Source organism: Heterocephalus glaber, unplaced genomic scaffold (genome assembly GCF_053883595.1).
Source record: "Heterocephalus glaber isolate CG9 unplaced genomic scaffold, H.glaber_assembly_v1.0 deba00001790, whole genome shotgun sequence".
Classification (NCBI taxonomy): Eukaryota; Metazoa; Chordata; class Mammalia; order Rodentia; family Bathyergidae; genus Heterocephalus; species Heterocephalus glaber.
The window spans coordinates 1,598,798-2,752,230 of NW_028258473.1; the positions used below are offsets into that span (position 1 = coordinate 1,598,798).

Below are 1,153,433 nucleotides of genomic sequence, written 5' to 3' on the forward strand. Positions count from 1 at the left end.
ATTTGTTATTATACGATTTCTTGATGATAGCCATTCTTTCTAGAGTAAAATGGAACCTCAATTTTGTTTTAATTTAATTTCTCTAATGGCCAGAGATGTTGGACATGTTTTCATGTACCTATTGACATTTGGATTTCTTCTTCTGAGAAGTGTATTCATTTCAATTACCCATTTTTTATTGGGTTTTTTATTTCAGGGGGTCTAATTATTTTGAGTTCTTTATATATTCTAGATATCAATCCTCTATCCAAAAAGTAGTTGTCATTCCTTATACTAGCTTTGGATTTGGATTGTTCTTTTTTTCTAGGCCCTTGAGGTGTATCATTAGGTTATTTATTTGAACTCACTCTGTTTTTCTGATGTGGGCATTCACAGCAATAAATTTTCCTCTTAGGACTGCTTTCATTGGTCCCATAGGTTCTGGTATGTTGGACTGGTATTATGGTTTGATTTTAGGAACTGCCTAATTTCTTCCTTGATTTATTCTGTGATCCATTGATTATTCAGTGGTGTATTGTTTAATTTTCATATGCTTGCATAATTTCCATGGTTTATTTTGCCATTGATTTCTAGTTTCATTGCACTATTGCCTGATAGTATGAATAGGATAATTTCAATTCTTTTGCATTAGTGAAGCATGCTTTTTTTGCTAGTATGTGGTCCATTTTGGAGAATGTTCCATGTGCTGCTGAGAAGAATATGTATGCTGTTGTTGTTGGGTGGAACACTCTGTAGATACCTATTAAGTCCATTTGTTCAAAGGTTTTATTCAACTCTGATATTTGCTTGTTGATTTTTTGTTTAGTTGATTTGTCTGTTTGTGACAGTGAGTTATTGAGTTCTCTCACTATTATTGTGTTGATGTTTATCTGATTTTTTTTATGTCCAGTAGTGTTTGTTTTATGAAATTGGCTGTGCCAGTGTTCAGTGCATATGTGTTTATATTGGTTATCTCTTTCTGTTGAGTTGTTCCCTTAGCCACTATGTAGTAATCTTCTTTGCATCTTCAGATCAGTTTTGGCCTGAAGTCCACTTTGTCTAAATAGAAGATAGCTACTTCTGCTTTTTTTCTGGGTTTCTGTTGCATGGAATATTGTTCTCCATCTTTCTATTTTTAGCCATAGATTACTTTTTGGATTAAATGTGTTTCTTGTATACAGCATAGCATTGGACTTTGTTTCTTGATACATTCTGCCAGTCTATGTCTTTTGATTGGAGAATTGAGACCATTCACATTGAGAGTTATTGAATTATTTCTATCATTGCATTATTTTCCTGCTGCTGATTTCCTTTCTTCCCTTCTGCAATAACTAGTCACTTAACCTAACAGTCCTTTTGGCACTGTTAGCTTCATTATCTCTTTCTAGGATATTCTTTTAAAATTTTTTGGAGTTCTGGTTTGATGGTCATGAATTTCATAAGGTGCTCTTTGTGATAGAAAAGACCTTAATTTTCCATCAATTTTGGAAGATAGTTTTGCAGAATATATCGATCTGGGTTGGAAGTTATCTTCTTTTATAGCTTGAAACACTTCATTCCAAGCTTTTCTGGCCTTCAAAGTTTTTGTTGAGAAGTCTGCTATAATTCTAATGGGTTTACCTTTATAGGTGATTTGTTGCTTTTCTCTAACAGCTTTTAAAATTCTGTCCTTGTGTTGGACTTCTAGGATTTTGACTATGATGTATCTTAGAGAGGTACTTTTTGAAATATGGCTGTATGGGGTTCTGTATGCTTCACTTATCAGCATGTTAAATTCTTTTCCCACATTTAGTAAGTTTTCTGCTATTATTTCTAGAAACAGGTTTTTTATGCCATTTGTCTGATCTTCTGATTTTTCACTAATTCCTATTAATCTTATATTAGTTTTGTGTCATATAACAGTTGTTGTATCCATTTTTCATGTTCTCTGTTGTTTTTAAGATATCTCTGAATAACTGGCCACCAACATCAGCATCATCATCTACTTGTGACTCTCTGTCCTTGCATTGGTCACTTTTGCTGCTCATGTTTTCAATACAATTTTTAATCTCTTGGATTTCAGTTCTGCACATTTTATCTAGTTTTTTGCTGAACTGGTCATTCATGTTTTGTATAATTTGATTTAGCTCAACTAGCTTTGTATTAGTGTCTTCTGTAAATTTAAAAATCATTTTGTTTATTGTGTCCATTATCTGTTTAGCATATCTTCTTTGAGCTCATTGAGCACCTTATTGGTCTGGTTTTTTTTAATCTCCTCTGTTATCTTTACAAATAAGTTGGCTGTGTGGCATTTGATTTTATCACCCTTAATGCCCCTTGGCACAGCTTTGGGGGAGTTGAGAGTTTTGGGATACATTTTGTTGTCTTGTCTTCTCATGTTTCTATTGTTTTTGTGGAGCGAGGGGTGAGGGGGACACTGCAGTTTGCAAGTCGACTATAGTGGAAAGACTTTGTTGTTAGTATGGAGACTTCTTAATCAGTCTGCTTTTCAGTGATACATACTCTAGCATGGCAAAGTCCTTTGCCTCTATGCCAAGATCCAACTACCTCTGTTAATTTAGGAGTAGAGCCTGAAGTGTAATTGACCCAGCATCAAATTATTCAGGAGTGGGCCACAGTATTGTGACTGACACAAAGGCAATCAAGATATTGGCATACAGAGAAAACCAATTACACATATTCCTCATTTAATGACTGAGTTCCATTCCTATGACTAGGTCGTTAAATGAATTGGTCGCTTAATGAGGAATTGTGTATAGTACGTACATTACAATATTCAGAACAAAGGAATGATCAAAGGAAATTTCAACTTGATGACTTTGCTTTCATTTGCATAACTTTTACTGTTCCAAGCTGTTCCAAGGGGCATTAAGGGTGAGAAAATCAAATGCCACTCAGCCAACTTATTTGAAAGGATAACAGAGGAGATTTTTCAAAAACAGACCAATAAGGTGCTCAATGAGCTCAAAGAAGATATACTAAACACACAATGGACACAATAAACAAAATGATCAGTAAATTTACAGAAGATACTAATAAAAAGTACAGTAATGTATAACAGAACATAAAATTACAGTACTGTTCTATATAGTAAAATCAGCAAAAATGACAGCACTGTATAAACAAGGCATAGTGTACAAAAAAGACACCAAGGCTTTATAAATAAGATGTACAGAACTGTATAAAAAAGACAGATCATAACTAGAAGTGGCAGGCTGTAAGTCTGAACCGCATGCTTTGGTCATAAGTCTGAACAGTTGTTAAGGAGGTAGGTTTTTAAACAAAGAATATCTGTAATAGTGACAACTATGCCACCCTGGAAATAGCAAAAAAAATCAGAAATAATAATAATAACATGAAAGACAAATTAGATATTTACATATCCTAAAATATCAGTAATATACCACCCTTAACTACAGAAAAGAGATTGATAATTATAATATGAACACTAAGACAAACCAAATACTGACAAACAGCAAATATCTACTAATAATAGAAAAAGTATTAACCATAATAATGTAGATTTAGAGTCACGCGGAAGATGCTGAATCACCCCGCTGCAGACAGGCAGGTCTGCCCATGCCCTACTGAGGTCCTAAGTCGCACGGAACACGCCAAATCAGCCTGCTGCAGACAGGCAAGTCTGTGCATGCCCTACCGAGGTCCCGAGTTGAGCGGCAGACGCCAAATCACCCTGCTGCAGACAGGCAGCCACCTGGTTCCACACTACAAAGATGCAGAGGAAACCAGACCACCAGACCAAGGTACTAAGTCCCGCTGCTCCCTGCCCAGAGGTAGGGGCTTCTGAGCTGCCGTCCCACTGCACCTGGTCCAGAGGAAGGGGCTTCCTGGTCACCATCCCTCCCGCTGCTCCCAGCCCAGAGGAAAGGGCTTTTGGGCCACCTTCTGTCCCACTGCTCCTGGGCCAGAGGAAGGGGATTCTGGGCCACCATCCCTCCCACCACTCCTGGACCAGGGGTAGGGACTTCTGAGCCACCATCCCACTGCTCCTGGTCCAGAGGAAGGGGCTTCTGGCTGACCATCCCTCCCGCTACTCCCAGCCCACAGGAAAGGACTTTTGGGTCACCATCCCTACTGCTGCCTCCGGCCCCTGTCCCACCTCTCCCAGCTAAGAGGAGGTAATCCATGCAGGGATTAACAGCCCCCCGCCGCAGTCGAAATGAGAAAACATGTAAATAAGTCTCAAAACCAGACTTCCAGATCACCTACAGCAACCCCAAAGGGAAATGAGATGGAACATTCTAATACTCAACCACCTGGACCCACTGAACTGGCAACAAAAGGGGATCTGGAAAAAATGAAATCAGAAATAATTTCTCAGATAACAGGAGAAATTATACACCTAGTGCAAGACATGATTAATAAATCTAGAGAGGAGCTCAGGAACATGATGGAATCCCAACATGAGAAACAAATGGAATCCATAAAACAGATGCAAATAGATTTACAGGACATGAAAAACTCCATTGAAAGTCTACACAGCAGAATGAGCCAATGTGAGGACAGAATTTCAGATATAGAAGATAAGATTGCAATTAGTGACCAGGAAAAGAAAAATTGCTTCAAAATTATAGGAGAACATGAGAAATCAATCCAGCAGCTGCTAGATGATGCAAAGAAGAATAACATAAGACTGATTGGGCTCAATGAAGAAACAGGAGAGAGTGGAGATGACATAAAAAATCTCTTCACAGAAATAATGGCAGAAAACTTCCCAAGCAGGGGAAAAGAGCTTGACATACAGATAAGTGAGGCATATAGGACTCCAAATAGCCTTGATCAAAAAAATCTACACATAGGCATATAATTGTTAAGATTCCAGAAACTCAACAGAAGAACAAAGTTCTACAAGCAGTTAAGAGAAAAGAAACAAATCACATACAAAGGAAAGCCCATCAGAATCACAGCAGACTTCTCAACACAAACCATCAAGGCAAGAAGAGTTTGGAGTGACATATTCCAAGCCCAAAAAGAAAACAGCCTCCAACGCAGATTGATGTACCCTGCAAAACTATCTTTCAAAATGGATGGAGAAATAAGATACTTTCAGGACAAAGAGCACCTTAGGAACTTCATGAATACCAAACCAGCACTCCAAAGAATTTTACACAATAGCCTAGGAACAGACATTGAGGATCACAACCCCAGAAAGCAGAGCAGAATGAACCCATCTGGCATGACAAGAAATTAAATGTGAAGGAGGAGAACCCAACAAAAAGAAAAAGTCATGGCAATGACAAGTCAATATGTTTCAGTTATAACCATCAACTTTAGTGGTCTCAATTCACCAATCAAAAGAAATAGACTGGCAGAATGGGTCAAGAAGCAAAATCCAACAATATTCTGCATACAAGAAACACACTTCATTCAAATGGAAACTCATAGACTGAAAATTAAAGGGTGGGAAACAATACTCCATGCGACAGGAACCCCCAAAAAAGCAGGAGTAGCTATCCTCTTTGCAGATCAAGTAGATTTCAAACCAACACTGATTAAGAGAGATGAAGAAGGACACTACATCCTTGTAAAGGGAAGAATCCAAGAGGAAGAGATGACAATCATAAATATCTATGCACCAAACACTAGTGCACCCAACTATATAAAACAAATACTAACAGAAATGAAAAGTCATATATGCACTAATACAAATGTAGTGGGGGACCACAACACCCCACTGTCACAAATAGATAGATCAACTAGACTAAAAATAAGTAAAGAGATACTAGAACTCAATCGAACTCTTGAACAAAGGAACTTAACAGATGTTTAGAGAGTGTTCCACCCCACAAAATCAGAATACACATTCTTCTCAGCTGCACATGGGTCATTCTCAAAAATAGATCACATACACACACATAGAACATGTTTAAGTAAGTGCAAAGAATTGAAGTTATCCCCTGTATATTATAGGACCATAGTGCCATGAAATTGGAGATTCATAGCAAAAGAAACCACAAAAATTTCACAAACACATGAAAATTGAACAACACACTACTGAATAACCAATGGGTCACAGAGGAAATTAAAGAAGAAATCAGACAGTTCCTTCAATTAAATGACAATGACAATACAACATATCGGAATCTATGGGACACAATGAAAGCAGGCTTACAAGGGAAATTCATAACAGTGAATATGCATATTAGGAAAACAGAATGAGCCCAATTAAACAACCTGATGCTGAACCTGAAGCTTCTAGAAAAAGAAGAGCAGGAGAACCCCAAAGCTCATACAAGGGAGGAAATTATAAAGATCAGAGGAGAAATCAATGCAATGGAGACTAAGAGAACAATACAAAAAATCAGTCTAGCCAAGAGTTGGTTCTTCCAAAGAATCAACAAAATTGACAAACTTTTAGCCAACCTTGTCAGAAAAAGGAAAGAAAAGGCCCAAATCCATGCAATTAGGAATGAAAAGGGTGAAATTACAACAGACCCAGCAGAAATCCAGAGGATCATCAATACCTACTTCCAGAACCTATACACCAAAAAAGATGGACAACACAGAAGAAATGGACAGATTCCTAGATACATATGAATTACCAAAGTTGAACGAAGAAGACCTAAAAATTCTGAACAACCCAATATCAACCAATGGAATTGAAAATGTAATTAAAAACTTATCAACTAAGAAAAGCTCAGGCACTGATGGCTTCACTGCTGAATTCTACAAGACATTTAGAGAGGAACTGTTGCCACTCCTGTTTAAACTCTTCAATGAAATTGAAAGGGAAGCAATACTCCCAAATTCATTCCTGGAAGCAAGCATCATCCTTGATCCCCAATGCAGAGAAAGACCCAACCAAAAAAGAGAACTATAGGCCAATCTCACTAATGAACATAGATGCAAAAATCCTTAATAAGATACTGGCAAACAGAATGCAGAAGATCATCAAGAAGATCATACACCCTGATCAAGTGGGATTCATCCCAAGGATGCAAGGATGGTTCAATATATGCAAATCAATCAATGTAATACACTATATCAATAGAGCCAAGGACAAAAACCATATGATTATCTCCATAGATGCAGAAAAAGCATTTGACAAAATCCAACATGCATTTATCATAAAAACCTTACAAAAATTGGAATAGATGGTCTCTACCTCAAACTGATAGAAGCCATCTATGAAAAACCAACAGCCCATATCATACTAATTGGTCAAAAACTGAAATCCTTCACACTCAAATCAGGAACAAGACAAGGATGTCCACTATCACCACTCTTGTTCAATATAGTTCTGGAAACATTAGCCACAGCAATTAGACAAGAGAAAGAAATAAAAGGAATAAAGATAGGAAATGAAGAAGTCAAATTGTCATTATTTGCAGATGACATGATACTCTATATAGAAGATCCCAAGAACTCCACCAAAAGTCTTCCAGACTTAATAACCAAATTCAGTCAAGTAGCTGGTTACAAGGTCAACACACAAAAATCAATAGATTTCCTCTACACCAATGACAGACTCACTGAGAGAGAAATAGGGCAAATAACTCCTTTCACAATAGCATCCAAAAACCTGAACTACCTAGGAATCATCCTAATGAAAGAAATCAAAGACCTCTTCTCTGAAAACTATGGCACTCTGAAAAGAGAGATTGAAGATGATATCAGAAAATGGACAGACATCCCCTGCTCCTGGGTAGGAAGGATTAATAGAGTGAAAATGGCCATACTTCCAAAACTGCTATATAGATTTAATGCAATTCCAATTGAGATCCCAGCAGCATACTTCATGGACCTTGAGAAAACAATCCAAAAATTCATTTGGAGCAAGAAGAGACCCAGAATAGCAAAAGCAATTCTAGGTAACAGAGACATGGCAGGGGGTATCACAATCCCCAACCTGCAATTATACTACAAAGCTACTGTGATAAAAACAGCATGGTACTGGCAAAGAAACACACTTGAGGACCAGTGGAACAGATTAGAAGATGCAGAAACAACGCCAGACACACTCAACCATCTCATCTTCGACAAAGGAGCCAAACACTCTCACTGAAGGAAAGATAGCCTCTTTAATAAATGGTGCTGGAAAAATTGGGCTTCAACTTGCCAAAGATTAAAACTAGACCTGTATCTCTCACCATGCACTAAACTAAAATCAAAATGGATTAAAGATCTAAATATTAAAATAGAAACTCTGAACCAGTTGGAACAGAGGTTAGGTAGAACTCTTGAAGACATTGGTGTAGGAAAAGATTTTATGAACAAAACCTCCATTGCCTGTGAACTAGTACAAACAATCAACAAGTGGGATCTCTTCTTATTAAAAGGCTTCTGCACAGCCAGAGAAACCACCAGCAGTGTGAAGAGACAACCCACAATGTGGGAAAAAATCTTCACCTGCTCTTCCTCAGACAGAGGTCTACTATCTCGAATCTATGAAGACCTTAAAAAGATCAGACCTCCCAAATTTGAAGACCCAATGTGAAAATGAGCATCTGAATTGAACAGACATTTCTCAGACAAAGAAGTAGAGAGCAAATAAATACATGAAAATATGTTCAACATCACTGGTCATTGGAGAGATGCAAATGAAAACAACACTGAGATTCCACTTCACTCCAGAAAGAATGGCTGCTATCATGAAATCCACCAATAACAAATGCTGGCGGGGCTGTGGCGAAAGAGGAACCCTTCTCCACTGTTGGTGGGAGTGTAGACTGGCGCAACCACTGTGGAAATCAGTATGGAGATACCTCAAAGAACTAGGACTGGAAGTCCCATTTGACCTCGCTATTCCCCTGCTGGGGATCTTCCCCAAAGAATTAAAAGAATCATACCACAGTGATATATGTGTGCCCATGTTCATAGCAGCACAGTTTGTAGTAGCTAAAACTCGGAAGCAGCCTAAATGCCCATCAACTGGAGACTGGATAAAGAAAATGTGGGTTTTTTTATAAAATGGAATACTACTCAGCCATAAAAAATGAGAATTTAGAGATATTTATAGCTAAGTGGATGCACATTGAGGTGATACTCTTAAGTGAAATAAATAGGGCACACAGGAATAAATACCAAATAGTTTCTCTGGTGTGAGAAACTGAAAGTGTAAATAAGGACTAAATGTATAATAGGTCATGTGAAATAGGAAGAAAAGGGGCAAAGGAGAAGGAAGTGGGAGAGCTGGGGGAAAGGATAGAAGGGAGTGGGATTAATATGAGAAAACGGAAAAATAGGAACAAAATCTTTGTAAATAGGGAGGGCTGGAGGGGTTGAAGGGAGGGCTGGGCAAGGGTGAAAAATAAGAACCAAGAGAGACTATGTAAAGGTACAAATTTCCAATGATGAATGTCATTATATTGTATATCTAAAATGTACCAATGATTAGGATGAATAATTGATAATGTAAAATAGGAAGAAAAGGTCCAAAGGGGTAGGGGTATTGGGAGGGGCAGGGGAAAAAAAGAAGGGAAAGGAAAAATGCTGAGAAATGGAAAAAATGGAAATAAAGTCTTTGTAAATAGGAAAGGGAGGAGGGCGTGAAGGGAAGGCTAGGAATGGGGAAAAATAAGAACCAAGATGCATTATGTGAAAGTACAATTCCCGATGAGAAATGCAATTGTGTTGTATACCTACAATGTACCAATAAAAGAATTTAATAAAAAAATATATAAATAATGTAGATTTAATTAACTATATGAAAATTAGAAAAGCTTAATGGTTATACTACTAAAGATAGGGATATGGGAAACCAGAGAATGAAAAAAGTAAAGTTTGAAAAATTAATCAATGGAAGATGAGAAGGAAGAGAGAAAAGTGAGCAAAAGGATTATATTAAGAAGCAAAAGAAACTTAATACAATGAGATAAAAGTAATGAAAAGAATAAACAAGAAGGAAACAAAGGAAAAAATTAAAAAGAGAAAGAAAAAGCCCAAGTCCCCCAAAATCAATGACAGAAAAAGGAAAAAAAGAGTCAAAAAATTCCTCTGTATTTTTTAATGAGTGGTTTCCTCCTGGGATCTGCAATCTTGGAATCCAGCAAGTCACCATATTTTCTGCCTAGCTCTACAGCCTGTGGGTTTGTAAGGTAACACTTCACCCTGCTCCACCGTCACCTCTGTTCATACTTCCCAGTGTTTGACAACCATCCAAGCCAAGACATGTCCTTGCTTATGTTTGTAGATAGGGAAAACAACCAGACCACTGGTATCTGCTGGATGTAGGCAGCAGAGAGGTGTTTCAAAGCAGGCTGCTAGATTTAATGCCAGTACTTCCATATCCAGCCATTTTTGAAAGCCAAACATGCCAGGCCTGGCTTTTCATTATGGGAGGTGGTGCCCCATTTCCTTCCCAGTCTGTGCTTGAATTTCTTAGGGAGTCTATGTCTAGCCCACTCCCTGTCCACAACTATATCTTATGGCTGTCTGTCAACCAATTACTGAGGTAATGTAACACTGGAGAATCTGAAGTGAAGTTGTTTTGTGGTTCAGTTTTAAACAATTAACCCCTTCTCAGAATGGCTCCCAGTTAAACCCTCTTCAATAATGGCGGGTACACTGGATTTCTCCTTCAACTCTAGCCTGTTGTGAGGGAGTCATTTTCATAGTAAAACCTCATGCTATTTTTGTAGTTTACAATAGCTGCAGACTATTTTGGGGGCTTAGCACTCCTGGCCTGGTCTGTTATTTCTCCCTGGAGCTGCTGACTCTCTGGGGCTTACCTTCTCTCCCAGGGTGTTGGCCTCATCCACAACCAGGTAGGTTTGTTGGTCAGTGACTCTGCTGCCCTGTGATAAAGGAAAACAAAATGCAGAGTGAGCTTGGAGTTGCCAGGTGGCCACAGCCAGGATATGAAATTTATGGGTGCAAAGTTGGCTGGGGGTAAGTACTTGGCCATTTTCTGTCTGTAGGTGTGCACAGGTCCCATGTCCCCTTTGTCACTTTCTTGTCACTGGGACAAAATATTCAATACGCACAACTTAAAGAGAGGTTTATTTTGGCTCACAGTTTCAGAGGTCTCAGTTCATACATGGTTGGCCAGCTCTAAAAATGAAATGGCACAATGGAAGAGCCTAGTGTGGAGAAAAGTTGTGCATCATGATGGCCAGGAAGCAGAGAGCAAAAAGAGGACCCAGGGAGAGAGATATACCCTTCAGGTCACACCCTCAGTGGCCTGCCTCTTCCATCCAGACCAACCTCCTAAGAGCACATTTAGCTCTGAACTCTTTAGTGGACAATCCACTGATAAATATAGTACTCCCGTGATCCAATCACTTCTAAATGCCCCACCTCTGAATACATGAGGCCTTTGGGGAACATTCTAGACCTAAACCACAAACATTTGACAAAGCAAATCTGAATGATAGGACCTGGCAGGCACTATGGAAGAGACTGTGTTATACTTACAGTAATGCAGGTAGAACAGGCTCTCTAGAGAGCTGAGGTGACAGCCTGAAGTGGAGACACCTAGCGGAGCAGTGGAGGTCTTCGGTTTCCTACAGTGCCTTGTGGGAGGACACAGTAATTGACAAAATGTTTACTCATTGGTGATGCTAAGCACTTGGTATAGTTTGGAGATTGTAGATTCCCCAAAAGCCCATATATTAAAGGCTTAGTGCCCAGTCTATGATGCTATTGGGAGGTAGAGAACTTTAGGAGTTAGAGGCTAGTGGTGCTCAGCTATTAGAGGAAAGAGAATGGCTGGGTACCAAGCAAGGATAAGTGAAGACTTCCCACAGGGCCAAATCTAGTCCAGAAGTATCTGCCTCCTTGTGTTTGACACTACTCGGCTTGCACAGCTTAACTCAGACCCAGTGCCAAGGAGGCTTCTCAAGAGATTCAAATGCAGCCAAGCAACCCCTGAGTTGGAAGTATGACTTCTTGATGACTTAGGTGGGAAAAGCTATTAATGGGCTTCTGTGCCTCCAATTTCTATCTATCACTGATTCATTGAGCTGAAGGATGTAATATGCCTGGGATATGTAAAAGGAGAAAAATCAAAATAAGAATAATAATGATTTGGATGGTGAAATAAAACTAATAACAATAGAAAAATAAGAAGAAAGTAGAATGATGAATTATACTAAAACACAATCGTGGCCAACATGCGTTGTTCACCATATGTCAGACACAACTCTAAAATTGTTCATGGACTACCTTATCTAATCCTCACAACAAACATGCGAGGTATGAGAGAAAAGGAACCTGAGGAGGTTCAGAAGTATTTGCCTGAGGTCAAATGGTTGATAAGTGGTACAACCAGCTAACCCTGGCAGGCTGGCTCCATAAGCAGCCCTCATGCTCAGTTCCCTTCTCCAAGGAAGCTTGAGGGCAGGAAAATAAAAAACAGTCTTGGGCTGGGGATTTAGCTCAGTGGTTCTGCCACCTGCTTTACAAGCGCAAGGTCCCAAGTTCGATCCCCCCATATCAAAAAAAAAAAAAAAAGTCCCCATTTGTGTTTCTTTTGAGAAGTGTTTTTTTGGATCATTTGCCCATTTTTATGGTTGGATTACTTTGTTTTTATTGTTATTTTTAAAGTTCCATATATATTATGGATATTAATCTTTGTCAGATGAATAGCTGGCAAGTATTTTCTCCTATTCAGTAGGCTGGCTCTTCATTTGGGTACTGCTTCTTTTACTATGCAGATATCACCCTAGTTAGAATGGCTATTATCAAAACAACAAAAAATAACAAAGGCTAGTGAGTATGCAGAGAAGAAAAGAATGCTTCTAAGCTGTTACTAGGAATGTAAATTAATACATCATTATAAAGAACAGCATAGAGATCCCTCACAAAACTACTATATGATTCAGCAATACCACTCCTGGGCATATACCCAAAAGAAATGAAATCACTATGTTGAAGGGACATATGGCCTTCCATATTTATTGCAGTGCTATTCACAATAGCCAGGATTTGGAAACAACCTAAGTGTTCATGGACAGATGAATAGATAAAGAAAATGTAGTACATACATACAATAGGAGAATTAAATCCTATAATTTGCAGCAAAATGGGTGGAATTGGAGGACATTATGTTAAGTGAAAAAGGCCAGAAAGGATCTGAGTATAGTGGCATGCACCTGTAATCCCAGCACTTGGGAGGCTGAATCAAGAGGATAATGAGTTCAAGGCAAACCTAGGCTACACAGGGAGGCAGTTTCTATAAAACAAACAAAAATCCAGAAATTGAAAAACAAATACCACCTTTTCTATCTCGTGTGTAGAAGTTTTTTTTAAGTCAACCTCAATGTAGAATAGTGATTACTAAAGGTGGGTAAGGGGTATGGATAAAGGGAGGCTGGATTTGATCAATGTACACTGTATGCATATATTGAAATACCACACTCAACCCCTTAACATATACACTCAACACATGTTAATAAAAAAATCCCCAATTATATCTGCTAACCTATCAATGGAATGGCTGTTAATGAAAGCTTCTCCAACATTGGGAATGCATTGGTCAATTGGTCATTATTCATACTTCCCCCACCCCAGACTACTGAGTGGTCTTGGATAGCCAGGCCTAGGGCCTCAGCCTGTAGCCAAGGCTAGAGCTTTCCTCTATAGAAGCCACACTGGCCCTTCTCAAGACTGCAGTAATTGCCATCAGCTTGTTGGCACCAGACCATGACCACTAAGCCCAGTGCTCTTGTGCTAGTGTCCTGGTCCCCAAGTCAACAAAGTGGTAAACTCTGACTCCAGGAGAGCAGAAAGAAAACTGTCTGGGAAGTCAGGAGAAAGAGGAGCATAGGGCCCAGTCCTGTCTAAAGCAGTGATGAGACATGGGATTTGGAGCCAAGCACTTCTTGATTTCCCCACTTATGCATTGCATTTTTGCAGTAAACAAATATTTATCATCATATGTCAGACACTTTTCTAACCACTGGGGATACAATAGTAAATAAGACAGGCACAGGCCCTGACCTCCTGAAGCTTACATTCTAGTGGGGAAGACTAAAAACAAACTAATAAATAAATATGTGATAAAGATAAAAGGCCAGGTAATGACAGGGGTAATGTAAAATCCAGCAGGGTAAGAAGATGACAAAGATGAGGTGGTGCTATACAGTGAGGGTGGTCAGGAAAGTAGAGTCTGGGGACCTGGGATAATGGCTCCTACCTCAAAGAACTGTTGTTGAAGCCCAGAATATAAATGATGAATGACTGTGAAAGTTGTAAAATTGCCCAGGTGGGAAGAGTGATTCCTAGTCTTATTCTTAGTTCCAGCAGGGTCCTGGCTTGGCATATCTATTTTTATTTCAACAGAGACCCCTTTCTCCCAACCCCTACCTCATGAATGCTTCCCCCCACACCGGCCCCCAGACCTGGCATGGGTTCTTCCCAATGTCCCAGAAGTTTTCCTTTATACAGAGGACATTTCTTCCCAAGGAAGAAAGCAGGGCAGATACAGAAGCTTGGATATGTGCTGCCCATGGTCAGGGGAGGTGGCACTTCTGGGGCCCTATAGTTTCTACCCAAAAAGGCCAGCAAGCCAGGGTGTGAGCAAGGAAGAGGACAGTGCGGTGATGGGGGGACTGCCCTTACACAGATGGTACAAAGTCTGGGAGGAGAGTAGGAGATGTGATTAGAGGCAACCAGAGGTGCTCATGAGCCTCCCTTGCGTAATACTGCCTCTGAAGAGGCAGGAGCCACATAGCCGGGAGGGACCCTAGCAATGACCTAAGCCATCAATTCCTAAACCAAGGATTGCAGCAAAATCCCCCAGGGAGTTGTCTCCAAGGACATAACTGCCTATCCCACTTCCTGGAAGTTCTACCTTAGTAGATTTGCAGTGGGGCTCATGGGACTTGCATGTCTTGAAAGAAGCTCTCCAGATTCTGCTAATAAGTGGTTCTGGCTATTAACCATTGCTCAGGCTTAATTGCCTTTGTAACAGATAGGAAAACTGAGGACCAGATGTTAACAAATGTCTAATTAAATTGACACAATAGGTCAAAGCACCAGAGCTAGAGGTAGAGCTCAAGTCTCTCTGTTCCAGCCCAGGCTTCCTTCAACAGTACTTCTCTGTCTCCTCACCCTCCAGCCCACATTTCACCAGCCCCACTGAAAATCCTGGGTTCTGGCAAATCGTACCAAGTCCTGGGTACAGGATATGTGGTGGGGCAGCTCCTGTAATGGGCAATGGGAAGTCCTCTCGCTAGCCACTAGGAACACAAGCTCAAGTTTGTCTTTGTCCTTCCTCTCTTTGATCCCTCTCTGGTAGTGACCCCTGGTGGCAATGACAGACAATGGGTGGAGAGGCTAGGTTTTCAGAAGTTCCTGAAATTCTCAGAGTGAGCCCCTCAACTTTCACATGGGAGTGAAATGGGCCACCTTCAGAAAGTCAGACAGATAGCAGTATTTGGAGTATCAGCCATTGTAGGTTACCTGAGATGAATAAGACACAGTCTTGACCTCAGAGAGCTTGCAATCTAGTCTCAGAGACAGAACAGATGTTTATACTATTAGAAGAGAAGGAGCTCTAGGCTGAGAGACAGGTGGTATACCTTGTATTCGTGGTACAACTCTTTATAGCTGGGTGTTCTTCGGTAAACCTCTGCATCATTCTATACTTCGGATTCCTCTTCTGAAAAATTTGGATAAAATTTTCTGTCCTACCTACTTCCTGGAGTTATTGTAAGATTAAATAATAGGAAAGATGTGAAAGTTCGTGGGACTCTGTAAAGTGGGACAAAAATGTCTAAGCAGCTAAGTTGTCCATAGAGGGACGTTAACTGCAACAAGGAAAGTGTTGTGCTTTTCAACACACTGACACCTTCTTCATAAGAATGAAAGGAACTCTTAGAAGAAAGAAATCATGTCATTTGTAGGAAAATGGATGAAATTTGAGACCATAGTGTTAACTGAAATAAGTCAAAATAGAGTTAAATATCACATGGTTTCTCTTACATGAGAAACTAAAAGCAGAGAGGTTGGAAGAAAGACGGTAGGAAACAAAAAGACAGACCTGTTGAAGATTGGGACGTGAACCTGGGGGAAGGGAGAAGTGCAGTAGGAGGGGACCAGGTATAGAAAATTATCAAGATGTGCTATATCTATGCAATAACAATTCCCCAAAACAAATGTAACTCTTACATATTACAAACATACACTGTGTTAGTCAGTTTTCCCATCACTGGGACAAAATACCTGACACCAGCAACTTAAAAGAGAAGTATGATTGGCTCACAGTTTCAGTGGGTTCAGTCCATGGTTGACTGCATCCAAGGCAGAAACAGCATGGTGGAAGGGCCTGGTGGGGAAAGCTGTTCACCTCATAGCAGGCAAGAAGCAAATAGGGAAGGGACGGGGAGAGAGGGGGAGAGAGGGAGAGAGAGAGAAGAGGGGAGCTAGGAACAAGAATACAATACACTCTTCCAGGTCATGCCTCCAGTGACCCACCTCTTCTCACAAGATCTCACCTTCTAACAACACATTCAGCTACAGATCTCATCAATGGATGAATCCACTAAGTATGGTGCCCCAGTAATCCAATCACCTTCCAGAAGACTCACCTCTGAGTACATGAGATCTTTGGGGACATTTTAGATCAAAACTATAACATACACTAAATAACAGAACTCTTTATGAAAGCAGCTTGGTGTGAACATCAACCTCTACTTAGTCAAACATTTAACTCAAATTCAAATTCACATATGATGTTTTAAATATACAAATACCAATGTATAATTCAGTACTTTCTCACTAGTTTTCAATTCTTCTTAATCATGATGATTAAACAAGTGAATGCATGTGAAACATTTTTTGAAAATTAGAAAATAACATGAAAATGTTTATCATGATAAAGCATAGATTCCATTCCATTTCCTTCTAGAATCACCTAATTTGGAGATACGTACTCAAGTAGCACCTCATTATCTGGATATTGAGTTCATTTGGCACCAAAGATGAGAACATTTTGCTCAGTGTTGGCCTGGACTTGGTTCTTTGCATCCAATTGAAGGTCACAGAGGAAGACAAGCTACAGTAGGTGGGCCATAGTGATGATAGGGACTCACTGATTTTCTACATGCTGAGAGGCCTTTAAGAGGATAAGAATATGATCTGGAAGCTTAAAAACTAAACCAGTCACTCCCTTCCCCAACATTTGGAATATAGAAATAAGAAGGCACAGCATTGAGGACAGGGCCAGCAAGCTTTGAAGACACCATATGTTTCTCTATGCCCTGGTCTATATGCAGATTTGACTCCATCGGGGAAAGTGGAAGGAGACACTTGAGATTTTAGGAGCTCAGAAATTTCATGGACTCCTCACTAATACAGTACTATATGTCATCCTCAATTGTTTTGTCCACTCAAAATTCTTTCCTCTTTAGAAAATGGCACTCCCCTTTCTAAAAATAGAAATCTCCACCCTCCATTTGTTTAATTAATATGTCATATTCTTAGAGCTGATGCTACTACTGCCTCCTAAAGCATACTTCCTTACCATCACCCAGAGATGGATCTAGGGCTAGATGGCTTGCCTAAGTCTAGATCACTGAGGCCATACTCTTCAGTTTTTCTGATTGGAGTTTGGAGAAAGAATTCACTCTGGTTATATGAGGCACATAGACCATTATAGCATGGGAAGAGAACCAGTCTGCAGGAGAAGAAACTGTAGATGACATGCAGAGAGCAGCTGATAAGAAAGACACAGCTAGACTCAAGCCCAGCAGTGTGCAAGATCTTGGTGCCAGTTGTTCCTGAGGTCCAGTTATACCTTTGTCACTCCTGAGGTTTGCCCATTGAATCCCACATTATACTTTTTTTGCTTAAGCTAGTTTTGTTTTGCAATATTTTGTCATCCAACTACCATTTGAATGTTGAAGCTCTTCTAAAGGCCCATGTGTTAAAGGCTTGGACCTAAGGGTGGTGCTATAGGGAAGCAGTGAAATTTTTGAGAGGTGAGACCTTGTGGAAGTTCCTCAAGTCATTGAAGGTATTCCCCTAAAGGGAACTATGAGAATCTGATCTCTTCCTCTCTCTACTCCTTGGTTCATGATATAAGCAGTTTTGCTCCACCACATGTTCCCTCTATGATGTGGTGCCTCACCACATGTCTTAATTACTTTCTCATTGCTGAGACAAAATACCTGACAACCACAAGTTAAAGGAAGAAAGATTTATTTTGGCTCACAGTCTGTAGACATTTCAGTCTATAGCTATTCCAAGGGAGAGTTGCATGGTAGATGGGCATGGCAGAGGAGAAAGAGTCCATGGCAGGACAGGCATGAAGCAGCAAGCACTCAAGGCAGGATATATGCGTGTGTGTGTGTGTGTGTGTGTGTGTGTGTGTGAGAGAGAGAGATGCTGGGAGGTGAAACCTGGTGGGAGGAGGTGGGTCACTGTGGGCGTGGCCTGGAATGGTATGGTGACTCACCTCCTCCCACCAGGCTTCACCTCCCAGCATCACACCCAGCTATAAACCCATCAGTGGTCTAATATTCCAGTTTCACACACTCATGATCCAGTCACTCCCAAAAGCCCTACCTATGAGCACATGAGGCTTTGAGGGGACATCTAGATATAAACCATAACACTATAACACCACAAGTCCAAGCCAATGGGGCCAATCAGTTATAAACTGGAACTTCCAAAACTATGAGTCTAAATAAACCTTTTCTCTTTATAAGTTAGTTATGTCAGGTATTTTGGTATAGTGATAGCAATTCCTAAAAAAAATCATAAAAAATTTCCATCCTTGACTTTTCACCCCCAAATCTTTTATTACCAACACTGTCAAAGTGCCCCTAGAGAGAATACAATGCAACTCACTTTTTAGTCATTTTCTTATTTGACATGTTTGCTAACTTTGATAATTGATCACTTTCTCTTCCTTGAAACACTTCTCTTACTTTGATGACTATTTACATTCCTTATTCTCTTGCCTCTGGTTCATCCCTTCCTCCTGTCCTTCACAGAAACATGCTTCCCTGCCAATTCCTTAATTACTGCTTTTCTCTAAAGTTCTTGCCTAGTGAGATAGTTAATTGATTGTGTCAACTTGAGTAAGAAATACCCAACTAAATTGGCTCAGCATAGTTTTGGGTGTGGAAGATCCACCCTAGGGAAGACTGTCACCAGAATGGTATAAAAGGGAAATGAAGAAGGAAGGATTGCTTCTGTTTCTTTGGAGGAGCTCCAGACTTCGCCTTCACCTTGGACATTGCCATCAGCCTTCCAGCACAGACCCTTAAGCCTCCTGATATGGACTCACATGAGACATTACAGGGAGCTCCAGGCCTTTGACTGGATCCTTCAGATTTCCAGTGTACAGACAGACCTTTTGCACTCTTCCACATCTGTCTCTGTGGGTGGCCATTTTAAAATAATCTTGCAAATTCTTATATATTTGTATATCTTGCATTAAAGCTGTTTCTCTAGTAAACACTGACTGATACACCTAGGCTCATTCCACTCTTCCTGAATGATCTCATTCATTTTCAAGGTTCAACCACCACTTATGGGCTGATGACTCCCAACCTTTGCTCTCAGCTCATACCTCTCCTCCATCCCAAACCCATTGTTATGATTTACATTTAAAAATGTCTCCAAAAGTCTCATGTGTTTGGAGGGTGATTTGATCATGGCAGCATTATGTGCTAAATGTAGCTAAATGTGCTCTGCAAAGGTGAGGTCTGCTTGGTTGTGGGTCACTGGCAAAGTGTATTCTTAGCTCCCATTCCTCTCTTCTCTCTTTGCTTCCTGGCTGCCATGAAGTGAGCAATTAATTTTCTGCTCAGGCCCTTCTCCCATGTCATTTATACATTTGGGCCAGCTGACCATGGACTGAAAATGTGAGCCAAAATAAACCTCTCCTTTAAGTTGTGTGTGTTGGGTATTTGTCCCAGTGACAAGAAAGCGACTAAGCCGCCCATGTATCCAATTGCCTCCTCAACATCTCTGCCTGAATGTCTCATAGCCTCCTTAAAGGCAACATACCCAACATTGGGCTCATCATTTTGCCCTTTCCTGTATTCCTCACTTTAACAAGTAGCACCCATACATACTCACTAACCTAAGGCAGAAGAGAAGGCTAGGAATCCTCCACTCTTCCCCTGTTCTATTCCAGTGTCCTAGCACTATGTTCCATCAATTCTACCTGCTGAATCTCTCTTGCTTTGTTGATTTTTCAATCTACTCAGTATAAATGCTAAGACAGATAACTGTAGCAAATTAGACATTAGGAATGGTCAAAAAGTGCCCCTTCATACGGAAAGATGTGAAATCAAAACTCTAGAGACTACAGGATCTCTGAAATAAAGGGTCTATCAAGCCATTGCAGATGTTAGCCAGAAAATGCAGGTCCTGGGACATGTTCCCACAATCCCAGCAGCAGGGCTAGAGAGTGCGTGGAAAAATGTCCACTGGACTTGAAGCTAAGAACATTTTTATTATGGAAATTTGAAGATGGAAAACATTGAGCCTACATTGAGTATAGATAAGAGGGCTGGTACAATGTAAAACTGGAAAAGCTTTAGGACAAGAGGATAGTCTGTAAGAGGTAATTGTTTCTACTGGATTGGTTGGGTCATAGTGGGAAATGATGGCATCCAAGGTTATGATGGGATTAGAGTCAAGGTTTAACATACATTGAGGAATGTGACGCAGGCTTGTGTTGCTTTTGGCCCGTAGCTGTTAACTGATTAACCTTCTCCACTTCTTCCTTGCTCCAACCCTTGTCATCAAATTTAGGACATCTCTGGGAGTTTATCACAGAATTATAACAAATGGTTTGTAATTATCAGAGTTATTATCACGACTGGTCTAGCAAATCCACCCACATATCTAACTCTTGAACCTGCTTAGCATCTCCATCCCTAACATATTTGCCCTCTGTCAGATCTCAGCTTCTACTGGGGAATATTTAAATGTTACTGAAGAGCCTTAATGCTCTGGAAAATAGAAAATTCTTAACCAGGCTTGAAATGGCCTTTCAGACCTGACTTCTTCAGGCTTTTTTTTATATCCCTTCCTGGTGGTAGAGCTTCCCATTATAAAGGTTAGAAATACCATAGACTTACCTTCCTATCCCTCACTGAATTTAGAGCATGGACAAAGGACTCAAGGGGCAGTCTAGTGGGGCCTTTCAGGAAATGATTTTTCTGTCTACTATAAGGACACACTTGGAAGGAAGGGGTCCTCTTATTCTTCCTGTATGTGGCTGTGCCTGTATATGACACAATAACAATTTTGCAATTAAGAAGAGTGGTATTGTTGACAAATCAAGGATGATAGAGCAGAAGGACAAGAAAGCTCTGGGTCCTTGGTGACATCATTGAGCCACTTAACCTGCCTGGGAATCACCTTCCTTTGAACTTCTTGTCATGCATGAAAGTAAGCCAATTATTATTCATAATACTTTTAGTTGGGTATCCACCCACCTGCGGTCAAAAGCATCCTAACCAGCAGACACCATATTCTATCATTTATTGCTTTTTGGCACACTAGTCCATGCCTTTGTGCATGGTGGTGCCTCTGCCTACAATGCATTCTCCACAATATTGACATGACAAACACTCTTACATTAAGTCCCATCTTTAGTATCACCTTCTTCCTTGCGAAGCCTTTCTAAACCATCATCCTATATCTAGAAATGGTGAACATCCCTCTTTTATGAACCAATTTCATCTTGTTCCTATTTTATTGTAAAGTAAACACTGAGTTGTAAATTACACTGAATTGTAATTTATGGGTCTGTCTCTTCCACTAGAAGTGAGCCCTTTAAGGGATGAGGCTATACATATGTGTGTGTGTGTGTATATATATATATATATATATATATATATATATATATATGATTTATTCTTGGGTGAATGTACTCATCACAAGGTTTTGCACAGAGTAGAGACCTAGTAAATGATTGCTGAGTAGATGGATGGTTAAATAGATTAGTGTAGAATGAACAAATCAAGCCAATTCTTGCAGTGTCCTGCTTCAGGCTCATGCTAGCTGGATCTCTCAAAGATCAGGGAAAGGTCCTGAGTGCAGTGCTGTGCACCTGTAATTCCAGCTACTGGAGAGGCTGAGGTAGGAGGATCACAAATTTGAAGCCAGCCTTGGCAACATATAAAGACCCTGTCTCAAAATAAAATTTTTAAAAGGTCTGGGGATAGAGCTCAGTGGTAGAGTGCTTGCCTAATATGCTGAAAGCCCTGGCTTCCATCCCTAGTACCACAAAAAAATCTATATCTATTGATTAATACATAGATATATAGCTATAGATATGAGCATAAGGGAGGACTCTGCATAGTTATGACCCTTACAGGACCTCAGTCCATTCATGATGTAGTTCTGTCACAACTTTCCTGGTCAGAATAATTCCCTGTCCCCTTTTGCAGGTCCTACCCCAGACATTTGAATAAGAAGATCCTCAGGCAATCCCTATAGCGTGGTAGTCCATCTCTCCATGGCAGAAGCTTTATAGTTGTTCAAGTACAGACAACTGGAGCTTTTCCTCCTCACCAAGACCTCATGGAAAACCATTCCAGTTTGTCATCATCACAAACTTAGATGTCTTTTCACTTTGCCTGTTCAGGGTGTTCTTCATGGCTCACATATGACTGTGGTTTGCCATCCTCCAAACTAGCTCTATAGCTTGGTCACTACAGAGCACCCAGGACCACACATACTCAGTGACTGCTCTTCACTTGTTTCTTAACTAGCAATCCTGGAAGGCATACAGATGAATGGGGCTTGACTCAGAGGGATTTGGGAAGGAGGAAAGATCCTCCAAGTTTCTCTAAGAGAACTGGAATTCTAGAAACCCTGAATAATAAAAACTGCTATGGAGTGATATGCAAAATATTTCACAACTACTGTAGCTGAAGGTCTTGTTAATCAGAATGGAGCTCACGCCAGTGTGTACCTCCTGAATATCGTACTTGACTATAAGGGATATGTGTAGAACAAGCACTTTCACTCTCACTTGACCATCATCCCACAAAGCATGCTTTGATCATAAGTAAAGTAAGGCTCAGAGAGATTATGTGACTTTTCCAAACCATAACAGCTGGGAGTGATGGAGGCAGAATTTGAATCCATCTCTCTGCCTTCTCCATTCTGCAGTCCCCTACTATGCTGTAGTTCCTCTTTTCTTTGTTTGGACATGAACCCATCCCATTCTTCCGAAGTACTCACTCAGCTTCAAGGCCTGGATGTCCAGCATAAGGCTAATATGAGGTGCCGGAGCAGAGAGGTGGACAGGAAACGTCTCCTCATCTCAGGCTCCAAAAGGAAGAGCTAGAGGAGAGAGATCTTTAGGGTGCTGGAGGCCAGTGCCTTCATTTTGTAACAAAGAAACTATAATCTCAAGAGAGGAGACAGGCTGAACATCAACTGCAGAACCAGAAAAGACACTAAAGACTGTTTAGTTTAACATCTCCCCATCACTCCCATTTGGCAGATAGGTGAATGGTGGCCCAGAGGGAAGTAATTTGGCCAACAGAGCTGGTTAATGGCAGAGTTAGCACTCAACTCCAGCTCGCCTTATGGATTCAAAACATGGTTTGTTCTGCCATTCCACTCTGGTGTCTCAGATATTACTTTTGCAAAAACAAAACAGGAGGTGCCATCTATAGTTTAAAGTATTCTTTCTCATTGCTGAGCACTATTTGGCAAGAAAGGTGGCTAAAATCTCTTGTAACAAAAAGAAAACAAAAGAAAAAAAAACACTTCACAGAGGCTTAAACTTTCTAACCCTTTGGAATTTTAAATACATTTGAGCCTATTTCATTTTTACTCCTCATCTGAAATTTTTGAAAAGGACATTTCACACTGCAGTAAATTCTTTCACACTTCCAGCCACCTTGTATAACAATCAGACCATTCCATTTTGCTTACCCATAAAGGAATGCTGACTTTTCGATTACTTGCAACTTTCTTGCATGATTTGTTTTCCATTCTACCTTTTCTATCCTGCTTTCAGCCCCAGAGTAAGTCAGACCCAGAGCTCTTCACAGGGAGGAAGGAAGGAAGGAAGGAAGGAAGGAAGGAAGGAAGGAAGGAAGGAAGAGGAGGCCAGCCTAGAGTCATCTCCACCAAGCCAAGCCCTCCCCCACTCTATCACAAAGGACAGAATTCCCTTATGGAGGGAGCAGCAGTGGTTTTCAGGCAGCTCAAGCAAACTGTGCAGGCACCTTCTCTCTCTGGCTCCAAGCTTGGCATCAACTTTAGGTGGCCTTGGTAGTACTAGCCTAGTTCTGCCATTCATATTCATGGCTCTGTGCTTCACTTTCCTCTAGTATAAAATAATGGAGTTGCTATGCTGAAATGTGGCTGTTATGTATGTGCAAAGCTCTGTGTGAGGTGAGTAACAAAAAGAAGTCACATTTTCATAAGATGTGCCACACTTCCTGGTGCATATGTATGTCTGCTTGCTAGAAAGTAGGATGAAAATAGATAAATCTCATGCACTGCTCCTCGCTGACACAAAAACAAGAGCAGAGCCCTGAGGTCTCGCCTTAATAGGCACTGCAGATCTTCCCAGGGACCTACTTTCATCAGCACTCCAGCAGGGTGCATTTATGTGTGAAGTGATGAAGGAGTGAGGGAGAGTCTGGTCTTGAATCCCAGGACTCATTCTTAAGCAAACGTGTCCTGGGGAAATGGAGAGGGCCTTGGCCTTCTCTATGCTAAGAGAACAAGAGACTTGCCTAAGTTTTTTAGACCTCTCTCCAGGCTTCTTGTTCCAAAATACCCTATCAGATGTCCCCTTTCCCCAAGTTAGACAGAGTGGAAAGAACACATCAGGTTGGGTTTCTCATCATAGATTAGTCATGGAGGTTGAACACACTGAAATGATAAGGCCTTCTGAGATCCCTGGATGAGACTCTGCATCTATGTGAACACTGAATGAAGTTCAGAGAGGGCAAGATTCTCTTCCAGGTCACACAGCATCTCTGTGGAAGAAGCAGGGTAGAAGCCAGTGTTACAGATGCTGGCCTCTGACCCAGAAGCCACTCTCCTGAGGGTCTGTTGATCCGGGAACATCAGGTCCTGCCCACTGTGGAAGCTTTGCTGCCCCTCCCTCCCTGTCTTCCTGGACTTGCTCCTGCTGCCCACCTGCCTGGGATGGGCATTCGCTGAGGCTGCCATTACCCCAGTACCACCCCAGTGTAAGAGCTCCAGAAAAGCAGAGACCTCTCTTTGGGGTCAGTTGCCAACTTCCCACACCTACACCCTGCCAGCACCTGGCACAAACCCATGCCACCTGACCGGTTGATGCTCCTGTGGGAGGTCTCAGCCCTGGCTGAGGGTCAGATCAGAGCTCTTATTTAGTGAGCGTGCCTGTGTTTTGACGGTTATGGTGGTGGTGGTGCTGTGTGTGTGTGTGTATGTGTAGGTGTGGGGGTTCTCTGAGAGGGGACAGGGATTCGAGGCCATGTAGAGCCCAGACCCCTGTCCAGTAGCCCCAGGCCTCAACACGCACCCCATGCCACTGTGATGTCCTCCTGGGGCAGCAGAGGAGGTGGTTGACCAGGAACTGGGCTCAGTGGGCCTGCACTGAGATGGCCAAGCCCTCAGGACCCATAGTCCCAGAGCCGGGCTTGGCAGCCTCAGGGCAGACAGCACCTGTGAAAGCCGTGGCCCTCCCCAAGCAGTGCTCCAACTGACTGGGCACCAGGTCTGGTTGCAGTGTGAGGTCAGGCCTCAGTGGGCTGGTGGGAGAGTGGGTGGGGGAAGGAAGAGCCCCCTTCTCCTTCCCCCTTCATCTCCTCCTCACCCTCTGGGTTCTGTCTTGGGAGCTGCAGGTCTGGAGGGACACACGGAAGGGCCACAGGCAAGGGGACAGGGGGCCCAGGACTGTTCAGGGTTTCTGGGTGCCCCCAGCCCTAGGGTGGGTACAGGGCAGTGCTGGGGCAGAGACCCCATTCCACCTTAGGAACCAGCTTGGCCTCAGCCCCTCCCTTCCCAGCCTTTTTCTTCAGCCCCTTGCCCTTCTTTTCTCTTCCCTTCTCTGCTTTTCCTGCTCTTTCAGTCCTCAGAGGACGCTCACAGCACCCCAGTTCGCTCCTCTGCACAAACCCTAGCCCCTCAGGGGCACAGAGAAGCTCAGAGGGCAGAGAATGTTCTGGAAACAAGAGGACCTAGAAACCTGGAGCCCAGCTCCTCTTTTTCTAATTGAGGAAACAGAGTTCACCACAGGCATGAATGAAGCCAATGTTTCTTCTTTTTATTGGTATGTATTAGTAGTACAGAATAATAAAGTTCATGATGGCATATTGATACATATATAACATATTTTGATTATTTTCATCCCCACTACTTTCCTCTACCTTTCTTTGCCCATCCCCTAATTTCCTTCCTGCCACTAGAAGACTAACTTCTAGTTAAGGAAAGAACTTTTTTAGGGTTTGTTTGGTTTTTTTTTTTTTGATTTTTTTTTTTGGTACCAGGGACCAAACTCGGAACCTTGCTCTTGCGAGGCAGGGGGCGGCACCACTGAGCTAAATCCCTGGCCCTTTTTTAGGGTCTTTGAAACAGGGTCTCCATCTCTTTCAGGCTGGCCTTGAACTCCCTATATAGCCCAGGCTGGCCTCAAACCCACAGCAATCCTTCTGCTTCAGCCTCCCAAGTGCTGGGATTACAGGCATGCACCACCACACCTGGCAGGAAAGGACTATCTTGAAGTTGATTTAGTAAATGTCATTTTCCTGAAAGATTGAGTATAAATAAATATACTTTATATACCTGTATGTATTAATAGTACTTATATTTTTTTATCATGTTTTCAGTGTTGACATAAATATTATACCATTGTCCATATTCTCCCACAATTTGTTTTGTTCATGTTATATTTGCCAAAGCCAATATTAGATCAAGTTTTTAAAATTGTAAAAACATCTTATGTGTACAGTTCTTGAACAAGGATTCTTGGAATCCAATGGTAAGAAGCTCTGCTCACAGCTGTTCTAGCACAATTTATAAAGAACAAAGGAGGGAATATTTTGATCTTTTTTCCTCACTGGCTGTCATATTATTAATGGTTTTTTTTGGCAAGTAGAGCCATCTAAGCTGATATGTCTGTAGGTGGTTGTCAGCACTGAATGACAACCTTCTGCTGACCTTTTGTGTTTTGATTGAGTAGAGCTAGCACTTTGGGAGAATCAGGGTGACTTAAGTTTTGGCTATGTAGTTATGGGCCATTGACCTTGGGTACAACTAAACGATGGCTTCCATTTCTATTTTTCTTTAACATGTTCGCCTAATTTATCCAACTTCATAAATCTAGTTCACTAATTTAAATTGATGCATGCTCTATTGTATAAGTACATTGCAACTTATTATTTTCCCCATTGATAGATATTTTGTTTAATATTTTGCAGTTATAAATAATGTTGCACATGTCTCCTTATACATACAAGTGCCTCTCACAGTAAACTTAAGCGTTGATTCACTGGGTCTTAGAGTATGTGCATCTTCAACTTCACTAAATATTTCCAAGTTGCTCTCCAAAATGGTTGTACTAATTTCTATTAACAGTGGATGAGAATTTCTACTTCACCATATACCATGACATTATCACATAATTTTAAACAACTTTTACCATAATGCATATACATAATTTTATAATAATTAGTTTGAATGGTCTGGTAATGAACATCATAAATTTTCTGTCCTATCTCTTCCAACTCCTATTCTAGCTTCTAAAATTAATAACCTTTTCATTTCTTTAAGCTGTTTTGTCTGAACATTGCTATTTATGTTGTTATCCATTTTAAACATTGTAAATTTAACTCCTGTCATGACAGGTGATAATTCCTTTTGCAATTTTTATTTTTTATTTGTATATATTTGCAATACATAATGATTACATTGCTCGTGAAGAGTTGGTACAAGTACATAATACATCTTAATTCTTTTTTCATCCTCTTCCTCTCCCTTCCCTCCCAATACTTTTATTTGTTTACACCTGTCCCCACCTTTCTTTCTCATCCCTAGCTGCTGAGACAATTCCCATTCTCAGCTGCTATGAGTGGCACCTGCTAACCCTCACAGCTGCCCTTTCTTTAGGAATTGCCCTCAGAGAAAAACTGAGCAACCTTAGAGGTCCAGACCTTCCTGACCTTGCCTCCTGTCCTAGACTCAAGGCAGAAATGTGATGGAATTCATGTTCAAGAGTTGCTATGGGATCCTGCTGAAGCAAGTCTCCAGTAGAGCTCACATTCTTACTTATCTCCTTCTCCTGTCTTCACCCCCTTCCCATATTCCCTTTCTCCTGAGAATGCTCATTCAGTAAACCCCATGCAAGCAAGTCCCTGTGTCTGGTTCTGCTGCTTGCAGTTCTATATCAAGGGCCAGGCACTGAGCATGGATTGCCTCCAGTGCAAACAACAAGAGTGTGCAATGTCTAAACAGAATTTAAAAAGTGGAGTTAGCATTGGGGATGTAGCTCAGTGGTAGAGCACTTGCCTAGCATGTGCAGAGTCCTGGCTGCCATCCCCAGTACCACAGGAAAAAAAAGAATGATTGCACTGACAAAACGTCAGAGTGCATTTTATTATTACCATATGTCAATGATTCTGAATAATGTCAATAAAAATGTAACAACTCCTTGAGTGGAAAATCCCCTGTTATTTTAAGACTAAGACTATATGTTAAACAACTGCTGTAACCACTGGTGGGTTTTATTAATATATGTATGTGTAGAAATGGTACTTTTTTTCTTACTTATGCTTAATAAACATTATGTAATACATGGAAGCTAATTTTGAGAGTTCTCATTTACATAGCTTGTTTTGAGTGTGAGTCTGTAATGAGTTAGAATCATCTAGAACTCTCTAAGCTCTCTTCTGCCCAATTGCGCTTCCTAGCTCCTGCATTTTATTCCTGACTTCATAGAGAATATGTTTGAAATGAATATTGGCATTACTGTATTAATGAAAGTTCAACAAAATAAAAGTGTTTTCTCCATTTCCTTTCCAGCTATTATTTGCACAATTATTAGTGAAATTAATTAATTAATAGTGAAATTAAAAGTTATTCTCCCAGCCAGGGATAGTGGAACATGCTTTTTTTTTTGGTACCAGGGATTGAACTCAGGTCCTTGTGCTTGCTAGGCAGGCAGCAGAACCACTAAGCTAAATCCCCAGCCCCAGGAACATGCTTTTAATCCCAGCCACTTGGGAGGCTGAAACAAGAGGTCACAAGTTCAAGGCCAGTGGGCCACTTTGAGACTTAGCAAGACCCTATTTTAAAAAACAAAAATTAAAAGGGCTGAGAATGTAGCCAAGTGGTAGACCACTTGCCTAGCATGTGCAAGGCTCTGGGTTCAATCCCCAGTGCTCTCCCCAAAAGATTGTCCCTTATCCTTTCCTTCACATTTCCTCTTCACTTACTCAGGATTTTACCAGAAAGTATGATGTTAGCCTCATGATTTTCATGAATGCTTTTCTGAGTGTAAAAGTTAGCTTCTATTCCTAGTTTGTAGAGGAGTTGTTATCATGAAAGGATGTTGGATTTAATCAAATGCTTTTTTGGTGTCTACTGAGATGATTTTTGTCTTTTGTTCTATTAATATGGTGGATTGCCTTGATTCATGCTCCTATATTGAATCTGCTTTACATTCCTGGGATAAATTTCACTTGGTCATTCTATTTAATTTTTTGTATTCTTCTAATACAAATTGGCATGTCTTTCAGCATGCTGTTGTGTTCAATTTGCTGATTTTTTTGAGGATTTTTCCATTAGTGCTTATGAAGAATATTGGTCTATGGTTTCCTTTTCTGGTGATGTCTTTATCTGACTTTGTTATAAGGATAACACTGGTCTCACATGATGAGTTAGGAATTTTCTTCCTTTTTTCTGCTTTTGAAATAGTTTCAAAAGAATTGCTGTTAATTCCCTAATGTTTGGTAGAATCTATGAATTTGAATCCATCTGCTCTTGGGCTTATTTTTTTTTTGTATATCCTTTTATTGGTACATTTTAGGTGTACAATATAATGACATTCATCATTGGAGATATGCACCTTTACATACTCTCTTGGTTCTTATCTTTTCCCCCTTCCCCTGCCCTCCCTTCAACCCCTCCATCCCTCCCTATTTACAAAGACTTTGTTTCCATTTTTTCATTTTCTCATATTAATTCCATTCCCTTCTTTCCTTTCCCCTACCCCTCCCACTTCCCCCTCCCCTTTGCCCCTTTTCTTCCTATTTCACATTATCTATTTGAAAAATGTATAAATGATTTGAATAGACATTTCCCAAAAGAAGAAAAAATGGCCAACAAATATGTTAAAAATTCTCAGTATTGTTAGCCATCAGGGAATTGCAAATCAAAATGATATCATCTTGTCCCACTCAGAATTTTTTGTTTTTTCTTTTTTTTGAGACAGGGTCTTGCTATGTAGTTCTGGCTGGCCTTGAACTCACTATGTATCATAGGCAGGCCTTGCAGTCACAGTGATCCTTCTGCTTCAGCTCCTGAGTGCTGGGATCACAGTATACAGGCATGCACCACCACACCCAGTTAGAATGGTTATTTAAAATTAAACAAACAAATAAATAAAATGCTGGAGAAGATGTGGAGAAAGATGAACCCTTATACGCTGTAGGGGAAATGTAAATTAGATAGCAGTTGTTCCTCAAACAATCAAAAATAGAACTACTATATGATCCAGCAATTTCACTCCTGAGTATGTAGCCAACAATTATCACAAATAATGCTATTTGCCATGCAAGATTTGTTTTGTTTTGTGTTTTGAGATGGGGTCCCATTATTTTGTTCAGGCTGGCCTTGAACTCACTATATAGCCCAGGCTGGCATCAAACTCATGGTGATCCTCCTGCCTCAGGTTCCTGAGTGCTGGGATTGTAGGTCTGCACCACCACATGAGGCAGAAAGAGCATTTTTGTAGGCTCTCAATTCTCTGGCTTTAAAGTAATACATGTCACTTTAATTCATAAGTCTTTGCCATAAAACAGTCAATCAGTCCCATTCAGTCCTTCTAAGGCCACCCATTCAAGCATCAGTAATTAGTAAATTAATTCCACTTTCCTAATCCCAGAACTACCTCTAGGTGCTAAAACAACTCATAATCTTAGGGGTGAGCTCCTACCTCACCTCAAAAAGTAAACTGTCCTAACTTTCTCTTTCATTTTATATGATGGAAAATCTTAAGCATATATAAACATACAGTAGTGAAATGAACTTCAATGTAGCCATTATCCAGAGCTAACAATGATCAACTCATGCCTAACGTTTATTCTATGCCCCATCCTCAATGCTGGACTGCAGAAGGAGATTCTAAACATCATAGAATTTTACCCATGCTTATGTTAGAGATTTAAAATGACAATACCATTATCACATCTTAAGATGGTCAATATTTTTAATGTTATCAAATATCTTGCTAGTATTCAAATTTTTCAACTGTCTCAATATTGTTTTTTCAGTTTGTTTGAAACAGGATGAAAATGAAGCCCATCCAATGCATTAATTAATATGTATCCTAAGTCTTTTTCAATCCATAGGTGTTCCCCTGTCTCTCTCTTCCATTTCTTTGAAGTTTATTTGTTGAAGAAACTGAATCATTGGTCCAGTAGAGTTTTCCGTACACTGGATTTCATTTGCTGCCTCTCCTGTGGTGTCATTTTAAATATTTTTCTGACTCTGTATTTCTTATAGATTGGTAGCTGATCTAAAATGTTTATTAAATTCCAGCTTTATTTTATTTATTTATTGGTACCGGGGATTGAACTCAGGACCTTGTGCTTGCAACACAGGTGCCGGAACCACTGAGTTAAATCCCTGGCATAGCTTTATTTTTTAAATCAAGAATGCTTCATTGGTAACATAAGATTCTTTTCTTTTTTTTTTTTGTACAGGTGATCGAATACAGGACTTTGCACTTGCCAGGCAGGCATGGTGCTACTGAGCTACATCCCCAGCCCAACATAAGATTCTTTAAGGAGAGGTACAGTGTCTAGTGCCTTGTTTGTTTTTTATTTGTTTGTTTGTTTGTTTGGTACCGGGATCGAACTCGGATCCTTGTGCTTGCACAGCAGGTGGCAAAAACACTGAGCTAAATCCTTGGCCCAGGTGGCTTGTTTTGTGATGTTACCAATTAATAATGCTTAATGTCTGAATACATTAATTTATTAAGGTTCCATTAGAAATTATAATACTATGACATTATCATTATTTTTTCGTATCTTAGCTGGAATAAGAAACTTTCCCACATTTACTATTTGGTCGCCCTTTTGATAATTAACAAAAGCAAAACAACACATGAATCTTTCCCTTTAGTTTTCAGTTTTCAAAATGATAAGTTACTTTCATTTGCATTCTCTAATGATGATCTCATGTATTTAAACATATTTTAAGCCACTGTCCTTTTAAATCCCTCCTTTGTTTATGCTGCCTCCATTACACCTGTGTATACATTGCCCCTCTCTTCCAAGTGAGATAGCTCATTCTGACATTGTAGTTGGCCTGGCCAGTGCCCCATGAGGCTGCCTAGCCAGACAGTGATCTCTTCCTATTTTGTCTCTCTCTTTTTTTCTTCCACCCCTAACTTCTATCTCTCCTTTTAAATATGACTCACAGTCATCAGCCTCTAAAAAGCATGACAGCACAAGACTGAGGACAGGAGCTTCTGCTTTTCTTCAATTAGAAAAGACCAAAACTTCTATGACTCACGGTCATCAACCTCAATCCCTGTTGTTTATTGTCAAAAAGCATAGTAATATCAGAGTTTCCTTGGGGTTTGAAAATTGTATAAGCCCTAGGCATCCATCAAAAGAGGCTGAAACACAGGGATGAAATTATGGCTAAAGATCAACTAGAAGAAATAGGCGATTATTTATTGAAGTACTGTTTCCCAAGAAAGATTCTCAGCACTTTGGGTACATTATCTCATTAATTCCTCACATCAACTCTCAAAAGTAGAGATTATAATTCACATTTTATAAACGAAGAAACTTAAACTCAGAGTTCCCCATAGCTATGTAAGAGCAAAATTGGAGAATAATAATCATTGAAACAAGCAAACAACAACAAAAGGAATCAAAGGTAGAAAATGAAAGAATCAACAGGTTTGATTGCATTCTCCCAACAAATAAAGTCTTGAAGATATGAGTGTCAGCATATACTGTGAAATAGGAGAACTTTAGCTAGGATCTCCTCAGCCTGAGACTCAAATTCTTAATCTAGGAGTTGGAGCCAGTTGCTAACCTGTGTTCCTATCCAGTCCTATTATGGCATTCATCAGTGAACATCTAGGTGTCTGTGAACTGTTTTACTCCATTCCTGCAGCACATAAGAGGAAAGCAGCACCAAACATCAAGACTTCCCCACATATCCATGGATTTCAAAGAGTGTGGAGTTTTCTACTATATCTGAGAGCAAACTTCCTCCAGGCTATAGGTTAGCCACATGTTACCTGATAATAAGCTCAGAGTAAGTCCAGTGAAGGCATTTTCCAAAGTGCCCAAGGGAACTGCAGCAAAAGCAGACAGCCACACATTTAGTTTAAAACAGTCCATGTCATTGCGAAGGAAAGCAACTCTGAGATGTAAGATAAGGACAAAAATGAAAACATTTAGAAGTTGGAAGGGTCAAAAATTGAATGGTTGGCCGGAGCCGGAACCTGTCGCGCGGATGCCAGCAGCCCTGCCCCACCACGCCACGCGGGCCACGCCCCCCCCCCACACACACACTCCGAGCGCGGGCTGCGGTATCTGAGTCCGCACAGCAGAGGCGCCAGGGGGAATATAAAGGCTATGGTTATGAGCCCCAGAAGACACAGCAGAAGTGAATAACAGAGAGGGCCTCTCTGAGGCTCCTCGATGAAAATTGAAGCCCACTGGAAAAGTGAAGAAAATCTCTTCAATAAAAGCACACTGGACCATCGTAGTTGGTAAGTTGGTGGGATCAGCACCTCCCATAGAAACATGGACTAGCGACCGAGAACGCGGCGGTCACACCAGGTTGTACTCCTTCAGGTTGAGCTGCAGGATGGTGTCCTTGACGGCAGCAAACGCGAAGTGGATGTTCTCCGTGTCGGTGGCGCACGTGAAGTGCGAGTAGATGATCTTGCTGTCGGGGTTCAGATCCACGAACATCTTCAGGATGAACTAGCGGGCAGCCTGCGCGTCCCACGGCGGCCCTCAGGGGAGGGGCGCTCATGACCCTGCCCGAGCCCTGCCCCGTAAGCCCCGCCCCAGAGGCTCCGCCCCCAGAGCCCTTGGCAGCTCTGTGGCTGGAAGCCTGGTCACCCTGGCACAAGCTCTCCATTGCCTCTCCTCTCCGCCCCTCTGGACCTGCCTGGCTGCAACCACCCAACTCCAGTCCCCTCTTTTCCGGCCTCATCGCACCTGGTTACTTCTCACCCTCCCCTAACCCAGGACACCCAGAGGGCGCCCATCAGCGGCAGCCCCTACCCCACTGCTCCGGAGAACCCTAGCAGGCCCAGGGCTGCACATTCACCATCGAATACGGGGAAGTAGTCCACCAGGTGCCGAGCAGAGGATCTTGTCCTTCAGCAGGTCCTTCTTGTTGAGGAAGACGATGACGGAGGAGTTCTGGAACCAGGGGTAGGTGATGATGGTCCGGAACAGCACCTTGCTCTCCTCCATGCGGTTCTGCCGGAGGCACAGGTTTTGGCGAGGGCAGAGTGACGCCACCCCGCCCACACACATCCCGGCCTGAGCCCACCTCCTTATCTGACTCCACCAGGACCTGGTTGTACTCGCTGAGGGCCACCAGAAACATGAATGTCACATTCTCAAAACAGTCTGTCTACTTCCGGCACTCAGACCTCTGCCTGCCCATGTCCACCATCCTGGAAGGGGTGTGGTGTCAGTCCTGAGGCTCTGCCCCAGCCACACCTGCTAGGGTGCCCCCCAACTTGCCCACTCAGCCAGGCGTGGCCAGGGTCCTCCAGCACCAGGAGCCAGCGTGCTGGAGCCACACAAGATTCCCCATGGGCCCAGGTCGACCAAGACGGTGGTCCCGCAGCCATGGGAACTCCCGCACACCCCTGCCCCCATTGGCTCTAAATCCTGGCCAGGTGATCTGTAACGCCCGCTGCCACATGGATAGCCCACATGTGAAGTCCCACCGCTTCCCCAGTGGTCTGTATCCACAGTGAGTTGACCTCACGCAGCCGCAGGCACAGAGGCCAACTGTTTCTGGCCCTGTTTCAAGGCCTGGAGAGCCCGGCCTTGGGGCAGCAGATTCCCAGTGGACTGGGACAGGAGGAGCCCAGGAGCACCGAGGGGACCTGAGGCCAGAATGACTTCCAGCGTTGGGGTTCCGAGTGCAAGTATCTGTCGCGGTGCCTGTTTATACACAGGACTGGAAAAGGGATGCTGGCTCTGACGCTGCCGGTAGGGACCCAGGTGAACTGTGGGGTCCCAGCACAGGGAGGGGGATCGTCCCTGCAGCTGCAGAGGACACAAGCAGCCATCCCAGTGCTGGACAAGAAGGCATGCTAAGTGGGCAAAACCAGCAAGTGGCTCTGAAAGGGACCAGGAGCAGTGGGAGGGTGACTCCCAAGACAACTCAGGGGACACAGAGTGATCCTCGGGGACATTCTCTTCCCAACTGTGGGCTGATTCCTGTGCAAGGAGACACCCCGAGAGATGGGATGTGCCAGGTAACCCTGGAGGGACAGGAGGGTGATGACAGGGGCCAACCGGTGGACCAGGTGCCATGGCAATGGACTGGCAGACAGGCCTTCCAGGACTGGGGTCCTTCTAAGAGGAGAGGTCTGGATGCACATGCATACACAGGGAGCACGCGTGTGACAATGGAGAGTTGGGCTGAGCTTCTAGAAGTCAAGGACACTGAGGACCAGTCCACCACCGGATGCTGGTAGGGACTGGGGCGGAGCTGGCCCTGTCCTGCCTGACCTCAGACTCCTGACCCAGGGCCAGTAGGAACCCTGTGTTCCTGGCCCCATGCACAGCGGCCGTGTGGGGGTCCCCACCCTCATGGAGGCTGCTCTGCCCTCCTCCAAGCACCTGAAGGTGATGTTCTCCAGGTCGAAGGGATACTCCATGATGCCCGTGGTGGGCACACAGACTCAAAGCACGTTCTGCTGCGTGGGCAGGTAGCCCGAGGTGGCAATGTGGTCCATGTCAGTCAGGTAGCTGCAAGACAACAGGTGAAGTCACCAAGGTGCCAAGCACCTCCCGCCACAGGCCAGGGGCCCAGGAGTCCCAATTCCCTGGGATGAGGCAGAGGAAGGTGGGTGGCTGGGGCGGCCCACCCCATTCATTCCACTGCCCCCCCCCGCCGAGTCCTTCTGCCACTGCAAGCCATACACTGCCCCCACAGCCCTGGGGCTGGCAGCTTGGTCAAGCAGGGAAGGAAGGCCAGTGGCCTCTCAGAGCCTCAGGGTCAGTGGTGGGCTGTGGGGACCTGAAGGGACAGGGCTACCACACTCACTGCTTGGTGGAGTCGGAGAGCTGGTACTGGATGCCAGGGTCTTTCCACAGCGTCTTGATGGCATTGATGTACTGGTGCTCAAATGTTATCACCTTCTCCACATCCCCCTCCCGGATGAGCAGCGCATTGACCTGCAGGGGAGGGGAGGCCACAAACTCGTAGGGGGTCCAGCCACACCGCCAGCCACCAGACCTCGCCGGGCCTCGTCAGAGATGGAACTCGGCATAGAGTCACGAGAACACCGGGGAGACAGGAAGGGGTTGGCCCAAACACTGCTGGACATGGGGAGCAATGGGTGGGCAGCCAGCACCATGACCTCCATTCCTCTCGGGGTGCCAGGACACCGGGCCCCAAGTCCCCAGTTGACAGGTGGGGAAACTGAGTCACGCAGCGTGTAAGCTGGCCCTGATTACTGCACTCCAGGGCCTGTATTCTGCCCAGCGTGCCTCCTCCTCTGCCAAACTAGCAACGGCTACACATCACACCAGGCAGAGGCCCTCCTTGCAAGGTACCGTCACAACCAAGCCCAGCCCTCCACCTTTCAGAGAAGGGGGATGAACAGGGAGACGGGCATGCACACGTGCTCACACGCACGCTCACATGCACGTGCTATCCAGGGCAGATGACACTGGAGAGACGTTGAGCCTGCTCCAAGGCAGTGCCGACACAGCCTGGGCAGAACCCAAAGGAAAGAAAGGGAACCCGGTCACTGCGCCCTGACACCCAGCAGGCTCCCTCAGCTTCCGTGCCATGCAGCCTGGCACCTGGCCCCTTCCCTGCGACTGCTGTCAGCTGCCCCTCAGAGGGCGGGGCTAGCACACAGGGCACCAGGACACACAGGCACCCTCTCTGGAAGATCCACTGACCCCTCGCTGCTGGAGCGAGGTCAGTTTCTTCTGAAAAAGGGCCAAATGCCAATCTCCAGCCTTGTGTCCAGCCACACGCTCCCTCTCCAGGACCCAGCTCTGCAGGCCCACCGAAGCTGCCTGCCCAGGCTGTAAGCAGCGCTGGTGCCAATGACCTGTATTCACCACCGGCGCCATCGCCCACATCTGTCCACAGCACTCTGGGAGACCAAGGCCAAGGATCCCAAGTTCCAGTCCACCCTGGGCGACTTAGTGAGACCCTGTCTCAAAAAATAAAAAACTAAAAGGGCTGGGGATGGAGCTCAGTGAGAAGACCCTGGTTCAGTCCCCAGTATGGCAAAACCAAAACACTGCTCACAAACAGGCCTCCACCGGACTTCTTGCCGACATGGGTGGAGAGCACAGCCCAGATGGGACCTGGCTTCTCAGATGGATGTAGCTGGGACGTTGCAGGGAGACCAGGGCAGGGGTGGCCCAAGACGCAGGGGGCAAGAGACACTCAGAGGCCCACACCGGGGACAGCCGGGCCCCCAACCTGGCACTGGGACTCTGCAGGGTCCCAGTAACCTGGAATTGGGACAAAGGGAGGAAGATTCGAATCACAGACATGTCAGAAATCTGCCTGCTGGGCTTTGACTTAAACTAAATGGAGTAATTTGAACCACATTTGGATGAATGTGGACTCCCATACCAAACGTCAGTCCCAGCCAAGTTTCCAGGGTTGAGTCCTAAGCCCCTGAAGAAAGACCAACTAAAGCAAGTCAACTTTCCCATCTACAAGGGCTGGGGCCACAGCAAGTAGCACCAAGAGCCCAGCTCATGGGCACAGGAAATGGTGCTGCAGCCACAGTGACAGTCCAGTGGCTCCTTCCAAGGCTCTGCCAAGTCTCACTCCTAGCTCTATACCCAACAGGTCCACTTGGACACTTACAGCCACACTCACAGCAGCTCAACTCATAGCAGCCAGAAGTAGAAACAGCCCATGTCCCTTCAACTGGTGAACGGATGCACACACCAAAGTTGTCTCCAAACTGGAGCATCATTCAGCCAAGACAGGAGCGAGGCAGTGACACCCTCCACAGTGTGGAGGGACCCATGCTCAGTGAGAGACACCAGACACAGAGGACACAACGTGCACTCCATGAACAGGAAATGCCCAGGACAGGCTACTCCAAAGACAGGAAGTGAACTCGGGGGTGCTGGGACTGGGGAGGGGACAAGTGACAGCTCATGGGGACAGATGGGGATTCCTCCAGTGGTGATAAAATGTTCTGGAACTAGACAGTGAAAAAAAAAAAAAAAGAAAGAAACCCAGACTCACTTAGGGAGGAGGACAGTTGGAACCTGCAATAGACCCTTGCCAAAGTTTAATCCTGCAGGTCAGGGACCTCAAATTGGACCTTGCAGCCAGAAATCAGCCTGAATCTCAGTAGACTACAGCTGGCTTGCTAAGACTAATCGACTTAGACCCGCACACTGCTGCCCAGGTTGTCGACCAGAACAGCAGAGATATATCCTGAGGGAGAACTTTTTTTTGGTTTTGTTTTGTTTTTATATATCTCATACCCTGAGGGAGGCCCTTTTATATATTTTTTTTCTTTTCTTTTTATCTCTCTCTCTCCCTCCTGGCTCTATATTTCTCTCCCTCTTTGTTCCTGTCCCTGTCTCATTTTGAATTATTTCTCTCTCTCTGTCCTCTCGACTGTCACTATTATAGGAAGGTGAATATAATTCCTAGCTTCCCTATTGTTGTCAGTTTGTTCTGTAATTGTCTTTGTTCTTTTACTGTCTTTTCCTCCTGTCTTCAACAAATTTCCACAATTTTTGTTATCTAACCATGTCTTCTAGCCTCACCTCTAACCTTTCCCTCTCCCTCTATCTCTATATCCCTCCATCCCCAACCCCTTCTAAATCCTTATGTCTAAAGGAGAATTTGCCATATTGAAGGGTTTACTTACTACAAACATATTTTGGGTTGGCCCTAGATTTTCATCTAGCTCACATGGTTAAAGGTGACAAAATAACTGCTACCACGAGTTGTCATTTTTTTTTTTGCTTAAATTATTTCATTGGTACATTTTAGGTATACAATACATTCAAATTTAACATTGGGTGCTTGTACCTGTACATGATGTATCTTGGTTCTTATTTTTTCCCCATTACCTGTGCGCCCTTCAACCCTCTACCATTCCCTATTTAAGTAGACTTTGTTTCCATTTCTTTTCTCATACTTTTTCCTTTCCATTCTTTCCTTTCCCCATCTCCTCCCACCAGCACTACCCTCTGGACCTTTTCCTATTTCAAAGTATCAATTATTAGCTATTAATCCTTTTAATCCTTATTTACACTCTCAGTTTCTCACACTAGAGAAACTATTCAGTATTTACACATGTGTGTCCTATTTATTTCACTTAAGAGTATGGCCTCAATATGCATCCATTTAGCGATAAATAACTCTAGTTTGTCATTCTTTATGGCTGAGTACTACTCCATTTTATTAAAAAACCACATCTTCTTTATCCAGTTTCCAGATGATGGGCACTTGGGCTGTTTCCAAGCTTTAGCTAGTACAAACTGTGCCACTATAAACATGGGTGCACATATACCTCTGTGGTATGATTCTTTTAATTCATTTGGGAAAATACCCAGCAGAGGAATAGCTGGGTCAAATGGGACCTCCAGTCCTAGTTCTTTGAAGTATCTCCACATTGATTCCCATAGTGGCCACACCAGTCTGCACTCCCACCAACAATGGAGAAGGGTTCCTCTCTCTCCACACCCCCGCCAGCATTTGTTATTGGTTGATTTCTTGGGAGCAGCCACTCGTTCTGGGGTGAGGTGGAATCTCGGTGTTGTTTTCATCTGCATCTCTTGAATGACCAGTGATGTTGAACATTTTTTTATATGTTTATTTGTGGCTTTTACTTCTTTGTCTGAGAAATGTCAGTTCATTTCAGATGTCCATTTTTGAATTGGGTCTTTGAATTTTGGGGGGTCTGATTTTTTTCAGTTCCTTATATATTCTAGATAGTAGCCCTTTGTCTGAGTTACAAATGTTAAAATTTTTTTCTCACATTGTAGGTTGTCTGTTAGCTCTTTTGGTGGTTTCTCTTGCAGTGCAGAAGCTTTTTAATATGAAATCCCAGTTGTTGATTCTTTCTGCTAGTTCCCGTGCTATTGAGGTTTTGTTCATAAAGACTTTTCCTATGCCAATATCTTCAAGAATTCTACCTAACTGATCTTCCAGCAAGTTTAGTGCTTCTGTCTTAATATTTAGATCTTTAATCCACTTAGATCTTAGTTTAGTGTGGGTGATAGATATGGGTCTAGTTTTAAACTTTGGCAGGTTGAAATACAGTTTTTCCAACACCATTTATTAAATAAGCTATCTTTCCTCCAATGAGGGTGGTTGGCTCCTTTGTCAAAGATGAGGTGGCTGAGTATGTCTGAAGTTGTTTCTGCATCTTTGAATCTATTTCACTGATCCTCAGGTCTGTTTCTTTGCCAGTACCATGGTGTTTTTATCACAGTAGCTTTGTAGTATAGCTTCAAGTTGAGGATTATGATACCCCCAGCCATGTCTCTGCTGTCCAGAATTGCTTTTGCTATTCTAGGCCTCTTCTGATTCCAAATAAATTTTTGGACTGTTTTCTCTAATTCTGTGAAGTATATTGTTGGAATTTCAATTGGCATTGCATTAAATCTGTATAGTAGTTTTGGAAGTATGGCCATTTTCACTACATTGGTTCTTCCTACCCAGGAACAAGGGATGACTTTCCATTTTCTCATATCCTCCTCGATCTCCTTTTTCAGGGTGCTGTAGTTTTCAGTGTAGAGGTCTGTTGCTTCCTTTGTTAGATTGATTCCTAGATGTTTCATTTTTTTGCATGCTATTGTAAAAGGAATTGTTTCCCTAATTTCTCTCTCAAGGAGTCTGCTATTTGTGTATAAGAAGGCTATTGTTTTTTGAGTGTTGACCTTATATCCAGCTACTCTACTGAATCTGTCAAGTAAGTTTAGAAGTCTTTTGGTAGAGTTTTTTGAGTCTTCTATGTAAAGTATCATATCATCAGCAAATAATGACAGTTTAACTTCTTCCTTTCCTATCTTTATTCTTTTATTTCTTTCTCTCGTCTAATTGCTGTGGCTAATGTTTCCAGAACTATATTGAACAGGAGTGGTGATAATGGGCATCCTTGTCTTGTTCCTGATTTTAGCGTGAAAGTTTTCAGTTTTTGACCATTTAGTATGATGTTGGCTGTTAGTTTTTCATAAATAGCCTTAATCAGGTTGAGATAAAGACCTTCTATTCCAAATTTCTGTAGGGTTTTTTTTTTATCATGAATGGGTGTTGGATTTTGTCAAATGCCTTTTCTGCATCTATTGAGGTGATCATATGGTTTTTGTCCTTGACTCTGTTAATATAGTGTATTACATTTTTTGATTTATGAATATTGAACCATCCTTGCATCCCTAGGATAAATCTGACTTGGTCAGGGTGTATGATCTTCTTGATGACCCTCTGTATTCTGTTTGCCAATATCTTGTTGAGGATTTTTGCATCTATGTTCATTAGGGAGATTGGTCTGTAGTTCTCTTTTTGGGTTGGGTCTTTCCCGGTTTTGGAATCAAAGTAACATTTGCTTCCAGGAATGAATTTGGAAGCCTTGCTTCCCTTTCAATTTCCTTGATGAGTTTAAAGAGTAATGGCGTTAGTTTGTCTTTAAATGTCTTGTAGAATTCAGCAGTGAAGACATCAGGACCTGGGATTTTCTTTGCTGGCAAATATTTTATTACATTTTCAATTTCGCTCATTATAATTGGGGTGTTTAGAATTTCTATGTCTTCATCATTTAACTTTGGCAATTCATATATATCTAGGAATCTGTCCATTTCTTCTGTGTTTTCCATTTTATTAGAGTACAGGTTCTCAAAGTAGGTATTGATAATCCTCTGGATTTCTGCTGAGTCTGTTCTGACTTCCCCTTTTTCATTCTTAATTGCATGGATTTGAGCCTTTTCTTTCCTTTTTTTGATAAGGTTGGCTAAAGGTTTATCGATTTTATTTATTCTTTCAAAAAACCAACTCTTTGATTCATTAATTTTTTTGTATTGTTCTCTTAGTCTCCATTGCATTGATTTCTGCTCTGATCTTTATAATTTCCTCTCTTGTGCGAGCTTTGGGTTTGTTATTCTCTTCTTTTTCTATGAGTTTGAGGTTCTGCATTAGGTTATTTATCTGAGTTCAGTTTTCCTAATATGGGCATTCACTGCTATGAATTTCCCAGTTAGAACTGCTTTCATTGTGTCTCATATATTCCTGTATGTTGTACTGGCATTATCATTTACTTGTAGAAACTGTCTAATTTCTTCTTTAATTGCCTCGGTCACCCATTGGTTGTTCAGGAGGGTGTTATTCAATTTCCAGGTGTTTGTGGGAGTTTTGCAGTTTCTCATGTTATTGATCTCCAATTTTATTGCACTATGGTCTGATAATATACAGGGGGTAACTTCAGTTCTCTTACATTGACTTAGACATGTCCTATGAGCTAGCATGTGGTCTATTTTGGAGAATGACCTGTGTGCAGCTGAAAAGAGCATATATTCTGATTTTGTGGGGTGGAACACTCTGTAAATATCTATTAAGTCCATTGGTTCAATAGCTTGGTTCAGTTCTTGAATTTCGTTGTTAATTTTTTGTCTAGATGATCTGTCTATTTGTGATAGTGGAGTATTGAAGTCCCCCACTATAATTGTATTAGTGCTTATTTGATTTTTCGTGTCCATTAATATTTGTTTTGTATAGTTGAGGGTATTCGTATTTGGTGCATATATATTTAGGATTGTCATCTCTTCCTCTTGGATTGTTCCCTTCACAAGGATGTAGTGACCATCTTTGTCTCTCTTAATGAGTTTTGGTTTGAAATCTACTTTGTCTGCAAATAAGATTGCTACCCCTGCTTTTTTCTGGGTTCCTGTCACATGGAGAGCCGTTTTCCATCCTTTTACTTTCAGTCTATGAATTTCTTTTTGAGTTAAGTGTGTTTCTTGTATACAGCATATTGCTGGATTTTGCTTCTTAATCCATTCTGTCAGTCTACTTCTTTTGACTGGTGAACTGAGGCCATTAATATTGATAGTTATAATTGAGAGATTTTGACTCATCCTTGTCATGATGTTTTACTATTGTTGGCTCTTATTTTTTTTTCCCCCATTCCCTTTAGTTTCTTCCCTTGCCTGGTGGCTTCCCTCTGTTGAGCCTCATGGAGTTGTGACCTTCGTTGCCTTTTTCTAGGATATTGCTTAGAATTGTTTGGAGTGCTGGTTTGGTGTTCATGAAATTTCTCAGGTGTTCTTTGTCATGGAACTATCTAATTTCCCCATCAATTTTTTTTTTGGTACCAGGGATCAAACTCAGGTCCTTGCACTTGTGAGACAGGCAGCAGAACCACTGAGCTAAATCTCCAGCCCCTTCCCCATGAATTTTTAAAGATAATTTTGCAGGATACAATAGTGTAAGTTGGAATTTATTTTCTTTTAGGGCTCGAAATACTTGACTCCAGGCTCTCCTTGAGTTGAGGGTTTATGTTGAGAAGTCTGCTGTGATTCTGATGGGCTTTCCTTTATAGGTGATTTGTTTCTTTTCTCTAACTGCTTGTAGGCTTTTGTTCTTCTGTTGGGTTTCTGGGATCTTGACTATTATATGTCTAGGTGTAGATTTTTCTTGATCAAGGCTAGGTGGAGTTCTATATGCCTCACTTATCTGTATGTCCAATTCTCTACCTCTGTCTGGGAAATTTTCTACTATTACTTCTGTGAACAGTTTTTTATGTCAATTGTACTTTCTCCTGTTTTTTTTTGGACTCCTATCAGTCTTATGTTATCCTTCTTTGCATCATCTAGCAGCTGTTGAATTGATTTCTCATGGTCCCTTACTATTTTTAAGAAATCTCTGTTTTCATGGTCCTTCACTGTAATCCTGTCTTCTATATCTGATATTCTATCTTCAGATTCTCTTAATCTGCTCTGCATGCTTTCAGTGGAGTTTTTAATTTCCTGAATATCTGTTTGAATCTGTTTCATGGATTCCACTTCTTTCTTATGTTGGGCAATCATGATTTCCATTTCTTTCTTATGCTGGGCATTCCTGGCTTCCAGCATGTTTCTGAGCTCATCTATTTTTTTTTTATCTATTTCTGTTCTAGAGCCTCTAATCATGTCTTTCACTCTGCTCATCATCTCTGTAGTTATCTGGGAGATTATTTCTGCTTTGAATTTTTCTAGAACCTCATTCATCTGTTTTGTTACTTCCTGTGCTATCAGTTCAGGGTGTTCAGGTGGTTGATTATCAAACTTTTCCACCTCATTTCCCCCAGAAATTGCCTTTTGGGCAGTGGAAGTCTGAGTTTGTGACTTGCTTAAATGTCTTCTCATTTTTGTTTTTGGTACTGTCCTTGGTTTAGTTCCTGGGTTGATATTTTGAAGTTGCTTATTGTAAGTATCTTTGTTGATGTATTTAGAATACTTATGGAATGATTGCTTCTCAGAGGTGTCTTCCAGATATAGGTGGTCTTTAGGTTTTGAGTCTGGGCTCTGAGACTCTCTCATTTTCATTATATCAGGAAGGACAACTGATTAGATCAATCACAACACCTTAGCCCAAGTGATACAATCATCAACACCATAGTATCAAATACATAATTAGAGAATGACAATTTGTGGTAGTTATTAATCTATCACCTTTAAAAATGAAGGCCCTCCTTCAGGGTATGTCTCTGCTGTCGCAATAGACAACATAGGGAGCAGTGTGCAGTTATAAGTCAATGAGTCTCAGTAAGCCAGTCCCACACGCATGAGATTCAGGCAGATTTCTGGCTGCAAGTCCCTAGTTGAGCTCCCTGTCCTCCTGCAGGGTTGCACTCTGCAAGGTTCTATTGCAGGTTTCAGCTGCCTTTCCCCTGAAAATAGTCCAGGTTCTGATGGGAGCTGATGATCCCTCCAACTTACCAAGCACAGTGGTCTGGTGTGCCTTTATTGTGGAGATTCTCTTCACTTTTCCAGTGGGCTTGTTTTCATCAGGGAGCCTGAGAGAGGCCCTCTCTCTGTTGTTCACCTCTGAAGCTCAGGACAATGGCTTTTATGTCCCCTTGTGCCTCTGCAGTGTGGAGCCAAGTAGCTGCACAGCCAGAAGGCCAGAGGCGGGGGGGGGGGGGCCTGTTGTTGGAGGCACCTTCATTGCCAAGCTAGCAGCTGGTTGACATGCCCAGGGGGTCCTCCTCCCCTGTCTTGGTTGCAAGCTGGTGGAGCAAGCTGGAGGAAGCAGTTTCCAGTCAGGCTGCAACCGCTCAGCCCCACTCTGCCCTGCTCAGCCCTGGCCAGCCAAGCTGGTGGCTGTTGGGCATGCCCAGGTGGGGGGCCCTCCTCACCCTCTCTTGGTCACAAGCTGGTGGAGCAAGCTGGCAGAAGCAGGTTCCAGTCAGGCTGCAACCCCTCGGCCCCACTCTGCCCTACTCAGTCCCGCTCGGCCAAGCTGGTGGCTGGTCCAAGTTGTCATTTTCTAAGCTGTGTTTGATGCTATTGTTGATGCTGATTTTGTCAATTGGGCTAAGGTGTTGTGATTGATCTAATCAGTTGTCCCCCCTGGTATACTGAAAAGGAGATTGCCTAAGAGTCATTAGAGAGTCAAAGCCTAAAAGTCCAGATATACCTGGAAGATATTTCTGAGAAGCAATCACTCCATAGGTGCTCTAAACACAACTAATAAAGATAATCACAATAAGAAATATTGAAGTATCAACCCAGGAATTAATGCAAAAAACAGCAACAACAGCAGAAATAAAAATGAGAAGACACCTTGGCAGGACACAAACCCAGACTTCCAGCTCACCAAAAGCAAATTCTGGAGGAAACGAGGTGGAAAAATATGATAATCAACCACCTACACACTCTGAAATGATAGCACATGAAGTAACAAAACAGATGAATGAGCCTCTAGAAAAATTCAAAACAGAAATAATTTCCCAGATAACTACAGAGATGGTGACAAGAGTGAAAGACATGATTGGAGACTCTAGAACAGAAACAGATAAAAAAAAAAATACATGAGCTCAGGACCATGCTGGAAGCTGTGAATGCCCAGCATAAGAAAGAAATGGAAATCAGGAACACCCAACATAGGAAAGAAATGGAATCCATGAGACAGATTCAAACAGATACAGGAGATTAAAAAGTCCATTGAGCCAGCACCCAGGAGGAGGCTGCCCAGCCACCATTCCACCACTCCCAGGGCAGAGGAAGAGAGCCAATCCCAGGGCCCAAGAGGTGTAGGGAACAGGGAAAGGGGACATTACTAGAACCTCTGCAGTAAGTCCTAGTCTCCTGAGAGCCACAGCAGCACAAGGCAAATTACAGGAAAGGTAGAAAAATGAGACTGAGAAGAAGCTGAGCTTTGGGTCTGATCAGTGCTGCTCTGGGCAGCAAAGACAAAAGCCCTCAGTTTACCACACCTTTTATTCAGTACATCAGGAGAAACAAATGTAACAAATGACTTGCAGAGTTCAGTACATCTGCGTAAACAAGATGTAACAATCCAAGAACAATGAGGTACTGAGTAGATGTTTGTTCCTCCCAGGATGTTTTCAGCTCCCAGGTTGTTTCTTGTCCTGGAGAATCACAGCATCACTGGATCACTGAGGTCTCAGTTGTGACCAGAGGCCAAAATGGAATTATGTCTCAGAATTCCATAGCTGGGCTGTAGGCAGGAGAACTAGGCTAACCAAATGATTTTACCCTAAAATTATGTAGCATTGCTCCCGACATATCTCCCTTTCTTTTTGTTTTATGTGAAGGTGTTTTCAGGAAAAGTGAGCACACCCAACAATGGCTTGTCCCTATATATTGTGAGGATCTATCGTGTGTTTGACTGGATTAGCTGTCTATAATAAGCATAATTTCTCTTAATTGGGGTTGTAAAAGGATTAAAAATCTAATAATTTTTTTTTAAACATTGCTGGCTAAAAAACTTAAAACTTTTGTTGAACTCAAATAACTATTGTCTTTAGTTATACTTTTCTACTGGGTGTTTAAGACGAAGTTACAGTGAGACCTACATTAAATAAAATCAACCTCTTGCTATCTAACAAGGTCAATTGAGTCTCCTCGGGCACTGTCTTGGAACCATGCATAGAGCCTCTTAGTTCCTCTGTCAGTGCCAGCCATCAGGATATGTCATGCCCTTGCTTGACCATGTTGCTTCCTGTGAAAGCATGGGAGATTTTTTCCTCCAGGTGACATTCCTTTGGCACACTTTTTGTTGTATCTTTACTGTTTTGGTGTTCAGCAATCTCCCTGCTCAGATGGTGGGGGTGACTCACCAAAAATGCAGGATCTTGTAGATGGTTCCCTCATGACCTGGATCTTTTTGCTATTGTTGTTGACCTTGGAGGGCCAGGGCCAAAATATTGGCTGCCTTCTTAGCCCAGATACCTCTTCAGTTTTGGTCTCTAAACTTTGGTTATTGAATACCCAGAAGAGAAGATCACTAACATTAGCATTGTAAGAGGACTAGTGAACTCAACTATTATAATTTTACCTGGATATTAAGCATTTTTGAATAAAAATATAGTTAAACTGTTATTATTGCCAATTATGGTTGTTCTTGCGGTTGGATCCCTAAGTAGCTCTCTTTTTATAGGATGTCATCTAAGGAAAATATATCCGCCTACAAATGTGCTTATTATCATAGGTGCTGGAGCGTAAGAGAAGGGCAAATATCTGAATCAAAAGGTTATTACTATAAACTATATATTGAAAGACCCATACAATTAGCATGAATACATTTTGTACACCAGAAAAGGAGCAGTAATAAATATCACAATTACATAAAACCTTATGTTCTTCAATGTAGTTTGGTACCAAAAGCATCCAATAACAGTCTTTTGCTTATGTCACAGAAATTAATCTTTTGAAGATGACCAATGTAGACATATCACAATAACTTTTAGAACTTTAACCAATATAAACATTTTATAATAACATATTTAGAACTTAAACTTCAATGATAACCAATGTAATCAATTTATACTAACATAGATAATATTTATTGTGGTGTGTCCCCCATAAGATTATGAAAATTACTAGGGTGGTCCCTTTAGTGAATTAAGACCAGAATAATTATTTTCTGGGCAGCTGCTTCTTTAGCCACCAAAGGGAGTACCCACGGTCCCTATGTACTTTGACAAATAAATCTCAATGGCACTTTGATCAGTCAGCAACCTGGGGGAAGATGGGTATGCCTCTAATTTAATAACATTTATCTGTAAGCCAATCCAATAATAGGTGAATATCTTTTAAGGGAAAAAAATTTTTTTTCAAAAGGTCAAAAGGAAAAGGGGGAAAAAATTTGAGCTCAACTGTACAAATGGACAGACAACAGACAAACATATAAGACAATTTATAAAATTAGAGTGTACTCAAATATATTTGGCCAAATTGAATTATAATATACCTTTTATGATTTTTAGGTTTATAATTGTATATAAGACTGGTCAAAAACTTTTGTAATCAATTAACCGAGATCTCTTGAGATTAGAATCAGAAGGAATGCAAGCACTGTTATACCTGTAAATGTAAAAAGAACATTTTCAAATTGTGCCCCCCCTTTTTTCAATCTATATTTATTCTTCCTCTGGGGACATCATCTCAATTCTGGACCCCACTGTGGATTTGTTGGTCATTGCTGGTGAGGTGGGTCACACAGGTGTAGCAGGCTCATTGCTCTCAGCTGGGGTGCTATCACCCATTCTCCAAGATGTTGGTGGTTCCACCAGTGTAACCCATGGTCTCACATTCTGGGAGGGCAGCCACAAGGTTTTATCATTATCTGTTAGGACACAGGCAAAACCTCTCCCCCAAGTTATTAAGGCAGAGGGGCCATTCCACTTACCTGTTTGGACATCTTTCCAAAGGACTTGTAGTTTCTGAGTCTTAGCCCTGGCATCTGCATGCCAATGGAGCATAGCAGGTGGTTGGGTGAAGTCTGCTACAGGATTTTAAAAATTAAGTACAAAAACAGCTAGATCTAAACAGGCTTGTGGAGGCAGCTGATTTCCTTGTGATTGTTTAAGCAATTGATGTTTGAGGGTGGCATGGGTCCTTTCTACTATGGCTTGTCCTTGTGGATTATACAGGATACCAGTACTATGCTTAACATGCCAAATAAGAAAGAATTTTTGGATAAATTTATTAACATATGATGGACCATTGTCAGTTTTAATATTTTTGGTCACTCCCATGGCAGCAAAGGCAGACAAGCAGTGTTGTTGAACATGGTGCCCTTTCTCACCGGAGTGACACGTGGCATGTATCATGTGTGACAATGTATCTATAGAGACATGTACAAATCGAGACTTTCCAAAAGAGGGGACATGCGTCACATCCATTTGCCAAATCATATTAGTGGCTAGGCCTCAAGGATTAGTTCCCTCAGGGGGAATGGGCTGTGGAATCTGCTGGCAACTAGGATAAGCCATAACTATCTGTCGTGCCTGAGCTCGAGATAACTGAAAATCATGTTGTAGTGCCTTGGAGTTCTGATGGAAATAACTATGTGATTCCTTAGCCTGGTCAAAAGCAGCAAGGTACCCTATAAGCTGACCTGCTTGTGCATTGCCATAAGAAAGTGGTCCAGGAAGATTGGTATGTGATCAAATATGTCTAATATAAAAGGGAGCAGTTCTTTGATGTGTAGACTTTTGTAATCTTAAAAACAAGTTTAATAATTTAGGTTCTAAGGTAGAGCAGACCATAGCTTCCTTCCAGTCTTTGAGTCAAACAAACTGCATAAAAGGAATCACTCAAAATATTAAGCGTTTGGGAGGGAAAGTTTTTGATCACATATAAAATGGCTAACAACTCTGACTTCTGAGCAGAGAGACCAGGTGTAGGCAACACATAACTAAAGGAAGAGCTCCAAATTTCTGCTTGGCCCTCAGAGGAGCCATTGGTGAAATAGTTTGAGGCACCTTGCAGTGACTGAAATTGAGTAATCTTGGGAAGAATAAACTCATGTCATGAAAAAAGCTGAAACAGAGGATCACTAGAGTAGTGATTATCTATCTGTCCAGTGAAATCTGCAAAGGCTCCCTGCCAATATAAAGCAGTTTGTAGCAGCATCTGTATTTGATCCTTATCAATTGGGATAATGATGAAATGAGGGTCAGCACCAAATAATTGTCGGGTATGATTACATCCCAAGGAAACTATTTTTGCAATTTGCTCTAGATATAATTGTAGAGATTTCACTGACGGGTTAGATAAAAATAACCATTCCATGGGAAAGAACTGTTTTGCATACCATTGCCCTATTAAGCCTGTAGGTGAGTGGGGGGTGTTAACCACAAACAAATGAACCGGATAATTAGAGTTTACATGAAAAACCTGACAGTTATGTATGCTTTGTTCTATTAATTATAACTCCTTTTGTGCCTCTGGAGTTAATTTTTGGGGGGAATTAAGATCAGAATCTCCCTGTAATATTTCATATAAATTCTGCAATTGAAAAGTTGCTATCTTATTTTAGGCCTAATCCAATTAATATTACCTAATAATTTTTGAAAGTCATTTAATGTTTTTAATTTGCCTGTCCTAAATTGTATTTTTTTGTGGCTTAACCAATTGCTCTGCTAACAAGGTACCCCGGTAAATGTAAGGCTCAGATAATTGAACCTTTTCAGGTGCTATGCACAATCCAAAACACACTAAATCCTTCTTTGCAACAGCAAAGGCTTGTAAAAGTAGCTGTTGTGTATTCACAGAGATTAATATGTCATCCATATAATGTGTTAAATATAGAGTGGGAAATAATTTACGAGTAGCTTGAAGAGCCTGTGCTACAAAAAGCTGACACAATGTGGGGCTGTTAGCCATTCCTTGAGGCAAAACAGTCCACTGAAAGCACTTCATCGGTTCTTTAAAATTTGTACTAGGTACCAAAAAGGCAAATCCAGGTCGGTCACTTGGCCACAAAGGAATGTTAAAGAAGCAGTCTTTTAAATCTATAATTATAAGTGGTGACTTCTGGGGGATTGCCACTGGGTTTGGTAAGCCAGGTTGCAGTGCTCCCATTGGAATGAGGCTTGCATTAACTGCACGTAAGTCCTGAAGCAAACGACATTTGCCTGACCTTTTAGGAATAACAAAGGTAGGTGTGTTTCAAGAGCTCACAGATGGTTCTAAATGCCCCTTGTTAACTTGTTCTAATATGAGTTGTTGTAGAATGGTTAGTTTCTCCTGTGGTAGGGGCCATTGATTAACCCAAATGGGATCATTTGATTTCCATTGTAAAGGCAAAGCTGCCTTGGGCAGAGAAACTTCTTTAATAGCCCCAATTAAAAATTTCGATCATATCCAATTCCAAAGCGATTATTTTTTTGTTTCTGTTCTATAGTCTGTGTTGTTCCCTGAAGTTGCTTGTCTAATCCATTTCCCGGTTCATATCCCATTTTAGATATCATCTGTTGGCCCAGTGAAGTTTCAGGGGGCAAAGTAGTCACTATGACTCTCCATTTTTCCAATAAATCTCTGTCCCATAAATTTACAGGTATAGGAGCTATGTAAGGACAAATATGTCCCAATTGACCATCAGGCCCTTCATAAGACAGGCGAATGGAGCTTTGCAAAACTTGTTGGGGGTCACCAAGGCCTACCAGAGATGTTTTAGTTGGGTTTTCCCCCCAAGATGATGGCCAAAAACATGTGTCAATCATGGACACATCTGCGCCTGTGTCTATCAATCCTGTAAAGAATTTTTCATTTAATTTAATTTTGTACATGGCCCAGTTTTTGGAAATCTCTTGGGTGGAATTAATCTGTTCTTGAGGAATTTCTAGCTGAGGATACTCTCAGGAATTTTTAAAGCTAACATTATTTAATTTTGGTTTAGGCAAAAGCTACAATTGTGTAATATAATCTCCTTGTTCTATTACCCAGAGTCCTGTGGAGCTAACAGGAACACACAATTCAGAGGTACAATCAGAATCAACAATAGCTGGAATAACAGTAATGCCTTTCAAAGTTAGAATTTTCCAAGTATGAAACCAATGGTTCCGGGGGGTGGGGGTCCATGAATTCCTGTGGGGACAGATACCGGAGTCTCACCTCCCAGCAGGTGAACTCTGTGAGCAGCAAGAAGATCTATTCCTGAGCTCCCCAGTGTTCCCCTGATTAGGGAAGAAATGTCCCTCCGGACACCCATGCCATCTGATTTTGTACTGGTGCACGGGTCTGAACTGGGTACTGCTGACTCAGGGGGACTGGAGCCCCCTGGCCCTGATCCCCTATTGTTTCCCAAGCCCAAGGAAGGGCTCTATTTCCATTTCCCAGCAGCAGTGCACCATCCCTATCATATTTGGAGCAGCAATCTTTAGCCCATTGAATGCCTTTTCGGCATCAAGGGAAAAGGTCAGGCGGTAACTTATTTTTTCCAGATGCCTGACTTGGTGGCTCTGGGTGAGCTTGTAAAGCCACTTTCATTTTGCAGTTTTTCCTGAGATGCTCCGTTTTTCCACAATTAAAACATTTTAAACCGCTGTGTGTACCATGTAAATGTTGGGAGATGGCTTGAGCCATCAGAGCTGAATTGTATGAAGGAGACCCAATATTCTGGCATGTCTTAATATATGCTGCAAGATCTTTAGAGGAACGAACAGGATTTATTGCCTGTTTGCAATCCATATTAGCATTTTCATAGGCTAGCTGTAAAATCAGGATGTCTGCTGCCTGGGAATTAGACATCTGTCTCCTAATAGTTTGTTGTAATCTTGCTACAAATGCTGTGTAAATTTCCAACGGCCCTTGTATGATTTGAGTAAAAGATTTCATCAGTGCATCATCAACTGGCACAGAAGCCCAAGCCCTCTGCAGGAGGTCCTCTAGCTGGTGGAAGAGTAACACTGGGCAACAGGCCTGCCTGCTTAAATCCGAAAAGTCACCTGTGACTGATAACATGTCAAAAGTAACTTCTCTTAACTAAGCATCTCCCTAGGCATTTTTATGAGCCTGTTCCCTGATTAAAGAATGCAGTTCCACCTCAAAGTGGAGATACTGGGCAGGGGATAGGCACGTTTTCACAAGGTGAAAAACATCATGAGGAACCAGAGAATAAGTCTGAAGTACATTGTCCAACAAACCCACTGTATAGGGGCTTTGGACTCCATTAGTTAGCACACTCTGCCTGAGGTCCTTTAGGATGTTAAAATCAAATGAGGCATGAACATACATGTCCACCTCTGAGTTGTCAGGATCAGGCAAAACTGAGATAGGAAAGCACAAAGGGTCTCCCGCCGCCTTGCTCGATGTCACAGCCTTTTGCAGGGTATGGCAATAGGGAGTGGCCCCAGAAGTGGGCTTCACAAGAGGGGCAGCTAGACCTTTGTGAGATGGCTGAGGGGCTAGAGAATTAGGGTCTTCCTCAGCACACTGTGGTGGTGTAGCAGAAGCCACAGTGAGATGAAAGCAAAGCAGAGAAGAAGCCGAACAAGGGGAAGCCTGGACAGAAGGGTTGGTGGGGGGAGGGGTAGCCGAGGTTTCCTGAACTGACTGAGAGAAGTTGAGAGCAGAGTGGACTAAGGCCCAGGTGGGGAGAGTTCAGGAGGAGAGCCAATCACCCTTCAAAGGGCCTCACCGAGAATGGTACCTACATGTTCCCATGGTATTAAGTTAGTTGTCTCTTCCTAGGGAAAAGATGGGACGTACATTTGTATGTCTTTTAACAAATCTATCACAGCATCCTTAGGTACTGGGTACATAGCTTGCTTTAACAGCAACTTCAGTAATTTGGCAAAGTTACGCTGCTCTGATGACAGAGACTGACCCATAGTTGTAACTCAGCAAAGATAGAAAATTACCCCCAGCTGGACACACTTACCACCAGTGTCCCTCGTCCAGGTCTGGAAATCATCCTGGGAGATCCATGTGCTGTCTCTCTTACTCCGAGTTTGTCTCACAGGTGAGTTGATCCCTGGATCCGATTCACATCCAAGCTGGGCTCCAAATGTAGGGAACAGGGAAAGGGGACATTATGAGAACCTCTGGAGTAAGTCCTAGTCTCCTGTAAGCCATGGAAGCACAAGGCAAATTACAGGAAAAGTAGAAAAATGAGACTGAGAAAGAAGCTGAGCTTTGGGACTGATCAGTGCTGCAATGGGCAGCAAAGACGAAAGCCCCCGGTTTACCACACCTTTTATTCAGTACATCAGGAGAAACAAATATAACAAATGACTTGCAGAGAGTTCAGTACATTCACGTAAACAAGATGTAACAATCCAAGAACAATGAGGAACTGAGTAGATACTTGTTCACCCAGGATGTTTTCAGCTCCAAGAATGTTTCTTGTCCTGGAGAATCACAGCATCACCAGATGACTGAGGTCTCAGTTGTGACTGGAGGCCAAAATGGAATTATGTCTCAGAATTCCATAGCTGGGCTGTAGGCAGGAGAACTAGGTTAACCAAATGATTTTACCCTAAAATTATGTAGCATTGCTCCTGACAAAGAGGAGGCTCCTGAGCCAACATTCCACCACTCCCAGGGCAGAGGAGGGGAGCCAATCACAGTGCACAGGAGGAGGGTCCACAGCTGTCATTCCATGAGTCCCAGGGCAGAGGAAGTGAGCCGGGTGAGTGCCAGCAGCACCCCCCTCCCCGGAAATGAGAAGACACGTGAACAAGCCTCAAAAACAGATTTCCAGATCACCTACAGCAATCGCAAAGGGAAATTAGATGGAACAATCTAATACTCAGCCACCTGAACTCCATGAACTGGCAACAAAAGAGGATGCAGAAAAAATGAAATCAGAAATAATTTCTCACATAACAGCAGAGATTGTGCCCATACTGCAAGACATGATTAATAAATCTAGAGAGGACACAGAGAAAAAAATACAGGAGCTGAGGAACATGATGGAATCCCAACATAGGGAACAAATGGAATCCATAAAAGAGATGCAAACAGATTTCCAGGAGATTAAAAACTCCATTGAAAGTCTATGAAGCAGAATGAGCCAATGTGAGGACAGAATTTCAGATATAGAAGATAAGATTGCAATTAGTGACCAGGAAAAGAAAAATTGCTTTAAAATTGTAAGGGAACACAAGAAAGCAATCCAGCAGCTGCTAGATGATGCAAAGAAGAATAACAAAACTGATTGGAGTCAATGAAGAAACAGGAGACAGTGCAGATGACATTAAAAAACTGTTCACAGAAGTGATGGCAGAAAACTTCCAAAGGAGGGGAAAAGAACTTGACATACAGATAAGTGAAGCATATAGGACTCCAACTAGCCTTGTTCAAAAAAATCTACACATAGGAATATAATAGTCAGGATTCTAGAAACCCAACAGAAGAACAAAATTCTATAAGCAATGAGAGAAAAGAAACAAATCACATACAAAGGAAAGCCCATCAGAATCACAGCAGACTTCTCAATGCAAACCCTCAAGGCAAGAAGAGCTTGGAGTGATGTATTTCAAGCCCTAAAGGAAAACAGCCTCCAACCCAGATGGATGTACTCTGCAAAACTATCTTTCAAAATGGATGGAGAAATAAGATACTTTCATGATAAAGAGCACCTGAGGAACTTCACGAATACCAAACCAGCACTCCAAAAAATTTTACACAATATCCTAGGAAAAGACAATGAGGATCACAACCCCATGAAGCACAGCATAATGAATCGATTGGGTGTGACAAGTGAAATGCAAAGGGGCAGTATCCAAAGAAAAGAAAATCTCATGACAAGGCTTTTAAACTTTTAACTTCATCTCCCTAATGAGTGTATAATTCAATCTTGTCATTGTACTGATTAGTATTTTTCTGATTCTATTGTTGCACATCTTTCCTTGTGCTGTACTGGCTATTTATCATCTTGTGGCTACTTTTTAATTGGTTTGTCTATTAATGAGCAGTAAGAGTTCTTTATATATTCTGGTCATAGGTTATATGCATTGTAAATATGGTCTGTTTAAGGAATACTGTTCATTTTAATGATGTCATTTAAAGTTTTAAATTTTGATGGAATCTCATTTATCAATATTTTTTCTTTTATATATCATGTTTTTTGTATCCAAGGAAGATCTTTTCTACCCTAAATTCATAAATATTTTCCTTTATAATTTCTTCTTAAAGTTTTTTTTAATTAAATTCTATTGTTGGTAGATTTTAGGTACATTTTAGGTAATTTCTCATTGAGAATTGTACCTTTACATAATGCATCTTGGTTCTTATTTTTTCCCCAATTCCTAGCCCTCGCTTCACACCCTCCACCCTTCCCTATTTACAAAGACTTTATTTCCATTTTTTAAATTTCTCAGCATTTTTCCTTTCCCTTCTTTTCTTTCCCCTGCCCCTCCCACTACCCCTACCCTTTTGGACCTTTTCTTCCTATTTTGCATTATCAATTACTCATTCTAATCATTGGTACATTTTAGGTATACAATATAATGACATACATCATTGGAAATTTGCACCTTTACATAATCTCTCTTGGTTCTTATTATTCACCCATGCCTAGCCCTCCCTTCAACCCGTCCATTCCTCCCTATTTACAAAGATTTTGTTCCTATTTTTCCATTTTCTCATATTATATCCCATTCCCTTCTATCCTTTCCCCAGCCCTCCCACTTCCTTCCCCTTTGCCGCTTTTCTTCCTATATCACATTACCTATTACGTATTTCAGTCCTTATTTACACTTTCAGTTTCTCAGACCAGAGAAACTATTTGGTATTTATACATGTGTGTCCTATTTATTTGACTTAAGAGTATTGCCTCAAGGTGCATCCACTTAGCTATAAATGTCTCTAATTTCTCACTTTTTATGGTTGAGTAGTACTCCATTTGATTAAAAACCCCACATTTTCTTTATCCTCTCTCCAGTTGATGGGCATTTGGGCTGCATCTGAATTTTAGCTATTACAAACTGTGCTGCTATGAACATGGGTGCACATATATCACTGTGGTATGATTCTTTCAATTCTTTGGGGAAGATCCCCAGCAGTGGAATAGGGGGGTCAAATGGGACTTCCAGTAATAGTTCTTTGAGGTACCTCCATGCTGATTTCCACAGTGGTTGCACCAGTCTACACTCCCACCAGCAGTGGAGCAGGGTTCCTCTTTCCCCACAGCCCCACCAGCATTTGTTATTGGTGGATTTCATGATAGCAGCCATTCTTTCTGGAGTGAAGTGGAATCTCAGCATTGTTTTCATTTGCATCTCTCGAATGACCAGTGATGTTGAACATTTTTTCATGTATTTATTTACTATTTCTACTTCTTTGTATGAGAAATGTCTGTTCATTTCAGATGCCCATTTTCACATTGGGTCTTTAAATTTGGGAGGTCTGATCTTTTTAAGTTCTTTATAGATTTGAAATAGTAGAGCTTTGTCCGAGGAAGGGCAGGTGAAGATATTTTCCCACATTGTGGGTTATCTCTTCACACTGCTGGTGGTTTCTCTTGCTGTGCAGAAGCCTTTTAATAAGAAGAGATCCCATTTGTTGATTGTTTGTGCTAGTTCATGGGCAACTGAGGTTTTCTTCATAAAATCTTTTCCTACACTGATGTCTTCAAGGGTTCTACCCAACCTCTGTTCCAACTGGTTCAGAGTTTCTATTTTAATATTTAGATCTTTAATCCATTTTGATTTTAGTTTAGTGCATGGTGAGAGATACAGGTCTAGTTTTAATCTTTGGCAAGTTGAAGCCCAATTTTTCCAGCACCATTTATTAAAGAGGCTATCTTTCCTCCAGTGAGAGTGTTTGGCTCCTTTGTCGAAGATGAGATGGCTGAGTGTGTCTGGCGTTGTTTCTGCATGTTCTAATCTGTTCCACTGGTCCTCAAGTGTGTTTCTTTGCCAGTACCATGCTGTTTTTAACACAGTAGCTTTGTAGTATAGTTGCAGGTTGGGGATTGTGATACCCCCTGCCATGTCTCTGTTACCTAGAATTGCTTTGGCTATTCCGGGTCTCTTCTTGTTCCAAATGAATTTTTGGATTGTTTTCTCAAGGTCCATGAAGTATGCTGCTGGGATCTCAATTGGAATTGCATTAAATCTATATAGCAGTTTTGGAAGTATGGCCATTTTCACTACATTAATCCTTCCTACCCAGGAGCAGGGGATGTTTGTCCATTTTCTGATATCATCTTCAATCTCTCTTTTCAGAGTGCCATAGCTTTCAGAGAAGAGGTCTTTGACTTCTTTCATTAGGATGATTGCTAGGTAGTTCAGTTTTTTGGATGCTATTGTGAAAGGAATTATTTGCCCTATTTCTCTCTCAATGAGTCTGTCATTGGTGTAGAGAAAAGCTATTGATTTTTATGTGTTGACCTTTTAACCAGCTACTTGACTGAATTTGGTTATTAAGTCTGGAAGACTTTTGATGGAGTTCTTGGGGTCTTCTATATAGAGTATCATGTCATTTGCAAATAATGACAATTTGACTTCTTCATTACCTATCTTTATTCATTTTATTTCTTTCTGTTGTCTAATTGCCGTGGCTAATGTTTCCAGAACTATATTGAACAAGAGTGGTGATAGTGGACATCCTTGTCTTGTTCCTGATTTGAGTGTGAAGGATTTCAGTTTTTGACCAATTAGTATGATATTGGCTGTTGGTTTTTCATAGATGGCTTCTATCAGTTTGAGGTAGAGACCATCTATTCCAAGTTTTTGGAGGGTTTTTATGATAAATGCATGTTGGATTTTGTCAAATGCTTTTTCTGCATCTATGGAGATAATCATATGGTTTTTGTCTTTGGCTCTATTGATATAGTGTATTACATTAATTGATTTGCATATATTGAACCATCCCTGCATCCCTGGGATGAATCCCACTTGATCAGGGTGTATGATCTTCTTGATGATCTTCTGCATTCTGTTTGCCAGTATCTTATTAAGGATTTTTGCATCTATATTGACTAGTGAGATTGGCCTATAGTTCTCTTTTTCAGTTGGGTCTTTCCCTGCTTTGGGAATCAAGGTGATGCTTGCTTCAAGGAATGAATTTGTGAGTATTGCTTCCCTTTCAATTTCATTGAAGAGTATAAACAGGAGTGGCAGTAGTTCCTCTCTAAATGTCTTGTAGAATTCACCAGTGAAGCCATTAGGGCCCGGGCTTTTCTTAGGTGATAAGTTTTTAATTACATTTTCAATTTCATTGGTTGATATTGGGTTGTTCAGAATTTTTAGGTCTTCTTTGTTCAACTTTGGTAATTCATATGTATCTAGGAATCTGTCCATTTCTTCTGTGTTGTCCATCTTATTGGCGTATAGGTTCTGGAAGTAGGTATTGATGATCCTCTGGATTTCTGCTGGGTCTGTTGTAATTTCACCCTTTTCATTCCTAATTGCATGGAGTTGGGCCTTTTATTTTCTTTTTTCTGACAAGTTTGGCTAAGGGTTTGTCAATTTTGTTGATTCTTTCAAAGAACCAACTCTTGGCTTCATTGATTTTTTGTATTGTTCTCTTAGTCTCCATTGCATTGCTTTCTCCTCTGATCTTTATAATTTCCTCCCTTGTATGAGCTCTGAGGTTCTCCTGCTCTTCTTTTTCTAGAAGCTTGAGGTCCAGCATCAGGTTGTTTAATTGGGCTCATTCTGTTTTCCTAATATGCATATTCACTGCTATGAATTTCCCTCATAAGACTGCTTTCATTGTGTCCCATGGATTCCGATATGTTGTATTGTCATTGTCATTTAGTTGAAGGAACTGTCTGATTTCTTCTTTAATTTCCTCTGTGACCCATTGGTTATTCAGAAGTGTGTTGTTCAATTTCCATGTGTTTATGAAATTTTTCGAGTTTCTTTTGCTATGGATCTCCAATTTCATGGCACTATGGTCCTACAATATACAGGGGATAACTTCAATTCCTTTGCACTTACTTAAACATGTTCTATGTGTGAGTATGTGGTCTGTTTTGGAGAATGACCCATGTGCAGCTGAGAAGAATGTGTATTCTGATTTTGTGGGGTGGAAGACTCTGTAAACATCTGTTAAATTCATTTGTTCAAGAGTTCGATTGAGTTCTAGTATCTCATTACTTATTTTTTGTCTAGTTGATCTATCTATTTGTGACAGTGGGGTATTGAAGTCCCCCACTACAATTGTATTAGTGCATATATGACTTTTCATGTCCATTAGTATTTGTTTTATATAGTTGGGTGCACTAGTGTCTGGTGCATAGATATTTATGATTGTCATCTGTTCCTCTTGGATTGTTCCCTTTACAAGGACGTAGTGTCCTTCTTCATCTCTCTTAATCAGTGTTGGTTTGAAATCTACTTGATCTGCCAAGAGGATAGCTACTCCTCCTTTTTTTTGGGTTTCTGTTACATGGAGAATTGTTTTCCACCCTTTAACTTTCAGTCTATGAGTTTCCATTTGATTTAAGTGTGTTTCTTGTATGCAGCATATTGTTGGATTTTGCTTCTTGACCCATTCTGCCAGTCTATTTCTTTTGATTGGTGAATTGAGAACATTAACGTTGATGGTTATAACTGAAATGTATTGACTTGTTATTGCCATGACTTTTTCTTTTTGTTGGGTTCTCCCCCTTTATATTTAATTTCTTGTCATGGCAGATGGGTTCATTCTGCTTTGTTTCCTGGGATTTTGATCCTCAATGTCTGTTCCTAGGCTATTGTGTAAAATTCTTTGGAGGGCTGGTTTGGTATTCACGAAGTTCCTAAGGTGCTCTTTGTCATGAAAGTATCTTATTTCTCCATCCATTTTGAAAGATAGTTTTGCAGGGTACATCAATCTGGGTTGAAGGCTGTTTTCTTTTAGGGCTGAAATATGTCACTCCAAGCTCTTCTTGCCTTGATGGTTTGTGTTGAGAAGTCTACTGTGATTCTGATAGGCTTTCCTTTGTATGTGATTTGTTTCTTTTCTCTTAACTGCTTGTAGAACTTTGTTCTTCTGTTGAGTTTCTGGAATCTTAACAATTATATGCCTATGTGTAGATTTTTTTTGATCAAGGCTATTTGGAGTCCTATATGCCTCACTTATCTGTATGTCAAGCTCTTTTCCCCTGCTTGGGAAGTTTTCTGCCATTACTTCAGTGAAGAGATATTTTTATGTCATCTGCACTGTCTCCTGTTTCTTGATTGACTCCAATCAGTCTTATGTTATCCTTCTTTGCATCATCTAGCAGCTGCTGGTTTGATTTCTCATGTCCCCTTATAATTTTGAAGCAATTTTTCTTTTCCTGGTCATTAATTGCAATCTTATCTTCTATATCTGAAATTCTCTCCTCACATTGGCTCCTTCTGCTGTGTAGACATTCAATGGAGTTTTTCATCTCCTGGAAATCTATTTGCATCTGTTTTATGGATTCCATTTGTTTCCTATGTTGGGATTCCATCATGTTCCTCAAATCCTCTCTAGATTTATTAATCATGTCTTGCACTAAGGGCACAATTTCTCCTGTTATGTGAGAAATTATTTCTGATTTCATTTTTTCCAGATCCCCTTTTGTTGCCAGTTCAGTGGGTCCAGGTGGTTGAGTATCAGAGTGTTCCCTCTCATTTCCCTTTGAGTTTGCTGTAGGTGATCTGGAAGTCTGGTTTTGAGACTTTTTAACGTGTTTTCTTATTTCAACTGGAGGGGGTGGGTCTGTGGGCGCCTGCACAGATTTCCTCCTCTGAGCTGGGAGAGATGGGTCAAGAGCCGGGAATAGCCGTAGGGATGGTGGCCCAAAAACCTTTTCCTGTGGGCTGGGAGCAGCGGGAGGGATGGTGGCCAGGAAACCCCTTCCTCTGGTCCAGAAGCAGTGGGACAGTGGCTCAGAAGTGCCTACCTCTGGGCCAGGAGCAGCAGGACTCTGTACAGTGGTCTGGTGGTCCGGTGTCCTCTGCGTCTTTGTAGTGTGGAACCAGGTGGCTGTACAGAGGAGCGAGGGTGGGGTGTCCTGTGGATTTTTGCTGGGCACGGGCTGATTAGGCATGTTCCACACAACTCGGGACCTCTGTAGAGCATGCGCAGACCTGCCTGTCTGCAGCAGGCTGACTCGGCGTGTTCTGCATGACTCCCGACCTCCTCTTCTTTAAGTTTTATAATTTTAGTCTTTCATAATTAGGTTCATAGATTCTTTTATGTTATTTTTACATATGGAAATAAAGGGTTGAGGTTAATTTTTTATATACAGATATGAAGTGTTCTAGTCCCTTTTGCTGAAAACACTATCTTTTCCTCTGCTCTTGAATTGAGTTTAGATTCTAAAAAATGTTAATATTAAATAATCTTTCAAAACACAGTGGACCATATATGTGTGGTTCTATTTCCATATTCTCTGTTTTTTTCCATTGATCTATATGTCTTTCCTTATACCAACACTGTCTTGATTACTGTAGCTTTAGAGGAAGTCTTAAAATTAGGTACTAAACATCTTCCAACACTGTTTTTTTCTTTTTCTTTTTACTTTTCTAGGTCCTTTGTACTCCTACATAACTTTTAAATTTCAATATCCTATTCTTCATTTATAGCAAGTATACATAGATCTGAATTTTTATATATACCTTGTGTTTTCTAGTCCTGCTAAATTCCAATACAAGTTCTAGGGGCTCCTAGACATTACTTAGTATTTTCTCTGTAGATGATCATTTCATCTACATATAAAGATTTTGCTTCTACCTTGCCAATCCTATCCTAATTGTGTCATTTTGTTGCCAGACTATTTTGGTTTAGGCCTATGTCTCAAATTTTAATGGACAGATGAAGAGTAGTCATATCTGCCCTTGTTCCCCACCTTAGGGAGAAAGCATTTTATTTTCTCCATTCATATAAGGCGTTTTTGCTGGAAGTATGGAGTACATGTCTTTGATCTGTTGAGAAGGTTTTGTTCTACTTCTAGTCTCCTGATAGCTTTTACCATGAACAGCTGTAGAATTTAGTCCAATACTTTTTCTCCAACTAGTGACAGGATCATATGGCTTTTTCCTTTCCTCTGATAAAATGATGACTTTTGGGTGTGGATCTTCCAATGCTGAACCAACACTGTCATCTCTATAACAAAACCACTTTCTACATACTGCCAGATCTGACTTCTAATAGTTTGATTTGTTAAACAAATTTCTATCTATGTACATACTTTTTTTCTATTTTCTTTATCCAATTTTAGGATTAGCACAATGTTGAATTCCTAAAATGAGGGGAGAAGTGTTCCTTCTTTTTTCTGCTTTAAATGTTTGATATAATTTATCAGTTAAAATGTATATGAGCCTGTTGTTGTCATATAGGTAGGTTTTCAAGCTAGGAATATACTTTCTTTAATAGGTGCTATTCAAATTTTATATTTACCCCAGAGGTAGTTTCATTAAATTGTCTTCCAAGGTACTTCTTAAAAGCTGTCAAATTTATTTGAAAAAAGATTCCTGTAATAGGCTTTCTATATCCTTTTAAATTCTGTAATATCTGTAAAAAAAACCTCCATTGAAAGTATTCACAGCACATTCACTCACACATTGAGTGAATGTAAAGCTAGAATGTCAGATATAGAAGACAGGATTGTGATTAAGGACCATGAAAACAGAGATCCCTTCAAAATAGCAAGGGACCACGAGAAATCAATCCAGCAGCTACTAGATGATGCAAAGAAGAATAACATAAGACTGATAGGAGTCTGTGAAAAAGCAGGGGAAAGTACAAATGACATAAAAATACTGTTTACAGAAGTAATAGAAAACTTCCCAGACAGAGATAGAGAATTGGACCTAGAGATAAGTGAGGCATGTAAAACTCCAACTAGCCACAATCAAAAAAATAAAATCTACACCTAGACATATAATAGTCAAGATCCTAGAAACCCAACAAAAGAACAAAATACTATAGGCAGTTAGAGAAAAGAAACAAATAACCCACAAAGGAATGCCCATCAGAGTCATGGCAGGCTTCTGAACAGAAACCTTCAAGTCAAGGAGAGCCTGGAGTGAAGCACTTCAAGCCTGAAAAGAAAATAACTTCCAACCTAGACTGTTGTATCCTCCAAAATTATCTTTCAAAATCGATGGGAAAATTAGATACTTTCATGACAAAAACACCTGAGAAATTGCATGAACACCAAACCAGCACTCCAAACAATTCTAAAGAATAAACTAGAAAAAGACAATGAAGACAATGAAGGTCCCAACTCCACGAGGCCCACCAGGCAAGGCAAGAAACTAAAGGGAAAGGGGGAAAAATAAAAATAAAAGAGCTAACAATAGTAAAACATCATGACAATGATGAGTCAATATTTATCAATTATAACCATCAATGTTAATGGTCTCAATTCACTAATCAAAAGGAATAGACTGGCAGAATGGATTAAGAAACAAAATCCAACTATATGCTGTATGCAAGAAACACACCTACTTCAAGAAGAAATTCATCAACTGAAAGTAAAAGGATGAAAAATAGTTCTCCATGTGACAGGAACCCAGAAAAAAGCAGGGGTAGCAATCTTATTTGCAGACAAAGTAGATTTCAACCCAAAACTAATTAATACAGACAAAGATGGTCACTGCACCCTTGTGAAGGTAACAATGCAAGAGGAAGAGATGACAATCATAAACATATGTACACCAAATATGATTGCCCCAACTATAAAAAACAAATGTTAGTGGACATGAAAAATCAAATAAGCACTAATACAATTGTAGTGGGAGACCTCAATACCCCAGTGTCACAAATAGACACATCATCTAGACAAAAAATTAACAACGAAATTCTAGAACTGCACCAAGTGTTTGAACAAATAGACTTAATAGATATCTATCCCACAAAATCTGAATATGCATTCTTTTTGGCTGCACATGGGTCATTCTCCAAAATAGACCACATGCTATGTCATAGGACATTTTTAAGTAAATGCAAAAGAATTGAAGTTACCCCCTGTATATTATCAGACCATAGTGCAATAAAATTGGAAATCAATAGCATAAGAAACTGCAAACCCCCCACAAACACATGGAAGTTGAATAACACTCTCCTGAACAAAAAATGTGTCACAGAGGAAATTAAAGGAGAAATTAGGCAGTTTGTACAAGTAAATGAAAATGCCAGCACAATGTACAGGAATCTAGGAGACACAATGAAAGCATTTCTATGAGGGAGATACATAGCAGTGAATGCCCATATTAGGAAAACAGAGAGAGCTCAAATAAACCACCTTATGCTGAACCTCAAGCTCCTAGAAAATGAAGAGCATAACAAACCCAAAGCATGTACAAGAAATGAAATTATAAAGATCAGAGCAGAAATCAATGCAATGGAGACTAAGTTAACAATACAAAAAATCAATGAATCAAAGAGTTGGTGTTTCAAAAGAACAAATAAAATCAATAAACCCTTAGCCAACCTTATCAAAATAAAGAAAGAAAAGGCTCAAATCCATGCAATTAAGAACAAAAATGGTGAAGTCACAACAGATCCAGCAGAAATCCAGAAGATCATCAATACCTACTTGGAGAACCTGTACTCTAATGAAATGGAAAACACAGAAGAAATGGACAGATTCCTAGATACATATGAATTGACTAAGTTAAACGAAGAAGATATAAAAATTCTAAGCACCCCAACTGCAATCAGTGAAATTGAAAGCATAATTAAAAATTTACCAACAAAATAATCCCAGGTCCTGATGGCTTCACTGCTGAATTCCAGAAGACATTTAGAGAAGAACTATTGCCATTACTCTTTAAACTCTTCAATGAAATTGAAAGAAAAGTAATACTTCCAAATTCATTCATGGAAGGAAGTGTTATTTTGATTCCAAAACCAGGGAAAGACCCAACCCAAAAACAGAATTACAGGCCAATCTCCGTAATGAACATAGATGCAAAAATCCTCAACAAGATGCTGTCAAACAGAATACAGAGGAAGATCATACACCATGACCAAGTTGGATTTATCCCAGGGATGCAAGGATGATTCAACATATGTAAATCAATAAATGTAATACATTATATTAACAGAGCCAAGGACAAAAAACATTTGATCATCTCAATATATGCTTAAAAAGCATTCGACAAAATCCAACACCCATTCATGATAAAAAAAAAACCCTACATAAAATTGGAATAGAAGGTCTTTATCTCAACCTGACTAAGGCTATCTTTGAAAAACCAACAGGCAACATCATACTGAATGGTCAAAAACTGAAATCCTTCACACTAAAATCAGGAACAAGACAAGGATGCCCACTATCACCGCTCCTGTTCAATATAGATCTGGAAACATTAGCCACAGCTATTAGAAAGAAAAAGAAATAAAAGGAATAAAGTTAGGAAAGGAAGAAGTTAAATTGTCATTATTTGCTGACAATATGATACTCTACATAGAAGACCAAAAAAACTCTGCCAAAAGACTTCTAGATTTCGTTGGCAGATTCAGTAGTGTAGCTAGATACAAGGTCAACACTCAGAAATCAATAGCCTTCTTGTACATCAATAACAGACTCACTGAGAGAGAGATTAGGAAAACAATTCCTTTTGCAATAGCATCCAAAAAATGAAATATCTAGGAATCAACCTAACAAAGGAAACAAAAGACCTCTACACTGAAAACTACAGCACTCTGAAAAAAGAGATTGAAGAGGATATAAGAAAATGGAAGGACATTCCTTGTTCCTGGGTAGGAAGAACCAATATAGTGAAAATGGCCATACTTCCAAAACTGCTATATAGATTTAATGCAATGCCAATTGAAATCCCAACAATATATTTCACAGAGCTAGAGGAAACAATCTAAAAATTCATTTGGAGCCAGAAGAGACCTAGAATAGCAAAAGCAATTCTAGGCAACAGAGACACGGCACTGGGTATCACAGTCCCCAACCTGAAACTATACTATGAAGCTATTGTGATAAAAACAGCATGGTACTGGCAAAGAAACAGACCAGAGGATCAGGGGATTAGACTAGAAGAGACAGAAACACCTCCAGACATACTCAGCTACCTCATCTTTTACAAAGGAGCCAACCATCCTCACTGGAGGAAAGATAAACTCTTTAATAAATGGTGTTGGAAAAACTGGGATTTCGACCTGCTGAAGATTAAAATGAGACCCATATCTATCACTGTTCACTAAACTAAGGTCAAAGTGGATTAAAGATCTAAATATTAAAACAGAAACACTAAACTTGCTGGAAGATAAGTTAGTTAGAACTCTTGAAGACATTGGCATAGGAAAAGACTTCATAAACAAAACCTCAGTAGCAAGGGAACTAGCACAAAGAATCAATAACTGGTATCTCATCTTATTAAAAAGCTTCTGCACTGCAGAAGAAACCATCAGCAGAGCTAAAAGACAACCTACAATGTGGGAAAAAATTTTTATCAGCTGTACCTCAGACAAAGGACTACTATCTAGAATATATAGGGCCTGGGATTTATCTCAGTGGTTTCGCCACCTGCTGCAAAAGTGCAAGGACCCGAGTTCAATCCCCGGTACCAAAAAAAAAAAAAATAGAATATATAAAGAACTGAAAAAATCAGACCCCCCCAAATTTAAATACCCAATTCAAGAATGGGCATCTGAGATGAACTGACATTTCTCAGACAAAGAAGTAAAAGCAGCAAATAAACATATGAAAAAATGCTCAGCTTCACTGGTCATTCAAAAGATGCAGATGATAACAACACTGAGATTCCACCTCACCCCAAAAAGAATGGCTGCTATCAAGAAATCAACCAATAACAAATGTTGGCACAGTTGTGGGGAGAAAGGAACACTTCCCCATTGTTGGTGGAAGTGCAGACTGGTGCAACCACTGTGGAAATCAGTGTGGCGATACCTCAAAGTAGGACTAGAGGTCCCATTTGACCCAGCTATTCCCCTGCTGGGTATCTTCCCAAAAGAATTAAAAGAGTCATACCACAGCGATATATGTGCATCCATGTTTACAGCGGCACAGTTTGTAATAGCTAAAGCTTGGACACAGCCCAAGTGCCCATCAACTGGAAACTGGATAAAGAAGATGTAGCTTTTTAATAAAATGGAGTTCTATTCAGCCATAAAGAACAAGAAAGGAGAGACATTTATAGATAAATGGATGCACATTGAAGCCATACTCTTAAATGAAATGAATAGGACACACATGTGTAAATACCAAATAGTTTCTCTGATGTGAGAAACTGAAAGTGTAAATAAGGATTAAAATGAATAATTGCTAATGGGAAATAGGAAGAAAAGGTTCAAAGGGGTAAGGGAAGTGGAAGGGGAAGGGGAAAGGAAAGAATGTAAAGGGAAAATTATGAGAACAGGAAAAATGGAAACAAAGTCTTTGTAAATAGAGAAGGGTGGAGGGGGTAAAGGGAGGGCAGGGAATGAGGAAAACAATAAGAACCAAGATATATCATGTAAAGGTACAACTTCCCAATGGTAAATGTAAATGTATACCTAAAATGTACCAATGAAAGAATTTAAGAAAAAAAACTGGATGGTGTCAAGTACAGTCATGTGTCATATAAAGATATTTCAGTGAAGAACAAAGTACACAGTCCCACAAGATTAGAATAAAGCCAAATAGAATACCAAAAAAATTCCACCAAGTGACTTCTAGAATTAATAACCAAATTCAATACCATAGCAGGATACAAAATCAACACACAAAAATCAATAGCATCCTGTACACCAATAGTGAACTAACCAAGAAAAAAATTAGGAAAGCAATATCATTCACTACAGCATCAATAAAAAATTAAATACTTAGAAATTAATAAAAATTAAAAGAAATTAAAATTAGATACTTAGAAATTAATAAAACTGATGAAGTGAAAGATCTCTATAACCAAAACTACAGTATTCTGACAAAGAATGTCAAAGAGGATATCAAAAAATGGAAAGATAGATACACAGAACCAACACTGTCAAAATGACCGTACTTCCAAAACTGATATACAGATTTAATGCAATCTCAATCAAAATGCCAATGGTATTCCTCACAGTACTAGAGAAAACAATTCTAAAATTCATATGAGACCCACAATAGCAAAAACAATCCTGGGCTATAAGAGAAGAGCAGGAGGCATCACAATCCTGGGCTGGAAGTTATACTACAAAGCTACAGTGGTAAAAATAGCATAGTATTGGCATGATAACAGACATATGGATCAATGGAACTGATGATGCAGAAACAACCCTGGGAATATTCAGCAATCTGATCCCTGACAAAGGGGGCAAAAACATACACTAGAGGAAAGATAGCCTCTTTAATAAATGGTGCTGGGAAAACTGGCTACCCACAAGCAGATTGAATCTAGACTCATATCTCTCATCAAGTACTAAACTAAAATTAAAATGGAGCAAAGATATAAATATTAAAATAGAATCACTTAATCTGCTGGAAGTTAAAATAGGTAAAAGTCTTAAAGATATAGGCATAGGCAAGGACTTTCTGAACAGAATCCTGGTTGTACAGGAAAAAATACCAAGAATGAACAAATACGATCATATCAAGTTAAAAATCTTCTGCACAGCAAAGGAAAAAATAAAGTGAAGAGACAACCTACAGAATGGGAAAATTTTTCCAGCTATTCTATGGACAGAGAACTAATATCTAGAGTATATAAAGAATTCAAAAAAATGTGACCCCCCCTCAAAAATAAAACAATGCACCCAAAAATGCACAACTGAAATGAATAGACACTTCTCAGAAATTGAAATGGCCAATAAATACATCAAAAAATGTTCAACATGTCTAATCATTAGAGAAATGCAAATTAAGACAACGTTGAGGTTCCAAATTTTTCCAAAAGAATGACTATCAGAGAGAAATCAAATAACAGCAAATGTTGAAGAGGTTGTGAGGAAAAAAATATCTCTTCTATATTGTTGCTGGGAATGTCAACTAGTACAATTACTATGGAAATCAGTACAGAGCTTCCTCAAAAAACTAAAATAAGAAATTCCATTTGACCCAGCTTTTTCCCTGCTAAGCATCTTCCCAAAAGAGTTAAAGACATCATACTACAGTGATACAAGAATACATGTACTAATTTAAAAAAATTAAAGGCGAGAAGAAAAATATTTCTAAACAGCTTTTAAAAACTAAAAATAGAAATTCCTTTTGACCCAGTTATTCTTCTTCTAGATATCCTCCCAAAAGAGTTAAAGACCTCAAAGATAGACAAGACAGCAGAGCAGTGAGTGCTCGTAGCTGTGCTTCTCCAGGACAAAGTGTCTGGAGTCTAGGGGATAGTGGCTTGGAGAGACATCAAAGTGAGAGGAAGATACATGGGAACCATGAGGAAACTAGCAGGAGAAGAAAATACGATTGAGTGATACAAAAGAATTGACTCATGCCAGAGAAGAGAAACCAAGGTGTGGTGGGTGGCAGGTGGCTAACTTCAGCCCAGAGGCGAAGTGAAACTAATAACTTCCCTGCTCACTAAGAACTGCATTGGGACCAGGAAAATATTATGCAGTTGGAGACAGCGAGAAGAACATGAGACCTTGCCTCCAGAGTGGCCCTCCAGAATCAACAGTTGGTGAGTGACTGCAGTACAAGCACCTGAGGACATAAGCACATGGATCAGGAGCTGGTGGGGACACCATTGGGAGGAAGAGCTAGGTGTTTGAACCTCAGTCCCAGGACAGACCCTTGGTTACTTCACAGTGCCAAGTTCCAAGAGTGGATGAGGGAAGGATAGTCACAGGAGACTGCTGGCAGTTAGAGAGCAGACTGGGGGGAGTTCCACTGAGAGGCAGGAACTGGTAATCCCAGACTCAGTTCCTGCAGTCAGAATCGAGTTTCAGCCTGAGCAACGAAAGATTGGAGGCTCACACTGGTGTTGTGTTCCCACTGCTAAAGGGAGACCCAAAACAGGGTCACAAGGTATGTTATTTCTCAACTAGCCCCAAAATATACCACTGTAACAGATTAACTTATTACTGCTCTAGCTGATTTGATTGCCTAGGAATAATCCTGACTCAGTGGACAATTTAGCACCTGCCGAATCCACCATCACACCCAAGGAGAGGGATAGCAAGAGTTCCTACTCCAAGGACTTGGAATGGATCAAACTCTGCAAGAATGCCTGCAACCTGACAGAAAGAGGTCCTGAGTCTGAGTTAGATTCAGTATTGCAGTGGAAGGGCCAGAGGAGTTATTTGGGTGTGAAAACACAGACTCTGGCAAAGAAGCTACCTGGGAATCACATTGGCAAAGTCTCATTGGAGCTTCTGTCCTGCTGCTCCTGGCCCAGAGGAAGGGGCTTCCAGGCCGCTGACCAGGCCGCTGACTATCCCGCCTCTCCTGGCCCAGAGGTAGGGGCTTCTGAGCCACTGTCCCACTGCTCCTGGCCCAGAGGAAGGGGTTTCCCGTCCACCATCTGTCCTGCCACTCCCAGCCCAGAGGAAAAGGCTTTTGGGCTGCAGTCTGTCCTGCCACTCCTGACCCAGAGGTAGGGGCTTCTGAGGCAACATCCCACTGCTCCTGGTCCAGAGGGAGGGGCTTCTGGGCCACCATCCAGCCCGGCACTCCTGGCCCAGAGGAAGGGGCTTCTGGGCCAACATCCAGCCCACCACTCCTGGCCCAGAGGAAGGGGCTTATGGGCCACCATGCCTCCTGCCACACCCGGCCCCTATCCAACCTCTCCCAGCTCACAGGAGGTGAGCCGTGCTCGCGCCAATGGTACGCCCCCCCCCCAGTTGAAATGAGAACACCTGTAAATAAGTTTCAAAACTAGACTTCCAGATCACCTACAGCAACCCCAAAGGGAAATGAGACGGAACACTCTGATAACCACCTGGACCCACTGAACTGGCAACAAAAGGGGATCTGGAAAAAATGAAATCAGAAATAATTTCTCACATAACAGGAGAAATTGTGCTCCTACTGCAAAACATGATTAATAAATCTAGAGAAGAGCTGAGGAACATGATGGAATCCCAACACAGGAAACAAATGGAATCCATAAAACAGATGCAAAAAGATTTCCAGGAGATGAAAAACTCCATTGAAAGTCTACACAGCAGAATGAGCCAATGTGAGGACAGAATTTCAGATATAGAAGATAAGATTGCAATTAATGACCAGGAAAAGAAAAATTGCTTCAAAATTATAAGGGAACATGAGAAATCAATCCAGCAGCTGCTAGATGATGCAAAAAAGAATAACATAAGACTGATTGGAGTCAATCAAGAAACAGGAGACAGTGCAGACGACATAAAAAAAACTGTTCACAGAAGTAATGGCAGAAAACGTCCCAAGTAGGGGAAAAGAGCTTGACATACACATAAGTGAGGCATATAGGACACCAAATAGCCTTGATCAAAAAAAATCTATACATAGGCATATAATTGTTAAGATTCCAGAAACTCAACAGAAGAACAAAGTTCTACAAGCAGTTAACAGAAAAGAAACAAATCACATACAAAGGAAAGCCCATCAGAATCACAGCAGACTTCTTAACACAAACCATCAAGGCAAGAAGAGCTTGGAGTGACATATTTCAGCCCTAAAAGAAAACAGCCTCCAACCCAGATTGATGTACCCTGCAAAACTATCTTTCAAAATGGATGGAGAAATAAGATACTTTCATGACAAAGAGCACCTTAGGAACTTTGTGAAGACCAAACCAGCCCTCCAAAGAATTTTACACAATAGCCTAGGAACAGACATTGAGGATCACAACCCCAGGAAGCAAAGCAGAATGAACCCATCTGGCATGACAAGAAATTAAATGTAAAGGGGGAGAACCCAACAAAAAGAAAAAGTCATGGCAATAACAAGTCAATACATTTCAGTTATAACCATCAACGTTAATGTTCTCAATTCACCAATCAAAAGAAATAGACTGGCAGAATGGGTCAAGAAGCAAAATCCAACAATATGTTGCATACAAGAAACACACTTCATTCAAAAGGAAACTCATAGACTGAAAGGTAAAGGGTGCAAAACAATACTCCATGTGACAGGAACCCCCCAAAAAGCAGGAATAGCTATCCTCTTTGCAGATCAAGTACATTTCAAACCAACACTGATTAAGAGAGATGAAGAAGGACACTACATCCTTGTAAAGGGAAGAATCCAAGAGGAAGAGATGACAATCATAAATATCTATGCACCAAACACTAGTGCACCCAACTATATAAAACAAATACTAACGGACATGAAAAGTCATATATGCACTAATGCAGTTGTAGTGGGGGACCTCAACACCCCACTGTCACAAATAGATCAACTAGACTAAAAATAAGTAATGAAATACTAGAACTCAATCGAACTTTTGAACAAATGAACATAACAGATGTTTACAGAGTCTTTCACCCCACAAAATCAGAATACACATTCTTCTAAGCTGCACATGGGGCATTCTCAAAAATAGACCACATACTCACACATAGAACATGTTTAAGTAAGTGCAAAGGAATTGAAGTTATCCCCTGTATATTATCAGACCATAGTGCCATGAAATTGGAGATCCAGAGCAAAAGAAACTCGAAAAATTTCATAAACACATGGAAATTGAACAACACACTTCTGAATAACCAATGGGTCACAGAGGAAATTAAAGAAGAAATCAGACAGTTCCTTCAATTAAATGACAATGACAATACAACATATCGGAATCCATGGGACACAATGAAAGCAGTCTTATGAGGGAAATTCATAGCAGTGAATATGCATATTAGGAAAACAGAATGAGCCCAATTAAACAACCTGATGCTGAACCTCAAGCTTCTAGAAAAAGAAGAGCAGGAGAACCTCAGAGTTCATACAAGGGAGGAAATTATAAAGATCAGAGGAGAAATCAATGCAATGGAGACTAAGAGAACAATACAAAAAATCAATGAAGCCAAGAGTTGGTTCTTCGAAAGGATCAACAAAATTGACAAACCTTTAGTCAACCTTGTCAGAAAAAGGAAAGAAAAGGCCCAACTCCATGCAATTAGGAATGAAAAGGGTGAAATTACAACAGACCCAGCAGAAATCCAGAGGATCATCAATACCTACTTCCAGAACCTATAAGCCAATAAGATGGACAACACAGAAGAAATGGACAGATTCCTAGATACATATGAATTACCAAAGTTGAACGAAGAAAACCTAAAAATTCTGAACAACCCAATATCAACCAATGAAATTGAAAACGTAATTAAAAACTTATCACCTAAGAAAAGCCCAGGCACTGAGGGCTTCACTGCTGAATTCTACAAGACATTTAGAGAGGAACTGTTGCCACTCCTGTTTAAACTCTTCACTGAAATTGAAAGGGAAGCAATACTCGCAAATTCATTCCTTGAAGCAAGCATCACCTTGATCCCCAAAGCAGAGAAAGACCCAACTGAAAAAGAGAACTATAGGCCAATCTCACTAGTGAATATAGATGCAAAAATCCTTAATACGATACTGGTAAACAGAATGCAGAAGATCATCAAGAAGATCATACACCCTGATCAAGTGGGATTCATCCCAGGGATGCAGGGATGGTTCAATATATGCAAATCAATTAATGTAATACACTATATCAATAGAGCCAAAGACAAAAACTATATGATTATCTCCATAGATGCAGAAAAAGCATTTGACAAAATCCAACATGCATTTATCATAAAAACCCTACAAAAACTTGGAATAGATGGTCTCTACCTCAAACTGATAGAAGCCATCTATGAAAAACCAACAACCAATATCATACTAATTGGTCAAAAACTGAAATCCTTCACACTCAAATCAGGAACAAGACAAGGATGTCCACTATCACCACTCTTGTTCAATATAGTTCTGGAAACATTAGCCACGGCAATTAGACAACAGAAAGAAATAAAATGAATAAAGATAGGTAATGAAGAAGTCAAATTGTCATTATTTGCAAATGACATGATACTCTATATAGAAGACCCCAAGAACTCCACCAAAAGCCTTCCAGACTTAATAACCAAATTCAGTCAAGTAGCTGGTTAAAAGGTCAACACATAAAAATCAATAGCTTTGCTCTACACCAATGACAGACTCACTGAGAGAGAAATAGGGCAAATAATTCCTTTCATAATAGCATCCAAAAAACTGAACTACCTAGGAATCATCCTAATGAAAGAAGTCAAAGACCTCTTCTCTGAAAGCTATGGCACTCTGAAAAGAGAGATTGAAGATGATATCAGAAAATGGACAGACATCCCCTGCTCCTGGGTAGGAAGGATTAATATAGTGAAAATGGCCATACTTCCAAAACTGCTATATAGATTTAATGCAATTCCAATTGAGATCCCAGCAGCATACTTCATGGACCTTGAGAAAACAATCCAAAAATTCATTTGGAGCAAGAAGAAACCCGGAATAGCAACAGCAATTCTAGGTAACAGAGACATGGCAGGGGGTATCACAATCCTCAGCCTGCAACTATACCACAAAGCTACTGTGTTAAAAACAGCATGGTACTGGCAAAGAAACACACTTGAGGACCAGTGGAACAGATTAGAACATGCAGAAACAACGCCAGACACACTCAGCCATCTCATCTTCGACAAAGGAGCCAAACACTCTCACTGGAGGAAAGATAGCCTCTTTAATAAATGGTGCTGGAAAAATTGGGCTTCAACTTGCCAAAGATTAAAACTAGACCTGTATCTCTCACCATGCACTAAACTAAAATCAAAATGGATTAAAGATCTAAATATTAAAATAGAAACTCTGAACCAGTTGGAACAGAGGTTGGGTAGAACCCTTGAAGACATCAGTGTAGGAAAAGATTTTATGAAGAAAACCTCAGTTGCCCATGAACTAGCACAAACAATCAACAAATGGGATCTCTTCTTATTAAAAGGCTTCTGCACAGCAAGAGAAACCACCAGCAGTGTGAAGAGATAACCCACAGTGTGGGAAAAAATCTTCATCTGCTCTTCCTCAGACAAAGGTCTACTATCTCAAATCTATAAAGAACTTAAAAAGATCAGACCTCCCAAATTTAAAGACCCAATGTGAAAATGGGCATCTGAAATGAACAGACATTTCTCAGACAAAGAAGTAGAAAAAGCAAATAAATACATGAAAAAATGTTCAACACTACCAGTCATTCGAGTGATGCAAATGAAAACAACCCTGAGATTCCACTTCACTCCAGAAAGAATGACTGCTATCATGAAATCCACCAATAACAACTGCTGGTGGGGCTGTGCAGAAAGAGGAACCCTGCTCCACTGCTGGTGGGAGTGTAGACTGGTGCAACCACTGTGGAAATCAGTATGGAGTTACCTCAAAGAACTAGGACTGGAAGTCCCATTTGACCCTGCTATTCCACTGCTGGGGATCTTCCCCAAAGAATTAAATGAATCATACCACAGTAATATATGCATGCCCATGTTCATAGGAGTGCAGTTTGTAATAGCTAAAACTTGGAAACAGCCCAAATGCCCATCAACTGGAGACTGGATCAAGAAAATGTGGTTTTTTTATAAAATGGAGTACTACTCAGCCATAAAAAATGAGAAATTAGAGACATTTATAGCTAAGTGGATGCACATTGAAGCAATACTCTTAAGTGAAATAAATAGGACACAGATGTGTAAATACTGAATAGTTTCTCTGGTGTGAGAAACTGAAAGTGTAAATAAGGACTAAATGTATAATAGGTATTGTGAAATAGGAAGAAAAGGGGCAAAGGGGAAGGAAGTGGGAGGGCTAGGGGAAAGGATAGAAGGGAATGGTCTTAATATGAGAAAATGAAAAAATAGGAACAAAATCTTTAAATAGGGCAGACTGGAGGGGTTGAAGGGAGGGCTGGGCAAGGGTGAAAAATAAGAACCAAGAGAGACTATGTAAAGGTACAAATTTCCAATGATGAATGTCATTATATTGTATACCTAAAATGTACCAATGATTAGAATGAATAATCGATAATGTAAAATAGGAATAAAATGTCCAAAGGGGTAGGGGTAGTGGGAGGGGCAGGGGAAAGGAAAGAAGGGAAAGGAAAAATGCTGAGAAATGGAAAAAATGGAAATAAAGTCTTTGTAAATAGGGAAGGGAGGGCTAGGAATGGGGAAAAAATAACCCCGATGCCTCATGTAAAGGTACAATTCCCAATGAGAAATGTAAATGTGTTGTATACCCACAATGTACCAATAAAAGAATTTAGGAAAAAAAGTCTCATTGGAATATGTAATCTGTGTTCCCATTGGAAATCTTATTAGTTTAAATATTTGTTTCCTGAGTTATTACGCAATGTGGGATTATGTTTTTTTATGGTTTCATGTGTATATTAGGTTGTTATTCTTGTATATTTGTTCTGTCATTGACTCTGATGTGTCTAGGTTCTCTCCCTCATCTCAGCTCTTTATCTAATTTCTTCACCTCAAACACCTGAAATAATATCATTACCATATATATGTATTCTTTTTCTAAACACATAAACTCCTCCCAACCACGTTTTTAAATTCACCATACTGAGCCCCCCTCTTGGTAACTCCTATTTTCACTAGTATATTTCCTTGATCCTCCCCATCCCCATCCTAAACCTTTGGATTTTCCATGTCTTACCTAGATTATTGTCCTCCCTATAAGCAAGTTCTAATAACCACATAGCTTTCCTCAATCACAAAATGAACCCCTTTCTCCCATATCTCACCCTTGCCCCCCCAAATATCTTCTGAAAGCTCTCTATACTAAACCGTCAACTCAACTAAAAGTATGCCAATAAAATTAGACTCCACATCAATCTTCTCTTCTCATCTACCACTAATCTCCCTTTCAAACCTCCCCCTTAGTGCCTAATACTACTCATCCAAACACCCCACATTCTCCCCACCATACCTATCTCACTGCAGAACAACCACAAATAATAAACAGATGAAGTATGCATAGATAATAGATAAAGGGGGAAAGAGTAACTGCAAGGACTATCATATAGAAGTGTTGTGAATTGAATCTGTTGATGCTGTTATAAATAGAAGCAATTCTTTTGGCAAAACATAGAGACAGAGTCAAAATCACTTAAACAACCGAAGGACTAAATACTAGTACTGGATATACAAAGCTGAAAATTATCCACCAGTAGGCAACATCCTACTAAAAAGCTCCATAAAAACCACAAGGTCTCCTCACTTTTCTAGTCTCCAACCTGCAGTAACACTCTCCAGAAAAAGGAAGGAGAAAAAAGAATGGGGGCACATATAGTTTTAATAGATACAAGTAGGAGAATGAGGAAACAAGGAAATAGAAGATCTCTAAACCTCCCCAACTCCCCCAGTGCAGAACAAGGGGTCACAAATGGAGATGAAAACAAATACCAGGTAGCAGAAATCTATCAAAGTTCATAGAAGGGATGAAGAAAATAGATGAGTTCAAAGAGGAAATGAACCAAAATTTCACAGCAACTACATTCAGTATGCCTATAGTGAATTTCAAAGAAATAGGGGAAAAACTAGATGAGCTAACCAAAACAGTTCAAAATATGAATGACAGATTCAACAAGGATATGGCATCCTTGAAAAGATGTCAGACAGAAATACCTGAAATAAAAAATGGTATAGAATTAATATGCTGCAGAAATGACCAATATGAAGTCAGAGTATCTGATATTGACAAAATAGTGAATTATGATAAAGAGCTCAAAGAAACCAAAAAGAAAATAAGAGAACAAGAGAGGAATATCCAGCAGCTACTAGATGACATCAAGAAGACCAATCTAAGGCTAATCGGAGTTAGAGAAAATGTAGACGATAGCACAGATGGATTCACTAACATGCTTACAGAAATCAGGGAAGAAAATTTCCCAAATATAAGAAAAATGTTTAAAATACAAGTAATCAGGGCCAGGGATTTAGCTCAGTGGTTCCGCTGCCTGCCTTGCAAGCGCAAGGACCCGAGTTCGATCCCCAGTACCAAAAAAAAGAGACAACTATAAAATACAAGTAAGCAACACTTATAGAACACTAAACAATTATGATGAAAGGAGAAGTTAACCAAAGCATATCCACATTAAATTCACAGGTATCCAGAACCACCTCCCCCCCAGAATTTTAAAGGCAGCCAGAGAAAAACAAAAGATAACCTACAAAGATAAACCAATTAGAATCACAGCAAACTTCTCAGCACAAACCCTGAAGGCCAGAAGAGCTTGTGCATTTGTGTATTTTAAGCCATAACAGCAAATAACATCTAATACAGATTAACTTACACAACAAAACTATCCTTCAAATTAGATAGAGAAATAAAATATTTCCATGAAAAAGACTAGCTCACCAGATGTATGAGTGCTAAACCAACTCTACAGAAAATACTGAAGAATATTCTCAAAGGAATAATGAATTGGACACAGCTAAAACACAGTGGGGTCAATGGATGAATAGCAAAAAACACTATGAAAAAAAAAACAAGTGATACACCAATAGATAAAGAAGGCAAAGATAGTAAATATCCAACACATCTCAGTAATATCTCTCAATATTAATGACCTCAACTCTCCAATCAAAAGACACAGACTAGTAGACTGAATCAAAAACAGAATCAACACTCTGTTCCATTCAAGAAACTCATCTAATCCAAAAAGATAGACTAAAAATTAAAGGATGGAAAACAACATTTCATGCACCAGAATCCCCAAAACAAACAAGGGTAACTATTCTAATATTAAACATGGTAAACTTCAAGTTAAAACTGGTAATAAGAGGCAAAGAAGGTCACCAAATACTAGGTAGAGGAACAATCCAGCAAGAGAACACTGATAAACATATATGTACAGAATATTGAAGCACCTATCTTCATAAAACAAAAAATGTTGAAATTAAAAGATCAAATAAGCACCAACACAACCATAGTAGGGGATTTTAACACCCTACTTTCTCAGAGACAGATCAACTAAACAAACAAAGAAAAAAATAAAGAAATTTTAGAGCTGAATCACACCTCTGAACATATGGACTTAACAGATATATACAGAGTATTCCACCCCTCTACAACAGAGTATATATTCTTTTCGGCAGCACATATTACTTTTCCAAAATAGATCACATACTAGTCCACAAACCCTGCTTAAGTAAATATAAGAATAGAAATCATCCCATGCACACTATCAGACTATTTTACAATGAAAATAGAAATGAATGACAGAAGACATTTCAGAAAAGGCAAAGGCTCCTGGAAAATTAACAACATGCTCCTAAACAACAAATGGGTCACAAAAGAAATCAAAGAAGAAATTTTAAAAGTTTCTGGAAGTTAATGACAAGTACTGTACAACTCATTGAAATCTCTTGGAGAAAACAGTCTTAAGAGGAAAATTTGTCACAATCAATGCTCACATTAGGTAAACAGAGCAATTCCAAATAAATAACTTTATGACAAATCTTAAGATACTTGAGAAACAACAACAAACCAGCCCCAAACTGAAATTAAGGAGGGAAATTATAAAGATGAGAGTGGAAATCAAAGAAATTGAGACTAAAAAAATCAATGAGTCGAAGAGCTGGTTCTTTGAAGGAATGAAAAAAAGGATAAGCCCTTAGCAAAACTCACCACGAAAAAGAGAGAAAAGACTCACATCAATGCAAATAGAAAGGAAAAAGGTGAAATTGCAGCAGACACTGTCAAAATCCAGAAGATAGTAACTACTTCAACAAATTATATTCCAACAAATTAGCAAGTGTTGAAGAAATGAGATTCCTAGACACATACAAACTACCAAAACTAATCCAAGAAGATAGAAATATGCATAACAACCCAATAACAAGCAATGAAATTGGCATAGTAATAAAGAATCTACCAACTAAAAGAGGGCTATGACCTGATCGATTCACTGATGAATTCTACAAAACTTTTAAGGATATTATATCACCAATTCTCCTCAGACTGTTCAAAGAAATTGAAGAAGTGCTCCCAAATTCATTTATGGAAACCAGTATCACTCTGATCCCCAAACCAGAAAATGAACAAACTAAAAAAGAGAACTAAGGCCAATCTCCTTTATGACCATAGATATAAAGTCCTCAACAAGATATTAGCAAATAAAATGCAGCACATTATCAAAAAAATGATACATGATGATCAAGTAGATTTCATCCCACAGATGCAAGGATGGTTCAGCATATATAAGTCAATAAATGTAATACATCACATATACAGAAGCAAGGTCAAAAACTATATGATCATACCAATAGATGCACAAATAGCTTTTGACAAAACCCAACACCTTTCATGATTAAAACCCTGAAGAAAACAGGTATAGAAGGACAACACCTGAATATGATAAAGGCTGTTTATTAAAAAGAAATAGCCAATAGCATACTAAGTCATGGGAAATGAAAAGCATTCCCAATCAAATGAGAACAAGACAAAAATGTCCACTATCACCTCTTCTATTCAACATAGCACTTGAAACATTAGCCAGAGCAATTAGGCAAGAGAAAGAAATAAAGGGATACATATAGAAAAAGAACTCAAATTAGCATTATTTGCAGATGACATACTCTACATAGAAGACCCAAAGAATTCCACCAAAAAACTCTCAGATTTAATAACCAACTTCAGCAAAGTATCAGGATTCAAGATCAGTACACAAAAATAATTAGCATTTGTGTTTACTAAGAATGAATGACATGAGAAGGAAATTATACCATTCATAGTAGCTTCAAGTAAAATGAAATATCTAGGAATTAACCTAACAAAGGAAGTGAAAGACTTGTACAAAGAAAACTACATTACTCTGAAGGAGATTGAAGATGACATCAGAAAATGGAAAGATGTCCCTTGCTCCTGGATAGGCAAAAACAATATTGCCAAAATGGCCATAATTCTAAAACTGTTACACCAATTCAATGCAGTGCCAATCAAAATACCAACAGCATACTTTACAGATAAACAATCCTAAAATACATATGGAACCAGAAGAGACCCAGAATAGCAAAAGTAATTTTGGGCAATAAGAGCAAAGCAGGCAGTATAGCAATACCTGACTTCAAGCTATACTACAAAGCAATGATAAAAATGGCATGGTACTGGAACAAAAACAGAGAAGTAGATCAATGGAACAGAAATGAGGATACAGAAGCCTCCCCAGACATATCAACTATTTGGTCTATGACAAAAGATCCAAAAGCAAATATTGGAGGAAAGACTGTTCAACAAGTGGTGTTGGGAAAACTGTTTGTAGAAGAATGAAATTGGATCTTTATCTTTCACCATATAATAAATTAAAATCAAAGTGAAATAGAGAAAATAAGCAAAGGTCACTCAAATTCATTCATTCCTCCACCCTAATGCTTTTGCTGGGCAGGCTAGGGCTGGAGTTGGTTCGGCTACATGGAAGTGTAGAAAGCACTGTAAGAAGTGCTTGAGAGGAGAGTTGGGCTTTTAGAACACCCTCTAGCCATATACCTTCTGCTGGAGTCTATTTGATGGACCTGGACATCCAGAGAGTCCCCTGTAACCATACACTTTGACTTTCAATTCCCAAAGGTGTGTGATGTGCACACACCTAGTAAGGAAGGAGTGGTTATTTTAATTAATTTCCTCATCACTAAGACACAATACCTACCTGCAACTTAAAGAAGGAGAGGTTTATTTGGGTTCACAGTTTTAGAAATTTCAGTCAATGGCCCACTGGCTCCATGCCAGGATAGCATGGGAGAAGGGCCTGGGCAGGAGAGAACTGTTCATGTCCTGGCAGCCAGGAAGTGGAGAGCATCAAGGGAATATCAGGGTGTGGGGGGGAGATATGCCCTTTAAAGCCACACCTGTAGTGACCCACCTCCTTCAACCAAGCTCCACATACATCTCAAGATCACATTTAGCTATAAATTCATCCATGAATTAATCCACTGATGGTTATCATATCCCTAATCCAATCACCTCCCCAAAGCCCAACTTATGATCACATGAGACTTTGGGGAGGACATCTAGATATAAATCACAGCACTCTGCCCCTGGACCCCAAAAGATTCATGTGTATCACTTTATTAAAAATGCGTTTAGTCCATCTCTAAGAGTTGCCAAAATCCTAACACTTGCAGCATTTTTTAAAAAGCCCAAGTCCAGAGCCTCCTCTGAGACTTAAGGCAAACTGTTAGCTGTGAGCTCCTGTGAATATCAAAAAGAAGTTAAATACTGGGGACATACAATGGCATAAGGTAAACATTTCCACCACAAAAGGAAGAGCTAGGGTTATAGAAAGGAATGGGACTAAGGCAAGACTAAAACCTAGCAGGGCAAATATTAAATCTCATAGTTCTATGTCCAACAGTTAGGACAACTTGTGGCAAGATGTGAAATCCAAAGGGGTTGGGTGGCCCCTCCCTTATAGCATTGCAGGTGGTTGCAGCTCTCATGGCTTCTCTCTTAGGCTGCCTTTGCTCACTCTTCATGACTTTCCTCAGACATCCAATGTTCCTGGCTTCTCTAACTTTCTGGGGTCTCCACTATCCAATGCTACATCTGTTCACAACTGCTTCTGTTCACAAACAATTTGGTTTGCAAACAGAAGCATTCATCAAAATTTTGGGTCCATTCATAAGCTCCACATGGAGTGACAAACACAACCATGGCCGTCTTCCCCACATGAATACAAATGCAGTCATCTTCCCTAGAATTGTGGAATGAATTAAGTTTGTGAACTGAGGTACCGCTGTACTTATTGCTTCACTTTTGCAGCTTCATGTACTGCCCTCTCAAGGACATACTACCTGGCCTCTTAGGCCTTTTGAAATATTGGTGGAAGCCTTCTTGACCCCATAACTCTTGTTTTTATATGCCTATAAAACCAGAACCATATGGATGATGCCATGGTCTGCCACAAGCTGGAGTAGTAGCCAGGCCTCCTTGAATCATGGCCACACCTGCATGTGAGTGCTTCCATGACGGAGCACTGTGAACTGAGTCCTGGGGAATCAATGTCCTAGGTTACTGTTCTCCTTCCTGAGCAGAATGCCCTGGGGCTCTTTTCTCAAAGAAAAGTCTTTCACTTTTGCAATTTTGAGCCTGCAAAGGGTGGGGCCTTGCTGGGTCCTCAGATGCCCTCAAGCCATCTTTCCTACTATCCTACTGTAAAGTACTTGGTTTCTTTTTAATGCTAATCTTTTCAGCAATTAAGATCTCCTCTTCTCCATCTTTGCAGATATTTCTTTCTGGCAAATCTGAAAACTTTTTAAATCAGCCCTTACTTCTGTTCTTGATTTTCAATGTAGAGTTGGCTAAAAGCTCCCAAAAGTACCATGCTACAACCTTAATGTTGGAATGCTTTGAAATTTCTTCTACCAAATTGATTGGTCAGTAATTAACCCTTAATCTCAAGCTCCTGCAAAGACTCAAGACACAAAGCAAAACGTAGACAAATTTTCTACCAAAACGTAATACACATGGCCTGGACTCCAACTCCCAATGAAGTCCTTATTCTCAACTGAGTCTCCCAAGCCTGATCTTTTCTTTTTGCCTTTTTATCAGCATTCTGGTCTTTTGAGCTCTGATGAGAATCTCTCATGAAGCTTGGCTTGCAGTATTCTAAGGAGTCTCTAGCTGCCTTTATAGCTACCTTTTCAAACTCCTCCATCCAACCTGTTCCAAAGGCTTCTGAACCACATGGTTAGGTAGCATCACAGCAATGACCCCACCTCTGGAACCAAAATCTATCTTAGTTACTTTCCTTGTCACTGAGACACATTATCCAATACATGCAGCTTAAAGGAGAGGTTTATTTTGCCTCATAGTTTGTAGAGGTCTCACTGGCTCTGACACAGGAAGGTAGGGAATGGCAAAGCTGTCTAGGGGAGTAGGTGGTAATCTGTTAACTGCAAAATCCCAGAGCACATACACAAAACAATTCTTGGGATCCCATATGTGGACTTCTCATGTGAACCCTAGCAGGTTTTTGATAGGATAACTGTGTATGTGATGTAATCATGGGAAATATGAAAGGAGAAAAGGACACAGATGCCATGAAGAGCTTGCTAACATGCCACCTTACATTAGCCCACCTCATATTTTCATTTTTTGTTTTTTTATTTTTACTTTTCCTCCCTTTTTACTCAGCCCAAACATGCTCTGCAGAGCCAGTTTCCCCCTCCATTACCCTTCATTTTTAATTTTCCCAACCAGTTTTATTTTTCTTACCTCTAATAAGTGTGAAACTTTGCCACTGTTTTTGCTTGTTTTGTTCAATTCTTTGTTCTAGATGGAAAAAACCTAGAAACCACCTCCAGAAGGAGATATCAGCACCCACAAACCTGGTAACAGCTCCAAAGCAGGACAGCTTGACAGAAGGGACTGGGTAGAGAAGAGCTGCTCATAGCACAGCAACTGAGAGAAGTAGAGAGCATCAAAGGAGGGGCAAGAAAGGGAGATACATCCTTCCAGGACATTCCCCCAATGACCTAACTCTAATGATCACACTCTACATCCCAAGATCCCAGTTAGCTATAAATTCATTAGTGGACTAATCCACTGATGATTATTATGACCCCATCACCCAATCACCTCCTAAAAGTCCCACTTATGAGTTCATGAAACTTTTGGAGGGGGCATTGAGATATAAACTATAACACTGGTGAAAGACTGAAGACATCAACCATTATTCCAACATTCAACAAATATTGAATATTTTTTGTATGTCAACCATGGCTCCAGGTATTAGCAATATAATAACTAATAAAACAGATGGTACCTCTACCCCCAGGAGCTTAAGTTATATTAGAAATAAGTACAATAAATAAAAAGACATAAATACAAAAAGTGATACAATGGTGTGTCTGTGAGTAACAATAAAAGAATGCAAGGGGATTTAGACTGATGGCACAGCAGCTACTTCAGACTGCGTGGTCAAAGAAGACCTCTAAAGAGGTGATATTTGATAAGAGACCAAAATTAAGTAAATCCATGTGAACATTTTGGGAAAGATTGTTCCACACAGAAGAAATAATAGCAAGTACAAAGGCTCTGAGATAAGGATGAACTTGGTATTTTCAAGGAAAGCTAAGCAAAACTGATTGACCGAGGGAGATAAGCTTACAGAATTAGGCAGAGACCATGTCATGAGGGCCTTGTGGACCATGGTAGAACTTGGTTTTTATTTTAAATGCAAGTTTAAGACACCAGCACATACAGAGTTTTATAATGACATAATAAGCCTGAAAAAAAGTAAAAGACCATTCTGACTGCTATATGAAAGATTATTATGAGGTCTAAGAGTAAAACCAGGGATCTCAGCTGAGAAACTACTGCAATTATCTGGTATGAGATGATAGTGACCTGGGCTAGTATAACAGTAGAAGATGATGAGAGATGTTTAATTCTGGATATATTCTGAAGTAGAGCTGATAGGTATTACTTATGAATTGGATTGGAGTTTGAGGAAAAGAGAATTTAAATATGTCTGTGGTCTGAGAAACTGGTTAACTAGCAGTGTTATGGATCATTAAGATGGTCTGAGAAAAGAGCAAGTTTAAGTTAGGATAAATAGGGACATTTTTGAAGACAGTTTGAGATGCTTAATAAATATCCAGGTGGAAATCTCAAGCATATGGTTAGATATACAAGTATGGATCTTATAGATCTAGAGATACAAATTTGGAGTTTTCAGTGAAAAGCTGTTATTAAACTCATGAGATTGAGTGAGATCATCCAGGGAGTAAATGTAGAGAGAAGTCTGAGGCCTGAAACTTGAGCCACTTCAACATTTTAAGATCAAGAATAGAAGTAAGAGCAGTCAAAGGACTGACTGAGAAAGAGTGTGCAGCGAGAAGGGAAAGTGTTTCAAGGGGAGTCAGAGTCAAATGAAGTGTGCCAAATGTCTGTAAATCCACTGAATTTAGCAACATGGTGGTCTTGGGAACCTTAAAAAAACTTAAAAGAAAAGTGTTGAAGAAAGAATGAGATATGAGAATATATAGCCAGAAGAGGCAGGCAATCTTTGGTAGGGCTTCACTAATAGAAGACAATAGAGAACTGGGGATTCCCTGGCAGTGGACATGATGTATAAAGAAGTATATTGGTGAGCTGCTGGGACTGATCCAGCAGACAGGAAAACCTTTACAATTGCAAGAGAAATAAAAAATTTCCATATAGGAGCAAAGTACTTAAACTGGCAGCTGAGTATGAGGGCCACTACATGAGTGGAGGGATGGGACTGTGATAGGGACATAGTCAGCTCATCTTCAGATCAAGAAGAAAGCTAGAGAGGATGAAGACAGATAATGGGTACAGTAACAGATTTGGTTGTAGAAACATGAGCCACTTCTCTTCTGATTGCTTCTCTTTGGCCCCAAAGCCAAGAACTGAGGTTATGCCTCAGAACAGGGAGAGGGAAAGGTAGATTAGGAGGTGCACAGAGCCAAGCAAAGATAATGGTCCAAGTGATAATGGAAGGCTTGGACCTCTTGCTTGTGGTAACTTGGATGAACAGGAGTATAAGGCATGAGAACTAATTGGCTCTGTCTTTTGAAAATAAGATGGTTCTGATCATTTTAGCCTTCTTCCTATTCCTCAACCATACCAGTCTTATTTCTACCTCAAGCTGTATGCTACTTGTCCTCTTTGAGGAGACTTTCCCTATGGCTTGACCCTCACTGCATTTAAGTCTTCACTCAAATGTCAGTATCAGAGAAATCCTCTCTGACCATTCTATCTAAAGTAACAAACCCTCTTGTCATTCTCCTTACCCAGACTCTGATTTTAAGAAAGAGCTTTCTTGAGGTATAATTGATACACAAAGAATTATGCATATTTTCCAAAGCATGGTGGTACACATACAATCTCAGCAGTCTGGGAGGCTAAGACCAGAGAACTGCGACTTTGGGGCCAGCCTAGACAACTTCATGAGACCTGTATCAAAATTTAAAATAAATAAATAAAATTGAGGCAACCCATTTGGGACCCCACCTGTCTCCCAGGAGCTATTCTTATTCCTAATTCTTATTCTCCATTCTTGTTCCCCAGTAAATTTCCCTACTCTTAACTTCTGTTGTTCCTTAGACAAACGTGGCATATCTGACATCTACCATGATGGGACTAATATCTGTTCCCCCTATATCATCCCTTCTGTCTCTTAGACAGAAGCCATCTTTCTCTCAATCCTTCCTAAATATGATATTCATACACAACGAAGTACTACTCTGCTCTAAAAAAGGATAAATTTGAGTCATTTGTAGAAAATTGGAGGCACTGTGAAACCATACTATTAAGTGAAATACTATAAATCAGACATGAGCTTAAGTATCACATAGTTTCTCTTTTATGAGAAACCCAAAGTATAAAAAATTTAAAGAGCAAGGTAAAGATAGATAATAGGAAACAGAGAGCTAGATTTTTTGCAAATGGAAAACGTACCAAGAAATAGATGGAGATGAGAGGAAGAGAAGAAGTAAAAGGAATTAAGATGTGTTTGTTATGTACAGGTACCAATTTCCCACAATGAATGTAATCATTATTTACTGTAAACATGTACTAATAAAATTTTTTTAAATAAAAAAATTCTTCCTACTCTTAACCTCTGTTGTTCTTAGAATTCATTCTTCGAGTTTACAGAACACAAACTTGGCATTTCAGATGTCTAGCAGGTTGGGAGTTATAATATTTCCTTTACACTATTTGGATTATTTGGAGGTCCCATATCATACACCCTATAGCAATACCAGTCCTGGGTCTATTCCTAAAGGCACTGAAGACAGCTCTCAGCCAGAAGGAGGTTTCTGGGTAGGCGTGCTGTAGCTCCCAGCATGGAGGAGACCTCCAGGTCGGTGTGCCACAGCTCCCAGCCAGGAGGAGGATTCCAGATAGGTGTGCCACAGCTCCCAGCATGGAGGAGGCTTCTGGGTAGGTGTGCCACAGCTCCCAGCACAGAGGAGGTGAGCTGCACAGGTGCCGGAAACACCCCCTCCCTCTGTCAAAATGAGAAGACATGTAAACAAGCCTCAGAACCAGACTTCCAGATCACCTACAGCAACCCAAAAGGGAAACAAGATGGAACACTCTGATACTCAACCACCTGGGCTCCCTGAACAAACAACGAAAGAGGATCTGGAAAAAATGAAATCAGAAATAATTTCTGACATAACAGTAAAGATTGTACCCATAGTGCAAGACATGATTAATAAATCTAGAGAGGATACAGATAAAAAAAAATAGAGAAGCTGAGGAACATGATGGAATGCCAACATAGGAAACAAATTAAATCCATAAAACAGAAGCAAAGAGATTTCCAGGACATTAAAACTCCATTGAAAGTCTATGCAGCAGAATGAGCCAATGTGAGGACAGAATTTCAGATATAGAAGATAAGATTGCAGTTAGTGACCAGGAAAAGAAAAAATTCTTTAAAATTGTAAGGGACCACAAGAAAGCAATCCAGCAGCTGCTAGACAATGCAAAGAAGAATAACATAAGACTGATTGGAGTCAGTGAAGAAACAGGAGAGAGTGCAGATGACATTAAAAAACTGTTCACAGAAGTGATGGCAGAAAACTTCCCAAGGAGGGGAAAAGAACTTGACATACAGAGAAGTGAGGCATACAGGACTCCAACTAGCCTTGTTCAAAAAAAAACTACACATAGGCATATAATAGTTAGGATTCCAGAAACCCAACACAAGAACAAAATTCTACAAGCAGTGAGAGAAAAGAAACAAATCACATACAAAGGAAAGCCCATCAGAATCACAGCAGACTTCTCAATGCAAACCCTCAAGGCAAGAAGAGCTTGGAGTGATGTGTTTCAGGCCCTAAAGGAAAACAGCCTCCAACCCAGATTGATGTACCCTGCAAAACTATCTTTCAAAATTGATGGAGAAATAAGATACTTTCATGATAAAGAGCACCTGAGGAACTTCATGAATACCAAACCAGCACTCCAAAAAGTTTTAGACAAAATCCTAGGAAAAGACAACGAGGGTCACAACCCCAGGAAGCCCAGAAGAATGAATCCACCAGGCACAACAAGAAATTAAAACCAAAGGGGGAGGGTCGGGGATTTAGCTCAGTGGTTCTGGTGCCCGCCTCGCAAGCACAAGGTCCTGAGTTCGATCCCCTGTACAAAAAAAAAAAAAAAGCAAAGGGGGAGAATCAAACCAAAAGAAAAAGTTATGACAATGATAACTCAATATGTATCAGTCATAACCATCAATGTATCAATGTTAATGGTCTCAACTCACCAATCAAAAGAAATAGACTGGCAGAATGGGTCAAGAAGCAAGATCTAACAGTATGCTACATACAAGAAACACACTTAATTCAAAAAGAAACGCATAGACTGAAAGTTAAAGGGTGAAAAACAATATTGCATGTAACAAGAACCCAAAAAAAAGCAGGAGTAGCTATCCTCTTTGCAGATCAAGGGGATTTCAAACCAACACTGATTAAGAGAGACAAAGAAGGACACTACATCCTTGTAAAGGGAACAATCCAAGAGGGAGAGATGACAATCATTAATATATATGCACCAAACACTAGTGCACCCAACTATATAAAATAAATACTAACGGACATGAAAAACCATATAAGCACTAATACAATAGTAGTGGGGGACCTCAATACCCCATTGTCACAAATATATAGATCAACTAGAGAAAAAACAAGCAATGAAATACTAGAACACTAAAGGCACTGAAGCCAGTATGCTAGAGGGATACCCACATACCCACATTTACTACAGCACAATTCACAGTAGCCAAGACATGGAGCCAGCCAAGGTACCCATGGACAGTTACAGTTTTAGCAGATACAAAAAACCACAGCACTCAGCAAAGACAGGCCACTTCTTAGGGGGCTGAAGACCAGGTATATGTCCTGCCCTCTCCACCTAGATATGGGCTGTGTGGTGTCCTCACACACAGAACGCAGAATGGATTTTATAGAAAGGAGAAAAGACCACAAAGCACAGCACATTGTCTTCCCGGTGCCAAGTGACCCAACAGCACCCACACAGCTGCCCTGACTGCTCCATAGACCCGGGCCACAAATATTTGCTCTGACCCCTGTTCCTGCCAGACCCCTTCCCGATCCCCAACAAAAAAATCCTTGCATGTTCTTTGTTCACCACTGACAGGTTGCTCGCTCTCAGTTGCCTGCACCCAGGTGAATAAAGCCTGTGCCTCCTTGCTTTCCAATAAATAAATAAAATTTAAAGGGCTAGGGGTGTAGCTTAGTGGTAGAGTGTCTCTGAGTTCAATTTCCAGTACTCCAAAAAAACCCCACAAAGAATTGCACACATTTAATACGTATAATTTTATTAGTTTGCATACCTGCACGCATTCATTATGCCATCACCACAAAGTAATAAACATATTTAATACCTCCAAAAGTTTCCGTATGTTCTTTTGTTTTATTTTATTGTGTATGTGTGTGTGTGGTAAGAATACTTGACATAAGATCTACTTTTAATAAATTTTACATTATACAATGCCACATAATAACTTTATTTTTTGAGTTGTAAAAATAAACTTTTTTTTAAAAGCTAATATGTGCATTACAGGAGTAAAAACACAAGAAACAAAGAACAGAATTATTTGAAGTCATAAGCTGCTTAGTTGGATGTGTCCATATAACATTAGGTACTATGTTGTATCCACATGTATAGAACTTATTTATTTATAGTAACTGAAACTTTTTACCCAGTGAGCACCAACTCCCCAGTTATCCCTCTACAGAACATTAATCCACCCTACTCCACCGACTCCTGGCAACCATCCTTCTAGTCTCTGTTTCTATGCGTTGACTATTATAGATAGGTACCTCATGTAAATGTAGTCGTGCAGTATTTGCCTTTCTGTGTCTGACTTATTTCACTTAAGATAATATTTTTGCTTATGCTCATCAGACAATGTGCTTATTTAATTACATGTTTATTATATCCATTCCATCATCTAAGCATTGGCTACATGAAAGAGGGATTTTGTTTTGCTCACTGCTATATCTCAAATGCCTAGCCTAACACCTGCCACATATTTGTTGCCCAATAAACATTTGTTGAATGAATAAATTAACAATCAGTTCTTATTATTACATTCCCTTTTTATTTTGTCTCTTGGCAGTTTTTAGTGGTGACATGGGTGGTGTTATGACAGCAGGGATCGAAGTACCTGTCAGGAACTGGAGGAGCCCTTACATCCTGCTGTGATGGTGTTCAGGCAGATGTGAGTAATTCATGATTTCAGAGATCTGAATTGGGCCAGAAACAGGTTCTCTAGTTTGCATCAGGGCTGCTCTGGGGAAGGTGACATCAAACATGGGACAGAAGGAAAACCATATCCAGTCCCCATATGGACAGCAACATTTCCCATCTCCTGTCCCAGTGAGAAAAATTCATTGGTAGATATACATCCTGCAGAGTATCAGCATGGTTGTTCTTGAGTTCTTGAAGGAATTGACCGGGGAATACTGGGTGGTGCAGGCAAGTGGCAGAGACAGTGCCTTTTGTTACTGAAATTGTTAGGGGTACTGGGTAGAGATATATAAAATGTCAAACTTGGCTATCAATGATGACAGAGGCCTCATCCCAACAGACAGAATTCAGGGGCTACTATTTGAGGGCCTTGTTCAACACATTTCTGAAAGAGATAAGCAATAGACAGGTAAAATAGTAAATGAAACCTTAGAAGATCACAAGATGGGGCTTCTTGATTTAACAGAGTGATGCTGTACAAGTCAAGTAATTGGTGCATCTCCTGCAAGCATCAAAAGGAGGGACAGCAGATAATGGAGCTGAAATCAGGGGAACAGAACTGGGATATTTTAGTCACAGCATATGCCTCACACAGGTGTGATGGTATAGCCCTAGGAAGGGAGGAATAAAATTATGAGACAAAGTTTCAGGTTATTGTCCCCAAGATGTTCCCATTCTCTCCATGGTCCTACATAGTTTTTTAGTCCCTCAGAACAGTGGGGAAGATACAGCCCCATCAAAAGCCTGAATAAGCAGGTGGGTTGTCGGGATCTCTTCCTGAAACAGCATGAAGCCTAGAAAGAACATGTGGATGCTGGAGATCCCTGCAGTTAGATTCCAGTTTCCAGTCCAGTATATGATGCAGCCCTGAGGTGGGGGGGGGGGGAAGCCCTAAAAGACAGAGCCAAGAAAGAAAGAAATCAAGGAGCCAGGATGACAAATGCCGGTGCAAAGGCACTGATCAGTCCAAGCCACTGACTTTTATTGGTAATCAATTGGGGTAAAGGCAAGCTACGTGCAAGGGCAGAACTACATGTGAATTCTATGGAAATTAATGTAAACAAGGCTCATAAAGGACAAGGCAAAGCATTCTTGTATTAGGAGCAGAATAGAAAAAAATATATGGTTGTAATTAGAACATTGTCTTTATAGTAAGAAGGTTTTAATTGTGGGAATGGAATTTGGGTGCAAGTTACTCTGACCTGGGCACATAGGCTTTGACTGGACTCACCTCTATAAACAAGCCAGTTGTGGGGTTAACTCTTTAGAGCTTGCTTTGGGCATAATCAATATTATGGTCTCCCCCACCTGGGTTCATAATGCCCCTGCCAGGGACCCCTGAAGGCTGTACTGGTACAGCTCCGCTCCTGAGAAGCCAAGGTGATCCTAATGGTCTGCCAGACCTGACTGTCATGGGAACTTGAGCTATTGCTCTCTCCTGATAATGTCTGGCAGCTCAACATGTGATAGAAGATTCAAAATATCACCAAATTAAGAGTATGCTAAGGTGGAGGACAGGATCTGATTCCCCTTAGTTTTGGCTTGGTAACAAGATTACTCAAACCAGGGGTTCATTGGAAGCCAGATTTTGAGTGAAACAGAATATCCTAGAGATAGAAACGAAAAACATTCTTTAGTCCAGGAAGTTGCAGCAAACACTGGCAACAAGACCCTAGAACTTATTTGGAGTATTGAACAGGCCAGAGGACATGTATTAATCAGAGTAACACTAGCTACTCTATGGAACAACTCCATCCCAGTGATTTAGTACAATAGAAGTTTATTTCTCCCTCAATCAGTTGTAGAGTCTATGAGTCTCCAAATGGCAGCTCAAGGATCCACCTAGTTCCACCTTGTGGCTCTGCTATCTTGTGCCTAGAATGACATCTTAGTGTTCCAACAGCAGATGGAGGCATTAAGCTGTGGAGAATCACATACCCATTACTCAACCACATTTATTGTTTTAGCAAAAACTGGTCAAATGGCCATTTGCAGAGGTAGGATAGGGCTGGGGAATGGTAATCACTGGCTGAAAAACCTCTTCTAAGCCACAAGTTTACACCATGGAAAGAAAAGAAGAACCTCCAGGGGCCATGTCTGCTTTTAGACACATGCCACCAACATGTACAATTGTGCTTCTACTTAGTCCCTCTAGCCTTGTGAGCTCATTATCAGCCTTGGGAGTGATTCATTTAGGGCCTAAATCATGCAATACACTGGGGCCCACACACACCCAATAGTCACCATTTTAGTCAGGCTTCCACATGAAAGAGGGATATGGAGGGGCTTGGAAACTTCTAGAATGTTCCCTGCTTGATGTCATCATTCTAAGACATCATTCTAAGGGCTTGTTCTGGTTAATCCACCCTTCCCTTAGTAAGGGTAGAAAACAGTTATTTTGCTGCCCTTTGACCAGGGCAGCAGAAGTTTGGCCATCCCTTCCTGGGTTCCCACCACCCCCACACATGTAAAATTGCCAAAAAAGCAAACTGAATTTTTGCAGAATAGAGCAGCCAGCCAGCCTGCCTACAGAGAAGTCTTGTCTTTCAAATCTTCCACTCATCCCTCCGCTCTGAGAACTGCGAGACCTGGTGCCCATGAAGCCTTTCAACTGTATGAGGAAGCCTGCTTCACCTAAAACCCCATAATGATCCCCACCTCTATATCCCTGTAGAAGCAGCAGAGGCACAGCAAGGTTGGAGGGAAAGAGACAGAATCTGCCAGTGGAGGTGCAGCAGGGTAACAGGAGCTCCCCTACCACCATCTTAACCAGGGATAAGAACTCCAATACTGTAGATAATTCTGCAGCTGTATAGAAGGCACCCCTAGAAATAAAGGACTCATGGCCTGACATTCACTTCCTGCTTCTCTATATTCCTAACAAACTCTCTTAATCTCCTACCACCTCAACTTAGACCCTGTATTCATTATCAATTGCTAGGCAAAAAATTACCAAATTACACCCTCAAAAAAAAAATAGTGCCTTAAAAACAACAAACATACTATATACTACCTCATAGTTTCTCTGGGGGAGACATTCAGGAGCAGCTTAGGGGGGAGGTTGTGTTGAAGGATTTTTGTGTAGATGTAGTCAGGATATTGGCAGAGACTGCAGTCATCTAAAGGCCCTCAAGGGCCAGGGATATGCTTTCATGATGTCTTGGTAACAAGGCTTTTGGCAAGGGACCTCATTTCCTCACCATGTAGGCCTCTCTGTGGGTTACTCAAATGCCATCACACTACGGCAAATTACTTGCCCCAGAGTGAGAGCACTGATGCGGGGGGGGGGGGGGGCAGAGCAAGGCGAGTTGCCTTTTTTATGGCCTGGTCTCTGAAACCTGCTTTATTCCATTCATTAGATCACTGATGAATCACAAGTTGCAAGTCACTGATGACGTGATCACAAATCACTGATAAATATCTTTCACCTACTCATTATAAGCAAGACATTACAAGCAGCTCACCCTCAAGAAGAAGAGGAGTAGAATTTGTGTGACATATATCAAAACTACTACAGTTTTCCATCTATAAATTACTGATATTCCTCCCATGTGCAAAACACAATCACCCTTCCCAAGGCTCCCAAAAGTCTCTTCTCATCACAGTATTGGCTCAAAATGCAGATTCTCATCACTACATCAGGTACAGTTACACGTAAGCCTCCTTCTATGTAGCTCTTCTTTTTTTCTTGTTCCTTGGGATCGAACTCTGGGCCTTCTCACTAAGCTACATCCCCAGTCCTTTGTTCAAATGAGACAGAGTCTCACTAAGTCACTAAGTTGCCCAGGCTGGGCTTGAATTTGTGACCCTCCTGCCCTAATCTCCCAGAGAGCTGGGATTATAGGTGTTTGCAATCACACCAACAAGCAGTTATTTAAGTAAAATAGTAATTTTAAGTAGTTCTTGAAGTAAAGCTCCCTGAACACAGTTCTCAACCTTAGGATAAGCTATCAGTCTGTACCCCAAGCCCAACATGCAATGGTGGGAAAGTGTAGAATAACCTCTATAGATGTTACTGCAAAAATGGGAGAAGAGAGAGCACAAAGGAGTCACTGTTTCATGAACAATTCTGAAACCTGCACAGGAAAATGTTGAAAGTTTCTTGATTAGGACACAGTCCTACTCCTTCCTGGGAATAACTCTCCATGGCCCTTGGCTCTGCCCTCAGATGCTTGGTTCCACCTTCTGGGACATCTCTCCTTTCAGTTTGCATCTGCAGCTGCAAGAGTGTTTGTTTGTTTGTTTGTTTGTTTGAGCTTTCTCCCTGCCTGTAAAGTTTTGAGGGCCCAAGTTCCCTCCTCATCTTGTAAAGTCTCCTTCCCTTTCAGTACAAGCTGGAAGTGCTCCTGGAGATGTAATTATTTTTAAAACTTTGTAAATACTCTGTGAATTTTATTAAGGTTTACTCCATGACGCCAAAACTTCATCCAAAAAGATTGTTGAGCTAAGCCCTTCCTCACATCAGGCTTGTACAGAAACTACTGAGAGCTAAATGCTCTTAAGCCTCTTAAAAGCCCCATTACTTGACTCAATAGCTCTCAGAGGCATGACTTTGGGTCTTGTCTGCTTCTTTTTTTTTTTTTTGGTACTGGGGATCGAACTTGGGTCCTTGTGCTTGCGCAGCAGGCGGCGAAACCACTGAGCTAAATCCCCGGTGCTTTGACTTTGGGTCTTAACAAAGGACTGTACAGCCATACCTTCAGCTTTTAGACCACGCTTTCCAAAGAGTACCTTGGATTTTATCTTGGTTCTAAAGACATTTCTTAATTTTAGCGCTATTAACCATTTGGAGGATCTAGAGATTTTCAAAACCAGCACATTCAGGCTCTTTCAGTTTTAACAGTTTTTCCTTTAGCTTATCTCTGTCCTTTCACATTTTACTATAAGCAGCAAGAAGAAACCAGACAGCATCTTCAATGCTTTAGCTGGAAGTTTCTTTAGTTATATTATCCAATTCACTGGATACCTTTACTTTCCAAATAATTTAGGTGACAGTGTTGCTAAACATTGTGCCACTACATAATATAATATTCCTTCCTTTTTCAATACAATAGTCCTCCTTATAGTTAAGCCTTCACTGGAAGGCTCCTCAAAGCTCAGACTTCTACTAACAGTCTGTCCAAGAAATTTTAGCCTTTCAGGAATACTTTCTTCAAAGTCTTTCTTCCAGCTTTGCAAACTTGCCTAATTCCAAAGCCATTCTCATGTTTTTAGACATTTATTTTGATAGCATCCCACTTCCAGGTGCCAAAATCTGTATTACTTATCTATTGTTTCATTAGAAATTATTCCAAAACCTAATGGCTTAAAACAACAAACATTTATTTGTTTGGGTTTTTTGCAATGCTGGGGCTTGAACTCAGGGCCTGGCACATAGTTTCTGTTGGTCAGGGATTTGGGAGTGGCTCATCTGGAAATTTTGACTCAGGGTCTATCACTGGTTGCATTTAGGATACAAGTAAATCTGTCCTCATCTGAAGGTTTGAATGGTGATGGAAGATCTGCTTCTAGACTGGTTCACTTACATGGCTGTTGGCAAGAGGACTCAGTTCCTCACCACAGAAGCCTCTCTTTAGGCTATTGGAGTGCCCTCACAATATGGCAACTAACTTGTACCAGCATGACTCATCTGTTAAGAGAAAGCTCAGAAGAAGCTATACTGCCTCTTAAAACTTAGTCTCAAACTACACCCTGTCATTTTTACTTTATTCTGTTTGTTAGGAGCAAGTCTTAAGAGGAAGGGGAATCAGGTTCCACCTTTTGAAGGGAGGAGCATCAAAGACTTTGTGGAGGTATTTTTAAATCATTATATTATTATTTTTCTTCCAGAATGCCATGGCTGAGCAGACAGGTAGAGTTCTCTAACCTGAGTGGGAAAAAAGGAAATTGGAGAATGAAGTAGCTTGACAGATATTCCATGATAGTTTTGAAGAATTGGCAGAGCTTTCTCCCTAGGTATGGCTAGAGAGAGTGAGAATATAGCCAAGGATACAGAACTCAGGCAATCCTACTCTTCTAAGTATGATGCTGTGCAATAGCATCTGTTTTCTCACCCAGAAAATAACTCAGTTTTACTATATTTGTACTATGTGTCAGTCACCATACTAAGTGCTTTACATGTATCAGCTTAGTTAACACTCTCAAGCTAGGCATGATGGTGCACACCTATGATCCCAGCACTTGAGAGGCTGAGGCAGGATGATTGTGTGAGCTTGAAGCCAGCTTGGGCTACATAGTGAGTTCAAGGTCAGCCTGAACTACATAGCGAGACCCTGTCTCAAAAAAAAAAAAAAAATACTGCTGTTAGTTAACACTCTCTAAACCCTTCATTACATCCTGTTCTCAGGTATGGAAATCTATGGCTCAGACAAAGGAAGAGGAAAATAACATAGTAATAGAGCTATGGCAGAAAATCCAGCATTCAAACCCAGGTTTGTCTAACACTAGACTTTTAAACAACAATGAATGAAAGTTTCCATCTTACATATCCAAGAGAAGTTTGAGTAAAGATATAGAATATTTGTGCTCCTCCTGACTTGCTGTAGTATTGAAAGTGTATCTTAAGAAAATATGGTTTTGAAAGAGCAAGAAATACAGGATAGAGTGTAGCTCAGTGGTATAGCACTTGTTACAGTGGTACAGCTTCCATGAGCAGAGTTTCATCTCCAGCACCACAAAAATAAATAAATAAATAAATAAATAAGCAAGCAAAATTACCATTTTGAGCATTTGCTATTTTTATTTTTAATTTATATTACTACATGTTTACAGTATATGTTGATTATATTCATTTTGAGGACTAGGTACATATATGTAACACGTCTTTTTTATTCTATTAAGTTTATTGGTACATTTTAGGTATACAATACAGTTACATTCATCATTGGGATCTTGTACCTTTACATGATGTATCTTGGTTCTTATTTTTTCTCCATTCCCCTGCCCTCCCTTAACCCCCTCCACCCTTCCTATTTGTGAAGACTTTTTTCCATTTTTTTCTTTTCTCATATTTTTTTCTTTTCCCTTCTTTCCTTTCCCCTACCGCTCCCAATTCCCCTACTCCTTTAGACCATTTCTTCCTATTTCACAATATCAATTATACATTTTGATCCTTATTTACACTTTTAGTTTTTCACACCAGAGAAACTATTCAATATTTACATGTGTGTCCTATTGATTTCACTTAAGAGTATGGCCTCAATCTGCATCCACTTAGCTATAAAGGTCTCCAGTTTCTCCTTTTTTATGGCTGAGAGTACTACATTCTATTAAAAAACAATCTTCTTTATCCAGTCTCCAGTTGATGGGCAATTGGGCTGTTTCTAAGTTTTAGCTATTACAAACTATAAACATGGGTGAGCATGTCTCACTGTGGTATAATTCTTTTAATTCTTTTGGGAAGATACCCAGTAGAGGAATAGCTGGGTTAAATGAGACTTCTAATCCTAGTTGTTTGAGGTATCTCCATATTGATTTCTACAGTGGTTGCACCAGTCTGCACTCCCACCAACAATGAAGAAGGGTTCCTTTCTCCTCACAACCCCACCAGCATTTGTTATTGGTTGATTTCTTTTTTTTTCTTTTGGTACCGGGGATTGAACTCCCGTCCTCTCGCTTGTGAGGCAAGCAGAAGAATCACTGAGCTAAATCCCCAGCCCTGGTTGATTTCTTGATAGCAACCATTCTTTCTGGGGTGAGGTGGAACCTCAGTGTTGTTTTCATCTGCATTTCTCGAATGACTAGTGATGTCGAATGTTTTTTCATATATTTATTTGCTGCTTTTACTTATTTGTCTGAGAAATGACTGTTCATTTCAGATGCCCATTTTTGAATTGGGTCTTTATATTTGGGGGGTCTGATTTTTTTGAGTTCTTTATATATTCTAGATAGTAGACCTTTGTCTGAGGAACAGCTGGTAAAAATTTTTTCCCACATTGTAGGTTGTCTCTTAGCTCTGTTGGTGTGCACATAACACATCTTAACTGTTTTTATGACCTCTTTCTGTCTCTTCTCTCTCAACTTCATTTTCTTTCCATACCCTCTCTACCCTGTCTCTCCATCTCTTTACTTTTGGCCTATTATCTATCTTTTATTCTTTTCTCGATTTATATTTTGTTATCATATAAGAGAAACCATTTAGGCCTATGTGTCTGATTTATTTCACTTAAAATTATGGTTTCAAGGTACATCCACTTTCCTAAAATTAAGTTTAGCATTCTTTATGGCAGAGTAGTACTCCATGGTTTATAAATGCCACATTTTCTTTAGCCATTCAACTCTTAATGGACATATAGGCTGCTTCCAAGATTTTGCTATTGTGAATTATGCTGCTATAAATATTTGTATGCATGTATCATTGCAATACGATGTTTTCAACTCTTTTGGGAAGACACCTAGGAAGGTAAGAGCCAGGTCAAATGGAATTTCTTGTTTTACATTTTTGAGAACTCTCCATACTGATTTCCATGATGGTGCTACTAGTTTACATTCCAACCAACAATGAAGAAGGATTCCCTTTTCCCCCTGCAACCCTGCCAGATTTTATTGTTTTCTGATGTCTTTATGATAGCCATTCTTTCTGGAGTTAAGTGAGAATCTCAATGTTATTTTTAATTTGCATTTCTCTAGTGGCCAGAAATGTTGAACATTTTAAATGTATTTATTGACCATTTGTATTTTTCTCTTTTGGAAGTGTCTGTTCATTTCAGTTGCTCATATTTTTATTAGGTCTTTCAGTTTTTGGAGTACAATTTTTATTTTAAAGTAATTCAAGTATATATTAATAAGAAAATATAAAAACAGCTCTATGAAAAATAATTTTTCATAACAAAAATAATTAGAGAATAACAATCATAAATACACTATGTATCATGATCTTAAAAGAATAGTCTTATTTGTTTGGTTGTTCATGTATTCTAGATATCAGTCCTTTGAGGAATAGCCAGAAAATTTTTTTTCCATTCTGTATGTTGTGTCTTAACTCTATTGTTTGTTTCCATTGCTGTGCAGAAGCTTTTTACTTTGATGTGATCTAATTTGTTGATTCTTGGTGTTATCTCTTGTACAATTGGACTTCTTTTCAGAGAGTCTTTGCATAAGTGTTCAAGAGTTTTACCTATTTTATCTTCCAGCAGATCAAGTGTTTCTGTTTTAATATTTAGATCTTTGATCTGCTTTTATTTTATTTTAGTACATTGTGAGAGATGTGCATCTAGATTCAATCTTCTGCATGTAGATAGGGAGTTTTCCCCAAACCATTTATTAAAGAGGCTATTTTCTTCCAGTGTATTTTTTGGCCCTTTTGTCAAAGATCAGGGAGCTAAATGTGGTTTGAGTTGTTTCTGCATCCTTTATTCTGTTCCATTGATCCACATGTCTCTTTTTGTGCCAATAACATGTTTTTATCACCATAGCTTTGTAGTATAACCTGAAGTCCAGACGTGATCTCTCCTGCCTTGCTCTTATTCCCCAGAATTTATTTTGATATTCTAGGCATCTTCTAATTTAACATGAATTTTAAGATTATTTTCTCTAGTTCTATGAGCAATGCTATTGATGTTTTGACCGAGATTGCATTAAATCTGTATATCAGAAAGAAACAAAATATGAGAAAAGAAGGAAAATCAGAAACAAAGTTTTTTGTAAATAGGGAGGGGTGGAGGAGTGGAAGAGAGGGAAGGGGACTGGGGGAAAAGCAAGAACCAAGGTATACCATGTATAGGTACAAATTCCTAATGATGAATGTGATCATAATGTATACCTGAAATGTATCAATAAACTTAATGAATAAAAAAATGGAAAAAGAAAAAAATAAATATATCTGAATATTGGTTTGGGAAGTATGACAATTTTGACTATATCAGTTCTGCCTATCTGGGAACAGCGAATGTATTTCTGTTTCTGATGTCATCTTCAATCTCCTTTCTCAGAGTGCTATAGTTTTAGCTGTCGAGGACTTTCACCTCCTTGATTAGGTTAATTCCTAACTATTTAATTTTTCTTGATGCTATAGTAAAAGATATTGCTTCCCTAATTTCTTATTCAGTATATGTATCACTGGTATACAGAAATGCTATTGATTTTAGTGTATTGAATTTCTATCCTGATATGCTGCTGGATTTGGTTATTAATTTTAGGACTCTTTGGTGGATTTTTTTCCATTTTTTTTATGTAGAGGATCATGTCCGCTACAAATAATGGTAATTTGGCTTCTTAAGTTCCTATACATAACTTTTTATTACTTTCTCTTGACTGATTATTCTGGCTAATGTTTCAAGAACTATATTTAACAGTAGTGGTAATAACGGACATCCTTGCCTTGTTTCTGTTTTTAGAGGAAAAGCTTTCAGCTTTTTCCCATTTAATATGATGTTAGCCATTGGCTGGGCATAAATGAATTTATAAGATTGAGAAAAGGTTCTTTTGTCTGTATTCTCTACAGGATTTCTATCATGAAAGAATGCTGTATTTTGTCAAATGATTTTTCTGCATCAATTGAGATAATCACGTGATTTTTGTTAGTGCTTTTGTTTATATGCTTTACTACATTCATTCATTTGTGAGTATTTAACCATCCCTATATCCCTGGGATGAATCTACTTAATCATGATGTATGATCTCTTTTTTATTAATTATATTGGTACATTTAAGGTATATAATATAATGACATTCATCATTGGAAATTTGCACCTTTACATAATCCATCTTGGTTCTTATTTTTTCCCTATTCCCCCGCCCTCCCTTCAACCCCTCCATCCCTCCCTATCTACAAAGACTTTGCTTCCATTTTTTCTTTTTCTCATATTAACTCCATTCCCTTCTTTCTTCTCCCCTGCCCCTCCCATTTCCCCTTCCCCTTTACATCTTTTTTTCCTATTTCACATTATCTATTATACCTTTTAGTCCTTATTTACACTTTCAGTTTCTCACACTAGAGAAATGATTCAGTATTTACACATGTGTGTCCTATTTATTTCACTTAAGAGTATTGCCTCAATGTGCATCCATTTAGCAATAAATGTCTCTAATTTCTCATTTTTTATGGATGAGTAGTACTCCATTTTATAAAAAAAAAAAAAAAAAAAAAAAAAAAAGCCCACATTTTCCGTATCCAGTTTCCAGTTGATGGGTAATTGGGTAGTTTCCAAGTTTTAGCTATCATGAATTGTGCTGCTATGAACACGGGTGCACATATATCACTGTGGTATGATTCTTTTAGTTCTTTGGGGAAGATCCCCAGCAGGGAAATAGCTGGGTCAAATGGGATTCCCAGCCCTAGTTCTTTGAGGTATCTCCATACTGATTTCCACAGTGGTTGCAACAGTCTACACTCCCACCAGCAGTGGAATAGGGTTCCTCTTTTCCCACAGCCCTGCCAGCATTTGTTATTGGTTGAATTCATGATGGAAGCCATTCTTTCTGGAGTGAGGTGGAATCTCAGCATTGTTTTCATTTGCATCTCTTGAATGACCAGAGATATTGAACATTTTTTCATGTTTATTTGATATTTCTACTTCTTTCTTTGAGAAATGTCTGTTCATTTCAGATGCCCATTTTTGAATTGGGACTTTAAATTTGTGAGGCCTGATTTTTTTTTTTTGAGTTCTTTATATATTCTAGATAGTAGACCTTTGCCTGAAGGACAGCTGGTGAAAATTTTTGCCCACATTGTGGGTTGTCTCTTCACACTGTTCGTGATTTCTCTTGCAGTGCAGAAGCTTTTTAGTAAGAAAAGTTCCCATTTGTTGATTGTTTGTGCTAGTTCATGGGCAACTGAGGTTTTGTCCATAAAATCTTTTCCTACACCAATATCTTCAAGAGTTCTTCCTAACCTCTCTTCCAGCCTGTTTAGTTTTAGTTCAATTCTGTTATAATATTTAGATGTTTAATTCATTTTGATTTTAGTTTAGTGCATGATGAGAAATATAGCTCTAGTTTTAATCTATGGCAAGTTTAAACCCAGTTTTTCCAGCACCGTTTATTAAAGAGGCTATCTTTCCTCCAGTGGGAGTGTTTGGCTTCTTTGCCAAATATGAGGTGACTGAGTGTCTGGGGTTTGTTCTGCATCTTCTAATCTATTCCACTGGTCCTCAGGTCTGTTTCTTTGCCAGTACCATGCTGTTTTTATCACAGTAGTTTTGTAGTATAGTTTCAAGTTGGGGATTGTGATACCCCCTAACTTGTCTTGATTGCCTAGTATTGCTTTTGTTATTCTAGGTCTCTTCTTGTTCCAAATGAATTTTTGGATTGTTTTCTCAAGGTCTGTGTAGTATGCTGCTGGGATTTCAATTGGGATTGTATTGAATCTATATAGCAGTTTTGGAAGTATAGCCATTTTCACTATGTTGATTCTTCCTACCCAGGAGAAAGGGATGTCTTTCCATTTTCTGATATCCTCTTCAATCTCTTTTTTCAGAGTGCTATAGTTTTCAGAGGTCTTTGATTTCTTTTGTTAGATTGATTCCTAGGTATTTCAATTTTTTTGCATGCTATTGTGAAAGGAATTGATTGCCCCATTTCTCTTTCAGTGAGTTTGTTGCTCGGTTAGAGGAAAGCTATTGATTTTTGTGAGTTGACCTTGTATCCAGCTACTTTACTGAATTTGGTTATTAAATCTAGAAGACTTTTGGTGGAGTTCTTAGACTCTTCCATATAGAGTATCATGTCATCTGCAAATAATGACAATTTGACGTCTTCATTTCCTATCTTTATTCCTTTTATTTCTTTCTCTTGTCTAATGGCTGTGGCTAATGTTTCCAAAACTATATTGAACAAGAGTGGTGATAGTGGACATCCTTGTCTTGTTCTTGATTTTAGTGTGAAGGATTTCAGTTTTTGACCATTTAGTCTGACATTGGCTCTTGGTTTTTCATAGATGGCTTTTATCAGATTGAGGTAGAGACAGTCTATTCCAATTTATGTAGGGTTTTATCATAAATGCATGTTAGATTTTGTCAAATGCTTTTTCTTCATCTATTGAAGTGATCATATGGTTTTTGTCCTTGGCTCTATTGATATAGTGTATTACATTGATTGATTTTCGTATATTGTACCATCCCTGCATCCCTGGGATGAATCCCACTTGATCAGGGTGTATGATCTTCTTGATGATCTTCTGCATTCTATTTGCCAGTATCTTATTAAGGATTTTTCATCTGTGTTCATTAGCAAGATTGGCCTATAGTTCTCTTTTTTGGTTGGGTCTTTCTCTGCTTTGGGGATCAAGGTGATGCTTGCTTCTAGGAATGAATTCAGGAGTATCACTTCCCTTTCAATTTCATTGAAGAATTTAAACAGTAGTGGCAGCAGATCCTCTCTAAATGTCTTGTAGAATTCAGCAGTGAAGCCATCAGGACCCGGGCTTTTCTTAGTTGGTAAGTTTTTTTTTTTGTATTAAATTCTTTTATTGGTACATTGCAGGTATACAACACAATTACATTTCTCATTGGGAATTGTACTTTTACATAATGCATCTTGGTTCTTATTTTTTCCCTATTCCTAGCCCTCCCTTCACCCCCTCCACCCTTCCCTATTTACAAAGACTTTATTTCCATTTTTTCCATTTCTCAGCATTTTTCCTTTCCCTTCTTTTCTTTCCCCTGCCCCTCCCACTACCCCTACCCCTTTGGATCTTTTTTTCCTATTTTACATTATCAATTATTCATTCTAATCATTGGTACATTTTAGGTATACAATATAATGACATTCATCATTGGAAATTTGCACCTTTACATAGTCTCTCTTGGTTCTTATTTTTCACCCTTGCCCAGCCCTCCCTTTAACCCCTCCAGTCCTCCCTATTTACAAAGATTTTGTTCCTATTTTTCCATTTTCTCATGTTAATCCCATTCCCTTCTATCCTTTCCCCTAGCCCTCCCACTTCCTTCCCCTTTGCCCCTTTTCTTCCTATTTCACATTACCTATTATACATTTAGTCCTTATTTACACTTTCAGTTTCTCACACCAGAGAAACTATTAGGTATTTACACATCTGTGTCCTATTTATTTCACTTAAGAGTATTGCCTCAATGAGTTGGTAAGTTTTTAATTATCTTTTCAATTTCATTGGTTGATATTGGGTCTTTTAGAATTTTTAGGTCATCTTCGTTCAACTTTGGTAATTCACACGTATCTAGGAATCTGTCCATTTCTTCTGTGTTTTCCATCTTATTGGCATATAGGTTCTTTTTTTTTTTTTTGGTGTATAGGCTCTTGAAGTAGATATTGATGATCCTCTGGATTTCTGCTGGGTCCATTGTAATTTCACACTTTTCATTCCTATTTGCATGGATTTGGGCCTTTTTCTTTACTTTTTCTGATAGGGTTGGCTAAGGGTTTGTCAATTTTGTTTACTCTTTCGAAGAACCAACTCTTGGCTTCATTGATTTTTTTGTATTGTTCTCTTAGTTCCCATCGCATTGATTTCTGCCCTGATCTTTATAATTTCCTCCCTTCTATGGGCTTTGGATTTGTCCTGCTCTTCTTTTTCTACAAGCTTGAGGTGCTCACTTTGGCAGCACATATACTAAAAGTAGAAGCTTGAGGTTCAGCATCAGGTTATGTAATTGAGCTCACTTTGCTTTCCTAATGTGAGTATTCACTGCTATGAATTTCCCTCATAAGACTGCTTTCATTATGTCCCATAAATTCTGATATGTTGTATTGGCATTGGCATTTAGTTGTAGGAACTGCCTGATTTCTCCTTTAATTTCCTCTGTGACCCATTGGTTATTCAGAAGTGTGTTGTGCAGTTTCCACACGTTTATGAAATTTTTTGAGTTTCTTTTGTTATGGATCTCCAATATCATCACACTATGGTCTGATAATATACAGGGGATAACTTCAATCCCTTTGCACTTACTTAAACATGTTCTATGAGTGAGTATGTGGTCTATTTTGGAGAATGACCCATGTGCAGCTGAGAAGAATGTGTATTCTGATTTTGTGGGGTGGAACACTGTGTAAACATCTGTAAAGTTCATTTGTTCAAGAGTTTGATTGAGTTCTAGTATTTCATTGTTTATTTTTTATCTAGTTGATCTATCTATTTGTGACAGTGGGGTATTAAGGTCCCCCAGTACTGTTGTATTAGTGCTTGTATGATTTTTCATGTCCATTAGTATTTGTTTCATATAGTTAGGCACACTAGTGTTTGGTGCATATATATTAATGATTGTCATCTCTTCCTCTTGGATTGTTCCCTTTACAAGGATGTAGTGTCCTTCTTTGTCTCTATCAATCAGTGTTGGTTTGAAATCCCCTTGATCTGCAAAGAGAACAGCTATTCCTGCTCTTTTTCATGTTCCTGTCACATGGAGTATTGTTTTCCACTCTTTAACTTTCAGTCTTTGAGTTTCTTTTTGAATTGTGTTTCTTGTATGCAACATATTGTTGGATCTTGCTTCTTGACCCATTCTGCCAGTCTATATTTTGATTGGTGAATTGAGATCATTAACATTGATGGTTATAAGTGATATGTATTGACTTATCCTTTCATGAGTTTTTCTTTTTGTTGGATTCTCCCCATTGCATTTAATTTGTCACACCCAATGGATTCATTCTGCTGGGCTTCCTGGGGTTGTGATCCTCATTGTCTTTTCCTAGGATATTGTCTAAAATTTTTTGGAGTGCTGCCTTGGTATTCATGAAGTTCCTAAGGTGCTTCTTATCATGAAAGTATCTTATTTCTCCATCAATTTTGAAAGATAGCTTTGCAGGGTACATCAATCTGGGTTGGAGGCTGTTTTCCTTTAGGGCTTGATTTTTTTTTTTTTTTTTTTTTGTACTGAGGCTCGAACTTGGGTCCTTGCACTTGCAAAGCAGACAGTGGAACCACTGAGCTAAATGCCCGGCCCTTTAGGGCTTGAAATACATTGCTCCACACTCTTCTTGCCTTGAGGGTTTTGCTGTGATTCTGAAGGGCTTCCCTTTATATGTGATTTGTTTCTTTTCTCTCACTGCTTGTAGAAGTTTGTTCTTCTGTTGGGTTTCTGGAATCTTAACTATTATATGCCTATGTGTAGATTTTTTTTTTGATCAAGGCTAGTTGGAATCCTATATGCCTCACTTATCTGTATGTCAAGTTCTTTTCCCCTGCTTGGGATGTTTTCTGCCATCACTTCTGTTAACAGTTTTTTAATGTCATCTGCACTCTCTCCTGTTTCTTTCTTGATTCCAATCACTCTGATGTTCTTCTTTGCATCATCTAGCAGCTGCTGATTGATTTATCATGGCCCCTTACTATTGTAAAGCAATTTTTCTTTTCCTCATCACTAGTTGCAATCCTGTCTTCTATACCTGAAATTCTGTCCTCACATTGGTTCATTCTGCTGCATAAACTTTCAGTGGAGCTTTTAATCTCTTGGAAATCTGTTTGCATCTGTTTTATGTATTCCATTTGTTTCCTATGTTGGGATTCCATCATTTTCCTCAGCTTCTCTATTTTTTTCAATCTATGTCCACTCCAGATTTATTAATCATGTCTTGTACTATGGCCAAAATCTCTGCTGTTATCTGAGAAATTATTTCCGATTTCATTTTTTCCAGGTCCTCTTTCATTAGCAGTTCAGGGAGTCCAGGTGGTTGAGTATCAGATTGTTCCATCTTGTTGAACTTTTTGGTTCCCTTATGTGATCTGGAAGCCTGATTTTGGGACTTATTTGTGTGTCTTCTCATTTCAACAGATGCAGCCTGCTGTGCCCTTTTTGAGGTGACTTTTTGCTCACCCAGTGGTCTTGAATTCTCAGCAAGCCACTGAACAGCCTTTACTCTGCTGCTCACCAGTACACCAATTCCTGGGTTCAGAGTGGTGGCCATTTGGATTCCTGAGCTGACCTGTTGTCTGGGCGGGCTTCTGGCTGGGGCCTGTGCACACTTGGGGTGGTATCTAGGTGTGCCTCTCGCTGGTGCCCCTATTTAGCTATTGTCTGGGAGGGCCTTTGGTTGGGGCTGTGCACCCCAGTTTCTGCTGTCCTCACAAGCTTTGGCTATGGTCTCCTCACACTTATTAATGGTATCGGTTTGAGCCTCTGGGTATTGCTTGTGTGCCTGTACAGCTCTTCTCCAGGCAGGTCCCTGGCTGTGGCCGATGGTATGGCAAGCCTCTGGCTGGAGCCCCTGTGCCTGTGTCTGAGCCTCTGGGGGTGGGGCGGAGCCCTGGCTGGCATCCACCGGCAGCCATGCTGGTCTGGACCAGACAGCTGCTCCCCGTGTTCTGCCAGCACTTAGAGATGGAATCGCGGGCATCAGGTGGGAGCCCTCGTGCCTGTGCAGCTCCTCTCTGGCCAGACTCCTGGCCTGGGGGGGTGTGCCTGAGCTTCTGGTGTTGGGGGGGATCCCCCAGCGGCTGGGATCCACCTGCAGCTGCACTGGTCTGAGCCACACAGCTGCTCCCTGGGATCTGCATGCACTCACCGATGGAATGGTGGGCCCAAGGAAGGAGCTGATGTATGCTCTTTTTGATGATTTGTTGCATCCTGTTGGCCAGTAACTTGTTGAAGATTTTCGCATCAATGTTCCTTAAATAAATTAGCATATAGTTTTCTTTTGTTTTTTTGTTTTTTTGGTGCCGGGGATCAAACTCAGGTCCTTGCTCTTGCGCAGCAAGTGGCAAAACCACTGAGCTAAATCCCCTGTCCTAGTTTTCTTTTTTGATTGGGGCCTTTTCTGGTTTTGGAATGAGAGTATTGCTAGCTTCCAGGAACGAGTGCAGTAGTTCATTTCTTTTTGTTTCATCAAAAAGTTTGAGGAGTATTGGCATTAGATCTTCCCTAAAGTTCTTGTAGAATTTAGGAGTAAACCACCAGAACCTGGGATTTTCTTAATTGGCAAATTTTCATCTTCAGTCCCATTGCTCGATATTGGATTAGTTAAGGTTTTTATGTCTTCTTGATTCAACTTTGGTAGTTCATAAGTATCTGGGGATCTATTAATTTTTTCTGAATTCTCCATTATTCTTAGAGTACAGGTTCTCAAAGTAGTTACTAATAATCTTCTATATTTTGATAGTGCATTATGATTTTACCTTTTTCATTTCTAATTCCATTGATTTGGGTCTTTCCTTTCTTGGTGATATTGGCTAGAGGTTGTCTATTTTGTTTATTCTATTTAAAAAATCAGCTCTTTGATTCATTGATTCTTCATATTCCTCTTTTCATCTCAGTTTTATTAATTTTTGCAGTGATCTTTATAATTTCCTTCCTTGTACTAGCTTTGGAATTGGGTTGTTCTTGTTTTTCTAGGACCTTGACATGCATCATTGTTATTTATTTGGGCTTGCTCTGTTTCTGTGATGCAGCCATTCACAGCTATAAATTTCCCTCTTATGACTATTTTTTTTATATTTAAATGTGTGTGTTTATTTCATTTAACATTATGTTCTCACAGCACATTCTTTTACCTACAAATATCTATTCTTCTTTATGCCAGAGTAGTACTCCATTGCCTTCAATTCTTGATTAGCATAACCATGACAAACTGGCTTAGAATATAAAAGCTTTTGCCCTTGTCCGTCAAAGAGCCATTCAATGATTTTCCTCTCTGTCTTGTTTAGTAAGTAAATAAATCCAGCAAATAAAACTTTCCATCACTGTGGTGGTCATCACCTTTCCTTTAACAATCCTGAAAATTCCACTAAGTTTGCCTTGGAGATTCTTCTGTCTGAAGCAGAAGACGACTGATATGGAGAGTGAGTGTTCAGGGGGCCCTGAGTCCATGGTCAAGAGTTATGCTGCTCTTTGTGGGAGTTTCCATAGCAAAAGACCTTTCTTGCTTGCTGAGTGATAATCTGAGTCCTGATCCGTAGTTTGCAGTGCACAGCACACAGTATGAGACATTTTTTGTTATACTGAGGGTCATTGGTTGAGTTTTCAACCTTGATTTGTAATCTGTATCAACTGTGCACTGAAGGAAATGTTTGTTACTGAGCCTGAGAACAAGCATCTGATCCAAACTCTGTCTGCAGAGACCCGGACCTGAATTTCCACCTGTTCTCTTCACTGCCTGTGTCTTATGCAAACACTTGTCAGTCATAGAGAACAGTGCTGGTCAGAAATACTGGACGACTGGGTTTCTACATGCAAATGAATGAAGTTGGGCTCCTACTTCACACCACATATAAAACTGAAGTAAAAATGGATTCAAGACCTAAAGAGATGAGCTAAAACTATACAGCTCCTAGAAGAACATGTAGACTTAGGTTGTCATGAACTTGGATTAGGCAGTGTTTTCTTAGAAATGACACCCAAAGCACAAGCACAAAAAGTAAAAGTAGATAAATGGGGCTTCACCAAAACTGAAAGTTTTGTGCTTCAAAGGACATCATCCAGAAAGTGAAAAGAAAACCACAGAATAAGGGTAAATATTTACAAATTCAACATCAATTCCATAATAAAAAGACCAATAACAAAATTAAAAAGTAAGTAAAGGATTAGAGTAGTCATTTCTTCCTGGAAAATACACAAGTGGGTCCACAAGCACCAAACTCATCATCATTAGCCCTGGAGGACATGCAAGTCAAAATGACAATGAGGCCACACTTCCCATCCAGCAGGATGTCTAGGATCAAAAACATAAATAATAACAAGTGTCAGAAAGGATGTGAAGGAATTACAACCCCACACATTAATGATAAGAATGTAAAATAATATGGCTACCTTGCAGAACAATCTGGAAATGCCTCCAGTGGTTACCATATGCCCTGTAATCCTGCTCCTCCAAGGATACTCAAGAAAAATGAAAACATGCCTATGCCAAAGCTTGTACAGGAATAGTCCCAGAATTATTATTCATAGCCCAAAAAATGGAAACAACCCAAAATCTGCCAACTGATGAGTAGGCAAATAAAATGTGGTAAACATTTTCTTACACTATTACTTGTCAAAAAGAATAAATGAAACACCAATACACACTGTAACATCAGTGAACCTTGAAAAGTATATGCTTAGTGAAAGAAACCACCATAAAAGATCATATATTATATGATTTTAGTTATGAAGTATCCAGAATCAGCAAATCTTAAGAGAGAAAGCACAACAGCTATTGCCTAGGCTAGAGGAAGGGCATGAATACTGGCTAAAAGCTACAGTTTCTCTTTAGGGCAGTACAGATGTGCTACCATGGGTTATAGTAATAGCTACACAACTCTAGGAGTATGTACTAAAAGCCCTTTGTGTACTTTGATAGGTAGATTTCTACCATATAAATTATATCTTAATAAAACTAATTTTTTTAAAAAGAGTCAGATGTAGACAGGGAAGTAAACTACCAAAGAGCTCTAACTGACTTGGTCACGATGGTGCTGAGTCCCCACATTGCTAAATCAGTCAGAAGAAATTGGGATCATTGGGAAATTGAAATGGACCTGCAAAATGTAGCAGGGTATTGTCAGAGAAGCCTTTAGGAGAAAGTGTATGGAAAAAAAAGAAAGCCAGAGCCTCCAGTTTAGACAGCCCACCCCAAAACTTAACTACATTAGATACCTGAGCATTCTATTTCTCAGTCTACTGAGAATCAAGTTTTAAATGGGGAGGAATTGAGGCAGATACTGAACACTAGGAGACTTGGGAAACATGTATCCCGTGCCAAAAACAAAACTATTTTGAGAATAAAAGGTAAAGTTTATTTCCAAAAGTTGCCAGGGAGCCAGACATCAGAGCATTTACTTATCAATGAAGTACAAACATTTAAAACAACAACATTGACAAATCTTTGCATTATCACCCAAGTCACCACACTTAGGGTAGTCTGCTGTGGTGGAAAACCAGTCATTTTCCAGTTATTATCTCAATAGCCAGACTAACGACAATTGTATCTTTGACATAATTATCATCTTCATGAAAGTCCTGATCACTTTGTGGGACATGCTCAATATTTTACTTATGTTGGGGACTAGAATAAGATGTGAAGGCCCCGCTTTTGGTGGTTTATCTAAGTGTGACATCTGTGGGATTTTTCCCAACAGTCATAGGTCCTGTTGGAAGCAGGGCAAAATGTCAGGTTTGTGCTTTCAAGTACTGTCTTGCAAGCAAAATTCTGGCTGTAAGCAAAAGAGCTCCCACTGACATAATCTCAAAGGGCTTCAGAGTGCTCAGTTATGTCCTCTGTTCCCTCCTTCAGAAAAAGAGAAATCATCTATTGTATTAGTTTTCTACTGATGCCTAACAAATTACCACTGTCAACCTAAATAACAGAGAAAGATTCTCCAAAGATTAAGAATTTATTGGTAAGCCAGGGATTTAGCTCAGTGGTTCCACCACCTGCCTCAAGCACAAGGTTCCAAGTTCGATCCCTGATACCAAAAAAAAAAAAGTTTATTGGTGAGTAGCATTGCAAGAGAATATGCATGTGTATTTAAGGAAGTTGAGGCAAAGGAGAGTTTTTAAAGGCAAAATGAGGATTGTATACATTTTTAGAGCCAATTATCCTTAGCAAGGATAAAAATAGCAAGAGTGGCATCAGTCCAAAGTTTGACAAGCAGTTGCCTAACAGGGTCCCCGGAGAGGTGTTTTTTTTGTTGTTTTGGGTTTTTTCCCATTAAGTTTATTGGTACATTTTAGGTATAAAATACAGTTACATTCATCATTGGGATCTTGTACCATTACATGAGTATCTTGCTTCTTTTTTTTTTCCCCTTCCCTTGCCCTCCCTTCACCATCTCCACCCTTCCCTATTTGCAAAGACTTTGTTTCCATTTTTTCCTTTTCTCATATTTTTTCTTTTCTCTTTTTTCCTTTCCCCTACCCCTCCCACTTCCCCTGCTCCTTTAGACCTTTTCTTCCTGTTACATAATATCAATTATACATTTTTAAATTACAATATTAAGATCTAGGCAACATTAACACAGATTTTACAGAATTTAAAAGGATATAGAAAGCATATTACAAAAATCTTTTTTGAAATAAATTTGACAACTTGTAAGAAGTACCTTGGAAGACAAATTAATGAAACTAACTCTGGAGGAAATATAAAATTTGAATAGCACCTATTAAAGAAAGTATATTCCTAGCTTGAAAACCTACCTATATGACAACAGCAGGCTCATATACATTTGAAAGTTGAATATTTATTTAAAAATAAATCTCAAAAATATCTATTTACAGTACAGTAAGAGGGGCATGTGCAAACAACAGAAAGGGAAAGGTCAGTCCTGCTGTAGGAAGTCCACATGTCAGTGTGCCAGCGTGAAGTTCACAAACACCATGGGCTGACAGCTGTGGTGGCAACACGGTGACATTCAGCTAATACTGAACTCACTTCACCTCTGACACCTGGAAAGGCAGGATGCAGGGGGTCTGGCTGGGGATCCTTGCATTTGGGAACAGGATGGCCAAAGGGTGAGCTGTCAGGAGAGGCCCAGTGTGGCAGGAGGGCTCATTTCACAAGCCAACAGGCCTCTAGCTCGCCGCTGCAGGTGGGCATCTGGAGGTGACCTGAAGGGCCTTCCCCATCCATGTTGGCTTCACAGTGGGAGGGGTGGGCACGGCATGAATCCCAGACACAAATACTCCTTAGAAGAAACAACAAAACCAAACCAAACCAAAAACCAACTGAACAGGGAGTGGAGAGATTAGCAAAACTGAATCTGAGCGGAAGCGCCACCCTCTCCTTGTCAGATGACGAAGCAGCCATCGATTGCAATATGAGTTGCTAAGTGAACTCCCACATGGGTGCAGCAAGCCAGATCCCCGCCACCTACATGGTCAAGTTCAGGCCCCTGCTTCCACCGGATGCATTAACACTTCCTCACCAGGGAACCAGGAGGTCAGTGGGGTAGCCCTTGTAGTGGGAAGGTGCTAGATGGGGTCTATCTGTACACGAGGTGGGAGAACTGGATGGACTTGTAGTTCAGCTGGTTGTTGGGCATGAACTTGTGCAGCTCGCTCTTCTTGCAGCAGGGGTCGTAGTGGTAGGCGCTGAGGCAGGCGTCGCAGGAAACTTTTGAACACTGGGTGCAGGTGTTGGCAGCCCCTGGGCGGTTGCAGAAGCCGCAGCGGGAGGTGGCTGCGGTGGAGGGCTTGGACTTAGAGTGGAGGGGCGGCAGGCGGTCAAGGGCCTGAGCCTGGCTCTAGTGCTTTTCCCATAGCGGGGCCCCATGGGCCAGGCTGTCAAGGGCAGCAGCCTTGATGGGGAAGTTGCTGGACTTGGGCGCCGAGGGACAGGCGAGCAGGCTGTCGCAGGGCTGGCAGAGGGGAGCGTTGCAGGCCAGACCACAGTTTGGGCACTTGGAGAGAGCAGACTCTTTGGCCGGGGGTGAACGTTTATAGTAGAGGGGGTGGGCGTTGTTTCTGACCAGCCACACATCTGGCCTAAGAGCGTCCTGCCTGCAGTATGCGGCCCTGGCGTCCGGGTAGGTGTACAGGTCCACATCATCCTGAGCAGAGAATTATGTGCTGCGCAGCAGGCCGAGCCCATTGTTTGGCGAGGAGGGAGGAAGGTCATCTGGGCTGCCATGGGGAAGCTGGACATGGTCAGGAAGGAGGGGGACGGGCGGATGATCTCGTCCTTCAGGTCATCCCCCAAGTCTGTGGCCACGGGCTCCTTCCGCAGGCTCAACAAGGCCTTCAGGGGGGGCTTCCTGCTCTCCCAGTAGCTGTCGTACGTGTCCACTGACCTGGAGGGCTTGGTCACATGGGGCTTGTAGTAGTCCTTGGCCGCCCACTCACTGGCCGACTTCGGGAGCGCCACTCGGGCCATGGAAGTGGTCAGGTGCTCCCTGCCCTCAGCCCACCGCCTCAGGGCATCGGAGCAGCCACCTACGTCCTCTGCGCTGCTCTTGCGCTCGCTCACGACATCCAGCTCAGAGTAGCCCTTGTCCTTCACCTGCGAGTAGATCCCCAGCATCTGCTCACACTCTACCTTGGCCAAAAAGAGCTCAAAGGCTTCACCTGGAGGCTCTCCACGAGCTCCTTGAGCTTGTACATAGTCCCCAGCTCAGGTGTGTAGCCCATGTAGCTCAGGATAGCGCGGATGTCCTCCTCCAGTAATGTCGACTTGACATAGTAAACGAAAGGGCCTGTGTAGGTCTTGATGCTTCGGAATTCCTTCTTCCACGGGTAGAGGAAGAGGTTGATGCTCACAGTCTCGAGCACGCTGAAGGCGCAGTGCAAAGCCCGCAGGCTCGAGGAGCGCAGTGAGCACAGGGAGCTCTCCACCACCTCATAGAACTGGATCAACCGGAATCGATAAAAGGGATCCACCTTGTGCAGGCTGAGCAGGGTCGAGGCTGCCACCCGGAGGTACTCATTGCTGCCAGGCTGCTGCTTGCTGGGGGTGGTGTCCACTTTGCCCTCATGGAACTGCACGTACAACCGAAATAAGTCATCCTTATATTTTGTATCCATTGAACGGGGCTTCCCCATCTGATCCGGGAGGCTACCTTAGCTCCTCCATGGCTTCTGGACTGCAGGCAGGGACATCTCTAAAAGCCCTGACATACTGCCTGCTGGACCAACGGAGCGCTCCCTGACTGCCGCCGAGGGCGCCCCGACTAGGGACGCAAACAGGAGGCGCGGCCACTGCCCAAGCCGTGCCCTGCTGGGCTCTCAGCTCTCCAGCCGGCAGCGGGGTACAGAGACCAGTACCCGGGGGCCCACGGCAAGCCCAGGCTCATATACATTTGAACTGATAAATTATATCAAACATTTAAAGCAGAAAAAAGAAGGAACACTTCTCCCCTCATTTTAGGAACTCAACATTGTGCTAATCCTAAAACTGGATAAAGATAATAGAAGAAAAAAGTATGAACATAGATAGAAATTTCTTTAACAAAACAAACTATTAGAAGTCAGATCTGGCAGGATGTAGAAAGTGGTTTTGTTATAAGGATGGCAGTGTTAGTTCAGCATTGGAAGATCCACCCCCAAAAGTCATCAGTTTGACAGAGGAAAGGAAAAAGTCATATGATCCTGTCACTAGTTGGAGAAAAAGTATTGGACCAAATTCTACAGATGTTCATGGTAAAAGCTATCAGGAGACTAGAAGTAGAACAGAACCTTCTCAACAGATTAAAGACATGTACTCCATACTTCCAGCAAAAACGCCTTATATGAATGGAGAAGATACAATGCTTTCTCCTAAAGGTGGGGAACAAGGGCAGATATGCTTACTCTTCATCTGTCCATTAAACTTTGAAATCTAGGTGCCACCAAAATAATCTGGCAATAAAATGACACAATTAGCATAGGATTGGCAAGGTAGAAGCAAAATCTTTATATGTAGATGAAATGATCCTCTACAGAGAAAATAATAAGAAATCTCTAGGAGCCCCTAGAACTTGTACTTGAATTTAGCAGGATTAGAAAACACAAGGTACATATAAAAATTCAGGTCTGTGTATACTTGCTATAAATGAAGAATAGGATATTGAAATTTAAAAGTTATGTAGGAGTACAAAGGACCTAGAAAAGTTAAAAAAATAAAAATAAAAAAACAAAAAGAGTGTTGGAAGATGTTTAGTACCTAATTTTAAGACTTCTTCTAAAGCTACAGTAATCAAGGCGGTGTTGGTGTAAGGAAAGACATATAGATCATTTGAATAAAACAGAGAATCTAGAAATAGAACCACACATATATGGCCCACTGAGTTTTGAAAGATTATTTAACATTAGCATTCTATAGAATATAAACTCAATTCAAGAACCAAGGAAGAGATAGTGTTTTCAGCAAATGGCACTAGAACACCTGGTATCCGTATATAAAAATTTGACCTCAACCCTTTTTTTCCATACATGAAAATAACTTGAAGTGATCTATGAACCTAAATATGAAAGCCTAAAAGTATAAAACTTTAAGAAGAAATTATAAGGAAAAATGTTTATGAATTCAGGGTAGGCAAGAACTACCTAGGATACAAAAGACATGCTGTATAAAAGAAAAAAATTGATAAATGAGATTCCATCAAAATTTAGAACTTTAAATGACATCATTAAAATGAAAAGTAGTCCTTAAACAGACCATTTTTACAATGCATATAACCTATGAGCAGAACATATAAAGAATTCTTAGAGCTCATTAATAGACAACCCAATTAAAAAGTAGATATAAGAAGCCAGTATAGCACAAGGAAAGGTGTGCAACTCTAGAATCAGAAAAATACTAATCAGTACAATAATAAGATTGAATTATACACTCATTATGGAGATGAAGTTAAAAGTTTTAAAAGCCTTGTCATGACTTTTTCTTTTTGTTGGATTCTCCCCCTTTGCATTTAATTTGTCACACCCAATGGATTCATTGTGCTGGGCTTGCTTGGGTTGTGATCCTCATTGTCTTTTCCTAGGATATGGCCTAAAATTTTTTGGAGTGCCAGTTTGATATTCATAAAGTTCCTGAGGTGCTCTTTGTCATGAAAGTATCTTATTTCTCCATCAATTTTGAAAGATAGTTTTGCAGGGTACATCAATCTGGGTTGGAGGCTGTTTTCCTTTAGGGCTTGAAATACATCACTCCAAGCTCTTCTTGCCTTGAGGGTTTGCATTGAGAAGTCTGCTGTGATTCTGATGGGCTTTCCTTTGTATGTGATTTGTTTCTTTTCTCTCACTGCTTGTAGAATTTTGTTCTTCTGTTGGATTTCTGGAATCCTAACTATTATATGCCTATATGTAGATATTTTTTGATCAAGGCTAGTTGGAGTCCTATATGCCTCACTTATCTGTATGTCAAGTTCTTTTCCCCTGCTTGGGAAGTTTTCTGCCATCACTTCTGTGAACAGTTTTTTTATGTCATCTGCACTCTCTCCTCTTTCTTCATTGACTCCAATCAGTCTTATGTTATTCTTCTTTGCATCTTCTAGCAGCTGCTGGGTTAATTTCTCATGTTCCTTTACAATTTTAAGGCAATTTTTCTTTTCCTGGTCACTAATTGCAATCTTTTCTTCTAGATCTGAAATTCTATCCTCACATTGGTTCATTCTGCTGTGCAGACTTTCAATGGAGTTTTTAATGTCCTGGAAATCTGTTTGCATCTGTTTTATAGATTCCATTTGTTTCCTATGTTAGGATTCCATCATGTTCCTCAGATCCTCTATTTTTTTATCTGTGTCCTCTCTAGATTTATTAATCCTGTCTTGCACCATGAGCACAATCTTTGCTGTTATCTGAGTAATTATTTCTGATTTCATTTTTCCCAGATCCTCCTTTGTTGCCAGTTCAGAGAGTCCAGGTAGTTGAGTATCAGATTGTTCCATCTCATTTCCCTTTGGGGTTGCTGTAGGTGATCCAGAAGTCTGTTTTTGAGGCTTGTTTACATGTCTTCTCATTTCCACAGGGGGGAGGGGTGCTTCCGGCACCCATGCGGCTCACTTTCTCTGCCCTAGGAGCTTGGGATGGTAGCGGGGGAGCTTCCTTCTAGGTGCTGGGACTGGCTGAGCTTCTCTGCCCTAGGAGCTTGGGATGGTGGTGTGGGAGCTTCCTTATGGGTGCTGGGACTGGCTCAGCTTCTGTGCCCTAGGAGTGTGGGATGGCTGCAGGGGAGCTTCCTTCTGGGTGCTGGGACTGGCTCAGCTTCTCTGCCCTAGGAGCATGGGATGGTGGTGGGGGAGCTGATGACTGTTTTTATTGTGTCCCATAGGTGCTGCTAAGTTGCACTATCATTATCATTTGATTCTAGTTAATAATTTCTTGAATTGGGCCAGGGATTTAGCTCAGTGGTTTCACCACTTGCTGCACAAGCGCAAGGACCCGAGTTCGATCCCCAGTACCAAAATAATAATAATAATAATAATAATAATAATAATAATTTCTTCCTCAATTTATTCGGTGACCCATTGATTATTCAAGAGGCTATTGTTTACTTTCCATGTGTTTGCATAATTTCTATTGTTTCTTTTGTCATTGATTTCTAGTTTTCTTACACTATGATCTGATAATATCTATGAGATAACATCAATTCTTTTCCATTTATCTAAGAAAGATTTATGGGCTAGCACATTATTTATTTTGGAGAAAATTCCATGTGCATTAACAAGAATGTGGTTTTGGCTGGAACACTATAGATATCTATTAAGTTCATTTGTTCAAAGGTTTGGTTCAAGTCTGATATTTCTTTGTTGATATTTTTCTCTTAGATGATCTGTCTATTTGTGACAGTGGAGCTTGCAGCCCCTTATTATAATTCTGTTGGTGTTTATCTGATTTTTATGTACAGTAGTGTTTGTTTCATGAAGTTGGGTCCACTAGTGTATGGTGCATATATGTTTATATTTGTTATCTCTTCCTGTTGAATTGTTCCCTTAACCAATATGTAATGACCTTTTTCACTTCTGATAAGTTTTGGCTTGAAATTCACTTTCTCTGAAATTAGGTAGCTACACCTGCTTTTTTCTGTGAGCACCATTGTTTGGCATAATGTTTTTCAGCCATTGATTTATAATTTGTGCATTTTTTGGATTAAATGTCTCTGTGTATAGTGCATATCATTGGGTTTTATTTCTTGATTCATTCTGTCAATCTGTGTTTTGATTGGGGAATTGGGACCATTCACATTGAGAGTTATAACTAAATGTTGTTGACTTACTGCAGCACTTGATCTTAGCCAAAAGGCCAAGAAGAGATGTTGTTGACTTACTGCTGTCATTGAATTATTGTTCTGTTGCTGATTTCCTTCCCTCACCCTTTCTGCTTAACTGCTTGCCCTGACTAGTATAATCGTTGCATTAGATTTTTGCTATTGTTGGTTTCATTGTCTCTTTCTAGGATATCCTTGAGAATTTTTTGTAGTGCTGGCTTGGTGGTCATGAATTTCTTGAGATTCTCTTTGACATAGAAATACCTTATTTCAAAAAAAAAAAAAAAGAAAGAAAAGAAATACCTTATTTCTCCATCAAATTTGAAAGAAAGTTTTGTAGAATATATAAGTCTAGATTTGAAGTTGTTATCTTTGGGAGCTTGAAACACTTCACCCTAAGCTCTCCTGGTCTTTAAAGTTTGTGTCGAAAAGTGTGCTGTATTTCTATTGGGATTACATTTATAATTGATTTGTTGGTTTTCTCTAACAGCTTTTAAGAGTCTATCCCCAGGTTGGCCTTCTTATATTTTGACTATGATATAACAAGCAGAGGTTCTCTTTTGATCATGGCTATTTGGGGTTCTATATGCCTCAGTTATCTGTATTTTAATTTTTCCCAATATTTGGAAATTTTCTGCTATTATTTCTATAAATAGGTTTTTTATACTATTTGTGAGCACTTGATATTTTCTACATGCTTAACTCATGCAAACTCATTTGATCTTCTCAAAATATGTGTGAAATAAGAATAATGAACCCATTTTACAGAAGAGAAAATACTTTTTACATATAAAGAAACACACAAAGAGGTGAAGTGATGTGCCCAAAATGGCACAAATAGACTTCTGGGAAGATAGCAGAGTGATAAGCAGTAGTGGGTCATCCTCTCTGAGGTTCAGAATCCAGACACTGGAATATAACAACATGGAGAAGAAAAGGAGGAAGGTGTATCCCTGGGGCCTAGGAAGGATCTGAAGGGAGAATTGGAGCCCACAGGGAAAGTGAAGAGAAAGACCTCAACACCGGAAATGGAGGTGGCAAACTGCACTTTCTCCCTGACTCCTGGCTCACATCATGAAGAGAGGAGGCTTGAATCCACAGAGACATGGTGGGGGTAGGTGACTCTAGAGGCCTCCATGGAGAAAGACACCAGTAAAATAGAGCAGTGGATGCTGTGAACTACAACAGCTGGTCAGTGACACCAGACCATGCGTCCCCTGGAGAGAGTGCTTGGCTAGACATTATTTTAGGGAGAGGCTAACTAAATATGGGACTTGGAGCAGCCATGAGTTGGCTCTCTCAGGGGCCCCAGGGACTTGGTGAAGCACAACCATGGGAGATATCCAGGGTCAGGGAACCTCAGCCAGGCTGGCAAGATACACCCAAAGTGTTGTAGGCTGGATGATTCAGGGTCCAACCCCACAACCAGAGGCCAGGATCAGCTTGAACTTCTGTGAATTTGAAAGCATCATGATTGACACCCCACCTGATATCTACTTCAGGCTCCTGGGATCATTCACCATGGATCTGGACTCTGCCTGCCTCCTTTGCCTACCAGTGACAGCAGAGAAAAACCCTGAATTGGACACTACAACAATATTGTAGACACCAAAATATCACTACAGACCTGAAATCACAGATAAATCTCTTTTTTTCTCTTTGCTTTTTTTTTTCTTGTTTGTTTTTATCTTTCATGGGTGTGAACATTGTTTTTCGGGATTTTTTGTTTTGTTTTGTTCTGTTTTTGTTTTTGATGTTTCTTTCTTTGCATCCCATCTTCTTCACTAATTTCCCAAATCTTAGGTAATCTTCCTTTGTCCTGAAGCCTTACTTCTAATCTCTTCCTGTTTTTTTTCCTTTTATCCCTTTAAATTTTCTACCCTGAAGGTAAAATTTTTCTATTGAGGGGATATTTACTGTATATAATTTTCTGACTTGTTTTAGATTTTGTTGTATACCTATAAATCATGTACCTAAAGTTTAAGGTGGGAAACCAACAGTTACAATAGTTTGTCATTTTCTAGATGGTGCTTGATCCTACTGATACTACTGACTGTATTACTTTAGCCAACGTGACATAGTTATTGTGATCAGTTGTTTTTCCTTATATGCCAATACTGAGACTGTCATAAACAATACCATAGATCAATACCAAAGAACTAGGAGCTAAGCCAAATAAGCAGAAACATCCCATCCCTAATAAACTAAAGAGGCAGGATCTTGGGAGAGACTCAAAAGCCAAAAGTCCTAGAAGACATCTCTGAAAAATAATCATTTCCTAAGGAGTTCTTGATACTAGTAACAAAGCTACCATAAGCAATCTACAAGCATCAAGGCAGAAAACAAATTTTTAAAAATAGAAAATGACACAGAAGCAAGATGCAAACTTAGACTTCCAGGTTTCCCAAGGCAAATCAAGGGGGCAGTGAGGTGGAGCAATACAAAAGCCACCCACCCCAATTCTCTGAAATGTTGAGAGTGGAAGTAACAAAGTAGACAAATGAGGCTATAGAGAAAATCAAATTAGAAATAATTTCTCAAATAACTACAGATATGGTGACCATTTGGAAGGACACAATTAGTGAATCTAGAGTAGATACAAAAATAAAAGAGGAGCTTAGAATAATGATGGAAACTATAAACATCCAACATAGGCAAAAATGCAATACAAGAAACAGGTTAAAACAAATATCCAGGAGATAAAATTCTATTGAAAGTATACACAGCAGAATGAACCAATGTGAGGGCAGAAAATCAGATCTACAAAACAAGATTGTGGTTACTGATCATGAAAAGAAAGATTGCTTAAAAATAGCAAGGGACCACAAAAAATCAAACCAACAGCTTCTAGATGATGCAAAAAAGAATAACAAAATTGAACAGAGTCAATGAAAAAGCAAGAGATAATGCACAGGACATTAAAAAAAACCTGGCCACAGAAGTAAAGATAGAAAACTTCCCAGGCATGGAAAAAATTTGACATACAGGTAAGTGAGGCACATAGAACTCTTTCCTATGTTGGGCATTCATGGTTTCTGTCATTTCTCTATGTTCCTCTAGTTTTTATCTCTATCCACTCTAGATTCACTAACTGTGTCCTTCATTATGGTCACCAGCTCGGTAGTCATCTGAGAAATTATTTCTGATTTGATTTTTTTCTAGAACCTCATTCAACTTCTTTGTTACTTCCCCTGTTACCACTACAGAGAGTCCAGGTGGTCGACTTTTGAATTGTTCCACCTCATTGCCCCTTGGGTTTGCCTTTGGCAAGCTAGAAGTCTGAGGTTGCATCTTACTTCCATGTCTTCTCATTTTTTATGTAAGGTTAATTCCTAGGTTGATGCATATAAATTGCTTATGACAGGTAGCTTTTATTGCTAGTATTGAGAATCCTTAGGAAATGACTACTTTTCTCAGATGACTTCCAGTTCTAGCTGGCTCTTCATTTTTGAGTCTGTTGCAAGATCCCACCTCTTCAATTTATTGGGATTGAGAAATTGCTGCCTATTTGGCCAGGCCCCTGGTTCTTTGGCACTGTCCTATAATATTGTTTATGACACTCAGGCAATCTCATTCTTGGCATACTAAGAAGAAAATCTGATTAGAACAAGTATGTTACCTTAGCTAAAGTAGTATAATCCACGATAACAACAGCATCAAACACAGGCTAGAAAATGACAAACTCATTTCTATCAGTTTGCCACCTTTAACCATATAAACTAATTTATGTTTATATAACAAAATCTAAAACAAATGAGAAAATTGTATACAGTAAATGTGCCCTCAAAATGGTGATTTTACCCTCAGGGGAGAAATTTTAAAAGAGGTTGGGGGAAATGTGGGGGGGCTTGCCCCCCCCTCCACTAGAACTCTTGAGTGCCTTTTACGGGCATGTCTGGGCCTGCTGCAAGCCTACCCGGCAACAAGGAAGTAGCCCCAGTACCCTCCCCTTGCTCCTCCCCTCTAGCCCTACGGTATATATGCTGTAGCAGCTTCCGCAATAAACGAGACTTGATCAGAAACCTGTCTTGTCTCCATCTCTCATGTCTCTTGTCCCTTGTCATTCTCACTCCCCCTCTAGGGTCTCCGTTGACTTACCCGCGGGCCGGGACAAGTGGCGCCCAATGTGGGGCCCGAGAACGGGGGATCCAGTGAAGAACGCTGCTCGGGGGCCCAATAAAATAGAAGAGACAAACAAAATAGAAAAAAGAGGATTGCGTTTGACATGAACCTGCCGTCTTTCCTGCACCTCGGTGAGTTGAGCAGCGATTATGGGACAGGAGATTAGCCAACATGAGTTGTTTGTAGAAGGTCTTAAAAAAACTTTACAGGCACGAGGGGTAAAGGTTACAGTCAAACAGTTGTTAAAATATTTTGATTATATTAGAGATCTCTGCCCTTGGTTTCCCGCCGAGGGTACCATCGATGAGAGGAGATGGAAAAGAGTAGGGGAGGCCCTTAAAGATTATTATGCTACTTGTGGACCAGGAAAGGTCCCGATTACTGCATTTTCTTATTGGAATCTTATTGATGAAATTATCTCCCAAAAAACCAAAGATCCGGTGGTGGCTCAAGCCATCCAGGTCGGGGAGACAGCTCTCCGATCAGAGGAAGGGTCGGTCACTCTCCCTCGGAGTGAAGAGTGTGTAAATACCCCCCGAGATGCCAAGATGGCACCGAGGCCCGAGCCCCTGCGGGATGGGACTTCCTCAAAGAATGAGGAAGAAGACTTGATGTCTTTTGATAGTGACGATGAGTCAGACAAAAATAATGCAACTGATGAGGGTTTACAGGCGGGCTCTGCCCCATCCAAGCCTTTTAAGGAAAAGCTTCAGCGCTCCTCAGCTTCCGCCTCCGCCCTTTCAGCCCCTGCCTCTAACCCTGCCCCGCCAGTGAAAGAGGAACCGACCTTGTACCCTTCCCTCCGCCACCTCAGACACCCCCCCCCCTTGCCACAGAACAATCCAGGGGAGGCTGACTGGGCCAATCTTGAGGAGGAGGCAGCCAGATATCATAATCCTGACTGGCCGCCCGTAGTCCAATGTCTGCCTCCTTATGTTCTGGTACCCAACACTCCCAATGCGCCTGCTTTGGCATGCCCTGCTGTTGATCCCCAAAAGGAACTCCGGGACAAGATAGAATTTCTAAAAGAACAAATAAGATTAGAAAAGGAACACCAGGAACTTATTACCCAGCTCGAGGGCTTAAGAACAGGCAAAACCCATGAAAATGTCCATAGAGAGGACAAACCTAAGCCACGACCCCCCGTTAGAGGGGCGGCCCCTAGGGTGCCATCCAGGTCAGGAGTATCCCTAGAACTTGAAAATGTGGAAGCCTTTCCCGTAACTGAAACTACTGATGCCCAGGGACAGGCATGGAGACACCACAGTGGTTTCGATTTTAAGGTCATTAAAAACTTAAAATGACTGCAGCTCGATACGGGGCCACTGCACCTTACACAATGGCAATTTTAGAATCGGTGGCAGAAAATTGGCTCACCCCAATCGATTGGCAGACTCTGGCCCATGCCACCCTTACAGGAGGTGACTATTTACTATGGAAATCTGAATATGTGGAAAATTGCCGAGATACTGCTAGACGCAATGCTCAGGCGGGTAATGGTTGGATACTTGATATGCTTCTGGGGAATGGAGCCTATGCCGCCTGCGATCAACAGATGCAATTTGATGCGCGGTTGTATGCCCAGATTCAGACCGCGGCCACTAGAGCCTGGAGAAAGCTCCCTTCTAAAGGAGATGTGAGTGCTTCTCTCACCAATATCCGACAGGGGCCTGATGAGCCCTTCACGGATTTTGTTCACCGCCTGCTCACAGCAGCGGGTCGGATTTTTGGGAGCACAGAAACGGGGACAGATTTTGTTAAACAGCTTGCTTTTGAAAATGCCAATGCTGCTTGCCAGGCCGCCATCCGCCCTTATAAAAAGAAAACTGATCTCTCAGGTTACATTCGCCTTTGCTCAGAAATTGGGACCACCTACCAACAGGGGCTTGCTATGGCTGCCGCCATGCAGGGTTACACGGTCAGACAGTTTTTGTCGCTCCGCCCGGGTAACAAGTGTTTCTGGTGCGGGGCAACGGGTCACTTTGCCAAGGAATGTCAGGCCCCTAGGGCGTCAGCCCCTAGGGCCACACCTCCAGGGCCTTGCCCTCGATGCAATAAAGGGAGACATTGGGCGAATGAGTGCAGGTCCAAGACGGATGCTCAGGGTCAGCCCCTCCTGCTTGCCCATAACCTGGACCAGGGAAACGGGAGAGGGGGCCAGCCCCGGGCCCCCAGACCCAAACAAATTTACGGGGCACTCAACTTTGCTCCAGCAAACAACAATCCATTTCAGACCTCTTCAGAGCAACAACGGGAAGTGCTGGACTGGACCTCAGTTCCACCGCCCACACAGTATTGACTCCAGAAATGGGGCTACAGGCCCTCCCGACAGGGGTCTTTGGACCCCTGCCTAAGGAGACCTTTGGGCTTGTAATAGGCAGAAGCAGCAGCACTATGGATGGGCTGCTGATCTACCCTGGGGTGATTGATAGTGATTACTCCAGAGAGATTAAAGTTATGGTTTCTTCCCCCAAAGCCATTAACACCATTCAGTCAGGCCAAAGATTTGCTCAATTGTTGCTCCTTCCCCTTCTCCCTACCTCTAATAAGGCTCTTAACAATGTCAGAGGCAGCCAGGGATTCGGCTCATCCGATGTCTACTGGTCAGAAATACTCTCAGCCCAGAAGCCTCTCATGACCTTATGGTTAGGTGGGAAACAGTTTTCTGGATTGGTAGACACTGGTGCTGATGTAACCATCATCAAAGGAGAAGATTGGCCTCAGGCGTGGCCATTAAAAGACACCCTCACCCACCTCAAGGGTATAGGTCAGAGTCAAAACCCTAAACAAAGTGCCAAAGATCTGACCTGGAAAGACCAAGATGGCAATCAGGGCACCATTCAACCTTATATCATCTCAGGGTTACCCATTAATCTATGGGAGAGAGACCTATTATCACAAATGGGGATGATTATCTCTAGCCCTAATGAAGTCGTCACTATGCAGATGTTTAAAAATGGGTACATTCCAGGAAAAGGGCTAGGTAAAAACTCTGCAGGTATTATACAGCTCATTGAGCTGGTCCTTTGACCCCCCCGAGCAGGGTTAGGCCATTTTCCATAGGGGTCATTGACACTCCTGCAGACCATGCTGAAAAGATCACCTGGCTCTCAGATGATCCGGTATGGGTCGATCAATGGCCCCTTTCCAAAGATAAGTTATTAGCGGCTCAGCAGCTGGTGCAGGAAGAGCTTCATGCTGGCCATATCATCCCCAGCAATTCCCCATGGAATACTCCCATCTTTGTCATTAAGAAGCATTAGAGCAGTCAATAAGACCATGGTATTTATGGGACCTTTACAACCCGGTCTTCCCTCACCAGTAGCCATCCCCCTTGGATATTATAAGGTTGTCATTGATTTAAAAGACTGTTTTTTTCACCATTCCCTTACACCCTGCTGATCAAAAACGCTTCGCATTTAGCCTTCCGGTGACCAGTTTCTGTGCTCCAATGCAACGCTTCCAATGGCGGGTGCTCCCTCAAGGCATGGCAAATAGCCCCACGCTCTGCCAGTCCTTTGTAGCTTCAGCTATTCAGGCCGTACGTGAATCTTGGGCCCAAATGTATGTTATACACTATATGGATGATATTCTGCTTGCTGGGCAACATAGCAATGAGGTTTTAACCTGTTATGCCGAGCTCCGCCGAGCCCTTGAGGCTCGTGGCCTCCAGGTTGCCCCCGATAAGGTACAGTTAAAGGACCCTTATACCTTTTTAGGCTTCCAAATGGCCGGACCCCACATTTCACCCCAAAGACTTACCCTTCGCCTTGATACCCTAAAAACTCTTCATGATTTTCAAAAATTGCTTGGAGATATAAATTGGCTTATGCCCTATCTTAAATTAGCTAAAGAAGAACTAAGGCCCCTTTATGATATCCTACAAGGGGATAGTCACCCCGCCTCACCTCGGGAGCTCACCCCCGCCAGTCGTGAGGCCATCACCTTGGTAGAGCAAGCAATTCGTCAAACTGTTACCTTTATGGATTATGGCTTACCGCTACAATATATTATCTGCAAGACCGTGCTTTCCCCCACTGCTGTTTTTTGGCAGACCGCACCCCTCATGTGGGTGCACCTTCCCGTTTTGCCCAAATGGATCATCACCCCCTATTATAAGGCTGTTTCTGACCTTATTGCCCGGGGCAGACACCTTGGAAAGTGCCATTTTGGGAAGGAGCCTGACATTATCCTCCAACCTTACAGTAAAGAACAAATTGACTGGCTTATGCAAGTTACTGACTTTTGGCCAATTGCCCTCGCCTTTTATGCAGGCCTTATAGATAATCATTATCCTCCAGATAAACTTATTGATTTTGCCAATAGACATGATTTTATTTTTCCAAAGGTCACCTTGCCTACTCCATTAACTGAGGCCCTGTTGATCTTCACAGATGGTTCCTCCACAGGGATGGCTGCCTATGTGTGGGACACTAACACTGTCCAATTCCAGACCAGTTGTTCCTCTGCCCAAATGACTGAGTTACATGCGGTCGCAGTGGTTTTTTCGGCCTTCCCTGAAGAGGCCTTTAATCTTTTTACAGACAGTGCTTACATTGCCCAATCGGTACCTCTGTTAGAAACATGTGGACAGATAAAAAACGTTTCCCGGACAGGTAACTTTTTTATCCAATTACAAGGTCTAATTAGAAAAAGATCTAAGCCCTTTTTTATTGGACATCTTCGTGCCCACTCTAACCTACCTGGGCCGCTTACAGAGGGTAGTCGACTAGCAGACCTGGCCACAAGACCTCAGGCTTCTGCCTACTCACTAAATACTGATGCCCCCATTCAGATTGACCAGGCACAGAAGGCACACCAGTTACATCATCTTAGTGCCCACACACTTCGCCTCATGTATAAACTTACTAGGGAACAAGCTAGACAAATTGTTAAAACCTGTCCTACGTGCACCCTCCATCTTCCCACACCTCATCTGGGAGTTAATCCTCGTGGCTTAATTCCAAATGCCCTATGGCAAATGGACGTCACACATTACCCTGAATTTGGAAATCTTAAATATATACATGTCAACATTGATACATATAGTGGATTTATATTTGCCACCCTACAATCCGGGGAGGCTACTAAACATGTAATTGCCCACCTTCTAGTTGCCTTCTCAGTACTTGGATGTCCACAACAAATTAAAACAGACAATGGTCCAGGCTATACCAGCTCTGGCTTCTCGAAGTTTTGCAAACAATTAGATATAACACACATAACGGGAATCCCATATAATCCACAAGGACAAGGCATTATAGAACGAGCCAACCTCACACTCAAAATTACATTAGATAAAATAAAAAGGGGGGAATGGTACCCTATCAAGGGGTCACCCAGAAACCTAATATCACATGCACTATTTATTCTTAACTTTTTAAATTTGGATGCTAAGGGATTATCCGCATCTAACCGTTTCTGGCAACCAGAGACGCAAAAACAATTTGCCTCTGTGATGTGGAGAGACCCCCTGGACCACTCATGGCATGGGCCTGACCCCATACTCATCTGGGGCCGAGGGTCAGTGTGTGTTTACTCCAAGGAAATGAAGTCAGCCAGGTGGCTTCCAGAACGCTTAGTGAAACAAGTTGATAAGCGTATTGATGACACCAATGACCTAATATTGTCCAATTTCAACCAGTTAACAATGGCGCCTACAATTATAATCTAATAATCATAAAGAGAATAGTATAATTCAATTTGGCCAGATATATTTGAGTGCACCCTAATTTTATAAACTGTCTCATATGTTTGTCTGTTGTCTGTTGTTTGTGTTCGTACAGTTGAGCTCAATATTTCTTTTCCTTCCTTTTCAAAAGATATTTGCCTATCGTTAAATTGGCTTACAGATAAATGTTATTAAATTAAAGGCATGCCTTCCTTCCCAGGTTGCTAATTGATCAAAGTGCCACTGAGATTTATTTTATAAAAGTAATGTGTATTGTCACCTACATGCAATAATCAAATTGCAATAAACAGTTGTAAAATAAAAAGATATATATATTCTTAATTGCTTGTCAAAATGATTAGAGACTATGGGGATTCCCTTTGATGAATATAGAAGTGGCTACCCAGAAAATGATTATTCTGGTCTTAATTCATTAAAGGGACCCCCTAGTAAATTTTATATTATAATCTTATGGGAGACACATCACAACGAATATTGTCTAAATATGTTATAAATTGATTACATTGGTTATCCTTGATATTTAAGCACTGAATATGTTATTACAAAATATTTACATTGGTTAAGTTCTAAATATGTTATTGTAATATGTCCACATTGGTCATCTTCAAAAGCTTAATCAGGTTAGCCTAATTCTCTTATCTACAGCCCAGCCTTGCTTACATCGCAGGACAAAATTTTGCTTACAGGTTAAAAAGATGACATCCCTGATTCTGTTACATGGCCTGTTGCTGCTCCTGGCACCAACAGCAGAAAGCGAATTCCAACCAGTTGATTAATGATGTTCAAGCTCTCTCCAACACTCTTACAGGTTTATAAGATCAGATTGATTCTTTGGCTGAGGTGGTCCTTCAAAATAGAAGGGGCCTGGACCTCCTCACGGTGGAACAAGGGGGGATTTGCATAGCCCTAAAAGAACATTGCTGTTTCTATGCCAATAAATCTGGGATCGTCAGGGGAAAAATTCACGAACTTCAGGAAGATCTAAACAGACGACGACAAGAATTCGCTCAAAATCCCCTCTGGACTGGCCTCAATGGTTTCCTCCCTTATCTTCTCCCTTTACTGGGACCCTTATTGGGCCTACTTCTGCTCATTTCTTTGGGGCCCGTAATATACAACAAAATCATGGCCTTTCTTAGAGCCCAGGTAGAGGCAATAAAAACAGCGCCCATACAGGTCCACTATTATAGATTGGCAATGGCTGACCAGAACGAATGCCGGACCATTGATTAGGTCCTTGCCGTGGCAAAGTGTTCTCACCCCACCTGGTGAGTGGGCTGGCAAGCCAATGACGGGCAACTGAGCAAACGTGCCACGCAATGAGAGAGCCCTCGTGCGCCGCCTAAGACAGGTGCCAGAGCCTTGATTCTCTGGTTAACTGATGACGGGTAAGGTGCACGGTGCAGACACGTATGTCGCTCTGACCCAAGACAGGCTCAGCCCCCACAGGCTTGGCTCTCCTGACGCCTTTCTACTGTAGTTATAATTTTAAAGGGAGGACCTGTGGGGGGCCTTGCCCCCCCCCACTAGAACTCTTGAGTGCCTTTTACAGGCATGTCTGGGCCTGCTGCAAGTCTACCCTGCAACAAGGAAGTAGCCCCAGTACCCTCCCCTCTAGCCCTACAGTATATATGCTGTAGCAGCTTCTGCAATAAACGAGACTTGATCAGAAACCTGTCTTGTCTCCATCTCTCATGTCTCTTGTCCCTTGTCATTCTCACTCCCCCTCTAGGGTCTCCGTTGACTTACCCGCAGGCCGGGACAGGGAAAAATAGAGAAATGGAAGTAGATAACAAGATTAGAAGCAAGGCTGGAGGACAAAGTAAGATTAAGCAAACTTTGGGAAACTAGTGAAGAAGACAAGAGGGAAAGAGAGAAGGAAGAAATAAAAAGAAGAATAAAAGAAAATAACAATAAAAACTGCAAACAATATTCACACTCATATAAAAACAAGATCAAGAAAAGTGAATAAAAAGTAAAAAAGAAGAAAAAATGTTCACTTTGGGGCGTTTCTCTGCTGTTACTGGTAGACAGAATGGGCAAACAGAGCCCAGATGCATGGTAATAACTCCCAGCAAGCCAACAGTAGATTTATGGTGGGGTAGTAGATAATTTCAGCAAGCATGCACCTTTAGTTCCACCAAAGTTCAGGTTGGTTTCTGGTTGTGAGGCTGGAACTGAGTTGTTCAGCCTGCAAAACTCTGTGTGCCTCCTGCCAACTTGACCACAGCACCCTGCTGGCTTCAACTTGATTCTCTGACCTCCTGCTGACTTGAACTCAGCTCTACCTTACCCTGACACTGGTAGCGCTAGGTGGAGCTAAACTGAAGCTACTCTGAGTTACAAGATCAGTTGGCCCTTCTCCAGAATAGAAACTGACCAATATCCCTCTATTGGGGACATGTGAGCCGGGATAATTCACCAGCCACTGCAGTCTGCTGCCCCTCCATTCCACTGGTGCATTTCTCCATAGAGGTCTCTGGGGTCTGCAGTCACCATGTGTCTGCAGGTTCAAGCTGCCCCTCCTGAGCAGTGAGCCAGGGCTCAGGGAGAAAGTGCTGCTTGCCACCTCCTTCTGCATTGAGGTCTCTTTCTTTCCTCACTCTCCCTGTGAGCTTTAATTCTTGCTTCAGATCCTTTCTAGGTCTTAAGGACCCACTTCCCTCCTTATTCTCTTCCTCGGGTTGCTATTTTCAAGCCTCTAGACACCAATCATAGAGAGCCTATTTCTCTGGTGTTCACCACACCACTATCCTTAATCATATCAAGACTCTTAGATTTAATAATCAAATTCACTAATGTAGCAGGATACAAAGTCAACACTCAAAAATCAAAAAACTGAGATTATATATCACTCCAGAAAGAATGGCTACCATCAAGAAATCAACCAATAGCAAATGCTCATGAGGCTTTGAGAAAAAAGGAACTCTTGTCTACTGGTGATGGAATGTAAATTGGTACAATCAATATAGAAATCAGTGTGGAGAGTCCTCAAAACTTAAAACTACAGATTCCATTTGACCCAGATATTCTTTTTCTTGGGGTCTTCCTGAAAGACTTAAAAGCATAGTATCACAGCAATATATGCACTCCCATGTGCACAGCAGCCCAATTTGTAATAGCTAAATTTTGGGAAAAGCCCAAATGCCCATCAACAGATGAATGGATATAGAAAATGTGGTTTTTACATACAATGGAGTACTACTGTGTCATCAAGGATAAACTTGAAACATTTTTAGATAAATGGATGCACCTTGAGACCATACTTTTAAGTAAAATAAATCAGACACACATGTTTAAATATCATATTGTTTGTCTTCTGTGAGAAGCTGAAAGTGTAAATAAGGACAAAATGGATGATAGATATTGGGAACTAGGAAGAAAATGTTCAAACGCAATGGGGAACAAAGGAGGGGGGAGACTGAAGGGATGGAAGGGAAAAGGAAAAAAAGAAGGGAAAAAGTGGAAACAAGGCTTTTGTAAATAAGAAAGGAAGAAGGGTTAAAGGGAGGGGAAGGGAATGGGGGGGGAAAGAAAAATAAAGTTATACTATGTACAGGTATATATTCCCTATGATGAATGTGATCATTATGTACATTAAAAGTGTGTCATCACTGGCCATTCGAGAGATGCAAATGAAAACAACACTGAGATTCTACCTCGTGCCAGAAAGAATGGCTGCCATCATGAAATCAACTGATAACAAATGCTAGTGGTGCTGTGGAGAAAGAGGAACACTGCTCCACTTCTGGTGGGAGTGTAGACTGGTGCAACCACTGTGGGAATCAGTATGGAGATACCTCAAGAATGACGATTGGAAGTCCCACTTGACTCAGCTATTCCCCTGCTGTGTATCTTCCCCAAAGAATTAAAAGAATCATACCACAGTGATATATGTGCACCCATGTTCATAGCACCACAATTTGTAATAGCTAAAACTTGGAAGCAGCCCAATTGCCCATCAACTGGAAAGCAGATAAAGAAAATGTGGGTTTTTAATAAAATGGAGTACTACTCATCCATAAAAAAATGAGAAAATAGAGACATTTATAGTTAAATGGATGCACATTGAGGTGATACTCTTAAGTGAAATAAACAGGACACACATGTAAATACTGAATAGTTTCTCTAGTGTGAGAAACTGAAAGTGTAAATAAGGACTAAAAGGTATAATAGATAATGTGAAATAGGAAAAAAAGGAGCAAAGGGGAAGGGGAAGTGGGAGGGGTAAAGGAAAGGAAAGAAGGGAATGGAATTAATATGAGTAAATGAAAACATGGAAACAAAGTCTTTGTAAATAGGGAGGGATGGAGGGGTTGAAGAGAGGGCATGAGAATGGGAAAAAAAATAAAAACCAAGAGAAATTATGTAAAAGTACAAATTTCCAATGATGAATGTCATTATATTGTATACTTAAAATGTGCAAATAAAATCAATTTTTAAATGTACCAATAAAATTGATTAAAAAGACAGATCAGTGACCTTAGAGAGACACTAATTAAAAGCTAGCAGAGGTAAACAAAATGATACCAATCATGAATGACCAGTTTAGCAAAGGACTAAAGTCCATGAAAAATACAAAACAGATTTCCAGGAAATTAAAAGTTTTATTCAAAGTATAGGCAGTAGTAGTGACAAGTATGAGGGCAAAGTGTCTGAATTAGAAGATAAGGCTGTACAAGTTACCATATACTCAGAGAGGACTTCAACATCCCACTATCATCAGATCAGTCAGAAAATTAACAAAGAAATATTACAGTTGAACTACACTTTTGAACACATAGAATTAATAGATATCTGTTCCACCTAACAACAGAAAAATCATTGTTCTCAGCAGCATATGAAACTTTCTTCAAAATAGATCACATACTAGCCCATAAAGCATGCTACAGTAAGTACAAAAGAAATGAAATTATCCATAATAGCAGATGATAGTAAAATGAAAATGGAAATCAATGTGAAAGAAATCACAGATTTTATGCAAATACATGAAGTTTAAACAATACACTCTTGACTAATCAGTGAGTCACAGAAGAAATTAATGAAGAAATTAGTCAGTTGCTAAAAAGGAAGAGTGCATTTACTTTCATAAAATAAAAAATTGAGTCAAGAAATATATGAAAACAATTTGTGCAAGCTTTTAGTTGGTATCATTGAGAAATAAAAATTGTATATAAGAAAAATATTTAGACCATTCCTAGAATTAAATCATAATGTCAGTACAACATACCAGAACCTATGGGACACAATGAAAGCAGCTGTGACTGTCAACATTAGACAAACAGAGTTAACCCAAATAAACAACCTAATGATAAACCTCATGGTCCAAGAAAAACAAGAACAATTCAAATCCAAAGCTAGTAAAAGGAAGGAAATTACAAAAATCACAGCAGAAATTAATGAAATTGAGATTAACAAATACAAAGAATCAATGAATCAAAAAACTGGTCCTTCAGAATAAAGATAGGAAAGGAAGACGTTAAACTGTCATTATTTGCTGACAATATGATACTCTACATAGAAGACCCAAAAAACTCTGCCAAAAGACTTCTAGACTTAATTGACAGATTCAGTAGAGTACCTGGATAGAGGGTCAACACTCAAAAATCAATAGTCTTCTTGTACACAAATAACAGACTCACTGAAAGAGAAATTAGGGAAACAATACCTTTCATAATAGCATCCCCAAAAATGAAATATTTAGGAATCAATCTAATGAAAGATGCAAAAGATCTCTACACTGACAACTAGAGCACTCTGAAAAAAGAGATTGAAGAGGATATAATAAAATGGAAAGACATTCCCTGCTCCTGAGCAGGAAGAACCAATATGGTGAAAATGGCCATACTTTCAAAATTGCTATACAGGTTAAATGCAATCCTGATTGAAATCCCAACAGCTTACTTCACAGAACTAGAAAAAAAATCCAAAAGTTCATCTAGGACCAGAAGAGACCTAGAATAGCAAAAGCAATTCTAGGCAACAGAGTCATGGCAGGGGGTATTGCAATTCCTGACTTCAAACTGTACTACAAAGCCACTGTGATAGAAACAGCATGGTACTGGCAAAGAAATAGACCCAAAGATCAATGGAATAGATTAGAAGATGCAGAAACAACTCCAGACACACTCAGCTACCTCATCTTTGACAAAGGTGCCAACCATCCCCACTGGAGGAAAGACAGCCTCTTTAATAAATGGTGTTGGCTCAGCTACCTCATCTTTGACAAAGGAGCCAAACTCCCTCGCTGGAGGAAAGATAGCCTCTTTAATAAATGGTGCTGGAGAAATTGGGCTTCAACTTGCCAAAGACTAAACTAGACCTATATCTCTCGCCATGCACTAAACTAAAATCAAAATGGATTAAAGACCTAAATATTAAAACAGAAACGCTGAACCAGCTGGAACAGAGGTTAGGAAGAACTCTTGAAGACACTGGGGTAGGAAAAGACTTTATGAACAAAACCTCAGTTGCCCGTGAACTAGCACATACAATCAACAAGTGGGATCTCTTCTTACTAAAAAGCTTCTGCACATCAAGAGAAACCACCAGCAGTGTGAAGAGACAATCCACAATGTGGGAAAAAATCTTCACCTGCTTTTCCTCAAAGGCCTACTATCTTGAATCTATAAAGAACTTAAAAAGATCAGACCTCCCAAATTTAAAGACCCAATCCAAAAATATGCATCTGAAATGAACAGACATTTCTCAGACAAAGAAGTAGAAATGGCAAATAAACATATGAAAAAATGTTCAACATCACTGGTCATTCGAGAGATGCAAATGAAAACAATGCTGAGATTCCACTTCACTCCAGAAAGAATGGCTGCTCTCATGAAATTAACCAATAACAAATGCTGGTGGGGCTGTGGGGAAAGAGGAACAGTGCTCCACCGTTGGTGGGAGTGTAGACTGGTGCAACCACTGTGGAAATCAGTATGGAGATATCTGAAAGAACTAGGACTGGAAGTCACATTTGACCCAGCTATTCCCCTGCTTGGTATCTTTCCCAAAGAATTAAAAGAATCATACCACAGTGATATATGTACACCCATGTTGATAGCAGCACAGTTTGTAATAGCTAAAACTTGAAAACAGCCCAAATGACCAACTGGAGGCTGGATCAAGAAAATGTGGTTTTTTTATAAAATGGAGTACTACTCAACCATAAAAAATGAGAAATTAGAGATATTTATAGTTAAATGGATGCACATTGAGGCAATACTCTTAAGTGAAATAAATAGGACACACATGTGTAAATACCAAAAAGTTTCTCTAGTGTGAGAAACTGAAAGTGTAAATAAGGACTAAAAGGTATAATAAATAATGTGAAATAGGAAGAAAAGGAGCAAAGGGGAAGGGGAAGTGGGAGGGGTAGGGGAAAGGAAAGAAGGGAATGGAATTAATATGAGAAAATAAAAGTTATCAAAGTCTTTGTAAATAGGGAGGGATGGAGGGGTTGAAGGGAGGTCAGGGGAAGGGGGAAAAATAAGAACCAAGAGAGTATGTAAAGGTGCATATCTCCAATGATGAATGTCATTATATTGTACACCTAAAATGTACCTATAAAAGGATATACAAAAATAAATAAATAAAAATAAATGGTGTTGGAAAAACTGGATTTCAACTTGCCAAAGATCAAATCTAGACCCTATCTTTCACCATGCACTAAACTAAAATTGAAGTGGATTAAAGATCTAAATATTAAAACAGAAACACTAAACTTGCTGGAAGACAAGTTAAGTAGAACTCTCAAAGACTTTGGCATAGGAAAGGACTTTATGAACAAATCCTCAATAGCACGGGAACTAGCACAAAGAATTAACAACTGGGATCTCATCTTATTAAAAAGCTTCTGCACTGCAAAAGAAACCACCAACAGAGCTAAGGGACAACCTACAATGTGGAAAAAATATTTTACCAGCTGTTCCTCAGACAAAGGTCTATTATCTAGAATATAAAGAAATCAAAAACATCATAGCCCCCAAATATAAAGACCCAATTCAAAAATGGGTATCTGAAATGAACAGACAAAGAAGTAAAAGGAGCAAATAAACATATGAAAAAATGTTCAACATCACTGGTCATTCAAGAGATGCAGATGAAAACAACACTGAGATTCCACTTCACCTCAGAAAGAATGGCTGCTATCATGAAATCAACCAATAACAAATGCTGCTGGGGTTGTGGGAAGAAAGGAACTCTTCTTCATTGTTGGTGGGAGTGCAGACTGATGCAACCACTGCAGAAATCAATATGGAGATACCTCAAACAGCTAGGATTGGAAGTCCCATTTGACCCAGCTATTTCTCTACTGGGTATCTTCCCAAAAGAATTAAAAGAATCATACCACAGTGATATATGTGCACCCATGTTTATAGCTACACAGTTTGTAATAGCTAAAACTTGGAAACAGCTCAATTGCCCATCAACTGGAGACTGGATAAAGAAGATGTGGGGTTTTTTTTAAATGGAGTACTACTCAGCCATAAAGAATGAGAAACTGGAGACATTTATAGCTAAGTGGATGCACATTGAGGTCGTACTCTTTTTTTAAAAATTGATTTTATTGGTACATTTTAAGTATACAATATAAGGACATTCATCATTAGAAATTTGTACCTTTACATAATCTCTCTTGGTTCTTATTTTTCCCCATTCCCCTGCCCTCCCTTCAACCCCTCCATTCCTCCTTATTTACAAAGACCTTGTTTCCATTTTTTCATTTTCTCATATTAATTCCATTCCCCTCTTTCCTTTCCCCTACCCCTTCCACTTCCCCTTCCCCTTTGCACTTTTTCTTTCTATTTCACATTATCTATTATAACTTTTAGTACTTATTTATACTTTCAGTATCTCACACTAGAGAAACTGTTTGGTATTTACACATGTGTGTCCTATTTATTTCATTTAAAGTGTGTAAAAAACTAAAAGTGTAAATAAGAATCAACATGAATAATTGATGTTGGGTGTTTATCTGTTGTCCACCAGCCTTGGTTCTACTACATATCCCTTCATTTATCTCTCTGTTTTGGCCCCTATCTCTCTTAAACTCCTCCCTCAGAGGATAAAATGACTCCACTAAGGGAAAACTCATTGCATACAAGCTCCTGGTTTATGTTGGATTATGTTATATAACTGTAGATTTTTGCTTCTATGGTTAAAGGTACCAAATTAATAGTTACCACGTTTTGTCAGTTTCTAGGCTGTTCTTGATGCTATTAATATTGCTAATTGTACTACCTTAGCCAGGATGTCCTACCTGTTGTAATCAGTTGTTCTCCCCTGTATGACAATACTGCGATTTTCTGGGGCCATAATCATCATTATAGTCCAGTACCAAAGGAGCAAGTGCTGTGTCAAATAAATGGCAACTTCTGATCATTAATAAATTGGCTAGGTAGGATCTTGGGACAGACACAAAGACCAAGAACCACCTATGCCCAGAAGACATCTGTGAGAAATAGACATTTCATAGGGAAGCCTCCATACTAATGATAAAGCCATATGCCATAGGAAATTTACAAGTATCAACACAGAAAACAAAATAAAATTTAAAAATAGAAAATGACAAGACACAGAAGTAAAGCGCAATCCCAGGCCTCCAGCCTATCTAGGACAAGTCCAGGAGACAATGAGATAGAGGAAATCAGAAGTCACTCAGTTGAATTTTCTGACATGATAGAAGCAGAAGTAAGAAAACAGATGCATGAGGCTATAGAAAAAACAATCTCCCAGGTAAAAAAGAAACGATGATCAAAATGAAAGACATGCTCAATGAATCTAGAGTAGACACTGATAAAAAAAAATAGAGGCACTTAGGAAAATGATGGAAAAAACTAATGCCCAATATAGGAGAGAATTGGAATTCATAAAACAGATTCAAACAGACATCCAGGAGATTAAAAGTTCCATGGAAAGTATACACAATAGATTTAATGAAGGTGAGTACAAAATTTCTGAACTAGAAAACAGTATTGCAGTTAATAACTATAAAATGACAGATATCTTAAAAATGGCAAAGGACTATGAGAAATCAATCCAACAATTGCAAGATGATGCAAAGAAGAACAATATAAGATTGATCAGGGTCAATGAGAAATTTGGAGATAGTACAAATGCCATAAAAAGCCTGTTCAAAGAAGTAGTGGCATAAAACTTCCCAAATATGGAAAAAGAATTTGACACACAAATAAATGAAGCACATAGAACTCCAATTAGCTATGACCAAAATAAATCTACACCAATGCATACAATTACCAAGATCCCAGACATTCACCACAAGAAAAGAATATTAAAAGCTGTTAGAGAAAAGAAACAAATCATCTATAAAGGCAAGCCCATCAGATTGACAGCAGACTTCTCAATGCAAACCTTTAAGTCAAGGAGAGCTTGGAGTGAAGTATTTCAAGTTCTCAAAGAAAATAACCTCCAACCCAGGTTGATATACCCTGCAAACTATCTTTCAAATTCAAAGGAGAAATAAGATACTTCCATGACAAGAACAACTGAAGAAATTCATGACCACAAAACTAGCTCTACAAAATGCCCTGAAGGATATTTTTGAAAGAGATAATGAAGAACACAATTCCAAGAACACCAATAGAACCCTGCAAAGGCAGGGCAAGCAATTAAACAGAGGGAAAAGACAAGGAACCAACAGGAAGAAAATAATATGACAAGAATAAGCCAATACATTTCAGTTATAACCATCAAGGTAAATGGTCTGAACTCACCAATCAAAAGAAACACACTGGCAGAATGGATCAAGAAACAAGATCCAACAATTTGCTGCATACAGGAAACACATTTAACTCAAACAGAAATTCATAGACTGAAAGTCAAAGGATGGAAAACACTACTCCATGCGATAGGAACCAAGAAAAAAGCAGAAGTAGCTATTCTATTTGCAGCCAAAGTGGATTTCATGCCAAGACTGATTAAGAGAGACAAAGAAGATTACTCCATCCTTGTGAAGGGGACAATCCAAAAGGAAGAGATAATAGTCATAAATATATATGCACCAAATACAAGTGCATTCAACTATGTAAAACAAATATTGGACAGAAAAAAATCAAATAAGCACTAACACAACTGTAATGCAGGTCCTCAATACCCCCCTGTAACAAATAGACAGATCAACTAGACAAAAAAAATCAACAGAAAAAATCAGAACTGAACCAAACCTGTGAACAAATAGAATTAGTGGATGTCTCCAGAGTGTTCCACCCCACAATATCAGAATATAAATTCTTCTCAGCTGCACATGGGACATTCTCCAAAATAGACCACATATTAGCCCATACAACATGCTTAAGTAAATGCAAAGGAATTAAAATTATCCCATGCATATTATCTGACCATAGTGCAATGAAATTGAAAATAAATGGCAAAACCCATAAAAACTACATAAACACATGGAAATTAACACCCTGCTGAAGAACCAATGGATCACAGATGAAATTAAAGAAGAAATTAAACAGTATATACAATTAAATGATAATGCCGATATGGCATACTAGAACTTATGTGATGCATTGAATGCAGTCATAAAAGGAAAATTTATAGCGGTAAATTCTCACATCAGGAGAACAGAATAAGCTCAAATAAGCAACCTAATGTTGAACCTCAAACATCTAGAAATAGAAGAATAAGTCAAGCCCAAAGCTCGTATGAGGGAGGAAATTATAAAAATCAGAGCACAAATTAATGCAATTGTGATTAAAAAAACAATACAAAAAGTCAATGTATCGAACAGTGGGTTCTTTGAAAGATTAAAAAAATTGATAAACTCTTAGCCAACCTTATCAAAAAAAGGAGAGAAAAGACTCAAATTCATGTAATTAGGAATGAAAAGGGTAAAATTACAATGGATCCTGTAGAAATCCAGAAGATCATCAATACCTACTTCAAGAACCTGTACTCCAATAAGATGGAAAACACAAAAGAAAGGGACACATTCCTAGATACATATGAATTACTAAAACTGAATTAAGAGATATAAAAATCCTAAATAACCCAATATCACTCAATTAAATTAAAAACTTACCAACAAAGAAAGTACAGGTCCCTACAGTTTCACAAGAAATTCAGAGAAAATCTAATGCCACTATTCTTTAAATTCTTCAATGAAATTGAAAGGGAAGCAATATTCCCAAAATTATTCCTAGAAGTAATTATTATCCTCATACCAAAACCAGAGAAAGATGCAACCAAAAAGGAGAACTACAGGCCAATCTCCCTAATTAATATTGATACAAAAATTCTCAATAACATTCTAGCAAATAGAATGCAGCAAATCATCAAGATTATGCACCAAGTAAGATTCATCCCAGGGATGCAGGAATGGTTCAACATACACAAATCAATAAATGTAATAAACCATATCAACAGAACCAAGAGCAAAAACCACAGGATCATTTCAATAGACACAGAAAAAGTATTTGAGAAAATCCAACACCAATTCATGATAAAAACTCTACATAAAATTGGAATAGAAGGGGCCAGGGATGTAGCTCAGTGGTTCCAGTGCCTACCTCACAAGCACAAGGTCTGGAGTTTGATCCCCAGTACAAAAAAAAAAATTGGAATAGAAGGTCTTTATCTCAATCTGATAAAAGCCATCTATGACAAACCAACAGCCAACATCATACTAAATGGTCAAAAATTGAAAGTTTTCACTTTAATATCAGGAACAAAACAAGAATGTCCATTATCACCACTCTTATGCAATATAGTTCTGGAAACATTAGCCAGATCAATTAGATGAGAGAAAGAAATAAAGTGAATAAAGATAGGAAAGGAGGAAGTTAAATTATCATTATTTGTGGATGACATGATATTTTACATAGAAGACTCCAAAAACTCCACCAGAAGACTTCTAGATTTAATAACCAAATTCAGTGGTGTAGCTGGATACAAAGTGAACACTCAAAAATCAATAGCATTCCTGTATGCAAATAACAAACTCATTGAGAGAGAAATTAGTGAAACAATATCTTTCACAATAGCATCAAAAAAAAAGAAATACTTAGGAATCAATCTCACAAAAGGAAGTAAAAGACTTTTACATTGAAAATTACAGTACTCTAAAAAAGGAGAGCAAAGAGGATATCAGAAAATGGAAAGATATATCCCTTGCTTTTGGGTAGGAAGAACCAACATAGTAAAAATGTCCATACTCCCAATATTGTTACACAGATTTAATGAAATCCCAATCAAAATACCACTAGCATATCTCATGGAACTAGATAAATCATTCCTAAAATTCATTTGGAATCAGAAGAGACCTAGAATAGCAAAAACAATTCTAGCAACAAATGCAAGGCAGGAAGTATCACAATCCCTGACTTGAAATTATACTGCAGAGATACTGTGATAAAAACAGCATGATACCAGCAAAAACACAGACCTGAGGATCAGTGGAATACCTTAGAAGAGGCAGAAACAACCCCAAACACACTCAGCCACCTTATCTTTGACTGTTGAGAGCCATTCTATGTAATTCTGGGGGAAAATCAGTTCATAATTTATTATTAGGGCTGTTTAAGGCCCAATACCAACTTGTCTGTGAGCCAGCTATGGTATGCAGAAACATAACTTCATGTACCTCCAGTCACAAGATGAGGCCTTAATGGTCCCATGATGCTCTGATGCTCAAAGGCAAGATTACATCAGCTAAAGACATCCTGGCTCTTTGAGAACCAAGTAGTAATTTTAAAAAGAGAGAGAAAGTTTTCACCCCCCAAAAAAACAAATTCCTTATTAGCCTGCTATCTCATCCCACCTACTGTTGTAAGAATGCTTTGCCATTCTCACCATCCTAGTCAACATAAGACCCTTATCAACATAAGATTACCACCACCCTCTGAGTCACCCAATACTCCCTCCAATTATTGTGTGTATCCAATAAGTAATGGGTAGCTCAGAGTGTCTTTCCCTTTGTCCATTCTGGAACTGATCTCTCAGCCCTCTGTGTATTTTGAAATTATGTCTCCATTGTCTTTCTTTCTTTAGCCTTCACACCACCCTCTCTAGGCAGATCGGAGGATTGATCAGCCTCTGATAGTTGACAAAGGGGCCAAACACATTCACTGTAAGAAAGATAGCCTCTTTAATAAATGGTGCTAGGAAAACTGGCTTTCTACATGACTAAAGCTAGACCCATGTCTCTCACCATGCACTAAACTAAAATCAAAATGGATCAAAAATCTAAATATTAAAACAGAAACACTAAATTTGCTGGAAGAGAGAATAGCTAGAACGCTTAAGGAAATAGTAAGCAAAGACTTCAGGAACAAAATCCAGACTGCATGGGAAATAATACAAAGAATGAACAACTCGGACCTCATCTTATTAAAAAGCTTTTGCACAGCAAAAGAAATCATCAACAGAGTGAAAAGACAGAGTGCGAAAAAAATTTAGTCAGTGGTTCCTCAGATAAAGGACTAATATCTAGAAAGTATAAAGAATTGAAAAAGTGAGTACTCCTGCCCCATTTTAAAGACCCAATCCAAAAATGTGCATCTGAGATGAATATACACTTCTCAGATGAAGAAGTAAAAATGGCAAATAAATACATGAAAAAAATGTTCAACATCACTGGTCATTTGAGAGATGCAAATGAAAACAACCCTGAGATTCCATCTCATTCCAGAAAGAGTGGCTGTTATCAAGAAATCAAACAACAACAAATGCTAGTGGGGCTGTGGGGAAAAAGGAACTCTTCTCTACTGTTGGTGGGAGTGTAGACTGGTGCAACTGCTGTGGAAATCTGTGTGGAGATTTCTCAAAACACTAGGAGCTGGGGAGTTAGCTCAGTGGTTCTGGCACATGCCTTGCAAGCACAAGGTCCCAAGTTCAATCCCTGGTACCAAAAAAAAAAAAGAAAAAGAAAACTTGAACTCAAAACACTAGGATTAGTGGTCTCATTTGACCCAGCTATTCCTTTTGGGTATCTTCCCAAAAGAATTAAAAGCATCATACTGCACCGATGTATGCATACCCATGTTTACAGTAGCACAGTTTGTAATAGCTAAATCTTGGAAATGACCCAAATGCCCACCAACTGATGAATGGATAAAAAAAAGATGTGCTTTTTTAATATAATGGAATACTATTCAGCTGTAAAGAAGGATAAACTGGAGACATTTCTAGGTAAATGGATACAGCTTGAAACCATACTCGAGTGAAATAAATTGAACACATATGTGTAAATATCACATTGTCTCTCTGGTATGAGAAACTGAAAGTATAAATAAGAACCAAAAAGTAAAATAAATACTGTGAAATAGGAAGAAGTTGTTCAAAATTAAACTGAGTGTGAGATACTTTGTCAATAATTGCAATGTTTCATGCAGAAAAAGGTATAGTATTAGAGCCGGGGATTTAGCTTGGCACTGTGCCTGACTGGCAAGCACAAGGTCCTGATTTTGATCCCTGGTAACAAAAAACAAAAAAGGTATAGTATTATTAGGAAATGAGTTGAGAGATAGATTACCAAATGAAAATATATTATTTAAATATCATGATACACAGCGTATTTACCATTGTTATTCTCTATTTTTGTTATGAATTTTTTTCTTTTTCTTTCGCCCATTGTTTATTGGTACATTTTAGGTATAAAATACAATTACATACATCATTGGGATCTTGCACCATTACATGAGTATCTTGGTTCTTATTTTTTTCCCATTCCCCTGCCATCCTTCACCTCCTCCATCCACCCTTCCCTATTTGCAAAGACTTTGTTTCCATTTTTTTCCATTTCTCATATTTTTTCTTTTCCCTTCTTTCTTTTCCCCTACCCTTCCCACTTCCCCTGCTCCTTTAGACCTTTACTTCCTATTACATAATATCAATTATACATTTCTAAAATTACAATATCAAGATCTAGGAGACACTACCACAGATTTTTAAAGAATTTAAAAGGATATAGAAAGCATATTACAAAAAATCTGATTTGAAATAGATTTGACAACTTCTAAAAAGTGCCTTGGAAGACAAATTAATGAAACTAACTCTGGAGGAAATATAAAATTTGAATAGCACCTATTAAAGAAAGTATATTCCTAGCTTGAAAACCTACCTATATGACAACAGCAGGCTCATATACATTTTAACTGATAAATTATATCAAACATTTAAAGCAGAAAAAAAAGGAACACTTCTCTGCTCATTTGAGGAAATCAACATTGTACTAATCCTAAAACTGGAAAAAGATAATAGAAGAAAAAAGTATGAACATTGATAGAAATTTATTTAACAAAACAAACTATTAGAAGTCAGATCTGGCAGCATGTAGAAAGTGGTTTTATTATAAGGATGGCAGTGTTGGTTCAGCATTGGAAGATCCACTCCCAAAAGTCATCATTTTAACAAAGGAAAGGAAAAAGCCATATGATCCTGTCACTAGTTGGAGAAAAACTATTGGACTAAATCCTACAGCTGTTCATGGTAAAAGCTATCAGGAGACTAGAAGTAGAACAGAACCTTCTCAACAGATTAAAGACATGTACTCCATACTTCCAGCAAAAATGCCTTATATGAATGGAGAAGATACAATGCTTTCTCCTTTAGGTGGGGAACAAGGGCAGATATGTCTACTCTACATCTGTCTATTAAACTTTGAGACATAGTCCTAAACCAAAATAGTATGGCAATATAATGACACAATTAGGATAGGATTGGCAAGGTAGAAGCAAACTCTTTATATGTAGATGAAATAATCATCTACAGAGAAAATATTATGAAATCTCTAGGAGCCCCTAGAACATATTTGAATTTAGCAGGATTAGAAAACACAAGGTATATATAAAAATTCAGGTGCATGTATACTTGCTATAAATGAAGAATTGGATATTGAAATTTAAATGTTATGTAGGAGTACAAAGGACCTAGAAAAGTAAGAAGAAGAAAAAAACAGTGTTGGAAGATGTTTAGTACCTAATTTTAAGACTTCCTCTAAAGCTACAGTAATCAAGGCAGTGTTGGTGTAAGGAAAGACATAGATCATTGGAATAAAAGAGAATCTAGAAATAGGACCACACATATATGGCCCACTGAGTTTTGAAAGATTATTTAACATTAGCATTTTATAGAATATAAACTCAATTCAAGAGCCAAGGAAAAGATGTGTTTTCAGCAAATGGCACTAGAACACCTGGTATGCGTATATAAAAAATTAACCTCAACCCATTATTTCCATATGTAAAAATAGCTTGAAAGGATCTATGAACCTAAATAGGAAAGACCAAAACTATAAAACTTTAAGAAGAAATTATAGGGGAAAATGTTTGTGAATTTAGGGAAGGCAAGAACTTCCTAGGATACAAAAACATGATGTATAAAAGAAAAAATTGATAAATGAGATTCCATCAAAATTTAGAACTTTAAATAACATCATAAAAATGAACAATATTCCTTAAACAGACCATATTTACAATGCATATAACCTATGACCAGAATATATAAAGAACTCTTACTGCTCATTAATAGACAAACCAATTAAAAAGTAGCCACAAGATGATAAATAGCCAGTACAGCACAAGGAAAGGTGTGCAACAGAATCAGAAAAATACTAATCAGTACAATAACAAGATTGAACTATACACTCATTAGGGAGATGAAGTTAAAAGTTTTAAAAGCCTTGTCATGACTTTTTCTTTTTGTTGGATTATCCCGCTTTGTGTTTAATTTATCATGCCCAATGGATTCATTCTGCGGGGCTTCCTGGGGTTGTGATCCTCAGTGTCTTTTCTTAGCATATTGTCTAAAATGTCTTGGAGTGCTGTTTTGGTATTCGTGAAGTTCCTAAGGGGCTCTTTGTCATGAAAGTATCTTATTTCTCCATCAATTTTGAAAGATAGTTTTGCAGGATACATCAATCTGGGTTGGAGGCTGTTTTCCTTTAGGATTTGAAATACATCACTCCAAGCTCTTCTTGCCTTGAGGGTTTGCATTGAGAAGTCTGCTGTGATTCTGATGGGCTTTCCTTTGTATGTGATTTGTTTCTTTTCTCTCACTGCTTGTAGAATTTTGTTCTTCTGTTAGGTTTCTGGAATCCTAACAAGTATATGCCTATGTGTAGATTTTTTTTTTTTATCAAGGCTCATTGGAGTCCTATATGCCTCATTTACCTGAATGTCAAGTTCTTTTCCCCTGCTTGGGAAGTATTCTGCCATCACTTCTGTGAACAGTTTTTTTTATGTCATCTGCACTGTCTCCTCTTTCTTCATTGACTCCAATCAGTCTTATGTTATTCTTCTTTGCATCGTCTTGCAGCTGCTGAATTGCTTTCTTATGGTCCCTTACAATTTTAAAGTAATTTTTCTTTTCCTCCTCACTAATTGCAATCTTATCTTCTATATCTGAAATTCTGTCCTCACATTGGTTCATTCTGCTGTGTAGACTTTCAGTGGAGTTTTTAATCTCCTGGAAATCTGTTTGTATCTGTTTTATGGATTGCATTTGTTTCCTATGTTGGGATTCCATCGTGTTCCTCAGATCCTCTATTTTTTTCTCTGTGTCCTCTCTAGATTTATTAATCATGTCTTGCACTATGGGCCAAATCTCTGCTGTTATGCGAGAAATTATTTCTGATTTTATTTTTTCCAGATCCTCTTTTGTTGCCAGTTCAGGGAGTCCAGGTGGCTGAGTATCAGATTGTTCCATCTCATTTCCCTTTGGGGTTGCTGTAGGTGATCTGGAAGTCTGCTTTTGAGGCTTGTTTACATGTCTTCTCATTTCCACCGGGGGGGGTGCTGCTGGTGCCCACGCAGCTCACCTCCTCTGCCCCAGGAGCAGTGGAATGACGGCAGGGGAGCCTCCTCCTGGGCACTGAGATTGGCTCACCTCCTCTGCCCTAGGAGCACTGGAATGGTGGTGAGGCAACCTCCTTCTGGGCGCTGGGATTGGCTCACCTCCTCTGCCCCAGGAGTGGTGAAATCTGTTATGAAGAATTATTTTTTCATAGAATGGCATTTACATTTTCTTTATTAATATCTACTTTTATTACATTAAAATAAAAATTTTAAAAAAGAAATCAAATACTATCACTCCTTGTTTAATGACCAAATTCCATTCTTGCCACTAGGTAGTTAAATGAATTGGTGCTAAATGAGGAAGTGTATATGGTATGTACATTACAATACTCAGAACAAACTAATGGTCAAAGGAAACTCCAACTTGATGAGTTTGCTTTTATTGCATAACTCTTACATGCAGTAGTATAATGTAAAACAAAACATAAAATTGTACTATATTGTACATTATACCCAGCAAAAAATTACAGTACTCTATAAACAAAGTGTACTATATGCATTGAGAAACTATAAACAAGATGAACAAAACTGCATCAAAAACAAGAGATGGGTTGTAAGTCAAAGTGGCAGGTCATAAGTCCTAACAGTGTGCCTCAGTTATAAGTATCTGGAGAGAAGCTCAGCCGGTCCCAGCACCCAGAAGGAAGATCCCCGCCTCCATCGCAGGCTCCCAGGGCAGAGAAGCTCAGCGGGTCCCAGTACCTGGAAGGAAGCTCCCCTGCCACCATCCCAGAATCTGAGGGCAGAGAAGCTCAGCTGGTCCCAGCACCTGGAAGGAAGCTCCCCCACCACCATCCCAGGCTCCTAGGACAGAGAAGCTCAGCCAGTTGCAGCACACAGAAGGAAGCTCCCGCCTCCATCCCAGGCTCCTAAGGCAGAGAAGGTGAGCCGCGTGGGCGTCAGAAGCACCGCCCCCCCCATGGAAATGAGAAAACACGTAAAAAAGCTTCAAAAACAGAGTTCCAAATCACCTAGAGCAACCCCAAAGGGAAACGAGATGGAACAATCTGATACTCAACCACCTGGACTCTCTGAACTGCCAACAAAAGAGGATCTGGGAAAAATGAAATCAGAAATAATTACTCAGATAACAGCAAAGATTGTGCTCATGGTGCAAGACAGGATTAATAAATCTAGAGAGGACACAGATAAAAAAAAATAGAGGATCTGAGGAACATGATGGAATCCCAACATAGGAAACAAATGGAATCCATAAAACAGATGCAAACAGATTTCCAGGAGATTAAAAACTCCACTGAAAGTCTCCACACCAGAATGAACCAATGTGAGGATAGAATTTCAGATATAGAAGATAAGATTGCAATTAGTGACCAGGAAAAGAAAAATTACTTTAAAATTGTAAGGGACCATAAGAAAGCAATCCAGCAGCTGCTAGACGATGCAAAGAAGAGTAACATAAGACTGATTGGAGTCAATGAAGAAAAAGGGAACAGTGCAGATAACATAAAAAAAACTGTTCACAGAAGTGATGGCAGAATACTTCCCAAGCAGGGGAAAAGAACTTGACATACAGATAAGTGAAGCATATAGGATTCCAGCTAGCTTTAATTAAAAAAATCTACACATAGGCATATAATAGTTAGGATTCTAGAAACCTAACAGAAGAACAAAATTCTACAAGCAGTGAGAGAAAAGAAACAAATCACATACAAAGGAAAGCCCATCAGAATCACAGCAGACTTCTCAATGCAAACCCTCAAGGCAAGAAGAGCTTGGAGTGATGTATTTCAAACCCTAAAGGAAAACAGCCTCCAACCCAGATTGATGTATCCTGCAAAACTATCTTTCAAAATTGATGGAGAAATAAGATACTTTCATGATAAAGAGCACCTCAGGAACTTCATGAATACCAAACAGGCACTACAAAAAATTTGAGACAATAACCTAGGAAAAGACAATGAGGATCACAACCCAAGCAAGCCCAGCAGAATGAATACATTGGGTGTGACAAATTAAATGCAAAGGGGGAGAATCCAACAAAAAGAAAAAGTCATGACAAGGCTTTTAAAACTTAATTTCATCTCCATAATGAGTGTATAATTCAATCTTGTTATTGTACTGATTAGTATTTTTCTGATTCTAGAGTTGCACACCATTCCTTGTGCTATACTGGCTATTTATCATCTTCTTATGTCTACATTTTAATTGGGTTGTCTATTAATGAGCTCTAAGAATTCTTTATATATTCTGGTCATAGGTTATATGCATTGTAAATATGGTCTGTTTAAGGACTACTTTTCATTTTAATGATGTCATTTAAAGTTCTGAATTTTGATGGAATCTCATTTATCAATTTTTTTCTTTTATACATCCTGTTTTTTGTATCCTAGGTAGTTCTTGCCTACCCTGAATTCATAAATATTTTCCGTTATAATTTCTTCTTAAAGTTTTATACTTTTAGGCTTTCTTATTTAGGTTCATAGATCACTTCAAGTTATTTTCATGTATGGAAAAAAGGGTTGAGGTTAATTTTTTATATACAGATACCAGGTGTTCTAGTGCCATTTGCTGAAAACACTATCTCTTCCTTGGCTCTTGAATTGAGTTTATATTCTATAGAATGCTAATGTTAAATAATCTTTCAAAACTCAGTGGGCCATATATGTGTGGTTCTATTTCTAGATTCTCTGTTTTATTCAAATGATCTATATGTCTTTCCTTACACCAACACTGCCTTGATTACTGTGGCTTTAGAAGAAGTCTTAAAATTAGGCACTAAACATCTTCCAACACTGTTTTTGTTTTTAACTTTTGTAGGCCCTTTGTACTCCTATATAACTTTTAAATTTGAGTATCCAATTCTTCATTTATAGCAAGTATACACAGACCTGAATTTTTATATATACCTTGTGTTTTTTAATCCTGCTAAATTCAAGTACAAGTTCTAGGGGCTCCTAGAGATTTCTTAGTATTTTCTATGTAGATGATCATTTCATCTACATATAAAGATTTTGCTTCTGCCATGCCAATCCTATCCTAGCTGTGTCATTTTACTGCCAGACTATTTTGGTGGGGCCTAGGTTTCAAAGTTTCTTGGGTTTTTTTTTAGGTTTCAAAGTTTAATGGACAGATAAATAGCAAGCATATCCGCCCTTGTTCCCCACCTTAAGGAGAAAGCATTGTATTTTCTCCATTTATATAAGGCGTTCTCGCTGGAAGTATGGAGTACATTTCTTTAATCTGTTGAGAAGTTTCTGTTCTGCTTCTAGTCTCCTGATAGCTTTTACCATGAATAGCTGTAGAATTTAGTCCAGTACTTTTTCTCCAACTAGTGACAGGATCATATGGCTTTTTCCTTTCCTTTGTTAAAATGATGACTTTTGGGGGTGGATCTTCCAATGCTGAACCAACACTGCCATCCCTATAACAAAACCACTTTCTACATCCTGCCAGATCTGACTTCCAATAGTTTGTTTTGTTAAAGAAATTTCTATCAAGAGATTGAAGATGATATCAGAAAATGGTCAGACATCCCCTGCTCATGGGTAGGAAGGATTAATATAGTGAAAATGGACATACTTCCAAAACTGCTATATAGATTTAATGCAATTCCAATTGAGATCCCAGCAGCACAATTCATAGACCTCGAGAAAGCAATCCAAAAATTCATTTGGAACAAGAAGAGACCCAGAATTGCAAAAGCAATTCTAGGTAACAGAGACATGGCAGGGGGTATCACAATCCTCAACCTGCAACTATACTACAAAGCTACTGTGATAAAAACAGCATGGTACTGACAAAGAAACAGACCTGAGGACCAATGGAACAGATTAGAAGATGCAGAAACAATGCCAGACACACTCAGACATCTCATCTTCGATAAAGGAGCCAAATACCCTCCCTGGAGGAAAGATAGCCTCTTTAATAAATGGTGCTGGAAAAATTGGGCTTCAACTTGCTAAAGATTAAAACTAGACCTATATCTCTCACCATGCACTAAACTAAAATCAAAATGGATTAAAGATCTAAATATTAAAATCGAAACTCTGAACCAGTTGGAACAGAGGTTAGGTAGAACCCTTGAAGACATCAGTGTAGGAAAAGATTTTATGAACAAAACCTCAGTTGCCCATGAACTAGCACAAACAATCAACAAATGGGACCTCTTCTTGTTCAAAGGCTTCTGCACAGCAAGAGAAACCACCAGCAGTGTGAAGAGACAACCCACAATGTGGGAAAAAATCTTCACCTGCTCTTCCTCAGACAAAGGTTTACTATCTCAAATCTATAAAGAACTTAAAAAGATCAGACCTCCAAAATTTAAAGACCCAATCCAAAAAAGGGCATCTGAAATGAACCGAGATTTCTCAGACAAAGTAGAAATAGTAAATAAATACATGAAAAAATGTTCAACATCACTGGTCATTCGAGAGATGCAAATGCAAACAACACTGAGATTCCACTTCACTCCTAAGGAATGGCTGCTATTATGAAATCAACCAATAACAAATGCTGGCGGGGCTGTGGGGAAAGAGGAACCCTGCTCCACTGCTGGTGAGAGTGCAGACTGGTGCAACCACTGTGGAAATCAGTATGGAGATACCTCAAAGAACTAGGACTGGAAATCCCATTTGACCCTGCTATTCCACTGCTGGAGATCTTCCCCAAAGAATTAAATGAATCATACCACAGTGATATATGTGCACCCATGTTCATAGCAGTGCAGTTTGTAGTAGCTAAAACTTGGAAACAGCCCAAATGCCCATCAACTGGAGACTGGATAAAGAAAATGTGGTTTTTTTATAAAATGGAGTACTACTCAGCCATAAAAAGTGAGAAATTAGAGACACTTATAGCTAAGTGGATGCACATTGAGGCGATACTCTTAAGTGAAATAAATAGGACACACATGTGGAAATACTGAATAGTTTCTCTGGTGTGAGAAACTGAAAGTGTAAATAAGGACTAAATGTATAATAGGTAATGTGAAATAGGAAGAAAAGGGGCAAAGGGGAAGGAAGTGGGAGGGCTAGGGGAGAGGATAGAAGGGAATGGGATTAATGTGAGAAAATGGAAAAATAGGATCAAAATCTTTGTAAATAGGGAGGACTGGAGGGGTTAAAGGGAGGGCTGGGCAAGGGTGAAAAATAAGAACCAAGAGAGACTATGTAAAGGTGCAAATTTCCAATGATGAATGTCATTATATTGTATACCTAAAGTGTACCAATGATTAGAATGAATAATTGATAATGTAAAATAGGAAGAAAAGGTCCAAGTGGGTAGGGGTAGTGGGAGGGGCAGGGGAAAGGAAAGAAGCGAAAGGAAAAATGCTGAGAAATGGAAAAAATGGAAATAAAGTCTTTGTAAATAGGGAAGGGTGGAGGGTGTAAAGGGAGGGCTAGGAATGGGGAAAAAATAAGAACCAAGATGCATTATGTAAAGGTACAATTCCCAATGAGAAATGTAATTGTGTTTTATACCTACAATGTATCAATAAAAGAATTTAATACAAAAAAAATTTCTATCTATGTTCATACTTTTTTTCTTCTATTATCTTTATCCAGTTTTAGGATTAGCACAATGTTGATTTCCTAAAATGGCGGGAGAAGTGTTGCTTCTTTTTTATGCTTTAATTGTTTGATATAATTTATCAGTTAAAATGTTTATGAGCCTGCTCTTGTCATATAGGTAGGTTTTCAAGCTAGGAATATACTTTCTTTAATAGGTGCTATTCAAATTTTATATTTCCTCCAGAGTTAGTTTCATTAATTTGTCTTCCAATGTACTTCTTATAAGCTGTTAAATTTATTTCAAAACAGATTTTTGTAGTATGCTTTCTATATCCTTTTAAATTCTGTAAAATCTGTGTTAATGTCTCCTAGATCTTAATATTGTAATTTAAAAAATGTATAACTGATATTGTGTAACAGGAAGAAAAGGTCTAAAAGAGCAGGGGAATTGGGAGAGGTAGGAGAAGGGAAAAATGGAAAGGAAAAAATATGAGAAGAGGAAAAAAAATGGAAACATAGTCTTTGCAAATAGGGAAGGGTGGAGGGGGTGAAGGGAGGGCAATGGAAAGAGAAAAAAAATAAGAAACAAGAGACTCATGTAATAGTACAAGATCCCAATGATGAATGTAACTGTATTTTATACTGAAAGTGTACCAATAAACTTAATGAGGAAAAACAAAAAGGAGTATCTGTAACAAATACTGACAAGTCTGTGGGGGCAAAGGAATACTTCTACATTGTTGGTGGGAATGTAATATAGTACAACCACTATGGAAATCAGCATGGAGATTCCTCAAAAAAAAACTAAAATGGAAATTTCATTGTACCCAACTATTCCTCTTCTAGGTATATTTCCAAAAGAGTTAAAGACATCATATTATAGTGATACATTCATACCCATTTATAGCAGCACAATTCATAACAGCTAAATCTTAGAAGAGGCCTATATGAAGCCAGGTGTGGTAGTGCACACCTGTAATCCTAGCACTCAGGAGGGTGAGGCAGGAGGATTGCCATGAGCTCGAGGCCAGCCTGGGCTACATAGTGAGTTTGAGGCCAGCCTGAACTACATAGTGAGACACTGTCTAAAAAAAAAAGAGTAGAGGAGGCCTATATGTCCTTCAACCAATGAATGAATACAGAAAATGTTGTATTTATTCATAATGGAGTACTACTCTGCTGTAAAGAAGGATAAACACGAGTTATTTGTAAGATAATGGATGCACCTTGATAACATAATGTTAAATGAAGTTTAGATATTGCATGGTTTCTCCAATATGCGAAATCCAAAATATATATAAATTAAGGAGCAAAATAAACGGTTGATAATAGGAATTAGGGAGATAGGGTTTTTTTGCAAACAGGAAGGGAGCCAAGCAATGTAGAGAGGGGAAGGAATGGGATTTTAAAAGAAAAAAGTAAAAGTTGAATGGAATTTGTCCCAAACATGAATTCCATAACACTGAAACAGTAGGGAGAAATCTGTTTATGAAATGACTGAAAAGATTTCTCCATAACTCTAAAAACTGAATTTAAAGCCTGAAAGGGCCCACAGAGTACCCACTGTGATGCATGGAGATAGACTCTTGCCTAGGAACACCATCAGGAAATTTCAGAACCTCTGGAATTGAAACAGGAGCTTATAAACCTGACATTCTACAACTAAGTTATATACTATGAGAAAAAATTAGGAAATTTAAAATATGTAATGTCTCAAATGCTCAAATGTGCACTCCTTTTCTCAGGAAGCTATAGGCAAATGGGTTTCATTGTAACCAAGGAGCAATTCTGCAAGATAAATATATGTGGATCAATATCCTGGATAAAGGATATTCTGTAAGATAAATAAAAACAGGGAATAATGGGGGAAAAGACAATTGGGCACTTAGATATAGATGGCAACAAGTCCAGATCAGAACTGCCAGAAGTTTCCAGGTGATACTATTTTAAAATTAACTGATAAGTGAACACATTGAGAGGAGATTTGGAAAACTGAAGGAGAGGTAGAGATTACATCAGTAGTCTGCACATTGAATTGCAATCAATTGATCAAAGCAATACAAAAGGTATTTATTTTTTAGGGAATAAAAACAAGTTGCCATAGGTAAAATTAATTATATTCTACTCTATGGACTAGCTATAAAGCATATTTAGATAGCCATAATAATGTAAATACCAGATAGGGATTAAATTAAAATTTCAATAAAAGTATACTGGGAATATGAGAGAAAGGAAAATATAGGGGGTAGTGGTGTTGATTGTTGTGCTACAGGAATGATTCATAATGGTACAAGAATAGTTAAATCCTCAGCTTCTATACTCAGAAGTTTACACATAATGCATAAAAATTTAAAATTTTGGAATAGCAATTTAAAATTTTTATTCTGAGTGAGATATGAAAGTAAATACTAAAATAATTGGAGAGTGAGAAGTAGTTGTTTTTGGAGTAGGAGAAATAGAAAAGTTGCTGGGGATTGCTATTTTTCTTAACCAACTAATGCTTACTTGATTAAAGAAAAATGTTAATAAAATGTCTTACACTTGAAATGCTTCTTTATTCTTCACTAGCCTTTAAACTTCATTTTTTAAATATCTAAAACTATTTTATTTTAATATATTTTTATTAGTGCTTATTAATTTAACAAAATTTAGAGTTTTAATGTGATGTTTTCATACATGTATATAACATACCTTCATCATATCCATCCCCCTATTACCTTTCTTATACCCCAATCTTTATGAAAGAGTTCTTAATTGATCATTTGACAGCATAAGTGTGCCACTACAATCAAGTTTCCAGGCTCTATTCCATAAGATATTCAGTGACCTCAAAGAGGATGTAATTAAACAGACATGGGATCTAATCGATAAATTGTTCCTTGAGCTTAAAAAGACACAAAAAGTTGATCGAATTTAACAAGATTATATAATTATGAATGACCAATTTAGTAAAGAATTACAAATCATGAAAAAGAAATCAAGCAGATTTCCAGGATATGTTAAATTCTACTGGGGCCAGGGATTTAGTTCAGTGGCACCCTGCCTGCCTCACAAGCACAAGGTTCCGAGTTCAATCCCTGGTACCAAATAAAAATTAAATAAATAAATTCTATTGAAAGAATGGACAGCAAAAACAACCAATATGAAGAGAAAGTATCAGAACTAGAAGATTAAGTTGATGTAGTAGATCATGTACTCAGTGATACCCTAAAAACAAGATATCATGGAAACTAGAACCAATAGCTGCTAAATGACTAAAAATAATCTAACATAAGAATTATAGGAGTCAAAGAATGATTATAAGATGACACAAAAAGTACAAGTAATTTATTCACTGAAATCATAGCAGAAAATTTTCCAAATCTAGGGAAAGAATTCAATTTCCAGGTAAACAACTCATATAAACCTTAAATAGCCATGAACAGAAAAGAAGTTGTCCACAATACAGCATAGCCAAAATCCTAGAAATTAAGCACAATGAATGACCACTAAAAGCTGTTAGAGAAAAACATGAAATAACTTGCAAAGGCAAATCTATCAGAATAAGACCAGTTTTCTCAACAGAAACCTTAAAGTCCAAGAGACCTTTAAGTGAAGCTCTTCAGGCCATACAAGAAAACAACTTTCAATGCAGATTAATATATCCTGCAAAACTGTCTTTCAAACTTGATAGAGAAATAAAGATTTTTCCATAGTAAAGAACACCTAAAGAAATTCATGACCACAGCATCAGCTCCTTTATAAATTTTTATTTAAATCAAATTTAACTGACATACAAAAACATAAAAAATGTACATATGAATGACATAAGATGATGTATCAATACACATATACATTATGTAAAGTTTAAATTAGGTTAAACATATCTATCACCTCAAACATTTGTCATTTTATTATGGTGAAATTCTTCAAAACTCTTTTAGTTCTTGAAATGCACAGTACATTGTCTCTAAAGTCATCGTACTATACGATAACACACCATAATTTGCTTCGAACTGTAACTGAGTTACCCATCTCTCCCTAACTCCAGCTTTCTCTAGTCTCTGGTAACTACCATTCTACTCTCAACTTCTATGAGATCAACTTCTTAGATTTTCTCAGATAAGTGCAGTACTTTTCTTTCTGTGCCCAGCTTATTTCACTTAATTTAATGATCACCCATTCTATCTATTTTGTTGCAAAGGATTTCCTTTTTCTTTATGGCTGAACAATAATCCATTGTATATATGTACCACATTTTCATCATTCATCAGTTGATGGATGTAGGTTGTTTCCATGTGAATACTGTTGCAATAAACACGGGAGCTGACATCTTTTAAAGATGCTGATTTCATTTCCTTAGATGTATATCCAGGAATGGGATTGCTGAGTCAGGTGGCAGTTCCATAATTTAATATTTTCAAGGAACTTCTGTACTATTGCCCCGTGTGAACCTACAACTTCAAGAAGATTATCAAATGCCCTCGGGATAACCACAAAGAAATCCATGCCCAAACTCATAATACTCAAACTACTGAACACCAACAATTTAGAAAAATACTTAAAGCAACCAGAAAAAATTGATGCATTGCATATAGGGCTCTAATGATTAGATTGACTTAGTTTCTTGCCAGAAATCAGGGAGACCAGAAGGAAGTAGAACATTTTCAAAATGTTGTCAGAAAATGACTGTCATCTCAGAATTTAATATTCAGTGGAAATATCTTTCAGGAATTAAATAAAAATACAAAATAAAAACATTCTCAGACTTTTTAGAAACCCAAATTGAAATGTATTCTAAGATAATTCCTGAAGGATGTTCTTCACACAGAAGTGAAATTATTCTAAAAAGGAACCCACGCCATCAAAAGTGAACGAAAGGCAACTGAAATGGTAAACATTTGTGTAAATACAACAGATGTAAGAACTGTACTCATAATGGGTTCTTTAAAATACAATTGACACTGGAAAGAAAAATCATACTATTGTCTGATAATAAGGTTTTCAGTTTATATGGATATAGTGAATAAGAAACTTGTAATATAAATAGGGAAGATAATGAAGGAAGATCTGTAAGATTATAAATTTTCAGCCGCCATTCCACCGCCCCCAGCATAGAGGAGGTGAGCCACTCCCAGGGCCCAGGAGGAGGCTTCTGGGCTGCTGTATCAACCCCACCCCCACCCCCAGCACAGAGGAGGTGAGCCATGTGGGCGGCAGCAGCACTCCCCCCCCCCCATCGAAATGAGAAGACACATAAATAGGGGAAAGGAAAGAAGAGAAAAGAAAAAATATGAGAAAAGAGAAAAAATGGAAACAAAGTCTTTGCAAATAGGGAAGGGTAGAGGGGGTGAAGGGAGAGCAGGGGAAAGGGAAAAAAATAAGAACCAAGATACATCATGTAAAGGTACAAGATCCCAATGATGAATGTAACTGTATTTTATACCTAAAATGTACCAATAACTTAACGGGAAAAAAAATAAATTTTCCAAATTCTACTTGAAATGTTAAAATATTGAAAAATATAGTTTAAAGGTTGTATATATTTTAATAACTAGAGCAATTGTTAAAAGTGAAAAAAGTAGTAGAAATAAAATGGAATATTAAAAATGTTCAAAAAAAGACAGGAAAGGAGAAAACAAATGAACACTACTCCCAAATCAATAATTATACAATGAATGTAAATGTAGTAAACATACCAATTAAAAGTTGAAGATTGTCCAACAGGATAAAAACAGTAAGAGCTGGGAGTGCAGTTCAGTTATAGAACACTTGCCTAATACATACCAAGTAGGCCTTGGGTTCCACTCCAGCACCAGGGAAAAAAAGCTAGCTGGGCACTGGGGACACACATTTGTAATCTCAGCTCATGTGAATTTCCTAGAGAGACATAAAAGAAATATCACCTCTGAACTGAGATGGGGCTGACAGACCAAAGAAAAACTCAGACAACATCAGCTTGGCAAGTACTGAGTTTATTACACGTCATTTACAGAGCAGTAGATGTTTTCAGGGTTGCAGTACTACTGAAGTTGTCAACTCCCCTATGCTAGGCTACTGGTTGTATAGGGCATTAAAACACCAAAAGAAGGATCAAACGCAAGAAGTGTCCTTGGGGAAAGTTGTGTGTACCCTGTTCCCATCCCATCCTTATCAGGAAAGTCCGCTGGGCTAGTTGTCCAATTGCAGTGATGGATGACCTCATTATGCTACAGGCTGGCACACAGCCTCAGCACCTAGCAGGGGCCCACTACACAACTAAACAAGGGGCCTCTACAAGACAGAGTTACTTTGGCTAGGGTTCAGAGAACAGTTCACACTATACCAGTTCATTGGGAGGCTGAGACAAGAGGATTATAAGCTCAAGGCAGGCTGGGAAGCATAGCAAGATTCCATCTCAAATAATAATGATGATGATGATGATAACCCAGATATATGCTTATTAAAAGAAACTCAGTTTGAATATAATGATATAGAAAATTTGAAAGTAAATAGATATAAAATAAAAATACTAATGAAAATAAAGCTGAAGTAGTTATATTAATATCAGATAAGGTACAGTTCAGAGCAAAGAAAATTACTAAGAAAAAAGAGAAATTTACCTAATAATAAAGCGGTCAGTTCACCAAGAAGACATAATACATATGCACTCGTGGTTTCAAAATACATGGGACAAAAACTTTCATATCTGAAATGAAAAAATACACAAATCCAAAATTATAGGCAGAAACTTCAACTCTCTTCCCTCACTAAAAAGTAAGACTAGGAATAATACTGTCAGTCTCGACTCACTTATTAGCTCAGAGAGACATTTTTGTTGATATTTTATATGTTCTTTTACAATCTGGATGCATTTCAAATATTTTTCTTGCCTAATTGTTTTCATCAGGACCTCCAGAATTATGTTGAATAAAGTGGCAAGAGCAAAAATCATCTTGCTCCCAATCATTGGGGGAAATCATTCAGGCTTTCATCACTAAGTAAGATGCTAGCTGTAGGCTTTTTGTAGATGTGCATGTTGAAAACATTCCTTTCTATTCCTCATTTGTTGGGTGCTTTTTTATCATGAAGGAGTACTGGATATATTTCAATCTTATTTTATGTCTATTTAGATGATCACATGCTTTTTCTCCTATATTAATATGGTGTATTATATTGATTTTTGTGTCTTAGATCAACTTTGCATTCCTGAGATAAATCTCACTCTACAAATTCCAAGGTTACTTTACTGTCTTGAAAATTGGATTGTATTAGCAAAAGGATAGACACGTAAATCAACACAACTGAACCTAACACAGAAGCAGGTAAGATAAAAATATGACTGACGCATTGATTTTCAGTTCATTTTTCAATAAAGTTATGAAGGCAACTCAACAAAGAAGTGTAGTCCTTTCAAGAGTATATTGGAACAATTAGACATCTATATGCCAGACAGAGACAGAGACAGAGAGAGACACTCACACACACAGAGACACAGAGGGAGAGAGAGAGAACCTAAATCTCACACCTAATATAAAATTAAGTCAAAATGTGCCACAAATCTAAATCAGGTCCTCTTGATCCAGGCAAAAATGCTCCTGGATAAGAAAAGCTGATCTAAATATAAAATTATGCAACTTTTAGCAGAAGTTGTAGAGAAAATATTTATGACTTGGTGTTAGTTTCTAGACACAATACCAAAAGCAGCATTGATTTAAAAATTGACAATTTGCACTTTATCCAAATTTAAAAAATAAACCTTTGCTCTGTGAAAGATACTATGAAAAGGATTTTAAAAGACAGGCTAAACCAAGCAGAATGGTGCTCACCTATAATCCTAGCACTCTGAGAGGCTGAGGCATAATGATCAAAAGTTGAAATCCAGGCTGGGAAATTTTGCAAGACCCTGTCTTGAAAATAAGTAAATAAATACTTTAAAAATGGGCTGGGGATTTAGCTCAGTGGTTTCGCCGCCTGCTGCGCAAGCACAAGGACCCAAGTTCAATCCCTGGTACCAAAGGAAAAAAAAAAAACTTTAAAAGGACTGCAATGTAACTCAGTGAAAAGACACTGAATTCAATCCGCAATAATGGGAGAAAAAAAAAGACAAGCTAGAGACTGAGGTAATACTTGCAAATTGCACATCATACAACAGACTTTGTGCAGAATACATAAAGAACTCTAAAAGCTGAACAGAATAAACATACAAGGAATGTGGTTGGTAAGTGAGCTAAAAGGGCTAGGTATGTAACTCAGTGGCAGAGCACTTAATTAGCATGTGCAAGGCTCTGAGTTCACTTCTCCAGAACTGCCAATAAAGAAGAGACAGGAAAAAGAAAAAGGAGAAAAGGAGAGAAAAAAGGCCAGACATGCTCAGCCACCTCATCTTTGACAAAGGAGTCAACCACCATCATTGGAGGAAAGATAGCCTGTTTAATAAATGGTGTTGGAAAAACTGGATTTCAACCTGCCAAAGATTAAAACTAGACCCATACCTATCACCATGCACTAAACTAAGATCAAAGTGGATTAAAGATCTAAATATTAAAACAGAAATACTAAACTTGCTGGAAGATAAGTTAGGTAGAATTCTTGAAGACATTGGCATGGGAAAAGACTTCATGAACAAAACTTCAGTAGCACGGGAACTAGCAGAAAGAATCAACAACTGGGATATCATTATTAAAAAGCTTCTGCACTGCAAAAGAAACCACCAACAGAGCTAACAGACAACCTACAATATGGGAAAAAAAAATTGGCAGCTGTACCTCAGACAAAGGACTACTATCTAGAATATATAAAGAATTGAAAAAAAACAGACCCCCAAAATTCAAAAACCCAATTCAAAAATGGGCATCCGAAATGAACAAACATTTCTCAGACAAAGAAGTAAAAGCAGCAAACAAATATATGAAAAAATGTTCAACATCACTGGTCATTCGAGAGATGCAGATGAAAACAACACTGAGATTCCACCCAGCCCACAAAGACTGGCTGCTAACAAGAAATCACCCAATAACACATGCTGGTGGGGTTGTGGGGAGAAAGGAACCCTTCTCCATTGTTGGTGGGAGTGAAGACTGGTGCAACCACTGTGGAAATCAGTATGGAGATATCTCAAAGAACTAGGACTAGAGGTTCCATTTGACCCAGCTATTCCCCTGCTGGGTATCTTCCCAAAAGAATTAAAAGAATCATACCACAGTGATATATGTGCACTCATGTTCATAGCTGCACAGTTTGCAATAGCTGAAGCTTGGAAGCAGCCCAAGTGCCCATCAACTGGAAACTGGATAAAGAAGATGTGGTTTTTTTATAAAATGGAGTACTACTCAGCCATAAAGAACGAAAAACTAGAGTCATTTATAGCTAAATGGATGCATATTGAGGCCATACTCTTAAGTGAAATAAATAGGACACACATGTATAAATACCAAATAGTTTTTCTAGTATGAGAAACTGATAGTGTAAACAAGGGTTAAAATGATTAAAATGAATAATTGATAATTTGAAATAGGAAAAAAGGTCCAAAGACGAAGAAGTGAAGGGAGGGGAAGAGGAAAGGAAAGGAGGGAAAAGAAAAACTATGAGAAAAGAAAAAAAATGTAAATGATGTCTATGTAAATAGGGAAGGGTGGAGGGGGTGAAGGGAGCACAGGTAATGGGGAAAAAATAAGAACCAAGATATATCATGTACAGGTACACACACCCAATGATAAATGTAAATGAATTGTATACCTAAAATGTACTAAGAACTTAAGGGAAAAAAAAGAAATTACATAAAAGATATATTGATGGCAAGTAAGCCCATGAAAAGATGTTAAACATTATTAGCCATTAATGAGACACAAATCAAAGTAACCATGAGATACCATTACTCACTAATTAGCATGGCTAAAATTTCAAAATACTGACAATACAGATTGCTGGTCAGGATGAAAGGAACTAGAATTGTCCTGTGATGCTGGTCAGAATACAAAATGTTACAAGCATTTTGGAAAACAATTTGGCAGTTTTTCATAAAGCAAAATGTTTACAAGACTCAGCAATCTCACTCCTAGATCATGACCTTAGAAAGAATATAAACACTCATACAAGAATGTTCATAGCAGCTTAATTTGCTTTGGTTTCAGCTGTAATGACAGTGCTGGGGATGGAACCTTGGGCCTTCTGCAGGTCCACTGAGCTACACCCCAGCCCCAGCTCCATTTGTAACAGCACAAAACTAGAAACCACACAGATGTCTGTCAACTGGCGAATGGATAAACAAACTGTGGTGCAGCTCTACAATAAGATGCTATTTGGTAATAAGAAGAGCAAAGTATACATTCACACAATAACATGGATGAATCTAAAATATACTATGCTAATTGGTAGAATCCAGCCTCGAAAGTTGCTGGAATCACACACTATGTGATTCCATACATATTCCATTCCCTAAAAGACAAACCATATTGGTGGAGAATAGAATCCTGGTTGCCAGTGTTCAGGAGTAGGGAGAGCAAGTGATTCTAATAGCACTACAATTTCTTTGGTTAGTGAAAATATTCTGTATTCTGATTACACCAATTTATTTTTATGTTATAACTCTTAGAACTGTGTGTTCTCTCAAAAGTCAAGTTTATAGTATGTGAATTTAGAAAGTAAATCTGCTACCTATATGAAATAAATAAAATATGCTTCCATTGTTGATTATGCTAAAGAAAAAAACATCCTAAATGTATATAGCACATTACTACAAAGTGCTTTTACTTTTTAGTAATCCTCACAATAAATTGAAAAATGGGGACATTAACCCAATTTTATATGGGGTAAATGTGAATAAGTGGGACTGACTCCCCCATGATGGTGTACACACAGTCAGCAGCCAAAGCCAGGATGAAACTTAGTCTGTTGGATCCCCAGTCTGAAGCCTTAAACACTTTCCATGCTGCTTCTTCCAATTCATAGATCTTCTAGGTCTGCAATCTAGGGCAAGTCACTGTACCTTCCTGGGACTCAAGTCTCTTTCTCTGTGAAATGGAGATGATAATGCCTACTTGATGCAGTGATACTGGTTAGGTTTTTGATGTCTCTTCCTTCCGAGACCTGCCTCTCTTTCTCCTTCATGACTGTTGCCCATTATTCATCAGCAGGAGTCCATTGCCTGAGGGGCACTTGACCCAAAACATTCAATCTTATTGCACCATCCCCCTAGACACTGTGATCTGAAAAGAGTACAAATTTCTGGGCAGGATTCATCCGAGACCTTCAGGCAAGATTATCGCTGTGAGAAAGAAGTTCCCTGTCTTTCAAGTTCTTGCATTGTTCTCTAAAGGCCTTGTGGATACATTGTGAGCAGTAGGGAAATATATTTGCAATTATATGAAGAGAGTCTGAGAAGGAAACCAATCCCAGAGCTGGCCGAGTGAAGACAACCCATAGTCTCTCTCTGTGTGTGTGTGTGTGTGTGTGTGTGTGTGTGTGTGTGTGTGTGACTGAGGATGGTGGAACCCGGAGTGTTTCACATGCTAGGCAAGTGCTGTACTACCAAACCACCTTCCCACCCTAAATTATTAATGCCTTTGTTTAAATACATGGGCCCTGTGGTGTGGGCAGCTAATCCAGCCTGCGGACTTTCCAGTTAAACGAATACTTCTGTTTTATTTTCCTTCAGCTAATTGAGTCTCTGTTACTTGTGACCAAAGATTTACAAGTGTGGTAAAAAATAAAGAGATTAATACATAAAATTTTAGCCTAGTGCCTGACACATAGTTAACACCAAGTAAATATTAATTTCTTTTGGTTCCTAACCACCATTCCTAAACTTAGTAAATTAACAAATATCAATAAAACACTATGAATATTTTTCTCTTGCTATTCATCTCATCTACAGTTCATTTTGTTGTTTATTTTTCCAGAATTATGACAAGGATCCAGGTGAAAGCTTTAAAAGAAATGATCCAGGCAGAATTCCATATTCTGGTCCTATTGGGAGCTTATTTCTTACAAAAAATCACTAGTTGGTCATTCCTTAGAAAGTTTAGGAATTATCAACTCTGGATATTTCATTTAATGGAGCCATACAATATATTACCTCTTGTGATTTGCTTCTTTCAGTTAACATGCCTTGACATTCATTGTAGCATGTATCAGTACTTTCTTCTTTGCTATGGCTAACATTCCATTTGTGTGCCTATACCATAATTTGTTCATCCGTTCATCAATTGATGGATGTTTGGGTTGTTCCCACCTTTTGGCTACTGTGAATAATGCTGCTATGAACATTTGAGTACAAGTATTTGAGTCTCTATTTTCAATTTAGGTGACATGTCTAGGAGAGGAATTGATGAATTATATAATAATGCTATGTTTAACTTTGTGAGGAGTTAGTGAAATGTTTTCCAAGGCAGCTAGCAGCATTTTTACCCAATTTGACAAATGTTTATGAAGAATGAACTGCATAAGAAATATGGGGGTGGTCCCTAAAACAGTGGAGCAGTGAGTGCCAGCAACTCAGCTTCTCCAGGACAAAGTGTCTAAAGTCTGGAAAACAGCTTTCTGAGGAATGGTTACCCAGGAACCATGAGAGAACTAACAGAGGAGAAGAAAAATAGGATAAAGTGATACCAAAAAAAGATCACACTTCGAAGGAGAGACCACACAGTGCCACCAACAGCAGTGTCCTAGACACCAGCTGGAAGGCAAACTGAAACTAACAACTTTTGCTCATAGAGAACTGGAGAATTGCATCAGGACCAAAGAATCACCTGCAGTTGAAACCAGCAAGGAAAATCTAGGACACTGCTTCCAGAGCAAGTAGTCTTCCACAGTCAACAGTTGATGAGTGACCTTGGTACAAGCCCCTGCAGCTACAATCAAGGAGCAAGAGGTGGTGGGGCCGCCATTGTTGGGAAGGGCTGAGTATCTGAACCTGGGTCCCAGAGCAGCCCCTTGGCTGCTTCACACTGCCAAGTTCTCAGAGTGGATGAGGGAAAGATAGTCATAGAAGAATGCTGGCAGTTGGAGAGCAGACTAGAGGGAGTCCTGCTGAGCAGCAAAGGATGATAAACACAGATGCAGTTCCTGCAGTCAGAGGCCAGGTTCAGCCTAAGCTACACAGGGTTGGAAGCTCACATTGGCACTGTGTTCTCACTACAAGCAAATCTCTATAACCAGCACCGTTCTGGGGTGGACTGCCACATTTCTAGCATAAACAGAGACATGTCTTGGCTTGACCTTTGCTCCTTGACCCTGAGCTGAGGAGAAGAGCCATGGTTCAAAAACAATACAAAACCTTCTTTTATTGTTCTTTATTTGATTGCATTATTTTCTAACTTATTTTACTTTTTAAATTTTTCATTTTTTTTTATTCTTTGCTGTTTTCCTCCTTATGTACATTTCCCCTCACACTTTTATTCCACTATTTTACTTTTTCTTCTTTTAGGTGCATGTTTGTGTATGTGTGCTTCTCTTCCTCTTGCCTTTTTTCTTCCAATATCGTTTATAGACAGTAAGGGAATTCTCCCTTCTCCCGTTATATCCCTCCCTCACTTTTAGCCATATCTCTTCACCCAGCTTCTTTCTCCTATGTCTTATTCATCCTCAATTTTTCTTTTCTTTCCTCTCCCTCTTTTCATTTGTCTCCCTTTAACTTTTTCTCTAATCTTTATATCGGTCATGGAATCTTTTCTCATCCTCATTTCTCATTGCCAATTATGTTCCCCAGTTTCCCGTTATCACCTTCTAAATGTATAATATAACCTTACCATCATTAGGATCTTTTGTTCTCCTTCTCATTCCTCCTTTACTACAGAGCAGAGTACTTAAAAATATAAGAAAAAAAACCCTTTTTTCTTTTTTATCTTCTCTTCTCTTTTCTGGCATTGCCTGGTCCCCAACCTCCTGGGCTTTAGATAACTGATTCAATAAAATTACTGCTGAATGCTGTTTTCACCATTAGAGGAGACACAGTCATCACATTTAGTGCACATTAATTGTATGTCAGGACTTGGGTTGTTATGATACTTATGCTCTAACCATGGATTCCTTCTCTAAGCTAAAGGGGAGACCCAAAACAGTCTCTTGGTATGTTATTTTTCAACTAGCCCTGATAGATACCACTGTAACAGATTAGCCTGTTACTATTGGAGCTGATAGGATAGGAATATCCTGACTCAGTGGACAATTTCATGCCAGTGAACCTATCTGCCAAATAAACCATAACACCCAGGTAAAGGTACAACAAGAGTTCCTGGCCCAAGAACTCAGACTGGATCAGACTCTACAAGAATGCTTGCAACCTGATAGAAAGAAGTCCCAAGTCTGAGTTAGTGTCATTATTCTGGTAAAAGGAGTTATTGAAATGTGAGCACTCAGACATGCTGGCAAAAAAGATACTTGGAAATCACATATGCAAAGTCTCATTGAATATTGCATCTGTGTTCCCATCAGACACTTTTTGTTTTATGTATATATTTTTGTATGTTTCTTGATTTATTTAGTAATAGTATGTTCTTTCATGGTTTTCTGCATTTACTGGGTTGCTACATTTGTGTATTTGTTCTTTCCTTGGCTCTGATTGAATAGGTGTCTAGGTTCTCTCTCTTATCCCAGCCCCCTACCTAGTTTCTTCACCTCAAACTCCTGAGACAATACTATTAAGATATTTCTTCATTTTCTTTCAAACATATAAATTCTTCCTCTCAAGTTTTTAAATTGCCCATATTTAGGTGCCTCACAGTCACTCCTATCTTCTCTAATATTATTCCTCACTCCTCTCAATCTTAAGCCTTTGGTTCTTCCATATCTTAGCTAGCTTATTGTCATCCCTATCAAGCATGCCCCAGCAAGTTCTGGCAACCACATAGCTCCTCAATTACAAAGTGATCACCCTTCTCCCATACACCGCCCTTGCCCTTACAAAATATCCTCTGAAAATTCTCAATACTAACCCTTCAATTCAACAAATACTCAATTAAATCAGACCTCACATCAATCTTTTCTTCTCATCTACCACTATTCCCCCTCTCAAACCTCCCAATTAGTGTCTAACACTCCTCATTGAAATATCTCCCATTCTACATACCCCATCTCACCTACCACATTGCAGAGCAGCTGCAAATAATAAATTGTCATAATGTGCATAGAGAATAGACAAAGCGAGGAAGTGTAACATTAAGGGCAATAATGTACATAAACAAACACAGGAGAATTGGGGAAACAAGGAAATTTAAGATTTCTAAACTTCCCCAACTCTCCCAAGGCAGAGCACAGAGAAACAAAGGGAGAAGAAAACAAATACCAGGTAACAGAAATCTATGCAAAGTTCATAGAAGGGATGGAGGAAATAGATGAATTCAAAGAGGAAATAAACCAAAATTTCACAGCAATTTCACTCAATATGCTTATGGCAAATTCAGGGAAATAGGATAAAAAAAAAACTGGATGAGCTAGCCAAAATAGTTCAAAATTTGAATGACAGACTCAACAAAGATATGGAATCCTTAAAAAGATATCAGACAGAAATACCTGAAATAATAAACTATATAGAATTCATACATTGTAGTATGAAGAGAGTATTTGATATTGGGAACAAAATAGCGAATTACAATAAAGAGCGCAAAGAAGCCAAAAAGAAAATAAGAGAACAAGAGAAGAATATCCAGCAGCTATTACATGACAGCAAGAAGATCAATCTAAGCCTAACTGGAGTTGAAGAAAAACTAGAAGATAGCACAGATAGATTCACTAACATGCTTACAAAAACCATGGAGAAAATTTTCTAAATATAAGAAGAGTTTAAGATACAAGTAAGAAATGTTTACAAAACACCAAACAATTGTGATGAAAAAAAGTTCAACAAAGCATATCCTCATTAAATTACCACATATTTAGAAAAAACCCAGAATTTTAAATGCAGCCAGAGAAAAACAAAAAATCACATATAAAGGTAAATCAATTAGAATCAGAGCAGACTTCTCAGCACAAAACATGTATGTTAGAAGAGGATAGGGTGAGGTGTTTCAAGCCCTTAAGACAAGCAGCTACTCAGACTTACCAAGAGAAACCAAGAAAAGACTCTTAAGGAAATAGCTTCCAACTTAGATTAACTTATCCAGCAAAGCTATACTTCAAAATAGACAGAGAAATAAGGTATTTCCATGAAAAAGACCAGGTCAGAAGAAATATGAGTGCTAAACCAGCTTTTGAGAAAATACTTTAGAGCTCTCCAAGCGCGACCACCCAGGAGAGACAAGCAGCTTGAAGCTCCGCGGCCGTTCCAGGCCCCGTCCACACCACGGTGAGGTCTGCTTAGCCTTGCGGGAGCCTGCAAGGCCCAATTCCTCCCCCCCACCCCCACCCTGTGCCTCTGGCCTTCTGGCTTTTCTGCTACCTAGTCCCACACTACAGAGGCACAGGAGATTATAAAGACCCTTGTCCTGAGCGCCACAAGATAGAGCAGAAGTTAGTAACAGAAAGAGGGCTTCTCAGGCTCCTCGATGAAAACTGAAGCTCAGCGGAAAACTAAAGAGAACCTCTACAATAAAGGCACATCAGACCACTGTAGTACTTGGTCGGCTGCTGCCTTGCTGAGACTCATTGACTCGTACATGCACAGGGATTCCTACATGGCCTACTGGGGCAGCAGAGACAAACCCTGAAGGAGTCCCATAATTTTTATTGCTTTTTGCAAAAAAGAAAATAATAATTTTTTTTCTCTTATTTTTAATTCTTACTTTTTATTTATTTTTTACTCTTCAAGTTTTTACTTTCTTTCTTTTCCTTCTTTTATCTTTTCTTTTTCTCTCTCTCATTCTCTCGCTGTCCCACATTGCTCCTCATGTCCCCATTTGTTCTTTCTGCACTGAACTCGGATTTCTCCCTTATTGTTCTTTTTTTCTCTTTTTCCTTCTCTTATCATTAGGTTTAAAGGAAAGCAAATTCAGTATCTAGCCTCCCTGTTGCTGTTAGGTGATTCTATTCACATCTTTGTTCTTTCATTCTGCCTTTCTCTCTTGCCTTTAACAATTTCTTAGAGTTTGTGTGATCTTTCTGTGTCTTCTGGCCTCACCACTAAACTTACCTGTTCTTTCTACCTGTGCCTCCCTCCCCAACTCCTTTTAACTCCCCACCCCAAAGGGGAAAGATGCTATATTGAAGAGTTTTTTCATTATAAACTTATGTTGGGTTGGTCCTCTGTTTTAATTTAACTCACATAGTTAAATGTGATAGATTAATAACTACTACAAATTGTCATTTTCTAAGCTGTGCTTGATGCTATGGTATTGCTGACTATGGCATTTGAGCCATGTTGTGATTGATCTAATTAGTTTTCCTTCCTGGTATAAGGAAAATAAAATAGCCTCAGAGTCATTAGTCTCAAAACCCAAACACAAGCTATATCTGGAAGACACCTCTGAAAAGCAATCATTCCACAAGGGTTTGAAACACAAGCAACAAAGATACCTGCATCAAGAAATTTTGAAAGATCAACCCAGGAATTAAACCAAGGACAGTACCAAAAACAAAAATGAGAAGACACTTAAGCAAGGCACAAACTCAGGCTTCCACGCCACAAAAAAGGAAATTCTAGGGGAAATAAGGTGGAAAAGTCTGAAAAACAACCACTTGGACACCCTGAAATGATAGCATAGGAAGTAACAAAGCAGATGCATGAGGCTCTAGAAAAATTCAAAACAGAAATAATCTCCCAAATAAATACAGACATGGTGAGCAGAGTGAAAGACATGATTAGAAGCTCTAGAGCAGAAACAGATAAGAAAATAGGTGAGATCAGAAACATGCTGGAACCCATGAATGCCCAGCATAAGAAAGAAATGGAAACCATGAAACAGATTCAGTAGATATTCAGGAGATTAAAAACTCCATTCAAAGCATGCAGAGCAGACTAAGAGAATCTGAAGACAGAATATCAGATATAGAAGACAGGATCGCAGTTAAGGACCATGAAAACAGAGATTTCTTAAAGATAGTAAGGGACCTTGAGAAATCAATCCAACAGCTGCTAGATGATGCAAAGAAGAATAACATAAGACTGATAGGAATCCATGAAAAAACAGGAGAAAGTACAATTGACATAAAAAACTGTTCACAGAAGTAATAGAAAACTTCCTAGACAGAGGTAGAGAATTGGATGTACAGATAAGTGAGGCACATAGGACTCCAACCAGCCATGACCAAAAAAAAAAAATCTACACCTAGACATATAATAGTCAAGATCCCAGAAACCCAACAGAAGAACAAAATTCTACAGGCAGTTAGAGAAAATAAATCACCTACAAAGGTAAGCCCATCAGAATCATGGCAGATTTCTGAACACAAACATTCAAATCAAGGAGAGCCTGGAGTGAAGTATTTCAAGCCCTAAAAGAAAATAACTTCCAATGTAGACTGTTGTATCAGGCAAAATTATCTTTCAAAATCGATGGGGAAATTAAATACTTTCACGACAAAGAACACCTGAGAAATTTCGTGAACACCAAACCAGCACTCGAAACAATTTTAAGCAATAGGGGAGCAGCTTGGAGCCCTGTCTTCATCCGGTGCTTCTCTCTGCTGTTTGGCCAAGCAGCCTGAGGCTCCTTGGCTGTGTTCCGGTGCCTGCCCATGGCAGGGTGAGGTTCCGGTAGTGGCTTGGAGCCCTGCCTTCATCTGGAGCTCTGCTTAGCCACACAGGCACCTGCAAGGTTCAATTCCATCCAGCCCCCCACCCCACCTTCCGACTCTTCTGCTACCTGGTCCCACACTGCAGAGTCACAGGGGATTATACTTCACATAGTTAAATGTGGTAGATTAATAACTACCACAAATTGTCATTTTCTAAGCTGCGCTTGATGCTATGGTATTGCTGATTGTAACATTTGGCCTAACATGTTGTGATTGGTCTAATCAGCTTTCCTTCCTGGTATAAGGAAAATAAAATAGGCTCAGAGTCATTAGAGCCTCAAAACCTAAACACAAGCCATATCTGGAAGACACCTCTGAAAAGCAATCATTCCACAAGGGTTTGAAACACAAGCAACAAAGATACCTGCATCAAGCAATTTTGAAAGATCAACCCAGGAATTAAACTAAGGACAGTACCAAAAACAGAAATGAGAAGGCATTTAAGCAAGGCACAAAGCCAGGCTTCCATGCCACAAAAAGGAAATTCTGGGGGAAATGAGGTGGAAAAGTCAGATAGTCAACCACTTGGACACCCTGAACTGATAGCACAGGAAGTAACAAAGCAGATACATGAGGCTTTACAAAAATTCAAAGCAGAAATAATCTCCCAAATAAATACAGAGATGGTGAGTAGAGTGAAAGACATGATTAGAGGCTCTAGAGCAGAAACCAACAAGAAAATAGATGAGATCAGAAACATGCTGGAAGCCATGAATGCCCAGCATAAGAAAGAAATGGAAACCATGAAACAGATTCAGTAGATATTCAGGAGATTAAAAACTCCATTCAAAGCATGCAGAGCAGACTAAGAGAATCTGAAGACAGAATATCAGATATAGAAGACAGGATCGCAGTTAAGGACCATGAAAACAGAGATTTCTTAAAGATACTAAGGGACCATGAAAAAATCAATCCAACAGCTGCTAGATGACGCAAAGAAGAATAACATAAGACTGATAGGAGTCCATGAAAAAACAGGAGAAAGTACAATTGACATAAAAAAAACTGTTCACAGAAGTAATAGTAGGAAACTTCCCAGACAGAGGTGGAGAATTGGACACACAGATAAGTGAGGCATATAGAACTCCAACCAGCCACGATAAAAAAAATCTATACCTAGACATATAATAGTCAAGATCCCAGAAACCCAACAGAAGAACAAAATTCTACAGGCAGTTAGAGGAAAGAAACAAATCACCTACAAAGGAAAGCCTATCAGAATCACAGCAGATTTCTCAACACAAACCCTCAAATCAAGGAGAGCCTGGAGTGAAATATTCCATCCCTAAAAGAAAATAACTTCCAATCTAGACTGTTGTATCTGGCAAAATTATCTTTCAAAATTGATGGGGAAATTAGATATTTTCACGACAAAGAACACCTGAGAAATTTCGTGACCACCAAACCAGCACTCCATACAATTTTATGCAATATCCTAGAAAAAGACAATGAAGGTCACAACTCCATGAGGGCCAACAGAGAGAAGACACCACGCAACATAAGGCACCAAAGGGAAAGGGGGAAAAATAAGAAAAGAGCCAACAACAATAAAACATCATGGCAAGAATAAGTCAATACCTATCAATTATAACTAGCAATGTTAATGGCCTCAATTCACCAATCAAAAGAAACAGACTGACAGAATGGATTAAGAAGCAAAACCCAGCAATATGCTGTATACAAGAAACACACCTAACTCAAAAGGAAATTCATAGACTGAAAGTAAAAGGATGGAAAACAGTTCTCCACATGACTGGATCCCAGAAAAAAGCAGGGGTAGCAATCTCATTTGCAGACAAAGTAGATTTCAAACCAAAACTGATTAAGAGAGACAAAGATGGTCACTACATCCTTGTGAAGGGAACAATCCAAGAGGAAGAGCTGACAATCCTAAATATTTATGCACCAAATACGAATGCCCCCAACTATACAAAACAAATATTAATGGACATGAAAAACCAAATAAACAATAACATAGTTGCAGTGAAAGACCTCAACACCCCTCTATCACAAATAGATCATCTAGGAAAAAAATTAACAATGAAATTCTAGAACTGAACCAAGTTATTGAAAAAATGGACTTAATAGATGTTTATAGAGTGTTCCACCCCACAAAATCAGAATACAGATTCTTTTCAGCTGCACATGGGTCATTCTCCAAAATAGATCACATGCTAGCTCATAGGGCAAATCTAAGTAAATGTAAAAGAATTCAAGTTACCCCCTGTATATTATCAGACCATAGTGCAATAAAATTGGAGATCAATAACATAAGAAACCACAAAACCCCCACAAACACATGAAAATTGAATAACATTCTCCTGAACAACCAATGGGTCACAGAGGAAATTAAAAAAGAAATTAGACAGTTTCTAAAAGTAAATGATAATGCCAGTACAACATACAGGAATTTGTGGGACACAATGAAAGCACTTCTACGTGGGAAATTCATAAGCAGTGAATGCCCATATTAGGAAAACAGAGAGAACTCAGTTAAATAACCTAATGCAGAACCTCAAGCTCCTAGAAAAAGAAGAGGATAACAAACCCAAAGCTCATACAAGAAAGGAAATTATAAAGATCTGAGCAGAAATCAATGCAATGGAGACTAAGAGAATGATACAAAAATCAATGATTCGAAGAGCTGGTTTTTTGAAAGAATAAATAAAATCAATAAAATGTTAGCCAACCTTATCAAAAAAAGGAAAGAAAAGGCTCAAATCCATGCAATTAAGAATGAAAAAGGTGAAGCCACAAAAGATCCAGGAGAAATTCAGAGGATCAACTACTTTGAGAACCTGTACTCTAATACAACAGAAAATGCAGAAGAAATGGACAGATTCCTAGATACATACAAATTGCCAAAGTTAAATGAAGAAGATATAGAAATTCTAAACATCCCAAGTACAATGAGTGAAATTGAAAATGTAATAAAAACTTACCAACAAAGAAAAGCCCAGGTCCTGATGGGTTCACTGCTGAATTCTACAAGACGTTTAAAGAAGAACTATTGCCGTTACTCTTTAAACTCATCAAGGAAATTGAAAGGGAAGCAAGGCTCCCAAATTCTTTCCTGGAAGCAAGTGATACTTTGATTCTAAAACTGGGAAAGACCCAACACAAAAAGACAACTACAGACCAATCTCCCTAATGAACATAGATGCAAAAATCCTCAACAAGATACTGGCCAACAGAATACAGAGGGTCATCAAGAAGATCATACACCCTAACCAAGTTGGATTTATCCCAGGGATGCAAGGATGGTTCAACATAAGTAAATCAATAAATGTAATATACTATATTAACAGAGTCAAGGACAAAAGCCATATGATCATCTCAATAGATGCAGAAAAAGCATTTGACAAAATCCAGCATCCATTCATGAGAAAAACCCTACAGAAAATTGGAATAGGAGGTCTTTATCTCAAAATGATTAAGGCTATCTATGAAAAACCAACGGCCAACATCATACTAAATGGTCAAAAACTGAAAACTTTCATGCTAAAATCAGGAACAAGACAAGGATGCCCACTATCACCACTCCTGTTCAATATTATTCTGGAAACATTAGCCATAGCAATTAGACAAGAGAAAGAAATAAAAGGAATAAAGATAGGAAAGGAAGAAGTGAAACTGTCATTATTGGCTGATGATATGATACTTTACATAGAAGACCCAAAAAACTCGGTCAAAAGACTTCTAGACCTAATTGACAGATTCAGTAGAGTAGCTGGATATAAGGTCAACACTCAAAAAACAATAGCCTTCTTATACACAAATAGCAGACCCATTGAGAGAGAAATTTGGGAAATAATTCCTTTTACAATAGCATCTAAAAAAATGAAATATCTAGGAATCAACCCAACAAAGGAAGCAAAAGACCTCTACACTGAAAACTACAGCACTCTGAAGAAGGAGATCGAAGAGGATATAAGAAAATGGAAAGATATCCCTTCTTCCTGGGTAGGAAGAATCAATATAGTGAAAACGGACGAACTTCCAAAACTACTACATAGATTTAATGCAATATCAATTGAAATTCCAACAATATACTTCACAAAACTAGAGAAAATAATCCAAAAATTCATTTTGAAGCAGAAGAGACCTAGAATAGCAAAAGCAATTCTGGGTAAGAGACATGGCTGGGGGTATCACAATCCCCAACTTGAAACTATACTACAAAGCTACTGTGATAAAAACAGCATGGTACTGGCAAAGAAACAGACCCAAAGATCAGTGGAATAGATTAGAAGATGCAGAAACAACTCCAGACATACTCAGCCACTCATCTTTGACAAAGGAGCCAATCACCATCATTGGAGAAAAGATAGCCTGTTCAATAAATGGTGTTGGAAAAACTGGATTTCAACCTGCCAAAGATTAAAACTAGACCCAAACCTATCATCGTGCACTGAACTATGATCAAAGTGGATTAAGAGCTAAATATCAAGACCTAAACAGTAAACTTGCTGGAAGATAAGTTAGGTAGAACTCTTGAAGATACTGGCATAGGAAAAGACTTTATGAACTAAACTTCAGTAGCACAGGAGCTAACACAAAGAATCAACAAATGGGATCTCATCTTATTAAAAAGCTTCTGCACTGCAAGAGAAACTGCCAACAGAGCTAAGAGACAACTAACAATATGGGAAGAAATTTTTAGCAGCTGTACCTCAGACAAAGGTCTAATATCTAGAATATATAAAGAATTGAAAAAAATCAGACCCCTAAAATCAAAGACCCAATTCAAAAATGGGCATCCGAAATGTACAGACATTTCTCAGACAAAGAAGTAAAAGCAACAAATAAATGTATGAAAAAAATGTTCAACATCACTGGTCATTTGAGAGATGCAAATGAAAACAACACTGAGATTCCACCTCACCCCACAAAAAATGGCTGCTATCAAGAAATCACCCAAGTAACAAATGCTGGCAGGGGTGTGGAGAGAAAGGAACCCTCCTCCATTGTTGGTGGGAATGTAGATTGGTGCAACCACTGTGGAAGTCAGTATGGAGATTCCTCAAAGAACTAGGACTACAGGTCCCATTTGACCCAGCCATTCCCCTACTGGGAATCTTCCCCCCAAATTAAAAGAATCATACCACAGCGATATATGTGCACCTATGTTCCTAGCAGCACAGTTTGTAATAGCTAAAGCTTCGAAACAGCCCAAGTGCCCATCGACTGGAAACTGGATAAAGAAGATGTGGTTTTTTTTATAAAATGAAGTATTACTCAGCCATAAAGAATGAGAAACTAGAGACATTTATAGTCAAATGGATGCATATTGAGGCCATATTCTTAAGTGAAATAAATAGGACACACATGTGTAAATACCAAATAGTTTCTCTAGTGTGAGAAATTGAAAGTGTAAATAAGGATGAAAATGATTAAAATGAATAATTGATAATTTGAAATAGGAAAAGGTCCAAGGGTTTGGGGATGGTGGGAGCGGAAGGGGAAAGGGAAGAAGGGAAATGAAAAATTATGGGAAAGAAAAAAAAATGGAATCAAAGTCTGTGTAAATAGAGAAGGATGGAGGGGGTGATTGGGCACAGGTAATGAGAAAAAAAATAAGAACTAAGATACATCATGTTCAGGTACAAACACCCAATGATAAATGTAAATGTATTTTATACCTAAAATGTACCAATAAGTATATATATAAAAAAAATAATAATAATATCTACTTCACAGAGATATCTTGAGAATTGAAAGAGAAATACATAAATTACTTACCAGAACCTGAATATAGTAAGTCTTTCAGTTGTGTGCAATATTATATCATCATTTTTCATTACTGAGAAAATATGAGCATTGGCAAAGTTAACTTCTCAAGTTTTCTTTAAAGAACACTATTTTAGAGTAGATTGAGTTCGTATGAGAACAGCAGTTTATCCTGGTCTATTTTCAAAGTATTATCCATGAACAAATAAATTCTTCAAACTTCTCTAGGCCAGCTTAGGAGAAAACCTCTTCAGTTCTCCAACTTCAATTTTACCCATTGTGAGACTTACATTTATCTGGTTGAACTCAACCTTTAAATGAGGTGGTTTTTTTTCTTTTTAACTAAATGAAAGCTTTTAAACATATAAAAGACTATAAAACATGATGTAAACAACATTGAGATTAAGCACATGTAAATATTTTGGTTTTCTTGATTCAGTTCTCTTACTTTATTTATTAAAACATCAAATATTACAGGCACATATATACCCTTAACCTGTCATCTTCTTTGCAGAGGTAACCACTATTCTAAAGCTGGTACATGTTATTTTCTTGGAGGGGGGGTTGTTTTTATTATGAATATAACATCCATAAATACTAACATTTAAAAAATTTACCCAAATGTATTATACTTTAAATAGTCCTTTAGGTATTTTTAACTCTGCCTTTCATGTTCTACAAATTAACCATGTTTACTTGAATATTTCTGGACCATTCATTATAAATTTTGTTTGGAATTGCTCGAATAAATCATAGCTTACATATTTAAAAAAAAAGAAAGAAAATATTTTAGAATATTCTCCACAGAGACAATGAATAAGACACAGTTAAAAACACTGAAACTAGTGAGGTCAATGGATAAACAGCAACAAAAAACATCAGAAAAAAACAAAAACAAATGATACACCAACAGATAAGGAAAGCCATAACAGTAAATAACTAACACCTCTCAGTAATATCTCTCAATTTTTTTTTCCATTAAGTTTATTGTACATTTTAGGTATAAAATACAATTACATTCATCATTGGGATCTTATACCTTTACATGACGTATTTTGGTTCTTATTTTTCCCCATTCCCCTGCCCTCCCTTCACCCCCTCTACCCTTCCCTATTTACAAAGACTTTGTTTCCATTTTTTTCATTTTCTCATATTTTTTCTTTTCCCTTCTTTCCCTTCCCCTACCCCTTCCACTTCCCCTACTCCTTTAGATCTTTTCTTCCTATTACACAATATCAATTATACATTTTTTAAATTACACTATCAAGATTTAGAGGACATTACCACAGATTTTACAGAATTTAAAAGGATATAGAAAGCATATTACAAAAATCTTTTTTGAAATAAATTTGACAAGTTCTATGAAGTACCTTGGAAGACAAATTAATGAAACTGACTCTGGAAGAAATATAAAATTTGAATAGAATCTATTAAATAAAGTATATTCCTAGCTTGAAAACCTACCTATATGACAACAGCAGGCTCATATGCATTTTAACTGATAAATAATATCAAACATTTAAAGCAGAAAAAAGAAGGAACATGTCTCTCTTCATTTTAGGAAATCAACATTGTGCTAATACTAAAACTGGATAAAGATAAAAGAAGAGAAAAGTATAAACATAAATAAAAATTTGTTTAACAAAACAAACAATTAGAAGTCAGATCTGGCAGTATGTAGAAAGTGGTTTTATTATAGGGATGGCAGTGTTGGTTCAGCATAGGAAGATCCACCCCCAAAAGTCATCCTTTTGACAGAGGAAAGGAAAAAGTCATATGATCCTGTCACTAGTTGGAGAAAAAGTATTGGACTAAATTCTATAGCTATTCATGGTAAGAGCTATCAGGAGACTAGAAGTAGAACAGAACCTTCTCAACAGATAAAAGACATGTACTCCATACTTCCAGCAAAAACACCTCATATGAATGGAAAAGATACAATGCTTTCTCCCTAAGGTGGGAACAAGGGCAGATATGCCTACTCTTCATCTGTCCATTAAACTTTGAAACATAGGCCCAAACCAAAATAGTCTGTCAATAAAAGTAAACTAGTAGCATGCGATTGGCAAGGTAGAAGCAAAATCTTTATATGTAGATGAAATGATCATCTACAGAGAAAATACTAAGAAATCTCTAGGAGCCCCCAAAACTTGTATTTGAATTTAGCAGGATTAGAAAACACAAGGTATATATAAAAATTCAGGTCTGTGTATACTTGCTATAAATAAAGAATTGGATATTGAAATTTAAAAGTTATGTAGGAGTAGAAAGGGCCTGGAAAAGGAAAAAGGAAAAAAATAACAGTGTTGGAAGACATTTATTACCTAATTTTAAGACTTCTTCTAAAGCTACAGTAATCAAGGCAATGTTGGCATAAGGAAAGACATATAGATCAATGGAAAAAAACAGAGAATCTAGAAATAGAACCACACATACATGGTCCACTGAGTTTTGAAAGATTATTTAATATTAACATTTTATAGAACATAAACTCAACTCAAGAGCAGAGGAAAAGATAGTGTTTTCAACAAATGGTACTAGAACAGCTGGTATCCGTATGTAAAAAATTAACTTCAACCCTTTATTTCCATACATAAAAATAACTTGAAAGGATCTATGAACCTAAATATGAAAGACTAAAACTATAAAACTTTAAGAAGAAATTATAGGGGAAAATGTTCAAGAATTTAGGGTAGGCAAGAATTTACTAGGATATAAAAAAACATTATGTATAAAAGAAAAAAAATGATAAATGAGATTCCATCAAAATTTAGAACTACAAAAGATATTGTTAAGAAAATGAAAAGTAGTCCTTAACCAGAACATATTTCTAGTATATATAACCTATGACCAGAATATATAAAGAACACTTACAGCTCATTAATAGACAACCCAATTAAAAAGTAGACACAAGAAGATGATAAATGGCCAGTACAACACAGGGAAAGGTGTGCAACACTAGAATCAGAAAAATTCTAATCAGTACAATAACATTCATTAGGGAGATTAAATTAAAGGTTTTAAAAGAAAAATGTCAGCTTAGGTGTAAGCCAGTTAGAACTTTCTAATACTGCTAATGTGAATGTAAAATGATAAAACCATTTTGGAAAATAATACAGAAATTTCATGTATTACTGTTAAGTACCAACAGTTTTGTTCTTAAGTTTTTACTTAAGAGAAATGAAAACACATGCTCACAATAGATTTGTACATACAAGTTGAATGTCCCTCATCTGAAATTCTTGGGACCAGAAGTGTTTCAGATTTTGAAATCCACTTGAACTGCAAAGAGGATAGCTACTCCTGCTTTTTCTCAGGTTCCTGTCACATGGAGAATTGTTTTCCACCCTTTAAATTTCAGTCTATGAGTTTTTTGAATTGTGTGGTTCTTGTATGCAGCATATTGTTGGATCTTGCTTCTTGACCCATTCTGCTAGTCTATTTCTTTTGATTGGTGAATTGAGGCCATTAACATTGATAGTTATAACTGATACATATTGACTTATCCTTGTCATGACATTTTCTTTTTGTTGGATTTTCCCCCTTTGCATTTAATTTCTTGTTGCGCCCAATAGATTCATTCTGCTCAGCTTCCTTGGGTTGTAATCCCCATTGTCTTTTCCTAGGATATTGTCTAAAAGTTTTTTGAGTGCTGGTTTGGTATTCACGAAGTTCCTAAGGTGCTCTTTGTCATGAAAGTATCTTATTTCTCCATCAATTTTGAAAGATAGTTTTGCAGGGTACATCAATCTGGGTTGGAGCCTGTTTTCCATGAGGGCTTGAAATACATCACTCCAAGCTCTTCTTGCCTTGTGGCTCTGTGTTGAGAAGTCTGCTGTGATTCTGATGGGCTTTCCTTTGTATGTGATTTGTTTCTTTTCTCTCACTGCTTGTAGAATTTTGTTCTTCTGTTGGGTTTCTGATATCTTAACTATTATATGCCAATGTGTAGAATTGTTTTGCTCTTGGCTATTTGGAGTTCTATATCCCTCACTTATGTGTTTGTCAAGTTCTTTTCCCCTGCTTGGAAAGTTTTCTGCCATCACTTCTGTGAACAGTTTATGTCATCTGCACTCTCTCCTGTTTCTTTCTTGACTCCAATCACTCTGATGTTATGATTCTTTGCATTGTCTAGCAGCTGCTGGATTGATTTCTCATGGTCCCTTACTATTTTAAAGAAATTTTTCTTTTCCTGGTCACTAATTGCAATCTTATCTTCTATATCTGAAATTCTGTCCTTACATTGGCTCATTCTGTGGTGTAAACTTTTGATGGAGTTTTTAATCTCCTGGAAATCTGCATCTGTTTTATGGATTCCATTTGTTTCCTATGTTGGGATTCCATCATGTTCCTCAGCTCCTCTATTTTTTTATCTGTGTCCACTCTAGATTTATTAATCATGTCTTGCACTATGGGCACAATCTCTGCTGTTATGTGAGAAATTATTTCTGATTTCCTTTTTTCCAGATCCTCTTTTGTTGCCAGTTCAGGTAGTCCAGGTGGTTGAGTATCAGAGTGTTCCATCTCAGTTCCCTGTGGGGTTGCCTTAGGTGATCTGGAAGTCTGGTTTTGAGGACTTTTTACATGTCTTCTCATTTCAACAGATGCAACAACAGATGCAGTTGCTGAGGCAACTGTTTGCTCACCCAGTGGTCTTCAATTCTCAGCAAGCCACAGAGCTGCCTTTTCTCTGCTGCTCACCAGTACACTAATTCCTGGGTTCAGAAAGTTGGCCTTCTGGATCCCTGAGCTGTCCTGTTGTCTGGGTGGGCTTCTGGCTGGGACCTGTGCACATTTGGGATGATATCTAGGTGTGCCACTAGCTAGGGCCCCTATGTAGCTGTTGTCTCGAAGGTCTTTGGTTGGGGGCTGTGCACCCCAGTTCCTGTTGCATGAGCAAGCTTCTGGCTAGGATCTCGTGCACTTACTGAAGGTATTTGGGCAAACCTCTGGCTGTTACTTGTGTGCCTGTGCAGTTCTTTTCCAGGCAGGCCCTTGGCTTGGGCAGGTGTGCCCCAGCCTCTGGGGTCAGGGCAGAGACCTGGCTGGGATCTGCTTGCAGCCATGCTGCTCTGATCCACACCGCTGCTCCCCCAACTAAAGTGGTTGGTGTGCCTTTATTGCAGAGATTTTCTTCACTTTTCTGGTGGGCTTTAATTTTCATGAAGGGGCCTCAGAGAGGCCTTCTTTCTGTTGTTCACTTCTACTCTATCTTCTCAAGATAGTATCTTCTCAGAACAATGTCCTTTATGACCCCTGCAACTCTGCGGTGTGGATTCAGGTAGTGGCTTAGCACAATGGGGGGGGGGGCGGGTGCTGGTTCCCAAGCAACTCACCTCCTTGGCCCTCTGGGGTGGCAGTACGGCAGCCCAAGAGGCTCCAATATCTCTCAATGTTAATGGCCTCAATTCTCCAATCAAAAGACAAAGACTGGCAGATGAGATCAAAAAAGAGAATTCAAAAAATAACAACTAAGATACATCATGTACAGGTACAAGCACCCAAAGATAAATAAAACGTATTGTATACCTAAAATGTACCAATAAAAGAATTTTTTTAAAAAGAGAATTCAACAATCTGTTTCATTCAGAAACTCGTCTAATCCAAAAAGATATTCTTAGACAAAAATTAAAGGATGAAAAACAACATTTCATGCACCAGGACCCAAAAAACAAGCAGGGGTAGCATTCTAATATCAGACATGATAATCTTTAAGCTAAACTGATTAGAAGAGACAAAGAAGGCAACTACATACTAGTTAATGAAACAATCCAACAAGAAGAGATAACATTGACAAACATATATGCACTGACTACTGGAGCACCTATCTTCATAACACAAAAACTGCTGAAATTAAAAGATCAAATGGACATTAACACAATCATAATAAGGGATTGTAACACCTAACTTCTGCAAAGAGAAAGATCAACTAAACAAAAACAATAAAGAAATTTCAGAGCTGAATGACACCCTTGAACATATGGAATTAATGGATATAGAGTATTCCACTCCTCTACAACAAAGTATACATTCTTTTCAGTACCACATGGTACTTTTTCCAAAATAGATCACATACTAGTCCATAAAGCCTGCTTAACTAAATATAAAAGAATCCAAATCACCCTATGCATATTATCAGACGACTGTGCAATAAAAAGAGAACTCAACAACAGAAGATATTTCAGAAAGGGAAAATGCTCCTGGGAAATTAACAATATAGTCCTAAACAACAAATGGGTCACAGAAGAAATCAATGAAGAAAGTTTAAAATTTCTGAAAGTTAATGACAGTGAAAGGACAACTTGTTGAAACCTCTGGGACACTATGAAAGCAGTTCTAAGGGGATGCCCACAAGAGGAAAACAGAGAAGCTAAAGTAGACAAACTTATGAAAAATCTTATGATACTTGAGAAATAACAACAAATTAACCCCAAATTGATATTAAGGAAGGCAATTATAAAGATGAGAGTGGAAATCAATGAAATTGAGAATAAACAAATGAAAAAAAATAACAAATCAAAGAGCTGGTTCTTCTAAAGAACAAATAAAATAGATGAGCCCCTAGCCAGACTTACCAAGAGAAAGCAAGAAAAGACTCATATAAATACAATTAGAAATGAAAAAGGAGAAATCACAACAGATACTGTCAAAATCTAGAAGACAGTAACTACTTCAAAAAAATTATATTTCAACAAGTTAGCAAATCTTGGAGAAATGGCCAGATTCTAGACACATACAAACTACCAAAACTAACCCAAGAAGACAGAAAAATGTGTAACAACCCAATAACAAACAATGAAATTGACACAGTAATAATCTATCAACTAAAAATTCCAGGAACTGATGGATTCACTGCTGAAATCTGCAAAACCTTTAAGGATATTAAATCACCAATATTACTCAAGCTCTTCAAAGAAATTGAAAGGGATGGAGTACCCCCAAATTCATTTATGTATGCCAGTATCACTCTGATTCCCAAACCAGATAAAGACCCAGCGAAAAAAGAAAACTATACTCCAATCTCCTTAAAGAACATAGATGCAAAATCCTCAACAAGATATTACCAATTAGAATGCAGTACATTATCAAAAAGAACATCCACCATGATCAAGTGGGTTGAATCCCAGATGAAAGGATGATTCAATATATGTAAGTCAATAAGTGTAAGACATCACATAAACAGAAGCAAAGTCAAAAATATTATCATCATATCAATAGATGCAGGAAAGGCTTTTTTAATTTATTGTTTATTGGTACATTTTAGGTACCAATAATATAATAATAATAATAAAATAATATTATAATAATATGATATTCATCATTGGGAATTTGTACCTTTACATAATATATCTTGGTTTTTATTTCTTTCCCCATTCACCTGCCCTCCCTTCAACCCCTCCACCTCTCCCTATTTACAAAGACTTTGTTTCCATTATTTCCTTTTTTCTTATTTATTCCTTTCCCTTCTTTCCTTTTCCAAACCCCTCTCATATCCCCTTCCCCTTCAGACCTGTTTTCACTGGGTTTTTTTATAAAATGGAGTACTACTTAGCCACAAAAAATGAGAAACTAGAGACATTTATAGCTAAATGGATAAACATTGAGGCCATACACTTAAGTAAAATAAATAGGACACACATGTGTGAATACCGAATAGTTTCTCTGGTGTGAGAAACTGAAAGTGTAAATGAGGATCAAAATATATTATAGATACTGTGAAATAGGAAAAACTTTTGACAAAATTCAACACGCTTCATGATAAAAACCCCAAAGAAAACGGGTATAGAAAGTCACACCTAAATATGATAAAAGCTATATATGACAAATCAATAGCCAGAATAATACTAAATGGGGAAACACAAAAGCATTCTCCCTCAAATTAGGAACAAGAAAAGGATGTCGATTATTACTTGTTCTGGATCCCTCCTGCTGCTCCCAGCCCAGAGGAAAGGGCTTTTGGGCCACCTTCTGTCTCGCCCCTCCCAGCCCAGAGGAAGGGGCTTCTGGACCACCATCCCTCCCACCACTCCTGGCCCAGAGGGAGGGGCTTCTGAGCCACCATCCCACTACTCCTGGACCAGAGGAAGGGGCTTTTGGGCTGCCTTCTGTCCAGCCACTCCCAGCCCAGAGAAAGGGGCTTCCAGGCCACCATCCCTACCACAGGTCCCAGTCCCTGTCCCACCTCTCCCAGCTCAGAGGAGGTGATCCGTGCAGGCACCAAAAGCATCCCCCACTCCACCCCCAGTTGAAATGAGAAAACACATAAATAAGTCTCAAAACCAGACTCCCAGATCACCTACAGCAACCCCAAAGGGAAATGAGATGGAACACTGATACTCAACCACCTGGACCCACTGAACTGGCAACAAAAGGGAATCTGGAAAAAAATGAAATCAGAAATAATTTCTCAGATAACAGGAGAAATTGTGCACCTAGTGCAAGACATGATTAATAAATCTAGAGTGGAGCTGAGGAACATGATGGAATCTCAAAACAGGAAACAAATGGAATCCATAAAACAGATGCAAATGGATTTCCAGGAGATGAAAAGCTCCATTGAACATCTACACAGCAGAATGAGCCAATGTGAAGACAGAATTTCAGATATAGAAGATAAGACTGCAATTAGTGACCAGGAAAAGAAAAATTCCTTCAAAATTATAAGGGAACATGAGAAAACAATCCAGTAGCTGCTAGACGATGCAAATGAGAATAACATAAGACTGATTGGAGTCAATAAAGAAACAGGAGAGAGTGCAAATGACATAAAATAACTCTTCACAGAAGTAATGGCAGAAAACTTCCCAAGCAGGGGAAAAGAACTTGACATACACATAAGTGAGGCATATAGGACTCCAGATAGCCTTGATCAAAAAAAATCTACACATAGGCATATAGTTGTTAAGATTCCAGAAACTCAACAGAAGAACAAAGTTCTACAAGCAGTTAGAGAAAAGAAACAAATCACATACAAAGGAAAGTCCATCAGAATCACAGCAGACTTCTCAACACAAACCATCATGGCAAGAAGAGCTTGGAGTGACATATTCCAAGCCCTAAAAGAAAACAGCCTCCAACCCAGTTTGATGTACCCTGCAAAACTATCTTTCAAAATTGATGGAGAAATAAGATACTTTCAGGACAAAGAGCACCTTAGGAACTTCGTGAATACCAAACTAGCACTCCAAAGAATTTTACACAATATCCTAGGAACAGACATTGAGGATCACAACCCCAGGAAGCAAAGCAGAATGAACCTATCTAGCATGACAAGAAATTAAGTGTAAAGGGGGAGAACCCAACAAAAAGAAAAAGTCATGGCAATGACAAGTCAATACGTTTCAGTTATAACCATCAACGTTAAGGGTCTCAATTCACCAATCAAAAGAAATAGACTGGCAGAATGGGTCAAGAAGCAAAATCCAACAATATGCTGCATACAAGAAACACACTTCATTCAAAAGGAAACTCATAGACTGAAAGTTAAAGGGTGGAAAACAACACTCCATGTGACGGGAACCTGAAAAAAATCAGGAGTAGCTATCCTCTTGGCAGATCAAGTAGATTTCAAACCAACACTGATTAAGAGAGATGAAGAAGGACATTACATCCTTATAAAGGGAAGAATACAATAGGAAGAGATGACAATAATAAATATCTATGCACCAGACACTAGTGCGCCCAACTATATAAAACAAATACTAACTGACATGAAAAGTCATATATGCACTAATACAATTGTAGTGGGGGACCTCAACACCCCACTGTCACAAATTACTTGTTATGTTCAACATAGTGCTTGAAATATTAGCCAGAGCAATTACAAAAGAGAGAAAAATAAAAGGGAGGCATATAGGAAAGGAAGAACACAGATTACCATTATTTGCAAATGACATGATCCTCTACTAGAAGACCCAAAAAACTCCACAGAAAAATCTCAGAATTAATAAGGAACTTCAGCAATGTAGCAGGATACAAGATCAACATACAAAAATCATTAGTATTTGTGTACACCAAGAATAAATGGGATGAGAAGGAAATTATGAAAACAATACCATCCACAATAGCTTCAAGAAAAATGAAATACCTAGGAATTAACCTAATGAAGGAAGTAAAAGACCTCTACCAAGAAAACTACTGTACTCTGAAAGAAGAAACTGAAGAAGACATCAGAAAATTGAAAGATGCCCCTTGCTCCTGATTAGGCAGAATCAATATCATCAAAATGACCATAATGTTACACAGATTCAATGCAGTCCCAATCAAAATACCCACAGCATGTGTTACAGATCTAGAAAAATCAATCCTTAAATGCATATGGAACCAGAAGAGACCCAGAATAGCAAAAGGAATTTGGGGCAACTAGAGAAACACAGAAAGCATACCAATTATCTGATTTCAAGCTATAGTAATAAAAACATCTATCTGGAACAAAAACATTTAGATGGATCAATGGAACATGAGTGTAGACAAAGAAACTTCCCTAACCACATTCAGCTATTTCATCTTTAACAAAGGGAACAGAAGCACATGTTGGAGAAAAGATAGCCTATTCAACAAGTGGTGCTGGGAAAACTGGGTATCTGTTTGCAGAAGATTGAAACTGGACCCATATCTCTCACCATAGACTAAATTAACATCAAAATGGATCAAAGATCCAAACATTAACACAGAAACATTAAACCTACTGGAAGATAAAATAGGTAAAACACTTGAAGACATAGGTACAGAAAAGGATTTTCTAAACAGAACCTCAATTAGACAAGAAATAACAGCAAGAATCAACAAATGGGAGTTGCGCAGAAGACGCCGAATCAGCCCGCTGCAGACAGGCAGGTCTGCGCACACCCTGCCTAGGACTGGAGTCACGTGGAAGACACCAAATCAGCCCGTGCCCCGGCAACAACCCACTGGACCGCCCACCCCCTGCTACTGTGTACAGCCACCGGGTTCCACACTACAAAGACGCAGAGGACACCGGACCACCAGACCATGGTACTGAGTCCCGCTGCTCCTGGTCCAGAGGTAGGGGCTTCTGAGCCATAGTCCCACTGCTCCTGGTCCAGAGGAAGGGGCTTCCCAGCCACCATCACTCCTACTGCTCCCAGCCCAGAGGAAAGGGCTTTGGGACCACCTTCTGTCCCACTGCTCCTGGTCCAGAGGAAGGGGCTTCCAGGCCAACATCCCTGCCAACACTCCCGGCCCAGAGATAGGGGCTTCTGAGCCACCATGCCACTGCTCCTGGACCAGAGGAAGGGGATTTCCAGCCACCATCGTTCCCGCTGCTCCCAGCCCACAGGAAAGGGCTTTTGGGACACCATCCCTACTGCTGCTCCCGGGCCCTGGCCCACCTCTCGCAGCTCAGAGGAGGTAATCCATGGAGGCGCCAACAGCCCCCCCCTAGTCAAAATGAGAAAACATGTAAATAAGTCTCAAAACCAGACTCCCAGATCACCTACAGCAACCCCAAAGGGAAATGAGATGGAACACTGATACTCAACCACCTGGACCCACTGAACTGGCAACAAAAGGGGATCTGGAAAAAATGAAATCAGAAGTAATTTCTCAGATAACAGGAGAAATTGTGCACCTAGTGCAAGACACAATTAATAAAGCAAGAGAGGAGCTCAGGAACATGATGGAATCCCAACACAGGTAACAAATGGAATGCATAAAACAGATGAAATACATATCCAGGACATGAAAAACTTCACTGAAAGTCTACACAGCAGAATGAGCCAATGTGAGGACAGAATTTCAGATGTAGAAGATAAGATTGCAAGTAGTAACCAGGAAAAGAAAAATTGCTTCAAAATTATAAGGGAACATGAGAAATCAATCCAGCAGCTGCTAGATGATGCAAAGAACAATAACATAAGACTGATTGGAGTCAATGAAGAAACAGGAGAGAGTGCAGATGACATGAAAAAACTCTTCACAGAAATAATGGCAGAAAACTTCCCAAGCAGGGGAAAAGAGCTTGACATACACATAAGTGAGGCATATAGGACTCCAAATAGCCTTAATCAAAAAAAATCTACACATAGGCATATAATTGTTAAGATTTCAGAAACTCAACAGAAGAACAAAGTTCTACAAGCAGTTAGAGAAAAGAAACAAATCACATACAAAGGAAAGCCCATCAGAATCACAGCAGACTTCTCAACACAAACCATCATGGCAAGAAGAGCTTGGAGTGACATATTCCAAGCCCTAAAAGAAAACAGCCTCCAACCCAGATGGATGTACCCTGCAAAACTATCTTTCAAAATGGATGGAGAAATAAGATACTTTCAGGACAAAGAGCACCTTAGGAACTTCGTGAATACCAAATCAGCACTCCAAAGAATTTTACACAATATCCTAGGAACAGACATTGAGGATCACAATCCCAGGAAACAAAGCAGAATGAACCCATCTGCCATGACAAGAAATTAAATATAAAGGGGGAGAACCCTACAAAAAGAAAAAGTCATGGCATTAACAAGTCAATACACTTCAGTTATAACCATCAACGTTAAGGGTCTCAATTCACCAATCAAAAGAAATAGACTGGCAGAATGGGTCAAGAAGCAAAATCCAACAATATGCTGCATACAAGAAACACACTTAAATCAAATGGAAACTCATAGACTGAAAGTTAAAGGGTGGAAAACAATACTCCATGCAACAGGAACCCAAAAAAAAGCAGGAGTAGCTATCCTCTTGGCAGATCAAGTAGATTTCAAACCAACACTGATTAAGAGAGATGAAGAAGGACACTACATCCTTGTAAAGGGAACAATCCAAGAGGAAGAGATGACAATCATAAATATCTATGCACCAGACACTAGTGCGCCCAACTATATAAAAAAAATACTAATGGACATGAAAAGTCATATATGCACTAATACAATTGTAATGGGGGACTTCAATACCCCACTGTCACAAATAGATAGAACAACTAGACAAAAAATAAGTAATGAGATACTAGAACTCAATCGAACTCTTGAACAAATGAACTTAACAGATGTTTACAGAGTCTTCCACCCCACAAAATCAGAATACACATTCTTCTCAGCTGCACATGGGGCATTCTCAAAAATAGACCACATACTCACACATAGAACATGTTTAAGTAAGTGCAAAGGAATTGAAGTTATCCCCTGTATATTATCAGACCATAGTGCCATGAAATTGGAGATCCATAGCAAAAAAAACTCAAAAAATTTCATAAACGTGTGGAAATTGAACAACACACTTCTGAATAACCAATGGGTCACAGAGGAAATTAAAGAAGAAATCAGACAGTTCCTTCAATTAAATGACAATGACAATACAACATATCAGAATCTATGGGGCACAATGAAAGCAATCTTACAAGGGAAATTCATAGCAGTGAATACACATATTAGGAAAACAGAACGAGCCCAGTTAAATAACCTGATGCTGAACCTCAAGCTTCTAGAAAAAGAAGAGCAGGAGAACCCCAGAGCTCATACAAGGGAGGAAATTATAAAGATCAGAAGAGAAATCAATGCAATGGAGACTAAGAGAACGGCACAAAAAATCAATGAAGCCAAGAGTTGGTTCTTCCAAAGAATCAACAAAATTGACAAACCCTTAGCCAACCTTATCAGAAAAAGGAAAGAAAAGGCCCAAATCCATGCAATTAGGAATGAAAAGGATGAAATTACAACAGACCCAGCAGAAATCCAGGGGATCATCAATACCTACCTCCAGAAACTATACGTGAATAAGATGGACAACACAGAAAAAATGGACAGATTCCTAGATACATATGAATTACCAAAGTTGAATGAAGAAGACCTAAAAATTCTGAATAACCCAATATTAACCAACGAAATTGAAAACGTAATTAAAAACTTATCAACTAAGAAAAGCCCAGGCCCTGATGGATTCACTGCTGAATTCTATAAGACATTTAGAGTGGAATTGCTGCCACTCCTGTTTAAACTCTTCAATGTAATTGAAACGGAAGCAATACTCCCAAATTCATTCCTGGAAGCAAGCATCACCTTGATCCCCAAAGCAGGAAAAGACCCAACCAAAAAGGAGAACTATAGGCCAATCTCACTAATGAACATAGATGCAAAAATCCTTAATAAGATAATACTGGCAAATAAAATGCAAAAGATCATCAAGAAGATCATACACCCTGATCAAGTGGGATTCATCCCAGGGATGCAGGGATGGTTCAATATATGAAAATCAATCAATGTAATACACTATATCAATAGAGCCAAGGACAAAAACCATATGATTTTCTCCATAGATGCAGAAAAAGCATTTGACAAAATCCAACATGCATTTATCATAAAAACCCTACAAAAATTGGAATAGATGGTCTCTACCTCAAACTGATAGAAGCCATCTATGAAAAACCAACAGCCAATATCATACTAAATGGTCAAAAACTGAAATCCTTCACACTCAAATCAGGAACAAGACAAGGATGTCCACTATCACCACTCTTGTTCAATAGAGTTCTGGAAACATTAGCCATGGCAATTAGACAAGAGAAAGAAATAAAAGGAATAAAGATAGGAAATGAAGAAGTCAAATTGTCATTATTTGCAGACCACATAATACTCTATATAGAAGACCCCAAGAACTCTACCAAAAGTCTTCTAGACTTAATAACCAAATTCAGTCAAGTAGCTGGTTACAAGGTCAACACACAAAAATCAATAGCTTTCCTCTACACAAATGACAGGTTCACTGAGAGAGAAATAGGGCAAATAATTCCTTTCACAATAGCATCCAAAAGCCTGAAATACCTAGGAATCAACCTAAAGAAAGAAATCAAAGACCTCTTCTCTGAAAATTATGGCACTCTGAAAAGAGAGATTGAAGATGATATCAGAAAATGGACAGACATCCCCTGCTCCTGGGTAGGAAGGATTAATATAATGAAAATGGCCATACTTCCAAAACTGCTATATAGACTTAATGCAATTCCAATTAAGATCCCAGTAGCATACTTCAGGGACCTTGAGAAAACAATCCAAAAATTCATTTGGAACAAGAAGAGACCCAGAATTCCAAAAGCAATTCTAGGTAACAGAGACATGGCAGGGGGTATCACAATCCCCAACCTGCAACTATACTACAAAGCTACTGTGATAAAAATAGCATGGTACTGGCAAAGAAACAGACCTGAGGACCAGTGGAACAGATTAGAAGATGCAGAAACAACGCCAGACACACTCAGCCATCTCATCATCAATAAAGGAGCCAAACACCCTCACTGGAGGAAAGATAGCCTCTTTAATAAATGGTGCTGGAGAAATTGGGCTTCAACTTGCCAAAGATTAAAACTAGACCTGTATCTCTCGCCATGCACTAAACTAAAATCAAAATGGATTAAAGATCTAAATATTAAAATCAAAACTCTTAACCAGCTGGAAGAGAGGTTAGGTAGAACTCTTGAAGACATCAGTGTAGGAAAAGATTTTATGAAGAAAACCTCAGTTGCCCGTGAACTAGCACAAATAATCAACAAGTGGAATCTCTTCTTATTAAAAGGCTTCTGCACGGCAAGAGAAACCACCAGGAGTGTGAAGAGACAACCCACAATGTGGGAAAAAATCTTCACCTGCTCTTCCTCAGACAAAGGTCTACTATCTTGAATCTATAAAGAACTTAAAAAGATCAGACCTCCCAAATTTAAAGACCCAATCCGAAAATGGGCATCTGAAATGAACAGACATTTCTCATACAAAGAAGTAGAAATAGCAAATAAATACATGAAAAAATGTTCAACATCACTGGTCATTCGAGAGATGCAAATGAAAACAACCCTGAGATTCCACTTCACTCCAGAAAGAATGGCTGCTATCATGAAATCAACCAATAACAAATGCTGGTGGGGCTGTGGGGAAAGAGGAACCGTGCTCCACTGCTGGTGGGAGTGCAGACTGGTGCAACCACTGTGGAAATCAGTATGGAGATACCTCAAAGAACTAGGACTGGAAGTCCCATTTGACCCCCCTATTCCACTGCTGGGGATCTTCCCCAAAGAATTAAAAGAATCATACCACAGTGATATATGTGCATCCATGTTCATAGCAGCACAGTTTGTAATAGCTAAAACTTGGAAACAGCCCAAATGCCCATCAACTGGAGACTGGATAAAGAAAATGTGGTTTTTTTAATAAAATGGAGTACTACTCAGCCATAAAAAATGAGAAATTAAAGACATTTATAGCTAAGTGGATGCACATTGAGGCGATACTCTTAAGTGAAATAAATAGGACACACGTGTATAAATACTGAATAGTTTCTCTGGTGTGAGAAACTGAAAGTGTAAATTAGGACTAAAATGTATAATAGGTAATGTGAAATAGGAAGAAAAGGGGCAAAGGGGAAGGAAGCGGGAGGGCTAGGGGAAAGGATAGAAGGGAATGGGATTAATATGAGAAAATGGAAAAATAGGAACAAAATCTTTGTAAATAGGGAGGACTGGAGGGGTTGAAGGGAGGGCTGGGCAAGGGTGAAAAATAAGAACCAAGAGAGATTATGTAAAGGTGCAAATTTCCAATGATGAATGTCATTATATTGTATACCTAAAATGTACCAATGATTAGAATGAATAATCGATAATGCAAAATAGGAAGAAAAGGTCCAAAGGGGTAGGGGTAGTGGGAGGGGCAGGGGAAAGGAAAGAAGGGAAAGGAAAAATGCTGAGAAATGGAAAAAATGGAAATAAAGTCTTTGTAAATAGGGAAGGGAGGGCTAGGAATGGGGAAAAAATAAGAACCAAGATGCATTATGTAAAGGTACAATTCCCAAAGAGAAATGTAATTGTGTTGTATACCTAAAATGTACCAATAAAACAATTTAACAACAACAACAACAAAAAAATCAGAGCCACTGGTCAGTGAGACATATAAATTACAGCCCAATTGTGAACGTATTAAATATCACATGGTTCCTCTTTGAGAAACTCAAAACATGTAAGGTATATGCAAGTACGGAGCAAAGTGGCAGATAAACAGGAAGTGGTGAAAGGTTCAGATGGTTCTGCAAATTATCTATTCTGTTGTTTCTACAGTTACTTGTTTCACATGAGACATTCTACAAAAACTTACAAGGAGCCAGACAAAATTGCAGTCACCCTGCCCCACCCTTTCTAGGTGAACTAGAGTAAGCTTTGTTCATTCTAACACTACATTCTCCCCCCAGAAGGTATGATTCATCAGCCACTTTTTGAACACAGGATGAAGCAGCAGGGCTTGGAACTGAACATGCTCAAGAATATGCCCACTTCCACGTGTGGTGCTTCCTGTAGGAATATGTTTTCCCACTAAAGGCCTCTTGCTTGAGGAGACTGCTTTGGGAATTATTCCTAGTGCTCTCTTTACTTGATCCAAGTAATAAACCTTTCTTCACTCTTATCTTCCAGTTGTTTATGGGCTTTTTATTGTATTAAGTTACAAAGAGGCTACAGTGACTAGGGGAGGTAGTGTTTATAAAGTGTCTGGCATACAGTATTTGCTCAATAAATGTAACTGCCCTAACTTGCTCCCCAAACAATTCTACAGCATTCTATACTGTCATCAGACAGTATATCTGCAACCAGTATGCTGCAGATATTCAGTGAAAGGATAGGCATACACAAATTCTTTTCTAGTGTTTTTTATTTACACATTTAACATTCACAAATTATTTATAGGTTTCCTCTTTTCACAGGTCTATCATTTATAAGAAAGATCAAGATTAAAGTTGAGTACTGAAGAGGACCAAGAGATGACCAGCAATGATTGCAGAGTACAAAGGCTACTAAAGTGAACAAAAGCAGCATGTGGCTATGTCCTACCAGAGGACATTGATTTCAATAAGGTGAAGTCTTTACTCTTTCTTCCCATCACCTACTTTAACCCCAACAGAAAGGCAACCTATTTTCTTCTCACATGAATGCTCACTGAAGTCTTAAAAACATACACGTCACTGTAAGTGACCAGATGCTTCCCTTCACTATACACAACTAAATGGACGTTACACTTTGATCCATTAACCATCCCTCTGGGAGAATTAGAACAAAAGAGGAGGGAGTTTGATTCTTCAGATTTCAAGAAAAAGGAATGTGTGTGGTGGCCAATGGGAGAGAGAAAAGTGGATCAAGGAGGGGTGAGGAGAGCAAACCTAACTCTTCCCAACGTACAATGGTTTTTGTGTTTTTAGATGCCATTGATATGCAGTGTTCCTAATATTATTTAGAAAAAAAAGTTATCTACCTCCAGTCAGTTCTAGGGTGCAAAGGCTATTAACAAGGGAACATACCCTGGGGAAGTATGTTCATTTCATATATATAACAGATGCAATTCAAAATTGTGTCCTACTATGTTCTCATCTAATGTGTCACTGTGACCTTGGGTGATTTACTTAACCTTTCTGTGCTTCAATTTCCTACTTCTAAAATGAGAACTGTAGCATTTGATGTCAAGGAATAGAGGAAATGCCCAAAGCACTGAAGAATAGAGCTGGGCAAATCATTAAAGAGAGAAAGCAGAAGAGAGGGTGCCAGATGCTGAGGGGAATGGGGAATGGAAGTGACTGCCAATGGAACCAGACTTCTTTATGGTATGAAGATGTTCTAAAATTAGATAGTGATGGTTGTGCAACTTTGTGAATATACTAAAAACCACTGAATTGTACACTTTAAAAGGGTGAATTTCATGACAAAGTGTATCTCAATAAAGCTGTTATAAAAACTCTTAAAAAAATAGAATAGTGCCTGGTACACAGTAAGTGCCCAATAAATGTCATTAGCTATTACTAATAGTAATACTGTTTTATTAATGTGGCCATTCTATGGCCTAAGTAAATCCCTAGAAAGTCTGTATTTTTAATAAAAGTCCACAGAATCTAGAAAAGTATTTCTAATTTATATACATGGATCAATTAACATTCATACATTTATTTCCATCCAAATGTCTCAGAAACAAACTGTCTAGTTACAATTCCAGGGCTTCACACTGGACTAAAATAGCTGCATGCAGTGGATGCCTTATTAAATCATGAGATGCTTAAGATAAATTCCAATGACTTGATGTTATTCACAAATTTGAACTGACAGATTTTCATCTCCATGAATAAACAGGCAGTCCAAATCCAGTAAGTTGAGAGATTAAAGTACACAATTAAACCTCCAAATATAGGCTTGTTAGCTAGCATTTTAATCACATTTTGGAGGACACTTTATATTTTTTAAAAGACAACAGCAAAATGCTTACCAGTCCCATGCCTTGTGACCTTGTCCAACAGCAGAAAAATCTTGCCACAATGAAAAGATCAAATTTAACTCACTTAAGAAACTTAGAGGCAAAAGACTTCACAATTCATGGTTGACTTTTAAGACCATACAGTACAAATATATTGTCACCGAGTTTTTATAGTTTGAACAGAAATGAAATGAAGTCTTCACCCTTCCTATTGCTAAAGAATACAAAAAACAATTTCAGTCTCAGAAGTGGAACAGCAAGAGAGCATTGAGGATGGCGATGACGCCCCATGTTCTAGAACGATGTACCCACACTACATCTCATTTGAAGCATGAGACACCCCAATTCCTACATCAGGATTTCATCTGTAGGAGTGCCCTGCCCTTCTGGTCCCACTTCTATAACCAGTCATGTGTCTGTACAGCAAGTTAAGAAAAGCTGTGGAGAGGGTTATGACTTTAGACACTCAGGTCTTGTCACAGAAAGCAATGCACTTTTTTTGCATATATTGAAAAATATATTTATATCTTCTAACCATTCATTTTCAGAAAAAAATAATTAAACCTACAATTTATTCTCCCCCTCTCTCTCTCCTTTTGGTGCTAGGGATTAAACCCAGGGCATCACATATGCTAGGCAACTGCTCTACCCTTGGCCCTAAACCTTCACTTTAACCATTTAAAATCATTCGCCAAGTCACCCAAGAGTAACAAATTAATACATAGAACAAGCCGCCTTAATTCCAATATGTAAAACCCACACACCCAGGCACACATACTCCCCAAGTTGTGGCCTTAGGAATTTCTAATCAAATGTTTCACCTGAGTAAACTTTGGTAGTCTTCGTTCCCTTTTTGAAACATGGTTACTCCTTTAATTTTCTATTATAACCATCTGGGCAGATTACAAAATAATTTTGGGAGAGATCTTTGGGACATTCAAAAATTTCAGATAACTGAAATGGATGATTTAGAAACAATTTCAAAATTAGGATCAGTTTCAAAATATTTCCTTTACCAACTTAAGACTGAAATACTGGGTTTGTTCTTACAAAGGTTTATTTTACAATTTAAAAGGTAAATTGAGTGCCGGGGATTTAGCTCAGTGGTGCCACCTGCCTTCCAAGCACAAGATCCTGAGTTGAATCCCAGGTACCAAAAAAAAAAAAGGTAAATTGCAATGAATATAAATATATATCCAAAAATTCTAGACAAGGCTGGAACAGAAGGGACCGACTCTATAATGCTTTATAATTATCATTCCAAGAATCCCTTTGGCCTAGTACTGTTTAAGAGAAATTACATTCTTAGAATTATGTATTTATATGTAGGTAGTCTTTAAATACAAAACGAATAAACTCTATGATAAAGAATGTGGAATAAGAAAGTCTTATCTTTATAAGTAACTGCATATTTACAATGAATGTTCTGCCTGACTCCTAAAGGCAACAGTTCATATTACCTTAGGAGCCTTGTTTAGTTCAGAATCAGCCTGTCCCAGACTCTCTGCTCCCTGAAAAGCCTTCATACTTTGTGCATAAATATTTCAGAGTACAAGTAGGTGCACATGTGCAAAATGTATTTGTCTAAAAGAGCTAATTAACTTTATTTACTAATAAAGCTAAAACCCAGAAAATAAACAGCTATTTCCCAACCCAAAAAACACATCTAATGAAAAAATTGCTAAACCCACTCTGTAAAGGCAGCAGCTCTAAACTCAACTCTTCCTATGCCGTGCCTTCTTTGCTGTTAACCAGACATCGGAACACTAAATCCCTTCATGTTCACTTGGTTAAATGCAGACTTCTGATTTAGCTTGACTTTGTAGTCAGAGGCCAGACTAAACAAAATAATAAAGAATTCCTTCTAGGTATACTGTATCACAACTGCTGTACCTTGACAAGGGAATCACTTTATAATATGCCAATTATAATCACCAATCTAAATGTCTAAGGTCTTCTACTTGGATATGTCCCAACATTAGACCATTGAAAATATCAGTCAAACCCACAGTGATATATGTGCACCCATGTTCATAGCAGCACAGTTTGTAATAGCTAAAACTTGGAAACAGCCCAAATGCCCATCAACTGGAGACTGGATAAAGAAAATGTGGTTTTTTTATAAAATGGAGTACTACTCAGCCAAAGAAAATGAGAAATTAGAGACATTTATAGCTCAGTGGATGCACATTGAAGCAATACTCTTAAGTGAAATAAATAGGACACATGTGTATAAATACCGAATAGTTTCTCTGGTGTGAGAAACTGAAAGTGTAAATAAGGACTAAATGTATAATAGGTAATGTGAAATAGGAAGAAAAGGGGCAAAGGGGAAGGAAGTGGGAGGGCTAGGGGAAAGGATAGAAGGGAATGGGATTAATATGAGAAAATGGAAAAATAGGAACAAAATCTTTGTAAACAGGGAGGACTGGAGGGGTTGAAGGGAGGGCTGGGCAAGGGTGAAAACTAAGAACCAAGAGAGACTATGTAAAGGTGCAAATTTCCAATGATGAATGTCATTATATTGTATACCTAAAATGTACCAATTATTAGAATGAATAATCGATAATGTAAAATAGGAAAAAAAGGTCCAAAGGGTAGGGGTAGTGGGAGGGGCAGGCGAAAGGAAAGAAGGGAAAGGAAAAATGCTGAGAAATGGAAAAAATGGAAATAAAGTCTTTGTAAATAGGGAAGGGTGGAGGGCGTGAAGGGAGGGCTAGGAATGGGGAAAAAATAAGAACCAAGATGCATTATGTAAAGGTACAATTCCCAATGAGAAATGTAATTGTGTTGTATACCTACAATGTACCAATAAAAGAATTTAATAAAAAAAAAAGAAAGAAAATATCAGTCAAAGGAGAATTACATGTCAACTGCTAACACTTTAGATTGCATATGCAGAACTAGGGAGCAAAATTAAAGACTAAAAGCATGCTGTGGTGGCATATTCCTAGAATCCCAGCACCCAGGAGGCTGAGACAGGAGGATCACCAGGAGTTTTGAGGCCAGCCTGATCTACACAGTGAGTCTGAGGCCGACCAAGACAACACAGCAAGATCCTGTCTCAAAAAAACAAATTAAAAACTAGAGAGCTAACTGCTGTTAAGCATGACAGAAAGGTGACTATACAAAAAGACCAAAGAGGCTGACTCTTTAGATGTTCTTTGCTCTTTAAAGCAACAAGTATAGAATTGCCTCTGATCAAAATCTGAATATTGATTAGCATGTTTTCTCCTCCTACATCTATGAACCCCTGCCCCACTAATCTCTGCCATTGCCTTTTTAAGCTTAAAAGAGAGAAATAAAAGAAAATGGATATAATTATCCATTCTTATTTATGACAAGAGGCATATTCTAATAGTCATAAGGCAATGTGTTTAAGAACTGCACCTGAACTGATATTCTCAAAGCTGAAAATAGTTACCAACTCAACTCAACTTGTAGGGTGTATCCATGTGCTTCCCGAGTCATTAGCTGTCACCCAAATGGACCAGTGACTTCATCATGCCTTAAGGAGGCATTATACTGTGTGTAGTATGCACATGTATTTGAGAGAAATAACACTGAGAGGAAAAGGACAGCCTTGCAAACATCAGTTCCTTATATAAGTGACAACAGTGCTGTATGGCTCCCTTTTAATAACCTCCAAAAATTGACAAAAGGGCTAATGTCAGAGCTCCACGGTGAATTGTATCTTTCGGATGAGCCTTCAGTTCACTGATTTTAAATTACTGTTTCCCAATTTACTGAGGAGTGAAGGTGAGAATCATCCAACTGATGACAAAGTAGAATAGGAAAACAGGATACACAGCAAGGGCTTTTCGGTTTGGAGGCTGGCTATCAGCAAGAAAAGCTGTAGAGGCTAAACAAAACAAAAAGGAATATTTAATACAAGAATATTATCATAACCACTAATGTGAGTATGCTTGGCATAATCTGGAATATACAATTATACTAAAAGTTCAGTTCTATTTGTGACCCTCAGAGAATCACAGCAAAAGTTCAGTTATAGGGCTAGGGGTGTAGCACAGTGCTAAAGCTTAAGCTTAATACTTAAGCTTCTGTGAGGCCTTGAATTTGATCCCTAGCATAAAAATAAAAGTACACTGAGATTTGTGATCTCTTGTTTCAAGTACTAAAACGTCAGTTCTCAACCATCTTGGATAGAAGGGGTTTTTTTGTTTTGTTTTTCCTTTTGTAGCACTAAGAATTGAACTCAGAACTTTCACACTGACCTACATCCCTAGCCTCTTCTTCTTAATTTTGAGACAGGGCCTAAGTTGCTAAATCATGATTCTCCTGCCTCAGCCTCCCAGAGTGCTAGGGTTACATGGATGCCCCACTATACCCAGCTGGACAGAAACCTTTCTAAAAGAGGTTTCTTACACTTTTCTGAAAAGTTACAGAACTATACTTATAATGATGTGTAAGGTTATTTACTGTGATGGGAAATGGCCTCATTCTGCTCCATTTTTTTGAGTTATTCTTTGTAAGTTATCAGCTCTTTTAAATGCCATCCTTCTGGCCACCCAAGGAAAACCTACTCATCTTTTTACTCTTCAGTAATAACCCTCTCTAGCAGCCAGGCGAGGTGGCACACACCTGTAACCCCAGCACTCAGGAGGCTGAGGCAGGAGGCCTGCCACAAGTTTGAGGCCAGCCTAGGCTACATAGTGAGTTCAAGGCTGGCTTGAACCACAAAGCGAGACCCTGTCTCAAAAAACAAAAAGAATATCCCTCTCTAGAAAATCTTTCCTCAACTATCATTTGGTATCCTGCTATTCCAGGTAGAATTGCCTACTTCCCTCTTCTGAGTCCTCACTGTACCCTGCACAGACTTCCATCTCACACCCGAAACAGTGATGTCTTTAAGTGTTATGTCTGGCTGCCCTGCCAGACTATGAACTCCAAGGACCATGCCTTTTGCGGAGCACAGTGCCTCACACAGTTTGTGATTAATAAATATTTCCTGAATTAACACTCTTCTAAGATTCTCTTTTCTAATCTGCTGCGGGTCTGGGCACTAGGTAAATAAGCTAGTCAAAACTACATGTACAGTAATTATTAAACTCTAAATAATGGAATGAGGGGCTCTCCCATGGGAAAAATACCCACACTTAATATATAGTCTTTGCAACCGCAATTATGGCTCTTCTCAGACCTGTTTTTTCAATTACTTCTTAGTTTTCAACCATGTTCCAGAGTAATAAGATGTTACTATATTTAAAAATTAAATCAGAAGCTAGTGAACACTTCTTAAGCTAGAATTTAAAGAGAACTTTAGGAACATGAAAAAATGAGCATGTACCATTCATTGCCACTCTATAGGTCCTTCCTCATCTTTATTTTTTTTATTTTTTATTTTTTTATTTTTTTGGTACCAGGGATCAAACTTGGGACCTTGTGCTTATAAGGCAGACACCAGAACCACTGAGTTAAATCCCCAGCTCCTTCCTCATCTTTAGCAGAATTTTCTATTCAAGCAGAAAAGTACTACAGGTACTTTTTAAAGTCCCTAATCCAAAAAGCCAAAATGCTCCAAAACCTAAAATTTTCTGAGCACCAACATGCCACAAGTAAAAAAAATTCCACACTTGACCTCATGTGACAGGTTATCATAAAAACAGGTCCACTAAAAGTACTTTAGGGCTATGTTTTTAATCCTTTTTAAGGTGCCTATGAAACATAAATGAGTTTTATGTTTAGACTTGGGCTCCATCCCCAAGAGATCTCACTATAAATATGCACATATGCCAAAATCCAAAGGGGAAAAAAAAATCTAAACACTCCAGCCCTAGGCATTTGGGATAAGGGATACTCATCCTGCATACAATGATACTTGCTACCTGCACCAGAAGGTGGTATGGTATAGTTCCTAAGGGTGCATGATCTGTTTGGGTTTGAAACTTTACTCTCCTACCCACTAGTTATGTGTCCCAGGATAAGGCACTAAACTTGTCTGTGACTATCCCACATATGTATGATGGGACTAATAACAGCATTTGTCTATTAGGGTTGCTGTCAGATTAAAAAAATAATATATACAAATCACTTACAGTGATACCTGGCCTATAAGAAGCAATCTGTAAATACGATTATTTTTGTGATGATTTAGTTTATCAGGAAAAGGTCCAAGTCATTTAGTAAGTCATTTATGTATCACATGTATCAGGACTAAGTTAATCTGGTATAATTTACTTACCCAACTCTGTCCATTATTTAAGGAAAAAAAAATAAGGGACTCTCCACATCTTATATATCCAGATATCCAACTCAGATACAATGGGCATCATCCCTAGTGATGCCTACTTAGAGCAGGGGGTCCTATGGATGACACTGGCAGGAATCATACCACTCACACCTGACTTTGCTCCTGATCTGCTCTTCATCTTTAATTCATGTTTTGGTCTGTTCTACTATTATAGAGATAAGTACATACTTACCAACTATAGACCAGGCAAACATCACAATCACCACAAAAAGCCGAACCATGAAGTTTATTGGTCCTGGTTCTGCCAGAAGTACCAGGCGGCAAATCAGCATTGCCACTGTCAAAGGAAGTATACAGTAACCCAGCACACAGAGGCTCTGGAAAAAAGATCTAAAAACAGCATACATCCACAAAGATCATAAGTATGGCTGAATGATATCATGACATAGCTGATTACATAGACTCCTACACATCTGTTGTCTCCCTCCTGATACAATATACCAATACCTGAACATCAGTTTTGAGATTAGTCCTTTGTTTTAAGCACATGCTTTCATCTTCCTTACCCATATTCTTCCTCCTCCCCTCTTAAACCAGATAATCTATACTTAATACCAGATGATCTACCTCAACACCTAATACTAGATGATCTATCTTAATATCTAGAGACCGCTTCTTCCACTGAATCTCTAAGATGGTGGTTCTTAATCATTTCTAGCTACAAAACTATTTGAGAATTTCTGGAAAGCTAGGGACCATCAGTTCCCCCAAAATGTAAAACTCTGCCTGTGATTTCAGGGGCTAAAGAGAACATCTGAACCTTATCAATGGACACCCAAGTAATTTAAAGTAATTTAATTCAACTAGTTTATCTCTATTCAGTGGTTTGCAGAGAACTTTTCCTTTGGTGCTCATTTACTTTTTCTTTTTAAAAAATCTAAATAGCCTGGGTTCTTTAAAATATAAGATATGCTACCTAACAAAGGAAAAGAAAAGGTTCATTTTAATGATACTCACATATTTCCTCCAAGAAGTTTTGAGTTGAGGGTGATGGTGACTGCACCAAACCAGACAATGACAAAAACTTCTGCAAATTGGGGCCCTCCATCTTTTTCACTATCCACAGAGCCCCTCTGCAACATTCTGAGAAAAGTAAACAGTAGAATTGCCTAATCTTTTACTTAAGAGTAACAAAGTGAAGGTATGGGTTCTCAAACTCTGAACCAGAGTGCTGTGCTGTACCTCATCAGAATATCTATGATATGTAGGTCACACTGAAAGGAAAATGTCAAAAGTATTTGGCAAGGCTCCCTTATTTCAAATTCTAAATGCCTCAGGAGTATAAGGGGTGCTCCATTTGACTTTACTGGAATGTTTAATGGATGACTGAAGACCTTTTAGACAAATGTGGCTCGCAGACAAGGCTCTTGGTTCACACAATACTTAAAATAGTTTTTACTTTAATTTGACATTATTTTAAAATTGGGAGGTTTCACATATGTAATTCCTGGGCTGGGGATGTACCATAGTGGTAGAGCACCTGCCTAACATGCATGAGACCATGGGTTTGATCCTTAGTACCACAAAAGCCAGGGAGATGGGGAAATACATATTTATAGATTTTCTTCAAAATCCAGGTGACTTTCTCATGCTAAACCTACACTCTAACACAGCAACAATCAGGTGCAGCTAACCCAGAAGCAAGGTCAGGACCACGAATATTTAGGTTACTTCCCTATTAGACACATCTGATTGGTAATTCTTGAGTTGAGGTTTTAGGTCAGATACTTAAAAATAGAAATAGCCTATAAACCTATTTAATTGCTGTGTGTGTGTGTGTGTGTGTGTGTGATACTGGGGATTGAACCTACGGTCTTCTCACTGAGCTACATCCCCAGCCCTTTTTGTATTTTTTAAAAATTTTGAAACAGGGTTTGGCTAAGTTTCTAAGTTGCCCAGGATAGGCTTGAACTTGCAATCTTCTTGCCTCAGCCTCCGAGAATGCTGGAATTACAGGTATGTACTACTGTGCCCAGTTAGTTGTTAATTTTTTTAAATCAAAATATACAGATCATTACTAAGTGAATTTGCTTTGAAATTAAGTAGTTGAACAGTCACTTAAATATCCTTTATCTAAGAATCTTACAGATGTAGAAAGGTTTGAATCTGGATTTAGAATACTTGGATTTGGGTTTTTTCCAGAAAAATGATAAATGATAGAAAGCTCATAACCTCCTCTTATTACATAGCATGGAGAAGTCACACAGTAAGTCTTGGCCAGCTATGCTGCTTGTCAGTATGTACAAAATTTTAAATTCTATAGCTGTGCATATTCCAAGTCCTGACAATCAGATGCAAAAAAATATGCCAGCACTTATTTATTGTCTGGAATCTCTATTGCTTTAGCATGATATGACGGAAAGGATATTAAATACTCTGAAAGGCAGAAGACCCAGACACTGATCCTAGTTCTGTCACTAGATGTCTTGGGACTCCAGTTTTCTCTGCAAATTAAGTAGGGTTAAGAGCTTCTAATATAAACCCTTCCATCAAGACACTGAACTGATTCCCTTGATATGGTTATTAAAGAAATAAGAAAGAAAACTACATTATGATCTAAATTAGCATATGCTCAATTTAAATTGAAAAATCAGAGCTGGGAATGTAGCTCAGTGCTGGGAATGTAGCTCAGTGAAGCACTTGCCTACCATGGGCAGGCAATAGGTTTTGATGCCCAGTATGGGGGAAAAGAAATTAGAAGGGGCTGAGGATGCCGGGGATGTAATTCACTGGTAGAATGCTTGACTAGCATGAACAAGGCCCTGGTTTGCTCCCTAGTACCATGAAAAACAAAAAGCAAAAAAATTAAAGAGCCAAAAAGGAACTTACTGTGATTAGAACTATAAAGGATTAGGCCCATCAAGCAGCTCCTTTTAGATATGGAAGAGGAGGCCCAGAAGGTTAAGTGGGAAGAAGTGTAATGATAGAGGCAGAGAACAGGCAGTCAGAAACTTGAGGTTGAATTCTAGGTCTACCACTGATTATATGGTCTTGGTTAAATAAACAACCTCTCTGAACCTGAGCTTGTTTGTCAAAAAGAAAAAATAATACTAAGTCCTTATTATGAGGATAAAATAAGAGACAATATTTTAAAAATTTCTATAAACAGGGAAAAATCATTTTACAAATTTCAGTTATTAATAGCCCAAAGTCACACAGATAGCTAATAGGACAGCCAGGATAACAACCCAGAACTGCATCCTAGTGCAGTATTTTTCCCACTCTATCAGTGGTTATATGTCTGCCCCTCTTCAATGGAACCTTCCTCTCCTGTCCTTCCTCTTTGTACACGCCATATACAGGAAAGCATAACAGTTTGAAACATGATCTAGCTTTTAACTCTACTGTTTGTATTCTGATTTATTCTCATTCATATTTTACTAAGAGCATTAATATTGTAAAGAGCATTAATTATGCTTTTAAAACTATAGCTGTTTCTTTCATTTGGTTTAATAATGGGGAGGTAATGACAGCAAATAAATATTTGTTGAATAGACATGACTAAAACAGACTAAAAAGCTGGGAGTGGTGACACAAGCCTGTAATCCCAGCACTCGGGAGGCTGAGGCAGGAGGATTGCTGCAAGTTCGACACCAGCCTCAGTTATGTAGTGAGTTCAAGGTCAGTCTGAATTGCATAGGAGACCCTGTCTCAAAAAAAAAAAAAAAAAAAAACAGAACAAAATAGACTAAGAAGTCATTGTTGTAAACAAAAATGGCCATACTTTTCACATCTTTAATTCCATCATTTTCAATTGATCTGGAAAGCTTCTTGACTTTCTCCATTAAATACATAAGGAGTACAGTAAGCTGCAAAAGTCCTAAGTAAAATACTTAAGTCAAAATTTCCCTCAATTTTGAAACTCCATTAAAAAAAGTCTAGTCTGGCTCAAATGACAAATAAAAGAAATATAAATACTCACAATGCAAGTGTCACACAAAGGATCAGGGGACCCCACAAATCCCCTACAAGGCAAGGAAAGACAAAACATTACTAAGAAACACACGTGTAATATTTTTCTATCTTTATTCCAGTATCTACCTCCCATTCTTAGAATCCAGACATCCAGGTTCTCTGTGTTTGCTCAAATCTTCTCACCTCTCCTATTCCCCTACTCTCTAATTCTGAATATAGTTTTTCACATATCCGTTAAGTTTTGTTCAGTTCATACCCCACAAATCACTCCTCTCCCTACCTACTAGGCCACATTCCAGTATGGAATTAAAGACCAATGGGCCAGGAGTTGGAAGAACTAGGTGTCCCACCCCACATCCTCAGAAAAAAGATTACTGCCACATCAGTTCATCAACATGAGGCTGTATTAGACAGACAAGGCAAAGACCATCTTGCTCATTTCACAAATATAAAACATGGAACTCAGAAGGAAGTGACTTGCCCAAGTTTATAGGTAGAGATGGGACCAGAACATGGGACTGCTGATTCTTAGTCCAAAATTCTTGCAACTATCCCAGACTGCTTCCCTTTTATAATAATTATTATTATATTGAATTAAAGGATTGCATCTCGGCCTTTTGGCTAAGATCAAGTGTATATTGAACTAAAGGAATTGGTGTTCTAGGTGAAAAAATAACCCTCAGTACTGGTAATTTCACAAGGTTAAACTTCAACAAATGACATGTGAAAGCTTTCTGAAAACTATAAAAGGTTCTGCCAACATCAGATCCAGCAAACAGTGATCCTCAATCAATAGGTGAGTGATTAGTATGTCAACAGTTCAGCAACACACAGCTTTAGAGCAAAATTATGTTCCTCAACTAACCCCAAAAAGTGTATACATTCCAAGGGCCGAGAATGTAGCTCAGTGGTGCCGCGCCTGCCTGGCAAGCGTGAGGTCCTGAGTGCAATTCCTGGTACTGAAAAAAGAAGTATATACAAACCACACCTAATCTGAATCTCATATGTACATAACTTTTCCTGAGGTAAACTTGGCTTTTTTCTCAGTTATATAAGTAATTTTGACTCCAATGTGGTTTGGAAGACAGGTAAAAACCATAATCCTACCACTCTAATAAAAGTATTGATCTCATTAAATTTTAAAATATTAATTGAAGAAATAAATTTAAGTAAAATGACATTAATACAATTTTTAATCTACTGAAGATTTTTAATCCATAACTATTTTAGCTATTTTCTATTGTTAAAAAATATTTAACACAATATGTACCATTTTAACCATTTCTAAATATACAGTTAAGTGGCATTAAGTGCACATTGTTGTACAAACACCACCTCCATCCCTCTTTAGAACTTTTTCATCTTTCCAAATTTAACTCAGTCTTTTTCCATTGCTGAGACAAAATACCCGACACCCAAAGTTAAAGGAGGAAATGTTTATTTAGCTCACAGTTTTAGAGGTTTTAGTCTATAAGGCAGGGTGGATGGCAGACAGGCATTGCAGAGGAGAAACAGTTTATGTTGCTCACAAGGTAGCAAAAGCAACAAGAGACTTTGACAGCATCTTTCTGCCCCTTTTATCTTATCCAGACTACTTAGGACGGGTAGCAATTACACCTTTAACCTTAGTGCCCTTGAGCCTATCATTGTACCATGAATCAATTTTAGTATCATATACTCTAGATCCAGCCACCTCTGAAAAAGCCCCACCTATGACTGACTACATGAGACTTTAGGGGGACATCTAAACACTAGCCGTAACACTCACTAAATAATAACTCCCCATTCCTACCCTCACAAAAGCCCTAGCTACCACCATTCTATTTTCAATCTCTATGAATCTGACTAGTCTAGGTATCTAATGATATCGATCATATATGTCCTTTTGTGTCTGGCTTATTATCACTTAGCAAATGCTGAACAACATTCCATTCACATATGGTATATAGTATAGTATACCACATTTTGTTTATTCATAAATTTGGGTTGTTTCCACCTTTTAGCCACTATAAATAATGCTGCTATGAACAAAAGTATAATTCATTCAAGTCTCCGCTTTCAATTCTTTTGGGTATTTATCTAGAAATGGAATTACTGGATCATATTCTATGTTTAATTTTTTAAGGAACTGCCATACTGTTTTTCACAGCAACTGTACCATTTCATCTTCTCATCAGCAAAGCAAAGGGTTCCAATTTCTCCACTTCCTTCCCCACACTTGCTATTCTGTTTTTTGGGGGGTTTTTTTCTGGTACCGGGGATCAAACTCAAGACCCTGTGCTTGTGAGGCAGGCGCAGCACCACTGAGCTACATCCCCAGCTCTGTTTTCTTCATAATAACTATCCTAATGGGTGTAAAGTGGTCCCTCATTGTGGCTTTTTTTAAAAAACAATTTTTAAGGCATGATTTTTCCCCTGCCACTTTGCCATAGGTTGTGATAACAGAGTAGAGCAAAACTACAAAAGTACAAATTTCCAGTCATGACTTGGCCTTATTTTAGCCTATCTTTCTTTCCCTACAAGGTTTGGGAGTAGACCTTCACATATGAAATAGTTAATATACATCATTAATCAGCTAATGCATATCATTAATTGAACTAACACATTGGTTCTGCAGTGTGACTGGAGCCACCATGCTTTGAACTGAGCCACAGCAGCACCTGAAAGGATATCTTCACATCTGCAACAGTAATAAAGCAGAAAGGGTACTGAACTAATCCTGCCTGTGAGATCTTGACAAGTCTTGGAGAGCTTCTCTGAAACTCATTTTCGTGTCTGTAAAAGAGGAATAACAGCTTCCACTTCACAAGGTGGTAGCAAGGATTAAATAAGATAATATGCACATGTGTACATGGGGGGGGCACTAGAATAATAGCTACCATTTATGGAGTGCCTACTGAATGTCACATGCCATACTAGGTGATTTATATGTGTTATCATCTCCAATCCACATCTGCAAGATACATGTTATCTCCACTTTAACAGGTGAAGAAACTTGAGCCCCAGAAGTCAATTCTTATTCAAGATCACAGACCTAATCATGGAACCACTATTCCAACCTAGATTTGCCCATGCTTTTTCCAATACACCAGTGATAGCAAATCAGTCTTAAATCATGTGTCAGCTCCAACTCACAGTGCAGAAAAATTTGGATGCTGCCTCCTGTCTCCACAGAGTAACAGCGCACTTGCCACTTATTTGACATCCCTGTATTACAGCTGAAATGTTGCTGAAATAGAAGGTACACTCATGTATGGCATCATTGTTACTATTCTCAAATGACTTGATTTTCTGATAAAGAATAATATGAAAACTGACTGCTTGAAGAGTGAGAAACATAAGAATTTTAAGAAAAAAATTATAATAATTTATTGTGGTTTTGATAGAAACTTAACAAAGAAAGCAGTCATCATACTAAATGATAGTCTTGAAAATAGAAGCGTCAATGAAGATACTATTAATTTGTTAGCCATTAACAGGTATTTGCTATTATTCTAATTTAACATTTAAACATTTGCTTTTCCCTTGTTAGTTCTTTGCTTGAACAAAGTCCCCATATGTTAGCAGCTTCTGTAAATATTTTTTGGCAACATCTGCTAGAGCATTTTCCAGGTGAGGGTAAATAGTCTTTATTTGTTGATAAAGATAATATAATAAGAAAAATCTTCTAACCCCTCAATTCCATTCTAAATTTCTTCCAAAATTTTCATTTACATATACATATTTTCATTCTGCAAAATGATGTCAGTTTTATTACCACAGTCTTTGCCTTATAAAGTACTAATGATAAGGTACAATGAGATGAAACAAACCCTGAGAAATTTCATGTACTTACAATCTCTCAAAAGAGTGTTACTTTTTCTTGGATATAAAACGTGCATGAATTTTTTCCCAACAGCTTTTAGATCACGCATCTGAAAGACACAAATAACTTGTTATACTGCAATAACCAAGGTTGCCAGGTAATCCCTTCACTTATTTGCTAAAAATTTTTTTTCAGTCTCCTAGGAGCTAGCTCTTTATTGAATTTTGGAGTTAATGTCAATTCAACCCTTTCACTATACAACTAAACCAAAGAGGTGAGCGTATGGTTTTTCTGTTAACTCCTTAAGTCAACATCCAACACTTTTCCACAACTACCAGTTCTATTTTGATTTTGACGACTCTGTAAAGAAAAACAGCCCTCCCAATATGATACTTAAATAATATCATTAAAATAATATCATTATGAAAAGCTGCTCTGCAAAACACAGAATGTGACATTCAGCTCATACATGATAAGGTCCCAAGGGCCAATTTAGTCTGCTTCCTGGCTACCATTCTTTGTAACATTCCAACATTCACAATTTGATAAATGAATCAGTCAAGACATTTAAGGAAGGGTTCGGTAATGCAAATATAACTTCTCAAAATACACTGGAGATTATTCTGTCCTAGATCTTCATTTTTAATGGTTGGTATTCCATCAGGTGTACATAACATATTCAACTTAACCAATATAAGTTGTTTCCAACTTTCTTCTATTACAGAGAATGCTACAATGAACACCTTTGTATACTGAATTTTTCTGTTAAAATTACTTTTAACTTTTTAATTTTTCATTATCTACAGAGAAGTAAAATCATTTTAAAATTTTGGACATTTTAAGATTCTTAGTATCCATTATAGCCAAACTGCTCTTCAAAGATTGTGCCAGATTATTTTCTAGGAGAGAATCTTAAACTCCAACAAATAAAATATAGTGAAAATCATGAATCAAACAAAAATATTGCAGTTATTTAGTCCTGTGATGCTGAAGAGAAGTTCTCTCATACTAGGCTAACTTACGATAGTATTCTGAACAGATTCGTTTAATGTGGAGCTGTCAAATTCTCGACTGCGAGATCTCATAGGAATGGTGATTTCTCCTTCTATCGGGATGTCTTGTGAGATAGATATATCTGAAAGGCCTGCAAACTGAGAAGTGATAGAGGGAAAAATTAAATCTATAATACATTGAAGCATTCCTCAAAGACATCATTTCCTAGAGTAGGGACCACGTCTTTTTGTAGGGTTTTGCACAGTAGTTAAAAGTAGGCGTTAGCTCAACAGGATCTAGCATTCACTTAGGTCACATTTCTACTGCATTTAGGTTCCTTAGATGGCTTTAGTGGCCTCTGCTGGATAAAAAAGAGTATTACATGAAATGTAAATGGAAACAGTAATATAAATACCTTGATTTATATTCTATTTACCAGACTACCTGGCAACCACACATCTGATAAAAATTTAAAAGTGAATAAAGAATGTGAATTTTAAACTCTTATGTTCATCTGCTAAATTTGATTATCATGACTGAAACTCTAGAATTTACAAATTCTAAGAAAACAGAAGCAATCTTTTCTCATACAGTTTTTGGCCCAGTGGGCACAATTTTTAGTGGGCAACTGTTGTAGATAAATGAAACACAAGACAATACAGTAAAATTTTAGAAAGAATGAGGTTTTTCCAAGAGCTTATGAAAATAACTTCTCAACCATGCTCATAACATTTTTAAAAAACACTGAATGAGCTCTGATTTCTTTTAAAGGTTTCCTATAGAGAAAAGAAGGGAATGAAGTGGTACAGCAGATGAAAGATAGGCTTCTTTGAATAGACACTGTTCTCTGTATGACGTGAAATCATTTAAGACAGTTCACATAATCACAAAATAAAATTGAAATTTAAATGAAGCAATCCCTGAAACAAATATTAAACAAACCTACAGTATAGAGAAAAAAATACACAATGACACAGAGAACAACTACTTTAAATAACTTCTAATGCTGTAATTTGACTACCAACTAGATAGAGCAAGCTGAAAAGCATATTTCCTCACCAGAACAATGAGAAAAGACTAGACACAAAATTACGATTTTTCTTGAAGCTATCGGAGAGCTGAGGTGGCAGGGCAACCAAGCAGCCTGGATGTGAACTATAAGGAAAGACAAATGCTTCCAAGCAGAGACAGGACATCTGCATCAGCTTCACTGTAGTTTTCATGAGAAGACAACACTGGGCACTACACAGATGGGGAAGAACTCAGCTAAAATTTTAAATAAATTGGTAAAGTATGAAATTAAAAAACCCCTGAAAGTAACAGACACAAAGAGTGCTCACAGCCACTTGCAGGCTGTTCTGTAGACTTCCACTGGGTGCTCACAAGAAAGAGTAGATGGAGGGCAATGCTACAGATGTAAGGGAAGGAAGCAGCTACCATTGGAAAAAAGCACAGAACTCCATCTAGGCCTTCCTCTCAGATAGGAAAAGAGCCCTAAAGCTGCTTGGGAAAAGACAACAAATTTCTTGCTTCCAGAGCACAGGCAAAGAAAGATTCATTGTGCCTAGCAAAAAGGAAAAGAAAACTATCTCTACTCCCGAGGGAGCGATAGGACACCATTCTGGACCCAAGCCATTAGTTTCCTTCAGCTGGGGAAGAAACAGGATCACTGAGAGAGTGCCACTTAGGAAAGAGAGACACATGGCAGTGCTAAGGTAAAGGCTAGACCATGAAAACAAGGAATCATCCCTACCCGTCCCTACGATCAAGCTACCAAACAAGGAGTAACAAGCAACAGCAGTCTACTGTTGGGGGAGGGGCAGTGGCGGTGAACCTATGACACGCGTGCAACATCAGGCTGTTTGTATCATTGAAAGCTCTAAAATGTTCACCATCATTGATCTAGGAGCTTCAAGAGAACCACTATGAGACCCAAGGCCAAAAGCAGACAATGAACAACAGAACATTCAGAAAAACATTGCAAACAACCAAGCACCCACCCTAAGCCCAAGGTGACAGTAGAGAATTTGAAACTGATGATGCTTTGAAGGTACCCTCAGCAAAAATAAAACCCATATAAAACTCAACTCCTGACTAAATTCCCAGTGACAACTTAGCAAGTGAGATCACTTCTGGCAGTCTCTTGTTATATACATAATATACAACATCCAATAAAAAATTAGCTACACACACACACTCAGAGCAATCAATAAAATCAGGTTTTCGAGAGGACCCAGATACTGGAATTATCAGTATGCATGGAATGCACTTAATCTCAATAGCTGAGGTGATTTAAAAAGAGGCTAGCCAGGCATAGTGGCCCACAACTGTAATCCTATTAGCTACTTGGGAGGCTGAGGCAGGAGTATCATAAGTTCAAGACCAGTCTGGGAAAAATAGAGAGAACCTTTCAAGAGAGGGAGAGAGGGAAAGAGAGAGAGAATATGAGAATACTTATTGTCTGATCACTGTGTACCAGGTGCTCTAGTAAAAGTGTTAATTCATTTAATCCACTAACAACCCAATGAACTAAGCATTGCTGTATCTGTAAAACTTAGATGGGAAAACAGGCACAGAGGGTTTAGTAATTTCCCCCAATATCCCAATATCCCCAAGTGGCAGTGCTTAGAATTAAACCTAGGCAATCTGACCTCAGAATACACATTCTTAACCACAATTCCATACTGCCTCCCTGATTCAGTAGGCCTACCTTTTAGGGCTTGCCTCCTAATAATTCCCTAGACCTTTGCCAAAGTGACATTATTCTATAAACACATCAACACTTTCTAATCTCTGTGCCTTTGTCCATGAGAAGCTATGTAACATCAGTGGAAATAGTCCAGGTGTCAGACCAAGGTTCAAAGTTCTCGCCTGGCCACTAACTGGATGCAGATTCTAAGGAAGTTAAACCTCTCTGTATCTCATTTCTTCATCGTAAGTAAAAAATAGGTAAAAGCTACCTAATTAAAATGGTTGCTATGAAGTTTAGAAAATATGCACAGATGTTTAGCACAATGCCTGGCATACAGCAAATGCTCAATCACTGATAACGCTTACAGTCACCTGGAATTTTAAATCCTACCCATCCTTTGAGGCCCTCTCAAATATAACTTCTACCATGAAGCTTGATCACCCCAATTGGACACAACAGCATCTTCTTTTTAATTTCATGTGTAATTTTTCATGTGTTATTTTCTCTTATGTACAGCCTTATTTTAGCAGTGTATATTTGTATCATTCCTAGAAATTAGACCATAAGCACCACAAACTAGCACAGTGCATTATACATTACGGGGGTTCAAGAAACATGTGCTGAATAGAAGCAGATTGGATACTGAGTAATGAGTGACCAGAACCACTGAATTAATTATGAAAGCTTCATGGAAGGGGGGGGGGTGGATGAAAAACTAGCTAGCTGTTAAACAGCTAGGCATTTCTAACTATACCACGACACTGTGTATATTAGCTCAGTCAGTCCCCTCACTAATTCCATGATGAATTTCTATCACTATTTTCCAAATAAGGAACTAGTTTTCATTCCACATGCTAGGCTAGCACTCTATCCCTATCCCCCACCTGATTCTTCCATTGCTATGTACCCAATGGCTGAGAGTGCCAGGAACACAGTGGATGCTCAATAAATATTTGCTGAAGGAAAGAAGTGATGAACAAATAGAGCTAGGAAACAACAGGAGTAGAATGAAATTCAATTGACCCCCAGTTCAGTTCTCCACTATGTTAAGATGCCACTTTAAAACAGGAAACAGAAATATTATTTATTAAATAAGTACTATATAACTATACACTCTTTGGGAGTAGGGACATTGGGGCAGAACATTGATTTAGACTCCTCAGTTCATGGCACTCATTGTATTAGCCACATTACGTAAGTTACATCATTTGATCTTCCTAAAAGCTCTTTGAGACAGGTATTTTCATCTCCATTCAACAGACTATGAAGAATCATCCTCCATGAAATGACTTGCCCAAGTTCATATAAGCAGTAGCAGAATGGGTGGATTCTAGCCCAGGTAAGTTTAACAGTAAAGCTTGGGTTCTCAAACAGTAACAAGCTTCGGGCTTTGTACTGATAGTAGAAATTCTGTTCCCTCCAAGAGAGTATCCTGAAGAGGATGACAAGGAGCTAGGATTAAACTTAGCCTACTAAGGTCATTGAACAAGTAAAGATTCAAGTTATAAGCAATAAAATGTCAAACGACCGATGGGAAGCAGTCCCTCATTACTTCTAGAATGCTGCTGCTCCAACAAGGGCTGGTGACCAGTCGTGATAAAATCAGGGAAGAGTGTAAGAAAATATATCACCTAAAGCTCGGCATTTAACACAATGTTAAGGGACGAGGACAAGCCCTGCGGTATAAGTCAGGAAAGAGGAGAGGAGTTTCACCAGAAGACTAGAAAGCACTAAGGCGGGGGGGGGGGGGGGGGGGGAGCAGTTACCCACGGAACAGGTGCAGTGTTGGGACTGGTTCTAGCAAAGCGCCTGGCGGGCGAAGGGGCTCCAGCTCTCTTGGGCTACAAGCCCGTCCCCCGACTTCCTTAGGGGGCACTCTGCCTCACCCTTGGTCCCTTTTGTCGCAGTTCCCAAGCTCACCAGGGGCCTGGGCGATGCTGTCCCCGGATCTCCCGGAGACTCCGCCACTTCCGCCATCTTGGCCCTCCTTCTCTCGGGTCGCTCCCACAGGCCTTTGCGAAACCTGAGACGTGGAGGCAGCGGTCGCGGCCCGCTGCCGCGTCATCGCGCAGGTGTCGCGTCATGGAAAGGCGCCGGGCAAGGGCTGGTAGCCCTGGACAGGTCTCCGGATCTTGTGCAGTCCTTGGGTCTCGGGGTGTTGGGGAGAGTGCAGCTCGGCCGGGCTAGACACATTCTGCCTTCAACGCTCTACCTGGATTCCCCAGACCGCGGCTCTCTTCCCTGCCCATCCCTTCCCAGTTCTCAGGAGTTGGCTCCCAGTGCCAGAATCCCTAGCACAGCGCTTCCTAGGAAAGTCGTGTTCCCTCTCTCACCCTGCCGCCTAACAATTTACTTGCTCCTAATAAAGAGACCAGCCCTTCCCTGACCAACTCCAGCCCCCGCTGTCGCCCCTGCCTCGCTATTTCCCTGCGTTTCTCATCCAGCTACCTAGCTGCTTCCGCCGCCGTGCTTTTAGAAATGTCCGTACTGTCTCCGTAGCGACCCTCTAAAAGGAAGGGAGGGAAGGAAAAGAAAAGAAAAATCCCATAAGTCCCAACCTTGAGCTTTCATAGAGTTTCTGACTCCCACCTCATCCCAGGTCTCATTTTAGATGAGGTCAGACAATGCAGCCATTGTTGATGCACTCAGTGTTCTGGATCCGTAAGTGCTCTTTGGGGGGTGTGAATACTGGACCAGCTTAAGCATTTAACCATTAGGGTAAGAAATAGGTATGAAATAAAGTCCTTTATATTTTTGCATAAGCAATCCAGGAAAGCACCAAAGTACTGTGGTAAACTTAAGGAAAAACGTGGAGGAACAAAATTCCCAAACTTAATGCAGCTTTTGGGGAGTATTGTCATTTTGTTTTGTGTAAGTGTTGTTACAGTATTTCAGACCAAAATCATTTCCAGTACTTGCACAACTACTGGTGGACATGATATTAAAATTTTGGCCAATTGGACCGGGGATTTAGCTCAGTGATTCTGCCACCCGCCTCGCAGGCTCAAGGTCCTGAGTTCGATCCCCGGTACCAAAAAAAAAGAACGAAAAAAGGACAAGAGAATATTGTGTTCAACTGGTTCAAGCCCAGCCTAGGCCTTCCTCCCCATTCTCCCTCCCCTTACTTTCTCATTTATTATCCATCACCAAGTCCCTTCCCACTTCCCTGAAGCCCTTGATAATAACCTCTTCTATTTCCTTTGCCAAGCTCTAAAATTAGTTATCTCTCTCTAACCACAAAACCCCAACCTCTCTACCCTAACCTCGTTTCTTGGCCTCTTAACCACTTGTTTCAAGATAGCCTTAAGAGGAGGACAGGCCATAAAATGATCAAGCCAGTCAATGTTCAGTTTACAAACTATCAACGATCATTCTGTTTATGTAACAAAAAGGGTACTCGTTGGGTATGATGCACCAAAGAAACACAGGTAGGAAGGACGATTAAAAAGAAGGGGGCTGCATAGGAACAAACTCCTAAAATAGAAATTATTCTGCTTTTAGTTATAAATATATCTCACAAAATTAACAAATTAACTGAGTATTATTTAATACAATTACTCGTTACCTTCTGTCAGAGCACAGACATCTGCAGTACAGCAAGACTTACCCAAAGTTGCTCAGAAACTTTGTAGTGGGGGTGGTGGGGGTGGAGAGATAGCTCAGTGGCACAGTGCCTGCCTGCAAGCGCAAGGTCCTGAGTTCGATCCCTAGTATCAAAAAAAAAAAATTGTAGTAGAAGTGGGATAAATATTTAAACCAACAGGCATGGAGAATTTTATTGATTATTATAAATTTCAAGTTATTGTAATGTAAAACTGAAAACAATGAAAATATTGAGGAAATAGTGTCCTAGAAAAAAAACAGCCAAAATTGACTCAGGAAGAAAGTAGGGAATTTTCATAGAACAAAATTTTTGAAAGAAAAAATTTAAAATATATAAAAGCAAGATGCTGAACAGGTTTTATAGTTTGGGTGAAAAAGTAAGGGAACTGGAAATATATGAATTGCTCCAGAAGGAAAGCTTCACAAGAAAATGGTTGCCTCTGGAGAAACAAGGTCTGACAATATGGGATGAATTGACTTTTAGGGAAAGAATGGCCCATTGTATAACCAGGAGGACTATTATTGTGGATCTTTCATGCAGTTTCAAATATATATATATATATATATATATATATATATATGTTATTCTTTTTTAAACTGCCAGAGATCTATCCTCCCCTCCGCTGCCAAAGTGCTGCATGAAGATGGTTTCAAAGGCCATTTATTCATGGCTTCAAGGAACAGATAATTCCTACACTGTATAAATGTTTCCAAAGAAAGAAGAAAGTTTATAAACCTAGGGACCTAGTGCAACCATGGTATTAAACTTGACAAAGATAGTACTAAAAAGAAAACTATATGAGTCACTTATTAACATAGGTAAAACATCTTTAACTGTTAGCAAATACTGTAAAGTCTGCAGAATAAGAAAATAATAATACCCTGGGTCAAATAGAGTTTTTCTCATAAATCTAGTTAGTTCTGTGCTCGCTTCACCACACATATACTAAAGTTAGTTCAAAAGCGGTAATGCAGTGATGATAACTGATCATTTTAATGGGTCAAAGAAAAACATCCATCATTTTGATGCTGAAAACTTCTACTTCCTTATCTGGAAATGAATATATAAATGAAGTAGACCTGAAAGGGTACTTACTTAACATGACAAAGAATTATCTGTCTCCAAACCAATACTAACATGATGTAGCTGGCCTATTAATGCCAAGAACTAGGCAAGAATGCCTGTGAGTTACTGGGAATTGAAGCCAGTGCCTTTGCACACCCTACCCCTCCCTAAATTGCTAAACTGTCCAGGGTGGGCTCAAACCTGTGATCCTCCTGCCTCACTTCAGGAATGTGCCACCATGCCACCAGGGATCGAAGCTATTATTCAACACTGTTGTGGAAGTGCTAGTGTCCTCATGTCTTTTTACCTCTAGAGGTACTTGGGACTTTTGATTGAAGGCCTGTGCAAAAATACAGAGCACTCAACTTTACCTCTTACGTATCTCCTATCTTGTTGGTTAAATGGAACAGGTATGTTAACCTGAAAGGACACACAAGTAACCTGAATACTGACTGCATCCACAGTTGCTTTATAACCTGACCTCTTAGCCCAGTGATGAGGCAATCGTGAGCACTGAGGAAGCCCAGGGATAAGGTACATGGTAGAGAGGTGAGGGAGATAAATTAGCCTGGAGATTGGTATGGGAATAATTATAAAACCTCAGAGAAATGTAAAAGGACTAGTGAACAGTGTAAGTTGCCAGCTGGGCCAGGGCAGGAATGGGGAAAGGAAAGAGGTAGAAGTACATAGAGGATTTAGGGAGGGGTTTATAACTAATTCTCTGAGTCTAGAGAGCAGAGAAACTACAGAATCTGGACCAGTATGATGCAGTATGATGCTTCAACAAATCCATACAATGTGTTCTGATCAAATTAGGGTAATTAGCATTTCCATCTCATAATTTCTTTATATTTGGAGGCTTTCAGCACCTATCTTCTAGTTTGCTATAGTTTATATCTTGAAAGTCCCTGGAAGGCTCATGTGTTTTAAGGATTGGTCCCCAACCTGTGGCACTATTGGGAGGTGGTGGAATCTTTAGGAGCTGGGAGCTAGTGTAAGGAAGCTAGGCCATTGGAAGCATGGTCATTAAGGGAATACTGGGACTCTGGTCCCTCCATTTCTTTTGCTTCCTGGCTACCATGAGGTAAGTATCCTGCTTTGCCATGTACTCCTGCCCTGATGAACTCCTGCTTTGCCACATGCCCAAAAGCAATGGGACAACTGATCATGGATTGAAACTTCAGAAACTGCAAGCCAAAATAAACCTTTCCTCTTTTAAAGTTGATTATATCAGAGATTTTGTTATACTAATGGAAACTGACTAATGCGTTGTTCTTTATAAAATATATAAAAGGTTATAGTCATCTATAGTCAACCTTTTCAGCTACAGAAACACCAGTGTTTATTTCTTCTGCCCAGCCATTTTATTTCTTTTTTTTCCAATTTTTGGGGTTTTTATTTGTTCATTTGTTTGTTTGTAAGTTTTTTATTTTTTATTAGTACATGTTTGCAGTGCATAATGTTCACATTCATCCTAGGGAGTAGGTATATGTAATTAACATATCATAATTATTTTTATTACCGTTCCTCTCCCATCTATCTCCAGATTCCCTTCCCATTTGCAAAGGATCTATCTCCTCATTTCCTATCACCTATCTTGTTTTTTAAATTATTTATACTTTGGGTTTCTCATATAAGAGAAACTATGCAATATTTAAGCTCATGTGTCTAATTTATTTCACTTCATATTATGGTCTCAAGCTGAATCCATTTTCCTACAAATGACTCAAACTTACTCAACTTTTTGGCAGAGTAGTACTCCACTATGTATTACATACCACATTTTCTTTATCCATTCATCTTTTCATGAATATATAGGCCACCTATAAGATTTAGCTATTATGAGTTGTGCTGCTATAAACATGGGTATATCACAGTGATAGAATATCTTTAAATCTTTGGGGGAAGATACCTAGAAGGTGATTACCTGGGTCAAATGGAATCTCTATACTGATTTCCATAGTGGTTGTATTAGTTTATATTTCTACTTAGAATTTGCAAAGAAGTAAAAATGTACAAGGATTCCTTTTCCCCCCCCAAAGCCTTGCCAGCATTTGTTAGTTTGATTTTTTAAAACTAATTTTATTGGTACATTTTTATATACATAATGATCACATTCATCATAGGGAATTTGTACCTGTACATAATATATCTTGCTTCTTTTTTCCCCATTCCCTTCCCCTCCCTTCAACCCTTCTTCCCTCTATTTACAAAAGCTTTGTTTCCATTTTTTTCCTTTTGTTCTCTTTATTTTTCTTTTCTATTGTTTGATTTTTTAATGATAGCTGTTCTTTGTGGAGTGATATGGAATTTCAATGTTCTTATAATTTGCATTTATCTGATGGCCAAAGATGTTGAGCATTTTTTCATGTATTAATTAGCCATTTGTACATCTACTGAAAAGTATCTCTTCATTTCAGATGCCTGTTTTTGGATTGGACCACTTATTTTGAGGGAGCAGAATTTCTCTTTTAGTTTTTTATAAATTCTAAATATTAGTCCTCTGCCTGAGTGGTGGCAAAAATATTTTCCCATTGAGTAGGTTGTTTTTTCATTCTATTGATTGTTTCCTTTGCTGTTCAGAAGCTTTTAGGTTTGCTACAATCCCATCTTTGATTCTTGGTGATATTTCATGTGCCTTTCTTGAGGCTATCTTCAAGAGTCTTACCTATTTTATCTTCCAGCAGATTGTTCCTTTTTTAACTTTTAGATCTTTGATTTACTTTTATTTTACTTTGGTACATGGTAATAGACTCAATTTTCTGCATGTGTGAAACCTATTTTCCAAGCACCATTTGTTAAAGTGGCTATCTTTCTACTAGTGTACGCTTTTGACTCCTTTGTCAAAGATCAGATGACTTAATGTGCCTGGGTTTGTTTCTTCATCTATTCTTTTTTTTTTTTTCTCTTGTACCGGGGATTGAACTCAGGACTTCGAGCCTACCAGGCAGGCTCTGTGCCACTGCACTAAGTCCCTGGCCCCTCTTCTATTCCGCTGACCCCACATGTATGTTTTTGTGCCAGTAGCATGCTGATTTTTTTTTAATCTCTGTAGCTTTGTAGTGTAATTTGAAATCCAGGATTGTGATGCTTCCTGGTTTGAATTTTGTTTCTCAGGATTACTCTCTTCTGGTTCCATATAAATCTTGAGATAGTTTTTTTTTTCAGTTCTGTGATGAATATTATTGATATTTTGATAGAGTTGAATTACATCTATATATCAGTTTGGGATGTATAGCCATTTTGCCAATATTGGTTCTGCCTATTGAGGAACAAGGAATATCTTTCCATTTTCTGATGTTCTCTTTGATTTCCTTTTTCAGAGTATGGTAATTTTGTTGTAGAAGTCTTTCACTTTTGTTTTTAGGATAATTCCTAAGTATTTAATTTTTCTTGGTGCTATGTGAATGGTATTGTTTTCCAAATTTCTTTCTCTGTGAGTTCATTATTGGTGTACAGGAATAGTATTGATTTTTGTGTGTTGATTTTGTATCCTGCTACAATACTTATTGGCTCTAGGATGCTTTTGGTGGAATTTTGGGTCTATGTAAAAGATTGTCTTACTTTCTCATTGCTGGGAAAGAGTAACTAACACCCACAATTTAAAGGAAGAGAGGAATCAGCCCGCTGCAGACAGGCAGATCTGCGCACACCCTACTGAGGTCCCGAGTCCCACAGAACACGCTGAATCAGCCCACTGCAGTCAGGCAGGTCTGTACACGCCCTACTGAGGTCCCGAGTCGCGGAGAACACGCCGAGTCCGCCCATTGCAGACAGGCAGGTCTGTGCACACCCGGCCAAGCTCGCAAGTCGTGCAGAGGACGCCGAATAACCCCGCTGCAGACAGGCAACCACCTGGTTCCACACTACAAAGAGGCAGAGGACAACGCACCACCAGACCACGGTACAGAGTCCCGCTGCTCGCGGCCCAGAGGTAGGGACTTCTGAGCCGCTGTCCCACTTCTCCTGGTCCAGAGGAAGGGACTTCCCGATAACCATCCCTCCCGCTGCTCTCAGCCCAGAGGAAAGGGCTTTTGGGCCACCTTCTGTCCCTCCGCTCCTGGCCCAGAGGAAGGGGCTTCCGGGTCACCATCCCTCCCGCTGCTCCCAGCCCACAGGAAAGGGCTTTTGGGTCACCATTCCTACTGCTGCTCCTGGCCCCTGTCCCACGTCTCCCAGCTCAGAGGAGGTAATCCATGGAGGCGCCAACAGCCCCCCCCCCGTCGAAATGAGAAAACATATAATTAAGTCTCAAAACCAGACTTCCAGATCACCTACAGCAACCCCAAAGGGAAATGAGATGGAACACTCTGATACTCAACCACCTGGACCCACTGAACTGGCAACAAAAGGGGATCTGCAAAAAATGAAATCAGAAATAATTTCTCAGATAACAGGAGAAATTGTGCCGTTAGTGCAAGACATGATTCATAAATCTACAGAGGAGCTCAGGAACATGATGGAATCCCAACATAGGAAACAAATGGAATCCATAAAACAGATGCAAATAGATTTCCAGGAGATGAAAAACTCCATTCAAAGTCTACACAGCAGAATGAGCCAATGTGAGGACAGAATTTCAGATATAGAAGATAAGACTGCAATTAGTGACCAGGAAAAGAAAAATTGCTTCAAAATTATAAGGGAACACGAGAAATCAATCCAGCAGCTGCTAGATGATGCAAAGAACAATAACATAAGACTGACTGGAGTCAATGAAGAAACAGGACAAAGTGCAGATGACATAAAAAAATCTCTTCACAGAAATAATGGCAGAAAACTTCCCAAGCAGGAGAAAAGAGCTTGACATACAGATAAGTGAGGCATATAGGACTCCAAATAGCCTTGATCAAAAGAAATCTACACATAGGCATATAATTGTTAAGATTTCAGAAACTCAACAGAAGAACAAAGTTCTACAAGCAGTTAGAGAAAAGAAACAAATCACATACAAAGGAAAGCCCATCAGAATCACAGCAGACTTCTCAACACAAACCATCAAGGCAAGAAGAGCTTGGAGTGACATATTCCAAGCCCTAAAAGAAAACAGCCTCCAACCCAGATGGATGTACCCTGCAAAACTATCTTTCAAAATGGATGGAGAAATAAGATACTTTCATGACAAAGAGCACCTTAGGAACTTCATGAATACCAAACCAGCACTCAAAAGAATTTTACACAATATCCTAGGAACAGACATTGAGGATCACAACCCCAGGAAGCAAAGAAGAATGAACCCATCTGGCATGACAAGAAATTAAATGTGAAGGGGGAGAACCCAACAAAAAGAAAAAGTCATGGCAATGACAAGTTAATACATTTCAGTTATAACCATCAACGTTAATGGTCTCAATTCACCAATCAAAAGAATTAGATTGGCAGAATGGGTCAAGACACAAAATCCAACAATGTGCTGCATACAAGAAACACACTTAATTCAAAATGAAACTCAAAGACTGAAAGTCAAAGGGTGGAAAACAATACTCCATACAACAGAAACCCGAAAAAAAGCAGGAGTAGCTATCCTCTTGGCAGATCAAGTAGATTTCAAACCAACACTGATTAAGAGAGATGAAGAAGGACACTACATCCTTATAAAGGGAACAATCCAAGAGGAAGAGATGACAGTCATAAATATCTATGTACCAAACAGTGGTGAGCCCAACTATATAAAACAAATACTAACAGATGTGAAAAGTCATATATACACTAATACAGTTGTAATGGGGGACCTCAACACCCCACTGTCACAAGTAGATAGATCAACTAGATAAAAAATAAGTAATGAAATACTAGAACTCAATCGAACTCTTGAACAAATGAACTTAACAGATGTTTACAGAGTCTTTCACCCCACAAAATCAGAATACACATTCTTCTCAGCTGCACATGGGGCATTCTCCAAAGTAGACCACATACTCACACATAGAACAAGTTTAAGTAAGTGCAAAGGAATTGAAGTTATCCCCTGTATATTATCAGACCATAGTGTGATGAAATTGGAGATCCATAGCAAAAGAAACTCAAAAAATTTCATAAACACATGGAAATTGAACAGCACACTTCTGAATAACCAATGGGTCACAGAGGAAATTAAAGAAGAAATCAGACAGTTCCTTCAATTAAATGACAATGACAATACAACATATCGGAATCTATGGGACACAATGAAAGCAGTCTTACGAGGTAAATTCATAGCAGTGAATACACATATTAGGAAAACAGAACAAGCCCAATTAAACAGCCTGATACTGAACCTCAAGATTCTAGAAAAAGAAGAACAGGACAACCCCAGAGCTCACACAAGGGAAGAAATTATAAAGATCAGAGGAGAAATCAATGCAATGGAGACTAAGAGAACGACACAAAAAATCAATGAAGCCAAGAGTTGGTTCTTCCAAAGAATCAACAAAATTGACAAACCTTTAGCCAACCTTGTCAGAAAAAGAAAAGAAAAGGCCCAAATCCATGCAATTAGGAATGAAAAGGGGGAAATTACAACAGACCCAGCAGAAATCCAGAGCATCATCAATACCTACTTCCAGAACCTATACGCCAATAAGATGGACAAAGCAGAAGAAATGGACAGATTCCTAGAGACATATGAATTACCAAAGTTGAATGAAGAATACCTAAAAATTCTGAACAACCCAATATCAACAAATGAAATTGAAAATGTAATTAAAAATTTATCAACTAAGAAAAGCCCAGGCCCTCATGGCTTCACTGCTGAATTCTACAAGACATTTAGAGAGGAACTACTGCCACTCCTGTTTAAACTCTTCAATGAAATTGAAAGGGAAGCAAGAATCCCAAATTCATTCCTGGAAGCAAGCATCACCTTGATCCCCAAAGCAGAGAAAGACCCAACCGAAAAGAACTATAGGCCAATCTCACTTATGAACATAGATGAAAAAATCCTTAATAAGATAATGGCAAACAGAATGCAGAAGATCTTCAAGAAGATCATACACCCTGATCAAGTGGGATTCATCCCAGGAATGAAGGGATGGTTCAATATACGAAAATCAATCAATGTAATACATTATATCAATAGAGCCAAGGACAAAAACCATATGATTATCTCCATAGATGCAGAAAAAGCATTTGACAAAATCCAACATGTATTTATCATAAAAACCCTACAAAAAATTGGAATAGATGGTCTCTGCCTCAAACTGATAGAAGCCATCTATGAAAAACCAACAGCCAATATCATACTAAATGGTCAAAAACTGAAATCCTTCACACTCAAATCAAGAACAAGACAAGGATGTCCACTATCACCACTCTTGTTCAATAGAGTTCTGGAAACATTAGTCACAGCAATTAGACAAGAGAAAGAAATAAAAGGAATAAAGATAGGAAATGAAGAAGTCAAATTGTCATTATTTGCAGACCACATAATACTCTATATAGAAGACCCCAAGAACTCCACCAAAAGTCTCCTAGACTTAATAACCACATTCAGTCAAGTAGCTGGTTACAAGGTCAACACACAAAAATCAATAGCTTTCCTCTACACAAATGACAGGTTCACTGAGAGAGAAATAGGGCAAATAATTTCTTTCACAATAGCATCCAAAAGCCTGAAATACCTAGGAATCAACCTAAAGAAAGAAATCAAAGACCTCTTCTCTGAAAATTATGGCACTCTGAAAAGAGAGATTGAAGATGATATCAGAAAATGGACAGACATCCCCTGCTCCTGGGTAGGAAGGATTAATACAGTGAAAATGGCCATACTTTCAAAACTGCTATATAGATTTAATGCAATTCCAATTGAGATCCCAGCAGCATACTTCATAGACCTTGAGAAAACAATCCAAAAATTCATTTGGAACAAGAAGAGACCCAGAATTGCAAAAGCAATTCTAGGTAACAGAGACATGGCAGGGGGTATCACAATCCCCAACCTGCAACTCTACTACAACTTACTGTGATAAAAACAGCACAGTACTGGCAAAGAAACAGACCTGAGGACCAGTGGAATAGATTAGAAGATGCAGAAACAACACCAGACACACTCAGCCATCTCATCTTTGACAAAGGAGCCAAACACCCTCACTGGAGGAAAGATAGCCTCTTTAATAAATGGTGCTGGAAAAATTGGGCTTCAACTTGCCAAAGATTAAAACTAGACCTATATCTCTCGCCATGCACTAAACTAAAATCAAAATGGATTAAAGATCTAAATATTAAAATAGAAACTCTGAACCAGTTGGAACAGAGGTTAGGTAGAACCCTTGAAGACATCGGTGTAGGAAAAGATTTTATGAAGAAAACCTTAGTTGCCCGTGACCTAGCACAAACAATCAACAAGTGGAATCTCTTCTTATTAAAAGGCTTCTGCACAGCATGAGAAACCACCAGGAGTGTGAAGAGACAACCCACAATGTGGGAAAAAATCTTCACCTGCTCTTCCTCAGACAAAAGTCTACTATCTCAAATCTATAAAGAACTTAAAATGATCAGACCTCCCAAATTTAAAGACCCAGTGTGAAAATGGGCATCTGAAATGAATAGACATTTCTCAGACAAAGAAGTAGAAATAGCAAATAAATATATGAAAAAATGTTCAACATCACTGGTCATTCGAGAGATGTAAATGAAAACAACCCTGAGATTCCACCTCACTCCAGAAAGAATGGCTGCTATCATGAAATCAACCAATAATAAATGCTGGTGGGGCTGTGCAGAAAGAGGAACCCTGCTCCACTGCTGGTGGGAGTGTAGACTGGTGCAACCACTGTGGAAATCAGTATGGAGTTACCTCAAAGAACTAGGACTGGAAGTCCCATTTGACCCCGCTATTCCACTGCTGGGGATCTTCCCCAAAGAATTAAATGAACCATACCACAGTGATATATGTGCACCCGTGTTCATAGCAGCACAGTTTGTAATAGCTAAAACTTGGAAACAGCCCAAATGCCCATCAACTGGAGACTGGATAAAGAAAATGTGGGTTTTTTGATAAAATGGAGTACTTCGCAGCTATAAAAAATGAGAAATTAGAGACATTTATAGCTAAGTGGATGCACATTGAGGCAATATTCTTAAGTGAAATAAATAGGACACACGTGTATAAATACTGAATAGTTTCTCTGGTGTGAGAAACTGAAAGTGTAAATAAGGACTAAATGTATAATAGGTAATGTGAAATAGGAAGAAAAGGGGCAAAGGGGGAGGAAGTGGGAGGGCTAGGGGAAAAGATAGAAGGGAATGGGATTATAATATGAGAAAATGGAAAAATAGGAACAAAATCTTTGTAAATAGGGAGGAATGGAGGGGTTGAAGGGAGGGCTGGGCAAGGGTGAAAAATAAGAACCAAGAGAGATTATGTAAAGGTGCAAATTTCCAATGACGAATGTCATTATATTGTATACCTAAAATGTACCAATGATTAGAATGAATAATCAATAATGCAAAATAGGAAGCAAATGTCCAAAGGGGTAGGGGTAGTGGGAGGAGCAGGCGAAAGGAAAGAAGGGAAAGGAAAAATGCTGAGAAATGGAAAAAATGGAAATAAAGTCTTTGTAAATAGGGAAGGGTGGAGGGCGTGAAGGGAGGGCTAGGAATGGGGAAAAAATAAGAACCAAGATGCATTATGTAAAGGTACAATTCCCAATGAGAAATGTAAATGTGTTGTATACCTACAATATACCAATAAAAGAATTTTTTTAAAAAACAAAAATAAATAAAGGAAGAGAGGTTCATTTTAGCTCATGTGTTTGAAGGTTGAGTCATTATGTGGTCGGTGGCATGGATGAAGGGCCTAGGCAGAACAGAGCTGCTGAGGTCATGATATCCAGTGAAGGGAGGAGCCAGGGAGGAAGATATCTGCTTCCAGGTCACGTCCCCACTGATCCACCTCTTCTGACCAGGCCTTGCTTCCTAACGTTACATTTAGCTATAATGCTTTCATAATCCAAGCACCTTCCAAAAGCTCAGCCTTTGAGCATAGGAGGCTTTGGGGGGTATCAAGATATAAACCATAACCGGGATCATGTCCTGCAATAATGATAATTTGACTTCTTCCTTTCCTATATGTATCCTTTTTATTTCTTTCTCTTGCTTTACTGCTCTGGATAATATTTTGTGTATCATCTTGAAGAAGATGGTAATAATGGAAATCCTTGTTCTTGATTTTAGAAGAAAAGCTTTCAGCTTTTCCAACATTAAATATGATGTTGACAGTAGGTTTGTCACAAATAGCCTTAACTGCTGGTTTTGCCCTGGGGAGGAGAGGAGGCATGGGAGGTCACTGACAAGTCGTAGAAAACTGGGTGTTGGGCAAAATGCATATGTTGTCTAACCTGGCATCAGTCAGTATGTACACCCACAGTATGTATTCAGCAACTGGGGGAACATAAATATCATTGGGACATGGAGCCAAATGCCTGATGCCCAAAGTCCCCTTGTCCTTCCAGACCATAATGTACTGACCTCCATACCCTTCTATGCGTGCAGTGGGTCTTGTGAAATGGTCTGGTTTACCATGAATCAGCAATGACTCAGCTCTAGTATCCACCAACACCAATACATGGTGCCTATTTTTCGGGGACCAATAAATAGTTAATTCCACATGTGGCCTCCAGTCTCCCAGGGTCGCTACAAACCGGTACCTCGGCCTATCTCCTAGTCTGAGTAAAGGGCTGCCAGTGTCACCTCATCCTGCGTCACTGAGGCTGCCTTTACCTTGGCCCCATTGCCTGGTATTGCTGGTCAGGGCACAACTGCTTCTACAAAGACGATGACACGTCTAAGGGCTGCCCATCCAGCTTCTCTGTGGCTAAGCCAGCTACTCTCAGGTATGCCCAGATTTGGCATCGTCTTACCTTCAATGGACCAAGCATCTGTCCCTGCAAGGTTGGTCCCATTCATCCAAAGTCCACTTGTTTCTTCTCCTTTCGCATCAGGGTTTACTGGTCTCTCCTTACCTTGGCACTTCACTACAACATTGCCCAGACTTGCCAAGGCATCCACCACATCATGAATCAGGTGATCTACGAAAGGTGCCAGTAGGGCTACCACCGTGCCAAATGTGATGGCTGGGCTGCTGGCCAGGATCAGATATCTCATGCATACTGTGAGCAGTTCTTCATCAAGGCTGCTATAGTGAGCAGCAAATATCATCTGCCACATGCCCATTTCACACAGCACACCTATCAAGTCCAGATAGGTTGTTCATTTCATGACTTGCTCCAGCAAGTTTCCCGGGTTTGGCCAAAGCATGTGAGCTGCTACCATCAGCCAATTTATCATGGTACAGTTACCCACTCCACAGGTCAGCCTCTGTGCATCCTGCAAAATCCAGTGCCTGGAGGGGATACCAGCTATGCTGACTAATTGAGCCATTTCCTGTGGGTCTACCTTTGTGTTGCCAGACCCTTCATCCCAGAGCCATTACAGCCATGCAGGCACAGTCTCACCCTCCCTCCACTTCAATTGTTTGCCAGTTCCCACAGCTCCACAGCTGTATAGGTCTTATATGTTGTGTGGCAGGTAGATCTAGATGGACATCTTTGTTCCCCCCTTGGGTCAAGGGCTCTTCTATCTCCACCTTTTGTTGGACACCAGGTCATGCCTGAAACACCAGGGGGCTCTCCTGGTAAGTGGTACTTACATTCCTGGAGGAGGTAGTGCTTTCTGCACCCTTCAGCATGACTTCTGCAGCTGCCAAGCGTTACTCCAAGCTCTCTTAGGTTCCCTGCAATTGGTTCACCTGCCAGACAAAGTCTTCTTCCTCCTCTCTCATATGGCAGGAGAGAGTAAAAAACAACCAAGCCACCCTCCCCACTGATTCACAGTGGGGGAGAGGAATTTGTGGCTCTAGTGTTTCCAAAACCCACAAAGTATCTCCAGGTGTCAGGCAGACTGCCTCCCAGTTATCAGGAGATTTTTTAGCTGCCAAGAAAGTTGCCACTGGCAACCAAAGCAAGGCTAGGGGTTGCATTTCAGTAGTCCCCCAGGGTTCCTCTCCACTATCTGGCACTGCTTCTACAGATGCAGTGGTGGGAACACTCACCTGACCATCCTGCAATCGACTTCACCAACTGTCGAGGTTGAGTGGCTGAAGGGGTGCCCTGTCAGAAAGGTTCCCAAAGAAAAGAAAACACTGAAGCAGACATCACAAGAAAGCAGGAATAAAACTTTATCTTATAGCAAAGCATGTATAGTGGCTGTTATCAGCTTACTGAGACATAGTGAGACAAAACACCTGGGTGATCTTGCATGGCTGTGTGGTGCATATGTGGTTGTCCATGCTGATTCATTATTATATAACAAAGTTTGTCATGCACCTGCACTAAATGACAGGATTGTGTCCTCAGTTGCCCTCATATACCCTCAGATCCCTGGGCTTTGACACATCTCACAGCAGCCCCCTACAAGGGGCTTACCTATTTTTGTGTTGCTGGCTTTCTCCTTCTCCAATTGCAGTCTGCAGATTCCCTGGGATTCCAACCACAGTTTACCCCTATCCTAGGAGTTCTCTTCCAGGTGGGAGTGAGGATCCTAGGAAGCCTGTCCCAGGAGTCTGGCCTGTGTGGCACCGTCTCCTTCCCTCAGGCTGTTAGAACTGCTCCCAAGATGTGTTGGCCAGCTAAAGTGTGTCAGGGGAGGTGTACCAACTCGGCCCACTTCCGTTTTTTAGCAGTCAAGATATGATACTTGGTTTCTAGAGTATGGGGACATTAGCCAGAGGCATGTATGAGATAGATATGTAGAGATAAGGGACTTTTGGAGCCACACACCCAGTACCTTCCAGAATGCATGGTTAGAGATTAAAAGATAACCTATAGGGCTACAAGTCCAAGTAAGATCAAAACACATTGCATTAAGGAATGAATGTTCTGGCCCTCTCCTCCCCATACTCTGATTTATCATTTAGATTGGCCCTAAAATCAATCATGTAACAGACCACCCTGACTTTCTCCTGTACTACTGTTGTCCCCTAAATGAATTCCTGAAAAGACATCCTTCTTTTGTCCTTTATCCTTCATTGTTCTATTAATAAAAATCCACAGATGCTTTAGTTTTGGGCTGTCTTTATAATACTCTCTCATCCTAAGGAATCTTGGTTAAGGGCAGTCTCTCTGGGTCTTCTTAAAGTTTGAATTGGACTTTGACTCCAAGAAATCTCTCATCCTTTGTGCCATGGCACAGTCAAAAATTGGCAAGTTAATATATTTAGAAGCAGAAAAGTTGAGGGAGCCATTCCCAGCCTTTCATTCAACTATAAACATACCACCACCCTAATGATTATCCATATTTAAACTTAGGAAGTCACAATGCCCAAAGCAGCAGATCATCAACACCAGTGAGAAATGGAATGGGAGGCACCTGGAGTCAAAGATGTCTGATCCTTTAAATACTGGAAGCCTGAGTTATTGGGGGTTGTTGTTCCTCTTCCTCTTCCTTTTTCTCTTCTGCCTGTTCCTGCTGCTACCATCCCATGGTCTTCAATAAATGTAGCTACTTACTACTTACTATGAGTTGTATGCTTGGAAATTCTTTCCTTGTCATCCACAAGAACCTGGACTACTTTTGTCCATTTAACTGTACCTTTTGTCAAGCCAGGCAAGAGGACATTACCAAATCTCAAGAGACCTCATCACACATTGGAGGTATCACCAGCAGCCTCAGAGACCTCAGAAGTGGGAAACCAGGTAACCCAGCCAGAAAGGAAGGTAGCTCCCCTCTCTCTTCTCCTTTCTGGGTGAAAAATGTATTCCTGGGAGGAGAGATGGACCAATTGCCATGTGGAAATGACTAGATTATGGGACAAAACCTCAGCAAGGTTGGACATAAGCTGAGCAGAGCAGGGGGAAAGGGTGCTGGAGGAGGGGAGAAGGCTGTCAATAGACAAATGCTTTGACATAGTCACCCACAGTAGGACACCAGGAGACATGGATCTGTCCTGCCTGAACTGTTGCTTTTCTCTGTGGAGTACCTAGTAATTTTCCCTGTGTTTGGGCAGCTCTTTGTTTAGCACCATGAGTGTTTGTGCTTCACAGTAGGTCACGTATTCATATAGAGGGCTTCCTTTTCTACAAGTTTTACTAACTTTCTTTCTCCTTTTCTGATCCCCTCACACCCTGAGGCTTTCAGTGATCAGAGTAGCTGTATTCCATTTGTTTAAGCATTGGTTTCAAATAACACAAAGAACAAGGTTAAGCAGTACACTGCCTTCCTGCACGGGAGCAGAGGGATTGGTCTGTTTAAACCTCCCACCACCTACTGCTTCCACATGCACTGGCCAGTGGCAGGAAGAGGCCTGGTAGGCAGAATCAAACAGATTAACTGACTCAACTCCTCTGTGTCCTAAAACCCCACCTAAATCTGTTGCTTCCTGTTGTAGTTTGCTGATATTTGTTTGCTATTCATTATACTTAGTTTTGCTTTTTTTTTTTTTTTTTGGTACAGGGGATTGAACTCGGGAACTTGTGCTTGCCAGGCAGGCACCCACCGGAACCACTAAGCTAAATCCCCGGCCCTCAGTTTTGCTTTTGTTATGATAACTGTGGCTTTAGGTTTATGCTGATGTCTGAAAGGATGTGTAACCTGTATTTTGCTGACTGAATTTACATAGTGCCTGACTTTCATTTTGAGATTCTGTCACTAGATGTTTATGTTTTATGGGTGAGTAGAGGGTTTTTTTTTCTAGGTATGAATCTTGTTCCCTTTTTAATTGGCTATGGGTCATCCCATGTTCTGGGAGCTTCAACTGAAAGATGAGTTGGGTTTATAGGGGGAAATCCAATGGGTCCAAAGGAAGTACCACTTGGAGATGTCCAGCCCCAAAGAGTTCAGCTCTGCTAGGGGATGCCTGATGTCAGAGCAGGGACAAGGTTTGCAGGAGAGGCCCTATTAGGTTCCCACTAATGGAGACTGACCCAGGGATGGGCCTGCAAGATCCCAAGGAATTCACCCTTACCAGGTCATACGCCTGAGGGTAAAAGGCTCAGGCTAGCAGGATAGGCCCTGTCAGGTCCCCACTAATGGGGACTGACCCAGAGACAGGCCTACTAGAATCCCTAGAATCTAATTTTTACTCCTCCTATCTACAGATGGAAACAACCTCATCTATTCCTTCTAAGTCCCTGCTCAGATGTCTTCTTAACCATTGGAATGAGTTCCACACTAAGACTTTTCAGAGAGATCATCTTATATTCCTATGTAATAAAAAATGGCCTATATATCCACTTGGGGAAAATGAGATATAGCCACCCCTTGGCAGCCTGAAATATATGCCATATTTCAATTATAGCTTTACTGTAAGAAACAAAACAAATGGTCAGAGGTGCCTTATATTCAAGCCTTTATGGCCCTCTACCTGAGGCCTGATGTGTACCCTAGAAGTCATCATCTCTCAGGAGGTGATGCTGCAGAGGACTTCCTCCTGACAGCCCCTCCTTTTCACAGAATACCTCCTCAGCAACCTGCTCAGTCAGTACCCTCAGGAGATAAAGGACATCTCCTGAGTCCACCCCATACTAGGTTTGGGTCTACTTACCATAGGGGCCCAGATTCAGGGAACTCAAACTCTAAGCCCACTACTGCTCTACCCCTCCATGAAGTAGCAGACACTATGGTACAATATGGGTTCTAGTTCCTTTTTCAATTATGGATATTCAGCAATGCAAGAAGAAATTGGGTAGATTTTCTGAGGATACTGAAAAGTTTGCTGACAATTTCCATACCCTAACAGTGGCTTTTGATCTGACCTGGCAAGATGTCCATTACATCCTTGTCTCCTATTGCACAGCAATGAAGCAGGAAATAGTTAGGACCTTGGCACAGATAACTCTTTAACACGAAGGTAGGAGCAAAAAGTGGCTTTTAATGATGTCGGTGGCTCAGTGAGTGACTCCTGTCACTCTCCAGATCCCAAATAGAAGTTTGTACTTCCTTTATACCTTTTTTTTTACACTTATGAAGCTTAATTTTATTAGAGTTTCCCTGGAAATATAGCAAGCAGGATTTACCACAAAGCAGAGCAGTGGAGAGGGGGAAAGCACAGAGTTCTGGCAGGACATTCTGAGTCCTTTACCCTCCTTTGGTGACAATTACAGAAGTTGTCATGGCTACTCAGGTACATTCTACAAAGAGCATAGTTACCTAGTTAATCCATAGCTGCCTAGTAACACAGTTAACCCATAGTTGCCTAATAACACAGTTAGCTCATAGTTACCCAATTCCATGTGGAGGGGTGGTCTCCTCTCTCATTTATCTGTAGTCCGAAGTTTTTGTCCTCCTCCATTTTGGGTCCTGGGGGTCTGTGATGTTGATAGTGACTGGATTACATGTCCCAAGCCCACAAGGGGTCAAGGGTCTTTGTTTTTTGAAGGAGATCCCATCTGTCAGGTGGCTCATTTTATACAAGACCAATAGGGGCAATCATTGGCTGGTGGAGCTTTATATCAGTCTCATGGGATATTTTTTCAGATGTACATATTAAACTTCCAAGTGGTTTTTATCTTTGGTTTAAAGCAAATTGGTGGAGTACCATCCTTAGGCTTATAGATCTTATATGTAGTCAAATTATGGGCACAAGTTTTTATAACCTCTCCTTTACAAACATAGTAGTATGGTAAAGCAAAATAGTCATACCAGAAGTTCCTGTCTCAGTGACATGCAGGCAGGGGTCACAGTTGTTGGTTGCCCCCTGTGGGAATTACTACCTTGAGTGTTGCGCCTGGAGTGGAGGAGATGAGACCTCCTAATAAAAGCGACTAATACGAGTAAAATATCTTAGCCACAAAAGGAAGGTGAGGGCTAACAGTCACCTCTTGCCCCAATTCCAGTCAGCTGGGCCAGTCTCAGCAAAGGTGTCCCAGTGGGGTTTCAGAAGATAGGGGCGGCACCTTTTAAAGATATCCAGGTTGATGTCACAGAACTGCCCAAACGCTGAGGATTTCGTTACCTCTTATGGTCTGTACTTACTCCAACTGGGTAGAGGCTTTCCCCTGTTGAACAGGAAAAGTCCAAAAAGTGACAGGAAAATTGCTCCATTTCCCAGTCTAATCTATGTGGCTACTCTCATCACAAAGAACTCTAATTCAGGCCTTTGGAGAGGTTGGTCTTGCAGATCTGGCTGGCTGGAGTAAACCTGTTCTATGGCCTATTTACAATTATGTATGGGCCCTTCTAGCTGGGGAAGGACTGTAGTTGGGTTTAAGTTGTTAGAGACTTCCACCCTGATTCAAGGGTTTACACAGGGCAAATTTTGGTACTGGGTCAGTAGCAAATTGATGAGCCAGTGGTGGCCTTTAGTATTCATAAGGGTGACTAAAGCATATGGGACTCACAGTCTTAGGTCTTGTCCTAGAGTCAATTTGTCAGCCTCTTAGGTCAAAAGAGCCATTGTGGCCAAAGCCCTCAGGCAAGGAGGTCACCCTTGTTTAACTCTGTCTAGTTGTTTGGACAAATAGGTCTCCAGTCTTTTCCAGGAACCAAGGGTCTGGACTAGCACCCCTACTGTGGTATTCTTTTGTTCAATCACACAGAGGGTGAAAGTCTTGTTTAGGTTAGAGAGACCTAATGCTGCAGCTTTCTGAGGGGCTCGTTTCCCCCCTTTGTGGCTTTATAGAGGGGCTTATCTAGGATGGCTCAGTTGAGAATCTATATCTTATAAAAGCCAGATGTTTTCAAGAACTAGCTGTAATCCTGAGTCCACATAAGGGAACTGATCTGTGTACCTGGGGCTTTCTGTCATTACCTGATAACCTGTTACATTTTCTGGACTAAGGTTTGTTTTTTTTTTTAAATGAGCTTTGTGGGGGGCATCCAACCTGAAAATATGGCCATTCTATCTCATAAAGGGTTTTGAGTTTCCCTGGAATAAGTTTTTTACCATAATCTCCAGTAAATCCCTTTTTACAGTGTTTTTTTGTTTGCTTTTTTGTTTGTTTTTTTGATCATGATCACGAGAGGAGTGTTTTTACTATGGTTCCCACCCATAGTTTTTCCTCCCACAGAAATGAACAACAAAGACATCAATTGCCTTGTCTGTCACTGGACAGTCACCTCTCAGAGATATTTCAGACCCCTCTTAGCATTGGCAGGCCAGTGACCCTGGCTATCACTGCAGTATTGCACTAAGCCATATGAGATGGCCCTGGAACCGTGGTTCTGGACTCCATACTTGCTTTGACCCTATGTACATTGACTGGAGTGAGGAATGCAATGTCCATGTCCTTCACACACAAGCACTCACAGATTCAACCAAATACTCCAGCCTGCCAATAGCAGTGGCCAAATTGGCTTTCCAGGAGCCTAACGTGTTATAGTTTTACTGCAGTCCTGCAGCTAGCATGGGAACACAGAGGATGATCAAACCTCTTTTGGAGACTCCTCCTTAGATCTCCTCCTCAAAGCGGGGCCCCTCAACCTTACCGTAATTCAGATGTCTGCCAAGTGCCATTAGGTCCTCTCCATGTGAGCCCTCCTCAGGCAGCCAACTGGGGTGTCTTGGCCGGTCGTACAGGGATATTCCCACTTGACAGGAAATATTCTGTCTGTGCACGCTCAGCAGGAACTCCTCGTCCAACCAGCAAGCTCCCCTGCTCTGCTGATGGGGGAGGCAATCAGCCATGAGTGACTGTGCTGGGTCCCAGAGCTTCCCAGCCAGTGCACCAAATGAAGCAGAAAACAGTGAGGACTCCAGCACAGATAACTCTTTAACACGAAGGTAGGAGCAAAAAGTGGTTTTTAATGATGCTGGTGGCTCAGTGAGTGACTCCTGTCAGTCTTGAGAGCCTCGAAAAGAAGTTTGCACTTTCTTATATACCTCTTTTTACATCTATGAAGCTTAATTTTATTGGAGTTTCCCTGGGAATATAGCAAGCAGGATTTACTACAAAGCAGAGCAGTGGATAGGGGGAGAGCTCAGAGTTCTGGCAGGACTTTCTGAGTCCTTTACGGTCCTTTGGTGACAATTACAGAAGTTGTCATGGCTACTCAGGTACATTCTACAAAGAGCATAGTTACCTAGTTAAGCCATAGTTGCCTTTAATAACACAGTTAACCCATAGTTGCCTAATAATACAGTTAGCTCATAGTTGCCCAATTTCTTATGGAGGAGTGATCTCCTCTTTCAGCAGTAGAAAGGAGAAGGCTGCAAAGTAGGCAAACGATGAAGCCTTTGCAGCTTTGCTCTCTGATAACCAGCCAACTGTGTTATTTGGGTCCCGAGAAGGGCCCGAGTGGGATTATAACACAAAGGGCAGAGAAGCCAAATGAAAGTTACATCGGCCCCGCGGCCCAGAGCCCCGAGCCCGCGGGTGCCGCTTCGCCCTCCGGCCTCCGCCCCGTGAGAGCGGTGAGGGCGGGGCGGGGCGGAGGTGTGGGCCCTGCCTCGTCCGGGCCCTGCCAAGTCTGGGCCGCGGTTCCCCGCTGTGGCGCTGCTGGGACAGGAGGTGGGGCTGCGCTGAAGCCGGATCCGGATCCGGCACTCTGCAGCCCTACCTTAGTGGAAAGATGAAACCTGACGAAACACCTATGTTTGATCCAAGTCTACTAAGAGAAGTGGACTGGAGCCAGAATACAGCTACGTTTTCTCCAGACATTTCTCCAACACTTCCCGGAGAAGGTTTGGTTTTGAGGCCCCTTTGTACTGCTGACTTAAGCAGAGGTTTTTTTAAGGTACTGGGTCAGCTGACAGAGACTGGAGTTGTCAACCCAGAACAGTTTATGAAATCTTTTGAATATATGAAGAAATCTGGGGATTATTATGTTATAGTTGTGGAAGATGTAACCCTAGGACAGATTGTTGCTACAGCAACTCTGATAATCGAACATAAATTCATCCATTCCTGTGCTAAGAGAGGAAGAGTAGAAGATGTTGTTGTTAGTGATGAATGCAGAGGAAAGCAGCTTGGCAAATTGTTATTGTCGACCCTTACTTTGCTAAGCAAGAAACTGAACTGTTACAAGATTACTCTTGAATGTCTACCACAAAATGTTGGTTTCTATAAGAAGTTTGGCTATGCGGTCCCTGAAGAAAACTACATGTGCCGGAGGTTTCTAAACTGAAAGTCACTTAAGAAAATCGTATAGGAGCTGATGTGCTGCACCCAGTGGCCTCCATCAGCACTGAACTGAAATGCACACTGCAATATCCCAAGTACGATGACGTTTAGAAGATTACCTTAGGCTGGTGGGGCATGCTGTGAATTCAGATCACAAATAAGTATTATAAAGGGATGATTTTTAACCAAATGAATATATTTTTAACTGGAATCTTTTCTCGCACTGTATTTTTCTAAAATTTGGCTTAGTTTCTTGGTAGTAAAGAGTATGAGTAGTAAGGAGCTGTGCTGCTTATTTTTAAAACTGACCACGGCTGTTTCTTACCACATTCCTCTACATACACTTGCTGTCATTTCTCACATATAGATTACATGAGGTTGGATTTAATGTAGTTCAGCTAACATTTGCTGATCTAATATTGGCAGACAACTTGATCAGCCTTTTAAAGAAATGTAAATTATGAAATTGATAGGGTCCAGAGGAAAACAAATGTTTTACTTACCAAAAGTGCATATAGTTTCACATGGGAGTACTACCTATATTATCTTTGAAATATTATTCATTTGTTAGAATTACTGAAGGGCGAATATAAAGGTCAAAACTGGGCCGGGGATGTAGCTCAGTGGTGCCGCTGCCTGCCTCACAAGCGCAAGGACCCGAGTTCGAACCCTGGTACCAAAAGAAAACAAAACTGAAAAGGTATTTTAGCAACTCTCGGCATATGTACTTTTACCTTTCTTTTTTTAATGGGTACTGAAGCCTTTCTTTTGGTTAATGTTTTTGTGAAACATGAAATATTACAAAATTGTGGGGAATATTTTAAAATGTTTGGCACTGTATTTGTCTCATTCTGAAAATGTTCACGGTAGCTTTTCTATTTAATGTGATTATAATGGTACTATTTTTCTGGTCACTGTCCTGTTTTATTTATTTTAATTATTTCTTAAAGTTGAGGAATTAAGATACTTTATTAAAGGTTCTAATCTTTTGCATTCCAAAAAAAAAAAAGGAAGTTATATATCAAGGCCATTTTAGCTGGTATGGGACAAGGGATGCCCAAACCTGTGAACTATGATAACACATCTATTAGTCAGGGCCCCAATGAAAATTCAGTTGGTTTTCAGCTTCAGGTTGAAGAAGTGCTCTGTGAACACATTAATTTAGACTCTGAGTTGAGAGAAAGTCAGATTGTCCCAAGGCAGAACTTTATTAGTCAGTTAGCCTCAGATATTAGGAAAAAGCTCCAAAAACTCCAGCTGGGCCCACAAACTGAAATAAGCCATTTGGACAATAAACCTCATTCAGTATTCAATAACTGTGATGAAGTAGAGGACAAATGAGAACTAGATAATGAAAAGAGGCAGGCTAAAGCCATGTTCACCCTATTTGATAAGGCTCATGGCCAAATCTGCAACTCTAGAGGAACCTGAAGTAATCAAAAGAGAGATGGGAGCAAGTCAGAGTGCTTCAAGTGCAACTGAACAGGACACTGGAGAAAAGAATTCCCTCAGAATCCACCTCACCCTTGTTGGACCTGTCAGAACATGAGAGAAGACCCTTGGCATTGGAAGAGAGATTGCTATTCCTCCCAGAGAGGGATGAGGTCACCCCTCACCATGGTGCCAAGGGAAAAAAAGTCCAGACAATGAGTGGTGATGGTGCCAAGGCAGCCTGCAAGCTCCTGCACAAGAGTATCATAATGGGTCCACAAGAGCCTCAGATAACTTTAGATGTAGCAGGCAAACAGGCACCTTCCTCTGTGATACTGGCATGATTTATTCAGTCCTAGTTTTTTGTTGCTGAGCTTTCATCCCATTCTAAAGTTGTTGTGAGCCTTGACGGAGTTGACTGGACAGCTTTCTTTACTCCTACTTTGAACTGCTGTTTGGAAGATTTCTTTTACCAAGCTGCTTTTATGGTGATAATGGAGTGCCCCATACCAATAATTGGAAGAGATATACTCAGGGCCACTCTGATACTCAACTCCAGCAACCCATGTCCTAGTTTCTAAAGGTTCAGCCACCCTGACCCCATTGAGTCCAATATCTCTGCCAGAAGTTGATCCCCAAGCATGGTATGATAGCCCACGAGAGAGGGCTGTCAAGGTCACTCTAGTAGTCATTTAGCTTTTTTTTGGTACCAGGGATCAAACTCAGGAACTTGTGCTTGCAAGGCAGGTGGCAACACCACTGAGCTAAATCCCTGACCCTCTAGTAGTCATTTAGATAAAGGACTCTAATCTATATCCTCACAAAAAACAATATTCCCTTAAGAAAGAAACTAGACTGGCATTAAAGCCAAGTTTTTGGCTACAGGATTACTGGTGCCATGCCAATCCCCATGTAATATACTCATTTTACCAATAGTCAAGTCATCAGAAAAATATTGCCTAATACAAGGTCTCACAACTTTATTAACCACTTATTTTGCCATTAAGATACAAGAAATAGTTGGATTCACCTTTCCAGGGTAAAATTCACAACATCAGTTAGCCTCAGATGTTTACCATACCAGGTAATAACAAAGAACCACAAACTTCATATACCTAAGAACCAATACACGACCTCAAGTTTCTTTTCAGAAAACACCAACCACTCGAGTGAACTAGATAAGTAAAACATTTGCTCCCTCCAAGTTAATTGTGTGAATGTACATTACACTTAAGGTTCTTGTTCTAAGACATCTTTTGGGTCTTTTCCATTTCTTTTGGTATCACCCTGGATTATTCAAAAACTCCCTCTAATAGAGATAATATACTGTGACTACCTACATGAGACCTTAAAACTAATCACATCTTTCTCCTATCACCACAGCCACCTAAGAATTTAACAAAGTCTAGAAAAACTTGCCCAGAGTATTGCTTTCCTTCAAGACCAGACAGACACTAGCAGCAGTGGCCATACAACATCAGAGGGGGACTAGAACTCCTAACAGCTGAAACAAAGGGGCTATTGTCCCCAAATGAGAAATGTACAGTGAACCCTCAAGTTATGACTGGCCTGACATATGAACAACTGAGGTTAATTAGGTTAATGAAGATTTATCTGCCTCTTGTTAGCTATAATGTGTACCCAGGTAAACATCCAGATCTCAGCTGTATTGACTTAGTTACAACCAGCCCTTGAGAACTGATCAATCTCTTAAGAGTCAATTGTCAATAGGTCTAAAATAGAGACCCAGCACAAAAACTAGATGACCATTCTTCCAAGATCCATAAAAAATTATTTGAGTCATAGATGTCCTGGCTAAATATCTGGAATTGGGGGCCTTGGTTATTGTCCTGGAGATGGTCTTTACTGATGCTTCTCAAAACCTTACTATCTAGATCTTACATACTTAATCTCATACTCAAATTTGTTTGTTCTTGTTTGGCAGCCATCAAACTACTGGTGATGACCATAATTCAGGATCAAGATCAGAACCTGCTTCCACATTCACAGTTCATCAAAAAATCCTAGAAGGAAGGGCCCAGCTCCCCTGAACTCCTAGATCAGTCAGAGAAAGAGTTCCTTAGTCTCCTTGGTATAGGTAGAGCTAACGCCTCTATTCAGCTGCAAGTAGCTAAAAAGTTGGAACTTCCTCCAAATCTCCTCAAAGATTTTTGGGGACCAGGGCTCTCAGGGGGGGATAATACAGTTAGAAGCAGAAAAGTTGAGGGAGTCACTCACCCCCTTCATTCAACTATAAACACAACACCACCCTAATGATTATCCATATTTAAGCTTGGATGCCCATGATGCCCAAGGCAGCAGATCATCTACACCAGTAAGAAACGGAATGGGAGGCACCTCGATCAGAGGTGTCTGACCACAGTGGGAGGCACTTGAAGTCAGAGGTGTCTGATCCTTTAAATACTGGAAGCCTGAATTATCAGGGGTTGTTGCTCCTCTTTCTCCTCCTTTTTCCTTTTGCCCTTCTGCCTGTTGCTGCTGCTACTGCCCCATGATCGTCAATAAACATAGCTACTTACTATGAGGTGTACACTTGGCAATTCTTTCCTGTACAAGTATCTGGACTATTTTTGGCCCATTCAACTGTAACAAAGTGGTGCCTTGTGAGGAATAAGTTGGTACAACTCAATGCAGAGGGCCAACCTACAAAAGCCTGGAAAAGGAACAAGGATGTCAGGGTAGAGGGGATGAAAGGGTATTTTCATGGGTGAGGTCCCCAGAATAAAGAAAGCATGCAGGGGCTGGGGATTTAGCTCAGTGGCAGCACACCTGCCTTGAAAGTGCAAGGTCCTGAGTTCAATCCCTGGTACTGGAAAAAGAAAGAAAGAAAGGAAGGAAGGAAGAAAGAAGGAAGGAAGGAAGGAAGGAAGCAGAGCTGACATCAGCAGCAAGACCACAAGAGCAGCATGTCTTTATTCCTCAGCCCTTATATAGTCTGATACACAGCTTTACATCATTATGTCGTTACATAACTGTAACACATATGCAGTAGTCTATGCTGTCATGATTACATAAGTGTGTCCCACTGTGCACATGTGGTAGACAGTGGGATCATGCCCTTAAGGGTCCTCAGGTCCCCTTGGGCTTTGAATCAATCAGAAGTGATTTCCTACAATGATGTCTAACTTCACATCCTGGTAAGGGGACAGAGGTAGCCATAGAATAGCCCAGAATGTCTTCAGCAAGGTTGCAGTTTAGGTTTAACAGCCCAGAGCTCTTAAAACTGTCCAGTTGCTAAGTGAGCAGGGACAGTTCGTCTCTTCTTCTTTTTACTCTTTTACTTTCATTCATATAGTATAGATCAAACTTTATACAAAGAGAAAAAACATTTAAGCAACATTTACAATCTCTCTTAAAGACATCTGGATGTAAACTTTCTGAACCTCAATTTATGTATTATTGATAGTTATTCAACAACAATGCCAATGGTCTCCTGTAGAAGACAGCCTGGAAGTGGAGGGCTGAGAACATGTGGGTCAAAAATTGAGACAGTCATTAGGTCCTGTAAAAGCTGTGAATCTTGCTATCAGGCATCTTTGCAGGTCTGCTATTTAATCTACTCAAAGGAAGTTTCCCTAAAAAATCTTCCTCCTCCTCCTTCAGCTCCCGCTGAAAACCCCCTTCCACCTCTAATCCCCTGGGGGCCAGATAAGCTGGCTGGGGGGACCTCTCAAATTATAATACCATATGCCAATTGGACTAGTTTTACCAAAAAAAAGAAAAGAAGAGAAAAATGCAAAATTATAGGAAAAGAAAAGGAAACTAAAATTTTTTAAAATATATGAGCCCAAAACTATAAAGCTTAAAGGTGCATCTCCAATCTGTCCTATGATTTTTCTTTCCCTCTCTCTCTTACTCTTTCAGAAAAGTTAAAAAGTAGACATTCCGTTTCTTTGATTAGTGGTTTAATTTTCTGCTTGACAATGCAATTTAAATCAATCAGAAATTTTGTCTATGGAGGCATGTTTTGCTAAGGACTGCAGATCCACCCTGGAAAAGCTTTTTGGTACTGGTTGTCTCTGTCCCCTTGAGATGGTTGGAATTTGGTTCTCATGCTCCAGCGTAGTTCTCTTCTCTGTGGCTGCTGAATTCCAGGACTGGGTTTCTGAAGTGGTGGGTTTTCCCCTCCCTATGACCCTTCCAGAATAAAACTGACTTTCACTTATCTCTGGGCCATATTCTTAAAAATGGGCCTGGCTAGGAATGGTGGTGCATCCCTGTAATCCCAACACTCAAAAGGCTGAGGCAGGAAGATTGCCTCGAGTTTGAGGCCAGCCTGTACAATGTAGTGACCTCAAGGCCAGCCTGAACTACACAATGAAACCCTGGGGGGGAGGTGGACTGGTTTGGATTTGACTTTCAAACTCTCAAAGAATACATGTAAATGTTTCAGTCCAAATTTATCAGCCTTTCTGCCCTTAGAGCTGGAAATTAACTCCTTTCACTTCCTTCTCCCTTCTAGAATGCTGCTCCACAGGGCAGCATATAACTGTTTTTTCATAGAACAAATAAGTTCATTGATAAAACAAAAAATGTTCCTAGGGACCCTTATAAGCTTATTTACAGTTTTAAACAGAAAAAAGTTTATTCCAATAAGATAAACTGTCAGCCTAGTTACCTTCTTAATAAGTCTTTGCTTTCACAGGTGTAAAAGGGTTTTTTTCCTTCTGATGCTTTACAAGAGATCTCTGCCTGGCCAGTGATTTAGCTCAGTGGTTCTGGCGCCTGCCTCACAAGCGCAAGGTCCTGAGTTCGATCCCCAGTACCAAAAAAAAAAAAGAGATCTCTGCCAATTGATGACCCATAGGAGAAATTCTAGCTAGTCTGCTTATAGTTACAAACCTAAAAACTATAAAAATATTATTGTAGTTCAACTGGACCAATATATGTAAGAGTGCACTCTGGTTTAAACATAATTGTTTTGTGTGTTTGTATGTTTAATGTGTGTTAATAACAACTTAAAGCACCTTCAGCTGCCTTGATTAAGAAAAATATTTTTTGAGCTCAACAATTTCTTTTTATGTCTACATTTTTTGTTCTTTTTGAGATTTCCATGGAAGGATCATTTATATAGGGTTTCAGGGTAGTCAAACTTATTTAAAACATTACCAGATAAAGACTGACAGGTTTGAGGTTTACTTAGGAAGAAAAGCCTGAAACTTTGATAACATATATGTAACAGTTTGAAAGCATACAGGTTACATATGATATAGGTTAATATGTATATGTTTCTGTGTATTAACTTTCAGCTTATATTATATTATCCTCCAAAAGTTCTACTTAAATTGGCTTATAGGGCTGGGGATTTAGCTCAGTGGTGCCATGCCTGCCTCGAAAGCACAAGGTCTTGAGTTCAATTCCCAGTACCAGAAAAAAAAAAAACCCTTACATTGGCTTATAGATAAACACTCAAGACATCATCTCAAATGCTTGTGGTTCATATAGCTTAATAGTAGGCTAGGGCTAGGGATTTGCTCAGTGGCTTTGCTGCCTGTCTTGCAAGTGCAAGGTCCCAAGTTCAATCCCCGGTACCAAAAAAAACACAAAATCTGCCTTAACAGTAGGCTAATTTAAATCAGATGGTTAGAGTAAAAATGTCTTTAAAGTTGGTAACATTTTCATCCAGGTTCTTAGGTAACCAAGATAATATCAAAAATCAGTTTTTTAAGTACAATGTCTATTACTGTCTGTGTACCATAATTTAAGAGTTTTTCTTGGTCAAAGATAATATATATAGCTTCAAATAAGTGTTATCTGTTATGATGAGTCATCTAAAGTAATTGTTTTTGGCCATAATTAAAAGGTTAAGATTTCTCTGTGTAATATAATATGAGTTTTTTAAAATATTGAAATGCTCTTGGTTAAACTTACAAAACTAGATTTAAAAGAAAAGGTTCTATATCTCACTAAAATAACTTTTTTGTGTTCTTATCATTAGGCTTTTGGTTACTAAAAAGTGATCTTTAAGAGTTAAAGAGTATTTGAATATTAACTATAAAATGTTCAATAATCAGTTCATGATTGGTTAAAGTAGTCAAGTATTATCTTAGTTTATGACATAACATATATTTGGGCATATATGTATGTATATACCTAAAAAGCTATGCTTTGAGTCTATGCTTTAAAGTTAAGCTTATAGAGTTAAGACTAAAGTTTAATATATACAAAGTAAATAATAGGTTAAGCATATAAAAGAATATAAAATGATCAAAAGTTGGTCCTGACATTTAAAATTGGTTTACATCTATTGACATTGATTAAACAAGCATTTTTGTTTTATAAAATGTGATACACTTCTATATTGGGTAATAAGTCTATTTGTGGTCATTAACACTGTTCCAAAACTTATCAGAGCTCTAAAGATGTCTTTAATTCTTGTTAATATAGTTACATCTTATAAAACCTGTTAAAGGAATCTAAAATTTGTCTTAAAAGTAGAAATAAATATATGTAAAAATTTCTATATAGCTGTGATACCAATTATTGCTAACCTCATGATATATTAAGTTTTATATTTGTGCTTCCCAAGTGCCTTGCCTGGTAGATTCATTCCAATGGGATTCATGGAATTGTCCTTTTTTTTCTAGAATATTCTTCTGTACTTTTTTTGAGTGCGGTTTGGTGGTCATGAATTTCTTCAGGTGTTGTTTATCATGGAAGTACCTTCTTTCTTTCTTTTTTTTTTTTTTTTTGGAAGTACCTTATTTCTACACGAATTTTTAAAGGTAACTTGGAGGGTTACATCAGGCTAGTTTGGAGGTTTTTTTGTTTTAGGTCTTGAAATACTTCACTCCAAGCTCTCATTGACTTAGGGTTTGTGTTGAGACATCCACTGTGTTTCTGATGGGCTTTCCTTTATAGGTGATTTGATTCTTTTCTCAAACAACTTTTAATATTTTGTTCTTATGTTGAATTTCTGGAATCATGACTATGACATGCCTTGGTGTAGTTTTTTTCTGACCATGATGATTTGGAGTTCTATATGCCTTACTTATCTGTATCTCATTTTTTTTCCATACTTGGGAAGTTTTTGCCATTACTTCTGTGAACAATTTCTTTATGTCCTTTGTGCTTTCTTCTGATTCTTTATTGATTCCAATGAATCTTATGTTATTCTTCTTTGCATCTTCTAGCAGCTGTTGGATTGATTTTTCATGGTCCCCTTCTGTTTTTCAGAAGTCTTTCACTTGGTGTTGCTAATGTGAACCTGTCCTCTAGATCTGATATTCTGTCTTCACATTGGTTTATTCTCATGTGTTTAATCTCCTGGATATCTGTTTGAATCTGTGTTAATAGAATCCAGTTCTATCCTATGTTGGCCATTCATGGTTTCCATCACTATTCTAAGCTCCTCTGTTTTTAAAAATCTGAATCTACTCTAAATTCACTAACCATGTCCTTCATTGTGGTGGTCATCTCTTTAGTAAACTGTGCAATTATTTCTAATTTTTTTCTAGAGCCTGATTCATCTGCTTTGCTACTTCTACTGTTTCCATTTCAGAAAGTTCAGCTGGGTGGCTTTTGATTTCTTCCACCTCAATGCCCCCTAGATTTACCTTGTGCCAGCTGCAGGTCTGGAGTTGCACCTTGCTTCCATGTCTTATTTTCTATTTTTAATTTGTTTTCTGCATTCATGTTTGTAAAATGCTTATGCTAGGTAGCTTTGTTACTAGTACCAAGGCCTCTAGGAAATAATTGCTTCTCAGATTTGTCTTCTATATGTATCTGTCTTGTGAGTCTGTCCCAAGATCCTGCCTCTTCAATTTGTTAGGGCTTAAAGGTTGGTGTCTATTTGGCCTAGCACCGAGTTCTTTGGTACTGGACTATGGTATTGTTTATGGCCTCCAGACAATCTTGGTTTTGGCATACAAGGAAGAACAACTGATCACAACAACTATGTTACCTTAGCTAAAGTAGTAGGACCAGTAATAACACTAGCATCAATTACAGTCCAGAAAATCACAAACTGTGATAACTACTAATTTGTCCCCTTTAGCCATAGGTACAAGCTTTATAGTTATAACAAAATCTAAAACTCAATCAGAAAAATTGTATACAATAAAAATCCATTTAATAGAGTGATTTTAACCTCAGGGAAGATAATTTAAAAGTGATAAGAGGAAAAATAGAGGCAAAAAAATAAAAGAAAAGCAATTATAAGAAAGGCTGAAGGTCAAAGGAAGATTACTCAAGCTTCAGGAAACTGGTAAAGGACACAGCAAAAAAAGAAGGAAAAAACAAAAACAAGAATAAATCAAAACAAAAGAACTAAAAATAATGTTCACACTCATGAAAAAACAATCAAGAAGAAAACCAAAACAACAAATTTTAAAACCCCCAAAAAACAAAGAAAAACAAAACAAAATAAAATTTCTCTGTGACTTCAAGCCTGTAGTTATTTTCTGGTAGCTACAGTTTTGTGATAATGTCCAAGTTAGAGCCTAGATCTGTGCTGGATAACCCAGTAAGTCTGCAGTAGGATTAGGGTGGGGTGTTGGATAATCCTAGCAAGCCTGCAGTAGGGTTGGGATGGGGTGCCAATTCTGGCACAGTGAACCCCCAAAATTCACAGAGGCTGTATTCCTAGAGCACCTGTGAATTGTGAAAAATCACAAATTTCACATACGGTCAGAAAATTGCCTATAAATGCCTATTTTTATAGTTTAAATCCTAAATATGCTGTCTCCCACAGTTATGTAGTTTAATTTAATAAAATACTTTCCTTAGAAGGTGCAGGGCATTTTGGCAGCATCTTAGGGATCTTAGGGATTTAAAAAGAGTAAAACTGAGAACACTCAAGATAGCTACACTGTTATGATGCCAGTATGCTGGAGATGGGTTACAGGGCAGCAGCCAGTCAGCAGCAAGGAGAACTGAATGATGCTCTCTGATTGTTACTCCCAAACCTCTGGCCAAAAAAAGCAATTGTGGAGGATATTTGTGGTTTATGCAAAACTGTGGGGGTTTCCCTGAACACTTATTAGTTAGGTTCTAAGGAAATCCACAAATGACTGAGGCCTCCAACTGTGAACTGCAACTTTGTGGTGGGTATATTGTACTTTCAACTCCACAGAAGTTCTGGCAGATCCTGGCCTCCAGCTGTGGGGTTTGGGCTTTAGTTTTCAGGCAACAATACTCTGGGTGTCCCTCGCTGGCCTGCCCATGGCCCCCTGACCCTGGACATCTCCTGAGGCCATCCTTCACCCAGTTGGTGAGAAATTTCAACACAGGGACCCCTGAGATGAAGCCATCCCACAGATGTTTTGAGTCCTGGGTTCAGTTGGTCCCTCTCTAAAAAGGTGTCTGACCAAGCACTCTTTCTGGGGAACAGGCTGTTACCTGGACTGGAGTCACTCCCAGCCCATGCAGCTCACAGCATCCACTGCTCCACTCCATCAGCATGTTTTTCCCTGGAGACCTCTAGACTTACCAATCCTCACTGTGCTTCTGTAGATGGGATCATCCTCTCTCACACCACAAGGTGGGAGAACAAGAGGAAAGGAGTGCAGTTTGCCTCCTCTTTCTATGCTGCTCTCATTTTCTCTGCAGGTTCCAATTTTTCTTTCAGATTTTTCCTGGGTTCTGGGGACCCACCTCCCTCCTTCCCCTCTTCCCCAAGTTGTTAATTTCCAGTGTCTGGATTCTGAACCTTGGAGACATTGATTTGTTGCTGCTTACCTCTCTGCCATCTTCCTGGAAGTCCATCTTTTGAGTTTGAATTGGGCATTGACTCTTGATTAATCTCTCATCCTTTGTGCCATGCCGCAGTTGTGAACTGCAACACTAGAGGATTTATCTTTCAGGTTAATTATCCATATCTGGGTGTGACTGCCTCCCCCATTTCACAATACCTGCCTTAGCAGGTGTCTCACTCTGAGCTTCTCTGAAGCACGTCCTCTAATTGGCCATGTTAGAAAAGTCCTGATTGTCTGTTTTATGGTGCTGGGGATTGAACATAGGGCCTCATGTATGCTAAGTAAGCACTGTACCACTGAGTTACACCCTAACCACTCTTTACTTTTTATGTTTACAATTTCAAAAGGAGACTCGGCTTAATGAATGAATGAATAAATACATAAACTTGAATGTGACTATCTCTGGGTTTGAAACTCAATTCTTAGTAAATCATATTTTTTTTCCTCCAGTACTGGGGAATGAATCCAGAGTACTCACACTGAGTTACATCCCCAGCTCTTTTTTACTTTTATTTTTTTTGAGATAGGATCTTATTAAATCAGTAAGTTGTCCAGACTAGACTTGAATTTGGTATTTTGTTTTTTGGCACCAGGGATCAAACTCGGGACCTTGCGCTTGTGAGGCAGGCAGTGGAACCACTGAGCTAAATCCCCGGCCTTGGACTTGAATTTGTAATCCCACCTCAGCATCCCAGAGTGCAGGGATTACAGGTTTGTGCCACCACACCCAGTTAATCATGTGATTTTTATCAAGTTACTATACCTCTCTTTGCTTCAGTTTCAGCATCTGTCAAATGGAAATACCTACCTTATAGAATTGTAAGGAGTAAATTAGTTAAATGTTAGCCATTAAGAATTGTAATAGAGATATATGTTTGTTATGAGAATTCAGGATATGTAAGTATAAAAAATACAGAGGTAAGTGTCCTGTGCCTGTTAGAATGTGTTTGTTTTTGAGTAAGAGAAAATCAACCCACACCGTCATTCATTGGTTAGAGACAGTATTGAGGTGGGAAATTTTGGGCTCAGGTAATTGGAAGGGGACATGAAGCTTTTATGTCAGGAAAGTCATGCTAAAGGCCTAAAGGATGCCGAGGAATGGAATGAAGCACATAGCACAGATAAACTGAGTAGCAAATGTTAGGATCTAGCTCACAGAGGGCAGGTGCCCCATCCCCCACTCCCTTCACATGTTCCTTCTTGCCTCTTTCTCTGGTCCTTCATTAGCTTGCCTATTAGCAGTCATGCTCTCTCATTTTGTCACTAGGGGAAAAGAAGATATAGAGCAACTGTGGAAGAATTCCTTGGCTCCATTGGGAAAGAGAACTAAAAAGAAAAGAATGTCTGGTCAATGTTTGTTCCAAATAAGTTCATCTGAGGACTGTACATATGAAAAACAAACAAAACCTATGCAACTGCAATTAGATTGGCATCGAAATTACCCACAAAGCAAAGAGCAATCCATCTGTTGTATAATACATTCCTGCTTCCCACCCCTTCCCACATTTCTTTCTCAACAAGGAAGAACATGAAAGAGAAAAAGAGGAAGAATAGAAAGCAAGGGATACCATGAGGAATATGGAAGAGCAACTCCTCCCATAAGTACACTTTCATATGAAAAATACCATACAGGAACTATGTTAAAGTAGCTTTCCTCTATAATACAGCTGGAAGAGGAAAATGGTGTGAGTAGGTATTATGGGGTGGGGGTTAGAGGACACTGATTTTCCTAGGCCTTGAAGACCCTTAGGATGATTATATATATCACTAATGCCTGATTTACTTGTATGTAAGTTTAAAATACAGTTACAGGATATAGTTTAGCAGTAGTATGCTTGCCTAGCATGCGCAAAGCCCAGCAGCACAAAAGAAAGTAAAATAAAATATAGTTAATTCTTCAGTCCAGCCCTCCAAATTATTTTCTACTTCTGTTTGTGTATAAATTCTCAGAAAAACATATTGCTTTAATACATGTGAGACGAGGTCTAAGAAAAAGCAAGCAGTAAAAGCTCTGGGAAAAAAGAAAGACTATCTCACTCCTTCTATACTTTCATCCTTTTGGGATGTGTGGTCTATCAATCTATAAGATTTTACTCTCCTTCAGCTTCCCAATGTCCTCTTTCCTCTCCTTACCAGCTTAGCTCCATTCACGACCTCTACAGCCACCCTTTTGCAATATTATCAACTCCCTTCCTCCCATTTTGCTTTCTTATACTCATCAGGAAGAAGGGAAACCCTACTTAAACCTGGCATTCTATATACTTGTTGCGGACATAGTCAACTAACTGAAAATATGATGAGAGTTCACACACAACTATACTGACTAGTCTCACTTAAAGTGACCATAAAGCTTCATGGACTCCTAATGCTGCTTGGTGATCACACAACCATCAATTAATATCTCTCTTTCACCCTCACCCTAGCTCTCTCTCCTCTCTTGCTCCTCTCCCCTCCCCTGTCTTGCCCCCCCTTTTCCCACTCTCCCTCTTTTCTCTCCCTCTCTCTCTTCTCCCCCATCCCTCGTTCCCTCTCCTCTTTTCCCCTCTCTCTCCCTGCCCCCTCCCTCCTGCTCCCCTCTTCCTCTGTCTCTCTCTCTCCCACCCTCTCCTCTTCTCTCTCTCTCTCTGTCTCTCTTTACTTTTTTTTTCTTTCCATATAGTGAGGATGTTGCTCCTCTCCTGGCTTATATTTTCTGATGAGAAATCTGTTTCCATCTTTATTTTTATGTATGTAATATTTTTCTCCCTCTGGTTATTTTTAAAGATTGTTTTCTTATGGCTTGCTTTAGGCATTTTAATTATGATATGCCTTGGAGTATTTCTCTTTTTAAATTTCTTGTGCTTGGGAACATGTGATCAAGGCCCTACACAAGTTCCCTGGACACCAGAAGATCCACATCTCCAAGCAGTGGGGCTTCACCAAGTTCAATGCAGATGAATTTGAAGACATGGTTGCCGAGAAGCGCCTCTTCCCTGATGGCCGTAGGGTGAAATACATCCCGAATAGCGGACCCCTGGACAAGTGGCAGGCCTTGCACGCCTGAAGGCTTCCACTATGCTTCCCCTCCCCCTAACAAGTTCATCAATAAATCTTATCTCTGTCCCCCTCAAAAAATTTCTTGTGCTTGGAATTTGTTGAGCCTCTGGGATCTGTGAGTTTACAGTTTTCGTCAAATTTGAAGTATTGGGGCACTGGTGTTTTTTTTTAATTAAAAAAACTTTTTGAGACAGTGTCTTGCTAGGCAGTTCAGAATGGCCTAGAACTCACTATGTAGCCCAGGCTGTAGGGCACTGTTTCTTAAATATTTTTTTCTTCCATCTTCTTTATCTAGGACTCCAATTACAACACATTTGGCCACTTGAAGGTATTTTTTTCGATTCCTTTTTCTTTGTGCTTAATTTTGCATAGTTGGCATGTCTGTTTCTTCAAGTTGATTAATCTTTCATTCTTCAGTGTCTAATCTACTATTAATTTCACGCAGTGTATCTCTCATCTCAGACATTGTAGCTTTCATGTCTGAAAGTTTGGTTTGGATCTATTTAAGATGTCTTTGTCTTTTCTGAACATTTAAAATCTTTCCTCTAGATTTTATTTGCTTTTTTGGGGACAGGGTTTCAGTTTTTGAGACAGGGTCTTGAACTTGGGCAATACTCCTGCCTCAGTCTCCTGAATGCTGGGATTGGAACCATATGCCACCACAGCTGACTTCCTGTAGATTCATGAACATTTGAAATAGCATTATTAAAATTCCTTTAGTATCTTTGCTTAAAGATTTTTCATGTATATCATTTCTGGTTCTGTAGGGAACAGGGGAAGGGGATGTTACTAGAACCTCTAGACTAGTAAGTCCTAGTCTCCTGTGAGCCACGGCAGCACAAGGCGAATTACAAGGAAAGGTAGAAAAATGAGACTGAGAAGAAGCTGAGCTTTGGGTCTGATCAGTGCTGCTCTGGGTGGCAAAGACGAAAGCCCCCAGGTTACTGCACCTTTTATTCAGTACATCGGGAGAAACAAATGTAGCAAATGACTTGCAGAGAGTTCAGTACATCTGCATAAAGGTGGTAACAGTCCAAGAACAATGAGGAACTGAGGAGATGTTTGTTCCTCCCAGGATGTTTTCAGCTCCCAGGATGTTTCTTGTCCTGGAGAATCACAGCATCATGGGATCGTTGAGGTCTCAGTTGTGACCGGAGGCCAAAATGGAATTGTCTCAGAATTCCATAGCTGGGCTGTATGCAGGAGAACTAGGCTAACCAAATGATTTTTCCCTAAAATTATGTAGCATTGCTCCCGACATGGTTCAGTTTTATTTTCCTGATTGTTTGTATGCCTGGTAATGTTATATTAGATGCCTGGTACTACAAATTTTACCTTGTTAAGTGCTGTTTTTTTCCCCTAAAATGATATTCTTGAGATTTGCTCTAGGATGATAATGAGTTACTTGGAAACTGGACTTTCAGGGTCTTGTGTTTTAAGCTTTGTTATACAGGAGCAGAGAAGCATTCTTTCTAAGGTTAATTTTGCTTATTGTTGAGATAAGACTCTTTGTATTCTTTTCTATGTACTTTTTTTTTGGTACCGGGGATCGAAATCACGACCTTGCCCTTGGGAGACAGGTGCAGTGCCACTGAGCTAAATCCCCAGCCCTAAGACTCTTCGTATTCTGATGGTCCATGAATTATGAGGATGTCCACTGTAAATTTTAAGAATAAGCCCTTTTTGAATTCCAGCTACTATTTCCTATAGTCCTTTCAGGTGTTTCTTTCCTTTACATCAGGCAATTTATTCTCTCTCTCACTCTCTCTCTCTCTCTCAGCTGAATACCAGAGGTAAGCCTTTTGCAAATTTCTGAAGTTCTCTATTAAGTGCTCTTCTCTCCAGTCATTTGCTCTGTGAACTCTGGCTATCTTGGTTTCTGTCACCTTCCAGCTTCATTTCCTCAATTTGAATTAACCACCAGGCTATGCCTAGGTACCACTGTCCTGTGCTGCACTCTGAAAACTTTTTCTGATCAGTAGGATAGGCAATTATATGACTCATCTTTTTTGCTTGCTTTCTGTAGGTGTCCCTGTCCTTTGTTGCTTTATGGATAACATTATATGTGTTGTATTAATGTGCATATGCATATATCTGCATTTTAAAGTAATTGTTCAAGTATTTTGTAGAAATTTTGTGGTCCCCAGCCTTTAAAAATATTTTTTTTAGGGCCGGGGATTTAACTCAGCGGTTTTGCCACCTGCTACGCAAGCGCAAGGACCTGAGTTTGATCCCCGGTACCAAAAAAAAAAATTTTTTTTTAAACAGAGTCTTGCCAAGTTGCCCAGGCAAGACTTGAACTTGCAATCTTCTTGCTTCAGCCTCCCAAAGTGCTAGGGTCACAGCCATGTACCACCATGCATGGCTTATATTTTGGTTATGTCATTTGATCTTTTATTATTGAGTTTAGTATTTCCTCAGTACCAGTACTTGATAAGATAGGTATTTTGTATATATTTTCTCTCAGTCTATAACTTATCTTTTATTTTTGTGATGGCATATTTTGATGATGCTTGTATTCTCACTCTTATGGCTCTTGTCAAGGATTTATTTTTTCTAATTTCTGGATTTGTTGGGTGTCCTGAATCTTTTTGTTTGTTTGTTTGTTTTGTTTTGGTACCGGGGATTTAACTTGGATCCTTGCGCTTGGGAGGCAGGCAGTGGAACCACTGAGCTAAATCCCTGGCCCTGAATCTTTTGATAGATGTATTCATCAGTTCCAGAAGATTTTAAGTATTATCTTGTCATTCTGTGTCCCAATCTCCTTTTGTTTTCTTCATTGGCTCTCAAATTAAGCATAGACTATACTTTTTCGTTGAGTTCTGTATACTGTTAAGGCTCAGAACAGGGTAACCCAAAGTATGGTACTTTGAAATAAAGAAGTAGCCTCAGAACCAAGGTCTCTCTGAACCTTCTGCCATCACACTTCACAGCTGTCTGCTTCTGCAGAAGTGCAGGCATGGGCTTTCTCTGAAATTTTCTCATCTGTCTAAGGGGAGTTATTCCAAAAGAAATACAATTGTCATAAGCCCCTACTCATGGGAAAAGGAGCTTTTCCACAAGCAGCCACCCATGAGTCTTCTGAAGGCTGTTACCTGAGAGAATTTATTGGCATTGTAAGACAGCCTTTGTTTTTCATGTATATCTCTTCCTCACACTTGCATAGTTTGTCTTCATCACCTGACCCCTCTAGACCCTAAGCCTCTATATATTTTTTTGTACCTTAGAATAATATTTAAAGAAACTGACCTTTCTTTGAGTCTCATTTTGCATGTCTCCTGTGCTCATGTGCAAGTAATAATTTGTATACCTTTTCTCCTGTTAATATGTCTGTCATCAGTGTATTTTACAAGACTCAAGTGTTGAATCTTCAGAGGGTAAAGGGAGAGTCCCTTTCTCCTCTGCAGTGTCTCTTATCCTCCCTTCTGACTTTGATCTTTCTTTGCTGCTTTCTGTATAGTTTCTTCTAACTTCCAGATTACTGATTCTCTCAATTCCTTGATCAGTTAAATCTGTTCACTAAGTTTTCTTTTTCTTTTTCTTTTGAAATAGTATCAAGCTTATATACATGTTGAAAGTATACTACAAAGTTGCTTTTTTCATGACATATGTAGGATTGCCAACAGGATGCCCTATCAGGACAGAAGATTTTAGTGTGTAGTCCACAAAAATTGTGACATTCTACATAAGCATGATACAACCATCAAAATCATAATGTTATAATTGGGACATTATTACTATCTAATCTTCAAACACACTGTAAATTTATCCAGTTTCCAAAAATTGTTCATTAGAGCAAAATATCCAATTCAGGATCATGTGCCACATTGTCTCTTGATCTTCTTTCAGACTGGAACAGTTTCTCAGTTGTTCCTTGGTCTTTATAATCTTGATGCTTTTGTAGATTACAGGAGAGTTAATGTGAAGAATGTTCTTCAATTTAGATTCTTCTAATTTTTTTCATGGTTATATGGATGTCATTCACCTTTGTTAGGTATATTACAGAGATGATGTTGTAGTCTTATTGCATTATCTCAGGTGTCACTTGCTTTTAATCTGTTCCATTACTAATGTTGTCTACTTTACTCACTCGGTTAAGATGGCATCTGGCAAGGCTTTCTACTGTAAAATTACTCTTATTTCATTATAGCTAAACAGTATTTTGTTAGGATGCACTTTATCAGACCTTCAGTTTATTCTTTCAATATAAATTTGGCTTTATATTTTCCAATTTTATTGAATAGGTTTATACTCCCTGAAAAACATTGCTATGATACTTAGATTGTCCTAGAAGTGGCCAGTGGAAGCCCGTTGAAACTAGCTTCTGTGTTTTTGTCTGTCTGTTTTGTGGTCCAGGGATGAAGCCTAGGGCTTTGGGCATGTAAAGCAAGGCCTCTATTGCTGAGCTATGTCCCTAATTTTCTGTATCCTTTTGACAAGATCACTTTCTCTCTTGAGTACTCCCTTGTTTTCCAGCCCAAGAAGATGTTCTCTCCCCATCTTACATTTTCTTTGCCCCCACCTCCAGGATCAGTCATTTATTTAAGAATTCATGCTTTTTGTTGCTTCAGAACTAGAGATTGAACCTATAGCCTCATGCATGCTAGGCAAGCACTCTAGTGCTAGCTATAACCCTACCTGCCCCCCTCCTTGTTGAGACAGAGTCTTGCTAAATTGCCCAATTTGGCTTTATTTACACTTGCAATTCTCCTGTCTCAGCTTCCTGAGTAGCTGGAATTACAAGTGTGCACTACTGCACCCAGCTGTGTTTCTTTTTAGTGAATAATAATATTGGAAACCAAAATCTGGGTGCTAGAGATACATTTTGCTATAAAGGCATTGCTCCTCTCACCCATCCCAGTGGACAGATCTAGAGCATATATATGGATGCTTACCTCATATCATATGCATTCTGATATCATGTGGCAAGCCAACAACTACTCCCACATGGACACTCTCCTCACTCTGATCAGAATCAGACATCATGTTTTGAGCTACCATGGTTCCCATTATCCATAGTCCAGAAACTTTCTTTTCTTTACTCTTCATAATGTCTTTTGGACTGAATTACTCTGGAAGGAAAAGGAAAAGGAGAAAGAGGAGAGAAGAAGATAAGGAAGAAAGAAGAAAAAATGGAAGAGTAAAAAAGAGGAAGAGTTTAATTGAATTTTTAATTTCAGTAACTATACTTTTTAGTTCAGTCTATTTGAACTTATTTTCAAATATGCTATGTCTCCTTTTTAAATGTTTATTATGGAAAATGTCTAACATACAGAAGAAAATAAAATAACATAATGAACCCCCTTATACCCATCACCCTATTTTGACAATTATCAGTTCATAGATCATTTATTTTAACTTATTTTACCCTTTTTTTCTGACCTGGATTATTTTGAACCAATCCTAGACATATAACTTTTTTAGATTTACAGAAAATTTGAGAAGATGCTGCTGCAGGAAATTCCTATGTATCCCATGCCTGGTTTCCCCTGTTATGGTTAGCCTTGATTGTCATCTTAATTTGCTTGAGAAATACCTAGGAGAGGAGTAAAGCACACTTCTGCTTGAGTTTTTATGGGTCATGGGGACATGACCTTGGGGACTAAATCTGGACCTCTTCTGTTTTGGTGGTGATGCTACTAGGAATTGAACTCAGGGCCTTTGCACTGAGCTACATTCCCAGCCCTTTTAATTAATTATTTACTTTGACACAGGATCTTGCAAAGTTGCCAAGTTGCCCAGGCTGGGCTTGAACTTGTAATCTTCCTTCCACAGCCTGCCAGAGTGCTGGAATTATAGGCTTGCACCACCATACCCAGCTAGGACAGTGCCCTCTCTGTTGATTAGGGTCTCTAATGAGTTAGTCATCCTTGTCTTTATGATGGTGATGATGGGATACTCTTACAAATGAAGATTTCCTTAAAGATACAAATTTCTCTCACAAAATTATTAACTTCTCTGTTTTCAGAGCTTTCCCTGTGTCTGCAGTTTCTGAAAATAATCAGCTCAAAGTAATCCTTATGCCAACAAAGAGCTCTATTTTAGGGTAGAATATTCTGGTCACCTATAGTCATATTTTGGCATGGCATCATTCAGATCTTCAACATCTTATAAAAAACATCATTACCCTAACATGTTAAAGAATAAATTATTAATTTCATTGAATATCTAGTTATTGTTTAAAATTTCTGAAATACTGTGGATGATGTCACATGCTTGTAATCTCAGCTACTCTGGAAGCCGAGACAGGATTACAAGTTTAAGACCAGCCTGGGCAATTTAGCAAGACCTTGTCTCAAAAAATAAATAACATTTTCCAAATTATTTGCATTTTGTTTTTACTGTTTCTTTAAATAAAGATCCAAATATGGTCCACATAGTATGATTGATGCCTTTTTACAGATTTTGTTTTGTATTGTGGTGCTGAGGATGCTAGGCAAGCACTCTACTCTCAAGCTGCACTCCCAGTGCCTAAGTATCTTTTTTTTCTGGTCATGGAGATGGAACTCAGGGCTTTATTATTGAGCTACATCCCTAGTTCTGTTTATTTTCTCATTTTGATACAGGATCTCACTAAGTTGCCCAGGCAAGGGTTAAATTTATGATCCTCCTGCATTAGCCTCCCAGAATGTAGAATTTCAGGCATGTACTACCATGCTTAGCTTTTAAACTCCTTTTAAACTATAAATTCCTCATTTTTTCCCCTTTTCTGCATTTTTTGTTATTAAAGAAAGAGTCCTCTAGAGTTTCCCACAGCTTGGATTTTGGTAATTATGCTTCTGTGGAGTTAATAGTGGTATGTTCTTTGTTTCCTTCCTTTCCCTAAACCTGACAGTTGATTCTATAGTCTTAAACAGATTCATATCTGAATACTTCTTAGGTCTTCTTGACAATTCCCTCAGGAGGCAAGTAATGTCCTGTTTTCTTTCTGTGATATTAGAAGCCAATGATGATCATTGCCTAGACATTTGTTTTATTAGGGACTTACAAAATTGTGACACTCTAATTCTAGTATTCTTTTTAATTTATTGGCTGGAGTATTTGTACAAAGAGAAAACCTAATCACCAATATTTGGTCTCCTTGAGTTCATATGGGAAGTGAAAAATAGGTATTTGATCATTTCTCTTAAATTAACTGATTTTAAAATAATGAAGCTGTTTCCTAACATTCTCTAAAGGTGACCAATGAGGTTTTGTCTTACTATAATTATTAGTATATAAATGTAAATTTGTTTAATGTTCTTCAGTATACTTTAGTTATGATTTTTATGGATGCTTAAATTGTACCATTTTTAGCCAATAAGAGCTTTTTTGAGTTGGGTCAGAGTCAATGTGACATGACTTCAGTGATCTTTGAGACCTTCCCTGTTCTCCAGGATGTTCATGGCTTATCTTGTACATTTCCTGAATCAGATGCCAAATCACCATGTGTCCAATGAATTTTATTTCCTTTTACATTGGTATTGAGTGGATCACAGTGTTAGGAAGGTAGTTAGACATTAGCGCGCTGGGGGATGGGGGTGGGATCCAAAATAGCACACTTTGCCAGTTAAGTAAAGAAACAAAGACAATGTACTTATAACCATTTGTTAGGTCTCAGACCTAAAGCAATTCACAGAGCACAATGACATTCTCTGTGCACTCATTGTGCACATTCCTGACTACCTGCCCATCTATGGAACAAGGAATACAGCATTCCTGGCTGCCATAACCTATGTCCTAACAATATCAGGAAAGGAAATGATGTTCAAAGACTCTCATGCCTTGGGGAGGGACCTAGTTTAAATTAAAAACTTATCTTTCAGAAATGTATTTTGTAAGTTTCTTACATGATTAAAGCCACTGAGGAAATACTCACTATCCAAAAAGAACAGGAATACAGCTCATAATTTCAATGTAACTTCTAAGAAAATGTTGATAGTGTTATCATTACCCTAATTCAATGAACCCCAGGAATAACTCTTGTGTACATAGAAAGATATCAAGACACACACTCAGTACAGGTGCCTTTGTGGCACAAACTGCCTTCTTGCTTGAAGGCATAACTCTCTCTATATATTGGCTTTATAATACATTCTACCGATACTTTTGCACAGCAGTCTGTGTTTTGACTGAATTCTTCCGTCAAGGGCACAAAGAACCAAGGATCAAGGAAGTGAGGGTCCAGTTCCTCACAGTGTCAGGACCTTGCTTTCCAGAGACAATAGCTTCTAGGCCATTTCAGGGGCTAGAGTTTAGAAATATATGTGTACATATGTATATAGGGAGGTAAATATGTACATAGGTAGATAGATGGACAGTCAGCCTTTCGTATCCAGGGTTCCACATCCATTCAACCATTCAACCAATTAGGGATAGAAAATATTTGAAAAAATTGGATCTGGTTCTTAATTTGGCAGCACATATATTAAAATCAGAATGATACAGAGAAGATTATCTTGAAAGTGTGTTTGGATTCTACTGTGATGTTCTTCTTAGGACAAAGTTGACAGTGCTTCAGGCCCTTTCTTTGCAGCAGAACTGGATGGCAATTTCTAGGCCAAAGTGCCATTCACAATACAAGCCTCACAGAGATGTGCTGCACAAATCGGCAGTACAGAGAGGCAGACATTGAAATGACTATTGTTTCACATTATTACTGGAGTGGATGTGAGGGCGATCTTCTTAGGACAAAGGTGACAGCTCTCCAGGCCCTTTCTTTGCAGCAGAAGTGGATGGCACTTTATGAGCATGGGCCCTGAGAAAGAATGACATGCAATTTCATGAACCATTCCATAATTTGGAAAATGGATGCACTTTGGGACCATAATGTTAAGTGACATAAGTCAGATACACAAGCTTAAATGTCTCGTGATTTCTTTTAAATGAGAAACCCAAAATACAAATAAAGAGCAAAATAAAAGATAAATAATAGGAAGTATGAAGATCTTCAAATGGGAAGAGGATCAAGAGATGGAAGAAGTGGACAGGGAGGGAAAGGGAATGAAAAAAGAATTGAGATGTATTATGTACATGTACCAACTCCACATTAAGGAATGTAATCATTATATGATGCAAACATGTACTGATAAAAAATTAAAACAGAAAAATATAAAAATAAATTGCATCTGCACTGAATGTATATAGAATATTTTTCTTGCCGCTATTCCCTAAACAATACAGTATAATAACTATTTACATAGCATTTGATTGTATTAGGTATTATAAGTAAATAGAGATGATTTAAAGTATATAGGAGGATATGTACAGATAATATATAAAAACTGTATCACTGCAGGGCCTTAAATATCTGCGAATTTTGATGTTCGGGGGGTTCCTGGAATTGATCCCCAACAGATGCCAAGGGACTACTATAGCTATAGGTATACATACACAAAATAAGATATGACTCTAAATATATAGGTAGGCATATATAAACTTTCTTTTCAGTATAGAGGATTGAACCCAGGGGTTCTCTATCACTGAGCTACATCACCAGGCCTTTCTATTTTTTATTTTGAGACAGATTCTTTCTAAGTTGCCCATAAAACAACTTGGATCGAACTTATGATGCTCTTGCCTCAACCTTCTGAACAACTGAGATGACAGGTGTGCACCACACCTGACTTCATATTTTTTTATTGCATCTTTGTGATAGATTCTCATAGTTGTAACTTCTAAGACAAGCACTTAAATATATATGTAATTTTGTTAAATCTTGCCAAATTCCTCCCCATAAGAGCTGTGGCATCTAATATTCTGATGAGCAATATTTGAAGATGCTGTTACACTATTGCTTCACCAACAAAGTACGTTGCTTAATTTTTGGAATTTTGTCAATACAGTAGTTAAGAAATTATATGTCTGTGCAGTTTTTATTTGCAGTTCTTTTATTTTGCATGAAATAGAGTATCTTTTTATATATTTAAGGGCAACTCACATTTCATTTTATCTTAATTTTTCATTATTTTTACATATTTTCTATAAACTTGACCTTTTTCTTCAGTATTTTAGGAGCTTTTTCCCCAACATTTATTATGAAAATATTTTCAGGTACTGTAAAGTTGAAAATATGCAGTACGCCTTTATTTACTTACCTACCACTTAGATCATACCAAAAAATATTTTACTATATTTTATCACATCTATACAATGTTTTCATCTCCCTTGTCCTTCATGAATCAATTCTGGAGTTTTTTTATGTATTATAAAGTAAGTTAATATTATCAGTACATTTCCCCTAATATTTTAGTAGCTCTTTCATAGTTTTCTCAGTTTGTCTTTTGTTTCATTTGTCTTTTTACTTTAACTTGTCTTTTTGCCCAGGAGAATTTTTTATTTTTATTCTCAAAATCATCAGAGTTTTCCTTAGTTGATACTAGATTTTTTTTGCGGGGGGGGGGTTGTGACAGGGTCTCACTTTGTAGTTCAGGCTGGCCCTGAACTCACTATGTAGCCCAGGCTGGCCTCGAACTCACGGCAATCCTCCTGCCTCTCCTGCCTGAGTTCTGGAATTACAGGTGTGCGCCTCCATGCCCAGCTAGCTTTTGAGGTACAGTTAAAAAGGTTTTTTCCACTCCTAGGTTACAGAGGAATTTATATAAATTTTCTTTCAGTTGCTATGTCATCTTTTAGTTGCCAGTTCTCTGATACTTTCAATCTTGGTTTTCATTTCTTTGAACATTAAAAGCATAGTTGGTTTATGGTCTGTGTTTGATATATAATACCCAATTTTTTGCTCTGTGGATCTGTTTCTGTTTCTGTTAAAAATAATATTTTTATATATACTTTTCTTATTTTTGCATACATGATTATCAATGATTACATGGTATACTATATTTGTAGAAATAAGTTGAGGCTTTGGAAAATACAATCTTCTTCCAGAGAGGTATTTTTTTTGCTTTTGTCTGGTGCATGGGGCCACTGCTAGTGTGGGATCATTTAAATTGAATTTCAAGATTTATGTTTGCTAAGCCAACCAGGTGGCATGAAGCAGGCTGCAAACAGAACGAAGACTGGCTTACCTTTGCTTCACATTTCCCTTGTTAAAATCATTAATTCGGAGCCTGTTAGAGTGAGGCAGTTCCAGCATACTGGGTTCCTCCATAAGCAAACTTAAACCCAACTCAGTGAAAATGGTCACACTCTAGGAAAAGAAAATTTAAGCTTAATCAGAAATTACCAGCTATCATTGTAGATATTCTCTACTAGAATAATTCTAGTAAGGCTCTTCTTCACCTTGACCAATCATATATTTTCTTTGACTCGGTTCCCTGTTTACTTTTCTTTCTTTCTTTCTTTCTTTCTTTCTTTCTTTCTTTCTTTCTTTCTTTCTTTCCTTCCTTCCTTCCTTCCTTCCTTCCTTCTTTCCTTCTTTCCTTCCTTCCTTCCTTTCTTTCTTTCTTTTGCAGGGGAGGTGGTGATCAAACCCAGGGTTCAGTGTGTTAGGCAAGAGCTATACCACTAAGCTACATCCCTAGCCAAACCTTGCCATCTTAAAGAAAGATTTCTTAAGATCTCATTTTAGGGGACCCTAGGCTTTTTGACTTTAGTCTTTTAGCTAAACATGACTACCCAACCAAAGCTCAGCTTTGCAGCTGTTTACTTGGAATTGCAAATACCTTCAGGATAAAGGAGACTTTCAGCGACAAGTTTAACTAAGTTTTTACTTTCTGCTAGATTTTGACCTGATAATTTCTTACTAACTTGCAAAGTCTTTATGCTTATAAGAAAGTGGAATTTTTCTCTTCACAGAAATAATGGCAGAAAACTTCCCAAGCAGGGAAAAGAGTTTGACATACAGATAAGTGAGGCATATAGGACTCCAAATAGCCTTGATCAAAAAAAATCTACACATAGGCATATAATTGTTAAGATTCCAGAAACACAACAGAAGAACAAAGTTCTACAAGCAGTCAGAGAAAAGAAACAAATCACATACAAAGGAAAGCCCATCAGAATCACAGCAGACTTCTCAACACAAACCATCATGGCAAGAAGAGCTTGGAGTGACATATTCCAAGCCCTAAAAGAAAACAGCCTCCACCCCAGATGGATGTACCCTGCAAAACTATCTTTCAAAATGGATGGAGAAATAAGATACTTTCATGACAAAGAGCACCTTAGGAACTTTGTGAAGACCAAACCAGCACTCCAAAGAATTTTACACAATAGCCTAGGAACAGACATTGAGGATCACAACCCCAGGAAGCAAAGCAGAATGAACCCATCTGGCATGACAAGAAATTAAATGTGAAGGGGGAGAACCCAACAAAAAGAAAAAGTCATGGCAATGACAAGTCAATACGTTTCAGTTATAACCATCAACGTTAAGGGTCTCAATTCACCAATCAAAAGAAATAGACTGGCAGAATGGGTCAAGAAGCAAAATCCAACAATATGCTGCATACAAGAAACACACTTCATTCAAAAGGAAACTCATACACTGAAAGTTAAAGGGTGGAAAACAATACTCCATGCAACAGGAACCCGAAAAACAGCAGGAGTAGCTATCTTCGTGGCAGATCAAGTAGATTTCAAACCAACACTAATTAAGAGAGATGAAGAAGGACACTACATCCTTGTAAAGGGAATAATCCAAGAGGAAGAGATGACAGTCATAAATATCTATGCACCAAACACTAGTGCACCCAACTATATAAAACAAATACTAACGGACATGAAAAGTCATATATGCACTAATACAATTGTAGTGGGGGACCTCAACACCCCACTGTCACAAATAGATAGATCAACTAGACTAAAAATAACTAATGAAATACTAGAACTCAATCGAACTCTTGAACAAATGAACTTAACAGATGTTTACAGAGTCTTCCACCCCACAAAATCAGAATACACATTCTTCTCAGCTGCACATGGGGCATTCTCCAAAGTAGACCACATACTCACACATAGAACATGTTTAAGTAAGTGCAAAGGAATTGAAGTTATCCCCTGTATATTATCAGACCATAATGCGATGAAATTGGAGATCCATAGCAAAAGAAACTCAAAAAATTTCATAAACACGTGGAAATTGAACAGCACACTTCTGAATAACCAATGGGTCACAGAGGAAATTAAAGAAGAAATCAGACAGTTCCTTCAATTAAATGACAATGACAATACAACATATCAGAATCTATGGGACACAATGAAAGCAGTCTTACAAGGGAAATTCATAGCAGTGAATACGCATATTAGGAAAACAGAACGATCCCAATTAAACAACCTGATGCTGAACCTCAAGCTTCTAGAAAAAGAAGAGCAGAACAAAGCCAAAGCTCATACAAGGGAAGAAATTATAAAGATCAGAGGAGAAATCAATGCAATGGAGACTAAGAGAATGACACACACAAAAAAATCAATGAAGCCAAGAGTTGGTTCTTTGAAAGAATCAACAAAATTGATAAACCTTTAGTCAACCTTGTCAGAGAAAGGAAAGAAAAGGCCCAAATCCATGCAATTAGGAATGAAAAAGGTGAAATTACAACAGACCCAGCAGAAATCCAGAGCATCATCAATACCTACTTCCAGAACCTATACGCCAATAAGATGGACAACACAGAAGAAATGGACAGATTCCTAGATACATATGAATTACCAAAGTTGAACGAAGAAGACCTAAAAATTCTGAACAACCCAATATCAACCAATGAAATTGAAAATGTATTTAAAAACTTATCACCTAAGAAAAGCCTGGGCCCTGATGGCTTCACTGCTGAATTCTACAAGACATTTAGAGAGGAACTACTGCCACTACTGTTTAAACTCTTCAATCAAATTGAAAGGGAAGCAATACTCCCAAATTCATTCCTGGAAGCAAGCATCACCTGATCCCCAAAGCAGAGAAAGACCCAACTGAAAAAGAGAACTATAGGCCAATCTCACTAATGAGCATGGATGCAAAAATCCTTAATAAGATACTGGCAAACAGAATGCAGAAGATCATCAAGAAGATCATACACCCTGATCAAGTGGGATTCATCCCAGGGATGCAGGGATGGTTCAATATATGAAAATCAATCAATGTAATACACTATATCAATAGAGCCAAGGACAAAAACCATATGATTTTCTCCATAGATGCAGAAAAAGCATTTGACAAAATCCAACATGCATTTATCATAAAAACCCTACAAAAACTTGGAATAGATGGTCTCTACCTCAAACTGATAGAAGCCATCTATGAAAAACCAACAGCCAATATCATACTAAATGGTCAAAAACTGAAATCCTTCACACTCAAATCAAGAACAAGACAAGGATGTCCACTATCACCACTCTTGTTTAGTATAGTTCTGGAAACATTAGCCATGGCAATTAGACAAGAGAAAGAAATAAAAGGAATAAAGATAGGAAATGAAGAAGTCAAATTGTCATTATTTGCAGATGACATGATACTCTATATAGAAGACCCCAAGAACTCCACCAAAAGTCTTCTAGGCTTAATAACCAAATTCAGCCAAGTAGCTGGTTACAAGGTCAACACACAAAAATCAATAGCTTTCCTCTACGCGAATGACAGACTCACTGAGAGGGAAATAGGGCAAATAATTCCTTTCACAATAGCATCCAAAAAACTGAAATACCTAGGAATCATCCTAACGAAAGAAATCAAAGACCTCTTCTCTGAAAACTATGGCACTCTGAAAAGAGAGATTGAAGATGATATCAGAAAATGGACAGACATCCCCTGCTCCTGGGTAGGAAGGATTAATATAGTGAAAATGGCCATACTTCCAAAACTGCTATACAGATTTAATGCAATTCCAATTGAGATCCCAGCAGCATACTTCATAGACCCCAAGAAAAAAATCCAAAAATTCATTTGGAGCAAGGAGAGACCCAGAATAGCAAAAGCAATTCTAGGTAACAGAGACATGGCAGGGGGTATCACAATCCCCAACCTGCAACTATACTACAAAGCTACTGTGATAAAAACAGCATGGTACTGGCAAAGAAACAGACTTGAGGACCAGTGGAACAGATTAGAAGGTGCAGAAACAACGCCAGACACACTCAGCCATCTCATCTTCAATAAAGGAGCCAAACACCCTCACTAGAGGAAAGATAGCCTCTTTAATAAATGATGCTGGAGAAATTGGGCTTCAACTTGCGAAAGATTAAAACTAGACCTGTATCTCTCACCATGCACTAAACTAAAATCAAAATGGATTAAAGATCTTAATATTAAAATAGAAACTCTGAACCAGTTGGAACAGAGGTTAGGTAGAACCCTTGAAGACATCGGTGTAGGGAAAGATTTTATGAACAAAACCTCAGTTGCCCATGAACTAGCACAAACAATCAACAAATGGGATATCTTCTTATTAAAAAGCTTCTGCACAGCAAGAGAAACCACCAGCAGTGTGAAGAGACAATCCACAATGTGGGAAAAAATCTTCACCTGCTTTTCCTCAGACAAAGGTCTACTATATCGAATCTATAAAGAACTTAAAAAGATCAGAACTCCCAAATTTAAAGACCTAATGTGAAAATGGGCATCTGGAATGAACAGACATTTCTCAGACAAAGAAGTACAAATAGCAAATAAATACATGAAAAAATGTTCAACATCACTGGTCATTCAAGAGATGTAAATGAAAACAACACTGAGATTCCACTTCACTCCAGAAAGAATGGCTGCTATCATGAAATCAACCACTGATAAATGCTGGTGGAGCTGTGGGGAAAGAGGAATCCTGCTCCACTGCTGGTGGGAGTGTAGACTGGTGCAAGCACTGTGGAAATCAGTATGGAGATACCTCAAAGAACTAGGGCTGGAAATCCCATTTGACCCCGCTATTCCACTTCTGGGGATCTTCCCCAAAGAATTAAAGGAATCATACCACAGTGATATATGTGCACCCATGTTCATAGCAGCGCAGTTTGTAATAACTAAAACTTGGAAACAGCCCAAATGCCCATCAACTTGAGACTGGATATAGAAAATGTGGTTTTTTTATAAAATGGAGTACTACTCAGCCATAAAAAATGAGAAATTAGAGACATTTATAGCTAAGTGGATGCACATTGAGGTAATACTCTTAAGTGAAATAAACAGGACACAGATGTGTAAATACCTATTAGTTTCTCTGGTGTGAGAAACTGAAAGTGTAAATAAGGACTAAATGTATAATAGGTCATGTGAAATAGGAAGAAAAGGGGAAAAGGGGAAGGAAGTGGGAGGGCTAAGGGAAAGGATAGAAGGGAATGGGATTAATATGAGAAAATGGAAAAATAGGAACAAAATTTTTGTAAATAGAGAGGGCTGGAGGGGTTGAAGGGAGGGCTGGGCAAGGGTGAAAAATAAGAACCAAGAGAGACTACGTAAAGGTGCAAATTTCCAATGATGAATGTCATTATATTGTATACCTAAAATGTACCAATTATTAGAATGAATAATCGATAATGTAAAATAGGAATAAATGGTCCAAAGGGGTAGGGGTAGTGGGAGGCACAGGGGAAAGGAAAGAAAGGAAAGGAAAAAATGATGAGAAATGGAAAAAATGGAAGTAAAGTCTTTGTAAATAGGGAAGGGTGGAGGGCGTGAAGGGAGGGCTAGGAATGGGGAAAAAATAAGAACCAAGATGCATTATATAAAGGTACAATTCCCAAAGAGAAATGTAATTGTGTTGTATACCTACAATGTACCAATAAAAGAATTTAATACAAAAAAAAAAAAAAGAAAGTGGATTTTTAAAAGTTTAGCCAGGGTCCCCGATCTCAGTGAACCCACCACATCCAGCCAGCACCCGCCAGGCACATCTGCGGACACCACAGAAGGGTCCCCAGTTGCAGGGTGTCCCCAGTCGCAGGGAATCCGCCCCACCAGCACTTGCAGCCAGGCATATCCGCTGACGCCGTAGAGGGGTCCTCCGTTGCACGGAACCCACCCCATTCAGCTCGCTCCTCTGGCCTCTTGGCTATACTGCCACCTGGTTCCACACTATAAAGACACAGGGGACACCAGACCACCAGACCACCTTAGTGGGTAAGTTGGAGGGATCATCACCTCCCATCGGAACTGGGACTATCTGCAGGGGAAGGGCAGCTGGGACCTGCAGTACAACCCTGCAGAGTTCAATCCTACAGGAGGACAGGGAGCACAACTTGGGACTTGCAGCTAGAAATCTGCGTGAATCTCATGGGTCTGCGACTGGCTTGCTGAGACTCATTGACTTGTATCTGCACACTGCTATCCACATTGTCTATTGTGACAGCAGAGACATACCCTGAAGGAGGCCCTTCATTTTCATTTTTATTTTTCATTTCCAAAATTAGTATTATTGGTTTGGGTTTTTTTTCTCCTCTTATCTTTATTTTTTTTTCCAACTCTTTGCAAATTTTTGTTTTTCTCTCCTTTTTTTCTTCTTTCTTTTCTCTTTCCTTTCTCTCTCTCTTACACTCTCTTTTGCTGTCCCACATTGTTTATCTCCCTTTTTGTTCCTGTTCTGGCCCTCAGTTGGATTTCTTCTTTATTTTTTTTTATTCTCTTTTTCCTTCTCTTGCCTGTGTCCTCTGGCCTCATTGCTAACCTTTCCCTATCCTTCTACCTATCTATCCCTCCCTCCCAAACTCCTTTTAACTCCCCATCCCAAAGGGTAAAGTTGTTATATTGAAGAGTTTATTCACTATAAACATTTGCTGGGTGGTCCTTGATTTTGATTCAATTCACACTGTTAAGGGTGGTAGATTAATAACTACCACAAAATGTCATTTTCTAAGATGTACTTGATGCTATGGTGTTGCTGATTGTATCAATTGGGCTAAGGTGTTGTTATTGATCTAGTCAGTGGTCCTTCCTTATATAATGAAAAGGAGATAGCCTCAGAATCATTAGAGTCTCAAAACTTACAGACTAGCTACATCTGGAAGACACCTTGAGAAGCAATCATTCCCTAAGGCTTCTAATTACAAGCAACAAAGATACTTACAATAAGCAATGTTGAAGTATCAAACCAGGAGTTAAATGAAGGACAGTACCAAAAAGAAAAATGAGAAGACATTTAAGCAAGGCACAAACTCAGACTTCCACCCCACCAAGGGTAAACCTCGGGGAAAATGAGGAGGAAAAGTCTGATAATCAACGACCTGGACACCCTGAACTGATGGCACAGGAAGTAACAGAACAGATGAATGAGGCTCTAGAAAAATTCAAAGCAAAAATAATCTCCCAGATAACTACAGAGATGGTGAGCAGAGTGAAAGACATGATTAGAGGCTCTAGAGCAGAAACAGATAAAAAAAAAATAGATGAGCTCGGAAACATGCTGGAAGCCATGAATACCCAGCATAAGAAATGGACACTAACATCGCCCAACATAAGAAAGAAATGGATTATCCATGAAACAAATTCAAACAGATATTCAGGAGATTAAAAATTTCATTGAAAGTATACACACCAGATTAAGGGAATCTGAAGGTAGAATATCAGATATAGAAGACAGGATTGTGGTTAAGGAACATGAAAACAGAGATTTCTTAAAAATAGCAAGGGACCACGAGAAATCAACCCAGCAGCTAGACGAAGCAAAGAAGAATAACATAAGACTGATAGGAGTCTGTGAAAAAACAGGAGAAAGTACAATTGACATAAAAAATCTGTTCACAGAAGTAATAGTGGAAAACTTCTCAAACAGACGTAGAGAATTGCACATACAGATAAGTGAGGCATATAGAACTCAAACTAGTCATGATAAAAAAATCTACATCTAGACATATAATAGTCAAGATCCCAGAAACCCAACAGAAAAACAAAATCCTACAAGCAGTTAGACAAATAACCTACAAAGGAAAGCCCATCAGAATCACAGCAGACTTCTCAACACAAGCCCTCAGCTCAAGGAAAGCCTGGAGTGCAGTATTTCAAGCCCTAAAAGAAAATAACTTCCAACGTGGACTGCTGTATCCTGCAAAATTGTCTTTCAAAATTGATGGGGAAATTATCTAATTCTTCCATGACAAAGAACACCTGAGAAATTTCATGAACACCAAACCAGCACTACAAGCACTTCTAAACAATATCCTAGAAAAAAACAATGAAGATCACACTCCATGAGGCCCAACAGAGGGAAGCCACCAGGCAAGGTAAGAAACTAAAGGGAAAGGGGGAAAAATAAAATAAAAGAGCCAACAAAAGTAAAACATCACGACAAGGATGAATCAATATCTATCAATTATAACCATCAATGCTAATAGCCTCAATTCACCAATAAAAAGAAATAGACTGACAGAATGGATTAAGAAGCAAAATCCATCAATATGCTGTATACAAGAAACACACCTAACTCAAAAAGAAATTCATAGACTGAAAGTAAAAGGACGGAAAACAGTTCTCCATGCCACAGGAACCCAGAAAAAAGCAGGGGTAGCAATATTATTTGCAGAAAAAGTAGATTTCAAACCAGAACTAATTAAGAGAGACAAAGATGGTCACTACATCCTTGTGAAGGTAACAATCTAAGAGGAAGAGATGACAATCATTAATATATATGCACCAAATACAAATGTCCCCAACTATACCAAACAAATATTAATGGACATGAAAAACCAAATAAGCACTAATACAATTGTAGTGGGGGACCTCAATACCCCATTATCACAAATAGACAGATCATCTAGACAAAAAATAAACAAGGAAATTCTAGAACTGAACCAAGTTATTGAACAAATGGACTTAATAGATGTTTACAGAGTGTTCCATCCCACAAAATCAGAACACAAATTCTTTTCATCTGCACACTGTTCATTCTCCAGAATAGACCACATGCTAGCTCATAGGACATGTCTAAGTAAATGTAAGAGAATTGAAGTTACTCCCTGTATATTATCAGACCATAATGCAATCAAATTGGAGATCAATAACATAAAAAACCACAAAACCCCCACAAACACATGGAAACTGAATAACACCCTCCTGATCAACCAATGGGTCACAGAGGAAAATGAAGAAGAAATTAAACAGTTTCTACAAGTAAATGATAATGCCAGTACAACATACAGGAATCTATGGGACACAATAAAAGCAGTTCTATGCGGGAAATTCATAGCAGTGAATGCCCATATTAGGAAAACAGAGAGAACTCAAATAAATAACCTAATGCAGAACCTTAAGCTCCTAGAAAAAGAAGAGCATAACAAATCCAAAGCTCATACAAGAGAGGAAATTATAAAGATCAGAGCAGAAATCAATGCAATGGAGACTAAGGGAATGATAACAAAAAATCAATGAATCAAAGAGTTGGTTTTTTGAAAGAATAAATAAAATTGATAAACCTTTAGCCAACCTTATCAAAAAAAGGAAAGAAAAGGCACAAATTACATGCAATTAAGAATGAAAAAGGTGAAGTCACAAGAGATCTAACAGAAATCCAGAGGATCATCAATACCTACTTTGAGAACCTGTACTCTGATAAAAATGGAAAACACAGAAGAAATGGACAGATTCCTAGATATATATGAATTGCCAAAATTAAATGAAGAAGATATACAAATTCTAAACACCACAATTACAATGATTAAAATTGAAAATGTAATAAGAAACTTACCAACAAATAAAATTCCAGATCCTGATGGCTTCACTGTTGAATTCTACAAGACATTTAAAGAAGAACTATTGCCGTTACTCTTTAAACTCATCAAGGAAATTGAAAGGGAAGCAAGGCTTCCAAATTCATTCCTGGAAGCAAGTGTTACTTTGATTCCAAAAGCAGGGAAAGACCCAACCCAAAAAGAGAACTACAGGCCAATCTCTCTAATGAACATAGATGCAAAAATCCTCAACAAGATACTGGCCAACAGAATACAGAGGGTCATCAAGAAGATCATACACCCTGACCAAGTCGGATTTATCCCAGGGATGCAAGGATGGTTCAGTATTCGTAAATCAATAAAAGTAATTCACTATATTAACAGAGTCAAGGACAAAACCCATATGATCATCTCAATAGAGGCAGAAAAGGCATTCAACAAAATCCAACACCCATTCATGATAAAACCCCTACAGAAAATTGGAATAGAAGATCTTTATCTCAACCTGATTAAGGCTATCTATGAAAAACCAACAGCCAACATCATACTAAATGGTCAAAAACTGAAAACTTTCACACTAAAATCAGGAAGAAGACAAGGATGCCCACTATCATCACTCTTGTTCAACATAGTTCTGGAAATATTAGCCACAACAATTAGAAGAGAGAAAGAAATAAAAGGAATAAAGATTGGAAAGGAAGAAGTTAAACTCTCATTATTTGCTGATGATATGACACTTTACATAGAAGACCCAAAAAACTCCACCAAAACACTTCTAGATTTAATTGACAGATTCACTAGAGTACCTGGATACAATGTCAACACTCAAAAAACAATAGCCTTCTTGCACACGAATAACAGACTCACTGGGAGAAAAATTAGGGAAACAATTCCTTTTACAATAGCACCCCCAAAAATGAAATATCTAGGAATCAATCTAACAAAGGAAGCAAAAGACCTCTACACTGAAAACTACAGCACTCTGAAAAAAGGGATCAAAGAGGATACAAGAAAATGGAAAGACATCCCTTGCTCCTGGGTAGGAAGAACCAATATAGTGAAAATGGCCATACTTCCAAAACTACTATATAGATTCAATGCAATGCCGATTGAAATTCCAACAATATACTTCACAGAACTAGAGAAAACAATCCAAAAATTCATTTGGAGCCAGAAGAGAGCTAGGATAGCAAAAGAAATTCTAAGCATCAGAGACAGGGCAGGGGGTATCGCAATCTCCAACTTGAAACTATACTACAAAGCTAGTGTGATAAAAACAGCATGGTACTGGCAAAAGAACAGACCTGAGGATCAGTAGAATAGATTAGAAGATCCAGAAGCAACTCCAGACATACTCAGCCACCTCGTTTTCGACAGAAGAGCCAACCACCATCATTGGAGGAAAGATAGCCTTTTTAATAAATGGTGTTGTAAAAACTGGATTTCTACCTTCCAAAGATTAAAACTAGACCCCTATCTTTCACCATGCACTAAACTAAGATCGAAGTGGATTAAACATCTAAATATTAAGACAGAAACACTAAACTTGCTGGAAGATAAGTGAGGTAGACCTCTTGTAGACATTGATATAGGAAAAGATTTTATGAACAAAACCTCAGTAGCAAGGGAAGTATCACAAAAAATCAAGAACTGGGATCTCATCGTAATAAAAAGCTTCTGCACTGCAAAAGAAGCCACCAACAGAGCTAACAGACAATCTACAATGTGGGAAAAAATTTTTAGCAGCTGTACCTCAGACAAAGGACTACTATCTAGAATATATAAAGAATTGAAAAAAATCAGACCCCCCCACATTCAAAGACCCAATTCAAAAATGGGCATCTGAAATGAACAGACATTTCTCAGACAAAGAAGTAAAAACAGCAAATAAATATATGAAAAAATGTTCAACATCACTGGTCATTCAAGAGATGCAGATGAAAACAACACTGAGATTCCACCTCACCCCAGAAAGAATGGCTGCTATTAAATCATTCAATAACAAACGCAGTTGGGGGTGTGGAGAGAAAGGAAACCTTCTCCATTCCTGGTGGGAGTGCAGGCTGGTGCAACCACTGCAGAAATCATTATGGAGATACCGCAAAGAACTAGGACTAGAGGTCCCATTTGACCCCGGTGTTCCCCTGCTGGGTATCTTCCCAAAAGAATTAAAGGAATCATACCACAGCGATATATGTGCACCCATGTTTATAGCAGCACAGATGGTAATAGCTAAAGCTTGGAAGCAGCCCAAGTGCCCATCAACTGGAAACTGCATAAAGAAGATGTGATTTTTTTCATAAAATGGAGTACTACTCAGCTCTATAGAATGAGAAACTAGTCCTTTATCACTAAATGGATACATATTGAGGCCATATTCTTAAGTGAAATAAATAGAACACACATGTGTAAATATTGAATAGTTTCTCTAGTGTGAGAAACTGAAAGTGTAAATAAGGGTTAAAATGATTAAAATGAATAATTGATAATTTTAAATAGGAAAAAAGGTCCAAAGAGGTAGGAGTGAAGGGAGGGGAAGGGGAAAGGAAAGAAGGGAAAGAAAAAATTATGAGAAAAGAAAAACAAATGAAAATGATGTCTATGTAAATAGGGAAGGGTAGAAGGGGTGAACGGTGCACAGGTAATGGAGAAAAAATAGCAATCAAGATACATCATGTACAGGTACAAACACCCAATCATAAATGTAAACGTATTGTATACCTAAAATGTACCAATAAAAGAACTTAAGGAAAAAAGGAAAAAAAAGGTTAGCTAGGCAAGTTGGCGCATGCCTGTGACTCTAGCAATCTCCGAGACTGAGACAAAACATTCTCAATTTTGAGCACAGTTTCGGCAACTTACTGAGACCCAGTATCAAAATAAATAATTTTTCAAAAGGTCTGGCAATGTAGCTCTGTGAAAAGCCTCTGGATTCAATTCCCCAGTGCCAAAAACATTGTTTATTTACTGTTGTGCTTGGGTTTGAACCCTGGGCCTCTAGCATACTAGGCTAGCATCATAGTGCTAAGATACAGCCTTAGCCCTTTTTACTTTTATTCTTTAATGTTGAAACAGAGTCTTTCTAAATTTTCCAGTCTGGCCTTGAACTTGTGATCTTTCTGCCTTGGCCTCCTGAATAGTTGGGATTACATGCACACAGCACTACTCCATGTGTATTAGTTATTTTTTCATTGCTGGGATCAAATGCATGACATATAGAACTTAAAGGAGTAAGTGGTTTATTTAGCTTAGAGTTCCAGAGTGTTCAGTTCATGGTTGGCTGGTTCAAAGGCAGAAAGTCCTGGCAGAAGCAAACTGCTCAACTCATAGTCAGAAAATAGAAAGAGAAGAGACAGAGGAGATATACCCTCCAAAGACACACTTCCGATGAGGTACCTTCCTCACCCAGGTCCTACCTCCTAACTGCACAGTCAGTTATTAATTCATCAATTGATTAATCCACTAAGGAGTATAGTACCTTAGTGTCTGGTAAGTCAAGCTTCTGTTTCAAGATAAGCTTAGCTAGTAGTTCACATTTATCCTTCTATATAAAGTTTATAAAATGTTTATTAGTTTCTTCAAAAGATTTGGATTTATTGTTTACACTGTATTGACTTCATATAATTTTAGGTCATCCACTCTAAAAGCATTGAATGCCTCTACATTTATACAGAGCATATTATATGACATTTATTAATTCATTAAAATATTTATAGAGGTTGTATTTACTTTGGGAACTTACTCCCATGTACTTTAAGTTTTGGTGCTATAGTATCTTTTTATATTTTGCTTAAAGTATTTTATCTTTGTGTATTTCAGGTGCATAGAATGGTATTAATCATAGTCATTTGTTCATGACACCTGCTCATAAATGGTCTATGCATAAAATTATTTTATATCATTTGTGTTAATCAAGCAATTATACTCTAATAAAGTCATGAATTTTGCTCTCCCCTCAACTACCACATTGATAATTTATATCTACTTAAGGGCTTCTTCCTTAAACCATCCTCTATCTCTTCCCTTTCTTTCCCTGTGTCTCTCTTTTTGCTGTTTAGAGCATTCTGAATGCTAGGTAAGAGCTCTACCACTGAACTGCACTTCCCAGCCCCTGGATTTGGGTTTTGGTTTTGGTTTTTTGGATAGTAAGGAAACATTGTAACGCTGAGCTATAACTCCAGCCCTTGGCCTCTTTTATTTTGTTTTGTTTTTTGGGTCTCCCTGCATACATGCTGCCATGACTAGCTCAGGCTTTTTTGATTCAACATTATAAGGTTCATTCTCTTTCATATGTAGAACTACAATACATTGCAATACAATACAATACATTGGTCTGACTGATGTATAATATTTATGCAATTTAGTCTGTCAATATTTTAAGTAATTTTATTGGCACATTTTAGGTATACAATATGATGACATTCATCATTGGAGATTTGTACCTTTACATAATATATCTTGATTCTTATTTTTTCCCCATCCCCCTGTAGTCTGTCAATTTTTGGTCTGTAGTTTTTCTGCTATTATACACAATGCTGCTGTAAATATTATTGTATATGTCTCCTAAAATGCTAAAACATTTGCTAATGTTTTTACTAACATCTAACTAGAAGTGGTATGCAAAGGTAAGCACTACATAATAAGGTCAAACTGTTTTACAAATTTGATACATCAATTCTCAATCCCAGCAGTCATATTAAGAGATCACATTGGTCCATACCATTCCCAAATTTGGTATTGTCAGAGATCTCCACTTTTGGAAATTGGTATGATATCTCAATGTGTCCTTGATTTGTATACTTTTATTTCCTTTTATTTCCTTGGGAGGCTCGCTAAGCTGCCTTGGTTGGTCTCAAACCCTTGAGCTCAAGTGATCCTCCAGCCTCAGCCTCCCAAGCAGCTGCCACCACAGGCTTGAACTGCTGTGCCTAGCTGTTCCTTGATTTACATTCTCCCAATTACTAGTTAGGTTGAGTGATTATTCATCTGTCCATTAGACATGTGTATTTTTTCTATGTAATGACTGTTTATGACTTTTTAAATTCTTCTATTGGGTTATGTCTTTCTTTTACTGATGTACAAGAATTCATTATAGGGCTAGAAATGTAGCTTAGTGGTAGAGCACTTGCCTTGTATGCAGGAGACCCTGATTTTGATCCCCAGCACTGCCAAAATCAATCATTACATATTCTTGATATAAACCCTTTTGCAAAGTATATATTTAATCTAGCTATATATAGTCTATATCTATCTATCTATAGTCTTCCCCTGTTTGGAGTATTATTAGTAGAAGTACTCTCTTTAAAGGGCTTGTGTAGCATAAAACTTCTGGGCCAGGGATATAGCTCAGGGATCAAATGCTTGCCTAGCCTTTGCCAAGGGCCTGCTTTTCATTACCCAGAACTGCAAAAGAATTCCTTGTTTTTGTTTGTTTGTTTTGGTACCAGAGATCGAACTCGGGTCCTTGAGCTTGTGCAGCAGGAGGCAAAACCACTGAGCTAAATCCCCAGCCCAAGAATCCCTTGTTTTTAATGTAGATGAATTTGCATACTTTTCTTACTCATTATTCTTTTTAGGTCTTGTTTAAAAAACCCTTCCCTAGCCCAGGGTCAGAAAAATATTGACCTGTATCTAAACTATTTAAAGTTCTGGAATTGTTTTTTGTGTATAGTGTGAGGGAAACATCCATTTTCTTTCATTTTTATTTATTATTTTTGTATTGTGAATTGAACTCAGGACCTTGCACTTGACAGACAGGCACAGCACCACTAAGCTAAATCCCCTGCTCCATTATAATTTTCTTCAATTTAAATAAATATTTTTCTGTCTTGTTGTTGAAAATTCTCTTATCTGCCATTTACCAGTAGTCTGCATGACTTCTGTTATCAAAGTTCACTGTATACAGTAAAACCTTGCTTGTGAGCATAATTCTTTCCAGAAACATGCTTGTAATCCAAAGCACTTGCATATCAAAGTGAATTTCCCCATAAAAAATAATGGAAACTCAGATGATTGGTTCCAAAACCTTAAAATATCCATATAAAAATGATTACAATATTATAATATAATACAAGATAATAAATAAAATGAAAAATATAAAAAATAAACATATTAACTTGAACTTACCTTTGAAAACCTTTGATAGCTTATCTACTGTTCCTCTTTTTTTCCCCCCTTCCCCTGCCCTCTCTTCAACCCCTCCACTCCTCCCTATTTACAAAAACTTTGTTTCCATTTTTTCATTTTCTCATATTTATTGGTTTCCCTTCTTTCCTTTCCCCTACCATTCCCACTTCCCCTTCCCTTTTGGATCTTTTCTTCCTATTATACATTATCTATTATACATTTTGATCCTTATTTGCACTTTCAGATTCTCACCCCAGAGAAACTATACCATATTTATACATCTGTGTCCTATTTATTTCACTAAAGATTATCACCTCAATGTGCATCCATTTAGCTATAAATGTCTCTAATTTCTCATTATTTATGACTGAATAGTACTACATTTTATATATAAAAAAACATGTTTCCTTTATTCAGTCTCCAGTTGATGGGCAATTGGGCTCTTTCCAAGTTTTAGCTATTAGAAACTGTGCTCTTATGAACATGAGTGCACATATATTGCTGTGGTATGATTCTTTTAATTCTTTGGGGAAGATACCCAGCAGAGGAATAGCTGGGTCAAATGGGACTTTTAATCCTTGTTTTTTGAGATATCTCTATACTGATTTCCACAGTGGTTGCACTAATCTACACTCCTACCAAGAGTGGAGAAGGGTCCTTTTTTCCCACAGCCCTGCAAGCATTGGTTATTGGTTTATTTCTTGATAGCAGCATTCTTTCTGGGGTGAGGTGGAATCTCAGTGTTGTTTTCATTTGCATCTCTTGAATGACCAGTGATGTTGAACATTTTTTCATATGTTTATTTGCTATTTCTACATCTTTATCTGAAAATGTCTGTTCATTTCAGATGCCCATTTTTGGATTGGGTCTTTAAATTTGGAAGGTCCAATTTTTTAAAGTTCATGTATATTCTAGATAGTAGACCTTTGTCTGAGGAACAGCTGGTAAAAATTTTTTCCCACATTGTGTGTTGTCTGTTCACACTGTTGGTGGTTTCTCTTGCTGTAAAGAGCTTTTTATTCTTTTTTTTTTTTTTTTTGGTACAGGGGATAGAATTCGAGAACTTGCACTTGCGCGGCAGGCGCCAAAACCACTGAGCTAAATCCCTGGCCCTTTGTGAAGAGCTTTTTAATAAGAAGAGATTCCACATGTTGATTCTTTGTCACAGTTCATGTGGGACTGAGGTTTTGTTCATGAAATCTTTTCCTATGCCAATGTCATCAAGAGTTCTACCTAACCTCTCTTCCTGCAAGTTTAGTGTCTCTGTTTTAATATTTAGATTTTTAATCCATTTTGATTTTAGTTTAGTGCTTGTTGAGAGATATAGGTCTAGTTTTAATCTTTGGCAGGTTGAAACCCAACTTTTCCAGCACCATTTATTAAAGAGGCTATCTTTCCTCCCGTGTGGGTGTTTGGCTCCTTTGTCAAAGATGAGGTGGCTGAGTGTGTCTGGAGTTGTTTTCTGCATCTTCCAATCAGTTCCACTGATCCTCGGGTCTGTTTCTTTCCAGTACTGCGCTGTTTTTATTACAGTAGCTTTTTAGTATAGTTTCAAGTTGGAGATTGTGATACCCCCTACTTTGTCTTTCTTTCCTAGAATTGCTTTTGCTATTTTAGGTCTCTTCTCATTTTAAATGAATTTTTGGATTGTTTTCTCAAAGTCTGTGAAGCATGCTGCTAGAATTTCAATTGGGATTGCATTGAATCTATTTAGCAGTTGTGGGAGTATGGCCATTTTCACTATATTGCTTATTCCTACCCAGGACCAAGGGACGTCTTTCCATTTTTTGGTATCCTCTTCAATCTCTTTTTTCAGAGTGCTATAGTTTTCAGAGTACAGGTCTTTGATTTCCTTCATTAGGTTGATTCCTCGGTTTTTCATTTTTTTGATGCTCCTGTGAAAGAAGCTATTTCTCCAGTTCTTCTCTCAGTGAGTCTGTTGTTTGTGTACAGGAAAGCTATTGATTTTTGTGTGTTGATCTTGTTTCCAGCTACTCTACTGAATTTAGTCATTAAGTCTAAGAAGACTTTTGGTGGAGTTCATGGGGTCTTCTACATAGAGTATTATGTCATCTGCAAATAATGACAATTTAACTTCTTCATTTCCTTGGGTAATATTTCCAAAACTATACTGAGCAGGAGTGGTGATAGTGGATATCCTTGTCCTGTTCCTGATTTTAGCATGAGGGATTTCAGTTTTTGACTATTTAGTATGATATTGGCTGATGGTTTTTCATAGATGCCTTTTATCAGGTTGAGATAGACTGTCTATTCCAATTTTCTGTAGTGTTTTTATTATGAATGGGTGTTGGATTTTGCTTTTTCCGCACCTATTGAGAAGATCATATGGTTTTTGTCCTTGGCTCTATTGATATAGTGTATTACATTGATTGATTTGCATATGTTGAACAATCCCTGGATCCTTGGGATGAATCCCTCTTGGTCAGGGTGTATGAACTTCTGCAATCTCTTTGCCAGAATCTTATTGAGGATTTTTGCATCTATGTTCATTAGTGAGATTGGCCTATAGTTCTTTTGTGGTTGTGTCTTTCTCTGCTTTGTGATCAAAGTGATGCTTGCTTCCAGGAATCAATTTGGGAGTATTGCTTCCCTTTCACTTTCATTGAAGAATTTAAACAGCAGTGACAGTAGTTCTTCTCTAAATGTCTTGTAGAATTCAGCAGTGAAGCCATCAGGACCTGGGCATTTATTCATTGGTAAGCTTGTAATTATGTTTTCAATTTTGTTGATTAATATTGGGTTGTTTAGAATTTCTAGGTCTTCTTCGTTCAACTTTGGTAATTCATATGTATCTAGGAATCTGTCCATTTCTTCTGTGTTTTCTATCTTATTAGTGTATAGGTTCTCAAAGTAGGTATTTATGATCCTCTGAATTGCTGCTGAGTCCTTTATAATTTCATACTTTTCATTCCTAATTGCATGGATTTGGGTCTTTTCTTTCCATTGTTTTGATAAGGTTGGCTAAAGGTTTGTCAATTTTGTTTATTCTTTTGAAAAACCAACTCTTTGCTTCATTGATTTTTTTGTATTGTTCTCTTAGTATCCCTTATGTTGATTTCTGCTCTGATCTTTATAATTTCCCCCCTTGTATGAGCTTTGGTTTTGTCCTGTTCTTCTTTTTCTAGAAATTTGAGTTTCAGCATCAGGTTGTTTATTTGAGCTCGCTCTGTTTTCCTAATATGAATATTCACTGCTATGAATTTCCCTCATAAGACTGCTTTCACTATGTCCCACAGATTCTGATATGTTGTAGTGGCATTGTCATTTAATTGTAGGAATTGTCTGATTTCTTATTTAATTTCCTCTGTGACCCATTGGTTATTTAGAAGTGTGTTGTTCAATTTCCATGTGTTTATCAAATTCTTGTGGTTTCTTTTGCTATTGATCTCTAATTTCATCACACTATGGTCTGATATTATACAGGAGATAACTTCAGTTCCTTTGCACTTACTTAAAAATGTTCTATGAGCAAGAATGTGATCTATTTTGGAGAATGACCTGTGTGCAGCTGAAAAGAATGTGTATTCTGATTTTGCAGGGTGCAAAACTCTGTAAACATCTGTTAAGTCCATTTCTTTAAGAGTTTTATTGTGTTCTAGTATTTCATTGTTTATTTTTTGTCTAGTTGATCTAAGTCTTTGTGACAGTTGGGTATTGAAGTCCCCCATTACTATTGCATTAGTGCTTATTTGATTTTTCATGTCTGTTAGTATTTGTTTTATTTATTTTCCTTAAATTCTTTTATTGGTACATTTTAGATATACAATACATTTACATTTATCATTGGGTGCTTGTACCTGTACATGATGCATCTCAGTTCTTATTTTTTTTCCCCATTACCTGTGTGCCCTTCACCCCCTCCACCCTTCCCTATTTACATAGACTTCATTTCCATTTTTTTTCATTTCTCTTAATTTTTCCTTTCCCTTCTTTCCTTTCCCTTACCCCTTTGGACCTTTTCCTATTTCAAATTATCAATTATTCATTTAGTATTTGTTTTATATAGTTGGGTGCCCTAGTATTTGATGCATATGTATTTATGATTGTCATTTCTTCCTCTTGGATTTTTCCCTTTACAAGGTTGTGATGCATTCTTTGTCTCTCTTACTTAGTGTTGGTTTTTAAATCCATTTGTTCTGCAAATAGGATAGCTACTCCTGCCTTTTTTCAGGTTCTTGTCACATGGAGTATTGTTTTTCACCCTTTAACTTTCAGTCTATGAATTTCTTTTTGAATTAAGTGTGTTTCTTGCATGGAGCATATTGGTGGATCTTGGTTCTTGACCCATTCTGCCAGTCTATTTCTTTTTTTTAAAATAACTTTATTATCAAGCACACAGACATAAAAAGATTAAAACCATTCAAAGAAGAACAATACAAGGGGAAAAAAAACTACAATAATATTCAAATACAGTAGAACTCAACCAAAACAAAACTAAAAATCACTTAAACATCTTTCCATATAACTTAAAAAAGCATCTCAAGCACCAACAAGACACCAGAGGATGTGATTTGTTTCAGAAAGATCCCCAAAACCAACATTGAACAAATAATGATCTGAAAAAAAACTCCAGTTAGTTAGCAGACTCCACATAAGCCAATCTTCTCCCTAATTTAAATTTCAATAGTCATATGACACACGATGGAAATACAATCCAAGAAATATGTTATTAGGCCATTTCATCCATGTGTATCCTTATTTACACTCTCAGTTTCTCACGCTAGAGAAACTATTCAGTATTTACACATATGTGACCTATTTATTTCACTTAAGAGGATGGCCTCAATATGCATCCATTTAGCAATAAATGTCTCTAGTTTCTCGTTCTTTATGGCTGAGTAGTATTCCATTTTATTACAAAACCCCACATCTTCTTTATCCAGTTTCCAGTTGATGGGCACTTGGGCTGTTTCCAGACTTTTGGTATTACAAACTGTGCAGCTATAAACATAGGTGCACATAATCGCTGTGGTAAGATTCTTTTAGTTCTTTTGAAAGATACCCAGTAGGGGGATAGCTGGGTCGAATGGGACCTCTAAGGCTAGTTCGTTGAGGTGTCTCCATACTGATTTATACAGTGGTTGCACCAGTCTGCACTCCCACCAACAATGGAGAAGGGTTCCTTACTCCGAACACCCCTGCCAGCATTTGTTATTAGATAATTAGTCTATTTCTTTTAATTGGTGAATTGAGATCATTAACATTGATGGTTATAACTGATATGTATTGATTTACCCTTGTCGTGATTTTTTTCTTTTTGTTGGATTCTCCACCTTTGCATTTAATTTCTTGTTGTGCCTGATGGTTTCATTCTTCTGGGCTTCCTGGGCTTGTGATCCTCATTGTCTTTTCTTAGGATATTGTTTAAATTTTTTTGGAGTGCTGGTTTGGTATTCATGAAGTACCTCAGGTGCTCTTTGTCAGGAAAGTATCTTATTTCTCCATCAATTTTGAGAGATATCTTTGCAGGGTACATCAATCTGGGTTGGAGTTTTTTTTTTTTTAGGGCTGGAAATACGTCACTCCATGCTCTTCTTGCCTTGTGGCTTTGTGTTGAGAAGTCTGCTGTGTTTCTGATGGGCTTTCCTTTGTGTGTGATTTGTTTCTTTTCTCTAACTGCTTATAGAATTTTGTTTTCTGTTGGGTTTCTGGAATCTTAACTGTTACATGCCTAGGTGTCAATTTTTTTTTTTTTATCACAGATAGTTGGAATCCTATATGCCTCACTTATCTGTATGCCAAGTTCTTTTCCCTTGCTTGGATAGTTTTTTGCTATTACTTCTGTTAACAGATTTTTTAATGTAATTTGCCCTCTATTGTGTTTCTTCATTGACTCCAATTAGTCTTATGTTATTCTTCTTTGCATTATCTAGCAACTGCTGAATTGATTTTTCATGGTCCCTTACTATTTTTAAGAATTTTTTCTGTTCCTGGTCACTAATTATAATCCTGTCTTCTATATCTGATATTCTATCCTCACATTGGCTCATTTTGCTGCTTAAACTTTCAATGGCGTTTTTAATCTTGTGAATATCTGTTTGCATCTGTTTTATGGATTCCATTTGTTTCCTATGATGGGATTCCATCATCTTCCTCAGCTCCTCTATTTTTTATATGTGACTGTTCTGAAGTTATTAATCATGTTTTTCACTATGGACATAATCTCTGTTATCTGAGAAATTATTTCCGATTTCATTTTTTCCCTATCCTCTTTGATTACCAGTTCAGGGAGTCCAGGTGGTTGAGTATAAGATTGTTCCAGCTTGTTACATCCTTACCCTTTCGGCCTTAGGTGATTTGGAAGACTGTTTTTGAGTCTTATTTATGTGTCTTCTCATTTCAAGAAATGCAGCCTGCTGTGCCTTTCTTAAGGTGACTTTTTGCTCACCCAGTGGGCTTCAATTCTCACCAAGCCTCAGAGAGGCCTTCTCTCTGCTGCTCACCACTGCACTAATTCCTGTGTTCAGAAGGTGGTCTTCTGGGTCCCTGTGCTGCACTGTTTTCTGGGTGGGGTTCTGGCTGGGGCCTGGGCACACTTTGGATGGTATCTGGGCATGCCTCTGGCTGGGACCTGCATGCCTGTGCAGCTGTTTTTCACCCAGGCCTTTGGGGCCTGTGGGCCCAAGCTGCTGGTGTTTTGGTGGGGCCCTGGATGGGACCGGTGCACCTGTGCAGCTTTGGTACATGCAGGCTTCTCACTGGGATCTGCATGCACTTACCTATGATATCTGTGCTGGCCCAATGTTCCTGTTGACAGTGCACTCAGTGATTGAAATACACTCTTTTCTTTCTTATATATTGATAAATTCTTTTTTTTCTTAAATTCTTTTATTGGTACATTTTAGGTATACAATACACTTACATTCATCATTGGGAACTTGTACCTTTACATGATGTATCTTGGTTCTTATTTTTTCCCCATTTCCATGCCCTCTCTTCAAGCCCTAGAAGATGTGGTGTTTTTTTTTTTTATAAAATGGAGTACTAATCAGCTATAACAAATAAGAAACTAGAAACATTTATAGCTAAATGGATGCACATTGAGGCCATACTCTTAAGTGAAATAAGTAGGATACACATGTGTAAATACCAAATAGTTTCTCTGGTGTGAGAAATTGAAAGTGTAAATAAGGATTAAAATGAATAATTGATAATGTTAAATAGGAAGAAAATTTCCAAGGGGGTAGGGGAAATAGGAGGGGTAGGGGAAAGGAAAGAAGGAAAAGGAAAAAATATGAGAAAAGGAAAAAATGGAAACAAAGTCTATCGATAAATTCTTTTACCACCCGTGTCACAGATCCTCTATATGCTGTCTGGCACAGTATTTAATAGTTTCAATTTCCTGCTCATTAAAAAATGCAGTAGAAGGGCCGGGAATTTAGCTCAGTGTTGCCGCCGCCTGCCTCGCTATTGCAAGGTCCTGAGTTTGATCCCAGGTACCAAAAAAAAAAAAAAAAGCAGTATAAAAAAACTTGTATTTTCTCTTCAATATTCTATTGATATACTTTTGTTTTCATAATATAATTTGAAAAAAAGTTTTATGAAAGCTCATATCAACAATAAAATATGTAAATGATGTAATATTTTAAATTTGTTTCTTAGTTAAATAGTCTAATGCTTCTTCCTAAATTTCCTGGCCAACTAACCTCTCTTCACATCTTTAGGTTCAGTGGGATTTTTAATGTGTTTTTGCTTGGTATCAAGGAATAAGCATTAGGGTTCTAAGGGTTCTAACTTAGTGGTAGGGACTTTCCTAAGACCCAGGAGGCCCTAGGTTCAATCTGCAGTACCACCAAAACAAACAATAAACAAACAAGAATTTGCTTATCCAAATTTGGTGGTACATTCAGAAGAATATGTAAAAGCCATGTTAAAATGAATGAGCAACAAACAGGACCAACTTCTTTCAGTTTCCTAGTGAACTAGATCAATGTTTATCAATCTACAAGTCATTACTAAGTTGTTAAATTGAAAAATAAAGACTAACAATTGAGTATGGAGTGAAAAAATTTTTCTACCAAGCAGAGAATCTAATACAGTACAGAGTCTGAGGAGGTTTTGGGGTATGAGGCTGGATAAAGGGGGGACAGAGTATAGGTGTTTTTTTGCAGGGGTAGTAGGTATTGACCTCCCAGCAGTGGTCCCAGCTCATATAGCCATGAGGTATATCTCAACTTTTTTATTTTTTAAATTTTATGCCAGGACCCCTTTAAGTTGCACAGGCTAGACTTGAACTTGCAATCCTCCTGCCCCAGCCTCCTAAGTAGCTGGGATTACAGTTGTGCACCACCATGTCTGGCCACAGTAACCCTTTTAAAGTAAAAAAATATATTAGTGTCTCTCCTGCTTTAAGAAATTAAAATCTCAAGGGGGTAAGGGTATGACTCAATGGTAGAATACCAGCCTAGCATGCCAGTGTTGGGTTCCATTCCCACAACTGCCAAGGAAGAAAAGAAAGAGGAAGGAAGAAAGGAAGGAAAGAAAGGAATAAAGAAGAAAATCTCTCAGTGTTGTTCGTTGCAATACCTGTATCTGTGGGTTAGGCAACCATTGGGCTGGGTTGAAATGGTACGATAGGTTGCCCTCTGCATTATGGCTTCTGGGTGGGCCTGCACCATGTAAACAGATCAGATTGAGGTATACTTCGTGATATGAAATCATTTTAATGTGTAGTGATCAGTATTTTAACAAATCAAATAGAATAGACTGGAATAGAAACTTTTGAAGTACATTGCTTGTAGCAAATATTGTTTTGTGAAACTTGTTTTATCTATATGTATATGTATGTTTATATGTATGTAATATGTATGTATATATGCATATATGTATATACATGTACGTATTTATCCAGTCTGTAGTGTGAATATTCTATGTTCATGGTAAAAATAGTTCAAAATTTACTGGATTACATTCCTTGACTTTGTTTTCTCTCTTTCTTTTGTACCGTGCTTTGAACCCAGGGGTTTCACACTTAGCTACATCCCTAGCATTTTTTATTTTTATTATTTTGAAATAGGATCTTGCTAAGTTACTCGTTGTCCAGGCTGAGGTAAACTTGTGATCTCCTGCATCAGCCTCCCAGAGTCCTGGGATTACAGGCATGAACCATCATGCCTAGCTTCATTCTTTTGTTTGTTTGTTTGTTTGTTTGAGACCAGATCTTGCTAAATTATTTATTTTTATTTTTATTTTTGGGGTACCAGGGATCGAACTCAGGACCGTGCACTTGAGAGGCAGGTGGAGGCACCATTAAGCTAAATCTTCGGCCTTAGATCTTGCTAAATTAAACTGTCCAGGCTGGGCTCAACTTGAGATCTTCTTGCCTCAGCCTCTGCTGGAGTAGGTGGTATCACAGGCCTGAGCTACCACACCCAGATTGATTTAATTTCATTCTTAATGTAAAAGTAAGACATGCTTGTAATAAAAATTCAAGTTGTTTGAGAGGATGTAAAGTAAAAATCTCTCTGTCCCATTTCTATTTTCCCAAATCAGAACTATTACAATCATTTGTGAGGAAATACATACACACATAGACGTATTCCATTTTTATTGAAGTACTCTGTATATATGTCTTAAAAACACAAAAAGATGACTATAATCTAGATACTAATGTGCAGCTATTTTTCAAGTAGTTTTGTTCACTTACATGTTTTAGATGTATTTTTTTTCTTTTATTGTTACATTTTAGATATACAATAAGTTTACGTTTATCATTGGGTGCTTGTACTTGTACACGATGTATCTTAGGGGTGAAGGGCTCACAGGTATTAGATGTATTTTTACATTAAATCATTCTCTATCATGTGTGCATAATTTCCCATTGCATACCTGTACATCATTTATATACAGTCCCTTAAGAATGCTCATTTCAGATAAATGTAAACGTATTGTATACCTAAAATGTACCAATAAAAGAATTTAAGCAAAAAAAAATGCTCATTTCAGAAGTTTACAGTTTTTACCATACAAAAAAATGCTGTAGTCAATATGTTTGTTCATCTCTTTGCATGCTTCTACAGTGAAATCTATACTACAAATTCCTGAAAGTAGAGCTAATGGATTAAGGTGTATATGCTTTTTAAAATTTAGTAGACATTGACAAATTGCTTTCCAAAATGTTCATACTAGTTTATATCCTCACAATCTGTCTATGAGAACTCTTGGTTTTCTTTCTTTTCTTTTCCTTTTTCTTTCTTTCTTATTTTTTCCCTTTTTAAAAAATTTTTATTTTTTTGTGGTGCTAGGGATTGATCCCAGGGCCTTTGCCATGAGTTATAACCCCAGACTTCTTTTTTTAAATTTTGAGACAAATTAGGCTTGAATTTATAATCTTCCTGGCTCAGCCTTCCAGAATTCTGAGGTTAAAGGCATGTGCCACTGAATCTGGCTTCAACATCAGCTTTTAGCCAACTTTTAAATCTTGTTCAATATAATGAAGATCGTATTGCAATACAAAGGCAGTCTAGAACAATACTCTAGCTAAATGTAATGTTCTCAACCCCAACCACTAGGTGCGATTCCCATTGCAATTACTTCCAGTCTGTGTGACTTCAGACAAGTTGCTTCACCTTTCTAAGCCTCAGTTTCCCCATCTTGAGAATGAGAATGAGAATGACATAGTAATATCTACCTCAAAGGATAGTGGTAGTTGTAGAGATTAAGTAGGTGTAGGTGCCTCAGATGTAGTAAATGTTGAAGTAAGTGTTTTGTTTATCTTTCACTATTTAACATTATTAATTTAAAATCGAAAATTGTTCTTAATAAGAAAATTAAGTAGAGCAACTTATAAACCTAATCAAGCTTTTTGATGGTTGAAATGTGAATTCCCCCACAACTCATTCTTTTAAGGTTATGAAACTAGTTTCTTTCCTGTGGTAATGTTGGTTTAAGAATGTGATAGGGAAAGCATGATTGGCATGTGTTGGGTCTGTGCCACAGCCTTGCCACCATATGTTGCCATCTTGTGTGTGTGTGTGTGTGTGTGTGTGTGTGTGTGGTGCTAGGGATGGAAGCCAAGGCCTCCAATATGCTCTACCACTGCCCTGCCCCCCAGCCCATACCGTTGCCATCTTAAGGCAACCATCTCAGTGCCCATCGCCTTGTGTTGTGTGTTCATTTATAAAATTAGCATAAAAATTGTACATTCTTGTAAAAGACCAATTAATATTGCCCTAGACTTCTTTGCTAAAATGCTTTATTTTGTATCTTAGTATTTTACTCTTTATTCATTTGCAGCCAGTGGCATATTATTCTGAGCCTTTGTGTATTGCTTATCTTACTATTGAAAAGGAGAGAATTAGAAACTGGAAAAGTTGGATATTTTGCCTTGTGTGGTTTTTTTTTTAAAGAAAAACAAAAAATATTCTAGGCTCAATTGTCTCCAGGCTTCTTTGTAACTTCCCACCATCAGGTCCAGAAACCTGTTGGAAAATACTTATTTTTATGGAGTTATCATTCTAGTAATTCTGTTAGAAAGTACTATATTATGTAGTACCAGTGAAAGTAACCACAATGTTAGGTAAATCTACATTTATTTAATCACATTTATTTAATTATTAGCTTAGAGTCAGATATAAGATAAACTAGAATGGAAGCCAGAAAGCCTAACTGTTGCCAAAATGAGGAATAGAAACTTTCACTCATGGTTATTAATCAGAACCATTGTTGTTTGAGGACCATTATGTCTCAACCTGTTTTTAATAGATAAAATCCTTTATCAATGCACATAAGACTGGAGGCTTAGATTGAGCACTTTATCAGAATCATCTCTGGTACTTGTTAAAAATTGAAATTTTCCAAGAACTTGTCTAGACTCCCTGACTTCTATTTTCTGATTCTTTGAGATTTTCAGGCCTTAACTCATATCTCAACCAATATCATACCATCCAACTTGCTGGGAGATGGACCCGAAAAAATCTATGGTTCAACAAGCACCCTAAGTGATTCTTAGGCAAATTGAAGTTTAAGAACCATTAATACAATTTTATAATTTAGGTTCTATTGTTCAGCAGGAGCCTCTAGGATTTACTGGAAGCTTTTTGACCTTTTAGTAGATCATACTGCCTTCTAAGATGCTATGAAACAGGGGTATCACAGCAAGCTGTGCTGGAAGGTGGATATTGATATTTTCCTGAAAGTTAGAAAGTAATACAGCCGAAGATCCATAACCCATACAAAATCTCTTAGAATCCAAGTAGATGCTTCTGAGATTTTTTTGAACTATGGCTAACTAGAAGTCAAAATGTATGTAGAAAATGGTTCCAAGACCGGACTGGGAGGCTAAGGAGGGAAGATTTCAAGTTTAAACCCAGCCTGGGCAATTTAGTGGCTTACCGAGACTGTCTCAAAATAAATGAAATAAAAGGGGGCTTGGGATATAGGTCATTGCCAAGGCTCTGGATTCAATCCCCAGTACCAGAAAAAAAAAAAATGAAAAAAAGAAAAGAAAAAAATCACAAGAAAAGTTCCTCAGGTATTTACCAGTAGATAGCATTTATATGGCCCTGTTGATGTGAACATGAGATAGGAGCTAAGGCATGGCAAAGCTAGCTGGAAAAAATAAGTGAAACCTGTTAATTATAAGATCCCAGGACAGTGCCAAAAAATTCTCAGCAGCCCATATTAAAAACTTTTGTGGACTCCCATGAGATGTAGAGGACATAAAGGAGACAGACACCATGAGGAGCCCACTACCATGACTCTTCACAATAGCCCACTTTGTGCCTCCCAGTCCAGAGTGTACTTTTATTTTGGCTATTTTTCTCTTTTCCTCTTTTATTCAGCACAAGTGTGCTCTGCAGAGCCAGTTTCTCCCTTACTCCTTCACCTCTCATTTTTGAAAAACCTTTTTTTGGCACTGTTTTTGACTTGTCTTATTCAATTCTTTCTTCAAGGTGAAAAGGACCTAAAATATGTTTAATTGGTAAGCCATTTCTACAAAAACTACCTGATAACAAAAGTGTGGTGACAATGGTGATCTCTGTGAAAAAGAATTTTGGTGTAGGGCTAGGAATGTGGCTTTGGTTGCCTTGTGAAAGGTCCTGGGTTTCATCCCTAGTAATACACAAAAGAAATGTTTTGGTAAATATTTAATCACATAGATTAATATAACTACTTTTTTGTGAGATGAGGTCTCTCTAGGTTGTCCAGGTTTATCTTGAACTCTTGGATTGAAGATCCTCCTGTCTTAGCCTCCCAATAAAAAGATACTTTTTTCCCTTAAATGCTATACTGGAGCTTGAACCCAGGGCCTGATGTCTGCTAAGTAAGTGCTCTACCACTGAGCCACTTCCCTACCCCATTTTTATTTTTTATTTTGAGACAGGGTCTCACTAAATTGCCAGGTTGGGCTCAAATTGGAGATTCTCCTGCCTCAGCCTTCTAAATCCCTGGGATTACATGTGGTACACCATGACTTTGTCAGATAAATACATTTTAAAAGCTATAAATGAGCTGGGAATGGTGGTACACTCCTGCAATCCCAGCACTCTGGGAGGCTGAGGTAGGAGGATCTCAAATTTGAGCTCAGCCTGGGCAACTTAATGACCTAGCAAGACTTTGTCTCAAAAAATAAAGACTTGGGGATATATAGCTTAGTTTGAAGGCCTTGGGTTCAATTGTCAATGTTGAGAAAAAAGCTATAAATGGGTGGCTTTTTTCACTAAGAAACACCATAAGGGGGAAACTTGAAGGAGGAGGCTAAGTAGAGAGTTGGATTTACAGAGAATTTTTTTTTTCTTTGGTACTGGGGATCGAACTCGGGTCCTTGTGCTTTCGCAGCAGGCGGCAAAACCACTGAGCTAAATCCCCAGCCCTACAGAGAATTTTGTTGTTCTTTTTTTTTGGTACTGAGGATCGAACTCGGGACTTGGTGCTTGCATGGCAGGCGCCAGAACCACTGAGCTAAATCCCCGGCCTGCTACAGAGAATTTTGGAAGAGGATTTTTTTCTTCTTTCAAACATTTGCCATTTCTAGCTCCTAGAAATTTTAAAATCCTGACTTAAGCTAAGAAAATAAACCAGGCCAACTCCAGCCAAAGTAGAGAACAGGCCAAGGCCAAGACTGGAACTGTGAATAGTGCCAATAGTAGTAAAGGATTTGAGCCAGACTGGAACCAGGGGCAAGGCTAGCACTGTGGTGGGGCTGAAGGGCAGCTATGCATTTGGCTTATGGCTCATGTGGTGAAAGTCTGGAAATTCCAGAAAGCTGAGCATGCAAGTCAGTTTTGTCAGCCAGCTTTTTAGTTAAAGTTCAATATAAATCTTTTATTAATACTCAGCCTGAGATAATTTCAAAACATTTGTTGTAGTTACCAAGAAGTGACCCTGAACTATTTTTTTCCATATGAATGTTCCAAGTACATCCAGTCACAAAAGCAGGAGGGAATGGAAATTAATGTTGGTGTGTTATACTGGAAGGCATTATAATGCAATGACAAAAACATGGCTTTGGATACAGTCCTGGATTTAAACCTCTAGTACATCATTTATTCTTTGCTGATCTCAGCAGAGTAGTTTAACTTCTCTGAGTTTCAGCAGCCTCACAGGTAAAAGGAAGGTGATGAGAAGCTTTCTCAAAGAATTGTACAAATTACAGTTGATCACTTATGTACAGTTACCTGCATAAGAGATGCCATCAGTCTTTGCTGCTTCTCTTCCTACATTCTTATCTCTAGTTCCCTTCCAGGCTCTTTAACCATAAAAACTTGATACAGGTCAGTTAACCTCCACAACTTTTACCTTCTCTTAATGGAAGGTTTGTAACATTTCAGTACAAAAACTTTTAGGATCCTTTAAATGAAGCACAGAGATGAGAAAATATCATTCCATATCTTTAGGATAAAACTCCCCCCCCCCTCAGTTTTTATTTTTATTAGTATATCCTTGTAATACATGAATACATTCCTTGTGTGGAGTTGGTGTGTGTACGTAACATCTCAATTATTTTTTCATCTCTTTTCCCTCCCCTCCTTTCTCCCACCCTTCATCTCTTGGTTCCTGTCTCATTTGAAAAAGATCTATCTCCCTATTTCCCATTATCTATCTTTTGTTTTGCTTTTATCTATACTTTGGGTTTCTCATTTAAGAGAAATAAGGCAATATTTGAGCTTGTGTATCTGATTTATTTCACTTAACATTATGGTTTCAAGGTGCACCCATTTTCCTACAAATGACCCCAATTTTTTTCTTTATGACAGAATAGTTCTCCTTTGTGTATAAATACCACATTTTCTTTATCCATATATCTATTAATGGACATCTGGGCTGCTTCTAAGATTTAGCTGTTATGAATTATGTGACTATAAACATGGAGATGTATGTGTCACTGTAATATGATGTCTTTAACTTTCTTGAGAAGATACCTAGAAGGGGAGTAGCTGGTTCAAATGGAATTTCTAGTTTTAGTTTTTTGAGGAATCTCCATATTGATTTCCATAGTGGTTATACTAGTTTACATTCCCATCAACAAAGTAGGAGGGTTTCTTTTTCACCACAGCCTCTCCACCATTTATTTGATTTCTTGATAATAGCCTTTCTTTTGGATTAAGGTGGAATCTCAATATGTTTTAATTTGCATTTCTCTAATGGCCAGAGATGTTGAACATTTTTTCATGTATTTATTGGCCATTTGGACTTCTTCTGAGAAGTGTCTTCATTTCACTTGTAGGGTAAAACTCTTATTTATGCATAATAGATTAGTGAAGCATAAAATATTGTCATTTGGAGCCCGGTGTAGTGGCCCATTCCAGTAATTCCAGGACTGTAAGAGATTGAGGCCAAAGGATTGAAAGTCTGAATAGTGCTTGGACAACTTAATGAGACCCTCTCTCAAATAAAAAATAAAAAGGGCTAGGGCCAGGGATTTAGCTCAGTGGCATTGTGCCTGCCTTGCAAGCACAAGGTCTTGAGTTCAATCCCTGGTACCTCCCCCCCAAACAAAACAAAACAAAACAAAACAAAAAGGGCTAGAGATATAGGTAAGCATGAAGGTCCTGAATTCAATCCCCAATACTGAAAAAAAAAAAAGATTAGTTGGAAAATTTTCTTTTCTTTCCAGTCTCTCGGGCTGGTTATTAAAAAAGCTCCTTCCATTTTCTTCATACACAAATGATTAACAAATACTGTAAAGAATTTTTTTAAAGGGAAAGGGTTTATTTAGCTCACAGTTTGTAGAGGTTTCAGTCCATAATTGGCTAGCTCTAAGGCTGGGTGGCCCATGGAAGAGGGGAAACAGTTCATCTGTAAAGAAATTTTTTTTTTTTGGTACCAGGGATTGAACTGGGGACCTTGCGCTTGTGAGGCAGGCACCAGAACCACTGAGCTAAATCCCCGGTCCTGTAAAGAAATATTTTAATGGGGCCAACTATGGTCCCAGATGGAAAGATGAAGTAGAAAGTGGCATAGTAAGTTAATATTGGGTATGTCTGGCTTTCTTAGGCAGCATTGCCTTTCCTAAAAACCCATGAAACCTGATTTCTTTGTTTTTCTTTCAAGTTGTGAAAGAGATATGCGATTTATAGGAGCCTGATCCTGACTCTGTTGATGCTACTGACTCTGTTTGATCTGGTTAAAAGGTTATTGTATGGTTCCCTTCCAGCAGGAAGGACTGATGGACACAACAAACTGATAAGCATCAAGAGCAGAGGTGGATGACTCAAGCTGAAGGAATGACCTTCAGAACTTGTAGCTGGGGCTGGAGTTTAGGTGCAAATCTCTGGCCTAGCATGCCTGAGGCCTTGGGTTTGATACTTGGCTGTGTGGGGGAGGGGGAAAGGTGAGCCCAGGAGCTATCCTACAACTCTGCTTTAGAATAAATAGTATGCTGAAATAATTGACTCTAGGACTTCAGTTTCCAGTTCTTAATTCCCCAGGAGGGATACTGACTACAGGCTATGCTGCCGGCCCAGGAATATGCATATTAACCAGATCACAAAACAGATTAGATGTTGGTTGGTTTTTTGCTGTGCTGGGCCTTGTGCACGTCAGGCAGGCTTTGAACCTCTTGAGGTACACTCTCCGGGCTAGGGTCATGTTATAGGAGGTAGGGTGTGGCAAAGCTGGTTGGGGAAATGGGTGAGACCTTTCAATTAGAAGATCCCAGGCAACTCCAGGATCACTGTATGTAGGACTTCTCCAGAGCTCACATGAAGACATGGATGGCATAAAAGAAGAGCAGCCATCATGGAAAGTCGTTATTGTGTGTGAGTTTGCACGGTAGCCCAAGCTGCATTTCTCAGAAGCAACGTGTACTTTTATTTTTGCTTTTATCCTCTTTTTCTTTGTTTGGCCCAAGTTTTCTCTGAAGAGCTGGTTTTCCCATACCTACCTACCCTGAATTTTTCAAATAAACTTTTTGGCACCGTTATTGGCTTGTCTCATCCAATTCTTTGAGGGAAGAAGGACCTAAAATACTTTTGATTGGTGAGTCATTTCTGAAGAAACTACCCATAACAGTAGTACTGAACCAAAATGATTTCTTTGAGCAGAAGCATGGCCGTTAATTTTTCTATAATGATAATGAACAGGGGTCACCTTGTGTTGTTATATCAATGGGAAGGTTATTCTGAGAATATCACCATGAGCAGTCTGACTTCTTTCTGTCTCCTGTGATAAACATCAGAACCAAAACCATAAGAAACCCTAGATGAAGCTAACATCTGTTATTTTTTTTGCATGGTATGGGGGAATTGAACCCAGGGCCTGGCACATTTTAGGCAAGTGATCTACCACTGAGCAATCCCCCAGCCTTCAAGCAACATTTGCTAAGGAGTTAAGTGCCAGACAATTCTACATACATTATAATTCAATCTTTAGAAAACAATTGAAAAAGATATTTCAAATGAGAGTGTAGGTTGTCAGGTAGGTCAGGACTGACATAGGTGACTAGCTCAAGGTCACAGAGCTTCTAAAGGATAGAGCTAGGCTGAACTTCAAGTCTGTACAAGCTTGTTCTGTGCATAGCTTCATAGCTGAAATAGAGGAGTGGCTTATATTAAGACTTTTGGAGGTAGTGTTACCTTGACATACAATAAACATACAAGAAATGGGATTTTTCTTTTCCAACATTTGATTATGAAAAACTTTTAGCATATAGCAGAGTTGAAAAAATTCACTTTGTGTATTTCTCCATCTACCTGTTGACCTATCAGTTCATGTTATCTTTTATGCATTTCAAAGTAAACTGTAGACATTTGTACCCTTTACTTTAAATATTTCAGCATATATATTGTCGATGGAACTCCATATATATTTGCATTTTTCTTTTGAGGTAAAATTTACATAGAATAAAGTACAAGCATCTTAATTTTTTTTTGTTTGGTTTTACTATGTGGTTCCTGGAACTCTTGGTGATCCTCCTGCCTCAACCACCTGAGTGGTGGGATTACAAGATTGTATCACACTTGGTTTAATATCCTTAAGTTTTAACAAATGCTTACACCTGTGTGATCCAAGCACTTATCGAGATGTGGAACATTACCATTGCCCCAGAATGTTCAAGATGGGATTCTTTTTGCTTCCTTGTCTAATGGTGCTAAACCCTGCTTCTGTGTGCATGCACATGTGCATTGTTTTGATTGCCACACACTCATACTGCCTCTGACCAGTGGAGCTTGTTAAACTTCTACTGGCTACCTGAGATAGGGCAAATATTTGAGCCTATTTTCCTTGTATGTAAAATGAGGATAATGGTACTCTGGTAGCTGTCTTTATGTAGGGGTTACCCAGCCCTGGAGCAATCTCTTAGTCCATTTGGGTGGCTATAACAAAAATATAATACACTGGGTGGCTTATAAACAAGACACAACAAATTTATTTCTCGTAGTTCTGGAGACTAAGTCCAAGATTAGTGCACTGTTAGATTCAGTGTTTAATTACGGCCCTCTTCATGGTTCAGGGACCACCATCTTTTCTCTTTGTCCTTACATGGTGGAAGGTATAGGGATAGATCAGACCTCCTCTGTAAGGTCAGAAAAAGGACATAGGTCCTTTAGAATTTAGGAGAATAACCTCTGCAATGTCCCAAGAATGTAACTTGCAGACAGTCAGTGCTTTTATAACATTGTCCACCCTAATTGTTGCATTTTGGAACCCAAACTAATCCCAAACTCCTAGCAGACCAATCAGTTGGGTAGGGTTGCCCCCAGAGGGAAGGACTACCATCTCACTCCCACAAATACAGGATTGCTGGCCATCCTCAGTGGTTACCCAGCTCTGCCCCCCCCCCCCGCCCCAGTAGCTTTGTATCTCTTCCTCTCTTCCTTATGTAAATAAACTTTTCGCTTGCTTGCACTGTCTTTTGATTCTTCCTCCTCTTTCTATGTCAGAGAGAGACAAGCCTGGGAAAATTCAATTGTGGGCTGGTGACCCCAGACCCACCCAGGGATGTGACAAGAGACATTTTCTCAGGCCTGCTTTATAAGGACACTCACTAATCTCATTTATGAAGACTGTGTCCCTGTGACCTGACCATGTCCCAAAGGCTCTGCCACCTAATGCCATCACCTTGGGGTAAGGATTTCAACATATTGTAGCAATGTAAAGGGTTCACCTCTTGTTGGATGAAAAGCTGATAAGTGCAATTAGGGGTTCAAAGAGTGAAGAGAGGTTCATTACTTGGAGCAAGTGAGGAGCACTGGGAATAATTTCCAAAACACTGTCTCCCTAGTCTTATGTTGAAGATACATATATATTTGCTGCATGCTGATTTCAGATGTGTGTGTGTGTGTGTGTGTGAGAGAGAGAGAGAGAGAGAGAGAGAGAGAGAGAGAGAGAGAGTGGGGAGAGACAGAGAGAATGAATTTTCGGGTTTTTTTGTTTTGTGGTACCGGGCATCGAACTTGGGTCCTTGCGCTTGCACAGCTGGCGGCGAAACCACTGAGCTAAATCTCCGGCCCAGAGAGGGGATGAATTTACTGCTGTATATGATTACACGGGAAGCAAATTAGAAAGGGAAGATGCATTTGTTGAAAAAATACTATATGCCAGGCATTGTACTAGTGTTTTACTTTTTCTGCAGTACTGGGGATGGAACCCAGAATCTTCATGCTGAGCTACATTCCTAGCGTTTTTTATTTTGAGATAGGGTCTCAGTAAATTTCCCGGGCTGGGCTTGAAGTTATGATCTTTCTGCTTGCTTCAGCCTCCCAGAGTAATGAGATTATAGATGAGGGCCACCTTACCTGGCTCTTTACTAGTGCTGGTGTATGGTAGATGTGCTGCCAAAGCAAAAATTAGAGCAGGTCTATAAAGGGTATCTCTTAATTATACCATCCTCTTTATAACCTAATGCAATGCAAAACTGATAAGCACAAGGAGGAGATAAAGAGTAAAGAAAGAGCCCCTTGTATAGCTGGGCACAGTGGTGCACACCTGTAATCTCAGCCCTTAGGAGGCTGAGGCAGGAGGATCTTCATGAAATTGAGGCCAGCCTGTGCTCCATAGTAAGTTCAAGGACAGCCTGAACTACACAGTGAGACCCTGTCTTAAAAAAAAAAAGGTACTTGAGTTGGCAGACAAGGTGGTATAATCCCAGATACTTGAGAGGCTGAGGCAGGAGGATGGCAAGTTCCAGGGCAGCCTGGGCAACTCAATGAGATCCTGTTACAAAATAAAAAGTGAAAATGGCTGAAGATGTAACCCAGTGATAGAGAGTCCCTGGTATTGATCTTTAATACTGCACCAAAAAGAAAAAAAAAGGAGAAGAAGAGTTTATTGCTTGGAGCAAGTACAAGAGAGCATACAGTGGGCATAATTTTCCCCAAGCAAGGAGCTTTTAGTGGGGAAACACTACTGGAAAACTCACCACATGTGGAGGTGGGCATATACTTAGCATGCTCAGTTCCGAGTCTTTCTGCTCCATCCTATGTTCAAAAAGTGGCCTGTGGAGAATGTCTCTGGGGGAAGAATTTAGTATTAGAATGAACAAATTTACACTAGTTCACCTAAAAGGGGTGGAGCAGGGTGATTGCAATTTTGTCTGGCTCCTTGTAAGTTTCTCTGGAAGGTCTCATTTGACACAAAAATAACTAGGGCCGGGGATTTAGCTCAGTGGTGCTGCCACCTGCCTCAAAAGCAGAAGGTCCCAAGTTCGATCCCCACTACCAAAAAAAAAAAGTAACTACAGGGTCACCTTACAGTTCATAAAGGTGCAGCACCTCTTTCCTGCAGTTGTATATGATTGTTCCTGAAAGTATCAGGCTAAATGATAACAGTAGCCTTAGTCTACGGCCAGCCATACCACCTTGAACATGCCACATCTCATCTAAATGCTACCAGTAGCAATATGAATTTTAGGATGATGTAAATATTCATTCCATAGCAAGGTACAAAGACTTTCCAAGGGCTATGAGGTCACCATAGCTGAAAGAGAACCAATTTCCAAATCCTCAATTTCTTTTAGTAGAATTTCCTAAAACATGATTTACCTGAGAACTCACCTTCAGTTTTTTTGGTTTTTTTTTTTTTTGAGACAGGGTCTCATTCTGTAGTTCAGGCTGGCCTTTATCTCACTATGTAGCCCAGGCTTGCCTCAAACTTGTGGCAATCCTCCAGCCTCAGCCTCCTGAGTGCTGGGATTACAGGCATTCACCACCATTCCCAGTTCACCTTCAGTTTTCCTTTCCTACTTGCCCTTCTGAATTTCTCAGAAGGAAAGCATACCTTTCAAAGGTCAGGAGACTTGCTATGGTGCTTTGACCCAAAGTGTAAAACAAAGTGGCAATTTCATTTTTTATCCTAAGTTTATTGGTACATTTTAGATACACAATGTGATGACATTCATCATTGGGAATTTGTACCTGTACATGATATAACTTACCTCTTGTTTTTTCCCCATTCCCCTTCCTTCCCATCCACCCCTGTGCCCCTCCCTATTTACAAAAACTTTGTTTCCTTTTTTTCCTTCTTTTCTCATATTTTTTCCTTCCCTTCTCCCCTGCCCTCTTCCCTTTTGGACATTTTCTTCCTATTCTACATTATCTATTCTACATTTTGGTCCTCATTTACTCTTGTAGTTTCTCACACCAGAGAAACTATCTGGTATTTACACTTTAGTCCTATTTATTTCACTTAAGATTATGGCCTCAATTTGCATCTATTTACCTATAAATGTCTCTAGTTTTTCATTCTTTATGGCTCAGTAGTACTCCATTTCATGAAAAAAACCCCATGTCTTCTTTATCCAGTCACGAGTTGATGGGCATTTGGGTTGTTTCCAAGATTTAGCTATTACAAACTATGCCACTATAAATTGGTGCACATGTATCGCTGTGGTATAATTCTTTTAATTCTTTTGGGAAGATACCCAGAAGGGGAATAGCTAGGTCAAATGGAACCTCTAATCCTAGTTCTTTGAGGAATCTCCACACTGATTTCCACAGTGGTTGCACCAGTCTATACTTTCACTAACAGTGGAGAAGGGTTCCTTTTTTCCCACAACCCACCAACATTTGTTGTTGGTTTATTTTTTGATAGCAGCCATTCTTTCTTTCTTTCTTTTTTTTTTTTTTTTTGGTACTGGGGATTGTATTCGGGACCTTGAGCTTGTGAGGCAGGCGGCTGCACCACTGAGCTAAATCCGCGGCCCCTAGCAGCCATTCGTTCTGGAGTGAGATGGAATCTCAGTGTTGCTCTCATCCGCATCTCTTGAATAACCAGTGATGTTGAACATTATTTCATATGTTCATTTGCTGATTCTACTTCTTCATCTGAGAAATATCTATTCATTTCAGAAGCCCATTTTTAGATTGGGTCTTTAAATTTCGGGGATCTGATTTTTTTAAGTTCTTTATATATTCTAGATAGTAGTGCTTTGTCTGAGGAACAGATTGTTAAAATTGTTTTCCCACATTGTGGGTTGTCTCTTCACTCTGTTAGTGGTTTCTCTTGCTGTGCAGAAGTTTTTTAGTAAGATGAGATCCCAGTTGTTTATTCTTTGTGCTAGTTGCCATGTGACTGAGGTTTTGTTCAAAGTGGCAATTTCAAATAATGATGTCCAGAAACATTAACTCGAGGTCTTGTAACCTAACCCTTCTTCGTCCCACAAGGAGATGCATTTCCAATACATTTCTATATTTAATAATAATCAAAATATTGATTTTAATCTATTTATTTTCTATTTTATTATCTATTTTAATCTATTTTTATGCATATTCAATTATAATTCAGTTCAGAAGTCCTTTTTATACTTGGAGTCTTATGGCCACAAGGAAATAAAAATAATTTGTTTGTTTGTTTGTTTTTGGTTTTTTTTGTTTTGGTACCGGGGATTGAACTCAGGTTCTTGCATCTGCAAGGCAGGCAGCAGAACCACTGAGCTAAATCCCTGGCCCTTAAAAATAATTTACTTTATATTTGTGGGCATATTTTTGTTGCAGAGAAATTCAATATGATAATAGCAGAATTTTGAGTATAAAATACATTACATTGGCATAAAATTTGTTGGGCGAATGTAAAGGATATTTGATTTCAAGGAGAAAAAAGGAACAATATAAATTTTTTGACGGTGTAGAGTTCAGTTTATATTTTATTTTACTTTGAGTGTTTGACGGTGGGCTTCAAATTAAATATCTTTAAAAGGGTGATAACAACTTTTATTTTAAAATATCAATGTTTACAGTATGCTAGAAATTAAACCTTTCGCATGCATTTCATCATGATCAAAAATTGAGATGTCCATGTCAAAATGTGTGAATACATAGCTTCTCAAAATTCTTTTAGGGGTTATGTAAATAAAAATTTGAAGATCCTGCAGGGTGTGGTGGCACATACCTGTTATCCCAGCATCTTGGGAGGATAGGACAGGAGGATCACAAGTTCAAGCCCAGCCTCAGTAACTTAGTGAGACCCTGTCTGAAAATAAAAAAATGACAAAGGCTGGGGATGTAGCTCAGTACAAAGGCCCTGGATTCAATCCTCACTGTGACAAAGTCACTTGGGTTATTGTAAGAGTTATTATTTTAAGGGTTAGGGATAAAGTGTGTAAAGAATCCAGGATAGTGGTCAATTATCGCAACTATTGTCTGAAGGACTGAGTCCTAATTTTAACCCTCTTTCTCCTTTGGTATTTAGTTCAGGGCATTTGTTGCTCTCTGTGCTTTAGTTTCTTCGTCTAGACCAAGGATAACATAGATGAATAAAATTTTTTGGTACAGAAATTAGATGAGCATGATTATACCTTTATACCTCACATAATTAATGTCAATGGTGATTTTCACAGTGATGAAAATCTTATAAGCTCTGTAAGTCAAAGCAGACACTCAAAACTGCTTATAAAATGAGTGAAAGGAAATTTGCTGGAATGAAAGACTATGCTATGCATAGGGCACCTTACTTTAGTACCTGCATTTCTGCACTCATGGTGCAGTTAAAGCCCATTTTGGACATTTTCCCATAAGTTTTTTTTTGGCACCGGGGAACGAACTTGGGACCTTGTGCTTTTGAGGCAGGCGCCGGAACCACTGAGCTAAATCCCTGGCCCAGACAGTTTCCCATAAGTTAACCTTTAGGATAAAAAGTAGGAAATAGAGCAGGGCGTGTGGCTCAGTGATAGAAGACTTGCCTAGCATACGGAGGCCTTGGGTTCCATCCTCAGCAGGTGTGGGAAAGGTAAGAAAACCCTTCCCTTGGATGTGGCTACTTCTTAAATGTTTAGAAGATGTTTCTTTATTGGACTCTTCGTTTTGTTATATTGTGTAGTGACTGAGAACAGTGCCTTTAGAATCAGCTTCCGTTCTACAGCGGAAAATGACGGCCTCTTGGGTAACCTGCAAGACAACTGATAACACTCCCTCCTTAGGTTTTCCAATTACATGTGGAAAATCATATGCTTTAATCATCAGCCTATGCAATGATTTGTGTCTCCACAACCATGCTCTGAGGATCTATTAGGGTAAAAACTTAATTCCTAATTAAAGCCGCCTTTTTGGCAGGGTGTTCTGAGCCGACAGTGAGATACTAGAAGAGTCTGAGTCCTAGAGTAGGCCTTTGGGAATTAGCGCCTTGAGCCAGGAGAAACAGGAAAAGGGAAACTAAGTTGGTAGGTCAGAGAAAGGTTAGAAAGTGGAAGGAAAAAGAATATACAACCCAGCCAAATAATGGAAAGTGAGAGAGAGCCTCTCGTCACCCATTCCTCCTGAGTTCTTGCTCCAGCTGCAGAAATTTGCCTGGCACACCCCGGGGCCGCTCACCTGCTCCCCGGGAGCCTGGGCAGGCTGGGAATGCTGACCTGGGAGAGCAGCTGCGCCGGTAGGGTGGTGGAGCGACCACAGGGAGGAGTCATGGGGCGTGCAGACAGAAAGACTACATCTCCCAGGCCGCCATACTTTCCAGCTGGAGTCCTAGGGCCCTGACTGCTCCCCGGTTTCCGTAGGGAAGCGCCTGACTACCTCAGCTATTGTGCGTCGCCCTATCGCCCTCCTCTTCCCGCTTCGGTGTCCATGGAGGAAGCCTACGTTTCATTACCCTTCGGACTTAACCCTTCCAGTGCCTAACCCTACAGCAGGGCGGCTCCCTCGAACTGGGCAGAAGTCCCAGCAAGCCAGCGGGGTCTGGTAAGGAAACCCTGGGTTACAAGGACGATAGCTGAAGAGGGAACCCAGGAGCTCAAGTTTGGTTTTCAGGCTCCGCTGGGGAGGGGTGGAGAGGCTGGCTTTAAGAAGGGGGAGGGGACAGCGCAATCCGGGTGGCCCAAGGACTTCAGCAGAGGAAATCTTCAGCTAGCTCCAGAGCTGGAAGCGTGGAAAGGCGGTTCCCCACCCCAGCATTCACCCCCGCCTACACCCTGGGCAGGCCCTAGTGTCACGTTTACCAGAGCCCAGGAAGAATCCCGCCCGTCTCCGGAGGCGGGCTGGGCTGCGGTTTCTGCTGCCTATCGGAAGAGGCGATGGCTAGGGGGCGTGCTGCTTCCTAGGCAGTATCCCACTGGGATCGGACTGTTTTAGTGAGCTATCCTTGCCACCTGAAGCCACCACCAGGCCGCGCGTTCCTCGCCCGCACCAGCCGACGCTCCCCAGGAGTCTCACTGGAACAGGTATCTGTCCTCCAAAGGGAGAGAGGCTAAGAGCGACCTTAAGCGGATCCCGCGCTCAGTCAACCTCCTTTATTTCCCCTGTTGTGCCACTGATGCTGTCGGCCTTTGTGTCTTTCCTCTCTCCCCCAACTCCCCCACCATCAGAAATATGGGGCATCCCCCACTGGAGTTCAGCGACTGCTACCTGGACAGCCCCGATTTCCGCGAGAGGCTCAAGTGTTACGAGCAGGAGCTTGAGAGGACCAATAAATTCATCAAAGACGTCATCAAAGACGGCAACGCGCTTATCAGTGCTATGAGAAGTAAGTGGAAGGCTTTCAGGAACTGTTTTCTGGAGCCGGTGGCTCTTGCCTTTCAGCCTTTCCACACCACAGGAGGAAGGGAAGATTGGGAGTAACTCCCAGCCCTGGTCTCCGAGGCTAATGGGTTTCTGATCCTTCAGCAGTGGGGTTAGTAGAAGTGGAAAGTAGTGGATACAGCCAGAACTTTGGGGCTTTCCCTTTAATGGCCACGACCTTAGAAGACATGATCCGCAGCTGTGCCTGCGACCCTCTTGCTCAGCAATTAACCTCTAGTTAGTAGATGGTTGTTCAAAAAGGACAGTCTGCCTAGACTATTAAACATGTTCAGCACCAGTGGCTGGGACAAGATGAAATTTAAGTGGACCAAGGATCTGCCCCAGCACCTCCCAAACAGTTGGGAATTAAGGGCACAAACTTGAGTAATGATTTTGTGCCAACCTCTGGTTACTACAGATAAATGTGGGGATATTAAAATATTCCCCATGACCAGTTATTTTGTAAGAAAAGCCCATTTGTCCCAGAGATTATTTTCCTTTAACATATTGAGCTATGGCTTAGGTCAAGGTCAGTCCAAACTCAGAATTATGAATTGGCTTCACTTGCCACTGAATTCAGCTTGAGTGTGGAACAAAGACTTGCCTACTCCCTGTCATAAGGAGCCCGTCCCCAGAGAGTAAGATAGAGGGCTAAGGTTGATGGCTATTGCATTGAAAGAACCTTACAGTGTGGCTTTTCAGTGATTATTGCAGATGCAGCCATGGGACTGTCCTTTCCTCTCTCTCTGTATGTGGAAGTTTTTATTTCTGCTGGTTGGCAGGAGGCTTGGAGTAAAAAGAGGAATAATAAATATCCTGTTGAGAGTTCAGGCAAGCCAAACCTTTGTGCCCTGGAGAATGGAAGGTAATGATTGAATGGGGTGATAATTAATTTTGTCTTTTTGGCTGAAAAATGATTGTGAAAAATAAAGTCACTGGTGAATATATCCTTTTATGCTTATAACTTTGTTTTGAGTGGATTCATGCCCAAAATATTGTCTAGATTCAGTGTGGGGACTTGCTTAAGACAGATGCAGTCCAGTCAGAGCAGGGAGGAAGCCTTAGGAGCTGCAGTTCAATGGTAACTGCTGCCAGATTGTATTTGTTGTGCAGCTCTTCCATTTGCCCCCTGGAATTTGTGCTTCTCTTTTATACATTGTCTGTGCACTTTTGTTCAGAATCTGTAAACTGTTCAAGTTCCTGCAGGTCATTTGACTGAGTTGGATCTTTTAATAGTTCCTCCTGTTGTGGCCTGATTAAGAGTGAACTCCTGATAGCACCTTGAAGATATGAGGTATTTGAAATGCTGATCCTTAGCTTCATAAAAAGGCCTGGCTTTGGGGTGTGTCTCCATTTAAAAGAGTTCCTTGAGACATTAAAGATATGTAGATTGTGTCACAGAAATAGAAAAGGCTTCACTGAAAGGAGAAGGGGGAAATGTTTGGGCTCTGTTGTTTTCTATAGCAAACTGCTTGGTACCATATCCTCTGTTGAATGAAGCTCATTATATGCTCTAGGAAGAAGGTGGCTTGGTGAAGACGGTAAACTGCAAGTGTTTGTGCTTAAAAACAGGACCAGCTAACAGAGAAATTAAATTTGTAAGAAAAAAATGCAGTTCAATAAAACATTTGGGGGAAGGGCAAAAGTTTTGTAGGCTACGGGCAAGTACTGTAGTAGTTTTTATTCTTTCTTTCCTAAGACTAAAAGAGGCAAGGAGTCAGCAATCATGTAGGGCCAAACCTTTGCCTATGGGCAAAAGATCCAAAGATATTCTAGGCCAGAAGGCTTTTTGATACTTGTGGTGTTTTTCTGTTTTGGAGTATACATAGAAAGCTGAAAATAGAATGGATAGGAATTAAAATCCAGCAGCAACCCATCTCCATTTCTTTTGTTTAAGTTGTATAGATAAATACTTGAGTAGTTGAAAGCAAAGGCAGGGGATGTTTCCCACTGTCTCAACCACAGTAATGTTTATACAGTACTCCCACTCTGTTTCCTTGCCCCTTGCCAGCTGGGCCACTTTCTGAGAAGAGGTAGGGTGGATGTAAAACAAAGGTGTGCTCTTTTTCTGTGTGGAGGAGAAAGTAAAAAAGAACAATGGAATTGGAGTTAGAAGATTTGTATGGTAGTCTTAGCTTCCCCATCTTGGCATCTGACCTAAACCACTTATTTCATCTGTAAAATGGGAGTAATTAAAATATTAAAATTTTAAGGAGAAGGAAATGTTAACTATTCCAAAGTGATTATTATGCAGTGTATGCATTTGTCAAATTAGGACACTGTACCTCATAAAATTTGTATAAATAAAAATGGTGGTAATTATACCTACCCCATAGTTATTGTAAGGCTCAAAGAAATCAATTGATTCTGAAAGTTCTTTGTGTGTGGAAATGGCTAAGAAATGTACATTGCTGATAATACATCTTTGGGCCATTAATGTATCTGTTGGTGAATATATAATATTCAGAAGATTTCTGAAAGGATGTGCATAAGCAAGTAGTTGGAAGCAGAGCCTCTTTTTGGGGGCGGAGGGGGGCTGTTATCTTGTTGGGAAATGTCACTCCCTACATTGCTGTATCCCAGTAATGAGTTTTGTAGTCACATGTGTGGATCCATCTTGGCATCTGGAGTCTGGCATTAAAAGGCAGGAGATTGGTTGAAACCTTTTTAGTTAACAAATTAATTTGACCAACAAATAGCTGTTGTTTCTCGGAACCAATGAGATGTGGCACACCATGCTGCAGAAATCAGCTGCAGTTTTTCTTAAAGTTAATGCAGGTAGAACTTGCATTACATTTTATCCTGCTTGTGTGGTTTTGTACAGAACTCGGTAAGGCTTGAGTCACAACTGTGTGTGAAGATCAATTCATTAAATGTAGATCCTGTTTGGGCATTTAGATTTACTCAGCACTGTGCAGAAGTAATTGGTATTGTGAATGATATTCAACCTGTCTCCCTTGGGGAAGTGGTTGATTTCCTCATCCCTCATTACATATGATCTATTTGTAATTTTTGGAGCATGTGATGATTGTAATTTAAAGTAATGGAGCCAGGTTTGCTGTTGGATGCCTGTAATACCAGCACTCCGGGAGACCGAGACAGGAGAATCACAATTTTGAGCCCAACTTGGACAATTTAATGACTTATTGAGATCCTGTCTCAAAAAATTAAAGGGCTGAAGAAGTAGCTCAGTGCAAGGCCCTGGGTTCAAAGCCCAGTACTGAAAAAAAGCTCCAAAACTAATGGAAAATAAAAACATCACTCTGAAAGGTGACTATATTGTCCACTTTTCTCTCCTTTATTTTTGTGTTGGCAGTTTCAGTCCTTGATGTTTCTTGAATATATGCTAAGCTGGGGCAAGGCACTGTTCAGAATAAGTGATGTGATCTCACATTTATATGGCCAGGCAACATAAGACACCTAATGTGCATTATGTAGAGTTCACCAAACACATGCTGTTCATTGAGTAAGTACTTGGGCACATGCAATGCTCAGGTCATTGTTCAGAGGGTTGTTGAGACAGCCCTGGTGAGTCACAGATAGATCCTGACCTCAAGAATGTCCTAAGCTAGTAGAGGAGACAAGACATGGCTAGGGGTGGGGCAAAAAAAAAGACAGGACTACAAATCACTGTTTTGTAAGATAGTAGATACTGATCAGAGGCTAAGAGCAAGGAGGGCAGGAGGTTGTGATGGTATGTGACATTACAGGGAGTGCTCATTTCCCAGTGGGAGGATAGGGGAAAATAATGGATAGCATTGAAGTTGGGCAAAATTAATAGCACTTGTCACTTGTTTAGCTGTTTTCATGTGACAGACATTACATCTTGTCATTTATTAATATTTTTATAGTGTTGGGGATCAAACCGAGGGCCTTACACATAACGAGGCACGCTCTCTACCACTGAGCTGTATTGCCAGCCTGAGATAAGGATTATTAGTCCCATTCTATAGATGAGAAAACTGCAATTCAGAGGACTTAAGTATCTTCTGAATTAGTAAAGTGAAGGGTCTGAATCAGAACCTAGACTTGACTTTGAAAGCTCTGCTTATTTTACAGTATGACACTGTATTCAGGATAGGGCATTTTACAGTAGGAACGGCACAGAGAATGTGAAGGGACAACAAATAATTCAGGCCATCTGAGATATAAGCTACAAAAAATTTGGGAAATGAGATTGGAATGGAAGGTTGATACCTGACCATATAGGATCTGTTAAGAATTTCAGACTTCATAGGCAGGGTGTGCTAAAAAGGTTTTTGGTTAGACAGGAGCATTGTTTGAGCTGTTTTAGAAAGATTCATTTGAGAATAATGTTTAAGCTGTTAGTCTCGCGGAAGTGTTTGTGATTTTTTTGACAGTATAGAGTTTAAATCCTTTTAAAATATAGCTCATGGTCAGTAAACCTTTTCCAGAGGGGACCATATGGTAGGACTTGAGGGCCATGCAGTCAGTTTCTGACAGCTACTCAACTGTGCCATTGTTGAGAAAGCAGCCAAAGAGAATAAAATGAGAGTATTTCAGTAAATCTGACACTGAAATGTCACATATTTTTCACATATTTCACATATTTTCATGTATCATGAAATAGTCTTCCTTTGAATTTTTTTTAACCATTTAAAAATGTAAAGACCAGAGGTGTAGCCCAGTGGTAAAAGCACTTGATTACACATGTGAAGCCCTGGGTTTGATCTCTGTTTTCTCTCTCTCTCTCTCTCTCTCTCTCTCTCTCTCTCTCTCTCTCTCTCTCTCTCTCCCTCTCTCCCTCTCTCCCTCTCTCCCTTTCTCCCTTTCTCCCTTTCTCCCTTCCTGTCTTTCTCTCTTTCTTTCTCTCTTCTCTGTATCTATATACTTTACCATTTGCAGGTTGGCTGGGGAAGAAAATGTATGGAAATAGGTAGCAGGTTGAGCTTGCTTTACCAGCTGTAGTTTGTTGACCTCTGGAACAGTTGGTTAACCTAAAAGACCTAAATGGATTTTTACTGGAATATAGCTACTGATAGAACATAATGTCATATATCACATTTTCCATGAACTAATTTTACTTTGATGTGGTATTAATCATGCCTGCTCTGGATTCAAGGATCTCAAACTCACATGCTCTCAGAGGTTAAGGAAAAAAACCAGAAGCATGAAGCTTCTGGAAGTGGGCTAATAGGGCTGCAGTTATTACAGTAAAATATAGAAACCTCACCCTATTCAAAAGGCCTTTAGAGTAGGAGGATTATGATTTTGAAGCCAGCCTGGACTACATTGTGAGACCCTGTCTCAAAAACAAAACAAAAAAAGACCTTTACATTCTTAGTTTTTAAAAATTGTTTTAGCTAAATAAAAATTTTCATAGGCTAAGTTTAACCACACTGCAACCCCTAAGCTAGGTGATCTGGCTTTAACAGTCTATAAGTTTTGGACTCTAATGGGCTAGGAAAATGGACAGTGACAATCTTCAGAGAGATTTCTCTGAGAATGGGATATCATTTACAAATTAGGAGAGGTAGAATGATGGTATAGTGGCCAAAACCCTGGACATGCTGTCTAGATAGCTGGATATAGTGTTGGTTCTGCTGTAAATGTGATCTAGGGCTTTGCTGAGTCATTTCACTGGGGGCCCCAGGTTCTGTGGCTTTACAAAGATGAGGAAGGGGCAGGGATTCTCAACAGCTTACTTTCAGCTCTAACATTCCATTGCATACTATTTGTTGTATTGCATATTGTGGCTTGATGACTTCAGAAAGGAACAATTAGCCCAATTGTAGGATCTTATTTTTATGCTGACATAGATTTTTGTATTATTTTAGTGTACACAATAGTATTTAAACAAAAATCCAAACAATTTAAAAAGTCTTTAAAAACCAAAGATAACGTGCTTTGTAAGTATGTGTGTATATGTGTGTAAAATAGGTATCAGAAAAAATTAAATTGCTAAACCCATACATATACATACATAACTGTACTTGTATAGGCTGTCTTGGACTAATGAAAAACTTAGTTGTTAAAGAATCTTGAGCCAGTTTGGTGGCACACACCTCTAAACTCAGCACTTGGGAGGCTCAGGCAGGATGATTGCCCTGACTTTGAGGCTAACCTGAGATACATAGTGAGACCCTGTCTCAAAAACAAAAACCAAAAAAAAAGGAAAAAAAAAAAAGAAAAATCCCCAAAATACATTCTGTACTAGAAAGGTTCATTAAAAAAAAGAAAGGTTCATAAAGTTGATAAAGTGGAACTAATATAATTCACATAGCTTTGATAAAATACATTCTGTACTAGAAAGGTTCATAAAAAAAAGAAAGGTTCATAAAGTTGATAAAGTGGAAATAATATAATTCACATAGCTTTGATAATATAGTCTTACATTTTTAAAAGAAAACTGCTTTCTTACATCTATACTTTTTTTTTTTGGTACCAGGGATCGAACTCATGACCTTGCGCTTGCAAGACAGGCACTGTGCCACTGAGCTAAATCCCTGGCCCCATTCTATACTTTTATAGACAAGAGTTTTAGGTGTTTATATTAAGGTCACCTTTTGAGGTGCCTTTTCAGCTCTCACTTTGGGAACTGGACCACTTATCTGGTAGATTGCTTCCAATTCTACCACTAGCTAGCTCCATAGCCTTGAGTGAGTCTTTAATTTTGTGAGCCTCTGTTTTTGCATTTGATCTAGAGGGCTTCTTGTGGTTTATCATTTTCTATTTTCTGGTTACCAGCACCTTACTCAAAGTTAAAACAGCCTGAACTGATTCTGTCATAAACTTCAGTCAGAGCCAATTTATCTTCAGGAGAGTAGGCAAAGAGAAAACTGAATTGACATATCCAGCATGAGTAGATGACTTGAATCGTGCTGACTTGCTTGACTATCCACTTGTTGAATGCTTCTTGGGAGGTGTCAACCTATTGCCTTCCAGTTCTGTCCTGAATAGCTTTATAGTAAGGGAATTCAAAGCTTTTATTCCCCTTTGGGTGGTGTAGTACAATGGTGTACAGGGAGGAGGTGGTGATTCTTACTTAGTAGGTATCCTGTCATTGTCCCAGTAGTATTTAATGAGTGCCTTTGAGCACATGGAGTTATTTTAGACTTCCAAATCAATACAGTGGATATGTTGTTTGATACTGCTGTTAGTGGATGTGAAACAGTGCCCATATAGGATTTGATGAAGCCTACATTACCATGTTGATTAGAGGTCCTCAAATGACTTAACGTTCCAAAGTAGCTGCACCCAGGGTGTTATGGGAACTAGGGTGGAAAAGTGAACTAAATCAGTCTTTTAGTGTGACCATTTATAAGCAATCTGTTTTTATTAGGGGTGGAGGTAGTAGATTATAGCTTGACTTGCCCATTAAGAAAAGTTTCAGACTAAGAGTGATGAACGAAAATTACTTTTCAGCTTTATTTTTATAGCCTTATTTTTTTTTAAATATAGTAAAAAACCTTTTGTTTAATCTGGCATCTGCTTCTCTAATCAGTTTCTACAGAAATTTCCTAAAAGTTCACAAGGATCTGGAAAGATACACAGTTTCTGGGGGAGTATCTTCTAAATCTAAGATGATTTTTTTTTTCTTGTGGGTTTAAGGGCCCTGATGGAAATTTATTGGGCTTATATCAAGTGCTAAATTTTTTATCATTTCTTACATCTTGGGCAATATAAAGGCAATCCAATTTAATTTAACAATATTATATGTCAGGTACTGTCCTGGAAATTGGAGATACAGTGATGAATAAGGCTGCCATAGTCTCTGCCCTCTTAGAACACACATTAAATATCTAATTATCCACTTAAATAATTTCTTTTCTGGGGAGGTTGAGACAGAGTCTTGCTATGTAGTCCAGGCTGGCCTTGAACTCACTATGTAGCCTGGCTGGCCTTGAACTTGCAGCGATCCTCCTGTTTCAGCCTCCTGAGTGCTGAGAATTCAGCATGTGCTACCATGCCTGGCTCTACTTAAGTAATTTCATTATAATTGTGAGAAGAGCTATGAAGTTCAGGGTGTGATATATACTTTGTCATATGTTATGAAGTAGATTTTTGTGAGGTGGAAAAAAAAGGAGCTGGAGCATGAGGATGCAGCATGAGGACTGCAAAGAAGAATAATGTAAGGAGAAAGAGTTCCTAAGTTAAAGACAATAAAGTAAGGAGGAAGAGTTCCTAAGTCAAAGAGACCTGTTCTACTATGTTGACAGTGGCCTTCATACTGAGCAAGACTCTTCAAGTGAATGGAGAGTTTTTAGAAGTAGATAGAATGCAGTATATCTCATGATGTCTAAAGGGAAAATCTAGAGCACCTACTACTTTATTCTTCTTTTATCAGTATATTAAAATAGCTTTGGTGAGTAACACATGAACTTGGTACAAAATTCAAAGGTACAGAAAGGTAAGCCATTTTCTTCCATCAGTGTTACAGTTGCCCCGTTCTCTACCCTAGAGGTAACAACTCAACAGTTGGTCTGTTCTTTAGGAAAGACTACCTCAGTGCTTCTTTCAACTTCTGCTTCCTTAGGAGTAGGTTCTATTGTAGGTAAATACTCAGACACTTTGAGATAAGATTTTTTTAAAGATTGTACTTGAAGTGGAGTAAGGAACTCTGAAAATCCATTCATTCCCCCATAAAAACAGAAGGACACTGGCAAAAATTGTCACAGTCAACTTTTTCACAGTTTGGAAATTTACCAAAGACTTGCAACAGTCTGAAGAAAGTTTACTGAAAAAAAATTGCTGAATCTTTATAGCAGCAGGGTTGTGGCAGTTTAACTTATCCTGTCTCCTGTTCCCTTCTCCCTGGTTTTAGAACAGCCTTGAAAACCAGCAGCTTCAAACTATGATAGCTAAGAAAATTAACAGCTTTGCAGCACCTGAGGAGAAAGGTTTGGTTTGTAGCTGATCAAAAAGTCCCATAACCAAATTAAATTGTCACAGTTTAATTTATGTTGAAGTAACTAGAAGAGCTATTTTCACATTACCTGACATAGAGTTATTTTGGTAGAAAAACTCCTATCTCTTGAAAGTTTAACATAATAGCTACATCAAACTTTGACACCAGTTGGGACAAATAAGAGCCTGGGCAGAAACATAAAAGACCTGGGAGGTGAGATGGCTTTGGAAAGCTCTGACATATTTCTGAGGCTCTAGAAGGCCACCCACATGTTCTGGGCTACGCATGTGCTCAGAAAAATCCTGAGAGGTCCCTAATTTCTCAGTTATGACTACACTTGAGGCAGAGTTATAAACTGCCTGAATGTTTAAGGTTTGCCCCGACATGCATACAGAACCCCTCAGCAAAAAGTGGAAGTCTTTGTGGCTCCAGACATTTAAGGAACTCTCTGAGTTATTATTAACGGACCATTAAACCAACCAAGCAGAGACTTCATTGACTGCATGCTACAAGGAAAACAAATTACAGAGTTAGTCCAGAAAAGATACTAAAGAAAGAGCAACAACGATAAAAACGATAATAGCAGCAGAACCTGGGAGGCAGGATCTGATTTCCAGCAGTCCCAGATTATATTTTTTGAAATGTCCAATTTTCAGCAACGATAATAAAACAGACATGTAATGAAATAGGAAGGTATAGTCTGTACAAAGAAAAAATATCAGTTAATAGAAGCTGTTTCGCTGGACCTTAAAGGTTAGAAATTTAGATAGAAATTTTAGCCAGGCAGTGTGGTGCATGACTATAACCCCCACAACTCAGGAGTCTGAGGCAAGAGGATTTAAATTTGTGTCTGGCTTGGGCAACTTAGCGAGACCTCCATCTCAAAATAAAAAGATAAAAAAGGTTGGGAATGTAGCTCAGTGCAAAGGTTCAATCCCCAGTACCACAACAAAAAAAACCAAAAACAAAAACCAGGCAATATAGTTATATTCAAATAGACAATATGAATAAAGAGATAAAATTATAAAAGAGACCCAAACAAATGCTGGAGCTAAAGAAGAAAATAACTTAAATGAAAATTCACAAAAGAGATTCAACAGCATATTTAAGTTAACAAAAGACTCATAGAACTTGAAGGTAGGTCAAGTGAGAAATACAAAGAAAGGAAGAAATGAAGTAAAATGAATACATCCTCAGGCACTGTGGGGCACTATCAAGGCTATTAATGTTTGCATAAGAGGAGTTATAAAAAGAGAAGAGAAAAATGGACAGAAAGACTATTTAAAGAAATAATGGCTCCAAACTCCCCAAATGTGATGTATAACATTAATGTATAAATTTAAGAAAATAAAACTATATGGCAAAAGAAACAAGGGGCTGGGATTGTGGCTCAGTGTTAGAGTACTTTCCTAGCATGTGCAATGCCTTGGGAACTGTCCCTCCTTGCAAAGGGAAGAAACAAGGGAATTATTATGGCACGTTGGAGAATATAATATAGTAATAGAGGAAAAAAGAACTAAGACATGTAGCATAAAGTAAATGAAACCTATTTATTAGTAAGTATCTTAAATGTGAATGGATTATACACTAACAGGAAGATTGATACAATGGATACATTGATCAAAAAAGGATAAATTGATTGGAATATATCTGTCTTTAAGCAATCAATATACTTTGGATTCAAAGTTGCAAATAGCTTTAGTGTAAAGGAATGGAAAAATATACCTAGCAAACAATAACCAAAGAGAGTTGGAGTGACTATAAAAATATTAGACAAAATAGATTTCAAGATAAAATTTTATGAAATACCAGGAAACACATTTTATAATGGTAAGGCAGTCAAGGAAGATATAATAAATACATATGTACCTGACAATAGAGCGCTAAAATACATAAAGTAAATCAGAATTGAAGGGAGGAATAGTCTAACAATGATAGTTTGAGAGCTTACTATCACACTTTGAATAGTAGATAGGACAACTAGACACAGATCAACAAGGAAATAGAAAACTTGAACAACACTATTAAAGAAACCTAACAGACATCTGTTGACAGACACTTCATCCATCAACAGCAGAGTACATATTATTACTGGGTGCACATGGAACATTCTCAAGGGCATATAGAACATTCCCAAGTACACATAGAACATTTTTCTTCTTTTCTCAGACTAGATAATCTAAATTGACCTACCTTAATTCAGGCATATTTTGCTGGGTCACAAAACTTACCTGAATGAATTTATCCAATGTGTGTTCTCTAACCGTAATGGAATGAAATTACAAATCAATAAGAGAAAGATATTTAGGAAATACATAAATGTGTGGAAATTAAATATCACACTTCTATATAAGCGATGAGTCAAGAATCACAAGTGACATTAGAAAATAATTTAAAATTAATAAAAATGAAACAACATGCCAGAATTTATGGGCTGCCACAAAAGCAGTGCTGAGGAAGAAATTTATAGCTTTAGATACCTACATTCGAACAACAAAAAGGTCACAGTTAAATAAAATCATGAATGAAGGAGGGGACACCACTAACATCCTTATCAAAAAAAAAGTATAAGGAAACCTATGAATAACTATATTTCAATAAATTATATACCTTACATGAACTGGGTAATATTTTCAGAATTGAACTCAGGGCCTCCTGTAGCCAGGCAAACACTCTACCACTGAGCTACAGCCTCAGGCCTTTTACTTTTTCATTTTGAGACAGGCTCTTGCTAAGTTGCTCAGGCTGGCTTCAAATTTGTGATCTTCCTGCCACAGCTTCCTGAATGTGCTACCATGTCCAGCTGAGGAATACACAACTCTTGAAATTTTTTTTTTTTTTTTTTGCACCAGGAATCGAACTTGGGACCTTGTGCTTGCGAGGCAGGTGCCGGAACCACTGAGCTAAATCCCTGGCCCTAACTCTTGAAATTGACTCCAGAAAAATAAAGCCATTGAATTAGTAATCAAAACACTATCCACAAAGAACAGCCTGTGCACAGATAACTTCATTGGTGAATTCGTCCAACCATTTAAAGAAAAATTAATACTAGTCTTTCATAAACTGTTTCAAAAATTAGAATAGGAGAGAGCAGTTCTCAACACATTCTCTGCAGCTAGCATTGCCCTGATAGCAAAACCAAAGAAAGATATCAAAGAAACCTATAGAAGCTCATTCCTTTCAGAATGTACATATAAAAATCCTCAAGAATATATTAGCAAACTAAATCTGGTAACATGTATAAAGGATTATATGCCATCATCAAGTAGAATTTATTTCAGGAATGCAGAATTAGTTTAATATCTGAATCAATCAGTACAATAAACCATATAATTAGAATGAAGTGGAAAAGCCATGTGATCACTTCAGTAGATATTCATAAAACTTTAAAAAAATTCACCACCTTACTGTGTTTAAAATTCCCAACAAATTATATAGAGGGAAGCTTTTTCAAACTAATAAAAGTTCATATACGAAAAATCCAGAGCTAATATTGTACCGAATATGGGGGATAGACTGAACGCTTTTCCTCAAAGGTCAGGGACAAGGTAAGGATGTCTGCTCTTGCCATTTCTGTTCATCATTCTAGTGGAGGTTCTAGACAGGGCATTTAGGCAAGAAAAAGAAAAGACTTTCGGAGCCAGTTGTGGTGCATTCCTGTAGTGGCTTAATTTTGTTATGATGGCAATACTCCCCAAATTGATTTACACATTCAACAGCATCCCTAGCAAGGTCCCAGCCAGCTTTGTTGTAGAAATTATAAGCAAATCTTTGTAAAAATTTCTTTTATTTTTCTTAGTACATGTTTGCAGTACATAATGATGATATTCATTGTGAGGAGTGGGTGCATATACATAACATATCTTAATTCTTTTTACTTCTCCTTCCCCTCTGATAAGTAAATCTTAACATTCATAGAGAAATGAAGGGACCCAGATGAGACAAAACAGTCTTGAAGAAGAGCATGTATAGTTGGAGGACTCATCCTTTGGAATTTCAAAGCATATTACTAAGCCACACAAATGAAGACAGTGTGATCGTGGCATACAGATAGGCGTAGAGATCAGTGGAGTAGGATTCAGAATCCAGAAATAAACCCTCACATTTATGGTCAATTGATTTTCAGCAGTGCTTTCAAAATAATTCAGTAGGGGAGAAATAGTCTTTTCAACTAATGGTGTTGGCTCAACTGGACATCCACATGCAAAATGTCCCTTAACTGAAACTTTACTTTAAACCATTCGAAATTAAATAAGATACCTAAGTATAAGAGCTAAAACTATGGAGCTCTTGAAATAAAATAATGGTACAAAATGTACTGACTTTTGATTAAGCAGTTGTTTCTTATATGAGATACCAAATAAATAACAAAAGGTAAAATAGGTAAATTGGAGTTACAAATTAAAACCATGTGTGATGGAAATGAAACCATCCAATTCCCCTGTGGAGAAGCGCTAGTGTATCCCCACAGAATGAGGGAAAATATTTACAAAACATCTATTTGGTATGAGATTTATATCCAGAGTGTATATATAGAATGCTTATAACTCAAAAAATCAAATTAAAAATGGCAAAAGTTTAAATAGTCATTTTTCTAAAGAAGATATACAAATGACCAGTAATGATGTGAAAAGATTCTCAACATCATAAGTCCTTGTGGAGTGGTGGCGCATGCTTGTACTACCAGCATTTAGGAGGTTGGGGCAGGAGGATTATAAGTTTGAGGCCAGTCAGGACTACAAAGTCAGAACCAAAAAAGGAAAATGCAAATCAAAACCACAGTAAAATGCCACATCCCACCCAGTAGGATTGAGAGGATGTGAGGAATTTGGAGCTCAATGTATATTACTGGGTCAAATGTAATATGGTACAGCCACTTTGGAAAGTTGTATCAATTTTTCAAAATGATTAAACATATAATTCTACTCCTAGCTATATAAACCTAAGAGAAATAAATATGTATGTCCACACAAAACCTTGTTTTTGGATTTTCATAGCAGAATTATTTATAATGACCAAAGAGTAGAAATAACCAAAATGTCCCTTAACTGAAAAAATGGCTAAACTGTGATATATTAATACAGTGAAAAAGCATTTTGCAATAAATGTAATGTAGTACTGATGCATAGTGTAACATGGATGACCTTTGGAAACCTTGTGCTAAGTGAAAAAAAGCCAGTCATAAAAGACTATATTCATGATTCCTTTCATATAAAATGTCCAGAGAAGTACATCTATTAGACTATCAGGTTAGTGGTTTCTTAGGGTAGGCTGGTCAGAATAGATTGTGACTGCTAATGGGGAAAGAGTTTCTTTTTTGGGATCATGAACCTTTTCTAAGGTTAGATTATGACAATGATGGCACAACTCTGAGTATAATAAAACTCACTTGTACACTTCGAGTGAATTTTATGGTATGCAAGAAGTATCTCAGAGTGATGTGTTAAACAAAAGAACAACATTGTTTCTGTAGAAATAGAGGTAGGTGTTTGTCTTAATTTTTTTTTTTCAGTACTAGGGATTGAACCCAGGGCCTTCACACACAGCTACATCCCCAACCCTTTTTTGATTTTTATTTTGAGATAAAGTCTCAATAAGTTGCTAAGTTGCCAGGCTAGGCTTGAATTTGCCATCCTCCTACAGTCCTGGGGTTATAGTTGTAGCCCCCACACCCAGCTAGAGGTGCTTGTCTTAATGCACTTAGATCTGGCTTTGTCTCTTCCTTATAGAACGTCAGACCTGGAAGGTTGTGTACAAAACTTCACATCTGTTCCATTGGGTTTATATTCAGGGAAAAGGAAGCCAAGAGACAGAATTGCTCCTCCAGGAACCTAGACCTAGAGTCCAAATTGGGACCAAAACGGGATTTTCTGGTGTCCAGGCTCTGAAGCAGGTACCTTACATTCATACTGTCTGGATGCTCTTTACTGGGGCTGAGGGTGCTTTTCTTTGAAATGACTCAGTTGGCAGAGAAGCAGATTAATGGAAGGTCTCCTTTCAATCTTTGCCCCTATCATCCATGGTTAGGATCAGGTGGTTTCCCTGTTGAGCAGTCTAGCCCCAATTTAATTAGGGTCTGGTTGTATTCTTTTTGTCATACAAGGATGGCAATACATCTTGGTGGTGTGACAGTTGCCATTTTTGTTTCCTGCCCTAAGTCTAGCTGATTGGGTAGTTCCAGGCCTCTTCTCTGCTCATCTGTCAACTTCTTATGGGAAAACAGTTGCTTTTCATGTAGTGGGTAGTATACATTGGGGAATATGTGGCATTACTAAAGGGTGACAAATTTCTGCCTCCATATTATTTTTATCCTAAGGCAGCATGGAATTTCTCACAAGTGGCAAGTGGTAGACCTAGCACTACAATACCATATTAGGACCTTCAAGGCAGTTATTTGCAAAAGGTTTTCATTAAGGACTCCCCAGAAGCAGGAGAGCCATACTTCAGCTTCCAACTTTCTTTCCAGAGCCAGGCTGTCGTGGAAAATCCTGTTCTGTGATTGGAAAAATATGTATTATGAATGTGGCAGTTGACAGCTGGAGACTAATCCTGAATTTATCCATCCTGAATTCCTTAAGTGAGGGGAAGGAGATGGGTAACAGGCCATTGAGGTGTTTTGTAGCTGTCTTTTTTGACTTTTGTTTACAGCAGACCAAACAAAACCAGGAGAGTTGTAAAGAGAATGTCCCTGCCACCACTGTCACCATGCTAATGTCTCTTGATCTTAAACATAGGAAATATTGATATCTTTCCTTGTTTGGTTGAAAGGTTTGTCTGCTAGAATCCATGCTTAGTATTTCAGGGATTACGAGGATGGTGCTGTGTAATGGAACTATGTAGGGAAAGCAAGGGGAGGCAGCTCAGCGATTGTATGGCCACGCTAGTGGAATGGAATGGCAGGCAAAGCCGAGTTTTCTTGGCATTTTGTTTGTTTTTCCTTGGGAAGAACATATGTTGTTTAACCATTCATTTTCTATTCTTCTTTTTCTTTTGAGATTGGGGTTTTGCTATGTTACCCAATTTAGCCTTGAACTCCTGGGCTCAAGCGATCTTTCTGTCTCAGCTTCAGCAGCAGCTTGGACTACAGGTGTGTGCTACCATACCCCACTTCCTTTTTGACTAATGGGCAGTGTCTTACCAGAAATGGAATCATACGATTCAAAGGGCCCTTAAGAGAAAATATCTCATTCAACTCTTTTATATTTTAGATGAGGAAACTGAGGCCCAAGAGGAGATGTTCCTTCCCTAAGGTCGTAGTCTCAGTATCGAACTCAGAAATCTGTCACACTCCTCCCTCCTGTGCAATGTCACTGTGCCTAAGAAAAACAATCTCTACTCTTCAGCCTCTCTTTGCTAAAGCTGTGATTTTTTTTTTTCAGAACAACTTTCACTTCATGAGAGAAGAGAGTTTTCTCTTCAATGCCTCATGCCAGTAAGGTACCCCAAGTGTTGGTCTGAGTGCAGCCAAGTGTTTTTACAGATCTGCAGGAATGGAGTAGGAGAAAGTTCCGGGAGTCTGAAATTACCACTCTAGTTTTTTTGCTGGTTGTTTCCTCGTAGGAGATTGATGAGATACAAGACCGAGAGACAGATCTTCTATAATCCACCTCCTCCAATCTGTGGAATTTAGGGAATCCATTTGTGAGTGAGGAGGAAACAACCCTAACATGAATTCTGTTAGGTTTGAGCTATGAGGATGTTTACACTGAGCAGCAGCAAGGCTGGGAAGTGTATATGTGATATCATTCAGGATGACTGATTTCTTGAATGTGGATATGGATGTAGATGTGGGTATAAACTACCATTTGCAAATCACTTTATAGGATACAGGCACTTTAACATATGTTCTGTAATTTAACCTGAGAGGAAAAATATTATTTCCTCCAATTAACAGATGAAGAAATTAGGTCTTAGAGAACATTAGTACATCCCTAAGATTGTACCACTAGTTAATAGTAGAGCTAAGACTTAGATTTGCTGCATGGTCTTTCCACTGCCTGTGAATGTTAACTTTAAGGGATAATATACATACTGCTTATATCCTATCTTTAGATAGGATTGTATATTTGTATCAATACCACAAATAATAATGTTTCTTTTTACTGGGGAAGGGTTGAGGTTGAACCCAGAGCCTTTGCACCGAGCTACATCTTCAGTCCTTTTTCTTATTTCTTATTTTACATATTGAGACAGGGCCTTGCTAAATTGCCCAGGCTGAGCTTGAACTTGCAATACTTCTGCCTCCGTCTCCCAGTTTTTTCTTTCTCTAGGACCTGAGGCACTGCTGTCAGTGGCCTTGCCTACTGTGCCTCGTAAGTTTTTTTTGTTTGTACTAAGGATTGAACCCAAAATTTTTGCACGGAGCCATGTTCATATCATTTTATTGTTCTTTTTTTTTCTTTTGAGACAGGGTCTTGCTAAGTCACTAAGTTTTCCAGGCTGGGCTTGAATTTGAAATCCTCCTGCTGCGACTTCCAGAATGCTGGGATTACAGGCATGTGTCACTAGTCCAGCTACTCCGCTTTGTTTTTACACTAGCTCTCCTAACTAACCGTCCTGCTTTGATAATTAATCTGCCACATTTCAAATTGAGATTTCAAGTCTTTGGGATCCTCTTATGCCATGTGGGATCCTCTCATGCCATCCTCTTATGCCCCTCATTCAAAGAGGTAAGACATAGTGATATTTAGGACCATTCCTTTAGCCATGTGCCTTTAATTAGCTTCTGCTACCCTGACAGTGGTTGGCATGGTTTTTCAGCAGAGCCATTATAGAGATTTCCACTGTAGCAGGCAGCTTTGTACTAGCCTATGTGTGGCATCACACTAATGCTATTGCTGCTGTTGGGTCAGGTCTAATAAGTCCAGCAAGATCTGGATGAATGGAGCATTGAATTTTTCACTGTGCAAGGTGGCACTTGCTTGGCAACTCTCTTTCCAGGAAGTTTATCACAGTAAAGGCACATTGTCATTAATCTCTCATAATACTCCCACTTGCTACTGCCACACTTACTACTGCCCACTTGCTACTTTCCGAAGGATTTCTGGAGGTCCACTTTCATGTATTTAGTTGCACTGTCATGGCTGTCTCCATGTCCCGGATCAATTCAAAACATTTACCTTTCATCGTCATTTTGACTTTGAGGAAAAGTGAGAAGTCACACAGTGCCAGATCCAGTGAATAAGGTGGATAAGGACATTTAGCGATGTTTTTTGAGTCTTCCTTTCTATCTTGGCTACTTTTCTTGTTGTTGAGACAAAATACCTGGCAACCAAAATTAAAGAAAGGAAGGTTTATTTTAGCTTACAGTTTGTAGAGGTTTCAGTCCTTAGTTGGCTGGCTCCAAAGCCGGCATAGCAGAGGGGCATGCAGAGGAGAGAATCCATGGGAGGTAGGAGGCAGTGAGCCTCGAGCCTCTCATTCCCTTTTATTCTATCCAGGCTACAAGCCATTGGTTGGTGCCACCCACATCCAGGGTGGGTCTTCACATTATCCATGCCCAAACTATACTTAACCAGTGTACTCATTTAGTAATCACGTACCCTTAATCCATATTCACACACCCTAGATCCAGCTACCTCTGAAAAGCCCAACCTATGAGTGCGTGAGGCCTGGTGAGACATCTAGGTAGAAACAGTAACCCTTTGCTTTGCATGGCACTTGGCAGCAGCATTCACTGTACTGTATTTTTTTTTAAATCACACCTTGTAAAGACAGTCACAAAAGAAAGCTTCCCAAACTGCTTTAGACAGTGGCAAGAAGGATGGGTTAAATATGTTTGAAGTGAGGGAGTATTTTGAGGTGGTTTCATGGCAGTGTGTCTTTTACTGTAATAATTTTTTGATTAAAATATTTACTGTATATTTTGATCACCTCATGTGTATATAGTGTTCACTGATTAAATCAGGTTAGTTAGCATTTCTGTCTAATATAATTTCTTTATGTTTGGAGCCTTGGAGCTCTTCTCCTCCAGTACTTCATAAAGTGTGTAATAGATTACTGTGCTCTACTGTGAAGTAGAGCACTAGAACTTACTTCTCTTAGCTAACTGTATTTTGGTGCCTGTTATCTAGCCTCTTTCCATCTTCCCTCCCTCTCCCCTTTCCCAGCCTCTAGTAATTATGTACTGTTCTATTTTCTTCTGCTTTGATCAACATTTTTAGCTTCCATGCTTGAAAGAAAAGTTGCAGTACTTGTCTTTCTGAATCTGGCTTATTTCACTCAAGAGAACATTTTCCACTTCCATTTTGCTTCTGATGACAGGACTTCACTTTTTAATGGTCAAATAATATTCCATTGTGTATACTCAACATTTTCTTTTCACTGTGACATTGAATTAAAAATGCACATCATCATATTAGCACAGCAGAGAAACATGGTCCTGGTCTCTTCATTGAACCCGTGAAGATTTTTTTCTCTATGTTTAGTATCACATCTTAACCCTTTTTCCTTCCCCATCTTCTCCCCTCCTTTCCCTTTCCCTCTATCCCTAGACCTCCTTCCCATCTCCAAAAGGTCTACCTCTCTGTTTACTATTATCTATCTTTTATTTTTCTCTTTAAATTATTTATATTTTGGATTTTTCCTGTAACAGAAACCATACTACATTTAACTTTCTGTGTCTGATTTATTTTACTTAGCACTGTGGTTTTAAGGTACATCCATTTTCTTACATATGATTCAAATTTATCCTTTATGGCTGAGTAGTATTGCATTGTGTATATAGACCACATTTTATTTATCTATTCATCTGTTGATGAGCATATAGGCTGCTTCCAAGATTTAGCTCTTGTGAGTTGTGCTGCTGTAAACATGGTTGTGCATGTATCACTAATATGATGTCTAACTCTTTTGGGAAGATACCTAGAAGGAATATAGCAGAGTTGAGTGGAATTTTTATTTTTATTTTTTGAGGAGCCTCCATACTGATTTCTATAGTGGTTATACTAATTGACATTCCCACCAACAATGTAAAGGGTGCCCTTTTTCCCACAACCTTCTTGTTTTTTAGTTCTTTTTTTTGGACAGCGGAGATCAAACTTGGGACCTTGTGCTTGCAAGGCAGGCGGCGGAACCACTGAGCTAAATCCCTGGCCCTGTTCTTTAGTTCTTGATGGTAGTCATTCTTTCTAGAGTTAAAATGGCATCTCAGTGTTGTTTTAATTTGTCATTTCTCTAATGGCCAAAGATGTTGAGCTTTTTTTGTGTACTTACTGTCCATTTGTACTTCTTTTCATTTCAATTGCTCAATTTTTTGCCATTGTTTTTAATGTTAGGTAGAGGTCTTAATTCTTTTTTTTTTTTTTTTTTGGTATCAGGGATTGAACTCTGGTCCTTGCGCTTGCGAGGCAGGCGGCAGAACCACTGAGCTAAATCCCCGGACCCATTAATTCTTGACTTCTTTATATATTCTAGATATTAGTCCTCTGTGGAGTAAGTGGAAAATTTTTTTTAATATTCTATAGGTTGTCTTCATTCTGTTGATCATTTCCTTTGTTGTGCAGAAGCTCTTTGATATGAACCCATTTGTTGCTTCTCAGAATTATTTTGTGTGCAGTTGGGGTTCTGTTCAGAAAGTCCTTGCCTACACCTCTGTCTTTAAGAGTTTTACCTATTTTAAGGGCTGGGGATTTAGCTCAGTGGCACCGTACCTGGCCTTGCAAGCACAAGGTCCTGAGTTCAATGCCCGGTACCAAAAAAAAAAAAAGTCAAGAGTTTTACCTATTTTATTGTTCAGCAGATTGTTTTTTTTTCAGGGAATGTCTTGCTATATAGTTCAGGTTGGCTTTGAACTCACTATGTAGCCCACTCTGGCCTGGAACTTGTGACAATCCTCCTACCTCAACCTCCTGAGTGCTAGGATTTTAGACATGTGCCACCATGTCCAGCTATTTCTTTCTTTTGTTTTTTTTGTAGCAGGGATCGAACTCAGGACCTTGAGCTTGCGAGGCAGGCATGGTGCCACTGAGCTAAATCCCTGGCCCTGTTTCTGTTTTAATATCTAGATCTTTGATCAATTTTTATTTTATTTAGTACATGGTGAGAGATAAAGGTCTAGATTCAGTCTTCTGTTGTTTTTGTTCTGTTTTGTTTTGTTTTGTTTTTGGTACTGGGTATCAAATTTGGGACCTTGCGCTTGGGAGGCAGCTAAATCCCTGGCCCATGTTTTTGTTTTTTGAGGCGATGTCTTGCTATGTAGTTTGAGGCTGCCCTTGAACTTATTATGTAGCCCAGCTTGGCCTCAAACTTGTGGTGATCCCTGTGCCTCAGCCTCCCAAGGGCTGGGATTATAGGCGTGCTCCATTACGCCCTGCCTAGATTCAGTCTTCTGCAGGTGGATAGCTAATTTTCCCATCACTACTTGTTAAAGAGCCTATCTTTTTTCTTCAGTGTATTTTTTGGCCCTTTTGTCTAAGATCAGATGGCTAAATGTATCTACAGTTTTTTCTGTATCCTTTGTTCTGTTTCATTGATCCACATGTCTGTTTTTGTGCCAGGCCATGCTGGTTTTCTTTTCTTTTTGGTTTTTTTGAGACAGGATCTCACTATGTAGTTCAGGCTGGGCTTGAACTCACTATGTAGTCCAGGCTGTCTTTGAGCTTGTGGCGATCCTCCTGTCTCAGCTTCCCAAGTGGTGGGACTACAAACATGTGTAACTATGCCTGGACTTACCATGTTGTTTTTGTCACCATACTTTTCTAATATAACTTGAAATCTTGAATTTTGATGCTTTCTGTTTTGCTCTTGTTGCCCAGGATTGCTTTTGCTATTCTGGTTGCATATAAATTTTAGGATTTTTTTCTAGTCCTGTGAGCAAAGCTGTTGTTAATTTGATTGTCATTGATTAAATCTACATATCATTTTCAGTAGTATGTTCAGTTTGACAGTATCTGTTCTGCCTATCCAGGAACAGGGGATGTCTTTCTATTTCCTGATGTCCTCTTCAATCTCTTTTTTCAGAGTACTATAGCTTTTGTTATGGAGTTCTTTTATTTCCTTGGCTAGTTTAATTCTTAAATTAATAAGTATTTATTTATTTTTTTTGTTTTTGTACCAGGGATCAAACTCGGGACTTTGCGCTTGCAAGGTAGGTGGTGGAACAACTGAGCTAAATCCCCGGCCTGAGTATTTAATTTTTTGAAGCGGTTGTGAGGGGAATTGTTTTTCCAATTTCTTTCTTGGTGTAACCTGTAAAGATTTTTCTAATGGTGACAAGGAGAAATTAAATGGATTCCCATCTTTAATTCTGAAGTATTTTGTAGCTTCCATCTTGCAGAGTAACATACTGAGGTTAACTCCTTTGCCTTACACTATTGCTTTTTGCTCCTTTTTGAAAGTCTGGGCAGAAGGGTGAGGGGATGGGGAATGTTGATTTCTCAAAGAGGTCACTTTGCTGTATTGGTACTAAAGCAGAGTCACCATGCTATAGCCTGGGGCCAAATTCTGTGCAACACCTTTTTTTTGTAAATAATGTCTATAAATGATATTTTATTCACACATAACCATACCCATCTGTTTATATAATGTCTATGGCTGACTTAGCAATAAAATGGCAGAGTTGAGTCATTCCAGCAGAGACAGCGTAGCACTCAGAGATTAAATAGATTGTAAAACATTAATTGGCTGTTGTTGAGTAGGGCGAGGCATGGAGTTCCTTAACTGTTCCTTGGACTTTCTACTTATGTCCAGATTCAGCTTTGTTTGTGCAGAGAGAAATGCAAAGATGTAGTTTTTGAAATGGCCTACTTCCTTCTACAATAGGAAGGCTTAGTATCCAGATGGTCCTGCCAATTGTTTTCCTGATACACCATCATCAGTGTTGTAATCCTAGTTCTTAGCCTGGGGCCGTGTACATTCTCAGTTATGATCTGAAGAAATTATGATCTAAGGGTTTTGCTTTCCCTGGTGCCCACTCAGCAACACATTGTTTCTCCAGGGAACATGCAATTTATTCTTTTTGATTGTCTGTCTTTGAGTATTTGGTCATGAACCTCTTTCCTTAGGATCTCTTACAAAGCCTGTAAATGGTTTGTGTGTATTTGTAAAGTCTTAAGGTGTATTGTACAAGTAGGTAATTTTTAAGCAGTCCACACCTATGGTTTCTGCTGTGTTATTTGGCATAAGATAGCAGTTTCCTTTCTAGTTAACAATGATGTAATATACCAAGAAATGAAGGCGACAGGACAGGAACCACAGAAGTCACCACAAGGCATATTGCCCAGTCAGGCTTTCTCTAACTGGTCAGCTAATATTTCACTGAATTCTAAAGAAAAGAAATATGAATGGGAGTACCTTTCAGCTTTACTGGTTCTTATTTGTTTCTGGTATGATTTAATAGAAATTTAGAAAGTATAGCAGTTGCAAGATGCAATCATTTGTTTTTTCTGGTACCTTTACTAAAATAGAGCCATCTGGCCTCCAAAACCTAACTTTAGAGAATAATCACAGGTTCCCCAGTGCAAGAAGGACAAAGAGAATGAGAATTACAGTGTTAGGAGAGGTTCTGGGAGGTTATAGAGTCAGCCTTTCTCTTTTTCAGTTACCTATATCAGCCAAGACAGATGAAAGCTAGAGAAGGAATGGAATTAGGCTGTTGTGTTGTAGATGTTTTCTACTATTAACTTCTGTCTTTTGGGGGAGTACTAGAAACAAGTTTATTAGCGTGAATGATAACTTTTGGACCACAGGACTTTAATTAAATCTTTAAAATAATCGTATGTACCTAAAGACTATTTGGGGCTAACATGGTTAAAGATATAACTCTTGGCTGAAGGAAAGCTGCTCAGCTTAAGTTTCAGCATATTCTCTGTCTAGGAAATTGAGCTCATCAGCCGGGAATGGTAAGGCCGGGCTTAGCACAAAGGCCCTATGTTGTAGGGATGAGCATTGGCTGTGAAGGCACACAGAGCTGGGTTCAAATTTCCTATCAGCTGTTGACTACCCTGGTGGCATTTGACAAACTATGAGCTTCTTAAAGTCTCAATTCCCTCAACTTTAAATGTTGCAAGTCATAACAATCTTGTTTACTGAATTTGTAAGTGAAATAAAATATTTGAAAGTAATATATTAAGAAATATTTTCTACTGTTTAAGCATATAATAAGTTTAAGTATAAAATATATTTACAGCAATGCTTCTGTCATAAATTGCAGTAACTCATAACCTAATTGGAGTTGGATATGGGTCATTCCTTGAGAAATCAAGAATAAATCTTAGGACAAGAGGAACAAAGGAATGTGAGTGCATATTTTGTCCAGCCCTGCAGCACTGAGAATACTCTAGTGATGATAAAGTTGGGACTGATCTGAGAACCTTCCAGGAAAGCATATAAAAGCAGCCTCACTCATGAGGAAGGTACTGGGACCTAGCCCTGTTCTCTTTTCCTCTAATGACCATTTGAGAAAGATTCACACTGTTACTTGTAATGCCCATGATTGTGACACTACTAGCACTGAGAAGGGGAACAATCTTTAGGTCTCGTCAAAGTGCCTAGCATAGTGCCTGGTCCTCAGTCATCTCTGTTTTGTGTGAATGAATAAGAAGAGCCATTTTATGGGAGATAAATTGAAACATACTATAGGGGCTCATCTAAGGATTAACAGATAGTGGCCTTGTTGATAATGGCACTGGGTCTCCTGCCTTGGTTCTTACTACAAGTCCTTCCCTTTCCAGACTGTCTTTCCTCCCGCTTCATGATAATGAGCTGTGTACTGTAACGAGACTTCCTTTCCCTTTACCTGCTACATATTTGTTTCTGCCTAACTTAAAATAGTGGGTTAAGAATGCAATGAGACTGCCATATGGCAACTCAAAGTAGAGTGTGTTGTCATTGTGTGTCTTAGTTGTTGAAATTTCAACAAATAGAGAGAAACCCTTTTTTTTTGGTCTATTTCATCAGAGCTGAGGTTAAACAAAAAGGCCTGATTGTGGGGGTATGGGGAGGGATAGGTGATCATGGCTTGGATTTTATGGGCAAATGGTGTTGGCTTGGAAGAAAAGAACAGTGACATTAATATGTGAGCGTAGGTGTAAAGAGTATATGTCCTATAGTGGGGAGTTCTGCAATCTGCCTACATTCCCCAGGGCTTTGACATTGATAAACTCACAGTTGGTTTTTCTGATAGACAAAGCCACAGAGCAGGGCTGATGTACATTAATGGGGATGTGTATAGAGCTCCTGTCACAGAATAGACAGACATCCTCTGTCTCGAGAAAGTTGGCCTCTTTCTAAACTTCTCAGTATGCCCCAGTTGTTACAGAAGTAATTTAGAAACCCCCAGAAGAAACACATAAACAGGCTGTATTGTATACTAGGCCTACACAAGTCAGAGAGGAATAATTTCACATTTGATGGCAGACTGCTTGGCTTGTTTGTCTTTCCTCTTTCTATGCTTCCTGCTTGGCTTTGAGTCAGTGCAGCAGCTATTTGTGATGGTAGGGAGTCTCGGCCAAGGTAACCCCGGGACCTCCATCTGATATCTGGACTACCTTCAGAATGCTTCTGAAATGGATACAAACATAAATGCTCTAAAAGTTCAGTACTGGAGAATAAAACAAACATTTTCACATGAAAAGCCATATTTAGTTGCATTGTTCCCTTTGCAGGTCCCAAATGCATGACTGAGACGGGCCTTGTGTCTTTCTTTTTATGTATCATTTTAGACAAATTTTTCTCAGTTCATATGATAGTCTTTTTTATTTTCAACCCTTTTTTAGGGGGCAGGAAAAAGAGAGAGTATGTTTAGTAGTGTCTGATAAATAGTTTGTAGTTGGAAGTTCTGTTTATAAAAGCATGTTTACATCTCCTTACTTTGTGTGATTTTAAAGATTTCAATTTTTAGCGCTCAGCCTTCATTTTTTCAGACTAAAATATCAAATTTTTCTATCAGCACCTTATTTTATTTTTTATTTTTAATGAAATATGTGTGCATATATATATATATATATATATATATATATATAAATTTTTTTTTTTTTTGGTACTGGGAATTGAACTCAGAACCTTGTGCTTGCAAGGCAGGTGCCAGAACCACTGAGCTAAGTCCCCGGCCCCTTTTTTGAAATGTATATTTTATTGTGGTTGTTGTTGGTTTTGTTTTTTTGGTACCAGGGATCGAACTTGGGACCTTGTGCTATGCGAGGCAGGTGGCGGAACCACTGAGCTAAATCCCCAGCCCTGAAATGTGTATTTTAAAGAAATCCAATAGATATTTTATTTATAGGAGACTTAAAAGAAAGCTAAAAAATATAGAATTCCAATTTGAAAGCATTTTAACTATTCACACAGTGCCTTTTTGATGCCCGAGCAAGACAGCCACAGTTGGCAATGCAGAGGTCAACACACTCACACACACACACACACACACACACACACACACACACGCATGCACTTTGGCAGGACTCCTGTTGAGCACAGCACCTGGAATTACCAGTGTCCAGAGCAAGGCAGTGCTGGGAACCTAGCACCTATGTAGAGGCTACACAAACAACTTCACACAGTCCTCACAGCGATTATGAGATTTCTTCCTAAATAAAGAAAAACAAATTAAGTGACAGTGATGTCACCTGCATTGGGACGTTGAGGACTGACTTCTGTCCATGGTGAGGTCTCTGGGGAGGCGCTCTTAAAAGTACTTGAGTATCATAGAACTCGAGGTACAGGTACTCTTGATGCATTACTGAAGGAAATAGAAATCTATCTTACAGGTAGAACAGTCACAAAGAAGTTTAACAGAGATCAGCATGTGTGCTGTGACAGGTAACACAGACAAGAGCCACATAGGGTTGTTGCAAAGCATGTGTCTGAAAAACTCAAGGTGCAAAATAGTTTACTGTAAGTATGGTGAGGTGACAGGATCATTAAGTGCAGACAGCAGTGACATCTCCACACAGTAAAAATGACAACACCTGAAGCCTGGAAATGGCCTGACAACACAGCACTAAACATGCAAGTGGCTGGTTCAACTTAAGGATCTTCTATAATTTGTGTGTGTGTGTGTGGTATGTGTTATGTACATATATGTCTTAGTTACTTTTCTCTCATTGCCAAGACAAAGTACCCAACATCCAAAGTTAAAGGGGGAAAGGTTTATTTAGCTCACAGTTCATAGAGGTTTCAGTCCATAATTGGCTGGCTCCAAGGCAGGGTGGCAGAGTGGTAACAGTTCATGGTGGGAGAAGGCAGCATAAGCAACAAAGGAAACTTAACAGCATCTTTCTACCCCTTTTATCCCATTCAGACTACCGGGATTAGGGCGGTGCCAAACCAATCACTCACATGTAGTGTTTTAGTAATCACATGCCTTTAATCCCAGCATCACACATTCCAGATTCAACTACCTCTGAAAAAGACTACATGAGGCTTTGGGGGGACATCTATACCGAATACATACATATATATGTATATATATTATTTTAAAATATAAATTTACTTGTATCTGTAGAAAAATGAGAACATAAATGTGTTATCACAATCTTTGCTTGGAAAAGCTTATATGGAGTTAGAAACAATAAACTATTAATAGTTATGTATATTAAAATGGTTTAATGATTTAAGAAAATATAAAGGAATATTAGTACTGTCAAACTTTTTTTTCTCTTTTGTAACTTTAATTGAAGCATTGCTATTCATTTTTAACTCTTTCTTAAAAGCACCAAATTTTAAAATCTAAGTCAATGTTTTTAAAACCATCAAGAACTTCCCTCTGAAACAAAAACAATGATGCTCATTCCTCCAAAGGTCCGAATTTAAGTTCCACCACAATCAAAACAAAACAAAACAAAAACCCACACAGAAATAAAAAGTAACAAAAATCACATTCTAGGGGGTCAGTGCATTTAGCAGTCTTTGCTGTACTAATTGTCCTTCAGCTGACTTTCACAAAAGTAACACCCTAGCTCATCAAAATATACATTTTCCATTTGCTTTTTTAAATTAAAAATAATAATTAAAAAGAGGAAACTTTAAGGAAGTCACAATCAATTGCCTGACTCATTTTGATGGCATGTACAGCGTATGGAGGTCAGGAAGGCTATCTGCAGCACACTTCATTGGGATATCCATCCTCAAGGTTTAGCTTTCTTCCAAACAATGTAAAATACCCACAATTCCAAGTATGAAGGGACACAGATGATCTCCTTCGAGAATTCCACAGGACAATACAGCCACCCAAGCTGTTCTTCATAGAGCGACAGGGCTTCTGTCAAATTGACACAGTTTCCCTGTGTAAAATACTTCCCATCCTGTTTCAATACTTTCATTGAGAAGTCAAGAATCAGTCTGAGAAACTCCCATGTGGAATCTTCTTCTGGAGATGTGGAGATTGGAACAGCTGTCAAATCATTAATCACATAATCAAACTCTCTCCCTTCTTTGGCGTACCTCTTCAGTACTGGAATACAGTCTTCTATTAGAACCTGATAGCAGTCTCCTTTAAGATTGTCTAAGGTGTCACTACATGTTTTGCGCATATATTTCTTACATGCGTCAACCACCATTTGGTCAATCTCTACCATAGTGACCATCTTTGGTTTCAGTTTGACTATTTCACATAATATGCCTCCATCTCCGCCTCCCAGAATCAGTACGTCTTTGCCAGTGTAATCTTCTTTGCCACTGCCCATGATGGCCCGGGTATATGCCAAATCACTCTCTGCCAAATTAACATCCCCACTAAGGATGAGAATATTTCCAAACTGCTTTGAGTGTAGAATTTTAATGTTCTGGTAAGGTGAATCTTCATCATATACTACTTCATCTATGTCATACTCAACCAGCCGCCCATCAGCAGTGGGCCAGTATCTGTCGATGGCCTCTCCTCGAACTATGGTTGGTAAACGCTTCACCCGCCCAATACTGGCCTGACTCAATTCTTTCATTCTCTCTTCTACTTTGTTCAAAAGGTTGTCGATTTCTTCTTTGCCCTGGATATAACTGTCGTAACTCTGAAGGTCCAGCAATACCAATCCATGTGGATAAATTCTCAAATTGGCGAAGCTGCCATTTTTGTTTGTGTAGGTTGCTAGGTAGCCATGATCCTGCCAGGTATGCACCGACTCTGCCATGCCCTGCTCCTGGAAAATGGACTGCAGGCCTTTTAAAATGGTCTCACCATCAGCTTTGGCGCTGAGCAAGAAGTCGAGAATGCTGTGCCGTGCTGCTGTCATAGTGAGGCGAGGCCCTGTGCCATACCTGGGGGAGGCGGCCGCGGGAGACGGGGCCGCGCGGCGTGTCAGGCTGCGGCCCGAGGGGCAGTACTGTCAAACTTTCATACCAAAAAATATCATGGATTGTTTTCACTTTTTCAAAGATGAAATATGAAAATTTATTAAGTTTTATATAAACAATTTACTGCAACTTAACTTACACACCTATGGGTATGTCGATTCCATATAGATATATTTATTATGATTTTTTAATTTAAGCACCATTCAATTCTTCTGGATTAATTCTGCCTAGAAAATATCCCTAAATACACAGATGATACCTATTTAATGGTACATGTTAACAGAAAATGAGGTGGATTCTTTTTTTAAAGAAAAGACTTTAAATTAATTCCCATCTATATCTTAATTGGTTTGTCTTCTGAACCAGCTCACAAATGTTACTATAGTTTTTTTTTTTTTTTTTTTTGGTACTGGGAATTGAACTCAAGAACTTGTGAGGCAGGTGGCAATTACACTAAGCTAAATCCCTGGCCCTACTGCAGTTTTAAGTGCAGGTGTCTCTGTTCAGCCCCGTGGCCCCAGTTTCCCGCCCTGAGGACTGTGTCAGAGGGCAGCAGGTGCAGCTTCACTCTGCCTCTAGACAGCAGCCAGCTGGCCCATCTCCATGCACCTTGAGGAATAGACCTTGAAATCAGTTCTGCAATCCTGTTTTTGTTAATCTGGTAAAGGCTGTGTCCCCTGGATTCTTCTGGAGTGGAAGAGGATGCCCACCCACAGAATACCCAGGTGATTACTTCCGATCACAAACATTCTCTAGCTCCCCTATTTTGTTTAAGTTTAAATATAGGTGTTAAACAAGCCTCCAGCCAGTATATCTGTTGTCTTAAAATATTCAAAATGTTCTAGGCAGATGTTTTAGCTAAAAATCTACAAGTGGACCCTTTACTTACAAACTCAGTTTGTTCACAAGGGCTGGTTGTAACTCAAGTTGTCAATTGAAGGCTCAGGCTTCTCTACACAGCTTTCAAAGTCTCTCTCCTGTACACAGGCAGTTCTCATTGTCCGTAGAGAGATGGTGGCCCTGGATTTCTCGAATAACCCCACACAGGAAAGGATATTGTAATGTCCTCTCAAGAATTCTTTAAGGGTTAAATCTGTATCTGAGACCATCTAGAAGCACAAGCAGCTGACATTTGGGTTGTAACTCAAGACTGTTCATAAGTTAAAACTAAAATTTTGATTGTAATCCAAGTTATTTGTATATCAGGCTGGTCGTAACTGTGGGGTCCACTGTACATGAAAATTAGCTATAAAATCAGTGATTGGTGTGGTCACTACTCAGTGTATTAAAGAGAGAAAAGGGGAAGGTTTCATAAGAATGGTCAGTTTTACTCTCAGCCTTTGGGCCTGATGCCTTCCCAATACAGTGCAGGATTAGCAACCTTAGAACTGTGTTCCTCGAAGTGTAGCCTATGGCCACCTGTATGAGAATCACTTGAGGTGCTTACTAAGCATTCAGATTAACCAGTATCACCCTGAGTGGCAGAAATCTCCTCCTTCAGCAGGTTCTCCAGGGTCCTACTATTTTCAAAGTTGGAGAAACCAGGCAATAAAGGCTTAGAGCTGCCAGCTATCCCTGTGCCCAGGGAATCTTCCCTGGGACAAGGGTGTACTGGTTCTCCTGGGGGCCAGTGTCAGCTAGTCAGCCCTAGGGCAGGGATACTGGCCTCAATGACTCTGGGCAGGCATGCAGGCTGGCCATTTGTCAGTACTGGGCAAGTTGGTGTGCCTGCACACAGCCTCCTTGGAGAAGGCCTCAAAGCCCTTTGGAAACACCTTATTTTAAAGCACATCTACTGCTTTTTTGTTTTGTGTCTTCTTTCTGGATCATCTCCAAATGTCTTAGGACATTCTGAACATTGTCCTAAGTATTCCAGGGTATTCTTGCAGCCAATAAGGTATCTTGGTCTGCAGAGTTTATAATCCTCTGCCCAGTGATGATCACTATTTTGTAGGGCCTATAGTTTTGGGAAACAATCCATACATCCATCCTTCTTTCCAGGACTGAAGCAAATAAAATGTTCTGCAAAGAGACTGTATTGTATAGATCATCAGTATGTTCATGAGAGTCAGCATGGCCCAGCAGAATGAGAACTGGTCTGTAATTCATAGAACTAGGATTCTACTCTCAAATCTTCCTTAGCCATGTGATCTTAGGTACAGTTCATCTTTTGGAGCCTTGTTTCACTACACATGAAACAGCATCAAGAGCATTTGCCCTTCTTTCCCCACAAGATTATTTTCAAAATCTATTTAGATGGAAGTGCTATATGCCTATAGTAAATGTTGACTATTTGAGACTTAAAGTCTATAGATTGTGTGAGATAATTTTGTTTGCTTGCAGAATTTCTTAATTATAAGCCAGTAGTTCTGTTGTTGAGTATAATAACTAATTTAATGCAAATAAGAATTAGAATATTATCACTGCTATCATTGCTTCACTGCAATCACACCACAAATTTGAAGATAAGTTTTCTAATATTCTCAACATCTAGAACAAAACTGGGCATCTAGAGATTGCCCCTCCCCGATCCTCCAAATAGCTAAGGTGATTTTTATTTTTGGTACCGGGGATCGAACTAAGGCTCTTGCGCTTGCGGGGCAGGCGGCGGAACCACTGAGCTAAATCCATGACCCTGGCTGAAGTGGTTTTAACTGGACATAGAAGAGGATGTTGTCTTGAGTCTGTTGGCTCTTTGTTTAAAGTTTGATCTGGTTTCTACCCCTAGGAAACTTAGAAGTAGAAATTAGGGGTACGCAGTTGAAGTGGGGAATCTAGAAACAGATTTGATAATAAAAAGAAGTGATGATTGAATTAAATTGATGTTGAGGAGGACCCTGGAAATATCTGAAAAACAAAAGATATGAGATCTATAAAACATTGTGTGGACCCATTTTATGTAGGGGTCAGTGGTCCTATATGCTGGAGCATTCCACAAGTATATGACAGCCTCAGATTGATTGATGTTGTCACAGTGGTGAAATGGAGTCCTCCAAAATTATTTAAAATGGCCTGAAATTATTAAATGTTAACTGTCCAGTGGTTAAATTACAAAATTTCTCAGTATTTAAGCTTGTTTAAATTGAAAATTAGCTTTCTTTAATGGACTCAGTATCTGATAATGCTGAATAAGTAGGACATATTGGATTAATATTTTACTTACAAATATATTACAAAAGTATTTTTGTTTTTTTCAAGCTTAGATAGTTTTGTATTTTTATACCTAATTTCTAATAGAGGACATTGGCAAAGTACTGTCATGTCAAATTTGTGGCATCATTTGGAGAGGAGCATATGGTTCTTTTCAGTACTGGGGATGAAACCCAGGGCATTGCACATGCTAGGTAGGTGCTCTATCATTGGGCTACATCCCCAGCCCTCAAATGCTATAAATTGTATAAGGCTTTCCTATGGGCAGTGTTTCATTTTTACTTCCACAGTGGTCCACTGAGCTAACATATTGTTGTTCCCATTTTACAGACAGGAATAATGAACCTTAAGATAGGATCAATGAACAATATATTCCTTTATGTGACAGAACAATGAATTTAAATCCAGAATTTTGACTATAAAGGTTTTGTTTTTTCCAGATCTTCCATGTGGGTATCATCATTATTCTTTCTAATTTCAAACAATTTTCAAAAAGAAACAGGGCATATGGGTATCATTATCCCTACTCCATTGTATTTCATGAGTAAATTTAATTGAAAGATGTCAGATAATTTGTCCAAAGGAAGCATGATGGCTAGGACCAATCTAGATCATTAACTTTTTAAAAAAAGTATTTTACTTTGATATAATTTCAAACTTATAGGGAAGTTACAAAAATTGTACAAGGAACTTTAATATAACCTTCACTGAGAGGCACTAATTGCTAACATTTTAGTATATATTACTTATTCTATCCAAGAATAGATAGAATTTTTTTTCTGGACCACTTTAGAGTAAGTTGCATACATTATGTCCCTTTCCCCTAATAATCCTTCAGCACTCACTTTCCAGTAATAAGAAAAATTATTAAATACCCACAGCACAACTATTAAAATCCAGAAGTTTAGCACTGGTAAAGTACTGTTGTCTAAATTCCATATTTTAATTTCACTAATTGCCCCAGTAATGTCCATTATAGCTGTTTTGTTTTCTGGTCCAGGATGATGAATTGCCTTTAGTTATCACTGGACCATTACTTTTTATATAATATTTGATTGCTCCCCTTAAAAATCTCTTGGATTAATGATGTGTGTAAAATGAATTAAGAGTTAAAAATGGGAATGTGGATGCTCTCTTTCCTTTTCACTCACCTCTGGTTGCCGGCATTCTCTAAAAACTCACCATCCAGATCACTTAGGAAGATAGGGATCACTTATTCTACAACAATTCCTTGCAACAAGGTGGGGATTCAGACACCTCCCAGGTCTTCTGCTGACACCTGGGAAATCCCAAGTGTGCACAGGTCTGACTTCACTTATAATGCAGGAGCGTGGCTGTGTCCAGATAGAGAGCAAAGACCATTTCAAAGGCTGTAGTGGGTGGAATAGGGAGGTAATGGGCAAGCAAGTGTTGTACATCTATGTAAGACTTTATTATTTCAAAGTAAAAATGTGCATCAGTTTTATGACCATATTTGTATCTCAGACCAATTTGTATTAAAGACGGTGGTAAAATACATATAATACAAATTTATCAACTGAGAAATTTTTAAGTACACTTCAGTAGTATTAAGTATATTCACATTGTTGCAATGTTATGCAACAGATCTCCAAAAACCTCTCTCTCTCTCTCTCTCTCTCTCATATACTCTCTCTCTTTGAGGCAAAGTCTTATTGTATAGTCCTGGCTGGCCTTGAACTCTGTTCCAAAACATTGTCATCATACAACACTAAAACTCTATACCCACTAAACACTTATTTTTCCCTGCCCCCCCTTTGACAACTATGCTTTCTGTTTATATGATTTTTCACTCTTTTAGTTACCTCATATAAATAAAATTATACAGTATTTGTGCTTTTGTGACTAACATTTCACTTAGCATAATGCCCTTAAGGTTTGTCTTGTGTTATAGTGTGTGTCTGAATTTCATTCCTTTTTAAGGCTGTATGTGTATGTACCCCATTTTGTTTATTGATTCACCTGCCAATGGACCTTTTTTTAACATCTTTTGGCTACTGTGAATAATGTTGAGATGAACATGGGTGTGCAAATATCTCTTTGAGATCTTACTTTGAATTCCTTTTACTGTATAACCAGCAGTGGGATTGGTAGATCGTGTAGTTCTATTTTAAATTTTTTTTCTCTTTTCTTTTTCTTTTTCTTTTACAATATTGAGATTGAACTGGGGTCTTCACACTGGGTTACATCCCCAGTCTCTCTCTCTCCCTCTCTCTGTCTGTCTCTGTCTCTCTCTCTCTGTTTTTTTTTTTTTTTGACAGGGTCTCACTAAATTGCCCAGGCTGGGCTCAAACTTGTGATCCTTCTGCCTCAGCCTCCCAGAGTGCTGGGATTATAGGTGTGTGCCACTAAACCTGGCTATTTTTAATTTTCTTTGGAACCATTGTAGTGTTTTTCATAACAGCTGTACCATCTTGGCATCTCATACCAATTCTTTGAAACAGGTAGGATTGTTATCATGAAGCCTATTGTACAGATAAACAAGCTGAATGATTTACGTATTCCAAATTATGCAGTGGAAAAACCGAGACTTGAATCCAGGTCTTCTGATTCAGCATTCACTATCTCATTTTCTCATTTCCTCTTCTCCTACTCCTCTGCTTGTGCCACCTCCAGACCACTTCTCTTTTATAATTTTCTTTGCACCTAGGTGGTACAGCTGTCCCCTTTGGTGAAGAAATTGCCCACCTATCATGCAGCATGTCTCATGCAGTCCTTGTCTTTCTAGAGTTCAGTGAGGGTCCCCACTGTGACTCATTTTTGCTCCTTTCCCTCACACCCTTGAGCTTTGGATTGCAAACACAGCGCATATGGGGAAGTAGCCAGTTGGTGCCACTCTGAGTTTCTACAGCAGAGGCTCTATGACAGGGAAGTTTGTTTTTTAAAGTTGAAAGGCACAGTTGCTCTTTGTACACCAAGCTCCCCTCCTTAGATTTCTTCAGATGAGAATTAGATTATCATTTCAACATCACCACTTTAAAAGAAAACATGCCTGTACATGTGCAAAAAATCCTGTTCTGTAGGGAAAGGTGGCAATTAAAGAAATGTATATGACTTGTATTTTAGTTGCTATAAATACTACCCTTCTCTAAGAATTCTTCCTACTAGGAGTTGTTTCTCTGATTTGAAGTTTTTGGATTTGGTTTTTCGTTTTATTTTATGCCTCCTTTCCTTCCCTAAGGGTTGTCTCAATGTTTTGCTCTGCTCCAGTTAAAGGGATTGGGTATTTTATCTGGACTCTGAGTCAGGTGGTATGACAGTTTCTAAGACAAACTCCCCAAAACATTGATTCCTGAATAAAGAGTGTCCTGCTGGAGGCTGTAGACTCGAAACACATTGGACAGCTGGTCCTTTTCCTATTTAGCACGGAAGGACATTTGGCAGCTGGGTCTGTGTCTAAATTTTGTCTTGGCTTTGCTCTCTTCATCATCTTCCCACCTCCTTGCCCGTGATGTAGTGGTAGCTTGCTGTAATCTCCATGTTTTAGGAGACTGGTATTCTCTCTAAGCAGATTCTCATGGTGTTGAATCTGCACATGCTTCTGCACCATTACATTTCTCTGTTAGAATAGAGTTCCTTGAACCCCCTTCTCCAATTCTGTTTTAATTTGTGATTATGTGCTTTTGTTTGTTTTTCTTTTTTTCTTTTTTATTTATATATATATTTATTGGTACATTTTAGGTATAAAATACATTTACATTTATCATTGGGTGTTTGTACCAAAACATGATGTATCTTAGTTCTTATTTTTTGTTTTTCTGAGAGAGAGAGAGAGATAGACAGACAGGGACACACACACTATAGTGTTAGAAACTACTGGTCATATGTGGAACCTATCTTGACTCTTTATTATTAAAATGTATGGAGTCATTTGCAAACCTGACCTTATAAACACTCCTCTGAATATCTTAGCAGGGCCTATTTCTTTAGTTTCTAGTTCTTTATTTTCTTTTGGAATAACACATGAATCACTCTTATTACTGCAGTTCAGTGTGATATGTAGTGTTTGCATTTATAGCTCTTACTGAACTATTTGAAGAGAATATACCATGAGGGCTTTCAACATAAGATATGTAACAGGGCTTATTTACACCTAGGGTTTAATGATTAGATTTATACTGAAATTTAGTCATTTCCTTTGTCTTTGCTTTGCCAACCCAGCTCAGCATTTTCTCCATATCTCACTGGCTTCCTTATTTTCATTTATGGTATTGCTAGTGTGCCAGTCAGCCAGACAAGAGACCTCAAAGGCAGCCTTTCTGCTCATTTCCCCTCCCTCCCTTCCAGCTTCCATGTATACTTCCTTCCCCCTCTATGTCCGTCCCTCCCTCCCTTCATTCCCAATCCTTCACATCTAATAAATGGCCCAAGTCTGGTAGGTTTACTTCTAGCAGCATCTTTTGTTTTTTTTTTTCAATAGTGAGGGTTGAAAAAAAAATACTGGAGGTTGAAAAGCTTGAATCAGATGTCTTCACACTGAGCTATACTCCCAGCCCTTCTTTATTTTTTTATTTTGATAACAGGGTTTTGCTAAGTTGCAAAGCTGGGTTTGAACACGTGATCCTCCTGCCTGAACATGTGATCCTCCTGCCTCAGCCTCCCAGAGTGCTGGGATTACAGGCCTGTGCCACCACTCCTGGCTTCTTTTGCATTTATCTCCCCCTTTCTTTTGTCCCTTTCCCTGCTGCATTTCAAACTCATAACTTTTTATCTGAGCAAACACTAAGCCCAAAATATCCCCTTCTCCTTTACTTCTTCCTATACTGATTGCAGAGGAACTGTTCCAAACCAAAGCACCCATGATGCCACTTCTGACTTAGAAACATTCAGTGGGTTCCCACACTGCCAACTTCAGGAAAAGAATGTTCAGCTTGACTGGCCAGACTTTTGCAACCTCTACTTCTAATATCTCCCATTATATCTTTTACTTTCAAACTTACTTACATTTCACAAACTTAGGTTCCTCTTCATTCTCTTTTGTTCTGGTTGTTCTTTTCTCCTGGAATGCTCCTGCCTCCATTAGTCTCTGTTGAAATGCTCCAGTCTTACAGGCCCATCTCAAATCTTACCTTTTCGTTGCATTCTTCCCAGATTTACCCAATTGAATGTGATTTCTTCCTTATTTGAACTCTCTTGGGGCAGTCTACATGTCTGCGCTATTTGTAGGACATTTGATATTGTAGATATTTGTGCACTCATCTTCACTACTACATTGGATGCTCTTGCAAGATAAGAACTGTGTCTTAAGAGCCTTTGTGGTACTGCATAATTTTGAAGCTTAGAGCGTGATTTACAGCAGGCTTTCTGAGAGTATTTGTGGAATTACTTTTCTTTATTACTCTACATCCTCTCTTGAATCTTTGAAGCCAGTGCCACCACCTTTAGCATGTCTTCTCAGTTTGAATTAGCCCTTTACCACTTGGTGGTCAGTTGTGATTTTTTTTTTATTCAATGAAAAATTCAACAAAGTTTTATTGAATACCATAGTTCATAAGGCATAGTTAGATACATTATTATCTCATTTGCTGTATCTGGTCAAATGGCAAAATTTCAATTTATCATAGCTTTTGATAGTTCATTAACATATTTAATCTGTAGTGATATTTCCTAAATAATATGGTTTTATGTCCACATGTTTTCCAAGCTGCTGTTGGGCACCTATTTGATCTGAGAAATGGACTGCTATTTATGTCCAGGGATGTAACCTAACATGAGAATCAGGTTGAAAGGAAACAAAACAAAACAAGGTTCATAAGGAAAATATTCTTATAAGAACTAACACAGGGGCTGGGGATTTAGCTCAGTGGTTCCGCTGTATGCCTTGCAAGCGCAAGGACCTGAGTTCGATCCCCATTACCAAAAAAAAAAAAAGAACTAACACAGACTGAAGGTAATAAATACACACATGTCAGTAAGAAGAAACTCATTCAAATCAGCATTGTAGATACAGCATTAAAAGTTGTGTTGTTTTTATCACACTTATAGCCATCTGTCTTGTTATCAACATAGCTGTATTTGTGAATATTTCTCCCCTTTCCTTGGTGGGGGATTGATTCTGATTTATCAATGGGTATCTCATTCCATTTACCATAGTACCTGGCTGATAATAAGTATTCAGTGACAGTTTACATATGTGACTCTTTCAGTATAGTTATCTTACATTTTACATTGTTTCTTGCCTTCTTTTCAAGATAAGATATAGTTGTGACCAATCACATACATTCATATAGGGTGATTAGTATATAAAACAACTTTTCTCCAAAGTAACTTTTACACATTCTAAGAATCCTGACTTTTTTTATAGTTATGAGTGGTAAAATTCCAATATTCTCTCAAAATTAGGGGCTGTGTAAACTGGGGTGGAAGTAGTAACACACAGGTAAAAGGTTATGGCACAGCCAGGCACAGTGGTGCATGTTGTAATTCCACATTCTGGGAGGCTGAGGTAGGAGGATTGTAAATTGGAACCTGGCCTGATCAACTTAGTGTTTTAACAAGCTCTTGTTTCAAAATAAAAAATAAGAACAAAAGGGCTGGCAATGTAGCTTAGTGTGAAGGCCCTGCATTCAGTCCTACTATTGGAAGAAAAAAAGTTGTGGCATTTAAAAAGCTTTGTTTATTTATATATTTTAAAATTAATTTTATTGGTACTCTTTTGATATACATAATGATCACATTCATCATAGGGAATTTGTACCTGTATCTAATATATCTTCATTCTTCTTTTTTCCCCTATTTGCCTCCCCTCCTTTCAACCTTTCTTCCCTCCTTATTTACAAAAGCTTTGTTTCTATTTTTTCCTTCTATTCTCTTTTTTTTGTTGTTTTTACTTCTCTTCCCCTTCCACTTTCCATTGTTTCCTTCCCATTTGAATATTTTTTTCCTATTTCCCAATATCTGTCATACATTTTGGTCCTTATTTACACTTTCAGATTCTCACACAAGACAATGCAATATTTGAACATGTGTGTCCGATTTATTTCACTTAAAAGTGTATTCTCGGGCTGAAGATTTAGCTCAGTGATTCTGCTGTTTGTCTGGCAAGGGGAAGGTCCCGAGTTCGATCCGTGGTACCAAAAAAAAAAAAAAGTATATTTTCAAGGTGCATTCATTTACCTTAAAATGTCTCAAGTTTGTCACTCTTTATGGCAGAGTTGTAGTCCATTGTATATAAAAATCACATTTTCTTTATCCATTCACCCATTAATGGGCATCTGGGCTGTTCCCATGATTTAACTATTACAAATTGTGCTGCTATAAACATGGGTGTGCATATATCGCTGTGGTATGATGCTTTTAACTCTTTCAGGAAGACACCAAGAAGGGGAATAACTGGGTCAAATGGAACCTCTAGTTTTAGTTTTTTTTTATTTTTGGTACTGGGGATCAAACTCCGGTCCTTGTGCTTGGCGCAGCAGGTGGCGAAACCACTGAGCTAAATCCCCAGCCCTAGTTTTAGTTTTTTTGAGACATCTCCATACTGATTTACATATTGGTTGTATGAATTTACACTTCCATCAACAGTGGTGAAGGGTTCTTTTTTCCCTACAGCCCCTCCAGTATTTGTAATTGGTTGATTTCTTGATGATCGCTATTGTTTCTAGAGTGAGATAGAATCGCAGTTTTTTTTTTCTTTTCTTTTTTTGTTTTTCTTGAGACAAGATCTTACTATGTAGTTCAGACTAGCCTTGAACTCTATGTATCCCAGGCTCACCTTGAACTCAAAGTAGTCCTTCTGCCTCAGTCTCGAGTGCTAGGATTGCAGGCATGTGCCACCATCCCCTGCCTTTTTTTTTTTTTTTTGGTTTTCAGTATTATTTTAATTAGCCTTCCTCGAGTGACCAGTGATGTTGAGCATTGTCTCACATATTTATTTCCTTTTTGTACTTCTTCATCTGGGAAGTGTCTGTTCATTTCAGATGCCCATTTTTGGATTGGGTCTTTAAAATTTTGGAGAGTGAATCTGATGTTTTTGAGTTCTTTATATGTTCTAAATATTAATCTTTTGTTTGAGGAATAGCTGGTAAAATTTTTTTCCCATTCTGTGAGTTGTCTTTTTACTCTCTTGGTTTCTTTTGTTGCACAAAAACTTTTTAATATGATGAGATTCAAGTTGTTGATTTTTTTGTAATATCTCATGTGCAGTTGAGCGTTTGTTCATAAAGTCTTTGCCTACACCTGTGTCTTCAGGTTTTACCTATTTTATCTTCCAGCAGATTACAAGTTTCTGTTTTAATATTTAGATCTTTGATCCATTTCGATTTTAGTTTAGTGCATGGTGAGAGATATGGGTCTAGGTTTAATCTTCAAAGACAATGGGTCACAGATGAAATTAAAGAAGAAATTAGACAGTTTCTACAATTAAAGAATAATGCCAATACAACATACTGGAACTTGTGTGATACAATGAAAGCAGTCCTTCGAGGAAACTTATAGCAATGAATTTCCACATCACAGCAAACTCAAATAAATAATTTAATGTTGAACCTCAAGCTTCTGGCAAAAAAAGAGAAAGCTAAGCTCAAAATGTGTATGAGGGAGAAAATTATAAAGATTAGAGCAGAAATTAATGCAATTGAGACTAAGAAAACAATACAAAGAATCAATGAATTGAGCTGTTTCTTTGAAAGATTAAATAAAATTGACAAACCCTTAGTCAATCTTATCAAAAAAAAAGGAAAGAAAACACTCAAATCCATGCAATTAGGAATGAAAAAGGTGAAATCACAACAGATCAAGCAGAAATCTATAAGATCATCAGTACCTACTTTGAGAACTTGTATTCTAATAAGATGGAAAATGCAGGTGAAATGGACAGATTGCTTGATACATATGAATTACCAAATCTGAGTGAAGACGACATAAAAGTTTTATTTATTTTTTGTTACCTGGGATTGAACTTGGGACCTTGCACTTGTGAGGCAGGTGGCAGCACCCCTGAGCTAAATTCCCAGCTACATAAAAATTTTAAGTAACCCAATATCAGTCAATGAAATTGAAGAAGTAATTAAGAAATTACCAACCAAGAAAAGTTCAGGTCCTGATGGATTCCCTGCTGAATCTTACAAGAAATTTAGAGAAGATCTAACACCAGTACTCCTCAAACTCTAATGAAGTTGAAAGGAAAGCAATACTCCCAAACTCATTCCTGGAAGCAAGCATTACTTTGATACCAAAACCAGAGAATGATACAACCAAAAAAGAGAACTACAGGCCAATCTCCTTACCTGCATAACATACCTGCAAAAATCCTCAATAAGATACTGGCAAACAGAATGCAGAAAATCATCAAGAAGATTATACACCTGACCAAGTGGGATTCATCCCAGGGATGCAAGGATGGTTCAACATGCACAAATCTCTAAATGTAATACACTATATTAACAGAACTCAGGACAAAAACCACATGATCATCTCAATAGATGCAGAAAAAGCATATGATAAGAGTCAAATACTAACAGTCAGTGATAAAGTGGATTGGTGAGGATGATATACATTATTTGGCAGTGTCAAATAACCATCAAAATATCCATAGCTTATGACAATAATAATTTATTTCTTGGTTACTATGTATGTCCTTGAAGAGCTGGCTGTGGTGTGTGATGATTATAGATCTCAGGGGCTGAGGATAATGGAAAGTCCATTTCTACTCATGCTTTTTTTTTTTTTTTTTTTTGGTACTGGGGATGGAGCTCAGGACCTTGTGCTTGTGAGGCAGGCGGCGGAACCACTGAGCTAAATCCCTGGCCCCTCTACTCACGCTTTTATAATCACTGGGAAAGGGAGGATTTTCTCCATGGCTCGTCATACTTCTAGTGGAAATAACATACATTATTTCTTTTTCAAAAAAATTTTAGTTCATGTTTGCAGTACATAATAAATATATTCATTGTTGTAAGTTGGCACAAGTGCATAACACATCTTAATTGATTTTACTTTCACTTCCCCTCTCCTCCCTCCCCCTTCCCTCCATCTCTTGGTCCCCTTAGCATTTGCAAAAGACATGTCTCCTATTATCCTGTTATCTATTATTTATCTTTTACTTTGCTTTTCCAATTATTTATACCTTGGTATTCTTTTATCAGAGAAACCATGTGATATTTAAGCTTGTGTGTCTGATTTATTTCACTTGACACTGTCTCAAGATGCATTCCATTAGCTCATATTACTTCTGCTCATATTATATTACATTGGCAAAAGCAAAGCTCCTGGCCATGGTTGCCATTAGCAGAGGTGATGAAGTGCAATCCTTAATCCTACCAGGTGAAGAACACAAATATCTACCACACATATTAAAAACTTTATGAAAAGGCTGTAGCAAAGACCTTATCCAGGTTGCTGGGGAAGGGCAAGAGAAAGGGATAAGGAAGTGTTAGGCTCAGTCAGAACTCAAGTCCTTAAGCGGTGCTGATTGGATACCTTTTAGATAGTAGGTACTGTCATAGTGTGGTAAATAAAAGATTAGCATGATCTTTGCCTTCAGGGAATTTATAATCCTGAGGCAGGAAAGAAAGCAAGTAGGCAGACAAGGTAATAATAAGTTGTGATTAAAAATTATGAGAGGACTAATAAAGGACATAGAGAATAACAGAGAAAGACCTTCTTTTGGTAGAGTGGTTGGGGCAGCCTTCTTAGGAGAGGTAATATTTAACTAGAGAACTGAGTGATAATAAGACACCAACTACTCATAAACATGTAGGGGTTGGGAACACCATTCCACATAGAGGAAACAGTGTGTGCAAAGACTCCAAGTTTGCAGAGAGCTTATTAAATTAAAAAGTGCACCACTGTGGTTGGAAGGTATTGAGTTGTTGCCTGACTTCTCAGGGCTATAGACTGTGGTATGGAGATAGAGTATGAACTCATTAGAGGGTTGAAAATGGCAAGGTTGAAGGGACATGCTTTGTATTTTGAGCTTACTGTGGCTACACAGTAGAGGATGAATTCGAGAGGGGTAAGAATGAATGAAGGGAGATAAAGTAATTGCAGTAGTTTATGAGAGAGAATGATGACCTTGTTGAGGGTGGAGATGGGAAGAACTTAGTAAAGGGATTCTTAGGAGTTTACAGCAGTCGGATTTGGTGATAGTTTCAGTATGTAATGTGAGAAAGACAGAGATCAAGGAGAACTCTCATTTCTAAATGGATGGTCGGGCCATTTTCTGAGATGGAGAGTCCTGGAGAGGAGCAGCTTTGTGGGGAAGGTTGAGATTGATTAAATTTTGTATATGTTGAGGAGCCTTCCTGACTCACAGTCTGAGGCAACACACTGTCTCTACATTAGGGCTACAGGGTTCTGAGATTCTTAATGTGATCCTCATGGAAGGCAGGAGGAGCAGATCAAGTGGCTTTTTAATAACCCTGATAGCTCTGTGTTCCTGAATGGTTTCTTCTCCACCATTAAATTCATCACCACCACAGTGGTGGAACACATAGATAGAGTTGGAGAACATTTTGTGGCTTGAACATTTCAAGTGAAAAATATGTTGGCTTGAAATCTTTGGAAGCCATTCCCCAGGGTTATTATAGTTGCAGCTGAAATCTCTTAATGGAGCAGCAGATGAAAAACTGAAATATCCAAGCACTGGGGACTGTGGAAGAGGATGATCTTTAGGTGAATCTTTCTTGCATTGAATAGAGCCATTAATTGAGAAAATTATACACACATTAATCTGAAAAAATGTAGGAGTATCTCCTCGAAATATTAGCAAATAAAGAGCTAGTGAGTGAAGGTAGAGGGAAAACTCAAGAACCAACCTAAGACCAAAGATAGCTTCAGTTTCTTTGCAGTACTTTGTGTTCATGCTACTGGTTTTTCTACAGAGGCTCTGGTCTGGAAATAGCTGGCTCAGGGCTAGCTTTCAGTCTCTTTTGGCAGCTTCCCTACCACTAGTAAATTCATTAAATCACCTTTTTTTTTTTTACTGTTGGGGCATGGAAAGTGCCTGATCTGGGAAGAAGAAACAGTAGTGAGGTAGAGTAGCATTAGATCTGCCAGTGATGAAAGTGAGATGGTAGCAATAAAGAAAATAATCTCTGGTAATTAAAAAAGATTTAATTAGTTAAACAGCAACGAAACAAAACAAAGTAAAAAAAACTGAAGAAAATAGACTCTCAGGATGTGGTAAGTGCATAGTAAATGGATTCTTAGGATATGATAAGTCCATTATGAAAATTGATTCAGCTATCTGAGTTGACCATGAGAACCCAATAGGCTTCAGTGATAAGAGGCTTATGGCACTGGTGAGGCCCATTTTGTAAACTCTGAGAATCATTTAGCAAGTGCTTGTTATTCCTAGTTTATAGCCAATTAGAAGAAGCAAAAAACAACTAAAAGAAAAGGCCTTAACAGTTACAATTTTATTTAAATACAGCTTAGTAAGGGCTGAGAGAAATGACAAAAAAGGTGGGGGGACTTGCTGGGGTGTGTTTCAGGCCTGCCCTTGCTAAATAGTCCCGGTGTTGCTCCCAAGGCAACAGCTGCCTACAGTGAGGAGGTGGTTTTCAGTAGACAGCCGGAGAAGATTAACCACAGGAACCAGTTACTTGCAGGTGTCTCATGGGCAACCTGTCCTGGGATAGGGAATGAGTAATGGGTAATCATCTAGCCAGTTACCACTTGCCAAGGCTCATCCTGTGAGACAAGGGTGAAGTCACAACTCAAATGAGTGGCACTTGTTCATTGCCATAGTAGAAATTAGCATAGCCTTTACTGAGGGAGTTTGGTGGTTTGACTCCAAATTTAAAATGGACGTACTTTTGACCCCTGAAATACATATATATGTGTGTGTGTGTATGTGCAAAAAGATGTTTGTGCACGGATGATCTATGTAGTATTGTTGAAAAGAAAAAATGACTGGGAATGATCTAAATTTTCGTCACTGTGAAATGATTAAATAATTTGTTTTCATGTTTAAAATGAAACACTAAGAAGATACTAAAAAGAACAAGGCCGATCAATAGTACTGATATGGAAAAATCCCCAAGACAGAGGAAGAAAAAGAATGTAGAAGAGTACTGTGGATATCACTGTGTGTGTGTGTTATAATATGCATATCTTATGTTTTCCAATTGCTACTGTAACAAATTACAACAAATTTAGTGGATTAAAATAATATAGGCTCACACTCTTCCAGCTCTGGAGGTCAGAGGTCTGAAAATCATTTTCCCTGCACTAAACTCAAGGTGTCTTCAGGGCTGCTTCTTTCTGGAAGCTCATGAGGGGAGACTATTTTCTTGTCCTTTTTAGCTTCTAGTGGCCATCTCCATCTTTAAAGCAAATCTCTTTTATCTCTGCTTCCGTCATCACATTCTTTTTTGTAACACTGGGGATTGAACCCAGCGCCTTCTAATTGAGCTACATCCCAGGTTTATGATTTTGAGACAGAGTCTTCTAAACTTGCTCAGTTGCCCAAGCTGGGCTTGAATTTGCAACCTTCCTGCCTTAGCCTCCCAGAGTGCTGGGATTTCAGGCATGCACCATCATGCCTCGCCATCATCACATTCTGCCTTCTCCATCTGCTGCCTCCTTTTATAAGGATCCTTGTAATTACACTGAACTCACCTGGATGATATAGGCCAATCTTCCCATCTCCAAATCCTTAATCACATCTTCAAAGCCCCTTTTGGCATGTAAGTAACATATTCACAGGTTCTGGGGATTAGATTAGGGTGCAGATGTCTTTGGTTGACCATTATTCAGCCTCACATAGACGTGTTCTTGTATACCCCATCTCTGGAAGAAAAAGAAACTGCTGATAGTAGTTACCTCTGACTCTAGGAAACTGGGCACTAGGGACAAAGTAAGACAAAGACCTACTCTTTATGCCCCTTTGTACAAGTTGAGTTTGTATTCCTTATTTTTTATTTATTTTATTTTATTTTTTATTTTTTTGGAACAGGGGATCGAACTTGGGTCCTTGGGCTTGCTTTATTTTTTTAGTTTTTTTTTGTATTCTTAATTTTTAAAAAAGTGATATATGCTCATTGTGGAGATTTTAGAAATTGCAAAAAAAAGAAAAACATAAAAATATGAATAAAAATTCAACTACCCAGATCTGATCATATTTTCAGTACAGTTTATAGTTTTTTTCTCTTCACAATTTTGCCTGTGATAGAAAGAATAATAGCTTCTCAAAGATGTCCAAGAACCTGTGAATTTCCACAGAATCTGTGATTATGTTACCTTACATGCCAAAAGGGTCTTTGTGGGCGTGACTAAGGATAGTGAGATTATTCTAGATTATTTGGGTGAGGCCCTTATAAGTGGGAGGCAGGAGGGTTAGCTAAAGAGGAAATGATACAATAGAAGAGGTGGTCTAATGATATGGCCATGAGGCAAGGAATGTGGATGTCCTCTTGTAGCTGGGAAAGTCAAGGACTGAATTCTCCGTGTAGATCCTTCAGAAGGAACATAGCCCTATACACCTGTTTTGGACTGCTGACTTCCAGAAATGTAAGAGAAATGTAAGAGAATACATTTGTGTTATTTTAAGCTACTAAATTTGTGGTAATTTGTCTCTGTGGCACTAGGAAACTAATGCAGTGTCTTTAAATCACAACCATTTCTGTGCTTGCTTAAATTTTTTTTTTTGGTACCAGGGATCAAACTCAGGTCCTGTCACTTGTGCAGCAGGTGGCCAAACCATGGAGCTAAATCCCCAGCACTTAAATTTTTTTTTGTAAATACTGTAGTGCCTTTTTAATTTTACTTACTTATTTGCTTCTTTTTAGACTGCAGATCATTTATGTCTTGATCACCATATATTTACAGTGTCTCTTGCCAGTGGTCCCTTAGTAATTATTCATTTAATAAATTAATAAATATGACATAATTTATGCAACCATTATTCTATTTTGGGTAGATTGTTTACCATGTTTTTCTTTTTTGCATCACTGAGGATTGAACTCATGACATCTCACATGCTAGGCAAGTGCTCTGCCACTGAGCTACAGTCGTGTCCTCTTTTTTAAGTTCTATTTTGAGACAGTGTCTCACTAAATTGTCCAGGCTAGCCTCAAACTTGAGATCCTTCTGCCTCAGCCTCCTGAGTAGCTGGGATTATAAGCATGTGCTACCATATGTGGCTTTTTTAAAAAAAAATTTTTTTATTTTTCCGATTAAGTTTATTGGTACATTTTAGGTATAAAATACAGTTACATTCATCATTGGGATCTTGTACCATTACATGAGTACCTTGGTTCTTATTTTTTTCCCCTTCCCCTGCCCTCCCTTCACCCTCTCCACCCTTCCCTATTTACAAAGACTTTGTTTCCATTTTTTTCCTTTTCTCATATTTTTTCTTTTCTCTTCTTTCCCTTCTCCTATCCCTCCCACTTCCCCTACTCCTTTAGACCTTTTCTTCCTATTACACAATATCAGTTATACATCTTTTTAAAAATTACAATATGAAGATTCAGGGGGCATTACCACAGAATTTGCAGAATGTAAAAGGATATAGAAAGCATATTACAACGATCTTTTTTGAAATAAATTTGACAACATCTATGAAGTACCTTGGAAGACAAATTAATGAAACTAACTCTAGAGGAAATACAAAATTTGAATAGCACCTATTAAAGAAAGTATATTCCTAGCTTGCTCACCTCCTCTGCCCTGGGGCAGTGGAATGGCGGCCAGGGAGCCTCCTCCTGGGCGCTCTGGCTATTTTTTTTTTTTTTAAATAGCTCTTGTGATGTATAGCTGATAGTGGTAATAATAATAATAAACTTTCAAATGCTTTGCATATATTATGTCAATTTAGTCCCTGCAAAAACCTCATAATGGGTCAATTTTATTAGATGTCTCCCTCGTGTCACACAGTAAGTGGCAGAAACCTAGATCTGCTGTATTCCAGATCCGATACTGTTAACCACTATACTCCACAGCCTGCTCAAAAATTGAAACATATTACATATGCTAATTTTGATAGCTTTTTTAAAAAACCAGATCATACATTTAATATCTCCCCATGTCATTACAAACTTCATTCATTTATGCGTTCATTCATTGTGTCTACCATAATTTATAGGATCAAGATCTTATTACTAAATATTTTAGATTATAATATTTCCATTGTAAACTTGATTAAATTTGTTCCCATTTTTAACATGGAAAATTTAAAATAAACCCACAAAGCATAAAGAGTATAAAGCATCCTTGTGTATCCATATGCAGCTTTAACAATTAGTAACATGTCTGTTTTATGGATATCCACAACTCAGTACCTTCCCCTTGGGCCTAGATTATTTTGAAGCAAATTCTCAGCATGTAATTTCATCTGTAAGTAGTTCCTCATTAAACACATTTTAAATTTTTTTGTGGTGCTAGGAATTGAACCCAGGGCCTTGCACATGCTAAACAAGCACTCTACAACTGACCTACACTCTTCGCCCTAAACAGTTTTTTGTTTTTTTTTTTGGTGCCAGGGATTGAACTCAGGTCCTTGCACTTGCGCAGCGGGTGGCGAAACCACTGAGCTAAATCCCTGGCCCACCCCAAACAGTTTTTATACTATTAAGGTATGGCATTATTACCCTAGTGGGGCTTACTAATTCAGGTCACAGTAGAAATGCGTAGTCAGGGGCAACTTGGGAAAATAAGTAGAACTTGTGATTTCACTTGGGCTGGGAAAGGCAGAGTTGGCATCCATCATCAAGAGGGGGAAAATTGCTAGTTCTCAATCTTGCTTGAACATTGAAATTACCTTGGGTGCTTTAAAAATCTTGATACCTAGACCAATTCCAGAGATTTTGATGTAATTAGTCTGGAATGAGGGCCTGGGCATTGAGATTTTTTTCTTTATTGTGGTCAGATATATCACAAAGTTTACAATTTTAACTATATTTAAGTACACCATTCAGTGACATTAAATATATTCACTATGTCAGACAACTATCACTGCCATATATTTTCGGCACTTTTTCACTATTTCAAACAGAAACTCTGTATTCATTAAATAACAATTCCTCATTTCCCTTCCCCTTGTGCCCTGGAAATCACTATTCTATTTTCTGTTTCTATGAGTTTGCCTAGGTACCAAACATAAGTAGAATCATATAACATTTGTCCTTTTGTGTTAGATTTATTTCATTTAGTGTATTTTGTAGCATGTATCAGAATTTCATTTTTTATTGTTGAAGTGTTCCATTGTATTTATTACTGCATTTTGTATATTTATCTGTCAATGGATGTTTGAGTTGTTTCTACTTCCTACATTGTGAATAATGCTTCTGTGAACATTGGTGTCTGATTACTTGTCTGAGTCCTTCCTTTCACTTACTTGGTTATAAGCCCAGAGGTGAGATTGCTGAATATTATGATGATTCTATGTTTACTGTTTGAGGAACTGCCATACTGTTTTCCCCAGTGGCAGCATCATTTCATATTCTTACCATCAATGCAGAAGGGTTCTAATTTCTCCGTATCTTTACCAACCCTTGTTATTTAAAAAATAATAATTCTAATGAATGTTCATCTGATTGTGGTTTTCATTTGCATTTCTGTAATAGTTAGTGATACTGAAAATTTTTTCATGTGCTTATTGGTTATTTCTATGTATTTTTTGAGAAACGTCTATGTAAATCTTAGGTTCATTTTTGAATTTTTTATTAAGTTGTAGGAGTTATTTATATAATATGGATATGAATATTCTTATAGATATATGATTTGCAAATATGCTCTCATCTGTGGGTTGCTTTTTCAATCTTGATGGTGACCAATGATGTATAGAAGTTTGTTTTTTGTGTGTGTGATGTTGAGGGCCTCATGCATGTTCTGCAAATATTCTACCACTCAGCTATATCCTCAATCTTTTCTAAATTTTTATTTTGAGACAGAGTCTTACTAAATTGCCCTGGCTGATACTGAACTTGTGATTTTCCTACCTTAACTCTGTTGAGTAGCTGGGATTATGGGTGTGTGCCACCATGCCTGCTTCAAAAATTTTTAATTTTTACTAAGTCCAATTTATCTGTTTCTTATTGTTAGCTATGTTTGTGGTGCCATAGCCAAGAAATCACTGCCAAATCCAATGCTGTGAAGACTTTCCTCTAGTTTTTCTAAGAGTTTAGTAGTTGAGGCTGGTACTATAGCTCAGTGGTAGAATCCTGCTTAGCATGCAGAAGGCCTGGGGTTCAATCTCCAGCAACAAAAACAAACAGAGTTGTTTTCATGTAGGTCTTATGTTTAGGTCTTTGGTCTTTTTTTTTTTTTTTTGAAGTGCTAGGGATTGAACCCAGGGCTTTGCACATACTAGGCAAAGGTTCTACTATTGTGCTATATCATCAGTCTGCTTTGATCTATTTTGAGTTAATTTTTGGCATGTAGTAAGTTTCCACCTTCATTCTTTTGTATGTGAATATCCAGTTTTTCCAACACCAGTTGTTGAAAAGACTGTCCTTTCTCCATTGAAAGATCTTGGCATCTCTGTTGAAAATCAACTATGTACTCAAGGCTCTGTATTTCTGGCTCTGTGTTTTATTTCATTGGTATGTATATTTCACACTACATTGTTTTGATTACTGTAGCCCTTTAGTAATTTTAGAAATCAGGAAGTGTGATTCTTCCAACTTTGTTCCTTTTCCAGATTGTTTTATCTATTCAGGATCGGCTTGAGATTTTATGTGAAATGTAGGATGAATTCTTCTATTCCTGCAAAAAATGCTATTGGGATTTTGATAGGGCTTGCATGGATTCTGTAGATTGCTTTGAGTGTTGTCATTTTAATAATATTAAGATTTTTAATCAACAAACATGCCACATCTTTCCATTTTTTGATGTCTTCTTTAATTTCTTTCAGCAGTATTTTCTAGTTTTCATTGTAGATGCCATTCACTTCTGTACTGACCAGGTTTCTGTTACTGTGATCAAATACCCAAGGAAAAAAATTTAGAGGAGAAAATGCTTATTTTGGTTCATGGTTTCAGAGATTTTAGTCCATAGTCAGCTGGCTGCAAGGCAAAAACATCACAGCAGAGGGGATGGTGGTGGGAGAATGCCCACCTCATAGCAGCCAGAAAGCAGAGAGCCAAAGAGGAGTCAGATACAGTTCTCAAGGTCATGCACCCAGGAAGCACCCAGACACACCCAGAAGTGTACTTTGCTGTTCTGGGTATCTTTCAAACTAATCAAGTTGACGATCAAAATTAACCATCACAGCCTCCTTGGTGCAATTTTCTTGCATTTTTATTCTTATTGATGCTACTGCAAGTGAAATTATTTTCTATTAGTAATACTCAACCCTTGGGCACTGTGAGTTAATGAGACTAGAGGCAAAGATGTCTGGGGTAGTGGCAGTTGGTGCAGGAAAGTGGGGAGAGAGATTAGCATTTTCAAATCATACTGTTGTTTACAGGTTGAATTTTTTCCCACGAGCACGAATGGCTACTTTAAAGCACTCTTGTCCCTGTTGCCTGAATATCATCCTAAAAAAAACAAATCTGATTAGACACTCAGTAAATACTTGTTGAATGGATGAATTCCTTTCTCTCTTAGCTTGAAAGTGCAGTTGTTCCACAATATTCGGTAAGAATTAATGCCCAATTTTTAAAATTTAGTTTTTGGGGGTGATACTGGGGATCAAACTCAGGGCCTCATGCATCAGTGCTGTACTACTGAACCTCAGCCCACGCCCCTAATACCGAATTTCTTTTTCTTTTCCTTTTTTGATTGTTGTGGTACTGGGAATTGAATCCAGAGCTCTCACGCTGAGCTACATCCCCAGTCCTTTTTAAAATTTTTGTTTTGAGATAGGCTCTGGCTACTAAGTTGCTAAATTGCCTGGGCTGGGCTTGAATTTACCATCTTGTTGCCTCAGCCTCCCAGACTACTGAGATTATAGGTGTGTGCCACCATGCCCAGCTCCTATGCCAGATTTCTTTGTGCATACAAGACCGTTTATATTCTGACCACAGACCACCTCTTAAGGCTTTTGTTCCTCCCATATATATCCTCCTCTCTGGCCTATGGAATTACTGTTTCCTGAAATAGTCCTCATTCTTGTGCCCCCACCTTTGCTTAAAAATTCATTCTTTGCCTGTGCTATTCCCTTTGCCTGCCACGCCCTTCACACATTTTCTCAGTTTGGAAAATTTACGCATTCTTCAAGCTCCAGTTCAGATTTCTTCTGTCTGGGAAGCTTTCTGAATGGCACCCAAACATCGTCAGATAACCCTTCTATACTTCCAGTACCTTTGATTGCATTCACCACATTGTATTGTAATTATTCAAAGGCTCTATCCTTCTTATGAGGCTCTCCAGGGCAGGGACCATGTTTTGTCTTTGTTACTCATTGCACCGAGCACAGTTTTGTCAGATAATTGCTCATTAAAGTTTTGTTGAATAATCGATCATTCATTGCACAAATATTTATTGAACCACCTCCTTTATGCCTAGCACCATAATAGGTATTGCAGTTGGAACAGTAAAGAGTAGAAGTAGGGAAATCAGTTAGGAGATTGTTTAACCCCAGCAAGAGCTAATGGTGGTTTGAACTAAAGTGGTGGCAGAGGTGGTAAAAATGTATAGGGATTTAGGATATATAGTACAGTACTTAATAGAGCCACCTTTACTTGCCAGTGGATGAAAGTATGAGGATAGACAAAAGAGAATATTGTTTTTGCATAAATTCGAGATGCCTGTTTGAAATGAATAAAACAGGGATAATTTTGATGGTCTGGCTTCACTCCCCCTTCTTTACTCTTCTCATAGTTGGGAGCAGAGCTGAAAGGAAGCATATTCTGACAATTAAAAATCAGTTCACTGTGGCATTGAAGTTGTTAGTGTTCACCTTGGTTTTTCTTATATTCCACCCTTTTCAAATGTTAGATAGAGACAAGGTGTTGTTGCCCCTCCCCTTCCTTATTGAATTTACAAAATAAACTGACCTACATAACTGGCTTTTAGCAATGGCTATATAGGTTGGTGATGGTTAATAACTGCTGCAGACAGATTGGCCAGGAAAAGAGAGCTGGTAGGTGGCAGGGTAAGTGTTGGATTCATCAGAGCCATATATGGATATGAGCTTTCCCAGTATACGTGAGAATTTTCTGATAGCAAAAGATTCTTAGAAGCAAAACACTGCAAAAACAGTAAGGGTGATTGATTGTTCAGTATTGGGTTCGGCCTTATTTTGAAACATTGGACCTTAAAATTTGGATACCAGCCTAGGAAGGCCACTGGCAAAAACTACTAGTGCAGATTCAAGCTTTTTAAATTTCTGGAGCTCCACGTTATATTCTGGGAGGTTGCTGCCAAGGTGGGCATAGCAGCAGAGGTCTGCGTTTTCTGACTCAGAGAATAACTGTTTTTTGAAATAAATCCTTGAAAGGAGATGGTTTATTCACTGTAATCTATTGTTTAGTTTCAGGAAGGGGTTAAATTTGGCTTTCATTAACAATGGATTTAGATAGCGTCACAATTTGTGTCCAGAAAAGCTATTTTTTCTCAATGCCATCTTCTCTAAAAAGTCTGTTTACATGTTGGACCTTCTCTTAGGCTTTGATGTTCTTCTCTCCCTGGCTCTTGCTGTTATATTAGTAAGTTAGTTGCTGGTTCACAGTGGTCTGTGGTTAAGTCCATGGAAATAGAATTTTTAGTCCAACTGATTTACCTTGGAGATAACAAGTAATAGAAACAAAGAATTCATTGTTTTTAGTCTATAAGGCAGGGTACATAATGCAGATTTGTGGGAAAAATTTCAGAACAGGCATTAAAAGTAGTAAATTAAGTTTATAAGAAAATCTTCTCCAACTCCACCTTCTTGACTCTTGGGATGAAACTGATAAACAACCACTCATGTTCTTTTATTGGTCCAAAGCACATGGAACCAACAGAGTGAACATCTCGCTGTTCTGCGAACACTTTGCCAACTTTTTAGTACTTGTCCCTAACTCAGACTTACTTGAATTTCAAATGTGAGCAATAGAGTCTAATGGAATTTACTGTTTGTGTTTTCTTTTAACAAATGCTTGTTAATTAATGGAACATCTGATTGCAGTTAATACAGTTTTTCCTGTGTGTGTGTGTGTGTGTGTGTGTTTGTCTTTGTGTGAAAAAGACACAGAGAGAGAGACTGACTTTAGTTGTAAGGTTCACTGCCAGGTTCAGATCTCATTATGCTGAATTCTGTAAGAGGTTTTGTTAATCAGACATTTTAGGAAAGGAAATGTAACATAATTCCCTTCTTTACCCTTCTCTTTGTTCTTTTACCAAGCAAAAGATGACTGCTCCATCACTATTTGTAGTTGATAGGACAGTCACAGTATGGTAGTTTTTGTTGTTGTCACATTGGCCTATGAAAAGAATTCTAGGGATTGATGACATTTTTTTTCCTTTGTATTGAGAATTGAACCCAGAGTCTGGTGCATACTAGGTAAGTGCACTATAACTGAACTATACCCCAAATTTCTGTAAAATTTTATTTTGATAATAGTCTTGCTATGTTTCCCAGGCTGGCCTTGATCTCGTGATCCTCCTACCTCATCCTCCCCACCATGCTGGGTGAGATCTTAATTATTTTGTCCAGTTTTTTTCTGAGAGGAGGGCAAATAATATGCTCTTTTAATTGGACAAGAGTGTCCTTCATTATGTTTGTCCTGGGTATTATGTCCAGTATTTATCATCTGTTCCTATGTACCCTGAAATACCAGTAGTGCTCCCCCAGTCATTGTGCCAAGCAGGCAGCTCCACACCATGCCAAGTGCCCTCCAGGAGTAGTACTGCCATGAGGTTGAGAACTATTGATCTAGTTTAAATCCCTTATATTTCAGAGAGGGAGCCTGAGGACCAGGGGTCCTGCTCAAGCATACTTATAGCTATTGACAAAACTGGACTAAAAAGGTAGTTCTCCAGTGTCTTTTCTTGCAATACATTTTGAAGGGTCCATTTAAATATTATTATATTGAAGATTTTTTGGTGCTGTTAGAGCTTTTTGGCTGGTAAAAAGGTCTAACATACTCCATTTTTTCATTCAAGAAATTTATTGCATATAACAGTCAGGGAAAATAGTACCTCTACTTAAAAATAATATAAATGAGAGAGGGTATTGATAATAGGGAAATCTGAAGCCTGTCATTTTTATACTTTTTTTTTTGAGTGAATAGGAATTTTCTTGGGCCACATATAAAATCTATAGTATAATTAATGTATGTGAGCAATAAAACGTCCTTTACATTTTTAAAATTATAACATTAAAAAAAAGGGCAAGGAATGGCAAGCTACAAATTTGATATGCCTGGTAGAGGTTGACTGCTTTTTAAAGTTGGAAGACAGTGAAATCCTTGAAATCCATTTTCTTCTCTCCTTGCTATAACTCCCTCTTAGTGTTCACCAGGACTCAAGTAGAATCATCAGCATCTTTATTTTTCATTCATTCAGCGCTCCCTCAGTAGTTGTACATGACATACATTTTACATCACTTTCCAATTTTTTACAGAGTGGGAGGAACCTGAGAGATTTCTCCTTGGGGAAATCACTCTGAACTCCTCCAGGTCAAGTGGCATTTGGATACTTTCTTACTGATAACACTGAGGCAAAGAAGTAAGCAGGGAAAGCCTTCTCTGCCATGGGGTTTCTTCCTGAGATTACCAAATGCTATTAGACCATCGCTCATGGATAAGAGAAAGAACTGGAAGAATAAGTTGGAGCTCTCTGAGGATCCCCCAGGACTTGTCTCTTTTGGCCAGCCTGTTGCTTTCTACTTATTTTTCCCTTGTTTTTTGTTGAGCTTGCCTTTAGGGGCTTTTCATCTAGCACTGCCTGTTTAATTTCTTTTTGATCATGCCAGAATGCTTTCTGAGTAGATTTAGACCATCTGCTTTTGCTCTGAGATGAGAGGTGATCTGTTTTTGTTTCCCTTCATCCCTGTCCCCAGTTGGTAGCCTTTTCACTGTGAGCTCCACGCTTAGCTTGATGACCCTCACCTCTCCTCCAGGTTGGGCCGAATACTACAAAGATCGTGCCTTTCCCAAGAAACAAAAGTGAACCCTGGGGATCTGTGGGCTTTGGGAAAATAGTATTAATAGTAACTTGCCTATGGGGACAGGCCCTTCACTGTTCTGAACTCTGTTTTAAGTTGTCTGTAGATGCAAGGCCTCTTCTTTTGGGTAGATTATTGTTTGAAATAGCTTTATTGAGATATAATTGACATCCCATAAAATTCACGCATTCATGTGTTTTTTAGTACATTCGCAGTTGTGCCACTGTTATCACAGTCTATTTTATTTTATTTTATTTTATTTTGTGGTACTGGGAATTGAATCCAGGACCTCCAAATTGCTAGACAAGTGCTCTGCCACAGCATCACATCCCCACTCCCACAATCAATTTTAGAATATATTCAGCACTCTAAAAGGAACCATGTAGTTCTTTTTACAGAGGCCTATTCTTTAAACCTAGGTCAGTGTCAATAATAGCTAATATTTGGCAAGAATTTATTCAATGTAGTAGTTTGAATACTTGCATGTATATCTCATTTAATACTTGTAATGAGCCTTTGAGTTCACTGAGGCATGGCATTTAAAACTTACTTATAATCAGACAGGTCGTACATGGTGAATCTTGGATTCTGACCTATGCTACCTGACTATAGCTCTTAACACATCATAGGACTGTCATGTTTTGGTTGTCAGAAATGAACCAAGCACAGTTCTTCCTCTTCATTTATGTGAACTGTGATTTGTTATTTTCTATCATACACAGGTCAGTGAATCAGTATTTGTCGATCACTTGCTATATACGACACATTGGGACAGAAGCATTGTGGGATAGAGAAAATGAGTGAGGGAGGGAGGGAAGGAGGGAAGGAAGAAGGAAGGGAGAGAGAGAGATTGAGATTGAAATTGATTGACAAAGTGACAAAGTAGGGCCACAGTTGAGAGATACCATATATGTGCACAGAGGGTTGATACTGTTAAGCTTAGTGGAAGGCGAGGTTAATGGGGGTTGGAGTAATCAGCAAAGTCTTCCTGAAAGGAGACTACCTGAAAAACTTCCTGCTCTAGCTGAACCAAGATAGGAATAAGAACAAGCAGGTAGGGGTGAGAATTCCAGGAAGTATATTGCAGGGACCTTGAGATAAGTTGGAGAGGGAAACTGCAATTCATATTGTGGAGGGCCTCACTTTTCAGGCAAGAGAGTTCATTCATTTCACCGATATATATTGAGCACTTACTATGTACCAAGCACTCTTATAGATACTGAGGGAAGAGCAGTGGTAAAAAAAAAAAAGTCTCTTTTCAAAGAACTTGAATTCTCTTTGGAGAAATGGATGAACAACAAGTCAGTTACACAGTCTGATAGTATGATTAAAAAGAAGAAGGTAGTATAGGCAGTGTCACATGTAGGAAGCAGTGGCTGCAGATTCCAATTTTAACATTTTTTCTTTAGATACCAAACTTCTCAGACTGCATTTTTGGGTGGAATTTATTCTTGGGATTGCCTAAGAAGTGAAAAGTGAATTGGGAGAGAGACCTACAGGCATGTACAAAGGTCAAGGGCAAGTGACACCTGGGCCTGGTCTCTCTTGGTCTTGAAGTTGTGGCATTGTAGAAAAAGTACTGAATTTTTGGATCTATATGGTTTGGACTCTGCTAGTAACCTTAGATTACTTCACTTCTCATAGATTAGTACCTAACTAACAAGACTACTATCAATAGTTTTTTGGTTTTTTTTTTTTTTGACCTTTGAGACAGGATCTCACCATGTAGTACAGGCTGGCCTTGAACTCACTATGTAGTTCAGGCCGGTCCTGAAATCGCAGCAATCTTCCTGCCTCAGCCTCCCTCCCAGGTTCTGAGATTATAGATGTGCACCACCATGACTGGCCAGGATTTCTTTACATAAGGTAAATGAAAATTTTGCTAGTTGTACAGTGCTTACAAAAGTGAAAATCTCCTCATAAGGACAATTCCATTGAAAATTATATTTCTGTTCTTTTCAGTCCTTACAGGACTCTTTTTTTTCCCCCATTAAATTATAGGTACATTTTTAGGTATAAAATACAGTTACATTCATCATTGGGATCTTGTACCATTACATAAGTATCTTGGTTCTTATTTTTTTCCCCTTCCCCTACCCCTCCCAATTACCCTGCTCTTTTAGACGTTTTCTTCCTGTTACACAATATCAGTTATACATTTTTAAAATTACAATATTAAGATCTAGGAGACATTACCATAGATTTTACAGAATTTAAAAGGATATAGAAAGCATATTACAAAATCTTTTTTGAAATAAATTTGACAACTTCTAAGAAGTAACTTGGAAGACAAATTAAGGAAACTAACTCTGGAGAAAATATAAAATTTGAATAGCACCTGTTAAAGAAAGTATATTCCTAGCTTGAAAAACCTACCTCTATGACAACACAGGCTCATATACATTTTAACTGATAAATTATATCAAACATTTAAAGCAGAAAAAAGAAGGAACACTTCTCCCCTCATTTTAGGAAATCAACATTGTGCTAATCCTAAAACTGGATAAAGATAATAGAAGAAAAAAGTATGAACCTAGATAGAAATTTCTTTAACAAAACAAACTATTAGACGTCAGATCTGGCAGGATGTAGAAAGTGGTTTTGTTATAGGGATGGCAGTGTTGGTTCAGCATTGGAAGATCCACCCCCAAAAGTCCTCATTTTAACAGAGGAAAAGAAAAAGCCATATGATCCTGTCACTAGTTGGAGAAAGAGTATTGGACTAAATTCTACAGCTGTTCATGGTAAAAGCTATCAGGAGACTAGAAGTAGAACAGAACCTTCTCAACAGATTAAAGACATGTACTCCATACTTCCAACGAGAACGCCTTATATGAATGGAGAAGATACAATGCTTTCACCTTAAGGTGGGGAACAAGGGCAGATATGCTTACTCTTTATCTGTCCATTGAACTTTGAAACCTAGTCCCCACCAAAATAGTCTGGCAATAAAATGACACAACTAGGATAGGATTGGCACGGCAGAAGCAAAATCTTTATATGTAGATGAAATGATCATCTACAGAGAAAATACTAAGAAATCTCTAGGATCCCCTAGAACTTGTAGTTGAATTTAGCAGGATTAAAAAACACAAGGTATATATAAAAATTCAGGTCTGTGTATACTTGCTATAAATGAAGAATTGGACATTGAAATTTAAAAGTTATGTAGGAGTACACAGGACCTAGAAAAGTTAAAAACAAAAACAAAAGCAAAAACAGTGTTGGAAGACGTTTAGTACCTAATTTTAAGACTTCTTCTAAAGCTACAGTAATCAAGGCAGTGTTGGTGTAAGGAAAGACATATAGATCATTTGAAAAAAACAGAGAATCTAGAAATAGAACCACACATATATGGTCCACTGAGTTTTGAAAGATTATTTAACATTAGCAGTTTATAGAATATAAACTCAATTCAAGAGCCGAGGAGGAGATAGTGTTTTCAGCAAACAGCACTAGAACACCTGGTATCCGTATATAAAAAATTAACCTCAACCCTTTTTTTCCATACATGAAAATAACTTGAAGGGATTTTGAACCTAAATAAGAAAGCCTAAAAGTATAAAACTTTAAGAAGAAATTATAAGGGAAAATATTTATGAATTCAGGTTAGGCAAGAACTTCCTAGGATACAAAAAACATGCTGTATAAAAGAAAAAAATTGATAAATGAGATTTCATCAAAATTTAGAACTTTAAATGACATCATTAAAATGAAAAGTAGTCCTTAAACAGACCATATTTACAATGCATATAACCTATGACCAGAATATATAAAGAACTCTTCCAGCTCATTAATAGACAACCCAATTAAAAAGTAGACACAAGAAGATGATAAATAGCCAGTACAGTACAAGGAAAGGTGTGCAACTCTAGAATCAGAAAAATACTAATCAGTAGAATAACAAGATCATATTATACACTCATTAGGGAGGTGAAGTTAAAAGTCTTAAAAGCCTTGTCATGATTTTTAATTTTGTTGGATTCTCCCCCTTTGTATTTAATTTCTTGCCACGTCCAACGAATTCATTCTGCTGGGCTTCCTGGGGTTGTGATCCTCATTGTCTTTTCCTAGGATATTGTCTAAAATTTTTTGGAGTGCTGGTTTGCTATTCATGAAGTTCCTGAGGTGCTCTTTAGCATGAAAGTACCTTATTTCTCCATCAATTTTGAAAGATACTTTTGCAGGGTACATCAATCTGTGTTGGAGGCTGTTTTCCTTTAGGGCTTGAAATACATCACTCCAAGCTCTTCTTGCCTTGCGGGTTTGCATTGAGAAGTCTGCTGTGATTCTGATGGGCTTTCCTTTGTATGTGATTTGTTTCTTTTCTCTCACTGCTTGTAGAATTTTGTTCTTCTGTTGGGTTTCTGGAATCCTAACAATTATATGCCTATGTGTAGATTTTTTTTTTGATCAAGGCTAGTTGGAGTCCTATATGCCCTCACTTATCTGAATATCAGGTTCTTTTCCCCTGCTTGGGGAGTTTTCTACCATCACTTCTGTGAACAGTTTTTTTATGTCATCTACACTGTCTCCTGTTTCTTCATTGATTCCAATCAGTCTTATGTTATTCTTCTTTGCATGGTCTAGCAGCTGCTGAATTGATTTCTCCTGGTCCTTTACAATTTTAAAGTAATTTTTCTTTTCCCCCTCACTAATTGCAATCTTATCTTCTATATGTGAAATTCTGTCCTCACATTGGTTCATTGTACTGCATAGACTTTCAATGACATTTTTAATCTCCTGGAAATCTGTTTGTATCTGTTTTATGGATTCCATTTGTTTCCTATGTTGGGATTTTATCTTCCAGTAGGTTTAATGTTTCTGGATTAATGTTTGGATCTTTGATCAATTTTGATTTTAATTTAGTATATGGTGAGAGATATGGGTCTAGTTTCAATCTTCTGCAAACAGATACCCAGTTTTCCCAGCAACACTTGTTGAATAGCCTATCTTTTCTCCAACATGTGCTTTTGGCCCCTTTGTTGAAGATCAAATAGCTGAACATGTCTGAGGAAGTTTTTTTGTCTACAGTTGTGTTCCATTGATCCACCTATCTGTTTTTTGTCCCAGTACCATGATGTTTTTATTACTATTGCTTTGTAGTACAGCTTGAAGTCAGGTATTGCTATACCTTCTGCTTTGCTCTTGTTGCTCACATTTGCTTTTGCTATTTTGGGTCCCTTCTACCTCCATATGAATTTTAGGATTATTTTCCTTAGATCTGTAATGTGTGCTGTTGATATTTTGATTGGAACTGCAGTCAATCTGTATAATAGTTTTGGGAGTATGACCATTTTGACAATATTATTTCCACCTATCCAGGAACAAAAGACATCTTTCCATTTTCTGATGTCCTCTTCAATTTCTTCTTTCAGAGTATAGTAATTTTCTTTGTAGCAGTCTTTCACTGCCTTGGTTAGGTTAATTCAAACGTATTTCATTTTTCTTGAAGCTATTGTGAATGTTATTGTTTTCATAATTTCCTTCTCACCCAGTTCATTATTAGTGTACACAAATGCTAATGATGCTTTTGTGTGTTGATCTTGTATCCTGCTACATTGCTGAAGTTGGTTGTTAATTCTAAGTTTTTTGGTTGAGTTCTTTAAACCTTCTATGTAGAGAATTGTGTAATCTGCAAACAATGAGAATTTGAGCTCTTCCTTTCATATATATATCCATTGTAGTTCTGTTGCCTAATTCCTCTGAGTAATGGCTCAAGTACTATGTTCAATAGAAGAGGTAATAATGGACATCTTTGACTTGTTCCTGATTTTAGGGGGAATGCTTTAATTTTTCCTCTTAGAACTCCTTACATAGTGTCCCAGAGGTCTGGGTGAGTTTTGTCATCATTGTCATTAACTTCCACAAATTTTTAAATTTCTTCTTGGATTTCTTCTGTGACCCATTGGTTGTTTAGGAGTATATTGTTAGCTTTCAAGGAGCTTTTACCTCATCTGAAATTTCTTCAGTCATTGATTTCTATTTTCATTGCACAGTCATGTGATAGTATTCATGGGGTAATTTCTATTTTTTTATATTTACTTAAGCAGGCTTTGTGGGCTAGTATGTGATCTGTTTTGGAAACAATACAATGTGTTACTGAAAAGAATGCACACTCTAAGGGCCAGGGATTTAGCTCAGTGGCGCCACACCTGCCTTGCAAGTTCAAGGTCCTGAGTTTGATCCCCGGTACTGAAAAAAAAAATCAACAAAAGAACCCGAATGTATACTCTATTGTAGAGGTGTGGAATACTATGTATATATCTATTAAATCCATATATTCAAGGGTATGGTTCAGGTCTGAGATTTCTTTGTTTCTTTCTGTCTGTCTGTCTGTCTGTCTTTCTTTCTTTTTTTTTGTTTAGTTCATCTGTCCTTTTGGGACGGTGGGATGTTAAAGTCCCCTACTATGATTGTATTAGTGTTTACTTGATCATTTAATTTTAGCAGTTTTTACTGGGGATCGAACTCGGGACCTTGCGCTTGCGAGGCAGGCGATGGATCCACTGAGCTAAATTCCCGGCCCTAATTTTAGCAGTTTTATGAAGATAGGTGCTCCATCATTTGGTACATGTGTTTATCAATGTTATCCTTTTGTTGGAATTTTCCTTTAACTAGTATGTAGTGACCTTGTTTGTCTATTCTAATCAATTTTAGCTAGAAGTTTACCATGTCTGATATTAGAATTGGTACCTCTACTTGTTTGCAGGACCCTAGTGCATGAAATATTATTTTTCATCCTTTAATTTTGAGTCTGTGAATATGTTTTTGGATTGGATAAGGTTCTTGAATGTAACGGATTGCTGTGAATATGTTTTTGGATTGGATAAGGTTCTTGAATGTAACGGATTGTTGGATTCTGATTTTTGATCCAGTCTGCCAGTCTGTGTCTTTTGATTGGAGAGTAGAGGCAGTTAACATTGAGAGGTATTACTGACATGTGTTGGTTATTTACTATCATTGCCTTCTTTTTCTGTTGATGAATCTTTTGTTTTTCCTTTCCTGACATTTTTTTTTGTCGCTGTTTATATATTGACCTCACTTGTGTCCTCTGTGCTTTTAGCTCTATCCATTTTGTTATTTCTGGGTAGAATATTCTTATTTATTTTCTTAAGAGCTGGTTTAGCACTCATATCTTTTGAGCTGGTCTTTTTTATGGAAATGGCTTATTTTTCTGTCTATTTTGAAGGATAGCTTTGCTGGATAAGTTAATCTGGGTGGGAGCTTTTTGCTCTTAGGCTTGCAATACTTCACTGCAAGGCCTTCTGGCCTTTAGTGTTTGTGTTGAGAAGTCTGCTGTGATTCTAATTGGCTTACCTTTGCATACGATTTTTTTGTTTTTCTTTGGTTGCTTTTTAAATTTTTTTTCTAGATATCTGAAAAAATTTTTTTTTTGGTACCAGGGATGGAACTCAGGACCTTGTGCTTGCGAGGCAGGTGGCGGCACCACTGAGCTAAATCCCCGGCCACATATCTGGTAATTAAATAAGGATATGCCTTGGTGAGGTTCTGTTTTCATCATATTTGTTTGGTGTTCCACAAGTGTCACTTTGTTGTATTTTAAACTCCTTTGTTCTACGTGCAAATTTTTTTCTATGATTTATGTAAACATGTTATTAAGTCTATCTCTGCTGTCTTCTAATTTTTCTCAAACTTCAATGAGCCTTAGAGTGTTTTTTTTTATTGTCATCTAGTAGCTACTGGAAATGTCTTATTCTTTTATTTTCTTTTTGGCTTCTTTCACTCTTCGTTGTAATTCACTACTTTGTTTTCAATATCAGACAGTTTGTGTTTACATTGTTCATTTCTGCAATTTATGAATTCTATACAGTTTTTATTTGAAGTATTTCTGACATCTTTTTGAGGATTTCATATCTTTGTTGAATCTGTCATTCAAGTTTTGAAGTGTTTTGGTTAGCTCATCCAATTTTTTACCTTTTTCCTTGAAATTCACTGTGGGCATATTGAGTGAAATTGCTGTGAACTTTTGGTTCATTTCCTGTTTGAACTCGTCTGTTTTCTTTATCCCTTCTATGAACTTTGCATAGATTTCTGCTACCTTGTATTTGTTTTCTTCTCCCTTTGTGACCCTTTCCTCTGGCTTGGGATAGTTGGGAGAATTTTGGGATCTTTTGCTATATTTTTTTTTGTACCGGGGATTGAACTTGGGTCCTTGCTCTTGCAGGGCAGGCAAGGGAACCACTGAGCTAAATCCCTGGCCCTCTTTTGCTATCTTGTGTCCCCATGCTCCTATGTATATCTGTGTGTATTTGTGTGTGTGTGTGTGTATATATGTGTGTATATATATATTTATATATTCCTGTTTTCTCCTATTTTTTGGGGGGGCCGGTCCTGCATATTCAGAACTCGAGAAGTGGGGAGTGCTTTTGGCTTATATGGAGATTTTTAGTAGGGTATTGTCTCCCCAATGATAATTTTTAGCTTTGTATATCCAGTGCTAGTAATTACTCCTTCTGTTATTTATTTTAGGTGATTTGAACTCTGTCTCTATGGTTTACAAAAGAATTACTTCTGGTTATAACAGAGATTCATTCTTACAACACTTCTATGTGATAGTGTTTTTAGATACTCTTCCTTCCTTCTTTATTCTCCATGCACATTATGACAGTTTATTATTTGTGGTTGTTTGGTAATGAGGTAGGTGAGATGGGGTGGGGAGAATGGGAAGTGGTTGGATGAAGAATGTTAGATACTAGAGGAGGGGTTTGAAGGGGGGAAGTGGTAGATGAGAAGAAAAAGTTGATGTGGGATTTGATTCTATTCATGTACTTTCAGTTGAGTTGAGTATTGAGAGTTCTCAGAGGGTATTTGTGGGGGCAAGGGCAAGATATGGGAGGATGGAGGTTAACTTTGTGATTGAGGAAAGCTACATGGTTGTCAGAACCTGATGATAGGAGGACAGTAAACTAGGTAAGATATGGGAGAGCTAAAGGCTTAGGATTGGGAGGCTCAAGGGTTAGTACTAGAGAAAATATGGGTGATTGTGAGGGAGCTAAGTATGGAGAATTTAAAACTTGGAAGGAGGAGTTTACATGTTTGGAAAAAAATAAAAATATGTTAATAATATTGTGCTGGGGATTTGAGGGGAAGAAGCTAGGTAGGGAGCTGATATGAGGGAGAGAACCTAGGCACCTATTAAATCATTATGAATGAAAGAACAAATACACAACAATAACAACCTAATAAACACAAGAAACCATAAAAGAACCCAACACAACCCCACATTACTAAATAAATAAAGAAATATACAAAAACTTAAATCTATAAAATGTCGAATGGTAGCACAAATTGAATATTCCAACAAGACATTGCATATGTGATTCACAAGTGGCTTCTTAGCCAGAGAGTCTGAGTGCTCATACACCAATAACGCCTTTGATCCTTGCACTGCAATACTGAAGCTAACACAGACTGAGGACCTCTTTCTGCCAGGTTGTAGGCATTCTTGCAGAGTCTGATCAAGGCTGAGTTCTTGGATTAGAAACTCTTGCTGTTTCTCTCCCTAGGTGTGATGATAGAATTGGCAGATAGATTCAGTAGCACAAAATTGTCCTGAGTCAGTATCATTCCTATGCAGTCTAATTAGCTGCAGTAGTAACAGGCTAATCCTTTATAGTGGTATCTATCAGGACTAGTTGAGAAATAATATACCATGAGACCCTGTTTTGGGTTGCCCTTTAGCCTAGAGAAGAAATCCATGCTTATAAAAGCCCAAGTATTGACCTACAGTTAATATACGATAAATGTGATGCCTGTGTCTCCTTTAATGGTGAAAACCAGCATTCAACAGCAGTTTTATTGAATCAGTTATATAAAGCCCAGAGAATTGGAGAGCAGTCAGTAATAGGGTCGGGATAGAGAAGAAAAACAAGTGTTTGTTTGTTTGTTTTTTGTCTTTTGGTATGTGGTAATGGAAGGAGGAAATAGGAAGGGGTCTTTACTATACTAATGATAGTAAAGATATGTCATGTATTTGTATGGAGATAACAGAAAAGTGGGTACAAAATTTGTGGTGGGATGTGGGGATAGGAAAAGATTTTATGACTGATATAAAAATTGGAGAAAAAGATAAAGGGAGACAAATGAAAAGGAGTAGAAGAAAGAAAAGTTGAGAAAAAAATAAAATACAGGAGAAAGAAGACTGGATAAAAGTAGCAGGGATATAAAGGGACAAGAGAGAATTACCTTATCCTTTATAAACTGTGTTGGAAGAAAAATGCAAAAGGAAAAGAACTCCACAAACAGACATGCTCATAAAACGAAAAAGGGGAAAATAATATAATAAAAATGGGAGTGGGATGAATAGGAGGAGGAAAAGAGCAAAAAAGAAACTTAGAAATAGTACGATAAAATATAATAAAAGAAAGTTTTCTAGTATTTTGGATACGTGGCTTTTTTCCTCAGCCTAGGATTAAGGAGCAGAGAGCTCAAGCCAAGAAGTATCTGTTCACGTTGGAGGTCTATGGTGGCAGTGCACCCCTAGAACGTTGCTGCATGCATGCAGACGTCCCCGTACAGTGAGAAGAGAATACTAATGTGACCTTCCAACACTGGGCTGAGTGAGTCTGGCCTCTGACTATAGGGGCCAGGTTGATGTTCAGCAGCACCAGCCCCTCATCAGGACTTCCTCAACCCTGCTCTCCAATCACTGTCTGTCTCCTGCAGCTGTCTTTCCTTTGTCCACTCTGAGAACTTGATAGTGTGAAGTGTGGCTATTAGCTGAGGGGTTCCTCTGGAACCCATGTTCAAACACTCAGCTATTCCCTACAATGGTGTCCCCACCAGCTCTTGTTCCACCACTGTGGTGACACATGATGTACTGAGGTCACTCACCAACTGTTGACCATGGAAGGCCACTTTGGAAGCAGTATCCCACATTTTGCTTGCTGGTTTGAACTGCTGCTGATTCTCTTTGTTCCAAGTGCTACGGGTTCTCTCGGTTCTCAGATACCCATGAACAAAAAGTTTGTAGTTTCACTTTGTCTTCTGGCCAGCCACTGCCAACAGTGGCCCAATCTGCAGAGACTCTCCTCTCTCTTCCATGATGTGATTTTTTTCTTTTGTATCACCCAATCCTTTTTTTCCTCCTTAACCTCCTGTCATTTTGATTCCTTTCCAAGCTACTGTGTTCCAGACTCTAGACATTTTGTCCTGGAGAAGCTGAGTTGCTGGTGCTCACTGCTCTGTTTTCCTTGTTTTTCATTTATAACCATCCGAGCAAGTGTGAGGTGTAGTATCTTTTTTGTTTTTTTCCCGGGTACTGGGGATCAAACGCAGGACCTTGTGGTTGTCAGGCAGTTGTGGTGCCACATCCACGGCCCGAGGTAGTATCTTGTTATAGTTTTGATGTTCATCTAATCACTACTGATGACCATCTTTTTATTATGCCTATTGGTCATTTCTATATTTTCTTTGAAGATACATCCAACTTCTTTGCCCACTCTTAAATTGAGTTGTTTTTATTTTCATTGTGGAGTTGTAGTTATTTATGTAATCTGGTTATTAAACCTTTACTAGATATATGATTTCCAATATTTTGTCTTATTCTATTAGGTTTTTTCACTTTTTGATGATTTTCTTTTTTTTTGGTACTGGGGATTGAACTCAGGATCTTGCACCTGCAAGGCAGGTGGTAGAACCACTGCGCTAAATCCCAAACCCCTTGATGATATTGTTTGATGCACAATTTTTCATTGTGATGAACTAAAATTATATGTTTGTTTCTTTGTTGATTTTGCTTTTGGTATCAAAGAATCTATTGCCAAACCTAAGGTGATGCAGATGTACTCTAAAGTTTTATTTGAAGATTTTTATGGTCTTAACTCTTAATTTAGGTTTTATACATTTTAAGTTTATGTTTGTACATGATGTCAGGCAGGGATCCAAATTCATTCTTTTGATGTGGAAATCCAGTTACCCCAGCTCCATTTTGAACAGACTATTTCTAATTCATTGAAGGGATTTGGCCTCCTTGCTGAGTTTTGATCTAGTCTCCTGTCTAATATTAGCATAGCCATCTTAAGTCTCTTTGAGTTACTCTTTGCAAAAATATCATTTTCCATCTTTTCACTTTCAGTCTATTTCTGTCTTTGGATCTAAAGTGAGTCTGCAATAGGTAACAGAGTTGGCCACTTTAAAAAATTTATTCTGTGTCTACCTTTTTGATACAGTTTCATCCACTTACATTACAGTAATTACTGATGAGGAAGGAGGTCAGCTGTTTTGCAATTTGTTTCCTTCTGTATTAAATAATAAGTTTTTTTTTCACTTGTTTCCTCCATTACTGCCTTCTGTTGTATTTAGTTGGCTTTTTTGTAGTGAACCATTTGAAGTCCCTTCTCACTTCTTTTTATGTAGTTTTGTTTGTTTTTTTAACCCTAACCCTAGGTTTTTTTTTTTCTTATTGAGTCAAGGTGTTGCTATTTATTCTAGGCTGGCTTGAACTTGTTATGTAGCTATGTAGCCCTGGCTGTCCTCAAACTCTTGATCCTCTTGCCTCAGCCTCCTGGTTCTGGGATTACAAACGTGTACCGTCATGCCTGGCTCCTATGTATTTTTTTTTAAACATATGTGTAGTTACCATGAGGATGACATTTAACATCCAATATTTTTTCCCTTAAATTCTTTTATTGGTACATTTTAGGTATACAAAACATTTACATTTATCATTGGGTGCTTGTACCTGTACGTGATGTATCTTGGTTTTCATTTTTTCCCCCATTACCTGTGCGACCTTCACCCCCTCCACCCTTCCCTACTTACATAGACTTCGTTTCCATTTTATTTTTCTTATAATTTTTCCTTTCCATTCATTCCTTTCCCCATCCCCTCTCACCACCCCTACACCTTTGGACCTTTTCCTATTTCAAAGTATCAATTATTAATTATTAATCCTTTTAATCCTTATTTACACTTTCAGTTTTTCACACTAGAGAAACTATTCGGTATTTACATATGTGTGTCCTATTTATTTCACTTTAGAGTATGGCCTCGATGTGCATCCATTTAGCTATAAATATCTTTAGTTTATCATTCTTTATGGGTGAGTAGTACTCCATTGTATAAAAAAAATTTTTCTTTATCCAGTCTCCAGTTGATGGACATTTGTGTTGTTTCCAAGCTTTAGCTATTACAAACTGTGCTGCTTTGAACGTGGGTGCACATAAATCTCTGTGGTATGATTCTTTAAATTCTTTTGGGATGATACCCAGCAGGGGAATAGCTGGGTCAAATGGGACCTCCAGCCCTAGTTCTTCTGCGGTATCTCCACAATGATTTCCATAGTGGTCGCACCAGTCTGCACTCCCACCAACAATGGAGAAGGGTTCCTTTCTCCCCACAACCCCACCAGCGTTTGTTATTGGTTGATTTCTTGATAGCAGCCAGTCTTTCTGGAGTGAGGTGGAATCTCAGTGTTGTTTTCATGTGCATTTCTCGAATGACCAGTGATGTTGAACATTTTTTTTTTTTTTTGGTACCGGGGATCGAACTTGGGACCTTGCGCTTGCGAGGCAGGCGCCAGAACCACTGAGCTAAATCCCCGGCCCAGTTGAACATTTTTTCATAGATTTATTTGCTGCTTTTACTTCTTTGTCTGAGAAATGTCAGTTCATTTCAGATGCCCATTTTTGAATTGGGTCTTTGAATTTGAGGGGTCTGATTTTTTTCAGTTCTTTGTATATTCTAGGTAGTAGTAGCCTTTTGTCTGAGGTAGAGATGCTAAATTTTTTTTCTCACACTGTAGGTTGTTTGTTAGCTCTGTTGGTGGTTTCTCTTGCTGTGCAGAAGCTTTTTAATAAGATGAAATCTCAGTTGTTGATTCTTTCTGCTAGTTCCTGTGCTACTGAGGTTTTGTTCATGAAGTCTTTTCCCATGCCAAAATCTTCAAGAGTTCTACCTAACTTATCTTCCAACAAATTTTGTGTTTCTGTCTTAATATTTAGATCTTTAATCCACTTCGATCTTAGTTTACTGCATGTTGATAGGTATGGGTCTAGTTTTAATCTCTGGCAGGTTCAAATCCAGTTTTTCCAACACCATTTATTAAACAGGCTATCTTTCCTCCAATGATGGTGGTTGGCTCCTTTGTCAAAGATGAGATGGCTGAGTATGTCTGAAGTTGTTTCTGCATCTTCTAATCTCTTCCACTGATCCTTGGGTCCGTTTCTTTGCCAGTACCATGCTGTTTTTTATCATAGTAGCTTTGTAGTATAGCTTCAAGTTGGGCATTGTGATACCCCCTGCCATGTCTCTGTTGCCTAGAATTGCTTTTGCTATTCTAGGTCTCTTCTGGTTCCAAATGAATTTTTGGATTGTTTTCTCTAGTTCTGTAAAGTATATTGTTGGAATTTCAATCAGCATTGCATTGAATCTATACAGTAGTTTTGGAAATATGGCCATTTTCCTTATATTGGTTCTTCCTACGCAGAAACAAGGGATGACTTTGCATTTTCTTATATCCTCCTCAATCTCCTTTTTCAGAGTGCTGTAGTTTCCAGTGTAGAGGTCTTTTGTTTCCTTTGTTAGATTGATTCCTAGATATTTCATTTTTTTGGATGCTGTTGTAAAAGGAATTGTTTCCTGAATTTCTCAGTGAGTCTGCTATTTGTGTATAAGAAGGCTATTGTGTTTTGAGTGTTGACCTTATATCCAGCTACTCTACTGAATCTATCAGTTAAGTCTAGAGGTCTTTTGGCAGAGTTTTTTGGGTCTTCTATGTAAAGTATCATATCATCAGCAAATAATGACAGTTTAACTTCTCCCTTTCCTATCTGTATTCCTTTTATTTCTTTCTCTTTCCTAATTGCTGTGGCTAATGTTTCCAGAACTATATTGAACAGGAGTAGTGATAGTGGGCATCCTTGTCTTGTTCCTGATTTTAGCATGAAAGTTTTCAGGTTTTGACTATTATGAGGTTGGCTGTTGGTTTTTCATAGATAGCCTTAATCATGTGGAGATAAAGACCTTCCTTGCCCATTTTCCGTAGGATTTTTTTTTCGAGGGTGGGTGGGTGGGTACCAAATTTCTTTATTTGAAGCAATTAAAGAACTTACGTAGATGTTCTGGTACAATTTGTAGAAAAGGTACTGGTAACCCCAACACGCATGCACTGCCCCGTTGACGTCAGCCCAGGCTTAGCTCTTGTTGTCACTATCCTCCAGGGTGTGCTTGTCAAAGAGGTACTCTGCCATGCCGGGATTTACATTTTCAATTTCACTCATTGTAATTGGGGTGTTTAGAATTTCTATATCTTCATTTAACTTTGGCAATTCGTATGTATCTAGGAATCTGTCCATTTCTTCTGTGTTTTCCATTTTATTAGAGTACAGGTTCTCGAAGTAGGTATTGATGATCCTTTGGATTTCTGCTGGGTCTGTTGTGACTTCCCCTTTTTTGTTCTTAATTGTATGGATTTGAGCCTTTTCTTCCTTTTTTTTGATAAGGTTGGCTAAAGGTTTATCGATTTTATTTATTCTTTCAAAAAACCAATTCTTGGATTCATTAATTTTTTGTATTGTTCTCTTAGTCTCCATTGCATTAATTTCTGCTCTGCTCTTTATAATTTCCTCTCTTGGGCAAGCTTTGGGATTGTTATGCCCTTCTTTTTCTAGGAGCTTGAGGTTCTGCATTAGGTTATTTATCTGAGTTCTCTCTGTTTTCCTAATATGGGCATTCACTGCTATGAATTTCCCACGTAGAACTGCTTTCATTGTGTCCCACAGATTCCTGTATGTTGTACTGGCATTATCATTTACTTGTTAAAACTGTGTATTTTCTTCTTTAATTTCTTCTGTGATCCATTGGTTGTTCAGGAGGGTGTTATTCAATTTCCAGGTGTTTGTGGGAGTTTTGCAGTTTCTCATGTTATTGATCTCCAATTTGATTGCACTATGGTCTGACAATACACAGGAGGTAATTTTATTTATTTTCCATTTACTTAGACATGCCCTATGAGCTAGCATGTGGTCTATTTTGGAGAATGACCCATGTGCAGCTGAAAAGAATGTATATTCTGATTTTGTGGGGTAGAACACTTTGTAAATATCTATTACATCCAACATCTATAATAAACAAGTTGAATCGATACTAACGTCACTCCAATAGAAGTACTATGATCACCAATTATCATTTGGTTTAGGCTTCATATTTTGTTTTTGGAGCAACACAGGTCTAGAAAATGGTAAATGACTTGCTCATGGATATGTAGGAAGTTATGTCATAATCATATCTGGAATCCAGGTCCCTGATTCTTACTCTGGGTACCCTGCTATCAGGGCCCCATTGTCTCCCACAGGTAATACTTTGCCTTTTAAATACTCTCTCGGTAATCTTTTAGTGTTGCATATGTGATAGATCTGTGTTAGCAACTGTGTTCATAGTGGAAAGAAAAGGAGGAAGTAGGATTTTGTTTTGTTTTGTTTTTGGCAGTGCTCAGAATCAAACCCAGGGCCTCACACATGCTTAGCAAACACTGTACCACTGAATTACACCCCTAGCTTTTGAGTCTTTTTTTTCTTGATAAAAAAATTTGCTAAAATCTAGCAGTGTAAACTAGGTAATTTCTAAGAGCATGGGTGTAGGATTCAAAGCCAACTTTTTTTTCTCACCATGAGACCTTGGGCAGGCATTTAAACTGTGAGCAGAATAGTTTTAGAACTCTTTAAAATGGGAGTGTTACTCCATATAGTGGTTTTCAAGTGTGAAATGTGGCATCACTTCTAAGGGTGTTGACAGGCACATGGTAGATGTATAATAAATGCTAGTTTTCTCTTCTACTTTTTGGAGAAAAGGAGCTATGCTGATGTTTTCCCTTCTCAGCTGAAACTTTGTTTGTGATTTTAGGTGTATATCATCAACATGCTTCCCTTTGGTGACTCTTTGGCTGATGGGAAGGTAGCAACTGGAAGCTGTCATTCTCTAGAGAGACATTCCTAATGTTGAATGAGGAGGAGAGCACAGCTGTTTATTGTAGAGGAACAAAATTCTTATTGCTTCCTGTCAACTGGTACATCCTGAAATTTTTGCTCACTGTTGATGTTTTCTTCTGAGACTGCTTTATATTAAACATGTCCCTACCTAGTCAGTATACTGGTCTTGTCCCAGGTCCCCAGCTTTCCAACATGCTGGGCTCTTTAGTGCTATTACACCTTTGCTCACATTGTTTCATTCTGCTTGGAATATTTTCTCAATTTTGGTATCTAGTCAGCGCCTATAAACCCTTTCAGTCTCTGTTCAAATATCTCCTTTTTTGTAAGGCCTTATGTATCGGGGGATGTCCAACTACCAGTTATTGGGGGATTCCTGACCTCCTGATTGAGGGTACAGCAGAGGATGAAAGAATGATAGACAAAGAAGAAAGAACAAGAGATAGTTTATTATGGGCAGAGGTTGGAATTTGATCTTAGCTCTTTGAAGGTAAGACCATTTGATCTTAACTCTTACTGGCTAAGTCCATGATCCTCGGACTTCTCTGTATTTAATACACAGCATAGCAAAGGGCGTTAAGGCAGATGCAAGGAGCAGCAGGACTAAAGCACTAATGAGCCAGGCTTGGAAAATGGAGGCATGATGTATTCTTGTGAAGGACAGGTCATAGTTAACAAGCTACTTGTGTTATCTTATAGGTCATAGTTAACAAGCCACCTGTGTTATTTTTAGCTAATGTTTAATCTGGGATAATGGCTGCACAGAGTCGTAAATCCTCATCTGTACTGTTGTTTTGCTATTAGAGAAGTCGCAGTCTCATCGATAATTGAGATCTCAACTCTGACCATTGGCATAGGGAATTCTGTCTCTACAGACCAGCTGAAGGCTCTTTTAGCTAGTCACTTAGGCTTTGAATTGACTCAAAATTTTAATCAATAGCCTAATTATAAGCCAATTCAATAATATTTTAAAGCTTGCTCATCGTGGTTTCATGCAGGTCTCCTGCACTTATGGATGACTCCTTTTGAGGAATGGCATTGTTCTTATTATCTGGAAGAGCAAACTTTTATACTATACTCGTTTTAATGCCTTTTCCTCTATTAGAATGTATGTTTACTTGAGAGCAGTAGTTACATTTCTTTCTTTCTTGTAATGTGGAAATCTTGCACATGGAGCTGTAATAATAGCTGAGGCTTATTATTGTATGTATTATTTCCCTAATCTTCTCCCTTACTCTGTGAAGTATATACTGTGAGCATTCATATTCACAGATGAGAGAGTGAAGATTAGAAATAAGTTAGGTAAATCACCCAAAGTCACAGGGAGTAGGGGATTGAGGAGCATTTAGTGGAGATTTGTTATGAATACAAAGCTCTTATCCACAGTGTACTAGTTCAGTGGAGTCCAGTAGAACTTCCTGAGATTATGGAAATGTCTTTCAGTTTCTCCTCTTGTTAATATCTCACATTAGTGTGATGCATTTGTTATTGTTGATGAGTCAACATCAATATGTTACTATTAAAAATAGTCTATAGTTTTTTATTTATTTAGACTTATTTTTTCTTCAGTAACTTTATTGGTACATTTTAGGTATACAATACAATGACATTCATCATTGAGAATTTGTACCTTTACATGATATATCTTGATTCTTATTTTTTTCCCATTCCCCTGCCCTCCCTTCACCCTTCCCTGTTTACAAAGACTTTGTTTTTATTTTTTTCCTTTTCTCATATTTTTTCCTTTCCCTTCTTTCCTTTCCCCTACCTCTCCCACTTCCCCTTCCCTTTAGACCTTTTCTTCCTATTTCAGATTATCTATTATACATTTTGATCCTTATTTACACTTTCAGTTTCTCACACCAGAGAAACTATTTGGTGTTTACACACGTGTGTCCTATTTATTTCACCTAAGAGTATGGCCTCAATGTGCATCCATTTAGCTATAAATGTCTCTAGCTCCTCTTCATGGCTGAGTACTACTCCATTTTATAAAAAAACCCCACTTTTTTTTGTGCAGTCTCCAGTTGATGGGCAATTGGGCTGTTTCCAAGTTTTAGCTATTACAAACTGTGCTGCTATAACCATGGGTGGGCATATATGGCTGTGGTGTGATTCTTTTAATTTTTTTTGGAAGATACCCAGCAGGGGAATAGCTGGGTCAAATGCGACCTCTAATTCTAATTTTTTGAAGTATTTCTATATTGATTTCCACAGTGGTTGCACCAGTCTGCATTTCCACCAACAGTGGAGCAGTGTTCCTTTCTCCCCACAACCCCACCAGTCTTTGCTATTGGTTGATTTCTTGATAGCAACCCTTCTTTCTGGAGTGAGGTGGAATCTCGGTGTTGTTTTCATCTGCATCTCTCGAATGACCAGTGATGTTGAACATCTTTTTCGTATATGTTTGCAGTGCACAACAATTCCAGTCACTGTAGGGAATTGGTATATGTACATAACACATTTCAATTCTTTTTTCTTTCTTCCCTCCACCCTCTTTTTATTTTTCTAGCTTCAGATTCATTTATTTATAAGAATGTATAAAGTTAGTTATCATGCATAGAGATTGAAAACAAGAATAATAGGCCAAAAAACATATAAAACATATAAGACATTTGTACTAAGTCAAGGTACACTTTTAGATACATTGCCTATGCTGGATTTTAATAATGCTTTTTTTTTCTCTCTTTTCCTATTTGTTTAAGAGAAGCCATGCAATGTTTAAGCTTGTGCATCTGAGTTACTTTACTTAACTTTATATGGTCTCAAGGTGCATCCATTTTCCTACAAATGACTCAAGTTTGTACTTCTTTATGTCAGAGTAGTACTCCATCATGTAGAAATACCACATTTTCTTTATCCATTCATCTATTGATGGATATATAGGCTGTTTCCAAGATTTAGCTATAAACATGGGTATGTATACATCACTGTGGTATGTCATCTTTAACTGTTTTGGGAGGATGCTTAGAAGGGGAATAGCTGGGTCAAATGGAATTTGTATTTTTAGGTTTTTGAGGAATCTCAATACTGATTTCCATAGTGGTTGTATCAGTTTACAGTCTCACCAACGATGGAGAAGGGTTCCTTTTTCCCTGTTGCCTTTCTATCATTTGTTATTGGTTGATGTCTTGATGATAGTCATTCTTCTGGAGTGAGATGGAATCTCATTGTTGTTTAAATTTACACTTCTTGAATGGCCAGTGATATTGAACATTTTTTTCATGTACTTATTAGCCATTTGTATTTCTTCATCTGAGAAGTGTGTGTTCATTTCAGATGCCCATTTTTTTACTTGGGTCTTTAAATTTGGGGAGTACAGATTACATTAGAGTCTACTCTTTGTATTGTTCATGCTCAGACATTTGAAAAGTGCATGTCATACACACTGGTTTCAGTGCTCAGAATTCCCTGTGTACCACCTGTTCATCCTACCTCCCCTCCCCCAAATTCCCTGACAATAACTGAAATTTTTACTTTCTTCCTGGTTTTGCCTTTTTAGGCTGGTATAATTTTAATTATATAGTATGTAGCTTTTTTATATTGGACTCTTTACCTTAGCAATATGCATTTAAGGTGTCTCTATGTCTTCATACAATGGTGGAGAACCTATGGCACATGTGGTGCAGTGGGCTGTTTGTATCAGTGAAAGGTTTACCATCACTGGCTTGATAGGTCATTTACTCATTTGTCTATCATTGAATTCTATTCCATTTTATGAATATACCACGGATTATTTGTCCATTTATCTATTGAAGGATATTCTGGCTGTTTCTAAGTTTCCACAGTTATGTGTAAAACTGCTCTAAGTATTTGTGTATGGAGTTTTTTTCTTTTCTTTTTTTTTTTGTGGTACTGGGGATCAAATCCAGGGGTGCTGTACTACTGAGCTACCTCCCCAGTTCTTTTTTATTTTGAGGCAGGGTCTTAATAAGTTGCCCAGGCTGGCCTCAAACTTGCAGTCCTCCTGCTTCAGCCTCCCAGGTAGCTGGGATTACAGGGACATACCAATGCATCCAGTATCATATGTACAGTTTGATGTGAACATAAATATTCAGTTCATTTGAGTCAGTGCCATAGAATGTGAATGTTGTATAATATGGTAAAACTGTTTAATTTAGTAAGAAACTGCTGACCTGTTTTCCAAAGCAGCTATACCAATTTGTATTCCACCAGCAGTAATTGAACATTCTTGTTGCTCAGCATCTCTGTCAGCATTTGATACTGTGAATATTTTGGATTTTTAGCCTTTTTTATAAGTGCGTATATAGGTGTATCTCATTGTTGTTTCAGTTTATAGTTTCCTAATGGCATAAGTATAATGTTAGGCACCTTTTCATATGCTTATTTACCATCTGTATATCTTCTCTGATGAGCTGTCTGTCCAGATTTTTGTCCATTTTAAAAATTGTTATTTTCAGATTTTTGAGTTTTAACACCTTGTGTATTTTGGGTGCCTGTTAATTATCAGATATTTTTACAAACATTTTCTCCCAGGCTGTACCTTGTCTGTTTATGGTCTGAATAGTGGCTTTTATAGAGTAGAAGTTTTTAATTTTAATAAAATCCTGCTTATCCATTTTTACTCTCATGAATCATACTTTTGATAATTTCAAGTCATTCCCAATCCCAAGGTCACCTGTATTTTCTTCCATGTAATCCTCTGTGGTTTAATAGTTTTATGTTTTTCATTTAGGTCTATGATCAGTTTTGAGTAAATTTTTATGAAAAGTATAAAACTTGTACCTACAATTTTTTTGCATATGGATGTTCATTTCTCCAGCATCATTTGTTGAAAATATCTTCTATTTCAATTAAATTTCTTTTTGCTCCTTTGTCAAGGATCAGTTTTCTCTGTTTGTGTGGATCTTTATCTGGGCTGTCTACTCTGTTTTATTGATCCCTTTGTCTATTTATTCACCAATACCATACTTCCTGGGTTCCTGAAGCTTTATAGTAACTTTTGAAGTCAAGAAGTGTCAGTCCTCTAGCTTTGTTCTTCTTAATTTTCTGTTGATCATTTTGGGTCTTTTATCTTTACATATTAACTGTATTATTAGTTTGTTGATATCCACAAAATAACTTTCTGAGGTTTCACTGGAATTGAATTGAATCTGTAAATCAAATTGGGAAAATCTCACATAGTGATAATGTTGGGTCTTCCTATGCATGCACATATATTAGTTCTTCATTTATTTAGTTCTTTGATTTCTTTCATCAAGGTTTTATAATTATCCTCATATAGATCTTTTATATATTTTGTTAGACTTATATTTAAGTATTGTTATTTCGCTGCTAATTTACATGGCATTATGCTTTTAATTTCAAATTCCATTTGCTTATGGCAATATGAGAAGGCAATTGGCTTTTGTATATTAATTATGTATCTTGTAATCATGCTATAATTACTTTTTAGTTCCAGGAGATTTTTATGAATTGGGGGGAAGTTTCTACAGAAAGTGTTATTTCTTCCTTCACAATCTATATAGCTTTCATTACTTTTATTTGTCTTATTGTATTATCTAGGACTTTCAGTTGAAAATGAGTGGTGAAAGGAGACATCCTTGCTGAGTTCCCGGTGTTAGTGGGAAAGCATCGGGTTTTCACCATTAAGTATGATGTTAGCTGGAGAGTTTTTGGAGATATTCTTTATTAACTTGAGAGAGTTCCACTTTATTCCAAGTATTCTTGAGTTTTTATTATGAATAGGTATTATATTTTGTCAAATGCTTTTTCTCTATTTTCAAGTATGATCACATGACTTTCTTTTTAGCCTGTTGATATATGATAGATTACATTGATCTTCAAATGTTAATCCAACCCTTCATATGTGGAATAAACTCTACCTGATTATGACATGTGATATTTTTTATACTTTTCTGGATTCAGTTGGTAATATTTTGTTGAACTTTTGTACTTATATTTATGGGAAAGAATGGTGTGTAATTTTCTTTTCTTGTAATGCCTCTCTAACTATCATTTTATAGCTCAGGTCACTTATTTTATGACAGTTGAGCTGATATGTACATTATAAGCATTTACTATATTTGCCTACTACATATCATTACAGGCACTGTTCTAAGCACTTTATCTGTATTAACTCATTTAATCCTCACAAGAAAATCTACACCGTTATTGGAATGTTCATTTTACAGAGGAAGAAGCTGAGGAATAGAGAGGGCAAGTAACTTAAGCCACATTGCTATTTTAATTTCAGAGAGTAGATTTGAATTTAGGTAGTCTGACTCTTACATTAGTCTCAATTATTCTTAGCCAGTGGAGACATTACTATTGCAGGTAGGATGATGTAGATGTGGCATTTCTTGGGTCTGCCTATAAACTGTTCCAGGAGGCTCATGCCCCAGGGCAATTTCCTTTCCAGAATCTCTTATATTTTACTTGTATGATCTCTTGTGCTTCCTTACAAAAATAGAAAACTACTCATTTCCTCTTGTAGCTGCCCTGCTTCATAAAAACAGTAGGATCTCTGGGTATGAGAAACCCAGAGGCTTGCAGTTATTATGAAGAATCTACAAATCTAGCAGGGCATGGTGGACCACACCTGTAATCCTGGCACTCTGGGAGGCTGAGACAGGAGGATTGCAAACTTGATGTCAGCCTGGGCAATTTAGTGACTTAGGAAGATACTTTCTCAAATTTAAAACAGTAAAAAGGTCTGGGGATATAGCTCAGTGCAAAGTCCCTGGCTTCCATCACCAGTACTGAGAAAAAATGAAAAGATTACAGATATAAAAGTATCTAACACAAAAGTAGATGACTTGATAAAGGGAGAATCTTACAAGGGTGATAGTCACAGAGCTCAGTATTATAGATAGCAGTGACTTGGGAATATCATGTCTATTTGATTCGTTAATAGGTTTTGGCCTTTTTATACAATTTGGAAAGAATTAAATGTACATTTTAGGAGATTACTTGGTTTGATCTTTTGCCTAGTCAGGGAAAGTTCAAAATTTTTTATCCCTCATTATTATAAACCCTCTTTTTAAAGGTATCTAGGGAAAGGGCCACATGCTTTCCCATTGTAGTTAATCCCTGTTTACAATGATTTAAAAGCCAAATTATTAATATTTCTTGTCATCCTTCTCCTCCTCCCCCTCCTCTCCTTTCTTCCCTTCCCTTCTCTTCTTGCATTGCTGAGGACTGAAGCCAAGGGTTTGTGCGTGCTAGGTATGTACTGTAACACTGAACTGCATTCCTAGCCTTAAACTATTGTTTTTATCTAATTAATGCATGCTTCTTATTGCTTGGGTCAATGAATTGTGTTTGTTTTTGGAATAACTGAATCTTTTTTTTTTTTTTGCTTCTTTTGGCCTTCTGTTATATTCATCTCAAAAAAATCAAACAAAATCAACAAGCATATTGACAAAAGAAAATCAGATAAAATGTGCTTTGTTGAGAGTTGGAGAAATGCAGTAAAAAACCTAGAAGTAGCTGTGAAAATAAATTTGTGATATATTTTTACACATAATTTACTCATTTAGGTTGTACACTTCAGTGGTTTTTAGTACATTTACAGAATTGTAAAACCATCACCAAATCAATTTAAAAACAGTTCATTATCCCCCAAAGAAGGCCTGTAATGATTAGCAGTCAATCCCTAATGCCTATCCTTCCCTTCCCTCCCCTTTCTTTTCCTTTGAACCCAGGGCCTTCACACTGAGCTACATCCCCAGCCCTTTAAAAAAATTTTTGTTGACATAGACTCTTGCCAAGTTGTCTATGGTTGGGCTCCAACTTGTGGTTCTCTCGCCTTTGCCTCTCAGAGTTTTGAGGTTACAGGTATGTGCCATCCTGCTTGCCTCCTAAAATATCACTTTCAAAATGACCCAGATAGAAGAATATTGATCTTGTACCTTGGTCTCAAAGCTAGACTAAAAAAATGACTTCTTTTCTATTTTGTTGTGTGATGCTAGGAATGGAATCCAGAGCTTTGTAGGTACTAGGCAAGCACTCTACTATCTGGCTACACCCTAAGCCCCCATTTTCTTAAAATAAACTCTTAATCTTGAAAGAATCTGGGTCTTTCTTCCTGCCCAAGATAGCCTGTTATCAAATATGAACAGCATAAGGAGAGATTAAGCCACATTTATCAGCCAGAAACTCAAATTGTCAAATGTCTGGACCATGTTCATTGAGGTTTTATGGTCCACATTCTATGGCAGACATTAACCTTCCATGTGGGATAGATGTATATTATCCCTACCTCTACCCTATGCAGTAACCTTTATTGGTTTCTTAAAGTGAGTCCATTTTTCCTAGAGAGATCCCATATGCAGTCACTAGGTATTCTGACACAGAGATTTTTTTTGGTCTCTGCTTTTCAAGAGGAAGCTTTTCTAATCACAGTCATGCAAAATGTAAAACCATTCATCTTCTATAAATAAAACAGAGTTTTTCAAAGCTGGAAAAAATAACAAGCTGAATAATCCATAGGGAAACTAGCCTATTCACTTAGATTCTCCGGTCTGATGCTAATGACTTAAGTATACCCTTCTGGTCCCAACAGTTTTTGTGTGTGCAGCCTCAGAATGTGTACCCATATCAGCTGAAAGAGGGCTTGGCTGGAGGTAGGAAGTATAAGAGATGAGGACCACCTTAAGGTGACACAGACAATAAGAGATGTGACCAGAATTTGAACTGCAAGTCTAGCATTTTACCTTATCATGGCTTTTCAAACACTGTTCGACAATGCCTTGTTCAGAGACATACTGGTGGCTAAGATTGTTGTAATGCTGTTTCATCAAAATTGATAGATTGTTTAAATAACTGTGGATACAAAATATCTATCAGTGAATGAGTAACTTCAGTCTTTAACGTACTTTCTGTGACTTTTTGGATTTCAACATCTGTTTTGCTGATTCATCATCACTATGTTCTGGGATATTACCTCGGTAATATTGAAAGACCTGGCTGCATATTTGCTTTAATATAAACTTTTCATAAGACTATATTTTAGGAATAAAAAGGGCTTATTGCATGCCTTGTGGTATTGTTACTGGACTCAAGTGCATCTGTTTGCTGTTCAAAAGCTAATACTCAGGAGACAGGAGTTGGTGAGACCATGTTAGAAAACTCAGGTAAATGATAGAAGACTTTTATAGGGAGGGGAAGGCCATGCACAGGATGGTAAGCAGGAAGACTACATGCTGGGTCATCATCTTCCAGGGCACACGTGCATGTGTGTGTGTCTCTGTGTATCACAATAATCACAGTGGAACTGGACTTCTTGGGGGCTAGTTCCTGTAATTTTTTAGACAAACATTACTTTTCTGAAGTTAAACATCACAGAAGTTTACATCCATTGTTTTAGTTGATGCACAGAATTAAAGAATAAGGAGGGGCATTATACACTGTGATGTTATTGGAAGGTCATCAGATATCCTGTGTTCTGTAAATCTAGAGAAACATTATTTAGCATTTGACATCTTAGTCATTTATGTTTAGTTTTCTTGAAAATTTAGAATACTAGATAAAGGGTGGGATGTTAGGGTAACTTGCAGTGTTGGGGCCACTGTTACAGTATAGCTGTGTTGAGTGTATGATAAGACAATTATGGATGCTGTAATGAAGTTAAACAATGAGAATTATTAGAGTAGAATAGAATTTTGCAAATAATTAAGTATGAGAAAGAATTACGAGATGTTATCGTTTTTTTACATTATATTATATCTTTAATATTGTGAAAAGGAATGTGTAATTTGTTTTTAAGTAGGAAACAAGCAAATTTGATTTTTATACTTTAAATCAGTGAATTTTATGGTAGATGAAGTACATATATCCTATAAGGATATTTTTAAAAAGTCTACACATAATCTCCCTGTCATTTGGATTATTTTGTTTATCTTTTTAATATAGAAACTTTCCTTTCTCTTTATGGACAGTCTTCTCTTAATCAGGAAGTATCAAGGAGTTCCTTATGTGCTCTGGTGTTGTTCTTTTCTATAACTACCATAGTTCCTATAGTTTTCTATAGGAAGTTCCTGAAACATACTTTATCTAAATATATTTTACATTGTTTGCAGAGCTGGAGATCAAACCCAGCATCTCACTCACCACTGAGCTCCACCCCAGCCCCTTTCTAAATTTGTTTTAAAACCATGTCTAGTTCTGACATTGGAAGGACTTTATTTTTATTGTTTTTTAGACAAGGTCTGGCTACGTAGTTCAGGCTGCCCTTGAACTCACTATGTAGCCTGGGCTGGCCTCGAACTCCTAGGATCCTTCTGCCTCAGTCTCCAGAGTGCTGAGATTACAGGCATGTGCCACCACACCAGGTCTGAAGGACTTTATGAAAGGTTTTGTGTTTTAGTTTCACCAAAGTATCCCAAGGAATCCTTAAGTTGCTTTCTGTTCTAGGCATGATATTTACTTTAATAAGTGAATGTTTTCCCATAGCTGGGGCAGAGCAAGCATCTAGGCCTTGTTCTCTTATTTTTGCCAATAAATACTTTGTCATTATAGTCTTGGTGATATTATTTCTTTATATAGAAGGTAAAGCTGACAAGAGATGTGTGTATAGCAAATTGGTGAGCTTTTGGACCAAAACACTTTCAGGCTGATAATTTCCATCACATAGTGATGTGGTTTGGGAAAGGTTTGTATTTTTTTCATTTTCTGAGGGAAGGCAGTGCTAAAGATTGAACTGCAGAGCTATATTCCAACTCATTAATAAAGACTTCTAAAAGTATTTGTCAGGGATTAGCTACTAAATCTTATTAACATGGAAGGTTTCTTTTTAGGAATGAAATTAATATAGGATTTGAAAATTTCCAAAATTTAAGCCTCTTAATAGGATTTTGCCTTCTGGATATTTATTTATAGTGTTGGGGATTGAGCCCAAGGCCTTCACACTGAGCTATACTCCCAGCTCTTTTTATTTATTTATTATTTTTTTTGAGACAGAGTCTTGCTAAGTCAGTAAATTGTCGGAGTTGGGCTTGAACTTGTGATCTTCCTGCCTCAGCCTACTAGGGTGCTGGGATTACAGGTATGTGACACCACCCCTGAATTTATTTTCTTTTAACAGTTCTTTTTTCCCCCATGGTGCTGGGGATTGAACTCAAGGTTTTACACCTGCTAGGCAAGTGCTCTACCACTGAGCTATATCCCTGGTCCATCTGTTGGAGTTAATAAACATTTCTTTGGTGATCACCATGAGTGCTAGATCACAGGAGTGCTAGATCCACTGGATGGAGAGCTGATGTGATGCGGTGTCAACGATAGCACATGACCTAGGGAGAGACAGGCACATTTACAACTAGCCAGACCATATTTAGTGAACCAAATTTGAAATAATATGCTCCACTAATAGCAGTGCACATATGTGCTTATGATAACAATAAGAATGGGATATTTTAAATTGAGGCTAGTTCCTATTTTCTGGCACCTTGTACTATATACAGATATATTGAAATTTTGTGATTTTTAAGAGCACCAGAGCTTACACTCAGTGGCGAGGTGAGAAGAAACAGTAGTACTGATTTCTGTGATTCTTTTTTCCTCTCCCCTGACATTTTCATGGGGTAGAATCCGGTTCAGGGAACAACAAAAGGCTTTCTGAAAAATAAGAAGTCACTAAAAGATCTAAGGGACCTGAGAATATGGCAGAGTTCATTCATCCTATACCCTGTTAATACTCAACATGTTAAAGCCTTTTTCTATCATGAAAATATGATTTGGTTGTTCTTGGTTAATAAGTTTTCATAGGTTGAAACTGATTTCTTTGTATGACATTCAAGGCTTTTCCCAGTTTGTCATTTCTTTGTAATACTTGTCCAGTTTTATGTCTTTCTTCTCCTTTTTACAACCCCCACTTCCCAACCACTGGAAGTGCTGAGAATATTTCTAATATTTTTTTGTAGATTCCTTGTCTATTTATTTGCTATTTTCTCTGTCTGAGTTTTCTTTCTCCTTTCTCAGTGTTCAACTGGGTGAACACTGCCTCATACTTAAAAGTCACACCCAAATATATCTCATTCTTTTCTGAAGCCTTTTCTATGCCCAAACAGTTGTTCTCTTGTTTGTTTTCATAGGCCTAGTGGCTATCAGAATGCCTGATACAAAATAGTTGACAAGTAAACATTTTGCATAAAATTTATTCTTTTCCCCCCATAATAGTAATCACACCATATGTTTCTTGAGAAAAATTGGAAACTACAGAAGTGTATAAATAAGAAAATCATGACCACACACAGTCCTGCTCAAAACCACTTTTATGATATATAGTGGTACCTCAGTTGTCAAACAGTTCCAAGCTCAAACTTTCCACTGCTCAAATAGCAAAGTTTCAAAAAAAAATCTGCTCAATGTTCTTAACTTTGCTCAACAGTTGAAGTTAAAATCCAACTTGACAAAAATCCTTACTGGTCAAGAATGAGTCATGTGATGCATCTTGCTGTGGACACAAAGAGGGAAGCTTCAGTCTAAGCACTGCTCTTGCCCAGACAACATATAGGGCTTGTTTTAGTGTGTTAAAACATTCATCATTGTGCTTTCTTTGTCCTTTATTTGTATAAAATATCATAACCATGGGTATAAAGAAAGTTAGTGATACCAGCAGTAAAGCTAAGAGAAAAACTGAAATCTACGATAGAGTTAAAGAAATTATTGTAAAATTTGTTAAAATCCCAGAAAAATGAATTTATAAGTGTAATTTTTGGGCCTCAAAGCCAATTATTTGATTTTTCATTATTTCTTATGGGAAAAATATGTTTAGTTCCCAAACTTTTCAGCGTTTGAAAACAAATTTGGAGTGAATTGAGTTCAAAAACCAAGGTATCACTATAGTTTCTTACAGTTTTTTTCCCATACATGTCACATATTTTGTGTAATTGAGATTATTTTATAATTAAATTGCTCCATTTATTGTTCATTTTCAATTCCATGTTCCATGATTCCCCTAGTAGGCTCCTCGCTCTGGCCATGTTCATTCATATAATCACTATTGTTCCTCTTCCTCCCATCTTCCAGTTTCACACTTGCCAGTTCCCTCCACAAATGTTGATTAAATGCTTTTCTTTCTGCTATTTATGTCCTCTACCTTCACTGATTTTCTTTTTTCTCTTAAATTTATTATAAAACCAACATTCATAATAAGTTTGGCATAATTCAGTCTACCTGCTTCTCTACCTTGATTCCCAAACACTGATAGAGATTAAATGTGGATATTTAAACTGGAAGAGATCCTGGGAAAGCCAGTCTTGTCGTCTTTTTCAGATAACTCATGTTCCTGGGACATAGTAGGAATTCAAGAAATGTAAGTGTCCACTCTGCTTCTTGTTGTCACCAAGGGCACAGAAGTGGTAACTGGTGGCACTGGGACTAGACTCCAAGTCTACTGATTCCCAGGCTAACACGTGTTCCTTTATAGGTTGCTTGTTAAACTGTCATTTTGTTGTTGATAACTTTTGTCTTTAAAATGCATGAGTTTTTTTTTCTCTCACTAAAATTTCTTGTAGTAAACTAAGTGCAGTGGTGCACACCTGTAATCTCAATACTCTGGGAGGCGGAGGCAAGAGGATCACAAGTTTGAGCCTACCCTGGGCAATTTAGAGATTTAGCAAGACTATCTCAAAATACAAAATTCAAAAAGGAATGGGTATGTAGCAAAGGGCCGGGGTCAATCCGCAGTACTGCAAAAACAACAAAAAAATCATTGCAAAATAAGTGTTCCCCACACATTAGCCTGATCTATGATGGAATGGTCTTTTGCTTTTGAATTTTTCCAAGCTCACCCTGAGAGCTTCTCAGCAGAGCCAGGAATAGACTTCATAGCTTGTGAATTTTAGATTTTGAACTTAAGCCATGAGTACCATCTGATTTCTCTGAGGAGAGATCCTAATTTTCTTATAAGGAAATAATACATCTGAATATGGGGGTGCTTAAATTTTGATTAACAGAAATATTAACTTAGGGTTTCAAGATCATAAAATGTTACAACTGGGTTACATCTTTGAAATCTTCTAGTGCAGCTCTCTCTTAGTGATGAAGAAAAGGGCATTCAATGTCATGTAGCTGTAAGTGGGAGAGAAAGTACTCAAAGGTGCTCGAGCCTCCTGTCAATTTGTACTAAAAGACACTGGAGGCTATGCTAGTGTCCTTTCACTGAATGAATTTTATTGATGGTAAAGCTTTTAAGAATCATGTTCTGATTCTTGTTTTTACACTTCTATGTATAAGGGGCCTATATGTGCAATTGAAAGCTTTGTGGGGCAGTTTAGAAACTGAGGTAAAGTGAAGACTCCCAAGGTGGCAGAGGCTTCAATCACTGAAAGAACACTGTGGATGATTAAGAATCATTCTCAGAGAGTGCCCAGGAGGAGGCTCCCCAGCCGCCATTTCACCCCTCCCAGGGTAGAGAAGGTGAGCCAATCCCAGCACCCAGGAGGAAGCTCCCCTGCCGCTATTTCACTGCTCCCAGAAGAGGAGGTGAGCCAATTCTAGTGCCCAGGAGGAGGCTCCCCAGCCGGCATTCCACTGCTCCCAGGGAAGAGGAGGTGAGCCAAACCCAGTGCCCAGGAGGAGGCTCCAGGGCCACCATTCCACCACTCCCAGGGCAGAGGAGGTGAGCCAAACCCAGCAATGAGGAGAAGGCTCCCTGGCTGCCATTCCACCACTCCCAGCACACAGGAGGTGAGCCGTGCTGGAGCAATCAGTGCCCCCCCCCCCGCCCGGGTTGAAATGACAAGACACATAAACAAGCCTCAAAAACAGACTTCCGGGTCACCTACAGCAACCCCAAAGGGAAACAAGACAGAACACTCTGATACTCAACCACCTGGATTCCCTGAACTGGCAACAAAAGAGGATCTGAAAAAAATGAAATCAGAAATAATTTCTCACATAACAGCAAAGATTGTGCCCATAGTGCAAGGCATGATTAATAAATCTAGAGAGGACACAGACAAAAAAAATAGAGGAGCTAAGGAACATGATGGAATCCCAACATAAGAAACAAATGGAATCCATAAAACAGATGCAAATAGATTTCCGGGAGATGAAAAACTCCATTGAAAGTCTACACAGCAGGATGAGCCAATGTGAGGACAGAATTTCAGATATAGAAGATAAGATTGCAATTAGTGACCAGGAAAAGAAAAAATGCTTCAAAATTATAAGGGAACATGAGAAATCAATCCAGTGGCTGCTAGATGATGCAAAGAAGAATAACATAAGACTGATTGGAGTCAATGAAGAAACAGGAGAGTGTGCAGATGACATAAAAAAACTGTTCACAGAAGTAATGGCAGAAAACTTCCCAAGCAGGGAAAAAACAACTTGACATACAGATAAGTGAGGCATATAGGACTCCAAATAGCCTTGATCAAAAAAATCTACACATAGGCATATAATTGTTAAGATTCCAGAAGCACAACAGAAGAACAAAGTTCTCCAAGCAGTGAGAGAAAAGAAACAAATCACATACAAAGGAGAGCCCATCAGAATCACAGCAGACTTCTCAACACAAACCATCAAGGCAAGAAGAGCTTGGAGTGACATATTCCAAGCCCTAAAAGAAAACAGCCTCCAACCCAGATTGATGTACCCTGCAAAACTATCTTTCAAAATGGATGGAGAAATAAGATACTTTCATGACAAAGAGCACTTTAGGAACTTCGTGAATACCAAACCAGCACTCCAAAGAATTTTACACAATATCCTAGGAACAGACATTGAGGATCACAACCCCAGGAAGCAAAGCAGAATGAACCCATCTATCATGACACGAAATTAAATGTAAAGGGGGGGAAGCCAACAAAAAGAAAAACTCATGGTAATGACATTTCAATACATTTCAGTTATAACCATCAACGTTAATGGTCTCAATTCACCAATCAAAAGAAATAGACTGGCAGAATGGGTCAAGAAGCAAAATCCAACAATATGCCGCATACAAGAAACACACTTCATTCAAAAGGAAACTCATAGACTGAAAGTTAAAGGGCGGAAAACAATACTCCATGCAACAGGAACCCGGAAAAAAGCAGGAGTAGCTATCCTCTTGGCAGATCAAGTAGATTTCAAACCAACACTGATTAAGAGAGATGAAGAAGGACACTACATCCTTGTAAAAGGAAGAATCCAAGAGGAATAGATGACAATCATAAATATCTATGCACCAAACACTAGTGCACCCAACTATATAAAACAAATACTAACGGACGTGAAAAGTCATATATGCACTAATACAATTGTAATGGCGGACCTCAACACCCCACTGTCACAAATAGATCAACTAGACTAAAAATAAGGAATGAAATACTAGAACTCAATCGAACTCTTGAACAAATGAACTTAACAGATGTTTACAGAGTGTTCCACCCCACAAAATCAGAATACACATTCTTCTCAGCTGCACATGGGTCATTCTCCAAAATAGACCACAGACTCACACATAGAACATGTTTAAGTAAGTGCAAAGGAATTGAAGTTATCCCCTGTATATTATCAGACCATAGTGCGATGAAATTGGAGATCCATAGCAAAAGAAACTCAAAAAATTTCATAAACACATGGAAATTGAACAACACACTTCTGAATAACCAATGAGTCACAGAGGAAATTAAAGAAGAAATCAGACAGTTCCTTCAATTAGATATCTTTATCTTAATTGCAACCCCCATGGATTTTTTGGCTTGAAGAGCACACAATGTATTATCCTATAATTATATAACTTAGAAATCTAACATGGTTTTCACTGGGTTAAAAAGAAAATAAAAAATGTTGGCAAGGCTATATTTCTTTCTAGAGGCTTAGCAAACATTGTTTCCTTGCCTTTTTCTCCTACTTTCTGTGGCCTACATCATACTTTAAGGCCAGCAATGGCAGGATGGAATTCCTATCTCACCTTATTACTCTGATGTGACTCATCTTTTTAAAAATGAATTTTATTGGTAAATTTTTGATATATATATATGTATATTCCTATGATGACAACCTTCATCATAGGAAATTTGTACCCATACATAATGTATCTTGATTTTTCTTTTCTTTTTTTTACCTATTTCCCTCCTCTCCTTTCAGTCCTTCTTCCCCTGCCCTTTTACAAAAGCTTTGCTTGCATTTTTTTCCCTTCTATTCTTTTTCTCCCTTTTAAACTGCCCTCCCCCCCCATTTGAACATTTTCTTCCTCCTTCCCAATATCTATCATCCATTTTGGTCCTTATTCATGCTTTCAGTTTCTCACAACAGAAACAAAAAACTTCAAAAACTCCAAAGCAGTTTTTCAAGGTGCGTCTATTTACCTAAAAATGTCTCATGTTTATCATTCTTTATTGCAGAGTAATACTCCATTGTATATAAAAACCACATTTTCTTTATTCATCTGTTGATGGGAGTCTGGGGTATCAAAGATTTAGCAGTTACAAACTGTGCTACTATAAACATGTGTGTGCATATATTGATGTGGTATGATGTTCTTAAGTCTTTTGGGAATGTAACAAGAAGAGGAAAGCTGGGTTAAATGGAACCTCTCATTTTTATATTTTTGAGTAATCTCCATACTGATTTCCATATTAGTTGTACCAATTTACACTCCCCTCAATAGTGAAGAAGAGTTCCTTTTTTCCCACAGCCTTGCCAGTATTTGTTACTGGTTGATTGCTTGATGATAGCCATTGTTTTTGGACTGAGATGGAATCTCAAGTGTTGTTTTAATGTGCATTTCTCGAATGGGCAACTATGTTGAACATTTTTTCATATTTTTATTGGCCATTTGTACTTCCATCTGAGAAATGCCTAATCACTTCAGATGCCCATTTGTGGATTGGGTCTTTAAATTTAGAGTATCTGATTTTCTTTGTATATTCTAGATATTAATTATTCCTTTGTCTGAGAAATAGCTGGTGAAAAAAGTTTCCCATTCTGTGAGTTGTCTCTTCATTCTATTGGTAGTATCTTTTGCTGTGGAAAAGCTTTTTAATAAGGTTAGATCCCAGTTGTTGATTCTCTGGAATATTTCCCATGCAATCAGGGTTTTGTTCATAAAGTCTTTGCCTACACCTATGTCTTCAAGAGTTTTACCTATTTTATCTTACAGCAGATTAAGTGTTATATTAACATTTAGATCTTTGATCCATTTTGATTTTAGTTTAGTGCACAGTGAGAAATTTGTTTCTGTTTAATTTTTGGCTCGTGGAAAGCCAGTTTTCCTAGCACCATTTTTAAGAAGCTTATCTTTCTTCTAGTGAAGGTGCTTCACTCCTTTGTGAAAGATAAGGTGGTTGAGTATATTTGGAATTGTTCCTGCATCTTCTGTTCTGTTACTTTGATGCTCAGGTCTGTTTTTTTGCAAATATTATGCTCTTTTTATCTTGGTAGCTTTGTAGTATTAATTTGAAGTTGGAGATTGTGATGCTCCTTGCCTTGCCTTTGTTACTTAGAATTGCTTTTGCTATTCTAGGTCTCTTCTGTTTCCAAATGAATTTTAGGATTGTTTTCTCTATTTTTGTGAGGTATGCTTTTGGTATTTTGATCAGGACTGCATTAAATCTGTATAACATTTTTAAAGTATGTCTGTTTTCAATGTATTTGTTCTGCCTATCCACGAACAAGGGATGTCTTTCCATTTTCTGATATCATTTTTGATATCCTTTTTCAGAGTAGTGTAGTTTTTATTGTCAAAGCCTTTTACTTTATTAGATTGGTTCCTATGTATTTCATTTTTCTTAATACTATTGTGAGAGGTGCTGTTTCCATAATTTCTCAGTAAGTGTGCTGTGTGTACAGAAGTACTATTGATATTTAAGTGTTGACTTATTACCCTGGTATGGCACTGAATTTGGTTATTCTAGGAGTCTTTTAGTGGAGTTTTGGGGGTCTTCTATGTAAAATGTCATGTCATCTGCAAATAATTATTATTTAACTTCTTCCTTTCTTGTCCTTATTTTTTTTATTTCTTTCTCTTGTCCAATTGCTTTTGACTAATGTTTACAGAAGTATATTGAATAGCAATGGTGATAGTGGGCATCCTTGTCTTATTTCTGATTTTAGAGTGAAAGCTTTCAATTTTTGAGGATTTAGTATGATGTTGGCCATTGGTTTGTCACAGATGGCTTTTATCAGATTGAGGTAAATACATTCTATTCCAATTTTGTGTAGTTTTTTTTTTAATCATGAATGGATGTTGGACCATGTCAAATGCTTTTTCTGTGTCTATTGAGAAGATCATGTGATTTTTGTCCTGTTAAGGTGGTGTATTACATTTATTGATTTGCATATGTTGAACCATCCCTGCATCCCTGGGATGAATCCTACTTGGCCATGGTGTATAGTCTTTTGATGATTTGCTGTATTCTGTTTGGTAGTATCTTACTGAGAATTTTTCATCTGTGTTCATTAAGGAGATTAGCTTGTAATTCTCTTTTTTGGTTGGGTCCTTTTCTGCTTTGTGTATCAGGGCAATGCTTGCTTCTAGAAATGATTTTGACAGTATTAATTCCCTTTCAATTGCATTAAAGACTTTGAGGTGTAGTTGCATTAAATCTTCTCTAAATTTCATGTACAATTCATCAGTGAATCCACCAGGACCTTGGCTTTTCTTTGTTGGTCGTTTTAAAATTAGTTCTTCAATATCATTGGCTGATATGGGGTTATTTATAATTTTCATATCTTCCTAATTTAGCTTTGATAATTGATATGTATCAATGAATCTGTCCATTTCTTCTGCATTTTCCATTTTATTATAATACAGGTTCTTGAAGTAGGTATTGGTGACCTTAATCATCTCGATTTCTGAATTATCTGTTGTGATTTCACCGTTTTCATTCCTAATTTCATATATTTGAGACTTAAAAAAATTTTTTTTTGATATGGTTGACTAAGGGTTTGTCTATTTTATTTAATCTTTCAAAGAAGCAACACTTCAGTGATTATTTGTATTGTTTTGTTAGTCTCAACTGCATTAATTTCTGCTCTGATGTTTGTAATTTCATTCCCCATATGTGCTTTGAGTTCAACTTTCTGTTCTTCTCTAGAAGCCTGAGGTTCAATATTGTACATTTTTGATCTTGCTCTTTTTATCTGATGTACAGATTCACTGCTATAACTTTCCCTCATAGGACTGCTTTCATTGTGTCCCATAAGCCTGGTATGTTGTGTTGACATTATCATGTAATTGTAGAAACTGCCCAATTTTATTTTTAATTTCATCTGTGACCCATTGGTCTTTCAGGAGGGTATTATTTAATTTACATGTTTCTGTGGTTTCTTTTGCCATTGATTTCCAATTTAATTACACTCTGATCTGATAATATGCATGGGATAATTTCAGTTCCTTTGCAATTACTTAAGTATGTTTTATGAGATATTATGTGGTCTCTTTTGGAGAAAGTTGATGTGTAGCTGAGAAGAATGTGAGTTTTGTTTTTGTGTGGTGGAACATTCATTCTATAGATATCTACTAAGTCCATTCTTTTTAAAAGTCCAGCTCTGATTTTTTCTTTTCAATTTCTTTGTGTAATTGATTTGTCCATTTATGACTGTGGGTATTGAATTCCCCCCTTTTGTATTAGTGCTTATCTGATTTTTCATTTCTATCAACAAAATATTTTGTTTGTATTGGAGTAAATAACAAAAATGTAATATGCTGTTGGAGACTTGTTCCAAAGAACCCCAATGATAAAAACTAAAGTAGGTACCTATACATATAAAGCAAAAAAATGGGAAGAAGTTGATGATCGTTGAAGAAGGGTAATAGGCACATCAGGTTCATCTATTATCTCTACTAATGTTATGTTATAACTTTTCTACAATAATGTTTTGAAACAAAAATAAGTGCAAACATGCCATAAAAACAAAGTTAAATTTTAAAAAGGAAGGTACAAAACATTACATACTACTTGATGCCATTTATATGAAATATACAATCAGGCAAATATGTAAACAAAATAAAATAGTGATTGCATAAAGTTGTGGGATTCAAGTAAAATAGAAATGGATTGTTATTGGGTATAGGGTTTCTGTCTGGGGTGATAAAGTGTTCTAAAACTTGTGGTGGTAGTTATACAACTCTACAAATATATCAGAAAACATTGTACTGTAGGCCCTGAACAGGTGACTTTTATGGGATGTGAATTATTTCTCATTTAAGTTGTTATATTTAAAAATCCAAAAAGTTCAGGGAAGATGGTGGAGCACTATACAGCAGACAAATTGGCCTCTCTGAGATTCAGAATCTAAACATTGGATATAACAACTTTAGAAAGAAACGAAAGACAGAAGTGGATCCCTAGGACCCAGGAAAGATCAGAAGGGAGAACAGAATCAAATTGGGAAACGGAAGAGACAGACCACAGTGCAGAAGAAGGAAGTGGAAAACACCTGGCTCGTGCTATTGAGAGAGGAGACTCCAATCTACAGACACAGTGAGGTGACTTTGGAGGCCTCCAGGGAGAAATGTACTAGTGGAACCTAGCACTGGATGTTGTAGGGTGCAACAGCTGATGAGTAACTCTAGTCCAAGAGTCTCCCATGTCCCCTGGAGAGGGCACTTGGGCAGACATCACTTTCTTTGGAGCCTGGTTATTATATATTATGCAAATAAAGAGCTAAATAAAGCACAATTATGAATGTTTTAATGCACTAACAGAAACACTGTATATTGTCTGGTAAGAGTGGTGCTTAGACTGAAGCGTCCCCTTTGTGTTCAGCACATGATTCACTTTTAGCCTTGTACAGGTTATCTCAAGTCAGATTTTTGGTTCAACTATTCAAGCAAAGTTAAGAACACCAAGCAGATATTTCTTTTCAATCTTTGCTATTCTAGTAGTGGAAAGTTTGAGCTTGGACCAATTCAACTACTGAGGGAGAGATAACACTGTATTTGCTTCATGTACGATGCCATGCTGTTGTTAGGAATGTATATGTTTACGTGTGTTTTAGGTATATGCATTTATGTTTATTCTTATTGCATGTTTCTGATGGATCAGCATTTTATTATAAAATGTCCCTATTGATTTCAATTATTTTTATTTTGAGATCTATTTTTTCTTATGTTAATATAGACACTCCAGGCTTTTGTATCTTCTTTTTAAATTGTACTTTTGTCTTATTTATGTCTTTGAATGTAGTATGTGTCCCCTATAATCAGTATTGTTTTTAAAATTTTTTAATCCATTTTGTCATTCATTGTCTTGACTAGACTGATTATTTTACTGAAAATAAATATTACTATTGACATAGTAGGATTTACTCCAAGCATTTTACTTTGTTTCCCATCTGCTTGTTACTCATATGTTTCTCCTTTACTACTCCTTTTGCATTACATTATATTATTGGTCAAAATATATCTATTTAGAAATCTCTCAATACATTGTCATAAGAATTAGCTTTGGCAGAGGCCCACCATACCATTGGAAAGTGTGTGTAGATCCCGGGGACCATCTGTGTGGACCAGAGCAGCTCGGCTGAAGGCAGATCCCAGCCAGGGCTCTGCCCCAAACCAAGGCTTGGGCACACCCACCCAAGCCAACATCCTGCCCAGAAAAGAACTGCACATGGGCACAAGCTTCAGCTAGAAGCCAGCCATACCATTGTCCACAGCCAAGGGCCTTCCTGAAAAAGAGCTACACAGGCTTGTCCCAATACCATTGATAAGTGTCTGGAGACCCTAGCCAAAGCCTGCACAGACAAGAGCAACTGGGGTGCACAGCCCCCAGCCAAAGGCCCTTCCAGACAACAGCTATGTAGGGGCCCCAGTGAGAGGCACACCTAGATACCATCCAAAGTGTGCATAGACCTCAGCCAGAAGCCCTGCCAGACAAAAGGTCAGCTCAGGGACCCAGAAGGTCACCACTCTGAAACCAGGAATTGGTGTACTGTTGAGCAGCAGATTGAGGCTGTTCAGTGGCTTGCTGATAATTGAGGACCCCTAGGTGATGGAAAAGTCACCTCAAGAAAGGCACAGCAGCCTGCATCTGGTGAAAGGAGAAGACACGTAAATAAGTCGCAAAAGCAGACTTCCAGCTCACCTAAGGCAACCCGAAAGGGCAATCAGATGGAACAATCATCGTACTCAACCATCTGGCTTCCCTGAACTGGCAATGAAAGAGGACTTGGAAAAAAATGGAATCAGAATTAATTTCTCAGATAACAGGAGAGATTGTGCCCATAGTACAAGACATGATTAATAAATCTAAAGTGGACACAGATAAGATAAAGGAGGTGAGGAACATGATGGAATCCCAACATAGGAAACAAATGGAATCCATAAAACAGATGCAAACTGGTATCCAGGAGATTAAAAACTCCCCTGAAAGTTTATGCAGCAGAATGAGCCAAGGTGAGGACAGAATCTCAGACATAGAAGATAGGATGGCAATTAGTGACCAGGAAAAGAAAAATTTCTTAAAAATAGGAAGGTACCATAAGAAATCAATCCAGCAGCTGCTAGACGATGCAAAGATGATGCAAGTAACATAAGACTGGTTGGAGTCAATGAAGTAACAGGAGAGAGTACAGATGACATAAACTGTTCACAGAAGTGATGGCAGAAAACTTCCCAAGCAGGGGAAAAGAACTTGACATACAGATAAGTGAGGTATATAGGACTCCAACTAGCCTTGATCAATAAAAATCTACACATAGGCATATAAATGTTAAGATTCCAGAAACCTAACAGAAGAACAAAATTCTAAAAGCAGTGAGAAGGAAAAAAACAAATGATCTAGAAAGGAAAGCCCATCATACTCACAACAGACTTCTTAACACAAAACCACAAGACAAGAGGAGCGTGGAGTGATGTATTTCAAGCCCTAAAGGAAAAGAACCTCCAACCCAGATTGATGTACCCTGCAAAACTATCTTTCAAAATTGATGGAGAAATAAGATACTTTCATTACTGACCACCTTAGGAACTTCACGAACACCAAACCAGCACTCCAAAAAATTTTAGACAATATCCTAGGAAAAGACAATGAGGATCACAGCCCCAGGAAGCACAGCAGAATGAATCCATCAGGCACAATAAGAAATTAAATGCAATGGGGCGAATCCAAGAAAAAGAAAAGTCATGACAAGGATAAGTCAATACATATCACTTATAACCATCAATGTTAATGATCTCAATTCACCAATCAAAAGATAAACTAGCAGAATGGGTCAAGAAGCAAGATCCAACAATGTGCTGCATACAAGAAACACACTTAATTAAAAAAAAAGAAAGTCATAGCCTGAAAGTTAAAGGATGGAAAACAATACTCCATGTGACAGGAACCTAGAAAAAGCAGAAATAGTTATCCTCTTTGCATATCAAGTGAATTTCAAACCAAGACTGATTAAGAAAGACAAAGAAGGACACTACATCCTTGTAAAGGGAAGAATACAAGAGGAAGAGATGACAGTCATTAATATCTATGCACCAAACACTAGCGCACCCAACTATATAAAACAAATACTAATGGACATGAAAAATCACATAAGCACCTATACAATAGTAGTAGGAGACCATAATAACCCACTGTTATAAATAGATAGATCAACTAGACAAAAGAAAAACAACGAAATACTAGAACTCAATCGAACTCTTGAACAAATGAACTTAACAGATGTGTACAGAGTGTTCTGCCCCACAAAATCAGAATACACATTCCTTCTAGCTTCACACAGGTCATTTTACAAAATAGATCACATACTTGCTCATAGAACATGTTTAAGTGCAAAGGAATTGAAGTTATCCTCTGTATATTATCAGACCATAGTGTGATGAAATTGGAGATCAATAGCAAAAGAAATTGTATGAATTTCAAAACCAAGTGGAAAATGAACAACACACTTCTGAATAACCAATGGGTCACAGAGGAAATTAAAGAAGAAATCAGATAGCTCCTTCAATTAAATGACAATGCCAGTACAACATATCATAAACTATGGGATGCGATCAAAGCAGTCTTATGAGGGAACTTCATAGTTGTGAATACTCATATTAGGAAAACAGCGAGCTCAATTACACAAACTGATGCTGAACCTCAACCTTCTAGAAAAAGAAGAGCCGGACAAAACCAAAGCCCACAGAAGGGCGGAAATTATAAAGATCAGGGCAGAAATCAATGCAAAGGAGAGTAAGAGAACAATATAAAAATCAATGAAGCCAAGAGTTGGTTCTTCAAAAGTATAAACAAAATTGACCAACCCTTAGCCAACCTTATGAAAAAAGGAAAGCAAAGGCCCAAATCCATGCAATTAGGAATGAAAAGGGTGAAATGACAGTGGACCCAGCAGAAATCAAGAGGATCATCAATACCTAATTCGAGAACCTATCCACCAACGAGATGGAAAATACAGGAGAAATGGACAGATTCCTTGATATGTGTGAATTATCAAATTTGAACGAAGATGACCTAAAAATTCTAAAACACCCAGTATCAATCAATGAAGTTGAAAATGTAATTAGAAACTTATCAACTAAGAAAATCCCTGGTCCTGATCGCTTCATTGCTGAATGCTACAAGACATTTAGAGAAGCAGTATTGCCACTACTGTTTAAACTCTTCATTGAAATTGAAATGGAAGGTACACTCCCAAATTCTTTTCTGGAAGCAAGCATCACCTTGATCCCCAAAGCAGAGGAAGACCCAACTGAAAAAGGGAACTATAGACTCATCTCACTAATGAACATAGATGAAAATCTCCTTCATAAGATAATGGCAAATAGAATGCAGAAGACCATCAAGAAGATCATACACCATGACCAAGTGGAATTCATCCCAGGGTTGCAGGGATGGTTCAACATATGCAAATCAATAAATGTAATACACTATATTAATAGAACCAAGGACAAAAACCATATGATCATCTCAATAGATGTAGAAAAAGCATTTGCCAAAATCCAAAATGCAGAAGTCCCTGCTCCATCACCGCGCTCCGTCTACTGCAACCAGCTGGTGCTTGGTGAGAACAATGGAGCGCCCGCTCCATCCCCGTGCTCCACCCCCTGTGACCAGTGTGCACAGGGTGAGGACCCCAGTGTCGTGGAGCCCCACTCCATCCACACGCTCTGCCCACCGTGACCAGCTTAGCTCCCCTGCCTCTGGCCTCCTGGCTGTGCTGCTACCTGGATCCACAATACAGAGGCACAGGGGGTCATAAAGGCCATTTTCCTGAGCTCCAGAACATAGAGCAGAAGTGAGCAACAGATAGAAGGCCTCTCTCAGGCTCCTCGATAAAAACTGAAGTCCACTGGAAGAGTGAAGACAATCTCTGATAAAGGCACACCAGACCACCGTACTTGGTAATTTGGAGCGATCATCACCTCCCATTGGAACCTGGACTATCTTCAGGGCAAGGGCAGCTGGAACCTGCAGTAGAACCTTGTAAAATTCAACTCTGCAGGAGGACAGGAATCTCAACTTTGGACTAGCAGCCAGAAATCTGCCTGAAGCTCACAGGTATGCTAATGGCTTGCTGAGACTCATTGACATATATCTGCACATGGCTGCCCACATTGTCTATTGTGACAGCAGAGACACACCCTGAAGGAGGCCCTTCATTTTCATTTTTTGTGATTCGCAAAAATTTTTTTCTAGTATTTTTAATTTTTATTTTATTCTACTCTTGAAATTTTTATGTTTCTCTCCTTTTTTCTTACTTTTCATCTATTCTTTCTGTCACTCGTTCTCTTGCTATCACACATTGTTCTTCCTCTCCCTTTTCGTTCCTGTTCTGGACCTAATGGGATTTCTTCTTTAGTTTTCTTTTCGTCTCTTTTTCCTTCTATCAATTATCATTAGTTTTAAGGGAAAGTAAATTTAATATGTAGCTTCCCTATTGCTGTTATGTCTTTCTGTTCACGTCTTTGTTCTTTCATTATGCCATTTCCTCTTGTCTTCAACAGTTTCTTAGAGACTGTGTGATCTTCCTGTGTCCTATGGCCTCACTGCTAACCTTTCCCTATAGTTCTACCTATCTACCCTTCCCTCCCCACTCCTTCTAACGCCCCATCCTGAAGGAAAAAGTTGCTATATTGAGTTTATTCACCATAAACATATGTTGGGCTGGTCCTGGATTTTGATATAATTTACACAGTTGAAGGTGATAGTTTAATAACTACCACAAATTGTCATTTTCTAAGCTGTGGTTGATGGTACAGTGTTGCTGATTGTATCATTTGGGCTAAATTGTTGTGATTGCCTTCCTGGTATAATGAAAATGAGATAGCCTCAGCCTCATTAGAGACTCGAAACCTAAAGACCAGCTATATCTGGAAGATACCTCTGAGAAGCAATCATTCCATAAGTGTTCCGAATACAAGCATCAAAGATACTTACAATAAGCAATTTCAAAGTATCAACCCAGTAATTAAATGAAGGAGAGTACCAAAAACCAAAATGAGAAGACATTTAAGCAAGGCAGAAACTCAGACTTCCACCCCACTAAAGGCAAATTCTGGGGGAAATGAGGTGGAAAAGTCTGATAGTCAACCACATGGACATCGTGAACTGATAGCACAGGAAGTAACAAAACAGATGAATGAGGCTCTAGAAAAATTCAAAACAAATAATTTCCCAAATAACTACAGAGATGGTGAACAGAGTGAAAGACATGATTAGAGACTCTAGAAGAGAAACAGATAAAAAAAATACATGAGCTCAGGACCATGCTGGAAGGTATGAATGCCCAGCATGAGAAAGAAATGGAAATCATGAACGCCCAACATAGGAAAGAAATGGAATTGATGAAACAAATTCAAACAGATGTACCGCAGATCAAAACCTCCATTGAAGGTATTCACAGCAGACTGAATGAGTGTGAATATAGAATGTCAGATATAGAAGACAGGATCATGGTTATTGACCATGAAAACAGAGATTTCTTAAAAATACTAAGGGGCCATGAGAAATCCAGCAGGTGCTAGATGATGCAAAGAAGATAACATAACACTGATAACGAGACCACAAAAAAACAGGAGAAAGTAGAATTTACATAAAAAACTGTTCACAGAATCAATAGTGGAAAACCTCCCAGGCAGTGGCACAGAATTGGAGATACAGATATATGAGGCATATAGAACTTCACCTAGCCACGATCAAAGAGAAAGAAATAAAAGGAATAAAGATAGGAAAGGAAGAAGTTAAACTGTCATTATTTGCAGAGGATATGATACTTTACATAGAAGACCCAAAAAACTGGGCATGTGAAATGAGCAGACATTTGTCAGACAAAGAATTAAAATCAGCAAATAAATATATGAAAAAATGTTCAACATCACTGGCCATTTGAGAGATTCAGATGAAACCAACACTGAGATTCTCCATCACCCCAGAAAGAATGGCTGCTATCAAGAAGTCAATCAATAACAAATGCTGGGGAGGTTGTGGGTGGAAAGGAACCCTTCTTGAATTTTGCAGACTGGTGCAACCACTGTGGAAATCAGTATGAAGATACCTCAAAGAACTAGGGCTATAGGTCCAGTTTTACCCAGCTATTCCCCTGCTAGCTATCTTCCCAAAAGGATTAAGAGAATCATAGCATAGCGATATATGTGCACCCATGTTTATAGCGGTTCAGTTTGTAATAGCTAAAGTTTGGAAACAGCCCAAGTGCCCTTCAACTGGAAACTTGGTAAAGAAGATTTTTTTTTTATACAATGTAGTACTACTCAGGCATAAAGAATGAGAAACTAGACATTTATAGCTAAATGGATGCATATTGAGGCCATTCTCTTAAGTGAAATAAATAGGACAACCATGTATAAATACCAAATAATTTCTGTAGTGTGAGAAACTGAATGTGTAAATAAGGATTAAAATGACTAAATTGAAAAATTGATAAATTGAAGTAGGAAAAGGTCCAAAGGTGTAGGGGTGATGGGAAGGGAAGGGGAAAGTGAAGAAGGGAAAGGGAAAATTATGAGAAAAGAACAAAAATGGAAATTAAATCTATGTAAATAGGGAAGGGTGGGTGGATGGGGGGAGGGTGCACAGGTAATGGGGAAAATAAGCAAGAACCAAGATCCATCATGTACAGGTGCAAGCACCCAATGATAAATGTAAATGTATTGTATACCTAAAATATACAAATAAAAGTATGTAAAAAAAATCTACATGTTGAAATATAATAGTGAAAATCCCAGAAATGCAACAGAAGAAGACAATCCTACAAGCAGTTAGAGAAAGAAAAACAAATCACCTGCAAAGGAAAGTCCATCAGAATCACAGCAGACTTTTCAACACAAACCCTCAAATTAGGGAGAACCTGGAGTGAGGTATTTCAAGCCCTAAAAGAATATAGCTTCCAACCTTTACTGTTGTTTCCTGGCAAATTATTTTTCAAAGTCGAAGGGGAAATTAGATACTTCCACGACAAAGAACACTTGAGAAATTTCATGAACAGCAAACCAGCACTGTAAACATTTCTATACAATATCCTAGAGAAAGACAATGAAGGTCACAACTCCATGAGGCCCAACAGAGGGAAGCCACCAAGCAAGGCTAGAAAGTAAAGGGAAAGGGGGAGAAATAAAAAACAAAGGAGCCAACAATAGTAAAACATCATGAGAAGAATGAGTCAATACCTATCAATTATAACCATCAATGTTACTGGCCTCAATTCGCCAATCAAAAGAAATAGAGTGGTAGAATGGATTAAGAAGTAAGATGCAACAATATGCTGTATACAAGAAACACACTTAATTCAAAAAGAAATTCATTGCCTGAAAGTAGAAGGATGGAAAACAGTTCTCCCCATGACAGGGACCTGGAAAAAAGCAGGGGTAGCAATCTTATTTACAGACAAAGTAGATTTCAAACCAAAATTAATTAAGAGAGACAAAGATGATCACTACATCCTTGTGAAGGGAACAATCCAAGAGGAAGAGATGACAGTCCTAAATATATATGCACCAAATACAAATGCCCCCAAGTATACAAAGCTACTATTTATGAGCATTCAAAACAAAATATACACTAATACAATTGTATTTGGGGAAGTTAATAAATACCCCACTATCACAAAGAGACAGATCATCTAGACCAAAACTCTAACCCTAACCCTAACCCTAAGATCCAACATCATACTAAATGGTCAAAAACTGAAAACTTTCATGCTAAAATCAGGAACAAGGCAAGGGTGCCCACTATTACTACTCCGGTTTAATATAGTTCTGGAAACATTAGCCACAGCAATTAGAAAAGAGAAAGAAATAAAAGGAATAAAGATAGGAAAGGAAGAAGTGCAACTGTCATTATTTGCTGGTGATATAATGGTTTATATAGAAGACCCAAAAACCTTTACCGAGAGATTTCTAATCTTAATTGAGAGATTGATTAGAGTAGCTCGATACTGGGTTAACACTCAAAAAACAATAGCCTTTTGGTACACAAATAACAGACTCACTGAGACAGAAATTAAGGAAACAATTCTTTTTACAATAGCATCCAAAAACATGAAATATCTAGGAATCAGTCTAACAGAGGAAGCAGATGACTTCCATAAAGAAAACTACAGCACTCTGTAAAATGAGATCAAAGAGGATATAAGAAACTCCAAAGATATCCCTTGTTCCTTGGTAGGAAGAACCAATATAGTGAAAATGGCCATACTTCCAAAACTGCTATATAGATTTAATTCACTGCCCATTGAAATTCCCACAACATATTTCACAGAACTAGAGCAAACAATCCAAAAATTCATTTGGAAGCAGAAGAGACCCAGAATAGGAAAAGCAATTCTAGGCCACAGAGACATGGCAGAGGGTATCACAATCCCCAACTTGAAACTATACTACAAAGCTACTGTGATAAAAACAACATGGTCCTGGCAAAGAAACAGAGCCGAGGATCAGTGGAATAGATTAGAAGATCTGGAAACAACTGCAGACATACTTAGCCCCCTCATGTTTGACAAAGGAACCAACCAGCCCCACTGGAGGAAAGCCTATTTAATAAAAGGTGTTGCAAAAACTGTATTTCAGCCTGCTGAAGATCAAAATGAGACCCATAACATTCAACATGGACTAAATTCAGATCAAAGTGTATTAAAGATCTAAATATTAAGACAGAAACACTAAACTCTTGAAAGATAAGTTAGGTAGAACTCTTGAAGACATTGGCATAAGAAAATATCTTATGAAGAAAACCTCAGTAGTTCGGGAACTAGCAGAAAGAATCAACAACTGGGATTTCATCTTATTATAAAGCTTCTGTAGTGCAAGAGAGACCACCAAGAGAGCTAAGAGAGAACCTACAATGTTGGAAAAAATTTGTAGCAACTGTACCTCTGAAAAAGTACTACTATCTAGAATATATAAACTGAAAAAAATCATACCCCCCCAATTTAAAACCCAGTTCCAAAACGGGCATCTCAAATGAAGAGACATTTCTCAGGCAATGAAATAAAAGCAGAAAATAAACATGAAAAAGTGTTCAACATCAATAGTCATTTGAGACATGCAGATGAAAACAACACTGAGATTCCACCTCACCCCAGAAAGAATGGCTGCTATCAAGAAATTAACCAATAGCAAAGACTGGTGGGGTTGTGGGGAGAAAGGAGCCCTTCTTCATTCTTGGTGGGAATGCAGACTGATGAAACCACTGTGGAAATCAGTATGGAGATACCTCCAAAACTAGTACTAAAGGCCCCATTTGACCCTAATATTCCCCCCTGGGTATCTTCCCCAAAGAATTGAGAGAATCATACCACAGCAATATATGTGCACCCATGTTTATAGTGGTACAGTTTGTAATAGCTAAAGGGTGGAAGCAGCCTAAGTGCCCATCAACTGACAAGTGGATAAAGATGTGGTTTTTGTATAAAGTGGAGTACTACTCACCTAGAAAGAATGTAAAACTAGAGAAATTTATAGCTAAATCAATGCATTTTGAGGACATACTCCTAAGTATAACAAGTAGGAGATACATGTGTAAATACCAAATAGTTTCTCTAGTGTGAGAAACTGAAAGTTTAAATAAGGATTAAAATGATTAGAATGAATAATTGATAATTTAAAATAGGAAGAAAAGGTCCAAAGGTGTACAGGAGGTGGGAGGGTAAGGGGAAATAAAAGATGGGAGTGGAAAAATTATGAGAAAAGGACACAATGGAAACAAAGTCTTTGTAAATAGCAAAGGGTGGAGGGGGGAAGGGCGCACAGGTAACCGGGAAGAAAATAGGAACCAAGATACATCACGTACAGGTACAGGAACCCAATGATAAATGTAAATGCATTGTATACCTAAAATGTACCAATAAAAGAATTTAAGGAAAAAAAATAAAACAAGACCTGTATCTCTCACCGTGCCCTAAAGTTAAAAAAAAAGATGAACAAAAGATAAAGAAATCCAATGTGAAGTTATGACAAAAACTCCCGAAAACTGGAGTAGATGATCTTGACCTCAATCTGATAAAAGCCATCTGTGAAAAACTAACAGCTGATGTCATGCTAAATGGTCAAAAACTGAAATCCTTCAAATTAAAAGAAGAAGACAAGGATTTCCACTGTCATCACTCCAGTTAAATATAGTCTTGGAAACATTAGCTACATCAATTAGGCTAGACAAAGAAATAAGTGGAACAATGATAGGAAACAAAGAAGTCGAATTGTCATTATTTGTAGATGACATTCTTTATATAGAAAACCCCAAGAACTCCACCAAAAGTCTTGTATACTTAATAACCAAATTCAATAAAGTAGCTGGACACAAGGTCAACACACGAAAATCAATAGCTTTCCTGTACACCAAAAGGAGACTCACTGAGAGAGAAATGGGGCAATCAATTCTTTTCACAATAGCATCCAAAATATTGAAATACCTAGGAATCAAACTAACAAAAGAAATCAAAGATCTGTACTCTGAAAACTATAGCACTTTGTGAAAGAGATTGAAGAGGATATTAGAAAACCAAAAGACATCCCTTTCTCCTCAGTAGGAAGAATCAACATACTGAAAATGGCCATACTTCCAAAACTTCTGTATAGATTCAATGCAGTCTTCATTGAAATCCCAGCAGCATACTTCACACACCTTGAGAAAACAATCCAAAAATTCATTTGAACACTAAGAGACCTAGAATAGCAAAAGCAATTCTTGGCATAAAAGACAAGGTAGGGCATGTCATAATACCCAACTTGAAACTATACTACAAAGCTAGTGTGATAAAAACAGCATGATCTTGGCTAGAAAGTGACCTGAGGATCAGTGGAACAGATTAGAAGATGCAGAAACTACTCCAGACACACTCAGCCACCTCACTTTGGGCAAAGGAGCCAAACACCCTCACTTTAGGTAAGATAGCCTCTGTAATAAATGGTTCTGGAAAAATTGTGTTTCAACTTGCCAAAGATTAAAACTAGACCTATATCTGTCATTTTGTACCAAACGAAAATCCAAATGGATTAAAAATCTAAATATTAAAACAGAAACACTAAATTGCTGGAAGAGAGGTTAGGTAGAACTCTTGAAGACATTGGTGCAGGAAAAGATTTTATGAACAAAACTTCAGTTGCCTGTGAAGTAGCAGAAAGACTCAACAAGTGGGATCTCTTCTTATTAAAATCTTCTGCACAGCAAGAGAAACCACCAGCAGAGCTAAGAGACAACCTACGATGTGGGAAAAAATTTTTACCAGCTGTACCTCAGACAGAGGTCCATTATCTATAATATATAAAGAACTTCAAAAAAGTGAACTACCCAAATTTTAAGACCCAATCCAAAAATGGGCATCTGAAATGAACAGACATTTCTCAGACAGGAAGTAGAAATACAAATAAATACATGAAAAAATGTTTAAAATCACTTATCATCAGAGAGATATAATGAAAACAACACTGAAATTCCATGTTACCCCCGATAGAATGGCTGCTATTATGAAATCAACCATTAACTAATGCTAGTGGGGCTGTATGGCACGAGCAACACTGCTGCACTGCTGGTGCATCCACTGTGGAAATCAGTATGGAGATACTCAACAAACTATGCCTAGATGTCCTGTTTTACCCAGGTATTCCCTTGCTGGATATCTTCCCCCCAAAATTAAAAGAATCATACCTCAGTGATATATGTGCACCCATGTTCATAGCGGTACTATTCATGATAGCTAATACTTGGAAGCAACCCAATTGCCCATCAACTGGAGACTGGATGAACAAAATGTGGTTTTTTTTTATATAGAGGAGTATTACTTAGTCCTAATGAAGGAGAAACTAGAGACATTTATAGCTAAATGGATGCACATTGAGGCCAGAATCTTAAATGAAATAGGCCACACATGTGTAAATACCTGATAGTTTCTTTAGTGTGAGAAACTGAAAGTGTAAATAAGGACTCAAAGGTATAACAGATAATGTGAAATAGGAAGAAAAGGGGCAAAGGGGAATGGGAAGTGGTAAGGGTAGGGGAAAATGAAGAGAATGGAATTAATATGAGAAAATGAAAAAATGGAAACAAAGTCTTTGTAGATAGTGAGTGGTGGAGGGGTTGAAGGGAGGCCAGGGTAATGGGAAAAAATAAGAACCAAGAGAGATTATGTAAAGGTGTAAATTTCCATTGATGAGTGTCATTATATTGTATATCTTAAATGTACAAATAAAATCAATTAAAAAATGGATGACATCACTAGAAGTGCACAGAGGAATTGTCAGCATATTGAAGACGAAAGTCTTGGTGCAATGTTTATGTTTTAAAGCTAGCTGTGAAATGAAATATCTGTTGTCAGTACTGAATTTAACTCTTTTATGTGCTTAAATGTGCATGTGTGTGTGCAAGTGTTTGTGAATCTTTGTGGTATTTACTGGTTTAAGGTTATATTTACATGTTCCTAGTGAATGTAGAATCTTTTATTACTCATTCTTATTTTATTATCCTGTTAGAAATAAAGGCATTTCAATTGAAATTCCAACAGTATACTTCATGGAACTAGAGAAAATACTGCAAAAATTCAATTGGAACCATAAGAGACCTAGAATAGCTAAAGCAATTCTAAGCACCACAGACATGGCTGGGGATATCACAATCCCCAACTTGAAACTATACTACAAAGCTACTGTGAAAAATTCAGCATGGTACTGGCAAAGGAACAGCCCTGAGGATCAGTGGAACAGATTAGAAGATGCAGAAACAACTCCAGACATGCTCAGCCACCTCATCTTTGACAAAGGAGCCAACCACCATCATTGGAGGAAAGATAGCCTATTTAATAAATGGTGTTGGACAAACTGGATTTCAACCTGCCAAAGATTGAAACCAGACCCATACCTATCACCATGTACTAAACTAAGATCGAAGTGGATTAAAGATATAACTATTAAGACAGAAACACTAAACTTGCTGGAAGATAAGTTAGGTAGAACTCTTGAAGACATTGGCATAGGAAAAGACTTCATGAACAAAACCTCAGCAGCACAGGAACTAGCAGAAAGAATCAACAACTGGGATATCATCTTATTAAAAAGCTTCTGCACTGCAAAAGAAACCACTAACAGAGCTAACAGACAACCTACAATATGGGAAAAAAGTTTTAGCAGTTGTATCTCAGACAAAGGACTATTATCTAGAATATATAAAGAATTGAAACAAATCAGAACCCCCAAATTCAAAGACCCAATTCAAAAATGGGCATCTGAAATGAACAGACATTTCTCAGACAAAGAAGTAAAAGCAGCAAACAAATATATGAAAAAATGTTCAACATCACTGGTCATTCGAGAGATGCAGATGAAAACAACCCTGAGATTCCACCTCACCCCAGAAAGAATGGCTGCTATCAAGAAATCACCCAATAACAAATGCTGGCGGGGTTGTGGAGAGAAAGAAACCCTTCTCCATTGCTGGTGTGAGTCCGGACTGGTGCAACCATTGTGGAAGTAGTATGGAGATACCTCAAAGAACTAGGACTAGAGGTCCCATTTGACCCAGCTATTCCCCTGCTGGGTATCTTCCCAAAAGAATTAAAAGAATTGTACCACAGTGATTTATGTGCACCCATGTTCATAGCGGCACAGTTTGTAATAGCTAAAGTTTGGAAGCAGCCCAAGTGCCCATCAACTGGAAATTGGATAAAGAAAATGTGTTTTTTTTTATAAAATGGAGTACTATTCAGGCTTAAAGAATGAAAAACTAGAGTCATTTATAGCTAAATGGATGCATATCGAGGACATATTCTTAAGTGAAATAAATAGGACACACATGTGTAAATATTGAATAGTTTCACTAGTGTGAGAAACTGAAAGTGTAAATAAGGATGAAAATGAATAATTGATAATTTGAAATAGGAAGAAAGGTCCAAAGACGAAGGAGTGAAGGGAGGGGAAGGGGAAAGGAAAAGAGGGAAAGCAAAACCTATGAGAAAAGAAAGAAAAATGGAAATGAAATCTGTGTAAATAGGGAAGGGCGGAGGGGTTGAAGGGTGCACAGGTAATGGGGAAAAAAAAAATAAGAACCAAGATATATCATGTACAGGTACAAACACCCAATGGTAAGTGTAAATGAATTGTATACCTAAAATGTACCAATAAAAGAACTAAAAGAATAAAAAAAAAGAAAAGAAATAAAGGCATTTATCTGCTGGCAAAGTATAAAAAAAATAAAAAAATTACCTTTGAAGTTTTTTTATGACTTAAATAAGTTGAAAGAAGAAAGAACAAACACATTTTAACTTTCTTTAGCACTATTTCTTATTCTCTTCATTTGTCTTTTTTGTGCTTATGGGTTTGAGTGAACATTTTTTATCTTTCTTTATTTCTAGTCCATTACCTTAATCAGTTCGCCATGACATGTGTTCTACTCCTTAATTTTGTCATAGCCTTGGTCTAACTCACCTCCTTTTTGATGTTATTATAAAGTACATAAATTGACTTTTGCCTTTAGCCCCTGAATGCAATTATATACATATCTTTTAATACAAGTGGTTTTCACATCAGTTAAGAAAGGAAAAAATACATGTATTTATTCTTTAAGGATTATAAAAATAGCTTTACAAGAGATCTCATTTTCCTAAATTTGAATTACTGTCTGTGGTCATTTGTTTTCAGTTTGAAGAAATCCCATGATATTTTTTAGGCATCTACTAACACGATTCTCTATTTCGGACCTGTGCAATTGAAATCAGCATCTCTGAGGTTGGAGTTTAGGCCAAAGTCATTTCAAAATAATTATACCATGTTGCTGTAATGATAAGCTGGGTATTATACCTATCGGGCTAGATGTTTTCCAAGGTCTTTGGCAATTCTGACAAATAATGTTGTGAGTAAGAGAAACATTACCTTAGAGATCCTTTGTCAATGTTAGAACACATCCTAGTGGCATGTCTGCTTGATATTAGGCCTGTGATTATTCAGGTGTGGTTCCTAGACCAATATTATCTGTATCACCTGGTAAAATGTTAGAAATGCAGATTCTCAGACAACTGCTGAATCAGATACTGGGAAATTTGGGTACAGCAGTCTGTGTTTTAACAAATTCCATCTCTCCATGTGATTCTGGTGTACTATGAAGCCTGAGAACCACTGGCTTAGGAAAAGAGCACTGTGAGCTTTGGAGTGTAGAATTTTCCATGTGTATTGGCACTGTCACGACCAGCTATAACATTATGTTCTACAACTTACTTATCTTTTCTGAGTCTACTTTTCCTGTTTTTAAAGGAGAGAAAGTATTTTGCTTTATTTTAATTCAAATTGTTGTGATACCAGAAAATTTAGGTCCAAACTGCTGTACATTTAAGGCATGATTGTGAGCAAGGAACATGATTATGGGCTAGGAACTTTATGTTATCTCAATTAATCTTTAGCCACCTTACATATAGTGATAGAATTATTTGAAAATCTAATTTAGTTTTTCACTTATATCAGAATCCCAATATTGAAACTTAACATTAATATTCAATTACATCAAAGTTCAACTATATCAAGGTGTGGTAGTGCATGCCTGTAATCCTAGTGGCTTGGGAGGCTGAGGCAGATGGAGCACAAGTTCAAGCCCAGCATGGGCAATTTAGTGAAAACTTGTCTCAAAATTTAAAAAAGGGCTGGGATGAAGCTCAGTACAAAGGTCTTGGATTCAATCCCTAGTAACACCAAAAAACCAACAACAAAAACAAAAAAATACCAACTACATCTACATTGAAGTAAATTGAACTCCATGTATATAATAATCTAAGTACACAACTTGTAATAGCAAAGTCCTAGAAATAGCCTGTATACCCATCAACAGGTGATTAAATAAAGAAAATATGGTATCTATATATAATGGACTACTACTCTGCTGTAAAGAATGACAGATTTGAGACATTTGTAGGAAAGTGGATGTACCTGGAAAACATAATGTTGAGTGAAATAAATCAGATGCTCAAGATTCAATACCATATGGTCATTTGACTGAGGCAAAGTACAAAAAAAATGATACAGGATGGATAGAAGGGAACAAAGAGATGGCTGTCTTACCATAGGGAAGCAGTCCAAGGGAAAAAGTGTGGGGGAAGAGGAAATAAGTAGAATAAAGATATGCCATGTATTGCAACCAAATATCTCAATGTAAACATTGTATGCCATAAAATGAGCTAACAATAATGTCAACAAGAATGAATAATGGGATAGGGAAATTGGAGGAATGAGGAAGGGGGAAGGAAGGGGATTAAAAAAAACAGAGAAACAAGCTGTGGTATGTACTTATAGTCACTTCCTAAGATGATTTTGAACTGCGTAAACTGCAAACATGTACTAATAAAACAAAAACTTAAAAATATCTTAACTACATAAAAGTTAAGTTACATTCAGAACCCAACAGTGGAAATAGGACAGCAATGAGGCATATTAATAAGAGTATTTTGCTGAACTCCTCATCAACAACAGTGAAATCTTGTTGTATCGGTAGCTAGAGCATGTTGACCCAGCTCTGACACTACACTAGTTACTTCCATTACATTGGGGAACCCTTGCTTTTTTTCTAGACTTTAATCTTTCCATATTAATATGAGCAGTTTTCCCCACCTCTGGGAAAAAAACCCTTTAAGAGTCTGTTGTTTTAAGATGTTTCACAAGTGTAAATTCAGTAATCAGTAAAAGTTATAGGAACTGCTTTCGTAGTGGACTTTAGGAATTAGGAAAGCATCAGTCTTTTTGAATTGGATTAACTATTCCTATCAATATCAGGTTAGGACTGAGTTGGATTGTACTGGACAGGTGCGGAAAATTCCACGTGAATTAGAGAAAACTTCTCTGTCAGTATTGGTCCTTTGGTGTGTATTAAGGGCTCTCAGAAGTCAGAAAGGGTTTATTCTAAATTAATAACACTCTTTGTTTCCTCATAAGGAGGTACTTGTGAATGTGAACATTTTGTTTTGATCTAGCTATTTTATATGTGGAGGGGCGTGTGTATGTATGTGTGCATACACAATCTTATATGGTATATATTACATTACATCATTCTTGCATGTGTTTCTTGGCCACTATTGTGTGTACTGTAATAGTGTTTTAAGAGGGGCTAGAATGTAAACTTGATGTTGCAGTATTTGGTCTGTTCCTCTGTAAGTTTTTGAATGGATCTAGAGGTCAGTCAGGAATGGAGTATTCTATCTGCAAAGAATATTGTTTTCCTGTGGCTAAAGAAACAAGTTTTCTCTCTAGGGAAGGTTGGTATTTTTCCTGCATCCAGATAGCAGATTCTGTGCTTCCTTTCCTGAAGCATCTGCTTGTGAGCATTTTAAGGCTCTAAGCTCTTTGCTTTTTGTTTTTGTTAAATTTCCACAAATGAGTGCTTAGAGGTAAGAAAAGTAATGGGGAGGGTGTCAGGTTTTCCCTTCTGTCCTTTTTTGCCCAGAAGTTCGCTGCTTTGTTCTCTCAAAGGCTGTCTTTTTACAGAGGTTCTGCCAAGGAGAACTGGAGTTTTCCCTTGGGAATTAGAGAAAGGCCCAGTACTCAGTAAATCTGAAAAAGGCAAGCTTTTCAGATGTAAATAAGTTTACTCTGGACCCAGGAAGCTCTATAGTCTGGGGGGTAGATTAAATACCCGAGAAGTATAACCTTTTCCGGGGTTGTAGCCAGATTCTTACTGTTTGTGATAACTTTAAGAAAGGATCACAAAGATGGAATTCTCCCAGTGGTCAATGCTTTGAACTTGGAATTCAGTGCAAGCTCCAAAGGTCTCAGCAAGCAAGAACCACTGGCAACACCAGGCGCCTATTTGGGTGCCAGGTTTTCACATTTTTATTGGATTTCATTCCTTGCCCTTTACCCTGGCTGTGAGTGAATGCTTAACAGCCAATTGCTGCTGCAGACATTATGTAGCATACTTGAAAAAACAGTTCTCTGCCTTGAGAAGAGCACAGAAGCCACAGGGAATAGTCAATTACTTATTTTCATTATTATCAATGCAAATTTAAGTAATAGAATATTGTATAGTAAACATTATTATACCTGCGTCCCCAAGGTGGACATTTGTCATTTACAACATATTGCTTTCTGTAAATAAAACATTATAAAACATGTTAAAGTCTGTTATAGTCAGGGTTTTCAAGGGAATAGATCTAATACAGGACACAAATTTTACAGGATTATTTTATAATATTCATTCACCCAAAAATTCAAATGTAGTGGAGCGCAAGAGATCTTTTCACACACTAGAGAACTGAAGAATCCAACTGAAAGCCTGTATCCCATGGTCATGTTCTGTACAAGTCCAGTTAAAGGCTCAAAGCCCACAGCAATGTCTCAAGCAAGTCTGTACCTAGGATCTGTACCAGGAAGGCCCAAAGGCCAGTGGTGGAAGCTAGAAAACTTGCACCAGTGGGGTGGAGGATCTGTGCCACTAGACTGAGAGATCTGGAGCCAGGAAGTGACGCTCAAGGTGAAGACCAGAGCTCCCTGACAAGAACAGCAGCCATTCCTCCTGATGGCAAGGACTTGAGCTCCTCTGAAGATGCTGGGTTCCTATCAGAAAAACCAGCTGCAGCAAGCTGCTTCAAGAAAATTGACAGCAAATGATCTTCTCCTCCTGTTCTCTTTGTATGCCTTTGGCAACATTTCTCAGGTGGGTCTTCCACGCCCAGAACCAAGCCTACTCAGTTCAGCTGGGCATTCCAAGTTGACCATTGTTAATCCACTGCATCTGCTTTTACCCTTTTTCTTAGAGCTATTCCTGTTCTCTCACCAGAGGCAGGCACAAGTCTGAATTAGTCTGTATCCTTCATGGCCATGTTTTCTAGTGTATATCTAAAAATTATGTATAATACAGTAATATATTATGTTAATATAGTGTATATTGGAAATATGTAATTTTATGTAAATTACATATTAATATATAAGACAATATGTTGATATTAATATAGTTATTAATTATTATCACAGCTCTGGCCTAAACCCTTTCATGAAAACCTCATTTATTTTTAACACATAAGACAATAATATTGAATCAAGGTACACTTTTAGATACATTGGGCATGCTGGATTACAATAATTTTTCTGTTTTTTTACTATTACCTGTCTTTTATTTTGCACTTTATTTATATATTGAGTTTCTCATATAAGAGAAACCATGTAATATTTAAGCTTGTGTGTGTAATGTACTTCTCTTAACGTTATGATCTCAAGGTGCATCCATATCCCTATAAATGACTCGTTTATGTTTCTTTATGGCAGAGTACTAATGCATTGTGTGTAAATACCACATTTTCTTTATTGATTCATCTATTGATGGACATATAAACTGCTTCCATGATTTAGCTATCATAAATTATGCTGCTATAAACACGGGTATGCATACATCACTGTAGTATGATGTCTTTAACTCTTTAAGAAGATACCTAAAGGGAGAACAGTTGGGTCAAATGAATTTTGTACTTTTACATTTCTGAGGAATCTCTGTATTGATTTCCATAGTGTTTGTATCAGTTTAGACTCCCAACAACCATAAAGAAGGGTTCCTTTCTCCCTGAAGTATCACCAAGATTTGTTACTGGTTGATTTTTTTGATGACAGCCATTCTTTTTTGAGTGAGATGGAATCACAAGTGTTGTTTTAATTTCCATTTCTTGAATAGCCAGCAATGTTGAACATTTTTTCATATATTTATTGGCCATTTGTATTTCTTCATCTAAGAAGTGTTTATTAATTTCAGATGCCCAGGATTTGATTAGGTCTTTAAATTTGGGACAAGGGATCAAATTTTTGAGTTTTTTATATATTCTAGATGTGAGTCCTTCGTATGAAGAGTAGCTGGGAAAATTTTTTCCCATTTACTATGTTGTCTATTCACTATGTTGGTGGTTTCCTTTGCTGTTCAGAAGCATTTGAATTTGATGTAATCCCATTTGTTGATTCTTGGTATTATTTCTTGTGCATCTGGCGTACTGTTTGGACAGTGTTTGCGTGTCTTGAAGTGTTTTACCTATTTTGTCATCCACCAGATTGTTTGTAATGTTTAGATCTTTGATCTACATTTGTTTTGATTTAGTGCATGGTGAGAGATATGAGGCTAGGTTCAATCTTTGCCAGGTAGGTAGCCAGTTTTTCCAGCACCGTTTATTAAAGAGGCTATCTTCCCTCCAGTGAAAGGATTGAGCCACATTGTCAAAGATAAAGTAGCAGAGTGTGCCTTGAGTTGTTTCTGCATTTTATATTCTGTTCCATTGATCCATGAGTCTGCTTTTTGCCAATATCATGCCATTTTTATCACTGTAGCATTGTAGTATAAGCTGAAGTCTGGGATTGTGATGCTCCATGCCTGGCCCAGTCATTAAAGGGACTTTGTACCTGTACATGGTGAATCTTGATTCCTCTTTTTCTCCCAATCCCCTCCCTCCTTCCCTCCTTATTTGCAAAAGCTTTGTTTCCATTTTTTTCTTCTTTTCTCAGTTTTTGTTTTCCCTTCCTTCTTTCCATTCCTTCCTTCACAGTTTCCTTTTCCTTTTGAACAATTTCTTCATATTTCACATTATCTATTAAACATTTTGCCTTTATTTACCCTTTCAGTTTCTCACAAGAGAGAATGCAATATTTACACTTGTGTGTCAAATTTATTTCACTTAAAAGTGTATAGTTTCAAAGTGCATCTCTTTAGGTATAAAAGACTCAAGGATGTGTTTCTTTATGGCTGAGTAGTACTCCATTATATGAAAAAACCACATCTTGTAAAAATTAATTTTATTGGTACATTTTTGGTATATAATATAATGACATTCATCATTGGAAATTTGTACCTTTGTGTAATCTATCTCGGTTCTTACTTTTTCTCCATTCCCGTCCCCTTCAATCCCTATACCCTGCTCTATTTACAAAGACTTTGTTTCCCTTTTATACTTCTCTCATATTAATTCCATTCCTTGCTTTCCCTTTCCAAACCCCTCCCACTTGCCCTTCCCCTTTAGACCTTTTCTTCCTACATCACATTATCATTTCTTTAGATCCTTATTTACATGTTCAGTTTCTCACACTAGAGAAACTATTCAGTATTTACACATGTGTGTCCCATGTATTTCACTTAAGCCTATGTCCTCAATGTGCATCCATTTAGCTATAAATGTCTTTAATTTCTCATTCTTTATGTCTGAGTAAACTACATTTTATAAAAAAAATACATTTTCTTTATCCCGTCTCAAATTGATGGGCAACTGGGGCTGTGTCCGACTTTTAGCTATTACAAACTATGCCGATATGTTGCTGTGGTATGATTCTGTTAATTCTTTTGGGAAGATACCCAGAAGGGGGATAGCTGGGTCAAAAGGGACCTCTAATCCTAGTTCTTTGAGGTATCTCAATACCGATTTCCACAGTGGTTGCACCAGTCTGCACTCCCACCAACAGTGGAGAAGGGTTCTTCCCCACCCCCCACCCCCCAGCAGCCCCACCAACATTTGTTATTGGTTGATTTCTTGATAGAAGCCTTTCATTATGGGGTGAGGTGGAATCTCAGTGTTGTTCTCATTTGCATCTCTCCAGTGACCAGTGATGTTGAACATTTTTTCATATGTTGATTTGCTATTTCCACTTCTTTGTCTGAAAAATGTCTGTTCATTTCAGATGCCCATTTTTGGATTGGGTCTTTAAATTTGGGAGGTCTTATTTTTTAAGTTCTTTATATATTATAGATAGTAGACCTTTCTCTGAGGAACAGCTGGTAAAAATTTTTTGCCACATTGTGTGTTGTCTGTTCACGCTGTTGGTGGTTTCTCTTGCTGTGCAGAAGCTTTTTAATAAGAATAGATCCCACTTGCTGATTGTTTGTGCTAGTTCACGGGCAACTGAGATTTTGTTCATAAAATCTTTTCGTACACCAATGTCTTCAAGAGTTCTACCTAACCTCTGTTCCAGGTGATTCAGCGTTTCTATTTTAATATCTAGACCCTTAATCCATTTCGATTTTAGTTTAGTGCATGATGAGAGATATAGGTCTAGTTTTAATCTTTGGCAAGTTGAAATTCAATTTTTCCAGCACCATTTACTAAAGAGCCTATCTTTCCTACAGTAAGGGTGTTTGGTTCCTTTGTCGAAAACACGGTGGCCAAGTGTGTCTGGAGTTGTTTCTCCATCTTCTAATCTGTTCTACTCATCCTTGGGTGTATTTCTTTGACAGTACCATGCTGTTTTTTTTTTTTTTCTTTTTTTTTTGGTACGGGGGTTGGAACTTGGGACCTTCCTCTTGTGAGGCAGGGGGTGGAACCACTGAGCTAAATCCCCAGCCCCAACCATGCTGTTTTTATCACAGTGATTTGTATTATAGTTTCAAATTGGGGATTGTGATACTCCCTACCTTATCTTTGTTGCCTAGAATTGGTTTTGCTATTCGAGGTCTCTTTTTTTTCTAAATGAATTTTTGGATTGTTTTCTCAAGGTCTGTGAAGTATGCTGTTGGAATTTCAATTGGGATTGGATCGAATCCGTATACCAGTTTTGGAAGTATGACCATTTTCACTATATTTCTTCTTCCTATCGAGGAGTAAGAGATGTCTTTCCTCTTTTTTCAGAGTGCTGTAGTTTTCAGAGTAGAGGTCTTTGATTTCTTTTGTTAGGTTGATTCTTAGGTATTTCGATTTTTGGGATGCTATTGTGAAGGGAGTTCTTTCTTTGGTTCCTCTTTCAGTGAGTCTGTTGTTTGCATACTGGAAAGCTTCTCATTTTTATGTGTTGACCTTCAGTCCAGCTACTCTACTAAATTTGATTATTAAGTCTAGAAGACTTTTGCTGGAGTTCTTGGGGTCTTCTATATAGAGTATCACGCTGTCTGCAAATAATGACAATTTAACTTCTTTATTTCCTGTCTGTATTATTTTCATTTATTTCTATTGTCTAACTGCCGTGCCTAATGTTTCCAAATCTATATTAAACAGGAGTGGTAATAGTGGACATCCTTTCCTTGTTCCTGATTTTAATGTGAAGGCTCTCAGTTTTTGAGCATTTAATATGATATTGGCTGTTGGTTTTCCATTGATGGCTTTTATCAGATTGAAATAGAGACTATTTCAATTTTCTATAGGGATTTTTATCATGAATGTGTGTTGTATTTTGTTGAATGCTTTTTTTCTGCATCTATTAAGATGATCATGTGGCTTTTGTCCTTGGCTCTATTAATATAGTGTATTACATTTATTGATTTACATATTTTGAACCATCCCTGCATCCCTGAGATGAATCCCAGTTGGTCAGGGTGTATGATCTTCTTGATGATCTTTGGCATTCTGTTTGCCAGAATCTTATTGAGGATATTTGCATGTATGTTCATCAGTGAGATTGGCCTGTATTTCTCTTTTTTGGCTGGGCCTTTGTATGCTTTTGGGATCAAAGTGATGCTTGCTTCCAGGAGTATATTTGGGAGTGTTGCTTCCCTTTTCAGTTTCATTGAAGAGTTTAAACAGTAGTGGCAATAGTAGACATTCTCTAAATGTCTTGTAGAATTCAGCAATGAAGCCATCAGGACCTGGGGTTTTCTTAGTTGGTAAGTTTTTAATTACATTTTCAATTTCATTGATTGATATTGGCTTATTTAGAGCTTTTAGGTCTTCTTCATTCACCTTTGGTAACTCAACTGTATCTAGAAATTTGTTCATTTCTTTTGTGTTTTCATCCTATTGGTGATTATGTTCTCAAAGTAAGTATTGATGATCCTCCGGATTTCTGCTGGTTCCAATGTAATGTCACCCTTCTCATTCCTAATTGCATGGATTTGGGTCTTTTCTTTCCTTTTTTGAAAAGGTTGGCTAAGGGTTGTTCAATTTTGTTTATTCTTTCAAAGAACCAACTCTTGGCTTCATTTTTTTTGTGTGTTTGTCATTCTCTTAGTGTCCATTCTATTGATTTCTTCCCTGATCTTTATAATTTCCTCCCTTGTATGAGCTTTTGGTTTGGCCTGCTGTTCTTGTTCTAGAAGTTTGAGGTTCAGCATCAGGTCATTTATTTGACCTGCCTTTGTTTTCCTAATATGAGTATTCACCACTATGAATTTCCCTCATAAGACTGCTTTCATTGTGTCTCATAGATTCCCATATGTTGTACTGGAATCATCATTTAAGTGTAGAAACTGTCTGATTTCTTCTTTAATTTCCTCTGTGACCCATTGGTTATTCAGAAGTGTGTTATTCAATTTCCATTTGGTTATGAAATTCTTGCAGTTTCTTTTGCTATTGATCTCCAATTTCATCTCACTATAGTTTGATAATATACTGGGGACAACTTCAGTTCCTTTGAACTTACTTAAACATGTTCTGTGAGAAATTATGTCGTCTACTTTGGAGAATGACCCATGCATTTTTCGGCTGGGTCTTTTTCTGATTTTGGGATCAAGGTGATGCTTGCTTCCTGGAATGAATTCTTGAGTGTTGCTTCCCTTTCAATTTCATGGAAGAGTTTAAACTGTTGTGGCAGTAGTTCCTCTCTAAATGTCTTGCAGAATTCAGGGGTGAAGCCATCAAGATTCGGGCTTTTCTTGGTAAGTTTTTAATTGCATTTTTTATTTCATTGATTGATATTGGGGTGTGTACAATTTTAAGTAATCTTTTTTTAACTTTGGTAATACATACGTGTGTAGGAGTCTGTCCATTTCTTCTGTGTTTTCTATCTCATTGGCTTATAGGTTCTTGAAATAGGGATTAATGATCCTTTGGATTTCTGCTGGGTCCATTTTAATTTCATCCTTTTCATTCCTAATTGCATGGATTTGGGCCTTTCCTTTCCTTTTCCTGATAAGTTTGGCTAAGGGTTGGTCTATTTTGTTTATTCTTTCAAAGAACCAACTCTTGACTTCATTGATTTTTTTGTATGGTTCTCTTAGTCTCCATTGCATTGATTTCTGGTCTGATCTTTGTAATTTCCTCCCTCATATGAGCTTGGGTTTGTCCTGCTCTTTTTCTAGAAGCTTGAGGTTCAGCATCAGGTTGTTTAATTGGGCTCACTCTGGTTTCTTAATATGAGTATTCACTGGTATGAATTTCCCTTGTTAGACTGCTTTCATAGTGTCTCATAGATTCCGATATGTTGCATTGTCATATTCATTTAATTGAAGGAATATCTGATTTCTTTTTTAATTTCCTCTGTGACCCATTGGTTATTCAGAAGTGTGTTGTTCAATTTGCATGTGTTTATGAAATTTTTCGAGTTTCTTTTGCTGTTGATCTCCAATTTCATTGTACTATGGTCTGATAATATACAGGGGATAACTTCAATTCCTTTGCACTTACTTAAACATGTTCTATGAGTTAGTATATCGTCTGTTTTGGAGAACGATCCATGTGCAGCTGAAATGAATATGTATTCTGATTTTGTGGGTTGGAATGCTCTGTAAACATCTGTTAAGTTCATTTGTTCAAGAGTTTGTATGAGTTCTAGTATTTTGTTGCTTACTTTTTGTTTAGTTGATCTATTTGTTACAGTGGGGTATTAAGGTCCCCCACTACTATTGTATTAGTGCTAATATGATTTTTCATGTCCGTTAGTGTGTTTTATATAGTTGGGCCCACTAGTATTTGGGGCATATATATTTATGATTATCTTTTCCTCTTGGATTGTTGCCTTTAGAAGGATGTAGTGTCCTTCTTTGTCTCTCTTAATCAATGTTGGTTTGAAATCCTCTTGATCTGCAAAGAGGATACCTATTCCTGCTTTTTTTAGGTTCCTGTCACATGGAGTATTGTTTTCCACCCTTCACCTTTCAGTGCATGAGTTTCTTTTTGAATGAAGTGTGTTTCCTGTATGCAGCATATTGTTGGCTCTTGCTTGTTGACCCATTCTACCAGTCTATTTCTTTTGATTGGTGAATTGAAATCATTAACATTGATGGTTATAACTGATTCATATTGACTTATCCTTGTCATGACTTTTGTTTTTGTTGGATTCTCCCCCTTTGTGTTTAATTTCTTGTCGTGCCCTATGGATTCATTCTGCTGGGCTTCTTGGGTTTGTGATCCTTGTTTTTTCCTATTATATTGTCTAATATTTTTTTGGAGTACTGGTTTGGTATTCATGAAGTTCCTAACTTGCTCTTTGTCATGAAAGTATCTTATTTCTACATCAATTGTGAAAGATAACTTTGCAGTGTACTACAGTCTAGGTCGGAGGCTGTTTTCCTTTAGGGCTTGGAAAATGTCACTCCAAGCTCTTCTTTCCTGGAGGGTTTGTATTGAGGAGTCTGCTGTGATTCTGATGGGCTTTCCTTTGTATGTGATTTGTTTCTTTTCCCTAACTCCTTGTAGAAGTTTGTTCTTTTGGGTTTCTGGAATGTTAACTATTATATGCCTATGTGTAGATTTTTTTGATCTTGGCTAGTTGGAGTCCCATATACCTCACTCATCTGTATGTCAAATTCTTTTCCCCTGCTTGGGAAGATTTCTGCCATCATTTCTTTGAACAGTTTTTTTTTTTATGTTGTCTGCACTTTCTCCTGTGTCTTCATTGACTCTGATCAGTCTTATGTTATTCTTCTTTGGATCGTCTAGCAGCTGTTGCATTGATTTGTCGTGGTCACTTACAATTTTAAAGAAATTTTTTCTTTTCCTGGTCACTAATTGCAATCTTAACTTTTATATCTGAAATTGTGTCCTCACTTTGGCTCATTCTGCTACATAAACTTTCAATGGTGTTTTTAATCTCCTGGAAATCTCTTTGCATCTGTTTCATGGATTCTATTTGTTTCCTAAATTGGGATTCCCTCATGTTCCTCAGCTCCTCTATTTTTTTATCTGTGCCCTCTTTAGATTTATTAATCATGTCTTGTACTATGGGCACTTTCTCTGATGTCTTCTGAGAAGTTATTTGTGATTTCATTTTTTCGAGATCCTGTTCTGTTGCTAGTTCAGGGAGTCTGGGTGGTTCAGTATAAGAGTTTTCCATCTGGTTTCCCTTTGCTGTTGTTGCTGTAAGTGATCTGGAAGTTTGGTTTTGAGGCTTTTTTACATGTTTTGTCATTTTTCTTGGTAGGGGGAGGTCACCTCTTCGCTGGGAGCAGTTCTATACCAACCCAGAGGGCTCTGCCTTTGAGCTGGGAGCAGTGCTACGGTGACCCTGAAGACTCCTTCTGTTCCACAATCTCTCTTTTAACTGAGAAATTATTTCTGATTTCATTTTTTTCATGTCGTCTTTCTTTGCCAGTGCTGGAATTCCCGGTGGTTGAGTATCAGATTGTTCCATCTGGTTGCCTCCTGTGGTTGCCTCAGGTGGTCTGGATATCTGTTTTTGACCCTTGTTTACTTGTCTTTACATTTCCAGAAATGTGCCCTGTGGTGGTTTTGTTGAGGTGGCTTTTTGCTTGTCTATTGGTATTCAATTCTCAGCTAGCCACTGCAAGGCCTTTTCTTTGGTGTTCACCACTGCGCCAATTCCAGTGGTATCTTAGGGGGCCTCTGGCTGATCCTTGCCCACCTGTGTTGCTCTTTTTCAGGAAGACCTTTAGATTGGGCCGTGGTTCCAAGCTGCTGTTGTCTGGGCTTGGCCCCGTCTGGGGCCTGCTTGCATCCGCTGAGCTGTGGTCCATGTGGGCTTCTCCCTGATATGTGCTTGCACTTACTGATGGAATCTGGTTGATCCTCTGGGTGTTGCTTTTGGGCCTTTGTCACTCTTTTCAGGGCACAGTCCTGCCTGGGATCTATGCCACCCCCCCCCCACAGCTGTGGGCCAGGTGTGCTTTTCACTGGGATCTACATGTACTTACCAATCACAGCCACATCATTGTAATCCATTGGTCATCGGCATTTTGTTGTTAAGAAGATTTTGCTATTACAAATTGTATTGCTATCAACATCGGTGTGCATATATCGTTGTGGTATTATTCTGTTAATTCTTTGGGAAAATATCCTGCAGGAGAATAGCTGGGTCAAATGGGACATCTAGTCCTAGTTATTTGAGCTATGCACATATTGATTTCCACAGTGCTTGCACCAGCCTAAACTCCCAACAACAGGGGAGTAGTGTTCCTTTTTCCCCACAGCCCTGACACCATTTTTTATTGCTTGAGTTCTTGATAATAGCCATTCGTTCTGGAGTAAGATAAAATCTAAGTGTTGTTCTTTCTTCTTTTAACAAAGATTGAACTTGGGACCTTGTCCTTGTGATCTCAGTATCATTTTAATTTGCATCTCTAAGATGACCAATGATGTTGAACATTTGTTCATATGTTCCTTTGCCATTTCTACTTCTTTAGCTGAGAATTGTCTATTTATTTCAGATGCCCATTTTTAATTGGGTCTTTAAATTTGTGGGAGGTGATTTTCTTCAATTCTTTGTATATTGTTGATATTAGTCTTTTATTTGAGAGACTACTGGTTACAAATTTTTCTCACACTGTGGGTTGTTTCTTTATTCTGTTGATGATTAATTTTGTGGTGCAAAAACTTTTTAATAGGATGAGATCCCAGTTGTTGATTATTTGCACTATTTCCCATGTGTTCTGGGTTTTGTTCATAAAGTGTTTGCCCATCCCTATGTCCTCAAGAGTTCCACCCATTCTCTCTGCCTCCAAATTCAGAGTTTGTGTTTTAATATTTAGATCTTTGTTCCATTTTTATTTTAGTTTATTGAATGGTGAGAGACATAGGTTTAGTTTTAGTCTTTGGCATGTAGAAAGCCACTTTCTCCAGCACCATCTGTTAATGAGGCCATCTGTTTTCTTGTGAACATGTTTGGCCCCTTCTGTCAAAGATAAGGTGGATGAGTGTGTATTGTTTCCTCCTCTTTCGTCTGTTCCATTGATCTTTAGGTCTGTTTTTTTGTAGTGCTGTCCTGTTTTCATCACAGTAGCTCTGTAATATAATTTCATGTTAGGAATTGTGAAGCCTCCTGCCCTGCCTTTGTTGCCCAGAATTGCTTTTGCTATTGTAGGACTCTTTTGGTCCCAAATAAATTTTAGGAATGATTTCTCTGGCTCTGCCAGGTCTCCTAAGGTATGTTGAGTGGGATTTTTTAAAATATGTGCAACAATTTTTTGAGTATGGGCATTTTCACTATATTGGTTTTTCCTACCCAGGAACAAGGAATGTCTTTCCATTTTTCTTATATCCATTTCTATCTCCTTTTTCAAAGTACGGTATTTTTCAATGTATAAATCCTTTATTTCCTGTGTTAGATTGATTGCTAAGTATTTCATTTTTTTGATGGTATTGTGAAAGGTTTTTTTCCCCTTATTTCTTTCTTAGTGAGTTTATTATTTGTGTACAGGAATGCTATTGATTTTTGAGTGTTCATGTTGTATCCAGCTAAAACTACTGAATTTGGTTATTAAATCTCGAGGTCTTTAGGTGAAATTTTTGGGGTATTCTATCTAGAGAACCATATCATCTTCAAATAATGATAATTAAACTTCTTCCTTTCCTATCTTTATTATTTTTATTTCTCTTTCTCGTCTAATTTCTCTGGCTAATGTTTTAAAAACTATGTTGAATAGGAGCAGTGATAATGGACATCCTTGTCTTCTTCCAGATTTTAGAATGAAAACTTTCAATTTTTGACCATTTAGTATTATTTTGGCTGTTGATTTGTCATAGCTTTTGTCAGATTGAGTTAAAGACTTTCTATTCCAGTTTTGTGTAGTGGTTTATCATTAGTGGGTGTTGGACTTTGTTAAATGTTTTTCTGTGTGTATTGAGGTGATCATGTGATTTTTGTCTTTCACTCTGTTGATATGGTGTATTACAGTTATTCATTTGCATATGTTGAACCATCCTTGCATCCCTGGAATGACTCTTACTTGTTTTTTTTTTTGAGTTTTCCATTTTATTTATTTATTCATTTATTTATGGTACTGGCAGTCGAACTCAGGACCTTGCACTTGCAAGGCAGGTGCTGGAACCACTGAGGTAAATCCTCAGCCCTCCTACTTGGTTATGATGTATAATCTTCTTGATGATTTGTTGCATTCTTATTGCCAGTACCTTACTAATGATTTTTGCATCTATGTTCATTAGGGAGATTGGTCTGTAGTTTTCTTTTTTGGGGGATGTTTCTCTGGTTTTGATATTAGAGTAATAATACTTGCTAATAGGAATGATTTTGGGAGTATTGCTTTCTTTTGTATTTTTATTAAAGTGTTTGAAGAGAATTGGCATTAGACCTTCTCTAAGTTTTTTAGAATTCAGTAGTGAAGCCATGAGGAACTGGGCTTTTCTATGTTGGTAAGTTTTTAATTACATTTTCAATTTCATTGATTGATATTGGCTTGTTTAGAATTTTTATATCTTCTTGATTCAGCTTTGGTAATTAATATGCATCGAAGACTCAGTTTCTTCTTTGTTTTCCATCATATTAGAGTACACGTTCTCAAAGTATGTAGTGATGATCTTCTAGATTTCTACAGGATCCATTGTGATTTCACTCTTCATTCCTATTTACATGAATTTGAGTCTTTTCCTTCCCTTTTTGATTAGGTTGGCTAATGGTTCATTTAATTTTATTTCATGTTTATTTACTTTTTCAAAGAACCGACTCTTTGATTCATTGATACTTTTTATTGTTTTCATAGTCTCAAATGCATTGATTTCTGGTCTGGTATTTATAGTTTCCTCTCTCTTGCAAGCTTTGGGCTTAACTTCTTCTTTTTCTAGAAGTTTGTCGTTCAACATTAGGTTTTTTATTTGAACTTGCTGTTATCCTCATGTGAGAGTTCACTGGCATAAATTTCTCTCTTAGGACTGTTTTCACTGTGTCCCATAAATCACAGTATGTGTGTCCACATTATCATTTAATTATTGATACTGTTAGATTTCTTATTTTATTTCATCTGTGACCCATTGGATGTTCAGGAGCACTTTAATTTTCATTTGTTTATGGTGTTTTTGTTGCTGTTGATTTCCAATTTCATTGCTCTATGGTCAGATAACATACATGGAATAATTTTAATTCCTTTGGATTGGTTTAAGCATGTTCAGTGGGCTAATATGTGATCTAATTTGGAAAATGTCCCATGTGCAGCTGAGAGAAATATGTTTTTTGACATTCTGTGGTGGAACACTCTGAAGGCATCTACTAAGTCCATTTATTCACAAGTTTCGTTCATCAGGTGATATGTAGGTGATCTGTGTATTTGTGACAGTGGGGTATTAAGGTACTCCAGTATAACTGTGTTCATGCTTATTAGATTTCTCATGTCTGTTAGTATTTGCTATATGTAGTTGAATGTGTGGATATTTGGTCCATATACACTTATAATTGTTATCTCCTCCTGTACCTTTTCCTTAAGATTTAACAACCTCCTTTGTCTCTTTTGATACGTGTTGACTTGAAGTTCACATTGTCTGCAAATAGAATAGCTACCCATGCATTTTTCTGTGTTCCTATTTTATGGGTCATTCTTTTCCACCCTTTGACTTTGAGGCTATTTATTTCATTTTGAATTCAATGTGTTTCTTGTTTGCTGCATATTGTTGGACCCTGTTTCTTGATCCATTCTGCCAGTCTGTTTCCTTTGAATGGTGAATTGAGACCCTTTATCTTGCTGGTTATAACAGGTATTTTTTGGCTAATCTCTGTCATATTATTTTCCTGCTGTTGGTTCTTTGTCTTTCCCCTCTGTTTCCTTGCTTGCCCTGCCTAGTGGCTTCTTTCTATTTTATTTCTTCTTTTTCTTTTTATTTTTTTTCCAAATTGTGGTTTTCATTTTCTCATTCTAAAGTGCCCTTAAGAACACTTTGTAAAGTAGTTTTTTGGTCGTGAATTTCTTCAATTGTTCTTTGTCCTGGAAGTCTTCTTTCTCCATTAATTTTGAAAAATAGTCTTGTGGGTATATCAGTCATGGTTGGACATTGTTTTCTTTTAGGGCTTGAAATACTTCATTCTATCATCTCCTTCCCTTAATGTGTATGGAAGTCTGCTGTGTTTGTGACTTGCTTTCCTTTATAGGTTATTTCTTTTCTCTAACAGCTTTTAATATTCTGTTCTTGTGCTGAATTCATAGGATTATATGTCTTGGTTTAGGTTTATTTTGGTCATTAGTATTTGGAGTTCTGTAGGACTCACTTGTTTGTTTGTCAAATTCTTTTTTCGTGTTTGGAAAGTTTTTTGCCAATACTTTTGTGAACAGGCTTTTGATGGCATTTGCACTTTCTTATGCTCTTTCACTGACCCTTTTGAATCCTATATTGTTTTTCTTTGTATCATCTTGCAATTGTTGGATTGAATTTTCATGGCTTGTTGCTGTTTTTAAGATGTCTTTCTTGTCATGGTTGGTAATGGCAATTGTGACTTACAAATCTGAAGTTCTGTCCTCACCTTGGCTTAAATGATCAACTATACTTTCAGTGGAGCTTGTAATCTCCTCGATATCTGTTTGAATCTATTTCATGGATTCCATTTCTTTCATGTGTTGAGTGTTCATGGTATCCGTCATTTTCTTAAGCTCATCTATTATTTTTTTATGTGTGTCTACTCTAGATTCATTGAGCATATCGTTCATTTTGTCATTTCTTTTTTTAACCTGAAAGATTATTTTTTCTATAACCTCTTCTGTTTATTTACTTCTGCAGCTATCATTTCAGAAAGTTTAGGTATGTTGCTTCCAGTTTCCTCTATGTCATTGTTCCTTGTACTTGTCTTGGGTGGGCTGGGTGTCTGGGGTTACATTTTGCTTTTTCATCTTGTTGTTTTGTATGTTTAAATTTTATTTCATTTTGTGAGTTGTTGCTTATAGAGTTCATATGTAGATAGCTTTATCACTAATATCAAGGCTTCTCTAGTCAATGCCTATTTGTCAGAGATGTCATCTAGGTGTCGGTGGTTCTTGGTCTTTGTGTTTATCCCTATATCCTACCTTTCCAATGTATTGAGGATGAGAGGTTGCTATCTATTTAGCTCAGAATCCAGTCCATTGGTACTAGAGTATCATGGTGGTTGTGACCCCAGACAATTGCAGTTTTCTAATACAATGGAGAACAACTAATTACAGTAGATATGATATCCTGGCTAAAGTATTACAATTAGCAGTATCAATCGCATCTAACACAGTCTAGCAACTTAAAAACTGTGGTTTGAAACTTTAAAACTAAGTTTGGAAACTTTAACCATATGAGCAAGCTCTACCATTGTATAACAAAATCCAACATAAACCAGGAGCTTGGATGCAGTGAGTTTCCCGTTAGTAGAGTGATTCTGTCCTGTGGGAAGGAAGTTGAAGAGGAATAGGGGACAAAACAGAGAGATAAGTGAAGAGAAATATAGTAGAAGCAAGGCTGGAGGTCATAAGATGAACACCCATGCTTTGAGATACTAAAGAAGAGGACAGAAATGAAAGCATGAAATAGGAAGCAAAATTTAAGTGCTGGAGAAGTGAACCAGAAAGACAAGTGACACTGTTCACTCACATGAAAATATAAAACCAAGAGAGATAGTTGAGGAAAGACAAAGAAGACAACTAGAACAGAAGAAGAGTAAATGTATAAAACCTAACCTTCCCCCCAAAAACCACAGAACCCAACCAGACCCAGAAAAGAAAACCAATCAAGCAAACACAGAAAAAGAAAGATTATAAAAATACTAAAATTCCTCTGGTCTCTACAGTTCTGTGTTAATGTTTGAGACAGAGCCTGTAAATGCATTGTGCAGCCCTACCTGGTGTGTGGTACTATCAACACTGTTTCTGGCCTCTGGAGGTGAGGGTTAACCCCAGCCAGTAGCCTTCCAGATGTCTCTCAGGCGGCTTTAAATTTTTAAGTGAAGTCTGTCTTTGCTGCACCCCACAGAATTTGATGTGAGGTATTTTTATTAGCATTCATTTATAAATATTTTCTAATTTACAGTAAGTTTCGTTCTTTGAACCATGAGTTAACTTAAATTTGTGTTTTTAAATTTCTGTTTCATCTATCTATATCTCTCTAGATATATATACTTTCTTTTTCTTTTTTGGGGGCCTACTAACTTCTAAATCAATTCCTTAGTGACCAGAGAATATGGTGGTTATGTTTTAGATTGTTTTTCTAACAACAGATAACAGGTTTTTAAAGAAATCATTTGCAATTTCACTATTTTAATTAGATTTCATCTAGTTAAATTTTTTGATCAGTTCTTTATGAATATAATTTAATTTAATGTTTTACATTTATCTTGGATTTATCCTTATTTTCCCCCTTTCTAGCTTCTTTAGAAATAATTGATTTTTTAGTATTTGCATTTTCCTTCTACTGGACTATTAATTATAATCACCTTTAAATTTAAAAATTCATACTTGAGTGAACCAAGTCTAAATTTAATCAATATCTCTTTTCCTCCCAAATGATACAAAAATCTACTTTAATGCTAATCACTATTGTCCCACCCCTCAGCTTAGTCATCATTTCTGTTCAGTAATTTCGTTCCACCATTTTTTTCTAACTCCTCAACTTGGTCACTACTATTATTGTTTCATATAGGTAATGATTGTTTATGTTTATCTAAATTTCACAGATTTCTTTGCTCATTATTCTTTGTTTCATCTCACTCCTTTCCAGGAATTTTTTTTAGAAGATCCTTTAGAAAGGATCTAATTTTTATATTTCTTAAAATGCTTTTATTTAGCTCTTTATTTCTTAATATTAATTTTTCAAGGACTATTAATACTAGCTTGACATATATTTTCCCTGGCAAATCAAAAGTATTATTCCCCTATTTTTAGACTTTGAGTATTGCTCTTGAAATGTCTGTCTTCACTTTAATGGTTATTCCTTTGGAGGTAATCCATCATTTTCACCTCTGTCTGAGACAGAGCCCGTAGATGCGCTGAGCAGGCTTGCCAGGTCTGCAGTAGGATCAGTGCTGGATATGGGCCTGTTTCTGGCTTGTGGGGGTAAGACCTGGGGCCCTTTCCCAGTCAGCAGCCTTCCTGATGTCTCTTGCCCAAGTCTGCCCATTGTGATCGTGTTTGTACAGCTCTCTCAGCCACTGTGGTACTCTCTGCTGGAGCCAGCCTGAGGCTATTCCCAGATGTGTGTGGAGCTGGCTGCCCCCAGACCTTGAATGGCTGCCCTGTTCCATACCTTTGAGTATATTCACCTCTGACTGGGGAGTGGGGTGGACTAAGGTGAATGTCTTTGTCCCACTGCTGACTAGAGTGGTTTGCTTGTTTGTTTTCATGGTTGCAGTGCAGGGGGGAAGTGTCCCTTTTCCACCACCAGCCAAGGCCACTTGCCTGCCTGCTTCTCTGGTCACAGATCAAAGGGTCTGCCTCACGTCTTTTGTAACAAGAGCTAGTCCCAGTGGCCCTGGGTGGTCCTGGGAGTGGAGTTTGGCTGGACCCAGTGTGTACTTCTCAAGGTAAATTCCCTCAATCTGCTGACCAACTGCTGGCAGTCTACTATTACTGGACAGCCCTTCCCTTCTTTCTCTTATTGCAGCAAAGTGATCCTGGAAGAAAGTGATGCTGATATGCTGTCAGAGTTCGAGCTCTAGCCTCTCTACACAATATGGCAGCCCCAAGTGCCAGTTGCCAATTGTGTGGGTGGTCAGGCCTCACTTACCAACTACTTTCCCTAGGAGGGGTGTTCAGGTAATATTGTCTGGAGCTTTCACTGCTGCCTCCAACTGTACATGCTGCCTCCAACTGTTTATACAGACTCTCTCGATCCAGGTCTGGTCTCCGTTTCTCAGTGAGCAGCAAAGTTGTTTTTGCTAATCCCCACCCAGGCAGTTACAAAGCCAATCTGTTGAATCGCCTGTTCTCTGATCTGCATCACTAATCTATTTCTTTTGTAGCAATGGATCCTATTTGCTTCTTCCCCTCTGTCAGTTCCTTCGTGATTCTCATGTGCCCTCTACACCCTTTGGTTTTTGGTCTCTGAGCTGTTGATTTTCAGACTCTGGGCACTTTGTCTTGCCAGGCTATGCCACTTGCACTTACTGCTTCACCATTTTTCAAAGGGATCCAAAAACCAGTAAGGCCATTTTGACTATATTGGTTCTGTCTACCCAGGAACAAGGAATTGCTTTCCATTTTCTGATATCCTCTTTCATTTCCTTTTTTCTTTTTTTAAACAGTACTATAGTTTTCATTGTAGAGATATTTCACTTCTTTGGTTAGGTTAATTCCGAAGTATTTCATTTTCTTTATGGTACTTTGAAAAGTATTGTTTTCCTAATTTTCACATGGTGAGTTTGTTGCATGTGTACAGAAACAATGTTGATTTTTGAGCACTGACTTTATATCCTGCTATGCTACCGAATTTGGTTATTAATTTGAGACTTGTGGTAGTTTTGGAGATTTTCTGTGTAGAGGATCATGTTGCCTGCAAATAATGATAGTTTACTTTCTTCCTTTCCTATCCGTATCCCTATATTTCTTTCTCTTCTCCAATTGCTTTGGCTAATGTTTCAAGAACTATATTGAACAGGAGTGCTTATAGCAGACATCCTTGTCCTGTTCCTGAATTTAGAAGGAAAGTTTTCAGCTTCTCTCCATTTAGTCGGATGTTGGTTTATCACAGATGGCTTTAATCAAATTGAGATAAAGATATTATATACATATATTTCAACGAGGTTTTATTGTTTTAATTTTATTTTATTGGTACAATTTAGGTATACAATATAATGACATTCATCATTGGAAATTTGCACCTTTACATAATCTCTTTTGGTTCTTATTTTTCTCCCTTCCCCTGCCCTCCCTTCAACCCCTTCATCCATCCCTACTTACAAAGACTTTGTTTCCATTTTTTCATTTACTCATATTAATTCCATTCCCTTTCTTTCCTTTCCCCTATGCCTCCCACTTCCCCTTCACCTCCCACTTCCCCTTTCCCTTTACCACCTTTCTTCCTATTTCGCATTATCTATTATACCATTTTGTCCTTATTTACACTTTCAGTTTCTCACACTAGAGAAACTATTTGGTATTTACACGTGTGTCCTGTTTATTTCACTTAAGAGTATTGCCTCAATGTGCATCCATTTAGCTATTAATGTCTCTAATTTCTCATTTTTTATGGCTGAGTAGTACTCCATTTTATAAAAAAACACATTTTCTTTATCCAGTCTCCAGTTGATGGGCATTTGGGCTGCTTCCAAGTTTCAGCTATTACAAATTGTGCTACTATGAACATGAGTACACATATATCACTGTGGTATGATTCTTTTAATTCTTTGGGGAAGATACCCAGCAGGGGAATAGCTGGGTCAAATGGGACTTCCAGTCCTAGTTCACTGAGGTATTTCCATTCTGATTTCCACAGTGGTTGCACCAGTTTACACTCCCCACAGCCCTACCAGCATTTGTTATTGGTTGATTTCATGATAGCAGCCATTCTTTCTGGAGTGAGGTGGAATCTCAGCATTGTTTTCATTTGCGTCTCTCCAGTGACCAGTAATGTTGAACATTTTTTCATGTATTTATTTGCTATTTCTACTTCTTTGAGAAATGTCTGTTCATTTCAGATGCCCATTTTCACATTGGGTCTTTAAATTTGGAAAGTCTGATCTTTTTAAGTTCTTTATAGATTCGAGATAGACCTTTGTCTGAGGAAGAGCAGGTGAAGATTTTTTCCCACATTGTGGATTGTCTCTTCACACTGCTGGTGGTTTCTCTTGCTGTGCAGAAGCTTTTTAGTAAGAAGTGATCCCACTTGTTGATTGATTGTGCTAGTTCACGGGCAACTGAGGTTTTGTTTCTAAAATCTTTTCCTACACCGATGTCTTCAAGAGTTCCACCTAGCCTCTGTTCCATGCAATTCAGCATTCCTATTTTAATATTTAGATCTTTAATCCATTTTGATTTTAGTTTAGTGCATGGTGAGAGATATAGGTCTAGTTTTAATCTTTGGCAAGTTGAAGCCCAATTTTTCCAGCACCATTTATTAAAGAGGCTATCTGTCCTCCAGTGAGGGTGTTTGGCTCCTTTATCGAAGATGAAATGACTGAGTGTTTCTGGCATTGTTTCTGCATCTTCTAATCTGTTCCACTGGTCCTCAGGTCTGTTTCTTTGCCAGTACCGTGCTGCTTTTATCACAGTAGCTTTGTAGCATAATTTCAAGTTGGGGATTGTGATACCCGCTGCCATGTCTCTGTTGCCTAGAATTGCTTATGCTATTCTGGGTCTCTTGTTCTGAATGAATTTTTGGTTTGTTTTCTCAAGGTTTGTAAAGTATGCTGCTGGGATTTCAGTTGGGATTGCATTGAATCTATATAGCAGTTTTGGAAGTATGGCCATTTTCACTACATTAATCCTTCCTACCCAGGACCAGGGGATGTCTTTCTATTTTCTGATATCCCCTTCAATCTCTCTTTTCAGAGTGGTATAGTTTTCAGAGAAGAGGTCTTTAATTTCTTTCATTAGGTTCATTCCTAGGTATTTCATTGTTTTGGATGCTATTGTGAAAGGAATTATTTGCCCTATTTCTCTCTCAGTGAGTCTGTTGTTTGTTTAGAGGAAAGCTATTGATTTTTGTGTGTTGACCTTGTATCCAGTTACTTTACTGAACTTGGTTATTAAGTCTAGAAGACTTTTGGTGGAGTTCTTGGGGTCTTCTGTATAGAGTATCATGTCATCTGCAAATAATGACAATTTGACTTCTTCATTTCCTATCTTTATTCCTTTTATTTCTTTGTCTTATCTAATTGCCATGGCTAATGTTTCCAAAACTATATTGAACAAGAGTGGTGATAGTGGACATCCTTGTCTTGTTCCTGATTTTAGTGTGAAGGATTTCAGTTTTTGCCCATTTAGTATGATATTGGCTCTTGGTTTTTCATAGATGATGGCTTTTATCAGATTGAGGTAGAGACCATCTATTCCAATTTTTTTGTAGGGTTTTTATGATAAATGCATGTTGGATTTTGTCAAATGCTTTTTCTGCATCTATTGAGATGATCACATGGTTTTTGTTCTTGGCTCTATTGATATAGTGTATTACATTGATTGATTTGCGTATATTGAACCATCCCTGCATCCCTCGGATGAATCCCACTTGGTCAGGGTGTATGATCTTCTTGATCATCTTCTGCATTCTGTTTGCCGGTATATTATTAAGGATTTTTTCATCTACATTCATATGTGAGATTGGCCTATAGTTCTCTTTTTTGGTTGGGTCTTTCTCTGGTTTGGGGATCAACGTGCTGCTTGCTTCTGGGAATGAATTTGGCAGTATTGTTTCCTTTTCAATTTCATTGAAGAGTTTAAATAGTTGTGGCTGTAGTTCCTCTCTAAATGTCTTGTAGAATTCAGCAGTGAAGCCATCAGGACCCGGGCTTTTCTTAGTTGGTAAGTTTTTAATTACGTTTTCAATTTCATTGGTTGATATTGGGTTGTTTTGAAGTTTTAGGTCTTCTTCATTCACCTTTGGTAATTCATACATATCTAGCAATCTGTCCATTTCTTCTGTGTTTTCCATCTTATTGGCGTACAGGTTCTTGAAGTAGGTATTGATGATCCTCCGGATTTCTGCTGGGTCCAATGTAATTTCACCCTTCTCATTCCTAATTCCATGGATTTGGGTCTTTTCCTTTTTTGATAAAGTTGGCTAAGTGTTGTTCAATTATGTTTATTCTTTCAAAGAACCAACTCTTGGCTTCATTGATTTTTTTGTGTTGTTCTCTTAATCTCCATTCCATTGAATTCTGCCCTGAACTTTATAATTTCTTCCCTTCTATGAGCTTTGGGTTTGGCCTGCTGTTCTTGTTCTAGAAGTTTGAGGTTCAGCATCAGGTCATTTATTTGACCTGCCTTTGTTTTCCTAATATGGGTACTCACCACTGTGAATTTCCCTCGTAAGACTGCTTTCATTGTGTCTCATAGATTCCAATAAGTTGTATTGAATCATCATTTAAGTGTAGAAACTGTCTGATTTCTTCTTTAATTTCCTCTGTGACCCATTGGTTATTCAGAAGTATGTTACTCAATTTCCATTTGGTTATGAAATTCTTGCAGTTTCTTTTGCTATTGATCTCCAATTTCATCACACTATGGTCTGATAATACACTGGGGATAACTTTAATTCCTTTGCACTTACTTAAACACGTTCTATGAGTGAGTATGTGGTCTATTTTGGAGAACGACCTTTGTGCAGCTGAAAAGAATGTGCATTCTGAAAAATATGGTCCCAAGGTGCATCCATTTACCTTGAAATGTCTCAAGTTTATCCTTCTTTATGGCAGAGTAGTAGTTCAATGCATAAAAACCAGAGCTTTATTAATTCATCTACTGATGGGCATTTGGGATATTTCCACCATTTAACTATTTCAAATTGTGCTGCTATAAAGATCAGTGTACATGTATTGCTGTGGTATGATTCTTTTAATTATTTTGTGAATATAACAAGCAGGTGTATTGCTAGGTAAAATGGAACCTCTAGTTTTAGTTTTTCTCATTTTAGAATCAGGCTAATGCTTGCTTGCAGTAGTGACTTTGGTTGTAGTGCTTTCCTTTTGATTTCATTAAAGTATATGAGAAGTAGTGGTGTTAGATCCTCCCTAATGTTCTTATGATGTTCAGCAGTAAATTCTTCATAGACTGTACTTTCTTTATAGTTTTTTAAAATTACATTTTCAATTTAATTGACCGATATTGGATTATTCAGGATTTTTTTTTTTTGGTACCAGGGATTGAACTAGGGTCCTTGCGCTTGTAGGACAGGCAGCAGAACCACTGAGCTAAATCCCAGGCCCTATTTAGGATTTTTACATTTTCTTTGTTTAGCTTTGGTAGTTCATATATTCTAAGAATTTGTATATTTCTTCTGAATTTTCCTTTTTATTAGAATACAGGTTCTCAACTTCCCTTAGGACTGCTGTCATCATGTCCCTTAGGTACCAGTGTTCGTACTGTCGTTTTTATTTGATTGTAAAAACTGTGTGATTTCTTTCTTAATTTCACTTGTGACTCCTTGAATATTCCAGAGGATATTGTTTAATTTCCAGCGATATGCGTATTTTCCATTGTTTCTTTTGGCATTGAATTCTAGTTTGATTGCATTGTGATCTGATAATATGCATGGAAGAAGTTCAATTCTTTTGCATTTAATTAAGCATACTTCACAGGCTAGTAAGTGGTCTGTTTTGGACACAGTCCAATGTGCTGCTGAGAAGAATGTGTATTCCATTGTTGTTGGATGGAAACACTGCGTAGATCTGATTTAAGTCCATTTGTTTGTAGGTTTGATTCAATTCTGATATTTCTTGATTTTTTTGTCTAGTTGATCATTTCATTTGTGATAGTTTGGTTTTGAGGTCCCTGATCACAGTTGTACTTGTGATTATCTGATTTTTCTTGTCTTTCAGTGTTTGTTTTATGAATTAGTATCTGATAGTATTTGGTTCATATAGATCATAATTGCTACCTCTTCCTGTTGAATTTTTCTTAACCAATATATAGTGCTCTTTGTCTCTTCTGATCAGTCTTCGCTGCAAATCCACTTTGTCTGAAAGTAGGACAGTAACTCCTGCTTTTTTCCAAGTTCCTGTTGTATAAAATATTGTTTTCCATCCTTTTATTTTCAGTGTGTGATTTTCTTTTTGAATTAAATGTGATTTTTGTTCAGTACCTCTTGGGTTTTGTTTTTGATCTATTCTGTCATTTATGTCTTTTGATTGGAGAACTGAGACCATTCATATGCAGAGTTATTATTGAGAGGTACTGACTTATTCATGTCATTGGATTATTTTCCTGTTGCTGATTTCTGTATTTTTCCCTTTTGCTTTATCTGCTCATCTCACCAGGTATATCTACTCTTTTTGACTCATCGGCATTGTTGGCTTCATTTTATCTTTTTACGATATCTTTTAGAATTTTTTGTAATGCTGGTTTGATGGTATTTAATTTTGTTACTTCTTCCTTGTCATGTAAATACCTTATTTCTTTATCAATTTTAAGGGAAAGTTTTGCAGGATACATAAGTCAAGGTTGGAAGTATTCATAGTTTGGGGATGCAAACATTTCACTTCAAGCCTTTCTGGCCTTTAAGGTTTGTGTAGAAAAGTCTCCTGTAATTCTAATGTGTTTCCCTTTATACGTGATTCCTTGTCTTTCTCTATAAGCTTTTAATATTTTGCCCCTGTGATGGACTTCTGTTGCTTTGAGTATAATGTGGCATGGAGTCATTCTCTTTCAGTCATCCTATTTGGTATTCTATATGCCTCAGTTATTTGTATGTTCATTTCTTTCTCTGTGTTTGGGAAGTTTTTTGCCATTTTTTTCTGTGAACATGTTTTTTATGCCATTTGTTTTCTGATTTTTAACTTACTCCAATTATTCTTAGATTAGTGTGTTCTTTGCTTCAGCCAGCAGTTGTTGGATCCATTTTTCATGTTCTCTTATTTTTATGGTATCCTTGAGTAGTTGGTCTTTGAAAGCATTATTGTCTTCATTTCTGAAATTCTATCTTCACATTGCTTGGTTCTGCTGCCCATACTTTCTGTATGATTTTTAATCTCCTGGATTTCTGATTCAAACCTTTTCATAAAATCTAATTCTGTGTTAAAGTGGTTGTCCATGTTTTGTATTTTTTTAAAGCTCATCTAGGTTTTTATTAGTGTCTTCTGAAACTCCTCCATCTTTTTGGTTATTACTTCCATTTTCTATTTATTTGTATTTTCTCTCATCCTGTTGAGTACTTCTTGTGCTGTTTTCTAAGCTCCTCTGCCATCATTTTGACTAATTCAGGAGTTTTGCTTATCCTGTTCTGCCTCTCTGACTCCTGGATTGGCATCAGTGGAGTTGGGAGGTTTGGGAGGCATTGTGATGCCTTGTGTTATCATGTTTTTATTATTCTTATTTATTTTGTCCTTAGGTTGGTGGATGTTTATAGTCTTTGTTGCTAGTACAGATATCTCTTTAGTTGCTTTTTAGTGATGTACTTTAGTCATGCCTGACTATAATCCTTTGCCATAGCTCTAAGATCGACCACCTTAATTAATCTGGGAGGGGAAAATGAAGTGTAGTTATATCAGCAAACAAGTTCTGTCAGAATTACTCTAGTATTGCTAATATCACAAATGTGATCTGAATGTTGGCCTAAAGAGCATTAGTGACAATTATGAAACCCTGTTAATATTAAGTGAATCAAGTACAGTAGTGTCATCAAAGACAAATTACATATTAAAATACCAGAATTGCCAATTATGTACCACCCTTAATCCTAGGGTTGAAATCTGCAATTATGGTATAAAAAGTAACACAACCCAGGGGTTGATTTACAGGAATATGTACTAAATGAAGTATTTAGAAGTCTGTTGATGGTAGAAGTTCATTCAACAGTAATTTTACAGAGTTAACTATCAAAAGACTCACAAAACTTTATGGTTTTAGTGTTAAAGATACACGATTTGGGAATTGGGTGAGACAAGAGGAAAACTTTGAAATCTTAAACTGTGAAGTGAGAAGGAGACAGAAATGGTACACAAGATCTTATGAGGAAGTAGAAAGATCTTTATAAAATTAGGTAAAGTAAGAGAAAATACTGTTAAGAACTAGAAGATGAAATACAAAGAGGGAGAAAAAATAAATTATGTAGAGCAAAACTAAGTAAGAAGTAAAGGGAGAAAAATTAAAAAAGAGAAGAGGAAAAAATAAAGAAAAGAAAGAAAGGAGAAAAAGAGACAGGAAGCAAGGGAGATTGACAAAGGAAAATTTCCCAAGCCCCAGGCTGTGGGAAACCAAGTGTAAAGACTGAGGCCTTTGTTGACCTCTCCTTGAGACACAAGAGAGAAGATAGCAAGCTGTCTCTTCCTAGGACTGTGCCTGGCATGCTGGTGCCAGCCAGTTTCATGGATAGCATCTCCTGCATCTGAAGCCTGACTAGAGAAAATACACATTCAAGTGCAATCTGCAAATTATGAGAAACTGATGAACTTTCTTCAAACTCTGGATCACATGTTTGCTTGCTTCTTTATGCGAGTCTAATAAAAGTGAGGAACACTTCCAGTTTGGGGCTTTTTTGTCCACTAGAGGCAAGAGTCCTCTGGTCCCATCTTCTGAATTATGTTTATGTCTTTTGTCTTTAATCCCTGCCACTCCATCAGGATAAACCCGTAGGGTGGTTCCTACTCTAGGCAACTGATGAAATAGAAAGGAGGGAAGGAAAAAAAGAGAAAAAAGAAAAGCAAACAAAATAAAAAAAACTCCTAAAAACGGTGTACACACTCACAAGAAATACAAACAAAACACAAACCCAAAAACAAAAAGAAGAAAAATTTATGTGTAATTTTGAATGTGTGGTTTTCTTCTGGATCTATACTTTGGGGACAGTATTCAATTGAAGACATGTCTCCGCTCATGCCTGTAGATATAGAAGACAGTCAGATCCAGGATTTGCCCTGGATTCCTGCAGGCAGTAATTAATATTAAGGTGAGGGTGCCAATTCTGTGACTTTCAAATCCAAAGCAATTCAAGCTGAGCCTGGCCTCTGGCTGTGGGGGTGGAGCCTGAGTCTTTTAGCTTAAACCCCTCAGGGATTCTCTTGCCATTCTGTGTCTCCCTGACTGCAGCTGTTTCTCATGGCTGTCCTTCACCCAAGCACTGTGGGTGCATAACACTGGGAGCCTTGAAATGAAGTCAATACCTGGCAGTTCTGAGTTCTGAGTTCAGTTGACCCCTCCCTGGAATGGGCTCTGACCATTCTCTTCAAGGTATATGGCAGGCTTTTGGACTGGAGTCACTCACCATCTGTTGCAGCACTGTGTCTGCTGGTCTGTTCCATTGCTGTTTCTCCCTGACAGCCTATGGGATGTCCTGCTTTCACTTTGTTTCTGTAGATTTGGTTTTCCCTTCCCTTTAGCCATGAGCCATAAGCTATGAGCCAGGGGGAAAGTGTACATTGCCCCTTCCTTTTTCTGTGTTGTGTTCTGCTTCTTCAGTGTCTCCATAGGCTCCGATTTTTGCATCAGATTTTTCCTGGGTCCCAGAGAACCACCCAGAGTGCAGATTTTCTTTAAAAGATTTACAAGATATAAGTGTACTAATAAAAATTCAGGACATCTTCAGAGCTTTAATAAATTTAGAAAACAGTGTTAATGACTACAAACAGACTTATTACCTGATATATATGTGTATCTCATTAATACAATAACAAAATGTTTAATCAAAGCCAGTAGATGTAGATCAAGTTTTAAATAGCAGCATAAAACTTAGAGATGTCAAATTTTTGTCATTTTATGTCTAAGTTCTAGATTTATATTGTATAAAAGAGAGCACCTATTAGTTATTTTGTGTTAAACTTATGTGGTCTGACCTGTATAAACTGAACTTTAATACTTAGACTCACAGCATATCTTTTTAGATATATAGATTATGTCATAAACTAAATTAATATTTATTTAACCACTCATAAAATGTTTTTTGAAAACATGTTAGAAGCCAACATTTAACTCTGGAAGCTCAGTTTTAGTAACCAACCTTGCAACGATTGCAAACAGCAGAAACTTAATAAAATTAAAAATTTTGCTTTTAAATCTAGTTTCATAAATTTAATCAAGGCAATATTAATATCTTAAGAAAACTCTACTGCTTTAGGCATAGAAAGCCTAACCTTTTAATTATAAATAACTGAAACATAATAATATATTTAATAACATTTGTTGGGATGTATTCTAGAAAAAAAAAACTAGAAAGTCACCCATCAGTGGAGAAAATTGAATAAATTAGTTCAGGTGGCTGATTTTTCAACCACAGAAGAGAGTCCTGTCCAGCTGTTTTCCAAGCTCTAGGGGGGGTCCCCATTTATGTAACAATTGCTTTAAATGACTCATAAGAAACAAATCATAAGAGTTAATACTTTTTAAAGCTTTATTATCTTTGACCAAGGAAAAATTCTTATGTTACACAGACAACAATAGACATTATATTTATAAAATCAATTTTTGATATTATCTCGATTGGCTAACGACGTGGATAGAACATGTCACCAAATTAAAGACATCTTTACTCTTACCAACTGATTTAAATTAGCCCATTGTTAAGCTTTGTAAAACAAAAAGAATTTGGGCTGATATCATGAATACAATTGTATTCTTATCTAAAGCCAATTTAAGTAGAAATTTTGGAGTATAATATATACTTGAAAATTATCATACAAAAACATATATCGTACATAACCTTTATGTTACCAAACTTTCAAGCTTTTATTTGCAAGTCCCATTCAAGCCTTGATCCTATCAGCTCTCATCCTGTCACATCTTTAAGTAAGCTTGACTATCTTCAAAAACCTATGTAACCCGTTTTTATGGAAAGCCCCAAAAGAGCCAGAATTTTGTAAGGGAAAAAATAAAAGTCTAAATGAAATTGATATGAACTCAAGAATTCTTTAATGAAGCTGTTGCAGGTCATTTAACCAGTTCAATTGGACAAAGCAGAAACCATAGAACACATAACACAACTACTTTTAAATAAGAGGTATTCTTAGATGTTTTGGCCATATTGACGTATTGGCCATCTGTTACTCTTTTAGGTTTTTAACTATAGAGAGTAGTTGGAACTTTTCTAAGGGGCTATCAATTTGCATCTTTTGGGCGAATCATTAACAACAAAATTCAGAAGGAGAAAGAGTGAAAAGCTCTTTATACTGTGAAAGTCAGGAATGTTTAAAGAAGGGTTAGGCTGATGGTTTATCTTAATTTTGGAATATCTGTCACCAAGGTGCAGGCTTTTTGGGCCCTCTGTATTAGAGATATTATGGTAAACAACCCTGACAGTGGTCCTGTATTAGAGATGTTACAGTAAATTGCTTTAAGATAGAGGAAGGGGAAGTAACAGATAAGCTCCTTTTGAGTCTTAGCATTCCTTCTCTTTAAGTGAGGCCTGGAGGAAAGGGCATCCATCCCCTTTACATCTTCTGTTGCTCTTTGGTTTTTGCCTCCCTGTGCTCATGACAGCAAGGGAGGGATCCCTGCTCTGTGGCCCTGTTGCTAACCATGCTTTGTTAGTGTATCATCCCAGGAGGTTGCACTCAGGGTCTGATCCCTTAGCCCAGCCTCCAGGAGAAGGAGACTGTTGCCAATTGGCCACTGTCCATAGAAGTAACAGTTCCATTCCTGGAGTCTGGAGGAAGTGGTTGAGACTGAATTTATATTGATCTCTGTAGTAGCCCACTTGACTAAAGCTTAAGGAGCAAGCCCATCCTATCAATTGACTGAGAAGATAAGCATCTGTGAGGTGAATTCTGAAATTACCTTCTCTGTGGTCACTGGAGGAGATGTTGGACCAGAACCCAACTCATTTCCAATGTGTTGTAATGGGAACAAGGCTTAAGGGACTCTCCCTTAAACTTAATCCTGCTTGAAAGATACCTTCCCTGGGAAACTCAGGTCACAAACTCTATGAAAGGTAGAATGGGGTCCTGAACACGAGGGACATCAGGGACTGGGGAAGTTCAGAATGTGGGCTAGGATCCTAATCTCTTCCTACCCCGGTAAACTTATCCAGATACATCTGAAGAAGAGAGGGTCTTTCATACTAGTGGAAAGAGGAAAGCCCAGACCTGTGGCTCAACTCTTAGTGTAGAGGGTTGTCAGAGGGCTCTGATGAAGGTCCAGGTTACCCTAGAAAGAGACCACCTGGAGAGCACCAAGAGAGTTTACCTTTCACCTCATGAAGGATTACAAGCTGGTCATGATAGGCAAATGGAGGTTTCTCTGCTGGATACGCATTCAGGCTGTCATGACCCGGTTTCTACTGGAACACCGTAGAACACTCACTGAGTCTTGAAATTGTCACACTGGTTTTCACCAGTTCCATGCATCCAGGCATCTGCCTCAGAAACATCCAGATCCTTGTCTGCTCAACATTTCCACTTTCCCGGGGGGGCTGGAGTCCAGCTAGTGATTAGGCAGGAGGTTGCTAGGAAACCTACCCCATGTTTTAAGAGTGGCACTACTTTAGTAGCTTTAAATTGGCAACAAGGTACCCATTTTTGCTTAGAACACAAGGATAGAGAAAGAAAGTGAGGTATGGTTGTATTACATCTCATGAAAGTAGATTTTTACCTAGGGTTCATAAAAACTACATCAATAGAAGAATTAGAGATATAAGATCAGAAGGGGAAACAAAATCACTTTATTGGAAAGGGAAGAGAAATGAGGAAGCAAAACTACTTTATTGGAGAAAGGAGGGAAAATAAGTAGATAGATAGCTATCTTGTTGGAGTAAGGTAGGGAGCCCAGAGCTGGCACTGGGGGTATTTAATGTTCTAAGCCTCTTTTATTCCATGGTGAGAAAGGGACTATCTGCCTTGAGAGTTGTTATAACTTGATTGGCTATTTTGGGTCTGAGACCCCTGATTTGGTCATTGCCCCTTCCATTGCCTATGTGTATATTTTTGGTTAAGCACTTCTTATATCTCTTTGTGCGGTCCAGGTGCTTATCTCGTGAATTCTACAGCAGAGTTACATTCAAGGCCAAGTTACTAAAAGGGATACTTGTGCATTTTAGTATATTAATGTTATTAGGATAATAAAATATATATGTACTTATATATATGGGTCTGTGAATACCTAGGTGTTAATATTTTATATACTAAGTGAGATTTTAAAAAATAATGTAGCCCCCTCCCCTCTTTGTTTCTTTTTGTGTTTAATTGGAGGTAGAGGGAGGAGGGAATTGAGCCTGGGCATGAGGTGAGCCAGGCCTTTAGCTCTCTCTGTTTTTCTTAGCTACTGTCTCTAGCAGGTGTTTAACTCTTTATTTGCTAGAAATGTCATGAGGCCCTTTTACTTTTCTTGCCTGTCCCGCAACTTTTGCTACAGTTGTTCCACCACACATATCTCTCTGTAGAGAAGTGTGCCCTGTGTTGGGTGGTAAAGATGTAATCAATTTTCTTTCTGGGCTCTTGTCCTGAGGACAGTGAAAGGTGAAGATGATGGACAGCTGTTAGGAACAAAGTGACTAAAGTTTATTAGGGAGAAGAAAGAAAAGCTGTAGCTAGCCAACAGGGGCTCCAAGTGAGGATGTTGAGGAGATTCCAAAGTTCAGGGATTTATATACACTTTGTTTGCCTATTTTTGTGGGCAGTGAAAATTAGACAATGAAACAATGTTGCCAGTTTTAACTGGGCTTCTGATGTCAGGAGAAGTTGATTTCCCTTGCACCCCTAGGCTTAGCTCATTTTACCTAGGCCCTTACCCTTTGAAACAATGAGTTGTTGTTTTTAGCTAGGCCTCTGATATTAGAACAGAGCTCCCCTGCCCTCTAGCTTCCTGGTTTCATTAGGTAAGCATGTTGTATTTATTAACCATTCGTATTTTCTCTTTGATGAGTTGCCTATTTTTGTATGGTGTACTCATTTTTTTTTGCATTGTTGGTCTTCATTATTGATTTATTAGAGTTATTTGTTGCCAGGAGTGGTGGAGCATCCCTGTAATCCCAGCTACTCAAGAAGCTGAGGCAGGAGAATCTGAAACTTGAGACCAGAATGGACAGTTTAGTGAGACCTTATCTCTAGATAAATTTGAAAAAGAGCTAGAAATATATCTCAGTGAAGAGAAATACTCCATTGTCGGTAAATACCATATTTTCTTTTTTTTTTTTTGGATTAAATTCTTTTATTGGTACATTGTAGGTACACAACACAATTACATTTCTCATTGGGAATTGTACCTTTATATAATGCATCTTGGTTCTTATTTTTTCCCCATTCCTAGCCCTCCCTTCATGCCCTCCACCCTTCCCTATTTACAAAGACTTTATTTCCATTTTTTCCATTTCTCATCATTTTTGCCTATCCTTTCTTTCTTTTCCCCTGCCCCTCCCACTACCCCTACCCCTTTGGACCTTTTCTTCCTATTTTACATTATCGATTATTCATTCTAATCATTGGTACATTTTAGGTATACAATATAATGACATTCATCATTGGAAATTTGCACCTTTACATAGTCTCTCTTGGTTCTTATTTTTCACTCTTGCCCAGCCCTCCCTTCAACCCCTCCATTACTCCCTATTAACAAAGATTATGTTCCTATTTTTCCATTTTCTCATATTAATCCCATTCCCTTCTATCCTTTGCCCTAGCCCTCCCACTTCCTTCCCCTTTGCCCCTTTTCTTCCTATTTCACATTACCTATTATACATTTAGTCCTTATTTACACTTTCAGGTTCTCACACCAGAGAAACTATTCCGTATTTATTCATGTGTGTCCTATTTATTTCACTTAAGAGTATTGCCTCAAGGTGCATCCACTTAGCTATAACTGTCTCTAATTTCTCACTTTTTATGGCTGAGTAGTACTCCATTTTATGAAAAAACCACATTTTCTTTATCCAGTCTCCAGTTGATGGGCATTTGGGCTGTTTCCAAGTTTTAGCTATTACAAACTGTGCTGCTGTGAACATGGGTGCACGTATATCAATGTGGTATGATTCTTTCAATTCTTTGGGGAAGATCCCCAACAGGGGAATAGTGGGGTCAAATGGGCTTTCCAGTCCTAGTTCTTTGAGGTATCTCCATACTGATTTCCACAGTGGTTGCACCAGTCTACACTCCCACCAGCAGTGGAGCAGGCTTCCGCTTTCCCCACAGCCCTGGCAGCATTTGTTATTGGTTGATTTCATGATAGCAGCCATTCTTTCTGGAGTGAAGTGGAATCTCAGGGTTGTTTTCATTTGCATCTCTCGAATGACCAGTGATGTTGAACATTTTTTCATGTATTTATTTGCTATTTCTACTTCTTTGTGTGAGAAATGTCTGTTCATTTCAGATGCCCATTTTTGGATTGGGTCTTTAAATTTTGGAGGTCTGATCTTTTTAAGTTCTTTATAGATTCAAGATAGTAGACCTTTGTCTGAGGAAGAGCAGGTGAAGATTTTTTCCCACATTGTAGGTTGTCTCTTCACACTGCTGGTGGTTTCTCTTGCTGTGCAGAAGCCTTTTAATAAGAAGAGATCCCATTTGTTGATTGTTTCTGCTAGTTCAGGGGCAACTGAGGTTTTGTTCATAAAATCTTTTCCTACACTGATGTCTTCAAGGGTTCTACCTAACCTCTGTTCCAACTGGTTCAGAGTTTCTATTTTAATATTTAGATCTTTAATCCATTTTGATTTTAGTTTAGTGCATGGCGAGAGATATAGGTCTAGTTTTAATCTTTGGCAAGTTGAAGCCCAATTTTTCCAGCACCATTTATTAAAGAGGCTATCTTTCCTCCAGTGAGGGTGTTTGGCTCCTTTGTCGAAGATGAGATGTCTGAGTGTGTCTGGCATTGTTTCTGCATCTTCTAATCTGTTCCACTGGTCCTCAGGTCTGTTTCTTTGCCAGTACCATGCTGTTTTTTATCACAGTAGCTTTGTAGTATAGCAGGTTGGGGATTGTGATACCCCTGCCATGCCTCTGTTACCTAGAATTGCTTTTGCTATTCTGGGTCTCTTCTTGCTCCAAATGAATTTTTGTATTTTTTTCTTGGGGTCTATGAAGTATGCTGCTGGGATCTCAATTGGAATTGCATTAAATCTATATAGCAGTTTTGGAAGTATGGCCATTTTCACTCTATTAATCCTTCCTACCCAGGAGCAGGGGATGTCTGTCCATTTTCTGATATCATCTTCAATTTCTCTTTTCAGAGTGAGATAGTTTTCAGAGAAGAGGTCTTTGATTTCTTTTGTTAGGTTGATTCCTAGGTATTTCATTTTTTTGGATGCTATTGTGAAAGGAATTATTTGCCCTATTTCTCTCTCAGTGAGTCTGTCATTGGTGTAGAGGAAAGCTATTGATTTTTGTGTGTTGACCTTGTAACCTGCTACTTGACTGAATTTGGGTATTAATTCTGGAAGACTTTTGGTGGAGTTCTTGGGGTCTTCTATATAGAGTATCATGTCATCTGCAAATAATGAGAGTTTGACTTCTTCATTACCTATCTTTATTCTTTTTATTTCTTTCTCTTGTCTAATTGCCGTGGCTAATGTTCCCTGAACTATATTGAACATGAGTGGTCATAGTGGACATCCTTGTCTTGTCCCTGATTTGAGTGTGAAGGATTTCAGTTTTTGACCATTTAGTATGATATTGGCTATTGGTTTTTCATAGATGGCGTCTATTAGTTTGAGGTAGAGACCATCTATTCCAATTTTTTGTAGGGTTTTTATGATAAATGCATGTTGGATTTTGTCAAATGCTTTTTCTGCATCTATGGAGATAATCATATGGTTTTTGTCCTTGACTCTATTGACATAGTGTATTACATCAATTGATTTGCGTATATTGAACCATCCCTGCATCACTGGGATGAATCCCACTTGATCAGGGTGTATGATCATCTTGATGATCTTCTGCATTCTGTTTGCCATTATCTTATTAAGGATTTTTGCATTTATGTTCATTAGTGCGATTGGCCTATAGTTCTCCTTTTCAGTTGGGTCTTTCTCTGCTTTGGGGATTAAGATGATGCTTGCTTCCAGGAATGAATTTGGGATTCTTGCTTCCCTTTCAATTCCATTGAAGAGTTTAAACAGTAGTGGCAGCAGTTCCTCTCTAAATGTCTTGTAGAATTCAGCAGTGAACCCATCAGGGCCCGGGCTTTTCTTAGGTGGTAAGTTTTTAATTATATTTTCAATTTCATTGGTTGATATTGGGTTGTTCAGAATTTTTAGGTCTTCTTCGTTCAACTTTGGTAATTCATATGTATCTAGGAATCTGTCCATTTCTTCTGTGTTGTTCAACTTATTGGCATATAGGTTCTGGAAGTAGGTATTGATGATCCTCTGGATTTCTGCTGGGTCTGTTGTAATTTCACCCTTTTCATTCCTAATTGCATGGATTTGGGCCTTTTCTTTCCTTTTTCTGACAAGGTTGGCTAAAGGTTTGTCAATTTTGTTGATTCTTTCGAAGAACCAACTCTTGGCTTCATTGATTTTTTTGTATCGTTCTCTTAGTCTCCATTGCATTGATTTCTCCTCTGATCTTTATAATTTCTTCCCTTGTATGAGCTTTGGGGTTGTCCTGCTCTTCTTTCTCTAGAAGCTTGAGGTTCAGCATCAGATTGTTTAATTGGGCTTGCTCTGTTTTCCTAATATGTGTATTCACTGCTATGAATTTCCCTCGTAAGACTGCTTTCATTGTGTCTCATAGATTCCGATATGTTGTATTGCCATTGTCATTTAATTGAAGGAACTGTCTGATTTCTTTAATTTCCTCTGTGACCCATTGGTTATTCAGAATTGTGTTGTTCAATTTCCACATGTTTATGAAATTTTTTGAGTTTCTTTTGCTGTGGATCTCCAATATCATCACACTATGGTCTGATAATATACAGGGGATAACTCCAGTTCCTTTGCACTTACTTAAACATGTTCTGTGTGTGAGTATGTGGTCTCTTTTGGAGAATGACCCATGTGCAACTGAGAAGAATGTGTGTTCTGATTTTGTGGGGTGGAAGACTCTGTAAACATCTGTTAAGTTCATTTGTTCAAGAGTTTGATTGAGTTCTAGTATTTCATTACTTATTTTTAGTCTAGTTGATCTATCTATTTGTGACAGTGGGGTGTTGAGGTCCCCCACTACAATTGTATTAGTGCATATATGACTTTTCACGTCCGTTAGTATTTGTTTTATATAGTTGGGTGCACTAGTGTTTGTTGCATAGATATTTATGATTGTCATCTCTTCCTCTTGGATTCTTCCCTTTATAAGGATGTAGTGTCCTTCTTCGTCTCTTTTAATCAGTGTTGGTTTGAAATCTACTTGATCTGCAAAGAGGATAGCTACTTCTGCTTTTTTCCGGGTTCCTGTTGCATGGAGTATTGTTTTCCACCCTTTAACTTTCAGTGTATGAGTTTCCTTTTGAATGAAGTGTGTTTCTTGTATGGAGCATATTGTTGGATTTTGTTTCTTGACCCATTCTGCCAGTCTATTCCTTTTGATTGGTGAGTTGAGACCCTTAACGTTGATGGTTATAACTGAAACCTATTGACTTGTCATTGCCATGAGTTTTTCTTTTTGTTGGGTTCTCCCCCTTTACATTTAATTTCTTGTCATGCCAGATGGGTTCATTCTGCTTTGCTTCCTGGGGTTGTGATCCTCAATGTCTTTTCCTAGGATATTGTGTAAAATTCTTTGGAGTGCTGGTTTGGTCTTCACGAAGTTCGTAAGGTGCTCTTTGTCATGAAAGTATCTTATTTCTCCATCCATTTTGAAAGATAGTTTTGCAGGGTACATCCATCTGGGGTGGAGGCTGTTTTCTTTTAGGGCTTGGAACATGTCACTCCAAGCTCTTCTTGCCTTGATGGTTTGTGTTGAGAAGTCTGCTGTGATTCTGATGGACTTTCCTTTGTATGTGATTTGTTTCTTTTCTCTGACTGCTTGGAGAACTTTGTTCTTCTGTTGTGTTTCTGGAATCTTAGCAGTTATATGCCTATGTGTAGATTTTTTTTGATCAAGGCTATCTGGAGTCCTATATGCCTCACTTATGTGTATGTCAAGCTCTTGTCCTCTGCTTGGGAAGTTTTTTGCCATTATTTCTGTGAAGAGATTGTTTATGTCATCTGCACACTCTCCTGTTTCTTCATTGACTCCAATCAGTCTTATGTTATTGTTCTTTGCATCATCTAGCAACTGCTGGATTGATTTCTCACGTTCCCTTATAATTTTGAAGCAATTTTTCTTTTCCTGGTCACTAATTGCAATCTTATCTTCTACATCTGAAATTCTGTCCTCACATTGGCTCATTCTGCTGTGTAGACTTTGAATGGAGTTTTTCATCTCCTGGAAATCTATTTGCATCTGTTTTATGGATTCCATTTGTTTCTTATGTTGGGATTCCATCATGTTCCTGAGCTCCTCTCTAGATTTATGAATCATGTGTTGCACTAGGGGCACAATTTCTCCTTTTATCTGAGAAATTATTTCTGATTTCATTTTTTCCAGATCCTCTGTTGTTGCCGGTTCAGTGGGTCCAGGTGTTTGAGTGTCAGAGTGTTCCATCTCATTTCCCTTTGAGGTTGCTGTAGGTGATCTGGAAGTCTGGTTTTGAGACTTATTTACGTGTTTTCTCATTTTGAATGGGGCGGCGTGTTGTTAGCGCCTGCACGGATTACCTCCTCTGAGCTGGGTGAGGTGGGATAGGGGCCGGGAGCAGCGGTACGGATGGTGACCCAAAAGCCCTTTCCTGTGGGCTGGGAGCTGCCGGAGGGATGTTGGCCGGGAAACCCCTTCCTCTGGACCAGGAGCAGTGGGATGGTGGCTCAGAAGCCCCTCCCTCTGGGCCTGGAGCAGTGGGACAGTAGGTGGCCCAAAAGCCCTTTCCTCTGGGCAGGGAGCAGTGGGAGGGATAGTGACCAGGAAGCCCCTTCCTCTGGACCAGGAGCAGTGGAACGACGGCTCAGAAGCCCCTACCTCTGGGCCGGGCACAGTGGGACTCAGTACCTTGTTCTGGTGGTCTAGTGTCCTCTGCGTCTTTGTAGTGTGGAATCAGGTGGCTGCCTGTCTGCAGGGGGGTGATTAGGTGTCTTCCGCGCGACTCAGGACCTTGGTAGGGCGTGCACAGACCTGCCTGTCTGCAGCGGGCTGATTCAGCGTGTTTTCCGTGCGACTGGGGACCTCCGTAGGGTGTGGGCAGACATGCCTGTCTGCAGCGGTGTGATTCGTCGTGTTCTGTTCATCTCAGGACCTAGGTAGGGCATAGGCAGACCTGCCTTTCTGCAGCAGGGTGATTCGGCATCTTCCACATGACTTAGGACCTCGGTAGGGCATGCACAGACCTGCCTTTCTGCAGCGGGTTGATTTGGCATGTTCTGTGAGACTCAGGACCTTGGTAGGGCATGGGCAGACCTGCCTGTCTGCAGGGCGGTGATTAGGCGTCTTCCGGGCGACTCAGGACCTCGGTAGGGTCTGCACCAATACCACATTTTCTTTATCCATTCATCTGTTGATGGACATATAGGCCACTTCCAAGATTTATCTACTATGAATTGTGATGCTATAAACATGTATGCATTATCATTGTAATATTATATCTTTAAGTCTTTTGGGAAGTACCTAGAAAGAGAATAGCTGGGTAAAATACAATTATTATTTTTAGTTTTTTGAGGAATCTCTATACTAAAGGTCATATTTAAAAAATTTCAGTGAAGATAGTTTCTCAAAAGTATAGCTAAATGTGATTTAATTTTATATCATTAAACTTTTACATACTAAAATTCAAAAACATTAACCAAAAATGAAGCATTTTCTTGTTGTATTACCATGATTTGTTCCATTCATTACTTCTTCAGGCTAGGTCCTTTTGTGAATAAACAAAATATGTTCCCCTACCACACTATACTAACAAAGACTGCCGTTTGGTTAATGTGTAAAATGCCCAGGTGATACCTGTGTTTTCATGAATAGGGCTCTAGAGAGGTAGGCAGACTACTTCGCTTCTAGTTCCAGCCTGCCAGATCACTCTAGGAACTTGAACTTCAGGTTTATAAAATAGGGCTAATTCTTCATTTGTAGAATTATTGTGGATATTTTTTATGAAAGGTGAGAAAATATGTAGTTCATTACACAAAATGAACGCTCACAATGTTTAAGAAGACACTAAGTGGTCTTCCAAGTTTTGGGTAAAATGGGCCAGAGAGGAGATGGACTGATGATAAATACTGGTCTCCTTAGTTTTCAAAGGACTTCATCAAGATGTCCTCTCTCCTCCTTCTTTAACTTGTAGTTTTACTTGTTCAAACTTTTTTTACTACATGCCTAGAGCATGGATCTTTGTTTGTCTCTTATTTGGTCTAAAAGAGATGAGGAAATTGGTCAAAATATAACAGTGTTGACCATTTCTCCTGTTTTCTTTGCAGGTTACTCCTCTGCTGTTCAGAAATTTTCCCAGACGTTGCAGTCATTTCAGTTTAATTTCATTGGAGACACTCTCACTGATGATGAGATTAACATTGGTAAGTCTGAACTCCAGGTGGCCTTGTGCCTCTCCATGCAAGCCTGAGACTGTACAGGCTCTGTACATTGTGGGTACAGAGCACCTGGATTGTTCACTCCTGTGCGCTAGAGCTACACTCCTTAGGAAAGATGAGGAAATCTTCCTTGCCAGTGCCATTTCTGCCTCACACAAAAGCAGTCAAGACATCTTGTAAACCTGTCCTGAGGCCTTTTGACTCAGCCAGTCTGCAAGGAAAACTTTTCTTTAAACCATCTAATACATGGACACAAATATTTTCATAAAGGACAAAGAGTCGTACGTTTATTTTCCAAAATGATTCAGTTTAACATTCTTCTAAGGAACAAATTCCTCTGGAAAGTTTGAAATTAGCATTTATCTCAGTATCACTCTTTAGACAACAGGAGTTTCGGAATCTCCCCTGGGATCTGGATTTAACACTATAGTTTATTAGCTGTGTGATGTTTGGATAATACATTCAACCTCTTTAAGTCTCCATCTTGTCTTCTGTAAAATGGGGCTGTCTCTATTGCTCTCTCAAGGATATTTCAAACAGCAGATTGAATAGTAGAAGAAAAAGGAATTCTGTGTTTGATTTAGTTGTTATGAAGTTAAGCAAAAGTCTGCAAACTATGGCCCTGTAGCCAAATGAAGCCCACCACCTGTTTTTGTAAATAAAATTTTACTGGAACACAGCCACACTTTTCCTTTTAAGTATCATCCATGGATGTTTCCTACAGTACAACAGCAGCATTATCTAGCAGTGACAGTGACAAGTTGGCCCTCAAAGCCTAAAATATTTACTTCCTAACTTGTTATGAAAAAGTTGCTGACCATTGAGTGAAAGAGTTAGTTTCAAGCATTCTGCCAGATGAGAACACTGAATCACAGAATTATTAGGAATGATGTAATGTTATTGGAAAAAGTTGGTCATATAGTCATATTTATGACTGTATAAACTAAAATATAAAAATGTATTAATAAATGCTCACTGCAGTAAATTTGAATACTATATAAGTGTACGGAATTACTTATGATAATAAAATATTCCTGCAGAAACAGCATATTAGATGTATTGGTATATTCATTTAAGTCTTTCCCTAAATATGTATCTTTTTTTGTATGCAATGTAGCTTTTACTAAATACATAATGTTATCTTTTTAACCTTATATTTTATCATAAAGCTAACATTTTATCATTCTTCATATCATTTAAAACTTTTTGTAAGTTCCATGGTTGGCAAGAAGGACAATGTTTTGTTCACTGCTGTCTCCCTAGCATATAGGGTGCCTGATATATAATAGATGCTCAGTACATGTTTGCTAAGTGAATTAATAATGGATACATTTGTATTTCATTATTATAGTAGTTATACTTTAATATTTACTTTTGTAAATTTACCTTATTTCTAATTGTTTAGTATTATAAATAGTATTTCAATGAATATTTTTTATGAGAGTATTGTTATGAGGTAGATATTTGTATTCAGATTATATCCTTATTGAGTTTATTTCATTGTACTTCTGGAAAGCTATCCTGGTCCAAAGACATGACTTACTTAAAAGTCACTGGAAAAACTGGTACAAAATGACGTACGATCGGATAGCATTTTGGGTTGTTATTTTAGATTTCACATTACATGTGTAGAAAGCCTTTACATAATGGAATTTTTAGTATGGCTCCAAGAGATGACTCAGTAGCAGGAACCCCACGGTAGGTACAAGTGATCTCTGAGATGGGAGTGATTTCAGAGGATGTGGGGGAAATACCTGAGGCTTTTCTGGAGTTTCGTCTTTTGATGATTAGCTGTAGAACCTATGTGGAATGATCTGTGTATAACAGATGGGGGAGTGATAGTGTCTCACTGCTAAGACCTTGACATTTGTCTCAGATCTAGAGCAAAATATCCATGCTGTTATTTGGCATTTTTTTGCCTTTTCTCTACTGTTATGGCTCAGTAGCCAAAGGAAATCCATGGAGCTTCTGTAGTATTGTGTCTGCTTTAGATTTGAGTTTTGTATTTTAGCAATAAGATATTCCAGTGTTACTTTAACTTGTTGAGCCTCTGTTTCCCTCTTCTGTAAAGTGGGCAATGTAATGTACCTCACAAGGTTGTAAGGAGTAAATAAAGGGAATTCATATGTGTATCAGAGTATATGAAAAGGTAAATAATTTGGTTCAGTGTCTGGCATAGCGTTGGTGCTCAATAACTCAGTCATTATTGATCCTATCAAGAAGTTGGTAGCAGTTTGTGGAAAAAGGCATTGATTATTTTATTCATTAAGTGTATTTGTACATTTTAGATATACAATATGATGATATTCATCATTGGAAATTTGTACCTTTACATGATATATCTTAGTTCTTATTTTTTTCCCCATTCCCTTGCCCTCTCTTCAACCCCTTCACGCCTCCCTCTTTACAAAGATTTTTTTTCCGCTTTATCCATTTTCTCATATTTATTCCATTCTCTTCTTTCCTTTCCCTTACCCCTCCCAGTTCCCCTTCCCCTTTGGAGCTTTTCTTCCTATTTCATATTATCTATTATACATTTTGATCCTTATTTACACTTTCAATTTCTCACACCTGAGAAACTATTTGGTATTTACACGTGTGTCCTATTTATATCACTTAAGTATCATCTCAATGTGCATCCATTTAGTTATAAATGTCTTAAGTTTCTTACCCTTCATGGCTGAGTAGTACTCCATTTTATAAAAAAATCTGTGTTTCCTTTATCTAGTCTCCAGTTGATGAGCAATTGTGCTGTTTTCAAGTTTTAGCTATTACAAACTGTGCCAATATGAACATGGGTGCACATATATTGCTGTGGTATGATTCTCTGTTTTTGGTAAACAACTTAGAATTTATTTTGAAAGTAGGAAGTAAAAAAGCATAATTTTAATATTTAAAATATTAACAAAATTAAAGAAAGTTAAACTACAGAAAAGGCAGATATTAAAATTGGCATAATGGCTATACAGTGCAAACAAGCAAAACCTAAGTTTCTTTCATGGAAATAAGCACTAAAAAAATAGTTTGGGAATGTTAACAAAACAGGCCACAACGAATAAGTTAAAAATTTACATAAGAAAGTGTACAGAAATGGAAAATAAATTAGGTAATTTACAAAAAATGTTTTTCAGGTTACATAGGCTATAACTTTTTTTTGTTGTTGTTAAATTCTTTTATTGGTACATTTTAGGTATACAACACAATTACATTTCTCATTGGGAATTGTACCTTTACATAATGCATCTTGGTTCTTATTTTATCCCCATTCCTAGCCCTCCCTTCACCCCCTCCACCCTTCCCTATTTACAAAGACTTTATTTCCATTTTTTCCATTTCTCAGCATTTTTCCTTTCCCTTCTTTCCTTTCCCCTGCCCCTCCCACTACCCCTACGCTTTTGGACCTTTTCTTCCTATTTTGCATTATCGATTATTCATTCTAATGATTGGTACATTTTAGGTATACAATATAATGGCATTTATCCTGGGAAATTTGCACCTTTACATAATCTCTCTTGGTTCTTATTTTTCACCCTTGCCCAGCCCTCCCTTCAACCCCTCCAGTCCTCTCTATTAACAAAGATTATGTTCCTATTTTTCCATTTTCTCATATTAATCCCATTCCCTTCTGTCCTTTCCCGTAGCCCTCCCACTTCCTTCCCCTTTGCCCCTTTTCTTCCTATTTCACATTACCTATTATACATTTAGTCCTTATTTACACTTTCAGTTTCTCACACCAGAGAAACTATTCGGTATTTATAATTGTGTGTCCTATTTATTTCACTTAAGAGTATCACCTCAATGTGCATCCACTTAGCTATAAATGTCTCTAATTTCTCACTTTTATGGCTGAGTAGTACTCCATTTTATGAAAAAACCACATTTTCTTTATCCAGTCTCCAGTTGATGGGCATTTGGGCTGTTTCCAAGTTTTAGCTATTACAAACTGCGCTGCTATGAACATGGGCGCACGTGTATCACTGTGGTATGATTCTTTTAATTCTTTGGGGAAGATCCCCAGCAGTGGAATAGTGGGGTCAAATGGGCTTTCCAGTCCTAGTTCTTTGAGGTATGTCCATACTGATTTCCACAGTGGTTGCACCAGTCTACACTCCCACCAGCAGTGGAGCAGGGTTCCTCTTTCCCCACAGCCCCGGCAGCATTTGTTATTGGTTGATTTCATGATAGCAGCCATTCTTTCTGGAGTGAAGTAGAATCTCAGGGTTGTTTTCATTTGCATCTCTCGAATGACCAGTGATGTTGAACATTTTTTCATGTATTTATTTGCTATTTCTACTTCTTTGTGTGAGAAATGTCTGTTCATTTCAGATGCCCATTTTTGGATTGGGTCTTTAAATTTGGGAGGTCTGATCTTTTTAAGTTCTTTATAGATTCGATATAGTAGACCTTTGTCTGAGGAAAAGCAGGTGAAGATTTTTTCCCACATTGTGGGTTGCCTCTTCACACTGCTGGTGGTTTGTCTTGCTGTGCAGAAGCTTTTTAATAAGAAGAGATCCCATTTGTTGATTGTTTGTGCTAGTTCACAGGCAACCTAGGTTTTGTTCATAAAATCTTTTCCTACACTGATGTCTTCAAGGGTTCTACCTAACCTCTGTTCCAACTGGTTCAGAGTTTCTATTTTAATATTTAGATCTTTAATCCATTTTGATTTTAGTTTAGTGCATGGTGAGAGATATAGGTCTAATTTTAATCTTTGGCAAGTTGAAGCCCAATTTTTCCAGCACCATTTATTAAAGAGGCTATCTTTCCTCCAGTGAGGGTGTTTGGCTCCTTTATGGAAGATGAGATGACTGTGTCTGGCATTGTTTCTGCATCTTCTAATCTGTTCCACTGGTTCTCCAGTCTGTTTCTTTGCCAGTACCATACTGTTTTTATCACAGTAGCTTTGTAGTATAGCAGGTTGGGGATTGTGATACCCCCTGCCATGTCTTTGTTACCTAGAATTGCTTATGCTATTCTGGGTCTCTTCTTGCTCCAAATGAACTTTTGGATTGATTTCTCAAGGTCCAAGAAGTAAGCTGCTGTGATCTCATTTGGAATTGCATTGAATTTATATAGCAGTTTTGGAAGTATGGCCATTTTCACTACATTAATTTTTCCTACCCAGGATCAGGTGATGTCTGTCCATTTTCTGATATCATCTTTAATCTCTCTTTTCAGAGTGCTATAGTTTTCAGAGAAGAGGTGTTTGATTTCTTTCGTTAGGTTGATTCCTAGGTATTTCAGTTTTTTGGATGCTATTGTGTAAGGAATTATTTGCCCTATTTCTCTCTCAGTGAGTTGTCATTGGTGTAGAGGAAAGCTATTGATTTTTGTATGTTGACCTTGTATCCAGTTACTTTACTGAACTTGGTTATTAAGTCTAGAAGACTTTTGGTGGAGTTCTTGCGGTCTTCTATATAGAGTATCACGTCATCTGCAAATAATGACAATTTGACTTCTTCATTTCCTATCTTTATTCCTTTTATTTCTTTCTCTTGTCTAATTGCCGTGGCTAATGTTCCCAGAACTATATTGAACAAGAGTGGTGATAGTGGACATCCTTGTCTTGTCCCTGATTTGAGTGTGAAGGATTTCAGTTTTTGACCATTTAGTATGATATTGGCTGTTGTTTTTTCATAGATGGCATCTATTAGTTTGAGGTAGAGACCATCTATTCCAATTTTTTGTAGGTTTTTTATGATAAATGCATGTTGGATTTTGTCAAATACTTTTTCTGTGTCTGTGGAGATAATCATACGGTGTTTGTCCTTGACTCTTTTGATACAGTGTATTACATTCATTGCTTTACATATGTTGAACCATCCCTGCATCCCTGGGATGAAACCCACTTGATCAGGGTGTATGATCATCTCGATGATCTTCTGCAGTCTATTTGCCAGTATTTTATGAAGGATTTTTTCCATCGATGTTCATTAGTGAGATTGGCCTATAGTTCTTTTCAACTGGGTCTTTCTCTGCTTTGAGGATCAAGGTGATGCTTGCTTCCAGGAACGAATTTGGGGTATTGCTTCCCTTTCAATTTCATTGAAGAGTTTAAACAGTAATCACAGTAGTTCCTATCTATATGTCTTGTAGAATTCAGCAGTGAAGCTATCAGGGCCCGGGCTTTTCTTAGTTGATAAGTTTTTAAGTACATTTTCAATTTCCTTGGTTGATATTGGGTTTTTTAGAACTTTTAGGTCTTCTTCGTTCAACTTTGGTAATTCAAATGTATCTAGGAATCTGTCCATTTCTTCTTTGTTGTCCATTTTATCGGTGTATAGGTTCTGGAAGTAGGTATTGATGATCCTCTGGATTTCTGCTGGGTCTGTTGTAATTTCACCCTTTTCAGTCCTAATTGCATGGATTTGGGCCTTTTCTTTCCATTTTCTGATAAGGTTGGGTAAGGGTTTATGAATTTTGTTGATTCTTTCAAAGAACCAACTCTTGGCTTCATTGATTTTTCTGTATCATTCTCTTAGTCTCCATTACATTGATTTCTCCTCTGATCTTTATAATTTCCTCCCTTGTATGAGCTTTGGGGTTGTCTTGCTCTTCTTTTTCTAAAAGCTTGAGGTTCAGCATCAGGTTGTTTAATTGAGCTCATTCTGTTTTCCTAATATGTGTTTTCACTGCTATGAATTTCCCTTGTAAGACTGCTTTCATTGTGTCCCATAGATTCTGACATGTTGTATTGTCATTGTCATGCAGTTGCAGGAACTGTGTGATTTCTTCTTTAATTTTCTCTGAGATCATTGGTTATTCAGAAGTGTGTTGTTCAATTTCCACGTGTTTGTGAACTTTTTTGAGTTTCTTTTGCTATGGATCTCCAATTTCATCGCACTATGGTCTGATAATATACAGGGGATAACTTCAGTTCCTTTGCACTTAAACGTGTTCTATGTGTGAGTATGTGGTCTATTTTGGAGAAAGACCCATGTGAAGATGGAAAGAATGTGTATTCTGATTTTGTGTGGTGGAAGACTCTGTAAACATCTGTTAAGTTCATTTGTTCAAGAGTTCAATTGAGTTCTAGTATTTCATTACTTATTTTTTATCTAGTTGATCTATCTACAGGTGACAGTGGGGTGTTGAGGTCCCCCACTACAATTGTATTAGTGCATATATGACTTTTCATGTCCGTTAGTATTTGTTTTATATTGTTGGGTGCAGTAGTGTTTGGTGCATCAATGTTTATGATTGTCATTTCTTCCTCTTGGATTCTTCTCTTTACAAGGATGTAGTGTCCTTCGTTTCTCTTAATCAGTGTTGTTTTTTGAAATCTACTTGATTTGCAAAGAGGATAGCTACTCCTGCTTTTTTTCAGGTTCCTGTCTCATGGAGTATTGTTTCCCACCCTTTGACTTTCAGTCTATGAATTTCCTTTTGAATGAAGTGTGTTTCTTGTATGCAGCATATTGTTGGATTTTGCTTCTTGACCCATTCTGCCAGTGTATTTCTTTGGATTGGTGATTTGAGACCACTAATGTTGATGTTTATAACTGAAACGTATTGACTTGTCATTGACATGAGTTTTTCTTTTTGTTGGGTTCTCCCCCTTTATATTTAATTTCTTGTAGTGCCAGATGGGTACAATCTGCTTTGCTTCCTGGGGTTGTGATCCTCAATGTCTATTCCTAGGATAGTGCATAAAATTTTCTGCAGTACTAGTTTAGTACTCTCGAAGTTCCTAAGGTGTTCTTTGTCATGAAAGTATCTTATTTCTCCATCCATTTTGAAAGATAGTTTTGCAGGGTACATCAATCTGGGTTGGAAGCTATTTTCTTTTAGGGCTTGGAATATGTCACTCCAAGCTCTTCTTGCCTTGATGGTTTGTGTGGAGAAGTCTGCTGTGATTCTGATGGGCTTTCCTTTGTATGTGATTTGTTTCTTTTCTCTACTGCTTGTAGAACTTTGTTCTTCTGTTGAGTTTCTGGAATCTTAACAATTATATGCCTATGTGTAGATTTTTTTTTGATCAAGACTATTTGGAGTCTTATATGCCTCACTTATCTGTATGTCAAGTTGTTTTTTTCCTGCTTGGGAAGTTTTCTGCCATTACTTCTGTGAAGAGTCTTTTTATGTCTCCTGCACACTCTCCTGTGTCTTCATTGACTCCAATCAGTCTTATGTTATTCTTCTTTGCATCATCTAGCAGCTGCTGGATTGATTTTTCATGTTCCTTTATAATTTTGAAGCAATTTTTCTTTTCCTGGTCATTAATTGCAATCTTCTCTTCTATATCTGAAATTCTGTCTTCACTTTTGCTCATTCTGCTGTGCAGACTTTCAATGGAGTTTTTCATCTCCTGGAAATCTATTTGCATCTGTTTTATGGATTCCATTTGTTTCCTATGTTGGGTTTCCATCATGTTCCTCAGCTCCTCTCTAGATTTATGAATCATGTGTTGCACTAGGGGCACAATTTCTCCTGTTATCTGAGAAATTATTTCTGATTTCATTTTTTCCAGATCCCCTTTTGTTGCCCATTCAGTGGGTCCAGGTGGTTGAGTATCAGAGTGTTCCATCTCATTTCCCTTTGAGGTTGCTTTAGGTGATCTGGAAGTCTGGTTTTGAGACTTATGTATGTGTTTTCTCATTTCCACTGGGGGAAGTGGGTGGTCCTGTTGGCTCCGGCACAGACCACCTCCTCTGAGCTGGAAGATGTGGGACAGGGGTTCGGACCGTCAGTGGTGATGCTTGCCCAGAAGCTCCTTACTCTGGGCCGGGAGTGGCGGGACAGAAGGCGGCCCAATAGCCCTTTCCTCTTGGCTGGAGCAGCCGGAGGCATGTTGGCCTCGAAGCCCCTTCCTCTGCTCGAGGACCGGGAGGACAGAAGAATTCCCAAAAGCTCTTTCCTCTGGGCTGGGAGCAGCAGGAGGGACGGTTGCCGGGAAACCCCTTTCTCTGGGCCAGGAGCACTGGGACGGTGGCTCAGAAGCCCCTACCTCTGGGCCGGAAGCAGCGGGAGGGCTGGTGGCTCGGAAGCCCTTCCTCTTGACCAGGAGCAGTGGGACAGCGGTTCAGAAGCCCCTACCTCTCTGCTGGGAGCTGTGGGAAGGATGGTGGCCCGGAAGCCACATAGGCTTTAACTTAAGCTTCTTATGCATAAAATTTGTAGCAGATCTTTTTTTTTTACATCACGGATTCAATGTTAGAAACATTCGGACATGATAAAGCTTAGATCTGACGAGAACAAATCAATAGACACAGTAAGGATACAAATGGAAACAACATATGTAAAATCAACCCCCAATTTAAAAGATTTCCTAGACTGGAACATAAAAAACATATTTTAGATACGATTTGGTCAGTAACGGGGCAGAATTCATTCAACTTCAGTGAAAATGTAAGTTTCACTGTAGTTCAAATAAAAGGTAAATGTACGCAATGTATAAAAGTGATAAAAACCATCTTAACATCATTTCTATCCTATTTCCGGTAATTATATCCTTGAAGCATGGAGACTAGGATATTGGTGTTAGGTTTATACAGTTGTTTTCTTTCTAAATGCTGAAAACTAAGAGAGGCGCTATGAAACAAATGACAAATTTCAAAATGGCTTTATATTCGTGATAACTATTGACTGAATTGTTATGATATCCAGGTGAATTTCAGGTACAAGATGTAAAGTTAAAATAATTACAAACCATTTTACATTTGTGTATACTTTGCTATTCATCAAGTATATATAAACAATATGTATACAAAACAAAATAGCGCAAAAATATTCTAAAATTGAATTAGTTGCGTATTTACACAATTAAGAATCTTTATTTTTATCCTCATTCATTGTTGAAAACTACATTCCTCACGAGTTCTTTTAAACATAAAATTAGTGGTAGTTGTTGCAAATGACAAAATCAAAAGGAAAAATAATTTTTGACCAGGAAAGGAGCTCGAATAATTTTAGATTTTCATAAAACCACTTTCTTCACACACAAACTTTACTTTAATGCCTGAAATTCCAGTATCAGCTCATTACTATATTTTAAATATGAAGTGAAGTATGAACATCAGACAAATGTCTGATTGTTCTTAGATAATCTAAGGAAAAAGTAATTTAGGTTTTCAAAATGTTTTATGTAAATAAGCAGTCTATTTCACCTTATATATATATAATTATATAGATATATAATCAAACTTTTGTTTTATAAATTTTTCCATGAATTGTGTGCTGGCCAAAAGCAATAAATAATTCCACAACTGTTCCCACTCACAATGAATAGAAATTAAAAAAAAAAACAGCTAAAAGGGGCTACCAAAAAAATCTCTAAATATACCTAATATTCTACCATCTATGAATATAATTGGATATCTTTTGATAGCATGAAAAAGTTACAGTAATGCCCATATAACTTTGAAGTTAGCTGTAGAAATTCCAAATGTACACACACATTTATACATATTTAAACCCTTCATAAAGGTGTATCTACTTCGATACTGTAGAGCCAATAACATGAGAATAATGAATCCCATTCTAGCAATTTGATGAGAATCCAAAATCTAGTACCTGTTTATAAAGAGCATACAGTAATTATAAAAGTAAGCACTAAAAATTAACTCTAAAACATTACTAAATATTTGAAAATATTTTAGCCATTCCAAAGATTGCCAAGAATTAAGCAACTGTCTTTCTGAACATCCTGAATTCCCATTATAATAATCCAATTGTCGCATTTTACAAATGAAATTAGACCAGTGATTAGCACTGTTTGTGAAACAATACCAAATCATAAACCCACAGCCAAAGAATACGTATACATAATATAAAGCATGCAGCAGGGGGTGCTTTGAGAAAACAATTGAATTTTTTGGAAATAGAAATAACTCAAAAGATGTGTCAGAAAGGTAGAATGATTTAATTTACTTTTTACCTCACCATTATTTGGAATGGGCTACTAAAATACTTGAAAAAATATGGGCTTTTTGGTGTCTTTTTAAAAAAATAATGTATAACTTTATTATCATTCAGTAAACACACACATATACAAAAATTAAAATTATTCAAAGAAAGCAATGTAAGGGAAAAAAACTATAATAATATTCCATTATAATAGAAGTCAACCAAAGCAAAACTGAAAAGTAGTTAAGCAGTTTTCCGTATAATTTAAAAAAGACATCTCAAGCATCAACAAAACATCCGAAGATGTGATTTATTTTAGAAGACTTTCAAAACTAATATTGAACAAATAGTGGTCTGAAGAAAAAATTCTACTTAACTAGTAGACTCCACAGAGGCCAAATAATTTTTTTGATTTAAATTTCAATAGTCATGTGACACATGATGGATATATAATCTGAGAAATATGCTATTAGGCAATTTCATCCATGTGTATCGCAAAGTACCACACAATGCCAACTTCTAAGTGCAAACTGAGAAGGTATACGTCAGTCATCTGTGATGGCCCCTTGATATTATCCAAATATGCAGTTAAACACGAGATACATGAGGCTACCACTGGCATAGCAGCACACTGTTTTACAGTAAACTTTTATATAAGTAGGATTATGCTCTAAAGGGTGAAAAGCACAGCATGTTATGATAAGTACCTAAAACAGTAACAGTCTTTTATCACACTATCGAGTACTGTGTACTATACATAGTTGTATGTGCTTCTTCTGGAAACATACCCTTCTCTCCTTTGATCTCAGTGACTCTTCCTTCCTAACCCACTGATGACCACCAGCTAGTCTCTATGTACATCACTTCCTATAGTTTTAAACACAATCTATATATGGATTCTTTCCAGATTCCAGCCTGTAACCTGATCTCTGCTTTTCCCCTCCTGCCACTCCTACGCCTTTGAACTTTTTCTTCATATTCCAAATTATCCATTATTTGTTTTAATCATTTTAATCCTGATTTACACTTCCAGTTTCTCACACTAGAGAAATTATTCAGTATTTACACATGTGTGTCCTATTTGTTTCACTTAACAAGATGGCCTCAATGTTCATATGCATCCATTTAGCTATAAATGTCTCTAGTTTATCATTCTTTATGGGTAAGTAGTACTCCATTGTCTTTATCCATTCTCCAGTTGATGGACCTTTGTGTTGTTTCCAAGCTTTAGCTATTACAAACTGTGTCGCTGTAAACATGGGTGCACATATATCACTGTGGTATGATTCTTTTAATTCTTTTGGGAAGATACCCAGCGGGGAATAGCTCAGTCAAATGGGACCTCCAGCCCTAGTTCTTTGAGGTATCTCCATACTGATTTCCACAGTGTTTGCACCAGTCTGCACTCCCAACAAGAATAGAGATCGGTTCCTTTCTCCCCACACCCCCACCGGCATTTGTTATTGAATGATTTCTTTATAACAGCCATTCTTTCTTGGGAGAGGTGGAATCTCCGTGTTGTTTTCATCTGCATCTTTCGAATAACCAGTGATGTTGAACATTTTTTCATATATTTATTTGTTGTTCTTACTTCTTTGTCTGAGAAATGTCTGTTCACTTCAGATGCCCATTTTTGAATTGGGTCTTTTTATTTGAGGGGTCTGACTTTTTTTCAGTTCTTAATATATTCTAGATAGTAGTCCTTTGTCTAAGGTGCAGCAGCTGAAAATTTTTTCCCACACTGTAGATTATCTCTTAGCTCTGTTGGTGGTTTCTCTTGCAGTGCAGAAGCTTTTTAATAAGATGAAACCCCAGTTGTTGATTTTTTGTGCTAGTTCCCATGCTGCTGAGGTTTTGTTCATAAAGTCTTTTCCTAAGCCAATATCTTCAAGCATTCTGCCTAACTTATCCTCCAGTAATTTTAATGTTTCTGTTTTGCTATTTAGATCTTTAATCCACTTTGATTTTAATTTAGTGCATGGTGATAGGTATGGGTCTAGTTTTAATCTTTGACAGGTTGAAATCCAGTTTTTCCAACACCATTTATTAAATAGGCTATCTTTCCTCCAATGATGGTGGTTGGCTCCTTTGTCAAAGATGAGGTGGCTGAGTGTGTCTGAAGTTGTTTCTGCATCTTTTAATCTATTCCACTGATCTTCATGTCTGTCTCTTTGACTGTACCATGGTGTTCTTAATCACAGTAGCTTTGTTGTTTAGGTTCAAGTTGGGGCTTGTGATACCTCCAGCCATGTCTCTGTTGCCTAGAATTGCTTTTGCTATTCTAGGTCTCTTCTGGTTCCAAATGAATTGTTGGATTTTTTTCTCTAGTTCTGTGAAGTATATTGTTGGAATTTCAATTGGCATTGCATTAAATCTATATAGTAGTTTTGGAAGTATGGCCATTTTCACTATATTGGTTCTTCCTAACAAGGGACATCTTTCCATTTTCTTGTATCCTCTTCAATCTCTTTTTTCAAAGTGCTGTAGTTTTCAGTGTAGAGGTCTTTTGTTTCCTTTGTTAGTTTGATTCCTAGATATTTCATTTTTTTGGATGCTATTGTAAAAGGAATTGTTTCCCTAATTTCTCTCTCAGTGCATCTGTTATTTGTGCACAAGAAGGCTATTGTTTTTTGAGTGTTGACCGTGTATGTAGCTACTCTACTGAATCTGTCAATTAAATCTAGAAGTCTTCTGGTGGAGTTTTTTGGGTATCCTATGTAAAATATATCATCAGCAAATAATGACAGCTTTGCTTCTTCCTTTCCTATCTTTATTCCTTTTATTTCTTTCTCTTTTCTAATTGCTGTGGCTAATGTTTCCAGAATTATATTGAACAGGAGTGGTGATAGTGGGCATCCTTGTCTTGTTCCTGATTTTAGTGTGAAAGTTTTCAGTTTTTGACCATTTAGTATGATGTTGGCTGTTAGTTTTTCATAGGTAGCCTTAATCGGTTTAAGATAAAGACCTTCTATTCCAATTTTCTGTAGGGTTTTTATCATGAATGGGTGCTGGATTTTTTTGAATGCCTTTTGTGCATCTATTGAGACGATCATATGATTTTTGTCCTTGACTCTGTTCATATGGCGTGCTACATTTACTGATTTATGAATGTTGAGCCATCCTTGCATCCCTGGGATAAATCCAACTTGGTCAGGGTGTATGATCTTCTTGATGACCCTCTGTGTTTTGTTTGCCAGTATCTTGCTGAGGATTTTTGCATCTATGTTCATTAGGAAGTTTGGTCTGTAGTTCTTTTTTTGGGTTGGTCTTTCCCTGGTTTTGGAATCAAAGTAACACTTGCTTCCTGGAAGGAATTTGGAAGTATTGCTTCCCTTTCAATTTCCTTGATGAGTTTAAAGAGTAATGGCGTTAGTTCTTCATTAAATGTCTTGCAAAATTCAGCAGTGAATCCATCTGGACTCGCGCTTTTCTTTGTTGGCATATATTTTATCACAATTTCAATTTCATTCATTGTAATTCAGGTGTTTAGAATTTCTGTATCTTCTTCATTTAACTTTGGCAATTCGTATGTATCTAGGAATCTGTCCATTTCTTCTGTGTTTTCCATTTTATTGGAGTAGACTTTCTTGAAGTAGGTATTGATGATCCTCTGGATATCTGTTGGATCTGTCGTGACTTCACCTTTTTCATTCTTAATTGCATGTATTTGTGCCCTTTCTTTCCTTTTTTTCATAAGGTTGGCTTAAGGTTTATCGATTTTATTTATTCTTTCAAAAAAGCAACTCTTTGGCCAAGGATTTAACTCAGTGGTTTCGCTGCCTGCTGCTCAAGTGCAAGGACCCGAGTTGATTCCCTGGTACCAAAAGAAAAAAACAAAGGCAAAAAACCAACTCTTTGATTCATTGATTTTTTTTGTATTGTGCTCTTTGTCTCCATTGCATTGATTTCTGCCGTGATCTTTAGAATTTCCTCTCTTGTACGAGCTTTGGATTCATTATGCTCTTCTTTTTCTAGGAGGTTGAGGTTCTGCATTAGGTTATTTATCTGCATTTTCTCTGTTTTCCTAATATGGGCATTCACTGCTATGAATTTCCCACGTAGAACTCCTCTCATTTTGTCCCATAGATTCCTGTATGTTGCACTGGCATTTTCATTTACTTGTAGAAACTGTTTAATTTCCTCTTTAATTACTTCTGTGACCCATTGGTTGTTCAAGAGGGTGTTATTCAGTTTCCATGTGTTTGTTGGGGTTTTGCACTTTCTTATGTTAGTGATGTCCAAGTTTATTGCACTGTGGTCTGATAATATACAGGGGGTAACTTCAGTTCTTTTACATTTGCTTAGATATGTCCTATGAGCTAGCATGTGGTCTGTTCTGGAGAATGACCCGTGTGCAGCTCAAAAGAATGTGTTTTCCGATTTTGTGGGGTGGAACACTCTGTAAACATCTATTAAGTCCATTTGTTCAATAGCTTGGTTCACTTCTAGAATTTCCTTGTTAACTTTTTGTCTAGATGATCTGTCTATTTGTGATAGTGGGGTATTGAGGTTCCCCACTACAATTGTGTTAGTGTTTATTTGGTTTTTCACGTCTATTAATATTTGTTTTGTATAGTTGGGGGCATTTGTATTTAGTGCATATATATTTAGGATTGTCATCTCTTCCTGTTGGATTATTCCCTTCACAAGGATGTAGTGACCCTCTTTGTCTCTCTTAATGAGTTTTGGTTTGAAATCTACTTTGTCTGCAAATAATATTGCTACCCCTGCTTTTTTCTGCATTCCTGTGGCATGGAGAACTGTTTTCCATCCTTTTACTTTCAGTCTATGAGTTTCTTTTCGAGTTAGGTGTGTTTCTTGTATACAGCATATTGTTGCATTTTCCTTTTTAATCCATTCTGTCAGTCTATTTCTTTTGATTGGTGAATTGAGGCCATTAACATTGAGGGTTGTAATTGATAGATATTGATTTATTCTTGTCATGATGTTTTGCTTTTGTTGGCTCTTTTATTTCTTATTTTTTCCCCCTTTCCCTTTAGTGTCTTACCTTGCCTGGTAGCTTCCCTCCGTTGGGCCTCATGGAATTGTGGCCTTCGTTGCTTTTTTCTAGAATATTGTTTAGAATTTCTTGTATTGCTGGTTTGGTGTTCATGACATTTCTCAGGTGTTCTTTGTCGTGGAAGTATCTAATTTCCCTATCAATTTTGAAAGACAATTTTGCAGGATACAACAGTCTAGGTTGGAAGGTATTTTCTTTTATGGTTTGAAATACTTCACTCTAGGCTCTCCTTGATTTGAGGGTTTGTGTTGAGAAGTCTGCTGTGATTCTGATGGGCTTTCCTTTGTAGGTGATTTGTTTCTTTTCTCTAACTGCTTGTAGGATTTTGTTTTTCTGTTGGGTTTCTGGGATCTTGACTATTATATGTCTAGATGTATATTTTATTTGATCATGGCTAGTTGGAGTTCTATGTGCCTCACTTATCTGTATGTCCAATTCTCTACCTCTGTCTGGGAAGTTTTCCACTATTACTTCTGTGCACAGTTTTTTTTTATGTCAGTTGTGCTTTCTCCTGTTTTTTCATGGACTCTATCAGTCTTATGTTATTCTTTGCATCATACAGCAGTTGTTGGATTGATTTCTCGTGATCCCTCACTATTTTTTAAGAAATCTCTATTTTCATGGTCTCTAACCACGATTCTGTTTTCTATATCTGATATTCTGTCTTCAGATTCCCTTAATCTGCTGTGGATACTTTCAATGGAGTTTTTGAACTCCTGAACATCTGTTTGAATCTGTTTCATGGCTTCCATTTCTTTCTTATGTTGGGCGATCATAGTTTCCATTTCTTTCTTATGCTGGGTATTCATGGCTTCCAGCATGTTTCTGAGCTCATCTATTTTTTTTATCTGTTTCTATTCTAGATCCTCTAATCATGTCTTTCACTCTGCTCACTATCTCTGTAGATATCTGGGAGATTATTTCTGCTTTGAATTTTTCTAGAGCCTCATTCATCTGTTTTGTTATTTCCTGTGCTATGAGTTCAGTGTATCCAGGTGGTTGATTATTGGACATTTTCATCTCGTTTCCACCAGGATTTACCCTTGTTGGGGTGGAACTCTGAGTTTGTGCCTTGCTTAAATGTCTTCTCATTTTTGTTTGTGGTACTGTTCTTGGTTTAACTCTTGGGCTGATAGTTTGAAATTGCTTATTGTAGGTATCTTTGTTGCTTGTAATTAGAACCCTTATGGAATGATTGCTTCTCAGAGGTGTCTTCCAGATATAGCTGGTCTTTAAGTTTTGAGCCTCTAATGACTCTAAGGCTATCTCCTTTTCCTTATACTAGGAAGGTTCATTGACTAGATCAATAACAACACCTTAGCCCAAGTGAAACAATCAGCAACACCATTGCATCAAGTACATCTTTGAAAATGAAATTTCGTGGTAGTTATTAATCTATCACCTTTAGCTGTGTGAAATAAATGAAGATCAAGGACCAACCCAACATATAGTGAATAAACTCTTCAATATAACAACTTTACCCTTTGGGATGGGGAATTAGAAGGGGTTGGGGAGGGAGGGACAGATGGGAAGAAGGATAGGGGAAGGTTAGCAGTGTGGTGAAATCCGAGCCCTATCACTCAGCTCAACAAAAAGGCAGTTTAAAAAATTAGCACTGATATTCTGAACGAAAATAAAATCTCAAAAGTATTCCTTTGTGATTGAGACAGTCTCTGTATAATATAACATGTAGCTTACGCACTCTATTGCGTCTGAACAACCAGTCACTGCAGATATAGTAGTGAGGTAGTATTACTGTCCCCTTGTTGGGACTGTTTTCATATGCTGCCCTCCCAGAATGGTCCAGTTTTTTTTTTCATGATTAAAGTCAGTTACCAATAAATGTATATTTTTATTAGACATGTTTTTCTAACACTTTTTTGATCTTTCACAGATAACTTATTTTCAGGTAGTTTCATCAATAAACTGTCCTTCGGAACTACTACCTGCTGTCTACAATCACTGTGAAGTGGCAGGCAAAAAACACCACCAAGAAAAAAATCACAGAACATAAAACACTAATCAATTTATCTGTCAAAGATGAGAGCAAATAACAAATATCCAGTGATATAATTATATGGGTATTTAAAAAGTAACCACCGGGCACAATCTATTCTGTTAGGTGTTCTAATCTTTTCCATGATTCAAAGTCACCTGCTACTTAATAATCCAAGAATTTTGTCCACCCAGCCCCCTACAATCATTTTATATACTGCCAGTGATCTGTATGACAGCAGGTTTATGGGCACGGTACCACAGAAGGGTACACTGAGTAAATATGAGAGAGAATGTGGAAATCTATACATGTAAAAGATGGAAAAGGCATGGGAAAACTAATCTAAACACTGAAATATTCACCATTATCCTTGAAAATGCACAAAGTTCTCAAACTACACCCACATTTATCAGAAATGATACTGTTATTTAACAAAAAAAAATTCATAAAATGTAAATGGAAATGGAGGTAATGGAACTCTGTTCTCAATTCCCTGGCCCAGAAGAAAAACAAACATGATATCACACTGCCTTAATGTTGAAGAGCTCTCCTTAAATCTGTCTTTTAGCCACCACAGTCAAACTGGTACAAATGCTTTCGCAAGGTAGGATGCATTCCATCACATCTGGAAAGGCCTGCTTTTCTCTGTTGGTGTTTCAGCTTATGAAGAACATGTATGCAAAATAACATCCATCACATTGCTTGAAACTCATCAGTATGCTGTTTTGTATTGCCTTGTTGAATCTGTCGAAGAGTGTTGTACTTATCATGGCCTGCTTTAATATTCTCCGCATGAAGAACATCATTTCGTGCTTTCTTGGTTTCATCTCTGGCTTGGGCTAACTCTGAACTTAATGCCTGAAGTTGCTTCTTCACCTGCTCATTTTTCTGTGTTTCTGTTACATGCTCCTCCTCACTTCTATGGTTCATGACTCCTTCGTTTTGACAATTCAGCACTAGCCTCAGCATTTTTCTCACTATTTTCATCATGCTCATTTTCTGTAGGAGGATCGACAGGTGGTGTTCGAGGCATACGTGGGGCACACATTACAGTTTTTAAGTCTTCTTTGGTCTTTGCCAAGTCTTCCTGGGCTGCAAAACTTTGTGTTGACACTCAGTAGCTTCCTCTTGCTTTTTCTTCTTGGCTTCTTCCAGAAGTGCAATCTTGGCAGTGAATTCAGGAAGTTCTGTCAGCTGTTCTTGATTCTTCAGCGGGTCAGCAGCTTGTTTTGCTATAGCAGACTTGGCCTCTTCAGTAGGTTTCCGCCTCTTTTCTAGCGGTTCTGCTTCTTCTTTTGCTCCCTTTCATTCCTGATCCAATTGTAGAGCTTTTTGAGTTTGTTCTTCCAATTCTTTTTGGGCTTTCATTGTCTGTTCTTCCACTTGTCTTAGAAGTACCATTAGCTCTTCCCTTTCATGTTCTATTCTTTCCTTTTCCTTTTCTGCTATTTCTCTTTTCTTCTTTTCATTCTCTAACTATGCCCTTTCCAACTGCTTCTGGTGTTTCTCCTCCCTAGCCTGAGCCTTCATCTGTTGCACTTCAATAGTATCAGGCTTCCTCCTTCACATGTATAGTTCATGGTTTCCCATACATAAGGCCAAAATCTGCTTATTGATTCTCAAACAAGGTGCATAAAAACCAAAATCACTTTTTGTCTATTGGCTTTGTAACAAATTTTTTGTCATTAAATGAAATATTTCTAATTTCTCTCCAAGGAAAGGTAATTTTAGGTGTTAACTTGTCATCATGTTCATAAATATTCAGACCCAAAGCATCAACGCCCAGCCACAATTCAGTACCCTTTTTATTTTGTATTTTAAAATAGTTGACATCCTACATTTCTAGATCTTGTGCAGTCTTCAAGTATTCCATCATCGAGTCTTCCCTTATCATTCCCCTATGTTCTTCATGCCAGTTTTGTATTCATTCTTCCCACTGTTCTTTTGTCAGTTTGTGTTGTTCCAAAACTCGCTGGGACAGTAGTCAATCATTAACCAGATACCCTGGTTTATGAATCCCTTTATTATTATCTCCATACTTGGCTTGGACAGCACATGAAGCCAAAAGAACTGCAGTTTCTGCTGGCCAATGTATCTCATCATTTAAGATGGCTTCTTTAACTTGCAAGAAGAAAAGTCTTTGGGTTATTTCTTGAGTTATTGCTTCAGAAACATCTTCAGGAAAGAATTTCCCTCTTAATTTGAACTGTAAGGGATTCTCTTTTTTAACATTTTGCTGTGTCACCTTTTTATTTAGTTTAAGCCATGTAGAATAACCTTTGCTATCAATATACTGCAGCCCAAAAGACCAGACCTCACGCAAATCAACTGTTTTTACCACCTGGTCAAAAAGTTGTTTCCCAGTTATATTGGGCTGGATGGCAAATTCCAACTCAGGATCCATTGTAGTTACTCTTACATTGATTGGTTTCGGCATTTTCCTTCTCTTTTTGTTAGTCTTTTAAAAAAAATCTTCACGTATATAAATCCTGTTGTCACTTCCGAGAGCGGGGCTCCTGCCTGCCATCCAAGCAGCTGGAGCGCTTTGTGGAGGCAGCACCAGGCGTCTCGGCTGCGGCTGGGAGCGAGAGTTGCTGGTATGAGCGCAGGACCGTGGGAGAGGAGAGGCTGGTTAGGGATTTCTTAATAATCACTGCTTGCCTGGAGCTCACAGTTTCATTCAACATTGTCAGTCGTCCAGGATTCACAAAGCAGAGCATAACCCAGAGTGTTTCACATGGAAACGCCAGCTCCTGGGCTCTCTGAGGCCACATAGAGACATTTGACTGAAGAGGATGGCATCTGTGCAAAATGAGGAAACTGCTATTCTCACCCTCTTTTATTCTCATGGGCTTTTTATGCCCTCCTGATGTATTTTGCATCTGACTAATCTGGACCCTGTTGGTTAGGTGCTAGCCAGGGTCCAATAAGTGATACGAAATTATCTCAATGCACTTTGTTTTTCCAGTACCAGTTATCAAACTCAGGACCTTGTGCTTTCGAGGACAGGCATGGTGTCACTGAGGTAAATCTCTGGCCCAGTACACTCTTGAGTACTTATTGCAAGATTGTGTGAAGTAACGGTCAGTTTCTTAGGAGCATCCTTTAGAAGGGTCAGACTTTAAGCCTGTCTGCCATTTATTCCTTCCCTACCAAAGGTCTCCCCAATTCTAGTAATTTCTCACTGTAAGCTCTTGTCTCTTGTTTCTGTCACCATTTTATATTCATGGTAATAATAATACATTGGTCCACTTTTCCTCATGGGAAGATGGTAGGAGTTAGACACGTGGCATTGGACTTAGGCGAACCTAGGTTCAAACAATGGCCTGTCTATTAGCGGTATGATTGAAAGTTTTTTTTTTAAATAAAAATTGAATTTTTGGTTATCTTTGAATTATCATATGAAGTATAGTTTGCTATGAAAATAGAGAAAAAGAATATTAGTAGCTATCATTTGGTGTCTACTGTGTGCAATTCTAGGGAAGTAAACTATGGGTAAAAGGGATTAAGAAACTTGCCCAGGATTGCAGAGTGAATGAGTAGCTTAAGTCGGATTTTAAATCAATTTATCATGACTCTAAACTTTACATATGCATGTTTTCCACAAAGAATCATGTTTATGTTTATGTACTGTACTACCTTTTGTTCTTTTTATTGGATAAGTGTAATTTATATACATAGCTGTACATACATATTTATATGTATTATGTATATGTGTATAATTTTATGTACAAATTTTTATATTCTTTTCATATAACATGACAGCACAGACATTTTTTATATTCTTATAATTTATTAATAGTTGTACTAGTCCATTGAGTGGAAATACTTAACCATTTTTTCATATACTGCACATTAGCTTTCAGTTATTCATTATGAGTAATAATGTTGAGTGCCTATCTTAGACATAAAGGTTTATCTTCCTATAGTCAGGATTATTTTTTAGGCATGGTTTCCCAGAAATGAATGTATGAGGTAATGTATATAAATAATTTAAGCCTTTCAATCCATATCATCAACTTTTATTGGAAATTTATGACACTTTGGGAAGACATTGCATAACAGTATTGGAAAATTTACTTTCATTTGCCTCAATTTTCTTATCACTAAAATTGTAATGATAAATGATATTAAACCTGAGAATCGTTTTGCTTCTCATTTTTGTTTAACCCATTAATATTTATTTCTTCAGATTTTCTAGGAGTAGTTAACTCTTTTTTTTTTTTTTTTTTTGGTACTGGGGATTGAACTTGGGTCCTTGCGCTTGCACAGCAGGCAGTGAAACCACTGAGCTAAATCCCCAGCCCTAGGAGTAGTTAACTCTTGTTGGGGTCTCCTTTTAGTATTCTAGAACTGCTAGACATTATTGAAGCATATTGCAGTTGGTTTTCTTATTTCATGCTTGTGGTTGTAATGAGACAGGTGTTGTTGATGGTAGTGTTGGTTGTGGTTATACAGACTTTTTTCTTTCTTTTCTTAACCGATTTTCTTTCACCATTATTCTTATCTGAAGATGGGGAAAAAACCTGAACTCTTTCTTCTTTCTCTTTAGTGACTATTCTGTCCCATAGCACTCTAATTGATAACTGGATCTCTTTACTTATGCTTTTATTTTCTTCCCATTAACCCTAGAGAACCATTTGCAAGGTTACCTCTCAGAATGTGCTGTAGTTATTCATGATACTTAGTTAAAAATATATCAGTAAGATGCCTTATTTAACCTTATGACTCTTCAGAAAGAACCATTGTCCAAATCTTTTGCTGTTGTTCTTGAAACATTTTTTGACTTACTGAACAAAAAAGACGGAATATAAGAATATTAATTGAATGGACAGAGTGAAGAATATACTTTGGCAATACCTGTGATACCTCATTATCTTAAACATGTAGGAAGTACATTAAAATATAGTTCCCTTCTGACTCTGCAGCTAGTTTTTTTTAACAATTTTTTTTTTGTACCAGGGATTGAACTCAAGATCTTGTGCTAGCTAGGCAGGTGTGACACCACTGAGCTACATCCCTAGCACGTGCAACTAGCTTTTTGATCTTTGACAAATAGTTCCAACCTCTGGGCTTCAGTTTCTTAATGAATAAAATGAGGTAGCTAGACTAAGAAAGATGATTTCTAAAGAACTCTTAAACTGTAAGCTTTTATGTGGGCAGAATTCAAAAGCTATCTTGACTTTGTTAAGTACTTCTTGACTAGTACCATATGTGTCAGCAGGCCTTTGAAATCTTCTACTCAACAAATAAATAAAATTATAGGGCCTTTTAGAGGTCAGACAGAGAACATGAGGTTCTTTTGGATGTAATAACTTAATTTTAAATTGATTCAATAATTTATGAAGCTCTTGTTAACTGAAAATAATCATGAAAAAGCTCTGTCCAAATCACTTTATTAGGATTGGTGAAGAAATTACCTCCAAAAATCTGATCTTCCATAAAAGCAACAGAAACACTGATAAACAAAACTTTAAAATCAACTTTTTAATAGCTCTAGAAATTAACTGAAAGATTACAACAATACAAGGCATAGAAAATGGCTGAATAATTGGGAAAACAGTGAGGTTTTATCTCCCTATGTTCTCATTACCTTTTTTTCTGGCTCTAAAGTAGCTTTGAAAGCAGTTGCATAGTTATTGAAAATGTGAACACCACCATGCTGGAGGCCACTGAAGAAGGCAAAATGGGTTGGAAGTTTCCCTAAAGCTGGGCAGCATCACTCATAGGGCTTGTCTTATAAGAACTGACTCAGAGCTTGCTCATTTGAAGGTTTTTTTTTTCCCGGGCATTTCTCAAAAACAATCATTGGAGATTGTTCAGTACTGCAGTAGCCTCAGTCAGCAGGAAGAATAAACAACAAATAAGAAGCTGGATAATAAAGATAAAAGGAAAAAGTGGAGAATGAGATAACCTTAGAGAATTTTGAAAAGCTGGGTTATTTCCTTATTTTAAAATTTTATAAATGGAAATTTTATTTTTCCAACAATTAAATAACTTATTCACAACTGAAAAATTTGAAAATAAAGATAAAAAAGAGAATATCTAACATCTTAGTCTCTAAGGTAATCTCCATTAGTATTTTGGCATTATTTTCCTCGCCTTTTTCCAAACATGTTTTCAGCATACAAGTTCTATTACATTTTATATATAATTTGTACATAAATTTTCACTTTATTACATAATATTTAATTTTTTCCTAGTAACTTTTTATATGTAAGCGCTATTCATTTATGTCTTCATTGAACCACAGGTACAACATTTAGTGGAATAAGTTTATTTTTCTATTGCAAATTATGCCTGAATGGACATATTTAAGACACAGACACTCACTCCTTCCCTATATTTATCTTAACATTCTCAGAATTACAGTTACTAGGGTGTGAAGAATTTTTTTTTTGTTAAATTCTTTTATCGGTACATTTTAGGTATACAATACAATTACATTTCTCATTGGGAATTGTACCTTTACATAATGCATCTTGGTTCTTATTTTTTCCCCATTCCTAGCCCTCCCTTAACCCCCTCTACCCTTCCCTATTTACAAAGACTTTATTTCCATTTTTTCCATTGCTCATCATTTTTCCTTTCCCTTCTTTCCTTTGCCCTGCCCCTCCCACTACCCCTACCCCTTTGGACCTTTTCTTCCTATTTTGTATTATCAATTATTCATTCTAATCATTGGTACACTTTAGGTATACAATATAATGGCATTCATCCTGGGATATTTGCACCTTTACATAATCTCTCTTGGTTCTTATTTTTCACCCTTGCCCAGCCCTCCCTTCAACCCTTCCATTCCTCCCTATTTACAAAGATTTTGATCCTATTTTTCCATTTTCTCATATTAATCCCATTCCCTTCTGTCCTTTCGCATAGCCCTCCCACTTCCTTCCCATTTGCCCCTTTTCTTCCTATTTAACGTTACCTATTATACATTTTAGTCCTTATTTACACTTTCAGTTTCTGACACCAGAGAAACTATTCAGTATTTATACACGTGTGTCCTATGTATTTCACTTAAGAGTGTCGCCCCAATGTGCATCCACTTAGCTATAAATGTCTCTAATTTCTCATTTTTTATGGCTGAGTAGTACTCCATTTTATTAAAAAAACCACATTTTCTTTATCCAGTCTCCAGTTGATGGGCATTTGGGCTGTTCCAACTTTTAGCTATCACAAACTGTGCTGCTATGAACATGGGTGCACATATATCACTGTGGTATGATTCTTTTAATTCTTTGGGGAAGATCCCCAGCAGTGGAATAGCGGGGTCAAATAGGACTTCCATTCCTTGTTCTTTGAGGTATCTCCATACTGATTTCCACAGTGCTTGCACTAGTCTACACTCCCACCAGCAGTGGAGCAGGGTTCCTCTTTCCCCACAGCCCTGGCAGCATTTGTTATTGGTTGATTTCATGATAGCAGCCATTCTTTCTGGAGTGAGGTGGCATCTCAGCATTGTTTTCATTTGCATCTCTCGAATGACCAGTGATGTTGAACATTTTTTCATGTATTTATTTGCTATTTCTACTTCTTTGTGTGAGAAATGTCTGTTCATTTCAGATGCCCATTTTTGGATTGGGTCTTTAAATTTGGGAGGTCTGATCTTTTTAAGTTCTTTATAGATTCAAGATACTAGACCTTTGTCTGAGGAAAAGCAGGTGAAGATTTTTTTCCCACATTGTGGGTTGTCTCTTCACACTATTGGTGTTTTGTCTTGGTGTGCAGAAGCCTTTTAATAAGAAGAGATCCCACTTGTTGATTGTTTGTGCTAGTTCATGGGCAACTGAAGTTTTGTTCATAAAATCTTTTCCTACACTGATGTCTTCAAGAGTTCTACCTAACCTCTGTTCCAACTGGTGCAGAATTTCTATTTTAATATTTAAATCTTTAATCCATTTTGATTTTAGTTTAGTGCATGGCGAGAGATACAGGTCTAGTTTTAATCTTTGGCAAGTTGAAACCCAATTTCTCCAGCACCATTTATTAAAGAGGCTATCTTTCCTCCAGTGGGGGTGTTTGGCTCCTTTGTTGAAGATGAGATGGTTGAGTGTGTCTAGCGTTGTTTCTACATCTTCTAATCTGTTCCACTGGTCCTCAGGTCTGTTTCTTTGCCAGTACCATGCTGTTTTTATCACAGTAGCTTTGTAGTATAGTTGCAGGTTGGGGATTGTGATACCCCCTGCCATGTCTCTGTTACCTAGAATTACTTTTGCTATTCTGGGTCTCTTGTTCCAAATGAATTTTTGGATTGTTTTCTCGAGGTCTATGAAGTATGCTGCTGGGATCTCAATTGGAAGTGCATTAAATCTATATCGCAGTTTTGGAAGTATGGCCATGTTCACTATATTAATCCTTCCTACCCAGGAGCAGGGGATATCTGTCCATTTTCTGATATCATCTTCAATCTCTCTTTTCAGAATGCTATAGTTTTCAGAGAAGAGGTCTCTGATTTCTTTCGTTAGGTTGATTCCCAGGTACTTCAGTTTTTTGGATGCTATTGTGAAAGGAATTATTTGCCCTATTTCTCTCTCAGTGAGTCTGTCATTGGTGTAGAGGAAAGGTATTGATTTTTGTGTGTTGACCTTGTAACCTGCTACTTTACTGAATTTGCTTATTAGGCCTGGAAGACTTTTGGTGGAGTTCTTGGGGTCTTCTATATACAGTATCATGTCATCTGTAAATAATGACAACTTGTCTTCTTCATTTCCTATCTTTATTCTTTTCCTTTCTTTCTCTTGTCTAATTGCCATAGCTAATGTTTCCAGGACTATATTGAACAAGAGTGGTGATAGTGGACATCCTTCTCTAGTTCCTGATTTTATTGTGAAGGATTTCAGTTTCTGACCAGTTAGTCTGATATTGGCTCTTGGTTTTTCATAGATGGCTTTTATCAGTTTGAGGTAGAGACCATCTATTCCAATATTTTGTTGGATTTTTATCATAAATGCATGTTGGAATTTGTCAAATGCTTTTTCTGTGTCTGTGGAGATAATCATATTGTTTTTGTCCTTGGCTCTTTTGATACAGTGTATTACATTGATTGACTTGTGTATATTGAACCATCCTTGCATCCCTGGGATGAATCCCACTTGATCAGGGTGTATGATCTTCTTGATGATCTTCTGCATTCTATTTGCCAGTATCCTATTAAGGATTTTTGCATCTATGTTCATTAGTGAGATTGGCCTATAGTTTTCCTTTTCAGTTAGGTCTTTCTCTGCTTTGGGGATCAAGGTGATGCTTGCTTCCCGGAATGAATTTGGGAGTATTGCTTCCCTTTCAATTTCATTGAAGAGTTTAAACAGTAATCGCAGTAGTTCCTCTGTATATGTCTTGTAGAATTCAGCAGTGATCCCATCAGGGCACAGGCTTTTCTTAGTTGATAAGTTTATAATTACATTTTTCAATTTCATTGGTTGATATCAGCTTTCCGTCACATGGAGTATTGTTTTCCACCCTTTAACTTTCAGTCTATGAGTTTCCTTTTGAATTAAGTGTGTTTCTTATATGTAGCATGTTGTTGGATTTTGCTTCTTGACCCATTCTGCCAGTCTATTTCTTTTGATTTGTGAATTGAGACCATTAACATTGATGGTTATAACTGAAACGTATTGACTTGTCATTTCCATGACTTTTTCTTTTTGTTGTGTTCTCCCTCTTTACATTTAATTTCTTGTCATGGCAGATGGGTTCATTCTGCTTTGTTTCTTGGGGTTTTGATCCTCAATGACTGTTCCTAGGCTATTGTGTAAAATTCTTTGGAGTCCTGGTTTGGTATTCACGAAGTTCCTAAGGTGGTCTTTGTCATGAAAGTATCTTATTTCTCCATCCATTTTGAAAGATAGTTTTACAGGGTACATCAATCTGCGGTGGAGGCTGTTTTCTTTTAGGGCTTGTAATATTTCACTCCAAGCTCTTCTTGCCTTGATGGTTTGTGTTGAATAGTCTGCTGTGATTCTGATGGGCTTTCCTTTGTATGTGATTTGTTTCTTTTCTCTGACTGCTTGTAGAACTTTATTCTTCTGTTGAGTTTCTGGAATCTTAACAATTATATGCCTATGTGTAGATTTTTTTTGATCAAGGCTATTTGGAGTCCTATATGCCTCACTTATCTGTATGTCAAGTTCTTTTCCCCTGCTTGGGAAGTTTTCTGCCATTACTTCTGTGAAGAGTTTTTTTTATGTCATCTGCACTCTCTCTTGTTTCTTCATTGACTCCAATCAGTCCTTTGTTATTCTCCTTTGCATTTTCTAGCAGCTGCTGGATTGATTTCTTGTGTTCCCTTATAATTTTCAAGCAGTTTTTCTTTTCCTGGTCATTATTTGCAATCTTATCTTCTATATCTGAAATTCTCTCCTTACATTGGCTCATTCTGCTGTTTAGACTTTCAATGGAGTTTTTCATGTCCTCGAAATCTATTTGCATCTGTTGTATTGATTCCATTTGTTTCTTATGTTGGGATTCCATCATGTTCCTCAGCTCCTCTCTAGGTTTATTAATCATGTGTTGCATTAGGAGCACAATTTCTCTTATTATCTGAAAAATTATTTCTAATTTCATTTTTTGCAGATCCCCTTTTGTTGCCAGTTCAGTGGGTTCAGGTGGTTGAGTATCAGAGTGTTCCATCTCATTTCCCTTTCTGGTTGCTGAAGGCAATCTGGAAGTCTGGTTTTGAGACTTATTTATGTGTTTTCTCATTTTGACTGGGGGGCAGGTGGTTTTGTTGGCACCCACGGAGATCACCTCCTCTGAGCTGGGAGAGGTGGGTTTGGGACTGGGAGTGGCGGTAGGGATGGTGGCCTGGAAGCCCCTTCCTCTGAGCCAGGAGCAGTGGGACAGAAGGCGGCCCAAAAGCCCTTTCCTCTGGGCTGGGAGCAACGGAAAGGATGGTGGCCAAGAAGCCTCTTCCTCTGGCCTAGGAGTGGCTGGACAGAATGTGGCCCAAAAGCTCTTTTCTCTGCTCTGGGAGCAGCAGGAAGGATGGTGTCTGGGAAGCCCCTTCCTTTGACCCAGGAGCAGTGCGACTTGGGCTCAGAAGCCCGTACCTCTGTGCTGGGACCAGCGGGAGGGATGGCAGCCCGGAAGCCCCTTCCTCTGCTCTGGGAGCCGGGTGACTGGGTGTGAAGAATTTTAGGGCTTTTCCAGTTGTGCTAACTAAAACTCCATATCCAACAGCAAAGAGTAGAGCTGTCTAATTCAACAAATTTCAATGATAGAGGATAATTTCCACTTTCTTATCTATTCATTGATTTAATTCACATTTCTTTTATGATTAGTAAGGCTGACCATTTCTTTTGTTTTTTGGCTTTGTGATTTTTATTCCTATTTTTTCTAATCATCTATTGGGATTGTACTGGTTTCTTATTAATTTTTATTCATTGTTGACTCAAGAAGATATTAATCTTCATTAATCTTATAATCTTTCTTATAGTTTACCTTTTATCTTTTATGTATATTTTCTTTTCGTCTTCAAACTCAGATACATTAGATTGTAGATGCTGTCACCAAAGTTCATTCTGATTTTTAAATAGAAGTACTCCTTCTTAGCAGACAGCCAGGTAATTAATTACCTCTTAGTACAGTTAGATTAGGAAACAACTATGAGGTCTGCAATTAAGTAGAAATACCCAAGGGGGAACTGTTGAATTTTCTGATTTTAGTGCTAGACCAGATTTTGTTCTGTTCCATTAGAAAGAAGAATTTGCAGATGACTTTTATTCACATTACTTCTTAAATTAATTTCTGTGCTTGTCTGGTAATTTCTGTATTCTTTCCAGTGAAATTTGCGATATTCCACTTCATGTTACTTGAAATTTGAAGTTACAGATGTTTGAAAGAAATCTGCTTACCATTATAATCTTTTATTGGACTCCAATCCTACAGTGTCATGGCTGACCTCCCACTACCTAACAGAACAAAGACAATCATTTGACACTTGTCATGGTGCTAGGAGGTTAAAATAATCAACCAAAATGCTGAGGTTTTTTTAAATGACAAAAAGGCAACAAAATTCCATTCAAAAATGGAAACCTTTTAAAACTGTGTGTCAAACTTATATAAAAACATATATAAATACTCTTTGCAACAGTTCTTTTCCCCAAATAGCCTTCCTGTTTCAGAAATCTTCATATCTGCGGACAAATAAGTGTATAAGTCTTAAAGTATACTTAAAAGATTTTTCAAAATTTAAATGTTCAAAAATATTACATCAAATAGAAGCTCTAATTTATGTAGAACATTTTTTAGTAATATCAGGTATGCTGTAATGACAGACAATAAATTTTCCTTCACAAATGGATATCAAGTTACCAAACAATTTAAAGAAAAGCTTTAGTGATTCTCATGATTATTATCAATGCCTTTATTATTTTTCCATGTTTTACCTAAAATTAACTTCTCTATATAAAAAATATTCAAGTCTTGGTGAAGACATGAAATAGTGGACTATTTCACAAAGATTTCTGGGAAAAGAATAAAAGTACATTAGAGCTTTATATGGAAACAATTTTCAAGATCACTGTGGAAGTTATTGCTAGTGATTTCTCAGTATTCATTTTCTTTTTCTACAGTAATAGAAGCCTTGATTTTGGGCTATTATATGGCCATCTGGAATAAAGACCCATTGTCATCCTTTGTTTCATCTACAGGCTACTTTGTAATTTCAGTTTAAACCGATAGGAAGAAGTCAGGAAGTGTCCTGTGCAACTTCCAAGAAGTATCCTTTAAAGGAAGATGCATGCCTCTTTTGTTTCTTCCTTCCTGCTAGTCTATAGGGAATGGGAATAGGGAAGTTACTAGAGATCTCTGCAGTGGGTCCTGGTCTCTTGTGATGCACTACAACACAAAGATGAATAAAAGTAAAGACAGAAACAAGACTTAGAGAGAATTGGGTCTTGGGCTGATCAGTGCTGCTCTGGGCAGCAAAGACAAGGGGCATCAAGGGCACCCAGCATGTTATTGACTACACTCTTGGAAAAGTAGGAAAGGTGTGCTTTGAAGACATCTAGCAGCACAGTGTGAAGTGTCCAGATGCATCTGGCTGGAAGCATCTGGCAATAGCTGATATGAAGGCAGGAATATCTAATATGCAGGCAGGGGTACCTGTTATGCAGACAGGGATGTAAAGGGGAAGGCATTGCTTTTCTTGCTTGGAGAGATCAAAGCGTGCTGATACTGGGCTGCAATTAATCAGAGTCTGGTAATACTGGGCAGAGATGTCTGCCTCAGTAGTCCGAATGTAAATGTGCTATTCAGAAGTGGCCATCTTGGGACGCTATCCTGAAGTACTGTAGTATAAGGAGGAAAACAGAGCACGAGGAGAAAATGACACTCCATCCTTGATAACTGTAGAGCTGCCATGCTAACCTCAGACTGCCTATGTTTACTTGAAAAGAAATGTCTATTGTGTTTAAGGTGCTATTATTTTATTTAGCAATGAGGAGTATCATTTCCAAATAATCTTAATCCTAATTAATCCATATCAGAAGGCAATTACTAAAATCATAATAAACTGAATGTGAAATATATTGAAAGGATCATCCAGAAGATAAAAATAATGTATTTATTAAAGTCCTGGGGTCTAATGAAACCAGATTTGGGTTCTAGATGGCCACTCACTTTTTATCGTACTTTGAGCACATTGGTTATCCTTTCTAAGGTTCACTTTCCAGTCACATATAGTTGTTTTCACAGACTGGCCCCTTTTTTTTTTTTTTTTTTGGTACTGGGGATCGGACTCTGGTCCTTGCGCTTGTGCAGTAGGTAGCAAAACCACTGAGCTAAATCCCTGGCCCTGGCCCATTCTTGTAGTTGTGATGTAACCTCAGCCACAACAGAATCTTCAAGAGGTACCACAGTTTCATACTGCTCCCTATTACTGACAATTGCCTATTTCTGCATTTTTTTTTTTTTTGGTACCAGGGATCGAATTTGGGACCTTGTGCTTGCGAGGAACAATTGCCTATTTCAAGTGAATATAATTTGCAGTAAAGATCCTCTTTACATTTAACTTTTTTTGGAACTCCTCTACCATCCTTCAAGAATATGGGCTGCTTCTCCCATTTCTAAGGCTAATCTTTGAGGACCAGGTCCGTAAAAGCTGCATAACATGGCACCATATTTCTCTTTCTCTGTTGAGTCCTCACATGGCTGGGTGACAGTCCAAGTGGAACGGGCACAGGCCTAGTTGTGGTGGACAAGATGAAGTGGATGGTGCATGGGGGCAATGAACACTGAATCTCTCACAGGCCATCTGGGATGCCATCGCCACCTTTTCTGTGTCTGGACCTTCAGGCTTTAAGAATGACACTGCAGCCCCTGGTGGTATGGGTGAAGGCTTGCCACCTATCCTTTGCCACCACACCTATGGGCCCGCTCCGTTCCTCACATCTCAGATGATCGGTTTCAGCTGCTACCAGGACTTGGTTCCTCTCAGCTGGTTCACAGGATCCCTGTGCATGCTCTGCTCCTTGGAGTATGCGGGGGAGGAGGCTCATGCTCCATATTCCTTTAAGTCTAGAATTTTATGTACATGTGTAAGCTTTGCACATGCCCTGTGTTTATATCTGTTTAGAAAAGAAGTGGGAAGGCCCTAATCTCTCACTTCTGGCTAAATTTGAGACCAGGCTTGAGGAAGTGATAGCTAAGGGAGAGTTGTAAATTGCCTAGTTAAATGTTAAAGACATGCCCCAAAACATATACAGAGCCCTTTAACAAGGATTTGGAGACTTACAGATTCAAGGTATCTGAAGAAATCTGTCCAATCACTTGGTGACCAGTAAGGTAAATGAACAGTGTCTTTAGTGGCTTCTTTTGACAAAGAATACAAACTTTATAGAATTAATGAAGCCATTAAACAGACAGCATTGACAAGAACAAACCCTGGGGAAGGAGCAGTATTCTGAATTTGAAAGTTGTCACATGACATTATTTAAAATGTTCAGTTTTGAACCAAAAAATTATGAGACATGCAAAGAAATAGAAAAAATGGCCCATGAGCAAAGAAGAAAAACAAACAAACAAAAATAATAGAAACTGTCCCTGCAGAATCTCCGACATTATATTTCTTTGACAAAGTCTTTCAGATAGCTATTTCAAATATATTAAAATAAATAAAGATAACCATGCTGATATAATTAAAGGAAAGAAGGAGAGCAGTGTCTCACAAAGTACAGAATTTACATAAAGAGATGAAATATATTTTTAGAAGGACAAACTAAAAATTCTGTTGTTGAAAAATACTGAAATGAAAAATTCACTTTAGGGGCTCAATATCAGATTTTTATGAGGGAAAGAATCAGGGAATTTAAGATAAGTGAGTTGAGATTATTGAATCTGAGAAAAGAGAATAATTTAATGCATCAATATTTCAGACCTGGATCAGTTACTGTCTTCTTTTTTTTTCTTTGTATTTTTTTTTTTTTTTTTGGTGCTGGGGATCGAACTCAGGTCCTTGCGCCTGTGCAGCAGGCAGCAAAACCACTGAGCTAAATCCCTCGCCCTTTTCTCTTTTTATGTTTTTAATATATTAAAACATATCAGTACAAACGCTGAGATTAGTATTAAAAAAGGATCTACATTTTTCAAGGAATGAATATTACAAACAATTTTGTCATGAGAGGGGCATACTATCTTGATACATAAAAAGTTTTAAGATTTAAAAATTTTAAAAGCAGAAAATGTTAACATTAAATTCTTCTCAATGTTCAAACAAAAATCAACTTGTGCAATCTCTATAATAAAATGTGTCCTTGGTACAGGTCTTGGGCACTTGGAAAATGTTAAAATTTCTGGAATTTGGGTGAGAGACTTCATGAAACTTTTTTCCCAAATAGAATACTTTCAGTAAAACATTTTGCTATTTTATGAGTATGCATTAATATTTTGTTCTTCCTGAAAAAGCAAATTTACATTAATGCTGTAATTTTCCCTGTAAAAATATACACATACAGATATTTCACGTTTAGATACTTCCTGAGTGCCCAGTCATACATCAAACATGATTTTAAAAAAATTTCTAAAATTTAATTTGAAATAGCGTATGTAGATTTATAGTTCTACAGGGTAAAGCTGCAAAGAGCATCTCACCGAACTTATACTTAAATTTTTGTAAGTTAACCAAAATGATTTATCCTTTTAACATCCAACAACTTTCTGAAACTTAGAAAACAAATCACTCAAAAATTTTATTTTCTAATTTATTAACAAAATACAGATAGCCATCTGATTAGCTGATAGCTACCAATATGGACTTCCTATTATATACACCAAAACTGGATTCATTTAGCATGGAATTTCTTGCAGTACAAAAAATTAAAATATTTGCTTTATAATACAACCATCTACAAGGTCTGATCAAAATATATGGGAATGTTTAGATTTTTAAAATTTTTTACAGTAAAAGACACAGTGCCATTATGACATTATAGAGATGTGTCTTTTAGTATAAAATTTTTTTTTTCAAAATCTAAACATTGTATTTTTTTTAATCATGCCTGGTGTACAATCCATTCTTCTGAAGCTGTCTAAATGATTAGGAACTATGGCACTTTCTTTTGCATATGAACCTTTTCTCTTCATAAAACCCTGAGGTGAAAGGTTATTAATAAAATAAGACTGGAACCACAATTCTTCTCATTTCTGTATGAAATTGTAGCTCTACGTTTTTAAAAAAACAAACATGGCAACTGGAAAAACTATAATTTTTCAAAATATTTTCAGCTCAACTTAGTCAAAAGAGCCTAAAATGGCCCTATAAAACAATGTCCTTTTAATATTTGCTCGTGTTGAGATGAACACCATTTTCCATCTCTACTACTGTCCCTTCTGTTATCATAATCATGGCTCCAGCCATATGATTTCTATCTTCATAGAGAAAATCTTATCTGCTTCCTCTGTAATGGTGGTCAGACCCATCATCATTGTAATGCTGATCTTGACTATAATGTCTATCTGCTAGGTAGGGATGAGAAGTCTGTCTGATTTTAAGCTGAGATGGTGGTGTATTCTGGTGCCACTGGGAGCTTGAAAACTGGTTATAGTATGATTATGTGACTGAACTGATGGCGAAAATCCTGAGTGATCCACATGTGGAGAGCCAAATTTCCCACCATATGGCATCTGTCTTAAAACATTGTTCATCACTGCTTGTCTCTGATAATTTTCTGGAGAAGAGAGTGATCTCTGAATTATCTATGATGATGGTGTCATGTTATCTCCAGTCCTTTTTGTTTTCCTTAAATTCTTTTATTGATACTCCTAGGAAATATGGAGGTAGGGCTTGAATTTCCAACATGATGCTGGCGGTATGATAAACTGACATCCTGTGAAGGATGACAACTTCCTGATCTAAACTGAATTTTGATGGGTCTTCCAAAAAGTTTGATTCCACTAAGTAGATTCATTGCATAAGGAACAGATACTTCATGTTTAAAATCAACAAACTCAAGTTGCTTTGGTTTACCATCCTTATCTTTTGGAATTTTCACCTTTATTACTGGCCCAGACTGGTGGGTCAGCTTTAAAAGCAGCTCCTCAGTCACTTTAGTTTCAAGGTTGCCCACAAAGAGAGTGTGGTCTGCTTCTGCAGCCAGTGCCCCCATCTCAGCATCACCCCCTCCTCACTCAGGCCGAAGGGTTGCCACTGACACAGTTACTATCTTCTGTTAAAGGTTTTACTACAGATGGAGCAAGTACGAGTACTTTGCTATTTGTTCATCTCATTGTGGTAGCTAAGAATGAATAGATGGAATAATGAATGGTAGGGGTAGGACAAAGCAATAAAGGAAAATAATTAAGAAAGATGAACTGAATCTGTGGGAGACCTATGGGATATCAAGTATAAAAAGCACAGGTATAATGAGGATCTCAGAAGAGAAGAACAAGAAAGGAGAGAATATTTGAAGAAATAATGGCCAGTAAGTGCCAAATTTGGTGAAAGACATTAACTTGCATATCTAACAAGTTTAGCAAATTTGAAAGCATATGGACTTAAAGAGATACTGTCTTAAACAGATTGCAAACTCTCAAAATCATTGTCAAAGAAAGATTTGTAAAAAAAAAAAATTAAAAAGAGGAAAATGACACATGATATACAATGGAACCTCAGTAAGATTAACAACTGACTTCTCATTGAAATCCAAGAAAAACAGAAGGCAGTAGGTAACGTATTCAAAACACTGAAAAAAAATCAACCAGATACTGTATATCCAGCAAAACCAGCCAGCAAAAATCAAGAAATAAAATAAGCCATTCTCAGTTAAGCAAATCTTAGAGAATGCATTTACTAACAGATCTTTCCTAGAAGAAATAAGAAAGGAAGTCCTTCACACTGAAAGAGAATGGCATTTGATAATAGTCAAATCCACACAAGGAAACAAAGATCCCCCAAAAAGGTAACAGGCATAATAAATATATTTTTGTTTATAACTATTCTTCTATTAGATTTGAAAGACTACTATATAAAGCAATAAGTGTAAAACTGTTTGATTGTGAAAATAATAGCATAAATGTGAGGTATAAAATAGAGCTATGTAGAAGCAAAGTTCTTTTATACAACTAAAGTTTAAATTGTATAGATCTGAGTCGCACTGAACAGACCAAATCAGCCTGCTGCAGACAGGCAGGTCTGCCCACGCCCTACAGAGGTCCACAGTCATGTGGAACAGGCAGAATCAGCCCACTGCAGACAGGCAGGTCGGTGCTCGTCCTACCGTGGTCCCAAGTTGCACGGAACACGCTGAATCAGCCTGCGCCCTGGCAACAATCCACTGGACCCTGCCCCCCGCTCCTCTGTACAGCCACCTGGTTGCACACGACAAAGACGCAGAGGACACTGGACCACCAGACCACGGTACTGAGTCCCGCTGTGCCCGGCCCAGAGGTAGGGGCTTCTGTGCCGCCATCCCACTGCTCCTGGTCCAGAGGAAGGGGCTTCCCGGTCACCATCCCTCCTGCTGCTCCCAGCCCAGAGGATAGGGCTTTTGGACCACCTTCTGTCCTGCTGCTCCTAGCCCAGAGGAAAGGGACAAAAACCATATGATCTTCTCAATAGATGCAGAAAAAGCGTTTGAGAAAATCCAGCACTCATTCATGATAAAAACCATACAGATAATTGGATTAGACAGTCTCTACTTCAACCTGATAAAAGCCATCTATGATAAACCAACAGCCAATATCATACTAAATGGTCAAAAACTGAAATCCTTCATGCTAAAATCAGGAATAAGACAAGGACATGTACTATCATCACTCCTGTTCAATATAGTTTTTGAAACATTAGCTACAGCTATTAGACAAGAGAAAGAAATAAAAGGAATAAAGACAGCAAACAAAGAATTTAAATTATCATTATTTGCAGATGACATGATACTCTATACAGAAGACCCCAAGAACTCCACCAAAAATCTTCTAGACTTAATAATCAAATTCAGTAGAGTAGCTGGATGCAAGGTTAACACAAAAATCAACAGCCTTTCTGTACATTAACAACAAAGTTACTGAGGGAGGAACTGCAGAAACAACTCCTTCCACAATATAATCCTAAAAAGTGAAATACCTAGGCATCAACATAATGAAAAACATCAATGACCTCTACTCTGGAAACTATATAGCACTCTGAAAAAAGTCCTGGAAGAGGATATTAGAAAATGTGAAGACATCCCTTGCTCCTGGGTAGGAAGAACCAATATAGTGAAAATAACATACTTCTAAAACTTATATAGATTCAGTGCAATTCCAATTGAAATTCCAACAGCATATTTCACAGACTTTGAGAAATCAATCCAAAAATTCATTTGGAATAAATAGAGACCTAGAATAGCAAAAGCGATTCTAGGCAACAAAGACAAGATAGGGGGTCTCACAATCCCCAACTTGAAATTATACTACAAAGCCAGTGTGATAAAAACAGTATGGAACTGGCAAAGAAACAGATGTTAGGCTCAGTGGAACAGATGAGAAGATGCAGAAACAACTCCAGATATACTCAGCCACCTAATCTTCTGATAAAGGAGCCAAACACTGTCACTGGAGGAATGATAGCCTCTTTAATAAATGGTGCTGGAAATACTGTGTTTCAACTTGCTAGAGATTAAAACTAGACCTATATCGCTCACCATGCACTAAACTAAAATCAAAATGCATTAAAGACCTAAAAAGTAAAACAGAAATACTTAACTGGTTGGAGTAGAGGTTACATACATTGCATACATTGGCTTAGCAAAAGATTTCATCAGCAAAACCTCCATGGCTTGTGAACTAACAGAAAGACTCAACAACTCCAATCTCATCTTATTAAAAAGCTTCTGCACTGGAAGAGAAACCACCAGTGGTGGTGTGAAGAGACAAGTGATACAGCTGATGCTCAAAAGGGGTCCTTCATTTATCCAGAGTCACACAGCAAGAAAGTGATATAGTGAGGTTGCCAATCCACATCTATTTCTCACTAAAATTTATGCCCCTTCTCTCTATGTTGTTTCTTAAAGTAGAATCCTTATCATCTAATACCCTATATATTGTTCTTTCTGACATCCTATGTGCCCTTCTTATCTATTATTCTCTGGCTTCTTCATCCAATACCTGAATAAAACTATAATACTGGGTGAAGGATTTAGGGTTAGTATTAAAGGAAGAGTTTTAAGCATAGATATCCTAAAAGTATGTGGTGACCCATTTTTGGATAGGGCGGTGGTAGCCAACATATGATATGCATGCTATTTATTTGTGTTTTTATAAGAAAAGATGTTAATTTATGAGTTTTTTAACTAAAGTCTCAGTATTCAAGTCGATTTGCAGCATTGGCACTTTGCTATAAATAAGTGGGTTTTAGGTTTCAGTTTTGGTACTCATCTTTCAAAGTTTTGCCAATACTGGAATATAGTATGTTCTTTGTCGTTTAGTGTGACTGACATTCCTAGACAAACTGAGACTATAGGATTTTCTTTAATGTGGAGCTCTCACTTTTAAAACTGTGATAGCCCTTTGCACACTAATTCAAGTTGATTGGTACTACCTTCATTATAGGTGTGTGATTCGGGCTGGATGGCTGTGAATGGCATATCCTCCTACAGGATTTGAAGCCTTATATGAATCATTTAGTAAGATTATCTGACCTATCTGTTACTGTAGAACAAGGTATTTATCTTTTTGTTGTTTTTTCTACCAAATGTTCAAATTCTGATAAAGTTGGGCCCAGGGCAGGTGAGTAAATATAAAAGCATAAAGCCAAAAAACAAATAATAGAATAGCTGTGTCTTACTCTCTGTACCATGAAAACATAGATTTATTTTAATTTTGTTTTGTTTATTCATTAAATTTTGTTTCAACATCATACCGTATTCTCATACCATACTCAGCTTTATTTCTTGACTCAACATGTGCATGCCTTCTTAAACCCCCAAAATTGTATTTTGCCTAGCCAGTCAAGCTTCTGACTCTTAGCAAGTTGTGATATTGTCATATAATAATAAGTCCAAATTTAGTGTTTGTTCCTGGTTCCTGACATGGAGCCTCTATATCCTTGGAAGTTCCCGAGTGGTGGAGGTGAATGAAATGTCTTGGTATTCATGATACCGCCCCCCCCAACCATACTTGAAGTGATATTAATGAGGTGACTATTGGAGTATAGAGCCTGGTTGCTGAAGCAACCAGTCTTGTGGCTAGAGATTTGGAAGTTTTACCTTTACTCTTCAATTTCTAGAAAGGTACATTGATGACATCAACTTAGTCACCAATATCCAATGATTTAATCAATCAAATCTACATAATAAAGCAGCCACAAAAGTCACTAAACAATGAGCTTTGGGGAGCTTCCAGATTGGTGCATACATGGAGGTGCAGATTGGTTAACACATGTGGAGAGGGCCTGGAAACTGCACACCTTCCTACATACCTTGCCCTTTGAATTTCTTTCATCTGGTGTCTCCTGAGTTGTATCTTTTATAATATAAATATTTACCAGTAAGTAAAGTATTTTGCTGAGTTCTGTAAATCATTCTAGGAAATTATCAAGGTTGAAAAGGGGTTTATGGAAACCTAATTTGGTTATAAAGTACAGATCAAATGCAGGACTTATACCTCACATCAGAAGTCAAGGTTAATTTTGTGGCACTGAGCACTGTACTTGTGGAGCCTGTACTAATCTCTGGTAGTTACTATCATAAATGAATTGTAGGACCAGTTGGTTTCTGAAAGAGTTGAAGAATTGCTTAATTTTAGAGAAATCCCTGTACATTTGGTATTAGAAGTTTTCTGAGTACAGAGAAACAGTTGAGTGTTTTCCTATAGGTGAATGTGGGTTAAATTGGTTTTGGGAAGGTGTTTTTTAAGCTCCACATGTGATACTGATTCTTATGTGCCAGGATTGAGAACAACTGCTTTGGATTCAACATGGAAAAGAACTAACATTTATTGAACAGTTAGTTACCATGTGTGTTGGGAGCTGTACATGTATTATCTTACTTAAGCATCAAAACAAACCTATGAGATAGGAGTTATATCTAGGGAAAGAAAATGGATCTCAGGGGCATTGAGTAACTTGTCTAAGGTCACATAGCTAGTTACTCAGATGCCTTTTTTACTCCAACACAGTGCTTCTAATATCAAGAAAAATGATACAGCACTTTATAAAAATCTGTTACAATGCATATTTCATTGCATTTTTATAACTTTTTATGACAGTTAATTCCACTTTATAGATGAAGAAATTAAAGCTTGAAAAGTTTACATAAAGATATTTATTTGGGGCCGGGGATTTAGCTCAGTGGTTTCGCCACCTGCTGCGCAAGCTCAAGCACCCGAGTTCGATCCCCAGTACCAAAAAAAAAAAAAAAAAAAGATATTTATTTGTCTAGTTTGGTGACTAGTGGAGCAGGAGCCCAAACTCAAGTTTTGTAATTTGAGCACTCTCATTCTTTACACAGCAAACCCATTGCCTCTCTCTTATTCTTTCTGCTTGTCTATGAAATTAGAGAAGGTCTAGGTACTCCTAATGGTGTCTCAGAATTACATAAAATATTCTTTATGGAAAAGCTCTTGAATGGGAATTAGCAAAAAAAGAAAAAGAACAAAATCATTCAACAGGCACTGAACACATTCTGCTGATAACCTTATCTTAATCCTTTCCTCTAGGGTCCATGTGAGCTTGAGGCACTGGTCCCTAATTTATGTTGGGCAGATCCCTGCCCAGTTGTCTGTTAAGCCCCATGATTAATTTTATTTATCTTTTATTCTCTCCTACCAGCTGAATCCTTCAAAGAGTTTGCTGAGTTGCTCAATGAAGTAGAAAACGAGAGAATGATGATGGTAAGTCACTTGTACTGGGTCTGGAGCTGAGATCATGGCTCATGTTGAAGATTTTTTTTTTGTCTTCATGTGTTGGATTGATTTTCTGCTGTTTTCAGGTTTTGTCTCATGGCTTCTTGGTGTGGTAAAAATAGTTAATTCAGCCAGGTATGGTGTTGCATGCGTGTAATCATAGCACTCTGTGAGGCTGAGGCAGGATAATCCCATGTTTGAGACCAGTCTGGCCAATTTAGCAATTTAGTGAGATCCTGTCTCAAAATAAAAAATAAAAATAAGCAAGTGCCCTGGGTTCTATCCCTAGTACTGCAAAAACAACAAAAACAACAAAAATAAACAAGAACAAAGTTAACTAGTAGATCTGATTATTCTATTTCAAACACCTAGCCTGAGAATTTGGCATTAGGTAGAGGGAAAATAATGTGGAAATCCCATCCCTATTCATTTCAATGAGAAAGAATTTCCAAAAACCTTAAACTAGACTTTTGAACATTTTCACAAAAGTGGTGGCCCTCAGTGTTCTTTTTTTAATTTTTAATTTTATTAGTACATATTTGCAATTTATGGATTTTAAAGTCATCATGGCAAGTGATTAAATGTACATATCATAGCTTGTTTCTTCTTTAAAATCCCCTTCCCAGTCCCTCCCCCTACCTTCCTTCTCCTCGAATTCCCCTATGGCCTTTTTCATTGTTGTTGACATTATTAATCTTAGCTCATGTTATTGCATATAATGTTTACATTAATTGAGGTTATTAGATTCCTGTACATGGAATATCATTATTCTACTTACTTCTCCTTCCCCTCGTCCTTATGCCTTGCACTTTTTCCCATGGACCACTTGTCCCTTGTATCTGTCCTTTATTTTTCTCTTTGTTTGTACTTTGCCTCACTCAAATGAGAAACACCATATATGGTATTGAAGCTTGAATGTCTGATTTACTTCACTCAACATTATATTTTCCAGGTGTATCCATTTTCCTACCAAGGTATTAAATCTATCATTCTTTATAGCAGAATAACATTCCATTATATATAAATACCACATTTTCTTTATCCAGTCATCTCTTGGTGGGTACAGAGGCTAATTACAGGATGTAGCTATTAGTTGTTCTGCTATAAACATTGCTATTAAGAACATAAGTTGTGCTGCTATAAACATTAGTATACATGTATTGTTGTAGTAGGATGTATTAAACTCTTTGGGGAATATACTTAGCAAGGGAATAGGTAGGTTATATGGAATTTCTAATCATTTTTTGTCATATCTCCATACTGATTTCCCTAATGGATGTAATTGTTTACATTCTCACCAACAAGGAAGGAGGGTTCCTTTTTAACCACAGGAACACAGCATTTGTTACTGTTCGATTTCCTAATGATTACTATTCTTTTTGGAGTAAGATTGAATCCTAGTGTTTTAATTTGTAGTTCTTTAATGGCCAGATATGTTGAACATTTTTTCAAGTATTTGTTGACCATTTGTATTTCTTTTGTGAAGTGTCTGTTCATTTCTCTTTCCCATTTCTTGACTGGATCTTTAATATTAGGTGGTTTAATTTTATTTTTGAGTTCTTTGTATATTCCAGATCCAAGTTTTCTGTCTGTAGAGTAGCTGGCAGAATTTTCTTCCCATTCTGTTTGTTGTCTCTTCACTCTACTGATTGGTTCTTTTGCTGTACAGAAAATTTTTTTGTGTATATCCTTTTATTGGTACATTATAGGTGTACAATATAATGACATTCATCATTGGAGATATGCACCTTTGCATATTCTCTTGGTTCTTATTTTTTTCCCGCTTCCCCTGCCCTCCCTTCAACTCCTCCATCCCTCCCTATTTACAAAGACTTCGCTTCGTTTTTTTCATTTTCTCATATTAATTCCATTCTCTTCTTTCCTTTCCCCTACCTCTCCCACTTCCCCTTCCCCTTTGCCCCTTTTCTTCCTATTACACATTATGTGTTATACCTTTTAGTCCTTATTTACACTTTCAGTTTCTCACACCAGAGAAACTATTCAGTATTTACATATGAGTGTCCTATTTATTTCACTTAAGAGTATCGCCTCAATGTGAATCCATTTAGCAATGAATGTCACTAATTTCTTGTTTTTAATAGCTGAGGAGTACTCCATTCTATTCAAAAACCACATTTTCTTTATCCAGTCTCCAGTTGATGGGCATTTGGGCTGTTTCCAAGTTTTAGCTATTAAAAATTGTGCTGCTATGAACATGGGTGAACATATATCACTGTGGTATGATTCTTTTAGTTCTTTGGGGAAGATACCCAGCAGGGGAATAGCTGGGTCAAATGGGACTTCCAGTCCTAGTTCTTTGAGGTATCTCCATACTGATTTCCACAGTGGTTGCACCAGTCTACATTCCCACCAGCATTGGAGCAGGGTTCCACTTTCCCCACAGCCCCGCCAGCATTTGTTATTGGTTGATTTCATGATAGCAGCCATTCTTGCTGGAGTGAGGTGGAATCTCAGGGTTGTTTTCATTTGCATCTCTCGAATGACCAGTGATGTTGAACATTTTTTCATATGTTTATTTGCCATTTCTACTTCTTTTTTTTTTGGTACAGGGGTTCGATCTCGGGTCCTTGCGCTGGCGAGGCAGGCGCCAGAACCACTGAGCTAAATCCCAAAGTTGGGATAGCTATGTGGACAAAAGTACCAAAAGGAATTTATTTGAAGTACTGAATCCTTTACCACCCAGAACACAAACACTTGTTTTACTTCAATAACTTTGTTTGCTTGAGAGACGAGTCGTCATCCTACCACCAGTTGGAATGTAATGTGAACTTGTCAAGTTGTATGCTTTCAGGAGTGTAGGTGTTTTCTTTTTGTAAGTGTAAATTTTATCATCAAGTTCTTTCTTCCCACAGTGCTGCAAGAATGCAGTGCCAATTCCTTCCGAGAGGGTCCTGCAATAGCTCTGAACCATTCTTGGAAATGAGCTGGGGGAACCGAGGAATTCAAAAACATTTTACCTGGTTCCCTCCCCTTCTTCAGTCTAACACCATGAGGTATTTTCTTCTTAGGATTCACTGCAAAAAAAGCGGCCCTAGTCTGATATCTATGATGCAAGAAAACAGAGCATTTCAAAGTATACTTTCTTTTTTTTTTTCTTAAATTCTTTATTGGTACACTTTAGGTATACAGTATATTTACATTTATCTTTGGGTGCTTTTACCTGTACATGGTGTATCTTGGTTCTTATTTTTTCCCCATTACCTGTGCACCCTTCACCCCTAAACCCTTCCCTATTTACACACTTCATTTCAATTTTTTTTTCTTTTCTCATTTTTCCTTTCCATTCTTTCCTTTCCTCTTCCACTCCCACCATCCCTACCCCTTTGGACCTTTTCCTATTTCAAAATATCAATTATTAGTTATTAATCCTTTTTGTCCTTATTTACACTCTCAGTTTCTCACAGTAAAGAAACTATTCGGTATTTACACATGTGTGTCTTATTTATTTCACTTAAGAGTATGGCCTCAATATGCATCCATTTAGCTATAAATGACTCTAGTTTCTCATTCTTTATGGCTGAGTAGTACTCCATTTTATAAAAAACCCCACATCTTCTTTATCCAGTTTCCAGTTGATGGGCACTTGGTCTGTTTCAAGCTTTAGCTATTACAAACTGTGCCACCATAAACATGGGTACACCTATATTCCTATGGTATGATTCTTTTAATTCTTTTGGGAAAATACCCAGCAGGGAAATAGCTGGGTCAAATGGGACCTCCAGCCCTAGTTCTGTGAGGTATCTCCACACTGATTTCCATAGTGGTTGCACCAGTCTGCATTCCCACCAAGAATGGAGAAGGGTTCTTTTCTCTCCACACTCCCGCCAGCATTTGTTATTGATTGATTTCTTCATAGCAGCCATTCTTTCTGGGGTGAGGTGGAATCTCAGTGTTGTTTGCATCTGCATCTCTCGAATGACCAGTGATGTTGAACATTTTTTCATATGTTTATTTGCTGCTTTTACTTCTTTGTCTGAGAAATGTCTCGTCATTTGAGATACCCATTTTTGAATTGGGTTTTAAATTGGGGGGGGGTCCTGATTTTTTTCAGTTTGTTATATATTCTAGATAGTAGTACTTTTCGGAGGCACGGCTGCTACAAATTTTTTCCAACATTGTGGGTTCTTGCTTAGCTCTGTTGGTGGTCTGTCTTGCACTACAGAAGCTTTTTAATAAGATGAAATCCCAGTTGTTGATTCTTTCTGCTAGTTCCCGTGCTACTGAGGTTTTGTTCATAAAGTTTTTTCCTATGCCAATATCTTCAAGAGTTCTACGTGACTTATCTTCCAGCAAGTTTAGTGTTTCTGTTTTAATCTTTAGATCTTTAATCCACTTAAATCTCACTTTAGTGCATGGTGATAGATATGGGTCTAGTTTTAATCTCTGACAGGGTTAAATCCAGTTTTTCCAATACCATTTCTTAAATAGGCTATCTTTCCTCCAATGAGGCTGGTTGGCTCCTTTGTGAAAGATTAGGTGGCTGAGTATGTCAGAAGTTGTTTTTGCGTCTTCTAATCTATTCCACTGATCCTTGGGTCTGTTTCTTTGCCAGTACCATGCTGTTTTTATCACAATAGCTTTGTAGTATAGCTTCAAGTTGGGTATTGTGATACACCCAGCCATGTCTCTGTTGCCCAGAATTGCTTTTTCTATGTTAGGTATCTTCTAGTTCCAAATGAATTTTTGGATTGTTTTCTCTAGCTCTGTGAAGTATATTGTTGGAGTTTCAATCATCATTGCATTAAATCTATATAGCAGTTTTGGATGTATGGCCATTTTCACTATATTGATTCTTCTTACCCAGGAACAAGGGATGACTTTCCATTTTCTTATATCCTCCTCGATCTCCTTTTTCAGAGTGCTGTAGTTTTCAGCATAGAGGTCTGTTGCTTCCTTTTTTAGATTGATTCCTAGATATTTCATTTTTTTGGATGCTATTGTAAAAGGAATTGTTTCCCTAATTTCTCTCTCAAGGAGTCTGCTATTTGTGTATTAGAAGGCTGTTGTTTTTTGAGTGTTGACCTTATATCCAGCTCCTCTACTGAATCTGTCAATTAAGTCCAGAAGTCTTTTGGTAGAGTTTTTTGGGTCTTCTATGTAAAGCATCATATCATCAGCAAATAATGAGAGTTTAACTTCTTCCTTTCCTATCTTTATTCCTTTTATTTCTTTCTCTTTTCTAATTGCTGTGGCTAATGTTTCCAGAACTATATTGAGCAGGAGTGGTGATAGTGGGCATCCTTGTCTTGTTCCTGATTTTAGTGTGAAAGTTTTCAGTTTTTGACCATTTAGTATATTGTTGGCTATTGGTTTTTCATAGATAGCCTCAATCAGGTTGAGATAAAGACCTTCTATTCCAATTTTCTGTAGGGTTTTTGTCATGAATGGGTGTTGCATTTTGTCAAATGCCTTTTCTGCATCTATTGAGATGATCATGTTTTTTGTCCCTGACTCTGTTAATATATATATATACATATATACATATATATGTATATATATATATATGTATATATGTGTATATATATATATAGTGTGTTACATTTATTTATTTACGAATGTTGAACCATCCTTGCATCCCTGGGATAAATCCAACTTGGTCAAGGTTTATGATCTTCTTGATGACCTTCTGTATTCTGTTTGCCAGTAACTTGTTGAAGATTTTTGCATCTATGTTCATTATTGAGATTGGCCTGTAGTTCTCTTTTTGGGTTGGGTCTTTCCCTGCTTTTGGAATCAAAGTAACACTTGCTTCCAGGAATGAGTTTGGAAGCCTTGCTTCCCTTTCAATGTCCTTGATGAGTTTAAAGAGTAATGGCATTAGTTCTTCTTTAAATGTCTTGTAGAATTCAGCAGTGAAGCCATCAAGACCTGGGATTTTCTTTTTTGGTAAATTTTTTATTTACATTTTCAATTTCACTCATTGTAATTCTGGTGTGTAGAATTTCTATATCTTCATTTAACTTTGGCAATTCATATGTATCTAGGAATCTGTCCATTTCTTCTGTGTTTTCCATTTTAGTTGAGTACAGGTTCTCGAAGTAGGTATTGATGATCCTCTGGATTTCTGCTTCTGTTGGGACTTCCCCTTTTTCATTCTTAATTGCATGGATTTGAGACTCTTCTTTCCTTTTTTTGATAAGGTTGGCTAAAGGTTTATCAATTTTATTTATTCCTTCGAAAAACCAACTCTTTGATTCATTGATTTTTTGTATCATTCTCTTAGTCTCCATTGCATTGATTTCTGCTCTGATCTTTATAATTTCCTCTGTTGTGCAGGCTTTGGGTTTTTTATTCCCTTCTTTTTCTAGGAGTTTGAGGTTCTGCATTAGATTATTTATGAGTTCTCTCTGTTTTCCTAATATGGGCATTCACTGATATGAATTTCCTGCATAGAACTGTTTTCATTATGTCCCATAGATTCCTAAATGATGTACTGGCATCATCATTTACTTGTACAAACTGTCTAATTTCTTCTTTAATTTCTTCTGTGACCCATTGGTTGTTCAAGAGGGTGTTATTCAATTTCCAGGTGTTTTTGGGAGTTTTGGAGTTTCTCATGTTATTGGTCTCCAATTTGCTTGCACTATGGTATGATAATATACAGAGGGTAATTTCAATTCTTTTACATTGACTTATACATATCCTGTGGTCTATTTTTGTGAATGACCTGTGTGCAGCTGAAAAGAATGTGTATTCTGATTTTGTGGGGTGGAACACTCTGTAAATATCTATTAAGTCCATTTGTTCAACATCTTGGTTCAGTTCTAGAATTTCATTGTTAATTTTTTGTCTAGATGATTTGTCTATTTGTGATAATGGGGTATTGAGGTTCCCCCACTACAACTGTATTAGTGTGTATTTGACTTTTCATGTCCATTAATATTTGTTTTGTGTAGCTGTGGGCATTCATATTTGGTGCATATGTATTTAGGTTTGTCAGGTCTTCCTCTTGGATTGTTCCCTTCACAAGGATGTAGTGACCATCTTTCTCTATCAGCTGTGTGATGGATCACAGACTTACAAGAGGCAGCACTGCCCACTGCTGAACCACTAGATTCGCAGCTGTTATCAGTAAGTCTGGTATATTCTGGATCTTTCCAAAGACTGACTTCAGCATCAGTTTTCTGAGAAATGGCTTCAAAATGAAAAATTCCTTCAGGACCATCAGATTCAAAGCTCTTATCTTCTGAGTAAAAACTTTCTTGACCAGGCCCTTCTGACTGGTAAGTCACAGACTGACCAGAGACATCATGTTTAAAATCTACTTCACAACTACTAGATTAACAGGTGGAGTCTCCCAGAATAATATAGTCATTTTTCCAGTTTATTATTTTGAAAGTCTCTTTGAATTGGTTTGTCACTGATTGAGAAGAGGCTTCATATCTTAACTCAGAACCACAAAAGTCACAGTAGCTCTTTCCCACATCCACAGATTCTGCATTTACACAGCTGGTTTCTTCGATGGTTAACTGAGGTAGGTCAGTCACTAACTGAAGAGGGATCTCAGAATCAGAAATTTCCTTGATGGTTAACTGGGGTGGGTCAGTCACTAACTGAAGAGGGATCTCAGAATCAGAAATTCCCTGGATAGATAACTGAGGTGGGTCAGTCATTAACTGAAGAGGGCTATCAGCATCTTTGATCCATTTTTATTTTAATTTATCATATGGTGAGAGATAAGAGTCCAATTTCAATCTTCTGCTCACAGATAACCAGTTTTCACAGGCTGTCTTTCCTTCAACATAAGCATTTGTTGAAGATCAAATAGCTGCACATATCGAGGAAGTTTCTGTGTCCTTAGTTCTGTTTCATTGATCCATGTATCTAGTTTTGTAATATAGCTTGAAGTTAGGAATTGCTATGATTTCTGATTTGCTCTCATTGCCCAAAATTGTTTTTCCTATTCTGGGTCTCTTCTGTTCCTTATGAATTTCAGAATAGGTTTTTCTAGGTCTGTAAAGTAAGCTGTTTGTATTTTGATTAGAATTGCATTGAATCTGTGTAACAGTTTTGGGAGTATAGCCATTTTCTCATTATTGATTCTGTCTATCCAGGAGCAGGGGATGTCTTTACATTTTCTGATGTCCTCTTCAGTCTCTCTTTTAAGAATACTATAGTTATTTTTATAGAGGTCTTTCATTTCCTTCGTTAGGATAATTCCTAGGTCTTTCATTTTTCTTGAAGCTATTGTGAATGGTAGTATTTTCATAATTTCCTTCTTATCCCATTTGTCATGTATACAAATCCTAATTATTTTTCTTTGTTGACCTTGTATCCTGCTACATTGCTGAATTTTGTTATTAATGGTAAAATTTTTTTCCAGGGATCAAACATAGGACCTTGTACTTGTGAGGCTGGCGTGGCACCACTGAGCTAAATCTGCAGCCCTGTAAAGTTTTTTTGGTGTAGTTTTTTTGGTCTTCTATGTCGAGTGTCTGGTCATCTGCAAATAATGATAATTTGAGTTCTTCCTTTCCTTTATGTATCTGTTATATTTCTTTGTCTTTTCTAATTGCTTTGGCAAATGTTTGAAGTACTATGTTGAATAGAAAAAAATGATTTTGTACATCCTACTCTTATTTCTGATTTTATCGGGAATGCTTTTAGCTTTTCCTCATTTAGTATGATTCTGGCTATTGTTTTGTCATGTATAGTTTCCTATCATATTCTGGTATGGTCCTTTCATACCTGTTTTCCTTAGGGTTTTTTTCTTTCATGAAGGGATGTTGGAGTTTGGCAAAAACCTTTTCTGCACGTTTTGATTTGATCATATGGTTTTTTACCTTACTAATATTTATGTGATGTATTATGTTTACTGACTTATATATGTTGAACCATCCTCATATCTCTGGGGATGAAACCTATTTGATTATGATGTATGTTCTTTTTGCTCATATCTGGTTGAAATTTTTTGCATCTATGTTTATTATGGAGATTGGCCTATAGTTTTCTTTTTTAGTTGCATCTTTATCTGGTTTGGGGATCAGCATGATACTGGCTTCCATAAATGAGTTTGGGAGCACTCCATCCCTTTCATTTTCATTGAAGAGCTTGAGGAGTATTGGCAATGTAACATCCTTAAATGTTTTGTAAAATTCAACAGTGAATCCATCAGGTCCAGGGCTTTTTGGTTGGTAGATTCTTTATTACTGTGTCAATTTCACTGCTTGTTAAGCATATGTCTGTCTTCTTGGGTTAGTTTTGGTAGTTTTTTGTAGGAATCTATCCATTTCTTAAAAATTTGCTAATTTGTTGGAATACAATTTTTCAAAGTAGTAACAGTTTTCTGGATTTTGACAGTGTCTGTTTTTATTTCACTTTTTCCATTTCTGATTGAATTGGAATTCAATTTATCTTGATGTAGCAAGGGACTTATCTATTTTATTTATTCTTTGCAAGAACCAACTCTTCAATTTGTTGACTTTTTAAAACTGTTTTTTTTTTGTTTTTTGGTCTCAATTTCATTGATTTCCACTCTCATCTTTATAACTTCCCTCCTTAATGTTGATTTGGAGCTGGTTTGTTGTTGTTTTTAAGTATCTTTAGATTTCTCATAAAGTTGTCTAATTAAGCTTGCTCTTTTCTCCTAATGTGAGCATTGATTGTGAAGAATTTTTCTTTTACCATTGCTTTCATAGTGTCCCAGAGGTTTCAACAAGTTGTCCTGTTGTCATTAACTTCCCAAACAAATCCACAAAAGTAGTATCCTAATAAACACAGGAAACATAAAAAAAAAACATAACACAATGCCATATTACTAAATAAATGAAGAAACATAGAAAAACCTAAACCTATGAGAGGTCCAATGAGAACAGAGATTAAATACTCCAATGAGACATTGCATATGCGTTTCCTAAGTAGCTTCTTTGCCAGAGAGTCTAAGTGCTCACACCCCAGTAACTCCTCTGATCCTTCTACCACAATAGTGAAGTTAACTCAGTTTTAGGACTTCTTTCTGCCAGTTTACAGGCATTCTTGCAGATTCTGATTCAGTCTGAGTTCTTGGGTTAGGAATTCTTGCTGTCCTTCTCTTGTGGCAGACAAGTTCACTGGTACAAAATTGTCCCCATGAGTCAGGACTATTTATATGCAGTCTAATCAGCTACAGCAGTAATAGGCTAATCCATTACAGTTGTATCTGTCTGGGTAGTTGAGAAATAATATACCATGAGACCCTATTTTGGGTCTCCTTTTAGCTTTAGAGAAGAAATCCATGGTTATACTGTAAGCATCATATCAACCCAGGTCTTAACCCACAGTTAATGTGCATTAAATCTGATGTCTGTGAAAAACAGTATTCAACAGTAATTTTATAGAATCAGTTATCTTTAGCCCAGGAGTTTGAGACCCTATAATGCCAGAGAGGGGAGAAGAAGAGAAAAAAAAAAATTTATTTTTATTTTTTGAAGTCCTCTGCTCCGTGGTATATGAAGCAGGAAGTAGGATGGGGGCAATGGATCCTCATGATGTAAGGGTATGTTATATCTTTAGAAGGGGATAATTGGGGAAACTTGGTACAAAATTGGTAGTAAGAAATAAGAATGGGAAAAGATTTTATGACTGATATAAACATTAGAGAAATGTTAAAGGGAGACAAATGAAAATGGCTAGAGGGAAGAAAAGAAAAATAGAGAATGAATAAGACACAAGAGAAAGAAATCAAATGAAGAGATATGGATAAAAGTAGGAGGGATATAGAGGGGAAAGGGAGAATTCCTTTCCCCTCTATGAACAATATTGGGAGAAAAAGGCAAGAGGAAAAGAAGCACATATACACAGACGTGCTCATAAAAGAACAACAGGTAAAATAATGGAATAAATATGTAGGGAAAATGTACAGAAGGAGGAAAACAGCAAAAAATAAACATCAAAAAAGTAAGATAAGAAATGAAAAAGTAATATCGAAGATACTACAATAAAAGAAACATTTCTATTGTTTTGGATAGAACCTGTCTAAACAGTGTAGCATTAAGGAGCAGAGCTCAAGCTAGTACATGTCTCTGTTCATGCTGGAAATCTGAGGTGGCAGTCTGTCCCCAGAGTGGTGCTAGGTGCAGAGATCTGCTTACAGTGAGTACACGACACCAATGTGAGCTTCCAATCCTGTGTTGCTCAGGATGAACCTGGCATCCGACCATGGGAGTCTGCTCTCCAACTGTTGACCATCTCCCTGTCTTTCCCCCATCCACTCTGGAAGATTGGCAGTGTGAAGCAGCCAAGGGACTGCTGTGAGACCCAGGTTCAAACACTCCGCTGTTCTCTACAGTACTGTTCCCACCAGTTTGGTTCATGATTCTGGCAGAGGGCCCTTGTGCTGAGGTCACTCACCAACTGATTGACTGTGGAAGGTTGCTCTGGAAGCAGTGCCCTGGGTTTTCCTTGCTGATTCCAACTGCCAGTGATTCTTTTGATCCAGATGTAGTTCCCCAGTTCTCCATGAACAAAAAAGTTCTTAGTTTCACTTTGCCTCCAAGATGGCGACGAGCCAGCCACTGTCAGCTGTGTGATCTATTTCTTCTGTACCATTTAATCTTATTTTGTGGTATGTTAGTTCCTTCGTGGTTCCTGAGTAACCTCCACTCACCTTGATTCCACTGCTAGCTATTGTTTTCCAGACTCTAGACACATTTTCCTGAAGAAGCTGAGGTGCTGGCACTCACTGCTCTGCCAATTTTGGCTTTCAGGGTTCTTAGTCAAATTATATTTATTAAACTTTTTCTCTGCTACCAGAAACGTTAATATGGACTTAGTTTGTATTTGACAAATGACTTTTATTTAAAATGTATGCAATAACTTTTACCCTTACACGTAAAGTCCTGTTTTAAAATACACTTAAACCTACTTTTAGTGATTTTTTTATTGGATGTGTGTGTGTGTGTGTGTGTGTGTGTGTGTGTGTATGTGTGTTCTTGAGACAGAGTCTTGCTGTGCAGTTTAAGCCAGTCTCGAACTCACTATATAGCCCAGGCTGGCCTTGAACTTAGCTTCCTGAATGCTGGGATTACAGGTATGGGCCACCATGCCTCTGCTACAGAGTTTTAGTTTTATAGAAAAAAATGAGTGAAGTGTACAGAGAGATCTCATATATCCTCCCACCCCTATATTTCACCCATTTCTTGTATTATCGTCTTGTAAGTCAGATACATTTATTATGCTTGATGAGCCAATTTCACTACAGTATTATTAACCAAAGTGTATAGTTTATATTAGGGTTTGCACTTTTTGTTATACATTCTATGAGTTTGACACATGTTTAATGATATACATGCATTAATCATTACCCTGTCACCATACAGAAGAGTTTCATGGCCCTAAATTTCTCTTATGCTCCACTTATTCATCATTCCCTTCTTCCTCCATCACTGAAATCCTGTACTGATCTTACTTTTTTACTGTGTTTTGACATTTCTAGCATGTCATGTAGTAAGAATCATGTAGTATATAGCATTGTCAGGTTGGACTCTGACTTAACAATATACATTTTAGTTTCCTCTATGTTTTTTCATGGTTGATAGTTCCATTCTTTTTTATCTTGTATTCCATTGTATGATACACCACAGTTTGTCCATTCACTCACCGAAGGACATATAGGTTGTTTCCATATTAGTACATAGGTTTTTGTGTGGAAATAAACTTTCAACTCATCTGGGTAAATATTAAGGAGTGTGGTTGGTGGATTATATGATAAGAATATGTTTAGCTTTGTAAGAAATTGTCAAACTGCCTCCCAAAGTGGCTGTGCCATTTTTCATTACTGCCAGCCATGGATGGAAGTTCTAGTTCATCCACATCCTTATCAGCTTTTGATGATGTCAGTATTCTGAATTGTAGTCATTTTAAAAGGTGTTTGGTGATATTTTATTGTTTTTTTTTTAATTTGTAGTTCCCTAATGACAGTATGATATCAAGCATCTTTTCATATGCTTATTTGTCATGTGTATATCTTCTCAAATGAGTCTGTTCAGGTAGTCTGCCAGTTTTTAAAATTGGTTTACTTCTTGAGTTGTAAGAGTTCTTTGTATATGTTTGCTCCCATTCCTTTATTGGATATGTGCTTTGCAAAGGTTTTTTTTTCTACTCTGCACCTTGTGTTTTCATTTTGTTAACACTTTCTTTTGTAGAGTAGAATTTTTAATTTTAAGGAAGTTCAGCTTAGTCATTTTTTTCTTTCATAGATCATGCTTTTAATGTTTTATCTAAAAAGTCATTGCTAACTCAAGGTCAGACAGATTTTCTTCTATGTTATCTTATAAGAGTTTGGTACATTTAGGTCTACCATCCATTTTGTGTTAAATTTTGTGAGAGGTTTAAGATCTGTATCTATATTCATTTTTATCCCATTGTTCCAGGACCATTTGTTCAAAAAGATTATTCTTTTTCCATTGAATTTCCTTTTCTCCTTTATAAAAGATCAGTTGATTCTTTTTGTATGGATATATATCTGGGCTATTTCTGTTACATGGATATATTTGTCCATTCTTTCTTCAATACTACATTGTCTCGATCTCTATAACTTTGTAGGAAGGTTTAAAATAAATTATACACTTTATAATCAGTTTTTCAATATCTATAAAATAAATTACTGGCATTTTAACTGGAATTGCAATGAATGTATCGATCAAGTTGAGAAGAATTGAAATCTTCAAATTATTGCCTCTTTATCCAGAAGCATGTATTATCTCTCCATTTATTTATATATCATTTGATTTATTTCATAAGAATTTTGTAGTTCCCTCATGTAGATCTTTTATATTGTTAGATTTGTATGTAAGGATTACATATTTTTGAAGTCTATTTTAATAGTCTTAAAAATAATCTTGTTATTGTTATGCATAGACCAGTAGCACCAACATCATCTGGGATGTTGTTTTGAAATTCAGGTCCTTGGCCCACACTCATACCTACTGGGCCTTTAACATGTAAATACTTGTGTTAATGAATATTCATTTTATTAGGCCAAGAGAGGGTAAGATGCGAACTGTGTGGAAGTAGCAGAGTGGTCTACCTTCTTTTTCTCTGGTAGGATGACATTTTATTCACATTTCAGTTTTGTTAAATTCATTTATTCAAATTACAAGGATTCTTTTATTCATAGTCTCTCTTCCTTTTCACCAGTGTGGTACTGGCTTCTCAGAATACTGCTCCCATTTCACTTAGGCTCCTAGATATGTAGGATTGGAGGCAGAACTTTGAGGTTGGGGAATTAGAGAATTAGGCTCTAATTCTGGCTCTGCCATGGTGTCATTTGTTGACCTCAGACTAATCAATTTTTTATTCTGAGCCTCCCTTTTCTTATGTGCAAAGCAAGGGAAACAAAATCCTCACCACTTATGCTTATTATAATGTACTAAAAAATATATAACAGTTGTTTCATACAGTGGAGAAAGGCTGATTATTTAAGTATATTTAGTTATCTTTGGTTACTCAGGATATTCTGATTGTGGAAATGTGACTTGGGAATTTTCCTAGTTTAAGAGATTTGCTTGTAAGGTTGCTAAGGAGAGCCCAATATGGGTGGTTTCTGAGAATCCTAGTGCGTAGTCCACCCACACCCAACTAATATTATCTTCTGCTCAAAAACAGTTTGTGGATTGCTGCCCATTTCATTCACATGCCACCAGAAATTTCAGCTGTACTTCTTTTTTGCTCTAGTTATACTTTTTTTACCCAGTAATAAAGCTTTAAAATATTAAAATAGGATTCATCTTTTGAGTTGTTTTTCTTGCACCTTTACCTGGCTCTTTGCCACATGACTCATTTGCTCTGTCTTTAATTACATGCACCGCTTTCTTTACAGTTTTTCAATCATGTATTGAGTATTTGCTTCCCATTTACACTTACGTGTAATTCCAGTTATGCTGTGAAGGTTAATTAGAGCCTTATACACCTTGCCTGGAAGTCATTGCTTGCTTGTACCTGACTCTCATTTCCTAGTGCTCTGGCAAAAGGCCTCCTCTACCCCAATCTGAATAATCTGGGAGATGTTTGACTGCTTTGCATCCTTTCTAAAAGCAGAGTTCAAAATTACATTTGGAATAACCACAATAAGGAAATGCATAGCCCTAGAATGTGGATGTGGCCAGTGTTTAATTGTTTTAACCAATGAAAAACTATGGACTCCCATTTTAGTGAATCACGTACTACTTTCTTAGACTGGGGAAGAGCCAAAGATGGCAAAGGTAATGACCTTATTGACTCTGATGAAGAAGTTACTTGCACACATGGTTGTGTAGGACATCCCCTTTGTAACATGAAAAGTCATCAACTGTGCCATCCTGGGGGTGCCTGAACATGCAAGGGACCAGCTGGGCATCCATACTGAGGCTTGGTCCATGGTACTTTCTTTACAAGTGGCATGTTCACTTCCTGTTCAAAAGTGTGCTTCCTTAATGTTTCACAGTTGGCCACTTTCTACGTTTTATCTTTGTGAAACTGGAAAAGATTTGTCAAATTATCTATTGCTGTATAAACAACCTATTTCTAAATCCTAGCAAGTTAAATTAAAACTAATTACATTTCATGAGTTTGTGGGTCATTAGTTCAGGCAGGGGTCAGCTGGGTGTTACCTTCTGCTCCACAAGGTGTTATTAACCTTTCAGATTAATTGATATGAAGAGTCCAGGATGGCTTTCCACATGTCTGGCACCGTGATGGGGATCACTGGAAGGGTACATTTGGCTGGTTATAAGATATTGACCTGAATGTCTACATTTAACCTTTCAAGCTTTTGATCTCAGGGGAGTCCAACTTCTTATATAATCTCTCAGGGCTCCCAGAGGGAGTATTCCAAGAGAACTAGGTAGATACTGCTGGCCTTTTATGATCTAGCTTCAGAAGACATTGTGTCACTTCTGTAGTACTCTGTTCTAAACAGTAATAATTCCACTCATATTCAGGATAGAAGGGACTTACCTGCCATTTCTCAATGAGGGGAGTGTGTCAAAGAATTTGTGTTCATGTTTTATGGCTTCAATAGTAAGGAAGAAAAATGATTCCCTGTATAGGGTATGTGACACCAATCTCTTAATTTGTTTCTAGGTGGGTACATAAAATTGTATATAATTCACAGTCCAAAGAAAAGTAAAATGTTTTGATCAAGAGATCTGTGCTGGTACTTTTAGTAGAAGGATTCTTGTTTCCAATCAAAAAGAGTCACTGATGTCTAGTTTTGGTACCAGAACTGCTAGTGTAGTTTTGATTGGGTGAGAAATCATGGGGATCTCAATAAGAATCAGAGAACTGTATAGAAAGATCTCTACAGAGGGATCCTGGACTCATGGACTTTTTTGCCTTTGGCAGATGAACACACTCAGTTACATAGGAGATTTTAAGTGTCATACTGGGAAGTAAGTTATAGTATAATTAGGACCAAATGGAATCTGGTAAGTGGTTTCATAGATCCAGTGAATGAGAAGTGATGTGATAAGAATAAGATAGGGACTGGCAGTCTTTGTAGACAAGAGATTTGTTTTTATAAAAGTTAGCAAAAGTAGGGTAGAATTACATGATTATATAAGATTAGGCTTATATAAGCAAACAGGGGTTGGAAAGGCAACCATGGAAACATACAGAGAATTACTCTTTCCCTAAGGCAAAAATTATTTCTTCTTACCTAATTTTATATTTTCTTCTGGGTGTTGGCAGTCCTGGGGGTAGTTTTAGCAGCTACAGTAGATCAGCGTGTCAGGAATCATCAGGGTGTTCTCATATAGATGTTAGCATTGCCGTGTTAGGAGTCTGCCCATTTAGTTGAAACTAGAATCATACCTAGACATGAAACTAGAGGCCCAAAGTACCTAAAATATGTACTAATGCTCCAACTTCTTCCTACTCTATATTTGGGGTGGGGTAGGGGAAGGAGAGAGGGAGAAGAAGAGAGAGAGAAATATGCTGGGGTCCAAACTCAGGGATTTGCAAATCTGAGATCACCACCACTGAGCTATACCTCCAACTTCTGTCTTATGTTTTTGTTATGAAGATGCATCTTGTTTTACTGACACTATATCTTATACAACAAGGAAACTTGTCCCTTATTTCCCTTTTCTTATAAGAGATAAAAATTAATGCAGTGAGTCATAAGAGCCAGCCCTGCAGATGCCTTCTCTGAGGTCCTCCAGGATAGTGAGGTTGATCCTCATCACTGAGGAAACAAACCTCATATGTTGCCTTGGATAGATGTAATCTCCCCAAGACATTTATATAAAGAAACATCATTGTACTGTATATCTTTACCTGTGCACTGAACAAGTGAGCTGCTTTGGATTGGATGTTTTTATATTTTAAAATTTTGTTACTGCCAGTCTTTGTAGTACTTGGAGAGGCAATTCCTATCAGCTTTTGAGTGTGTATAGTGCGATAAGGTGAAGACCTGGTCCAGTGTTCTCTGGATGCTATAATACTATGCTCTGTGGTCCGAAAGGATGCTCTGGTTTTACGACACACATAGAGCAGGACTAGAAAGGATTTATTCTAATACTGTTAATGCTAACTCACTTGCTTTGTATGAAAAGATTTGTACTTTATGGAGTTGGCCTTCTCATGTGTTTGCCATTCTCTTTTTGTTTACCCCATCTGCTGCTAGACATGACTCTAGGTATTTATTGGTTAAAAACTCAGGTCAGACTGCCATTAACATTATGAATAAATGCCTCTTTTTTTTGTATTAAATTCTTTTATTGATACATTGTAGGTATACAACACAATTACATTTCTCATTGGGAATTGTACCTTTATATAATGCATCTTGGTTCTTATTTTTTCCCCGTTCCTAGCCCTCCCTTCACGCCCTCCACCCTTCCCTATTTACAAAGACTTTATTTCCATTTTTTCCATTTCTCACCATTTTTTCCTTTCCCTTCTTTCCTTTCCCCTGCCACTCCCACTACCTCTACCCATTTGGACCTTTTCTTCCTATTTTGCATTATCGATTATTCATTCTAATCATTGGTACATTTTAGATATACAATATAATGACATTCATCATTGGAAATTTGCACCTTTACATAGTCTCTCTTGGTTCTTAGTTTTCACCCTTGCCCAGCCCTCCCTTCAACCCCTCCAGCCCTCTCTATTTACAAAAATTTTGTTCCTATTTTTCCATTTTCTCATATTAATCCCATTCCCTTCTATCCTTTCCCCTAGCCCTCCCACTTCCTTCCCCTTTGCCCCTTTTCTTCCTATTTCACATTACCTATTATACATTTAGTCCTTATTTACACCTTCAGTTTCTCACACCAGAGAAACTATTAGGTATTTACACATGTGTGTCCTATTTATTTCACTTAAGAGTATTGCCTCCATGTGCATCCACTTAGCTATAAATGTCTCTAATTTCTCATTTTTTTATGGCTGAGTAGTACTCCATTTTATTAAAAAACCACCTTTTCTTTATCCAGTTTCCAGTTGATGGGCATTTGGGCTGTTTCCAAGTTTTAGCTATTACAAACTGCACTGCTATGAACATGGGCGCACATGTATCACTGTGGTATGATTCTTTGAATTCTTTGGGGAAGATCCCCAGCAGTGGAATAGCGGGATCAAATGGGATTTCCAGTCCTAGTTCTTTGAGGTATCTCCATACTGATTTCCACAGTGGTTGCACCAGTCTACACTCCCACCAGCAGTGGAACAGGGTTCCTCTTTCCCCACAGCCCTGCCAGCATTTGTTATTGGTTGATTTCATGACAGCAGCCATTCTTTCTGGAGTGAAGTGGAATCTCAGGGTTGTTTTCATTTGCATCTCTCGAATGACCAGTGATTTTGAACATTTTTTCATGTATTTATTTGCTATTTCTACTTCTTTGTCTGAGAAATGTCTGTTCATTTCAGATGCCCATTTTTGGATTGGGTCTTTAAATTTGGGAGGTCTGATCTTTTTAAGTTCTTTATAGAATTGAGATAGTAGAGCTTTGTCTGAGGAAGAGCAGGTGAAGATTTTTTCCCACGTTGTAGATTGTCTCTTCACACTGCTGGTGGTTTCTCTTGCTGTGCAGAAGCTTTTTAATAAGAAGAGATCCCATTTGTTGATTGTTTGTGCTAGTTCTCGGGCAACTGAGGTTTTGTTCATAAAATCTTTTCCTACATCGATGTCTTCAAGAGTTCTACCTAACCTCTGTTCCAACTGGTTCAGAGTTTCTATTTTAATATTTAGATCTTTAATCCATTTTGATTTTAGTTTAGTGCATGGTGAGAGATACAGGTCTAGTTTTAATCTTTGGCAAGTTGAAGCCCAATTTTTCCAGCACCATTTAGTAAAGAGGCTATCTTTCCTCCAATGAGGGTGTTTGGCTCCTTTGTCAAAGATGAGATGGCAGAGTGTGTCTGGTGTTGTTTCTGCACCTTCTAATCTGTTCCACTGGTCCTCAAGCCTGTTTCTTTGCCAGTACCATGCTGTTTTTATCACAGTAGCTTTGTAGTAGAGTTGCAGATTGGGGATTGTGATACCCCCTGCCATGTCTCTGTTACCTAGAATTGCTTTTGCTATTCTGTTTCTCTTCTTGCTCCAAATGAATTTTTGGATTGTTTTCTCGAGGTCTATGAAGTATGCTGCTGGGATCTCAATTGGAATTGCATTAAATCTATATAGCAGTTTTGGAAGTATGGCCATTTTCATTCTATTAATCCTTCCTACCCAGGAGCAGGGGATGTCTGTCCATTTTCTGATATCATCTTCAATCTCTCTTTTCAGAGTGCCATAGTTTTCAGAGAAGAGGTCTTTGATTTCTTTCGTTAGGATGATTCCTAGGTATTTTAGTTTTTTGGATGCTATTGTGAAAGGAATTATTTGCCCTATTTCTCTCTCAGTGAGTCTGTCATTGGTGTAGAGGAAAGCTATTGATTTTTGTGTGTTGACCTTGTAACCAGCTACTTGACTGAATTTGGTTATTAAGTCTAGAAGACGTTTGGTGGAGTTCTCGGGGTCTTCTATATAGAATATCATGTCATCTGCAAATAATGGCAATTTGACTTCTTCATTTTCTATCTTTATTCCTTTTATTTCTTTCTCTTGTCTAATTGCCATGGCTAATGTTTCCAGGACTATATTGAACAAGAGTGGTGATAGTGGACATCCTTGTCTTGTTCCTGATTTTAGTGTGAACGATTTCAGTTTTTCATCATTTAGTACGATATTGACTGTTGGTTTTTCATAGATGACTTCTATCAGTTTGTGGTAGAGACCATCTATTCCAATTTTTTGTAGGGTTTTTATGATAAATGCATGTTGGATTTTGTCAAATGCTTTTTCTGCATCTATGGAGATAATCATATGGTTTTTGTCCTTGGCTCCATTGATATAGTGTATTACATTAATTGATTTTCATATATGGAACCATCCCTGCATCCCTGGGATGAATCCCACTTGATCAGGGTGTATGATCTTCTTGATGATCTTTTGCATTCTGTTTGGCAGTATCTTATTAAGGATTTTTGCATCTATGTTCATTAGTAAGATTGGCCTATAGTTCTCTTTTTCAGTTGGGTCTTTCTCTGCTTTGGGGATCAAGGTGATGCTTGCTTCCAGGAATGAATTTGTGATTATTGCTTCCCTTTCAATTTCATTGAAGAGTTAAAAAGTAGTGGCAGCAGTTCCTTCTCTAAATGTCTTCTAGAATTCAGCATTGAAGCCATCAGGGCCCAGGCTTTTCTTAGGTAATAAGTTTTTAATTACATTTTCAATTTCATTGGTTGATATTGGGTTTTTCAGAACTTTTAGGTCTTCTTCATTCAACTTTGGTAATTCATATGTATCTAGGAATCTGTCCATTTCTTCTGTGTTGTCTATCTTATTGGCATATAGGTTCTGGAAGTAGGTATTGATGATCATCTGGATTTCTGCTGGGTCTGTTGTAGTTTCACCCTTTTCATTCCTAGTTGCATGGATTTGGGCCTTTTCTTTCCTTTTTCTGACAAGGTTGACTAAAGGTTTATCAATTTTGTTGATTCTTTCAAAGAACCAACTCTTGGCTTCATTGATTTTTTTTGTGTGTCATTCTCTTAGTCTACATTGCATTGATTTTTCCTCTGATCTTTATAATTTCTTCCCTTGTATAAGCTTTGGGGTTGTCCTGCTCTTCTTTTTCTAGAAGCTTGATGTTCAGCATCAGGTTGTTTAATTGAGCTCGTTCTGTTTTCCTAATATGCGTATTCACTGCTATGAATTTCCCTTGTAAGACTGCTTTCATTGTGTCCCATAGATTCCGATATGTTGTATTGTCATTGTCATTTAATTGAAGGAACTGTCTGATTTCTTCTTTAATTTCCTCTGTGACCCATTGGTTATTCAGAAGTGTGTTGTTCAATTTCCACGTGTTTATGAAATTTTTTGAGTTTCTTTTGCTATGGATCTCCAATTTCATCGCATTATGGTCTGATAATATACAGGGGATAACTTCAGTTCCTTTTCACTTACTTAAACATGTTCTGTGTGTGAGTATGTGGTCTATTTTGGAGAATGACCCATGTGCAGCTGAGAAGAATGTGTATTCTGATTTTGTGGGGTGGAAGACTCTGTAAACATCTGTTAAGTTCATTTGTTCAAGAGTTCGATTGAGTTCTAGTATTTCATTACTTATTTTTAGTCTAGTTGATCTATCTATTTGTGACAGTGGGTTGTTGAGGTCCCCCACTACAATTGTATTAGTGCATATATGACTTTTCATGTCCGTTAGTATTTGTTTTATATAGTTGGGTGCAGTAGTGTTTGTTGCATAGATATTTATGATTGTCATCTCTTCCTCTTGGATTCTTTACAAGGATGTAGTGTCCTTCTTCCTCTCTCTTAAGTGTTGGTTTGAAATCTACTTGATCTGCAAAGAGGATAGCTACTCCTGCTGTTTTTCGGGTTCCTGTTGCATGGAGTATTGTTTTCCACCCTTTAACTTTCAGTCTATGAGTTTCCTTTTGAATGAAGTGTGTTTCTTGTACGCAGCATATTGTTGGATTTTGCTTCTTGACCCATTCTGCCAGTCTATTTCTTTTGATTGGTGAAGTGAGACCATTATTTAAAGTTGATGGTTATAACTGAAACATATCGACTTGTCATTGCCATGAGTTTTTCTTTTTGTTGGGTTCTCCCCCTTTACATTTAATTTCTTGTCATGCCAGATGGGTTCATTCTGCTTTGTTTCCTGGGGTTGTGATCCTCAATGTCTTTTCCTAGGATATTGTGTAAAATTCTTTGGAGTGCTGGTTTGGTCTTCACGAAGTTCCTAAGGTGCTCTTTGTCATGAAAGTATCTTATTTCTCCATCCATTTTGAAAGATAGTTTTTCAGGATACATCCATCTGGGTTGGAGGCTGTTTTCTTTTAGGGCTTGGAATATATCACTCCAAGCTCTTCTTACCTTGATGGTTTGTGTTGAGAAGTCTGCTGTGATTCTGATGGGCTTTCTTATGTATGTGATTTGTTTCTTTTCTCTGACTGCTTGGAGAACTTTGTTCTTCTGTAGTGTTTCTGGAATCTTAACAATTATATGCCTATGTGTAGATTTTTTTTTGATCAAGGCTATTTGGAGTCCTATATGCCTCACTTATGTGTATGTCAAGCTCTTTTCCCCTGCTTGGGAAGTTTTCTGCCATTATTTCTGTGAAGAGTTTTTTTATGTCATCTGCACTCTCTCCTCTTTCTTCATTGACTCCATTCAGTCTTATGTTATTGTTCTTTGCATCATCTAGCAGCTGCTGGATTGATTTTTCATGTTCCCTTATAATTTTGAAGCAATTTTTCTTTTCATGGTTACTAATTGCAATCTTATCTTCTATATCTGAAATTCTGTCCTCACACTGGCTCATTCTGCTGTGTAGACTTTTAATGGAGTTTTTCATGTCCTGGAAATCTATTTGCATCTGTTTTATGGATTCCATTTGTTTCCTATGTTGGGATTCCATCATGTTCCTCAGCTCCTCTCTAGCTTTATTAATCATGTCTTGCACTAGGGGCACAATTTCTCTTGTTATCTGAGAAATTATTTCTGATTTCATTTTTTCCAGATCCCCTTTTGTTGCCCATTCAGTGGGTCCAGGTGGTTGAGTATCAGAGTGTTCCATCTCATTTCCCTTTGGGGTTGCTGTAGGTGATCTGGAAGTCTGGTTTTGAGACTTATTTATGTGTTTTCACATTTCAACTGGGGTGGGGAGCTCTTAGCGCCTGCCCGGATTACCTCCTCTGAGCTGGGTGTGGTGGGACAGGGGCCGGGTGCAGCGGTAGGAATGGTGACCCAAAAGCCCTTTCCTGTGGGCTGGGAGCAGCCAGAGGGCTGGTGGCCAGGAATCCCCTTCCTCTGGACCAGGAGCAGTGGGATGGTGGCTCAGAAGCCCCTCCCTCTGGGCCGGGAGTGGTGGGAGGGATGGTGGCCAGGAAGCCTTTTCCTCTGCGCCAGGAGCAGCAATACAGAAGGTGCCCCAAAGGCCCTTTCTCTGGGCTTGGAGCAACAGGAGGGATGGTGACCGGGAAGCCCCTTCTTCTGGACCAGGAGCAGTGGGACGACGGCTCAGAAGCCCCTACCTCTGGGCCGGGAACAGTGGGACTCAGTTTCTTGGTCTGGTGTTCTGGTGTCCTCTGCGCCTTGGTAATGTGGAATCAGGTGGTTGCCTGTCTGCAGTGGGGTGATTCGTTTTCTTCCATGTGACTCAGGACCTCGGTAGGGCGTGTACAGACCTGCCTGTCTGCAGTGGGCTGATTTGGCGTGTGTTCCAAGCGACTCGAATAAATGCCTCTTATGATCCTTTTCTCATTTTCTCTCAAAGCATTTATTTTTTAAAGACAAGTGAAAAGAGTAAAAAAACCCCGACAAACCAAGAAAACCATTAACATTTTGGTTTTTGGTGCTAATAATTGAATCCAGGCCTAACCATACACTGTGCCACTGAACTATAGCCCCAGCCCAAGGTAATATTTTGCATTAAGAAAATTTCTAGTAACAAGGAAACTTACACTCTTGCACGTGAACCTTGTTAACCTAAAAGTTGTTTTGTCTATATTTTTCTTTTATTCCAGGTCCAAAATGCTAGTGATTTGCTGATCAAACCCTTGGAAAATTTTCGGAAGGAGCAAATAGGTTTCACAAAGGTACATTTTCATATACATATATATAAATAAATTTTTAATAGCAGTGTATAGTGGTTTTGGGTAGTGTTCTTCACCCTATAGGTTTATGATGGTTAATTTTATGTTTCAACTTATGAGGCCACAAAATGCCCAGATAGCTGCTTAAATATTACTTCAGGTTGTGTATGTGAGGGTGTTTTCAGAAGATGTTAGCATTTGAATTGCTGTACTGACTGAAGATCTATCCTTGCCAGTGTTCAGTGGCTATCATTCAATCCATTGAGGGCTTGAATAGAACAAAAATATGGAGGAAGGTTGAATTAACTACCTGACCACACAACCTAGATTATCAGTCTTCTCCTGCCCTCAGTCTGCCTTGTTCTTAGGCCTTTATACCCAGATTAGAATATATTATGGTGGCTCTCAGGCCTTCAAATTATACCACCAGCCTCCATTCTGGGTCTCTAGCTTCCAGCTAGCAGATCACATGACATGTCACCTTCAATTATCACATGAGCCAGTGTCTTAAAGAAATTGGTACAAATAATTGGGAAGCTACTATAATACATACAGTCATGTGTCACTTAACAGTGGGGATACATTACGATTAATGTATCTTTAGGTGATTTTTTCATTGTGTGAACATTATAGGGAATACTTACACACACCTAGATGGTCTAGGTTAGTCACTCAACATGGCACCTTGATGGACTTAAGAAATGCAATAAATATAAGACCTGTAAGGCTGGTGCCAGTGTAACATAGCGTGGAGTAAACTTTTTTTTATAAGTAGGAGTACACTGTAAAATAATGGTAAAAAGGAAATACTTAATCCAGTAACATAATCATTTATTATTGTTAGCTTACATTGTTTAATATTAAATACTGTACCTAATTGTATGTGTTATACTTTTTCAGTACAACTGGTCGGGTAGTAGGTTTGTTTACACCAGCATTGCCACAAAACACATCTGTAATATCTCATGCTGTCACATTGCTATGGAATTTTTTAGCTCCATTATAGTTGACTGAATTATCATTAATGTGGCACATGAGTTTATCTAAAAAGTGTGAAAGCACTGTTAGAACTGGGCAATTGGTAGAGACTGGAAGAGATTTGAGGCACATACTAGAAAAAGCTCACATTGCTGTGAAGGAACTTTTAGATCTGGTGAGGGATCAGAAAGAAAAGAGAACTGCAGAGAAAGTTTCCATCTTGTTAGGGAATACACAAATAACACAAATAACAAATAATGCACAGAATGTTGGTAGAAGTGTAGGCATTGAAGGTGATTTTGATGAGGTTTCAAATAGAAATGAGGAATATATTATTGAACAATTGAAAAGGGAATTCTTATTATAAAATGATAATGACCTTGGTTGAATTATATTTGTGTTCTACTTTATAGAAGGTGAAATTTGTTATTTAGCTGAGGACATTTCTAAGTAAAATATTGAAGGAATAGTTTGGTCCCTCTTTCCTGCTTACAGTAAAACTCAAGGATAAAGAAATAATTCTTAAGCAAAAATGAAGCAGAACTTAAAGAGTTGTAAATTTCTCAGCATATTCATATTTTAAAGAATGAAAAAGCTAGTTCTGCAGAAAGCCCAAGGGTATGGCTGATTGACTATTTGATAAGATTAGTATGGGTCTGAATGAAGGATCTCATCAGCCATCTTAACAGAAGCCTATATAGAGATGGATTTATACTATCAGAAACACTGCCATTTGAGACTAAAAGAAACAGAGAAAAATAGATGGACGAAGTCTTGAACCTGTGCTATTCTTTAAGAAAAAGAAAAGTATCCCAAAGATGACCCAGATACCATCATACATGCCACTACCATCACAGGCCATGGGGGGCCCCAGGCCAGTTTCTCCTGGGCTCCAAAGGGTAGGCCAGTATCAGAGTGTGAGGATGCTCTGCCTAAGTACCTCAAGGGACAGGCCCCTGTAGAGAGCACTATGAACAAATTCCTCCCCATTCTTCATAGAGAGCAGCATCATGAGTCATGGGGAGGGCAAACCTGTGGAGATGGGAGAGTGATAGTGCTTAATAGGTGTCACAGCTTCACAGCTGGACAGGAAGTTTGCCTCATGATGAATGTACCTCAATCATAAACTATGTCTGATTTACATGATGTTTAGTTGACACTGGACTTTCACCTTTTGAATTAATACTGGAATGAATTAAAACTTTGGGGGTTTTTGGGATGGGATGATTGTATTTTGCATGTGAGAAGAACATGAGTTTTGGGGAGACTGGAGTGGGATGTTATGAACTGAATGCTTGTGTCTGCCTAAATTCATATTTTGAAAATCTAACCCCCAATATGATGGTTTTTAGGAGGTAAGAACTCTGGGAGTTGATTAGGTCATGATGGTGGAGTTCTCATGAATGGCCGTAGTGCCCATACAAGAAGACACATGAGAGAATTTATCTGTAGGGCATGTGAAGACACAATGAGCAGAAGGCATTCTGCCATACAAAAAGAAGGCCTTTGCCAGACGCTTATCTTGTGGGTTGATCTTGGACTCCCCAGCTTTCAAAATTTTGAGAAATAATTTTCTGTTATTTAACCCGTAGTCTGTGCTGTTCTGTATAGTAGCCAAAACTGAGTAAGACCAAGGGAGTTGGTTAGTCTCCATAACAAAGATAATTATCAAAAAACATGAGGGGCCAGGGATTTAGCTCAGTGGTGTCCTGCCTGCCTCGCAAATGCAAGGTCCTGAGTTTGATCCCTGGTACTGGGGGGAAATATGAGAAAATCTGGAACTGGCTTCTAGGTCTGTAGACAGCTCTGTAACTGTTGATCAGTTATTTTTCATTTTAGAATTTCAGTTGCTCTGTCTGGAAAATGAGCAGCTTGGTAATAATACCTTTCATTTAGCAAGTATCTGTTGTTATGTGCTGAGTACTCGGGTAGGGGTTGCACATTTATTCCCCCATTCAACAACCGTAGGAGCTTCTATTATTCCCACATTTCACAAACAAGGTGACTGAGGCTTGTACATGAACAAACATGTAGATAAATAAGATGACCAAACATATGTATCAAGTGACAGTGGCCTAGACTTAGTTTTTGTTTTTTTAAGCTTTAGATTCCAGATTCTTCTGTTAAGCTATACTGTCTAGATTTATGCCATCTATTATGGAAGCCACTAGATATTGAAATAAAATTAACAACTCAATTTTTAGTCTTCCAGCCCCATTTCAAGTACTAGTAACTATTATGTTAGACAGCTCAGATATATAATATTTCTATCCTTGTAGAAAGTCCTGATGCATATTGCTGTGCCAGATAATCTCAAAAGTATTTCTCTTATTCTTTATGGTCTTATAAAGGACTATGAATAATATTCAATTTTAGTCTTTTAAGCTAGGTTTAGGCCTATTTATTTTTTCTGCATTAAATTCTCTTATTAGTACATTGTAGGTATACAACACAATTACATTTCTCATTGGGAATTGTACCTTTATATGATGCATCTTGGTTCTTATTTTTTCCCCATTTCTAGCCCTCCCTTCACGCCCTCCACCCTTCCCTATTTACAAAGACTTTATTTCCATTTTTTCCATTTCTCACCATTTTTCCTTTCCCTTCTTTCCTTTCCCCTGCCCCTCCCACTACCCCTACCCCTTTGGACCTTTTCTTCCTATTTTGCATTATCGATTATTCATTCTAATAATTGGTACATTTGAGGTATACAATATAATGACATTCATCATTGGAAATTTGCACCTTTACATAGTCTCTCTTGGTTCTTATTTGTCACCCTTGCCAAGCCCTCCCTTCAACCCCGCCATTCCTCCCTATTTATAAAGATTTTGTTCCTATTTTTCCATTTTCTCATATTAATCCCATTCCCTTCTATCCTTTGCCCTAGCCCTCCCACTTCCTTCCCCTTTGCCCCTTTTCTTCCTATTTCACATTACCTATTATACATTTAGTCCATATTTACACTTTCAGTTTCTCACACCAGAGAAACTATTCCATATTTATTCATGTGTGTCCTATTTATTTCACTTAAGAGTATTGCCTCAAGGTGCATCCACTTAGCTATAAATGTCTCTAATTTCTCATTTTTTATGGCTGAGTAGTACTCCATTTTATGAAAAAACCACATTTTCTTTATCCAGTCTCCAGTTGATGGGCATTTGGGCTGTTTCCCAGTTTTAGCTATTACAAACTGTGCTGCTGTGAACATGGGTGCACGTATATCAATGTGGTATGATTCTTTCAATTCTTTGGGGAAGATCCCCAACAGGGGAATAGTGGGGTCAAATGGGCTTTCCAGTCCTAGTTTTTTGAGGTATCTCCATACTGATTTCCACAGTGGTTGCACCAGTCTACACTCCCACCAGCAGTGGAACAGGGTTCCTCTTTCCCCACAGCCCCGGCAGCATTTGTTATTGGTTGATTTCATGATAGCAGCCATTCTTTCTGGAGTGAAGTGGAATCTCAGCATTGTTTTCATTTGCATCTCTCGAATGACCAGTGATGTTGAACATTTTTTCATGTATTTATTTGCTATTTCTACTTCTTTGTCTGAGAAATGTCTGTTCATTTCAGATGCCCATTTTCACATTGAGTCTTTAAATTTGGGAGGTCTGATCTTTTTAAGTTCTTTATAGATTCGAGATAGTAGACCTTTGTCTGAGCAAGAGCAGGTGAAGATTTTTTCCCACATTGTGGGTTGTCTCTTCACACTGCTGGTGGTTTCTCTTGCTGTGCAGAAGCCTTTCAATAAGAAGAGATCCCATTTGTTAATTGTTTGTGCTAGTTCATGGGGAACTGAGGTTTACTTCATAAAATCTTTTCCTACACTGATGTCTTCAAGGGTTCTACCTAACCTCTGTTCCAACTGGTTCAGAGTTTCTATTTTAATATTTAGATCTTGAATCCAGTTTGATTTTAGTTTAGTGCATGGTGAGGGATATAGGTCTAGTTTTAATCTTTGGCAAGTTGAAGCCCAATTTTTCCAGCACCATTTATTAAAGAGGCTATCTTTCCTCCAGTGAGGGTGTTTGGCTCCTTTATCGAAGATGAGATGGCTGAGTGTGTCTGGTATTGTTTCTGCGTCTTCTCATCTGTTCCACTGGTCCTGAGGTCTGTTTCTTTGCCAGTACCATGCTGTTTTTATCACAGTAGCTTTGTAGTAGAGTTACACATTGGGGATTGTGATACCCCCTGGCATGTCTCTGTTGCCTAGAATTGCTTTTGCTATTCTGGGTCTCTTCTTGTTCCAAATGAATTTTTGGATTGTTTTCTCGAGGTTTATGAAGTATGCTGCTGGGATCTCAATTGGAATTGCATTAAATCTATATAGCAGTTTTGGAAGTATGGCCATTTTCACTCTATTAATCCTTCCTACCCAGGAGCAGGGGATGTCTGTCCATTTTCTGATATCATCTTCAATCTCTCTTTTCAGAGTGCCATAGTTTTCAGAGAAGAGGTCTTTGATTTCTTTCGTTAGGATGATTCCTAGGTATTTTAGTTTTTTGGATGCTATTGTGAAAGGAATTATTTGCCCTATTTCTCTCTCAGTGTGTCTGTCATTGGTGTAGAGGAAAGCTATTGATTTTTGTGTGTTGACCTTGTAACCAGCTACTTGACTGAATTTGGTTAATAAGTCTAGAAGTCTTTTGATGGAGTTCTTAGGGTCTTCTGTATAGAGTATTATGTCATCTGCAAATAATTACAATTTGACTTCTTCATTACCTATCTTTATTCCCTTTATTTCTTTCTCTTGTCTAATTGCCATGGCTAATGTTTCCAGAACTATATTGAACAAGAGTGGTGGTAGTGGACATCCTTGTCTTGTTCCTGATTTGAGTGTGAAAGATTTCAGTTTTTGACCATTTAGTATGATATTGGTTTTTCATAGATGGCTTCTATCAGTTCGAGGTAGAGACCATCTATTCCAATTTTTTGTAGGGTTCTTATGATAAATGCATGTTGGATTTTCTCAAATGCTTTTTCTGCATCTATGGAGATAATGATATGGGTTTCGTCCTTGGCTCTATTGATATAGTGTATTACATTGATTGATTTGCATATATTGAACCATCCCTGCATCCCTGGGATGAATCCCACTTGATCAGGGTGTATGATTTTCTTGATGATCTTCTGCATTCTGTTTGGCAGTATCTTATTAAGGATTTTTGCATCTATGTTCATTAGTGAGATTGGCCTATAGTTCTCTTTTTCAGTTGGGTCTTTCTCTGCTTTGGGGATCAAGGTGATGCTTGCTTCCAGGAATGAATTTGGGAGTATTGCTTCCCTTTCAATTTCACTGCAGGGTTTAAACAGTAGTGGCAGCACTTCCTCTCTAAATGTCTTGTAGAATTCAGCATTGAAGCCATCAGGGCCCGGGCTCTCTTAGTTGATAAGTTTTTAATTACATTTTCAATTTCATTGGTTGACATTGGGTTGTTCAGAATTTTTAGGTCTTCTTCGTTCAACTTTGGTAATTCATATGTATCTACGAATCTGTCCATTTCCTCTGTGTTTTCCATCTTATTGGCGTACTCGTTCTGGAAGTAGGTATTGATGATCCTCTGGATTTCTGCTGGGTCTGTTGTAATTTCACCCTTTTCATTCCTAATTGCATGGATTTGGGCCTTTTCTTTCCTTTCTCTCACAAGGTTGACTAAAGGTTTATCAATTTTGTTGATTCTTTCAAAGAACCACCTCTTGGCTTCATTGATTTTTTTTTTTTGTGTCATTCTCTTAGTCTCCATTGCATTGATTTCTCCTCTGATCTTTATAATTTCTTCCCTTGTATAAGCTTTGGGGTTGTCCTGCTCTTCTTTTTCTAGAAGCTTGAGGTTCAGCATCAGGTTGTTTAATTGAGCTCGTTCTGTTTTCCTAATATGCGTATTCACTGCTATGAATTTCCCTCGTAAGACAGCTTTCATTGTATCCCATAGATTCCGATATGTTGTATTTTCATTATCATTTAATTGAAGGAACTGTCTGATTTCTTCTTTAATTTCCTCTGTGACCCATTGGTTATTCAGAAGTGTGTTGTTCAATTTCCACATGTTTATGCAATTTTTTGAGTTTCTTTTGCTATGGATCTCCAATTTCATCGCACTATGGTCTGATAATGTACAGGGGATAACTTCTATTCCTTTGCACTTAAACATGTTCTATGTGTGAGTATGTGGTCTCTGTTGGAGAATGACCCATGTGCAGCTGAGAAGAATGTGTATTCTGATTTTGTGGGGTGGAGGACTCTATAAACATCTGTTAAGTTCATTTGTTCAAGAGTTTGATTGAGTTCTAGTATTTCATTAGTTATTTTTAGTCTAGTTGATCTATCTATTTGTGACAGTGGGGTGTTGAGGTCCCCCACTACAACTGCATTAGTGCATATATGAGTTTTCATGTCCGTTAGTATTTGTTTTATATAGTTGGGTGCAGTAGTGTTTGTTGCATAGATATTTATGATTGTCATCTCTTCCTCTTGGATTCTTCCCTTTACAAGGATGTAGTGTCCTTCTTCGTCTCTTTTAATCAGTGTTGGTTTGAAATCTACTTGATCTGCAAAGAGGATAGCTACTTCTGCTTTTTTCCGGGTTCCTGTTGCATGGAGTATTTTTTTCCACCCTTTAACTTTCAGTGTATGAGTTTCCTTTTGAATGAAGTGTGTTTCTTGTATGGAGCATATTGTTGGATTTTGTTTCTTGACCCATTCTGCCAGTCTATTTCTTTTGATTGGTGAATTGAGACCATTAACATTGATGGTTATAAGTGAAACATACTGACTTGTCATTGCCATGAGTTTTTCTTTTTGTTGGGTTCTCCCCCTTTACATTTAATTTCTTGTCATGCTAGATGGGTTCATTCTGCTTTGCTTCCTGGGGTTGTGATCCTCAATGTCTGTTCCTAGGATATTGTGTAAAATTCTTTGGAGTGCTGGTTTGGTCTTCACGAAGTTCCTAAGGTGCTCTTTGTCATGAAAGTATCTTATTTCTCCATCCATTTTGAAAGATAGTTTTTCAGGGTACATTCATCTGGGTTGGAGGCTGTTTTCTTTTAGGGCTTGGAATATGTCACTCCAAGCTCTTCTTGCCTTGATGGTTTGTATTGAGAAGTCTGCTGTGATTCTGATGGGCTTTCCTTTGTATGTGATTTGTTTCTTTTCTCTGACTGCTTGGAGAACTTTGTTCTTCTGTAGTGTTTCTGGAATCTTAACAGTTATATGCCTATGTGTAGATTTTTTTGATCAAGGCTATTTGGAGTCCTATATGCCTCACTTATGTGTATGTCAAGCTCTTTTCCCCTGCTTGGGAAGTTTTCTGCCATTATTTCTGTGAAGAGATTTTTTATGTCATCTGCACTCTCTCCTGTTTTTTCATTGATCCCAGTGAGTCTTATGTTATTGTTCTTTGCATCATCTAGCAGCTGCTGGATTGATTTCTCATGTTCCCTTATAATTTTGAAGCAATTTTTCTTTTCCTGGTCACTAATTGCAATCTTATCTTCTACATCTGAAATTCTGTCCTCACATTGGCTCATTCTGCTGTGTAGACTTTCAATGGAGTTTTTCATCTCCTGGAAATCTATTTGCATCTGTTTTATGGATTCCATTTGTTTCCTATGTTGGGATTCCATCATGTTCCTCAGCTCCTCTCTAGATTTATGAATCATGACTTCCACTAGGGGCACAATTTCTCCTGTTTTCTGAGAAATTATTTCTGATTTCATTTTTTGCAGATCCCCTTTTGTTGCCAGTTCAGTGGGTCCAGGTGGTTGAGTATCAGAGTGTTCCATCCCTTTTCCCTTTGGGGTTGCTGTAGGTGATCTGCAGGTCTGGTTTTGAGACTTATTTACATGTTTTCTGATTTTGACTGGGGAAGGGGGCTGTTAGCGTCTGCATGGTTTACCTCCTCTGAGCTGGATGAGGTGGGACAGGCTCAGGGAGCATCGGTAGGGCTGGTGACCCAAAAGCCCTTTCCTTTGGACTGGGAGTGTCTGGAGGGATGGTAGCCTGGAAGCCCCTTCCTCTGGGCCACGAGCAGCGTTACAGAACATGGCCCAAAAGCCCTTTCCTCTGGGCTGGGAGCATTGGGAGGGATGGTGACCAGGAAGCCCCTTCCTCTGGACCAGCAGTAGTGAGAAGGCAGCTCAGAAGCCCCTACCTCTGCGCCCTGAACAGTGGGACTCAGTACCCTGGTCTGGTGGTCTTGTGTCCTCTGCGTCTTTGTAGTGTGGAACCAGGTGGCTGCCTGTCTGCACCGGGGTGATTTGATGTCTTCTGTGTGATTCTGGACCTTGGTAGAATGTGCACAGACCTTCCTGTGTGCAGCGGGTTGATTTGATGTATTCTGCCCAACTTGGGACCTAGGTAGGGCCTGGGCACTCCTGCCTTTCTGCAGTGAGCTGATTCGTCATCTTCTGCACGACTCAGGACCTTGGTAGGTCATGCACAGACCTGCCTGCCTGTAGCAGGCTGATTTGGCTTCTTCTGCGTGACTCAGGACCTTGTTAGGGCATCCACAGACCTGCCTGTCTGCAGTGGGCTGATTTGGCATGTTCTGAGCAACTCAGGACATTGGTAGGGCCTCCACAGACCTGCCTGTCTGCAGTGGGCTGATTCGGCATCTTCTGTGAGACTCAGGACCTTGGTAGGGCCTCCACAGACTTGCCTGTCTGTAGCGGGCTGATTCGGCATGTTCTGTTGGGACTTAGGACCTTGGTAGGGCATGGGCAGACCTGCCTGTCTGTAGTGGGGTGATTCAGATTCTTCTGTTTGACTCAGGACCTCGGTAGGGCGTGCACAGTCCTGCCGGTCTGCAGTGGGCTGATTCGGAGTCTTCCGCGGGACTCAGGACCTTGGTAGGCTATGGGCAGACCTGCCTGTCTGCAGCCGGCTGATTGGGTGTCTTCCATGGGACTCTAGGCCTATTTTTAATGTGGTTCCAACATGTAGTCCTACCACGACTAAAATGTAGCATCTTGACCAATCGTCCAGCCCTTTTAGGACTAAGAACATACCTTCTAGTGGATATTATTTGAAATATCCTGACAGTTTAGAAAAACAATATGAACGTAACAAGTTCTGAAATAAAACGGCAAACTAATGAAGGTGCACCCATTGTCTGATATGAATTAGCTTAACAGGAGCATTGTTGACAATGACCAGCATTCAAATAAAGTGAGTTCTCTAGATAGCGCAGCAATACTGCATTCTACTGGTTTCATATGGAGTCTCATTAACAATAACATTTAATTGGTAAAGGATTTAATTGAAGGATAGAAGAACTTTTAAAAATTACAAGTGTGGTATGCAAATAGTTAAGTACTTGCTAAATAACATGGCAATTGTTACATAATACTGAATAAAGAGGATGAAGAAGGTCTTGTATTGTGAAAACCCTCATACCTGACTTGATTTCATTCCAGCAGGAAACTAGCAAAAGGTAAATAAGGGTGTGCTGTTGTGGTTGACATTTTGTCCTTTGTGTGGAGGGTGATGAATCTGATTATGGTTCAGGATTGAGCTGAGGATTTTACTTATTCTGTCTTCCTTAATTCTCATGGCAGACCTGTGAGGTCAGATTTTTAATATCTATTTTTCCAATGAAGAAAATGATACTCAGAAGGGTTACATACTGTATCAGTCTTCTTTCCTATTTGTTTAGCAGCGAACCTATGGGCACACTTGCAAAGACTGGCTCAGTCTGCAGTCCATGTCTTCATTAGAATATGTAGAATTATTCTAGTAATGAAATTTAGGGTAGAAGAAAGAGCACTTAACTAAGGACCAGAAAGTACAGTTTCTAGCCTACCTCTGTGTGTTACTCATTTATTGTACCGTGGTTCCATATTCACCCCTCCATACTTGTTCTGTGATAACGGACTGAATTTCTTTAAGCACTATATCTCCTTTACAGTGAGCACAATGTTAGGCTTTCTCAGTGGAGGGGAAGAGAGGGATACTGCAGGAGGAAAAGGCTTTCCTGAACTTTCTGGCTGCTTCATGGTGGTGGAGTGGTGGAGTTCTGGCACAACCACTCACAGAACACATAGTGGCTCAGTGACCTCAAAACTTTTACTTGACCTGCCAATACGCTTCTGCAGGCTTGTTAACATGGAAACAAGCTCTTTGAGGGCCTCTGCAATCTAACCTGTCTCTCAGCATCCCTCTATATGTTCTGCATGTGACCTACTTGCTGGGTAAAAGGTAAAAATAGCACTGCTGCTTCATCTGCTGGACCTCTTACACCCTGATTTTACCTTGGGATGTTTCCACTGAGATAAGTGGGCCCTGTGAGGTTCACCTGCCACCTACAATGTTCCTAACCTTTCTGCATATGGACTCCATGGTTGCAGGTTGTTTGTCCCCTACCTGTACTCTGGGGAATTTCCTCCTGCATAAGATTGTAGATCACCAAGCGAGACCAGCAGACTTCACTGCTTGTCAGGTTAAATTTCACCTTTCCCAATGATATCTTACCTCTATCTAAATTTGTCCTTGGCTATCTTCCCCTAGCCTTAGGGGAGCATATTTTCCTTCTATTTTATACTTTGTTATTATAATTTATTAATTTTTCCTAGTGCTTTCTGTATTCTGACTGCACTGAGATGGGTACATTCTAGCTGGGTTCATGACTTCACTGGTGGTGGTAGGTGCTGTGCAAAGCCCTTAGATAAATAGGTGCAGGTTATCATTTAAACCCCTGAATAACCTTATAGAGTAGAGGTTATTATACTCCACTAGCAGATGAGTATATTAATGTTCAATGAAATATAATGTCTAAGGTCACTCAGGCAATAGTAGAGCTTGGATTTGCATTCAGGAACAAAGATGGAAGAAAGGAGCCAAATGCCACAGGAAACTAATAGGGAACATATTCTGAATAAGCATATCCTGTTGTTCAAGCAAGATTAACCCCTTGAAGTGGCACAGTTGCTACCACCACTGAAAAAAAATAAATGACTCCTCAGAAATCTGTGGAAAGGAGATGAATCAAGCATTGATGTCAGTAACATATGATCCTCAAAGAATTTTCTCCAATGTATTCTGTAAGGACATATTTGAGCTGTTGGTCTGCTCGAAGGCCCCCAAACCCTGTTATCAGTTCAGGTTGAGGGCTGAGTCACAGAGAGTCTTAGATTCCCTGAATAACCAGCATGTCACAGAGCTATTTTGTAACTTAAGTCATGTCACAAAGCCTGCAGTTCCCATGAGCTGAGTCATTCTGTGATGCTTTGGACACTGGCTTCTGTTATACAGTAGCTTGTAAGCTACTATCAGATGGTTGGCTTACCAAGCATGGAGGCATGACAAATATATCCTCACGGGTACCACCTCTGTCAGAGGTTTTTCTCTCCAGGGAGAAACTCTATGGATATGCTACTGAGCCCTTGAAACTGTTTTATATAGTGGGTTTTGAAAATAATGTTTATTTTAAAATAAAACTCATTGGTTAAAAATTACTGTGGTTTACTCTTTGTGCTATAACTTTGTAGACCTTCTATTTCTAATTAAATAGTATATATCTTTCAGCCTCTTTATGGCAGTTTGGGTATTCATGCCATGAGATGGACATTTAGTTTTTACTAATTGTAATGTGTGAACTACAGTTTCATCAGACTAATTTTATTTTGTCTTCCTCCCCCTCTTCTTCCCCTTTCTCCCTCCCTTCTTCCTTTCTTCCTTCCTCTTTCTTCCTCTGTTTTTTTGCAGGACTAGAAATAAAACCCAGGGAATTGTCACTTGAGCTACATCCCTGACTCCCCCTTTTTATTCCCCATTAAGTTTATTGGTACATTTTAGGTATAAAATACAGTTACATTCATCATTGGGATCTTGTACCTTTACATGAGTATCTTGGTTCTTATTTTTTTTCCTCTTCCCTTGCCCTCCCTTCACCCCCTCCACCATTCCCTATTTGCAAAGACGTTTCCATTTTTTTCTCTTCTCATATTTTTTCCTTTCCCTTTCCCTACCCCTCCAAATTCCCATGTTCTTTTAGACCTTTTCTTCCTGTTACACAATGTCAGTTATACATTTTTTTAAATTACAATATTAAGATCTAGGAGACATTACCACAGATTTTACAGAATTTAAAAGGATATAGAAAGCATATTACAAAAGTCTCTTTTGAAATAAATTTGACAACTTGTAAGAAGTACTTTGGAAGACAAATTAATGAAACTAACTCTGGAGGAAATATAAAAGTTGAACAGCACCTATTAAAGAAAGTATATTCCTAGCTTAAAAACCTACCTATATGACAACAGCAGGCTCATAAAAATTTTCATTGATAAATTATATCAAACAATTAAAGCAGAAAAAAGAAGGAACACTTCTCCCCTCATTTTAGGAACTCAACATTGTGCTAATCCTAAAACTGGATAAAGGTAATAGAAGAAAAAAGTATGAACATAGAAATTTCTTTAACAAAACAAACTATTGGAAGTCAGATCTGGCAGGATGTAGAAAGTAGTTTTGTTATAGGGATGGCAGTGTTGGTTCAGCATTGGAAGATCCACCCCCAAAAATCATCATTTAAACAGAGGAAAGGAAAAAGTCATATGATCCTGTCACTAGTTGGAGAAAAAGTGTTGGACTAAATTCTACAGCTGTTCATGGTAAAAGCTATCAGGAGACTAGAAGTAGAACAGAACCTTCTCAACAGATTTAAGAAATGTGCTCCATAATTCCAGCAAGAACCCCTTATATGAATGGAGAAGATACAATCCTTTCTCCTTAAGGTGGGGAACAAGGGCAGATATGCTTACTCTTTATCTGTCCATTGAACTTTGAAACCTAGTCCCCACCAAAATAGTCTGGCCATAAAATGACACAATTAGGATAGGTTTGGCACAGCAGAAGCAAAATCTTTATATGTAGATGAAATGATCATCTACAGAGAAAATACTAAGAAATCTCTAGGATCCCCTAGAACTTGTACTTGAATTTAGCAGGATTAGAAAACACAAGATATATATAAAAATTCAGGTCTGTGTATACTTGCTATAAATGAAGAATTGGATATTGAAATTTAATAGTTATGTAGAAGTACAAAGGACCTAGAAAAGTTAAAAACAAAAACAAAAACAAGAACAGTATTGGACAACGTTTAGTACCTAATTTTAAGACTTCTTCTAAAGCTACAGTAATCAAGGCAGTGTTGGTGTAAGGAAAGACATATAGATCATTTGAATAAAACAGAGAATCTAGAAATAGAACCACACATATATGGTCCACTGAGTTTTGAAAGATTATTTAACATTAGCATTTTATAGAATATAAACTCAATTCAAGAGCCGAGGAAGAGATAGTGTTTTCAGCAAACACAGTAGAACACCTGGTGTCTGTATATAAAAAGTTAATCTCAACCCTTTTTTTCCATACATGAAAATAACTTGAAGGGATCTATGAACCTAAATAAGAAAGCCTAAAAGTATAAAACTTTAAGAAGAAATTATAAGGGAAAATATTTATGAATTCAGGATAGGCAAGAACTACCTAGGATACAAAAGACATGGTGTATAAAAGCAAAAAATTGACAAATGGGATTCCGTCAAAATTTAGAACTGTAAATGACATCATTAAAATGAAAAGTAGTCCTTAAACAGACCGTATTTACAATATTCATAACCTATGACTAGAATATATAAAGAATTCTTAGAGCTCATTAATAAACAACCCAATTAAAATGTAGATGTAAGAAGATGATAAATAGGCAGCATAGCATAAGGAACGGTGTGCAACTCTAGAATCAGAAAAATACTAATCAGTACAATAATAAGATTGAATTATACACTCATTAGGGAGATGAAGTTAAAAGTTTTAAAAGCCTTGTCATGACGTTTTCTTTTTGTTGGATTCTCCCCCTTTGCATTTAATTTGTCACACCCAATGGATTCATTCTGCTTGGTTCCCTGGGGTTGTGATCCTCATTGTCTTTTCCTAGGGTATTGTCTAAAATGTTTTGGAGTGCTGGTTTGGTATTCATGAAGTTCCTGAGGTGCTCTTTGTCATGAAAGTATCTTATTTCTCCATCAATTTTGAAAGATAGTTTTGCAGGGTACATCAATCTGGGTTGGAGGCTGTTTTCCTTTAGGGCTTGAAATACATCACTCCAAGCTCTTCTTGCCTTGAGGGTTTGCATTGAGAAGTCTGCTGTGATTCTGATGGGCTTTTCTTTGTATGTGATTTGTTTCTTTTCTCTCACTGCTTGTAGAGTTTTGTTCTTCTGTTGGATTTCTGGAATCCTAACTATTATATGCCTATATGTAGATATTTTTTGATCAAGGCTAGTTGGAGTCCTATATGCCTCACTTATCTGTATGTCAAGTTCTTTTCCCCTCCTTGGGAAGTTTTCTGCCATCACTTCTGTGAACAGTTTTTGTATGTCATCTGCACTCTCTCCTCTTTCTTCATTGACTCCAATCAGTCTTATGTTATTGTTCTTTGCATCATCTAGCAGCTGCTGGATTGATTTCTCGTGTTCCCCTACAATTTTAAAACAATTTTTCTTTTCCTCCTCACTAATTGCAATCTTATCTTCTATATGTGAAGTTTTATCCTCGCATTGGTTCATTCTGCTGCGCAGACTTTCAATGGAGTTTTTAATCTCTTGGAAATCTGTATCTGTTTTATGGATTCCATTTGTTTCCTATGTTGGGATTCCATCATGTTCCTCAGATCCTCTAATTTTTTATCTGTGTCCTCTCTAGATTTATTAATCATGTCTTGCACCATGAGCACAATCTTTGCTGTTATCTGAGTAATTATTTCTGATTTCATTTTTCCCAGATTCTCTTTTGTTGCCAGTTCAGAGAGTCCAGGTGGTTGAGTATCAGATTGTTCCATCTCGTTTCCCTTTGGGGTTGCTGTAGGTGTTCCAGAAGTCTGTTATTGAGATTTGTTTACCTGTCTTCTCATTTCCATGTGAAGTGGTGCTTCTGGCGCACGAGTGGCTCACCTTCTCTGCCCTAGGAGCTTGGGATGGCAGCGGGGGAGCCTCCTTCTGGGTTCTGGTACCAGCTCAGCTTCTCTGCCCTAGAAGCCTGGGATGGCATTGGGGGAGCTTCCTTCTGAGTACTGGGATGGGCTTAGCTTCTCTGCCCTAGGAGCCTGGTATGGAGGCAGGGAGCTTCCTTCTGGGTGCTGGGACTGGTTGAGCTTCTCTTCCCTAGGAGCCTGGGATGGAGGTGGGGAGCTTGACCCTTTTTAATTTTTATTTTGATACAAGGATTAAGTTGCCTATGCTGGTCTTGAACTTGCAGTCTTCCTACCTTAGCTTCCACAGTGCTGGAATTACAGGAGTGTTCCTCCATGCCCTGTTCATAATGCTTAATTTTTGAAAAAATAGTGAATAGTTTTTCCATTTTGCAAACTGAAATTATGTAACTCCCCCACACATACAACTATAATTAAAATAAAATAGTTCTGCAGGGTCAATAAAAAATGAACAGCAGTCTTCCATAGTTCCCATACTACCCAGAAGTATCACTGTTAACCATTTTTATTTTATCCTTTTAGTTACTTCCATATTTTAAAAGTATGTTTGTATTGCTATTTTTAACTTTAGAAATTATTTCTTCATAATCATACTCCACCTTTGCTTTCCTTCCTCTTTCAAGTTTTGATAATTATAACATCATTTTATTCTTTTTGTTGAGTACCTCCCTCTGTTAATTTAAATAATATACTTAAACCTTTATTCCTTACTCCATCAACTCTTGACTGTAGCTTTGTAAGATGAAGATATTAGCACCTCTGTTTTTCTTATCCCCTTCTAGCCCTCAACTTTTGTCTGCCACACCTTCTCTTTTCAGTGTTAGGATTGGTAATGGAGTAATGGAGGCTTGAATGTTAATCAAGTCTTGGTATTTTTCATGAGGCTCATTTTACAGTGTCAAAAGGCAATGGCAAATCCAGGATTCAAACCCAAGTTTTTGGCTCCAAGTCCATGAACTCTGAAATGTGTTTTATTGGGTTAATATATGTGTTAATTTCTGGTGGCTAGGACAGATCAAGAATGAGCTCCTTCTTTACCCTTCTCTCCCAACTTCTTGTTTTTTAGGCTTTTACCACTACTTCCTTTCCCACCACCATGTAACTTTATCTCCCCCTGACCCCCGATTGAGGGAGAAGTCCAAGGCTTATGCTAGCTGTGTTCATGTGTTTTTCATCCTGTAATGCAGAATGCTGGACTGTCCACTAGAGATGGCAGAATAAAGACTCAGTCATCCACACTAGACACGTGACAGGGAAAATATTTGTACCCTTTGGTTCATATATTTTGAGTCTTGTCAGAATTACCCACAGTATGATAGTTTCAGTTCTTTTTTAAGCATGCCCTTGCCAGAGGAGAACAGCCACTGATTTGGGCCTTTGTTTGGTTTTTGGCAGGAGCATTTAATGCACCCGAGTCTGCATTAAATCCATTTCTTGGAGAGTTAGAGCTGAGGAGGAAGCTATGATATACTGTGTTGTTACCCAACAGAGTGGGGCATAGGCTTATGAACAGAGATTATAAAAGAACTTCAAGAAAAGGATCTGTTCCGGAGGTAGATGAGACAGGAAAAACACATCAGATGAAACATGACATAGAACTAACAGGGTAGATGAAGCCAAAGACGTTAACTGTGGCCTGCATTCCAAAGGCTAGTGCATGCCCTGGGAGAGAGGGGAAGCTAGTAGCAGCAAATCACCCATCAACAGCTCTAAAGAATTGGAATTTTAGATTTTCCTATATGTCTCAGTGTCAGTGTCAACATGAATGGATTGGAAGAGTCAAGTACTCATGGTGCCTGAGATCTGAGCAATGTAACAATAATCCATAAATGATTTTAAGTCAACAACAAATACTTTACAAACCTCATAATGTAATTATGGTCTACTGTATACTTGCATTCTGAATCCAGCACTTTGGGGCTGTTATGAGAGGATTAGAAAAGGATTAACAATATTTATTAGCAATCAAATGGGTAAATGAATAATGGTTAATTTTCATCTCTTGACAGAAATGAGAACAGATGAATTAGAGCTCTTGTCTGCCATCACATGGATGAATGTGACAAATATATGGTTGAATAAAAGAAAAAGTGTCACAAAAGATTACCTGTTGCTATATGAGCCCATTTGTATAATGTTCAAAAATGATGTTGTTAGGAGCCTGGGTAGTGGTTACCTCACAGTAGGTGTGTTAGTGAAAATACTTTATACTTTGATCTGGGAGCTGATCATATAGGTGTGTTTAGTTTGTAAAAAATTGAAATTTGTGCAAAGTCTTTTTCAGAGTGTATAATTTCAAAACAGAATTTATAATGAACTTCAAAAAACACTAACATATTTTCAAAGCCTATCTTCCACCAAAATTTCTGGTGTGTATGTACATATAAGGATGTGGTGGCTGAGGGGACCTTTGTGGATTTATCCTCCTGATTTTCTTCCTTTCCTTGCACAATCCTTCCTCCTTTAGTAGGACTTCCCCTCCCTTTTGCCTCATAGGTGAAACTCCCTAAGCAATATGTAGATTGTTTTGCATAGGGTAGTGGATATTACTGTAGATGCTGGAGCAAGTTTACTTTGGTTTATATCTTTCCTCTTTAAGTGTTGGACTTAGACAAGTCATCTAAATGCACTAGGCCTTAGTTTCCTTGTCTATAACATGGGATAAATTGTTGTACAGGTTGAGTGCACTTAATCTGAAAATCAGAAATCTGAAGTGCTTCTAGCCCCACATGGCTACTGTGTACTAGCAATATTTCTAATGGGACCGAAGACTTGAATTTTAAATTTTATTTAAATCCAATTTTTTAATTAATTAAGTTTATTGGTACAATTTAGATAAATATAATGATCACATTCATAATAGAGAATTTGTACTTGTACATGAGGTATCTTGATTCTTATTTTATCCCATTCCCCTTCCTTCCCTTCAACTCTTCTTCCCTTCTTTATTTACAAAAGCCTTGTTTCCATTTTATATTTCTTTTCTCATTTGCTTTCTTTTTCCCCTTCCTTCCTTTCCCCTTCCTCCCTCCCTAGTGGTCCTTTCTATTTAAACATTTTCTTCCTTTTTCATAACAACTTTATATGTTTTGGTCCTTATTTACACTTTCAGTTTCTCACACCAGAGAAACAATTCACGTGGGAAATATTACAAAGAATCAACAACTGGGATCTCGTCTTATTAAAAAGCTTTTGCGCAGCAAAAGAAATGACCAACAGAGTGAAGAGACCACCAACAGACTGGGAAAAAATTTTGCCAGATGTTGCTCAGACAAAAGACTAATATCTAGAATATGTAAAGAACTGAAAATGCCAAACCCTCAAATTTAAAGACCCAATCCAAAAATTTTTGAACATTGGTATGCCACACCTGACTTCATGGGACACTTTGCAGTGCAAATACAAGCACATGAGAAATTCTGTATGAAATTAACCTTCAGGCTATATTTATGAGGTGTATATGAAAATCTGAAATACTTTTGATCCCAAGCATTTCAGCTAAGGGACACTAAACCTGTTTCTACCTTGTAGAGATATTGTCAGAATTTAAAATGTTAATATGCATAAGTGCTTAGAAATGTATCTCATACATAGTTAGCATTGTGTGTTAGCTATTATTTCTTTTCATATTTACAAAAAGGAAAGATTCTGTATGAATCTTTTTATGTCTTCTTTTATGTCTTGCTTTTCCCCCTACTCTACTGTAATTGTGAGATTAATTTTTGTTCATATGTTTACCTCAGGCCTTTCATTTTTACTGTTGTGTAGTATTCCATTGAGATATTATACCATGATTTTTTTAACCATTATTTTATTGATCAGTGAGTCAGTTGCTTCAATATTTTTTGCTAACACAAACAATATTCCTATAAATGTGTTTTACCTATCTACTTGTGCACATTTGAAATTTTTTCCAGGGCATATACACCTAGAAATAGAATTTTTAGGTTATAGTATCTATGCATATTTGCTAGATTTTCTACCAAGTTGATATATAAAGTGGTTGTATCAATTTATATCATTCCTTGTCATCAGCAATATAAAAGTTTCCAGTGCTCCATATCCAAGTAAAGTATAAACTAATTTAGAAAGATGCAAGATAATTTGGTTCAGCAAATGTTTTTCGTGTGTATATACAGAAGAAACCAGGGCAAATCTGTTCTCTAATAAACAAAAAACATTTGTGCTAGTAGCAAGTGAGATCATATATGTAAAGTACCTAGCACAGAATCGACCCCTTTAGTCCATCAATCTAGGAATATACTCGCATAGGCTGTTATTGATGAGATTCTGTTAATACGGTAATCTATCCCTGAAAAATAGAAAAGTATCCACATTTACCCTGAAGAATGAAATGTTAAAAGAAAATAGTATTCTAATTGCCAGTGATACAAAATGGATCATGATCTAGGAAGAATCACATCTATTTTTCATCACCCTTGCCATCCTTCAGTAGAATAGAGAAGAATTGTATCATAGAATAGAGAGACACCAACATTTTTCTTCTCTTCTACAACCAAAGTGAGATTGTTATCTACCCTTTCTCTTTACCCAGTGTCCTTTCCACTTGAACTATTTGGGGCAATTTTGTAATTATAAGGATGATCTTGCTCAAATGAGTTGACCCTATGTTAGCTTATAACTCTGTTTCTGATATCAGCTGGCTTGACAGTCACATCTGGAATGCAAAACAGGCAAAAAATTTAGGTTATGTAGCTCCATGAATTGCATAGTAATTTGGGGACTCAGTGATTTTTTTTTAGGAAATGTCAAGTATTCTATATCTGAGTTGTACACTAGAGTAGCTTCTAGCCACATGTGGTTATTGTACCTTGAAATGTTTCTAATGGGACTGAAGACTGGAATTTTAAATTGTATTTACTTTTAATTAAGTTAAATATCCATACATGGCTAGTGGCTATTGCACAGGTCTAGTAAATATTTAAAAATATTTGTACTTAAAGGAGTGTAGGGGATCCAACCCTTTTTCAGTGCCTAAATGGCATCAGGACCTATATTGGCATTTCCCCCCTAATTTTCTTTGAAGTAGATGTTATCTTTATTTTAATGATGAGGAAACCAGGGATTACAAAGGATAAGAACTTGTCCCAGGTCACACAGGCCACAAAATGGCAGAGCCAGTATTTAAACTCAGATATGACAAGTCTGTCCAACTGCAAAGTCCATTGTCTTAATCTTGAATGATGTGGCATAATTTTGTACCTGTTATTTGGTTCCAGCTATACATCAGAAAAGCTTAAAATTGAATTGCCTTAACACAACTAATTTCAGATTATTAAATGGTAATTTTTATTAACAAGTAAGTTTGTGGATGCTCCATTACCTTCATATTCCAGGAGCTTTGGTAATGCCTTTGTCTAGTAGGATGTTCAGAGGAATAATAAGCAATCAGGAAGAAGTGACTGGCTTTTGAAAAACAAACTTGAATGCAGAAATCATTCCTAACATTGCATTGGATCATGTGTTAGAGTTTCCCAAAGAAACACAACTAGTAAGATGTGTATAAGGATAGTCCTTGACCTAGGATAGATTAACAATATTTTGACTTTGTGATGGTGTAAGAGTAGTATACATTCAGTACAGACCATACTAAAATTTTGAATTCTGATCTTTTCCTAGACTAGAAATATGCCCTGGACAGGGCAGAGAGCTGGAGCTCCCAGGAAGCCATGTGATCACAAGTAGAAATGACCCATACTCTAGTGTGCTCTATTGCTAAGCTTTAATGGTCAGTAGGTTAGGAGTAGTAAAAGCATATTCAACTTAAGATATTTTCAGTTTATGAAGGTTTTATCAGGATATAACCTCATTGTAAGTCAAAGGTCATCTATTTGTCTATCCATCTGGAGATTTAAGGAATTGGATTGTGTGATTTTAGGGGCTGGCAAGTTCAGAATTTGTAGGAGAAGCCAGCAGCTTGTAGACCCAGGGAAGAGTTGATGTTGTAGCTCAAGTCTGAAGGCATTCTTTCTTCTTCAAGTGGTGTCAGCCTTTTACTGGTACAACAGAGCCCCACAGCTGTCTTGTAGGGTAATCTGCTTTGCTCCAAGTCTACTGATTTTAATGTCAAGCTCATCTAAAATTACCTTCATAGCAACTTATGGACTAATGTTTGATGAAATTTTTGGGTATTGTGACCTAGCCAAGTTGACACATAAAATTAATCATCGAGTACCGTGAGAACATTTGTTGTTTATTAAGAGCTCTGGTGAGTATACAGCTCCAAGGTTTAGTTATTGGCATCCAGATCTTCTCTCTGAAATTCTCTTATCCTTTACCTTAGGGTCCTAAGATGGTTGTCATAGGTCAACATATCCTATTGTCACATATTAGCATCCCAAGCAGGATGGAAGAGAAAGGGCTCTTTTCACATAACAGTTTTTATCTTTCATACAGAGGTAAATGTCTTCCTGAATCTAACAGCAGACAACTGTTCTTTATACCTCATTGGCAATAGCTGAGGTGTGGGCCAACTCTTAGGTCAATAATTGGCAAAGACTCTCTCTTGGCCCAGGAGAGATGCTTGCCTTTCTTGAGAACATTGCTTTCCTACTTGATATGTAAAGAACTGGGAAGAGGAACAATGGCTGTTAAGTTGGCAATGAACAGTGACTGCAATTGTGGCCTTTTGAGAATAGGAATATTAGAGCCTAACCGCAAGTTTTCTGGCATAGATCTCATTTTTCTGATTTCTAACATCTCTTTGGTTCACATTTGATGATCTAATATGTCTTTAGCATTTTAAGAACTTATATGAAACTTATATGGAAATGATTCCTGCCTATATAATATAAGCCTATTGTGGTTTTTAATTTCTTAAACCTATTACTATCTGTTTGTTTTGTAGTTTATATTTAGTATGAAGGAATTTCAACGTGATTATTCTAATTTCATTTTTAGAAGAGGGAACTGAACCTTAAAATGCAAAGTGACTGACCCTTGGGCAGAATTGGTAAGTTAGGAGAATGGGACTAAAAGTTATGTCACTGACTCCTAGTCAGCTCCTTGAAAGATACAGTATTCTATAATTATAATATTTTAGACAAAGCTCTATTAATTCTATTTATACTGAAGCTCGTTATATTTCTGAGTAGACTTGAAACTTCAAGGAGGGGGATACTGCTGAGATATCTATGAAAACTGGAAGCCATGACTTTTATTTAACTTTTTTTGCATCAGCTTTTTCCCTTCAGATAGTAGCATGTACATTTCTCTGCATCACAGTTTTCTTATCTGAAAAAATAAGAATGAACTACATAGTTTATTTATTTGTAAAGTTCTGAGAACAATACAAACTGTGATTAGAACTTAGCTAGGTCTCTAGATTGCAATTCCAAAAGCCAAGGGTTATACAGTATTTCTAAGTTAATACATTCTAAGCCAGTGTCTATCCAGAGAAATTAGTTAATATATACAATTTATTTACCTGTGTTTTAACCAAAGCAGATGTTTAAGAATTCTATCTTTTTACTCACACTATGTTATCAGTACTACTAAATATAGCAGTCCTGGAGGAGGTCCATCTTGCAAAGCCAGACTTCCTCAGAAAAATCTCTCCAAGATACTGGATTTTGCTCACAGAGGGATGTATACTCCTCAGGATAGCATGACCAGAGATTTTTTTGCTTATTTATTTATGTAGCCATTGTGTGTTTGAGAAAAATGTACTGAGTTGTTTCTTATGTCTTTTGCCATTTAGGAAAAAGTTTGAATTACAAAACAGTAAAGAAATAAAAAGCTTTGAACCCAACCAGAATGTTTTCTGATGCTGAGGATTAAACCCAGGGCTTCACATACACTCTGCCACTGGGGTACAGTCCCAGTCCCCACCAAGTAGAATTTTATAGCCAGAAGAAAATGTTTTCAAATCATTTACTTTCCTCTCCTTGACCATGTCAAGGGAGTTATCGGGTCATTATCATAATCAACATCATTACTGCTGTCCTTGTCAAACACTTGATATGTGTTAAATATTTTGCATATATTATCTCATTGAGCTTTCTAACAAGTCTGTGATGCCGGTAGTATTATTATCTTCATTTGCAGATGAGGAAGCTAAGGCAGGGAAGAAAGAACTTTAAGCTGGTATTTGTATTCAAGGGTGAACCCTCACATCTGGCGATAATGGGAAGTTCTTGGTAGATGAAGTCACCTGCTGCTGTGTATGACAATTTAATTTAGATTCCAATTTTTAGTCCTCTAAGAAATTATCATGGCTATAAAATACTTTTCTGGGAGCCCAAGAAAACCTTATACTTTGGTTAGCTATCATAAGGAGAATAACATGACAAAGCACCTTACTATGCAGTGGCATAAAACATTTATTGCTCACTCACATGTCTATACATTGGCTGGGATGGCTCTGTTGACCTTAGTTTTGTTTGATGGGGCTTGGATCAGGCCACAGTGCCATCTAGGTTTATTCCTATGTCTTTTAGGCATAATCTTTTCCTAATTACTAAATAGTACATGATGGGTGAGCACAGTTATATGAGGTCTTTTAAAGTTAGGCTCAAAACTGACACACTGTCATCTCCTCACAAATTCAGTTGGCCAAAACACATCATAGGGCCAAATCCAACATCAGTAAAGAAGGGAAATTAAATCTGAGTCAAATAGAAGGACCTGCAATGCCACATGGCAAAGTACATGGATACGGGGAGGGGGTGGGGATATTTAGGATTAGTAATTTATAGTAATGAATAATAGATATTTAGGAATAGTAATGCCATGTTGAAAATTAGTTACAATGAGAAGCTGGAACTAAGAGTTAGAAAGAATATTTTGATAGAGGACAAGAGGTGTATTGAGAAGAGGACTGTGATATTAACTCTGATAGGACAACTATATTGGATTAAGCAATGCCTAGAAGATTAGTAAAGCATGCTCCTGGGTATGTCTGGATGGGTCAGGGAGACATGACCACTATATATGGTTCCTCCCAGTTTCTCACTGGCATTGTTCCCCTGCTCTGCTCCCCAGCTTCCATGAACTAAGCCCCTTTACTCTGCCATGCCCTACTGCCATGATGTTCCTGTCTTGGATCCCACTGACAATGGATTGAATCCTCTCATTAGTGAGCTAAATTAAACCTTTCTTCTTTTAATTGTGGGTGTTAGGTATTGTGTCTCAGTGAGAGGAAAGTTGACTTATACGGAAAATTTGTATGAGAGAAGTGGGGTGGTTTCTGTGACTGTATCTGACTATGTGGTCTAGAAGCTTTTGGAATATGTCTGCTGGAGGAATTTGAAAAGATTTGGAGATCTGGCCAGTGAAGCATTAGAATGCAGTAAGCAGAGCCCAGTGGGTGATTATGGTTTGAGCTCAGAGAGCCAGAATGCTGATAGGAATGCATTACACTTTGGCAGAAAATTTGTGTACATTTTCCCCATATCCTAAGACTTTGCAGGATACTGAAATTAAGGTGAATGGACTAATTAATCTGGTGGAGGAAATTTCAAGAGAGCTGTATATTCACGCTATGGCCTGTGTACTACTGGCTGCTTTTATACAAATTTATGAGAATCCAAGACAAAAGACAGAGCAGAAACATTTGAAAAAGTTAAATTTTGGACCAGAAAGAACTATGTTTATAGTTGGGGCCAAAGGAAGTGTGGCTGCTAAAGAGACTAACACTAATAAAAAGAAAGCAAGTACTTTGTTCAGGGACAAGAAGATGACTTGAAGGCATCTCAGGAATTAGCAAGAGCCCACCCATCACACACCTGGGTGCAAAAGTGGAAACTTTTAATTTGAGGAGACAGTTTCTGGGATCCCTGCTCCAGTAGGGCAGCCTAGGAAACTTGTTCCCTGGGATTCATTTTACTCTGCTCAGCCATCCGGGGACTCTAGAGTCTGCCGCAACCATGGTTCACAGAGACCTGACTACTGCTTGAGCTGGCAGCTGACTGAGGTATTGTCCACATGATTCTGGTTCTACTGGAATGTAGAATGCAGAACGTGGGGTCAGGGATGCTTTCATCCAAATTTGAAAGACAGACCTGGTAGGCTAGGCAAGGAGGCCCTGATAATGAATTTCATGAAACTGTGAGAGTGAAACTTAAGTTGCAGTGGTGATCCTAGGGAGTTGGAGATATCAGAAACATGGAATGTTTGCTGAGGAAAGCTGCACTCTGAGATTGGAGCTAGCCCAAGTGAGAAGCTGCATGAGCTACAATCAGCTAAGGCCATAGGGTTGGGGTTGCCCAAGCCCTCTGGAACTCATATCTCACAATCATGTGCCCCAAATGCCAGATATGGAGCTATAGGACTTAATGTTTGCCTTGCTGGGTTTTGGTTTTGCTTTGGTCTAATTCTTTTCTATCCCCTTATTCCTCCCTTTTGGAATAGGAATATTTTTCCTGTGCTGCTATACTTCGAGGTTATGTAACTTATTTTTGACTTTTTAACAGAAGTTCATACATAAGAGTTTGCCTTGATTCTTAGAAGAGACTTGGACCTTTGAAAAATGCTAGAGATTTTGGATTATTACATTTCTAGTTGTATACGGTATAGTTACATCATGTCAGGTAGAATTATGAATTGGCTGTAGTCTTTATTTGGAGATTAGGTATGGTTTAAGGAGCCCTGATTGTTGGTGATGATGAAAAGGAATGAACTGTGACCAAAAATCTCAATACCTAAACTTAATTGGATTAAGAAATGCCTAGGACAAGAGAAAGAGATAGAAGGGATACATGTAGGAAAAGAAGAACTCAAATTATCTTTATTTGCAGATGACATGATACTCTAAATAGAAGACCTAAAGAATTCCACCAAAAAACCTATTAGAATTAATGATGAACTTCAACAATGTAGCAGGATACAAAAGCATCACACAAAAATCAATAGCATGAGTATACACCAATAATGATCTTAGCAAGAAATAAATTATGAAAAACATAAAATTTACAGTAGCATCAAGACAAATTAAATAACTAGGAACTAACCTAACTAAAGGAAGTGAAAGACTTCTACAAAGAAGAATATAATACTATTAAAAAAAAGAAGTTGAAGAGTACATCAGAAAATGGAAATATATCACCTGTTCTTGGATAGGAAGAACCAATATAGTGAAAATGACCATACTTCCAAAGCTGTTACACAGGTTGAATCTAATCCCAATCAAAATACCACCAACATTCTTCACAGATCTAGAGAAAACAATCCTAAAATTAATATGGAACCAGAAGAGACCCAGAATAGCAAAAGCAATTGGGCAATAAGAGCAAAACAGGAAGAATCAATATCTGACTTTAAGCTGACTTCATTTGTTGTTAGGAGTATAAACTTCAAAGCAATAGTAATAAAGACAGCATGGTACTAGCACAAAAACAGACATATTCATCTGTGGAACAGAATAGAGGATACAGAAATATCCCCACATACATTCAGCTATTTGATATTTTACAAAAGTGTCAAAAGCATATGTTGGAGTAAAGATAGTCTATTCAAAAAATGGTGCTGGGAAACTGGTTATCTGTGTGTAGAAGATTGAAACTGGATGCATATCTCTCACTATGTACTTAACTAAAATAGAAATGGATCAAAGATCTAAACATTAAAATAGAAACACTGTACCTACTGGAAGACAAAAGAGAAAACACTTGAAGTTATGGATATAGGAAAGGATTTTCTACACAGAGCCCCTGTTACACAAGAAATAACAGCAAGAATCAATAAATGGGATTACATCAAATTAAAAAGCTTGTGCACAGCAATAGAATCAATTAGTAAAGAGCCAACCTAAAGAATGGGAAAAAATTGCCATTTATTCCTCAGAGAACTAATATCTAGAATATATAAAGAACTAAAAACAATTAATCCACTTAAAAATAAAACACAAATCAAGAAATCAGCATGTGAATTGAACGAACACTTTTTACAAATACAAATGGACAACAAACATATGAAAGAATGTTCCACATCTCTAGCCATTATAGAAATGCAAATTAAAAGAAAGCTTAAGATTCTACCTTACACCATAGAGAATGACAATCATCAGGAAGTCAAAGACTAAGAAATACTGGTGTGGCTGCAGTGAAAAAGGAAACCTTTTACATTGTTGTTGGGAATGTAAACTAATACAACCATGGAAATCAGGAAGATTTCTCAAAGAACTGACATTAGAAATACAATATGAACCAGCTATTCCCATTCTAGGTATCTTCCCCGAAGAGCTAAAGGCATAATAGTACAGTAATACATATATACCAATGTTTATAGCTGCACAGTTTATAATAACTAAATCCTGGAAGTAGCCTCTATGACCATCTAAGACAAATGGATAAAGAAAATGTGGTCTCTCTTTATAATGAAATATTACTCAGCTATAAATAGAATACTACTCAGACATTTGTAGGAAAATGGATGCACCTGGAAATATAATGTTGGGTGAAATAAATTAGATGTACAAGCTTAAATACCATATAGTATCTCTCATTTGAGTAAGGCAAAGTACAAGGAAAGAACATAATAAAGGATGGGTAGAAGGAAACAAGAGGATAGATCTCTTGCAAGGGGTCCAGGAGACAAAGAGTGAGAGGAGAGGAGAAGGGGAAGGGGAAGTAAGAAGAGTTAAGATATATCATGTATCGGAACCAAATACCCTCAATGATGTAAACACTATATATCCTCAACATGAACTAAGAATAATTAATAGTAACAAAATGAATGAAAATGGGAAAACAGATTTAGAGGTGGTGAGAGGGAGGTGGGTGGGAAAGTGAAGGAGATTTAAAAAAAAAATCAAACAGTCCAACCCGAGCCCTTCCCACCTGTGACCAGCCAGCTGACAGTGAGGACCTTGGACCCTTGGAGCCCCGCTCCTTCCAACCTGCGCCCTGCCCACCAGTGACCAGCCAGTGGTCAGTGAGGACCTCGGCCAGGTGCTTTGAATACAGCTCCAGCCTGTGCCCTAACAATCAGCTTAGTGGCGGGCAGGCCCCACCCCCCCCCTTGCCTCCTGGCTGTGCTGCTACCTATTTCCACACTATAGAGGCATAGGGGTCATAAAGGCCATTGTCCTGAGCTCTAGAAGATAGAGCAGAAGTGAACAACAGAAAGAGAGCCTCTCTCAGGCTCCTTGATGAAAACTCAAGCCCACTGAAAAAGTGAAAAGAATCTCACACCAGTCCACCATACTTGGTAAATTGGAGGGATCATCAGCTCCCATTGGAACCTGGACAATCTTCAGGGGAAAGACAGCTGGAACCGGCAGTAGAATCGTGCAGAGTTCAACCCTGCAGGAGGGCAGGGAGCTCAACTTGGGACTTGGAACCAGAAATCTGCCTGAATCTCATGGGTCTGCTACTGGCTTGCTGAGACTCATATCTGCACACAGCTGCCCACGTTATCTATTGTAACAGCACAGACATAACCTGAAGGATGCCCTTCATTTTTACTTTTTATTCGTTATTTTCAAAATTATTATTTAAAAAAATTGTTTTGCTCTAATTTTTAATTTTTTCCTTTTCTACTCTTGAAAATTTTATTTTTTTCTTCTATATTTTTCCTTTCTTTTCTCTTTTCTTTCTCTATCTCATGGACTCTCTCACTGTCCCACATTATTCTTCATCTCCCTTTTTGTTCCTGTTCTGGCCCTAACTCAGATTTCTTCTTAATTTTCTTTTCTTTTTTTCCTTCTCTGGATTGTCATTAGTTTTAAAGGACACTAAATACAGTTTCTAGCCACCCTATTGCTGTTAGGTTGTTCTGTTCTCATCTTTGTTCTTTTATTCTGTCTTTTCCTCTTGTCTTCAACAGTTTCTTAGAGGTTGCATGATCTTCCTGTGTCCTCTGGCCTCACTACTAACCTTCCTCTATCCTTCTACCTATCTATCCCTCCCTCCCCAACTCCTTCTAACTCTCCATTGCAAATGGTAAAGTTGCTATATATTGAAGAGTTTATTCACTATAAACACATGTTGGGTTGGTCCTTGATTTTGATTTAATTCACATAGTTAAAGGGGATAGATTAATAACAACCACAAATTGTCATTTTCTAAGCTGTGCCTGAAGCTATGGTGTTGTGAATTGTATCACTTGAGGTGAGGTATTGTGATTGATCTAATCAGTTGTCCTTCCTGGTATAATGAAAATGAAATAGCTTCAGAGTCATTAGACACTCAAAACCTAAACACCAGCTATATCTGGAAGACACCTCTGAAAAGCAATTGTTCCATAAGGGTTCTAAATACAAGTGACAAAGATAATTACATTAAGCAATTTCAAAGTATCAGCCCGGGAATTAAACCAAGTACAGTACCAAAAATAAAAGTGAGAAGATATTTAAGCAAAGCACAAACTCAGACTTCCACTCCACCAAAGGCAAATTCTGGGGGAAACAAGGTGGAAAAGTCTGATAATCAACCACCTGGACACCCTGAACTGATAGCACAGAAAGTAATAAAACAGATGAATGAGGCTCTAGAAAAATTCAAAGCAAAAACAATCTCCTGTATATAACTACAGAGATGGTGAGCAGAGTGAAAGACATGATTAGAGGTTCTAGAACAGAAACAGATAAAAAAGTAGACGAACTCAGAACCATGCTGGAAGCCATGAATGGCCAGCATAAGAAAGAAATGGAAACCATGATCACCCAACATGTGTAAGAAATGGAATCCATGAAACAGATTCAAACATATCCAGGAGATTAAAAACTCCATTGAAAGTATTCACAGCAGAATAAGGGAATGTGAAGATAGAATATCAGATATAGAAGACAGGAATGTGGTTAGTGACCATGAAAACAGAGATTTCTTAAAAATAGTAAGGGACCACGAGAAGTCAATCCAGCGGCTGGTAGATAATGTAAAGAACAATAATATAAGACTGAAAGGAGTCCACAGAAAAGCAGGAGAATGTACAATTGACTTAAAAAAACTGTTCACAGAAGTAATAGTAGAAAACTTCCCAGACTGTGGCAGAACATTGGACATACAGATAAGTGAGGCACATAGAGCTACAACTAGCCATGATAAAAAAAAAAAATCTATACCTAGACATATAATAGTCAAGATCCCAGAAACCTAACAGAAGAACAAAATTCTACAAGCAGTTACAGAAAAGAAACAAATCACCTTGAAAGGAAAGCCCATCAGAATCACAGGAGATTCAACACAAACCCTCAAATCAAGTAGAGCCTGGAGTGAAGTATTTCAAGCCCTAAAAGAAAATAACTTCCAACCTATTGTATCCTGCAAAATTATCTTTCAAAATTGATGAGGAAATTAGATACTTCCACGACAAAGAACACCTGAGAAATTACATGAACACCAAACCAGCACAACAAGCAATTCTAAAAAATATCCTAGAAAAAAAGAAGGTCATAACTCCATGAGGCCCAACTTAGGGAAGGCACCAGGGAAGGCAAGAAACTAAAGGGAAAGGCAGAAAAATAAAAAATAAAACAGCCAACAACAGTAAAACATCATGAAAAGGATGAGTTAATATCTATCAATTATAACCATCAATGTTAATGGCCTCAATTCACTAATCAAAAGAAATAGACTGGCAGAATGGATTAAGAAGCAAAATCCAACAATATGCTGTATACAAGAAACACACCTAACTGAAAAAGAAATTCATAGACTGAAAGTAAAAGGATGGAACACAGTTCTCCATGTGACAGGAACCCAGAAAAAAGCAGCAGTAGCAATCTTATTTGCAGACAAAGTAGATTTCAAACTAAAACTAATTAAGAGAGACAAAGATGGTCACTAAATCCTTGTGAAGGGAACAATCCAAGGGGAGGGGATGACAATCCTAAATATATATGCACCAAATATGAATGTCCCCAACTATACAAAACAAATATTAATGGACATGAAAACCAAATAAGCACTAATACAATCTTCCTTTTAACTTTTAAGTTACACCTTATGAGGTTTATAAAACTTAGTTTTGTTGATTTCTCTGTATCATTTGTCCTTGAACAATCTGCACCCCGAGTGGTGAAACAGTTTCCCTCAGGGTAGGGACTGAGAGCCAGGGACCCCAAGTGTCTTGGCATTTTGTGAAGTTGTTAAACGGTTTCCTCTCCTTTGTCTTAACACTTATTCTTACCTTAAATTAGTGTTGAGGAGCTGGAGGTGTTTGGCTCAATGGCAAAGCACTTGCCTAACATGCACAAGCCTATGGGTTCAATCTCTAGTACTGAAAAAAAATACTGAATCTTAATTTTGCATACACCATTGAAGGTGACTCTTGCATTATAATTTTTAGTTTTCTAATTTGTTGTGTTTATCTTTTCTTCATTTCACCCCTATTTAAAAGTTAGTAAATCTTTGCTGGAGTACCCTTGTAAAGATGAGCCATAATATGTTGCTATATACTGAATTCCTCTATCCTTCTGACAGAACTGTCACCTTCCTGTACAAAAACTGATACACTGCCCACACAGAGCTCACAGCCCTGCCTGTGCTGCATGCTGGGATCCCAAGGACTAATGCAAGTGGGTGGAGGAGGTTATATAAGGTCACATCCTCTTTCAAGTGGGAGGAGGAATGAAAAAAAAAACAGCTGTCAGCTGCACAGCTGGTCTTGCCAGCCCAAGTAATTCCAGCTTTGTCTGGCTGGAGAAAGAATCTCCTCACTAGAAGGGTTCTTTGCTGAACCAGAATCAACATCTTAAGTCTTTGGCAACGTATGTTAACCTCATCTAGCTAGGACAGAATTTTGTTAGATCTGTCTGCCTGGACATGGTATTCTCTAGGCATTTTGTGTGGTTCTCAGGTGGCCCCAATCCAGCTGCTCATCTATAGAGTGTACTGTTGGTGAAATTGTACAAAACTCATTATACACAGACTTTTGATGGAACAGTTACTCTTGTCTCAGCATCTACTTCAATATATTAAATTTAAAAAGAAGGAAGGAAAGAAAAAAATCCTTAAAAAGCAGATATAAAAACAGCAATCTCTGTGGGCAGTTTGTTCCTAATTAACTACAAGTCTGTTTGTAAAGGACCTTGCTACCACATTCATTATCCTACAACTGAAATGAACATTGAGCTTTTGGGGTACATTTCTTGTTTTTATAGGACTATGAGAGTCTTGAAGGTTGGTTCTAATGGCCTTTCCTTTCAGAGCTAAGCCTGGGTACAAGCTTAGTTAATATATTTATAGCTACCTAGCCCAAATAAAATAATCTGTGTGAGGAAATGCTGAATTTATGCTTAAGAAGCAAAATAAAGACCAAAAGGAAATTAGAGTTTGCTTACAGCCTTAAAGCATTGATGATTTGTTTCCTTTTGTGGTTTGTATCTAGATGTCTCCGAAGAGCCTGATATGCTCATACATGGGAGTTTAGGGAGGTGATTGTATTATGAGGCTTATAGCTCACTTGCTGTTAGTAGGTGAGGTCTGGTTCGAAGACTTGGGTCACTGGCGGTATGGTCTGGAAGGCTGTATCTCCTTTCCTGGCCCCTCTCTCTCTTTTTTTTTATTAAATTCTTTTATTGGTACATTGTAGGTATACAACACAACTACATTTCTCATTGGGAATTGTACCTTTATATAATGCATCTTGGTTCTTATTTTTTCCCTATTCTTAGCCCTCCCTTCACCCCCTCCACCCTTCCCTATTTACAAAGACTTTATTTCCATTTTTTCCATTTCTCACCATTTTTCCTTTCCCTTCTTTCCTTTCCCCTGCCCCTGCCACTACCCCTACCCCTTTGGACCTTTTCTTCCTATTTTGCATTATTGATTATTCATTCTAATCATTGGTATATTTTAGGTATACAATATAAGGACTTTCATCATTGGAAATTTGCACCTTTACATAGTCTCTCTTGGTTCTTATTTTTCACCATTGCCTAGCCCTCGCTTCAACCACTCCATTCCTCCCTATTTACAAAGATTTTGTTCCTATTTTTCCATTTGCTCATATTAATCCCATTCCCTTCTATCCTTTCCCCTAGCCCTCCCACTTCCTTCCCCTTTGCCCCTTTTCTTCCTATTTCACATAACCTATTATACATTTAGTCCTTATTTACACTTTCAGTTTCTCACACCAGAGAAACTATTCGGTATTTATAATTGTGTGTCCTATTTATTTCACTTAAGAGTATCACCTCAATGTGCATCCACTTAGGTATAAATGTCTCCAATTTCTCATTTTTTATGGCTGAGTAGTACTCCATTTTATAAAAACACCTCACATTTTCTTTATCCAGTCTCCAGTTGATGGGGATTTGGGCTGTTTCCAAGTTTTAGCTATCACAAACTGTGCTGCTATGAACATGGGTGCACATATATCACTGTGGTATGATTCTTGTAATTCTTTGGGGAAGATCCCCAGCAGTGGAATAGCAGGGTCAAATAAGACTTCCAGTCCTAGTTCTTTGAGGTATCTCCATACTGATTTCCACAGTGGTTGCACCAGTCTACACTCCCACCAGCAGTGGAGCAGGGTTCCTCTTTCCCCACAGCCCCGCCAGCATTTGTTATTGGTGGATTTCATGATAGCAGCTATTCTTTCTGGAATGAAGTGGAATCTCAGCATTGTTTTCATTTGCATCTCTCGAATGACCAGTGATGTTGAACATTTTTTCATGTATTTATTTGCTATTTCTACTTCTTTGTCTGAGAAATCTCGGTTCATTTCAGATGCCCATTTTCACATTGGGTCTTTAAATTTGGGAGGTCTGATCTTTTTAAGTTCTTTATAGATTTGAGATAGTAGAGCTTTGTCTGAGGAAGAGCAGGTGAAGATATTTTCCCACATTGTGGATTGTCTCTTCACACTGCTGGTGGTTTCTCTTGCTGTGCAGAAGCCTTTTAATAAGAAGAGATTCCACTTGTTGATTGTTTGTGCTAGTTCATGGGCAACTGAAGTCTTGTTCATAAAATCTTTTCCTACATCGATGTCTTCAAGGGTTCTACCTAACCTCTGTTCCAACTGGTTCAGAGTTTCTATTTTAATATTTAGATCTTTAATCCATTTTGATTTTAGTTTAGTGCATGGTGAGAGATACAGGTCTAGTTTTAATCTTTGGCAAGTTGAAGCCCAATTTTTCCAGCACCATTTAGTAAAGAGGCTATCTGTCCTCCAGTGAGGGTGTTTGGCTCCTTTGTCAAAGATGAGATGGCTGAGTGTTTCTGGCGTTGTTTCTGCATCTTCTAATCTATTCCACTGGTCCTCAGGTCTGTTTCTTTGCCAGTACCATGCTCTTTTTATCACAGTAGCTTTGTAGTATAGTTGCAGGTTTGGGATTGTGGTACCCCCTGCCATGTCTCTGTTACCTAGAATTGCTTTTGCATTCTGGGTCTCTTCTTGCTCTAAATGAATTTTTGGATTGTTTTCTCAAGGTCCCTGAAGTATGCTGCTGGGATCTCAATTGGAATTGCATTAAATCTATATAGCAGTTTTGGAAGTATGGCCATTTTCACTATATTCATCCTTCCTATCCAGGAGCAGGGGATGTCTGTCCATTTTCTGGTATCATCTTTAATCTCTCTTTTCAGAGTGCCATAGTTTTCAGAGAAGAGGTCTTTGATTTCTTTCATTGGGATGATTCCTAGGTATTTCTTTTTTTGGATGCTATTGTGAAAGGAATTATTTGCCCTATTTCTCTCTCAGTGAGTCTGTCATTGGTGTAGAGGAAAGCTATTGATTTTTGTGTGTTAACCTTGTAACCACCTACTTCACTGAATTTGGTTATTAAGTCTAGAAGACTTTTGATGGAGTTCTTGGGGTCTTCTATATAGAGTATCATGTCATCTGCAAATAATGGCAATTTGACTTCTTCATTACCTATCTTTATTTCTTTTATTTCTTTCTGTTGTCTAATTGCCGTGACTAATGTTTCCAGAACTATATTGAACAAGAGTGGTGATAGTGGACATCCTTGTCTTGTTCCTGATTTTGGTGTGAAGGATTTCAGTTTTTGACCTTTTAGTATGATATTGGCTGTTGACTTTTCATAGATGCCTTCTATCAGTTTGAGGTAGAGACCATCTATTCCAATTTTTTGTAGGGTTTTTATGATAAATGCATGTTGGATTTTGTCAAATGCTTTTTCTGCATCTATGGAGATAATCATATGGTTTTTGTCCTTGGCTCTATTGATATAGTGTATTACATTGATTGATTTGTGTATATTGAACTATCCCTGCATCCCTGGGATGAATCCCACTTGATCAGGGTGTATGATCTTCTTGATGATCTTCTGCATTCTGTTTGCCAGTATCTTATTAAGGATTTTTGCATCCATGCTCATTAGTGAGATTGGCCTATAGTTCTCTTTTTCAGTTGGGTCTTTCTCTGCTTTGGGGATCAAGGTGATGCTTGCTTCCAGGAATGAATTTGGGAGTATTGCTTCCCTTTCAATTTCATTGAAGAGTTTAAACAGTAGTGGCAGCAGTTCCTCTCTAAATGTCTTGTAGAATTCAGCAGTGAAGCCATCAGGGCCCAGGCTTTTCTTAATTGATAAGTTTTTAATTATATTTTCAATTTCATTGGTTGATATTGGGTTGTTCAGAATTTTTAGGTCTTCTTCATTCAACTTTGGTAACTCATATGTATCTAGGAATCTGTCCATTTATCCTGTGTTGTCCATCTTATTGGCATATAGGTTCTGGAAGTAGGTATTGATGATGCTCTGGATTTCTGATGGGTCTGTTGTAATTTCCCCCTTTTCATTCCTAATTGCATGGATTTGGGCCTTTTCTTTCCTTTTTCTGACAAGGTTGACTAAGGGTTTGTCAATTTTGTTGATTCTTTGGAAGAACCAACTCTTGGCTTCATTGATTTTTTTTTGTATCGTTCTCTTAGTCTCCATTACATTGATTTCTCCTTTGATCTTTATAATTTCCTCCCTTGTATGAGCTCTGGGGTTGTCCTGTTCTTCTTTTTCTAGAAGCTTGAGGTGCAGCATCAGGTTGTTTAATTGAGCTCGTTCTGTTTTCCTAATATGCGTATTCACTGCTATGAATTTCCCTCATAAGACTGCTTTCATTGTGTCCCATAGATTCCGATATGTTGTATTGTCATTGCCATTTAATTGAAGGAACTGTCTGATTTCTTCTTTAATTTCCTCTGTGACCCATTGGTTATTTAGAAGTGTGTTGTTCAATTTCCATGTGTTCATGAAATTTTTTGAGTTTCTTTTGCTATGGATCTCCAATTTCATTGCACTATGGTCTGATAATATACAGAGGATAACTTCAGTTCCTTTGCACTTACTTAAACATGTTCTATGTGTGAGTATGTGGTCTGTTTTGGAGAATGACCCATGTGCAGCTGAGAAGAATGTGTATTCTGATTTTGTTGGGTCAAACACTCTGTAAACATCCATTAAGTTCATTTGTTCAATAATTCAGTTCCCTTCCAGTATTTCATTATTTATTTCTTGTCTAGTTGATCCATCTATTTGTGACAGTGTGGTGTTGAGGTCCCCCACTACAACTGCATTAGTGCATATATGAGTTTTCATGTCCGTTAGTATTTGTTTTATATAGTTGGGTGCACTACTGTTTGTTGCATAGATATTTATGATTGTCGTCTCTTCCTCTTGGATTCTTCCCTTTACAAGGATGTAGTGTCCTTCTTCGTCTCTCTTAATCAGTGCTGGTTTGAAATCTACTTGATCTGCAAAGAGGATAGCTACTCCTGCTTCTTTTTGGGTTCCTGTCGCATGGAGTATTGTTTTCCACCCTTTCACTTTCAGTCTATGAGTTTCCTTTTGAATGAAGTGTGTTTCTTGTATGCAGCATATTGTTGGATTTTTCTTTTTGACCCATTCTGCCAGTCTATTTCTTTTGATTGGTGAATTGAGACCATTAACATTGATGGTTATAAGTGAAACATACTGACTTGTCATTGCCATGAGGTTTTCTTTTTGTTGGGTTCTCCCCCTTTACATTTAATTTCTTGTCATGCCAGATGGGTTCATTCTGCTTTGCTTCCTGGGGTTGTGATCCTCAATGTCTGTTCCTAGGCTATTGTGTAAAATTCTTTAGAGTGCTGGTTTGGTCTTCACAAAGTTCCTAAGGTGCTCTTTGTCATGAAAGTATCTTATTTCTCCATCCATTTTGAAAGATAGTTTTGCAGGGTACATCCATCTGGGGTGGAGGCTGTTTTCTTTTAGGGCTTGAAACATGTCACTCCAAGCTCTTCTTGCCTTGATGGTTTGTGTGGAGAAGTCTGCTGTGATTCTGATGGGCTTTCCTTTGTGGGTGATTTGTTTCTTTTCTCTGACTGCTTGGAAAACTTTGTTCTTCTGTTGTGTTTCTGGAATCTTAGCAGTTATATGCCTATGTGTAGATTTTTTTTGATCAAGGCTATTTGGAGTCCTATATGCCTCACTTATCTGTATGTCAAGCTCTTTTCCCCTGCTTGGGAAGTTTTCTGCCATTATTTCTGTGAAGAGATTTTTTTATGTCATCTCCATTCTCTCCTGTTTCTTCATTGACTCCAATCAGTCTTATGTTATTGTTCTTTGCATCATCTAGCAGCTGCTGGATTGATTTCTCATGTTCCCTTATAATTTTGAAGCAATTTTTCTTTTCCTGGTCACTAATTTCAATCTTATCTTCTGTATCTGAAATTTTGTCCTCACATTGGCTCATTCTGCTATGTAGACTTTCAATGAAGATTTTCATGTCCTGGAAATCTATTTGCATCTGTTTTATGGATTCCATTTGTTTCTTATATTGGGATTCCATCATATTCCTGAGCTCCTCTCCAGATTTATGAATCATGTCTTGCACTAGGGGCACAATTTCTCCTGTTTTCCGTGAAATTATTTCTGATTTCATTTTTTCCCGATCCCCTTTTTTTGCCAGTTCAGTGGCTCCAAGTGGTTGAGTATCAGAGTGTTCCATCTCATTTCCCTTTGTGGTTGCTGTAGGTGATCTGGAAGTCTGGTTTTGAGACTTATTTATGTGTTTTCTCATTTCGACTGGGGGGTGCTGTTATCTCCTACCCGGATTACCTCCTCTGAGCTGCAAGAGGTGGGATAGGGGCGGGGAGCAGTGGTAGGGATGGTGGCCCAAAATGCTTTTTCTGTGGGCTGGGAGCAGCGAGAGGGATGGTAGCCGGGAAGCCCCTTCCTCTGGACCAGGAGCAGTGGGATGGTGGCTCAGAATCCCCTACCTCTGGGCCAGGAGTGGTGGGAGGGATGGTGGCCCGGAAGCCCCTTCCTCTGGGCCAGGAGCAGCCAGACAGAAGGTGGCCCAAAAGCCCTTTCCTCTGGGCTGGGAGCAATGGGAGGGATGGTGACCGGAAAGCCCCTTCCTCTGGACCAGGAGCAGTGGGACAACGGCTCAGATGCCCCTGCCTCTGTGCGGGGAGCAGCGGGATTCATTACCTTGGTCTGGTCGTCTGGTGTCCTCTGCGTCTTTGTAGTGTGGAACCAGGTGGCTGCCTGTCTGCCGCGGGGTGATTTGGCATCTTCTGTGTGACTTGGGACCTCGGTAGGGCTTGCACAGACCTGCCTGTCTGCAGTGGGCTGACTCGGCATATTCCGCGTGACTTGGGACCTGGGTAGGGCATCCGCATTTTCTAATCCTTCATCTGAGAAGTGTCTTTTCATTTCAGATGTGCATTTGTGCATTGGCTGTTTAAATTTGGGGAGGGATCTGATCTTTTTGTGTTTTTAATGTATTCTAGATAAGAGTAATTTATTTGAATAGTTGCTGAAAAGCTTTTGCCACTTTGTGGGTTGTCTCTTCACTCTGTTGGTGGTTTCTCTTGCTTTTCAAAATGTTTTTTAATAAAATGAGGTCCCATTTACTGATTCCTTATTGTATTTCCCATGTGGTCTGGGTTTTGTTCATAAAGTCTTTGCCTACTTCTGTGTCCTCAAGTGGTCTACCTATTCCCTCTTCCAGCAGATTTAATGTGTCTGTTTTAATCTTTAGATCTTTCATCCATTTTGATTTTAGGTGAGTGCATGGTCTAGTTTCAATCTTTGGCATGTGGATAGCCAGTTTTCCCAGTACCATTTATTAAAGAAGCTATATTTCTTCTAGTGAAGGTGTTTGTCACCTTTGTTAAAGATAAAGTGGGTTGAGTATGTCTGGAGTTGTTTCTGCATCCTCTAGTCTCTTCCATTGATCTTCAGGTATTTTTTTTTTTGCCAGTACCATATTGTTTTTATTACAGTATCTTTTTAGTGTAATTTAAAGTCAGGGATAGTGATATCCCCTGCTTTGCATTTGTTGCCCCGAAACGCCTTTGCTGTTCTAGATCTCTTTGGTTTCAAATGAATGTTAGGATTGTTTTTCATAATTCTGTGAGATATGCTGTTGGGATTTGGATTGGGATTGATTTGAATCTGTATATCAATTTTGGAAGTATGGCCATTTTTACAATAATGGTTTTTCCTTTTGAAGAATAAGGGATATCTTTCCATTTTGTGATATCCTCTTCTATCTCCTTTTTGAGAGTACTATAGTTTTCAATGAAGAGGTCTTCTACTCCCTTCATTAAATTGATTCCTAGGTATTTCATTTTTGGGGGATGCTATTTTGAAAGCGATTGTTTCTCTAATTTCTTTCTTTGTGAATGTGTTAATGCTGTACAGGAAGACTATTGATTTTTGAGTGTTAATTTGCATCCAGCTTTGACACTGAATTTGGCTATTAAATCTAAGTCTTTTGGGAGAGTTTTGGGGTCTTCTATATAGAGTATCATGGCATGTGCAAAGAATGATAATTTAACTTCTTTTTGTCCTTATTCCTTTTATTTCTTTCTCTTGTCCCATTGCTCTTCCTAATATTTCCAGAACTATATTGAACAACAGCAGTGACAGTGGATATCCTTGCATTGTTCCTGATTTTAGAGTGAAAGCTTTCTGTTTTTGTCCATTCAGTATGATGTTGGCTGTTAGGTTGACATAGATAGCTTTTCTCAGATTGAAGAAAAGACCATCTATGCCAATTTTCTGTAGGGGTTTTATCATGAATGGGTGTTGGACCTTGTCAAACACTTTTTCTGCATCTACTGAGATGATCATAGTTTTTGTACTTGGCTCTGTTAATATAGTGTATTACAGTTACTGATTTGTGTATTTTGAACCATCCCTGCACGTCTGGGATGAATCCAGTTGATCATGATGTATAACCTTCTTGATGATTTGCTGCATTGTGTTTGCCAGTATCTTATTGAGGATTTTTCTATCTATGTTCATTAGGAAGATTGGCCTGTAATTCTTCTTTTTAGTTGGATCCTTCTCTGGTTTTGGAATCTGGGTAATGCTTGCTTCTAGGACTGAATGTATTGCTTCCCTTTCAATTTCATGCAAGAGTTTGCAGAGTAGTGGCATTAGATTTCTAAATTTCTTATAGTATTCAGCAGTGAATCCATCAGGACCAGGTCTTTTCTTTGTTGGTAGTTTTAAAATTTCATATTCGATTTCATTGTCTGATGTTGGTTTATTTAGAATTTCTATATCTCCTTGATTCAGTTTTGGTAATTCATATGTATCTAAGAATGTGTCCATTTGTTCTGTATTTTCCATCTTATTAGAATACAGATTGTCAAAATAGGTATTGATGATCTTCTGGTTCTCTGCAGGATCTGTTGTGATTTTACCCTTTCCAGTCCTAATTGCATTAATTAGTCTTTTCTTTCCTTTTTAAATAAGGTTGGCCAAGCACTTGTCAATTTTATTTAATCTTTCACAAAATCAACTCTTTGTTTCACTGATTCTTTGTATTGTTTTTGTCTCCATTGCATTAATTTCTGCTCTGATTTTTATTATTTTCTCCCTTATACAAGCTTTGAGCTTGACTGGCTCCTCTTTTTCTAGAAGCTTGAGGATCAACATTAGGTTGTTTATTTGAGCCTTCTCTGTTTTCATGATATGGGAATTCACTGCTACAAATTTCCCTTGTAAGACTGCTTTCATTGAGTCCCATAAGTTCTGGTATGTTGTATTGTCATCATTGTTTAATTGTAGAAATTGTCTGATTTCTTCTTTAATTTCATCTGTGACCCATTGGTTGTTCAAGAGGGTATTATTTAATTTTCATGTATTTATGAAGTTCTTGTGGTTTCTTTTGCCATTAATTTTTAATTTCTTGGCATTTGCTTAAGCATGTTCTATGAGCTAGTATATGGTCTATTTTCGAGAAAGTCCCATGTGCAGTAAGAAGAATGTGTTTCTGATGTTGTGTGGTGGAACATTGTGTAGATATCTACTAAGTACATTTGTTCAAAAGTTTGGTTCAATTCTAATATTTCAGTGTTGATCTTTTGTCTAGTTGATCAATCTGTGACAGTGGGGTATTGAGGTTCCTCATGTCAACTGTATAAGTACTTATATGATTTTTCATGTCCGTTGATTTTTGTTTTGTATAGTTTTGATTTGTATAGTTGGGTGCACTGCCTGTGATTGTTATCTCTTCCTCTTAGATTGTTCCCTTTACAAGGATGTAGTGTCTTTCTTTGTTTCTCTTAATCAGTCTTGTGTTGAAATACACTTTGTCTGCAAATAGAATAGCTACCCCTGCCATTTTTCTGAATTCTTGTCTCATATAATATTTTTTTCCATCCCTTGACTTTCAGGCTGTGAATTTGTTTTTGAATTAAATGTGTTTCTTGTATGCAGCATATTATTGGAACTTGCTTCTTGATCCATTGTGCCCGTCTGTTTCTTTTGATTGGTGTATTGAGACCATTAACATCAATGGTTATAACTGATATATATTATCTTATCTCTGTTATGTTATTTTCCTGCTATTGGCTTCCTTCTTTCCTTTTCTGTTTAATTTCTTGCCTTGCCTGGTGGATTTATTCTGCTGGAATTTATGGAGTTGTAATCCTTATTGTCTCTTTCTAGAATGTCCTTTAGAACACTTTGGAGATCTGGTTTGATAGTCGTGAATTTCTTCAGGTGTTCTTTGTCATGGAAGTATTTTATTTTTCCGTCAATTTTGAAGGATAGTTTTCCAGGGTACATCAATCTGGGTTGGAGGTTGTTTTGCTTTAGGGCTTGAAACTTTTCACTCCAAGCTCTCCTTGACTTGAGAGTTTGTGTTGAGAAGTCTGCTGTGATTTTATAGATGATTTGTTTCTTTTTTCCAGGAGCTTTTAATATTCTGTCCTTGTGTTGAATTTCTGAAATCTTGTATTATATGCCTTGGGGAAGATTTTTTTTTGATCATGGCTAATTGTATTCCTATATTCCTCATTTATGTGTATATCAAATTCTTTTTCCCTGTTGGGAAGTTGTCTTCCATTACTTCTGAGAACAGATTTTTTTACATCAGTTGCGCTATCTCTTACTTTTTCATTGACTCCAGTCAATCTTATGTTATTCTTCTTTGAATCATCTAGCAGCTTCTGGATTGATTTTTCATGGTCCCTTGCTATTTTAAGAAATCTCTTCATGATCACTAACTGCAATCCTGTCTTCTATATCTGATACTCTGTTCTCACGTTGGCTCATTCTGCTGCACATACTTTCAATGGAGTTTTTAATCTCCGGGATCTCTGTTTGAATCTGTTTTATGGATTCCATTTCTTTCTTATGCTGGGCATTCATATTTTACATCATGTTCCTGAGCTCTAACATTTTTTTTATGTGTATCTTTCATTCTGGTCACCATCTCTGTTCTTATCTGGAAAATTATTTTTGCTTAGATCTTTTTCTAGAGGCTCATTTATCTGCTGTATTACTTCTTCTGTTACCACTTTAGAGATACCAGGTTGGTGGCTTTTCAATTGTTCTGCTTTATCACCCATGGGAATTTCCTTTGATGAGGTGAAGGTCTGTTGGGCTTGCATCTTGTTTAAGTTTCTTCTAATTTTCTATTTTTTTAAAGTTTGATTTCTGAGTTGATTCTTATAAATTCCTTATGGTGAGTAGCTTTATTGCCAGTATTCAGAACCCTTAGGAAATGACTACTTTTCAGAAGCATCTTATAAATGTAGCTGGCTTTTGGTTTTTGAGTCTGTTGCAAGATCCTCCCTCTTCAATGTCTTGGGACTGAGAAGTTTCTGCCTGCTTGGCCCAGGTGTCGCGTCTTTGGCACTGGCCTATAGTTTTCTTTTGTTCTTCTTAAGACCCTTACACAGTCTCAGTCTTGGTATACCAGTAGGAACAACTGAGTAGCACAATTATGTAACCTTGGCTAAAGTAGTACAATCAGCAATAAAAATAGCATCAAATACAGCCTAGAAAATGACAAATTGTAGCCCTGAATATGGCATTTTCACCCTTAGGGGAGAAGATTTAAAACGGATTAGGGGGTGAACAATAGAAATAGAAGAAGAGGAAGAGATCAAAAGCAAGGATGGAGGACAAACTTTAGGAAACTGTTGAAGACAGGTGGGAAAGAGAAAAGGAAAAAATAAAAACAAGAACAAATTGAACAGCAACAATAACAAAAAACTAGAAACTATGTTCAAACAATGAAGAAAAAAGAAAACAAAATAAGAACTAGAAAGCAGGAAAAAGTGAAAGAAATAAGGAAAAAGAAAAAAGATTAAAAAAACCCAAAACATCTAATTCAAGGTGTGTGTTTGCTGTCACTGTTAAGCAGTGTGGGCTAGTCCAGAGCCAAATTGATTAATCCCAGCAAGCCAGCTTCAGCTTCATAGTGGGGTAGTGGATAACCTCAGCCAGCCTGCCCCTTTAGTTCCTTTGAAGTTCAGAGGAGTACCGGCTATTAGGCTGGAACCAGATTCCTTGAATCACAACAGTCTATGTGTTCCCTGACAGCTTGAAGTGTGCTCCCTGACCTCCTGCTGACTTGAACTCAGCTGCTGTACTGAGGCACTGGAAGTCACTAGATGGAGCCTGCCCACAGCTGTTCTGAGATATGAGCTCATTTGGCCCCTCTCCAAGTTGGCTACCAGTTAGTCACCCTCTCCTGGGTAATGTCTGGACCCAGATAACTCACCAGCTGCTGTAGTCTGGTGCGTCCACTGCTCCATTCCACTGGTGCATTTCTCCATGGAGGCCTCTGGGGTTGGCAGTAGTCACTGTGGTCTGCAGGTCCAGCCCGCCATTCCTTTGTGCAGAGTCTGGGAGAGAGCACTGCTTGGTACCTCCTTCCTCTCCGATAAATTCTCTTTCTTCCCTCTCCCTGTAGACTTCACTTCTTGCCTCAGATCTTTCCTGGGTCCTGGGGACCCATTTCCCTCCTCCTTCTCTTCCTTGCGCTGCTGTATTCCAGTGTCAGGAAACCAAATCTTGAAGAAAGTCTTTCTCTGCTGCTCACCACTCTGCCATCTTCCCTAAATTCCTTTGAGTATCTTTTTGTGGGTTTTTTTTTTTTTTTGCATTTTATGTATCTGCAGATATGGAAAAATGTCTATTTAAGTTTAGCTCATGTTTTTGTTTACTTGTTATTGCTTTGTGATAATTCCTTTTAATATTCTGGATACCTGATATTCTTTAAATATATCTATATAATTGTGTTTAATATTACACGAATGGCATCATAGGCCATGCTTTTTGTAACATTTTTTTCTGTTTACAAATCTCATAAATATTTATTTAGGTTATTTATAAATTTCTGTTATAATTTGTAATGGGGATTCATGACATTCTATTACATAAATTAATCATACTTTAGGACATTTTAAATTTTGGCAGTTTGATTATTGTTATTATTAATAATATCATAACAGATATATTCCTGACATATGAAATGGATGAAATGGATAAAGCAACAATTGTATTGGAATTTTTTAACATGCCTCTTTCAGAAATTGATGATAATTGCAGAGGGAAAATAAGTGGTGAAGTTTTAACAATACAATAAGTTTGAGCTATTACATACCCAAAGAATACATAGAACTTTGTGTCTAAGAAACAGAGAATATATATTCTTTGCACATAGTCAAGGAACATTTACAAAATTACAGCATGTATAAGGCTATGAAAGAAGCCTCAGAAGTTCCAAAGAATCCCTATCATTCTTATTTACCGTAAGATAATAAAATTAAAAGTTAATACTAAATATTAGAAAAATCCATGCTTTAGAACTAATTATATTAAAGATTGTTTGGGTTAAAAATCATGTATTTCAGAAGGAAATAATGATGAAATCACCATATATCAACATTTGCGGGACACATATCAGTATATAAAGAAATTGACTGCTTTGAATATATTGATGGAGAAATATATGTTAAATATTTTAACATTAACAAGAAAGCCTAAAAATAATTGTGACTATAACCAACTATATAGCCTACACAAAATACTAAGACATAGAAGATTTAAGGGCAGAAATCAAACAAGCAAAGTGATAACTATAATAAACAGATTAGATGTTATATAACAAAGTAAAAAATTAAATGGCTGAAAGGAATAACCAGATAGATCACTGGGAGGATTGAGTAAGGAAAGAGAAGATACAAATAAACACAGTGCAGCATATAGAGTACAAAAGTGAAATATTACATATAAAACAGATTTTTAAAAAGATAAAAGAATTGTAAACAGCCATATGGTAAGACATTTGAATAAAAATAAGTAAGTTTCCACCAGGGATTTAGCTCAGTGGCTCCACTCCTGCCTCGTAAGTGCAAGGTCCTGAGTTCGAGATAAGTATAAATGGCCCACGATTGGCACAAGGAAAAAGGGAGACTTTGAGAAGACTGATATGTTGAAATGAAATGTGAAAGATTTAGTCTTCTCTTTATGCGCCAACCAAAATTGATCCTGGTTTTCTTTACTGGTGAATTCTACCGCAATTTTAAATGAACAATTAAATTTTTCAGGAAATACAAAAACAGTGAAAGCTAAACAGGGCATTTAGATAATGCTCCTATGTTATCATAAAATAAGTTATAGAAAGTATAATTAAAATGTGCAGTTTACTTATGATTACAGATTCAAAAATCTTAACCTATTAGTGAACTGAACTCAAGTGTAAAAAAAAAAAATACATGATGATCAGTTCGGGTTATCTCCGGAATCTCCCCTCTAAAAAAATCAGCCTTGGAAATCAGTCAATGCAATTTTTCTCATTATTAGTGTAAAGAAGAAAAATTGTATGCTTATCTTAGAAAGTATAGAATTAAAGGGAAAACAAGAAGGGGGTCAAGCGAGCGATGCGGAGGGTTACAGGGGTTGGTATGATCGAAATATGTTATATTCAAGTATGAAATATCACAGTGAAATCCACTAATTTGATTGCAGTGCATGTCTGTAATCCCAGCACTCTTGGAGGTTGAATCAGGAAGATCTGAATTTGCCTGGGCAACATAGCAACTTTAGTGACACCCTGCCTCAAAAAATATTAACAAAGGGCTTTAGATGTAGCTTACTGCAAAGATTCTTGGTTCAATCCTCAGTACCAATAAACCAAAAACAACCCCCCACTGTTCTATATAATTAATATGTGCTAGTAAAAAATAATAGAGTTAATGGAAAATTTATTCACTTATAATGGTTATGTGACAAAAATCCGTAGGAAATATACCTAATGGAGAACTTTAAATACATTCTTCTAAAATGAGGAAGAGGCCAAAATGCCATTTATCTAGTAATGTTTAGCCCAATTCTGTTTAGTCTAGTCCTATGAGAAAGTTAAATGTAGAAAGATAGGGAGGAAATATAAAATTTACCTTATTTGCAGATGTGGTAGCCACTTAACTAGAACAATCGGTATCATCATTAAATGTACCAGGTCTAATAGAAAACTTAGGTGGAATTGCAATTCCAAGAGTCATCTACAAAAATCAGTATAAGATTTTCAACACTTGCAATAATTAACTAGTAAATATGACAAATAGTAATACCATTCACATTAGCAAGAAAAACTATAAAATATATGAAGTTATTTTTAGTGGGAGTACTTAAGACCTCAATGAAGAAAAAATTAGTCTAGTAGAGGAAATGGAAGAAAATTTAAATAAGTTCTAAAGATGTTTAAGCTCTCAAATGTTTTGCCTGCATATTGTAAAGATGTTAATTTTTCTTAAATTAAAATTTAGTTGGATTTTTATTCTAATATTTGAAATTTTTAGAAGTTCAGAGACAGCTGAATCAGCCTTAAAAACAAAACTACACAAGGAAGATTTTTCCTGCCAGGTACCAAAACATCCTACTAAGTCAAGGAGTGAAAACTATCTGGTATGGTCCCCAACCAGAAGATGAGTGAAATAGAATGAGAGGGTACAAGCCAATATATATATTAATGTAGTATAAAATAAAAATTCTGCAAGTTAATGGCAGTTGGTAAAATTAGTAACTGGTTTTGGGAAAACTGAATCACTATACAGCGAAATATAAAACTGGATTCCTACATAACACCTCAGACTGGGATGGACTTCAGATGGTTGAAAGGCCTGGAAGCAAAAGGAAAACCTCAAATTTGCTTTTTGTTGTCTCTTCCATCAACAGTCATCTAAGTGGAAGTTCAAGGTCTTCAGAGTTCTTAAGAAACCCTTGGAAATAATGTGTTTCTAGGTCTTCTTGTTTTACTTTATTTTGAGGGTTCTGAATAGGCCTTGCTTTTTTACCATATATTTTTGAGTTTTAAAAGATTAAGAATATTTCATAAAACATTTTAGACCTTTAGTACAGAGTCAATATATCTTATCTACCATACTTCCAGAAACAGAAAGCTCATTTTATTTTAATTTTTATTGTTTTTATTAGTACATCTATGTAGAACATAATAACATTCCTCATGGGGACTTGGTACATTTTTTTGGTTTGTTTTGTACCAGGGATCGAACTCAGGACCTTGAGCTTGCGAGGCAGGTGCTGTGCCGCTGAGCTAAATCCCTGGCAGCGACTTGGTACTTTTATGTAACATATCTTAATTCTTTTTTTGTCCCTTTCCCCTCTCCCCCCTCTCCCCTCCCTCCATCTCTTGATGCTCTATCCATTTTCAAGAGATCTATCTCCCTATTCCCTATCATGTTTCTTTTATTTTGCTCTTTATATTTTGAGTTTCCCATTTAAGAGAAGTCATGTGATATTTAAGCTTGTATGTCTGATTTATTTCACTGAATATTATAGTCTCAAGTTGTATCCATTTTCCTATAAATAACTCAAGTTTTATGGCAGAATACTACTCCATTGTACATAAATAATACATTTTCATTATAAATTAATCCATTGAACATATAGGCTGTTTCCAGATTTAGATATTACAAATTATGCCGCTATAAACTTGGGTATGCATGTATCACGGTAATAAGATCTCTTTAACTCTTTCAGGGAGATACTTACAAGGGGAATAGCTGGGCCAAATGGAATTTCTAGTCTTAGGTTTTAGAGGAACCTCCATACTGACTTCCACAGTAGTTGTCCTAGTTTTTTATTGGATCTTTCATTTTGGGTGGTCCAATTATTTTCATTTTTTATATATTCTTGATATTAGTCCTCTGTCCAAGGAATAGCTGGCAAAATTTTTTTTCCTATTCTATAGGTTGTATTTTCACTCTGTTAATTGGTTTCTTTGCTGTGCAGAGTTGTTTTTTTTTTTATATAATCCTATTTGTTGATTCTTGGTACTATTTCTTTTACAATTGACATTCTATTCAGTAAGTCCTTCCCTATACCTAGGTTTCAAGAGTTTTACATATTTTATCTTCCAGCAGATTCATTGTTTCTGGTTTTACATTGAAATTGCTGATCAATTTGTGTTTTAGTTTAGTACGTGGTATGAGATATGGGTCTAGATCCAATCTCCTCCATGTGGCTACCCAGTTATCCAAGTATTGTTTGGTGAAAAAGCTATCTTTCTTCCAGTGTATGTTTTTAATCCCCTTGTCAAAGATCAGGTAGCTGTGTGTGCCTGAACTTGTTGCCATATACTTTGTTCTGTCCTATTGACCCACATTTTTAAAAATTAAGTTTATTGGTACATTTTAGGTATACATTATGATCACATTCATCATTGGGAATTTGTACCTGTACATGATATGTCTTGGTTCTTCTTTTTTCCCCATTCCCCTCCCCCTTCCATCCTTCCCCTTTCCCTATTTATAAAAAAAAATTTGTTTGTTTTTTCCTTCTTTTCTCATATTTTTTCTTTCCCTTCTTTCCTTTTCCCCATCCTCCCTCCCTAGTTCCCAAAATAAATATGACACACATGTGTAAATACTGAATAGTTTCTCTGGTGTGAGAAACTGAAAGTGTAAATGAGGACCAAAATGTATTACGCATTTCTTTTTTATGCCGAAACCATTGTTTTATCACTGTATATCTTTTGATGCACTATATCTTGAAGTCCCCGATTGTGATGCTTCCTGTTTTGCTCTTGTTATCCAGAATTGCTTTCATTATTTTAGTTTTCTTTTGGTCCATATGGATTTGAGGACTGTTTTCTCTAGTTCAGTGAGGAATGCTATTGTTATTTTGATTGGAATTGCATCAAATTCATATATCAGTTTTGGGAGTATGACTATTTTGGCAATATTGGTTCTGTCTGTCCAGGAGCAGGAGATATCTTTCCATTTTCTGATGTCTTCTTCAACTGACTTTCAGAGTGCTGTAGTTGTCATTATAGAGGTCTTTCACTTCTTTGGTTAGGTTAATTCCTAAGTGTTTAATTTTTTCTTGATGTTATTGTGAACTGTATTGTTTTTCTAATTTCTTTCTCCATGAGTTTATTGTTGGTGTACATGTATGCTATTGATTTTTTTGTGTTGATGCATTGTATTACATTATTAAATTTGGTTTTTAATTCTAGAAGTCTTTTGGTGGATTCTTTGGGTCTTCTATGTAGAGGGTCATGTCATTGGCAAATTATGTTGATTTTACTTTTTCCTTTCCTGTATATATCAGTTTTATTTCTTTCTCTTGCCTGATAACTCTGGCTCATGTTTTGAGTATTATATTGCACAAGAGTGGTAATAGCAATGTTGTTTTTCATTTCAGAAGGAACACTTTCATCTTCTGTGCATTTAATATGATGTTGGCCATTGGTTTGTCAAGATTAGCTCTTATCAGATTGACAGATCTTCTCTATCTGTTTTCTCCTGGTTTATTATTATGAATAGTTTTTTTCAAAGGCTTTTGCTGGATCAATTGAAATGATCATGTGACTTTCATTTTTGCTTGTATTTACATGTATTACATTTATTGAGTTGCCTATGTTGAACCATACCTGCATCCCTAGGATGAAGCCTACTTGGTCATGAAGTACGATCTTTTTGATGATTTGTTGCATCCTATTTGCCAATATCTTATTGAGGATTTTTCCATCTTTGTTCATGAAAGAGATTGGCTTGTAGTTCTCTGTTTTGTTTGGGTCTTTGTCTCATTTTGGCAGCAGGGTAGTGGTAGCTTCCAGGAATGACTTTGGGAGTATTCTTTTCCTTTCAATTTCATTGAAGAGTTTGAAGAATATTGGCATTAGATCTTCCCTGACATTCTTATAGATTTCAGCAGTAAACCCATCAGATCCTGTGTTTTCTTAGTTGATAGTTTTTAAAAATTACTTCTTCATTTTCATTGCCTTTTATTGGATTATTCAAGGTTTTTATATCTTCATTCAGTTTTGGTAATTCTTATATATCTATATCTATGTCTCTGTGTATCTGTGTCTATGTATTATCTAGGAGTCTATACATTTCCTCTGAATTCTCCAATTTATTAGAATAAGTTTCTCAAAATAGTTACTATTAATGTTCTACGTTTTGGATGTATCTGTTTTGATTTCACTTTTTCAATTCTAATTGCATTGATTTTTGTCTTTTCTATCTTTTTGAGGGAGTAAGATTTGCTAGAGGTTATCTGTTTTGTTCATTCTTGCAAAGAACCAGCCTTTCATATAATTTATTCTTTGTATTTTTTAGTCTCAATATTATTAAATTCTGCTCTGATCCTTATAATTTAATTTTTCCTGGGTTTGGATTTGGATTGTTTTCAGTTTTTGAGGACCTTGAGGTACATCATTAGGTTATTTATATGGACTTGGTCTCGTTTTCTGATGTGAGTATTCACAGCTAGAAACTCTCCTCTTAGGACAGCTTTCATTGTGGCCCCTAGTTTCTGCTATGTTGTACTGACATTGATTCGAGTAACTAATTTCTTCCTACATTTCTCTGTGTCCCTTAATTTCTGTCCATTAATTTGTTTAATTTCAGTGGTTTCTTTTGCCATTAATTTCTGTTTTATTGTGATATGATCTGATAATCTGAATGGGATAATTTTCTTTTGCATTTACCTAAGGATTCTGTATAGGTTACCATGTGGTATATTTCATAGAAAGTCCTATCTCGTGCTGAGAAGAATACGTATTCTGTTCTTGTTAGGTGGAACACTCAGTAAATATATTTTAAGCTCATTTGTTCCAAGATTTGTGTAAAATCTGTATTTCCTTGTGATTTTTTGTCTAGTTGATCTATTTGTGACAGTGGTGTATTGAAGTCCCCCATTACAGTTGGTGTTTATTTGATTTATGTCTTGTAGTGTTTGTTTTATGAAGCTTGACACTCCAGTGTTTAGTTTATACATGTCTATAATTGGTATCTCTTCCTGTTGAATTTTTCCTTAACCGATATGTAATGACCTTCTTTACCTCTTCTGATCAGTTTTGGTCTGAAGTGCACTTTGTCTAAGATAGCTATTCCTGCTTTTTTCTGGATTCTCGTTGCATACAATATTATTTTCTGTCCTTTGCCTTTTAATCTGTAAATTTTGGAGGGGATTTAATATGATTATTGTATATAGTATATTGCTGGATATTGTTTCAACCAAGAGAAACCGGACCTTGACATACTATAAGAACCAATAATGTTCCATCCTTAACCATATCAGAAATATCTATAATTACAGTATAAATACTAAGAGTAACCAAATATTTATAAATAGTAAATATATACTAAATGGACAACTGTACTTCTACTACCAATAGAAAAGCATTCAACAGTAATAACATTTAGTTAACTATGTAAATATGAATGAAACTTAATGGTTATAGTATTAAAGATGTAAGAGTCTGGGAACAGGAGAGTGAAAAAATTTGAAAATTTTAGCAATGTGAGATGAGAAAGAAGAATGAAAAATGAGGCATAGGATCCTATGAAGGAGTAGAAGGATATTTGTAGAATTTCATAAAGGTAATGTAAAAGAATAAACAAGTAAAAGCAGATAAAAGAAAAAAGCAAAAAGGAAAGATGTGGAGAATAAGAAAAAATTAATAGGAAAAAAGAACAGAAAAAAGAAAAAATGGAGGAAAAATAAACCAGTGAAGAAAGAGGGGGGAAAATTTTCTGTATTTTTACATGCAGTCCAATAAAAATGCCATGAACATTTTGCACAGAAGTATAAAAATCAGTCTTAAAATTTTTAGGGAAACAAAAGAGACTCTGAACAGCCAAAGCAGTCTTGAGCAATCAGAGAAAAGTAGGGGCCATTACAGTCCTGGAATTCATGTTATACTACAAGGTATAGTAATAAAATTAGCATGGTACTGGTACAAAATCAGACATGTTGAACATTGGAATAAAGCAGAGGTTATAAAAACAATGCTATGCATCATCAGTGTTCTGATTATTGAGCCAGGGGTCAATAATATATGTTGGAGAATACTCTAATGATTGGTGTTGGCAAAAATTATCCTTGTGCAGAAGAGTGCATTTAAATCCATACTGCTCACCCTGTACTGAAATCAAAATGGATCAAAGATCTAGATATAAAAGCAGAAACACTGAATCTGCTGGAAGGTAAAGTTGGTGAAACTCTTGAAGACATAGGTTTAGGCAAGTTCTTCCTGAATAGAAACCTAGTTCTACAAGATACAATACCAAGAAACAACAAATTAGATTTTATCATATTACAAAGCTTCTATACAGCAAAGACAACAAACAGCACAATGAAGAGACAACCTACTGAATGTTAAATTTATTCCTCAGTGAACTAATATCTAGAATATATAAAAAGCTCAAAAAATTGGAATCCTCCCCAAAATAAAAGCCTCAATTTAAAAAAATAGGCAATTTAGTGCATGGTGAGAGATATAGGTTCAATTTTAATCTTTGGGCAAGTTGAAACCCAATTTTTCTAGCACCATTTATTAAAGAGGTTATCCTTCCTCCAGTGAGGGTGTTTGGCCCATTTGTCAAAGATGAGGTGACTGAGTGTGTCTGGAGTTGTGTCTGCATCTTCTAATCTGTTCCACTGGTCCTCAGGTTTGTTTCTTTGCCAGTTCCATACTATTTTTATCACACTGGCTTTGTAGTATAGTTTCAAGCTGGGGATTGTGAGACCCCCCCCCCCCCCGGTCTTTGTTGCCTAGAATTTCTTTTGCTATTCTGGGTCTCTTCTTGTTCTAAATGAATTTTGGATTGTTTTCTCAAGTTCTGTGAAGTATGTTGTTGGAACTGCAATTGGGATTGCATTGAATCTATATAGCAGTTTTGGAAGTATGGCCATTTTCATGATATTGGTTCTTCCTATACAGGAGCGAAGGGTCTCTTGCCATTTTCTGATATCCCCTTCAGTTTCTTTTTTTAGAGTGTTGTAATTTTCAGAGTAGAGGTCTTTGATTTCTTTTGTTTTATTCCTAGGTATTTCTTTTTTTTAATTTTTGGATGCTATTGTGAAAGGAGTTGTTTCTCCAGTTTCTCTCTCAGTAAGTCTGTTGTTTGTGTACCAGAAGGCTAAAATTGAAACGGATTAAAGATCTAAATATTAAAACAGAAACACTAAACCAGGTGGAAGAGAGGTTAGGTAGAACTCTTGAAGACATTGGCGTAGGAAAAGATTTCTTGAACAAATCCTGAGTTCGATATGAACTAGCACAAAGAATCAACAACTGGGATCTCTTCTTATTAAAAAGCTTCTGTACAGCAAGAGAAACCACCAACAGCATGAAGAGACAACCGACAATGTGGGAAAAAAATTTTACCAGCTGTTCGTCAGAGAAAGGTCTATTATCTTGAAAATATAAAGAATTTTTTAAAAACCAAATTTCCTAAATTTAAAGACCCAATCCAAAAAATGGGCATCTGCAATGAACAGACATTTCTCAGAAAAAGAAGTAGAAAGAGCAAATAAACATATGAAAAAATGTTCAACATCACTGGTCATTTGAGAGATTGAAATGAAAACAGTGCTGAGATTCCACCCCACCCCAGAAAGAATGGCTGCTATCAAGAAATCAACCAATAACAAATGCTGGCCAGGTTGTGTGGAAAAAGGAAGCCTTCTCCACTGTTGGTGGGCATGTAGACTGGTGCAACCACTGTGGAAATCAGTATGGAGGTAACTTCAGCAAAGTAGGATTAGAGTTCCCATTTGATCCAGCTATTCCACTGCTGAAAATCTTCCCAAAAGAATTAAAAGAATCAAAGCACAGTGATATATTTGCACCCATGTTCATAGCGGCACAGTTTGTAATAGCTAAAACTTGGAAATAGACAAGTTGCCCAACAACTGGAGACTGGACCAAAAAAATGTGTTGTTTTTTAAAAAATAAAATGTAGTACTACTCAGCCATAAAGAACGAGAAACTAGAGACATTTATACCTAAACTGACGTATATTGAGGCCATACTCTTAAGTGAAATAAATAGGACACATGTGTAAATACTGAACAGTTTCTCTAGTGTCAGAAACTGCAAGTGTAAATAGGGATTAAAATGATTAAAATGAATAATGGATAATTTGAAAAAGGCAGAAAAAGTTCAAAGGTGTCGGGGAAGTGGGAGGGGAAGGGGAAAGGAAAGAAAGGAAAAGAAAAATTGTGAGAAAAGGAAAAAATGGAAACAAAGTCTTTTTCAATAGGGAAGGGTGGAGGGGTGAAGGGAGCACAGGTAATGGGGAAAAAATAAGAACCAAGATACATCATGTACAGGTACAAGCACCCAATGATAAATGTAAATGTATTGTATACCTAAAATGTACCAATAAGAGAATGTAAGAAAAAAAATAAAACCCCAAAAGGGAGAAACTAGGGTCGTTTATTGCTAAATGGATGCACATTGAGGTGATACTCTTAAGTGAAATAAATGGGACACACGTGTTTAAATACAGAATGGTTTCTTTGGTGTGAGAAACTGAAAGTGTAAATAAGAATCAAAAGGTATAATAGATAATGTGCAATAGGAAGAAAATGTGCAAAGGCAAAGGGGAAGTGTGAGGGGCAGGGGAAAGGAAAGAAGGGAAAGGAATTAATATGAGAAAAGGAAAAAATGGAAACAAAGTCTTTGTATATAGGGAGGGGTGGAGGGGTTGAAGGGACGGCATGGGAATGGGGAAAAAAATAAGAACCAAGTTAGATTATTTAAACGTACAAATTACAAATAATGAATGTCAGCATATTGTATACCTAAAATGTAACAATAAAATTAATGTATTAACAAACACAATTGAAATGTATAGGTACTTTTCAAAAGAAGATGTATAAAAGGCCAGGAAGTAAATGAAAAATGTTTAGCATCTTTCGCAATTAGAGAAATGCAAATCAAAACAAGCCTGAGTTTTCATCTTACTCCAGTATTAATGGGTATCATGAAGGACAAAAAAAAAAAACAAAACAAGAAACAACAATGCTGCTGAGATTGTGGGGAAAAAGAACCCTTTTACATTATTGGTACTAATGTAAATCACTACAGAAATCAGTATGGAGATTCCTCAAACTAGCAATAGAAATTCCATGTTACCCCGGTATATCTCTTCTCGTACCTTTCTGAAAGAGTTAGTCTTTATATTGCAGTGATGCATTCATACCCATTTTTGTAGTATCACTATTTACATTAGGCAAGTTATGGGAGTGGCTCATAAATGGTTGAAATGGAAGAACAAAATATATGTACATATTCAACATAAAGATGAATAAATTTGAGTCACTTGTAGAAAAATGAATGGTTCTTGAGATCATAATGCTAGTGAAATAAATCTGACAGAGAAGGTTAAATATTACATGGTTTCTCTAATATGAAAGACCCATAATATAAATAACTTGAAGAGCACAATAAAAGAGAAAAGATAGGAACAGGGAATTAGGGCATCTGTGGAGATTGTAAAGAGGGGAACCAGGGCAGAGTAGAAAAAACAGGCAACAAAAATTATCATACACGCATTCCCCATGATGAATATAATTATTATGTGTAATAAACATATACTAATAAAAATGAAAAAGAATAGAGACTGCCAAGACAGCGTAAAAATGGGAGAAAATACTTGACAGTGTGGTATTCAGAACATACATAATGAATTCTTACTTTCAGAGTAAATTTATTTATTTATTATTTATTTATTTATTTTTGGTACTGGGGATCGAACTCGAGTCCTTGTGCTTGCGAAGCAGGCAGCGGAACCACTGAGCTAAATCCCCGGCCCCAACTTTCAGAGTAAATTTAATTTTATTAGTTAGCTAGAGAAAAGCTAAATCACTAGACATTTCAAATCTATTTTGAGTGGATTGTTAATTTAATTTTTAAATATAAACTATGGTATCTTAAACAGGAAATCAAGGACGTATCTATCATCTTCAAATAGGAAAAGATTCCTTAAAAGGAATAAATGACATTTAATACATTTGGGTGAAATAAGAAATGAGTTACATTAAAATTAAGAAATTTTCATCGGAAGATGCAGAGGGAGGAAGGGAGGGAGAGAGTCAGAGACAGAGACAGAAAGAGATAGATACAGACAGGCCTACTGATAGCAGACATACAGAGAGAGTTAGAGGAGATAGAGTATATATCATCTGAAGAAAATGAAATCGATGTCTTAGAATTTTCTACTCTAAGTACATTGAAGCATCATCCTTTTTTTTTAAACAAGCATGCACAAGCACTTCTTTATATATACCCCATAATGCTTTGAACATGGGAGGTTGGTTTATGGATAAACCCAGTGTTTACATGGAATGTCTAACTTACAAAGCAAGCACAAAAGAAAACATTTTTATCTTTTTTATCTGTGCACATTAGTAATACAGGAAAATGAGATTCATTGTTTTGTTATAGTATTACATGCATATAACATAGTTTGATCATTTTTATCCACGCTATGCTTTCCTCCATTGTACCTTGAATCCCTTTCATATATAATGAATTCTCATAACAGTCAGAAAAAGACAGACCACCTCTTTAAATATGGGTAAAATAGCATAGTAAACATTTGGCAAATACTATTTTCAAAAGTCTGATAATCACATGAAGAATTATGTAATAGGGTGTATAGTTTAGTGGTGCGTTGCTTGCCTAGCATGCACAAAGCCCCCAGTTATATCCTTAGCACTTTAAAAGTGAAATAAATAAAAAAGAAAATATATAACATCATTCTAGTAATTGAATTTAATTTTAAAATACAATTCAAACCTTAGTGAGTACTTCACTTCCAGTGAGTTGGTTATAATTGATAGATAATAGTATTGGTGAGATTATGGACAATTTGGAACTTCCATTTATTGTTTTGGGAAATGTATACCCATTTTGGAATCATAGTTTAGCAATTACTCAGAAAGTTACACAGAGACTTAATATTACCTGGCAATTACACTTCTATGTATATGCCAACAAAAAAAGCATACCAAGTCTAGTATATAAATATTCATACCAGTACTATTCAAAAAATCCAAAAAGAATTAACTCAAATGTAGATCAACTGAATTCATAAGGAATATGTGAGTATATCCATACAGTCGAAAACTGAGTCACAGAAGGAATGATACTCTGATACATATCAGTGTAGATGAGCTGGGAACGTGTACTAGGTGTAAGAAGCCAGTCACGAAAGGCTATAATGGATGATTCTGATTATATGAAAATTCTAGAATAGGAAAATCCATGGAGATAGAGAATAGAATGTCTTCTTGAATGTGTTAATATGAAGGAACGGGGAATGCTTTCTAGTGTGTATGAGATTTCATTTTGGAGTGAGGGAAATATTTTATAATTTGATAGCAGTGATAGTTACACAACTTTGAGAAGATATTAAAAACCAATAATTGTATAAAGGGGTAAATTTTATAATGTAAATTATATTTCATAGTTTTTCCTTAAAAACAAAAGTGTAGGAAAAATTGGCTCAAAACACTTTCAACCGTTCCTGGAGAACGCACTAAGGTTCTTTGGCTCCCGTGCTTTCCTCAAAAAATTGACACTTTAATTTGATTTAGCAGCTGGAGGAACAGTTTGTCCTACTGACGTTTTATTTGAAAATCTCTACCTCTTTTGATTTGGTATTTTAGTCAGGGATAATGTTGTGGCAAAGCAGAACAGCTCACTGCTATATAGCCAAGTGCTATACCTCAGTGTCACAGCCAGATGCCACAGCTCTGAGGCACCGCTGTGTATTACAGTTCCGTATTGCAGCTCTAGCAATTTAAGACTTGAGAATCCAATGGTCACTCTAAAAGGTGGAGAAAAACCTTTATTATGCCAGCAGGCTCAGAGGAGTTCTACTCTGAAGTCTGAGTGCTCAATCCGAAATGAGAGTCTCCTTATATAGGGATCTGCAGGATAGGCAAGCATGCTTACTGAAACAGAGGAGCTGAGTCACAGAACATTCCTGAAACACAAGTCCTTTGAGCATGCTCACTGAAGCAGAGGGGTGGAGTTACAGAATATTCCTGAAAGGCCTAGTGGGTGAAAATGCTCACAGAAGCAGAGGGGCGGGGTTACAGAACATTCCTGAGAGGGGCGGAGCTAACAGAACATTCAGGAGAGGACCAGAAGTTCAAATAGTTACAAAACATTTTCATACATTGGGCCGGAGCAGAAGCACAAACTGTTACATATCTGGAATAAAACATTCTATGGGAAAAAAAAAACATGGAGGCGAGGCAAGGGCCTGTCTTATTGTATAGTATTGCTCTATTAATTGGGCAATGGGCATATTTAAGCTTTATTCACAATGTATCCCAGTTATTTAGTTAGAGGTCCTTGGAGTGTTATTCCTCCCATTATCATCTAGGATATATTTGACTATGTGAAAAAATTAGGTAATTCTATGTATTATGTGACATTGAATAAGTTAGTTTACTTTATTTGAATCTTAATTTTCTTCATGTTATTTGCTTGGTTATGAAGAATAAAGGAGATAAAACGTTTCAAGTATTTGAGAGATGGGGGTGGGAAGGGAGAGGAAGTAAAAAGAACTAAGATGTGTTATGTATATGTACCAAATCCCCATGAAAAATTATTATGTACAGCAAACATATACTAAGAAAAATAAAACATTTGTATCTCAGTGTTTGTCCTGATGTAAGCATCAGTTAATTCTTCTTCCCTTCTTTTGTCCTTCCATTAGGAAGTACTCTAGTAGAAAGTATATATATATATTTATATATATTTTTCCAGTTCTGAGGATTGGATGCAGGCCTACATCCCCAATCCTTTTTATTTTCTATTTTTGAGACAGGGTCTCACTAAGTTGCCCAGCCTGGTCTTGAACTTTAGATCCTCCTGCCTTGCCCTACCAGAGTGATAGGATTACAGGTGTGTACCACCATGTCTGGCAAAAATATGCTTCTGACAGGTTAGAGATCGCTGTGCTCTGTGTTAGCTTCCAGTTCAGCAATAAATTGAGTGTAGCAATAAACTACAGGTGAGGAGTTTCTTCTCTTTTTGTTTGTGTGTTCCCTTGCTGTGCTTTTTTTAGTACTTGATATTGCTGCTCAGTGAGTTTGGATTTCCTGTCAGACCACACAAGATGTTTTCATGGAATACACAAACTGATACTGAGAGGACTGTAAAATGTCAACAATAGTCTGTGACAAATGAGCATTGTTAATGTTACTTTGGAAACTGTGTGAGTTCCACTTGTGCTGAGCAGCAGTGAACTTCATTAAATTTTGTACATGAAAGAGTAAATACTGATTCTTTCATCCCCCATAAATCTTTTCAGCTCTTGCTTTCCAGCTAAACCTTCCAGGATTGTTTTCTCCCTTTTTTAAGCCTCAGCTTTTAATATGCAATGGTGAAATCTTTAAGTGATACCAAAGAGTTGATTCAGAGGTAGTCCCAGGTTCCTGTTGCCTTGGAAATGTTTGATTTATTACTAGGCAGTCTGAATGCATTGCAGATTAACCTTTCCGTGTTGCATTTAGTTCACTCTTGTTAAAAAAATTGAATGAGCTGGGCATAGTGATGCAGGCCTGTAATCCCAGCCCTCAAGAGACTGAAGCAGGAGGATCACCATGAGTTTGAGTGACACAGCCAGGCTATGAGCCTGGGCTACATAGTGAGTTCAAGGCCAGCCTGAACTCTATAGCAAGACCCTGCCTTAAAAAAACAACCCAACTGGGCTGGAGATTTAGCTCAGTTGTGCCATGCCTGCTTTTCAAGATCAAGGTCCTGAGTTGGATCCCCGGTACCAAAACAAAAAAACAAACAGAAAAAATTGAATGAATGATTAATGCATGTAGAAAATGGTGGAGGGACAAAAAAGTTATCTACCACAGAGGACCCTTTAAGTGTTAGTTTCTGTGCAGAAGCTCTCAGAGCCTTCAACTGTGCCAGCAGAAACTGACCTTTATGTAGGCAAAATGGTTTGGGATTGACCAATGTAAAGAACAATTATATATATTTTTTTCCTTCCTTAGAAGCTAGAGGAATTAACCACATGAAACCAGACACTGTCTCCTTCATCCTCATTTCCAAGTGCACAGAATTAAAATGACAGACTTTAATCTGTGCCTTGTCTTCCACATCTAGGAGCGGAAAAAGAAATTTGAAAAGGATGGTGAAAAGTTTTATTCTTTATTGGACCGACACTTGCATTTGTCATCTAAAAAGAAAGAATCTCAGTTACAAGAGGTATGTTCACAAAGCCTGCCCTTGCCCCCTGTTGCCAGCTCAGCCTCAGAAATAGTGACACTTTCTGATTACAAGGCTTTCCCTATCCAGTCTCAGCAGGGAATCATGTGCCATCAGCACCTGCATTAAAACTGTCACCTGGAACTCGGGCCCTCCAAGTTCTTGAGCCAGGCTACCCTACTAATTCCCTGTGTGATCTTGGATAAAGTACTTCGTTTATGGCTTCAATTCCCCAGTGGGTAAGAGGAAGACTGGCCTTCAGTGACCTCCAGAGTTATTTTAATTTCACGTTTCTGAGGGCCTTGATTCCACATGCCAAAGGAGGATAGAGTTAAACTAGAGTTTTATTTGGTAGGTTAAGAGCAGATCTTTTTCAATTTTCTCCTGACATAATCCCTTACCTTTATTGAGGGGATAGAGGAACTGCTGGGACAACCACTTGTATGGGACATGTAGTGGACTATAGTTGAAATAAGCCATTATTGAGTGCTTACCTATCACTTGTCCATCACTATGCTGGCTGCAACAGGACTACAGAAGCACTACAACAAAGTTCCTGCTTCTCTGCAGCTTACAGTTAGGATGTTCAGATAAGAATACACATCACTATTAAGCCGAATATGTTGTATTGTGTGTGCGTGTGTGTATGCCTTGTTTCATGAACTCAGCTGTCCACGATTCTGGTTGCAAACTTAACTGAACAAGAACTGAATCAAATTTTCCCATAACGTCATTAAGTTTGTTAGCATTTAACCTAACCATTGAATTTGATTCCGCTCTCGTCCAACTCAGTTTGTGACCAGAAGTGGGGAAATGGAAAATTAAAGACATATTTGGTTGTGGGGAATTGCCTTTGTGGGAGAATGTTGTCTTTTGAATTTGAGATGGTCATTTGAAAATATGTAAAGTATTTGACAGACAGAAATTGGGAAATTGATTTCTAAAATGTAGGTCACTGGCCCCTAGGATGGAAAGCATGGAGAAATAGGTTGGCCAGGAGTTGCATTACTATCAGAGGCTAGTGAAAGGTAAGACAGGATCAGGCAAGTGAGACCATACTCTACTGTCCCAGGATCAAGTGTTTTGTTTAATTCTGTTGGTTTACTGGGATTGTTTAAGGCTTTTGGTCATGCAGCTACATAAGTAAAATTCTGTTTTAGGAATCTTAAACTGGCTGAAGTTGTCGAATGGTTATATCAGGGAGAGACTAGAAAGGAGGAAAACCAGTTTAGGAAACTATTGCAGTCATCTACAGTAGGGGATCTGAGCCAGAAGAATGGCACTGGTCATGAGAAGGAAGGAATTAACTGATTAAGAATTTTTTTTTCATTATGGAAGGGATCAATGTGCTGGATAGGACATCCAGTAAAACATGAAAACATTGAGGATTCAAGTATGAAAATAGATACCTGATAGAATAAGATAATGAACATGAGCTGTAAATATTTGCTTTAATTTGGATATAGTTTGACTGTGTTCTCCAAAGGTTCATGTGCTGGAATTTTGGTCCCCAGTGTGGTGGTGTGGAGAAGAACCTTTAAGGAGGTAGGGCCTAGTGGAAGGTGTGTAGGTCATTGGGGGCCCTGCTCTTAAAAGGGGTTAATGTTCTCTGGATGCCCCAGTTAGATTCCATGAGAGCAAGTGCTTATAAAGAGAGTGAGCCTGGGCCCTGAATCTCTCTTGTCTCTTGTCTCATCATATAAACTCTCCCTTCTGGATATAGCCAGTTCTCTTTCTATTTCTCAGTCATGTTGTCACTTATCTACTCACTAGAGGCTAAACAAATGCAGCTGCCTCATTTGGTTTTCAGCCTCCAAAATTGTGAGTTAAATAAACCTCATTTCTTTATAAAATATCTAGCATGAGGTATTTTCTTAGAGCAACAGAAATTGGACTAATACAAGATTATTAGAAACCATCCTGTCCAGCGTCACACAAAATTGGGCTCATTTCCTGATACCTGGCTTAGTGGTTCTCCTTACATCACATGTGAGGTGCTTGAAGGTAGTATGTCAAGAGCCTCAGTGATCCATAGAATTAGTATTGTAAAGGAGAAAAGGACTACTTCTTTTCCACAAATTGGAATTAAGTCTGGGGTCTTCTACCATCTTTCTTTTGCCTACTTTTGTTTTCTTCCATTTCTGTTCATTCTATGCCAGGGTTCTATGCTTAGAAAGGCCTATCTATGAGATTATCCCTTGTCTGGGATAATCTGGGAACTTTACTGTTAAACAGTTCCCTACACTGATATAAAAGTTTCCCTAAATGATAAGAGTGGCTCACTGCACATAAACTACCTGTGTGAACAATGTGGCTTACACAGAACAATGTAGCTTATTAGCTTATATTTCTTCAAAGAGCCTAGAATTTTGTTACATGCTAGGTCCCAAGAACAACTTAGAGTACTCAGTCTCTTAATGAGCTTCCCTGGCAGACAGAATTTTTCCCTGTGTTGTTATAAAGCTCATCAAAGGAATAATTGTGTCCTGTGTGACACCATTAAGAGATCTCTTGGAAGCTTTTATCTAATTTCCTCTGCATTTCACCCCATGTACCTTTTCTCTTTGCTGATTTCTCTTTGTAAACTTTCACCGAGGTACATCTTAATTGTGACTATGGCTACATGCTGTGTACTGTGAGTCCTAGTGAATTTCCAAACCAGGAGTTGGACCCTGAACATAGTCTAAACTTTTGGAAGCTTTTGTTATACAGGTTTCTGGAGGGTTCTAGCAATCAGGTGTTGTCCTTGTTGACTTTTGAAATAAGCTAACATGATACCTTTACACTGTTCATTAAAGAGTGACGTGGGGGATTTAGGGTCAGGCACCTTTTCTGATTAAGGAATTTCGTTTTGAGAGCAGTATTATGTATAAAGAAAAACTTAATGGAAAGTAAAGAGATAAAGTCGTGGTTCCCACACACAGATTTTCCACTATTGACATCATGTATAGCGTGGTACATTTGTTACAGTTGATGAACCACTGTATTGTACAGTCTGTGGGTTTTGTCCAGTGTATAATGGCATGTGTCTAGCATTATAATATCATACAGAGTACTTTTTTTTTGGTACCGGGGATTGAACTCGGGTCCTTGGGCTTGCGAGGCAGGCAGCGGACCCACTGAGCTAAGTCCCCAGCCTCATAGAGTACTTTCACTTCCATAAAAATACCTGTGCAGCACCTATTCATCCCTCCCTTCTGATCTCTGTCAACCTTTGATTGTTTCATGGACTTCTTTTTTGTTATTTGCCTTTTCTAGACTCTTATACATCGCTTCTCGGCCTTTTGGCTAAGATCAAGTGTAGTATCTAGACTCTCATACAGTTGGAAACATATAGTATGTAGCTTTTCAGACTGGGTTTTTTCACTTAGCAATATGTATATTGTCCCTCCATGTTTTTTCATGATTTGATAGCTCATTTCTTTTTAGGGCTGAATAGTACTCTATTGTCTGGATATACCAATGTTTCCTTACTCATTCATTTATTGAAAGACATTTTGCTTTCTTCTCAATTTTGATAATGATGAATTAAACTGATAAATATTTATGGGCACATTTTTGTGGATATAGTTCTTGAAGTTGTTTGCGTAAATACCAAAGAGCACAATTGCTATGTTGTATGGTAAGAGTACAATTAACTTTGTAAGAACCTACTCTCTTCCAAAGTGGCTGTACTGTTTTTTTATGCCATCAGCAAAGAATGAGACTTTCTGTTGTGCCTCATTCTTGTCAACATTTTTGGATTTTACCTATTTTAATAGTTGTGTAATTATATATGATTGCTGTTATAGCTTGCAGTTCCTTGATGACATATAATGTTGCATAGTTTTTCTTGGGATTAGATGCCATCTGTATTATGTTCTCTGGTGTGGTGTCTATTGAGATATTTTGCCTATTTTTAAATTACATTTTTATTTTTATATTGTCTTTTTTAAAGAGCCCTCTGTACAAGCCCATATATGTTAAGTGCCAGTCCTCTATTAATGGATTTTAGAAAGATTCTTCTCCAAGTATGTGGCTGTCTTTTTGTTCTCTAAATAGGGTCTTTTATAAAGCATAAGTTTTTAATTTAAATGAAGCCTAACATCTGTTTTTTCTTTTATAGAGCATGTTTTTAATGTATATAAAAATCATTGCCATATATAGTATAAGGCCACCTAGATTTCCTCTTACAGTATCTTATAGGAATTTTATACTTTGGGTTTTACATTTAAGTCTATCATCTATTTTGAATTAAATTTTTAAATGTTTATTTTAATTAGTACATGTCTGTAGCACGTAATGCTTATATTGCTTGTGTGGAGTTGGTAGATATAGATAACACGTCTTAATTCTTTTTTCATCCCCTTCCCTTCCCCCTTCTCTCCATCTCTTGGTCTCCTTCCCTTTTGCAAAAGAGTTAACTCATTGTTTACTATTATCTATCTTTTATATTTTGGGTTAATTTTTGTATTTAGATGCTTTAAACATACGAATGTAGTTATTCTTGCACCATTTGCAGAAAGGTTGCTTTTCTCTAACTGCTTTTAAGATTCTATACTTTTGTTGGACTTCTGGCATTTTGACTATGATGTGTCATGCTGGAGTTCTTTTCTGACCTTCACTGTTTGGGGTTTTACATGCTCCACTTCTCTGTTTGTTCATTGTGGGTCTGCTTTCTCATGTGGGGGAGGAGTGCTGTATGTCAGGTGTCAGCCTGCTTGCTCTTGGGGTGAGTATATCACTTGTCTGGCGTGAGCCTGATTGCTCATGTTGAATAACTTTTTTCTGACCATGGCTATTTGGACTTCTATGTGCCTCACGTATTTGTAAGTTACCTTCTTTTTCCATACTTGGAATATTGTCCAGTATTATTTTTCTAAACAGGATTTTTTATCTCATTCTTGCTATCTTCTGATTTTTCATTCATTCCAATTAATCTTAGATTAGTCCTTTGTGCACCATCTAACAGTTGTTACATCCACTTTTTATGTTCTCTTGTAATATTAAAGAAACTTCTGAGTATATGGTGACCTGCATCAGCCCTGCTTTCTAATTCTGATATTATTTTATTACATTGGTTGCTTCTGCTGTTTATATTTCCAATAGAAGTTTTAATATTTTGCAGTATTCTTTGGTACCTTTTAACAGACTCTAGTTCTTTGCTAAACTGGTCATTCATGTTTTATACCGTTTTGTTTTGTTCAGTTTGCTTTTTAGTAGTGTGTTCTGTAAGCTCATTGATCACTTTGTTTATCAAGTCCATGATCTGTTTAGTTATACCTTTTTTGAGCTTATCGAGCTTCTTCTTGTTCTTTTTGGTCTCTCCTTTTATTATGCTGTAGAGTATAATTCAGCCATGTGACTTTTGATTTCTCCTCATTGATGCCCATCAGCTTTTTGAGAGTTCGGAGTTTTTGGTGGCATTTTGTTGCCTTGTTTCCTCATGTTTGGTGTTTGTGTATGTGCGTGCATGCATGTGATCTGAGACTTGGGAGAATATAGTGGAAAGACTTTGTTGCTAGTATGGAGATATCTTTAGTATCTGCTTTCCAATGATGCCCTCTGGGCACAGCTAACTATAGGCCTTTGTCTCTGTCTGAAGATCTTTCTGCCTTCATTAATCTGAGGAGGAGAAGGTGGAGTATAATTGGCCAAGCACATCATTATCAGGAAAATGAACCACAGTATTGTTGATGACACAAACCAACTAGTTATTGATAGACAGTAAAAACTAATTCATAGCAACAACTCTGCCACCTAAGCAATACCAACCAAATCAGCAACAATAATAGAATCAAAGACAAAGTGGATATTGGCATACCATAAAAACCAATAAAAGCTACCACTGTGCCACCCTTAACAATAGGAAAATGATGTATAATTATAACATAGATACAAATATAAACCAAAAATTGACGTGCAATTAATATCTACTAAATGCAACTATACCATCTTTTATAATAGAAAAGATTTCAATGATAATAGCATTAAATCAACTGCTGTATGTATCTGGAGGTTAATGAAGCTTAATAGTAACACTGGTAAAGATATAGGGAATGAGGAAGAGGAGAATGAATTCTTTCCAGAGGCCTGGCTTCTCAACTCATTTTGGAACCTCACTGTCCTTCTTAGCCTAAAGTTAAACTTCTCAGTGTGTCTCTAGCCTATACCTTCTCTCCTACTGTCATTTGTGGCTATCTCACTCAGTCCCTGTGGTAGGGCGACCCAACAAACTTTGAAGTGTAGTTGTTCTGTGACTCTGTCTTAGAAAGTTAACCCCTTCTCAAAATGGCTCCTGATGAAACACTCAAATATGGTGGGCAGTGCACTGAATTTCTTCTCCAACTCTAGGCTGCTGTGTGGAATGAGTGACTTTCAGAGTAAAACTCCATGCTGTTTTTGCATTTACAGTAACCATGGGGTTTTTAGAGGGTAACTGTTTGCTCAGTCTGTTATTCCTTCTGGGTTTATCTTGTTGAAACAGAGGCATGTGCCCCTCCCTGGAAGTGGGATGATCTTTCCAGACTTCTTCATTCTTTCTCCAACATTGTGCTCTATTTCTCCAGCTTCTCTGTAGTTTTTAAATTTCCCATCAGTTCTTTCATGATTCCTAAAGATCTACTTCCTTTTTTTTCTCTTCACTGGAATACTTTTTTCCAGGTAACTCGATTGCAGGTCCCAGAGAAGGTATAGTTTGTTGCTAGTCTTTAGTCTGCTATTTTTAATCTTCTTAGATTATTGTTAATTTGTTTTTCTTCTGTTTTAATTTATGCATTTAATGACATAAATATTCTTTTAAGCAGTGCTTTAGCTGCATCCCACAAATACTGTTATCTTCCATTTTCATTTAACTCAAAATATTCCAGCTTTTGCATATCTGAGTTTGTTTCTGATGCTTCTTCATTTTTTTCAGAATGTATTTTTGCTTTTTAACATTTTTTAAATCGATATATTTTGAATGAAGAAACTGCGATAAATAAATCTTCAGCGTGAAGTTTTGTGTTTATGTGGCCTACTGTTGGTATAGTCAGAGACTAAGATTTTCTCTGGCATCCTTGTTTTGTATTTGGATTTACTTAGCAATTTCTCTTTACAACTGAGATTGCAATTCTTGCAGTAGTAATGCCCTCCCATGTTGGCTACCGCAGCAGGCTTTGGCTCTTGGGCTTATGCTCTGTTATGCCCTGGTTGTCTGTTTTCACTTCCACCCACTCTTTGAAGCACCATTCTTCTCTCTGACTTCAGTTCTCTGTTGGATCTAATAAGAGTTGATTTCTTCTGTTGAGTTTTTTTGTTGTTGTTTTGAGGATGAGTGTGATGACTTCCAAGCTTCTTACGTGTTGAACTAGAAACTAGAAGCCTTGGGTCAGCTACTTGTAGTCTCCATATTTCTTCATTGTAAATAAAGGGATAGGATACTAGTTGTGGTTAAATGCTTCTTTAATTCTAGAATCTTGTTGAGCCTATATCAGTGACTTTAAGAAATGACTATGAACATTTGTGACATTTGTCGCTGTTCTTCTACAGGCAGACCTACAGGTGGACAAAGAGAGACACAATTTCTTCGAGTCTTCCCTTGATTATGTTTATCAAATCCAGGAAGTTCAGGAGTCCAAGAAGTTCAATATTGTGGAGCCAGTAAGTTCTCTCTTCTGATGAATGGTCTAAAAATATTTTACAAATGCTAGGTGAATTTGGAGAGCTTTGATTATAAAATTGAAATCTCAATGAATGCAATGGACAGTCAGTGCTCAGTCATGAATGTCAAGGGCATAGGTCACACTGGCATATGTTTTTCTTTCTCTTGCATTAATATAGCCCTTCTTTCTCTCTCCCTCCCTCCTCCTTTCTTTCATTTTTTCTCTTCCTCTTTTCTCCCTCTACCCTTCTGGCCCTCCTTCAATTTTTCTGCAATCCCTCCTATCATCTTTTTCTTCTCCCTTGCTTCCTCTCATGCTTTCAGAAAGCTTCTGAAAGTACCTTTTCTTTTCTAGGTCCTATGCTAAGAACCCACGTCCCTTGCACTCACAGACTTTGTAGTCTACTGTTTTCATTTCTAGCTTGTATTATTATTTTCTATTCAGTCTCCTTACCTTATTACAAAAGGTAAAATGCTTTGGTTTGACAGGTATGCTGAATCTTCATAACCTTTCTTATTATAAAAACTTAACAAATTGTGGAAATGTTAGAAAAAATACATACATGAGACAATACAGAAACAACTCCTTTAGGTAAAGATAATCACTGCTCATGTTATGGCACTTTTCCTTACAAATTCTCTGTGTGTATATCATATCTCTTCCTTTATCTGTGTGTATGTGTAATTGTAGGTATATCTGTGCATATGTATATTGATGCTCATATTTGTATTAATTTGTATATGTATGTGTACAGACAAGTATTCATTACTCAATGTTTATTAAGCTTTTGTTATATTCCAAGCACTGTGCTAGACACTGGTTATACTATAGTCAACAAGAAAGATTGTTTCTTTATGAAGACTGTACTTTCATGGGTTAGGCAGAAAGAAAAGGTTTAACACATCAATATAATTGCAAGTTGTGTGATGAAAGAGACAAAAAGCTCCAAAAGCTACTTTAAATGAGGTTGTTGAGGTAGACTTCTGAAAATGCCATTTCAAATGAGATCTAAAGGAAGAGAAGATGGAGCCTTGGGAATAGTAGAGAAAGAACATTCAGACACACACAAATACAAGTGCAGTTTATAAACCAGGAAAGAATGTGTGCAAAAGGAATGTAAAGATAATTCATGTGTTTAGATACTGGTGAAAGGAAAGAATTGCCAGAAGTAAGTTCTTGGTAGGAAGGCATAGGACTGGTGGGTGTGGTAAGGTGTTTGGATTATAGTCTAAGTACAATGACAAGCCACCAAAAGACCTGGTGTGGGCCGATTCTATTATGTGGAGAATGGCTTCAAATGGGTCAAGAATAGAAGTGAGGAAGCCTGTTATGAGGCTTCTGCAATGGTCTAGGCAAGAGGAGATATTGGCTTGAATTAGGGTAGTGATAGAGGAAACAGTAAATAATGGTTGCATTAAAAGTATATTTTGGAAGCAGGACTAACAGAAATACTGATGAAATGGGCCGAAATGTGAGTGAAAGAGAAGTCAGGGATGATTTGTTAGTGTCTGGCTTTAGTGACAGATGGATAGAGATATAGTTTCCCGAGATGGAGAAAGTGTTGGGAGAAACAGGAAGCATTGTGTATGAGTGTGAATACAGTACACATATCTTCACATGTGTAATAAATGTACATTCATGTGAGCATTATATTCTTTTGTATGTATTTATTTATAATATATCGTTTATGAATACTCTGTGCATGCATGTTTATACAAAGTATGAGAATAAATACATTGAATGTTGAAATTTTAATAAAATTAGAGTTAAAAACACATTGCCATTAATCACCCTCAGAACACCCACCCTCACTTTCAACATATTTATCCTATCATTCTTACCACTTTTTTGAAACATTTCTGGAGAGTCCACTTTTGTGAGTGTCTTTAGTTGTGTTGTCATGGCTGCCTTGATATCCTGAATCGATTCAAACTCTTTACCTTTCATGGTCATTTGGTTGGTGGAGAGGAGCCAAAAGTCACATGGTTCCATATCTGGTGAATAATGTGAATAAAGACAGATTGTTATGTTTTTAAGAACGTGCTTTTCCATTGGATGGCACTTGTTTGTGACATTCACCATACTTTTATAAAGACACTCAAGAAAGAGAACTTCTAGAACTATTCTAGAAAGTAGCAAGAACGATGGGATAAGTGTGTCAAAAGTAGAGTATTTGGAGGGAAATTAATGGCAATATGACTTTTACTGTCATAATTTAAAAAAATAAACATTTACTGTATATATTTTAATCATACTGCATATGTGGTCACATATTTGCTTTCTAAGAAGAATGGTGCAACTTTTACTACTACCTATCATACTTTTCGAACATGGAACATTTTTAATAAGGTATTTATAATTTGATAGATGCAAATCATTTTGTTTTGGTTTTATTTATGTATACTTTGTTGTTAATGGGGTTGAACATTTTTAAAATTTAAAATGCGTTATTGATCTTTCGTATCTCTTATTACCCAACCTCCTAAGACATTTCTAATTTAAAAATTGCTTCAGACTCCTTGGTCTATTTTGTTATTCATTTGTTTCACAAATATTTGTTTAGTGGCTACTATGTAATAGAACTGAGGATGTACAGGTTTTTTATACCTTATCTGAAGCTTAAGAACAGAAGTGTTTTGAATTTTTTATTTTGGAATATTTGCACATAAATAATGAAGTATCTTGAGGATGAGACCCAAGTCTAAACACAAATTAATTTATGTTTCCTATATACCTTATAGCCTGAAGTTAATTTATTCGATATTTTTATTGTGCTTTGTTTGACTGAGACCCATCACAAGAAGTCAGGCATGGAATTTTCCATTTGTGGCGTCATGTCAATGTTCAGATCAATGTTTCAGATTTTGCAGCATTTTGGATTTCAGATTTTTGAATTAGAGATGCTCAACCTGTATAGAAAGACATTCCCATACACTCCAAATAACTAATGGCTATGTATTCAATTTGAAGAAGATCGAGATGAATTAATTTGTTACTTACTTTCTGAAACCGAGTCCAATGTTAAAGCAAGGTCTTGAGTTAGATCCCCACTACCAAAAAAAAACTTTTTAAACTAATATGGGAATAGTTGTTTATAGAGCTGTATTTACTATTTATGTAACTGCTTTTTTTTTTTTGGTACTGGGGATCGAACTCAGGACCTTGCGCTTACAAGGCAGGCAGCAGCACCACTGAGCTAAATACCTGCACCTACATAACTGCTTTTAACATTATGCGGAATAAGCACTGTAGAGGTTCTCCTCTGAGTTCATGATTTCTTTATTTGAATAATATCAGGTTCTGGTGATAAAATTATTTTTGCATGTTTTCCTTAGGTCTTGGCCTTTCTTCATAGCCTCTTCATTTCCAACAGCTTGACTGTGGAGCTCACACAGGATTTCCTTCCATACAAACAGCAGCTCCAGCTCAGTTTGCAGAATGTGAGTTGCATGTGGGTTTTGTCACCTGTATGTCCAATTGAATTTTAGTCCCTGTGGTCTTAACCTTGGAATTCTAGGTTATTGCAGTTTATCAGGAGATACTGATGTGGGTCACAAATATGTTAGTGTACTAGACTGTACTTGCTATTACCCTTGTAAAGCTTCCTTCTTTTAGCCTAACCAATACCTCAGTCTAACCAGTGTTTATTAAGTGTTGCTAATGTGTTGCATCTCTGCCACATCGGAATCCAACCATAGGCTTGTTTAGGTCTTAAGCTACTTTCCTGGGCAGTCGAGATATTATCACTATGGGTTTCATTACCATAAATACTAACCTTGTCTTCTCTTTGTTATTTTTAGTGCTTATTACTAGTGCTAAATAAATTATTTTTAAAGGCTTTCTCTACCTTCTTTCCCATTGTGGTTCTTATAGAAAGGCAATGTGTTGTATACTAGGCATTGTGAAAGGCGTACTATAGTGAGGCATATAAGTTTTTATGTTTTAAAGGAACATACAGTTTCTTGAAGGAGACACATAAACACATAAATCATAATCCTTTTTGATAAGTGCTACAATAGAATCAAAGCCAAAGTTTTTTTTGTTTTTGTTGTTCTTTGATTGGTACATTTTAGGTATACAATTTGTTTACATTTATCATTGGGTGTTTGTAACTGTACATGATATATCTTGGTTCTTATTTTTTTCCCCATTACCTATGCACCCTTCACCCCCTCTGCCCTCCTCAAAGCCAAAGTTTTTAAAGAAGCACAGAGATTGTAACTATTGGCTGTCTGCTAGACTCAGAGAGAAGGCATCACTGAGATCAGGTGACAATGGACTGGGTATTCCATTGTCTGAAATTTATAGATGTATTTCTAGTTGAAAAATGCTATAAGGTCATAGTAGAAATAAGCCCCTCCTTGTTTAGGATGATTATGACTTGAAGTTTTGGTTGTTTTTTTCTTTCTATGTACTTGCCTTCTTTCTGAGTAATCTCATTCACCAAAATATGAGAGCTCTTATCCTCTGCTGATTCATGGAATCTTCCTTACAACCAAATTAATCATTTGAGTCATATATAACTTGAGAAGTATACATGATAACAAGCCTTTACATGTTTACATATGGCCGCCTCATTTGCAGGATCATTGGTAGCACAGATCACCTTTTAAAAACTGACATGGTGTTATAGTCTTAGACTGAGCAAGTTCTGTTTGCATGTTTTCAAACAGTGTGCTCTCACATACCTTATCCCTATGGCCAGAACTTGATTCAAGGTGAGGTAAGGAGTAATTGTATTGTGGAAGAATGTAAAAGCTGCTGTATTATCTTTGGGAACCTTCTTTGCAATCTCACTGTTGTACAAGAGTCAGTATGGTACTCAGACTTCTAAGTTCCTTTGTTTATTAGAACCTTACATGATTTCCATTGGAAAAAAAATTCTCCCATTTGTGGTTATATATATATATATGTTTCCCTTCTATTCAGTACCATTAAACTCTATAAAATTATTTTCTGGTTACTACACTATTCAACATTTATTTATTTATTTATTTATTTGCTTGTTTGTTTTGCTGTGTTGTAGCACATAATAGAAGAGAAAATTTTTTACTGAATTTGAATAAATACTTCTTCATGGTGATTTAATGATGATAATGATTATGATACTGATGTCTTGACAGACAAGAAATCATTTCTCCAGTACCCGGGAAGAGATGGAAGAACTTAAGAAAAGGATGAAAGAAGCTCCCCAGACATGCAAACTTCCAGGACAGCCAACCATTGAAGGCTATCTGTATACCCAGGAGAAATGTGTGTAGGAACTCAGGGTTGTACACTGGGATATAGTAGGCTGGCACCTCTATAAATCCTGGGTATTCATATCATTCTTAGACCCTTAAAGCTACAACTACATGGAAAGCAGGGTGGGAATAATAAATATTTAAAAAAAGGAAAATTGAAGAGAACTTAAGGGTTTGTCTTTCAAACTGTAGAGATACAACCTAAGGCTTTCTCTCAGATTTAAAATGAGGATTGTTAATTTTCTTCAATCCTTCTGATGACTCTTTGGGGCAAAAGGAGGTAGAAAAATATTTATCACTTCTATTGTGTTCCTGGTATGGAGTTGAGTGCTCAAAAGCCATGTTTTAATTAATCTTTGATTCCACTATATATCCATTTTACACATGACACTATTGAGTCTCAGAGAGGCCAACATTTGAAAGTCATCCAATTAACAAATGGCAGGCTATGATTAAATTTTGGTGTGTGAAATGCCAAAATCCACACTTCTATCACTACCCACTATATTCTCTTCTCTTCTTTAGGATCACATGGTTGCTATTAAAAGCCTTTAAGGACCAACATGATTTCAGTGGGCAAGACAATATTTGTTGTTCATTGCTAAATAAGGAAAATAGTCAAGAAGATTCAAGCTTTTCTACTTCTTAAATAACATGCAAACCTGGATGTGGTATTTGATTTTACTTTTGAACTATGACCCAAATCAAAACCCGGTGATTTCAGTTCCAGCCCAGAGTTATTTTACTGGGGAGTGGGCAGAAGAGACACACCCAGAGGTTACTAGTACCAACAGCATGGCACTTTAGCAGTGATATTAGCATGCTTTTCTCCCCTTTGAACAACTGAATTTTGATACTTTTGAAAGAATTATTCTCTTACTTGTCAGCTCTGTATCTTTGATATTTCATTGCAGTTTTTCAATCTCACTACTATTGAAATTTCAGCCTGGATAATTCTTTGTTTGATGGGATGGTACTCTGTGTGATAGTGTGTGTAGCCGTATCCTAGTCTGTCTTGACTTTATTTTAATAGCACTCCTATATGTAACAACCTAAAATGTCTCCATGTATTGCCAAATGTCCCCTGGGAGGCAAAATTGCCCCTAGCTTCTGTGCTATAGTTTTCAAATTTATCAAGTGCGTGTGACTTTACCACTCAGCTGAATGTGTGGACACTGATTATCCTGAGCATCATTTCTGCCAGACACTGTTCAGTACTTAGGAGGTACAAAAAGATGAGTCAGCTAAAGTTTTTATCCTTAAGAAGTTAAAGGTCAGATGCAGAAGATAGACAAGTATGCCAGTAAAATATGCTGAGCACTCTGATTGGTTTGCAAGAAATAGTATTTGGACTAGAACTTGAGTGTTGAATAGGAGTTTGATAGATAAAGTAAAGGAGTAGGAGAATTTCAGGTATACTGCTGTGTAAATTAAAGGCTCATGGGTGTGGAGGACACAGTTTATTTGTAGGGTCCTGGTATGCCAAGAAGAGTCAAAGATGGGACCTATTGTCCTGATGTAATTATTCATAATGCTGTATTCACTCTTAAGTATGTACTAGATTTAGGGCGGTAAGTTATATTGCCACATATTTATTTGAGAACTGAAAATAATTCAGTAAGACAGGAGCATAGAGGTAAGGGTACCAAAAGACAAAGCTGGAAAAGTAAGTTCTGATCACATTACGAAGGGCCCTGAAGGCAGGCTAAAGGCAATGGGAAATCTATGGGTAGTTTGTATTAAGATGAGTGATACAAATAGAGGTACATCTTTTTTTCTGTTCAGTTTTAATTTCTGTTAGTGGATGTTGGCAGTATATAATCACTACATTCCACATGACCATTTGGTATATTTACATAATATATCTTATTTCTTCTTTCATCTTCTTCCCGCCCCTCCTCTCCACTCCAGCCATCTCTTGTTCCCATTCTCTTTTGCAAAAGATCAATTATTCTATTTATTATTACCTATTTTCTCTTTTGTACTTTATATTATGTCTTTCTTGTATAAGAGCAACCATGTGATAAATAACCTTGTGTGTCTGATTTATTTCACTTAACATTATGGTCACAAAGTACATCAAGTTTCTTACAGATGACTGAAGTATATCCTTCTTTATGCCACAGTAGATTCAGCAGTGTGTAAATATGACCTTTTATTTACCTATTTATCTGTTGATGAACGTAAGGATCATGTCCAAGATTTAGCTATTAAGAATTGTGTTTTTGTTGCTTAGGATTTCTTTTGCTATTCTGGGTCTTTTTTATGTCTATATGAATTTTACAATTGTTTTTTCTGTATTTGTGAGGAATGCTGTTTGTATTTTGATTCTGATTCCTTTAAATCTGTGTATCAGTTTTGGATTTGTTGCCATTTTGGCAATACTAGTTCTGCCTATCTAAGAACAGGAGATACTATTCCACTCTCTGATGTATTTGCTCTCTTTTTTCAGAGTACCATAGTACTCGTTATAGAGGTCTTTCACTTCCTTTGTTAGGTTAATATCTAAGTATTTAATTTTTCTTGATGTTATTATGGATGGCATTGTTTTTGGCTTGTGGCTAGATTTTCCCCCAAAACCTCATGCAGTCAAAGGTGGAGCTTTTGAGAGGTGCCTGAATCTAGGGTTTATGATGTTGTGATTAAATTGTGTGATGCTAGGATTAAGTGTGTGATGCTGGGATTAAGGCTGAGTGATGACTAAATTAGTCCTCTGGTTTGATGTCGATAATAGGAAGGCCCAACTCATGTGTAGGTAGAACCCCACAAAAGGTTGGTAGCCTGGAAGGGATAAAAGGGTAAGGCAGGCTGTTGCTGCTGCTACTTCACTGCTTGCTGCTTTGCTGCCTTTCTGCTTTCTGCCCACCATGAACTATTTCTTGTCTGAAGTGACTCCTCTGCCATTCCATCCTGCCTTATAGCCACCCACCTATGAACTAAAACCTTTATAAACTATAAGCAAAAATAAATCTTTCCTCCTTTAAGTTTAGGTGTCAGGTTTTTTGTCTCAGCAAGGAGAAAAGTAACTAATTTCCTAATTTCTTTATTAGTGAGTTAATTTGTGGCGTATAAGAACAGTATTGATTTTTGCATGTTGGTATTTGCATGTGGTATTCTGCTACTTTACTGAATTTGGTTATTAATTTTAGGAGTCATGGTGAATTCTTTTTGGGTTGTCTATGTAGAGGATCACATTTTCTGGAAATAATAATAATTTGACTTCTTCCTTTACTATACATATCCTTTTATTTCTTCTCTCTTGCCTGATTGCTCTGTCTATAATGTTTTGAGTACTGTATTGAACAGGAGGGGCGATAGTGCACATCCTAGTCTTGTTCTATTTTTTAAAGGGAAAGCTTTCAGGTTTTCCCCCATTTACAGTAGTATGATGTTGGATGTATTTTTGTCATAAATGGCTTTTTATCAGACTGAGATAAAGTCCTGCACCTATTTTATTTAGGGTTTTTTTTTATCATGAATGGATATTGGATTTTGTCAAAGGCTTTTTATATATTTATTGAGGCAATCATCTGAGTTTTGTCTTTTCTTCTGTTTATGTGATGTATTACTTTTTTTTTTTTGGTACTGGGGATCAAATTCAGAACCTTGCACTTGCAAGGCAAGCACTGCACCACTGAGCTAAATCCATGGCCCTGTATTTCATTTATTGATTTGTATTATGTTGAACCATTTTGTTGTCTTCCTGTGATGAAACATACTTGGCCATGATGTATATTCTTTTTGATGTTTGTTGCATATTCTTTGCCAATATCTTTTTATGGATTTGTGGACAGAGGAGGTGAACCTTCCAGACCACCATATGACTGCCCCCAGTGCCAAGGAACAGAGCTGCCTTCAGCACAGAGGAGGTAAACCTTCCAGGCCAATGAACCACCACCCCTGGTGCTGAGGAACAGAGGTGCCCCCAACACAAAGGAGGTGAACCTTCCAGGCCAGCATACCACTGCCCCCAGCACCTAGGAGGTGAGCCACATGGCAACCAGCAGCACACAGCCGCCCACCTTGAAATGAGAAGACTCATAAACAAGTCTCAAAACCAGATTTCATTATCACCTAAAGCAAACCCCAAAGGGAAATGAGAGGGATAAAACTGCTACTCAACCACCTGGACTTCCTGAACTGGCAACGAAAGAGGATCTAGAAAAAATGAAATTAGAAATAATTTCTCAGATGACAGCAGAGATACTGCCCATTGCAAAACATGATTAATAAATCTAGAGAAGACACAGATAAAAAAATAGAGGAGCTGAGGAATATGATGGAATCCTAACATAGGAAACAAATGGAATCCATAAAACAGATGCAAACAGATTTCCAGGACATTAAAAACTCCATTGAAAGTTTATGCAGCCGAACGAACCAATGTGAGGACAGAATTTCAGATATAGAAGATAAGATTGCAATTTGTGATCAGGAAAAGAAAACTTTCTTAATGATTAAGGCACCACAAGAAATCAGTCCAGCAACTGCTATAAGATATAAAGAAGAATAACATAAGACTGATCAGCGTCAATGAAGAAACAGGAGAGAGTGCAAATAACATAAAAAAAACTGTTCACAGAAGTGATGGGAGAGATCTTCCCAAGCAGAGGAAAAGAGCTTGACATACAGGTAAGTGAGGCGTATAGGACTCCAACTACCCTTGATCAAAAGAAATCTACACATAGGCATATAATAGTTAGGATTCCAGGGCCAGGGATTTAGCTCAGTGGTTCTGCCTCCTGCCTTGCAAGCAGGAAGTCCCGAGTTCGATCCCTGGTACCCAAAAAAAAAAAATAGGATTCCAGAAACAAAACAGAAGAACAAAATTTTACAAGCAGTGAGAGAAAAGAAACATCACATACAAAGGAAAGCCCATCAGAATCACAGCAGACTTCTCAATGCAAACCCTCAAGGCAAGAAGAGCTTGGAGTGACATATTTCAAGCCCTAAAGGAAAACAGCCTCCAACCCAGATTGATGTACACTGCAAAACTATCTTTCAAAATTGATGGAGAAATAAGATACTTTCATGACAAAGAGCACCTTAGGAACTTCATGAATACCAAACCAGCACTCTAAAAAATTTTAGACAATATCCTAGGAAAAGACATCAATAGGATCACAACTCCAGGAAGCCCGGCAGAATGAATCCAATCAGGCACGACAAGAAATTAAAAGTGAAGGGAGAGAATCCAACAAAAAGAAAAAGTCATGGCAATGATAAGTCAATGCATATCACTTATAACCATCAATGTTAATGGTCTCAATTTACCAATCAAAAGAAATAGACTGGCAGAATGAGTCAAGAAGCAAGATGCAACAATATGCTGCATACAAGAAACACACCTAATTCAAAAAGAAACTCATAGACTGAAAGAATAAGGGTGCAAAACAGTACTCCATGCTACAGGAACCTGAAAAAAACCTGGAGAGCTATCCTCTTTGTAAATTAAGTGGATTTCAAACCAACACTGATTAAGACAGACAAAGAAGGACACTACATCCATATAAAGGGAACAATCCAAGAGGAAGAGATGACAAGCATAAATATATATGCAACAAACATTAGTGTACACAACTTTATAAAACAAATACTAACAGACATGAAAAATCAAATGAGCACTATTACAAAAGTAATGGGGGATCTTAATACCCCACTATCACAAAGAGATAGATCATCTAGATAAAAAGTAAGCAACGAAATAGTAGATCTCAATCAAGTTGTTGAACAAATGAACTTAACAGATGTTTCCAGAGTGTTCCACCTCAGATAATCAGAATACACATTCTTTTCAGCTGCACAGGGGTCAGTCTCCAAAATAGACCACATACTCACACATAGAACATGTTTAAGTAAGCACAAAGAATTGAAGTTATCCCCTGTATATTATCAGACCATAGTACAATTAAATTGGAGATCCATAGCAAAAGAAACTCAAAAAATTTCATAACACATGGAAATTGAACAACACACTTCTGAATAACGAATGAGTCACAGAGGAAATTAAAGAAGAAATCAGACAGTTCCTTCAATTAAATGACAATGACAATACAACATATCGGAATCTATGGGACACAATGAAAGCAGTCTTACCAGGGAAATTCATAGCAGTGTATATGCATATTAGGAAAACAGAGTGCACCCAATTAAACAACCTGATGCTGAACCTTAAGCTTCTGGCAAAAGAAGAGCAGGACAAACCCAAAGCTCATACAAGGGAGGAAATTTTAAGATAAGAGCAGAAATTAATGCAACGGAGACTAAGAGAATGATACAAAAAAATCAATGAAGCCAAGAGTTGGTTCTTCCAAAGAATCAACAAAATTGCCAAACTCTTAGCCAACCTTATCAGAAAAAGGAAAGAAAAGGCCCAAATACATGCAATTAGGAATGAAAAGAATGAAATTACAAAAGACCCAGCAGAAATCCAGAGGATCATCAATACGTACTTTGAAGACCTATACAGCAATAAGATGGAAAATAGAGAAGAATTGGAGGGATTCCTAGATACATAAGAATTTCCAAAGTTGAAGGAAGAAGACCTAAAAATTCTAAACGAACCAGTATCAATCAAGGAAATTGAAACCGTGATTAAAACCTTACCAACTGAGAAAAGCCCTGGCCTTCATGGCTTCACTGCTGAATTCTACAAGACATTTAGGGAGGAAGTACTGCCACTACTGTTTAAACTCTTCAATGAGATTGAAAGGGAAGCAATACTCCCAAATTCATTCCTGGAAGCAAGCGTCACCTTGATCCCCAAAGCAGAGAAAGACCCAACCGAAAAAGAGGACTATAGGCCAATCTGAATAATGAGCATGCATGCGAAAATCCTTAATAAGATACTGGTGAAAAAAAAGGAAAAGATCATCAAGAAGATCATACACTCTGCCCAAGTGGGGTTCATCCTAGCGACACAGGGATGGTTCAACATATACAAATCAATAAATGTAATACTCTATGTCAACAGAGCCAAGGACAAAAACCATATGATATCTCAATAGAAGCAGAAAAAGCATTTGACAAAATCCAACATGCATTTATGATAAAAACCCTACAAAAAATTGGAATGGATGGTCTCTACATCAATCTGATAAAAGCCTTCTATGAAAAACCAACAGCCAATATCATACTAAATGGTCAAAAACTGAAATCCTTCACACTAAAATCAGGAACAATGCAAGGATGTCCACTGTCACCACTCCTGTTCAATACAGTCTTGGAAACAGCCACAGCAATTATACAAGAGAAAGAAATAAAAGAAATAAAAGATAGGAAACAAAGAAGTCAAATTGTCATTATTTGTGGATGACATGATACCCTATATAGAAGACCCCATGAACTCCTCCAAAAGTCTTCTAGACTTAGTAACCAAACTCAGTAAAGTAGCTGGATACAAGGTTAACACACAAAAATCCATAGCTTTCTTCTATACGAACAATAGACTCACTGAGAGAGGAATAGGGCAAACAATTCCTTTTACAATAGCATCCAAGAACCTGAAATACCTAGGAATCAACCTAATGAAAGAAATCAAAGACCTCTTCTCTGAAAACTGTAGCACTGTGAAAAGAGAGATTGAAGACCATATCAGAAAACAGAAAGATATCTCTTGCGCCTGGGTAGGAAGAATCAACATAGTAAAAATGGCCATACTTCAAAAACTGTTATATAGATTCAATGCAATCCCAACTGAAATCCCAGAAGCATATTTCACAGACCTTGAGAAAACAATCCAAAAATTCATTTGGAACAAGAAGAGACCTAGAATAGCAAAACCAATTCTAGGTAACAGAGACATGGCAGGCGGTATCACAACCCCCAACTTAAAACTATACTACAAAGCTACTGTGATAAAACAGCATGGTACTGGCAAAGAAACAGACCTGAGGACCAGTGGAACAGATTAGAAGATGCAGCAACAACTCCAGACACACTGAGCCACCTCATCTTCAACAAAGGAGCCAAACACCCTCACTGGAGGAAAGATAGCCTCTTTAATAAATGGTGCTGGAAAAATTGGGCTTCAACTTGCCAAAGATTAAAGCTAGAACTTTATCTCTCACCATGCACTAAACTAAGATCAAAGTGGATTAAAGATCTAAATATTAAAACAAATGCTGAACCAGCTAGAACAGAGGTTAGGTGGAACTCTTGAAGACTTCGGTGTAGGAAAAAATTTTATGAACAAAACCTCAGTTGCCAGTGAACCAGCACAAACACTAAACAAGTGGGATCTCTTTTTACTAAAAAGCTTCTGCACAGCAAGGGAAACCACGAACAGTGTGAAGAGACAACCCCCAAGGTGCAAAAATATTTTCACCTGCTGTTCTCAGACAAAGGTCTACTATCTAGAATCTGTAAAGAATTGGAAAAAATCAAATCTCCCAAATTTAAAGACCCAATCCAAAAATGGGCCTATGAAATCAACAGACATTTCTTAGATAAAAAAGTAGAAGTAGCAAATAAACATATGAATAAATGTTTAATGTCACTGGTAATTTAAGAGATGCAAATGAGAATAATGCTGAGATTCCACCTCACCCCAGAAAGTATGGCTGCTATCATGAAATCAACCATCAACAAATGCTGTCGGGTTTGTGAGGAAAGAGGAACACTGCTCCACTGCTGGTGGGAGTGTAGACTGGTGCAACTACTGTGGAAGTCAGTATGGCGATACCTCAAAAAACTAGGACTGGAAGTCCCATTCGATCCCGTTATTTCCCTGCTGGGTATCTTTCCCAAAGAATTAAAAGAATCATACCACTGTGATATATGTGCACCCATGTTCATAGCATCACAATTTGTAATAGCTAAAACTTGGAAGCTGCCCAAATGCCCACGGGTTGGAGACTGAATAAAGAAAATGTTTTTTTAAAAAAATAAAATGGAGTACTACTCAGCCATAAAAATTGAGAAATTAGAGACATTTATAGCTAAATGGATGGCCATTGAGGCGACTCCCTTAAGTGAAATAAATAGGACATACATGTGTAAATTCCAAATAATTTCTCTAGTGTGAGACACTGAAAGTGTAAATAAGGACTAAAAGGCATAATAGATAATGTGAAATAGGAAGAAAATTGGCGAAGGGGAAGTGGGACTGGGACATGAAAGGAAAGAAGGGAATGGAATTACCATGAGAAAATGAAAAAATGGAAACAAAGTCTTTGTAAATAGGGAGGAATGGAGGGGTTGAAAGGACAGCAGGGGAATGGGGAAAAATAAGAACCAAGAGAGACTACGTAAAGGTGCAAATTTCCAATGATGAATGTCATTATATTGTATACCTAAGATGTACCAATAAAATTATTTTTAAAAGTATATGTGCATCTCTGTTAAGTAAAGAAATTTCCCTGTAGTTCTCTTTTTGGTTTGGGCCCTTGTCTGGTTTTGGATGGATGGTAATGGTAGCTTTCATGAATGACTTTGAGAGTACTTCTTCCCTTTCCATTTTATTACAGAGTTTGAGGAATTTTGGCCTTAGCTCTTCCTTGAAGTTGTTATAGAATTCTGTGGTGAATCCATTGAATTCTGGGGTTTTTTAGTTGTTACCTATTTTTAAATTACTGCTTCAGTTTCTTTGCCTATTATAGGACTAATCAGAGTTTTTATGTCTTCATGGTTCAGCTTTGTTAATTCCTATGTATGTAGGAATCTAGGACTCCATTCATTTCTTCTGAATTCTCCAATTTATTGTCCTATAGGTTTTTGAAGTAGTTACTAATAAACTTCTGAACTTTAGTAGTTTCCTTTTGATTCAGCCTTTTTTTATTTCTATTTGCACTGATTTGAGACTTTTTTAAAAAATGGGTAAAGTTTTGAGTATTTTGTTCATTCTTTTGAAGAACCAGGTCTTTGATTCATTGTATTATTTAGTCTCAATTTCATTAATTTCTGTTCTGATCTTTATAAATTCCTTCATTGTACTAGCTTCTGATTGGAATTTTTCTTAGTTTTTAAATTCTTGAGCTGCAGCATTGGCTTATTTATTTGGGCTTGCTTCACTTTTCTGATGTTAGCATTCACAGCAATAAACATCCCTCTGACGAATGCTTTCATTGAATCCTTAAATTCTGGTGTGTTGTGTTGGCAGTGTTGTCTGATTCTAGGAGTGGTCTTTATTTCTTGATTTTTGCTGTGATACATGGCATTTCAAAATTTCCATTTGTTTAGAAACATCTGTGGTTTCTTTTACCCGTGATTTCCAGTTTCATTGCACTATGATCTGGTAGTATACAGGGTATAATTTTGATTCTTTTGCATCTATATAAGCATTGGTTCTGGGCTAATATATATGCTGTTTTGTAGAAAGCTCTGTGTGCTGCTATTAAGCCCATTTGCTCAAATGTTTGGTTCAACTCTTTATTTTGTTGTTGATTTATTTGTCTAGTTCACCAGTCTATTTGTGACAGTGGGATATTGAGGTGCTCCACTATAATTTTGTTGACATTTATCTGATCTTTTATATGCAGTAGTATTTGTTTTATGAAGTTATTTATTTCTGCTTTTAGTGTAATTATGTTTATAATTGTTATCTCTTTCTGTTGAATTATTTCCTTAACCATTATATAGTGACTTTCTTTGCTTTTTCTGATCAGTTTTGGTTTCAGGTTCACTTTGTCTGAAAATAGGATAGCTACTCTGCATTTTTCAAGTTTCTGTTGCATGCAATATTGTTTTCCATCTTTTGGGTTTTAATCTGAATTTCTTTTTTGATTTAATGTGTTTCTTTTATACAGCATTTTGTTGGGTTTTATTTTTTTTTTTCATTCTGCCAATCAGTGTCTTTTCTTTGGGGTACTGAGGCCATTCATAATAATTCATTATGAAGAGATATTGACTTATTTCTGTCACTGTAGTATTCCATATTGCTTATCCCATTTTCCCTTTCTGTTGTCTTCATTTTCTCTTTCTAGGATCTCCTTGAGCATTTTGCAGAGTGCTGCTTTGCTGGTCATGATTTTCTTAATCTGCTCTTTGTTATGAAAATATCTTATTTTGCCATCAATTATGAAAGATAGTTTTGCGAGATATATCAATCTACTTTTCAAGTTCTTTTCCTTTGGGGCTTGAAATATTTCAAACCCCTACTGACATTTATGGTTTGTGTTGAGAAGTCTGCTGTACTTTGGTAGGGTTTCCCTTTATAAGTGATTTGTTGTTTTTCTCTAAGCTTATAAGAGTCTGTCTTTGTTTTGAAATTCTGGGATTTTGAGTACAATTTGTTGTGGAGAATTTCTTTTCTCATCATGACTATTTGGTGTTTTATATAATTCACTTATTTGTATGTTACATTCTTTCACCATATTTGAAAAATTTTCTGGCATTATGTCTGTACACAGGTGTTTTATTCCATTTGTTTTATCTTCTGATTTTTCCTTAATTGTAATTAATCTTATATTAGTCATGTGTCATCTAGCAGCTGTTGGATCCATTTTTCATTTATCTTGTTTTTTTTTAAGGTATCTCAGTAATTTTTTACAGACGTCAGCCATGTCTTCTAGTTGTAACCCACTGTCCTCATATTGGTCACTCAATTCTACCACTTACTGTCTCAATAGAATTTTTATTCTCCTAGATTTCTGTTTGGTACCTTTTCCTGAACTCTAGTTCTTTTTTAACTGGTCATTTATTTTTTTGTATCATTTTGTTTAGGTCAGCTAGATTTTTATTACTGTCTTGTATAAACTTGCTGATTGTTTTGTTCATGAAGGCTAATATCTGTTTGGTTATATCTTCTGTGAGCTCCCCAAGTACCTTATTGATGTTTTCCTATTTTATCATTTTGCATAATTCAGCTGTGTGCCTTTTGATTACTCACCCTCAATGACCCATAGATCAGCTTTTAGGGAGTTCTGTGTTTTGGGAGGAAATTCTTTGCCTGATCTTCCTGTGCTTCTATTTTTTTCTTTTTTTTTATGTCCTGTGGTTTGTGGATAGATTCATGTGGAAATACTTTATTGCTAATATGGAGATCTCTTTAGTTAGTGCATGCTTTTTCGGAATGCATACTGGGAATGGCTAAGTATAGGCTCTTGCCTCTATTACAAGACCTATCCACCTTGATTTATCTGAGTGGGAGGATTTATTGTGTTTGGCCAAGCATCCATTTCTCTGGGGATAGACTTCAGTATTGTTTATGACATGAAGGCAATCCAGATATTGGCATATAATGAAAAGTAATTAATACCAAGAACGGAGCTACCCTGGTAATTGTAAGGAAATCAGCAACAATAATAGAGCCAAAGAAAAAATGGATATTGGCATACCATAAGTACCAATAGTTTACCACCCTTAACAATAAAAAAGACATCTATATTATAATATAAACCAAATTTTGATGTACAGTAAATTTCTACTAAGTGCACCAACTATACCTCCAGTAACAATGGAGAAGTATTCAACAGTAGCAGTCTAGAGTTATCCAAGTATCTAAAGATTAATGATTATACTAGTAGTGATTATGCTAGTAATCATTTTACTTAATGATTATACTAGTAAGCATAAATTTATTGAGGAAGGGGAGAATGAAACATATAAGATTTGAAAAATTGAGCAGTAGAAAATGAGAAAATAATGAGATAAAGGGCCCTTTGTAGGTGGAAAACGAAATTAATAGAATTAGATAAATGTACAGTAACAGAAAGAACAAATAAGAAAAAGAAGACAAAAGAAAAAAGTTAAAGGTAAAAAGAGAAAAGTAAGAAAAAAAAAGATGAAAAGAAAAATGAAGAAGCAACCCCAAACCACAAAAAATTAAAACCAATGCAAAAATTCCAAAACAATATTTGTTTGTGTGGTTTTTTTCCCTCACATTCTTTTATTGGTACATTTTAGGTATATAGTACATTTACATTTATCATTGGGTGCTTGTACCTGTATGTGATGTATCTTGGTTATTATTTTTTTTTGTGCTCCCTTCCCTATTTACACAGACTATGTTTCCATTTTTTCCTTTTCTCATAATTTTTCCTTTCCGTTCTTTCCTTTCCCCTTCCCCTCCCACTTCCCCTACCCCTTTGGACCTTTTCTTCCTATTTCAAATTATCAATTATTAATTTTAAACATTTTAATCCTTATTTACACTTTCAGTTTCTCACACTAGAGATACTATTTGGTACACATGTGTGTCCTATTTATTTCACTTAAGAGTATGGCCTCAATATGCATCCATTTAACTATAAATGTCTCTAGTTTGTCGTTCTTTATGGCTGAGTAATACTCCATTTTAGATAAAAACCACATCTTTTTTATCCAGTTTCCAAGTGACGGGCACTTGGGCTGTTTCCAAGCTTTTGCTATTACGAACTGTGCTACTATAAACATGGACACACATACATTGTTTGTGTTTTTGAATGAATGGTTTCTTTCCAGGGTCTGCAGTCTTTGAATCCATCAGATATGGATGGATATGTAAGATAGAAAGGATAATGAGTCTCTCCTAAGACCTATTTTTTTTCCACACTCATGTTTTTGTATGTGACTGCTGAATCTTGTCTTGCCTTTTCTGCTGGTCATTCTCAATCAATGTTGCCAGCCATAAAGCTGTAGTCACTCCAGCAACTCCCTACTTTCTGTGACCTTCTCTGTACTCCCAGTCATGGTTTACTGTGCCGATTTTTATGGCCTATGGGTGTATGAAGCACACTCCCAACACCCCCTCCCCAAAGGCCCTTGTGTTTGTTCACCCCAGGCTATAACAACTGTCCAAAGCTGAGATGCATCCTTATTTAATCCTTACTTATCTTGGTAGATGTGGAAAGCAATCAAACCACTGATCTGTGTGCTGGATATTGGCAGTGGGGGTGGGGTTCAAGCAGACCATTGGGCTTAATGTCACACTTTTAGACCTAGCCACCTCCGAAAGCCACAAACATCACACCTAGCTTCTTAACAATGGATGGTGTCCCCCATCCCCACTATCACCATGTCCTTCCTGGCCTGCTTTTAAGCTTCTCAAGAAATTTATGTCGAGCCTATGCCCTCTCTGTGGGCCATCTTCCACCCAGTCACTGTAATAGGATTACATTGTAAGCTCTGAAGTGAATTTGTTCAGTAATGAATTCTGTGGCTCAGTCTTAAACAATTAAGCATTTTCTAAAATGGCTCTTTGTTAACCCCTGTCAAATATGGAAGGTGCTAAACTGGATTTCAACTCTATCCTGATATGTGGAAGGAGTCACTTTCAGAGTAAAACTGCACACTGTTTTTACAGTTTACTATAGCCTTAGGGTTTTCTTGGGGCTAACACTGATACCCGGGTTCATTTTTTCTCCCTGGAGCTCCTGCGGCCTTACCTTGTGTCTAAAGAGACAGCTTCCCCTCTCTGGAACCAGTGTGAGATTTTTATATTGTTTCATTCTTTTCTCTACATTGTGCTTTATTTCTCCACCTTCTCCATTGTTTTTAATTTTCCTATCACCTCACTCCCAATTCTTGGATATCTACTTCCTTTTTTTTTTTCTCTTCTCTAATTTGTTATTTTCTAGGTATCTTGATTCTGGTTCCTGGAGAGGCTGTATATTGCTCCTGATCACTAGTTCACCATTGACATTGTAGGAGAGTTACATCTTTAAAATATTCCTCTAACAAATAAATGAATAATAGACTGGGAAAAAGTGATCAGCAATGGAGAAAAAGTCCACTGAAACAATTAAGTGGAGAAATAATGATTTTTTTCTTTGAAATAGCTCTTAAAACATTTTTTGAAAGGCAGCAATGAAATCGTTAATTCACTGGTAAAAGTGATAGAAGTCAGATAGAGACACTTGTAGGTGATAAAAGGGATCCAACCCAGAGACCAATCAAATAGGAGGTTAGTTACAAGAAAAGAAGGGCAGGGACTGAATTTTCCCACTTTTGGGATATATAGTGCTTCCATTTATAGGGAACATGGCAAGGAGAGTGGGTTTGCAGCACGCCAGGAGCAGATTTGGAAAGCAGTTGGTAATGGTTAAACATCTGCATACGCTCAGTGTGCAGGTAGTTAGGTAAGGGGAAGAGTAGAGCTGGATCTGGAGCTTGACCATAAAGAACAGGCTATAAGAAGCCTCTGCCTTAGTGTACTGAAACTTTTATTCTGTCTTCCCTTTGTCTGTCTTTGTAGGGGCTTTGGGAATATCCTGGGTGAAGTACTATTGCCGATATGAAAAAGAAACTAAAATGCTCACCATGACACCTATGGAACAGAAGCCAGGTGCTAAGCAGGTCAGTGCTTGTGTATGCCAAATTTTTTTGAGATGCATTTGCGATTGCATCTTAGAAAAGAACATCTGTTAAAATGGTGTCAAGTAATTAAGCCCAACTCTATTATGTGACACCATCACTATATATGTCTCCTATGTTTCTGGCCTCAGTCTGCATTGGGTCAGAAACCACTCAGTTGAGTACATAATCACTCAGTGAATTCCATAAGGCCTTTTGAAAATGCCTGTACTCTTTCCGACCATTTAGTATTACAATTTGTCACACTGTACAAAGAAAATATGCAAAAACATGGATGCGTTGCTTGTAAGAAGGTGCTACTATTGCATTATTTAAGTAGGAAGTTTAAAAACAACATGAATCAATTTGCAGAATTGCTTTTTAAAGAGTATGTATCTGTTGTCTAAATTCAGAATAATCTATACTCATAAGCTGTGCACCACTCAAATATTTTTAAACAGATAATATCTCTTCTGTTGTTCTCCAGCTGTCCATCTACTTCCCATAATGGAAAGAAAAATTTAACACACTGAGAACGTAGTTTATTGCCCTGGAAAAACCTGATGTTTTATGTAAATGCCCCACTCTGTATATCAAAGGGTAAAAGTTGATCATCACTTTCATACAGGCTCTTAGTGCCTGCTTTTAAGTGTTTACAAGCTGTTAGCAACACTTTTAGATTCACTAGTTAGTACTGAAAATAATACATGAAGACTTAATTTAAGTAAGTGGGGATTTGGAGAAAAACTGGGCAAATTTCTCTTCATTGCTGGTGCTTTCCATGGAAGATCTTTCTTATGTGATTCATTGAGATAAATTTAGAGGGGACTGAGATTTGGTTGCTCGCTATTGAAGATTACTTTTTCTCTGGTCTTTAACCACATTTGTCACTGTCTTGGATGTGCGTTGGATATGGGGTGAACTTCTAGCAAAAGGTACCAAACAGGGTTTCTAGAATCTTCATCTATACTTCTATCATTGGATTTTATTCGTACATGAGTTTACAACAGACCTAACTTTCCAGCCTTCCAGTTGCCACAGTGCCTCTCAGCAGGCTTCCAATAAATTCACCTTGTGCTGCAAAACAGAGTTTGTCCCAAGTCAGTTAGAACTTAGCTGATGTATTTGACTGGCAAGTGCTTCCAAGCACCACTGTCCTGCAGTCTTTTCTTTTTATTTTGCTACACACATTACATTCTAAATGCTGGGTATTATAACTGCTCTTATAGCCAGTAATGTCATTCAGGCCCTTTGTTTCCTCCTCAAAAGTGCATATTGCTAAACCCAAGACAGAGTTAGCAGATACCAACCACTTTTATTTCCTTCTGGCAGATAAGAATAAAACTTGCTTTTAGTTTTTTTTCTTCTTTCATTTGCACTGAATGTCTGCTTGCAAAACTGCAATAGTGTCAGTGTAAGCAGTTTTCATGTGGGATTTCTTATGGAGTGGAAAGAGGGACTTGGTTCCCCATTCAATAGGCAGGAACAGGGGGTAGAAGGGGAGAAGTAGTTATTTGAATTTCCCAGAATTGGAGTTAAAAATGATTTCTTCTTGTCAGTTTTCTGACTCATTTCCTGGTACTACTTTGTATTTCTGAAATGTAGATAATATAAATAATGAAGCTACTATTAGACTGTGAAAACCTCTATTTCTTGCATGCCAGGGTGGTGTCAAGCACTGAACCAAATATGTTCTGTTGTGTGCCTTGTTTTCTCTCCCAGCAGCACCTTGTACTAAGTGTCACACACCCAATTTGAAGATAGAAGAACTGACCATCTTTCTGACTCTCAGGCTTACCAGTGTTCCCTCTTAGCTCAGCCTGTCAGTTCTTATCTGTGTTGTACTCCGCATTTTACTGACCACCTCTCAAATAGTATTTTAGTAGCTCCTCATCCCTTCCATGTTAGAAATTGTAGTAAGAAGAAAGAGTCTTAAGAGATGAGTTTTACATCCTAGCTCTGGGGTCAACTTTTTTTTTTTTAACCTTGTTTAAATTATTTAATGTTGCTCAATATCAGTTTCTTCATCAGCGAAGTGGCAAGGATGATGAATTAGTTCATGAACATTTACTGAGCACTATTTATTATGTGCTAGAGGTACAAGACATTGTTCATGTCCTTGAAGAGTTCTGTTTTGTGATTCTTAGCATCCTCAAGAGTTTGGAGTGGGGAACAGAAATGTTTGCTTTCCCCCATTTCATCTGCCATTTTAATGGAAGCTTCTTTGCTCATTTTCCTTCTGACTTTTTAAGGATGTTTTCAGAAAGCCTGTTGCATCCTCCCTACCAGAGCCCTCATGAAATTTTTATTCTGTATACTTAATGCCATTCAGGAAATCCATTTCTCCTACACTGCCTTAGGTGGTATGCATTGAGCTTTCTGTTTAATCTGTCATGCTAAGGGATGCGTTCTTTCCTTCTCTGAGCATTTTCTTTTGGTTCCAGCCATTGATTCTTGGAGCATGGAGAAATCATCTGCTATCTTGCCACAAGTACCGTTTGGATGAACAGGGTTCTCAGTGAGTCTACACATTGCTCTTGATGCCTTGGCTTATATGCCTTCCAAGTGACACTGAGGACACTGTGGGAGACAGAGAAAGCTTCTGTGCATTTTTTCAAATTGCATCTTAATCCTTTTCTCTTATCAGGGGCCCTTGGACTTAACCCTGAAGTACTGTGTGAGAAGGAAGACAGAGTCTATCGACAAGAGGTTCTGTTTTGATATAGAAACTAATGAAAGGTAAGCTGCACTGCTATGAATTTGCAGTGTCCATACATGCCAGATGCTGAGCCTGGTTAGGTCTTTTATTTTCCTGTCATTCCCTGTTGAAAATGAGCAAATTTGTGCAAGACAGCATTATCTTGGCTCTTCTGCCTGCACTGCACAGGGTCCCTGCCAGGCCTGGCACACAGCTGATTTCCCCTGTTCCTCCTACAGTCATGTTTGCCTCACCACCCCTGGGGAGAAAGGTCTCTCTTAAGATTTATTTAATGTCACATATACAAAATGCGATGCTGCAAAAATTACAGGCTAACAAAACTTATTCTTTTAAAATGTCTATATTAAAATGTAAAAGAGCAAGTGTATTGGCATACATTTTTGAGGAAAGGCAGATGGGGTGGGGGGTGGAGATGTTTTTGTGGAGTTATTTTTTTACCCTGTGGTGCAAAAATGAAATAGACTTTTCCTATTTGTCAGATATTTATGCAAACTGGAAGTTTCTCCACACAGATTCTAGAGGTATAGCTTGTAAATTTTGGACTTCATTACATTGTTTCTAATACCTTTTTTTCAAGTAGAATTTAACTTTTAAAAATTAAAATGAGAGCCTTTAGCATTATTTTGGAGAAAGGCATGCTTTGTGGTTGGGAAGTTGATCCAAAATTTAGTGAATGAATGTGTATCTATATTTTATTTTAATGTAATATAATTTCTATATATTAGGCACTGAGTTAATAGAGTAGAATTTAGTAACATGACCAGATTGCTAGAAAAGAACTCAATGAGTGAACTGTAATGTCATGTGAGGAAAACCTTAAGAGACTGAGATCATAAAGAGTAGATTAACAGATTAGGGCAATTTTCTTATCTGGAAATAACCACTAATCTGTTTTCATATTTAAAAAATTAGAAAAGTATTATTTGGCACTCAGCATTTTGATTTGTGGATCTATATGACTTCCTTGTTAAAAATGGATGAATCCAATCAAGACAACTGATACTACTAATTTTTACTAATAACCATGAGATTGTCATTTTCCTGATAGTGTCATAGCCAGTAAAAAGAGGAAAATAGCTATTGGGTCTGGTTTCCTTTTATGAACCTATAGTGTCTCTTGTTATGTAGCGTCAAAGTGCTTAAAATAGGTTAAAATTTCTCATGTCTAATTCCATTCCGATTCCCTTTTCAGTGTAAATTTGCCAGCTACTTGCAAATAATATCCCCAACCCAAAGGAGATGCAAATGATTTTGCCCTGAGGTTAGGGGCTAGGACCAATTGATTTTTATATTTCTTGCACTTTGTGATCTGCATGACTTATGGTAGGTAGTAAATTTGGCATTTATTTTAAACAGGTTTTTTTTCTTCCTCTAGAATGGTGAGGAACTTTGTGACTAAAACTCAGGAGTTAAAATATTGACCTATATATGATTTTAGTTACCACGTATTGGGACTTGACAAAATTTTGCTTAATTTCCCCAACCCATTTTACAGGTGAGGAGCCTGAGACCCAAATACATTTAACTAAATTGCCCAACCAAAGGCACATAGTAAGTAGAGAGGCTTAGCCCAAGTCCGGGTATGTAGGTCTCTAAAGTCCATGCCCTTTATTATTTTGTTCCATTGTCTATCATAAACAGAATACACGTGGTGTAAATATAATAATGAGCAGTTGTAGTCCTCTTTGCACATGCAAGTTTCTGAGGTCTGAGGCATCTACTTTTCTAGCTAGTCAATCTGGTATAAGAAATAGAGGCAGGCTTCCCAGCAGGCATCACACACCTATATTCATGTTTCGTGGAGCACAGCACAAAATTTTCTCTGGGTCTCTTCCTCTATTTCAAGAAGAGGGGATAACATTTTATTTTTTAATATAGCATTTCTACTAGTATTTTAAACCATGGGCGTACAGGGCCTTAGCAATAAAAGCAACAACTGCATTTTGCTAAGTACTAGCTGTTCTCAGCCCTGAAAGTATATAGTTAATTCCCTTTGGTCCTCACTGTGGTTAAATGAGGTTGAGTTTGCTATTATCCCCATTCACAAGGGAATATGAGGTAGAGAAAACTTAAGCAACATTACTAGTTAAGTGGTAGAGCCAAGGTCCAAATCCAGGCATTCAAATCTCCAAGGCTACCCTCTTAACCACTCCACCACAGTGCTGCTAATGCCTGATACTCCTTAGGCTCCAGATGAGGAAGTGAGACTTAAGGAAAAGGAAATGATTTGTCTGAGGTCATAAAAATAATGGAGGAGCCTGGACTAGAACTTAGTACGTTTTCCACTTTGTCATCCTTTCCTTAACAATATTATTCCTTGAAGTTGACTTTCTGTAGCACTCAAGAATCTCTGAATGCTTCCAGAATAGTTGGTTTAGTCTTCCAGCCTCCCTGTAAGGTCAAGAGAAGAGAAACACACACTGGCTTCTCAATTTCCCAGCTAAGGAAGCTGAGTTCTCAGGAGTTTTAATAGCATATCTTGTCTGTAGTGTTTGCTTTTATGTCTGTTGTTCATTTGCTTGTTCTCCTTTTTTGCTTTGGGATTGTATAGTAGTTAAGATTATGGCTGTTGGATTTCACTTTCTGGATTTAAATCCTTTGTCTGCCACTTACCTGCTATGTTACCTTGGGTAACTTCTCTGTGCTTCAGTTTCCCCTTCTTTGAAATGGAGATAATTATAGTAGTAATTGTTTCATAGGCTTGGTGGATGGATTAAATGAGTTGATACATGTAAAAGCACTAAGAGCAGAACCTGGCACCTAATGAGCATTTGCTAAACATTAGCTATTGTTATTAATCATTAGCTTGTTTGTTTTCCAAAAGACCTCCTGTGGCTTAGCCAGTCTACATGTTGCTAAGTTCTTTCCAATTGGAAATGTTTCCTGGACATCCTAGGTGATAGAAGCAGAGCCGTTTTCTTGACAGATGAATGTGTCTGTGATGTACATACTCACCCCTGGAGCCTGGACCAAGTGGCTGGCTTCCAAAGAGAGGAAGATAGAGAGAACCTGAGTTTGGCTTAAGCATAACAGGGCCAATTTTGTGCGTGCCTTATGGTAAGGTGACTTGAGATCCACCTTCCTGTTTCTTTGCCTGACCTTGTTATCTGCTGACAACATACCACCTCCCCTAGGGTCCACAAGGTTCCTAATCTCTACAAATTCCCCATTACTCTTCTGGTTCAAAGAGAGTCTTGAAAACTTAGAATTCCGTAGGTTGGTGACTGCTCAGTGGGTCACCTCCCAGGGAAAATAGGGACCATAGACTATAAGACTCCATTCTCTTGGGTGAATTTTCTGTTTTTAATTTGTCATTTTTTTTCTTCAGGCCAGGAACCATCACTCTGCAGGCTCTTTCAGAAGCTAACAGAAGGCTATGGATGGAAGCCATGGATGGGAAAGAACCTGTAAGTTACCTCAGACACTGGGGACATCTCAGTAGCATAGGTCAGTGTATGATTGCCCTCTACTGGTATTAGTGGGTCTGACATGATTAAATGGTCAGACTCTGAATTCAAAATGTGTTTAACACCTTCCTGCCAGTTTGAACCACTGTTAGTATGTGCGTGACCATCCCATTGGGCATCTTGTACCACTGGTGATACAAATGAATCTAATCACTTTTATTGGTCTTTTTACCAATAAAATTAGTAAAAAGCTGCCTGATGGGAGAGTGATCCATGTACCACCAGTGTTTCAAATTCCCCAGCAGTGAGACATACAAATTACGACCCCATCATGAATGTGTTAAAACTAATTTCCTGGTTGCTCTGAGAATACTCGCTGATGGTGCTTGTGGCTATAGTATTTACTCTGAGATAACTCATGAATTATAATCCTAACTTTACTTCCAAAGTTTGACTCAAAATATCTTGCTTTTATAATTTTTTTATCACTAATATATCACTAGTCTTTGGAAATGAAAGACATCATTCTGTTTATAGCATTCTGTTTTTAGTAGTGGTATTTTTCATTTACAAAATACAGTAATTTTCTATTACTGAAAAGTTAATGAATGTGGGCTGTAAGTGGCACTTTTTTTTTTCTAAACAAGACATAGGTTTTAATAAGCAAGGCAACTTGAGTTCCAGAGAGGCCAAGGGATTTTTTTCTATGATCACCTTCCCCACTCCAGTGTTTGACTTTAGCTTTAGGCTTTTCTCAGATTATAAAATTAATATGTGTTCCTATAGAAAGATGGAAAATAATTGTCTTGGCTGTGAATAAATATTTATTAAGATTTTATTCAAAATTTTCTTCTTCCTTCTTTCTCCTTCTTTTTCCTTCTTTCTCCTTCTTCTCCTTCTTCTCTTCCTTCTTTCTTCTTGTTCTTCTTCTCCTCCTCCTGCTTCTCCTTCTTCCTTCTTCCTTCTTCCTTCCTCCTTCTTCCTTCTTCCTCCCTCCTCCTCCTGCTGCTGCTCCTGCTCCTGCTCCTCTTTGCCCTAGATCAGTTTATTTTTTCGCGGTTGAGCTGGTGGAGAAGATGGAGTTACCATTCTGTATGCCAGTATGTTCCACTTAGAATACTTTAGGCAAGCGGACAAGTGATCCCTTAAAAGGGTTAGTGATTATCCTAGAGAAACTAATATGAACAATCACAATTCATTAAAAGCAGTCTCTCTTTGGTATGTTTCTACTAGGTTTCTTTTAGTGGCATATGAAATAATATTAGCTTCCTTGTGTTGGAATCACCCAGTCTAGATTCGAATCCTGGTTCTGTCATTAAAGTGGTTCTGATGTTAAGCTTGGCTTTGACATTAAACCTCCTAAAGACCTGATGCCTGGCTATTTTTCTAGGAGGATGCAAGGAGGTGCTGCTGTGAGGCATTTAGCTCTTGCTTCCCTGTCCTGCAGTTGCTCTCCCTGTAGGTTTTAATACATCCAAGGATACAGATGGCTCTTTGTGGAGAGTGATGTTAGAATATGGTCTCACTGAATATGGAACTTCTCCAGCTTGATCATGGCAGACTTTTCACAAGACTCTTGTTCATAAAGGCAGCATCAAAGGCTGGCTAGTGCGGAAACTCTCATTGCAGTACCCATGGACATACACATATTTATGGAAAATACTCTTTTAAAAAGAGAGGCTGTTAAAGCAGACTCTAACAGATGCCATATAAAAGGCTTTTCTTCTTGCAGCCTCACATTGCTAATGTTGTTGTTGTTTTATTATACACTCCCACACACTGGTCTTACATATCATGTGCATACTTTTGCTTAGAGTGTCCAAAGAAGATTGGAGCTTTAAGAAACATCTATTCCAACCCTGATCATTTTATCAGTAGAAAATTTGAAATCTCAGAAATGGAGAGGGCATGCCTAGTGAAACAGAGGCACAGCCAAGATTGGATTTCAGGAGTCTCCTTTCTGGTCTCATATACAGCTATCATAATGCTTACTTCAGGACAGCACAGAGAAATCTTGGTAAATACCAGGACCTCTTTCAGATGGACTCTTGCCTTTCCAAAGAGAACCATCCATTATCTTATATTTAGGAAAGGAGATTGTTGTTGAAAACATTTAAATTTCACCATTTCTGCCCATTACTCTGGTGTCTATGAAAAAGCCATTTATCCCTTACCCATGTTCTCTTGTTCCATCATAAAAACAGTCCATGTCTTACATAAGTAAATGTCTAAGATGAATTGGGTACATTTTCCACTGCAGTGAACTGAATGAAATCCAGTGCAATTTTCAAGGATCATAAAACTGTTTTATAGGGATGTGAGCAAAGATGATTCTGTTTAAGACCAATTTTCCTTCTGATGGCCCTAGAGCAGTGGTGGCAAACCTATGGTATGTGTGTTATTTGTTTTTCTTCTCAGACAGAAGATGTAAATGTATGAGTTTTTTCTAAACTAAAACCTCAGTATTTAGGTTTAATTGCAGTGCTGACACTTTGCAATAAATAAGTGGGTTTTGGGTTGCAGTTTGGGCACTCGTCTCTATAAGTTTCACCATCACTGCCCTAGAGTATCTAATGATTTTGATGGGATAGCTTGAGAAAGAGATTTAGTACTATTTCTCCTTCACACCTATACTTATTCACAGTAGCCATGGCACATTCTGTTTCTCTTCTTTTTGTAGATATACCACAGCCCTATAACAAAACAGGAAGAAAGTAAGTCATTCAAATTTCTGCTCTACTGACATTATAATCTATGGGCTGTCCCTGTCATGGTTAATGCTATCATTAATGATATGTACTATTGATGCATGACTATAGATGGATACCTCTGTGCGAAATGAAATTCAACCCTATTTTTTTAATCATCTGTTGATTGAACTACTACAGAAGTCACATTATCTTAGCTTGTAATGATGATACAGATAAACACATTATGATCTTCTTGCTCTAGACATATAACAGAAATTGTGTGCATCTTCAGGCTAACATTTCACTTTGATGTTGCTCATACTTAAAGCATATGTAAATGCGAAGGGCTAAATAAAAATATTTTGTGTTATAAGAGTTAAAACTCTAAACTTCCTCTGAATAAAAGGTTTTTTCCATTTTAGGGAGATTGGCAATAAGCAGTTAACCCCTCATTCTCTCACAGTAGTCCCTTAGCATGGTCATTAAATATTTGGTAAGTAACACTTGTTGTAATAGAATCTAATTGTGCTTTTCTTTGTTTGAAACAGTGGAGCTGAATGAAATGGGGTTCAAATTTGTTAGGAAGTGCATCAATATCATTGAGACCAAAGGTAAGATCTGAACCACAGCCTTATCACTGTTTGAATCTGGTCTTTCCAGTTTGCTCTGGAGCAGTTTTCCTAAGGGAGCAATGATATGTATTGGTCAGTACCCATCTTTACAATGATGATTGTCTATAAACCTTGTGCAGTGAACATATTTTGTAAAATTTTAGCAAATTGTAAACCAGTAGTATCTAAACATACTTGGATAGTTTATGGTTTCTTCCTTTTATTTATTTATTTATTTGGTACTGGGGATCGAACTCGGGTCCTTGTGCTTGCGCACAGGTGGTGAAACCACTGAGCTAAATCCCCGGCCCTGGTTTCTTCCTTTTAAAGAGACAGAATGTTAAGTGGTTTATAAATTAGTCCAAAATGGTATGTGGTGCTCCTCTAGCAGTGTCATGATGGTTCTACCCTAACCAGAGTTCAGTTTCTGCCACAGTATATATCATTTTAAAAACTGATGAGTACAAAGGTAAACTTAGGTGAGTATAGAATCAGCATACTTCCAGGCTCAAGATACTCTGAGTGTATTTAGAATATGGGTGCCTTAATGTATAGGCTAGGCCTCTTATCTTTAAAATGTTGCTTCAGCCTTTCTCAGTGCAGGAAATGGCCTTTTACATCTGCTGTTTTCTGGCCCTCTCCTCCTCTTATCACTGCTTGGAAGCAACTTAAGAGTTGGTATTCCCTCTTTTTGCAATTAAACCCTAACTCCTTTTCAACATGGCAGCATCATTCTCAGCTATGTGCTGCCACCACCTAATCACATGCTTCTGTTTACCATAGAAGATGTTCTCTTCTATTCAGATTGATGGGGCTTGTACAATCCAAATAAAAAATGATTGATTACAGAGGAATGTTTCAGTAGCTTTCCTCTGTCACAGCGGAGGGCTGGAGAACTTGAAGAGAGTAGGGAGTCCCCTTCCTGGCTTAATTGGCTCCTTCATACAAGCACTTGCCTTTTCTACCCTGGGAGAGATGAAAATTTTAGCTGTGTAAACAAAACTGACTTTGACTTTTTTTCCCTAGGGATCAAGACAGAAGGGTTATATCGCACTGTGGGTAGCAATATTCAAGTTCAGAAGCTACTGAATGCCTTTTTTGGTAACGGTTTTAATTTTATCATTCTTACTGGGAGCATTTTATGTGTTAGAAAAAATGTGACTAGGAGATAAAGGAGATATTGCGAAGGAAGGCTGAAGAGTATTTTTCTTTTTTTGAGCCAAAATCTAGTTCTGTTGCCCATGTGCTGTTTCTGCAGCACACATACTAAAGTATATCTTTTACCCAGGCTGATCTTGAACTCCTGAGCTCAAGCAATTCTTCTGCCTCAGCCTCTCATGTAGGTGGTACTTACAGGCAGGTGCTGTGACATCTATAGCATATTTTAAAAATATTTTTGAAAGTTAAATGTACACATATTTTACCCTCCCTGAGTGAGAAACAATTTTGCCTTGAAGAAGTTGCTGTCATCTCTCTTTCCTCTCATGCCACTCTTCAAGCCCTTTTATGTCTGGCTTCTATCTCTGTCTTCACCTAAACTATTTTGGCCATGCTTAGCAGGTCCTATAAAATTCAATGAGTGCCCTTCTGTCTCTATCTCCCTTGATCTCCTTGTTGATCACTCCCTCCTTTTTGGCAACTTTCTCCTTGCTTGACTTCCATGACCCATTCTTCTAACATCTTGCACTATTCCTAGTTGGTGCCACTTTCTGGATCCTTTTCTTCTTATCTTTTCAATCATGTCTAGGTGTTTCCCAGAGTCCTATCTTGGTTCCTGTTTACTTCTTTTTCTCTATGTTTTTCCATTGATTAATTTTTTTTCTGGTTATGGGTCACATTTTCCTTGTGATGTATGTCTAGTTACCTTTTTTGGATGCTGGATGTCATAACTTATTGAGTGTCTTGATTTTGTTGACTTCTTTAAAAGCACATTGAGGGCCGGGGATTTAGCTCAGTGGTTTCACCGCCTGCTGCACAAGTGCAAGGACCCGAGTTCAATCCCCAGTACCAAAAAAAGAATAAATAAATAAAAGCACATTGAATTTTGTTGGTAGGCAGTTATTTGTGGATCAGCTGAATCCATTCAAGGCTTCTTTATAATCTTTGTGAGGCCAAACATATTTACTGATTAGCTTAGACCTGCTAGTAAGGCCTGACTTCTCTTGTTTTCTCTTTCTTACTAATTAGAACACAGATATCTCCCAGGTCTGCGTGAATTTTGGGAATCTTCCACCTTAAATTTTCCTGGTGGTTTTTGGGCAGCCTGTGGAGTTTCACCCTAGGCTTATTATTCACTCATGGCTTTGTGTTCAGTGACTGATTCAAGGAGACTCATAGTTTTGTGAATTCTTTCTCTACATAGCTCCTTCTGTGGTACTATGCTCTGGAAATTGTAGCTCCATCAGCCTCCCAGAACTCTGAACTTCATTTCTTCAATTTAGTAATGCTTGAATGTGTTTTTAGGTAACAAGTTGTGGCCACCATATGGTTTGTTTCTCTTTTCCTAGAGTAATAGTCTCATGCTAGCCATTGTTCGACAAATGTGAAGAGTGGCTTCATGTATATTACCTGATGTTCTAATTGTTACAGCAGGAGGGCAAGTCTGGTACCAGCTAGTCTACCATAGCTGGAAGTATAAGTTCCTCTGTGTGGTTTCTACTAGTGCTTGTGTGCTGACAACTCCTTAAAATCTTTATTGCAGGCATCATTTCATTAGCTCTAGACTAATGTGTGTATTGCCCATTGTACCTGTGCTTTTCAATACTATCTTGCATGCGGCATATATCAGAGTGATCATATCTATGTAAGGTACTGTAAAGAAACATGACCCAGGACATCAAAGAATCTCTACACAAGCTCTCTCTACATAGCTGTTCCACAGTTATGAGCATAGCTAAAACATTTGACATGAGCATAGCTAAAATGCATTTTTCTCTCTCTGTAAGCCTGCTTTTCTTCATTTTGAGAGTGGTGATGAAGTATCTTGTAAGCTCAGTTTTCACAAAGAGTCAGAGAACAAACTGAGTGTGGAAAGGTGCAGTTTGAATAAAGTGCATATTTTGTGGTCTTTTGTTGTGATGCATGGCTTATCATTAATAACCCTGTTAGCATTTGAAAATGCTACAGCACCCATAAATAACAGGTGTATTGATTTTGAATTACAGATTATATCATTAGTACCTCAAAAATTTACATTGCCTTATTCTTGGCCAATTTACAACCCATCTCAATAGGTAAAAAGACTTTTTTACATATATGAAATAACTAACATCATGGCCCAAGATATTCAGGCTCTGAAAATGAGTGAATTCATGTCATCTGTTTAGAATTCTGTTTCTACTATCACCACTTTCTTCTACTTGTGGTATAATAAGCTAAAAAATGCCACATCAGGCATCCAATTGATTCTCTTATGGGATTTAATGGGACTGAAACTGTTCCTTCAAATTGCACACAGCAGATTCAAATATCAATAACAGAGTTGTCTTATGTTATCTATTCAATGCTTTCCTCCAAATATGACTGGACAGGAATATTTGAAATACTTCCTAGGAAGATCTGAATATAAATATTTATAGATATAATAAAAAGTGTTGATTTCCTTATTTATGTATAAAACTAGGAACCCCAGATCCCTGCCTCAAATCTAGGAAATCCCAGATCTGGTGATGACCATAATTCATTTCATCTTTCATTCAGAAAATATTTGAGAGCATGCCAGTAAGTGGGATTATGATTGGGGCTGTGGATTAAGCAGTGGACACACCACACCATTGTGGAGCTTATGTTATACTGGGTTTTAGTCTTTTTTTTTTTGGTACTGGGGATCGAACTTGGGTCCTTACGCTTGGGAGGCGGGCGGCGGAACCACTGAGCTAAATCCCCAGCCCGCTTATGTTATACTGGGAAGGTGTCTCAGCTAGCTTAAAATACCTAATTTTAATTATCTTCCTGAAAATACCTAATTATCTTCCTTCTAAGTTTCCTTCCTTTTGTGTCATCTCGGAACTCTCACTGGGATCCTCAAAGTGGTCTTTCTTCTTTTCACTTTTTCATAATCTATTCCTTTCTCACTAGGGGCTTGGTACCTTGGTTGCATGTGGACCCACCATGATTTATCCAGGATTAAGAACATTCACTTTCTTTTATATGTGCACTTTCTCTTCCTCTTTTCTTTCTTTATGTCTCAAGTCAAAAAGACACTTCCAGCTACTTAAAAAAAAAAAACCCAAACAACCCACAGACTTCTGTACCTATTGATATCTCTTCTTTTTTTTTTTTGGTACCGGGGATCGAACTCAGGTCGTTGCGCTTGCGCAGCAGGCAGCAAAATCACTGAGCTAAATTCCCGGCCCCTATTGATACCTCTTCTAACATAGAACTGTGAAATTCTTTCTGTTTTTTACAAAAGCCTTCTCTTCTCCCCCTTCCTGAAAATCGGTCTTTTGGCAAATTAAATATAGACTACAAGGTCAAAGAGGACACATGGGCAAATGATAACTGTTTTGAAGCAGTCTGTTGGTCAGTCACATTCCTTGCCCACCTCAGATGTTTGCATATTACCCTATTTTCATAGATGCTACAGACTGTGAGGGGGGAGCCTTCCCTTGTGCTGGGTCCATTGTAAGTCACTTTGGGCACAGAGAAGCTAATGTGATCATCTCAGGGACAGTTTGATATGTAATTTAAGAGTTTTGCTTCTTCATTCTTACTGGTCCATAGCCATCTCATGAATGAAAATGCCTGCCATTGTCATTATAAGCTCAACCATCCTGCTGTACCCTAGAAACTTTAATATTCCACACTAGCTGGAGCAAAGGAGTGAAATGGGGCAGAAATAGCAAGGAGACCTACCAGATGTATTGGCAGGGCCCTTTCAGAAAGTTGAGCCTGACTGGGAAAACACACAGAAAAGAATTGTTCCTATAATACTGTTGTCATGCCAGAAGCCTATCATCTAAATAGAGAGGATTTGTCATAGTGATAGAAATAACAAATCATTGCTACGATGTTCTTGTATTACTTTCATTTCCTGTCTAGGTATTTAAAGTTCTCATTTTAACTTTATAATATTAGAAAAAATATACTTCCTTTTCAGTAACCAAATGGAATGCCTAATATAATCATATATAACAGAGTAGCATGTACACACTGGATAGACATTTTTCTCTTTCTGTAATGAATGTGAGTTAGTTAATATCTGAAGACAACTTTAACATTAAACTCACATATACTCTCTGGGAAAATAGATAACATATTAAACGGAAATATGTTCAAATTATATGAGTTCTTTGTTTGAAGGAGAAAGGTAAAGTCCCCTAGCAAATCAAGCCAAAAGTTACCACATTCCATGTCAGGAGCTGCAGAAATTGAACTCTGTGCATTAATATTTAAAGGGACTGCAGTATACTGGAATCTTTAACTTTCCATACATATCAAAAAATTTTACTCCTAAAGCCAAATCTCCATAAGTATATATCTGTTTGCATCCATAGATTTCATAAGTAATATCATATACATTCAATATATTAACCACAGCTATCCTTACTGCTCTAATACATTCATTATTCACAGGTCATACTTGTTTTGAATTAGTATGAAAGACTGAAGTAATTTATCAGTAAATATTTAATGTTGCTATTTGAAAATTATTTCTGTTTTGAAACAGACTTTAAAAGCTCTTAGAAATAATATTTGTAATGTGAACATTTGTTCCTTTTCTATTATTTTCTTACGATCTAAATAACTGATACCAAATTCATTTTAGGTCCCAGCTGACATACTGCTCTTTCCTGGTACAATATTTGCCAATATGTTAAAGGTAGGATGGGAATTTGTGCCTCAGAGGTATTATGATTTACAAAAAATAAATTCAGTCATTGACATAATGTGGCAGCTGTAGTACTCCATCTGCTCCCTGCTGAGGGTTTCCATTCTGGGAAAAGTCTGTCAGTTGTCTCACCATGAATAAGCACTCAGGGAATTGTTTGTATTAGTTTTTTATTGCTCCTGTAACAAATTAGTAGAAATTTAGTGACCTAAAACAACAAAAATGTATTCTCTTGCAGTTATAGTGGTCACAAGTCTTAAACCAGTCTTATGGAGCTAAAAGTGTGATGTCAGCTGGGCTACATTCTTCTTGGGGGGGAGAATATGTTCCCTTGCCTTTTGCAGCTTTGGGAGGATGTCCACTTTTCTTGGATTCTTGTCCCCCTGTGGCAAACATCAGAATGAGTCCTCCTGTTTCCATCTCTTTGACTCTCCCCCTTCTGTTTGGTCTCCCACCTAAAGGATCTTTGTGATTTCATTGACTCTATCAGGATAATCAGAAAAATCTTCCCATCTCAAAGGCAACTGATTAACAACCTCAGCCCCTCATGCAACCTTAAATCCATCTGTAACCTTAGTTTTCCTTTGCCATGTGATCCAACATACAATACAAGTTCTGTGGATTAGGATATAGGGGCTCAGCAATCTATCTACCACATATATTAATCTGTTCAGAGTTTTGAGAAACTCTCTTAATGGTTTTACATGGATCTTGAAGCCATTTTTGGTTCCGCCCTTTTGGGATCCATCATTAAGCACTTAGTATCTTAATTATTAACAGAACACTGTTGTCATGTTCTCATTGATTTTCTCAAGAGGAGTAGAAATCATTTCCTTTTGGTAGTGGAGACATTTTCTTTTTTATCATCTGTTAATAGACTTAATGTCTTGTTCTGTGTCATAGTTGAATAGCCTCCTGCAGAGATGAATTACCTGCTTTAATGGGTCTAGCTATTCAAGCTTTGGTCAGGGTTCTAGATAGGGGATATGTGAAGTGTACAGATTTGTACTCAAAATTAAGATATGAGGGGAAAGATTTCCATATATACCATGTAAAAATGTAAGACGCCCAATTAAATGTTAATTTTGGATAAAGAGATTTAGGCACACTTGAACAGAAAAAAAATTAACCATTCTTTATGTTACATTCAATTTAACTGTACATCCTGTATTTAGTCTGACAGTTTTAATCTAGTGCCACGTACTACAAGACCATAATTACTCATGTTAAGGATTTTATTATTTGGTATATTAGCATAGAGAAACCATAGAGGGGTTTTAAACAGGGAATTTTATGAATTAGGTTTGTTTTGTGTGTTCTCAACTCATGATTATGTGAGCCTACCAGAATACTGTTTTTTTCTTACATTCTTTTATTGGTACATTTTAGGTATACAATACATTTATATTTATCATTAGGTGCTTGTACCTGTATATGATATATCTTGGTTCTTATTTTTTTTGTGCTCCCTTCCCTATTTACACAGACTTTGTTTCCATTTTTTCCTGTTCTCATAATTTTTCCTTTCCCTTCTTTGCTTTCCCCTTCCCCTCCCATTTCCCCCACCCCTTTGAACCTTTTATTCATATTTCAAATTATCAATTATTAATTTTAAATGTTTTAATCCTTATTTACACTTTCAGTTTTTCACAGTAGAGATACTATTTTGTATGTACACATGTGTGTCCCATTTATTTCACTTAAGAGTATGGCCTCAATAAGCATCCATTTAGCTATAAATGTCTCTAGTTTATCTTTCTTTTTGGCTGAGGAGTACTACATTTTATTAAAAAATCACATCTTTTTTATGCAGTTTCCAGTTGATGGGCACTTGGGCTGTTTCCAAACTTTAGCTGTTCTGAACTGTGCCGCTATAAACATGGGCGCACATATATCGCTGTGGTATGATTCTTTTAATTCTTTGGGGAAGATACCCAGCAGTGGAATAGCAGGGTCAAATGGGACTTCCAGTCCTAGTTTTTGAGGTATCTCCATACTGATTTCCACAGTGGATTCACCAGTCTGCACTCCCATCAACAATGGAGAAGGGTACCTATCTCCCCACACCCCCAGCAGCATTTGTTATTGGTTGATTTATTGATAGCAGCCACTCTTTCTGGGGTGAACTAGAATCTGAGCGTTGTTTTCATTTGCATCTCTCGAATGACCAGTGATGTTGAACATTTTTTCATGTATTTATTTGCTATTTATACTTCTTTGTCTGAAAAATGCCTGTTCATTTCAGATGCCTATTTTTGAATTGAATCTTTGAATTTTGGGGGTATCTGATTTTTTTCAGTTCTTTATATATTCTAGATAGTAGACCTTCGTCTGAGGAAGAGCAGGTGAAAGATTTTTTTCCCACATTGTGGGTTGTCTCTTCACACTGCTGGTGGTTTCTCTTGCTGTGTATAAGCCTTTTAATAAGAAGAGATCCCACTTGTTCATTGTTTGTGCTAGTTCATGGGAAACTGAGGTTTTGTTCATAAAATCTTTTCCTACACTGATGTCTTCAAGAGTTCTACCTAACCTCTGTTCCAGCTGGTTCAGAGTTTCTATTTTAATATTTAGATCTTTAATCCATTTTGATTTCAGTTTAGTGCATGGTGAGAGATATAGGTCTAGTTTTAATCTTTGGCAAGTTGAAGCCCAATTTTTCCAGCACCATTTATTAAAGAGGCTATCTTTCCTCCAGTGAGGGTGTTTGGCTCCTTTATCGAAGATGAGATGGCTGAGTGTGTCTGGCGTTGTTTCTGCATCTTCTAATCTGTTCCACTGGTTCTCCAGTCTGTTTCTTTGCCAGTACCATGCTGTTTTTATCACAGTAGCTTTGTAGTAGAGTTGCAGGTTGGGGATTGTGATACCCCTTGCCATGTTTCTGTTACCTAGAATTGCTTTTGCTATTCTGGGTCTCTTCTTATTCCAAATGAATTTTTGGATTTTTTTCTCGAGGCCTATGAAGTATGCTGCTGGGATCTCAATTGGAATTGCATTAAATCTATATAGCAGTTTTGGAAGTATGGCCATTTTCACTCTATTAATCCTTCCTACCCAGGAGCAGGGGATGTCTGTCCATTTTCTGATATCATCTTCAATCTCTCTTTCAGAGTGCCATAGTTTTCAGAGAAGAGGTCTTTGATTTCTTTCATTAGGTTGATTCCTAGGTATTTCAGTTTTTTGGATGCTATTGTGAAATGAATTATTTGCCCTATTTCTCTCTCAGTGAGTCTGTCATTTGTGTAAAGGAAAGCTATTGATTTTTGTGTGTTAACCTTGTAACCAGCTACTTGACTGAATTTGGTTATTCAGTCTAGAAGACTTTTGGTGGAGTTCTTGGGGTCTTCTATATAGAGTATCATGTCATCTGCAAATAATGGCAATTTGACTTCTTCATTTCCTATCTTTATTTCTTTTATTTCTTTCTCTTGTCTAATTGCCATGGCTAATGTTTCCAGAACTATATTGAACAAGAGTGGTGATAGTGGACATCCTTGTCTTGTTCCTGATTTGAGTGTGAAGGATTTCAGTTTTTGACCATTTAGTATGATATTGGCTGTTGGTTTTTCAAAGATGATGGCTTTTATCAGTTTGAGGTAGAGACCATCTATTCCAATTTTTGTAGGGTTTTTATGATAAATGCATGTTGGATTTTGTCAAATGCTTTTTCTGCATCTATGGAGATAATCATATGGTTTTTGTCCTTGGCTCCATTGATACAGTGTATTACATTGATTGATTTGTGTATATTGAACCATCCCTGCATCCCTGGGATGAATCCCACTTGATCAGGGTGTATGATCTTCTTCATGATCTTCTGCATTCTGTTAGCCAGTATCTTATTAAGGATTTTTGCATCTGTGTTCATTAGTGTGATTAGACCATATTTCTCTTTTTCGGTTGGATCTTTCTCTGCTTTGGGGATCAAGGTGATGCTTGCTTCCAGGAATGAATTTGGGAGTACTGCTTCCCTTTCAATTTTATTGAAGAGTTTAAACAGGAGTGGCAGCAGTTACTCTCTAAATGTCTTGTAGAATTCAGCAGTGAAGTCATCAGGGCCTGAGCTTTTCTTAGTTAATAAGTTTTTATTACATTTTCAATTTCATTGGTTGATATTGGGTTGTTCAGAAATTTTCAGTCTTCTTTGTTCAACTTTGGTAATTCATATGTATCTAGGAATCTGTCCATTTCTTCTGTGTTGTCCATCTTATTGGCATATAGGTTCTGGAAGTAAGTATTGATGATCCTCTGGATTTCTGCTGGGTGTGTTGTAATTTCACCCTTTTCATTCCTAATTGCATGGATTTGGGCTTTTTCTTTCCTTTTTCTGACAAGGTTGACTAAGGGTTTGTCAATTTTGTTGATTCTTTCAAAGAACCAACTCTTGGCTTCATTGATTTTTTTTGTGTGTCATTGATTGTACTGTTCGCTTAGTCTCCATTGCATTGATTTCTCCTCTGATCTTTATAATTTCCTCCCTTGTATGAGCTTTAGAGTTATCCTGCTCTTCTTTTTCTAGAAGCTTGAGGTTCAGCATCAGGTTGTTTAATTGGGCTCGTTCTGTTTTCCTAATATGCGTATACACTGCTATGAATTTCCCTCGTAAGCCTGCTTTCATTGTGTCCCATAGATTCCGATATGTTGTATTGTCATTGTCATTTAATTGAAGGAACTGTCTGATTTCTTCTTTAATTTCCTCTGTGACCCATTGGTTATTCAGAAATGTGCTGTTTAATTTCCACGTGTTTATGAAATTTTTTGAGTTTCTTTTGCTATGGATCTCCAATTTCATCGCATTATGGTCTGATAATATACAGGGGATAACTTCAATTCCTTTGCACTTACTTAAACATGTTCTATGTGTGAGTATGTGGTCTCTTTTGGAGAATGACCCATGTGCAGCTGAGAAGAATGTGTATTCTGATTTTGTGGGGTGGAAGATTCTGTAAACATCTGTTAAGTTCATTTGTTCAAGAGTTCGATTGAGTTCTAGTATTTCATCACTTATTTTTTGTCTAGTTGATCTCTCTATTTGTGACAGTGGGGTGTTGACGTCCCCCACTGCAGTTGTATTAGTGCATACATGACTTTTCATGTCCGTTACTATTTGTTTTATATAGTTGGGTGCACTAGTGTTTGGTCCATAGATATTTATGATTGTCATCTCTTCCTCTCGGATTCTTCCCTTTACAAGGATGTAGTGTCCTTCTTTGTCTCTCTTAAAGAGTGTTGATTTAAAATCTACTTGATCTGCCAGGAGGATAGCTACTCCTTTTCTGGGGATTCTATATGCATGGAGTATTGTTTTCCACCCTTTACCTTTCAGTCTATGAGTTTCCTTTTGAATGAAGTGTGTTTCTTGTATGCAGCATATTGTTGGATTTTGCTTCTTGACCCATTCTGCCAGTCTATTTCTTTTGATTGGTGAATTGAGACCATTAAGATTGATGGTTATAACTGAAATGTATTGACTTGTAATTGCCATCACTTTTTCTTTCTGTTGGGTTCTCCCCCTTTACATTTAATTTCTTGTCATGCCAGATGGGTTCATTCTGCTTTGCTTCCTGGGGTTGTGATCCTCAATGTCTGTTCCTAGGCTATTGTGTAAAATTCTTTGGAGTGCTGGTTTGATATTCACGAAGATCCTAAGGTGCTCCTTGTCATGAAAGCATCTTATTTCTCCATCCATTTTGAAAGATAGTTTTTCAGGGTACATCAATCTGGGTTGGAGGCTATTTTCCTTTAGGGCTTGGAATATGTCACTCCAAGCTCTTCTTGCCTTGATGGTTTGTGTTGAGAAGTCTGCTGTGATTCTGATGGGCTTTCCTCTGTATGTGATTTGTTTCTTTTCTGTAACTGCTTGTAGAACTTTGTTCTTCTGTTGAGTTTCTGGAATCTTAACAGTTATATGCCTATGTGTACATTTTTTTGATCAAGGCTATTTGGAGTCCTATATGCCTCACTTATCTGTATGTCAAGCTCTTTTTCCCTGGTTGGGAAATTTTCTGCCATTATTTATGTGAAGAGATATTTTATATCATCTGCATGCTCTCCTGTTTCTTCATTGACTCCAATCAGTCTTGTGTTATTCTTCTTTGCATCATCTAGCAGCTGATGGATTGATTTCTCATGTTCCCTTATAATTTTGAAGCAATTTTTCTTTTCCTGGTCATTAATTGCTATCTTATCTTCTATATCTGAAATTCTGTCCTCACATTGGCTCATTCTGCTGTGTAGACTTTCAATGGAGTTTTTCATGTCCTGGAAATCTATTTGCATCTGTTTTATGGATTCCATTTGTTTCTCATGTTGGCATTCCATCATGTTCCTTAGCTCCTCTCTAGATTTATTAATCATGTCTTGCACTAGGGGCATAATTTCTCCTGTTATGTGTGAAATTATTTCTGATTTCATTTTTTCCAGATCCCCTTTTGTTGCCAGTTCAGTGGGTCCAGGTGGTTGAGTATCAGAGTGTTCCATCTCATTTCCCTTTGGGGTTGCTGTAGGTGATCTGGAAGTCTGGTTTTGAGACTTATTTACGTGTTTTCTCATTTCGACTGGGGCAGGGGCTGTTAGCGCCTGCACAGATTACCTCCTCTAAGCTGGGAGAAGTGGGACAGGCGCCAGGTGCAGCAGTAGGGATGTGCCCCCAAAGCCCTTTCCTATGGGCCAGGAGCAGCGGGAGGGATGGTGGGTGGGAAGCCCCTTCCTCTGGTCCAGGAGCAATGGAATGGCGGCTCAGAAGCCCCTCCCTCTGGGCCAGGAGCGTTGGGAGGGATGGTGGCCCGGAAGCCTGTTCCTCTGGGCCAGGAGCAGCAGGACAGCTGATGGCCCAAAAGCCCTTTCCTCTGGGCTGGGAGCAGCAGGAGGGATGGTGACCAGGAAGCCCCTTCTTCTGGACCAGGATCAGTGGGACGGTGGCTCAGAAGCCCCTACCTCTGGGGTGGGAGCTGTGGGACTCAGTACCGTATTCTGGTAGTCCGGTGTCCTCTGCGTCTTTGTAGTGTGGAACCAGGTAGCTGTACAGAGGAGTGAGGGGGTGGGCAGTCCAGTGGATTGTTGCCGGGGCTGGACTGACTCGGTGTGTTCTGCAGGACTGGGAACCTCGGTAGGGTGTGCACAGACCTGCTTGTCTCCAGCAGGTGGACTGGCATGTTCCCCGGGACTGGGCACCTCAGTAGGGCATCACCTTTTTCATTCTTTTTTTTTTTTTTGTATTAAATTCTTTTATTGGTATATTGTAGGTATACAACACAATTACATTTCTCATTGGGAATTATACCTTTATATAATGCATCTTGGTTCTTATTTTTTCCCCATTCCTAGCCCTCCCTTCACACCCTCCACCCTTCCCTATTTACAAAGCCTGTATTTCCATTTTTTCCATTTCTCATCATTTTTTCCTTTCCCTTCTTTCCTTTCCCCTGCCCCTCACACTACCCCTACCCCTTTGGACCTTTTCTTCCTATTTTACATTATCAATTATTCATTCTAATCATTGGTACATTTTAGGTATACAGTATAATGACATTCATCATTGGAAATTTGCACCTTTACATAGTCTCTCTTGGTTCTTATTTGTCACCATTGCCCAGCCCTCCCTTCAACCCCTCCAGTCCTCCCTATTTACAAAGATTTTGTTCCTATTTTTCCATTTTCTCATCTTAATCCCATTCCCTTCTATCCTTTCCCCTAGCCCTCCCACTTCCTTCCCCTTTGCCCCTTTTCTTCCTATTTCACATTACCTATTATAATTTAGTCCCATTTGACCCCGCTATTCCACTGCTGGGGATCTTCCCCAAAGAATCAAAAGAATCATACCACAGTGATATATGTGCACCCATGTTCATAGCAGTGCAATTTGTAATAGCTAAAACTTGGAAACAGCCCAAATGCCCATCAACTGGAGACTGGATAAAGAAAATGTGGTTTTTTTATAAAATGGAGTACTACTCAGCCATAAAAAATGAGAAATTAGGGAAATTTATAGCTAAGTGGATGCACATTGAGACAATACTCTTAAGTGAAATAAATAGGACACACGTGTAAATACCAGATAGTTTCTCTGGTGTGAGAAACTGAAAGTGTAAATAAGGACTAAATGTATAACCTTTTTCATTCTTAATGGCATAGATTTGAGCGTTTTCTTTCCTTTTTTAGATAAGGTTTTCTAAAGGTTTATCGATTTTATTTATTCTTTCGAAAATCCAACTCTGATTCATTGATTTTTTTGTATTGTTCTTAGTCTCCATTGCATTAATTTCTGCTCAGATCTTTATAATTTCCTCTGTTATATAAGCTTTTGGTTTGTTATGCTCTTTTTCTAGGAGCTTGAGGTTCTGCATTGTTATTTGTTTGAGCTCTCTTTGTTTTTCTACTCTGGGCATTCATTGCTATGAATTTCCCTCATAGAACTGCTTTCATTGTGTCGGATAGATTCCTGTATGTTGTATTGGCATTATCATTTACTTGTAGAAACTGTCTAATTTCTTATTTAATTTCCTCTGTGACTCATTGGTTGTTCAGGAGGGTGTTATTCAATTTCCATGTGTTTGTGGGAGTTTTGCGGTTTCTTATGTTATTGATCTCCAATTTGATTGCACTATGGTTTGATAATATACAGTGCGTAACTTCAGTTCTTTTGCATTTATTTGGACACGTCCTATGAGCTAGCATGTGGTCAATTTTGGAGAATGACCCGTGTGCAGCCGAAAAGAATGTGTATTCTGATTTTGTGGGGTGGAACTCTCTGTAAACATCTATTAAGTCCATTTGTTCAACAGCTTGGTTCCGTTCTAGAATTTTGTTGTTAATTTTTTGTCTCGATATCTATCTATTTGTGTTAGTGGGCTCTTGAGGTGCCCCACCACAAATGTATTAGTGCTTATTTGAGTTTTCATGTCCATTAATATTTCTTTTGTATAGTTCGGGGCATTCATATTTCCTGCATATATATTTATGATTGTCATCTCTTCCTCTTGGATTGTTCCCTTCACAAGGATGTAGTGACCATCTTTGTTTCTCTTAATTAGTTTTGGTTTGAAATCTACTTTGTCTGCTTATAAAATTGCTACCCTTGCTTTTTTCCACATTCCTTTTGCATGAAGAACTGTTTTCCATCCTTTTACTTTCAGTCTATGAATTTCTTCATGCATTAGGTGTGTTTTTTGAATACAGAATATTGTTAGATTTTGCTTCTTAATCCATTCTGCCAATCTATTTCTTTTGATTTGTGAATTGAGGCCATTAACATTGGTGGTTATATTTGATAAATATTGACTCATCCTTGTCATGATTTTTTACTTTTGTTGGCCCTGTTGTTTCTTGTTTTTCTCCCTTTCCCTTTAATTTCTTACTTTGCCTGGTTACTTCTCTCTTTTGGGTCACATGGAGTTGTGACCTTCATTGTTTTTTTTAAGATATTGTTTAGAATTGCTTGTAGTGCTGGTTTGGTGTTCATGAAATTTCTCAGGTGTTCTTTGTCAATTTTTAAAGGCAGTTTTGCAGGATACAACAGTCCAGGTTGGAAGGTATTTTCTTTTATGGCTTGAAATACTTCACTCCAGGCTCTTGTTGACTTTAGGGTTTGTGTTGAGAAGTCTGCTGTGATTCTGATAGGCTTTCCTTTCTATGTGATTTGTTTCTTTTCTCTAACTACTTGTAGAATTATTTCTTCTGTTGGGTTTCTGGGATCTTGAGTATTATATGTCTAAGTGTACATTTTTTTTGATCGTTGCTAGTTGGAGTTCTATATGCCTCACTTACCTGTATGTCTAATTTTCTACCTCTGTCTGGGAAGTTTTCTACTATTACTTCTGTGAACCGTTTTTTTATGTCAATTATACTTTCTTCTGTTTTTTCGTGGACTCCTGTCAGTCTTATGTTATTCTTCTTTGCATCATCTAATAGCCGGTGGATTGATTTCTAGTGGTCCCTTACTGTTTTTAAGAAATCTCTGTTTTCATGGTCTTTAACCACAATCCTGTCTCCTATATCTGATCTTCTATCTTCACATTCACTCAATCTACTGTGCATACTTTCTTTTTATTTTTCATTTCTCCATTAAGTTTATTGGTACATTGTAGATACAAAATACAGTTACATTCATCATTGGGATCTTGTACCATTACATGAGTATCTTGGTTCTTATTTTTTTCCCCTTTCCCTGCCCTCCCTTCATTCCCGCCACCCTTTCCAATTTGCAAAGTCTTTGTTTCCATTTTTTTCCTTTTCCCATGTATTTTCTTTTCCCTTCTTTCCTTTCCCCTACCCCTCCCACTTCCCGTGGTCCGTTAGACCTTTCCTTCCTATTACACATTATCAATTATACATTTTTAAAATTACAATATCAAGATCTAGGAGACATTACCACAGATTTTACAGAATTTAAAAGGATATAGAAAGCATATTACAAAAATCTTTTTTTGAAGTAAATTGGACAACTTCTAAGAAGTACCTTGGAAGACAAATTAATGAAACTAATTGTGGAGGAAATATAAAATTCAAATGGCACCTATTAAAGGAAGTATATTCCTAGCTTGAAAACCTACCTATATGACAATAACAGGCTCATATACATTTTAACTGATAAATTATACCAAACATTTAAAGCAGAAAAAAAGAAGGAACACTCCTCACCTCATTTTAGGAAATCAACATTGTGCTAATCCTAAAACTGGATAAAGATAATAGAAGAAAAAAGTATGAACATAGATAGAAATTTGTTTAACAAAACAAACTATTAGAAGTCATATCTGGCAGTATGTAGAAAGTGGTTTCATTATAGGGATGACAGTGTTAGTTCACCATTGGAAGATCTATCCCCAAAAGTCATCATTTTAACAGAGGAAAAGAAAGAGCCATATGATCCTGTCACTAGTTGGAGAAAAGGTATTGGACTAAATTCTACTGCTGTTCATGGTATAAGCTATCAGGAGACTAGAAGTAGAACAGAACCTTCTCAACATATCAAAGCCATGAACTCCATACTTTCAGCAAACATCTTATGTGAATGGAAAAGATACAATGCTTTCTCCGTAAGGTGGGGAACAAGGACAGTTATGCCTACTCTTCCTCTGTCCATTAAACTTTGAAACATAGGCCTAAACCAAAATATTCTGGCAATGAAATGACAGAATTAGGATAGGATTGGCAAGGTATAAGTAAAATCTTTATATGTAGACAAAATGATCATCTACAGAGAAAATACTAAGAAATCTCAAGGAGCCCCTAGAACTTGTATTGGAATTTAGCAGGATTAGAAAATATAAGGTATATATAAAAATTCAGGTGTATGTATACTTGCTATAAATGAAGAATTGGATATTGAAATTTAAAAGTTATATAGGAGTACAAAGGACCTAGAAAAGGAAAAAGAAAATGAAAAAAAAAAACCAGTGTTGGAAGATATTTAGTACCTAATTTTAAGACTTCCTCTAAAGCTACAGTAATCAAGGCAGTGTTGGTGTAAGGAAAGACACATAGAACATTGGAATAAAACAGAGAATCTAGAAATGGAGCCACCCATATATGGTCCACTGATTTTTGAAAGATTATTTAAAATTAACATTTTGCAGGGTATAAACTCAATTCAAGAGCAGAGGAAAAGATAAGTGTTTTCAGCAAATGGCACTAAAACACCAGGTATCCGTATATAGAAAATTAACCTCAACCTTTATTTGCATACATCAAATTAGCTTGAAAGTACTATGAACCTAAATATGAAAGCCTAAAAGTGTAAGACTTTAAGAAGAAATTATAAGGGAAAATGTTTATGAATTCAGAGTAGGCAAGAACTACCTAGTATACAAAAGACATGATGTATAAAAGAAAAAAATTGATAAATGAGATTCCGTCAAAATTTAGAGCTTTAAACGACATCATTAAAATGAAAAGTAGTCCTTAAACAGACCATATTTTCAATGCATATAACCTATGAGCAGAATATATAAAGAATTCTTAGAGCTCATTAATATACAACCCAATTAAAAAGAAGACATAAGAAAATGATAGATAGCCAGTACAGCACAAGGAAAGGTGTGCAACTCTAGAATCAGAAAAATACTAATCAGTACAATAACAAGATTGAATTATACACTCATTAGGGAGATGAAGTTAAAATTTTAAAAGCCTTGTCATGACTTTTCTTTTTGTTGGATTCTCCCCCTTTGCATTTAATTTGTCACACCCAATGGATTCATTCTGCTTGGTTCCCTGGGGTTGTGATCCTCATTGTCTTTTCCTAGGGTATTGTCTCAAATTTTTTGGAGTGCTGGTTTGGTATTCATGAAGTTCCTGAGGTGCTCTTTATCATGAAAGTATCTTATTTCTCCATCAATTTTGAAAGATAGTTTTGCAAGGTACATCAATCTGGGTTGGAAGCTGTTTTCCTTTAGGGCTTGAAATACATCACTCCAAGCTCTTCTTGCCTTGATGGTTTGTGTTGAGAAGTCTGCTGTGAGTCTGATGTGCTTTCCTTTGTATGTGATTTGTTTCTTTTCTCTAATTGCTTGTCGAATTTTGTTCTTCGGTTGGGTTTCTGGAATCCTAACTATTATATGCCTATGTATAGATTTTTTTGATCAAGGTTAATTGGAGTCCTATATGCCTCACTTACCTGTATGTCAGGTTCTTTTCCCCTCCTTGGGAAGTTTTCTGCCATCACTTCTGTGAACAGTTTTTTATGTCATTTGCCCTCTCTCACGTTTCTTCATTGACTCCAATCAGTCTTATGTTATTCTTCTTTGCATCGTCTATCAGCTACTGGATTGATTTCTTGTGGTCCCTTACAATTTTGAAGCAATTTTTCTTTTCCTGGTCACCAATTGCAATCTTATCTTCTATATCTGATATTCTGTCCTCACATTGGTTCATTCTGCTGTGTAGACTTTCAGTGGAGGTTTTAATGTCCTGAAAATCTGTTTGAATCTGTTTTATGAATTCCATTTGTTTCCTATATTGGGATTCCATCATATTCCTCAGCTCATCTAGTTTTTTATTTGTGTCCTCTCTAAATTTATTAATCATGTCTTGCACTATGGGCACAATCTCTGCTGTTATCTGAGAAATTATTTCTGATTTCATTGTTTTCACATCCTTTTTCTTTGCCAGTTCAGTGAGTGCAGGTGTTAAAGTATCAGAGTGTTCCATCTTGTTTCCTTTTGGGGTCGCTGTAGGTGATCTTGAAGTTTGTTTTTGAGGCTTGTTTAAGTGTCTTCTCATTTTCATGGGGGTGGGGGGGTGGGGTGCTGCTGGCGTCCATGTGGCTAACCTCCTCTGCCCTCAGAGTGGTGGAATGGTGGCCTAGGAGCCTCCTCCTGGTCAGTGGGATTGCCTCACCTCATCTTCTGTGGGAGCAATGGAATTGTGGCCCGGGAGCTTCCTCCCGGGAGCTGGGATTGGCTCAGCTCCTCTGCCCTGGGAGCAGTTGAATGGTGGCCAGGGAGCTTCCTCCTTGCCAATGGGATTGGCTCACCTCTTCTGCCCTGGGAGGGGTGGAATCGCGGCCCAGGAGCCTCCTAATGGTCACTGGGTTTGGCTCTCCTCCTCTGCCCTAGGAGCAGTAGAATGGCGGCCGGGGAGCCTCCTCCTGGGTGCCAGTTTTGGCTCAACTCCTCTGCCCTGGGAGGGGTGGAATGGTGGTCAGGGAGCCTCCTCCTTCCTGTGTGCTGGGATTGGCTCACCTCTTCTGCCTTGGGAGGGGTGGAATGGCGGCCTGGGAGGCTCCTCCTGGGCAGTGAAATTGGCTCACCTCCTCTGCCCTGGGAGCAGTGGAATGGCAGCCAGGGAGCCTCCTCCAGGGTGCTGGAATTGGCTCACATCCTCTGCACTGGGAGCAGTGGAATCTGCTGTGCATACTTTCAATTGAGTTTTTAATCTCCTGAATAACTGTTTGAATGTGTTTCAAGGGGTGCCTTTCTTTCTTAAGTTGGGCAATCATGGATTCCATTTCTTTCTTAAGCTGGACATTCATGGCTTCTAGCATGTTTCTGAAGTCATCTATTTCTTTATCTGTTTCTGTTCTGGAGCCTCTAATTACATCTTTTCCTCTGCTCACCATATCTGTAGTTATGTCTCGGAGATTGTTTTTGCTTTGAATTTTTCTAGAGCCTCATTCATCTGTTTTGTTTCTTCCTGTGCTATCAGTTCTGTGTGTCCTGGTGGTTGTTTATCAGAGTTTTCCCCCTTGTTTACCCCAGAATTTACCCTTGTTGGGGTGGAGGTCTGAGTTTGTGTCTTGCTTAAATGTCCTTTCATTTTTGTTTTTGGTACTGTCCTTGGTTTAATTCTTGGGTTGATACTTCAAAATTGCTAATTTTAAGTATCTTTGTTGCTTGTAATTAGAAGCCTTATGGGACTATTGCTTCTCAGAGATGTCTTCCAGATATAGCTGGTCTTTAAGCTTTGAGTGTCTAATGACTCTGAGGCTATCTCATTTTCGTTATACCAGGAACGACCACTGACTAGATCAATCACAACACCTTAGCCCAAGTGATACAATCAGCAACACCATAGCATCAAGTACATCTTAGAAAATGACAATTTGTGAAAGTTATTATTATATCACCTTTAACTGTGTGATTTAAATCAAAATCAAGGACCAACCCAACATATGTTTATAGTGAATATACTCTTCAATATAGCAAGATCAGGAGTTAGAAGGAGTTGGGAAGGGAGGAATAGATGGGTAGAAGTATAGGGGAAGGTTAGCAATGAGGCCAGAGGCCACAGGCAAGAGAAGGAAAAAAGAGTAGAAAAGAAAAATAAAGAAGAAATCCAAATGAGGGCCAGAACAGGAACAAAAAGGGAGATGACAAACAATGTGGGACAGCAAGAGAGTGAGTGTGAGAGATAGAGAAAAGAAAGAAAATAAAAGAAGACAAAAATAAAAATTTGAAAAGAGTAGGAAAAAGAAAAGTAAAAAGAAGAGCAAAAAAGCCACCAATAATAATAGTTTTGAAAAAAAAAAAATGACCATGAAGGGCCTCCTTCAAGGTATGTCTCTGCTGTCACAGTAGACAATGTGGGCAGCAGTGTGCAGATATAAGTTGGTGAGTCTCAGCATGCCAGTCACAGACCCTTGAGATTCAGGCAGATTTCTGGCTGCAAGTCCCAGGTTGAGCTCCCTGTCCTCCCGTAGGGTTGAACTCTGCAAGTTTGTACTGCAGGTTCCAGCTGCCCTTCCCCTGAAGACAGTCCAGGTTCCTATGGGAGGTGATGATCCCTCCAACTTTCCCAGTAAGGTGGTCTGGTGTCCCCTGTGTCTTTGTAGTGTGGAACCAGGTAGCAGTACAGCCAAAAGGCCAGAGGAGTGTGTGTGTGGGGGGGCTGCAGGCACCCTTGCAGCTATGTGAATCGCTGCCATGGGGGTGGCCAGTGGTGAGGGGTCCTCACCTTTTGGCTGCTCCCCGCCAGTGTGCTTGGCGCAGGCTGGACTGGGTGGGGCTCCCTGAGACCTGGGACCTCCCTGTGGTGTCCTGCCAGTGTGCTTGGCACAGGCTGGATCCACAATAGTTTCTGACCAAGTGAATTCAGATTTGCTTCTCAGAGAACTAAGGAAAGGCTGCTATTGTGACAACATTTTCTGAGTCACTTCTTTGCAGGGGAAAATTGAAGGTTGAGGGTGCTTACTTATAATAATTTTTTTGAAATGTGGTTTAGGCACATCTTTGTTGGGGCCTACATGATTGAGTCTGGACAAAGTTCATGGTATAATTTTATATCAAAAGTGTATCAAAGTTTGTGGTGTAAATTTTCAAAGGTTTTTGAAATAAAATTATGAAGAGGAAACATTCATCTTAACAAGCTCATTTGGGAGATGTTGTGAGAGATGTTTTTCAGATAAATGGATTTCTAGGAAGTTTCTGAAACAAAACTATTTGAACTTCCTCTTACTGGCAGGAATATCCTAGAATACTAATTCAAGTTAATGCAGAGTATGAAATAATAAAGTCATATTACTAAGGACTGTTAAGTGTACCATTTCATTTTCAGTTCTTGCCCTTTCGTGGTTATTCTTCACTGTGTGGTGAACTCAAACTTTCCATGTTAATGGCACCTGAAATTTACTTTTTTAAAAGTAAACATAATTTTATTTTTCAATTATTTAATTTTATGAATAAATACAATGAAATTTCATAACAAAATAATAAGTGAATAACTAGTTAACACACTGTGTATCATAGAAGACTTAAACCAGTAAGATTCTTACAAAAAAGAAACAACCAGATAATAACACAAAACTTTCTTTTCAATGAATTAAGATAAACTAGTAGTATAAATGAAACAAACTAGCATATATATTGAATTATTGTTGAAACAGCAAAATATATAATTTAGGGAAGTATTTGAATTTCTTTCTACTTCCTGTTTATCTCTTTTCCATTTTGCCTTCTCTCTCTCTCTCTCCATATACATATATATATATTTGCACTCTCTCTCTCTCTCTCTATATATATATTTGTTTCTCATGTAGGTGATATTTGAGCTTGTTTGTCTGACTTATTTCACTTAATATTATGTTCTCAAATTGGATCCACTGACCTATGAATGCCTTAAATTTATCTTTCTTTATGGTAAAATAGTACTCCATTATGTATGAATACCGCATTTTCCTTATCCATTCATCTCTTGACAAGCTACATTTTAATTTTTCATTCATCTGTGGATAGACATTTGTGCTGCTTTTATCTTTAGGCTAATGTGAATAATGCTGATGTAAAAATGAATGTACAAATATCCCTTCTAACCATACCTTTATAGAAGTAGAATAACATGGTAAATTTAGTTTTGGTTTTGTTGAGGAACCACCAGTGTCTTTCATAGTAGCTGTGCCTTTTTACATTGCAACATTGTAGAAGAAGAGTTTCAGTTTTTTCACATAATCACTAACAGTTGTCATTTTCTGTTTTTGTTCATATAAGTAGCATTTTACTGGATATGAAATAATATCTCTTTTTGGTTTTGAATTATATTTACCTAATGATGGGTGACTTTGAACATCTTTTAATAAATTCAGCCATATATATATACATATATATATATATATATGTATATAGTTTTTGAAAAATATCTGTTCAAGTCCTTTGGCCATTTTTAATCAGCTTTTTTATTGTGAAGTTTTTAAATGTATTTTGCATCTTAAACCCAACATATGTATGTATATATTTATATACACTTTGAAAATATTTTCTCCCATTCATAGAATGCCTTTTTACTCTTTTGATAGTGTTCTTTGATGAACAGATGTTACAATTTTTATATAGTTCAACTTACCTTTTTTTTCCTGTTTCCTCTACTTTTGCTATCCAAGAAATTTTTAGCAAATTCAAAATCATGAAATATCCTTGTATGTTTTCTCCTATGAATGTCATTGTTTTATTTCTTTCATTTAAATGGACATCAGAAAATGGAAAGTTATCACCTGTTCCTGTGTAGACAGAACCAATATTATCAAAATGACCATACCTCAAAATTGATATACAGATTTAATATAATCCCAATCAAAATACCAATAGCATTCTTTACAGAACTAGAGAAAACAACTGCAAAATTCATATGGAACCAGAAGAGACCTAGAATAGCAAAAGAAATCCTGGATAACAAGACCAAAGCCTGACACATCACAATCGTAGACTTGAAGTTATATTTCAAAGCTAATGTGATTAAAGCAGCATGGTATTGGCACAGAAATAAACATGTGGATCGATGGAACAAAATGGAAAATGCAGAATCCACCCCAGGCACATTCAAATATTTGATCTTTGATAAAAGGACCAAAAGAAAAATGGCCTCTTTAATAAATGGTGCTGTGAAAACTGGCTATGCACATGCAGAAGGTTGAATCTAGATCCCTATTTCTCACCATGTACTAAACAAAAGCCAAAATGGGTGAAAGAACAAATTGTTAAAACAGAAACACTTAACCTGCTGGAAGATAAATTAGATAAAACTCTTGAAGTCAAAAGATTATGCAAAGACTTTCTGAACAGAATCCCACTTGCACAGGAAATAGTACTGAGAATCAACAAATGGGATCATATCAAATTAAAAAGCTTCTTCACAGTAACAGTACAAAGCATAGATTGAAAAGAAAACCTACAGAATGGAAAGATAATTTTTTCCAGCTATTCCTGATAGAAGACTAATATCTAGAACATAAAATCTCAAATTACAACATCCTAAATAAAAGACCAAGTCAAAATGGGCAAGTGGAATGAATAAGCATTTCACAGTAGTACTAATGGCCAATAAATATATGAAGAAATACTCCACAGTAGAGGTCATTAGGAAAATGCAAATTAAAACAACTCTGAGATTCCATCTTACTCCAGAAAGTATGGGCATCATCAAGAAATCAAATAACAACAAATGCTGGCAAGACTGTGGCTAGAAAGGAACCCTTCTACATGGTAGGTAACAGAACCTTTATGGAAATCAGTAGTGAGATTTCTCCAAAACCAAAAACTAGCAATTTCATTTGACCCAGCCATTCCCCTTCTTAGGTATCTTCTTGAAATTTCATTTGACCCAGCTGTTCCCCTTCTTAGGCATCTTCTTTAAAGGGTTAAAGACATCATATTATAGTGGTACATGCAAACTCATGTTTATAGCTGCATAATTCATAATAGCTAAATCTTGGAAGCACCCTATATATGTTCACCAATGATTAATGGATTAAAAAAATAGAGTATTTATATACAATGGAGTATTCTCTGCCATAAAGAGATAAATTTGAATCATTGGAAAAGGATGCATCTTGTGACCATAATGTTAACTAAAATAAATCAGACACACAGGCTTAAACATTGCATGGTTTCTTTTATATGAGAAACTCTACATATAAAAAAGGACAAAATAAAAGATGGATAATAGAAGTAGTGAGATCTTTCTCAAATGGGAAGGAAATCAAGAGATGGAAGGAGGGGTAGGGAGGGTAGAAAAGGGGATTAAAAAAGGTATTAAGATATGTCTACCTGTACCCACTCCACACAAGCAATGTAAACATTATATTGCAAACTAATAGAAAAAAGGATAAAAAAAACAATGGAGAAATAAGCTAAAAATAATTTTCAAAGAAGAAGAAACAACTGTGATATTTTATGCAGGGAAGTAAGCAAGCATGTCAGTGTGACACTTCTTTTGAGCCATGAAGAAAAATGGAAATATGTTCTATATGGAACGGCAGGGTGCTCCTTTGAATTAAGTATTTCTCAGGACAAAAGGGTATGGAAGATCTTAAAGTTTAATATATTGCTATATTTAATTGAATTTTATTTCTTTACCTAGATTTTGAAGAGAAAATGATTTGCTGTCATTGTTTTCTTATGTAGAAGCTTAAGTAGCAAAAGAATCCTGATTTGGCTTCAATAGTTATGTTTTGTTTTCAATAACTCTGAAACTTGTTTTTTCCAACTAAATACATTATAAATATAACTGTGTACCCAGACTACTCTCCACCTTCCAAAATAATACTTTGTAATTTAGAAGACATTTTCAAGTATACTTAGGGAATGTGCATATTTAGTTTTCAATATAAAATTTGTCCCTATCATCACACACTAAACTAAGATCTAAGTGGATTAAAGATCTAAATATTAAGACAGAAACGCTAAACTTGCTGGAAGATAAGTTAGGTAGAACTGTTGAAGACATTGGCATAAGAAAAGACTTTATGAACAAAACCTCAGTAGCAGGGGAACTAGCACAAAGAATCAATAACTGGGATCTCATCTTATTAAAAAGCTTCTGCACCAACAGAGCTAAGAGACAACCTACAATGTGGGAAAAAAAATTTTAGCAGCTGTAACTCAAACAAAGGGCTACTATCTAGAATATATAAAGAACTGAAAAAAATCAGACTCCCCCAAATTCAAAGACCCAGCTCAAAAATGGGCATCTGAAATGAACAGACATTTTTCAGACAAAGAAGTAAAAGCAGCAAATAAACATATGAAAAAATGTTCAACACTGGTCATTCGAGAGATGCAGATGAAAACAACACTGAGATTCCACCTCACCCCACAAAGAGTGGCTGCTATCAACAAATCAACCAATAACAAATGCTGGCATGCTGGTGGGGGTGTGGAGAGAGAGGAACCCTTCTTCATTGGTGGCGGGAGTGCAGACTGTTGTGACCACTATGGACATCAGTGTGGAGATACCTCAAAGAACTAGGGCTGCAGGTCCCATTTGACCCAGCTATTCCCCTGCTGGGTATCTTCCCAAAAGAATTAAAAGAATCATACCACAGCGATATATATGCACCCATGTTTATAGCGGCACAGTTTGTAATAGCTGAAGCTTGGAAACAGCCCAAGTGCCCATCAACTGGAAACTGGATAAAGAAGATGTGGTTTTTTAAATAAAATGGAGTACTACTCAGCCATAAAGAACGAGAAACTACAGTCATTTACAGCTAAATGGATGCATATTGAGGCCGTACTCTTAAGTGAAGTAAATAGCACACCCATGTGTAAATACCAAATAGTTTCTCTAGTGTGAGAAACTGAGAGTGTAAGTAAGGACTAAAAGGATTAACAGCTAATAATTAATACTTTGAAATAGGAAAAGGTCCAAACAGGTAGGGGTGGTGGGAGGAGATTCGGAAAGGAAAGAATGGAAAGGAAAAATTATGAGAAAAGGAAAAAAAAAAAGAAACGAAGTCTGTGTAAATAGGGAAGGGCACACAGGTAATGGGGAGAAAATAAGAACCAAGTTACATCATGTACAGGTACAAGCACCCAATGATAAATGTGAACGTATTGTATACCTAAAATGTACCTATAAAAGAATTTAAGCAAAAAAAAAAAAACCACTCCATTTTTACAAGTGAAAATGTTACACATAGTGATGTTTATATCTATTCTCTGCTGGACAAAGTTTGTAATTTTTTACATAATTCTGAACATTTTGCAATTTCTTAGGTTTTTAAATGAACAATTTCTTGGAAGACTGGTCTTTTATTCTACTCATCCTTATTAAAGCCAAACTTACTAATTATGTAGTCATATGCTTTTGTTACAGCCATCATTTTAATTGTTCTTGAATTTTGCCTCATGCTATAAATATTGCTTTTGAGATTATCTCAATTAGTTTTGTGATTTTCTTTCAGAACAATGTAGACCAGCTTTTGTCCTTTGGGCTTTTATTCCCATTTATAATTGAGGTCCATTTGATATACAGAGAAATATACAAATCTGAAATGTACATTTTTAATGGAGTTTTGTGTGTGTGTGTGATGTGGAGGATTGAGCTCAGAGCCTGTGCATGGTAAACAATTGGTCTGCCACTAAGCGATGTCCTCAGCCTGGGAACTTTTAAGAAAGTTGTCTATTGGTGCGCAAAATGTAGAAATCCCAATGAATTTTCACAAAATAAATCCATGGAATACCCAGATCCAGAAAGAGAAGGTTACAGATGTGGTGGGTCATGCCTTTAATCCAAGCACTGGAGAGGCTCACACAGGAGAATAGCTGCACATTTAAGGCCAGCCTGGGCTATTAAGTAAGTTCAAGGCCAGCCTGAAGTATATAGCAAGACTCCATCCCAAAAAGCAAAAACAAAATTAGGTATTATAAATTGTGCTGCTATAAACATTAGTATACATGTATGTAGTAGTGTGTGCAAGTGAATAGATTTAATATAGGACACATAATTAATAGCATTATTTTATACTATTAACCCAAAAAGTCAAATGCAGAGGAGTGCAAGAGATCTGTCTGTGTACTAGAGACCAGAAAAATCTAGATGAGGGCCTGGATTCCACAGCTGTGTCCTCCTCGAGTCCAGCTGATGGCCTAGAGCCCATGCCATTGTCCTTCATGAGTCCAGCCAGAGACCTAGAGCACATGGCAATGTCTCATGCAAGTCCATATCTAGGATCTGTACCAGAAGGCCCAAGGTACAATGGTGGAAGCTAGAAAGTCTGTGCCAGAGAGGTGAAGGGTCTGTGCCACCAGGCTGAGGGATCTGCACTGGACACAGGAAGTGACACTCAAGGCAAAGACCAGAGCTCCCCTGAAGAGAAGAGCAGTCATCCCCAGCGATGGCCAGGACCAGATCTCTGAGGATGAGAACAGCTGAGTTCCTATCATGAAAACCAGCTGTAGCGAGCTTCTCTAGGAAAAGCAACAGCAAACAATCTTCTCCTCCGGTTTTTCTTTTATACCTTTGGCAACAGTTCTTGGGTGGGTCTTCCATACCCAAACCATGCTTACTCAGTTCAGCTGGGCATTCCAAGTTGACCAGTAGTTAATCCACCACACATGAATTACTGTAGTGTGATGTGGGTATGACTTTAACTCTTTTGGGAAGATACCTTAAAGGAGAATAGCTGGGTCAAATACAGCCTCTAGTTTTAGTTTTTTGAGGAATCTCCATAGTGATTTCCACAGTGGCTGTACCAGTTTATAATCTCACCAACAATGAAGAAGGGTTCATTTTTCCCCACAGTCTTGCCAGCATTTGTTATTGGTTGATTTCTTGATGATAGCCATTCTTTCTGGGGTGAAGTGGAATCTCAGTGTTGTTTTAATTAGCATTTCTCTAATGGCCAGCATTGTAGAACATTTTTTCATGTATTTATTGGCCATTTGTAGCAAAATAAAAAATAGATATTAGGAACTTCAGAGATCTTTTTCAAGTAGGAAGGGGAAGAAGAGATGGAGGGAGGGGGAGGGAAGGATGGGAAAAAGGCTTTAAAGTGGTTGAAGAAAATAAAATGGAAATAGAGCTTTTGGAAATGAGTGGAGGAAAAGTTGAAGGGAGCAGGGAGGAAGGGAAGAAGAAGGGGACAAAAAAGTGTTTAGATGTGTTATGTATATGTTCAAACTCCCCAGTATAAATGCAGTCATTATGTTCTGCAAACATACTCATAAAAAATTTAAAATGTAAAAATAAGCAAAACAAAACACCAGCCAGCTGTAGTGTCACACACCTGTAATCCCAGTACTCAAGAGGCTGAGGTGGGGATTGCTGTGAGTTGGAGGCCAGCCTGGACTCTATAGTGAGTTCAAGGCCAGCCTGAAGTACATAGCAAGACCCTGTCTCATACTCCCCAAAAGAAAAAAAAAAAACACCACCAGAAAAGTACATATAATTTTATATAGCATCACATTTTAGATATCCTCTTCTGACCTTTTCAGTCACAGTCCCACCTAAAGTTAACCAGTGCAGTGATTTATTATAGATTAGCTGCCTTGTGTTTACTTTTTATGTAAATATAATCACTTGATATGCATTCTTGTATCTGGCTTCTTTATCTCAATATTGTTTATGTGATTCATTTGTATCAGTTTTGAGGGATCATAATTCACTCATTTCCAATGCTGCATAGTATTGCAAGGTATTAACATAATATATTTATCCATTCTCTTTTGGTAGATATCAGGGTTATTTCATTTTTTAAAAAAATTTGATCCTGAGGTTTCTCTCTGGAAAGTGGTTTAAATTAAGGCTGTGCCCTGCTAAGCTCAAGGAAATTTGGTTACATATGGTTGTAATGTATCACTCCTAGGCTGCTGGCTTATTCTGAAAGACAACCTAGTTGTCTGATCCATGACTATTTATCCCACTCATAGGCAACTTATTTGTACCAGTAGTTTCCCTGTGACTCTTATTTGACCTGTGTCCTATTCTTACCAAGAGAGCCACTCTCCAGGAGAGCCTTAACTGGGAGAAAAGTTGGGTCTGGATGTGTCACTTTGGTGAGCATATGTATGTCCCTTTGATGAGACACAGGAGGCAATAAAACAACAATAAAAATATTCAATGACAAATAGTTTAATAGCCTGCAAGTGGGGGAGGAGACAAAGAGTGCAAAGATTTATGTTCTAAAGCCTTTACTGGGATCTGTAACATTACCTGTGCAGAATTCCTATAGGGAGTTCTAATTGGTGAGTATAAAACAAGCAGGTGCAAGTTCCTTGTGCTCATGCTATTAATGGGAGGTAGTACTATGCCATAGAAGAGCACACTATGCACGGTGGTGGGGATTAGCGAGACAAGGCCAGTAGGTGATATCTATATATTCCATAGGAAAATGGTCCCCGGTAGGCAATTTTATATGGAAGATAGCTGGATTGACTACATTGAGGAACTGGAAGGACATGAAAACTAGAAATTGTTGGAGGTAACACACTAAGCACTGCTTCTGGTATGAGAAAATTAAACTTGTATTCAAAATCAATGCAGAGTAAATTATAAGAATTCATCAAAAAGTTGTTTCCAGTTTGCACATTGCAACTACAACTGCTGTGAACATTCTTGGACCTGTTACAGATATATCTGAGTGGAATTCCTGGGTCACAAGGTTATATTCCCATTAAAAAAACCTTTCTTGAGGTATTTTTTACATATCATAAAATTACTGATTTCAAATATCCAATTCATTAATTTTATTCTACCAAGTGATACAATAAATCTATTGTAGAACACTTTCATAAGATCCTTTAGATACATTTATATCTAATCCCCATTTCTTCCCCTAGCCCCAAGCCACCAATAATCTACTTTCTGTAAGGATAAAATTTGCCTTTTCTGAACATTTCATAAAATTGAAATCACATGACATGTGGTGTCTGATATCTGGCTTCTTTCTCTTAGTATGATGTTTGCTGAAATCACCCATGGTTTACCTAGCGGCCATTAGTTAATGTCTTTTTATATGCTGAATAGTGTTCAATTATGTGGATACACTACATGTTGCCTTTGCATTCACAAAGTGATGAACATTTTGGTTGTTTCTAGTTTGTGGCTAGTTTGAATAATGCTGTTATGATTGTTTGTGTCCAAGTCTTAGTGTGATCATATATTTTTATTTCTCTTGGGTAGATACCTTGGAGTAAAATTACTGAGTTGAATAATAAGTTTTTGTTTAACTTTTTGAGAAACTACAAAACCATGTTCCAAATGTTTTACATTTCCACCACTACTCTGTGAGGGTTCTTGTTCCTCATCCTCACCAACATTTATCAAGAGCATCTGAAATAGTGTCTAATTGTGGTTTTAATGTGCATTTCCTTAATGACTAATAGTGCTGAGCATTTTTTTGTGTGTACTTTTTAGCCATTTGTATATCTTCTTGTCATATATTTTGCCCATTTTGGGGGGGCCATTAATCTTCTGATTAGCAGTTCTTTATCACATAGATATTTTCTAATATTTTCTGATAATCTTTTGCTGATCTTTAATTTTCTTAATGGCATCTTCTGAGGTGCAAGAATTCTAAATTTTGATAAAGTCTAATTTATTATCTTTTCTATTATGAAATACGTGTTTAGTGGCCTATTTAAGGATTCTTTGCCTGAAGAGAGGTCTCACAGATTCTCTCCTTTTTTTGCAAAAAAAAAAAATTATTAACTCCTTCGTTTAGATATTTGATCTATTTTGAGGTAATTTTTGTTTAGGGCATGGGTTGAAAGTCTAACTTTATTTATTTGAGGGCCGGGGATATAGCTCAGCGACACTGCACCTGCCTCACAAGCTCAAGGTCTTGAGTTTGATCCTTGGTACTGAGGGAGAAAAAAAATTTAAGAATGACTGTTATTCAAAAGACAAAAAATAAGTAGTGGTGAGGATGTGGAGAAAAGAGAACCTTCTTACACTATTTGTGGAAATGTAAGTTAGTACACCCATTTATGGAAAACATAATGGAGTTTCCTTTAATAATTTAAAATAGAGCTGTTATATGATCCAGCAATATCACTACTGGGTATATACCCCAAGGAAAAGATATCAGTATGTTGAGGAGATGTCTGCTAGCAACATTGCAATGCTATTCTCAATAGTTGTTAATGGAAACAACCTAATTGTCCACTGACAGATGAATAGACAAAAGAAGCTGATATATATGTGCTATGTAATATTATTCAGCTTTTCAAAGGAGGATTTCTATCAGGAAGACCTGAAATAAACCAAGTATAGAAAGACACATACTGCAGGAACTTATTTTTTTTTTTATTTTTGGTACTCGGGATCGAACTTGGGTCCTTGTGCTTACACAGCAGGCCCCGAAACCACTGAGCTGAATCCTCGGCCCAGGAACTCACTTTTATGTGCAATCTTAAAAAGAAAGTTCACTATTTTTATTACTAAATCACTACAATAGAAGGTCCCAGTTATAGAACTTTAAATTAGCAATTGATTATTCAAGAGTGTATTTTATCATTTCCATGTGTTTATATTATTTGCCTGGTTTCTTTTGCCACTGATTTTGTGTTTCATTGTGCTAAGATATGATAATCTGCATGGGATAATTTTGATATTTTGCATTTATTTAAGCATGGTTTATGGGCTCATCTGTAGTCTATTTTGGAGAAAATTCCATGTGCTCCTAAGAAGAGTGTGTATTCTGTTGTTGTAGTGTACACTCTGCAAATATGTATTAAGTCTATATGTTCAAAGGTATGCTTTAACTCTGATATTTGTTGAGTTATTTTGTCTAGTTGATCTATTTCTGCCAGTGGGGTTTTCAGGTCCCTCACTATAATTGTGTTGAAGTTTATCTGATCTTTTTTTTCAGTTGTGTTTGTTTTATGAAGTTCAGTGCACCACTGTTTGATGTATATACGTTTGTACTTGTCATCTTTCTATTGAATTAATCACTATGTACTGACCTTCTTTGTCTGCTCATCAGTTTTGGCTTCAAGTCTTCTTTGTCTGAAAATAGGGTAGCTAGTCCTGCTTGTTTTCTTGTCCCTGTTTCATGGAATATTATTTTCCACCCTTTGATTTTTAGTCTATGAATTTCTTTTTGGATAACAATTTTTTTAAGAGCTTCTTTGGAAGTTCTAGCAGGGGAGCACCGCTACTTGTTTACCTTGACTGAGGAAATGGTCCTCCTCTATCTGGGGTGGTCATCCTCTTCAACTGAGCACAGAGCTTTAGAAGGGATTCGAAGCACATAGAGTGGTGAGGGAGGAAGGGGACACCCACCTAGCCAGCCAGATCAACGGAATCAACCCTGGCAATCAGTGGGATGACCGATGTCGCAGCCAGATTGCCCTTACATCCAAAATAATTTTTTTGTATACAGCATACTCTTGGTTTGTATTTCTTGATCCATTCTGTTTATCTGTGTCTTTTGGTTGGGGATTTGAGACCATTCACTTCCATAGTTATTACTGAAAGTTATTGACTTGTTCCTGTCATTGCAATATTTTCATGTTGCTGATCCCTTTTTCTTTTTGTTTTAATGCTCACCCTGCCTGGCATATTCATTCTGTTACACTTTTTGGCATTGTTAGTTTCATTGTTTCTTTCTAGGATATCCTTGAAAATTTTTGAGAGTTCTCCTTTTGTGGCTATGAACTTTTTAAGATGCTTGCTCTTTGTCTTGGAAATACCTCATTTCTCCATCAGTTTTGAAAGATAGGTTTTGTAGGATATATCAGTGTGGCTTGAAAATTATTTTCTTCTAGAGCTTAAAATATTTCCCTTCAAGCCCTCTTAGCTTTTAAGGTTTGTGTTGAGAAGTCTGCTGTCATTTTAATGAATTTACACTAGAATTAATCTTCTGGATTTCTGTTTGGTATCTTTTTTCTGGATTAAAATTCTTTTCTAAACTGTCAGGTTTTGTATTATTTTGTTTACCTCATTTAGTTTTTTTAGTGTCTCATCTAAACTTGCTGATTGTTTTTATTAAGTCCATTATCTGTTTATTTATATCTTCTTTGAGCTTGATACTTACCAATCTGTTTTTTAATGTCCTTTTGATCATTTCAAATAACTTATCTGTGTGGCTTTTGATTTCCATCCCCTCAATCCCTCAAAGATCCGCTTTGGAGGAGTTCTGAATTTTTGGAGGCATTTTGTAGCCTTGTATTTTCATATTTATATTGTTGTATTTGTGCTGGGTTTGCAGGCACTTATAATGGAAAGAATTTGTTTCTATTATGGAGATATCTTTAGTTAGTGTCTGTTTTTTTTTGTTTGTTGGTTTTTTTTAGCAGCTATTGTTTATTTCCATTTGGGTTTATAGGCTGGTCTTTCACTCCACTCCCCACTTTTCAATGGCAGGGAGTGTGCTTGTCTTCTTATCCTTGGGGATCACAAAGTAATATACTCTGACATTTGGGAGGAGCTTCATAAATGTTTATCAAAAGATTTATGACACACCCTGTTTCAACTTAGTTGAGACAAATTTGATGAATATGTTAGTGAAAAAAAGTTCCCATCCACACATCTACGATAAGTCATCTTTTTCTACATGAGAATTTATGTAGGTTAAAGAGCATCCACTGTAGCAACCTTCCTGTGATCTAGGCCTGGATGCCACGCTCTACACCTGATTGCCACATTCTCTTCCTGCCAGATTTGGTTTCATTTCTTCAGGAGTTATATTCAGCACATTGACTGAACTATGTTCGGATACGCAGGAACGTGTCTGGCAAAAGTCTGAAGTAGGAGAAGCAGGCAGAGACTTAGTCATTTTAGATGTGCCAATTGGAGACCCATGAGACACACTATGAGGCTTCTTTTGTTGTGGCCTTAAGTGCACTGTAAGATTGTCCTGATCAGAGCTTCCTGGGAAGGCACTGAAAAGTTTCACATTTTCTGAGTTCAGGTGGTCAAAGGTAGTCATATTTAAAAACTGTTGCTTTAACCAACTGGCTCGCTCTTCTTCAAATGCCTTTCTCTTTAATCCTAGGAGAATAGCTGCTTCTGTAAAGCTTTGTCTTTCTCAAAATTCTTTTTTTTGCTCTTTAAAAAGGGATCATTCTTCTTTAAGGCGTTCCTTTTCTTCCAACAAATAACAGTTTTGAAATAGTGAAGTGGTATCATCATCACATGTAGTAGCAAGCTGCTGCTGTAAAAGTTGCTGCTGCATTTTACTCATTTCTTTATGTTGTTGAATTTCTAACTCGTTTCTCAGTTTCTTGCTCATGGTCTTGTCGTGCTATTATGTCTTCATCGTTAAAACCTTCTAAGTGTACCTTTGAAACTTGGTTGTCAAGTTTTTCTACATGACTTTTCAAAATTCTCCACTGTTTTCTGATGCTGTTTGTAAGTTGCTCTCTCACAGTTTCACAGGAAAGGTCCCACATGCTCTCTCTACTCAGTTCCTTAGGATCAACTTCAACATCAGAGATAATAGTTCGTGTACTTTCATCTGCTCTTTCTCTAGGTTTCTTCTTTTGGGGAGAAAGAAGAGAAATTTCATTTTTCATTTGCTGAAGAACCTTCTTAAATTCAGCGTCTTCCATTAGGATTTGTTTTTATGGTATTCATAATCATTCAAGAGAATTTTATACATTTCATCTTCATTCCTGGCTTCTGTTTTACCAGTCCTCCAGGACCCCTGTTTTCCATCCACTCTGCCCACGTAGTTTAAAATGTCCATGGCTCTTTTTTTATCCTTTTTGTTCATAACAAGTTGATGTAGACGTTCTTTTAATTTATCATATTCACGCTCTTTTCTTTTCATATCATGATTATACTGAGTAGCTCGACTTGCAATGATATTTTGTAATTTTTGTACCTAGAGGAACAATGTCATTGTTTAGTTAAAGAAGGGGCAGATCAGGCTGGGGATGCTTATCAGCGGTAGACTGTGTGCTTAGCATGGGCAAGGCCTTGGGTTCAATCCCTCATCCTTCTCATTTCTCAGTAGCTGATGCAAATTCCTGTTCTTTCATTGTAACTGTCTCTCTCCTGAAGCCCAAAAATATCCCTCCTGGAAGTTTCCACTTGTTCCTTAAGTTTTGCATAGCATCTGAAGATGGTCCATATCTCTTCCCAGTTTCAGATTCTGTGTTTCCACATTTTCCTGAGCTAGAAGGTTCTTCCACTGAAGTACAAGTAGCTCATTCATAAAATTTAAAACAGCAACTATATTTAATTTTCTCTTTGCTTCTTTTGGGTTCTTCGTATAATGAAGGAAACCCGAAAGTAGTCAATTCCTGATCAAGATATGAAATACTTTGTTCCGTATTCTCTTCTGTGCAGAAGGGACTGAAAAAACTGTACATTTTTAAAATAAAGGTATTGAAGAACATAGTACTTGCTGTAAGTATAAACTTGATGGAGACATCTTTGTTTCTGAGGTATATTGGGAAATATTTTTGCTTTCTGTGCACAGACCTGGATCTGTAACAGTCATCCAATCTCACATAGCAATTTCCAGGGCCAGGATACCTGAGGAACTAGTTCAGCACTGAGACATGTAGCCAGTTGCTGTCACTCTTCTATGTAGGCATCTCTGTCACTGCCCAGGAGCAGCAGGGAATCACTGCTCCCTTGTGCATCTCCCCAGCCAGGCAGGCCAGCACAGGCTCCACTTCAGCTCCGCCTACCCTTGCTCTGCCCCCAGTGTCTGCTTTTTAATTGATGCTCTCTGGGCCTGGCCAACTATAGGCCTTTGTGTCCCATAGTCTAACCCCTTTGGTTAATTTATCTGTGAGAGTGAAGCTAAAGTCATGCTAGAGATAGTAAGAGATAACTCTTAAGTTCCTAGGGGCATTCCTCAGCTGCAGAACTTTTCTCTTGTGGAGCAAGTAAGGAGACGGTGGGAGTGTGTAGATTGTGGCTCAATTGTAAAGATTCTATTTTTAATCTCTTTATTTTATGAAAAAGTAAAACAAATTTTCATAACCAAATAATAAGAGAATGACAATAATATTACACTGTGTATCATTATCTTCAATGTTGTTCCTCCCTACAAGATATAAACCTAAAAGATTCTTACAGAAAATAAACAAACTAATAGTAACACAAACTTTTTTCAACAAACTAAGAAAAACTATTAGTATAAATGAAACAAATTAACATATATATTGAAAGATTTTTAAAACAACACATTGTGTAATTTGGGAAAGTATTTGAACTTCTCCCAACTTCCTTTTTATGTCTCTTCTATTTTGCTCTTTATTTGTATATATAGTGTTTCTTGCTGTTTTGAGATTTCATAGATTTCACTAGAAATGTTTCTTCATTCACTGTGTACCATCAAGATAGTTTCTGGAGACTAAATCATTGATTTTTGAAAATAATTTTCTCTAGTCATGTTGTTTTGCTGGAAAGAAGATTCACAGAGCTCCTTATGCTGCCATTTCAGATATATCTCTTATAATTTATAGAGTCATTTTATATACAAAAATGTACTGTAATAGTAATAACCTAATCAAAATTTCTAGACAGTATGATTTGTCCTAAAATCTATATTTCCTGCACAAGTGCTTCTATTTTGGTTTTACTTACGTTTTTTTGTTTTTTGATACCAGTGATCGAATTCAGGACCTTGCACTTTTGAGGCAGGCAGCAGAACCACTGAGCTAAATCCCCAGCCCTTGGTTTTACTTACTAATGTGTAACTGCCTTCTTATTACTGTGATGTTGCTTTTGGAAGCATGTCCTGCCTATACCAGCCTCAGGACTTTGCATAGCTATTTTCTCTTTCTGCTATGATTTTATCATATATATGAGAAAATAGGGAATGAATCTTGTATATATATGTTTATTTTTTTTTCAAATCTTTGTACAGTTTACTTTATCACAGGCTTTTCTGACCATTTTGTAAACAGAGCTCTACCTCATCTTTCTTTACCTCTTTGAATTTTTCCATTTTATCACTTTAACAGATGGCACAGAGCACCCCAGCAGGCTAGTGAAAACAAAGAGGTACAGACTTTATTGACCTAGGCAGAGGTGGACAGATGGCAAGCAAGAGGCTGCCAGTCCTGAACAAAGAAAAGGCAGAAAGCTTTATAGGGCGCTGGAAGAGAGGTCTGGCATGTCTATCACATACAGGGGTCAGAGCAAAGTTTTATGGTTTAGGTCCATGTAGTGATCTAAGCAGATATATGGATATTTTAAGGTGACTTGTCATTGAGAAGATGCTGTACTTTGTAGTTGTTATCTCTGTGTTGGGAACATCCCATCCTTTGTTCTGTGTCCAAAATAGCATGACTTTTGTCAGGTGGAGACAGCACCTGCATCAGCTGCCTGTTTTGTTGTTTTTTTGTATGTTGTTAAACTGTAGCTTGGAACTAAAGAGCATATTCATTAACCATTTCATGGCCAGGTCAAGCCTGACAATCATCACTTATATGTGTCATATATTTTGCTTTTTTTTAATCCTCTTTTTTCCTGTCACTAGCACTTACACTCCACAGGGGAAATAACTTTGTCTATTTTGTGTATGGTGGCATTCCTAGAGCCTAACAGTGTTATGCACTTGTGTGTGTGTGTGTGTGCCCGTGTGGTGATGGTGACTGAGCCCAGGACTTCAAACATGGTAAGCATGCACTCTACCAAACAGAGCTATGCCCCTGGACTCCATAGTAAACTGTTAATAAATATTCTAGAAATGAGCATCTAGTTTTCCTTTTATTGCTTCTTTCATATGAGGTACTTCTTTAAAATACAAACTTTTATTTATTCAGTGTAATATTTTTCTGCAGTAAAATGCTATGAAGTACGGATACATGCAACAACTTGGATGAACCTTGAAAATATTATACTGATTGAAAGAAAGCAGTGATAAAAGATTAGATGTGTAGGAGTGTTACTGGGTAGTTCCTTCTAAAAGTGGCTCCCCACCTAAACGTTACCAGGTTTTGGGATGCTTGTGTCTCCTTCTGGAGTTGGATTCCAGGTTCTTCTCATCTCAAACAAAGAATTGAACAAAACAAGCAAAAAAAATGGTGACACAGTTTATGTGAAAAACTAAAAGTGCAGACTGAGGGAAAAACTGGCTCTATAGAGTGAGTTTGGGCTGAGTAAAAGAGGAAAATAATAAGATAAAAGTACACACTGGAGGATGCAGGGCAGGCTTTCACAAGGAAAGCCATAACAGCAAGTTCTTCATGGCATGTGCCCCTTTATACTATCTAAATATCAAGGAACCCCCTGAGAACTTCTACATATAGGTTCTGAGAGGTGACAATAGGATCCCTTGCCTCAGACTGACGTTAGGTCTAGGCCATCCTATTGAAAACTTGCTCGAGTTCTTGCAAGAAGTCCATATTCAGGGCTCTGGGAACTGTTTTGCGCATTTGTTCTGAGACTTTGTAATTAGTAGGTCATGGGTACCTCCCCAGCCAGCTATGACATACCTTAATCTCCTTCTCATTTTCCCCTGAAAGACACATATCCCCATCATTCTTTATGTTCTATAGTTTCTTCAAGCTGGAAGGATCTATAAACTCTACATACTGGGGAACACATAATCTGTAATTTCATGCCTGCTACCCATGTTTTTGTTCTCATTTCCCCACTGTTTGTTTTGATCCACAAGGAATTTGTCTTTTTCTATAAATACAAAGATCTGTTCTCTGTGTTTGTGTGTGTGTGTGTGTGTGTGCACATACGTGTGTATACCTCTGTTGCTGTTAAAATTCTATTCAGCTTCAGACTTCTCTGGATATCTGTAAAACTACAGAGAAAGCAGTATAATTTTAACCATCTGTAACCTCTGGCCTTTCATAGGAAACATGAAAGGTATAGAAATATTAACCTGACATTTCCTAAATTGCTATAACTTGTGGTCTTTCCCAGCAATCTGAAAAGTTCCAAGAGTTTGTACTACACATACAAATGAATGACAAAGAACTATTATTTTAAAATAAGAATGGTAGTAGACCAATTATAAAATATAATCTTAAAATCTATGCTCTATGTTTATGATCCCTCTTTTTACATTCTTTATCAAAACTTAAATATGAGATAATTATTCCAAGAGAAAAAAAATTGATATATGTTAACTTGCAGTTTGCAAATAATTTGTTTATTGATCTTAACAAATGTCCTTTAGTTGATATATTTACTTGAGTGCTGCTATTTTTTTTATACCAACACTACATATGAACAAATGAATGGGGCTTTGGAGCTCATTCTCTGGGATCAGAGTGCCTCCTTTTTGCTAGTTTAATTACCTAACCTGTTTTATTGTAGCAAATAACTCACAGTGTTGCAGCTCTAGGTGGTATAATAGTCAGGCTGAGAAGAATGGAGCACACACCCTGGAAGTTGGAGGCTGGTTTATTTTGCTAGCTGACTGATCAGGGACTTCTTCACAAAGTGATCAGCCCTGTCTTGGGGGTGAACAGGGTTTATGTAGATTTGGGAAAGGAGGGGTAAGGATACAGTGGCAAGACACTCAACATTAGTTCATTGGTTGAGGTAGATACATTCAGCTTATGCAATTGGATAGTAAGGTACACTAGGATTCACCTTATTTACATATGGCAGGAAGCAGGGGTCACAGAAACCCTACTGAGAACAAAGAACAATGGAGGAAAACATGTCCTGCCAAGTGTGAGTGAGACCAGGACATGTTTTAGGTGTGGGAGGGGTCAGAGTTAGGAGGCTCAGAAATCATTTCACTGTTCAGTTTGAGCCTCTGTTTACTTATAGATCAAAGGGGAAAAACAGCAGTGTCTAACTTGTAGAGTTACAGTGAGGAGGTTATGAGATAATACATAGAAAGGACTTAGTATAATGCTTAGCATATGATAATAAATATTAGCTGTGTTTGTTACCATCATTATTATCATAATTGGTATCAATGTTGTTACCTGCAGTTAAGGCAGCATTTGTCAGCACTTTTAGACCTAAGATCCTCCTTTGGCAATGAACTATTCGCCAAATTATCCTTTAGTATTATGAAATGAAAATCAAAGATCTGTAATTTATGCATATACATATTTGAAGAAATTGATATTCTTTAATGATATGGCTTGGACAATGAACTGGGAGATGGAAGAAAGGTCATTTTTGGAAAAATTAACAATTTGAACATGCCTAATGAATTAGATAGCAGCATTGTATCAAATTAAAATATTAGTTTTACTGATTTTGATCATTATACTGGTCTTATATGAAAGAATGCTCATTTTTTCTAAGAAATACTTAAATATTTAGGGGGAAGGGACCATGATGTCTCTAATAATCATTAGATAAATTGGAAATGGAAAGAAAATATGTAGTTTCTTTATCTGAATGAAAGGTACAATAGTATTTCCTTTCTTGGATCCTTCTTTCAACTGTCTGTAAGTTTGAAATTATATGACCGAAAGTTTAAAAATAATAAGGGGCATAGAATTCTTATTTCAAACTGGTTTTTATAACAAAATTTTATTAACAGATGAATATATAATAGCTACCCTTCTGTAGAAACTTTTCTCAGTTACCTTAATTTCTTTAGAGTGTCATCTTCTGGTCTCACTATTGGTGGATGACTTAAAATGATTTAAAATGCTCTAGTCTCACAGTCATTCTTTTGGAGTTCTAGAATTTTTTACTCCTAGATTAATTATATTTGCTAAACCATTTCATTAATCAATACCTGGCAAGTCCAAGTACACTCATCCATCTATTAGCTTGTCCTTCACTTTACTCATAAGTAAACAAATGCCAATTTAAGTTCTCAGATACTCTTGTAAATTCTTTATCCCTTCTTTTCAGTTTGTCTGATGTAGGTCCAATTGAACCTTTGCTGTTGAACTGTACTATCAAAATAGTGATAAGTTATAATTGAGGTAAAATTCAGAGATTAACCATTTTTTTAGTATCTGTACAATGTTGTACAACCACCATCTGTATTTAGTTTCAAAACTTTTTCATCACTCCAAAAGGAAACTCCATACCTGTTGAGCATTTGTTCCTCATTCTCCCTTTTCCCCTGCCCTAGTAAACATCAGTCTTATTTCTGTCTCTGTGGATTTACCTATTCTGAATAATGTATGTCCAGATGATCCTGCGTATTGAATTCTGTAATAGATTAATCTTTATATCAAACTTCTTTCACTTAGAATATTGTTTCTGAGTTTCTTCCATGTCATACCATGTCCAGTGTTTCATGCTATTTTATGGCTAATCTTACTGTGTTGATAGCTGTGCCACATTATGTTTATCCATCTACTGATTTGGGCTTTTTGCACCTTTTTACTTCTTTTGAATAGTTTGGCTATGCTTGTACTTTTTTGCTTCCCTGTTATTTATTCTTTATTTATTCTTTTTTGTTTTGTTTTGTTTTGTTTTTTGGTACCGGGGGTCTAACTTGGGACCTTGGGCTTGCAAGGCAGGCGGTGGATCCACTGAGCTAAATCCCCAGCCCTCTTTATTTATTCTTTATCTAGGAGTCAAATTGTAGGATTTTATGATCTTTTTATCTTCAACTTATTGAGGAACTGTTTAACTTTTTCATAGCTGTTCAACCATTTTATAAATTCACTAGCAATACACAGGATCCCTTCCAGTTTTCCCACATTTTCTCCAATATTTGTAACTTTCTGCCTTTTTTGTTTATTTTGCACTACTGGGGATTGAATCTGGGGGTGCTCCAGCACTGTGGTATGTCTCCAGGTCTTTGTATTTTTTATTTTGAGGCAGGGTTTCATTAAATTTCCCAGGCTGGGCTCAAAGTTACAGTCCTCCTGAGTCAGTGTTTCAAGTAGCTGAAATTACAGGCATGTGCCACCATGCCCAGGTAACTTTCTTTTTTTAATTATTATAGTCATCCTGTGAGTGTAAAGTGGCATCACATTGTAGTTTGGATTTTCATTTCCTTTAGCAGTGTTGAACATCTTTTTATTTGCTTGTTGACCATTTATATTATTTTTTGCTGATGTGTTCTTGTCTGCATTTCTGCTTTTCATCACAATTTCAATAAATGGTACATATAAATAGCAATGATTTTTAAGAAAAATCATTCTGGCAGAAAATTTTGAGCCTGGGTGTTCAATACCTGGGTGTTGACTTAATTCACATTGGCTAAACCTTTGGTAAATGTCTCATAAATTGGTTTGTACCATATGCATTAGAGTCTGCCACTCAAAGATATAATAGTTATTTTCACTGTTTGCAGGGGATTTAGAAAAGGCAATATGTGTAGTGAAACAATTTGGCTAAATCAATTATTTAAATTGTTTGGATTTCAAAGCTGAAACTGCAGGAGCAAGGAGCCATTTAGTGGAATGGGGCAGTCATAAGCATACAAATCTCAACTGTGACTTTGTTATTTTTCATAATGGTACTCCTGAATTTGGGAATTCTGACAAAGTATCTGCAGGGCTTTCATGGGTCTTGGACACTTTTGCTTTCATATGCCATCAAACATATTCCTGCATAAAGTATTAAAATATCTTTCAAAACTATTAATAATTCTATTTTATGACTGCATTGGCTTAGAGATGAATACTACATGGAGTGCATTGTATGGGTGCACATTGTATTCAGACTGTAAAAGTCACTAAAACATTGCATGAGTCTCTAAAATATGAGATGCCTAGGCATTTTGCCTATTGTATGCAGTGGATGTCAGCTCTACATATCTGGACAATTCTCTCATGATATTGGGTAGCCCTTTGTGATTTATATCATTGAAATGTGAATTCTTGACAGTTGCATTGATGGCCTCCTAAGAACAATATGCTCTTTACAACTACTTTAAAATGTCCATTTTATATAACACAGATCATAATATTTTTGCTCCTTTAGTTTCATTAGGGATTCAAGACTCTTATTGTCTAGCTTATTCGATTTCATTTTCATTTTTCTCTTTACATCCTGCTTGTTATCATTTCAGCTCTCAGCTGCAGGGAAGGCCTTCTCAGACTAGGCCTTCAATGTGGCTTAGCAGTTTTTGGCTAAATGAGTTTAGAAGTTTAAGGTTTTGCTACCAGCATGGAGGACATTTAACAACACAGGTAGGGGCCGGGGATTTAGGTCAGTAGTTGCGCCACCTGCTGTGCAAGCACAAGGACCCGAGTTCGATCCCCAGTACCAAAAATAAATAAATAAATAAATAAATAATAATAAAAAAATAACACAGGTAGTCTGGAAAAGAATAACCCAATATCCTTTCTGTTCAGAACTTAAAGGGACTGATAAGTTAAAGTAACCATCATTGTTATCATCATCATTACTGGAAATTCGTAGTGTATCTAGATTCTTAGTTTTTGCATATATTCATTTAATTCTCATAACTTTATATTTCGATTTTCCCACATTTCTGTTTCTTCCTCTCTACCCCCGAAATAAAAAAAATTTCTTACAAAACCCAACATTTTCCCATGGATTCTTTGTTTCTAGAAATTTTACACCTTTTAGTACAACAGACTCTTCTACACTCCTTCCTCATCCCTCTGCCGCTGACTGTCCCAGGATTATTGTCCCCAGTGGATAACAATGGCCAAGATTGGGAAGCTAGCTGGGAGGTAGGACCGCATCATAAATCTTGGTTTCGTTATTATTTGCTCTATCATTCAACTCAGTTTTCTCATCTGTAAAATGATGACATTAATACCTAATGGAAAGTGGTGGTTTGAGGTACCAATAAAATAAAGGATTTTCCATTAGATACACTTATTTTGAACATAGAAAACTTAGTAATTGTTTCCATTTCTTAGGGCTGATGTAACAAATTCCCACAAACTTAGTGGTTTAAAATGCAATATCATTTAATTCTCACAGCTCTTATATAGAAGGTATTATTTTTAATGTTATTTCATCAAAATCCAGTAATTTCCCCAAGGTCATGTAGCAAGTGGGAATTAAGATTGTCATACTTCCTGTTTTCTTTCTAAATTCTTCTCTATTTTCACAAACTTCAGTCATATCTGTTTTCTTTTTTTTAATTTTTATTTAATTGGTACATTTTAGGTATACAATATAATGACATTCATCATTGGAAATTTGCACCCTTACATAATTTCTCTTGGTTCTTATTTTTCCCCCTTCCCCTGCCCTCCCTCCAACCCCTCCATCCCTCCCTATTTACAAAGACTTGGTTTCCATTTTTTCATTTTCTCATATTAATTCCATTCCCTTCTTTGCTTTCCCCTACCCCTCCCACTTCCCCTTCCCCTTTTCCCCTTTTCTTCCTACTTCACATTATCTATTATACCTTTTAGTCCTTATTAACACTTTCAGTTTCTCACACTAGAGAAACTATTCAGTATTTACACATGTGTGTCTTATTTATTTCACTTAAGAGTATTGCCTCAATGTGCATCCATTTAGCTATAAATGTCTCTAGTTTTTCTTTATGGCTGAGTAGTACTCCATTTTATTAAAAACAACCACATTTTCTTTATCCAGTCTCCAGTTGATGGGCATTTGGGTTGCTTCCGAGTTTTAGCTATTGCAAATTGTGCTGCTATGAAAATGGGTGCACATATATCACTGTGGTATGATTCTTTTAATTCTTTGAGGAAGACACCCAGCAGGGGAATAGCTGGGTCAAATGGGACTTCCAGTCCTAGTTCTTTGAGGTATCTCCATACTGATTTCCACAGTGGTTGCACCAGTCTACACTCCCACCAGCAGTGCAGCAGGGTTCCTCTTTCCCCACATCCCCACCAGCATTTGTTATTGGTTGACTTCAAGATAGCAGCCATTCTTTCTGGGGTGAGGTGGAATCTCAGGGTTGTTTTCAATTGCGTCTCTCAAATGACCAGTGATGTTGAACATTTTTTCATGTGTTTATTTGCCATTTCTACTTCTTTGTCTGAGAAATATCTGTTCATTTCAGGTGCCCATTTTTGGATTGGGTCTTTAAATTTGGGAGGTCTGATTTTTTAAGTTCTTTATAGATTTGAGATAGTAGACCTTTGTCTGAGGAGCAGTAGGTGAAGATTTTTTCCCACATTGTGGGTTCTCTCTTTGCATTGCTGGTGGTTTCTCTTGCTGTGCAGAAGTTTTTTAATAAGAAGAGATCCCATTTGTTGACTGTGCTAGTTCACGGGCAACTGAAGTTTTGTTCATGAAAATCTTTTCCTACACTGATGTCTTCAAGAGTTCTACCTAACCTCTGTTCCAGCCGATTCAGCATTTCTATTTTAATATTTAGATCTTTCATCCATTTTGATTTTAGTTTAGTGCATGGTGAGAGATATAGATCTAGTTTTAATCTTTGACAAGATGAAACCCAATTTTTCCAGCACCATTTATTAAAAAGGCTATCTTTCCTCCAGTGAGGGTGTTTGGCTTCTTTATCGAGGATGAGATGGCTGAGTGTGTCTGGAGTTGTTTCTGCATCTTCTAATCTGTTCCACTGGTCCTCAAGTCTGTTTCTTTGCCAGTACCATGCTGTTTTTTTCACAGTAGCTTTGTAGTATAGTTGGAGGTTGGGGATTGTGATACCCCCTGCCATGTCTCTGTTACCTAGAATTGCTTTTGCTATTCTGGGTCTCTTCTTGTTCCAAATGAATTTTTGGGTTGTTTTCTCAAGGTCCGTGAAGTATGATGCTGAGATTTCAATTGGGATTGCATTGAATCTATATAGCAGTTTTGGAAGTATGGCCATTTTTCACTATGTTGATTCTTCCCACAAAGGTTACGGTGTCCATGCATGGAAATGATGAATTCCTAAAACCACTGATACATGGTTGTCTCTGTGGAGGGAGTGATTGGTGCTCAGAGAGGATCAATTTAATTATAATATTCACTTTTTAAATAAAATTATTTTATAGACTTTATGTAATATTAAAATATGGTGCCAGGGATTTCGCTCAGTGGTTCCACTGTCTACCTCGCAAGTGCAAGGACCCGAGTTCGATCTGTGGTACCAAAAAAAAAAAAAAAAGGATATGGTTAGCACATGGATTTGCTATATTTTGCTATTTTTTTCTCTGAAATATTTTACAAATTAAAAAAAAGTGCCACTGCACAAGCCAATCATGACATGTGCAAGCTGAATTTGACTCAGCTGCCATCACTTTATGAATTCTGCTATTTATGAGGCAACCTTCTATGAGTATCGGTGTAGTAGAAACAGATGAGTCTTTATGTCAGCAAGTTGGAATCTACTCAACATATATCCAAAGGCTTTTAATGCAATAGCAGTTTATGATTGGTGATTTGGATTTTAACTAAGATGAATATTTATTTTTAAAAATCATTTTATAACTTCTTGATAACTTATACAGATTACAATCACTTTGCATGACGTAGTTATGTAACATAGTTCATATTAACTTTCTGTTCCCTCTGTGGTTTCATGGACTCATATACAGACTCAGCTTGTGCTGGTTAGATTGTTTCGTAGTCCATTAGATTACTTCTTTTGTCATAGAAGTCTTTACTCAGACTTGCCTCTGGCCATCCCAGCACTGCCCCCGAACACCTGGAAACATTGTACCTTTCTAATAATATGAGGTTGTGTAATCATTTTTTGTGTGTCAGGATCAAAGCTAGCATGCTTTTCTGTTGATGTTGAACTCACTTAAGTCAGGGTCATGAAATGATTTATATAGTGTACTACATGAAGGCAGAAATTTTGTTTTATTTACTGTATACTGTTAGCACTTTGAAACAGTGCTTGGCGTAGGGTAGCTGTTGAATATGTATTGAATAAAGAAATGAATGATATTCCTTTCAGAGGACATCATTTTACATTGTTTCTGGTAAGGTCCAGGGTTATTCTAAAGGAAGCTTTAGATATAGGGTGGTAGGGAGAAATTTTCAGAATTATCTGTTTGTGATGATTTTTCTTTTTTTCTTAAACTTTAACATTTAAATGCCAACTTGTAGTTACATTTTTAACTGAAATTTGTCTGTGTGACTCTGCAAAATTTCATTGTACTTAATTCTGACATCTGTGCTATTTTTTTCAATATCATTTTTCATTCTCTATCATTGTTCCATATTATGGTACATATTATTGTACATAATCTTTGAGCTACCAAAAGATTAAAATTGTATCTCTTTCTGAGCATCTCCTCGAAATGTGTTACTTGTATGAATTGAAGGCCTCCAAAACTACCTTGAATTTTGGTAATTCATTGTTAGGATTCATAGGACTTAGCATATATCCACACTCATGACTAAGATTTATTATTACAGAACAAAATTAGCAAGGAGAAAGGACACATAGGGCAAAGTTTAGAAGAAACTGAGCACAAGTTTCCAGGAGTCATCTCCCAATGGAGTCTCACAGGAAATACTTACTTCCTCCAGGATTGATTGTGATAATATGTGTGAAGTGTTGTCTAGCAGGGGAGCTTATCAGAGACTGATTGCCCAGAATTTCTACTGAGGTTGGTCATAAAGGAAAATTCTGCCTGGCATGTATAAAAATTCTTGACTCCCAAAAGGAAAGCAGATATTCTACATAAACCGTATTGTTTGTATAAGCAATCTGGGTACAGTGTACCACTTCATCAGTTCCAGGAAAATTAAGGACCCTCCCACCCAAAATAGTACACCTAAGATTTAGCTCAGTGGTTTCACTGTCTGCTGGGCAAGGGCAAGGACCGGAATTCGTTCCCAGGTACCAAAAAAAAAAAAAGAAAAAGAATAGTGGCTCAAGGGGCCAGGGATTTAGCTCAGTGGTTTTTACACCTGCTGCACAAGCGCAATGACCTGAGTTCGATCCCTGATACCAAAAAAAAAAAAAAGAATAGTGGCTCAGGCCTGTATGTACTTATTTCTGCACATCACCTGACTATTAGTTACTTCCTCATAACTGAGTTACAATACCTGATACCTGCAAATTAAAGGAGGAGAGGTTTATATTGAATCACAATTTATAGATATTTCATTCTATCCTCAGCTGGATCCAAGGCAGGGAAACTTGGCAGGGGGGCATGACAGAGAAGAAACAGCTCATTATGTAGCATCTGGAAACAGAAACAGATAAAGGGAGAAGCTGAGGATAGCGTCAGGCCATGTACTCAGTGACCCACCTCTTCCCACCAGATCCTACCTCCTAACAGCAAATCCATTTTAAGTGCTCATAATCCAATCACCTTCAAAAAGCTACAGCTATGATTGCATGTGGCTTTCAGGGGGGGAACATCTGGATATAAAACATAACAGCTTTCTTAGATGATCAGTCACATAAATAAAAGTATATTGGCATATTGCCTGTCATGACAGTCTTAGGACCATCAGTAGAAGAGAAAAATTCATAAACATGCTAAATTTTCATAAGGTAAAAACAAATGAAGCAATATTAATTTATTATCTTATGATACTCTCCAGGGCCAGGGCCATTTTTCTGTGTCACCAAATTTTAGATCTGAGGACTGTTGATTAGTTTCCAGTAACTGAAGATACAGGTGGTACTTTCATTTGGACTACTTTGATTTTCCCCTTCAGATGCATTCAGTGTGATTCTAGCAATACTTTATTTCCTAAGCTTTCTAGTAGTTACTATCTTCTTACTTAGCCCCAGTGTCTTAGATGAGAGATGGGGCTTTCTTACCACCATGGTATCAGTTTTTCACAATATGAAGAATTCTTCTTCAGGACATGTTGAACTGTATGCCTTTACCACTAAGTATGTCTTTAAATGTTCCTCTAAGGTGTTTTTGTCTTTGAGTAATGTGAAGATTCCTTTTCCTACCCCCATTCTACATGGAGGATATAATAAATTATTAACATATACAACATTTTTTAACGTTTCTACCAAGAGCCAGCATTGGACAGTTCTCCCTGCAATCAGGTTATATGCTAGAGAAAAGGTATGACTCCAAAGAATGATACCATGTCTTCCTGTCATCTGAGTGACCTTGAGACTTCCAGAATTCTCATAAATAACTCAGATTTTCTTAGGACAAGAGGTATTTCAATTATGAATCCAAGAAAAAGAAACTAGCCTATGTAAGTGACCCATGTAAACTTACCTAGAAAGCTTGTTCCACAGGTGTCTTAACTTAGAAAATAAAAGGCCACAAAGCTTATTTGAGAAACTAAACAATTTAAATAGGACATGATAAAAAGATCCTTTTAGTAAAATAGATACCAAGAACCTCACTCTCATCCAGGGTTTTTAAGCTATGTAGTTTTCATTTGACTACTTACTCTTTACCAAGTGAATTTGATCGTAGGTTTTCATTAACAAAAATAAAGGATAATGTCCTCAATATCGTTACAAGGAATCTCTAGTAATTTAAAAATTTAAAAAACATTTTTATTATGGTAGTACATGTTGGTAGTATGTAATCATTGCGTTCATTGTGGAGATTTGGTATACATCTCAATTCTTTTTCTTTCACCTCCTTTTTTTTTTGGTACTGGGAATCAAATTCGGTTCCTTGTGCTTGCAGAGCAGGCGGCAGAACCACTGAGCTAAATCCCTGGCCACTTCACCTCCTTTTAAAAAAATTTTTTATAAGCATAAGATTCATATATATATATATCAGATTCATATATATATATATATATTTTATAAGTCATTATCTTACAGATTAACAGAGAGACTAACAAGCCAAAAATATATGAAACACATAATTATACTAAATCAAGGTGCACTTTTAGATACATTGTCGATGCTAGTTTATAATAACTATCTCTTTTTTCCTATTGTCTGTTTTATTTTGCACTTTATTTATATGTTGGGTTTCTCAAAAAACATGCAAGATTTAAGCTTTTGTATCTGATTTACTTAACATTATGGTCCCAAGGTGCATCCATTTTCCTACAAATGACTAATTTATCATTTTTTGTGCCAGAGTAGTACTCCTTTATGTATAAATTCCACATTTTCTCTATCCATTCATCTGTTGATGGACATATAGGCCACCCCCAAGATTTTGCTATTATGAATTGTGCTTCTATAAGCATGAGTATGTATACATCACTGTAGTATGATGTATTTAACTCATTTGGGCAGGGACCTAGATTACCTAGAAGGTGAATAGCTGGGTCAAATGGAACTTCTAGTTTTAGTTTTTTGAGGAATCTCAATATTGATTTCCATAGAGGTTGTATCAGTTTACACTCCTACCTACAATGAAGAAGGGTTCCTTTTTTTCCCTGCAGCCAGTACACCATTTGTTATTGGTTGATTTCTTGAAGATAATCATTCTTTCTAGAGTAAGACAGAATCTCAGTGTTATTTTAATTTGCATTTCTTGAAATGACCAGTGATGTTGAACATTTTTCACATCTTAACCATTTGTTCTTCATATGAGAAGTGTCTATTCGTTTCATTTGCCCATTTTTTGATTGAGTCATTAAATTTTGGGGAGGTCCTACTTTTTTGAGTTCTTTGTTGTCTTGGTTACTTTTCTCAGTACTGGAACAAAATACTTGTCACTCACAAGTTAAAAGAGGAAATATTTATTTTGGCTCACAATTTATAGAGGTGTTAGTCCATAGTCAACTGCCTCCAAGGCAGAGTGGCATGGCAGAGGGGCATCACAGAGAAGAAACAGTCCATTGCAAGGAAGACAGAAAATAGCAGCAAGCAGTAGCAGTAAGCCTCCCATTTCCTTTTATCCCATCCATGCTACAAGCCTTTTTGTTGGTGCCACCCACAAAAAAAGCGAATTTTACTATATTGGTTCTGCCTGTTCAGGAACAGTGTATATCTTTCCATTTTCAGATGTCCTCTTCAATCTACTTTTTCAGAGTGCTGTAGTTTTCATTGTAGAGGTCGTTCTCTTCCTTGTTTATGGTGAGTCGTAAATATTTCATTTTTCTTGATGCTATTTTATAAGGTATTATTTTCACAATTCATTTCTCAGTGAGTTTGATATTGGTGTACAGGAATGCTATTGATTTTGAGTGTTGACTGTATTCTGCTATGTTACTGTATGTGGTTATCAATTGTAAGAGTCTTTTGGTGGAGTTTTTGGAGTCTTCTATGTAGAGGATCATGTCTACTGCAAATAATAATTTAAATTCTTCCTTTCTTACCCATGTCCCTTTTATTTCTTTCTCTTGTCTAATTGCTCTGGCTGATGTTTCAAGAAATATATTCAACAGGAGTGGTGATAGTGGACATTTTTGTCTTGTTCTTGAATTTAGAAAGAAAGATTTCAGCTTTTCTCCATTTAGTATGATGTTGGCTATGGGTTTGTCATAGATTGCTTTTATCTGATTGAGAAAAAATTTCTGTAACTGTTTTCTTCAGAATTTTTATCAAGAAAGGATGTTGGATTTTGACAAATACTTTTTCTATTGAGATGAGTATGTGATTTTTGTTCTTGCTTCTGTTTATATGGTCTATTTATTGATTTGCATATGTTGAGCCATGTCTGCATCCCTGGAGTGAATCCTTCTTGCTTATGATGTTTGATCTTTTTGATGATTTGCTACATTCTGATTACCACATCTTATTGAAGATTTTTGAGTCTGTGTTCTTAAAGAGATTGGCTTGTAGTTCACTTTTTTGGTTGGGTCCTCCTCTGGTTTTGGAACCAGGGTTTCATTTATTTCAAGGAATGTCTTTGGGAGTACTGCTTCCCTTTCCATTTCATTTAAGGGTTTGTAGAATATTGTCATCAGTTCTCTAAAGTTCTTGTAGATTTTGACAGTAAATCAATCAGTACCTGGGATTTTCTTAGTTGGTAGTTTTATTTTTTATTATTTTTCAATTTCATTGAATGATACTGGATTATTCAGGATTTGTATATCTTCTTTGTTCAGCTTTAGTAGTTCATATCTGTCTAGGAATTTATCCATTTCTTCTTTATTTTCCATTTTATTAGAGTATAGTTTGTCATAGTAGTTAATTATTATCTTGATTTCAGCAGAATTCATTATGATTTTGCCTTTTTACTTCTAATTGCATGGATTCATGTCTTTTCTTTCCTTATTTTAGTAAAATTGGCCAAGAGTTTGTCTAGTTTGTTTTATTCTTTCAAAGAACCAACTCTTCAATTTACTGATTCTTTGCATTGATTTTTTAGACTCAATTTCATTCATTTGTGCTGTTACTTTTATAACTTTCTTCCTTGTACTGGCTTTGAGTTTGTAGTTCTTGTTTTTCTAAGACACTGAGATGCACCATTATCTCATTTATTTTGAACTTGCTCTGTTTTTCTGATGTGCTAATTTACCACTACAAACTTCCCTCTTAGGACTATTTTCACTGTGTCTATGGATTGCTGTATGTTGTACTGGCATTATTCTTTTATTGTAGATAGGTAGTGTAATTAGATATCTTGTAGGCAGTTAGACTGGGCCTCCCTTAAGGTGCCAGCCCTCCAGGAGCCAACACAGCAAGGAGCCAACTTCTAGAACAATTGAGGGACATTCACTGGTTAGCATTCTAAAAAGAGGAGGCACTACTTCCCCTGGGGATAGATAGCAGTGATTGATATTCTTAAATGGAAAATTCCTTGTATGTGGCTTGTTTCCCATTTAATCCCCATTTAATCAATATTACCTGGGTGACTGTACTTGTATTCTTATTAGTTAGTCATGGTTTTGTCCCACCTCATGCCCACCTTGTAAATTTCCATTGGGTCTTATAGTTTTGTCCCATTTTGTACTTGCCTCACCACATGGCCTTGCTATATAAAGCATCTTTGGAAAGTGGGGTGAGTGGGCAACCCACTTTCCGGTCCCCCTTCATTCTCTCTTACATAGAAGCTTTCTTTCTCTTAATGAATTTTTTGCACTCTTTACCTCCATTGTTCCTAAAATTCATTCTTTGATTTTAGTGGACATGAACTTGCTAGTAAGTTTGGGAGTTACATCTCTTTCCCTTATATCACTTTCATTGTATGAACTAATTTCTTAATTTCACCTGTAACACATTGATTATTCAAGAGTTTTTCATTTGATTTCCATGTGTTTGCATAGTTTTTGTGGTGTCTTTTGCCATTGATTTCTAGTTTCATTGCAATATGATCTGATAATATACATGGAAAATTTTGATTCTTTTACATTTAAGCATGCCTTATGGGCTAGTATGTGGTCTAGTTTGGAGAAAATCCCATGTGCTGCTGAAAAGAATGTGTATTCTCTTATTTTTCAATGGAACATTCTGTAGTTGTCTTGTAAGTCCATGTGTTTGAAAGGTTCGTTTAACTCTGACATTTCTTTGTTGACTTTCTTGTCTAGTTGATTTATCAATATGTGACAGTGGGGTATTGAGATCTCTCATTACAGTTGTATTGGTGTTTATCTGAGTTTTCATGTCCATTAGGGTTTGTTTTATGAAGTTGGGTGTGCTGGTATAATTGTTCCCTTAACATGTACCTGAAACATGAATCATGATATTACATTCACAACTATCCTACCAGGTGGATTGAACCACTGTTGTTTAGCTATTGAACATCAGATGATGGGATTCAAATCAGAGTTGTCTGGCACCAAGACATATTAATTAGGGCCTGCTGTGAATGTGTTAAGTAATAATTAGTAACCTTCTTTGTTTCTTCTAATTCGTCTTGAGCTGAAATCCACTTTGTGTGAAATTAGGATAGTTACTCCTGCAATTTTCCAGATTCTTGTTGCATGGAATATTGTTTTCCATCTTTTGATTTTTAATTAATGAATTTCTTTTTGAATTATGTGTGTGTGTGTGTGTGTGTGTGTGTGTGTGTGCGTGTGTGGTATGCTGCATATCATTGGGTTTTGTTTCTTGGTCCATTCTGCCAATCTGTCTTTTAACTGGAGAATTGAGACCATTCACAGTGAGAGCTATTCCTGAGAGGTGTTGTTGACTTAACTTATTCCTGTCCCTGGATTGTTTTCTTGGTGCCAATTTTCTTATTTTTTCCCTTATAATTAGCTGTTCATCCTGCCAGATGTATTCATTCTTTTTGACTTATTGGCATTTTTGGCTTCATTGTCCCTTTCTAGAATACCTTTGAGAATTTTTTCTAATGCTGGTTTGGTGGTAATGAATTTTTTTGAGATGCTCCTTGTCATGGAAGTATCTTATTTTTCCATTAATTTTCAAGGAAATTTTACAAGATACATAAGTTGAAGTTGGAAGGTATTATCTTTTAGGGCATAAAATGCTTTGACCCAAGCCCTCCTGGCCTTAAACATTTGTGCAGAGAAGTGTGCTGTAATTCTAATAGGTTTATATTTATATATGATTTATTCTCTTCCTGTAACAGGTTTTAAGATTTTTGTCTCTGTGATGAACTTCTGGTACTTTAAGTATAATGTGGCCTGGACAGGTTCTCTTTTGGTCTTGGTATTTGTGTTCCTATATGCCTCACTTATCTGTATGTTCATTTTACCCCCTATATTTGGGAAGTTTTCTGCCATTATTTCTATAAACAGGTTTTTTTTTAATGCTATTTGTGTAGTCTTCTGATTTTGTGCTTATTCCAGGTATATTTAGATTAGTCTTCTTTGCATCATTTAGCAGTTGTTGGATCCATTTTTCATAGTCTATTTTTTTAAGGTGTCTTTGAGGAGTTGCTCTTTGAAGGCATCATTGATACCAAGTTCTGAAATTCTGCCCTCACATTGGTTTCTTCTGCTGCCCATACTTTCAATGTCATTTTTAATCTCTTGGATTTCTGATTGAAATCTTTTTATGAACCTAATTCATTGGTACATTGGTCATTTATGTTTCGTTTTGTTTTGTGGTAGTGAATTTCTTGAGGTGTTCCTTGTCATGGAAATACCTTATTTCTCTGTCTTATTTTGGAGGAAATTTTGCAGGATACATACATGATCATCTAGCTTTTTATTAGTGTCATCTGAAAGCTCCTGCATTTCTGTTTAGTTATATCTTTTGGGATCCTGCTGAGTGACTCTTTGATCTGTTTTCTAACCTATACTGTTATCCTTTTGAGTAATTCAGGTGTGTGCCTTATGCTGTACTTCCCCTGGTGCCATCTAGATTGGCTTCAGAGGAGTTGGTAGTATTGAGAGGCATTTGTTACCTTTTCTTGTCATGTCCTTGTTTTGTTTTGGGCTTAAATTTGTGGATGGTTATAGTATAAAGACTCTGTTGCTAGTATAGAGATCTCTTTAATTGCTTTTTAGTAATGTACTTCAGTCATGGCTAACAGCCCTAAGATCTGACCACCATGGTTAATTTGGGAGGAGAGGATGTAATATAACTAGCCCAACAACCAAAATCTCTAGGAATGTATTCTATTATTGTAAATGTCATGAAGGTAATCTGAATGTTAGCTTACAGAAAAATAGTGACAAATATGCAAATCTGTTAATATCAAGTGAATCAGCTATAGTAGTATTATCCAAGACAAATGGGATATTAATATACCATAAGAAACAATTATTTGCCACCTTTAATACTAAGGAAGAAATGCAGAATTATGGTGTACACATTAAGACAAACCAGTATTTACTTATAGCTAATTTGTACTAAGTACGAAAGCTATATATCCACTCATGGTAGAAAATAATTCAGCAGTAATTTTAGAGTTGATTACTTATCAAAAGATTAACAAAGCTTTATTGTTATGGGAATGGGTATGGGAATGGGTAATAAAAGAGGAGAACTTTGAATCTATAAACTATGATATGATAAAGAAGAGAAGGAAGTGGTATAGAGCTCTAATTGGGAAGTAGAAGGATGTTTATAGAACTAAGTAAGAGAAAAAGGTGATGTGAAATAGAAGATCAAAGAAAAAGAGGGAAGTAAAAGCAAATTATATAGAGGGTAGAAGTAAGAGAAAAAACTTAAAGGGAAGAAACTTAAAAGGGAGAAATAGAAAAACATAAAAAGATATAAGAAGCAAGGAAGTAGGACAAAGTAAAATTCTCTAAGCCCCAGTAAACTGGTCACAAAAAAAAGGAGGAAAGAAAAGAAGAGAAAGAAAAAAACAAAACTAAGCTAAAAACCCCTGAAAACAATGTGCACACTCACAAAAATAAAAACGAACAAAAAACACACCATAACAAATGAACAGAACAAACAAAAGTTCTCTGCGATTTTGAATGTGTTATTTTCTTCCAAAAACTACAATTTTCAGTGTCCAAGTCAAGATGTTTCCCTGCTCATGTGGTAGATAAAGAAAGTAGTCAGACCCCAGATCTGTGCTGGATGCAGTCAGCATCAGGCAGTAGGATTAGGGAAAGGGCACTCATTCTGCAAATTTTAAATCTAGAGCAATTCAGGCTAAGCCTGGGCTCTGGCTATGGTAGTGGTCCTTGTGTCCTTTTGCTTAAACCCCTCAGGGTGTTTCTTGCCAACCTATTCAAGGTTCTCTGACCATAGCTGTGTCCTATGGCTGTCTCTCACCATTCACTATGGAAATGTAATACTGAGAGCCCTGAATTGAAGCTGACCCATGGCTGCTATGAGTCCCAAGTTCAAACTTTCAACCCCTCCCCATAATGGTGTCCAACCAGGCTCTCTCTCTAGGGGTTATGGCAGTTGCTTAGATTGGAGTCATTAACTAGCTGTTACAACTCACAGCACCTTCCTATCCATTCCATTGTTGCATTTCTCTCTGAATCCCTCTGGAGTCCCCCACTTTGAGTTTGTCTCCATAGATTCAATTTCCCTTTCTCGGGGAGAAAATGCAGGTTGTCCTTTCTCTTTTCCGTATTGTGTTCTGTCTCTTCGAATTTTCTCTAGGTTTTAATTTTTCTGTCAGATCCTTCATGGTTCCTGGGTATATACTTCCCCCCCCTTTTTTTCAAGTTGTTATTTGCCAGTGTCTGAATTCCAAATCTTGGAGAGGCTGAGTTGTTTCTGATTACTGCTTTGCCATTTTCTTGAAAGCTCTAGTCACTTTAGTAAACATAACAGATGATAAGTCTAACAAAAGCACAAACTAGGGAACTGAGCAAAACTTTATTTCAGGAATCCTATTGAGAGTTGTTTGGCAGAAAAAATTTTTCACATAAATTTCATTACTCCATAGTTGTTCTCCAGTTTTAGCTTTGTTACCACAAATCATCAAGTAGAGAATGATTAATTTATCTTATGATTTTTATTTCATAAACCTCCACAATACTGATGCTATTTACCAATAAAATATCTGTTGTTCCCCAAATTAAAGTGATCTGGGTGAAAAATTTCATTGCTTTTTACAACTAGTTGTATATGTGTCGCTATCTACCAGTATTAAAAAAAACCCCTTAATTTCCTGGGTGTCTTCTATATTACACTATATGTTCTTTAAGACTGAATATATCCTTCTCATTTATATGTGTAGAGTACCTATGTGAGCTTACAGAAATTGCCCAGCTTATTAGCGACTTGCAGTATTTTCTTATTTGTTCTATGTCATGTTTCAGTATTATCTAAAACATGGATGAGGTACTTCTAGACTTCAATTAGCTGAGCAGATGTTTATTTAACATTTGAGGAACTATGTAGGAGGATTAGGGTCAGGAATGATGGTGGGGCTGAAGGATTCTTTGCCATAGTTCCCTGTGATGGGCGTTATTTCCAAGAATTCCCAGGCCTGTGGGGAAGTTTTTGTTATTTGTGACTTTTCCAACCATGGGCCTTACCTCTGTAATTCTTTTTTCTTCAGCAGTACAATCTTTCCTGCTATTGAATTCTTGTTACCTTCATCTTCTTTCCCTCTTTTGCCTTTTCCTTTCTTGGCTACTTCTCTTTCTTTGGGGGCACCTGCTGTTCATAAATCCGTCTCTCTCAAAAATTGAATCCATATTTTAATAAGATCAAACAATTTTTACAATTCTGAAGAATTGTATTCTATGCTGTTATTTACCTTCATTGTTTTTTATGAAATTTCAGATAATATCTGACTCTTTTTTTTTTGGTACCAGGGATGGAACTCAAGACCTTGCGCTTGCCAGGCAGGCACGGTGCCACTCAGCTACACCCCTGGCCCTCAGATAATATCTTACTCCAAAGGACTAGGGCTATATCCTAAATATCCAGCAATTTATGAAACTTCTTAAAACAGATTAAAGTGGAATTTAGTGCATCTTATAGTCAATGTATTGTAGACCTAATGGAAAAAAATCTGTCCAAATAAATATAAACATATGTTACTGATTCTAAGACTCATACATTTCCACATTTTTATGGTAGTTTGTTTCATGATTGTTTCTTTAATTTTTACTTTATATTAATATATGTCTGCGATACATAATGATTATATTTCTTTGGGGTAGTTACTACATGTTAATAACAAATCTGAATTCTTTTTCTCATCCTCTTTCCCTCCCCTCACTCTCACTTTCCTCCATATCTCTATTCATTTCCCATTTGAAAACAATCATTGTCCCTATTTCCTAATCTTCTTTATTTTTCTCTTTATTTATATTTTTGGTTTCTCATATAAGAGAAATCATACTACATTTAAGCTTGTTTGTCTGATTTATTTCAGCTAACTGTGGTGTCAAGGTGTATCCATTTTGCTTCAAATGACTCAAGTTTATCCTTCTTTAAGGCAGTGTAGTACTCCATTGTATATAAATAACACTATCCGTTCATCTGTTGATGGATATACAGGCAAAGTCCAAGACTTAGCTATTATGAAGTTTGGTGCTATAAACATGCGTATGCATATTAAACTGTAGTGTGATATCTTTAACACCTTCAGGAAGATACATTAAAAGAGACTAGCTGGTTCCAGTAGAATTTCTAGTTTTAGTTTTTGAGAAATCTCCACACTGATTTTCATAGTGGATGCACCAGTTTACATTTTCCCCAACAAGTTAGAAGGGTTCCTTTTCCCCCACAGCCTCAAAACCATATGTTATTTGATATCTTGAAGATACCCATTCTTTCTGGAGTAAGATAGCATCTCAGTGTTGTTTTAATTTGCATCTCTGTAATGGAAGAGATGAACTAGTGACCCTCTCCTCCAACACTATTCTATCCACAGGCTTCTCTGTTTTAATCTCTCTTTTTTTTCAGAAATACAAGAAAATGTTGTTTTAATATATGTTAAATGTGCCCTAAAATACTAATTTTTATTACTATATATGAATGATAGAGCAATGAGTTTCACTGAGACCGTTTCATAAATATATATCACATATTTTGATAGCACCCCTCATTACCCTCCCATCCTCTATAGTACTTGCTCAAGTCATGAACTTTAGAGATTTTCCACAGTAATTCAAAGAGAATTGACATTTTTATCACATTTATTAGTCTGATTCAGGAAAAAGAGACATCTTTCCATTTGTTCAAGTCTATTCTATTGTTCAGAAGTATTTTAAATTTTCCTTTGTGTAGGCTTTGTACATTTCTGGTTAATTTTATTCCTAAGATTTCATCTTTCCTGCTATTATAAATGGAATTTCCTCAACTGGCTATTGTTTATATATATGATTTTGTTACTGAATGCTTATTGTTTAAGTTTTATCACTGGTTCTGTAGGTTTTCTAGATATGTGATATCATTTCCAAATAGAGATACTGTTGCTCTTTTTTTTATAATTCTTTGGTAATATTCTCTTTCTGGGCATGGATGTATGTGTATATATGTTTGTGTGTGCACATGCATGGTTATCACATTAAGAATGGCAGGGGCCAGGGATTTAGCTCAGTGGTTCTGCTGCCTGCCTGGCAAGCGCAAGGTCCCAAGTTTGATCCCTGGTACTCCCCCCCCCAAAAAAGAATGGCAATTTATCAACACCTAATTTTGACTTTTAAAAAATATCAGTAATGGGTGTTGAATTTTCTTGAATATCTATGTTAAAAATCATGATTTTTCTCTAAATCTATTAAAATCGTATATAAGTGCATTTCCCAAAAGATCAAGATATATTTTCTTAATATGCTACTAGATTCTCTCCATTAATATTTTATTTAAATGTTTGTGCTGTTATTTATAGGTAATATTAGTCTATGATTTTGGTACTATATTTATCAGATTTTGTTATTAATATTACACTTGCTTTACAGAAAGAATTACAAGCTCTTTTTTATTTCAAAGTCCCAGAAAAAATTTATGGATCATTGGTACTCTCTGTTCTTTAAATGTTTGGTAGGATGTCCTCAGTGTGTGTTTTATGTTTTTTGTTTTTTGGTTTTTTTGGTACTGGGGATCGAACTTGGGACCCTGTGCTTGCGAAGCATTTGGCAGAACCACTGAGCTAAATCCCTGGCCCCTGTTTTATGTTTTTATGTGTGTGTATGTCTGTGTACATGTGTGTTGATGTTGTATGATAACTCTCTCTGTTTCTACTATGGAAAATGATCTGTTCAAGTATTTGAAATTTAATGAGATCAATTTTAATAAAATTTCTTGTAGCCCTTCAAATTAATTACTACTGAAGTTTACAAACTAGTTTCTTGTGACTTTTTAAAATTGTTTCAGTAGTTTTATTCTTTTCTATATTTGTGCTTTCTTGTATGTATCTTTTGATAATGCTAGCTTGTGGCCTATGTATTTTATTAATTTTTGTTAAAAAGTAGGGTTTTGATATATTAATATGAAAAGTTTTTCCAATCTTTTCTTCATTAATTTCTGTTGTTGTCAGTCTTTCTTTTCTCTACCTTTATTTTTCTTTAGTTTGTCATAATTTCTTTAGCTTTTTGAGCCAAGAATTTAATTCAGTTTTTATTTTACTGAACATGTTTAAATCAATGAATATCTCAGTCCCCTCACTAAATGTATCTCACAGATTTTGATATATAGCTTTTATTATCATAGCTTTTAAAGAAGTTCTTCGTTTTTCCTTTTTGAGGTGCTGGAGATGGAACCCAGGGCCTGACACACACTAGGAAAGTATTCTACCTTGGTTCATGAACTTAATTCATCCCACAGTTCTGGGGAAGATGACTCAGTCATGTTCATCACTCAGTGTGGAGCTCACAAACGGAAGCACTTCTGTCTGTGAATCAAATTGTTCACGAACAGAAATATTCTTTAACCAAGCTTTTACTCTATGTCCACCGCCCAAGAAGTTCTGTGGTTTTAAGTTTTTAAAATTTTTTTATTGGTACCTTTTAGGTATACAGTGTGATCATATTTATTAATGGGAATTTGTACCTGCACATGCTATATCTTGGTTCTTATTTTTTCCCATTCCCCTTCCCTCCCTTCAACCCCTCCATCCCTCCCTATTTACATAAGCTTTGTTTCCATTTTTTCCTTCTTTTTTCATTTTTTTCTTTCCCCTCTTTCCTTTCCCCCCATCCTCCTTGCCAGTTCCCCTTCCCCCTTTGAACATTTTTGTCCTATTTCACAATATCTGTTATACATTTTGGTCCTCACTTACACTTTGAGTTTCTCTCTACGGTTTTAACTTATATTCCCATATTTACTAGAGACTGATTTAATAGAAATAGTTTACAAATTTCCATGTGAAATAGACTTTTAAAAATTATTTCTGGTTTTACTGCATTATTACAGAATTTTTACAATATTTTAACTTTATACAAATTACTAATATTTTCTTTGTGACCTGATATATTCTTTTTGCATCTTTTCCATGTCCAACTGAGAAGATGTGTTGTTCTCTTATTAGGGTATAAAGTTTGATATATATTGGTAAAACGGACCTCATTGATTATATTACTTAGGTCTTTTGTATATTGTTTGTTTACTTGATCTGTTGTGTAATAAAAGTGATATATTAAAGCATGTTATGACTGTGTTTCTATGGATGTCTCCTTGTATTTGCTTTACAAAGTGGTTACTATTTTATTTGATGCATGGGTATTCATATGTATTGTATCTTCATTTTGAAAATAACTTTTTAGCATTAAAATGTGTTCTTTGTTTCATTTAATGCTTTTAGGCTTGAAATCTACTTTGCCTGATAATGATTCCATTTGCCTGTAAGGTCTTTGACCATCCTTAAATTTTCCTCTTTTGATTCAATTTCCTTTGACCATCCATCTTCAAAGCTATCTCTCCTCAACTTTTTGCCTTTTTCACTGGAAGCAATATCTTTGAAAGACTGCCTTTTGAAGACTGCTTAGAAAGCCCTTCCCAAACTGCTGTGATATACTGCTGTGATATACTGCTGTGATATACTCTGACAATATTTTCACATTGTCTGGGACCTCCTCTTTCTGGTGATGATTTTAGATTAGTCTTAGGCATTTGGCCCCATTTTTTTCCCATTAATTCACTTGGTCAAGCATTGTCCTTGCACCTTGCAAAGATTTGTGGAAGGAAGATTGGTGATAGCTTGCTGGGATTTGGTGTTTATTTTCCTTCTTGTAAGTTTAAAATTTATGTGTTCTCTTTTTTGTCAGGTGGAAGGCTTTGTGGACTCATGTTTTTCTAGTACTTCTATTTTTAAATATTTTATTATATCAGGGTATATTAATTATACAGAATTGGATTTCATTGTGATATTTTTATGCATGTGTATGACATACTTTGATCATATCAACTCCTCATTACCCTACCTTACTTTTGTTGTTTTATAAAGGGTGTTTTAGAGATTTAGATTCATATGCCAAGTATTAAATGATTAAAATACTTTGCAAATATGTTAATGGTTACATAATATGATGATGAAAAACTAAACCATCACTTATCAAAAATTTCTCTCTTATTGAACATTTATTTGGTTTCCTTTTTGCCATAGCATATTTGTGCATAAGTTAATTCTAGTATATACTTTGGGTAGATTTGCTGAAGTAGATTTATTTCCTGTAAGTTATAGATATTATTAATAATTTTGATATAATTTGAATCCAGGGAAAATTAATGAATCTCTGATGGATTTATTTTAAGCTGCTAACTAGGATAGCCTTCATCCTTTTTCCATGTAGCACCCCCTCTTTTCCACATCATAAATTATGAACCTGGCCTTACCTAGCTGATAGATACCAGTGTAACTGTTTCTGATATTTGCAGTCAGCATCTCTGCTGAGGGAAAGAATCATGTGCCACAAGTGGGTATTAAGTAGTATTTGAAGATTATAGATAATACTGCCATAGATTATAAAATTTGGTATTCCATGGATGGATTTTCTTTATTTGGTATATAAATGTGTCCTACGTTAGCAATAACAAAAGAACAAGTATCTTTCTTCAGTTATCCTTTAGTCTGAGCTATATATATATTATATATATATAATATATTATATATATATATATATTTTATAGGTAACGGGGATCAAACTCTGGTCCTTGCGCTTGCGCAGCAGGCGACGAAACCACTGAGCTAAATCCCCGGCCCTAGTCTGAGCTTTATATTGAAGAAGAGTGTGCAAGGGCCTAACAATCAGCTGAAAAGAACTTGCTGAACCGAATTAGTCCTTACATTAATCATTATCAACTTCATAGCTAGTACAAGAGCTTGATAAGTTCATTTCTGTCCATTCTTTTTGTAGTCACTTTTCTCTCATCCTTTGACTTGAAAAGTTTTATTAGCTGCAAGTAATCAAACCTCCTCTTAATTTTCATGCGACTAGAATTTTCACTCTAAATATCATCTAACATTTTCTGAATTAATCAGAACATTTCAATATGATTCATTTGTTTTAGATGTACCATTGCAATTTTCTATATTTTTGTTTTGATTTTATGTGTATTTGTCTCTGAATATAATGGAAAGTCCTTTGATGAGTTGACTCCTTTATCATTATAAAATGAGCTTCTATGCCTTTTATTTTTTTATAATTTTTGCCCGAAAGTCTATTTTCAATGGTATAAGTATAGCTACACTTGCTCTCTTTTGGTTTCTATTTGCGTGGAATAACTTTTTCCACACCTTCATTTTCAATCTTTTTATGGCCTCCAATGTGAGGTAAATCTCTTGTAGGCTCCATATAGCAGAGTCTGCTTTTTAATGCAGTTGACCAATCCATGTATTCTGATTGGTGATTTTAATCTATTTACAAAGGAGCAGACTCATTATTGCCATTGTGTCAGTCCTTTCTGTTCTATTTGTAGATCAGTTGTTCTGTTCTTTTTGTTGTCTTCCTTTGTGTTTTGATGATTTTTTTCTAGTGGCTTATTTTAAATTCTTTTTATCTTATTTGAATCTCCTAATGGCTTTTGCTTTTGTCGGTCATGTGGTTTATATAAAACACTTTATACTAACAACAGGCTATTTTAAGCTGATGACTTGCTAACTTTTACCTATAAGTTTTATATATATACATATATATATATATATTTTTTGGACACCAGGGCTCAAACTTGGATCCTTGTGCTTGCAAGGTAGGCAGTGGAACCACTGAGCTAAATCCCCAGCCCAGTTTTATATATTTTTATGTTTCATGTTAGTAACTTTTTTTCTGCTTGAGGACGGATTTCTTTTAACCTTTCTTATACAAGTCTAGTTGTGACAAGTTCCTTCAGGACTGCTGGGTACAGTATTCTTAGTTGGCAAGGTGTATTGTTTATCACTGCTTTATTTTATTTTTTATTAAGTTCATTGGTACATTTTAGATATACATAATGATCACATTCATCATAAAGAACTTGTACCTGTTCAGTGATATATCTTAATTCCTCTTTTTCCCCATTCCTTTACCCTCCCTTCAACTCCTCTTCCCCTCCTTATTTACAAAAGCTTTGTTTCTGTTTTTTTCTTCTTTTCTTTTGTTTCTTTTCCCTTCCTTCCTTTTCCCCTCCCTCCTGCCTAGTTCCCCTTCCTATTTGAGCCTTTTCTTCCTATTTCATAATATCTGGTATATATTTTCTCCTTATTTATGCTTTTGGTTTCTTACACCAGAGAAACAGTGCGATATTTACACAAGTGTGTTCAATTTATGTCACTTAAGATTATTGTCTCAAGGTGCATCCATTTACCTAGAAATGGCTGAGTAGTACTTTATTGTGTAAAAAGATCACATCTTTGTTATCCATTTATTGGTTGATGGGCATTTGGCTAAGATTCCATCTCACTCCAGAAAGAATGGCAATTATCAAGAAATCAACCAATAGCAAATGTTGGTAAGGCTGTAGGGGAAAAGGGAACCCTTCTCCACTGTTGGTGGGAAGGTAGACTCTTACAACCACTATGGAAATCAGTGTGAAGATTTCTCAAAAAACTAAAACTAGAGCTATTCCCCTTCTTGGTTTCTTCTCAAAGGAATTAAAAGCATCATACTACAGTGGTATATGCACACCCATGTTTATAGCGGTAGAGTTTGTCATAGCTAAATCTTGGCAAGATGTATTTTTTTAAAAGCTTTTTGAGTATATCATCTTATTCCCACCTGACCTTCCAGATTTTTGTCAAAAAACTACCAAAAGTATTATTTGGGTCTCCTTGTATCTAACAAATCCTTTTTGCTTTCCCCTCGCAGCTTTCAATATTCTTTCTTTAACTTTTGATAATTTGATTATAATGTGTCTGGGTGTGGGTATCTTTGGATTGCCTCTTAGATGTTTGTTGTACTTCCTGAATCTGAATTTCTACATTTTCCTCTGACTTGTGAAATTTTCTGCCATTATTTCTTTGAATATATTTTTTATTCCTTTCTCTTTGGTGTATGGTATTCTAATGTGATATATATATATATATATAATTCTGCTTGATGGTGTCTCATAAGTCCTTTAGGGCATCTTCACTCTTGTTCAATGTTTTTTTTTTTTTTTACATGTTCCTATTTAGACTGTTATGATTTCCAACAACCTGTCTTCAACTTTGCTAATCCTTTCCTTGGCTTGATCTTTTCTGCTGTTGAACCCCTCTATTGAATTTTTGAATGCAGTTATTATTCTTTAGCTTGATGATTTGTTTGGTATTTTTAAATATTTTCTGTCTCGGCGAAATCCTCAGGTTGTTCTTATGTTAGCACCTTTCTGACTGACCTTTTGAAATTTCTGTCTAGGATATCATATATCTTTATTTCATTAGGTCAATATCTGGAGATTTATCTTATGCTTTTATTTCATACATACTGTTCTGTTTCTACATTTTCCTTGACTTTGTATTGATTTCTGTACACTAGATAAAAAGAGCCACTTCTCCTAGTCTTTTTAGACTGATCTTTTGTATGTGTTCTTTCTCAGTCAGCCTAGCCAGAGATTCTAGATGTCTTTAGACTCTGTGCTTATTCTGTTGTCATTGTTCTTTGTTTGGTACCAGGGATTGAACTCAGGACCTTGTGCTTTACAAGGCTGGCAGCAGAACCACTGAACTAAATCCCTGGCCCCTTGTTGTCATTATTCTTAATGCCCCCTAAAAAATTAGTATCAAGTTGGTTCTACTGCCTTGAGATATATGGCAGATAAGTCAGTCCCATGTGATATAGCTAGAGAGGATGGGATTTTAGATGTATGTTCAGTTCCTTCTTTCTTTTGCAGAAGCTGAGAGTCAAAGTTTTTCTCCAGCTCATTCTTTCCTATACTAGAAAGAGGATCTGAGGCACATGCCTATACTCCACTCAAACTATTCACTTTCAACCTGGGGAGATAGCAAGTTTAAAAGTCATCTTTTTTGGGTCTTCCTTCCTTTAATACTTTAAATACTTCATTTCACTGTCTTCTTGCTTGGATGGTTTCTCTAGAGCACTGATAGTGAACCTTTTCAAGCTTTCAATAATAACAAATAGCAAGCTGAGGCATGCTTGCCATAGGTTCACCACCAGTGCTCTGGAGAAATGCAATGTGATTCTTATCCTTGTTCTTCTATAGCTAAAGTGTTTTTGTCTTCTGACTTCTTTGAAGATTTTTTCCTCTGTCCTTAATTTTTAAAAAAATTTAAATAATATATGCTTCAGTGTAGATTTCTCAGGTATATATCCTGCTTGAAGGTCTCTGAGCTTCCTGGATCAGTGGTTTGGTATATATCACTAGTTTTTGAAAATTTTTAGCCATTATTGCTTCAAATATTTTCTTTCGTCCGTTTATCTTTCATCTCCTTAGGGCATTCCATCACACATATGTTACACCTTTCATAATTGTTTCACAGTGTTTATATGTTGTTGTGTCCTTTTTTTCATTCTTTTTGTCTTTGCATCCCAGTTTTTGGAGTGTCTATCAACATTTCTTCAAGCTCAGTGAGTCTTCCTCATCTATGTCCAGTCTGTTGATGAGCCCTTAAAGCGCATTCTTTCTGTCACAGAGTTTTTTATTTCTAGCATTTTCTTTTAATCTTTCTTAGAATTTCCATCTCTCTCCTATAATGTTCGTTTCCTTTTTTATGTTGTCCACATTATTACAGCCCTTAGCATATTAATCAAAATTGTTTTAAATTGCTGAACTAATAATGCAAACATCTCTGATCAGGTTCGGATATTTGCTCTGTCTCTTCAAACTGTGTTTTCTGCCTTTTAATCTTTTGTTGCAAACCATACATAATGTAAGGGGTAAAAGGAACTGATGTATATAGGCATTTAGTGTTGAGCTTTCATGTTTATTGAGGTTTAGCCTATGTTTATTTTGTTGTAGCTGTAGATGATAGAGGCTAAACTTTCCTCATGTGTTCTTATTTTCATCTCTTCTATTATCTTTGATTTTCCATACAGCTTTCATATATACCATCTGAGAGGTACAGGTTTTATTCATATTTTCCTGTTACACAGGAGCTCCAGTGATATGTTAGTAAGGTGCCATGGGTGGGGAAATGTTCTATAGGCCTATGATTATGTCTCTTTTAGTAAGCTGTGCCCTTGGCCTATGCCTTTCCCAAGTGCCTTTTGGTTTGTTTTGTTCTTTCCCCCTCAGAAGAAATAGGAAGACAGTCTAGGTCTGAATTGAATATTTCCCTTCACTCAAGTTAGTTAGGTTCTGGTAAAACTGCAGTGGGTCTTGTAAAAATAGTTACTTGGGGAACTGTAAGGACAGAAGGCTCTGAGTGCACTTTAAAAAATGGCTGCTTTTCTTCTATCCCTGCCAGAAACATGAGGGGATTTTCTCAGATCTTTATTATAAGAATCTGATAGGGTTCTTTGAGGTAAGACTCACAAAATTGTTGGGTACCTCCTAAAATTGTGCCCCTCAGAATTTTTTGGCATTCAAATTCATACATAGTAAGCCTCCAGTTGTTTATCAGTTGCAAATTAGGCTTTCTTATCCTAATAGAGGTTTCCAAAGGGGAGATTCCTGTTCCTTGGCTGCTTCTGCTCCAATAAGTTTTGATTCTTTGAATCTGCCTATGTTTGTCCCTTCAGTTTTTGGAGCCAGCAATTTTCCACATGACCTTAGTTCTCTGATGAATCTAAGAAAAGATAATTTTCAGTTTGTTCAGCCTTTTTCTTTTCTTTTTTTTTGTTTTTTTGTACTAGGGATTGAACTCAGGACCTTTCGCTTGCAAGGCAGGTGCCGTAACCACTGAGCTAAGTCCCCCGCCCTCAGCCTTTTTCTTATAGTTCCACTAGAACTGATGAATTCCAAGCTTCTTAGATGCTAAAAAAGACTACTTTTTGTAAGGTTTTATCTCTAGAAAGCTTGTTTGAGTAACTATCTTTTATTTAATGTACTTCAATTTTAAAGGATTAAAAAATAAGGTCTTTTGAAATATTAAATTTTCTTTTTGTTTACTTTTCTCAAATAGATCCCAAATGCCCAGGAGATGTTGATTTTCATAATAGTGACTGGGACATTAAGACAATCACCAGCTCTTTGAAATTCTACCTCAGGTATGCTTGATTTGAATTGGGACCATTATTTTCATAGTTGATGAAATTTGTTTCTATAGATATTGGAGCTAAATGCAGTTGCAGTTTCAGTAAGTTGGATAGGATTCTCAAATTTTTAAAAAAGTGATGTGTCAAAGATGAGGATGCATTAAAACACTTTTAAAATATTAGAATTTAAGCAAGGTAAACACACAAATGAAAATTATGGGACTTTGAAAATTTATATTATTTAAAAAAAGAGTGCCCTTGAAATTATCAAAGTTTTGCCACTGTGCATAAAGTTGATGGCATTATGGGTTCACTAGTAAAATGATTTGTGGCAATTCATGATCTTTTTTTTATCTTTTATTTTTATTTTTATTTATTTATTTATTTTTGGTACTGGTGATCAAACTCGGGTCCTTGCGCTTGTGCAGCAGGCGTTGAAACCACTGAGCTAAATCCCGTCCCCAATTCATGATTGTTAACATAATAATGGAGAAAATTGTTTTGAAGCATCGTATTGTATTTGGACAAAAATAATGTATGAAATAGAGAGAGATTGATTAATTATATATCATGCTTTAATCCATATGATGGAAATAAAAACCAGTGCCCTTTCCAGAAGTATTTCTTCTGCATCTGCCAAAGAAGAAAGAAACTGCTATTGTAAGGTTTATTCTGTGCCAGACAGTGTCCTAGTTGCTTAAATTGAGAGTGTCATTGTTTTTATTCACAATAACTGTGCACCATGGTTGATACATACTCATTTACAGATAAGGAAACTGAGGTCATCCGTTCTCCTATTAAGTAATATCCATAAGCACAGCTAGTATTTTGAACCTAAGTGTTTCTGGCTCATAAGGCCACTGTTTCTAGGCCCTCTTCCCCCTCTCTATTCCCAGGAGTCTGTGATGACTTTACATCTTTTAAGACGGTACCAGTGAGTAAAATAGCCGGGTTGAATGGAATTTCTAGTTTTTTGAGCAATCTCCATACTGATTTCTATAATGGTTGTAGTAGTTTACATTCCCACCAATAGTGCAGAATGGTTCCTTTTTCCCTGCAGCCTCATTAGGATTTGTTATTGTTTGTTTTCTTGTGGATAGCCATTCTTTCTGGAGTAAAACAGAATCTCAGTGTTGTTTTCATTTGCATTTCTCTAATGGCCAGAGATGTTGAACAATTTTTCATGCATTTATTGGCCATTTATACGTCTACTGAGAAGTGTCTATTATTTAAGTTGCCCATTTTTGATTGTGTCTTTATTGGGGCAATCCAATCTTTTTGAGTTCTTCATATATTCCAGACATTAATCCTTTGTTTGAGGAATGGTTGGTAAAAAGTGTTTTCTCATTCATTAGGTTTTCTCTCCATTCTGTTTCCTTTTCTTTACAGAAGCATTTTAATTTGATATGAGCCCATTTGTTGATTCTTGATGTTATTTCTTAGACCATGTGGGTTCTGTTCAGAAAGTCCTTGTGTATGCTTTTGTTTTCAAAAATTTTACCTATTTTATCTTCCAGCAGATTAAGTATTTGTTTTAACATTTAGATATTTGATCCATTTTGATTTTAGTTTAATGAATGGTGAGAAAGGTGGGTCTAGATCCAATCTACTGCATGAGGATAGCCAGTTGTCCCAGCACCATTTATCTATCTTTCCTCCAGCATATGTTTTTGCCCCTTTTCTAAAGATCAGGTGGCTGAATGTGCTTGGTGTTGCTTCTTCATACTCTATTTCTTTCCCATTGTTCCACATGTCTGTTTTCTTAGCCATACCATGCTGTATTTATCATTTTAGCTTTGTAATATAACTTGAAATCCAAGATTTTGATGCCTTCTACTTTGCTCTTGTTGCCTAGGATTCCTTTTGCTATTTTGGGTGTCTCTATTTGCAAATGAATTTTAGGGTTCTTTTCTCTAGAGCTATGAATACTGTTGGTATTTTGATAGAGATTGCATTAAATGTGTGTAGCAGTTTTGGAAATATAGCTATTTTGACAATGTTGAGTCTGCGTATCAAGGAACATATAATATCTTTCCATTTTCTGATGTCCTCTTTGATCAACTTTTTCAGATTACTGTAGTGTTAATTGTAGAAGTCTTTCACTTCCTTGTTTTTGTTTTTGTACCGGGGATGGAACTCAGGTCCTTGTGCTTTTGAGGCTTGTGGCAGAACCACTGGGCTACATCCCCGGCCCACTCACTTCCTCGTTTAGATTAATTCTTAAGTATTAACTTTCTTGGTGCTATTTTGAATGGTATTGTTTTCCTAATTTCTTTTATCAGTGAATTTATTATTGGTGTACAGGATTGTTATTGATTTTTTCGTGTTAATTTCGTATCTTGTTCCATTGCTGAATTCATTTATTAATTCTAGGGTCTTACAGTGGAATTTTTATGTCTTATATGAAGTGAATCATGTTATCTGCACATAATGCTAATTAGAATTCTTCCTTTCCTATATATATCCCTTTTATTTCTTTCTCTGGCCTGATTGCTCTAGCTAATGTTTCAATCACTATATTATTCAGGAGTGGTGATAAGGAGCATTCTCTTCTTGTTCCTGATTTGGAAGAAAAAATTTCAACTTTATCATTTAATATGATATTGGCAGTAGATTTGCCATAAATAGCTTTTATCAGAGTGAGATAAGGTTCTTCCATACTTATTTTCATCAGCAATTTTTGTTATGAATGAATGTTTTTTTAAGAACTTTTTCTGTGTCTATTGAAATGATCTGTCTATGTGATATATTTATTTATTTGTGTATGTTGAACCATAGTTACATCCCTGAGATGAAGCTTACTTGGTAATAATGTATGATCTTTTTTATGATTTGTTGCATTCTATTTGCTGGTATCTTGTTGAGGATTTGTGCATCTATGCTCACGAAAAGAACTGGCCTATAGTTCCCTTTCCTTGGTTGAGTCCTTGTCTGTTCTTGGAATCAGAGTAATGCTAGCTGTCAGGAATGACTTTTACTCCTTCCCTTTTTTTTATTAAATTCTTTTATTGGTACATTGTAGGCATACAACACAATTACATTTCTCATTGGGAATTGTACCTTTATATGATGCATCTTGGTTCTTATTTTTTCCCCATTCCTAGCCCTCCTTTCACGACCTCCACCCTTCCCTATTTACAAAGACTTTATTTCCATTTTTTCCATTTCTCACCATTTTTCCTTTCCCTTCTTTCCTTTCCCCTGCCCCTCCCACTACCCCTACCCCTTTGGACCTTTTCTTCCTATTTTGCATTATCGATTATTCATTCTAATCATTGGTACATTTGAGGTATACAATATAATGACATTCATCATTGGAAATTTGCACCTTTACATAATCTCTCTTGGTTCTTATTTTTCACCTTTGCCCAGCCCTCCCTTCAACCCCTCAATTCCTCCCTATTTACAAAGATTTTGTTCCTATTTTTCCATTTTCTCATCTTAATCCCATTCCCTTCTATCCTTTCCCCTAGCCCTCCCATTTCCTTCCCCTTTGCCCCTTTTCTTCCTATTTCACAGTACCTATTATATATTTTAGTCCATATTTACACTTTCAGTTTCTCACACCAGAGAAACTATTTGGTATTTATACATCTGTGTCCTATTTATTTCACTTAAAAGTATTATCTCAATGTGCATCCACTTAGCTATAAATGTTTCTAATTTCTCGTTTTTTATGGCTGAGTAGTACTCCATTTTTTAAAAAAAAACACATTTTCTTTATCCAGTCTCCAGTTGATGGGCATTTGGGCTGTTTCCAAGTTTTAGCTATTACAAACTGTGCTGCTATGAACATGGGTGCACATATATCACTGTGGTATGATTCTTTTAATTCTTTGGGGAAGATCCCCAGCAGTTAGTTGGAGGAATATTGGTATTAGATTTTTCCTGAAGTTCTTGTAGAATTCCGTGCTAAATCTATCAGGTCCTAGGCTTTTCTTAGTTAGTAGGGTTAGGATTTTTTTTTTTTTTTTTTTTTTTTTTGGTACCGGGGATTGAACTAGGGTCCTTGTGCTTGCACAGCAGACAGTGAAACCACTGGGCTAACTCCCCAGCCCCTGGGTTTTTTTTTTTTTTTCTATTACTGCTTCAGTTTCATTTCCTGTTATTGGATTATTCAACATTTTTTTCTGGCACCAAGAATTGAACTCAGGACCTTGTGCTTGCCAGGAAGGCACGGTGCCACTGAGCCACATCCCTGGCTCTTTAGCATTTTATATATTCATGGTTCATTGTTGGTGATTCATATGCATCTTGGAATCTATCCATTTCTCCTGGATTTGCTAACTTATTGGAGTACAGGTTTTCAATGTACGTACATATAATCCTTTGGATTTCTGCAGTTTCTGTTGTAATTTCACCTAGTTAATTTGTAATTAAATTGATTTGGGTCTTTTCTTTCCTTTTTTGGTAAGATTGGCTAAAAGTTTGTCTATTAGGTTTAGTCTTTCAAAGAACCAGCTCTTTGATTAATTGACTTTTTGTATTTTTTAGTTACAATTTCATTAGTTTCTGCTCTGATCTTTATAATTTCCTTCCTTGTACTAGCTTTGTATGTGAATTGTTCTTGTTTTTCTAGGACCTTAAAGTCTATCATTAGGTCATTTAATTGGGCCAGCTCTGTTTTCTAATGTGGGCATTCACAGCTAAAAGCTTTCATCTTAGGACTGCTTTCATTATGTGCCATATATTCTGATAGGTTGTACTGGTAATATTGTTTGATTCTAGGATCTATTAAATTTCTTCCTTGATTTCTTCTGTGACCTACTGATCATTCAAGAGTATATTATTGAATTTCCATGTGTTTGCTTAATTTCTGTGGTTTCTTTTGCCACTGAGTTCTGGTTTCATTGCACTATACGATAATATGGGTGAGATGATTTCAGTTCTTTTACATTTATTTAAGCATGCTTTATGGGTCATCATGGTGTCAATTTTGGAGAAAGTTCTATGTCCTACTGAGAAGGATAGGTATTCTGTTGTTGGGTGCAACACTTGGTAGCTATCTATTAAGTTCAGTTTTTCAAAGGTTTTGTTCAGCTGCATATGGTATTTCTTTGTTGATATTTTGTCTAGTTGATCTATTTGTCTCAATGGGGTATTGAGGTCACCCACTGTAATTGTATTGATACTTATCTGATCTTTAGTGTTCAGTTGTGTTTATTTTATGAAGTTTGGTGCACTTTGTCCAGTACATACATGTTTATAATCGTTACTTTTTGCTGTTGAATTATTATTTTAACCAATACTTAATTATCTCCTTTGCCTCTCATCTGTTTTGGCTTGAAGTACTGCAGCACAACTCATAATAGCTAAATCTTTTGAAAGTGGCCTATACATCCATCATCAGATGTATGGATAAAGAAAATGTGGTGCTTATACATAATAGCATACTGCTCTGCCATAAAAAAGGAGAAACAAGTAAAGTGAAAGGAAATAGGAAACAAGGAGATAAATTTTTGCGAAAAGGAAGAAGATCTAGAAATGGAGGAAATGAAAGAAGAAGAGAAGGGGTTGAAAAAAAAGAATTAAGATGTGTTACGTACATGTGGTACCTAGTCCCTACAATGAATGTAATTGTTATGTACTGCAAACATGTACTAATAAAAATAAAAGAATTAGAGTCTAGCATTATTTTTAAAAGAATGGGAATATACTAAAATATTTTAAGCAGGGTGTTACATGAGGAGATATATATTTGGGGAAAATATAACAATGGAGATTAGATTAAAAGGACACAAATGGGTAGAGGTGGAAATCAATTAGCAGGCTATTGCTGTAGTCCAGGCAAGAGATGATGCTCCTGGACCAGAGTGTCACATTGGTGATTGGTAAAAATAAGCATATTCAAGAGATTTAGGAAATAAGGATGATGAATTATATATGAGGATTGGGGAGAGGCAGGTAAAAGGATGAGAGACACATTTCTAGGCCTGTACAGCCAAATGATAGCCAGGTACTTGCTGATTGGGGAAATATAAGAAGATGCAATTTGAGGGAGATAACAAGTTGGATTTTGGATTTATCAAATTTGAGTGTCATTGAAGAAAATCAGAGCACTGTGTTACATAGGAAATTGGATATATTGGACTAAAATTCAGAGATGAGTTCTAGGCTTAAACTAAAACTTTGGGAATCATTAACTCTATAATAGATGATACTTCAACCCTGGAGCTTAGATAAGATTGTATAATGAGATCCTCCACCCATTTCTATCCAGACTTCTGCTTTAAGTAATATAAATATCCTGTCTCCACTTCTTAATCCTCCAGTGTACTCTTTAATTCACTGTGATCTGACACCCTGTCTCATGGTGGCACTAAATATGCTCTTGCCAAAGTCACCATTGACTCCCTCAACATTGCACACAAAGGACAATTGTCAGTCATAACCTTACTTGACCAGTTTGTAGTGTTTGTATCTGTTAAATCCTCCTCAAAACTTTCTCATCTTTTGAATTTTGGTGTATTGTTTGCTTGTGGATTTGCTGCAACCTCTTTTATCATTCTTGGCAGTCCCCTTTGAGGTATTTATCCCTGACCTTTTCCAGGGCTTTCTTCTCTTTCTACTACACTGGAGGGATGAAAAACTCAGAAAATGAAAATGAGCAAAGTAGACTAAATAAACATAGTGCATATTGTACCTTTATTTGCATGGCAAGTTCTTTCTTTACATACAAGTAGTAGTATTTTCTACTTCTATAACCACTTGGGCCCAATAGAGACAGATCTTTCCGTTTGTCATCAGAAATGAGAAATAAAGATTTTTATATGAAGTATATTAATTTTTTATATTTTGATTATTGGTTAAGTTCCATTTCATTTTTATATACTGTGCTGCCCAAACAAGAAATGTCAGAAAGCCTTCTATGGCTGTTTGACTGCTAGTTCACAATCACTCTTGGCGCAGAGTCATTTATTCTCATGGTTTTAACCATGCTCTTAGGTTCATTGCAAACTTTTTCTTCTTTCTTTGCAGTACTAGGGATTGAACCCAGGGCATTTTCACTGATATACATTGCCAGCCTCCCTAGCACTTTTTGTTTTTATTTTGAGACAGAACCTCGCTGAGTTGAGTAGGGTGGGCTTGAATTTGCAACTCTATCTTAGCCTTCAAGAGTGCTGGGATTACACTTATATGCCACTGTGCCTCGCTTTGTGTCCAGCTTTTAAATAGACATTTCCCATTGGCTAATACAATGTCTCTCCGGTTTAGCATCTATAGTCCCCTCCTAATTATTGTTCTTCCATTCATCCAAATCACATTACTCTCTCCCATCATAATCAATAAAGGAATTTTCTTTAAAATATCTTTCCAAACACTATCTTCACCTTTTCTTTTTATTTCTAATTTCACTATTTCTGTTTAGGTCTTTCATTGCATGCATGATTATAAAAACCGTGGCAGACAGGATAGGGTAGTAAACACCATGGACCCTAGAGGCAGAATGTGTGTTTCTGCCACTTATTAGCTGTGTAATCTTGGATGTGTTTTTTTCTTAATAATTAATTATATTTGTACATTTTAGATATACATAATAACATTCATCGTATGGAATTTGTACTTGTGCATGATATATCTTGATTCTTCTTTTTTCCTCCCCTTTCCTGCCCCTCCATTCAACCCATCTTCCCCTCCTTATTTACAAAAGCTTTGTTTCCATTTTTTCCTTCTTTCTGTTTTTTTTTCCTTTTCCTTTCCTTTCATTTCCCCATCATCCTCCTTCCCTAGCCCCTCTTCCCATTTGAACAGTTTCTTCCTATTTTACAATATCAGTTATACATTTTGGTCCTTATTTAAAGTTTCAGTTTCTCACACCAGAGAAACAATGTGATGTTTGAACACGGGTGTCCGATTTATTTTACTTAAGAGTATGGTCTCAGGATGTATCCGTTTACCTTGAAATGTCTCAAGTTTATCCTTCTTTATGGCAGAGTAGTACTCCGTTGTATATAAAAAAATAATCTATCTATTCATCAGTTGATGAACATTTGGGCTATTTCCAAAATTTAGCTATTACAAAGTGTGCTGCTATAAACGCGGGTGTACATATATCACTGTTTTTGATGCTTTTAATTCATTCAGAAAAATACCAAGAAAGGGAATAGCTGGATCAAATGGAAGCTTTAGTTTCAGTTTTTTGAGGAATCTCCACACTGATTTCCACAGTGGTTGCACCAGTCTGCACTCCCACCAACACTGGAGAAGGGTCCCTTTTCCCCCACAGTGCTGCCAGCATTTGTTATTGGTTGGTTTCTTCATAATAGCCACTCTTTCTGGAGTGAGGTGGAATCTCAGTTAATTTGCATCTCTTGAATGACCAGTGATACTGAACATTTTTCATATATTTATTTGCCATATCTACTTCTTCATCTGATAAGTGTCTGTTCATTTCAGATGCCCATTTTTGGATTGGGCCTGTAAATTTAGGGGGTCTGATTTTTTTTGAGTCCTTTATATATTCTAGATACTAGTCCTTTGTCTGCCAAACATCTGACAAATTTTTTTTCCTACTCTGTGCGTTGTCTCTTAACTCTACTGGTGGTTTAGTTTGCTGTACAAAATCTTTTCAGTTAGGTGAGATCCTAGTTGTTGATTCTTTGTGATATTTCCTGTGCCACTTGTGTTTTGTTCATAAAGTCTTTACCTACACCTATGCCTTCAACAGTTCTGCCTATTCTATCTTCCAGCAGATTTAGTTTCTGTTTAATATTTAGACCTTTGATCCAATTAGATTTTACTTTAGTGCATGATGAGAGACATGTGTCTAGTTTTAGTCTTTGGCATGTGGAAAGCCAGGTTTTTCAGCACCATTTTTTTTTAATTAATTTTATTGGTAGATTTTAGGTATAAAGTATAATAACATGCATCATTGAAAATTTCTACCTTTACATAATATATCTTGGTTCTTATTTTTCCCCCCATTTTCCTGCCCTCCCTTCAACCCCTCCACCATTCCCTATTTACAAAGACTTTGTTTCCATTTTTTCATTTTATTTATTTTATTTTTTATTTTTTTCATTAAGTTTATTGGTACATTTTAGGTATTCAATATAGTTACATTCATTATTGGGAACTTGTACCTTTACATGATGTATCTTGATTCTTATTTTTTCCCCATTCCCTTGCCCTCCCTTTAACCCCTAAACCCCTCCCTATTTACAAAGATTTTGTTCCCATTTTTTCCTTTCCTCATATTTTTTTCCCTTCCTTTCTTTCCTTTCCCCTATACCCCCATGTCCCTTTCCGCTTCCCCTTTGGACCTTTTCTTCCTATTTCACATTATCTATTAATGCCTTTTGATCCTTATTTACACTTTCAGTTTCTCACACCAGAGAAACTATTCGGTATTTACACTTGTGTGTCCTATTTATTGCACTTAAGAGTATGGCCTCAAAGTGCTTCCATTTAACTATAAATGTCTCAATTTCTCATTCTTCAAGGCTGAGTAGTACTCCATTTTATAAAAAAAATAGTCTTTATACAATCTCCAATTGATGGGCAATTGGGCTGTTTCCAAGTTTTAGCTATTACAAACTGTGCTGCTATAAACATGGGTGCACATATATCACTGTGATATGATTCTTTTAATTCTTTGGGAAGATACCCAGCAGGGGAATAGCTGGGTCATATGGTTCCTCTAATCCTAGTTCTTTGAGGCATTCTCTATACTGATTTCCACAGTGGTTGCACCAATCCACACTCCCACCAACAGTGGAGAAAGGTTCCTTTTTCCCCACTGTCCTGCCAGGATTTGTTATTGATTGATTTCTTGATAGCAGCCATTCTTTCTGGGGTGAGGTGGAATCTCAATGTTGTTTTCATTTGCATCTCTTGAATGACCAGTGATGTTGAATATTTTTTCATATGTTTATACCCTCCAGTACCATTTGTTAAAGAGGCTTTCTTCCAGTGAACATGTTTGGCCCCTTTGTCAAAGATAAGTTGGCTAAGTGTGTTTGAAGTTGTTTTTCCATCTCCTAATCTGTTACATTGATCCTTAGTTCTGTTTTTTTGTTTGTTTTTTTGTTTTTTTTGTAAGTACCATGCCTTTTTTAAAAATCACTGTAGCTTGGTAGTATAATTCCAAGTCAAGGATTGTGATGTCCCCTACCTTGCCTTTGTTACCTAGGTTTCTTCTGGTTCCAAATGAATTTTAGGATTATTTTGTCTAATTCTGTGATGTATGCTGTAGGTATTTTAATCAGGATTCCATTAAATCTGTATAACAATTTTAGGATTATGGCCATTTTTTCTACGTTGGTTCTTCCTGCCCAAGAACAGTGAATATGTTTCCATTTTATGATATCCTCTTCAGTCTCCTTTTTCAGTGAAATGTAGTTTTCAATGTAAAATTCTTTTATTCCTTTGTTAGATTGATTCCTAAGTATTTTGGGTTTTTTTTTTTTTTACTATATTTTGAAAGGTGTTGTTTCCATCATTTCTCCCTCAGTGAGTCTGTTATTTGTATACAGGTATGCTATTGATTTTTGAGTGTTTACTTTGTATCGAGCTATGCTACTGAATTTGGTTAAGTCTAGAAGTCTTTTGGTGGAGTTTTGATGTTCTTCTATGTAGAGTATCATATCATCCACAAATAATATTAAATTAACATCTTCCTATCCTAATCTTTATTGCTTTTATTTCTTTCTCTTATCTTATTGTTCTCACTAATGTTTCCAGAACTATGTTGACCAGGAGTGGTGATAGTGGCCATCCTTGTCTTATTCCTGATTTTAGAATGAAAGCTTTCAGTTTTTCATCTTTAATTAATTTTCTTGGTGCAATTTAGATATACATAATGATCACATTCATCCTATGGAATTTGTATATGTACATGATTTACCATAATTCTTAATTTTTACCATTCCTCTCCCTTCCCTTCACCTCTCTTCCCCTTCTTGTCAGTTTTTCACTGTTTAGTGTGAGGTTGGCTATTGGTTTGTCATAGATAGCTTTTATCACCTTGAGATAAAGACCATCTATTCCAATTTTCTGTAGGATTTTTGTGTTGGACTTTTTCAAATGCTTTTTCTGCATCTGTTGAGATGATCATTTGTCCTTGGTTCTGTTAATATGGTTTATTACAATTATTGATTTGTATGTGTTGAACCATCTTTGCATCTCTGGGATGAATTGTTCTTGTTCTTGGTGTATAATCTTGATGAATTGCCTCATTCTGTTTGCCAGTATCTTATTAAGGATTTTTGTGTCTATGTTCATTGAGGAGATTGGTCTGTAGCTCTCTTTTTGGTCGGATCCTTCTTTGGCTTTGGTATGAGTGCATACTTGCTTCCAGAAATGATTTTGGAAGTATTGCTTCCCTTTTACTTTCATTGAAGAGTTTAAAGAGTAGTGGGTTTAGATCTTCTTTAAATTGCTTGTACAATTTAGCAGTGAAATCATCAGGGCCTGGGGTTTTCTTTCTTGGTAGGTTTATAATTACTTCAATTTTATTGACTGATATTCAGTTATTTAGAATTTGTATATCTTCATGATTCAGCTTTGGTAATTCATATGTTTCGAGGAATCTGTCCATTTCTTCTGTGTTTTCCATCATATTAGATAGAGTACAGGTTCTCAAAGTAGATATTGATGATCTTGATTTCTACAGGATCCATTGTGATTTTACCCTTTTCATTCCTAATTGCATAAATTGGAGTCTTTTCTTTCATTTTTTAATAAAGTTGGCTAAGAGTTTGTCACTTTTATTTATTCTTTCAAATAACCAATTCTTCAATTCATTGATTTTATGTATTCTTTTCTTAATCTCAATTGCATTAATTTGTGCTCTAATCTTAATTTTCTCTTTCATATGAGCTTTGAGGTTGATTTGCTCTTCTTTTTCTAGAAGCTTGAGGTTTAACATTGGGTTATTTATTTGAGCTTGTTCTGCTTTTCTGCTGTGGGAATTCACTGCTATAAATTTCCCTCATAGGATTGCTTTCATTGCATCCCATAAGTTCCAGTATGTTGTATTGGCACTGTTGTTTACTTGAAGAAACTTTCTGATTTCTTCTTTATCTGTGACCCATTGATTGGTCAGGAGGGTGTTATTTAATTTCCATGTGTTTATGTACATTTTGTGGTTTCTTTTGCCATTGATTTCCAATTCCACTGGAGTATGGTCTCATAATATGCATAAGATAATTTCAATTCCTTTGCACTTACTTAACATGTTCTCTAAGCTAGTATTTGGCTTATTTTAGAGAATGTCCCCTGTGCAGCTGAGAAGAATGTGTATTCTGATATTGTGGAGTAGAACACTCTGTAGACATCTACTAACTTTATTTGTTCAGAAATTTTGTTCAATTTTGATATTTCTTTGTTGATTCTTTTTTTCTAGTTGATCTATTTGTGACAGTAGCATATTGAAGTCCACCATTACAATTGTATTAATGTTTATTTGATTTTCTGTGTTAATATTTGTTTTATATAGTTGGGTGTGCTGGTGCTTGGTGAATATATATTTATGATTATTATTACTTCTTGGATTGTTCCCTTAACAAGTATGTCATGACCTTCTTTGTCTGTCTTGGTCAGTCTTGTCTTGAAATAACTTTGTCTGCAAGTAGAGTAGCTACCCCTGCTTTTTTCCAGGTTCCTCCAGCATGGAGTATTGTTTTCCATCCTTTGACTTTCAGGCTATGAATTTATTTTTGAGTTAAATGTGTTTCTTGTATGCAGCATATTGTTGGATCTTGTTTCTTGATATATCCTCCCATTGTGTTTCTTTTGTTTGGTGAATTGAGACCATTTACATTGATGGTTATAACTGATATGTATTGACTTATCCTTGTTATGTTATTTTCCTGTTGTTGTTTCTCTTTCCCCTGTGTTCAATTGCTTGCCTTGCCTGGTGAATTCATTCTGTTGGGTTTGTGGAGTTGTAGTCTTCATTATCTCTTTCTAGAATGTCCTTTAGAACATTCTGCTGGTTTGCTGGTAATGAATTTCCTCAGGTGTTCTTTATCATGAAAGTATCTTATTTCTCCATCAATTTTAAAAGATAGTTTTGCGGGTGCATCAATTTGGCTTAGAGGTTGTTTTCTTTTAAGGTTCATAATACTTCACTCTAAGCTTTCCTTGACTTAAGAGTTTGTGTTGAGAATTTTGTTGTAATTCTGGTAGGTTTTTCTTTATATGTCATTTGTTTCTTTTCTCTAACAGCTTTTAATATTCTGTTCTTGTGTTAAATTTCTGGAATCCTGACTATTTGCCTTTTGGTAGGTTGTTTTTGATCATGGCTAATTGGAGTTCTCTATGCCTCACTTATCTCTATGTCAAATTCTTTTTCTTTGTTTGGGAAGTTTTCCGTCATTACTTCTGGGAACATATTTTTTATGTTGTTTGCACTGTCTCTTGCATTTTTATTGACTCTGTTCAACCCTATGTTATTCTTCTTTGTATCATCTAGAAGCTATTCAATTGAGTTTTTGTGATCCCTTACTATTTTTAAGACATCTTTCTTTGCATGATCAATAACTGCATCTCTGTCTTCTAGATCTGATATTCTGTCAGCACATTGCTTCAGTCTGCTGTATATACTTTCAATAGAATTTTTAATCTCCTGGTATCTGATTGAATCTGTTTCATGGATTCCATTTTCTTCCTCTGTTAGGCATTCATGGTTTCCATCATTTTCCCAAGTTCTTCTATTTTTCAATTTGTATCTTCTCTAGATTCACTAATCATGCCCTTCATTATGGTCTTCATCTCTGAAATTATCTGAGAAATTATTTTTGACTTGATTTTTTTTCTAGAGCCTCATTTGTTTTCTTACTTCAGCTATTACCACTTCAAAGAGTATAAGTGGGATGCTCTCAAATTGTTCCACCTCATTGCCTGACTTGCCTTTGCCAAACTGGAAGTCTGGGGTTGTATCCTGCTTTTGTGTGTTCTAGTTTTCTGGGGTTTTGGGGTTTTTTTTTTCTCATTTTTAGTTTAATTCATGCTTTGATACTTGTAAGGTTTTTTTTGCCATTAAGTTTATAGGTACATTTTAGGTGTACTGTACAGTTACATTCATCATTATGTTCTTGTACCTTTACATGATGTATCTTGGTTCTTATTTTTTTCCCATTCCCCTGTCATCCCTTCACCCCCTCCACCCTTCCCTATTTACATCCTTTTCTCACATTTTTCTTTTTGCTTTTTTCCTTTTCCCTTCCCATCCCACTTCTCTTACTCCTTTAGACCTTTTCTTCCTATTTCACATTATCAATTATACATTGAGATCCTTATTTACATTTTTAGTTTTTCACTCCAGAGAAACTATTCACTATTTACACATGTGTGTCCTATTTATTTCACTTAAGAGTATGGCATCAATGTGCATCCATTTAGCTATACATGTCTCTAGTTTCTCATTCTTTATGGCTGAGTAGTACTCCATTTTATATTTTAAAAAACCACGTCTTCTTTATCCACTCTCCAGTTGATGGGAAATTAGGCTCTTCCCAAGTTTTAGCTATTACAAACTGTGCCACTATAACCATGGGTGTGCATATATTGCTGTGGTATGATTCTTTTAATTCTTTTGGGAGGATACCCTGCAGAGGAGTAGCTGGGTCAAATGCTTTCTCTAATCTTAGTTTTTTGAGTTATCTCCATATTGATTTCCACAGTGGTTGAACCAGTCTGCACTCTCACCAACAATGGAGAAGGGTTCTTTTCTCCCCATAGCCCCACCAGCATTTGTTATTGGTTGATTTCTTGATAGCGGTCATTCTTTCTGGGGAGAGGTGGAATCTCAATGTTGTTTTCATTTGCATCTCTGAAATCACCAGTGATGTTGAACATTTTTTCATATGTTTATTTGCTACTTTTACTTCTTTGTTTGAGAAATGTCTGTTCATTTCCCATGCCCATTGTTGAATTGGGTCTTTAAATTTGGGGGGTCTGATTTATTTTAGTTCTTCATATACTCTGGATAGTAGGCTTGTAAGTTGTTTATGGTAGGTATCTTTTTTTTCCCTTTTTTCCTAGCCCTCCCTTCACCCCCTCCAACCTTCCCTATTTACAAAGACTTTATTTCCATTTTTTCCGTTTCTTATCATTTTTCCTTTTCCTTCTTTCCTTTTACCTGCCCCTCCCAGTAATCCTACCCCTTTGGACCTTTTCTTCCTATTTGGTATTATCCATTAATCATTCTAATCATTGGTACATTTTAGGTATACAATATAATGACATTCATCATTGGAAATTTGCACCTTTACATAATCTCTCTTGGTTCTTATTTTTCACCTTTGCCCAGCCCTCCCTTCAATCCCTCCATTCCTCCCTATTTACAAAGATTTTGTTCCTATTTTTCCATTTTCTCATATTAATTCCATTCCCTTCTATCCTTTCCCCTACCCCTCCCACCTCCTTCCCCTTTGCCCCTTTTCTTCCTATTTCACATTACCTATCATACATTTTAGTCCCCATTTACGTTTTCAGTTTCTCACACCAGAAAATCTATTCGGTATTTATACATGTGTGTCCTATTTATTTCACTTAAGAGTATCGCCTCAGTGTGCATCCATTTAGCTATAAATGTCTCCAATTTCTCATTTTTTATGGCTGAGTAGCAATCCATTTTATAAAAAAAATCACATTTTCTTGATCCGGTCTCCAGTTGATGGGCATTTGGGCTGTTTCCAAGTTTGAGCTATTACAAACTGTGCTGCTATGAACATGGGTGCACATATATCACTGTGGTATGATTCTTTTAATTCTTTGGGGAAGATCCCCAGCAGTGGAATAGCGGGGTCAAATGGGATTTCCAGTCCTAGTTCTTTGAGGCATCTCCATACTGATTTCCACAGTGCTTGCACGAGTCTACACTCCCACCAGCAGGTGAGCAGGGTTCCTCTTTCCCCACAGCCCCACCAGCATTTGTTATTGGTTGATTTCATGATAGCAGCCATTCTTGCTGGAGTGAGGTGGAATCTCAGCATTGTTTTCATTTTCATCTCTCGAATGACCAGTGATGTTGAACATTTTTTCATGTATTTATTTGCTATTTCTACTTCTTTGTCTGAGAAATGTCTGTTCATTTCAGATGCCCATTTTTGGATTGGGTCTTTAAATTTGGGAGGTCTGATCTTTTTAAGTTCTTTATAGATTTGAGATAGTAGACCTTTGTCTGAGGAAAAGCAGGTGAACATTTTTTCCCACATTGTGTGTTGTCTCTTCACACTGCTGGTGGTTTCTCTTTCTGTGCAGAAGCTTTTTAATAAGAAGAGATTCCACTTGTTGATTATTTGTGCTAGTTCATGGGCAGCTGAGGTTTTGTTCATGAAATCTTTTCCTACACCGATGTCTTCAAAAGAGTTCTATCTAACCTCTGTTTCAACTGGTTCAGCGTTTCTATTTTAATATTTAGATGTTTAATCCATTTTGATTTTAGTTTAGTGCATGGCAAGAGATATAGGTCTAATTTTAATCTTTGGCAAGTTGAAACCCAATTTTTCCAGCATATGGTAGGTATCTTTATTGCTCATGTCAAGGACCCTTAGGAAATGACTACTTCTCAGATGTCTTCCAGGTGTAGCTGGCTTTTGGATTTTGAGTCTGTTATAAGATCTTACCTCTTCAATTTATTTGGATGAGAAAGTGCTACTTATTTGTCCTAGCCCCTGGTTCTTTGACACTGGCCTATAGTATTTTTTGTGACCCTCTGGCAATCTCAGTCTTGACATACAAGGAAGAACAACTGATTAGAAGAATTATGTCACCTTGGCTAAAGTAGTACAATCAGTAATAACAATAGAATGAAACACACCCTAGAAAATGACAAACTGTGGTAACTATTAATTTGCCACCTTTAACTGTATAAATAGGATTTGTAATTATATAACCAAATCTAAAACAAAACAGTAAATTTTGTGCAGTAAAGAACCCCTCAACATGACAATTGTACCCTCAGTGGAAGAATTTTCAAAAGGGTTAGGGAAAAAAATAGAGAAATAGAAGAGAAAGAGATTAGAAGCAAGGCTAGAGGGTAAAGGAACATTATCAAAGCTTTGGGTACTAGTGAAGAAAACGGGAAGGAAAAAAAATGGAAAAAACAAGAACAGAACAAAACAACTACAACAAAACAGCACTCTTGAGTGCCTCCTACTGGTTTGAACTAGGCTTCCTGACAACTTGAATTCTGCCCCCTGACCTCCTGCCAGCATGAACTCCATTGCACTGGAGCTGCCAGATGGAGCCAACCCTTAGCTGCTCTGAGTTCTGCCTTCTGTTGGCCCCTTTCCAAAATGGTTACTGGTCAATCACTCCCCTGGGTGGCATTTGAATCCAAATAACTCACCAGCCACTGCAGTGCACAGCATCTACTCCTCTGTTCCACTGGTGCATTTCTCTGTGGAGGCCTCTGGGGTCACCAGTAGTCACTGTACCTCTGCAAGTTCAAGACACCTCTCCCACACTTCAAGCTGGGGCTCAGGGAGAAAGGACCACGTGCCCCCCTCCCTCTTCTACATTGTGGTCCCTCTCTTCACTTCCCACGGGCTCTAATTCTCAGTTCAGATTCTTGCTAGGTCCAGGGGACCCACTGCCCTTCTCCTTCTCTTCCTCACATTGCTATATTCCAGCATCTGGATTCTAAATATTGAAGAAGCTGTTTTTCTCTTGGATATGTTCTTTGACATCTCCTAGGCCTTAGTTTCTTCATCTATAAAATGGAGATAATCATAGCACAGCACCTATTTCTCTGGGTTGCCATGAGATTTAAATGAGTTAAAACAATAAAAAGTTTGCTATTATTATTATTTGTTACTTCTTTCTTTTCAGCCACTTACCATATAGCTTACGCAGTTGTCACACTGCATTAAAAAATTTGTATATAGCACTGTCGTTGACTAGACTTTTAACTTCTTAGAAGTTTGAACTATTTTGTCTTCATCTCTGAAGCCCCAATACCTGGCACAGTGCCAAACACAAGTTTTCTGACCAGCCAATATATTTTGACCAAATGGAGAAACGTATTTGAGCATCAAATTGGGATTTGAATAATGAAATTGCTTCACCATTGATCTATCAAATTGTATGGATTGGATGCATGGTAGCCCTCAGAGTAGGTCTATTTCAGAACTTTGCAGGACTGGTTTGCCTTTCCTTTCACTTTGGGGGGCTAATTGGGGACCTTGCTAGATGCCTCAGCCTATACTTTTGTAGGTCTTCTATTGATTTACTAGCAACTTGAATTCCCTTTATAAAGCTTCAGGTGAAGAAAAAAAATGTATATGACCACACTAAGCTTTGGAGCTCCAAAATTTCTGCCATGCTGCCCATGGAACTGGGCAATCAAGGTCTGACTACTCCCTCTTAAAAGGAACTTACAGTCTTCCATAATTTCAGGAATCTTTCTGAACCTGTCATGACCTACAAGCTTCATAAAGAGCTGGTCTCTGCTGCCAGTAAGTATGTAACTATTTAATTGTGCTGTCCTGGTTTCTTTGAAAGTTTTACATCAGTAAGCCAAGAAAACTGCTGAAGGCAGAAACACCAAAAGCATATACTCATTTTGCCTACTCCCAAATGAGAGTATCCCTGCATGCTAACTCAAGAGTTGTATAATTTTTCATAAATCAGTGTTAGTTGAATGGGTTGGGAAAAGATTGGGTGACTTGAGAGATGTGACAAGTATAGACTTTATTTAATGCCTCTTCCATTAGAACAAAAAAACTGGCTTACATTACTAAGGGGCAGTAAAACAGTTACATCACAGCTATTGTTTCAGCTTCTTTCAACACTTTGCCCATTCAAGTTATTTTCAGTTGTATTGTAAAGCATTGCACCTACTCTTTTAGCATTAGCTTCCCATTTCCTAGATGAAAAGACTGAGGGAGCAGACTGGAGGGTACATGGGAAGTAGGGCATACTGAATCACCTCCAGGGTTGGCAGTTGAAGATCCATTAAGAGTTTTGGCTGAGTCTATTATATATGACTGTCTCCCACCTGGACACACTCTTATCTTGCATCGTGCCCTGTGTGGTGGAGAGGATAAGGATTCAAGGATCTTGACCTCTTAATGGGTCTTTGTTGAGGCAAGGGAGCTTTTCTTCGCACATTTGGGTTCTCCTGGTAATTTTCCTAGGAACCCAGAGGCAGCAGCAGCCAATGAGGACCCCAAGAAAGTTGGGCAGGAAAGGGTTTCCAACTGGAACTTTATGTGTGGGTCTTTAGGAGCAACCTGTTTCGGCCAGTACTCTGAGACAGTCTTGTCTTGTGTTCTCTTCTAGCTTCTATTTTTGCCATCCTCAAGTTTCTTTCTGTCTTTCTCTGTAGCTTTTGTTGTCTCTCTCTCTCTGTCCTGACTTTCTCTCTATTTCTCTCTTTGACTCTGTCTGTATCTCTGGTTGTCTTTTTCTGCATCTTGCCTCTGTGTGTCTGTTTTTGTGGGTGTGTCTACACAGGAAAGGTTTTACAGTCCATTTGCCCAGGAAGCCAAACCATTTCTTATGTTATTTCCTTTGACAGAATCAGACAACCTGGATTATCGGCTGGGAGCTATTCATTCCCTAGTATACAAGCTACCAGAAAAGAACCGTGAGATGTTGGAACTTCTGATAAGACATTTGGTCAAGTAAGTAATTGCTGGGTTTTCAGAAAAAGTTCCTGTCAGAGTAGTGGCCCACATGGCAGGACCTCCCAGTTTGCATAGTCCTAACTCCCAGCTGCTTGCTGGACAGACTGAGTACTCTGCAGAACATGAATTTGTCTTGACCGTTGTATATATCCTTTCAGAGTCATGATGCCACTGACTTGTCTGTCAGAGGGTAACACTAAGATAGAGTGCACTGCATACAGGCTTTGCTGTTAGACTAAGCAGGTTTTGAATGGTAGCTCTTCAGCTCATTTAGCTGTATAATCTTAGGCAATCCACTCTGAACTGATTTGGTTATCTTTACAATGAACAGTAAACCCAAACTTGCAGGACTGTTAATGTGGATTGCAATGAACCTGAGTAAAGTGCACAGCAAGTAGGAAAATCTCAAGAAGTGGGAATTGTTAGGAGTCCTGTCACCTTCTTATTCTGGTGTGGCAGGTAGTAATAGCAGCTTTGAAGAGAGTAGGCCTAGTGGCTCTGAGATAGGTGTGTGGAAGGGGCACATGTGCTCCAAAGTGGTACTTCCTGGCCAGGGGATTCAGTGTTGTGAATAAAGATAAACTTACATGGCTCAAAAATAGGCAGAAAGCACTCTTACCAGGAGTTAGCTAATCTTGGTTCTAGCAGTCCCACTTTTAGGCATCAATTGTAAAGATATACCTCCACAAGTAAGCACAAGGTTTGTAATTATGCTATAATTACAATATAATATCAATTCCAACAATAGAGACTTCTTAAGTAAACGTATATTCAACTATGTAATATTATGCAGTCATAATAGAACTGAATGTGAAAGATATCCATGAACTTGTCTTTGTAGTAATTTCTAGAGTTCATTACAAATTGCAGGGTATAAAACAAAAATCAACCAAAAAAACCATGGTTTAAAACAGGGTATGTAATATGCTAGCTTTTTTGTGAGGAAAATAAGAATATACACATATATTGTATTATTCTCCCCAAATGAAATCCAGTAAGATAAAATTTTTAAAAACCTCATGGCTTATTTTATTATATTTCTCAAGTGACATCCAGTAAGATAAACTTTAAAACTACCCATGGCTCCAAAACTTAAATTCAGGGTTACCACATTACCCAGGAATTCTATTCCTCAGTATATATATGTACTCAAAGTAAAAACATATTTCCATACAAAAACTTGTATATAAATGTTCATAATAGCATTATTCACAGTTGTCCAAAGGTAGAAATAACCAAATGTCCATCAATAGATGAATGGATAAAGAAAATAACCATACAGTAGAATATTATTTGGCCATCAAAAGAAATGAAATCCTGATCCATGCTACAATGTGCATGAACTTTTAAAACAATATGCTAAGTGAAAGAAATCAGACATAAAAGTCCGTATATGACTCCATTGATATCAAATGTTAAATCTGTAGGAACAGAAAGTAAATAAGTTGTTGCCAAGGACCAGGAAGTAGTGGTATGAGAAGGAATAGAGTGTGACTGATAATAGATATGGAATTTCTCTTTGGAGTAATGAGAACTTCTTGAATCTTGACAGCTGCACCATCATGTGAGTATACTAAAACCTCTAATTTCCCTTTCAAATATTGAATGTATAACATATAAACATATCACAATTAAGTTATAAAAATAAACTAATGAAAATGGTTATATAGGGATAAGTGTTAAATAATTTGTAGAGAATAAGGATAAGAGCTAGGTTCCACCAAGTTTTCCTACTTATTAGTTTTGACTTTTAAACCATATTAATATTTTCATTTCTAAAAATAACATTAAATAAAAAATAAAAGATTATAACCTTAAAGCTGATCACTAGAAAAGCAAATGAATCTACATGTTTATCAATTTGATATCATAATGACAGAAAGAAAGCAGTTATTTCAACTAATGTGTCAGTAGTGTCCTCTGACTCATGCTTAATGGGATGTACTTTAAAAACAAGAAGAGCTCCAAAAAACCTTTAATTATCATCCAGTAGGTTTATTGGTAGTGATATAATTATGATTTAAAATGCACACACATATACATCTCACAAGGATAAAGCAGAAAAGTCAATATATTAATCTTATCAAAGCCAAGATTTGTGATGTAAAAAAAGATAATGGATACAAAATTAAAGGTGCAAAGAAATTTTATATAACATTAAAGTTAAATTGAGAATGTTGGGGCCGGGGATTTAGCTCAGTGGTTTGGCCACCTGCTGTGCAAGCGCAAGGACCCGAGTTCAATCCCCGGTATCCCCCCCAAAAAAATTGAGACTGTTAATATGAATTTATAATTTTAAAATAAAACAAGAAAAAATGTCCTGTATTCACTGAACCTGTGTTGAAATTATTTTACCCAAAAGATAATAAATATACCTAGTGTCCAGTTCTAAATAGCAGTCCCTTTTCAAAGGAACCAGGGATGCTTCAACAAGTGGCTGATTCCAGGTGTGAGGCTAGGAATATACAAGGTGAGCCTTGGATAAGTTGTACCACATAGCGAGGAAGAGTGGAAATACTAATAGGGTTATATGTCAAACGATACAAGGACTTACCTGCTTGCAAGGGCAGCTGTTGATGACATTTGTGGCAACCTCAACACCAGGATTTGATTATAATGCATGAATAAACAAAAGCTCATGGGGTTTGGTAAAGGAAGGAAAACTTTTTATTACAGAACACCAATTGATAAATGTAGGAGGAATGATAGAATCATCTCTATTCTACAGTTTCACTCCCTGTTATCAGCAGTATCAAAACCATTAGGTAAAAGAGTATTGTAGAACAGGGTATTTATATAATTTCATTGTATTGCTCACAGGTTTCTTACTAATTAAAATGGAATAAAATTTTTTTTTGCAGTGAAGCAATATGAGAGACAGACACTACCTTAAAGTAGTTGATGAAAGTTAGCATCACTAATACTGGTACATACTGACCTTATATGCCATTCAATTCAATACAGTAAGAAGTACAGAGCATAAACTATGGAATACTTTTGCCAAAAATGTTGAATCTGATTCAAATTAAGCTGATCAAGTATACAGGAAATGAAAGATATGGAAAATAGAATATTTGATGTTCTGTAAGACAACTGCCTTGGACTTATCAAAAACAAGAAGGGGTAGTGTTTTATACTGAGACTAAAAAAACAAACAAATGTAGTGTATGAACTTTGAGTAGATCCAGATTTGAATGAATCATCTATGAAAGACTTTCTGTGACATTTGAGAAAATTTGAATATTGGCTAGATGATACAGAATTACTGTACTTTTTTAAGATGTGAAAATGATACTGTGGTTTTGTAGGAGAATTTGCTTGTTCATTGAAGATGCATGCTGAAATATTTTAAGATTAAAACAATCTACTTTCAGAAGGTTTAGCAAGGATATACAGAGAGAGAAGGAAAATGTGGCCAAATATTAATCCTTGAATCTAGAAACAGGCTGAGTCTTCATAGTTCCAATCTTTCAACACTTGTATATGTTTGAAAATTTTTATAACCAAAAGTTGTATAGAAAATGGAAATTTAAATACAGATTTAGTTCTGTTTAAGAAATTTATACAGAAGAAAATTCATGTGCTTTAAAAATGCACGTAATTATCCTTCCTGCAAATGCTGTTCTCATATCTATTTGGTGATTCTATCTATGCCTTTGTAATATGTTCCCACTGCCAGCCTGTTTTTAGGGTAATACCAGGCAGAAACAAACTGACCTCAGCCATTTTGGGGTTCCCAATTATCCACTTCTTTTTGATACTTGAAGTTTCTATCTGTCAGAGATAGGAGGCCACTATGATAGGAGAGATAGGAGGCCCAGCAATCTCATTACCAGTGGAATATTACAATGAAAACAAGTCTCTGGCTTAATTCTGCCATTCGGACATGTGTTTACCAATAAGCAGATATAAAAAGAGTTGCACAACCTGTTCTATAAATTCAATGAAGTCCCATTTCTCTGTTCTTTTCTATGCTCTGACGGCATCCGTTATAAAAGTTTCACTTGAGGCAGTTAGGACAATATTATACTAACACAATTGGAACCAAGCAGTACAACCCGATGATTTAGTCTGCAACACAAGACTGTGCAGTTTCAGGCCTGGATCACTGTAAAGGTCACAGATTTTAGGATTAGTGGAGCTTTCTTACTTTTGTAATAATACTCCTGTTATTTTGGAAGCAGTATTGTACATTGTAGAAATTTAAAAATACAGACAAAAAAAGTAAAACCTTTCTACTTCCAGCATTAATCACCACTGATAATATAATGTATATTCTTTTGAGTCTCTCTCCCTGCTTCCCTTCCTTCTCTCTTTCTCTGTGTTTATCTATCTATACATATTTATATTTTTTATGAAGATAAAATTACAATATTCTTTGGCTTATCTGTTTTCAGGTCAACAATTTCTACCTTTCTAGACCGTATGAACAATTTCCTAATTAACCAAAAATACCCTTTTAGAATACCCTGTAGATGTTCATATAAAGTAGCATTCAATATAGGACCACAGATTATATGTACTTCTTGTATCCTTTTCATCTCTTAATTCTAGTACAGTACCCCACTTTTTATGAGATTGGTTTATTGATGAGGCCAGTTGTCCTACAGGGTGTAACTTATAATTTTGTCTGCATTCTTCATTGTATTGTTTTTTGGCTTTTTCCCCTATTGCCTGTATTTCTTGTAAAGCAGAGATTATACCTAAAGGCTGAATAGATTCCTCCTACATTCCTAGGTAGAAGAAATCACAGGTGATGCGTACATTAAGTTAGATCACATCTAAAGATGCATATCATTAGTTTATCTACTTTACTGATGTTAAGATTGACCATTGCTATAGTTTTTTACCCTGTTTATGCAAAGCTGGGGTGTCTATACAAGATTTTCATCAAATTTGTATAGCTTGAACACATCCAGGCCATGAGAAAATCATTTTTACCACCTATCATGTAATTAACAAAGACTTCAGTGTTAATTGGAGATGAAATTAGCTAAAGCTTATAGCAGCCCTCTGGCTTCTACTTAGTCTTTAAAATACTAATTAGTTATCCTTAGAGTATGTATGTATTCACAATTAGAACATTACAGTAATAACTAAGCTGCCCTACAGTACATATGTAAACTAACAAAATCATGTACCAAATTTCATCAGTTCTAGGGGCACCTTTTGTTGAATTGTCATATGAATTCTGGATACAGCTTACAATCAATGTCTTCTTAAAATCACTATTGTCAGGTAGCCATTTTGATGTAACTATAATCTCTGCCTGTACAAACTTGGTAATAGCTGCTGATAACGTCATTTCAGTTATGTTTATTGTTCAGTTAATTTTCTATTTAAATGTCTTCAAAATATTACATGATCATTTGACAGTGACATTATTCTTTCTTAGTGGTACATAAAATAAAGTCTGTTTCAATTGATGGCATTGATGAAATGCAGGCTATTGTACTGTGTTTAAGTATTTAAAGTAATTTCCAGATAATATAGCACCAGTGGAGGAAACCAAAGCTATCTGCCCTTTACAGAGGGCACCATTCTTGGGTAGGATGCTGCTCCCTTGGAACACTAACTCACTCTTTTCTCCCTTATTATCTTTTCTTTCTAAAGAAATTTCTATTATGCAAAATTTTAAATATGCATATGGAAAAATAGAGGAACCAATATGAGGAACTCTCCTATCATTGAGCTTTGACTGTTAGCAACATGGGACCAGTTTTTTGTCATCTATATCCTCCGTTTTTCCCTCTCCTCCCATGTTTTTTTGAAACAAATTCAAGCCATCATATTTATTTCATCCATAAACATTTCAGTTTGTATCTTGAAAAGAAGAAAACTATTTCTAAACTTAAATATAATAACATTATCATATCTAAAAAGAAAATAATAATTAATATCGTCAAATATTCTGTGTTCAAATAACCAGTGGTTTTAAATATATCATTTTCCCCTTTGAATAGTATCCAAATTGTACATATACATGGCAATATGATGAAATGATTTTAAGCCTCATTTAATCTCTGGCTGAGTTTGACAAATGTTTCCAAAAAGGGTCAGGTAGTATATATTTTAGGCCTTGTAAAGTGATATGACCTCTGTCACAACTACCTAATTTTATCATTATAGTGTGAAAACAGCCATGGATTATATTTACATGAATAACAAAACTGTGTTTTTATAAAATACAGATAGTGTGCTGAATTTTGTCTGATTGCTATAATCTGGGGATACCTAATCTATAACCGTGGTTCTCAAACTTTGATAAGTACTAGAATCACTTGGAGGGCTAATAAAGAACACAGAGGCCTAGGCTTGAAATATAATAAGAATTCTGTGTTTTTGCCATGTTCCCAATGTATAGGCTTCCTCTTTAACTTTCTTTTTTTCTTGTAATTTATTTGTTAATATATATTATTAAATATAATTTTATATAGTATGTTATTAAATATAATATTGTATATGTTAATGTATTTATTAATATGTTTTCTTATCCTTTAAAGTTTTCCACAATTGGGTCTGGAAACTTGCTGTTGTTCCAGTTCTTCTATTTTGGTGTCTGTGCATGTGCGCACACTTGTTTATGTAGAGTGGAGGAGGGCAGGCACACTTATTGATGATTCATGAGACACATAACGTGTGGCTGTCCCTCCCCTCCTATTATTTTTCAAGATTTATTGAATAGTAGAACTAGAAGACCCTCTAGATTACCTAATGTCTTTCTCATGTATGAAGGAATGGAAAAGATAGGTCTAGAGCCATGTGGTACCTTAGTAATGGAAGCAGGAATATTATTTGAAGTGGCCATCTTAGTTAGGAGTCAGGTTACATAGGCATTAGAATCATTGAACCTTAAAGCTAGATGCGACCTTCAATTTCATATAAACAGCTCTCTACCATTCTGCCTGGTGGCCTTCTAAACCACAGGTCTCAAGCTGGCAGCCTATGGACCAGATCGATGCCACACTGTGTTTTATTTGTCTTGCATTATTTTGAATAAAAAAGATTTAGCCTTATGGACCAGATCGAGGCCACACTGTGTTTTATTTGTCTTGCACTATTTTGAATATAAAAGATTTAGCCCCCCACTTTAAAAAATCCAAATAGTTCACATCAAAGTGTAGATTTCAGAAATGAGACAATCTGACCACACTGGACCTACATGCCCACATGGCCATGGTCAGCTGGAGTTGAGTAGGAGTCACACGCTCTGTAATGATTCAGGCTTCTAATTTGCCACAACCCTCATCACTCCCAAATACTTTAACAAACCCTTACTACTCCTAAGTGCTTTAAATATACTATGTTAGATCAACAAAAACTGGAAATAACTCTCTTGATGGTGTGTTTCTAAGGGTGTGATGATATAATATTTCTCTATAGAATTTCTGCTTGTCTAAATAGGGCAGCCACTTCCCATCAGGCCCATATTCCTCATTTAAGTTACCTTTTTGTCCCTCCAGATATTTTAATTTATTATCTCTACACTATCTACTGACAATTATTTTCTCCTGAACTGGAGACTTGTTACAACCTCCCTCAATTACCCACTTTGTTGTAAATTTAGATACTGAAATCATACCCATTTTTTTCTACTCCATGTGGAATAGAAGCTTTTTACAATTCCTTTGCCATCAGGTCATATCACATATGTCTAGGTAATTCACTATTCACTATGACTACTCACTGTGTTTGGCTTTATTCATCTTGTTAACCCACGTATGACTTGTGTCTCTCTGAATGATTTTCTAAATGTTTAGGGCAGGAGGTATAGCTCAGTGGTAGAACACTTGCTTAGCATACATGAGTCCCTTGGTTCAATCCCTATCATTATCAATATATATATAGAGAGAGGAGAGATGACACATGCAAAGAATCTCCTCTAAAGAACAGGTAACCTTCTAAGTCTTGCTAGAGGGTTGAAAAGGAAGAATATCCTACATGGGCTACCAGGAACCTCTCTCAAAGAAATAGGTGACTTTAGCTCAAAAAGTCTCCTATCAATGGGCTGGGGATTTAGCTCAGTGGTTCCAGCGCCTGCCTCGCAAGCACAAGGTCCCAAGTTCGATCCCTGGTACCAAAAAAAAAAAAAAAAGGAAGAGTCATAAAAAGTCTCCTATAGAAGCTTTGGTCTCTCAAGAGGAAACAGACAATCAGGGAGGAGGATGCCTTGAGATGACTTTAATATTTAGGCACCAACAAAGATGGGTTTAATCCCTACCTTGCCATGTATTCACAAACTGTGACCTTCCTAAATGCTTTACCCTCTGTGAACCTAGTCTTCCAAGCTAAAATACACTGCTTTAAGCAGTTGTGATGATTCAATGAACTACTCAAATATTAAACAAACATAAGTTTTCTTCAAAGCTCACAGAAGTGTATAAGAAAATGTTTCTACTTTGCCAATAGTGGCTTAGCCATTCTGGATTATTTGGTGGCAGCATGGAGACAGTTTTCCTTTTTTTTTTTTGGTACCGGGAATCGAACTCGGTACCTTGCACTTGTGAGGCAGGCACAGGAACCACTGAGCTAAATCCCGGGCCCCAGTTTTCCATTTTAGTATCTGAAAATTTCTGTCACTAAATAATAAAGGTTAACTGCAGAGTTATTTAAACTGCTGAAAGGGACCTATCAGCAGCCCAACAATATCTAAGCCCCTGAATGCTTGCTGCTTATTACCATCTGAATGGCATCCAGCTTTTGTCAAGGACTTAACAGACATCATTAAGATTTGTCCAAGTATTCTATCCCCTCAATTACCTACTTAGTGTCAAGAACTTGCTCGTTGATGGGTGATTCTCTTAGAGGCCTTAGCTTGTGTGGGTTTGGAAGATTAGTGTTTTGAGTAGACAGCTGACAGGTCCCTTTTCTAGCCTCCTCACCTCCACAGCCAAACTGACCAAAGGCCTGCATGCCTTTTACTTGGCTGCCTTCAGTAGTATTTTAAAAAGCATTAAAGGAGCTCAGTTCCTTTATAAATAATTAAGTAGTACCTGCAGTATGCCAAGAACATGCTTGGAAGTTGTTTATCACCTAGTATGAAAGGCAGATAAGTAAACAAAATTCCACCATACTTGACTTGCCAATGGTGTCAGTTTAGATGAGGACAGTGGGCTGTGATTTTTCTGAAGGAGTTGTCATATAACCATAATCTGGAAGAATAAAGAAACATTCCTTAGTTATGGTGGAGGGGGATATGCTAGGCAAAGAGATTGGCATGAACAAAAATATGATCTCTCTGAAACAAGGATGTGTATTCAGAAAACCCTAACGTAAGCAGTTTATTTTTTAAAAATTAATTTTATTGGTATACTTTTGATATACATAACGATCACATTCATCATAGGAAATGTGTACCTGTACATAATATATCTTGATTCTTCTTTTTTCCATATTTTCCTCATCTCCCTTTAACCTTCTTCTTATGTACAAAAGCTTAGTTTTCATTTTCATTCTCTTCTATTTTCTCCTTTTCCCTTCCTTCACTTTCCCCTCCCCCCTCCCTTGCTCCCTTTCCCATTTGAACATTTTCTTCCTTCTTTCCGATATCTGCTATCCATAGTATACAAGAATGGCAAAGGTCAGCCTAGAATGGAGGTTCCCTAATAACAATAGATATTTTCAGGGTGCCAAGTACCATGCTAAAGCAATTTAGCTCTATTGATTCAACAAGTCCCTGAAATAGGTACTGTTTATTCAAATGACAAAACTGAAACTCAGATTAGAATGAGTAAATGTTCCCTGTTGCACAGCTGATGAGTGCCCTTGTGGAATTCAAGCCCAGGTCAGTTTTCCAGCAGTGACGAATCTATGGCAAACGTACCACAGCGGGCTGTTTATTATCATTGAAAGCTCTAAAAGCTTCACCTTCACTGGCCTAGACTATGCATATGGATTAGAAATAGGAGACAAGCTAGAGAGAATTACTGGGGTTGGGGAAGAGGCCAGCTTCCTGATCAGAGTGACTGGTAGGACTTTCTCCATGTGCTTTGTTGTTCTTTATACATGTCATTGAACTTGTCTTGAATGCCCTGTTGCTTCCCTCATGCCTCTCCAAATTCTTTACCCTTCTGCACACCTGGCTCTTAAATCCCTCAGTGCTGCTAGATAAATTTGCTATGTCTTCATATGCTGACTTTGACTCCTGACTAGTCAGCTTTCTTTCTCATCTCTGGGACAAAGTACTTGACACCTGCAGTTTGGAGGAAGAGAGGTTTTTTATGGGTCACAGTTTCAGAGATTTCATTTCATGATCTGCTGGCTCCAAAGCAAGGACATATAGGGGGAAGGGCATAATAGAGCAAAGTCTCTCACTTCGTGGCATCCAGGCAACAGAGCACAGAGAAACATTCCCAAGGAGAGATATGTATCTTCCAAAGGTACACCCCAGTGGCCCACCTCCTCCAACTGGGCCCCACCTCCTAACAGTGCATTCAGCTCTGAATATCATTGGATTAATCCAGTGATTAATATAGCGCTCTTATGATCCAGTCACCTCTCTGGGAATCTCTTCATCCAGTCAATCTGACAGTTGAGATTAACTGGCACAAGTCCACCCTTTGTCAATTTTCATCTCCTTAAACTATATTTAATCTCCAAGTAAACATAATAACAAGTTAATAAAAGCCTAACATGATACAACCATGCTCTGTACAATCACAAATGCAATGATCCTTTCCCCAAAATCTCAGGAGTTCCAGCATTTCTCTAAAGTTCACATTCAAAGTCTCCCGAGATTCAAGACAACCCCTTAACTATGAACCCCTATAAAAACACAAGAATGTTACATAATCCCAAGGTACAGTGGCACAGAGTAAACATTACCATTCTAAAAGGGAGGAAAGGGAGATAGAAAAAATAGGACCAAAGCAAGACAAATACCCAGCAGGGCAAATGGTAAGTTTTGTAGCTCCATGTCCAGTATATCCAGTGGTGATATGTGATTTCCAAAAGGCTTGCCCTTATGGCTTTTTTGGTTGCAGCCCCCATGGCCTCTCTCAGGCTGGCTCCACTTGCTGCCTGCAGCTTTCCTCAATAGATATTCTATGTTCTTGGCATGTCCTGCTTCTTAGGGTCTCCACAGTCCCTTAAGCTCAATTCCCACAGCTTTATACATGCACATCTCAGGGATAAATTATACATACCTTCCTTTGAAATCTGGGTGAGTGTCTCCATGACCCCATGACTCTTGCATTCTGCATGCGGACACAACCAGTATCACATGGATGACTATGAGGTCTGCTGCCATTGTGAGCAGGAACCAGGTCTTTTGGACCATGGGTACAATAGCCTCTGAGTGCCTGGATGGCTGAGCATGGTGAAATGAATCCAGGGAACCAAGTCCCTAGATTGCCCTTCTCAAGTGGAGAGCCTAGAGACTTTCTTCTCAAATTAAGGTTACACGCTTATACCCTTGAGCCTATGATGGGTGCAGTCTTATTGATTCCTGAGATGCCCTTAAGATATCTTTTTTTCTTGTTCATGTTTAGTAGTTTGTTCCTCCCCTGTTGCACATGAAATAATACTAAGAATCAACCAATGGGATCACATCAAATTAAAAAGCTTCTGCATACCAAAAGAAACTGCCAACAGAGTGAAGACTCAACTTACAGAATGGGAAAAATATTTTGCCAGCTACTCCTCAGACAAAGGACTAATATCTAGAATATATAAAGATCTCAAAAAAATTAGCCCTCCCCAAATTTAAAGACCCTATAAAAACTGGGCCACTGAAATAAACACACACTTCTCAAATTAAAAACTGTGAACTTCCCATAAACATATGAAAAATGTTCACCACTACTGGTGTCTTAGTCACTTTTTTCATTCCTGAAAAAATACAATCAAGTTGACAATTAAGATTAACTGACCTAACTCCTAATTACATACTATGTTGTGTTGCTGACTAGTATTTGCTATCTATTTTTTGGGCTTTTCCTTTCTTTTGACATTTTAGCTTCTCTTACCTTAATACCTGTAACTACTTACAGTAACTCAGTTTCAGTTACAAGGAGGTATTGGAACAAGTCCTGTTAATCATTTTCTTTCTCTTCTGGCAGTGTTTGTGAACATAGCAAAGAGAATCTTATGACCCCATCCAACATGGGAGTGATCTTTGGGCCCACCCTGATGCGTGCTCAAGAGGATACTGTGGCTGCTATGATGAACATCAAGTTTCAGAACATCGTGGTAGAAATCCTAATTGAGCACTTTGGCAAGGTAAGCATTTCCTGTCCTTACTATAACTCCAAGCAAGGGACAGTTGCCCCTGAATACCTTTTTGGATTTTGTCATCTTCCTTCGCTCAAATTGACAATTAAAGAAAGTCCTCTCATGGTACAATGACACTTAATGGTAATTATGGCCCTGGGAATTTCATATATTTAGTCATTGTTGGTTAAACAACTATTTTATTATCAGGTACGGTGCTAGATGCTGGAGGTGTAAAGAAAAGTCATTGTCTGCCTTTAAGAATTTATTTTTTCCCATTAAGTTTATTGATACATTTTAGATATAAAATACAGTTACATTCATCATTGGGATCTTGTACCTTTTACACGATGTATCTTGGTTCTTGTTTTTTTTCCCCTTCCCCTACCCTCCCTTCACCCTCTCCACCCTTCCCTATTTGAAAAGACTTTGTTTCCATTTTTTCCCTTTTCTCATATTTTTTCTTTTCCCTTCTTTCCTTTCCCCTACCCCTCCCACTTGCCCTACTCCTTTAGACCTTTTCTTCCTATTACACAATATCAATTATACATTTTAAAAATTACAATATCAAAATATAGAGGACATTACCACAGATTTTACAGAATTTAAAAGGATATAGAAAGCATATTACAAAAATCCTTTTTGAAATAAATTTGACAATTTCTAAGAAGTACCTTGGAAGAAAAATCAATGAAAGTGACTCTGGAGGAAATATAAAATTTGAGTAGCACCTATTAAAGAAAGTATATTCCTAGCTTGAAAACCTACCTATATGACAACAACAGGCTCATATACATTTTAACTGATGAATTATATCAATCATTTAAAGCAGAAAAAAGAAGGAACACTTCTCCCCTCATTTTAGGAAATCACTGTGCTAATCCTAAAACTGGATAAAGATAATAGAAGAAAAAAGTATGAACATAGATAGAAATTTGTTTAACGAAGCAAAGTATTAGAAGTCAGATCTGCCAGTATGTAGAAAGTGATTTTATTATAGGGATGGCAGTATTGGTTCAGCATTGGAGGATCCACCCCCATAAGTCTTCATTTTAACAGAGGAAAGGAAAAAGCCTTATGACCCTGTCAGTAGTTAGAGAAAAAGTATTGGACTAAATTCTACAGCTGTTCATCTTAAAAGCTATCAGGAGACTAGAAGTGGAACAGAACCTTCTCAACGGATAAGACTTGTACTCCATACCTCAGCAAAAATGCCTTATATGAATGGAAAAGATACAATGCTTTTTCCCTAAGGTGGGGAACAAGGGCAGATATGCCTACTCTTCATTTGTCCATTAAACTTTGAAACATAGGCCCAAACCAAAATAGTCTGGCAATAAAAAGAAACAATTAGCATAGAATTGGCAAGGTAGAAGTAAAATCTTTATATGTAGGTGAAATGATCATCTACAGAGAAAATACTAAGAAATCTCTAGGAGCCCCTAGAACTTATATTTGAATTTAGCAAGATTAGAAAGCACAAGATATATATAAAAATTCAGGTTTATGTATACTTGCCATAAATGAAGCATTGGATATTGAAATTTAAAAGTCATGTAGGAGTACAAAGGACCTAGAAAAGTAAAAAGAAAAATGAAAAACAGTGTTGGGAGACATTTATTACCTATTTTTTTTTTTTTTTGGTACTGGCAATCGAACTCAGGACTGTGCGCTTTCGAGGCAGGTGGCAGAACCACTGAGCTAAATCCCCAGCCCTTATTACCTAATTTTAAGACTCCTGTAAAGCTACAGTAATCAAGGCAGTGTTGGCGTGAGGAAAGACATATAGATCATTGGAATAAAACAGAAAATGTGGAAATAAAACCACACATATATGGTCCACTGAATTTTGAAAGATTATTTAACATTAACATTTTATAGAACATAAACTCAACTCAAGAGCAGAGGAAAAGATCGTGTTTTCAGCAAATTGTACTAGAACACCTGTTATCTGTATGTAAAAAATTAACCTCAACCCTTTATTTCCATAGATAAAGATAACTTGAAAGGATCTATGAACCTAAATATGAAAGACTAAAACTATAAAACTTTAAGAAGAAATTACAAGGGAAAATGTTTATGAATTTAGGGGTAGGCAAGAATTTCCTAGGATACGAAAAACACGATGTATAAAAGAAAAAAATTGATAAATGAGATTCCATCAAAATTTAGAACTTTAAAAGATATTTAGAAAATGAAAAGTAGTCCTTAAACAGCTCATATTTATAATGCATATAACCTATGACCAGAATATATAAGAAACTCTTACAGCTCATTAATAGACAACCCATTTAAAAAGTAGACACAAGAAGATGATAAATAGCCAGTACAGGGCAAGGAAAGATGTGCAACAATAGAATCAAAATAATACTAATCAGTACAATAACAAGATTGTATTCTACAGTCATTAGGGAGCATTAGGGAGATGAAGTTAAAAGTTTTAAAAGAACAGATGTCAGCTTAGGTGTGAACCAGTTGGAACTTTTGAATACTGCTAATGTGAAGGTAAAATGACAAAACCATTTTGGAAAACAATATAGAAATTACTTGTCTTACTGTTAAGAACCAACAGTTCTGCTCTTAAGTTTTTACTTGAGAGGAATGAAAACACATGTTCACAATAGATTTGTACATACAGGTTGACTATCCCTTATATGAAATTCTTGGGACCAGAAGTGTTTCAGATTTTGGTTTGAATTCCACTTGATCTGCAACGAGGATAGCTACTCCTGCTTTTTTTCGGGTTCCTGTCACATGGAGTATTGTTTTCCACCCTTTAACTTTCAGTGCATGAGTTTCTTTTTGAATTAAGTGTTTCTTGTATGCAGCATATTGTTGGATCTTGCTTTTTGTCCCATTCTGCCAGTCTATCTCTTTTGAATGGTGAATTGAGACCATTAACATTGATGGTTATAACTGATACGTATTGACTTATCATTGTCATGACTTTTTCTTTTTCTTTTTTGGTACCAGGGGTCGAACTAGGGTCATTGCTCTTGCAAGGCAGGCGGCCAAACCACTCAGCTAAATCCCCCGCCCAATGACTTTTTCTTTTTGTTGGATTCTCCCCCTTTGTATTTAATTTCTGGAATCCTAATTATTATATGCCTATGTGTAGATTTTTTTTTATCAAGGCTAGTTGGAGTCCTATATGCTTTACTTATCTGTATGTCAAGTTCTTTTCCCCTGCTTGGGAAGTTTTCTGCCATCACTTCTATGAACATTTTTTTTATGTCATTTGCATTCTTTCCTGTTTCTTCATTGACTCCAATCGGTCTTATGTTATTCTTCTTTCCATCGTCTAGCAGCTGCTGGATTGATTTCTCTTGGTTCCTTACAATTTTAAAGAAATTTTTCTTTTCCTTGTCACTAATTGCAATCTTATCTTCTATATCTGAAATTCTGCCCTCACATTGGTCATTCTGCTGTGTAAGCTTTCAGTGGTTTTTAATGTCCTGGAAATCTGTTTGTATCTGTTTCATGGATTCAATTTGTTTCCTATGTTGGGATTCCATCATGTTCCTCAGCTCCTCTATTTTTTTATCTGTGTCCTCTCTAGATTTATTAATCATGTCTTGCACTATGGGCACAATCTCTGCTGTTATCTGAGAAATTATTTCTGATTTCATTTTTTCCAGATTCTCTTTTGTTGCCAGTTCAGGGAGTCCAGGTGGTTGTGTATCAGATTGTTCTATCTCATTTCCCTTTGGGGTTGCTGTAGGTGATCTGGATGTCTGGTTTTGAGGCTTGTTTACATGTCTTCTCATTTTGATGGGTGTGGGGGGTGCTGCTGGTGCCCATGTGGCTCACCTCCTCTTTCTGGGAGAGGTGCTATGGCGGCCCAGGGGCCTCCTCCTGGATTGGCTCATGTCCTCTCTGCCTTTAAGGATTTAACAATGTAGTATGGAGGCAAACATAAAAACAGAAGAAAATCATAGGTACAATATTTGTGTATATATACAAGGAAACTGTAGAAGAGAAGAGGCATATTTTCTTACCTGTCACAAGGTTCATGATTGAGAACCCTATAATGTGACAAATTAATAAGATAATACAAATTTAATAAGTTTCTTGTGACATGGGAGCCTTCCAAAATTAAGGCCCAAAGAAATAGGTAAACTTGTACTCTATGATTAGTGATAAAATTGTATTTTCTAATCATATTAAACTGAAAGGTATTCAACAAGACCTGTTTGTTCAGATTCTTTGTGATGTTTTCATTGTATTTGAGGATAAGGATGTTCATTTCCTGCATGTATAGGGAGGGTGCCTCTGGAATAAAGTTTTATGACCTACTTTAGAGGAATGTCAAGGAATTCTTGTATGACCTGTTTGAGGGAAGAATGGCAGAGGAAGCCTATGAGACCTGCCTGCTTTTGCTGTTTCTTCAAACAGCAAGGTGTGCTATTTTAGGGTAGTAGGTCTTGAACTCCATCAAAACCATATATAAATATCCACCCCCCCCCATCAAACTCAGGACCTTGCACTTGCCAGGCAGGCATGGCGCTCCTGAGCTACATCCCTGGCCCTACCATATATAAATCAATATGTACACTTATTTAAACCACCTCTCATTCCAAATAATTAAAGGGGATATACCACATGTGATCTAAAAGTACAGTAAATGTTTAAATTTAAAAAATATTACAGTGAAAGACACATTGCCATTAATCCATCTCAAAATACTGCCCTTCATTTTGAACACAGTTAAACCATCATTCTTGTCACTTTTTGGAGCAGTTCTGGCAATCTTCTTTCATGAGTATTTTTAGTTGTGCTATTGTGGCTTCCTTAGTATGTCCTGAATCAATTCAAAATGTTACCTTTTCAAGGTCATTTTAACTTTGGGAAAGAGTCAGAAATTTCATAGTACCAGATCTGGTAAATACAGTGAATAAGCACACATACTGTAATGGGTTTATAAGCTTTCCTTTCTGTTAAATAGCACATGACAGCAGCATCCACTATATTTTGGATCACATCTCATAAAGACACTCAAAAAAGAAGACTTATTTAACTGGTTCAGAAATTGGCAAGAATGATAAGTGTGTTCAAAGTGAGGGGAAATATTTTGAGGGGATTAATTTCAATGTATCTTTTACTGTAATAAATTTATTTATGTAAATATTTTCATATATTTCAATCACCCCTTCATTTTATATAGTACATAAAATACAAGGTAACATACATTATACTCAGGTAAAACAATGAAAAAGATAAAACAAGGGAAGAGACAGAAAATAAACCCAGGAATGAGGTTAGGACAAGAAATATTTATTGACATGTCTTGTATCCTTGCCACAAATGGCCCTACACGTGGTTATAAGCTTTGTAGCAGCCAATGCCATCCTTGGAATGCATCATTTAATACAAATTTTCCTTTGGGCAAAGAGACTAGTGGTGTAGTCTAGGTCTGTTCACATGTCAAGTCTGAGCTCTGACATTTAGCTGCATTAGGTAAGATACAGGCTGGAGTGTGAGTCTAACACAATAGATATTTATTTCTTAGTTGTGAAATAGTCCAAGGAGGTGGTCTAAGGCTAGTTAGATGAGTTGACCAGATCAGAATCCTTCATTCTTTCTTACTGCTCTGCTCTCCCTATGGTATTGTCTTTGTCTTCACAATTTAATCTACATTCTATCAGTTGAGAAGGATGAAAGAAAATAATTGGATTAAAACCTTTCTTTTGTTTTGGGCTATGACCTGGAAGGCACACATACCAATTTCCCATTTGTCAGAATATCCCATTTGTCAGAATTTAATCTCATAGTCTCACATAGTATGACAGGGAAGTCTTTATTTGGTGTAGCACATGCCCAACTAATACTTTTGAAAAAGGAGAGAATGGATATTGGAAAATAATTAGCATTCACTGCCATATTATCTATTACCTCAAACAACTTACTTTATTTTTTTGATAATCATTTATATTTAGCTGAAATGTGAAGATAATAGTGTGTGACAATCACATGCCTGAGGTAATTTGGTTAGTAAGTGCCATAGGTGAATAATGGGTACCAAAGTACAGTTAGATAAGAGGAATAACTTCTGGTTCTACAGCACAATATTGTGACTATAGTTCACAACACTTATTGTATATTTTATAAAGAACTAAAAGAGAGGGATTTGTATGTTCTCATCACAAAGAAATGGTAAATACTTAAGGAGATGAAAATGCTAATTACCTTGACTTGATCATTACAAATTATATTACATGTATTGAATTACTATATTGTAGGGCCGGGGATTTAGCTCAGTGGTTTCGCCGCCTGCTGTGCAAGCGCAAGGACCCGAGTTCGATCCCCGGTACCAAAAAAAAAAAAAAAAAAAAGAATTACTATATTGTAACCCATGAATATATATTATTATGAAGTGTCAATTAAAAATTTTTAAAGAGAGCTGAGATTTTAATCCAAATAGCCTGGTTAAGAGTCACAGTACTGAATCATTATGCACTGCAGCATCACCATTTTGGTACAGTGACATTATTGAGTATGTACATGGCATCTTGGGATTTTCAAGAAGGGATACTTGCAGAGAAATGTGACTTGTATTAGATAGTGTATTATTCAGGATTTACTTGTTCCTAAACAAGTAAAACCATTAGGATATGTCTTTAGATACATGAGAGAGGATTTACTAGGGGAAGTGTCTCACATGATTATGGTAGCTGAGAAGTCCCATGACAGGCTATCTGCAGGCTGGAGACCCTGGTTTACTAGTAGCATGGCTTAATCCAAGTCTCAAGGCCTCAGTATCAAAAGGCCAATGGTATAAATTGCCTGAGGGAAAAAGCATAAGAATGGAGGAGGGAAATGGGCTCCCTGGAGTAAACCCCACAGTCCAAAGGCCAGAGATCTGAGAGTCCTCATGTCCCCCTTCATTTTCTTTATTGTTCTAACTGGGCAGCCCCCCAGCTGAATGGATGATGGCTGCCCACACTGAAGGCAGCTTTTCCCACCTAATCCGTATAGTCTTGCTACTCTCTTCTGGAAACACTCTCTTAGATACAGCCAAAAGAATGGTTTTCCAAGCTTCTTAGGTATTTCAAAATTCAGTCACGTTGAGACTTAAAATTAACCATCATAGATATTGAAGGTGAAGAAAAAAAAAGAAGTCAGGAAAAGAATTTTAATGAGAACACCCAGTGTGAACAAAGGTCCAGGCCTAAAAATAGTATTGTTGGAACATGAAATAGAAATAGAAACAGCAGGAAATGTGGTTGAAGATAGGCAGGGGGATCAGTTCCTAAAGGCACTTGACTGCTTAGCTGAGGAGTTTAGAATGTTTGGAATTTTTCCTGCAGGTGTTGGGAAAGCATTGCTTGAAAATAGTCATAGTATTATAGTCAGATTTATGTTCAGGAGACATTATCTTGGCTGTAGTATAAAGGATAAAAAATGGGAAAAGAGAAAGTTGTGCCATAGTCAGAGCAAGAATTAATTGTAGTCTGAGATAGGGCAGTGAGAAGAAAGATACGGAGGAAGAAGCAGCAGGACTTTGTGATTGGAGGTAGAAAATGTGTGTGTGAGAGAAGTCTGAATCCTGGATCTCTGACTTGGCTGACTAAATGAATGAGGCTGTTCTTCATACATGTATGAAGTGGCCAAATGGGAAACCTGAACTTCTAGCCATGCTGGCAGTAATGAAGCAGTGCTTCCCATCCCCTGTAATGGCAGTGTCAGAGGAAATCAGCTATAATGGAAGATTTAAATAAGAACTAGATTCTTACAATACCCAAAATGTGTAGGCTTCAGTTGAATATCAGCGATCATACGAAGAACTGGTCAGATCTCAACATGAATATGAAAAGACCATCAAGAAGCAACACCAGGATGTCACAGATGCTAATTATCTAACAATAATTTTAAAATACCTGTCATAAAAATGTTTTAATGAGCAATTAGGAACATGTTTGAAAGGATTGAAAACTTTTTTTAAATCTCACCAAAGTAATAAAAGATATAAAGAACCACATGAAAATTATAGAATGGAATGATGCAGTGAGATGTTTAAAAATTCAATGTATAGGCTCAGCAGCAAAATGAAGAAAACAGAGTAAACAATAAGTGAACTTTAAGGTAGAACAGAAATTCTGCAATCCAAATAGCAGAAAGCTAAGAGAATTTGTTAGGAGCAGACTTACCTTAAATGATTGGCTAGAGGAAATTCCTTGAACAGAGATGGCACAACAAAAGAAGAAATTTTGGAATATTAGGAAGAACTAGTGAAACAGCAAAATTGTGAGCAATTCAATATACTTTCCTTCTCTTCTTGAGTTTTATCAATAATGTTTAATGGTTAAACAAAATTATAACATGTAGTTCCTTATGTATGTAGAGTGAATATCTTAAGACAAATTTATTATAAAAGTTGGGTGCTTAAAGAACATCAAAGGAAGTAAGGTATGTACAGTTTGCCCAAATAGGTAAAATTTCAACACTAGAACCCTGTGATAAGTTTTGTACTTTCTTAAGCAACCTCTAAAAATCTATATAAAGACATTTGCTTAAAATACTATAGATAAATTACAGTGGAATTCTAAAAAATGTTGAGGATATAACAATCTTAACATTTATATACCAAATAATAAAACTTCAAAATATGTAAAGTAAAAGTTTGGAGAGTTGGAAGGAGAAATAGAAATATCCACAGTTACACTTGGAAGCTTCAACATTCTTCTCTAAACAAATAAAAGAACTATTAGACAGAAAATTTAAAAAGGGTTTAGAGAAATTCAACAGTACCAAAACATAGGATCTGATAGAGAGTTGTAGAATACTCAATCCAACAACAGCAGAAAATATATATATATATATATATATATATATATATTTTTTTTTTTTTTTCCCCTCATTGGGAATTGTACCTTTATATAATGCATCTTGGTTCTTATTATTTCCCCATTCCTAGCCCTCCCTTCATGCCCTCCACGCTTCGCTATTTACAAAGACTTTATTTCCATTTTTTCCATTTCTCATCATTTTTCCTTTCCCTTCTTTCCTTTCCTCTGCCCCTCCCACTACCCCTGCCCCTTTGGACCTTTTCTTCCTATTTTGCATTTTTGATTATTCATTCTAATCATTCGTACATTTTAGGTATACAATATAATGACATTCATCATTGGAAATTTGCACCTTTACATAGTCTCTCTTGGTTCTTATTTTTCACCCTTGCCCAGCCCTCACTTCAACCCCTCCAGTCCTCCCTATTGACAAAGATTTTGTTCCTATTTTTCCATTTTCTCATATTAATCCCATTCCCTTCTATCCTTTCCCCAGCCTTCCCAATTCCTTCCACTATGCACTTTTTCTTCCTATTTCACATTACCTATTATACATTTTGTCCTTATTTACACTTTCAGTTTCTCACACCAGAGAAACTATGCAGTATTTACACATGTGTGTCCTATTTATTTCACTTAAGAGTATTGCCTCAGTGTGCATCGACTCAGCTATAAAAGTCTCTAATTTCTCATTTTTTTATGGCTGAGTAGTACTCCATTTTATAAAAAAAACACATTTTCTTTATCCAGTCTCCAGTTGATGGGCATTTGGGCTGTTTCCAAGTTTCAGCTATTACAAACTGTGCTGCTATGAACATGGGTGCACATATATCACTGTGGTATGATTCTTTTAATTCTTTGGGGAAGATCTCCAGCAGTGAAATAGCGGGGTCAAATGGGCTTTCCAGTCCTAGTTCTTTGAGGTATCTCCATACTGATTTCCACAGTGGTTGCACCAGTCTATACTACCACCAGCAGTGGAGCAGGGTTCCTCTTTCCCCACAGCCCCACCAGCATTTGTTATTGGTTGATTTCATGATAGCAGCCATTCTTTCTGGAGTGAAGTGGAATCTCAGCATTGTTTTCATTTGCATCTCTCTAATGACCAGTGATCATTTTTTCATGTATTTATTTGCTATTTCTACTTTGTCTGAGAAATGTCTGTTCATTTCAGATGCCCATTTTTGGATTGGGTCTTTAAATTTGGGAGGTCTGATCTTTTTAAGTTCTTTATAGATTCGAGATAGTAGACCTTTGTCTGAGGAAGAGCAGGTGAAGATATTTTCCCACATTGTGTGTTGTCTCTTCACACTGCTGGTGGTTTCTGTTGCTGTGTATAAGCCTTTTAATAAGAAGAGATCCCACTTGTTGATTGTTTGTGCTAGTTCACGGGCAACTGAGGCTTTGTTCATAAAATCTTTTCCTGCACCGATGTCTTCAAGGGTTCTACCTAACCTCTGTTCCAACTGGTTCAGAGTTTCTATTTTAATATTTAGATCTTGAATCCAGTTTGATTTTAGTTTAGTGCATGGTGAGGGATATAGGTCTAGTTTTAATCTTTGGCAAGTTGAAGCCCAATTTTTCCAGCACCATTAATTAAAGAGGCTATCTTTCCTCCAGTGAGGGTGTTTGGCTCCTTTATCGAAGATGAGATGGCTGAGTGTGTCTGGCATTGTTTCTGCATCTTCTAATCTGTTCCACTGGTCCTCAAGTCTGTTTCTTTGCCAGTACCATGCTGTTTTTATCACAGTAGCTTTGTAGTATAGTTGCAGGTTGGGGATTGTGATACCCCCTGCCATGTCTCTGTTACCTAGAATTGCTTTTGCTATTCTGGGTCTCTTCTTGCTCCAAATGAATTTTTGGATTGTTTTCTCAAGGTCTATGAAGTCTGCTGCTGGGATCTCAATTGGAACTGCATTAAATCTATATAGCAGTTTTGGAAGTATGGCCATTTTCACTCTATTAATCCTTCCTACCCAGGAGCAGGGGATGTCTGTCCATTTTCTGATATCATCTTCAATCTCTCTTTTCAGAGTGCCATAGTTTTCAGAGAAGAGGTCTTTGATTTCTTTTGTTAGGTTCATTCCTAGGTATTTCAATTGTTTGGATGCTATTGTGAAAGGAATTGTTTGCCCTGTTTCTATCTCAGTGAGTCTGTTGTTCTTGAGGAAAGCTATTGATTTTTGTGTGTTGACCTTGTAACCAGCTACTTGACTGAATTTGGTTATTAAGTCTAGAAGACTTTTGGTGGAGTTCTTAGAGTCTTCCATATAGAGTATCATGTCATCTGCAAATAATGACAATTTGACTTCTTCATTTCCTATCTTTATTCCTTTTATTTCTTTCTCTTGTCTAATTGCCATGGCTAATGTTTCCAGAACTATATTGCACAAGAATGGTGATAGTGGACATCCTTGTCTTGTTCCTAATTTTAGTGTGAAGGATTTCAGTTTTTGACCATTTAGTATGATATTGGCTGTTGGTTATTCATAGATGGCTTCTATCAGATTGAGGTAGAGACAGTCTATTCCAATTTATGTAGGGTTTTATCATAAATGCATGTTAGATTTTGTCAAATGCTTTTTCTTCATCTATTGAAGTGATCATATGGTTTTTGTCCTTGGCTCTATTGATATAGTGTATTACATTAATTGATTTTCGTATATTGTACCATCCCTGCATTCCTGGGATGAATCCCACTTGATCAGGGTGTATGATCTTCTTGATGATCTTCTGCATTCTATTTGCCTGTATCTTATTAAGGATTTTTGCATCTGTGTTCATTAGCAAGATTGGCCTATAGTTCTCTTTTTCAGTTGGGTCTTTCTCTGCTTTGGGGATCAAGGTGATGCTTGCTTTCAGGAATGAATTTGGGAGTATTGCTTCCCTTTCAATTTCATTGAAGACTTTAAACAGTAGTGGCAGCAGTTCCTCTCTAAATGGCTTTTCTTAGTTGATAAGGTTTTAATTACGTTTTCAATTTCATTGGTCGATATTGGGTTGTTCAGAATTTTTAGGTCTTCTTCATTCAACTTTGGTAATTCATATGTATCTAGGAATCTGTCCATTTCTTCTGTGTTGTCCATCTTATTGGCGTATAGGTTCTGGAAGTAGGTATTGACGATCCTCTGGATTTCTGCTGGGTCTGTTGTAGTTTCACCCTTTTCATTCCTAATTGCATGGATTTGGGCCTTTTCTTTCCTTTTTCTGACAAGGTTGACTAAAGGTTTGTCAATTTTGTTGATTCTTTCGAAGAACCAACTCTTGGCTTCATTGATTTTTTGTATGGTTCTCTTAGTCTCCATTGCATTGATTTCTCCTCTGATCTTTATAATTTCCTTCCTTGTATGAGCTTTGGGGTTGTCCTGCTCTTCTTTTCTAGAAGCTCGAGGTTCGGCATCAGGTTGTTTAATTGGGTTCCTTCTGTTTTCCTAATATGCATATTCATTGCTATGAATTTCCCTTGTAAGACTGCTTTCATTGTGTCCCATAGATTCTGATATGTTGTATTGTCATTGTCATTTAATTGAAGGAACTGTCTGACTTCTCCTTTAATTTCCTCTGTGACCCATTGGTTATTCAGAAGTGTGTTGTTCAATTTCTACGTGTTCATGAAATTTTTTGAGTTTCTTTTGCTATGGATCTCCAATTTCATTGCACTATGGTCTGATAATATACAGAGGATAACTTTAATTCCTTTGCACTTACTTAAAAATGTTCTATGTGTGAGTCTGTGGTCTATTTTGGAGAATGACCCATGTGCAGCTGAGAAGAATGTGTATTCTGATTTTGTGGGGTGGAACACTCTGTAAATATGTTAAGTTCATTTGTTCAAGAATTCTGTTCCCTTCCAGTATTTCATTATTTATTTCTTGTCTAGTTGATCCATCTATTTGTGACAGTGGGGTGTTGAGGTTCCCCACTACAATTGTATTAGTGCATATATGACTTTTCATGTCTGTTAGTATTTGTTTTATATAGTTGGCTGCACTAGTGTTTGGTGCATAGATATTTATGATTGTCATCTCTTCCTCTTGGATTCTTCCCTTTACAAGGACGTAGTGTCCTTCTTCGTCTCTCTTAGTCAGTGTTGGTTTGAAATCTACTTGATCTGCCAAGAGGATAGCTACTCCTACTTTTTTTCGGGTTCCTGTTGCATGGAGTATTGTTTTCCACCCTTTAACTTTCAGTGTATGAGTTTCCTTTTGAATGAAGTGTTTTTCTTGTATGCAGCATATTGTTGGATTTTGTTTCTTGACCCATTCTGCCAGTCTATTTCTTTTGATTGGTGATTTGAGATCATTAACATTGATGGTTATAACTAATAAGTATTGACTTATCATTTTCATGACTTTTTCTTTTTCTTGGATTCTCTGCCTTTACATTTAATTTCTTGTCATGCCCAATGGTTTCATTGTTCCTTGTTTCTTGGGGTTGTGATCTTCATTGTCTGTTCCTAGGATATTGTCTAAAATTTTTTGGTGTGCTGGTTTGGCATTCATGAATTTCCTAAGGTGCTCTTTGTCATGAAAGTATCTTATTTCTCCATCCATTTTGAAAGATAGTTTTGCAGGGTACATCAGTCTGGGTTGGAGGTTGTTTTCTTTTAGGGCTTGGAATATGTCACTCCAAGCTCTTCTTGCCTTGATGGTTTGTGTTGAGAAGTCTGCTATGATTCTGATGGGCTTTCCTTTGTATGTGATTTGTTTCTTTTCTCTGACTGCTTGGAGAACTTTGTTCTTCTGTTGTGTTTCTGGAATCTTAACAATTATATGCCTATGTGTAGAGCTTTTTTGATCAAGGCTATTTGGTGTCCTATATGCCTCACTTATCCGTATGTCAAGCTCTTTTCCCCTGCTTGGGAAGTTTTCTGCCATTATTTCTGTGAAGAGACTTTTTATGTCATTGCCACTCTCTCCTGTTTCTTCATTGAGCCCAGTCAGTCTTATGTTATTCTTTTTTGCATCATCTAGCACCTGCTGGATTGATTTCTCATGTTCCCTTATAATTTTGAAGCAATTTTTCTTTTCCTGGTCACTAATTGCAACCTTCTATATCTGAAATTCTGTCCTCACACTGGCTCATTCTGCCATGTAGACTTTCAGTGCAGTTTTTCATGTCCTGGAAATCTATTTGCATCTGTTTTATGGATTCCATTTGTTTCTTATGTTGGGATTCCATCATGTTCCTGAGCTCTTCTCTAGATTTATTAATCATGTCTTGCACTAAGGGCACAATTTCTCCTGTTATCTGAGAAATTATTTCTGATTTCATTTTTTCCAGATCCCCTTTTGTTGCCAGTTCAGTGGGTCCAGGTGGTTGAGTATCAGAGTGTTCCATCTCATTTCCCTTTGGGGTTGCTGTAGGTGATCTGGAAGTCTGGTTTTGAGACTTATTTATGTGTTTTCTCATTTCGACTGGGGCAGGGGGCTCTTAGTGCCTGCACGGATTATCTTCTCTGAGGTGGGTGAGGTGGGACAGGGGCCGAGAGCAGTGGTAGGGATGGTGACCCAAAAGCCCTTTCCTGTGGGCTGGGAGCAGCCAGAGGGTTGGTGGCCGGGAAACCCCTTCCTCTGGACCAGGAGCAGTGGGATGGTGGCTCATAAGCCCCTCCCTCTGGGCCGGGAGTGGTGGGAGGGATGGTGGCCCGACAGCCCCTTCCTTTGGGCCAGGAGCAGCGGGACAGAAGGTGGCCCAAAAGCCCTTTCCTCTGGGTTGGGAGCAGCAGGAGGGATGGTGACCAGGAAGCCCCTTTGTCTGGACCAGGAGCAGTGGGACGAAGGCTCAGAAGCCCCTACCTCTGGGCCGGGAACAGTGGGACTTAGTACCTTGGTCTGGTGGTCTGGTGTCCTCTGCACCTTTGTAATGTGGAATCAGGTGGCTGCCTGTCTGCAGGGGGTTGATTCGGTGTCTTCCGTGTGACTCAGCACCTCGGTAGGGCGTGCACAGACCTGCCTGTCTGCAGCGGGCTGATTCGGCATGTGTTCTGCGCAACTGGGGACCTCGGTAGGGTGTGGACAGACCTGCCTGTCTGTAGCGGGGTGATTCAGAGTCTTCCGCCTGACTCAGGACCTCGGTAGGGAATGCACAGACCTGCCTGTCTGCAGCGGGCTGATTCGGAGTGTTCCGCAGGACTGGGGACCTTGGTAGGGTGTGGGCAGACCTGCCTGTCTGCAGTGGTGTGATTCGGCGTCTTCCGGGTGACTCAGGACCTCGGTAGGGCGTGCACAGACCTGCCTGTCTGCAGTGGGCTGATTTGACGTGTGTTCCGCGCGACTGGGGACCTCGGCAGGGTGTCCAGAATATATATTTTTAATTACTAGTGGAACGTATACTAAAACAGATCCATAAAACAAATCTCAAAAAATTTAAAATAATTGAAATCACACAGAATGTTTGCTCTGATCACAAGGAAATCATGAAGAGATGTTAGATATTTATCAAATTCCTTTCCTAAATGTATTGAAATCATCATGTGAGTTTTGTTCTATATTCTGTTGATGTGATCTGTGACATTTATAGATTTGCATATGTCATATCAATAGCAGAAGGGCAATATGAAAATCCTCCAACACTTGGATACTAAAACCACATTTCTGAATAATTTGAGTAAAGATAGAAGTTTAAGGAGAAATGAATTATATTGAACTGAACTGACAATGAATAGAACAACATCAGAATTTATGACATGCAGCTAAAATATTGCTGAGAGGGAAGTTTGTAGGATTGAATATTTATTTTAGAGAAGAGGAAAAATTTGAATTCAATAATCTATAGTCCCACTTCCAGAGATTAGTAAAAAGTGAGTGAAATAAACTAAAGCAAGCAGAAAAAAGGAGATAATGAAGATAAGTTCGGAAATTGCTGGCATCAAAACCAGAAAAATAATAAAGTCTATCAAAAAGTGGTTCCAAAGAACCACTCTTCAAAGATCAATAAAGTTGACAAAGCTTCTAGCAAGATTGATAAATTAAAAAAACAGGTCATGAATTATAAATATAAGGGATGCAACAAAGGATGTCATTGCTAACCCTATGAACATCAAAAAGATAATAGAATAATGCAAACAAGTCCATGTAAGTAAATTTGACAATTTAGATTAAATGACTATTTTTTTAAAAAGTGCAAACTATCAAAACTCACCCAATATAAAATGGACCATTTAAATAGCCCTATAAATTAAAGCTATTGAATTTATAATTTAGTAGCCTATGAAAAAGAAATCTTCAGGCTTATATGGTTGTACTGCAGAATCCTACCACATATTTAAAGAAAAATTAATACCAATTCTATGCAGTCTCTTACCCCAAAAAGAGTAAGAGGAAGTACTTCCTTACTCATTTTATGAATGTAGCATTTCTGTGTTGTCAAAACCATAATAAGATAGTACACCAAACAAAATGTATAGATGCAAAAGCCACACAGATGGAAATGTCGTTAACAAAATATTAACAAACAGAATTTAGCAATCATATATATATGTATATCACGTGATAATACCAATTTATGAATAAAAAGCATTTGAAAAAATTAACATCCAAAGTATGAATGAAGAAAACTCTCTCAACTTGATAAAAATTTCTGTTAAAAAAAACCCTATGATTAATATCTTATTTAATGATGAAGTACTTTCCTCTTACAATGTTTTTTGCAGATGCTAGAGATTTTACACATACTAGGCAAATGCTATACCAACTGAGCTACTTCCCTTAGGATTGAGAACCAGACAAGTATTTGTTAGAGCAGTGGAAGAAACTGAATTAATAAACATGTTTTATTTCCTTTCCTTGACCAACTGTTCTAAGTAGTAATTCTATTACTATGCTTTCTAGCAGTGGTGAGAGTGACCATCAGATGATAGATGATATCATAATAGGAGCACATTTGAGATGGTGAGACCATATGGAGAGAGACTGCAAGTAAGAGTGTGTGTGGGAGGGAGGTAATCAATATCAGCATCTTTTTTTTTTTTATGGTACCGGGGATCGAACTCGGGTCCTTGCGCTTGCAAAGCAGGCAGTGGAACCACTGAGCTAAACCCCCGGCCCTCAATATCAATATCTAGCCAAAGTTTTTTTGTATATAGAGACAAGATTGTACTAAACAATATGTGGAAATAGAAAAGAACTAGAGAGCTAGCGATGGAGGAGGGAGGAGAATGGGGAGAGGGAGGGGAATAAAAACAATCAAAATATGTTAAGTATATGTACTTACTCCTTACAATGAATGTAAACATCATGTACTCCAAACATGTCTTAAAAAAAAAATCAAGGAAGAACTATAAAAGCCAACACAATTTTGACAAAGAACAAACTGGAAGATATTATTTAATATTAAAGATTAATATATTGTCAATGATCAAGACAGGTATAGGCATGTAGAACAATGGTGTAGAATCATAAATCACCTCACACATTATAGTCAAATAAATTTTAACAAAGGTACAAAAGCATTTTAAGGGACAAAGGATAGTCTCTTCAGCAAATGGTGCTGGAATAAAAGCATATCAATAGGTAATGAAACTGAACCTCAATCTAAGCCTCCTATCTTATGGAAAAATTAACTTGAAATGGACTATACCTTTACATATAAAGCAGACAAGTCTAGCCCACAGCCTACTTCTGCATGCAGCCTTGGACAGCTCATAATGTGGCCACACCAGATCACAAACTTTTAGCATTGTTACATGATATTTAGGGATATTTTTATTTCATTATGCTTGTTTTCCTTTTTTCAGATTGTTTTCTTTGTTAGTACATGTTTGTGGTGTGTAATGTTTACATCCCTTGTGGGGAGTTGGTACATGTACATAATACATCTTAATTCCTTTTTTCAAGCTCTTTCACTTCCCTACTTTACTTGTCCATCCATATCTTTTTTTTTTTAGAAGAAGAAAGGTTTATTTAGTTTACAGTTCGTAGATATTTCAGTCCATAGTTGGATGGTTCCAAGACAGAGTGGCACATGGCAGAGGGGCAGCTCAGAGGAGAACAACAGTTCATGGTACCCGCAAGCTAGCAAAAAGCAACAAGAGAACCTTAACAGTGTCTTTCTGTCCCTTTTATTTTATATAGACTACTGGGATTAGGGCAGTGCCAAACCAACCAGTGTGCTGGTTTAGTGATCACACACCCATAATTCCAGCATCACATACTCTGGATTCAGCCACCTCTGAAAAAGCCGTCTATGACCACATGAGGCTTTTGGGGGACATCTAGACCCAAACCATAACATTCTGCCCCTGACCCCCCCAAAGACTCATGTACATTTCTTTATGCGTAAGGCATTTAGTTCATCTCTAAGAGTTGCCAAAGTCCTAACAGTTTCAGCATTGCTGAAAAGTCCAAGTTCAAAGTCTCTGAGATTTAAGGCAAATTCTTAGCTGCAAGCCCCCGTATAAATGAAAAGAAAGTTAAACAATTACAACATTCAATGGCATAAAACAGATGTTTCCGTTCCAAAGGTTACAAACGGGGATAGCAAGGAATAGGAACAGAGCAAGACCAAAATCCAGGAGAGCAAACATTAAACCCCACAGTTCCATTTTCAGTATCCTGGGCAATCTATAGCAAGTAGTGAACTCCAAAGGGCTCGGGTGGTCACCTCCATGGGGCTCTGGCCCCGTGCCACTTCTGGTGCTTGTAATTCCTATGGCTTCTCTCTTGGGCTGGCTCTGCTTGCTCCTTGCAGTTTTCCTCAGATAATCCATGTTCCTGGCTTCTCCAAACTTCTGGGGTCTCCACTGCACCTTTGGCTTCACATACTACCCTCTCATGGGCACACTGCCTAGCCTCCCAGGCCTTTTCCTGAAATCTGGGTGGAGGCCTTCCTGACCCCACAACTCTTGCATTCTGCATGCACCTAAAATCAGTACCATGTGGATGAGGCCAAGATCTGCTGACAGCTGGAGAAGTAGCCAGGCTTCCTTCTCTCTTGGCTGGAGGGGTCCAGTGCCCATGAACCAAATCCCGAGGAACAACTTCCCTATGGCACCACCATTCTGGAACACGGTGCTCTGGGGCTCTCTTCTCAAAGTAAACTATTTCACTTTTGCAATTTTGATGCTGCAAAGGATGGAGTCCTGCTGCTTCTTGTGATGCCTTCAGGTCATCTTTTCTACTCTGTTCCTTCTCAGCAATCAAGATCTCCTCTGCTCTATCTTTGCAGGCTGAAACTTTACTGGAGTTTCCTTTCTGACCAAACTCAAAATGCTTTAAATTATTCTGCTGGGCTCTCTGCTCTTGATTCTCAACATAAATCTGGCTAAAAGCCCCCAACAGTAGCCATGCCACCACCTCAAACATTAGACTTCCTTGAAATTTCTTATGCTAGATTAATTAGTCCACCACCCTTATCTCAGTCTCAGGCAAAGTCTCTGGACACAAGCAAAATGCAGACAAACTTTCTGCCAATGCATAACACATGGATGCCAATGAATCATCTGGAGTCCAGCCAGGGCAGTCCCTCTTCCCAGCAGAAACCTTCTGAACCTTGTCTTATTTTTATTTATTTATTTTTTTGGTACCAGGGATCTAACTCGGATCCTTGTGCTTGCATAGCAGGCGGCAAAACCACTGAGCTAAATCCCCAGCCCCCTGAACCTTGTCTTTACTGGCTTTCTGGTCTTCTGAGCTCTGAGTAGAATCTCCCATAAGTTCAGCATAAGGCAGTCCAGCTGTACTTTTTCAGCTAACATCTCCAAATCTTCCAAAGGCTCTTGAGTCACATGGCCAGGTAATGTCACAGCAACAACCTCACTTCTCTGGTACCAAATTCTGTATTAGTTACTTTTCTCTCCTTATTGAGGCAAGATACCTGACACCCAAAGTTAAAAGGAGAAAAGTTTGGCTTACAGATCATAGAGGTTTCAAACCATACTTAGCTGGCTCCAAGGTAGGGTGACGTGGCAGAGGGCAACAGTTCATGGCAGAATGAAGGAAGCAAAATAACAACCTGTCCATCCATATCTTGATGGCCCTCCTTTATTTTTTTGTACATGTTTCCAGTATATAATGTTCACATTTCTGGTGTAGAGCTGGTTTATATATATAGAACATCCTAACTCCTTTTTTCATCTCTTTTCCCTCCCCTCTCCCCTTCCTCCATCTCTTGATTCCTTTCCCCTTTGAGAAAGATGTATCTCCCTACATACGATTATTTATGTTTTATTTTGCTCTTTTTTTAATACTTTGGGTTTCTCTTTTAAAAGAAACCGTGCAATATTTAAGGTTGTGTATCTGATTTATTTCGGTTAACATTTTGGTCTCAAAGTGCATGCATTTTCCTACAAATGGCTCATTTATTGTTCTTTATGTCAGAGTAGTATTCCATTGTATGTAAATACCACATTTTTTTTTATCCACTCATCTGTTGATGGGCATATAGTCCACTTCCATGATTTAGTTATTATGAATTGTGTTGCTACAAAAATGGGTATTCATGTATTACTGTAATAGCATGACTTTAACACTTTCTGGTAGGTACCTAGAAAGGGAGTACCAATAAAATTAATTTTTTAAAAAAGTGAAAAAAAAAAAAGAAAGAAAGGGAATGGCTGGATCAAATGAAAGATTTCTATAGTGGTTGGACTAGGTGACATTCCCACCAACACTGTAGAAGGGTTCCATTTTTACAGCAGCCTCAGCAGCATTTGTTATTATTTGATTTCTTAATGATAACTATTTTTTCTGAGATAAGATGGGACCTCAGTATTCTCTAATGCCAGCTATGTTGAGCATTTCTTCATGTAGTTACTGTCTATTTGAATTTTGCCTTCTGTGTAGTATTTATTCATTTCAGTTGCCCAATTTTGATTGGGTCTTTTATTTGGGGAGGTCTAATTTTTCTGATTCTTTATATAGTCTAGATATTAGTTTTCTGTCTGAGGAATAGCTGGAAAAAATTTTTCCCATTCTGTAGATTGTCTTTTCACTCTGTTGGTTGTTTTATTTTGATGTGCAGAAACTTTTTATTTTGATACAATCTCATTTGTTGGTTCTTGGTACTTTTTCCTGTGCAGCCTAGTTCTGTTCAGAAAGTCCTTGCCTAAACCTATGAATTCAAGAGTTTTACCTATTTTGTCTTTCAATAGGTTGTCTTTGTTTTTAACATTTAGTTCTTTGATGGTTGATTTTAGTTTAGTACATGGTGAGAAATGGGTCTGGAATCAATCTTCTGCATATAAATAGCTAGTTTTCCCAATACCATTTATCAAAGAAGCCATTTTTCCTCCAGTGTATATTTTTGGCCCCTTTCTCAAAGATCAAATAATTTAATGTGCTTGGGGTTGTTTTTGCATCCTCTATTCTATTCCATTTATCCACATGTCTGTTTTTGCACCAGTGCTGTGCTATTTTTATCGCTGTAGCTTTGCAATCTAACTCAAGTCCTAGATTGTGATGCCTTCCCTTTGCTTTTGTTACCCAGGATTATTTTTGCTATTCTGGGTATTTTAGGATTGTTTTCTTCAGTTCTGTGAAGAATGCTGTTGAAATTTGTATTGGATTATTGCATTAAATCTGTATATCAATTTTGGATGTGTGACCATTTTGACAATATTGGTTCTGCCTACCCAGGAACAAGGGATATCTTTCCATTTTCTGATGTCCTTTTTGATTTCTTTTTTCAGACTTCTGTTTTTATTGTAGAGGTCTTTTTGACTTCTTTATTTTAGGTTAATTCCTAAATATTTAATTTTTTGTACTATTCTGAATGGTATTTTTTTCTAATTCTTTTCTCAGTAGATTCATTATTGGTATATAAGAATGTTATTGAGTTTTGGGGGGTTAATTTTGTATCCTGCTACATTAGTGAATTTGGTTATTCTGAGTCTTTGATGGAATTTAGGGGACTTCTATATAGAAAATCATGTAATTTGCAAATAATGATAATTTTTTTTGAAACAGGTCTTGCTATATAGTTCAGGGTATCCTTGAACTCACTATGTAGCCCAGGCTGGCCTGGAACTTGCAGTGGCAATTCTCCTGCCTCAGCCTCTCAAGTATTGAGATTTCAGGTATGCACCACCAAGCCCAGATAGTAATAATAATTTGACTTCTTCATTTTCTATACACATCCCTTTCATTTCTTTCTTCTTTCCTGATTGCTCTTGCTAATGTTTTGATTATTATGTTGAATAGGAGTGGTTTAATGGAAATCCTTGCCTTGTTCATTATTGTAGAAGGAAAGCTTTCAGTCTTTCTGTATTTAATGTGATGTTGGTAGTAGTTTTGTTATAGCTGGCTTTTATCCAAATGAGATAAGGTTCTTCTATACCTATTTTCTTCAGTGTTTTATCATGAAAGCATGTTAGATTTTGTGTAAGGCCTTTTCTGTTTCTGTTGAAATGATCATGTGATTTTTGTCCTTGCTTCTCTTTATGAAATATATTTATTGATTTGTTGTTTATGAAATGTATTTATTATATTTATTGATGTGTTGAGTCATTCCTTGCATCCCTCGGATGAAACCTACTTGGTCTTGATGTATGCTGTCTTTGATGATTAATTGCATTTGGTTTGCCTGTATTTTGTTTAGGATTTTTAAATCTATATTCATTAAAGAGATTGATGTATCATTCTCTTCTTTTTGTTATTGTTGGATCCTTGTCTGGTTTTAGAATCAGGGTAATGGTAGCTTCCATATATGACTTTGTGAGTACTCCTTCACTTTTAATTTCATTAAAAACCTTGAAAGAAGTATTGGTGTTAGAACTTTCCTGAAATTTTTGTAAAATTCAGCAGTGAATTCATCCAGACCTCAACTTTTCTCAGTTGGTAGTTATTTTTATTACTATTTTAATTTCATTGCCTCTTGTTGGGCTATTTAGGGTTTTTAAATCTTCTTGGTTCAGTTTTAGTAATTCATATGTATTTAGGAATCCATCCTTTTCTCTGAATTCTCTAATGTATTGGCATAAAAGTTTGGGAAATACTTGTTAATCTTTATTTTTGCAATGTTCATTTTTATTTTACCTTTTTCATATCTAATTCCATTGATTTAGGCCTTTTCTCTCCTTTTTTGGTTAGATTGACTAAGGGTTTATCTATTTTGTTTATTTTTTCAGAGAACCAATACATTGCTACTCATTTGTATTTTTTGTTCCAATTTCATTGATTTCTAGTTTTGAGTTTGGATTGTTCTTGTTTTTTTTTTTTTAGAACCTTGCAGTGCATCATGAGTTTATTTATTTGGGCCTGCTGTTTTTATGATGTGGGCATTCACAGCTATAAACTTTCCACTTAGGACTTCTCTCATTATATCCCATAAGTTCTAATATGTTTTATTGGCATTGTTGTTTAGTTCTAGAAATTGTCATTATTTCTGAAGGAGGATGGAATTGTTGTTTTACTTTGCAGTTCTCAAATGGCCAGAGATTTTGAACATTTTTTCATATATAGTTTAAGAGGGGCATTTGTACTTCTTCTGAGAAGTATCTGTTCATTTCAGTGCTTCATTTTACTATTGGGTATTTTATTTTGAGGGATCTAATTTTTGTATTGTTTATATATCCTAGGTATATTTATTTATATCTATAAATTCTCTGTCTGAGATATAGCTGGTAAAATTTTTTCTTGTCCTGTAGGTTTTCTCTTCACTCTGTTGATGGTTTCTTTTGCTGTGGGGAAACTTTAATTTGATATAGTCCCATCTATTGATTCTTGATGTTATGTTTTTGTGCAATTGGGGTTCTGTTCATTATGTCCTTGCCTATTCCTTTGTCTTCAAGAGTTTTACCTATTTTATCTTTCAGAAGATTTTGTCTCCCAGCAGGTAAGAGATACAGGTCTAAATTCAATATTGTACATATATATAGTCAATTTTCCCAGCATCATTTCCTAAAGAGGCTATCTTTCTTCCAGCATATGTTTTTGACCTTTTGTCAAAGATCAGATAGCTGAATGTTACTGGGGTTGTTTTTATATCCTCTATTCTGTTCCATTAATCTACATGTCTGTTTTTGTGTCAGTACTATGTTGTTTTAATCAATGTAGCTTTGTAATATAACTTAAAATTCAGGATTGTGATGCCTCCTCCTTTGCTCTTGTTGCCTAGGATTTCTTTTGCTATTCTGGTTCTCTTCTGGTTCTATATGAATTTTAGGGTTGTTTTCTGTAATTCTGTGAAGAATGCTCTTGGTATTTTGATTAGAATTAAGGTAAATGTATATATCAGTTTTGGAAGTATGGCCATTTTGAAAATATTGGGTCTGCCTATCCAAAAATAGGTTATCTTTCCAGTTTCTGATGTCTTCTTCAATTTCCTTTTTCATAGTAGTATAGTTTTCACTGTAGAAGTATTTCGCTTCCTTGGTTAGGTTAATTCCTGGGTATTTAATTTTTCTTGGTACTATTGTAAATATTATTGTTTCCTTAATTTCTTTCTCAGTGAGTTCATTAAATTTCTCCTTGTTTTTGAATGATTTCTTTTCAGTCTGCCTTGGCATCCTCCAGATACAAAGCAGGGATAGTGAGTCAGTCTAAGACCTATTTTCTTTCCATACTCATATTGTTTTGTGTGACTCCTGGATACTGCTGTGCCTTTCTTACTGGGTATGGTTAGTCAATGGTGTCCACCAGAAGGCTGTAGTCACTCCAGTACCTTCCTCTTTCCATGTCCCTCTGTATATCTGAAATCAAATTTTTTTCTGTCTAGCTTTATGGCCTATGGGTTTATGAGGTACCCCTCCCCCCTCCAGAGGCTCCTTGGTACATCCCTGGCTGTAGAAACCATTTGTCTTAGTTAGTTTTCTTGTTGTTGAGACAAAATACCTAATACCCAAAGTTAAGGAGGAGAGGTTTATTTGGCTTACAGTTTGTGGAGGTTTCAGTCTATAGGTGGCTGGGTCCAAGGCAGAGTGGCATGACAGAGGGGCATTGTAGAAGAGAAACAGTCCACAGCAAGAAGGCAGGTGAGAGTATATTAGCCCTGTTTCTGTCCCTTATATTTTATGCTGGCTACCAGCTCTAGGGTGGGTGTAGCACTTACACCCTTAGTCCTAGCCAGAACTATGCCAGTTAATCAGTGGACTGATTTAGTAATCACACACCTTTGATCTTAGTACCACACACTCTAGATCTAGCCATCTCTGGAAAGCTCCCCCCCATGACTATATGAGGCTTTTGGGGGACATCTAGACACAAGCCATAACACCATTCAACCCTACTCTTATCTTTTTTCATACTGTTAGATGGGAAAAGCAAACAGACCACTGAGTTCTGTGCTAGATGTAGGCAGTGGGACAGGGGTCCTACCATACCACTGGATTTAGTACCAACACTTTTGGACCAGCGCCCTGTGAAAGTCACACATGAGCAGCCTGGCTCAAAGGACAGGATTCATACATCTTTCCCAGCCTGAGCTTAAACTTCTCAGTATGCCTGTCTAACCTGCTCCCTCTCCATGACTGTCTCTTTGGCCATTTCTTACCCAGTCACTGTGGTGGTGTGACATTGGAAACTCTGGAGTATAGTTGTTCCATGGCTCCATCTTAAATGGACCCTGATTAAACCTTCTCAAATATGGCAGTAACTGCACTGGATTTCTTCAACTCTAGCCTGCCATGCAGAAGGATTTACTTTGAGAGTAAAACCCCACACTGTTTTTACAGTGCACAATAGCTGTTGGCTTTTCCTGGGGCTAGCAATGAAAACCTGATTCATTATTTCTTCTAGGACTTGCCACCCCTTTCCAGGCTTACCTTGTGTCAGAAAAGATATGTTTTTCTCCCCAGGAGCAAGGTTTAGTTTTCCAGACTGTTACATTACTTTCTCTGTGTTGTGCTGTTTCTCTAGCTTCTCTGTAGTTTCTACTTCTTGTCTCTGCTCCCTCCTGATTTCTTTCCACCAAGTTGTTGTTGTTTCTTCTTTTTTTTTTCAGGTGTCTAAATTTCAGGTGCTGGAGAGACTGTATTTTGCTGGTGGTCTCTACTGCACTATTTTTAATCCTTTGTTTTCTAGCAGTATTTTTTAATGACTCCACTGGATGATTCTTGATCATGAACTGCATAGGGTACAATAGAATGCTCTGGGGAGGCATGCTACCATGCTAACTCTGTCTCCTGTGCCCCACATGTAATCAGTTGACTCAAAATCTGTGGCTAATCATATGTAACATGTTCTTGTGTAACTTGGCAAGTAAAATGCAATGTTTACCCACAGTAGTATTACAACCTACATATACACATGTGTGGGTGCCTGTGAAGACAGGCATTTATTGTTATTAATCAGACATACGAGTTTTCTCATGTAATTATTAAACTTAGGGTTGTTGTGTTATTTTGTTTAATGTTACAATAAAAACTAGAAAAAGTAAGTTTTTTTACTTACGTATATTATCTCTATCCTATATTTTATAAGCAGCCCAAAACAAATCTTTTTCATTCTGTGCAGCCCAGGCAAGCTGAAAGATTGGACACTCATGCTATAAAACTTTTAGAAGGTAATATAGGAGAAAATCTTTATGTCCTGGGGCTTATTGAACAGTTCTCAGACATAGCATCAAAGATATAATCAAATAAGGAAAAGTAAAGAAGTTGGACTTGATAAAAATTGGTTCTGTGAATGACCCTATTAATAAAGTGAAAAGATAACCTACCAACTTGCCAGCCATATATCTGACAAGCTAACTGTATATTCATAGCTAGAATAAAAAAATAACTCTCAAAACTCAGCAGCAAAAAAAGCAAATCATCTAATTAGAAAATGGGCAAAAGACATGAACAGAATATATGGATGGCAAATAAGCACATGACAAGATGTCCAAGATCACTAGCCATTCAGAAAATACAAATTAAGGCCACAATGAGATATTACTACATACCTATTTGAATAATTAAAGTAAAAAATAGTGATAATACCAGTGCTGACAAGAGTGCGTAGAAATTGGATTTTTGCTACATATCTAATAGGAATTTAGAACAGGGCAGCCTTTCTGGAAAACAGTTTTATAGTTCCTTAAAAAAAATACATATACTTCTTATAGGACTCATCTTTTACTTTCCTGGGCATTTATCCCAGAGAAATGAAAGCTTTTGTCCACACAAAACCTCTGTCCTGATGTTCATTTATTCATAAAGCCATTACTGTTTGCTAAATGCTGTTTTAAGCATTTTACACATAGCACATTTACTGTATCAAATTTTCTTTTTCTTTTATCTTTTTTGTTTTTGGTACCGTGGATCGAACTTGGGACCTTGCGCTTGCGAGGCAGGGGCTGGAACCACTGAGCTAAATCCCTGGCCCTGTATCAGATTTTCATGTGAGAAGAAACCAAGGCACAGAGAGTTAAGACTTGTCCAGGGTCACAGGGTAAACAAGTATTGGAGCTCAGATTTAAAACTAGGTAGTTCAAATCCTGGACCACCTCAGGTTCTTGGCTGTGTTCTTGAAAATGGGTGTCTGAAGTAAGTGGAGGGCAAAGGCTGTTAGAAATCCAAAGCGTTGGTGAATGGGCATCCACATATTGAAGATTTATTTGTACTAGAAGATGTTCATCTGATCTTAATATTTGGTGATCAAATCATGGGTCTTGTATGCTTGACTAAGGAGTTTGGTAATTACCCTAAAGGCAATAAGAAGCCTCAAAACCTCTTCAGTATATTAGAATTCATTGCATTTTAAATTTCCCTCTTCATTTTTAAGTGGATAAAAGAATGGTACTGGCATGTTTAGTATGTTATCATTAGTCTAACAAATTTGATATTTTGTTTTTCATTCTCTAAAAATTTTTATTGAAAATGCTTGCTTCAGTTTTTACAAAAGTCTGTTTTTCAGTAAATGACCTCAATCCTGAGTTCATGAAAGTGATTTTGCCATGCTTCTAGTCAAGATCCAAAAGCATGTTCAATAGCATGATTTGCAGGACAATTAAAGTGCTAGTTGTTTGTTATCCCCAGATCCAATATGAGATCATTTCTACTAACCAGTGGCCAGCTTTTGAGTGAAGCTGTCACACCCTCATAACCTTGAAATATATATTAAATGATTAAAGTTCTGGCCTTGTGTGAAACCAGAGATGTACTCTGGCCATGTTTTCAAAACAATGACGTGGCAATCAAGGATCTCCTCTGATTTGTTAATTTATTTCATGCAAAACATCTTACATGGAGATATGAAATGAAGACTCATTTATCATGCATTTATCAAATTGCCTTTTTTTGAAAATGAGCAAAATGATGTGTGGGTGAGATTGTTCCAGAAATTCTGAACCTTCTGGTAGGTGTAACCTCATAGAATGGTTGTGGGGGATTAAGAGATAATTATGTGAGAGCTGAGGCTGCTCCATGAATATCAGGGATTATATGTTCCTGCTGTGCTAACGGCATATGATTTTTCAGTTGACATATATTATGATTTCAGTAATGTGTTTTTTCCATTTCCATTTGCTCTTTAATAGAAAAGGGATTAGCCGCATTCGTTTTATGTTTCTCTGTCATTCTCTTCCTTCAGTCTCTGTTTTAAGGAGTATCTAGAATTTATAAATACAATTTACATGCATCAGGAGAACTGATACTTAAAGGAGTCTGTCCTAAGTCTATTTTAAATAATTTTTAAACAACTTGACTCATATTCCCTAAATTACTTTACTAAATTGTAGAGTAGGTAAGTGATGGGGGAAGATGATTTAACTCTACACTAATAGCCTAGAACAACATTGTCAATTATTCTGAAGTTCTCTCTCTTCCCAGATCACTGATTGGTATGTATCAGGGTGCCCGAACCTGATGCTGCTAGCTTGAGACACAGAAGTAATTTGGACCGGTAGTAGAAGGTTGATTTCTGTTTTCTGAACATTTTGTTTTGGGGAGTTGCTAGGAATTACAGGGAAAGAGAGTTCAGTTGTGAAAGTAGTTCTTAGTGATTTAGTTTTGGGGACAGAATGTTATTTCACTTAAGGAGACAAAATGCAGGATATATCCATTTGAGTACTGCAAATGAAAGGAACCTTAAAGACCTTCTCATCAGGCTCTCGATTTTACATAAAGCCTCCCTTCTCATGCTGCAGCAGCAGTAACAAATTTGTTTTTCTCCAGCTAGTCTATGAAGGAATTTAGGTACCTGTCCTAGACATTTACCAGTTATCTCATTTGTGCTTTGCAAGCTCATCTTGTCAATTATACAACCTGGCATTGATTATTTTCCTCCTTTATTGTTCTTGAGACCACAATTGGGAGCTTGAAACCATTCAGTCTGCCTCCTCAGACTAGATTTGTGTTCTGCAAACATGGAATCAGGCTATATGCCCAGTGTGGGACAGTGTCCTCTTACCTGATTTAGGCCTTATTCTAACTCTCTGAATGATGGATATTATCCATTTTTAGATTAGGAAATAGAGTTACTGAGTGTGGTAAATAGCAAAACTGAAACTTAAATGTACATTCGTCAGGTTAAAGCTTCAACCTTAGGGAATGGGGACATGTTTCATATGAGACGCTAAAAGCAATAGTGACTTGTGTGATGTTGACTGAGCTGTTCTAGTCTTCCTTATGTTCCTTCCTCATTGCCAATCTCTGTCTCCTTCTCCCTCCCTCCCTTCCTCCCTCCCTCCCGCCCTCCCGCTGTCCCTCTCTTCTCCTTCTCCATGTCCCTCTGCCTTCATCCCTCCCTCCTCCATCCTATCCTTTTTTTTTTTTTTTTTTCAATCCTAGGGATCAAATCCAGGGCCTCTCACATGCCAGATAAACACTCATACTGAGCTTCATCCCCAACTCTATCATTCCCTTTTACTTGGTAGATAGCTGCTTTTTAATCATGCAGGGTATTGCTTTACTGCTTTAAATATAATTTTTCTGGGAAAAGTGATTGTTTTCTTGATAATTAGAAAATCAATTATCATCAAATTGAACTTTATTCCTAAAGATAGAAGCCATGGTTAAAGGCACTGGAAACCCAAATGGTACAATATTTGACGTAGGTAGTTGAGAACAATTCTTTATGTAAACTGGCTAGGGAAAGCTAAGTTGTCCTCAATACAGTTTGTGGGAACTTGAACGCTGCCTATGTTCTTAAAAGGCCACATGGGCCCTGGGCCAGGAAAAACAGTGTCTTAGAAAAAAAATGGATTTGATGAGGCAAACAGGAGCCTCTTTTAAGAAATGACTCTGATTTACATATTTTTCAGGTACCTAATCTAGCAACCCAGAGGAAACCAGCCCTTCTATTTCTGTTCTCCTCTAGCTTCCTCTCTGAAACGTGGCTTCTGTGAATTTGAGTCAGCCACCAGATGGCAGCAAGAGCACAGAGGAGTATGTTCCTCTACCTCTGCTTTCTGGGATGATAGATAGGCAGACAGACGTAGATATTTTAAAATATAAGTAAATATTCTAGCTTATAGATTTTACTGTAAATATTTATAGCTTCAAATATCTCTATACCTGCCTATTCATTTATATTATACATAGATATATGGTGATATATCTATGTATATGTAAAAAAGAGAGGGAAAGAATCAGTTTAAGCCAGGACTCTTCTCCATTGCCTTTAATTTCTGAAATGATAAGCTTAAGCTAAAAGTTATTAGAAATATCATTTTATTAGGCAGTACATGTTAGGACATTTTCAGTGTAATATGTAGTTAGCTGGGAATTTGGCAAACATTTTCAAATGAATCTTGTGATTTTGGGGGGGGGGGTTTGGTACTGGAGATTGAACTCGGGTCCTTGTGCTTTCAAGGCAGGCAACAGAACCACTGAGCTAAATCCCCAGCCCTCAAATGAATCTTGAGAAAAATATCTAAGTGTGAATACTAAGATCAAAGTGTAACCTGCAGAAAAAATATCTTTGAGCAAGAATTATTAAGATTGAGAAATTTCAAATGATTCATTAGTCATAGTGAATCTTTGAAAACATAACTTCAATTTTTCACCTTAGCTAAGTTGAGATTTTCACATGTTTTCCAGAGCCCAGTCCTCTTAGGCTTTGAAGCAACTGAGTAAGCATGGCCAATCCTGATGAGATAGGATGGTTAAGTGTGGGATAAAGCTGTAAGTCAGATTTATCACTAATGTTCCAAGTCTTAGAATAGTCCCCTTTTAGTCACCTTTTTGATTCTGGTCACCCTAAGAATTCTCTTCACTTAAAAGGGAATACTCTTATCTTCCCTTTTCCTCTCTCCAGCTGGCAATGTAACAGCAATAATGACAACAGTAAAAATAATAGCATTTATTGAGAGCTTGCTATGTGTTAGACACAGTGCTAAACATTTGACATTCAACATCTCATTGAATTTCACAACTTTATGAGCTATCTCCCACTCTACTTATATATCACCTGAGACCTAGAGGGATTAAGTTGTTATAGATAACCAAAATGTAAAAATTTGGTTTTTAATTTTCTTTTTGTAGAATTGTTGTGTGTGTGTGTGTGTGTGTGTGTGTGAGACAGACACAAATACAGAATAGAAAATCAGATTTTTGAGAATTTGAAATGATTTCCAAAGTCATAGTCTATTTACCTGAACGGGCAATGATTTTTCTCTTATATACCTCTGCTTTTGCTGTTGTATTTTGAGTGCTTTGAGGTCTCAGGTTTGAATACCAGAGACGAGATAATACAAGACTGGGGCCAGTATTCTAGAGGGCTAGATACTAGAGGCCTAGTGTCCTCTGGAAGCCTGACTTGAAGCAGCCTGAGTTTCCACAGTCAGTCAATAGAGTCAATAGGAATTTGAAAGAGTCAGTAGGAATCAGTGGAGAAGCATTGAGAGACTGGGGGGATTTTTTTCTTTCCTCTGAAATATTGGGCCTGATGAATGGGTTAAGACAAAGAAACCTGAAAATATGTCCAGGCCTCCTCTGTAGTCTTTCCAAATATCCCTAGGAGTGAAAATATAATAGAAAGAATGGAAAAGATAACTTTGGGACCAGACAGCACTGAAGTTGAATCTTAACTCCATCCTTTACTAGCTGGGTGGTCTTAAGCAAGCCCTTTTACCTCTCTGTTTTCCCCATTTTAAAATGAAACTAATTATTAGACCTGTCTCACTGGATTGTTGGGAGGATTAAATGAGATAAATATGTCAAGTAGTCTTTACATAGTATATTGTCCACCAAGTTTTAATACCCTTTTACTATATTGACAGGGGATGAACTTTTTCTTAGCCCAGCATTCTCCTGCAATCCTTTTACTTTGGTGTCTTTCAAGTCTTCATAGTCAAAAGAGGCTTTTCTTAGAAGTCCTTAGATAATTATTTCTTTAGGTTGCTAAATTATAGAGAAACTCTTTTCTTCCCCAACCTAAAAATTATCCTAGCGTGGTCTAAAAGGAAAACAACACTTGAAATATACCGTCTCACCCTCAGTAGAAAACACGCAATCATCCATGCTGAGTGTATACTGGTATTCTTAACAGGATCTGACTTCATTCTCTCTCCATTGATACAGTGTTCTTTTCCTAAGGTAAACTGCCTCAGGGAATGAAAAATCAGAGCATGGATTGCAGATCTAATAGATTTAGTCAGTGGGAGTCTATAACTGTTTCCTTTAGTAGGTGCTATGTTTTAAGAAGAAAGAGAGAACCAGACACCATTAGAACTCTTGGGTTCTTGTCTGTCCTACCATCTACTAGCTCTGGGGCCGTGGGCAAGTCATTTCCTCGCTTTGCACATCAGTTTTCCTGTAAGTATAATGTATGTGTAGGACTAGATAGGATTCTTCAATGTAACATCTAAAGAGGCCTTAAATACTGTGTTGCTAAGTCAAAAGACAGCCTTAGTGACAGCCTACTTTAAAAAGTTGGCTCTTGGTAACAACAGACGTGACATTTTTAAAGTTCCATACATACTCTAAGCAAACTTAGTGACATATTTGATGTTTAAAGTGGTTTGTGCCGAATGCTAAGAAGTCATTATTTTTTACTCTATCACCACCTTTGTTTCTAATGTAGTTCAAAAATGCACCTTTTGCTAATATAACCAGACCCCAGAAAACTCAACATAGCGACAGCCAAAATGTAAATGGGAACTCAGTGGAAAGTTGGGATTCATCAGGGCCAAGTACTGTGGCTTTGATTTATAGAAAGTCAAGGTGTGTGTGGGGGTACAATCTGATGTTTGGAACTCTCAAGCAGCATCTGGAGTGAATCTGGATAGTTGCTTAGTTCTGCCAAAATTTCTAAGAGTTGAGTTTGGATGTCTTGGCCTTTGGCAATTGGAAATAAACATATTATATTAAATTTCTTCTCTCTTTGACACCTAAAGACATGACAGAGAAGAATCCAGAAGGAGATTGATAAGTGACCAAACCTAGACAATCAGTACCTGAACTCTCTTCCCTGTAGAGGTGATACTTTATCCTGGTTCTGCCTCAAAGCCCACAAATAGTTTCATCCAGGTTTAGTCCTCAGAAGAGAAATTCTCAGAAGTTGGGCTCTTAACTACAACCCCGGGCAAAAGCCAAAGCTGATCTGAATGGAACAGTATTCCTTGGTTATTGAGTTCTCTTAGACCAGGCCTTTAAAATTCACCTCAGCTGTCATTCACTCATTGCCATCATAGGCCCAGAAAACAATAAGCACTGGTTTGCCCACAGACTCTACTGTAGCCACTCTCTGGAATTTTCTTTCCAGAAAATAGTGACTTTTCTAAAGTCACTATCAATAACCATGAGACACTGTCCCCCAGTGTGTTCTAAACCAGTGTATGGAAGACAAATTAGTCTGTTGTACTGTTTCTGGCGTTTTGGAGGGTGGGAAAATAAATTCTGCCTGATACTGTTACCATTGAAAGAATTATTTTTTAAACTTCAAAGTTTCCTTCCAGTTATATAGTGAAAAGTGTTAGCCTTGAAGTCAGATACATCTGAGTTCATATCATAGCCTTGACACTTACTATCAGGTAACCTTGGACAATGCATACTCTTTATTCCCAGCCAAGCCGTTGGCCTCAGATTCCATCTAGTCTTCTCCCCAGGGTTGATCTAGTCTATCTATGACTCAAGAATGCCTACTACTCAGCCACAAAGAACGAGAAACTAGAGACATTTATAGCTAAATGGATGCATATTGAGGCCATCTTCTTAAGTGAAATAAATAGGACACATATGTGTAAATACCGAATAGTTTCTCTAGTGTGAGAGACTGAAAGTGTAATTAAGGATTAAAATGAAAAAAAGGAATAATTGATAATTTGAAATAGGAAGAAAAGGTTCAAAGGGGTAGGGGTGGCAGGAGGGGAAGGGGAGAGATCAGAGTTACAGGCTGGAATCTGGAAAGAATCCATATATAGATTGTGTTTAAAACTATAGGAAGAGATGTAGATAGAGACTAAGCTGGAGCTCATCAGTGGGTTGGGAAGGAAGAGTCACTGAGATCAAAGGAGAGAAGGGTATGTTTCGAGAAGAAGCACATACAACTATGTATAGTACCCAGTACTCGATAGTGTGATAAAAGACTGTTACTGTTTTAGGTACTTATCATAACATGCTGTGCTTTTCACCCTTTAGAGCATAATCCTACTTATATAAAAGAGTTTACTGTAAAACAGTGTGCTGCTATGCCAGTGGTAGCCTCATATATCTTGTGTTTAACTGCATATTTGGATAATGTCAAGGGGCCATCACAGATGATTGACGTATACCTTCTCCGTTTGCACTTAGAAGTTGGCACTCTGTGTGGTACTTTGTGATACACATGGATGAAATTGCCTAATAACATATTTCTCAGATATTGCCATCATGTGTCACATGACTGTATTGAAATTTAAATTAAAAAAAATTGGCATATGTGGAGTCTACTAGCTAATTAGAATTTTTTTCCAGACCACTATTTGTTCAATATTAGTTTTGAAAATCTATCTAAAACAAATCACATCCTTTGATGTCTTGTTAATGCTTGAGATGTTTTTAAAAATTATATGGAAAAATGTTTAAGTACTTTTCAGTTTTGCTTTGGTTGAGTTCTATTATATTTGAATATTATTATAGCTTTTTCCCTTGCATTGCTTTTCTTTGAATAATTTTAATTTTTGTATATGTGTATGTTTAGTGAATGATAATAAAGTTATACATTTAAAAAAGAAGAATGCCTACTTAATTTTTCAGCTATGTAAGAAACAGTCCAGTGTCCAGGTGAGGAAAAATGAGAACTGATACCTTGACAAATTCTGGTGATTTCTTCAGCTCTCTATTTATGCCTCCAATATCCTCTCATTTTTGGACAGAGAATGAAAAGGTAATTCTCTCCTCGGTAGAAAGGAGAATATAGGGGGATTCATTCTGAGCTATTCCTAATGTGCTGGTTAAGCGACCATGTCCTTCAAGTCCAAGTTCTTCTTGGAAGAAAAGAATTTTGAACAGCCAATAAATGAGTCTATACACATAAAATAGTTACAACTGTGTCTGACACTGCATAGGAGTTGCTCACTAAAACAAACTCTAAATGATGGCTTGAACTTGGGGAAATTTTGTACCACCAAAACCATTTCTTATTCATTCTTCTGAGTCAGTGGCTAGAAACATCTTCTCCTCCTGTTGCTGTTACCTCCCATTTACAATGAGGCAGAGGTTAAGAAAGCTTAGCTCCATATCCTATGCTACCTTGTATTTTGTCCCTAAAGAAAAGCCCTGTGCACTGAGAATTTGAATTTCTTTCTTCCATTTTCAAGGGCTAGATTGTTATTTCTTTAGCGGGACCTGCGTAGAGTAAGTTTGTGGATACTCAAGAAGTTAGTTGGGAATTAAATAGAGCAGGCAGAATTTCTCTTCTTGTGCCTCCCCTAATTAATTCCCTTTTTAGCACTTAAAGTTTTCTTATTAAAATTGGGCTGCCAATAGTATGTCAGAAGATGTTGGGCTCATCTTCTCTTCCTTTCCTCTCTGTTAACAGAAACTACTCATTTTGTTTTCCCCACATTTTTTCCTAAGCCCCAAGTTGTATCTGCAGTTGATGGTCCTAATGGGCATTAATGATATGCATTTATTCAGTAAATATTTTTAAATTCTTATTACATATCAGGCAAAGTTCTCAGTACTGTGAATATGCCTGTAAACAAAACAAAGGCCCCTTTTTATATGAGTCTTAATATATTCTGAGAAAAACAGATTATAAGCAATTTGATATATTAGGTGGTCTGAGTACTCTGAAGAAAAATAAGTCAAGGTAAGGCATTGTTATTTTATTTAAGGTGGTCAGAGAAGGCCTCTGTTAATGTGATATTTAGTCATGTAACTGAATAGAGTAAGGATACAAGCCATGGTGGATATGTTAAAGAAGAACAATTCTATGAATAGTGAAAACCAAGTGGAAAGACCCTAAGGAAGAAGTACACTTGGCATGTTGAACAAGAAAAGGACCAGCATGACTAGAGGGTAAATGAGCAAGAAGGACCATTTGCTCTATTTCTCTTCCCGAAGGAAATAGCAGTGCCACATAGGTTGAAGCTCATCATTAAAAAAGAGTTGTGAAGTGAGGTCTCTGAAGAGGCCACAGAACAAAAAGAGAGCTAAACAGATTCTTCCTACCACAATAATTAACAGTATTTCCACATGAAAGCTTGGCTTCATGGTTTATATCTGTAGGCCAGCTTTGGGAAGCATGTTGCAATCCATTTTGACTGTAGGGTTATGCAGGCCACATTTTAATTCCAGAAGTCACACAATAGGAATTGTCTCATCTGCTTTTCTAGATTTTTCTCATTTAAACAATATGATTTAAAACCTACCAAACCCCTTCTCTGAGCCCTGCCTACTACTAGGACATTGATAGGATGGGTCTCAAAAGACACCTGACCAGTGTCTCTATCTACTTAGAGGACACAGGGCCTAAAGACACACACTGTCTATGTGACACTGGCAATTTTCAATACATACCATAGATGGCTATAGGCCCATATCCATCTTAAGGACTGAGTGGCTCTTTGAAGAAGAATGGTGGGAGTGTCAATGAAAAGTGGGCAATTTATGTAACTAGAGAAGGCAAATAAGATAATTTAATTTGTCAGAGACCTTGAAGAATCATCTTCTGATTTATATAGCACAGAAGCATTTCAACTCTTACTGCTCCAATCTCAATCCTTCTTTCTATTCTTCTTTCTTTCTTGCTTCCTGTCCCTACCTCTGAGTGTATGTGTTTCTCTGTCTTTGCCTCTATCTCCGTCCAAGGAAACATGTATTTAAGTTCCTTTTAGGCTTGATAATAACAATAGTTACCATTTATTTAGTGCTTAATATATTCCAAACTAGGCTCTTTATTACAACTCTATGAGATAAATGGTATTGGTATCTTCATTTTGCAACTGAAGCTTTAAAATGTAAACTGAGCCTCTCATTTGAGACTCATTATAGTTAACAGACCTTGCCCAAGGTCACATAGATAGTAAGTGGTAAAGCCTTGACACAACTGAGTCTGATTCCAACCTGACTCTTTAACCTTTATGTTACTCTCTTCCGAATTCCAGTTGGGAGAAGGAACAAATGTAGTGGGAGTTCTATTATGTAATAGGCTGTAAAGAACCTGGCAGCCAAGATTCATCCATTTCATTCTAAAAGCTATCATTGAGCTGATACTTCTTTCCTGGTTCCCTGCTAGGTCCAAGTTTCTAGAGATGAATGAGACAGAAATCTGTGCTGTCAGAAAAGTCATGGGACTGGTGGGGAATTCTGAGCAACTAATATTCAGAATGTAATGTGATAACTACTGTGATGAAAGTGTGCATGAGATGCTATGGGACCATGTGGCAGTGAAACCTATCATGGTCTTGTTAATCAGAGAAGGCTTCTTCCAGTGGGTAATGCATGAGGTGCGTCTTGAAAGCCAGTGGAGTGAATTAACTGAAGTTCAGGCTGACCTATTTTAAAGGTCCTCCTATAACAGGGAAACTGCAAATTCAGAGGCTTATGTAAGATGGGAGTTCATTTTTGTCTCATGTAAATGTCTCTAGGTGAACAGTACGATGCTGATGGACAGTTCTGCCATACTTACCACTTAGCTTCTATCTCTAGCCCTAACTGGTATTCAGTGAGCCTCCATTTTCCGCTCAGAGAAAGAGAAAAGAGAAGAATGGAATATAGACAGTTTAAAAAAAAATAAAAACATGATCCAGATGCTTACATGCATCAAATCTACTTGTACTCTATTGCTTAAAACTTAGTTACCTTGCTACAAGGGAGGCTAAGACATATAGGTATGGTTGCTCACCTAAAACTCAGTGACTTCTATTAGTAAAAGGAAAAAGGGGAGAACAGATAATGGAAAGTAATTAGCAGTCTCTGTCATATGGCAGGGGGGTAGTGTTCTGGGCCTAGAGAACTCTGGATACAAGAGACCAAAGAACTGAAGAACTATAAGAAACTGAAGCACTAAGTAAACTTAAAAGGAACTCTTAATAATTTAGTATGGCTCTCATATAAAGTGCATGGAGAAAATATGGGGAAATGTGAGATTGTTTGCAGTGGACAGATTTTGGAGAACCATACGCTAACTAAAGAATTCAGGCTTTATCCTGCAGACAGTGAAGAAGCACTGAAATGTTTTAAGCAGGGGAGTAACATAATTAGATTTGAGTTTAGAAAGATCACTCTTTGTGCACTTGTGTAGCAAAAAGAACAGTTAGGAGATGATTGTAGTAATCAGAAAGAGATACAAGATTCTGAACTAGAACAGTGGCAGTGAAGAAAAGGGATAGATTAAAGAGATAAAGGAAGTTAAGTGGTAGAACTTGATGATTAAATGGATATGAAATGTGAAAGAAGGATGTTAGTACAATAATTGTCAGGATTTCTGTTTTAAGCATTAGCATTATTTTAGGGTATAAACATTTATAAGGGAAGAATTAAATGTGTTTAATTCTAGAAATGTTGAATTTGAGATACTTCTGTGTTATCCAGATGATAATATTGAGCAGGCAGTTAGATATCTTGGTATAGAATTGAGGAGGAAATCTGGTAGGGCTAGCTGTGAGAGTGGATGAAACTGCTAAGCAAGTGATTGAGTCTAGATTAGTGAGATCGTCAGAGGGCTGAGAGGACAATACTGGAGAAGATCGACATTTAGAGAAGCCAGTGAAAGAGACAGGGCAGTGTTCAGAGAATTGGGAATGCGGCCATTGGGAAAGGGAAAAAAGGCATTTTTAGAGAGGGAATAGGTAATTGTCAAATGCTAAAAAAAAGGCAAAAATAATTGCAAAATATGAAGGATTTGGCAAGTAGGAGATATTAATGGTGATTATTGGGAAAACAAGTACAGAAAAGTGCTGTGAGTAGGGACAGGTGGAGAAGCAAATGAGGGATGAAGAAATAGAGGTCAGATTGGCTGGAAGTGAAGAAGAAAAGGAGTATGATGGCATGTGAGAAAGAGCCATTCAGACAGGAAAGACTTAGGTAAGTGGAATGCTTTGGAAAAACAGTAATAGAGGAAGCAAATGATAGAAGAACATCCAGTGGATCCAAGAAAGAATGAGATGGGATCCAGAGCACAGGGAGAGTTGCTCTTAAATGGAAAGTGAGGAGGAGATAAGGTAAGTTCATGAGTTTGTCAGTGGAGGGACAGCAAGTTGAAGTTTATTTCTAATGACTTTCTTTTTCTCTGAACTGTGAGGTGAGGTCATCTGAGAAGGGGCTGTCTGTGGTCCAAAATCATGAATGCTCAGCAAGGATAACATCTAACTGTGCAAGAGAAAATAACAGATGATGAGTTTTCTTTACATAGAATCCGAACTGATGAATGGACAGATATTAATAGATATGCTATGTGTGTATTCTACCTCCCACCCACTGAACTTTTCCAAAGTTTCAGAAATTCAGTTTAAGATAAAAATTTTCTTGAATCCCATTCACATCAGTAATTATATTCTTATTTACCATTTCTGTTTATTTTTCTAGACTAGGCTATCTCAACCTTGATACTATTTTGACATTTTTAGCAAATAATTCTTTGTTGTGGAGATTGCCCTCTGCATTGTACGATATTTAAGAGCATCTCTGACCTCTCACTGCTAGATGCCAAGCCCCTCCCACAGTTGTAATAATAAAATATTTCCACAGACATTAGGAAATGTGCCCTGGGAAATGAAATTAGCTCCAATTGATTCTAGATAAAATGGAAAGAGATCAGAGAGGGGAAACAGGAATTTATGCTAGACAAGTACATATATTTATCAGTTGATCATGGCAATTGTAATTGAAGGTAGACATTCTCCCATTTGGCTGATTATAAAATTGAAGTTAAATGACTTATCTAAGATGGCACGGTTAATAAATGATTGAGCTGGAATTTTAAATAAAGTGTGTTAGATTCCTAAAATTTAGGTTCTTTCTTAAACAACAATAACAAATGAAAAAGACAAATACATGCCCCCCCCCAAAAAAACTATATTTGAATTATAATATACATACTGTTTTATAAGCTGCTTTAGAATGTTTCCTTAATGTCTTCATGTCAGTTCATATAAATCTATAGTACTTATTAACAGTTGCAAAATATTTATCATTCACTGCATGGACCACAATTTATGAAAGATTCCCTGTGTTAACAGATATTTATGTGGTTTTAAAAATTTTTTATTTTATTGGTGCATTTTAGGTATACAATATAATTACATTCATCATTGGAAATTCGTACCTTTACATAATCTCTCTTGGTTCTTATTTTTCCCCCTTCCCCTACCCTCCCTTATTTATGTGTTTTTAAAAGAATGGTGCATGAGATATATCAGTGTGTATAAATATCAGCATTTCTGCTCAGATAAGAACCCTAGAAGTAGTAAGAATCAAAAAGACATTTAAAGTCATGCTTGCTACTACTAGATTAACCCCCAATATGGCTACAACAATCATATTCCCAACACTAGTTCAGTAAGCTGACTGTTCACCCATTCCTTTGCTACTTGAGGACAACAGAGATTTTTCTTAAATTACTGATCTAATAGGAAAAATGTGATACCTCATTCTTTTTATGTGCACTTATGGCAGTTAGAGTGGAGCCCCACAACTTCATTTACCTTGAAGTCTACCCCAGGGAATGGGTAGAGCAGACTTCTAGGTGTGTTTGAGTGGGTCATAGAGGCATGGCCTTGGCGTTTTATGTCTGGTCTCTTACCCCTTCCTGGGACTGTTCCCCTGCTCTGCTTCTCTGTCCACCCTGAACTAAGCAACTTAACTCTATCATACTTTGCACTGTGATGTCTCTGTCTTGGAGCCAGCTGACCATGGAATGAATCCCCTGAAACTCTGAACCAAATTAAACCTCGCCTCCTTTACGTTGTGGGTGTTGGGTATTGTGTTTCAGTGATGCGAAAGCTATTACAACACTTCTTGTTTGTCTTTCTTTCTTTTCTTTCTTCTTTTTAAGACAGTCTCACTATGTAGTTCAAACTGGCCATGAACTCACTATGTACCCTAAGCTGGCCTTGAACTTGGGGCAGTCCTCCTGCCTTAGCCTCCCAAGTGCTGGGATTATAGGTGTGTGCCACCATGCCTGTGTAACAGCACTTTTATGATTACTGGTAGATTTGATTTTATGTTTATGAGCTATTCATTTTCTTCCTTTTATATGTGCCTTTTAATGATTTTGTCCATGTTTTGTTTTGGCAGTCTATTTCTTGATTTGATATTAACTCGTCTATTATATATGTTTAATATATTTCTTCCTAATTCATTTCTTTCCTTAATGATTTTTAAAACATCTTTTGCCTTGAAGAAATTATAATGTTTGTAAGACACAGCTGTCATTATTTTCCATGATAGCTCCTATTTCTGGTTTGCTTAGAAAAGCTTATTTGGGGATAGTTTTAAGGTTTATACTACGAGTCTAATATGGAAAATTACTTATCTATTTGGTAAAGTTAGAATTATCTCTAATTCAATACGTGTTATCTCACACAACACTCAGAAGTAAATTTCAAGTGGAATGTAGACCTTAACATGAAAATAATAAAATAGTACACAAAGTATATATGAAAATACTTTTATGCCCTTAATAAAGAGGTATACTTAATAAACGAATGCAAGAAACAGATATTCCTAAAACCATTGGTAAAAGTATAAATTGTTATGATTGATTCTGAAACAGCTTTGTAGAAGTACAGAAGAATAATTTACATAAAATAAACCACATATAAAGTGATTAATTTTATAACTTTTGAACTGTATACACCTGTGAAACTACCACAATCAAGGGAATGATTGTCTCCTCCAAAAGTTTTTCCTTGTCCTTTTTTTAAAAATTAATTTTACTGGTACATTCAAGGTATACAATATGATGACATTCATCATTGGAAATTTGCATCTTTACATAATCCATCCTGCTTCTTATTTTTTCCCCCTTCCCTTGCTCTCCCTTCAACCCCTCCACCCCTCCCTATCTACAAAGACTATGTTTCTAGTTTTTCTTTTTCTCATATTAATTCCATTCCCTTCTTTCTTTCTTTTTTTTTTTTTAAGCCTAGCACACCAGCGCTACAGAAATGTAAGGACATATTCCCTTCTTTCTTTTCCCCTACCCCTCCCACTTCGCCTTCCCCAGAAACTGAAAGTGTAAATAAGGGCAAAAGGGTATAATAGATAATGTGAAATAGGAAGAAAAGGTCCTTGTCCTTTTGAAGTTTCTTGAAGACTCATCTACACCACCCCATCTCAGGCAACTATTGATCAAGGCTCTGTCAATGTACATTAATTTGCATTTTTAAGAGTTTTGTATAAGTAAAATCACATAGGATGTACTTTTGGGGGGCCCTGGCTTCATTTATTCAGCATAATTATCCTGAGATTAATTCAAGTTGTTTCATAAATTAATTGTTTACTCCTTTATTGGGGGATGAATACTAAGCCTTCCTATATACTGTAATTTGGTTATCTATGCACAAATCAGTGAGTGTGTGAGTTGTTTCCAGTTTGAGGTTATTACAGGTAAATCTGCAATGAACATTTATATACAAATCTGTAGCTAAATGTTTTCTTTAGATCACATAGTAATTGTATGTATAACTTTTTAAGAAATTGCCAATAATTTCCTTAACATCTGGTCCTAAGTATTTCTTCTTTGGGAATTTTAAACCTATAAATTCAAAATGTTAATGGTTATAGGATGATTCAAATTATCTATTTGATTGGGTCATGTTTTGTAAATACACTGTACCAATGTACTACCTTATATTCCCACCACTAATACAAGTTTCAATTCTTCTATATCCTCCCCAATGGGGTATGCTCATTCTTTTTAAAATTTTAACCATTCTAATAAGTGTATGGTGGGAACTCATTGTGGTTTTAATTTGCATTTTACTAATGACCTAGTGGTATCAAACATCTTTTTATGTTACCCATATGTGTGACTTTCTTAGTAAAGTGTCAGTTCAAATCCTTTTTCTTTTTCCATTACAGCAATTTTTATTCTAGTAAGGCATGAGTGAAACTTTATTTTTAAAAATTTTTTAATTAATTTTATTGGTACATTTTACATATACAATATAATGACAATCATCATTGGAGATTTGTACCTTTACATAATATATCTTGGTTCTTATTTTTCCCCATTCCCCTGCCCTCCCTTCAACCCTTCCACCCCTCCCTATTTACAAAGACTTTGTTTCCATTTTTTCATTTTCTCATATTAATTCCATTCCCTTCTTTCCTTTCTCCTACATCTCCCACTTCTCCTTCCCCCTTGGACCTTTTCTTCCTATTTCACATTATCTATTATACATTTTGATCCCTATTTATACTTTCAGTTTCTCACACCAGAGTAACTAGTCGGTATTTACACATGTATGTCCTATTTATTTCACTTAAGAGTATAGCCTCAATGTACATCCATTTAGCTATACATGTCTCTAAGTTCTCATTCTTATGGCTGTGTAGTACTCCATTTTATTAAAAAAAATCACGTTTTCTTTATCCAGTCTCCAGTTGATGGGCAATTGGGCTATTTACAACTTTTAGCTATCATGAATTGTGCTGCTTTGAACATAGGTGCACATATATCAATGTGGTATGATTCTTTTAATTCTTTGGGGACGATACCAGCAGGAAAAGAGCTGGGTCAAATGGGACTTCCAGTTCTAGTTCTTTGAGGTATCTCCATACTGATTTCCACAATGGTTGCACCAATCTATACTCCCACCAACAATGCGAAAATTCCTTTTTCCCCACAGCCCTGCCAGTATTTGTTATTGGTTGATTTCTTCATAGCAGCCATTCTTTCTGGGGTGAGGTGGAATCTCAGCGTTGTTTTCATTTCAGTCTCTCGACTGACCAGTGACATTGAACATTTTTGTCATATGCTTATTTGCTATTTCTAGTTCTTTGAGAAATGTCTGTCCATTTCAGATGCCCATTTTTGGACTGGGTCTTTAAATTTGGGAGATCTGATTTTTTAAAGTTTTGTTATATATTATAGATAGTAGACATTTGTCTGAGAAACAGCTGGTAAATTTTTTTTCCCACATTGTGGATTGTCTCTTCACACTGTTAGTGGTTTCTCTTGCTGTGCAGAGGCTTTTTAATAGGAAGAGATCCCACTTGTTGATTGTTTGTGCTAGTTCATGTGCAACTGAGGTTTTGTTCATGAAATCTTTTCCTATGCCAATGTCTTCAAAAGTTCTATCTAACCAGGCTTCCAACTAGTTTAGTGTTTATATTTTAATATTTATATCTTTGATCCATTTTGATTTTAGTTTAGTGCATGGTGAGAGGCATAGGTCTAGTTTTAATCTTTGGCAAATTGAAACCCAGTTTTTCCAACACTACTTATTAAATAGGCTATTTTTCCTCCAGTGAGGGTATTTGGCTCCTTTGTCAAAGATGAGATGGCTGAGTGTGTCTGGAGTCATTTCTGCATCTTGTAATCGGTCCCACTGATCCTCCAGTCTGTTTCTTTGCCAGTACCATGCAGTTTTTGTCACAGTAGCTTTGTAGGATAGTTTCAAGTGGGGGATTATGATACCCCCTACCTTGTCTTTATTGCCTAGAATTGATTTTGCTATTCTAGGTCTCTTCTGGTTCCAAATGAATTTTTGGATTGTTTTCTCAAGGTCTGTGGAGGATGCTGCTGGAATTTCAGGTGGATTTGAATTGAATCTATATAGCAGTTTAGGAGGTATGGCCATTTTCACTATATTGGTTCTTCATACACAGGAGAAAGGGATATCTTTCTTTTCTTTTTTTTTTGTAGTAGGGATCCAACTTCTGGACCTTGTGCTAGCCAGGCAAGCGGCTGAACCACTGAGCTAAATACCTGGCCCATCTTTCCATTTTCTGATATCCTCTTTGATCTCATTCTTCGGAGTGCTGTGTATTTCAGAGTAGAGGTCTTTGATTTCTTCCATTAGGTTGATTCCTAGGTATTTCATTTTTTTGGATGCTATTGAGAAGGGAGTTGTTTGTCCAGTCCCTTTTTCAGTGACTCTGTTGTTTGTGTACACGAAAACTATTGATTTTTGTGTTGACATTGTATCCAGCTACTCTACTGAACTTGGTTAAGTCCAGAAGACTTTTGGTGGAGTTCTTCGTATCATGTCATCTGCAAATGACAATTTGACTTCTTCATTTCCTGTCTTTATTCCTTTTATTTCTTTCTCTTGTCTAATTGCTGTGGCTAATGTTTCCAAAACTATATTGAACAGGAATGGTGATAGTGGACATCCTTGTCTTGTTCCTGATTTTAGTGTGAAAGATTTCAGTTTTTGATCATTTAGATTTTTTTGTTTCTTTGTTTTTTTGGTACTGGGGATTGAACTCGGGACCTTGCACTTGCGAGGCAGGCCACGGAACCACTAAGCTAAATCTCCAGCCCCTTTGACCATTTCGTATTGTGTTGGCTATTCGTTTTTCATAGATGGCTTTTCTCAGGTTGAGGTACAGACCATCTATTCCACTTTTTTGTAGGGTTTTTATCATGAATGAGTGTTGGATATTGTCAAACACTTTTTCTGCATCTATTGAAATGATCATATGATTTTTGCCTTTAGTTCTATTAATATAGTGTATTACATTAATTGATTTTCCTATTTTGAACCACTCCTGAATCCCTGGGATGGATCCCACTTGGTCCTAGTGTATAATATACTTAATGATCTTCTGCATTCTATTTGCCTATTTGGCAGTATCTCATTAAGGATTTTTACATCTATGTTCATCAGTGAGATTGGCCTATAGTTCTCTTTTTCGGTCTTTCTCTGCTTTTGGGATCAAGATGATGCTTGCTTTCAGGAATGAATTCGGGATTATTGCTTCCCTTTCAATTTCATTGAAGAGTTTAAAGTAGTAGCAATAGTTCTTCTCTAAATGTCTTGCAGAATTCAACAGTGAAGCCATCAGGGCCTCGGCTTTTCTTAGTTGGTAAGTTTTTAACTACATTTTCACTTTCATTGATTGATATTTGGTTGTTTAGAATTTTTAGGTCTTCTTCCTTTAACTTTGGTAATTCATACATATCTAGGAATCTGTCCATGTCCTCTGTGTTTTCCATCTTACTGGCATATAGATTCTAGAAGTAGGTATTGATGATCCTCTGGATTTCTGCTGGGTTCATTGTAATTTCATCCTTTTCATTCCTAATTGCATAGATTTGGTCCTTTTCTTTCCTTTTTCTGATAAGATTGGCTAAGCATTTGTCAATTTTGTTTATTCTTTTGAAGAACCAACTCTTGGCTTCATTGATTTTTTTGTATTGTTCTCTTAGTCTCAATTGCAGTGATATCTGCCCTGATCTTTATAATTTTCTCCCTTCTATGGGCTCTGGGTTTGTCCTGCTCTTCTTTTTCTAGAAGCTTGAGGTTCAGCATCAGTTTGTGTAATTGAGCTTGCTCTGTTTTCCTACTGTGAGTATTCACTGGTGTGAATTTCCCTCATAAGACTGTTTTCATTGTGTCCTATAGATTCCGATATGTTGTATTGTCATTGTCATTTAGTTGTAGAAACTGCCTGATTTCTTTAATTTCCTCTGTGAACCATTGGTTTTTCAGAAGCGTGTTGTTCAATTTTCATGTGTTTATGAAATTTTTCTGGTTTCTTTTGCTATTGATCTCCAATTTCATTGCACTATAATCTGATGATATACGGGGGATAACTTCAATTTCTTTGCACTTACTTGAACATGTTCTATGAGCAAGTATGTGGTGTGGTCTATTTTGGAGAATGACCCATGTGAACCTGAAAAGAATATGTATTCTGATTGTGGGGTGGAACACTCTGTAAACATCTGTTAAGTTCATTTGTTCAACAGTTTGATTGAGTTCTAGTATTTCATTGTTTATTTTCTGTCTAGTTGATCTATGTATTTGTGACAGTGGGTTGTTGAGTTCCCCATTACTATTGTATTAGTGCTTATTTGCTTTTTTATGTCCTTAGTATTTGTTTTATATAGTTGGAGGCACTAGCGTTTGGTGCATATATATTTATGTTTGTCATTTCTTCCTCTTGGAGTTTTCCCTTTACAAGGATGTAGTATCCTTTTTTTGTCTATCTTAATCAGTGTTTGCTTGAAATCTATTTGCTCTGCAAAGATTATAGCTAGTCCTGCTTCTTTTCATGTTTCTCTAGCGAGGAGTATTGTTTTCCACCCTTTAACTTTCAGTCTATGAGTTTCCTTTTGAATTAAGTGTATTTCTTGTATGTAGCAATTTGTTGGATCTTGCTTCTTGACCCATTCTGCCAGTCTATTTCTTTTGAATGGTGAATTGAGACTATTAACATTGATGGTTATAACTGATATGTATCGACTTATTCTTGTCATGTCATTTTCTTTTTGTTGGATTATCCCCCTTTGCATTTAATTTCTTGTCGTGCCTGCTGAATTCATTGTGCTTTATTTTCTGGGGTTGTGATCTTCATTGTCTTTTCCTAGGATACTGTCTAAAATTTTTTGGAGTGTTTGGTATTCATGAAATTCCTCAGGTGTAGTTGTTTTTTTTTTTTTATCATAGCTAGTTGGCATCCTATATGCCTCACTTATCTGTATGTCAAGTTCTTTTCCTTTACTTGGGAAGTTTTCTGCCATTACTTCTGTGAACAATTTTTTTATGCCTTTTGCACTCTCTTTTTTCTTTATTGACTCCAGTCACTCTTATGTTATTCTTTTTGCATCATCTAATACCTGCTGGCTTGATTTCTCATGGTATTTTAGTATTTTTAATAAATTTTTCTTCTCCTGGCCACTCATTGCAATCCTGTCTTGTATATCTGAAATTCGGTCCTCACATTACCTTATTCTGCTGTGTAAACTTTCAATGGAGCTTTTAAACTGGAAATCTGTTTGCATCTCTTTTATGCATTCCATTTGTGTCCTATGTTGGGATTCCATCATGTTCCTTAGCTCCTGTATTTATTTTATCTGTGTCTGCTCTAGATTTATTAATCATATCTGGCACTTTGGGTATGATCTCTGTTGTTATCTGAGAAATTATTTTTTATTTCATTTTTTCCAGATCCTCTTTTGTTGCCAGTTCAGGGAGTCCAGGTGGTTGAGTATCAGATTGTTCCATCTCATTGCCCTTTGGGGTTGTCTTAGGTGATCCGGAAGTCTGTTTTTGAGGCTTGTTTATGTGTCTTCTCATTTCAACAGATGCAGCCTGCTGCATCTTTTTTGAGGTGATTTTTTTCTCACCCAGTGGGCTTCAATTCTCAGCAAGCCACTGAGAGGCCTTTACTCTGCTGCTTACCCCTGTGACAATTCCTGGTTTCAGAATGGTGGCCTTCTGGATCCCTGCACTGCCCTGTTGTGCAGGAGGGCTTCCGGCTGGGGGCTTTGCACACTTGGGATGGTATCTGGCCATGCCTCTTGCTGGGGTGTGCCCTCCTACATAGCTGTTGTCTTGGAGGGCTTTTGGCTGAGTGCTGTGCATCCCCATTGCTGGTGTCTGAGTGGGCTTCCAGCCGGGTCTGCATGCACTTACCTGTGGTATCTGGGCAGGCCTCTAGCTTTTGCTTGTCTGCCTGTGCAGCTCTTTTCCAGAAAGGCCTTTGGTTCCCAGCTGCTAGTGTTGGGGGAGTGTGCTGGCTAGGAACTGCACCCAACCACACCACTCTGGTCCCCGTGGGCTTCTCACTGGGATCCTTCCACATTTACTGATGGTATGGGGTGGGCCTCTGGCTGTTGCTTGTGCTCCTGTGCAGCTATTTTTCAGGTGGGCCTTTGGCTGCTCCTGTGGGTCCCAGCTGATGGGGTCGGGGTGAGGCCCTGGCTAAGACCTGTCTACAACTGCGCCGCATTGTCCCTGAAGGCTTCTTGCTGGGATCTGCCTGAAACTTTAAAATATAGCAGCAGCAGAAGGGCTGAATGAATTCCATTCAATAAAAATATATAGCCAATAAGAAGAAAGAATAGTTTAAATTTACCTATTTTAGTGTCAAATATTTTAACTAATTTATTTGAGTAGTATGTTTGCAATATATAATAAATATATTCATTGTGGGGAATTGGCTCATATACTTATTTCATATTAATCCTTTTTACTTGCTTTTTCTCTCCCTTGTCTCCTATCTCTCCCTTATACTTCCTTTTTTCTTACCAATTCTCTTTTTTGTCCCCTTTAAGTTATTTATACTTTGGTTTTTTCATATAAGAGAAACCATGTGATATTTAACCTTCTGTGTCTAACTTATTTCACTTATCATTATGGTTTCACTGTGCACCTGCTTTCCTACAAATGACTCAGATTTATCCTTCTATTGTAGAATACTGTTCTATTGTGTATATATACCATATTTAAAAGAATTTTATTACTGTATGTTTGCAATACATAATATATTTATTATGGGAAATTGGTACCATATACATATTGCATTTTGACCCCTTTTACATTTTATTTGTACATTCATCTCTCAGTGGACATGTAGACCACTGCCAAGATTTAGCTATTATGAGTTGTGGTGCTATAAACATGTGTATGCAGGTATTACTGTACTATGATGTCTTTAACTCTTTCAGAGAGATCCCTAGAAGGGGAATAGCTGATTTGAATAGAATTTTTATTTTTAGTGTTTTTAGGAATTTCCATATTGATTTCCACAATTGTTGTGCTAATTTACATTCCCACCAACAGTGTAGAAATGTTCCTCTTTCCTCATAACCTCAGCAACATTTTTTTAAGAATTCTTAATGATAGCTATTCTTTCTGGAGTAAGATAGAATCTCAGTGTTGTTTTGATTTTTGTTCCCTAATGGCCAAGGTGCTAATCATTTATTTTTATGGCCATTTGTATTTCTTTTGTGAGGTGTCTATTTCAATTTCAAGTTTCATTTCAATTGCCGATGCTTAATTGTGCCTGTTATTTTGTAGGAAGGGTCTAATTTTTTGAGTTGTTTATATATTCTAGACATTAGTCCTCTGAGCAATAGCTGGCAATTTTTTTCCCATTTTGTAGTTTGTCACTTCACTCTGTTGGCTGTTTCCTTTGCTGTAGGGAAGCTTTAAACTTTAATATAATCCCATTTGTTGATTCTTCATGTTATTTCTTGTGCCATTGGGGTCCTTTTCAGAAAGTCCTTGCCTATGTGTATGTCCTCAAGAGTTTTACCTATTTTATCTTCCAGCAGATTCAGCATTTCTGTTCTTTTATCTAGGCCTTTGATAAATTTTGATTTGATTTTAATACAGAATGAGAGATATGGATCTAGAATAATTGTTTTGCCTGTGTATAACCAGTTTACCCAGCACTATTTGTTTAAAAAGCTATCTTTTCTCCAGTGTATGTTTTTGGTTGCTTTGTCAAAGATCAGCCAGCATGGTATGGGCACAAAAATAGACATATTGATCAGAAAGAATCCCAGGTACCTTCAGCCATCTGATCTTCAACAAAACTCCAATATATTGAGTTTTAAAAAAACTGACTTACATGTTTTCTCACTATTGAGATTTGGGAGTTCTTTATGTTTTTGATATGTCTTTTGTAAGATATAGGATTTGACAATATTTTACCGTAACCAGGGGTTATTTTTTCATTCTTTAAGCACATTGTTTTTTGAGACAGGGTCCCACTATGTAGTTGAGGCTGGCCTTGAACTCACTATGTAGCCCAGGCTAGCCTCAAACTCAAGGTGATACTCATGCCTCAGCATCCTGAGTGTTGGGATTGCAGTAATGTGACATCATGCCCAGCAAAGTTTTAAATTTGATGAAGTCATATTTATCATTTTTAAATAAATCATTGTGCCTAAGAAATCTTTGCCTACCCCAAAGTTGGAAAGATTTTTCTCCTAGAAAGTTTTATATTTTTGACTTTTACATTTGGGTATAAACCATTTTGAAATTTTTTTTTGTATGGTGGAAGATGTGGATTGAAATTAATTTTTGCATATCTCATTGTTTATGTATATCCCATTGTTTCATCACCATTGCTATTCTTTTTCCACTGAATTCCCTTTGAAGACAAAATCATCTATATATTTGTAAATCTGTTTCGGGGCTTTCTATTCTGTTCCATTCATGTGTTCACCTGTTTTGATACCAATGCTGCACTGTTTCCATTTTGTAGTTTTATAATAAGGCATGAAATCAGGTAATATCAACCTGCTAAGTTTGTTTTTCTTGCTTAAGATTCTTTTAGCTCTTCTAAGTCTTTTGCATTTCCTTATACATTTTTGAATGAGCTGCTCAATTTCCACAAAAAAGCTGACTGGTATTGAGGTTGTATGTGGTTTTTAGATCAATTTTGGGAGAATTTACATTTTAATAACATTCAGTATTCTACCTGTGGGCAAATATATCACTCTGTTTATTAGGTTTTCTTGATTTTTCTCAGCAATGTGTTGAAGTTTTTAGTAAACAAGGTCTCTCCACTCTGGTACTCTGCCTTGCAAACGCTCACTTCCTTGCATTCCCTATACTTGTAACCCTACCTCCTTAATGTAGGGAGGCTGCTAGGCTTCACTTGGGTTCCTCTTCCTGCACTATGTCCTACAAAATTCTCTTCACTTTGTAAGTAGAGCCCAACTATTTTGTTTTTCCTTTTTCTCAGAGATCAGTTTCCTTCTCTGCCAGATTTCTAATGCCTCAAAACCCATCATTATATTCATTCATTCTCACTACCCCCCTCTCTCATTTTAGGTCAGAAGAGCAAAACTAGACCCTGTTGCCCTATCCTCACAAGAAGTACTTGTTATGGTCTTTTCAGGGGGCAGTTTTGTCATTTATATTGTAATTATAGATATGCTTGGTTTTTGACCCAGTAGTTCCATGCAGTCTTCTAGGTGCCAGAGGTTGATCAATAAACATGACAGACATGCTTTCATAAAGATTAAAAAAGTCTCTAGAAGACAGGCAACAAACTAAATAAATAAAATATGTACTATGTGATTAGAAATGCTAAAGAAACAAAAGAATAAAAGGGAAGGCAGTTAGTAAGTGTTGTGTAGACAGAGGTGTGTCAAAGCTTACACACATGAACCTGAAAGGTCTTCCAGGAAAAAGTATATTTGATTGCAATCCTGGCAAATGGACAGAGCAAGCTACATGGATATCTGGAGAGAGAGAGTACTCCAGGTACAAGAAATAGTCAGTGCAAAGGCCCTGGTGTGTTTTAGGAACAGAAAGAAATATTTGTAACTACTGTTACAGTCACTGAACAGATGCTCATAAAAGTGGTAGTTGTTTAGAATATTATTACTGATGGCAGAACCAGGAATATGACCTAGAATTTTGTGGCCTCATTGCTCATCTGCTTGCTGCTATGTCATATTCTTTCTTTCTTACAGCCCACGAGATACTACACATACTGGTTTGTGATTATTCACACATTGTTCCTTTTTCATTGTGTAAAAACACAGGCTCACCATGTGTTTTCAATCATGTGATTTCCATGGTGACCCTTGCCTGACAAGATGCTGGGCTCAGACATTTCATTTCCTAGTAGTCATTGGAGTTTACACTGTTATTCTCACTGGATGAATTTAGTCCTCTTCCTCTCTTACAACATATGTGTGTATTTCAAAGTGTGTGCACTCAGGGCAGAAGGTCAATCTCCCCAGAAAGACAAAAATCCTTAAGTACACATGAAATGCTATAAAAATCATAATCATAGTTCCTCCTGCCCTCCTTCGACACTATGGATGTCATCCAAAGCTGCTTGTTTTGCAATTTTTGTAAATTAACTTTATTGGTACATTTTAGGTATACATTATGATCACATTCAAAATATGAGAAAAGGAAAAAATGGAAACAAATCTTTTGTTTTGCAATTTAATTTAACTTTGATTTTTTGAATAGGTACCCTTCTATGAAATTTTAAAAGAACAAAATGATGTAAGAGAGAAAAAATAAGTTTTCCTCTCTCTGTTCCTCAACCAATCATTATTTCTGCCTGGAGACAAACAATGGAACTGAATCCTTTGATATTTGAGAACACGTGTTTATGTACATATAAGTACATTTCGTCTCTCTCTGCATCTGATCTCCACCTATACAAAGCACCTTGATAATTTTATTTTTATTATTTTATATGTTGTGATATATAATAATCACATTCATTTTGGGGAATTGGTACATATACAATATCACAGCTTGATCCCCTCTTCCCCAACTCTTCCTTTTCCCCACTTCCTCAGATCTCTCTCCCATCTCCATAAAGTCTACCTTCCTATTTCCTGCCATCTCTTTTATTTTTTTCTTTAAATTGTGTATATTTTGGGTTTTTCAAGAGAAGTCATGTGACATTTGACCAGTATTTGATTTATAGCACTTAAAATTATGGTCTCAGGATTCATCAGTTTTCCTACACATGACTCACATTATCCATTTTTATGGCTGAGTAGTACTCTATTGTGTGTGTGTGTGTGTGTGTGTGTATATATATATATATATATATATATACACCACATTTTATGTATATATTCATATGTTGATGGGCATATAGGCTGCTTCTAAGATTTAGCTATTGTGAATTTTGCTGCTATAAACATAGGTATGCATGTATCACTGTAATATGATATATTTAACTCTTTCAGGAAGATACCTAGAAGGAGAATATCTGGGTTGAATGGAATTTGTAATTTTAGTATTTTGATGAATCTCCATACTGATTTCCATAGTGGTTGTATTAGTTTATATTCCCATCAACAGTGTAGAAGAGCTCCTCTTACCTCAACCTCGCCAACGTTTGTTATTGAGTTATTGATGATAGCTGTTCTTTCTGGAGTAAGATGGAATCTCAGTGTTGTTTTGATCTGCCTTTCCTTAATGGCCAAAGATGCTGATAGTTTTGTATGTCTATTGGCCATGTGCACATCTTATTTTGAGAATTGTCTATTCGTTTCAATTGCCCATTTTTAAAATTGGGTCCTTTATTTTGTGTGGGAGTGGGTTGTAATTTTTTTTAGTTCTTTATATATTCTAGATATTAGTCTTCTGAGAATTAGCTGGAAATTTTTTCCCATTCTGTAAGTTATCTCTTCACTCTATCGATTGTTTTCTTTGCCGTGCAAAAGCTTTTAAATTTTATGTAACCCCATTTATTGATTCTTGGTGTTATTTTTGTGCATTTGGAGTTCTGTTCAGAAAGTTCTTACCTATGTCTATGTCTTAAAAAATTTTACCTATTTTATCTTCCAATAGATTCAGTGTTTGTGTTTTTGTGTCTTGGTCTGTGGTCTATTTTGGTTTGATTTTAGTGCGGAGTGAGATATGTGGGTTTAGAGTCATTCTTTTGCCTGTGGATAACTACATTTCCTCGCTCCATTTTTTAAAGACCCTGTCTTTTTTCAAGCATATAATTTTGACCTTTTTTTAAAAAATCAAATGCATGAAGATGCATGAGGTTGTTTATGCATCTTCAATATTATTCTTTGGGTGAACATGGCTATTTTTTGTGCCAGTATCATGCTGTTTTTATTTCTGTCACTTTGTGGTAAAACTTGAAATCCATAATTGTAATGTTTCCTGCTTTTGTCTTTTCACTCAGGTTTTTTTGGCCATTCTGCTTCACTTCTGATTTCATATAAATTTTAGCATTATTTTTTCTAGTTCTGTGAAGAATGCTATTGGTATTTTGATTGGAATTGCATTAAATCTATATATATATTATTGTTGGTAGTATTGTCATTTTGACAGTATTGGTTCTGCCTATCCAGGAAAAGGGGATGTCTTTCTGTTTTCTAATGTCCTCCTCAGCCTTTTTTTCAAGGTACTGTAGTTTTCATTATAGAGGTCTTTTATTTCCTTGGTTAGTTTCATTCCTGAGTGTTTTAAGTTTTTTGACCTTATTATGAATGGGATTGTTCTCCTGAAATCTTCTCAGTGGGTTCATTGTTGTTGTACAGGAATGCTTTTGAGCTTTGTGTGTTGATTTTGTATCCTGCCACTTTGCTCAATTTGTTTATTAATTATAAGTGTCTTCTGGTAGAGTTTTTTGTGTCTTCTATATAAATGATAATGTCATCTGGATATAAAGATAGTTTGAGTTCTTTCTTTCCTGTTCATATCCTTTTTCTTTCTTTCTCTTGCCTGATTGCTGTGGCCAAAGTTGTGATTACAGTATTGAAATGGAGTGGTGAGAGGGGACACCCTTTTCAGTTCCTGATTTTATAGAGAATGTTCAATGTTTTCCCCATTTAATGTGATGGTGGCAGTGGATTTGTCATAAAACAGCTTTTATCAGGTTAAGGTAAGGTCCTTCTATACCTATTTTCATCAGGGTTTTTTTAAATCACAAATGGATGTTAGATTTTTGTCAGTGGTTTTTTATTTATCTATTGAAAATGTGATTTTATCTTTGTGCCTATTTATATGGTGCATTATATTTACTGATTTATGTATATTTCTGTATATTGTATATTTATGTATATTTACGTATATCCTTGCAATTAAGCTGTCCTGGTCATGATTTGTGTTCTTTTTAATGATTTTTTGCATTCTATTTGTAAGTATCTTGTTGAGAATTTTTGCATCTATGTTCATTAAGTAAATTGGCCTCTATTATTCTTTTTAGGATCAAGGCCTAATTGACCTTCTCTGTGACTACAGAGGAGAAAAAACAGCAAGCTGTGCCTCCTTTACCCACATGTAGGCATGCTAACATGTTGCAAGTCCTAGAGAAGAGTCTATACAACTGAAATCTGGTTGTTTACCTGGGTATATGCTATAGATAACAGGTATCAGATGAATCTTCTATTATCCTGATTGCTTGTTTATTGGAATATAAGTTTTCAAAATAGTTTCTTGTAATCCTCTGCATTTTGGCAGTGTCTGCGATTTTGCTTTCTTCATTTTTAATTGTATTGATATGAGTTTTTTCTTCCCTTCTTTTGGTAAGTTTGGCTAAGATTTGTCACTCTTATTTATGCTTTAAAGGCACTGTTTGATTCACTGATATTTTGTATATTTTAAAATCTCAATTTCGTTAATTCTGCTTTGATCTTTATAATTTCTTAAGTTTTGGATTTGGATTGCTCATGTTTCTATAGGACTCTGACATGCGTCATTAGGTTTGGGTGTTTTTTTTTTTTAATTTGGGATCACTCTTTTTCTAATGTAGCCATTCATAGCTATAAACTTCCCTTTTAGAACTGCTTTCATTTTCTCCCATAGGTTTTTTTTTTTTAGTACCGGGGATCGAACTCGTGTCCTTGCGCTTGCACAGCAGGCGGTGAAACCACTGAGCTAAATCCCCGCCCCTGCCATAGGTTTTGGTGTGTTGTCTTGCCATTGTTTGATTCTAGGTACTTCTATATTTTTTCCTTAACTGCTTTTGTTACCCATTGGTTTTTCAAGGGTGTATTATTCAATCTCCATGTGTTCCCATAGTTTCTGTTGCTGTTGATTTCTAGTTTCATTCTGCCATGATCAGATAGTATAGAGGAGATTATTTCAGTTCTTTTGTATTTATGTAGTGTGTTGTATGGCCTAAGACATGATCTATTTTGGAAAAAAGTCCATGTACTTCTGAGGAAAATATGTGTTTTCTGTTATTGTTGGATGAAACGCTCCATAGATATCATTTGTTTGATGGTGTGATTCAACTCTGATATTTCTTTGTTGACTTTTTTGTACAGTTTATTTTTTAGAATGGGATGATAAAGTCTCCATTGTGTCTATATCTTCTTTTATATCCAGTAGTTATTGTCTTATGAAATTGGGTATTCCAACATTTGGCACATATATATTTATAATTATTATCCCTTCCTGTTGAGTTGTTCTTTCAGTATGTAGTGACCTTCTTTGTCTCTCTGATCAGTTTTGGGTGGATGTCTCCTTTGTCTGAAAATAAGATAGCTACTTCTTGCTTTGGGGCTCCTGTTGCAAGGGTTATCATTTCTATCCATTCACTTTCAATCTGTGTGTTCTTTTGTGGATGAGATATGTATCTTGAAGGCAATATATAGTTGAGTTTTGGCTTTTAATCCAGTGTGCTGGTCTGTGTCTTTTGATTAGGAAGTGATGACCACTGGAGTTACTATTGATAGGTATTTACTGAATCCTGTCGTTGAATTAATTTTTCAATGCTGATTCCTGTATTTTTTCATTTTGTTTAACTAATCTCCAAGTTAGATATATTCTTACCTGTGGGCTCTTTAGTGATGTTGGCCTTGCTTTCTCTGTCTAGGATTCTTTTGAGTACTTTTTGTAGTACTGGTTTTGTGGTCATGAATTTTTTTCTATTCTCGTTGTTGTGAAAAGTATTTATTTCTCCATGAGTTTTGAAGGATAATTCTGCAGGATATGGTAATCTGGGTTGGCAAATTTTTTTTTCTTTTAGGGATTGAAAAACTTCACTCCAAGCTCTCCTAGTCTCTAAGGTTTGTTTTTAAAAATCTACTCTTATGCTGATAAGCTTTACATTATGAGTTACTTGATTTTTTTTCTAACAGATTTTAGCATTCTCTTTGTGTTGAATTTCTAGGAGTTTGACTATGATGTGTTGTGGTGAAGTTCTTTCTGGTTGTGGGTATTTGTGCTTTTATATGACCTTGTTTACCTGGATACTCATTTCTTTCCCTACATTTGGAATCATTTGTGCTATGATCTTGGTAAATAAATTTTTTATACATTCAATGTCATCTTCTAACCTTTCTTTAACTCTTACAGTTTTTTTTTTTTGAGTCATGTAGCAGCTGTTGGATCTAGTTTCCTCATGTCTTGATTTTTGTGTATCACCAAGTACATGATTTACTACATGAACCTTGTCTTCAAGTCCTGGCAGTCTCTCCTCAGATTGGTCGTACCTGATGCCCATATTTTCAGTTGTTTTTGTATTCAGGATTTGTGCTTGATTCCTTCTCATAATTTCTAATTTTTCACTAAAGTGGTCATTTAGATTTTACATTGTTTCCTTTAATTCAGTAAACTTTTTTGTTTTTGTATTCTTTAAGCTGGTTGAACATCTTTAATTTACATCCTCTTTGAGCTCATTGAACATCTTATATATTGCTAACTCTTTTCACTTGATTTCTACCACTCCTTGAGAGGTAGACAGTGCTAGCCTCATGTTACAGTGAGGATACCATGGCTCAGATGGTGTGTCTGTCATGTTACAGTAAGGGTACTGTGGCTCAGAGAACAGAGTTGGCTTGCCTAAGGTCTTCCCAGGCAGTAAGTAGAAAATGTGGGACTGATGTTGCTGTCTGTTCTACATTCTTTTTACTACAATAAGGAGTGCCAGGTCTTATGTCTATAACACTTAAGGAGAGATATATATATACACTTGCTGGTAGTTAGAATGATTGAGAAAATTCCCCTAATTCCTTTAGCCATTTTAGTATTCACATGGTGGATACTACATGTAATGCTGGCAGGAATCAGTTGGTAGGCAGTATGAGCAGATATATAACTTACTCTAATTGTCATCTTTCTTACTCTTTCACAGATCTGTTCAGGTCCACCTGAGGAAAGTGCTCCACCCCCAGTGCCTCCACCTCGAGTGGCAGCAAGAAGGCACAAACCAATCACAATTTCAAAGCGTTTGCTGCGAGAAAGAACCATATTCTATACTTCTTCCGTGGATGAAAGTGAAGGTCAGTATTAAAGTTCAACCTTAGTTTGTAAATAGAGATTAGACATAAAGAGGACATTGAAGGGGTGAAGTAAGGTGTGGTCATTTTTCTCTGTACAAAAGGAGACTTTTCTTAGCCCCTGGGCTTAAAAGCAGCCAAGGCTTACAGTTTATACCCAGAGAGGGTATTAATTCTTTGGCAATGGATATGATATGGATGAGTTTGTAAAAGAAGTTAACATGATGCCTAATAGGGGCGGTAGAGCATGCAAGATGTTCTTAGATCTGTGCCCCCAGTACACTGCAATGTGTGATCAAGGTGCTTTTTGAATGTTCTGAGATTTTAAATTCAAATGAAGCTAATATAGATTAAATAACTTCTATGTTCCAGGTACTGTGCTATATGCTAGGTGAAATTATGACATACTCCCTAGTCTCAAGGAGCTTCCAGGATAAAGGAGACATAGTTTTATGAACAAATATGTGCCATCCAATGGAATAATTGCTAGTATGGAGATTGTACGCATTCTTCATAGGCCTATGCCCCCCACTACTCCACTGAAACTACTTTTGTGAAGGTTGCCAATAATCTCCATGTGACCAAACCTAAAAATCACACCACTATTCTCATCATACCCAGCTTATGAGCAGCATTTGACACATTGACTCTTTTTTTTTTAAAGCCTGAATTTGGCTTTCAGAACAACAAACTCACCTTTTACCTCACTAGACATTCCATCTCAGTCTCCTCTATTGGTTTTCCTTCTTTGCCCAACTTCTACATGTTGGAGGGTGCCAGAGCTTTTTTCTCAGTTCTCTCTTGTCATTTTCCTAGGTGATCTCAATCTCTGTTTTAAATGTCATTTGAGTGTTTAAGGTGATTTTCAAATTTCTATATGTAGGAACTAGCAGCACCAGTCACCTGATTGTTAAGGCCAAGAACTTCAAAATCATCCTTGATTAGTCTTCCTTTTGCCCTTACATCTGATTGGTCAGTACTTTCTATCAGCTCTAACTGCATATTATTCATGCCAAATAAATCTTTCTATTTCCTACTGCTGCCCTCTTGGCTGAGCCTTTGTCATCTCTCACCCGGTATCTTTGCTTGCTTTCTTACCTGCCTCCATTCCATTCTCCACAACAGCATGTGAAATGTACATCCGTCTGAAAATATTAAGATATATTATGTACATATACCAATTCCCATGAGGAATGTGATCATTATGTACTACACACATATACTAATAAAACTATTGAGAAAAAATTAAAATGTAAGTCACATCCCATCATTCTCTCTGCTTTAAACTTTTAGTGATCTCTCTTCATGTTGAGAATATAATTTGCATTTATGCTGTATTATATAACCCTTCCTTTCTCTCTGATCTTAATTTATGCACTTCATGGTTTTATCACCCCCTTTGATCTCTCTGCTGTAATCTCATTGGTCTTGATGTTACCTGTAGGTGTCAGTCTTACCAAACAGCCTTTGTATTTGCTGTTCTTGGTCCTAAATATTGTTCCTCTAGAACTTCACAACTATTATTCCTTCATTTCAGATCTTGGCCAAGTGCCATTTCCTCATAAACAGCTTCTTTGAGCACTCTAATTAAATAGTTCTTTCTCCTTCTGCAACCATTGCCTATCTCTATGCACCACTTTATTTTATTCATATCACTTTCTACAATTGTTGACATACTATTATCTTTCTCATTAGAATGTAAAATCTATTTCATCACCATTCCCTAGAAAAATTTCCTCTATGCATTTATAGAATGAAAGAATGTATAAGGAATGATGAAGAGAAAAGGATTACCTAGCTTAAGGGATCACTTTTCTCATGGAGGTTGTGAACTGTTATTCAGGAGAAAATGGAAGGGAACATTGACTGCCTACTTCATTGTTTCATAATTTCTCTTGCTTGCTCTCATTTTGTTTTGTTTTGTTTTGTTTTGTTTTTGGTACTACTAGAGATTGAACCCAGGGCCTTCACAGTGAGGTACAACTCCAGCCCTTTTTTTATTTTGAGATAGAGTCTAGCTAAGTTGCCCAGCTAAGCTTGAACTTGTGACCCTCCTGCCTCAGCTTCCCTGAGTGCTGGAATTACATATGTGTACCACCACACCTGGCTCATAATCACATTTTTATGGAATAAATTTGTTTAAAGTCTTCCCAAATATAAAGTCTCTACCTGCAAAAACACTTTTTCTCACTGTATTCTCCAGTACCAGCACAGTACCTGGTACAAAGTAATTTATCAATAAATGAGTATAATAAATGAATGAGCTGGGTGTCAGTAGACCTAAGATCTAATTTCATCTTGGCCACTAGCCTCTTGATTAACTTGAGCTAGCCACTTTTCCTCTCTGAATATCAATGTGCCTCTCTGAATGATTTGTGCAGGACGATCTGCAGTGAGCTCAGCCAGTATTGACACTTATTTTTTAACTTTTTTAGATTGAAATATTATTCACATACCATAGGATTTACCCTTTTAAATTGTACAGCTCAGTAGTTTTAGTATATGTTGTATAAACATGTTTTTCCATTACTCCAAACAAACCCATACCTTCCAATAACCTGCCTCCCTAACCCTTGACAATTACTAATCTTCTCTTTGTCTCTACAAGTTTGACTAATCTGGATATTTCATACAAATGGTGCTTTTGTTATGTTCGTTTTGCGATACTGTGGACTAAACTCAGAGACTTCACACTGATCTACATTCCCTAGCCGTTTTTATTTACTCATTTTTTTCTTTTAAAATTTGAGACAGGGTCTTGCTAAGTTGCTAACTTTCCCAGGTTGGTCTCAAATTTGCAATCCTCCTGCCACAGCCTCTCAGAGTGCTGGCATTACTGAAGTGTATCACCATGCCTGCTCACTATGTAGTCTTTTAAATTATATAACTTATAATGTATTCAGGGTTCATCCATGTTGTACCACATATCAGTATTATTGCCAAATAGTAGCCAAGTATATGGGTATACCATATTTTGTTTAATTATTCATCATTTGATGGAAATTTGAGGTGTATTCACATTTTGGCTGCTATGAATAATGCTGCTGTGAGCATTCATGCAGAGCTTTTTGTGTGAATGTTTTCAATTGTCTTAACTATGTACTAGAACCCCTGTTCTATGGTCACTCTACATTTAAACTTATAAAAACTTTAAAGAATGACCAGGTTCTTTTCTAAAGGAGGTACATCATTTTGCTTTGCCACCAGCAATGAATGACAGTTCTAATTTCATCATATCCTCGTTCATATGTTGTAGTCTGACTTTTTGATTCTTGCCATCCTAAGTGGGTGTGAATCCATAATCTCATTTAATTCTCAGCATTCCTGTGTGAGATAGGTATGAGGCTCCATTTTATAATGACATTGGAAGCCCAAAGAGGGTGAATATTTTGCCCAATTAATACAACTGCTAAATGACAGAACAGCAATTTGTACCCAATTATCTTATCCCAGAGCTCATTTGCCTATTACAATGTTGTATTTCCTATAACCTGTCTGAATACTGTTCTAAAGGAACCAACCCTTCTATTCACCATGGTTCTTTACCTGCAGCATCTTCTTATCTTACTCCAAACTTATTATTTTGTTTTAAAATAGTATTTCAGTGAATCCTTCTACCACTCTCATGGACACCTTCATACCCCCATATCTAAGCTCCAGCTACTCTATCTCTTCAGCATCTCTTGAATCTGTCTCTCTTTGCCAATGCTATTCCAGTTCAGATCTTTCTTGTTAACATTCCCATAGCTGATATTCCTGCCTCCAGTCTCTCTGGTCCAGTCTGCTTTTCATAATGAACCAATGAGCTATTCTAAAAACACATATTTTCCAAGGCCACTTCTCTGCCCAGCGGTAGTTTGTATTCCTGAGTGTGGAGTTCATAGCCTTAATTCTAACAATTCCAACCTATCTTAAAAACCTCATCTCTAGCTACTCACACCTTTTCTCTCAAATGTTCAAGCCAAAGTAGACTTTTTATTTTTAAAATATTTTCTTAGACAAACCATGGTCTTTCGCTCCTCCAAGTTGGTCTTTATGTAAATCTTCTCTCATTTATACCCAATACCTACTCCTCAATCAGACATAATATCCTTTCATCTGTAAAGAAAATGCTTCAGTGTGTATCACTAAAAGATAAAGACTTTTTAAATTACAACTACCATGCTCATCATACCAAAAACAAAGAATGTAATTCTTGAAAATCATTTATTTAGTCAACATCCAAGTTTTTCTGTTATCTGATGTAAAAAACAAAAACAACCAAAATCCAAACACAATTCATGTATTAGTCTTTTGATTCACCTCCCAGGTCTGATTTTGATGACCAGTACCTATGGTCTTAACCACTAAACTCTGATCTAGATTTTCTATTACCAAAGAAGGTGACAGTTCCCTTAGAGTAGGTGTTATTTGGGGCAGGGGGAGGGGTCATTTGACAGTTTCAGGGGACTCTGTGAATCACTTTAAAATTAGTTTTCAAAACTTCAACTGTATTTGTATAGGCTAATTTTTCTAGAGAGAAGGTTTCTGGTTCTCATTAGAGTCTGAGAATCCTTAAATAAGACTCAGACTCACTGACAAGCATATATTAATGTCACAGGAAATTGTAGGCTGCAAAGGCCAGGGGAAGAACATAAAAGTAGCCATTTGAGGGTTTCTTTATGGGAGCAGAGAAAGCAATTAAATTATGTTATGTTTATTAACTTGAAATTTGAGAGACCTTAACAAATTACATTTGAGAGAAATAGGTAAGAATTGTCTGATGCCTTTATTTAGAAAGAATAAAATATGCAATTCATTGGAGACTATAAGTCCCTTTTGAATTATATATCCCTTTGAATAAAACACTCTGCTTTATTGTGGTTTACTGAATTGTGGTGGTGAAAATCATACTTGGATCTTGAATTCCTTATTTGGATGGAACTTGTGACTTCATATGAATCAGAGAGGGTGGAGACTAATCTTGTGGGATGTAGTAGATTTGTGCCACAGGGTCTAGCATTATGAAAATGTTTACAAATTTTCAAAATTACATATGTAGGCATGTATTAAAATGAAAAAGTTTTAAAGGCTATCATTAATCTTCCCTTTTTGCACCAACTTTTCCCAGATGAGATCCAACATCAAACACTCAATGGTACTATCACTAGCAGCCTAGAACCCCCCAAATTGCCACAACACCTCAAACTACCCATGTCGAGGAGTGGAGAAGCTGATCCTGGGAGGAAGTCACCGAGCAGGCCTGTTTCAGATGGCAAATTGGATCCTTGCCCTGAGGTGGATGTGGGAAAGTTGGTGTCTAGGCTACAGGATGGAGGGACCAAGGCCACCCCCAAAACCAACAATGGACCTGTGCCAGGCTCTGGGCCAATGAAGACCCCCTCTTTGCACATAAAGAGACAAGCTCCCCGGCCTCTGGCTCAGCACAAGGAGGGTAAGTGTTTGAGAATCTCTTGGGCACTAGAATGAATCAAACTACCTTTCACCTTGAGATCTTTTGGCTTTGGAGATATCTTTAAGTGGAAATCTGTTCTGGTTTACTAATACTTATCCTGGAATGGTGTGTGAAACCATAAAAGCCATTCACAACAATCACTAGAACATAAGCTTTATTAGGGGAAGAATTTGGGGCCTGTTTTATTGTCCTCTGTATCCCCAGCACTAGAACAATGCCTGGGCAACACATAGTAGGCACTTTTTATTTGTGGAATTAAATAATAAATGGTACTGATATTATCTATATTCTGGCTTCTGTTGCCATTTATTAAATATCTTCTGTGTACCTGGCACTGTACTAGATGCTGTCATACTATTTCTTATTCTCATGAACCTACTGTGTAAAATGTATTTTTGAGGGGGTTTACTAATTAGAAAATTGATTTATATCTGATAACTGGCAGAGCTGGGATCTAAATCTTACCATATCTGGCAGGGGACAAAGTCTGTGTCCTTTCACAGAGGCCGAACTATCACTTTACCTTCTGATAACAAGCTTTGGATCTATAAATTATCATTTTCCCAGTCTCAGTTTCCAGTTTGGAAGAAGTAGGAACAAAAGGGTACAACTGCTACAGAACTCCAGAGTTTTGAAATTATTACACATTCAAGATGTTGAATTTCATTGGCTATATACAAAGACTCATCAAGAGGCTGTGGTTGATCCAGAGGGAAGTTTTGGAGGATATGATTCTATGAAGATAATATGGTATAATGAGAAAAATATAGACTTAGGTGTCAGACAGGCCTTAATCCAAATTCTTTCCCACTTCGTACCTAGATGACATTCTAAACATATGCATTATGTGTTTATATCCTATCCTGTTCTAAAATGGATTAAGGCATTTCACAGTATAGCCAAAGTTAGAATAGTGTATTTTACAACTATTGAGTATTGACTATGTATGTACCTGGCCCCATTCTACATACTGAGAACATAGGAATGATAAAGATATGCAAGGTGACTCATGATTAGAACAAAGCTTGGCAAATTATGGCCTATGGACTAGATTGGGCCCATTGTCTTTTTTTACATGGTCCATAAGCTAAGTATGTTTTTCTAAAAAGTTTGTTAAATGTTTTAGCCAAGGCAAAAGACAAAAAATGATTTTTTTTTTTTTTTTTGGTACCGGGGATCGAACTTGGGTCCTTGCGCTTGCGCAGTAGGCAGCGAAACCACTGAGCTAAATCCCCGGCCCAAAAAATGGAATTTCATGATAAATGAAAATTATAAAAGTTCAAATTTGTATCAGTAACATAAACACACCCCTTCTTTCACACTACAGCAACATAATAGAATAGGAGCAACATAAACCATGTGACCTGCAAAGCTTTAAATATTAACTATATGACCCTTTACAAAAAATGTTTGCCAACCCTTGCCTAAGATTCTAGAATGCAGGTAAGAAAAATGAGTCCTAGAGTGATGGGAATGGGGAATACAGTAGGAAAATGGCAGTAAGGGAGCTAGTATACAAAATGTTTGCCATGATGTCTTAGACACTTGCTGGAATACCACTGCAGATTTGGTTCTAAACTTTTTAGAGAAAACAAAAATTCCAAGTTCTTAGAGGACAGACAAGTCTATTGTTCAGGTAAAGCACAACTCTTCTATTTTTGAGACCAGGGGAAAATTTCAGTCATGGGTTATGACACATAACAATTTCAGTGTGGGCTGATGGCATTGTCTTAGCACACAACTTAGTAAAAAGTCTGTTCTATGTGGGATCTAGTACAATTTCCATGAAGTAACTTACACTGAATTCTCTGGCTTGATCCCCTGATGTATCTGTGTGATCACAGTTATTTAACTTCTTTGTACATTGCTTTCCATATCTGTAAAATGGGAGAAACAGCTCACCCCACAAAGTTATTGCTAGGAGTAAAAGGAATGACAAAATATCTGGCATATAAGCAGCACTCAAAATATAATATTAATTTCCTCCCCCTTTCCCTCCCTTCTCTAAGATTTGCCTTTTCTGGGAAGTAGCCAAGAAAGGCCAGGCTTCTATATACACATTTGCTTCAGTTTAAGTCATATACTGACCTTCACATCAGGCCAGTGGAAAGTTGAGTAACTCCACTTATACTGATCAGAGTAAATAAGATTTGTCTTGCCTGTCTCTAAGCCTTGAGATCAGCCAAATCCTATCACTTCAGCACACACAGTAACTGATCCCTCATATTAGTTCTGCCTTTGCCATTTTCTGCTGCAAAGTTCAATCCCAACAGCATTCTCTTTTTCCCCTTTCCCCACAGTCCTGTCCCCTATGCTGTTGGCAACAGCTGCTATGATCCAGTGGTGTTAGTTAATGTTCAGTACCTACTATCTAACTTGTCCAGTATCAGCCAAGCTATCTAAATCTGAGCCACAGCATTGTCAGGCTTGGCTTGCTGTCGTAAATCAGTTAGCAACAGGCTGGCGTGATACAGCTTTTTTCAAAGGCCTTGGCCTCCAGCCTTGGCTACAGAAACCAGAACTAAGTTGGCTTTGGCCTTTGTGGAGGATAAGCCAAACCTCTGTTATAGTTGCTTCTTTGAACTGTACCCACTCCTCTTCCTCACCTCTTCTTCCCTCTCTTCTTCCCCATTTTGGCTACTGCTCTATAGGAGATTCCTGGGCATCAAAACAGTTATCAATTAAATAAAAGTTGCAAATAGCTCTGACCTTGAGCTCTAGCTGACAATTGTTTGCCCCTAGAGAAAGCAGTCACCTTAGCTGGTCCCCTCTGCATCTCACAGTTGTCACTTCATTTCAGCTGCTTTTCAGGACACTTCATTGCCTTAGTGATCCAAATGTGCTGCCATTCCCCACCCCCCATCTTCACCCTGTGTAATGATCCAACATTTGAGGGAACATGGTAGTTTCAACAATTTTTTTCTCAGCAATTAAAAATAGCAAAGACATGGTGCATTTTAAGTTGCTTTCTTCAATGACTGTGAACTTAATTATAAAATCAACAGTGTTTGTTGATACAATTTTATCAAGGGATTTTTTTCTGTTCCAGACATGGAGTTGGGAATATTTTCTTTTTCCACTGTATCTATTCATTGTGACAGGCCTGTAGGATAATTTTACTCCTCCCATTTCATAGGTGAAAAAACTGAGGCTCAGAAACATGAAACAACTTGCTCAGAATCATTCAGGTTGTGAGGTGATGAGATGAGGCTTGTACCAATGCTTATTGGGTCCAAGATCCGGACTGTGTTTTTTGTTTTTAATACCACATTGTTATCTTTTCAGCTGCTTTAGCCACCTTCCATTTCTGTTTTTCTAAGTAGTACAGTACTCACTTTTGGGGGAGACAAAATCATACAAGCCCCATTATTTATTCATTTGATGTTACTGCCTCTTACCAGTCCTGGCTTTGCAAAAGGCAAGCATATAGCTACTGTGAGGGGGTGGGGGGTAAGAATTTCCTTTGGGGAATGAAGAGGGAGGAGGACTGTATCTTACCTTACTTTCATGTACTTGCTCATTTATTCGGACATAGTACTATGTGATGGGAGAGACATAGCTCAAAGGCTATGGTCCTACCTTCTAAAAGTTTATGATGAAGCTGGCATCAGCCCAGTATAATCCATATTGTAGCAAGAGTAAAAATAAATCCAGTCGGAGCATGTGGCAAGGAGCTTTTTAGTCTGCCTGAAGCAGTGAGATGAAAGTAGAGAATATAGTACACAATGGGATCCTATGACAGTGGGTTTAGAGACCTCCTTAGGTCCTTTCCTTAGTCTTGACTGGAGAAAAATGACCGCATCTGGGGTGATGCTCCTGGGTTTGAAGGAGGGAATCTTGCAAGGCCTTGCTTATTCATAGGGCCATCAGTCCTCCACTGGGGTGACTAATGCTATGAGTGACATTTACAACTTCTTTAAAAGTATTAGGAACAGACTTGCCTCTGCAGTAAGGAGCGTTCCTGGCCATTGTCCACACTTTCTTGTTTGGACTCATGCTTTAATAATCTACTCCTTGATTTTTCATTCTCTGCCTTTCTTGGAGCCCAACTCCAGATTGTTCCACAAGGGTAATTAATGGATAAGGTGAGTATGGAATAATGCCATAGAGTCAATAGAGCATTCTACAAGACTGGAGGAATCTACAAGTGAAAAATAGCATCCTCTTACTCTGTGCCCCCAGGTTGGGTGTAAGGATGGGTGTAAGGAAAGTTGAAGAAAGTTGCTTAAAGATGAAGACTAAGGACTGTTAGGTCCCAGGAAATCTGCAAATTCTAAGGTTCTTTAGTTACTGTCATTTGACAGAAAATATGGAAAGGAAGGAACAGATTGGCCTGGAGAAAGAGATCAAATTTGTAGTACAGGCCAGGTTGAAGGTTAGGAAGAAACTGAAAGGAAGTACTGTTTGATAGAAAGACCATAGGCTAAACAACCTTAGTGGCTAAAAGGTCAGGCTCTGAAGTCTCCCAGATAAGACTTTGAATCCTGAATCCTTTTATTCCTAGCTGTGGAGCTTCAGGCAAATCATAACCTTTCTGAGCCTTAGTTTTCTCATTTGTAGAAAAAGGATACTAAGTATGCCCATTTAATTGTCATCACAATGATGGGAGACATCTGTTTGCCAGGCACATCCTGAATGCTTAGTAAATGGTAGTATTTGTTCTGTTTTTGCAGGAGACTATTACTAGCTACACAAATTTCCTTAGGTCAGCTTTACTTCTTTGTGTCTAATTTCCTCACTATAAATGGGGATAATGTCTCCATTGCAGGCAAAATTGTTTTTAGAATTAAGTTAGATGAGGTAGACAAAGCATCTACTGATATAAGAGAAGTTTAAGAAGTAGTAGGATTCCTAATAATAACTTCTCAGGAAATGATAGGCATGAAAGATGGGATGTCTGTTCATATATATCCTACTACCAATAAGAAGCTTCAAACCTAAAAATTAATGGCAGAAAAGAGTTCAAAGCTACATTTAGCCTGTTCCGGACTATGCTGAATACCCAGAAAGAGGCAAACCATTATCGAAGGAAGGGGCAAGAAAGGATTCTTAGCCATTCCTCTGGGTCATGCTCAAGTCTCATTTCATTCTCAAAGCGTTCTGACAATCTGCTCTAGAGAACTCTTTATTACCCCACATCTTTGTGTACCCAAGTTTGGCTCTCTAATATGCATGTTGAGTTTTAGTGTTTTTACTTATTTTTGATGAATGCATCTTCTCTCCCCAACTCAATTTTAAGACTTATTATGAACTCTTTCAAATCATTTTTGCACATTTCTTTTGAAAGCATAAGGTTGGGCATGCAAGACCTTATAAAACTCTCAGTATATTAAATACCTTTCAATTTAGATTTCAGAATAGCCCTCAAGCTTGGGGATATCATGTTTGTGTGTGTGTGTCATGTATACTCCAGCTGGAGTTCTAAAATGGGAAAGCTGTCTCCACTGGCCTTCTAATAAACTGAACTACATTTTTCTTTACTCAGTAAATATTTGTTGAATAGCTGCCAGTTACATGCAAAGCAACTTACTTGGTTCTCTTGGAAATACAGAGATGAATCCCACCTGGATTGTGCTCTCAAGTTGCTCCTGTTCTAACAGAGATACAGCCATGAAAGAGCCAAAATACAGGATTCAAAGAACATAATGATCATTGCCTTAAGAGTGAAAGGAACTTGGAGCATCTTAGGCTTCCTAAGAGACATGGCATTTAAGCTGGTGCAAATTTGGGCATGTGGGAATAGGATAAAGAGCATCTTGAAAAGAGATAATTGTAACACATGTACATAGAATAATAAATAATACTGTTTGTCTGAACAGTAAGATATGTGAAGATCAGAAAGGGCAGTTGAAGCCAAATGGAAGAGAGTAGTGAATGCCAGGTTAAACATTTTTGAGTGTATTCTCCAGGTAACATGGAGCCATAAAATCTAAATCTATGAGAGAGAGAGAGAGGGAGAGAGATATTATTTTGAGTGGTTTCCAGGGTACTCTAAAAGCAGCATATGAAAGTCAGCTTAGAGAGCTATAGATCTACAGACTACAGACCTACTCATCTGGGAAACAGGCCAGTCCCCATATTGTACAGGTAGGGAAGTGAGCTAGTGTAGATCACACAAATTAGTTTTAGTACAAAGACTAGAATCCGGGTTTCTTGACTCCTACTTCCCTCCTTGACTTGCAAGTTTGACATTGTAACATAACTGGGACTGAGACAAATTAGATGCAAAAAAGAATAGCATTGGGGTCTTCCAACCAAGAAAACCTTTTGCTGCTATTTCAAAATTTGACTTGTAATGAATCATCAAGTTGCAGCTACAGATAAAAGGCATTGAAGGATACAAGGTTAATGATGTTTGTCATCTAAGGCCCTAGATTGATATCCATTTGTATGTGGCTGTAACTTGGGTATAAATGGTATTCATCTTTGATAGATGTCATCTGGTTCACTCACTAAAGAAACAGGGCAGCGCTGTCAGCTCTGGTAATCTGTGAGCTGCACTGAGGAAGCAGTGTCCTTATAGCCTAGGGCTTCTCAACCTTGGGTGTACATCATATCACCTAGGGAGCACTGAATGTACACATGCCCTGGTCCCATCCAGTTAGGAGCTCTGAAGATGGATTCCAGGTATTACATAATTGTAAAGCTTTTTGCATTTTCCTAATGTGCAGACAGGGTTGAAAACCACAGGAAGTTGGGACTGCTTGGACTTCAGAAATCAGACAGGCCTGGATCTGTTGCTGATAAACTATGAGGTTAATTCTTATCTTGGAGTAGAAAAAGGATAGTAATTTCTCCAGAAATATGACTAATATTAACAAAAATGTATACAAAGCACCAAGTATGGTACTACAGTGTGTGGGGCAGAACAGGTATTCAATAAAAAGGTAGCTAAGGGCCGAGGATTTAAGCTCAGTGGTTCCACCACCTGCCTTGCAAGCACAAGGACCCGAGTTTGATCCCTGGTACCAAAAACAAAATAAAACAAAAAGGTAGCTAAGATATTTTTCTGGTACTGCTTTTTATCATTATCATTGGTAATTTTATATTATTATTAGTAACAACAAAACAGCAGACACTGGGAGAAGCAGTGGATGTGGGAACCAGAGATATGAGTTTCAGTTCTCACTCTACTGCTTATCTAGACACATAGTTTGTAGTAAATTGCTTTACCTTTCTGAACCATGGTTTCCTAAGAGTATATAAAGTTTATTGGAAAAAATAGATTATTATTATTTTGGTTATTTTTTTCTGGTGTAATTCTGTATATCCACCCTAGTCCTAAGGAGCATGGCATGTCCAGAAATGTAAGATATAGACTACTTGGGGAGACAGAATTTGTATTGTGAGAATGAATAATGTTTTGTTTGTTCCTTCTCTAGATAACCAGTCACACTGTATTATTTATTTTTTTTAATTTATATATTAATTGGTACATTTTAGGTATACATTTACATTTATCATTGGGTGTTTGTACCTGTACATGATGTATCTTAGTTCTTATTTTTCCCCCATTACCTATGCGCCCTTCACCCCCACCACCCTTCCCTATTTACATAGACTTTGTTTCCATTTTTTTTTCTTTCTCATAATTTTTCCTTTCCCTTCTTCCCTTTCCCCTTCCCCTCCCGCCACCCCTACACATTGTATTATTGTTATCTCTTTTCTTATCTGTCTCATCAAAATGGCTAGGTGGATGAATTAAAAAGCATACACGTGGACCAATATTTAAGCACTTCATGAACATTTACATGGATAGAAATTATGTATGCTTGCCAGAATGTTCAGGGGGTGAGATTTGATCTGAGTCTTAAGTGATGGTTACAGTGCAAGTGACATGAGATCGGAGCATGTGTAGAGAAAGAAGCAGGGCAGAATCTGATACTTACCCCTGCTATGTGCTAGGTATGATTTGTAGTCCATCTCATTTAGCTCTTACATTCATTTGAGGGGTGGGGAACGTTATGCTCCAAGATGAGGTAATGATAGTCAAAAAGGTTCAGTAACTGTCCAGGATCTCACAGCTTGGAAAGAGTAGAACAAGAATTATATCTGCACAGTGCCAGACTCTGTACTTTCAATAGCATACTAAAAAGTAAGGGTCAAGAGCTTGCTTTGATTGGACCGTGAAGAGAATGGTTTGATAGAGTACAGCTGGTAGATAAAATCCAGAGACAGTGAATTGTGGCCACCTCATGGACTGTCTTGAATTTATGTTAAGGAGCTTGAACTTAGTTCTGTGCATTTTGGTCATGAAGGAGAGGAAAAAGCATTAAAATGATTTTTTAAAATTGTATAACAGGGCCGGGGATTTAGCTCAGTGGTTCTGCCGCCTGCCTTGCAAACTCAAGGTCCGGAGTTCAGTCCCCAGTACCAAAAAAAAAAATTGTATAACACAATCATGCAAGTTCAGTTAATATGTTTTTATGTTTACCTTAAACATTTTTGTAGAAAAATTCAAATGAATATCAAGATCTGATGAAACAGTTAAACAAATATCAGGATCTACTAATATGTAGTTGTACATAAGTAAATTTCAATATTCATCAGGCCATGAGCATTTTTTGTGGACTTTTGTTTTGCTTCCTAGTCATATGTACATTTTTATTTTGACCGTGTCCAAATCCTTGTCAGTATATGTAAAGTATAATATGTGTTGGTTAAGTGCTTTTAAGAGTTGAATTATTTGGTTAGCCTTTGTGGTTGGGTCTGACTTTTTGCTGTTAAGATGTATGTTTTTGTGCCAGTCGGTCTTTTCCTGTCTTTCTTTCTTTCTTTCTTTCTTTCTTTCTTTCTTTCTTTCTTTCTTTCTTTCTTTCTTTCTTTCTTTCTTTTGATTAAGTCCTTTGGGTCTGTCGCTCATAGCAGAATTATCAGCAAGTATGAGTTATCTCATATATATGATTTTGCATTTCATTTACATTGTTCTGCAATGCTTGATGGGTAAGTAGATAGAATAAACCCAGTTTATAGCGCCACCAGCAATGTATGGCTACAACTGTTTCACCATAGTTCTGCCAGAAGCATTTTATAAACAATATTTATGTTTGTTTTGTACCAAATGACCTGGAAGCCAAAGATGTGGAGGCAGGAAGGTGAATTAGGTAAGTTATGCCTAAATGAAGACTTGGATTTCAGTGTTGATACATATATCAAATTCAAATTCATCATCAATTACTAAGCACCTACTGTGTGCCTGGCATGTACTAACTATATTATCGCCTACTTTAATTCTCTCAACATCTCTATCAAATAATGTAGTATTGATCTTGGTTATATAACTGAGGAAACTGAGATTTAGCAAATTATATGACAAACCTAAGGTGTATGAAATTCCAGAGCTGGGATTCAAACAAACTTTCTTGAAGGGACAGCTGCCAGAAGAATTACAAAAAGAAAAAGACAGTTGTTAATGACCGTGAAGTGGGGGCCAAGGAAGGTGACCCAAGTAGCTCCAATACTGGCTCATGAGTAGTGGTCCATTTGGCTAACTATTCAAGTCCCTGGTGTTGTTCTTTCTTCCAGGGGATGCTGACAGTTTCAGCAAAGTGCGTCCTCCAGGAGAAAAGCCAACCATCATTCGCCCCCCAGTTAGGCCCCCAGACCCTCCTTGCCGTGCAGCAACTCCCCAAAAGCCTGAACCAAAGCCAGAGATTGTGGTTGGCAATGCAGGAGATGCCCCATCATCTGTGTAAGTAGCATTGTTCTTGAACTTGACCTCAGGTCTGTCATAGGCCACCAGGAAGGCCTTCAGTATCACTGCTATGACTGCTAAGTGCACAACCCTGGGGTATCATTCACTTCAGCATCTGGATGAACAGGCCAGGCCTGTTGGGAGTGTTCTACGCAATACCAAAGACTGAGGGATCCTCTAAAGATGAAGACTTTGAACCTTAGTACCTGCTAGGAGGCCCATTTTTCTTAGCTGCTCTGGTCACTGTAAAGTGATAAAATCATTTTCTGCTTTTAGCTCACTTCATTCTGGAAATTTCTTTTCTTTTTCCTTTTTATTGCTACTGGTTCTAAAATTATTTAATGAGTACAGTTTTTTCATATTTTAAATTGTTTTACTAGCTCTACTTTTTTTCTCATTAAGTTTATTAGTACATTTTAGGTATACAATACAGTTACATTTATTGTTGGGATCTTGTACCTTTGTTTCCATTTTTCCTTTTCTCATAATTTTTCCTTTCCTTTCTTTCCTTTCACCTATCCCTCCCACTTCCCCTACCCCTTTAGACCTTTTCTTCCTATTTCACATTATCAGTTATACATTTTGATCCTTATTTATACTTTTAGTTTTTATTGTGCTTGTGCTTGAGGTTTTTCTTTTCTTTAGCAAAGAATATAATTTTTTAAAATCTTTCAAAATAACTCAAGTTCTCCAGAGAGCTTGTCACAGGGTAGAAGCTGAGCTGACATCTGGTAGGCCATCATAAGGCTGGGCTGCAAGCCAAGGAATCAGGGAAGGAGCCCTAGCATGGGACCACAGCAGCGCTCAGGGGCTCACCTTGATGGCCACAACCAGCCTGGCTGACCTCTCATCAGTCAGTGCCTGGGACTGTTTCTCTCCATACCACCTCCTGATCTTTCTTTTTCTTGTATATCTTGTTTTCCAAAATTGTAAGATTAGGGAAAGAACAAAGCCTCCACAGCTTTAACTAATTAGCTAAGTATATTTATAAAATGCCAAAAATTGTATTTTGAAACTGGAAAAGAAAATTATTTTCACTTATTTCTCCTGAAGAAAAGCCTAAATGAGCAACATGTTTGACCATTCTGAACCAACAGGGAGGGAAGGATGTTGTCTATGACTTTGTCGATGGGCTCTTGGCCATTTCCCATTCTTTTTTTTTCTTAAATTCTTTTATTGGTACATTTTATGTATACAATACATTTATATTTATATTTGGGTGCTTGTACCTGTACATGATGTATCTTGGTTCTCATTTTTCCCCATTGCCTGTGCGCCCTTCACCCCTAAACCCTTCCCTATTTACATACTTCGTTTCCATTTTTTCTTTCCTCATAATTTTTCTTTCCATTCTTTCCTTTCCCCTTCCTCTCCCACCACCCCTACCCCTTTGGACCTTTTCCTATTTCAAAGTATCAATTATTAGTTATTAATCCTTTTAGTCCTTATTTACACTCTCAGTTTCTCACACTAGAGAAACTACTCAGTATTTACAAATGTGTGTCTTATTTATTTCACTTATGAGTATGGCCTCAGTATGCATCCATTTAGCTATAAATGACAGTAGTTTCTCATTCTTTGTGGCTGAGTAATGCGTCATTTTATTAAAAAAACACATGTTCTTTATCCAGTTTCCAGTTGATGGGCACTTGAGCTGTTTCCAAGCTTTAGCTATTACAAACTGTGCCGCAATAAACATGGGTACACATATATCGCTGTGGTATGATTCTTTTAATTCTTTTGGGAAAATACCCAGCAGGGAAATAGCTGGGTCAAATGGAACCTCCAGCCCTAGTTCTTTGAGGTATCTCCATACTGATTTCCACAGTGGTTGCACCAGTCTGCACTCCCACCAAGAATGGAGAAGGGTTCCTTTCTCTCCACACCCCTGCCAGCAGTTGTTATTGATTGATTTCTTGATAGCAGCCATTCTTTCTGGGGTGAGGTGGAATCTCAGTGTTGTTTACGTCTGCATCTCTCGAATTACCGGTGATGTTGAACATTTTATCATATATTTATTTGCTGCTTTTACTTCTTTGAGAAATGTCTGTTCATTTCAGATGCCCATTTTTGAATTGGGTCTTTGAAACTGGGTGGTCTGATTTTTTTCAGTTCCTTATATATTCTAGATAGAAGCCCTTTGTCTAAGTTACAGCTGCTAAAATTTTTTTCCTACATTGTAGGTTGTCAACTCTGTTGGTGGTTTCTCTTGCAGTGCAAAAGCTTTTCAATAAGATGAAATCCCAGTTGTTGATTCTTTCTACTAGTTCCTGTGCTACTGAGGTTTTGTTCATAAAGTCTTTTCTTATGCCAATATCTTCAATAGTTCTACCTAACTTATCTTCCAGCAAGTTTAGTGTTTCCGTCTTAATATTTAGATCTTTAATCCACTTAGATCTCAGTTTAGTGCATGTTGATAGATATGGGTCTAGTTTTAATCTCTGACAGGTTGAAATCCAGTCTTTCCAACACCATTTATTAAATAGGCTATCTTTCCTCCATTGAGGCTGGTTGTCTCCTTTGTCAAAGAGGAGGTGGCTGAGTATGTCTGAAGTTGTTTTTGCATCTTGTAATCTATTTCACTGATCCTCCAGTCTGTTTCTTTGCCAGTACCATGCTGTTTTTATCACAGTAGCTTTGTAGTATAGCTTCAAGTTGGGTATTGTGATACCCACAGCCATGTCTCTGTTGCCCAGAATTGCTTTTGCTATTCTAGGTCTCTTCTGTTTCCAAATGAATTGTTGAATTGTTTTCTCTAGTTCTGTGAAGTATATTGTTGGAATTTCGATTGGCATTGCATTAAATCTATATAGCAGTTTTGGAAGTATGGCCATTTTCACTATATTGATTCTTCCTACCCAGGAACAAGGGATGTCTTTCCATTTTCTTATATCCTCCTCAAACTCCTTTTTCAGGGTACTGTAGTTTTCAGCATAGTTGTCTTTTGCTTCCTTTGTTAGATTGATTCCTAGATATTTCATTTTTTTGGATGCTATTGTAAAAGGAATTGTTTCCCTAATTTCTCTCTCAATAAGTCTGCTGTTTGTATATAAGAAGGCTATTGTTTTTTGAGTGTTGACCTTATATCCAGCTCCTCTACTGAATCTGTCAATTAAGTCCATAAGTCTTTTGATAGAGTTTTTTGGGTCTTCTATGTAAAGTATCATATCATCAGCAAATAATGAGAGTTTAACTTCTTCCTTTCCTATCTTTATTCCCTTTATTTCTTTCTCTTTTCTAATTGCTATGGCTAATGTTTCCAGAGCAATATTGAACAGGAGTGGTAATAGTGGGCATCCTTGTCTTGTTCCTGATTTTAGCGTGAAAGTTTTCAGTTTTTGACCATTTAGTATGATGTTGACTGTTGGTTTTTCATAGATAGCCTTAATCAGGTTGAGATAAAGACCTTCTATTCCAATTTTCTGTAGGGTTTTTATCATGAATGGTGTTGGATTTTGTCAAATGCCTTTTTTGCATCTATTGAGATGATCATATGGTTTTTGTCTTTGACTCTGTTAATATAGTGTGTTACATTTATTGATTTACATATGGTGAACCATCCTTGCATCCCTGGGATAAATCCGACTTGGTCAGGGTGTATGATCTTCTTGATGACCTTCTGTTTGCCAGTATCTTGTTGAGGATTTTTGCATCTATGTTCATTAGGGAGATTGACCTGTAGTTCTCTTTTTGGGTTGGGTCTTTCCCTGGTTTTGGAATCAAAGTAACACTTGCTCCCAGGAATGAGTTTGGAAGCCTTGCTTCCCTTTTAATTTCCTTGATGAGTTTAAAGAGTAATGGCATTAGTTCTTCTTTAAATGTCTTGTAGAATTCTGCAGTGAAGCCATCAGGACCTGGGCTTTTGTTTGTTGGTAAATTTTTAATTTACATTTTCAATTTCACTCATTGTAATTGGGGTGTTTAGAATTTCTATATCTTCTTCATTTAACTTTGGCAATTCATATGTATCTAGGAATCTGTCCATTTCTTCTGTGTTGTCCATTTTATTAGAGTATAGGTTCTCGAAGTAGGTACTGATATCCTCTGGATTTCTGATGGTTCCATTGTGACTTCCCATTTTTCGTTCTTAATTGCATGGATTTGAGTCTTTCCTTTTTTGGTAAGGTTGGCTAAAGGCTTATTGATTTTATTTATTCTTTCAAAAAACCAACTCTTTGATTCATTAATTTTTTGTATCATTCTCTTAGTCTCCATTCCATTAATTTCTGCTCTGATCTTTATAATTTCTTCTCTTGTGCGGGCTTTGGGTTTGTTATTCTCTTCTTTTTGTAGGAGTTTGAGGTTCTGCATTAGATTATTTATCTGAGTTCTCTCTGTTTTCCTAATATGGGCATTCACTGCTGTGAATTTCCCGCATAGAACTGCTTTCATTGTGTCCCATAGATAGATTTCTAAATGTTGCACTGGCATCATCATTTACTTGTAGAAACTGTCAGATTTCTTCTTAATTTCCACTGTGACCCGTTGGTTGTTCAGGAGGGTATTATTCAGTTTCCAGGTGTTTGTGGGAGTTTTCAGTTTCTCATGTTATTGATCTCCAATTTTATTGCATTGTGGTCTAATAATATACAGGGGGTAATTTCAATTCTTTTACATTGACTTAGACATGTCCTTTGAGCTAGCATGTGGTCTATTTTGGAGAATGACCCATGTGCAGCTGAAAAGAATGTGTATTCTGATTTTGTGGGGTGGAACACTCTGTATCTATTAAGTCCATTTGTTCAATAGCTCGGTTCTGTTTTAGAATTTCATTGTTAATTTTTTGTCTAGATGATCTGTGTATTTGTGATAGTGGGGTATTGAGGTCCCCCACTACAACTGTATTAGTGCTTATTTGATTTTTCATGTCCATTAGTATTTGTTTTGTATAGTTGGGGGCATTCATATTTGGTGCATATATATTTAGGATTGTCATCACTTCCTCTTAGATTGTTCCCTTCACAAGGTTGTAGTGACTATCTCTGTCTCTCTTAATTAGTTTTGGTTTGAAATCTACTTTGTCTGCACATAAGATTGCTGTGCCTGCTTTTTTCTGGGTTCCTGTCGCATGGAGATATGTTTTCCATCCTTTTACTTTCAGTCTGAATTTCCTTTTGAATTAGGTGTGTTTCTTGTATAAAGCGTATTGCTGGATTTTGCTTCATTATCCATTCTGTCAGTCTATTTCTTTTGCTTGGTGAATTGAGCCCATTAACATTGATAGTTATAATTGAGAGATACTGACTCATCCTTGTCATGATGTTTTTCTGTTGTTGGCTCTTATTTCTTTTTCCCCCTTTCCCTTTAGTTTCTTATCTTGTCTGGTGGCTTCCCTCTGTTGAGCCTCATGGAGTTCTGACCTTCGTTGCCTTTTTCTAGGATATTGTTTAGAATTGTTTGGAGTGCTGGTTTGGTGTTCATGAAATTTCTCAAGTGTTCTTTGTCATGGAAGTATCTAATTTCCCCATCAATTTTGAAAGATAATTTTTCAGGATACAACAGTCTAGTTTGGAAGTTATTTTCCTTTAGGTCTTGAAATACTTCACTCCAGGCTCTCCCTGATTTGAAGGTTTGTGTTGAGAAGTCTGCTCTGATTCTAATGGGCTTTCCTTTGTAGGTGATTTGTTTCTTTTCTCTAACTGCCTGTAGGATTTTCTTCTTCTGTTTGGTTTCTGGGATCTTGACTATTATATGTCTAGGTGTAGATTTTTTTTTATCATGGCTGGGTGGAATTCTATATGCCTGGCTTATCTGTATGTCCAATTCTCCTCCTCTGTCTGGGAAGTTTTCTACTATTACTTCTGTGAATAGTTTATTTATTTCAATTGTACTTTCTTCTGTTTTTTCATGGACTCCTATCAGTCTGATGTTATTCTTCTTTGCATCATCTAGCAGCTGTTGAATTGATTTCTCATGGTCCCTTGCTATTTTTAAGAAATCTCTGTTTTCATGGTCCTTCACTGCAATTCTGTCTTCTATATCTGATATTCTATCTTCAGATTCTCTTAATCTGCTCTGCATGCTTTGAATGGAGTTTTTAATCTCCTGAATATCTGTTTGAATCTGTTTCATGGATTCCATTTCTTTCATATGTTGGGCGATCATGGTTTCCATTTCTTTCTCATGCTGGGTATTCATAGCTTCCAGCATGTTTCTGAGCTCATCTATTTTTTTTTTATCAGTTTCTGTTCTAGATCCTCTAATCATGTCTTTCACTCTGCTCACCATCTCTGTAGTCATCTGGGAGATCCTTTCTGCTTTAAATTTTTCTAGAGCCTCATTCATCTGTTTTGTTACTTCCTGTCCTATCAGTTCAAGGTGTCCAGGTGGTTGATTATCAGACTTTTGCACCTCATTTCCCCCAGAAATTACCTTTTATGGGGTGGAAGTCTGGGTTTGTGACTTGCTTAAATGCCTTCTCATTTTTGTTTTTGGTACTGTCCCTGGTTTAGTTCCTGGGTTGATATTATGAAGTTGTTTTTTGTTATTCTATTTAAAACCCTTATGGAATGATTGCTTCTCAGAGGTGTCTACCAGATATAGCTGGTCTTTAGGTTTTGAGTCTCTAATGACTCAGAGGCTATCTCATTTTCATTATACCAGAAAGGAAAACTGTTTAGATCAATCACGACATCTTAGCCCAAGTCATACAATCAGCAACACCATAGCATCAAATACCTCTTAAAGAATGACAATTTGTGGTAGTTATTAATCTATCACCTTTCAAAAATAAAGGGCCTCCTTCAGGGTGTGTCTCTGCTGTCACAGTAGACAATGTTGGCAGCAGTGTGCAGTTATAAGTCAATGAGTCTCAGTAAGCTAGTCCCAGACCCATGAGATTCAGGCAGATTTCTGGTTGCAAGTCCCAAGTTGAGCTTCCTGTCCTCCTGCAGGGTTGCACTCTGCAAGTTCCTGCTGCAGGTTTCAGCTGCTTTTCCCCTGAAGAAAGTCCAGTTTCCGATGGGAGCTGATAATGCCTCCAACTTACCAATCACGGTGGTCTGGTGTGCCTTTATTGCAGAGATTCCCTTCACTTTTCCAGTGGGCTTGTTTTCATCAAGGAGCCTGAGAGAGGCACTCTCTCTGTTGTTCACTTCTGTAGCTGAGGACAATGGCTTTTGTCCCCCTGTGCCTCTGGAGTGTGTAACCAAGTAGCTGCACAGCCAAAAGGCCAGAGGCGGCAGCGGTGGTGGTGGGGTAATTGTTGGAGGCGCCCGTCAGCTGGTGGGCCTGCCCGGGGGGGTCCTCCTCACCCTGTCCTGGTGACTGGTGGAAAGCTGGTGGAGCAAGCCAGAGCAAGCAGGTCCCAGTCAGCCTGCAACCACACGGGCCCACCCGGCCCCACTTGGCCCCACCCGGCCCCACTTGGCCCCGCCAGCTCCGTTTGCCCCAGCAGTCAGCTGGTGGGCCTGCCCGGGGGGTGGAGGGGGGTGGTGGTGATGGTCCTCCTCACCCTGTCCTGGTGGCTGGTGGAAAGCTGGTGGAGCAAGCTGGAGCAAGCAGGTCCTGGTCAGCCTTCAACCACTCGGCCCCACTCCCCATTTCCCATTCTAATACCGGATTGCTCCCAAGACCCAAGCTCTGCCAGCAAAGGCAGGCCCTCGCATTGGTAACTCATCTGGTTCAGAGTCTCCTGTCCTTTCTATTGGCCTGTGGTTCTCACATATATTCCAGAACAACTCATGAGACTGAGCTGGCTTCTGTTTGCAGGGTGGCCTCCAGGACCAGGTTCTTTGAAACAGCTTCCCGGAAAACAGGAAGGTAAGGACACAAGCAACAGCAGAGAAACTAAATCATTTTTTAATAATGCATCATAATCTTCCCATTGGGTTTCATTCTTACCATCTCTTTTTCTATTTCTCTATAGTTCTCATGTTCTCTCCGACCTCCAACTTTATCTCTTGAAGTCTTTTGCTGTCTTACCTGTATCTCAGTCTTTGTCTCTGTTTCTCTGTCACCCACTTTTTCTTACTGTGTCTGGATTTCTCACTGTCTTTCTTTTATTCTTTGTGTTTTTATATCTGTGCTTCTGTTTGTGTCACTCTTCCTTTTTTCTCTCCTAATATCTGTCTCTATGTTATATTGTTTTTTGCCTCTTAATTTCTCCATCTGTTTCTCTTCCTCTTTCTCTGTCTCACAGACATGCATATGTGCACATGCTTATACACAAATGTAGGTCATTTTAAAAAATTGCTTATTTAGACCCCATTATATTTGAAAATGACAACTTGTAAAGATATGTAGAATACATCATTCTACCATAAATGCCCTCAGATTAAGCATGGCTCACATTTAAAAGGTAAACAGTAGACATAGGCAGTGATTCTTACACTAACTGCATGTCTTAATAACCTGGAAAACTTCGAAGAAAAAAATCAGATACTACTGCTTTCCACTCTAGACCTGCTGAAATAGAATCTCTAGGAGAAGAGCCTAGGAATAATTTTGTGCTTATTTAATGCCTGCCCTCCCTCCCTCTTTTCCTCTTCCTCTCTTCTTCCCTCTATTCCTTCCATTTAAACATCTGTTCTTAAAACTTCTCAAGTGCTGGTACAGCCTGTCCAAGGCCTGGATATTTGGGACCGTTTGAACTAGAACACGTGGAAAAGTGATTACTTACTTAGCCTTCAGGGTGTCTTCTGTGAGTTTGTGCCCTGTTACTAAACAAGGAGTTTGAAATTGTGTTTTCTAACAAGTAATAGGAATATAATTCTTCTAGGTGGTAAGTTAAAAAACAGAACAATGTGCTTTTTCAGCAGTGGAGTTGGGATAGATTTGACATCCTTTAGTCCAAACTGAAGGACCTGACTTACCAAGGTTTGATTATGCACAGCAGGTCACGTTAATGCTACTTGGCAGTGAGCTATGGGGAGCTCTAGGCTGGGATAGATTCTCTTTAGACAATAATTTGCCATTTATTCTACCTTAACAGATGAAAGTAACATCAAGCCTCCAGATTTCTCTTACCAATAGCATGAAGATAAAAATTTTCACCTAGGAGGTTTTAAAAGTAGGCTTAACCAAATGTCTACCTTGAGAATGAAAGAAGAAAAAGGAAAACGAGAGTGGGAAAACAAGCAAGCATGAGTCTACTGAATATTCTTAAAAAGGCATGCAGCTATGAGCAGGACTGTTTCTTGGTGATTCTCCTTCCCTAGGATAAGTCAGTCATTTGAGAAATAAATACCAATTAAATTGAATGAATAAACTAGAATAAACAATGAACTGGGCATGTCTAAAGAAAGAATTTTAAAGGAGATGATGTCTGGGCTAGGGTTTGAAAGGTAAGTAGAAATACACAGAAAACTGCGGAGGATGGATCTGTACACTGAACAAAGAACCAAGGCATGGAGAAGAGAATATGGAAGAGGCATTAACCAGTACAATAGAATTTTTAGGGCAGGCAAACTTCTAGTAGGGAAGCTATAGCCAAACTGGTGTTGCAAATGAACCGAGATTGGTAAAATTGCCAATGGAATGGACTTTATTAGCCAATGCTCAGAGAAGCCTTAGACCAACCAAAACCTAAGAAGATTGTGGCCAAAGCAGGCACTTCAGACTGAAGTAATACTGTGCTTACCTTATATCCTAACTTCTGTAACAGTGGTGGCAAACCTATGGCATGTATGTTGCAGAGGGCTGTTTGTATCATTGAAAGCTCTAAAAGGTTCACCATCATTGTTCTAGCACCTACTTAATCCTGTTCTTTATCTCCAGATTCCAGCTTGGAAGGAATGTAGGTAAGACCCAAGTGACTATACTTCCCTTCCAATACTGTCATGAACCACCATCCCATGTTACCATAGATTCCTCCTACTCAGCATCTACATAGGGAAAGCATTCCTTCTATCTAGGCCTCCACCAAATAACCACCACTTGCATCAGTGTACTCACAGGACACTGAGCAAGGTCCTCAGGCTAGTCTACAGTCAGTTCCATCCAGTCATTTTTGGGAACCTTTTCTTTCATCTGTGATGAAAATGAGGGTCTGTTTAACCATTGTTTTGTCCCTTTTGCTTCCCATTTACATACCTAATGGTACCATGACAGTTGAAGGACACCACTCCTTCTAGTGCCTTCTACATCAGTTTTTAAAAATTAACTAAAAAAACAAGTAGATAAACACTCACCACTCCGCCATTTTGCGAACTTCTCATGATGAATGTAACCATAATGTACTACTTTTTAAAAAATGAAACTAAAAAAATAAAATAATGGGGGAAAAAATGAGTAGAAGTTCATCAATGAGAAGGGTACAAAGGACATTTTACAGTCACAGAACAGCTTATGTAGGGCCGGGGATTTAGCTCAGTGGTTTCGTTGCCTGCTGCTCAAGTGCAAGGACCCGAGTTCGATCCCCGGTACCAAAAAAAAAAAAAAAAAAAAAAGAACAGCTTATGTAACACAGGCTAGAACATTTGAGCAAGTAGAGGGAAGCTAGGATGGAGGTGAGACCAGAAAAATGGATTGAGATCAGATCATGAAGATCTTGTACAGTGTATTAAGGTGTTTGGTCTTTATCCTATAGTTCATTGGAGAGGGGATCATAGGTGATGCTTAAATATGACAGTGCATATTCTGAAATAACTGCATTGTGAAAAGATCACTCTAGTGGTAATGGAGAAGACAGATGGGAGAATAAAGACTGGAGACAGGGAGGCCAAGAAGGAAACCGAAATCATCCTGGCAAGAGTTGATGAAGTCCTGGCCTGTGACATTTCCACTGGGAATGCAGTAAAATGAATAGATTTGACATAGGGTCAATATGATCCTACAACTTTTCAAACATGGGATATTGTAGAAGGATTGAGAAAGAGAAAAAAGTATCTTGGGCAGTTAAGGAGGGGGTATAATAAGCATAGAGGTACAGCTTTCACGAGAAATCTGTTTTGCTAAATTTTGCACGGTGATTTTGAAGCCATTGTGGAACATCCAACGAGAGGTATCTGTCAGGTAAAAGGCCGAAAACCAAGACCAGACCAGGCCACAACAAGCCTTTATTAGGGGAATAGATCTGCCGGGCTGTCTCTGAACAAAGGAGAGACAAAAGCAATATGGCCGGGGCAGGGAGAGTCTTTTATAGAGACTGGGGTGGGGTTTGTAGGGGCTGAGGCGGGGTTAGTGAGGTAGTGACTAGGGAATGGAGGAGCCTGTGATGTCACTAAGTGGTAGGAGGTGAGTTTGTATTAGGTTATTCTCTAGGTGGGAACAGGGGCATGCTGGGAAGAAGGGTTTGTTCTTTGGTGGGAGCAACCATCTTGGCATGATGTCACATAGGGGAGGGGGTAAGGCACGATAGGAAGAGGGCAGCTACTATACATAATAGCTGCTGAGGTAGTGGGAGACCTATCAGTATCCAGTGTGTAACTGTACTTTCAGCTAGTAATTGGGGCAGGACCTACATAGATGTACAGGTAAAACTGTCGAGGACAGCTACTATGTAACTCCAGTAGGGAACATCTGAATATACTACAATAAGTGTATGACCAGTAGCACTTTGGGAGAGACCCCTAATATTTGGTGGTAATTGAAATGATGGATGAGGATAAGATCATTCAGTTAGTAGGTATAAACAGTTTCAAGAGAGAATAGAAAAACGGAAGGATGAGGACATGACTGTAGGGACCAGCTGTTGGGTGGAATGCTCTATTCACACTATAGGGGAATTTATTCTCCAGGATTGTCTCTTCCTCCCAGTTGTTCCCAGACAAGCGTAATTTAGGATTAATCTAAACACATCAAGAGGCTGGGTAAGGCTGGTTTGGTCTTCAAGACAGAGGATTCATCTTTTATATGGTACTTGCCCTGCCCGCTTGCCATTCTTCCTATTAGAGATAATCATAGAATGTAATTTGTGATCTTGGACAAACTTCTTTAGGATCTCCTAGCTTCCTATAATCTGGTTCTTAAAGGATTGTTCTGCCACCTGAAAGATGTCTTTGTGTCTGGAGCACTGGGCCCTCTAAATCTGCCAGAGAAGTTGGTCACTGTAAATATGGAGCTAGATGCTTTAAAACATCTGGAAAGAATCACTTTCCTATTTTTCAAATGACTTGTTTGGTATTGGCCTGGAGGACTTCCCCGTCTCCTGTCTTTGCCTTTCCTGTCGTGTTCTAGACTCTTACTGAAATATCTTTATTCTTTTGCCCACAGTTCTCAAGGCAGACTTCCTGGAGATGAGAGTTGAGGCCACAGGTATGTGGTCTGTACCCCTGATTACAGAATCTTGTTCCAGTAAGCCTTTTCTATGGGATTTGAATTTTTGAGGACTGGTTTACCATGTCAATCCAGGGAGTAGGAACTCACTTCCATGCCTGAGTTCATTACCCTAAAATTGCATGACATTTAAAATTAGTTCCTTTCAATTCTGAGGTTTTGTGTGATTTAAGTCACCTTCCCCTTTCCTTTTCCCCTAGCTGAACTATAGTGTAGTTTTACAGGTTGCCTTTGAACTGTATCCGTTAGGAATCCTAGTCTGTGACATTTTGGGCAAGTACATTTGCTTTTCTAAATTTCAATTCCTTGGTCTGTAAAATGAGAATTTGGAACCTTCTAACACTGACAGCTGTTAGATCCTTAAGAAAACCAGTAACTTCCTTTTTGGTATCATAATAGGTTACCTCAGTGTTTGTAGAGGGACTTCATTCCTTCACACCATACAACTATTTCAATAATACCCACTTGAACCTTCATCCTTAGTCCTTTATATTTGCCTAATTCAGAGTGCTTTCATATCCATTATCCAGTTCCATACAAATCACATGCCAGAAGTAAGGAAAATAATATATGTTCTAACTCAAATGAACTGAAGTTCAGAGGAGATAAGTGATTTGCCAAGGTAATAGAATTGGAAGCCAGAGAAATACCTTTTTCTATCTTGGAGTTCTGATTGCTTATCAGATTTCTGATATGATATGGACTAATGTACATGTAAATGAGACCCAAGTATCTGGAGATTAGCTTGCCATGTGATCCTCAGTCTTCCTTTTCTTCCTATCTCTGCCAGTCCTCAAAGGTTCTTGGGCAAATAACCTCATTGTTGGCCCCCATAAAGGTGAAGTCCTAATCAAAAGACTATTGGATATACTAGGACCCTTAAAAAAATGGTTGTGATGCACATGAGGGTATCTCAGAAGTTCCAATATTAGATGTCTGCTTTCCTTGGCAATCTTTTTGGGAATCAGAGTTGAAATCAAAGGCATAAAATCTCCAGCCCTGATTATAGCACCATCTTAGGACTGTTTCATGGAATCTGAGCTGTAAGGACCTTTTCCCAGCCAGCCTCTGTTTCTCAGAAGATTAGCTAACAACTGCAGGCTTAGCTTCATACCAAGAGAGGCCCCATAGTTCAGTTGCTATTAAGTGTTTAGCCAGTCATGCTAATTCCATACTCTTTTCTTTCCCTTTCAGGTTTTAAAAGCCTTGACCTCGGGGGACCCTTTTCATGTTCTGAAAGGGTCTACTTCAAAACCTCGCATGCTGAATCATTTTGTGCTGAAGAGCAGCTCCTTCCTGGCCTTTCACCTTCAGGCTCTGGGAATTCATAAAATAAGGGCCACATCTCCTAGATATGTTTATTTCTCCTTTGTATTCTGTTTCCATCCCCTCAGAAGGTCTATCTTGAGCTCCTGTTACACTGTGAAATGGCTGGATTCCCTCAAGGCCCAGACTCTGCCAAAACCAAGATATCCACTGATGAGTCAAACAGGAGCCTGGTTTTCAGCTCTTTCTGAACTTCCTGCTTCTTCAAAAGGACATTGAACTTGGGAAGATTCAGGGCTAGAGCTCCATCTCAGCAGTGTTTCACTGAACTAAAGACCACTTGAGTTGGGACCATTGCTTACTTTGGTTGGAGGGAGTAGAAATGTTTGCTGAACATTGGAGAATCTTAACATGTCTCTTACTTAGGATATGGACACTCCAAGTTGGCGCTCTGGTGCTGCAACATGTTGCCAAGAACCTGTTTTCTCCTGTGGGGTTAGATGGCATGGGTGATGCCCCCATAGGACCCTCCTCCCATGTTAACTTAAGAAGCTGGCCTACCTGCTCTTTCATACAGCCACTTAGGACAAATCTGCAAAACATATTTTGCATATCAAAGTCTAGTTCTATTTGGGCTATTGTTCCTCTCATCTTCATCTTCACCTGGCAGCTTCCTTTCTAAGCAATCAAGAAGAACAAAAACACAAAATTGGAAAACATTTCTTTAAAGAAAACAGACTTTTTGTCCTGTAGGAGTTCCATTATTGGGTCAAATGTTAGGAAAAATTGTTAAGATGAGTTGAGGTGAAGCAGCTATTGCTGTTGTTTCATTTTGTCTTCGCTCATAAGGTCTTTTTTTACCTTCTAAAAAAACAGTTCTTAACGCAATGCCCATGGATTCAAGAACTCCATAATGCCCCTAAGATGATATGTATAATCCCATGACAATATGCCTTTTCTGGGCAGATGAATTCCCAATGAGCCTGTGACCCCATAAAAGTTAAGAACCACAACCCCTGAGATAAAAGACTTTTTAGTACCTATAAAGTACTTTATTAGAAGGGCTTTTCAAAGGCATTTAGTCCACTAGCCTAGTTTACTGCCAGACAAAGTTAGTGGCCACAGCAGAACAAGATCCCAGCTCCCTAGCTCCTAAGCAAGATTATTTCCATTACACCACACTTACATAGCAAAGACCCTTGTGTTTGGTGACTTTAAGGGTCATTATTTTGAGGATTTTGCTTTTACCATCTTTATTGAGTCCCACATATTTCCCACCAATTTTCTATCTCAGTCACTGGAAGGAAACTAAATAAAAACCAGTGCACTGGATCAGAAATCTGAGGAACAGACCTTTCTGGATCTGTTAAAGGGAAGCTGCTAGCATGTCAAAGTTTGTGTTCCCTTACAGACGCCCGTCTTTAGGGTTTGTGTAATTATAATGTGGTCCAGTATGAGAGAAAGGGCTTTCCAACTTGCTATGTTCTAGCAAGGCCCTGCTGTTTCACTTGGTGTAGTGGAGGAAGAAACACAGATGTCTAAACCTAAATGAAAAGTGCTACTGAAAGGTGGTAGTCACTTTTAAGACTAGACTCCAAAAATGTTTTATTCATGAACATGTCCAATAACAGTAAAAGCCTTTGTGAATGTAATTAAGTAGAGAATTGATACCATTTTAAATCATGCCCACGTGGCCACAGTGAACTCTCTCTACCCAGTCTCAAAGGCTACGTTACTAAGAAATCAGGAGCAAGAGAGCCAAGTGGCCATGATTCCATCTGCTGCTTACCCCCAAAGCTAGTCTCTGTGAAGCTTGTTGCCCTCTTATTGAGTACTAATTGGTGACCTGTTATTATAACTGACTAAAGTAGGTAGGCGTCCAGAATTTTGGCCATGAAGATGGTAAAGACATGGTTTGACTTTGGTTTTTCTTGGGGGAAAATGCCACAATCATCACTACAAATACTGGAAAATTATTGAAAGGCATAGAAAGGCATTGCAGTCCTAGTGGCAAAGGTATCCAGAAACTTGGCAGGGAGATTGCTGTGTTGCCAGGAACACAAATAAAGAGCCCAGCCCAGCCTGGAGAAGTTTGGACCATTAGTCTCACTGAAGGCCGGACAACAGTGACTGACTAGCTCTGCCCCTGCTCTGGGCTATCCCCGAAGAATGTACCACAGTGTCTCCCATTGGCACTCTGATTTAAAGTGCAAAAGCTTCTTTGGAGAGGCAGGCTATTTGAGGGTGAGATTGGCTTGGCCTAGGCTTGATGGATGGTCATTCAGAACAGGTTATAGCAAGCGGGTGATAATCAGAGAGTGGCTGCTATAGGAAATTATCAAAAGCTTAGCCAGTAGGTTAGAGAAACTGGCAATGGATGGACTGTAGCTCTTGAACTGGCAATGATAATAAAGAAGCTAACACTTACTAAGTACCTATGAAGTGGTAGATGCTTCATATACATTATCTCATTTCATCCTTAAGTATTCATCTCATTTCACAGATAAAGGAATTACACCCCAGTGGGCTTAAATAACATGCTCAAGGGTACAAAGATAGTAAATAATAGAACTATGATTTGGATCCAGGAATCTCTGACTCTGTACCCCATGCTGTTTTCCCTTTGTCACAGTGAGGTAGGTGTTTGGACAGAGGCCACATTACTGGATCTGGCAGGACTATCGATGCTTGCCCGCTTAACAAAATATTAAAAAGTAAGCATGTGAGGAAGGGAAGAGATGCAAGTCCTTTACAGGGAGATGAAAACTGGGCTGAAAGATATTCCCAAGTTGGGCTTTCTCTTCACCTTCAGTTTACCTATTTGGTAATGATTTTCTAAAAGGCTTACCCAGTTTTCAAAGGGAAAATGTCCTTATAAATATCTCTGTACACAAATACTTTGCCAAGGTTGTAGCATGTACAACTTCAGTCCAGGAGAATAGTGACCCCCCATAATGCAGTTTAGGAAACAGAAAAAGTTTCTGTACCTCTGTGATATTTGATGACTTGGAGTCATAGCCCTACAAAGTTTTTCGTGGTAACAGCAAATGTCAGGAGGTGGTTTAGAAAAAGAAATACTGAATTTTTATTTTTGAGGTTAAAAGTATGTGGGGGATGTTCAACCACTGAGAGGCAAAACTAGGCATTCAGCTTCAATAGTAAAATACTGTTGTGTGAAGTATTTCTAAAATACTATCATGGGGATGTAGCCTTCCATTTTCAAGAAATTCCTTGATTCTGTAATAATGAGAACAAATAAAGTAGTAGAAGAAGTAGTTCTTTGACTAGAAAAAAATTTCTTTTGAGAGAACGTAGATCAATGATGCTACTATTAAAGTAGCTATAGACAAGTGGCCTTGACACAGAAGCCCACAAAAAGCTTCAGAAACAAAAAGTTGCAGAGAGAAACAAGAGAATTTGAGATTTTTTAATGAAAAATCTTCATTTTCACCGAAAAATGAAGCAATTGATACCAAGGACATTAATAGAAAACTCGAAAAACTGACTATGTGAAACATATGTGTGAAATTAGAAAAAATGATATACTGGGGCCCATTCGTGTGACTTTCAATAAAGTATACAGACTATCTAGAGTACATGGCCTTAATGTACAGTTTTATCATGGAAATAGTCTGAGTATATCAATTATGGTGCAGCTACTGCCTACTACTCACATTGTCTTTTACAAATCTAAGGAAACCTAGGCACAAAATTCTTTTTGAACCTAAGAAGTTCAATCTGCTGTAAGTAGTTTGAATAATGGCCTTGTCATTTCCTCAGGCCTCACAACATCACTGTGTGATATTGATAGTCCTATGTTACAGATAAGGAATGTTGGGGTTCAGGGAGGTAAGAAATGATTGGCCCAAAATTACATACTTGGAATTGATAAAAGTTCAGGACTGGACGCTACAGAGGACTTTCTACTCAGTAGTAGAGAAAATGAATCCCAAAGATAAAGGAGAATATGCTTAGAAATAGGACTGACGAAAACATTTGCAAGTTTTGCTACTCAAAATGTGATCTCAGCATCAGCATTACCTAGGAGCTTCTTAGAAATGCACATTCTCAGGACCTAACATAGATATCTAGAATCAGAGTCTATATGTCTATATATATATATATATATATATATATATATATATATATATTTTTTTTTTTTTTTGCTGAAATTCTTTTGTTCATACATTTTAGGTATACAGTATGTTTGCATTTATCATTGGGTGCTTGTACCTGTACATGATGTATCTTGGTTCTTATTTTTTCCCCATTACCTGTACGCCCTTCACCCCCTCCACCCTTTCCTATTTACATAGACTTTTTTTCCATTTTTTTCTTTTCTCATAATTTTTCCTTTCCCTTCTTTCCTTTCCCCTTCCCCTCCCACTTCCTCTACCCCTTTCCATATTTTAATTAGATCTCCAAGAGATTCCTGTGGACACTGAAGTCTGTGAAGCGCTGGATAAGGCTGATCTTATAAGTCGGGAGTGGTTACAAACATCAAGTACATTGCTTTGTACATGTCCTTGTGCTTTGGTGAAACTGAATGAAGTTTCTTCACCTCAATAATGAAACCAGCCTAGGGAATAAAACTGAAAGTTACCTGGCTTTCAAATTCTGTGCGGTAGAGACAGAAGAAAGGCAAGGGGCAGTTGGAAAGAACTCCTTTCAAGAGCCTCAGGGGTCCAGATTCAGCTTTGTCACTGGCTCCCTGCCATGCTGAGCAAGTACCTCTCTCTCTTTCTCTCTTTAGGCTTCAGATTTGTTTATCTTTAAGCCAGGGGCTTTTCCACCTTTGATATTCTGTTATTCTCAGGTGTGGATTTTGGCAAAGCCTTCATTGTAATGAAAACAGACAACAGTATAGCAGAGTCTAGATAGCTGCTTCCAGCAGCAGGCCACACACTAGGGAGTAATGATAGGCTTTCCATCAGGAAGCTTTGTCTCCATCACATGTTCATACTCATTGATTCATTTGAACCTCACACAGCTATGTCATATATTATTGATACTCAGAGAAATGACATAGCATGCCCAAAGTCACATAGGTACAAAATAGAGTGGCTTTTAAGTTATCTGGTTTCTCTTTTGTTGCACTACTCTGCAGAAGCAGCCCTTCAAACCCTGAGTTCTCATGGGAAATATGGGCTCTAAGTTCTTAATTGTTTCAATTCAATTGCTTCAAAAGATTTTTTTTTCTCTTAGGGCATCTCTTTGTTTGACTTGAAATTTTGCAGAACACTCTTAGGTCCCATACATCATTTTGTCCTCAAAGCAGCCCTATAAGTTAAGGATAAAAAATTTTGCCCCCATATGACAGACACACAAGTTGAAGCCCAGCAGCAAGGCATGAATCTTCTGTTGCTGCTGTAACAAATCAGAAATTTAGCAACTTAAAACAACTTGTATATATTATCTCACAGTTTTTGTAGGTCACAGGTTTGTGATAGTATGCCTAGATTCTCTGCTTAGGTTTTCACTGAGCTGAAGACAAAGTCAGATGGTTGCCATCTGAGGCTCAGGGTTCTCTTAACTCAATGGTTGTTGGAAGAATTCCATTTCTTATGTTGTGACACTGAGGCTCTCACTTTATAGACATATCTTCTTCCATCTTCAAGTCAACAGCAGTGTGTCAAATCCTTTTGCTTCCCCTTCATTTCTGTTGATTTCTTCTTGACTCTACTGTTTATAGTTTACCTCATAATTGCAGTGATTTCATCGGGCCCACTAAAATAATCCTGGATTGTCTCCCCATCTTTTTTGGACTCTATCTTAAAGTCAACAATAACATTAATCACATCTTTAACATCCCTTTTGCCATGTAATCACAGTTTGGGGATCAGGTCATGAAATCTTCTTGGGAGTCATAATGGGTGTTTACACTAGTCATGAAGCAGTTGCTACTAAAGCCCCGCCTTTCAGAATAAAGACATGGTTATCAACAGATTAATCCTGGAGTGGAATAAAATAACTCACATGCTACCTCATGGGCATCTAGAAATCCCAGAGTTGTTGAACTTCTCCCATCTGTCAAATGCACGTAGAACAATTGGGCAGCACACCAGAAGTGGTAGCAAGAATGCAATGGGGACTCTGAGAGCTGATAATATTCCAAGATGACACCTTGATGTTGATGACTAGCCCATTAACCAGTTTCAATCTATCCCTGGGAGGAGAAACAGAAGTATTTTCCACAAAAGTCTAAGATGAGAAGTCTACTTCCAGTTGCCATGTTACTTGGCCATTAGAGCTAGCACTTACACACTGTCAACTACATTAAAAGTGTGTTTCTAAGTGCTTTTTATGGGTTTGCTGAATTTGTCCTAATGACAGTTCTTTGTGGTAAGTCTTTATATTAGCTCTACTTTGTAGATGAGAAAACAGAGGCACAGAATATTACAATTTTTTCAAGTTCTCACAGCCAGGAATTAGTGAATTCAGGATTCATATCCAGACCATTCCCTTACTTAATCCCCTGGGAAAATCATAATCCACTATCTTGGGGAAATTCCCCTAGAGGAGAGCTTAATTCCAATTTGATTGGAAAATTCCTTATATCTTTGGTCCTCTGAGCTTGTCCTCAGTGACTTGGTGCTCTGATAGCACAAATCAGAATAGCTGAGCTTTCTGAAGGATTTTCTTAACTTTAGAAATATGCTAGGTTTTTTGCAGCCAATGACATACAAAGTAAAGATCCCATATCTTTTTTTCAGAGGCTAGGAGACTATCAGGTCAGATAAATGGGGTCAAAATGGAGCAGCTCCAGAAAGTGCTGTACAGAATAGTACATCCACTTAGGGGCCACCCATGAAACATGGTATCGCCACATGTTGGTATGTGTATTAGCTTTCTGTTATACAAAAATACCACAGATAATCAACTTATAAAGAGAAAAGGTTTTCTGGCTCACAGTTTTAGAAGTTTAAGTCCATGTTGTCCTTGTTGCTTTGGGTGAGGCATCATGGTAGAAGCACATGGCAGAGCAAAAGCATCCATGGTCAGGAAGCAAAAGAGACCAGAAGAGGAAAAGCTTAGGTCCCCACTATCCCCTTCAAGGACATATGCCCAAGGACCTGAAGACCACCCACTAGGGCCCACCTATTAAAGGTTCCACCACTTTCCAATAGTACCATGCGGGGGACCAACCCTTTACCCTAGTGACACTTTGAGGGACAGTCCAGATGCAAACTACATACACTTAAGTTTTGTCATTTTCTCTGAACTTCTGTAAAGTCTGAATATCCTGGCTCTCAGGATTCCCAAAAATGGCACCTGGAAGGAAGACTGAAAAGGAAGACTTTTCTGGTTCTGGGGAGCAAAGCTATAAGGTAGCCTTCTCTACGCCCTTTCTCAATCATTGGCATGCCTGTGGGAACTGACTTTCCTCTGGTACTGTCAGCCTTGGATTTGTTACTCTGGTTTCTACTTCCTCAGCTACTCCCACCCAGGCCACATAATGCTGGCAGATCCCATCCCAGTATAGTTCCAAGAACCATCAGGATGTGAGATAGTGGGTATAGACAACCTGATTCCTGATGGTTCCTCATCTCTTCCTTATCCTTACTGCCATCCTGTGAGATTCAGAATTGTCTCTCTCTTCTGGGCCTGAAAGCTAGAGTTTAAAGAAACTGATTTCCTCTGTTGCTCCCTTGGTCTTCTTTGCTAGGCACAGTCAATCAGACCTTGGCCTCTAACCTCCACCCTGAAGGAACACACACACTATTATCATATGCATTTATACTTTAATTCATATATCTTTCCTCATTCCTTATGTTCCTCTGGATTTCCATGGATAAGAGAAAAGATTTCCATGGATAAGAAAAAAGGGGCTTAGAGACAGATTGTGGAAATTTATTCCCACTTTGCCCCTTGGGAGCTATACTAATATGGATGAGTTCACCCAAATATCCATGGTTGGCCATAAATAAGTGCTCAGATAATATTGACCGGTAGTGGTAGTAGCAACAGTAGTGGTAACAATTACCTTCCTCAGTTACTATCCAGGAATGCAGTCTTCTATATATCCACCCAGGGCTGAAGTACTAAATGCATCTGCACAAGATCTCCCTGAATGTTGACCACTACCAGATTCATGGACTCCTCTGTGTGATGTAATCTGCCTTTTAGAAAAATGTCCCTTGGCCTCATGATTAACCATCCTGACCCCTGTCTCTCTACCTAAGTTGTTCCCATCCATCAGTTTTTTCCTTCTATCCTTGTTTTATCATGGAGGAGCTTATGATAACAACCCAGGCCCATTACTCTGCCTTGTGCATTTTCCAACAATGAGACCTGGAGGGCTCCCAGGTTTTGAGGTCTGACAAAGACTCCTTGTGATAGTTCAGCTCCTGGTGGTGTAGCTCTGGTACCTCCTAAGCATCCCTCCTGCTATTGTGGGAATCAGCTATCTGTCTCACACTGCATTAATGTCCTTTCCTGCTACATCTTGTACTCTTGTTTTCATTGCAGTTGTGCTATGGTGTCCCTTTAAAGGCACTGAGAAAGGGGATGGGAAGAGAAGAGAAACATTGTCCTGCTACTGGCCAATTTCACACTTAATCTAGGACTCTTCCCTGTCTAAGTTATATTTATATCCAGCAAGAAATCACATTTTCCTTGAGATGAAGAAGACATCACAAAATGCCTTAAGAAATGAATCTAAAAATCCTTTAAATTGATTTAAAAAGCTCCGAGAAAAAGCATCACAGACAGGTAGTTAGGCCAGTTCTACCATGACAAAGGCAGGTGAGGGAATTCAGCTCTGACCACAAAGGGACAAGATATGAGAATGAGATCTGGAGCCTTTGCATGAGTTGTGCTTCTAGAATTCATGGCCTTGGTGGTTGAAAGAGGACCTGCAATGGAGTTGTTCTCTGAGACCAAAGAAAGGAAACAAATATTGTTGAATATGTATTGTATATAAAGCATCAAGTAGGAGAAGACTGGATTCTTGGACATTCCCAGTGGATCTGGCACTAGATTTATGATGGTAATTGGGTGAAAAACATTGCTACAATCTGCCATATATACTACATACATTTTATATATGCCTCACTTTACAACTTGTCCTGTTATCTCCAAGTCAGTCAATAGCCTGAGCCTTTTTCCAACTCTGGGAGAAAAACTGATTTCCTTTCAAGAAGATACTTCTTCTTGAGCTACTTTCTTTCTTTTTTCTCTGCAAATCTGAGAAAGAATTATATTTTGAAGGTGCGGAAATGGCTCTGTCAATTCAACAAATATATGGTAGTCTGTATTAGACACTGCTCTCTGTGCTTTACAAATATGAATGCATTTAATCCTCACAATAACCCTATGAATTAGGCATTATTATCATTATCACTATAAAGATAAAGAAACTGAAAGACAGAGAGAATAAATGACTTCTCCAAGATCTTATAGTTAAGAAATTGTAGAGCCAGGATTCAAACACAAGCTTCCAACTCTGAGCTTTTAACTACTATGTTATGCTCCCCACATAGTATAAGAACAAAGAGTATGTGTTTTGGTAGCCAGGCATAGCTTGGATTTCAGTGCCTGTTCTGACACTTTCTAGTTATATTATACCCTGATAAGTTCATTAACCTTACTCTTCACTTGTAACATAACACAAGCCTCTCAGATTTGTAATGAAGAATCAACGGAAAGTACCTAGCCTAGAGGAGATATGCAAAGTTGATTCCTCTAGCTCATTTTCCTGAAGCTTGGCATCAAACTTTGATTTGGTATCTAGACTCACTAGTTAAATCAACTTAGCCTGTTCCTGTGCTCAGTATACATGGCTTAGCATTATCAGTGTCATTTACTCCTACTGGAATGACAGATTTTTATCAGAGGAGTCAATGGGACTGGCATTTCTAAAGATGGAATTACATCAGAATTAATTAGCCATATTGTTTTGTGTCTTCCATCTAGTCTAAGGGAAGACTTGATCAGCAGAAGGTACATTTGCAAGAAAGGATGACATTTTCTGGAGCCAAGAAGTCCGTTCATATCCCTGCATATAAGAAGGACCCTCTGGTTATAAGTCTGCCTGCTACCTTCACCCTTACTTAGTAAATTGGCCAGTGGGGTTAGGTGGAGTTAGCTGCTCACCCCACAGATTTATGTAATCCTAGGGCTGAAAGACACCCTAAGGGTCATGTAGACCAATTCACCGTCTAGCTGGGTATAGTGAAACAGCCAAGCTCTAGAATCAGACAGTTAAAGGTAGAAATCCTTCCTCTTCCATTTATTAGTGATAAAGTGGGCAAGTTACTTCTGTTTTCTGACTCTGAGTTTTTAAATTTTTTTTACTTGTGAAGTTAAAATAAATAAATGCCTATCTTCAAAAGTTGTGTGGATTTAACAAGATAATGAAGGAAAAGTATCTGGCATATAGAAATGTTGAATAAATGGTAGTTACTAATTCTGAGATCATTCATTCATCAGAAATGTAGTAGTTCACCATTGCCTTTAGTAGTTCATCATTTCCAACAAAATTGGTTTGTAGGGCCTGGGATTTGGCTCAGTGGCACCGCCCCTGCCTCACAAGCACAAGGTCCTGAGTTGGATCCCCAGTACCAGAAAAGAAAAATTGGTTTGTAAAGCCTCCTCATGACCTAGTCCAACAAAGTTTTTCATATAAGAGTCATGTAAGACTCTGGATTCTAGGCCCTGTCCTTCCTTCCACTTCCTCCTTTCCTCCCCTACAGCCAGCCACACACACCTAATATTCTGTGGAAACTGGACATGTGGAGGTTATTCTGGCTTGTATTTATAAGAATGCTGATGGGAAATAAATTGACAACTTCCCGAAGTTTGGTCACAAGAGTATCAACAAGAGATGGCATAGCATTCCAGATCTAGGAACAGCAGGAATCCATTACATATTTGACCTGGAGGAATATAGGTACAGGATAGTGTTACCACTGCCCAGTAAGAGGTGGCATTGTGGAGAAGTTACCAGTAGGAGTTGTAATCAGGGAAGATTCCCATCATTCATTTGTGCATACTTTATTTTATAGCATTTTAAATTGGTCATTTGGAAAATATTGATCCACTGAATCATACAGACCTTGCATACATTACATTATATAATATTTATATTACATATTAATATCACCATCAATATTATCAAGAAAAGAAAACTATTAAGCTCAAGGTGGCAGGTAGAATTTTTTTAAAAATTTTAAATTTTGTTTGAAAAATTCAAAGTTTATCACTGGCAACAATAGCTTTCAGTTGGTTTTTTTGATGTGATGAGTTCACATTGTTCATTTTCAAGAAAATGCCTACTGAATATCCAAGTTTGAATAACCATAGCTTATCTTTCACTATGTCAATTAAATATGGACCCCTGTGAATAAAGCAGCTAGTTCCGTGCACAACTCACAAGTATTTTTCCCTGTGACAAGCATCATATTTGGTTGTGAAGCAGAGGTGTTTCATGAGTCCTTCCTGTTATGTTATACAGAATTTTAGTTGTGTACTAAAGGGTTGACCTGTGCTCGCTTCGGCAGCACATATACTAAAGGGTTGACTTTTACCAAAATTAATAAACTCAATGCTTAATTAAGAATATTCTTAAGTGAAACTGGCAATATTTTCCCTCAGTGTTAGTAATGGTGATGAATTACTGAATAGTATTACTAGTGCAATTTGATTTTATTACCTTGATTCATGCTAAAGTGTCAGCAGTTTTACTTGTCATTGCTTTTGTACCATCAATGAAAATATCAACACAGTGACAACGCAAATGACATCTTATTATAAGGAAATAATTTTGACCTCACAAAACTCTGAAAAGATCTCCATGACTCCCAGGAGACCATGGACCATTCTCTGGGAACTGCTGATGTAGAGATATTTTGAAAGGAAGAATGACTGGAGGAAATACTTAAAGATAATACAGGTAAGAAATGATGAGGATTTGAACTAAAGTAATCTCAGTGTGATTAGGGTGATAGATACTACTGAAAAAATAATCAAACTTCAATTAATGGGATATTGGTTCTTCTGTTATATTTTCAGTTATTTCCTCTAAATTGACCACTTCTCTGCTAGCTTTTAAACATATTCTTATATCTTCTTTATTAAGTAAATTTCCTTCCACCAACATTTCTTTCTAGTTCTCCTCTATCTCTGCCACCATCCAGTTCCTTTCCTATTGTTTTCCTTCTATACATAACCAAGCCTTTTGAGAGAGTTGCTATTCCTCACCTCCCATTAACATTTTAACCCATCACAATCTGCCTTCTACTCTCACCATATGACACAAAATGCTTTTCTCAAAATGCCTGAGGTCACCAAACACTTCAGAGACATTAAATCCAACAATACCTTCAGTGCTGATACTGTTTCTCTTCTCTGCCACATTTGACCCCAGTGACCACTCCTTGCTCTTTGGAATTCTTCCCATTGCAATATGTTAATTCTCTTTCTGCTTCTTCACTGTTTTTTCTTACTCTCTGTTGGTTCCTTTTCTTCTAACTTCTAAAATATTAGACTTTCCTCAGAGCTGAGTTCTGAACCCTTTTCAATGTTTCTGTAAACAATCTTTCCAGGAATTTCATGCACACTCATAGCTTTAACAGTATCATTATGCCAAAAAATAATCTCAAAAATTCTTCTTGAGCCTATCTATATCTTCTAAGTTTCATGTTTACTAATCTAATCGCTCACTTGACATTTTATTTTCTTTGATTTCTCATACTCAACATCAAAACTGAGCTCTTGACTTTTTTCCTTTCTTGCCCAGTCAAAATATTCTCACTTTTTATCTTCTTATCTTAGCCAATGGTACTTCCATCTGCCTATTGGCTCATGCCAAGATCCCTGGGTATCATTTGGAACACCCCCTTTCTATCATTTAACGTTTTGAATATCAACAATCCCTGCCAATTCTATGTGTAAAATTTGTCTCTCTGTACTCAGTCCCTCTCTATAGCCATCAATTAAGACTAAACCATCAGAATACTTTGCCTGGTGTATTGGCTGGATTTCCCACTGCTGGGACAAAATATCCGAAACCTGCAATTTAAAGGAGGAGAGGTTGACTTGGGTTCATAGTTTCAGAGGTTTCAGTTCATTATTTGCTAGATCCAAGGCAGAAACATCATGGCATAAGGACGTGATGGTGGAAAGTTCCACAACTCATTGTACCTGGGAGGCAGAGAACAGGGGAATAACACCAGTGATGGATGGGCCAAGGACCAAATAGAATCTCCAAATAGAATCCAGAGAGAATCTCCATAACCTATTAAGACACACACAAAAGTGTGCTTTACAAATTTTGTATTAGTCAAGTTTTTGTTGCTAGGACAAAGTACTTGATATACAGAACTTAAAGGGGAAAAGGTTTATTTTGTTTCATGGTTTTGAATAGTTGAATCCATGGAAATCTGACTTCATAGCAGAAATGGCATAGCAGAAGGGCCTGATAAAGAGAAATTGATCAACCTATGGCAGCCACGAAGCAGAGACAACAGAAAGAAAGCCACAGCAAAAGCTATATACTCCAAAGGCATACTCTGTTACCTACCTCCTCCAACAGAGCCTCACCTCCTAACAACATTCAGCTATGAAATAATCAGTGGCTTGATCTAGTGATGATTCCTTCTGTAACAACCAAGTTTGTTTCTGTATTAGATCATTGAATGAATCACTAAATGAGGAAGTTTATATAGTATACATTACAATATTCAGAACAAAGAAATGGTCAAAGGAAACTCCATTTGAAGATTTTGCTTTTATTTATTTGCATAACTCTTAATGCAGTACTGTATTGTATAATAGAACATAAAACTACAACACTGTACCATGCAGTACAATAAGCAAAAATCACATTACTGTATAAACAAGGTTTACTGTATAGAAAAGACATTGAGGCTATAAAAATGAGATATACAGAACTATACAAAAAACATGAGTCATAAGTCCAGACAGTGCACCTCAGTTGTATGTCCAAACAGTCATTAAATGAGGTATATCTGTATAGCACCCTCATGTTCCAATCAGCTTCCAAAAGCTCCGCTCTGAAGACATGAGACATTTGGGGAACATTTCAGATCTAAATTATCATATTCTAACCCTAGACCTCAAAAGGTTTATGTCCATCACACTATGCAAAATGGATTTAGTTCATCTTCCAGAATCATTAAAAGTTTTAACAGTCTCACCATTGGTAAACATCCAAGTCCAAATTCTTCTGTAGGACTCAAGGCAAATTTAGCTGTGAATCCCTGTAAAAATCAAAGAGTTAAGTACTTAAATGTACAATGACAGAGAATACATATTCCCATTCCAAAAGATCGAGTGTAGGAATAGAAAGGAATTGTACCAAAGCAAGACCAAACCCAGCAGGGGAAAACATTAAATGCAAAGCTCCATGTCCAGCACCTGTGGCAAGTTGTGGTTAGATCTGATCTCCAAAGATCTTGGGCAGTCTCACCCTATAGCCTTGCTGCTTGCCGGCCATATGGCCTTTCTCTTGGGCTGTCTCTGCTTACTGCCTAGAGATTTCCCCAAAACATATTCCATGTTCCTTGCATCTCCATCTTCCTAGCATCACCCTTATAGCTTTGGTTTCACTATCACAGGTTCATGAATATGCCTCTCAGGGACTTCTGCCAGGGGCTGTAACCCTGTCATGCGACATCACCTGGCCGCCCAGGCTTTCCTGTGAAATATGGGTTGACGCCTCTATGACCCAATAACTCTTGAATTCTGAATGTCTACACAAACAGCACCACATGGATGACACCAAGGTCTGTTGACATCTCTAGCAGGATTCTGGACCCCTTAGAACATGGCTACAGTGACCTCTGAATGCCTGGATTGCTGAAGTTGAGGGTATACTTTCTGAATGGGCCTTAGTAGTCAGGGTACTCTGAGGCCCTCTTCTTAAACAAAAGTCTTTCAAAGGAGTTTAGGAATTTACCATTTTACACTCTTGAGCCTGTAATGCATGAGATCTGGCCAATTCCTGAAATGTTCGCAAGGCATCTTTTTTATTGTTCTCCTGAAACTAATTGACTTTTTTTTTCTTCAGTTATTTTATTGGTACATTTTAGGTATACAATTCGATTACATTTATCATTGTGTGTTTGTACCTGTATATGATGTATCTTGGTTCTTATTTTTTCCCCATTACCTATGCACCCTTCACCCCCTCCACCCTTCCCTATTTACATAGACATCACTTGAATTTTTTTTCTTTTCTCATAATTTTTCCTTTCCATTCTTTCCTTTCCCCTTCCCCTCCCTTCACCCCTCTGTCTTTGGACCTTTTTTCCTATTTCAAATTATCAATTATTCATTTTAATCATTTTAACCCTTATTTACACCATCAGTTACTCACACTAGAGAAACTATTCAGTATTTACACATGTGTGTCTATTTATTTCACTTAAGAGTGTGGCCTCAATATGCATCCATTTAGCTATAAATGAGTGTAGTTTTTCGTTTTTTATCACTGAGTAGTACTTGATTTTATAAAAAAAAAACTACAGCTTCTTTATCCAGTTTCCAGTTGAAGGGCACTTGGGCTGCTTCCAAGCTTTAGCTATTACAAACTGTGCAGCTATGAACATGGGTGTACATACATCGCTGTGGTATGATTCTTTTAATTCTTTTGAGAAGATACCCAGCAGGGGAATAGCTGGGTCAAATGGGACCTCTAGTCCTAGTTCTTTGAGGTATCTCCATATTGCTTTCCACAGTGGTTGCACCAGTATGCACTCCCATCAGCAATGGAGAAGGGTTCCTTTCTCCCCACAACCATGCCAGCATTTGTTATTTGTTGATTTCTTGATAGCAGCCATTCCTTCTGGGGTGAGGTGGAATCTTAGTGTTGTTTTCATCTGCATCTCTCGCATGACCAGTGATGTTAAACATTTATTCATATATTCATTTGCTGCTTTTACTTCTTAGTCTGAGAAATGTCTGTTCATTTGAGATGCCCATTTTTGAACTGGGTCTTTGAATTGGGGGGGGTCTGATTTTTTTAGTTCTATGTGTATTCTAGATAGTAGTCCTTTGTCTGAGGTACAGCTGCTAAAAATTTTTTCCACATTGTAGGTTGTCTGTTAGCTCTGTCGGTGGTTTCTTTTGCAGTAAAGAAGCTTTTTAATAGGATGAGAAACCAGTTGTTGATACTTTGTGCTGCTTCCCGTGCTACTGAGGTTTTGTCCATAAAATCTTTTCCTATGCCAATGTCTTCAAGAGTTCTAGCTAACTTATCTTCCAGCAAGTTTAGTGTTTCTGTTTTAATATTTAGATCTTTAATCCACTTTGATCTTAGTTTAGTGCATGGTGATAAGTATGGGTCTAGTTTTAATCTTTGTAAGGTTGAAATCCAGTTTTTACAACACCATTTATTAAATAGGCAATCTTTCCTCCAATGAGGGTGGTTGGCTCCTTTGTCAAAGATGAAGTGGCTGAGTATGTCTGGAGTTGCTTCTGCATCTTCTAATCTATTCCACTGATCCTCAGGTCTGTTCTTTTGCAAGTGCCATGCTGTTGTTATCACAGTAGCTTTGTAGTATAGTTTCAAGTTAGGTATTGTGATACCCCCAGCCATGTCTCTATTGCCCAGAATTGCTTTTGCTATCTAGATCTCTTCTGGTTCCAAATGAATTTTTGGATTGTTTTCTCTAGTTCTGTGAAACATATTTTTGGAAGTTCAATTGGCATTGCATTGAATCAATGTAGCAGGTTTGGAAGTATGAAAATTTTCACTATAATGGTTCTTCCTACCCAGGAGCAAGGGATGTCTTTCCATTTTCTTATATCCTCTTCGATCTCTTTTTTCACAGTGCTGTAGTTTTTCAGCGTAGATGTCTTTTGCTTCCTTGGTTAGATTGATTACTAGAAATTTCATTTCTTTGCATGCTATTGTGAAGGGAATTGTTTCCCTAATTTTTCTCTCAGAAAGTCTGTTATATGTGTACAAGATGACTGTTGATTTTTGAATGTTGACCTTGTATCCACCTTCTCTACTGAATCTGTCAATTAAGTCTAGAAGTCTTTGGAGGAGTTTTTTGGGTCTTTTGTGCAGTATCATATTGTCAGCAAATAATGACAGTTTAAATTCTTCCTTTCCTATCTTTACTCCTTTTATTTCTTTCTCTTGTCTAATTGCTGTGGCTAATGTTTCCAGAACTATATTGAATAGGAGTGGTGACAGTGAACACCCTTGTTTTCTTCCTGATTTTAACGTGAAGGTTTTCAGTTTTTGACCATTTAGTATGATGTTGGCTGTTGGTTTTTCATAGATAGCTTTAATCAGGTTGAGATGAAGACCTCGTCCAATTTTTTGTAGGGTTTTTATCATGAATGGGTGTTGGCTTTTGTCGAATGCCTTTTTTGCATCTATTGAGATGATCATATGGTTTTTGTCATTGACTCTATTAATATATTGTATTACATTTATGGATTTATGGATGTTGAATCATCCTTGCATCCCTGTGATAAATCTGAGTTGGTCAGGGTGTATGATCTTCTTGAAGACCCTCTGTATTCTGTTGGCCAGTATCTTGTTGAGGATTTTTGCATCTATGTTCATTAGGGAGATTGGCCTGTACTTCTCATTTTGGATTGGGTCTTTCCCTGGTTTTGGAATCAAAGTAACACTTGCTTCCAGGAATGAATTTGGAAGTATTGCTTCCCTTTCACTTTCCTTGATGAGTTTAAAGAGTAATGGCAGTAGTTTTTCTTTAAATGTCTTCTAGAATTCAGTAGTGAGGCCATCAGGACCTGGGTTTTTCTCTGTTGGTAAATATTTTATTACATTTTCAATTTCACTCATTGTAATTGGGGTGTTTAGAATTTTGATGTCTTCTTCATTTAACTTTGGCAATTCACATGTATCTAGGAATCTGCCCATTTCTTCTGTGTTTTCCATTTTATTAGATTACAGGTTCTCGAAGGAGGTATTAATGATCCTCTGGATTTCTGTTGAATCTGTTGTGACTTCACTTTTTTCATTCTCAATTGCACATATTTGTGCCTTTTCTTTCCTTTTTTTGATAAGGTTGGCTAAAGGTCTATCAATTTTATTTATTCTTTTGAAAAACTAACTCTTTGATTCATTGATTTTTTTGTATTGTTCTTAGTCTCCAATGCATTGATTTCTGCTTGGATTTTTATAATTTCCTCTCTCGTATGAGATTTGCATTTCTTATGCTCTTCTTTTTCTAGCAGCTTGAGGTTTTGCATTAGGTTATTTATCTGAGTTTTCTCTGGTTTTCTAATATGGGCATTCACTGCTATGAATTTCCCACGTAGAACTGTTTTCATTGTGTCCCATAGATTCCTGTATGCTGTACTGGCATTATCATTTACTTGTAGAAACTGTTTAATTTCGTCTTTAATTTCTTCAGTGACCCATTGGTTGTTCAGGAGGGTGTTATTCAGTTTTCATGTGTTTGTGGGGGTTTTGTGGTTTCTTATGTTATTGATCTCCAATTTGATTGCACTGTGGTCTGATAATACACAGGGGGTAACTTCAGTTCTTTTACATTTACTTATACATGTCCTATGAGTTAGCATTTGGTCTATTCTGGAGAATGACCCATGTGCAGCCGAAAAGAATGTGTTTTCTGATTTTGTGGGGTAGAGCACTCTGTAAACATCTATTAAGTCCATTTGTTTCTAGAATTTCCTCGTTACCTTTTTGTCTAGATGATCTATTTGTGATAGTGGGGTATTGGTGTCCCCCACTACAATTGTATTAGTGCTTATTTGGTTTTTCATGTCCATTAATATTTGTTTTGTATAGTTGGCGGCATTCATATTTGGTGCATATATATTTAGGATTGTCATCTGTTCCTCTTGGATTATTCCCTTCACAAGGATGTAGTGACCATCTTTGTCTCTCTTAATTAGTTTGGGTTTGAAATCTACTTTGTCTGTAAATAAGATTGTTACCCCTGCTTTTTTTCTGGGTTCCTGTGGCGTGGAGAACTGTTTTCCATCCTTTTATTTTCAATCTTTGAGTTTGTTTTTGAGTTAGGTGTGTTCCTTGTATACAGCATATTGTTGCATTTTGCTTCTTAATTCATTCTGCCAGTCTATTTCTTTTGATTGGTGAGTTGAGGCCATTAACATTGATGGTTATAATTGATAGATATTGATTCTTCCTTGTCATGATGTTTTACTTTTGTTGGCTCTTTTATTTCTTATTTTTACCCCCTTTCCCTTTAGTGTCTTACCTTGCCTGGTGGGCCTCATGGAGTTGTGACCTTCATTTTTTTTTCTAGGATATTGTTTAGAATCACTTCTAGTGCTGTTTTGGTGTTCATGAAATTTTTCAGATGTTCTTTGTCATGGAAGTATCTAATTTCCCCATCAATTTTGAAAGATAATTTTGCAGGATACACCAGTCTAGGTTGGAAGTTATTTTATTTTAGGGTTTGAAATACTTCACTCCAGGCTCTCCTTGAGTTGAGGGTTTGTGTTGAGAAGTCTGCTTTGGGGCTTCTTTGGGCTTTCCTTTGTAGGTGATTTGTTTCTTTTCTCTAACTGCTTGCAGGATTTTGTTCTTCTGTTGGGTATCTGGGATCTTGACTATTATATGTCTAGGTGTAGATTTTTTTTGATCATGGCTAGTTGGAGTTTTATATGCCTCATTTATCTGTATGTCTAACTCTCTACCTCTGTCTGGGAAGTTTTCCACTATTACTTCTGTGAACAGTTTTTTTTTTATGTCAATTGTACTTTCTCCTGTTTTTTTATGGACTCCTATTAGTCTTATGTTATTCTTCTTTGCATCGTCTAGCAGCTGCTGGATTTCTCGTGGTCCCTTACTATTTTTAAGAAACCCCTCTTTTCATGGTCTTTAACCATGATCCTGTCTTCTATATCTGATTTTCTATCTTCAGATTCCCTTAATCTGCTGTGGATACTTTCAATAGAGTTTTTAATCTCCTGAATATCTGTTTGAATCTGTTTCATAGATTCCATTTCTTTCTTATGTTGGCCGATCATGGTTTCCATTTCTTTCTCATGCTGGGTATTCATAGCTTCCAGCATGTTTCTGAGCTCATCTATTTTTTTTTATCTGTTTCTGTTCTAGAGCCTCTAATCATTTCTTTCACTCTGCTCACCATCTCTGTAGATATCTGGGAAATTATTTCTGCTTTGAATTTTTCTAGAGCCTCATTCATCTGTTTTGTTACTTCCTGTGCTATCAGTTCACGATATCCAGGTGTTTGGTTATCTGAGTTTTCCACCTCGTTTCCCCTGGGGTTTACCCTTGGTGGGGTGGAAATCTGAGTTTCTGCCCTGCTTAAATATCTTCTTATTTTTGTTTTTGGTACTGTCCTTAGTTTAACTCCTCTGTTAATACTTCAAAATTGCTTATTGTAAGTATCTTTGTTGCTTGTAATTAGAACTCTTATGGAATGATTGCTTCTCAGAGTTGTCTTCCAGATATAGCTGGTCTTTAAGTTTTGAGTCTCTAATGACTCTGAGGCTATCTCATTTTCATTATGCCAGGAAGGGCCACTGACTAGATCAATAACAACACCTTAGCCCAAGTGATACCATCAGTAACACCACTGCATCAAAGACATCTTAGAAAATGACATTTTGTGGTAGTTATTAATTTATCACCTTTAACTTTGTGAATTAAATCAAAATCGAGGACCAACCCAGCATATGTTTATAGTGAATAAACTCTTCAATATAACAACTTTACCCTTCAGGATGGGGAGTTAGAAGGAGTTGGGGAAGGAGGGATAGATAGGTAGAAGGATAAGGGAAGGTTAGCAGTGTGGCCAGAGGACACAGGTGAGAAGTAAAAAGAGAATAATAGAAAAATAAAGAAGAAATCCAGCTGAGGGCCAGAACAGGAACAAAAAGGAAGATGAACAATGTGGGACAGCAAGAGAGTGAGTGTAAGAGAGAGAGAAAGGAAAGAGAAAAGAAGGAAGCAAAAAGAGAGAAAAATAAAAAATTTGCAAAGAGTAGGAGAAAAAAAATTGGCTTCTTTTTAATGCCACTAATTGGTTTAGCAACTGCACCTTCTGTGATCCTAAATTTATATGCCTGTCTTTTCTGGAGAAAGCACAAATTTTTAAAATCTTTCAGCTCTCCCTTTTGCTCCTGACTTTCACTGTAGATGAGAAGCAGTCATCAGTACCTATGCCTATCAGTACCTGAACATTGGGATCCCTTGAAATTTACTCCAGCAGATCAATTAGTCCACCATTTTTAAATTCAGCCCCACACAAATCTTAGGACCTGGGAAAAACATAGAAAATTCTTTTGACAGAATGTGACATAAATGGCATCTAGTTCAATTCACAGTAAAATCTTTATTCCTATCTGAAACTTCATGAGCCTGGCCTGTACTGTCTGCATTTCTATCAATATTCTAATTTTCTGAGGTCCAACCAGAATTACTCATTAACCTCTTCTTTTCAAGCCTACATCTCCATTCCTTACTAAATTCCTCTCACAAACCATTTCCAAAGGCTTCTGAACTACATAATCAGATATTGTCCCTACAATCTCATTTTTCTAGTACCAATTTTCTGTTATGGTTTAGATCTAAAATGTCCTCCCAAAGTCTCATATGTTTGGGAGGTAATTGGATTATGAGGGTGCTATACTCATCAGTGGATTTATGTACTGGTGAGTTCAGTAGCTCAATGTTCTTTTAGGAGATGGAGCCTGAATGGAAGTGGGTCTCTTGAAGGATGACCCAGATTTTGTCTCTGTTTCCTCTCTCTTTGTTCTCTATTACCATGCCATTTCTGCCTTGGAGCCAGCCAACCATGGACTCAACCCACTGAAAACTGTGATCCAAGTAAACTTTTACTCCTTTTGGTCATGGGTTTCAGATGTTTTGTTTCTGCAATGGGAAAGCTATTTCAGAAATTTTGTTCTGGAAGTCGGGTCACTGCTGTCACTGTACCTGACCAAGTGGTTTCAAAGTCTTTCGAACTGGTTTGCAAAAAGAGTTTTGAAAAGGTTTGGGGATGCTGCCTAGAGAAGCCTTAAAATGCCATAAGCACATATTGATGAGAGATTTTGGTCGGATCTCAGAAGACCAGAATGCTGATAGAAATGCAGATAGTAAAGGTCAGGCTCATGAGGTTTCAGTTGGGAATGAGGACAATATTGGAAATGGGACTAAAAGCTATGCATGTTACATTCTAGCAATAATTTGTCTACATTTTCCCCATGTGCCAAGACTTTCTTTGAGGCTGGAATTAAAGATGGTGGAGTAATTAATCAGAAAGGGGAAATTTTAAGGCAGTTCAATGTTCAGACTGTGGCATTGATGTAGCTTCCTGCCTTTTGCCAATCTATAGTGAAAATCAGAAGTAAAAAGCTGAGCTAAATAATTTGAAATGTTTGCAATTTCATCAGAAAAGAAGTGCCTGTAAATTTGAGGCCACTAAGAACATGTTTGCTAACAAGATTAGCATTAAAAAGAAGCCAAGTACTTTGCATCAGGGAGATACGAAAGAAGGCATGAAGCTATCCCAGAAATTAGCTTGACCCAACCCTTCCCAGATTCAAGGGTTTAAAAAGGTAAATGATTTTGCAAGACTTTGCTTTGAGAAGAGAATCCTAAGGATCCAAGCTCCTTCTGGGCTACTTAGAGGAGTTTTTCCCTGAGTTCAGCTATTCAGGCCTTCAGAGGCCATGGCAGCCATGGTTCAAGGGGTCCCAGCTACTGGTCCCATTGGTTGCAGACCTTGGCATTTATCCACGTGTTGGTGGTCTTTCAGGCATATAGAATGGAAGAGATATCAGACCATGGAGGTTTCCACTCAGATTTCAGAAGACTTGGGAGACTACATAATGTGCCCCTGAGATGGGAGTGTGTGAAGCTGTGAGAGTGAAGCTGAAGATGCAGTGTATACCAAAGAACACTGGAAATGCCAAGAACCTCAATTTCTGCTTAGGGGAGCTGCAGACCAGTGATTGGAGCCTGTCCAAGAGAGATGCCATGTGAGGTACAACATGGCATAGAGGCAGAGCCACCAAAGTCATTTGAAGTTTATATCTCACCTCAACTGCCCTGGGTGCTCTACATAAAGCTACAGGATTTAATGTTCTTAGCCTTGCTTTGGTCTGGCTCCTGTCTATCTCCATTTTACTCCTTTTTGGAATGGAAATATTTTCTCTGTGTTATTGTATATTAGAAGCATTTAACTTTCTTTTTTATTTTTACACAGGCTCACAGCTAAGAATTTGCCTTTGGTCTCAGAGGAAACTTTGGACTTGAACTTTTCAACAATGCTGGAACTGTTAAGACCTTGGCAATTCTTAGAGATGGACTAAATGCATTTCACATAATGAAATGGACATGAGGATTTTGAGGGCCAAAAACAGAATATTATGGTTTAGATCTAAATGATCTCCCAAAAGTCCTATGTGTTTGGAAGTTAACTGGATCATGGAGGCACTGTACTCATCAGTAGATTCATTTATTGATCTGTTCAGTAGCTGAATGTTCTGTTAAGAGGTGGGGTCTGATAGAGCTGAGTCACTGGGGGTGTGACCTGGTAGGGCCTATTCTTGTTTTTATTATTAATTTTATTGGTACATTTTAGGTATACAATATAATGACAGTTATCATTGGAAATTTGTACATTTACATAATATACCTTGGTTCTTATTTTTTCCCCATTCCCCTGTCCTCCCTTCAATCCCTCCATACCTCCCTAATTACAAAGACTTTGTTTCCTTTTTTTCATTTTCTCATATTAATTTCATCCCTTCTTTCCTTTCCCCAACCTCTTCCACTTCCCCTTCCCCTTCGGACCCTTTCTTCCTATTTCACCTTATCTATTATGCCTTTTGGTCCTTATTTACAGTTTCAGTTTCTCACACCAGAGAAACTATTTGGTATTTACACATCTGTGTCCTATTTATTTCACTTGAGTATCACCTCAATGGGCATCTATTTAGCTATAAATGTCTCTAATTTCTCCTTCTTTATGGCTGAGAAGTACTCTGTTTTATAAAAATAACCCCACGTTTTCTTTATCCAGTCTCCAGTTGATGGGCAATTGGGCTGTTTCCAAGTTTTAGCTATTACAAACTGTGCCGTTATGAACATGGGTGCACATATATCACTGTGGTATGATTCTTTTAATTCTTTTGAGAGGATACCCAGTAGGAGAATAGCTGAGTCAAATGGGCCCTCTAATCCTAGTTCTTTGAAGTATCTCCATACTGATTTCCACAGTGGTTGCACCAGTCTACACTTGGTAGGGTCTATTCTTGACCCTAGCTTCTCCCTTCCTTCTCTGCTTACTGGCCATCATGGAGTGAGCAGATATTCCGTAAGTCTTCCAACATGCTATTTGTGTTTGAAGCAAGCCAACCATGGAGTGAACTCATTGGAAACTTGAGCCAAATAAAGCTTTCCCCTCTGAAATTGTGGGTGGATGTTGGATATTTTTTTCTCAGCAATGAGAAAGCTAATACCAGTGTTTTACAGCTTTTTGTCATTGTGACCAAATACCTGACATATATAACTTAAAAGGGAAAAGATTTATTTTGGTTCATAGTTTCAGATGTTTTAGTCTGTGTATGACTGGCTGCAAGGCAGAAATGTCCTGGCAGATGGGCCTAGCAAAGGAAGCTATTCATCTCATGGCAGTCAGAACAATAGAGAATAGGAAGAGAGCCACAGAAGAGATATATATAACCTCCAAAGATATGCTCCCATTTACCCACTTTCTCCAACATGGCCTCACCATCTAATAGCACATTCAGGAATGAACTAACCCATTGATGAGTATAGCACCCCCATGATCCCATTGCCTTCTAAAAGCTCCACTTCTGAACATGTGATACTATTGGGGGACATTTCAGATCTAAAATGTATGTCACAAATTAGGCATCTTTTAAGCCAATCAAGTTAACAAGATTAATCATCACAATTGGACTACTTTAATAGCTTCATAAATAAATGCTCTTCTCATTTCCTCTTGCTTTAACATATAATAAATTGATCACATGGCAACTTGAGTGATCTTTTAAAAATGTAAACTGCATCATGCCTCATCTGTGCTAAAATCTTTAAATGGTTTCCCACTGCACATGATGTCTAAAATCCTTAATAAGCTCTAAAAGTTCTGCAGTATCTCCAGAGATGACTTGTCCAGCCTTATCTCACTGCACTCTTTCTCCCATGCCCTCATTCTTCCAGGAACATTTGCCTTCTTCCTTTTCCTCAAATATGTTATTTTCCTCTCTGTCTCCAGGCATCAGCACACACATTCTTTTGGTTTGGACATTTTTCTTCATAGGAATCACTTCTTTATCTTTTTGCTCCTATGTTAAATGCTAACAGTTCAGAGAATCTTGCCTTGAGGCTCTAAGTTAAACCAGGTGATTTACCCATAGTAATATATTATCTCATTTTTAATAGCACTTTTCAAAATCTATAATTATGTTTTATTTTAGTGATTATTTATTTAGCATCCATATCCCCCAATGTGCTTGGAAGAGCTCTCCACCTACCAGCAGAGATGACCTTCAGGGAAATTTTACTAGACCATTGGTTGTGAACCTATAGCATGCATGCCACAATAGGCACACAGAACCCTCTCTGTCAGCACATGAGTCAAGTTGCCCCAGCAGCTGAGCATTGGATAACAGCACACACAGGGGCTATGCTCATGCTCAGAAAAGACTAGCAGCACCAGGTGATGATGTAACTAACCATGACTCATTAACTGTGACTCATCTGAGCTTTCATATGGCCAGTCAGTCAGTGTGCTGCCAAGAATAGATATAGATAGAATATATATATTCTCTTCTGTCTGGAAGATATATATATATATATATATATATATATATATATATATATATATGTATGTATCTTGTGTTTTCTTATGAAAATTTTAAATTTAATATCTAAAATTTAGCAAAGAGATGTATAAATAAGAGACTGAGATTCTTTTAATGTTGTGATATCCCCCGGGCATATTTGAGTCTGCAGGATCATATTTAGCTGTTCATGAAGAATTTATGAAACAAGAGCAAGGAGATATATATCTATATCTATATCTATATATAGATATAGATATGGATATAGATTTATAGATATATAGATATATATGTCACTGGCTGTGATTTTCGTAGTAGCCCCCACAAGGTAGAAAATGCACTCATATGCCTTTTTCAGAGCAGGTCTAAAGCTGGAAGTCAGTGGAACATTGCCCCTTTGAACTGGTGATTAGAAAATTCAAGAGGAACCCCAGCTAAGAATCATTGCTGTAGATTGTTGATTCAGAGAGTATCCAATTCTTTAGTGTTAATTAGTAATGTTAGCTATTTTTAGTATAAGGATAAATTTGTACTGGGTGTTTCATTTTTTAAAAAAATTTATGTTTTTGTAAACAACTCCTGAACACCAGAAAATGACTACAGAAAAGAAAAAGCAAAACTGAAAACATAGTGGAATATCATTCCAAGAGGCCTGGACAGAGTCATTTGAAGTAATTGCATGAAATGGGAAAGTGTTATGTATTCTGTGTAGTGAAAGTGTTGTGTGTCACACATCAAGTGTCACGCGGCACACCAACCGCAAAAATGTTGCTGAACTTGGTGAAACTGAGTTTCTTGTAGAGAAATTGAGGAAATATCATTCTCAGTATCTTAGTTTTTGCAACTATCTTTCTAAAACAAATCATCTGATAGCTTCCGGCTTTCAGATTTCACTATGCATAGCAAAACATGGTAAGCCCCTCTATGATGGGGTTTTTATCAAAATAGCCATGTTGTCTGGGAATGATTCTATTTTTCATGATTTCTCAAACAAGGATAAAATTATGCAATGCATCTCTGAGATTCCACTTAGCAGAAATACTGTTAAAGATTGAGTACTGCACATGGCAAGTGATTTCAGTCAGCAGCTCACCACTGACTTACAAAAGGCAGACTATTACTTCATATGCTTGGGTGAAAGCATAAATAATCATGCAAAACTAGTTGTAATTTTGCATTATACTGTTGGTGACATCATGAAAAAAGAGCTGGTGAAACTAGTGTCTTTGCCTGGAAGAACACAAGGGATAGATATCTACAATGCTGTATGGAAGCTTTTTTGGTCACAAGATATGACCAGAGAAAGTAGTTTCAATTACTAGTGATGGGGCACCTTACATGGTGGGGGCAATATCTGGTTTCACATTGTTCTTTGTTAAATAAGCAAAACATCCAGTCATTCAGTTTCATTGTATTATACATCAAGAAGCTCTTTGTGCCAGTGAAAGCATTAAAAATTAGTAATAAATTAAAATTATAATAAATTAAAAGTAATTAATATCTTCAGAGGTCACAAAAATGGTGAATCACACCATAGCTCATGCTCTTAATTTCTGACACTTTTAAGCACTTCTTGATGAGGTTCAGGCATAGTATAATGCTTTACTTGTATACAGTAATGTGTGGTGGCTGAGCAGAGGATGAGTCCTGGAGAGATTTGTAGCCTGTTTGGATGAAATTAGGCTTTTTTATGTATGAAAAGGGGCAGGAATATCCACAGCTCAATGATATGACCTGACTTAACAACCTCATGGTTTTTTGTTTGTTTCTTAGATTTTACATGACACTTCAATGTACTGAACAAAAACAACAAGGTGTAAGGAAAATAGCGAAGATGTTTTGTGATATCAAAACATTTGAGAGAAAGCTGCAGGTTTTTGAAAGAGACTTTGAAAATGGGCAGCTGAAATATTTTCCAAATCTAAAAATGCATTTAGAAAATTCTACAACATTTGCAGACAGTCCTACAAACCATCATGAAAGCTACAAGGAATTTTCTAGCATTGTAGCAGCTGCAAAGGAGAATTTTAGAAATAGGTTTTTATAATTCTGTAAGATGGAGACAACCCTATGTTTTTGTACTTCTCCAGTTAAAGCCAAATTTGAAGAACTTGTTTTCCTCCTTGCACTGTTTAGATTTTGGAAATGTGGAAATGGAACTATTGGAATTTCAAGAAAACTCTATCTGGAAAAATGAATTCTATAACCTGCATGCAACACTTGAGAAGATAGAGAAGATAGTGTGAAGGGATGACAGAGGACAGCAGTTAGTAGTTCTGAAAATGAAATCCTTAAAGTGTGGAATTCTCTGCTAAATAACTTTAAGCCAATGAAAGCATTTAGGATTGCTTTTCTTACTTTGGATCATCTTATGCCTGAGAGCAGCTGTTTTCAGCTTTGAATTACATCAAATATGATACAAGAAGCAGCCTAACAGATGACCTGGGTACTGCATGTGTTGCTCTCAAACTAACGAAGTATGAGCTAAGATATGACAAATTAGCAGCATGCATATAACAGCAAAGATCACATTAATCATGCAAAATAGTGCTAAATGCAAACTTTTACCTTTCAGTAAGAAGCTGTTTGTATCAATGAAAGCTCTGATATTGCATTTTTCTTTTAAGACAGAAGATGTTAATGCATGATTTTTTTTTTCAGTGTTCAGGCTTAATTGCAGTGTTGGCACTATGCAATAAATAAGTGGGTTTTGGGTTGCAGTTTGGGCACTCAGTCTCTAAAAGGTTCACCATCACTGCTTAGGACTCTTCTTCATGTCAATCTACTTCTTTCTTTCTATTCCTGTAGAGGACAATGTCTAGCTCAACCCATCTCTTCCACTCACCCCTGCCAAGCGATTCTCTATTAGAATAGAGCATTGACAATTACATTGGGCTTCTGAGATGAAAGGACCTCAGCCTCAGTTAGCAGAAGGCTGGGTTAGAACTCTTGTATTTCAAGAATCCAACAACCAGAGAATCAACTGTATGCTTATGACCTCCAAAGCCAGTGACTTGCAATCATTTGCCATTATTAAGAAAGGAATAAAATCAAATGTAGTGTGTTGGCATGAATTACTTACTAATGAGTAGGCCAAGCATCTACATTTCAGTTTGCAGGTTATACTCATTGGCAGTGTGGTATCCTGGTTAAGTATGTGGTATCTGGAAGTAGATTGCATAGACCTTCTTTTTTGTTGTTGATAATTTGTTTTGAGTTTTGTTTTGTGATATGCAACGTACATACCGAAAAATGCATAAGTCATATCTAAGTAGGCACACTGAATTTTACAGAATGAACACTGTTATGCCACAGCACTCATCAAGAATCAGAATATTCATCTGCATCTCTCGAATGACCAGTGATGTTGAACATTTTTTCATATATTTATTTGCTGCTTTTACTTCTTTGTCAGAGAAATGTCTGTTCATTTTGGATGCCTATTTTTGAATTGGGTCTTTGAATTTGGGGGGTCTGATTTGTTTCAATTCTTTATGTAGTCTTGATAGTAGATCTTTGTCTGAGGTACAGCTGCTAAAAATTTCTTCCCACATTGTAGGTTGTCTCTTAGCTCTGTAGGTAGTTTCTCTTGACTCACTCCACAAAGAATGGCTGCTATCAAGAAATCAACCAATAGCAAATGCTGGGGGTGTGTGTGGAGAGAAAGGAACACTTCTCCATTGTTGGTGGGAGTGCAGACTGGTGCAACCACTGTTGAAATCAGTTTGGAGATACCTCAAAGAACTAGGACTACAGGTCCCATTTGACCCAGCTATTCACCTACTGGATATCTTTCCCAAAGAATTAAAAGAATCATACCACAGTGATATATGTGCACCTATGTTTATAGCAGCACAGTTTGTAATAACTAAAGCTTGGAAACAGCCCAAGTGCCCATAAACTGGAAACTGGATAAAGATGTGGTTGTTTTATAAAATGGAGTACTACTCAGCCATAAAGAATAAGAAACTAGAGACATTTATAGCTAAATGGATGCATATTGAGGCCATACTCTTAAGTGAAATAAATAGGACACAATGTGTAAATACTGAATAGTTTCTCTAGAGTGAGAAACAGTGTAAATAAGGATGAAAATGATTAATATGAATAATTGATAATTTGAAATAGGAAAAGGTCCAAAGATGTAGTGGTGGCTGGAGGGGAAGGGGAAAAGGAAGAAGGGAAAGGAAAAATTATGAGAAAGAAAAAAAAATGGAAATGAAGTCTATGTAAATAGGGAAGGGTGGAGGGGGTGAAGGGCACACAGGTAATGGGGGAAAAATAAGAACTAAGATACAGCATGTTCAGGTACAAGCACCCAATGATAAATGTAAATATATTGTATACCTAAAATGTACCAATAAAGATAAAAAAAAAGAATCAGAGTATTAACTGCACCTTAGGATGATTGCTCCATCCTCCTTTTTTATTAACTATGTCTCCCTCCTGTTGAAACTATTATTCTCATTTCTAACATCATAGATTACTTTTGCTTGTTTTGTAGTTTATATAAGTGGGATAATAACATATTTGCTCCTTTTTCCCTCCAACTTTTGCACAATATTGTGCTCATGATATTTATCCATATTGTTCCAGTAGTTTTACTCAGTTCATTCTCATTGCTGTATAGTATACCATTGTGTGAATATAGCATGATTTATTTATACAATGCATTCTACAAATGATGATTATTAAGTTGTTTCCATTTACTGGGAAACATAAATAGTACTGCTATACACATTTCTTAATGTTCTTTGTAGTGAACATGAGTGCATTTCTGTGGGCCATTATATATATATATATATATATATATATATATATATATATATTTAACTAATTTTTTATTGGTACATTTAAGATATACAGTATAATGACATTCATCATTGGAAATTTGCAACTTTACATAATCCATCTTTGGTTCTTAATTTTTCCACATTCACCCATTCACCTACCCTCCCTTCAACCCTTCCACCCCTCCCCATCTACAAAGACTGTTTTCCATTTTTTCCTTTTCTCATATTAATTCCATTCCCCTCTTTCTCTTCCCCCACCCCTCCCATTTCCCCCTCCCCTTTGCACCTTTTTTTTTTCCTATTTCACATTGTCTATTATACCTTTTAGTCCTTATTTATATTTTCAGTTTCTCACACTAGAGAAACTATTCGGTATATAATCATGTCTATCCTATTTATTTCACTTAAGAGTATTGCCTCAATGTGAACCCATTTAGCTATAAATGTCTCTAGTTTCTTGTTCTTTATGGCTGAGTAATACTCCATTTTATTAAAAAACCACATTTTCTTTATTCCATCTCCAGTGCATGGGCAATTGAGTGCTTCCAAGTTTTACCTATCACAAATTGTGCTGCTATGAAAATAGGTGCACATATATCAATGTGGTATGATTCTTTTAATTCTTTGGGGACGATACCAGCAGGTGAAGAGCTGGGTTAAATGGGACTTCCAATAGTAGTTCTTTGAGGTGTGTCCATACTGATATCCACAGTGGTTGCAACAGTCTACACTCCCACCAGCAGTGGAGTAGGGTTCCTCTTTCCCCACAGCCCCGCCAGCATTTGCTATTGGTTGATTTCATGATAGCAGCCATTCTTTCTGGGGTGAGGAGGAATCCCAGTGTTGTTTTCATCTGCACCTCTTGAATGACCAGTGATGTTGAACATTTTTTTCATGTGTTTATTTGCTATTTCTACTTCTTTGTCTGAGAAATGTCTATTCATTTCAGATGCTCATTTTTGGATTGGGTCTTTAAATTTGGGAGATATGATTTTTTAAAAAGTTCTTTATAGATTCTAGATAGTAGACCTTTGTCTGAGGGACAGCTGGTGAAAATATTTTCCCACCTTGTGGGTTGTCTCTTCACACTGTTGGTGCTTTCTCTTGCTGTGCAGAAGCTTTTTAGTAAGAAGAGATCCCATTTGTTGATTGCTTGTTCTAGTTCACGGGCAACTGAGGTTTTGTTCATAAAATCTTTTCCTACACCAATGTCTTCAAGAGCTCTACCTAACCTCTGTTCCAGCTGGTTCAACATTTCAGTTTTAATATTTAGATCTTTAATCCATTTTGATTTTAGTTTAGTGCATTTTGAGAGACATAGGTCTAGTTTTAGTCTTTGGCAAGTTGAAACCCAATGTTTCCAGCAACACTTATTAAAGAGGCTTTCTTCCAGTGAGGGTGTTTGGCTCCTTTATCAAAGATGAGGTGGCTGAGTGTGTCTGGAGTTGTTTCTGCATTTTCTAATCTATTCCACTGGTGCTCAAGTCTGTTTCTTTGCCAGTACCATGCTGTTTTTATCACAGTTGCTTTGTAGTATAGTTTCAAGTTGGGGGTTGTGATAACCCCTGCCTGGTCTCTGTTGCCTAGAATTGCTTTTGCTATTCTAGGGCTCTCCTTTTTCCAAATGAATTTTTGGATTGTTTTCTCAATGTCTGTGAAGTATGCTGCTGGGATTTCAATTGGGTTTGCATTGAATCTATATAGCAGTTTTGGAAGTATGGCCATTTTCACTATGTTGATTCTTCCTACCCTGGAGCAAGGGGTGTCTTTCCATTTTCTAATATCGTCTTCAATCTCTCTTTTCAGAGTGCTATAATTTTCAGAGAAGAGGTCTTTGATTTCTTTTGTTAGGTTGATTCCTAGTTATTTCAGTTTTTTGGATGCTATTGTGAAAGGAATTGTTTTCCCTATTTCTGTCTCAGTGAGTCTGTTGTTCATGTAGAGGAAAGCTATTGATTTTTGTGTGTTAACCTTGTATCCAGCTACTTTACTGAATTTGGTTATTAAGTCTAGAAGACTTTTGGTGGAGTTCTTGGGGTCTTCTATATAGAGTATCATGTCATCCGCAAATAATGACAATTTGACTTCTTCATTTCCTATCTTTATTTCTTTTATTTCTTTCTCTTGTATAATTGTTGTGGCTCTTTCCAAGACTATATTGAACAGGAGTGGTGACAGTGGACAACTTTGCATTGTTCCTGATTTTAGTGTGAAGGATTTCAGTTTTTGACCATTTAGTATGATATTGGCTGTTGGTTTTTCATAGATGGCTTTTATCAGATTGAGGTAGAGACCGTCTATTCCAATTTTTTGGAAAATTTTTATCATAAGTCCATGTTGGATTTTGTTGAATGCTTTTTGTGCATCTATTGAGATGATCATTTGGCTTTTGTCCTTGGCTCTATTGATATAGTGTATTATGTTTATTGATTTGCATATGTTGAACCATCTCTGCATCTCTAGGTTAAATCCCACTTGGACAGGGTGTATGATCTTCTTGATGATCTTCTGCATTCTATTTTCCATTATCTTATTAAGGATTTTTGCATTTATGTTCATTAGTGAGATGGGCCTATAGCTCTCTTTTTTGCTTGGGACTTTCTCTTCTTTGGGGATCAAAGCAATGCTTGCTTCCAGGAAAGAATTTGGGCATATTGCTTCCCTTTCAATTTCATTGAAGAGTTTAAACAGTAATGGCAGTAGTTCCTCTCTAAATGTCTTGTAGAATTCAGCAGTGGAGCCACGAGGACCCAGGATTTTCTTAGTTGGTAAGTTTCTAATTATGTTTTCAATTTCATTGATTGATATTGGGTTGTTTAGAATTTTTAGGTCATCTTCATTCAACTCTGGTAATTCACACATATCTAGGTATCTTTCCATTTGTTCTGTGTTTTCCATCTTATTGGCATATAGGTTCTCAAAGTAGGTATTGATGATCCTCTGGATTTCTCCTCATCTGTTGTAATTTCTCACTTTTCATTCCTAATTGCATGGATTTGGGCCTTTTCTTTCCTTTTTTTGGATAAGTTTGTCTAAGGGTTTGTCAATTTTATTTATTCTTTGGAAGAACCAACTCTTGGCTTCACTGATTTTTTTGTGTTGTTCTCTTAGTCTCCATTGCATTGATTTCTGCCCTGAACTTTATAATTTCCTCCCTTGTGTGAGCTTTGTGTTTGTCTTACTCTTCTTTTTCTAGAAGCCTGAGGTTCAGCATCAGGTTGTGTAAAAGTACTCGCTCTGTTTTCCTAATGTGAGTATTCACTGCTATGAATTTCTTCATAAGACTGCTTTTATTGTGTCCCACAGATTCCGATATGTTGTATTGACATTTTCATTTAATTGTAGGAACTATCTGATTTCTTCTTTAATTTCCTCTGTGACCCATTGGTTTTTAAGAAATGTGTTGTTCAGTTTCCAAGTGTTTATGAAATTTTTGCGATTTCTTTTGCAATTGATTTCCAATTTTATCTCACTATGGTCTGATAATATACAGGGGATAACTTCAATTCCTTTGTATTTACTTAAACGTGTTCTATGGTGAGTTTGTGGTCTATTTTGGAGATCGACCTATGTGCAGCTGAAAAGAATGTGTGTGTGTGTGTGTGTGTTTGTGTGCATTCAGATTTCGTAGAAGCTGCTAAAAGTTTTCCAGTGTTATTGCATCATTTTGCATATCTATCAGCAGTGTTTGAGAGACTTCAGGCTTTGCACTTGGTAGACAATTGATCTAGCCCTGAGCTAAACCCTGAGACAAATAATATGATTATTTTGCAAAATTAATAAAAAATGGTGAGTGTATTAAAAAGTGAATTCTCATAGAATGTCAGTACCAGTGCAAATGGGAATGAATCATCCTACAGTATGCTCTAGGAATATAGAGTTTGAAATTTTTCAATTCAATAAATCTACTTCTGGTAAATGATTAATTTGAGATGAAGAAAAATGTATATATATACAAAAATATTCTTTTCATTTTATGGGGGAAATATCTTTGAGGAATATATCAATGTGCTTTCCTACTGTATATTTCCTTGACTGAGTTTCTTTAGAGACTAATACTGTCCATTTTATACTAAAAGGAAGAAATTAAAAGTTCAAGAATGGATGCCAATAATAAAGAGTATATTTCATCACTCTCAGCCTTTAAGTTAGCTTTAGAATCTTCACTTAATATACATATGACAGCAAATATTAGAGATAAATAATACCAAGAATAATATACATAAAATTTCAAGCACACAAACTAAGAACCTGTAGGGATAGATGCTCTAATTTTGCACTAGCCTTAGAATTTTTGTATATTTTACTTTAGCCATTCTGTGATTGTGTTTTAGTATCTCATTATGATTTATGTTCACAATTCCTTGATGATTGATGAAATTGTGAACAATTTCAATGTTTATTAACCATTTGGATTTCCTCTATTTTATCAGTACTTGTTTGCAATACATAATGATTACATTCCTCACAGAAAGTTGGTATGTGTACATATCTTAATTCTTTTTCATTCCTCTTCCTTCCTTTTCCCCTCCCTGCATCTCTTGGTCCCCTTCCCAGTTGAAAAGATGTATATCCCCTTTTTTCTTGTTATCTATCTTTTATTTTTCTCTTTATTTATATTTTGGGGTTTTCAGATAAGAGCAATCATGTGATACTTAAGGTTGTATTTCTGTTTTATTTCACAATATTATGGTTGCAAGGTGCACCCATTTTCCCCATGAATGTCTCAAATTTATTCTTCTTATGGCAGAGTAGCACTCCATTTTGAATAAACACAATACTTTCTTTTTTCATTCACTTGTTGGTCCACACATAGGCTGCTTCCAAGATTTAGCTATCATATATTGTGCTGCAATAAACATGGGTATGCATGTATCACTGTGATATGATGTTTTTAACTTTTGGGGGGAAGATACCTAGAAGAGAAATATCTGGATCAAGGAATTTTTATTCTTAATTTTTTGGAGAAATCTCCATACTGAGTTCCATAATGGTTGCTTACATTTCCACCAACAATACACAAGGGTTCCTTTTTCCACGCAGCCTAACCAGGATTTATTATTATTTGATTTCTTGATGATAACCATTCTTCCTGGGATAACATGGAATTCAGTGTTTTGATTTGTATTTCTCTAGTGCTAGAAATTTTGAACACTTTTTTCATGTATTTATTTGCCATTTGTATTTCTTCTTTGGGAAAGTGTCTATTCATTTCAGGTACCATTTTTTAAATTGAATCTTCTGAGTTTTGAGGGGTCTATTATTTTTAGTTCTTTATATATTCTAGATATTAGTCCTCTATTTGAGAAATATCTGGCAATTTTTTTCTATTCTGTTGGTTATCTCTTCACTCTATTGGGGTTTATTTTGGTGTGCAGAAGCTTTTGAATTGGTTATGATCACAATAATTGATTATGTTATTTCTCGAGTAATTGGAATTCTGTTCAGAAAATCTTTGCCTACACTTATGTCTTCAAGATTTTACCTATTTTGTCTGTAAGCAGATTAAGAGTTTCTCTTTTAATATTTAGATCTTTGATCCATTTAAATTTTAATACACAGTGAGAAATATTCAGTTTTCAATTTTCTGCAAGTGGACAGCCACTTTTCTCAGAACCACTGGTTAAAGAGTTTATCTTTCCTCCAGTTTATGTATATGGATCTGCTGTCAAAGATCAGAAAGCTGAATGCAACTGAAGTTGTTTTGGCATCGTCTGTTTTGTTCCATTGATCAACATGTATGGTTTTTGTGCCAGTACCATGCAATTTTTGTCACATACCCATATAATATCATTTAAAGTATGTGATTGTATTGCCTTTTCCTTTGCTCTTGTTGCCTAGGATACTTTTGATATTCTGAGTCTCTTCTGGTTCCATATGCATATTCAGATTTTTTTCTAGTTCTGTGAGGAATGCTGTTGATATTTTGACTGGTACTGCATTAAATCTGTATATCAATTTTGGAAGTATGGGCATTTTGACAATATTGCTTATTTTTATCCAGTAACAGGGAATATCTTTCCATTTCTGATGCCCTCTTTGATTTAATTTTTCCAAGTATTGTAGTTTTCATGGTAGAGATCTTTCACTTCCTTGGTTAGATTAATTTTCTTAATTAATTTGTCTTAATTTTTTGATGATGTTGCAAATAGTATCTTTTTCCTTATTTCTTTTGGTTTGTTTATTATTGGTGTACAAAAATGCTATGCTTTTTTGTGTGTTGATTTTTGTATCCCATTAAACTATTGAATTTAGTTATTAATTCTAGGGTCCTCTTGGAAATTTTGGGATCTTTTAATGTAGAAGATCATATCATCTGCAAATAATTATAATTTGACTTCTTTCTTTCTTATACATATCTCTTAATTTCTTTCACTTGCCTGGTTTCTCTGGCTAAAGTTTTCCATACTACATTGAACAGGAGTGTTGATAATGGTCATGCTTGGATTACTATTCTTGATTTTAGAAGGAAATCTTCAACTTTTCCCATTTAATATGATAGTAGAAGTAGATTTTTCTTAAATGATACTTATCAGATTGAGAAAAGGCCTTCTATACTGTTTTCTTCAGGGAATTTTTTTCAATGAATGAATGTTGGATTTTGTCAAAGGCTTCTTCTGTGTCTATTGAGATGATCATGTAATTTTTGTCTTTGCTTCTATGTGATGATGTAGTATATTTATTGATTTTCCTATGCTGAACCATCTTTAAATCCCTGGGATGAAACCTATTTGTGATTTTTTCCATTCTGTTTGCCAGTATCTTATTGAGGATTTTTGTATATATGTTCATTAAAGATATTGCTCTCTAGTTCTCTGTTTTGATTGGATCCACATTTGATTTTGAATTTAGGGTAATGCTAGCTTCCAAAAATGACTTTGGGAGTACTCTTTCCCTTTCAATTTCATTGAAGAATTTGAGAACTATTGGCATTAACTCTTTCTTCTTCAAAATTTTTGCAGAATTTTGAAGTGAATTCTGTAGATCCTGTTCTTTTTGTAGATGGTAGGTTTTTATTACTGCTTCAGTTCCATTGCCTGTTATTGGATTATTCAGAGTTTTCATATCTTTCTGGTATAGATTTGGCAATTTACATCTATCTAAGGATCTATCCACTTCTTCTGGAGTCTGTAATTTATTGGAATACTAGTTTTCAAAGTAGCTACTAATACTCTACATTTTGGCAGTGTTCGTGGTGGTTTCATTTATTTCATTTCCAATTACATCGATTTGAGTCTTTTCTTTCCTTGTTTTAATACAATGCATAATAACCATTATTTATTCTTTGAAAAACACTTCTTCAATGCGTTGATTCATTGTATATCTTTAGTCTCAGATTTTTATAATTTTTTTGCTTTAACTTTGGATTTGAATTTTTCATATTTGTCTAGGACTTTGAAGTACAGCATTAGATTATTTATTTTGACTCACTTAGTTTTTATTATGTAGATATTCACAGGTGTAAACTTCTCTCTTAGGAGTACTTTCATTTTATTCCATAGATTCTGATCTATTGTTCTTCCTTGATTTCTGGTGTGACTCAATGATTTTTAAGTGTATATTGTTTAATTTCTATGATTTTTGCATAATTTCTATGGTTTCTTTTGCCATTGATTTCTACTTTCATTCAGATGTGATGTGATAATATGTATAGGATATATCAATTCTTTCACATTTCTATAAGCATGCTTTATGGGCTTTATTTGTTGTATTTTGGAGAAAGTTTCATGTGTTGCTGAGAAGAATATGTGTTCTGTTGTTGGGTGGAACCATCGGTAGATTATTAAATCTATTTGTTCAAAGGTTTGTTTAACTCTAATGTTTCATTATTGATTTTATTTTGTCTAGTTGATCTATCTATGACATTGAATTATTAAGGTCCACCCATTATAATTGTGTTGATGTTTATCTGACCCTTTATATCCAGTGGTGTTTGTTTTATGAATTTGGTGGCACATTTGGTTCAGTGCATATATGTTTATAATTGTTACTTCTTCCTTTTGAATTGTTCCTTTAACCAATATGTAGTGATCTTTGCTTCTTTTGATTAGTTTTGGCTTAAAGTCCACTTTGTCTGAAAATAGATTAGGTACTCCTTCTTATTTTCAGGTTCCCATTCCATGAAATGTTGTTTTCTATCCTTTGATTTTTTTTTTTTTAGCCCATGAATTTCTTTCTAGATTAAATGGGTTTCTTGTAAACAGCATACCATTGGATTTTGTTTCTTGATCCATTCTGCCAATTTTTTGTCTTTTGATTGGGGAATTGAGACCATTCACTTTAAGATTTATTGCTGAAATATATTGACTTCTTGTTGCAGTATTTTCATGTTGCTAACTTCCCTTTTGGTTAACTGGTCACCCTGCCTGATTTATTCATTTTATTAGATGTTTTGTCATTTTTGGCTTCATTGTTCCTTTCTAGGATAGCCTTAAGAGTTTTTTGGAGTACTTATCTGATGGATATTATTTTTGTAAGGTGCTCTTTGTCATGGAAAGACTTTTCTCTATAAATTTTGAAAGACATATTTGTAGACTATATCATTTATATTGGAAGTTGTTTTCTTTTATGGCTTGTAATACTTGATGCCAAGCTCTCTTGGACTTACAGGTTTGTGATGAAAAGTCTGCTATAATTCTAGGGATTTTTACCTTTATATGTGGTTTGCTGATTTTATCTAACAGCTTTTAGCAGATCAACAATGTTTTGTCATGGAGAGGTTCCTTTATGATCATGGCATTTTGATATTTTATATGCCTCACTTATCTGGATGTTATATTTTTCCCTTATATTTAAAAGATTTTCTGTTATTATTTGTGCAAACTGATTTTTTATGTTATTTGTATCATCTTCTGAGTTTTCTCTAATTCCAAGTCATTTTAGATTAATCTTCTTCATTTTAACTAGCAGCTGTTTGATCCATTTTTCAAGTTCTCTTGTTATTGTTAAGGTATCATTGAGTAATTGATCACTGATATCAGCCCTGTATTCTAGTTATGACACTTTGTCCTCACATTGATCTCTTTGCCTTCCTATACTTTCAATAAATGTTTAGTCTCCAGGATTTCTATTTGGTACATTTTTATGGTCTCCAATTCTTTGCTAAACTTGTCATTCTTTTTTTATCATTTATCTCAGGTTATTCATCTCTTCTGAAAATTCACTGATTATTTTCTTTATTAAACCCACTGTGTGCCTAGTTATATCTTCTTTTAGCTTATTGAACACCTTATAGATTTATTATTTCCTTTTATCATTTCAAATAATTCCACTGAGTGGCTTTTGATTTCACCATGCTTGATGCCCCATGGAACAGCTTTGTGGGAATTGAGTTTTTGAAGGTATTTTGTTGCCTTGTCTTTTCATGTTTCTATCTTGTTTTTTTGTGATGAGGCTTACAAGTCAATTATAGTGGCAAGCCTATGTTGCCAGTATGATCTCTTTAGTTAGTGTCTACTCTTCTGCAATGCTCTTGGTGTGGCTAACTATAGACCTTGAATTTGTCCTGAGATCTAACCACTTCCATTAATTTGAGAGGAGAAGAGGAGAGGGTGCAGGATAATTGGCCCAGCATCAAGTTATTTGGAAGTTGTCCGCAGTATTGTTGATGACACAAAGACAAACCAGATATTGGCATACAGATAAAAACAATTAATCACAACAACCTTTACACCATAGCAATACCAACTAAATCGGCAATAAATAATAGCATACAAACAACCTGGATATTGACATACCAGAAGAAGCAATAATGTATCACCCTTCACCATAGAAGTGATCAGTAATTGTGGTATTATCACTAAGAAAAACTAGATATTTACATATAGTAAATATCTACTAAACACTATATATTCACTAACAATAAAAAATAAAATAGTAATAGCATAGAATTAACTATCTAAAGATTAATAAAGGTGAATGCTTATACTAATAAAGATAGAGGGGTTGGGGAAGAATGAAAAAGTAAAATTTGAAAAAATCCAGCAATGAAAGATGAAGAGAGAAAAGTGAGATAAAGGTTCCTATAAAGGAGAAAGAGGAGCTCTTCACTGTGGTCTGACAGGGAGGAGGGTGGTGTAGTTTCCAAGGCAGGACAGTTCTCCCTCCCCAGGCCTCTCCCCTCCTGCCCTCAAGTGTCCTTGCCTCCTAGGCCTCTCATATCTGATATTGTGGGGTAAGGTAAGAGCAGGTCCAGGGAAGGTGATCATGCCAAGGAGCTGCAGTCTCTACCAAGATGATAGAAGTACTGATAACAACTGACTCCCAGAAACTGCTACACCAGCTGAATACCCTGTTGGAACAGGAGGCCAGCTGTCGGGCAAAGGTCTGCAGCTTGAGGCTAATTGAATCTGCATATGATAATGGCCTTAGAATGACTGCAAGACTGAGGGACTTTGAAGTGAAAGATCTTCATCTAACTCAGTTCTTTGGCTTTGATACGGAGACATTTTTTCTAGCTGTGAATTTACTGAACAGATTCCTGTCTAAAATGCAGGTACAGCCCAAACACCTTGGGTGTATTGGACTGAGCTGCTTTTATTTGGCTGTAAAATCAATAGAAGAGGAGAGAAATGTCCCATTGGCCACTGACTTGATCTGAATAAGTCAGTATCAGTTCATGGTTCCAGACTTGATGTGAATGGAAAAGACTGTACTGGACAAGGTGTGTTGGAAAGTCAAAGCTACCACTGCCTTTCAATTTCTACAACTGTACTATTGACTCATTCAAGAGAGCTTGCCATTTAAAAGGAAAAATAGCCTACATTTTGAAAAACTAGAAGCTCAGCTTAAGGTATGTCACTACAGGATCATATTTTCTAAAGCAAAGCTTTCTTTGTTGGCCTTATCTATCATTGCATTGGAGATCCAGAACAGAAATGTATAGAGTTAAAAGAGGAGTAGAATGTCTGCAGAAACATTGCAAGATAAATGGCAGAGATTTGACCTTCTGGAAATAACATGTACCCAAGTGTTTAACTGAATATTCATCAAACAAGTGTTCCAAACCAAATGTTCAGAAGTTGAAATGGATTATTTCTGGGGATACTGCATGGCAACTGAAGCATAGTTACTATAGAATAACTCACCTTCCAACAATTCCTGAAATGATTTCTTAATTGGTAAATATGGTTATTATTCTCTGTATAGAGAAAATTGCATAATTTTCTTCTACTATTGAAGTTTGAAATATTATCTTAAAAATAAACCAACTGGACTTGGAATAGCAAAGGGAAAAACTGGTATCACCAATCTTGTCAGCTAACATTTGAAGACACTGGCTATATATAAGGTACAACACCCTAAGGGCCAGGCATAGTTATGTATAGCCATAACCCTAGCACTTGGAAGGCTGAGGCAGGAGGATTGCCATGAGTTTGAGGCAGGGCTACATAGTGAGTTCAAGGTCAGCCTGAACTACATAGTGAGGCCCTGTCTCAAAAATAATAAAATAACAGCCTTAGGAATTTCCAATTTCTGATATATATGTTAACCATTTCATTAAATTAGCAGCTAAGAAAATAACATCCTTTTTAATAGCCTGAATTTTAAAAGTAGTGTTAAATTAATAGTTTTTTTTAATTGCACAGTTTGCTAAATGTAGCCCCAAGCTCTAGCTCATTTAAAGTTATAATAGGACCAAAACTTTGATCTATATATGAACTAATTTGAGACTCTTAGCTTATAAGCAGAATCATTATGATATTGAATGTTGCATCTAAAGAAAAAGTAATACAAAGTAGATGATCTCTTTTTGGTTTCTGAAAATTGCCAGTATGCCACAACATACTGCTATTGAAATTGGATTACTAGAAAGTAGTTATATTCATAAAAATGTAAATTCAGTCACTGCATATATTCTATATGTTCTTGTCATCTAAATTTATTAATTTACAGTAATGATTTCTCTTTTCCTACTCAAAACTAAATGTTAACATTTAATACATCTTCATATGATTATGGAACTTAGGTATGAAAAATTTACTTTTAATGGCTAGTAGTATTTAGATAATCTTTTGATAAGCTGGGGGGTTGTTCTTTACATAAATAGTAATTTTTCTTGTTAAATTCTTTTATTGGTACATTTTAGGTATACAACACAATTACATTTCTCATTGGGAATTGGACCTTTACATAATGCATCTTGGTTCTTATTTTTTCCCCATTCCTAGCCCTCCCTTCACCCCCCTCCACCCTTCCCTATTTACGAAGACTTTATTTCCATTTTTTGATTTCTCAGCATTCTTTCTTTCCCGTCTTTCCTTCCCCCTGACCCTCCCACTACCCCTACACCTTTGGACCTTTTCTTCCTACTTTGCATTATCGATTATTCATTCTAATCATTGGTACATTTTAGGTATACAATATAATGACATTCATCATTGGAAATTTGCACCTTTACATAGTCTCTCTTGGTTCTTATTTTTCACCCTTGCCCAGCCCTCCATTCAACCCCTCCAGTCCTCCCTATTTACAAAGATTTTGTTCCTATTTTTCCATTTTCTCATATTAATCCCATTCCCTTCTATCCTTTCCCCTAGCCTTCCCACTTCCTTCCCCTTTGCCCCTTTTCATCCTATTTCACATTACCTATTATACATTTTAGTCCTTATTTACACTTTTAGTTTCTCACACCAGAGAAACTATTTGGTATTTATACATGTGTGTCCTATTTATTTCACTTAAGAGTATTGCCTCAATGTGCATCCACTTAGCTATAAATGTCTCTAATTTCTCATATTTTATGTCTGAGTAGTACTCTAATTTATGAAAAATACCACATTTTCTTTATCCAGTCTCCAGTTGATGGGCATTTCGGCTGTTTCCAAGTTTTAGCTATCACAAACTGCTGCTACGAACATGGGCACACATATATCACTGTGGTATGATTCTTTTAATTCTTTGGAGAATATCCCCAGCAGTGGAATAGCAGGGTCAAATGGGACTTCCAGTCCTAGTCCTTTGAGGTATGTCCATACTGATTTCCACAGTGGTTGCACCAGTCTACACTCCCACCAGCAGTGGAGCAGGGTTCCTCTTTCCCCACAGCCCCACCAGCATTTGTTATTGGTTGGTTTCATGATAGCAGCCATTCTTTCTGGAGTGAGGTGGAATCTCAGGGTTGTTTTCATTTGCATCTCTCGAATGACCAGTGATGTTGAACATTTTTTCATGTATTTATTTGCTATTTCTACTTCTTTGTCTGAGAAATGTCTGTTCATTTCAGATGCCCATTTTCGGATTGGGTCTTTAAATTTGGGAGGTCTGATCTTTTTAAGTTCTTTATAGATTTGAGATAGTAGACCTTTGTCTGAGGAAGAGCAGGTGAAGATTTTTTCCCAGATTGTGGGTTGTCTCTTCACACTGCTGGTGGTTTCTCTTGCTGTGCAGAAGCCTTTTAATAAGAAGAGATCCCACTTGTTGATGGTTTGTGCTAGTTCAAGGGCAACTGAGGTTTTGTTCATAAAATCTTTTCCCACACTGATGTTTTCAACGGTTCTACCTAACCTCTGTTCCAACTGGTTCAGAGTTTCTATTTTAATATTTAGATGTTTAATCCATTTCAATTTTAGTTTAGTGCATGGCGAGACATATAGGTCCAGTTTTAATCTTTGGCAAGTTGAAACCCAATTTTTCCAGCACCATTTATTAAAGAGGCTATCTTTCCTCCAGTGAGGGTGTTTGGCTCCTTTATCGAAGATGAGATGGCTGAGTGTGTCTGGCATTGTTTCTGCATCTTCTAATCTGTTCCACTGGTCCTCAGGTCTGTTTCTTTGCCAGTACCATGCTGTTTTTATCACAGTAGCTTTGTAGTACAGTTGCAGGTTAGGGAGTGTGATACCCCCTGCCATGTCTCTGTTACCTAGAATTGCTATTGTTATTCTGGGTCTCTTCTTGTTCCAAATGAATTTTTGGATTGTTTTCTCAAGGTCCCTGAAGTATGCTGCTGAGATTTCAATTGGAATTGCATTAAATCTATATAGCAGTTTTGGAAGTATAGCCATTTTCACTATATTAATCCTTCCTACCCAGGAGTAGGGGATGTCTGTCCATTTTCTGATATCATCTTCAATCTCTCTTTTCAGAGTGCTATAGTTTTCAGAGAAGAGGTCTTTGATTTCTTTTGTTAGGGTGGTTCCTAGTTATTTCAGTTTTTTGGGTGCTATTGTGAAAGGAATTATTTGCCCTATTTCTCTCTCAGTGAGTCTGTCATTGGTGTAGAGGAAAGGTATTGATTTTTGTGTGTTGACCTTGTAACCAGCTACTTGACTGAATTTGGTTATTAAGTCTAGAAGACTTTTGGTGGAGTTCTTGGGGTCTTGTATATACAGTATCATGTCATCTGCAAATAATGACAATTTGACTTCTTCATTTCCTATCTTTATTCCCTTTATTTCTTTCTCTTGTCTAATTGCCATGGCTAATGTTTCCAGAACTATATTGAACAAGAGTGGTGATAGTGGACATCCTTGTCTTGTTCCTGATTCTAGTGTGAAGGATTTCAGTTTTTGACCATTTAGTATGATATTGGCTGTTGGTTTTTCATAGATGATGGTTTTTATCAGACTGAGGTAGAGACCATCTATTCCAATTATTTGTAGGGTTTTTATCATAAGTGCATGTTGGATTTTGTCAAATGCTTTTTATGCATCTATGGAGATAATCATATGGTTTTTGTCCTTGGTTCTATTGATATAGTGTATTACATTGATTGATTTGTGTATATTGAACCATCCTTGCATCCCTGGGATGAATCCCACTTGATCAGGGTGTTTGATCTTCTTGGTGATCTTCTGCATTCTATTTGCCAGTATCTTATTAAGGATTTTTGCATCTATGTTCATTAGTGAGATTGGCCTATGGTTCTCCTTTTCAGTTGGGTCTTTCTCTGCTTTGGGGATCAAGGTGATGCTTGCTTCCAGGAATGAATTTGGGAGTATTGCTTCCCTTTCAATTTCATTGAATAGTTTAAACAGTAGTGGCAGCAGTTCCTCTCTAAATGTCTTGTAGAATTCAGCAGTGAAGCCTTCAGGGCCTGGGCTTTTCTTAGTTGATAAGGTTTTAATTACATTTTCAATTTCATTGATTGTTATTGGGTTGTTTAGAATTTTTAAGTCTTCTTCTTTCCACTTTGGTAATTCATATGTATCTAGGAATCTGTCCATTTCTTCTGTGTTTTCCATCTTATTGGTGTACAGGCTCTGGAAGTACATATTGAGGATCCTCTGGATTTCTGCTGGGTCTGTTGTAGTTTCACCCTTTTCATTCCTAATTCTATGGATTTTGGCCTTTTCTTTCCTTTTTCTGATAAGGTTGTCTAAGGGTTTGTCAATTTTGTTGATTCTATCCATGAACCAACTCTTGGCTTCATTGATTTTTTGTATCATTCTCTTAGTCTCCATTGCATTGATTTCTCCTCTGATCTTTATAATTTCCTCCTTTGTATGAGCTCTGGGGTTTTCCTGCTCTTCTTTTTCTAGAAGCTTGAGGTTCAGCATCAGGTTGTTTAATTGGGCTCGTTCTGTTTTCCTAATACGCATATACACTGCTATGAATTTCACTCATAAGACTGCTTTCATTGTGTCCCATAGATTCCAATATGTTGTATTGTCATTGTCATTTAATTGAAGGAACTGTCTGATTTCTTCTTTAATTTCCTCTGTGACCCATTGGTTATTCAGAAGTGTGTTGTTCAATTTCCATGTGTATATGAAATTTTTCCAGTTTCTTTTGCTATGGATCTCCAATTTCATCTCACTATGGTCTGGTAATATACAGGGGATAACTTCAATTCCTTTGCACTTACTTAAACATGTTCTATTTGTGAGTATGTGGTCTATTTTGGAGAATGACCCATGTGCAGCTGAGAAGAATGTGTATTCTGATGTTGTGGCATGGAACACTCTGTAAACTTTTGTTAAGTTCATTTGTTCAAGAGTTCGATTGAGTTCTAGTATTTCATTACTTATTTTTAGTCTAGTTGATCTATCTATTTGTGACAGTGGGATGTTGAGGTCCCCCACTACAATTGTATTAGTGCATATATGACTTTTCATGTCCATTAGTATTTGTTTTATATAGTTGGGTGCACTAGTGTTTGGTGCATAGATATTTATGATTGTCATCTCTTCCTTTTGGATTCTTCCCTTTACAAGGATGTAGTGTCCTTCTTCATCTCTCTTAATCAGTGTTGGTTTGAAATCTACTTGATCTACAAAGAGGATAGCTACTCCTGCTTTTTTCTGGGTTCCTGTTGCATGGAGTATTGTTTTCCACCCTTTAACTTTCAGTCTATGAGTTTCCTTTTGAATGAAGTGTGTTTCTTGTATGCAGCATATTGTTGGATTTTGCTTCTTGACCTATTCTGCCATTGTGTTTCTTTTGATTGGGGAATTGAGACCATTAAGTTTGATGGTTATAACGGAAACATACTGACTTGTCATTGCCATGACTTTTTCATTTTGTTGAGTTCTCCCCCTCTACATTTAATTTCTTGTCATGCCAGATGGGTTCATTCTGCTTTGCTTCCTGGGGCTGTGATCCTCAATATCTGTTCCTAGGATATTGTGTAAAATTCTTTGGAGGGCTGGTTTGGTATTCATGAAGTTCCTAAGGTGCTCTTTGTCATGAAAGTATCTTATTTCTCCATCCATTTTGAAAGATAGTTCTGCAGGGTACATCAATCTGGTTGGAGAGTGTTTTGTTTTAGGGCTTGGAATATGTCACTCCAAGCTCTTCTTGCCTTGATGGTTTGTGTTGAGAAGTCTGCTGTGATTCTGATGGGCTTTCCTTTGTATGTGATTTGTTTCTTTTCTCTAACTGCTTGTAGAACTTTGTTCTTCTGTTCTGTTTCTGGAATCTTAACAATTATATGCCTATATGTAGATTTCTTTTGATCAAGGCTGTTTGGAGTCCTATATGCCTCACTTATCTGTATGTCAAGTTCTTTTCTCCTGCTTGGGAAGTTTTCTGCCATTACTTACTCAAAGAGTTTTTTTTTTATTTCATCTGCACTCTCTCCTCTTTCTTCATTGACTCCAATTAGTCTAAAGTTATTCTTCTTTCCATCATCTAGCAGATGTTGGATTGATTTCTTGTGTTCCCTTATAATTTTGAAGCAGTTTTTCTTTTCCTGGTCACCAATTGCAGTCTTATCTTCTATATCTGAAATTCTGTCCTCACATTGGCTCATTCTTCTGTGTAGACTTTCAATGAAGTTTTTCATCTCCTGGAAATCTATTTGCATGTGTTTTATGGATTCCATTTGTTTCCTGTTTTGGGATTCCATCATGGTCCTCAGGTCCTCTCTAGCTTTATTAATCATGTCTTGCACTAGGGGCACAATTTCTCCTGTTATCTGAGAAATTATTTCTGATTTCATTTTTTCCAGATCTACTTTTGTTGCCAGTTCAGCGGGTCCAGGTGGTTGAGTATCAGAGTGTTCCATCTCATTTCCCTTTGGGTTTGCTGTAGGTGATCTGGAAGTCTGGTTTTGAGACCTATTTATGTGTTTTCTCATTTCAATTGGGGGGGGGGTGCTCTTGGCGCCTGTGAGGTTCACCTCCTCTGAGCTGGTAGAGGTGGGACAGGGGCCTGGAGTGGTGGTAGCTATGGTGGCCCAGAAGCCCCTTCTTCTGGGCTGGGAGCGGGGGTTTTGGCCAGGAAGCCCCTTCCTCTGGACCAGGAACAGTAGGACTGCAGCTCAGAAGCCCCTACCTCTGGGCTGGGAGCTGTGGGACCCAGTACAATGGTGTGGTGATCTGGTGTCCTCTGCGTCTTTGTAGTGTGGAACCAGGTGGCTGTACAGAGGAGCGGGGTTGGGCGATGTCCAGTGGATTGGTGCCAGGGCGCAGGCTGATTCGGCATGTTCCATGCGACTCGCGACCTCGGTAGGGTGTCTGCAGACCTGCCTCTCTGCAGCGGGCAGATTTGGTGTTTCTCGGGACTGGTGACCTCGGTAGGGCATCCACAGACCTGCCTGTATGCAGCGGGCCGACCCGGCATGTTCTGCACGACTCGCCTACATAAATAGTATTATCGCAGCAACAAAAATTTTCTTTGAATCTTTTCCCCAAACCCTGAACTCTGGATTCCATAATGTTATAATGGATTTAAGTTATGAACCCTTAAAACATCACAACTAAGTTAGTATGATGTTCTCCCTTGGGAGAACTGCCAAATTAATATAATGCTGCAGTAGGAATGTTTAGATTTGAATTCATCTGTAAAGCTAAAGGCATAAATGTGAAATACTTAATAAAAGCCTTTAAAGATGAACTGTGAATCTTCATTTCTAACATTAACTTTCTATATTGGATCAATATATTATATTTTGGTGATACTGAAAATGGTAACCTGCTTAATTTAAATGTTAAATTTTAATATATGAGGCTTACATCAAAATCAATATTTCACACATGCACTTTTTAAAGGCATAATAAAGGTTATATTTTAGATAAGTAATGGTTCCTTGGCACTCATAATACAAATAATAGGTAATTCAGAGATGAGAATTATTGCTATATGGGAATTACATTTAAATTTTAAAACATTTTGTATTAAGCCAAAATACAGACCTAGTAAGTTATCTAGTTCCATTAAAAATATATTCTATTATATGACATAGTAGCTCAAAATCAATTATCACTCTGAAAACTTGCTGTACCCTAAGTTCTGGCTAGATAAGAACTCCAGGTTTTATTATGGACTGTTTCAATAAAACTGCCATTGCTTCCAGTATTTTTTAAAAGGAACAGAATATACTTCCACAAATTTCCATAACGTGTCTTAAGAAAAGTAAGGAGGCACCGCCGTAACTATGAGATTGCTGAGGTAGTGTTGGGAATTCTCCATATGAGCCAATAAATGTAAGGGGCTATACATGTATTGTTAGTGTTATAAGTGCAGTTAGTGCAGCCTGAAGCCTGAATCATGTTATGGATATATAAGCATTGAAAAATAAACCAAAGAACCACAGTACATTCTACCTTTAACTTTTTGTAAACCATGTTTTGTGGATAGCTTCAGTTTTACCATAAGGCTGATATATTTCAATAGTTTGAAAACATCAGTATTAATTTTGAGTTGGCAGATGTAATCTACCCAACTGTCATTATGTTTGGTACTAAGAGATATACCTTTCAGGGCTGGGTATTTAGCTCAGTGGTGCCGTGACTGCCTCACAAGTGCAAGGTCCTGATTTTGATTTCAGGTATTTAAAAAAGAGATATACCTTTCAATAAAATTATTGAAATGCAAAAAAAAGGACCAAAAGGAAATTAATAAAATTAGGTAAGACTAACAGAAAAGAAAAAATAAGAAAAAGATAAAAACAGAGTTAAATAAGGAAAAAAGAAAAAGAAAAAAGGAAAAGGAAAAGGAAAAAACTCAACCCCCCAAAAAAACCAATAAAAAATTAGTCCAAAACTTCCTTCATAATTTTGGTTTTATTCAAGCTGATAATTTTTTATTGATACATTTTATTTTTTCCAATATATTTTTATAACAAAACATTTATTGGTACGTTTTAGGCATACATAATGATAACACTCATCATGAGGAATTTCAATGAGTACTTCCTTTCTAGAATCTGTAGTCTTGTAATCTAGCAAGTTGCAAGAGATTACCCTGTTGATTATGCCCAAAGCAGGCTGTAAGCAGTGCAAGCTATAAAGAGTTAATCCCACAATTGGGTTGTTTTAAAATGTGAGTCTGAACTAGAGAGGGGGGAGGGGGAAAGGAAGGAAGGAAAAAAGTGAAAAAAGAAGGAAACAACGGAAATGAGGCTTTTGTAAATAAGGAAGGGAAAAAAGAGTTGAAGGGAAGGGAGGAGAATGGGGGGAAGGAATGAAGATATTTAATGAACAGGTACAAATTCCCTATGATGAATGTGATCATTATGTAAATCTAAATTGTACCAATAAAATTAAAAATGAAAAAACAGTGAGTCTGACTGAAGCCTACGTTACTCATGAAAGCACTGCAGATGGTGTATGGGTTGGCACAACCTCCCTCCCAATGGCCATGGCAGAGGCCAGAGAAATGGCCTGTGAAGCTGTGGGCTTTTGATATGACATGATAGCCAAGGTCAGAGTGATTCTTATCCAAATTTGGTTCCCAGAAATGAAACCTTCTTCACTGTAAAGACAGGTTAATCATTAACCACAACCTATATCTGGTCTGTTCTGTTCCTAACACAAAAATGCTTTGTTCCTTCTTTTGCAAGCCTTGTCTTCATCAGCAACTTATCTCTAGCAACCACACTACTCCTCTCAGCCCAACCTACCAATGACCATGTCGCCAATAAACATCAGGCAATTCTGGCTGTTCAGGGTCTTTGCTTGCTCAGCACTGACCATCACAGTGCCCAGTTTTACTTTGATTCTGTCTCTAAATCTTTCTTCTTGCCTTTCATCATAGTGCTGAGCAGGAAACCAGGATCCTCAGCAGGGGTCTGTGACAGAAAATTACATTTTTTTCAGACTGCATTTATAATTGATGGTTTGGTGAACTTCTGTCCACTCCAGAGGCTCCTGTCTCTGTACACCTCAGGCCGGGGCAACTGTTCCATCCAAGATGTGTCTTTACCCTGGCTGCTTTTGAAAGCCACATGTGCGAGGCTTGGTTTCTCACCATGGAGAAGGGAAACATGTTCTTCCTGGCCTGAGCTTAAACTACTCAGGGGGTATATGTCTAGCCTTCACCCTCTTCAAAACTGTCTTTTCTAGTTCTCTCTCATTCAGTCACTGTGGTAACATAACACTGAAAACTCTGATGTGAAGGTGTTCTGTGGTTCTGTTTTAAGAAATTAAACCCTGGATACTAGGGTAGAGAAGGTGATCCAATCCCAACACCCAGGAAGAGGCTACCCCACTGCCATTCCACATTTCTGGGACAGTGAAGGTGAGAAAATCCCAGCACCCAGGAAGAAGCCCTCTGCCACCATTGCATGCTCTTAGGGAAGAGAAGGTGAGCCAATCCCAGTGGCCAGGAAGAGGCTCCCATGCCACCATTCCAGGATCTGAGGGCAGCAAAAGTGACCCAATCCCAGTGCCCAGGAAGAGGCCCCCCACCACCATTCCAGGATCCTAGGTCAGAGAAGGTGAGCCAATCACAGCACCCAGGAAGAGGCTCCTCAACACCATTCCATGATCTAAGGGCAGAGAAGGTGAGCCAATCACAGTGCCCAGGAAGAGGTTCCCCCATCACATTCCACACTCCTGGGACAAGGAAGGTAAGCCAATCCCAGCACCCAGGAAGAACCCCACCCCAGCACTCCACGCTCTTAGGCCAAAGAATGTGAGCCACTCCCAGTGCCCAGGAAGAGGCTCCACTGCCACCATTCCAGGCTCCAAGGGCAGAGAAGTTGAGCCAATAACAGTGCCCAGGAAAAGTCTCCCTGCCACCATTCTATGCTCCTAGGCCAGAGAAATTGCCCAAGCCCAGTGCCCAGGAAGAGACCCCCCACTGCCATTCCAGGCTCCTAGGGCAGTGAAGATGAGCCAATCCCAGCGCCCAGGAAGAGGGTCTGCTGTCACCATTCCAGGCTCTTAGGGCAGAAAAGGTGAGCCAATCCCATTGCCCAGGAAGAGGACCCCCACCACCATTTCATACTCTTAGGGCAGAGAAGGAGAGCCAATCACTGTTCCCAAGAAGGGGCTCCCCTGCCACCTTTCCAGGCTCCAAGGGCAGTGAAGGGGAGCCAATCCCAGTGCCAAGGAAGACTCCCTCCACCACCATTCCTCGATCCTAGACCAGAGAAATTGCCCAAGCCCAGTGCCCAGGAAGAGGCCCCTCACTGCCATTCCTGGCTCCTAGGTCAGAGAAGGAAAACCAATCCCAGCACCCAGGCAGAGGCCCCCCACCAACATTCCATGCTCCTAGGTCAGAGAAGGTGAGGCAATCTCAGAGCCCAAGAAGAGCCTCCCCTGATGCCATTCCAGGCTCCTAGGGCAGAAAAGGTGAGCCAATTCCAGGGCCCAGGAAGAGGCACCCCCCACCACTATTCCACGCTCTTAGGGCAGAGAAGGTGTTATAATCCCAGTGCCCAGGAAGAGTCTGTCATCACCATTCCAGGCTCCCAGGGTGGAGAAGGTGACCGAATCCCAGCATCAAGGAAGAGGCTCCCCTGCTGCCATTCCAGGCTCTTAGGACAGACAAGGTGAGCCAATCCCAGTGCCTAGGGAAGAGGCCCCCTGCCACCATTCCATGATCCTAGGGCAGAGAATGTGACCCAATCCCAGTGCCCAGGAACAGGCCCCTCACCACCATTCCAGTTTCCTAGGGCAACTAAAGTGAGCCAATCCCAGCACCCAGGAAGAGGCTCCCCTGCCGCCATTCCAGGCTCCTAGGGCAGAAAAGGTGAGCCAATTCCAGTGCCCTGGAAGAGGCCCCCCAGTTCCACACTCCTAGGGCAGAGAAGGTGAACCAATCCCAGCACCCAGGAACAGGCCCTCCCTGCCATTCCAGGCTCCTAGGTCAGAGAAGGTGAGTCAATACCAGCGCCCAAGAAGAGGCCCTGGGCCACCATTTCATGCTCTTAGGGCAGAGAAGGAGAGTCAATCCCAGTGCCCAGGAAGAGGATCCCCTGCCACCATTCCAGGATCCTAGTGCAGTGAAGGTGAGCCAATCCCAGGGCCCAGGAAGAGGCCCCCCACCACTATTCCATGCTCTTAGGGCAGAGAAGGTGCGATAATCCCAGTGCTCAGGAAGAGACTGCTGTCATCATTCCAGGGTCCTAGGGCAGCAATTGCGAGCCAATGCCAGTGCCCAGGAAGAGGACTCCTGCCCCCATTCCAGGCTCCCAGGTCAGAGAAGGTGAGCCAATCCCAGCGCCCAGGAAGGGGACCCCTGCTGCCACTCCACCCTCCTAGAGGAGAGAAAGTAACCCAATCCCAGTGCCAAGGAAGAGGCCCCATGCCACTATTCCACACTCTTAGGGCAGAGAAGTGGAGATAATCACAGTGCCCAGGAAGAGGATCCTCCAACGTCATTGCAGGGTCCTAGGGCAGTGAACATGAGCCAATCCCAGCACCCAGGAAGAGGCCCCCCACCAGCATTCCATGCGCTTAGGGCAGAGAAGGTGAGCCAATCCCAGTGCCCAGGAAGAGGCCCCCGGCCCCCATTCCAGGCTCCTAAGGTAGAGAAGGTGAGCCAATCCCAGCACCCAGGAAGAGGACCCCTGCCACCCTTCCACCTTCCTAGGGCAGAGAAAGTAACCCAATCCCAGCACCCAGGAAGAGGCCCCCTGTCACTATTCCACACACTTAAGGCAGAGAAGGTGAGATAATCCCAGTGCCCAAGAAGACGCCCCCGGCCAACATTCCAGGCTCCTAGGGCAGAGAATTTGAGCCAATCCCAGTGCCGAGGAAGAGGCCCCCCACCACCATTCCACACTGTTAGGACAGAAAAGGTGAGCCAATTCCAGTGCCCAGGAAGAGGCACCACTGCCGCAATTCCAGCCTCCCAGGGCTGAGAAGGTGACCTAATCCCAGTGCCCAGGAAGAGCCCCCCCCCTTCATTCCATGATCTTAGGGCAGAGAAGGTGAGCCAATTCCTGTGCCCAAGAAGAGGCTCCCCCACCACCAATACACACTCTTAGGCCAGAGAAGGTGAGCCAATCCCAGCGCTCATGAAGAGGCTCCCCTGCTGCCTTCCAGGCTCCAAGGACAGAGGAGGTGAGCCAATCCTAGTGCCCAGGAAGAGGCCCCCCCACCGCCTTCCATGCTTTTAGGGCAGAGAAGGTTAGCCAATCCCAGCACACAGGAGGAGGCTCCCCTGCCGCCATTCCTGCCTCGTAGGGCAGAGAAGGTGAGCCAATCACAGTGTCCAGGAAGTGGCCCGTGCCAGCATTCCACACTCTAAGGGAAGAGAAGGTGAGCCAATCCCAGTGCCCAGGAAGAGGAACCCCACCACCATTCCATGCTCTTAGGGCAGAGAAGGAGAGCCAATCCCAGTGCCCAGGAAGAGGCCCCCCACCACCATTCCACACTCCTAGGGCCGAGAAGGTGAGCCAATCCCAGTGCCCAGGAAGAGTGCCCCCACCAACATTCCTTGATCCTAGGGCAGAGAAATTCCCCAAGCCCAGCGCCCAGGAAGAGGCCCCTCACCGCCATTCCTGGCTCCTAGGTCAGAGAAGGCAAGTCAATCCCAGCACCCAGGAAGAGGTTCCCCTGCCACAATTCCATGCTCTTACGGCAATGAAGGTGTGCCAGTCCCAACGCCCAGGCAGAGGCTCCCCTGTTGCCATTCCAGGCTCCTAGGTCAGAGAAGCTGAGCCAATCCCAGCACCCAGGAAGAGGCCCCCGGCCACCATTTCACACTCTTAGGACAGAGAAGCTGAGCCAATCCCAGTGCCCAGGAAGAGGATCCCCTGCCGCCATTCCAGGCTCCTAGTGCAGCAAAGGTGAGCCAGTCCCAGGGCCCAGGAAGAGGCCCCCCCATCACTATTCCACACTCTTAGGACAGAGAAGGTGCGCTAATCCCAGTGCCCAGGAAGAGACACCGCCATCACCATTCCAGGCTCCCAGGGCAGAGAACGTGTCCCAATCTCAGCATCAAGGAAGAGGCTCCCCCGCCACCATTCAAGGCTCCCAGGTCAGAGAAGGTGAGCCAATCCCAGCACCCAGGAAGAGGACACCTGCTGCTATTCCATGCTCCTAGTGCAGAGAAAGTAAGCGAATTCCAGCACCAAGGAAGAGGCCCCATGCCATTATTCCACACTCTTAGGGCAGAGAAGGTGAGATAACCCCAGTGCCCAGGAAGAGGCACCCCTCCACCTTTCCAGGCTCCTAGGTCAGAGAAAGTGAGCCAATCCCAGTGCCCAGGAAGAGGATCCTGCCACCATGGCATGCTCTTAGGGCAGAGAAGGTGAGCCAGTCCCAGTGCCCATGAATAGGCTCCCCTGCCAGCATTCTAAGCTCCTAGTTCAGAGAACATGAGCCAATCCCATTGCCCAGGAAGAGGACCCCTGTTGCCATTCCTGGCTCCTCCGACAGAGAAAGTGAGCCAATCCCAGCACCCAGGAAGTGGCACCCCCAATACCATTCCACACTCCTAGGGCAGAGAATGTGACCCAATCCCAGCGCCAGGAACAGGCACCCCTCGGCCATTCCAGGCTCCTAGGTCAGAGAAGCTGAGCCAATCCCAGTGCCCAGGAAGAGGTTCCCCTCCACCATTTTATGCTCTTAGGGCAGAGAAGCTGAGCCAATCACAGTGCCCAGGAAGAGGCTCCCCTTCCACCATTCCAGGCTCCTAGGGCAGACAAGGTGAGCCAATTCCCGTGCCAGGAAGAGGCCCCCAGCCATTATTCCATGCTTTTAGGGCAGAGAAGGTGAGATAATCCCAGTGGCCAGGAAGAGGCCCCCTGCCTCCTTTCCAGGCTCCCAGGTCAGAGAAGGTGTTCCAATCCCAGTGCCCAGGAACAGGACCCCCGCCACCATTTCACGCTCCTAGGGCAAAGAAAACAACCCAATCCCAGCGCCCAGGAAGAGGCCACCTGCCACTATTCCACCCTCTTAGTGCCAAAAAGGTGAGATAATCTTACTGCCCACAAAGAGGCTCCCCCGTTGCCATTCCAGGCTCCTAGGGCAGCAAAGATGAGCCAATCCTAGTGCCCAAAAAGAGGCTCCCCTGCCAGAATTCCAGGCTCCTAGGGCAGAGAATGTGAGCCAATCCCAGTGCCAAGGAAGAGGCCCACCACTGCCATTCTTGGCTCCTAGGTCAGAGAAGGTGAGCCAATCCCAGTGCCCAGGAAGAGGCTCCCCTTCTGGCATTCCACTCCCCTAGGGCCAAAAAGGTGGGCCAATTCCAGTGCCCAGGAAGAGGCCCCCCTGCCACCATTCCATGCTCCTAGGGCAGACAAGGTGAGCCAATTCCAGGGCCCAGGAAGAGGCCCCCCTGCGACCATTCCATGCTCCTAGGGCAGAAAAGTTGACCAAATCCCAGCACCTAGGAAGAGGCCCCCCTCAGCCATTCCAGGCTCCTAGGTCGGAGAAGGTGAGCCAGTCCCAGCGCTCAGGAAGAGGACTCCTGCCACCATTCCAGGCTCCTAGGGCAGAGAATGTAACCCAATTCCAGTGCCCAGGAAGAGGCCCCCCTGCCACCATTCCATGCTCCTTGGGCAGAAAAGTTGACCAAATCCCAGCACCTAGGAAGAGGCCCCCCTCAGCCATTCCAGGCTCCTAGGTCGGAGAATGTGAGCCAATCCCAGTGCTCAGGAAGAGGACTCCTGCCACCATTCCAGGCTCCTAGGGCAGAGAAAGTAACCCAATCCCAGTGCCCAGGAAGAGGCCCCCTGCCACTATTCCATGCTCTTAAGGCAGAGAAGGTGAGATAATCCCAGTTCCAAGGAAGAGGCTCCCCTGTCGCCATACCAGACTCCTAGGGCAGTGAACGTGAGCCAATCCCAGCACCCAGAAAGAGGCCCCCTGCCACCATTCCATGCTGTCAGGGCAGAGAACGTGAGCCAATACCAGTGCCCAGGAAGAGGCTCCCTGTCGCCATTCCACACTCCTCGGGCAGGGGAGGTGAGCCAATCCCAGCCCCCAGGAAGAGGCCCCCCACTGCCCTTCCTGGCTCCTAGGTCAGAGAAGGTGAGCCAATCCCAGCGCCCAGAAAGAGGCCCCCTGCCACCATTCCACGCTCCTAGGGCATTGAAAATGAGCTGTGCAGGCGCCAGAAGCACCCCGCCCCCATGGAAATGAGAAGACACATAAACAATTCTCAAAAACAGTCTTCCAGATCATCTACAGCAACCCCAAAGGGAAACAAGATGGAACACTCTGATACTAACCACCTGGACTCCCTGAACTGGCAACAAAAGAGGATGTGGAAAAAATCAAATCAGAAATAATTACTCAGATAGCAGCAAAGATTGTGCCCATCGTGCAAGACATGATTAATAAATCTAGAGAGAATCCAGATAAAAAAATAGAGGATCTGAGGAACATGATGGAATCACAACATAGGAAACAAATGGAATCCTTAAAACAGATGCAAACATATTTCTGGGACATTAAAAACTGCATCAAAACTCTACACAGCAGAATGAACCAATGTGAGGACAGAATTTCAGATATAGAAGATAAGATTGCAATTAGTGACAAGGAAAAGAAAAATTGCTTTAAAATTGTTAGGGACCATGAGAAATCAATCCAGCAGCTGCTAGACGATGGGAAGAAGAATAACATAAGACTTATTGGAGTCATTGAAGAAAGAGGAGAGAGGGCAGATGACATAAAAAGATGCTCATAGAAGTGATGGCAGAAAACTTCCCAAGCAGGGGAAAAGATCTTGACATACAGATAAGTGAGGCATATAGGACTTCAAGCAGCCTTGATCAAAAAGCTCTACACATAGGCATATAATAGTTAGGATTCCAGAAACCCAACAGAAGAACAAAGTTCTACAAGCAGTGAGAGAAAAGAAACAAATCACATACAAAGGAAAGCCCATCAGAATCACAGCAGACTTCTCAATGCAAAATCTCAAGGGAAGAAGAGCTTGGAGTGATGTATTTCAAGCCCTAAAGGAAAACAACCTGGCCGGGGATTTAGCTCAGTGGTTCTGCCACCTGCCTCGCAAGTGCAATGACCCGAGTTCAATTCCCAGTACCAAAACAAACAAACAAACAAGCAAAAAAAGAAAACAAAGGCACTTAAGGAAAACAACCTCCAACCTAGATTGATGTACCCTGCAAAACTATATTTCAAAAGTAATGGAGAAATAATATACTTTCACGATAAAGAGCACCTTAGGAAATTCATGAATACCAAACCAGCACTCCAAAAAGTTTTGGACAATATCGTAGGAAAAGACAATGAGGAACACAACCCCAGGAAACCCAGCAGAATGAATCCGTTGGGCATGACAAATTAAACGCAAAGGGGGAGAATCCAACAAAAAGAAAAAGTCATGACAAGGCTTTTAAAACTTTTAACTTCATCTCCCTAATGAGTGTACAATTCAATCTTGTTATTGTTCATGATTAGTATTTTTCTGATTCTAGTGTTGCACACTTTTCCTTGTGCTGTACTGGCTATTTATCACATTCTTGTGTCTACTTTTCAATTGAGTTGTCTATTAATGAGCTGTAAGAGTTCTTTATATATTCCACTCATAGCTTATATGCAGTGTAAATAGGGCCTGTTTAAGGACTACTTTCCATTTTAACGATGTCTTTTAAAGTTCTAAAGTTCATTTATCAAATTTTTTCTTTTATACATCATGTTTTTTTATCCTAGGAAGTTCTTGCCTACTCTAAATTCATAAACATTTCCCCTTATAATTTCTTCTTAAAGTTTTATGCTTTTAGGCTTTCATATTTAGGTTCATAGATCCTTTCAAGTTATTTTTATGTATGGAAATAAAGGGTTGAGGTTAATTTTTTATATACAGATATCAGGTGTTCTAGTGCCATTTGCTGAAAACACTATCTTTTCCTCAGCTCTTGAATTGAGTTTATATTCTATAAAATGTTAATGATAAATAATCTTTCAAAACTCAGTGGACCATATATGTGCTTCTATTTCTAGATTCTCTGTTTTATTCCAATGATCTATATGTCTTTCCTTACACCAACACTGCCTTGATTACTGTAGCTTTAAAGGAAGTCTTAAAATTAGGTACTAAACATCTTCCAACACTGTTTTTTGTCTTCTTTAAAACTTTTCTAGGTCCTTTGTACTCCTACATAACTTTTAAATTTCAATATCCAATTCTTCATTTATAGCAAGTATACACAGACCTGAATTTTTATATATACCTTGTGTTTTCTAATCCTGCTAAATTCAAATACAAGTTCTAGGGGCTCCTAGAGATTTCTTAGTATTTCCTCTGTACTTAATCATTTCATCTACATATAAAGATTTTGCTTCTACCTTGCCAATCTTATCCTAGTTGTGTCATTTTATTGCCAGACTATTTTGGTTTAGGCCTATGTTTCAAAGTTTAATGGATAGATGAACAGTAGGCATATCTGCCTTGCTCCCCACCATAAGGAGAACACATTGTATCTTCTCCATTCATATAAGGTGTTTTTGCTGAAAGTATGAAGTACATGTCTTTGATCTGTTGAGAAGTCTCTGTTCTACTTCTAGTCTCCTGATAGCTTTTACCATGAACAGCTGTAGAATTTAGTCCAATACTTTTTCTCCAACTAGTGACAGGATCATATGGCTTTTTCCTTTCCTCTGTTAAAATGATGACTTTTGGGTGTAGATCTTCCAATGCTGAACCAACACTGCCATCCCTATAATAAAACCACTTTCTACATACTTCCAGATCTGACTTCTAGTAGTTTGTTTTGTTAAACAAATTTCTATCTATGTTCCTACTTTGTTTTCCTATAATCTTTATCTAGTTTTAGGATTAGCACAGTGTTGATTTCCCAAAATGAGGGAGAAATGTTCCTTCTTTTTTCTGCTTTAAATGTTTGGTATAACTTATCAGCTAATATATATATATGAGCCTGCTGCTGTCATATAGGTAGGTTTTCAAGCTAGGAATATACTTTCTTTAATAGGTGCTATTCAAATTTTATATTTCCTCCAGAGTTACTTTCATTAATTTGTCTTCCAAGGTACTTCATAGACGTTGTCAAATAAATTTCAAAAAAGATTGTTGTAATATGCTTTCTATATCCTTTGACATTCTGAAAAATCTGTGGTAATGTGCCCTGAATCTTCATATTGTAATTTTTAAAAAGATGTATAATTGATATTGTGTAATAGGAAGAAAAGTCTAAAAATTAGGGAAAGTGGGAGGGGTAGGGGAAGGGAAATAAGGGAAAAGAAATAATATGAGAAAAGGAAAAAAATGGAAACAAAGTCTTTGTAGATAGGTAAGGGTGGAGAGGGCGAAGGGAGGGCAGGGGAAGGGGAAAAATATAAGAACCAAGATACTCATAATGGTACAAGATCCCAATGATGCATGTAAATGTATTTTATACCTAAAATGTATCAAAAAACTTAATGGGGAAAAAAACAAATTAAACCCTTCCCAAAATGTCTCCTGATTAACCCCCTTCAAATATGACGCATGCTACACTGGACTTCTCCAACACTAGCCTGCCATGTGAATGGAGTCACTTTCAGAGCAAATCTCCATGTTGTTTTTGCAGTTTACATTACCCATGGGCTTTTCTTGGGGCTAGCACTGTTGGCCCCCAGTCAACTGTTTCTCCCTTGAGCTACCAACATTCTTCCCCTACCTTCTCTTCCTGGGGATTGGCCTTATTCATGGTCAGGTGGATTGTTGGTCTGTGCCTCTGCTGCCCTGTGCCAAAAGAAAACAAAATTCAGAGTGGGCTCAGAGTCAGTCAGAAGCTATGCCCAGATCACAGAATCCATGAGTGTGGAGTTGGCTGGGGGCAAATGTGGCTCTGGTGAGTTTCAAGATCTCCAGATCGCTGGGTCACCTCCTCTGCAGCTGAGGTTTCCGGTAGGAAGGGTCAATTTACTCCATTCCCGCTACCATGTTTCCCTCTGGCATTGTTCTTTTAGTCTTCAATTTAGCTGTGATGTTTACTACTATTCCCCTCTATTGGTTTTGGTTTGTTCTTGTCTATGACCTTGGGATGCATCATTATTATTTATTTGAGATGTCCGTGATTTTTTTTGAGACAAGATTTCACTATGTAGTCCCAGCTGGCCTTCATATGCTATGTAGCCCAGGCTTGCCTTGAACTCTTCTTCTGGCCTCAGTCTCTGAGTGTTGGAATAACAGGTGTATGCCACCATACCTGGCTTCCTTGATGTTTTGATGTGAGCAGTTGTAGTATAAACTTCTCTCGTAGAATTCCTTTTGTTGTATTTCAGAGGTTATATGTTGTGTTTTTATTTTTAATTGATTATAAGAACTTTAAATTTCCTTTTTATTTCTTCCCACTGATTGTTCAAAAGTAAATTGTTCAATTTCCATTCTTTTGTACTGCTTCTGTAATTTCTCTGGCTGTTGATTTTTGGTTTCATTCTATCATGATCAGATAAGATACAGTAAATTACTTCCTTTTTATTTCTTGAGACTTGCTTTATGACCTAGATTTTGATCCATTTTACAGAAATTTCCATGAATTTATGAAGCAAGTGTGTATTCTGTAGTTATTGGATGAAATGCTATATAAATGTGTGTATTAAATCCACTTAATCTGTATTGTAGTTTGACTCTGATGTTTCTTTTTTTAAAAATCTTGATGAACTGGGCTGGAGATTTAGCTCAGTGGTTCCAGCACCCACTGCGCAAGCACAAGGTCCTGAGTTTGATTGCCGGTACCAAAAAAAAAGAAAAAAAAATCTAGATGAACTGTTAGTGAAAGTTCAGTATTGAAGTAACTCATTATTTTATATGTATATCTATTTATTTTGAGCAGTGCTTGTTTTGTGAAATTGTTTGCAACGGCATTTGGTGCATATATATTTACAACTGTTATATCTTTTTGATGTATTCTTCCCTTTACCAATATGTAGTTGATTTTTTTTGTTTCTTCTCTCTAGTTTTGTCTTGAAGTCTGCTTTGTCAAACATGAGAATAGCCACTCCTTCCTACTTCTGGATTCTACTTGCATGGAACATTGTTTTTCATCTTTCCACTTTCAGTTTGTATGCCTTTGCCTATGAGGTATGTTTCTTTCAGGCAACAAAGTGTTATTCCATGTATTTTAATCCAATCTACTAGTCTGTCACTTTTATTGGCTAATAAAGACCATTTACCTTCAGAGTTATTATATAAATGTATATACTAATTCCTGGCATTTTGCTGTTTTGCTGATGTTTGATTCTTTCCTAGCTTTCATTTGCTTATCTCTTCTTCCTCTTCAGTGTGCATGATTACTTTAGGTATCTTCTGTAATGCTGGCTTAGTGGTAATGAATTCCTTTATTTTCTGCTTATTTTAGAAGGCCTTTATTCATCTTTTGAGTATAAGGATAACTTTGTGGATATAGTAATCTAGGTTGGTAGTTATTTGCTTTCAGAGCTTGAGATACATTATTCCATGCCCATCTGAATTTTAGAATTTCTGCTGAGAACTCTGTAGCCATTTTGAAGAGTTTCCCTATATAAATGAGTTGATAGTTCACATTTGCAGCTTTCAGTTTACTGGATTCTTTTCCTTGTTCTGTACTCTTAGAGTTTGCCTGAAACATAATGTGGGGAAATTCCTTATGTTCATGCCCGTTTGGATTAAAAATGCCTCATGCACCTGGATGTTCATAGCTCTCTCAAGATTTTGGAAATTTTTTGCTATTATTTCACTGAATTGATTTTCTATGCATTTAGTCTGCACCTAAGCAATTTCTTCTACACCAAAAATTTATATGTTTGCTCTTTTAATTGTGCCCCGGACTTCTTGGATGCTTTGTTCACACAATTTCTTATTTTTTATTTTACTAGTGTCTGAGTGTGAAAATTCACCAACCTTGTCTTCAAGGCCTGAAATTCTGTGTTCTGCTTGATTCAGTCTATTGGTGAATTCCTCTGAATTTTTTATTTCACTTGATAAGCTTTTTATTTCCAGGATTTCTGTTTAGTTCTGTTTTATGTCTATCTCTCTGTTGAATTCTTCCTTCATATCCTGAATTACTTTTGTTAATTCATTCAGCTATTTATTTATATTATCTTTGAAGTTACTGGTCATTTTGAAAATCATTATTTTGATTTTTTTTTTTTGGTATTTCATCCATTCTGTTATCTTTGGATAAGTTACAGATCTTTGGAGGAATCTTTTTACTTGCTTTTTTGTATTTCTTGTGTTTCTATATTGTCCTTTGTGCATATGTAGGGACAGTTATCTCTTCTTTTTCAATGTAAGGTTCTTCCTTCTGGCCAGTCTTATTTTGAGGGCTCAGTCCCAAGTACTATTCAAAGAGAAGAAAACAAGCTATAGTAATGACAATGGCACAAAAACAAATCAGATATTGAAATGTAGTAAAATCCAAACTATACAGTATTTAATATAAAACTATATTTAATGAAAAATATAAAACTATATTTAATATAAAAGTAAGTGGTCATAATAATATGTAGTAAAATAAAATGCTAAAAATTAATATACATTAAAATTAATAGAGTAATAAAAATGAAGGAGCTGGGAATGGAAAAATGTTAAATAGCAAGTTTTTTAAAAAAGGAAGATAAGATTAGAAAGATGAGGGGAAAAGAGCAAGAGATAAATTCCAATTAAACAACAAATTAGTAAATAAAATTTGATAAAAATAAGGCAAAACAAACCAAAAAAGGGAAAATTAAAAAAGAATAAAAGATAAAAAGAAAATGTAATCCAAAAAGTTCCCCCAAGTGATGTATTTAGATCATTTATGTTTTTTTTTCCAGGACCTGTGGTATTGGAATCAATTGGGTATGCAGAAGGGGTAGTGAATTGCATTTGGGGTCTGCTGTGTTTTCTGTCTATTCCCACTTAACAGGCTGATGTTGTATGAATCTTGAGCCATGGCCCACCCTGCCTTTCCCATGGAGAGGGTACCATTCAATGGTATATTGCCTGCCTAAGAGATATATTCACTGCGGAGGGTTTTTATTGTTTGTTTCTTTCTGTGCACAAGAAGCCACTGCTATCCTCCACTAGCTTTGCAGCATGTGGGTTAGTTAGCTGCCCTCCTCACTCAAGAAGCCACCCCACCTGGTCTGTTCACCTGAGGGTATGGCAAATGTCCAACCACTGGCATATTCCCAAATATGTTGGCAGGTGGGGAAAATGAACAAACCATTAAATTCTGTACTGGATAGGTATAGCAAGGGAAATAAAGCAATCTTGTGGGACAGATCTCAGCAGTTTTAGATCTTGCTCCCTCAGAAAAATAAAACAAAACAATACAAAAAGCTCCATGGAATTGACCTTTCTCCTCAACACAGAAGGCTATGTAGCCAACCACTGTGTCCTCTACAGACTGAGATCACCACTGCTTAAACTTCTCAGGGGGTCTGAAACTAATTAACTGTCTCTCCATTAATATATTTTGTGTCTGTCTCTCACCAAAACACTGTGGGTTGGTGTCCCCAGGGACTTTGAAGTGTGATTGTTCTGTGACTTCTGATACACAACGTAGTTTGGTCTCAATAAGCTTCCAGTGAAATGGCTCCTGGTTTTACCATTCTGAGATATGGTGGCCCTGCAGTGGATTTTTTTCCCCCCAAAGTTAGCATGCCATGTGAGAGAAGTTAATTCCAGAGTAAGCCTCCATAGTGGATTTACAGCTTCCAATACCTAGGGTTTTCTTGCTGCTAGTTCTGCCAGTCTGATGTTTATCACTGGACTGCTGGCCCTCCCTGGCTTACCTAGTGCTTGTGGAGTTTGGATCCCCCCTCCCTTGGGATACAGAGTTGGCATTGTACACTGCTTTGTACTTTTCTTTCCTTTGTCTTTCTGTTTCTCCATGCTGTTTAGCTTTTATGCCCCCTCTTTCTTGATACCAAGAGCACGTCCTCTATTTCTTTCCTCACAATATAGGTTCTTCTTTCTTACTCTCTCTCTTTTTTTTTTTTGGTACCGGGGATCGAACTCAGATCCTTGCACTTGTGCAGCAGGCAGTGAAACCACTGAACTAAATCCCTGGCCCTTCTTTCTTACTCTTAACTATTCTTACTTGCAGAGTCATACAAAATATATTTTGTCCCACCATCTTACCCAGAGGCCACACAAAATTGTTAAGTGTTCTTGAAATATTGATTGCAGAGTTTACAGTAGTATCATTTACAGACCTGTAGATTTATGTCAGAGACCACTCCATTCTTCCATTTGAAATCTTTTGTATCACTGAAATTGGATTAATTAGCAAATATGTCTTCACTTCTATGAAACACTTCTATAATCATTGAATTCTATGAAAGACCAAATATCTTTATTCAATGATCATTGTAACTTTTCTCATTTCCTTTTTTCTGAATCAGTTGTCTCTGATAGTTAATAATAGCTGCATTGAACTTCTCCAGCATCTCTTTTCTGTGTGATTTGCTGAAGTAATTATCTTGGTCAATGCTACTTGTTTAGCATAGTGATCAGCTGAAGCATTGCTATGAGATTCTGGATCTTTGTACTTTGAATGACCTTTATTTTTATGATACCTATTTCCTTAACAGCAAAATGCCTAAAAAAATCTTCAATTTTCTCTTTGCTTATTATCAAGATAAAAAGCCTTGATTTTCTTGGTTTCTAAAAGCATTTTAATCTTCCAAATTGGTGGGCTACCCCAAAACACATCAACTATCAATATAAATATTTTCTTTTGCTTTCCTCCAACTGGCAGGCTGGTGTAAGGGCAGTTATTTTAGTCATCTGAGATGATTTAACTTCTGAGAGTGGTTTACATTTTAAGAGGGAATTTAGGTCTGTGGTAACATTTTTTTAATGAACAAATAAAACTAAGTCTGTGCTATCCAAGGAAATCTCTAATAAAATGATTTAAGATTATGCTAAAAGCACCAAGAATGAACAGAACAATTTGGAGACAAAAAGGAACCTCTCTTGATTTGAGCAAAAGATAGCTTAGATAATTTATGGGAAAAATCCAAATTTCATTTTTCTACATTTAGTACATTGAGAAATTATAATAATTTATTATACATTTTGATTTAAATATATACATATATAAATGGATAATGTAAAGCTTAAAATAATACTTTAAAATACAATTGTCTTTATGGATGTATTAAAATAATACATCATATTAAATTTATTATTTAAACAAAATATTATAACATTTAAAAACTTTCAAAATAAAGAAGAAAATCACATGTATTATTCTATTCACATACCTATAGTTCTCAGGTATTATACCCAATATAATCAATAGTCTATATTAATTACTACCCTCAATTCAAGTAACCAATTTGTCCCTTCCTTCTCTAGCCACAAAAGAAACACAGAGAAGAGAAAGTTAAAAAGTTTCCAGCTACTTTTTAAAGCTACATTTATCTCATATTAATTTAAAATTTTGTGAAGACAAAACCAGGCATGCAGTATTCAAAATGTATTTGCACATTTTGTTAATCTACTGGCATTTTAAGAAATAAAGAGGAATAAAGAAATAAAGAAGAATAAAAATTATTTTTATTCACCAGAGGCCTTCATGAATAGATGTATGTATATGTACTTATATACACACACACACACACACAAAGTACAAGTACTGAAAGGGTACTTACTAATTAACTTAGTGATATATTTTTATTTTTATTTATTAATTTTATTTTTTTGGTACTGGGAATTGAACTCAGGACCTTGGTTTAGAAAGCAGGCGTGGTGCCACTAAGCTAAATCCCTGGCCCTGGGGGTATATTTTTAAATTTACCTAAGAATTTAGAAATTATAATTTATTGGGCCAAGGATTTAGCTCAGTGTCATTGCTCCTGCCTTGCAAATGCAAGGTCTTGAGTTTGATCCCTGGTATTAAAAAAAAAAAAGAAATTATAATTTATTTTACTCATTAAATCTTTATGAATTGCTGCATTATGAGAATTTTATAAATTAAATTTATAATTGCAAGTGCCTTATTTACTTAATTTAGTTGAATACGAATTTATAAGAATGATTTTTAATTTTGAGAAAGTTATAGAAATAATGAGAGCATATGTAACTCATAAAGCTTAATGCAGGCTTTTTCAAAAGTTTGAATCAGAGAAATTTAATGTTGGTCCTGAATAAACCAAAATATTATGGTAATTCTTTTGGCAAAATAATTATTGACAGAAGATGTCAAAACTTTTATCTAGAAATTGAAAACTTTTGTTATTATTTTATAGCTATAGTTATAAAGGCTATTATAAAAATAATGTTCCATTGTCAACAAAAGAAGCATAGTTTAATAACTCTCATTTCTTTTAAGAATTTTCACTCTTTATCTAGACTAAATCTTCCTAGAATATGTACATAATAACCAAATGCACTTAAATAAATCTTTAAAATCTTATGAGAGAGGAAAAGAGTAAATAGTACAGAAAAATGACAGAGAGCCAGCTTCAGACAAATATCTAATTATAGTCCATCTATAGGGACAGAGAAGAAAGTTTAGCTTCAGAAAAATATGTTTTGACATATATATATATATATTTAAAAGAGAATATATCATACAAATGTTGACATAGAGTTCTTATCAATTTGATCAAGCTGTGATTTTTTAAACTCCAAAGTAAGGAAATGAAAGAGTAGATGTTTTGTGTTAACAAAGTAAACCCATTTTTACACACTATATTCTTTTTTCTTAAATTCTTTTATTGCTACATTTTAGGTATACAACACAATTACATTTCTCATTGGGAACTTGTACCTTTATGTGATGCATCTTGGTTCTTATTTTTTCCCCATTCCTAGCCCTGACTTCACCCCCTCCACCATTCCCTATTTACAAAGACTTTATTTCCATTTTTTCCATTTCTCATCATTTTTCCTTTCCCTTCTTTCCTTTGCCTGCCCCTACCACTACCCCTACCCCTTTGGACATTTTCTTCGTATTTTGCATTATTGATTATTCATTCTAATCATCGGTACATTTTAGGGATATAATATAATGACATTCATCATTGGAAATTTGCACCTTTACATAATCTCTCTTGGTTCTTATTTTTCACCTTTGCCCAGCCCTCCCTTCAATCCCTCCATTCCTCCCTATTTACAAAGATTTTGTTCCTATTTTTCCATTTTGTCATATTAATTCCATTCCCTTCTATCCTTTCCCCTACCTCTCCCACTTCCTTCCCCTTTGCCCCTTTTCTTCCTATTTCACATTACCTATTATACATTTTAGTCCTTATTTACACTTTCAGGTTCACAAACCAGAGAAACTATTTGGTATTTATACACAGGTGTCCTATTTATTTCACCTAAGAGTATCGCCTCCATGTGCATCCATTTAGCTATGACTGTCTCTAATTTCTCATTTTTTATGGCTGAGTAGTACTCCATTTAATAAAAAAACCCACATTTTCTTTACCCAGTCTCCAGTTGAGGCGCATTTCAGCTGTTTACAAGTTTTAGCTATCACAAATTGTGCTGCTATGAACATGAGCGCACATATATCACTGCAGTATGATTCTTTTAATTCTTTGGGGAAGATCCCCAGCAGTGGAATAGCGGGGTCAAATGGAACTTCCAGTCCTAGTTCTTTGAGGTATTTCCATACTGATTTCCACAGTGCTCGCACCAGTCTACACTCCCACCAGCAGTGGAGCAGGATTCCTCTTTCCCCACAGCCCTGCCAGCATTTGTTATTGGTTGATTTCATGACAGCAGTCATTCTTTCTGGAGTGAGGTGGAATCTCAAGCATTGTTTTCATTTGCATCTCTCGAATGACCAGTGATGTTGAACATTTTTTCATGTATTTATTTGCTATTTCTACTTCTTTGTCTGAGAAATGTCTGTTCATTGCAGATGCCCATTTTCGGATTGGGCTTTTAAATTTGGGAGGTCTGATCTTTTTAAGTTCTTTATAGATTTGAGATAGTAGACCTGTTTGTGAGGAAAATCAGGTGAAGATTTTTTTCCCACATTGTGGGCTGTCTCTTCACACTGCTGGTGGTTTCTCTTGCTGTGCAGAAGCTTTTAAATAAGAAGAGATCCCACTTGTTTATTGTTTGTGCTAGTTCATGGTCAACTGAGGTTTTGTTCATAAAGTCTTTTCCTACAACAATATCTTCAAGAGTTCTACCTAACCTCTGTTCCAACTGGTTCAGAGTTTCTATTTTAATATTTAGATCTTTAATCCATTTTGATTTTAGTTTAGTGCATGGTAAGAGATATAGGTCTGGTTTTAATCTTTGGCAAGTTGAAGCCCAATTTTTCCAGCACCATTTATTAAAGAGGCTATCTTCCCTCCAGTGAGGGTGTCTGGCTCCCTTATCACAGATGAGAAGTCTGAGTGTGTCTGGCATTGATTCCGCATCTTCTAATCTGTTCCACTTGTCCTCAGGTCTGCTTCTTTGCCAGTGCCATGCTGTTTTTATCACAGTAGCTTTGTAGTAGAGTTGCAGGTTGGGGATTGTGATATCCCCTGCCATGTCTCTGTTACCTAGAATTGCTTTTGCTATTCTGGGTCTCTTCTTGTTCCAAATGAATTTTTGGATTGTTTTCTCAAAGTCCCTGAAGTATGCTGCTGGGATCTCAATTGGAATGACATTGAATCTATATAACAGTTTTGGAAGTATGGCCATTTTCACTATATTAATCCTTCCTACCCAGGAGCAGGGGATGTCTGTCCATTTTCTGATATCATCTTCAATCTCTCTTTTCAGAGTGCTATAGTTTTCAGACAGGAGGCCATTGATTTCTTTCATTAGGTTTATTCCTAGGTATTTCAGGTTTTTTGGATGCTATTGTGAAAGGAATTATTTGCCCTATTTCTCTCTCAGTGAGTCTGTCATTCATGTAGAGGAAAGGTATTGAAATTGTGCCCATAGAGAGGCCACAGATAAAGAAAATAGAGGAGCTGAGGAACATGCTGGAATCCAAACATAGGAAACAAATGGAATCCATAAAACAGATACAAACAGATTACCAGGAGATTAAAAACTCCATCAAAAGTCTACACAGCAGAATGAGCCAATGTGAGGATAGAATTTCAGATATAGAAGATAAGATTGCAATTAGTGACAGGAAGAGAAATGGTGCTTCAAAATTGTAAGGGACCACAAGAAATCAATCCAGCAACTGCTAGGTGATGCAAAGAAGAATAATATAAGACTGATGGAGTCAACAAAGAAACAGGAGAGAGTGCAGGTGACATAAAAAAACTATTCATGGAAGTAATGGCAGAAAAGTTCCCAAGGAGGGGAAAAGAACTTGACATACAGATAAGAGAGGCATATAGGACTCCAATTAACCTTGATCAAGAAAAATCTACACATAGTCATACAATTGTTAAGATTCTAGAAACCCAACAGAAGAACAAAGTTCTACAACCAGTGAGAGAAAAAAAAACACACAAAAAAGCAAGCCCATAAGAATCACAGCAGACTTCTCAACACAAACTCTCAATGCAAGAAGAGCTTGGAGTGATGTATTCCAAACCCTAAAGGAAAACAAACACCAATACACATTGATGCACCCTGAAAAACTATCTTTAAAATTGATGGAGAAATAAGATACTTTCAGGACAAAGAGCACCTTAGGAAATTCATGAAGAGAAATCCAGCACTCCAAAAATTTTAAGATAATATCGTATGAACAGATAATGAGGATCACAAACCCAGGAAGCAAAGCAGAATGAATCCATCAGGTGGGACTAGGAATTAATTCTAAAGGCGGAGAATCCAAAAAAAGAAAAAGCTATGACAATGATGAGTCAATACTTATCAGTTATAACCATCAGCGATAATGGTCTCAATTCACCAACCAAAAGAAATAGACTGGCAGAATGGGTCAAGAAGCAAAATCCAACAATATGCTGCATACAAGAAACACACTTCATTCAAAAGGAAACTCATAGACTGAAAGTTAAAGGGTGGAAAACAAAACTGCATGCCACAAGAACCTGAAAAAAAGAAGGAGTAGCTATCCTCTTTGCAGATCAAGTAGATTTCAAACCAACACTGATTAAGAGAGATGAAGAAGGACACTACATCCTTGTAAAGGGAAGAATCCAAGAGGAAGAGATGACAATCATAAATATCTATGCACAAAACAATACTGCGCCCAACTATATAAAACAAATGCTAATGGACATGAAAAGTCATACATGCACTAATACAATAGTAGTGGTGGACCTCAACCCCCCATTGTCACAAATAAATCAAGTAGACAAAAAATAAGTAATGAAATACTAGAACTCAATGGAACTCTTGAACAAATGAACTTAACAGATAGAGTATTCCACCCCACAAAATCAGAATACACATGCTTCACAGGTGCACGTAGGTCATTCTCCAGAACAGACCAAATACTCACTCATAGAACATGTTTAAGTAAGTGCAAGGGAATTGAAGTAATTCCTGTATATCATCAGACCATAGTGCGATGAAATTTGAGATCATAGAAAAAGAAACTTGAAAAATTTCATAAACACATGGAAATTGAACAACACACTTCTGAATAACCAAGGGGTCACAGAGGAAATTAAAGAAGAAATCAGACAGTTCCTTCAATTAAATGACAATGACAATACAACATATTGGAATCTAAGGGACACAATGAAACTGCTTATGAGGGAGATTTATACCAGTGAACAGGCATTTTAGGAAAACAGAATGAGCCATTTAAACAACCTGATGCTGAACATCAAGGTTCTAGAAAAATAAGAACAGGACAACCCTAAAGCTCATACAAGGGAGGACATTATAAAGATCAGAGGAGAAATCAATGCAATGGAGACTAAGAGAATGTCCCAAAGAAATCAATGAAGTCAAGAGTTGGTTCTTTGAAAGAATCAACTAAATTGACAAACCCTTAGCCAACCTTATCAGAAAAAGGAAAGAAAAGTCCCAAATCCATGCAATTAAGAATGAAAAGGGTGAATGCCCTACCTGGGTCCTGAGTCGCACAGAACAGGCTGAATCAGCCTGCTGCAGACAGGCAGGTCTGTGTACAAATTACCGAGGTCCTGAGTCACACGGAAGATGCCAAATCACCTCACTGCAGACAGGCAGGTCTGTCCACACCCTACCGAGGTCCCCAGTTGCATGGAACACATGCTGAATCAGCCTGCTTCAGACAGGCAGGTCTGCACATGCCTAACCAAGGACCTGAGTCACCCTGAAGACACTGATTCACTTCGCTGCAGACAGGCAGCCACCTGATTCCACACTACAAAGACACAGAGGACACCAGACCACCAGACCAAGGTACTGAGTCCCACTGTTCCCGGCCCAGAGGTAGGGGCTTCTGCGCCATCATCCCACTGCTCTTGGCCCAGACAAAGGGGCTTCCCAGCCACCATCCCTCCCACTGCTCCCAACCCATAGGAAAGGGCTTTTGGGTCACCTTCTGTCCTGCTGCTCCTGCCCAGAGGAAGGGGATGCCGTGCCAACATCCCTCCCACTGCTCCTGGCCCAGAGGGAGGGGCTTCTGAGTCACAATCTAACTGCTCCTGGTCCAGAGGAAGGGGTTTCCTGGCCACCAACCCTCTGGCTGCTCAGCGCACAGGAAGGGGCTTTTGGGTCACCATCCCTACCCCAGCTCCCAGCCCCGGCCCACCTCACCAAGGTCTGAGGAGGTAATCCGTGCAGGCGCTAACAGCCCCCTGCCCCAGTCAAAATGAGAAAACACATAAATAAGTCTCAAAACCACACTTCCAGATCACCTGCAGCAACCCCAAAGGGAAATGAGATGGAACACTCTGATACTCAACCACCTGGAAACACTGAACTGGCAACAAAAGGGGATCTGGAAAAAATGAAATCAGAAATAATTTCTCACATAACAGGAGAAATTGTGCCCCTAGTGCAAGACATAATCAATAAATCTAGAGAGGAGCTCGGGAATATGATGGAATTCCAACATAAGAAACAAATGGAATCCATAAAACAGATGCAAATAGATTTCAAGGACATGAAAATCTCCATTGAAAGTCTACACAGCAGAATGAGTCAATGTGAGGACAGAATTTCAGATATAGAAGATAAGATTGCAATTAGTGACCAGGAAAAGAAAAATTGCTTCAAAATTATAAGGGAACATGAGAAATCAATCCAACAGCTGCTAGGTGATGCAAAGAACAATAACATCAGACTGATTGGGCTCAATGAAGAAACAGGAGAGAATGCAGATGACATAAAAAATCTCTTCACAGAAATAATGGCAGAAAACTTCCCAAGCAGGGGAAAAGAGCTTGATATACTGATAAGTGAGGCATGTAGGACTCCAAATAGCCTTGATCAAAAAAAAATCTACACATAGGCATATAATTGTTAAGATTCCAGAAACACAACAGAAGAACAAAGTTCTCCAAGCAGTCAGAGAAAGGAAACAAATCACATACAAAGGAAAGCCCATCAGAATCACAGCAGACTTCTCAACACAAACCCTCAAGGCAAGAAGAGTTTGGAGTGACATATTCCAAGCCCTAAAAGAAAACAACCTCCAACCCAGATGGATGTACCCTGCAAAACTGTCTTTCAAAATGGATGGAGAAATAAGATACTTTCATGACAAAGAGCACCTTAGGAACTTCGTGAAGACCAAACCAGCACTCCAAAGAATTTTACACAATATCCTAGGAACAGATATTGAGGATCACAACCCCAGGAAGCAAAGCAGAATGAACCCATCTGGCATGACAAGAAATTAAATGAAAAGGGGGAGAACCCAACAAAAAGAAAAAGTCATGGCAATGACAAGTCAATACGTTTCAGTTATAACCATCAGCGATAATGGTCTCAATTCACCAACCAAAAGAAATAGACTGGCAGAATGGGTCAAGAAGCAAAATCCAACAATATGCTGCATACAAGAAACACACTTCATTCAAAAGGAAACTCATAGACTGAAAGTTAAAGGGTGGAAAACAATACTCCATGCAACAGGAACCCGAAAAAAAGCAGGAGTAGCTATCGTCTTGGCAGGTGAAGTAGATTTCAAACCAACACTGATGAAGAGAGACAAAGAAGGACACTACATCCTTGTAAAGGGAAGAATCCAAGAGGAAGAGATGACAATCATAAATATCTATGCAGCAAACACTAGTGCACCAAACTATGTAAAACAAATACTAATGGACATGAAAAGTCATATATGCACTAATACAATTGTAGTGGGGGACCTCAACACCCCACTGTCACAAATAGATAGATCAACTAGACTAAAAATAAGTAATGAAATACTAGAACTCAATCGAACTCTTGAACAAATGAACTTAACAGATAGAGTATTCCACCCCACAAAATCAGAATACACATGCTTCTCAGCTGCACATGAGTCATTCTCCAAAAGAGACCACATACTCACACATAGAACATGTTTAAGTAAGTGCAAAAGAATTGAAGTAATCCCCTGTATATTATCAGACCATAGTGCGATGAAATTGGAGATCCATAGCAAAAGAAACTCAAAAAATTTCATATACACGTGGAAATTGAACAACACACTTCTGAATAACCAATGGGTCACAGAGGAAATTAAAGAAGAAATCAGACAGTTCCTTCAATTAAATGACAATGACAATACAACATATCGGAATCTATGGGACACAATGAAAGCAGTCTTACAAGGGAAATTCATAGCAGTGAATACGCATATTAGGAAAACTGAACGAGCCCAATTAAACAGCCTGATGCTGAACCTCAAGCTTCTAGAAAAAGAAGAGCAGGACAACCCCAAAGCTCATACAAGGGAGGAAATTATAAACATCAGAGGAGAAAGCAATGCAATGGAGACTAAGAGAACAATACAAAAAATCAATGAAGCCAAGAGTTGGTTCTTTGAAAGAATCAACAAAATTGACAAATCTTAAGCCAACCTTGTCAGAAAAAGGAAAGAAAAGGCCCAAATCCATGCAATTAGGAATGAAAAGGGTGAAATTACAACAGACCCAGCAGAAATCCAGAGCATCATCAATACCTACTTCCAGAACCTACACACCAATAAGATGGACAACACAGAAGAAATGGACAGATTCCTAGATACATATGAATTACCAAAGTTGAATGAAAAAGACCTAAAAATTCTGAACAACGCAAAATCAACCAATGAAATTGAAAATGTAATTAAAAATTTATCAACTAAGAAAAGCCCAGGCCCTGATGGCTTCACTGTTGAATTGTACAGGATATTTAGAGAGCAACTGCTGCCACTGCTGTTTAAACTCTTCAATGAAATAGAAAGGGAAGCAATACTCCCAAATTCATTCCCGGAAGCAAGCATCACCTTGATCCCCAAAGCAGAGAAAGACCCTATTGAAAAAGAGAACTATAGGCCAATCTCACTAATGAACATAGATGCAAAAATCCTTAATAAGATACTAGCAAACAGAATGCAGAAGATCATCAAGAAGATCATACACCCTGATCAAGTGGGATTCATCCCAGAGATGCAGGGATGGTTCAATATACGCAAATCAATTCATATAATATATCACTATATCAATAGAGCCAAGGACAAAAACCATATGATTATCTCCATAGATGCAGAAAAAGCATTTGACAAAATCCAACATGCATTTATCATAAAACCCTACAAAAACTTGGAATAGATGGTCTCTGCCTCAAACTGATAGAAGCCACCTATGAAAAACCAACAGCCAATATCATACTAAATGGTCAAATACTGAAATCCTTCACACTCAAATCAGGAACAAGACAAGGATGTCCACTATCACCACTCTTGTTCAATATAGTTCTGGAAACATTACCCACGGCACTTAGACAAGAGAAAGAAATAAAAAGAATACAGATGGGAAATGAAGAAGTCAAATTGTCATTATTTGCAGATGACCTGATACTCTATATAGAAGATCCCAAGAACTCTACCAAAAGTCTTCCAGACTTAATAACCAAATTCAGTCAAATAGCTGATTACAAGGTCAACAGACAAAAATTAATAGCTTTCCTCTACAGGAATGACAGACTCACTGAGAGAGAAATGGGGCAAATAATTCCTTTCACAATAGCACCCAAAAACCTGAAATACCTAGGAAGCAACCTAATGAAAGAAATCAAAGACCTCTTCTCTGAAAACTATAGCACTCTGAAAAGAGAGATTGAAGATGATATCAGAAAATGGACAGACATCCCCTACTCCTGTTTAGGAAGGATTAATAGAGTGAAAATGGCCATACTTCCAAAACTGCTATATAGATTTAATGCAATTCCAATTGAGATCCCAGCAGCATACTTCATGGACCTTGAGAAAACAATCCAAAAATTCATTTGGAGCAAGAAGAGACCCAGAATAGCAAAAGCAATTCCAGGTAACAGAGACATTGCAGGGGTATGACAATCCCCAACCTGCAACTAAACTACAAAGCTACTGTGATAAAAACAGCATGGTCCTGGCAAAGAAATAGACCTGAGGACCAGGGCAACAGATTAGAAGATGCAGAAACAACGCCAGACACAGTCAGCCATCTCATCTTTGATAAAGGAGCCAAACACCCTCACTGGAGGAAATATAGCTGATTTAATAAATGGTGGTGTAAAAATTGGGCTTCAACTTGCCAAAGATTAACACTAGACCTATATCTCTCACCATGCACTAAACTAAAATCAAAATGGATTAAAGATCTAAATATTAAAATAGAAACTCTGAACCTGTTGGAACAGAGGTTAGGTAGAACTCTTGAAGATATTGGTGTAGGAAAAGATTTTACGTACAAAACATCAGTTGCCAATGAACTAGCACAAAAAATCAACAAATGGGCTCTCTTCCTATTAAAAAGCTTCTGCACAGCAAGAGAAACCACCAGCAGTGTGAAGAGACAACACATAATGTGGGAAAAAAATCTTCACCTGCTTTTCCTCAGACAAAGGTCTACTATCTGAAATTTATTTTATTTATTTACTTTATTTATTAAATTCTTTTATTGGTACATTGTAGGTATACAACACAATTACATTTCTCATTGGGAATTGTACCTTTATATAATACGTCTTGGTTCTTATTTTTTCCCCATTCCTAGCCCTCCCTTCACGCCCTCCACCCTTCCCTATTTACAAAGACTTTATTTCCAGTTTTTCCATTTCTCATCATTTTTTCCTTTCCCTTCTTTCCTTTCCCCTGTGCCTCCCACTACCCCTACCCCTTTGGACCTTTTCTTCCTATTTTACATTATCGATTATTCATTCTAATCATTGGTACGTTTTAGGTATACAATATAATGACATTCATCATTGGAAATTGGACCTTTACCTAGTCTCTCTTGGTTGTTTTTCACCCTTGCCCAGCCCTCCCTTCAACTCCTCCATTCCTCCCTATTTACAAAAATTTTGTTCCTATTTTTCCATTTTCTCATATTAATCCTATTCCCTTCTATCCTTTCCCTTAGCTCTCCCACTTCCTTTCCCTTTGCCCCCTTTCTTCCTATTTCACATGACCTATTATACATTTAGTGCTTATTTACACTTTGAGTTTGTCACACCAGAGAAACTATTTGGTATTTAAACATCTGTGTCCTATTTATTTCACTTAAGAGTATTGCCTCAATGTGCATCCACTTAGTTATAAATGTCTCTAATTTCTCATTTTTTATGGCTGAGTAGTACTCCATTCTATTGAAAAACCACATTTTCTTTATCCAGTCTCCAGTTGATGGGCATTTGGGCTGTTTCCAAGTTTTAGCTATTACAAACTGCACTGCTATGAACATGGGTGCACATTTATTACTGTGGTATGATTCTTTTAATTCTTTGGGGAAGATCCCCAGCAGTGGAATAGCAGAGTCAAATGGAATTTCCTGTCCTAGTTCTTTGAGGTATCTCCATACTGATTTCCACAGTGGTTGCACCAGTCCACACTCCGACCAGCAGTGGAGCAGGGTTCCTCTTTCCCCACAGCCCTGCCAGCACTTGTTATTGGTTGATTTCATGATAGCAGCCATTCTTTCTGGAGTGAGGTGGAATCTCAGGGTTGTTTTCATTTGCATCTCTCAAATGACCAGTGATGTTGAACATTTTTTCATGTATTTATTTGCTATTTCTACTTCTTTGTCTGAGAAATGTCTATTCATTTCAGATGCCCATTTTTGGATTGGGTCTTTAAATTTGGGAGGTCTGATCTTTTTAAGTTCTTTATAGATTCGAGATAGTAGACCTTTGTCTGAGGAAGAGCAGGTGAAGATTTTTTTCCCACATTGTGGATTGTCTCTTCACACTGCTGGTGGTTTCTCTTGCTGTGCAGAAGCCTTTTAATAAGAAGAGATCCCACTTGTTGATTGTTTGTGCTAGTTAACGGGCAACTGAGGTTTTGTTCATAAAATCTTTTCCTACACTGATGTCTTCAAGGGTTCTACCTAACCTCTGTTCCAACTGGTTCAGAGTTTCTATTTTAATATTTAGATTTTTAATCCATTTTGATTTTAGTTTAGTGCATGGTGAGAGATACAGGTCTAATTTTAATCTTTGGCAATTTGAAACCCAATTTTTCCAGCACCATTTATTAAAAAGGCTATCTTTCCTCCAGTGAGGGTGTTTGGCTCCTTTGTCAAAGATGAGGTGGCTGAGAGTGTCTGGCGTTGTTTCTGCACCTTCTAATCTGTTCCACTGGTCCTCAAGCCTGCTTCTTTGCCAGTACCATGCTGTTTTTATCACAGTAGCTTTGTAGTAGAGTTTCAGATTGGGGATTGTGATAGGCCCTGCCATGTCTCTGTTACCTAGAATTGCTTTTGCTATTCTGGGTCTCTTCTTGCTCCAAATGAATTTTTGGATTTTTTTCTCGGGGTCTACGAAGTATGCTGCTGGGATCTCAATTGGAATTGCATTAAATCTATATAGCAGTTTTGGAAGTATGTCCATTTTCACTCTATTAATCCTTCCTAAACAGGAGTAGGGGATGTCTGTCCATTTTCTGATATCATCTTCAATCTCTCTTTTCAGAGTGCTATAGTTTTCAGAGAAGAGGTCTTTGATTTCTTTCATTAGGATTTTTCCTAGGTATTTCAGTTTTTTGGATGCTATTGTGAAAGGAATTATTTGCTCTATTTCTCTCTCAGTGAGTCTGTCATTCCTGTAGAGGAAAGCTATTGATTTTTGTGTGTTGACCTTGTCACCAGCTACTTGACTGAATCTGGTTATTAAGTCTAGAAGACTTTTGGTAGAGTTCTTGGGGTCTTGTATGTACAGTATCATGTCATCTGCAAATAATGACAATTTGACTTCTTCATTACCCATCTGTATTCTTTTTATTTCTTTCTCTTGTCTAAGTGCCGTGGGTAATGTTTCCAGAACTATATTGAACAAGAGTGGTGATAGTGGACATCCTTGTCTTGTTCCTGATTTGAGTGTGAAGGATTTCAGTATTTGACCATTTAGTATGATATTGGCTGTTGGTGTTTCATAGATGGCTTCTATCAGTTTGAGGCAGAGACCATCTATTCCAATTTTTTGTAGGGTTTTTATGATAAATGCATGTTGGATTTTGTCAAATGCTTTTTCTGTATCTATGGAGATAATCATATGGTTTTTGTCCTTGGCTCTATTGATATAGTGTATTATATGAATTGATTTGTGTATATTGAACCATCCCTGCATCCCTGGGATGAATCCCACTTGATCAGGGTGTATAATCTTCTTGATGATATTCTGCATTTTTTTTGCCAGTATCTTATTAAGGATTTTTGCATCTATGTTCATTGGTGAGTTTGGCCTATAGTTCTCTTTTTCAGTAGGGTCTTTCTCTGCTTTGGGGATCAAGGTGATGCTTGCTTCCAGGAATGAATTTGGAAGTATTGCTTCCCTTTCTATTTCATTGAAGAGTTTAAACAGCAGTGGCAGCAGTTCCTCTCTAAGTGTCTTGTAGAATTCAGCTGTGAAGCCATCAGGGCCAGGGCTTTTCTTAGGTGATAATGTTTTAATTACATTTTCAATTTCATTGGTTGATTTTGCGTTGTTCAGAATTTTTAGGTCTTCTTCGTTCAACTTTGGTAATTCATCTGTATCTAGGAATCTGTCCATTTCTTCTGTGTTGTCCATCTTATTGGCGTATAGCTTCTGGAAGTAGGTATTGATGATCATCTGGATTTCTGCTGGTTCTGTTGTAGTTTCACCCTTTTCATTCCTAATTGCATGGATTTGGGCCTTTTCTTTCCTTTTTCTGACAAGGTTGACTAAAGGTTTATCAATTTTGTTGATTCTTTCAAAGAACCAACTCTTGGCTTCATTGATTTTTTTGTATTGCTCTCTTAATCTCCATTGCATTTATTTCTCCTCTGATGTTTATAATTTCCTCCCTTGTATGAGCTTTGGGGTTGTCCTGCTCTTCTTTTTCTAGAAGCTTGAGGTTCAGCATCAGGTTGTTTAATTGGGTTCGTTCTTTTTTCCTAATATGCGTATTCACTGCTATGAATTTCCCTTGTAAGACTGCTTTCATTGTGTCCCATAGATTCCGATATGTTGTATTGTCATTGTCATTTAATTGAAGGAACTGTCTGATTTCTTCTTTAATTTCCTCTGTGACCCAATGGTTATTCAGTAGTGTGTTGTTCAGTTTCCACGTGTATATGAAATTTTTTGAGTTTCTTTTGCTATGGATCTCCAATTTCATCACACTATGGTCTGATAACACACAGGGGATAACTTCAATTCTTTTGCACTTACTTAAACATGCTCTGTGTGTGAGTATGTGGTCTCTTTTGAAGAATGACCCATGTGCAGCTGAGAAGCATGTGCATTCTGATTTTGTGAGGTGGAAGACTGTAAACATCTGTTAAGTTCATTTGTTCAAGAGTTCAATTGAGTTCTAGTATTTCATTACTTATTTTTAGTCTAGTTGATCTATCTATTTGTGACAGTGGGGTATTGAGGTCCCCCACTACAATTGTATTAGTGCATATATGGCTTTTCATGTCTGTTAGTATTTGTTTTATATAGTTGGGTGCACTAGTGTCTGGTGCATAGATATTTATGATTGTCATCTCTTCCTCTTGGATTCTTCCCTTTACAAGGATGTAGTGTCCTTCTTTGTCTCTCTTCATCAGTGTTGGTTTGAAATCTACTTCATCTGCCAAGACGATAGCTACTCCTGCTTTTTTTCGGGTTCCTGTTGCATGGAGTATTGTTTTCCACCCTTTAACTTTCAGTCTATGAGTTTCCTTTTGAATGAAGTGTGTTTCTTGTATGCAGCATATTGTTGGATTTTGCTTCTTGATCCATTCTGCCAGTCTATTTCTTTTGATTGGTGAAGTGAGACCATTAATATTGATGGTTATAACTGAAATGTATTGACTTGTCATTGCCATGACTTTTTCTTTTTGTTGGGTTCTCCCCCTTTACATTTAGTTTCTTGTCATGCCAGATGGGTTCATTCTGCTTTGCTTCCTGGGTTCTGATCCTCAATGTCTGTTCCTAGGACATTGTGTAAAATTCTTGGGAGTGCTGGTTTGGTGTTCACGAAGTTCCTAACATGGTCTTTGTTATGTAAGTATCTTATTTCTCCATCAATTTTGAAAGATAGCTTTGCAGAGTACATCAATCTGGGTTGGAGGCTGTTTTCTTTTAGGGCTTGGAATATGTCACTCCAAGCTCTTCTTGCCTTGATGGTTTGTGTTGAGAAGTCTGCTGTGATTCTGATGGGCTTTCCTTTGTATGTGATTTGTTTCTTTCTCTGACTGCTTGGAGAACTTTGTTCTTCTGTTGTGTTTCTGGAATCTTAACAATTATATGCCTATGTGTAGATTTTTTTTGATCAAGACTCTTTGAAGTCCTATATGTCTCACTTATCTGTATGTCAAGCTCTTTTCCCCTGCTTGGGAAGTTTTCTGCCATTATTTCTGTGAAGAGATTTTTTTATATCATCACCACTCTCTCCTGTTTCTTCATTGAGCCCAATCAGTCTTATAGTATTCTTTTTTGCATCATCTAGCAGCTGTTGGATTGATTTCTCATGTTCCCGTATAATTTTGAAGCAATTTTTCTTTTCCTGGTTACTAATTGCAATCTTATCTTCTATATCTGAAATTCTGTCCTCACACTGGCTCATTCTGCTGTGTAGACTTTCAGTGGAGTTTTTCATGTCCTGGAAATCTATTTGCATCTGTTTTATGGATTCCATTTGTTTCTTATGTTGGGATTCCATCATGTTCCTCAGCTCCTCTCTAGATTTATGAATCATGTCTTGCATTAAGGGCACAATTTCTCCTGTTATGTGAGAAATTATTTCTGATTTCATTTTTTCCAGATCCCCTTTTGTTGCCAGTTCAGTGGTTCCAGGTGGTTGAGTATCAGAGTGTTCCATCTCATTTCCCTTTAGGGTTGCTGTAGGTGATCTGGAAGTCTAGTTTTGAGACTTATTTATGTGTTTTCTCATTTTGACTGGGGCAGGGGGCTGTTAGCACCTGCACGGATTACCTCCTGTGAGCTTGGTGAGGTGGGACAGTGGCCAGGAGCAGCAGTAGCGATGGTGACCCAAAAGCCCTTTCCTTCGGGCTGGGGGCAGCTGGAGGGATGGTGGCTGGGAAAGCCCTTCCTCTGGACTAGGAGCAGTGGGATGGTGGCTCAGAATCCCCTCCCTATGGGTTGGGATCTGTGGGAGAGATGTTGGCCCAGAAGCCCCTTCCTCTGGGCCAGGAACAGCGGGACAGAAGGTGGCCCAAAAGCCCTTTCTTCTGGGCTGGGAGCAGCAGGAGGGATGGTGACCAGGAAGCCCCTTCCTCTGGACCAGGAGCAGTGGGACGACAGCTCAGTAGCCCCTACCTCTGGGCTGGGAACAATGGGACTCAGTACCTTGGTCTGGTGGTCTGGTGTCCTCTGCACCTTGGTAATGTGGAATTAGGTGACTGCCTGTCTGCAGTGGGGTGATTCGGTGCTTTCCATGTGAGTCAGGACCTTGGTAGGGTGTGCACAGACCTGCCTGTCTGCAGCAGGCTGACTCGGCATCCTCCGCATGACTCAGGACCTCGGTAGTGTGTGCACAGACCTGCCTGTCTGCAGTGGGCTGATTTGGCATGTTCTTTGCGACCCAGGACCTCGGCAGGATGTGCACAGACCGCCTGTCTGCAGCTGGCTGACTCGGTGTCCTCCGCGTGACTCAGGACCTCAGTAGTTTCTACACTGACCTGCCTGTCTGCAGCGGGCTGACTCAGTGTCTTCCGCATGACTCAGGACCCCGGCAGGGCATTCACAGACCTGCCTGCCTGCAGTGGGCCAATTCGGCGCCCCCCGTGTGACCTCCTCTCTCAAATTTATAAATAATGCAAAAAGATCAGACCTCCCAAATTTAAAGTCCCAATCAAAAGATGGGCATCTGAAATGAACAGACATTTCTCAGACAAAGAAGTAGAAATAGCAAATAAATACATGAAAAATGTTCAACGTCACTGTTCATTCGAGAGATGCAAATGAAAACAACAGTGAGATTCCACCTCTCTCTAGAAAGAATGGCTGCTATCATGAAATCAACCAATAACAAATGCTGGCAGGGCTGTGGGGAAAGAGGAACCCTGCTCCACTGCTGGTGGGAGTGTAGACTGGTGCAAGAACTGTGGAAATCAGTATGAAGATACCTCAAAGAACTAGGACTGGAAGTCCCATTTGACCCCCCTATTCCATTGCTGGGGATCTTCCCCAAATTATTAAATTACCATACCACAGTGATATATGTGCACCCATGTTCATAGCAGCACAGTTTGTGATAGCTCAAACTTGGAAACAGCCCAAATGCCCATCAACTGGAGACTGGATAAAGAAAATGTGTTTTTTTCAGTAAAATGGAGTACTACTCAGCCATAAAAAATGAGAAATTAGAGACATTTATAGCTACGTGGATGCACATTGAGGCAATACTCTTAAGTGAAATAAATAGGACACACATGTATAAGTACCGAATAGTTTCTCTGGTGTGAGAAACAGAAAGTTCAAATACGGATTAAAATGTATAATAGGTAATGTTAAATAGGAAGCAAAGGGGCAAAGGGGAAAGAAATGGGAGGCGTAGGGGAAAGTTTAGAAGGGAATTGGATTAATATGAGAAAATGGAAATATAGGAACAAAATCTTTGTAAATAGGGAGGAATGGAGGAGTTGAAGGCTGGGCTGGGCAAGGGTGACAAATAAGAACCAAGAGAGATTATGTAAAGGTGCAAATTTCCAATGATGAATGTCATTGTATTGTATACCTATAATATACCAATGATTAGAATGAATAATCAATAATGCAAGATAGGAAGAAAAGGTGCAAAGGGTTAAGAGTAGTGGGAAGGTCAGGGGAAAGGAAAGAAGGGAAAGGAAAAATGATGAGAACTGGAAAAAATGGAAATAAAGTCTTTGTAAATAGGGAAGGGTGGAGGGGGTGCAGGGAGGGCTAGGAATAGGGAAAAAATAAGAACCAAGATGCATTATGTAAAGGTACAGTTCCCCGTGTGAAATGTAATTGTGTTGTATACCTAAAATGTACCAATAAAATATTTTAACAACAACAACAAAAAACTCCATTGAAAGTCTATGCAGCAGAATGAGGCAATGAATTTCAGATACAGAAGATAATATTGGAATTAGTGACCAGGGGAAAAACATTCTTTAAAATTGTAAGGGAGTAGAAGAAATCAACACAGCAGCTGCTAGATGAGGCAAAGAAAAATAACATAAGACGGATTGGAGTCTATGAAGAAACAGGAGAAATTGCAGATGACTTAAAAAAACTCTTCATAGAAGTGGTGGCAGTAAACTTCCCAAGCAGAGGGAAAGAATTTGGCATACAGATAATTGAGGCATATAGGACTCCAACTAGCCTTGATAAAAAAAAATCTACACATAGGTATATAATTGGTAAGATTCCAGAAACCCAACAGAAGAACAAAATTTTACATGCAGTGAGAGAAAAGAAACAAATCACATACAAAGGAAAGCCCATCAGAATCACAACAGACTTCTCAATGGAAACCCTCAAGGTAAGAAGAGCTTGGAGTGCTGTGTTTCAAGCTCTAAAGGAAAACAACCTCCAACCCAGATTGATGTACCCTGCAAAACTATATTTCAAAATTGATGGTGGAATAAGATACTTTCATGACAAAGAGCACCTCAGGAACTTCATGAATACCAAAGCAGCACTCCAAAAATTTTTAGACAAAATTTTAGGAAAACACAATGAGGATCACAACCCCAGGAAACCAAGAAGAATGAATCTACTATCATGACAAAAAATTAAAAGCAAATGGGGTGAATCAAACAAAAAGAAAAAGTCATGACAATGATAACTCAATATTTATCAGTTATATCTATCATTTTTAATCATCTCAACTCACCAATCTAAAGAAATAGACTGGCAGAATGGGTCAAGAAGCAAGATACAGAGCCGGTGAGGCCAAGTGGGACTGAGTGGTTGCAGCCTGACTGGGACCTGCTTGCTTTGGCTTGCTCCACCAGCTTTCCACCAGTCACCAGGACAGGGTGAAGAGGACACCCCAGGGCAATCTCACTAGCTGACGGCTGGGCCACATGGGCCCCTCCAACAATAGCCCCCCTAGCCTCTAGCTTTTTGGCTGTGCACCTACTTGCTTACACACTGCAGAAGCACAGGGGAACAAAAGCCATTGTCCTCAGCTCCAGAAGTGAACAACAGAGAGAGTGCCTCTCTCAGGCTCCTTGATGAAAACAAGCCCACTGGAAAAGTGAAGGGAATCTCTGCAATAAAGGCACACCAGACCACCGTGATTGGTAAATTGGAGGGATTATCAGCTCCCATTAGAAACTGGAATTACTTCAGGGGAAAAGCAGCTGAAACCTGCAGCAGGAACTTGCAGAGTGCAACCCCGCAGGAGGACAGGGAGCTCAACTTGGGACTTGCAACCAGAAATCTGCCTGAATCTCACAGGTCTGGGACTAGCTTACTGAGACTCATTGACTTATAACTGCACACTCCTGCCGACATTGTCTACTGTGACAGCAGAGACACACCTTGAAGGAGGCCCTTTATTTTTGAAAGGTGATAGATTAATAACTACCACAAATTGTCATTCTTTAAGATGTATTTGACACTATGGTGTTGCTGATTGTATGACTTGGGCTAAGGTGTCGTGATTGATCTAAACAGTTTTCCTTCCTGGTATAATGAAAATGAGATAGCCTCTGAGTCATTAGAGACTCAAAACCTAAAGACCAGCTATATCTGGTAGACACCTCTGAGAAGCAATCATTCCATAAGGGTTTTAAATAGATCAACAAAGATACTTACAATAAACAACTTCATAATATCAACCCAGGAACTAAACCAGGGACAGTACCAAAAACAAAAATGAGAAGGCATTTAAGCAAGTCACAAACCCAGACTTCCACCCCACAAAAGGCAATTTCTGGGGGAAATGAGGTGCAAAAGTCAGATAATCAACCACCTGGACAGCCTGAACTGATAGGACAGGAAGTAACAAAACAGATGAATGAGGTTCTAGAAAAATTCAAAGCAGAAAGAATCTCCCAGATAACTACAGAGATGGTGAGCAGAGTGAAAGACCTGATTAGAGGCTCTAGAACAGAAACTGATAAAAGTAATAGATGAGCTTAGAAACATGCTGGAAGCCAGAAGTGCCCAGAAAAAGAAAGAAATGGAAACCATGATTGCCCAACATATGAAAGAAATGTAATCCATGAAACAGATTCAAACAGATATTCAGGAGATTACAAACTCCATTGAAAGCATGCAGAGCAGATTAAGAGAATCTGAAGATAGAGTCATGCTGAAGACACCGAATTATCCCTCTGCAGACAGGCAGGTCTGTGGACGCAGTCCCAAGGTCGGCAGTCACACTGAAAACACTGAATCAGCCCGCCCCCCAGCAGCAATCCACTGTACCAACCTCCGCTCCTTTGGCCTCTTCTCTGTACAACCACCTGGTTCCACACTACAAAGATGCAGAGGACACCAGACCACCAGACCACTGTACTGGAGCTAATCAAGTTCTCAGAATTTAAAGATTTCCTGCCCTGAGGTAGGGGCTTCTGAGCCACCATCCCACTACTCCTGGTCCAGAGGAAGGGGCTTCTGGGCCACCAAATGTCACGCCACTCCCGGCCCAGAGGAAGGGGCTTTCAGGGCACCATCCCTACAGCCACTCACGGACCCTGGCCCACCTCTCCCATCTCAGAGGAGGTGAGCCACACGGGTGCCAACAGCACCCCCCAGACCCACCCCCCCCCGGTTGAAATGAGAAAAAACGTAAATAAGTCTCAAAATCAGACTTCCAGATCACCTACAGCAACCCCAAAGGGAAATGAGATGGAACACTATGATAATCAACCACTTGGACCCACTGAACTGGCAACAAAAGGGGATCTGGAAAAAATGAAATCAGAAATAATTTCTCACATAACAGGAGAAATTGTGCTCCTAGTGCAAGACATGAATAATAAATCTAGAGAGGAGCTGAGGAACATGATGGAATCCCAACATAGGAAACAAATGGAATCCATAAAACAGATGCAAATAGTTTTCCAGGAGATAAAAAAACTCCATTGAAAGTCTAAACAGCAGAATGAGCCAGTGTGAGGACAGAATTTCTGATATAGAAGATAAGATTACAATTAATGACCAGGAAAAGAAAAATTGCTTCAAAATTATAAGGGAACAGAAGAAACAGGAGAGAGTGCAGATGATACAAAAAAAACTCTTCACAGAAGTAATGGCAGAAAACTTCCCAAGTAATACTGGAAGTCCCATTTGACTCAGCTATTCCCCTGCTGAGTGTCTTCCGTATAGAATTAAAAGTATCATACCACAGTGATATGTGTGTACCCATGTTCATAGCAGCACAATATGTAATAGATAAAACTTGGAAGCAGCCCAAATGCCCATCAACTGGAGACTAGGTAAAGAAAATGTGGATTTTAAAAATAAAATGGAGTACTACTCAGCCACAAAAAATGAGAAATTTGAGACATTTATAGCTAAATGGATTCACATTGAGGCGATACTCTTAAGTGAAATAAATAGGACACACATGTGTAAATACCAAATAATTTCTCTAGTGTGAGAAACTGAAAGTGTAAATAAGGACTAAAAGGTACAATAGATAATGTAAAATTGTAGGAAAAGGGGCAAATGGGAAGGGGAAATGGGAGGAGTAGGGTAAAGGAAAGAAGGAAACGGAATTATTATGAGAAAATGAAAAAAAGGAAACAAAGTCTTTGTAAATAGGGAGGGATGGAGGGATTGAAGGGAGGGCAGGGAAAGGGAGAAAAATAAGAAGTAAGAGAGTATATAAAAATGCATATCTCCAATGATGAATGTCATTATATTGTGTAGCTAAAATGTACCAATAAAATGAAATTTAAAGTTCAAAAAAATAAAACTTGCATTCTGACAATTGCTGTCTTTTTATTTGATTATTCAATCCATTCACATTTAATGCTGTTATTGATATACTTGGGATTACATCTGCTATTTTACTTTCTGCCTGTATATCTCTCGTCTTTTTTATCTCTCCATTTCCCATTTTCTGTTTTCTTTTTTAATTACATGAATATTTTCTAGTGTAGAATTTTGATACCATTAAAGGTTATTTCATCATGTTTTAAAATTTTTTCCTTAGTAGTTACTCCAGACCTTACAATATATATTTACACTTATCAGAATCAACTTCAGATTTATAATAATTCTAAAGTTATAGGGAAATGTTATTCCTATGTAGCTCTCTTCTGTTCCCCCCCATTCTATGGTATTACTTGTATTCATATTGTACCAATAAATGTCACAAATTCAACACTACATAATTATAATTATTACTTCATATAATTTCCTTTTTCAATAAGTTGAATAAGTGCATATATACAGTTTTTGTTATATTAACATTTTTGTCATTTTTAGCTCTCTTTATTTGATGAATCATATTTGAGTCACATCTAGATTCATTTAATTAACCCAGTACAACATTTTCCCTACCCATATGTACTACAGTTGGCAGATATATTACATGTCTATGTGGTATAGTCTGAACAAAATATTATGTAAATACAGTAAAACCTTGGATTGCAAGTAACTTGTTCTGTGCATGTCCTAGAAGATGAGCAAATATTTCTGATAAATTTTAACTTCATAAAAGAACAACATATTGCAATAGTAGTATGTGACACCGTATGTCATATCGTCACAACTGAGCCAGTGGTTATCTCTCTGTCACTGTAGAATTATGGGTGATCATTTCCCAACACCAGCAGGACATGGAGGAAATCTCAGGTAAATTCACCAAATTCATTCTTATATTTATGTATTCTAATTTTTAGTTTTAATATTTTTTGTGATCCTTCCCATATATTTCTGATATTTTGTGAAGTTCTCTATTTTTAACCTATTCATTATTTCTTTACTTTTTAATCTTTTTCATTAGTACATGTTTGCCATACATAATGATTATATTCCCTATGAGAAATATATACCTGTACGTACTATATCTTAATTCCTTTTTTCCCATTCCCCTCCGCTGCTCCCTTTAACCCTTCTTCCTCTCCCCATATACAAAAACTGTTTCCATTTTCCTTCCATTTTCTCCTTTTAAATCCCCTTTTCCTTCCTTTCCTCCCCTCACCCTTGTTCCTCTTCTCATTTGAACAAGTTCTTTCTATTTCCAAGTATGTATCCACCATTATGTTCTCTTCTTGAACATATTAATTGTAATCATTTTAAAGTTCTCATCAGATAATTTTAACTCTTTCTGGTATATTTTTATTTTATGTCATCTTGTTTTTCTCTTGACTTTGGTCATGTGGCCCTATGTTTTCACTGAACATGATTATTTTTTGATGAGTGCCATACCTGGCTTATGAAAAACTGGAGGTGTTTGAGTTGAGGTTATGCTTCTCTGCAAAGGCCTTAACCCTCACACCACTGGGGTACATGAGGGGAATGCTAAGTTGTTTGGGGACTGCACTCCTGGGTTACATCTTGTTTAATACAGAACATCAAGGGCTCTCAAAGCTGTTCCTCATACATTTTATACAGCCACTTTCCTGAACTCTGATTTTCCACTTACTATACTACCATTAAATCCTGCTCTACTTTTTATTATCTTCCTACATATTACTTTCACTTCCTATCCTAAATATCCTTAGTATCTACCAAAGATGTGAAGAGATATAGGCCATGTACTTGTGGCCTCTCAGAGCTCCACCAAAAGCTCTGTTGATTCCCCTGTCTCATAGCAGCAGTTCTCCACTAGTGAAAATCTTGAATTCTCATTTTTCTGCCAAGCCGAGAAGAGGCAAAAGCTCTCAAAGTAAAACTGGAAAAATAATTCTATTCACTTTATCAAGATACTTTTCTCTGTGTCCTGTTAGCTCCTCTAGTTTTTGTTGCCTTAGCAGTTCCCTGTTGCGTTCATGTTGCTCATTTTGTTTTATCCAGCTTTTCTAGTTATTCTGAACAGAAGCACTAGATGCTGTGATCTGCTCTATGCTACTATGACTGGCCCTGCATCTGTTCCATTACTCTTTTGTCTCTCTCTACATTTTATTTACTGCTAGTTTATGTTCCCTCATATGCTCTACTCTCCTAACTAGCTTACACTTGATACTTCCTGTTGGAAACAATTCTACATAATTTTGGAGAAAATTATTTTACAATTAAATTATGATTAGGCCTAGTCTTCCTGCCTACAGGCTGGCTATGATATGTCAGAACATAACTCCATTTTGCCTCCAGTCACAGCTGAGACCTCAATGGTTCAGTGATACTGTGATACTCAAGGGCAAGATTACATCAGCTGAAGACATCCTGGTTCTAGTAGAAAAGTCTCACCTGGGGAGGGTCAAATTCCTTATTAGTTTAACTCATCCCACCTACTGTTGTAAGAATGTCTTTGCTTATCTTACCATCCTAATCAAAGTAAGATCCTCTTGGTTTTAGGATTACCACCACCCTCTGAGACATCTAATACTTCCTCCAATTATAAGATCCTTGTTAATTTAGGATTATCACTGCCCTCTGAGTCATCTGTTACTCCCTATGACCCCAATAAATAGTGGCAAGCTTGGGGTGCTTTTATCTTTGCTACCCAGAGCAGCATTGATAAGGCCAGAACCCAGCTTCTTCTCTAAGTCTCATTTCCTGTCTTAATTCTTTAATTTGCCTTGTGTTGTCATGACTCACAGGAGACCAGGATCCACTTCAGGGGTTCTGGTAATGTCCCCTTTCCCTGTTCCCTACAGCTTCCCAATTCAAATTCCTGCAAGAGAACTTGACTTTCTTAGTCTATTTTTTTGAGGCTAGGATAAATCCTTAAAGCTTTGTAACTGGCTAGTCTATATATGAGTTATTTTCCCCTTGGCTAGGTGTTAATTTTTGTCCAATCAATTATAGCTGGCAATGTGCAAAGGCACATACTGTAGTTCAAAACATAGCTGCCTAACAATGCTCTTCATTAGCACTTTGGGCAAGGAATTTTTCCTTAGAAAAGGCTGAATGTGTGGGAGCCATCACAATTGACATACTGGAAACAAAGTCTTAGCCTATTAGTTCATCATAGAAATTTCTTTTTTTTTTGTAAATAATATTAGCTTTAATATGAAAGAAAATAGGCAAAATTAGATACATGATATATGTTGTGATAATCTTGTCACAATATGAGAAACATGCTCATCTACAAGTTGTGTGAAAACAAATCAACTTTGTCAAAAATACATGTTCACAAGTCCTGAAAATATTTATCTTAATATAAAATATGGCAGCAAATTCTTTTGTTACACAGAATACAGAATATACACACCAAAAATTTAAAACAAAAGTAGTGGCAAAATTGTAATTAACAAAAAGCAATTAACAAAATTCAGTTTAGTGGCCTATACTTCCAAATTGTAAAGACTAAACAAAAACTACACAAATACTAACTCTACTTGAAAGTAAAAAATACATTTTAATTCACCATGCTTAAGACACTATGTATTAAGCTCAAAGATACACAAAAATGTCAACTTAATATTTTTATATTACACACTGCAGATATAAAATTCATATATTTAAGTGATTTACTGAAAAACAAATAATGTATGTACTTTAGGGTATCTCTATCTCAGTTTTTATTTTTAGAAATTTTATGGAGAAATATTGACCTCAAGCTTTCTGTATTAATTACTCCTACAGGTCTTATAAGAAATTTTCACAGGAGTTTCAAAATAGGTTTATATATATAGTTTCTCTCCAGTGAGATTTCTTTCATGTATTTGACAATACACGTGTGTACTGAAAGCATTCCCACACTGCTTGCATATATATGGTTTCTCCCTATTGTGAGTGTCTTTGGCAAACACCACAAATGCTGAAAGCTTTCCCACATTGCTTTTGTGCTTAGAATTAATGCTGTGTGAGTTCTTTCATGTATTTTACAATAACGTTGTGTACTAAAAGCTTTTCCACATTGCTTACATACATAGGGTTTCTCCCCAATGTGAATTCTTTCATGTATTTTACAATATTTTGTACTAAAAGCTTTCCCACATTGGTTACATACATAGGGCTTCTCCCCTGTGTGAATTCTTTCATGTATTTTACAATAATGTTGTGTATTGAAAGCTTTCCCACATTGCTTACATACATAGGGTTTCTCCCTAGTATGAATTCTTTCATGTATATTTTACAGTAATCTTGTGTACTAAAGGCATTTCCACAGTGCTTACATACATAAAGTTTCTCCTCTGTGTGAATATTTTCATGTATTTTACAATAACCTTGTGTACTAAAAGCTTTCCCACACTGCTTACATACATAGGGTTTCTCCCCTGTGTGAGTTCTTTCATGTATTTTACAACAACCTTGTGTACTAAAAGCTTTCCCACATTGCTTACATACATAGGGTTTCTCCCCAGTGTGAATTCTTTCATGTATTTTACAATATTTTGTACTAAAAGCTTTCCCACATTGGTTACATACATAGGGCTTCTCCCCTGTGTGAATTCTTTCATGTTGTTTACAATGTTGATGCCTACTGAAAGCTTTCCCACATTGCTTACATATATAAGGTTTCTCTCCATTGTGATTTCTTTCATGAATCTGAATATCATTTGGTGTGCTGGAGGCTTTCAAATTTTTCTTATATATAAAGGTCTTCTCTCTAAGGTGAGTTCTTTCACTAAGATCAGAGTAGGATTTCCCACATTGAGGATATTCATAGGGTTTCTCTCCAGTCTTTGTCCTTGCATGCTTCTGAGAGGACTGGAAATCACCACAGGTTCTTCCATGTTCATTACATTTACACAGCTTCTCTTCTGATCCCAAGCACTCATATGTCTTCAGTCCAGTGTGAGCTAAAACGGGCACATTTAGTGACAAATGCCCAATCAGGGGCTTTCTGCAAGCAAAGCTTTCAGCTGGTTTTAAACCAGCTTGTTTCATGTCCACATTAGCATCTGGAGTCCAAAGGAATATTTCTTCATATTGATTCCAACCTCTATTTTGATAGCATTTCTCTACCTCTTCATTTCTTAGATTTCTCCAGTAACTTTTGTACTCTTCTTCAACTTCCTGGATATCCCAGGCTCTTTCTACAGCAGCCATGTTCCTAAAAGTTTCACTCATCACATCTCTGTAGAGCTTCTTTTGGGATGGATTCAGCAAAACCCACTCCTCTATGGTGAAGTTCACAGCCACATCCTCAAAGGTCACTGCCTCCATTGTGTGGCTTCAGGTTTTCCCAGGGTCCTTCACCCCATGCAGTATGTAGCCAGTAGAATTCACAGATGTTGGCCTAGTGTGTGTGTGGGGGGGAGACTCTCAGCAACGTAGTCTCCTGAAAATTTTAGAACAGTAATTCTGCTTGCCACTGTCCCACAATCTTTGTTGTCCTATCCTAGCCTCAGTGTTAGGCAGTGTACCTGTGTGCCTGAACCTCCTTTAGAAGTGAGTCTTAGTATTCCCAGCTCTCTTCCTCATGTATTAGTGGTTAGTCTTCAGCAGGATTTTCTGCTCCTTCCCCAGTAGTGGTAATAAGTAATAGTAGTATCAAATTATTTCTACTGAGACTGGGGGATTTAGCTCAGTGGTTTCACTGCCTGCCTCACAAGTACAAGGTCCCAAGTTTGATCCCCAGTACCAAAAAAGAAAAAGAAAATATATTATTTCTACTGTCCTCCAATTGAAGGTATTTTGCTTCTACCTCCAACCTCCAAGAAATAAAGGGTCTTTGGCTTTGTCATGGGATTGAGTGGGTGTACAATCCTTCTCTCAGGGGTTGAGGGATTTGGCTTCTGCTTCTCCCACAAAAGCAGTATCTACATTCTGGGGGAATATTTGCTGACCCTCCATCAATGATTTAAGGCTTTTGCTTGTGGCAGAGTGGTCCAGGAAACAAGTGGGGGTTTGTGCCCGTCCACCTTAGCAGCAGCTGTTCTGTGTATCTGTACCTTCTAGGGGTTTTGTTCCAGTGTCCTGTTGTACCCCTGCTGTCTCTTGTCAACACCTGCATTCTCTGATGTGGTAACAGCATAAATAACAAAGCAGATGGATGGGGCTCTTGGAAGCGGCTCCTGATCCACAGCTTCCAGGAGGCTCCCTTGCTCTGGACCCCTCCGGCCACAGCTTCCAGGAGGCACCCTTGCTCTGGACTCCTCTGTCCGGGGCTTCGCTGCCGGCGCTGTCCCGAAAAGGCAAATTTGATGCGGGGACCATGGCAGAGTCCTCGGCCTCACTGAGCAAGTTTTGCGGCAGTGGGGATGGCAGCAGAGCCATGCAGAGATGGAGGGCAGCGCCCTGGACATGGACGAGCCGCCCAGTGAGAACCGAAGCCATCCTAGAAATTTCTTGATATCACAATAAAAAATATTTACTTTGTCACCAAAAGAATCTGGTGGAGAGATGTTGAAAAGTGCATGTAGGATAAAGGGAGGGGCTAGAGATTGAGATAAATGACTCTGTTACTCTGAAATGTAATACCACTAATCTGTCAAATATTGAAGCCCCATCAATGGAGTTGGGGAGCTGAAGAGAGCAGGTGAGTCTGAATTATTCATCCATTCAAAAAAATATAGGCTAAGCACTTACTATGTTCAAGGGACTGTTAAGGTGCTGGGAAACAGTGGCAAATAAAGCAAACCAAAATTCTCGTTATTATGGAGTTTACTTTACAGTAGAAGAATGACTACAGTAACAATTATTGAGCATTTTCTATGTGCTTGATAAAATTCTAAGCATCTACACATATTAGTAGCAGCAGAGAGAGGATTCAAACAAAACCATGAGATCTACAGATACTCTGCCTTAATCACAAGGTTTGACTGATTGAATCACAAACTGATAGCCTATGCCTGAAGTACCTCAACTCTTATGGAGAGGTAAACTAACATGTACATTTGCCAGTCATCACTTGTCAAATTCTTTATAAGCCTCATTTTAATTGGCCCTCATAAAAACTCCATGAGTAATGCATAATTATTCTAATTTTACAAGCCCGGAATGAAGGTTTAGAGAGATGAATGGTCTGACCCTAGTAAGTGACAGAGTTTACTTTTAAGCTGAATTCCTATCATTCAAAAACCAACAATTCTATTTTCAGTAAATAGAGAGATGTTGCCTGTGAAAGGTTGGAAATGAACAGTTTCTTTCTGGATTGAAGTATTGCAAGTGGAAAATCAGGAATTTGTTGAACTATCAGTAGGAGAGGTGTTAAAGTGACTGACATGAGCTTACTACTTCAACAAGAATAAGAATGCAATGTACAGTGGAGTGATTTTGAAGTAGGAGACTAGGGCATGGCAATGCAGCTAGAGCAATTAAGCACAATCTGCTAATTGAAGACTTGTTAACCATGAGTGCAGAGAAGCAGCTTCTGAGCTTAGACAAGACTGAGCTGAGCCCTGCAGCTAGTACCAATCTTTTAACATGAGAACCTCCACAACTTAGCACTTGATATCAGTCTTATCACATGAGACCAAGCTGAGCCTAGCACCCAATGTCAATCTTCTAGCACATGATCAAATGGGACCACCTGGCTCAACTATCAAAGAAGATATGAAAAGACAGAAGCAATTTACTTTACCACCACTGCCCTCTTGTTCTTGTAGTGGTCCATTCTGCTTGCAGAAAGTATCTTCTTTTTCCTTTGAAGCAACCTTTTCTCTTTGAGGGCTTCTTTTATGCTTCTTTTTCTTTTCTTCTTATTTCTTCCCTAAAATAAACAGCAATCTTTTCATAAATATACAAAGTTATATCCATATTCCAGGGATGGAACTTAATTTCAATTGTCAATCAATCCCAGATCTTTGGCACAAGTTACAACAACTTCAAATGGGCTTCCAGATACCTCTGGCCCAATTGCTGGTCTTTTCTGTGTTCAACAATTGGGATCCAGATGAGAGTGAAAAAAGAAAGGCCAAAATTATGGCTGTCACAATTGGCAATGCTTTAAATTGGTCTGAGTGGTCTAAAGGAAAATCCATGGACAATCAAGAGTTCTTGCTTTAAGTGTAAAAAATTGGATATTAGGCACAGAACTACACCAAACCACCACCACCCAGTCCTGTTATGTGTGTCAGGTGTGCTTAATGCATGGCACTGGAAAATTGACTGTCCCCACTCCCAGAGAGAGGCTAAGCTAGTCAAAACTTTCATATCCTGCTCTGACAAAGACTGAAGGGTCTTGGGGGCAATTTAAGATGCCTTTGTCTATGGACATTGCCGATTCTTGGGCAGAACCCTGTGTGACCTTGAACATCATGGGTGAGTCAATACAATTATTGGTAGATACAAGCATGGTTCATTCTATTCTAACATCTTACTCTGAGAAAATCTTCCTCCAGATCTATAGCTGTAATAGGTAATATGGGGACCCCCTAGTCAGAGCTTCTTTATTGCTGATTTGTCATGTCAATTGGAAGGTCAAATATTTACACATGAGTATTTTAAAATCTTTTTATTAGTACATAATTGTCATATATAGTGCTCATATTCATCATAGGGAATTTGTACCTGTACATAATATATCTTAATTCTCCATTTTCCCATTCCCCTCCCCTCCCTTCAATCGTTTTTCCTTTCCTCATTTACAGAAACTTTGTTTCCATTTTTCCTTCCATTCTTTGTTTTTTTAACTCCTTTCCCTTCTTTCGTCCCCCCTCTGACCTTGTTCCCCTCCCCATTTGAACATCTTCTTTCTACTTCTCAATATCTATCCTCCAATATGTTCCTTATTTACCCTTAGAGTTTCTCACATAAGAGAAACAGTATATTTGAACTTGTGTGTTTTACTTATTTTACTTAAATTATGGTCTTGAGGTGCATCCATTTATCTATAAATGACTCTCTCCCTTTTATGGCAGAATAGTACTCTATTTCATATAAGTACCACATTTTCTTTATTCCTTCATCTGATGATGGGCATATGGGCTGTTTCCAAGATGTAGCTATTATTAATTGTGCTGATATAAATGTGGGTATACACATATCACTGTGGTATGATGCTTTTAACACTTTCAGGAAGATGCCCAGAAATGGAATAAAAATAAAGAAAGCTGGGCCAAGTGGAACCTCTATGTTTCATTCTTTGAGGAATTTCCATCCTGATTTCCATAGTTGTACCAGTTTACACTCCCACCAACAGTGGAGAAGGGTTCCTTTTCCCCACAGCCTTGGCAGTATTTGTTATTGGTTGATTTTTTGATGATAGCCATTCTTTCTGGAGTGAGATGGAATCTCAGTGTTGTTTTAATTTGCATTCTTCAAATGGCTAGTGATGTTGAATATGTTTTCTTATATTTATTTGCTCTTTCTACTTTTGAGAAGTGTCTATTCATTTCAGATGCCCATTTTTGAATTGGGCCTTTGAATTTGGGGAGGTCTGATTTTTTTGAGTGCTATATGTATTACAGATAGTAGTCTTCTGTCTGAGGAACAGCTGGTAAAATTTTTTTCCCATTATATGGATTGTCTCTTCACTCGTTTGGTGGTTTCTTTTGCTGTCCAAAAGCTTTTTAATTTGATGTGATCCCAGTTGTTGATTTTTTGGTAATATTTCCTGTGTGATCAGGGTATTACTCATAAAGTCTTTGCCTTAAACTAAGTCTTCAATAGTTTTACCTCTTCCACTTTCTAGCAGATTAAGTGTTTCAGTTTTTATAGTTAGATCTTTGATCCATTTTGATTTTAGTTTAGTGTGTGGTGAGTGTCTAGGTTCAATCTTTGGCACGTTGATAGCCAATTTCCCCAGCACCGTTCATTAAAGATGTTGTCTTTCTTCCAGTGAAGGTGTTTGGCCCCTTTCTCAAAGGTAAGATAGCTGAGCATACTTGAATTTGTTTCTGAATATTCCATTCTGTTCCAAGGGTCATTGGGTCTGTTTTTTTTTTCTTTTCTTTTTGCCAGTGCCATGTTGTTTTTATCACAGTAACTCTGTAGTATAAGTTCAAATTGGGGATTGTGATCCTCCATGACTTGCCCTTGTTGCCCAAAATTGCTTTTGCTGCTCTAGATCTGTTCTGGTCCCAAATGAATTTTAGGATTTTCTCTACTTCTGTGAGGTATGCTATTGGTATTTTCTTTGGGATTGCATTAAATCTGTATAAAAATTTTGGAAGCATTACCATTTTCACTATATTGTTCTGCCTATCCAAGAACAGAGGATATCTTTCTATTTTCTAATATCCTCTCTGACCTACTTTTTCAGAGTACTGTAATTTTCAATATAAAGTTCTTTAACTTCCTTTCTTAGGTTGATTTCTAAGTATTTCATTTTTATTAATGCTATTGTGAAAGGTGTCATTTCACTAAATTCTCTCTCAGGGAGTTTGTCATTCATGTACAGGAAAGCTATTGATTTTTGAGTGTTGATTTTGTATCCTGCTATGCTTCTGAATGTGTTTATCAATTCTAGGATTCTTTTGGTGGAGTTTGTCAGGTTTTCTATATAGAGTATCATGTCATTAGCAAATAATGATAATTTAACTTCTTTTGCTATCCTTCCTTTTCTATTTCTTTCTCTCTTCCAATTGATGTGGCTAATATTTCCAGGACTACAATAAGCAGGAGTGGTGATAGTGAGCATTCTTGTCTTGTTCCTGATTTTAGAATGAAGGTTTTCAGGTTTTGACCCATTAGTATGATATTGGCTGTTAATTTGTCATAGATGGGTTTTACCAGATTGAGATAAAGACCTTCTATTCCAATTTTCTGTTTAATTTTAATCATAAATGTATGTTGGACTTTGTAAAATGCTTTTTCTCTGTCTATTGAGATGATCATATGGTTTTTGTCCTTGGATATGTTTATGTGATGTATCACATTTATAAATTTGCATATGTTGAACCATCTTTGCATCTCTGGGATGAATCCTAATTGGTCATGGTGTATAATCTTCTTGATGATTAGATGTATTGTGTTTGCCAGTACCTTATTGAGGATTTTTACATCTATGTTCATTAAGGAGATTAGCCTATAGTTCTCTTTTTGAGTTGGATCCTTCTCTGGTTTTGGCATCAGGATAATGCTTGCTTCCAGAAATGACTTTGTGAGTATTGCTTCCTTTTCAATTTCATTAAATGGTTTGAGGAGTAGTGGCATTAGATCTTCTCTAAAGTTCCTTTAGAATTCAGCAGTGAATCCATCAGGAACTGGACTTTTCTTTGTTGGTAGCTTTTAAATCACTTCTTCAATTTCATTGACTGATATTGAATTATTTAGATTTTTTAATATCTTCTCTACTCAGCTTTGGTAATTCATATATGTCTAGGAATCTGTCTATTTCTTCTGAATTTTCTATCATATTAGAGTACAGATTCTCAAAATAGGTACTAATGATATTCTGGATTTTGGCAGGATTTGTTTTGACTTCACCCTTTTCATTCCTAATTGCATGTATTTGGGTCTTTTTTTTTTTTTTTTACCTTTTTATAAGGTCAGCTAAGGGTTTATTTTATTTAATCTTTCAAAGATTAAATAAAAACCAACTATTTGATTTATTGATTTTGGATTGTTTTCTTAGTCTCAATTGCATTAATATCTACACTAATCTTTATACAGTGGTTTCTTGGTTCATGAATGCTTTTGTTTGTGAACAATTTAGTAATCAAATTGTTCACAAACAAAAGCATTTGGAAAAATTTTGTTTTTGTTTGTAAACTCCACATCATGTGACAAACACAACTGTGGCCATCTTTCAAGTATAAACACAAACATGGTCATCTTTTCCAAAATTGAGGAATAAATTAGGTTTGTGAATTCAGCTACCACTGTAATTTCTTTCTTAATACAAGATTTGAATTTAGCCTGCTCTTCTTTTTCTAGAACTTGAGGTTCAATATTAGGTTATTTATTTGTGCTCACTCTGTTTTTCTGATGTGGGAATTCACTACTATAAATTTGTCTCATAGGACTGCTTTTATTGCATCGCACATGTTATATTGGCATTATCATTTAATTATAGAAACTGTCTAATCTCTCCTTTAATTTCATCTGTGACCAATTGGTTTTTCAGGAGTGTATTATTCAATTTTGTTGTATTTGTGAATTTTTTGTGGTTTCTTTTGCCATTATTTCCAATTTCATTACACTATGATCTGATAATATGCATGGGATAATTTCAATTCCTTTTCATTTACTTAAGCATGTTCTATGAGTTAGTATGTAGTTTGTTTTGGGAAAAGTTCCAGGAACTGAAGAAAAGAATGTGTTTTCTGTTGTTTGGTGGAACACTCTATGGAAATCTATTAAGGCCATCTGTTTAAAGATTCGGTTCAGCGCTGATATTTCTTTGTTGATTTTTTGGTCAAGTTGATCTGTTTGTGACAGTATTGAGGTTCCCAGTTACAATTTTATTAGTTCTTATCTGATTTTTCATATTCATTAGCATTTATTTCATATAGTTGGGTGTACCAGTATTTGTTACATGTATATTTATGATTGTTATCTCTTCCTCTTAGAGTGTTCTCTCAATAAGTATGTAGTGATCTTCTTTGTGTCTTCTGATCTGTCATGGCTTGAAATCCATTTTGTCTGCAAATAGAACAGATACTCCTGCATTTTTCTGAGCTACTGTTGCATGGAGTTTAGTTTTTCATCTTCTGACTTTCAGTTTATGAATTTCTTTTTGAGTTAAATATGTTTCTTGTACTCAGTACATTTTGGGATCTTGTTTCTTGATCCATTTTGCCAATCTGTTTCTTTTGATTAGTGGCCCGAGGCCACTCACATCAATAGTTATAACTGACAGGTATTGACTTATTCTTGAAATCATATTGTTTTTCTTTTGTTGTTTCACATTCTTTCCCTTCTAATTAATTGCTTGCATTATCTGGTGGATTAATTCCCTTGGGATTTTTAGAAGTGTTGTCTTCATTATCTTTTTCTAAAATACCTTTCAGAACATTTTGCTGTTCTGGTTTGGTAATCATGAATTTCTTCAGGTGTTCTTTTTTGTGAAAGTGTCTTATTTCTCCATCAATTTTGAAAGATAGTTTTGTGGGGTACATCAATCTGGGTTGGAGATTGTTTTCTTTTAGGGCTTTAAATACTTCACTCCAAGCTCTTGTTGACTTAAGGGTTTGTGTTGAGAAGTCTGCTGTGATTCTTGTGGGTTTCCCTTCTTGGGTGATTTGTTTCTTCTCTAACTGACTGTAATATTCTGTTTTTGTGTTAAATTTCAGTAATCTTGTCTATTATTTGCCTTGGTGTAGTTTTATTCTGATCATGGTTAATTGGAGTTCTACATGCCTCACTTATCTGCATGTTAAATTCTTTTTCCATACTTGTAAAGTTTTATGATATTACTACTGTAAATAGATATTTTATGCCCTTTGGGCTAACTCTTGATTTTTTTCATTGGTTCCAATTAATCTTAGGTTTTTCTTGTTTGCATTATCTACTAGCTATTGGGTTGATTTGTCATGGTCCCATGTTATTTTTTTTAAAAATTCTTTTATTGGTACATTTTAGGTATACAATACATTTACATTTCTCATTGGGAACTTGTGCCTCTGCATGATGCATCTTGGTTCATATTTTTTCCCTATTCCCAGCCCTCACTTCACCCCCTCCAACCTGCCCTATTTACAAAAATTTTGTTTCCATTGTTTCCATTTCTCAGAAATTTCTTTCCCTTCTTTCCTTTCCCCTACCCTTCCCACTTCCCCTACCCCTTTGGACCCTTTCTCCCTATTTTGCATTATCAATTATTCATTCTAATCATTGGTACATTTTAGGTATACAATATAATGACATTCATCATTGGAAATTTGCACCTTTACATAGTCTCTCTTGGTTCTTAGTTTGCACCCTTCCCCTGCCCTCCCTTCAACCCCTCCATCCCTCCCTATGTACAAACACTTTGTTTCCATTTTTCCATTTTCTCATATTAATTCCGTTCCCCTCTTTCCTTTCCCCTACCCCTCTCACTTCCCCTTCCCCTTCTCCTTTGCCCCTTTTCTTTCTATTTCACATTATCTACTATACCTTTTAGTCCTTATTTACACTTTCAGTTTCTCACACTACAGAAATGATTTGGTATTTACACATGTGTGTCCTATTTATTTCACTTAAAATTATCACCTCAATGTGCATCCATTTAGCTATAAATGTCTCTAATTTCTCATTTTTTGTGGTTGAGTAGTACTCCACTTTATTTAAAAAAACACATTTTCTTTATCCAGTCTCCAGTTGATGGGCAATAGGGCTGCTTCCAAGTTTTAGCTAATACAAATTGTGCTGCTGTGAACATGAGTGCACATATGTCACTATGGTATGACTCTTTAATTCTTTGGGGAAGATACCCAGGAAGGGAATAGTGGGGTCAAATGGGACTTCCAGTCCTAATTCTTTGAGGTATATCCATAATGATTTCCACAACAGTTGCACCAATCTACACTCCCACCAGCAGTGGAGCAGGGTTCCTCTTTCTACACACTCCCAACAGCATTTGTTATTGGTTGATTTCATGATAGCAGCCATTCTTTCTGGAGTGAGGTGGAATCTCAGCATTGTTTTCATTTACATCTCTTGAATGACCAGTGATGTCGAACATTTTTTCATTTGTTTATTTGAAATTTATACTTCTTTGTCTGAGAAATGTCTGTTCATTTCAGATGCCCATTTTTGGATTGGGTCTTTAAATTTGGAAGGTATGATTTTTTTAAGTTCTTTATAGATTCGAGATAGTAAACCTTTGTCGGAGGGACTGCTGGTGAACAATTTTTTCCCACCTTCTGGGTTGTCTCTTCACACTGTTGGTGGTTTCTCTTGCTGTGCAGAAGCTTTTTAGTAAGAAGAGATCCCACTTGTTGATTGTTTGTGCTAGTTCATGGACAACTGAGGTTTTGTTCATAAAATCTTTTCCTACCAATGTCTTCAAGAATTCTACCTAACCTCTGTTCCAGCTGGTTCAGCTTTTCTATTTTAATATTTAGAGCTTTAATTCATTGAGATTATAGTTTAGTGCATGGGGAGAGATATAGGTCTAGTATTTTTTTCTGGTACCAGGGATCGAACTTGGGGCCTTGCATGTGTGCAGCAGGTGGCAAAACCACTGAGCTAAATCCCTGGACCATATAAATCTTTGGTAAGTTGAAACCCAATTTTTCCAGCACCATTTAATAAAGAGACTATCTTTCCTCCAGTGAGGGTGTTTGGCTCCTTTATCGAAGATGAGTTGGCTGAGTGTGTCTGGAGTTGTTTCTGCATCTTCTCATCCATTCCAATGGTCCTCAGGTCTGTTTCTTTGCCAGTACGCTGCTGTTTTTATCACAGTAGCTTTGCAGTAGAGTTTAAAATTGGGGATTGTCATACCCTCTTCTATGTCTCTGTTACCTAGAATTGCTTTTGCTAGTCTGGATCTCTTCTTGTTCCAAATGAATTTTTGGATTGCTTTCTCAAGGTCTGTGAAGTATGCTGCTGGGATCTCAATTGGAATTGCATTAAATCTAAATAGCAGTTTTGGAAGTACGGCCATTTTCATTTTATTAACCCTTCCTACCCAGGAGCAGGGAATGTCTGTCCATTTTCTGATATCATCTTCAATCTCTCTTTTCAGAGTGCCATAGTTTTCAGAGAAGAGGTCTTTGATTTCTTTTGTTAGGTTGATTCCTAGGTATTTCAGTTTTTTGGATGCTATTGTGAAAGGAATTATTTGCCCTATTTCTCTCTCAGTGAGTCTGTTGTCCATGTAGTGGAAAGCTATTGATTTTTGTGTGTTGACCTTGTAACCAGCTACATTACTGAATTCAGTTAAGTCTAGAAGACTTTTGGTGGAGTATTTCAGGTATTCTATATAGAGTATCATGTCATCTGCAAATAATGACACTTTGACTTCTTCATTTCCTATCTTTATTCCTTTTATTTCTTTCTCTTGTCTAATTGCCATAGCTAGTGTTTCCAAAACTATATTGAACAAGAGTGGTGATAGTGGACATCCTTGTCTTGTTCCTGATTTTGTGTGAAGGATTTCAGTTTTGGATCACTAGGTAAGTTACTGGCTGTTGATTTTTCATAGATGGCTTTTATCAGTTTGAGGTAGAAACTGTGTATTCCAATCTTTTGAAGGGTTTTTATCATAAATGCATGTTGGATTTTGTCCAATGCTTTTTCTGCACCTATTGAGATGATCATATGGTTTTTGTCCTTGGTTCTAATGATATAGTGTATTACATTTATTGATTTGCATATTATGAACCATCCCTGCATCACTGGGATGAATTCCAGTTGGGCAGGCTGTATGATCTTTTTTTTTCATATTAAATTCTTTTATTGGTACACTATAGGTATACAACACAATTACATTTCTCATTGGGAACTGTACCTTTACATAACACATCTTAGTTCTTATTTTTTCCCCATTCCTAGCCCTCCCTTCAAGCCCTCCACCTTTCCCTATTTACAAAGACTCTATTTCCATTTTTTCCATTTCTCACTATTTTTCCTTTCCCTTCTTTATTTTCCCCTGCCCCTCCCACTACCCCTAAACCTTTGAACCTTTTCTTCCTATTTTACATTATCGATTATTCATTCTAATCATTGGTACATTTGAGGTATACAAAGTAGTGACATTCATCATTGGAAATTTGCACCTTTAAATAGTCTCTCTTGGTTCTTATTTTTGGCCCTTGACCAGCCCTCCCTTCTACTCCTCCATTCCTCCCTATTTACAAAGATTTTGTTCATATTTTTCCATTTTCTCATATTAATCCCTTTCCCTTCTATCCTTTCCTCTAGCCCTCCCACTTCCTTCCCCTTTGCCCCTTTTCTTCCTATTTAACATTACCTATTATACCTTTAGTCCTTATTTACACTTTCAGTTTCTCACATCAGAGAAACTATTTGGAATTTATTCATGTGTGTCCTATTTATTTCACTTAAGAGTATTGCCTCAATGTGCATCCACTTAGCTATAAATGTCTCTAATTTCTCATTTTTTATGGCTGAGTAGTACTCCATTTATAAAAAAACCCCACATTTTCTTGATCCACTCTCCAGTTAATGGGCATTTGGGCTGTTTCCAAGATTTAGCTATCACAAAATGTGCTGCTATGAATATGGGTGCACATATATCACTGTGGTATGATTCTTTTAATTTTTGGGGAATATCCCCAGCAGTGGAATAGCAGGGTCAAATGGGACTTCCATTCCTAGTACTTTGAGGTATCTACATACTGATTTCCACAGTGGTTGCACCAGTCTACACTCCCACCAGCAGTGGACCAGGGTTCCTCTTTCCCCACAGCCCTGCCAGCATTTGTTATTGGTTGATTTCATGATAGCAGCCATTCTTTCTGGAGTGAAGTGGAATCTCACTGTTGTTTTCATTTGCATCTCTCGAACGAATGGTGATGTTGAGCTTATTTTCATGCATTTATTCACTATTTCTACTTCTTTGTCTGAGAAATGTCTGTTCATTTCAGATGCCCATTTTTTGATTGGGTCTTTAAATTTGGGAGGTCTGATCTTTTTAAGTTCATTATAGATTCAAGACAGTAGACCTTTGTCTGAGGAAGAGCAGGTGAAGATTTTTTCCCAGATTGTGGGTTGTCTCTTCACACTGTTGGTGGTTTCTCTTGCTGTGCAGAAGCCTTTTAATAAGAAGAGATCCAACTTGTTGATTGTTTGTGCTAGTTCATGGGCAACTGAGGTTTTATTCATAAAATCTTTTCCTACACCAATGTCTTCAAGGGTTCTACCTAACCTCTGTTCCAACTGGTTCAGAGTTGCTATTTTAATATTTAGATCTTTAATCCATTTTGATTTTAGTTTAATGCATGGCGAGAGATACAGGTCTAGTTTTAATCTTTGGCAAGTTGAAGCCCAATTTTTCCAGCACCATTTATTGAAGAATCTATCTTTCCTCCAGTGAGGGTGTTTGGCTCCTTTGTCGAAGATGAGATGGCTGAGTGTGTCTGGAGTTGTTTCTGCATCTTCTCATCCATTCCAATGGTCCTCAGGTCTGTTTCTTTGCCAGTACGCTGCTGTTTTTATCACAGTAGCTTTGTAGTAGAGTTGCAGATTGGGGATTGTGATACCCCCCGCCATGTCTCTGTTATCTAGAATTGCTTTTACTATTCTGGGTCTCTTCTTGTTCCAAATGAATTTTTGGATTGTTTTCTCAAGGTCTATGAAGTATGCTGCTGGGATCTCAATTGGATTTGCATTAAATCTATATAGCAGTTTTGGAAGTATGGCCATTTTCACTATATTGATCCTTCCTACCCAGGAGCAGGGAATGTCTGTCCATTTTCTGATATCATCTTCAATCTCTCTTTTCAGAGTGCCATAGTTTTCAGACAGGAGGTCATTGATTTCTTTCATTAGGTTGATTCCTAGGTATTTCAGGTTTTTTGGGTGCTATTGTGAAAGGAATTATTTGCCCTATTTCTCTCTCAGTGAGTCTGTCATTGGTGTAGAGGAAAGCTATTGATTTTTTTTGTGTTGAACTTGCAACAAGCTACTTGACTGAATTTGGTTATTAAGTCCAGAAGACTTTTGGTGGACTTCTTGGGGTCTTGTATATACAGTATCATGTCATCTGCAAATAATGACAATTTGACTTCTTCATTTCCTGTCTTTATTCCTTTTATTTCTTTCTCTTGTCTAATTGCCATGACTAGTGTTTCCAAAACTATATTAAACAAGAGTGGTGATAGTAGGCATCCTTGTCTTGCTCCTGATTTTATTGTGAAGGATTTCAGTTTTTGACCATTTAGTGTGATATTGGCTGTTGGTTTTTCATAGATGGCTTCTATCAGTTTGAGGTAGAGACCATCTATTCCAATTTTTTGTTGAGTTTTTATGATAAATGCATGTTGGATTTTGTCAAATGCTTTTTCTGCATCTATGGAGATAATCATATGGTTTTTGTCCTTGGCTCTATTGATATAGTGTATTACATTGATTGATTTTCATATATTGAACCATCCCTGCATCTGTGGGATGAATCCCACTTGATCAGGGTGTATGATCTTCTTGATGATCTTCTGCATTCTGTTTGCTAGTATCTTATTAAGGATTTTTGCATCTATGTTCATTAGTGAGATTGGCCTATAGTTCTCTTTTTCAGTTGGGTCTTTCTCTGCTTTGGGGATCAAGGTGATGCTTGCTTCCAGGAATGAATTTGGGAGTATTGCTTCCCTTTCTATTTCATTGAAGAATTTAAACAGTAGTGGCAGCAGTTCCTCTCTAAATCTCTTATAGAATTCAGCAGTGAAGCCATCAGGGCCCGGGCTTTTCTTAGTTGATAAGGTTTAATTACATTTTCAATTTCATTGGTTGATATTGGGTTGTTCAGAATTTTTAGGTCTTCTTCATTCAATTTGGTAATTGCTATGTATCTAGGAATCTGTCCATTTCTTCTGTGTTGTCCATCTTATTGGCGTATAGGTTCTGGAAGTAGGTATTGATGATCCTCTGGATTTCTGCTGGGTCTGTTGTAATTTCACCCTTTTCATTCCTAATTGCATGGACTTGGGCCTTTTCTTTCCTTTTTCTGACAAGGTTGACTAAAGGTTTATCAATTTTGTTGATTCTTTCAAAGAACCAACTCCTGGCTTCATTGATTTTTTGTATTGTTCTCTTAGTCTCCATTGCATTGATTTCTCCTCTGATCTTTATAATTTCCTCCCTTGTATGAGCTCTGGGGTTGTTCTGCTCTTCTTTTTCTAGAAGCTTGAGGTTCAGCATGTTGTTTAATTGGGCTCATTCTGTTTTCCTAATATGCGTATTCACTGCTATGTATTTCCCTCATAAGACTGCTTTCATTGTGTCCCATAGATTCCAATATGTTGTATTGTCATTGTCACTATTTGAAGGAACCGACTGATTTCTTCTTTAATTTCCTCTGTGACCCATTGGTTATTCAGAAGTGTGTTGTTCAATTTCCATGTGTTTATGAAATTTTTTGAGTTTCTTTTGCTATGGATCTCCATTTCATCGTACTGTGGTCTGATAATATATAGGGGATAACTTCAATTCCTTTGCACTTACTTAAACATGTTCTTTGTGTGAATCTGTGGTCTATTTTTGAGAATGACCCATGTACAGCTGAGAAGAATGTGTATTCTGATTATGTGGGGTGGAAGACTCTGTAAACATCTGTTAAGTTCATTTGTTCAAGAGTTCAATTGAGTTCTAGTATTTCATTACTTATTTTTAGTCTAGTTGATCTATCTATTTGTGACAGTGGGGTGTTGAGGTCCCCCACTACAATTGTATTAGTGCATATATGACTTTTCATGTCCATTAGTATTTGTTTTATATAGTTGGGTGCACTAGTGTTTGGTGCATAAATATTTATGATTGTCATCTCTTCCTTTTGGATTCTTCCCTTTACAAGGATGTAGTGTCCTTCTTCGTCTGTCTTAATCAGTGTTGGTTTGAAATCTACTTGATCTGCAAACCGGATAGCTACTCCTGCTTTTTTTTTGAGTTCCTGTCACATGGGGTATTGTTTTCCACCCTTTAACTTTCATTCTATGAGTTTCCTTTTGAATGAAGTGTGTTTCTTGTATGCAGCATATTGTTGGATTTTGCTTCTTGACCCATTCTGCCAGTCTATTTCTTTTGATTGGTGAAGTGAGACCATTAATATTGATGGTTATAACTGAAATGTATTCACTTATCATTGCCATGACTTTTTATTTTTGTTGGGTTCTCCCCCTTTACATTTAATTTCTTGTCATGCCAGATTGGTTCATTCTGCTTTGCTTCCTGGGGTTGTGATCCTCAATGTCTGTTCCTAGGCTATTGTGTAAAATTCTTGGGAGTGCTGGTTTGGTATTCACGAATTTCCTAAGGTGCTCTTTGTCATGAAAGTATCTTTTTTCTCCATCCATTTTGAAAGATAGTTTTGCAGGGTACATCCATCTGGGTTGCAGGATGTTTTCTTTTAGGGCTTGGAATATGTCATTCCAAGCTCTTCTTCCCTTGATTGTTTGTGCTGAGAAGTCTGCTGTGATTCTGATGAGCTTTCCTTTGTATGTGGTATGTTTCTTTTCTCTGACTGCTTGGAGAACTTTATTCTTCTGTTGTGTTTCTGGAATCTTAACAATTATATGCCTATGTGTAGATTTTTTTTGATCAAGGCTATTTCGAGTCCAATATGCCTCACTTATGTGTATGTCAAGCTCTTTCCCCCTGCTTGGGAATTTTTCTGCCATTATTTCTGTGAAGAGATTTTTTATGTCATCTCCACTGTCTCCTGTTGCTTCGTTCAGCCCAATCAGTCTTATGTTATTCTTCTTTACATCGTCTAGCAGCTGCTGGATTGATTTCTCATGTTCCCTTATAATTTTGAAGCAATTTTTTCTTTTCCTGGTCACTAATTGCAGTCTTATCTTCTATATCTGAAATTCTGTCCTCACATTGGCTCATTCTGCTGTGTAGACTTTCGGTGGAGACTTTCATGTCCTGGAAATCTATTTGCATCTGTTTTATCGATTCCATTTGTTTCTTATGTTGGGATTCCATCATGTTCCTCAGCTCCTCTCTAGATTTATGAATCATGTCTTGCACTAGGGGCACAATTTCTCCTGTTATGTGAGAAATTATTTCTGATTTCATTTTTTCCAGATCCCCTTTTGTTGCCAGTTCAGTGTTTCCAGGTGGTTGAGTATCAGAGTGTTCCATCTCATTTCCCTTTAGGGTTGCTGTAGGTGATCTGGAAGTCTGGTTTTGAGACTTATTTATGTGTTTTCTCATGTCAACTGGGACGGTGGGCTGTTAGCGCCTACCCCGATTACCTCCTCTGAGGTGTGTGAGGTGGGACAGGGGCCGGAAGCAGCGGTAGGGATGATGACCCAAAAGCCCTTTCCTGTGGGCTGGGAGCAGCGGGAGGGTTGCTGGCCGGGAAGCCCTTTCCTCTGGACCAGGAGCAATTTGATGGCAGCTCAGAAGCCCCTACCTCTGGGCCGGGAGTGGTGGGAGGGATGCTGGCCTGGAAGCCCCTTCCTCTTTGCCAGGAGCAGCAGGACAGAAGGTGGCCCAAAAGCCCTTTCCTCTGGACTGGGAACAGCAGGAGGGATGGTGACTGGAAAGCCCCTTCCTTTGGACCAGGAGCAGTGAGCTGGTGACTCAGAAGCCCCGCCTCTGGTCCCAGAGCAACGGGACTCAGTACCTTGGTCTGGTGGTCTGGTGTCCTCTGCGTCTTTGTAGTGTGGAACCAGGTGACTGCCTGTCTGCAGCGGGGTGATTTGGCATCTTCCCAGGCTGTATGATCTTGATGATCATCTGCATTCTATTTTCCAGTATCTTATTAAGGATTTTTGCATCTATGTTCGTTAGTGAGATTGACCTATAGTTCTCTTTTTTGGTTGGGTTTTTCTTTGCTTTGGCGATCAAGGTGATACTTGCTTCCAGTAATGAATTTGGGAGTATTGCTTAACTTTCAATTTCATTGAAGAGTTTAAACAGTAGTGCCAGCAGTTCCTCTCTAAATGTCTTGTAGAATTCAGCAGTGAAGCCATCAGGACCTGGAATTTTCTTAGTTGGTAAGCTTTTAATTACATTTTCAATGTCATTGATTGATATTGGGTTCTTTAGAATTTTTAGATCTTCTTCATTCAACTTTGGTAATGCATATGTATCTAGGAAACTATTTCTTCTGTATTTTCTATCTTATTGGTGTATAGGTTCTGGAAGTGGGTATTGATGATCCTCTGGATTTCTGCAGAGTCTCCTGTAATTTCACCCATTTCATTATTAATTGCATGGATTTGGTCTTTTCTTTTCTTTTTCTTATAAGGTTGGCTAAGGGTTTGTCAATTTTGTTGATTCTATCCACGAACCAACTCTTGGCTTCATTGATTTTTTGTATCGTTCTCTTAGTCTCCATTGCATTGATTTCTCCTCTGATCTTTATAATTTCTTCCCTTGTATGAGCTTTGGGGTTGTCCTGCTCTTCTTTTTCTAGCAGCTTGAGTTTCTGCAACAGTTTGTTTAATTGGGCTCATTCTGTTTTCCTAATATGTGTATTCACTGCTATGAATTTCCCTTGTAAGACTGCTTTCATTGTGTCCCATAGATTCTGATATGTTGTACTGTCATTGTCATTTAATTGAAGGAACTGTCTGATTTCTTCTTTAATTTCCTCTGTGACCCATTATTTATTCAGAAGTGTGTTGTTCAATTTCCACGTGTTTATGAAGTTTTTTGAGTTTCTTTTGCTATGGATCTCCAATTTCATCGCACTATGGTCTGATAATATACAGGGGATAACTTCAATTCCTTTGCACTTACTTAAACATGTTATATAAGTGAGTATGTGGTGTATTTTGGAGAATGACCTTTGTGCAGCTGAGTAGAATGTGTATTCTGTTTTTGTGGGGTGGAATACTCTATCTGTCAAGTTCATTTATTCAAGATTTTGACTGAGTTCTAGTATTTCATTACTTATTTTTAGACTACTTGATTTATTTGTGACAGTAAGGTGTTGAGGTTCACCACTACTATTGTATTAGTGCATGTATGACATTTCATGTCCATTAATGTTTGTTTTATATAGTTGAGTGCACTATTGTTTGGTGCATAGATATTTATGGTTGTCCTCTCTTCCTCTTGGATTGTTCCCTTTACAAGGATATAGTGTCCTTCTTTGTCTCTCTTAATCAGTGTTGGTTTGAAATCTACTTGATCTGCAATGAGAATAACTACTCCTGCCTTTTTTCGGGTTCCCTTCGCATGAAGTTTGTTTTCCACCATTTGACTTTCAGTGTATGAGTTTCATTTTGAAGAAGTGTTTTTGTGTATGCAGCATATTGTTGGATTTTGCTTCTTAACCCATTCTGCCAGTCTATTTCATTTGGTTGGTGATTTGAGATCATTAACATTGATGGTTATAACTAATAAGTATTGACTTATCATTTTCATGACTTTTTCTTTTTCTTGGATTCTCTGCCTTTACATTTAATTTCTTGTCATGCCCAATGGTTTCATTGTTCCTTGTTTCTTGGGGTTGTGATCTTCATTGTCTGTTCCTAGGATATTGTCTAAAATTTTTTGGTGTGCTGGTTTGGCATTCATGAATTTCCTAAGGTGCTCTTTGTCATGAAAGTATCTTATTTCTCCATCTATTTTGAAAGATAATTTTGCAGGGTGTATCAATCTGGTTGGAGTCTCTTTTCCTTTAGGGCTTGGAATATATCCCTCCAAGCTCTTCTTGTCTTGATCTTTGTGTTGAGAAGTCTGCTGTGATTCTGATGGGCTTTCCTTTGCATGTGATTTGTTTCTTTTCTCTAACTGTTTGTAGAACTTTGTTCTTCTGTTGAGTTTCTGGAATCTTAACAATTATATGCCTATGTGTATATTTTTTTGATTGAAGCTATTTGGAATCTTATATGCCTCACTTACCTGTATGTCGAGCTCTTTTCCCCTGTTTGGGCAGTTTTCTGCCATTACTTCTCTGAACAGTTTTTTTTTGTCATCTGCACTCTCTCCTGTTTCTTCTTTGACTCCAATCACTCTTATGTTATTCTTCTTTGCATCATCTAGCAGCTGCTGGATTGATTTCTCATGGTCCCTTATAATTTTGAAGCAATTTTTCTTTTCCTGGTCACTAATTGCAATCTTATCTTCTATATCTGAAATTCTGTCCTCCCATTGGCTCATTCTGCTGTGTAGACTTTCGATGGAGTTTTTGATCTCCTGGAATTCTATTTGCATCTGTTCTATGGTTTCCATTTGATTCCTATGTTGGGATTCCATCATGTTCCTCAGTTCCTCTCTTGATTTATTAATCATGTCTTGCACTATAAGCACAATCTCTGCTGTTATGTTAGAAATTATTTCTGTTTCCTTTTTTCCAGATCCTCTTTTATCACCAATTCAGGGAATACAGGTGGTTGAGTATCAGAGTGTTCGTCTCATTTCTCTTTGATGTTGCTGTAGGTGATCTGGAAATCTGGTTCCGAGACTTGTTTATGTGTCTTCTCCTTTTGACCTGGGAGGGGCTGTGTGCTGTTGTTGCCTGCGCAGCTTACCTCTGAGCTGGGAGATGTGGGATAGTGGCTCAGAAGCCCCTTCCTCTGGCCTGGGAGCAGTGGGACAGGTGGTGTCCTGGAACTCCCTTCTTCTTGTCAGGGAGTGGCAAGATGGATGGTATTCCAGAAGCAGCTTCCTCTGGGCTGGGAGCAGCAGGTTGGATGGTGTCCCAGAAGACCCTTCCTCTAGGCAGGGAGCAGTGGGATGGATCTTCTATTATTGAAATGCACTCCAGGAACTCTTCTATTGGATACTTCCTTTGATATTTTTAAAGAAGTGTTTCATTTGATGACTGCTAACTGAAACCTTGTCTTCTAGATGTGATATTTTATCTTCACCTCAGTTGATTCTGCTGCATATATTTTCAATAGAATTTTTAATGTCCTGGATATTTGTTTGAATCTGTTTTGTGGAATCTAGTTCATTCCTGTGTTGGATATTCATGGTTCCCATCACATCCCTAAGCCCCTCTATTTTTAAAAATCCATACCTTTTCTAACTTCTCTATCCATTTCTTTCATTATGGTCTTCATCTCTTTAATTACCTGTGTAATTAATTCTGTTTTTTTCTGGAGACTCATTCATTTGCTTTGATTCTTCTGTTGCTATCATTTCAGAAAGTGCTGCTTGGTAGCTTTTGATTTCTTCCATCTCAGTGCCACCAGAATTTACCTTGGATAAATGGAGGTCTAGGGTTTCATTTTGTTTTTGTGTTTTCTTATTTTCTATTTTTTGTTCACTTGTTTTCTGCACTGATATTTGTAAATTTCTTATGGTAAATAGTTTCATTGCTAGTATTGACACATTTTCAGAAAATGACTACTTTTTAGTGATATCTTCCAGGTGTAGCTGGCTCTTAGCATTTGAGTGTGTCCCTGGATCCTTCCTCCCTTATTCATTAGAGATGAGAAATTACAGCCTTTTTGGCCTCATACCCAGTTCTTTACTCCTGGACTGAAGTATTATTTATGCCCCTTAGAAAATCTAGGTATGGGCATACAAAGAAAAGAAATTTATCATGCCAACTATGTCACCCTGGTTAAAGCAGTACAATTGTACCCACAAGCAGATGGTGAGGGCCTCACTGGCATGGAGCAGGGGTCCTTCCCACCCAAGCCCTGCCTCCCAGAGACCAGCTTAGCCATGCAGGTGCCTACAGCAATCCCCCTCCCCAGCCTCCTAGCTGTGCTGCTAACTAGATCCACACTACAGAGGCACAAAGGGTTATAAAGGCCATTGTCCCGAGCTCCAGAAGATAGAGCAGAAGTGAACAACAGAAAGAGGGCCTCTCTCAGGCTCCTTGATGAAAATTGAAGTGAACTGGAAACATGAAGAGAATCTCTGCAATAAAGGCACACCAGACCACCATACTTGGTAAATTGGAAGGATCATCACCTCCCATCGGAACCCAGACTATCTTAGGGAAAGAGCAGCTGAAATATCCAGTAGAAGATTGCAGAGTTCAATCCTGTAGGAGGGCAAGGAACTCAATTTGGTCCTTGCAGCCAGAAATCAACCTGAATCTCATAGGTCTGCTACTGGCTTGCTGAGACTCATTGATGTATATCTGCACAATGCTATTGTCTATTGTGACAGCAGAGACATACCCTGAAGGAAGCCCTTCATTTTTAATTTTTATTTGGTATTTTCAAAAAAATTTTTTTGCTATTTTTAATTGTTATTTTTTCTACTCTTTTCAAATTTTTGTTTATCTGATTGTTTTCTTTTTTTTTTTTCTTTTCTTTATCTCACTCATTCTCTTGCTGGCCCACATTGTTCTTCAACTCCTTTTTGTTCCTGTTCTGGCACTAATTCAGATTTCTTCTTTATTTTTCTTTTCTTCTCTTTTTCCTTCTCTTCATTGTCATTAGTTTTAAAGGAAAATAAATACAGTTTCTAGCCTCCCTATTGCTGTTAGGTTGTTCTGTTCTCATCTTTTTTCTTTCATTCTGTCTTTTTCTCTTGTCTTGAACAGTTTATTAGAGTTTGTGTGATATTCCTGTGTCCTCTGGCCTCACTGCCAACCTTTCCCTATCCTTCTATCTACCTATCCCTCCCTCCCCAATTCCTTCTAACTCCCCATACCAAAGGATAAAGTTGCTATATTGAAGAGTCTATTCGCTATAAACATATGTTGGGCTGGTCCTCGATTTTGATTTAATTCACACAGTTAAAGGTGATAGACTAATAACTACCACAAATTGTCATGCTCTAAGCTGTGCTTGATGCTAAGGTATTGCTGAATGTTTCACTTGGGCTAAGGTGTGATTGATCTAATCAGTTGTCCTTCTTGGTGTAATGAAAATGAGATAGCCTCAGTCAATAGAGACTCAAAAGCAAAAGACCAGCTATATCTGTAGTACACCTCTGAGAAGCAATCATTCCATAAGGGTTCCAAACACAAGCAACAAAGATACTTACAATAAGCAATTTTGAAGTATCAACTCAGGAATTAAACCAAGGACAGTACCAAAAACAAAAATGAGAAGACATTAACGAAGGCACAAACTCAGACTTCTGCCCAACCAAAAGCAAATTCTGGGGGAAACAAGGTGGAAAAGTCTGATAATGAACCACCTGGACACCCTGAACTGATAGCACAAGAAGTAACAAAACAGAAGAATGAGGCTCTAGAAAAAATCAAAACAGAAATAATTTCCCAGATAACTACAGAGATGGTGAACAGAGTGAAAGACATGATTAGAGGCTCTAGAACAGAAACAGATAAAAAATAGATGAACTCAGAACTGTGATGGAAGCCATGAATACCCAGAATAAAAAAGAAATGGAAACTATGTTCACCCAACATAGGAAAGAAATGGAATCCAAGAAACAGATTCCAACAGATATCCAGGAGATTAGAAACTCCACTGAAAGTATTCACAGCAGATTGAGTGAATATGAAGATAGAATATCAGCTATAGAAGACAGGATTGCAGTTAAGGACCATGAAAAGAGAGATTTCTTAAAAATATTAAGGGATCATGAGAAATCAATCCAGCAGCTGCTAGATTATGTAAAGAATAACATAAGACTGATAGCAGTCCACGAAAAAACAGGAGAAAGTACAAATGACATAAAAAATTGTTCACAGAAGTAATAGTAGAAAACTTTCCAGACAGAGGTAGAGAATTGGACATACACATAAGTGAGGCATATAGAACTCCAACTAGCCATGACGAAAAAAGCTACACCTAGACACATAATAGTAAAGATCTCAGAAACCCTAAAGAAGAATAAAATCCCAAAGGTAGTTAGAGAAAAGAAACAAATCATATACAAAGGAAAGTCCCTCAGAATCACAGCAGACTTCTCAACACAAACCCTCAAGACAAGGAGAGCCTGGAGTGAAGTATTTCAAGCGTAAAAAGAAAATAACTTCCAAACTAGCCTGTTGTATCCTGCAAAATTATCTTTCAAAATTGATGGGAAAATTAGATACTTCAGTGACAAAGAACACTTGAGAAATTTCATGAACACCAAAGCAGCACTCTAAACAATTCCAAGCAATATCCTCGAAAAAGACAATGAAGGTCACTACTCCTGGGGCCCAAAGAATGAACTCAATATGCAAAGCATGCACCTAAAGGGAAAGAAGGAAAAATAAAAAATAAAATAGCCAACAACACTAAATCATCATGACAAGGATGAATCAATATCGATCTATTATAAACATCATTGTTAATATCCTAAATTCATAAATCAAAAGAAATAGTCTAGAAGAATGGATTATGATATAAAATCCAACAATATGCTGTATAAAAGAAACACACCTAACTAAAAAAAAATTCAAGACTGAAATTAAAAGGATGGAAAACAGTTCTCCATGTGACAGGAACCCAGAAAAATGAAGGGGTAGCAATCTTATTTACACACAAAGTAGATTTCAAACTAAAATTAATTAAGAGAGACAAAGATAGTCACTACATCCCTGTGAATGGAACAATCCAAGAGGAAGAAATGACAGTCATAAATATATATCCACCAAATACGAATGGCTTCAACTATACCAAACAAATATTAATGGACATGAAAAACCAAATAAGCACTAATACAATTGTGGTGGAGGCCCTCAATACCCCACTCTCACAAACAGACAGATCATCAAGAGAAAAAATGAACAACAAAATTCAAGAACTCAACCAAACTATTGAACAAATGGACTTAATATTTATTTTTACAGAGTATTCCACACCACAAAATCAGAATATGCATTCGTTTTGGGTGCACATGGGTCATTCTCCATAATAGGGCATATGGTAGCTCATAGGACATGTTAAGGTAAGTGTAAAAAAACTGAAGGTACCTCCTGTATATTATCAGACCATAGTGCAATCAAGTTGGAGATCAACAGCATAAGAAATTGCAAAACCCCCACAAACACATGGAAATTGAATAACACTCTCCTGATCCACCAATGGGTCACATAGAAAATTAAAGAAGAAATTAGACAGCTTATACAAGTAAATGATAATGCCAGTACATCATGAAGGAATCTATGGGACACAAGGAAATCAGTTCTACACGGGAAATTCATAGCAGTGAATGCCCACATTAGCAAAACAGAGAGAGCTTAAATAAACAACCTGATGCAGAACCTCAAGCTCCTAGAAAAAGAAGAACATGACAAACCCAAAGCTTGTACAAGAGAGGAAATTATAAAGAACAGAGCAGAAATCGATGCAATGGAAACTAAGAAAATGATACAAAAAATCAATGAATTAAATAGCTGGTTTTTCAAAGAATAAAGAAAATCAATAAACCTTTAGCCAACCTTATCAAAAAAAGGAGAGAAAAGGCTGAAATCCATGCAATTAAGAACAAAAAAGTTGAAGTCACAACAGATCCAGCAGAAATCCAGAGGATCATCAATACCTACTTCCAGAACCTGTACTCTAATAAAATAGAAAACAAAGAAGAAATGGACAGATTCCTAAATACATATGAATTGCCAAAGTTAAGTGAAGAAGATATAGAAATTCTAAACACCCCAATTACAATGAGTGAAATTGAAAATATAATTAAAAATTTACCAACAAAGAAAACCCAGGTCCTGATGGCTTCACTGCTGAATTCTACAAGGCATTTAGAGAAGAACTATTACCATTACTCTTTAAACTCATCAATGTAATTGAAAGGGAAGCAATACTTCCCAATTTATTCCCAGAAGCAACTATTACATTGATTCCACAACCAGGGAAAGACCCAACCCAAAAAGAGAACTACAAACCAATCTCCCTAGTGAACATAGATGCAAAAATTTTCAACAAGTTACTGGCCAGCAGTATACAGAGGGTCATCAAGAGGATCATACACCCTGAGCAAGTCAGATTTATCACAGGAATCCAAGGATGGTTCAACATTCATAAATCAATAAATATAATATGCTATATTAACAGAGTCAAGGACAAAAACCACATGATCATCTCAATAGATGCAGAAAAGGCATTTGACAAAATCCAACACCCATTCATGATAAAAACCCTACAGAAAATTGAAATGGAAGGTCTTTATCTCAACCTTATTAAGGCTATCTCTGAAAATCCAACAGCCAACATCATACTAAATGGTCAAAAACTGAAAACTTTCACTCTAAAATCAGGAACAAGACAAGGATGCCCACTATCATCACTCCTGTTCAATACAGTTCTGGAAACATTAGCCACAGCAATTAGAAAAGAGAAAGAAATAAAAGGAATAAAATAGGAAAGAAAGAAGTGAAACTGTCATTATTTGCTAACGATATGATACTTTACATAGAAGACCCAAAAAACTCTGCCAAAAGACTTCTAGACTTAATTGATGGATTCAGTAGCTTAGCTGGATATAAGGTCAAGACACAAAAAACAATAGCCTTCTTGTATACAAATAATGCTCACTGAGAGAGAAATTAGTGAAACAATACCTTTTTCAATAGCATCCAATAAAATGAAATATCTAGGAATCAATCTAACAAAGGAAGCAAAAGACCTCTACACTGAAAACGATAGCACTCTGGAAAAAGAGATCAAGAGGATATAAGAAAATGAAAGGACATCCCTTGTTCCTCAGTAGGAAGAACCAATATAGTGAAAAAGGTCATACTTCAAAAACTGCTATATAGATTTAATGCAATGCCAATTGAAATTCCAACAATATACATCACTGAACCAGAGAAAACAATCCAAAATTTCAGTTTGAACCAGAAAAGAGCTAGAATAGCAAAAGCAATTCTAGGCAACAGAGACATGGTGGGGAATATCACAATCCCCAACTTGAAACTATACTACAAAGCTACTGTGATAAAAAGAGCATGGCAAAGAAACAGATTGAAGAATCAGTGGAATAGATTAGAAGATGCAGAAAGAACTCTGGACACACTCAGCCACCTCATCTTTTTTTCCCCATTAACTTTATTGGTACATTTTATGTATAAAATACAGTTACATGCATCATTAGGATCTTGTACCTTTAGATGATGTATCTTGCTTCTTATTTTTTTCCCCTTCCCCTATTCTCCCTTCACCCCCTCCAACCTTCCCTATTTGCAAAGACTTTGTTTCCATTTTTTTCCTTTTCTCACATTTTTTCTTTTACCTTCTTTCCTTTACCCTACCCCTCCAACTTGCCCTACTCCTTTAGACTTTTTCTTCCTATTGAACAATCTCAATTATACATTTCTAAAATTACAATATCAAGATCTAGAAGACATCACCACAGATTTTACAGAATTTAAAAGGATATAGAAAGCATATTACAAAAATCTTTTTTGAAATCAATTTGACTACTTCTAAGAAGTACCTTGGAAGAAAAATTTATGAAACTAACTCTGGAGGAAATATAAAATTTGAATAGCATCTATTAAAGAAAGTATATTCGTAGCTTGAAAACCTACCTATGTGACAACAGAAGGCTCATATACATTTGAACTGATAAATTATATCAAACATTTAAAGCAGAAAAAAGAAGGAACACTTCTCCCCTCATTTTAGGAAATCAACATTGTGTTAATACTAAAACTGGGTAAAGATAATAGAAGAAAAAATTATGAACATTGATAGAAATTTTTTTAACAAAACAAACTATTAGAAGTCATATCTGGTAGTATGTAGAAAGTGGTTTTATTATAGGGATGGCAGTGTTGGTTCAGCATTGGAAGATCCACACCCAATAGTCATCATTTTAACAGAGGAAAGGAAAATGTCATATGATCCTGTCAGTAGTTTGAGAAAAAATATCGGACTAAATTCTACAGCTGTTCATGGTAAAAGCTATCAGGAGACTAGAAGTAGAACAGAACCTTCTCATCAGATCAAAGACATGTACTCTATACTTCCAGCAAAAACAACTTATATGAATGGAGAAGATACAATGCTTTCTCCCTAAGGTGGGGAACTAGGGAAGATATGCCTACTCTTCATCTATCCATTAAACTTTGAAACATAGGCCCAAACCAAAATAGTCTGGCAATGAAATGACAGAATTAGGATAGGATTGGCAAGGCAGAAGTAAAATCTTTGTATGTAGATGAAATGATCTTCTACAGAGAAAATACTAAGAAATCTCCAGGAGCCCCTAGAACTTGTATTTGTATTTAGCAGATTAGAAAACAAAAGGTATATATAAAAATTCAGATCTATGTATACTTGCTATAAATAAAGAATTGGATATTGAAATTTAAAAGTTATATAGGAGTACAAAGGATCTAGTAAAGTAAAAAAGAAAAAAAAACAGTGTTGGAAGACATTTACTACCTAATTTTAAACTTCCTCTAAAGCTACAGTAATCAAGGCAGTGCTGGTGTAAGGAAAGTCATATAGATAATTGGAATAAAACAGAAAAACTAGAAATAGAACCTCACATATTTGGTCCACTGAGTTTTGAAAGATTATTTATCAGTAACAATTTTTAGAATCTAAACTCAATTCAAGAGCAGAGGAAAAGATAGTGTTTTCCGCAAATGGCACTAGAACACCTGGTATCTGTATATAAAACATTAACATCGACTCTTTATTTCCATACATAAAAATAACTTGAAAGGATCTATGAACCTAAATATGAAAGACTAAAATTATAAAACTTTAAGAAGAAATTATAAGGGAAAATGTTTATGAATTTAGGGTAGGCAAGAATATCCTAGGATATAAAAAACATGATGTATAAAAGAAAAAAATTGATAAAAAATAGATTCCATCAAAATTTAGAACTTTAAATGACATCATTAAGAAAATGAAAAGTAATCCTTAAACAGACCATGTTTATAATGCATATAACTTATGACCAGGATATATAAAGGACTCTCACAGCTCATTAATAGACAACCCAATTAAAAAGTAGACACAAGATGATAAATAGCCAGTATAGCACAAGGAAAGGTGTGCAACACTAGAATCAGAAAAATACTAATCATTACAATAACACGATTGAATTATACACCCATTAGGGAGATGAAGTTAAAAGTTTTAAAAGAACAAATGTCAGCTTAGGTGTGAACCAGTTCGAACTTTCTAATACTGCTAATGTGAATGTAAAATGACAAAATCATTTTGGAAAACAATATAGAAATTTCTTGTATTGCTGTTAAGAACCAACTGTCCTGTTCTTAAGTTCTACTTGATAGGAATGAAAACACATGTTCACAATAGATTTGTACATACAAGTTGACTATCCCTTATCTGAAATTCTTGGGACCAGAGTGTTTCAGATTTTTGTTTGAAATCCACTTGATCTGCAAAGAGGATAGCTACTCCTGCTTTTTTGGGGTTGTTCCTGTTTCATGGAGTATTGTTTTATACCCTTTAACTTTCAGTCTATGAGTTTCTTTTTGAATTAAATGTGTTTCTTGTATGCAGCATATTGCTGGATCTTGCTTCTTGAACCATTTTGCTAGTCTATTTCTTTTGATTGGTGAATTGAGAACAATAACATTGATGGTTATAACTCATACATATTGATTTATCATTGTCATGACTTTTTCTGTTTGTTGCATTCTTCCCCTTTGCTTTTAATTGCTTGTCACACCCGATGGATTCATTCTGCTGGGCTTCCTGGGTCTGTGATCCTCATTGTCTTTTCCTAGGATACTGTCTAAAATTTGTTGGAGTTCAGCCACCTCATCTTTGACAAAGGAGCCTACCACCCTCACTGGATGAAAGATAGCCTATTTAATAAATGGTGTTGGAAAAAACTGGATTTCAACCTGCCAAGGATTAAAAGTAGACCCATATCTATCACCATGCACTAAACTAAGATCGAAGTGGATTAAAGATCTAAATATTAAAACAGAAACACTAAACTTGCTGGAAGACAAGTTAGGTAGAACTCTTGAAGATATTGGCATAGGAAACACCTTTATGAATAAAACCTCAGTAGCACAGGAACTAGCACAAAGAATCAACAACTGGGATATCATCTCATTAAAAAGCTTCTGCACTGCAAGAGAAACCACCACCAACAAAAAAAAAAATTAAAAAAATTTTAAAAAAGAGAAACCACCAACAGAGCTGAGACAACCTACAATGTTGGAAAAAATGTTCCTCAGACAAAGGTCTACTATCTAGAATATATAAAGAACTGAAAAAAATCAGACCCCCCCAAATATAAAGACCCAATTCAAAAATGGGCATCTGAAATGAAATGAACAGACATTTCTCAGACAAAGAAGTAAAAACAGCAAATAAACATATGAAAAAATGTTCAACATCACTGGTCACTGGAGAGATGCAGATGAAACGACACTGAAATTCCACTTCACCCCTGAAAGAATGGCTGCTATCAAGAATTCAACCAATAACAAATCAAGCAATAACAAAACCAACAACAAATCAACCAATAACAAATAACAAATCAACCAATAACAAAACAAAATAAACCGAAAACAAATGTGTGTGGGGAGAAAAGAACCCCTCTCCATTGTTAGTGGCAGTGCAGACTGGTGCAACCACTGAGGAAATCAGTATGGAGATACCTCAAAGAACTAGGACTAGTGGTCCCTTTTGACCCAGGTATTCCTCTTCTGGGTATCTTCTCAAAATAATTTAAAAAATCATACCACACTGATATATGTGCACCCATGTTTATAGCGGTACATTTTGTAATAGCTAAAGTTTGGAAACAGCCCAAGTGCCCATCAACTGGAAACAGGATAAAGAAAATGTGGGTTTTTTTTTTTTTTTTTTTAAATAAAATGGAGTACTACTTGACCATAAAGAATGACAAAGTAGAGGCACTTATAGCTAAATGGATGCATATTAAAGCCACCCTCCTAAGTGAAATAAATAGAACACACATGTGTAAATACCAAATAGTTTCTCTGGTGTGAGAAACTGAAAGTGTAAATAAGGTTTAAAATAATTAAAATGAATAATGCATAATTTGATATAGGAAGAAATGTTCCAAAGGGGTAGGGGAAGTGGGAGCAGAAGGGGAAAGGAAAGAAGGGAAAGGAAATATTATAAGAAAATAAAAATGGAAACAAACTCTTTGTAAATAGGGAAGGGTGGGTGGGTCAAGGGTGGACATGGAATGGGGAAAACATAAGAACTAAGATACATCATGTACAAGTACAAGTACCCGATGATAAATGTAAATGTATTGTATACCTAAAATGTACCAATAAAAGAATTTGAGGAAAAAAAGTAGTACAATCAGCAGTAGCAATAGCATCAAAGACAGACTGAAAAATGACAAAATGTGATAACTAATAATTTGCCACCTTTAACCATAGTTATAAGATTTATAGTTGTATAAGAAAATCTAAAGTATATCAAAGTAATATACAGTACATATCCACTTAGTAGAGCAAATTTACCCTCAGGGGAAAAATTTAAAAGGGAAAAGGAGAAAAATAGAGAAATGAAAGAAGAAAGAGATTGGAGGCAAGGCTGAAAGACAAAGTTTACCTAAGCCTCAGGAATGCAGTTAAGAAGACAGGACAGAAGGAACGAATGAAAAAACAAAAGAGGAAAAAGCAAAACAAAAAAACTACAATGTTCACTCTCACAAAGAAACAAAAACAATCAGAGAGATCAAAACCAAATGAATAAAATCTAAAACCCCCCCAAAAGAGGAAGTTTCTCTGTTATTTTAAGCCTGTGGTTATCTTCTTGGGTCTATAGTTTTCTGGCAGTGTCCAATTCAAGGCATGACTCTGCTCTCACTGGTAGACAAAGGGGGCATTCAGAGGCCAGATCTGTGCTGGATAATTCCAGCAAGCCAGTAGTAGGATTAGGGCATGGGGTTGGTTGTGGGACTTTCAAATAAATCCATGGAAGTTCATGCTGAACCTGACATCTGGTTGTGGGGTTGGTGCCCAAGTCATTTATCTTATAACACTGAGTGTCGCTTGCCAGCTTTTCCATGGCTCCTTGACCATGGATATATCCCATGATTGTCCTTCACCCAGTCACTGGGATAGTTTAAAAGTAGGAGCCTGAAGATGAAGCTGACCTATGGCTGCTGTGATTCCTTGGCTCAGTTGGTCCCTCCCTAAAATGGAAACGACAGAATAATCTTTCTGAGGGCATGGCAGAAACTTGGACTGGAGTCATTTAGCAGGTGTTGTAGTGCACAGCATCCATTGATCTATTCTACTTGCACATTTCTCTCTGGAGGCCTCCTGAATCACCTGCTTTCATGGTGTCTCTGTAGATTCAATTTTCCTTTCTCACACTATGAGCCAGGAGCTGGAGAGAAAGTGAAGATATTCCTTCCCTTTTCTACATTTTCATCTGTCTCTTCAATTTCTCTGTAGCTCCAATTTTCCCTTCAGGTATTTCCTGGATCCCAAGGATCCATTTCTCTTCTTTCCTTCCCCAAATTGTTATTTTCCCCAAGTTGTTATCTTGAAGAGTCTTATTTTTTCTGCTTACAGCTCTGCCATTTTCCCAGAATTGCTCATGAATGTTCTACAGTATCCTACTCCTTTTCAGTAAGAGAGTTACTTGCAAAGTCAGGGAAATTCTCAAAATCCAGCAAACACCAAAATGATTTTACCTCTTAGAATGGCATCAGGCTTCCCTGACCTGATTAACCAACAACTGAATCCTGGTGTTTGGTGTGATGGAATACCTGGGAGACAAAATTCAGTAAAGCCAGTAGTTATAATGCTAAAAGATTCAAGCTGATTTCCTAACCAAAAATATTCAAAGAAGAGGCCCATAATGGCCTCCAGTCTCTTATAGATAGGCTTCTCAAGCATGGCCTTAGGCAGCCTTGCCAGTCACCTTGCAATACTCCCTTTCTCCCTGTAGTAAAACTTTCAGGAAAATATAGGATAGTACAAGATGTTCACCTCATTATTGAGGCTGTAGTCCCAATCCACTTTCTGGTCACAAATCCATATATGATTCTCTCCTGGATTCCAGAGAACACAAATTGGTTCTCAGTCTTAGACCTTAAAGATGCTTTCTATTCTTCCATTCTATTCAGATTTCTAGTTTCTGTTTGCCTTTGAATAGGGAAATACAGTTTCAAGGGGAAAAATACAGCAGTATATATGGACACTTCTTCAACAGGGGTTTAGAGATAGCCCTCAACTTTTTGCTTGATGTTATAGTATGTGTTTAAATGTTCCCTCAAAGCCTTGTGTGGTCATAGGTGGGCTTCTTCAGAAGTGGCTGGATCTAGAGTGTGTGATGCTGGAATTAATTTATGGTGCAATGCTAGGCTCAAGGGTACCAGGTTTAAGGGTGTGAGTGTTACCCACCCTAAGTAGTCTGGATTAGATAAAAGGGACAGAAAGATGCTATTAAGATCCTTTGTTATTTTATTACCTTTGGCAGCCATGAATTCTTTCTTCTCTCTAATGCCTATCTGCCATGCCACCCTGCCTTGGAGCTGGTCAACTATGGACTGAAGCCTCTACAAAATGTGAGCCAATGTAAACCTTTCCTCCTTTAACTTGTGGGGGTTGGGTATTTTGTCTCAGCAATGAGAAAGGTAACTAAGACACTGGCAGACAGCATTCATAACTTCAGCTAGAAGTAGCTGATGAGGGCAGAAGATAACAGCTATTAGGATTTGATCAACATTTCTTTTCAAAGAATATTTTTTCTTTTCCATGACTATATTTACTCAAGGTCTTTTGATCTAGCACGTTTCCTTTCTGAGAATAAACTGACATGCATTCTCAGCCTGCTCAGGAGTGATATTGCTCCTTGAAAATTAATAAATAGACCCTGGTTTATTAATTTCACTCTGGTAGCTCAGTGGATATAAACTAGATCCTCAGAGAAAGTCATCCCTAGGGAATCTGGTACAATTGTGTTCATGAATCTACAAGGCAATCTCTCAGGATGGGATTGATTATCCAAAGATACCCAGTGGTAGGTATTGCCCAGAATTACACAAGAAGACTCTGGAAAAATTCTTTCAACATAGGAATATTATGAAAATTCACTGTGAAGTTCATTTAAGTAGCATTGACATATGTACTGTTTTGTGTGTATAGTTTGAAAATCATTTTGTAATAGAAACATGAATTGATTTTAAGAGCAGGCTTAACTCTGTAATAATGATGTGACCCCAGATATATCATTAATCTATTAAAAATACTCATTTTCAAGTTACTATACTACTTCCTATATGGGCATAGATCTCCTAGTTTATTGCTTTTCTCTGGAGGAAGCCACAGTTGTGGCACACACGGGAAAGAGAGAATTATGATTCAAATCCTGCTATCTTTTTGGCTAGATGATTTGAGAAAAGGAGCTCATGGTAACTAAGTAGTGCATCTTTTCCAGAGACTGACTAGGAACCCAAAATGGAGAAATTCACATAAGGACAATCCTACATTGATGTAGAAACTCTAAGTCATTGACCCATGTGTGGAGCAGTTTGAACTGAACAGCTGAATCTGACTTCAGGCATGACAAAGCTTAAAATTAGAGTTTACCCAAGTTAATTGGTTGCTCAAACAATAGTATCAACACTTTTATGAGGAAAATAAGAGAATTCACTGTCTCTACATAGAGCATTTACCATGTCCTAGAAATAATTCAATATTATTTTACATATAAAAAGTCAGAAAAATGTAAGCCACTCTCAAGACTAAAAACAGGAATTCTAAGATGACACAGATGTTGGAATTATTAGAGAAGGACTTTAGAACAGCTGTTAAATCTTTGAGTATCATTTCTTGTATTTATTGGCCCATTAGGTTCTCTATTCTGTGAATTCCATATCTCCTTTCTCCATTTCCCAATTGGACTGTTTTTCCTTTTCTTTTTGGTTTGTGTTTCTAGTCCAGATAGTAATGTTTTAAAGTATTTTCTCCAAGTCTGTCTGTTGTTTTATTTTGCTTATGTAGATTTTGCTATAAAAGCTCTCCATTTTAATATCAGATTCACAAATCTATTCCTTTACCCTTTTACATTCTGCATCTTATATGACACTACAAATACATAAATATTTGCTTGTAAAATATTGCTATTAAATTTTACATTATACTCCTTTAATAATGTGGAATTTACTTTTTGTTAGTAGTGTGAGACAGGGATCTAACTTTATCTTTTTTCAAAAAGGATAACCAATTGTTCCCAATCTATGTATTAAATTTGTCCATACTTCCACGTTAGTATGCAGTATCATCTTTCTCATATATCAACTCACATTTTTACCTATATTTATATCTGCAGATCTAGAGTCCATTACCTGGTCTCCTCTCTATTCTGTCCATTTATAAATGCTTGTGCCAATTATGTAATTTAAATAATTATTCTCCATGTTTTGATATCTGATATGGCAAATCTTTCTTCATTATTATTATTATTTCCAAAAATATCTTGGCTATATTTTGCATTTTCTCTTCCAAATAAATTAAAAAAGAGCTTGTTAATTTTTGTTTAAACTAAACATTAGATTTACTGAGGTCTCTGAATTTATAGAGCAATTAGGACAGAATGGTCATCACATTAACACTGAGTCATTCTGTCCATGTCAATGGCATATCTTCCAACTTCAGATTTTTTTAAATGTCCTTAATAATGTTTTATAGGTTTTTGATCCATACTTTCTAATTAGAAACTGCTGATATATGTTCATTTTTATCAGAGCTCTTTTTATCACATGCTGGTTGGCTAGGCTTATGTTGTTTGTTTCCTAAACCCTCACCTTCTACATCAAACTATGGGCCAAGTAAGATTCTATCAATCACCTGTTGGGCCAAAATCTTGGCTCAGCTCCTTTTAGCCCTCTTTTGTAGGAGGCTGGATCCACTATTTTTCCTGTGAAAAGAAAACTGAATTTCAGTTGATTCTGCGAATGATCAGTGTCTAGTAGCATCCTCTTCCCTTCCCCACTCATGCAGTGCTTAAGCCAACTGACTTCCTTTAGATCTAATGCCTGTTGGCCTTAGCTCATTGCCTTAGATTTGCTGTAGTATCTTTTTTTTTTTCTAGGAGATAGGAGATGCCTAGTGCTGCTACAGTCTTATGTGTTTTTTGTCTGAATTATTCTCAGCTCATTCCCAGAATGTTGTATTTCTGAAATTTTTGGTATAGCCTAGATGTTCTGGAAATATTAATTCTTTATTTATACTTTTCATGTGATTGTACTAAAAATAATACAAAATAAGTCTAAAACAGCACTTAAATAAAATAAGCTCCAAGTTTCTTGTCCTATAGGATTCCACATTATGTAAAGAGTAGTAGTGTCATTCTCTAGCCCCCAGGGAGAGTCCAAGTGTTTTTTTCTACGGTTCATTTTACATCAAAGAGATGACAGCAAAACGGAGGCATCTAAGACACAAAACAGGAATTCAGGAGCTTAAGGATTCAGGAACTCTAGGGCATATGATTTGAACCCAGGATTTTTTCTTTTGCTCAGTCTTCAGGAACCCTACTTGCAACTGGAGCAATAAACTGCAGGGGCCCACAATCTGTAAGATTCTGAGGAACCCCTGTGAGAGCAGGCAATAGGGCAGGGTTCTTAGTCCCGCAGCTGGTCCCTGATATTCAATCTGAACCAGTTTGGTTCTGGGAATGAGAGGCAACACAGGATTTGAGTTTAAACTCCTGACATGGAATAAAAAGTGTGCATTGGCCTGGAGTGTTTGTCTGTCCTCTAAGCAGTATGTTCTTTGAGGACTTAGCATGATAGTCTGCAGCTGGTCAAGGAATTAGAATTTTAGAGTCCCAGCCAACATCTTTTCTCATCAGAGGCAAAACTATAGTCAGGGCCAATATCTCTTCTAATTGTTGGCAGATGTAAGCAGATATCCATTTTATTTTTAGTGACTAACTTGAAGTCTCTGAAATGTGAAATGTGTTCACTGTACAGTTTGGAAAGGATCAAAGATACTGAGAGCCCGGCTCTTTAGATCCCAACCCGCCTCCTAATAGGTTCCCTGATGCCCATACTCACTCTCATCTGTGACTCCCTATTGTCTGTGGACAGACCTCCATGATGTTTCCTGGATCTCAGCATAAATCCTATTTCTAGTCTCTTTGTTATTTTATTCCATAGCCCCAGTAGCTCCCTGATTACTAACTGTTGGACCTTTTCAAATAATTAATGTACTTATAGCACATTATTACAAGTAAAGTTAAAGTTGCATTTTTCTGTGTATTCATTCCCATTTTACTCCTTTCCTACCTTGAAGCAGCTATAATAACTAATTTAATATGTATGGTTTCCTACTTTTACTTCCATATGTATTTACATTCGTGTATCTATTTACATTTTCCCATTTTAAATCAGATTGTGTGAGTAAATAACCTGAATTGCTTACATATTCTGAATATTAACTTCTTGTCAAATATCTAGTTCACAATTATTTTTACCCCATTCTTTAAGTTGTCTTTTCATATTGTTGCTTGTTTCTTTTGTTTTGCAAAAGCATTATAGTTTCATTAATCACATTTGTTAATTTTTACTTTTGTTTCTTGTGCTTTTGGGGTCCTATTCAGATTGTCATTTCCTATACTAGTGACGGTGAACCTATGGCATATGTGCTGCAGCAGGGTGCTTACATCATTGAAAAGACTAAAAGGTTTGCCATCACTGCTCTATGCCAATGTCTTGAAATGGTTCCCTTATGTTGTATTCTAATACTTTCATAGCTTCAGGCCATACATTCATTTAGCACTATGGTCCATTTTAAGTAGATTTTTGTTCAGGGTGAGAAGTAGGGATCCAGTTTCAATCTTCTGTATATGGATAGCCAGTTTTTCAGACCAATGAGTCCAAATATATATAGCACAAAATGGCTTCAAACAATAAAAAGCTTGATTTGATAAATATACAATAACATAATATTTAGTTTTCTATTCATGAATGTAAAAGTTTTATTTCTCTAGGTAATTGACTATGTCCATCAGTCAATTTTTATAATTTTTTTATTGTTATGTTTATTTCTAAGTACTTTATTTTATTATGATTATAATCTAAGTTACTTTTATATATTTGTCTTAACTGTGCAGATTTATGTGGCAGTGTCATAATTAGACACATAAATACAACATATAATAAATCATAGTAGTTATGATTTCTCTCTCCTGAAACTTTTCAATAAACATTTTTAATTGTACATATTATGCACTACCGTGTAATACTGATACTTTAATACATATATAAAATATACATTGGTCAAATCAGGATAACTAATATTACTAACTCCTTATTATTTTGCTTTTATAGATATCGAGATCTTCTCTTTTACTTACTCATAAAATATTATATTTTAATAGAATTAACAAAAATTAACATTTTTAATTGGTGATGAATGGTTTGGAAGAGCTATTTAAAATCTGTATTTTGCAACTGTCTTTTAAGAAATTTGTTAGTTGTTATGCTTAGAAAAACTTTTTCTTTTCCAATATTTATATTTATTCTTTTCTTTCTTATTTCATTGTCTAGCACCTGGAAAACAATATAATGTAAGAGTGGTGACAGTGGAAATCTTGGTATTCATCTTGATGTTAGTGTGCAGGATTCCAATTTTTCACCATTAAGATTTATCTGTGCTGTACTTTATTGGTTATTTCCTGACTTTAAAGGAAATGACTTTATTATTCAAAATTATGTTTCATATGCACTGTAGGTTTGTCAAGGAACACTTTTTAATCTAAATATTTTCCTTTACAATTCTAGTTTTTCAATATTTTTAACATGAAACAGTGGATATAGAGATCTTACCAACCACTTCTCTACATCGCCTGAGATGATTATTAGGTATTTTACCCTTTAATCTATCAAAACTACTTTTTCTCCTGTTCAATCCTTGCACTCCTCAGATAAAATCCACCTAGTTTTTAAAACTTTTTATTCTTAAGTTCTTTTATTGATACATGTTAGGTACACAACACGTTTACATTTGTCATTGGATGCTTGTACCTGAACATGATGTATCTTGGTTCTTATTTTTTCCCCATTACCTGTGCGCACTTCCCTATTTACATAGATCTCATTTCCATTTTTTTCTTTTCTCATAATTTTTCCTTTCCATTCTTTCCTTTCCCCTTCCCCTCCCATCACCCCTACCCCTTTGGACTGTTCTTCCTATTTCAAATTATCAATTATTCATTTTAATCATTTTAACCCTTATTTACACTTTCAGTTTCTCATACTAGAGAAACTATTTGGAATTTACACATGTGTGTCCTATTTATATCACTTAAGATTATGGCCTCAATATGCATCCATTTAGCTATAAATGACTGTAGTTTCTCATTCTTTATGGCTGAGTAGTACTCCATTTTATTAAAAAAACACATTTTCTTTATCCAGTTTCCAGTTGATGGGTACTTGGGCTGTTTCCAAGCTTTAGCTATTACAAACTGTGCTGCTATAAACATGGGTGCACATACATAATATGGTATGATTCTTTTAATTCTTTTGGGCAGATACCCAGCAGGGGAATAGCTGGATCAAATGGGACCTCCAGCCCTAGTTCTTTCAGGTATCTCCATACTGATTTCCACAATGGTTGTACCAGCCTGCACTCCCACCAGCAATGGAGAAGGGTTCCTCTCTCCCCTCACCCCTGCCAGCATTTGTTATTGGGTGATTTCTTGATAGCAGCCACTGTTTCTGGGGTGAGGTGGAATCTCAGTGTTGTTTTCAACTGCATCTCTCAAATGACCAGTGATGTTGAACATTTTTTTTCATATATTTGTTTGCTGCTTTTACTTCTTGTTCTGAGAATGTCTGTTCCTTTCAGATGCCCATTTTTGAACTGGGTCTTTGAATTTGGGGGGGTCTGATTTTTTCTGTTCTTTATATATTCTAGATAGTAGTCTTCTGTATGAGGTACAGCTGCTAAAAAATTTTCCCACATTGTAGGTTGTACCTTAGCTTTGTTGGTGGTTTCTTTTGAAGTGCAGAAGCTTTTTAATAATTGAGATCCCAGTTATTGATTCTTTGTGCTAGTTCCCATGCTACTGAGGTTTTGTTCATAAAGTCTTTTCCTATGCCAATGTCTTCAAGAGTTCTACCTAACTAATCCTCCAGCAAGTTTAGTGTTTCTGTTTCATTTAGATCTTTAATCCACTTTGATGTTAGTGTAGTGCATAGTGATAGGTATGGGTCTAGTTTTAATTTTTGGCAGGTTGAAATCCAGTTTTTCCAACACCATATATTAAATAGGCTATCTTTCCTCAAATGATGGTGGTTGACTCCTTTGTCAAAGATAAGGTAGCTGAGTATGTCTGGAGTTGTTTGTGCATCTTCTAATCTATTCCACTGATCCTCATGTCTTTTCTTTACCAGTACCATGCTGTTTTTATCACAGTAGCTTTGTAGTATAGTTTCAAGTTGGGGATTGTGATACCCCCAGCCATGTCTCTGTTGCCCAGAGTTGCTTTTGCTATTCTAGGTCTCTTCTGCTTCCAAAGGAATTTTTGGATTGCTTTCTCTACCTCTGTGAAGTATATTGTTGGAATTTCAATTGGCATTGCATTAAACCTATATAGTAGTTTTGGAAGTATAGCCATTTTCACTATATTGGTTCTTCCTACCCAGGACCAAGGGATGTCTTTCACTTTCTTATATCCTCTTCGATCTCTTTTTTCAGAGTGCTGTAGTTTTCAGTGTAGAAGTCTTTTGCTTCCTTTGCTAGATTGATTCCTAGATATTTCTTTTTTTTTTGGATGCAATTATAAAAGAAATTTTTTCCCCAATTTCTCTCTCAGTAAGTCTGTTATTTGTGTACAAGAAAGCTATTGTTTTTTTAGTGTTGACCTTGTATCCACCTACTTTACTGAATCCATCAATTAAGTCTAGAAGTCTTTTGGCAGAGTTTTTTGGGTCTTCTATGTAAAGTATCATATCATCAGCAAATAATGACAGTTTCACTTCTTCCTTTCCAATTTTATTCCTTTTATTTCTTTCTCTTTTCTAATTGCTGTGGCTAATGTTTCCAGAACTATACTGAACAGGAGTGGTGATAGTGAGCATCCTTGGATCCTGATTTTAGTGTTAAAGTTTTCAGTTTTTGACCATTTAGTATGATATTGGCTGTTGGTTTTTCCTAGATAGTGTTAATCAGGTTGAGATAAAGACATTCCATTTAAATTTTCTGTAGAGTTTTTATCATGAATGGGTGTTGGATTTTGTCAAATGCTTTTTCTGAATCTATTGATGATCATATGGTTTTTGTCCTTCACTCTGTTAATATAGTGTATTACATTGATTGATTTTCGTATATTGAACCATTCTTGCATTGCTGGGATAAATCCGACTTGGTCAGGCTAGATGATCTTCTTGATGACACTCTGTATTCTGTTTGCCAGTATCTTGTTGAGGACTTTTGGATCTATGTTCATTGGGGAGATTGGTTTGTAGTTCTCTTTTTGGGTTGGATCTTTCCCTGGTTTTGGAATCAAAATAACACTTGATTCCAGGAAAGAATTTGGAAGCCTTGCTTCCCTTTCAATTTCCTTGATGAATTTAAAGAGTAATGGCATTAATTCTTCTTTAAATGTCTTGTAGAATTCAGCAGTGGGCTTCTCTCCATGGGTCGGCCAAGCAGCCTGAGGATCCTCGGCTGTGTTCCAGCTCCTGTCCATGGCACAGTGAGGTCCTGGGAGCGGCTTGGAGCCCCACCTTCATCCAGAGCTCGGCTTAGCCCAATTCCATCTCCCCCCATCCCACCTTATGTCTCTTCTGCTACCTGGTCAATCACTACAGAGGCACAGGGGATTATACTTCACGTAGTTAAATGTGCTAGATTAATAACTACCACAAATTGTCATTTTCTAAGATGTGCTTGATGCTATGGTATTGCTGATTGTAACATTTGGCCTAACATGTTGTGATTGATCTAATCAGTTTTCCTTCCTGGTATAAGGAAAATAAAATAGCCTCACAGTTATTAGAGGCCCAAAACCTAAACACATGCCATATCTGGAAGACACCTCTGAAAAGCAATCATTCCACAAGGGTTTTAAACAGAAGTAACAAAGATACCTGCATCAAGCAATTTTGAAATATCAACCTAGGAATTAAACCAAGGACAGTACCAAAAACAAAAATGAGAAGACATTTAAGCAAGGCACAAACATAGGCTTCCAAGTCACAAAAAGGAAATTCTGGGGGAAATGAGGTGCAAAAGTCTGATAATCAACCACCTGGACACCCTGAACTGATAGCACAGGAAATAACAAAGCAGATACATGAGGCTCCAGTAAATTTCAAAGCAGAAATAATCTCCCAGATAAATACAGAGATGGTGAGTAGAGTGAAAGACATGATTAGAGGCTCTAGAGCAGAAACAGACAAGAAAATAGATGAGATCAGAAACATGCTGGAAGCCATGAATGCCCAGCATAAGAAATGCAAACCATGATTGCCCAACATAAGAAAGAAATGGAATCCATGAAACAGATTCAAGCAGATATTCAGAAGATTAAAACCTCCATTGCAAGCATGCAGAGCAGACTAAGAGAATCTGAAGACAGAATATCAGATATAGAAGACAGGATCGCAGTTAAGGACCATGAAAACAGAGATTTCTTAAAGATAGTAAGGGACCATGAGAAATCAATCCAACAGCTGCTAGAAGATGCAAAGAAGAATAACATAAGACTGATAGGAGTCCATGAAAAAACAGGAGAAAGTACAATTGACATAAAAAATTGTTCACAGAAGTAATAGCAGAAAACTTCCCAGACAGAGGTGGAGAATTGGACACACAGAAAAGTGAGGCATATAGAACTCCACCCAGCCACGATAAAAAAATCTACACCTAGACATATAATAGTCAAGATCCCAGAAACCCAACAGAAGAATAAAATTCTACAGGCAGTTAGAGGAAAGAAACAAATCACCTACAAAGGAAAGCCCATCAGAATCACAGCAGATTTCTCAACACAAACCCTCAAATCAAGGAGAGCCTAGAGTGAAGTATTTCATCCCTAAAAGCAAACAACTTCCAACCTAGACTGTTGTATCCTGCAAAATTATCTTTCAAAATCAATGGGGAAATTAGATACTTTCATGACAAAGAACACCAGAGAAATTTCATGAACACCAAACCAGCACTCTAAACAATTTCATTCAATATCCTAGAAAAAGACAATGAAGGTCACAACTCCATGAGGGCCAACAGAGAGAAGACACCAGGCAAGGTAAGGCACTAAATGGAAAGGGGGAAAAATAAGAAAAGAGCCAACAACAATAAAACATCATGGCAAGAATGAGTCAATATCTCTCAGTTAGAACTATCAATGTTAATGGCCTCAATTCACCAATCAAAAGAAACAGTGACAGATTGGCTTAAGAAGCAAAACCCAGCAATATGCTGTATACAAGAAACACACCTGGCTCAAAAGGAAATTCATAGACTGAAAGTAAAAGGGTGGAAAACAGTTCTCCATGCCACAGGATCCCAGAAAAAAGCAGGGGTAGCAATTTTATTTGCAGACAAAGTAGATTTCAAACCAAAAGTAATTAAGAGAGAGAAAGATAGTCATTACATCCTTGTGCAGGGAACAATTCAAGAGGAAGAGATGACAATCCTAAATATATATGCACCAAATATAAATGCCCCCAACTATGCAGAACAAATATTAATGGACATGAAAAACCAAATAAGCACTAACAGAATTGTAGTGGAGGACCTCAACACCCCTCTATCACAAATAGATGATCTAGGAAAAAATTTAACAATGAAATTCTAGAATTGAACCAAGCTATTGAACAAATTTACTTAGATGTTTATAGAGTGTTCCACCCCACAAAATCAGAATACTCATTCTTTTCAGCTGCACACGGGTCCTTCTCCAAAATAGATCACACACTAGCTCATAGGGCAAATCTAAGTAAATGCAAAAGAATTGAAGTTACCCCCTGTATATTATCAGACCATAGTGCAATAAAATTGTAGATCAATAACACAAGAAACCGCAGAACACCCACAAACACATGGAAATTGAATAACACTCTCCTGAACAACCAAAGGGTCGCAGAGGAAATTAAAGAAGAAATTAGTTTCTACAAGTAAATGATAATCCCAGTACAACATACAGGAATCTGTGGGACACAATGAAAGCAGTTCTACAAGGGAAATTCATAGCAGTGAATGCTCATATTAGGACAACAGAGAGAACTCAGTTAAATAACCTAATGCAGAGCCTCATACTCCTAGAAAAAGAAGAGCATAAGAAACCCAAACCTCATATAAGAAAGGAAATTATAAAGATCAGAGCAGAAATCAATGTAATGGAGACTAAGAGAATGATACAAAAAAATCAATGAATCAAAGAGCTGTTTTTTTGAAAGAATAAATAAAATCGATAAATCTTTAGCCAAACTTATCACAAAAAGGAAAGAAAAGGCTCAAATCCATGCAATTAAGAATGAAAAAGGTGAAGCCAAAACAGATCCAGCAGAAATTCAGAGGCTCATCAATACCTACTTTGAGAACCTGTACTCCAATAAAATGGAAAACACAGAAGAAATGGACAGATTCCTAGATACATAAATATTGGCAAAGTTAAATGAAGAAGATATAGAAATTCTAAACACCCCAATAACAATGAGTGAAATTGAAAATGAAATAAAAAATTTACCAACAAAGTAAAGCCTAGGTCCTGATGACTTCACTGCTGAATTCCACAAGACGTTTAAAGAAGAACTATCACCATTACTCTTTAAACTCATCAAGGAAATTGAAAGGGAAGCAAGGCTTCCAAATTCTTTCCTGGAAACAAGTGTTACTTTGATTCCAAAACCAGGGAAAGACCCAACCCAAAAAGAGAACTACAGACCAATCTCCCTAATGAACATAGATGCAAAAATCCTCAACAAGATACTGGCAATCAGAATACAGAGGGTCATCAAAAAGATCATACACCCTGACCAAGTCAGATTTATCTCAGGGATGCAAGGATGGTTCAATATTCATAAATCAATAAATGTAATACACTGTATTAACACAGTGAAAGACAAAAACCACATGATCATCTCAATAGATGCAGAAAAGGCATTTGACAAAATCCAGCACCCATTCATGATAAAAACCCTACAAGGGAATGGGATTAATATGAGAAAATGAAAAAATAGGAACAAAATCTTTGTAAATAGGGAGGACTGGAGGGGTTGAAGGGAGGGCTGGACAAGGGTGAAAAATAAGAACCAAGAGAGACTATGTAAAGGTGCAAATTTCCAATGATGAATGTCATTATATTGTACACCTAAAATGTACCAATTATTAGAATGAAGAATCAATAATGTAAAATAGGAAGAAAAGGTCCAAAGGGGTAAGGGTAGCAGGAAGGGCAGGGGAAAGGAAAGAAGGGAAAGGAAAAAATGATGAGAAATGGAAAAAATGGAAATAAATCTTTGTAAATAGGGGAGGGTGGAGGGCTTGAAGGGAGGCCTAGGAATGGGGAAAAAATAAGAACCAAGAGGCATTATGTAAAGGTACCATTCCCAGTGAGAAATGTAATTGTGTTGTATACCTACAATGTACCAATAAAAGAATTTAATACAACAAAAAGACTGATTGGAGTCAATGAAGAAAGAGGAGAGAGTGCAGATGACATAAAAAAAACTGTTCACAGAAGTGATGGCAGAAAACTTCCCAAGGAGGGGAAAAGATCTTGACATACAGATAAGTGAGGCATATAGGACTTCAACTAGCCTTGATCAAAAAAAACTACACATAGGCATATAATAGTAAGGATTCCAGAAATCCAACCGAAGAACAAAATTCTACAAGCAATGAGAGAAAAGAAACAAATCACATATAAAGGAAAGCCCATCAGAATCACAACAGACTTCTCAATGCAAACCCTCAAGGCAAGAAGAGCTTGGAATGATGTATTTCAAGCCCTAAAGGAAAACAGCCTCCAACCCAGATTGATGTACCCTGCAAAACTATCTTTCAAAATTGATGGAGAAATAAGATACTTTCATGACAAAGAGCACCTCAGGAACTTCATGAATAGCAAACCGGCACTCCAAAAAATTTTAGACAATACCCTAGGAAAAGACAATGAGGATCACAACCCCAGGAAACCTAGCAGAATGAATCCATTGGGAGTGACAAATTAAACACAAAGGGGGAGAATCCAACAAAAAGAAAAAGTCATGACAAGGCTTTTAAAACTTTTAACTTCATCTCCCTAATGAGTGTATAATTCAATCTTGTTATTGTACTGATTAGTATTTTTCTGATTCTAGAGTTGCACACCTTCCCTTGTGCTGTACTGGCTATTTATCATCTTCTTATGTCTACTTTTTAATTGGGTTGTCTATTAATGAGCTCTAAGAATTCTTTATATATTCTGCTCATAGGTTATATGCATTGTAAATATGGTCTGTTTTAGGACTACTTTATATTTTAATGATGTCATTTAAAGTTCTAAATTTTGATGGAACCTCATTTATCAATTTTTTTCTTTTATACAGCATGTCTTTTGTATCCTAGGTAGTTCTTGCCTACCCTGAATTCATAAACATTTTCCCTTATAATTTCTTCTTAAAGTTTTAGACTTTTAGGCTTTCATATTTAGGTTCATAGATCCTTTCAAGTTATTTTCATGTATGGAAATAAAGGGTTGTGGTTAATTTTTTATATATGGATACCAGGTGTTCTACTGCCATTTGCTGAAAACACTGTCTCTTCCTTGGATGTTGAATTGAGTTTATATTCTATAAAATGCTAATGTTAAATAATCTTTCAAAACTCAGTGGACCATATATGTGTGGTTGTATTTCTAGATTCTCTGTTTTATTCAAATGATCTATATGTCTTTCCTTACACCAACACTGCATTGATTACTGTAGCTTTAGAAGAACTCTTAAAATTAGGTACTAAACATCTTCCAACACTGTTTTTTGTCTTCTTTAAAACTTTTCTAGGTCCTTTGTACTCCTACATAACTTTTAAATTTCAATATCCAATTCTTCATTTATAGCAAGTATACACAGACCTGAATTTTTATATATACCTTGTGTTTTCTAATCCTGCTAAATTCAAGTACAAGTTCTAGGGGCTCCTAGAGATTTCTTAGTATTTTCTCTGTATGTGATCATTTCATCTACATATAAAGATTTTGCTTCTACCTTGCTAATCTTATCCTAGTTGTGTCATTTTATTTCCAGACTATTTTGGTGGGGACTAGGTTTCAAAGTTTGATGGACAGATAAAGAATAAGCATATCTGCCCTTGTTCCCCACCTTAAGGAGAAAGCATTGTATCTTCTCCATTTATAAAAAGGATTCTCATTGGAAGTATGGAGTACATGTCTTTAATCTGTTGAGTAGGTTCTGTTCTACTTCTAGTCTCCTGATAGCTTTTACCATGAACAGCTGTAGAATTTAGTCCAATACTTTTTCTCCAACTAGTGACAGGATCTTATGGCTTTTTCCTTTCCTCTGTGAAAATGATGACTTTTGGGGGTGGATCTTCCAATGCTGAACCAACACTGCCATCCCTATAACAAAACCACTTTCTACATCCTGCCAGATCTGACTTCTAAGAGTTTGTTTTGTTAAACAAATTTCTATCTATGTTAATACTTTTTTCTTCTATTATCTTTATCCAGTTTTAGGATTAGCACAACGTTGAGTTCCTCAAATGAGGGGAGAAGTCTTCCTTCTTTTTTCTACTTTAATTGTTTGATATAATTTATCAGTTAAAATGTTTATGAGCCTGCTGTTGTCATATAGGTAGTTTTTCAAGCTAGGAATATACTTTCTTTAATAGGTGCTATTCAAATTTTATATTTCCTCCAGAGTTAGTTTCATTAATTTGTCTTCCAAGGTACTTCTTTGAAGTTGTCAAATTTATTTCAAAACAGTTTTTTGAAATATGCTTTCTATATCCTTTAAAATTCTGTAAAATCTGTGGTAATGTCTCCTAGATCTTGATATTGTAATTTAAAAAATGTATAATTGATATTGTGTAACAGGAAGAAAAGGTCTAAAGGTGCAGGAGAAAAGGGAGGGGTAGGGGAAAGAAAAATGGGAAATAAAATAATATGAGCAAAGGAAAAAAATGGAAACAAGCTCTTTGCAAATAGTGAAGGGTGGAGGGGGTGAAGGGAGGGCAGAGGAAGGGGAAAAATAAAAGAACCAAGATACTCATGTAATGGTACAAGATCCCAGTGATCTTTGTAGCTGTATTTTATACCTAAAATGTACCAATAAACTTAATGGGGAAAAAACCCTACAGAAAATTGGAATAGAAGGTCTTTATCTCAACCTGATTAAGGCTATCTGTGAAAAACCAACAGCCAACATCATACTAAATGGTCAAAAACTAAAAACTTTCATGCTAAAATCAGGAACAAGCCAAGGATACCCACTGTCACCACTGCTGTTCAATATTGTTCTGGAAACATTAGCCATAGCAATTAGACAAGAGAAAGAAATAAAAGGAATAAAGATAGGAAAGGAAGAAGTGAAACTGTCATTATTTGGTGATGATATGATACTTTACATAGAAGACCCAAAAAACTCTACCAAAAGACTTTTGGACTTAATTGACAGATTCAGTAGAGTAGCTGGATATAAGGTCAACACTCAAAAGAAAATAGCCATCTTATACACAAATAGCAGACCCACTGAGAGAGAAATTCGGGAAATAACTCCTTTTACAATAGCATCTAAAAAAATGAAATATCAAGAAATAAACCTACAAAGGAAGAAAAAGACCTCTACACTGAAAACTGCAGCACTCTGAAGAAGGAGATGGAAGAGGATAGAAGAAAATGGAAAGATATCCCTTGTTCTTTGTTAGGAAGAATCAATATAGTGAAAATGGCCATACTTCCAAAACTACTATATAGATTTAATGCAATATCAATTGAAATTCCAACAATATACTTCACAGAACTAGAGAAAGCAATCCAAAAATTCCTTTGGAAGCAGAAGAGACCTAGAATAGCAAAAGCAACTCTGGGCAACAGAGACATGGCTGGGGGTATCACAATCCCCAACTTGAAACTATACTACAAAGCTACTGTGATAAAAACAGCATGGTACTGGTGAAGAAAAGACCTGAGGATCAGTGGAGTAGATTAGAAGATGCGCAAACTACTCCAGACATATTCAGCCACCTCATCTTTGACAAAGGAGCCAATCACCCTCATTGAAGAAATGATAGCCTGTTCAATAAATGGTGTTGGAAAAACTGGATTTCAACCTGCCAAAAATTAAAACTAGACCCATACCTATCACTGTGCACTAAACTAAGATCAAAGTGGATTAAAGAGCTAAATATCAAGACAGAAACAGTATGTTTGCTTGAAGATAAGTTAGGTAGAACTGTCAGTGACATTGGCATAGGAAAAGACTTTATGAAGAAAACTTCAGTATCACGGGAACGAGCACAATGAGTCAACAACTGGGACTTCATCTTATTATAAAGTTTCTGCACTGCAAGAGAAACTACCAGCAGAGCTAAGAGACAATCTACAATATGGGAAGAGTTTTTTAGCAGCTGTACCTCAGACAAAGGTCTACTATCTAGAATATATAAAGAATTGAAAAAAATCAGATCCCCCAAATTCAAAGACCCAATTCAAAAATGGGCATCTGAAATGAACAGACATTTCTCAGACAAAGAAGTAAAAACACCAAATAAATATATGAAAAAATGTCATCACTGGTCATTTGAGAGATGCAGATGAAAACAACACTGAGATTCCACCTCACCCCACAAGAATGGCTGTTATCAAGAAATCAACCAATAACAAATGCTGTTGGGGGTGTGGAGAGAAAGGAACACTTCTCCATTGTTGTGGGAGTGGAGACTGGTGCAACCATTGTGGAAATCAGTATGGAGATACCTCAAAGAACTAGGACTAGAGGTTCTATTTGACCCAGCAATTCCCCTACTGGGTATCTTCCCTAAAGAATTAAAAGAATCATACCACATTGATATATGTGCACCTATGCTCATAGTGGCACAATTTGTAATAGCTAATGATTGGAAGCAGCCCAAGTGCATATCCAATGGAAACTGGATAAAGAAGATGTCATTTTATTTTTATAAAATGGAGTACTATTCAACCATAAAGAATGAGAAACTAGAGTCATTTATAGCTAAATGGATGCATATTGATGCCATACTCTTAAGTGAAATAAATAGGACACACATGTGTAAATACTGAATAGTATCTCTAGTGTGAGAAACTGAAAGTGTAAATAAGGATGAAAATGATTAAAACAAATAATTGATAATTTGAAATAGGAAAAGGTCCAAAGATACAGGGGTGGCAAGAGGGGAAGGGGAAAGGGAAGAAAGGAAAGGAAAAATTATGAGAAAAAAAAATGGAAACGAAGTCTATGTAAATAGGGAAGGGTGGTGGGGGTGAAGGGTGCATAGGTAATTGGGAAAAAAATAAGAACTAAGATACATCACGTTCAGGTACAAACACCCAGTGATAAATGTAAATGTATTGTATACCTAAAATGTACCAATTAATGTAAAAAAAAAGAATTCAGCAGTGATGCCATCAGGTCCTGTGCTTTTCTTTGTTGGTAAAGTTTTTATTACATTTTCAATTTCACTCATTGTAATTGGATGTTTAAAATTTCTATATCTTCTACATTCAACTTCGGCAATTTTTATGTATCTAGGAATCTGTTCATTTCTTCTGTGTTTTCCATTTTATTAGAGTGCAGCTTTTGGAAGTAGGTACTGATGATCCTCTGGATTTCTGTTGGATCTGTTGTGACTTCATCTTTTTCATTCTTAATTAGATAGATTTGTGCCTTTTCTTTCCTTTTTTTTCATAAGGTTGGCTAAAGGTTCATTGATTTTCTTTATTCTTTCAGAAAACCAACTCTTTGATTCATTGATATTTTGTATCATTTTCTTACTCTCCATTGCATTGATTTCTGCTCTGATCTTTATAATTTCCTCTCTTGTACAAGCTTTGGATTTGTTATGCTCTTCTTCTTTTGGGAGCTTGAGGTTTTTGCATTAGGTTATTTATTTGAGTTCACTCTGTTTTCCTAATATGGGCATTCACTGCTATGAATTTCCCGCATAGAACTGCTTTTATTGTGTCCCACCGATTCCTGTATGTTGTAGTGGCATTATCATTTACTTGTAAAACTGTCTAATTTCTTCTTTAATTTCCTCTGTGACACATTGGTTGTTCGGGAGGGTGTTATTCAGTTTCCATGTGTTTGGGGTAGTTTTGAGGTGATCTCCAATTTTATTGCACTATGATCTGATAATATACAGGGGGTAACTTCACTTCTTTTACATTTACTTAGACATGTCCTATGAGCTAGCATGTGGTCTATTCTGGAGAATGACCCATGTGCAGCCAAAAAGTATGTGTATTCCGATTTTGTGGGGTGGAACACTCATAAACATCTATGAAGTCCTTTTGTTCAGTAACTTGGTTCAGTTCTAGAAATTCGTTTTTAATTTCTTTTCTAGATGACCTCTCTATTTGTGATATTGGGGTATTGAGGTCCCCCACTACAATTGTGTTAGTGCTTATTTGGTTTTTCATGTCCATTAATATTTGTTTTGTATCATTGGGGGCATTCATATTTGGTGCATATATATTTATCATTGTCATCCCTTCATCTTGGATGGTTCCCTTCACAAGGATGTAGTGACCATCTTTGTCTCTCTTAATTAGTTTTGGTTTGAAATCTACTTTGTCTGCAAATAAAATTGCTACCCCTGCTTTTTTCTGGGATCCTGTGGCATGGAGAACTGTTTTCCACCCTTTTACTTTCAGTCTATGAATTTCTTTTTGAGTCAGGTGTGTTTCTTGTATAAAGCATATTGTTGTATTTTGCTTCTTAATCCATCCTGTCAGTCTATTTCTTTTGATTGGTGAATTGAAGCCATTAACATTGATGGTTATAATTGATAGATATTGATTCTTCCTTGTCATGATGTTTAACTTTTGTTAGCTCTTTTATTTTTTTTCCTCCTTTCCCTTTAGTGTCTTACCTTGCCTGGTGGTTTCCCTCTGTTGGGCCTCATGGATCTGTGACCTTCATTGTTTTTTTATAAGATATTGTTTAAAATTGGTTGGAATGCTAGTTTGGTGTTCATGAAATTTCTCAGGTGTTCTTTGTCATGGAAGTTTCTCAATACTTGTACTACAAAGCCTTACACTACAGATATTCCTCATTTAATGACCTTCTTGTTTAATGATTATTAAGACATTCAACTCATCTTGAGAGTTTTGTACAGTTCAGAACGTCTTGTTTATAGAGCTTCAATGCCTTTTGGTACAGTACACCTTATTTATATAGTACAATAAGTTTTGCTAATTGTATTGTATGGCACAGTATTGTAGTTTTATGTTCTGTTATACATTACAGTACTGCATGTAAGAGTTATGTAAATAAAGTCAAAGTCATCAAGTTGCAATTTCCTTTGACCATTCTCTTCTTCTGAATATTATAATGTAGATACTATATACGTTTCCTCATTTAGAGACAAATTCATTTAATGACCTAGTCACAGGAACAAAACGAGGTCATTAAATGAATAATATCTTTATAAGTAAACACATACTTAAGCACAAAATAAAACAAGTGATAAACAATATAAATATGAGGAAAAAAGACAACAAAATGCTTTAAAAAACTGCCAATTTCCAAAAGCTGTTTCATGGGGCATAAAAAGGAAGAAACCTAAAGCCATAGAGCCAAATTATTTGAAAGAATAACACAGGAGATTAAAACAATAGTGCAGTAAGGTGCTTAGTAGCCTCACTGAAAATATAAGTAATCAGGTAATGAAGGTAATAAACAAAATAAAACTACCAAATACATTAATAAAAAGCTAGCTGAGCTAACAAAATGATACAAACATGAATGACCAGATGAGCAAAAAGTAGAGTTCATGAAAATGTTTCAGAGAAAAAGCCAGGATATTAAATATTATATTGAAAATAAAGGCAGCATGAGTGACCAATGTGAAGACAGAATATAAGAATTAGAAGATAACAGTGCTTCTGAACACAATATACACACATACACTTTCTGACAACAAGAGAATATAGAAAATGGATTCAACAGCTGTTAGATGATGCAAAGAAGACTAATCTAAGATTAATCCGAATAAGTGAAAAATCAAAAGACAACACAAAGGGCATAAACATGTGTTTACAGAAATAAGAGCAGAGGGCTAGGGACTTAGGTCAGTGGTTCCACCACCTGCCTCACAAGTGCAAGGTGCTGAGTTCGATTCATGGTACCAAAAAAAAAGAAATAATAGCAGAAAACTTTCCAAATAATGAGAAAGAATTAAACATACAGCTAAGTAAGGTAAATAGATGCCAAACAGGCATGATCAAAAGAGAAGATCTCCATGTCACATCATAGTGAAAATACTAGGAGACAGAATCTTAGAAGCTGTTAAAGAAAAGCAATGAATCTCTTCTAAACATAAACTCATTAGAACTATAGCAGATTTCTCAACACATGTCTTAAAAGATAAGAGAAGTTCAGGTAGAATTTCAAGCCCTAAAAGATAGCATTCAATGCTGACTTACATGCAGTCTTTGAAGAACAATGGAAAAGAAGATATTTCCATGATAAAGAGCACCTCAAGAAATTCACAACCAAAACATCAGCATTACTAAAAATCATCAAGGATATCCTAGAGACAATGAAGCCCCAAATGCCAAATAATCTGATAGAATGAATACACCCTGCAGGTGAGCAGTTAAGCAGAAAATGGAGGCATAAAGGGAAATAAGCAGGCAGAGGAGGTGAACATTCTGGGCTGCAATAGCACCACCCACAGCACTGAGGAGGTGAGCCATGTGGGTGCCACCACCACACATCCCTCCCACCCCCACCCCCACCCCCATTGAAGTGACAAGAAAATTAAACAAGCTCCAAAACCAGACTCCCAGATCACATAAAGCAACCCCAAAGGGAAACAAGATGGAACAATCTGATACTCAATCACCTGGACTCCCTGGACTGGGAACAAAAGAGGATCTGGAAAAAATGAAATTAGAAATAATTTTTCAGATATCAGCAGAGATTGTGTCCATAGTGCAAGACATGATTAATAAGTCTAGAGAGGACACAGATAAAAAATAGAGTAGCTGAGGAACATGATGGAATCCCAACATAGGAAATAAATGGAATCTATAAAACAGATGCAAACAGATTTCCAGGAAATTAAAAACTCCATTGATAGTTGACACCACAGAATGAGCCAATGTGAGGATAGAATTGCAGATATAGAAGTTAAGATTACAATTAGTGACCAGGAAAAGGAAAATTTCTTTAAAATTATAAGGGACCACGAGAAATCAATCCAACAGCTGCTAGATGATGCAAAGAAGAATAGCATTAAGACTGATAAGAATCAACGAATAAATAGGAGGGAGTGGAGACAACATAAAAAAAAAAAACCATTCACAGAAGTGATGGCAGAAAACTTCCCAAGGAGGGGAAAAGAATTTGACATACAGATAAATGAGGTATATAGGACTCCAACTAGCCTTGATCAAAAAAAGAAATCTACACATAGGCATATAATAATTAAGATTCTAGAAACCCAGCAGAATATCAAAATTCTACAAGCACTTAGAGAAAAGAAACAAGTCACATACAAAGGAAAGCCCATCAGAATCACAGCAGACTTTTCAACAAAAACCCTCAAGGCAAGAAGAGCTTGGAGTGACATATTTCAAACCCTAAAGGAAAACAGCCTTCAACAGAGATGGATGTACCCTGCAAAATTCTATTTCAAAATTGATGGAGAAATAAGAAATTTTTATGACAAAGAGCACCTTAGGAACTTCATGAATATCGAACCAGCATTCCAAAAAATTTTAGAAAATATCCTAGGAAAACACAATGAGGATCACAACCCCAGGAAGCCCAGCAGAATGAATCCACTGGGCATGACAAGAAATTAAATGCAAAGGGGAAGAATTCAACAAAAACAAAAAGTCATGACAATAAGTCAATACGTTTCAGTTATAACCATCAATGTTAATGGTCTCAATTCACCAATCAAAAGAAATAGACTGGCAGAATGGGTCAAAAAGTAGAATCCAACAATATGTTGCATATAAGAAATACACTTAATTAAAAAAGAAACTCATAGACTGAAAGTCAAAGGGTGGAAAACAATATTCCATGCAACAGGAGCCCCCCACCCATGATAAAAAAAAACAGGAGTAGCTATCCTCTTTGCAGATAAAGTGGACTTCAAACCAACACTGATTAAGAGGGACAAAGAGGGACACTACATCCTTGTAAAGGAAAAATCCAAGAAGAAGAGTTGTCAATCATAAACACATATGCACCAACAACTAGTGTGCCCAACTATATAGAGGAAATACTAAAGACATGAAAAATCAAATAAGCACTAATACAGTAGTAGTGGGGGACCTCAATACCCCACTGTCACAAACTGATCAACTAGACAAAAAATAAGCAATGAAATAATAAAACTCAATCAAACTCTTGAACAAATGAGTATAACAGATGTTTACAGAGTGTTCCACCCACAAAATTAGAATACACATTCTTTTCAGCTGCACATGGGTTGTTCTCCAAAATAAATCACATACTCACTCGTAGAACGTGTTTAAGTAAGTACAAAGGAATTGAAGTTATCCTCTGTATATTATCAGACCATAGTGCAATGAAATTGTAGATCAATAGCAAAAGAATCCCCAAGAATTTCATAAACACATGGAAAATGAACAACACACTTCTGAATAACCAATGGGTCACAGAGGAAATTAAAAAAGAAATCAGACACTTCCTTCAATTAAATGACAATGACAATACAACATATTGGAAACTATAGGACACAATGAAAGCAGTCTTATGAGGGAAATTCATAGCAGGGAAAACTCATATTAGGAAAACAGAGTGAGCCCAATTAAACAACCAGATGCAGAAGCTCAAGCTTCTAGAAAAAGAAGAGTAGGACAAACCCAAAGCTCATACAAGGGAGGAAATTATAAAGATCAGAGCAGAAGTCAATGCAATGGAGATGAAGAGAATGATAACAAAAAATCAATGAATCCAAGAGTTGGTTCTTCAAAAGAATAAACAAAATTGACAACCCTTAGTCAATCTTATCAGAAAAAGGAAAGAAAATGCCCAAATCCATGGAATAAGCAATGTAAAGGATGAAATTACAATGGACCCAGCAGAAATCCAGAGGATCATCAACACCTACTTGGAAAACCCATATCCCAATAAGATGGAAAACAGAAAAAATGGACAGATTCCTAGATAAGTATGAATTAACAGAGTTGAACAAAGAAGACCTAAAAATTCTAAACAACCCAAAAACAACCAACAAAATTGAAAAGATAATTAAAAACTTACCAAGAAGAGACCTCATCCTGATATATTCACTGCTGCATTCTACAAGACATTTAGAGAGGAACTACTGCCATTACTCTTTAAACTCCTCAATGAAATTGAAAGGGAAGCAATACTCCCAAATTCATTCCTGGAAGCAAGCATCACCTTGATCCCAAAGCAGAGAAAAACCCAACCGAAAAAGAGAACTATAGACCAATCACACTAATGGACAAGATGCAAAAATCTTTACTAAGATACTGGCAAATAGAATGCAGAAGATCATCAAGATCATACAGCCTGACCAACTGGGATTCATCCCAGGGATGCAGGGATGCAGGGATGTTTCAACATATGCAAATCAATTAATGCAATTCACTATATCTATAGAGCCAAGGCCAAATACCCTATGATCATCTCAATAGATGCAAAAAAGCATTTGACAAAATCCAACATGCATTTATGATAAAAACCCTACAAAAATGGGAATACACAGTCTCTACCTCAAAGGATAAAAGCCATCTATGAAAAACCAACAGTCAATATCATACTAAATCATCAAAAACTGAAATCCGTCACTCTAAAATCAGGGCCAAGACAAGAATGTCCACAATCACCACTCCTGTTCAATAGTTTTGGAAACATTAGCCCCAGCAATTAGACAAGAGAAAGAAATAAAAGGAATAAAGATAGGAAATGAAGAAGTCAAATTGTCATTATTTGAAGATGACATGATACTCTACAGAGAAGACTCCAAGAACTCCACCAAAAGTCTTCTAGACTTAATAACCAAATTCAGTAGAGTACCTGGATACAAGGTCAGCACACAGAAATCAATAGCTTTCCTCTACAAGAACAACAGACTCACTGAGACAGAAATAGGGAAAACAATTCCTTTCACAGTAGCATCCAAAAAACTGAAATACATAGGAATCAACCTAACAAAAGAAATCAAAGACCTCTCCTCTGACTACTATAGCATGCTGAAAAGAGAGACTGAAGATGATATCATAAAATGGAAACATATCCCCTGCTCCTGGGTAGGAAGGATCAGCATGGTGAAAATGGCCATACTTCCAAAACTGCTATATAGATTCAATGCAATCCCAATTGAAATCCCAGCAGTATATTTCACTGACCTTTAGAAAACACTCCAAAAATTCATTTGGAACAAGAAGAGACCCAAAATAGCAAAAGCAATACTAAACAGAGACACAGCATGGGGTAGCACAACCCCCATCTTGAAACTATACTATGAAGCTACTGTGATTAAAAACAGCATGGTACTGGCAAAGAAACAGACCTGAGGACAGATTAGAAGATGCAGAAAGAACTCCAGACATGCTCAGCCATCTCATCTTTGATAAAGGAGCCAAACACCCTCACTGGAGGAAAGACAGCCTCTTTAATAAATGGTGCTGGAAAAACTGGGTTTCAACTTGCCAAAGATTAAAACTAGACCTATATCTTTCACCATGCACTAAACTGAAATCAAAATGGATTAAAGATCTAAATATTAAAACAGAAACCCTGAACTGGCTGGAACACAGCTTAGGTAGAACTCTTGAAGACATTGGTATAGGAAAAGATTTTATGAACAAAATCTCAGTTGCCCTTGAACTAGCACAATCAATCAACAACTGGGATCTCTTCTCATTCAAAAGCTTCTGCACAGCAGGAGAAACCACCAACACCGTGAAGAGACAACCCACAATGTGGGGAAAACTCTTCGCCTGCTGTTCCTCAGACAAAGGTCTACTATCTAGAATCAATAAAGAACTTTAAAAATCAGAACTCCCTCCCAAATTTAAAGACCCAATCTGAAAATGGGCATCTGATTGAACAGACATTTCTCAGGCAAAGAAGTAGAAGTAGCAAATAAACATATGAAAAAATGTTCAACATCATTGGTCATTTGAGAGATGCAAATGAAAACAATGCTGAGATTCCACCTCACTCCAGAAAGAATGGCTGCTACCATGAATTAAACCAATAAAAATTTCTGGTGGGGATGTGGAGAAAAAAGAACCCTGATCCACTGCTGGTGGGAGTGTAGACTGGTGCAACCATTCTGGCTATCAGTATGGAGATACCTCAAAGAACTAGGACTGGAAGTCCCATTTGACCCAGCTATTCCCCTGCTAAGTATCTTCCCCAAAGAATTAAAAGAATCATACCACAGTGATATATGTGTGCCCATGATCATAGCAGCACAATTTGTAGTAGCTAAAACTTGGAAGCAGCCCAACTGCCCATCAACTAGAGACTGGATAAAGAAAATGTGGTTTTTTAATAAAATGGAGTACTCTTCAGACATAAAAAATGAGAAATTAGAGACATTTTTAACTAAATGAATGCCCATTGAGGTGATACTCCTAAGTGAAATAAACAGGACACACGTGTGTAAATACTGAATAGTTTCTCTAGTGTGAGAAACTGAAAGTGTAAATAAGGACTAAAAAGTAAAATAGATAATGCGAAATAGGAAGAAAAGGGGCAAAGGGGAAGGGGAATTGGGAGGGGTAGGGAAAAGGAAAGAAGGGAATGGAATTACTATGAGAAAATTTAAAAATGGAGACCAAGTCTTTGTAAATAGGGAGGGATGGAGGGGTTGAAGGGAGGGCAAGGGAAGGGGGAAAAATAAGGACCAAGACAGATCATGTAAAGGGGCAAATTTCCAATGATGAATGTCATTATATTGTATACCTAAAATGTACTAATAAAATAATATTTAAAAAAAGAAGTACGAATGGCCAGTAAATACATGGAAAAATTTATACATGAAGTCCCTGGCCAATATTGGTATGCAAATTAGAATAAAAGTGAGATTCTCTCTTACTCCAGAGAGAATGGATATCATGCAGCTCTGAAATAATAACAAATCTTGGCAAGGCTGCAGGGAAAAATGAACCTTTCTACATTGTTGGTTGGAATGTAAATTAATGCAACCACTATGGAAATTAATAGGGAAATTCTTCAAAAAACTTAAACTAGAAATTCCACGTTACCCAGCTATTACACTCCTAGGTATCTTCCTGAAAGAGTTAAAAACATGATATGACAGTGATACATGCATACCCATCCTGATAGCAGCACAATTTGTAATTGCTAAATCTTGGAAACAGCTTAGATGCCCATCAAGAGATAAATACATATAGAAAATGTGGTATTTATGAACAATGGAGTACTACTGTAACATAAAGAAAAATAAATGTGAGTCATTTGTAGAAAATGGATACACCTTGAGATCATAATGTTAAATGAAATCAGTCAGACACACAAGCTTAAATATTGTAGGTTCTCTCATATGAGATACCCAAAATGTAATCAAAGAGAAAAGTAAAATATATATAATAGGAATTATGGAGATCTTGTGCAAATGAAAAAGTTATCAAGAGATGAAGGGAAGAGAAGAAAGGGGAAGGAAAGGGGATAAAAAGAATTGAGATCTGTTATGTACATGTATCAACTCCCACAAAAAATTTAATCATTATATAATGCAACTATGCAGTATTAAAAATTAAAACTAAAAATATAATAATCTGTAATATTATTTTCTCCACTTTAGAAATGAGGAAAAATTAATCTTAAGTAATTTGTTCAATAACATACACTAATAAATGATTTGGCTATAATTTAAAGTGAGGTAGTTAAACTCTGCTTACTGCTTATGCTATACTGTTGCCTATCAATGAAAAAAATCTGATAAAATACAAATTTAGCACCATATTTAAAGAAATCAGCATAAAATTGGGTAGATTTTGATCCAGTTCACGGCAGGCACATTGGCAGATGCCTGAGAGAGGTCCCGGGTCACAGGGAATCCACACCATCCAGCTCGCACCCATGGCAGTGATCCAATTAGCTACGCAGGTGCTCGCAGAACCCCCCCTTCCCCTCACTCCCCCCGCTGCTCCTCTGGCCTCTTGGCTGTACCACCATATGGCTCCACACTACAAAGACACAGGGGACACTAGACCACCAGACCACCATACTGGGTAAGTTGGAGGAATCATCACCTCCCAACGAAACCTGGACTATCTTCAGGGGAAGGGCAGCTGGAACCTGCAATACAACTCTGCAGAGTTCAACCCGACAGGAGGACAGGGAGCTCAACTTAGGACTTGCAGCCAGAAATCTGCCTGAATAGCACAGGTCTGTGACTGGCTTGCTGAGACTCATTGACATATCTGCACACTGCTGTGCATGTTGTCTATTGTGACAGCAGAGACATACCCTGAGGAAGGCCCTTCATTTTCATTTTTATTTTTTATTTCCAAAATTAGTATTATTCATTTGTTTTTTCTCTTATTTTTAATTTTTTCCTACTCTTTGCAAATTTTTCTTTTTCTCTTCTTTATTTTCTCCTTCTTTCTTTTCCCTTTCCATTCCCTCTCTCTCACACTCACTCTCTTGCTGTCACACATTGTTTTTCATCTCCTTTTTTCTTCCTGTTCTGGCCCTAATTTGGATTTCTTCCTTTTCTTCTCTTTTTCCTTCTCTCGCCATTGTCCTCTGGCCTCAATGCTAACCTTCCCCTATCCTTCTACCTATCTATCCCTCCCTCTCCAACTCCTTCTAACTCCCCATCCGAAAGAGTAAAGTTGCTATATTGAAGAGTTTATTCACTATAAAAATATGTTGGGTTGGTCCTCAATTTTGATTTAATTCACTCAGTTAAAGGTGATAGATTAATAACTACCACAAAATGTCATTTTCTAAGATGTACTTGATGCTATGGTGTTGCTGATTGTATCACTTGGGCTAAGGTGTTGTTACTGATCTAGTCAGTGGTCCTTCCTGGCATAATGAAAATGAGATAGTCTCAGAGTAGTTAGAGACTCAGAACCAAAAGACCAGCTATATCTGGAAGAGACTTCTGAGAAGCAATCATTCCATAAGGATTCTAATTACAAGCAACAAAGATACTTAAAATAAGCTATTTTGAAGTATCAACTGGGGAATTAAACCAAGGACAGTACCAAAAACAAAAAAATGAGAAGACTTATAAACAAGGGACAAACTCAGACTTCCACTCCACCAAGGGTAAACTCTGGGGGAAATAAGGTGGAAAAGTCTGATAATCAACCACCTGGACACCCCAAACTGAGAGGACAGAAAGTAACAAAACAGATGAATGAGGCTCTAGAAAAATTCAAAACAGAAATAATTTCCCAGATAACTACAGAGATGGTGAGCAGAGTGAAAGACATGATTAGAGGCTCTAGAACAGAAACAGACAAAAAATAGATGAGCTCAGAAACATGTTGGAAGCCATGAATGCCTAGCATAAGAAAGAAATGGAAACCATGATCGCCCAACATAAGAAAGAAATGGAATCCATGAAACAGATTCAAACAGATATTCAGGAGATTAAAAGTTCCATTGAAAGTATCCACAGCAGATTAAGGGAATCTGAAGATAGAATATCAGACACAGAAGACAGGATTGCGGTTAAGGATCATGAAAACAGAGATTTCTTAAAAAAGTAAGGGGCCACAAGAAATCAATCCAGCAGCTGCTAGATGATCCCAAGAAGAATAACATAAGACTAATAGGAGTCCATGACAAAAGAGGAGAAAGTACAATTGACATAAAAAAAAATGTTCACAGAAGTAATAGTGGAAAACTTCCCAGACAGAGGTAGAGAATTGGACATACAGATAATTGAGGCACATAGAACTCCAACCAGCCACAATAAAAAAAATCTACACCTAGACATATAATAGTCAAGATCCTAGAAACCCAACAGAAGAACAAAATCCTACAAGTAGTTAGAGAAAAGAAACAAATCACCTACAAAGGAAAGCCCATTAGAGTCACAGCAGACTTCTCAACAAAAACCCTCAAGTCAAGGAGAGCCTGGAGTGAAGTGTTTCAAGCCCTAAAAGAAAATAACTTCCAATGTAGACTGTTGTATCCTGCAAAATTATCTTTCAAAATCAATGGGGAAATTAGATACTCTTTATTTAGTCTGTTTTTCAGTGATGCACTCATGGTATGGCTAACTGCAGTCCTTTGCCTCTGTCCCAAGATCTGATCACCTCTGTTAATATGGGAAGGGGGATGTAGTGTAATTGGCCCACCACCCAGATCTCCAGGAATGGTGAGCATTATTGTTAATGTTACAAGGTTGATACAGGTATTGACATACAGAGGAAAACCTATTAATAGAAAGAAGTATGCAACCCTGGAAATATCAAGTAAATCAGTAACAGTAATATCATCCAAGGCAAACTGGATATTGATGTATTATAAGAGCCAATAATGTACCACCCTTAACATTAGAAATCTGTGATTATATTATTAACTATTTACTACACTATACTATTACACTATTAACTGTAGGACAAATCAAATATTTACATACAGAAATATCTACTTAATGTGGTAACTATACCTCTGCCAATGATAAAAAAGAATTCAGCAGTAGTCACAAAAAGTAAACTATCTAAAGATTAATAAAACTTCATGGGTGTTTTACTAAAGGTTTAGGGCATTGGGAATGAGAGAACAAGAAAATTTCAATGATGAGGAGTAAAGAAAAGTGAGATAAAGGATCCTGATATGGAGTAGAAGGATATTTATAGAATTAGATAAGGGCAACAGAAAACAAACATTGAGAAATAGAAGACAAAGAAAATTAGGTAGAAAAAACAATGTGGAGAATAAATAATAAAAATTTAAAAGAATAATGGAGAAAAACAAAAAGAGTAAAAAAGAAAAGAAGACAGAATCATAAAAGGGAAAATGAGTCTAACAACATAAAAAAATCTTTTTGTTAGTATTTTTGAATGATTGGTTTTTTTCCAGGATCTGCAGTTTTGGAGTCCAGCAAGTCATGGTTTCCTCTGCCTAGCCTTAGGTTTTGTCAATTGCCAGAGGTCCCTCTGTTTATTCTAGCTTGCGGCAATGTCCACACCAAGAAGTGTCCTTACTCAAATTAGTAGATAACAAAGGCATTTAGACCTCATATCTGTTCTGCATATAGGCAGCAAGGCAAGGGTTCAAGTACTTAATGCCACCAATACATTCTGATCCAGATTTTACTAAACACATACACACACACACACACACACACACACACACACACACAGAGAGAGAGAGAGAGAGAGAGAGAGAGAGAGAGTGAGCAAGAGGGAGGAAAGAGAAATATATCAAAGATGATTCCCAAATTTATGCTTTGAGTAACTGATAGGGTTATCACATTAAAATGCAGAAGACACCTGGAATTTTGGGGGTTATTGAGAGGGTAATGAAGAGTTCAGCTTGGAATAGATGAAGATTTGCAAGATACTTAAGTGGAGCTGTCAAATATGCAATTAGTTATGTAAGTTCTGAAGAGAATTTTGTCCTTGTCCTATGGTTTGAATATCATTTGTCCACTCCAAAATTCATGTTGAAATTTGGTCTCCAATGTAATTGTTTTGAGGGGTATTACCTTTAAGAGGTGATTAGGTTATTAAGAGGGATAAATGCATTTTCTGTAGGACTGCATTAATTCTTGCAGGACTGGATTAGTTACCATGAGAATGGGTTGTTATAGAGTGAAGTTGTCCTTTGTGTTTTGCCCCTTTTGCACATGTCCATTTAATTTTTGTGAGTTATCTCACATCATTCAAGTAAATTACCTTTTTGCTTAGGTTAGATAGAATCTATTTCAATAATCAATTCAACAAATATTTATTAGGTATCTGGCATGTGTCAGTCACTATTCTAAAAGCTGAAGATATATCAATGAACAAATGAGAACAAAAAATGCCTTGCCTTTAAAGAGCTTACATGGTAGTGTGTGAAAAAGACAAAAACAATAAAGTAAATCAATGAGTCATAGTCATTTATATATGCTAGGTGATAGCTGCTATAAAAAACATAGTGCAGGGTACTGGGATTTGGAGTCCTGGGAAAAGAGCAACTTGCAATTTAAACAAGGTGTTTGGGTTAGGCCTTACTAAGTAAATGATGTTTGAGAAAAGACTTAAAAGGAGGGTAAAAGGGGCAACCATATAGTTTTCTGGAGGAAGAGGCTTCCAGGCAAAGAGAACCATCTGTGCAAAAGGCTTAAGATAATAGCATGCCTATTGTGTCTAAGAAATAGCAGAGACTAACGTGGCTGGAGCAAAGGGAAGAGAATAGGAAAGGAACAAGCTCATGTAGGCATTTAAAAGCCATTATAAGTCATTTGGTTTTCCTTCCAGTAAAAATGAGATCTGCTCCACAAGAGAAATATCCTGATTTGATTTACACGTTATAAGGATCACTCCGGCTGCTATGTTGAGAATATACTGTAGTTTACTTTTGCTGCTTATGGCCAAAGAACCCTAACTAGTATGAAGAGGGCATAAAAAGAATAAACAAAGGCATAGAAGCCAGAAATACCAAACCATGTTGGGGAACACTTTGTCCAGGAAAGTGGCAGAGGTCAGAGGATGAATTTTGTATCCCATGTTAGGGAGCGTAGCCTTTATAGGTAATTTAGTCGGGGCATAAAATGACCTAATTTGTGTCTTTAAAATGATACTAGTGGACAGACTGAAGTGAAGTGAAAGAGTAGAGCCCAGAGACAAGAGTTATCTTAGGCTTCCTCCTTTACTATTTAGGGTGCTGACCCTAAAGCAAATCTTTCCATATGCCTGTATTCCATCTCAGCTTTTGCTCCAGTCTATTCTTCCTGGGTCTTGCTGTGTGTAAATGGAGAGCAGCTGCTACTGCTCAACTGTGTAACCAGGCTTCAGCCCCTCTGAGTACTGTGGGATGCAGGAGGAACCTTCTGAGAGAGGCAGTAAAAAGAGATTCCAACCTCTCCTGTCTTTTTAATGACCTAGTTTGGGCCTTGTAACTGGATCATCAAGAATTCTGCTTTTTCTTGAATTTCCTAAGAGAAACAGTCACTTGCCTTGTAAATGTCTTCTGATCTCATGCATTCTGAAGCATGTGTCAATCTTACCTTACACATTTGGGCATAAATTGTCATATTCTTTTCAAATCAAATTTCTGTGGGGTTATGGGAAATTCATTCTCAGTGATGGAAAGATCCCTTCTTTTCCCTAAGTTCTCACAAGAATTTAGAAAGTTTTTGTGGTTTTATAATATGTGTGAAAACAGTTCATCATACTCAAAGCTCACAGAATCATTTGCCAGGCTGAGTATGGAAAGCATTATTGAGGCTGAGCATCCTTATATCTTATATCCCATGTGACTCAGCCAGTGATCAGAGTTGTATCCCTTTTCTTGCCTAGGAGAACTTCTTTCTGTCTTGTTATTTTTATGTATATTTACAAAAGTCACTCATCACATTGCTTACCTTGCCTAACAAAATCCTTTCCCGCTCCAAATTTATCAGAATTCAGGATGATAAAAATCAGAAAGGTAATTTATTTGCCAGTAATTTCTCTTTTGTTCCAGGAATGCAAACTTCTTTTGATACAACAGACTAGACGGCATACTGATATTTTTACAGACTGCCAATTATCCTTTAAAATAAATTATTCCCTTTCTCCTTTAAATAGAACCCTTACATTTAAGCTTGAAACATGACTAAAATGAAGACTGCATTTTCTACCCAGCTTTTCAGGTGATTGTCTATGTTTACAGTGCTGCCATTCTGCCAACAGACTATGTGCCAAAGCAATTTGGGTGACCACTTGACCATCTCTTAAAGGAAAATGATGTGCCTATCCTCTTTTCCCCTACTGATGGCTGAAATTCAGAAGAAAAAGTGGGAGCTGGAACCATAGTACAAATACCTGAGCATTTTTAAGGATGAAAAAATATATTTAAAAAATAGGTTAGTAAAAACAAATGCAAAGGCCAATGGAATGGAATAAAGATCCTAGAAATAAACTCATGTATCCACATAAACTTATTCCTGACAAAGGTGCCAAAAACATGCACAGGAGGAAGAACAATCTCTTCAAGAAATGATGTTAAGGAAAACTGGATATTTACATGCAAAATATTGCTATTTAACCCTTATGTATCACTCTACACAAAAACCAACTCAGAATCAAAGACCTAAATGTAAGATCTGAAATTCTGAAACTGTTAGAAGCAAACATAGGGGAAACCTATTAAGACATTGGTAGAAGCAAGGATTCACTGGATATGACCCCACTAAAACACAGGAAACAGAAGAAAAATTGACAAATGAGATTGCGTAAAACAAAAAAAAAATTTTTGCATAGCAAAGAAATGAGAGTACTGATGCAACCTACAGATTGGGAGAAAATGTTTCCCAATGATTCATCCAACAGAAGATTCATATCCAAATATGTAGTAACTAAAAAAACTTTAGAAAGTAATCCAATTAAAAATGAGCCAATGCTCAGAATAGACACTTCTGAAAAAAAAAATACAAATGGCAAATACTGGATATAAAAATGCTCAACATCATTCATCATCAGAGGAATGCAAATCAAAATTACAATGAGATACCCTCCCACTCCAGTTAGAATGGTTATTACAAAAAATGCTATTAAGGATGTGGAGAAAAATAACTTTTATACACTGTTGATGGGAATGTACATTAGTACAGCCATTATGAAGAACAATATGGTTGCACCTCAAAAAACTAAAAATAGATCTATACGTGATCTAATTACCCCACTTCTGGGTACATATTCAAAGGAAAGAAAATCAGTATATCAAAGAGACTCCTGCACACCAATGTTTATTGCAGTACTATTCACAATAATTGAGATTTTGCACAAGCTTAGATGCCCATCAGTAGATAAATGGATAAAGAAAATGTGATATTAATTGCACATAAGAATAAAATCTTATCTTTTGCAGGGCAATGGAAAGAAATGGAGAATATCATGTTAAATGAAAGGATTCAGACACAGAAAAATTAGTATAACATGTTTTCTCTCATAGGTAGGAATTTAAAAAATTCAACTAGGATGCAGAATAGTGATTGAGGTTTGGAGGAGTATATGGGAGGGTAAAGAGAGGTTAGATTTGATTAGTGTATACTGTTTACATGTACTGAAATATCACACTGTATCTCATTCATCTAGACAATTAATACATTATTAAAAATTAAACATAAAAGATAAAAAGGGCTATAAATGTCCATAATTCAAGTGCACATTACTATTAACGCTCCATATAAGCCTTGAGTTACTTGCTTGAATTTTATATGAAAATAAGCTTCTATTTTTTGAATCCATTTTATTTTGGGAGTCTCAGTTACCTCAATCACATTATGTATCCTACTGAATACAGAATTTGACACAAGACTTGAGGAACTGCTATGGGATTCAGTATATGAATAGTGTGCAGAAAGAACACAAATAGCTCAGACTAGAAATGAGGTAACTCTAGTTCTAATACAGGAAAAAATTATTAATAAAATTGCTAGTGATATCTTGGAAGCCAGACCATGCGCTAAAGTAGTCCCTGATTCTAGTGGAGCTTGTTAAAAAGAATCTCATGTTGGTATGTATTATCTGGTTATAAATGATGGCTTTGAAGAAGCAGCCTCATCAGAGCATAAGATCTCCAAGCCTTTTTCAAGCTTGTCCTCTTCAGAACTTTCAGACAATGACAGCCAGCCTAGCCTAGGTGTAAGTCTGATGTGCGTATAACATTGTATGATGTTTTCATAACATTATGATGATTTGATATGCATATAACATTGTGAAATTATCACTTACTCAAGTGTGTAGTGAGAGTACTTAAGATCTACTTTCTTAGAGCATTTCAAGTATTTAATAAACTATTACTAACTATAGCAACTATGCTGTAATCAGGGATCCAGAAGTTACTTATCTTAAAAACTGCAAATTTGTCTCCTTTGACTAACATCTCCCCATTTTCCATATCCCAGGTCCCTAGCAACCATACCTCTATTCTGTTTCTATGTAACCAAATTGTATTTTGGATTCTACATAGAAATAAAGGTTCTGTATTTGTAAATTCAAACAACCATGTATTGAAAATATTTGGAAGCAAATTGCATTTGTACTAAGTATGTACAGAATTTTGGGGGGTCATCATTCCCTAAACATATAGCATGACAACTTTTAAAATTACATTATATATTACAGGTAATATAGAGATGATTGAAAGTACATGGGAAGGAATATGTAGTTTATAAGCAAATACTATACATTTAAGGCATCTGTAGATTTAACTGTGGAGGTCCTGCAATCAATTCCCCATAGATACTGAACAAAAACTGTGTTTTTTGTTGTTGTTCCTGGCTTATAGAAAGTTTCAAGTTTTATGTATGTTATTACAAATAGCATGATTACCTTCTTTTCTGGTTGAATAATACTCCATTGGAATTTCATTATCTAAATGTCCATTGACAACATTTGAGTTGTCCATGTCTTGGCTATTGTGAATAATGCTGAAATGAACATAGAATTGCAGATATCCCTATGAGATACTAATTTTGTTTCCTTTGTATATATACCAGAAGTGTAATTTCTGGATTATATGGTAGTTGTGCTTTTAATTTTTTGAGAAACCTCCATATTGTTGTCCATAGAGACTGTCATAATTTATATTTCTAACACCAGTGCATAGTAGTTCCCTTTTATCCATATCTCTCCAACACTTGTCATCTCTTGACTTTTTGATAGTAGTCATCCTAATGAATATAACAAGATACTGTATCACAATGTGGTTTAAATTTGCATTTACCTAATTAGTGAAGTTGACATTCTATTTATGTACCTATTGGCCATTTCTATGTTTTCTTTGGAATTATGCCTGTTTAGGTCTTTTTCCTATTCCTTAGGTTATTATTATTATTGCTATTTAGGTGTATGTATGCCTTCTTTATTTTAGATATTAACCCTTTAGCAGATACTTGATTTGCAAATCTTTTTCCAATTCTATATGTTGACTTATTATTTTATTGATTGTTTCCTTGGCAGTGCAGATTTTTAGTTTGATGTAATGTCATATATTTATTTTTGTTCCTGTTTCATGTGTTTTTGGTGTCATGTCAAAAAAAATCATTGCTAAAACCAGTAGCAAAGAGCTTTCCCCCTGTGTTTTTCTAAGAATTTTATGATTTTTGACTTATGCTTACATTTTTAATTCATCTATAGTTTATTTTTCTGAATAGTGTAAGATCAGGTCCAATTTCATTCTTTTGCATGTGGATATCCAGTTTCTCTAACATCAGATTTTAAACAGACTATCCTTTTGCCATTGTGTTTTATTGGCATTCTAATTAAATATAAATTGACTACAGATGTGTGGTATTTATTTCTAGTGTATTGATTATGTTCTATTGTTGTATGTGTCTGATTTTTTTCCCATTATAATAGTATTTTGATTAACATAGCTTCATAATTCACAAACCATTGTATCACTTAATGATGAGGATACATTTTTTAAAGACACGGTCTCACTATGTAGTTCAGGCTGGTCTTGAACTCACTATGTAGTCCAGGTTGATCTTGATCTTGCAACGATTTTCCTGCCTCACACTCTCAAGTTCTGGGATTACAGCATGTGCCACTATGCCCACCAATTGGTGGGGATACACTTTAAAAAATGTACTGTTTGATGATTTCCTCAGTGTGAGGACATGACAGACTGTACTTAGAGAAACCAAGATGGTTAAGAGTACAGCCTCAATATGCATCCATTTAGCTATAAATGTCTCTAGTTTCCCATTCTTTATGTCTGAGTAGCACTCCATTTTATGAAAAAAACCACATTTTCTTTATCCAGTTTTCAGTTGATGGGCACTTGGGCTGTTTCCAAGCTTTCGCTATTACAAACTGTGCCGCTATAAACATGGGTGCACATATATCACTGTGGTATGATTCTTTTAATTCTTTTGGGAAGATACCCAGCAGTGGAATAGATGAGTCAAATGAGACCTCTAGTCCTAGTTCTTTGAGGTATCTCCATATTGATTTCCGCAGTGGATTCACCAGTCTGCACTCCCACCAGCAACGGAGAAGGGTTCCTTCCTCCCCACACCGTCGCCAGCATTTGCTATTGTTTGATTTCTTGATAGCAGCCATTCTTTCTGGGGTAAGGTGGAATCTCAATGTTGTTTTCATCTGCATCTTTCGAATTAACAGTGATGTTGAAGATTTTTTATATGTTTATTTGCTGCTTTTACTTCTTTGTCTGAGAAATGTCTGTTCATTTCAGATGCGTATTTTTGAACTGGGTCTTTAAATTTCGGGAGTCTGATTTTTTTCAGTTCTTTATATGTTCTAGATAGTAGATCTTTCTCTGAAGCACAACTACTAAAATGTTTTTCCTGCATTGTAGGTTATCTCTTAGCTCTGTTGGTGGTTTCTCTTGCAGTGCAGAAGCTTTTTAAGAAGATGAGATCCCAGTTGTTGATTCTTTGTGCTAGTTCCTGTGGTACTAAGGTTTTGTTCTTAAAGTCCTTTCCTATGCCAGTGTCTTCAAAAGTTCTTCCCAACTTATCTTCCAGCAAGTTTAGTGTTTCTGTTTTAATATTTAGGTTTTTAATCCACTTCCACCTTAGTTTAGTGCATGGTGATAGATATGGGTCTACTTTTAATCTTTGGCAGGTTGAAATCCAGGTTTCCAACACCATTTATTAAATGGGCTATCTTTCCTCCAATAAGAGTGGTTGACTCCTTTGTCAAAGGTGGGGTGGCTGACTATGATTGGAGTTGTTTCCAGATCTTCTAATCTAGTCCACTGATCCTCGGGTCTGTTTTTTTGCCAGTACCAAGCTGTTTTTATCACAGTAGCTTTTTAGTATAGTAACAAAGTTGAGATTGTGATACCTCCTGGCATGTCTCTGTTGCCAAGAATTGCTTTTGCTATTCTAGGGCTATTTTGGTTCCAAATGACTTTTTGGAAAAGAAAATCATAACAAACCCAAAGCTCGTAAAAGAGAGGAAAGTATAAAAACAGAGAAGAAATCAATGCAATGGAGACTAAGAGAACGTTACAGAAAATCAACCAAGTTAAAGAGTTGGTTTTACAAAAGAATAAAGAAAATTGATAAACCTTTAGAAAACCTTATCAAAAAACGGAAAGAAAAGGCTCAAATCCATGCAATTAAGAATTAAAAAGGTGAAGACAGTGCAGACCCAGCAGAAATCCAGAAGATCATCAATACTTTGATGATACTACTTTGAGAGCCTGTACTCTAATAAAATGAAGAAGACATAGAAATTCTGAAAACCCCAATTACAATGACTGAAATTGAAAATGTTATTAAAAACTTACCAACAAAGAAAAGCCCAGGTCCTGATGGCTTCACTGCTGAATTATATAAGACATCCTTGTCTTGTTCCTGATTTTAGTGTGAAGGATTTCAGTATTTGACCATTTAGTATGATATTAGCTCTTGGTTTTTTATAGATGGCTTTTATCAGTTTGAGGTAGAGACCATCTATTCCAATATTTGTAGGGTTTTTATCATAAATGCATGTTGGATTTTGCCAAATGCTTTTTGTGCATCTATGGAGATAATTATATGGTTTTTGTCCTTGGCTCTATTGATATAGTGTATTACATTAATTGATTTTCATATATTGAACCATCCCTACATCCCTGGGATGAATCCCACTTGATCAGGGTGCATGATCTTCTTGATGATCTGCATTCTGTTTGCCCTTATCTTATTAAGGATTTTTGCATCTATGTTCATTAGTGAGATTGACCTATTGTTCTCCTTTTCAGTTGGGTCTTTCTCTGCTTTAGGGATCAAGATGATGTTTGCTTCCAGGAATGAATTTGGGAGTATTGCTTCCTTTGCAGTTTCATTGAAGAGTTTAAATAATAGTGGCAGTGGTTCCTCTCTAAATGTCTTGTAGAATTCAGCAGTGAAGCCATCAGGGCCCAGGATTTTCTTAGTTGATAAGTTTTAATTACGTTTTCAATTTCATTTGTTAATAATGGATTGGTTAGAATTTTAAGGTGTTCTTCGTTCAACTTTTGTAATTCATATGTGTCTAGGAATCTTTCCATTTCTTCTGTGTTTTCCATCTAATTGGCATATAGGTTCTGGAAGTAGGTATTGATGATCATCTGGATTTCTGGTGAGTCTCCTGTAATTTCATCCATTTCATTCTTAATTGCATGGATTTGGTCCTTTTCTTTACTTTTCTGATAAGGTTGGCTAAGGGTTTGTCAATTTTGTTGATTCTTTCGAAGAACCAACTCCTGGCTTCATTGATTTTTTGTATCATTCTCTTAGTCTCCATTGCGTTGATTTCTCCTCTGATCTTTATAATTTCCTCCCTTGTATGAGCTTTGGGGTTGTCCTGTTCTTCTTTTTCTAGAAGCTTGAGATTCAGCATCAGGTTGTTTAATTGGGCTCGTTCTGTTTTCCTAATATGCATATTCACTGCTATGAATTTCCCTCATAAGACTTCTTTCATTGTGTCCCATAGATTCCGATATTTTGTATTGTCATTGTCATTTAATTGAAGGAAATGTCTGATTTCTTCTTTAATTTCCTCTGTGACCCATTGGTTATTCAGAAGTGTGTTGTTCAATTTCCACGTGTATATGAAATTTTTTGAGTTTCTTTTGCTCTGGATCTCCAATTTCATCACACTATGGTCTGATAATATACAGGGGATAACTTCAATTCCTTTGCACTTACTTAAACATGTTCTATGTGTGAGTATGTGGTTTATTTTGGAGAATGACCCATGTGCAGCTGAGAAGCATGTGTATTCTGATCTTGTGGGGTGGAAGACTCTGTAAACATCTGTTAAGTTCATTTGTTCAAGAGTTCGATTGAGTTCTAGTATTTCATTACTTATTTTTAGTCTAGTTGATCTATCTATTTGTGACAGTGGGGTGTTGAGGTCCCCCACTACAATTGTATTAGTGCATATATGACTTTTCATGTCCATTAGTATTTGTTTTATATAGTTGGGTGCACTAGTGTTTGGTGCATAGATATTTATGATTGTCATCTCTTCCTCTTGGATTCTTCCCTTTACAAGGATGTAGTGTCCTTCTTCATCTTTCTTAATCAGTGTTGGTTTGAAATCTACTTGATCTGCCAAGAGGATAGCTACTCCTGCTTTTTTTTGGGTTCCTGTTGCATGGAGTATTGTTTTCCACCCTTTAATTTTTGGTCTATGAGTTTCTTTTTGAATGAAGTGTGTTTCTTGTATGCAGCATATTGTTGGATTTTGCTTCTTGACCCATTCTGCCAGTCTATTTCTTTTGATTGGTGAATTGAGACCCTTAACGTTGATGGTTATAACTGAAACATATTGACTTGTCATTGCCATGACTTTTTCTTTTTGTTGCGTTCTCCCCCTTTCCATTTAATTTCTTGTCATGCCAGATGGGTTCATTCTGCTTTGCTTCCTGGGGTTGTGATCCTCAATGTCTGTTCCTAGGCTATTGTGTAAAATTCTTTGGAGTGCTGGTTTGGTCTTCACGAAGTTCCTAAGGTGCTCTTTGTCATGAAAGTATCTTATTTCTCCATCAATTTTGAAAGATAATTTTGCAGGGTACATCAATCTGGTTGGAGAGTGTTTTGTTTTAGGGCTTGGAATATGTCACTCCAAGCTCTTCTTGCCTTGATGGTTTGTGTTGAGAAGTGTGCTGAGATTCTGATGGGCTTTCCTTTGTATGTGATTTGTTTCTTTTCTCTAACTGCTTGTAGAACTTTGTTTTTTTGTTGATTTTCTGGAATCTTAACAATTATATGCCTCTGTGTAGATTTTTTAAATTTGGTTTCTTTTTTTTTTTTTTTTTTGGTACCGGGGATTGAACTTGGGTCCTTGTGCTTGCGTATCAGGTGGTGAAACCACTGAGCTAAATCCTTGGCCCTGTGTAGATTTTTTTTGATCAAGGCTATTTGGAGTACTATATGCCTCACTTATCTGTATGTCAATATCTTTTCCCCTGCTTGGGAAGTTTTCTGCCATTGCTTCTGTGAACAGTTTTTTTATGTTGTCTGCACTCTCACCTGTTTCTTCTTTGACTCCAGTCAGTCTTATGTTATTCTTCTTTACATTGTCTAGCAGCTGCTGGATTCATTTGTCATGGTCCCTTATAATTTTGAAGCAATTTTTCTTTTCCTGGTCATTAATTGCAATCTTATCTTCTATATCTGAAATTTTGTCCTCGCATTGGCTCTTTCTGCTGTGTAGACTTTCAATGGAGTTTTTGATCTCCTGGAAATCTATTTGCATTTGTTTTATGGATTCTATTTGTTTCCTATGTTGGGATTCCATCATGTTCCTGAGCTCCTCTCTAGATTTATTAATCATGTCTTGTTCTAGGAGCACAATTTCTCCTGTTATCTGAGAAATTATATCTGATTTCATTTTTTCCAGATGTCCTTTTGTTCCTAGTTCAGGGAGTCCAGGTGGTTGAGAATCAGAGTGTTCCATCTCATTTCCCTTTGGCATTGCTGTAGGTGATCTGGAAGTCTGGTTTTGAGACTTATTTACTTGTTTTCTCATTTCCACTGGGGGAGCAGAGGGGGTGCTGCTGGTGCCCATGTGGCTCACCTCCTCTGAGCTGGGAGTGGTAGGACAGGACCTGGGTGCTGTGGGAGGGATGGTGGTCTGGAAGCCCCTCCTCCAGGCAGGGAGCACTGGGACAAATAGTGCCCCAAAAGCCCTTTCCTCTGGGCCAGGAGTGGTGGGAGGGATGGTGGCCAGGAAGCCCCTTCCTCTGGCCTGGGAGCAGTGCGACAGCAGCTCAGAATCCCCTAAGCCTGCACCAGGAGTGGTGGGATGGACAATGGCCCAAAAGCCCCTTCCTCTGTGCCAGGAGTGGTGGGATGGGCTTCGGCCCAAAAGCCATTTCTTCTGGGCTGTGAGTGGCGGGATGGATGGTGGCTGGGAAGCCCCTTCCTCTTGGCTGGGATAGGTGGGCTGGATGGTGGCCCAGAAGCCCCTTCCTGTGGACCGGGAGCAGTGGGATGGTGGCTCAGAAGCCCCTAACTTTGGGCCGGGAGCAGCGGAATGAACAGCAGCCTAGAAACCCCTTCCTCTGGGCTGGGAGTGGCAGGACCGACAGTGACACAAAAGCCCTTTCCTCTGGGGCAGGAGTGGAGGAACAGATGATGGCCCCATAGCCCTTTCCTTTGGGCTGCGAGTGACAGGACAGATGGTCTGCATTAGTTTGTTTATTTGAGCTCTCTCTGTTTTGCTAATATGGGCATTCACTGCTATAAATTTCCCTCATAGAATTGCTTTCATTTTGTCCCATAGATTCCTATATGCTGTACTGGCACTATCATTTACTTGTAGAAAATGTCTAATTTCTTCTTTAATTGCCTCTGTTACCCATTGGTTGTTCATTAGGGTGTTATTCAATTTCCATGTGTTTATGGGGGTTTTGCAGTTTCTTATGCTATTGATCACTTATTTCATTGCACTATAGTCTGATAATATACAGGAGGCAACTTCAATTCTTTTGCATTTACTTAAACATATCCTATGAGCTAACATGTAGTCTATTTTGGAGAATGGCCCATGTGCAGCTGAAAAGAATGTGTATTCTGATTTTGTGAGGTAGAACACTCTGTAGACATCTATTAAGTCCATTTGTTCAATACCTTGGTTGAGTTCTAGAATTTTGTTGTTTATTTTTTGTCTAGATGATCTGTCTATTTGTGAAAGTGTGGTATTGAGGTCCCCCACTACAATTTTATTAGTCCTTATTTCACTTTTCATGTCCATTAATATTTGTTTTGTATAGTTGGGGACATTCATATTTGGTGCATATATATTTAGGATTGTCAACTCTTCCTCTTGGATTGTTCCCTTCACAAGGATGTAGTGACCATCTTTGTCTCTCTTAATTAGTTTTGGTTTGAAATTTACTTTTTCTGCAAATAAGATTGCTACCTCTGCTTTTTTCTGGGTTCCTGTGATGTTAAGAACTGTTTTCCATCCTTTTACTTTCAGTCTATGAATTTTTTTTGAGTTAGGTGTGTTTCTTGTATACAGCATATTGTTGGATTTTGCTTTTTAATCCATTCTGCCAGTTTATTTTTTTGTTTTTTTTGATTTGTGAATTTAGGATATTAACATTGATGGTTATAATTGATAAATATTGACTCATCCTTGTCATGATGTTTTACTGTTGTTGGCTCTTTCATTTTTTTTAAATTTTTCCCCCTTTCCCTTTATTTTCTTGCCTTGCCTGGTGGGTTCACTCTGTTGGGCCTCTTGGAGTTGTGACCTTCATTGTCTTTTTCTAGGATATTGTTTAGAATTGTTTGGAGTGCGGGTTTGGTGTTCATGAAATTTCTCAAGTGTTCTTTGTCTTGGAAGTCTCTAATTTCCCCATCAATTTTCAAAGATAATTTTGCAGGATACAACAGTCTCAGTTGGAAGTTATTTTCTTTTATGGTTTGAAATACTTCCCTCCAGGCTCTCCTTGACTTGAGGTTTGTGTTGAGAAGTCTGCTATGATGCTGATGGGCTTTGCTTTGTAGTTGATTTGTTTCATTTCTCTAACTGCTTGTGGGATTTTGTTCTTCTGTGAGGTTTCTGGGATTTGACTATTGTATATCTAGTTGTAGCTTTTATTTCATCATGGCTAGGTGGATTTCTATATGTCTCACTTTTGTGTATGTCCAATTCTCTACCTCTGTCTGGGAAGTTTTATACTATTTCTTTGGTGAACAGGTTTAAGTCTATTGTACTTTCTCCTGCTTTTTCATGGACTCCTATCAGTCTTATGCTATTCTTCTTTGCATCATCTAGCAGCTACTGGATTGCTTTCTTGTGGTCCCTTACTATTTTTAAGAAATCTCTCTTTTCATGGTCATTAACCACAATCCTGTCTTCTATATCTCATATTCTACACCTTTGCTCAGTCTGCTGTGAATAATTTCAGTGGAGTTTTTCATCTCCTGGATATCTGTTGAAATCTGTTTCATGGATTCCATTTTTCCCCTATGTTGGGTGATTATGGTTTCCATTTCTTTCTTATGCTGGGCATTCATGGCTTCCAGCATGGTTTTGAGCTCATCTATTTTATATATGTTTCTGTTCTAAAATCTCTAATCATGTCTTTCACTCTGCTCACTATCTCTGTAATTATCTGGGAAATTATTTCTGTTTTGATTTGTTTTTGAGCCTCATTCTTCTGTTTTGTTACTTCCTGTGCTATCAGTTCAGAGTGTCCAGGTGGTTGATTATCATACTTTTCCACCTCATTTCCCCCAGAATTCACTTTTGGTGGTATGGAAGTCTGAGTTTGTGCCTTGCTTAAATATCTTCTCATTTTTGTTTTTGGTACTGTCCTTGGTTTAATTCCTGGGTTGATACTTTGAAATTTCTTATTGTAAGTATCTTCATTGCCTGTATTTAGAACACTTATGGAATGATTGCTTCTCAGAGCTATATCTTCCAGATATAGCTGGTCTTTAGGTTTTGAGTGTCTAATGACTCTGAGCCTATCTCATTTTCATTATACCACGAATGACCACTCATTAGATCAATCACAACACCTTGGCCCTAGTGATACAATTAGCAACACCATGGCATCAAGCACAGCTTAGAGCATGGCAATTTGTGGTAGTTATTAATCTATTACCTTTAACTGTGTGAATTAAGTCAAAATTGAGGACCAACCCAACATATGTTTATAGAGAATAAACTCTTCAATATAGCACCTCCTTCCTTTGGGATGGGGTGTTAGAAGGAGTTGGGGATGGAATGATAAGTAGAAAGATAGGGGAAGGTTAGCAGTAAGGCCAGAGGACACAGGAAGATCATGCAAACTCTAATAAACTGTTGAAGACAAGAGGAAAAGACAGAACGAAAGAACAAAAATGAGAACAGAACAACCTAAAAGCAATAGGGAGGCTAGAAACTGTATTTACTTTCCTTAAAGCTAATGACAATTGAGAGAAGGAAAAAGAGAAGAATTGAAAAATAAAGAAGAAATCTGAATTAGTGCCAGAACAGGAACAAAAAGGGAGATCAAGGACAATGTGGGACAGTGAGAGAGCAAGTGAGAGAATGAAAGAAAAGAGAAAAGAAAGAAAAGAATAAGAGAAAAATAAACATTTGAAAAGAGTAGAAAAAAAATAAAAATTAAAAATAGGAGCAAAAAAATTTTTTGAAAATAACAAAAAATAAAAATGAAGGGCCTCCTTCAGGGTATGTCTCTGCTGTCACAATAGACAATGTGGGCAGCTGTGTGCAGATATAAGTTAATGAGTCTCAGCAAGCCAGTAGCTGACCCATGAGATTCAGGCAGATTTCTGGCTGCAAGTCCCATGCTGAGCTCCCTGTCCTTCTGCAGGGTTGAACTCTGCAAGGTTCTACTGCAGGTTCCAGCTGCCCTTCCCCTGAAGATAGTCCAGGTTCTGATGGGAGGTGATAATCCCTTCAAATTACCAAGATGGTGGTCTGGTGTGCCTTTGTTGCAGAGATTCTCTTCACTTTTCCAGTGGGCTTCAGTTTTCATCAAGGAGCCTGAGAGAGGCCCTCTTTCTGTTATTCACTTCTGCTCTATCTTCTGGAGCTCAGGACAATGGCCTTTATGACCCCCTATGACTCTGTAGTGTGTAACCAGGTAGTAGCACAGCCTGGAGGCCAGAAGCAGGGGGTTGCGGAGGTACTGCTGGTGCCTGCAGGGCTAAGCTGGTGGTTGGAGAATGGTGCGAGGGTGGGGTGGACTGGTGCTCCACAAAGCCGGCCAAGGTTCTCACCTTCTGTGGGTTGGTCCCTGGTGGGCAGGGCGCTGGTTGGATGGATTGGGCCTCCACCAGGCCAAGATCCTCTCCTCCTGCCTGGCTAAGCTGGCGGCTGGGCGTGGGGCAAGGGTCAGATGATCCAAAGGCTTTTTTATGGAGTTTTTATATTGACATATATATGTGTGTATATATAGATATGTGTGTGTATATATATATATGTGTGTGTATATATATATATATATATATATATATATATATTCTTTTTTTTTTGGTACTGGGGATCAAACTCAGAACCTTGTGGTTGCAAGGCATGGAACCACTGAGCTAAATCCCCGGCCCTTGATGGAGTTTTTAAAATATTCTATGTTCAAAATCATGTCATTTGGAAGCAGACAATTTTATTTCTTCCTTTTCTATTTGAATGCTATTTCTTTGTGTTCTTTTGGTTTTATATTAGTACATGTTTTGTATAACATAATGAGTACATTTATCATAGGGAGTTGATACAGGTGCATAACACATCTTAATTATTTCTTTTAAAAAATTCCCTACCTATTCCATCTCTACTTGCTCCCTCCAATTCTTGGTACCCTTCTCATTTGTAAAAGCTCTATCTCCATTTTTCTTTTCAATTATTTTTTTCTCCTCCCCTCCCTTCCCTTCCTTTATCTCTTGTTCCCTTTCTCATTTGAAAAAGATCTCCCTCCTTCTTATTATCTATCTTCTTTCCACTTTGTTGTTCATTTATAATTTGGCATTCTCATATAAAGGAAAACATGTGGTATTTAAGCTTGTGTGTCTGATTTATTTCACTTAATATTATGGACTCCACTTAACTATGAATGCCACAATTTTATCTTTTTTAAAATTTATGTTTAATGAGTTTTATTTTGAGAAAAGGATAAAAAAACCCCTGAATTTGGGAAGTTGGTTTTTTTTTCCAGAACATTTAGGACAAATGACTGATTATAATTGGAATAATATTTCTGAATTATGACAGAATGAAGAAAGTTAATACAGAAAAAGATGAGGACAATATAATGCTATTCTCTTCCATATTGTTTTTTCAGATAAAGCATTTTAAAAATGAAATCTTATAGCACAAATTCAAAACTTATATGAAAAGCCCTATAAAAATTAATTCTTTTCAGATTTCCATGATTATCTGGTGTCTTAGTTACTTTTCTCTTATTGCTGAGATAAAGTACTGGACACCCAAAGTAAAAGGGTAAAGGCTTTAATTGGCTTACAGTTCCTAGAGGTTTCAGTCCATAACTAGCTGGATCCAAGGTAGGGTGGCAGAGGGGGGATAATTCATGGCAATAGAAGACAGCAAAAGCAACAAGGGCTTTACCAGCATCTTTCTCCCCATTTTATCTTATTCAGAATACTGGAATTAGGGCGGTGCCAAGCCAATCACTCTCTTGTAGTGGTTTTGCAATCACGTGCCCTTAGTCCTAGCCTCACACACTCTAGATTCAGCCACCCCCAAGACAGCCCCACCTTATTACCATGAGGCTTTGGGGAACATCTAAACCTAAGCCATAACATTCCCTCCCTGGCCCCCCAAAGACTCATGCACATCCCTTTATGGAAAAGGCATTTAGTCCATCTCTAGAAGTTCACAAATTCCTAATGGGTTCAGCATTGTTGAAAAGTCCAAGTCCAAAGTCTCCTCTGAGATTTACAGTAAATTCTTAGCTTCAAGCCCCTGTACAAATGAAGAGAAAGTTAAATACTTCCAAGATTCAATGGCACAAGATAAACATTTCCATTCCAAAAGTTACAAGCAGGGGGATACAAAAGAATAGGACCAAAGCATGTCCAAAATCCAGCAGGGCAATCATTAAATTCCACAGTTCCATGCCCGGCATCCCCAGCAATTGGTAGGAAGTTGTAAACTCCAAAGTCCTTATGTGGCTCTGCCCCTACAGCACTGCAGATGGTTGTAGGTCCTATAGCTTCTCTCTTGGGCCAGCTCGGCTCCCTCCTTGGAGCTTTCCTCAGATAATCTGCATTTCTTGCTTCTCCAGACTTCTGGGGGCTCCACTGCACCTTTGGCTTCACACTCACAACTTCACACACTGCCCTCTCAGGGGCACACTGGCTGGCCTCTCAGGCCTTCTTCTGAAGTCTGGGTGCATGTCTTCCTGACCCCACAACTTTTGCATTCTGCATGTGCCTAAAACAAGCACCATGGGGATGATAACAAGTTCTTTCACCAGCTGGAGTATTAGTCAGGCTTCTTTCTCTCTTGGCTGTAGGGGTCCAGTGCCTGAATCACTGAGCATTCTGAACTCAGTCCTGAGAAACAAATTCTCTAGGATGCCACCATTTGGAACATGGTGCAGCCACTCACATTCTCGAAAATGGTGTTCTGGGGATCTCTTCTCAATGCAAATTCTCTCACCTTTGGAACTCTGAGGCTGCAAAGGGTAGAGCCCTGCTCCTTTCTGTGATGCCCTCAGGCCATATGTTCTATTCTATTCCTTTTCAGCAATCAAGATCACCTCTGCCTTTTTTTTAAAACAGTAAAACATTTATTGGTATAGTTTAGGCATACATAATGGTAACAATCCATAGCTTTACTGGAGCTTCCATTCTGGCCAAACTCAAAACATTTTAAATCATTCTTCCAGGCTTTTTGTTCTTTTTTTTTGTATTAAATTCTTTTATTGGTACATTGTAGGTATACAACACAATTACATTTCTCATTGGGAATTGGACCTTTACATAATGCATCTTGGTTCTTATTTTTTCCCCATTTCTAGCCCTCCCTTCACGCCCTCCACCCTTCCCTATTTACAAAGACTTTATTTCCATTTTTTCATTTCTCATCATTTTTCCTTTCCCTTCTTTCCTTTCCCCTGCTCTTCCCACTACCTCTACACCATTGGACCTTTTCTTCCTATTTTACATTATCGATTATTCATTCTAATCATTGGTACATTTGAGGTATACAGTATAATGACATTCATCATTGGAAATTTGCACCTTTAAATAGTCTCTCTTGGTTCTTATTTTTCACCCTTGCCCAGCCCTCCCTTCAACCCCTCCAGCCCTCCCTATTTACAAAGATTTTGTTCCTATTTTTCCACTTTCTCATATTAATCCCATTCCCTTCTATCCTTTCCCCTAGCCCTCCCACTTCCTTCCCCTTTGCCCCTTTTCTTCCTATTTCACATTACCTATTATACATTTAGTCCTTATTTACACTTTCAGTTTCTCACACCAGAGAAACTGTTCGGTATTTCCACATGTATGTCCTATTTATTTCACCTAAGAGTATTGCCTCAATGTGCATCCACTTAGCTATAAATGTCTCTAATTTCTCATTTTTTATGGCTGAGTAGTACTCCATTTTATAAAAAAACCCCACATTTTCTTGATCCAGTCTCCAGTTAATGGGCATTTGGGCTGTTTCCAAGTTTTAGCTATTACAAACTGCGCTGCTATGAACATGGGTGAACATATATCACTGTGGTATGATTCTTTTAATTCTTTGGGGAAGATCCCCAGCAGTGGAATAGAGGGGTCAAATGGGACTTCCAGACCTAGTTCTTTGAGGTATCTCCATACTGATTTCCACAGTGCTTGCACCACTCTACACTCCCACCAGCAGTGGAGCAGGGTTCCTCTTTCCCCACAGCCCTGCCAGCATTTGTTATTGGTTGATTTCATGATAGCAGCCACTCTTTCTGGAGTGAAGTGGAATCTCAGCATTGTTTTCATTTGCATCTCTCCAATGACCAGTGATGTTGAACATTTTTTCATGTATTTATTTGCTATTTCTACTTCTTTGTGTGAGAAATGTCTGTTCATTTCAGATGCCCATTTTCGGATTGGTTCTTTAAATTTGGGAGGTCTGATCTTTTTAAGTTCTTTATAGATTTGAGATAGTAGACCTTTGTCTGAGGAAGAGCAGGTGAAGATTTTTTCCCAGATTGTGGGTTGTCTCTTCACACTGCTGGTGGTTTCTCTTGCTGTGCAGAAGCCTCTTAATAAGAAGAGACCCCACTTGTTGATTGTTTGTGCTAGTTCATGGGCAACTGAGGTTTTGATCATAAAATCTTTTCCTACAACGATGTCTTCAGGGGTTCTACCTAACCTCTGTTCCAACTGGTTCAGAGTTCCTATTTTAATATTTAGATCTTGAATCCAGTTTGATTTTAGTTTAGTGCATGGTGAGAGATACAGGTCTAGTTTTAATCTTTGGCAAGTTGAAAACCAATTTTTCCAGCACCATTTATTAAAGAGGCTGTCTTACCTCCAGTGAGGGTGTTTGGCTCCTTTGTCAAAGATGAGATGGCTGAGTGTGTCTGGAGTTGTTTCTGCATCTTCTAATCTGTTCCACTGGTCCTCAAGTCTGTTTCTTTGCCAACACCATGCTGTTTTTATCACAATAGCTTTGTAGTATAGTTGCAGGTTGGGGATTGTGATACCCCCTGCCATGTCTCTGTTACCTAGAATTGCTTTTGTTATTCTGGGTCTCTTCCTGTTCCAAATGACATTTTGGATTGTTTTTTCAAGGTACTTGAAGTATGCTGCTGGGATCTCAATTGGAATTCCATTAAATCTATATAGCAGTTTTGGAAGTATGGCCATTTTCACTATATTAATCCTTCCTACCCAGGAGCATGGGATGTCTGTCCATTTTCTGATATCATCTTCTATCTCTCTTTTCAGAGTGCTATAGTTTTCAGAGAAGAGGTCTTTGATTTCTTTTGTTAGGATGATTCCTAGGTATTTCAGTTTTTTGGATGCTATTGTGAAAGGAATTATTTGCCCTATTTCTCTCTCAGTGAGTCTGTCATTCCTGTAGAGGAAAGCTATTAATTTTTGTCTGTTGACCTTGTAATCAGCTATTTAACTGAATTTGGTTATTAAGTCTAGAAGACTTTTGGTGGAGTTCTTGGGATCTTCTATATAGAGTATCAGGTCATCTGAAAATAATGACTATTTGACTTCTTCGTTACCTATCTTTATTCTTTTTATTTCTTTCTCTTGTCTAATTGCCGTGGCTAATGTTTCCAGAACTATATTTTTTTTTCTTGATTCTTAACATAGATAGTGGGTAAAAGTCCCCAAGTATAGCCATGCCACAAACTCAATATTAGCCTGACTTGAAATTTCTTCTGCCTGTTTAATTAGTCTGTTACCTTTAGTCTCAGTCCCAGGTAAATTCTCTGGACAGAAGCAAAACGCAGACAAACTTTTTGTCTAGCCATAACACACATCATCTGGAGTCCAACAACCAATGAAATCCATCTTCCCAACAGAAGCCTTCTGAGCCTGGTCTTTATTGGTATCATTCTGCATTCTGACTAGAACTTCCCATACACAACAGCCTAAGGTGTTCCAGCTCTACTACTTCAGCCAGCATCTCCCCAATATTTCCTAACTTTCCCCCTTCCCAAAAGCCAGTTCTAAAGGCTCTTGAGCCACATTGGCCAGGTAATGTCACAGCAACGACCTCATTTCTCTAGTACCAAATTCTATGCTAGTTATTTTTCTCTCATTGCTGAGACAAAATACCCAACACCTAAAGTTAAAGGCAAAAGGATTTATTTAGCTTACAGTTTGTAGAGTTTTATAACCCATAATTAGCTTGCTCCAAGGTAGGGTGGCATGGCAGACAGGTTTTGCAGATGCAAAACAATTCATGATGGCCAGAAGGTAGCAAAATCATGAAGAGCAATTTTATCATTTTTATGGTAGAATAGTAATAATTCATTGTGTATAAATACCACATTTTCTTTATTCATTTTTCTGTTGATAGGGATTTTCTTGCCCTATATTGCTCTTGTTATTACTTTCAGTACTGTGCTGAGCCAAAGTAGTGTGAGTGGGGACACGTTCATGTTCCTGACCTTAGAGGAAAAACTTTCAAGTTTTCATGATGGTAATCTTATCTTTGGGATTGTCTCACATAGCAATATTATGTTGAGGGACATTCATTCTATGTCTACTTCTTTGAAAGTTTCTTCATGAAATGATACTGGATTTTGTCAATCACTTTTTCTGCATCTGTTGACAAGATCATAAGAATTTTATCCTTCATTCTGCTGATATGGTACATCATATTTTGGTCTTTTTATCCTTCTGTAAAAACATAATTTTATCAGTACACTTTTGAAATACTTAAAGATCACATTCATTATAGGTAATTTGTACTTGTACATATGTATCTTGGATCCTTCTTTATTGCCTCATTCCCCTTCCCTCCCTTCAACCCCTCTTTCTTTATGAAAGATTTATTTCTATTTTCCCTTCTATTCTCTTTTTTTCTTTATCTTCCTTCCCTTCCCCCTCCACCCTCTATTGTTTCCCTTCCCATTTGAAGATTTTCTTCCTGCTTCTCAATATCTATCATCCATTTTTGGTCTTTATTTCTGCTTTCAGTTTCTAACATGACACAAACTATGTGGGATTTAAACATGTGTGTCCAATTTATTTCACTTAAATGTATGGTGCATCCATTTACCTAGATATGTCTTAAGTTTATTACTCTCTGTGGAAGAGCAGTACTTCATTGTATTAAAAAAACCCAGATCTTCTCAATTACAACCTCCCAGCCAGAAACCAGCCTGAATCTCAGTGGACTACAGCTGGCTTGCTGAGATTAAGCAACTTGGATGTGTACTCTGTTGACCATGTTGTCTACTGTAGACAGTAGAAACATGCCTTGAAGGGGACTCTTTTTTCTTTCTATTTTCTCCTCCTCCTCTTCCTCCTCCTCCTTCTTCTTCTTTTTCATTTCTTTCCTTTCCTGTTACTGTTTTTTTCTTGATTGTTCTTATTTCTATAAAAGTGTGAATAAAGTTTCTAGTTTTCATATTGCCTTTAGTTTGTTCTGTTGTTTTGTTCCTTCCTTCTCTCTTTTCCTCCACTCTTCACCAGTTTCCCAAAGTTTACATAATATTACAGCGTCCTCTAGCCCTGCTTCTAACCTTTCCCTCTCCTTCAATTTCTCCATGCTCCCCAAACTCCTTCTAAATCTTCTTCCCAGAGGGTTAATTCACTATACTGAAGGGTTCCTTTACTGCAAACATGTTTCTGATTGATCCTTGATTTTAATATATATTCACAAGTCTAGTTCATGCAGTTAAAGATGACAAATTTATAGTTACCACAATTTCTCATTTTCTAAGCTGTGTTTGATGCTATTGTTGATGTTGATTGTATTACTTTGGCCAATGTGACATGATTCTTCTAGTCAGCTGTCCTTCCTGGTATACCCAAACCAAGATTGTCTAAAGGTAATTACATACACAAAAACCCAGGATCAACTATACCAGGAAGACAACTCTGAGAAGTAGTCATTCCCTTAGGGTTCTAAATACTATCAATAAAGCAATATACAAGTATCAACCCAGGAATTAAACCAAAAACATCAACAACAAAAAAATAAAAATGAGGAAACACCTAAACAAGATGCAAACCTAGACATCCAGCTCACCAAAGGAAAATCCAGATGCAACGAGGTAGAACAATCCAAAAGTCTACCACCTGGACTCCCTGAAGTGGTTATAAGGGAAGTAATAAAACAGATGACAAGGGTCTAGAGAAAAATCAAAGGAGAAATAATTTCCCAGATAACTACAGAGATGGTGACCAGAATGAATGACACTCATAGTGACTGTAGAACAAATATGTATAAAAAATAGAGGAACTCGGGGATGTGATGGAATCCATGAATTCATAGAATAGGAAAGAAATGGAAACCACGAATTCCCAGCCTAGGAAAGAAATGGAAACCATGAATCCTCAGCAGAGAAAAGAAATGGAATACAGGGCAGGAGATTTAGCTCAGTGGTCCCAGAACCTGCCTTGCAAATGCAAGGCCCTGAGTTTGATCCCCAGTACCAAAAAAAAAAAAAAGAAGAAAGAAATGGAATATAGGAAACAGATTTAAACAGATATCCAGGAGAGCAAAAACTCCATTGAAAGTATATGCAACAGAATTAGCCAATGTGAGGACAAAATATCATATATAGAAGGAAAGATTGCAGTTAATGATCATAAAAAGAGAGATATCTTGAAAATAACAAGAGAACATGAGAAATAAATCCAGCAGCTGCTAAATGATGCAAAGAATAACATAAGATTGATAGAAGTCAATGAAAAAGCAAGTGACAGTGCAAATAACATAAACTTCACAGAAGTAATGGCAGAAAACTTTCTGAACAATGGAAATGAATTTGAAATAGAAATGAGTGAGGCATATATGACTCCAACAAGGTATGGATCAAAAAAATTACACCTAGGAATATAATACTCAAGATTCCAGAAATCAAACAGAAGAACTAACTATTAAAAGCAGTTAGAGAAAAGAAAAAAATCACAGACAAAGCAATGGCCATCAGAATCACAGCAGACTTCTTAAGACAAACACTTAAGTCAAGAAGAGGCCAGAATGAAGTATTTCAAGCCATAAAAGAAAACAATCTCCAATCCAGATTAATTTATCCTGCAAAACTATCTTCCAAAATGGATGGAGAAATGAGATGCTTTCAAGACAAAGAACACCAGAGAAATTTTATGAATACAAACCCAGCACTCCAAGAAATTCTAAACAATATGCTACATAAAACAATGAGAACTACAACTCCATGAACTACAATATAATGTAGCCATCAGTCAAGGCAAGAAATTAAATGGAAAGTGAGAAAAATAAAAATAATATGCAGTCTCCAGTTGATGGGCAATTGGGCTGTTTCCAAGTTTTACCTTTAACAAACTGTGCCTCTATAAACATGGGTGCACATATATCACTGTGGTATGATTCTTTTATTTTATTTGGAAGATACCCAGCAGAGGAATAGCTGGATCATATGGGGCTTCTAATCCTAGTTGTCTGAGGTATCTCCATATTGATTTCCACAGTGGTTGCACCAGTCTAAACTTCTACCACCAATGAAGAAAGGTTCTTTTCTCCCCACAACCCCTCCAGCATTTGTTATTGGTTGATTTCTTGATAGCAACCATTCTTTCTGGGGTGAGGTGGAATATCAAATACCAAATAGTTTCTATGGTGTGACAAACTAAAAGTGTAAATAAGGATCAAAATGCATAGTTGATATTGTGAAATAGGAAGAAAATGTCTGAAGGAGTAGGGGAAGTGGGAGGGGTAGGGGAAAGGAGAGAAAAGAAAAAATAGAAAAGGAAAAACATAGAAACAAAGTCTTTGTAAATAGAGAAGTGAGGAGGGGCTGAAGGGAGAGTGGGGAAATGGAGAAAAAATAAGAACCAAGATACATCATGTAAAGGTACAAGATCCTAATGATGAATGTAACTGTACTGTATACCTAAAATGCACCAATAAAATAATGGGAAAAATTTAAAAAAAATAATAAAAGAGCCAACAACTGGAAAATATCATGAAAATGATATCCACACATATCAGTTATAACCACCAATGTTAATGGTCTCAATTCACCAATCAAAAGATATCAACTGGCAGAATGAATCAAGAAGAAAGATCCAACAATATGCTGCATACAAGAAAAATGCTTAACTCAAAAAGAAATTTATACTTCCAGAGAAAGGGGCTTCCCAGCCAGCATCCCTCCGATGCTCCCAGCCCAAAAGAAAGGACTTTTGGGCTGCGATCCATCCCGCCATTCCCAGCACAGAGGAAAGTGCTTTTGGGCCACCTTCTATTCTGCAGCTCCCATCCCAGAGGAAAGGGCTTCCTGGCCACCATCTATCCCATGACTCCTGGCCCAGAGGAAATGGCTTTTGGGCTGCCATCTGTCCTGACCCTCCCAGCCCAGAGGAAGGGGGTTCCAGGCCACCATCTGTCCTGCCCCTCCCAGCTCAGAGGTAGGGGCTTCTGAGCCACCATCCCACTGCTCCTGGTCCAGAAGAAGGGGCTTCATGGCCACAATCCCTACTGCCACTGCCTGGCCCTGTACCACCTCTGCCAGCTCAGAGGAGGTGAAACGCATGGGCACCAACAGCACTCGCTCTGCCTCCCAGTCAAAATGAGAAAACAAGTAAATAAGTCTCAAAACCAGACTTCCAGATCACCTACAGCAACCCTAAAGGGAAATGAGATGGAACACTCTGATACTCAATCACTTGGACCCACTGGACTGGAAACAAAAGGGGATCTGGAAAAAATGAAATCAGAAGTAATTTCTCAGATAACAGGAGAAATTGTGCTCCTAGTGCAAGACATGATTAATAAATCTAGAGAGGACCTGAGGAACATGATGGAATCCCAACATAGGAAACAAACGGAATCCATAAAACAGATGCAAATAGATTTTCAGGAGATGAAAACCACCACTGAAAGTCTACACAGCAGAAAGAGCCAATGTGAGGACAGAATTTCAGATATAGAAGATAAGATTGCAGTTAGTGACCAGGAAAAGAAAAATTGCTTCAAAATTATAAGGGAACATGAGAAATCAATCCAGCAGCTGCTAGATGATGCAAAAAAGTATAACATAAGACTGATTGGGCTCAATGAAGAAACAGGAGAGAGTGCAGATGACATAAAAAGTCTCTTCACAGAAATAATGAGAGAAAACTTGTCAAGCAGGGGAAAAGAGCTTGACATACAGATAAGTGAGGCATATAGGACTTCAAATAGCCTTGATCAAAAAAAAAATCTACACATAGGCAAATAATTGTTGATTCCAGAAACTCAACAGAAGAACAAAGTTCTCCAAACAGTCAGAGAAAAGAAACAAATCACATACAAAGGGAAGCCCATCAGAATCACAGCAGACTTCTCCACACAAACCATCAAGGCAAGAAGAGCTTGGAGTGATATATTCCAAGCCCTAAAAGAAAACAGCCTCCAACCCAGATTGATGTACCCTGCAAACTTATCTTTCAAAATGGATGGAGAAATAAGATACTTTCATGACAAAGAGCACCTTAGGAACTTCGTGAATACCAAACCAGCACTCCAAAGAATTTTACACAATAGCCTAGGAACAGACATTGAGGATCACAACCCCAGGAAGCAAAGCAGAATGAATCCATCGGGCATGACAAGAAATTAAATGGAAAGGGGGAGAACCCAACAAAAAGAAAAAGTCATGGCAATGACAAGTCAATAAGTTTCAGTTATAACCATCAACATTAATGGTCTCAATTCACCAATCAAAAGAAATAGACTGGCAGAACGGGTCAAGAAGCAAAATCCAACAATATGCTGCATACAAGAAACACACTTCATTCCAAAGGAAACTCATAGACTGAAAGTTAAAGGGTGGAAAACAATGCTCCATGTGACAGGAACCCAAAAAAAGCAGGAGTAGCTATCCTCTTGGCAGATCAAGTAGATTTCAAACCAACAGTGATTAAGAAAGATGAAGAAGGACACTACATCCTTGTAAAGGGAAGAATCCAAGAGGAAGAGATGACAATCATAAATATCTATGCACCAAACACTAGTGCACCCAACTATATAAAACAAATACTAATGGACATGAAAAGCCATATATGCACTAATACAATAGTAGTGGGGGACCTCAACACCCCACTGTCACAAATAGATAGATCAACTAGACTAAAAATAAGTAATGAAATACTAGAACTCAATCGAACTCTTGAACAAATGAACCTAACAGATGTTTACAGAGTATTCCACCCCACAAAATCAGAATACACATTCCTCTCAGCTGCACATGGGTCATTCTCAAAAATAGACTACATACTCACACATAGAACATGTTTAAGTAAGTGCAAAGGAACTGAAGTTATCCCCTGCACATTATCAGACCATAGTGTGATGAAATTGGAGATCAACAGCAAAAGAAACAAAACATTTCATAAACACATGGAAATTGAACAACACACTTCTGAATAACCAGTGGGTCACAGAGGAAATTAAAGAAGAAATCAGACAGTTCCTTCAATTAAATGACAATGACAATACATCATATCGAAATATATGGCACACAATGAAAGCAGTCTTACGAGGGAAATTCATAGCAGTGAATATGCATATTAGGAAAGCAGAGTGAGCCCAATTAAACAACCTGATGCTGAACCTCAAGCTTATAGGAAAAGAAGAGCAGGAGAACCCCAAAACTCCTACAAGGGAGGAAATTATAAAGATCAGAGGAAAAAACAATGCAATGGAGACTAAGAGAACCATAGAAAAAAATCAATGAAGCCAGGAGTTGGTTCTTTGAAAGAATCAACAAAATTGACAAACCCTTAGCCAACGTTATCAGTAAAGGAAAGAAAAGGCCCAAATCCATGCAATTAGAAATGAAAAGGGTGAAATTACAACAGACCCAGCAGAAATCCAGAGGATCATCAATACCTACTTCCAGAACCTATACACCAATAAGATGAACAACACAGAAGAAATGGACAGATTTCTAAATACATATGAATTACCAAAGTTGAACGAAGAAGACCTAAAAATTCTGAACAACACAATATCAACCAATGAAATTGAAAATGTAATTAAAAACTTATCAACTAAGAAAATCCCGGGCCCTGATGGCCTCACTGCTGAATTCTATAAGACATTTAGAGAGGAACTGCTGCCACTACTGTTTAAACTCTTCAATGAAATTGAAAAGGAAGCAATACTCCCGAATTTATTCCTGGAAGCAAGAATCACCTTGATCCCCAAAGCAGAGAAAGACCCAACCAAAAAAGAGAACTATAGGCCAATCTCACTAATGAACATAGATGCAAAAATCCTTAATAAGATAATGGCAAACAGAATGCAGAAGATCATCAAGAAGATCATACACCCTGATCAAGTGGGATTCATCCCAGAGATGCAGGGATGGTTCAATATATGAAAATCAATCAATGTAATACACTATATCAATAGAGCCAAGGACAAAAACCATATGATTATCTCCATAGATGCAGAAAAAGCATTTGACAAAATCCAACATGCATTTATGATAAAAACCCTACAAAAAATTGGCATAGATGGTCTCTACCTCAAACTGTTGGAAGCCATCTATGAAAAACCAACAGCCAAAGTCACACTAAATGGTCAAAAACTGAAATCCTTCACTCTCAAATCAGGAACAAGACAAGGATTTCCACTATCACCACTCTTGTTCAATATAGTTCTGGAAACATTAGTCATGGCAATTAGACAAGAGAAAGAAATAAAAGGAATAAAGATATGTAATGAAGAAATTAAAGAAGAAATCAGTCGGTTCCTTCAAATAATAACAATGACAATACAACATATCGCAATCTATGGGACACAATGACAGCAGTCTTAAGAGGGAAATTCATAGCACTGAATACACATATTAGGAAAACAGAATGAGCCCAATTTAAACAACCTGATGCTGAACCTCAGGCTTCTAGAAAAAGAGGAGCAAAACAAACCTAAATCTCATACATGGGAAGAAATTACAAAGATCAGAGCAGAAATCAATGCAATGGAGACTCAGAGAATGATACAAAAAAATCAAAAAAATCGCTGAATTGAAGATTTGGTTCTTAGAATAAATAAAATTGACAAAGCCCTCACCAAAGTTATCAACAAAAGCTAAGAAAAAACTCAAATCCATGCAACTAGGAATGAAAAGGGTGAAATTCCACCAGATCCAGCTGAAAACCAGAGGAAAATCAATACCTACTTTGAAAACCTGTACTCCAATAAGATGAAAAATACAAAAGAAATGGACAGATTTCTAGATACATATGAATTAACAAAGTTGAACCAAGAAGACAAAAAATTTAAACAACCCAATATCAATCAACAAAATTGAAAACATAATTAAAAACTTACTAACAAAGAAAAGCCCAGGTCCTGATGGATTAACTGCTGAATTCTACAAGAAATTTATAGAAGAGCTAATGTCACTATTTCTCAAATTCTATAATGAAATCGAAAGGGAAGTAATACCCTTAAATTCATTCCTGGAAGCAAGCACTATGTTAAACCAAAAGCAGAGAAAGATCCAACCAAAAAAAGCGAATTTCAGGCTATGGCTCCCTAATGAACATAGATGCAAAATTCCTCAAAAAGATACTGGCAAACAGAATGCAAACAGAATGCGGAAGATCATCAAGATCAAGACAAACCGCTGGAGACTTCCAGGTTGCATGGATGCCACCACTCCATGACAAATTCCGGAGAGCACGTGGCACGGACACCACATGCAGCATCTGAATCCGCACAGCAGAGGCGGCAGGGGGAACATAAAGGCCATGTTTATGAACCTCAGAAGATAGAGCAGAAGTGAACAACAGAGATGGCCTCTCTGAGGCTCCTCAATGAAAATTGAAGCCCACTGGGAAAGTGAAGAAAAACTCTTCAATAAAAGCACACTTGACCATCGTGGTTGGTAAGTTGGTGGGATCAGCACCTCCCATAGAAACCCAGACTTGCATGGGGGGAGGACAGCTGGAACCTTGCAGTAGAACCTTGCAAAGTTTAAGCCTGTAGGAAGTCAGGGACCTCAACATGGGCTTTGCAGCCAGAAATCAGTCTGAATCTCAGTAGACTACAGATGGCTTGCTGAGACTAACTGACTGATACCCACACACTGTTCCCCACATTGCCTACCAGGACAGCAGAGACATATCCTGAGGGAGACCTTTTTTTGTTTGTTTTGTTATATATCTATATATTTTTTTCTTTTTTGTTTTTTCTTTTCTTTGCCTCTCTCTATCACTTCTAGCTCTATATTTCTCTCCCTCTTTGTTCCTGTTCCTGTCCCATCCTGAATTTTTTCTCTCTCTCTGTCCTCTTGACTGTCACTTTTATAGGAAGGTGAATACAATTTCTACCTTCCTTATTGTTATCAGTTTGTTCTGTACTTGTCTCTGTTCTTTTGCTCTGTTTTTTCCTCCTCTCTTCAACAGATCCTCACAATTTGCATGATCTTCCCATGTCCTCTAGCCTCCCCTCTAACCTTTCCCTCTCCCTCTATCTCTCTACCCCTCCTTCCCCAACCCCTACTAAATCCTTATCCCGAAGGGTAAATTTGCCATATTTAAGGGTTTACTTATTACAAACATATTTATGGCTTGCCCTAGATTTTGATCTGGCTCGAGTTGTTAAAGGTGACAGAATAACTGCTACCACAAATTGTCATTTTCTAAGCTGTGTTTGATGCTGATTGTGTCAATTGGGATAAGGTGTTATGATTGATCTAATCAGTTGTCCTTTCTGATATACTGGAAATGAGGTTTACTAAGATTCATTAGAGATTCAAAGCCTAAAAAAGTCCAGCTATACCTGAAAGATATCTCTGAGAAGCAATCACTCCTTAGGAGCTCTAAACACCAGTAATAAAGACACTCAAAATAAGAAATATTGGAGTATCAGCCCAGGAATTAAAGCAAAAAACAGCACCAACAACAGAATTAAAAATGCGAGGACACCTTGGCAGGACACAAACACAGATTTCCAGCTCAACAATGGCAAATTCTGGAGGTAACGAGGTGGAAAATATGATAATCAACCACCTGGACAGCCTGAACTGATAGCACGGGAAGTAACAAAAAAGACGAATGAGGCTCTAGGAAAAATCAAAACAGAAATAATTTCCCAGATAACTGCAGAGATGGTGAGCAGAGTGAAAGACATGATTAGAAGCTCTAGAACAGAAACAGATAAAAAAATACATGGTTTAGAATCTTGCTGGAAGCCTTGAGTGCCCAGCATAAGAAAGAAATGGAAACCATGATCACCTAACATAGGAAAGAAATGGAATCCATGAAACAGATTCAAACAGATATCCAAGAGATTAAAAACTCCACTGAAAGTATTCACAGCAGATTGAGTGAATGTGAAGGTAGAATATCAGATATAGAAGAAAGGATTGTGGTTAAGGACCATGAAAACAGAGATTTCTTAAAAATAGTAAGGGACCACAAGGAAGCAATCCAGCAGCTGCTAGATGATGCAAAGAAGAATAACATAAGACTGATAGGAGTCCAAGAAAATTCAGGAGAATGTACAAGTGGCATTAAAAAACTGTTCACAGCTGGGGATTTAGCTCAGTGGTTTCACCGCCTGCTGCACAAGCGCAAGGATCCAAGTTTGATCCCTGGTACCAAAAAAAAAAAAAACCAAAACAACAACAACAAAAAACTTCACAGAAGTAATAGTAGAAACCTTCCCAGACAGAGGTAGAGAATGGAACATACAGATAAGTAAGTCATATAGAAGCCCATTTAGCCATGATAAAAAAAAGCTATACCTGGACATATAATAGTCAAGATCCCAGAAACCCCATAGAAGAACAAAATCCCACAAGCAGTTAGAGAAAAGAAACAAATCACATACAAAGGAAAGACCATCAGAATCACAGCAGACTTCTTAACACAAATCCTCAAGTCAAGGAGAGATTGGAGTGAAGTATTTCAAGCCATAAAAGAAAATAACTTCCAACTGAGACTGTTGTATCCTGCAAAATTATCTTTGAAAATTGATGGGGAATTTAGAGACTTCCAAGAAAAAGAACACTTGAGAAAATTCATGAACACCAAACCCGCACTCCAAACAATTCTAAACAATATCCTAGAAAAGGACAATTAAGGTCACAACTCCATGCTGCCCAACAGAGGGAAGCCACCAGGAAAAGCAAGAAACTAAGGGGAAAGGGGGGAAAAATAGAAAATAAAAGAGCAAATAACAGTAAAACATCATGCCAAGGATGAGTCAGTATCTATCAATTATAACTATCATTGTTAATGTCCTCAATTTACACATCAAAAGAAATAGTCTGGCAGAATGGATGAAGAAGCAAAATCCAAAAATATGCTGTATACAAGAAACACACGTAATTCAAAAACACATTCATAGACTCAAAGTAAAATGATGGGAAACAGTTTTCCATGTGACAGGAACCCAGAAAAAAGCAGAGGTAGCTATCTTATTTGCAGACAAAGTAGATTTCAAGCCAAAACTAATTAAGTGAGACAAAGATGGTGACTACATCCTTGTGAAGGGAACAATCCAAGAGGAAGAGATGACAATCCTAAATATGCATGCACCAAATATGAATGCCCCCAAGTATATAAAACAAATATTAATGGACAAGCAAAAACAAATAAGGACTAATACAATTGTAGTGGGCAACCTCAATACCCCACTCACAAATAGACAGATCATCTAGACAAAAAATTAACAACAAAATTCTAGAACTGAACCAAGCTTTTGAACAAATGGTTTTAATAGATATCTACAGAGTGTTGCACCCCACAAAATCAGAGTATACATTCTTTGGGCTGCACATGTGTCATTCTCCAAATTAGACCACATGCTAGCTCATAGGACAAGTTTAAGTAAATGCAAAAGAATTGAAGTTACCTCCTGTATATTATCAGCACAAGAAAATTGGAGATCAATAGCATAAGAAACCACAAAACACCCACAAACACATGGGAATTGAATAACACTCTCTTGAACAACCAATGGGTCAGAGAGGCAATTAAAGAAGAAATTAGACAGTTTCTACAAGTAAATGATAATGCCAGTACAACCTACAGGAATCTATGGGACAAAATGAAAGCAATTCTATGAGGGAAATTTATAGCAGTGAATGCCCATATTAGCAAAACAGAGAGAGCTCAAATAAACAACCTAATGCAGAACCTCAAGCTCCTAGAAAAAGACCCTAAGAGAACAATACAAACAAACCAATGAATCAAAGAGTTGGTTTTTTGAAAGAATAAATAAAATCAATAAACCTTTAGCCAACCTTATCAAAAAAATGAAAGAAAATGCACAAATCCATGCAATTAAGAATGAAAAAGGTGACATCACAACAGACTCAGCAGAAATCCAGAGGATCATCCATACCTACTTCGAGAACCTGTACTCTAATAAGATGGAAAACACAGAAGAAATGGACAGATTCCTAGATACATATGAATTTCCAAAGTTAAATGTAGAAGATACAGAAATTCTTTTTTTTTTTTTTTTTTTTTTGGTACTGGAGATCAAACTCAGGTCCTCGCACTTGCACAGCAGGTGGCAAAACGATATAGAATTTCTTAACACCCCAATTACAATGAGTGAAATTGAAAATGTAATAAAAAAATTACCAACAAAGAAATGCCCAGGTCCTGATGGCTTCTCTGCTGAATGCTACAAAATATTTAAGGAAGAAATATTGCCACTACTCTTTAATCTCATCAAAGAAATTGATAGGGAGGCAATGCTTCCAAATTCATTCCTGGAAGAAAGTGTTACTTTGATTCCAAAACCAGGGAAAGACCCAACCCAAAAAGAGAACTATAGGTCAATCTCCCTAGTGAACACAGATGCAACAATCCTCAACAAGATACTGGCAAAGAGAATACAGAGGGTCATCAAGAAGATCATACACCCTGATGAAGTTGGATTTATGCCAGGGATGCAAGAATGGTTCAACATACGTAATTCAATAAATGTAATACACCATATTAACAGAGTCAAGGACAAAAACCATATCATCATCTTAATAAATGCAGAAAAATTATTAGATAAAATCCAACACCAATTCATGATAAAAACCCTACAGCAAATTGGAATAGAAGGTCTTCATCCCTACCTGATTAAGGCTATCTATGAAAAACCAACAACCAACATCATACTGAATGGTCAAAAACTGAAAACCTTCATGCTAAAATCAGGAAGAAAACAAGGATGTCCACTGTCACCACTCCTATTCAATATAGTTCTGGAAACATTAACCACAGCAATTAGATAAGAGAAAGAAAGAAAAGGAGTAAAGATAGGAAAGGAAGAATTTAAACTGTCATTATTTGCTGACAACATGTAATTCTGCAAAGAAGACCTAAAAAACTCCACCAAAGACTTCTAGTCATAATTGACAGATTCAGTAGAGAAGGTGGATACAAGGTCAACATTCAAAAATCAACAGCCATCTTGTACATAAATAATAGACTTATTGAGAGAGAAATTAGGGAAACAAGTCCCTTCACAATAGCATTCAATAAAATGAAAGTTCTTGTAATCAATCTAACCAAGGAAGCAAATGACATCTACATTGAAAACTACAGCACTGTAAAAAAAAGAGATCAAAGAGGATATAAGAAAATGGAAAGACATCCCTTGCTCCTGGGTAGGAAGAACTATTAAAGTGAAAATTTTCATATTTCCAAACCTGCTACATAGATTCAATGTAATGGCAATTGAACTTCCAAAAATATGTTTCACAGAACTTGAGAAAACAATCCAAAAATTCGTTTGGAACCAGAAGAGATCTAGAATAGCAAAGCTACTGTGATAAAAACAGCATGGTACTGGCAAAGAAACAGACCTGAGGATTAGTGGAATAGATTAGAAGATCTAGAAACAACTCCAGACATACTCAGCCACCTCATCTTTGAAAAAGGAGCCCACCATCCTCAGTGGAAGCATGAAAGCCTCTTTAATAAATGGTGTTGGTAAAACTGGATTTCAACCTGTCAGAGATTAAAACTAGAACCCTATCTATCACTATGCACTAAACTAAGATCAAAGTGGATTAAAGATCTAAATATTAAAACAGAAACACTAAACTTTCTGAAAGATAAGTTATGTAGAACTCTTGAATACATTGACATAGGAAAAGTCTTTATGAACAAAACCTCAGTACCACAGGAACTAGCACAAAGAGTCAACAACTGGGATCTCATCTTCTTAAAAAGCTTCTGCTCTGCAAGAGCAACCACCAACAGAGCTAAGAGACAACCTGCAATGTAGGAATAAACTTTAGCAGCAGTACCTCAGAGAAAGGACTACTACCTAGAATATACAAAGAACTTAAAAACATCAGACCCCCCAAATTTAAAGACCCAATTCAAAAATAGGCATCTGAAATGAACAGACATTTCTCGGACAAAAAAGTAAAAGCTGCAAATAAACATATATAAAATGTTCAACATCACTGGTCATTCAAGAGATGCATATGAAAACAACACTGAGATTCCACTTCACCCCAGAAAGAATGGCTGATATCAAGAAATTAACCAATAACAAATGCTGGCGGGGGTGTGGGGAGAAAGGAACCCTTCTCGCTTGTTGGTGGGGGTGAAGACTGGTGCAACCACTGTGGACATGAGTATGGAGATACTTCAAAGAACTAGGACTGGAAGTCCCATTTGACCCAGCTATTCCCCTGCTGGGTATCTTCCCCAAAGAATTAAAAGAATCATACCACAGCAATATATGTAGACCCATGTTTATAGTGGCACTGTTTGTAATAGTTAAAGCTTGGAAACAGCCCAAGTGCCCATCACCTCGGAACTGGTTAAAGAAGATTTTTTTTTAATAAAATACAGTACTATTCAGATGTAAAGAATGAGAAAGTAGAGACATGTATAGCTAAATGAATGCATATTGAGGCCATACTCTTTAGTGAACTAAATAGGACACATATGTGTAAATATTGAATAGTTTCTGTGGTGTGAGAAACAGAAAGTGTAAAAAGTGATTAAAATGAATAATTGATAGTGGGAAATAGGAAGAAAAGTTCCAAAGTGGTAGGGGAAGTTTAAAGGGTAGGGGAAAGGAAAGAAGGGAAAGGAAAAATCATGAGAAAAGGAAAAAATTGAAACAAAGTTTTCTTAAATAGGGATGGGTGGAGTGGATGACATGGGGAATAAATAAGAACCAAGATATATCATATAAAGGTACAAGTACCCAATGATAAATGTAAATGTATTGTGTACCTGAAGTGTACCAATAAAAGAATCTAAGGCCAAAAAAAGGGGATCATGATGATGAAATACCCTGACCAAGTTGGACTCACCCCAGCAATGCAAGGATGTCTCAACATATCTAATCCAATAAATGTAAAACACTATATTAACAGAGTCGAGGATAAAAATCCTATAATCATCTCAATAGAAGTAGAAAAAGCATTCAACAAAATCCAACACCCATTCATGATAAAATCCCTATAGAAAATTGGAATGGGTTGTGTTTATCTCAACCTGATGAAAGCCATCTATGAAAAACCAACGGCCAACATCACACTAAATGGTCAGAAACTGATATCTTTCATTCTCAAAACAAGAACAAGACAAGGAGTTGTACAATCACCATTTCTGTTCAATATAGTTCTGGAAACATTATCCACAACAATTAGAAATGAGAAAAAAATAAAAGGAATAAAGATAGGAAATGGAGAATTTAAAAGGTCATTTTTTGTGGATGTCATGACACTATACAGAAGACCCCAAATACTCCACCAAAAGACAGGTCAACTTAATCACCAAATTCAGTAGAGTACCTGGATACAAGGTCAACACTAAAAACTCAATAGCCTTTCCATGGATGAACAGGCCCCAGCCAGAAGCCCACCTAGACCACAACTGGGCAGGCACACAGGCCCAACCCAAAGGCCCAACCCAAAGCCCCAACCCAAAAAAAGCTATGTGGGCAGGGCATGCAGGCCCCAGCTAGAAGCCTGCCCAGATACTATCAGTAAGTGCTCCCAGACCCAAGCCAGAAGCTCACCTGGACAACATGCACACTACAGTGCAGGCCCCAACCAGAAACCCCACCCAGATACCATAGGTAAGTGCAAGTAGACCCCAGCCAGAAGCCTGCCCAGACAAAACTGCATGGATGCACAGACCCCAGCCAGGCCCCTGCCAGATACCAATGGCTTGGGCATGCAGACCCCAGCCAGAGGTGTGCCCAGATACCAGCAGCTTGGGTATGCAGACTTTAGCCAAAGGCTTGCCTGGAAAAGAGCTGTGCAGACCCACAGGCTACAGCCAAAAACACAACCAGATACATTGCTAAGTGCACACAAACCACAACCAGAAGCCCACCCAGACAACAGTCGTGCAGGTGCACAGGCCACAGCCAATGGCCTGCCCAGCCACCAGCAGCCTTGGTACATGGGCCCCAGCCAGAGGCTCATGCAGACACCATCAGTAAGTTCATGCAGGCACCAACCAGGAGCCCACCTGGACATAAGCCAAATGCAGGGATCCAGAAGGCAATCATTCTTAACCCAGAAATCAGCTCAGTTGTGAGCAACCGAGAGAAGGCCTCTCTGAAGCTTGTTGAGAATTGAAGCCCACTGGGAAGGCAAAGAGTCACCTTATTGCAGATAGGTAATTTAATTAGATATCTTGTAGGCAGTTAGACAGGGCAAGCCCACAAGGAGCCAACATGGAGAACAGTGAAGACAGATTCACTGAAGTCCAGGTTTGTAAAAGGAGAGAAACTACCACACCTATGTAGGACAATAGCAGTGATTGATATTCTAAGCAGGCATCAACCACCTGAGTGGGCTAAGGTCTTAACCCAGCCTTTCTGGGAAATATCCCTGACCCATGCTTACTGAAAATCCTTGTATGCTTGCTATTTGACTTGCTCCCCCATTTGACCCCCATTTAATCAATACTACCTGGGTGACTGTACCTGTAATCTTATTTGGTTGGTCATGGTTTTACCCCGCCTCATGCCCACCTTGAAAATTTCCACCAGGTCTTATAGTTTCTTCCCACTTTGTACCCACCTCACCACATGGCTTTGCTGTATAAAACATCTTTGAAAAGTGGGGTGGTTGGGCAACCCAGTTTCCAATCCCCCTTCTATCTCTCTTTGACAGAAGCTTTCTTTCTCTCAATAAATTTTTCCTACTCTTAACCTTCTTGTTCCTAAAATTCATTCTTATATTTTAGAGAACATGAAGTCACCTTTTGGATATCTAGCAGGTTTGGGAGTTATATGTCTTCCCCCTATATTAACTTCAATAAAGAAACATCAGACTGCAGTGGTTGAAATGAGAATACACCTAAACCAGACTCAAAACCCGACTTCCAGATCACCAAAGGCAATGAGATGGAACAATCTTAAACTCAACCACCAGGACACCCTGAACTGGCAATGAAAGAGGATTTGAAAAAAATAAAATCAGAAATGATTTCTCAGATGACAACAGAGATGGTGCCTATAGTGAAAGACATGATTAATAAACCTAGAGCAGATACAGATAAAAAAGTAGAAGAGCTCAAGAACATGATGGAATCCCAGCATAGGAAACAAATGGAATCCATAAAAGAGATACAAGCAGATATCAAGAAGATTAAAAACTCCACTGAAAGTTTACACAGCAGAATGAGCCAATGTGAGGACAGAATATTAGATATAGAAGACAGGATTGCAATTAGTGACCAGGAAAAGAGAGATTTCTTAAAAATAGCAAGGAACCATGAGAAATCAATCCAGCATCTCCTAGATGATGCAAAGAATAATGTGAGACTGATCAGAGTCAATGAGGAAACAGGAGATAGTGAAAATGACATAAGAAAACTGTTCACAAAAGTACTGGCAGGAAACTTTTCAAGGATGGGAAAAGAATTTGGCATACAGATAAGTGAGGCACATAAGACTCCAAGTAGCTGTGACTATAAAAAGTCTACACCTAGGCATATAATAGTAAAAAGTCCAGAAACACAACAGAAGAAAATACAAAAGCAGTTAGAGAAAAGAAACAAATCACATGCAAAGGAAAGCCCATCAGAATCACAACAGACTTCTCAACACAAACCCTCAAGGCAAGAAGAGTCTGGAGTGAAGTATTTCAAGTCTTAAAAGAAAACAACCTCCAACCCAGATTGATGTACCCTGCACAAGTATCTTTCAAAATTGATGGAGAAATATGATATTTTCACAGCTAAGAACACCTGAGAAACTTCGTGAATACCAAACCAGCACTCCACATAATATTAAACAATATTCTAGGAAAAGAAAATGAGGGTCACAACCCCATGAAGCCCAACAGAATGAATCTATCAGGCAAGACAAGAAATTAAATGCAAAGGGGGAGAATCCAAAAGAGAAAAACTCATGACAAGGATAAGTCAATGTATGTTACTTATGATCATCAATGTTAATGGTCTCAATTCATAATTAAAAGAAATAGACTGGCAGAATGGGTCAAGAAGCAAGATTCAACAATATGCTGTGGGGTTGGGGATTTAGCTCAGTGGTTTCGCTGCCTGCTGCACAAGCACAAGGACCCGAGTTCGATCTCTGGTACCAAAAACCCCCACAAAAAAACACTATGCTGCTTACAAGAAACACAATTCAAAAAGAAACTCATAGACTGAAAGTTAAAGGGTAGAAAAAAATTACTCCATGTGACAGGAACCTGAAAAAAATCAGGAGTAGCTATCCTATCTGCAGATAAAATGGGTTTAAAACCTAGACTAATTGAGAGAGGCAAAGAAGGCCATTACATCCTTGTAAAGTGAACAATCCAAGAAAAAGACATGAGAATCCTAAATATATATGCATCAAACACTAGTGCACTAAACTATATAAAACAAATAGTAATGGACATGAAAAAATCAAACAAACACTAATACAATAGTAGTAAGGGACCTCAATACCCCACTTTCACAAATAGTTCAACTAGACAAAAAAAACCCAACAAATACTAGAACTCAAGAAAACTCTTAATCAAATAGACTTAACAGATGCCTACAGGGTGTTCCACCCCACAAAATCAGAATACACATTCTTCTCAGCTGCACATGGGTCATTCTCCAAAATAGACCACATACTTGCACATAGGTCATATTTAAGTAAGTGCACAGGAAATGAAGTCATCCCTTGTATATTATCAGATCATAGTGCAATGGAATTGGGGATCAATAGCAAAAGAAACCACAAGAACTTCATAAACACATGGAAACTGAACAACAAACTCCTGAAGAACCAATGGGTCACACAGGAATATAAAGAAGAAATTAGACAGTTTGTACAATTAAATGATAATGCCAATAAAACATAACAGAATTTATGGTACACAGTGAAAGCAATCTTATGAGGAAAATTCATAGCAATGAATACTCATATTAGGAAAACATAGTATGCTCAAATAAACAACCTAATGCTGAACCTCAAGCTTCTAGAAAAAGAAGAGTAAGACAAACCCAAAGCTCATACAAGGGACGGAATTATAAAGATCAGAGCAGAAATCAGTGCAATGGAGAGTAAGAGAATGCTACAAAAGATCAGTGAAGAATAGCATTTGTTCCTCGAAAGAATGAACACAATTGACAAACCCTTAGTCAACTTTATAAAAAAAAATAAAGAAAAGGCTCAAATTCATGCAATTAAGAATGAAAAGGGTGAAAGTACAACAGATTCAGCAGAAATCCAGAGGATCCTCAATACCTACTTTCAGAACCTATATGCCAATAAAAGGGAAAACATAAAAGTAGTGGACAGATTTCTAGATACATCTGAATTACCAAAGTCAAATGAAGAAGACCTAAAAATCCTAAACAACCCAATATTAATCAATGAAATTGAAAACATGAATATAAACTTACCAATGAAGAAAAGCCTGGGCTCTGATGGCTGCACTGCTGAATTCTACAAGACATTTAGAGAAGAACTATTTCCACTATTGTGTAAACTCTTCAATGAAATTGAAAGGGAGGAGGCAATACTCCCAAATTCATTCCTGGAAGTAAGCATCATTTTGATCTCAAAAGCAGAGAAATATCCAACCAAAAAAGAGAACTATAGGCTAATCTCCCTAATGAACATAGGTAACAAAAATTCTCAATAATATTCTGGCAAGTAGAATGCAGACGACCATCAAGAAGATCATCATACACTCTGACTAAGTGGGATTCATCCCAGGGATGCAAGGATGGTTCAACATATGTAAGTCAATAAATGTAATATACTGTATTAAGAGCCAAAGACAAAAATCCTACGATTTTCTCAATAGATACAGAAATATCATTCAACAAAATCCTACACACATTCATTTTAAATACCTTGCAGAAAATTGGAGTACATGGTCTGTATCTCAACCTGATAGAAGCCATCTATGAAAAACCAACAGACAACATCATACTAAATGGTTAAAAACAAATCATTTACTCTAAAATCAGGAACAAGACAAGGATGTCCACTATCACCACTTCTGTCCAATATAGTTCTGGAAACAATAGCCACAGCAATTAGACAAGAGAAAGAAATAAAAGGAATAAAGATAGGAAAGGAAGAAGTTAAACTGTCATTAGTTGTAGATGACATAATACTCTATAAAGAAGACACCAAGAACTCCACCAAAAGTCTTATAGACTTAATCACCAAATTCAGTAGAGTAGCTGGATACAAGGTCAACACATAAAAATCAATAGCCTTCCTGTACATGAATAACAGACTCACTGAGAGAGGAATTGGAGGAACAACTCCTTTCACAATAAATCCAACCAAAGAAATATCTATGTATCAATCAAACAAAGGAAGTAAAAAATCTCTACTTTTAATACCACAGTACTCTTAAAAATAGATCAAGGGAAATAACAGACAGTGGACAGACATACCTTGGTCTTGGGTAGGAAGAATCAATGTAGTGAAAATGGCCATACTTCCAAAACTGTTAAATGGATTCAGTTCAATACCAATTGAAATTTCAACAGCACATTTCAAAGAACTAAAGAAAACAAATCACAAATTATTTTGGTACTAGAAGAGACCTAGAATAGGAAAGTCAATTCTAGGCAACAAAGATAAGGCAGAGGGTATCACAATCTGCTACTTGAAACTATGCTACAAAGCTACTGTGATAAAAACTGCATGGTATTGGCAAAGAAACAGACCTTAGGATCAATGGAACAGTTTAGAAGATGCGGAAACAACTGCAGACATACTCAGCCACCTCGTCTTTGACAAAGGAGCCAGAAACCCTCACTGGAGGAAAGATAGCCTCTTTAATAGATGGTGCTAGAATAACTGGGTTTCAACTTGGCAAAGATTAAAACTAGACAGATCTTTCACTATGCATTAAACTAAAATCAAAATGGATTAAAGATCTAAATATTAAAACAGAAACACTAAACATGCTAGAAGATAACAGGTAGAATTCTTGAAGACATTGGTGTAGGAAAAAACTTCATGAAGAAAACCTCAGTTGCATGTGAACTAACACAAAGAATCAGCAACTGGAATCTCATCTTATTTGAAAGCTTTTGCACAGCCAGAAAAACCTCCAACAGAGTGAAGAAACAAACCACAATATGGGAAAAATTTTTTTACCAGCTGTTTCTGTGAGAAATGACTACTGTCAAGAGTACATAAAGAACTTAAAACAATCAGATCCCCAAAATTTAAAGACCAAATCCAAAAATGGGCATTTGAAATGAGTAGTCATTTCTCAGGTGAAGAAGTAGAAACAGTAAATATACATGAAAAAATGTTCAACATCACTTGTTATTTGAGAGATGCAAAAGAAAACAGCACTGAGATTCCATCTCACTCCAGAAATAATGGATGCTATGAAGAAATCAACCAGTAATAAATGCTTGTGGGGTTGTGAGGAAAAAGGAACTCTTCTCCACTGTTGTTCAGTGTAAACTGGTGTAACCACTGTGGAAATCAGTGTGGAGACTGCTCAAAAAAGTAAGATTAGAGGTCCCATTTGACCAAGTTATTCCCTTTTTGTGTATGTTCCTGAAAGAATTAAAAACATCATATCACAGTGATATATATGGACCCTTGTTTATACCAGCACACTTTACAATAGCTCAATCTTGGAAACAGCCCAAGTTCCCATCAAGTGGGATTGCATAAAGAAGGTGTGATTTTTAAAAATATAAAATGGAGTACTACTCAGACATAAAGAACGACAAACTAGAGACATTTATAGCTAAATGGATGCAGCTTCAGGCCATACTTAAGTGAAATAAATAGGACACACATGTGTAAATACTGAATTATTTCCCTGCTGTGAGAAACTGAAAATGTAAATGAGGACCAAAATATATAAGGGATACTGTGCAATAGGAAGAAAATATTCGAAGGTGAATGGGAACTAGGGAGTGGGGGCAAGGTAAAGTGAAGAGGAAAGAAAAAATGGAAATAAAGCTTATGTAAATGGGGAGGGTGGAGGGGTTGGAGGGAGGGAAGGGGAATGGGAAAATGTAAGTACCAAGATACGTCATGTAGATGTACAGATTCCTAATCATGAATGTGATCATAATGTATACATAAAAGGTCTCAATAAACTTAATGGAAAAAACCCACATCTTCTTTATCCGTTCATTGGTTGATGGATATGTCCAGGATTTAGCTATTACATATTGTGATGCTATAAACATGGGTGTGCATATATCACTATGGTATGATGCTTTTAACTCTAATGAAAATATCAAGGATAAGAATAGCTAGGTCAAATTGAATTTCTAGTTTCAGTGCTTTGAGGGGGAATTTCCATACTGATTTCTTTATTGGCTGTACGAATTTACATTCCCACCAACAGTGAAGAAAGATTCCTTTTCCCCAAATGTCTTGTTAGCATTTGTTATTGCTTGATTTCTTTTTTTTCCTGTTAAATTCTTTTATTTGTACATTTTAGGTATACAACACAATAACATTTCTAATTGGGAACTTGTACCTTTACATAATGCATCATGGTTCTTATTTTTTCCCCATTCCTAGCCTTCCCTTCACCTCCTTCACCCTTCCCTATTTACAAAGACTTTATTTCCATTTTTTCCATTTCTCATCATTTTTCCTTTCCCTTCTTTCCTTCCTCTGCCGCTCCCACTACTCCTACCCCTTTGGACACTTTCTTCCTATTTTGCATTATCGATTATTCATGCTAATAATTGGTACATTTTAGGTATACAATGTAATGACATTCATCATTGGAAATTTACACCTTTACATAATCTCTCTTGGTTCTTATTTTTCACCCTTGCCCAGCCCTCCCTTCAACCCCTCCAGTCCTTCCTATTTACAAAGACTTTGTTCCTATTTTTCCATTTTCTCATATTAATTCCATTCCTTTCTATCCTTTCCCCTACCCCTTCCACTTCCTTCACCTTTGCCCCATTTATTCCTATTTCACATTACCTATTATACATTTTAGTCCTTATTTACACTTTCAGTCTCTCACACCAGAGAAAATATTTGGTATTTATAAATGTGTGTCCTATTTATTTTAAGTAAGAGTATCACCACAATGTGCATTCACTTAGCTATAAATGTCTGTAATTTCTCATTTTGTATGGCTGAGTAGCAATCCATTTTATAAAAACACCCCACATATTCTTGATCCAGTCTCCAGTTGATGGGCATTTGGGCTGTTTCCAAGTTTTAGCTATCACAAATTGTGCTGCTATGAACATGGGTGCACATATATCACTGTGGTATGATTCTTTTAATTCTTTGGGGAAGATCCCCAGCAGTGGAATAGCCGGGTCAAATGGGACTTCCAGTCCTAGTTCTTTGAGGTATCTCCATACTGATTTCAACAGTGGTTGCACCAGTCTACCTTCCCAACAGCAGTGGAGCAGGGTTCCTCTTTCCCCACAGCCCTGCCAGCATTTGTTATTGGTTGATTTCATGATAGCAGCCATTTTTCTGGAGTGAGGTGGAAACTCAGCATTGTTTTCATTTGCATCTCTCGAATGACCAGTGATGTTAAACATTTTTTCATGTATTTATTTGCTATTTCTACTTCTTTGTCTGAGAAATGTCTGTTCATTTCAGATGCCCATTTTCGGATTGGGTCTTTAAATTTGGGAGGTCTGATCTTTTTAAGTTCTTTATAAATTTGAGATAGTAGACCTTTGTCTGAGGAAAAGCAGATGAAGGTATTTTCGCACATTGTGGGTTGTCTCTTCACACTGTTGGTGGTTTCTCTTGCTGTGCAGAAGCTTTTTAATAAGAAGAGATCCCACATGTTGATTGTTTGTGCTAGTTCATGGGCAACTGAGGTTTTCTTCATAAAATCTTTTCCTACACCGATGTCTTCAAGGGTTCTACCTAACCTCTGTTCCAACTGGGTCAGTGATTCTATTTTAATATTTAGATCTTTAATCAATTTCAATTTTAGTTTAGTGCATGGTGAGGGATATAGGTCTAGTTTTAATCTTTGGCAAGTTGAAACCCAATTTCTCCAGCACCATTTATTAAAACGGCAATCTTTCCTCCAGTGAGGGTGTTTGGCTCCTTTGTCAAAGATGAGATGGCTGAGTGTGTCTGGAGTTGTTTCTGCATCTTCTAATCTGTTCCACTGGTCCTCAGGTCTGTTTCTTTGCTAGTGCCATGCTGTTTTTATCACAGTGGCTTTGTAGTATAGTTTCAGGTTGGGGATTGTGATACCCCCTGCTATGTCTCTGTTACCTAGAATTGCTTGTGCTATTCTGGGTCTCTTCTTATTCCAAATGAATTTTTGGACTGTTTTTCAAGGTACTGGGAGTATGCTGCTGGGATCTCAATTGGAATGGCATTGAATTTATATAGCAGTTTTGGAAGTACAGCCATTTTCATTATATTAATCCTTCCTACCCAGGAGCAGGGGATGTTTTTCCATTTTCTGATACCACCTTCAAACTCTCTTCATAGTGCTATAGTTTTCAGAGAAGAGGTTTTTGATTTCTTTCTTTAGGTTGATTCCTAGGTATTTCAGTTTTTTAGATCCTATTGTGAAAGGAATTATTTGCCCTATTTCTCTCTCAGTGAGTCTGTCATTGGTGTAGAGGAAAGCTATTGATTTTTGTGTGTTAATTTTATAACCAGCTACTTGACTGAATTTGGTTATTAAGTCTAGAAGACTTTTGTTGGAGTTCTTGAGGTCTTCTATATAGAGCATCATGTCATCTGCAAAGAATGACAGTTTGACTTCTTCATTACCTATCTTTATCCTTTTATTTCTTTCTCTTGTCTAATTGTCATGGCTAATGTTTCCAAAGCTATATTGAACAAGAGTGGTGATAGTGGACATCCTTGTCTTGTTCCTGATTTTAGTGTGAAGGATTTCAGTTTTTGACCATTTAGTATGATATTGGCTGTTGGTTTTTCATAGATGGCTTCTATCAGTTTGAGGTAGAGACCATCTATTCCAATTTTTTGTAGGGTTTTTATCATAATTGCAGGTTGGATTGTGTGAAATGCTTTTTCTGCATCTATGGAGATAATCATAGGGTTTTTGTCCTTGGCTCTATTGATATAGTGTATTACATTGATTGAGTTGTGTATGTTGAACCATCCCTGCATTCCTGGAATGAATCCCTCTTGATCAGGGTGTATGATCTTCTTGATGATCTTCTGCATTCTGTTTGCCAGAATCCTATTAAGGATTTTTGCATCTATGCTCATTAGTGAGATTGGCCTATAGTTGTCCTTTTCGGTTTGGTCTTTCTCTGCTTTGGGGATCAAGGTGATGCTTGCTTCCAGGAATGAATTTGGAAATATTGCTTCCCTGTCAACTTCATTGAAGAGTTTAAACAGTAGTGGCAGCAGTTCCTCTCTAAATGTCTTGTAGAATTCAGCAGTGAAGACTTCAGGGCCCAGGCTTTTCTTAGTTGATAAATTTTTAATTACGTTTTCAATTTCATTGGTTGGTAATGGGTTGTTTAGAATTTTTAGGTCTCTTTCAACTTAATAATTCATATGTATCTAGGAATCTGTCCATTTCTTCTGTGTTGTCCATCTTATTGGTGTATTGGTTCTGGAAGTAGGTATTGATGATCCTCTGGATTTCTGCTGGGTCTGTTGTAATTTCACCCTTTTCATTCCTAATTGCATAGATTTGGGCCTTTTCTTTCCTTTTTCTGGCAAGGTTGGCTAAAGCTTTGTCAATTTTGTTGATTCTTTCGAAGACCCGTCTCTTGGCTTCATTGATTTTTTGTATCATTCTCTTAGTCTCCATTGCATTGATTTCTCCTCTGATCTTTATAATTTCCTCCCTTGTATGAGCTTTGGGGTTGTCCTGCTCTTCTTTTTCTAGAAATTTGAGGTTCAACATCAAGTTGTTTAATTGGGCTTGTGCTGTTTTCCTAGTAGACATATTCACTACTCTGAATTTCCCTCGTAAGATGGATTTCATTGTCTCCCATAGGTTCTGATATGTTGTATTGTCATTGTCATTTAATTGAAGGAACTGTCTGATTTCTTCTTTAATTTCCTCTGTGACCCATTGGTTATTCAGAAGTGTGTTGTTCAATTTCCACGTGTTTATGAAATTTTTCGAGTTTCATTTGCTATGGATCTCCAATTTCATTGCACTATGTTCTGATAAAATACAGGGGATAAGTTCAGTTCCTTTGAACTTATTTAAACATGTTCTATCCACAAGTATGTGGTCTCTTTTGGAGAATGACCCATGTGCAGCTGAGAAGAATGTGTGTTCTGATTTTGTGGGGTGGAAGACTCTGTAAACATCTGTTAAGTTCATTTGTTCAAGAGTTCAATTGAGTTCTAGTATTTCATTATTTACTTTTTGCCTAGTTGGTCTCTCTGTTTGTGACAGTGGGGTGTTGAGGTCCCCCACTACAATTGTATTAGTGCATATATGACTTTTCATGTCCATTAGTATTTGTTTTACATAGTTTGGTGCACTAGTGTTTGCTGCATAGATATTTATGATTGTCATCTCTTCCTCTTGTATTCTTCCCTTTACAAGGATGTAGTGTCCTTCTTCATCTGTCTTAATCAGTGCTGGTTTGAAATCTACTTGATCTGCAAAGAGGATAGCTACTCCTGCTTTTTTTCGGGTTCCTGTCGCATGCAGTTTTGTTTTCCACCCTTTAACTTTCAGTCTATGAGTTTCCTTTGGAATGAAGTGTGTTTCTTGTATGCAGCGTATTGTTGGATTTTGCTTCTTGACCCATTCTGCCAGTCTATTTCTTCTGATTGTTGAATTGAGACCATTAACATTGATGGTTCTAACTGAAACGTATTGACTTGTCATTGCCATGACTTTTTCTTTTTGTTGGGTTCTCCCCCTTTACATTTAGTTTCTTGTCATGCCAGATGGGTTCATTCTGCTTTGCTTCCTGGGGTTGTGATCCTCAATATCTGTTCCTAGGATATTGTGTAAAATTCTTTGGAGTGCCAGTTTGGTATTCACGAAGTTCCTAAGGTGCTCTTTGTCATGAAAGTATCTTATTTCTCCATCCATTTTGAAAGATAGTCTTGCAGGGTACATCAATCTGGGTTGGAGGCTGTTTTCATTTAGGGCTTGGAATATGTCACTCCAAGCTCTTCTTGCCTTGATGGTTTGTGTTGAGAAGTCTGCTGTGATTCTGATGGGCTTTCCTTTGTATGTGATTTGTTTCTTTTCTCTGACTGTTTGGAGAACTTTGTTCTTCTGTTGTGTTTCTGGAATCTTAACAATTATTTGCCTATGTGTAGATTTTTTTTGATCAAGGCTATTTGGAGTCCTATGTACCTCATTATCTGTATGTCAAGCTCTTTTCCCCTGCTTGGGAAATTTTCTGCCATTACTTCTGTGAAGAGATTTTTATGTCATCTGCACTCTCTCTTGTTTCTTCATTGACTCCAGTCAGTCTTATGTTATTCTTCTTTGCATCGTCTAGCAGCTGCTGGATTGCTTTCTCATGTTCCCTTATAATTTTGAAGCAATTTTTCTTTTCCTGGTCATTAATTGTAATCTTATCTTCTATATCTGAAATTCTGTCCTCACATTGGCTCTTTCTGCTGTGTAGACTTTCAATATGTATTTTCATCTCCTGGAAATCTATTTGCATCTGTTTTATGGATTCCATTTGTTTCCTATGTTGGAATTTCATCATGTTCCTCAGCTTCTCTCTAGATTTATTAATCATGTCTTGCACTAGGAGTACAATTTCTCCTATTATCTGAGAAATTATTTCTGATTTCATTTTTTCCAGATCCCCTTTTGTTTCCAGTTCAGTGGGTCCAAGTGGTTGAATATCAGAGTGTTCCATCTCATTTCCCTTTGGGGTTGCTGTAGGTGAGGTGGAAGTCTTTTTTTGAGACTTATTAAATGTTTTCTCATTTTCACCTTGGTTGCAGGGTGTTGCTATTGGCGCCCACGTGTCTCACTTCCTCTGAGCCTGGAGAGATGGGACAGGGGCCTGGAGGTGTTGTTGGGATGGTTTCCTGGAAGCCTCTTCTTCTGGACCTATTGCTTGATTTCTTGATGATAGCCATTCTTTGTACAGTGAGATGGAATTTCAGTGTTGTTTTAATATGGATTTCTTGAATGACCAATGATGCTGAACATCTTTCCATATATTTATTTATATGCTGTTTGTACTTCTTCATCTGAGAAGTGTCTCTTTATTTCAGATGCCCATTTTAAGGTTGGTTCTTTAAATTTGGGGCAGTCTGATTTTTTTAATATTTATGTTTTACTGGTGGGAAGACATTAGGGTTGAGAGATTGAAATGAGGCAGGAAAAATGGAGGTAGCAAGATAATACTCTTCCGAGCTCTGTACAGCCACATGTCAGGAATGGAAGAGGCCTTGCAGCCATGACCACCAGCTGTTTGGGAAATCTCCAGACAGGCTACACTGCTGGGGAGAAACCATGCCTTGCATAGCAATTCTTAGAAGGGAGAGAAGGCAGAGTGTCTCTGCCTGGCTTTGTCTTACTTCCCAATTCCTATTAGTCAAATTTTACCCCATGAATACTAATTCCCTGGCACTTTCCTGTTTCTGTGGCTATGTGGGATGCTGGATCCCATCCTGTGGTGGGCCATTCCACTCAGGTCTGGAAGGAAGAGACAAATGCTGAACATGCAGGTGGTGAGTCCCAGGAGATCTGATGCAGTACATATGACATACCCACTATAGTCCAGGATGTTTTTTCTTATTTTCCAGAGGATGAATTAAGGCATGGTGATGAAAGAGATTTCCCAAGGTCACATGTCGAGTAATAGTGATCAGTTCAAGATGTAAACAGTCTCACATCTGCAACTAAAGACCAGGAGCAGGAGGACCATCCATCTGTCCACTGTGGGCCAGCTGTTTTAGGGAATTTGGCAGTCATTGATGTGTCTTTTGGTGTTGTTTGAGATGGTCAGATCTCATGAACTGTTTTTTTTAAATTCTTTTATTGGTACATTTTAGGTATACAATATGTTCACATTTATCATTGGATGCTTGTACCTGAACATGATGTATCTTAGTTCTTATTTTTTCCCCATTTCCTGTGTGCCCTTCACCCCCTCCACTCTTCCCTATTTACATAAATTTCATTTCCATTTTTTTTCTTTTCTCATAATTTTTCCTTTTCCTTCTTCCCTTTCCCCTTCCCCTCCCATCACCCCTAACCCCTTTGATCTTTTCCTATTTCAAAGTATAAATTCTTCATTATTAATCCTTTTAATCCTTATTTACACTTTCAGTTTCTCACACTAGAGAAACTATTTGGTATTTACCTGTGTCCTATTTATTTCACTTAAGAGTTTGGCCTCAATATGCATCCATTTAGCTATAAATGTCTCTAGTTTATCGTTCTTTATGGCTGAGTAGTACTTCATTTTATAAAAAAAATCCACGTCTTCTTTATCTCATGAACTGTTGGTCACACTGATCACATGTATGTGGTTGGTGTTTGGTGTGTCTCCGTATATGATGCTGAAGCTCATCACAACAGAAGAAACACCAGGTACAGTGTTCCCAATTGCACTTCTAGGGTTTCTCCCCTGTGTGTTTGTGCTGGTGATTCAAGAGGTGGGAGCGCCTGGTATAAGCTTTTCCACAATCCTTATATGAACAGCAGTATGGTCTTAGCATTGAGGGTTGCTTTCTGGGTGTCCCTGCCCAGGCCCCAGAGTTCTCTGCTCTCTGAGGAGCAGGTGTAGGCTGCTCAGGCAGGAAGAGGTCTTTGTGGGAGCCTGACAGAATCACAAGAGAGTCCTGAAAATCCAAGGTCTGCAATGATTGGGACCCAGAAGGGGGAATTGCAAGGTTGTAGGTATTTCTAGGTGGCAACATCTGAGCCACAGATGGGAGTACACCCTGGGCCTCAGTGGAAGGCATGTTCAGAGCCAATAACATTTTAGAGTGTAAAGAGGCTCTTATAGAAGGTATTGTTGGGGTTCAAGAATAAAGCATTGTTGGGGCACTGGTGGAGGACATCATTGAATTACCACTTGAAGCTGACACTAGCCTGTTGGGTCCTCAGATTCTCACTGCATGTCAGATCCCCTCCTTGAATCCCAGGCTCTAAGGGCATCAGCTGGGGTCCCCTGCCAATCATCCCTGGGTGGGAGGGAGACATGCTCTGGCAGATCTTCTGGTAGGGGGTGAGAGTGCATTGTAGGCAGTAGCTCACGGTGTGCTCATTCTGTGACACACTGAAATGGGCCCTCACTTCACCTGCATCCTGCCTTGTTGTCTCATAAGACACCAAAAGGGTCCCCATTATCTCTCTACCCTGAGAGCAGTGCTCGGTGCCTGGTGGGCTGTGGTTCCAAGAGGTGTATACTCCACTACTTCTAGAAGATGGCCACATATCCATGATGGATGATGGCTTCACATTATCCTGGAAAGGCTGGTTCACAGGCTGCCACTGGCTCTGCTCCTCATCTCCCTGCTCCATCTTACCCTGGAACACCAGCTGCACACTGGAACTGTCAGACACAGACCCACTCCAGCCCATAGAGGAGGCCAGCCATGGTAAGGAGTCACAGGCAGTGTCACAGCATCCACACTTGATTTTTTTGAGTTCAATATATATTCTAGATATTACTCCTTGGCCTGAGGAATAGGTGGTACAATTTTTTCCCATTTTATGGGGTGTCTCTTCACTCTATTGGTGATTTCTTTTGCTGTCCAAAAGCATTGTAATATGATGAGATCCCAGTTGTAGATTCTTTGTTATATTTCCTGTGTGTTCCTGGTTTTGTTCATAAAGTCTTTGCCTACAGGTATGACTTTAAGAGTTTTATCTAATTTATCTTCCAGTAGATTAAGTGTTTATATTTTAACATTTAGATCTTTGATCCATTTCAATTTGAGTTTAGTGCATGGTGAGAGATATGAGTCTATGTTTAATCTTCAGCATGTGGAAAGCCAGTTTTCCCAGAATTATTTATGAAACAGCCTATCTTTCTTTCAGTGAAGGTTTTTGGCCCCTTTGTCAAAGATAAGGTGGCTGAGTGTGCTTGAAGTTGTTTCTGCATCTTCTATTCCATTCTATTTATCCTTAGGTCTGTTGTTTTGCAAGCACCATGCCTTTTTATCACAATAAATGGTTTCTTTATATATACTTGAAGAATAATTTCAAGTCAGGGATTGTGATGCCTGTCTTGCCTTTGTTGCCCCAAATTCCTTTTGCTTTTCTAGGTCTCTTCTGGTTCCAAATGAATTTTAGATGTGTATCTTTCCATTTTCTGATATCCTATTCTATCTTCTTTTTCAGGGCACTGTAACTTTCAATGTATAGATGTTTTCTTTCCTTTGTTAGATTGATTCCTAAGTATTTTATTTTTCTTGATGCTACTGTGAAATGTGTTGCTTTCCTAATTTCTCTCTTAGTGAGTTTGTTATTTATGTACTGGAATGCTATTAATTTTTGAGCGTTAACTTTGTATCCAACTTTGTGACTGAAATTGGTTATTAATTCTAGGAATCTTTTGCTGGCATTTTGGATATCTATATAGCGTATCATGTCATTCACAAATAGTGATAATTTAACTTCTTCTTTTCTTATCCTTCTTTTATTTCTTTCTCTTGTCTAATTTCTCTGGCTAATGTTTCCAAGACTATATTGAATAGGAATAGTGATAGTGGATATCCTTGTCTTGTTCCTAATTATAGAGTGAAAATTTTCCATTTTTTGGCAATTTAGTATGATGTTGGCTATTTCTTTGTCACAGATGGCTTTTATCAGATTGCGATAAAACCCTCTATTCTCATATTCTGGGTTTTTTTTGTCATGAATCTGTTTTGGATGTTGTCAAATGCATTTCTGCATATATTGAGATGATCATGCGGTTTTTGTCCTCACTTCTGTTAATGTAGTGTAGTACATTAATTGATTTGTGTATGTTGATCCTTGTATCCCTGGGATTAATCCTACTTGGTCAGTGTGCATAATCTTCTTGATGATTTGCTGCATTGGGTTTGCCAGTCTCTTATTGAGTATTTTTTCATGTTATTTGGTATCAGGGTAATACTTGCTTCCTGGAATGAGTTTGGGAGTTATACTTCCCTTAAAATTTCATTAAATAGTTTATGGAGTGGTGGCATTAGATCTTCAATAAATTTCTTGTAGGATTCAGCAGTGAATCTATCAGGAACTAGGCTTTTCTTTGCTGGTAGTTTTTAAATTACTTTTTCAATTTCATTGACTGATATTAGGTTATTTAGAATTTTTATATTTTCTTGATTCAGCTCTGGTATTTCATGTGTTTTAAGGAACCTGTCTATTTTTTCTGCATTTTATATCCTATTACAGTACAGCTTTTCAAACTAGGTATTGATGATCTTTTGGATTTCTTCAGAATCCATTATGATTTCATTCTTTTCATTCCTATGGCGTAGATTTGAGTCTTTTCTTTCATTTTTTTGACAAGCCTGTCTAGGGGTTTGTCTATTTTATTTAATCTTTCAAAGAATCAAGTCTTTGATTCATTGATTTTTTTGTATTGTTTTCTTAGTCTCAATTTCATTAATTTCTTCTCTGATTTTTATAATTTCCTCTTTTGTATGTGGTTTGGGTTTAACTTCTGTTCTTTTTCTAGAAGTTTAAGTTTCAACACTACATTATTTATTTGAGTTTGCTTTGTTTTTCTGCTGTGAGCATTTGCAGCTATAAATTTTGCTCATGGGACTGCTTTATTTGCATTCCGTAAGGATTGATGTATTTTATTGGTATTATTGTTTAATTACAGAAATTGTCTAACTTTCAAAATTTCATCTGTGACCCATTGATTGGTCAGGGGGGTGCTATTAAATTTCCATGTATTTATGCAGTTTTTGTGGCTTCTTTTGCCACTGATTTCCAATTTTATTGAACTATGATCTGATAATATGCATGGTATAATTTCAATTTATTTGCATTTACTTAAGTATGTTCTATGGGATAGTATGTGGTCTATTTTATAGAATGTCTCATGTTCATCTGAGAAGAATGTGTATTTTGATGTTGTGGGTTGGAACACTCTGTATTTACTAAGTCCATTTTTTCAAAGGTTTGGTTCAACTCTTTTATTTCTTTGTTGATTTTTTGTCTAGTTGATCTATTTGTGACAGTGGTGTATTGAGATCTCCCATTACAATTTTATTAGTGCTTACTTGATTTTTCAGGTCCATTAATAGTTGTTTTATATAGTTAATTGTGTTGGTATTTGGTGCATATATATCTATGATTGTTATCTATTACTCTTGAATTGTGCCCTCAACAAGTATGTAATTACCTTCTTTGTCTCTTTTGATCAGTCTTGGTTTGAAATCCATTTTACCTGTAATTAGAATATCTACCCCTGCTTTTGTCCAGATTCCTGTTGCATGGAGTATAGTTTTCCATGCTTTGCCTTTCAGTCTATGAATTTCTTTTCCAGTTAAATGTGTTTCTTGTGTGTAGCATATTGTTGGATCTCATTTCTTGATCCATTCTGTCAATCTGTTTCTTTTGATTGGAGAATTGAGGCCATGTGCATTGATGCATAAAACAATTATGTATTAATTATCCTTGTTGTATTATTTTCCCATTATCATTTCACTTTCTTTCTCCTCTGTTTAATTGCTTGCCTTGCCTGGTGTAGTCATTCTCTTGGGATACTTGAAATTGCTGTTTGCTTTATTTAAAATTTTTTCTAAAAAATTAATTTTATTGTTACATTTTCTTGGTACATTTTAGGTATACAATTCATTTACATTTATCATTGAGTGTTTGTACCTGTACATGATATATCTTGGTTCTTATTTTTTTCCCAATTACCTGTGCACCCTTCACCCCCTCTGCCCTTACCTATTTACATAGATTTCATTTACATTTTTGTTTCTTTTCTCATAGTTTTTCCTTTCCCTCTTTCCCTTTCCCCTTCCGCTCCCTACACTCCTTCATCTTTGGACCTTTTTTCCTATTTCAAATTATGAATTATTCATTTTAATCATTTTAACCCTTGTTTATGCTATCAGTTTCTCACACTAGTGAAACTATTCAGTATTTACACATGTGTGTACTATTTCTTTCACTTAAGAGTATGGCCTCAATATGTACCCATTTAGCTATAAATGACTCTAGTTTTTCATTCTTTATGGCTGAGTAGTATTCCATTTTATAAAAAAACCACATTTTCTTTATCCAGTTTCCAGTTGATGGGAACTTGGGCTGCTTCCAAGCTGTAGCTATTACAAACTGTGCTGCTATGAACATGGGTGCACATATATCACTGTTGTATGATTCTTTTAATTCTTTTGAGAAGATACCCAGCAGGGGAATAGCTGGGTCATATGGGACCTCTAGTCCTAGTTCTTTGAGGTATCTCCATACTGACTTCCACAGTGGTTACACCAGTCTGCACTCCTATCAACAATGGAGAAGGGTTCCTTTCTCCACACAACCCTGCCAGCATTTGTTATTTGTTGATTTCTTGATAGCACCCATTCTTTCTGGGGTGAGGTGGAATCTCAGGGTTGTTTTCATCTGCATCTCTCAAATGACCAGTGATGTTGAACATTTTTTCATATATTTGTTTGCTGCTTTTACTTCTTTGAGAAATGTCTGTTCATTCCAGATGCCCATTTTTGAATTGGGTCTTTGAATTTGGGGGGTCTGATTTGTTTCAATTCTTTATATATTCTAGATAGTAGTCCTTTGTCTGAGATACAGCTGCTAAAATTTTTTTCCCACATTGTAGGTTGTCTGTTAGCTCTGTTGGTGGTTTCTTTTGCAGTGTAGAAGCTTTATAATAAGATGAGATCCCAGTTGCTGATTCTTTCTGCTAGTTCCCATGCTGCTGAGGTTTTGTTCATGAAATCTTTTCCTATGCCAATGTCTTCAAGAGTTCTACCTAACTTACCTTCCAGCAAGTTTAGTGTTTCTGTCTTAATATTTATATCTTTAATCCACTTTGATCTTAGTTTAGTGCATGGTGATAGGTATGGGTCTAGTTTCAATCTTTGGCAGGTTGAGATCCAGTTTTGCCAACACCATTTATTAAATAGGCTATCTTTCCTCCAATGATGGTGGTTGGCTCCTTTGTCAAAGATGAGGTTGCTGAGCATGTCTGGAGTTGTTTTTGCATCTTCTATTCCACTGATCCTCAGGTCTGTTCCTTTGCCAGTACCATGTTGATTTTTTTCACAGTAGCTTTTCACTATAGTTTCAAGTTGGGGATTGTGATACCCCCAGCCATGTCTCTGTTGTTTAGAATTGCTTTAGCTATTCCAGGTCTCTTATGGTTCCAAATGAATTTTTGGATTGTTTTCTCTAGTTCTGTGAAGTATATTGTTGGAATTTCAATTGGCATTGCATTGAATCTATATAGTAGTTTTGGAAGTATGGCGATTTTCACTATATTGGTTCTTCCTACCCAGGAACAAGGGATGTCTTTCCATTTTCTTGTATCCTCTTCAATCTCTTTTTTCAGAGTGGTGTAGTTTTCAGTATAGAAGTCTTTTGCTTCCTTTGTTAGATTGATTCCTAGATATTTCATTTTTTTGGATGCTATTGTAAAAGGAATTGTTTCCCTAATTTCTCTCTCAGTGAGTCTGTTATTTGTATGCAAGAAGGCTATTATTTTTTGAGTGTTGACCTTGTATCCACCTACTCTAGTGAATCTGTCAATTAAGTCTAGAAGTCTTCTGGCAGAGTTTTTTGGGTCTTCTATGTAAAGTATCATATCATCAGCAAATAATGACAGCTTAACTTCTTCTTTTCCTATCTTCATTCTTTTTATTTCTTTCTCTTTTCTAATTGCTGTGGCTAATGTTTCCAGAACTATATTGAACAGGAGTGGTGATAGTGGGCATCCTTGTCTTGTTCCTGATTTTAGTGTGAAAGTTTTCAGTTTTTGACCATTTAGTATGATGTTGGCTGTTGGTTTTTCATAGGTAGACTTAATCAGGTAGAGATAAAGACCTTCTATTCCAATTTTCTGTAGGGTTTTTATCATGAATGGTTGTTGGATTTTTTCGAATGCTTTTTCTGCATCTATTGAGATGATCATATGATTTTTGTCCCTGACTCTGTTAATATGGTGTATTACATTTATTGATTTACGAAGGTTGAACCATCCTTGCATCCCTGGGATAAATCCGACTTGGTCAGGGTGTATGATCTTCTTGATGACCCTCTGTATCCTGTTTGACAGTATCTTGTTGAGGATTTTTGCATCTATGTTCATTAGGGAGATTGGCCTGTAGTTCTCTTTTTGGGTTGGGTATTTCCCTGGTTTTGGAATCAAAGTAACACTTGCTTCAAAGAATGAATTTGGAAGTATTGCTTTGTCTCTCTTAAATAGTTTTGGTTTGAAATCTACTTTGTTTGCAAATAAGATTGCCACATCTGCTTTCTTCTGGTTCCCTGTGTCATGAAGAACTGTTTTCCATCCTTTTACTTTCAGTCTATGAGTTTCTTTTTGAGTTAGGTGTGTTTCTTGTATATAGCATATTGTTGCATTTTCCTTTTTAATCCATTCTGCCAGTCTATTTCTTGTGATTGGTGAATTGAGCCAATTAACATTGAGGGTTATAATTGCTAGATATTGATTTATCTTTTTCATGGTGTTTTACTTTTGTTGGCTGTTTTATTTCTTATTTTTCCGCCTTTCCCTTTAGTGTCTTACGTTGGCTGGTGGCTTCCCTCTGTTGGGCCTCATGAAGTTGTGACCTTCATTGCTTTTTTTCTAGGATATTGTTTAGAATTGCTTATAGTGCTGCTGTGGTGGTCATGAAATTTCTCAGGTGTTCTTTGTCATGGAACTATCTAATTTCCCCATCAATTTTGAAAGATAATTTTGCAGGATACAACAGTCTAGGTTGGAAGTTATTTTCTTTTAGGCCTTGAAATACTTCACTCCAGGCTCTCTTTGATTTGAGGGTTTGTTTTGAGAAGTCTGCTGTGATTCTGATGGGCTTTCCTTTGTAGGTGATTTGTTTCTTTTCTCTAACTGATTTTAGGATTTTGTTTTTCTGTTGGGTTTCTGGGATCTTGACTATTATATGTCTAGATGTAGATTTTACTTGATCATGGCTAGTTGGAGTTCTATATATCTTACTTATCTGTATGTCCAATTCTCTACCTCTTTCTGGGAAGTTTTCCACTATTACTTCTGTGAACCGTTTTTTTGTGTCAATTGTGCTTTCTCCTGTTTTTTTCATGGACTCCTATCAGTCTTTTGTTATTCTTCTTTTCATCATCTAGCAGTTGTTGGATTGATTTCCCATGGTCCCTTACTATTTTTAAGAAATCTCTATTTTCATGGTCTCTAACCACAATCCTGTCTTCTATATATGATATTCTATCTTCAGATTCCCTTAATTGGCTGTGGATACTTTCAGTAGAGTTTTTGATCTCCTGAATATTTGTATGAATCTGTTTCATGGATTCCATTTCTTTCTTATGTTGGGTGATCATGGTTTCTATTTCTTTCCCATGCTGGGTATTCATGGCTTCCAGCATGTTTCTGAGCTCATCTATTTTTTTTATCTGTTTCTATTCTAGATCCTCTAATCATGTCTTTCACTCTACTCACCATCTCTGTGGATATCTGGGAGATTATTTCTGCTTTGAATTTTTCTAGAGCCTCATTCATCTGTTTTGTTACTTCCTGTCTTATCAGTTCAGGGTATCCAGGTGGTTGGTTATGGGACTTTTCCATCTCATTTCTCCCAGGATTTACCTTTGGTGGGGTGGAAGTCTGAGTTTGTGCCTTGCTTAAATGTCTTCTCATTTTTGTTTTTGGTACTGTCCTTGGTTTAACTCCTGGGTTGATAGTTTGAAATTGCTTATTGTAGGTATCTTTGTTGCCTGTAATTAGAACTCTTATGGAATGATTGCTTATCAGAGGTGTCTCCCAGATATAGTTGGTCATTAAGTTTTGAGTCTCTAATGACTCTATGGCTATCTCATTTTCCTTATACTAGGAGCTTCATTGACTAGATCAATAACAACACCTTAGCTCAAGTGATACAATCAGCAAAACCATTGCATCAAGTACATCTTTGAAAATGACATTTTGTTGTAGTTATTAATCTATCAACTTTAGCTGTGTGAATTAAATCAAGATTGAGGAACAACCCAACATATAGTGAATAAACTCTTCAATATAACTTGTTTACCCTTTGGGATGGGGCATTAGAAAGGGATTGGGGAGGAAGGGACAGATGGGAAGAAGGATAGGGGAAGGTTAGCAGTGTGGCCAGAGGACACAGGTGAGAAGGAAAAGGAAAATAATAGTAAAATAAAGAACTCCAAATGAGGACCAAAACAGGGACAAAAAGGGAAGATGAACAATGTGGGAGAGCAAGAGAGTGAATGTAAGAGAGAAAGGAAAGAGAAAGAAAGATGAAAAGAAAAGAAAAAAATGGAGAGAAAAACAAATATTTGCAAAGAATAGGAAAATAATTAAAGATAAGAGGAGCAAAAGAAAAGAAAAGAGTAAAAAAACAAACTAATAATACTAATTTTGGGAATAAAAAAAACCAATGAAGATGTAGGGCCTCTTTCAGGGTATGTCTCTACTGTCACAATAGACAACATGGGTAGCAGTGTGGAGATATAAGTCAATGAGTCTCAGCAAGCTAGTCGCAGACCCATGAGATTCAGGCAGATTTCTGGCTGCAAGTCCCAAGTTGAGCTCCCTGTCCTCCTGTAGGGTTGAACTCTGCAGAATTGTATTGCAGGTTCTAGCTGCCCTTCCCCTGGAGATAGTCCCAGTTCTGATGGGAGGCGAAGATGACCAACTTTCCTAATACTGTGGTCTGTTGGTCCGGTGTTCTCTGAGTCTTTATGGTGTGGAACCAGGTGGCTGTACAGAGAAGAGGCCAGAGGAGGGGGGGGGCGGTTGTCCAGTGGATTGTTGCCGGGGCGCGGGCTGATTTGGCATGTACTGCACCACTTGTGACCTTGGTAGGGTGTCCGCTGACCTGCCTGTCTACATCGGGCTGATTTGGCATGTTCCACGCAACTCAGAATTGTTGTTTTCATTGTGCTTTTCTAAACTATCTTTCAGAACATTTTGGAGTGCTGGCTTGGTGTTCATGAATTTTTTTCTGATATTCTTTATCATGGAACTATCCCATTTCTCCATCAATTTTAAAAGATAATTTTGCAGGATATATCAATCTGGGTTGGAGGTTGTTTTCTTTCAGGTTTTGAAATACGTCATTCCAAGGTCTACTTGGTTCATGTTAAGAGGTCTGTTGTGATTCTGTTGTGCTTTCCTTTGTGTTATTTGTTTCTTTTCTCTAATAGCCTTTAATATTTTGTTTCTGTGTTGAATTTCTGAAATCTTGACTATTATATGCCTTGTGTCTTTCTCTGATCTTGGCTAATTGGAGTTCTATATTCTTCATGAGTCTGTTTTTCCAATTCTTTTTCCATACTTGAGAATTTTTCTGCCATTATTTCTGTGAACATTTTTTATGTCCTTTGTGCTATCTTCTAATTTTTCATTAACTTCCATCAATCTTATATTATTCTTCTTTGCATCATCTAGCAACTTTGGATTTATTTTTCATTTTCCCTTGCCATTTTTATGCAGTTTTTTATTTGATGATCATGAACCACAGACCTGTCTTTAGATCTGATATTCTGTCCTCACATTGGTTAATTTTGTTGCATATACTTTCAATAGAATTTTTAATCTTCTGGATGAGTGTTCCAATCTGTTTCATGGAATCTACTTCTTTCTATGTTAGGCATGCATAGTTTCCTTCACTTTCTAATGTCTTCTTTTTTTTATGTTTATATACTATAGATTCACTAATCATGCCCTTCATTATGGTAATTATCTCTTTAGTTATATGAGAAATTATTTTTGATTTTGTTTTCTTCTACAACCTCATTTATCTGCTTTGTTATTTCCACTACTACCATTTCAAAAAGGTCATGTGGGTGGCTTTCAAATTGTTTCCCCTCAATGTTCCCTGGATTTGCCTTGGCTGAGGTAGTGGTCTGGGGTGCTTCTATGTCTTTTCATTTTGTTTTAAAATTTTTTCTGCATTGATGCTTTTAAATTACTTATGCTAGGTAACTTTGCTACTAGTATTGAGAACTCTTTAGGAAATACCTACTTTTTAGAGATGTTTGTAGATGTAGCTGACTTTTGTATTTTGAATCTGTTCCAAGTTTCTGACTCCCCAGTTTATTAGGGATGAGAAGTTGCTGCCTATTTGGCCTAGCACACAGTTCTTTGGTGCTAGATTGTGGTATTGTTTATGATCTCCAGACAATCTCAGTACTGGTATACAAGGAAGAAAGACTGATCACAGCAACTATCTCACCTTGATTAAAGTAGTACCATCAGTAATAACAATAGCAGCAAGTATAATCTAGAAAATGACAAACTTTGGTAATTTTTAATTTGCCATCTTCAACCATGGGTACAAGATTTTATAGTTATATAACAAAATCTAAAACAAAGCATAAAGTTATAAACAGTCAATATCCCCTCAATAGAGTGATTTTACCCTCAGGAGAGAAAATTTAAAAGGCTTAAGATGATACAATGAGAAATAATAGTAGAGAAAGAGATTAAAAGCAAGGATGAAGGACAAAGGAAGATTACCTAAGCTTTGGGAAACTGATTAAGACAGGAAGGAAAGAAAGAAGGAAAAGGCAAGGACAAGAACTATATGTAACAAAAAAATCTAAAAATAATGTTCATATTCATAAAAAACCAAAAACAAACAATGAAGAAAAAAGAAAGAAAGAAAAAAACCAAGCTCAAGAGAGAGAAAAAAGAATCATAGATTTGTTTTCAAGCCTGTGGTTATCTTCTGGAGTCTACAGTTTTGTAGTAGTTTCCAATTCAGGGCATCTCCACTATCTCTGGTAGAAAAAAGGAGCCCTGATCTGACCTGGATGATCTCAGCAAGCCTGCAGTAGGAAATGGGGGAAGGGTGCTGATTCTGTTGCTTGCAACTCCACAGAAGTTCAGGCTGATCCTGGCCTCTGTGGGATTGAGGCCTGAGTTGTTCAGTCTACAACATTCTGGGTGTTGGTTGCTGGTGTGACTGTGGTTCCCTGACCCTGGATGTCTCTCATGGCTGGCTCACTCAGTCACTGGGGCCTGTGAGAGGAATCCAACTCAAGATTGCTCAGTGTCCTGATTTCAGTTGGCTCCTCCCTAAAATGGTGTCTGGCCAAGCTTCCTTTCCAGGGGATGCTTGGACTGGAGTCACTCACTAGCTGTTGTAGTTCACAGCATTCACTGCTTCATTCCACAGGTTCATTTCTCTGTGGAATCTTCTGGAGTCAGCCACCATGAAGGCCTCTGTAGTCACTTACCTTCACTGCAACTGTAGATTCAATCCTCCTCTCTCACCTCATAAGCAGGGAGTCAGGGACAAAGTGCAGTTTGCTACCTCCTTTTTCTGTACTGAGGTCTGTCTCTTCAATTTTCTTTCATATTCTTTCTGGGTCCCAGGGATTCACCTCCCTCCTTCTTTTCTTCTGCAAATCGCTACCTTCTAATTTCTGGATTCTGAATCTCAGAGAGGTTGACATGCTGCTGCTTACTACTCTGCTATCTTTCCTGGAATCCCCCATGTTATTGAATTAAATATGTTGAACCATTCTTACATCCCAGGGATAAATCTCACTTTATTGCGGTATATGGTTCTTTTAATGTGCTGTTGAATCACCTTGATAAATATATTTTTTGGATTTTTATATGTATCCTTATTAAGGATATTGGCTTATAATTTCTTTTTCTTTGTGTCTTTGCTTGTCTTCAATAGCAGAGTAATCTTGAGTACATAATATTGAATGAAAATGTTCTCTTTACTATTTTTTGAATGAGCTTGAGTAGGATTGGCATTAATTTTTCTTTAAATGTTTGGTAAGAGTCACTCATGAAGACATCTGGTCTTGCTTTTTTGGTATACTTTTTGCTGTGAAGTTTTTGTTTATTAATTTAATCTTCTTGTTCATTATTAATCTGTTCAGATTTTCTTTATTTTCATCATTCAGGATTTCTAAACTACATATTCCTAGAAAATTTTCCATTTCTTCTAGGTCATCAAATTTTTAAATATATAATAGTCTCACTTTCAGTTGTGTTTCTGTAGTCCTTGTTGTAAAGTATTCTCTTTTATTGTAATTTTTTATTGAAGTAGTCTTCTTTAAATGACTACTTTTTTCAATTTTGTTTTTGACATTAACTGAGTTGATTTATCGTATCCATGATTCTAGTCTCTTATATATTTCTGTACTAATATTTTATTTATTTTCTTTTGCTATGCTTGGGCTTAGTTACTCTAATTCCTTCAAGAATAAAAGATGTTTCTCAGTTATTTGAAAATTTTGTACTATTTAAGATGTTTTGTTTTTCTTAATGTAGGCACTTATAGCTATACATTTTCCCTATAAAACTGTTTTTACTGAGTCCCATACATTTTGCAATAGTGTGTTTTTATTGTTAATTGATTTAAAGTATTTCCAATTTCCCTTTTCATCTCTTCCTTGAATTACTGGCAGTTGAAGAGTGTGTTATTTAGTATTCATGTAGTTATCAATATTCCAATTTTCATTCTGCTGTTGTTAACAATAATTTCATAACATTGTGACTGGAAATGAAGATATACTTTCAATTTTACTGACTTGTTAAGATTTGCTTTGTGTCCTAACATTTGATGTATCTTGGAAACACTCCATGTATCCTTTACAAGAATATATATTCTGGTACTGATTCATAGAATATTCTAGATGTACCTGTTAGGCTAATTTGTCCATATATAGGTGTTTTTTTTTTTTTTTGTACTGGGGATCAAACTCAGGACCTTGTGCTTGTGAGGCAGGCGAGGTTCCACTGAGCTAAATTCCTGGCCCCTATATAGGTCAGTTTTAATATGTCCTTATTAATTTTTCATCTAGGTGATATGTCCAAAATTAAGAAATAGGTTCTGTTATTTCATACCATTATTCTATTGCTGTGTATCTCCCTCTTCAGATCTATTAATGTTTGCTTTACATATTTAGGTGTTTTGATATTGGGTGCATATATAATGATTGTTATATTCTCTTTGTATGTTAGTCATCATATAATGTGCTTCATTATCTTGTGACAATTTTTTTACTTAAAGTCTAATTGTTTTCTTTGTTTTGATGACTTACTTTCTTTTGACTGCTATTTACATGAAATATATTTTTCATCCCTTCACTTTCAATCTATGTATATTCTTAAGACCAATCTCATGTAGAGAAAATGTATATTTTTTTGGAATCTCTTCAGTCAGTTTAAAAAATCTACTTATATTTAAGATAATTATTGATTTATAAAGACTTTTCCCATTTTTATCCAATGTTTTCTGGAATTTTATTTATTTATTTATTTTTATTTATTTATTTTTTATTAAATTCTTTTATTGGTACATTGTAGGTATACAACACAATTACATTTCTCATTGGGAATTCTACCTTTACATAATGCACCTTGGTTCTTATTTTTTCCCCATTCCTAGCCCTCCCTTCACGCCCTCCACCCTTCCCTATTTACAAAGACTTTATTTCCATTTTTTCCATTTCTCAGCATTTTTCCTTTCCCTTCTTTCCTCTCCCCTGCTCTTCCCACTACCTCTACACCATTGGACCTTTTCTTCCTATTTTACATTATCGATTATTCATTCTAATCATTGGTACATTTGAGGTATACAGTATAATGACATTCATCATTGGAAATTTGCACCTTTAAATAGTCTCTCTTGGTGCTGATTTTTCACCCTTGCCCAGCCCTCCCTTCAACCCCTCCAGTCCTCCCTATTTACAAAGATTTTGTTCCTATCTTTCCACTTTCTCATATTAATCCCATTCCCTTCTATCCTTTCCCCTAGCCCTCCCACTTCCTTCCCCTTTGCCCCTTTTCTTCCTATTTCACATGACCTATTATACATTTAGTCCTTATTTACACTTTCAGTTTCTCACACCAGAGAAACTATTCGGTATTTCCACATGTGTGTCCTATTTATTTCACTTAAGAGTATCGCCTCAATGTGCATCCACTCAGCTATAAATGTCTCTAATTTCTCATTTTGTATGGCTGAGTAGTGCTCCATTTTATAAAAAAAACCCACATTTTCTTGATCCAGTCTCCAGTTAATGGGCATTTGGGCAGTTTCCAAGTTTTAGCTATTACAAACTGCGCTGCTATGAACATGGGTGAACATATATCACTGTGGTATGATTCTTTTAATTCTTTGGGGAAGATCCCCAGCAGTGGAATAGAAGGGTCAAATGGGACTTCCAGACCTAGTTCTTTGAGGTATCTCCATACTGATTTCCACAGTGCTTGCACCACTCTACACTCTCACCAGCAGTGGAGCAGGGTTCCTCTTTCCCCACAGCCCTGCCAGCATTTGTTATTGGTTGATTTCATGATAGCAGCCACTCTTTCTGGAGTGAAGTGGAATCTCAGCATTATTTTCATTTGCATCTCTCCAATGACCAGTGATGTTGAACATTTTTTCATGTATTTATTTGCTGTTTTTACTTCTTTATCTGAGAAATGTCTGTTCATTTCAGATGCCCATTTTTGGATTGGGTCTTTAAATTTGGGAGGTCTGATCTTTTTTAAGTTCTTTATAGATTTGAGATTGTAGACCTTTGTCTGAGGAAGAGCAGGTGAAGATTTTTTCCCACATTGTGGATTGTCTCTTCACACTGCTGGTGGTTTCTCTTGCTGTGCAGAAGCCTCTTAATAAGAAGAGACCCCACTTGTTGATTGTTTGTGCTAGTTCATGGGCAACTGAGGTTTTGATCATAAAATCTTTTCCTACACTGATGTCTTCAAGGGTTCTACCTAACCTCTGTTCCAACTGGTTCAGAGTTTCGATTTTAATATTTAGATCTTTAATCCATTTTGATTTTAGTTTAGAGCATGGTGAGAGATACAGGTCTAGTTTTAATCTTTGGCAAGTTGAAAACCAATTTTTCCAGCACCATTTATTAAAGAGGCTATCTTTCCTCCAATGAGGGTGTTTGGCTCCTTTATCGAAGATGAGATGGCTGAGTGTGTCTGGAGTTGTTTCTGCATCTTCTAATCTGTTCCACTGGTCCTCAAGTCTGTTTCTTTGCCAGCACTATGCTGTTTTTATCACAATAGCTTCGTAGTAGAGTTGCAGGTTGGGGATTGTGATACCCCCTGCCATGTCTCTGTTACCTAGAATTGCTTTTGTTATTCTGGGTCTCTTGTTCCAAATGAATTTCTGGATTTTTTTCTCGTGGTCTATGAAGTATGCTGCTGGGATCTCAATTGGAATTGCATTAAATCTATATAGCAGTTTTGGAAGTATGGCCATTTTCACTATATTAATCCTTCTTACCCAGGAGCAGGGGATGTCTGCCCATTTTCTGATATCATCTTCAATCTCTCTTTTCAGAGTGCCATAGTTTTCAGAGAAGAGGTCTTTGATTTCTTTTGTTAGGATGATTCCGAGGTATTTCAGTTTTTTGGATGCTATTGTGAAAGGAATTATTTGCCCTATTTCTCTCTCAGTGAGTCTTCATTCATGTACAGGAAAGCTATTGATTTTTGTGTGTTGACCTTGTAACAAGCTACTTGACTGAATTTGGTTATTAAGTCTAGAAGACTTTTGGTGGAGTTCTTGGGGTCTTCTATATAGAGAATCATGTTCATCTGCAAATAATGACAATTTGACTTCTTCATTTCCTATCTTTATTCCTTTTATTTCTTTCTCTTGTCTAATTGCTGTGGCTAATGTTTCCAGAACTATATTGAACAAGAGTGGTGATAGTGGACATCCTTGTCTTGTTCCCGATTTGAGTGTGAAGGATTTCAGGTTTTGACCATTTAGCATGATATTGGCTATTGGCTTTCATAGATGGCTTCTATCAGTTTGAGGTAGAGACCATCTATTCCAATTTTTTGTAGGGTTTTTATCATAAATGCATGTTGGATTTTGTCAAATGCTTTTTCTGCATCTATGGAGATAATCATATTGTTTTTGTCCTTGGCTCTATTAATATATTGTATTACATTGATTGATTTTCATATATTGAACCATCCCTGCATCCCTGGGATGAATCCCACTTGATCAGGGTGTATGATCTTCTTGATGATCTTCTGCATTCTGTTTGCCAGTATCTTATTAAGGATTTTTGCATCTATGTTCATTAGTGAGGTTGGCCTATAGTTCTCTTTTTTGGTGGGTCTTTCTCTGTTTTGGGGATCAAGGTGATGCTTGCTTCCAGGAATAAATTCGGGAGTATTGCTTCCTTTTCAATTTCATTGAAGAGTTTAAACAGTAGTGGCAGCAGTTCCTCTCTAAATGTCTTATAGAATTCAGCAGTGAAGCCATCAGGGCCCGGGATTTTCTTAGTTGATAAGTTTTTAATTACATTTTCAATTTCATTGGTTGATATTGGGTTGTTCAGAGTTTTTAGGTCTTCTTCATTCAACTTTGGTAATTCATATGTATCTGGGAATCTGTCCATTTCTTCTGTGTTGTTCATCTTATTGGTGTATAGGTTCTGGAAGTAGGTATTGATGATCCTCTGGATTTCTGCTGGGTCTGTTGTAATTTTACCCTTTTCATTCCTAATTGCATGGATTTGGGCCTTTTCTTTCCTTTTTCTGATAAGGTTGGCTAGAGGTTTGTCAATTTTGTTGATTCTTTCGAAGAACCAAGTCTTGGCTTCATTGATTTTTTGTATTGTTCTCTTAGTCTCCATTGCATTGATTTCTCCTCTGATCTTTATAATTTCCTTCCTTGTATGAGCTTTGGGGTTGTCCTACTCTTCTTTTTCTAGAAGCATGAGGTTCAGCATCAGGTTGTTTAATTGGGCTCATTGTGTTTCCTAATATGTGTATTCACTGCTATGAATTTCCCTTGTAAGACTGCTTTCATTTTGTCCCACAGATTCTGACATGTTGTACTGTCATTGTCACTTAACTGAAGGAACTGTCTGATTTCTTCTTCAATTTCCTCTGTGACCCATTGGTTATTCAGAAGTGTGTTGTTCAATTTCCATGTGTTTATGAAATTTTTTGAGTTTTTTTTGCTATGGATCTCCAATTTCATGGCACTATGGTCCTATAATATACGGGGGATAACTTCAATTCCTTTGCACTTACTTAAACATGTTCTATGTGTGAGTATGTGGTCTATTTTGGAGAATGACTCATGTGCAGCTGAGAAGAATGTGTATTCTGATTTTGTGGGGTGGAAGACTCTGTAAACATCTGTTAAGTTCATTTGTTCAAGAGTTTGATTGAGTTTTAGTATTTCATTACTTTTTCTTAGTCTAGTTGATTTATCTATTTGTGACAGTGGGGTGTTGAGATCCCCCACTACTATTGTATTAGTGCATATATGACTTTTCATGTCTGTTAGTATTTGTTTTATATAGTTGGGTGCACTAGTGTTTGGTGCATAGATATTTATGATTGTCATCTTTTCCTCTTGGATTCTTCCCTTTACAAGGACGCAGTGTCCTTCTTCATCTCTCTTAATGAGTGTTGGTTTGAAATCTACTTGATCTGCCAAGAGGATAGCTACTCCTGCTTTTTTGGGGGTTCCTGTCGCATGCAGTTTTGTTTTCCACCCTTTAACTTTCAGTCTACGAGTTTAATTTAGAATTAAGTGTGTTTTTTGTATGCAGCATATTGTTGGATTTTGCTTCTTGACCCATTCTGCCAGTCTATTTCTTTTGATTGGTGAATTGAGACCCTTAACGTTGATGGTCATAACTGAAACGTATTGACTTGTCATTGCCATGACTTTTTCTTTTTGTTGGGTTCTCCTGCTTTACATTTAATTTCTTGCCATGCCAGATGGGTTCATTCTGCTTTGCTTCCTGGGGTTGTGATCCTCAATGTCTGTTCCTAGGCTATTGTGTAAAATTCTTTGGAGGGCCAGTTTGGTATTCACGAAGTTCCTAAGGTGCTCTTTGTCATGAAAGTATCTTATTTCTCCATCCATTTTGAAAGATAGTTTTGCAGGGTACATCAATCTGGGTTGGAGGCTGTTTTCTTTTAGGGCTTGGAATATGTCACTCCAAACTCTTCTTGCCTTGATGGTTTGTGTTGAGAAGTCTGCTGTGATTCTGATGGGCTTTCCTTTGTATGTGATTTGTTTCTTTTCTCTGACTGCTTGGAGAACTTTTTCTTCTGTTGTGTTTCTGGAATCTTAACAATTATATGCCTATGTGTAGATTTTTTTAGATCAAGGCTATTTGGAGTCCTATATGCCTCACTTATCTGTATGTCAAACTCTTTTCCCCTTCTTGGGAAATTTCCTGTCATTATTTCTGTGAAGAGATTTTTTATGTTATCTGCACTCTCTCCTGTTTTTTCATTGAGCCCCATCAGTCTTATGTTATTCTTCTTTGCATCATCTAGCAACTGCTGGATTGATTTCTCATGTTCCCTTATAATTTTGAAGCAATTTTTCTTTTCCTGGTTACTAATTGCCATCTTCTATATCTGAAATTCTGTCCTCACATTGGCTCATTTTGCTGGGTAGACTTTCAATGGAGTTTTTCATGTTCTGGAAATCTATTTGCATCTGTTTTATGGATTCCATTTGTTTCTTATGTTGGGATTCCATCATATTTCTGAGCTTCTCTCTAGATTTACTAATCATGTCTTGCACTAGGGGCACAATTTTTCCTGTTTTCTGAGAAATTATTTCTGATTTCATTTTTTCCAGATCCCCTCTTGTTGCCAGTTCAGTGGGTCCAGGTGGTTGAGTATCAGAGTGTTCCATCTCATTTCCCTTTGGGTTTGCTGTAGATGATCTGGAAGTCTGGCTTTGAGACTTATTTACATGTTTTCTCATTTTAACTGGGGTGGGGGACTTTTAGCACCTGCACAGATTACCTCTCTGAGCTGGGAGTGGTGGGACATGGGCCAGAGCAGCGATAGGGATGGTGACCCAAAAGCCCTTTCCTGTGGGCTGGGAGCAGTGGGAGCAATGGTGACCAGGAAGCCCCTTCCTCTGGACCAGGCGGAGTGGGACAGTGGCTCAGAAGCCCCTACCTCTGGGCTGGGAGCATCAGGAGGGAGGGTGGCCTGGAAGCCCCTTCCTCTGGACCAGGAATAGTGGGATGGAAGCTTAGCAGCCCCTCCCTCTGGGCTGGGACCAGCAGGACTCAGTACCTTGGCCTGGTGACCTGATTTCCTCTGCGTCTTTGTAGTGTGGAACCAGGTGCCTGCCTGTCTTCAGTGGGGTGATTCAGCATCTTCTGCATGACTGGGGACCTCGGTTGGGTGTGGGCAGACATGCCTGTCTGCAGTGGGGTGATTTGGCCCCTTCTGCCTGACTCAGGACCTTGATAGGGCGTGCACAGACCTACCTGTCTGCAGCGGGCTGATTGGGCATCTTCTGCGTGACTCAGGACCTCGGTAGAGCATGCACAGACCTCTGTTTTCTGGAATTTTACAAAAAGATGTTTTATTCTTTTTATTCTCCCTTGCTGTCTTCTAGTGTGAATTTGATTATTTTCTTTATCAGTATGCATTTTTTTCTCTTTATCTTTTGAGTATCTTTTATAAATTTTTGCTTTGTGGTTACATGAAGCTTACATGTAGCATCTTCAGTTTTTAATGTCTATTTTATGCTAATAACAATTTCACTTCAATTGCCTTCAAAACTACACTTTATTTTTGTTTCCAGTTCTTACTTTTTATTTCATAATTTACAACTTTGTATATTATGTATCCATTAACTGATTATTATAGCTATAGTTATTTTAAAATAGTTTTTCTTTTAACTTGATGTTAAAGATGTAACTGAGTTACCATTACAATATTATAGGGTATTTTGAATTTGATTATGTATTTTCTTTTACCCATGAGTTGGGTAAAACTTGTTTTACTGCTGTAGTTAATATCATTTTAACTGAATTTGAAGAACTACCTTGAGTATTTCTTGTAAGTCAGCTCTAATGGTAATTATTTCCCTCATTTTTGTTTTTCTTGGAATGACTACTCATCTTTCATTCTGTATTAGTCACTTTTCCATCACTGGGACAAAATACTAAATTTTTACAAATTAAAATAGAACAGGTTTACTTGACTCATAGTTTCCAGTAAGTTGAGTCCATTTTGTTGGCTCCAAGAAAGAAACAGCATGGTGGAAGAGTCCAGTAAAGAACAGCTGGTATCCCTGGAAGCAGTAGGGGAGAGGAAATGGGAAATGAGAAAAGTGAGAGTGGAGAGGAGCTGGGAACAAGAATACACCTTTCCAGGTCATAGCTGCAGTGACCCACCTCCATCCAGGGTGCACTTACTAAGAACATACTCAGCTACTGAACTCAATGGATGAATCCACTGATGAGTATAGTGTCCCTGTGATGTAATCACCTTTCAAACACATGAGAATTTTGAGAGACATTTTAAATAAAATTCATAACATTCTGACTGTTGCCTCCATAAGACTCATGTCCACCTCATTATGCAAAATGCATTTAGTCGATCTCTAAGAGTCACCAAATTCTTAACAGTTTCAACATTGTGGAAAAGCTTAAGTCCAAAGTTTTCCCTGAGATGCAAAGTAAATTCTTAGCTGTGAGCCCCTATAAAAATATAAAAAAGTTAGATACTTCCAACATACAATTACATGGTAAACATTCCCATTCCAAAAGGGTGAAATAGAAAGGAATTGATTCAAAACAAGATTGAAACTCAGCATGACTGTTTTTGATATGTTTTTAGATTTCAAAAGTGTTTTCTTAATCTTAGAAAAACTCAGAATTACACAAATCTTGTGACAAAATCTAATGTAGAATTTGATTGCTTTTATATGTTTTAATATTATTGTGATTTCTAAGAATTTTTATATAAGTATAAATTTTTACAGTTTAATTCTTAAAGGCTTCTTTGACTTCTTAAGTGAAGAATATAGAATGAATGCTTCTAACAATCTTATCTGAAGTTGAATTTCAAACTTAACCTAACAATATTAAACCATGACCTTCACTACTTATGATTCTTCTCACAGGTGTAAAATCAAGCTAGAGCTATGAAAAATGAACCTATGTTGCTTCTAAACCAGGCACCACTTTTACCCAGGCTCCAAGCAAGTTGTACATGTACAATCACTTTCTAAGTGAATTTTCTACTCTGTTATGTTCATTAGCCTGCTGTGGCAAGGAAGTGCTAGATTGCCCTGCTGTTCTCTGCTGAATTGTGAGAAATATCACAGCATGGTCAGGTGAGATGAATAGTCTCAACATGATACTTAATTCCAACAGGGCTAACATAAAATCCAATAGTTCCATGTCCAGCACTCAGGGCAAGTTGCGGTTATTTATGAACTCCAAAGTGTTTTTGAGGTCCAATGGCATTGCCAGTTGCAGCCCACGTGATTTTCTCTTGAGCTGGCTTTATTCACTGTTTACAGCTTTCCTCAGCAGATGATACATGTTTCTGGTGTCGCCAACTTCCTAGAGTCTCCACTGCACTTTGGGCTTCATTCTCATAGGTTTCAGGAGCACATTGTCTGGCTTTGCAAACTGTCCTTTGAAATCTGGGTGGAAGTATCCATAATTCTACAACTCTTGCACACTGAATGACCAAGGAAAAAGCAGCACTGTGAGGATCATGCTAAGATCTACTGTTAACTTGAGCAGTAACCTGGCTCCCCTGGATAATAGCTGTAGTGGTTAATGAGTGCCTGAATGGATGAGTATAGTGAAATTAATCCACAGAAACCAATTCCCTAGGAGGCCCTTTTCCAACAGGGGACACAGAGGTTCTCTTCTCCAATAAAATCTTTACAGTTTTGCACCCTTGAACCTGTGAAGGATGGGGTATTGCTGATTCCTGAGATGCAAAGTTCTTGGCTCAACATCATACTAAATGGTCAAAATTTGAAAAGTTTCATGCTAAAATCAGGAACAAGACAAGGATGCCCACTATTACCACTCCAGTTCAATATTGCTCTGGAAACATTAGCCATATCAATTAGAAAAGAGAAAGAAATAAAAGGAATAAAGATAGGAAAGGAAGAAGTTAAATTGTCATTATTTGCTGATGATATACATTACATAGAAGACCCAAAAAACTCGGTCAAAACTCTTCTAGACCTAATTGACAGATTCAGTAGCTGGATACAAAGTCAACACTCAGAAAATAATAGCTTTCTTATATGCAAATAGCAGACCCATTGAGAGAGAAATTTGGGAAATGATTCCTTTTACAATAGCATCTAAAAAAATGAAATGTCTAGGAATCAATCTAACAAAGGAATCAAAAACCTCTACACTGAAAACTACAGCACTCTGAAGAAGGAGATTGAAGAGGATATAAGAAAATGGAAAGATATCCCTTGTTCCTGGGTAGGAAGAACCAATATAGTGAAAATGGCCATACTTCCAAAACTCCAATATAGATTCAATGCAATGCCAATTGAAATTCCAACAATATACTTCACAGAACTAGAGAAAACAATCCAAAAATTCATTTGGAAGCAGAAGAGACCTAGAATAGCAAAAGCAATTCTGGGTAACAGAGACATGGCTGGGGGTATCACAATCACCAACTTGAAACTATACTACAAAGCTACTGTGATAAAAACAGCATGGCACTAGCAAAGAAACAGACCTGAGGATCAGTGGAATAGATTAGAAGATGCACAAACAACTCCAGACATACTCAGCCACCTCATCTTTAATAAACGAGCCAACCACCCTCATTGGAGGAAAGATAGCCTATTTATCAAATGGTGTTGGAAAAACTGGATTTCAACCTGCCAAAGATTAAATCTATACCCATACCTATCACCATGCACTAAACTAAGATCAAAGTGGATTAAAGATCTAAATATGAAGACAGAAACACTAAATGTGCTGGAAGATAAGTTAGTTAGAACTCTTAATGACACTGGCATAGGAAAAGACTTTATGAACAAATCTTCAGAAGCACAGGACCTAGCACAAAGAATCAGCAACTAGGATCTCATCTTATTAAAAAGCTTCTGCACTGCAAGAGAAACTACCAACAGAACTAAGAGAAAACCTACAATGTGTGGAGAAATTGTTAGCAGGTGAATCTCAGACAAAGGTCTGCTAACAAGAAAATATAAAGAATTTAAATACATCAGATCCCCCAAGTTCAAAGACCCCTTTGAAACATGGGCATCTGAAATGAACAGACATTTCTCAGACAAAGAAGTAAAAGCAGCAAATACATGAAAAAAATGTTCAACATCACTGGTCATTCGAGAGATGCAGATGAACAACACAGAGATTCCACCTCACCCCACAAAGAATGGCTGCTATCAAGAAATCAACCAATAACAGACCCCCACTGCAGACAGTCAGCCACCTGATTCCACACTACAAAGACGCAGAGGACACCAGACCACCAGACCAAGGTACTGAGTCCCACTGTTCCCGGCCCAGAGGGAGGGGCTTCTGAGCCACCGTCCCACTGCTCCTGGTTCAGAGGAAGGGGTTCCCGGCCACCATCCCTCCAGCTGCTCCCAGCCCACAGGAAAAGGCTTTTGGGTCACCATCCCTACCACTGCTCCCGGCCCCTGTCCCACTACACCGACCTAAGAGGAGGTAATCCCTGCAGGTGCTAACAGCACCCCACCCCAATCAAAATGAGAAAACATGTAAATAAGTCTCAAAACCAGACTTCCAGACCACCTAGAGCAGGGCCAAAGGGAAATGAGATGGAACACTCAGATACTCAACCACCTGGACCCACTGAACTGGCAACAAAAGGGGATCTGGAAAAAATGAAATCAGAAATAATTTCTCAGATAACAGGAGAAATTGTGCCCCTAGTGCAAGACATGATTCATAAATCTAGAGAGGAGCTCAGGAACATGATGGAATCCCAACATAAGAAACAAATGGAATCCATAAAACAGATGCAAATAGATTTCCAGGACATGAAAAACTCCATTGAAAGTCTACCCAGCAGAATGAGCCAATGTGAGGACAGAATTTCAGATATAGAAGATAAGATTGCAATTAATGACCAGGAAAAGAAAAATTGCTTCAAAATTATAAGGGAACATGAGAAATCAATCCAGCAGTTGCTAGATGATGCAAAAAAGTATAACATAAGACAGATTGGGCTCAATGAAGAAACAGGAGAGACTGCAGATGACATAAAAAAATCTCTTCACAGAAATAATGACAGAAAACTTCCCAAGCAGGGGAAAAGAGCTTAACATACAGATAAGGGAAGCATATAGGACTCCAAATAGCCTTGATCAAAAAAAATCTACACATAGGCATATAATTGTTAAGATTCCAGAAACACAAGAGAAGAACAAAGTTCTCCAAACAGTCAGAGAAAAAAAAACAAATCACATACAAAGGAAAGCCCATCAGAATCACAGCAGACTTCTCAACACAAACCATCAAGGCAAGAAGAGCTTGGAGTGACATATTCCAAGCCCAAAAAGAGAACAGCCTCCAACCCAGATTGATGTACCCTGCAAAACTCTCTTTCAAAATGGATGAAGAATAGTAAGTAAGTAAGATACTTTCATGATAAAGAGCACCTTAGGAACTTCGTGAATACCAAACCAGCACTCCCAAGAATTTTACACAATAGCCTAGGAACAGACATTGAGGATCACAACCCCAGGAAGCAAAGCAGAATGAACCCATCTGACATGACAAGAAATTAAATATAAAGGGGGAGAACCCAACAAAAAGAAAAAGTCATGGCAATGACAAGTCAATACATTTCAGTTATAACCATCAACGTTAATGGTCTCAATTCACCAATCAAAAGAAATAGACTGGCAGAATGGGTCAAGAAGCAAAATCCAACAATATGCTGCATACAAGAAACACACTTCATTCAAAAGGAAACTCATAGACTGAAAGGTAAAGGGTGGAAAACAATACTCCATGCATAGAGAACCCCCCAAAAAGGAATAGCTATCCTCTTGGCAGATCAAGTAGATTTCAAACCGACACTAATTATGAGAGATGAAGAAGGACACTACATCCTTGTAAAGGGAAGAATCCAAGAGGAAGAGATGACAATCATAAATATCTATGCACCAAACACTAGTGCACCCAACTATATAAAACAAATAGTAATGGACATGAAAAGCCATATATGCACTAATACAATAGTAGTGGGGGACCTCAACAAACCACTGTCACAATTAGATCAACCAGACTAAAAATAAGAAATGAAATACTAGAACTCAATCAAACTCTTGAACAAATGAACTTAGATGTTTACAGAATCTTCCACCCCACAAAATCAGAATACACATTCTTCTCAGCTGCACATGGGTCATTCTCAAAAATAGACCACATACTCACACATAGAACATGTTTAAGTAAGTGCAAAGGAATTGAAGTTATCCCCCGTATATTATAGGACCATAGCGCCATGAAATTGGAGATCCATAGTAAAAAAAACTCAAAAAATTTCATAAACACGTGGAAATTTAACAACACACTTCGAAATAACCACTGGGTCACATAGGAAATTAAAGAAGAAATCAGACAATTCCTTCAATAAAATGACAATGACAATACAACATATCGGAATCTATGGGACACAATGAAAGCAGTCTTACGAGGGAAATTCATAGCAGTGAATACACATATTAGGGAAACAGAACGAGCCCAATTAAACAACCTGATGCTGAACCTCAAGCTTCTGGAAAAAGAAGAGTAGGACACCCCAAAGCTCATACAAGGGAAGAAATTATAAAGATCAGAGGAGAAATCAACGCAATGGAGACTAAGAGAATGATACAAAAAATCCATGAAGCCAAGAGTTGGTTCTTCGAAAGGATCAACACAATTGACAAAGCTTTATCCAACCTTGTCAGAAAGAGGAAAGAAAAGGCCCAAGCCCATGCAATTAGGAATGAAAAGGGTGAAATTACAACAGACCCAGCAGAAATCCAGAGCATCATCAATACCTACTTCCAGAACCTATATACCAATAAGATGGACAACACAGAAGAAATGGACAGATTCCTAGATACATATGAATTACCAAAGATGAATGAAGAAGACCTAAAAATTCTGAACAACCCAATATCAACCAATGAAATTGAAAATGTAATTAAAAACTTATCAACTAAGAAAATCCTGGGCCCTGATGGCTTCACTGCTGAATTCTACAAGACATTTAGAGAGGAACTGCTGCCACTACTGTTTAAACTCTTCAATGAAATTGAAAGGGAAGCAATACTCCCAAATTCATTCCTGGAAGCAAGCATCACCTGATCCCCAAAGCAGAGAAAGACCCAACTGAAAAAGAGAACTACAGGCCAATCTCACTAATGAACATAGACGCAAAAATCCTTAATAAGATACTGGCAAACAGAATGCAGAAGATCATCAAGAAGATCATACACCCTGATCAAGTGGGATTCATCCCAGGGATGCAGGGATGGTTCAATATACGAAAATCAATCAGTGTAATGCACTATATCAATAGAGCCAAGGACAAAAACCATATGATTATCTCCATAGATGCAGAAAAAGCATTTGACAAAATCCAACATGCATTTATGATAAAAACCCTACAAAAAATTGGAATAGATGGTCTCTACCTCAAACTGATAAAAGCCATCTATGAAAAACCAACAGCCAATATCTTACTAAATGGTCAAAAAGTGAAATCCTTCACACTAAAATCAGGAACAAGACAAGGATGTCCACATTCACCACTCTTGTTCAGTATAGTTCTGGAATCATTAGCCATGGCAATTAGACAACAGAAAGAAATAAAAGGAATAAAGCTAGGTAAAGAAGAAGTCAAATTGTCATTCTTTGCAGATGACATGATACTCTATATAGAAGACCCCAAGAACTCTAACAAAAGTCTTCTAAACTTAATAACCAAATTCAGTCAAGTAGCTGGTTACAAGGTCAACACACAAAAATCAATAGCTTTCCTCTACACCAATGACAGACTCACTGAGAGAGAAATAAGGCAAATAATTCCTTTCACAATAGCATCCAAAAAACTGAAATACCTAGGAATCATCCTAACAAAAGAAATCAAAGACCTCTTCTCTGAAAACTATGGCACTCTGAAAAGAGAGATTGAAGATGATATCAGAAAATGGACAGACATCCCCTGCTCCTGGGTAGGAAGGATTAATATAGTGAAAATGGCCATACTTCCAAAACTGCTATATAGATTTAATGCAATTCCAATTGAGATCCCAGCAGCATACTTCATAGACCTCGAGAAAAAATTCCAAAAATTCATTTGGAATAAGAAGAGACCCAGAATAGCAAAAGCAATTCTAGGTAACAGAGACGTGGCAGGGGGTATCACAATCCCCAACCTGCAACTGTACTACAAAGCTACTGTGATAAAAACAGCATGGTACTGGCAAAGAAACAGACCTGAGGACCAGTGGAACAGATTAGAAGATGCAGAAACAACGCCAGACACACTCAGCCATCTCATCTTCGATAAAGGAGCCAAACACCCTCACTGGAGGAAAGATAGCCTCTTCAATAAATGGTGCTGGAAAAGTTGGGCTTCAACTTGCCAAAGATTAAAACTAGACCTGTATCTCTCACCATGCACTAAACTAAAATCAAAATGGATTAAAGATCTAAATATTAAAATCGAAACTCTGAACCAGTTGGAACAGAGGTTAGGTAGAACCCTTGAAGACATCAGTGTAGGAAAAGATTTTATGATCAAAACCTCAGTTGCCCATGAACTAGCACAAACAATCAACAAGTGGGGTCTCTTCTTATTAAGAGGCTTCTGCACAGCAAGAGAAACCACCAGCAGTGTGAAGAGACAATCCACAATGTGGGAAAAAATCTTCACCTGCTCTTCCTCAGACAAAGGTCTACAATCTCAAATCTATAAAGAACTTAAAAAAGATCAGACCTCCCAAATTTAAAGACCCAATCCAAAAATGGGCATCTGAAATGAACAGATATTTCTCAGACAAAGAAGTAGAAATAGCAAATAAATACATGAAAAAATGTTCAACATCACTGGTCATTTGAGAGATGCAAATGAAAACAACAGTGAGATTCCACTTCACTCCAGAAAGAATGGCTGCTATCATGAAATCCACCAATAACAATTGCTGGCGGGGCTGTGGGGAAAGAGGAACCCTGCTCCACTGCTGGTGGGAGTGTAGACTGGTGCAACCACTGTTGAAATCAGTATGGAGATACCTCAAAGAACTAGGACTGGAAGTCCCATTTGACCCTGCTATTTCACTGCTGGGGATCTTCCCCAAAGAATGAAAAGAATCATACCTCAGTGATATATTGCACCCATGTTCATAGCAGCACAGTTTGTGATAGCTAAAACTTGGAAACAGCCCAAATGCCCATCAACTGGAGACTGGATAAAGAAAATGTGGTTTTTTAATAAAATGGAATACTACTCAGCCATACAAAATGAGAAATTAGAGACATTTATAGCTAAGTGGATGCACATTGAGGCAATACTCTTAAGTGGAAATAAATAGGACACACATGAATAAATTCCAAATAGTTTCTCTGGTGTGAGAAACAGAAAGTGTAAATAAGGACTAAATGTGTAATAGGTCATGTGAAATAGGAAGAAAAGGGGCAAAGGGGGAGGAAGTGGTAGGGCTAGGGGAAAAGATAGAAGGGAATGGGATTAATATGAGAAAATGGAAAAATAGGAACAAATTCTTTGTAAATAGGGACGACTAGATGAGTTGCAGGGAGGGCTGGGCAAAGGTGAAAAATAAGAACCAAGAGAGATTATGTAAAGGTGCAAATTTCCAATGTTGTATGTCATTATATTGTATACCTAAAATGTACCCATTATTAGAATGAATAATCAAAAATGTATAATAGGAAAAAAAGGTCCAAAGGGGTAGGGATAGTCGGAGAGGCAGGGGAAAGGAAAGGAGGGAAAGGAAAAAATGATGAAAAATGGAAAAAATGGAAATAAAGTCTTTGTAAATAGGGAAGGGTGGAGGGCGTGAAGGGAGGGCTAGGAATGGTGAAAAAATAAGAACCAAGATGTGACACAGGCAGGTCTGTGCATGCCCTACCTAGGTCCTGAGTCACGCGGAAGACGCCGAATCACCCCACTGCAGACAGGCAGCCACCTGATTCCACATTACAAATGTGCAGAGGACACCAGACCACCAGACCAAGGTACTGAGTCCCACTACTCCCAGCCCAGAGGTAGGGACTTCTGAGCCGTTGTCCCACTGCTCCTGGTACAGAAGAAGGGGCTTCCCAGTCACCATCCCTCCCGCTGCTCCCAGCCTAGAGGAAAGGGCTTTTGGGCCACCTTCTGTCCCGCTGCTCCTGGACCAGAGGAAGGGGTTTCCAGGCCACCATCCCTCCGGCTGCTCCCAGCCCACAGGAAAGGGCTTTTGGGCCACCTTCTGTCCCGCTGCTCCTGGACCAGAGGAAGGGGTTTCCAGGCCACCATCCCTCCAGCTGCTCCCAGCCCACAGGAAAGGGCTTTTGGGTCACCATTCCTACCGCTGCTCCTGGCCCCTATCCCACCTCACCCAGCTCAGAGGAGGTAATCCGTGCAGGCGCTAACAGCCCCCTACCCCAGTTGAAATGAGAAAACACATAAATAAGACTCAAAACTAGACTTCCAGATCACCTACAGCAACCCCAAAGGGAAATGAGATGGAACACTCTGATATTCAAACACTTGGACCCACTGAACTGGCAACAAAAAGGGATCTGGAAAAAATGAAATCAGAAATAATTTCTCAGATAACAGGAGAAATTGTGCCCTTAGTGCAAGACATGATTAATAAATCTAGAGAAGAGCTGAGGAACATGATGGAATCCCAACATAAGAAACAAATGGAATTGATAAAACAGATGCAAATAGATTTCCAGGACCTGAAAAACTCCATTGAAAGTCCACATAGCAGAATGAACCAATGTGAGGACAGAATTTTAGATGTAGAAGATAATAGTGCAATTAGTGGCCAGCAAAAGAAAAATTGCTTCAAAATTATAAGGGAACATGAGAAATCAATCCAGCAGCTGCTAAATGATGCAAAAAAGAATAACATCAGACTGATTGGGCTCAATGAAGAAACAGGAGAGAGTGCAGATGACATAAAAATCTCTTCACAGAAATAATGGCAGAAAACATCCCAAGCAGGGGAAAAGAGCTTGACATACAGATAAGTGAGGCATTCAGGTCTCCAAATAGCCTTGATCAAAAAAAATCTACACATAGGCATATAATTGTTAAGATTCCAGAAACACAACAGAAGAACAAAGTTCTCCAAGCAGTCAGAGAAAAGAAACAAATCACATACAAAGGAAAGCCCATCAGAATCACAGCATACTTCTCAACACAAACCATCAAGGCAAGAAGAGCTTTGAGTGACATATTCCAAGTCCTAAAAGAAAACAGCCTCCAATCCAGATTGATGTATCCTGCAAAACTATCTTTCAAAATTGATGGAGAAATAAGATACTTTCATGACAAAGAGCACGTTAGGAACTTCGTGAATACCAAACCAGCACTCCAAAGAATTTTACACAATAGCCTAGGAACAGACATTGAGGATCACAACCCCAGGAAACAAAGCAGAATGAACTCATCTGGCATGACAAGAAATTAAATATAAAGGGGGAGAACCCTACAAAAAGAAAAAGTCATGGCAATGACAAGTCAATAGGTTTCAGTTATAACCATCAACATTAATGGTCTCAATTCACCAATCAAAAGAAATAGACTGGCAGAATGGGTCAAGAAGCAAAATCCAACAATATCCTGCATACAAGAAACACACTTCATTCAAAAGGAAACTCATAGATTGAAAGTTAAAGGGTGGAAAACAATACTGCATGCGACAGGAACCCCCAAAAAAGCAGGAGTAGCTATCCTCTTGGCAGATCAAGTAGATTTCAAACCAACACTAATTATGAGAGATGAAGAAGGACACTACATCCCTGTAAAGGGAAGAATCCAGGAGGAAGAGATGACAATCAAAAATATCTATGCACCAAACACTAGTGCACCCAACTGTATAAAACAAATACTCACAGACATGAAAAGACATATGTGCACTAATACAATAGTAGTGGGGGACCTCAACACCCCACTATCACAAATAGATAGATCAACTAGACCAAAAATAAGAAATGAAATACTAGAACTCAATCAAACTCTTGAACAAATGAACTTAACAGATGTTTACAGAGTATTCCACCCCACAAAATCAGAATACACATTCTTCTCAGCTGCACATGGGTCATTCTCCAAAATAGACCACATACTCACACATAGAACATGTTTAAGTAAGTGCAAAGGAATTGAAGTTATCCCCTGTATATTATCAGACCATAGTGCGATGAAATTGGAGATCCATAGCAAAAGAAACTCAAAAAATTTCATAAACACGTGGAAATTGAACAGCACATTTCTGAATAACCAATGGGTCACAGAGGAAATTAAAGAAGAAATCAGACAGTTCCTTCAATTAAATGACAATGACAATACAAAATATTGGAATCTATGGGACACAATGAAAGCAGTCTTACGAGGGAAATTCATAGCAGTGAATACACATATTAGGAAAACAGAATGAGCCCAATTAAACAACCTGATGCTGAACCTCCTGGAAAAAGAAGAGCAAGGCAACCCCAAAGCTCATACAAGGGAAGAAATTATAAAGATCAGAGGAGAAATCAATGCAATGGAGACTAAGAGAACGATACAAAAAATCAATGAAGCCAAGAGTTGGTTCTTCGAAAGAATCAACAAAATTGATAAACCTTTAGTCAACCTTGTCAGAAAAAGGAAAGAAAAGGCCCAAATCCATGCAATTAGGAATGAAAAGGGTAAAATTACAACAGACCCAGCAGAAACACAGAGGATCATCAATACCTACTTCCAGAACCTATATGCCAATAAGATGGACAACACAGAAGAAATGGACAGATGCCTAGATACATATGAATTACCAAAGTTGAATGAAGAAGACCTAAAAATTCTGAACAACCCAATATCAACCAATGAAATTGAAAATGTAATTAAAAACTTATCAACTAAGAAAATCCCGGGCCCTGATGGCTTCACTGCTGAATTCTACAGGACAATTAGAGAGGAACTGCTGCCACTACTGTTTAAACTCTTCAATGAAATTGAAAGGGAAGCAATACTCCCAAATTCATTCCTGGAAGCAAGCATCACCTGATCCCCAAAGCAGAGAAAGACCCAACTGAAAAAGAGAACTATAGGCCAATCTCACTAATGAACATAGATGCAAAAATCCTTAATAAGATACGGGCAAACAGAATACAGAAGATCATCAAGAAGATCATACACCCTGATCAAGTGGGATTCATCCCAGGGATGCAGGGATGGTTCAATATACGAAAATCAATCAGTGTAATACACTATATCAATAGAGCCAAGGACAAAAAAAATATGATTATCTCCATAGACGCAGAAAAAGCATTTGACAAAATCCAACATGCATTTATGATAAAAACCCTACAAAAAATTGGAATAGATGGTGTCTACCTCAAACTGATAGAAGCCATCTATGAAAAACCAACAGCCAATATCATACTAAATGGTCAAAAACTGAAATCCTTCACACTCAAATCAGGAACAAGACAAGGATGTCCACATTCACCACTCTTGTTCAATATAGTTCTGGAAACATTAGCCATGGCAATTAGACAACAGAAAGAAATAAAAGGAATAAAGATAGGAAATGAAGAAGTCAAATTGTCATTCTTTGCAGATGACATGATACTCTATATAGAAGACCCCAAGAACTCCACCAAAAGTCTTCTGGACTTAATAACCAAATTCAGTCAAGTAGCTGGTTACAAGGTCAACACACAAAAATCAATAGCTTTCCTCTACACCAATGACAGACTCACTGAGAGAGAAATAAGGCAAATAATTCCTTTCACAATAGCATCCAAAAAACTGAAATACCTAGGAATCATCCTAACAAAAGAAATCAAAGACCTCTTCTCTGAAAACTATGGCACTCTGAAAAGAGAGATTGAAGATGATATCAGAAAATGGACAGACATCCCCTGCTCCTGGGTAGGAAGGATTAATGTAGTGAAAATGGCCATACTTCCAAAACTGCTATATAGATTCAATGCAATTCCAATTGAGATCCCAGCAGCATACTTCATAGACCTCGAGAAAAAATTCCAAAAATTCATTTGGAATAAGAAGAGACCCAGAATAGCAAAAGCAATTCTAGGTAACAGAGACATGGCGGGGGGTATCACAATCCCCAACCTGCAACTGTACTACAAAGCTACTGTGATAAAAACAGCATGGTACTGGCAAAGAAACAGACCTGAGGACCAGTGGAACAGATTAGAAGATGCAGAAACAATGCCAGACACACTCAGCCATCTCATCTTCGATAAAGGAGCCAAACACCCTCACTGGAGGAAAGATAGCCTCTTCAATAAATGGTGCTGGAAAAGTTGGGCTTCAACTTGCCAAAGATTAAAACTAGATCTGTATCTCTCACCATGCACTAAACTAAAATCAAAATGGATTAAAGATCTAAATATTAAAATCGAAACTCTGAACCAGTTGGAACAGAGGTTAGGTAGAACCCTTGAAGACATCAGTGTAGGAAAAGATTTTATGATCAAAACCTCAGTTGCCCGTGAACTAGCACAAACAAGCAACAAATGGGATCTCTTCTTATTAAAAAGCTTCTGCACAGCAAGAGAAACCACCAGCAGTGTGAAGAGACAACCCACAATGTGGGAAAAAAATCTTCACCTGCTCTTCCTCAGACAATGGTCTACTATTTCGAATCTATAAAGAATTTAAAAAGATCAGACCTCCCAAATTTAAAGACCCAATCCAAAAATGGGCATCTGAAATGAACAGATATTTCTCAGACAAAGAAGTAGAAATAGCAAATAAATACATGAAAAAATGTTCAACATCACTGGTCATTTGAGAGATGCAAATGAAAACAACAGTGAGATTCCACTTCACTCCAGAAAGAATGGCTGCTATCATGAAATCCACCAATAACAATTGCTGGCGGGGCTGTGGGGAAAGAGGAACCCTGCTCCACTGCTGGTGGGAGTGTAGACTGGTGCAAGCACTGTGGAAATCAGTATGGAGATATGTCAAAGAACTAGGACTGGAAATCCCATTTGACCCTGCTATTTCACTGCTGGGGATCTTCCCCAACGAATTAAAAGAATCATACCACAGTGATATATGTGCTCCCATGTTCATAGCAGCACAGTCTGTGATAGCTAAAACTTGGAAACAGCCCAAATGCCCATCAACTGGAGACTGGATCAAGAAAATGTGTTTTTTTTTTAAAAATGGAGCACTACTCAGCCATAAAAAATGAGAAATTACAGACATTTATAGCTACGTGGATGCACATTGAGGCAATACTCTTATGTGAAATAGGACACAGATTTGTAAATACCGAATAGTTTCTCTGGTGTGAGAAACAGAAAGTGTAAATAAGGACTAAATGTGTAATAGGTCATGTGAAATAGGAAGAAAAGGGGCAAAGGGGAAGGAAGTGAGAGGGCTAAGGGAAAGGATAGAAGGGAATGGGATTAATATGAGAAAATGGATAAATAGGAACAAAATCTTTGTAAATAGGGAGGGCTGGAGGTGTTGAAGGGAGGGCTGGGCAAAGGTGAAAAACAAGAACCAAGAGAAACTATGTAAAGGTTCAAATTTCCAATGATGAATGTCATTATATTGTATACCTAAAATGTACCAATTATTAGAATGAATAATCAGTATTGTAAAATAGGAAGAAAAGGTCCAAAGGGGTAGAGGTAGTGGGAGGCACAGGGGAAAGGAAAGAAGGGAAAGGAAAACATCATGAGAAATGGAAAAAATGGAAATAAAGTCTTTGTAAATAGGGAAGGGTGGAGGGCGTGAAGAGAGGACCAAGAATGTGGAAAAAATAAGAACCAAGATGCATTATATAAAGGTACAATTCCCAATGAGAAATGTAATTGTGTTGTATACCTGCAATGTACCAATAAAAGAATTTAATTAAAAAAAAAAGAAATCAGCCCATAACAAATGCTGCCAGGGGTGTGGAGAGAAAGGAACCCTTCTCCATTGTTGGTGGGAGTGCAGACTGGTGCAACCACTGTGGAAATCAGTATGGAGATACCTCAAAGAACTAAGACTACAAGTCCCATTTGACCCAGATCTTCCCCTACTGGGTATCTTCACCAAAGAATTAAAAGAATCACACCACAGCTATATATGTGCACCTATGTTTATAGCGGCACATTTTGTAACAGATAAAGCTTGGAAACAACCCAAGTGCCCATCAACTGGATACTGGATAAAGAAGATGTGGTTTTTTCATAAAATGGAGTACTACTCAGCCATAAAGATAGAGAAACTAGAGACATTTATAGCTAAATGGATGCATATTGAGGCCATACTCTTAAGTGAAATAAATAGGACACACATGTAAATAGCAAATAGTTTCTCTAGTGTGAGAAACTGAAAGTGTAACACAGGACAAAATTGATTAAAATGAATAATTGATAATTTGAAATAGGAAAAGGTCCAAAGGTGTAGGGGTGGTAGGAGGGGAAGGGGAAAGGGAAGAAGGGAAAGGAAAAATTATGAGAAAGAAAAAGAAACGGAAATAAAGTCGATGTAAATAGCGAAGTGTGGAGGGGGTGAAGGGTGCACAGGTAATGGAGGAAAAATAAGAACTAAGATACATCATTTTCAGGTACAAGCACCTTATGATAAATGTAAATGTATTGTATACCTAAAATGTATATATATATAAAGTTCTTGGCTTTTTTTTTTTTTTGTGGAATCAGGAATCCAACACTGGTCCTTGCACTTGCAAGGCAGGTGGTGGAACCACTGAGCTAAATCGCCAGCCTTACTTGGCTTTTTAAAATTTTAATCTTTTCAGCAACCATGCTCTCCATGGCCTCAACTTTACAGATATTTCCTTTTTTCTTATGAAAGTACAAACTTTCAACATCTGCTTTTTGCTCTTGATTTTCACTGATTTGGCTAAAAGCAGCCAGCCATACCCATCCCACAGACTGGATATTGGGTTGCTTTGAAATTTCCTCTAGTTCATAACCTTTAATCTCAGTCTCCTGCCAAGTCTCAAAACATGGACAAAAGTTAAGACAGACATTCTTCCAGGGTGTAATATACATGGCTTCTAGTCCAACTGCCAGTGCTGTCCTTGTTCCCAACTGAAACCTCCTGAACTTAGTCTTTACTATTCACATTCCTATCAGCATTCTGGTCTTCTGTGCTCTGACAAGAAACTCTCATTAATCTGCTTACTCTGTTTACAGTGTTCTAAACCTTGTCTAGCCTTTATGTCTAAACCTTTCAAATTCCTCTGACAAACTAGTTGCAAAGGTTTCTGAACCACATGGTCAAGTATAGTCAGCAATGACTCCACTTTTGGTGCCATTTTCTTTATTAGTCACATTTTTATCTCTGGGAAAAAATACCTGACATCCACAATTTAAAGGAGAAAAGGTTTATTTTGGCCTACAGTTTTAGAGGATTCAATCCATAGTTGGCTGGCTCCAAAGCAGAAAGAGCTCAGTGGAAGGGCCTAGCAGAGGACAGCTGCTCATTCCATGGCAGCTAGGAAGTAGAAAGCGAAGGGAGGAGGTGGAGGGCAAGAATACACCCTTCCAGGTTATTGACCCAGTGACCCACCTCCAAACAGTCCCCACCTTCTAAAAGTACATTCAGCTACTGAACTCAATGGATGAATCCACTGATGAGTACTGTAAATTGGTGCTATGATTCATTTACTTTCTAAACACATTAGACTTTTGAGGAACATTTTAGTTCTAAACCATAACAATTTTTCAGGGTGTTTTGCTATGCAAAGTGTCATTTCTTGGCAATTTCCCCCTCAGTACTTTGAAAATATAATCCCACTGTCTTATGCCATACAAAATATTTTTTGATAAATTTTTTGGAGGTTACTGAGTCATTTTTGGGTGCTTCTTCTAAGACTAAGATTCTGTCTCTTATTTTTGACAGATTGATTATAATATTTATTGTTGTGTTTTTGAGTTGAATCCAGTTGAAAACTTTTGAACTTCATGTACCTGGATGTTCATATATTTTCTCAGATTTGAGAAGTTTCAATGATTATTTTCTCAACAAAGCCTTTTGTCCTTTTCTCTCTCTTTTTCTCCTCTCTTCTTCTCTCTTCTCCTTCATATATTGCTAAGGTTCATGTTTTCTCGATGGTGATTCACAAATACCATAGGATTTCTTCATTTCTTTTCTTTCTGTTTTTCCTTCTCTGACTGAATATTTTCTTCTTTCTTTCTTTCTTTCTTTCTTTCTTTCTTTCTTTCTTCCTTCCTTCCTTTCCTTTCCTTCATTCTTTCTTTCTTTTTTTTTTTTTTGAGGCAGGGTCTCCCTTTGTAGTTCAGGCTGGCACTGAACTCACTATGTAGTCCAGGTTGGCCTCAAATTTGAGGTGATCCCCCTGCCTCAGCTTCCCTAGTGCTGGGATTACAGTCATGTGGCACAACGCTCAGAATAACTGGATATTTTCAAATGCCCTCTTTAAGTTTATATACTCTTTCTTCTACCAAGTCAATTCTGATGTTGATGTATTTTATTGCAATTTTCATTTTTATTTATTGCAATCTTCATCTCCAGAATTATTAAGTGCTTTTTTATTATTTCAATCTTTTGCTTGAACTTCCTAATTTGTGCACTATTTTTTTTCTGATTTTGTTAAGTTGGGTATTAGTATTCTCTTGCAGGTTGCTGAGCTTCCTTAAAACAGTTATTCTGGATTCTTCACTTGTTCATTCATAGCTTTTCTTTTTTGAGAGATTATTTACTTGAAAAATTATTGTGTTCCTTGATGATATGTTGCCTAGGATTTTAATGTTTGTTGTCCTGCATTTATATTTGCACATTTGAAGGAATTATTCCTTCTTACAGTATTTACAGACTGATTGAAATAGGGGAAGAACTTTACCTAAGATAAATACCAGGGCACTAGCTGGTTAGCGTGTTGGTTTTAGCTCCAATGAAGATGTAGCAGGTCTATCATCTAAGGTTGGCTTTTTTTGGCTTAATGCTGAAGGGTAGTGATATCCGTAGCACTAGAGAAGATTCTTTGGCTTTTTAGTAGCAAAGATACTGTAGTTTTCTTTATTTCTTTTTCACTTACACAGGTAGTTAAAATTGAGAAATCTCTTGGTACTGGATCTAGTACAAATGCGGACTCATTTTGTCAGCAGCACCAGTGTTTGATGTGCAGTACATGTGGAGTGGTCATGGAACTGGCATCTGAAGTACAAGTATATGTGGAAGGACGTGCTCAATGGGGCCCAACAGCAATAGCATTGTTACTCAGGGTGCAGGTGTACTGGATGCCATGTCGGTAATTATATGTAATATTCAGTCTCTTGAAGTATTGCCACAGAGCTGGAGATTGCATTATAAGTATATACAGGTCCACTGCTGCTGTGGGGACTGGAATGCAGACAGCATTCCATATTTGCTACAGCATTATTAGGTCCAGTGTTCATAGTACAGTTATCATAGACCAATTTCAGAGCTAAGGTGCAGAGGACAGGTATGCAAAGAGCAGTTGAATCCCTGGGAAGAGAGGCATAATTAACCCACATCTGAAGTAGCTCTAAAGTCTCTTTGACATGCCTATGATGCAACCATGGGGCCAAGTCTACACCATGAGCATGCAAGGATTAGGTTCAAGATTCAAGTGCATGCAAGGTTTAAGGGAACAGAGGTCCTGGTTCCAGGACAGTGCAACAGTGAATCTTTTTTGCATGGTGAGCATAATAACTTTTCCCTTTCTGGAGGGTTCACAGGGGAAATAGTTGTTGATTGCCCCAGCAATAAAATGTGCTGGTGTCCTCTGTAAAGCAGACTACAAGGAACCATGGTAGCACCAAATATATGGCTAACATCGAAGCTCCCACTATTTTCCTTTGTTCCTGGCTACCTCCAGACATTTCAAGTATGTCTACCTGCCAAGTTATTCTTTCTTTGTGATTATTCTCCATTTTTCCCACTGTGTTGCTGCTTGTTCTTAATTGGGTACTTAGGACCTCCTAGAACTAGTTTTGGTGGTGATAGCAGTCTATTTTTTTTTGTGGGAGTGTATGAAGCTGGTATTTCTACTCTGCTCTATTGTTGATGTCACTGACTTCAGCCAACAATTCTATAGTCAGCATAGTTGTACTTCAAAAATCAAGGAGAAAATGGGACATTTCCAGATAGGCTTACACTAAGAGAACTAATTTCTAATAAACTTTGTTTACAAGAAATACAAATGTGAACTTGTAGGATAAAATGAAAGTGCTCTATGCAATAACTCAAATACATTAAAAAAGAGAAATTATATAAGGAAATAAAGAGGAATGTTAAGTGGTAATGTAAATACGTAGCCAAGTACAGGATACACTATATTTTGTAATTTCTTCATTGTATTTCATTTAGAAGACAATTACATAAAGCAAGAATTATAAATCTGTGCTGATTTGCACACAGTGTACAAAATTTAATTATTGTGAACATAGCACAAAAATGGATGGGAATGGAGATATGAGTTTTTGGGTAAAACGCATCATTAAAGAACTTCTTGTTCTGGCCTATAAAATACATTATTTTTAATCCCTAAGTCAGTGATGAACCTTAGACTTGAAACAGGAGGTAGACCACAAAAGCTGAATATTCATAGAAGGAATTCTCTCCAGTGTCCACTTCATAATGAGCCACAGATAATAATGAACATTGGAAACACACACAGCACAAAAAGGGACTTCAGAGAACAACAAATAGTGCTGTTCCCAGGTAACTGAGCCAGCAACCTCAGAGCAAAACAATAAACATACCTTGACTGCTTGACTTAAAATTTTTACAATTCCTGCCCACTGACATGTGACAATTTCTGTGGAGCAAGGACTTTTGCATATATCTCATTATTCTCTTTTCCAAATTAAAGTATTGTACTTGCTTTATCCATATATATATTTGGGAATAAAGGGGATGATAACTTGTCTCAGTTTATAAATTGCCAAGCTATATGAAGCAACATTCAGACCTGATAGAAAGAACTGCATATCACTCAGAGATCCTGGACTTTGTGCCAAATTCAATGAGTGAGAGGAACTTTTGCTCATGTTTTTTGAAGTATGATGAATGTGTCTCTCTGTGCTGAGGGAAGGACTTAGGTGTTAAGACAAAGGGTAGTATCTGTGAAGAATTCTAGACGCTTCCCCATTATTTCTCTAACTTTTATCATCTTCATTTTCTACTGACCAGAATGTAGAAGTCAAGTATCAAAAGTTTTCAGATAACAAGGGGAAAGAAGCCTGTGTTTCTGTCACTGTTAAGTCTCTATACCTGGATAACACACACACACACACACACACATGAGAGAGAGAAATAAATATCCACCGTATTTTGGGATTCTTTCTGTCACAGTCATCAATCATACATCCTAAAACAAGTATGGGAAGTACAGTTTGGAATAAAGTGGTAATGAAAATTATACATTTGAGAACAAAAAAAATATTACTTCAGTGAGTAATATTTCAAGCATCTTGCTACAGTCCTCTTCTCTATTCCTCTTGTTTGATGTCTATAGGGCTCCTTACTAGACTCCAAAAATTTAAGTACTATAATTTCCTGAGGTTACATAGCTACGGAGACACAAAGGTTGAATTGAAATCTATGTGTGCCTAACTCCAAAGCTTCTTTTCTTTTCTTTTTTTTAAACGTTATACTTTTTTTTAAATACAAAGGGGTTTATCCTTGAGGTGTTTATACAGTAATTAAAGTCCTCACATACATAAGTTTGATGTTACAAGGTAGTATCAAGGGTTTAAAACTGGATTCCAAATACATGTTAGACACTAAAAGATCACTTAAAAAACTAGAATACTGTATAAACTAAGTAAGACCACATAGTAACAATGAGAACATTTAGTACTATAAAACATAAAGGAAACAACCACATCAACATCTGGGATTTGAACTGTGCGGACTAGATCTAGATGATAAAAATGGTAAAAGATTCTCATCCAGGCTGGGTAAGTTTCTGTTTGCTTTTAGCAAACAAGAGACTTAGGCTAACACAATGAAAATTAGAAAACAAATGGTACAGAACTAGAGAAATGGGTGAAAATCAATCCAGTTTGGCTGTCTGCAATTTATAACAAACCAGACATCAGAGTGGAAAAATTTTATACCAGAAGCCCAGAGCCACAGTTAATGAATGTAGTTAATATATGCATTCCCTTCTAAGTAAGCAAACACATAGATATATTAACATTTATTCTCATGCTGGGAGTGTACCTCAGTGGTAGAGCATATGCATGAAAGACCCTGGGATCAATTCTCATTTTGGGAGGATGAGGGGGACTTAAGCAGCATAAAGAAAAAAGACCAACGTTTTTCTCATTAATTGAAAACTTTTTGGGCTCAGTGGTAGAGTGCACATTTGGCAGGCATAAGGACCTAGATTCAATCTCCAACATCACAAATTAAAAGAAAAAAGCTTATGACAGAAATACTGTTTTACTTAATGTTTCATATTTTCAGAAGGGGTTGCCTTTTAACAATACTGGGAAATAGGTTAATGTATGAACTAAGAAGTACTTTTGTTGCTATGGATGAGAGCTGTGGCACTAAGGAATAATGAGATATCATCATTAAGTAGGTGGCAGAACCAGAAATAAAAAGTTCCATGTGTGGATATGGGTTGTTCTCTGTGATTCAGAATCTACTGACTAGCCCTGTGCCCAATCCACTCAAATTGAATGAATGCTGGTTTAGGGGATGGTTTTATTTTGTACTTTTTTTTCTGATAGGGTCTTGCTATGTAATTCAGGCTGGCCTCAAACTCACAGCAATCCTCCTGCCTCAGTCTCCCAAGTACTGGGATTACTTACAGGCATGTGTCACTATGCCCAGCTTGAATGAGTTCTGATATTAAATTCTGAATAATAGAGAAATGAGACATGATATAGTTCAAATCAAGATTTAGGAAGTGTGTTTCCAAAACTCTTCTAACTCCTATGCTAACTTGATCTAAGTTAAAAAGTCTTGATTCTTTAACAACTGGAAAATAAATGTCTTACCTTCTGCTGACAGGGGTGTGTATCAGGGTAAAGTTCATGCTGTCTTGTTCACACCTATCAAATACACAAAAATTCATGAGACTCTAGGAATAGAAAAAAAAAACAGCATGGGATACAGACTGGTTCCCTCTCTATTATCACATTTGCCCCCTGAAGACAATAGGTTTTATTACTTATTTTCTAACTTGATGATTTTTTTTTCTAACTTTTTGAAACAGAGATGACACATTCTTGGGGAAGTGGGGTGGAGAGCAGGCCCTGGTAAGTGATCATGACAACACGTGGAGTTGAGTGGCCTGCCTAGGAGAGCAATGCACTGCCACACGGCACAGTTACTGTCTGAGGCTCGGCAGGCCGTTCCCGAGCCACACAAAGCCACTACAGGTCCAAGCCATAAAAGTCTTCTAGCTCATCGTGAAACAAGTTCCACTCATGCTCTCAGTTAGCTCCCCACCCAGTATCTGCTTGATGTTGGCACTTTCTGTCTCTGTGGCTCCTCTCTATGGCCATCAGGGTCCATCAGGGTACACATGCTTGTAAAAACAGTTACTTCCAAATAGGCAGTTCCCACGGCCTTCATCAAAATACCTGCACACCTTGTTGTTCATTGCCTCCTTATATTTCCTAATGAGTTTCTGCTTCTCTTCTTTCTCCTCCACCCAGTACTCACTTGGAATGACAAAGTGAGATGTGATGCGGCATTCAGGGCAGGGCCTTATGATCTCGCTGTCAAACTGCTTAGCATTCCTCCACTCACGAATACACTTGAGACAGTAGGTTTGGTTGCAGTTGGAGAGGATGCCGAAGGGGCGCTCACTGGGGTTGGCTTTCTCATACACCACCTCCATGCAGATGTCACACGCCATGTCCTTGCTGTGCTGCACACCAAATGACAGCTCCATGTCCTTCTCATGGGCCTCAATGCAAGATTTTATGTGCTGGGAACTCTGGACTGTATCCTTCGGGTGCAGGACCTGCAGCCCACACAAGTCGCAGGTGTCACCATGCAGGTACACACAGCTCTCCCCATTGCGGCACTCTCTCATGGCAGCATAGGTGCAGAGCTGCTTCTTGGTCTCCATCACACTGGGTTCCTTCTCAGACTCAGCCTTGGGCACTGAGCCCTGCACAGCAGCCTCTGGGCAGGCAAGAGCAGTGTGGCCACAGTAGGGCTGCCCAGGCACGAACTCAATGGCATTCACCCAGTCCTTGGAACCTGGGCCTATGGCTGGGAAGTTCGCATTTCTGGACTCAGCTTCACTTGTATTCATCTCCACGAGTGGAAGGTCCAGCGATGGAGGAACTTGAGGAAGTGGCAAGGGATGTTTCTGCAGTTAGATCTGTAGCAGCTGCTTCCTCCTGTTTCAATGGCTTTCTGTGCTTGTATCTGCAGTGGTCTCCATATACACACTAGCCTCGCTGGAAAGATTTGCACACTACACCATAGGGGCTGTCAGAGAGGTCATGTGAGCAGCGACAGTTATCTCCTTCCTTACAAACCCCATGGATGAAATACCCCACTTCCCCACTCGGGAACACGTTGTTCTCACTGCTGCTGCTGCTGTGCTCAGGAGATGACAGAGCTCTCGAAGTCTCAGCAGCCTTTTGCTTCTTTCTAGGTTGTTCTGGAGCAAACTGCTTTTTTCTCTTTAACTGCTTGCCAGCTTCACTGTCAGAATCACTGTCTGAAGAGCTTGAAGGAAGAAGTCCCTTTTCATTAGCCATTGACCCTCACCAGTGGTCCACAGACTCCTGCTCGACAATATGATTTAAAATAGAATATTCCTTAAAGTCCTTTCAAGTCCTAAAGCTTTACACCTTTCAAATTTTCACAGGTATTCTTCATTATTATTTTCAAATACAATGAGAATGACATTGGATATTTGGATAAACACAGATAGGAAGAAGTCTTCTCAGTATCAGTGCTACGACACTGCGTCTCTGAGTCAGAGCAAAATCTTCTTTTCTTAACCATCATGCTTTCCGACCTAGCTACATCCTACCATACACTGATAGAGTTTCTGGTTGGTAAATAGTCTCACTCAGTAGTGGGCACTTGGCTTCTGTTCTGAATTGTTTGCCTGGTTGAATTCCAACTGAATCATTACTATGTTTCATGCCTCTGCCATTGTGCTTGGCCTGCCTGCCTGTACTTCTGTGACTAGTCCTTTTTCTTCAGCAGGTGGAAAATGTATCAATTAACTATCCCTCTTTAGCAATGCTGCAAGCAGGCATCATACAATCTCCACATTTTTTTGATGTTCCTGGCTGTCTTGGAACAGAAGGAAAAGCAGAGTTTACCTTTTGGGCACCTGTGTGGTTTAACAAGAAGAGTATAAGGAAGAACCTCCCCTGAGATATAAACTTCCCTTTACACTCAGACTGAAGTATAAAATTCTACTGCAAAAATGCCGTTTCTTTGGTTTAATAATATTATTTTCTTTTATCTTTCTAGGTAAAATTTTAATAAACTAATAGAGTACTCATATGTCATCCCTGTGCTTAAGAGTTTACATATGTTACTAAGATGATAGTCATCTTCTGTAGCCAAGATAAGTGATTGTTGATTATCTATCTATCAGCAATGCCCTCCTTGCCTTCAGAGAGCTAATAGGCTCAGGGGCAGGCTTGATTTGTTTAAGTCAAATTGGTGTTCCATTACTCTTGCCAGTGAGTACTTTAGGGATAAGTGTCTTAGTTACTTTTCTCATTGCTGAGAAAAAATACCTGACACACAAAGATAAAGGGAGAAAGGTTTATTTAACTTAAAGTTTGTAGAAGTTTTGGTACATAATTGGCTGGCTCCAAGGCAGGGTGACATATGGCAAAGGGGCAACAGTTCATGGCAGTGGAAGACAGACAAAGCATCTTAACAGGACCTTAACAGCATCTTTCTGTCCCCTTTATCTTATCAAGACTACTGGGATTAGGGGAGTGCCAAACCAATCAGTGGACTGATTTAGTAATTACACACTCTTATTTTTTCTTTTTTTTATTCAGTTTATTGGTAAATTTTAGGTATACAATACAGTTACATTCATCATTGGGATCTTTTACCTTTACGTGAGTATCTTGGTTCTTATTTTTTTTCCCTTCCCTTGCCATCCCTTCACCCCCTCCACCCTTCCCTATTTGCAAAGACCTTGTTTCTATTTTTTTTTCCTCTTTTCATATTTTTTCCTTTCCCTTTTATCCCCTCCCCTACCCCTCAATTCCCTTGGTCTTTTAGACCTTTTCTTCCTGTTGCATAATATCAGTTATACATTTTTAAAATTACAATATTAAGATCTAGGAGACATTACCACAGATTTTACAGAATTTTAAAGGATATAGAAAGCATATTACAAAAATCTTTTGTGAAATAAATTTGACAACTTCTAAGAAGTACCTTGGAAGACAAATTAATGAAACTAACTCTGGAGGAAGTATAAATTTTGAATAGCACCTATTAAAGAAAGTATATTCCTAGCTTGAAAACCCACCTATATGACAACAGCAGGCTCAAACATTTTAACTGATAAATTATAGCTAACGATTTAAGCAGAAAAAAGAAGGAACACTTCTCCCCTCATGTTAGGAACTCAACATTGTGCTAATCCTAAAGCTGGATAAAGATAATAGAAGAAAAAAGTATGAACACAGAAATTTGTTTAACAAAACAAACTACTGGAAGTCAGATCTGGCAGGATGTAGAAAGTGGTTTTGTTATAGGGATGGCAGTGTTGGTTCAGCATTGATTGGAAGATCCACCCCCAAAAGTTTTCATTTAAACAGAGGAAAGGAAAAAGCCATATGATCCTGTCACTAGTTGGAGAAAAAGTATTGGACTAAATTCTACAGCTGTTCATGGTAAAAGCTATCAGGAGACTAGAAGTAGAACAGAACCTTCTCAACAGATTAAAGACATGTACTCCATACTTCCAGCGAGAATGCCTTATATAAATGGAGAAGATACAATGCTTTCTCCTTAAGGTGGGGAACAAGGGCAGATATGCTTATTCTTTATCTGTCCATTAAACTTTGAAACCTAGGCCCCACCAAAATAGTCTAGAAATAAAATGACACAACTAGGTTAGGATTGGGACTGCAGAAGTAAAATCTTTATATGTAGATGAAATGATCATCTACAGAGAAAATACTAAGAAATCTCTAGGAGCCCCTAGAACTTGTACTTCAATTTAGCAGGATTAGAAACCACAAGGTATATATAAAAATTCAGGTCTGTGTATACTTGCTATAAATGAAGAATTGGATATTGAAATTTAAAAGTTATGTAGGAGTACAAAGGACCTAGAAAAGTTAAAAACAAAAACAAAAACAAAAGTGTTGGAAGATGTTTAGTACCTAATTTTAAGACTTCTTCTAAAGCTACAGTAATCAAGGCAGTGTTGGTGTAAGGAAAGACAGATAGATCAGTGGAATAAAACAGAGAATCTAGAAATAGAACCACACATATATGGTCCACAGAGTTTTGAAAGATTCTTTAACATTAGCATTTTATATAATATAAACTCAATTCAAGAGCCGAGGAAGAAGTGTTTGCAGTGTTTGCAGCAAATGGCACTAGAACACCTGGTATCCATATATAAAAAAATTAACCTCAACCCTTTTTTCCCATATATGAAAATAACTTGAAGGGATCTATGAACCTAAATATGAAAGCCTAAAAGTCTAAAACTTTAAGAAGAAATTATAAGGGAAATTATTTATGAATTCAGGGTAGGCAAGAACTACCTAGGATACAAAAAACATGATGTATAAAAGAAAAAAAATTGATAAATGGGATTCTATCAAAATTTAGAAAATTAAATGACATCATTAAAATTAAAAGTAGTCCTTAAACAGACCAGTCCTTAAACAGACCATATTTACAATGCATATAACCTATGACCAGAATATATAAAGAATTCATAGAACTCATTAATAGACAACCCAATTAAAATGTAGATGTAAGAAGATGCTAAATAGCCAGTATAGCACAAGGAATGGTGTGCAACTCTAGAATCAGAAAAATACTAATCAGTACAATAGTAAGATTGAATTATCCACTCATTAGGGAGATGAAGTTAAAAGTTTTAAAAGCCTTGTCATGACTTTTTCTTTTTGTTGGATTCTCCCCCTTTGCATTTAATTTGTCACGCCCAGTGGATTCATTCTGCTGATTTTCCTGGGTTTGTGATCCTCATTGTCTTTTCCTAGGGTATTGTCTCAAATTTTTTGGAGAGCCGGTTTGGTATTCATGAAGTTCCTGCGGTGCTCTTTGTCATGAAAGTATCTTATTTCTCCATCCATTTTGAAAGATAGTTTTGCAGGGTACATCAATCTGGGTTGGAGGCTGTTTTCCTTTAGGGCTTGAAATACATCATTCCAAGCTCTTCTTGCCTTGAGGGTTTGCATTGAGAAGTCTGCTGTGATTCTGATGGGCTTTCCTTTGTATGTGATTTGTTTCTTTTCTCTCACTGCTTGTAGAATTTTGTTCTTCGGTTGGATTTCTGGAATCCTAACTATTATATGCCTATGTGTAGATTTTTTTTGATTAAGGCTAGCTGGAGTCCTATATGCCTCACTTATCTGTATGTCAAGATCTTTAGCCCTCCTTGGGAAGTGTTCTGCCATCACTTCTGTGAACAGTTCTTTTATGTCATCTGCACTCTCTCCTCTTTCTTCATTGACTCCAATCAGTCTTATGTTATTCTTCTTTGCATCGTCTAGCAGCTGCTGGATTGATTTCTAGTGTTCCATTACAACTTTAAAGCAATTTTTCTTTTCCTCCTCACTAATTGCAATCTTATCTTCTATATGTGAAATTCTATCCTCACATTGGTTCATTCTGCTGTGCAGACTTTTGATGGAGTTTTTAATCTCTTGGAAATCTGTTTGTATCTGTTTTATGGATTCCATTTGTTTCCTATGTTGGGATTCCATCATGTTCCTCAGATCCTCTATTTTTTTATCTGTGTCCTCTCTAGATTTATTAATCATGTCTTGCACCATGAGCAAAATCTTTGCTGTTATCTGAGTAAATATTTCTGATTTCATTTTTCCCAGATCCTCTTCTGTTGTCAGTTCAGAGAGTCCAGTTGGTTGAGTATCAGATTGTTCCATCTCATTTCCCTTTGGGGTTGCTGTAGGTGATCCAGAATTCTGTTTCTGAGACTTGTTTATGTGTCTTCTCATTTCCACAGGAGGGGGTGCTTCTGGTGCTCACACGGCTCACCTTCTCTGCCCTAGGAGCTTGGAATGGGAGCGGGGGAGCTTCCTTCTGTGTTCTGGGACCAGCTCAGCTTCTCTGCCCTAGGAGCTTGGGATGGTGGTGGGGGAGCTTCCTTCCAGGTGCTGGGACCAGCTAATCTTCTCTGCCCTAGGAGCCTGGGATGGAAGTGGGGAGCTTCCTTCCAGGTGCTTGGACCAGCTGTGCTTCTCTCCCCTAGGAGCCTGGGATGGAGGTGGGGAGTTTCTTTCCAGGTGCTGGGACTGGCTGTGCTTCTCTGCCCTAGGAGCCTGGGATGGAGGCAGGGAGATTCCTTCCAGGTTCTGGGACCAGCTGAGCTTCTCTGCCCTATGAGCCTGCGATGGAGGCAGGGAGCTTCCTTCCAGGTGCTGGGACTGGCTGAGCTTCTCTGCCCCAGGAGCCTGGGATGGAGGTGGGGAATTTCCTTCCAGGTGCTGGGACTGGCTGAGCTTCTCTGCCTTAGGAGCCTGGGATGGAGGTGGGGAGCTTCCTTCCAGGTGCTGGGACTGGCTCACCTTCTCTGCCCTAGGAGCCTGGGATGGAGGCAGGGAATTTCCTTCCAGGTTCTCTATATCTTGATTCTTATTTTTTCCCATTCCCCTGCTCTCCATTCAACCCCTCCACCCCTCCCTATTTACATAGACTTTGTTTCCATTTTTTCCTTTTCTCATATTTTTTCCTTTCCCTTCTTTCCTTTCCCCTACCCAGCAATATATGCACACCCATGTTCATAGCAGCACAGTGTGTAATAGCTAAAGCTTGGAAACAGCCCAATTGCCCATAAACAGGAGACTGGATAAAGACAATGTGTTCAGCCATAAAGAATGAGAAACTGGATACATTTACAACTAAATGGATGCACATTGAGGCCATACTCTTAAGTAAATATACACTCTTAATATCAGCATCACACATTCTACATCGAGCCCCCCTTGAATACCTACATGAGGTTTTGGGGGGACATTTAGACACAAACCATAACAATAAGCCAATAACAGTTTTGACCAATGAGACATTAGAAGTCTACTCAGAAGCATAAGGGAAGAGATAGATTCTTTTCTTCTTTTTTTTTTGGTACCAGGGACAGAGCTCATGTCCTTGAGCTTGCACAGCGGGCAGCAAAATCACTGAGCTAAATCCCTGGCCCAGGTTCTTTTCTTTTGTTAGTCCCAGGCTTATCAACAGCTGGTTTACACATTGATATCTGTGGTTTAACAATCTTTTATTGGGGAAATGGTGAATTTTTAATAGCGTCTATTGTCCCTACTGCAAGATGCCAGTAGTAAACATGCAGCATTATAACACCAAAATAAAACAAAACATACCACCACTGTTTCCAAGCATTGCAGAATGTCCTTCAGAGGGCAGAACTACCCCCAGGTGAGGACTACTCTGCTGGATTTTTTGGGGTACAAATGCGATGTCAGAAATTGTGGCACCATCCTGATTACTAAAGAGAGCTAACCCATGGACCTTGATTTTGATGTAATTCACACAAGTAAAGGTGATAGATTAATAACTACCACAAACTGTCACTTTCTAAGAGGTACTTGATGTTATTGTGTTGCTGAGTGTATCACTTGGGCTAAGGTGTTGTGATTGATCTAATCAGTTGTCCTTCTTGGTATAATGAAAATGAAATAGACGCAGAGCCATTAGAGACTAAAATCCTAAAGACCAGCTATATCTGGAAGACACCTCTGAGAAGCAATCATTCCATAAGGGTTCTAAATATATCAACAAAGATACTTACAATAAGCAACTTGAAAGTATCAACCCAGGAACTAAACCAAGGACAGTACCAAAAACAAAAATGAGAAGACATTTAAGTAAGGCACAAACCAGACTTCCACCCCACCAAAGGCAAATTCTGGGGGGAAGGAGGGGGAAAAGTATGATAATCCACCACCTGGACACCCTGAACTGATAGCACAGGAAGTAACAAAACAGAAGAATGAGGTTCTAGAAAAATTCAAAGCAGAAATAATTTCCCAGATAACTACAGAAATGGGGAGCAGAGTGAAAGACATGATTAGAGGCTCTAGAACACAAACAGATAAAAAAATAGATGAACTCAGAAACATGCTGGAAGCCATGAATTCCCAGCATAAGAAAGATATAGAAACCATGATCACCCAACATAAGAAAGAAATGGAATCCATGAAACAGATTCAAACAGATATTCAGGAGATTAAAAACTCCACTGAAATCATGCAGAGCAGATTAAGAGAATCTGAAGATAGAATATCAGATATAGAAGACAGGATCATGGTTAATGACCATGAAAACAGAGATTTCTTCAAAATAGTAAGGGACCACGAGAAATCAATCCAGTAGCTGCTAGATGATGCAAAGAAGAATAACATAAGACTTATAAGACTCCACAAAAAAGTGGAGAAAGTACAATTGACATAAAAAACTGTTCACAGAAGTAAGTGTAGAGAACTTTCCGAACAGAAGTGGAGAATTGGACATACAGATAAGTGAGGCATGTAGAACTCCAACTAACCATGACCAAAAAATGTACACCTAGATATATAATAGTTAAGATCCCAGAAACTCAACAGAAGAACAATATCCTACAGGCAGTTAGAGAAAAGAAACAAAAGAGAGCCCATCAGAATCATGGCAGACTTCTTAACACAAACCCTCAAATCAAGGAAAGCCTGGAGTGAAGTATTTCAAGCCATAAAAGAAAATAACTTCCAACCTAGACTGTTGTATCCTGCAAAATTATCTTTCAAAATTGATGGGGAAATTAGATACTTCCATGACAAAGAACACCTGAGAAATTTTATGAACACCAAACCAGCACGCCAAACAATTCTAAGTAATATCCTAGAAAAGACAATGAAGGTCACAAATCCATGACACCCAACAGAGGGAAGCCACCAGACAAGGTTAGAAACTAAAGGAAAAGGGGGGAAAATAAGAAATAAAAGTAAAATATCATAAGAATGAGTCAATATCTATCAATCATAACTATCAATGTTAATGGCCTCAATCCACCAATCAAAAGACATAAACTGACAGAATGGATTAAGAAGCAAAATCCAACAGTATGCCGTATACAAGAAACACATCTAACTAAAAAAGAAATTCATAGGCTGAAAGTAAAAGGATGGAAAAGAGCTCTCCATGCAATAGAAACCCAGAAAAAAGCAGGGGTAGCAATCTTATTTGCAGACAAAGTAGATTTTGAACCAAATCTAATTAAAAGTGACAAAGATGGTCACTACATCCTGGTGAAGGGAACAATCCAAGAGGAAGAGATGACAATCCTAAAAATATATTCATCAAATACAAATGCCACCAACTATACCAAACAAATATTAATGGACATAAAAAACCAAATAAGCACTAACACAATTGTAGTGGGGGAACTCAGTATCCCACTATCAAAAATAGACAGATCATCTAGACAAAAAGTTAAAAATGAAATTCTAGAACTGAACCAAGTTATTGTACAAATGGATTTAATATATGTCTACAGAGTGTTCCACATCACAAAATCAGAATACACATTCTTTTCAGCTGCACACGGGTCATTCTCCAGAATAGACCACGTGCTAGCTCATAGGACATGTCTAAGTAAATGTAAAAGAATTGAAATTACCCCCTGTATATTATCAGACCATAGTGCAATAAAATTGGAGATCAATAACATAAGAAACTGAAAACCTCCACAAACACATGGAAACTGAATAACACCCTCCTGAACAACCAATGCATCACAGAGGAAATTAAAGAAGAAATTAGACAGTTTCCACAAGTAAATGAAAATGCCAGTTCCAACATACAGGAATCTATGGGAAACAATGAAAGCAGTTCTATGGGGGAAATTCATAGCAGTGAATGTCCATATTAGGAAAACAGAAAGAATTCAAATAAATAACCTAATGCAGAACCTCATGCTCCTAGAAAAAGAAGAGCATAACAAACCCAAAGCTCATACAAGAGAGGAAATTATAAAGATCAGAGCAGAAATCAATGCAATGGAGACTAGGAGAATGATACAAAAAATTAATGAATCAAAGAGTTGGTTTTTTGAAAGAATAAATAAAATCAATAAACCTTTAGCCAACCTTATCAAAAAAGGAAAGAAAAGGCTCAAATCCATGCAATTAGGAATGAAAAAGATGAAGTCACAACAGACCCAGCAGAGATCCAGAGGATCGTCAATACCTACTTCCAGAACCTGTACTCCAATAAAATGGAAAATGCAGAAGAAATGGACAGATTCCTAGATACATATGAATTGTCAACGTTAAATGAAGAAGATATAGAAAGTCTAAACAACCCAATCACAATAATTGAAATTGAAAATGTAATTAAATTTTACCAACAAAGAAAAGCACAGGCCCGGATGGCTTCTTTGCTGAATTTTAGAACACATTTAGAGAAGAACTATTCCCTTTACTCTTTAAACTCATCAATGTAATTGAAAGGGAAGCAATGCCTCCAAATTAATTCCTGGAAGCAAGTGTTACTTTGATTCAAAAACCAGGGAAAGACCCAACCAAAGAAGAGAACAGTAGGCCAATCTCCCCAATGAACATAGATGCAAAAATCCTCAACAAGATACTGACAAACAGAATACAGAGGGTCATCAAGTAGATCATACACCCTGACCAAGTCGTATTTATTCCAGGGATAAAAGGATGGTTCAACATCCATAAATCAATAAATGTAATACACTATATTAACAGAGTCAAGGACAAAATCCATTTCATCATCTCAATAGATGCAGAAGAGGCATTTGACAAAATCCAACACCCATTCATTATAAAAACCCTACAGAAAATTGGAATAGAAGGTCTTTATCTCAACCTGATTAAGTCTATCTATAAAAAACCAACAGCCAACATCATACTTAATGGGCAAAAATGGAAATCTTTCATGCTAAATTCAGGAAGAAGAGAAGGATGCCCACTACCACCACTCTTGTTCAGTATATTTCTAGAAACATTAGCCACAACAATTAGACAAGAGAAAGAAATAAAAGGAATAAAAATAGGAAAGGAAGAATTTAAACTGTCATTATTTGCTGATGATATGATACTTTACATAGAAGACCCAAAAAACTTGGCCAAAAGACTTCTAGACCTAATTGACAGATTCAGTAGAGTAGCTGGATATAAGGTCAACACTCAAAGAACAATAGCCTTCTTATTCACACATAGCAGACTCACTGAGAGAGAAATTAGGGAAACAATTCCTTTTACAATAGCATCCAAAAAAATGAAATATCTAGGAATCAGTCTAATAAAGGAAGTGAAATACTTCTCCACTGAAAATTACAGCACTCTACAAAAGGAGATCTAGGAGGATATAAGAAAATGGAAAGACATCCCTTATTCCTGGGTAGGAAAAACCAATATGGTGAAAATGGCCATACTTCCAAAACTACTATATAGATTTAATGCAATGCTGACTGAAATTCCAACAATAAACTTCACAGAACTAGAGAAACGAATCCAAAAATTCATTTAGAAACAGAAGAGACCTAGAATAGCAAAAGCAATTCTAAGCAACACAGACATGGCAGGGGGTTATTACTATACCTGACTCGAAACTATACTACAAAGCTACTGTGATCAAAAAAGCATGGTACTGGCAAAGGAACAGACCTGAGGATCAGTGGAATAGATTATAAGATGCAGAAACAACTCCAGACACACTCAGCCACCTCATCTTTGACAAAGGACCCAACCACCCTCATTGGAGGAAAGATAGCCTATTTAATAAATGGTGTTGGAAAAACTGGATTTTAACCTGCCAAAGATTAAAACTAGACCCCTATCTTCCACCATGCACTGAACTAAGATCGTAGTGGATTAAATATCTAAATATGAAAACAGAAACAGCCAACTTGCTGGAAGATAAGTTAGGTAGAACTCTTGAAGACATTGGCATAGGAAAAGACTTTATGAATAAAACCTCAGTAGCAAGGGAACTAGCACAAAGAATCAACAACTGGGATCTCATGTTATTAAAAAGCTTCTGCACTGCAAAAGTAACCACCAACTGAGCTAACAGACAACCTACAATATGGGAAAAAAATTTTAGCAGCTGTACCTCAGACAAAGGACTACTATCTAGAATATATAAAGAACAGAAAAAAATCAGACCCCCCTACATTTAAAGACCCAATTCAAAAATGGGCATCTGAAATGAACTGACATATCTCAGACAAAGAAGTAAAAGCAGTAAATAAGCATATGAAAAAAATGTTCAACATCACTGGTCATTTGAGAGATGCAGATGAAAACAACACTGAATAAAAAAAGAAAAGAAAACAACACTGAGATTTCCCATCACCCCAGAAAGAATGGCTGCTATCAAGAAATCAACCAATAATAAATGCTGGCAGGGGTGTGAGGAGAAAGGAACCCTTCTCCATTGTTGGAGGGAGTGCAGACTGGTGCAACCACTTTGGAAATCAGTATGGGGATACCTCAAAGAACTAAGACTAGAGGTCCCATTTGACCCAGCTATTCCCCTGCTGGGTATCTTCCCAAAAGAATTAAAAGAATCAAACCATATTATATATGTGCACCCATGTTTGTAGCAGCCCAGTTCGTAATAGCTAAAGCTTAGAAACAGCCCAAGCACCAATCAACTGGAAATTGGATAAAGACGATGTGGGTTTTTTGTAAAATGGAGTACTACTCAGTCATAAAGAAAGAGAAACTAGAGACATTTATAGCTAAACGGATGCATATTGAGGCCATACTCTTAAGTGAAATAAATAGGACATACATGTAAATATCAAATAGTTTCTCTAATGTGAGAAACTGAAAGTGTAAATCAAGATTAAAATGATTAAAATGAATAATTGATAATTTCAAATAGGAAGAAAATGTCCAAAGGGGTAGGGGTGATGGGAGGGCAAGGGGAAAGGAAAGAATGGAAAGGAAAAATTATGAGAAAAGAAAAAAAATGGAAATAAATTCTATGTAAATAGGGAAGGGTAGATGGGGTGAAGGGCACACAGGTAATGGGGAAAAAATAAAAACCAAGTTATGTCATGTACAGGTACAAGCACCCAATGATAAATGTAAATGTATTGTATACCTAAAATGTACCAATAAAAGAATTTAAGCAAAAAAAAAAAAAAAAAGGAGAGAGCTAACCCAGAGAAGAGCTGATTCATTGAGGTAAGTGGAAGAGTATAAACATCTGAGATCTTGTACTTGTATTTGTACAGCAACTGAATTTCCAATATATTAGTTTCCCTACCTGGGATTTCTTGTTATGAAAATTAGTCCAATGCTTTTTATTAATATCAGTTTGGTTCAGGTTTTTAGGTAACTTGTAGATATACCCAATTCCCCTCCTTTTTACTCTACCCCTGGTAGAATATTCTTGGAAAAATTATTGAGGAATGTAGAATTTTACTAAATACTTTGTAGGAGAGATAAAAAAGTATTTTACATCACACACATCAACAAAAGACTTAAAGTCACATCAGGCGTGTTTTATATCTCATATTCATCTTTTGCTTAGTCAACATCTTCCTCCCTAATTTCCTTCACTTTTTTCTTTTCTCAGCACAGTGCTAAGTGCTCATATGCTCCCTTCTTATGTAATACACAAACTAATTCTGCTCTGCCCCTAAACTTGATTACTCTCTTCATCTCAAAGCTCAGAAAAAAGACTCTGAAGTTAACATAGCCCATTATCCTCAGATGGATGCCTCATTTGTTTTCACTTTAGTACACCCTTCAGGGTCTCCAACTCTAGTCCATCAAGCTAATAAAAATATTCTCCCAAATACATGGTAGTGATTAAGATCAAGTGTTAGCCTTTCACTAAAAAAAAAAACAAAAACAAAAACACTGGTTTACATAAGATAAGGAGTTACTTTTCTCTAATATAGAAGAAGTTCAAAAGATGTTAGGCCAGCACTGGTTTGTCAGCTTTATAATATTACCAGAACAAAGACACCTTCTAACTTTTCACATTGATTCCTTAAGGTGACTCCCTTACTTGTATATCATGAAGATTATTGCCAGACCTCCAGCTGTGAAGCTTGTGTTCTGGGAAGAAAAAGGAAAGAAGTGTACATATCATCTTATTTTAAAGAGACTTCAGGAATATCTCACTCAAATGTTTCTGCTGGACAGAACTGAATCACATGGTTTTGCCTATCTAAAAGGAAGCCTGAAAGTGTAGTGTTATTTTGTTTTAAGTGGATAGATTGTGGCCTAAACAGTATCCTGAATAAAACACTAACAATCTGTTTTAGTTGCTATAAAGCCCTCTGTGAGAAGAGTTTGGATAATTCAATTGTCTCCTTCTTATCATATTCATATTACCACACTTGGCCCTCATAAAAGACTTGTAAGGGAAAAAAAGCTAAAAGCTCTCAATATCATCAAAATCGCAGGAAAACTAAGTTTATGAAACTTCATAGATTGTACTTCACATATACTCATCCCCTTAACTAGTTTGAAATGGAGAAACAAAGACATAATCTATCCAAAGCTTCTCATTTTAGTAAATGGGAAATTGGGCCCCATAGAGAGAAGGGGAGAGGACCAAGGTCATGCAACAAGTTAGTTGCAGAACTAGAATTTCTATTATACTATATCAGATGATCAGATCATGGGTAGGGCCATAGACAGTTTTGAAGAGACATGTTGAAATAAAGAGAAAATTCTTATGTGTAGAGGAGTTGATTATAGGGAGGCTACCAGTATTTCTAAACTCTTTACTCAAGTATTGTATTCCTTTCCCTATGTGATTCAGTGAAAATAGGGCAGTAGCATGAGACCCAGAACATTAATTCTAGATACACCACCATGTCATTGATTTGCTACTTTCAGTTTTCCCATCTGAAAAATGATCTGGCTAGTTGGTATGGACTCTCCAGCTCTGGCACTCTCTGATCTTGAAATGCACAAAGCCTAGTTCCTACTTAGAATACAAGCCTAAATATAGTTTTATAATTTGCAAAATGCAGGGAGACAACAAGAAGTAGAAGGGCATAGTGAGGAAGAAGGTGTAACTTAGCAACAGGCTGAGGAATTGAGAAATCACATAGAGAAGCAAATGAAACTGCTTTGGAGAAAATATAGCCAACATATTTTTGGAATTTCTAAGAAAATCCTATTACCAAAAGTCCAGTGCAAGGTTCTTGTCAAGCCAGACAACATAGCTGTAGTAGCCAGTAGCCATAGATTACTTATCCTCTACTGCTCATTGGTAGAACATTTTAAATTCTTGAACTATTCTCTGTGATCTAGGAAACAGAAAGCATAAGTATCATTATAAAGCCAATTCTTGAATGGAAGCCTCTGTGTCTTGTGTGCTGGAGAAAGTAGAAAGTGTTCAGGCTGTTCATGTAATTAGCCAGAGATCTTGAATTTTAGTCACTTTTCCATGTGTGGGATAAAATACTTGACAACCACAACTTAAAGGAAGAGAAGTTTATATTGGCTCACACTTTCAGTCCATAGTTGGCTGGCTTCAGTGCAGAAATGACATAGTGGAAAGGCCTTGATGGAGGACAGCTACTTATCACATGGCAGCCAGGAAGCAGAGAGAGAAGGGAGGAGCTACAGAGGGAAACATGCCCTTCTAGGACATTCCCCCAATGTATTCCCATTACCTAATGTAAGACCAAGGGCCTTGCCAAATGCTCCGAGGAGCTGACTGCAGTGAAGAACACCTGGGAAGGAACACACCGGACAAGTTGGAAAGTAAAACAGACCTTTATTAGTCTGGCCAGATGGCACTCCCAAAGCAAAGTAGCTTAGAGAGGCAACTGACTCAGAGTCCGAGGCTGTTCTTATAGGGGGTTGAGGGGGAAGTTAACATATAGAATTAAAGAAAAGGGACAAAGGTTAGTGGTCGACTGTCACGTATTGATGGTCAGCAGACATTTCCAGATTGTTCTATAGATTGTGGTGTCTGGAACATCAGTTCTGGGCAAACAAGGAGTTGAGTATTTTACTTTGGGACTTTAGGTCTGTTACAGATTTTATCTAGTGTCCCAAAACTAACAAGCATCTTTACCCATTAACTCACATTCAATAACAGTTGGGGCTAGGAGGTTTTATGATTACAGAGTTATGCAGTCCCACACTAACAGCACATACAGCTCTGAAATTATAATAGACTAATCCATCATAAGTATAGTGCCACCATGATCCAATTACCCCTAAAGGCCCCACCTGTGAATACATGAAGCCTTTGAGAGACATTCTATGTATAAACATAATATCCTCCCCCGACCCCAAAAGACTCATGTCCACTTCATTGTGCAAAATACGTAAAATACTAAAATCAGCATTGCCAAAAAGTCAATGTCCAAAGACTAAAAGCAAACTCTTAGTGTGCGCCCCTATAAAAATAAAAAAGAAAATTAAATGCTTCCAACCTACAGTGATGCAGGGGAAACATTCCTGTCTCAACAAGGAGAAATAGAAGGATAGAAGGAATGGGACCAAGGCAAGACCAAAATGCAGTAGACCATATATAACACCTTGTATCTCCAAATGCAGCATCTAGGCAAGTTATGGTGAGATGTAAACTCAACAGGGATAGGGCAGCCTTGTCCCTATGGCATTTCTATTTACAGCCACAAATGGCCTTTCTTTTGGGCTGGTTCTGCTCACTGATCTTGCTTTCCTTAGCAGACATTCCATGCTTCCTAGCATCTCCAAATTCCTGGGATCTCTATTGCACTTACAAGGTTTACTCAGCTTTATACACTGCTCTCTCAGGGGCACACTGCCTGACCTCCTAGGCCTTCCTCTGAAATCAGGGTGGAAGCCTCCCTGACTTCACAACTCTTGCATTGTGCATGCCTGAAAAAAACTCAACACCACATGAATGACATGAAGGTTTGCTGCCTGCTTAAGCAGTAGCTAGATGCCCTTGGGTTATGGCTACAGAGGTCTCTGACTCCCTGGACAGATAAGCCATGTGAAATGAATTCCAGGAAACCAATTCCCTGAGAGGCCTTTATCAAGCAGGGGCCCACGGGCTCTCCTTTCAAATGAAAGCTTTACAGTTTTGCACTCTTGAGCCTGGAAAGGGTGGGGTGTTACTGATTACTGAGATGCCCTCAGACCATGTTTCCTATTGTCCTTATACAAAGTACTTGCCTTCTATTTAATGTTAATCTTCTCAGTAGCCATGATCTCTGTTCTAATTTTGAGGCACTTCCTTCCCATAAAAACTGGAAACTTTTCAAATCATTTGGCTTTGCCATTTGCCACTGAATTTTTACTATGAATATGGCTAAAAGCTGCCAAGTTTATCCATGCCACAAACTGAACATTGGGAGGACTTGAAATTTTCTCTGCCAGATTAACTCATCTGTTGCTCTTAATCTCAGTATCCTTCAAATTCTCAGGACATAGGCTAAATGTAGAAAAATTTTCCCCCAGAGCACAACACATGGTTCTAGTCCAACTGCCAATGGAGTCTTTGTTCCCAAGTGAAACTTCCTGAGCCTAGCTTTTATTGTCTGTATTCCTATTAGCATTATGATCTTCTAGGTTCTGACCAGAATTTCCCATTAAGCTTAGCTCACATAAGTATAGGTCTTCTGTAGCTGACCTTTTCAAACTCCTCCCATGAACCACTTCCAAAGGCTTCTGAAACACATGGTCAGGTACAGTCACCTCAACAACCCCATTTCTGTTACCAATGTCTGTCTTAGTTACTTTTCTGTCACTGAGACATAATACCTAATACCTACAGCTTAAAAGAGGAGTTTATTTTGGTTCATGGTTTCTGTCTGTGGTTGGTCAGAAGGCAGAGAAAGGATGGCAGATGAGCATGGTGGAAGGAAAGATGTTCAACTCAGGGCAGCCAGGAAGCAGAGAGATAACAGAGAAGCCACGACAAGAATATTACCTTCAACATCATGCTTCCAGTGACCCACCTTGACCCAGACCCCACCTCCTATCAGCACATTTAGCTACTGAATTCATCAATGGATAAATACACTGATGAATATAGCACCTCCATGGTCCAATCACTCAATTTAGGTAATTTTAGGTCTAAATCATAACACCTTGAGAGGTACAGAGGATGTTCCATTGCTGTCTATCTTTTTCTCCATTAGCATGTTGATTCTATTTGATCATTCCTCAGCAAGTGGGCCTTTAATAAGCAGCATTTTTCTACTGTTGCCATTATGAAACCCAGTAGCTCCAGTGACAATGATGACATTTACATTCTAGCTCTGAGAATTCTTGTAAAGCAGTGTAGACAGAGTTTATGGATAGAGGCAGAGAAGGAATAAAGAGGTCAAAAGGATTAGGATCTGTTCCTGACTCTGTCACTGAATCTCTGAGGAACACTGACTAGTCATGTCAACCCTAATAAAATAGCAATGATGGCCTGGATCATAGTTTGGAGAATGTACTCCTAGGAACCTATAGTTCCATGGAATACCTGTGGAGTACTTAATGTGTCTGTGTCTCTGTGTGTGCGTGTGTGTGTATGTGTAAATTCATTTTGAGGTATTATTTTTTAAAGAATAGCCTTAGATCCCTTTGTCTGAGAGGGCAGAGCAAAATGCCAAACTATAAAAGTGCAATGGCTCTTCCATCAACAAAAAAGGTCCCAAACAATGGATAATGACTTTATTTTAACTAGAGTGTCTCATGAAGCACACTGGAGTGCAGCACAAGAGTTTAGAGACTCACTGGGGGCATGCAGACTCAGGAGGCTACATACAGAAGGGAATAAAATCTATTCTTTCCACCATTCTGTCTTCTCAGTTAGGAAAACTTGACTGAGAAAACCAAGAAAGATTTTTTCTGGAGGGAAACAGGTAAGAAGAAGTAACCATCAGTCTCCATTAAAATTAATGACAGCTAAAATATTTGCTGCTACAGCATCCTAACATCCTCCCAGTCCCTGAACCCAGTTTAGGGAGCTTTCTGAAGTGTATGCAGTTGCATTTCTCCAAAGAGGAAAGTCATGTTGTGCCTCCTCCACTTCTGTGACCAAGGCTGCTATTGTATATTGCCATCTTGAGATTAAGCCATTGCTAGAGTGAGCTTTACTTTGGGACCAGTAGCCACTACAACACCTCATCCCTGAGGCTCCATTGTCATTGCATTACACTCACATGAATGGGTACCCTGGATGTGGGGAATGTAGGCACAGTGGAATAGTCATTACCTTTACACCAAAGCCCACACAGTGTTCTGACCTCCAAAAAATGGGCAGTCATACCTATCTGGGAGGAAGTCAGTGGAGCCTAAAAGAGGGAAACCAGTCTTATGCGGACCCTACACCCAGTGTAGAGGGGGCTGTGTTCCATCTGGTAGATACTAGCCATTTCCATTATGCTCAGGTGCCCACAGTGATCACAACCCCATAGTGGAATTGGTCACATGCCATCCAGAAGAGAGGTCAGCATATGTGTATGCTTGTGAGACTGGAACACCCTTCCCTAATTAGAAGAAGAGGTCACACACTACCCAGAAAAGACTGACCCAGATTCAACCCTGAAGAAATTGGGAAGACACACACTTCCCAATTTAAAACCTTCTTACAAATCTACAGCCATCAAAACTGTAATATTGGCATAAAAATATACATATAGATCAATAGAAGAGACTGATTGTTAATAAATACACCTATAGATCTATCATTAGTTTATTTTTTATCAAGAATACTGAGGTCTTTCAGTAGAGAAAGAATAGACTTTTCAAAAAATGATGTTGAGACAATTGAATTTCCAAATGCCAAAAGAATGAAGTTGGGCCTCTACCTGACACTCTGTAAAAGTTAATTAAAATAGATTGAAGACCTAAACATAAGGAACTACAACTATAAAATTCTTAGAATAAAGTGTAGCAGTAAACTTTCCTGGCTTTGGGAATGATTTCCTAGATATGATACCAAAAATATAAGCAAGAAAAAAAAAGAATTAACCTTCATAAAAATTAAAAAATTTTGGGTGGAGGATTTAGCTCAGAGGCACCACCCCTGCCTCACAAGCACAAGATCCTGAGTTCAATCCCAGTACCAAAAAAAAAAATTGAAAGCTTTTGTGCCTCAAAAGATACTATTAACAGAGTGAAAAGAAAACCCAGAAAATGGGAAAAATATTTGCAAATCATATGTACTATTAAGGCCATATATATGATAATCATACATACAATTATATAAGATTAGCAAATCATATGTACAATTAAGGCCAAAATATTAAAAAATGCAACAAGAAGCAATACCATTTAAAAATGGCCACAATTTTGAATAGATATTTCTTCTAGGAAGATATAGAAATGACCACCAAGCACATGCAAAGATGGCCATCATGATTAATTATTAGGAAAATTAAAATCAAACCACAAAACATTACTTATGTCCATTAGGATAGACATAATAAAAAAGAGAAAATAACCAGTGTTGGCAAGTATGTGGATGAATTATGACATTCACTCATTGCCTCTAAGGTTGTAAAATTGTGCAACCACTTTGGAAAATAGCTTGATGTTTCTTCAATCAATAAAAGATTGCATTTCTGAATGAACTTGCAATTCTGTCCCTAAGGATATAGCCCAAACTATTGAAAACAGGCATTTAAACAAAAAGTTGTACACAAATATTGTGGCCAACACTATTGATGATATCAAAAACAAATGTGCATTAACTTATGAATGGATATTTTAAAATGAAGACTCGCCTTATGATAGACTATTATTTGTCTATTGAAAACAAAATCTAATGGAAAGGAGTAAAATCCAGATATTTAAATCATAATATATGCTACAAGGCAAATAGACCTTGAGGATATTGTGCTAAGAGAATACAGCCAGACATAAAAATCCATGCATGCTATGATTGCAGTTGTATGAAATGTCCAGAGCAAGCAAAACCATAGAGACAGACAGGATATTAATGGTTTTAAGAAGTGCAATGAGGAATAAATAGAAAGCAACTCTTGAAAGTGTACAGGTTTCTTTTCTTTTTTGATGCTGTAAAAGGAACTAGAGAGATGTCATGGCTGCACATGGTACAAGAACTTAATGCCACTTAATTGCACACTTTAAAATCATTAATATGTTAAATTATATATATTTATATATTATATATACAATAAAAAAGCTATTAATAAAATTTTGTGTTTATGTAATATTAACTAACCTATATTAGATCAACCCTCTTGTGGTAAAAGGTAGATAAAATATAAAAATAAACCTCAATAAGCTTTGATTTTATAAGATGATGGAATGGTAAACCCTAGACCATTCTTCCACCCATACAGATACTGATGCAACAACTATACCTGCTGCAATACATTTGGGAGGAATTTAGAACTCTGCTCCCTCCCTGAGGGTGGGGTCACCAGCCCTCCCCCACCCCCCTATTTTTTTCTTTATTTTTCTCTGCCCTGTACTCCCAAGTTGGGACCACAGTGCAGCTGAAAAAACGTGAGTTGCAACCAGTGGCTTGAGAGAAATATGCATATATGTGCATGATTTTAAAAATGGCAATTAACCGCCTGCAGTGGAGATCCAAGATCAAGCAGAACTGAGCAACAGAGCCCCCACACACCCAGCCTCCTGTGACAAGCACTCCAGGGCAGCCCAGCACCCCTTACAAGCACCACCCAACAGGATAAAGAAGAGCCAGTGGGGGTGAAACAGAGGAAGCTGTGCAGACTGAGTGACTGAGGGGAGCCAACTGTACATAAGACTAAGAGCAGCCTTGGACTTCCCCTGTCTGAGGGCACCACAGCAATCCACAGTAAGGAGGCTTGAGTGGGCCAGAGAGAGAGATCCAAAAAGCTGCTGTCTGAAGATTGGCCCTAGCTCCTAAAAGATCAAACACTACCCAAACTTGGCAGGGATATGTAGCACTGTTCTGAGACACTACATTCCTTGGGCACTACCATAGAACTGTGGACTCCAGAGGAATTTTAGTTTGTATTTTTATTTCTTATTTTTCTATTCTTTCTTTGTTGGTTATGTTTCCTCTCTCTGTCTTGTTTGTTTTAAAATTTTCACCTTTATGTTTATCTTGTTCTACTCATCCCCTGGTCTTTCCTCAACTATTTCTCTTGAGGTTATGGTACTTTCATATGAGTAAAAATAATCTCTTGTCTTTCTGATTCACTTCAGTATTCTTATGCTTTATTCTTCACACATTCTCTCCTTCCTTCTTCTCCAGTTACCCAACCCTTGGGTGATCACCTGTTGTCCTCCAGTCTTGCTTCTTCTATATCTTCCTTAATTTATCTCTCTGTTTTGCCCCCTATCTTTCTTAAATTCGCACCCACAGGGTAAGATCTTCCCACTAAGGGAAACACTGCATAAAGCTCCTGGTTTATGTTGGACTGTGTTATATAACTGTAGATCTTGCTTCTATAGTTAAAGGTACCAAATTAATAGTTACCACAATCAGTCAGTTTCTAGGCTCTGCTTGAGGCTATTGATATTGCTAATTGTACTACTTTAGCCAATATGTCCTTCTTGTTGTAAATAGTTGTTCTCCCTTATGTAACAACACTGAGATATTCTGGGACCATAACCACCATGGTAGTCCAATATCAAAGGGCTGGGTGCTGAGCCAAATTAATAACAACTTCTGATCCTTAATAAATTGGGAAAGTAGGATCTTGGGACATACACAAAGGCCAAGAATCACATATGCCCAGAAGACATCTCTGAGAAATAGACATTTCCTAGACAAGCCTTGATACTAGTGATAAAGCTATCTGCCATAAGAAGTTTACAAGCATCAACACAGAAAACAAAATAAAATTGAAAAATAGAAAATGAAAAACACAGAAGCAAAATGCAATCCCAGGTCTCCAACCCACCAAGGACAAGTCCAGGAGACAATGAGATAGAGGAAATCAAAAGTCACCCACCTGATTTTTCTGAGATGATAGAAGCAGAAGAAAAATACATGAAGTTGTAGAGAAAATAATCTCTCAGGTTAAAAAAAAAAGACATGATCAAAATGAAAGATATGCTCAATGAATGTAGAGTAGATACAGATAAAAAAATAGAGGAGCTTAAGAAAATAATGGAAACCATGAATGCCAAACATAGGAAAGAAATGGAATTAATGAAACAGATTTAAACAGATTTGGAGGAGATTAAAATTCCATTGAAAGTATGTGCAATAGATTAAATGAAGGTGAGGACAGAATTTCTGAACTCGAAGACAGGAATGCAGTTAATGACCATAAAAAGAACAATATCTTTAAAAAAGGAAGGGACCATGAAAAATCAATCCAACAATTGCAAGATGATTGAAAGAGTGATTTAGATTGACTGGGGTAAGAGAGAGGGTTGGAGATAGTGGAAAGGCTGTACAAAGCCTGTTTAAAGAAGTATTGGTAGAAAACTTGCCAAACATGGATAAAGAACTTAATATGAATATAAGTGAGGCATATAGAACTTCACTGAGTCATGACCAAAATAAATCTACACCAAGGCATATAATTATCAAGATCCCAGAAATTCAGCATAAGAACAGAATATTAAAATGTGTTAGAGAAAAGAAACACATCACCTACAAAGGCAAGCCTGTCAGAATCACAGCAGTCATTTCAATGCAAACTCTTAAGTCAAGGAGATCTTAGAGTGAAGTATTCCAGGTTCTGAAAGAAAACAACTTCCAACCCAGATTGATATACCCTGCAAAACTATCTTTCAAATTCAATGGAGAAATAAGATACTTCTATAACAAACAAACAAACAAAAAACCTGAAGAAATTCATGACCATTAAACCAGCTCTACAAAATTCCCTGAAGGATATTTTCAAAAGAGATAATGAAGACCACAACTCCAAGAACATCAATAGAAAGAAGATACTAGGCAGGGCAAGCAATTAAACAGAGGGGAAAGACAGGGAGCTAACAGCAGGACAATAACATGTCAAGGATAAGCCAATATATTTCAGTTATAACTGTCAATATAAACAGGATCAATTCACCAATCAAAAGAAAAAGACTGGCAGAATGGATTAAAAAATGAGATCCAAAAATTTGCTGCATACAGGAAATAATTTAACCCAAAAAGAAATTCATAGATTAAAAAAATCAAAGGATGGAAAACAATACTCCATGTGATAGGAAGCCATAACAAGGCAGGAGTAGCTATACTACTTGCATACAAAATGGATTTCAAGCCAAAACTGATTAAGAGAAACAAAGTAAGTCACTACATCCTTGTAAAGGGAACAATCGAAGAGGAAGAGATAACAATCATAAATATACCAGTGCACCCAACTATGTAAAGCAAATATTAATAGACATGAAAAATAAAATAAGCATTAATACAATTGTAGTAGGGGACCCCAATACCCCACTGTCACAAATAGATCAACTAGACAAAAACTCAACAAAGAAATATCAGAACTGAACCGAACCTGTGAAGAAATGTACTTAGTGGTTGTCCAGAGAATGTTCCAGTCCACAATATCAGAATACACATTCTTCTGAGCTGCACATGGGATGTTCTCCAAAACAGATCACATACTAGCCCATAGAACAAACATAAGTAAATAAAAAGGAATTGAAATTGGAATAGTGCAATGAAATTGGAAATCAACAGCAAAAGAAACTACAAAAACTGCATAAATACATGGAAATTAAATAATACCCTCCTCAACAATCAGTCACTGATGAAATTTAAAAAGAAATTAAATAGTATATACAATTAAATGATAATACAGTTACAACATATGAGAACAAATGGGATGCAATGAAGGCAGCCCTAAGAGGAAAATTTATAGCAGTAATTTCTCACATCAGGTAAACAAAATGGGCTCAAATAAACAACCTAATGTTGAACCTCAAATGTCTAGAAAAGGAACAAGTCAAACCCTAAGCTTATATAAGGGAAGAAATTATAAAGATCAGAGGAGAAATTAATGCAATTGAATCTAAGTAAACAACACAAAGAATCAATGAGTTGAGGAGTTGGTTCTTTGAAAGACTGAATAAAACTGATGAATCCTTAGCCACCTTTATCAAAAAAGGAAAGACACAAATGCAGGCAATTAGGAATGAAAAAGCAAAAATTACAACAGATCTGTAGAAATCCAGAAGATTATCAATATCTACTTTGAGAACCTGCTCTTTAATAAAATGGAAAGCACGGAAGAAATGGACAGATTCCTAGATACATATGAGCTACTAAAGCTAAATCATGAAGATATATAAATTCTAAATAACCCAATCACAGTCAATGAAATTGAAAATGTAAGTAAAAATCTACCAACAAAGAAAGTCCAGGTTCTGATGATTTCACAGCTGAATTCTACAAGAAATTTAGAGATATAATGCTACTACTCTTCAAACTCTTCAATGAATTTGAGAGGGAAGGGGCTGGGGATGTAGCTCAGTGGTGCCATGCCTGCCTAGCAAATACTAGATCATGAGTTTGACCCCTCCAGTACCACGAAAAAAAAGAAAGAAAAGAAAGGGAACCAACACTCCCAAAATCATTCCTGGAAGCAAGTATTACCCTGATACCAAAACCAGAGAACGACCAAATCAAAACAGAGAGCTACAGATGCTGAAATACTCAATAAGATACTTGCAAACAGAATTCAGCAATCAAACAGATTATACACCATGACCAAGTAGGATTCATCCCAGAGATGAAGGGTTGTTTCAAAATAAGGAAGTCAATAAATGTATTCACCATATCAACAGAGCCAAAACCAAAAATCACATGATCATCTCAATTGATGCAGAGAAAGCATTTGGAAAAGGCCAACACCCATTCATGATAAAAACTCTATTGGAAATTGGAATAGATGGTCTTTACCTCAATCTGATGAAAGCCATCTATGAGAAACCAACAACCAACATCATACTAAATGGTCAAAACCTGAAAACTTTCCCTCTAAAATCAGGAACAGGACAAGGATGTCCATATCTCCACACCTATTAAATATAGTTCTGGAAACATTAGCCAGAGCAATCAGACAAGAGAAAGAATTAAAAGGAATAAGAAGATTAATTATCATAATTTTCAGATGACACAGTACTTTGCATACAAGACCACCAAAATTCCACCAAAAGACTGTTAGATTTAGGAAGCAAATTCAATCATGTGGCTGCATACAAAGTCAACACTCAAAAATTAATAGAATTCCTGTACACAAATAACAAACTTATACAGAGAGAAATTAGTGAAATGATGCCTTTTGCAATAGCATCAAGAATACTGAAATACTTAGGCATTAATCTTATAAAAACAGTAAAAGATCTTTACATTGAAATTACAGTATTCTGAAAAAGGAGATTGAAAAGGATATTAAAAAATAGAAAGATATCCCTTGCTTGTGGGTAGGAAGAAGCAACATAGTGAAGATGGCCATACTCCCAAAATTGTTACACAGATTTAATGCAATCCTAATCGAACTACCATTGGCACACTTCACAGCACTAGAGAAGTCATTCCTGAAATTCATTTGGAATGAGAAGAGAACTAGAATAGCAAAAACAATTCTGGGTAACAAAGGCAAGGCAGGAGGCATCACAACCTTTGACTAGAAATTATACGACAGAACTTCTGTGATAAAACATCATGGTACTGGCAAACAACAACAACAACAACAACAACAACAAAACAGACCTGAAGATCAAGAGAAGAGACTAGAAGTTGCAGAGAGAACCTCAAACACTCAGCCACTTTATCTTTGACAAAGGGGTCAAATATGTTCATTGGAAGAAAGAGAGCCTCTTTAATAAATGGTGCTGGAAAAACTGGCTTTCTACATGTGGAAGACTAAAACTAGAACCATTTCTCTAATCATGCACTAAACTAAAATCAAAGTGGATCAAAGATCTAAGTATTAAAACAGAAACACTAAATTTGTGGGAAGAGGGAATAGGTAGAATGCTTGAGACATAGGAATAGGCAAAGACTTCATGAACAAAACCCAGACTACAAAGGAAATACTACAAATCATCAACATCTGGGAACTCATCTTTTTAAAAAGCTCTTGCACAGCAAAAGGAATAACCAACAGAGTGAAAAGACAACACACAGAGTGGAAAAAATTTTTAGCTAGCGGTTCCTCAGACAAAGGATTAATATCTAGGAAATATAAAGAATTGAAAAAAATCAGTCCACCCAAATTTAAAGACCCAGTTAAAAAACGTGCATCTGAGAAGGATACACACTTCTCAGATGAAGAAGTAGAAACAGCAAATAAATACATGAAAAAATGTTCAACATCGAATGACGAAGACCTAAAAATTCTAAACAACCCAATATCAACCAATGAAATTGAAAACATAATTAAAAACTTATCAACTAAGAAAAGCCCGGGCCCTGATGGCTTCACTGCTGAATTCTAAAAGACATTTAGAGAGGAACTACTGCCACTACTGTTTAAACTCTTCAATGAAATTGAAAGGGAAGCAATAGTTCCAAATTCATTCCTGGAAGCAAGCATCACCTTGATCCCCAAAGCAGAGAAAGACCAAACCGAAAAGGAGAACTATAGGCCAATCTCACTAATGAACATAGATGCAAAAATCCTTAATAAGGTACTGGCAAATAGAATGCAGAAGATCATCAAGAAGATCATACACCCTGATCAAGTGGGATTCATCCCAGGGATGCAGGGATGGTTCAATATATGAAAATCAATCAATGTAATACACTATATCAATAGAGCCAAGGGCAAAAACCATATGATTATCTCCATAGATGCAGAAAAAGCATTTAAGAAAATCCAACATGCATTTATGATAAAAACCCTACAAAAAATTGGAATAGATGGTGTCTACCTCAAACTGATAAAAGCCATCTATGAAAACCCAACAACCAATATCATATTAAATGGTCAAAAATGGAAATCCTTCACACTAAAATCAGGAACAAGACAAGGATGTCCACTATCACCACTCTTGTTCAATATAGTTCTGGAAACATTAGCCATGGCAATTGGACAAGAGAAAGAAATAAAAGAAATAAAGGTAGGAAATGAAGAAGTCAAATTGTCATTATTTGCAGATGACATGATACTCTATATAGAAGACCCCAAGAACTCCACCAAAAGTCTTCTAGACTTAATAACCAAATTCAGTCAAGTAGCTGGTTACAAGGTCAACACACAAAAATCAATAGCTTTCCTCTACATGAACAATAGACTCACTGAGAGAGAAATAGGGCAAATAATTCCTTTCACAATAGCATCCAAAAAACTGAAATACCTAGGAATCAACCTAAAGAAAGAAATCAAAGACCTCTTCTCTGAAAACTATAGAACTTTGAAAAGAGAGATTGAAGGTATCAGAAAATGAACAGACATCCCCTGCTCCTGGGTAGGAAGGATTAATATAGTGAAAATGGCCATACTTCCAAAACTGCTATATAGATTTAATGCAATTCTAATTGAGATCCCAGCAGCATACTTCATAGACCTTGAGAAAACAATCCAAAAATTCATTTGGAATAAGAAGAGACCCAGAATAGCAAAAGCAATTCTAGGTAACAGAGACATGGCAAGGGGTATCACAATCCCCAACCTGCAACTATACTACAAAGCTACTGTGATAAAAACAGAATGGTACTGGCAAAGAAACAGACTTGAGAACCAGTGGAACAGATTAGAAGATGCAGAAACAACGCCAGACACATTCAGCCATCTCATCTTTGATAAAGGAGCCAAATACCCTCACTGGAGGAAAGATAGCCTCTTTAATAAATGGTGCTGGAGAAATTGGGTTTCAACTTGCCAAAGATTAAAACTAGACCTATATCTCTCACCATGCACTAAACTAAAATCAAAATGGATTAAAGATCTAAATATTAAAATAGAAACTCTGAAACAGTTGGAAAAATTTAGGTAGTACTCTTGAAGACATCGGTGTAGGAGAAGATTTCATGAACAAAACCTCAGTTGCCCATGAACTAGCACAAACAGTCAACATGTGGGATCTCTTCTTATTAAAAAGCTTCTGCACAGCAAGAGAAACCACCCACAGTGTGAAGAGACAACCCACAATGTGGGAAAAAATCTTTACCTGCATTTTCTCAAAGGTCTACTATCTTGAATCTATAAAGAACTTAAAAAGATCAGACTTCCGAAATTTAAAGACCCAATCCAAAAATGGGCATCTGAAATGAACAGACATTTCTCAGACAAAGAAGTAGAAATAGCAAATAAATACATGAAAAAATGTTCAACATCACTGGTCATTTGAGAGATGCAAATGAAAACAATGCTGAGATGCCACCTCATTCCAGAAAGAATGGCTGCTATCATGAAATCAACCAATAACAAATGCTGGTGGGCCTGTGGGAAAGAGGAACCATTCTACACTGCTGGTCGGAGTGTGGACTGGTGCAACCACTGTGGAAATCAGTATGGAGATACCTCAAAGAACTAAGACTCGAAGTCCCATTTGACCCTGCTATTCACTGCTGGGGATCTTCCCCAAAGACTTAAAAGAATCATACCACAGTGATATAAGTGCACCCATGTTTATAGCAGTACATTTTGTAATAGCTAAAGTTTGGAAACAGCCCAAATGCCCATCAACTGGAGACTGGATAAAGAAAATGTGTTTTTTTTAAATAAATGGAATACTACTCAGCCATAAAAATGAGAAATTAAAGACATTTATATCTAAGTGGATGCACACTGAGGTGATACTCTTAAGGGAAATAAATAGGACACACATGTATAAATACTGAATAGTTTCTCTGGTATGAGAAACTGAAAGTGTAAATAAGGACTAAAGTGTATAATAGGTAATGTGAAGTAGGAAGGAAAGGGGCAAGGGGGAAGGAAGTGGGAGGGCTAGGGGAAAGGATAGAAGGGAATGGGATTAATATGAGAAAGTGGAAAAATAGGAACAAAATATTTGTAAATAGGGAGGACTGGTGGGGTTGAAGGGAGGGCTGGGCAAGGGTGAAAAATAAGAACCAAGAGAGATTATGTAAAGGTGCAAATTTCCAATGATGAATTTTATTGTATTGTGTACCTAAAATGTACCAATGATTAGAATGAATAATCGACAATGCAAAATTGGAAGAAAAGGTCCAAAGGGGTAGGGGTAGTGGGAGGGGCAGGAGAAAGAAAAGAAGGGAAAGGAAAAATGCTGAGAAATGGAAAAAATGGAAATAACGCCTTTGTAAATAGGAAAGGGTGGAGGGGGTGAAAGGAGGGCTAGGAAAGGGGAAAAAATAAGAATCAAGATGCATTATGTAAAGGTACAATTCCCATTGAGAAATGTAATTGTGTTGTATACCTAAAATGTACCAATAAAAGAATTTAACGAAAAAAAAATGTTCAACATCACTGGTCATTCGAGAGATGCCTATTAAAACAGCACTGAAATTCCATTTTACTCCAGAAAGAACGGCTATTATCAAGAAATTAACCAACAATAAATGCTGTTAGGGGTGTAGGGAGAAAACAATCATTCTCTACTGTTGTAGATTGGGTGCACCCACTGTGGAAATCAGTGTGGAGATTCCTCAGAAAAGTAGGATTAGAGGTTCTGTTTGATCCAGCTATTCCCCTTCAGGGTATCTTCCCCAAAGAATTAAAAGCATCATACCACAGTGATATACGCACACCCATGTTTATAGTGAAACAGTTTGTAATAGCTAAATCTTGGAAACAACCCAAATGCTTATCAACTGATGAAGGGATAAAAAAGATATGGTTTAAAAAATTATAGTAGAGTACTACTCAGCCATAAAGAAGGATACACTTGAGACATTTCTAGGTAAATGGGTGCATCTTGAAAACATACTCTTAAGGGAAATAAATTGAACATACATGTGCAAATACCGCATTGTCTCTCTGCTGTGAGAAACTATAGGAGAAAATAAAACCCCAAAAGAATAATAAATATTGTGAAGTAGAATTTGTTCAAAATTATACAGAATATAAGATAATTTGCAAACACTTAAAGTATTTTACTCAAAAGGTATAGTATTATTAGGAAATGAGTTGCGAGATTAGCAAATGGAAATATATTCTTTTTTATAAAAATTAATTTTATTGGTACATTTTATGTATAAAATATAATATTCATCATTTGAAATTTGGAGCTTTACATAATCTCTCTTGGTTCTTACTTTTCTCCCTTCCCCTGCCCTCCCTTAAACCCCTCCATCACTCCCTATTTACAAAGACTTTGCTTCTATTTTTTCATTTTCTCATATTAATTACATTCCTTTCTTTCCTTTCCCCTACACCTCCCAATTCTCCTTCCACTTTGCCCCTTTTATTCCTATTTCACATTATCTATTATACCTTTTAGTCCTTATTTACACTTTTAGTTTCTCACATTAGAGAAACTATTTGATATTTACACATGTGTGTCCTATTTATTTCACTTAAGAGTGTCACCTCAATGTGCATCCATTTAGCTATAAATGTCTCTAATTTCTCATTTTTTATGGCTGAGTAGTCATCGATTTTATATTAAGAAACCAAATTTTCTTTATCCAGTGTCCAGTTGATGGGCAATTGGGCTGCTTCCAAGTTTTAGCTATTACAAATTGTGCTGCTATGAACATGGGTGCACATATATCACTGTGGTATGATGCTTTTAATTCTTTGGGGAAGATACCCAGCAGGGGAATAGCTGGGTCAAATGGGACTTCCAGTGCTAGTTCTTTGAGGTATCTCCATACTGATTTTCACAGTGGTTGCACCAGTCAACTCTCCCACCAGCAGTGTAGAATGGTTCCACTTTCCCACAGCCTTGCCAGCATTTGTTATTGGTTGATTTCATGATAATATCCATTCTTTCTGGGGTGACCCAGAACAGCAATAGAAATTCTAGGTAACAGAGACATGGCAGGGGGTATCACAACCCCCAACTTGAAACTATACTACAAAACTAGTGTGACAAATACAGCATGGTACTAGCAAAAGCACATTTTCTTTATCCAGTTTCAGGTTGATGGGCATTTGGGCTGTTTCCAAGTTTTAGCTATTAAAAACTGTGCTGCTATGAACACGGGTGCACATATATCACTGTGTTTTGATTCTCTCTGGAGTGAGGTGGAATCTCAGCATTGTTTTCATTTGCATCTCTTTAATGACCAGTGATGTTGAACAGTTTTTCATATGTTTATTTGCTATTTCTCCTTCTTTGTCGGAGAAATGTCTGTTCATTTCAGATGCCTATTTTTGGATTGGGTCTTTAAATTTGGGAGGTCTGATTTTTTAAGTTCTTCATAGATTCTAGATAGTGGACCATTGTGTGAGGAATAGCAGCTAAATTTTTTTTCCCACACTGTGAGTTGTCTCTTTACTCTGTTGGTGGTTTCTCTTGCTGTGCAGAAGCGTTTTAGTAAGAAGAGATCCCATTTGTTGATTGTTTGTGCTAGTTAACAGGCGACTGAGGTTTTGTTCATAAAATCCTTTTCTACCCCAATGTCTTCAAGAGTTCTACCTAATATTTGTTCGAGCTGGTTCAGCATTTCTGTTTTAATATTTAGATCTTTAATTCATTTTGATTTTAGTTTAGTGCATAGCTAGGGATATAGGTCTACTTTTAATCTTCGGCAAGTTGAAACCCGGTTTTTCCAGCACCATTTTTTAAAGAGGCTATCTTCCCTCCCATTAGGGTGTAAAGATGAGGTGGCTGAGTGTGTCTGGTGTTGTCTCTGAATCTTCTAATCTGTTCCACTGGTCATCAGTTCTGTTTCGTTGCCAGTAGCATGCTGTTTTTATCACAGTAGCTTTTTAGTATAGTTTCAAATTGGGGGTTGTGATACCCCCTGCCCTGCCTCTGTTACCTAGAATTGCTTTTACTATTCTGGGTCTCTTCTTGTTCCAAATGAAGTTTTGATTTGTTTTCTCAAGGTCCATGAAATATGCTCCTGGGATTTCAACTGGGATTGCACTGAATCTATATAGCAGTTTTGGAACTATGGCCATTTTCACTATGTTGATCCTTCTTACCCAGGAATAGGGCATGTCTGTCCATTTTCTGATACTGTCTTCAAGCTCTCCTTTCAGGGGGGCTATAGGTTTCAGAGAAGAGGTCTTTGATTTCTTTTGTTAGATTGATTCCTAGGTAGTTCAGTTTTTTGGATGCTATTGTGAAAGTAATTGTTTGCCCTATTTCTCTCTCAGTGACTCTGTTGTTCGTGTAGAGGAAAGCTATTGATTTTTGTGTGTTGATCTTGTATCCAGCTACTTTACTGAATTTGGTTATTAAGTCTAGAAGACTTTTGGTGGAGTTCTTGGGGTCTTCTCTATAGTGTATGATGTCATCTGCAAATAATGGCAATTTGACTTCTTCATTTCCTATCTTTATTCCTTTTATTTCCTTCTTTTCTCTAATTGCTGTGGCTAATGTTTCCAAAACTATATTGAACAGGAGTGGGGATGATAGACATCCTTGTCTTGGTCCTGATTTTAGTGTGAAGGTTTTCATTTTTTGACCATTTAGTATGCTATTGGCTGTTGGTTTTTCATAGATGGCTTTTATCAGATTGAGGTACAGACCATCTATTCCATTTTTTGTAGGGTTTTTATCATAAATGAATTGTACTTTGTCAAATGCTTTTTCTGAATTAATTGAGATGATCATATGGTTTTTGTCCTTGGCTCTATTGATATAGTGTATTACATTTTTTGATTTGCTCATATTGAACCATCCCTGCATCCCTGAGATAAATCCCACTTGATCAGGATGTATTATCTTCTTGATGATCTTCTGCATTCTATTTGCCAGTATCTTATTTAGGATTTTTGCACTTATGTTCACTAGTGAGACTGGCCTATACATCTCTTTTCCAGTTGGGTCTTTCTCTGCTTTGGGGATCAAGGTGATGCTTGCTTCCAGGAATGAATATGGGAGTATTGCTTCCCTTTCAATTTCATTGAAGAGTTTAAAGAGTAGTGGCAGTAGTTCTCCTCTAAATGTCCTGTAGAATTCAACAGTGAAGCCATCAGGATGAGGACTTTTATTTGTTGGTAAGTTTTTAATTACTTTTTCAATTCCATGATCGATATTGGGTTCTTTAGCATTTTTGGGTCTTCTCCATTCAACTTTGTTAATTCATATATATCCAGGAATTTGTCCATTTCTTCTGTGTTTCTATCTTATTGGCATATAGCGTTCTTGAAGTAGGTATTGATGATCCTCTGGATTTCTGCTGAGTCTTTTGTAATTTCATCCTTTTCATTCCTAATTCCATGGATTTGGGCATTTTCTTTCCTTTTTCTGATAAGGTTGCCTAAGGGATTTTCAGTTTTGTTTATTTCTTTTAAGAACCAACACTTGGCTTCATTGATTTTTTGTATCATTCTCTTAGTCTCTATTGCATTGATTTCTCCTCTGATCTTTATAATTTCTTCCCTAGTATGTGCTTTGGGTTTGTCCTGCTCTTCTTTATGTAGAAGCTTGAGTTTCAGCATCAGGTTGTTTATTTGAGGTTGCTCTGTTTTCCTAATATGAGTATTCAGTGCTATGAATTTCCCTATTGAGACTGCTTTCATTGTGTCTCATAGATTCTGATATGTTGTATTGTCATTGTCATTTAATTGTCAGAACTGTCTGATTTCTTCTGTAATTTTCTCTTTGACTCCTTGGTCATTTAGAAGTGTTTTGTTCAATTTCCATGTGTTTATGAAATTTTTGCAGTTTCTTTTGCTATTGATCTCCAAGTTCATTGGATTATCTTCTGATAATATACAGGAGATAACTTCAATTCCTTTGCACTTACTTAAACATATTCTATGAGCAAATATATCATCTATTTTGGAGAACTACCCATGTGCAGTTGAAGAGAATGTGTATTCTGATTTTGTGGTGTGAAACACTCTATAAACATCTGTTATATTCATTTGTTCAAGAGTTTGATTGAGTTCTAGTATTTCATTCCTTATTTTTTGTGTATTTGATCTATTTTGTGACAGTGGGGTATTGTAGTCCCCCACTACTATTGTACTAGTGCTTATTTGAGTTTTCATGTCCCTTAGTATTTTTATTATATAGTTGGTTGCACTAGTGTTTGGTGCATATACGTTTTTGATTGTCATATCTTCCTTTTGGATTGTTCCTTTAAAAAGGATGTAGTCTCCATCTTTGTCTCTCTTAATCAGTGTTGGTTTGAAATCCCCTTGATCTGCAAAGAGGATAGCTACTCCTGCTTCTTTTTGGGTTCCTGTTTCATGGAGGATTGTTTTCCACCCTTTAACTTTCAATCCATGAGTTTCTTGTTGAATTAAGTGTGTTTCTTTTATGTAGCATATTGTTGGATCTTGCTTCTTGACCCATTCTGCCAGTCTATTCCTTTGATTGATGATTTGAGACCATTAACATTGATAGTTATTTCTGACACATATTGACTTATCATTGTCATGACTTTTTCTTTTTGTTGGATTCTCCCCCTTTACATTTAATTTCTTGTCATGCCAATGGATTGATTCTGCTGGGCTTCCTGGTGTTGTGATCATCATTGTCTTTTACTAGGATATTGTCTAAAATTTTTTGGAATGATGGTTTTGTATTCACAAAGTTCCTAAGGTGCTCTTGTCAGAAAAGTATCTTATTTCTCCATCAATTTTGAAAGATAATTTTGCAGGGTACATCAATCTGGCTTGGAGGCTGTTTTCCTTTAGATTTTGAAATATATCACTCCTAGCTCTTCTTGCCTTGGTTTTTTTTGTTGAAAAATCTGCTGTGATTCTGATGGGCTTTCCTTTGTATGTGATTTGTTCCCTTTCTCTCATTACTGGTAGAATTTTGTTGTTCTGTTGCATTTCTGGAAGCTTAACAATGATATGCCTATGTGTAGATTTTTTTTTTTTTATCAAACCTCATTTTGAGCCTATGTGCCTCACTTATCTGTATGTCAAGTTCTTTCCCCCTCCTTGGGAAGTTTTCTGCCATCCCTTCTGGGAACAGTTTTTTTTAATGTTATCTGCACTCTCTCCTATTTATTCGTTGACTCCAATTGGTCTTATGTTTTTCTTCTTTGTATCATCTAGCAGCTACTGGATTGATTTCTTGTGGTCCCTTACAATTTTAAAGAAATTTTTCTTTTTGTGTTCACTAATGGCAATCTTATCTTCTATGTATGAAATTCTGTCCTCCCTTTGGCTCATTCTGCTACATAAACTTTCAATGGCGTTTTTAATCTTCTGGAAATGTGTTTGCATCTTTTTTATGGATTCTATTTGATTCCTATTTTGGGATTCCATCACGTTCCTCAGTAACTCTATTTTTTAAAATCTGTGTCCACTCTAGATTTATTAATCATGTCATGCACTATGGACACGATCTCTGCTGTTATCTGAGAAGTTATTATTATTTTTTTGGTACCGGGGATCAAACTCAGGTCCTTGTGCTTGTGCAGCAGGTGGCAAAACCACTGAGCTAAATCTCTGGCCCACTGAGAAATTATTTTTTATTTGATTTTTTCCAATTCCTCTTTTGTTGCCAGTTCAGGGAGTCCAGGTGGTTGAGTATCAGATTGTTCCATTTTGTTTCCCTTTGGGGTTGCTTTGGGTGATCTGGAAGTTTGGTTTTAAGAATTGTTTGTGTGTCTTCTCATTTCGTTGGTGGTGTGTGTGCTGCTAGTGCCTGAGTGGTTCACCTCCTCAGCACTGGGGGCTGCTGTGCTCCTCAGCACTGGGGCCAGTAGTACAACTACCTGGAAGGTTCACCTCCATGCTATAGGGGGTGTCTCTGCTTCTCAGTAGTGTGGGCAGTTGTATGGCTGCCCAGAAGGTTCACCTCCTCAGCACTGGGGGATGCTCTGGTCCTCCATGCTGGGGTGCTAGGGGTGGTGGTATGGAATATATATTCTTTTTAGATCATGATACACAGTTTATTTACCATTGTTATAATCATTTTTGATATGAAAAATTACTTTTTCATAGAATTGCTCTTATATATTTCTTTATTAATATTTAACTGTAATATATTAATAAAAACATTTAAAAAATACCTGTACATATTTGTCCTCTCAGACAAAATTTTCATATATATATATGCAGAAGTTATTAACAATTAAGTATTACTGAATATACTAAATAGCGATCTGTGAGCAATTGAAATTTGTAGAAACCATTTATGATATGTTATTAAACTATCATGTTAATTTGTTTTTATAACAAAAGTGAGTAAGGAAATAATTCCAATTGTGTAAATAAAATCTGTTTAGCTCCTCGAGGGCTGTAGAGTTTCATTTTTGCAACATGAAAATGTTGTAGAGGTCTACAGTATAATAATGTGCATATAGTTAATGGTACTGTTCACTTATTTTTTTTAAAGTTTAGATTTTGGCTATATGCTTTTTACCTTAATAAAATTAGAACTTTATATCAAGGAACTAAAAAAATTGATTCAACCAAATAAAGTTAAATTCTAAAATTTTACAAATATAGAAGTAGGAAAAACAGTATTTATAAGATGAAAGAACCATTTCTATACAATAAGAGCTTAATCAAAGAAATTTTACCTTACAAAAAATTCAATATTACCTAGTAGAAAACAAATAAAAGTGGTAAAACATGATTATGGGAAAAATAAACACAAATGAATTGGAAAGCTGCCAAGGCAGCTGGTATTTGGGCAGACAAGATTCTGGAAGAGAAAGCTGAGAAATAAGCCTGACATTTTTATAACTTTCTTCTTTGGATGTGTTCTAATTTGTAACTGGCACAAAATATGTTGAGAAGTTCATTTGAAAGCACAGTTAAACTGAGAGATGAACAGAGCCTTTAAACTTTGACAGAACAAAGGAGACAAAATTTTGCCTCAAAAAAAGTTCAGAAATCCAACATGGCAAACTAGAGGCTTCACATCAGAGAAACTCAGAGAAGATTCACTGAGAGAGAAGCTATTCTGAAGTCAGGGAGCAGCTTTCATCCTGAAACAGAGAACTGATAGGAAAGAAAATATATGTAGATCAAACTAAACATGGAGAGCTGTAAAGGGGAAACAGCATTGCTGCAGGTGTACTGTCCGCCCTCATCCCAGCTCATATATGAAGCACCAATTTTGAAAGCATGACAAATAGCCTGAGGGAAGGGTCTAGTGCTGCAGAAACCATACTCCTGGGATAGACTTTGCATGCACTGTCCTCTCTTCACATTACCTCCCTGGCAAGCATTGAGAAAAGCTGCATTCCTTCCCACTCTTCTCCAGTGTCTACCACAGGCAGGGGACCCATCCAACGCTACAATTGGAGAGGATAAACAGGCAAATGGCACCTAGCAGACTCTGCTTTGCATCAGCTAGGCTCACAAGCCCACCCCCTGAGTCACTGGTGCATGTACCCAGTCCGTTGGCACCTGCCCTGCAAGTGTGTTTGCCCAAACATGTCCATTGGCACTTGCATAGTGCAAGCCTATTTCCTGCTGAGTTGGAGGCAAGTGTGCCCCATCTATGTGGCACCTGCCCTGTGACCCTGCTTGCCCACAGAGTCACAAGCGAGTGTGCCCTACTCATCTGGCATCCACCCTGGAAGCCCACTAGGCTGATAAGACATTATTTTGCCAGTCTAGTTTGCTCTGCACCTGCCCCCAGAATGTCAGCATGCCACCTGAATCACTGTAGCAGAGCATGCACCCATCTCTGGAATCCACGTGTGGTGGCCTGCAATCAGACTGCAACTAAGACAAAAAGGGTATTGTGGGACATTTTGCCTTTTTGGCATAGAAGTCACAAAGAAATTGCAAGTAAACTCTCTTGTTGGAATGCTAGAGCTTCATCCCCACAGGAATTAATTTTCTCCCTTTTTTGTAGTTGTTATTCTTGATACTTTTTTTGGCCTCAATTTATTTGCTATTGTCTCTCTCATCTCATCTCCCTACTCATTTTCTACAACTCTAACATCTGTAACAAGCATTATTTTCTTATTATTTGTTTCTCCAACTTTTCACATTCCTTTTTATTTTAGGAAAAATAAAACAGAATTTCATAATAAAATAATAAGAGAATAGCAACTTCTTTCAAGTTTTTTCCCAAAATGTCACTGTTCCTCAGACATTCCCATCTTATCACATATTTTTTTAAATTTTATTTTATTGGTACATTTTAGGTATACAATATAATGACATTCAGCATTGGAAATTAGCACCTTTACATAATTTCTTTTGGTTCTTATTTTTCCCCCTTGCCCTGCCCTGTCTTCAACCCTTCCATCCTCTGTATTTACCAAGACTTTGCTTCCATTTTTTCATTTTCTCATATTAATTCCAATCCTTTCTTTCCTTTCCCCTAGCCCGCAAAATTCCCCTTCCCATTTGCCCCCTTTCTTCCTATTTTGCATCATCTATTATGCTTTTTAGTCATTATTTACACTTTCAGGTTCTGACACCAGAGAAGCCATTTGGTATTTACACATGTGTGTCCTATTTATTTCACTTAAAAGTATTGCCTCAATGTGCATCCATTTAGCTATAAATGTCTCTAATTTCTCATTTTTTTATGGCTGAGTGTACTCTATTTTATTTTAAAAGACCACATTTTCTTTTTTAAGTCTCTAGTTGATGGGTAATAGGGCTGCTTCCAAGTTTTAGCTATTACAAATTGTGCTGCCATGAACATGGGTGCACATATATCACTGTGGTATGATGCTTTTAATTCTTTGGGGGAAGATATCCAGCAAGGGAATAGCTGGGTCAAATGGGACTTCCAGTCCTAGTTCTTTGAGGTATCTCCATACTGATTTCCACAGTGGTTGCACCAGTCTACACTCCCACCAGCAGTGGAGCAGGGTTCCTCTTTCCCCACAACCCTGCCAGCATTTGTTATTGGTTGATTTCATGATAGCAGCCATTCTTTCTTGAGTGAGGTGGAATCTCAGCATTGTTTTCATTTACATCTCTCAAATGACCAGTGATGTTGAACATTTTTTGTTATGTTTATTTGCTATTTCTCCTTCTTTGTCTGAGAAATGTCTGTTCATTTCAGATGCCCATTTTTGGATTGGGTCTTTAAATTTGGGAGGTCTGATCTTTTCAAGTACTTTATAGATTCAAGATAGTAGATCTTTTTCTGAGGACCAGCAGGTGAAGATTTTTTCCCACATTGTGGGTTGTCTCTTCACACTGCTGGTGGTTTCTCTTGCTGAGCAGAAGCCTTTTAATAAGAAGAGATCCCACTTGTTGGTTGTTTGTGCTAGTTCACGGGACACTGAAGTTTTGTTCATAAAATCTTTTTCTACACCTATATCTTCAAGAGTTCTGCCTAATCTCTGTTCCAACCGATTCAGCATTTCTGTTTTAATATTTATATCTTTAATCTATTTAGATTTTAGTTTAGTGCATGGTCAGAAATAAAATCTAGTTTTAATCTTTGACAAGTTGAAACCCAATTTTTCCAGCACCATTCATTAAAGAGGTTATCTTTCCTCCAGTAGGGGTGTTTGGCTCCTTTATCAAAGTTGAGATGGCTGAGTATGTCTGGAGTTGTTTCTGCATCTTCTAATCTGTTCCCCTGGTCCTCAGGTCTGCTTCTTTGCCAGTACGATGCTGTTTTTTTTTTTTTTTTTCACAGTAGCTTTTTAGTATAGTTTCAAGTTGGGGATTGTGATACCCCTTGCCATGTCTCTGTTACCTAGAATTGCTTTTGCTATTGTCGGTCTCTTCTTGTTCCAAATGAATTTTTGGATTGTATTCTCAAGGTCTGTGAAGTATACTGCTGGGATTTCAATTGGGATTGCATTGTATCTATATAGCAATTTTGGAAGCGTAGCCATTTTCACTATGTTGATCCTTCCTACCCAGGAGCAAGGGATGTCTTTCCATTTTCTGATAGCCCCTTCAATATCTTTTTTCAAATTGCTATAATTTTAAGAGAAGAGGTCTTTGATTTGTTTTGTTAGGTTGATTCCTAGGTAGTTCAGTTTTTTGGATGCTATTGTGAAAGTAATTGTTTGCCCTATTTCTCTCTCAGTGACTCTGTTGTTCGTGTAGAGGAAAGCTATTGATTTTTGTGTGTTGATCTTGTATCCAGCTACTTTACTGAATTTGGTTATTAAGTCTAGAAGACTTTTGGTAGAGTTCTTGGGGTCTTCTATATAGAGTATCATGTCATCTGCAAATAATGACAATTTGACTTTTTCATTTCCTATCTTTATTCCTTTTATTTCTTTCTCTTGTCTAATTGTTGTGGCTAATGCTTCCAAAACTATTAAACAGGAGTGGTGATGGTGGACATCCTTGTCTTGTTCCTGATTTGGATGTAAAGGATTTCAGTTTTTGACCATTTATTATGATATTGGCTGTTGGTTTTTCATAGATGGCTTTTATCAGATTGAGGTAGAGACCATCTATTCCGTTTTTTGTTGGGTTTTTATCATAAATCCATGTTGTATTTTGTCAAATGCTTTTTTGCATCTATTGAGATGATCATATGGTTTTTGTCCTTGGCTCTATTGATATAGTGTATTACATTTTTTGATTTGCTCATATTGAACCATCCCTGCATCCCTGGGATGAATCCCACTTGGTAAGGATGTATGATCTTCTTGATCATCTTCTGCATTCTGTTTGCCAGCATCTTATGGAGGTTTTTTGCATCTATGTTCATGAGTGAGATTGACCTATAGTTCTCTTTTTCAGTTTGGTCTTTCTCTGCTTTGGGGATCTAGGTGATATTTGCTTCCAGGAATGAATTTGGGAGTATTGCTTCCCTTTCAATTTCATTGACGAGTTTAAACAGCAGTGGCAGTAGTTCCTCTCTAAATGTCTTTTAGAATTCAGCAGTGAAGCCATCAGGACCCAGGCTTTTCTTGGTGGTAAGTTTTTAATTACATTTTCAATTTCATTGATTGACATTGTGTTGTTCAGAATTTTTAGGTCTTCATTCAAATTTGGTAATTCATACTTGTCTAGGAATCTGTCCATTTCTTCTGTGTTTTCCATCTTGTTGGCATATAGATTCTGGAAGTAAGTATTGATGATTCTCTGGATTTCTGCTGGGTCTGCTGTAATTTCATCCTTTTCCTTCCTCATTGCCTTTTCTTTCCTTTTCCCGGTAAGGTTGGCTAGGGGTTTGTCAATTTTGTTGATTCTTTACCAACTCTTGGCTTCATTGATTTTTTGTATTGTTTTCTTAGTTTCCAATGCATTGATTTCTGCCCTGATCTTTATAATTTCCTCCCTTGTATGAGCTTTGTGTTTGTCTTGCTCTTCTCTTTCTAGAAGCTTGAGGTTCAGCATCAGGTTGTTTAACTGGGCTCGCTCTGTTTTCCTCATATGATTATTCACTGATATGAATTTCCCTCATAAGTCTGCTTTCATTGTGTTCCATAGATTCCGATATGTTGTATTGTCATTTTCATTTTTTTGAAGGAACTGTCTGATTTCTTCTTTAATTTCCTCTGTGACCCATTGGTTATTCAGAAGTGTGTTTTTCAATTTCCATGTGTTTATGAAGTTTTTGCAGTTTCTTTTGCTGTTGATATCCAATATCATCGCATTATGGTCTGATAATATACAGGGGATGACTTCAATTCCTGTGCACTTACCTAAATATGTTCTATGAGCGAGTATATGGTCTATTTTGGAGAATGACATGTGTGCAGCTGAAAAGAATGTGTATTCTGATTTTGTGGGTTGGAACACTCTGTAAACATCTGTTAGGTTCATATCTTCAATAGTTTGATTGAGTTCTAGTATTTCATTGCTTGTTTTTTGTCTAGTTGATCTATCTGTGACAATGTGGTATTGAGGTCCCCCACTACTATTGTATTAGTACTTATATGGTTTTTCATGTCCATTAGCATTTGTTTTATACAGTTGAGTGCACTAGTGTTTGGTGATAGATATTTATGATTGTCATCTCTTCCTCTTGGATTGTTCCCTTTATAAGGATATAGTGTCCATCTTTGTCTCTCTTAATCAGTGTGGATTTGAAATCCACTTGGTCTGGAAAGAGGATAGCTACTCCTGCTTTTTTTCGGGTTCCTGTCACATGGAGTATTGTTTTCCACTCTTTAACTTTCAGTCTATGAGTTTCTTTTTGAATTAAGTGTGTTTCTTGTATGCAACACATTGTTGGATATTGCTTCTTGACCCATTCTGCCAGTGTATTTCTTTTGATTGGTGAATTGAGAACATTAACATTGATAGTTATAACTGACATGTATTGAGTTATCATTGTCATGACTTTTTCTTTTTTGTTGGATCCTCCCCCTTTGCTTTTAATTTCTTGTCTTGCCTGATGGATTCATTCTGCTGGGCTTCCTGGGGTGGTGATCCTCATTGTCTTTTCCTAGGATTTTGTCTAAATTTTTTGGAGTGCTGGTTTGGTATTCATGAAGTCCCTAAGGTGCTCTTTGTCATGAAATTATCTTATTTCACCATCAATTTTGAAAAATAGTTTTGCAGGGTACATCAATCTGAGTTGGAGGTTGTTTTCCTTTAGGGCTTAAAACACATCACTGCAAGCTATTCTTGTCTTGATGGTTTGCACTGAGAAGTCTGCTGTGATTCTGATGGGCTTTCCTTTGTATGTGACTTGTTTCTTTTCTCTACCTGTGGAATTTTGTTCTTCTGTTGGTTTTCTGGAATCATAACAATTATATGCCTATGTGTAGATTTTTTTTGATCAAGGCTAGTTGGAGTCCTATATGCCTTGCTTATCTGTATGTCAAATTCTTTCCCCCTGTTTGGGAAGTTTTCTGTCATCACTTCTGTAAACAGTTTTTTTATGTCATCTGTGCTCTCTTCTGTTTCTTCATTGACTCCAATCAGTCTATGTTATTTTTCTTTGCATCATCTAGCAGCTGCTGGATTGATTTCTCATGGTCCCTTACAATTTAAAGAAATTTTTCTTTTCCTGGTCATTAATTGCTATCTTATCTTCTATATCTGAAATTCTGTCTTCTCATTGGCTCATTCTGCTGCATGGACTTTCAATGGAGTTTTTCATCTCCTAGAAATGTTTGCATCTCTTTTATAGATTCAATGTGTTTCCTATGTTGGGATTCCATCATGTTCCTCAACCCCTGTATTTTTTTTATCTGAATCCTGTCTATATTTATTAATCATGTCTTGCACTATGGGCACGATCTTTGCTGTTATGTGAGAAATTATTTCTGATTTCATTTTTTCCAGATCTTCTTTTGTTGTTAGTTCAGGAAGTTCAGGTGGTTGAAGATCAGTGTTCCATCTCGCTTCCCTTTGGGGTTGTTGTAGGTGATCTGCAAGTCTGGTTCTGAGGCTTGTTTACCTGTCTTCTCATTTTGACATGTGGCGGGGTGTGTGTGTGTGGGGTTGGTCTGTGTTCCTGGCACCCACGCGGCTCACCTCCTCTGGGCTCTGAGCCACAGCACTCCTACCCGGAAGCCTCCTGGTGCCTGGGAGCCATGGTGCACCTATCTGGAGCTCTCCTCTGGTCTCAGAGCCTTGGCATACCTACCCGGAAGCTTCCTCTATGCTGGGAGCTGCATCACACGTACTCAGAATCCTCCTGCGGCCTGCAAGCAATGGTGTGCTGATCTCCCTTTTCATTCTTAATTTCATGGATTTGGGCCTTTTCTTTTATTTTTCTGATAAGGTTGGCTAAGGGTTTGTCAATTTTGTTTATTCTTTTGAAGGACCAACTCTTGAATTCATTGATTTTTTTGTATCAATCTCTTAGACTCCATTGCATTGATTTCTGCTCTGATCTTTATAATTTCCTCCCTCATATGAGCTTTGGGTTTGTCCTGCTCTTCTTTTTGTAGAAGCTTGAAGTTCAGCATCAGGTTGTTACATTGGGCTTGCTCTGTTTTCCTAATATGAGTATTCACTGCTATTAATTTCCCTTGTAAGACTGCTTTCATTGTGTTCCATAGATTCCAATATGTTGTATTGTCATTGTCATTTAATTGAAGAAACTGATTTCTTCTTTAATTTCCTCTGTGACCCATTGGTTATCCAGAAGTGTTTTGTTCAATTTCCATGTCTTTATGAAATTTTTGTGGTTTCTTTTCCTATTGATCTCCAATTTCATGCATTATGGTCTGATAATATATAGGGGATAACTTCAATTCCTTTGCACTTAGTTAAACATGTTCTGTGAGTATGTGGTCTGTTTTTGAGAATGACTTGTGTGCAGCTCAAAAGAATGTGTATTCTGATTTTGTGGGGTGGAACACTGTGTAAACATCTGTTAAGTTCATTTGTTCAAGAGTTCGATTGAGTTCTAGTATTTCACTACTTATTTTTTGTCTAATTTATCCATCTATTTGTGAGAGTGAAGTGTTGAGGTCCTCCACTACTATTGTTTTAGTGCATATATGACTTTTCATGTCCATTATTATTTTTTTATATAGTTGGTTGCACTAGTGTTTGGTGCATAGATATGTATGATTGTCATCTCTTTCTGTTGGATTGTTCCCCTTACAAGTATGTTGTATCCATCTTTGTCTCAATCAGTGTTGGGTTGAAATCCACTTGGTCTGGAAAGAGGATAGCTACTCCTGCTTTTTTTCGGGTTCCTGTCACATGGAGTATTGTTTTCCACTCTTTAACTTTCAGTCTATGAGTTTCTTTTTGAATTAAGTGTGTTTCTTGTATGCAACATATTGTTGGATATTGCTTCTTGACCCATTCTGCCAGTGTATTTCTTTTGATTGGTGAATTGAGAGCATTAACATTGATAGTTATAACTGACATGTATTGAGTTATCATTGTCATGACTTTTTCTTTTTGTTGGATCCTCCCCCTTTGCTTTTAATTTCTTGTTCTGCCTAATGGATTAATTCTGCTGTGCTTTCTGGTGTTGTGATCCTCATTGTCTTTTCCTAGGATATTGTCTAATATTGTTGGAGTGCTGGTTTGGTATTCATGAAATTTCTAGGGTGCTCTTTATCATGAAAGTATCTTATTACTCCATCAAGTTTGAAAGATAGCTTTGCAGGGTACATCAATCTGGATTGGAGGTTGTTTTCCTTCGGGGTTTGGAATTCATCACTCCAAGCTCTTCTTGCCTTGAGTGTTTGCATTGAGATATCTGCTGTGATTCTAATGGGCTTTCCTTTGTATATGATTTGTTTTTTTTCTTTAACTGCTTGTAGAACTTCGTTCTTCTTTTGGGTTTCTGGATGCTTAACAATTATATGCCTATTTGTTGATTTTTTTGGATCAAGTTTATTTCGAGTCCTATATGCCTCACTTATCTGTATGTCAACTTCTTTTCCCCTGCTTGGGAAGTTTTCTGCCATTACTTCTGTGAACGGTTCTTTTATGTCATCTGCACTCTCTCTTGTTTCTTTTGTTGACTCCAATCAGTCTTATGTTATTCTTATTTGCACTGTCTAGCAGCTGCTGGATTGATTTCTTGTGGCCCCTTATAATTTTCAAGCAATTTTTTTTCCTTGTCAGTAACTGCAATCTTACCTGTTATATCTGAAATTCTGTCCTCACATTGGCTCCTTCTGCTGTGTAGACTTTCAGTGGAGTTTTTAATATCCTGAAAATCTGTTTGTATCTCTCTTGTGGATTCCATTTCTTTCCTATGTTGGGATTCCATCATGTTCCTAAGCTCCTCTCTAGATTTATTAATCATGTCTTGCAGTATGAGCACAATCTCTGTTGTTATCTGAGAAATTATTTCTGATTTCATTTTTTCCAGTTCCTCTTTTGTTGTCAGTTCAGTGGGTCCAGGTGGTTGAGTATCAGAGTGTTCCATTTCATTTCCCTTTGGGGTTTCTCTAGGTGATCTCTAACTCTTGTTTTGAGACTTGTTTATGTGTCTTCTCATTTTGACAAGGTGGGGGGCAGGTGCTGTTGGCACCCATGTGGATCACCTCCTCTGCACTGGGAACAGTGGAAAAGTGGCCCAGAATTCCCTTCCTCTGTTCTGGAGCAGTTGTACAACACCTTGGAAGCCCCTTCCTCTGTGCTTGGTGGTACAGCAGCCCAGAAGCCCCTTCCTCTGTGCTGGGAGTGGTGGTACCCTATCTTATCTCATATTAACCTCTGTCCTATCTATTCCATTCTTTTTTTTTTGCTCCTTCTTATTTTATCTAGCACCTTGTCCTCTTTTGCTGCTTCTCTACCTTATAGGTGCACAAATAAATCAACAGACTATGAGAACCTTACAATATTCCTTAATCACTAATTATAACTCCCTCCTATAACCTGCCCCTGCTCCCAAAATATCTTCTCAAAACCCTCCACATTAAGCCTTCACTCCAACTGTAAAAGGCCTCTAACAAAATCAGACTCCAGATCTATTTTTTTCTTTTTACCTATTATTATTTCTCCTATCTACTGCTCAGTCTACAAACTTACAGTTCTTTTTCACCCATCCTCAATTGCGTCCTTTGTCATCTCTTTCCAAATCACAGACTAATCTCTAATAGAAAGGTTATTGATAGAATGAGAAATTGTAAATGCAAGGTTTAACTCATATATGTAATATTTGATCAGATGTGTTGATGCTTTTATAATCATTTCTCTCTTCACAACACAATGACAGGGTCCAAACCATTTTAATTAAAAAGCAGAAGAGGTGAAAATGTTACTGGACAAATAAAGTTGTGAACATGTTAGTAAAAGAAAGAATCCCACTAAAAAGATCTTCATGTAACCTACAATCTCCCCTTACTCAACTTGGCCCCATTACTCAGCACATACACACACCACTATATATATCCACAATTCTGGGGAAGATAGCTGCATTCATGTTCATGCAGGGAAGATGGTTGCAGTTGTGTTCATCACTCAGTGTTGTTTGTGAATGGAAGTAAAATTTTGTCACATGCTTCTGTTTGTGAACCAAGGCATATATATAGAGATAATACTTGCAAATATATATGCACCAAATACTGGAGCACTTTGCTTCATAAAACAAACACTGCTAGACATAAAGGACCAAATAAACATTAATGCAATCATAGTGGGTGAACATTATACTCCACTTTTGCAAAAAGATAGATCAGCTAAACAAAAAAAAATCAATAAAGAATTATCAGAGTTGAACCACATCCTTGACCCTATAGATTTAACAGGTATCTACAGTGTTCTACCCTAGTACAACAAAAGCACACATTCTTCCTTACAGTACACAGAACTTTCCCCCAAATCAACCACGTACTAGTCCATAAAGCCTGTTTAAATAAATATTTTAAAAATCAAAATCATTCCATGTTTACTATCAGACCACAGTGCAATGAAACTAGAAATCAATCACAAAAGAAACCAAGGAAAATTTAGAAACACTTGGAAACAATACCACACTCCTGAACACACAATGTTTCACAGAAGAAATCAAGGAAGAAGTTTAACAATTTTTGGAAGCACATGATAGTGCTAGTATAGCACCCCAGAAACTGAGCCTCAATGAAAAGAGTCCTAACAGGGAAGCTTATTGAAATCAATGCTCATATTAGAAAAACAGAGCAAGATCAAATAAATAATAATAAATCTCAAGGTACTTGAGAAACAACAGCAATCCAAGCCCAAACCAAAATTGAGGGAAATCATAAAGATGAGAACAGAAGTTAATGGAACCTGGGCCAGGGGTTTCACTCAGTGGTTCTGGGGCCTGCCTTGCAAGCACAAGGTTCTGAGTTCGATCTCCGGTACCCCCCCCCAAAAACAGACTAAAACAACAACAAAATACCCCCAATACATGAATGAACAAATCAAAGAGCTAATTCTCTGAAACAACAAACAAAATAAACTCTTAGCCAAACACACCAAAAGAAAGAGAGAAAAGACTCACATTGATGCAATTATGAATGAAAAAAGCAAAATCATAATGGATATCATTGAAATTCAGAAAAGAGTACTCACTGTAAAAAATTGTGTTCCAAAAATTAGAAAGTCTTGAAGAAATGGACCGGTACCTAGTCACATGTGAATTCCCAAAACTAAACCTAGAGAAGAAATAAAAAATTTGATAATAACAAGCAATGAAATTATCACAGTAATAAAAAACCCTACAAAGTAGACAAAGTCCAAGACCTGATGGATTCACTGCCTAATTCTACAAAATTTTAAGGACATTCAAATACCCCTCAAAGTCTTCAAAGAAATTGAAAGGGAAGGGGTGTTTCCAAACTCATTTCTGGAAGCCAGCACTACTTTGAACAAAAAACCAGACAAAAACCCAACAAAGAAAGAATACTACAGGCTAATCTCATTAATGAACACAGATGCAAAAGTCCTCAAAAATATTGGCAAACAGAATGCAACACATCTTCAAAAGGATCATTCATCATGAGCAAGTAGGTTTCATTTCAAGGTTGGGTGGGTTGTTCCACATGTGCAAATCATTAAATGTAATTCACTACATAAAAAAATCATTTTTCTTTGTTTTAAAAGAACACATGATCATATCAATAGATGCAGAAAAAGAAAAAGCTTTGACAAAGTCTTACACCTCTTGATGATAAAATTTGTATGGAAGGACCTTACCTAAATCTGATAAAAGCCACTTATGATAAACCAATGGCCAACATTGCATTAAATTGGGGAAAATTGAAAGTTTTTCCTTTAAAATCATAAACAATACAAAGATATCCTCTATTACTACTTCTGCTCAACATATTACTCAAAACATTATCCAGAGCCATGAGGGAAGATAAATAAAAGGGATACATATAGGTGAAGAAGTTAAATTATTATTTGCAAATATGTAATACTGTACATAGAAGACCCAAAGAATTCCACCAAAACAGCTCTTAGAATTAATAACCAATTTCATTAATGTAGCAGGACACAAAATCAACACACAAAAAATAGCATTCATGTACACACCAATACTGAACACCCCAAGAGTTTAGAAAACAGTACCATTCAAAGTAGTATCAAAAAAAATTAAATAGCTCAGAATTATCCTAACCAAGGAAGTGAAAGCACTGTACAGTGAAAATTATAGTAATGTAAAACAGGAGGCTGAAGAGGACATCAGGAAATGGAAAGATGTTCCCTGTTCCTGGATAGGCAGAACTAATATTGTCAAACAGACCATACTCACATAACTGACATACACATTTAATGCAATTCCACTCAAAATAACAATATCATTTCTCACAGAAATGGGAAAAAATCCTAAAATTGATATGAAATGAGAAGAGACCTAGAATAGCAAAGGCAAAGCAGGAAGTATCACAATCCTGGACTTCAAGTTATATTATAGAGGTACACTGGTAAAAACAGCATGGTACTGGCACAAAAGCAGACATCTATACCAGTGGAACATGTATACCATGTATACCAGAGTACAGTAGAGCATACAGAAACATCCTCAGACACCTTTATCTATTTAATCTTCAACAAAGGGGCCAAAACCATATGCTGTAGGAAAGATAGCTTATTTAACAAATGGTGCTAGGAAAACTGGCAATCTATATGCAGTTTGATGCTGGACCTATATCTCTCACCATGTACTAAACTAAAATCAAAATTGATAAAAAATCTAAATATTAAAACAGAAACAATCTGTTGGAAGAAAAAATAAAATTTTTGAAGACATAGGCATAAGCAAGGACTTTCTGAACAGAACACCAACTGCACAAAAAATAGTATCCAGAATCAACAAATGAGATTATAGCAAATTTAAAACTTCTGCACAGCAAAAGAAAGAATCAACAAGGTGAAGAGAAAACCTAGAGAATGGGAAAATATTTTGCCAGCTTTTCCTCAGGCAAAGGACTAATATCAAGAATATATAAAGAACTCAAAAATCTTAGACCACCCAAAGTAAAAGACACAATCTAAAAATGCACAAATGTAATGAATAAGCACTTCTCAGAATAAGAAGCACAAATAGCTCATAAACATATGAAAAAAATTTTAAGCATCTCAGACCGTCATAGAAATGCAAATTAAAACAACACTACAATTTCACCTTACACCAATAAAAATGGAAATCACCAACAAATCAAACAATAACAAAGGCTGGCATAGCTGTGGTTTAAAAGGGACCCTTCTACATTGCTGTTGGGAATGTAAACTAGTATGACCATTGTGGAAATCAGTATGGTGATTTCTCAAAGAACTAGATTAGAAATTCCATTCAACTTAACTATTTTCCTTGTATCTTCCAAAAAGAGCTAAAGACATCATATTATAGAGATACAAGCATATCAATATTTATAGCAGTGCAATTCATAATAGTTGAATCCTGAAAGCAGCCTATATGTCCATCAACAGATGAATGGATAATGAAAATCTAATATCTATACACAATGGAACATTACTTGGCAATAAAGAAGGATAAATTAGAGACATTTGTAGGAAAATGAACACACCTGGAACATATAGTGTTAAAGGAAATTAATAAAGCACAGAAGCTTAAATTGAGCATAGTGTCTCATTTGAGTAAGGCAAAGTGTAAATAGAGAGAAAAAGAATTGATAGAAGGAAACAGGCAGATAGATATTTGGCAAATGGGATGTGGTTGAAGTGACTGAGGGCAAAGAGAACAGAAGAAAAGAAGGGAAAGTAAAAAGATATAAGATGTGTCATGTACATGTACAAAATAACCATAAAAATGTAAGCTTTATTTGTTGTAAACATGAACTAAAGTAATTATAACAATAATAATGAAAATTGGGAAAGGGGACCTAGAGTTAGAAAGAGGGTGATATGTGATATGTGATATGAGGGGGAATAAAAAAGTATCAAGATGTGTTATGTATATGCACCTACTCACTAAGGTGAATGTAAATTTCATGTGTGGCAAGGATGTCATAATAAAATAATTTTTTTTTAAAAGTTTGAGAGGCCTTTATGAACACATCAAGTCTTGCGCTGAGGAAAAAAGTGAATCAGAAATATACCTGCCCTCATAAATTCTGAAACACAATTCAAAACTCATTCAATCACACACAAGATTAAGATGATTGACCTTTAGTCTATCTACTTGCCAGGCAATAGTAATAACATCCAGAGACTCTTAAAGTTTTCAATGCCCAGTTGAGATGGTTGATTGATTGTGTTAACTTGAGTAAATAAAGCCCAACTAAATTGGCTCAGCGTAGTTCTGGGTGTGGAAGACTCACTGTAGTGAGGATTGTTGCCAGTATGCTATAAAAGGAAAAAAAAAAGGAAGGATTGCTTCTGTTTCCTTCAGAGGAGTGCTAGTCTTTGCTTTCACCTTGGATGTCATCTCCTGACTCTTCAGCCTCCAGCATTAACCTTTCAGCCTTCTGGCAAAGAACCTTCAGCCTCCCAACATGTACTCCCACTCACCAAGGCTGATTTGGCTACAGCCACTGCTGAATGTGCACTATGCCAACAGGAGAGACCAACACTGAGTTCGCAACATGGCACCATTCCTCGGGGTGATTAGCCTGTGATCTGGTGGCAGGTTGATTATATCAGACCACTTCCATCATTGAAAGGACAGCAATTTGTCCTTATTGGAACAGACACTTATTCTGAATATAGATTTGCCTTTGTTGCATGTAACGCTTCTGCCAAAACTATCATCTGTGGATTCACAGAATGCCTTACTCACCCTGAAGGAATTCTGCAGAGCATTGCCTCTGACCAAGGAACACATTTTATGGCCAAAGAAATGAGGCAATGGATTCATGCTCATGGAATTCACTGTTCTTATGATTCACTGTTCTATCTATCCAGAAGTTGCTGGATAGACAGAAAGGTGGAATTGTCTTTTGAAGACACAATTACAGCACCAGCTAGGTGGCAATAGTTTACAGGGCTGGGGAAATGTTCTTCAAAAGGCTGTATATGCTTTGAATCAGCATCCACTATATAGTATTGTGTCTCTCATAGTCAGGATTCACAGATCCAGGAATAAAGGGATAGAAGTGGGAATGATACTACTCACCATACCCCTAGTGATCCAGTAGCAAATTTTTTTTGCTTCCTGTTCCAACAACCTTATACTCTGCTGGCTTAGAAGTCTTAGTTCGGGGGGAGGCGGGGGAAGGCTTGTACCAGGAAGCACAACAATGATATCATTGAACTGGAAGCTAAGACTTCCCTCCTGGTCATTTTGGTCTCTTCATCCCTTTGAGGATACAAGCTAAAATGGGAGTTACAGTGTTGGCAGGGATGATTGACCCAGACTATCAAGGGGAAATTGAACTACTACTTAACAATGAAGGAAAGGAAGAATATACTTGGAGTGCAATAGATCTCTTAGGGTGCCTCCTAGTATTACTATGCACTATTATTAAAATCAATGAGAAACTATAACAACCTAACCCAGGCAGAATGATGAATTGTCCAGAACTTTCAGGAATGAAGGTGTGGGTAACCCCACCAAGGAAAGAACCAAGAATTGCTGTGGTACTTGCTGAAGACCAAAGGAATACAGAATGGGTAGTAGAAGGTAGTTCTAAATACCAGCTATGACCATGTGATCAGCTACAGAATCAAAGATTGTAATTGTAATAGTTCTCTCATAATATGATTTCAAAGTAATATAATGTTGATAGACTTAATATTGGTTACCAAGTATTGTTAAGCCCATTATAAAATTTAATTTATGAGATATTATGAGGAAGCATCACCCAAAGTAAACTTGTCTTCTATTCTGGGGAAGGAATTAGTGTATTTTCATTTGTATGCAGGATAGTTGTAACATGTGAGGCATATTATGAACTTGTCTTTGTATCTGGAGACTATGGTTTAAAGACATGTCTCTTTGTCAGGTTGCCAAGGGGTGGATTGTAATGGTTGATTGATTGTATGGATGCAAGTAAATAATGCCCAACTAAATTAGCTGCACATAGTTCTAGGTGTGGAAGACCCAGCCTTGGAAGGATTAACACAAGAATGCTACAAAAGGGAAATAAGAAGGAAGGATTTCTTCTGTTTCCTTCAGAGGAGCTCCAGTCTCCAGTCTTCCCTTTCATCATGAACATCATCTCTTGGCTTTCAGCACAGACTCTTCAGCCTCCAGTATCAACCCTTTAGCCTTGCAATGGAGACCTTTCAGCCTCCTGATACAGGTGCACATGGGACACTATATAGAGCTCCCTGTCACTGACTGGATCCTTCAGATCCCAAGTGCCCAGAGAGACCTTTTGTGCTGTTCCAAATTTGAATCTATGGGTGGCCATCATAAGCCAATCTGTAAATTTTTATATACTTTGTGTTGTAATCTTTCTTGTATACCTTGTGTTGTAAGTATTTCTCTAGTAAACAATGACTGATACAGAATTTGGTACTGGGAGTGGCTTGTTGCTGTGACTGTTGCCTGACCATGTAGTTCAGGAGCCTTTGGAACTGGTTTGTGAGGATAATTTGGAAAAGTTCAGAAATTTCAGCTGAAAAAACAGCCCTGGAAAGCTTTAGGATGTACTTGTTGGGAGATTCTGGTCAGAATTCAGAAGACCAGAATGCTGATAGAAATGATGCCAGTAAAGACCAGACTAAGAAGGTGCCTGCTGGGAAGAAGGACTGCATTGGCTCTTGGACTCCAGGCAATATATATTATGCCTTGGCAGAAAGTTTGACTGCATTTTGCTTGTGTCCAGAGATTTTGAGTGTGGTAGACTAATCTTGCAGAAGAAATTCCAACACAGTCTAATGTTGAGACCAGGGCATAGCTATTGTTGGGGGATTTTAGCCAGATTTATTTTAAGAATTGAGGGCAAAGAGCCCAGAAGAATGATTTAAAACACTTTGAGTTTGGCCAGAAAGGAAGCTCCAGTAGCATTGTGGCCTGGAAAGATGGAACAGAGGAGAAATTGGTCACTAAAAAGACTAGCAAGAAAAAGCCAAGTATTTCAGAAGGAATCAGAAAAGATGGCCTGCAGACATCACAAGAACAAGCAGGACTCTACGTTTTGCAGTTCAGAGTTGGAAAGGTGAAAGACTTCTCTTTGAGAAGAGAGCCCCAGAGCACCATGTTCCACAATGGTGGTGGCCTAGAGAATTTGTTCTTCAGATTTGGGTTCAGAGTGGTTAGCAATCCAGGCACTTGACCCCTACAGACAAAACAGTAGGAAGCCTGGCTATTTCTCCAGCTGGTGGAGGACTTTGGCATCGACGTGGTGCTAGTTTTAGGTGCATGCAGAATGAAAGAGTTGTGGGGTCAGGAAGGCTTCCATCCAGATTTCAGAAGAAGGCAGGGGAGGCCAGGCACTGTGTCCTGGAGATGGCAGTGTGTAAGGCTGTGAGTGTGAAGTCAAAGGTGCATTGGAAGCCCCAGAAGTTTGGAGAAGCCAGGAACATGGATTGTCTGAGGAAAACTACAAGGAGGGAGCAGAGCCAGCTCAAAAAAAAGCTGTGGGAGTTACAGCCACTGCCAGTGCTGTAGGAGTAGACTCACCTAAGCCCTTTGGAGTTCACAAATTGCCTCAGATCCTGGACAAGGGACTAGAGGACTTAATGATTGCCCTGCTGAGTTTTGGACTTGCTTTGTTTTGTCCTATTCCTTTCTATCCCATTTGTACTGTTTAGATGGTAATATTCGCCTTGTACCATTGCTATTGGAAGTGTTTAACTTTCTTTTCATTTGTACAAGTGATCACAGCTAAGAGTTTTCCTTAAATCTCAGAAGAGACTTTGTTTTGAATTTTTCAGCAATGCTGAAACTGTTAGGACTGTGGCAACTCTTAGAGATGGACTAAATAAATACCTTTTGCATAAAGGGATGTGTGTGAATCTTCAGGGGGCCTGGGATGAAATGTTATGGCTTGTATCTAGATGTCTCCCCAAAGCCTCATGCAGTCATAGATGAGGTCTTTGAAGTAAGGTGTATCTAGAATTTGTGCTTCTGGAATCTAGGGCATGCTGCTGAGGTCAAGGACATGATGCTGGGATTGATTCATAATGCAAGGCTAGGATTGTTTGTGATTACTAAATTAGCCCATTGATTGTGTTGGCACTTGCTCTAAGCTGGTTAGCCTAGATAGAATATAAAAGGGACAGAAAGAAGCTGCTGTGGCTTGGTGGTTCATTTGCTTGCTTTTGCTGTCTATTGCCTGCCATGAACTGTTTCTCCTCCGTGATGCCTCTCTGCCATGCCACTCTGCCTTGGAGCCAGCCAATTATGAACTGAAACCTCTATGAGCTGTGAGCTAAATAAACCTTTCCTCACTTAACTTGTGGGTATTGCAATGGAAGAAAAGTAACCAAGACACCAGCATTCAATAAAAACAACAAGCCAATTGCCAATGTACAGAGACAGGCTTTAGATGGAAAAAGGCAATAGAAAACAGACCCTAGCTGATCCACTTTTTGCAATTATCAAAGTTGCATTTTAAGTAGCTATGATTATACATTAAAAAGAATTCAAAAGATAAATTAAATATATAAAATCATTAAAATGAACCTTGCAGAACTGAAAATGTAATAATCAAAAGTAAGTGTTCCATAGATGAGCTTAACAGCAGATCTGAAATAGCTACTTGTAGGATTATGAAAATGGAAAATGGATGAAATGTAAATATTAAAACAGAAATATGGAGAAGGAAAAGCATAAAGACAATAAAAGATGTATGGGAAACAATAAGAAAATTCTAAAATAGGTCTAAAAATCTTCTCAAATGTGAGATGCAGAAACCTTAGGTGAAGAAGTGATATGTGAACAATTACATGGAGAAGTATGTTATAGTCAGGGTTTGGAAGTGAATACATTTAATACAGAAGACATAATTTATAGTTATTTTATAATATTCACCCAATAAGTCAAATGCAGAGGAGTGCAAAAGATCTGTTCACATGCTAGAGACCTGAAGGATCTAGCCAAGGGCCTGGATCCCACAGCAATTTCCTGCACAAGTCCAGCTAAAGGCCTGGAGCCCAAGGCAGGGTCTCATGTAAATCTCTATGAAGGATCTGCACTGAGAAGGCCCAAGGGCCAGTGGTAGAAGCTAGAAATTCTGCACTGGTGGGGTGAAGGATCTGTACCACCATGCTGAGGGATCTGCACTGGGGCCAGGAAGTGACACTCAGCGTGAAGATCAGTGATTCCCTGATGAGAAAAGTAGCCATTCCTAGTGACAGTGAGAGCTCAAGCTCCTCTGATGATGAGAACAGCTGAGTTCATGTCAGGAAAACCAGCCTCAGCAACCTTTTCCAGGAAAATCAGCAGGATAGATCTCCCCTTCCAGTTCCCTTTTATGCCATTGACAACAATTCTCAGGTGGGTCTTCCATACACAAACCCATGCTGACACAGTTCACCTGGGTATTCCAAGTTGACCATTAGTTAATCCACAACAAAGTAAGAGCTGAGACTTTTAGAACAATTTTGAAAGACATAAAGTCACAGTTTCAGGAAATTCTGCTTATTTTTTCTTCTTAAATTTAAAAGCATTGATTTTTATTTTATTAATGCATATTAGATCACAGAATAATGGTTTTCATTTTGGCATATTTGTACATATATATAACTTAAGTGGATGAGACACACCAAAAGAAAACTGCTTTAAAAAAAGAAAAATGAAAAAAAAATCCCAGAGTAAAGACATGTGATCTCCGCAGAGGTAACAAGAATACTAGCTGATTGCATAATAAAAATCAAAGCAAGCAGAAACTAATAGGATGCTATTTTTAAAGTATTTAAAAGAAAATAACTTCCAATTTTGAGTCCTGTCCCAGCAAAATTCGTGTTTACCTATGAAAGATGAATAAACATATTTCCAGTTTAAAAAAATCAAAATTTTAGCTAGTACTTATTATGAAAACACTGAAGTGTTTCCATCATGTAGCAGGAAAATTATTTTGCAGGAAAACAGCTCTATGTCAAGAGCTACATGAAGAATAAACTTTAGGGCTAATTTAGATTAATATTTTCTGTGTACAAATAGTAACTTTCAAATTATAATATCTGTACAAATAAAATACCTGAAAAAAGTACAATGGAAAATAAGGGGTAAATGACGATTAAGTATTCTGAGGTCCTTAAAGTTTCCAGAAAAATTTCAAAAGACTAATTTATATTAGACTCCAATAAGTGAAAGAAACATATTGTAATACCTGGAACAATGACCAAGAATAATAAAACACTGTATAACTAACAAAGAAAGAAATGGAAGTAGAGTAACAAATACTACTTGATTTGTACAAAATGCATAAAAAAGAAATAAAAATAAAAAAATAATAGGTTCTAAAAACAAAGAATAAATAGTACTATGGTCTTTTAAACTACAAATAAATTAGTAATTACATTAAATTCAAATGAGTTAAATATTCCACTTAAAAGACAAAAATTTTCATGCTCCATCAAATACTAAATAACTGAGAGACTTCTGGGAAGATGTTAGAGTGGTAAGCAGCAGCAAATCAGCCACTCCAAGATTTGGAATTCGGACACTGGAAAATAAAAACTTTGAGAAGAAAAGGAGGGAGGTGGATCCCTGGGACCTAGGAAGGATGTGAAGGAAAAGTTAGAGTCTACACAGAAATTGAAGAGACAGACCACAATGCAGAAAAAGGAAGGAGCAACCTGCACTTTTCCTCTGACTCCTGGTTCATGGCCCACAAGAAAAGAAGACCAAACCTGCAGAGACCCAGTGAAAGCAGGCAACTACAGAAGCTTTCAGGGAGAAATACATTAATGGAATGGAGCAGTGTATGCTGTGCACTACAACAGCTGGTGAGTGACTCCAGTCCAATCAACTGCCATATACCCTGGAGAAAGTTATTGGAGGGCAATTAATCTGCCTAGAAAGGGGGACAGTGAGGGATAAGAAAAGAAAGTCAAGAGAGACTTGTGTAATTTCAAAGTACATGAGAGGCCAGGAGGTGAGTGCCTCAGCATGGGAAAATACAAAGACACTCCAAGCTAGCCATTATTTATTGGGTACACACAATAATTGGAGGGAGTATCAGGTGACTCAGAGGGTTGTGGTAATCCTATGTTGATGAAGATCTTAGGCTGATGAGGATCTTCACTCATGAGTATCTTATGTTGATGAAAGCAGTAAGGAGAGCCTTCTTACAATAGTAGGTGGGCCAAGATAGCAACACTTGTCCTTCCCCCAGGTGAAACCTCTTTCTCTTTAAAATTACTATTCTGTTCTCAAAGAACCAGGATGTCTTCAGCTGATGTACACTTGCCCTTGAGTATCACAGTACTATGGGACCATTGAAGCTTCAACCTGTGACTGGACGCAAAATGGAATTATGTTTCTGCATGCCATAGCAGACTTGTGGGCAAGGTGACATTTGACCCTAGACAGCTATAGTCATACTTTAATTATGGAATGATTTCTCCTCACAAATAATGCAGAATGCCTCTTGACAGAAAGTGCTTGGTTGGGTGCCATTTTAGGGAAGGGTGAGCTGAACCAGAAACTCAGAGCAGCTTGGCTTCATCTCAGGGCTCCCACTGTAAAACTCCAACAGTGAACAGGTGAAACACAACCACAGGAGACAGCTATAGGAAGGCTAGAAAGAGACACCCAGAGGATTATAATCTAAACAACTCAGACCTCAACCACATGACCACAGATTAGGTTCAGCCTGAACTCCTGTGGATTTGAATGTCTCACAACCAATATCATACCCTAATCCTACTGCAAACTTGCTGGTATTATATAGCATGGATCTGGACTCTGAATGCCTCCTTTTTCTACCAATGAGAGCAGAGCAACACCTTGAATTGGACACTCCCACAAAAATGTAGACCCTAGAAGATAACCACAGGCTTGCAATCACAGAGAAATTAGGTTTTTTTTTCTTTGCTTTTGGTTTTTAAATTTTATTCATTTGAGGGTCTTTTAAGTGTTTGTTTTTGTGTGTGAAAATGGTTTTTAGGTTTTTTGTTTTTATTTTTTCCTTCTTTTTTCACTTCTGAGTTCTTAGTGTCCTGAGGCTTTGGTAATCTTCCTTTGTCCTTCAGCTTTGATTCTAATCAATTTTACATTTTTTATTCCTGTATTTTTCCCTTTGTCTCTTTTAATTTTTCTCCCATTAGAGTGAAATTGGTCTAATGAGTTGATATTTACTGTACATAATTTTCTACTTTATCTTAGATTTTGTTATATAACTATAAATCTTGCACATATGGTTAAAGTTGACAAATTATTAGTAATCACAGTTTGGCATTTCCAGTTTGTATTTGGTGCTATTGTTACTATTGATTTTACTAGTTTTAACATGGTGACATAGTTCTTGTGATAAAATGATCTTCCTTGTATGTCAATACCTAGAAAGTCTGGAGGTCATTAACCATGCTACACTCCAGTGCCAAAGAACAAGGTGCTAGGCCAAAGTGACTGCAACCTTTCATCCCTTATAAATTGAAGAGGTAGAATCCCAGGGGAAACTCAAAAGCCAAAGGCTAGATTTGCCTAGAAGACACCTCCAAAAAGTAGTCATTTCCTTAAGAAGCCTAGCTACTAATAGTAAAGCTAACTACCATCAGCAATTTAAAGGACTCAATGCAGAAACCAGATAAACAAACAAACAAACAAAAGGAAAAGAAAAGGACAAAGCATGGAAGCAAAATGCAACCCATACCTCCAAATCACCCAAGGTAAAACCAGGGGCAATTGCAGTGGAAGAAACCAAAATCAATTCAGCTGAATTTTCTGAAATGGTAGCAGCAGAAGTAACAAAACAGATAAATAAGTATCTCAACAAAGCCAAAACAGAAATAATTACAGATATTTGAAAAGATGATGACTATAATGAATGAAATTGTTGCTGAAAATGGAGTAGATAGTGATAAAAAATAGAGGTGCTTAGCAAAGATGTGAAAGCCATGAATGCCAACATAGAAAAGAACTGGATTCTGTAAACCAGGCTCAAATACAAATCCAAGAGTATCAAAATTTTATTGAAAGTATACAAGCAGAGTAAACCAGTATGAAGACAGAATGTCATATCTGGAAGACAGTGTTGTGGTTGGTGATCATTACATGAAAGACTTCTTAAAAATAGCAAGCAACCACAAAGATCAATTCAACAGCTGCTGGACAATGCAAAGATGAATAACATAAGATTAACTGGAATTAATAAAAATTAGAAGATAGCACAAAGGATGAAAAAATAACTTTTCACAAAATTAATAGAAAACTTTTCAAGCTTGTAAAAGAATTTGATATGCAGATAAATGTGGCATGTAGAGTTCCAATTAGCCATGATCAGAAAAAATTACATCAAGGCAGTCAAGATTCCACAAATTCAACACTATAAGAGAATATTAAAATCAGTTAGAGAAAAGAAACAAATCATCTATAATGAGAAACCCATCAGAATGACAGCAGACTTCCAACATCATACTAAATGGTCAAAAACTGAAATCCTTCACACTGAAATCAGGAACAAGGGAAGGATGTCCACTATCATGACTGCTGTTCAATATACTTTCAGAAAAATTAGCCACAGCAATTAGACAAGAGAAACAAATAAAAGGAATAAAGATAGAAAACAAAGAAGTTAAATTGTCATTATTTGCAGATGAAATGATACCTATATAGAAGACACCAAGAAGTCCACCAAAAGTCTTCTAGATTTAATAACCAAATTCAGTAGAATAGCTGAAAAAAAATCATGGGACACAAAAATCAATAACCCTCCTCTACATGAACAACAGACTCACTGAGAGAGAAACTGGAGAAACAACTCCTTTCACAATAAAATCCCCAAAATTGAAATACCTAGAAATCAACCCAACAAAAGAGATCAAAGATCTCTACCTGAAAACTGTAGCACTCTGAAAAAGGAGATCAAAGAGGGTATCAGAAAATGTAAATAAATCCCTTGCTCCTTGGTAAGGAGAATGAATATAGTGAAAATGGCCATATTTCCAAAACTGCTATATAGATTCAATGCAATCCCAATTGAAATTCTAACAGCATACTTCACAGACCTTGAGAAAACAATGCAAAAACTCATTTGGAACAAGAAGAGACCTGGAATAGCAAAAGCAATTCTAGGCAACAAAGACAAGATAGAGAGTATCACAATCCCCAACTTGAAAATATACTACAAAGCCACTGTGGTAAAAACAGCATGGTACTGGCAAAGAAACTGATCCAAGGATCAGGGAAACAGATTAGAAGATGAAGAAATAATTCATATATACTCAGCCACCTCATCTTTGACAAAGGAGCCAAACACCCTCACTGGAGGAAAGATAGCCTCTTTAATAAATGGTGCTGGGAAAATTGGGTTTCAACTTACCAAAGATTAAAACTAGACCTATATCTCCCACCATGCACTAAACTAAAATCAAAATGGATCACAGATATAAATATATAAATATGGATCAAAGATATCAACACTAAACTGGCTGGAAGAGAGGTTAGGCAGAACTCTCGAAGACACTGGCAGAGGAAAGATTTCATGAACAAAACCTCAGTTGCACGTGATTTAGCACAAAGAATCAACAATGGAATCTCATCTTATTCAAAAGCTTCTGCACTGAAAGAGCAACCACCAACACCATGAAGAAACAACCCACAATGTGGCAAGAAAATTTTTACCAGCATTCCTCAGACAAAAGTCTACTATCTAGATTATACAAAGAACTTAAAAAGAATCAGAAATCCCAAATTTAAAGACTCAACCCAAAAATGGGCATCTGAAATTAACAGACATTTCTCAGACAAGGAAGTAGAAACAGCAAAAAAAAAAAAAGAAAAGAAAAGAAAAAATTTTTAACATCACTGGTCATTCGACAGATGCAAATGAAAACAATGTTGAGATTCCACCTCACCCCAGAAAGAATGGCTACTGTCATGAAATCAACCAATAACAAATGCTGGTGGAGCTCTGGGGAAAAAGGAACACTTCTACACTGTTGGTGGGAGTATAGAGTGGTGCAACCAGTGTGGAAATCAGTATGGAGATACCTCAAAGAACTAAGATTAGAGGTCCCATTTGACCCAGCTATTCCTCTGCTGAGTATCTTCCCAAAAGAATTAAAAGAATCATACTGTAGTGATATATGATCACCCATGTTTATAGTGAAACAGTTTGTAATAGCTAAAATTTGGAAACAGCCTAATTGCCAATCAAGTGGAGACTAGATAAAGGAAATGTGTTTTCTTTTTATACAAAATGGAGTACTACCCAGTCATAAAGAAAGAGAAACTAGAGACATTTATAGCTAAATGAATGCACATTGAGGCCATACTCTTACATGAAATAACTAGGACACACATGTGTAAATACCGAATAGTTTCTCTGGGGTGAGAAACTGAAAGTGTAAATAAGGTCCAAAATGTAGAATAGATAATGTGAAATAGGATGGAAAGTTCTAAAGTGGAAGGGGAAGTGCAAAAGGTAGGGTAAAGGAAAGAAGGGAAAGGAATAAATATGAGAAAAGGAAAAATGGAAACAAAGTCTTTGTAAATAGGGAGAGGTAGAGGGGTTGAATGGAAGGCAGGGGGATTGGGGAAAAATAAAAACCAAGATATATCATGTAAAGGTACAAATTCACAATGATGAATGTCATCATATTTTATACCTAAAATGTACCAATAAAATTAATGAATAAAAAATAAAATAGTGTCACTGCAAACTTCTTAACACCAACCTTTAAGTCAGTGAGAGCTTGGAGTGAAATATTTCAAGCCCTAAAAGAAAAAAACTTCCAACCCAGATTGATGTATCCTACAAAATTATCTTTCAAATTGATGGAGAAATATATACTTCAATAAAAAAGAACACCTGAAGAAATTCATGATTACCAAACCAGCATAAGAAAAAGTTCTGAAGGACACTCTCAAAAAAGACAGTGAGTAGAACAATTCCAAGAACCCCAGGAAAATGAATCCAGAAGGTTAGACAAGCAATTTAATAGAAGGGAAAAAAGGGAATCAACAGTAGGAAAATAATATGATGACAAGGATAAGTCAATACCTTTCAGTTATAACCATCAATGTGAAGGGTCTCCATTCACCAATCAAAAGAAGTAGATTGGGAGAATGGATCAAGAAAGATGATCCAACAATATACTGCATAAAAGAAACAAATTTAACTCAAAAATAAATTCTTAGACTGAAAGTTAAAGGATGGAAAACTATACTGCATGCAAAAGGAACCCAGACAAAAAAAGCAAAATTAGCTATTCTACTTGCAGACAAAATGGATTTCAAGCCAAGACTGATCAGAACAGACAAAGGTCACTACATACTTGTTGAGGGAGTAGTCCAAGAGGAAGATATAAGAATCATAAATATTGGTGCATGTACCTGCATAAAACAAACAATAATGGATATGAAAAATCAGATAAGAATTAACGCAATTGTAATGGAGACTTCAATACTTTACTGTTACAAAGAGACAGATCAACTAGACACAAAAAATCAACAAAGAAATATCAGAACTGAGCCAAACCTTTGAAGAAATGGGGGTTTTCTCCAACATAGACCATATACTAGCTCATAGAATATGGTTAAGTAACTGCAAAGGAATTGAAATTATTCCATGCATATTATCAGATCATACTGCCGTGAAATTGGAAATAAATGCCAAAAGAAACCACAAAAGCTACATAAGCACATAAAAATCAAATAATAACCTCCCCTGTAACCAATGAGTCACAGATGAAATTAAAGAAAAAATAAGACAGTTTCTATAATTAAAAAGTAATTACAATATGACATATCAGAACATATGGGATGCAATAAAAACAATCCCATGGGGCAAATTTATAACAGAGAATTCTCACATCAGAAAAACAGTGAGCTCAAATAAATAACATAATATTAAACCTTAAGTTTCTAGAGGAAGAAGAGCAAGTTAAACCCAAAGCTTCTCTGAGGGAGGATATTAAAAAGATTAGAGCAGAAATTAATGCACTTGAGACTGAGAAAACAATATAAAGAATCAATGAACCAAATAGTTGGTTTTTTGTATTATTAAATAAAATAGACAAACTCTTAGCCAACTTCATGAAAACAAAGAAAAGACTCAAATTCATTCAATGAGGAATGAAAGGACAAAATGACAACAGATCCTGCAGAAATTCAGAAGATCATCCTTACCTAATTTCAGAACATTTACTATAATATGGAAAATGAAGAAGAAATGGACCAATTCCTTGATACATATGAATTACCAAAGCTGAATCATGAAGATAAAGAATTCTAAATAACCGAATATCAGTCAATGAAACTGAAGAAGTAATGAAAAAGCTACAATGAAAATCTCACCTCCTGACAGATTCACTGCTGAATTGTACAAGAACTGTTGATGATATCTAATATCTCTACTTAAACTCATTAATGAAATTGAAAGGGAAGAAATACTCACAAATTCAATCCTCGAAGAAAGTATTAACCTGATATCAAAAGCAGAGAAATATTTAACAGAGAGAGAGAGAGAGAGAGAGAGAGAGAGAGAGAGAGAGAGAGAGAGAGAGAGAGCGCACTACATGCCATTCTCCTTGATGCAAAATAGATGCAAAAATCCTCAAAAACTTACTGGCAAACAGAATGCAGCAAATCATCAAAAAGATTATACATAATGATCACATTGAATTCATCTCAGAGATATAGGGATGGCTCAATGTACACAATCAATAAATGTAATACACCACATTAACAGTACCAAGGTAAAAAAACCCCACATGATCATCTCAAAAGATGCAGAAAAAGCATTTTACAAGTGCAACACATTCATGTTAAAAATCCTACAGAAAGTTGGAATAGAGGGTCTTTATCTCAATATCATAAACTCCATCTATGACAAACCAACAGACAACATCATGCTAGTTGGTCAAAAAATGAAAGGTTTCACTCTAAAATCAGGAATAAGACAAGAATGCCCAGAATCATCACTCCTATTCCTTGTAGTTCTGGAAACATTAGCCAGAGCAATTAGACAAGAGAAAGAAATAAAAGGAATATAGATGTGAAAGGAAGAAGTTAAATTATAATTATTTGCTGATGACATAACAGTCTACATAGAAGACCCCCCCAAAACCCACCAAAGACACCCAGAATTAATAATCAGATTCAGTAAAATTTCAGGGTACAAAGTCAACATTCAAAAATCAATAACATTCCTGTACATGAATAACAAACTCATTGAGAGAGAAATTAGTGAAACTACGCACTTCACAATAGCATCCAAAAAAGTCAAGTACTTAAGAACCAATCTAATGAAGAAAATGAAAGACCTTTAAATTGAAAAGTATAATACTATGAAAAAGGAGATCAGAGAGCATATCAGAAAATGAAAGATATCCCCTGTTCTTGGATAGGCAGAACCAATATAGTGAAAATGGGCATATTTACATAACTCTTATACAGATTTAATGCAATCTCAATCAAAATACCAACAGCATACACCACAGAACTAGAGAAAACAATCCTAAAATTCATGTGGAACAAAAAGAGATCTAGAATATGAAAAACAATTCTGGGCAACAAGTACAAGCCAGGTGGCATCACAATCCTCAATTTGATGTTAAAAACAGGATGGTATTGGGAAAAAAAGATCCAAATATCAGTGAAACTGAAGATGTAGAAAGAACTCTAAGCACACTCAGCTACCTTATCTTTGCCAAAGTGACCAAACACCTTCAGTGGAAGTAAGATTACCTCTTACATAAGAGGTATTGGGAAAACTGGCTTTCCACATGCCTAATTGAACCCAGACCCATATCTCTAGCCAGGCACTAAACTAAAATTTAAGTTGTTGAAATATCTAAATATAATAACTGAAACACTCTACTGGAAGGTAAAAGAGGTAAAAGTATTGATGACATAGTTGAAGGCAAAGACTTTATGAACAAAAGAGTGATCACACTGGAAATATTACAAAGAATCACAAACTGGGATCACATCAAATTAAAAAGCTTTTGCAAAATAAAATAAAATGCCAGCAGAATGTAGAGACAAACCACAGAATGGGAAAATATTTTACCAGCTACTGCTCATGCAAAGGACTAATGTCCACAAGATATAAAGAACTCAAAGAATTAGGACCACCAAATTCAGTCTTGGTCCAAAAATGGGCATTTGAAATGAATAGATACTTCTCAGATAAAGAAGTAGAAAGAGCAAATTAATGTATAAAAAAAGTTCAACATCACTGGTCAATAGATAAATGCAAAATAAAACAACATTGAGATTCCATCTGACTCCAGAAAGAATGGCTAACATCAAGAAAGCAAGGAATAACAAATACTTACTAGGCTGTGAGGAAAAGTGAATCCTTCTCCATTTGTTGGTGGAGTGTAAATTGGTACAACCACTATGGAAATCAGTGTAGAGATTTCTCAAAAATCAAAACTAGAAGTTTCATTTGACTCAACTCTTCCACTTCTAGGTATCTTCTCAAAAGAGTTAAAAGCATCATACTACAGTGCTATGTGCATACCCATGTTTGTAGCAGCACAATTTATAATGTCTAATTCTTGAAAACAGACCATATGCCCATCAACAGATGAATGGATAAAGAAAATATGGTATTTATATACAATGGAGTACTATTCTGCCATAGAGAAGGATAAATTTGAGTAATTTTTATGTAAATGGATCGCTCCCATGACCATAATTTTAAGTAAAATAAATCAGACACAGAAGTTTAAATTTTGCATTGTTTCTCTTGTGTGAGAAACCAAAATGGTTAATAAGAAACCAAAATAGATGATAGATACATAGGTGGGGGAGAAGGGCCCATAGGTAATGGGGAAAAAAATAAGAACTAAGATACATCATGTTCAGGTACAAACACCCAATGATAAATGTAAATGTATTGTATACCTAAAATGTAACAATTAATATATAAATTAACAAACTAAAAAAAACAAAATAGATGATAGATATTGGGAAGTATGAAGAATGTGTTCAAATGGGAAGTAGAAAAAGGGAGGAGGGAAGTGAAGGAAGGGAAATGGATTGAAAAAATGGAAATAAAAAATATGGAAAAAGCTTTTGTAAATGGGTAGGAGAAGAAGGGTTGGAAGGAAGGGAAGGGAATGGGAATAAAGAATTAAGATATATTATGTGCAAGTATGAATTCTCTTTGACTAATGTGATCATTATGCATGATGAATATGTACAAATTATACATAATATATGAAACTATACTACAAAGCTACTGTGATAAAAACAGCATAGTACTGACAAAGAAACAGACCCAAGGACCAGTGGAACAGATTAGAATATGCAAAAACAACTCCAGACACACTCAGCCATCTCATCTTCGATAAAGGAGCCAAACACTCTCACTGGAGGAAAGATAGTTACTTTAATAAATGGTGCTGAAAAAATTGGGTTTCAACTTGCCAAAGATTAAAACTAGACCCATATCTGTCGCCATGAACTAAACTAAAATAAAAATAGATCAAAGATATAAATACTAAAACAGAAACACTAAACTGGCTGGAACAGAGGTTAGGCAGAACTCTTGAAGACACTGGCATAGGAAAAGATTTCATGAACAAAACCTCAGTTGCACGTGATCTAGCACAAAGAATCAACAACGGGATTTCATCATTCGAAAGCTTCTGCACACAGCAAGAGAAACCACCAACACCGTGAAGAGACTACTCACAATGGGGGAAAAATTTTTTACCAGCTTTTCTTCTGACAAAGGTCTACTATCTAGAATATATGAAGAACTTGAAAAAAATCAGATCTCCCAAATTGAAAGACCAGTCCAAAAATGGGCATCTGAAATGAACAGACATTTCTCAGACAAAGAAGTAGAAATAGCAAATACACATATGAAAAAATGTTCAACATAACTGGTTATTTGAGAGATGCAAATGAAAACAATGTTAAGATTTCACATCACCCAAGAAAGAATGGCTGCTATTGTGAAATGAACCAATAACAAATGCTGGCAGGGGTGTGGGGAAAAAGAAACACTTCTACACTGTTGGTGGAGTATAGACTGGTACAACCAATGTGGAAATCAATATGGGGATACCTCAAAGAACTAGGATTAGAGGTCCCATTTTACCCAGCTATTCCTCTGCTGGGTATCTTCCCAAAAGAATTAAAAGTATCATACCACAGTGATATATGTGCACCCAGGTTCACAGCAGCACAGTTTATAATAGCTAAAATTTGGAAACAACCCAATTGCCTACCAACTGGAGACTGAATAAAGAAAATGTGTGTGTGAGTTTTTAAAAAAATGAAATGGAGTTCTACTCAGCCATAAAGAATGAGAAATTAGAGACATTTATAGCTAAATGGGTGCACATTGAGGCCATACTCAAGTGAAATAAATAGCACAGACATGTGTACATACTGAATAGTTTCTCTGGTGTAAGAAACTGAAAGTGTAAATAAGAATCAAAAATATAATAGATAATGTGAAATAGGAAGAAAAGTTCCAAAGGGTAAGGGGAAGTTGGATGTGTTGGGGAAAGGAAAGAAGGGAATGGGATTAATATGTGAAAATGAAAAAATGGAAACAAAGTCTTTCTAAGTAGAGAGGGATGGAGGGGTTGAAGGAAAGGCAGGGGAATGGGGAAAAATAGAACCATTTATTTTGTAAAGGTAGAAATTTCCAATGATGAATATCATTATATTGTATACCTAAATGTACCAATAAAATTAATTTTAAAAAGAAATCATTTAAAAATACTAAATAGCTGAACACAGTGGCAATCAACTCTAATATTAGCTACTTGGCAGGCTGAGTCAGGAGAATGGCAAGTTTGCAGCAAGTCTGGACAATTTAGAGTGAGACCATCACACAAAATTTTCAAAGTAAATAAAAAGTGCTGGAGATATAGTTTAGCACTCTTTGAGTTCCATCTATAGTAACACGGACACACAAATACACAGAAATCTTCTAAAAATTAACTAAATACTGCTTATACTGAGGCATATCATATATAAAATATTCAAGCATTAAAAGAAAAGCTATAATTCATAATATTAAAAAAGAAAAGATCAACAATCATGCTGGGAAATGTTAATATACGTCCTTTCATAATTTATAGAATGTATTGCAAGTATCAGTAAGGAGATGGAAGTTTTGATCAGAAGCCTAGCAAATAGGTGTACAACACTGTATCCTAAAAATGTAGAGTGAACATTATTAGCAAGGGTATATGAAATATTTAATATAATTGACACTATGTTGAGCTATAAAGATTTAACAAATGCAAAGAGTTGAAACATATAGATTATGTTCTCTGACGTTAATGGAATTTAGCTTAAAATCAATTTCAAAAGTTACTAAAGTATCCCAAACTGTCTGAAAATTGTGGGGCATACTTCTAAATAATCTATTGTCCAAAGAAGAAATCACTATAATATTTAGAAAACAAGTTTAAACTGTGTGATAATTATGGTATACTAAAATTATTGTGAAGCATCACAAGCCATATTTGAAGGAGATTAAATATACATATATATTAAAAATTATATCATGGTGCATGTTAAATATAAGAAAACATAGCATTAAACTGTATAATAAACAAGACTCAAAATCAATGACCTATATATCCATCTCAAGGAGTTAGAAAACTGAGAACAAATCAAACCTGAAGAAATTAAGAGGAATGGCATAGAGAGAAATAAAAATCATTTCAAGTGAAATAAATTTCAAGTGTTTACTTTTTATTTTATTTATTTATTTATTTATTTTTATATTAAATACCTTTATTGGTACATTGTAGGTATACAACACAATTACATTTCTCATTGGGAATTCTACCTTTACATAATGCATCTTAGTTCTTATTTTTTCCCCATTCCTAGCCATCCCTTCACGCCCTCCACCCTTCCCTATTTACAAAGACTTTATTTCCATTTTTTCCATTTCTCATCATTTCTCTTTTCCCTTCTTTCCTTTGCCCTGCCCCTCAAACTACCCCTACCCCTTTGGAACTTTTCTTCCTATTTTCCATTATCGATTATTCATTCTAATCATTGGTACATTTTAGGTATACAATGTAATGACATTCATCATTGGAAATTTGCACCTTTACATAATCTCTCTCAGTTCTTATTTTTCACCATTGCCCAGCCCTCCATTCAACCCCTCCATTCCTCCCTATTTACAAAGATTTTGTTCCTATTTTTCCATTTTGTCATATTAATCCCATTCCCTTCTATCTTTTCCCCTAGCCTTACCACTTCCTTCCCCTTTGACCCTTTTCTTCCTATTTCACATGACCTATTACACATTTAGTCCTTATTTACACTTTCAGTTTCTCACACCAGAGAAACTACTCAGAATTTATTCATGTGTGTCCTATTTATTTCACTTAAGAAATACATTGAGTATTGCCTCAATGTGCATCCACTTAGCTATAAATGTCACTAATTTCTCACTTTTTATGGCTGAGTAGTACTCCATTTTATTTAAAAAACCACATTTTCTTTATCCAGTCTCCAGTTGATGGGTATTTGGGCTGTTTCCAAGTTTTACCTATCACAAACTCTGCTGCTATGAACATGGGCACAATATATCACTGTGGTATGATTCTTTTAATTCTTTGGGGAAGATCCCCAGCAGTAAAATAGCAGGGTCAAATGGGACTTCCAGTTCTAGTTCTTTGAGGTATCTCCATACTGATTTCCACAGTGGTTGCACCAGTCTACACTCCCACCAGCAGTGGAGCAGGGTTCCTCTTTGCCCACAACCCTGCCAGCATTTGTTATTGTTTGATTTCATGATAGCAGCCATTCTTTCTGGAGTGAGGTGGAATCTCAGTGTTGTTTTCATTTGCATCTCTCGAATGACCAGTGATGTTGAACATTTTTTCATGTATTTATTTGCTATTTCTACTTCTTTGTCTGAGAAATGTCTGTTCATTTCAGATGCCCATTTTCAGATTGGGTCTTTAAATTTGGGAGGTCTGATCTTCTTAAGTTCTTTATAGATTCGAGATAGTAGACCTTTGTCTGAGGAAGAGCAGGGGAAGATTTTTTTCCCACATTGTGGGTTGTCTCTTCACACTGCTGGTGGTTTCTCTTGCTGTGCAGAAGCCTTTTAATAAGAAGAGATCCCACTTGTTGATTGTTTGTGCTAGTTCACGGGCAACTGAGCTTTTGTTCATAAAATCTTTTCCTACACCAATGTCTTCAAGGGTTCTACCTAACCTCTGTTCCAACTGGTTCAGAGTTTCTATTTTAATATTTAGATCTTTAATCCATTTTGATTTTAGTTTAGTGCATGGTGAGAGATACACGTCTAGTTTTAATCTTTGGTAATTTGAAGCGCAATTTTCCCAGCACCATTTATTAAAGAGGCTATCTTTCCTCCAGTGAGGGTGTTTGGCTCCTTTATCGAAGATGAGATGGATGAGTGTGTCTGGAGTTGTTTCTGCATCTTCTAATCTGTTCCACTGGTCTTCAAGTCTGTTTCTTTGCCAGTACCATGCTGTTTTTATCACAGTAGCTTTGTAGTATAGTTTCAGGTTGGGGATTGTGATACCCCCTGCCATGTCTCTGTTACCTAGAATTGCTTTTGCTATTCTGGGTCTCTTCTTGTTCCAAATGAATTTTTGGATTGTTTTCTCAAGGTCTATGAAGTATGCTGCTGGGATCTCAATTGGAATTGCATTAAATCTATATAGCAGTTTTGGAAGTATGGCCATTTTCACTATATTAATCCTTCCTACCCAGGAGCAGAGAATATCTGCCCATTTTCTGATATCATCTTCAGTCTCTCTTTTCAGAGTGCCATAGTTTTCAGAGAAGAGGTCTTTGATTTCTTTTGTTAGGATGATTCCTAGATATTTCAGTTTTTGGATGCTATTGTGAAAGGAATTATTGGCCCTATTTCCCTCTCAGTGAGTCTGTCATTCGTGTAGAGGAAAGGTATTGATTTTTGTGTGTTAACCTTGTAACCAGCTACTTGACTGAATTTGGTTATTAAGTCTAGAAGACTTTTGGTGGAGTTCTTGGGGTCTTCTATATAGAGTATTAAGTCATCTGCAAATAATGACAATTTGACTTCTTCATTACCTATCTTTATTCCTTTTATTTCTTTCTCTTGTCTAATTGCCGTGCCTAATGTTTCCAGAACTATATTGAACAAGAGAGGTGATAGTGGACATGCTTGTCTTGTTCCTGATTTGAGTGTGAAGGATTTCGGTTTTTGACCATTTAGTATGATATTAGCTCTTGGTTTTTGATAGATGGCTTCTATCAGTTTGAGGTAGAGACCATCTATTCCAATATTTTGTAGGGTTTTTATCATAACTGCATGTTGGATTTTGTCAAATGCTTTTTCTGCATCTATGGAGATAATCATATGGTTTTTGTCCTTGGCTCTATTGATATAGTGTATTACATGAATTGATTTGCGTATATTGAGCCATCCCTGCATCCCTGGGATGAATCCCATTTGATCAGGGTGTATGATCTTCTTGATGATCTTCTGCATTCTATTTGCCAGTACCTTATTAAGGATTTTTGCATTTATGTTCATTAGTGAGATTGGCCTATAGTTCTCCTTTTCGGTTTGGTCTTTCTCTGCTTTGGGGATCAAGGTGATGCTTGCTTCCAGGAATGAATTTGGGAGTATTGCTTCCCTTTCAATTTCAGTGAAGAGTTTACAGAGTAGTGGCAGCAGTTCTTCTCTAAATGTCTTGTAGAATTCAGCAGTGAAGCCATTAGGGCCCAGGATTTTCTTAGTTGATAAGTTTTTAATTACATTTTCAATTTCATTGGTTGATATTTGGTTGTTCAGAATTTTTAGGTCTTCTTCGTTCAACTTTGGTAATTCATATGTATCTAGGAATCTGTCCATTTCTTCTGCGTTTTCCATCTTATTGGTGTATAGGTTCTGAAAGTAGGTATTGATGATCCTCTGGATTTCTGCTGGGTCTCTTGTAATTTCACCCTTTTCATTCCTAATTGCATGGATTTGGGCCTTTTCTTTCCTTTTTCTGATAAGGTTGGCTAGAGGTTTGTCAATTTTGTTGATACTTTGGAAGAACCAACTCTTGGCTTCATTGATTTTTTGTATCATTCTCCTAGTCTCCACTGCATTGATTTCTCCTCTGAACTTTATAATTTCCTTCCTTGTATGAGCTTTGGGGTTGTCCTGCTCTTCTTTTTCTAGAAGCTTGAGGTTCAACGTTAGGTTGTTTAATTGGGCTCATTCTGTTTTCCTAATATGTGTATTCACTGCTATGAATTTCCCTCATAAGACTGCTTTCATTGTGTCCCATAGATTCCAATATGTTGTATTGTCATTGTCATTTAATTGAAGGAACTGTCTGATTTCTTCTTTAATTTCCTTTGTGACCCATTGGTTATTCAAAAGTGTATTGTTCAATTTCCATATGTTTATGAAATTTTTGGAGTTTCTTTTGCTATGGATCTCCAATTTCATGGCACTATGGTCTGATAATATACAAGGGATAACTTCATTTCCTTTGCACTTACTTAAACATGTTCTATGTGTGAGTCTGTGGTCTATTTTGTAGAATGACCCATGTGCAGCTGAGAAGAATGTGTATTCTGATTTTGTGGGGTGGAAGACTCTGTAAATATCTGTTATGTTCATTGATTCAAGAGTTTGACTGAGTTCTGGTATTTCATTACTTATTTTTAGTCTAGTTGATCTATCTATTTGTGATAGTGCGGTGTTGAGGTTCCCCACTACAATTGTATTAGTGCATATATGACTTTTCATGTCCATTAGTATTTGTTTTATATAGTTGAGTGCACTAGTGTTTGGTGCATAGATATTTATGATTGTCATCTCTTCCTCTTGGATTCTTCCCTTTACAAGGATGTAGTGCCCTTCTTCATCTCTCTTAATCAGTGTTGGTTTGAAATCTACTTGATGTGCAAAGAGGATAGCTACTCCTGCTTTTTTTCAGGTTCCTGTCACATGGAGTATTGTTTTCCACTCTTTACCTTTCAGTCTATGAGTTTCCTTTTGAATGAAGTGTGTTTCTTGTATGCAGCATATTGTTGGATTTTGCTTCTTGACCCATTCTGCCAGTCTATTTCTTTTGATTGGTGAATTGAGACCATTAACATTCATGGTTATAACTGAAATGTATTGACTTGTCATTGCCATGACTTTTTCTTTTTGTTGGGTTCTCCCCCTTCACATTTAATTTCTTGTCATGCCAGATGGGTTCATTCTGCTTTGCTTCCTGGGGTTGTGATCCTCAATGTCTGTTCCTAGGCTATTGTGTAAAATTCTTTGGAGTGCTGGTTTGGTATTCACAAAGTTCCTAAGGTGCTCTTTGTCATGAAAGTATCTTATTTCTCCATCAATTTTGAAAGATAATTTTGCAGGGTACATCAATCTGGGTTGGAGGCTGTTTTCTTTTAGGGCTTGGAATATGTCACTCCAAGCTCTTCTTGCCTTGATGGTTTGTGTTGAGAAGTCTGCTGTGATTCTGATGGGCTTTCCTTTGTATGTGATTTGTTTCTTTTCTCTCACTGCTTGGAGAACTTTGTTCTTCTGTTGTGTTTCTGGAATCTTAACAATTTTATGCCTATGTGTAGATTTTTTTTGATCAAGGCTATTTGGAGTCCTATATCCCTCACTTATCTGTATGTCAAGCTCTTTTCCCCTGCTTGGGAAGTTTTCTGCCATTATTTCTGTGAAAAGATTTTTTATGTCATCTGCACTCTCTCCTGTTTCTTCATTGAGCCCAATCAGTCTGATGTTATTCTTCTTTTCATCATCTAGCAGCTGCTGGATTCATTTCTCATGTTCCCTTATAATTTTGAAGCAATTTTTCTTTTCCTGGTCACTAATTGCAATCTTATCTTCTATATCTGAAATTCTGTCCTTACACTGGCTCATTCTGCTGTGTAGACTTTCAGTGGAGTTTTTCATGTCCTGGAAATCTATTTGCATCTGTTTTATGAATTCCATTTGTTTCCTATGTTGATATTCCATCATGTTCCTGAGCTCCTCTCTAAATTTATTAATCATGTCTTGCACTAGGGGCACAATTTCTCCTGTTATCTGAGAAATTATTTCTGATTTCATTTTTTCCAGGTCCCCTTTTGTTGCCAGTTCAGTGGGTCCAGGTGCTTGAGTATCAGAGTGTTCCATCTCATTTCCCTTTGTGGTTGCTGTAGGTGATCTGGAAGTCTGGTTTTGAGACTTATTTACGTGTTTTCTCATTTCAACTGCAGCAGGAGGCTATTAGCACCTGCACAGATTACCTCCTCTGAGCTGGGACAGGTGGGACTGGGGCCAGGAGCAGTGGTAGGGATGGTGACCCAAGTGCCCTTTCCTGTGGGTGGTGAGCAGCAGGAGGGATGGTGGCTGGGAAGTCCCTTCCTCTGGACCAGGAGCAGTGGGATGGTGGCTCAGAAGCCCCTCCCTCTGGGCTGGGAGCGGTGAGAGAGATGGTGGCCCAGAAACCCCTTCCTCCTGGCCACAAGCAGCAGGACAGAAGGTGGCCCAAAAGCCCTTTCCTCTGAGCTTTCAGCAGCCGGAGGGATGGTGACCGGAAAGCCCCTTCTTCTGGACCAGGAGCAGTGGGACAGCAGCTCAGAATCCCCTGCCTCTGGGCCGGGAGCAGCAGGACTCAATACCTTGGTCTGGTGGTCTGGTGTCCTCTGCGTCTTTGTAGTGTGGAACCAGGTGGCTGCCTTTCTGCAGCGGGGTGATTTGGTGTCTTCTGCGTGACTCAGGATCTCAGTAGGGTGTGCACAGACCTGCCTGTCTGCAGAGAGTTGATTCAGCATGTTCTGTGCGACTCAGGACCTCGGTAGGGTATAGGCAGACTGCCTGTCTGCAGTGGGGTGATTCGGCATCTTCCGTGCAACTCAGGACCTCGGTAGTTTCTGCACAGACCTGCCTGTCTACAGCGGGCTGATTCAGTGTGTTCTGAGACTCAGGACCTCAGTAGGGCATGCACAGACCTACTTGTTTGCAGCTGACTGATTTGGTGTGTTCTGTGCGACTCAGGACCTCGATAGGACATGCACAGACCTGCCTGTCTGCAGAGGGCTGATTCGGCATGTTCTGTGTGACTCAGGACCTCGGTAGGGTGTGGGCAGACCTGCCTGCCTGCAGCGGGGTGATTTGGTGTCTTCTGTGCAACTCAGGACCTCGATAGGGCATGCACAGACCTGCCTGTCTGCAGTGGGCTCAATAAAAATCATTTCAATTGAAAATAAATTTGCAACTAGAAAATTCATCAGTGCCAAATGTTAATATTTTTAAAATTCTAGTAAAAAACTGATAAACCTTTAGCAAGAAATAATCAATGTAATTTATTATATTAACAGGCAAAAGAGAAAATGTCTCATAATCATATTAATTGATGGAAAAATCACTTAACAAAATTAAATAGTTGTCTTATGAAAAAAACTCTCAGAAAACTAGAAAAGGCAGATTTCTTCAATTTAATAAAGAATTCTAACAAAACCTAAATCTAATGTCATACACTTATTCAACATAATACTGGGAGTCTTCTCCAACTCTATGAAACAAAAAAAGCATACTGATAATAAGGAAAAGTAAAATTCTTTTGACTGATGCTATCATTTTGGTTTGCATAGAAAAATTCCAAAAAAATCTAAAACAAAGAAAGAAGCAAACAAACACAATACACAAAAAACTCCACAAATAAAAAGTGAGTTCAGGAAAATAAGATCAACACATTAAATCAGTTGTATTTCTATATGTGCAGCAAGATGTTTAAATTGAAATTTAAATTACCACTATTAATCATACACAAGTACATAAATGTATAATACACATATATAAATGTATAATAGCATGCACAAAAACTTAACAAATGCAATAGTTCATATGTAACTGATATATAGTCTTCTCAACAAATATTGTTGGAGGAATTGGATATACATAGGCAAAGAAAAAAAGATGTAAACCTTACACCTTATGGGAAAACATAAACATATCTCAAATCATATATGTAAATGTAACATATAAAACCATAAAAGTTTTGAAGAAAATATAGGAGAAAATTGATAAAACTTATGACTTACTAAAGAGTTCTTACACATGATACCAAAAATATGACCATAAAATAGAAATTTAAAAAGTTAAAAGAAAAAAATGGAAATAGTACTTTTGCAAGAGGGAAGGGGACCAAGAGATGGAAGGATGTGGAAGAGATGGGAGGGGTAGGTTATGATAAAAGCATTAAGAAATTTTATGTACATGTATTAATGTTCCATGATAAGTGTAATCATTATATATTGCAAACATATACTAATAAAAATAAACAAAAAATTAGAAATAATTGACTTCATTAAAGTTAAAATTTTTAATATAACAAAAATCTGTTAAGATAATGCAAAGAATACCTATAGACATGGGGCGGGGAATATTTGCAAACCACATCTCTGACAATGTCCACATGCAAATAATCCAATTAATAAAAAGACATGAACAGATATTTCACTGAAAGAAGAGATACATGTTGGTATACATGAAAAGATATTCACAATCACTACTCATTAGGAAAATGTAAATTTAAAACTCAGTATATCACTACACAAACATTAAGAGAGATAAATTACAAAGAGTAGCCACATCAGAAATTGGTGAAGATTAATAGAAATGCTCCCACATACATTGCTAGTTGGGAATGTAAAGTCCAGCCACTCTGAAAAGCAGTTTGGAAATTTGTTTTTGAAATAAGCACACATTTATGCAACTCAACAATTGCATTACTGGAGATTTATCCCAGTGAAATGAAAATGTATATCTACACAAAACCTATTCATTAAACCACTATGGAAATCAGTATGGGGTTTCTCCAAACTAGAATTGCAACTACTAAAAGTACAATACAAGAGAGCTATCTACATACTCATATTTGTGAGAGCACTATTCACAATGGTTGATTTATAAAATCAGCTGAGATTCTTATCAATAGATGAATGGGTAAACAAGGTGTGGCGTATATACATAATGGAGTAATATTCAAGGATGAAGATTGAAATCATGTCTTTGGCAGGAAAATAGATGAAACTAGAGATCATCATGTGAGATAAAATAAGTCAGAATCAGAAAGGCAAGTATCACTCGTACTCTCTCATATATGGAGTCTAGAAAAAAAGATGACAAGGTGGAAAGGGGACTTTTGGGGAAGGGGAATGAAGGTAATGAGGAGGGGACAGATCAAGAGAGGGTAATAGGGAGGATGGAAACCAGGAGAGCACATTATAGGCCTGTATGGAAATGTCATGGTGAGATGCATTATTATGTATAATTAATATGTGCTAATGATTATAATTTTAAAAAATAAAAAAAGATGTGAGAGAGGTCAACAAAAACTCTGTAGTCCTATATTTACATATATTACTATAATTCAAGATATAATTCATCTTAAAAAGAAGCACTTTTCACTGAACAGGCCTGTAAATGTTATTTCATTGACAACACAACTGGCACTTCGAGGGGGGCAATACATAAATATTTATGGCAGTTTTTTTCTTAATAGTCAAAAATTAGAAACAAAAATATTTCACAAGTGAAATGAATGCTAGTTATAACCATTGCATGAAATACTACCTAACAATGAAAAGTAATGCACTACTGATACACTTGATGATTTGGATCAAGTTCTAGGGCATTATTTTGAGTGAAATAGACAATTACAAATGATCACATAGTGTATTGTGTCATTTATATATTCTTGAAATGGCAAAATCATAGAAATATAGAACAGCTTACTGGTTACCAGCAGTTTGGGAAATATTGACCTTGTAAACTGAGTTCATAAATGTTCTCTCTTCTTCTATTTCCTGGAAGAGATTTTGTAGAATTGAAATTAATTCTATAAACTTTTTTTAGAATAATCCAGTGAAACCATCTTGGTCTAGAGATTCTTTTTGAGGAATATTGGAATTATTAATTAAAATTCTTCAATAATTCTCAGGCTATTAAAATTATGCATTCCATATCGATTGAGTTGTGATAGTTTGTAGTTAACAAGAAATTAATCCTTTTCATCTAAGTCTCTAATTTATATACATAGTCCTTTGTCCCTGTTTTGCTTTTGATGCCTTCGGTGCCTATAGTGATATCTTTTGTTTAACTTGTGATATTGGTAGTTTGTGTCTTGTCTTTTTTCTTTGTCTCTTTTTCTAGATCTCCATAAATTGTATTGAGTTTTCCAAGAACCAGCATTTTGTTTGGTTGATTTTCTCTGTTTTTTAAAATTTTCAATATTGTTGATTTCTGGTCTTTCTTTGTTCCATTCTTTATTTGGGTTTGTTTTTCTCTTCTTTTTTGAATTCCTGAAGGAGGTAGTTCATATTATTAATTTGAGGCATTTCTTCTTTCCTAATTCTTATAAACATTTAGTTCTACAAGTTTCCTTCTCAGATCTACTTTAGCTATGTCCCATGAATTTTTATATGTTGTGTTTTTATTAGATTCAATGTACTTTTATTTTCCTATGAAACTTCCTCTTTGATCCATCAATTTTTTGTAAGTGAATTGTTTGGTTTCTGAGGGTTTGGAGATGTCCCTTTTATCTTTCTGCTATTAACTTCTAACTTAATTACACTTTGTCCAAAAAACAAAATCTGCATGACTTTCATTCTTTTAAATATTGAGACTTGTTTTATAACATAGGTTACATTCTGTCTTGGTAAATGCTCCATAAATATTTGGAAGGATGTTTATTCTGCTTTTGTTTTATGGTTGTTCTATACACATTGATTACATCTGTTTGTTGATGGTGTTGAGCTTTTCTGTGGTCTTGCTGATTTTCTTCCCAATTTTGACAGAAGGATGTTAAAGTCTTCAATTTTACTTGTGGATGTATCTATTTCTCTCTCCAGTTTCATTAGGTTTTCTTTCACATATTTTGCTGATCTGTTGATTGGGGGCATCATCTGTATACCCGGATCTTCTTAATGGATTCACCAGTTTTATGCTTGTCTGATTTCTCACTCAGGAACCAGTAATTTTTTTCCTTTAAAGTCTAATTTATCTGAAATCAGTATGGTCAATTCTTCTTTATTTATATCAGTGTTTGTATGGCATATATTTCTCCATTTCTTTGCTTTTGAGCTATATACTTTCTATTGTATATAGTTGGATCATTTCAAACATAATCTTTTTTGCCAACTTCTACATTTTAATTGGAGTGCTTATATCATATACATATAATGTAATTATGATAACAGGGCTTATGATTGCAATATTTTCTCTTTTCTTCATTCATTTTTTCCTTACTAGTTTTTCCTATCTTTTTCTTTTACCTACTTTTCTGTGTTACTTGAACATTTGTTAGATTTTTATTTTGATTCATCTATATTACTTTTGAGTGACTATATTTGTGTGGATAATTTTAGTAATTACTCAAGGTATTAGATTATACCTATACAATATCATAAGATCCTGGTGTCAACATTTAAGTGAAATATTCTGCACATGAAAACTGTAGTGCCACTTTCTTCCGCCTTCCATGGTTTCCGATGAGACATTGCTGTTATTTATGTGGGTTTTCTCCAACAGATAAGGTGCCAATTTACTCTCATTGCTTTCAAAATATTTTCTTTGTCTTTAGTCTTCAGGAAAATCATTCTGCTTCATATTGCCACAAATTCATAGGGATATATGCTATTTATACTGACTATAATTTGGTAGGTTTAGGTTTTTGCCAACTTTATGAAAATTTCACCTGATATTGATTTGAATAAATTCCAGCATCATATTCCTTCTCTCTTTCTGAGGCTCTAATAAAAGAAATGTTCTTATTCCTTTATCTCTTTTAGTTCCAAATGTCCTTTAGGTTCTACTCATTGTTTCAGTCTATTTTTCTCTGTTGTTTAAATCAATTAATTTTTGTTGCTTTATCTTCAAGTTCATTAATACTATCCTCTCTTTTTTCATTCTACTGGTAATCCTATCCAATGAGCTCCTTATATTAATCATTGCACTTTTCGGTCCTAACATTTCCCTTTTCTTTTCCCTTATATCTTCTATTTATTTTCTTTTTTTTCATTAAGTTTATTGGTACATTTAGGTGTAAAATACAGTTACATTCATCATTGGAATCTTGTACATTTACATGATGTATCTTGGTTCTTATTTTTTCCCCATTCACCTGCCCTCCCTTCAGTCGCTCCACCCTTCCCTATTTAAAAAGATTTTGTTTCCATTTTTTTTCCTTTTCTCATATTTTTCTTTTCCCTTCTTTCTTTTCCCCTACCCCTCCCACTTCCCCTACTCCTTTAGACATTTTCTTCCTATTTCACAATATCAATTATACATTTTGATCCTTATTTACACTTACTTTTGAAACAAGAGAAACTTGGAATTTACATGTGTATTCTATTTATTTCACTTAAGAGTATGGCCTCAATGTGCATCCACTTAGCTATAAATATCTCTAGTTTCTCTTTCTTTATAGCTAAGTAGTATCCATTTTACAGAAAAACCATATCTGGGCCAGGGATAAGGCTCAGTGGCTCCGCTGACTGCCTCGCAAGTGGAAGGACCCAAGTTCGATCCCCAGTACCAAAAAACCCCCCAAAATCAAAAAACAATGATATCTTCTTTATCCAGTATCCAGTTGATGGGCAATTGGGCTGTTTTGAAGTTTTAGTTTTACAAACTGTGCCTCTATAAACATGGGTGTGCATATATCACTATGGTATGATTCTTTTAATTCTTTTGGGAAGATACCCAGCAGGGGAATAGCTGGGCCAAATGGGACCTCTAATTCCAGTTTTTTGAGGAATCTCCATATGGATTTCAACAGTGGTTGCACCAGTCTGCACTCACATCAACAATGGAGAAGCATTCCTTTTCCCCCACAATCTATCCAGCATTTGTTATTGGTTGATTTCTTGATAGCAGCCATTCTTTCTGGGGTGAGGTAGAATCTCAGTGTTGTTTTATCTGCATCTCTCGAATGACCAGTGATGTTGAAAATTTTTTCAATGTGTTTATTTGCTGCTTTTACTTCTTTATCTGAGAAATGTCTATTCATTTCAGGTGCCCATTTTTGAATTGGGCCTTTAAATTTGGGGGGTCAAATTTTTTTCAGTTCTTTATATATTCTATATAGTAGTCCTTTGTCTGAGATACAGTTGCTAAAAACTTTTTCGCACATTGTAGTTGTCTCTTAGTTCTGTTGGTGGTTTCTCTTTCAGGGAAGAAGCTTTTTAATAAGATGAGATCCCAGTTGTTGATTCTTTGTGCTACTTCCCATGCTACTGAGGATTTGCTCAAAAAGTCTTTTCCTATGCCAAGGTCTTAGAGAGTTCTACCTAACTTATCTTCCAGCAAGTTTAGTGTTTGTGTTTTAATATTTAGATCTTTAATCCACTTCAATTTTAGTTTAGTGCATGGTGAAATATAGGGGTCTACTTTTAATCTTTGGAGGGTTGAAAACCAGTTTTCCAACACCTTTTATTAAAGAGACTATCTTTCCTCCCGTGAGGATGGTTGGCTCCTTTTTCAAAGATGAGGTAGCTGACTCTGTGGAGTTGATTCTGCATCTTTTAATCTATTTCACTGATCCTTGGGCCTATTATTTGCCAGTACCATGCTGTTTTTATCACAGTGGCTTTGTAGTATTGTTTCAAGTTGGGGATTGTGAAACACCCTGTCATGTCTCTGTTGCCTAGAATTGCTTTTGCTATTCTAGGTCTCTTCTGGTTCCAAAGGCATTTTTGGATTTTTTTCCTCTGGTTCTGTGAAATATACTGTTGGGATTTCAATTGGGACTGTATTGAATCTGTGAGCAGTTTTGGAAGTATGGCCATTTTTACTATATTGGTTCTTCCTACCCAGGAACAGGAGATGTCTTTCCATTTTCTTATATCCTCTTTCATCTCTTTTTCAGAGGGCTGTAGTTCTCAATGTAGAGATTTTTTGCTTCCTTTGTTAGACTGATTCCTAGATATTTCATTATTTGAACACCGTTGTGAAAGGAATTGTTTCCCTAATTTTTCCTTCAGTGAGTCTGTTGTTTATGTACAAGAAGACTATTGATTTTTCATTGTTGACCTTGTATCCATCTACACTACTGAATCTGTCAATTAAGACTAGAAGTCTTTTGGTGGGTTTTTTTTGTGTTCTATGTAGAGTATCATATTGTCAGCACATAGTGACAGTTTACTTTCTTCCTTTCCTATCTTTATTCCTTTTATTTCTTCTTCTTGTCTAATTGCCATGGCTAATGTTTCTGAAACTATATTGAACAAGAGTAGTGATAGTGGACATCCTTGTCTTGTTCCTCATTTTAGCATGAAGGTTTTTAGTTTTTGACTATTTATTATGATGTTGGTTGTTGGTTTTTCACAGATACCCTTTATCAGGTTGAGTTAAAGACCATCTATTCCAATTTTCTGTAGGGTTTTTATCATGAATGGGTGTTGAACTTTGTTGAATGATTTTTCTGCATCTTTTGCGATGATCATATGGTTTTTGTCCTTGGCTCTATTGATATAGTATATTACATTTATTGTTTTATGTATGTTGAACCATCTTTGCAGCCTGGGGATAAATCCAACTTGATCAGGGTGTATGATCTACTTGATGACCCTCTGTATTCTGATTGCCAGTATGTTATTGAGGATTTTTGCACCTATGTTCATTAGGGAGATTGGCCTATAGTTCTCTGTTTTGATTGGGTCTTTCCCTGGTTTTGGAATCAAAGTAACACTTGCTTTCAGGAATGAATTTGGAAGTGTTGCTTTCCTTTCAATTTCATTGAAGAATTTAAAGATTAGTGACAATAGTTATTTAAATGCCTTGTAGAATTCAGTTGGAAAGTCATACGTACCTGGGCTCTTGTTTGTTGGTAAATTTTTAATTACATTTTCAATTTCACTCATTGAAATTGGGGTGCTTAGAATTTTTATATTTTCTTCATTCAAATTTGTTAATTCATATGTATTTGGAATCTGTCCATTTCTTCTGTGCTTTCCATTTTATTAGAGTACAGGTTTTCAATAGGTATTGATGATCCTCTGGATTTCTGCTGGGTCTCTTGTGACTTCACCTTTTTCATTTCTAATTGGATGGATTTGAGCCTTTTCTTTCCTTGTTTTGAGAAGGTTGATTAAGGGTTTATCAATTTTATTTATTCTTTCAAAAAACAACCTTTTGATTCATTGATTTTTTGTATCATTCTCTTAGTCTCCATTGCATTGATTTCTGCTCTGATATTTATAATTTCCTCCCTTTTATATGCTTTGGGTTTATCTTGCTCTTCTTTTTCTAGGAGTTTAAGATTCAGCATTAGGTTGTTTATTTGAGCTTGTTCTGTTTTCCTAGTATCAGCATTCACTTCTATGTATTTCCCTGGTAATACTGCTTTCATGTGTCCAATAGATTCCTATACATTGTATTGGCATTATAATTTAATTGTAGAAACTGTCCAATTTCTTCTTTAATTTCCTCTGTGACTAATTTTTCAGGAGTGTTATTCAATTTCCTTGTGTTTGTGAAGTTCTTGTTGTTTCTCATGCTATCCATCTCCAGTTTAATTACACTATGGTCTGATGATATACCAGGGATAACTTCAATTACTTTGCATTTACTTAAACATGTTCTATGAGCTAGCATGTAGTCTATTTTGGAGAATGACCTGTGTGCAGCTGAAAAGAATGTATATTCTGATTTTGTGAGGGGGAACACCCTGCAGACATCTATTAAGTTCATTTTTTGGAAAAGCTTACTTCAGGTGTAGTATTTCGTTGTTGATTTTTTGTCTAAATGATCTGTCTATTTGTGACAGTGGGGTGTTGAGATCCCCCAGTACAATTGCATTAGTGCTCATTTGGTTTTTTCATGTCCCATAATATTTGTTTTGTACAGTTGGACATTCGTATTTGGTGCATATGTATTATGATTGTCATCTCTTCCTCTTGGATTTTTTCCTTTGCAAGGATGTAGTGACCATCTTTGTTTCTCTTAATTAGTTTTGGTTTGAAATTTACTTTGTCTGCAAATAAAATAGCTACCCCTGCTTTTTTCCAGACTCCTGTCACATGGAGAACTGTTTTCCATCCTTTTTCTTTCAGTCTATGAATTTTTTTTGAACTAGGTGAATTTCTTGTATAAAGCATATTGTTGGATTTTGCTCCTTAATCCATTCTGCTAGTCTATTTTTTATTGGTTAATCAAGGCCATTAATATTGATGGTTATAACTGATATGTACTGACTTATCATTGTCATGTTATTTTCCTGTTGTTGGCCCTTTTATTTTATATTTTTTACCCTCTCTCTTTAATTTCTTGCCTTGCTGGTTTATTTTCTCTGTTCGGTCTCATGGAGTTGTGACCTTCATTGTTTTTTTCTGGGATATTGTTTAGAATTGTATGGAGTGCTCGTTTGGTATTCATGAAGTTTCTCAGGTGTTCTTTGTCATGGAAAATCTTATTTCCCCATCAATTTTGAAAGACATTTTTGCAGGATATATCCTTGTATGTTTGAGGTTGTTTTATTTTAGGGCTTGAAATACTTCACTCTAGGCTCTCCTTGACTTGAGGGTTTGTGTTGAAAAGTCTGCTGTGATTCTGATGGGCTTTTCTTTGCTTGTGATTTGTTTCTTTTCTCTAACTGCTTGTAGGATTTTGTTCTTCTGTTGGGTTTACGGGATCTTGATTATTATATGTCTAGGTGTATTTTTTTTATCATGGCTAATTGGTGTGGTATATGCCTCACTTATCTGCATGTCAAATTCTTCCTCCCTATTTGGAAAGCTTTCTGTCATTAATTCTGTGAACAGTTTTTTTGTCATTTATAGTTTCTCCTGATTTTTCATGGATTCCTACCTATCTTATATTATTCTTCTTTGTGTCATCTAGTAGCTGCTGGATCAATTTCTCATGGTTACTTACTATTTTTAAGAGATCTCTCCTTTCATGGTCACTGACTGCAATCTTGTCTTCTATATCTGAAATTCTGTCTTTACATTGGCTCATTGTGCTGCGAATGCTTTTAGTAGAGGTTTTAATCTCCTGGATATCTGTTTGAATCTGTTTCATGGATTCCATTTCTTTCCTATGTTGGGTATTTATGGTTTCCATTTCTTTCCTATGCTGGGCGTTCATGGCTTCCATCATGGTCCTGAACTCATCTATTTATCTGTTTCTGTTCAAGAGTCTCTAATCATGTCTTTCATTCTGCTCACCATCTCTGTAGTTATGCGGGAAATTATTTCTGTTTTGAATTTTTTTACAGCCTCATTCATCCATTTTGTTACTTTCTATGCTATCAGTTCAGGGTTTCCAGGTGGTTGATTATCAGATTTTTCCACTTCATTTCCCCTAGAATTTGCCTTTGTTGAACTAGAAGTCTGGGTTTGCACCTTGCTTAGATGTCTTCTCATTTCTATTTTTGTTGATGGTGCTGTTTTTTGTTTAATTCCTGGGTTGATACATCAATAGAGCTTATCGTGAGTATCTTTGTTGCTTGTATTTAGAACCCTTATGGAATGATTGCTTCTCAGAGGTGTCTTCCAGATATAGCTGGTCTTTAGGTTTTGAGTCTCTAATGACTTTTAGGCAATCTCATTTTCAGTATACCAAGAAGGACCACTGATTTGATCAATCACAACACCTTAGCCCAAGTGATAAAATCAGCAGCAACAATAGCATCAAGCACAGATTAGAGAATGACAATTTGTGGTAGTTATTAATCTATCACCTTTAACCATGTGAATTACATCAAAATTGTGGACCAGCCCAAAATATGTTTAGAGTGAATAAACTCTTCAATATAGCAACTTTACCCTTTGGGATGGGGACTTAGAAGGAGTTGGGGAGGGAGGGATAGATAGGTAGAAGGATAGGGAAAGGTTAGAAATGAGGCCAGAGTACATAGGAAGATCATGGAAACTCTAGAAATCTGTTGAAGGGAAGAGGAAAAGACATAATGAAAGAACAAAGACAAGAACAGAACAACCTAATAGCAATAGAGAAGCTAGAAACTGTGTTCACTTTCTGTTAAAACTAATGACAATTCAGGGAAGAAAAAAGAGAGAAGAAAAGAAAAAGAAAAAAGTCTGAATTAGGACAGTAACATGAACAAAAAGCGAGAGAGATGAACAAGGTGGGAGAGAGAGAGAGAGAAGAAAAAAGAAGAAGAAAAAAGAAAAAATAAATTTGAAAAGAGAAAAAATTAAATATAAAAGAAAAAAACCTTTGAAAATAAAAATAAAAGTAAAGGGCCTCCAGCAGAAATCCAGATGATCATCAATACCTACTTCCAGAACCTATACGCCAATAAGATGGACAAAACAGAAGAAATGGACAGATTCCTAGATACATATGAATTACCAAAGTTGAACGAAGAAGACCTAAAAATTCTGAACAACCCAATATCAACCAATGAAATTGAAAAGGTATCAACTAAGAAAAGCCCGGGCCCTGATGGCTTCACTGCTGAATTCTACAAGACATTTAGAGAGGAATTGCTGCCACTACTATTTAAACTCTTCAATGAAATTGAAAGGGAAGCAATTCTCCCAAATTCATTCCTGGAAGCAAGCATCACCTTGATCCCCAAAGCAAAGAAAGACCCAACTGAAAAAGAGAACTATAGGCCAATCTCACTAATGAACATAGATGCAAAAATCCTTAATAAGATAATGGCAAATAGAATGCAGAAGATCATCAAGAAGATCATACACCCTGATCAAGTTGGATTCATCCCAGGGATGCAGGGATGGTTCAACACACACAAATCAATCAATGTAATACACTATATCAATAGAGCCAAGTACAAAAACCATATGCTTATCTCCATAGACACAGAAAAAGCATTTGACAAAATCCAACATACATTTATGATAAAAACCCTACAAAAAATTGGAATAGATGGTCTCTACCTCAAACTGATAGAAGCCACCTATGAAAAACCAAAAGCTAATATCATACTAAATGGTCAAAAACTGAAATCCTTCACACTCAAATCAGGAACAAGACAAGGATGTCCACTATCACCATTCTTGTTCAATAGAGTTCTGGAAACATTAGCCATGGCAATTAGACAAGAGAAAAAAATAAAAGGAATAAAGATAGGTAATGAAGAAGTCAAATTATCATTCTTTGCAGATGACATGATACTCTATATAGAAGACCCCAAGAACTCTAACAAAAGTCTTCTAAACTTAATAACCAAATTCAGTCAAGTAGCTGGTTACAAGGTCAACACACAAAAATCAATAGCTTTCCTCTACACCAATGACAGACTCACTGAGAGAGAAATAGGGCAAATAATTCCTCTTACAATAGCATCCAAAAAACTGAAATACATAGGAGTCAACCTAATGAAAGAAATCAAAGACCTCTTCTCTGAAAACTATGGCACTCTGAAAAGAGAGACTGAAGATGATATCAGAAAATGGACAGACATCCCCTGCTCCTGGGTAGGAAGGATCAATATAGTGAAAATGGCCATACTTCCAAAACTGCTATATAGATTTAATGCAATTCCAATTGAGATCCCAGCAGCATACTTCATAGACCTTGAGAAAACAATCCAAAAATTCATTTGGAACAAGAAGAGACCCAGAATAGCAAAAGCAATTCTAGGTATCAGAGACATGGCAGGGGTATCACAATCCCCAATCCGCAACTATACTACAAAGCTACTGTGATAAAAACAGCATGGTACTGGCAAAGAAACAGACTTGAGGACCAATGGAACAGATTAGAAGATGCAGAAACAACACCAGACACACTCAGCCGTCTCATCTTCGACAAAGGAGCCAAACACCCTCACTGGAGGAAAGATAGCCTCTTTAATAAATGGTGCTGGGAAAATTGGGTTTCAACTTGCCAAAGATTAAAACTAGACCTATATCTCTCACCATGCACTAAACTAAAATCAAAATGGATTAAAGATCTAAATATTAAAATAGAAACTCTGAACCAGTTGGAACAGAGGTTAGGTAGAACCCTTGAAGACATTGGTGTAGGAAAATATTTTATGAACAAAACCTCAGTTGCCCGTTAACTAGCACAAACAATCAACAAGTGGGAGCTCTTCTTATTAAAAAGCTTCTGCACAGCCAGAGAAACCACCAGCAGTGTGAAGAGACAACCCACAATGTGGGAAAAAAATCTTCACTTGCTCTTCCTCAGACAAAGGTCTACTATCTCAAATCTATAAAGAACTTAAAAAGATCAGACCACTGAAATTTAAAGACTCAATCCAAAAATGGGCATCTGAAATGAGCAAACATTTCTCAGACAAAGAAGTTGAAATAGCAAATAAATACATGAAAAAATGTTCAACATCACTGGTCATTCGAGAGATGCAAAGGAAAACAACACTGAGATTCCACTTCACTCGAGAAAGAATGGCTGCTATCATGAAATCAACCAATAACAAATGCTGGCAGGGCTTTGGGGAAAGAGGAACCCTGCTCCACTGCTGGTGGGAGTGTAGACTGGTGCAAGCACTGTGGAAATCAGTATGGAGATACCTCAAAGAACTAGGATTGGAAGTCCCGTTTGACCCTGCTATTCCACTGCTGGGGATCTTCCCCAAAGAATTAAAAGAATCATACCACAGTGATATATGTGCATCCATGTTCATAGCAGCACAGTTTGTCATAGCTAAAACTTGGAAACAGCCCAAATGCCCATCAACTGGAGACTGGATAAAGAAAATGTGGTTTTTTAAAAAAAGGGAGTACTACTCAGCCATAAAAAATGAGAAATTAGAGACATTTATAGCTAAGTGGATGCACATTGAGGCAATACTCTTAAGTGAAATAAATTGGACATACATGTGTAAATACCGAATAGTTTCTCTGGTGTGAGAAACTGAAAGTGTAAATAAGGACTAAATGTATAATAGGTCATGTGAAATATGAAGAAAAGGGGCAAAGGGGAAGGAAGTGGGAGGGTAGAAGAAAGGATAGAAGGGAATGGGATTAATATGAGAAAATGGAAAAATAGGAACAAAATCTTTGTAAGTAGGGAGGACTGGAGGGGTTGCAGGGAGGGCTGGGCAAAGGTGAAAAATAAGAACCAAGAGAGATTATGTAAAGGTGCAAATTTCCAATGAGGAATGTCATTATACTGTATACCTAAAATGTACCAATGATTAGAATGAATA

At 37.7% G+C, this 1,153,433-nt stretch overlaps 3 protein-coding genes and 11 pseudogenes across 9 annotated transcripts; 3 read left to right on the top strand and 11 right to left on the bottom strand.

Annotated features, from left to right (window-relative positions):
• Positions 1–33,676: 33,676 nt before the first annotated feature.
• LOC101708789 (guanine nucleotide-binding protein subunit alpha-11-like) lies at positions 33,677–37,400 on the bottom strand (annotated as a pseudogene).
• A 76,975-nt stretch (positions 37,401–114,375) lies between these two features.
• LOC101706382 (spermatogenesis-associated protein 2 pseudogene) lies at positions 114,376–116,814 on the bottom strand (annotated as a pseudogene).
• Positions 116,815–196,918: 80,104 nt separating this feature from the next.
• Positions 196,919–307,087, bottom strand: Yipf6 (Yip1 domain family member 6). Of its 4 annotated transcripts, XM_021249850.2 has the most exons (14): positions 306,933–307,087; positions 305,515–305,595; positions 266,085–266,206; positions 259,977–260,153; positions 231,704–239,439; positions 219,804–219,903; positions 218,645–218,702; positions 218,117–218,379; positions 213,534–213,662; positions 212,542–212,620; positions 208,714–208,756; positions 205,749–205,874; positions 204,964–205,121; positions 196,919–202,382 (listed from the first exon to the last, which is right to left on the bottom strand). In XM_021249850.2, exons 8-14 carry the CDS (start codon positions 218,171–218,173, stop codon positions 202,264–202,266), a joined length of 711 nt encoding a protein of 236 aa, XP_021105509.1. In that variant the 5' UTR covers positions 218,174–218,379; positions 218,645–218,702; positions 219,804–219,903; positions 231,704–239,439; positions 259,977–260,153; positions 266,085–266,206; positions 305,515–305,595; positions 306,933–307,087; the 3' UTR covers positions 196,919–202,263. The 4 variants fall into 4 exon arrangements, with proteins under 4 accessions (XP_021105509.1, XP_087059381.1, XP_021105515.1 ...); XM_087203255.1 differs by lacking the exons at positions 231,704–239,439; positions 259,977–260,153; positions 266,085–266,206; positions 305,515–305,595; positions 306,933–307,087 and adding an exon at positions 221,067–223,021 and having other exon boundaries at positions 218,117–218,702; XM_021249856.2 differs by lacking the exons at positions 231,704–239,439; positions 259,977–260,153; positions 266,085–266,206; positions 305,515–305,595; positions 306,933–307,087 and having other exon boundaries at positions 218,083–218,702; positions 219,804–219,990.
• LOC101709170 (glucosamine 6-phosphate N-acetyltransferase pseudogene) lies at positions 240,289–241,106 on the top strand (annotated as a pseudogene).
• A 32-nt stretch (positions 307,088–307,119) lies between the features above and the next one.
• On the top strand, positions 307,120–816,081 carry Ophn1 (oligophrenin 1). 4 transcript variants are annotated; one of them, XM_087203252.1, is made up of 25 exons: positions 307,120–307,295; positions 307,919–308,076; positions 460,357–460,452; positions 501,574–501,635; positions 525,663–525,734; positions 587,265–587,366; positions 594,876–594,986; positions 598,324–598,428; positions 600,112–600,241; positions 615,344–615,444; positions 618,089–618,180; positions 621,489–621,567; positions 624,248–624,281; positions 624,806–624,868; positions 625,895–625,969; positions 693,662–693,746; positions 712,083–712,141; positions 713,206–713,311; positions 725,374–725,533; positions 784,031–784,178; positions 789,286–789,609; positions 799,156–799,321; positions 807,035–807,085; positions 811,478–811,519; positions 812,735–816,081. In XM_087203252.1, exons 2-24 carry the CDS (start codon positions 307,923–307,925, stop codon positions 811,509–811,511), a joined length of 2,409 nt encoding a protein of 802 aa, XP_087059378.1. In that variant the 5' UTR covers positions 307,120–307,295; positions 307,919–307,922; the 3' UTR covers positions 811,512–811,519; positions 812,735–816,081. The 4 variants fall into 4 exon arrangements, 3 of the variants coding, with proteins under 3 accessions (XP_087059378.1, XP_087059379.1, XP_087059377.1); XR_015448092.1 differs by lacking the exon at positions 307,120–307,295 and adding an exon at positions 307,308–307,774 and having other exon boundaries at positions 807,035–809,064; XM_087203251.1 differs by lacking the exon at positions 307,120–307,295 and adding an exon at positions 307,308–307,774.
• On the bottom strand, positions 335,749–337,165 carry LOC147820859 (spermine synthase pseudogene; annotated as a pseudogene).
• LOC101707370 (radixin pseudogene) lies at positions 479,022–480,765 on the bottom strand (annotated as a pseudogene).
• On the bottom strand, positions 495,074–495,934 carry LOC106008426 (RNA-binding protein 7 pseudogene; annotated as a pseudogene).
• On the top strand, positions 590,635–590,815 carry LOC147820860 (U2 spliceosomal RNA; annotated as a pseudogene).
• Positions 658,879–660,174, bottom strand: LOC106008427 (afadin- and alpha-actinin-binding protein pseudogene; annotated as a pseudogene).
• LOC147820861 (afadin- and alpha-actinin-binding protein pseudogene) lies at positions 660,253–660,807 on the bottom strand (annotated as a pseudogene).
• Positions 816,082–905,038: 88,957 nt separating the features above from the next.
• LOC147820862 (uncharacterized) lies at positions 905,039–906,574 on the bottom strand. Its single transcript, XM_087203214.1, is given in 2 exon segments — positions 905,039–905,509; positions 905,512–906,574. Coding segments are annotated over 2 exon segments (1,509 nt in total). The 5' UTR covers positions 906,550–906,574.
• A 112,669-nt stretch (positions 906,575–1,019,243) lies between these two features.
• Positions 1,019,244–1,020,873, bottom strand: LOC147820863 (Krueppel-like factor 17; annotated as a pseudogene).
• Positions 1,020,874–1,062,931: 42,058 nt separating this feature from the next.
• On the bottom strand, positions 1,062,932–1,064,214 carry LOC101710583 (E3 ubiquitin-protein ligase makorin-1 pseudogene; annotated as a pseudogene).
• Between the last annotated feature and the right edge of the window lie 89,219 nt (positions 1,064,215–1,153,433).

Coding starts and splice junctions, on each gene's coding strand:
- Yipf6 (XM_021249850.2), bottom strand. CDS start 218,173: ATGGCGGAAGTGGCGGAGTCTCCGGGAGATCCGGGGACAGCATCGCCC. Junction 213,663..218,116: donor CAGCATCGCCCAGGCCCCTG/GTGAGCTTGGGA, acceptor ATCACTTCTCAG/TTTGCAGGCCTTTCAGATAT. Junction 205,875..208,713: donor CTTTGTGTGACACTTGCATT/GTGAGTATTTAT, acceptor TACTTTTCTCAG/AATGTTGCAGAGGGGCTCTG.
- Ophn1 (XM_087203252.1), top strand. CDS start 307,923: ATGGGGCATCCCCCACTGGAGTTCAGCGACTGCTACCTGGACAGCCCC. Junction 598,429..600,111: donor TCCAGCTCAGTTTGCAGAAT/GTGAGTTGCATG, acceptor ATGTCTTGACAG/ACAAGAAATCATTTCTCCAG. Junction 624,282..624,805: donor TATAACAAAACAGGAAGAAA/GTAAGTCATTCA, acceptor TGTTTGAAACAG/TGGAGCTGAATGAAATGGGG.